This window comes from Cupressus sempervirens, chromosome 1 (genome assembly GCF_028749045.1).
Source record: "Cupressus sempervirens isolate cs-2001-9-10 chromosome 1, ASM2874904v1, whole genome shotgun sequence".
NCBI classification, from domain to species: domain Eukaryota; kingdom Viridiplantae; phylum Streptophyta; class Pinopsida; order Cupressales; family Cupressaceae; genus Cupressus; species Cupressus sempervirens.
Window position 1 is genome coordinate 485,077,933 of NC_143118.1, and position 1,153,433 is coordinate 486,231,365.

At 34.0% G+C, this 1,153,433-nt stretch overlaps 2 protein-coding genes across 2 annotated transcripts; one reads left to right on the plus strand and one right to left on the minus strand.

Annotated features, from left to right (window-relative positions):
- The first annotated feature begins 203,439 nt into the window (after positions 1-203,439).
- LOC149578381 (cysteine protease ATG4B-like) lies at positions 203,440-215,653 on the plus strand. The gene is made up of 9 exons (XM_089828661.1): positions 203,440-203,573; positions 204,949-205,465; positions 205,631-205,716; positions 205,961-206,011; positions 206,197-206,591; positions 214,114-214,252; positions 214,618-214,673; positions 214,803-214,873; positions 215,043-215,653. The coding sequence occupies exons 2-9, from the start codon at positions 205,006-205,008 to the stop codon at positions 215,261-215,263; spliced, it is 1,479 nt and encodes a 492-aa protein (XP_089684787.1). The 5' UTR covers positions 203,440-203,573; positions 204,949-205,005; the 3' UTR covers positions 215,264-215,653.
- An 890,695-nt stretch (positions 215,654-1,106,348) lies between these two features.
- LOC149578382 (uncharacterized) lies at positions 1,106,349-1,107,574 on the minus strand. Its single transcript, XM_089828672.1, has 2 exons — positions 1,107,394-1,107,574; positions 1,106,349-1,107,294 (listed from the first exon to the last, which is right to left on the minus strand). The coding sequence occupies exons 1-2, from the start codon at positions 1,107,568-1,107,570 to the stop codon at positions 1,106,800-1,106,802; spliced, it is 672 nt and encodes a 223-aa protein (XP_089684798.1). The 5' UTR covers positions 1,107,571-1,107,574; the 3' UTR covers positions 1,106,349-1,106,799.
- Positions 1,107,575-1,153,433: the final 45,859 nt, after the last annotated feature.

Here is a 1,153,433-nt window from a genome sequence, read left to right on the forward strand (position 1 = left end):
TTCAAACATCAGGACATGAAATACTCAAACTTATTCACACACATGCAACATGACCACAGAAGTCTCAGTAAGTGTGTGTGTTGATTCCATCATAATGAGTTACCTCCTTGGCTAGAGCCTAGAGCCTTTTCCCTGGCGATACTTCCTCCTCCAATCTGAGTGAATGTCAACAATTCTTATCACACTCGCATAATTAGTTTTCAACATAATCATTACCTAATATTTTGTTTTTAAACAATCAATATAATAATCTAGTGATTAAGCTAGGCTGATTAAATGGGCTGTCTGACATTTGTGACAAATTAAGCAGACATGATGATAATGATACATTCTGCTAATGTAGTATGTAGGACTTTTTTCTAAGTTGATGTGAAGAGATAGAAATGAAAACAATAAAAATAGACCTAATTAGCTGAGATAGGATTGCAATATAAGAACACAATTTCTTTTTCATTAGTGATGATGGGAACTCCCTTTACAGACTCAAAACACACAACATAGAGAGAGAGAGAGAGAGAGAGAGAGAGAGAGAGAGAGAGAGAGAGAGAGAGAGAGAGAGAGAGAGAGAGATGGTTGCGAGTTGGCAGGAGTGTAGCACTTGGAAAATTAGTTATGAAAAATGTGTAAGGAATAAGTATAATTATTGCAAATGAAACTTTGGCATTCTAAGTAAAGTTTAAACTAATAAACATTAAAAACATCAAAATAATTGCATTGAACAATAACTAATAACTTTGGTGGCTATATAGTTTCAGCACAAAATAAAAAATAAATATAGAATTGCAAATGAAACTTTGACATATCTATTGAGGTGTAAACTAATAACTACTAAAATAATAACAATGATTGTATTGAACATCAATAATGGTTGGTGAAGGTTTGAGATCAAGGCATGGTGCTCCTTGCAAGGGTCTAGGGCAGAGCCGTACCTAGGCCAATGATAACACTCCTTGTGGGGGTTTCAGGGTAGAACCCTTAGTAGGGTTAGGGTGCATCACTCGTCACAGGGTTCAAGTGAAAGGTGGGGTCAAGGGGTAGTGCCCTTTCCACCAAGCAAAAATGAAGTCCTATGAAACTTCATAAACCTTCATGGTGAAACTTCATAAACCTTCATGGTGAATGCAAGTTTTTCAAATTTATCTTTTATTTTTTGTAACACTTGGAACCATGTGGGACAGTTGGGAGACTCCTTGAAGTATCTTGAACATCTTGGAGATGTCTCATAGTCCCCAAACCAAGTGACATCTTGGAAACATCACTAAGACTTGAGAAACGATGGTGGGATGGTGGGGGGTGTTTCACCCAAGTCTTGAAGAAGTCCTTGTCCCTATGGAATATTGTAATACACTTCTTATAAGATTTTTAAAATTATCTTTCAAATTCCATAAAGGTGGATTTTTACTCTTTTTTTTCTTCGAGGGGGCGGGGGCATCCCAGTATAACATTGAATACAATTCTTATAAGAAAGGGTTTTTAAGGATGAATTCTTAGATTTTTCTAATTAATCTTATACATCATGCTTCACAATTTCCTCATCTTGATGATGGATCATGGATTGTGATCTAGAACATTAATACAAAAACTCTCTTACAATTTTTACAAAAACATTCTAATTTATTTCCATGGACTATAGAAATATCATGTCTATTGAGGAGAAAAATATAAAGTTAAACTACTACTAAATCCTAAAGAATTATTATTAAAAATAATTGATAGTTGGAATAAAGATGGCTTGTTTACCCTAACATCTTGCTTTGTATAATGAATGGAAAATTATTATGGTCACCCTTAGCAACAGAACATAAAATTGGGCCTCAATTCATGGATATGTAGTGTATACAACTTGTTTACCCTACCATCCTGCTTTATACAATGAATGGAGAATCATTATTTTTGTCCTTAAGCAACATAACATGAAAATGGACTATAAAATGCATTTATGCATTGTAATTTTTCACCTCCACTTAGCAGAGGTATGACATTATGTCAAGTATGAACTATAAACTTCAAACCTTGATGCTTCAAGGACAACCCCAAATGAAAAGTGAGTGACACAGCAACATGCATCAAAAGCTGGATTGAAGCATAAAGAAGTTAGATAACATAAAATAAATCTATTAATGTCCAACAAAAATCCACCAAGGGTCTAAGGGACTGAGAGCATACAAACAAAGAAGTAGCACACAACAAGACACCAAACGATGTCTGGGAAAGAGCAAACGAGAAACAAAAGAAACAAAGCAACAAAGGAGCCAACAAGGAGGCAAGAACTAGGGATTTTTCCTTTGCTGAAAGAAATCCAACACCAAATGAGACGGATTTGGGCAGAATCTTTGGTCCGTCTTTGCGAGTTGCGAGAGTGGTGCCGCTGAAGAGTAAGAGTAGTAGTAGTATTGAACCTGGTGCGGGGTCTCACTAATATGGAGTGGCCAACCATGAGGGTACTGGAGACACTGTAGGTCTGCTTCACCCCCTATGTCAGAGACAAGGGGGAGAAGAAGGTGGTTATGAGGGGAAGATTTGAGGCCTTCTAGTGGTGATTAGAGGAAAATTTAAATTGGTCTTTCTAATGTTATCTTACATTATAAGCTTAATCTGACATGGTAAGATGAAATATTACTCGACTATAAAAAGTACCTATAAAGAATTGCATGAGTCTAGTTGATAATTCTGAGATGGTACATTGTATTAAAGTTATTAGCATGAGTGTTTCTCTTCTGTGAGCTAATAGAGACAAATATAATGGTAGTCAATGAAGAAAAATGGTTTCTTATGCTAAGGAGTTTTGAAATGTTAACCTATTCAGAAAATAATATTTCCCTTCATATTTTAAGTATCAATCTCTTGAACTAGAAGGCATGTGATTATCATCAAGTAAGGTTATTTTCAAACACAACTAATTTGGTACTACGAGAACTCTACAACACTAATTAGAGATTATGTTGCAACATTGTAATGCTAGAGTGAAAAAGCCCATGGAAGAGGAAATGCATATTTTTAGTAAGTTTTTCCATGCCTATCAACTCTATCCACATAAATATACATATGAACGTAGATGTGCATGAACATTATCTATATATACATCTTCACATCACACTTGTACATGCACAAAGATGCATATGTAGGTGCAAATACACATACATATACATGAAACCTATTGATGGTAGCTTTTCTATATATGTATTTCTCGTATGACTCTGCAATACACAGTCTGATTACCAAGTTAATCTAGTGTGATGTGTATGTGTGGCAATCTATAGTGCTAATTACACCTTAGTATGCAATGTGTTTGCAATGGGGCATTCAAGGCCTTCTTATGGATATCATAATATTACAATGTATTAATTGGTTGGGAAAAATGGTTACCAATATATATGCCTTCATCTAGTATATTTATGCATGGGATCTGGTATATTTACCCATGGGATCTGTTCTATATTACCTACGTTGGGACTACATTCACAAAATGATGCATGGGCATTAGGAATTTAAAGGAATCTGCATCACCTAGGGTGCATTGGAGAAATAAGGGGTTTGTACAAGATTTATATAGAAATGAATAGGGTGAAGGATGGGTTGATAGAGTGTTTGTCTCACAACAAACAATAGATCATGTACATTTGTAGGAAGGTTAGTAGCCCTTTATGATTGATGGATGATTGTAAAACAATCCACCTGATATGGTAAGTGAGTGTAATGCCACCCTTAGTTGACTTTTCTGATTGTATTGCCAGATTCTTTTAGGCCAATTTTTTTATTGTGTTTTATGATTATCAGTACTTGGCTACCGAATTTGATTAGATATGTTTTATACTTAGTTGATTATATGTGATGAGTTACTAGTTATTTAATGTGTTTATGGTTATTTCGATGATGATATATGTATGTTCAATTAGTGATTTCAGTTATTTCATGATGTTAGTTGAAGGAATGATTTATATGCAATTCTATGGTTACTTACCCCATACTTACACATGTATGGTGTACGGGTATGTTTTCTTTATGTTTGAAGTTTCTGATGAGGTTAAGGAAGGCAGTCATAGTCACCTACTAGTTGGGATCTACATGATGTACCACTTCCTACCATTACTTGTTTAGTTTAGAATATATGTGTTTGTACATGCATGGATTTTATGCAGATTGCAGATACTGGGTATCGACTTTCTTGAATTGCCAGGATGAGCGCACCCTATCACAGTATTTCAATGGTATAAGTGGGGAGATAACTCTCGAGTCCAAATCCTAACCTAAGCCAATTGTCCTAGAAAATAGGACAAGTATCTGAGTTAGTTTCACCTTTCCGAATTTGTCAAGTGACGTGAATTTGTGATTTTGACCCTAGAGTTTGTTTTGGTAGTTTGTACTTTATAATGGGTTTTCATATTTAGTCTTGTGGGTCTGTGATGATTTTTTGTTATAATTAAATCAATTTAAAAGAATAATTAATGATTTAATTTAATGAAAATATTATGAAGGAAATTTGATATTTAATTATATTTAATTAATTGATAAATTAATTAAATAAAAAAATTAAATTTAAAGATTTTATTAAAGTTCTAATTTTGGCATATTTATATTTATTTAATTTAATAGTAATTTATTTAAGAGTTTTATTTTTATTAATAAACTCTAAATAATATTATTAGTTAAATTAATAAGTATTATATTATTAAAACGTCTTGTAATTAACTAGAGAGAGAACATAAATTTAATAAAATATATTTTAATTAAATTGCATATAGCTTATGCATGAAACTAAAATATAATAAAATAATTAAAGAGAGAAAATTAATTTGATAAAGATATTTTAATTAAATGACAAAAAGGTTGTGCATGAATATTTAAAATGTAATTAAATAATAAATAGATAAAGATCAATGAGTCTTCTCGTGTGATTGCACAATTGAAGCCCTAAATTTAGGGGAGAACTCTTTATCAAAGATCTAGAGCTCATTTTGCAAGAACCAGGGGGTTTTGGAGGAGCAATTTTAGAGAGAAAGGTTTTTAGAAAAAGGGAATTGTTGTGTGTTCCATGTGTCTATTGTTTTAGCATAAGATCTATGTAGGATCTCGTGGTTTATTTTGTACAGTGGTTTTCGTTCTTTGAACTTTTGTCTTCTCCGTGTCTTTGTGTGATTGTGGTTTTAGAATGTTATTAGGTTGAAACCCTTGTATGCGAGTTGATTATTCTTTGATTGAGAAATATTTGTTTACGCTTTAAGAATTTGAAAACCCTCGTATTGAAATTATCGCTCTTCACTTTTTAAAAATATCTATGAATGAATTTTAGTTTTGAAACCCTTGTTTGAGTGATTGAAATCGGGATGTGGATTTGTTAATGAAAACCAAGTTTATTTTATCGATTTTGAATGTTTGATCAGGGTTTGTATACCAAGTTTATATTAGCAAATATATATATATATATATATATATATATATATATATATATATATATATATATATATATATATATATATATATATATATATATATATATATATATATATATATATATATTATAATAATAATGTAATTACATAGTAATTTGTAATTACATAGTAATTTGTAATTACATAGTAATTTGTAATTACTATTTAATCACATTATTAAATACCAAAAAAAATAAAATGAGATTTTGCGAACTTAATAGGGAGGGCAAGGTTTTGATGTTTTATTCATATAAATTTTTATTATGTTTTAGGTGCGCAGGGGCCGCCACACCCCCACCCACCTTTTCCCCATCCCTTCCATTGCCGACGTAGCAAGTATTGTTGTTACATAATTGTTGCGGCAATACCTTACCAACCTTTGAGCTTTAAAATTATGTAAAGGTAAGTTTTAATTTTAATTTTTAATTTTTAGTTTATTTAAATTTTATTAATAATTTTTATTATATGTTAATCAAAATTATTAAATGTTAGTAGTTATTAAATGATTTAAATATATTAAATTTGATTAAGTATTAAATGTTAAATGTTATTTAATAATTAATATTAATATTAATTATTATTAGATTAATAATTATTTTATAAATAAACTAATATAAGTGATTTTATTGATAAATAAATAATTATCATCTATTAATAATATTGTGATTGTTGATTTAATTTTTAATAATATTTAATTAAAGGTTTTAATTTATTTATTATTAAAATGTATGTGTGCAAGTTTATTACGAATTGTAAATTGGGAAAATGGTTATCTTTAGTAAACTTGGATTTTATTTGATGGTTTAATTTAGATATAGAAATGATTTATGAGTATTAAAACAAATTTGAAAAGTAAAATTGATAATTGAAATTTTGGGAAATAATTATTTTAAAGTAAACTTGAATTTTACTTGATGATGTCTTTACGGAAATGTTTTCTATTATTTTGGGAGATTGATTATATCTTTTGATTATTCAAAAACCTTAACAAGTATAATACTTTGAAAAAACGAAAACTGTAATGTGTATGGTTATTTATCTCTTATGTTTTGATAATGAATTGAACTATGAAAACTGAAACCCTACTTGTATTTTGAATCTTGTATTTTTGATAACAAATTGAACTATGATAACTATGTTTAAACAACTTGTTTGTTGAGTGTTGCGACTCGTGTCGATTTGAGAACTTTAGCGAATCTAAAATACTTGAAAATGAAAATGGAAACTTGGAAACCTATAGTGAAAATTAAACTTGTGTGTTTTCCAAAACCTAATGTATTGAGAAAATTAAATTGTTTGTACTATATGCGATGTGTGGTTTACTGATGTTGGGTTTCGGGGTTGACTTAGCTTTGGTCAGTTAGGATGTTTACCAGAGGCTTGGGGGTTTATTTTGGGATGTCATGATGGTGTTTTGGTTACGATCTTTAATACCCAACCATGCTAATGTATCATGTGTATTCTATGAGAAAATTTTTCAGATGGATGTTATTGCTTTCCATTATCTGTTGTGTAGAACTGAAGTGAATGGTGTGACTTTTTTGGTATAACCTTTGGAGTCTTCGATCAGTTATCTATGATTGCTTCCCAGTTGCTTGTATAGGACTGAGGTGATTAAATGATTTGTTTTTGGTAATGTCATGTTATGACATGGATTTGGTTTATGTGTACTTGATTTTGGATTTGTCCTGTTAGGATGATCGTATTGGTGGAATTTGTGATTATGTTCAGTAATATTTTAGTACTTTCCAGTTGCTTGTTTAATAATTGATGTTTGGTTTATAGTCATATGAGATCTTTTGCTTTTGCTGAGCTTAGGGTAGGTTTTCTGTATGTCATGTTGGGAAGTGGCTTGCAATGGAGGCCAAGGCCCTAAAGAGGCTGACAGGTAACCCATTGTAGGTTATTTAATAAGTGATAACATTTCATTAAATGGGTTTAAAATGAATTAAAAAGATATTGGTAACACAGAAAGTCACTAGGGGGGCAAAGCATTAAAATACTACCAGGGTAACCTTAGAGTTGATTTGTTAGTATGCCCTATCTCTATGAGAGGATACTAATGCCACATAGAGACACTAGGGGGCTGGAGTATTAAAAGACTGGCGGGTAACCTTAGAGTTGGCTCATGCGATGACACTTGCCCACTTGCATAGTAGATTTCCTACGTGTTTGTGTTGCCTCTAGGACTAGTTGATACTTGTGTCTTGGTACCCTTTGAGATAGTTTTCTTATAGGCAATTCCTTGAACCTAGATGTTATTTTTTGACTTTTGAGTTTGTTATCCATTTGGGACCTGAGTTTATCTCCTCGGCATGGTGGGAGTGGGCCGTTTAGGTTCCACGAGGTCGAGTGGTAGTGCATTTTCTGATACCATTGAGATTCGACAGTTTGATGCCGTGGCTGGAGTTCCTTGTTCTATACTCTCTTTCATTTTGTTTCTTATGTACTATGATAGATGATTGTATTGTATTGTATCGTATTTTATTTCATAGATCTTACAAGATGATGTATATTATTTCAACCTCTCATACCATGTGACTTGTACAGTGGATGATTGTGCATTCTGTTTATTACCAAGTGGTATCTTACAATTGTATATTATTTAAATGGATTTGTACTTGTATTTATTCTTTAATATGGATGTGTTATATATTGGTTTTAGTATTAATTAAATTAAATGTAATTCAGTGTCATGGGACCCTTAGGAGATGTAATATGTGTATGATGGTTGTTATGTATGTGAGAATGCTTTTGCTATTATTTTAGTTCTTGTTCTTATTGCTTCCGCTATATTATATATGTTGTTGTTAAGTTATTATCTTTCAGAAAAAAATGTTTGACAAACTTAGTGAAACTTTAGGTTAATTTCTTTTGGGTTCCCTGGTGGGGCATTACAGTGAGTTCACAAGAAGTGGATGACACTAAATGTAGTGGGTGTAGTTTCTGTACCTCATTGAATTGTATATATTGTAGGACTAAGGGTAGCATTTCATTTTTTGTTAGATTAAATAGATTTTTTGTATAGAAGAGCGGGGTAGGGTAGGGGATTAAAGAGTATAGTAGTGGTCTTAGAACCAAGTTTGGGTAAATATGTGTATATTGTACCTCTTTGAAGGCTTTTATAAATCTGCAAACCCATTTGTTCATGACAATCAAACATTGAAATATAGCCATATTCTGTTATGTTTCCTGATTTCATGTCTTAGGTTTTTGTTGTGTGCTTTAGGGCTTCATCATGTTAGACCATAAGATTCAAGTTGTAGAGTGGTGAGAAGTATCATTTAGAGATTTGTATTTATATTTGATGAACTATAAGCATAACTAGAGTGTAGTGCGAATTCCTTTCAATATGGAGGATGTTAGGTAGAAGGCATATGCGGTTATTCATTGTGTAAAGTGTTGAGGAAAAAAATGGCATGCAAAGGGCTTCCTTATAAAAGATGATGATAGAGAAGTTAAGTCCTTGGGTTGAAAGAGACCACGAGGAGGAGATGCTGACAAAAATGTCAACATGAGGCAATTTGGCACATGGGGAAGAGGTTTTAGAGAAGACATTGGCATAATTGTTAAATCTAGGTAGTTTGGTAGAACACCTCAATTGGGGTAGATTGGCAAAATTGCTGATTTGAAATAGTAAGGTAAAACAATTGATTTGAGATAGTCAAGTGACAAGTCTAAAGGAATTGAAGTTGCACCTTCTAGCACAATGGTTGTTGAATAAAAGGTGTAATGAAGTGGCTTGTTCTCCATTATGAGTAGATGGGTAGAGAACATGACCAAAATAATAGGCCTAGTGGAGAGCAAGGGCAACAGACAATTATGAGATGCAATTGATGGCCAAGATCACAAAGATGATGGTTAGGTTGAAAGTGTTGTGGAATATGGAAATACAAAAGGTGAGGAAATGAACAAAAAGAATAGATAAGGATGGTGTTAAGGTGCTAACATTCTTAGGCAAAGAACTTGAGGATTGATGAAGTGGGTATTGCTAATGGAGCATAGCTTTGTTTCGAGAGGGATAATAGACATAAAGAAGATTATTTTTTCATGAAGAGGAGGTTTTTTGATTGTGCAATATAAGGATATATAAATATCTAGGATGAGAGATATGGTTGGATTTAAGGATTGAGTGCAAAAGGGGGAGTGGACGGTCTCACAACTATTGGATGAGGTGGTGCACTCAAGAGAATGACCAAAATGACTATGAAAGCTTGAAGCCAACAAGTCAAGTTTGCATAGGAGATTTCCTTTTGAGGCAATGCATGTGGGTAGCTATGGAGCAAGTAGCATATTCTTGTTCTTCATAGCAACAAAGAACAATAGGACCTCATGGAGGCAAAAGTGGAGGCATAGGAGCTTGAAGGAAAGGTTCTAGAGGAATTTTGTCTTCCAAGTGCATCCATAGGGAAGGTTTTGTTTGGATAAGTAGATCTTGTGGTATAAGAAATGTAACTTGTAGTGAAAAAAAGGGAGAATATTGAGGATGACTGTCTAAGCAAGGAGTGTGAATTGTTTGTGTACCCAGACTTGCACTTCTAGAATGCACAAAGGATATACATTTGTGTTGTAGGGAAGGAAGAGCTAACAAAAGAACGAACTTGAGAATAAAATGTTTTAATAACATTGAGAAAAAATATTTAGAGAAATGTTATGTGGGAGAAGGGTAGAAGCAACAAAGTGCCTAACAAGGGAAAATGAAGATGAAAGAAATGTGTAATTTTTTTTTCCATTGTGTTAGTGCCCAAAGCTTAGGAGAAGTGTAATGCCCTACCCGAAGATCCTTGGAACAAGGATAAATAAAAGATAATACATTATCTTTTGAAGTAATATACATGGATTCAAACAACATTAACATGCAATCAATCAAAAGATCGCAATGGAAGACTTAACCAAGCAATTTAGGGAGTTAACCAATATCCAAGCATCACTACTTACTGATGTGACCAAAAACAACTATGAAAGTTTAATAGTTATGAAACCTAGAATCTTTGATCTATCAAAGCTTAGGAATGTGTGCAACCCTGAAGGGTACTCAAAACGCCTAAAAACATTTTCAGAAAACAAGCCGAAGTACCCCTATTGTTCACACGAGGAAAGACAACCCTGTAGGTTCATGAGGAAATACCTCTTTGCATGAGGAAGTACCACGCTGTGTGCGAGAAACTGCTTTCTCACATGAGAGAACACACTTCCCTTGCGAGGGAACGCCAAAACTGGTTGATAAACTCTCAACAACTAAGACCAAGGCTCGCGTGAGAGAATGCCTGACCTTGTGCGAGAGAGTACAATCTCATGTGAGCATTCACCGTGCTCTGTGCGAGAGAAGGGTTTTCTTGCATGAGGAATCCCCTCTCTGACACAAGTTTTGCCATCAGCAAAAAGGAAAAGAAAAGCCAAAAATTTAAAGTAGAATAATTCCTCCACACGGGGGAGTACCAGATCCACAAATATTGAGGATTGAACACTCACATGAATGTAAAATAGCTAAGCATGCTAGAAAGGATGAATCAACTAGCTAATCATCTAATCCATAACATCTAGTAATCATGTAGAAAAATAACATCACAGTAACATACAAGAGCATAAATCAACTATCTCTATGAACCAAAATGCTATTCATATCAATCTAGAGTCTGATCTTGTTGATGAGATTTCTACTTATGTGGATGACTTCTCCTCTACCACTGCCATTTTTCATTTTAGGGGTTTCTAGCCCTCTCTATCAGATCTACATACTTGGATTTCCAAATTTTGGGAGCCTATTGTATCAGATATTGTCTAGATTTTCCCTGTGGCATGGGGATTTTTCATTGTGAAATTTTCTTCAAAGGAGGATTGAAATGCCATCCTTAGGCGTAATTTCTCTTGGGAGGAGAGATTCGCCTTGATGGCCAAACCATGGTATATGGATTTTGATCTATTTGTTGAATCCTTTAACAAGATACCTTTTTGGGTAAGACTGCCTAATATTCCCCTTCACTTATGGTTGGATTCAGTCCTAGAGGCTGTGGGGGAGGCACTAGGGGATTTTTTGCTGGTTGACTCCATGTCCTCCAATGTGTATCAGAGGATGTATGCTTGCATTCTTGTGGAGACATCTCTAAGGGGCTTCTAGAAAAGATTAAATTGGCCTCTCCCAATGGCTCTTGGATTCAACTTCTTGATTACAAAGGCATTCCATTCAGATGTTAGAAATGTCATAAGACTAGCCACCTTGTAGCACAATGCTCCTTTGGAAAGGTTAGATAAAAAAAGTCACCTTCTTGGTGGAAGGGGGTTTTGGATGATCACTACATTGTTCAAAAAGCTTCCTCTATTGGGGGTGGGTTGATTGGTTCATTTGAGGATTCTTTGGAGGTGGATTCTATTGTTGCTCCACATGATGTTTCCCCTATGGTGGTGTCCAATATTGTTGACCCTCCTTCGAATGTTGCTATCTCTGATCTGACTGATGCTCCTAATGTGGCTCTGGCTCTGGGGGGAGCTGTTGCCCCTCTTTCACGGGGTGGTGGTACTTCTTCCCTGGCTGTGAGGGATTTGGGGGATGATTGTGGCTTGGATGACTTTGGGATGGTGGAGGATGGATGGACAAAAGTAAAAGGAAAAAAGGTCAAGTCCTCTCTTCCATCATTTGATATGTCTCTACGTTCTCAAAAGACGAGATCTAAAAGTAAATCTTGAGGCTCAAATTTCTTTTCCAACTGCTCACTTGGTCTTTTTTGAGGCTGTCCCTTTTTGTTTTGGTTATCCTAGTCTCTTTGGCTTGTTGTATTGTAGTTTGACATGGTTCAAGATTAAATGTCTTCTTTTGTAACCATAGGGTTTTAGGTTCCCGTTTAAAACCTATTTAGGTGGTAGTAGTGCACTGTGTAATTTGTGAGGCCATCCTGGTCACCTTGTTTTGTTAGGAGACTTATCTCATCTAAGGTTTTTTGTTTGTAAGTTTGGGCTTCATTGAAAATTATAAGATCTATAATGGGTTTCAGGCACCCTTCAAAACCCATTTTCCTTAATAAAAAACATAAATCACATGGAAACATACTTCTCAAGGAACAAAGAACTATGTGAGCATCCAACTCTGGAATTTAACACAGAGAAAGACCAACTTTGTACACTGGTCCTCAACAGTGGTAAAGGTAGTTATACTTCCCAACCACTTGGAACCCGTAGACCCACTCTCGCCATGCTGATGGAGATAGTGATTTGATCTCAAACACACATAAAGACAATCATCCATGGCTAACACTCATGCCAAACAATACAAAGGACTAGAACCAAGATCATGAGACAATGCAATATAACAGGTCCTAGTCAGACATTCTATGAGTCTACTATGTAGGGACTCTGGTAGAGAGTAGATGGCTTCACATTGCAGAGCCCAAGCTAACATCTAATGGAAACACTCCCTCGGGAGGCCATAGTGCTATGTTGTCAGATGAGCTGCACATACGTTAGGCCCTCAGATAAATCGACGAGCACATACCTTCAGACGAGTCCTATAGGTACATAGTATTTTCTTATCTTAGTTAATTACCCATGAGTTTATTTAGTTATCACTTATTAGAAACTTCTACATGTATACCTTGTCGGGAACATGACTCATGGTTACGAAAGAAGACCATCCACTAATCTACTCTACATACCCATGCTCATCACACAATGAGTGCCCATAGGCAATGCAGTTTCCCAACCCAACCCTAGTGAACATAACTCAACTGAAAAGCAACTGGGAGCTTGGTTCTTGCAAGATTGACAATGCACGCTTACGTGCTTGTGTGTGGGCACACCAACTACACGATGATCATAGTAACAAGGGTTGGATGAAAAACATATAAAGCACAAATAAAATAGATAATGCAACCGACCTATATCCAGGAGTATGGATTTAAAACGAATTCCAATGCAACAAAAATACATCAAGGGTCAGATAGATATCCCTATAGATAATCTGGATCCACGACCAATTTCCATGCCAAGAAATCCCAAGAAAGTTGGATGGCACATTGTTCGAGGTGAAAACTAAAAATGACAAAAACCTCAAAATTAAAACTTATTATGTGACTGGGTATAAAAGTCACAATTATCAAATAAAATTTAGGTTTGGAGTCTATATGCAAAAACAAACAACATAATGACATGAAACCCCAAACCCTCATGTCCAAAAAGGGACAAACGCTTGTACCTGCCCAACTTGGTAGAGTTAATTGATCTGAATTATGATTCCAAATTACAACACTTGGTGTGATGCCTGCCGTATTTTTAATTCTAATGCAAATAAACCAATTTCTGTACAATAGATTATGCAAGCCAAAAAGTAGCTCATTTCATTCAACATTTGAGTTTATATAAGGTATGATGAATTCGAAGGGCCACCAACATCCCTTCGAAAAGAAATGAATAGTCTACATAATGTTTTACAAAATAAAATATCAAAACTATGAAAACTATTTATATATTATTTTAAATTTTAAGTCTACTTGTAGAAGTCATAACTTTCAACATGTAGCTCAAAAACGTATGCCTCTTACACCATTGGAAAGGTAATCAAATTATCTATCTCCACATTTCAACAACCAAGCTTATTGGAATCTTTCAAGGCCCAGAAATGACCTAAGGGCCTCTACAAGTGCAAATTACTAAAACATAGAAAACACTGACAATTCATATTTCGATATTATCCCTTTTTTGCTTTTTCTAGCCTCCTCTGGATCATCATGGACCATGTTCTGATCATTCCCACCCCCCTTGAGAGGCAATGGGCTCCATTGCATCCACACTTTGTAGTAGGTGGGGAAAAAGAATATGAATTTGTTCACGTGTAAGCCACTTCCCCTAATTAGCAAACTGACCTACTTGGACCACACAATATAGGTAAATAGTCTAGTTCTTCAACTTCTTCATATAATTCTCCATAACTTGATCAATTTGGAGTCAATTATCCACTACTGGATTAAATTTTGTATGAGGGATCTCCTCAACAACATTTGCAATGTCTAGTAACGGAGGAAAGTAAGGCTTCAAAAGTTCAACATTGAAGACTGGGTGAATACCCAAGAATGGTGGAAAATTAAGTTCAAATGCATTTCGCCAATATGTTTGATAATCTTGTATGGACCATAATGAAGGGGACAAAGCTTTCTACAAGGTCCTTGCAATCTCTCCTTTTGAAAATGCAACCATACCTTATCCCCAACCTGAAAATTATGAGGAGTTTGATGCTCATAATGCCTTTGTTTATATTTCTTAGTGGTTTGTTCCAAAATTTCATGAACCTGTTGTTGCAGATGGTGAATTCTGTCAATGAACTTCATTGCTTTTTCCTTCTCCTCATCCAAGCATGGTGTCAAATCAGGCTACATAGATGGAATATAAATATTTATTGGTGTTAGTGGCTGATATCTAAGACAAACTTCAAAGGGGCTATGGCCAATTGAATTGTGAATTTCCATGTTGTAGCTATGTTGTACATAGGGAAGACTTTCATCCCATGTACGAGGATCTTTTGAATGATACATACACAATATTTGAATGATCATGCGGCTAGCTACCTCAATTTGAGCATTTGTCTGAGGATGGAATGCATTGGACTTTGTTAGTTTTGTGTCCATCATTGCCCATAATGAAGACCAAAATTTACTTAGAAACCTACTATCCCTGTCTGAAATAATGTTGCTTGGTAGACCAAAATGAACCCAAACATGCTCAAAGAAGAGCTTTGCAGTGTCTTTTGTAGAAATTGCCTTTCTACAGGCTACCAAGATTGCCATTTTTGAAAATCTATCTACTACAACATATACACAGTCATGCCTCTGTTTAGTGGTAGGAAGGCCAAACATGAAATCCAAAGAAATTGAATGCCAAGGCTTTTCTAGAATAGGAAGTGGTAGAAATAATCAATACTTATGATTTGTAAGCTTTGCAATGACACGTGTTGTACATGCTTGAATGTATGCAATCACATAATTTTTCATTTTTGGCCAATAAAAACATCTTTCAAGTATAGCAGTAGTTTTACCTATTCCAAAATGTCCTACAAACTTGCTGTAGTGAGCTTCCCATATTAATTTCTTGCATTTTGCTTCAGGTACAAAGATTTGGCCAATGTGGCAAAGCATTCCATCTTGCAAATAAAAATCATTCACATATTTACCTTCTACAAGCTCAGTTTATACATCAAAAAAATTCATTATCATATTCATATAGTTGATTCCAATTTTTTATTGGAAGCTTTCAGGGCCTAGAAATGCCCTGAAGGCCTCTAAAAATGCAAATTACTAAAACATAGAAAATACCGACAGTTCAGATTTTGATATTTTCCTTTTCTGCTTCTGCCACCCTCCTCTAGATCATCATGGACCATGTTCTGATCATTCCCCACCCCTTGAGAGAGGCAATGGGCCCCATTGCACCCACACTCTACAGTAGGTGTAGAAAATGAATACGAATTTGTTCACATGTAAGCCACTTCCACCAATGAGAAAATTGACCTTTTTGCACCACACGATATAGGTAAATGGTTTGGTTATTCAAGTTCTTCATAGACTTCTCCATAACTTGATCAGTTTGGAGTGGATTAGACATTGATAGATTTAATTCTATATGACTGATCTCCTCATCAACATTTGGAATGTCTAGTAACAGAGGAAAGTAAGGCTTCAAAAGATCAATATATATTGAAGATTGGGTGAATACCCAATAATGGTGGCCAATTATGTTCAAATGCATTTTCACCAATTTGTTTGATAATCTTGTATGGACCATAACAAAGGGAACGAAGCTTTTTGTGAGGTCCCTGCAATCTCTCATTCTGAAAATGCAACCATACCTTATCCCCAACCTGAAAAATTATGAGGAGTTCGATGCTCATCATGCCTCTGTTTATAGTTCTTAGTGGTCTGCTCCAAAATTTTATGTTGTTACAAATGGTGAATTTTGTTAATGAACTTTATTGCTTTTTCCTTCTCCTTATTCAAGCATGGTGTCAAATTAGGCTGCATAGCTAGAATAGAAATATTTATTGGTACCAATTGTTGATATCCAAAACAAACTTCAAAGGGATTATGGCTAGTTGAATTGTAAATTGCCCTATTGTAGCTATGCTATACATAGGAAAGACTTTCATCCCATGTACAAGAATGTTTTCATCGATACATACACAATATTTGAATGATCATGCAGTTGACAACCTCGGTTTGACTGTCTGTCCGAGGATGGAATGCAGTGGACTTTGTTAGTTTTGTGTCCATCATTGCCCATAATGAAGACCGAAATTTACTTAGTAACGTACTATCCCTATCTAAAATAATGCTTCTTGGTACACCAAAATGAACCCAAACATGTTCAAAGAAGAGCTTTGCAGTGTCTTCTGTAGAAATTGCCTTTCTATAGGCTACCAAGATTTCCATTTTTGAAAATCTATCTACTACAACATATACACAGTCTTGCCCCTATCTAGTGGTAGGAAGGCCAGACATGAGATCCATAGAAATTGAAAGCCAAGGCTTTTCTGGAATGGGAAGTGGTAGATATAACCCATACTTATGATTTGCAGGCTTTGCAATGGCACATGTTGTACATGTTTGAATGTATGCAACCAAATCATTTTTCATTTTTGACCAATAAAAACATCTTTGAAGTATAACAGTTGTTTTACCTATTCCAAAATGCCTTGCAACCTTGTTGTAGTGAGCTTCCCATATTAATTTGTTGCGTTCTGCCTTAGGTACACAGATTTGGTCAATGTGGCAAAGCATTCCATCTTGCAAATAAAAATCATTCACATGTTTACCTTATACAAGATGAGTATATACATCAGAATATTCATTATCATGTTCATATAGTTGAGTCCAATATTTTGTTTGAAGCTTTCAAGGCCCAGAAATGCCCCGAAGGCCTCTAAAAATGCAAATTACTAAAACATAGAAAATACCAACAATTCAAATTTCAATATTTTCCCTTTTCTACTTTTGCTAGCCTCCTCTAGATCATCATGGACCATATTCTGATCATTCCTCCCCCCTTGAGAGGTAATGGCCCCCATTGCATCCACACTTTGTACTAGGTGTGGAAAATGAGTATGAATTTGTTCACGTGTAAGCCACTTCCACTGATGAGAAAATTGACCTTCTTGCACCACATGATATATAAATAGTTTGGTTCAAGTTCTTCATAGACTTCTCCATAACTTGATGAATTTGGAGTGGATTAGCCACTGGTGGATTTAATTCTATGTGACTAGTCTCCTTAGAAACATCTGGAATGTCTAGTAATGGAGGAAAGTAAGGCTTCAAAAGATCAACATATATACTGAAGACTAGATGAATACCCAAGAATGGTGGAAAATTAAGTTCAAATGAATTTTCATCAATTTTTTTGATAATCTTGTATGGACCATAATGAAGGGGATGAAGCTTTCTATGAGGTCCTTGCAATCTCTCCTTCTGAAAATGCAACGACACCTTATCCCCAACCTAAAAATTATGAGGAGATTGATGCTCATCATGCCTTTGTTTATACTTCTTAGTGGTCTGCTCCAAAATTTCACAAACTTGTTTTTGCAAATGGTGAATTCTGTCAATGAACTTTATTTCTTTTTCCTTCTCCATATCTAATCATGGTGTTAAATCCTACTACATAGCTGGAATAGAAATATTTATTGATGCTAATGGCTAATATCCAAGACAAACTTCAAAGGGGCTATGGCATATTGAACCATGAATTTCCTTATTGTAGTTATGTTTTACATAGGGAAGACTTTCCTCCCATGTACTAGGATGTTGAGTGATACATACACAATATTTTAATGATCATGCGGTTGACAACCTCAGTTTGACCATCTATCTAAGGATGAAATGCAGTGGACTTTGTTAGTTTAGTGTCCATCATTTCCCATAATGAAGACCAAAATGTATTTAGAAACCTACTATCCCTATCTGAAATAATGTTGCTTGGTACACCAAAATGAACCCAAACATGCTCAAAGAAGAGCTTTACGGTGTCTTCTTCAGAAACTGCCTTTCTGCAGGCTACCAAGATTTCCATTTTTGAAAATCTATCTACTACAACATATACACAGTCATGCCCTCATCTAGTGGTAGGAAGGCTAGACATGAAATCCATAGAAATTGAATGCCAAGGCTTTTTTGGAATTGGAAGTGGTAGATATAACCCATACTTATGATTTGCAGGCTTTGCAATGACATATGCTATACATGCTTGAATGTATGCAATCACATAATTTTTCATTTTTGGCCAATAAAAATATCTTAGAAATATAGCAATATTTTTACCTATTCCACAATGTCCTACAACCTTGCTGTAGTGAGCTTCCCATATTAATTTCTTGCATTCAGCCTCAGGTACACAGATTTGGTCAATGTGGAAAAGCATTCCATCTTGCAAATAAAAAACATTCACATGTCTACCTTCTACAAGATGAGTGTATACATCAGAAAATTTATTATCATGTTCATATAGTTGAGTCCAATTTTTTGTTGGAAGCTTTTAGGGCCCAAAAATGCCTTGTAGGCCTCTAAAAATGCAAATTACTAAAACATCGAAAATATTGACAATTCAAATTTTGATATTTTTGCTTTTCTACTTCTACCAGCCTCTTCTGGATCATCATGGACCGTTTTCTCATCACTAGTACGCAAAAACATAGGGGAGCACTAGTTCTCTGCCTCCAAAAAATTTACTACCAGAAACATGCACTCACACAGAGTAAAAACAATAAAATGAGAGAGCCCTACCTCATAGCCAAAAGGGATAGATAGAAATGCGTGTGATAAAATAATTGCCTAGCAATCTCCACCAGAAATCCTAGAAAATGAAGGTCTCCTCAAGCTGGATCTGACGAGATTGACCTCGCAACGATCCCACACTCATAGCTCCTACAAAAAACATAACGGTAAATCCTTCAGAGATGATTTTGGAATTTGATTTCCAAATTCCTAATTCACAAGTGAGAAGTGAGGAAATAATTCCCTTTTGGGATATATATTCACTTTTAAAAGTGAAATATAATATTATGAAATTAATTGGCTCACTTAAACAACCCCTTTTCAACCCAAACAAAATTGGGCAATTCCATTAAAATGGAATTCAACTATGGAAAAGCTATTGGGAATTAAAATAATTAAATCAAATATAAATTTCCCTTAAATTATTAAATCACAAAATTCTTTAATTACTTCCATGACAATTGCGAACTTCTAAATGTATAGACACGTTCACGGGTCTAATCAATTAATGCAAATGAGTTTGATTTATTAAATCATTAGAGGGTTTAATTAATCAATTAAATAAGATATGTCAACTGTACATGGAGGACATTGACTAGGTAACAATAATTAAATCACTAACTCTATGTGCCACTGCCGGGGATATAAATCCTGCACACTAAACAACATGATCAAGTGCGATTGCATTTAATAATATGCCTAAAGCAATAAATGCATTAAATCACATTAAAATAATCTATTTAAATCACTCACTGTATCATAAAACATCTCAAAACAAGAATGAAGTAAATAGCCATAACATCAAATCAAACTATCTAGAATCCAATAAGTCCATAATATAATCATAAAAAAAATATATGTCCTAATGCAAAATAAGCAGATATCATCATAAAGCATCATGTCACATCTATTGATCAAACTGAACAACATAGCATCTAACATCCGTGATACTGGTAAATCAAAATATAGTATCTGACCATCAGGTCATCTCAAATTTCCTCAAACATGAGCATGCAAGTATCTCTTGAAATAAAACATAACAAGGTATAGAATGAAAACATGGGAGGAACTACATCCTCCCCCACTAGGCATAGGCTTACTCCTAGAAGACCATAAAAAGATAAGGGTACAAATCTTTCAACCATGTAGCATCTTCCCAAGTAGTAGAAGTCTCATCAATTGGGTCTCAATGGACCCTTGCTCTATGTCCCGACCTTTGAGGGTCAGTCTCTGATGCTAAAGGATACATATGGGCTTCAAAGAAAGCTTATCATCTCCACCTATAAAGCATCTCAATCAAGTACATGGGTCATATTGAGAATATGCTACCTCAAAATAGAAACATGGAAAACATCATGGATGTGTGATAGGCTAGGGTGCAATGCTAGTCGATAAGAAATAGGACCAATCCTCTCAAGGATCTCAAACGATCCAAAAAAATATGACATTAACTTAGAGCCTTTCCCATAACGGATGGGGCTATTCCTTGGATGCACTCTAAAAAATACCCTTTCACCAATAGAAAAGTGACGATCCAACTTATGGGCATCTACATACTTCTTTTTCCTGTCCTAAGCAGTAACCAAACACTCTCTAATGTGAACAACCTATTGCTCAATATCTTGAAGCATCTCTAGACCTAAAATCACCCAGTCCTCTAAATGATCCCAAGTCAAAGGGGTACAACATGGTCTACCGCAAGGCCTAAAAATGTGACATGCCAAGAGAACTATGGTACCCATTGTTATAGGAAAACTCAACAAGGTACATATAGTCATCCCACTTCACCTGCATGTCTATCACATAAATGCAAAACATGTCTTCCAGAACTTGGTTCACTCTCTCTGTCTGACCATTGATCTCTAGGTGGCAAGGCAAACTAAAATTGAGCCATGCACACAAAGCATACTGGAGAGATGTCCACAGTGATGAGTTAAATGTTAAAATTACAAATGGGAAACATACACTTGTGAGGGGGGGGGGGGGGGGGGGGCGGAGGGGGGGGGGGGGGTGAATCAGAAGTTCAAACTTCAGCTATTAAAAATTTCACCATTCATTAGATGCATGTAATTTATGAACAGAAAATAACATGAAAAGTAAATGTATCTAAAACATGTAAGCAATTGAATACACACACTTGACACTAGATATGATTACCTAGAAACCCTCCAAATGAAAAGGTAAAACTGGGGTGGGGATGACACCTAAAAATCTTCACTATTGCAATAATAAAGTGTACCCAATTAAGGTTACAATGGTTTGACCATGAAACATGATCTGCCCTTTGAAAGGCTTACAAAGATTGTTAAGTTCCACCTTGTTAGAGGATTTCAACACCCTATTAGAAGTGTGCTTGGCCAAAGGACTTTAGAACATCCACTTGGAATGTCACCCTGTTAAAGGAATTATTATAGCCTATTAGGACTACTTTGCCTAGGAGATTTAACTAAAATCACCTGTTAGGATGTTTCAGCATAGATCTTATGATTGGCTCTGGTTGCTTGATTAAAGATAAAATCCGTACAGTGTCTTTCTTGATCCTCTTTGATTTGATATAACAGTTGCTATATCCTTCTGTTCTCTGTTCTCGAACTGATTTTGCAATTCACTCTCACTACTAAGTCACTTTAAATGCTCTGTGAAAAAATTCGATCATTCAACCCTTGTTACCTCCTGTAACATTATCTCTCACACTTTAAACCTTTGGGGCTTTGTCTTCCTTATAAAGGCTTTGGTGGCTTAGGGTTAGGTATGAATCTACAGCTGAGATTCATCCTTTTTGTAGCTTAATCCTTCCTATTTTTTGATTGGTTGCATGCAAATACATAGGAATTCTCCAAATAGATTTGTCCTTATCTTTAAAGAATCGAAATCTAACCTTATGCGAGCTTGAAAATGGTTTACATAGTTGTTTGTGCAATCACAAAAAAAATGTCCAATCTATGTTACTCAGCACTTGAAGTTAATGATGATCGACACATACTATAATTTTATTTCTGACTCGACATTTGAACTGCTCAGCATCTACTATTCACTCGGCACTTGAATCACTCGGCATGGTCTATTTGCTCAGCACTTGAGTGACTCGACACTCATTGCAACTTGGCACAATCTTGTATTTACATATTATACTTGGCAAGCATTACTAGTTCGGCATAAACTAAAAAAATGTCTCAAGTATGTTGACACTCAATTGTCAAAACCAATCTGAGATCAACAATCTCCTCCTTTGACATGAATGTCAAAAACACTTAAATGTACATAATCAATCTAATCTTGTCGATTAAAACATATTCACAACTTGGCTTATATATAAAACTTCAAAAAATTTAACTTTTTTCAGTAACCTATATACCTCAAAATTTATAACTCCCCTTGAGTTAATGTGCCTATTTTGTATAAAAAATCTGCTTTCCATTCTGAGTAGGTTTGTCTCTGCTGACTAATACTCTATGCCTTCATTGAATTTGCAACTGATGCCCTATCCTTAGCTGATATATGCTCTGCTCTATTCCTGTTCTATTTTTGTTCTGAGCTTTCTTTCTCCTTTGTTTATTCTGTTTGCTCCCCCTCTCATTATTCTCTCCTTGCTTTATCTGCTCCTTTCCTTATTTCCTTTTCTTGCTATTTTACTCTCCCCCTTTGGTTTATCTCTCCCTTACTCTTTTCTTTCTCTCCCCCTTACTCTTTTCTTTCTTTTATCTCCCCTTTTTGACACTTACGTCAAAGGGTCTATACACTTAGAGTATATTTTTTCGAAAAGGATTTGTGGACTTCCATGATTATCTTTAGAGCTGCATCCCAGATGTCACATGCAACATCTAGTGATTTGAGTTGGATTGCCAGCTCAGCTGCTAGGTGAACTAGTCCATCTGATGTAGAAAGATGAGGATCTTTCTTTAACAATTTTTTTGCATATCCTAGCTCTTTATGGAGTATTTCCATATGTGGGGTGAGGAAGGCTTGAATGTTTGTCAACTTGACTCTTATATTAGCCTCTTCTGATGTTAACATAGCTAGTTGACTTTATGATTGAAGCAATGCATGAAAATGCTTCTCACTCTGAGATGGGTTTTGAGGTAGTTGCATACTTGATATATTGAGATTTCTCTCCAGACTCAGAATTCTATCTTGTTTCTTGAGTGAAGAGTGCTAGGTCACAAAATTTAGTGTACAATGAGAAAATATTCTTCAGTACCTTCTTCATATCTTCAACCTTTGTAGTTAGTTCAACTTGAGTAAGTGTTATCTCACCACATATTTTCTTATTCACTTTACTTTGTAATTTCTTCTCTGAACACTCAAGAAGTTTTGCACTAGTGTCAATATCTTCATTATTGACCTTTTCAACAATTTTTGACAATTGTTCCAACAAAGGCTTTGTTTTTTTAGGTGTAGGTAGGCTGAATGCACCTAAGAAGATTTCCTTGATGTCTTGTAATGCTTGCCTTTGCCTAAATTCCTTTCTAAGCACTTCTTGGTGCTTCTTCTTTTCCAAAGCTTGTTGTAATATACATATTTCCTCTATAGTCATTGTTGCATAATCAAACTAAGGTATCACTATTTCTTCATCTAAAGTTACATCACCATAGTGAGTTACCTTGTCAACTTTTGTAGAGCATGAGTCTAGAGCTGAAATTTGTAGTGGTACAACCTCTATGCTCGGCTTTTGAAGGATTTTTTTAGGAGTGCTTGATGTTGGTAATGTTACCAATGCTTGAATAGCTTCTTGCTCCTTTTCCTTTGGTGTATCCTTTCTCTCTTTAGCTTTTCTTTGGTCAATCACAATGATTGGACTTACACCTTGTGGTTGTGTTGTAGGTACAAATGTGTCTATTTGCCCCGTTTTCTCAGTTGTCTCCTTTTCCTCTTCTTTGGCAATCTGCCCCTGCTCAACTGTGTCTTCTTTGACACATGTCAACCTTGATAGATGTATCTTTAGTTGTTTGATTCAAGGGTTGATTACTAGTGTACACTCGAAAGTGTCCCACTCTAAACCCTTCTATCCAAACGATTCCATGAGTTCGAAATGCTTGGATGCCGACTTAGAGCTCCCTATCCACAGAGTGCAAGAGAGTATATTTCAAGAATAAGAAGGCTCTCAGATGAGCCTCAGAGATACTCTTCTTGCTAGTAAACCATGCAATGGGAGGTTCCAAAGACAAGATGCAAAAATGCAAATGTCCCAAGGAGTTCCTCAAGAATGCAATGCAAATGCAGATTAAGCTAGAATGAGATGCAAAGTGGAGCTATGCTAAAACATGTATGCGAGTGTTACAATACCATTATTAAGCTATGTGAGATTAATCTACATGTAAAAATGAAAGCTAAGCTAAGCTAGAATGCCATGATGCCATGGATGAGAGAATGTAGACAAGAAATAGAAGTTCTCCACAAAGCTCCAAAGAAACTTGTTAGAAAACCTGCAGCATAACAATATTCAAAATGAGGATGGATCCTTTGAGGGGGAAAGCTCTCTCCCTTTTAAAGTCATACGGATGGTAGAGATCAAGATGAAGATGGTGGATGATCAACGGTGGAATTCAAAAAGAGGAGTGATCCATGCGCACACACAAGTCAACCAATAGAATATAAGTTGACTTATCACATAAGACAAAAGTCTCACAAGCCTTTTCTTTTAATTGTAAAATAGAAAAAGGACTTTATATGTGCACTTTAAGTGGGTTAGAGGAATGGGGTGTTTTATTTAATTAAAAGGGGACATGTTCTTTTAATCAAATAATGAACTTAGGATAGCATAGTCAAACTATAGGTTATAATCAAATAAATTGATTATTAGCAATTTGGTCTAGGTAAATGATTACATTAATTTAGCCAAAATGTTGAGAAGGGGGCTAATAGTCTACATGACCATTTTTAGGTGATTACATTTGCCCCTCTTTGACTAATGCGTGATCAATCTGAGAACACATTATGTCAAAGAAAATAGAAATTCAAGTAGGCAGTGATAGATATAGATATCTGATTTCAAAGAATGAAATGCAGAAATAGATAGCAAGTCTTGAATGCACAGCCTGATAGCAGTAGTACTGAACACTAAGAAGATGATGTTAGGATCTGAAAAGAATTCTAACACCTAGCAAAACGAATAGATTGAGAGCAAGTGATAAGGTCAAACAAATGCTCCTAAGAAATAGATAGCTGTAACAATTAGCAATAGATTATTTCTGCCCCCTCGGGATCAAAACTGAAATGAGGTAAGGGGATGCAAAAACTGGCTAGACATGAGAAAAATAGAATATAGCAATGTCCAAGATGACAGATAGATGATTAGAACCCAAGAATGACTATAAACAAATTGATAAAATGCCCCAGTTTGACTAGAGTTGACCTTGAAGGATATAGCATAAAAATTAGGTTGAAATGAGTAGAAAGGTGATTTTAGACATGAAACAATGAATTGAAGTAGATATGAAGTATGGAAATGATGAAGACATGAAGAAATGAAGATGCCCCAGTGATGATTCAGATATTAGACCTCAAAAGGTCAGCTAACTGCTCAGAAGAAAGTAGAAATTTAAAAGACAATTTTGTCCATCAAGATGAACTCGAATTTGGATTTCGATTCGGAAAATGAATCGAGGACATTGAAATTATTTAAGAGGTCAAAACTTTATATAATGTGATGATAAGATAGAAAGAGATGAAGTGAAAGATTAAGAAGGTAAAGGACATGAGCAAGAAGAAAGTAAACAAATATATGAAAGGAGTTAGCCGATATGTCCACAAAAAGATGAAGAGAGAGCTCTCCCCATATGCAAGAATGCAAGACTAAGCTAGAAAATGAACCTAAAATGCAAGCTAATATGAAAAGTGGTTTACTAGCAAGAAGTGCATAACATTTAGACTCTTAATTTCATCATTGAGCATTTATTAGGGACATCATGAGATCATACAACCATCACTAGTATAACTATGAGGATATCAATATGATCGATATTAGATAGGTATGTGAAAATCTAATCTAAGCATCAGAGACATGTAAGTCAAGATAACTACTCGATTAGATTCCCTAAGTTTAATTTAGCAAGATTACACCTGTATCAAGGCATAAGCGCCAGGATAAACCCCAAGTGCGGTCTTGTGAAACAGTCAAGGATGATACATTTGTAAGTCAAAATGTTGAATAGGTAAAGCATAAATGCTTACAACACTATAGACAAACAAAGTATACCCACAAGCAGAAATCAAGAAAACATGCCCCATGCCCCCAGTCTTCTAGTCAATGACATCCTTGAAAGACTATTAGGGATGGAACATATAGTAAAGAAATCATCATAGACATCACACAAAGTAGATAAAGATCAAAATAGCTCAGTCGTTTAAGTGTTAAAGTGTGTGTGTGTAAGTCACTTGGCCATTTCTTCAAGACTTTATTCTGATAGTGAGAAATATCGTGACATCGGAGACCGTAGGTAAACTATCTGTAAAGTGTTGAAAAACACTTGATGTCAAAGTGGGTGGGGGTAGTGTTGAGAAACACTATTTTGTGAGTTGTCAAAAAAACCCTAATGCACAAGAATTCCTCAATAGGCTAAGTAGCTATGCCCTCGAGATGAGGACAAGAAATAATTCCAAGCCAGGAAATGTGTAGCGAAGTGGATGATTGAGACTGATGGACATAGGTGCAAGGGTTTCAAGTAGCGCCTGTTTCCAGGTTTTCACCACTTGACAGATTTATTTATTTATTTTTAGGGATTTTTTCAATTTTTTGAATTTTTAGAAAGAGCTCAAGCTTTTTGAATTTAGATAGTGCTCCTATAGGAAAGATAAGCCATGATAAGCCAAGACCATAGAAAGGTATGCTCAAAGATGTTGATAGGGTGACGAAAGGGAAATGGTAGTAGGAAAAATATATGGAGGATAAGAGTTCATGTATAGAAAGGAGGTGTAAGCTTTAGAGGATTTCATGAGGGTAGTTGAAATATTGGACAAGATCAAGATTGACACACACCTTGAAGGGTATTGGAATGATGGAGGAATCATGAATGAAATAGCTTGAGATTTAGATGTATGAAGTGGTAGAAGAGATTTGGACAAAAGTGGAGTGGAAGGCTTTGGAATATTTTTAGAAATATTTTTGGAAGAAGATAGAATGGAAGCCTTTGGAAGCTTGAATGTCAACTTTGAAATATTTTCAATATTCAAGTCTTTTAAAAGAGACATGGGAATCCACATAGCTTTAGATTTTCCTTGCTCTTTGGGTGCTTGAGAGTGCATTTGTATAATGATGGATTTAGGAACCCATTTTTCTTTGGTTTAGCTCTTTGAGTAGTGGACCTTTGCTGTCTCTTTTGTGCATTCTCCTTCTTAGCATTCACATGTCGATTAGATGGGAAATAGTGATCTTTCTTTTTCAATGGATTCTTATGTTTATTCTCACTTCCAAAGGACTTTGGATTTGTGGATGAATAAGGATGATATGACTGGTTTAGATGTATAGATGGGTGAAAATTCATCAAGGATGAGTGTCTTTGTTGATGTTGAGGTAATATAGGAGAGCTAGGGAATGAGCTAGGAGTGAATGTAGGAGATGGAGGAACATAAGACCCCAAAATGGATGGAAGGTTTGAATGCTTTAGCTTAGATCGATAAGGACCAAGGATAGATTTAGAAGATGCAAAGGGATAGTGGGAAGGGATATCAACATCTTTAGAATGAGCAACATGGTCAAAGCCATCAATAGACTCATAAGTACCTTTGATAGGAACACCATTTTTAATAGAAGCACTTGAAGCTTGAGCACAATTTTGAAGTGGATGTGGAGAAGTAGAACATGAGGTGATGCTTTGATCTTGACAAGTAGCTTTGGATAGCATATGAAGAGAACTTTTCTCATAATTTTCAGTAAGCTCAAGGGAGATAATGGAAGTGGTATCTTCATCATACTTAGGAGGTGGACAAGTTATAGGATATGGAGGGGAAAAATCTTGAAAGAGATGAAAGGGTGGTTGATCTTGATCTTTCTTGAAATTTATAGCTTTTTCTTTTTGAGAGTCCTCTTGACATGGAGCCACTTCCAAGGACAAGGGAGAATGAAGAGTGAATGAAGTAGTGCTTGGATTAGGCATACTAGTGCATGAAGGTTGAGGATGTTTAGGATTAGTAGCATGGGAAAGGTTTGCAGCCAAGTGAAGGTTAGCTTGAGTTTCTTTTAGAGGTAACCCTTGAGGATACACGTAGTCAATGTGGAAAGCATTAGGTTCTTTAGTTGATGGAGGCATGTTGGAAAGATTTGAAGTGTTGGGAGATGCATGAGTGTTGGAAGAAGTGGAAGATGTAATGGAGCCACTACTAGACATAGGTTCATCAATGTAATCTCGCTCAAGAGAAGTATCCTCAACACATGAGTCGCTAGAGGTATCAATAATTCCATTATCAATAAGATCTTGGATTTTATGTTTTAGCTCAATACAATCCGAAGTACTATGCTCATTATGTTGATGATAAACACAACTGATATCCAAGAAAGGGTTTCCATATGAGCTAAACTTAGGTAACATGATGATCTTATTGCCAAGAAGTTTTTGCAAAGTGTCATCATAACAATCTTCCAAGGGAGCAAAAGTTCTATTAAAATTGTGTCTAGAGTCCTTTTTTTGTTTCTCAAGTGAATGGTATGCATCCATGTCTTCATCATTGTCTTGGTCAAAGATAGGTCCATCATGATATCTTGGAATAGGCTCAAAGTAGGTATCACTTTCTTTCTCTCTAAGGAGGTCTTTAGATCTAGAAGATGAAGACATTTGATGTCTTGAAGTAGAGCATGTAGACCTCGAAGAAGATAAACCATGTGTATGTAAAGGTCTTAAGGGAGAATTATTTAAGAATGCAATCTTCTCCTCTAACCTTTTCTCAAGTTTAAACTTCATTTCTGTCATGCGCTTAGAGAGATGAAGGTAAGAAAGATCATTTGTCTCTTCTAGTTCTTCGTATTGTGCATATAGATTTTGAAACTCTTTAGTGACATGGAGGATATCATGATCATCTAGATTCGGTTGAAGTTTGGTAGCACAAGGTTTAGATCCCATAGTTTTAGATGCAAAGCCAACCATAAAAGAGCCTAGAAGATAACTTGATGTCGAAACTATAGGAGGTAGAGTGTTCACTTGCCAAGATATTAGAGAGAGATTAAAGCGACTTGTCAAACAATATGTCCAAGAAACTTATGACATGAATGACTCAAGTCAATAGCTAGGCAAGATGCCCAAATAGCCAAATAGATAGAGCAAGCAGGGTGACAAGTGAACAACTCTCCAACCCAAGAGTGCAGTCAAGAAATCAAGGTAACCATTTCAGCAAAAGGATGACTAGCTAGCGGACATAGACCATGAAGACAAAAAGACCAAGAGCACCAAGACCAAAGAGTCACTTTAAGCATGTTCAAGAACTAGAGACATAGAAAAGAAAAATCAAATGATGAGACTTCCCTTAGCAAGCAACACAAGAAAATGTTTGCATTTGATGTTTTGACTTGGTTGACAAAGTTTGAAAATAATTGATAGCATAGCAAGTTTGACAATAATAGCAAATTTGATGTTCAAAAACAATTTCTTTCCAAGCAAGATAGTGACACATGAAGTATTCTTCAAACAATCAAGCAAGGGACAAAGCAACCTTGCATGATACAAGCATATGTGACGTCTTAAAAGAGAGCCGTATAACTATCATCATGTGTATGTTCCAAAGATTTCCACAGGTCTAGCACATTCGAGAACACATCAAGCAATATCTACCCAAAAGTCATGGTTTATTACTCAACAACTTGGCCCACGCTTGATGCTCCTTTGCCTCACACCAAGTGGTTTCCCACAAGAGATATTGACTTTGTCATGAAAATGCCATAAGCATAACCAAGGGAACACATATGGTGAATGTAAATCTTGGGGTGATCCGAGTAGTCCACTAGGATCAATCCTTGCACCAAGAAGTTGAGCGGATAAAAAGGGTAGTTACTAACTTAGGGTGTTTAGATAGGGATTTCATTCATAGTGTTCCTCTTGCTCCCAATTACGGGACACCTCACCTTGCGATGAGTAACTGATCTCGCGATCACAAGAGTACCTTAAGCATTCTTGCCTAGTGATCTCCCTATGGTCGAAATCCCATAAGCGATCACACTAGAAAAAGATAAACACTACGTCTACCAAAGTTTTGTGTCCTTGATAGCCTTGAGTTTATGGTGGGTTGGAAGAGCCGGGTAATTTTCTTGTCCCCACTTGGGTCGTTCCTCTCAAGTTGTCCGAGAGTAGGCCCTCTAAAGGATTCTAAACTACACAAAGAGTGGATCAACTTTTGGAAGTCAAGATTTTTGATTCACTACAAGGGTGAAGAGCATACTCTCCTATTCCAATTATTTTCTCCCAAACATGCCAAAAAGATTCAGTTGCCTCTTACTCTTGAAATCAAATGGTAAGTCAAGATTTTTGATTCACCACAAGGGTGAAGAGCATACTCTTCTATCAGCAAAAGATCCCAATTGTAAGTTTCAATGTGCTTAAAAATAAACAACTAGTATATGCCACACATGTAAAAGTAAAGAACAAGAAAAATTAGATTTTTATGCGTTGGGCAGCCCTGCAAACAATCGTTAGTAGCCCTTGTGCATTTGAAGCTTTGACATGCGTTCTTTTTATGCAATGTTTCAATTTTTTTCATAAGAATGGCAACCTGTAATCACAACTTGTTAGCACCAAAAGTTAGTGTGAAATAACATAAAATAATGCAATAAAAAGTGGTTAGTTGCCTCAAATATCCAAGTTATCTTCCAATCAAGTGTATGCAAAGAAAGTGCAAACTAATCACAAATGCTCTCATTTTTACTCTTTGCTTTTGACTTAGTCAACAAGATTGGACTTGTTTGCTATGATTTCGGATCCAAAAATAGAAATGAAAAGAAGAGACACCTACTAAAAATTAGAGAGCTTTCTAAAAATGCAAGAAATTCAAAAAAATCTCTTCATTTGTGCCCTAGAGACCGATTTTGTCAGAACATGCCAGATTTATCAAATCGGATTTTTGATCCCTACTACAACCTCAAAAGTCAAAATAAAAAGAGATTACCCCTCTTATAATTCAAAAACCTTTCTGAAAATATAATTTTTTCTAAAAAATTTGCTGATTTGCGATCAGAAATGGCTTTTTATGAAAAAAATAAATAAATCATAACTCTCGAAAATTACGTCAAAATGCTCTGAAAATCGGACTGAGACATTTTGAGCACATACCCAACCTACAAAAACACTTTCAGAACGAAAATCCAAGCGGTTTAAAAGATATGATCAAATCTTTAAACCAAGTTAGTTTTTGGCCTTCAAACCAATCTACTTATGGGTTGGCCTTAAAACCAAAGTGATAATTCTACAAAAGCATTTGATTAGATCCAATATGCTGCTGTAAAAAACCAGAGATAAAAAATGAAAGAAAATGGAGCTAGAAACTTGATTCAAGCCCCACGGTGGGTGCCAAAAATATACACTCGAAAGTGTCCCACGCTAAACCCTTCTATCCAAACGATTCCATGAGTTCGGAATGCTTGGATGCCGGCTTAGAGCTACCTATCCACGGAGTGCAAGAGAGTATATTTCAAGAATAAGAAGGCTTCAGATGAGCCTTAGAGATGCTCTTCTTGCTAGTAAACCATGCAATGGGAGGTTCCAAAGACAAGATGCAAAAATGCAAATGTCCCAAGGAGTTCTTCAAGAATGCAATGCAAATGAAGATTAAGCTAGAATGAGATGCAAAGTGGAGCTATGCTAAAACATGTATGAGAGTGTTACAATACCATTATTAAGCTATGTGAGATTAAGCTACATGTAAAAATGAAAGCTAAGCTAAGCTAGAATGCCATGATGCCATGGATGAGAGAATGTAGACAAGAAATAGAAGTTCTCCACAAAGCTTCAAAGAAACATGTTAGAAAACCTGCAACATAACAATATTCAAAATGAGGATGGATCCTTTGAGGGGGAAAGCTCTCTCCCTTTTAAAGTCGTATGGACGGTAGAGATCAAGATGAAGATGGTGGATGATCAATGTTGGAATTCAAAAAGAGGAGTGATCCATGTGCACACACAAGTCAACCAATAGAATATAAGTTGACTTGTCACATAAGACAAAAGTCTCACAAGCCTTTTCTTTTAATTGTAAAATAGAAAAAGGACTTTATGTGTGCACTTTAAGTGGGTTAGAGGAATGGGGTGTTTTATTTAATTAAAAGGGGACATGTTCTTTTAATCAAATAATGAACTTAGGATAGCATAGTCAAACTATAAGTTATAATCAAATAAATTGATTATTAGCAATTTGGTCTAGGTAAATGATTAAATTAATTTAGCCAAAATGTTGAGAAGGGGGCTAATAGTCTAGATGACCATTTTTAGGTGATTACAACTAGTAGCTGAAAGGATGGTAGAAGGTGGTTCTTGTGTATTCACCTTATCCCTTGTGATGTTAGTTACTGCCTTCTGAAGTTCATCTACATTGAACAATATTGGATTTTCACATAGTATTGCTTGTAGTGTAGATTGGTCAAGAATCTTCTTCAGATCTTCTAAAGTTAAAGGATTGATGTTTTGAGCTGAACTATCAAGAACATCCTTAACAGTTATGGTTTCTATAGGTATACTAGTGTCATGAAGAGGGCTCATACTTGGCATTTGTGTGTCTTGCACACTCTGTTCTTCCTACTGCTCTTCAGCTGTAGCCATGTCTTCATGTTTCTTTTGTATCTCCTCCTCATTATTATCCTTTTCTTTATCATCCTCCTTCTCATCATTATCATCTCCATTATTTCTGCCCTCAAAGGGATCTTCTTCTCCTTGTTTGACTGTTGTCAATCCATAAATCAAATTCCACATTTGAGTGGATTTCTTTACAACATCTTTAATATTATTCTGAAGAGTGTTGAATGCCCTGTATTTTGGTGCAAACCTTCCACCATATTTATTGTTGGCCTTGGTAATATGCCCTTTTGTCAAGTCTAGCGTTACCTGAGCTAATGTGGATTATCTGATTTATTTCTCTAGGTTTAAACAATACTGCCATTTATTTTCAACAATAGTAAATATTTCCTTTGGCATAATATTATCTAATTCAAGTGGGGTGTTCTTGAACTTAGACATCATTTCATATATTGATTCTTCAATCAAATTCTGCTCTTCTCTACCAAGTTTTTCAAAATTAATACTTTTCAAACTAAACAAATCTGCATTATTCCTAACATTTTTACAGATATTCTCAAGATTAGATTTTGGTGGATGGATTACCACTCTAAATTGGCTTATATCCTCTAATTTTGTTCTCTCATCATTATTTTTTGGTTGTACAATGTATTTCTTTCTTTGTTTCTTCTGCTCTTGACTTCCTTGTTCTATAGCCTTGGGATTTTCTTTGGCTTTCTCCTTGGCTTTTTGTGTGGTGGCCCATGTGCTTGCCTTGGTTGTTGTGTTGTTTGGCTTTGCTGGGTTTGGCTTAGCAATCTTTTTTGCCTTTGTTTTTGCCACAGGCTATGCCTTGGCCTTTCTCTTCTTAGGTTATGCTTGTAGTGGTGCTTCCTTGATGTCTTCTTCCTCTTCTTCATCCTTATCTTCTCCCAATCCTTGGGTTAATGTAAGAGATTCTTGAGCTTGTTCTTGTTCTTCCTCTTCATCCTCTTCTCCTTCTTCACCTATTCCTTCACCAAATTAGGCCTTTATTTTCTTCACCAATTTGTCTTTCTTTTTCAATGTGGAGGTTGTCTTTAATTCCATCTAAACTTTAGACTTCATCACATCATAATTGCAAAATATTTTGGCTATTTTGTGAACTTCTTTTGCAAGAAGTGCAGTGATGTCAACTGAGGCTTCATCAACATTAATCTAATAGCCTAAGGGTCTTAGCCATCTTACCCAGGTACAACAACCTGTACATATGTATAATCAATATCAACAAGAAAGCATATGCCATTGTAATATTGTTCAACCAAAGAAACTAGTATTCTCATCCTTTGTTTCATAGACTTCTTGAAGTCTTCAAAATAGTTGGTCATGATAGCCTCAAAGTTTTCTCCCATTTTCTCAATGTATTCATTGACTTGCACTACAACTGATATGTTTGTCTTCCAACTCACCTTTCCAAAAGATGGGAATGTGTTCTGAACATAGAAAAATATGAAAATTAGGGTTAATCCAAACTTGCACTGTGCACTGTTGGTTTTTCTAATGTCACCTAGGTTCTCCATTATTTGTTGCAATTGTAGTTCAACTAGATCATAGGTATGATCCCTCTTCATAACTTTGTAAACCACATCTACTGTAATGCAGGGCATGCTGTTTAGTTTGCTTGATTGATAAAATTTATGAGAAATTACCCTTATGGAAAAGTCAAGGAGTGGGTCTATGATGGTATCAATGGTCATTCCATGTTTGTTCCATTTGGCTCCTGTATTTTTCTCTATAACCTCCCAGCCAATCTAGGGTTGGAAAACTAGTCACCCTATGAACTATTCTCTTTGAAATTTTGAGAGGACCATCTTCTAGCCATAATCATCCATCATCTTCTAGCCATAATCATCCATCATGTATTCTGCTCAACACTATCTTGATCCATTCTATTTTGAACATCATGGGGAAATCTAGGGCACAAGTGAAACCCTTCCTTTCAACAATCTTAAATTCTTCTTTCAAAATGCCATTTTCACACAATTTGTCATAGGCTTGCCTTATTTCCATGTCTCTTATTCCTCTTATCTTGTAGTTGTAGCATTTTCTAACGTCTTCGATAATTATGACTTTCGAGGCAATCATGGAAAGTGCGCCTAATGGGTCTTGTTTATAGGCAACATTTGAAATTGCTCTAAAATCTGGTTGGTTTACTTCATTGCTAACTAATTGAACATTTAAAACTTCTTGACCCTCTACATCCCTTGAATTGGATGCCATTTGACAAACTAAGGTTTATAGAAATTTCAAACTGTGTGACTCGACTTATGAAGAATATCTTGGAAATTCGATGAACTGGTGTTGGATCATCACTGGAATCTATGCAAACACTTCGAACTAGTGTTTGAGTTGCCTTCTATTTTTCTTGTATTCGCTCAAATTTGAAATAATGAAAAATGAGTGAAAATTGACCTTACACCCTTCAAAATTTTGCATTTAATGCTTAATGCTTATACAACTGTAAACTCAACATCAACATGATTTTTGTTTCACTTGGCATCTACTAACATGACCATCACTCGACAGTTACTACAGGCTCGACCTCCACTGACTTATTTTTGTAGCTCAACACTAACTAGTATTTCACTCGGCATACATAGAGAACTTTTCATGCTCGACACCAACATGAAAACTTGAAGATTTAATGTTGAACTTTCTACAACTTCTTACATCTTTATTCATGCTTATCCATACTTTTCAGTGCTATTTTCTTTTGGAACTGATGTATAATATAATACATTAAGTATTAGTCCCACAAACCTCTTGTTTTCTTAGTTTGATGAGGTGTGACCACTTGACCCATTGGGTGAAGTGATCCCTTCTCCATTTGATGTACTACAACTATATTTCTTCTTCCATGTCTTATTCATCTCATTTTTGATGTGTTCAACATGTGCCTTGCCTTTGCCTTTATCAAATTCACAACTTGGTGCCTTGGACCTGGTTGGACAATGTTTATTGATGTGACCAGTCTTCAAACAGCTAAAACATGTAGTTTGACTCAACCACCTCTTGTAACTACCACTAAAGTGAGTCATAATATAGTTTTTAGGTACTTTTCCATATTCCTGACAATAGTGATAGCTATATCTTGTATTGTAATCCTAGTTATAAGAATTTATATAGCTTCTTACCTTTGTTGGATTGCTTGATGACCATGTGGACTTGGATCTATATTCAAAGGCTCTATGTCCGTACTTCTGACACTTGTAGCAATATCTTTCAAATTTTGGTGCATGCATGGTTCTAGTTATGTATTCATGTGCTTGATGACCTTGTTTATTGCACTTCTGACAGTGGACCATGTTCTTAGGCTTAGCATTCTGATTTGTATTCTTGCTTCTACACACATTAGCAGTATGCCCTTTCTTTCGACAATTATGACAAGTAGGTTTGGAATTCTTACCTTTGCTATTCCTTTCCTCACCAACTTTGGATTATTCTCCTTCTTCAGTGCTTGTGTAGCCCAATCTTGATGTATCTCTATTGGATCTAGGAGATTTCAGTAATTGCTCAAAGTACTTGATGGCTTCATTTGACTTGTTGAAACTTTTAGCAAATTCCTTTTCTCTTTTTAGGTCATTCTTCAGTTGTTCATTCTACAACTTCAATGTAGTTATCTCAATGTCCTTGACATTCAAATCATGATGATCATTCATCATTTGGCTCAAGGTATCCAATTGCATATTTGAAATCCTAGATAGTTCTGTTGACTTTTCTTCCTATCTGTTTGCCAAAATTATTTTGTCTTCTTCAATCATGGCCTTGTCTTCTATAGCTTTCTTTTGTTCAGTCACCTTAGATAGCAGTATAGCTTGTGATTCTTGCTCCAACTTGAGATTTCTGATTTCTTTAGCTTGTGCTTTGTTTTTCTCCATTAGTCTGCAATTGTTGCATCAAATTCACTAGAGTTACCATCTGTGAATAGCTTTGTGGTGTTAATCTCTTTGTATTGTGTGTCATTTTCTTCTATGGCAGTCTCTTTCCTTCTTTTTAGGGAACTCTTCAACACAAAACTAGCTTCATTCAGTTGATGTAGTATAAATGTATCTCAATCTCCTGGTTCTCAATGGTCTTTCCCAATTTATAGACTTCTATTTCAAGATATTTCCTCTAAGCTACAAAGCTTCTTTTAAGAACTTAGCTCTGATACCAATTGTTGGAATTACAAATAGGAAATATATACTTCTAAGGGGGGGGCGGGGGTGGGGGGAGTGAATCAGAAGTTGAAACTTTAGCTATTAAAATTTTCACCATTCATTAGATGCATGTAATATATGAACTGAAAATAACATGAAAAGTAAATGCATCTAAAAAATGTAAGCAATTGAACACACACACTTGACACCAGATATGATTACCTGGAAACCCTCCAAATGAGAAGGTAAAACTGGGGTGGGGACGAGACCCACAAATCTTCACTACTGTAGCAACAAAGTGTATCTAATTAAGGTTACAATGGTTTGACCATGTAACATGATCTGCCCTTTGAAAGGCCTGCCTTGTTAAAGGCTTACAAAGATTGTTAAGTCCCACCTTGTTAGGGTATTTCAACACCCTATTAGAAGTGTGCCTGGCTAAAGGAATTCAAAATATCCATTTGGAATGTCACCCTATTAAAGGATTTATTATAGCCTATTAGGACTACTCCACCTAGGAGATTTAACTAAAATCACCTGTTAGGATGTTTCAGCATAGATCTTATGATTGGCTTTGGTCGTATGATTAAAGATCAAATCCATACTGTGTCCTTCTTGATCCTCTTTGATTTGATATAACAATTGTTGTATCCTTTTGTTCTTTGTTCTCCTCCAACTGATTTTGCAATCCACTCTCACTGATAAGTCACTTCAATGCTCTATGAACAAATTTGATCATTCACCCCTTGTTACCTCTTGTAACATTATCTCTCACACTTTAAAGCTTTGGGGCTTCATCTTCCTTATAAAGACTTTGGTGGCTTAGGGTTAGGTATGAATCTACGGTTGAGATTCATCCTTTTTGCTGCTTATTCCTTCCTATTTTTTGATTGGCTGCATGCAAATACATAGGAGTTCTGCAAATAGATGTGTCCTTATCTTTAAAGAATCAAAATCTAAACTTATATCAGCTTGAAAATGGTTTACATAGTTTCTTGTTAATCACAAACAAATATGTTGAATTTGTGTAACTAGGCACCTGAAGTTATTGATGCTCGACACATACTATAATTCTATTTTTGACTCGACATCTATTATTCACTCAACACTTGAATCACTCAGTATGGTCTATCTACTCGGCACTCATTGCAGCTCAACACAATCTTATATTTACATATTATACTCCGCATGCATTACTAGTTTGACATAAACTAAGTAAATGTCTTAAGTGTGTTGACACTCAATTGTCAAAATCAATCTAAGATCAATAGTAAACACTAGATCTCTATCCAATATAATACTTTGAGGGATTCCATGCAATCAAACAATGTACTCCAAGAAAACATGTGCTACAAAAGAAGTTATGAAGGATGTTCTCATGGGCAAAAAATGTGCTACTTTGGACAACTTGTCCACTATCACCATGATATAATCATGTCATTATGATGACATGTGAAACCCCATAATAAAATCAATGGATATATATAGGAGTTCTACAAATAGATGTGTCCTTATGTTTAAAGAATCAAAATCTAAACTTATATCAACTTGAAAATGGTTTACATAGTTTCTTGCTAATCACAAACAAATATGTCGAATCTGTGTTACTGGGCACCTGAAGTTATTGATGCTCGACACATACTATAATTCTATTTCTGACTCGACATCTATTATTCACTCAACACATAGATGTATTCTGCAAATACATAGGAGTTCTGCAAATAGATGTGTCCTTATCTTTAAAGAATCAAAATCTAAACTTATATCAGCTTGAAAATGGTTTACATAGTTTCTTGTTAATCACAAACAAATATGTCGAATCTGTGTTACTGGGCACCTGAAGTTATTGATGCTCGACACCTACTATAATTCTATTTCTGACTCAACATCTATTATTCACTCAACACTTGAATCACTCAGTATGGTCTATCTACTCAGCACTCATTGCAGCTGAACACAATCTTATATTTACATATTATACTCCGCATGCATTACTAGTTTGACATAAACTAAGTAAATGTCTTAAGTGTGTTGACACTCAATTGTCAAAATCAATCTAAGATCAACAGTAAACACTGGATCTCTATCCAATATAATCCTTTGAGGGATTCCATGCAATCAAACAATGTACTCCAAGAAAACATGTGCTACAAAAGAAGCTATGAAGGATGTTCTCATGGGCGAAAAATGTGCTACTTTGGACAACTTGTCCACTATCACCATGATATAATCATGTCATTATGATGACATGTGAAACCCCATAATAAAATCAATGGATATAGTATCCCACTTCCACTCTGGAATGGTATGTGGCTACAAAAGGCCCGATGGATGTTGATGCTCTGCCTTTAGTCTTTGGCACTCTAGACATCGAGCAACAAAATCAAAAACATCGTGCCTCATCCATGGCCAAAAGTACAAATATCTAAGGTCAGCATGCATCTTCTTGACACTGGGATGTGTAGAATATGGTGCACGATGTGCTTCTAAAAAAATCAAGGTATGAAGATCCCCAGACACTGATACATAGATGTACCCCAAGTATCACAACAGTCCATCAGACTCTAGAAAATAACCTAAAAACATCCCCTCAAAGGTACGTCCAAGCTCAATATCTTCCCTCACCTCTTGATACCATTTGTCATTTGGAAAGGCCTCTAGGATACATCCTCACAAATCCACTTCCAATGAAAAAACTAATATCTCATGTTGCCTCCTACTCGAGGCATCTACGACGACATTTTTTTTCCCTTTGATACAGTCAACATAAAAATTATATTCACAATGAATGTTAGCCTCATGAATCTGAATTTGATGGTATCCCAACTTCATATCAATCTTTGAGAACATTCTTGCTCCCTTCATCTGATCAAAAAAGTCATTAGTCCTCGGCAAGGGGGACCAGTTCTTCACTGTTACCTTATTCAATTACCAATAATCGATGCATAAACACAATGACCCATCTTTCTTATTCACAAAGATGACTGGTGCACCCCATGGGGATACACTAGGATGAATATGGCCCTTCGCCAACAATTCCTCCAACTACAATCTGAGCTCACTCAACTTCTGAGTAGTCATATGATAAGGAGCTCATGAAATGGGCTCCATTCCTAGAATGAGATCAATGCAAAATTAATATCGTGCTTTGGTGGCATTCTTGGTATCTCATAAGGGAATATGTTAGCATACTCATGAAGGAGTGGGTGATCATTTAGTGTCAATTCTTGGCTCTTATCCTCCTCAAGATCATTGACAGAGACCACAAACATCTGACATCCATGTTGCATAATCTTCTTCAGCTGCTTAGCTGAGATCTTACACACTGTACCAAATTATGTCGATAGTCTATATTCACTTGATGGGCATCCAACCAATCCATACCCAACAAAATGTCATAAGATCCTAAGGATAGGATGTGAAGATCAACTATGGTGGTGAAGGTGCCCAATTCCAACACACAACCACTAACTATGGAATCTATAGTCACCTTGGAAGTTGTAGCTAACTCAACCTACCACCTATCAACCTATCATGTAGCCACTAGCCTACATCATTGAACAAGGGATGGAAAAATAAAAGAATCTAGTGCAATAGAATCCATTAATATAACAAAAGAATTACCATGCAACATACCTGTAGCCTCGACTATGGTACCTTGGTGCTCATTTTGACAATTTTCAACCACCGCAAATACAATGTGGGATCTGGCTACATCACCCATGGTAGGTTCCGACATAGCTGCACCTCTGCTAGGTCCTAAAGATGTCTTTATAGGACACCACTAATTTATGGCCAAGATGACCACATGAAAAACATGCTCCTCCAAAGCTGGAACTAGATCCACACCCACCTTGGGAAGCACTAGAATATGCTGCACTCCTTCTGCTTGAGTATTTTTGATTACCTTGGGATGGACAAATCTATTGGGACTGCTGACCTCAACTCTGGTCACACCCCTTTCCTCCTATGGTACCTAACCTCTATCCACCTTTTTGTGGATGATGTTGGCGTCATTGATCTTGACCCTTCCGAACATCTTGTGATGGTGCTGACTAAGCTTGACCCTACTCGTCGACCTATGTCTAAGGGGGTGGTACACTCTATCCTATGGATCATGTACTATTTCTTTGAGAGCATAATCTAACATTGAGCCCCCTTATGACATTTCTCTCAACAATCCTTACCTTCTTAGTGGTGAGTGAAAGTGTCCTAGGCTGATGAAGATGAACATCCCTAATGATAGAGTCTTTAAGACCCCAGACAAAATGTTGAATGAGGAGTACCTCATTGTAACGGTAACTGGAGTACTATCTTAGCCCAAATAACTGCCTCTCATACTAATCCATTGTCAAGTTCTCTCATTTGAGCTCATGGAAGTCATCAACACAAGCCTCATAGTATTGTGGAGATATGATTTTTTCCTTGAACCTCTCTTCAAAGATCTCCCAGGTGAGATCTGCTATACTGATCTAGAGATTCTTGCTTTCCATTTCCAACCTCATGGATCTATGTTCTCTTAGCTGTGTAACAAAATAGCGAGCCTTCATGTTGCTTTCATATGGATGCAAGGAAAGCAACACCCCATATCTAGTAACCATGTCTCGAGCTTGAGACCTCCTCCTAGGCCATCAAATAATGGTGATTTAGACCTCTGGATGTCTCTTATCATGTCCATTCAGATGAAATATCCATCATCCTGACCATGACCTCTTTTATGGTCACCTCTACCACCAGGTGGTGTGCAAGAACACTCATGTTCTTCTTCACCTACATGCTCTGACATGTGGGAGTCTCCATGGTGGGATCCCTCTTCCTAGCCATGGTCCTATCAGTTTTCCTCAACTTGAGGTCCCAACCAAGCTATAATCTCTTGTAACAAGGGCAATAATGCCCTAACATCACCTTGATTATTTTCACCTTGTCCTTCCCCAACTCCTTGACATTCTTCCTCATGGTGTTCTTCTTCATTGTTATTCCATCGATTGTTACCTCGACCACCAGGTTTGCATGCATGAGGTATCACTAAAGGAGCAAAAAGATAAGGGTTAGAGTTAGAGATAACAATCATAAGTATCACAAGCATAAGCTAAAATAAGATACCGTAGTGCACAATCAAAACAATATCATAGTGGGAGCATAAAACATAAATCCCAATGTTGCAACATGGGCTCTGATGCCAGATATAATGCCTTATCCGGAGATCCTTGGAACAAGGATAGATAAATGGCAATACATTTTTTTTGAAGTAATATGCATGGATTCAAACAAAATCAACATGCAATTGACTAAAATATTGCAATGGAAGACTCAACCGAGCAATCCAAACATCCAATGAATCTCTAAGCGTCACTACTTACCAATGTGACCAAAACCAACTATGAAAGTTTAACAGTTACGAAACCTAGAATCTTTGATCTATCAAAACTAGGAAGGTGTGTAACCCTAAAGAATACTCAAAACACCTGAATATGTTTCTAGAAAACAAGCGGAAGTACTCCATATTTTTCATGCAAGGAAACACAACCTTGCAAGTTTGTGCGAGAAAATACCTCTTTGCATGAGGAAGTACCTCGCAGCGCGCAAGAAACTACTTTCTTGCGTGAGAGAATTGAAATGTCCCTTTACTGATTTTTATTGATATTTCCAGCCTCAAATCAGAACTTTAAAATCAAACAACCAATATTACAAAGATCTGCCAATTTCCCAATAAAACCCAAATCGGGTATGTCCAAATTAGTGCCAAAAACTTCACAACTTCACAAATTATTAATAAATCTGAAAATGGACATTTTTACAGAAATTTCAGCAGCATAACAGCCTACAAAATGAAATTTCCAGATTTGTATAGCCTTTACACAACAGCTCACAAATGTAGGGCAAAACTATGCTCAATCGGGCTCCCGAAATTAACACAAAAATGCCCGGAAACACCACAAAACACTCATAAACTATCTCAGAAGTTTAATCACGACCCAATACATATATTCAGCTCTATTTTAACATCATAAAGTCTGAAATACAGCAGCAAACCAAACTGATATGAAACACTCAACTGAAAACCCAAACTCAAACCAAAAACAACCCCGAAAACACCCAAATCAGCACTATTCAGCACAAAGGCAAACTTTGTATGAGCATGCACATGGAATGGCTTCAAACTCCCGTCCTTAGCCTTCTTGGAAACCTACAAACTCCCGTTCTTGGGTCTCCTTCTCCACAGGTTTGGCAGCCTCTGAAGAACAACAAGAAAATTAGCAAGAATCAAGATGTAGAATGAGCCCAAAATGCCTCCAAACCCCTTTTAAAGAGGGCATAACCCTAACTCACGTCCAAGAGGGGTTAATAAAATATAATTTAATAATAATTTTTACTTATTAGTCCATTGGTTTCCAAAGATTAACCCCTTTTTTCGAAATTTCACCTTTTTGGAGCCTGCCTGCCTTAACAAAGTTTATTTTTTTTAATTATTTGAATAGGGGACATGACAAGAATGCACTTCCCACATGACAGAATGCCAAAACTGGTTGGAAGACTCTCAACAATTAAGACTAAGGCTTACATGAGAGAATGCCTGGCCTCACACAAGAGAGTACAATCTTGCGTGAGCATTCACTGTGCTTTGTGCGAGAGAATGGTTTTCTAGCATGAGAGAATAAATTCCTGTGTGATAAATTCCCTCTCTGATGCGAGGTTCGACATTAGCAAAAAGGAAAAGTAAAGCCAGAAATGTAAAGTAGAATAATTCCTTCACACCGGGGAGTACCTGATCCATAAATATTGAGACTCGAACACTCAAATGAATGTAAAATAGCTAAGCATGCTAGAAAGGATGAATCAACTAGCTAATCATCTAATCCATATCATCTAGTAATAATGCCAAAAAATAACATTGTAGTTTAATACAAGAGCATAAATAAACTATCTGTATGAACCAAATAACATATCACATGGAAACATACTCTAGAAGAAATAGAGAACCATGTGAGCATCTAGCTCCACAACTAAACATGGAGAAAGGCCAACTCTATATGTTGGTCCCTAGTAGTGGTAAAGGTAGCCACAACTCCTAACCATGTGGAACATACCCACTCCCACCATGTTGATGGAGATAGTGATTTGACCTCAAACACACATTAAGACAATCAGTCATGGCTAACACTCATGCAAAACAATACAAAGGATTGAACTCTGGTGGAGAGTAGATGGCTTGGCATCATAGAGCCCAAGCTAACACCTAATGGAAACACTCCCTTGGGAGGCCATAGTGCTATGTTGCTAGATAAATTGCATAGACGTTGGGCCCTCAGATAAACTGACAAGCACATATCTTTAGATGAGGCATACACGTACATTGTATTTTCTTATCTCAATTAATTAACCACAAGTTTATTTAGTTATCACTTATTAGAAACTTCTACACGTATACCTTGTTAGGAACATGACCTAGGGTTACGAGAGAAGCACCTCCACTAACCTACCCAACATACCCATGCTCATCACACGATGAGTGCACCTAGGCAATACAGTTTCCCAACCCAACCCCAATGAACATAACTCAATCGACAAGTAACCAGGAGCTTAGGTCTTGCAAGACTAGAAATGCACACTCACGTGCTCATGTGTGGGCACACCAACTACACAATGATCATAGTAACAAGGGTTGGATGAGAAACATATAAAGAAAAAATTTTAAAAAATCACTTAATCGACCTATATTTAGTATAAATTCAACAAAAATCCCAATGCAACAAAAATACATCAAGGGTCAAATAGAGATCCCTACGAATAATCTGGATCCATGACCAATTTCCATGCCAAGATAACTTGAGAAAATTAGGTGGCATGCAAATCAAGGCGAAAACCAAAAATGAAAAAAACTTCAAAATTAAAACCCATTATGTCGCTAGGTATAAAAGTGATAATTATCAAATAAAATCTAGGTTTTGAGTCTGTATGCAAAAATGGCTAGCATAACAACATAAAACCCGAAACCCTCAAGTCTAAAAAAGGACAAACACTCGTACCTGCCCAACCAGGTAGAGCTAGTATGTAGAAATGGAGGGGAACATTAGTTATTTGCCTCAAAACAATTTACTACCAGAAATAGACACTCAAATAGAGAAAATAAAATAAAATAGGAGAGCCCTACATGCAGCCAAAAGAGCTAAACAGAAACATGCATGATAAAATAATTGTCTTGTTGTCACCACCAAAAATCTTGACAAATGAAGGTCTCCTTGAGTTGGATCCAATGAGCTCGACCTCACAAAAATACCATGCCCATAGCTCCTATATCAACAATAACAATAAATCCTTTAGAGAGGATTTTGGAATTTTCTTTCCAAATCCCTAATTTGCAAGTGAGAAGTGAGGAAAAAATTCCCTTTAGGGATATATATTCACTTTTAAAAGTGGCATACAATATTAGGAAATTAATTGGCTCACATAAACAACCCCTTTTCAACCCTGACAAAATTAGGCTATTCCAATTAAATGGAATTCAACTGTGACAAAGCTGCCAGGAATTAAAATAATTAAATCAAATATAAATTTTCCTTAAACTATTAAATCACAAAATTGCTTAATAACTTTTGCAACAATTGCAAACCTCTAAATGAAAAGATGCTCACGAGTCTAATCACATAATGCAAATGAGTTCAGATTTATTAAAAGGTTACATTAATCAATTAAATAGGATACGTCAACAATAGAGGGACGATATTGACTAGGTAATAACAATTGAATCACTAACTCCATGTGCCATTGCTAGGGATATAAATCCTGCACACTGAACAACACAATCAAGTGCAATTGCAAATAATAATATAGCCGAAGTGATAAATGCATTATATCTCATTAAAATAATCTATTTAAATCACTCACTACATCATAAAACATCTCAAAGAAAGAATGAAGTATATAGTTGTAGCATCAAATTAAAGTATCTAGAATCCATTAAGTCCATGATATAATCATAAACAAAGTATATGTCAGAAAATAAAATAACTAGATATCATCATAAAGAATCATGTCACATCAATAAGCATCATCATATAGATATGATCAAACTGAACAACATAGCATCTAACATCTATAATACTGATAAATCAAAATATAGTATCTAACCATCAAGTCATCTTGAATGTCCTCAAACATGAGTATCAAAGTATCTCTTGAAACAAAACATAACAAGGTACATAATGCAAACACAGGAGGCACTACTAAAAGGATCACTATACACTAATTAGTAGGTGAAGGATTGTCTTGGAGGTAGTTGACAGTGCTCCTAGGAAGATGCTACAACACTTGATGATGAAGTCAAGTGAAGTTGGGAGGGATTAGTTTATTTTTGTAAAGAAAAAGTGATATAGGAGTATCTTGGGTTGCCTTGTAAGCATGTTCTTTTGTTCATTCTAACAATTATCGCCAAGTTCACAGTGTTAACCAATTACCCAAAGTATCAACCTAGTATTGAGAGTGTTAATGTTAACCAAGTTCTAGTGTTAACTGAGATGTCCAATGTTGACTTGTGTATTTAATTTGGATTGTGAATTTAATGATAGGATATGTGTGTTTTATTTTTTTGTGTTTACTCAACAAGGTGTTTGGATAGTTAGGCATGCCTTTGGCCCTAGCTGTTCATTCCTCCTTGCATCAGGTGGTATCACCTAGCTTGGAGAAGAGGATGTGGTAGAGGAGCAAGCTTTGAAGAGGTAGTAGTCGAGGCTTGGGAAATGAGGAGATTGCTTGGAGGTTTCTACCATAGTGTGGATCTACACTAGCTAGGGTTTGGATTGGATCTTGAGGGATGTTGCAGGACTATTACTTGCTGCTATTTTCCCATTACTAGGAAGGCCTTATAGCCTAACCCATTGCATGTAATCAATTATTTGATGAATAAAGTATTGTGAATTGGTATCAGATCTTTTATCTTGTGTTGTGTTTCTACTGTGTGGTTATTTTATGGGGGCTAGGACATCTCCTTTTAGGATACTCCTTCCTTGCACTGCATTAACAAGTTTGCATGGGAGGTGTATGTGGACATGTTTCCACAATAGATGTCAAGGGGTGTATAAGGAGACAATAGAATAGGATTTACCTAAGTTGGTGTAAAAAATGAGGCTTTAATGAGTTTTAAAAAATGATACAAAAGGTAACACAACCTATCATAAGAAGGTGGACAAGTGAGACCCACAAGTTCAAATTTGAATATGCAACAACAAGAGAGTGAATGCGGAGGGATATGCTATGATCAATGGAGTTCAATATATCGCCGAAGATTTTTTGCAGAGAAGAAAAAAGAGAATATGGTAGGAGTGTTGTATGGTGGTTTCTTGTGAAAGACACAGAAGAATAATTGTTAATGTTTAGCCCATAAATAAAGATAAACAATAATAAATAAAAGAACAAAAAATGCACATAAAGAGACAACAATTTATCCTGGGAAAACCCTCCAACTCAAAGGGAGAAATCCAATTACACTAGAGAAATATCTCTTTTATTAAAATAATAAATTTCCATGTACAATTCTTTCAACTGAATACAATAGTTTCCACACAAACCAATATTTTATATATATATATATATATATATATATATATTAGAGAGACTCTTCATACCATGACCGAAGGTCTCTTCATTTATGGAATGCGAGTCTCTTCATATTTACAAACACATGTCTTTGCATGTCACATGTCACATCTCTTCATATAATAAAATGTTTGATGTTTATGGTGAGACACCTAACACACCTTGGATGCCATGTCATGCTCAGTTGGAAATATCATCATAAATCTCTTCTTTAACTATTGATGCAATAGAAAGGAATTTTTTCAATTTAAATATATAACAATATCAAAGGTAAAGGTCTCTATCGCAACTATAATCTTCAACAAGAATGAGTGTCATAGAGTGACATGGTAGAAAGAAATGAATGTGGTGTGAATGCGGGAATGTGCCTTGGGGAAGGCATAATAGAGGATGGAGCATCAATGGAGAGTTAATTTCTATGCTTGTGAGCAATGGGGTGAAATAGGGAAAGAAAACTATAAGGATATGGACAAGAGATGGTGTGGTAAGTCCCATTAGAAGGAGAAGAGAATGAAGGTAGGTGATACATAACCTTGATAATGCATGGGTTAAGATATAGTAAGGGTATGAGAGCTAGGTGGAGGTTAGTGTATGGGTCAAGAAGAAGACGAGAGTAGGTGTCCTTAAACATGCACACTAGGTAAAGAGAAAAGTTGTGGCTATTATGTCTCATAACTGGAAATGTGTTTCTATCACTCAAGTTTCCCAATTTAAGAGTAGGAGCTCACTTTTTTGTTACTTGGGAAAGTTCTATGTAGTGACATCCAAGCTCCGAAGGAATTTTCATCACCTAGTGGTGAATTGGAGAATTAAGGGTTTGTGCAAGACTCATGTATAAAGAAGCATGGTAAAGGATGAAGCATATAAATGTTTGATGATAAATAATGGAGTATCATGTTCACTTGCAGAGATAGTTAGTAGCCTATCATAGTCAATGGGAAATTTTGAATGAATGCATTATTACACCCAATGCAATAAGTGAATTTGAAATTAGGAGTGAGTAGTATTAAATTCGGCATGTAGTTTTGGTGCTCAAGTGAATAATATATATTGGAAAGATGACTTTTCTTTTTTTGGGCCTAGAAGGGTTTTTGGGCAAAAGAGTAAGGTTGGTTACCAAAGCTGAGAGTCTAGTAGTGGCCATAAAACCAAGATTTTGTAATTTTATATGTAAATTGCATCCCCTTGAGGGTCATTATAAATATGAATCCATTTTTTTGTGATAAAAAAATTTAGGTTGTACTATTTCATGTTGTGTTTCGACATTGTGTGTTTATGATCAAGTTTCCACTTTGTGCTACATCCAATGTTCTATAGGGAAGCATCACCCCACTCCAAATGCTAATATCCCCAAGACTTGGGGACATTATTTTTGAGTCCCCAGTGTGTTGTCAGTCAGCCACCAACTGTGGCATGAGGCACGACCTCCTGAGGAATGATTATAGACCTCCCTTCACTACATTTTGTACTTGTTTTGATATCATGCTACTCTATTTAGTAATTTACTTCTTAATAGTCTTATATGTCTTTTTATAACTATCATTTTAAGTACCATATGTATACTATATATTATATACACCCCCATATTGAGGCCCTTTTGTATCCTTGTGTGGAAAACTTGTCTCTTCATTCTAACATCCTCTTGTCCCCAAAAGTGGTGTAACTATGGCTACATCACAAAATAAATTTTGATAAATGTAGGATTATTAATTGCATTGCTATATAGCATATTGTAATTCAATAAAATTTTAGAAGTAAAATACCACTCATTTGTCCACACTACCACCTTATCCTTTTTAATAAACTTGTAACATACCATTAAAGCAAGTAGTAAACCTAATTTTTTTGAAGTAACGATACTAACATCATTTCCCAAAATTTTATTTGATGATTCATTTAGATTGTGCTTGTAGATGTTTGACTTTTGCAAGTAATTTTCATAGTTTATCCACAAATAAAGAATCTATATTACATAATAAATTGTTTGAAAAATCCATTATAGAATTGAGAATCTTGTATCCTCTTGAGTACTTTGAAAGCGACGAAAGCAAGAAATTGATACAACCCAACACTAATTTATGAAATTGGCTCTACGCTTTATTAGCAAAATCATACATTTCTTCTATAAGTTCCCTAAGTTGTATTTAAGTAGTAGACAATGTTGCTTCGATGAAGAAGTCATGACAACACTTATGAATAAAGTTCATTTGGTTTGGTTTGTTTATCTTGACCATTTGACAATTAAAAAAAAAATCAAGCCATATTTTTTTCTTTGATTTTTTTGTCTAAAAATATCTACAATTTTTTTTGATATTATACTAAACTTATTGATGTGGGCTCATGATGACAAAGTTTCCAATTCAATTCAACCATCATAAGGAATATCATTTTCTTGTTCTTGCATGCTTTACAATATTGCACATTTTACAAACATTGTTCTAGGTTTTCTAATACAATTTTATCAAGGAGTTTCTTCTCAATATATTACCACACTACTTAAATTGTCTTAGAAAATTGGTTGGTTAGTCTCTAAATACCCTTGTGAATGGAGTTAAGAACCCATACTTTAGTAGAGTGATTTTTTTATGTTAAATATTAGTATTTTACATATTAAGGATTTAAGAATCTTCAATCATTATTCTCAAGTTAATTTTGTATTATATTAGGATATTTTGTGTATTGCATTCACATTGTTTAAGAGGGAATAAGAAGTTAAGAGTGGACGATTTTTACCCTTTTCTTATCAATTCAAAAAATTGGAGCACACAAAAATATTAGCTAGATTTTATGGTTGAATTTTTTTTTTGCTATTTAGTTTCATTCACTAGTGCAAAATAATAATACATGACTAAGTAAACTACTAAAAAAAAAGATATGTGACTAATTTTGATCATGTGACCATTAGTAGTTTATTGTCGGATGTTTAGCTTGCAATCAAATTTATGACTAAACTACTTTAATCATTGATTTGGTCATTAATTTGGTTGTTTATTATTGTTAACTAATAGTTTATTTTGTCATTGATTATTGTTTTAGATTATAGTAAAAGAAGGTTTTGAGGGGACTCAAAACCTCTTACAACAACAAAAAGGATAAAAAATTAAAAGTCCCTTAGGTTTTACAAGGGCTTGGAACATGAAGAGAAAAACAACTACAAAAAACAAGGTTTTACAAGGATGTGGTGCCTACAAAATAATTAGACAAAGTTCAAAACTAGGTTTTACAAGGACTTGGAACCTAATAGTATATCAGAATAAATAAAAGTTGAAAAAAGGAAATAGACACATAGATAACCAGGACCATCAACCAAACTAGCAACCAAAACCATCAATTAAGCTAGCTTTTTGATCTCCTTTGCCATCTCATTACCAGTATTCACAATCCTTTAAAGGATGTCCTCCATCGTCAATCTAGGAGTAGCTTTAACAACTTTCTTTGTACTTTGTCTGGTTCTCTTACTAGGACCACCAATTAGCTAAGCTACAATAGGGGATATAATTTCCTTGTTGCTTCTTCTACTGATGCTAAAAGTAGAAGCACATAGACTTGAGGTAAACATATCCATCCTTTGACCATTGTCCTTTACCAATTGGCGCAACTCCATTTCATAGGCCTTTAGCTTCTCAGGGATATTACCCACCTAATTCTCTAACTAAATTCTTTTTTCTCTTTCATCATCTAGGTTGTTCTAAATCTCCCCCATCTTTTTCTTAAGGATAATAATCTCATTGTAGAGCTAGGAATCAACCTAGAGAAAAGTATCAACTTTCAGTTTAGCTTTGTGGAGGAAAGTTAGCTTCCCATTATTTTTCCATTCTTCATTGGCCTCTTCTTCAACCAAATTCTTTAGATTGAAAGTAGCATCTTGGATGCCATCGAACTTTAACTTATTTTCCTTTTTTAAACCCCCCTCGGTAGTCTCTTCCTCTTGGTTATCCTTATTCACATTTTGATTATTAATCACAAGGGCATTTTTATCATCTAACATTACCTTTACAGAGTCACCCAAGAGATTCAACTCTTAATTCTCCATCTGGGTAGGCCCTTGACCTTGAGTAGTGATACTTTTTTCTGCAATAGGGCCTAGAGGATTAGAATGAGTCTTCATCACCATTTTTAGGGACCCATCATTTCTACTTTCCCCATCTTCTTTAGCCAAAGAAGCTCCCTGACTACCAGAATACCCATCAAAGTTAGAGCTCAAATCACCAGTCTCTGTCTCACCCTCCTCTTCTTCTTCCCTCTTAGCTTTTGTGGCATCCTTGTTAACCTTCAAAGTATCTTCAACCTCAGTTTCCTTTTTACCCTTCTCATTAGTTTTCTTTTTTTCTTTCTTCTCAAGCACCTCCAAGTTTGACATTGACCCAGTGTCGATATTTGTACACTTGAATTTGTGTCACACTCTAAACCATTCTATCCAAACGATTCCATGAGTTGGAATGCTTGGATGCCGGTAAGGAGTTAGTATTTCAGCATGAAGGCTCTCAGCCAAGCCTTAGAAATGTACTTCTTGCTAGTAAACCATGCAACGAGAGGTTCTTTGAGACAAGAGCAAGAGTGAAAATATCTTCAAGGAATCCCTCAAGAATGCAATGCAAGTACGGAAACTAAGCTAAGATGATAATGCAAAATGCAACTATACTAAGCATGTATGAGATTGTTACAAAATCAGATATTTAAACTATGTGAGATTATTGCAAGAAATCAAAGTTAAACTAAAATGCAACTATGCTAAGAATTCCATATGATCTTATGCTAATATTATGGAATGAGAGAATGAGACAAGAAATGAGAAGTTCTCCACAAAGCTCCCAAGAAAACTATTAAAAAACCTGCAGCATGACAATATTCAAATGAGGATGGATGCTTTGAGGGGAAAGCTCTCTCCCTTTTAAAGATGTACGGACGGTGGAGATCAAGATGAAGATGGTGGATGATCAACGGTTGAATTCGATAATAGGAGTGATCCATGTGCACACACAAGTCAACCAATAGAATATAAGTTGACTTGTCACATAAGACAAAAAGTCTCACAAGCCTTTTCTTTTAATTGTAAAATAAAAAAAGGACTTTATGTGTGCACTTTAAGTGGGTTAGAAGAATGGGGTCTTTTATTTAATTAAAAGGGGACATGTTCTTTTAATCAAATAATGAACTTAGGATAGCATAGTCAAACTATAGGTTATAATCAAATAAATTGATTATTAGCAATTTGGTCTAGGTAAATGATTAAATTAATTTAGCCAAAATGCTGAGAACGGGGCTAATAGTCTAGATGACCATTTTTAGGTGATTACATTTGCCCCTCTTTGACTAATGCGTGATCAATCTAGGAACACATTACGTCAAAGAAAATCGAAGCCAAGTAGGCGATGATAGATATAGATATCTGATTCCAAAGAATGAAATGCAGAAATAGATAGCAAGTCCTAAATGCACAGCCTGATAGCGGTAGTACTAAACATTAGGAAAATGATGTTAGGATCCAAAAAGAATTCTAACATCTAGCAAAGCGAATAGATCGAGAGCAAGTGATAAGGTCAAACAAATGCTCTTAAGAAATAGATAGTTGTAACAATCAGCACTAGAGTATTTCTGCCCCCTCGGGATCGAAATTGAAATGAGGTAAGGGGATGCAAAAAATGGCTAGACATGAGAAAATTAGAATAGAGCAATGTCCAAGATGACAGATAGATGATTAGAACCCAAGAATGACTATAAGAAACTGATAAAATGCCCCAGTTTGACTAGAGTTGACCTTGAAGGATATAGCATAAAAATTAGGTCAAAATGAGCAGAAAGGTGATTTTAGACATGAAATAGTGAATTTAAGTAGATATGAAGTATGGAAATGATGAAGACATGAAGAAATGAAGATGCCCCAGTGATGATTCAGAGATTAGACCTCAAAAGGTCAGCTAACTGCTCAGAAGAAAGTAGAATTTTAAAAGACAATTTTGACCATCAAGATGAACTCGAATTTAGATTTCGATCCCGAAAATGAATCTAGGATGTCAAAATTATTTAAGAGGTCAAAATTTTATATAATGTGATGAAAAGATAGAAAAGAGATGAAGCGAAAGATTAAGAAGGTGAAAAGACATGAACAAGAAGAAAGTAAAGAAATATATGAAAGGAGTTAGCCGATATGTCCACAAAAAGATGAAGAGAGAGCTCTCCCCATATGCAAGAATGCAAAACTAAGCTAGAAAATGAACCTAAAATGCAAGCTAATATGCAAAGTGGTTTACCAGCAAGAAGCACATAACATTTAGACTCTTAATTTCATCATTGAGCATTTATTAGGGACATCATGAGATCATACAACCATCACTAGTATAACTATGAGGATATGAATATGATCGATATTAGATAGGTATGTGGAAATCCAATCTAAGCATCAGAGACATGTAAGTCAAGATAACTACACGATTAGATTTCCTAAGTTTAATTTAGCAAGATTACACTTGTACCAAGGCATAAGCACCAAGATAACCCTGAGTGAGGTCTTGCACAACAGTCAAGGATGATACATTTATAAGTCAAAGTGTTGAATAGGACAAGCACGAATGCTTACAACACTATAGAAAAACAAAGTATACCCACAAGCAAAAAGCAAGAAGACATGCCCCATGCCCCCAGTCTTCTAGTCAATGACATCCTCGAAAGACTATTAGGGAGGGAACACATGGCAAAGAAATCATCATAGACAACACACAAAGTAGATAAATATCAGCATAGCTTAGTCGTTTAAGTGTTAAAGTGCGTGTGTGCAAGTTACTTGGCCATTTCTTCAAGACTTGATTCTAATAGTGAGAAATATTACGACATCGAAGACCGTAGGTAAACTATCTGTAAAGTGTTGAAAAACACTTGATGTCAAAGTGGGGGAAGTGTTGAGAAACACTATTTTTTGAGTTGTCAAAGAAACCCTAATGCACAAGAATACCTCAATAGGCTAAGTAGCTATGCCCCCAAGATGAGGACAAGAAACAATTCCAAGCTAGGAAATGTGTAGCGAAGTGGATGATTGAGATTGATAGACATAGGTGCAAGGGTTTCAAGTAGCGCCTGTTTCCAGGTTTTCACCACTTTGATAGATTTTTTTTTTTTTTATTGGACAATTTTTTTTTTTTTTTTGGGTGATACATCAAAGTGAGGTTTTCACTAAGATGATCATTTTTTCAGGACATTTTCTTATTTTTAGGATTTTTTCAGGCTCATAGATATATACAAGATAGCTGAGAAGCAAGCCTCTAAGTATAGAACTTCTTCAAGTGTAGGACGTTGATAGGTTCTGCAAGTTCTTCACCCTCTGAAGTAGACAACTGGTAAGCACCAGACCCAAATGCTGCTGTGATAATGTAAGGACCTAACCAGTTAGGTTCAAATTTCCCTTTCTGTTCTCGATTTTGCTGATTTTTGAGATTCTCTCTAAGCACGAGTTCGCCAACTTGGAACTCACGGGGGTGAACCTTTTTGTTATATTGTGTAGACATGCGCTTTTGATAAGCTCTCATGTGATCAAAAGCAGCCTTGCGCTGTTCATCCAGAGTCTCTAATTCCTGTACTCGCATAGCTCTATGATCTTCATCGGTTATTAACCCATGTAAGGAGACATGCAAAGAAGGTATCTCGACTTCTATTGGGAGAACAACCTCAGAGCCATAGACTAGAGAAAAGGGTGTAGCCCCTGTAGGAGTACGAATAGAGGTTCTATAGGCCCAAAGTGCTGAATTTATTTGCAAGTGCCAATCTTTCCCAGACTTGTGAACTGTGCGGTGTAGGATTTTTAGCAGTGTTTTATTAGAGGCCTCAGCTTGGCCATTCCCTTGGGGATAGTAAATGGAGGACCAATGTTGTTTAATTCGAAACTTTTTGCATAGCTGTTTTAAGTCCTTATTCTTGAATTGCCCTCAATTATCCATAACAATAGAGGATGGGATACCATATCGATAAATGATGTGATTCAGTATAAATAGGGCAACATGTTTTCCTGTAGCAGTAGATAATGGTACAGCTTCAACCCATTTAGTGAAATACTCCATTGCTGTGATGATGAATTTATGACCGCTGGATGAGCTTAGATGAATCTTTCCTACCAAGTCAAAGGCCCATTGCTGAAATGGCCAGTATGTCACAGAAGGGATTAATTCTCGCCCATGAGCATGTATCAAGTTACCATGGAGCTGACATTTCTGACAGGACTTTGCATAGCGCACAGCATTAGCTTGCATGGTGGGCCAGTAATAACCCGTCCTAAGTAGTTTTCGGGCAAGTGCAAGGCCATTAGAATGTGCCCCACAAATGCCATCGTGGACTTCGACAAGTGCCTTCTCAGACTCTTCTAGCTCTAAACACCTAAGCAACGTTCTGTCTAGACCCCTCCTATACAAGTCACCAGAGACCAAAGTGTAGTGTGAGGCATTACAAAGGAGTTGGCATTTTTGGTTGCGCATGAGGGTTTCGAGAATAACCTGATCACATAGGTAGGAGAAAATAGCCGCATAGTAGGAGGAATCCTGACCCACAACAGTGTAGATCACATGGTTATCTGAAGAATCATAGGATGGATGACGCAATTCTTCCACCAGGAACTCAAATCGTGATTCATGTTCTTGTAATTGGAGGATAGATGCTAAGGTGGCCATAGCATCAACAACCTTGTTTTCTACTCTAGGAATTTGTTGGAATGTTACAAAGGTAAAATAATTCCTTAGAGCATCTATCAAATTTTTATAAGGGATCAATTTATCATCCTTTGTTTGATATTCATTATTGACTTGGTTCACAACCAGTTGAGAATCCCCATAGATGTGTAGCTCAGTTATTCGCCATTCAAGGGCCATTTTGATCCCATTTGTTAATGCTTCATACTCTGCAATATTGTTTGTACATAGGAACAATAATTTGTAGGACTTTGGGATCGTATAACCATGAGGGGAAACAAACAACACCCCTGCTCCTGCTCCATTCTGTGTATGGGATCCATCAAAAAACATTTTCCATGTTCTGTCAGTAATGTTCATGATTGAGGCATCTGGAAACTCAATTTGCATAGGTGCTACATCTTCAAGTGGGAAGTTAGCCAACTGGTCAGCTATGGCCTGTCCTTTGATTGCCTTACGTTCAACATACTGAATGTCAAATTTAGAAAGAATCATCATCCATTTAGCAAGGCGACCAGTAAGTGCAGCTCTACTTAATAAATATTTCAAAGGGTCTATCTTGGCAATCAAGTGAACTATATGGGCCAACATATAATGCCGAAGTTTTTGGGAGGCAAAAACTACAGCAAGGCATGCCTTCTCTATACTTGTATAATTTAGTTCATAAGCCACCAAAGTTTGACTGATATAGTATATGGCTCTTTCTTTACCCATCTCATCACTTTGGGCTAAGAGTGCTCCTAGAGAAGAATCCGTAGCTGGAATGTACAGAATCAAAGGTTTTCCCAAAATGGGTGGCATCAAAACTGGCAGTTTTTCCAAGTAGCCTTTGATTTGGTCTAAGCTTTGTTGACAGTCACCGTTCCAAATATGGGTAGATCCTTTATGCAGATTTTTATTGAAAGATTGAGCCTTATAAACTAATTGAGAGATAAATCTTCTTATGGATTGTAGCTGTCCTTGCAGACTTCTAAGCTGACTGATAGTCTTTGGTGGAGGCATATCCATGATAGCTTGGACCTTTTCAGGGTCAACCTCAATGACTTTTGCTGAAATGATATAACCTAGCAATTTTCCCGAAGTGATACCAAAGGCACATTTTTTTGGATTCAACCTAAGTTGGAATTGTTCCATACGATCCAATATCAAACTAAGGTCTTTGAGATGTGTGTCTAGTTTCTTTGATTTCGCCAATGTTTCATCAACATAGTCTTCCATGTTTTTATGCATCATATCATGAAAGATGGTTGTCATTTCTCTTTGATATGTAGCGCCAGCATTTTTGAGCCCAAAAGGCATGACATTCCAGCAAAAGGTACCCCATGCACATGTAAAGGCTGTCTTTTCTTGGTCTGCTGGAGCTATCTTTATTTGGTTGTACCCAGAAAATCCATCCATGAGCGAGTACATCTCATAACCCGTAGTCATGTCCACTATCATATTGATGTTTGGTAGTGGAAAGTCATCCTTAGGGCATGCTTTATTGAGATCTCTAAAATCAGTACAGACTCGTATGGATTTGTCATGCTTGGAGACAAGTACAATGTTGGAAATCCACTCAGCATAATCAATGGCCCTAATGAAGTTTGCATTCAATAGTTTTTTTAACTCTGTCTTGACCAGTAGAGCCACATGTGGATGCATTTTTCTTAACTTTTGTTTGACAGGCTTGACATCTGGTGAGATTGATAAGTGATGCATGATGAGATCTGTATCAAGCCCTGGCATGTCAGAGTATGTCCATGCGAAGTTGACCTTCTTGTCTTGAAAGAACTGAGCAAACTGTGTCTTTTCTTTGTCTGACAAAGATTGAGCTACATGGATAATCTAAGGACATTCTTCTATTCCCAAGTTGATAGGCTGTGTAGGTTCGACTAGAACCAAAGATCTATCCTGGAAATAGCTTGGCAGACTACCAAGTACCTCATCCGCAGGTGCCTCAGAGAGGTTTTCACCATTAGATACGTCTTTATTTTTACTTTTTTGAGGGTCAGACACTGCCACAATGTGGTTTTCGCCGTCTGATGGCTTATTTTTTCTTTTAATTTTTTGACTGAGGTACTTGATATCTGATTCTGTCATGTTAACCGCGGGTTCGCTGGTGGAAGAAATGACAGGTTCAATTGCGTTTAGATAACAAGCGATCTCATAGTCATTTTGGAAAGACTGTATTTCAAGTTTTTGATTTTGGATAGACCAATCTATGAGTTCTGGGTAAATTAGTGAGAGTGAGGGAGAAGTTTCAATGTGATTGATATGGAAGGAGTCATCTTTGGTGACCCGTGAAGTTGAGCCTATAGAAAATGTCGCAAAAGAGTCCATCTCAGGAATAGTCCTAGAGGAACTAGCGTGATCCATTGAGACATGTTGTGAGTCAAACTCATCCGACCCTATACTAGACTGTTCGACTACATCGGGTTGGGTTGCATAGGCATGAATGACATCCACCCGTAGCTCGCAAGATGCATCAGAGAGGCTTTCCCACTCATACTCATGAGAATCTATACTTTGACCCCTATCTATGAGATGAGCAATATTCTGCCTAATTCGTCCTCTATTTATGTCCTCAGAAGTAGACCCTTCTTGTTCATGTTGTTGGGAGGTAGAAGCTTTGTCATTATTAGCAGTAACTATTTCTTCTCCCCAAAGGAGGGAAGTGAGAGGAACAAAGTCTTCGTCTTGTGCAGTAGTAGAAATTATGGGAGAGTCATTATCTTCCGATTCACTAGACATGAGTAATCTTTGATCACAGTTTGGTGTATTATTGTCTAGCCCAAAGCCTAGACTAGCGGTGTCTCGAGCATCATGACCTTGAGTGTGACTTAAAGGTTCAACTAGAGAGTTCTTACAACCAGTTAAGGACCCGTGGACCTGGTAGCCCATTTTTGTCAGAAATTTATAGCCTTTTCCATATTTTTTGGGAGAAATAGGGGTAGTCATTGTAACCTCCTCATCTTCCTCTTATCTGTAGATCCAGTCCCTAATGGATTGTTCTTCCTTCTCTGGTTCTAGTGCTATGGAAGATTGCACAAAAGTGCCAAAAAGTGTCATAGCAGAGGCAAAAGACTTCTTTGCAATAGTTGGTTTCCCATAAGACCGAGGGGAAATTGGTAAGGCACCAATAGAGTCCAAAGTGTACTCGCCCATACCAAGGCTCATCATTTTTAGTTTTTGTTCACATTCTGTGAAAGATGGTGCTAGCTCATGAGAAGAGCGATTGTGCGGGACTAGCGTTTCGGCAGAAGATAATGTGTTGATAGACATGGAGCTGTCGCTGGGGACAACCACTTCAGTACCATTAAAAGGGAACTTAATGCACTGATGGTATGTAGAGGGTACTGCTTGCATATCGTGAATCCATGGTCATCCCAAAAACAAGTTGTATGCAAGTGGTATGTCTAAGACTTGGAAAATGACATTCTTCTCAAATGGACCAACTCTGATTGGTAGTACAATTAGACCTTTAGAAGGCCTTTCAACCTCATCATAGGCCTTTATAGTGATCTTGCGCTTAGGATCGATGGCAAATTTAGACATGCCCAATTGTTGGATTACATTGAACGAAATGATATTTAACCCTACACCATTGTCTATCAGGACTCGACGGACGCGGGTACGAAAGATTTGAACTTCAATATGAAGAGCAAGGTTATGGAGATGACTGAGAGCTCGGTCATCTTCTTCAGAAAAGGTGAGATAGTGAGGTGAGGAGATGTGGTTAACCATAGCTTGGAATTTTTCCGCATCAATATCTGTGGGAACATTGGCAGTACGTAAAGCTTTCTCAAGGATATCCCTGTGCAAAGGAGATAATTCTAGCAATTCAAAAATGGAGATTTGTGCTTGCGTGCGTTGCAGTTGGCTAACAAGATCATAGTTGGAGATTTTTGAAGTAATTGGTTGTTTAGAAGATGAAGCATTTTTAGGATCATTAGCAACTTTTAGGACAACCTTAGATTGCCCCCTAGTGACAACGTTGAGTGGTTCACCTTGAGAAGATGAAGACTCAGCCACCTAGAGTACCGCCTTGGGTCTAGTATCAGTATGATTTTTAGGAGTGGATCGTGTCCTTAAGACCACTTTTGGTCGTTCATCTTCAGCATCATAATTTGGCCAGTTGTCATTGTTGGAGCTTGTCATACATACGTATTCAATGGGCTCAAGCATGCTTATAACATTATCAGTGTCAGCGTAAGCATAACTGATTTTGGCGTCATGATTCTTTTTGGCAGCTACCCTTGAGGTCTCACCCTTTTCATATTCAGGTAATGGTTTTTGGAAAGCCTTATGATCAGTATTCTTAACAAGGCCATCTGTAACAACTTTGCTAGCTTCGATGAGGTCTTGAATTACATCTTTGAGTTTGAAGCAATTCTCTGTGTTATGTCCCTTACTTCGGTGATAGCTGCAAGTATGATCTTCTCTCCACCATGGAGGTCTAACGGGTAGATCGTAAGGACGTGAGTTGTCTGGCAAGGTGACCAATTTGTTTGCAATTAAGGTTTTTAAAACCACTTTATAAGGTTCGACCATAGGTGTGTAAACACGTCGCTTCTTTGCAAATTTAGAGCCTTTGTCAAAGGTTTGTGGTTTCGAACCTTCTTGTTGCTTTGCTGCATAGATGGCATTGGAAAGGTTAAATGCAGGTTCCTTAGTCTTAGGAGTGTCCACTACTCTGTCATTGACAACATACTTGTTTTTGTTCCAAGGTTTGCCTTTGTCTTTACTGTTCCCATTGTTAATTCTATCCTTGTTTATGGTAATATCACCTTTTTTGATAGCAACATCCTCAATGCGATATCCACTTTCTACCATGGCGTTGAAGGATGTGAATAACTATTTTCTTAGATCAAAGTATAATTTGGGTACAAGTGTGTTGACAAAGATGTCAATTTTTTCAGCCTCGGGCACTTGCCAAGGATACTGAGAGTATAAAGATCTCCATCGTTGAAGGTATATTGCAAAAGACTCTCCTGGTCTTTGTTTGATGTTGCATAAGTCTAGCACTATCACAGGATGTTGAATGTTGTATGAATATTGCTGGATGAAACGTTGTGCAAGTTCGTCAAATGTTTTAAGAGGAGAACTCAATTTTGTGAAACAGTCCATAGCTTGTCCTCTTAGACTTCTAGGGAACAAACGCATAAGAAAGGTGTCTTCATGCATAAAGTCCATGCTAATAGCATAGAAATGTCTCACATGGTCATGAGGGTCACCATTTCCATCGTATTTGTCATACTTAGGAACCTCTATATCCTTAGGAAATGGTAGCATGTATAGACCCCTATCAAATGGAAGAGTGCAAATTGATTCAACAAATGATGTCTTAGGTGGCTCTTTTGAAGTTTGTAGTTGTGTAAATTGTTTTCTTAGTTCTTGTATTTATTCCCTTAAGATTTCAGCCTCAGTGGGCTCTCGTTTTGGGATAATATGTTCAACATTAAAACCTTGAGGGAGTTTCCATCCCCTAGCTGCCATGTATCAGAAGTATTGGTCTCCATTTTCCTCTAAAGCTCTGAGCATTAGTTTTTGGGTGAAGCCATCTTGTTGAAATTTGATCACATCTTCGCTAGTTACTTCTTCATCACTATCATAATGAGATGGTTTAGGTGAAGGACATGTGCCAGCGACAACTCTAGGAGTCCTTGGAGGCATGTGATTACCATCATTATTTTCAAAGGGATTTCGAGGAAAAGTTCCTTTATATCCTTCGTAGCGTGCCTGATTGTCAGTTTCAGCTTGTTGATTTTCTCTCTCCGTAGCGTATATAGCCTCCAAAGTCTTTTGGGTTTCACGTGCTTGTTCTTCTAAGTGACATTTAATTTCATCGGGATGCACCATAGTGACTATACCACTCGTACCCTCAGGTGTCTCAAAGGGTGTACCAAATGGATTTTCAAAACTATAAAGTGGGTTGTGCCGAATGTTAGCTGTTTGTGTTTGATCAAATTCAAGGTTCTTATCACAAGGTTGTTTGCGAGGACATTTGGGTGGTGTTTCCAATTGTTTGAAAATGAAAGGCGTGTGGCTACCGTTACCACCTTGATATCTAGTTGTGACCGGCATGTAAAGAGTTGTCTTTGTTTAGTAGGACAAGAAGAGTGAGCCGAATTTGAAGCTTTTACAATCAGGACTAGTCACTTGTCAAAACGTGATTAGATGGCTTGTCAAACAGTGCTCAAGATCTTACAACACGAGTGACTCGAGCCGAGCGGACGAGCAAGAAGCTCAATAGTGGATAGCTAGAAAAATAATAGCTGAATTTTGACAAGTGATTTATCAAGATGTTTCAAGACTTACATTTGACGGACTAAACCCATCTTTTCAACTTAGGATGAATTCTTCACACACTGATACGTGACCAGGATAAAGGGTGACTAGCGTGATGCTCCTTAGACCAAACAAATCCGACGGCAAACTCTGTTTTTGACCCAAAATGACTCTGGGCGATACTTTCTCAAAAGGAGGGTGACATAAGTTCAGCAAATAATGTTGTGCGACAGAATTTCAGGAACAGTGCGATACTTTTTGTTCAGGCGACAGATATTTATACCAAGTGCGACAGAATATCAAACACAGTGCGACATAATTTACTACTGATGTGCGACATAATTTTTGAAAAAAATGTCGCGTGATATTTCTCGTCAAAGCGTGTGACAGAGTGCCAGTTTTGTGTAAAAAAAGTCAATTTTTTGGTTTGGAGTTCGTTTCAATTTGTCAATCAGACAGTCATTTCAATCAGACAGCGTTTCGTCTTAGCTTGTATCAGTAAACAGCAAGGTTTTTCAAACAGTAAGTGTTGTAACATGTCTTCAAAATAATTGATCAAGGGTAAAAACTACCTTGCCAATACGCACTTGGGATATCGGAATAGCCTTCCTAACAACTCTTTATCAGAATATTTATGTTGCAAGAATGTTAACACTGGTCAAAACATAAAAAATAATAGCCAAACAATCTACCTTAGAGTCACGGTTCATTACTCAACAACTTAGCCCATGCTTGATGCTCCTTCGCTTCACACTAAGTGGTTGCCCACAAGAGATATTGGCTTTGTCATGGAAGTGCCATAAGCACAACCAAGGGAACACATATGGTGAGTGTAAATCTTGGGGTGATCCGGGTAGTCCACTAGGATCGATCCTTGCACCAAGAAGTTGAGCGGCTAAAAAAAAAGGTAGTTACTAACTTAGAGTTTTTAGATCAGGCTTTCGTTCATAGTGTTCCTCTTGCTCCCAATTATGGGACACCTCACCTTGCGATGAGTAACCGATCTCGCGATCACAAGAGTACCTTAAGCATTCTTGCTTAGTGATCTCCCTATGGTCAAAATCCTATAAGCAATCACACTAGGCGAAGACAAACACTACGTCTACCAAAGTTTTGTGTCCTTGGTAGCCTTGAGTTTATAGTGGGTTGGAAGAGCCAGATAATCGGCTTGTCCCCACTTGGGTCGTTCCTCTCAGGTTGTCCAAGAGCAGGCCCTCTAAAGGATTCTAACTACACAAAATGGATCAAATTTTGGAAGTCAAGATTTTTGGTTCACCACAAGGGTGAAGAGCATACTCTCCTATTCCAATCATTTTCTCCCAAACACGCCAAGAAGATTCAGTTACCCCTTGCTTTTGAAACCAAATGGCAAGTCAAGATTTCTGATTCACCACAAGGGTGAAAAGCATACTCTCCTATTACCAAAAGACTCCAATCACAAGTTTTATGTGCCTATGAAAAATGAAAAATTAGTCAATGCCACACATGAAAACAAAAAAGAATTTTTTTTTGGATTTTTATGCTTTGGGCAGCCCTGCAAACAATGTTAGTAGCCCTTGCGCATTTGAAGCTTTGACATGCGTTCTTTTTATGCAATGTTTCAATTTTTTTTTCTTCATAAGGATGGCAACCTGTAATCACAACTTGTTATCACCAAAAGTTAGTATGAAATAACATAAAAATCTGTAATAAAAAGTGGTGAGTTTCCTCAAAAATCCAATTTATCTTCCAACCAAGTGCATGCAAAGAAAGTGCAAGTTAATCACAAATGCTCTCATTTTTACTCTTTGATTTTGACCTAGTCAACAAGATTGGACTTGTTTATTATGATTTTGTATCCAAAAATGAAAATGAAAAGAAGAGACCCCTATTAAAAATTAGAGAGCTTTCAAAAAATGCAAGAAATTTTAAAAAATCTCTTCATTTGCGCTCTAGAGATCAATTTTGTCAAAACAGGCCAAATTTATCAAATCAAATTTTTGATCTTTAATACGACCTCAAAATTCAAAACACAAAGAAAGAACCCCTATTATAATTGAAAAACCTTTCTGAAAATGTAAGTTTTTAAAAAAAATTCGTCGATTTGCGATCAGAAACGATTTTTTATGAAAAATAAAGAAAAAATCATAACTCCCGAAAATTAAGTCAAAATGCTCTGAAAATCGGACTGAGACATTTTGAGCACATACTTAACTTGAAAAAAAAATTTCAGAACCAAACACCAAGCGGTTTAAAAGATATGATCAAATTTTTAACCCAACTAAGTTTTTGGCCTTCAAACCAATTTACTTATGGATTGGCCTTAAAACCAAAGTGATAATTCTACAAAAGCACTTGATTAAATCCAATATGCTTCTGTAAAAAATTAGAGATAAAAAATGAAAGAAAATGGAGCTAGAAACTTGATTCAAGCCCCACGGTGGGCGCCAAAAATGTACACTTGAATTTGTGTCACACTCTAAACCATTCTATCCAAACAATTTCATGAGTTGGAATGCTTGGATGCCGGCTTAGAGCTCCCTATCCACGGAGTGCAAGGAGTTAGTATTTCAGCATGAAGGCTCTCAGCCAAGCCTTAGAAATGTACTTCTTGCTAGTAAACCATGCAACGGGAGGTTCTTTGAGACAAGAGCAAGAGTGCAAATATCTTCAAGGAATCCCTCAAGAATGCAATGCAAGTATGGAAACTAAGCCAAGATGATAATGCAAAATGCAACTATACTAAGCATGTATGAGATTGTTACAAAACCAAATATTTAAAATATGTGAGATTATTGCAAGAAATCAAAGTTAAACTAAAATACAACTATGCTAAGAATGCCATATGATATTATGCTAATATGATGGAATGAGAGAATGAGACAAGAAATGAGAAGTTCTCCACAAAGCTCCCAAGAAACCTGTTATAAAACCTGCAGCATGACAATATTCAAATGAGGATGGATGCTTTGAGGGGAAAGCTCTCTCCCTTTTAAAGATGTATGGACGGTGGAGATCAAGATGAAGATGGTGGATGATCAACGGTTGAATTCGATAATAGGAGTGATCCATGTGCACACACAAGTTAACCAATAGAATATAAGTTGACTTGTCACATAAGACAAAAAGTCTCACAAGCCTTTTCTTTTAATTGTAAAATAGAAAAAGGACTTTATGTGTGCACTTTAAGTGGGTTAGAAGAATGGGGTCTTTTATTTAATTAAAAGGGGACATGTTCTTTTAATCAAATAATGAACTTAGGATAGCATAGTCAAACTATAGGTTATAATCAAATAAATTGATTATTAGCAATTTGGTCTAGGTAAATAATTAAATTAACTTAGCCAAAATGCTGAGAAGGGGGCTAATAGTCTAGATGACCATTTTTAGGTGATTACAATTAGAATCAAGTCTTGAAGAAATGGCCAAGTAACTTGCACACACGCACTTTAACACTTAAATGACTGAGCTATGCTGATATTTATCTACTTTGTGTGCTGTCTATGATGATTTCTTTGCCATGTGTTCCCTCCCTAATAGTCTTTCGAGGATGTCATTGACTAGAAGACTGGGGGCATGGGGCATGTCTTCTTGCTTTTTGCTTGTGGGTATACTTTGTTTGTCTATAGTGTTGTAAGCATTTGTGCTTGTCCTATTCAACACTTTGACTTATAAATGTATCATCCTTGACTGTTGTGCAAGACCTCACTCAGGGTTATCTTGGTGCTTATGCCTTGGTACAAGTGTAATCTTGCTAAATTAAACTTAGGGAATCTAATCGTGTAGTTATCTTGACTTACATGTCTATGATGCTTAGATTGGATTTCCACATACCTATCTAATATCGATCATATTCATATCCTCATAGTTATACTAGTGATGGTTGTATGATCTCATGATGTCCCTAATAAATGCTCAATGATGAAATTAAGAGTCTAAATGTTATGCGCTTCTTGCTGGTAAACCACTTTGCATATTAGCTTGCATTTTAGGCTCATTTTCTAGCTTAGTCTTGCATTCTTGCATATGGGGAGAGCACTCTCTTCATCTTTTTGTGGACATATCGGCTAAATCCTTTCATATATTTCTTTACTTTCTTCTTGTTCCGTCTTTTCACCTTCTTAATCTTTCGCTTCATCTCTTTTCTATCTTGTCATCACATTATATAAATTTTTAACCTCTTAAATAATTTTGACGTCCTAGATTCATTTTCGGGATCGAAATCCAAATTCGAGTTCATCTTGATGGTCAAAATTATCTTTTAAAATTCTACTTTCTTCTGAGCAGTTAGCTGACCTTTTGAGGTCTAATCTCTGAATCATCACTGGGGCATCTTCATTTCTTCATGTCTTCATCATTTCCATACTTCATATCTACTTAAATTCACTATTTCATGTCTAAAATCACCTTTCTGCTCATTTTGACCTAATTTTTATGCTATATCCTTCAAGGTCAACTCTAGTCAAACTGGGGCATTTTATCAATTTCTTATAGTCATTCTTGGGTTCTAATCATCTATCTGTCATCTTGGACATTGCTCTATTCTAATTTTCTCATGTCTAGTTAGTTTTTGCATCCCCTTACCTCATTTCAATTTCGATCCCGAGGGGGCAGAAATACTCTATTGCTGATTGTTATAGCTATCTATTTCTTAGGAGCATTTGGTTGACCTTATCACTTGCTCTCGATCTATTCACTTTGCTAGATGTTAGAATTCTTTTCGGATCCTAACATCATCTTCCTAATGTTCAGTACTACCGCTATCAGGCTGTGCATTTAGGACTTGCTATCTATTTCTGCATTTCATTCTTTGGAATCAGATATCTATATCTATCATCCTCTTCTTCTTTCCTCTTAGCTTTTGTGGCATCCTTGTTAACCTTCAGAGTATCTTCAACCTCAGTGTCCTTTTTACCCTTCTCATTAGTTTTCTTTTTTTCTTTCTTCTCAAGCACCTCCAAGTTTGACATTGACCCAGTGTCGATATTCTCACTGCAAACCTCCTCAATTTTCACATTATGCTTTTTCCTTTTTTTGGAACTCATTTTATCGAGAGGGTCTTTCCCAAAAGATTTCCTCTTCTTACCCAACATAGGAAATTTTTTCACTATATTCTTTCTTCAATAATCCTCAATTAACAATATAAGACCTTCATGAAGTATACGCCTACTATCTTTCTTTATATGGACATTGAGGTTATTAAGTAACAAATACTTCAAATAAAAGGGAAAGGATAACCTATCCTTATACTTGAAATGGTTCAAAAAAACAAAGTGAAATTTATGACTTCTTTTTGACCTTCCATCCAAAATAAAGTATTCACAAACATAGGATGAAACATCTTGCCAGATTTCCTTGATCTTATCCAGCTTATAGAAATCCCCTTTCTTTACCAATTTCTTTTTCTCCTCTTCATTTTTGGGAAACTTCTTGATAGCCACATTAGATATACTAGTTTCCTTTTTGAACTTCATACCCTCTGTGGGAAGACTAGTGATTTCAGAAATGAAATCCTCTATCAAGTCCACAGTAACCCCATGAAAAGAAAATGTCTCCCTAGACCAATTCTTAAAATAATATTTAATAATATGCAGTTTAAAACCATGCAATTTCTCAATCTACGCAGTTACCTTACCCTTTTGAATAATTTCCTAGACTATGCATTTTGCCTTCCATTCTTTACAGTTGGATGGCTCTTACTTCCTCAACTCACCACCCATGATACACCCAACTTTGATAACTCTGCAACAAATGGTAACCAGCACTAAAGAATAGTTTTCTTTAAACCCAAATAAACTTTTCACCCATAATAGGTGCCATATCTTATTGGCAATAATGAAGAGGCACCCCCTCAAAAAATGACTATATCCTTTATTAATGCCACCACTTGCCATATTAATCATCAAAATCTTAAATAATCTTTCATTTGACTACATTAGTCATGACATAATTAATGATCGCCTTTAACTCCCCTTCCTTGCTAAGGTTGTCAACCCACATCATCTTACTATTCACATTCGCTACTTTGTGGGCAATCCAATCAACCACTTTGTTGCCCTCTCGATAGTTGTGAGATATGATAACATTATCAAACTTATTGAAAATATTTTTAATTTCCAAGATACTCCCTTCAATATTCCATGCCACCATATTTCTATTATTCAACATATTAATAATATTTAAGGAGTCTCCTTCCAGCCATAATTTCTGATAAGTAGTTTCTACTGCCATTCTAATACTATAAAGAGTAGTAATGGCTTCTGATTTATGGATCATTGGACAAAAAATTGGGATCACCACAAAATCCACAACTCTACTATTATGATCCCTCAATACTCCACCACATCCAACTCTTCTAGGATTTCCTTTAGTAGACCCATCAAAGTTTTCTTTCAGCCATCCCATAAGAGGGTAATTCCATAGGACACCCTCTCTGCTATCATTATGTTTCATTTTTTCATTTTCTTTAATTTTCATGTAGTTAGATATTGTCAAATCATCAATATTTTTCTTCTAAGAGATGGAGTTCTCTTTAATAGCCCTAAGAATATTTTGGCCCACTACCCAATTAGGTGTTTATTTGTTTCTAAAAATCCTATTGTTTCTTTCTTTCTAGATACCCCAACAAAGGTGAGGAAGATAAATTCTCAAAAGGAAACAAATATCAGGACTTTTGATAGGGCATTTCCAATTTTGGAAACACTCCACAAGATTACTAGGCTAAACCCACAATATATTCCAGTACTAAAGGAGAATTCCCCAAACATTCAGGCTAAATCTAAAGTGGATGAAAAGATGTTTAATATCTTCACCTTCCATCTTACATAAACTACATCTACTCATAATATAAATACCCCTTTTTGAAGAATGTCTAGAGTTAAATTTATTTTTTGAAGAGTAGTCCAAAAGAAAATATTAATTTTAGGGATAAGACCCTTTTTCCAAGATTTATCCCAAGGGGGAGGATTTCCATTTAAATCAAATATAAACACAAAAGCCACCTTAAAATTACCAATTGGTTCTATACCCCACATCATGGAATCCTCCATATTAGGATTAAGATTAAAGGAATTGAGAGATATTTGAATGTGTTTAAAGTTGTGGCAAACCTCTACAAGATCAATCCATCCATTATTTCTCCAATAGTTGGAGACAAAAACCCCAAAAACCTATTTGCATCTATCAATGAGATTGATATTCTTGAAGTCATTTAGTAGTGGATGATCCAATAACCACACATCTTCCCAAAACCTAACCTTTCTTCCATCCCCAACTTTCCACATACATCCTTTATTTTGAATGTCTTTGGTACCCTGCACCGTACCCCAAATAGATGAAGAATTAGAAATATTTGTGTAAGACAAAAAATATGACTAAGATGGAACATTATAAAGATACTTATACTTCGAAATAGAAATCCATTCCTTATCATCTTGCTACACTCTCCATCCTTATTTAGCAAGGAGAGATTTATTCATACTTATAGATTTGATATCAAGACCACCTTCAATCTTAGGTTTAAAAACCTTATCCCAAGCAATTAGTGCTATCCTCTTTCTTTCTTCAGAGCCATCCTATAAAAATTTCCTTTTAATTCTATCAATAACTTCTACAATTTTTTTTGGAATTTTGAAGAGACTTAGAGCATAAGTAGGGAGGCTTTAAACACATGCCTTTAGAAGAGTCACTTTATTAGCTTGACTCAACATATTTCTTTTTCATCTAGCTAATTTCTTATTGACATTCTCCATGAGGTCCTCCCAAAAGGAGTTTGAAGGACGATTCCCCAAAGGGGGACCAAGGTAAGTACTTGGAAGGCTACCTATAGAACATTCCAAGATATTAGTAGTTTTCCTTTGCCTAAGAATAGGGGTGTTAATAAAGAATAGAGAACTCTTATCCTAGTTGAAAAATTGCCCTGTGACTGCATAATATAAGTTAAGAGCCCCTTTAAGACTCCTAGCCACCCTAACATCTTCCTTTTCCATTAGAATAGTATCATCCACAAATTATTCAGGAGAACATAAGAGAGGTCGGGAAGTGGATCTTACACCTTGAATTTCCCCTTTCAAGATAAGCCTGCCAATATACCCTCCAAGACAATCAACCATAATTGTAAAGAGAATAAGAGAGATTAGGTCAACTTGCCTCAAACACTTAGAAGGTTTTAAAAACTTGATGAAATCTCATTGACCAAGACAACTAGGGAGAAAGTAGTAACCAACTGCATAATAATATTTATACATTGCTCACTAAAATCAAAAGCCTACATTATCTTTTGAAAACAAATTCCAGTCAACTCTATCATAAAATTTTGCTGTATCCATCTTCATAAAAAACCCTTAGAATTAGATAGAGATAATGAATTCATGTTTTCATGAACCACAATAATAGAATTCAGGATTTGCCTTCAGTGAATGAGTCCATTATGTTGATCAAAAATCAAGTTTGGGAGGATAGTCAAAATATGTTGAGTATGAACTTTTGATATAATTTTGTAGATTGAATTACATAGGCTTATAGGCCTAAAATATTTTAGAGGCTTAGCATCCCTTCTTTGGAATCAGACCAAGAAAAGTGGAATTAATTTCCTTTAGCATTCTTCTAGGCCCAAAGAATTCTTTCACCGCATCACATACATCTTTATGAAAAACTTCCTAGAGCTTCTAAAAGAAAAATGTGGGAAAAGCATCTAGACCAGGGGATTTATCTCCTTCAAAGGAACATAAAACCTTATATATTTCCTCCCTAGAAGGAATTGCTGCCATCATTTTGTTCTGGTCATTAGTAATAATTTGAGGAATAGTTTCAAGAAGCTCCTCTTGTCATTGATTATTGTTAGATGGCTGCATATTTGGTCATTTCTTTGGTAGTTTATTTGATCATTTATTTGGTAGTGTATTTTATAATTTATTTGATCATTTATTTGGTAGTTGACTTGGTAATTTATTTGGTAGTTTTTTTGTAGTTGATTTGGTCATTAATTTGGTAGTTGATTTAATCATTACTTTAGTCATATTAGGGATTAGGGCATGATGGAATCATACCACCATCCTCCTACTTGTAAAGAAAGTGCTAATCTATTGAGCTAGTACCCTTTACATAATTATAAAAAACAATGTCAAACTTGCATCAATGTGGTTGTTTATGACCTCTTTCTTCATTTTTTCCCATTAAAATTGAGTATCTTCATTGCAAGTAGATTTGTATTTATGAGCATGGTCATTCTCAAAAATTCATCCCTACATACTGAAATGGACACCAACCTTGTAATTGGATAAAATCTCTACTTATGATTCTTGAAAATCACGCTTATGTACAAAACATATACTAAAAAAGCTAGAACAACTTCGTTAAAATTTTGGAAGAATGACTTATATCATGTTTAAGTTCTTGAAATATCATCTATTGTAACAAGGAAATAAAAAAAGGTCTTGATTATTATTTATAGTAGCAATCCAATCAAGTAAGTTTTTGAAATATCACTACTATAGCAATTGTAATACAAGAAAAAAGTTGCCTACAAGATGATTCATATTTATGTTCTTTTTGGCTTTCAATGTTAAGTCTTTATCATTATCCTTTTTTCAAAAAATCATGCAAAATAAAATGTCTTTATATAAAATCAAATCAATTGGTTAATCCGTCTAAGTCATGCTTAACAAAGATTTGATTGACAAATGGTATAATAGATTTTAAAACAATTACAAAATAGTACTAAAAAGCATTTTTTTGCAAGACATCACAAAATATAAAACGATTGGACATATCGCACAAAATATAGTTAATAAACATCATTAGTACAAAACAACACAAAGATTTGAACGATTTCTTTGCATCCATCATAAGCTTTTTAAGACCAATTGAAACTCTAGTATGGAAAAATGGAAAATACTTTGACAAGCGAACCAAAAGTGTACAAACTCTCAATATAATGTATAGTTTGAGTCATGACCAGAAACTAGTAACTTAGAAGGCAAAAGTAATTTGAGAAGTGAAGAGTTATGGGTGAGCCAATGTCTCCTACAAATATATAATCTAAAGACCTTAACAATAACAATTATGAATATATGAATGCTTCAAAAATTAACAATCCACCTAACTCATATGATGTTTTTTTAGAAGGAACATTTGATAGGTTGCATGATGGGCGCCATCATTATCTCAAGGATACACTAGAATTGGCAAGGCCTAGAGTTGTTGTGTGTCTATGCACTGGACCAATGTTGGTAAACAACGTGCTTTCTCACTTGATTGAACCTATAGAAAGAGATGCAAGAAATTAAAATATACATAAAATCTCTCAAACCAAAATTGCTAGTGCATGTGGAACCTATCACTAATCAATATGGTCCATCCATCATCAATAGTCATCTAGATGATATTATTGTTAGTAAGGAAACTATTTCTAGTGGGTTATTTATCAATATGAGAAGGGATGAAAGGGGTTTATCTCAATTGTGCAAGTGAACTATTTTAATATTAATAAAATGCTAATGTGGGGTAAGAAGGGACATTACACATTGTTGTGATTCCTCAACAAGAAAGCAATGTGTTTCTTTGCAATCATAACCATCCATACAAAGCCTTGAATATATTTTGAGATATCTAAATGATTGTATACTCATTATGATCATTGACATCTACCAAATCAAGATATTGATTAGTGTCTATAGATCACAATATGGATACCAATTTTTAAAGGATTGATCACATGGAAATTGTGATTATAATCTCAGATTGATATTTAACTAATTTTTTACTTGCGGATAAGAAGTTTTGTATAATTTTTTGTGTTTTTTCCATTTTCAACATTTGGGAGACAACTTGAGATGAAGGTCAAATATTATGTTTTTGTTAAGTTTATTGTTGTTTCCACCTTCCTATTTATTGTTCAAATGCATAAAATCTATACAAGCTAGTGATATATTTCCAAATGGTTATGTTAAATAAATATTTCTAAGTTTTTATGCATGAGTTTTTGTGGAAAGAATAAACTAATTAACATTGGAACCGATAATAAAATTGAGGGTAATTGGGAAATATATATTTTCTTGAGCCAAATTGTGTTGGTAACTTTACAAAATGCAACCATTCATTACATTGTTGACATTGTATGATCAAATTTCCTTTTCAATTTTATCACATTTTTATTTGTCTTTTAATACCTTTTTAATTCAATAACTTCTCATAGATACATTCTATGACTTCGATGGAGTGTACTTTTGTCCTTGCATAAAGATTACTCAGGTACTCCCAATCTTTCCTATTGTTGAAATCATTTGTGAAGTGCTTTATTGAATGATTGATAATGTGACAAATCTCACAAAAAATCTAAGATAATTACCTTTTGTGTGTCCTTCACATTATGCACTCAACACATCATACTATGAGGAACACAACTATAAGCCAACCTATGCTAATAACTATATGAAATTGCTAAATAATTAATATATAGTGAGAGCTAATTTTGTGGAAACATAGTTATAGATATATTACACTGATTACAATGTATTATCTTTAGAGATTGTACACTATGTATATTTTTCAAGATCCCTCTATGTAAAATCTCCATCAGAAAGAAAGATTGCCAAAATGAGAAATCTAGTAGTCTGCATGTGTGCCTTTTAATAAATAAATTGGCGATTCTTATTGCATTTTAAAGAAGTGATACTTCATAATCTCATTGAAATTAGTATGAAGAATAATCATGTTATGCTATTTAATTATTTTTGACATATAAGTTAGTAGACACTCTAAATAATATGATTTTCATTAGATTAGTTGTCTAATTTTTTTTTCCTAAGTTTAATATTCTGGCAATAGAAAACATTCATTAAAATTGACAATTGAAAATTTGTTGCATGCTCACTATAAGAGCTCTTTTTGTTACAATTTCATACAGGGAAAGGATCTTACTCCCCATGTCGCAATTGATGACAATGATGATTGTCTACAAGGTTTTCAAAATATTCTAGTTAGTTTTATTGATATAGATGACAAGCATTTTCCTATAGTCATCATGTTCCCAAAATTCTTGACAATGTTAGATGGGACTGTAGATATATAGTTCCTCCAAAATAGATGTCCTGAAGAATGAGGGTACTCATTGAAAAAGAAATATGATTGTTCAAGTGACGACATTGGTAATGAAGCAAGTTTAACAAAGCCATGAAGCAACTGTAAGGACTTTAATGATGGTGGTGAAGCCACTAAATACATGATGACTAGGAATTAATTTTTGATGTAAAAACATCCTCATATAAAATATCTCTTGCATTCATGTCAATGTGAAAAAAAAAAATTGAAGCTAACTACAAATGCTTTGACCCAATTTACTAGCCACATTTTAATGTAGAGTTAAGGAGAGGTTTTGACTCTTTAGTTGTAGTCATTGAAATTGTATCACACATCAATGGTATTTTAAAGTCTCTTATCTCTCTTAATAATAAGATGAGTTGAGGTGCACATATTAGAATAACAAAAAGTCATTTATCTACATTATGTGTCAAACAAAGAGAAGAAATCTATAAGATTCTCTTGGAATATAAAGAGAAAAAATAAATAAATGGTAACTTTAGCATTGCTAATGTCATGAATCACTTGTATCACCAGATCAGATCTAATGCATATTTAGGGGAGAAGATGAACTTTTTTATATTGATGAAGTTCAAGATCTTCCCATGGCTCAAATTTCTTTGTTCAAATATGTGTGTTCTAATGTTTGGGAGGGCTTCATCTTTGCTAGTGACACTGATCAAACAATTACAAGAGGTGTTTACTTTAACTTTGAAGACACTAGAAACCTGTTGTTTAAAGAATTTCTTGAAGTAAATAATGATTGGCCCAAAAACAAAATTCATTTTCAACCTGTTTCACCTAAGCCAAAACTTTCAAGCTCATATTGGCATAACTAAACTAGCATAGAGTGTTGCAGAGTTGTATCACTTATTCCCTTTTTTGTAGATAAATTAAGCCCCAAAACGGGTCTAATATATTGATCTTACTCTTTGTGTGGAAATTCATGACAGAAGTGATAGCCTACATGATTTTCAAAATATTCCAAATAGTTTTATTGATATATATTACTAGCATTTTCCTATGGTATTACATTTCAAAAATTCTTGATAATGATAGATGGGAGTATAAATAGCCAATTCTTCCAATATAGATGTCCTAAATAATAGGGGTACTTGATGAAAAAGAAAGATGACTGTTAAAGTGACAACATTGGCAACAAAGTGAGTTCAACAAAGCCAGAAGGCAACTACAAGAACTATGATGATGATCAAGAATTAATTTTTTTATGAAAAAAGATCCACATATAAAAGATCTCTTACATTCATGAAATTCATGAGAAATTATGAAGTCAACTACAAATTATTTGACATAGTTTATTGGCCACACTTTAATGTAGAGTTAAGAAAAGGTCTTGACTCTTCAATTGTATTCACTGAAATTGCATCACACATAAAAGGTTGGTTAAAAGACTCTTAGCTCTTTTGATTTTAAAATGAATCAAGATAAGTATATTGGAATAGCATAAAGTTTTGTTTCTACATTGTGTGAAAGAAGGAGAAGAAATCTATGAGATTTTCTTGGAATATGAAAAGCAAAAACAAAGAAATGGTAACTTTGACATTGTTGATGTTGTGAATCACTTGCACCATTAGATCAAATATAATGGATATTTAGGGGAGAAGATGAAATTTATTTATGTAAATGAAGTTCAATATCTTCTCATGGCTCAAATTTCTTTGTTCAAATATGTGGTCTCTAATGTTAGGGAGGGCTTTATCTTTGTCAATGACAATGCTCAAACAGTTACAAGAGGTGTTTACTTTCTTTTTGAAGCCATTAGAAATTTGTTCTTTAAAGAATTTCTTGAAGTATATAATGATCAATCTAAGACAAAATTAATGCGTGACCTATTTAATTTGACCCAAAAATTTTGAACTTAATTTTGGCATAATCAAACTAGTACAGAGTATCGAGGAATTGTTGTATCACTTATTTAATTTTGTTGTAGATAAATTAAGCCTAGAAACCTATCTAATATATGGAGAATATCAAACATTTTAAATACTAAGGGGAAAGTGTTATTGCCACTAATGTTTGTCATGAAGGAAACATAGGAAGTGGAAAATATGAATTTGGTGCTGAAAAAGCAATATTAGTTTGAGATGATAATAAAAAAATGTAGGTCCTTGAGAAAGTGGGGAAAATGTCTCTTGTTTTAACAATACTTTAATGCAAAGGAGTAGAATTTTAGGTTCTATATTATCGCTTGTACATTTCTAAGGAAAAAAATTATATTTTCATTTTTACAATATAGATAAAATAATAGTCATTTGATTGATTTGTAGGATGTCCTATTGTATGATTTCTTCAATATCTCCTCATTGGGCATGAAGTGATGAACAATATATGATTTTATATAATAGAAATGTTTCAACAACTGTGACCATTGTAAATTGTAGATACTTAAAATTGTCCCAAACACTATATTAATTTATTTAATATCCCTTTTACATTATAATTAATTAATTATATTTGGCATATTCTTCTACTTATTTAATTAAATTTATTTAATTAAATAGGTTCATTTTCTAATGTATTTAAATTTAATTTAAATACTTTCCCTCTAATGTATTAAATTCATTTAATGCATAGTGCTCCATAAATTCCCTTTTAAATAAATTCTAATTTATTTAATTCCCTCCACTTTATTAATTTCTTTAATCTTTTGATTAAGTTAAATCTTATTTAATTTAATCTTAATCCCATCCTAAAATCTAGTCTACATCCATCACTCTCATCCTTCTAAGCCTACCCATTACTTAATCACACTTATTTATCCTAAACACCTCTAAAACACCTTTTAGCCCTTAAGTAGTTGCTCACACGTGTGAGAAACTCAATCCCTAGGAGCCCCTTTCTCATTAACTTCTCCAAAAGGTACTCTTACACCTTTGTCCCCCACTCCTTTCCCCAAGGTTGCTCACACGTGTGAGCACACCTTGAGCCTCTCAACCATAAAGGCTCTTTTTGACTTTTGCATGGCTTGTCCTTTAGCCCATGTGTCTCCCTTGTGGCACCTATGTGCATGCCACATAGATACCACCTCCACAAGGCCTCTTTCAAACCTATAAATAGAGCCCTTATCTCAAGTATTTTTCATCTCCCTCATTTGCATTGTTATCATGGTAGTTTAGAATTAGAGCTTTGTAGTGATTTTGGTGATTTTATGCATTGTTACTAACCCCTTGGTAGTTGTCAGATTTCATTTCATTTGCATTGTTAATCTAGTTTGATTTCTTGCATCCACATTCATATCCTTTAAGTGCTTTGAAGCATGGTTGCTTCCATAGCCATTGCTTGAAGTATTCTCCATTCATCTTAGTATAGTCTAACTATTATTGCATATCATTTATCAATCATTGGGATTCATATTTGTGTTTGGGAGAGCACATCCACATCCCCCACACTTAAGCACACAAACAATGCCTCTTATGGGTGCCCTTGTTGAGTCGCTTTGAGGTTGTGTGGGAACTCTTTCTTTTCGGTTGTTTTAAGTTATAAAAACTCAAGTCTAACATTAGTTATTTTAAATTCATTTTAAAGTTTTAACATGCACATGCTACTAATGTTTTCCTATTTACGCATGCTCCCGACAGGTTTGATTTTCACACATACATAAATATCCCAAGCTTGACAATATCAAGCATGATCTTATCTACAATGAAGCGAAACATTTATATGTTTCTATTACTCGTTCAAAACAAAGATTGTGGATTTATGATGAGAAGTCTACTTCAACTTCAAGATGTTGATGCTACTATAGAAACTTTATTTTCCCTCAATTATGAAACCCTTTAAATTGTGAATGTGGTCCTTGTGGGAAATAAAGCACTCGAGAATCACGTGTGTTGTAAAATAATAGTAGCCATGAGTGATAGATTTTGTAGAACATGACAGGATTCCCATAGAATCTATGTATTTTTAGGTTTAATTTCTATATATATCTAGCTCAATGCATCTCAAAATACCTAAAATCCCTATTATTAATATAAAAAAACTCTAGCAACAAATGAAATATCCAAGATTCATGGAAAATAACAACATGATATCAAAATCATGCTTTAGGCAATTTCTTAATGGTGGATTTAGATTCCTTTGATATTTTGCATTTTACTTATGCACAAATTCTTTTTGATATAAATGCTTCTAAAGGCCTTCCAATAGAGATTAAACTTTGTAGTCATATTGGCTCTTGGATCGAGTCTTTATATTATGAATGTCTTCAATTTAGAAGAGAAAATACTTTAAAATAGGGCATGTTGTGACAAACTGTGAGACTGAAAAAAAAAAAATTCAAGACTTCCTCCACATGGTGGAAGGGTCTTTGTAGTAACATTATATGATGGTAAAAAATCTTGCACTTGCTATGGAAGTTCCCTCAAATGCTACTGAAGTAGACTAGTAATAGGAAAGTGATATTGTCCCTTCTCTTGATCATTTTTTAGATACTGGCTTTAGTCAAAAGGATGTTGTTTCTGTAGACTCTCCTTTAGCCATCTTTGTTCATTATACATCTGGTGTTACTTTAGTTTCCACTCCTAACCAGATAAATATTGGTGTTTTTTGTTCAGTCCAACATGGTGTTGTTAAGTCTATTTTGGCTTGAAGCGATCAATGTAAAAGAAATGAGGCTTTAGTGAGAAGGATCAATATGTTGGGCCTATCCAAAATGGTTTTGGGAAGGGAGGATTTATTGTTTTTTCCTCTCCTAATACTATTATTGGCCTTGAAGGTGTTGGTTGTACTAGTTTGGATAGTTTTGCTGATTTGCTGGCCTGACACTCTATGGCAACCAAGATTGAAAAGGGATGGATTATAGTTAAAGGAAAAAATTCAAAGAAATTTCCCTCTCATCCATTGGATATTTCTCCTAACTCCCACATAAAGGGAGTTGAGGGGAAATATTAATCCTGTGTCTGGTTCTTTTTGTTGTCTCCTTGGGTGGCCTAGTGTTTGAGTGCTTTATTTTCATGACTGCTAGTTTTTGTTTATTGGGGTTGCAAGTTGTTCTTATTTCCCCTTCTTTGTCCAAGTCATGTTTTGTCTTTGTTATGTTCCTTTGTGTAGAGCTCATTATATATCATTCAATGTGGGTTTCAGGTCCCTTTGTTTATAACCTTCTTTGTGTAGGGGTTCAAGACCCCTTCAAAACTTGGTTTTCTTAATAAAAAACAACATGATATTAAAATCTAGCTAAACTAGAATCCACAACATTCTATAGAATGACTTAATATGGATATATAAAATTGATTCACACACAAACTAAGAATGGATTGATCCAAGAAAAACCAATAGCCAAAATAATATAACAAGCCAATAATATTTGACATATTCTAAATTTGAGTCTTGACTAATGATTGATCCAAGAAAACCCAATAGCCAAAATAATATAACAAGACAATAATATTTGACATATTCTAAATTTGAGTCTTGACTAACTTATAAAAAAGCATGACATAGAAGCATAACTAATAGATCTTGTTTTGATATGGGGATGATGCTTGATATTTTAAACATAATAAAAATATACTATACTTGTGGAAGATTTCCAAGACTCAAACATGCTTGGAATGGGAGGAGTTAGAAGAACCTAACATAGCTAGAATAGACTTACATTTTTTATATCTTTTACACAATAAGTAGGTGTCAATACCATTCATGTTTTTATTCAACTTCCTAAACTAAGAAAAAAGAAAATTATATAAGGAACAAAAAGAAAACTATCTAACTACATCATCACCCTCACAAGTAGATTATCTCTTTATATTATAGTCCCTTAACACTAAGAATGAAATTTTACTAGAAATATAGTACATGTGGGCTTTGGGGTTTCCCTACTTAGATTTCCTTTTGGTGATCAGTAGTATGTGTTGCCCCAATACTTAGCATACATGCTTTGATAGAGTGCCTAGTTTTTTAGGAATTAGAGGTATTGACTACCATGATCCCTTTTGTAACAATACTAACTATACTATCCTAAAATAAATGAGAAAATAAACTAGTTGAGTAGTGTCTAAGTTTATATTGGATATCTTTGTTAAAGGAAACAAGAGTTAAAATGTGTTGAAAAATATATGTCTTATAATCTCAAAGCTAGGCAAAGTGATCACAAAAAGTTCTAAATCATGAAAATTGAAATGTTGGATATGTTCAAATCTCTCTTGTAAATTAGTGATTTACAAAGAAGTTGGTTCTATTACAAGTCAACACATATTATTTTTTATGTTGCAAGCTCTAAATTTTAAAGTCACTTGTTCTAAAATGAATGGGGTAACATAGGATTAGACAACAAGCATAAAAAGATAACATACACTAATGAACTAAAGCATAAATAATATTTTTTAATATGCGGGGAGAAAATATATTTTGAAATGAGGCATTTATAAATCTTCAACTGTTCTTATGAACCATGCAAAAAAATACAAAACCAAAAACTATCCACAAACAATATGAATTAAAGAGGGTGTTAGTATATGAATTACACTTCAATCAAAGATCAATTGGTCATAAAGAGGTCTCATTGCTCAATAGAAAATCATTTAAACAACAATCAATTTTTATTTATTTTTCACTTTGATTGAAGAGATGTTGGAAAATAAACCACACTTAAGCCAAAGGTCAAGTGATCATCAAATGAGAAAATAACTCAATGACATAATTCGATTATAAATTGAATTCTAAATGATTCACAAAAAGTTTAACGAAAATTAGTGGCCTAACTACTTTGGAAAATTGAGCTCATTTTTCATTTTATGAGATTAAATATTTCAACAAAGATAATAGAGATCTTGTATTGAATTGATGTGTTATTGTTAGAAATACATCAAGAATACCAAATTAGTACCACTAAATTGGTAAGAGAACTAAGAGAATTACAGTCACAACTATACTTTTATCTTCATTGTAAAGGGGCTGCTAACCAAATTTAGGCTCTATAATAGTCAACCTCTAGTTTTATGCCAAAAATTTGAAACACTAATATAAACCATTATACTTGAGAGAAAACATGGAGAGGGAGTCTCAAGGGTCATCTTATAGCTTCCTATCTTTGACATGCACGAATCTAAAGGAGTATGAATGTGGTTCTCAAATGAACCTCAAAAAGAGACCCTTGCAAGGTGCACCATAGAATGTAATATTTGAAGATAAGAGAAAGAGTGCTAGTAGCCAAGGTGTTCAAATGAGTATGCAAGTGCAAATAAAAGTAAATTAGATGAGAATGCAAGATTAGCCTAAATCAGATGCAAGTACAAGAAAATAAATCTAATCTAAGTACAAGGAAAGTGAAGCTAATCTATTTGCAAGGAAAGTAAAAGCTAAGCTAAGAACAAGAAAGTAAAGCTAAGCCATCAATGCAAGAGTAAGATATAATGAATCTTAAGGTAGTATGGATGTAAGTTTGTTCAAATAGAATGCAAGATTACAAAGAGTGATCAAATGCTAAAGAAACAATTTGACAACATAACAATAGCATGAACATGAGATATGAGAGAGTGAGGAGAGAGTCTCCTCTTAAAAAGCAATGAATAGTGACTGATTAGGAGGAAAAATCCATGGCGGATAAATATTCTCATTTTGACTTTAGTGCATAAGATTCTCAAGAGGCAAAATCAATGGATATGTTTAAGAGGATAAATATGTGCAGAGGAGATTAAGAGGTAAAAGAGATTCCACTCACCAAAGAAAGTGTACATTCAATGTGTAGATGAAAAGTATTTTATTTTATTTTTAAATTAGAAAATTCCTTTTTATGTGCACACATAGGATAAAGGGGATTGTTTAAAAACTAGACATGTTATTCTAATTATGTAAAAGACCTAGGATAAGGTGTTCAAACCATAGGTTATAATTGAATAAATAATAAAATGAGGATTTGATCAAAGATTATTGATTAATAAATACACAAAATTGATTAAGTAGAAGACATAATCTAGAATAGAGATTTAAAATGTTAAAAATGAGGCTTATAGTTTACTAGACCATTTTTGAGTGATTACACTAGTGAGAAATAAAGGAATTTATACTCTAGTACAAACCACTCCAATCGAGGCCTTAATACCTGAGCCTATACAAGAAACAAATGATGCATAACAACTTAGTTCTAACAATAATCCTTTATTCCTCATCTAAAATAAAAAATGGGTGTATTCTGTGGGGTTTTGTGTATAAGAAAAAGGCCCTACAATATATGGGGACTAGATGTTGTAAACTACCTCCAAAAGTGGTCCCACCCTGCCCATGTTATTTTCCTTATTTAAATACCAAAATTTTCAATAAGTTAGAATGATAAGAAAATATGGTGACATGATACCATAGGATTTTTAAATAGAGATCTTGAATTGAATGGCTAGCTAAGAATAAAAGTGAAAAATTATGGTAAAATATCTCAAAATTCATATTATGATTAGTTAGAAAGATTTATATTTTCAAAATGTTAGTTGTTTATTGTTGAAAATAAGTTATTTTTGGATTCAAAAATTGTAAGAACATGACTTTGATACCATGTAAGAATTTTCCTAAGGTAAAGAATCAAAATGCCAAGATTTAGAAGCTTAATTGATAGCACAAGAAGAGAGATAAATGATATGATCCCCAAATGACTTGATTCATTAATGATCAAAATATTAATGGGTAATGGAACACCCAAATAAGATAATGAGATATTCAAATGAAATACAATATAGATGTGCCCAAATATATAGGAAATACAAGGTATCAACGAGTGATAAGAACATAAATGTGTATCACATAAAGAGAGGTGTGAGACAACATGTGCTCAAATAAAGTGCAAAATCCTAGGTGTGTACATAAAAACTAACATGAAAATGCATTATCCTAAGTAAAATTAAGTAAAGTGTAATTAGTAGTATTTAATTACACCAACACCCCCCTTAAGTAAAACTTAGGGAAATGCACTTAATTTTACAAATGCTAGATGAGAATGCAAGAGGGGTCCCCAACTACTAGGCCATGTTACATACCCATATACAAAGTGAAAATACAAAATATATGCAATGTAATGCAATATTTCATAAAGTGGAGAAAGAGGGAAAACCTCATGGGAAAATCCCTCCCCCAAAAACAGAGATGGAAATGAAAACAAGATGCATGGATAGATGGAGTAATCAAGACCCAAACCCCCTTTATGCCCCACCCACCCCCATTATGTCATACGTTATAAATATACAATAAATAATCTCTCCAAAGGAAGGAAACAAGGAGAAATAATATCCCCCTCATAGTAAATAATCTCCTCCAAGGATGGTGAGTGCCTAAAGATAAAAGATAGTCCAATGCCTACAAACAACATTTCTCCCCTTAGGAAGAAGATACACCAAGTATAACTCCAAGAAGGCTTCCCATTGTGGATAGGAAGAAGGAAGGAGAATCTAAATAAAATATGATGCTTCTGATGTTTGATGATGTGTCACCATTTCCTTGGTTGATGAAGATGTCATGAACCAATCGAGATCAAACCCAATAGAAGAATGTGACAAATAGGGAACTAATGGTAAGTGATCCATGTATGAATGTGGATCAAACTCCAAAGAAAAAGATGAATTATCTAAAGATAAAGATACCTCCTCCAAGTGTTGTATCAAAGTAACCAAAATCATGTCAACCTCAAAAGAATGATCATGGAGAGAATGAAGATGAGGGTTAGCATTTACCTCACAATAATTGAATAAGGATCATCCTCATCAAGGAGAATATGAATATCCTCAAGGATGTCTCCTAAATATGCAATGTAGGACTCTAAAAAAAAGACTATAATGTTAAATGGAAGGTGGGAAATGGTAGGAAAGTCCTTTTTTGGGAAGACATTTGGATCTTGGATTACCCTCTCTATGTTGATCAAAGGAGGAACAAGTATGTGGAGCAATGCAAGATTCAGTTTGGAACTTGTGTGAATGATTATTGGAAGGATGATATGTGGGTGAATCTTCATAGGGTGGACCATAACTTGGCTGAGCTTGGTAAGTGTTTGAATGCCTTCTTTTTAAACCATGAAGAGGATGTTTTGATTTGGAAAACTGATTCCAGTGGTATGTACTCTATTGCTTCAACCTTTGCTAACTCTTTTGATGATCATGATGAACCTTGTTAGGCTACGACTTGGGTGAAAGGCTTAACACCCAAAATTAATATCTTCTTTTGGATTCTACTACAAAATAAAATTCTAACTCTTGATAATCTTAAGAAAAGAAGTGTCATCATTGTTAATCTATGTGTTCTTTGTAATAATGACGGGGAATCGGTGGATCATATTATGCTACACTATCTCTTTACCAAGATGGTTTGGGATAAAATTTGGAGCTTAATGAATGTGGATTGGGTTTTCCATGCTACCATCTAGCTATTCTTTTCTAGTTGGAAGTTTCCTTCCAAGAATGTTCTGATTGTTAAATTGTGGGATTTCATCCTTCCTTATCTATGTTGAGGCATTTGGAAGGAGTATAATGATAGGATCTCTAGAGGGGTGGGTTCTAGTCTTGCTCAGGTATTCTATAAAATTAAGGTCCATATGATTGAAAATATCAAAATTTGTGGTTCTGGACAACAACATTGTAATGAGTGGGAAGAAGGGGTGCTTTATAATTGGAATATAAGGAGTTTGGGAATGAATATACAGGATCCTAACCCAAGGGATAATGCTAGATAGGACTATCCCTGGTGAATTGGTTTAAGATAAACTTTGACGGGGCCTCAAAAGGGAACTTGGGAAAAGCAAGATGTGGAGACATTATTAGAAATTCTAATGGAGACTATGTGGGGGCATGGCTATACCATTAGGGAGTCAAACTAATCACGTTGTTGAAGCTTCTGTTGCTCTTCATGGTCTTATCTACGCCAAAAGTATGAATTTGAGGAACATATGGGTAGAAGGTGACTCCCTCAATATCATTAATTTTTTAAATAAAATTACTCAACCTTTGTGGACTATCAATAATATTATTTCCAAGGCTATTAACATTATTAATTCTTTCCAAACTTGCATTATAACTCATAACTTTAGACAAGCCAACTGTTCTACTGATTAGGCTTCGAATGTGGCTTGTGTTAGTGATCATAAAATCATTTGGGAGTTTTATGAGTCCTTACCTCCAGATGGTTGCCACCATATCAAGTACGATAAATGAAGATCTAAGCAAAAACACTTTATTTATGATGGTGTTAGTGAATTGCAATTATGAGTTGAACTCCTTTGGAGTGAGGTGGGTTATGATTTTAGAAAGTTGGGCTTTTCGTGCAGATTCTAGGTATTTTTTACCATTCCTCTATTCAATTGTGGTGTGGTTTTTAGTTACATAGTGTTTTGGGGTTTTCAGAGAATGAAAACCAACATTTTTGGTGCAGAGATTATTGAGGGAAAGAGGAAAAGGGTGGAATCACCTAGCTACTCGGAGTCAAGGAACAAGTCAGAGGTGTGGGACATTCTACGGTGAGGTAATTTCACAGGGTACATGGAAAGGCTTAGAGGTAATAATCCAAAAATTACACACCAGTTCATAAAATCCTAGAAGGATGGCTCTGTGATGGTTGGAAACTAGCATATGGATATCACTGAAGAAGTTATTGCAAAGGCTATGGGGCTAGACATGGATGGGATTAATTTTTATTGGGAGAGGAAGCTTTTGGACAAGGCTATTGATGATTTTGTGGAGACAGAATAGGAGAGAAATTATCTGGTCAAAATAGGTAGCTCGTATTATAAAATTGACCTCTGTTTCTCAACCATGGCATTTTGTGCATTTTGTGATAAAGGAATATTTGACTTTAGATGGGAGATTCACTAAGCTGTATGGGTATCACTTCATGTTGGCAAATCATTTTCAACATGATGTTAGGATCAGTTTTCCTTTTTATCTATTGCAGTCTCTTAGTATTTCTACCCAGGCCATTCAAAAAGACCTGAATGGAGAGCATGTTTTCCATGAGGGTCTTATGGTTCTGATTATGAATTTGTTAAAGTCCAAAAGGATTTTGAAACCCAAGGGTAGTTTGAAAGGGGCTGATCAAGATACAGAAGGGCTATGATTTTGATACTCAAGACGAAGCTAAAGGGGGTCTGGGAAGTTTGAAAAAGGGCTCAGGTAGTAGTTAAAAAAAGAAGAAAAAGATTTTCGAGGATGATGACTCTAACTGGGAAAATGACTTTGTGGAGGAAATTGTGAGAGACCATTACAATAAGAGGAGTGGAGGCAAAGGAAAGAGTAAAGGTCATCAAGATGATCAGGCCTCTCCTCCTTCTGATGATGAGCCTCTGGGTCATAGGTTGGAGAGGAAAAGAAAATCTTTTAGGTGGCAGGAGGACAGGTCACAAACAAGGAAGAATGGGGAATCAGACAATGAAGATGATGGCAAATGGGGGCATATGTCAGATTTGGGTGATAGAGATGAAGGTGGGTTTGGGTCATCCAAGGGCCTTTTTGGTAACCCAGGTTCAATTCTGAAGGAGATTGGCTTCCTCAAGCAACAAATGCAGCTGTTGGGCAATAAAATGGAGCAACTCAGTAAAACTGCTAGAGGGGAGCGTACATTGGGCCAACATATTGATAAACTTTTGGAGGTTATTGGGAATGTAGAAGAAGTGAAAAGTATTATGCATAAGATTCCACTGCTTGAAGCTAAACAAAGGGTGATGGATAAAGAGATAAGTAGTATTCAAGGGAAGGTGTCAAAATTGGAAACTAAGCTGGGCAATTTGGATAAATTGTTCAAATAGTTAGCAGACAATGTGAGTAACCTCTTAAAGAGGAATGATATTGACAAGGGGCAGGACTCACCTCTAGGGGCAAAGATTCAAGGATGAAGCAAACATACCCAGGCTCATTCTGAGAATAATGAGGATGTCGATAAGAAGGACGAGGTGAAGGCTGGTGCTAAAAATATGCAAACTCTAGTGGACCAGGCTATTGACCTGATTAAGACTTCTTAGTTGGTCAGTTGTTGTTCTTTTGCTATACTTTTGTTGTATTTTCTAGTTTTGTCTTGTGTGATCTCATGGATGTTCTTGTTGGAGGTATGTTTCTTATTGTTCCATGCTACTTTTCTCTGATGTTTTTATCTCTTGTATATCTCTAGACTTCTATTTTTTTGTAAGGTTTTGAGTCCTTTAAAACCTATTTTTACGTAATCAAAACAAGCCTATAATGTTTTTCAAGTAGTCATCCCATGGAATTGAGTTTTGAAGATAATAAATATTTAACTGTAGTAAACCACATGTATCCATGGTTGTATGAAAGAAAGAATATCTAGGAACAACAATAGACATGATCACAACTGGAGAATTAGGAGTTACAACTAGAGGCTTTAGATTATCAAAACTCTTGAGAATATGTTCACAAAATGCAATTGTCGATAATGTATGCTCATTATAGGGAATATTATATTCATCATCAAGTGGAATGAGACAATCTACACCTAGATCTTTTGGGAAAGGAGGAAAATGTAGATCTCTAAAGTGTTCCCAAATAATGGTCCAAAATGTGCATGAGAAATTAATATCATCAAGAATATGTCTGACTTCAGAATATTAATGACTCATGGTGTAAGCAATCAACCCCATGATATCTAAATTCTTTTTCTTTAAAGAAAAATGATATTCTTCAACTATGGCTTAGGAATAAGTTCATAAAGATTTAGTAATATTTTTAGCCACCTACAATATGTGATGATGCTTTTTTCCCATGATACATATTAAATAATATAACTGTAAGATGTTTGGTATATTCATTGATTTTACCCATGATGTACTTGTCTCCCAAATAAAATAAGATCAACAAATTATTGTACCTCCAAAATGTGACAAATCAAAGAAAGCCTCCCCCACCCTCCCCCAAAAAAAAAAATTAATTTTTTTTTTAAAGATGATTTTGACTCTTAATACTTAGTACGTGTACAATTGCCATTGGTCAAAATACACCAAAGTGGACATATGATTTGGATAATTACATCAAAAAATATGAAGCTATAGAAGACTCAACAAAATAAGACATAAGATATCTCAAAGATCTAATCAATTACAAGAGGTGAAAAATCCCAAATGTTGAAAGTGCTATGTCCACTTACAATTTTTCTAAATTGATACCAAATCTGGAAAGTAGAAAAAATATTATGCACTTTCAAAAAAATTACACCTAAAAATATGTCTATATGAGCTTGAACGAAGCCTATGAAGTTGCAAAAATTTGGATTTCTAATTTTTAGAAAAAAATAAGAACATAGATCACAAACAACATGCACCAATGTGTAGATCATGAAATTGTACCAAAAAATAAAAAATATTGCTCAAAAAAAGGTGTCTAGATGAATGAGATATTGTTGTTTAAAAATCACCTATGATTTTTTTTTTTTTGAATCACCAATGTCACACCTCCAAAATTCAAATGACTCTAGATTTGGCCTTAGATGTCCAATTTGGATGAAACAAAAGTAGATTTAGGGGGTTTTGGACTTTCTAAATGTGATATCAATATATGATTTGCGCCAACAAGCTCTAATCTTGATATGGAAAAAAATTCTCTCCAAATAGGCTTATGAAATGAAACTCCTATGGTTGTGATACCATGTAAGGATTTTCCTAAGGAAAAGAATCAAAATTCCAAGATCTAGAAGCTTGATTGATAAGACAAGAAGATAGATAAATGATATAACCCTCAAATACTTGATTCATCAATAGTCAAAATAATAATGGGTAATGGGATGCCCAAATTAGATAATGAGATATTCAGATGAAATATAATGTAGATGTTCCCAAATATATAGACAATGAAAGATATATAGGACTGATGTAAGTGATAAGAAAAATAACTAAGAACATGTCCACCAAAGGTGGATTATCCTCAATTATGCATGAAAGTATGTGCACAATGAGATGATAATAACACAAAGGTGTATTACAAAAAGAGACATGTGAGATAAAATGTACTCAAATAAAGTGCAAAATCCTATGTGTCCACATGAAAACTAATATAAAAATGCATTATCCTAAGTAAACTTAAGTAAAGTGTAATTAGTAATACTTAAATACACCAATTAAAATTCATAGTTTTTCTTACATATTAAAAATAAATTTATTTCAAATAGGATTAGTAGCTCAATTGTATGGTATTCTAGAATTAAATAGAAGGAGGAGATTTGGATTTTAGCCAATTCATCGAAAGTGCAAGATGGTATTAAAATTAGGTGAAACTTGAGTATCAAATATTATATATAGGGGCTTAAGGGTGGTGTTTGAAATAAGTCACATCCATATCAAAGACGAATTTGTCTTAAGAAAAGATTGTTGATTAAATAAATATGCGGATGGTGCCCATATTTTGCATATGTTATGCAAGTAGAGAAAGTCTTGCATGGATCCCCGTATTCAAATTGGTAGGTCATAAAGGAAGTGTTCCTAGAAAATGTAAAATGTGATTACTAGTGCAAAATGACTAACCTGTAAAGATAAGATAGGTCATCCTTAAATCTTGACCATTGGACACAAAGTTAGAAAACCATTTATTTCTCAAGGGGAGAGGTAGGGAAGAGATGAGGTTACTATTAGAACCTCAATATTACTTTTTAGCTAGATCTATAAAAGGACACATCACTGCGCAAATATCACTTTTTCAATCTTGAGATCCTATGAGATTTTATTCATGAGACCTTAGCTATCAAAATACAAACCTTTGAGAAAATCTAAGCAAAGAAGTGGTAAAAACCCTAGAGTCAAACCACTAAAACAAAGTGTGCAAAATATATCTATTCAACATATCAAATAAATAATGACAAAAGAAGAATACTCTAAGCTATATGACATTTAGTTGGTTGATAGAGAAGAAAGAGAGCTCCTAGTCTATGAGTCTATCTTGAAAACTATTGATGAAAGAGACATGATGGGAGCCCTATCCTCATTCTTAGGTACTATGTTACTAGTTGAAGATGTTAATGATTATTTGAAGGAAAATTTTGTGGCATTAGGAGACACTAAGATCATGTCTAAATATGAGGATTTATGTGTCAAAATTAAATGAAAGACACGATTCAAAGACTTAAAGGACACAAACCTAGCTCATGTAGTAGACATCCAAAATTTCTTCAAGTGTGAATGGGTAAAATTTGTGCTAAGTAGAGTACACAAGGAGTATATGTGGCTTGAAAAACCATACAAAATCATAAAGGAGGTGATTGAGAGGGTTATAGGATTTGATGAAATTTGAGATGACATGACAATCAAGAAATACACGCCATCAAAAGTGGTAGATTACCTAGATTCCATCACAATGCCAGAATGTGTTTGTTGAAGGAAATCATGAATGAGAAGGTACACATTTTTTGCAAGGGTAATTTCTTATAGGCTATACCATTTATGTAGACTAAATAATGTGTATAGTGGAATAGTGTATGGTGCACATCTGATTATAACTGAGCACACCAAACTAAATATGAGTGGGTGCCTACATACAAAGATGATAAAGAATATGAGAAAATCAAGAGGGGTAGTAGTGCACACATATTTAAGTATGGTGAAATGTTAGTATTTTTATTCTTCTACTTCAAGGTAGAATTCCCTAGATTTATGAAGTTCTAGTGGAAATTTAGAGGCAACATCAGTGCTCAGATCACGAGAATGTATAATAGGTTAGGTAGCAATGCACCTGATTCACTTGACAATTAATTCAAAAAGTTTTAGTTAGATATGCACATGAGGAGAAGAATAATCTTGGATTTGATTATAGATTATAGAAGAGAATTATTTTTCTTAGCCATCACAGACAAGTGCATAGTCCAAGTGGTGGGACCATGAACTCATTAGTTGACTGAGTTCCCCCATGAGATTGAAGAGAAATCAACCATAGAAAAAATGAACTGACTGTTGGAAATGCCTATTGACTAGGAAAAACAAAAATTTGGAACAATTGAGGGGAAAATAAAATAATTGGAAGAAAAATAAGAAGCACTTGTAGAGGATAAAATAGAAAAAGAAGAAGGGAAAAAGCTAAATTGTGAGAAAGGATGAGAAGAGAAAAGAAGAAAAAGGAGGAGACAAAAGTCCATAGATGAAGTCTCAAGGTGAATCTTCACCTAAAATTGAGGAAGAAGCATAGACTTCTAGGAAGAAGATGTCAGTTACCACCAATCCCCCAATAATGGATACCTATAGAAGGAAAGCCTTAGAGAAGGAGATGAAGCCTCCAATCCCTCTAGAGGAAGAAGAATCTGAAGAAGAGACTAAGAATAAGAGTCTCAAACCACCAAAGGAAGTTAAGAAACTTACCTTGAAAAATATTATTAATGATATTGAGAATAACGACACTTCTATTAGGGTCACTCTCTATTGTTACAATTTTCCTAGTATATTTTTTTCAATCAAAAAAGAAAAAAAGAAGAAGTTTTTTTCTTTTATTATTAATATATGATATATGATGTGAATATTTCTATATATATAAATTCTCTAGTTATTGAAAGACATAATAAAAATACTCGAGTGATAGATTCTTAAAGTTTGCAAAAACTAACAAAAATAAGATTATAAATGTTGTATTGATAAGTTTAAGAATGTTCAATAGAACACCTAGAAAGACTCAAACATTAGTTCATAGTGAACCATATGTAATCTTAATGAAATATGGTCTCAAAGAATATTAGAATGTAAAAATATGCTAGATGACACTCTAGCTAAGATCATACTAGATTTGAATGATAAAGAGATAATTAAACTAGTGGAATCATGCATGAAAGACTTTGATATACCTACAAATGTAGCACTGATAACAGTAAGTTTGAAGAAATAGGAATTTTAATATGCAAAGAAATTTTGGTACAAACTATGTGATCAACAAGAGTCTAGCCTAAAGAAGAGGCATGATAAAAAAATAGAAGCCAAATGAAAAGATTCCAGGCAAGACAATAGAAACACAAAGTTCAAAGAAGAAGATAATATAACAATTTGCAACACCGTCTAAGAAGAAGGCTCAAATTAGTCAGTATTTGAATATGGAACCTAATGAGAGTGGTGAAGTTCAATATGAAAAATCCACCAAGATTCCATTAGAGGTTGAAGAGAAGAAGAAAAATAATACCCATGCTAGAGAAGAAAGCCCATATATTACTGATGTCACCATAGTAGATATGGGTCCAAAAGAAGATGAACAAGAAAAAGGTCAAAATATGACTAATGCCAATGAGGAATCAAGAAATGATGAACAAGGAGAGAAGGAAACATAAATAAAAGAAATTTGAGATGAAACTATAGAATTTGATGATGAAAAAATTCATAGATCCCTAGATATCCTGCATGCAAATAACCTATTACAAGGAAGTAAGAAAGGAAGAGAGAGAAAGGTTTTCTCAATAAATAAGAAGATTAAATTTACTTGTACAAATAAATAAGACGATTAAATTTACTTGTACAAAATAGAATGAATAGATCTACAACCAATCACTCCTTATGAAGGAGATTGAAAACCTAAAAGAGAAACCCTAAGAGGTAAATGATATTTAATAATTACTAAGTAATTATTAAATGGAAATACAAGTGCATAAAGGGAAATTTTAAGAAGGGAGTAAAGGTAATTTAATAAATTAAATTAAATTAGCCTTTTACTCTAACACCCCCCTTAAGATGAGAAAAAATGTAGCTACAAACAATGTAGAAAAAGAAAGGAAACTATAAAGCAATGCTGAAAGCAAAATTGGGTCTCGACAACAAGGCTTGATGAGGTACCCAATCACAACCAAATCTCTATGAAACAAAGAAATAGGGAAAAACACATGGGAGAAAAATCCTACTCCAAAAAGAGATAGAAAAGAAAAAAGTATAGATGATATGTCTCAAGAGACTCTCTCAAGACTGTAAGTACAATGAAATCCCCCATGATAGAGGCTTGAGACTCCATAGTGCCCCTAAGATGGAAAAAATCATGTGTTGATGAAAATACCAATTGGCTCCAATTCGAAAGAAACAAAGGAAGTGGACAACAAGGATGAAACCCTTAAATGTAAGGTGAAGCTAGACGTCCTAACTAATGCTCAAAGGAGAATACATGAGAATCCTAACATGGAAACTCCAATGGAGGTGGGATAACAGGTGTATTACATCTATCATCTAAGAGAAGATGTGTGTACTCTGATATATCCTCAACAACTATAATAGGTGGCTCAATGATTGGAGCTACAATGGTAGGCAATGCTAAAGAGAAATCTTGTGCAATAAATGAAATCTGAACAAGAGTTGAAGGTGTAGAAGTCACAACACTAGTCTCCAGAACAACACATAAGTTCAAGTGACTTGAATTCACCTTAATAGTCTCTCATGAAGAAGGAGAGTGAGTCTCTGATAGTGGAGATGTGGACCAAAATGAGAGAAAGTGTATAGGTAGGAAGAGTGATTAGTAGTCCCTGTAGAAACAATATTGCATGTTTCACTATCTCTGATGTGCACTAAATCTTGTGCAAACTTAATTGTCTTTCCTGTCCCACTATGTGTAATCTGATAGATAGAGAGAAGGTTAGAGGACAAATATGGAACAAAAAGTACATCATGAAATGTACCATCATCAATGCCAATAGAACCTTTCTCATATACAGTTATAGAAATGTTGTTCCCCATCAAAATGTGTAGAGTAGGAGAAGCCTCAAAAGAAGAGAACAAATCCTAAGAAGATGCCATATGGTGTGAAGCACCTAAATCCCATAATCATCTAGAAGAATGTGGAGTAGTAGTTGCACATAATGGATGACCCTTTCTTATATCTTTACCATCTGACTGAAATGGTGATAATGAAGACAATCTATGAGAAGTAGAAGGAATATCAATGCTGCTCTTCTAAAGGAGAGCTATCAAATCTAAAATCTATTTGGCATAGCCCTCTAACTTCTTCTCATAGAAATGTGACTCATCATGATTAGGCTTATTACAATAAGCATACTTTGGTCTTTTTGGCTTTGGTTGACCCCCCTTAGGAGGAGATGGCCTTGATGAACTGTGAGGGCTAGAATCAATCTGAGACTCTATAGAATGTGATTTCTATATCTTCTCCTTCATCCCAGAAGATGGCCAAGCTACCAATGCATAAGTCTATGAGCCTATGAGAGAATCCAACTAAGACAGCTTAGCTTTCTCTCAAGTCAAATGATAAAAAAAACCTCAAAGGATGGCATGGTAAATCTATTACTCAAAGCATCTTTGGTGGAATAGAAGGTAGAAAAAAAAATCTAAAAGTTTCCATGAAGCTTAGAAAGAATTAGGTAAACGCACTAAGTGTCAGTCTTGGTTTTCCCATAACCCTGCAATAAATTTCTTTTTTGTTTTAACTTCATCAAGAAGTCCTCAATGGAAGGGAAAAAATCTAGTACGTGAGAGGTAATCTCTACCTCAATCTAAAGTGATCTAAACTCGTTGATGGTACTAAAAAAGTCATTGAACTTGTCCCACATTTCTTGAGGAGTAGAACACTCATCAAGATGAAACTATAAGCTATCTAAAAAAATCAAAGAAATTAAACCCATGGATTCATCCATCTTATTCCTATGTTGAAAAATCTAATATTGACTCTAAAATACTAGCTGGACTGTATCTAAACAAGACAACAAACCCTTTGAATGGAGAAGTTGCAACATATGAGATTTCCATGTGTGTTAGTTTTGTGGGTTTAGAAGTACTAGACAAGAAGAGGTCTCAGCCATTTTTTTTAAGGTGTTTTAAATTTTTCTAATATATTGATATTCTAAAAGAAAATAATAAAACAATACCCCCAACAATGCAAAAAACTAAACCCTGACTTGTAGAAGGAATACTTAAATAAGAAGAGAGACACAAATATTTAGTTTGAGAATTACATGTATGTTTGAGAAATATGAATGAAAATAATAGAGAATCTAGATAGGGCTCAAGAAGAATTTTTTGACACTTCTTTCAAATTGGAAAACAAAACTAAAACAAGCAAGTTACACCCCTTGAAAGATTGAAGATATCATTAGACTTTGAGAAAAACAAAAGGTACCAAACTAGAAAAAATACAAAAAATACCTACACCATTGTCTCTATCTCTGAATTAGTGTTCTGACACTTCTTTTGGATCAAAAAATACCCCTATATGCTCAAGTTAGAGAAAAAAAATCGCTACGGCCTCTGTATAACCAAAAAAAGTGCAAACCCATTTAAAAAAAGAAAAGAGGCTAGGAATTAAGTCCCCTGGCCCTCCATATCACCATAGGTTGGGTGGTGGAGGCTAGGCAGAGTAGTGGTGGTGCACGGCTGGCAGCAATAGTGGGATGGTGGCATGGCGACGACCCGATGTCGATTGAAGGATGAGGTCATTACGGTTAGGCATGATTGAAGGTAGCCAACATGACAACTTAACAGATGGTAGGCGGTGACTGTGGTGGCTCACCAAACTGCTAGCAGTTTTGGTAACCATTATGGCCAAAAATTACATTATTTTAATATATTTTTTATTTTTGAGCCTCAAATTATGTGCTAGAGATTGTACAACCCTAGTTTGCAGTTGTTTTTTGCTTTCCTAGTCAACATTGTGTAAAATAGACAAATTTTATATGAAAATGGGGCTTTTGATGCCTTCTAACTCCAACTATGAGGTCTATTTGGTTTTAAAGTGCTCCAAAAATCAAATAACCCTTATTTTCATAGAAATACCTTAAAAACACCAAATCTATTCTATGAAACCCTCATTCTTCTTTTTCTTCAAACAAGAATAGGCAGTCGCGAGGAAGGCTCTAGTACCATGTAGAATTTGATGATGAAAAAAATCATAGATCCCTGGATATCCTATGTGAAAATAACTCATTTTAAGGAAGTAAGAAAGGCAAAGAGAGAGAAAGGTTTTCTCAATAAAAAAGAAGATTAAATTTAATTGTGTAAAATATAATGAATAAATTTACAACCAATCAATCCTTCTGAAGGAGATCAAAACCTAAAAGGGAAGCCCTAAGAGGTAAATGACATTTAATAATTTCTAATTAATTATTAAATGGAAATGCAAGTGCATAAGGGGAAATCTTAAGAAGGGAATAAAGGTAATTTGATATATGGAATGAAATTAACCTTTTACTCTAGCAAAAACAAAAGATCAATAGTTACCTTGATGGAGATTCATGAAGACATAATGTTAAAGAAAATACAAGTAAAAGAACTGATAAAGGAGACCAAGCATGAATAAAGGAGAGATGGTATGCCATCATATAAGAAAGGAAATGATCCTAGTAAAACCATACCATCAGAGACACGATCAAAAGGAAAAATGAGTGTCAAGAAACTAGAAAAAGGTAAAGATATAAATTGAAGAAAGATTCAAAGGAATATGGCAATAAGTATAGGAGTAGAAGGAGACATGAATCTATATAATTGGTAGAGTCATCCACATCCAAGGATGATGAAGAAATATATGATGGTGATGTAGAGGAAACAACAAAAATCCAATAAAATTTTGAGAGAGTATTAGAGATGGGTAAGCGGGCTAGTCAACTAAACATAAAGGAACTGAATAAATACGTTGGGCTTATGGAAAAGTACAAGATAATGAAATTATGTACCAAAAGGCATGAAAGGGAAACTATACAAGTGAAGGCCTAATAAATTCTCAAAAAAATGACACCAGAAGTCCAATATAATAAAGAAGGTGATCTAATAAGGAAGATCAAAGTTTTTGTAGATAATGTTTATGAAAAAGAAGATAAGATTACATGGGTCTTGGAACAATAATTTCAAATGAAAAATTTTGGTAGAAAAATAAGTCTTGTTAAAGACAAACAAGGGAAGTTGACATCATTTAGAGATGAGATGTCATAAGCACTAAAGGATATAAATCCTATATTTCAAAAGTTGAGCACATCACAGACCTTAATAGATGATCTAGAGCAGAGGAAACATAAAGCTCAAAGGAGCTTGATGAAGAAACACATGCTTTTTATCCACTTACTAGATCTTCCTTATAACGCATTGCAAATATTGAGGATACCATGTATCTAGTACATCAATCAAGGGTAGAAGAGAAGAAGAGAGCTATCTAACTAATGGAATTTAAATGTTTCCTATCCCCACTAATTGAGATCATCATTTAAATTTTGAAGGATGTAGATACTCTAGTATACAAACCTCATGCAAAGACAAAATATGCACTTAATAGGAAACTAGTAGAACTGAGGAATCCCACACCAAGGAAATGCTACAAGGATATCTTTGAGAAGATGCAAGCCCAAGAACCCTACACACAAAGTTGGAGAATCAATCAAGAGGAAGTCTACTTAGTCAAAAGGGAACCCTTTATAGCTACTATAATTGATGACAAAACTGAGGAGAGATATTATGAGAGGACATGAAAAGAGGGGTCATTAATGAAGAAATTATTGCAAAGAGAGAAGATAAAAAAAGGGGGAGAGAACTTATGAGAGGACATGAAGAATTAGGAGGAGATAATTGATGATAAAAAAGGAGGATGACTTGATAAAGCTAAAAAAGTAAGGAGAAGAAAAAATGGGAGAGAGTAAGAATAAAAGAGGAAGAATATTGTGATAGAGGAGAGCATATAGGAAAGCAGAGTTTATAAATAATAAGGAAAATTCATGCAGAAGGAATGTTGTACAAAAAAAAGTCTAAAGGCAGAAATAGGCAAATAAGAGACAAGCAAGCATAAACATGTGATGAGATGTAATTATTGTTAACTTGTATATTTATAATAAGTATGAAGGTTTTTTCATCAATTTCAAAGGGGGATATTATTATAATAAACTAGTCACCAACATCATTAATTGGGAAAATGATGAGGAGTGAATGCAAGCATTGCGTAAGTACCAAAGTGTAGTCATTGATTAGAAACCAGTTAATAAGAAGACTAAAGTGTTGCAAATGGGTGCAACCACCGATAGATTGAGATACCAATATTTACAAAGGATATGAGGATGACAACCCCACAAAATGTAGATATACATGATTTTTTTATGATCACAGATGAGTCATCCTTGATGTGAAAAAACTAGGAGAAGGTTTGAAATTGAGATGACATGTACACAAAAAATAAGTAGCAGAAGAGACATAAGAAAGAAAAGACATAGTCTATATGTAGGCTTATATGTGGATAGTTAGGCTTACATTTTTGGGCACCTATGTATAGGTAGTCATGGGTATTTTATGACTATGCTCATTATGGATTTTAGATTTCAAATTGATGATTTGAGTGGGATTATTTTAGGGTTTTAACCCATCAATTGAATGAGTGGATTTAAGTTCACTCAAACTTCATTTTGAAGTTATTATTATTTTTGTTAGAGAGAGATATATGAAGATAGAGAAGAACAAAGTGTAGTAGCTAACTAGTGCTCTAAGTACATGGTAGAAGTAATGAACAAAGTTCATTCGTTTAACCATGCCAAAAAAAAGAAAGGATATCAAAGTATCTACATGAAGAATCACAATGGATCTACAAGGAAAGTTATGCCACATCTTTAGATCTAATCCCTAGTTTTTTTTCTTATCATTTCAACTATTACAAGTTTTTGATAGGGAAGACTTGTAATAAGCCTTTGAAATCTTCTAACAAGGTATCTCTTAGAAAGGGATCAAATCCTCTAACAAGGTAGTCTTAACATGTTTTTCTAATCCTAATATATTATATTCATTCCTAATAGGATGAGTTCTCAAAAGGAATAATTATAAGCCTTTAACAAGGCACCCTTTTACTTGCAAGAAAAGGCTAGAGGATATATTACTCTCATTGTGATTTTCACCCTTAAACTTGTGATTTCCATGTGAAAATATTTATTTCATTAATGTATGCATTCTTTTGTAATCTCTAATGGTTCTACTACATTTCTTTTATAATAGTTTTTCTCAATAAAAAACTAGTAACAAGGACAACTAGTGAGGTTGTTATTTTAATTAGTAGAGTTGTGCATACTAATTCACCCCCTCTCTTAGTACCAATTGTGGATCCCATACCTAGTTTTAAAGCTTCTATTTTTACATAGGTGGGTGCAATTGATAACTAACTAGCATCACAATTTATTTATTAGATTCAAGATCATATAGTTAGGAGAAAAAGGCTGGATGCAGTTTGAAAATATTTAACTTTGGACAAGTTTAAAGTTGAACAAAAATGATGAATTGAGAATGGATTGTTCCATTTGGGGAATAATTATAAGAATATTGTAAATTTCCATTTCTATTTTCTTTCAATTTATTTTCCATTTTACTATGTCATAATCTATGAGATTCAAAACTATAAAATGTTGAAATCGTTGAGAACCTGTGAACAGAGAAATGAAATATTTCTTGCTCTAAACTCTGGTAGTTTTGTATAGTCAATTTATCATAAACCTAAAATACAATTTAAATGGTATCTATAAGTTGTGTGAAAATTTTAAAGAAATTTTTGGGTGACTCAAAGAAAATATAATGGCCAGCCAACCATGAATGGTCATTTAGCCTCCTATAAATCAAGCTTTATATTTAATAATGTTTTTATACTATCTAATAAATGTAAAACATGATAAATTTGTTAGCATGAATGTTGATGATATTCCTATGGGGGAGTATGATAGCATTGCTAGAGGCATGATTCAATGCTTATGTATTGCATTCATGATAGTGTTTGTCATTGATGTCAATATATACCTTACTCTATGAAGATTGTTAGAGTTGCAAAGGCCGATATATTTGGCATGGTCAACAGTTAATGAGTTGGGTTATATTCACTTGGGAATATACTTAGTGATGTATAGAAATGCTTCAATTATCAGTGTAGAAAGAAATATGAAGATAGGATAGAGTTATGCAATGTTTTTAGGAGATAGCTTTCAGAGAGAGTTTCTAGAAAGTGGGTACTGGTAAATTAGTTCTATCTTTTTCCTAAGAAGGAATTTGGTTAAGAGATCTTAGATGATGGTCAAATACATGTTCAAAATGCTATGTTTTAGATGGTTAAAATAGATGTTTCATTTTATGAGGATTGGTGAAGACTATTCAACGTATGAATCCCTAGAGGCTAACTATTGATAAAATAATTGTGGAAAGAGTCTTGATTATAATGTAATGTGTATTTTAATATCTTAATGATTTCCTATATTATCATTTTAAATTGATAAATCCTCAAGGTTGACTCAATATTTTCTAGGCTTGGTATAAAGGAAAGATCATTTCCTTATGGATTAGTATCTAATGTGGATGGTTATTGTATATACAAGATTGAATGAAAATATCTATTTGATTAGAGTAGATATTGATGTCAAGAATGTACTATAAGATTCAAAGGAACTGTATTGGAAAATGAGTTTCTTTTTAGTCACTTCAGATCTTGGATATACTAACTAGGGAGATTGTCTAGTTAAGACTTTTTTGAGGCTATTTGGATAGTGAGTTCAGTTGTCCTCCTTTCAACTCCAAATAGGGTTGACATAGCTCCTAATAGAGTTGAAATATTCTAACAAGGATTCAAAGTCTCCTAATAGGAACTCTATGTACTATTTGTATTTCATTAACTCCTAACAGGGTCTATCCTTTCACAAGGAGCTTTTATATTAGTACATCATCTTATGGGTACCATCCTCACTAGGGTTTTACCTCAAATTAAGGGTTTCTTGAGTTAACATATTTGGTGTTATTGTGCATTGTTATCTTTCTATGGATTTTGCATCTATTGTTTACACATATTAATAAAGATAACAAGAGTTGTTTTAAGTGCATAATGTACACTCAATTTGTGCACTTCTCTAAACTCTTCTATCCAAGGTATCCCATAGTTTGGAACACTTGAATGGCAGCTTAGAGCTGCCTATCCATGGAGTGCAAGAGATATAAAAAATAAGCATGAAGAGAGCTCTCAAATGAGCCTTATAGATGTAGCCCTTGCTAGTAAACCATGAAATGGGAGATTCTTGAGACAACAACAAGAGCACTAGTGTTAAAAGAACTCTTAATATGTAATGCAAGAAATGAACTATGTTAAGATGAGATGCAAAATGCAAATAAACTAAGCAAAAGAGAGTATTATCAAATTATTCTAATTAAATTAGTGCAATATGTTATAAAAAAGGAAACCAAGCTATTCTAAATGAATCTAGGATAGAATGAAAATGCAAGAATGAGACAAGAAACAAGAAGTTCTTCTCCAAGAAATCTATCGATAAACCTGCAACATAATGTTAGCTTAAAACAAGATCATTTGAGGGCGAGAGAGATCTTTCTTTTAAAGATATACAAACAGTTGAGATCAAGATCTAGAAATGGATGATCAAGGGTTGGGGCTGACTTTTAGCAAGATCTATGTGCAAGATCAAGTCAACCAATGAAAAGGAGTTGACTTTTCATGTGAGACAAAAGCATTTTCTTTCAATTTGTAAATAGGAAAAAGACTTTATGTGTGCACATTGAGTGGGTTAGAAGAATGGGGTATTTTATTTAATTAAAAGGGGACATGTTCTTTTAATCAAATATGTACTTAGGATATTATAGTAAAACTATAAGTTAAGATCAAACAAATTATTTTTTAGTAATTTGCCCTTAGGAAATGATTAATTGATTTAGCCAAAATGCTGAGAAGGAGGCTAATAGTCTAGGTGACCATTTTTGGGTGATTATATTTGCCTCTCTTTGAATAATGTGTGCTCGATCTGGGAACACATGATGTCAAAGAATATATAAGCCAAGTAGGCAACAATATATAGAGATATATTATTCTGAAGAATAAAATGTAGAATGAGATAGCACGTCCTAAATGTGCATCATGGTAGAGATAGTATAGAACACTAGGAGAGGGATAATATAAGAACTCAAAAAAAGTACTAATATCAAGCAAAGCAGATAGATTGAGAGAAAATGAAAGGATCAAGCATATGTTCCCAAGAAATTGATGAAGGGTTCTCCCCTTAATACCATAAACACATAACATAAAAAAAGAAACAACAACAATTGCGAGAACACAATATGGGTTTCTTATTGTCACCAAAAATGCAAAATTACAAAATTCATAATTACAATATGGTAACCCACATGGGCATCTTCATTATAGTAATCTGCAAGACAAAGCTGTGAATTATCACCTAGAGCTATCCTAGACAATGTTGGGCATTTCTTAAATAGGCAATTTTATGCCATCGAGGAAGGTTCTAGACACTCAAACTTAATACCTAGGTCTGACATATCATAACAATATATACATATAGAGTTGGCCAAATACACTTTTGACATTTATTTTAGAAATTTTGGGTAGCCCAAATTTGGATGATCATAACTCTCAAACCATTGCTCTGATTGGCTATTACAACCATTTTTCAAAAACCTTAGCTCTTGATCTACAACCTTAGGTTTGCACAAGCACCCATCTATTAAGTTTTTGGGCCTCATCCGGGGCTTCTAAGGCCTTCAAAACTGAGCTTGAAGTTTTTAAACCAAAATTACAAATCAAAAATCTATAATTACTTTACAAATACATATAATTTGGCCATGAAACTCAACTAACAAATTGATATAATTAAAATGAACCTTCACCACTAAAATTAGAACATTCTAAACTTGTATGACTAACTTACTAAGTAGAAAGTCTCCATAGACAACAACTCTAGATTAAGAAAACCCTTATTGAAACAACTGAAAGGAAATATTTTTGGGTGATGCAAGATTGCTCTTGCACCTAGGATGCTTCTACATCATACACTCAAGGTAATTTGAGAAGTAACCCTATCATGTCTCAAGTATGAAGAGGAAAACTAAGATGGTTAACCTCCTCCTTTTCTAGCCATGATGAAATTTGTATGGGCCTCCCTTTCCATTTGATTAGGTATTCTTCATAAGTGTTGTTCTTTGTACTTTTGTCAACATGAATGTCCAATATCTCATCGATCTCTTTTGTAGCTGAACTAGCTATTGGAATACTCCACTGCACTTCTTTGACTTCATCCCCATCACCTCCTTCATGGTACTCTATCAAATTAGAAATATTAAATACTGGTGAAATATATAATTCAATGGGAAACTCCATTTCATAAGAATTTCTATAATCATGCCTTTTCAATATCTTACATAGTCCAAACTTCTTTATCTTTAGCTTATTATATGTGCCCACTGGAAAATTGTCTATTATAAAATAAACCATGATGTCATCTCCAATCTAAAATTCCTTATACCTCCTTTTCATTTTTTCTTTAGCCTTGTATTGTGTATTCATCTTGATAATGTGTTTCCTTACCTCCTCATGGATATTCTTCAAACGTTCAACAAATTCTTCTACTTTAGCACTACTTATCTCTCCTTTATCCAACTACCTCAGCTCAGAAGCATTTCTAGGACTACTCCCATATATAATATGGAATGGTGATTTACCAGTACTCCTATTGAGAGAATTATTATATGCAAATTATGCCCATGGTAAAATTAGATCCCAACCTTTTAGCTTGTCTCCAACCAAACATCTCAGTGAATTTTCCAAACTGTGATTCACAAATTTTGTTTGCCCATCAGTCTATGGATGATGTGATGAACTAAATTTCACATGTATCTTCAATTTCTTCCAAAATGTATGCCAGAAATACCCAACAAACTTGGTATCATGATCTAAAACTATACTCTTTGGTACCCCACGTAGCCTCATCACTTCTTTGAAAAAGAACTCTGCCACATGAACAACATCACTAGTCTTCTTGCAAGGAATGAAATGTGTCATCTTTGAAAACCTATCAACCACCACAAAAATAGATTCATTTTCTCATTGAGTCCTTGGTAATCTAAGAACAAAATCCATGTTGACCTCCCACAACTTCTCTGGTATATGTAATGGCTAATACAACCTCGTATTTTGCTTCACTCCTTTTTCCATTTGATATACTTTGTAACTCTATACAAACTTCTTCACATCTTACTACAACTGTGGCCAATAATAGTTCTCACCAATGAAAGCAATGGTTAGTGTCCAGCCAATCCTCCACTATGCTTCTACTTGATGAGATTCTCTCTCATTGAACTTCATGGAATGCAAAGTTGTCTTCCTTTGAAGAAAATACCATCTTGGATTATGAATCCAACCACTTCATCCTGCTAAGTGTAATAGGTTTTGTACAAGCCTTCCATGCTTGACCAAAATTAGGATCTTCTAGATATAAATTACTGACTTCCTTGAACCCAACCACCTCAATCTACATTTCTATTAGCAAAATTTGTCTTCTACTAAGAGAATCTACAACTCTATTAGACTTCCCACTCCTATGTTTCAAAACAAATGTATAACTAGGCAAAAACTCAACCCACTTCAAATGTGTTTGATTCAATTTTCCTTGACTATTCAAATATTTTAGACCTTGATGATCAGTATACAAAACAAACTCCTTAGGAAATTGATAGTGTCTTCGCTTCTTTGATACCTAAACTATAGCATAAAATTCTTGATCATAGACATAATATTTTCTTTTGGCATCATTTAATTTCTCACTGAAATAAGAAATAGGTCTACCCTCTTTGCTCAAAATAGCTCCTATTGCAATACCACTAGCATCACAGTCTACTTGAAACACCTTGTTAAAATCTAGAAGTGCTAAAATATGCTACTCTGTAACTTTCTATTTCAATAGATTAAAACTCTTATCTACTCCTACAATCTACTTAAATTCTTTCCCATCCCCTCTCATTGTTTTAGTCAAGGGTCCACAAATATTGCTAAAACCTCTTATGAACTTTCTATAAAAACTAGTCAGTCCATGAGAAGATATTATCTCCATAGCACTCTTTGGAGTAGGCCATTCAAGGATAGCCTTCACTTTCTTTGGGTCCATTTTCAGACCTTCTACTAAGACTACAAATCCCAGGTACACCAACTCCTTCACAAAGGCATACTTCTTCAGGTTTATCAACAACTTCTCTTGCCTCAACTTATCAAACACCTTTCAAATATGCATCAAATGATCCTCAAGTCTTACTAAAGATCAATATATCATCTAGGTAAACAATGACAAAATTACCAAAAAAATCCTTCAATACCTCATTCATGAGCCGCATGAAAGTTCTTGGTGCATTGGTTAGCCCAAAAGGCACGACTAACCACTCATATAGTCCTTTCCTTGTCTTGAAAGTAGTCTTCCACTCATCACCTTCTCTGATGCAAATCTGATCCTATCCACTCTTCAAATCCATCTTTGTGAAATACACTGCTCTACTCAAACAATCCATAACATCATCCACCCCTGGCAATGGAAATATATACTTGATTGTGATCTTGTTAATAGCATGAGAATTTGTGCACATCCTCCATTCTCCATTCTTATTTGGTGCTAATACTTTTGGTACAATAGATGAACTTAGACTCTCTCAAATCAACCCCTTTTGCAACAACTCATGAACTTGTCTATTCAACTCTACACTTTCTACTAGTGTCATTCTGTGCACTGCCTTGTTTAGCGAACCAGCTCTAGGAATCAAATCCATCTGGTGATTGATCTTCCTTACTAGGGGTAATCCATTAGGTATATTATTTGACATAATAAAACTCTCCCAACATATCTACAACTTTTGTAGGTACCTCCTCTACTTCTTTTTTACCATATTTTGGAACTAGAGGAAAACACATATGCTCATACTTCATACCTTGGAGAATTTTTTTTCCATAAACGAAACATGTAGCACTTCATACCTTTTCTTCTTTCTCCTTTAATGGCTTTAACTTATGTTTTACTCCATCCTTAGTTAGGGTGTAGGTATTTTCTCACCCATCGTGTACCACATGCTTGTCAAATTGTCATGGCCTACCCAACAACACATGACATATGTCTACATGTATGATATCACAAAGCTCCTCATCCTAGTAGCTTTAGATATTAAACTTCACTGAGCATTTTTCACTGACCATGATCTTGTGGTCCTCTTGCACCTAAGCAATATGATATGAGCATGGGTGTTTCTATCTCTTTGGCTTTAATTTTGTGACCATCATTTCTAATGCCAGATTGTCAGTACTTCCTCCATCAATGATCATATCAAAAAACTTATCTTCACATCTACACCTTTTGTAAAACAAGCTCCTTCTTTGATTAGGTTCATTCTCACCACTCAACAATACTCTTCTATTAACGAGGACTTCTCCTTTTTCAACATCTTCAAAATGTGATGATCTAGCATCTTTAGTAACATGCAAAACTTTGGCTTGGCCTTTTGTTATTCAATCAGTCCATCCTTGGCACTAAGAACATTCAAATTCTCTATGCCCTTCTTCTCTATAGTGAAAACATTTTCCATAGAAGCCTCCTCTTCCTGATCCTTGTCCTTTGCTTCTTCCTCTCTAATCTCTATTATTTTGATCATGTAAATGAGTGGTATAATTTACCATCTAGCTCTGACTACTACTTCTAGCCTCATCCTTACTCTTATGATCATCATTTCTACCTCCATAAGACCATCTACCAAATCTTCCATCATGACCTCTAATACTATTTTTCTTAGCTTCTCCTCAACTCTTAGGGAAAACTAGTATGCCTCCTCAATACTAGTCACTTGAATAAGAATCAGCTCCTCTTGAATGCTTGGCCTCAACCCATCAAGATAACATGCCATTTTCTCCTTATTAGCTTTTGCATGGCTGGTTCTAATGAGAACTTGGTAGAACTCTTTGGTATACTGTTGAACAATTTTTTTCAGTTACTTTAACCTTTGCATTTTCTTCAATAGATCAAGCTCATAATTCACAAGAATTAACTATCACTTTATTTTAGCTACCATCCAATCCCATCTGGTTATTTTGTCCTTTCCTCTCTTATTTTGATCCAATTGGATCTCCTGCCACCAGATCTTTACATGACCCTTCAATTTGGCCTTCACAAACTGGACCCTATTTGGATCTTCAATATCTTCATATTCAAAGTACTCTCCTAATTTATTTATCTAGTCAATTAATTCCTCTAGGTTGAGATTTCCCAAAAATGTGGGAACATCAAACTTTGGTCTTTTTCCAATACTAGAAATGGCCTTTAAAAGCTTTTTCGTCTTTGGGTTAAGAACTTCCTCTATTATGGTTTGGACAACATTTCCTTCTTCTCCTTCATCCTTACTTTCATCATCTCCTACAACAAGATTCATTCCTCTGCACATCTATTCTTGAAATGCTTATATTTCCCTCTCGAGGGTTCTAAAATCCTCAGGTGTAACACCTCTAACTTTTCCACTATGCCCTCTTTATGGAGGCATTTTTGCACTTCTGCTGAAACCCTAATGTAAACTACTTCACAATTAGTGATCTATCTAAAAGCTTAGCCAAAATTATAGTCTTGGTGCAAACTACCTCATAATCGATGATCTACCCACACACTCAAAAATTCTAACTTTGGTACCACTTGATGAAGGGTGGTCCTATTAATACCATAAACACATAACATAAACAAAGAAACAACAACATTTGCGAGATTAAAATATGGGCTTCTTATTATTGTTGCAAATGTAGAATTATAGAATTTAGAATTACAATATGCTAACCCACATGGGCACCTTCATTACAATAATATGTAGGACAAAGCTACAAACTATCGCCCAAACTTGTCCCAAAAAATGTTCGAGCATTTCTTAAATAGGCAATTTTATGCCACCCAAACTTAATACCTAAGGCCGATAGACCCTAACAATACATATAGAGTTGACCAAATACACTTTTGACATTTTTAAAGAAATTTTAGGAAGCCCAACTTTGGAAGACCATAACTATTGAAGTGTTGCCTCAATTGGCTATTATAACCACTTTTCAGAACCCTTAGCTTATGATCTACAAGCTCAGTTTTGTGTAAGTGCCCATCTATCAAGTTTTTAGGCCTCATTCAAGACCTATAAGCCCTTCAAAATTGAGCCTGAAGTTTTTATGCCAAGATTACATACCAAAAATCTTTAATAACTTTACAAATGCATATAATCTAGCCATGAAACTCCACTGACAAATTGATATAACTAAAATGAACCTTCACCATTGAAATTAGAACATTCCAAGCTCGTATGACTAAATTACTAAGTAACAAGCCTCCACTAAAAATAACTCTGGATTAAGACAAACCTTATTGAAACAACTAAAAGGAAATATTTTTGGGTGATGCAAGATTGCTCTTACACCTAGGATGCTCTTGCATCAAAAATAGATAGCTATAGCAAGCAAGCAATGATAGAATTTTTATGCCCTCTTAGAATCAAAATTAAAATGAGGTAAAGGGAATGCAAAAATGAGCTAAATATGAGAAAATAAAGATATAAAAAAGTCCATGATGATAGATAAGTGATTAAAACCAAAGAGTGGCCATAAAGAAGTGATACAATGCCCCAATTTGACTAGAGTTGACCAAGAAGGATAAAGTATGCAAACTAGTTCAAATCAATTAAAAATATGATTTAGAAGTGAAGGATGTAAACTAAAGTTGGTAAGGACTATATAGATGATGAAGACATGGAGAAATGAAGATGCCCAGTGAAGATTCAAAGATTAGACCTCAAATGATCAACTAACTGCATAGAAGAAGGTAGAATTTTGAAATGTGATTTTGACTATCAAGATGAACTCAAATTTTGATTTCAATCCCCAAGATGGATCCATGAAATTAAAATTAGCTAGGGGTCTAATTTTCATGTAATTACAAGGAGTTTGAAAAATGAGTCCAAATTAGTTCAGAGGTATTTCGTAGAAGCAAGAAAGTGAACATGATCAACAAGGAAAAAAGATATGATTGAAAAAAAAAAATTGTGAAGAGATTAATGTAGATAGTTGGTGTGTCCATTGAAAGATTAAGAGAGAGCTCTCTCCATATGCAAAATTCAAGACTAAGCTAGAATGAACCTATAATGCAAACTAGTAAGCAAAATGGTTTACTTGCAAGGGATGCAAAACATTTAGACTTTAATTTCATCACTAAGCATTATTAGGGATATCAGAAGATCATACAATTCTGACTAGTATAATTATAAGGATATGAATATGATCTATATCAAATAGGTGTGTGGGAATGCAACCTAACCATCAAAGATATGTAAGTCAAGATGACTAATGCAGTCAGATTCCCCAAATTTAGTATTGTCAAATAACCGGGGGGGGGGGGTGCGCGAGGTGAATTAGTTATATAAGAATTTAAAACATTTATCCTTTTTAAACAATCTTGACCATTCAGCCAAAATAAACAACCATAAAGAGATGCACATAAACAATTATATTAGATATGTTGACTATGGAAACCCTTGATCAGAGGGAAAACCCTAGTGGGAATGATGCCTTTTTCCTATTTTTGCCTCCTGCCAAAAATTTGAATTCGAATACCTAAGCCCACCCAACAGTCTCTCCCCACTTTTATATTATTTAAATGCCATGGAGATACAAATAATAAATAAACAAGTAAAAAACCTTATTGTATCCCATATATTCCCTAAGTCTATTTTCATTGGCCTGCAACTTTCCCCATCGTCAGATCTTTCGTGATCTACGTTGGGCACTTTCTTGCATTCTCAAAATGCACTATCTTTAAATAATGCGGGCGAGCACTTTTTTGCCACATGGTTTCATGGGTCCAACCTTTTTAGTACGTCATTGTAGACAGGGTGGAGAAGGTGGTAGAGGTGAGTTGGCAATTTGATTGGTGCTTGCTTTCCCTCATTTTGTATTTTGTCAGACTTCCTGGCAATGTGGGCAAGTGCTAGATCACCACGTGTCCTCGGGGCCCAAAGGAATAAAAGTTACAATGCTGCCACATGTTCTCAGTTTGTACCTTCCACCATCCAATGCAAACAAATCTATGGTGAGCACTTCCCCGCATTATGAAGATGCAAGGATGTTAAGGAATGTGGGCAAGCACCTTGCTGTCGTGTGTCTTTGTGAGGTCAGGTTGATTTCATAAGCTGCAGGGTGATGCTAAGTGGGGCCAGGTCATGCTAAGGTGTATTCTGATGGTTTATGGGCCCAGAAGTATTAAGGGTAGGCACAATATAATGAGGATCTTTCATGATCATTGATCTTACGGAGATCAATGATCAACACTTTCTCACAATATGAACATGCGAGGAAATTAAACAATGCGGGGAAGTGCCTGAAGGACATGTGTCCTTATTGACCCAGCAAAGGTATTGATAGTTACGGTTGACAATTATGTGACATCGTGGTTAAGTTGGAAAGGTGGTGTAGTTAGTTGGTTTGGTGGTCAAAGTTAGGAAGGCCTTGTGAGGTGGCAGAAAAATAAAAGACTATTGGCTCACATGACCCATTTTGGTTGTAAGACTCAATTGATCTACTGACTTTGCTGATTCATAAGCTAGAAATGAAGGAAATCAAGTTTTCTTGCATGATTTGATCCTTATGATCAATTCCAACTACTCTCAAATGAATGTTGAACCCAGTAGATAGCAGGAGAACACTCCACCACCCCAGTTTATCCATCTACTTGGTCAGAATGGTTTAATGGCGTTGTTTCTGTCAGGGCCCTATTTCAACAAAAATCACATTTCATTGTATCTGAATCTATGCCCAGATCATATTTTCTCCATATCTTTAAAGAGACTTAATGGCAGTGGTTGTGGAGTAACTTCAATTAGAAAATATCTCAGTTATGCCTAAGCTATAAAGGCATTTTTTTGTAGATTTTTCTCTGGTCGACTCTTCTCTGTTTTCTCTAATATTGCTCTACAATTTTATTATAAATCCCCTTTGCCTCTAAATTGGATGACATTCTTATGTCCTTCAGCCATTGATGTGAAGTGCAAGAACTATTTTCCTCTCATTGGTGTATTGTAGATATCTACAATCTTGCATGACTATATCTCTTTTGGCCTATGAATGGTATATAAGTGAATCCTCTCTTTCCTTGTGTCATTCATTTGAGTTTTTTTTGATCTGCATGTGATTGTTAGATTAAAGCAAGTCTAGATGTGTATATCTTTTGGTGTCATGATGGTTCAATAGTGCATGTATGGGAAGAGATTGGTTTGAACACTCTATTTTTGGTGCATCACCCCCCTTAGGTTAGAATAGGTAGATTTTCTTCTATGCATTCCTTCTCCCTTTTCCTCTCCAAGAGTAGTTAGGTGCACCCTAATAGTAAAGGAAGTTGGCCTTCTCTGGAGACTCAACCTCACAGTTCAAGTCTCACAGCTTGGAGGTTGTTTCCATGTTTCACAAAGTTGTCCTTAGGTAAAAACTTTGGAGAAGGGTGCAAATTTTTGTGACAACAGTGCCCACAAGATGATGTACTAATATGAATATTCCTTGTTAGAGGTGGACCCTGTTAGGAATCTTATTAAAAAATTTAGTACAAAGAGTCCCTGTTAGGAGACTTTGAATCCCTGTTAGGAGATTCCAACCCTGTTAAGAGTTGTGGAAGGCAGCTAAATCCATTGTTCAAATAGCTTCAGGATCAAATCGATGAACCCACTGTCTAATTGACCTCAGTAATATTCCTTTCAAAATAATAGATGTGAAACAAGGTTTACTTCTTCCTTTATCTAGTATGTTAGACTTCTTCTCCTTCAGACCATGCAAATAGATCTAAAACTCTATACTTAGTAATAATAACCCTTAAGGTTACTTACATGCATTAGTAAGTCACTCTACTCTACTGCTTGATAATTCACAAGTCTCATTTGCACACTATGTATTGAACACAGAAAACATCTTTCCTTTATACCATGCTCAATAATAAATCCTTGAGTCAGCTTCCCACATGTTAACTAAATGAATACACATTTAATTAATGTTGTCAACTCATAGTTATAAACAAACTTTCACACTTATGACTTCCATACATGTGCACTCTCTGACATCATCAACAGCTAGTATACTGTCTCTAGTTAACTGCATAAGTATTCACTATATTTGTAATGAATTTTAGCAATCATACAATAGGAACTACTTTTCTAATACTCTATTTCCATACAGTTCTTTATAAATCAACTATATCTTTCGTACACTATCAAATTAGGTTCTGCACACTTGCCCTTGTAACAAATACACACTATAGTATGTGCTAGAAACTGTGCATCATTAGATAAGTAATATAATGTTCTTAATACAAAAATCACAATCTGCTACTCTATTAGTCTTTTACAAACTTATTACTATGTTGTCATCAATGACAAACAAAGTCATGAATACATCACACCAATGTTCTGTGATGCTCCCCCATAGCATCAACATTCATGCTAACAATCTCCCCCTTTGGCATTGATGGCAACATAGATGAAAAATATCCAAGTTCCAAGAATATCATGTTCTACTTTCTTCCCAATTGAACTACATAGAATGTTTTTCATGTCACTTTCTCCCCAATTGACATTAACATCAAAGATAATACACAAATGGTTCAATTGCTTGAACATATAATAATTTATTAGCATGACCACAAGTCAGTCTATTATTGTAGAAATTTTATATATAAATTCATAAACAATTCAAGTGTTTAGAAACACTATTGCATACCAATTACCAATTACCAAGAGTCCTTTTCTAACTCTATTCATCAAAGATACTCCCCCATTGAGGAAGCATCAACATTCAATCTAGTCTAACAATGGTGTTATGTACCCTGGACTAATGCACTTTTGCATCTTCTATTTAGAAGTAGGCAGGGGCATAACCCCAAGCATACCTCTTAAGTACTCAAATGTGTCCTTTGGTAGAGCCTTTGTGAAAATGTCTACAATCTTTTCTTTAGTGTTAATATATTCTAGTCTGATTTCTTTCTCTGCAACTTTTTCTCTTAACACATGATACTTAATAGAGATGTGCTTAGTCTTAGAATGTAAAACAAGATTCTTAGATGTTGAGATAATGGGTGTTGCACACATTACATAATATTTTTATATTTTATTATTTTATTTTATTATGTAATGTTGCACCTAGATTGACATGCAACATGTAAAGATTCCCATGAGATATACTTGATGAGTTGTAATGTAACATTGTGATAATATTCCATATAATTATTTAATATTGGAGAAAATAATTAAATGCCCAATATTAAATGTAGGGTCAGTGGGTTAGGTAGCACATAGTTTTAGTACATGGTTTATGTAATACCACTTGGTGGTTTTGTGAGACTGGCTACTATATAAGCAACCACAAGAGTAGTTTTTGGTGAGTGAGAAGGGCAAAGGGAAAAAATCAAGAGTCGAGTGGAACAAGGCTTGACAGGTTAGCCAAGGGAGCATTTGTGAAGGTTGGAAGTATGGCATGGGATGTGTGGATTCATGCTTGTTCACATAGTTTGCTCGATGGTGGCTATGGCTTTGAAGGCTTCCATGGTTGTATTAAAATGGTGATTTTGTTGAATAATACAAGGTGATGGATGCTTTTGGAGGCTGGGGTTTTTCCCTCGATGAGGGTTTCCTAGGGTATATTTTGTGTCACATTTTTGTGTGTATGTTGTCTATTCTCTTGCATGTGGATTTTAATTGCATATTTATTTCAGATCTATTATGAGTTATGTGAAAATGGTTATATTCTTTGTTGCAAGCTTCCTTACAAGTGCTACTAGAGCTATGGTTTCATTATTGTAACCCTAGATTGAATCCATGAGAATGTATGAGAGGATAAAAGAAAGGGCAAGATATATGGGTTATTTATTGCAAATCTGAGGGTTTTGGATCTGTTATTATGATGGGATGTTAAAAGATTTGGGCATGTGAAATTTTTTGGACAAAAGAATTTTTTGGATGTTTCATTTAAATGAGGGTTTTAGGGGGTAGCTTGCAGAAATGACCTCCTTGGTAAAAACAAACCTCACCATTAGATCCGGGTCAACATTTTCATAAATTTTGATATATAATATGCCCTAGTTTGGCCATGTTCAGAGGAAATGAAAGAGATTTTTAGTTTTAGCCCGTGATGGTCATCAAATTTAATCTCGTAGAAATTTTCATCACTAAAAAAAAATTTGTAATGAAAATAGTAAAAAGACTGTCTTAGTAAAAGAGTCATAACTTTCTCTCAAGATATCAAATTTTAGACTTCTTATAGGCATTGGAAAGCATTCAAAGCACTACAACTTGGTGTAGGTTTGGTTTTATGATTTTGATATTTTATCAGGTTTTAAGAGCCCAAAAGTTAGATGTTGTTTATCTAGAGCACAAATTAGGGCATAACTTGGGCATGCGGAGTTGGATTTTGGACTTCAAATAGTCAACAGAAAGCTTTTGGAGAGCTCTACACATTGGTTTAGATTTGGTGTAGGTTTGGCATGGTTTATTTGTTGATATATTAATCTGAACAATTTATGATATATATTGACTATGGTAACATTATGAGTTTATGACATTATATATTTTGAAGATTTAAGATTTGATGTCATTATATACTCTTATTAGTATTTGGTTTGGATATGTATGATGACTTGTTGGGTCTACAAGTTATGTAGTTTTGTAAGTAGTCTATACTTATAGTTTGCATTTATAGCTTGGTTATGAGTTGTCTTTGCCCATAGATCTTTCATTATTGATGCATATCAGATTGGTGGCTTAGATTTGGATTGTCTATGCCCTAAGTTACAAGATTTTCTCATTTTTATTCATGTCGAAGAGATGAGATGGTGTTACCAAGTATAGTCATGGTGGAGGATTGTGGTTGACTATTTTATGCTAACAGGTTGGATAGATTGAGAGCCAAATGCTCAGTTCATGGATGTGATCATGGTGTCATGTATTTTGCCATGACATAATTGGATATACAAAGGATGGTTGTTTTCATCATGATATCATGGATAGCTTGGATACACAGTTTAGTGAGAGCTTGTGATAGTGATGGGGTGACAGTGCAGGATTAGTTCTTGGTTTGGTTTGTATCTTCTTGGATTTGGACATCTTGGTTTCACTTGGTACTCACACTTTGGTTGTGTGAGTGTAGGCCTAGATGATCTTCATGTAGGAGATGGATTTTATGATGCCATAGGTGACTTGGTACCACAGTTGAGTGGAAGTTTTTTTTTGGCATTGATATATTTATTGATGTTGTAGGTTTGTCTTATATCCTATTTTCGTAGAAGCATCTTTAACATTTGCATGATGCACTTCTTATCTTCATGGTATGTGGAGATAGTTTTCTTCATGGTGTGTGGAGATGGTTGCATCTTGAGGACTTACAAGGTTCTTGATAAAGGTGTGGTTTATTGACATGTTATCCTTGGTGTGAGGATGGTCTCATTTTTTATGTCATGATATACCCTTGATATGTGTTTAGAGTTTTGACATGTTATGGTATGTTCTTATGGAGCATGTTATCTCTTTGGTTGAGATGGTTAGATAATGTTGTCATGTTTATGTTTCAGAGGCCATGGTTGGAACTTTGACAATAATCTTGGTTTAGTTTCTAGTATTGAGTACATTGATCATAAGCTGGATATTTCATGATATTGTTATGTTTCATTTAGAGTTGGCATGGATTGATTGGTTACATGTGCTCATGGATACTTAGAGATGGTGGTGATGCTGATTTCTCTTGGATTAGAGATGTGTTTGTTGAGAAAGTTGATGGTTTCAGCAAGAAGTCCGAGGGGCAGTCACCTAATATGGACTTGAGAGGAGATTGTTCTTAGATGAGTCTTGGTTGGAGACTTGGATATCTTGATGAGCATTCCCATTCCCCACTCTTAGTCTACTCGACAGTTTGCTACTTGAGAGGTATAGTCCATTGTTTCTCTCAAGTGCATATTATTTATGCTTTTCTTTCATGGATATGAATCTTGAGCTATGGTACATGAGTTAGTTCTAGAGGGTTCATTTGAGAGATGATTTAGCATTGGTTATCTCCATTTTCATATGTTGTTATGTTGGTCTAGTTTGGGAGATGGTTTTATATTGGGCATATTCCTTGGATTAGGAATAATTATTCCTTGGTTTAGAAATGGTTTATGAGTTTGATCTTCTTGTGACATCCATGATTAGTTATAAGGTATGGCTTGAGTGTTGTTGAGGCTTCTTGGTTGGGGTTTTATGGAGGAGATCATACTTGCATAGTTTACATCTAGAGGTGTGTGTAGAAAGACATGACACAAGTTATGATTTTCATAGTTTCTCTTTGGTCTCAGTTATCTTCCTGGACGTTTAATTTCACTTACATTAGATTTGAGATTGGTTAGATATTGTGATCATTGGTTTGTGCTCATGTATGTCATGTGAGAGATGGCATGATTATTCCTTTATCTCTTTCCTCTATTGGTTGTAGAGAACTTGGGAGAGTGTTGGATACTTGTTATGAGAGTTGTTCTTGCAAGTTATTGGTTTGTGTTGTGGATGTCTTTGAGACTACATGGATTCACTTCTTTGAGATGTTGTGAGTGAATTAGTTATAGATTTGACATTATCTTTTGCAATGAGAGCTTCTTGGTAAATATGTGGTAGGTATTGCTCTTGAGGCTTGTGATTGTAGGTAACAAATTGGATATGTTGATGATGTGAGATTCACTTGGTATACCTTTTGAGGTATGGATAGTTGGATGGGTTTGGCACTTGATGTGGGTGCTATTTTAGCTATAGATATTTTTTGACAACTACAAATACATGTGATTACCTTTGGATTAGTTTTTGTGCTTGACATTTCAGTTGGTAAAGGATTTTATGATCTTCTAATGCAATAGGTTGGGTGGCTTTATCTTTGAATGGCTTCTATGTATGTCTAGTGGTAGTGGCATAATATGAGGTGAGATCATTCATGTTTGAGATGCTAGATACTTTGATTTTGTTGTGGGTACCAAGATGAAGCACTTTGTGTACTTTGATCCATGATGGTGGATGTGCTAGGAGGGACTATTCCCTTATTCATTTGTGTAGCTACAGATTGACCCTATACAATGTATACAACAAGTGGGAGATTGTTGAGATAATGGGTGTTGCACACATTGCATAATATTGTTATATTTTATTATTTTATTTTATTATGTAATGTTGCACCTAGATTGCCATGTAACATGTAAAGATTCCCATGAGATATACTTGATGAGTTGTATTGTAACATTGTGATAATATTTCATATAATTATTTACTATTGGAGAAAATAATTAAATGCCCAATATTAAATGTGGGGTCAGTGGGTTAGGTAGCACATGGTTTATGTAATACCACTTGGTAATTTTGTGAGACTTGCTACTATATAAGCAGCCACAAGGGTAGTTGTTGGTGAGTGAGAAGGGCAAAGGGAAAAAAGCAAGAGTCAAGTGGAACAAGGCTTGACAGGTTAGCCAAGGGAGCATTTGTGAAGTTTGGAAGTATGGCATGGGATGTGTGGATTCATGCTTCTTCACATAATTTGCTCGATAGTGGCTATGGCTTTGAAGGCTTCCATGGTTGTATTGCAATGGTGATTTTGTTGAATAATACATGGTGATGGATGTTTTTGGAGGCTGGGGTTTTTCCCTCAATAAGGGTTTCCTAGGGTATATCTTGTGTCATTTTTTTGTGGGTATGTTGTCTATTCTCTTGCATGTGGATTTTAATTGCATATTTATTTCAGATCTACTATGGGTTATGTGGAAATGGTTATATTCTTTGTTGCAAGTTTCCTTACATTAGACATGCTTACTGTACTTGTGTTATCACAGTAAATGATAACAGTTTCTTTGAATGTAATTCCAATATCTTTCATCATCTACTTCATCCATATAACTTGATTATAGTTCGTTTTCTACTACAACATATTCTACATCTATAGTACTTTGTGAAGTGCAATCTTGTTTCTTGTGGAACCAAGAATCTAGCCTTCCACCAAGAAAGAATGTTCTTCTACTAGTGCTTTTTCTATCATCCATATCTCTAGCCTAATCAACATTAGTATAAGTGCAAAGAGTAAAACCATTACTTCTATCATACCAAATGCCATAATCAAATGTCCCTTTTAGATATCTAAATATCCTTTTTACTACTGCGTAGTGATATTCTTTAGGATCAACTTGAAATCTTGCCACAATTCCAATCACATTAGCTATATCTGGTCTACTATGAGTTAGATACTACAATCCTCTAATCATAGATCTGTACTTCTTCTTTTCAACAGTAGGTGTCTCATCCTTTCTCGATAACTTGTGACCAATTAGCATAGGAGTTACAACAGGTTTACAATTTTCTAGTCCAAATCTTTTTAGCAAATCTTTCAAATACTTGGTCTGAGAAATAAAGATACCTTCTTTGTTTTGAACAATTTGCAATTCTAAGAAAAATTTCATTTGTCCTATCATACTCATCTCAAATTCATTCTTCATATCTTTTGAGAATTTGTTACTAGCTTCATCGTTTCCTCCAAAAATGACATCATCAACAAATACAATGATTATCAACAAAACATTTTCTATTTCTTTCAAGTACAACTTGTTATATGTTGTTCCTTTAGCAAATCCAAGTTTTGCTAGGTATTTATCTAACATTTCATGCCAAGTTCTAGGTGCTTGCTTTAATCCATACAAGGATTTGTTTAATCTACAAACCATATCCTTCTCTTTTGTCAAAGGAAAACCTTTTGGTTTCTCAATATAAACTTCTTCTCCAAGTTCTCCATTCAAGAATGCTAACTTAACATCCATCTGATATACCTTGAAATTTTTGTTTGCTACATATACCAAGAACATTCTGATTGCTTCCATTCTTGCTATAGGTGCATATGTTTCCTTATAGTTTATTCCTTCTTGCTGAGAGTAGCCTTTGTATACTATTCTTGCTTTGTTTCTTATTACTTCTCCTTGTTCATTCATTTTATTTCCGAATAGCCACTTTGTGCCAATCACATTTTTGTCATTGGGTCCATGAACTAATTCCCATGTGTCATTTTTTATTATCTATTGAAGTTCTTCCTTCATTATTTTTATCTAGTGATCATCCTTGATTGCTTTATATGCGCTCTTTGGTTCTACTTGAGATATTATGCATAGTTCTTCATTGATTCTACTTCTTGTCATTACTCCTTTTTCTTTACTTCCTATTATTTGATCAACAAGATGATTTCTTATCACATTCTTATTTGAGGTAGGAATTGTTGCTTCAACTCTTATTTCTGGTACTACGCTCTATTCTTCTCTTCTTTAGTTTGCATATGATTCCACAAGTCATTGTTAGTCTTGAGAAATAATTCATTGCATCTATTGGTCATCCCAAAATAATTATCTTCATCAGAGTTATAATCCATCATCTTCTCTTTAGTGCCAAACTTTTCATCTATTCTCACATTTGCACACTCTACTATAGTTTTTTGTTCTATGGTTGAAACATCTGTAAGTTTTACTTTTTAATAAATAGCCAAGAAACATACCTTCATCAATCCTTAGATCAAACTTACTAATATCATCATCTCTTTTGATGTAGCATTTGCTTCCAAATATTCTAAAAAATTTGACTGATGGTGAGTATCTAAACTATAACTCATAAGGTGTTTTCTTGATACCTTTTCTAATTTGTACTCTGTTTAGTGTGTATATTGTTCTATTGATTGCTTCTCTCCAAAAATTCTTTGATACATCATTCTCAAATAACATAGCTCTTGCTACTTCAACAACTGATATGTTTCTTCTTTCAGCAATCCCATTCTACTCAGTTAAATGAGGTGAAGATAGTTGTCTCATGATTCTATGCTCTTCGTAGTAGATATTGAATTTTCTAGAAGTGAATTCTCCTTCTCTATCAAATCTTAAGCTCTTGATTTTAACTCTAGATTCATTCTCTACTTTGTTCTTGAATATCCTAAATTTCTCAAATGCCTTTGGTTTTTCTTTAAGAAAAGCTACGCACATCATTCTGGTAAAGTCATCAACAAAAATCATAAAATACCTCTCTCCATAGTATCCTCTTGTTCTTGCAAGACCACTCAAATCTGTATGAACCAATTCCATCTTGTGTGTAGTACCAAACTACTTGCTAGGAAATGAAACTTTCTTCTACTTAGCCAAGATACATTCCTTACAAACAATGTTAGTGGGCTTAGTGATCCTAGGTAAATCTCTCATAGCAAATGTATTACTAACTTTCACAAAGTTATCAAAGTTTATTTGACAAAATCTTTTGTGCCATAACCAACTATTGTTAACTTTAGCTACTAAACATGTTATTTTGGTGGTGTTTAGTTGAAGTACATTACCTCTAGTTCTTATGCAAGTACCAAGAAATTTTCCTTCCTTGTCCTTGATGATGCATGTGTCATTACCACACTGTAATTGGTAACCTTTGTCCATAAGTTGTCCAACACTTAACAAGTTATGTTTCAATCCATCAAAAAAATAAACATCATTAGTATTTTTTTTACCATCAAGTGTGATAGATCCAATTCCTATAATGTGACAGGCTGCATTGTTCCCTATTCTGACAATTCCTCCATCATGACTTCTGAATTTGACAAATTTATTCATATCACCAGTCATGTGATGTGAACAACCACTATCAATGATCCAATCTTTTCTTTCAACTTGTGAAATCAACACACTTTCTTCTTTGATCTCTCTATCAAAATCATCCTCCTTTATAGCTACAAGTCCTAATTCATCTTCACTTTTGTTTTGATTAGATTCTTCTTCTTTTTCTTCTTCATTAGCATATAAAAAATTTCTAGGTCTTCTAGATTTGAATATTCCCTTATACTTCCTTTCTCTTTTAGGACACTTAGATGCATAATGACCATATTCATTACATGTCTAACATTTAAAGATATTCTTACCATCTTTTTCTCTTTCCAAAAGAAGAGCCACTCCTTCCTAAATAATTTGCTCAATAGACTTGCTACTACTAGCAATGTCTCCTTGCGCTTTTGTGTTCCTTGCTAGACCAAGTTTAATATTTAATGCACTAAATGTTGTCTCAACTTTTTCTAATTCTCCAAATTGTTTCAGATTGAATTTTGCAGCTTCCAATCTACCAAGCAATGTTTCTTTAGTGAAATTTTTAGTATAGGGTATCATCAGTTGAATCATATGTGTTGTTGTCTTGAAAGGTGGTGTCAGACTTTTCAAGATCTTCCATATTACTTCATCATCAAATTTCTTTCCACCATGAGATGTGATTCTTGCAACAATCTTAGATATTCTACCAATATAGATTCTTACAAATTCATCTTCCATCATTCTAGCATCTTGGAATGCACAATGCAAATTTTTTAATCTAACTCTTTTTGCATGTGTATCGCTTTTATAATTAGCTTCTAAAGTTTTCCAATTTTTATGAGATGTTTTGAGTTGTTTTACCTGACTATACTTACTTTTAGGTAGAGTTGACAATATTGCTTCTCTTGCCCTTATGTTGAACATAAATACTTCTCTTTGCTCCTTGGTATAGCTTTCAAGATTGTCTTCTTCCATAATATTCTTAGATGCCTTGGTTACAAGCCAATATCATGGACCCATGCACAAAAGATGAGTCTTCATCTTATCCTTCCAGCTCTCATAATTGGTGCCATCAAATCTTAGACTTTCCTTTCTAAACATAATTGCTATGGATCTCCCAAAGTTGTTAAACTTTTTCTTCAAGGATCTGATGCTCTGATAACAATTGTTAGAAACAATAGTCCACCAATAATATAAGAATTTAAAACATTTATCCTCTTTAAACAATCGTGACCATTCAACCAAAGTAAACAACCATAAAGAGATGCACATAAACAATTACACTAGACATGTTGACTAGGGAAACCCTTGATCAAAGGGAAAACCCCAGTGGGAATGATGCTCACAAGATGATGTACTATTATGAATATTCTTTGTTAGAGGATGGACCCTGTTAGGAGTCTTATTACAACATTTAGTACAAAGAGTCCCTGTTAGGAGACTTTGAATCCCTATTAGGAGATTCCAACCCTGTTAAGAGTTGTGGAAGGTAGTTGAACCCACTATCCAATTGACCTCAATACTATTCCTTTTAGAATAATAGATGTGAAACAAGGTTCACTTCTTCCTCTATCCAGTACATCAAACTTCTTCTGCTTCAGACCATGCAATCAGATCTAAAACTCTCTATTTAGTAATAATAACCTTAAGGTTACTTAAACACATTAGTAAGTCACTCTACTCCACTTCTTAAAAATTCACAAGTCTCATTTGCAAACTATGTATTGAACATGGTAAACATCTTTCCTTTATACCATGATCAATAATGAATCCTTGAGTCAGCTTCCCACACATTAACTAAATGGATACACATTTAATTAATGTTGTCAACTCATAGTTATAAACAAACTTTCACACGTGTGACTTCCGTACATGCGCACTCTCTGACTTCATCAACAACTAGTCTGTTGTCTCTAGTTAACTGCACAAGCCTTCACTATATTTTTGATGAATTGTGGCAATCACACAGTAGGAACTACTTTCCTAATACTCTATTTCCATATAGTTCTTTGTAGATTGACCATATCTTCCTTACATTGTCAAATTAGGTTTTGTGCACTTGCCCTTATAACAAATTCACACTATAGTATGCATTGGAAATTGTGCATCATTAGATAAGTAATATAATGTTCTTAATACAAAAATCACAATCTGTTGCTCTTAGTCTTTTACAAAGTTATTACTATGTTGTCATAAATGACAAAAACAGTCATGAATACATCACATCAATGTTCTATGATGCTCCCCACAACATCAACATTCATGCTAACAAGTATAGCAATATTACACCTGTATCAAGGCATAAGCACTAGGATAACCCCTAAGTGTAGTCTTGAAAAAAAAGACAAGGATGATACATTGTAGGTGTAAAAAATCAACTAGTACAAGCATGAATACTCTCAACCCCTTAGATTAACAAAGTACACCCACAAGCAAAAAACAAGTAAAACATACTCCATGCCCCCAGTCTTCTAGTCTAGGACATCCTTGAAAGAATATCAAGGAGGGAGCACTTAGTAAAGAAATCTTCATAGAAAAAAATAAAGAAAATATAAAGTTCATCATATCTCAAAAATTTTAATGTTTAAGTGCATGTGCGTATGTCAAATGGCCATTTTTTCAGTACTCATATCTGATAGTGAGAAATAGTGTACCATCCTAGACTATAGGTAAGGTATCCAAGAAGTGTTGAGAAACACTCAACATCAAGGGGGGAAGTGTTGAGAAACATTGTTTTAAATGAGTTTCCAAAGAAACCCTAATGCACAAGAAGACCCTGATGAGCTAAGCAGCTGTGCCTCCTAGACCTAGATGTAAGAATGGGTTCCAAGCTAGGTGAGACAAAGTGAATCAAGTAAGCACAAAGAGAAACCAATAGACATAGGTGCAAGGGTCTCAAGTAGCATCTATTTCCATGTTTTCAACATTTCATAATTTTTCAGGACTTTTTGCAAAAAAAAATTGTATTTTTTGAGTTTTTGATATTTTCAGCATCATATATAAAATTTTTCAATTTTTAGAATGATTACATATTACTTTCTCTCAAGAAAGATCACATCAGTTTGTCCCAATGTCTACCAAAGTATATAATATGAAGCAGAACCAAGTGGATAAGATGGACAAGTAAGAAATAATGAAGCAAGTGAAAGTGATCCTCAAGGATTGACTCCTCAAGAGTACCCAAGCTAGGGAAAGATAGTCATATGAAGCATGTGTTGGACAAGCCAATAAATAAATGAGAAAGATAACATATAATAAAATTAGTGAAGCCAATAAGAAATATAACATATGGGATAACAATGGAAGAAAATAAGAGAGACAACATGAAAGCGTGTAATCTAAAAGAGTAGACATGTCAAGAGGCCTATAAGAAACATATTTTTCTTTGTGTGATCATGACCAAGAGTTTGAATGGATATGATAGAAATGGGATAGAGCAATAAGAATGAAGCTAGATATGAAGGCTATGATTAAATGAGAAAGATCAATAGGTAAGCTCGTGGATACAATAGCTAATGTATAAGGATAACTCAACATTGTAAAGACAAACAGGAAGAGGGAATAGATGAATGAGAGAAGAATTACACATGACAACTATTTACTAGGTTTTCATCATGGTACTTATCCAAGGTGCCACAAGAAGTGGTTTTCACCATAGGAAGAATTTATTTACTTTACTTTTGCTACCAACGCAACAAGGGAAGTGGTTTTCACCAAGGCACATTTTGTCTTCTTCTTTTTTCTTTTCCTTTTTTTTTTGTTTCTTTTTGGATTTTTAGAAATAGGTCAAGCATTTTCAATTTGGATAGTTCTTATATATGAAAGATAAGTCATGATAAGCCAAGACCATAGATAAGTATGATCAAAGATGCTGATATGATGAAGGGAGAGAGATGGTAGTAGGGTAAATATATTAAGGATAAGATTTCATGCCTTGAAAGGATTGGAGTATGGATAGTAGGTAAGTGTAGCTTTGAAATGATTGCATAAGGATAGGTTAGAAAGTAGGAAAGATTAACATTGACACACCTTGAAGGTTTTTTGATGCAAGTATGGAGGTAATAAATGTGTTTCACTTACTAATTCCAATTACTTTAGAATTCTCCAATATTGGAGACCAGGTGATTGACCTATTCCTTATGCTATCTCATCTATTCTAAATGTCTCTACCTAACCCTTCACAAACTCAACCAACTACCTCTCACAATACCCAACACCTTCACCACCTTACACCCTCTAGGACCTTTCACAACACCATACCCCAATAAGCTTCCAAAAGACAACTCATTTCCAACTAAGTGATTTCCAAACATTCAATAGGTTTTACATACCTTGGTGGGCTTCAAAACACTAATTATCACAAGTAGACCTAAAGAGGCTCTCCCTTATAGCCCTTGGGATTTCAAGAAAAAAACTAAAATCCTTCAAACATCTACCAAAACTAAAGGTATATTCAAACACCCTTTATTGAGCTTGACTAAATTCCAGGATTATAGATTCCCAATTGTTTAATAAGGCATGTAACCCATGGGCCCTAATCTAGCTAATAGGCTTAAAACACATACTAATGTTACAAACTCTAAAAAATCTCAAATAACACCACCAAATGAACTTGAAGTTATCACTACCCTATTAAAAGATTTCCAATTTCCAACTTGTGGACTCCTAGTTGTTGAGGAGATCATTGAGCTTTCAAGCCCTTGCTTGGTGAGGGTTTCATGGATATTCAAAGAAACCAACCACCAACTTCCATTATCTTGTCTTTCAACTATTCTCATGGATCCTATAGCATCCCAAAAGAAAATTCAAACCTTTTATTGCATGTGTAGACTCCAACAAACCACTGTCATGTTCCTTGACTACTACTTTGCTGCATAACATATGCAACCTCTGATGCCTTATCTATCCTCGACCAAATCCATCATAGGAAATAGGGTTACATTGTAAATTAATAAAATGGAAATATTAAAAAAATGTTAGAACACATTTTCATCCTTCCTATCTTCTCACAAAGAAATATGAAACCAAAAGAAATGGTACTATACTCTGATAGTATACAACATTTACTATCAAAAATAGGAAACAAAAAGTATTTGTCAACAACCCAATAAGTGCATCAATATTCATTCTATATGTCATTCCATCCTAATAGAAACTTAAGAATCACCAAATTTTCAAGATAAAGAAGAAGATAACCAGTCTCCAATTCAATACTAGTATATCACTAATACTTCACAAAATTGAATGATTTGTCATACAAACTCATACAAAACCTTTCATTTCTATTTTTTGCATATCCTCTTTATCTCTCCACATGAGATTACTTTTTTTTATATCCTACCATGAGCTTTCACCTCCTCTAAGAGGTCATTCAAGGTGGATGACTGTTCACCTTCCAAAATTTGTCATTTTTTTTGCAAAAATTGTTAATTGCAACTTTTTTGACAATTTTACACTTTTTTGCATATTTTGTGTTTTATGCTCTAATATAGTTTCCTAGGCACCCTAAATAGGTCCAACATCACATCATGACATCTGAACACTATATTATATTCCATTTATGCCCTTGCATGGAATTTTCCTACATTTGAGTCAATTTTTCCCATATTGCTTATAACAAGAACTTGGTCAACATGACCTTAATTGAACATCTAAAAACATGAATTGAAACACTTGATTCCCTAATCTATCAAGACTCAAAAAATAGTAACTCTAACCCAAAATTCCATGGGTATGGTTAGGGTGCTCCTACATCATACTCCCCTTGTTGAGAAAACTCAAGTTCCTTGAGTTTGTTGTTGGGACTTTGTCTGGTCTTGATGTTGCCTCCTTGTCCAATTACTTGCCACTTGGTCCATCCATTTCCCTTTGTCTTATGCATCTTCACATTCTTCCAAATAATACCAAACTTTGCTATCTTTCCTGGAGGCCTAATTATGATCTTCAATTCTTCAACTTTGTCTTTGACTAAAAGAATGATCAACATTGTGCCAATCTTTAGTGGCTCTATTTTTTGACACACCTTGGCTCCATATGAACCAATCAATTTTCATCTTCACCCAAGGTTTTCCTCACCTTGGTGACACAAATACAACACTTTGACTATACACCATACCACTTGCAAAAAGTAATGACTTCATCAATAACCTTACTATTCTCACAACTTCCTTCCTCTGATTACCTCCTGTTTGATTCAAAACATGCTTGCCAATAACCAAAATAAATTTAGTCTCTCCAAGGGCCATGTCCCTATCTTCTTCATAACTTGATGCTTTCTCTACCTCTTTTAGTGATCCAACCTTCAAATGCTCTTCCTCTTTACTGTTGTCATCAACATTTTCAATCACAATGTTGATTATCTACCCCATTTTTTCTTCATACTATAGGGGGTTTACTACCACATCATTTTCTACCCCTTCTTGTATGTCTTCTTCACTCTTTTTGTCCTCTATTTTTTACAATTGTTCTCCCTTTGGCTCTATTAATTGGTCTAACTTAGTGATCATTTCTTCTACATCTACCTGATCCTCTACTTTAATAGGTTCCTCCACAATATGTTTAACCTCTTCATTGTCAAATTTTTTCTTCTCTTCTTCCTACTACATTATTAATACTTCTAGTCTCCTTCTACTTTCTTCATACTTTGCTAGTTCCTCCTTCAAACTTCTAATATTTTCTAACATTCTTTTCTCCTTTCTCTCTATTTTCTCTTTCTCTTTTCATCTTCCCTTTGTCTTTTCAAGGAATCTTTGTAACATACCCACGCCTTCCATACTTCTTCCTTCTATCATTTCATCCTTAGTGCCTTTCAAAACACAAAAAAAATACCACTTAAAAAACAAACTAAAATAAACTCTTACCCACTTCTATCAAACTTCTTTAACCAACACAACCATGCTCTCCAATATGGTGTAATCCTTCTCTAATACCAAATATGATGCAAGGATGGAGGTAATAACTATGTTTCACTTACTAATTCTAATTACTAGGCTTCTTCCAAGCCTACCAAGAATATCATATGCTATCCCTTAGGATTATCCAAGGTTAGAGACCAAATTCTTGGCCTATTCCTTATGCTACCTCACCTATTTTAAATGCCTCTACCTAACCCTTCACAAACTCAACCAAATATCTCTCACAATACCCAACACCTCCATCACTTTACACCCTCTAGGACCTTTCACAATACCATACCCCAATAAGCTTCCAAAAGACTTAACTCATTGTCAACTAAGTGATTTCCAAACATTCAATAGGTTCTACATACCTTGGTGGGCTTCAAAACACTAGTTTTCACAAATAGACCTAAAGAGACTCTCCCTTATAGCCCTTCCTTGGGATTTAAAGTAAAAAACTAAAATACTTCAAACATCTACCAAAACTAAATGATGATTCAAATATACTTTATTGAGCTTGAGTAAATTCCATAATTATAAATTCCCAACTATTCAATAAGGCATGTAATCTGTAGGCCCTAATCTAGCTAATAGGCCTAAAACACATACTCATGTTACAAACTCTAAAAATCTCAAATAAAACCACCAAATAAGCTTGAAGTTATCATTACCTTATTAAAAGCTTTCCAATTTCCAACTTGTGGACTCCTAGTTGTTGAGGAGATCATTAAACTTTGAAACCCTTGCTTGGTGAGGGTTTCATAGATATTTTAAGAAACTAACTACCAACTTCCATTATCTTGTCTACCAACTATTCTCATGGATCTTCTAGCATCCCAAAAGAAAATTTAAAACTTCCCTCTCATGCGTAGACTCCAACAAACCACTGTTGCATTCCTTAATTGTTACTTTGTTGTATAACATATGCAACAATTGATGTCTTATCTATCCTCGACCAACTCCATCATAGGAAATAGGGTTATCTTGTGAATTAATAAAATGGAAATCTAAAACATATTAGAACACCTTTTTATCCTTCCTAACTTCTCACAAAGAAATATGCAACCAAAAGAAATGGCACTATACTCTGATAGTATACAACATTTACTATCTAGAATAGGGAACAAAAAGTATTTGTCAACAACCCAGTGGTATTAAGTGCATTAGCATTTGTTCTATCTGTCATTCCATCCTAACAACAACTTAAGAATAACCAAATTCTTGAGATAAAGAAGAAGATAATTAGACTACAATTCAATACCAATATATCAACAATATTTCACAAAATTGAATGATTTGTCATACAAACTCATACAAAACCTTTCATTTCTCTTCTCCACATATCCTCTCTATCTCTCCACATGATATTACATTGTTTTATATCCTACCATGACCTTTCACCTCCTCTAAGAGGTCGTTCAATATGGATGACTGTTCACCTTCCAAAACTCATCATTTTTTTGCAAAAATTACAACTTTTTTGACAATTTTACACTTTTTGCATATTTTACATTTGATGCTCTAATATACTTTCCTAGGAACCCTAAATAGGTCCAACATCACATCATGACATCTTAACACTACATTATATTCCATTTATGGCTTTGCATGGCATTTTCCCACTTTTGACTCAATTTTTTCCATATTGCTTAAAACAAGAACTTGGTCAACATGACCTTAATTGAACATCTAAAAACATGAATTGAAAAACTTAATTCCCTAATCTATCAAGAATTAAAAAAATAGTAACTCTAACTCAAAATTCCATGGGTATGGTCAGGGTGCTTCTGCACCAATAGTGGAATGATGGAGGGATCATGGAGAAAATGGCTTGAGGTTTACATGTATGAGGTGGTAGGAGAATTTTAGAAGAAGATGAAGTGGAAGCCTTCAAAAGATTTTGAGGAAGATGTTTGGAAGAAAATGGAGTGGAAGCCTTTGGAAGCTTGAATATTAACTTGTATTTATGTTCAATATTCAATTCTTTCATTAGAGACATGGGAACCCATATAGCTTTTGATTTTTCTTTTTTCTTTGGAAGTTTTAGAGTGCATTTCTTCAATAATGGATTTAGGAACTCATATTTTCTTTGATTTCACTTTTTGGTTCATGGACCTTTGTGGTCTCTTGAATATTTTTTCTTTCTTTTTATTCACATGTTGATTAGATAAGACATAGTGATCTTCTATTTTGAATGGATTCTTATGTTTATTCTCACTTCCAAAAGACTTGGGATTTGTGGATGAATAAGGCTGATATGACTAGCTTAGATGTATAGATGAATGAATATTTTTCTAGGATGAGCTTCTTTGTTGATCTTGAGGTATGATAGGAGAATTAGGAATGCAAAATGTAGGAGATGAAGGAACATACAACCCCAATATGGAAGTAAGGTTTGAAGGTTCTAGCTTAGATGGATAAGTACCAAGGATACATTTTGGAGATGCAAATGGATAGTGAGTGGGGATATCAACATTTTTAGAGTGAGCAATGTGACCATGGGAATCAATAGACTCAAGATTAGGTTTTATAGAAGCAATTCCTTTAATAGGAGCATATGAAGCTTGAACATAGGTTTGAAGTAGATATGGAGAAGTATAACACGAGGGGACACTTTTATCTTGACATGTTTCTTTAGGTAGCATAGTCATAGAACTTATCTCATGATTTTTAATAAGCTCAATGGAAATAGTAGAAGTGGTGTCTTTATCATACTTGGGAGATGGAAAATATATAGGATATAGAGGGATGAAATTATGAAGAAGATGAAATGGTGCTTGATCTTTATCTTTATTTATAGCATTAGCTTTTGGAGAGTTCTTTTGACATGGAGCCACTTCTAAGGACAAGGGAGAATATGAGGTTTGAATGATAGGCTCTTGAAAAGGTAATGGGAGATCAACTAAAAAACCAAGCATAGTAGGAATATCATTGCATGGAAGTAGAGTATCTTTAGCTTTAGTAGCATTGAAAAGGCTTGCAGCCAAGTGAAGGTTATCTTGAGTTTCTTTTAGAGGTATCCCATGAGGGTACACATAGTCCATATGGAAAGCACTAGGTTCTTTGTTTGATGGAGGTATATTGAAAATATTTGAATATTTAGGATGTTCACACATGTTGGAAGAAAGAAAATTATCAAGGAAACCATCACTATACATAGGTTCATTAATATGATCTTTCTTAAGAGAAGTATCCTCACCACATGAGTCATTAGAGGTATTAAAAATCTCATGATCAATAAGATCTTGGACTTTATGTTTCAACTTGATACAATCAAAAGTACTATGCTCATTATGTCAATGATAAGCATAATAGATAACTAAGAATGAGTTTTCATATGAGCTAGTCTTAGGCAATGTGATGAGCTCATTAGCAAGGAACATTCTCAAGATGATGTCATAAGAATCTTCCAAAGGAGTAAAAGTCATCTCAAAATTATGTGTAGGCTCTTTTTTTTTCTTCTTAAGTGTATAGCATACATGATAGGCTTCTCATGAAAGGTTAGCATAGACTTCAAGGAGGTTTTAGTTGCTATCTCTCTAAAGAGGTCTTTAGATATAGTAGGTGAAGACAATTGATATCTTGAAGTAGAGAATATAGACCTAGAAGAAAAGGATGACCTTAAGGAGGGTGACTGGTGTGCATATCGAGAACTAGAGAGAGAATTGTATGATGATTTAGTTTGTTCCTCTTCCATTTTTTAAATCTAGAGTATGTTTTTATCATGCTTTTAGTGAGACTAGTGTAAGTAGGGTCAAGGGTCTCTTCAAGTTTATTGTATTGAGTGTGTATGCTTTACAATTCCCTAAAGAGATCAAGAAATTTAGGATCATCTAGACTTAGTTTAGATTTGGTAGAAAAAGATTTTAATCCCATAGTTTTAGATGAAAATCCAAGCATGAAAGAGACTAGAAGAAGATAATAATGCGACACAAGATAACTTTATGTTCAAACTAGAGGGTTAGAGTGTTCACTTGTCAAAGAGAGGTAGTAATGAATGAGTTACTTGTCAAACAAAGTGTCGAAGAAACTTATGACACTAGCAACTCAAGTCAAGAGCTAGGAAAGAAGCCAAATATCCACATAGCCAAGTGGATAGATGGGTAAAGACAAGAAAACAACTCTCCCAAACAAGAAATGTAATCAAGAAATCAAGGTATCCATTTTAGAAAAACATACTCTAAGATGTATTTTCCAAATCCAAGGAACCATGATAAACCAAGTATTGACACCCTAGACAACCCAAGAACAAGTTTGGAGCCAAAAAAAAAATTTTAGCAACCAGGTGAGACAATATAGTAAGCCAGGTGATAGTTTAACAACATAAAATGTCATACTACACTTCATAACAAGTTGTGCAATACTTTACTCCCATACTACATTTTCCAAGAGGTCGTGCTACACTTTACAAGAAGTAGTACTACACCCATGCAATACTTCATAAAAGCCAAAAGTATCGTACGATATTTTTCTTGCACCAATATGATACTTTACCAATTTGATAGAAAAGTCCAATTTTGAAGTGTTTTTTTCTCAAAATAGTTGATTTGGTTGATTTTTCTGATCGAACAAACCATTTTAGCAGTGTTTAGTTACAATTTTAATAGAAAAATAGTAATTTTTGATAGCAATCAAGATACGAACACATGTCTTCAAGAAATTGGACAAGCGATAGAGCAAGCATTCCAACACACAATTGGGATATCAATAGAAAATTTCTATTAATGCTAACAAGATTGTTTGATGTCAAGAACATTTACATGGGTCTGTTCACAATTCAAAGACACATGCCAAGCAATACTACCTAAGGTCATAGTTACTCAACAACTTGGCCCATGCTTGATGCCCCTTTGCCTCACACCAAGTGGTTACCCACTAGAGATATTGGATTAAGTCATTGAAATGTCATTGATGTAACTAAGGGGACACAAATGGAAAGTGTAAAATCTTGGGATGATTCGACCAATCCACTAGGATTGGTCCTTGCACCAATATGTTGAGTGGAAAAATAAGGTATTTTCTAATCTATGCTATTTAGAAAGGGCTTCTATCATAGTGCTCCTCTTGCACCCAATTATGGGACACCTTGCCTTTCAGTCACAAGATTACCTTAAGCATTCTTGCTTAGCATTTTCCTCATGGTCCCAATCACACAAGTACTCACACTAAGTGAAGACAAGAACTAGGTCTACTAAGGATTTGTGTCCTTTATAGCCTTGAGTTTATAGTGGGTTGGAATAGTTGGGTTTGCTTGTCCCCACTTGGGTCATTCCTCTTAATTTCTCAAGAGCAGGCCCTTTAAAGGATTTTAAACTACACAAAATGGATCCACTTTTAGGGGTCAACATTTATGATTCATTGTAAGGTGAAGAGCATATTCTCTTATTCTAATTGTTTCCCCAAAATACACCAAGAAGCTCAATTATCCCACTTACTTTAAAATCTAAAGGTGGGTCAATATTTATGATTCACCCCAAGGGTGAAGAGCATACTTTCCTACCACCAAAAGATCCTATTTGAAGTTTTGTGTGCCCATGAAAGATGAACAACTAGTAACATTGTCACACACAAAAATAAGGGAAATACAAGCACACTTGTTTATTTATTTTTATGCTTTTAGGTAGCCCTACAAATAACCATTAGTATCCTTTTTGCATTTGAAGCTTTGACATGTGTTATTTAAAGAGCAATTTTGCAAGCATTTAGAGTAACCCTACAAGAAAAAAACATTAGTCCAATAAGAGGGTTAGTACAAAATAAGGTAAAAACCTATAGGAAAACCTCTATCAAATACTAATAAATATGAGAAACCCAAAAAATAGAATGTCAAAGACCAAAAATTGACTAAAGAACTCAAACAACAACAAGTTCTAGGCTAGGTGAAAGTTTTATGCTAACAGAATATCGTTCGATACTTTTTAGTATAAGGGTATGATACTTTTGTGTTGTGTGATATTTCTCTCTATACTCAGGTGATAGAACTTTGTATGTTGGTGCAATAGACTTCTCTATAGGTGTATGATACTTTTACTAGAAAAGTATCGCAGGATAGTACTAAGAACTATCATACAATATTGATAAAGTATGACACAACAATTTTGACTACAGAAGAAGAAGAAAAAAAAACAAGTAGAAAATGCAAGATAAAAGTGTAGATTGAGAGGCAAAACCAAGGCATTCTTCCCCACAATGGGCAACAAAAATATAGACTATGTTTGTGCTCTTCTCTAAACCCTTCTATCTAAGGTATCCCATAGATTGGAACACTTGAATGGCATCTTAGAGCTCCCTATCCATGGAGTGCAAGAGGCATACAAAATAAGCATGAAGAGAGTTCTCAAATGAGCCTTAGAGATGCATTCCTTACTAGTAAATCATGAAATGGGAGATTCTTGAGACAAGAGAAAGAGTGCTAGTGTCAAAAGAACTCTCAATATGCAATGCAAGAAATGAACTATGCTAAGATGAGATGCACAATGCAACTAAATTAATAAAATGAGAGTATTATCAAGCCATTATAATTAAACTAGGTTCACTATGTTATAACAAAGGAAATTGAGCTATTCTAAATGAATCTAGGCTAGAATGAAAATGCAAGAATAAGACAAGAAACAAAAAGTTGTCCATAAAACCTCCAAGAAATCTGTCAATAAATCTCCAACATAACATTAGCTTAAAACATGATCCTTAGAGAGGGAGATAGATCTCTCTTTTAAAGGTATATAGATGGTTGAGATCAAGATCAAGAAATGGATGATCAAGGGTGGGGGTTGAGTTTTAGCATGATCCATGTGCAAGATCAAGTCAACCAATGAAAAGGAGTAGACTTTTTATGTGAGACAAAAGCCTTTTCTTTTAATTTGTAAATAGGAAAAAGACTTTATGTGTGCACATTGAATGGGTTAGAAGAATGGGGTAATTTATTTAATTAAAAGGGGATATGTTCTTTTAATCAAATATGGAATTAGGATATTATAATCAAATAAATTTATTTTTAGTAATTTGGTCTATGGAAATGATTAATTAATTTAGCCAAAATGCTGAGAAGGGGACTAATAGTCTAGATGGCCATTTTTGGGTGATTACACATAACTGATTAACCCCCTCCCACTCAGTTATTTTGGTAGACTTTACTTTCTAATTTTTTTATATATTTCATTACCATGTTATGATTATTATGTACCAAGTGGTGTGTTATAAACTAATTGGTAAATATTAATTTTTTAAATAAAAAATAGAAAGGGTATTTTTATGCCTTGAAGGGGAATTGGCATGTGATTTTATTTTTTGAGACACTTTGAAGGAGATTTATGGGGAAGGGGAGTCAAATTTTTTAAAATATGTACTTAATACGAGAAGGTTTTTGTTCTTTTAATGCAATAATTGAGGGTACTCACAAATCATTTTTGAGATAGTTTGTCATCAATTAGTGTCTTATTGAGTTCATTATAAATTGGTGCCTTTTTTAGTTTATCATTAGTTGGTGTCTTTTTGAATTTATTATTAGTTTATATCATTTTAAAATTATTATTGAGTGCAATAGGTACTTTTTGTACACCAAGAAACCTAGGTGGCCAAGTGGCCTCCTTAGTTAGGTTTCTCATGAGGGGGCTTAAGCTCTATGTGTAATCACCTAAAAATGGCCATCTAGACTATTAGCCCCCTTCTCATCATTTTGGCTAAATTAATTAATTATTATTCTAGACTAAATTGCTAAAAATTAATTAATTTAATGTTAACCTATAGTTTGACTATATTATCCAAAGTCCATATTTGATTAAAAGAACATGTCCCCTTTTGAAAATAAATTTAAGCTAATTTTGACCTAATTTCAATATCCTATTGACTTTATTTTGACCTAATTTTGACATCCTAGATTCATTTTTTGGATCAAAATCAAAATTTGGGTTCATCTTGATGGTCAAAATTGCATTTTAAAGTTCTACCTTCTTCTATGCAATTACCTTTTGAGGTCTAATCTTTGAATATTTGTTGGGGCATCTTCATTTCTCCATGTCTTAATCATTTCTACACTCTGTACCAACTTGAATTCACAACCTTCTCTCCTAAATCATCTTTTTACTTGATTTGTCCTAGTTTGTATAATCTATCATTCTTTGTCAACTCTAGTCAAACTAGGACATTCTATCACTTTTTTATGGTCACTCTTTGGTTCTAATCACATTATATCTATCATCATGAAATTTTCTATATTTCAATTTTCTCATATCTTGCTCATTTATGCATTCCCTTTACCTCATTTCAATTTTGATCTCGAGGGGGCAGAAATACTCTATCATTTGCTTGCTATAATTATCTACTTCTCTAGAGCTTATGTTTGATCTTTTCATTTTCTCTTGATCTATCTATGTTTTTGGGTATTAGTACACTTCTTGAGTTCTGATATCATCTCTTTCCTGGTGTTCAGTACTATCACTATCAGGTCGAACATTTAGGACTTGCTTATGTTTTTCTTTGTTTCATTCTTCGGAATCAGATCTCTCTATCTATTACTACCTACTTAGCTTCTATATTCTTTGACATCACATGTTCTTAGTTTTATCACACATTAGTGAAAGAGGGAAAGATTTAATCACCTAAAAATGTTGAGAAGGGGGCTAATAGTCTAGATGACCATTTTTAGATGATTAATTTTTTTAGAAAAAAGTTAGACAAAGATAACTGACCTCTAAACCTAATTTAATTTTAACCTATAGTTTGACTATATTATCCTAAGCCCATATTTGACTTAAAGGGCGTGTCCCCTTTTCATTAAATAAAAGACCCCATTCTTCTAACCCACACAATGTGCACACATAAAGTCCTTTTTCAAATTAAATAATTAAAAGAAAAAGTTTTTGGCTCTCATGAAAAGTTTACTCCTTTTCATTTATTGAATTTCTCTTACACATGGATCATGTAAAAATTCAACCCCGCCCTTAATCATCCACATCTTGATCTTGATCTCAACTATTCATCTATCTTTAAAAATGACAACTCTCTCTTTCTCAAAGGATCCATCTTCTTGAGTATTGTTATGTTGTAGGTTTTTGAATAGATCTTCTTAGAGCTTGTGGAGAGCTTCTTACTTCTTGTCTAAATTCTCTCATTATCACTTTCATATTTTCTTATATTCATTTGCAAGTAGTTTAGTTCATTTTTTAATAGCTTAAATCACCTAGTTTAATTAGAATGGCTTATGTAAAACTCTCATTTTCTTAATCTAGTTGCATTGTACATCTCATTTTAGAATAGATCATACGTGCATTTCACATTTGAGGACTCCTTTTGGAAACTTACATTCTTGTTCTTGTCTAAGGAACCTTCCATTACATGGTTCACTAGCAAGGAATGTGTCTCTAAGGCTCAGCTGAGAGCTTCTCATATGCACAAACACAAATCTTTACACTCCATTTATAGGGAGCTCTAAGATGACATTCAAGCATTCCAATTCATGGGATATCTTGAATAGAATGTTTTAGAGGAGTGTACTTTCTTAGTGTACACTATGAATTATCATCAAATTTGAAAGAGAAAATAATATACGAGTAATAATAATTCATACTTGTAAATTATAAAACATTCAGTAGAATATATTAATATGATAAGAAATCCATTGATCATTCATTTTGTCATTTTTTTGAGTGACCAATTATTTAGTAATTTATTTGATCATTTATTTAGTCACTTATCTTTGTCTAACTTTGTGATTGTATCAGATGACCAAATTAATCATTTATTTAGTCACTTATTAATTATAAAATATTGCTAAAATTTGATCAATTTTTGTCAAGTGACTAAAATTTTTAGTCACTTAGTCATTTATTTGCAAAACATCTACTAGTGATTGTATCTTTTAGTTCATGTTTATGAGTAAAACCAACATAGAAATTTTTTTGTTAGTATATATTTTTTAGCCTACAAGGGGCAATTGTAGATCTATTCCCATTATCACAACTCTATTTTTGCCCCTTATTATTGGGTTTTTACTCCTCAAATGTCTATTAGATAGTAGATGTACCCAATCTTTTCCCTTTGGACCAGCGAGCGTGCCTGGTTGTTTTCACCCTCAACCAAAATATTTTGTTTTATTAATTATATAGAGTTCTTAATTATTGAATTTCAAATATCATTCCCTCCATTTATTTATTTTCTATCTTATTTTGTTCTCCTTGTCATGCCTCTACCTTGTAGGTGATTTTTACCATACTTGAGTAAAATAGAAATTGTTGTAATCTAATTTAGTTCTTTTATATTGGGAAAATATAAATGTAAAAAATTCAATCAATTCTTTCTTAGTGATTGATTACTCTTCTTTCTGATTAACTCCATAAATTCGTAGTCATGTTCTTTTATGGTTTCTCCATCTCATATAATCTATCTCATTTTTCTCAAACTTAAGGACAGAGCTTTCAAAGATTCAATATTAGAGAGGAACTCTAGTTTGAAGTTTTCCCATTCTATTATTTTTCAAGTATATTTTTACCATAAAAACTAAAAAAATTTGTATCCTATGCTAGAAAAGATGACCTATACATGCACATCTATTAGTTTGCATACCAATTAAAAAATTTACAAACTTCTTGCTAGATCAAGGATATGCTATACACTATTTGTCTCTATATTCTATTATCAAGAAACCTAATTTTAAATTTATTGTGAACAAGAATATTCAAATGATTCATATTGAGAATACCAATTTTTATTATAAATAATATGAAAAGATTCTTTTGAGTCAATTAACCACACATCAATACCTACATAAGTGGCCAAAGTTATAATAAATGCATCACCATCTTCCTTCTAAGACTCAAAATCATAATTATTTCTTTCCCCTTTGCATTCTTTATATAAGTGTCCAAACTTATTATTGAAGTTGATGAAGGATCAACCTAATAGCTCTCAAGAATCACCTGCATGCGAACACCTATCATAGAAAGAGAGAAGAAAAAGCTATGGAGGTTGGAATTTTCAGATCCGTAGATGAGACATTCTTGATGAGAAAAAAAAAAATTTCTATAATAAAAAGTGAATGAATGTTACAAAGATAGATCATCCTTATAAAGGAGATCAAAACTCTAAAAGGAATCTAACCTAGGTTGCATGATAATAGTTAATAAAAGAATTAATTATTATACACCCAAAGTTTAGCTAAGTAAACTAGAGATAATAAGTGACTTAATAATTAAATCAATATGATTTAATTAATAAGAATTTTTTTTATTACTCTAACACCTTCACTTAAGATAAACTTAGGGAGTAGCTAAAATTCTAGAAACTACTACTGAAAGTAAATTTGGGTCTTGGAAACAAAGGCATGATGAGGTACCCAGGCACAACCAAATCTCTTACAAGAGGAGAAATAGAGAGAACCACATGGGAAAAACCCTACTCCAAAAAGAGATGAAAATAATGGTGAAAAGAACTAGTGAAGGATTGAAGAAGCCTCCAAACTAGGGAATATCCTAGAAGATAGGAACAAAATATGATGATGAAGAACACCATTGAAACATGTAGAAGTTGCAATTCTCTTCCAAAAGTAATTGTTGATATGCAGAACCTCCATTGAAATAGAACCTTACCAAGTAGAGAAGACTATAATCTACATTGAATCAAGAGGCACCCAAATGCAAAAAACTAAACTCAAAGATACAAATGGCATGAAACACCAAAGCCTGAAGAGTTGATCAATCAAACATGGAATGTTGCAACCAAAGTAGGAACAAAAGAAGAGTGTTTATATGGTAAATTATCCATCTCACCGAAATTCATAGGTGCCCAACTACTGCATCTACCTAATACACAGGGAGAAATACTGAATACATAGCTCACTCCATCGAACCAAGGAAGCATGAGAAACAATAGAAGAACTCCCCTAATATAGACAAGGGTGAGGTGATAGGCAACTAGAAAAGTGAACCAAAAGAATTGCATTTCAAGTAACCACGATCAAGATACAAAAAAGAATACATATGTGTGTACTGAAGTGATCAATCTTAGACACATCATGAGGCTAATGTCACATAAGGGAAACTCACTGGGTATAGGAAGATGGAAAACAAAGGGAAAAAAAAAACCCCCCATGACACTTTAATTAGAGTAGTGCATGTACAATAAGCCACAAGATTTGGTGAATCCCATGAATACAATAATCTATATGAGTTTCCTTAGATGAAACTACTTGAATTCGAAAGAAAAATAAGGCAAAACAACTAAAATGAAAATATAGATGGAATATGACACTTTATCTTAGTGTGTTTGCAAGAATGCATACAAATGATGTCTAAAAAAGACCAAAAGAGACAAAAGGCCGATATAATAGATAGTATAACCCATGATCAATCATCTAAAGAAATAAAATTGATCCCTAGACCTGAAACAACCAAGTTATCCACCAGAATGCAAAAATGCAAAATATTGAATAGAATGTGCCTACAGTGGAATCTAGACAAATAACCATCATCACTAGAAATAGCTCTGAAAGACCTTTCCAATGATATAAAGAATTACCAAATCAAAGATTAGATGCTCAAGATATGTTTCTTGGAGTGAAAAACTACACCCCTGACTTTGATAGTAGTAAAAGCCATAAAAAACATCAAAACTAAAAAATGCACGTACCACTGTGGCAGGCTTAGAACTAGCTTTTTGACAATATGTTGTTAATAGAAAATAGAGTTTGTATGCCTAAGATATGAGTAAAAAATTGAAGGTAGGTCCAAACAAAGTCTAAAGGGAAAATATGTTGCTGATGTAAGGCTGACATGGCATTGATGTCGGCAAGTGACAAGCCCAAATTTGAAAAGAAAATGGTTTTCAAGCAAAAAAATGACCCCTACCAAAAAAAATTCAATTGCCGAAAACAAGACAAGGATCTTACTTTTGCTTGTAAAAGGGCTAGGGCAAAAGAAAAAAATCCAATGGCTAATATAATAAAAGGCATGCCAAAATAACACACCAAGGTGGGGTTGATGCGAAGAAAAAAATTCGGTGGCCTAAAAGTATCTATACTTCCATAAACCACCAAATAAAAATAATGCATCTTAATCGAGGCAAAAAATACCTTGAAACAAACCTAAAGTATAGGGTAGGTGAATGAGGCGCTACATGCCCTTGTTAAAGTAAACACATGTGAATCTAGAAAAAGGGTTGCATTGATAGAAGAGGGCTCTAAAAATCTTCACCAAGGAAGATTCGACACCAATCATGGGAAAGACAAAGATCTTAGGCTAGCATGTACCCCATAACCACGTGTGTATCATCAAGAAAAATTCAAATATCTTAAGAGATTCCAAATCAATGCCAACTCTAATGCAAGGGAACCAAGGGAAATGAAATAACCCAACCATATTGACGATGTGGCCTCAAGAATAATGGGTCTAGAGGCATGCATGTGAAGGTGCGGTTTGGAAAAAGTAAAGGTTGTAAAAGTCATGGCTGACACACAATTGCCAAATTTTATGCCAAGGATGAGGGTGATTGGGCATGGATCACCAATGAATATCACTGGCATAACTAGTGGAAACACTTGACACACATATAAATTGAGGTCCAAAGCACACACTTCAAAATAGGTACTAAGCAGAGTTGCAAGTGCAGACATGGCACTTGAAAGTAAATTCCACCCACATCATCCTTCTAGTAAAAAAAAGTTCTCAAGCTGTGACTGAAAAATTTGAGGCTAGAGAGAACTAACATAAATGATGTTAGTATCGAGAAAAAGTGCCCAAAAAAACAAGTGGGAAGCACAGGCTCTTTTCCTTGAGGAGCTTCCAAAGTTGTCGACATCACCTATTGATAGAGGGTCTGATGGTGACAAGACTCCCCAAAATTCCACTCACTCTTTTTTTATTAGCATGCAATCCTTTCTCAAACAAAATGGAACACCTTGCAACCAAAAAAAAATTCTTTCTATTTTTTTTATTCAATAATAATCGCCTCCTTGTATTTTATGTCAAGTCAAAATGACCTGTGTGCCAAAATTATTTCCCTCAAATTTCAACATCTAAACTAGACATATTTTATATGAAAATGGGGGTTTTCAAGCACTCTGAGCTTAATGGAAATGTCCATTTGGGCTCAAAGTGCCTCAAAAAATTGATCCTCCCTAGATCCAATACAAAATTCTCTAAAAACCATAGATCTAAAAATTGATGCCAAATGACTCACAAACAAAACATGGGCATGAAGATCTCAAGCTCTGATACCATGTTGAAGTTGATGAAAGATCAACCCTAGCTCTCAAGAATCACCTACATGCAAATACCTATCACATAAAGAGAGAAGAAAAGGCTATGGAGGCTAGAATTCCTAGATCCATAGATGAGACATTCTTGATGAACAAAAAGATAAATTACTATAATTAAAGTGAATGAATGTTACAAAGAAAGATCAAAACCCTAAAAGGAATCTAACCTAGGTTGCATGCTAATAATTAATAAAAGAATTAATTATTATATTCCAAAAGTTTAGCTTAAGTAAATTAGAGATAATAAGTGACTTAATAATTAAATCAATATGAATAAATTAATAAGATTTTTTTTATTACTTTAATACTTATCATAGGTATAACAATTAGCTTTGAACTTTTTAGGAATTTTGGATCGCTCTTTGGACTTAGATTTATCACACTTCTCATATTTCTTAACCTTTTACTAGATCTCCCATAAATATTTAGGGCCTTCTTGAAACTAATAAATGCCTTATTTTTTTAGAAAGAAAAAACCACACCATATCTTCAGTCTTTAAAGATAATAGGAGTATTCCCTATAGTCATAACAAGAGCATCTTATGAATTTGACAAATAGCACAATATGACATTTCTCCTCGCTTATTTTGACACCAACTGGTGCTAACTAAGCTACCAACATATTGATTCCTTTCAAGTGGTCTATAATAAATCTGCCTCCCATTCTCAAGGAATACATTTTCTTTTTTCAAAAGAATCTTATTCACTTAAAAATTGCCTTGATACATCTCACCAAGTTTCTTCCATAGTTCTTGTATAGAGGTTTCCTTATATAAATTAATTAAAAGAATGTATGCTAAGCATAATATGATTATACCCTTGAATTTATGATTGATGACATCCTATCGAATAGCTAAAGAAACATCTTTAAGACTTAAAATAATATCATCATCAACATCCCATGGATCTCAATCTATTAAGATATCAACCATCTTTATCTTCCACATCTCAAAATTATTTCTAAAATACTAGGTCACCTTTATTCTTGCAACAAGATTGTAAAGTATCTTTTCCACAATGCTTCCACTCATATGCATTAATATACAAATTCTAACAACTCCTAACTAGAAAAAGGAGATCAAATTCCAATGCCACTTTTAATGAGATTAAGGTAGTAGAATATTTTTTTTTTTAAGGTATTGCAATTTGCAAAATCTCTACAATAGTAAAAATCAAAAAACAAAAATAAGAGAGCATTGTGTCAAGTTTTTTTCCAATAGTATGGCTTGTTTAGTGTAGAAAATAGAAAAGCATTTGCAATTATGTATTTTTATAGAAAATCCATTTTGCTTACATTAATGTTTTCAAGTATATTTAGTTAAAAAATGATTTGAAATGTATTTATATTTAATATAAAATTGTTTTTATCAAGTAGAAAAAGTATGTCTAACTTTAGTCAAAAAATCACTTTGACAAAGGTAAAAAATATTCTATTTACTACTCATAAAATAATCTTTATGTGTGTGCGTGTGTCAATACACACACACACACACATATATATATCTATGTATGTATATGTATGTATATATATCTATATGTTGCTAGAAATAATAGTCCACCAAGATAATTGAGAGGAGGGGGGTGAATTAGTTATCTAATTAAAACATTTATCAAACTCAGTTAATCTTAACCATCCAATCAAAGTAAACAACAACCATAATAATATGCACATGCACAATTACACTAGATTTGCTAACTAGGGAAACTCTTGATCAAAGGGAAAACCCTGATGGGAATGATGCCCATAAAGATATACTAATATATATATTCCTTGTTAGAGGATGGACCCTATTAGGAGTCTATAAACACATTCAAAACATAAGAGTCCCTATTAGGAGACTTTGAACCCTTGTTTGGAGATTCCAACCTTGTTAAGAGTTGTGTCAACCTTGTGAAGAGTTGTGTCAACCCTATTAGAAGTTTAAAAAGGCAGAAGGACCCGTTGTCCAAACAGCTTCTGGGGCAACACCATAGAACTTCACCATCCAACTAATCTCTCAACTATTCCTTGTAGAATACTTGTTTGTACTATGCTTTAACTTCTTTCATATATCCTGTCAACCAGACCAATCACTATCAGACCTTATAGACTAGGTCACAAACCTTGGATCCAAATATCAAACCTCATATCTCACATTAAAACCTTGGTAACAAAGTTCTCTCCAACTTCGCTTTGTTCTACTTATCCTTGCATATCAACTTGTTTATCTTGTGTTTCACTCTTTTTGATTCTTGCAATGATTAGTTTATTCATACATAACAAAGGAAAATGTCCTTCCTTTATACTGAATCCATAAAATAATTCCTTGAGTCAACTATTAAACCTTCTCAATTAATTATGATAGGACCTCATTAAGAACACATTATACTTAGCAATAACATTAATCTGTCACCTTGTAACTTGAATAACTTTCCATACGTATAATATTATGATGAGCAAGCTTAACCACACCATCCCCAACATGCCTTTTGTATGCCTTTAACCTTGCTTCTTAGAATAGAAACTCTGCTAAGAGATATAACAAGTTTACCAAAACATTCTTCTGTAAGCTCTATCTCAGAATAGTCTTCACCAAAACTTTCATAACTTCTTCCAGACTTAATATCTTACACTTCTAAAGTTAGCTACATATACTAGATCTCCCTTTAAAATTTCTTAATGAAAATGCTCAATGATCTATCTATACCAACTTGATCTTTATTATTGTTCTTTTGTTAGATACCACAAAAAACTACTATGTTGACATCAATGACAAACACAATCACAAATGTAACATATCATCATGATAATAATCTAATCATGTTTCTACAATATTCCCCCATAGAAGTATCATCAACATTCATGCTTCTAACAATCTCCCCCTTTGGCATTGATGGAAACATAGATGAAAAACATCTTGTTCCAAGAATATCAATAGTTAAAGACAATTATCCTTTCTTTTCAAATCCTCTTCATTAATCATTCTCCCTCATTGGTATACCTGAATTTACTCTATATCAAATTATTTTTCCTGCTATAATCTCTCCCCAATTGACATCAATGTTAAAGGTTTCAACAACCATCTATCTCTACAACAACTCTCTCTAACTTGCTCAAGTGTCCAAAGACACTGTTCAAAACAACATCTATCAAGAGTCCTAGATGACTCTGTCCATCACACATACTCCCCCATATAGGATGCATCAACATTCAATCCAAAAAAATAGTAGTACTTTGTAACACTGGACTAATGCACTCTTGCATCATCTACTCTGATGTGGGTGGGGGCATAACCCCTAGTATACCTCATAAATACTCAAAAGTCTCTTTGGGAAGAAGCTTGGTGAAAATAGCTACAATCTGCTCTTTGGTGCTTACATACTCTAGTCTGATTTCCTTTTCTGCAACTTTCTCTCTCAACATGTGATATTTGATAGAAATGTTCAGTCTTAGAATGCAACACGAGATTCTTAGACATATTCATTCTAATAGTGTTATCACAATGTATGATAATAGGTTCACTGAATTCTATCCTTATATCCTTCATCGTCTACTTCATCCAAACAAATTGATTTGAATTATTTGTTGTTGAAACATATTCTGCCTCTGTTATACTTAGTGAGGTATAGTCCTTCTTCTTTCTTAACCAAGAAACCAATCTTCCTCCAAGAAATAAAGCTCCACCATTGGTGCTCTTTCTATCATCCATATTTCCTACCATATTAGCATCAATATAGGTATATAAAGTGAAATCATTAGATCTGTCATACCACAATCAAAACTTTGGTCTTCCCTTTAGATATCTAAATATTATTTTAACTACTAAATAATGTGCTTCTTTGGGATCATCTTGAAATCTTGCAACAATTCCAACTACATTTTCTATATCCAGCCTTGTGTGAGTCAGATATTGCAATCCTCCAATCATAGATTTGTACTTCTTCTACTCAATATTAGGTGTATCATCCTTTGTAGATAACTTGTGTCTAGTTATCATAGGTGTTCCAACTGGTTTACATGTTTCCAAACCAAACATTTTCAATAGATCTTTCAAATACTTAGTCTGAGAAAAAAAGACTCCTTCTTTATCCTGCACAATTTGTAATCCTAGGAAGTATTGCATCTCTCGTGTCATACTAATTTCAAATTCCTTCTTCATTTCTTCTACATACTTGTCATTTTCATCATCATCTCCTCCAAATATGATATTATAACAAATATTACCAAAATCATCAATCCATCATCTATTTCTTTCTAGTATAGATTATTGTCTGCCATACCTTTGCTAAATCCAAGTTTTGTCAAATGCTTGTCCAACCTTTCATACCATGTTTTGAGTGCTTGTTTTATGCCATACAATGCTTTCTTCAATCTGCATACTATGTCCTTGTCATCTATTAAAGGAAAAGCTCCAACCTATTCTATGTATACCTCTTCTTCAAGTTCTCCATTTAGAAATGCTGACTTGACATCCATCTGATATACTTTCAATTTCTTATGTACTGCATAGGCTAAGAATAACCTTACTACTTCTTTTCTTTCCATAGGAGCATAGGTTTCCTCATAGTTTATTCCTTCTTGTTGTGAGTAACCTTTACATACCAATCTTTCTTTATTCCTTACAATTTCACCTTGTTCATGAATACCCATTTTGTTCCTATCACATTCTTGTCTATTGGTTTGGGGACCAATTCCCATGTCTCATTCTTCACTATCTGATCCAATTCTTCTTTCATATCTTGCTTCCAATAGTCATGTTTACATACCTCATCTACATTCTTTGGTTCTACTTGAGATATCATACATAGTTTTTCATTGACTCTGCTTCTTGTCATCACACCTTTATCTCTACTGTCGATGATATTCTTTGGTGGATGATTCTTTTTCATATTCTTACCAGAAGTAGGAGTTGTTATCTCAACTCTTAGCTCTATTCTAGGTCCTAAACTTTGTTCCTGCCTTAGCTCTCCTTCATTCTTCAAATCATTTTTACTCTCAAATAATACTTCATCATTCCTTAGTTTAGTAACAAAAAAATTCTCATCGTCATAATTGTAGTCAACTATTCTTTCTTGTATCCTGAATTTCTCATCAACTCTTACATTTGCACTTTCAACAATAATCTTAATTCTCATATTATAACATATATAAGCTTTGATTTTCAATGAATAACCAAGAAACATACCTTCACCACTTCTAGCATCAAATTTACCAACATCATCATCTCTTTTGATATAACATTTTCTGCCAAAAATTATGAAATACTTAACTATAGGTGAGTGACCAAACCATAGTTTAGAAAGGGTCTTGTTTGTGTATTTCCTGACTTGTGCTCTATTCATAGTGTAGACTGTTGTATTCACAACTTCTCTCTAAAACATCTTGGATGTACATCATTTTCAGCTAACATAGCTCTTGCTACTTTTGTTATTGACCTATTTCTTCTTTTTGCAATTACATTTTGTCTAGGGGTTATAGGAGCTAAAAAAAATCTTTTGATTCCATTAGCTTCACAAAAGATATTAAATTCATTTGAAATAAACTTTCCTTCTCTATCTGATCTTAATCATTTAATCTTCATACTTGATTCATTCTCATCTCTATTCTTGAAAATCTTGAACTTATCAAATGCCTCAGACTTTTCTTTAAGAAATGCAACCCACATCATTCTAGAAAAGTCTTCAACAATAATCGTGAAGTACCTTTCACCATAGAATCCTTTAGTCTTTGTAGGAAAACTAAGATCTGTGTGTACAATATTTGACTCTACTATAGTGGTAATTTGCTAGGAAAAGAAGTTCTAGTATGCTTTGCCAATACACACTCCTTGCAAATAGTGTTAGTAGGTTTTGCAATCTTAGGAAAATCTGTAACTGCAAACATACTACTAGTTTTCACAATGTTGTCAAAGTTTATATGACAAAATCTCTTATGCCATAACCAACTGTCATCTACCTTTGCAACCAATATGTCATTTTAATGGGATTTAGTTGAAATACATTACCTCTAGATCTAGTTCCTATTAAAATTACCTCCCCATCTATGTCTCTGATCATGCATGTCTTCTCTGTGAATTGTAATAGATAACCTTTATCCACTAGTTGTCCAACACTGAAAAGATTGTGTTTCAAATCATCAATGAAATATACATCCTCAGTGTTAGTCTTACTATCAAGAGTTATAGATCCAATACCTTTCATATGACAATCTGCATTATTTCTAACTCTAACAATGCCTTCATAATAACTTTTGAAGTCAACAAACTTGTTCATATCACCAGTCATATGATCTAAACAACTACTGTCAATTATCCAATCATATTTCTTTTCAACCTATGATACCAAAGCTATTTTCTAAGGAATTTCTTCTTTAATAGCTACAAATCCTATTTCATCATCACTAGCACTTACTACTTGTTCATTAGAATCATCTTCTTTATTGGCATGTATACAAACAATCTCTATCTCTTTTGGGTTTGAACTTTCCTTTATACCTTTTCTCTCTTTTAGGACACTTAGATGCATAATGACCAAACTCATTACAAGTCTAAAATTTAAAAATTTTCTTACCATATTTTTCTCTTCTTACTAGGAGGGCTACTCCTTCTATCTTTTTGTCCTCATTGTAACGCCCTGCCAAGGGATCCATAAGAATTAACCTAAATTCTTACTAAGTTTTCCAACCAATTTTTATTTTAAAGAATGAAAGATAACTCATTCACATCTAACACATAGTAGCAAAAGCAATAACAACATTCAACTGAATCGTAGATTGCTGCTGCTTCTTCGACTACTAACTCCATCCAGGACACGGCTAAGATTGGTAAGGAGGCTATGAAGATGATTACAAAATTGCAATAGTTTCCTGTGTCTTCTTCTCTGGTTGGGCTCCTATGTAGGTTATGTTTTCTAGCTGGTACTTCTGGTTCATGTGTTTGGTCCTATTTTCTGGTTTTTAGTTTTTAACTTGTACTGTAGGTTCCAGGTCCTTGTAAAACTTGGGTATTTTATCTGGACTTTTTTAGTGGTTTCAGGTCCCTGTAAAACCTGATTTTGATGCTACTTTTCAGTAGGTTTTTGGGCTATTTCCAGTTGGATGGCTCATTTTTTCATTTTTTGAGGATGTGAAAGGGTTTCAGGGTCCCTTCAAAACCTATTTTTACCGTAATCTAGAACAACATTCAACTGAAAGTATACATATCAGGTTACACTCCTTAAGGATCCCAAGACGTTGAGTCACATTTAATCTAATTAATACTAAGTCTAACAACTACCACATCTACATGAAAGAATAATGAAAAGTCTAATGTCTATAATATACATTTGTTCCTAATGCCTTTTGGCAAATTAAATTTGGAATGCTCAATTATCCACTATACATGTCACAGGGCATGAAAGGCTAAAAAGATTAAACATATTTTAAAAATAAAGATACATCATCCTCATCAAATCCATGATACAAGTGCAATAAGGTAAATGAAACCAATAACATACATGATACATCCATCCAGCAATAAAGATATAACAACCATCATAAATGATAACCATCCATCATAAAACACATCTAACTAAGTGCACGGTTCCTCCCATCCATCAATAGCATCATTAGACCATCGTGGGCCCTAGCCATCCCTCCGCGCATAACATTCCAAGTCACTGAAGAGATCATCGGTATTATCATAGTAGGAATGTCACTCCTAAAACATGCTACTACATATGCATAAAGAAATCTAACATGCAAGAATAAAGCATAAGATGATCCTACAAGTAGATAAAATCATCTATCACATGTTAATCGTCAAAATAAAGAAATGTACTAGTAAATAACATCCATCATAATATATAACATCCAGGAATAGAATGAAGGTAAATTCCAACAAAGAATGCTCCAGCCATGGTGTCTCAAATAGATCTCAAATGGTAAGAGTGAAAAAGCACTACCACTCGACTGTGTGGAACCTAAATGGCCCACTCCCACCATGTTGAAGAGATAGGATCAAGTCCCAAATAGGATATCAAATCACATAACACAAGATAAAAAATCACATAACACAAGTACTCTCTAAGTCTGGGAATCCTAAAAGTATGCTAACTCAAAGGTTCCAACACACAGATCGACATCTACACCTAGAGGCATAACAAAGACATGTAGGAGACCTACTATGTAAGCAGGAAAGTATCATCACACGAATCATGCTAGAGTTACCCTAGTAGTCTCTCAATAGAACCCAGCCCCCTAGTGATCCCTATGCGAACACTAGTATCCTCTCGTACTAACGAGGAATACTACGAAATGCAAGGTCACAACCAAGCGTTCTCTCTACTCCCATCCTAATCTATACTAGCACTCGAGGCATGGGTGAGAACATACAATTATCTTGTTAGGTTCATTTTAATCCCCATTTAGTGTAAATTTTTTCACTTATTAAATAACTTACAATGAGTTACCCTGGCAGCCACTTAGGGCCCCGGCCCCCATTGCAAGCCACTTCCTGACACTACAAGTAGATAACCTACCCTAAGCTCATGAAATCAAAAATCACAAAATCACCTCAGTCCTATACAAGTGACTAGATAGCATCATAAAGATAATCAAAATAATCACATCAGTTCTCCATGAGCAACTAAAAATCATCCAATGATAATCATAATATCCATCAGTTCTCAACGAGCAACCAGAAAGTATCTCAAAGTAATACTAATCGAAGACTACAAAATAGTTGAGTCAAACATGTCACAACATGACATCATCAAGATCAAAACAAACACTTCAGTCCCATCAAGGTGACTAGAAAGTAATCCAAGTATAACCGATCGATGACTCAAAAATAGTTAAGTCAAGTATCTCAAATACATAGACCTCAGCTTCACACAAGAAGATTGGAAAGCAATAATAATCAATAAACCACACACATCATAGAGCATGATATCACATTCTCATGGTTGGGTTTAAAAAGAATCGAGACCAAATAACATCAACATGCCATCACATTCGCATAACTCCCAAGCCTCTGGTAGATGTCCTAACTAGTCAACACTCTAGGACCACCCAAACCCCAAACATGGATAGCATAAAGAACAAGATACAAACACATATTTTGGTTTGCTTTTGCAATCACATGGTTAAGCTTAATATGAGGTTTCAATTTTTATTTCAAGAATACTTCAAGTGTATAAGATTCTTCGTTTAATCTCCAAGTCAACCCATTTATATTTTCGAATAAAACATAGTATTATGCCTTCATTATTTTAAAACAATTTTCTAAAATAATCAGAAGATAATTATTTACTTATTTAAATCATTGAACTAGTTCCCATTGACTTTTAGATAAAATCATCCACATTATTCAAAACATTAGAATAATACTTATCAACTGTCAAATAATTAGTTTACAATTTCTTTAAAACACTTCAAGGACAATCATTTATTTAAAATAATCTTCATTGATTTTAAGTAAAATAATTCAATTATTTAATTCCACTAAACACTTATTAATATCTCTTTTCTTTTAATTCATCCTCGTTTAAAAATCTATTTACTTAAATTGACTAATAATTAATTACACTTCTTCTACTATTAACTAATCTTAATTAAATTTAATTTAATTAGATTAGTTAATAAATCGTATAAAACTAATGCATAATAATAAGATTCTATTTTAATTTGAACCCAAACTCAAATCAATTTTCAAATCTTAATTCTACTAAGGGAAGATTGCAATAATATTTTAATTCCCATAACTGGATGAAACAATATGCATCCCCAAATTCCAAATTACAAAATTGAAAATTCATTCATAGAGAATTATTCAAACACACATAACAAACACGATGAAGATAGGAAGATAGAAAGCATAATAGAATATGTGAAATAATCACGAGTGCCTACCTGGATACTGATGCTAATTCGCTATGCCTTAGAAAATTGTAGAGAAGCTCCTCCTTTCAGAACCTTCTCCTTTCTAAAAATTCCTTCCTTCTCCAACATTCACAATTCCTCCAAGAACTGAACCCCCACCCAAGTGACTAGGAGTGCTTGTAGAAGCATATGAGTTTGTGGAAGCATATGAGGATGTAGAAGCATATGAGCTTGTAGAAGTATCTGAGCTTGTCCATACACACTACAAGAGCCTCTATATAAAGGCCTCTAAGATGCATCTAGAATGTGTCTAGAAAGAACTAGGAGATAAGCATGACAACTAAGCACATAACTTTCACGATAAGAAGATAAACATGATGAGGTGTCTAGAATGTTGTAGACACCATGTGCTCAAATAATATGCTAACTCCTAAGTGTAGACAACATGTGCATAATTAGAGTGCAAACTCCTGTGTTGTCAACATGACAACTCCCAAGAGCTCACATACTCCTATGTGAATAAATATTAAAATAATGCACATTAATTTATTTAATTAAATTTCTCTATTTAATATTCACTTGACTCCTTTTTAAATTAATTTATTAATTTTAAATCTCATGCACTCACTTTATTAAATCCACTTGTTTTATCTTAATATATTTTAATCACATGCACGCATCATGCGATCTAGAATCTTTTAATAATTTTAATATCTTTTCCACTTTTATATTTATTTTTGAAACTTAATTGATAAAATATTTATTAACTTAAATAATAATATTATTTAGCATATATTTAAAAATGAACTCTAAATATATTATTATTAAATTAAATAAATATTATCACATTCCAACTTTAAACTTATAACTTTTATCTTCAAATTTAATTATTTTATTTAATTAATTTCCCAATTAATTAAATAAAAGAAGTATTAAAATATCATATTAATTTTCCATTAAATTAAATCATTAATTAAATCTTTTAATTAGACTTAATTAATAAAAAATACACCAAAGACTCATAAAGTAAAATACGAAAAACCCATCATAGCAAAACACATACAAAATCAAACCAAAAGGGTTAATATCATGAATTACATCATCTAACATATTTGAAAGGTACTCAACTTAGATACTTGTCCTAATTTTCAATTAGGACAAATGGCTTAAAGGGTTGGGATTTGGACTTGAGAATTTATCTCCCCTCTCTTACCATTGAGATAATGCGATAGGGTATGCTCATCCTGGTAATTTGGGGAAGTCGATACTTGGTACTTGCAATCTACATAAAATCTATGCATGTACAAGCACAACATATACTAAGCTAGACAGGCAATGGAAGGAAGTGGTGCATCATGTAGATCCCAACTAGTAGGTGACTACGACTCCCTTCCTTAACCACATCAAAAATGCCATACAAAAAGAAAAAAAACACACACACACCATACACATGCAAGAATGGGGTAAGTATCCATAAGAAAACACATATGATAATAAATCATCTAACTAATCATCATCAATAACTGCAAATGCTATACATGTACAAGCACAACATATACTAAGCTAGAAAGGCAATGGAAGGAAGTGGTGCATCATGTAGATCCCAACTAGCAGGTGACTACGACTCCCTTCCTTAACCACATCAAAAATGCCATACAAAAAGAAAAAAAACACACACACACCATACACATGCAAGTATGGGGTAAGTATCCATAAGAAAACACATATGAAATAAATCATCTAACTAATCATCATCAATAACTACAAACACTATAATAATCATCATACATACATGAACTATAAAGTACCAAGTAATCTCATCATATAATAAGCTGAATCTAAAAAATATCTGATAATCTCAAAATTATGTTACTAATAATCATCAACATAAAACTAGCCCTAAAAGAGTTTGGCAATAATAGCAAAATGCAAACTAGGGTAGGCACTACACTCATCATATTTGCTACTGCTCACAAAATCTTCTCTAGCACCTGCACTCCTTGATAGATTAGGTCGAATGTTTAGGGCACTAAAAGTTGTCTCTATCCTAGACAATTATCTAGACTATCTAAGCTCATTCTCAACTGCTTCAAGTCTCCCAAGTAATGTTTCCTTGGTGAAATCTTTGGTACAAGAGATCAACAATTGTATCATTTGAACTACTTTCTTAAATGGTGGTGTTAAGCTCTTCAATATCTTCCAGATCACCTCATCATTTTCCTTGGTTCCTCCTTGAGATCTAATACCTGCAATAATTTCTAATATTCTACCTACATATGTTCTTATTGATTCATCTTCCATCATTTTAGCATCTTGAAATGCATAAATCCAACTTTTCAGCCTCAATTTCTTAGAATGTTCATCACCTTCAAAACTATTTTCCAAATCTTATGAGAAGTATGAAGTGTTTTTACCTGCTTGTACTCAATTTTAGGAAGTGCAAACAATAGTTCTTTTCTAGCTCTCATGTCACACGTGAAAAGTTCTCTCTCATCCTCGGTACAAGTTTCCAAAGCACTCTTAGCAATAATTGTCTTTTTTTATTTTGTCATTTAATTCAATATCCTAGACCCATACATAGTAGACGCATCTTCATCTTTTCCTTCTAGCTTTCATAATTTGTTCCATCAAACTTTGGACTATCCTTTCTAAATATGTTCGCCATGGATCTCCCAAAGTTGTTAAACTTTATCTTTAAAGACTTGATGCTCTAATGCCAATTGTTAGAAATAACAGTCTACCAAGATAGCTAAGAGGGGGGGTGAATCAATTATCCAATTAAAACATTTATCAACCTTAATTAACCTTAACCATCCAATCAAAGTAAACAACAACTATAACAAGATGCACATACATAGTTACACTAGATTTGTTAACTAGGTAAACCCTTGATCAGAGGGAAAACCCTAGTGGGAATGATGCCCACAAAAACATATTGATATATATTCCTTATTAGAAGATGGACCCTAATAGGATTCTATAAACACATTTAGTACATAAGAGTCCATGTTAGGAGACTTTGAATCCCTATTAGGAGTTGTAGAAGGCAAAGGGACCCACTATCCAAATGACTTCTGGGGCAAGACCATAGAACTTCACTATCCAACTAATCTCTCAACTATTCCTTATAGAATATTTGTTCATACTATGCTTTAGCTTCTTTCCTCAGTCTTGTCAACCTAAGCAATCATTTTCAGACCTTGTAGACTAGGTCACAAACCTCGGATCCAAATATCAAATCTCAAATCTCACAATAAAACCTCAGCAACGAAGTTCTCTCCAACTTTTCTCTGTCATGTTTATCCTTGCATATCAACTTGTTTCTCTTATGTTCCACTCTTCGTGTTTCTTGAAATTGTTCATTTTTTCTTACATAACAAAGGAAAATTTCCATCCTTTATACTGAATCCATAAAAAAAATCCCTACGTTGGCTATTACACCTTCTTAATTAATTATTATAGGACCTTATTAAGAACATTTTATACTTAGAGATAACATTAATTTGTCACCTTGTAACTTGAATAAATTTATGTATGTCTAATATTAGGATGAGTGTGATTAACCATGCCATCTCCAACATGTCTTCTACATGCCTTTAACCTTGCTTCTCAAAATAGAAACTCTACTAAGAGATATAACAATTTTACCATAACATGTTTATGTAAACTCTATCTCAAAACAATCTTCATCAAAACTTGCATAACTTGTTCCAAACTTAATATCTTATGCTTTTGAGATTACTTGCATATACTAGACACTTAGTAGTATCTCCCTTTAACCTTTCTTAATGAAAATACTCAATGATCTGTTAGTATAGACTTGATCTTTACCATTGTTTTTTTGTCAGATACCACAAAAACATGCTATGTTGACATCGATGACAGACATAGTCATGAATGTAACATATCATCATGATAATGATCTAATAATGTTTCTACAATACTCCCCCATAGAATTATCATCAACATTCATGCTTCTAACATATTTATATATAAATATGTATATATACATATACATATTTATACATATATATATATATATATATATATATATATATATATATATATATATATATATATATATATATATATATATATATATATATATATATATATATATATATATATATATATATATATATATATATATATATATATATATATATATAAACACATAAACACATAGAGATTATTTTATTTACAACTCATAAAATAATCTTTATGTGTGTCTGAATATATACATATATACATACATAGATATGTGTGTGTGTGTGTGTGTGTTTATGTACATCAAAAGAAATATCTTAATTTTCAAGTTATCTAGACTAATAATCCTTGCTTTGTAGTGATTTGTTTCTAGATTCGACTGTGTTAAGATTATTACCATCAACATTTTGAATCACACTTTGTTTTCCATCTCTTGCTCTTCATCTTGATGATGGGTCATGTAGTGTGATTCGAAACCTTGATGGTAAAAATCTTAACACAATCAAATCTAGAAACAAATCACTACAATACAATGGATTGTGGAAATTTGATCTCTTTAATCCTTGGTTTGGTTTATCCTTTAATAAATTTATGGAGTCCTACAAATTTTCTTAACCAAGATCATAGTTAATCAAATAAAAAAAATTAGAAATTACTTATAGTTTATTTGATCATTATAAGGTCTTCATGAATTATTAATTTCTAATGCTTTTATTAGGAATATCTAGTGTCCTCTATTTTTAATTAGCCATGGTCATGACTATGAAAGAAATGAGAAAATGACTACATTTTCTCTATGTTACTTAGATGAGTTTTGAAAAAAACTAAAGTTAATAATTTTAAGGGTTTAACTTTATTAATGGTGGTCAAACACACTTATTGGTGATATACGAACATCCCAATCATTGTTAATATAATTTAATATCCTTCTTAATATTTTCTAGTAGAGTTTAATATTATTTGGATATGATTGACAAGTTAAATTCAACATAAATACCTACTAAAAATATAGGATACTAATATTCAAAATAATTATTTAGAGATCTGGTGTACTAATTTAGTTAATGTATCCTAAACGTGAGTAGGTATATCTATTATGTTTAGACTGTCAGCACCCTTTTTAGTTAATTCGTCCACTATTTTATCATCTTCCCGATGAATATGTTTAAATTCTAGATCTGCGAAAGATGATAGAAGGTTGATGCTTTATTCTAGAATAGAGTGGAGTTTTAAGTTGGGAGTTTTCCTAGTTCTTGATGCATTTAATGCTATCAAAGAATCTCCTATTTCTAATGACCATATTCTAAGGTCTTTGCAAATTTTCAATCCTTCTATTAAAGTTATGATTTCTATTTTATTGTTAGTTAATTTTTTAAGGGTCTTGTAAGTTTAGCTACAATATTATCTTCCCAATCATGAACTTCACACCCAATTCAAAGATACCTAGATTTCACATAGATGCCCTATCAAAATTTAGTTTGAACAAACTAGCCTTAGCAAGTGACCATTTATAATTTGATATTTCTTCTTTTCTCTTATTACCTCTCTTTCCATACTGAGGGGGGATTATCAAACCAAACCAATTTTTCCTAATGATATTGTCCCATTATGTAAATATGCCCTAGATGTGGTTGGAGTTACAAATTCTATTATTGAGAATTTCTATAATACTTGCTTTAATTTTATTCCCTAAACCTTGTGGTGTCATTTCCTTGTTTTAAAAAATCATTCTATTGCACTCTTTCCATAGTTCCCATACTACTACAGATGGTGTTAGCATCCAAATTTTGTGTTATACTCCTTTATACATTTTTTTTTGGCAATTTCTTTAGGAAGTCTATTAGGTTGCAATGATAGACTGAAGACCAATTTAATTTGTGGAATATTTCATACCAACAATATTATATATGGGAAATAAAGACAAATGTTCTCAACTATTTCTTCTACTTCATTACACAAGAGACGCCTAGAAGGTCCTTCATAACCTAATTTCTTGAACCATTTTTCTACGAGGATCTTCTTTTATATGGATGCACACATAAATGTTCTAGCATTAGGTGAGCAATATTTATTCCAACATAATTTTAGAGGGAAGTTTGACAACTGCTACTTTTGAGCTTTGGTAAGTTGATTATAACCTTCTTTGACGTTATAGTTCTCATCATTTGACCCTCCCTAAACAATCCTATCTCCCTTGTCTATTATTTTATTGTTGCATTTTCCAATTTTTAGCATTTAGTGAGAGGAAGGTCTCTCACATATCTTTTTATTTACCATGTTTCTTGTTATCTCATTCATTGCTAAATGGTTGGTGGTTGAGAACTAGTGTTTTCCTTTATTTTTATGCTTTAATTTGACCTAGTTGGTCAAGTGTGAGTATTTCTATTAGAATATATAGTCCACCAATATAATTGAGAGGGGGGTGGGGTGAATCAATTATCCAACTAATATCACAACTATAAACTTTAAATAAACTTAGCCATATGAGTAATCTAATCAAAAACCACAACAAGACACTGATACATAATAACACTAGATATGTTAACTAGGGAAACCCTTGATCAGAGGGAAAACGTTGGTGGGGATGGTACCCATAAGATGATGTACTAATGTAAATATTTCTTGTTAGACGATGGACCCTATTAGGAGTCTATAACAACATTCAGTACACATCAGTCCTTATAAGGAGACTTTGAATCCCAATTAGGAGTTGTGGATGACAAATGGACCCATTACCCAAAAAAATTCAAGGGCAAGATCAATGAACCCACTGTCCAAATAATCTTTGTATTATGCCTTGTAGAATAATAGATTTGAATAGTTATCCCTTCCTTTGTTATGTCAACCAGGCATCTATTCCTTTTGATCTTGTAACCAGATCAAAAAACTTGTATCCAATAATCCCTTGGATTGCTTACTCACATTCAATAAATACTCTTCTCCTTTTCACTCTTTGCACTTCATACAATGCTTAATCACACATTACAAATAGGAAAAAATCTTTCCTTTATACCATAGCTTCAAAATAATTCATTGAGTAGTCCTTGAGGCTTTCCCAATTAATTATAAGAAGATAATTAATTAATTACAATTATAATAGCACTATTGGCTCATAGTCTATACTATTGGTAAATAGATTGTTCTTTCTGATTCTAACTCTTAAATGCCCAAACTACTAACAATATTTGATTACAAATAGTTGAAAAGTTTCTTTCTAGAAAAGCTAACTTTTCTTTGAATTAATAGGTACAACTCCCTATTGTGGATTTGCAATGAATTATGTTTTGTTCCTAAAAATTATATGGGGGTGTGTTCTTGACCTAAGAACAGGAGAGGTAAAACCAAGCCAGGCTTAAAAAAGGTCTAACTCAGGCAAGAAGTGATTTCTGAAGAATTGATTAAGTTCATGAACCCACACATCTTATGAACTCACAAAGTTTAATAACTCAAAACGGCATAACAACTAATACTAAACTAATTTAGGTAGAATCTAAGCTACAAAGAAAGAAAGATTAATTGTAGGGAAAAACATCTAATGAGATTTCTCTTTGAACATACAATGACACTACTTATCACATTTGTTCACTACTTCGAAACAGGGGAATGAAACTCCATTTGTTCCTTGCTCCAATTTAGATTAAAGAGAAAATATTTAATAAATAGTTAACCAAAATGGAATAGAAAATAATTGATACAAAATACCATTATATTGACTCTACAACATCAAGTACTTCACCCCAAAAATTACCCGACCTTTTATTAATCTTTCAATTTCATACATATAGGATTCTGAGATGACCATTACATAGAAGTTCAATCGGTTCATCTCCTCAAAAGAATGAAAAATGGAAAGAAACTAGTTTTTTGTATTACAATGATTACATCAGAAAATGAAAGAAGCAAAATATGAATCACTTCACCTTCTTTCCCTTTTCAACTTTTTCCCTATATGCCTTAGAAGCAACAATGATTGGGATTAACTCTTCATGCCTAGGCACCTGTATGTTGGTGTATCTCAAGAGCCACTTAGAATGCTCCCTGGTCAAATCCTTCACAACATTTAATCGATCTTGCAATTCCTCCATGGCCATGTGTATATATTGGCTGAGTTTCTGGACTTTCGCAACTCTATTTTGATTACTGGAGAATATATCCATCAAACTATGTATGAATTTGGAGAAATTCTCCTGCATGATAGTTATTCCAATGATTCTTTCCCTTGGCCGCTAGTCTATGAATTTGTATGAAGTCCCCTCATGAACTCAAAACCTTTGACTTGGTCTTTTTTACTTTCTCCTCTATTTCCTTAAGTCCTTTCTCTGCTAAAAGGATCATTTTAAATTTGAACTACATGCTCTAAAGCCATTGGAACAAAGGTTCATCTCCCTTAGGCAAGATATTTGCTTCAATAGCTTCCTTTGGCTTCATTTGAATAATCATCTTTAGAAGAAAGATACAATCATCACTCTTCACTCTTTCTTCGGCCAAAGTATTTCTATTTGCCAAGATGTTATCCTTCTCTGCTTCTAATCTTAGGATAACATTTCCAATTTTCTCTATATTAGAGACTCCTTCGAATTTGAGCTTCTCAGTCTAGTCCTTACCAATTTGGCCAAAGTGCCTATCTTCCTGAAGCTGAGAGATAAGGGCTTGAACTTTGGCAGTAGTAGGATTACTTGTTACTGACATTTTGGAGATACTTGCCAATGAAGTGACCAATTATCTAATAAATCTGTTCAACTCTCCTATGTCAACCTTCATCCTAACCTTTGACAACTTGAGGCTCTCTAGTTGTCCTAAAATTACTTCATTGGTTAACTTCCACAAGCAAACCTTGGTGTAGTGTGTGGCCTCTCCAAGATCCACTGAGTGTAGAGTGAAATTAGTTGCAGTCGTATCTTCCATCTGTCCATCCTTGGTGGGCTTTGCAATCTCCATTGTTAGGTGCCCAATTTCAAGATCTTGTCCAAGGATAGACAAGGTCTTTTGATTCTTAACCTTACTCAAAGTAGATCCAGAATGAACTACAAGAGATAAGGTATCCTTACTAGGAGCGCTTTCATCTTTCCTCTTTCTCTTCTTCTTCAAAGTGTCCTCCAACTAGGAATCTGTGTCTATCACCTTGGAGGTTGTCCCAAGTGAGTCTATGCTAAACATCTTCTTCTTGACTGGAGTGATTGCCATCACAGTCAAATAGAAGGGGTTCTTTGGAGCCTGAGAAATGAGCTTGGACGAGCTCTAGCCTTTCTCCATCTCTGAGGTTTTCTTAGCTACCTCATCAGATTTAGTAGATTCACTACTACTACTCCTTTCATCTCTAAAATCCACTATCTACACTGGGGAGCTACTTCATTGTAGAAGTGTAGCACTTACTTGTGGAACTGGGCTCTAATGAGGTGAGGGAATTGGAGTGACATGAGGAGAGGGAATTGGGGTAATGGCACTATCTTTTGACTCCTCTTTCATCTCCTTCTCAGCATCAGTTTGGGTTCCAATAACTAGGAGGGAGCCATCCTAACAAGTCTTACCCATAATGATGTTCTTGTCTAGAGGTTGGTCATCTCCTCCCGACTGTTGAGTTGGCCCTTAAGTGATGGCCAAGGTTCCACCTGTTGTGCCACCTTGAGAGTAAGAAGGAGCTATAGCTACTGGAGAAGTTTGAGCTGATGTACTTTTACTTCTACTACTCCTCGTAGTAGTCCATTCGACCCACTTTCTAGTTCTTTTGATAATTTGGGCCATCATGATGTCTAAATTCTTAGCATCTTCATAAGGCTCCAAACTAATAGGAGTGACTCTTAACATAGTCAGATATGTATTACTATACATATGTTGCTCATCATCCTCCAATCCTTCAACATCAAGATTGATCTTATATGTTTTTATTTGCTCCACTGTGAGCCTGGCAAAAGCACGATCTCAACTTTCAAATTCATCTTTACAATCTTCCCAATAATCTTCAATAGTATTAATGTGTTTGATCACACTCCCAATCTACAACACCTCTCTAGCATATCTGTTTGAACCAAACATAGGCTCAGGACCTCATACATCTCCAATTTGTACCTAATCTCAAACTTTAAGCATATTCTTTACGTCAGATTGGAACTCACAATTGAAAGCTCCTACTTTCATCAGGAAATCATATCCCTTCTTCTTCAAGCTCCCGCTCAGCATGTTCACTTGCATTGCCTACCTTACAATCTCAATCAGCACGATCATGTCGCTCAGATATCTAGGTAGCTTCAAAGGAAATCCATTGAAAGTTGCAAGGCGCAAATACAAGAAAGATGAGAATTGGATAAAATAGCTTCTGAATGAGCTAATAGTCGTCATTGCCTCTAGGTTGAATCTCCTCTCTGGGCATCCCTAAAGCTCCCTACAAATTCTCATAGTGAATGCATCATTAAATTTGACATACTCAACATAACTATTTTGCAATTGCAAACATGGATAGAACTCATAACACTTCACATCATCAGGATAATTTTCTATGCTTGGGAAGTCTGGCCATAACTATAGAGAAGCTAGCATGTAAATCAGAAAGGAAGACATATAGAAGGTGTTATAGAACTTTGTGGTGCTAAGAGCATTGGAAAGATTTTCACTTACCTCATGAGCCCAGTTAATATATTGAGTATCTAAACAGATAACTTGTACCAAAAAGAAATATTGTTCAACGAAATTTAGAGCTTCTACCTCACCTTTTAGTCTGTGTAGGAGAACTAGAATGTCTACAATCTTGAGTTTGAGATTGGTACCAAAAAGGGTCTTAGGGACCTTACTCTTGGCGCTTTGTGGATTTTGAAACTAGGATTGCATAATCTCCTTCCTCTAGACCATCTTCTTAGTGAAGAACTCAGAAACTACTCCTCCTACTATCAAATCTGAAAACTCATCTAGTTCTAGAACTCGAAGGCAATTCACCATAGTTTGCCTATCAATAGAGATCAACATTGTATCATCTAGTAAAACAATTTGTCTAGTATCTGGATTGTAATGATTTATGCATTCATAAATCAATTTCGAAGCTTGGACTACCATCGGGAAACTAGCTGCTTCCACTAGCCCACATCCTCAGAGCTTCTTAGTTATGGAATGAATCAGCTCTGATTTCAGCCTCTTTTGAAAATCTTGCATATCATAAAAATGGAGTGAAGTGTCCGTGAAATTTTGCAATGTGGACTTGATTCCATTCAACCCATCAAGACTCGCAAACCTAGTTGCCATTCTGTCTGAGAATGAAATGAGTTGAAAATTTGAATCTAGAAAAAGAATAGGATATTGAACTTGCAAAGATAGGCTATTTGAAAAAGCCATGCAATTTTAATAGAATAATAGTTCAAGAAAAAGTGGTAGTTTGAATAACTATTATATTTCCATCTATATAGGATCTCAACGCATCCGTTGATCTTTAGGATTCGAGCCACATGAATGAATTAAAGGATAAATCCATTGAAACAGTAAATGTGAGAGATCTAATGGATATTTCAATGTCTTTTCACTATTTCTGTTAGCCCAATGATAACTTTCTATTCTTTCATACTTACTTTCTCGTTTCTCATTAAGTTTTAGGAAATTATAAATGGAGTACCCCCTAAGAAAATATCTACCTAATCAAATTTTGCTTAGTATATCTTTCCTGTAATGGTTAGATTGTTTCCATTATCATCCTAAGATTTTTTGTGTACAATTTGTGGGTCCATTCTACTTACAAAGTTTATTTTCTTTTGAATGCAGAAAATCATCCTCATGGGATGAAAACCCACCGAGAAGAAGACAATTTTCATTTCTCTGTCAAGGCTTTCTTTTAACTTTATCTTTTGAGTTAATATTTCCTTTGGGTTTGAAGAAGTTTAAAAGGACTAAAAAAGTCAAAAGGGACCCACTTCCTTGTTTCTTTTCCTTTACAATTGCCTTTGGCAGAAAATGGACTTCATGGGTTGAAAACTCGTCGAGGAGAAGTCAGTTTTAAGTTTTTCGCTTGAGATGATTCTGAGCATTGTGATGAACCCTGAATGTTTCCCAAGGTAGTATATCATAGTAAAAATATTAATTTACCGTAAGATATCTCATTATCTTCTTACATGGATCCATATGCATTGTTTGTTGCTCTTCGCGGGAAACCACCTTCATGGGTTGAAAACCCACCAAGGAGAAGGCGAAGCTCAATTTTCTGCAAGATTCTTCTTTTCATGGAAAAAATGGTAAGCCATGAGCAAGGTCATCTTTATGAATAATTTTTACATGTTGCAAGAATCTCCATCAAATTAGGTACTAAGCTACCCGTAAGACTCACAACATAAAGGAATACCCACTTGGCTATGAAATGTGGGGGAAGGGAAAGATGAAAAATCCAATGAAGACTCTTTCCACCTAAGGGAACTTAAAACTAGACTTGGACATACCTAGGCTTAAGTAAGACACAAAATTCTCCACTTTTACAAAATGGTTATAGGGTGAAAAGTGGGGCAACAACTAGCTCTAACTAGGGACTTGGGTAGACTATACCCAAGCAAGGAATCCAAAATCTCTATTTTGCAAAAATAAAAGGTGGCTACACAACAAAACTAAAGTGGGGAAAAAACAAGAAAACAAAGGCAAGAAAGGAAAACTAACTAGGAAAACATAGAAAGGAACTAAATGTAACTATAATACAATACAGGGGTTACCTTTTTTCAATTTGAGATTTGATAGAGTTTCAAATCTTGACCATTGTAGGTCAAAGGTAGCACTTCACCATCTGAGTATGCCAATTTAAATGAGTTGTTCTTGAATGCCTGATGAATAGTAAATGGACCCTTCCACAAGGTATCAAACTTCTTATGCATACCTTTGGGTGCTCTTCGCTTATCCCACAGTAAGACACTATCTCTGACCATGAATTTCCATAGTCTCGCCCTCTTATCGAATAGACTCTTCACTCGCATCTGGTGTTGTGTGATGTGATCCATGATTTCTTCTCTTTCCTCTTCAAGCTTGCTCAAGTAAAAAAATCTCTTTTCTAAGCCATCTTTATAGATATCATCTTCAACTACTATCCTAAGTTTGTTCATAGCCAATTCCAAGTAATAGGAGATTAGCCTAAGTTCCATAGACTAATTCAAAAGGAGATATACCAATCGCTCTCTTAGGTGTCACCCTATCTGCTAACAATGCCTTGTGAATCTTCTTGTGCCAAGTTTTTTAATTATCCAACACCAATTTCTTGACAATATTTATCAAATTTTTTGATATTGGATTCTGCTTGACCATTTCCTTGCAGAAAATAGTCAAATGAATGACTAACTGTGATGCCATGCTCAAAACAAAACTTGGTGATCTCTACAGAAGAGAAATATGTCACATTATCCATCGCCAATTTGATGGGAACACCAAACCTAACCAATATGTTTTCCTTAATGAATTTGCATACTACTTTGGAAGTAGTTTTCTTAGTTGCTTTGGCCTCCACCCACTTGGTAAAATAATCAGTCACCGTTATAACATACTGGTGAATAGCACTGGATGTTGGGTTAATCAGACCAATAAAATCAAGACCCTATTGTTGAAAAGGCCCTTCAATGATAATAGGCCTTAGTGGCAGCGTAGCTAATTGAGGTCTCCCTGTAAACATCTTGCATTTTCCAAATGTTGATACCTAAGAGTAGGTATCTTTAAACATTTTGAGCTAGTAATAACACTGTCTTAATATTTTGAATGTTGTGACTGAAGAGGAGAAATGTCCACCACATGCTTCATTGTGAAAGGTTCTCAACAACTTTTCCTATTGTTGTTTGCCTACACATCTGAGAAAGGTACCGTCTATAGCTTTCTTGAACAAGTTGTCATCCCAGATTACATATTTGGCTACTTTCAACCTGAGATCTCTTCTTTTTTTGGTCATCATACCTTCTAGACATTCTCTATAGGTCAATAAATAAATGATATTCTCAAACTAGGAATCTTGCATACCCACAGCCAAAACTAATTGCTTTTCTCCCAATTCTTATGATTCTTCAGCGATCTTGTTTTCTGTAATCGCTTTGCACAAGGCATTACCCCTTACTAGCTTGGTATGCTTAATTTCTATATCATACTCTTACATATTTGTTATCCATGTTCCTCTGGCATTACACCCTACATCCTACTATGTTAACACACTTTTTACTGCAACATCCAAGATATAGACCACAGAATGTGAATGCAAGATGTAAAATCAAAAAACTTTAAGTGCTTTGACTACGGAAAAAGCATGTTTCTCAATATATGAGTACTTCAACTCATGATTTTGCAAGGGTATGCTCATGAAAGCTATTGGGGCTTGTATCCCTTCATCATTATCTTGCATAAATATTGTCGATAAAGTGTGTTCAGAGGCATAACAGTAAATGATGAAATCTTGCCTATAACTTAGGTGGCATAATACTGGAGCATTAGCAATAGCAGTCTTTATATTCTGGAAGGCCTATTTTCCTACCTCATTCCATTTAAAATTTGAATTTCCTTTCATCATGTCCACAATACACTTAGTGGTTTCTACAAAATCTAGCACAAATCTTTTGAGGAAATTCACCTGCCTGAAGACTGGTTTAACTCATGTTTTATTTGATGGTAAGCTCAATCTTTGAATGGCTTCAACTCATTCAAGATCAATTCTAATACCTTCTTGAGAAACTATATGACCAAGGATCTTTCCCTCTGTCACACGAAAAATGGATTTTTTTGGATTAAGTGAGATTCCATGTTCTCGATACCTTTGTAATACCTTCTTCGAATCTTCTATGTGGTTTTTTCTCTTCTTTGAAAACACAGTGAGGTCATCCAAATATATAACTATAATCTAGTCCTTTAGATCAGTGAATGTTTTACTCAAACACCTTTGAAATGTAGTGCCAGTATTAATGAGCCAAAAGGGCATTCTATGATATGCAAATGTACCCCAAGGAGTGGTGAACATATTTTTATGTTGATCCTTTTCTTCCACTTCAACTTGATTGTAACTTGAGAACCCATCGAGCATGGACATCATTTCAGCTCCAGCCATTGTTTGTAGTAAGTAATCCATATTGGGGAGAGTGAAATTATCCTTCAAAGATACCTGGTTCAAATTTTGGAAATCAATGTAGATCCTTATTTCTTCATTCTTCTTTTTTATTGGTACTATATTTGCTATCTAGGTGGAGTGATGGATGGGAGAGATTATTTTTTCCTTCAGCATCTTAAAACTTCTTGAAATATAACATCTGCTACCATAGGATTGTAATCCCTCTATTTCTACCAAAAAGGGACTGCATCAAGTTTCAGGGGAATCTGATGTTTTATCTTTTGGCCCCTATAACTTTTCAAGTCTTCGTAACTCGAGGTAAAAACATCTTGGTATTATATGAAGATTTGTTTTATAGCTTCTTTCTCTTTAGGCAATATTTTTTTCCAATATTAATCATTTTAGGATCATGAGTATCTCCAATATTCACTCCTTCATACTCACTAGTAGTAGGACCCTTTTTTGTCCTCTTTTGTTTTATGTAAGCATCATGTCTATTGAACAATTTTTCTAAAGATGCAAAGTATGGGGGAATGATATTACCTTGCAATTGGACTTCATCATTTTAATTCTCTTTCTGCTTGACATCAGAGTTTTCATGATTATCATAATTGGATTCATGTCTAGAACTAGTTTTGTCATTTTCTAGGAATAGCTACAAGCTCTTGTCATCTTCAAAAACTTGCCAGGATTCTATATTATCTAGGAGAGAGGCCCGATACACAATTTCAATCTGGTACTTCTTATCTTTGAATTCCATATGAGGTAGCAATAGACAAGAAGAAACCACTAATGAATCTTCTTTGGTATTCATCTCTCTCAATATTGATTCAATAGAAAAGGCATCAAGACCTTCTATTTCATCCCAAAATCTATTTCTATAATTCTTCAATTTGTGATTCTTCACAGAGTATTGCCCCTTAATTTGTCTTACAATGAGCTCTACATCACCTTGAGCTTTCAGGATCTTTATTCCTTATTCTTTCACAACCACTATCCCTAGAAGTAGGGCTTCGTACTCTACAGTGTTATTTGTATTTTCAAACTCTAATTTGAAAGCTATAGGTTTAGGTTCTCCTTCAGGGGGTATTAACACTACACCTACGTCAGATCCTGGGAAGGAACAACTTCCATCGAACTCCAATGTCCATATAGATGATGACTCTTCATTTTTACTAAGGATGTCTTTTCCTAGGTTGTCACCTCTTTATTCAAATAGAATCTCCTTGGTAAACAACATATAATTACCAAATTCAAGCTCTTGATAGAGAATCTAAGCTTTAGGATCATTTGACTTTAGCATAGTGAATTTTGCTTTTTCTTCTGATTCTAGTTTAACTTTCTTATTCCCTATGTGTATAACTACTTGGGACTAGTCTAGCTTTATTTCTCCTCCTAAGTCTCAGCATAAACTCCTGCTTAAGAGAAGTCCATAGCTTGCTGGAATATCCACCACTAGAATAGTCAATAAGAGTTTCTTTTCTAGATGAGAAGCTAAGGCTACCTGAGCATCTTTAATTTTTCCAAGCAGGGGAACCTGTTTGACATCCATAGAATAACATCTCCCATGAACTTTATTAAGGTTGAGACCTAAGGCTTTAGCTACAGAATAAGGCATAACATTGTCTAATGCACCTAAATCTATTATGCAATTACTCAATTTGCATCCATTGATGTATAGTAAAATATAGAACGGGTCAGGTTTTTGCTTAGGAGAGGTTGTGAGGATAGTAGAATCCTCTTGATTAAATAGGATAGATGTCAAAGTTTAATCTCTTTCTTCCACAGTCACATTGTGATTTAAATCTAAAGTATTCCCTTTACAATGATCTACCAATCTTTTCAACTCAGAGGGATGAGACTTCAAATAATCTATTAGGGAAATTTGGCTTTTTTATTCTTCACAGAATTGAATGAAATCAAAGGGAATTTTGTCCTTACCTATTTGGGATGTGGATATTCCTTGATCAACATGAATATAATTTGCGAAAGGACTGGGGTCATTCTTGTGAGCATGACTAGAAGATTGATTCTTTTGCCTTTGACCTTGAGTCAATACTGTGTATGAAGTTCCATTGGTGGTTGCACAACATTCACCCTTAGGTTCAGAATCCAATTCATACTCCAAAAATAAATTTCCAGGGTCACCATTCGAGTATGAATCTATCTCCAAACAAGGAGTTGTAGGATTCAATTCATTGGTGGATAACAACTGCATCATACGAGCAATTTCTGGATAACTCTCACTATCATGATCTATTGTCAAATGAAACACACACATATTTCCTTTCTTTGGTGTCACTTCAATTGCCAACCTAGATTATGAACCTATGAGTTGTGGGAATTTTCCATCATTATTCCTTCCTGGCAAATTTTGATAATTTTTCTGGTAAGAATTATTGAATACGGGTAATTGCCTTTTTACTACTACCAACTCATCTGATAGTTTCTGAATCATTTCATCAGATGATGTGGTGTTACTAGAACTTCCTTTAGTTTGGAGTTCTCACTTTCAGTTTCCCATGGAAATCAAATCATCTTCAAATTCAATTTCCTTCTTTTGTGCGTCTACTAAATCTGTGGGATGTGCCCTTCTTAAGTCATAATTAATATCTGCAGGCATCACACTTATGAAGAATATTTTCAGATTATTGGTAGCAGGCCTATCAGCAATTGGAATTCTACTAGTAATCTTATTGAAAGTAGCAACAAAATTTGTCAAAGTCATGGTGGCTTGCTTTTTAATATATGCCAACTGTGTGAACAAGACATGTTCATCTTATGCAATTTTAGATCTTGTTTTGAAGGTCATTCTCATTGTATCCCAATTAGTGATTGAGCCATCATCCAGGTGATAAAACTAGTCTGCTGCACTTTTTGTCAAAGTTTCCAGAAATAATCTTATGGAAACATCCTCATGTGCAACTCCTAAGATGTAAATAGATAAAAAGAAGGCCTTAATGTGTTCATCTATATTAACCTTCCCATCACCTAATAATTTTGGAATATTCTTCCTCAAATTGGCTGGGAGTGGGTGATAGGTTGTGAGTGCTAATGGACCTATTGTTGCAGCTGAAGGAGCAGCCATAATTGTTCTTGCAAGCTATGGTAGAAAATTAACAATTGGGGGAGTAGTGATTCTGTGCAAGGCTATGTGAAGTGCTTTGACCCCTAACAAGGGATGGTGGTCTACTTTGACTTTTCTTTTCACCTTTCCATCTAGGAATGTCTAGGATGGGAAAACCAAGTTCTATAAGCTAATCAAAAATATGGTCTTGCCCACCCTGTTCTTTGGTACTTCTGAGGAACCTTGTTTGTTTTAGGGTGCTAGGTTAGTTTTGTCTTTGAGCTTCACATCTTAACTATCTTTCTACTCTTCGGATGTCTCTCCTTTGAATAGCTCTTTCTAAAGCTTTGGCTCTTGTTTCCTCCTCTTCCAATACTTGGCTAGCATTCCTATAATGTTCAACATTCCTCCTATTTCTCCAAAACAATGTATTAAGTGATGAGATTAAATCTTCTTGGTCATCTTGAAAGCCAAGATTAGGTTGGAGAACTAGGACAATATTCTCATGAGGTAGTACCATTTTCCCTCATGTTATAAGATCTATCAATCAGGTGATTGTTTGTCTCCCCAATAGAGACACCAAAAATATGTTGGTAAATAGATTGTTCTTTTTTATTCTAACTCTTAAATGCCCAAACTATGAACAATATCTGATTACAAATAATTGAAAAATTGCTTTTTGGAAAGGCTAACTTTTTTTTGAATTAATAGGTATAGCTCCCTATTGTGGATTTGCAATGAATTATGTTTCATTCTTAAAACTTATATGGGGGTGTGTTCTTGACCCGAGAATAGGAGAGGTAAAATCGAGCCAAGCCTTAATAGGGTCTAACTTAGGCAAGAAGTGATTTCTAAAGAATTGATTAAGTTCGTGAACCCACAAATCTTATGAACTCACAAAGCTTAATAACTTGAAATGGCATAACAACTAATACTAAACTGATTAAGCTAGAATCTATGCTACAGAGAAAGAAAGATTAACTAAAGGGAAAAACATCTAATGAGATTTCTCTTTGAACATGCAATGATACTACTTATCAAATCCATTCACTACTTCAAAATAGGGGAATGAAACTCCATTCATTCCTTGCTCCAATTTAGATTAAAGAGAAAACATATCATGAATAATTAATAGAAATGGAATAGAAAATAATTGATACAAAATACCATTCAATTGACTCTGCAACATCAAGTACTTCACACCAAAAATTAGCCGACATTTTATTAATCTTTCAATTTCATACATATAAGATTCTAAGATGACTATTACCATAGAAGTTCAATTGGTTCATCTCCTCAAAAGAATGACAAATGGGAAGAAACTAGTTTGTCATATTACAATGATTACATCATAAAATGAAAGAGGCAGAATATGAATCACTTCACCTTCTTTCCCTTTTCAACTTTTTCCCTATATGCCTTAGCAGCAACAATGATTGGGATTAACTCTTCATGCCTAGGCATGTGTATGTTGGTGTATCTCAAGAGCCACTTAGAATGCTCCCTTGCTAAATCCTTCACAGGATTCAATCAATCTTGTAATTCCTCCATGGCCTCTTGTATACATTCGCTAAGTTTCTGGAGTTTTGCAACTCTATTTTGATTACTAGAGGATATATTTGTCAAACTATCTATGAATTTGAATAAATTCTCCACATGACAGTTATTCCAATGAGTCCTTTCCCTTGGCTGCTAGTCTATGAATCTATATGCAGTCCCCTCATGAGCTCAAAACCTCTGTCTTGGTCCTTTTTAACTTTCTCCTATGTTTCCTTAAGTCCATTCTCTACTAATAGGATCATTTCTGATTTGAATTGCATGCTCTGAAGCCATTCAAACAAAGGTTTTTCTCCCCTGGGCGAGATCTTTGCTTTGATAGCTTCCTTTTCCATCATTTGAATAATCATCTTTAAAAGAGCGATACAATCATCACTCTTCACTCTTTCTCTAGCTAAAGTATTTCTATTTGCTGAGATGTTATCCTTCTTTGCTTCTAATCTTAGGATGACATTGCTAATTTTCTCTATAATAGAGACTCCCTCAAATTTGAGTTTCTTAGTCCAATCCTTACCAATTTGGCCAAAGTGCCTATCTTCCTCAAGTTGAGAGATAAGGGCTTGAACTTTGGCAATAGTAGGATTACATGTTACTGACATTTCAAAGATACTTGCCAATAGAGTGACCAATTATCTAATAAATCTATTCAGCTCCTCTATCTTCGCCTTCATCCTAACCTTTGACAACTTGAGGCTCTCTAGTTTTCCTTCAATTACTTCATTGGTTGACTTCCACAAGTCAACCTTGGTGTCATGTCTAGCCTCTCTAAAATCCACTGAGTGCAAAGTGAAATCATCTCTAGTCATATCTTCCATCCATCCATCCTTAGTGGGCTTCGCAACCTCCATTGTTAGGTGCCTAGTTTCATGATCTTGTCCAGGGATAGACAAGGTCTTTTGCTTCTTAACCTTACTCAAAGTAGATCCAGAATGAACTGCAAGAGATAAGGTATCTTTACTGGGAGTGCCTTCATCCTTCCTCTTTCTCTTCTTCTCCAATGTGTCCTCCAACCAAGAATTTGTGCCTATCACCTTGGAGGTCATCCCAAGTGAGTCTATGCTAAACATCTTCTTCGTGACTGGAGTGATTGCCATCACAGTCAAAGAGAAGGGTTCTTTGGGGCCTGAGCAATGAGCTTGGAAGAGCTCTAACCTTTCTCTACCTTTGAGGTTTTCTTAGCCGCCTCATCAAATTTAGTAGACTTACTACTATTGCTCCTTCCATCTCCCAAATCCACTATCTGCACTAGGGAGCTACTTGGTTGTAGAAGTGTAGCACTTACTTGTAGAATTGGGCTCTGATGAGGTAAGGGAATTGGGGAGACATGAGGAGAGGGAACTGGGGTAATGGCACTATCTTTTGACTCCTCCATCTTTTCTTCTCATCATCAGTTTAGGTTCCAATAACTAGGAGGGAGCCATCCTGATAAGTCTTAGCCATAGGGATGTTCTTGTCTGGAGGTTGGTCACCTACCCCTGATGGTTGAGCTAGCCCTTAAGTGATGGCCAAGATTACAGCTATTGTGCCACCTTGAGAGGAGGAATGAGCTACAACTGCTGGAGAAGCTTGAGCTGATGTACTTTTACTTCTACTCCTCGCAATAGTCCATTCAACCCACTTTCTAGTTCTTTTGATGATTTGGGCCATCATGATGTCTAAATCCTCCTCAACATCTTTGTAAGGCTCTAAACTAATAGGAGTGCCTCTTAACTTAGTCATATATGTATTACAATACATATGTTGTCCATCATCCTCCAATCCTTCAACATCAAGATTGATATTGTATGTTTTTATTTGCTCCACCATGAGCCTAGTGAAAGCATGATCTCGACTTTCAAATGCATATTTACAATTTGCCCAATAATCTTCAATAGTAGTAATGTGTTTGATCACACTCCCAATCTACAACACTACTCTAGCATATTCGTTTGGATTAAACATAGGTCTTAGGACCTCATACATCTCCAATTTGTACCTCATCTTGAACACGTTAAGCATATTCTTTTCATCAGATCAGAATTTGCAACTGAAAGCTCCTACTTTCATAGGGAGCTCATATCCCTTCTTCTTCAAGCTCTCGCTTAGCATGTTCACTTGGATCACCTACCTCATGATCCCAATCAGCATGATCATGTCGCTAGGATATTTGGGCAGCTTCAAAGGGAATCCATCGAAAGCTACAAGGCACAAATACGAGCAAGATGAGAATTGGATAATATAGTTTCTGAACTGGCTAATAGCTGCCATTGCCTCTGGGCTGAATCTTCTCTCTAGGCATCCTTGAAGCTCCCTGCAAATTCTCATAGTGAATGCATCATTCACTTTGACATACTCTGCATAACTATTTTGCAATTGCAAACATGGATAGAACTCATAACACTTCACATCATCGGGAAAATTTTCTAGCCTTGGGAGGCATGGCCATAACTGTAGAGAAGCTAGCATGTAAATTAGAAAGGAAGACATATAGAAGGTGTTGTAGAACTTCATGGTGCTAAGAGCATTGGAAAGATTTTCACTTACCTTATGATCCCAACAAATATATTGAGTATCTAAATAGATAAGTTCAATGAAATTTAGAGCTTCTACCCCACCTTTTAGTCTGTGCTAGAGAACTAGAATGTCTACAATCTCGGGTTTGAGATTGGTACCAAAAAGGGTCTTAGGGACCTTACTCTTGGTGCTTTGTGGATTTTGAAACAAGGATTGCATAATTTCCTTCCTCCAGACCATCTTCTTAGTAGAGAACTCAAAAACTACTCCTCCCATTGTCAAATCCAAAAACTCTTCCAATTCTGGAACTTGAAGTCAATTTACCACAGTTTGCCTATCAATAGAGATCAACACTATATCATCTGGTAACACAATCTATTTGGTATCTTGATTGTAATGATTTATGCATTCATAGATCAATTTTAGAGCTTGGACTGCCACCGAGAATCTAGTTGCTTCCACCATCCCACATCCTCAGAGCTTCTCCATTATGGGATGAACCAACTCTAATTTTAGCCTCCTTTGAAAATCTTGCATATCATTAAGACGGAGTGAAGTATCTGTGAAATTCTACAATGTGGACTTGATTCCATTCAGCCCATCAAAACTCACAAACCTAGTTGCCATTTTGTCTGAGAATAAAATGAGTTGAAAATTTGAATTTAGAAAAATAATAGGATATTGAATTTGCAAATACAAGCTATTTGAAAAAGTTGTGCAATTTTAATAGAATAACAGTTCAAGAAAAAGCGGTAGTTTGAATAACTGTTATGTTTCCATCTATATAGAAGTCTCAATTCACTCGTTGATCTTCAAGATTCGCACCACATGAATGAATTAAAGGATAAATCCATTGAAATAGTAAGTGTGGGAGCTCTAATGGATATTTTGGTGTCTTTTCACTATTTCTATTGGCCCAATGGTAACTTTCTATTCTTTCATACGTACTCTATTTTTTCCCATTAAGTTTCAGGAAATTATAAATGGAGTACCTTGTAATAAAATATTTGCCTAATAAAATTTTGTTTAGTATATCTTTCCCACAATGGTTATATTGTTTCCATTATCATCTTAAGTTGTTTTGTGTATAATTTGTGGGTCTAATCTGCTTACCAAGTTGATTTTCTTTTGAATGTGAAAAATCATCCTTATGAATTGAAAACCACCAAGGAGAAAACGATTTTCATTTCTCCACCCAGGCTTTCTTTTAACTTTATCTTTTGAGTTAATATTTCCTTTGTGTTTGGAGAAGTTTAAAAGGACTGCAAAAATTGAAAGGGACCCACTTCCTTGTTTATTTTCCTTTACAATTGCCTTTGGTAGAAAACAAACTTCATGGGTTGAAAACCCGCTAAGGAGAAGTCAATTTTGAGTTTTCCACTTGAGATGATTCTGAGCATTGTGATGAACCTTGAATGTTCCCAAGGTAGTATATCATAGTGAAAACAAGAATTTACCATAAGATATCTCATTATCTTCTTACATGGATTGGTACGCAGTGTTTGTTGCTCTTCGCAGGAAATAGCCTTCATGGGTTGAAAACCCACCGAGGATGAGGCGAAGCTCAATTTTCCAAAAGCTTCTTCTTTTCATGGAAAATATGGTAAGCCATGAGCAAGCTCAGCTTTGTGGATAATTTTTACATGTTGCAAGAATCTCCATCGGATTAGGTACTAAGCTACCTGTAAGACTCACAACATAAAGGAAAACCCACCCAGCTATGAAATGTGGGAGAAAGGAAAGATGAAAAATTCGATGAAGACTCTTTCCACCTAAGGGAACTCAAAACTAGACTTGGACATACCTAGGCTTAACTAAGACACAAAATTATCCACTTATACAAAATGGTTCCAGGGTGAAAAGTGGGGCAACATATACAAACTTCACATGTGTGATACTAGGTCTTACACATCCAACTATCTTCTATCACTATCTGACTATGCATCTCTTTATTACATCTCAGATGAAAGATCTAATACAAACATTAGAAACTACTTTCCAAGAACTCTATCTCTAAACTACTCTCAATAAATTAGGTACAACTTCCATACATCTTTGACATTTAACCACGTCATTAGGACATTGTATTGAATATGTCCATGACCACACATCACTAGAAAAAAAAAAACCTTGTTTGTAGAACTACAATCTCTCTCTATTACTCTACTAGTCTTTATAGACTTATCGCTATGTTGACATCAATGACAAACATAGACATGAATCCAACATTTTAATGCTCTCTGATGCTTAGGATACTCCCCCAAATTAGTATCATCAAAACTCATGCTAACAATATCCCCCTTTGGCATTGATGGTAACATAGATGAAAAACATCTAAGATCTAAGAATACCAAAACAATACTTCGTTGTTGCTACTACACTCATCTTTCCAAATCCTCTTCATTAATCAATCTGAAATACTCTGGATCATTGCACTGCTCTGTTGGAATATTCAAATATGGAAAGAGTACTTATGAGAGGGGGGGGTGAATCATAAGTATCACACTTTAGTCAATAAAACTTTTAACTTAAAGTAAATTGCATGCATGTAAATACATCAAATAAACATGTAACAAAACTCATGCATCAATAACTCATAACACTAGAATTTGGTAACCCAGAAACCCTCCAGGAATAAGAAGGTAAAACTGGGGTGGGGATGATACCCACAAAATTTACTGCAGCAATATTGTTCAACCACTTCTGATGGTTTGCCCTATTAAAGGATTTTAATCACCTAATCAAAAGGATCTTACAAAATAGTTGTAAAGATAACCTATCACCATAGGATTTTCATTCTAATACAATTGCTAGAGAGTATTAGATACAATAAACCTAATAGATTACAATCCTTGATTGCTGAATGCAGGCTCCTTTTCCGTCTTCTCTTGATCTCGATCCTTTGTGATTGGATAACCCTTGCTTCTGAAAACATATTTCCTTATGCACCCTTGTACGTCCTTCCATATATTTACAATAAAATTTTGTCTTCCTTATAAAGACTGCAAAGACTTAGGGTTTGATTTGAATCTACGATCCATATTGAATCTCAATTTCTCGCTCAATACTTGTTTTTACTGATTGGTTGCATGTCATTATCATTTTTCTTATTGGCTGCATGTGAATTGCTTGGGAAAAATAAAATATTCTATTTTATCATTAAATCCCTCGAAGTTTACCTTCTTTCGGCTACAAAAACTATTTGCATCATTGTTTGTGCAATTTCAAACTTTTATGCTGATCTATTGAGTTACTCAGCTCCTGAAGTATTTCTGATACTCGGCACATGCTGTTTCCTGGTTAGCTCGGCACCTAAACAAAACTGTATCACTCGGCACATGTTGTACTCGGCACTTGTTAACACTCGGCACCTGTTACACTCGGAACTTGTTATCACTCGGCACTTGTTATCACTTGGCACTTGTTATCACTCGGCACCTGTTACACTCGACACTTTATCTTACTCGGCACTTACTCTTGATCTTGGTTAAGTGTATTGACACTTAGTTGTCAAATTTATTCTTTAAGCTAACATGCTCTTCTTCTTCTTTAGGATTGGTAGATGTTGTTCACAGTAAACAACTCACAATACATATGTCCCCCATATATATATTCTTCCTTCTTCTTTACATGAATCTTTCTAAATCTCCCTAATAAAGTAGAGATTTCCATGCACTCTCCCCATACATACTTAGGATATGTTTTTAATGCATATTCTCCCCCATTGATATCAATGAAAAAGTCCTCATTATGTCAATCAACTGCCTCAAGTCTTGAACTAGCTCAAGTGCCCAAAGACACAATTCAAGGCCAAATACCAAGGGTCCACAATGACTTAGGTCATCATAGATATTCCCCATACAAGAATCATCAACATTTAATCCAGTCTAACAAAAGTGCTCTATATCACTGGATTGATGCACTTACTACATCATCTACTCAAAAGTAGGTAAGGGCATAACCCCAAGCATACCTCTCAAGTACTCAAATGTATCTTTAAGTAAAGGCTTCATAAAGATACCTTCAATCTAATCTTTAGTACTCACATACTCTAATCTAGTCTTCTTTTTTTTTTTTGCTACTTTCTCTCTCAACACATGATACTTAATAGATATATGCTTATTCTTAGAATACAATACAATATTCTTAGCCATACTCACTATACTTGTTTTTTATCATTGTAAATGATAATAGGTTCTGCAAACTCAATTATGATATCCTTCAACTTATCTTTCATCCACATCACTTGATTGCAATTATTTACTGCTACAACATACTCTGGCTCAATTATACTCTGAGAAATACAATCTTATTTCTTTTCAAACTAAGAAACCAATTTTGCTCCTAGAAAAAATGTGCCACCATTGGTGCTCTTTTGGTCATCCATACTACCTAGCCAATCTCCATCAATATATGCACATAGAGTAAAATCACTCAATCTATCATACCAAATTCCATAGTCAGATATTCCTTTCAAGAATTTGAATATCCTCTTTACTATTGCATAATGATATTCATTAGGATAAGCTTTAAATCTAGCTACAATCCCAAAAGCATTTTCTATATTTGGTCTAGTGCGAGTTAGATATTGCAAATCTTCAAACATGGATCTGTACTTCTTCTTCTCAACCGTAGGTGTCTCATCCTTGCTAGATAACTTCTAACTAGTTATCATAGGTGTACCAACATGCTTACAACTTTGCAATCCAAATCTCTTCAACAAATCTTTCAACTTTAGCTTGTGAGATGAAAATACCATCACTGTTCAACACAATCTACAATCCTAGGAAAAACTGTATTTCTCCTATCATGCTCATTTCAAACTCATTCTTCATTTCTTCAAAAATTGTATTAGTTGCTTCATCATTTCCTCCAAATATGATATCATCAACAAATATGACTATTATCAACAAACCATTCTCTATTTCTTTCAAATACAAGTTACTATCTATTGTACCTTTAGCAAATCCAAGTTTTGCCAAATAGCTATCCAACCTTGTATACTATGTTCTAGGTGCTTCCTTTAGACCATATAGAGATTTATTTAGTCTGTATACCATGTCTTTGTCTTCTATCAAAGGAAAACCTTCAGGCTACTCAATATATATCTCTTCTTCAAGTTTTGCTTTCAAGAAGGTTGATTTAAAATCCATCTAATATACCTTGAACTTCTTATTCACTATATCAACCAAGAACATTCTTACTACTTCCATTCTAGCTATAGTTGCATATGTCTCTACATAGTCTATGCCTTCTTTTTGTGAATATCCTTTGCATACAAGTCTAACCTTATTCCTCACAACTTTGCCTTTCTCATTCATCTTGTTTCTGAATACCCATTTGGGTCCTATCATATTCTTGTCCTTAGGTCTAGGAACTAACTCACATTTTAATCTAATTCTTCCTTCATTGCTTAAATCCAATTATCATCTTTACATGCTTCATCTTCACTCTTAGGTTCAACTTGAGAAATCAAACATATTTCTTCATTAACTTTGTTTCTTGTCATCACATCTTTGTCTTTTCTTCCAATTATCTGCTCTGGAGGGTGACTCTTTGTCAGATTCATGTTAGGGGTAGGATTCAACATCCCAACTCTTATCTCATATCTAGGTTTAGATCTCCACTCTCCTCTTTGCTAAAAAATTAGCACATTATTGTGCAGATCATTGTTAGTCTCAAAGAATACTTCTACATTTTTTTTAACAATTCCATAATTATCTTCTTCTTCATCTAAATTGTAATCAAACATATTTTCCTTAGTTCCAAGCTTTTCATCAATCTTGACATTTGTGCTCTCAACTATTATTTTAGTTCTATGATTAAAACATCTACATGCCTTGTTTTTCAATGAATAGCCAAGAAACATACCTTCATTACTTCTTGGATCAAATTTTCCAACATCATCATCTCTCTTAATATAACATTTTCTATCAAATATTTTGAAATACTTAATTGATGGTGAATGACCAAACCATAGTTCATAAGGTGTCTTGCTCATACCTTTTCTAATCTGTACTCTGTTCATAGTGTACAATGTTGTATTGACTTCTTCTCTCCAAAATGTCTTGGATACATCATTCTCAAACAACATTACTCTTGCTACCTCTACTATTGATCTATTTCTTCTTTCTACAATCCCATTCTATTCAAGTGCCCTAGGTGAAGATAACTACCTTTTGATTCTATTCTCTTCACAAAATAAGTTAAACTCTCTAGAGGTGAATTCTCCTCCTCTACTTGATCTCAAACATTTTATCTTAACACTAGATTCATTCTCAACTCTATTCTTAAATATCTTAAACTTTTAAAAAGCTTCAAACTTCTCTTTAATAAATTCTACCCACATCATTCTAGTGAAATCATCAATGAGAATCATGAAATACCTTTCACAATAGAATCCTCTTGTTCTAGAGGGACTACTCAGATATGTGTGAAGAATCTCCAACTTTTCTGTGTTAGTGAACTTCTTGTTGGTGAAAGATACCTTCTTCTGCTTAGCCAAAATACATTCTTTACAAAGCACATTAGTAGGCTTAATTATCTTGGGCATATCACTTTCACAATATTATTAAAGTTTATATGATAGAATCTCCTATGCCATAACCAACTGTTATCCATTTTAGCAACCAAATAAGTCATTTAAGTTTGGATTCAACTAAAATATATTACCTCTAGACCTAGTTCTAGTTCCAATCATCTTACCATCCTTATCCTTGATAGTGCAAGTCTTTTTCATGAATTGCAATTGATACCCTTTGTCCACAAACTGTCCAACACTCAACAAATTATGCTTCAATCCTCAACAAAATAAACATCATTAGTGTTAGTTATTCCATCTAAAGAAATGGATCTAATCCCTGTAATATGATAGGCTTCATTGTTACCAACTCTATCAATACCTCCATCATAGTTACTAAATTTAACAAACTTATTCATATCACCAGTCATGTGATGTGAACAACCACTGTCTATTATCCAATCAAATTTATTTTCAACTTGGGAAACTAGAGATTTTTCTTCTCTAATTTCTCTATCAAGATCATCTTCTTTAATAGTTACAAATATTAGCTCATCATCACTTTCACTTTGAGCTCTTTCATTAGATTCCTCATCTTCATTAGTATACAAACAATTTCTATCTCTTCTAGGCTTAAATTTTCTCTTATACTTTCCTCTCTTTTAGGACATTTAGATGCATAATGACCAAACTCATTACATGTCCAACATTTAAAGATATTCTTACCATCTTTTTCTCTTGTCACAAGAGGTGCTATACCTTCCTCAATCTTCTTGTCTTCATCAAATCTGGTTCTGTTGCTACTAGCAAAATCTCCATGTATTCTTGCGCTTATGGACAGACTTGGCCGAAAATTCAAGGCACTAAAAGTTGTCTCACCTCTTTTTAGTTCTCTTTATTGCCTTAGATCTACTTTTTCTTCTTCCAATCTTCCAAGCAACATTTCCTTGGTAAAATCCTTGGTGTAGGGTATTAGTAGTTGAATCATCTGAGCAACTTGCTTGAATGGCAGTGTCAAAGTTTTCAAGATCTTCCACAAAACTTCATCTTCTTCCTTGGTTGTGACTTGATTCCTCTGAAAATATTTGATATCCTACTAATATAGTTTATTACATATTCATCTTCCATCATTTTAGCATCTTGAAATGCACATATCCAATTTTGCAATCTTACTCTCTTTGTATGTGTATCACCTTCAAAAGTCGATTCTAATGCTTTCCAAATTTCATGAGATGTTTGAAGTAACTTTACCTAATTGTATTCATTCTCTAGAAGAGCTGATAGTAGAGCCTCTCTAGCTCTCATGTTGCACATGAATATCTCTCTGTCTACTTCACTGCATTCTTCAAGTTTCCCTTCTTCAACAATTATCTTCTCACTCTTTTTCAAGATCCAATAACCTAGACCCATGTACAATAGATGAGTCCTCATCTTCTCCTTCCAACTATCATAGTTGGCCCCATCAAATCTAGGACTATTCTTTCTAAAAAGATTCACCGTCGATCTCCCAAAATTGTTAAGCTTATCCTCAAGGACCTAATGCTTTGATACCAATTATTAGAATATATAGTCCATCAATATAACTGGGGGGGGGGGTGTGAATCAGTTATGCAACTAATATCACAATTATAAACTTTAAACAAACTTAACCATATGAGTAATATAATCATAAACCACAACAAGATACTCATACACAATAACACCAAACATGTTAACTAGGTGAACCCATGATCAGAGGGAAAACCTTGGTGGGGATGGTACCCACAAGATGATGTACTAATATAACTATTCCTTATTAAAGGATGGACCCTATTAGGAGTCTATAAAAATATCTAGTACATATCAGTCCCTGTTAGGAGAATTTGAATCCTTGTTAGGAGATTCCAACCTTGTTAGGAGTTGGGAAAGATAGTTGGACCCATTACCAAAATAGTTTCAAGGGAAAGATCAATGAACCCACTATCCAAATGATCTCTATATTATTCCTTACAAAATAATAGATTTAAATAGTACTTCCTTCCTCTATCCTGTCAACTAGACCTCTGCTCCTAATGTTTTAACCATATCACAAAACTCACATCCAATAATCCCTTGGATTGCTTATTCACATTTAGTAAACACTCTACTCCTTTTTGCACTTTACACTTCATATAGTGCTTCACCACACATTACAAACAAGGAAAACATCTTTCCTTTATACCATATCTTCAAAATAATTCCTTGAGTTGGCCTTGAGGCTTTCCTAATTAATTATAAGAAGATACTTAATTAATTACAATTACAATAGAACTATCAACTAATAGCCTATACAAAACTTCACATGCATGATACTAGGTCGTGCACATCTGTTGATGTCATCATCTAACTATCCTCTATCATTGTCTAACTACACATCTCTTTATTACATCTCAGATGAAAGATAAAATACAAACATCAAAAACTGCTTTCCAAGCACTATGTCTTTGAATTGCTCTTAATAAATTAGGTACAACTTGCGTACATCTTTGACTTACATGATGTGCATTGAACCACATCATTAGGACATTATACTAAATAATTCCATGACCATGCATCACCAAAAAATAAAAACCTTGTTCGTACAACTATAATCTCTCTTTGTTACTATGCTAGTCTTTACAGACTTACTACTATGTTCACATCAATGACAAACACAGTCATGAACGCAACATGTCAATGCTCTCTAATGCTTAGGATACTCCCCCAAAGTAGTATCATCAACATTCATGATAACAATTTGATGGTTTTTGTAATTAGTATCTTCAATTTTATTAGATTTTTAGAAGTTTGACTACATTTTAGAAGTGGGCTTTTAATTTTGTTGAAATGTGAGAATTTTGGTCTTGGGGCATTTTTATCTTTGCCTCATTTTGTGTTCCAGTTAGATTTATTGGGAATTTGTGGTGTATGGTTGGATAATGGATATAGATTATGCTCCATGTTTCTATTCATCCTATGGTTTTACTTTGTGGATTTTGGGATTTTTTATCAAATTTGTACTCTAAAAAAGATGCCAGTTGAGTTAATATTTGTACTTATTTCTTTTGTTTTATTTCTTGAATCCAACCCTTATACTGGTTTTATGTGGAATTTTTCATGCCCACCCATCAATACATGTACATGTGTATGGAGGGATCTTGTGAGACACAAAATATTGGATTGAGGTCGGTTGAGTGTTTGTTAATTTTGGGGTTGGGTAGGAAATTTTCATTGACTATAGGCACTCATCATGTGATGAGTTTGGGTATATAGGGTACAGGTGTGGAGTGGATTCTCATGGTTACCCTGACCTTAAAGTGGTTCATAAGTTAACATAGAGAGGTCTAATAAGTGATAAGAAAATAAACACTTAGGTAATAAAGCAAAATGAAAGATTAGATTATTGAACACCTAGCCTCCCAAGGGAGTTCAAACAAAGGTACAATGTTTGAACTCTCAAGGGTGTTGGAATAAAATGTGGTATCTAGCCTCATAAGGAAGTTGGAATGAAGATACATCCAATCTAGTCTCCTATGGGAATCAAAATGAAGACACAATACTACTTTTTCTAGTCAAGACAAATAATGACACTCTACTAGAGTCCCTAAATAGTTATCATAGATAGTAACCTAATATATTGTATTGCTTCATGATCTTTGATTTGATGTTTCATGCAGTTCCTACCTGTAGTTTTCTTATATTATATTTCTAAGTTTATTTAGGCCATTTTTCATGATTATGTGGTTTGATTTAGTGGTACTTGGTTACCTAAGTGGTTGATACTATTTACATATTTTGATCATATGTTTGATGTGCTACTTCATACACAAATGTTTCTTGTGTTATCTTTAATCATGGTTATTTATTTGATAATGATGTTTTATATACTTCATATAGTGACTTCAATTATTTTCATGATGATGGTTGTGTTTAGGGGGAAATGAAGACACTTTAATAGGGTTGTAGATCTCCTTTTTTCTGGGCCACTAAGCCATTCCAATATGTGGGAGAAGAAAAGAGGGAAATATCCTAATACAATTCCACTTATAATCCAAACTAGATTAGCTAGATCCCAAAGAAGAAGGATTCCAATACTAAATTTGGATATAGAGGAGAACGCAATATAATGAAACACTCTATTTGACCCTTATATGATAATGTGTATGAAAAATTGCACTAATTGATTAAATAATGTAGATCTAGATGCTAAGTGTACACAATTAGCCCAATTAAGGTATAGATCTAGGGTAAAAATATTAAAGGAAATAAAATATAAAAGACTCACCTTGAAATGCATAGAGGAAAATGTATTTTAGCTCCAAAAGTCATGGGCCAACTAGATAGATGTTCTTTCCATTCCCCTGGGAATGGGGTGGTCCAATTAAGTTTTTGCTTAAGCCATTCCCAACACTCCTTGGTGTATTTACAGTGACAAAATAAGTGTTCTGCTATTTTAGAATTTTCTTTGCATAGTGAGCATCTTGAGGGACCTTCAAATCCCATTTTCGTAATTCTATCTATGGTTAGAATAGGATTTTGAACAACTACCCATAGGAAGGCACATGCCTTAGGTAATCTCGCTAGGTCCCAACAAAGATTTAGGGGTATATTTACTTCTTCCCATCTTTGTGAATTGATTATTAATTTGTATCCTTCCTTAACCTTATATATTCCATCCTTGGAGGCCACCCAGATGAGCTTGTCTTCCCTATCATGGTAGTTGATAGGGCGGTCTCTAAGAATTGCCTCTAATTTCTCTTGTTCTTCTAATTGGAGACCCAAGTTGTTTACGGATTTCCATCTCCATGGGATTTCTTCATTTGAGGGATCATTTTGCATATAATCAACTACCTTGGTTCCCCATACTGAGGATAGATGGGTTTTGAAATTGCAGGAGAAATTAGATTTATCTAGGGGGGAAAGCCCATTCCAAGAGTTTTCCCAGAATAGGGCTTTATCCCCTCTTCCTATATCCCAAGTTACATTCTTAGAAATCAAAGGGTGACATTTCTATAAAAAAAAATCTAGGCTATTGAACCTTTGGGGGGGTTTCTAGTTCTAAGGAGAGATGCATTATCTATTGCATTTAGATATTTGCTATACATTATTCTAGCCCATTTTCTATCTCTTTCTTGATACATCTGCCAGACTTGTTTGGCTCCTAGTGCTTCATTTTGCCAGTCTAGGTTTTTTACTCCTAACCCTCCTACTTCTTTAGGCCTACAAATTTTGTCCCATTAGATTAGAGTTTCTTTCTTTTTATCCTTTGAACCTTTCTAGAAGAAGTCTCTTAGTTTTGTTTCTATTTTTTTATTAATATTCTTTGGTAATTGTAGACATGATAATTGATAAGTAGGTAGAGTTGAAAGAACTGCTTTGATTTTAGTTGTTCTCCCAGCTTTGGTTAGCCATTTTGCTTTCCAAGCTTCTGTATGTTTATCTATTCTTTCTAGAATTGTCCCCCATCCTTGGTTTTGTTTTGAACCTTTTTCCAAATATATTCCTATGTACTTACATGGGAAGGTACCTTTCTTATATCCTAGATCATTGTAGATATAATTTTCCTCTTTTAGAGGAGTATTGAGGAAGAAGATTTCAGATTTTTTTGCATTAATTTTTTTCGCTGAGGCTTTGGTGTAATTATTTATAAAACTTTTTAAAGTTATCTGCTTCATGTTTAGAGTTGATGCCTGAAAGGATTGTGTTGTTTGCAAACTGTTGGTGGGTGATGTTAGCAATATTTTCTATGACCATTATTCATTGGATGTTTTCTTCAATTTGGGTTGTTTTAATAGTTCTCCTAAAGGTTTCAACAATGATGATAAAGAGAAAGGGTGATATAGGGTCTCCTTGTTGAATACCCCTTGAGATGCTAAAGAAGCCTTTTGGTGTTCCATTGATTAGAAGAGATATTTTTGGGGTAGAGATGCATTGATAGATGATGTTGATCCATTGGTGTGAGAATCTAAATGCTTCTAGGGTTTTGCATAAGAATCTTCAGTCCACCTTGTTGTATGCTTTTTGAATATCTAGTTTATTAGCATACATGCCTCCTTATTCTTTGATTTTGAGTGGATTATCTCTTGGATGATATATATACCATCTAGTATGGATCTCCCAGGTACAAACCCTATTTTCTCTTTTGATATGAGTTTAGGGAGGAAGCCTTTTAGACGGTTTGCTAGAGTTTTTGAGAGAATTTCATAAATCATGTTACAGAGAGCTATAGGTCTGAAATCTTCAAGTTCCTCAGCTTTACTTTTTTTTGGAATTAATGTAAGGAATGTATGGTTAATTTATGTTAATAAAACACCTCCATTTCTGGTGGCTTTGATTTCTTTCCAAAGATCTTCCCCAATGATTTCCCAATATTTTTGAAAGAAGAATGCTTAGAATCCGTTTGCTCTGGGTAATTTATCAAGATTAATATTAAAGAGAGTTATTTTAATTTCAGTTAAAGAAAAGGATTTGTTGAGAAATTTATTATCTTCTTTTGATATTATTTTACAAATAGCTTTCGACATCTCCTTTTGGGCATTTAGATTTGAGGAGTCAAAATATTCAAAATAGTCTACGAATACCTTCACAATTTTGGTCGGATCATTTTCCATATTGCCCTCTTTGTTTTTAATATTCATAATATTATTTAAGGTTCTATTTTGTATGGTGCTAGTATGAAAGAATTTTGTATTCGGGTATCCTTCTGCCAACCACTTTTCTTGAGATTTTTGTTTCCAAAACACTTCCTCTTTTGCTAAGATGTCTTCTTGTTTGGATAGTAGTTCTTTTTCTACTATGTATTTTACATTGTTCATTCCATATTTAATTACTTCTAGGTTCAACTTCTTCAAATTTTCTTTGATGTAAAGTTTTTGTTTAAATATATTATGAAAGTGTTGTTTATTCTATTGTAGAAATTTTCCTTTGACCATTTTTAACTTGGACACAAAGCATAACATTTTTGATCCTTTGACTAGTCCTTTGTTCCTCCAATTTTTGACATTTTCCATGAAGATTTTTTATTTAAGAACCACATTTTATGCATTTAAAAGGGTTTCTAATGGGTTTTGAATGTTCAATTATGTCTAATTCTACTAGAAAGTGATCCAAACCTACTAATGGAAAAGTATCCGCTTTGATCTCCATGTTGATAATGCTTAGATCTCCTTTAAACAAAAATTTGTCCAGTCTCTTTGCTATGTAACTGAAGTCTTTCCTCCTATTATTCCAAGTGAATATCCCATTTTTGGTTGGAATATCTATCAATAAGTTTTTTTTGCCCATTCTCTGAAGTCCCTTGTTGCTCATGAGGTTGCCTGGAGACCCCTATTTTTTTCCTCTTTTTAATGTTGCATTAAAGTCTCTTCCAATGATAAAATTTTCTTCCTGGTGATTTTATATAAAAGAGTTGATCTATTTCCATATTGTTGCTTTCTCTACTGTTTGGGTGGGATCATAGGCATTAATTAATATAAACTGGAGGTTATTTCTCAAGCTTGAAGCTTTGTATCCCATCCAATTAGTGTTAATGGACAAAATGTTTAGATCTACTCTTTGAGGGTTCTAGATTATTCCCAGACCTCCTGGAGCTCCATTAGACTCTTTTAGTGTTGATTTCCATAATTTTAGCCCCAATTTTTACCTTCTTCTAAATTAAGTTTGGTTTCTTGTATTAATACGATTTCTGATTCAAATAATGTGAGGTTACACTTTAATAAGCATTTTTTGCTAGGGGCATTTAGGTCCCTAGCATTCCAAGTTGTGATTCTCATTGATCCTTGGGAAGGTTCTTCCCCTTGCCTGCTTGAAGAATTTCGCTAATCTTTGTTTGCTCCTTGGCTTGTCTTGCTGCCTCCCTTAGTTTTTAAAGAGATTTCCTTCCTCTTTTAGATTTTTTTTTTCCGCAATTTGGAGTTTTTAGACCTTCCTAATTAATGGATATTCCTAGATTGATCAAATTTATATGCTTTCTGATTTTAACTGGTGTATTTGTTTCATCTATTTTTTCTTCTTCCTCTGTTATTAGCTTTCTGAGCAATTGGTTTTCTACTAAGGTTTCTTCATCTTTTGGATATTTTCCTTCTTCATCTTTGCCTAAGATTTCTTCATTTTTTTGGATTTTCTCCTCCATGATTCCAAATTCTTCCCATATTTGATTGTTCTCTTTCTAATCTTCTTTCTGGTTACATGTTTGGCTGCCTATTTCTTCTGAATCTTTAATAATTGTTTCTATATCCAAGGGAATTAGTAGTTCCTTACTATATTTAGTTTCTATCATGTTATCCTCTTCCTTATCAATATCAAATATATCCTTTCCATTTGTATGTGTCTGCCAAAATTTGTAACTTTTTTTCTTAGGCTTTTTTTGAAATGGTTACATTGCTCCAATGATCAAAGTCTGATGTTCAAAGTGTGATGAGATGAGTTTGATTCTTTCAACTTGATATTTCCAAGTTTGTCTATCTATCCTCACCTGCCTTCTGATTATTTGATGTCCAACTGATTACCTTATTTGCTTCAAATTCCTGATTATTCTCTATTATCCCCTATTCTTCATTGAATTTTTCTTCTGCTACATTTATTACTGATTCCCTTGTCTCTTCTATAGTCTTTTATGTTTCTAGATCCTTATTTGTCTTTTCTCTGTGCTTTGAGTGAATACGATCTACTATGATGATTTGATCTTCTATGTCACTTTGTAGGAGTAGGACCTCAAGAGTCAATATATTTAGTTTTTTCATATTGAGGTCCAATTCTTCTAGACTTTCCTTTTCTTTTCTACATTCTTCACATTTCTTAAATTTTGAGAGGATGAGTTGGTTCTTTAATTTTATTTAGTTCTTTTTTTGAATCCTCTACTTCCTTTATATTTGTCCTTTCAACCTCTAGTTTTTCTTCTTTAATCTATTTTGTTTGCATTTTAGTATTATCTTTGTAGCTACCACTGCCTTTCCTTTTTTCGTTACCTGTGTCTTTCTCCCGATCTCTAATGTTCCTTAGTGAATGCTTTAGATTATTCTTGGTATTATCCATTTGAAGTTTGGTCCCATTATTCCATTAATTTTTCCTTCATAGTAAGTGAAAGCTAAATTGTAGACTGATCTATTAGTTATAATTTTTTTGGACTTGATGACAGTTTGATTAGTCTACATATTGATTAGGAATTTAATCTTTCTTGAGGTTTTAAAGTTTGCATCAATTCCTATTAGTTCTCCTAGGGATTGCCCTATTATTTTTAGAATGTCAAAAGTCATTTAATTTTGGAGGAATATTTTCACGTTCGATCCATTTTGCTATTGTTGTTTTCTTATTGTCGCTATCTTTAAAGTTTGGTACCCATGCTATAAATTCAACTAGGAATCCTTGGTAGAAACAGTTAAAAATACCTACTAATCCATTCCTGATTCTATTATTTTGACATCAAACATACAAGGAATGACTATAATAAGGAGTTACATTACTCACCTGGGTTTCACAGATCCTTGCTATATTCCTTACTTGTTTTTCTTTGAGTTTTTCTGGTCCATTCCAGATCATGCATGCTCCTAGTTTAAAGCATTCCTGCCATTTATTTTCACTCACTTCATTGCTGATAATGATAGTGTCTTTGAAATCATTAGGTTTTTTCTCTTTGAGGTGGATCATTCGAGAGTCTTCTCGCTTGTATGGATTTAATGGTTCTTTCTTATGAGGTGGAATATAGACTAATGGTTTTGCAGAGCTAGGGGGTAATACATTAAACCTATTTTCTAGGTCTTTAGACTAGGGAGGATTAGGTTTAGTGATTCTTAGTGGTATGCAGTTTACCACCGAAACCTTTGTGGGTCAAGAAAAAATACATAGGCTCGAGGGAGACTTGCAGGTATTACCACTAGGAGTAGATTTTTCCAGTTTAACTCCTGTTTTGGTATACTTGGTTTGTTTGAAAAAAGATTCTTAGTTCTTCAGTCCATACATCTTCGATAGTGCTTGATTTTGAGATAAACTAGTCTGAATTTTGCCTCTTGATTTTCTGATTTTTGACCTACTGCCATTCACCTTCATTGTGGTCTTTAGTGTTCTTCTCATTAGTGGTGATGGTTGTGTTGCAAGTTGCATGGAGCTAGACTAGGGTTTCAAAACCACTTGGTTTTGCAATAGATTTGTTGTTTCACCATTCTTCCTTATTTGCAGATAGTACTTCAAAGCAATTTTTGACTTAAAAAGCATTCTTCACTGCTTTTTGTTGGGGATTCGAAACCTGCTTGGGTGATTCTGAGGTCTGTTGTTATTCACAGGGGCAAGATATTTTGATTTTCCTTTGGGATCTATTTTTTCTAGGTGTCCTTCTTTTTTCTCAGTTTTTCATCATATTCACAATTGAATATTATTTTTTAAAATGAAAGTTGTATTTAATGCTAACCTGAAAAATGAGATTAAATGTGCATGCTTAATCACCTAGATGGAAATTTATGCATTTTGTATGTAATAGTACACTTGAGAATCTTTGGTGAGTTGGTTAAGTCTTTTGTTTGCTATCGTTTGATCCATGTATGCATGTATTTATGCTTTAATTAATAAAAAAATATGTTAGAGTATTGTTTTATCATTGCTTCCAAGGATTCTCTGTAGGGAATTACAATAGTTGTACACTTTGCTAAATAAAATAATTTTTGACATTAAGAAGCTTGGTTTGGATTCTAATTTTAGTGCAAGGATTATAAGATTTTATTGGGTGCAAAAATAGGATTTATGTTTGTTTATTATAGACTTCACATATGTAAACTTGTGTAGTATGGCGGGAATTTTTAACATGTCCAATATACCTAGGACTTTGTATGACTTATGTTCTAGAAAGTTCACACTCACTATTTTGATTGTAGATTTTGGTTGTAGTGATACCAAAAATTGAATCCACTTTGCAAATAATTATGGTTAAGAGAAGAGCCACATGAGTTGCAACCATTATTTTCATATAAATTGTTCAGATGAACCACTTGTTCTTCAAAAAATTCTCAGACATTATTTTGCTATTTTACATGAACAATATGTGACTAATGAGTATGATTTAAGTTAATTTTCCTTGTACATTATATTAAAATTAGTTACAATTTTCCTCGCCACACTTTAATAAATTACCTGAATATCTTCCCATCAACATAATCATTGCACCTTGTCAGGGCACAATTGCTAGTTTTAATCAATCTTATTTATACAAGAGGTGGAAACACCAAAGCAAGAGTTTGACTGAGATGAACCTCTATACAATCTCACCACTTTTCCATGTTCTAGTTTGTGTAGGTGTTGAATATGAACTATAATAATATCATTTTATATTAGGTTTGCCTAGGGTTTGAACACACTTGTATTTGTGTCTCATCAGTTTATATTTATTAAGCTTTGTGACTGTGATAATTGACTTCTATCAAATTCCATCCACATGTCATTTATTGGTTCATCATTTATATCTTTTAGCATTGTGTTCTAAGGACAGTCTCATGTGTCAACTTTAGTTATGCACTCAAAGTTTCTTAATACAAATAACATAATGCACACACATCTCCATGTGCAAAATTAACTACGCACACTCCTTATGCATAATTTATTACTTATATCTTTATCTTGCAAGTCACATCATATGTGTGTGACATGTGCAACATTGACATTTACACATTATGTTTCCATATTATGTGTAACACTTGATGACCTCTACAAGAGGCATGCCACTATACTTGGTTCCAGAGAAGTTTAAAGGGTGTGTAATCCAATCCACATGCACCATAAATAACATGCATTAGACAATTATCAAGATCTATGTGAATCCTATTGAAGACTTACTAAATAAGGATTACTAGTCTAAACATGCGAACAAGGAACCACATCCATTCCCATCGAAACCTCATTAAAGAATCATCCAAATTGGATTAACTCAACCCAATTAACCGTAACAAGCACAAATGAGTGATGAGGAATTGAATTATTCTTTGTTATTGCTTGTTGATGTTGATGGATAAGATAGTGCAAGAAACTAGGTCTAACTGGTGGAAAATTAGAAATGATTAGTATAAATAGATAAATACATATATGAAAATCAATTGGCTGATGTACAAAATTAACCGTAACAAGCACAAATGAGTGATGAGGAATTGAATTATTCTTTGTTATTGCTTGTTGATGTTGATGGATAAGATAGTGCAAGAAACTAGGTCTAACTAGTGGAAAATTAGAAATGATTAGTATAAATAGATAAATACATATATGAAAATCAATTGGCTGATGTACAAAATTGGAAATAAGGTGTAGAGAGGAAGCTATGTCTAAAAATTAAGCTCAAAATGGCTAGAAATTGTGGCTAGGTGACATGGTCCTCTAGGATTCCCGAGTACAAAATAAGGGCCAAACTAGTCTTAAGAACCTCCATATTTCCTTGTACTCAAATATTAGCTCAAACCACCTAGACTATGAAAGTAGGTACCATAGTCCCTATCTTATTAGATGATTTTTTTTCTTTGTTGTCTTTGCCTCCATCTGTGTTATGCTCTTGTATGTCCTAGAAATTGAACTTGAACCTTGTTTTTGGATGTATAACTGCACACAAGTAGATAAAAATGGTCTTAGGTTAAACCTTAAGTTGGAATTAACCCCACAACAATAATGATGAAGATGATAACTTACCCCTAGTAGGGTAGAGACAAAATATGAAGGAAATGCTGAAATGGATATACTATATTGACATGATAATTGTACACTCGAAAGTGTCCCACTCTAAACCATTCTATCCAAACGATTCCATGAGTTGGAATGCTTGGATGCCGGCTTAGAGCTCCCTATCCATGGAGTGCAAGAGAGTATATTTCAAGAATAAGAAGGCTCTCAGATGAGCCTTAGAGATACTCTTCTTGCTAGTAAACCATGCAATGGGAGGTTCCAAAGACAAGATGCAAGAATGCAAATGTCCCAAGGAGTTCCTCAAGAATGCAATGCAACTAAAGATTAAACTAGAATGAATATGAAAAGTGCAGCTATTCTAAGCATGGATGAGAGTGTTACAATCCAAATATTAAGCTATGTGAGATAGATTATTGCAAAATAGAAGCTAAACTAACATGCAACATGAATCTAAGGTAAAATGTTATGGTATGAGAGAATGTAGACAAGAAATAGAAGTTCTCCACAAAGCTCCAAAGAAACCTGTTAGAAAACCTACAGCATAACAATGTTCAAAAGATGGATGGATTGAGGGGGAAAGCTGTCTCCCTTTTAAAGATGTATGGATGGTAGAGATCAAGATGAAGATGGTGGATGATCAACGGTGGAATTCAAAAAGAGAAGTGATCCATGTGCACACATAAGTCCACCAATAGAATATAAGTTGACTTGTCATATAAGACAAAAGTCACAAAGCCTTTTCTTTTAATTGCAAAATAGAAAAAGGACTTTATGTGTGCACTTTAAGTGGGTTATAAGAATGGGGTCTTTTATTTAATTAAAAGGAGACATGTTCTTTTAATCAAATAATGAACTTAGGATAGCATAGTCAAACTATAGGTTATAATCAAATAAATTGATTATTAGCAATTTGGCTTAGGTAAGTGATTAAATTAATTTAGCCAAAATGTTGAACAGGGGGCTAATAGTCTAGATGACCATTTTTAGGTGATTACATTTGCCCCTCTTTGACTAATGTGTGATCGATCTGGGAACACATTAAGTCAAAGAAAATAGAAAGCCAAGTAGGCAGTGATAGATATAGATATCTGATTTCAAAAAATGAAATGCAGAAATAGATAGAAAGTCCTGAATGCACAGCTTGATAGCAGTAGTACTGAACACTAAGAAGAGATGATGTCAGAATTCAAGAAGAATACTAACACTTAGAAAAGCGGATAGAGTGAGAGCAAGTGAGAAGATCAAACAAATGCTCCTAAGCAGTGATAGAGTATTTCTGCCCCCTCGGGATCGAAATTGAAATGAGGTAAGGGGATGCAAAAACTGGCTAGAAATGAGAAAATTAGAATATAGCAATGTCCAAGATGACAGATAGATGATTAGAAACCAAGAATGACTATATAAAAAAATTGATAAAATGCCCCAGTTTGACTAGAGTTGACCTTGAAGGATATAGCATAAAAATAAGGTCGAAATGAGTAGAAAGGTGATTTTAGACATGAAATAGTGAATTTAAGTAGATATGAAGTATGGAAATGATGAAGACATGAAGAAATGAAGATGCCCCAGTGATGATTCAGAGATTAGACCTCAAAAGGTCAGCTAACTGCTCAGAAGAAAGTAGAATTTTAAAAGACAATTTTGACCATCAAGATGAACTCGAATTTGGATTTCGATCCCGAAAATGAATCTAGGACGTCAAAATTATTTAAGAGGTCAAAACTTTATATAATGTGATGACAAGATAGAAAAGAGATGAAGCGAAAGATTAAGAAGGTGAAAAGACATGAACAAGAAGAAAGTAAAGAAATATATGAAAGGAGTTAGCCGATATGTCCATGAAAAGATGAAGAGAGAGCTCTCCCCATATGCAAGAATGCAAGACTAAGCTATAAAATGAACCTAAAATGCAAGCTAATATGCAAAGTGGTTTACTAGCAAGAAGTGCATAACATTTAGACTCTTAATTTCATCATTGAGCATTTATTAGGGACATCATGAGATCATACAACCATCACTAGTATAACTATGAGGATATGAATATGATCGATATTAGATAGGTATGTGGAAATCCAATCTAAGCATCAGAGACATGTAAGTCAAGATAACTACACGATTAGATTCCCTAAGTTTAATTTAGCAAGATTATACTTGTATCAAGGCATAAGCGCCAGGATAAACCCTGAGTGCGGTCTTGCAAAACAGACAAGGATGATACATTTGTAAGTCAACGTGTTGAATAGGACCAACATAAATGATTACAACACTATAGACAAACAAAGTATACCCACAAGCAGAAATCAAGAAGACATGCCCCATGCCCCTAGTCTTCTAGTCAATAACATCCTCGAAAGACTATTAGGGAGGGAACACATGGCAAAGAAATCATCATAGACATCACACAAAGTAGATAAATGTCAGCATAGCTTAGTCGTTTAAGTGTTAAAGTGCGTGTGTGTAAGTCACTTGGCCATTTCTTCCAGACTTGATTCTGATTGTGAGAAATATTGCAGCATCGGAGACCGTAGGTAAACTATCTGAAAAGTGTTGAAAAACACTTGATGTCAAAGTGGGAGAAGTGTTGAGAAACACCATTTTGTGGGTTGTCCAAGAAACCCTAATGCACAAGAATACCTCAATAGGCTAAGCAGTTGTGCCCCCAAGACGAGGACAAGAAACAATTCCAAGCTAGGAAATGTGTAGTGAAGTGGATGATTGAGATTGATAGACATAGGTGCAAGGATTTCAAGTAGCGCCTATTTCCAGGTTTTCACCACTTGACAAATTTTTTTCAGTTTTTTTGTATTTTTGATGATACATCAAAGTGCCTATTGCTAGGTTTTCACTAAGATGATCTTTTTTTCAAGACATTTTCTGATTTTTAGGATTTTTTCAGCATCATATATGATTTTTTATGGAATTTTTTAGAATAATTTAGAGATCACTAGTTCTCAAGCAAGATCACATCATTTTCTCCCAATGTCTAGCAAGGTATAGGACACAATGGAGAAACAAGCTGAGTGGATAAGCAAAGATGCATAAGAAAGGAATGTGAAGCAAGTGAAAGTGATCCTCAAGGACTGACTCCTCAAGAGTACCCAAGCTAGGGAAAGAGGTGAAATAGTCATATGAAGCATATTTTGGATAAGCAATGGAAGTAATGAGAAAGATAGCATGTAGGATAAGCAATGAAGCCAACAAGTGAGATAGCATGAAGTGTGTAGTCCAAAAGAGTAGCCATGTCAAGAGACCTATGAGAACCATGTTTTATTTATTATGATCAAGACCAATGGGTCAACTAGATAGTATAGCAATGGGATAGAGCAATACGAATAAAGCTCAAGATAGAGGCTATGAGTGAATGGGAGAGCACAATAGAAAATCTGGTGGATAAGATAGCCAATATGCAAAGATAGCTCAACATTTTCAAGATCAAAGAGAGAAGAGGGGATAGATGGATGATGGAAGAATTACGCATGATGCCTGTTTGCCAGATTCTCATCATGGTACTTATCTAAGGTACCACAAGAAGTAGTTTTCACCATAGGATGGATTTATTTCTCTTTACTTTTGCTACTAAGGTGCCACAAGAAGCGGTTTTCACCAAAACACATTTTCAATTTTTTTTCATTTTTTATTTTTTTTATTTTTTTATTTTTTTTATTTTTTTATTTTTTTGAATTTATAGAAAGAGCTCAAGCTTTTTGAATTTAGATAGTGCTCCTATAGGAAAGATAAGCCATGATAAGCCAAGACCATAGAAAGGTATGCTCAAAGATGTTGATAGGGTGATGAAAGAGAAATGGTAGTAGGAAGAGTATATGGAGGATAATAGTTCATGTATAGAAAGTTAGTGTAAGCTTTGGAGGATTTCATGAGGGTAGCTAAAATATTGGACAAGATCAACATTGACACACACCTTGAAGGGTATTAGAATGATGGAGGAATCATGGATGAAATAGCTTGAGATTTAGATGTATAAGCTGGTAGAAGAGATTTGGAAAAAATTCGAGTGGAAGGCTTTGGAATATTTTTAGGAAGATTTTTGGAAGAAGATGGAATGGAAGCCTTTGGAAGCTTGAATGTCAACTTTGAAGTATTTTCAATATTCAAGTCTTTTAAAAGAGACTTGGGAATCCATATAGCTTTAGATTTTCCTTCAGATTCTTCAAAACACATTTCTTCAATAATGGGTTTAGGAACCCATATTTTCTTTGATTTAGCTTTTTTAATAGTGGACCTTTGCCGTCTCTTTTGTGAATTCTCCTTCTTAGCATTCACATGTCGATTAGATGGGACATAGTGATCTTTATTTTTCAATGGATTCTTATGTTTATTCTCACTTCCAAAGGACTTGGGATTTGTGGATGAATAAGGCTGATATGACTGGTTTAGATGGATAGATGGGTGATAATTCATCAAGGATGAGCGTCTTCGTTGATCTTGAGGTATGACGAGAGAGCTAGGAGTGAATGTAGGAGATGGAGGAACATAAGGCCCCAATATGGATGGAAGGTTTGAATGCTTTAGCTTAGATGGATAAGGACCAAGGATAGATTTAGAAGATGCAAAGGGATAGTGGGAAGGGATATCAACATCTTTAGAATGAGCAACATGGTCAAAGCCATCAATAGACTCATGATTACCTTTGATAGGAACAACATTTTTAATAGTAGCACTTGAAGCTTGAGCACAATTTTGAAGTGGATATGGAGAAGTAGAACATGAGGGGATGCTTTGATCTTGACAAGTAGCTTTGGATAGCATATGAAGAGAACTTTTCTCATAATTTTCAGTAAGCTCAAGGGAGATAATAGAAGTTGTGTCTTCATCATACTTAGGAGGTGGATAAGATATAGAATATGGAGGGGAAAAATCTTGAAAGAGATGAAAGGGTGCTTGATCTTGATCTTTCTTGACATTTATAGCTTTTTCTTTTTGAGAGTCCCCTTGACATGGAGCCACTTCTAAGGACAAGGGAGAATGAAGAGTGAATGGAGTAGTGCTTGGATTAGGTATAGTAGTGCATGAAGGTTGAGGATGTTTAGGATTAGTAGCATGGAAAAGGTTTGCAGCCAAGTAAAGGTTATCTTGAGTTTCTTTTAGAGATAGCCCTTTAGGATACACGTAGTCAATGTGGAAAGCATTAGATTCTTTATTTGATGGAGGCATGTTGGAAAGATTTGAAGTGTTGGGAGATGCACGAGTGTTCGAAGAAGTGGAAGATGTAATGGAGCCACTACTAGACATAGGTTCATCAACATAATCTTGCTCAAGAGAAGTATCCTCAACACATGAGACACTAGATGTTCCAATAATTCCATTATCAATAAGATCTTGGATTTTATGTTTTAGCTCAATGCAATCTGAAGTACTATGCTCATTATGTTGATGATAAGCATAATAGATATCCAAGAATGGGTTTCCATATGAGCTAGACTTAGGTAACATGATGATCTTATTGCCAAGAAGTTTTTGCAAAGTGTCATCATAAGAATCTTCCAAGGGAGCAAAAGTTCTATCAAAATTATGTCTAGAGTCCTTTTGTTGTTTCTCATGTGAATGGTATGCATCCATGTCTTCATCATTATCTTGGTCAAAGATAGGTCCATCATGAAATTTTGGAATAGGCTCAAAGTAGGTATCACTTGCTTGTCCTCTAAAGAGGTCTTTAGATCTAGAAGATGAAGACATTTGATGTCTTGAAGTAGAGCATGTAGACCTAGAAGAAGAGGATGACCTCAAAGAAGGTGACTCACATGCATGTAAAGACCTTAAGGAAGATTCATGTAATGATGCAATCTTCTCCTCTAACCTTTTCTCAAGTTTACACTTCATTTTTGTCATGCGCTTAGAGAAATGAAGGTAAGAAAGATCATTTGTCTCTTCTAGTTCTTTGTATTGTGCATATAGATCTTGAAACTCTTTAGTGACATGGAGGATATCATGATCATCTAGATTTGGTTGAAGTTTGGTAGCACAAGGTTTAGATCCCATAGTTTTAGATGCAAAGCTAAGCATAAAAGAGCCTAGAAGATAACTTGATGTTGAAACTATAGGAGGTAGAGTGTTCACTTGCCAAGATAGTAGAGAGAGATTAAAGTGACTTGTCAAACAATATGTCCAAGAAACTTACGACATGAATGACTCAAGTCAATAGCTAGGAAAGATGCCCAAATAGCCAAATAGATAGAGCAAGCGGGGTGACAAGTGAACAACTCTCCAACCCAAGAGTGTAGTCAAGAAATCAAGGCAACCATTTCAAAAAAAGGATGACTAGCAAGCAGACATAGACTATGAAGACAAAAAGACCAAGAGCACCAAGGCCAAAGAGTCACTTTAAGCATGTTCAAGAACTAGAGACATAGAAAATAAAAATCAAATGATGAGACTCCCCTTAGCAAGCAACACAAGAAAATGTTTGCATTTGATGTTTTGACTTGGTTGACAAAGTTTGACAATAGTTGATAGCATAGCAAGTTTGATGTTTAAAAGCAATTTCTTTCCAAGCAAGATAGTGACACATGGAGTAGTCTTCAAAAAATCAAGCAAGGGACAAAGCAACCTTGCATGATACAAGCATATGTGACGTCTCAAAAGAATTCCCTAGAATTATCATCATGTGTATGTTCCAAAGATTTCCACAAGTCTAGCACATTCGAGAACACATCAAGCAATATCTACCTAAAAGACATGGTTCATTACTCAACAAATTGGCCCACACTTGATGCTCCTTCGCCTCACACCAAGTGGTTTCCCACAAGAGATATTGGCTTTGTCATGGAAGTGCCATAAGCACAACCAAGGGAACACATATGGTGAGTGTAAATCTTGGGGTGATCCGGGTAGTCCACTAGGATCAATCCTTGCACCAAGAAGTTGAGCGGCTAAAAAAAGGTAGTTACTAACTTAGAGTTTTTAGATCGGGCTTTCGTTCATAGTGTTCCTCTTGCTCCCAATTACAGGACACCTCACCTTGCGATGAGTAACCGATCTCGCGATCACAAGAGTACCTTAAGCATTCTTGCCTAGTGATCTCCCTATGGTCGAAATCCCATAAGCAATCACACTAGGCGAAGACAAACACTACGTCTACCAAAGTTTTGTGTCCTTGGTAGCCTTGAGTTTATAGTGGGTTGGAAGAGCTAGGTAATTGGCTTGTCCCCACTTGGTTCGTTCCTCTCAGGTTGTCCGAGAGCAGGCCCTCTAAAGGATTCTAACTACACAAATAGTGGATCAACTTTCGAAAGTCAAGATTTCTGATTCACCACAAAGGTGAAGAGCATACTCTCCTATTCCAATCATTTTCTCTCAAACACACCAAGAAGATTCAATTGCCTCTTACTCTTGAAACCAAATGGTAAGTCAAGATTTCTGATTCACCACAAGGGTGAAGAGCATACTCTCCTATCACCAAAAGATCCCAATTGTAAGTTTTAATGTGCCTAAAAATAAACAACTAGTATATGCCACACATGTAAAAGTAAAGAACAAGAAAATTTGAGTTTTTATGCGTTGGGCAGCCCTGTAAACAATCGTTAGTAGCCCTTGTGCATTTGAAGCTTTGACATGCGTTCTTTTTATGCAATGTTTTGATTTTTTTCACAAGGATGACAACCTGTAATCACAACTTGTTAGCACCAAAAGTTAGTGTGAAATAACATAAAAATATGCAATAAAAAGTGTCGAGTTGCCTCAAAAATTCAATTTATCTTCCAACCAAGTGCATGCAAAGAAAGTGCAAGTTAATCACAAATGCTCTCATTTTTACTCTTTGATTTTGACCTAGTCAACAAGATTGGAATTGTTTGCTATGATTTCATATCCAAAAATAAAAATGAAAAGAACAAACCCCTATTAAAAATCAGAGAGCTTTTCAAAAATGCAAGAAATTTTAAAAAATATCTTCATTTGCGCTCTAGAGATCGATTTTGTCAAAACAGGCTAAATTTATCAAATCAAGTTTTTGATCCTTAATACAACTTCAAAATTTAAAACACAAATAAAGAACCCCCATTAGAATTCAAATTTTTTTTTAAAAATGTAAGTTTTTCCAAAAAATGCGCTGATTTGCGATCAGAAATGGCTTTTTATGAAAAAAAAAGAAAAACTCATAACTCCCGAAAATCAGATCAAAATTCTCTGAAAATCGGACTGAGACATTTTGAGCACATACATAACTTGCAAAAAAAATTTCAGAACCAAAATCCAAGCGGTTTAAAAGATATGATCAAATCTTTAAACCAACTAAGTTTTTGGCCTTCAAACCAATCTACTTATGGGTTGGCCTTAAAACCAAAGTGATAATTCTACAAAAGCATTTGATAAGATCCAATATGCTGCTGTAAAAAATCAGAGATGAAAAATAAAAGCAAATGGAGCTAAAAACTTGATTCAAGCCCCACGGTGGGCGCCAAAAATGTACACTTGAAAGTGTCCCACTCTAAACCATTCTATCCAAACGATTCCATGAGTTTGAAATGTTCGAATGCCGGCTTAGAGCTCCCTATCCACAGAGTGCAAGAGAGTATATTTCAAGAATAAGAAGGCTCTCAGATGAGCCTTAGAGATACTCTTCTTGCTAGTAAACCATGCAATGGGAGGTTCCAAAGACAAGATGCAAGAATGCAAATGTCCCAAGGAGTTCCTCAAGAATGTAATGCAACTAAAGATTAAATTAGAATGAATATGAAAAGTGCAGCTATTCTAAGCATGGATGAGAGTGTTACAATCCAAATATTAAGCTATGTGAGATAGATTATTGCAAAATAGAAGCTAAACTAACATGCAACATGAATCTAAGCTAAAATGTTATGGTATGAGAGAATGTAGACAAGAAATAGAAGTTCTCCACAAAGCTCCAAAGAAACCTGTTAGAAAACCTGCAGCATAACAATGTTCAAAAGATGGATGGATTGAGGGGGAAAGCTCTCTCCCTTTTAAAGATGTATGGACGGTAGAGATCAAGATGAAGATGGTGGATGATCAACGGTGGAATTCAAAAAGAGGAGTGATCCATGTGCACACATAAGTCCACCAATAGAATATAAGTTGACTTGTCATATAAGACAAAAGTCACAAAGCCTTTTCTTTTAATTGCAAAATAGAAAAAGGACTTTATGTGTGCACTTTAAGTGGGTTAGAAGAATGGGGTCTTTTATTTAATTAAAAGGGGACATGTTCTTTTAATCAAATAATGAACTTAGGATAGCATAGTCAAACTATAGGTTATAATCAAATAAATTGATTATTAGCAATTTGGTTTAGGTAAGTGATTAAATTAATTTAGCCAAAATGTTGAAAAGGGGGCTAATAGTCTAGATGACCATTTTTAGGTGATTACAATAATAACTTTGATTGACGATGCAAAGATATTAAGACCAATCATCCAAGTGTTGATGCAATAACATGATAAATCATCACAAAATGCAATCATGAAAATATAGTCAAGGATGCCTTCTAGTAGCTTGATGAGTTTTTACGGTAATTTTACCTAGGACAAGTAGTTAAACAATAATAAAAACTTAGTATTTAAGAGTGGAGATTGATAATTAAAATTAATGTCAAATTATATGCTTAAACTAGTGTAAGAATAACATAAATTTGATGTGTGAATAATAAGATTTGATCTTGATGCACATATATTTGTACAAGTGTAAAAAAATAAAATTGTCAAGATTTTGAAATGTTGTAACAGGGTTGCTAACTTATGATTTTGAGTCTGCATTGTGTTCAATTCCATATATGTTGAAGCGATATTTTTATGTCTAAGCTAAATACACAAATATGAATTTATAAGTTATAGATTTGGTCTAAGCCAATTTAATACACACTTTATGAACTTTAAATTGTAGATTTGATCTAAGCCAACACATTTTTTAGTATATAGATTTCTATAAAGTTAGAGAATGGTTTCAAACATATTATAAATGAATTGTTCCTAACCAAAGAAATCTTGAAAAATTATTAATATGTAATTCTGGCAATTATATTATTGTCAAAATTAAATGAAGAAACCAATTATTGTTTGACCTCCAAACCTAACCATACCACGTGTTTATTTGAATTTTTAAAATTAAATTCTTTACCTTGGGATTGAAACGGAATTACGGGTGTTTGTACTGGCCTTCAATGATATAACCCAACCCTTGCGTCCACGGGACCATCAAGACCTGATTCGTTTCAATAACTACAAGCAATCACATACAAATATCAATTTTGTTATTATTGTGTGGGGATTTTTATTTAAACATGACATAAATGAACGGCAATTGCCATTGTTTGCTGTCTCCACGGGACGATCTGCGCAAGAGGATTGGAGATCTAGTTTTGCCCCTTCTTAATTCTGCTCCTGTTGTCTAATTTTCCTCCACTTCTATGTATCTCTCTCGTTCGCTGTCGTCCTAGGTATGGTTACTTCTCCTGCTTAAGCGCTTTTTTCAAATGTAATTACTATCAATAATCTTTTTTGTAGTTTCAATGTTTGGTTTTTATGTTCTGTTATGTGTAGTCGCGATTGTTACTCTGAACAGCTTCTCATCTGTTGTTGTAATGTTTTTGTTCAATTTTCTTACCCAGAATTACGTGATCGGAAGGACTACTTACCTTTTTTTTATTTAGGTGTTTAAATTTTCCCTGCAATTATGTATCTGTGCGTTACGGGGTAGGATCTTTGATTATGTCCTTACTGTTTCTTCTGGAGGTTCATCAGTCGAGATTTTGAACCCTTTATTCAATTGCATGTTCGCAGAAAATCGGCGAATCTGTTTGTATGGATGATATCAAATTCAATTTATGATTGCCTAGGGTTTGTTCATTCTGTGCTGGTTCTCGATGGTGTAGCAATTTATACTTGAATTTAATACTTTCCGGTAGCACTTAGATGGGTGGGAGCTTTTTTTTCGAACTTCACAGTTCTGATTTTGCGTTTCTTCTTCTGCTTCTTGTGTTTATCTTGGAAGGCCCCTTAATGCGGAAACTCGTTTTGCTAATATTTAGATAACTTTTTTGTGAATACCCACTTGCCCCATTAACTGCTTGGAAAGCCTGTTGGCCTTCGATTGTGAAAATTAACTGGGCTATATTTCTCATAGTTCTAGCGGACTGTTGTCTGGTGGTTTGCATATTCTAGTTTAGTAAAATGTTTTGGCATCAATTAAATTTTGTATTTGATCCCCGCCCTCTATTTATGATTGCAGTCAACTTTACACTCAGACTGACTAGGAGTTTTATGCGGGTCCCTTAGGCTTATGGCCTCGTGGACGTCATTAAAAATCTTTCTTTCACTAATTTTGGTGTTGTTGTTGATGATGTAACTCGAAAAAGTGCAACAGAAAAGTGCAAAAAATTCTAGTCTGGATTTTAACTCCAAAAAAACAAAGAAACATATTCAAGTTTACCAAAAAAATTCTCAGAATTTGCGATCGGTATTGTTACGTTTCATCTACTTTTACCAATGTTTTACAAAAAATGTTGAGAAATCTACGATTCGTAAGTGTATGCAAACAAGGTTTTACTCAAATGTTGTAGGTTTGATGTAGTCAACGAATTGGATATCATTTCAAAGCAGTTGTCCTCAGTTTTTTGGCAAGAAAATATTGCAGAATAGGATTGCTCTATGACAATCCAATCTGTTCTTACTGTTTTAGAGTTTTCTGATAGTATGCATATATTGGCTTTGATTCTAGGGAGTCCATGTTTATCTCTATTCTGTTATGTTTCTATTAGTAAATAATTTCTCCCCGTATACTAAATTTTTAAAATCCTCATGTGCCATGTGCAGTGTTTGTAGCAGAATATATTTTTCATTTATTCTCGATCCTTATTAAGTTATTAGGTAATGAAGGGTTTGTCAGACTCAAGTGAGCATCCATCATTGCCTCTGGTGCATTCTACTTGCACAGAGAAAGATCTGGCAGCAGAGGCTAGAGAAGAAGAGCAACATCATTCTTTACATCCAAAGGCAACCTTATGGTCAAGTTTCATTTCCTCCTTCTCTGTCTTTGAGTCTCACAGTGACACATCTTCCACTGATAGATCTCAAAGCTCTATTGCTGGGACATCTGGGTGGACAGCAGCAGTAAGGAGAGCAGTTGCTAGTGGTCCTATGAGGCGACTGCAGGAGCGCATTATGGGGCCCTGGTTGACAGGTTCCTCTGCATCTGCTAGTGCAATTTGGCTTCTAGGGAAATGCTATAAGATTTTACCTGATGAGTCTTCCAGTGATTCCATTAGTAGCCAAGGCTGTATGGATTTTATGGATGATTTCTCATCAAGGCTTTGGATTACCTACAGAAAAGGTCAGTTTGCTTTCAAAGTGTGGTTTGAAAAGTTATTTAAAGCTGTCAGTTCAAGCAAATTTAATGGAATAATGGGCAGCTAATATAACTATGGGGACACATGCACTGAAGTTTTTGAGGTTCTGCTGCATTTTGTTATGGTCTTAGTTATTTCATTTTGTACAGGTTTTGAACCAATACAGGATACAAATATTGTTAGTGATGTTGGCTGGGGATGTATGCTTCGGAGTGGGCAGATGCTGGTAGCTCAGGTGCGTTTAAGTTATGTTAGACCTTGAATTTTAGCGATGTCTGAAATACAACGTTCTTGAATTTTTAAAGCTCAATTGCACATTAAGTTGAGGCTATGGAATCAATGACTTTTGATGCATGTTTGAGCAAGTTTTAAAGCATTGCAAAGTCTGCAACATGATATAAAGATTTTTTAATGTTTTTTACGGCTTCATAGAAATTTTGGATCTGTTGATTGAGCAGAATTTTGAATTTGATTTGCAGGCAATGCTTTCTCATCATTTAGGAAGGTCTTGGCGAAAGCAAAGGGACAAGGTGAGGAAGTTTGTTTTTTAAACTACTTGATATTAGCTTGCAGAGAGAAGACACAATATGTATTAGGTTGCAACAAAGGCTAGGATCAACTTTTAGGTCTAGTAAACATCATATAGAGTGTGATGAGGCTCTTGCCGTTGCATTGCAGGGTAGCTCATTAGAGTGATCCCATGTTGGTGATGCAGCCATTTGATCGGGAGTATATCGAGATCTTGCAATGTTTTGGAGATTCCCTGTCTGAGGCGTGCCCTTTCTCCATACATAATATACTTGAAGCTGGAAAGCCTTCTGGTTTAGTTGCTGGTTCCTGGCTGGGGCCATATGCTTTATGTCGGTCATTGGAGGCACTTATGCGTGCTGGAAAGGAGCGTTGTATGACTGGGAAGTTCAATCGTATATTTCCTATGGCAGTTTATGTTGTTTCTGGTGATGAATATGGTGAACATGGGGGAGCTCCAATTCTTTGCATTGATGAAGCTTTCAGATTGTGTGCAGAGTGGTCCAATGGACAAGGGGAAGCTCAGGTTCCTCTTTTAATATTGGTACCCCTTCTTCTTGGTGTAGGAAAGATTAATCCAAGGTATGCTATTTTTAATTTGACCTTCGGCCATATGTGTTTTGTTCATTCTTCTTTAATAAAATTGGTTAGTGATTTTAATGAATAGATTCAAGTTTTCTCTAACATTTCTCTATAAAAGTTATGCTATATTGTCCATATGACAAGAAAGAAAGTCAGTTGAATCCTTATTTTGATTTGGTTTATCCAATTGAACCCATGGTTACCATGTCGAGGTTACTTAAAGCTAGAATAAGTGGCTTCTGAGAAATTAGAGCATATGCTGTTACATCTAGTAGCTTGTGCTAGAGGGATTGAAACAGTTCTGGATATATTTCATTGCATGATGACTGATTTGTTTTAATGGAACTTTTGTTCTTTTCATTGATAAATTTCATCAAAGGTTTTTATGCATGATTTTATAAGTAGTCATCGGAAAAATATGGAAATGCACTATTGTGGTGTTATCCCTTGAACATTTACTGCCTTAATATTTATTAGACAGAGCTTGTGTTTGCTCTTTGTGGTTCAATTTTGTAGAAGTGGAAGAACATTTTAGAGAAAATGTTCCATGACCGTTTTGTAAATTGTTTATCCACCCAGACCATTGCAGGTCTTAAAGATACATAATGATTTTTCGTGCTTTGGCTAAACTAACTTATTTGTAGTGAACCTCTCTTGTGTAAAATATGCTGCATGGAGCATAGGACAATTATATTTGGTAGTTACTGTGACTCCCTTCATATCTGTATCTAAATTCATGCCTCCTTGGATTCAGTAGTATTGGACTATCAGTGGTTCTGGCTTTGGCCAAGCTTGCTAGAGTCAGAATCAACATGAAGTTGCTAAAAAAATAAATTAAGTTGGGAACTCAGTTTGTTTATGTTTGGCTTTGCATGCTACATTTCCTTATATCTAGGATGGAATCCCTACATGTATGCTGATAAATGTTAAAATAATAAAATATGAAAATAATTGCAATGAATGTATGTTCACCCCAAGTTTTGTGGGACAGGAATGGCAAGGGAAGGTGGGGACATATTTCTGGGAAGGCAATTTTTTTGTCAAGTTTGGGGATGGCAAATGGGACAGCTATATAAAAATAAGAAAATTTATAATATATAGCGAAATTTGCATATAATACATTCATATGAAAACATGGTTAAAACATGCCATTTAAAGTTCAAACATTATAGAACCTTAATTTACAACATTTCAATTGTCAGACTCAATTCTCAACATGCATTGATAACTTGGAATTCATTGTAAATATGCATGTAATATTAATAGCAAACAAATTTGAAATATGCCCAAGATCATAATATGGAATCCATTGTCAATAGCAACAAGAACAATGACCCACTTTCGAAACTGAAACACAGTACTATTATTTAATTATGAAACTACACCTCCAGCTCATTGTTAGTGCACTGGTATTATGCAGTTTTGATCATGATGTAGGTCTATTGCAGGAAGTTGGCACCTTGAGGCAACCTCCCCATATTCACCAAATCTTCCACAAAGGGCCCAAATCAACCCAAAATGAAGTGCTGATATATTGCTACAAAATGGCATAAAGATGCATGTTCTAGGTCTGTAATGCACTTTTAAGTCTTCCCCAAAACCTTGCAAACAGTCTGCAATATGATGTCAAGCATGTGGCATCACTGTGACAACATTCTTAATTTAACGATTCTAAATGCAATGTTGCCAAATATTAATCATAGGACCCCAAATAGCAGGAATTGACTACCAAACAGTAGTAAGCATGTTAAGGCGAACTTGGAATGAGGGGCCCAGTTTAAAATTGAAAAAGAACAGTATCATAAAAGAAAGATTTGTTTTCTAAGTGCTGAGGCACCTATTGCATCGGGACTTCTGAGGCATCCCCAAGGCGTTCCTGTCTGTCCCCAAAAAACATTCTTGAAGTCCCAGAGTTTCTGGAGTGTCCCCTGCAAAATTTTGGAAAAAGGGGGACGGGGTCGAGATATCCCCTAGCTGCTGCCGGTCTTGGAAACACCAGGGACGGGGATTTTTAGGCACAGGAAATGTCCCCAGGTAGCACTGTATATATTTCATTAAGTGCACAATTACTCTTATTATCAATCATGTGATAAGATTTAGAATGGTATCAAATATTCTGTTATCAGTAAAAATCTTAACTAAATGTTTTGATATTGAAGTGTAGTATTGTACCAAAATACGTTATTGGTGAAAATTGGTATTGGAATGTTTGAAGCAGAGTTGTTGGGTACTTCCCCTCCCTGACCATGAGACACATTTCGGAAACTAAATATGCACATTATACTCCTGGATATGGCATAACTGATAATACTGTATCTGGAATTGCCAGCATACGAGTCTGTGTTTAGAGTTAGACCATACCTGACGATTTCATATGGCACCAGATGTGATTAAAAAAATGAAAAAAAATGTGAAAAAGAAAACATGAAAATAAATTGTACATATACATTTTTATATCTCTAGGGTAAAGATAATATCAATAGAGCAAAATAAATATTACAAACTGAATATATAATAACTAAAAAAGGTATAGCTAAATATTTTAGTGCTATGGTCTACGAGTTTAGATTAATGAATAATTTTAATGTGATTTTGTAATCGTTGTATCCAGCTTTATCTGTATTAGGGGATTTTGGAAGTATGGCATCTCTTTATTGAATACCTTATTACATCTGACACCATCTCTAGTTTTAACAACTATATTTGAGAGACCACGCGTGGGTTTGTGTGTAGGGTATTCCCTTCCTGCAGAGTTTCTAAGAAGATATTTATTTACTGATCAAAGTTTCTGTTAGCATTCATCTGAAAATGTCAGTCCATGAATTTGTAGATTGGGATACAGATGACTTTGATGGTGTAATCAAACTCATCTGGTGCACAAGTACTGATTTCATTGTGTTGTGGGCTATATTTATATAACCTAATAAGTAACTTTTAGTAGCAATTATTATAAATTAAAATCAATATTAATGTGCTCATTTATTTCTGCATCACTGTGTGCATTGTGCAATTGTAAAAGCTCTCTTATAAAACTATTGCTGCTCAATTTAGCATATTATTTGTTTCTCTGTTAAAAGTTAAATTTCTGTTGTGAGGGTGATCCAGGGCAGTTTGCTGCGTAGTTCTTATTTGATGTCTCATAGATTGAAAGTTGTATTGATGTATATCTTAAGGTGGTTACCATAGTAACACGGGGACGCGTCCCCCCCCTTTTTGCCCGACGTCTCGGAGACTTCAACGCACCGGAGACTTGGGGACTCCGTCTCCCCGTCCCCAGCGGTGCCACTAGATTCCACCACCTCCACCGAGGATGGGGGACATCCTGCTATTCACTATTTGCAAATTCGACTATTTATGTTTAATGTTCGATGTTCCAATTCAATGCAATGTTTCAAGTATTCACTCTTTTACATCTTTACATCCTATATTGCAATACATATTTTCATAACTAACATTTTTAAATACCATATGGATAGATATATACACCGCTCTTGTCCGCTGCCGCCGTCCCCCCACCGTCCCCCCGCCGTCCCCAAATTAAGGCCCCTCTGTCCCCCCGTCCCGGAAACTTGTCTCCTCGTTTCGCCGTCCCCCCGTCCCCCAGGGTGGTGTAACTATGGTGGTTACTGTGATGTTTTTCAGTGATGGAATCATTTAATAAAATAATTTCAGTTCTGTGTGAGAACCAAAAGCCAAGAGACAAATTTATGTCATCAAAAGGAAGGAAAAACAGGACAGTTTCTTGGTCTGTGCACTTTTCAGATATAGAAAGCCTATCCTTTTGTCATTTTTTATCTCTCCCAAGAGTTGTGATTTGTGAACCATATCCCAAGCACATAATCTATTAATCATAGTTAAATGGACACCTCATTTTTGGATTCTGATTGTCTGTTTCCACATTTTTTGGTGTGCATAAAATGTAGTTCTGCATGCCTCTGTCTTTGTCAGTTTTGAAGGTCTTTGTGCTGGAGAAGCTTTTCCAAGATCCAACATCCTTTAGGACTTAATCTGTATTTTTAGGACCACAGTAGCTTTAACAGCTTCCTTTCTGTTCTTTCGTGCCTAGTTTTATAGCTGATATTTTCCTCCATATCTTAGAGAGGTTTTCAATGAAAACTTATTGGAAGTTTTAATTGTCAAACCATATTTGCCAGTTTTATTTGCATCCCGTCAATGTTTGACTTAATCTGTGACAATTTACCTCATGAAAAAATTGTTGCAGTGTGATCTGCACATATGGTGTTTCAGAATTATTGGTTGATGAATAAGACTAGTGCGAAAGATTGTTTTTTCTGTTTTTTTATACCAGAAAATGACAGCTAACTGACCTATTCAAAACGTGCTCCAGCCTATTAAACATGGTACCTTAGCTAAACAGCTTATTGAACAATGCTATCATAGCTAAAACTAGGAGCTGGTAATAAAAAATTAGGAAAATAAAAATCTTAGAAATACTGGAATTGAAAACAAATATCAGATATGTAATCAACAGATGACAGAGGGTGTGGAAAATTAACTGGGAAGCCTCCTGTTAGGCTGGGATGCTGTTGTTCAGTCTATGTGCTGTAGTCTTGAAGTTGAAACAACAGTAAATCCAGGTTCCTGTCTAGAATCCATTCTGGTTTGCTGTTACACAGATGAAGATGGACACACGGAACAATGTACTTGGTATAACAATAAATTTACAACCATAAAGAATTCAACTTAAACAAGCAGTGTAGGATAAAGAAAGGAGAAGAATAAGAGTAACCTCCGTGAGTTTTTAAGACACAAATGCTTATTTTGAGACAGAAAGGAAGGTTGGTACTGTTTAGGAGCTTGCCTTCATGGCAAGCCCCTTGTTTGGTCATTCAACCTCCATGGGCTGTCAATGAGTTGATGAAAGATTAGAGATAGTATTTGCACTTAAGCTTAAGTGCACTTAAAACTTCAGAATAAGGTAAATCTATTAAGTGTTATACCTTGATCTACAGGGAGAAACATCCTAGTCTGCATATGTTTGAATGCACCAAAGATTTTGCCAATAGCTACCAGATCAATGCTAAATGGAAGGAGAAAGAGGAATGAAACAAGTGTAATGGAGGTGTTTACCAATGTGAAGAAAATATGAACATTACTTTTCTGTAAGGTAATTAATCAAATAGCAATGAAATACTCAGCAGGCTACTTGAGAGATTTTACCGGTATGAGGTTGTGTTGAAGCTCAAGCATTCGAGGATGTCAACAAGAGTGCAGTAACTTCTACACTCAAGAAGTTCAAGCAATGCCGGAAAATCTAGCAGACTGTAGCCAATTGTAGGGTTGCATATGGATTCCAAAAATTCAAAAGTTTCTTCTGCATGAGGCTTGTGAGGAAGGTGAAGAATCAAGTTCTGAAATAGTAACATTTATTACAATGGATGCAGTGCAGATATCTGTGTATATCCATCATAGAGGAAATGCACAAAATTAAGACTGATATCTCAAGATCAACAATTTGGATAGCTCAAGATCAGCAAGAAGTAGAACAGTCTGATATACAAATTGGCAGACTGATTAAGGAGAAAACCAGGTCTATTTCCATAGTGCATCCTTAAACATTTTAGGGGAGTAGACACCAAAGCGAGCTCAAAAACCTAGTGTGGAACTTGCAAGTTATGCAATTTCAGACATCACAGGTTTTTAGAGCAAGTGATAGATGTGCTTACACCTTTTTTTTCAAATCCTGTGGCTATTTAGTCTTAAATTTCGAAGTTTACATGGTGTAATTGCTGATGAATATATGTCCATTTGGTCTTCCAGATTTTGAAATTGCTAACAGATTTATTCTAACAATGTTAATGGGTATTCCGAGCAATGATTGATCTTGAGACTTTAATAGTTGCCAGAAGATGTTTAACTTACAATTTTTGGTTCTTGCCTTCAATATGCTCAACTTTGGTCAATAAGTGACAGTTCCTGCACTTAGCAGCATCACATTTGATTTATAAAATCACTATCAAGGTCTAAAAAAATAAAATTATTTTAGCTAATGGTGACATTGAATAAAAGAATGCAGAGGACTTCATCTTGCAGTTAAATGGAACAGTGGCTCTTTGGATTGCTACATGATGACAGTTGTTGAGATTGAGTCTAGGTAGTGGTAGTGTTGAGAATAATAGTACAGGAGTAGCAGATAATGTAAGGGTGGACATGAAACAAATGCAAATTGATGAGGAGTGTCAAGGATTTCAAGATCTCAATGTGTTAAATATAATACATGAAACAAATGCAAATTGATGAGGAGTCTCAAGGATTTCAAGATCTCAATGTATTAAATATAATAGAATGAGGTTGCAACTGATATAACAGAAGGGGTTGACATTGCTCCTGAAGAATATCCATCACGATGACATTCTAGGGATTAGGACCACTAGGACCAACATATGACTGAAAATATTTCCTTAATCAAGGATTATAGGAAGGGCATGATAAGAGGGATTTACATTCTGCAGCAGCTTGCATTGAGTAGGAAATTGGGCAACTATTACGGACCAGTGATGTTGACAAAGCTTTTTATTTAGTTCTTGCATTATTCTGCTGTTGCTTATTTACTTGTGTTTTGATTTTTCTGATATTGAAATCGTGCAGGATAATATAATCTTGCAAGCTTTCATATCTTACATTTTTTTGTATTTTTTTAAATCTTGGTATACTGGTCTATCATTCTTGTAATTCCTATTTCTGTCTCATAACAGCAGTTCATGATAGTTAAGCTTTGCCTTTTTGTTAAGGCATCAGGATAAGGCATGGACAATGTAATGCATATGGTATTGCCTCTACACTATATCTTAAAAGGCTATTGACTGATCACACTGTTTCAGATGGAATATCAATACGGGATTTACATGTCTTTCATTAACTGTCATTTGAAGTGCAAGGAAATGTGCTGCCTCCAAATTCAGGGAAAGATAATTATTTTTTAAGAAAAAATATTATGTATGCGAGGATTTGAGAAATCTGTTAAAACATTTGTAATCTGGGAATAGATGTGAGCAGTGATGAGAGTATATTATATATGACGGACCAGGATTAACTATGCAAATTATGTGTAGCTTTCCAAAGATCTTATGTGTATGATAACAAGGGTTTTTGTAGTCTGTGATGTTGTATTCTCTCTGTCGAATCAAGCATTCAATTGATCTTATTTTGAATAGTTATTTTATGTCTAATAATATTAATCTTGTCTTCCTTTTCAATGATAATTATAATCTTTGGCTGATAAAAAATGTATCTTTGATTGAATTAAATGCAAATTTAGGGCCTAGTTTAGACGTTTCCTTCCAGGTCATATGAGATTTCCTTTATTGGTGGAAACATGGAACCTTTTCATGATGTGTACTTTAGCTAAGCAGTTGTGTAGTGCTGTCCAATCTGTGCATAGCGAATTATGGGTGCTTAGTTTTTTCAATTTCCTGGTTTGTTAATCTAATTATATATTTTAGTGCACATGATATGTGCTTTGTCAGAGTACTTCACATGCTCATTGGTTTGTACTTTGCAGGTATATACCATCGCTTTGTGAAACATTCACATTCCCACAAAGTCTTGGAATGGTTGGTGGAAAGCCTGGAGCCTCAACCTATATGATAGGAGTTCAAGATGATCAAGCTCTGTACTTGGATCCACATGAAGTGCAGCAGGTACTTTTGAGTAATTTATGGTTTCTTTTTTGAGCTTTAAATTCAAAATAAACATGTTTGGTACTCATAATTTGTAGGTTGTTATTTTACTTTGTAATTACTCCGATTGTTAGTTGGGACTCGAACCAAAAACCTTTTTTAAGGGAAAAGCTCTGCAGATAAAAAATTAATACAGAGATTTGATCACCAAAAAATATTTGAATGATAATTTTTTCTCCAAGTCTAAAATATGCTATTAATTAATTTTGTTTTTAATGTACCTGATTTCATGTACTTCTTTCTGTGGATATAACACAGTATTTTTAATCAAATACTGATATTGTATGCTACTTAATTGATTAGGATAATTGATGATTGTCTTGTAGGTGACAGAGATATCCCCTGATAATATGGAGGTTGATACCAGCTCCTATCATTGCAGGTAACAGTGACATGTTCTGCACTACATCTTTTCAACTGTTACTTTGATATATGTATGGTTTAATTGTAAAGAAGCAGCAATGTGTGTACAAACCTTGATATACTGACTGTTCTTTGTAAATTGATGTAGTGTTGTAAGAAAGATGGCACTCAGTGGCATTGATCCATCATTAGCAATAGGTTTTTACTGCCGAAATAGAGGTTGGTTGCATTGCTGTTTCTGTTGTATGCTGATTTGTCAAGCATCTTTGCTGAGTTGTAGCTAGTGTTTTATTTATATCAAAACCACATATGAAATTTAAAGGTAAATTTCTTTCATTTAACATTTCTAAAGATCAGAGTGACTCTAATTCATGTTTTGTTACGTCAGATGATTTTGATGACTTGCATGCACGGGCAACTCACCTTGCAACTCAATCAAATGGGGCTCCATTGTTCACCGTCACCAAGAGTCTCAACAAATCAAAGGAAGCAAGTACCTTCACATCAGAGGGGGTGAAATCCGTGTCAGAATCTCAAGATTCTATGACACCAGAGAATGAAAATGTGATGAGTCCATCTACTAGTGAAGATGATTGGCAAATTGTTTGACTGTGAGACCAGATTGCTGCTGGCTGTTGACTAACATGTTGACTGATTAAAGATCAGTCTGAAATTATTTGCTTTAGCAAAAGTTACTTTTACAATTTACACTTAAATTTCATTCATGGTACCAGTTCATGAATTGGTAGTAACTGCATAGCAATTGACAGTAGCTGCATTATGGCTTTTAGAGATGAGTAGGTATTATTTGTGATTCTGTAGCAGTGGATAACTTATTGTTAGTTTGTATTCTTTTTCATCCAATTTATTGCCACTGTAATGAATAACTGATTCATTGGTTTGGGGAATATCGTTGATCTGTTTAATGATATGTGTTGTTGACACAAAAGGTCAGGTAGAGCTCCAATGGAAATGAAAAATAGCGATTTGATTTGTGTATCCTGTTTTTATTTGTACACATTTTAGACATTGCAAGTTATATGTTTACTTTGATATAGACACTTCCTGTTTTGATATTGTGCGTCAATCTGTTAAAAATCAGAATTTCAGGTTAAATAGCAAGCACATTCCTTTTGATGCTTTGCTGGAGAATATACCTTGGTGGTTAAGGAAATATTTTAATATTAGTTAAGAGGAAGAATGATCCTTTAACGACTATTTGGTTTCTATTAAACAATACATGACTAGAAAATATTAAAAGAACAGGTGAGGAAATAGACAGTTCAGAGGATAGGTTTCTGAAAATTGTATTCAACCATTATGCTGCAGTGTCTCTACGCATTCCCAGAGTGTTAGGCCCCTTATTGTTTCTGTTGTGATTAATATATCCAGGGATAGTTAAAACATGTAAAATGAACTTAATTATTAGGCAGTTAAGCATTAATGGAAGGAGTTCTGGATGAAAAAAGAGATGCTTTCCTTATGTCAGTTTGGTTTCATTACTTTACCAAGGGCTGCCTCTTAAAACAAACTTTCAAAATATTTATTGGTGGATTGGCGTAGTAACCTCGCTTCAACATCAATTTACTTAGATAAGTGTTTGGTGTACTCTTGAGAAAAAATCTGATTTGCACCTTCTGTGGGATAACATGACTGTCAAGCATTTTAGTGACATTAGCCTCTCTTCACTATAGCAAGAAGCCTATAAATAATCCTCCTCACAAAGAGATCTGTGCTCGGTTGTAAATCACCACCATGTGCAAATCTGGAGGAGGGCCTACGTTTGAGCTATGGCTGGCCCATGTAGATTACACATTTTCAGAGCTAGGCTAAGTTTTTTGTTCTCCTAAATTTGGAGTATGTGGAGAAAAAATGATCACATTAAAACCATATAAAGGAAATGGCCAGAAAGCACGGTAACAAAGTGAGTGAAAACAAATGGGTAGAGCACCTATATAAGTAAGTCCTAGATGCTTCATTCAAAATAGCACTGCATAAGAACATGGCGAGGGTCTTGAGCACCGAAGTATGGCTGAAGAGGTATTGGAGAAAGCGAGGTACACTCAAAGTTCGTAGGAACTGGCTCAAGGTGTTCGAGAAAGTGGGCTGTCCTTGAACAGTTTAAAGGACCTTACCGAAAAATTGAGTCTGAAAGGCCTGGTAGCAAGAGGGGCAGAGATTATTTCAATATGCACACGGGCAGCCCAAGTTTTCTCCAGAAAATAGCATGGTTTGGAGCTAAGTTAGGAGTTATGAGTCTTGAGTTCGAGTCCAGGGAATTTTAGAAAATTATGCTTGTAGTGTAAAAATAAATTTACAAAAAAATACAATCATGAAGTTGTTGATCGTTAAGTTGTAGAACATCCATGGTCCAACAGATCGGTCTTTAAAGTTCCAGTATGAGCTTGTCCACAAAAAATAATAGGGTATTGAATCGAGGCTAAGTGCTCCAAATACTTGATGCATGGTTGAAAAAGGGTTGTTAAAAGAACAATTTCATATGAACTACAAAATAAAAATCAAAAGCTTAGATATTGCAAATAAGTTAAAAGTAATAGTGATCCCAACATTGCACATGGCGAGGTACTCATTCCGAAGTTCAATCCTTAACTGATTCTTGCAAACTAACAAAGCATTGCCAATTCTATCAATGAAGAATCGCTATGTGCAACTCCTTGGGTGTATGATTGTCATGAAGTTGGGTTATGTAAGTGATATAAGCCAACTTCTTGAGTACCTATAAGCACAGCTAACTAATGGTGTAAGATAATAAATGGAACTCGTATGAAATGATTGATCACTTAACACCACAATTCAAAATTTAAATCGACAAGTCATTTCTTCTATGACAAAATTTCTATAAGAACGATACAATGCCACGCTAATTTCTTTGTCTGAATGCTCCTAGATTTTTCTTAGGATGGTAACATATTGTTCAATTCATGTTTGTTTTTCCTATTTTTGTGGTTTGAATGTACATTTTTTCCCATTTTAGTGTTCGTTATGCACATTTTTTTCCCATTTTGAGTGCTTTAACTGCCAAGTGAATAATTCATGGTCATTATCACCCTATGTTGTAATGTATGTCTTTTTTCTCTTTGTTTCATACTTCTTATTCTCTATTATCGTATGCTTAATGTATGCTTTCATAAAGTTCAATGCAATTATTTTTATTATTATCAATTTTGCAACTTTTATTGCATGATTTTTCTTCTTCAAATTTTGTTGCTCTAATTGCTTAACATCTATGTTTAATGAATGCTTTATGGTGAAACTTGATGTATGTTGAAAACTATGTATCTTTTTTCTGTCATTATCGTCCTGTTTATTTGTTGTTATTGTATGGTACAAGTACACTAACCAAAACTTAAATGTATGTTTGTTTGCCAATTTTACTGTAAGTATTTTTTACTGCTTATTGAATGCTTTATGTTGATACTTAACTTATGTTCAAGTGTATAAGCCTATTAACACCTTACTTTTGTTTTCTAATGTCCTCAACTACTACATTGGAAAACTAATGTTGTTAATGAGTACATTACATCATTGGGGTTTTGTTGGGTTTATTATATTTCTAAGTTGTCAATGAGTACATTACCAAATCAATTGTGCATAATGCATAATTAGATATGTGATGTATTCACTGATGAAATGTATTGGTCATTCTGTAAAGAAGTATTTGTCGTACACTAAGAATTCATAATTAGATATGTGATGTATTCACTGATGGAATGTATTGGTCATTTTGTAAAGTTGTATTTGTCGTACACTAAGAATTCACATTGCTCTATTCATTATGTAATTGTTCTCAATGAATACCCAATAATTCCATATTTTAGTTATGAAATGTACATGTTATTCCACTTAAGTTATTTGATTGCTTCATATTGAAACTTATTCTATATTTGTGCAAGCTTCCTATTCTCATGTCTCACATCACCAAAATAGTTTTGTAACATTTTTAATGAGTACATTATAAAACTACTTGTGCATTTTGCAAATTTGTTTTATTATGTATTATACAATAAAATATATATGTTAATTTCTTGTGTTCTTTTCACTGTACTTTCACATTTCGCGGTGTTGTCTTACTTTTGTAATGTTCTCAATCAATACCCAACTATTCCCTATTCGCTTATATATTGTTGTCGATCAGTACATTACAAAACTAACTGTGCATTATGCCCAATTACTTAGGCGATGTATTCACTAATTAAATGTAGTTAAGTAACTTTGCAAAGTGCACAATTAACTATCTGATGTATTCACATTGTTGCTAACGACTACATTATATAACTTCGTATAATGCACAATTTTTTTTCTTATGTCATTAATGAATTCATGTACTTGTCAATCTAGTTAAGTTGTGATCGTTGTACTCTATGATTTCACATTGCTCTCTTGTCATGTTCTTAATGAATACCCAAGAATCCTTTGTTCATTTGTATAATGTTGTCAATGAATACATTATACATCTATCATACCATCTTGCTTAATTGTTTTTGTAATGGTCTAGGCAAATACATTACAAATGCAATTCAACTAGTTGGTATTATAGTTTTCTAATGTGTTCATTGAAACATAATTTTCAATAAAGAAACATAATATATCCAATTAGTAATCATTTTTGTATCAATAAATGTTCACTTTATAATGTGAACTTGACCATTGGTAGAAAAAGTGGCAAAGGGGTCATTTTAATTATAAAACATTGTCCCTAGTATTAATCAAAACCCCATCTTACTACACCCATCCAAACACCCTACTTAACCACAACCGACCCCAAACCTATTCACTTTGACACATTCCCATGTTCATGAAATGCCACGTTACCACTTGTGGTTAACCCAATTACTAAGACGAAAGAACCATAAATTGGTTCATTTTCTTCATGTAGAAGTCACTCGCAGAGCTCATGCTAGCACTTCCTGCCCCTTCCTTCTCTAGCAATTATCTCAACCTTGTTCTTCTGCATTTGAGGTGAGAAATCATGAAGTAGAAACATCTCACCATTATTTACCATTCATTTAGTGTTTTTAATGATACTCCTGTGCTGTTAATAATGATTTTTCTGTGCTCATAGTCGCATGTTTTAATCTTTTCGCCTTTAAATCATTTCTTGTAATGTAATAGAAATAATTAGAGGAAATGGTAAAGAAATAATGTACATTGTTGATTTATTCATTACTTGGTGTAGCACTATTTGTGTATCTCCATAGTTTCTTCCACTTTTTTTTAATTTTAAAATATGAGGATTTCTTTGTGTTCATCATTATCTTCCACATACTATAATTATGAAAACTTCAGTACTTACTCATGCTTCTTGTCACCCACCTCTGCAATACTTACCTTACCTTTGACCTTTCTTGATTTTCCATTCATTTCTCAGACATCCTAAATATACTCATTTGCATACCTCTATGTGACTGCATTCCCTCCTTCAAGTAACTACTTGCATTATTAGGTTGCCATTAATTTATGCATTGTTCATTTGACATTGACTATGTCCTTGATTAAGTTGACATTGATTGTTTGAATTGTTAAGTTGATATTGATTGTATCCAGTATAAAGTTGATATTTGTTAAGTTGACATTGATTGTATGCAATCCTTGAGGTACCATTACTTGTACACATTTTTTAGTATGTCTAAGAGAGTGCACATGTATAACAATGTATCCATTCTTCAACTCACATGCATTGTATGTATTACTCTAGTTATTAATATGCTACTTTCCGATCTTCCCACAATAAGTTTACATTGACTTCATGTTCATGTGAATCTATGTATAATGTCAAGCATTGTTGTCCACAGTTAAGTGATAAACATGACAAACAAAAAACAATCAAATGATAAAAGTAGACAAAGAAAAAAAGTACACCAAAGCAGACAAGTAGACCAAAAGGAACAAAGACAACAAGAGGATCTCATGGACTTGTAAAAGTGTCACCTGGTGTTACATTCATAGACACAAATCCCATTCATGCTAGTGCCATAGGTCCATGAGTAATGGAGTACAAGATGCAACTGTTGAGAATGAAACACAAGATGATATTGCTCGTCAAGGCACACAAAAATAGTGGAGTTAGGAGGAAATGGATGCTGGAATGGACAATGTTGAACTGAGCTCAACTCAAGATGTAGCAAAGAAGTGGGTGTTGAGATTGTAATCACCTAAAAATGGTCATCTAGACTATTAGCCCCCTTTTCAACATTTTGGCTAAATTAATTTAATCATTTACCTGACCAAATTGCTAATAATCAATTTATTTGATTATAACCTATAGTTTGACCATGCTATCCTAAGTTCATTATTTGATTAAAAGAACATGTCCCCTTTTAATTAAATAAAAGACCCCATTCTTCTAACCCACTTAAATTGCACACATAAAGTCCTTTTTCTATTTTGCAATTAAAAGAAAAAGCTTTGTTACTTTTGTCTTATATGACAAGTCAACTTATATTTTATTGTTTGACTTGTGTGTACACATGGATCACTCCTCTTTTCAAATTCCACCGTTGATCATCCACCATCTTCATCTTGATCTCTACCGTTCGTACGACTTTAAAAGGGAGAGAGCTTTCCCCCTCAAAGCATCCATCCATCTTTTGAATATTGTTATGCTGAAGGTTTTCTAACAGGTTTCTTTGAAGCTTTGTGGAGAACTTCTCATTTCTTGTCTCATTCTCTCATTACCATTGCACACTAAGTTTAGATTCATACTTACATGCTAGTTTAGTTGTTTTCTTGTAATGATCTATCTCACATAGTTTAAATAACGGTATTGTAACACTCTCATTCATATTCTAGCATAGCTGCATCTTGCATTTCCATTCTAGTTTAGTCTTCCATCTTGCATTGCATACTTGAGGGATTCCTTGAAGATATTTGCACTCTTGCTCTTGTCTCAAAGAACCTCCCATTGCATGGTTTACTTGCAAGAAACACATTTCTAAGGCTTGGCTGAGAGCCTTCATGCTTGAATACTAGTCTCTTGCACTCCGTGGATAGGGAGCTCTAAGCCGGCATCCAAGCATTCCAACTCATGGAATCATTTAGATAGAATGGTTTAGAATGTGACACATTTCTAGTGTACAGAGATAATGTGCATAGTATTGTTATATTGCATTATTTTATTTTATTATGTAATGTCACACCTAGATAGACGTGCAACATAGAAATATTCTCATGGGATATACTTGATGAGTTGTATTGTAACATTGTGATAATGTTTGATGTAATTATTTAATATTGGAGAAAAGAATTAAATGTCCAATATTAAATGTGGGGTCAATGGTTTAGGTAATACATAGTTTTAGCACATGGTTTATGTAATACCACTTGGTAGTTTTGTCAGACTTGCTACTATATAAGTAGCCAAAAGGGTAGTTGTATAAGAAGATGAAAAGGTGAAAAGACAAGAGTTGAGAAAGACAAGGCTTGGCAGGTTAGCCAAGGGAGCATTTGTGAAGGTTGGAATCATGGCATGGGATGTGTGGATTCATGCTTATTCATATGGATTGCTTGGTTGTGGCTATGCCTTTGAAGGCTTCCATGGTTGTATTGCAATGGTGTTTTGCTGAATAATACATGGTGATGGATGCTTTTGGAGGCTGGGTTTTTCCCTCAATGAGGGTTCCCTAGTGTATATCTTTCGTCACATTTTTGTGGGTATGTTGTCTATTCTCTTGCATGTGGATTTTAATTGCATATTTATTTTAGATATATATGGGTTATGTGGAAAAAATTATATTTTTCTTACAAGTTTCCTTACAATGGGGAATACTTGCTCCAATCCGAGGATGTGGTTGTTGGGAATTAAAGTGACAAAGGTGAAGGGGCCCAAAATAGTGCTAACTTGTGCAAAGGAATTGGACACTATTAACTGGTGCAAAAGAATGTCTCAAGTGGGTATGGGTGTACAGGTTCTAGAATTGTAGTGAATGGTTTCCCAAATCACAGTAGGGAGGGTTAACCCTTTTATGGATGGAATACTGAGAAGATCATGGTGGCATGGATTTAAATGCCACCATGAGGACTTTAGCCTTAGAACAACATAAGGGGTAGACATTGACAGAGCTATTATGCACTATCCCACTGTTGTTGCCTACTTTAATGAGAATCCATAAAGAATGTACAACCTCTACAACTACAAATCAAGAAGAATACAAAACTACGATTAAACAGGAGTGCAAACATACTGTAACTATGAAATGAGAGTCATTACAAAATTAGGAGCTAGAAGCATCTCCCATATCATTTCAAAAAATTGACATTGACAGAGCTATTATGCTGTGTCCCACTATTGTTGCCTACTTTTATGATAATTTGGAGAGAATGTACAACCTCTAAAACTACAAATCAAGCAGAATATGGAATTGCGATTAAATAAGAGTGCAAACATGCTGTAACTATGAAATGAGAGATTACAAAACTAGGAGCTAGAAGTGTCATCCATATCATTTCAAAAAATAGGGAATTGGATCACTATTCTAGCATGTGTCAACGTTGCTGGTCATAGCATACCCAATTTGCATTTGTTCAAGGCTAAGAGATAAAAAACTACATTATCAATTGTGAGTTTGGGGCCTGCATGGTCATGACAACCAAATGGCATGATGAACAATAGATAAATCAAGGTAGTTGGCCATAGATTTTGTCACACATACCACACATACCAGCCATAGGTGTAAACCATTAGATTTTAGTGTCTCCTGACCATTCATATGTTATTCCAAACAAAATCAAAAGGTGTGGTTGGTCAGGAACCCACAAATTGATATTTGTTGTGAAGAGTTGGCAACATTGGCCAAGGAAGCCTTCAAATTGGCACTGACCCTGAATAATATAATGAGTGGGTTCTACAAGACAAGGATATGGAATTTGAACACAACCATCTTAGTGAATGACATGATGCTGAAAAAGGCCTTCATTGTTGATGAGGATGATAGACATGAAGCGGTTGACACAACCACAACCCATTAGTAGTGAATCAACAACATTTGCTATTTCCGTTGATGCAAATATTGAGGATTTGCAAGCTGAGGGGGAGTCAATTTCTACTAAAACCTTCATGGAAATGATAAGATATACTAAAGACACAATCAATAATTTCACAAGAAATTATGCACAAAATTGTGAAGGGCTAGCTACTATTGCACCTAACACTGAGCAACTAGTGAACCTGAACCAACCAACAAACCATGACAACCCAGTTAACCATGATCATACAACATATAATAATTTTGGATTCAGCTTGCCAATACAACCTTCTCAACTAGGTTTGCTATAGGATGCTACCACAAACATTGGTCAACCAATTACTTGTGGGAGTGAGGACATTACCTTATCAATGCCATCCTTGCTTCATGTTGATCTTGCTAAGGCCATCCACTTGTTTGGATTTAAAGAGATAGAAATAATAATTACATGCAAATGTATCCAATATCAGAAAAATAATAATTCACATAGAAGAGAACATAAGACACAAAGATTTAACACAGTTCACCCAATCCTTGGGCTATGTCCACCAAATAATGAGTCCGATATTTTTATTATCCAATGATTACAACTTGATTACAATCTATAATCTCTTATAACTCAATATTGCCGCAAGAAGCTATTACTGCATCACGCACTCTAAAACCCTAACCCTAAGCCATTTTATACAAGACTTTTTTTGCTTGCAAAATTAGGATTAGAAAAATTACAACATGTCGGCCTGTTGAAAAATAGCCAATAAAATAGGCCCAATTTTTTTTTCTTGGGGGCTACGCCCCCAAACCTTTGACAATCGTGGGCTATCACCCATGGCTTTATTGGGGGCTTCCACTCCCAAACCCTTTTGAAGAATTTTGGAGAGTGTACAATACTTCCTTGATTGGTCACCACAAACTAACAATCTCCCACTTGAAGGCTAATCAAGCTCCACACTAGATAATAACCTTCCACTTGGAGACTGATCCTATAGCAATAGTGCTACTCCATGAGACTCCCACTAAATTGAACCACCCTAGACTTAGTTGTTCCTTTATTCTATTCAATCTAGAAGACCAACCAAATTCAAAAGAGTTCATCTTCTCCCTTGTCACTACCTTTGTAAACACATCTACTAGATTATCATCTATATGTATCTTGTCCAACTTTAACTGTCCATCATCCAGAACTGATTGAATGAAATGGTACCACAACTATATGTGCTTTATCTTTGAATAAAGAGCATAATTCTTGACAAGATGATGACACTTTGACTATTTGTATACACGTAATTATCCCTTTGTGGATGCCCCAATTCTTCCATGAAGCTTTGAAGCCATATCATCTCCTTGGCTTCCTTTGTAGCAACAACATACTTTGCCTCTATAGTGTATATAACATTTACCTTCTCTAACTGAGAAACCCAACTCACTACTATCCCACTAATAGTAAATACATAACATGCAGTATTCCTTCTAGTATCAAGATCCCCTGCCAAATCTGAATCAACATAGCCTTGTAAATCAATTGTAGAGCCCCCAAATGTAAACATTTACTAGATCTTCCTCTCAAATATCTGAGAATCCATTTGACTGCATTCCAATGCTCAATCTATGATGACTTATATACTTGCTAACAACTTCCATTGTATGTGTAATATCTGGCCTAGTGGATACCATCACATACATTAAGCTCCCTACAGCTGAAGCATAAGGTAAGCCAAGTGTATGGAAATTTTAAGGCTGACTGATCAAGAGTTTTCTTAAATTGCAAGGTATAAGTATATATCATGTCTTGCGCATCTAATGATAAAGTGAGATGTGATGCAAACTATTGTGAAGGAATTTTATATGATATGCAAACTTTGTATGATTCGAGATTTGGTGTATGATAAGAAGATTCACAAAGTGCAATAGTGAGACAATATCATATGTATATATATACTTGTGAAGAAACTTATTTTTATATTGCATGTTAGGGTAGTGAGCTCTTCTTGCATACTTTGTAATTGCTCTACCAACTCCTAATAGGGTTGAAGCAACTCCTAATAGGGTTGAGGCTTTTAACAAGGCCTAGTCCTCTAACAAGGGCTCAAGACAATATATGTACTCAATAGACTCCTAATAGGGTCAATATCCTTAACATGATTCTTTTATTTAGTGGATCATCTTGTGGGTATCATCTCCAATGGGGATTTCCCTTGGCCAAGGTTTCCCTAGTTAATAAATAATGGTGTTATGAGTTTTCTATGTGTATGGTTTTATTTATTGTTCAACATTGTTGGTTTACTTTCTTATGCAAGTTATAAAATAATTAACAATATCTAGTTGTGGGCAAAAGTTTGTAGAATATTGATTCACCTCACCTCTCAATATTATCCATTTATAACAATTTGTATCAAAGCACAAACACTTATAAGAGGCTTAACAACTTGAGTAAGATCCCTATGGATATGGAACAATTGAAGAGAAATACTGAAGAAGCTCTTGAGAAAATTGATCTTCTTACTAAAGAAAGAGATAACCTGAAAGACAGGTATGAAGATGCAAAAGTTCATATTGGCAAACTAAAAGATAAGATTGATGATTTGAGACCTAGGAAGGAATCTAAAGAGCAAACTAGTAACAATGATGAGGTAGGAACTCTCAAGAAAGAAAATGAGATCTTGAAGCATGAGTTGAACACTTTTGAACTTGAGTCTAAAGAAAGATGACTGTTAGATTGAACCAGATCTAAAATATGAGAATGCAGACCTAAGATCCCAGTTGTCTCAAGTAACATATGAACTAGATTCTATTAAGATAGATCATGCATAACCAGAAATGTACAATACTATTGTGAAAGGAGAATTGACATAACCTAAAAAACAATTAGAGAAGCTTTAGTCTAGTACTGAGAAAATTGATGAACAATTATTTTACCAAAGATCTTCTTATGATAAGATAGGCCTTGGATATCTTATTGGAGAAAAGTCAACCAAGAAAACTGAGGTTAGGATAGAACTAGATCCAGTTGCCGAGATCCCTAAGCCTAAAGAAATAGATTAGAGTAGGATAGAATCAAGCATATCCATACAAGTACCTATGGAAATAGAGAAAATCAATCTATCTGAGAAACAAGATGAACCTAAGCAAACAAAATAGTCACTTAAGGAAGTTAAACATGAATTCAGAGGTAGATGTTTTATATGCAAGGAAGTTAAATATGAAGAGAGATTGTACATGTAAGTCATTTAAACCTATAACTAATTTCTATTTTTATAATTGTCATGGTTATGGTCATAAAAAAATAGATTGTAAGAATCCTAAGTTTGATAGTAGTAATGGAAATAATAGAATGTTTAGGAACACTAACCCTGTAGGTAATGAAAGAGGGAGATCAAAAAGTAGATCTAATGATAGTGAAAGACCTAATGGAGGAAGGAACCAAGTTGTATGTTACAAATGTAACAACACTAGACAAATTAGAAGGAATCACTGTTAGTGTAGTTTTTTATTTTTCCTATTTTGATAGGTTTTTCCTACACTTTTAATAATCTCACTTAGGTTAATAAAGCATGTCTTATTAGGTGAATGGTTGTGAGGTGTCACCTTCCTACATGTGAGCATCCATTAGCTATCTTGGGAAGATACTTTGCTATCTTTAGTCCAATAGATGGTTGCTCCTCATTGGTTGGTGTTGCCACCTCCTCCCTCTTCCTAGCCTATATAAGCATGCTACCTAGCTTGTATTTGCATCTCTTGTTTTTGCATCCTCTTAATGCTATTTTGCTTCCAGCATTTGCATTACTCTTTTGGAGACTAACTCTATGATGCTATTTTGATTTTGTATCATTTACATTCATAGTTAAGATATTTACTCTTTGCACTAGTTTTCTGAGTTATTAATATTTTTAGATTCTAACATGGTATCAGAGCTTTTCTATGTGCAAGAGTAGATTTTAGTTTCCTTATTTGAGAGATTCGGGGGGGGGGAAATAAACTTTATTGTAGTTTTTTGAAAAATGAAGTATGCTCTTCTCTTGCATCTTTGGATGATCCTGAGAATCAGAAAAGTTTTGACAAAAACCATTTTTCTCTGGGGTTTCAATCTCAAATCTGACAACCAACTTGCATATTTGGAGTTTTCAATCAGTTTTGCAGGTTCCAGCATGCCATTGATGGACTTAAGAAGCTGATTCAGCATTTGCATGTCATATTTTGGTTGCTGGGGTCATTTTTTGATTTTTGGAGCCGTTTTTTACTGTTAAAGGTGTCTGATTTACACTACAACAACATCTTTTGTACATCAGCATGAAAAATGCTTTCTGAGTTTTGTTCGCAGCCTCGAAAAACCATCTGGGTATCTTTTAGATTTTGCATGCAAGCTATATATTTTTCAGAACTGAGCATGCAAAGCTACATCCATACCCCTCTCTGTTGGCAGTCGTAGATTTGAATGCAGTTTTCAAATGTCTCGTTCTTGCTCATACAGACTCCGATTTTGATGATTCTTGTTAATAACTTGGCTATTTTTTTGTGCTCTATCCACTAGTGGAGTTGTTTTTTGATTTTCATGCATGAATTCTTCAGAAATTGCAGATTCTCAGCCGTGACTGTGCACAGTTCTCATTTTGGAAACTTCGGAGGATCATAACTTTCTCATATGACCTCGTATCGAGGTGATTCTTTTTTTGAAAGTGCATAATTTTTCGAGTAGATCACATTGGTGCTATTTGTTTCCTTGATTATTGTGCACAAGTTTCACTTCTAGCATATGCTCTTCATGAGGGTTTGTAATGCATTGAAATCAAGACCACTAAGTAATTATTTCTAGTGGTAGTTGTAAATGCATTAAAATAAAGTGCCAAATCATATTTCTTTGAGGGGGGGTTCTTTGATTGAGTAAAGAGGGGGGGGCATTGTCGTGGCTGGGTTCTCTTCTTTCTAGCATTTCTTCTCTACATTTCTTCATCATGGATCAAACAAATATGCCCATCCTAACTCCATACAATTACTTTGAGTGGAAATCATGCATGATAATTCACTTAAGGAAAGCTGGATTAAATAGGATAACTATGGGACTTGAAACTGAACCTGCTAAAGATGAAGATAAGCCTAAGTGGTTTAACAAATGTGATGAGGCATTTGAAACATTGTGTTTTTCTGTTTCTCCTGACTTGCTATTTCACATTGAGTCTTTGGATACACCAAATGAAGTATGGACAAAGCTAGAAACACTATTTGGCACACAAGATTCAATGAGGGGTCATATGTTGGAAAATGAATTAATTAGTTTGAGTCCAGGCAATTTCAACACAATCCAAGATTTCTTCACCAAATTGAAATCACTAAGGCTACAGTTAAAACAATGTGGAATTGAAAAGAAAGATGAACAACTGATTCTTAGTATTCTCTCTAAGCTAATTTTAGAATATTCTGTGTTTGTCTCTATCTTCTATGCTACTAAGGGTGCACTTGGTACTCAATTCACCATGCCATCTTTAGATGATTTTGCTATCAATCTCACTCGAGAATAGGACAAGCTAATCCAGATGGGCATTCTTAAGTCCTCTAAGTCACATGCCTTGGTTTCCAACCAAGGCACAAAAGAAAACAAGGACAAAGTAGTAACAACAATAGTAAGGATCAGATGCTGGTTTCTTCAAAAGCAACTATTGATACACCATCTTCCAAGGGCAATAAGCCTAAGAAAGAAAAGGTCAAATGTGCTTATTGTAAAAGACTTGGTCATGATGAACATAAATGTTTGCAGAAACAACTTGATCTCTTGACATACATTCTTGAGAAGAATAATATCAGTGTTCCTGAGTCTATCAAACAAAGTTCTAATGAAGGGTCTAACAAGGAAAAAGAAAATAGCAAGGGGAAAGGAAAGGGCAAGGCCCTTTTTGCAGTTGCTTCCTCACCATCCACTTGGGTTCTTGATTCGGGTGCTTCACACCAAATGGCTTCATCTAAGGAAGAACTTGCATCCTTGGAGCCGTGTACTATGCCTTCTATTTTGATGGGTGATAACACTCTTGTTGAGGTGTGTGGGAGAGGGTCTGTTGATGTGGGGGATGGTATATTCCATGATGTTCCTTATGTACCCTCATTATCAACTAATCTCCAATCGGTACACCAGATCACTCACACAGGTTTAGGCAAGCGGGTTGAGTTCACTCCTAGTTCAGTGGAGATAAGTGAGTTGCACAATGATTCTACAGTTGCAGTTGGGAGAGCAGATCATCAGTCACGACTCTATATGTTTTCTCACTTTGTTCCTGATCCTCCTTTGACTGTTTCACTCACTCACTCTAATGATGTGAGTAGATTATGGCATGAGCAGTTTGGCCATCTTAACTTCCACTACTTGCATCAGCTTAACCAGCAGAGCATGGTCATAGTGTTGCCTTCTACTTTGACATTGGAGTCACTTGGAATACATGATAGATCTTCTAATGGGTCAGATTCACTTGAGCAGTCTTCTACCTCCACTTCTGATGTAGAGAGTGATTCAGAGGACTCACCTCCTTCCTCTCCTAGTCATCATTTAGAGGTTGATGATTCTCCTCTAGATTCTCCATCTTCCGGTCCACTTTGGGCTAGACAGACCTTGTAGTTTATAGGTGATTGGGTTGGGGATCCATCAGACACCAAGCAGACTCGTTCACAATTCCAGGATGCTCTACATATCTTCATTGCTACTGCCTCAAATCCACAGTCCTTTCATGAGGCTTCTAGTATTTTTGAGTGGGATACAACTATGTAGGAAGAGTATAGTTCCTTGATGAGGAACCACACTTGGGATCTTGTCCTTTTTCCTAAGGGAAGAAAACTTGTTCGATGCAAGTGAATCTACCAGACAAATTTTACAAGCTTTGCTGGAGGTGCGGGATGCTACATCTTTTGGGGGGGCCTCTTCCTCTCACTTGGAGTCCTAATTTTCTTTGGGGAGTCTCTTTTCTCTCTCTTATGGGGGAATTTTATGTACATGGGTACCTCATCAGGTTTGACTTGCTGGGACCCATTTCTACATCCACCTAAGCTTCGCTTATGGGGGGGTGTTAGTGTAGTTTTTTATTTTTCCTATTTTGATAGGTTTTTCCTACACTTTTAATAATCTCGCTTAGGTTAATAAAGCATGTCTTATTAGGTGAATGGTTGTGAGGTGTCACCTTCCTACATGTGAGCATCCATTAGCTATCTTGGGAAGATACTTTGCTATCTTTAGTCCAATAGATGGTTGCTCCTCATTGGTTGGTGTTGCCACCTCCTCCCTCTTCCTAGCCTATATAAGCATGCTACCTAGCTTGTATTTGCATCTCTTGTTTTTGCATCCTCTTAATGCTATTTTTCTTCCAGCATTTGCATTACTCTCTTGGAGACTAACTCTATGATGCTATTTTGATTTTGTATCATTTGCATTCATAGTTTAGATATTTACTCTTTGCACTAGTTTTCTGGGTTATTAATCTTTTTAGATTCTAACAATCACAGGGCACCTGATAGTTAGAATGGAACCAATCAGAGAATGAACACCCTTGTATGTCAGTTGTGTAATTACTTTGGACACACATGAAGATTTTGTAGAATGGATAGAAGACATTTCAATAGGATTCCTAATTACAAAAGGAACAATAACATAAATGATGGAAAAAATGATAATGGTAGTGATAACAATCAGAAGGAAGAACTTAAAGAACATGTTGATGAATTCAAGGAAGCATTTGTGAAAGCTAATAATTTAAAAAGTTATACAATTTTAGAAGAGAATTATTTCAATGCATCTGATGGAATGTTAAAGTTAGTAGTTGTTTGTGACTCATCCTATTTGAATTAAACATTTCTAGTAGAAGTAGAGCATTAATTGATCAGAACTGATGGTAGAAAGAGAATTCAAAGTTGCACAGTCAGCAGAAGGTAGAAGACATAATGAGGAAGCTATGGAAAAGTGCACAAGTAGTTTTGTGATCATAATAAGTCATATGAAAGAATTCAAGCTTATTAGTAATTAGAAATAGATTGTGAAGATAAAGTAGATACACATTTAATGCAAAGTTAAATTTGAAATGATTTAAGGATTGCGAACAAGATTGTCAGTACCATTTGTTCATATAAAGAGCTTGGAGCATTTGTGAGCGATTTGACAATGAACTGTGAGTGAATTGAAGCATCCGAAAGTGTGAAGCTGTAGAAATCCAAATATGTGATAACTAAGGTATTTTACAAAGCTTTTAGTTGGAATGTTTAGTATAAATAGTTAGCATTATGACAAGCCAGTCAATATGTGATGTTAGTTAGAGACCAAGGTACAAGTTTAAGAAGCACTTGTTTCTTTCCCTTATTGATGATCCTTTGGGAGAATTTTCTCAAATCCCACCTAATGTACTTCATGTAGAAGATGTAAGAGGCTACATTCATTGCAAATTTGAGAGTATTGGTGATGAAGACATTCAAAAGGATTTAGGAGTTATGTGCAAAGGAAACCTAACCCTTAAACCTAAGTACACATACTTGAATTAGTTGAACCTAATCAAGTATATGTTTTATACAAAATTCGATAATCATGAGTGGAGTAGGATTGTCTTGAGTAGAGTACATTGAAAAATGTTTTGGGTAGGTGATATACCTTTTGTAATTGATAATGACCTAATTCATAAGGTCACTAGACTAAGCAATGAAGGTTGTAATCCAATAAATGATAGAAATGTTAGAAAGACTATTGAAACAAACTTGAAGAAAAAGTTTGATGGAAGAAATATGAAGGTTGACCTAATTGAGAACACTAGAGTTAGAGTGTTGAGAAAGATTATTGGATATAAAATCAATCACAGTTCAAGGGTAAATTCTGTGCTAGCATTATTTCTACATGCAACATATGTGATGGCTTTTGAAAGGACAAAGTAAATATGTGTGAGATTGTTGGAGTGCAATTATTGGATAGCATTGCTAAAATGAAGAAGTCTAAGAATGCATTTTTTAGATTTGAATCTTTGTTGACACATTCATTTTTCTATGCAACCAAGCAATTTCTTGGAATGACAAATTGGGACAGTAATGAATGTAGTATGAAGATGGTCACCTAGTGTTATAGGACTAGACTTGAAGATGCCAAAGATCAGGACATTGACAAAATGATGCCAAATTTTCAAGTGGAAATGAAGAAGAGATACAAAATCCCTTTCGCCATGGTAGAAAAGTATAAGGATGAAATATATTTTATGGTAGAAAGTGATACAACCTATATGAAGTCAATAGAACCAGAGTGAAATTTATAGAACCATTGAAGGTTATGCAAATATAATATTGCAATTAGAGAGAGATACCGAATGTCCTAGATGGGGGACATATGATGGAAAGAAAGAAGGAAGATAAGAGAAAAAAAGAAGAAAGAAGGAAAGAGCAAGAAATGAAGCAAGTTGAAGATGAGAAAAGAAAAGAGGAAGAGAAAAGAATAAAAGGGGAGAGAAAGAAAGCCGAGGAAGAAAGAATGAAAGAAGAAGAGAAGGAGAAGAAGAGTCAAGAGGAAGAGAAGGAAAATACTAAACTAAAAGTAGTCACACCCATTCTAGCAGCTACTCCAAAAACAACAATAGTTACTACATTACCTATAGTATCTGATGAGGAAAATGATCAGAAAGATTTGATCACCTCTTTAAGCAAGTTATTGAAGAAGAACAAGTCTGTAAAGACGTTAGAGAGAACATTAGCAAAAGTTTTGGAAAAATTCAGAAGACAATGCATATCATTGTTACAGAACCAAATATTCAGAGGAAAGAAAAATATATCATGAGATCTTTTGATGCATAATTCACCACTTTTTCTGATATTGCCTCAATGCAAGCTCAGACTAAGAATGATGCATCACTATTTAACATAGTATGCACTAATGTTAGGAATCACTCGTAGATCTTGAATGTTTGCATAAAGGAGCTAAGGAAGAGCTTAGATGAAGGGATGAAATTGTATGGACAATGCATATTTTCATAATATTTCTTGTCATATTTTGATGTCCAAATCAAAGGCAGATTAAGTGAGCTTCAAATACTCACAATCTTGATTACAACCTGACACAAGTATTGAAGGCATTGAAGTTGAAATGGAGAGAGTTCACAATGCTATCAGAGGCATTGAATTTGAAAAGGAGAAGGTAATAAAGAGATTCTCTGTCCTTAGAGAATATTTGTCTCCTAAAGTTATCATTTTGTAGAGGCAAATTGAGGAGTGTCTTGCAACTAAGGCATCCTATGCAATTTTTTCTTATATTGACTTGAGTGCAGTTGAAGTTCCATCTTATGCACTTTGTGCTCTTATCACTAGTATATCTGATATAATTAAAGAGAACTAGAAGAAGGATCTTGAAAAGTTGAAACTTGGTTTTGTAGAATGTATATCAATAATTTCAAGTTGATAAGAGGAAGGTAACACAATTTTGTCTTATTGTTTTGACACCTTTTTCATTGATGTCAAAGGGGGAGAAGAATGTAAAGGAAAATTGTATAGAATATGAATATAAATGTAAGGGAGAGATTAGCTATGTAAATAGGAAATCATTGTAAATGAGTGGTAAGGAATGTAATGCTCAATCAAAACATGAATACAATTTTAAAGTTTTGAAGGCAATTTTGAGTAGTTATTTTTTTGTATTTATTATTGTTTTGTATGACATCATTTTGGGACTTAGCCAATTTTCCCAAATGTTGCCATCAATTTCAAAGGGGGAGATTTTTGGAAATATGGCTAAGTGGATGTGTTAGTATTGTCATATATGGCAACATACATATCTTGGTATTTCATTACGAAATTAGTGTTAGAAAATTGTCTAAGTATTGGATAGTTTGTAGAAGCACAAGATAGATTCGGTAAGTATGGATAATAGAGTCTGATTCGCCTCATGCACAATTAAGGACTAATAGATGATAGTGTCATGATGACTTATGTCAGTGTGTAGATCTGTACAAAAAGTACAACAATAGTTACAGATGAATTATCAGTACAAGTAATTAACATAACAAAAAAAAACATGACAATAAAACTGATTGTATGACTTAAGGAATTATTTTATTAACAAAAGAATTACCTAGCCATGATGGGCCAACATCCTAGATGTTAACCTTGAAGTTATTTTATAATTAGCCATGTTAGTGGAAGTTTTAAGGCTGACTGATCAAGAGTTTTGTTAAATTGCAAAGTATAAGTAAAGATCATATCTTGCACATCTAATAATGAAGTGAGATGTGATGCGAACTATTGTGAAGGAAGCTTATATGATATGCAAGCTTTATATGATGTTAAATACATTGTATGACCAACTGATTCACAAATGTAGTAGTGAGACAATATCGTATGTATATCTATACTCATGAAGAAACTTATTTGTATATTGCATGTTAGGTCAGTGAGCTCTTCTTGCATACTTTGTAATTGCTCTACCAACTCCTAACAGGGTCAATATCCTTAACATGATTCTTTTGTTTAGTGGATCATCTTGTGGGTATCATCCCCATTGAAGTTTTCACTTGGCCAAGTTTTCCCTAGTTAAAAAATAATGGTGTTATGAGTTTTCTATGTGTATGGTTTTATTTATTGTTCAACATTGTTGGTTTACTTTTTTATGGAAGTTATAAAGTAATTTACAATATACATTTGTGGGTAAAAGTTTGTAGAATACCAATTCACTCACTCTCTTAGTATTATCTATTTCTAATAACCTTTGTAGTTGAAAATTACAAAGGTTGTTTCTCCTTATCCAAGTCTAAGTTAATAATTGGTTGTATGTGTTTAAATGTGGGGTTGTCTTGATGTTTATTCTTAGGTCCTTCCAAGTTGGGATTAAACTTGACTATCTCTTGGGCTGCTAAGAGTTTAAAGTTCTTTCAAAAAGTTTTGTCTTGACATGCCCTAGCCATTTTTTTTCTTGCGGATGCCATAATTCATGTCAGAATCATCACTTAGGTGAAACATACCTTATTTTATGTTTGAAGGATTAAAGATACTTGTGTTAGGTTTTTTGAAATCAATTGAGTGGGTTTGTTCATCCTTGGGTGTTGTAGGTATACTTCCACATCTGGGTGGTATAGGTACAAATATGGGTTCAAAATTGAGACTCCATTGAACCATTCCATGTGAAGGGGATGTGTTAAGAGGGAATTTCATGGTAGACATGTTGTTGAGGGTCGGTTTCCTCATTTCTTGAGGGTTAGTATTTCGTAGATACATGCTTAGTGGGTCCACGAGTAATGGTTGTGAAACTTTGGCTAGATTTGTGTCAAAAGTGTGTTGAGGTTTCTTGGTTTTCTTTTGTTTAGGATGAGTCTTTGGTTGGGTTTTCACTTCAAAAAATAAGGGTTGATATAGGTCCTCTAGTCTTTGAGCTGATTATGTCCTTATGAGAGCTGGTATGATACCTAAGTATGTAGATGAAATAGGGAAAATCTCAAAATGAACTCTCTGCCTCCCAAGTGCGTACCTAAACTACCAACTGCACTCATACAATACCAAGTGTGCCCCTCGAGTGTGCACTTGGTATACATAAGGGTGAAATTGGTAAATGAGGTGTTTGGGTGACAAAAATGAAGAGTATGCATGCTCTAAGTGTTTTTAGGGTTTAGGGTTGCAATGCAAGAAGTTAGAATGTAGTTTTGGACTTTGGAACCTAAGGTGGACTTCTTAGTTACCAAGTGCACTCTAAAACTACCAAGTGTGCTCTAAAACTACAAAGTACACACTTTAGGTGTGTAGTTGGTAAAAATAGGGCATAGTTGGTAAAATTTGTTATAACTTGATAGATGTAATACCCTGCCATGTGACCCAAAAGAAATTAACCTAAAGTTTCATTAAGTTTGTCAAACATTTTTTTTAAAGTTAAAAATAATAACTTAACACCATCAGATACAATAGTAGAAGCAATTAATATACACTCGTACATCAACAACATATAAACATGTTACAACTCTTAAGGGTCCCATGATGTTGAATCACATTTAAAGTTTAATTAATACTAAAACCAATATATAACACATTCATATTAAAGAATAACAACAAGTACAAATTCCATGTAAATAAAATACAATTATATATGATGCCACTTGGCAATAAATAGAATGCATAGTCATCCATTGTATAGGTCATAGGGTATGAAAGGCTAAAATAATATACATCATGAAATAGATAACATCATCTCATAAGATCTATGAAATCAAATACAGTACACTAGGTATAACCATCCATCATAGAAATATAGGAACAGATAGAAAGGAACATTTGCACAAACACATCCAATAATGGCATCCAACAGTTAGATCTCAATGGTATAAGAAAATGCACTACCACCCAACCTCGTGAAACCCAAAAAGGTCCACTCCCACTGTGCTAAGGAGATAAACTCAAGTCCCAAATGGATAACAAACTCAAAAGTTAAAAACCAACATCTAGGTTCAAGGAATCACCTAAAATCAAACTATCTCAAAGAGTACCAACACACAAGTATCAACTAATCCTAAAGGCAACACAGACACATAGGAAATCTATTATGCATGTGGGCAAGTGTCATCGCACGAACCAACTCTAGGGTTACTCGGCTAGTCTTTTAATCCTCCGACCCCCTAGTGACTCTATGCAACACTAGTATCCTTTCATATTGACAAGGCATACTAACAAAGCATGGTCACAACCAAGCATCCTCTCTACTCCCATCCTAGCCTGTACTAGCACTTGAGGCATGGGAAAGAAAAAAAAAGACTTATTAATTGATTTTAAACCCATTTAATGAAATGCTATCACTTATTAAACAACCTACAATGGGTTACCCATCAACCTCTTTAGGGCCTTGGCCTCCATTGCAAGACACTTCCCAACATGACATACATATAACCTACCCCTAGCTTAGTAAAATCAAAATATCAAAAAGACTACATATCATACATCAATTCTTAAACAAGCAACTGACAAGTACTGAAAATCACTGATCATAATCATAGATTCAACCAAAATGAGTATCCTAATAGGACGGATCCCAAAATCAAGTATACATAAACCAAACCATGTCATAACATGACATCACCAAGAACAAATCATACAAACACCACATTCCTGTACAAGCGACTAGAAAGCAATCCAAAAATAATTGATTGAAGGCTCAAAGGTTATATCTGATAGGTCACACCATTCACCTCAGTTTCACACAAGAACACTGTAAAGCAATAACAATCAATAGATCAAAACACCTCGTAGAGCATTTGAGACACACTACCATGGTTGAGTATAAAAGATCGTATACAATGCATCATCATGACATCATATACAAAACTCCCAAGCCTCTAGTAAACATCCTAATTGGTCAAAGCTAAGTCAACCTAACACCCAATAGTAAAATTACACGTCATAAAAAAAATGCATACAAAAGTGAATTTCATAATTCATTAGGTTTTGAAAACCCTAAAGTTAAATATTTACTAAAGGTTTTTAGATTAAATCATAGACAATTCTATAATGGAAATCAATTTTCTCAAACAAGGGTTTCAACCTAGAGAAATTCTAAAAATAGAAACACAACAGACATGGAGAAGATAAGAATTCGAAGAATGAGCAATTACTGCACAAACCCACAAGATCCTACTTGGATCTGATGCTAAAACAATGAATGCACAAACACGCAACAATCTTCCTTTTCCTTCAAAAACCCTCTTTTCAAAAATTGGCTCCTCCAAACCTGTGTCTAAAAATGAGCTCTAATTTCCTTAATAAAAATTCCCCCCCCCCCAAATCAGGGCTTTGATCATGCAATCATGCGGAAACTCCTTGTCTTTAATTATTATATTTTATTTTTCATGCACACACTTTATGAAATTTAATTAAAATAAACTTTATTAAATTAAAGCTTTCTCTCCCTTATTAATTTTTAAAGTTTTTTTAATAATATATTTATTAATTTAATTAATAATATTATTTAGAGTTTATTATTAAAATAAAACTCCTAAATAATTATCATTAAATAAAATAAATATAACTACACCACAATTAGAACCATAATTTTATCTTTAAATTTTCATTCTTTTATTTAAATAAATTCATGAGACGTTTTTACTAATATATTTATTAACTTAATTAATAACATTATTTAGATTTTATTATTAAAATAAAACTCTTAAATAATTATCATTAAATTAAATAAATATAAATACATAAAAAATGTAACTTTAATATAGCCTTTCAAATTTAATTCTTTCATGCACATTTAAAGAACTTTTTAATTAAAATATTCTTTTATATTTCTTTTCCTCCACTTTATCAATTAGTGCAAGTACTATTTAAAGCATAGTTTATTATTTAAATTAATAAGAATGTTAAAGCTTATTATTTAAATGTAACTCTAATCTAATAATTATAATTAAATAATCATAATAAAATAATATTAAATCTTTAATCTTTTAATATTTTAATTCTATTTTTTTTCAACTTCTTAAATTAGACATTTAAAATAAATGTTTTAAATTTAAATACATATTTAATAATGTAATTAAATAACATCATATTCTAATTTCTCTTTAACCAATTTTCTAAATTTAGACCTCTAAATTTAGACTTTCTATTTAAAGCATAAATTTAATTAGTCTTTAATTAATCAAATATTCACATATTTTCATATTTTCTTTTTAATAAAATAATATTTATTACTCAACTAATAATATTATTTAGGATTTATCATTAAAATAAAACTCCTAAATAATAATGATTAAATTAAATAAATATAAATACATCAAAATTAGAACTTTAATTAAATCTTTTAAATTTAATTCTTTTATTTAATTAATTTATCAATTAATTAAATATTAAATTTTTTAAATAATTTTTTCATTAAATTATCTTTTAATTCAATTTGATCATAACAAAAAATCACCACATGCCCACAAGACTGAATACGAAAATCCATCATACAAAACATAAAACTAAATCAAACACTAGTGTCAAAATCACGAATTCACATCACTTGATGGACTCAAAAAGGTGAAATTAACTCAGATACTTGTCCTATTTTCTAGGACAATTGGCTTAGGTTAGGATTTGGACTCAAGAGTTATCTTCCCACTTATACCATTGAAATATTGCTATAGGGTATGCTCATCTTGGCAATTCAGGGAAGTCAATACCTGGTACTTGTAATTTGCATAAAATCCATACATGTACAAAAACAATATTCTAAACTAAACAGGCAATGGTAGGAAGTGATTCATCATGTAGATCTCGACTAGCAAGGGACTACAATTTCCTTCCTCAACCACATCAGAAATGTCAAACATAAAGAAAACATACACACACACCATACACATGCAAGTATGGGGTAAGTATCCATAGAAATTGCATAAAAATCATTCGTCTAACTAACATCATTAAATAACTAAAATTCAGTACTAAATGAACATATATATCATCATCAAAACAATCATGAAATAACTACTACTAAAGTAACTCAACACATATATTAACTGAATATGAAATACAATTAATCAATTCTGGTAACCCAACACTACTAAACATAAAACAAAATCAGAAAACTAGCCTAAAAGAATTCAATAATACAATAAAAAAAGTCAAGTAAGTGTAGGCATTATAATAATATGGAAGGGGGTATGCAAGATATGATTGTTTTTTGGATTTTTAGGGGTTTACATGTGTTATGCATTCTATGGAAGTGAAAAATGACCTAGGGTTATGATATTCAAGGTGCAAATGACCTAGGGGATGATGCACAAATGCAAATGTGAGTGATATTTTGGACTTTGAATAGGGGATATGAAGATGATTCTAAGGTATGGAAATTGAAGATCGTATTGGAATTTAGACTTGGAAATGATGTTGAAGGTTGGTGTATGAAACTTAAGAATGGATTATACAAAGGGGGTTACACTAGGGTTGATAATGATGTTTAGGCTATGCAAGATACAAATATGGGATTATGTAGACTATTGGGCTTCACAACTAATTTTGACAAGTTGATTGTTGGAGATGTTTGTTGGATTTTGATACTTGAAGGAAATTCTAGGGTTTTGGACCATACAAAGTGGAACAATTATGCAACTAGGGTTAAGAAAAATGACATTTAGGGAGACTAAGGACATGATAATTTTATGAAAAGTGTATGAAAGATTTGAACTTAGGATAAATCTTTGGAAATTATTAATCTAAGAGTTTAACCTTATGAAGATGGACTTTGGATCTTGACCAAAAGAGACAAAAATTGAAAAGATCAAGTTGATAAAAAGGAAAAGGTCAAATCCATCAAGACATAGATAGCATTTGACCCAAGGAAATGACAAAAAGATGAAGAAAGACTAAGGTCAAGATCCTTTATCCATTGACATAAGAAGATACTGTATGACTCATAATTTTTTCTAATTTTTTATTAAGTTTAAAGGGGTCTTAGGTTCAAAATGAGGTATAGAAGGTGATCAAAATGAGGACTATGTGGATTGGATATGCAAGATGCAAGGATCCTAGGGTGAAAAATGATGTTTAGGGTGCAAAAAGATGTTTAGGACATGATTAGAATGAGGAGCTATGCAGGCATCTAGAGGCAATTATAGGGTTTCAAAATGCAATCTAGAGGTCAAAATTGGCTTTTCTAGAAACAAAGTGTACCTAGAAAGAACCAACTAAGCTCTAAAAAATACATTTGCACCTATGGTGCAATTGGGCCCCAAAAGAGCACAGTTGTCAGTTTTAGAGCATAGTTGGTAAAGTGGGCTGAAGCTTTGTTGCTTTTGGACTTGATGACTTTTAGACTATCATGCTAGAGAGTGAGTTGATAGGGGATGATGCTATGATTAGAATGAGAATGAAAAATGAGGTTTAGGACATAGGAAATAAGTACTACAATGTGAAAAATGAGGGTTAGGACATGCAAGAATGCAAGTTGGGGGATACAAGATGAACACTAAGGGTTGAAAGGTGAAGACTAGAAGATGCAAATTGAAGCCTAATGGATCCACTATGAAGGCTAAGAGATGCTCTATGAGAACTAAAAGATAAAAAATGAGGACTAAAGGCTGAAAGTATGAGGATCAAAAGATGGAAATGCATGGGCATGATATGCAAAGATGAGGTCTAAATCATGCCAAGGACTCCTAGGGCTACAACTTTCCATGTTAAAAAAATTCCCAAATGTTTGACAAAAGTTTTGGAATGTTTTGAAAAGAGGTTTGTAAATGTTTTAACAATGTGGATGTTTGAAAGTGTCCAAGGTTCAAATGTGTTTGCTGTGAGTTTGTAAATTTGGCATTATCTTGATTAGTGTTATTCACACACACAAGACACAATAGACAAGAATAGCTATTGTTAAACTTAAAAGACACATCACAATCTAGGCTTTAAGACTGTATCCATCAAATTCTCATTTGAACCAAAGTTCACCTACATTTATCCAAAATGGACAACCTAGGATCTTAGCACCATAGGTTCCCCCTTATAGTGCACTCACTTCTTAAGGCTACCAAAATCAACTTTCCAAGGGTCATCACTTCCCAAGGAACTGTTGGCTCTATTAAGGACCTCAAGAATGTGGGATATATTCATGGGAATGGGTGACCCCTTGAGCTAGTGGATAGAAAGGATTTTGACCACTAAGAAATAGTTTTTAGTTCAGGCTTTCCATTTAGAAAGTGAATGATAAAATTCCTCAAAAGGTCTTCCAGCCTTGAGAATTGAGGTTTGATGCACCATAAGTGTATTGGAGGAGAGTTATCACTCAACAATACCACCAATAAGGAATTAATCATATCAAGTCTATTATAGTGGTTGGAGTGTAGACTCAGCATTGGCTCATTACTACTTCAAGGTCAACCCTTGGGACTCCCCAAGTGGTGAGTCTTGGTTCCACGAGAGGCCTCTCTAAAAGAAATTGCACAGATTTCTCTTACACACAAGATCCACAAATGACAGGGGAGAGGATATGCTCATGCAACTCTTTGGGTTCTAAACAATGCAAATATTCCAATCAGAAATGAAAGTTCATTTTATAGCACCAAACTAAGTGTTAGCTAATCTAAAGAAAACCACACACATAGTTTGGACAAGCACACAAGTCTTTGACAATGTCCTGCACCAAACATATTAGTAGTTTTCAAGTGATTATTCTTCTCCCAATGAGTGCCACATGATGCAAACAAATAATTAGTAACATAAAAACTAGTACTCTAGGACCTAGAATCAAAATGAAACCCTAGATGTAGATTATGACTGAAACTCGACCTTTCTATAAACCAAGTGTGCTCTAACAATACCAACTACGCCAGAGAAGGCCCAATTATAAGACTAGAAAATGGGTTAAAACCTAGTATGCTATTCTAATATACCATGAAAAACAATTAAAGTAAATAAATTAACATAGGTAAAACCCCCTCTTCAATTGTAGTTCCCATGTCCTTCTTTCTTCTCTATTGTTGATGTAGTTCCAATTGCCTATAGTGCACATAATTGAAAGAAAATTACAAAGTGATGATGGGATGAATGATATTGAGAATACTATAAGTGTGGCTTGGGTGTTATTTAAGAGAATAGAGATGTTAAGAATGTCAAAGATCGAAAATGAGTGCAAGATGACTCAATTTATAGCCAAAATGGAAGAGGTGAGACTTGAATGAGGAGATGGAAATTTGTTAGTTCAAGTGTGCAAATTAGCATGATATTCCTTAGGATATCTATCATAAATATGATGCAATATTCCACATATAGGATTCTATGACACATAAAAGTCATCATGGTTAAATGTGGAAGAGAATCTATGACATGTGGTCCACCTCACAATAGGTGTGTGATAATCATGCCCAAAGCCTTACTTAGGAATAGTTTATTCAATCTAAGGATTACTTCTCCCACCACGAGGTGCATTCAATTTTTCAACCCAGGGACATATACTTGAAATGGTCAGCATGATATGTGGACTAGGTTCCTTGAAGAGTCATTATGCTTATGCTACAGGAAAGTAACATGCATATAAAGAACCTACACTAGTGCTATAGGAAAGTAACACACCTAAATTCTTACTAAAATGAATGCTAGAAATGAAACTCTATGCTAACCTATATTTCAACCTAGACCATCTACTATAAGTGCTCTTGTAGATGCTATAGGAATATTCACAAAGTATGATGCTGCAGGAAGAAACTATAACTTCTATCTGAAATACTAGAAATGCTGGAAGTAAATCTACACTACTCTAATCTAATCCACCTCCCAAGTGGCCCCCCTTGGTTGTATTCTTTTAATCTACTAACACATAATGTAAACCAAGAATTACTTCATTATATTTCAAAAAATCCTTACATAAGAACAATACATAAAACTACAGATAACTCACTACAAGATACACCAATGTTTTTCCATAAACTTTTTCCAACCTCTTTAAACTATTGATCCAATCCCTATAAGTAGAGGATCAAAACTTATTCTAAAATAAAAAAGAAAACAAAATGACTGAAGATCCACCAGAGAAGAAGAGGGAAATATAATAGCATGTAGAATAAGCAATAAAGTTTAGGCGACCAATTTAGCACAATAGTAAATGCAAAGGGAATATAGTAACACTTCATCCCCGCATTCCTGGAATAATGGCTCCTCCTTTATAGTAATCATGTCTTCAGGTGCCATAATGATTCCTTCACCACAACTGGGCCTTGACAGTCCACTCTTCAACTTCTTCCTTTCCTAGCAAGTTAGTTGTGATGTAGAAATATTTACTCAAATAAGCATAATCAAACTAAATCTAGATATTAGAACATACGTTCTAATGGTTATATGATATACTACATTATATGTATAATAGTGGCAAAATATGACATAACTATCTACTCATGGTTTAACAATTCTATCTAGACTTTATCATAAGTTTAACTGGTTATGAGTTCAAAAATATCTTGGTAGTATTAAAAATAGAGTATTAAAATTAGTATAAAATGGAAGCAATTATTGGCCTCATCATCTGCCCCCTAGTAAGTTTAATGCTTGTTTTCAAGCATTGCATCTTTTGGAAATTGATCAAAAGTCTCCAACCTCAATCCTCCCTTGCCTGTGACTCCTAAAAGTGTAGTAGAATCCTCTTGTTCTTTCCCAGACTTCCATCCTATGATTCTTAATGTCATACAGGGGCCAAAGGAGCATGGGTGGCTGCATTGTTAATGGACACCAGAGTTCTTATCTAATTTTCCTTCCTAGTTGCATGTATTTTGGTGTGTAGTGAAGGGATTCCTCAAGGTTGATAGGGGTATGTGGTTTTGACCTTTTTAATCCCTTAGGTAGTCTACTCCATCTGCTTTTGACACCGACTATGGCTCTTTGAAAGAAAAAGTAAGGCATATAGTCATACTCTGCATACACTTTGTTCTGGCCTCGAAGATTTGTTTTCTTATTTCCTTGTGAATGTCTCCATAGGTCAGCCTGAACCAATACCTAAGGATTTATTCTGGTGTATTTCTTTCTACTCTTATGGAAGGGGTTCTGTTCTCTCCTATTCTTTGTAGTTGTTTAGTTGTCTATCATAGTTGGCCTCATTATGCATCCAAGACATTAGGGCCCTAAGGTGTATAACCCCTATATAAAGTAGAATGTTCCATTTAGTTTTTGTAGGGATAATGAAATTATGCATATAAAAATCATAGAGTTAATTTTTTTGCCATGATGGAAGGGTCTGGTATGAGCCATAAAATTCCAAAGCTGACCTAAATTCTATATCTATATCTTTGAGGGTCATCATCAACTATAATAAGAGGAATTGTTCTTTTAAATAGATGGCATAGATCCTAGGTGGTGGCCTATAAGTAATTATTTGGTCAACCAGCTTAAGGGCATGATCCTTCTTTTTCTTTCATTTCACTAATTGCTCTTTTAATTCTGTAATTTCTTCACCTTGGTCTATTATTACCTTCTTTATTTTATTTTTCTTTCCTTCCCATAGGGTCATTGTTAACACATGTATATTATATAGCTGAAAAATAAGCATTTGTAAGGCAATCGTGCCATTTTCTTCATCTCAGTTATTTTTCTTCCTTTGTTCCCTCCATGGGCATTCCAAGAAGCTTATAAACCATGTTCGCTTATAGTAAACTAGGGTAGTTTCTGAACAAGCTAGCTGGTGCATTATTGGGTCTTCTTCTTCTTCACAGCTTGGGGTATCCTGTTGGCTTACTTGGGAATTATTTTGGCATTTATTCATCTCAACTTTACATTTCTCATCAGGATTCTAAGGGATGTCTAGAATTTCAAGTTGACTAGAGGAATCATCTGGGATAACTTGTACTGGAGGTCCTTCATTAGATTATTTAGGTAAAGTGGATTGGGTTTCTAAGGGCACTTTAGGAAAATTTCCTCTCTTTTTAGGGCTTCTTCACATAGGGGTTTCTTCAAGCACCACAACCTTTTTCTTGCTAACCCTCTTCAGTGTCTCTGCTATAGGAGTAGCTTCTGTAGGAACCAACTTTATTTTCTTCCATTTTGAGACTATAGGGTTTCATTTTTCTACTACAAGAACCAAAGTTTCTTCTTGTTACTTCAATTTTCTTTTTGCTCAAGTAGAACTAGGTACATTGCTCATTTGAGTGGATAAAGGCACATTTTCTTGCACATTTTTAATTTCCATGCATTGGGTGCCTTGCTTAATAGCCGTGTCAATGGAGATTGCATTATCTTGTCTAGGCTACACATTAGGGTCAATCTAAGGCTGTAGGGTTTTATGCTGGACAAATTCTGCCCATGCCATAGTAGAGATGTCCCTAAGAGATATTTTTATGAGAAATTTAATTAGGGCATGTTGAGTAACAAAATTGTCCTTTCTTTTATGGGTTTCCTCAGCACTAATGTATAACATATTGAACAAGAAATTGTGGATATTTACTGGTAGATTATACCAAGTATAGGGCAATAATCTATGATGTATAATGTCCATGTGTCAAGACTAGGTGGAATATTTGAATTAAAAATTTATAATTCCACACAAATGGAAATTAGTAAATTAGAAAATAGAAGTGGAAAATAGGACTTAGGAAATTAAGAATTCCCATAGTTCTCAAAGATGAACCAATTAATTAATAAATATTAATTAATTGAGAATGTGGGTTAATAAGAATAATTAGTAAGGTGGGATGAAAATGATTAAAATGACATAGGAATAGATTATGGGTTATCTAACCCTATAGGATAAATTAGTAAATGATTGGCCAATTTGATTAGATAAATGCATGATTAACCTTTTGATGAAATGCAATGATTATGCAGATTCACTAAGATGATGGTGGGTAGATCAAAGCCATGATTAAATTGATTGATTGATTAGGATTGATGACATTCCAAGAACATATGACATGGATTGAGGACATGTGACATTTAACATACATTGTAAAGGCCACATGATTAAATTTTAATGATAAGAATAATCATAATAACATCGACAAACATTGTCATTGTTATTAAATTTATTGGATAAGGATATGATCTAACATTGAGGGACTCAATAATGTCAATGACTGGATGATAAAAATGATAGATTTGACCTAGAACTAAGGGAATGGTAGTGCTAATGTCAAATTGGATAGGTTTGATAGGTTTCCAAGGTATTGAGAGACATGAAAATGCCTAGGACTGGATAAGTGTTGATTGATTTAAGATATGTGACATGTTTTGGGTTGATTATGGTTGATTTGGGATAGGTTTGGGTCAACTTGGGATGATTAGAAAGGATTTTGATGATACTAAAATGGTTTAGGGTTGATTGGATGAGATTCTAATGATGTTGAAATGATTTAGAGTCGATTCTAAAAAGTTTAGATAAAACAGGAATCAATTCCAAAATGATTTGTAGTTTATTTGAAATGGGGGTGTGAATGATGCAGGATATTATCAAAATATGCTTGAATGATAATCAAATTAAAGAAAAGATCAGAATTAGGGAAATGAGAAAATTTGACGTTTTAGTATGAAAATGTGATTAAATAGTAGATGTGAATAATGTTTTAGCAGCTACATTTTGCCTCTTTGATACAATATGATTTAGAACATTTTGTCAAAGAATAACTGATGAAAAAGCCATAAAATCATACCCCAGCAATGGTGGTATATATGGGTGCCCCCTCGAGAACTTGACTAAAAAATGCATATGATAGATCAATTTGTAGCAACCCATTTTCACATTGAGTTCACCAATTGTAGGACTAGAAAATGGGTTAAAACCTAGCATACTATGAGCAACCCCAAAGTTAATCAACACATACTAAACCCTTATAATCTACCATGAAAACTATTTAAAGTAAAGGAAGTAAAACAAGTAAAACCCCCTCTTAAATTGTAGTTCCTATGTCCTTTTCTTCTTCTTCGTTGTTGATGTAGCTCCAATTGCTTATAGTGCACACAATTGAAAGAAAATGAAAAAGTGATATGATGGGATGAATTTGTAAGAATTTTCCTTAGGAAAAAATTCACCCAAGAACTAACAACTAAAACACAAGCACAACTATAGACCAGAAAGGAGTATGATCAGAATAACAATATATTCAATTCAATATGCATGAAAGTACACTAGGAGTGCCTATATATAAAGGCCTCTGAGATACATCTAGAATGCCTAAGAATCAGCTACATGATAAGTCATACAACTAGACACATGTCCACCAGATATAGGTTATCCTCCATTAAGAATGGAAGTAAGTGTGATGATGAGAGGATAAGCCTACAAGGGTGTAACACACAAATTTATGTTGTATACAACATGTTCTAAAAAGGGAGTGCAAATAACTATGTTGTCAACATGACAACTCAGTGAATGATGCAAACTCTAGTGTTGTAGACACCATGTGTTGAATTAGAGTTGCATACTTCTGTGTTGTCAACATGAAAACTCATAAAGATACACAAAATCCTAAGTGTCTCACAAAATAAATAATAAAATAATGCATTAACCTAAGTAAACTTAAGTAAATGTAAATAGTAAATAAGTATTTACACCAACACCACTCCTTAAGTGCAACTTAGGGGAATGCCCTTAAGCTTATGAAAAGTAGGATGAAATGCATTATGGGTCTCGGCTACTAGGCCATGTTAGGTACCCATGTACATAATGAAATGAAATCTCTCATAAAGTAGAGAAAGAGGGAAAACCTCATGGGAAAAATCCTTTTCCAAAAAGAGAGATGAAAAGACTAGATGCATGGATGGATGGAGTAATCAAGACCCACCCATTATGACATACATCGAGTATATACATAAGTGAAGAATGAGAAGAACAAGACCTCATAAGAGGAAAAAGTCCCCCCATAAGAAAGAAGAGGAAGAGAGACAAGGTAGTCCCACCCCCCTCGCTCCCCAAATGAAGAATGCTGACCAGTGATTGATGCTCCAAGGAAGAAGCTAGTCCAAGAGTACAGAATGAGGTTTCTTCCCTTTGGAAGAAACAAAGGTAAAGGTACAATCTTGAAGATGTATGGTGGCCATGAAACATGATCAATTATCCCTATGCTGATGTTGATGGTCACCCCTTCCAACTATGCTAAAAAGAATGAATACAAATCTGGCAAGGATGTCTGTTGAACCTATCTCAATAAGCCATCTATCTCCTCAATTGATAAAGAGATCTCTAACAACTACTATTCATAAGGATCCACAATCACATCAACCTATAAAGATCAATTACGTAGAGAATGGACATGAGGGTTAGAGTGAGCCCTCACAATAACTGTAGAAGGATCATCTTCATCAAATAGAAGATGTCTATGAACAAACTTACAATGTCTGCCATGTAGTCATCTTCTATTTTTGGAGTTGGAAGACAAGATGTACCCTACTATGTTGGACCTATCACTGTGGAAATGTATTCATGTGGACTATACTGATGTCGTGACCTCTTGCTACAACTGTCAATAGAACCCCATGTGTCTGAATCTGTTGAAGCATTATCATTGGTGTCATTATTAGTTTCCACTATGTATGGAGTGCGGAGAGGATTAGAGGATAAGCTAGGTGAACTTTTCTCAAAGTGTACATCCTTCTCCACAAAAATCTCATGAGTCTCTCAATCCATAAGTCTGTAAGCCTTAACACCATCTTCATAACTAATGAAAGTACAAGTCCTAGGTGTTGGTATCTTGCATTCACTAGAAGATAGGTTTGTCCATGCTGGACAACTGAAGACTTTAAAGTGACTCACAATTAGTTTTCTGCTGCACCATGTCTCTAAAGGAGTTTTCCTATCTAGGGCATTATGAGGAAACTTGTTAAGTATGTGAATGGCACTACTAATGGCTTCAACTTCAAGTGTTGGATCAAGAGACTTGGCTTGTATCATGCAACTTGCCATAGACTTTAGAGTCCTAATCCTCAATTCTACAACATCTATCTTATGCAAACTGAATGCTGGTGGATTTTGAAGATCAATTCCCTCATCTTTGCAAAAGTTTCTAAGTCTTCTATTCATATATCTGCTTTCATTGTCCATCCATAGAACCTTGATGGCTTTTTTTGATTTCTGTTCAACATGAATCTTAAAGGCTTGAAGCTTATCAACCATTTCATTCTTATGATGAAGGAAGTAGACCCATGTGAACTGTGAAAAGTCATCAACTAAAGTAAGGATGTAGTGACCCTGGCTGACTAAAGTCACTATAAAAGGACTTGCTAAAACCATGTGAACCAATTGGAGAACAACTGGTGCTCTAGAAGACTTCCCTTTATCATACTTCTCCTTGAGAGGCATATCCACTGAACATGAGGAAAACTCACCCTTAGAAAAGTTGATGTTAGGTAGACCTTTGACCATGTGTTTTGAGCAAAGATGCCAAAGAGAATAGAAGGAAATATGACCAAACACTCATGCCATAGTTTAATTTATGAATTGGAGCGAGTCAACAAAGCTTGAGAAGGAGAATTAGGCACAAAGTGGGAGAAGGAATAAAGCCTCTTGTCATGAGTGACCTTTTCTATTGCAACCAATGAATCATCTTTTAGACTACGCACCATCACTGAATTTGGAAGGAACTCAACTTTGTGACCATCTCCCAAGTGAGTGATTTGGTAAACTGAGAGGAGATTGGAGCTAAGGTTTGGAATGTAGAGAACATCTTTGAATTCCCCATTTTCCATTTTCACATGTACTTTTCCTTCAACTTCCATTTTGGTATCATCTCCCATGAAGATGTGTGGTACTTGTGACTACTTCAATGAAGAAAAGTCTCCCTTTGAAGATCCCATATGATAGGAGACACTTAAGTCAAGTATCCATTCTGAAGAAGAACTTGTGTTTTCCATAAGTGCTTACCCTTTTCCCTTTGAAGAGGTTGGAGTTGAATCCTTGGAAGTACCTAGCACATGAATTTTATTATTCTTGAGTAGGTTTTCCAACTCATCAATTCTTTTAGTTTTGCAATGATGCTCATCATGATTTGGCTTTTTGTAATATGCACAAATTTTTTTATCCTTCTTTTCTTTACTTCCCTTCTTGTTGGAAGAAGAATTGCCTTGCTGTGAGGAGGATTGTTGTGTCTTAGAATGTGATTTCTGCTTCCACTACTTATTTTTGTTGTTGCTAAAACTTCTTCCTCCTTGACTTGATTGGTGCTCATCATTAGCCACCAATGCTTTGGTCTTTGATGTCATGAGAAGTCCCAAATCTATCAAGTGAGATTGTTCAACAATCAATAGCTCTGTGAATTGCAAATGTAGGTTTCTAGTAAGCACTTCCCATGGTCAACCTATGAGTATTATAACTCAAAAAAAATGAAGCATACTTTGAAGGTAGCCTCTTCAGGATGTGATGAATCAACTTGTCATCCTTCATGGGATTTCCATAATCTTTAATTAGTGCTCTATACTCATTGGCTTTGTTGATATAATCTTGAATTGTGTCTAAGTTCTTTGGATCCAATAGAAGTAGATCTTCCTCAATCTAAAATCCCTTTTCATCATCCACCTTACCATACAATGATTCAAGTTTATCCCATGCAGGTTTGGATTTCGTGAAACTAACAATGTAGAAAAAGAGATCTCTATGTACACAACTCCTGATAATTCCTAAAGCCTGATTATCTATAATTTTCCAATCAATGTGTTCTTTAGCATTAGTGGGTTTTGGTATTGTACCATCAACATAAAGATTTAGATCTTTTGCCAGTAATCTACTCCATAAAATATCTTTCCATGTAGAATAATTGCGTGAAGTTAGAAGAGGACATTTAGGTGAACCCATGATGCAAAAAATGAAAAGAGCATGGTCACTTGTCAAAAAGTACAAAGTGGACTTCTGATTTTTCTTTTTACAACTACCTTTTCAAGTCCAAATTTAAGATTAAGCACTGTAGTTGAGATGTACAACCATTCTGAAAAGAAATGAAAGCAGTATAATGTAGAAAAAACCCTAATTATGAAAGTGAGATTTTTGTCCATACAACCCTAAAATTTGGCTATAGATCTGGAAAGTAGACAAAAAATAACACACTTTCAAAAAAATAGAACCTGTATTTGTGTCTAGATGAGCTTATATGGAGCATTTGAAGTTGTAAAATGCAGGATTGAATAGGTACAGTCGCCAAAAAAAACAATTTCTAAAAAACCTTGCACCAAAACTAGAAAAGAATACCGCTACTAGAAAGTTTAGGAAATTTTGCCCAATTTTAAAAATATTGCACTTAATTTGGAGTCTGGATGACCAAGTTATGGCCTCACAAAGTTAGGCTGCCAAATCAAAAATCAATCTGCAGAGGGGTCTAGGCAAAAAATTGCATGCTTAAATTTGATGGTCAAATAACTGTCACAACAATTATAAAATCCTTGGTTTTGATGGTCAGATGACCATCAAATTTAACCTTGTAAAATGCTAATGTCTCCAAAAAAATGATTGCTTGGTGACATGGTAGTTGATTGGGCATATGATCATATGGTATAGTGACACATGGCCATACAAAAATGGTACAAGTGGTAGCCTATGTGGCAGTATGGTAGTGGCTGCATGGTAGCTAACTTAGCATACCTGGGGCTGATGTGTCCTCTACTAATTTGGACTGGTATGACTTGGAATGTAGACGTGGCACTATTCCACATGGTGTGCACTATCACTGAGGTGGAGGGTGCTTGATGTGGGTGGGTCTATATTCATTCACATGGTTGTATAACAAGCTGAGATATCACTTCAAAGTTGAGTCCATGTGGTGAGCTAGGTTGGTAGGTGTGGTGCAACAGAAGATGCCGTGTGTTAGAGAGGAGGGACATGGGCCGAAATTCCTTTCACAGGGGCTAGAGTACCAAACAATGTCACCGTAGACTTGAAGACACGATGCTGGGAGAATGAAATAGGTGGTCAAAGAAATCCCAATCACGGTGCTGAGAAAACCACAGGCAGGTGGCAAAAAAAATTGCATCACCAGTTATTGTATCTTTAGTCCCACATTCATGGGTTGAATTTATAGTAGTTTAAAATGAACTAGCACCAAGAGAGAAATAAAAATGAGTTGTAGGTTGGGCTTGTGTTTGCTGGTATATGTTGTGTGCACGTTGGGATTATAATGAGTGCCCAAAAATTTGGAATATGCAACTGCTAAATGGAATATTCCTCCCAATTGCAGGGCCGGGGTGTGACTGTCTAGTTTTGCAAATTTTTTTCTTCGAAAAAAGTAGAATTCTAAAATACAGAGAAATAATTAGATCTGAATTAAATGAAATTGTAGATCTAAAATATCACACCTGTGTTGCAAATCAGGGCCTCTGAGTCCCAATTTGCAAATTTTTTTTGCCTTACAATCGACTTTGGCCTAGGGTAGCTAAATTTATAGCCAATTTGCACTGAATCGACATTTTGGATGTAATGGCAAGGTCCATTTTGGCTCAAGATGCTCTTAATTTCTATGGTACTCTAGATTTGAGCCGGGGTGTTGAAGCAACAATGGTCTCAAACAACTATATGAAGAGAAATTCTCCAAGCTCTGATACCATGTAAGAATTTTCCTTAGGGAAAAATTCACCCAGGAGCTAAGAACTCAAACACAAGTACAACTATAGACTAGAAAGGAGTATGATCAAAATAACAATGTATTTGATTCAATATGCATGAAAGTACACTAGGAGTACCTCTATATAAAGGCCTCTGAGATGCATCTAGAATGCTTAAGAATAAACTACATGATACATCATACAACTAGGCACATGTCCACCAGATATGGGTTATCCTCCATTAAGCACAGAATTAAGTGCAATGATGAGAGGATAAGCCTACAAGGGTGTAACATGCAAATTTATGTTGTAGAAAACATGTGCTAAAAAGAGAGTGCAAATAACTATGTTGTCAACATGAAAACTTAGTGAATGATGTAAATTCCAGTGTTGTAAACACCATGTGTTGAATTAGAGTTGCATACTTCTATGTTGTCAACATGAAAACTCATAAAGATACAAAAACTCCTAAGTGTCTCACAAAATAAATAATAAAATAATACATTAACTAAGTAAAATTAAGTAAGTGTCAATAGTAAATATGTATTTATACTAACAAAATTCTATTGAGAATACTAGAAGTGTGGCTTGGGCATAAGTTGAGAGAATATGGATATTAAGGATGTTAAAAAAGGATAAAAAAAGAGTGCAACGTGGCTCAATTTATAGCCAAAATGTAAGAGGTGGGAAATGAATGAGGGTATGGACATTTGTCAATTCTAGTGTGCAACTTGGCATGATATTCATTAGAATATCTATGAAAAATATGATACAATATTATACATATAGGATTCTATGATGCATAAAAGTTAACATGGCTAAATGTGGAAGAGAATATATGACATGCATATGACAGATCAAGGCCACTTATAGACAAGAATTTATGATGAATGTGGCTTATTATAGTCATGCGTAAAGAATAATATATGTCAAATATGACACATATTAGCCAATTGTAGGGAGAGAATATATGACATATGATGTCCATGTGTTAAGACTAGGTGGAATATTTGAATTAAAAATTCACAATTCTATACAAACAAAAATTAGAAAATTAGTAATTAGAAATGGGAAAATGTGACTTAGGAAATTGAGAATTCCCATAGTTTGCAAAGATGAATTAATTAATTAATAAATATTAATTCATTGAGAATGTTGGTTAAATAGGAATGATTATTAAAGTGAGATTAAAGTGATTGAAATGACATAGGAATAGATCACGGGTTATCTAATTTCTATAGAAAAAATTAGTAAATGATGGGCCAATTTGATGAAATAAATGGAGGATTAACATTGTGATAGAATACAATGATTATGTAGATCAAGTAGGATGATGGTGGGTAGATCAAAGCCATGATAAAATTTATTGAGAGATTAGGGTTGATAACATGCCAAGGAAAATGACATGGATTAAGAACATGTGACATTTAATAGACATTATAAATGCCATAGGATCAAAGTTGATTAATAATATTGATTATAATAATATCAATAGACATCATCAATGTTATTAAATTTATTGGATAATGCCATGATTTGACATTGAGAGATTGAAAAATGTCAATGATTAGATGATGAAAATGACAGTTTGACCTAGCATTGGGGGACATGGCTATCCTAAGTTCAAATTGGATAGATTTGATAGTTTTGATGGATTTCCAAGCCACTAAGGGATACAATAAATTCTTAGGGTTGGACAAATGATGATTTATTAGGGGTGTTTGACATGTTTTGATTTGATAATGATTGATTTAGAGTGGTTTTGGGTTGATTTGGGACAATTTTGGGTTGATTAGAAAGGATTTCAATGATGTTGAAATGGTTTAGGGTTGATTGGATGAAATTCTAATGATGTTGAAATGATTTAGAGCCAATTCTGAAAAGTTTGGATAAAACAAGAACTAATTATAAAATGATTTGTAGTTTATTTGAAAGGGGGTAAATGATGAAGGATATTATTGAAATATGCTTCAATGATAATCAAGTTGGCCAAGAGATCCGAATTAGTAATGTGGACATTTGTCAATTCTAGTGTGCAACTTGGCATGATATTCATTAGAATATCTATGACAAATATGATACAATATTCTACATATAGGATTCTATGATGAATAAAAGTTAACATGGCTAAATGTGGAAGAGAATATATGACATGCATATGACACATCAAGGCCACTTATAGACAAGAATTTATGATGAATGTGGCTTATTATAGTCATGCATAAAGAATAATATATGTCAAATATGACACATATTAGCCAATTGTAGGGAGAGAATATATGACATATGATGTCCATGTGTTAAGACTAGGTGGAATATTTGAATTAAAAATTCACAATTCTATACAAACAAATATTAGAAAATTAGTAATTAGACATGGGAAAATGTGGCTTAGGAAATTGAGAATTCCCATAGTTTGCAAAGATGAATTAATTAATTAATAAATATTAATTAATTGAGAATGCTGGTTAAATAGGAATGATTAGTAAAGTGAGATTAAAGTGATTGAAATGACATAGGAATAGATCATGGGTTATCTAATTTCTATAGAAAAAATTAGTAAATGATGGGCCAATTTGATGAAATAAATCAAGGATTAACCTTGCGATAAAATACAATGATTATGTAGATCAAGTAGGATGATGGTGGGTAGATCAAAGCCATGATAAAATTTATTGAGAGATTAGGGTTGATAACATGCCAAGGAAATATGACATGGATTAAGAACATGTGACATTTAACAGACATTATAAATGCCACATGATCAAAGTTGATTAATAATATTGATTATAATAATATCAATAGACATCATCAATGTTATTAAATTTATTGGATAATGCCATGATCTGACATTGAGAGACTGAAAAATGTCAATGATTAGATGATGAAAATGACAATTTGACCTAGCATTGGGGGACATGGCTGTCTTAAGGTCAGATTGGATAGATTTGATAGATTTCCAAGCCACTAAGGGATATAACAATTCTTAGGGTTGGACAAATGATGATTTATTAGGGGTGTTTGACATGTTTTGATTTGATTATGGTTGATTTAGAGTGGTTTTGGGTTGATTTGGGACAATTTTGGGTTGATTAGAAAGGATTTCAATGATGTTGAAATGGTCTAGGGTTGATTGGATGAAATTCTAATGATGTTGAAATGATTTAGAGCCAATTCTGAAAAGTTTGGATAAAACAAGAACCAATTATAAAATGATCTATAGTTTATTTGAAAGGGGGTAAATGATGAAGTATATTATTGAAATATGCTTCAATGATAATCAAGTTGGCCAAGAGATCCAAATTAGTAAAATGATAAAATGGGACATGTTAGTATGACAATGTAATTAAATAGTAGACATAAACCATTTTTTATCATCTAGAGTAATTGAGATTACTTGAAGAGTTTTCAAGAAGATTATAGATGAAGAATGAAAAAAGTTGAGTTAATAAACCAAGAATGAGCTAAATAAAGATCTAAACTTGTAAAGTGAGTTGTATTTTATTTGATCAACCTAGCTATTACTTTCTAACCATTGTGGTAGTAAAATCCTTTAACCAAGGTTGACTTAATAGTCATTTTGTAAATCCTTTAATCAAGGTGAAATTATGATTGGATATTTTGAAGACCTCTAACAAGGCTATTCTTAATAGGGTGATTACATCCTTTAAGAAGGTCACACCTAGCAGTGTGTTTTGTAACCTTTAATAGGGTTGGCTCTTTACCAAGATCACTTTAGAAGAGTGAAAAATTAGTAGCATATTACTTGGTGGTTGTTCCCAAATTGGGTTTCCATGTTAAATCCTAGTGTCATAATTGCATGAATGTTATTTTCATGTTTCATTCTATTTACTGTTAAAATTTTTTATTATTCAATATATATTAAACAAAGAGCTAAGTGATGAGATGAATAAATTAAATTATTGATGATTAGCTATATTGGCTGAGTGGATTTATGAGTTTGATTATGTTGTTTGAAGTTTTTAAAAATTGAATTGGTACATTGAGACCCAAGGATAACTGATTCACTCCCCCTCTTATTTATTCTAATCATTCTAACTAAATAAAATTAGACATCACCAATACAACAATAAGAAATCACACAACATAGAAAATTTTGTAGAACTACAATCTCACGACTACAAGAATGCTTGTATGAGCCTGTAGGAACATGATCATGTACATGAGGGAACGGATAATAAAAATTAAGTATAAAGATGAACATGTGATTCTTTCTTACCTTTTTGACATCTAACAAACCTTTGCATTCCCACCATTGTGGGAACATGATTTGACTCTACAAGAATGTAGGTTGACCCTGCGAGAACATTGTATTTAGCTTGTAATAATGACCCTCTGTGGGAACACTCTATGGTAATATCATCAATTGGTGTCTACTTTTTATTTTTTTGGTGTTTCTTCACTAGTTTATGGCATGATTCCCAAAGTTGTGGGAACACAAACTCATAATTGTGAGAACACTTACTTCACTAGAGGAATGCATCTTTGATCTGCAGGAATGTAATATTATAATTTGTGACATATTTTTTTAGTGCAGGGTGTTTACTAACGTATTTCAAATTATCTTAGATAAAATTTGGTATCTTTACAATTAACAATGGATGCTCCCACCTGAGGCAATCTTGAATGATTAAGGGAAAATGAACAAGGCAATGAGTAATTCAATTTGGGCTTCATATGAATGCACAATTCTTGAGTGATTAAAGAAAAATGTTCTTATTCCCTTCTCTTTCAAGATTTTAATTTTTGATTTATTAAGTTGACCATCAATTTCTTAAGCACACGTGCACTTCACTTTGGAAAATGAACTTGCATCCTAATCACATGTGTCTTATATTTTAGGTAGACAACTTAAATATTCAATTTGGAAAGAATAAGTGATTAGTGTGTTTCTAGGAGTGTTTCTTAGAATACTAATGTGGAACCATTTTATTTCTTTCTCTTTAGAATCCAATTCATTAAGTGACATATGTACCTAAAGTTGTTAGAAAAATAATCTGCAACAACTCTAGGAGTGCTTCTAGAGAGTTATATCCTTTACGAAATGCATGTCCCCATTAGAGAGCGATCTCAAACATATAAAATCCATTTAATAGGTATATAAAAAGTGGCAAGTTAATCTTTTTCTCATCCGCCCAAGCTTAGATGATGTGTGTTGATGGTAGTCCAAGGTAGGAAATTTTTTCTACACTTTCAACATGGTTAACTAGGCTTTTTGGTGAGTCATAGGCGTATAAAACAATTAAGAGTACTCCACAGATCTTATTACAAACCACTCTAGTAGCTACCCTATTATCCATGGTATTTTATTTCATAGTGCAAGGGAATATAAGGTTTCCCTAAAGTTACTTGACATATGTGTTTTCCCTAATAGAGGCATAAGACTACTTGGGCTTCTTCTCCAAGAGTTGTCAACCCTGCATAAAGGGGGCTTCTATTTGTTATGTCTTAGAAAAAATCACGAGGGATCTGCCTAGTAGACCTATGAATGACAACCCTGCATAAAGGGGGCTTCTATTTGTTATGTCTTAGAAAACATCACGAGGGATCTGCCTAGTAGCTAATTTTATCTTAGGGTTAGTGTGTGACTAAAGTGTCTATATTGTATTTTGACCTCATGGATTTTTTTTGTAAAATATAAACAATTGTTGGCTCTATTTAAAAAGAAAATTGCTAGAAGAGACCACTATCTTTTCTCTCTCAAATTTGTTGTGTTCTTTAAGAGATTGTTTATTCACACATCCTATCTATTATTGATAAAGTTATCATTGAATACTAAAAGGTTGTTAGCAAGTTTAGTCACAACAACCCAAGGATTATTTTTGAGTAAATCTATTATTCAAACTAAATCATTGCTTTATCCTTTTGAGATATTATTTGTCTATATATCCTATTTGTTATCGAGATATTTATCATTGTGTGCTGAATTATTTTTATCCATCTCATTTGCAACAACCCTATTTTAGATAAAATTTTCATCCAACTTAAGCTAGGGTATACTTATCATAGTCACTGCTTGATCTAAAAGTTTTCTTACCAAGAAATATAGTGATATTACGAAATATAGTAAAGTTGAGTCCTCATGCTAGACCAATCAAAACCCAAGTTTTAAAAAGTTAAGCTTAATCAATCATCAATATACAAAGATATAGAAGTAGAATGGAAGAGAATAACACCCAATCAGAGAATTACCAAACTCAATTGGCTTGAGAAAGAGGGCATTGAAAATTTATTACAAGTGGGAGTGTAAGATCAATAACATAAGACACAAATGTGGCATACAAAGATATAGAAGTAGAATGGAAGAGAATAACACCCAATCAGAGAATTACCAAACTCAATTGGCTTGAGAAAGAGGGCATTGAAAATTTATTACAAGTGGGAGTGTAAGATCAATAACATAAGACACAAATGTGGATTTAATTACAACCTCATTTGACTATCAAGTTACAAATACTACGATTAGATCCATCTTTTTCCTTACACATTTTGCACTATTTATTTACCCTAGATTTCTTATTTAGGGTCATCACATAGGTCATCCTTTTAAGCATTATTAGTTCCATCAACCTTAGAAGTGTATCCAAAATCCTCATCTAGTTACATCTTGATTCACATCCTATCTTTGGTATCATTATCTTGACAACCACATATCATATATCTTGCATCCATTATATCACTATGACTATCCTTTGGCTAACACACTTGTCCAAGGTAGTTTATCTCATTATTATTTCCCCTTAACACCTTTTTCTATAGGTTAGGATCCATAATTGATTATCTACCATCATCGTAAAACTTCCATACAGATTGCATCGTATCTATCTTTGATACCAAGATAATACTCATGGTCCTATGTGCATCACACCCTTAGAACTAATCCTCCACCATCAGCCTATCTTTTTGCTTTGGTCACCATCCTTAGATTCTTTGAAAATTTATTCATCTTAGGTTGTTACATTCTTCACTAGAAGATCTTATACTTTTCCTCACTACTTGCATCTACCATCATATCATCTTTTGTATCTCACATATAGGTTATAGTACAATTTCATGCCACCAAACACACATCGCAATAAAATAGAAAAGAAGAAAAAGCAAATAGATCCATATCCCTATAGTAGAAGAGATAACACATGCATTAATCCTAAGAACACTATAAAAATGAAAGTTCCAATATCTCAAGACTTATAACCTATACTGAAAACATTATGAGGTTATAGCTTATGAAATTTGCCATAGAGGCATTCATGGATCACTCTAAGAGTGCACCTTTTATAAATACTATCATTGAGAAGAATAAAGATACCCTCATGGAAACTTTTTAAAGAGAAAATGTTGGAGGCTTTTACTTTGGGTGAATACCATTACCCAACACTATCAAAGATTATGCTCATTTTATTTTTGGAATGCTAACACCATGTGAACCCATAGATCCAAAATAACCTAGAAGAAAAGGCCAATCATTGATATAACTAGTTATAAAACCTATTTCCACCTCTACCCAAATTACCACTCTCATCCCTCAAAGAAAACCATCTTCCATCAGACAATCCATACTCTATAGCACACTAAAAAAACCACCACATCACAAGTTGCATCTACTAGTATCCTTGTAACTAGTGTTGCTGTCACATAACCCATATCCACACTATTAAACATTGCAGGGCCTATTATCACCAAAACAAGTGGCCAAACTGCTTGCATTCAATGAATCACTCTTGTACCCACCATTCTACCTATTAGAAATAACACCATCACATCTAAGGCTCACAATATACACCTAATATATTACAGAGATGCCATCTATAGAGTCACTTACTCAAACAACCTCACCATCTATTATTATTACAACCACCACTCTATTCACATCAAATCAAAGAATAACACATCCTTTTCATTTTCACCATGGGAACCTAGAAAATCACAAATGAATGTTGTAGGAATCCCTACTTTTATCCATGCTATGCCCATTCCACCAAAAATAAATTTTTGTGTGCAATATCAACGACCACCACCACCACCTGCAAGTACAATTCTACCTATCACCAATTATTTTGTGATGCCACCACTTGGAAGTAGCCATAAAAATAATCAACCATGATAGAAATAGATAGGAATGAACCCCAATATCAACTAATTTGCACCACCCAAGACCATTGTATCTCCTCATACCAACACACAACTATCATACAATGGGAAAACTTTAGCTTCTCAAACCAATGTGCAACCTCCTCCACCTTAAAAACAACCTCCTCCACTTAAAAAAAAATTATAGTATTAGTACATGCCATATTTGCAAACACAAACCTGTCCATCTACACAACACTCATCCAATTCCTTAATGCCACAATATGTGTAGAATCCACTCCCACAATAATTATATGTCCTCAAAAATCTATAAAAAATACATAATACTTTCCAAGTAGTAGGGAAATTATCATCTCAGCCACTACACTTTTGTAACAAAACCCACCATATTCACCCACTCCATTTGATCCATGCCATACACTAGGGTAAATTAGAATGGGAGCACTTTCTAGAATGCTTGTAAATCCATAGTGGGAATTAATGAGGGATACCATCAAGGGACTCAAAGTAGGAAATGAACCTGAGAATCTCAAATTCAAGACTCTATGCCCCTATCCTATCAATAGGTCTATCACATTAACACCCTTCCTGGAACATTTCAAGATACATAAATTTGACAAATTTAGAGGGAATGGAGACCCTATAACACACATGAAATAATTCTACATGCATTGTTAGGAAGTAGAATATAGTGACATGTTTCTCATTTGTCTATTCCCTAAAAGTATTGGAGGTCCTTCTCTAGAATGACTACCATATACCTTATGGGACTGTGAATACCTTTGCTGAGATTTATGAGACATTTATTGCATAGTACACTCACCTAGTTGAGATACAACTAATAGTGGTGGAACTAGTACACACCAAACAAAAGGGAGATGAAGGCCTTGCTGACTTCTAATAGAGATGATAAAACCTCACAACCTGAGTCTCATGCAACATGTTTGAAAAATAGGATGTTAAAATTTTCATCAACAACATACATCCTAAACTTGCACATCACATGCACATGAACTATCATAAAAAATAGGATCATAACATTATAAAAAGAGAACACCTAGGATCATAGTCATCCCTATGAAAAATCTAGATACTAGAATGAAAAAAAGAATGTGGTAACTAATATTGATACCAATACAAAGAACATTCAAATGGTAGGTTTCACTTAGAGTCAACCAAATACTTCTTATCAAGGAAAACAAACCTAAAAAGAACATTCCTATCAATAATAACAACCACATCACCGACATCAATCCTATCAGCAACAACAATCCTATCAGCAATAACCATATCAACAATAAGGGTACCAAAAAGATACATGAACAAACATGTAATAGGTACATCCAAATAAAAAAAATGCCATATCCATCATAGCATGACAAAGAGAACACATTCAAAATGAATTTTTACTCCTAATAGTAAACCTTTGGATGTTATATTTGATAGAATGGTGAAAAATGATCTAGTGATCTTTCCACATACACAAAAATTGGATGAAAATGTGCCTAAGCTACCTTGGTACAAAGAAAATGATATTTTTTCTTGCAATCAAGTAAAAGGGCATACCGCTCTCAACTACATGAATTTCAAAGACTACATAGAAAAGATCATTGAATGAAAAGAAATAACATCGGGAGGGAATACAAAAACCTCTCCAAATGCAAAATTATAGACCAACCAAAATGTTTTCCCACCCATAACAAAAACATGGGAAAGGAAATTGCCAAAAATAAGAGCACAATTAATAATAACAATAATGGTAAATACAAACAAGGTGAATTTCAAGATAACAAGGATTAAATTGCTTGTGACATAAATTATGAATATAATTGGCTATATATACAAAGAAAATCTTTCAATCAATCTCATACATGTCAAAGTCATTGAGCACCAATGTTCTATTACAACTCAACATGGCCGAATAAATATTGTAGGACTAACTATGAATGTTACTTCATGAGCTCAAGGTTCATCTATGACTACAGCCTCATGAGCCTAATACAATATATTATAATACCTTACAAAAATAACAACCCAAATATCTATCCTAGATCTTCTTCACACAAGCTCACTTCATCAAGAAATCCTAAATTAAAACCTACATGAATCTCATGTCCCCAAAGACATACATGCCATTGAATTCAGCAACATTTTGGGACACCTATTGGTACTATCTTTCAAACCATGTGATATTCCTAAACTTGAGTGAGATCATATCCTCCCACTTCATATAGTTTTCATCATGGTTGCAAACTTTTTCGTCAAAAGAGTCATGATAGAGAATGGTTTAGCCCTAAACTTATGCACCTTGAATTTCATCAAATAGGAAGATTACACCAAGGCTAACATCATAGAAATGTAATTAAACTCAAGGAATGTGATAACCTTGAAAAAATATCAGAGGGAACTATCCAATTTCCTATCAAAGTTGGTCCAGTTATTCGAGAAATAATGTGCCACCCGGTTGATCTAAACCTACCATTGAATATCCTCCTTGATTGATGTTGGATTTATATAGTGAAGGATATTCCATCTATGTATCATTAGTGCATAAATGTTTTTCAACAAGGCATTGAGATAACTGTCCATTTTGATCCACAACCCTTCACATACCACAATGTAGTAGAAGCATCCTATAACAATCATTGTCTCGGAATTGAAATTGATAGTTCTATCGCTATCTCTTCCAATACTTACAAAAATCCACATACCATCCTTGCTTCAGCCTTATCTACCATTAATATTAACCGACAAGAATGCGGTGAATATAGAATCATAGATGGATTTGTAGTTGGCACCTTGCCCCTTAATCCACATATATAAGGGCACCCATCACATCAAAGAAAAAAGACACCACCCCTCAGCTAAAACATGTTTTCGCATGCACATTTGTCTCCAATGGAATATTAAATGGGCAAGAAATGACACTAGAAATGAAAACTTGGTTATACAAGGAAATCCCTCTAATAGAAAAAGGCCTTCTCAATTATCTATACACAAATATCTCCATTCACATAAAATTATGATAGAACAATGGGACTATCAAGGCTGAGGGTTACACAACTTGTAGAAGCATATGAAAATGTAAAGAAGAACAACCTTGGTTTTTGAATACCCACAAATGGGAGCATTAATAAGAATGAACACACTTTCCTTAATACCTAGAACAAACTCATGGAAGTTGAAGACATCTTGGAAGAGGTAGAAAAAAGAACCTATGGTGATACCCTTGAAGAAAATTTACTAAGAGAATATGTACTCCATTAACTACCCATTAACCTTATTACCTCCCACTTACACTTCCCAAATGCATTGATTACGACCAACCAAGTGTGCTCCATATTGATGAATTTCCAAGTGAGACTACACTCCCAAGATACATGGGAGATAAAATACCACATCAAAAGGTCAAAATAACATCAATATATGTCTACAAATTAGATCCAAATGGATAATTTGGGGAGGAGGGAATCTCTAGTCAAAAGAATGATAATAAATTAAAAAAACAAGAAAATAAAAGAGTCTCCTGGTGAAAAATCCTTTGGAGTGCTACTAGAATCAATGAAGAAAGAAATATAAATTAATGATGTATTTGATGGTGAAAACATCCTTGAGGAACTTGAAGATGGAGATTTCATCCTTCCCTTACAGGATTCTAGACCAAAAGTATTATCTATCATAACTGAAGAAACAAAGATGATCAACATTGGTACAATTGATATCCTAAGGCTTATTCCTATCTCAACATGTTTACCAGCACCACATAAGCACTTGTTGAGGTACTTAAGGAGAACATTGATCAATTTTTATGGTTGTATCAATACATACTAGGATTAGATGGAGCTAGTTGCACATCATTTGATAATGGATGATGGGTGTGCATTTGTGTCTCTTTTTATATATTTCTTATACATATTTATTTATCATACTATAAGCCTTCATACTCTCTTTCATGCCATTAGTCATTGTAATACCCCTAAATTGGCACATCAGTGTGCTGAACCAATTTTGGTCTATTGATCTTACCTAAAGTTCTATTGTACTAGGCAATTCTAATTCTGATAATCACTACTTGACCTAAGTGTCAAATGCAAAAAAATCCCTAATCTGCATTAATCATGCACTTTATTTAATTCCTAAATGTTGACTTGAATTAGCATAAATTAAACCTATAAATTGACTTAATTTAATTACAAGTCCTATTACTTTAATTAAATTTAATTCACCCCTTTAGCTAATATACATGAGGAATTAAATATGTTTGATTTAATTAATATATCCTCATTCTAATTATTGAATTTAATTATTTGATTAATTAGGTTATGCATTTATGAGGTCATATTTAACTTTTAAATCAAATATCTTCTATTATTTTCTTTCTTCAGTTCAAAAATGGAAACATTGAGTGAATTGAAATTAAAAAAGGAATTAGATCAGTTAACTCCTTATCACACTCATAAATGATCAATTAGCTCCCTTTTCATAAATGAATCTTCCATCCTGACTGAATCTCTTCTTTAATCTCGACCATTCATTCTATTTGATCTTGACCATTGATCAAATTCTATGATTCTATTTAAGAAACCCTCAACTCCTCATTTTGGATGAGGCACATGAATAGTGTCAAACTAATGCCAAATTGTTGACTCAATCATTTGCATTCATAGCTTATTGCTTTCACATTTACAATTTCATATAGTTTAAAATGCATACATCTAGATCAATCAGCTTATTTTATTCTTAGATTAATATTCGCATCTAGTTTAATCTTGCATCTCATATAGGTTAAAATCCTTTGTACTAGTGGTCTGGTTGCTAATCTCTTAACTTTGAGAGTGGACAACAAAATCCAATTAGTTAGAAGGCAACATATCAGTTTCTTGGATCATTCTGGATGAACAATCCCATGTTTATTTTAGGATGTTTCTAGTATATAAGGATCATGTTGAAGTGTGTGGTTAATTCTGAGGCCCACAATTAGCACATACATTTTTGGCACCCACCGTGGGGCCAAAAAATCAAATTTTTGGCCTCAAATTTTTGATTAATTTTTGATTTTCTAATTTTTCTAACATTTTGTCTATATGATTCAATGGTTTCTTGTGCAATAAGATCAATTCTCGCACAAAGAAATAGAAATTTCACCTATAGTCCTACGTTTTCTCACGTGAAAAAGTGTATTCCTACACAACTTCTCATATGGTGCATAGCATATTCATGTGCAAAACTTGACACCAATAAACATAAATTTCAATTTTCAGATTTTGTTTTTCATAATGCTATTTTATCTAACACTTGTTTCTAAAGTATTTGGTTTCTAATTTCTAATTTTTGATAGCCTAATAGTGGTGTGTAGATCATTTTTTGAAGACACCTTATCATGAACTCACAAATAGTACTGATGATTTGATTGTAGGATGCCCTGTCAAAGATTGACTTGTCAAAGAATGAATTCAAACCCACTCAAACATTGTCTTTTTAATGATTTCTTATACACATAGTTTACTAGGTCTTGTGAACCTCATAGGACTCTAGAAAAAGGAATAGAGGAGTATGATGTTTGCTACTTGGAGTGATGCCCAAGAGTAAATAAAAAACCTAGATGCCTTTGGAAGACGGTACCCAAGAGAGGCAAGAAAGTTAGCAGTTCTACCATACAAATCTTATTTATGAAAAGATGATGACTTCCTGTTAGGAAAATTAAAATCTGGAGAAAGATTCTTTGGGATCAATAAAATAACTTGGTGATGAACATGTTTTGTGTGTTTGGGTAAGGTGATGAGGTAGAGTATGCTCTTGTCCCTTTGGGAAAATCAAAAACTTTGACCCTTGAATTTGAGCCACTAGTCCGAGTCAACCTTTAGAGGGCTTGTTGTAGCAATCCAACCTCTGAGAATGACCCAAGTGAGTACACACCTTTCACTGGTGATTCCAACTCAATATAATAAAGAATCTTTGTAGAGAAAAAGACTCAAAAGCCATGTTAATTTCTTCTTCTTGATTATGATATGGCATATCAAGAAGAGGCTCTGTCTATTGCACTAGGAGGTGTCACCCCCAATCTTGCTAGTCAAGTGTGTGCACTTACAAATGATGGTGTGGGCTACTAGCCTACACTTCATTTGTGAAGTCATCAGGGATTAATGTGAATGGAAGTCAAGTAAAAACTTTTAGATAGTTGCTACCTGGTTCACCTTCGAAAGTGGGCATAATATTTGTGCAAGGAGGGGGAAGAATCTCTCCTTTATATACTCACCATAGGCATGAACCTAGATGTTGGAAGGTGGTATACACGCTTGGCCCCTACCAAAGAATTCTCATTGAGTGTATATATTATTGAGTCCTTGAAATACACCAAAAACATAGGCACCCTCTAGTGGGGTGACATGGTTGTGTGAGGTGAATGCATGCACATAAGTTGTGAGATAAAGGTTTTACTTCCTCTACCATTTTTTGTTATAGGGATAAAGAGTATTGTCCAAGTTGTCCAAAAAAAAGGTCAAGACTCCCCCATCCTTTCAAGTTGCTTTGTCCTCAGTTGGATTTTTTATGACTACTAGTTGCATCCCTTGTCTAAAAAACAATAGTCTACTTAAAAATCAAAATGATGTCCAAAATCTAAAAATGATGTCCATATCTACCTAAAAATTTTAAATATTGTTATTCCTTTGTTCAAAAACTACCAAAATCATTGAAAATCTCTTCAAAGTACAGTCCAAACCTATCAGTTTTATCTTTTTCTCACTTGCAGTTCTACAAACCTTTGCATGAGAAAATTGCCAATTTGTGTTTCCTCATGGGATTCTTTACATTTTCTCACATCCTTTACTATGAATATTTGCATGAAACTTTATGAAAACTTTGAATTTTTGAGGCAAAAACTTTTCTTTTTGATCAAATTGTCCTTTCCTTTCATGACTTTGTTCAAATATTCACATGAGAAAACATGTACAAAATTTCTGTTTTGAATTCTTGCTTAGTTCATTTTACTTTCTTGTATGACTCTATGTGAATCTTCATGGGATATTTTATCCTAAAAATGTCAAAATTTGTCTACAAGAGGTGCTCTCTCACCTATTTGTCTATATTTCCTCACTTAGTAGTCATTTCCTCACATAAGTCTATCCAAATTTGTCCAAAATAGTGAGCTATTCTAAGCTCCCTTGTCAAAACTTGATCCAAGTCTGATCTATTTCTGAAACATTTAGTCATTTCTCTATCTCTAATAATGTCAAACTCTAATTTCTGCTTAGTTGACAACTTACGATTTACACATGAACTAGTCTCCTTACTTGGTTATTCTATTTTGTTCTCTTGTGTTCATTATACCTTGCATCAAGATGGTCATAACTCTTGGTTGTTCTAGCCATTTCTCAAACTATTTTTACTTAGATATACAATGCACTTACTCACTTTGAGACAACATTCTAGTATGATCCCTATTCAAACTTTCTTTTACGTCATTGTCTATGACTGTTGCCACAAGGAGTGGAAACTTGTTTGCTTCCTATAGACCATGATGTGGTAGAGCTAGAGGTAGAAATCATGATAGAGGTCACTTTCTAGTTTATACATAGCCTGAATCTAATGAAGGATCCTCATGATCTCTTTCACTTGTTAGTTTTCTTAGTCCTCAAAGAACATTTTCCATAAAATTTCAACAAACTAGGAATCCATTGTATCAAGAACATCCTAAAACTGATAGAACACCTACATCTTTAAATGAAAGAAATAAATTCTCATTTAAAACACCTTTTCAATTGACATATACTGAAACCTTCTACACTCCTAAAATGGTTGATCAAGATCAAGAAATAGGGGACCATAGTACAAGACAAGACTACCAAAGAAACAAAAGACTGAAAGAACCTTACAGCTACACAAATGAGTATGAGGAAATCGAAGAGATACCTTCTGAAGACATAGAAAAATGTCATAAGGATAAAAACTTTCACAAAGTGATGGAGACCATACTCAATGAGGAAAAAAGAGAAACAATTTCTCAAACTCGCTCAAGAAGGAGCAAAACTACCTCAACATTTTAATGTTGAAACAATTATCACACAAGAAGAAGAAACTGAAACATCCAAGTTACAAAAAGAACTGAAGGCCATGCAAGAACAATTGGCCCAAATGATGTGTGACAATGATAAACCAATAAAAATATACACTTTAGACACTCTTTGTCCATTCCCTTTTGACAAAAGTTTGGACATGCCTCCTTTTCCAAGAGGAATTGAGTTACCCAAGTATGACAAATACTTTAGAACATATGATCCCCAAGATCATTTGAGGAAATTTAGTACTTTATCTATGGAATTTGTTGGTTTTTTTCAAATATTAAGAAACAAAATACTTAATATCAAGATAATAAAGAATACAATAACCTAAAGATCAGCTACCTCCTATAAACAGTTACTTGCTCTTCAAATTTGAATCCAACTTCAATAAAATCATAAAGATTTTCTACTCTTTAGGCTCTACAAAACCAAGGCGGGTGCACCTGAGGGATGAAAGATTTTCAAACTAATATTACATACACATTTTATTCATTCCATGACATTTCAAAATAATACATATTGCTATAATAGATTTGGTCATAGTTCTTCTTAGATTTACAAATATTTTTGGGCAATAGCAGCTAACTAAAACATAGAGATTACATGTAAACAAGTGCTAACCAGCACTAATATTCTTCAAATAGTAAAGGAAAATTGATTTTGAATTTAAACTTGACACTTGTTCACAATCTTTCATCAGCAGACTAAATCAATAGATTAGTGCCTCATCCATTGGGATTCAGTGTCCATTCAATTTCTAGATCTAATTGATTGCATTACAATAAATATTATCAACAATTCTCATTGAAAATCATTCTTACAAATATCCTTCCTATTACCCTAGAAACCCCATCAATCTCACTGAAGCATTTACTTAATTCCTTGAACTAAAAGCAATAGTGAATTGACATACAATTTGATTTAGTTGCATTGAATTGGGCAAGCTTTGCTCATAAAACTTTAAAATAACTAGGTAATAAAAATGGAGACAAGACTGAGAAAGAATAGATATGGGGACAATTCATCTTTGTACTAATTTCCTTTGAAAATTGTATACCATTGAAATGCAAACTTAAAATGACTCAAGATAAAACATTAAGATCCTACCAAATTAATGTATTCTCAGATACTCGTAGAGAAAATATCTTAAAGTTTACACCAAGAAAATTGGACCGAACAAACATAGTAAAGACTAAAATTATACAACAATTCAGACCCTTTCTCTAGCCCTAGAATGTCACTTATATAGGGTGAGACGCAACAAACTTCAGGCATAGAGAACTAACAACTATCCTTTAGACAAAATAATTTTTACAATTGTCACTGTCATAAGAGACAAACTTTTGTGAAATAGAAAAAACTTTAGATCATAATATTCTTTTGGTGGGCCCTTTTTCTATTACATTTTTTAAATACCAAAAATTTCATGATTGGCCTTTTATTATTCTAAATCCTTAGAATATGTGGCCGTCAAGTGTGTCAATGATGTGTCTGGCTCTAATTTCTACAAGGTCACTTCAACTCAAGGCTCTATACTTTCATCATCATGAACTATTAGAACAACAGTTATTTTTGAGTCCTCAGCTACCACATCATCAATTTGGTCCCCTAGGCTAGCAGTTATGGTTAGTTGTTCTATTTCTATTACTGAGGGTGATTGTTCCATTTTTCCTTCTTCTAATGAGGTTTCATTTACTTGATCTTTTTCCTGGTCCACACCCCCTTCTTCTATTTCCATCTATTGTGAAGACACAAGGTCTTCCCTCCATTTATTGAAAACAATATCATTAGGCCAATCAAAATTTAGGATTTCACACTATTTTTTGATTACAAAACCTCCTAATTTATCTATTTCAACAAATTCTTTTATGATATAATTGTAAAACAACTATACTTTGACATATTCTTCTTTGGTCATGGCCCACAACACATGTCCTTTTTCATTGATAACTTCATTCATTCTAGGACAAAGAAAATCATCTAATTCCTTCCCCCACTCTTCCTTTTCTTTTACCTTATCAATCCTTTTGAGTGCATTGGGGAAAGATCAAAATTTTCTCCTACATATTTTGACAAAAAAATTATTATGCTTTTTTGGATAGAAACCCTTTTATCATCAAATTCTTTCAAATTATCAGTTAGATCAAAGGTCTTCTCTATTTGTTCACAAGATAATTGGATAACTGAGAGATAATTGAGAGTAATATCTTTCTCTCTCTCACTCCATTTTTTAACAATGGGCTTTAGAATTTATTCAACACCTTTTATTTCATCCCACATATTAAGGATCCCCACCAACTAGTCATAGAATGTTGGAGACTCAATCCTATCTACTAAGTATAAGATGGTGTTTTTGAGTTTTTCCTTGTATTTATTATTCAACTCCACCTACAATTCCCATAACTTAGTATTTTCCTCTTCAAATTCCTCTATAGTATAAAATTTAGGTCTATGTGGGGTATCAGGCAACTGAACAATTGGAGTAGACTTGAATGGCTCAACAGGAGGGTGAGGGTATGTATCTCCAGGCCTACTGGATTCTCCCACCTTCCTCTCTCCTAGCTGCTTATCCAACTGGGATATTTGATTCTCCAGTAGCTATATCTTGTTTCCCCTTTCCTCATGCCTATAATACTTCTTCAAATTTTGCATTGAGTTCTAGGAATTTATGCTTTTCTTTCCCAACAACCACTAACCTAAAAACCACCACTTCTTTAGTCATCTTGGTGGCTTCCTCACTGTCCACTTCATCAACTCTATATACTGTAAGAGTGCCTGCATGCTTAGCACTTGAGATCTCTTATATTCTAGTCTTATCTCTTTTTCAATAGACCAAATCACCAAATCTTGGTGATAATTGCTGAATTTCATTCCTCTATGTGCTTGCAATATTTATTTTTCAGTCTTATATTGTACATATTTTTCTTTTCTAATAGAATAAAAAATAATAGCATTAGCTATGTACCATTTAGGTAAGATCAAAACTCTTGACTCTTTTACTAACTATCTACTTGCTTTAGGGGCCGATTGTGCAAAATCTTCCATGAATCTAGCTTTAACCTCCTCCTCAATTTAATAGTCCAATTTATTTGGTTGCTTTTCTTTTATTGTTTTACATTTTTTCCTCAAAATTGCCAATGTTTTTCCTCCATAAATATTCTGCAAAAGCCCTAGATTTTACAAAATTTTCATCATCTATAAACTTTTGGGATGCTTGTGCAATTATTGGATCTATTTCCTTACCTCTATAATCAGCAATAGTGAGGTCAAAGGATGGCATGGAAGGCTCCTCAAGCACTCCCCTTTCAATATCAGTAGTTGTAACAACAATGTCTCCCTCTCCTCTAATTTTTCTTAGCTATTCTCTCAAAGATGCCTCATCATCAATTCTGAGTGGAGTCTAAGATGGTGAGTACTCTCCTACTCGAGAGGATGAACCTTGCTCTAACTTTTGTTTCTTAGGAACACTAATGTTAGATGGGCTCTCTAATCTTGGCCTTTTGTAAGGGGGAATGTTTTATATATTTTGAGCTACCACATATCCAACCCTTCTCTATAGTGTATACTGGCCTAGAGTCCCAACCACTTTGCTATTTATTCTCCTTTCCAACTCAACATCTCTATCTAGATGTTCCTTTTCCAAGATGTCCTCCTTCTCATTTAAAATTTGCATTATTCTAGGAAAATTGTTCATCAACATACTCATCTTGGCCCTCGAATATTTCTTGTCTACCAAAGGATTCTACTTAGGCTCAAAAAAATTTATGAAATCCAAAACCTTGCTATACACTATCTATTTTTCTTTTCTGATTTCTTGCTCTTGTAATAAAAATATATTTCTAATGACATCCTCCAGGAAGTACACAATCTGTATATTAGCTTTGGCTTTACTCCTTTCCCTAAGGAGGTCATAGAATCCTTCTAGATCAATGTAGTAGGCATGTGACTAGGCCATTTGATACTTATCCAAAAATATGCCCAAATTTCTTGATCCTTATCAAAAAAAAAATAATGCACCATGGTAACAATAGGGAAAAATGTGCCTTTACCTTTTCCAAGTAGATCCCTTTCCTCAACTAATCCGATTTGCCATAATATCTTTGCAATTCCTATCTTTAAAGGAAAATGATAAGGTAGTACATGGGGTTTTCCCATAAAGCCATAAGCTCTGATCATAGTGGAAACAAGGTATGGGATGATATCCCCCCAATTATGACTAACCAATTGCCCCTTGGCATGGTCCTTGGGTCTTATCAATTCCAACAAAGGCTATGGTATTTTGGGACTATCACCTTTTAAAAGTAATCTAAGCCTTGAGGCAAAATACTTGTCAAATTTGATATAATTGGCATCTGTGGCTTCCCATGTCATATTAGTGCTCCATAACTAAACTAAGAGTTTCTCTCCATCCCTCTCTAATTCCAACTTCATCTCCTTGGAGAAGAAATTTACTCCCTTATATAGACATATATACATCAAAAGAGAATACCAATAGAAAGGCCTATTTACCTTACCTTGAGCTATCCCAATCAAACCATTATGAATTTCCTTAGCAAGGTAGGTGGCAAAATCAAGAATTGAGCTCATTCCAAATTGTAGGTTCTAACTATGGCACAATATAGTCTTGTTCATCCATTCCAAATATTTTTCATAAAGAAAAATATAAGGCATGTGCCCTAGGATTAAAATATTTCTTCATCAAAGGCTCTGGGGTATTTGGTGTAACCAGAGGTAGTGACCCAATTTTGACAACATATTGTTGCAATAGTTCTCCCCTCAAGTATACCTTCTGTGCATCATACCTAGCTTGGAATTCTTCCATGTCAATTTTTTCATGGATGACATGGTTGGGGTTGAGTTTGAACACTTCTCTGATCAATTTGGGAGAAACCTTAAAGAGATTATCCCCATCATAGTTTTTCACAATTTTAGTAATGGGGTCATATTTTTTAGCCATGTCAATTAATAGGTCACTATCAAAAAATACCCAGGAATGACCAATTTCCCAATGTCAAACTCCCACACATTGCTCAATGGGGTGTCTAAGTTACATTTTGCAAACCATTTTTTGAACAATTCCAAACCCCCCACTAAAACTTGTGCATCTCTTAAATAATTGGCCTTGTCATAAAACCCTCACTAACTACTTACCTAGGGTTTTTAGGGATGAACTCTCTAGCCTTGGTCAATTGATTTATAGATGGAGGCAATTTCTCAAGAAAATTGTCATTACTTGATCTTTTTAAATAATCCTTTTCACTAGAAAATTCCTTACGAGGTGACATTTTCTCAATTCAACCTAGCACTATTGCAATTTATCAATTCTCAAAATTTTTCAGACCACTTACCCACTCTTTCTTGCTGATTTTCCATGTGAATCACTCTTCAAATCGCTGGAGACCTTGAAAAATCCAATGCCTTAGCTTTGGAAGCCCTTGCACTTTGAGAATTTTGCAATTGTGTGGCTCAATAATGGTGAATTTTCCAGTTATACTATAGCATTAAGGCCACAGAAAGTGGCACTGAGTAGCATTAATGTTTCTAATAGTTAATTTTCACATCATGCCTCAAATTTGAATTTCCTCTGTTGATCACACAACATCGGATGACCTTATTTGAAAATAGAAAAGCTACTTTAAAATTCTGGAAACCTTGCTACATGTCAAGTAGGCCCTTCCCTGCTTTATTTAAAATTTGAGCATTTTATGATCTGATGAAGCCCTGATTGTTGATCTTCTAAAGATCAATGATCACAAAAAATCATTATACTCTGCAAGTAAATCCTTTAAGAATGTAACCCCACTAGCACACTCATCTCTAGCCTGGCAGGTACATGTCACAATTTACCAATTATTATGCTCCATTTCATGAACTTTTTCCACCCTGGCATGACTCAATAACTCTTCTTTACAACAGGTCCCACCTTGCCATGTGGCACTTCCCCGCTTTGCTTAAAGTTCAGTCAAGTTGATAATCCAGCTAAGTGCTTCTCATTGATCTTACAAAGATCAATGATGTCACAAAATCATGCCTTTGTAAAATGCAATCAGCCAGACTAACCAATAGAATGTTTCCCTTTTCGGTAACATTTTTGACAACTACCATAGTATAGACTGCATTATTGCTTTTCAAAGAAGTGGGTCCATGACATCATCATATGCCACATGTCTTGTTGGCACTTGCCTGCATTACTTAAATTTTGAGCACTTTCATATAACTGTAATGCACTACCCATTTATCTTACTAAAATCAATAGTGTACAACTTGTGTCTTTTGAATTGTATGAAGTACCCTTTGTGATGTCATCAGGGACAACTATCACCAAGGTGCTTGCCCGCTTTGGTTAAAATCCTTGCATCTCCTCAAAGTGGCAATACACCTGCCATTGATATTCCCAAGATCAATAGCTCAATGATATGACAATAAAAGGAAAGCTCAACATTTGGCTTAACTAATAATATTACAAGAAAATAGAATGTGCACTGACAGGTACTGACAACTTTAAATAGGTCTTATGAAGTACTGACAAGCTCTGACGAGCTTTAGTCTTTGCAGTGAAGTCAAGACCCATCATCAGCAAGTGCTATGTGGCACAAAGGTACTTGACCACTTCACTTAAAACCCATGCATCTTCATATTGTAGGCATGCATTCACCATCAGTCAACCAAAACAAACCATCAGAGTTAAGATGCTTCACAAAATACTTAAGAAAGGTAACAACAGTTAGGGCAAGCTAAATAATAAAAAATGTTTATTTCAAAAAAATTAATAAAGTAATCTTTGCAAAAGAAAAAGGATAAGTGTGTCTCATGCAATTTAAATTTGGAAAATATATTTTAATTACTTTTGAGGGCTAGGGCACAACATCCATGGTCTATGACACTTTAGGAAATTAACTAGGGTTTCAACAAAAACTCACCAATTTTGGACTATAACCTTAGGGTTTTTCTTACTATGAGGTACAACATATAACAAAGGGTGAAAAAATAGGTCAATAGAATTTATGCACAATCAGACATATCTCATGCATTTATTTCCATGGAGTCTAGGTGGTCAAGCCATGGAATGGTTTTTAAGGTTCGCTACTGGTATTAAAATATTTGATGAGATTTTGCTAATATATTTGTTTAGAAATACTCACAAAATGCACAACATCTAGTCAACATACATGATTTGTGTATTCTCAAACAAAAGGTTGGAAAAACTTTCCTCACATGTCTTCAAAGGTGATGACATTTGTCTACCAAATATTCATGAAAAATTCTTGAAACAGAAAAAATTGATATCTTTATGGATAATCTTTTTCCTGACTTTGGGTACAATGTTCAACTTCAAGGTCCACACACCTTTGAATATATGATTACACAAGCTATCTGAATAGAGGAGTTCATGATCAAAAGGGTGAAATAATCCTTCAAAAGGACATCAAGCAAGGATCTACCTCTAATAAGGACAAATCCAAGTATGTGAACAAGAATCGAGAGGTAGTACACAATGGAGTAGTTGATAACATTACTCCTAAACCTACTAAAATGGCTTTCAATCTCACAGAAAACATCAAAGCATCTAAGACTACTAACAAATCTCCTCCTAATAACAAGACATTCAGGAAAAAAATAAAGAACTCATCTTGGGTTACATGAAAAAACCAAGAGTACACATCCCTCAGTGAACCTCTAGATGTGGTCTATAAGACCTTGCTACAAAATAAGATCATTTCTCCATTGGATAATTCTCATCCTTATGATCCAAAAAAATGACCCACATAGTGGAGTGAGAGCACATTTTGCGAATACCATCAGAACAAGGGTGACAAAACAAGCAATTGCATCAACCTACATCATAAAGTTCAAGACTTAATTGATAATGGTGAAACCATTGTGGATGGACATAATAAGAATTTGGACCACAAGGCTTTTAAGGAGCCATTTCCACCTTATAAGAAAGGAGAAAACTTTAAATAGAAAAACAATAACAAGGTCAACTAGACATAAACCTATGGCAATGATGTGATCAACATGGTTGAACCTATGGACTTTGAATATTGCAGTGATTTTATCATGATTAAAGGAAGACATGACAATACAAAATTGAAAATACCGTTTGCTTTAAGAGGTGCTACATCTCCTACAATTGATCAAGTATCATCACAATCTTGTGCCAATGTTGTTACGCGTTCTTGTGTCAAGATAGTGCTTAAAGGCCCTGCACCTTCTGCTCTTGACATAGATCAACACACAAACAAAGCTATTGCTGGTCCATTTGGAAAAGGTACAAAAATTGCAACATCTTCCATGGTTACCAACTATTGTATCACTAACCAATTGCAATCGATGAGCACTCAAATAACAATCCTGGAATTATTCAAAATCTCACCTTCTCATAGGTAGATTCTTGACAAAGCCATCAATGAGGCAAACATACCTCAAGATCTTGCTCTTGATGGGTTCTAATCTATGGTGGGTCACCCAACCTCACCTCACTATTTTTTCTTTTCTAAAGAGGATGATAATTCATTGAGTCATCCATATAATCAACCGTTGTACATTGAAGTTATGATACATAAAAAAAGTATCTATCGTGTGCTCATTAATAATGGAGCTGGCCTAAACATCTTTTCTGCTATCTTTCTCCAGCAATTGAGCTATTATGAAGAGTCTATTGATCTTCATCACAAAATAACTATCAAGGCATATGATGAAGTCGAGTGTAAATCCCTAGGTCTTGTGGTGTTGCCTCTTCTAGTTGGTCTAGTAGAAAGAGATGTTACTTGTCAAGTCCTTGACATTCTATTAGCATACACCATCCTATTAGGGAGACCATGGATACATGAAATGTGTTGGGACTCATAATTAAAGCCTTGATTTTGAGTACCATTGAAAAATCAAGCCCTATAAGTGCTCTTGATGCATGTGCACGCAGTTGTCCATTTGAGGCCTAAGAGGTGTTTAATGTTTCTAACACCTTGCATTTAGTGCATCTATGTGTTCCATGAAGATAAATTTTCATTCTGAGCCATTCTGTGAAGTCCCATTTTGAGCAATGTCCAATTTTGCATTTTTTCCTGCACATCAAATAGTGACAGGAGGCCATGTTTGTAATTGAATATCTCGCACCCAGTAATGTTTCATGACTCACCACTTTGGGAGTGTTTAATGTCCATACCAGAGAGCTTATGTTTCAAATTTTGAGTCATTTTTAATCTATTTGACTAGGTTTTGATTCCCTCAAAGTTCGTCATTTATTGTTGTCATGCTGATGTTAATTGTTCAAAATTTTGGGGGGCCTTATTTGACTTGTTATAACTTTGAACCACTTGACCAAAATGAGAAAATTTCTTTTGCGTTGCATTCTATAGGTCAGAGGCTTTCTATGTTTGCAATTGAATATCTTAATGTTTCATGACTCACCGCTTTGGTAGTGTTTAGTGTCCATACAAGAGAGCCTATGTTTCAGATTTTGAGTCATTTTGAATCCATTTTACTAGGTTCTGAATCCCTCAAAGTTGGTCATTTATTGTTGTCATGCTGATGTTAATTGTTTAGAATTTTGGGGGGCCTTGTTTGACTTGTTATAACTTTGAACCACTTGACCAAAATGAAAAAATTCTTTTTGCATTACATTTTATAGGTCAAAGGCTTACTATGTTTTTTTTTTGAGATTATGATGAATCCATTTGATTAGTTTTTGAATGTGATTCCAAATGCAATTTGTAACTTTTTACTGGTGTCAAGAAATGCAGATTTTTTGGTGCCCATGTTCATGATGTCATAACTCTAAATCTATGATAGGTGAGATCAAATGGATTGTACCACTATGTTCTACTCAAAAAATACTTCAAGTATGCCAATTTTCAAATTTTTATGAATCCGTTTGCACACTTTCCTAGGTCCATTTCATTTGCAAAAACCACATTTTTGCCATTATTTCCATTGCAAATTTGAGTAGCTTACTTTGACCATTTTCCAAATGTGTCCTATTATTTTTCATGAGCCCTAATCATAGATTCTTATTGTCCTCATGACAGTGAACCAATGCCCCAATTTTTGTGCCCCCAAGTGTCCGTTTACCCAGTTTTTAAAACCAAAGCAGAACGTGATTTGTTGTTTTCTGACATGTTTTCTTGTAGGCTATTTTGAGAGGGCAAACTTAACAGTCGATATATTTTGACTGAGAATTCTTCATGAGATGAGATTTCATAGGGTAAGAATATGTAGAACAAAGAATCAGTTTTGTTAATCAGTTTCTGGATTAGATTGTGTGGAGATTATGATGACAAAAATCTCCACACAATCTAATCCAAAAACTGATTAACATAACTAAGATGGATTGTGGAAATCTGATCGTATTAAAAGAATCAGTTTGTTTGATTTCAGAGCCCAATTATTTGTTTGAATCAATTTTTAAAGCCAACTGACAGGTCCTATTAGTAGAATATCACAGTTTACAGAAAGATGTAAAGTGAGTTTTGAAATTGTTTCCAATGGTCAAATTTGTTTTAAATCAGTGACAAATGTGTAGTAGGCCACTCTAAGATGTCAGCTATTTAAAATTTTTTTTTTTTAGCCGGACCCACCTTGGGAGCCCAAGTAATCTGCATCAGAATGATTAGAATTGCAAATTTTGAAGGTTTTCAAAGTATTATAACTAGTTATAATCATATAATTACTTTTAAGTGCATATGAATTTTAAAGTTCAGCCTTTAACCGGCATGAAGGAGAAAAACTTATGAAAGAAGAGGAAATTTTAGTAACACTTGCAAATTCTTAAATTGAAGAATTGAGTGAAATGGTGGGTGTGGAACTTGGCATGCTCCTTAGGATGGATTCGAAGGCCCTGTATGGGCAAGGAAGAATGGGATAATCTTTGCACATCCCATTCAAACACAAACTGGAAGAATAAAGATATCAACCGTTTGACTGAATGCTACATTAAAATGTGATTGTAGTGATTGCAGAGGAATACACGCTCTTTGCAAGATGTAGCCTCAACCCATGTCTTAGTTACTTTGCAACATATGGAGACTTTTTTAATACAATAAAGACATGCATGAAGGCTCAATTTTGAGGAAACTCTTGCCCAATTTCCCCACACCCAAGAAGACTAGGTTGGGGATTAAGTGCTAGCAAGAGTTACGAAGAATGAAGTGTCAACAAAAGTAAGATTTTAGCACCAGGTATAGCCTTGTCTAAACATTTATGCCCTCCCCTATTTTCTTTAATGGTATTGTGGCTGACATTTTGAGAGGAACGTAGATTCCTGATATTACATAAAAGGTAGCAAATGGACAACAGGGAGCTCCACACTAAAAGACCAAGGAACAGGTTATAAGACGGCAAGGAAAGCACGCAGCTTGGATGACAAAAGAGGTGGTTGCTAGCGATTTTCCACACCAAATAAAGACTAGAAGATGTTAAAAAAAAGGCATGAGGAATTCCCACTTGTTGTTATGCATACATATGTGGATTCAATGAGCTTTGGTAGCATGAAATTTGATAGGGCAATACTTGAGTTTCTGAAAGGGTTTCACTTGCCTAGGGAAGTTCAAAAAATTGAACGTATGATGGAGAAATGTGCTGAACGGTATTGTCCTGATAATCCAAAACTCTTTAGGGATGTTGTCCCTATCTACATGACTAAAATCCTCTTCCAAGTATTATTGCCTTTCATCATATCTTCATGAGTTTTCGCAAATGGGATATGAGAAACTCGTGTGACAAAGGATAGGGTGTGAAGCACAAAAAGGCGAACCCACTCTTTTGTGCTCGAATATGAACAATTTGAGGTCACAAAGATCATCTTGCAATGCTAGACTCTACTTTCTTTTGCACACTAAAAAATGTGAGCTCCTGACATGGGATAAGCGAAAGGAGATAGCTCATAAAGTGAGCTTAAGCCATGCTTCTCTTCACAATTCAGGTATGGTTTACGACAACATTAACTCCTCCAATGTTCTGCTGAACAACCAAGGAAACCTATATAGAGCCTCAAGCAGAGGGAAAGGAGAATGATCAAGTGACAAAGTTAATATCTCATAGGTGTAGGAGATATGGAAAAGTAGACACATGAATTGGTCAATAGGTGCAAGAGTAGAGAGGAAACCATGATTTTTTTTTAATCCCACATGATTGCTGTTGGGGATATTGGAATGCTTAAATACTCCAACACATGCAATGTTAGTTGTCTTTAAGACAACCCCTTTTTGGGAAGCCATAGGCTAGATGGAGGGGCCCATTGTGGACGACCAACTAGCTCGAAGAAATTTTTTTGACCAAGTACACTCATTGGAAAAGACATTCTGGATTCTGGTGGTTTCCATGTCACCATCCAAAAGTGGGAGGTTTTGTCGGTAGTGACATGGTGACCTCCAAAATGTTAAGAAATTTGGTGGAGAGTTGACAAATAATGGAATGACAAGTGGCATCATGTGAATGGTCAAGGGATGGAGCTCGCCAAAAATTCATTGGATTCTGGTGGTCATCATGTCGCCACTGAAAAATGGGAGGTTTTGCTAGTAGCGACATGGTGAACTCCCAAAAAAAGTTTAAAATCTAGCAAGAGGTTGTGGGGCCAGTCTAAGTGGCATAAGAAAATTAGAGTCTGACACGTGGCATTGTGTAAGTGTCCAAGGGAGATATAAAGAGATATTTTAAAATATTGCTTATTTTATTCTCCAGTTTTAAGTGTTCAATTTGAGAGTTGGAAAATTTTGTTTCAAAAAATGATTTTCTATAGTTTATACTATAGAAATATTTTAAATTTTCAAATTTTATTCATTTTAATTTGCTTAGTTTATGGTTCGGGGCCTTGAATTTCAAATGGCCGCCACAAGGGTTATTTTCATCCAAAATATCAAGTGTCATATACCTTTGGAAAGGTCACAAGACAAGGAATCCAAATATGGAATCCGATTTTGAGAAGGTCTTCATTGGTTCAATTTATAGGTAGAAATGTGAAATTTGAGCCTTTTCAATGAAATTGGTGAAAATTGAAAATATAGTTATAGGCTTAGTAAAAACACATGATAAAAGGTCTCTTGGGTTATTATTGAGAATATTATGCCATTTTGGTATAATTTGTCTCCAATTTTCTGTTACAAGAAATATTTATTTTCTAGCTGTGATGAATTTCAGGATTGAAGTTCGAGTCATACTTGAAGAATCAGATCTTTTTTGGAATGAAAGAGGAAATGAAAAATATCTCTTGGTTAGGATTGAATTCTTTCATCATATATATGTATTTTCTCTCTTTCATTTTAGGAGTTGTTGGGGAAAAGTAGGGAGTTGGAAATTAGAAAGGAAATTATTGAATGAAAACATTTAGCAGAAATGGTTTATGGAATTGATGAAGTTTGAATGGATAGTATTGGGGATGTGCTGGTTCTATACCATGAAGCTATGCTTTGGATGTGTTACCCCCTTCCCATCCCATTAGTTTCTCATTCCCACTATTTTCTCTCTTGTATGATGACATATGTATATTGTACAGTCTGGTTTATTTGGTATTTTGTGAGTCAATTTTATGAAATTTCATGTTTTATTTCAAGGAAATCCATACAAAGAACAACAAGTGTTGAGTTTCATTTTAAATCTTGTCTCCTTTCTCAGTGATTTGTAATGTTTTATGATTTTTGAACAAAGAGTCTAGATCATAGTTGCAGTCCCTTAAGGCTATATGTTGTTTCATTATTGCTTATAATTCAAGGAGTTATGTAAATGCTTCAGGGAAATCAATAGGGTTGCATTTTTATTGAGGAGGTTATTAGGTAAGAATGAGATTCCAATTTACAAGGTAAATGGAGAGATTTAGAGTCTTGGCATAGGATATGTGGCTTAGATATCCAAAATGCATGAGAGATATTTGTGAATTGCCCAATGGATGAGGCACTAATTAGCTACAAGATCATTAGTTTGTTGTCTATACTTGGTTTTCGTCCACATTCCCCACCCACGTAAAATAAAATCAAATTCAAATCATCTTTATATTTTATGTTTGATGAGCTAGAACAGGATGCCCTCACTCAGCTTATGAATTGCATTGTCTTGCATTTAGTTATTACAGATCTATGTTATTGCATGAGTCAATAGGAGAAATAAGGGTTTAATCTACTTTGTTTAGATTCTAGATTGTGGTTGCTTGCACTGGTTACATAGTAGGATCTCTAGGTACTCTCACCTTGGTTTTGCAGAGCCAAAAGTGAAGGAAGCATTGTGCTTTATTATGTTGGTTTAGATCCATTTGGGTATTTTTGAAGATGGGGAAGTAGCTAACCCTTAAACATTCTCATTTATGTTGCCCTCTAGAAGGTTTTATCACTATGCATTTTAAAACACCAAAAAAATGGCGACTCTACTGGGGAGATAAGATGGAAATACACCTTGTTAAAATGACAAGAATCTCTTGTGTGAATTTAATATCTTAGTTCTATTTTTATGTATGGTTTTGCTAATCCAAGTCAGCCAACAAATGGTGACTCTGCTAGGGAATTGTATTGAATCTAAATGATAGAAAAAGCTTGATAATTTGAAAAAGATTCAATGCAGTAGGAAGAATTTTCTACAAAAATAGGTTTATGAGGTGTTTTCCATTTCTTTGCTGAAGTTTTGTGTTCCCCAGTTAAGCTTTATTCATGGACAACATTATGCTGTGAGAACTGGATGTAAATTATGTTATGTGACTGTTATAAGTCTATCTTCAATTATTTCAAATTTTTCAAGTATTGTTGAGAAAGTTTAGAGTCAAGAATTGATTTATGAAGTGTATTCTCTTTTCAAGGTGTTAATGATCTGCAAGTTTTTTCATATTGAATGTCTGGTTCAAAATTAACAAGTGGTAAATTGTTTCAAATCTTTTCTCACTAAGTGTGAGTGGTGACTCTAGTTTAAATCTCTATGCTAGTGCATGGTTTATTTCAATATTAGAGGCTTTCAATATTTATGGGAAGATCTAGTTTGTTGGGAAAGAGGAGGTATACATTTCTTGATTGATAGTTTATGTGGTTGTTTGTATTTGCTGAAATAATTGATTTCGAAAGGTAAATCACCATTGTGATTTCATTTTCCTCTTCAAGGAGGTGGTGGCTCTACAAATATTTTATCTATGGTGTGAAAGATTTCATGTTTACATAGTGGCAATCAACAAATCAGAGGTTTCATGCAGAAATACATAAAGGTATTTCTAGCTTTCATGTATTTGTCTTTCATGAAAGTTGAAAGGTAAAAATGGTTGCCTCCATTTAGTGTTGTTAGCACTAAGAAAATAGAGGTAGAAGTTTAAAATTTAAAAGATGGATTTAGAGTATAGGTTTGAAAATGATGTGCCAACTCCTGAAAGTGTTCGTACAAATATTGCTAGGCTAAAAAGAAAAATTCATAATAATAATACCATCATTCACATAAGATATGAAATTGGTAGTATTAAGGGTCTTTTCAAATTTACATGAAGTTTAAATCAGCAATTATGAATCTTGAGGAGTATTATAGACCTAAGGAGCATTCATGGCTAATGGTACTTTTAGAAGTTTTTATACCATATTTAGTTGAATGGTTAGAAAAGATTATTGAATACAAAGATTTTATCATGGAAGTTGAAAGTGATTTGGATGCTAATGAATCTAATGATAATGAATGCAATGAATCCATTGAAAATGATGTTGAAAATGAAGAGTTCCAGCTTTATGAATCAGAGGATAGTAATCAACAATGACAGGTATAATGTGGACTCATCTCGTTATGATTATAATTGTAAAGAAGAGGAAAAGTGTAATATTAGTAAGAATCTTTCTTCTAGTGAAGAATATGAATGTGCTAAGATACCAGTTGTTGAGGTGTTGTCTAAAGAAGAAGATATATGTGATGATCAGAGTTCTAGTTTTTTAGAATGTACTACTAATGAGTATGCTGTTGTAAATGTGTCAAGCTATTCGGATAATAATCATAGCCAAGGAGAAGAAACTAGTGATGAAGTCTTGTTAAATGTTGATGAGATTTACGATTTGTTGGCTAATGATTTTGAAAGGTCTACAAATCTATCTAAGGATGTTTGTACTTTTCCATGTTTTGGCTTTTCATATGATGAGGTCATTTCCCCTAAATTTGATGTTGAAGAAGATATAGTTTTAGAATATGCTATGTCAAATTTTGAAGATGTATGTGATGGTAGTTCATACATCAATACACATGATGACTTCTATATTGAGAATGAAGATGTAGAGATAAGGTTTCTTGCTAGTTCATTTTCTTCTTGTTTTCATGAGGTTGAGATACATTTTGATTGCTCATATGATGATGAAAGTAATATTAATGAAATGATTTATTCTAATAATTTGAGGAAAACATTGATATGGATCAGCATATTGTGAAAATGCAACTTCATGATGATTCTTGTGATTTGGTTTGATTTATGGAGTACTGATATTGCAGCATATGTTCAGTCTGATTTATGGAGTAATGATATTGCAAATGAGGAGAAATTAGATTTTACATTCTCTTCATATTCGGATGCACAATGTGAGTCACAAAATTGATTCATGTAACTCGTTGAATGAAGTAGAATACCAAACTTTTGTGTTTTCGGTTGAAGGTGTTCATGAGTTAGTGATGATCAAATTCAATTTGATATTAGTAACTATGATCACAATGATTCATATTTTCATAGTGAGCATGATGTAGAAGTTAATGCTGATTTGTACGTGCATTATGAAAATGATGATAATAGTTTTGTTTTTCCTAATGAAGTGATTGAAAGTGCTAACATTTTGGGTGAAAAATAGGAGAATGAGAATTTTAGTTTACCTTAAGAAAATTTAAATGAGAATCAAGTATATGATAGAGGTAAGGAGTTTTGAAACTTTCTGGTGGACCAAGGCCATCGTTTGTACATAGTAGTAGATTTCTTGCTTTCAATAAAGTTGTGCAAGAGAAGTTTTTGTGTGTGGTTTGCTTCTTCCACAGATTTGAATCCTTGCCATGCCTATAAGGGACATGCATCCTCAAAAATAGCCATTGTTGGGACTCAAAATTGAAGCCCTAATTTTGAGTACCATTGAAAAATCAAGGCCTATAAGCGCTCTTGATGCATGTGTACCCCGATTGTCCATTTGAGTCCTAAGAGGTGTTTAATGTTTCTAACACCTTGCATTCAGTGCATTTGTGTGTTCCATAAAGATAAATTGTCAGTTTGAGCCATTGTGTGAAGTCTCGTTTTGAGCAATGTCCAATTCTACATTTTTGACTGAGTGTCAAATATCGATAGGAGGCCATGTTTGTAATTGAATATCTCACACCTAGTAATGTTTCATGACTCACCGCTTTAGGAGTATTTAGCGTCCATAATAGAGAACCTATGTTTTAGATTTTGAGTCATTTTGAATCTATTTGACTAGGTTTTGATTCCCTCAAAGTTGGTCATTTATTGTTGTCATGCTGAGGTTAATTGTTCAGAATTCTAGGAGGCCTTGTTTGACTTGTTATACCAAAATGAGAAAATTCCTTTTGCATTGCAGTCTAGAGGTTAGAGACTTGCTATGTTCCATTTTTGAGCTTATGAAGAATCTGTTTGATTAATTTTTGAACATGATTCTAAATGCAATTTGCAACTTTTTACTAGTGTTAAGAAATGCAGATTTGTCGGTGCCCCTATTCATGATGTCATAACTCTAAATTTGTGATAGGTGAGATCAAATGGATTATACCACTATGTTCTACTCAAAAAATACTTCAAGTGTTCCAATTTTTATGTTTTGACAAATCTGTCTGCACACTTTCCCAGGTCCATTCTGTTTGCAAAACCACTTTTCTACCATTGTTTGCACTCTACAAATTTGAGTAGCTTACTTTGACCATTCGCAAAATGCGCCCTATTATACATCATGAGCCCTAATTGTAGATTCATATTTTTCTCATGATAATGAACTAATGCCCCAATTTTCATGCCTCCAAGTGTCCATTTACCCAGTTTTTAGAACCAAAACAAAATGTGATTTGTTGTTTTCTAACATCTTTTCTTGCAGGCAATTCTGAGAGGGAAACTATGATAGTCATTATCTTTTGAATGAGAATTCATCATGAGATGAGATTTGACAGGGTAAGAATATGTGAAACAAAGAATTATTTTGTTTATTTCAGAGCCTAGTTATCTATTTGAATCAATTTTTAAAGCTAGCTGACAAGCCTTATTAGTAGAAAATCATAGTTTGCATAAAGATGTAAAGTGAGTTTTGAAATTGTTTCCAATGGTCAATTTTTTTTTAAAATCAGTAAAAAATGTGTAGTAGGCCACTTTTAGATGTCAACTATTCAAAAATGAATTTGTTTAGCCGGACCCACTTTGGGGGCCTGACTAATTTGCATCAAAATGATTAGAATTGCAAATTTTGAAGGTTTTCAAACCATGATAATTGGTTATAATCATATAATTAATTTTAAGTGCATATGAATTTTAAAGTTCAACCTTTTATTGGCATGAAGGAGTAAAACTTATGAAAGAAGAGGAAATTTTAGTATCACTTGCAAATTCTTAAATTGAAGAATTTAGAGTGAAATGGTGGGTGCGAAACTTGGCATGCTCCCTGGGATGGATTCGAAGGCCCTGTATGGAAAAGGTAGAATTGGATCATCCTTGCACATCTCATTCAGATGCAAACTAGAAGAAAAAAGTTGTGGACCATTTGACTGAATGCCAAATTGAAATGTGATTGTAGTGATTGCAGAGGAATATGTACTCTTTGTAAGATGTAGCCCTCAGCCCATGCCTTAGTTACTTTGCAACATATGGAGACTTTTTGTATACAATAAAGACATGCATGAAGGCTCAATTTTGAGCAAACTCTTGCTCAACTGCCCTACACCCAAGAAGACTATTTTGCGGATTAAGTGCTAGCAAGAGTTACAAAGAATGAAGTGACAACACAAGTAAGATTTTAGCACTAGGGATAACCTTGTTCGAACATTTATGCCCTCCAATGTTTTATTTAATGGTATTGTGGATGACATTTCAAGAGGAATGTAGATGCCTAATATTGCATAAAAGGTAACAAATGGATGATAGGGAGCTCCATGCTAAAAGACCAAGCCACAGGTTATAAGAGGGCAAGGAAAGCATGCGGCTTGGATGGCAAAAGAGGTGGATGCTAGTGGCTTTCCACACCAAATAAAGACCAAAAGCTGTTAAACACAGAGCATGAGGAATTCCCACTTGCTATTATGCATACATATATGGATTCAATGAGATTTGGTAGCATGAAATTTGATAGGGCAATATGTGAGTTTCTCAAAGGGTTTCGCTTGCCTAGGGAAGCTCAAAAAATTGAACATATCATGGAGAAATCTACAAAATGATATTGTCATTATAATCCAAAACTCTTTGGGGATGTTGTCCCTATCTACATGACTACAATACTCTTTCAAGGACTATCACCTTTCATCATATCTCTATGAGTTTTTGCAAATGGGATATGAGAATCTCGTGTGACAAAGGGCAGGGTGTGAAGCACAAAAAGGAAAACCCACTCTTTTGTGCCCAAATATGAACAATTGGAGGTCATGGAGATCATCCTGCAATGGCATCCTCTACTCTCTTTTGCACACTAAAAAATGTGAGCTCTTGATGTGGGATAAGTGAAAGGAGATAGCTCAGAAAGTGAGCTTAAGCTATGCTTCTCTTCATAATTCAGGTATGGTATACAGTAGCGTTAACTCCTCTAACATTCTACTAGACAACCAAGGAAAGCTATAGAAGAACCTCAAGTAGACAAAAAGGAGAGTGATCAAGGGAAAAGTTAATGTCTCATAGGTGCAGGAGATATGGAAAAGCAGACACATGAATTGGTCAATAGGCACAAGAGTAGAGAAGAAACCATGAAAAAATGTTTGTCCCACATGATTGCCACTGGGGATATTGGAATGTTTAAATACTCCAACACGTGCATTGTTAGTTTTCTTTAAGACAACGCCGTTTTGGGAAGTTGCAGGCTAGATGGAGGGGCCCACCATAGATGACTAGCTGGCCTAGAGATAAAATTTTGACCAAGTACACTCACCAAAAAAGACTTGCCAGATTTCAGTGGTCACCATGTCACCACTAAAAAGTAAGAGGTTTCACTGATAGTGACATGGTGAGCCCCCAAAAAGTTAAGAAATCTGGTGGAGAGTTGATGAATAATGGAATGACAAGTGATATCGTGTGAATGGTCAAGGGATGGAGCTTGCTAGAAAGGAACCGAATTCTGGTGGTCATCATGTTTCCATCAAAAACTGGGAGGTTTTTATGGTAGCAACATGGTGACCTCCCAAAAAAGTTTAAAATCCAGCAAGAGGTTGTGGGGCTAGTCTGAGTGGCATAAGAAAATCAGAGTTTGACACATGGCATTATGTAAGTGGCCAAGGGAGATATAAGGAGATATTTAAAATATTGCTTATTTTATTCTCCAGTTTTGAGCATTTAGTTTGAGAGTTTGAAAAATTTGTTTCAAAAAATGATTTTCTATAGTTTATACTACAGAAATATTTTACATTTTTAAATGTTATTCATTTTAAGTTGCTTAGTTCATGGTTCGGGGGTTGGAATTTCAAATGGTTGCCATAGGGGTTATTTTCACCCAAAATATCAAATATCATATACCGTTGGAAAGGTCTCAAGAAGAGAAATCTAGATATGGAATTAGATTTTGAGCAAGTCTTCATTGGTTCAAGTTATAGGCAGAAATGTGAAATTTGGGCCTTCTCAGTGAAATTGGTGAAAATTGAAAATACAGTTACAAGCCTATTAAAAATACATAGTAAAAGGTCTGTTAGGTTAGTCTTGAAAATATTATGCCATTTTGGTGTAATTTGGCTCCAATTTTTAGTTATGAGGATTATTTGTTTTCCAGCTGTGATGAATTTCGAGATTGAAGTTGGAGTCATGATTGAAGACTCAGATCTTTTTGGAATGAAACAAGAAATGTAAAATATCTCTTGGTTAGGATTGAATTCTTTCATCCTATATATGTATTTTCTCTCTTTCATTTTAGGGGTTGTTGGGGAAAAGTAGGGAGTTGGAAATTGGAAAGCAAATTCTTGAATGAGAACATTTAGCATAAATGGTTTATGGAATTGATGAAGTCTGAATGGATAGTATTTGGGATCTGTTGGTTCTAGACCATGAAGCTATGCTTTGGCTATGATAGCCCCTTCCCATCCCATTAGTTTCTCATTCCCACCATTTTCTCTCTTGTATGCCAACATATGTATATTGTATAGTTTGGTTTACTTGGTATTTTGTGAGTCAATCTCATGCATTTTCACGTATTATTTTAAGGAAATCAATACAAAGAATAGCAGGTGTTGAGTTTCATTTTAAATCTTGTCTCCTTTCTCAGTGATTTGTAATGTTTTATGATGTTTGAACAAAGAGCGTAGATCATAGTTGCAGTCCCTTAAGGCAGTATGTTGTTTCATTGTTGCTTATAATTCAAGGAGTTATGAAAATGCTTTAGGTAAATCAATAGGGTTGTAGGTTTATTGAGGAGGATATCAGGTAAGAATGGGATTTAGGTTGAACATTTATATCCAATTTACAAGGTAAATGGATAAATCTAGAGTCTTGGCATAGGATATGTGTCTTAGATATCCAAAATGCATGAGAGAGATTTGTGAATTGCCCAATGGATGAGGCACTGATCAGTTATAGGATCATTAGTTTGTTTTCCATACTTGGTTTTCATCCACTTTCCCCAACTATATAAAATCAAATCAAATTCAAATCATCTTTATATTTTATGTTTGAAGAGCTAGAGCAGGATGCCCTCACTCAGCTTATGAATTGCATTGTCTTGCATTTAGCTATTGTAGATCTATGTTATTACATGAGTCAATAGGAGAAATAAGGGTTTAATATATTTTGGTTAGATTCTAGACCATGGTTGCTTGCATTGGTTACTTAGTAGGAGCTCTAGGTACTCCCACCTTGGTTTTGTAGAGCCAAAAGTGAAGGAAGCATTGTACTTTGTTATGTTGGTTCAAATCCATTTGGGTATTGTTGAAGATGGGGAAGTAGCTAACCCTTAGAAATTCCCATTTATGTTACCCTCTGGAAGGTTTTATCACTGTGCGTTTTAAAGCACCAAAAAAATGCAAGCTATGCCTTCGACGTGCCATCAATGCATCAAGTTTTCATTCCAATGCTCTGAAGATACTATACCTACTAATACTAGTTACACCTATAACATGCTATAATCTACTGAAAGATTTGTACCTACTAATAGGAAATCTACAAATCATCATGCTAATAAGATGAAACAAATAGAAAAGTTGGTCAAGATAACAGAAACTAGGATGGGAAAATATCACATTGAACCTATTGTATCTTGGAAATCTCTTCCTGAGTCTCCTCGTCATTATGGGAGACCATTTTAAGCGAAGAGACCTTTTATTTTATCACCTCAAAATAAGTTCAATGATACTTTTGTCAAAGTTACTATACCTATGGAAGAGGAAGACAAAGACAAAGCCATCTTTGCATGAATCTATAGAGAGGAAAGTCCAATAGATCTCATAGAATAGTCTCATGAGATTACTCCTTAAAAGTATGGTCCAGGTCTTAAAACCATGAAGTACTTTGGATACAAAAGAAATGGTCCAATTGGATGTAAAAAAAATGACCTGATTTATCCTATCAAAGAAATAGCTAGCAGGTCTTGGGATACAACAAGTCTAGGCTTCAAGAAGATCCCCTTTCATCTAGTGATTAATAAATTCATACCAAAATCTGAAAGTTTGTCTGAATGTGAGTCACAAACTGAGTTAGATAATCATGAGGACAAATTTGATGATGAGGATACTTATCCTTATCCAATTCCTTTTGATCTTGCTAAATGCTTTATAGAACCAAATGACTTCATACAATGTGTTAGCACTATGGATGTTGATAGTGATTCTTTTGAAAACACTATTGATACTCCTCATATTCAATAGGAAAAAGGAGAGTCCAATCATACTATAGTTGTTGAATGAATTTCTAAAAATGAAGATGATAATGAAAGTGGAGAATCGATTCCCATCACTGTTGGGAATTCTATAGTCTGACTCTATGTAGCACAAATTCTTGAGAGTACAATTTTGATTCTTTCTCTAAGGAAACTATAGACAAGGATGTGGATCAAGTTCACGTATATGAAAATTAGCTTGAAATAGGTGAACAATCTAGGATTAGGTTAAATGAGTCTCATCCAACTAGTGTCAAAGAGTCTTCAATTAATATCATTAGAACTCAAATGCATTTGAGCATACCTTTGGATGAAATTTATTTAGGTATCAAATTACTTGTCCAAGCATTTGATGACTATACCATGAATACCATCAAACCCAACACACATCTCTCACTCACCTATCCTAAGCTCATAGACTAGAATTCCAATACATCCAGTGAAGTCCCTACATTCTAGAATGACTATTCTCTTTCCTTCTACTTAAACACTATTGAACTTGTAATGTCCTCCACCAATGAATAGAGTATTAATATGATTAAAGATGATATCAAATATCTTAGACACACAATTAAAAGAAAAAGAAATAGAAGGTACAATGGTGAAAACCACATAGTGGTAGTATTAGAACCAAAAATAGTAAAAATAAAATATATATCCAAGGGTGAAAACCTCTCTAAGGCACGTAAGGATGAGATATTTGATGTACTTCCTAGTTATTTTTAGGAGAGATCATTAGTGTTGATAGAGCCAACACAACCAATCAACTTGGGAATAGAGGAACAACCTCATATGATAAACATTTCACAATCTTTATTTGCAGAAGAAAAAGAGGAATTTATTTCCTTCTTTCAAGAAAAAATGATTAATTTTGCATGGACCTACTCAGACATGCTAGGCTTAGATTCTGATCTCATAATGCATCATTTATCTATTGCTCAAGAAGTAAAACTAGTCAAACAAAAGCTCAGTAAAATGCATCCTCATGTGGCATTGCTTGTTAAAGCTGAACTGGAAAAGCTTCTAAAAGTTGTTTTCATCTGGGCTATCAAATATGCTGAATGGGTTTCAAACATTGTTCTAGCTCTAGGAATGATAAATCTATCTGAGTTTGTACAAATTTTCAAGATATGAACTTAGTATGTACAAAGGATGATTTTCCACTTCCCAAAATTGATATAATAGTGGATATGACAACATGATATGAAATTTACTTACTCATGGATAGTTTTTATGGTTATAATCAGATTAAAATTGACCTTGAAGACTACTTTCACTTGCACATGGGGCACCTTTCATTGGAATGTGATGCCATTCAATCTGAAAAATTCTAGTGCCACATATCAAAGGGTAGTTAGAACAACCTTCCATGATATGATGCATAAGATGATGGAGGACTACGTCGATGACACTTTGGTGAAAAGTACACAATGCAACACTCATATTCAAGATTTGGGACCAATCCTAGATCAAAAGGAGAATTTCAATCTTAGACTATATCATGCCCAAAATTCAAGGGCAAAACACAACTATATTTAAAAAAATATTATATATATTATTATTATTATTTTGAAGGAAACATAGAAAAAACATATTGTCACATGCATGTTGCAACTAGGACAAGGATTCATAATACATCTACTTAGGGTCTACGAACAATGATTGTGTTCCTAGGGGAGTAGAAACTTTAACCACTACAATGGAAGTGAGCCTATAGGATGGTCACCTTGAATGGTATGGTTTGAATGCTTAACTCACATTGGTTTTATGAACACATTTGTCAATCATTCGATACCCTAGATTCCAATCATGATTAAATTGATGGGGAAACTATACTTGGGTTTTGGAATTTGTTAGGGTTCCTTAGAGTTACAAGATGCAAATGCATCTATTATGAGAGTGTAGTATAGTTCAATCTATATATAAAATAACTTTTAATGTAAGAGCTTGGATATGCCAACCTAGGGTTTTAATCTCAAGTATATGTTGCATTAGTGAGGTATAACTAATATATGATTAATTTATTTCTATACTAGTCCCTACCTCATTAGATATCAATTAAATTTCATACTACATCCACCATTAGTTCTTTCTCATAGTACCAAAACCTCTCTAACCACATCCCACATTTCACTTTCGCACTGATTAAGTTTTATGTGAATTAGACTAGCTAATTAATATTAACTACTAACAACTATCCTACATATTACCAATTATCTCCTATCTACATAAATAATGTAAATACCCTACTTACCTATTAAACAATTTAATTTGCTAGCATTTTGATGACCCACCAATGTGATCTCACAACTACCAATTAATGTTATTCGATGCCCCTTTTCTTGTAGTCTCACATCCCACATTCGTACACAACTTACAATATCTAAGTTCCTCATTTCCTATAATTTAATAGAGGTTAGTCTAATTAATTCTATGGCAGGTTTACTACATATAATATTAATAAACATATATATACTAAATACCCTATAATAATTACATTACCCAAAATATACTGACACACATATTCCCTCTTAAAACTTAACTTTCCCTTACTAGATTTTCAAAATATTCTACCAATATGAAATGTCCAATTAATTCCAACCCCTTTAATTGTTATTAAGATCATATTCCTTTTAAACACTAAATACTATCGACTTCCCACTTAACACTAACTACTAATTCCTTATACCAATTCCCTATTAAATTATGTACTAGAATCTAATAATACCACTAAGTCAACACTAATATAATTTACCCTAACCCACCACTATCCTAATTACTAACTATTCTTCCATAAGTATTAGCCTTTCCTATACAATACACATTTTAATGAACACTTTATTAATTGTCAAGAGCTCCATTTCCCAAATTTCATATAAGCTAATTTTAAATTTACCAATTTCCTAATTGCAAAACTAAACTACTAAACCATAATACATTTTAGACTACTAAATAATTCCCTAAATCACTACTTACCCCCACTCCTATGTCCCATGCGACTCATCCTCAAATCTTCCCAAGGTCCATTCCTCAACATATGAGATGGCTAACTTAGTCTTTAGTTTTTCAACAACTTGACTAGCCTCTTCTATGTTGACCAGTCCATGTGGCTGGCCATGGTCGATTTCCAACAACCCTCTCTTATATTCCCAACATTTTAACTCCTTGTTGGAAATGAGAATGGAGTAACTGAGAGGGGAGGGGTGAATTAGTTACTACAAAAACTTTTCCCACAAGTCCCTTAAGATGTCAAAGGAAATACTCATTGCTGATACTCATATAATCAAACTGAAAACACAAGAAACAAGAGACAAGAGACACCAGATTTAACGTGGAAACTCAATATGGGAAAAACCACCAATGTAACTAGTTACTATTTTTCACTCTTCTGAAGTGAGCCCTATTAGGAGCCAACCTTGTTAAAGGTTACAAAACACACTGTTAGGTGCGACCTTGTTAGAGGATTTAATCACCCTGCTAGGAGTGGCCTTGCTAGAGGTATTTAGATCAATTCAACTGAATTGCCACCTTGTTAGAGGATTTTACAAAAGGCTGTTAAACCCACTCTGTTAAGAGATTTGAAAACACTGTTACAATTGTTAGAAAGTAACAATGAGTGATCTGAAATAAATACAACTTATCTTTGCTGATACAGATCTCTGTTCTGTTCCTCTAGATCCTCTCTGATCAAATGCAACTCTGCATCTCTGATCCTTCAAAAATTTGCTCTGACCTTCCTTATAATTCGCATATTAGATATTCAATCATATCTGCTAGCTTTTTCACATTCATACTTCCATACTTGAATTCGCAACTTGATCCTTCATATATACCTTTCAGATTATCAAGTCGGCTCAAATACAAGTTACAATTATAAATAATTGTGCTATAAGTTAGCTTCATACATTACATAAAGTAATTAACTTTAATTACTTAACCTTCGAGAAATCCTTCGCTGACTGACTTAACTCAGTAAATACTGCACAGAAAATAATTCCTGTGTTAACCGACTGAGCTCGGTTAATACAGAGAATTTCGTGAAATCCTTCAGTCGCCGAGTGAACTCGGTAAACACCGATTTCTCCGACTTTCCTTTGATGACCGAGTGAGCTCGGTTAACACTGTCTGCTACTTTTCTTCGATGATCGAGTCAACTCGGTAAATACTGACAACCTATCTCATATCCTTTGTTTACCGAGTGAGTTCGGTAAACACTGTCTTTCAGCAACAAATCCTTTGATTACCGAGTGAGCTCGGTAAACACTGAACTTCCTTTGTTTACCTTGCAAGCTCGGTAAACTCTATCAACAGCTGTACTTACCTTCTGAGCTCGGTAGACTCTGTCTGATGACTGATATGACATTTGTGTAACATCAAAGACAATCATGCAATTATCAATTGTATCCAACAATCTCCCTCTTTGGCATTGATGGCAACACAACATGTCATAGCAGAATGAAATTTGAAAACAAGTCCTTATCAGCACAATGTGTCATCAAAACAATTCTCCCTCTAAGATGATAGACTCTCCCTCTTTCAGTAATCTCCCTCTGTGAAGGAATTACATAAGAACTTTCTTTTTCACACAAATTTCAGAAAGATATGACAGTAAAGTAAATCTCTCCCTCTTTGACAACAAATGCCAAAGACAATAGAACTTAAATGAATTGTAATGTACCTTTAGTACTGATTCATATGCAAAGCTTCCAGATTTGACTGCATCAACAGATAGATTTTCATTTTGGTATGCGTTGATGCATCACTAAAACTTGTTTTTAGTGAATTTCGGATAGGGGTGTAACCCCTAACTTACCTCTGAGATACAAGAATGCATCCTTAGGTAGTGGCTTTGTGAATATGTCAGCAATTTGTTTCTTTGAATTGACATATTCCAATCTGATCTCCTTGTCTTGTACCAATTCTCTGACAAAATGATATTTGATTGCAATATGCTTGGTCTTAGAATGCATCACTGGATTCTTTGATATATTGATTGCACTAGTATTGTCACAGAACATAACAACTGGTTCTTTGATTTCCATCCTCATTCCTTGCAATAACTGCTTAAACCAAACAATATTTGAACAATTTACTGCTGTAGCAACATACTCTGCCTCTGCTGTAGATTGGGATGTACAATTCTGCTTTTTGCTTGTCCAAGAAACCAATCTCTTTCCAAGAAAGAATGCTCCTCCACTTGTGCTTTTCCTGTCATCAAGGTTTCCTGCCCAATCAGCATCAGTAAATACTTTCAAATCCAAATTACCTCCAAATTTATACCATAGCCCATAATCTTCAGTTCCTTTCAAATATCTCATTATTCTTTTGATTGCCATTATATGAGTTTCTCTTGGTTTTGCTGAAAATCTTGCTACAATACCGACTGCAAGGGCAATATTTGGCCTAGTATGTACTACATACTGCAACTTTCCAATCATAGATCTATACAGTGTTTGATCCACTTCTTTGGATTCATCTTCCTTGGTAAGTTTCAATCCAGTACACATAGGGGTTCCAACTGGTTTACAATCTTCCATACCAAATTTTTTTAATATCTCCTTGATGTATTTTGACTGTGTGATGAAGATGCCATTCTTACTTTGTTGGATTTGAAGACCTACAAAGAATTTAATCTTACCAAACATAGACATCTCAAACTCCTTGTTCATTTGTTCTGAAAATTCTTTGCATAGATCATCATTGCCTGTGAAAATAGTGTCATCTACAAATATTTCTTCCAAAACAATCTTATTATCTGGACCTTCTTTTATATACAAGCTACTGTTATCATTAGTCCTTTGAAAACCAATCTGAATAAGATAGTTATGCAATCTTTCATACCATGCTCTAGGAGCTTGTTTTAGACCATACAACGCCTTGTGTAATTTGCAGACCATGTTCTTCTTATCTAGATCAACAAAACCTTCAGGTTGTTCAATGTAAACTTCTTCATCCAGTATTCCATTGAGAAATGCTGACTTGACATCCATCTGATAAACTTTGAATCCTTTGTGAGCAGCATATGCAAGTAAGGTTCTTACACCTTCCAATCTTGCAATAGGAGCAAAGGTTTCTCCATAGTCTATACCTTCTTCTTGAGCATATCCTTTGCATACTAGTCTAGCTTTGTTTCTTGATACCTTGCCATCTTCATTTAGTTTATTTCTGAATACCCATTTTGTTCCAATCACATTCTTATCTTTGGGTCTAGATACAAGAGTCCATGTTTTGTTTTTCTCTATCTATTCTATTTCTTCATTCATAGCCTCAATCCAACTATCATTTGCCAATGCATCTTTGATATTTCTGGGTTCAAAATCAGCAAGTAAACAAGTGCCTTTTAACTTACTTCTTGTCAGAGTTCCTTCAGATTTGTCTCCAATGATCTGATCTGGAGCATGATGCCTTCTGACATATTTAGCTAACACAGGTTCTTTACTTCTTGAATGAGTTTCATTGTTGTCCCTTTGTACTTCAGATTCTTGCTGTTCTAGCTCGGTAGATTCAGACTCGGTAGATACTTTCTTGGTAGAGTCTAAAAGTGACTCGGATTCTTTTAGCTCGGTAAAAACTTCCTGTGTCTCGGTTTGAACTTCCTGCAACTCAGTCATTGATGACTCGGGAGTTGAGGATTCCTGATTAACTGGAGTACTTGGTATAGTATCAGGTTCAATGTAAATAAATCTTCTGTAGTCTTCAGGAACCTTCTTGCTTTCTTCTTCTGATTTCTCTGCAAACTCATCAACTTTCACATGTGCACTTTCTATGACCTTGTGAGTAGATAGATTTAAACATCTATATGCTTTGCTTTTACAAGAGTAACCTAGAAATATTCCTTCATCTCCTTTTACATCAAATTTACCTTTTCTAGATTCTTTCAGAATATAACATTTGCTTCCAAATACTTTCAGATAACTTACATTGGGTTTGTAGCCATACCATAATTCATAGGGAGTTTTGAATGAGTCCTTTTTCAGTTGTACTCGGTTCAAGGTATGAACTGCAGTGCTGATAGCTTCCTTCCAGTATTTGATAGCAATGTTCTTTTCAATCATTAGGGTCCTTGCACAATCCATAATGGATCTATTTCTTCTTTCAGCTATCCCATTTTGTTCTGGAGTTCCTGGTGCTGAAACTTGTCTTTTAATTCCTCTTTCAATGCAGAAGTTATTGAACTCATGTGAAATGAATTCACCACCTCTATCTGACCTTAAGCATTTCAATCTTTTCCCTGTTTCTTTTTCTACTCTTGCCAAGTACCATTTGAATTTCTCAAAAGCTTCTGATTTATTCCTTAGATACATAACAGTCATCATTCTTGAGTAATAATCAACAAAAAGAATGAAGAACTTTTCTCCAGTATAACTTTCAATTCCAATGGGTCCACATAAATCAGTATGCACAATTTCTAATATATCTTTAGACTGATAGCTTTTACTTTTAAAACTAGTCTTTCCCATTTTTCCAATCTGACAATTCTTGCATAAACTGACCTCAGGTTTCTTTATATTAGGAATGCCTCTTACCTTTTTGAATTTGCTTATCTTCACCAGATTATCAAAATTGACATGACACAACCTCTTATGCCATAACCAACTTTCTTCAATTTGAGCAATAAAACATGAGCATTCACCAAGTTCTAGGTAGAACAAGTTACCTTTAGTTTGTGTGCCAGATCCTATCAGCTTTCCTTGCTCATTCAACAGTCTTGCCTTTCCATGCATGAATTCCACCTTAAATCCAGTATTGAGTAACTGTGCCACACTTAGCAAGTTATGTTTAAGACCTTCAACCCAATAGGCATTGTTGCATATAAGTTCTTTGGTTAGAGAGATTCTTCCTTTTCCTTTTATGAAACGAGGTTCATTATTACCAAACCTTACACTGCCACCATCATAATCTTCAAACTGATCAAACTTAGTTTTATCACCAGTCATATGATGAGAGCAACCACTGTCTATAATCCATGTATCATTCATACTTATATGAGAGATAAGAGCCATTTTATCTTCCTCATCACTATCAGAATCATCTTTCACAGCAATATAAACAATTTCATCTTCACTATTATCAGAATCCTTAGAATTTTCAGCCATGAAACATGATTTCTTACCTTTGTTCTTGAATGATTTGTAATCTTTCTTTCTATTCCATTTATGACCCTTCTTTTCATCATTGTTCTGCCTGTTTGGGCACCTAGCTGCAATATGACCAATTTCTTCACATGAAAAACAGATTAGAGGAACTTTACCTTTATATTTTCCTCTGCCTCTAGAGTATTTCTTTGCCAGTAGAGCTTCAATTACTTCAAGATCACTGTCTGAACTTTGGTCTGATTCATCATCACTTTCTGACTCTGATTTCTTTTTGCCTTTATCTTTGAGTGAAAGTTTGGCCTCAAATGCTGATTCAGTGTTTTTGGAAGCTGGAACATAGTTGTCAAAATTGTCTAGTTCAAATGCGGTTAGTCTTCCAACTATAGCCTCCAAATTGATATTATGATTTGCTTCACACCTTCTTTCTTGAATTGCAGAAACTCTGATTGCATAGATGGGAAGCAAGGTTCTGAGAACTTTGCTTATAACCGTCTCTTCTTTGATATCACCTCCAGATGCCCTGATTGCACTGACACATGCTTTGATTCTATCAACATATTTTGCAATGTTTTCATCCTCTCTCATTCTCATTTGGTCAAATTGTCCTCTTAGACTTTCTGCTTTTGCTCTTTTCACATTGTCATCTCCTCCATAGATTTCTTTCAGCTTGTTCCACATGTCAAAAGCGGTTTGGCAATCCTTGATATCATCAAATTCTTCATAGCTTAGTGCAGATGCAATGTCTATCATCATATTGTTATGAGTCTTCTTTTCAGCAATATCATTGACAGATAATGTGCCGGAAGGTTCTTTGTATTTTTCATCAAGATATTTCAGTCCTGTATCACCAATATTAGCCAAATGAAGTTTCATCAATCCTTGCCATGCAGAGAAGTTATTTTTGTTGAGTCTTGGAATTTCTCTCTTGTAAGACATCTTGATCTTTGGCTTAGATCCTTGAAATCTTTTCCTGCAAGCACCAATAAGCTCTGATACCAATTGTTGGAAATGAGAAAGAGTAACTGAGAGGGGAGGGGTGAATCAGTTACTACAAAATTTTTTCCCACAAGTCCCTTAAGATGTCAAAGGAAATACTCATTGCTGATACTCATATAATCAAACTGAAAACACAAGAAACAAGAGACAAGAGACACCAGATTTAACGTGGAAACCCAATATGGGAAAAACCACCAATATAACTAGTTACTGTTTTTCACTCTTCTGAAGTGAGCCCTGTTAGGAGCCAACCTTGTTAAAGGTTACAAAACACACTGTTAGGTGCGACCTTGTTAGAGGATTTAATCACCCTACTAGGAGTGGCCTTGCTAGAGGTCTTTAGATCAATTCAACTGAATTGCCACCTTGTTAGAGGATTTTACAAAAGGCTGTTAAACCCACTCTGTTAAGAGATTTGAAAACACTGTTACAATTGTTAGAAAGTAACAATGAGTGATCTGAAATAAATACAACTTATCTTTGCTGATACAGATCTCTGTTCTGTTCCTCTAGATCCTCTCTGATCAAATGCAACTTTGCATCTCTGATCCTTCAAAAATTTGCTCTGACCTTCCTTATAATTCGCATATTAGATATTCAATCATATCTGCTAGCTTTTTCACATTCATACTTCCATACTTGAATTCGCAACTTGATCCTTCATATATACCTTTCAGATTATCAAGTCAGCTCAAATACAAGTTACAATTATAAATAATTGTGCTATAAGTCGGCTTCATACATTACATAAAGTAATTAACTTTAATTACTTAACCTTCGAGAAATCCTTCGCTGACCGACTTAACTCGGTAAATACTGCACAGAAAATAATTCCTATGTTAACCGACTGAGCTCGGTTAATACAGAGAATTTCGTGAAATCCTTCAGTCGCCGAGTGAACTCGGTAAACACCGATTTCTCCGACTTTCCTTTGATGACCGAGTGAGCTCGGTTAACACTGTCTGCTACTTTTCTTTGATGACCGAGTCAACTCGGTAAATACTGACAACCTATCTCATATCCTTTGTTTACCGAGTGAGTTCGGTAAACACTGTCTTTCGGCAACAAATCCTTTGATTACCGAGTGAGCTCGGTAAACACTGAACTTCCTTTGTTTACCTTGCAAGCTCGGTAAACTCTGTCAATAGCTGTACTTACCTTCTGAGCTCGGTAGACTCTGTCTGATGACTGATATGACATTTGTGTAACATCAAAGACAATCATGCAATTATCAATTGTATCCAACACTCCTTACCAACTCCTTATAACTCCTTATACACCACATCACCAGTCCTCCCCTTCTTAAATTTCATAACACTACTTGGCCCACATGATCTGTCCATCCACGTGTGCTAGCTGACCATAGGAGTTTGTGACCCAAGCGGAAACCTAGGATAGAGTATTTAGCAGGTCCCTCTAAAGCTAGAGATGGGAGATATTAAATGGAAACAAGGGTTGAACCACAAGGTGGTCCCCCCCTTCATGCCTTTTTTTGGATGTTAGGTTGATGGAATGTACTTGGGGTTTGTTTGAATAACCAAGTCCCTTTTATTATTATTATCACACGCTCTTTTCAAGGAATTGACCCTTTACATGGGTATTTTTGAATATTTTATTATTATTATATGTATTTAGGAACCCTTTTTTTTGGGGGGTTGATGATTATTTTATAGTTACTTTTATGGAGCAAGTTGTTTGATTATTTTATTGACTGTAATTGGGAGGGTAATTATTTCCTTCTTCCATACAAAGTCTAGAGAGAAAAATGTGCATGTAAAAGCATGCTTCTCTATAGGGTTTATGCATTCTCTCTTATACTTAAATTAAGAGGCCATAAATATGGGTTTAGAGGTGACTAAATTTGGCTACCATATTATGTTCACTAGTTGGTTTGATGTTATTCCTTTACATCTATCTAATCTATTTTACAACTAAAACTCATTGGCATAATAAATGTAGCACATATAATGCATTTTCACTGGGTTAATTATATTCTCCCATATGATGAATAATCTCATGAATGACTTCCTACTTGAACATAGTGAAATATTTATCATGCATACATGTGACTATTGTAACATAGAAAGTTTTATTTCCATTGCTTCAAAATAAAGAAATCATTTATGTTTAAATTTCATATCTATTACAATATTTTTCTTCCATAAGTAATCTATAGAGTTTAACTATTCATTGATACCTAAATCTAAATAAGGAGAAGTAACTCAACTACATGACTTCAATATAGACTTCATAACCATGGATATTCCTTTACACATGAACTATTTCTTTCCTTCTTAAACAACTATGAATATGATATCATATTTTCCTATAATGCCATTTATATGCATAACGTCCAATCTTAGCTTACTCTTTTACATTTAAATACAATAGGATGTAAGTCCATCTCACAATACATAAAACCACAATGGATATTCTTCCATCACAATACATTGCAAAATGAAATGGGAAGGATTGATTTCCTTCAACTACATCATACATCAACACAAAACTTGATTCTCCAACAATTTCAAGGCGAGAAACCTAACTTCTTCATAGATCCCATCCTCATGAACTTGCAGAAAGAATAGAAAACCAAGAACCATGGAGGCTCACCTCCCATCCTAGGCTTCTAAGAAGCCACCCACTGAGCTAGGGAAACAAGGCTCAAATGGGTTACATTCTAGTAGCTAACCATGCATACAACATAACATCACAATAAATTTACAATCCCTCCAAGGTTTAATACAATGATTCACCATTGGAATCAATGAACACTGGCTGAAGGTGGGCTCTCCAAAGAGGAGAATACCATATCCATATACACATATACATTTGCAATTGCATAATGCCTCTCAAGGCTATCAAAATACATCCTCCTCATCACATCAATATACTTATACCTCCCATAATAAAAATGCCTCTTCAAGGCTATCAAAATATATCCTTCTCATCACATTAATACACTTATACCTCCCAAAATAACAAACAAGGCATATGGCTTGAATGGAGCCCAACTAACCCCTTCACCCAAGGCTCTCTACTCTCCCAAGGGTGAGTGAAGCCTTCACACTTATTAACATTCATACACACAAAAACAAGGAAAAATATGCAAGAGAAATCCATCACAACAATGGCACATACCAACAATCTCAAAAAAAACACTAGGCATGAATTTTAACATAATATGAATAAGGACATCATGGATCAAGTGTAATGAGAGTTATGGCATGGACAACAACATTGGTACAAGCTATACACAAATTGAAAGTTATTGTAGAGCTCCCTTCTCCTTAGTCCTTCCTTCGACCAAAACCTAATTGTCTCTAAAATTAGAGAGTGGGTGAACACGCCACTAGTTTGTCCAAGTCTTGTAAAAAGACTCTCCCACTATCTCTTTTAGCAAAAACATCAAGCCACTATCTATTAAAAGTTTGTCCCTACCAATTTTTTTAATTTTGACTAAGTGGAAAGATGGGGATGAACTCATGAGGCAACACAATTTTCGAATTGGTGGAAGAATGCATTGGTTAAGGGCATCCCTAGGATAGCTAAGCACTGAAATGGTCAAATTTAGGCCCCTAACATGTTATGCTAACATATGGGTAGCTTATTTCCACAAAAAGACACTTTGGGACCACCTATTGACCCTCTAAAATCCTTGTCAAGATTGAATTCTAAATTCTCCTTGATGGTGACCCATCCTATCCTTTCTCCAAGTGGATTTGCTTAAATTTTTTGAAAGGTAATTAGTTTAAGATTAAGTGCTACCATGACCAAAACCTTGGGTGACATGTCATTAACACACAAACAATCACAAGTGTCAAATGACACATTTAAAACACATTACACATCACCATGACATGTCCCTAATGTATTTATGAGATTAAATTTTCCATAGACATGCAAACTTACGTTGATGAAATAAATACATCACAACAAGGCTTTTGAATCTTCCAAAGAATCACCTTGGCTAAATTGTGTCCACATAAGTTTGGACCTTGTTTCCCTAGTTAAATTCCATGGTTCAATTTCCTACACACTAAGCTCAAACATCAGTAGCCCAATAAAAAAATCATATAAAATGCATATATATAGGCACATGACAAATTTCATATTAAATAAATCACATTAACATACTCAATTTTCATAATAAACTTTTATTTTCCAATTATTTTCATAAAAATCATTTGAAACATTAAAATACCAGAATCTACATATCAACATTAATTATCTAATCAAACAATCCAACTAATATTCTGAACCACATCATAATCCATTTCCTATCATAATGATGAAATGTTGAATCTGTATTGCTAAATCAGCCAACATGAAAATTAGTTTTCAATACATATCTTAGATCAAAATAACCAACATGTAAACATCACAACTAGCATCCTTTGATTTGATTAAATATAGTTTGATTACTATAGTATCCAATTATCCTTATGAGACAACACATCATAATTTTTATCAATTATGTTAGATAATAAGGATGTTTGCATAGTCATGTCATATAGTTTTAAAATCAATCATTGAATAAATTGAATACATTTTATTGGGCCATAAAGTATGTCATCGTGAACATTAACATATCCACCTAATGCCATTTGCACAAAAAATGACTTATTGCATAACATTATCCAATTTATAACAATTATCATCTATGACTATTAGTAATATTTATAAGAGTGAGTGTTGATTCATCCTTCCCCCATAACCATCTAATTCAATTATCCCAATATGCTATAAAATATCCAGAACCCATCAACACAATTTCTCAGTTATGACATCTGAAGACTTTATTTCATAGGGTCTTAGCTAATCAACTTGATGTGATTCCAAATAGGGTACATAGCACAACAATAACTAAAAAAAGAAAAATACTCAATAAGATCTCAAGTTCATTATTGATAAGGAAAATTCCAATCATGACATACTTATATCCTTTAACTTCTTACCCTCATTCTATCATAAGGTGTATGGTAACAATATATAATTTACATTCTATACACAAGAGATAGAAACATGACATCTCATCACCTTACTCTTCCTATCTCTAATTATATTTGTATTATTAAGTTTTATAAATGGGGTACTAGGGAAGAGGCCTTACAGACTAAACCCCAAGAAATGTGCATTTGGTGTAACTTTTGGGAAATTACTTGGCTACATTGTCTTTGTAAAAGGAATCAAGGTGGATCTAGAGAAAGTTCAAGTAATCATGAAAATGCCTCCACCCTGTAATATCAATCAAATGAAGGGATTATAAGGAAGACTTCAATCCATTTGTAGATTCATCTCACAACTAGTAGATAGGTCACAACCTTTCACTAAGACTTTGCATAAAGGTGTCAAGTATGACTAGAACAAAGATTGTGATCATAGCTTAGCATAGATAAAGTAATATCTTGCTAATCCACCAATTTTGATGCCTCCTATCTATGGCAAACCTCTCATTTTCTATATCTTAGCAAAAAACTCATCTGTTGGTATCTTGCTAGCTTAGGAGGACAATGATAACAAGAAATGAGCTATCTATTATCTTAATCACACATTAATTTCTTATGAAATTAACTATAGCATCATTGAAATTTTTTTCTTGGTAGTCATCTTTGCTTCTCAAAAGTTGAGACATTACATGCTTTCTCACACTACATGACTAGTTGCTAAAATTGATCCACTGACGTACTTACTTAGCAAGGCAACTGTAATAGGGAGGTTAGCTAAATGGGTCATGATACTAAGAGAGTTTGATATTACTTATGTTAAAAGGAAGGCTATAAAAGGATAGAAAATCATTGATCAATTAGTAGAAGCACCAATGCAAACTCTTCTTCCACTGAATATTTACTTTCTTGATGAATTTATTTTAACGCTAACACATCAAACTTGGGTGATGTTCTTTGATGGATTCCTTCAAACAACAAGGATTCAGTGCTAGGCTCTTATTCATAAAAACAAATAAGTATTTATTTCCTAAGGTATACTATACACTCAAAAGTGTCCCTCTCCAAACCGTTCTATCCAAGGGATTCCATTGAATTTAGAATGCTTGGATGCCGGCTTGGAGCTCCTTATCCACAGAGTGTAAGAGAGTGTGTTTCAAGTAAATAGCTCTTAGCTAAGCCTTAGGAATACACTTCTTGGTAGTAAACCATGCAATGAGAGGTTCCAAAGACAAGATGTGGGGGTGTAAATGTCCACAAGGAGTTCCTCAATGATGCAATGCAAGATGAAGCTAAGCTAAATGATAATACAAAATGTAACTATTATAAACAATATGCAAGTGTTACAAGTCCAATTAATTACTATGTTAGCTAAGCTATTGTAAGGAAACTACATTAACATGCAATTGTGCTAGTATTCTATATGCTAAAAATTCCATGGATGAGAGAATGTAGACAAGAAATAGAAGTTCTCCACAAAGAGCTCTCAAAAATTTGAATAGTAAAATTGCAACATAAGAATACTCAAGAGTGTGGATCCTTTGAGGGGGAAATCACTCTCCCTTTTAAAGTCATATGGATGGTAGAGATTGAGATGAAGATGGTTGATGATCAATGGTGGAATTCAAAAAGAGGAGTGATCCATGTGCACACACAAGTCAACCAATAGAATATAAGTTGACTTGTCATATAAGAAAAAAGTCACAAAGCCATTTTCTTTTAATTTGAAAATTAGAAAAGGGACTTTATGTGTGCACTTTAAGTGGGTTAGAAGAATGGAGTCTTTTATTTAATTAAAAGGGGACATGTTCTTTTAATTAAATAATGAACTTAGGATAACATAGTCAAACTATAGGTTATAATCAAATTGATTGATTATTAGCAATTTAGTCTAGGTAAATGAGTAATTAAATTTAGCCAAAATGCTGAGAAGGGGGCTAATAGTCTAAATGACCATTTTTAGGTGATTACATTTGCCCCTCTTTGACTAATGTGTGATCGATCTAAGAACACATTATGCCAAATAAAATAGAAGCCAAGTAGGTAGTGATAGATATAGATATCTAATTTCAAAGAACAAAATGTAGAAAGAGACAACACATCCTAAATGTACAGCCTGATAGTGATAATACCAAACACTAGGAGAAAAGATGATGTTAGAGTTCAAGAACACTGCTAACACCTAATAAAGTAGATATATGAAGAGCAAGTGCAAAAAATCAAACAAATGCTCCTAAGAAATATATAGCTATAGCGAGTAATGATAGAGTATTTCTACCCCCTCAGGATCAAAATTGAAAGAGGTAACTAGATGTAGAAACAAGTGCAATATGAGAAAATTGAGATATAGTAGCATCCAAGATGATAGATAGATGATTAGAACCAAAGAGTGACTATTAAGGAATAACAGAATGCCCTAGTTTGACTAGATTTGACCACAAAGGATACAACATAAAAATGAGGTCAAATCAAGTAGAAAAATTATTTTAGAGATGAGAGGGTGAATTTGAGTAGATATGAAGCATGGAAATGATGAAGACATGAAGAAATGAAGCTAACCCAGTGATGATTTGGAGATTTAGACCTCAGAAGGTCAGCTAATTGCTCTGAAGAAGGTAGAATTTTAAAATGCAATTTTGACTATCAAGATGAACTTGGATTTTAATTTCAATCCCAAAAATGGATCTAGGATGTCGAAATTAGCCAAGGGTGCAATTTTCACAGAATTCCAAGGAGTTTGAAAATTAGGTTAAAATGAGGTCAGAGGCTATAAAAGGGACCCAGGTGTCATTTTCAAAATCAATTTTTTTTGTGATTTTTGAGAGCTTTGTGAGTGGTCGAGAGAGCATTATGGGTTTGGTGAACATTCCAACTCATCGACACCATTTTGAGCATAGCCGGTCACACAACTGGCCAGATTACTAGGGGGCACTGGTAAGTGACTATTTTTTTTTGGTCATTTTTGGAGCTATTTTGGTCTTTTTCATACTTTTTAAGGGTTTAAACACAAAATATTGTGCAATATTTTAAAATTATCACATAGATACTTTACAAAATTTTGCATGATACATCATGTTACATAAATGTATCACATGACTATTTCAAAGTGTTTCGTATGGGACATACCCATTTGTTGCCCAGACTAGTGTGAAATGTCACAAAATGGAATTATGTCGCACCACTTCACAAAAAGTATCATGTGATACTATGCCAACATTTTGTATCACCTACATATAGGAAAAAGTATCACACAACCTTTTTTGTGTTGATTTTTTTTGTGTTGTGATCATGTTTTTGATTGTATACTAATGTTTACATGTTTTATGTTTGCAAGAGGTATTTCCAGTGCTACTTATCAAAGCCCCCAAAGTGGTGGGGTTGTGTGTTGTAGAGAATTTGACTGATGTTGAGATTGCAGTGATATTGGCCATGGGATTGAGATGGGTTGTTTGGATGCCCCATATGGGTGAACCATGGGCTATTGACTGCACTGGCTCAGTGGTGGCATAGTGAGCATAATACCTTCCATCTACCAATCAGAGAGGTCTTGATTACATTGGAGGATGTATATCAGATTCTTTGAGTGCCATGCTATAGTTATCCTATAAGTTGTATTCTTGATTGCTCTTGTTTTATCTTGAAAGTTTTGATATTGCTGCGAGTTATACAGATACCAAGGTTGGTTGTATGTCATAGGTATACAATGATCAAACCCTAATAGAGGGGCAAGTAGTCATGCACTAGATGTTCCAAGATGTTACCATCCTAGACCACTATCTGAGTTAGGAGTGACTCATTAACGAGTATGGAGTAGATTATCCTCTTCCTAGCTTGCTATGTTCTTTGGTGGCCCAGGCCTTGGTGAGAGATAGGGGCTAGAAAGGCTTCCCACTAGGATGGGGTTGATTGGTGGTAGATTTGATTGCACGACCACATAGGATGGCATGGGGGCCAATGACATTGGAAGATATGTACCATGAGCTCCATGAGATAGTATACCATAGTGGTCATTCCTAGGCATGCAAGGCAATATTGGTATCGATCTAGGCCTAGCAACATATTGTGGTGATCCGACCATGGGTGCAACCACAGGACCGAAGCCAACCATATATTTTCAATTATAGCGGATTTTTCCCATAGACTCATAGTGGGAATGTGACATATTACCAACACATTTTTGATGAGCTAAAAATGTTCACATGGCTACCTTATTGAGATTGCTAGAGGTGACTAGATGCATGGGAGTTAGATTATATGAGGTATAACAGGCCACTAGTAGGCAAGCATTCATAGATCATTGAGAGGTTTGTGATTAGTCAAGTATGGAAATAGTTCATAGAATGATAGGTGATATTTATGGAGACTACCACTTATGTTCATTTTCATTTTGATGAGGCATAGGGATGGTTGCCTATGCTGGATTATCAGACAATGGTGCAAGAGACAACAACTCTAGTGTAGATTCCCTGGGAGTATTGTCTAGATGTGGTAGATGTAGTAGTAGACTTGAAATATTTATATGAGATGTAGAGACATCCATTTCCATGTTTTATAGAGCTAGATGCATTACCCATAGTAGGGGGACATAGAGGAGGAGATAGAAGTGGTGTAAGGAGATGGATGGAGGTTGGAGAGGGTTCTAATTTTGGGAGGAGGAGGACACAAGCACAGGCTACTAGGAAGAAGGAGGAGAAGGAGGAGGTGCCACTAAGGTGGTGATGAGTGGGGCAATTAGAGGTGTAGGTAGAGTAGCCAGCCCAATGGGATGATGACCGAGTGTGAGGATCTATACTTTAGAGGCAGAGCTACAGGCGACTCAAGTTACTATTTTAGTATGAGATTAGTAGCTTATGGATGTATGGGCTTAGGGAGATGAGCTCCATAAGAGGTCATATGAGTCAAGGTGAGGGTCATCTCATCATGGTGCACATGCTACATTCTATTATGCTACCTATAGGGGTGTGGTGCCACCAGGGCAGGGGCTTCCTGATTACTTAGAGTGGGTAGGTAGGTTAGAGGGTGAGGTATAGCCACCACATAGGAGATAGGCTCCACCACCAGCACCACCACTAGCTGGAGAGGGTGTGAGCTAGTCATAGGTTGATTATGATAGTTTTGACATTTTTGATTGTACATCATGTATTCTTGAGATAGATATCTAGATTTTGGATCTCACACTTGTATATGTATTGTGACACATTGATATATATATATATATATCAATGTGTCACAATACATATACAAGTGTGAGATCCAAAATCTAGATATCTATCTGATCAAAAAATTTGTGTACTTGTCTCATTTTGATGGATTTTTAGCATTTTAAGTTTTCATGTGATTTTTCAATTGCCACTTCTTGCTCATGTATGCATTGCTTTGATGTTTATATGTATATGCTCATGTATCTCTCTCATGTATGATGTTTTAGCTCTCATGTGTATAATATAGACTTATGTTTCTGAAAATATGTGACACTTGGATAGATTGAATGTGATGTTTAGATTAACCTCTTGTGATGACAGGATAGCAAAAAAATAGAGATGATGTGGAAGATCAAGAAGATGAAAATACATGATAAAGAAGAAAGAAAAGAAATATGTGAAAATAGTTAGCTGATATGTCCATAGAAAGGATGAAAAGAGAGCTCTCCCCATATGTATGAATGTAAAACTAAACTAGAGAATGAACCTATAATGCAAGATAATATGCAAAGAGGTTTACCAACAAGAAACATATAACATTTAGACTCTTATTTCATCATTGAGCATTTATTAGGGACATCATGATCATACAACCATCAAAAGTGTAACTACGAGGATATGAATATGATCAATATCAGATAGGTATGTGGAAATCTAATCTAAGCATCAAAGAAATGTAAGTCAAGATGACTATGTGATTAGATTCCCTAATTTTAGTATAGCAAGATTACACTTATATCAAGGCATAAGTGCCAGGATAACCCCTGAGTGCGGTCTTGCGAAAATAGACAAGGATGATACATTGTAGGTCCAAAGTGTCAAGTAGAACAAGCATGAATGCTCTAAACACCTTAGGCTAACAAAGTATACCCACCCACAGAAAGCAAGTAAAACATGCCCCATGCCCCTAGTCTTCTAGTCAATGACATACTCGAAAGACTATTAGGGAGGAAACATATATCAAATAAATTAGCATAAACATCACACAAAGAAAATAAAGATCAACATAGTTCAATCATTTAAGTGTTTAAGTGTGTGTGTGTGTGTGTGTGTGTGTGTGTGTGTGAGTCACTTGGCCATTTGTTCAAGACTTGAATCTGATAGTGAGAAATATCGCAACATCAGAGACTGTAGGTAAACTATCTAAAAAGTGTTGAGAAACTCTTGATGTCAAGTTGGGGGAGGTAGTGTTGAGAAACACTATTTTGTGAGTTACCAAAGAAACCCTAATGCACAAGGAAAACTACAATAGGCTAAGTAGTTATGCCCTTGAGATGAGGACAATAAATAATTCCAAGCTAGGAAATGTGTTCTAGAGTGGGTGGTTGAGACTGATAGACATAGGTGCAAGGGTCTCAAGTAGCGCTTGTTTCTAGGTTTTCACCACTTGGAAAATTTTCTTTAGGAATTTTTCAATTTTATTGTATTTATTGTATTTTTTTTCTTTTTTTTGGTGGTACATCAAAGTGCCTATTCCTAGATTTTCACTAAGATGATCATTTTTCAGGACATTTTTTGATTTTTAAAGGATTTTTTCACTATCATAGATATGTACAAGATAGCTGAGTAATGAGCCTCTAGGCATATAAATTTTTCAAATATAGGACATTGATAGGTTCTGCAAGTTCTTCATCTTCAGGAGTAGATAGCTGATAAGTGCCAAACCCAAATACTGTTGTGATAATGTATGGGCCTAACCAGTTAGGTTCGAACTTTCCCTTTTACTTTCTATATTGCTGATTTTTTAGATTCTCTCTATATTGCAATTCAATTATTCTCCATTCAAGAGCCATTTTGATCCCATTTGTTAATGCCTCATATTTTCTAATGTTCTTTGTACAGGGGAATAAGAGTTTGTAAGATTTGGGGATCGTATATCTATGAGGGGAAACAAACAAGATACCTACTCCAACTCCATTTTGTGTATGAGAACCATCAAAGAACATTTTCCAAGTTCTCTTAGTAATGTACATAATTGAGGCATCTAGAAATTCAACTTGTATGGGTGCCATATCCTCTAGTGAAAAATCAACCAATTGGTCAACTATAGCCTATCCTTTGATGGCTTTACATTCAACATACTAAATGTCAAATTCTAAAAGAATCATCATCCATTTAGTTAGACAACTAGTAAGCACAACTTTTCTCAACAAATATTTCAAATGATCAATTTTAGCTAATAGGTGAACTATATGTGTCAACATGTAATGTCAGAATTCTTGAGAAGCAAAGACCACTGCAAGAAAAGCTTTCTCGATACTAGTGTAGTTCATTTCATAAGAAACCAAAGTTTGACTGATATAATATATAGCCCATTCTTTACCAGTCTCATCACTTTGGGCTAATAATGCTCCTAGAGAAGAAGTTATAACTGAGATATATAAGATCAAAATGTTTTCTTGGAATAGGTGGTATCAAAACTAGAGGTTTTGCCAAGTGCCGTTTGATTTGGTCTAGACTTTGTTGAGACTCATCATTCCAAATATGAGTAGAGCCTTCATGCAAATTCTTGTTAAAAGGTTGAGCTTTATCAGCCAATTGAGAAATAAATCTTCTTATGGATTGTAGACATCCTTGTAGACTTCTAAGTTGGCTAATATTTCTTGGAGGAGGCATCTCCATAATAGCCTAGACCTTTTGAGGATCAACCTCAATACCTTTTGGTGAGATAATGTAGCCTAGCAATTTTCCAGGAAGTGACACCAAAGGCACACTTTTTTGGGTTTAGCCTAAGTTGAAATTGTTCCATACGGTCCAATATCAGACTAATGTCTTCAAGATGTGTATCTCATTTTCTAGATTTTGCCAGTGTGTCATCAACATAGTATTCCATATTTTTATGCATCATATCATGGAATATGGTGGTCATTTCTCTTTGATAGGTAGCACCAACATTCTTAAGCCCAAAAGACATGATATTCTAGCAAAAAGTACCCCATGCACATGTCTTGATTAGCTAGAGCTATCTTAATTTGATTATACCCAGAAAACCCATCAATAAGGGAGTACATTTCATAACCCACAGTCATGTCCACTATCATATTGATGTTTGGTAGCAAAAAGTCATCCTTGGGGCATGCTTTGTTAAGGTCTCTAAAATTAGTAAAAACTTAGATAGTTTTATCATGTTTGGATATAGGTACAATGTTGGAAATCCATTCTGCATAGTCAATAGCTTTGATAAAATTTGCACTCAAGAGCTTTTCCAATTCTACTTTCACCAATAAGGCTACATGTGGATGCATCTTTTTCAACTTTTGTTTAACAGGCTTGATATTAGGAGAAATAGAAAAATTATGCATAATGAGATCTGTGTCAAGCCTAGGCATATCTGAGTATGTCCATGCAAAATTGATCTTTTTTTCTTGAAAGAATTGGGTAAATTGTTCCTTTTCTTTAGTTGAAAATGATTGAGCTACATGAATGATTTTAGGAGATTCCTCTATCCCTAAGTTGATAGGATATGTGGGTTCAATGAGAACCGATGATCTATCTTGAAAATAGCTTGGTAGACTACCAAGTACCTCATTTGTAGGTGCCTTAAAGAGGCTTTCACCCTTAGATACATCTTTGTTTTAACTATTTTTAGGCTTAGATACTACGACAATGTGGGTTTTGCCATATGACCATTTATTTTTTCTTTTGATTTTATGACTAAGGTACTTGATGTTTGATTTTGTCATATGAATCATAGGTTCAGTAGTGGAGAAGTGATAGGTTCAATAGAATTTAGGTAATAAGTGATCTCATAATCATTTCAAAAACATTGTATTTTTGGTCTTTGATGTTGAATGGACCAATCTATGATATTGGGATGAATCAATGAGAGTGAGGTAGAAGCTTTAAGGTTATTGATGTGAAAAGAGTCATCTCTGGTGACATGCAAGGTTGAACCTATAGTAAATGTCATAAAGGAGTCCAGATTAGGAATAGACCTAGAGGGACCAGTGTGGTCCACTAAAGAATTTTGCAAGCTAAACTCATTGGACCATATACTAGACTCGTCTACCACATTTGGTTGGATTGTATAAGTATGAATGACATCTACCCCAAGTTCACAAGAGGTGTTTGATAAATTTTCCCATTCATACTCTTGAGAGTTTGTACTATGATCTCTAGCAATTAGATGAGCAATATTTTGCCTAATCCATCCTCTATTCAAGTCTTCATGGTGGATTTATCTTGTTCTGGCTATCTAGAGGTGGAAGCTCCAACATCATCATTGATGGTAAATGTGTCTTCTCCCCAAGGGAGAGAAGTTATGGGCATAAAGTCCTCATCTTGTGCAAAAAAAAAGGGATGATCATCATCCTTTGATTCACTAAATATGGACAAACTTTGAGCAAATGTTGATATGTCATCTTCTAACCCAAGTCCTAAGCCAGCAGTATCTTGAGCATCACAACCTTGAGTATGACTTAAAGGTTCAACTAGAGATTTTTTATTACTAGTTAAGGACCTGTGGCCCTAATAGCCCATGTTTGCAAGCATCTTATATCCTTTTCCATATCATTTAGTAGAAATGGGAGTGGTCATATGACATCCTCCTCATCTTCCTCTCCCCTATATATCTAATCTTTAATTACTTGTTCATCTTTCTCTATGTCTAGGGGAACTAAGGACTGCACAAAAGTGCCAAAAAGGGTCATGGCAGAAGTAGAGGGCTTCTTTTTAGTAGATGGTTTCCCATAAGACCAAGGGGAAATAGGTAGAATAACAATGGATTCTAAAGTGTATTCACCCATATCAAGGCTCATCATTTTCAACTTCTATTCACACTCTGTAAAGGACAGTGTAGGCTCATGAGAGGATCAATTATGTGGAACCAATGTTTTAGTAGTAGATAATGTGTTGATAGATATAGAGTTTTCATTGGGGACAACTATCTTAGTGCCACTAAAAGGGAACTTGATGCACTAATGATAGGCAGAAGGTACTTCTTTCATGTCATGAATCCACAGTTGTCCCAACAACAAATTGTATGCAAGTGGCATGTCCAAGACTTGGAAAATGACATCCTTCTGAACTAGACCAACTCTAATTGGAAGTAAAATTAGACCTTTGAAAGGTCATTTGACATCATCATAGGCTTTTATAGTGATTTTTTACCTAGGGCCAATGGAAAATTTAGACATGCCCAACTATTGAATCACATTGAATGAAATTATGTTTAACACTATGCCATTGTCTATCAAGATTTGATGAACCCGAGTGTGGAAGATTTGGACTTTGACATGGAGATAAAGGTTGTGGGATGACTAAGGGCTTGATCATCTTCTTCATAAAAGGAGAGATAATGGGGTGAAGAGATATGGTTCACCATAGCTTGTTATCATTCCACATCAATATCTATGGGAACATTGGTAGAACACAAAACTTTTTCAAGGATATCCTTGTGAAAAGGGGACAATTCTAACAACTCAAAAATAGAAATTTGAGCAATGGTACATTGTAGTTGACTGATAAGGTCATAGTTGGAGATCATGGAAGTAGTTAGTTGTTTAAAAGATGAAGCATTCTTAGGATCATGGGAAACTTTTAGGACAATCTTAGATTGCCCCCTAATGATGGCATTAAGTGGTTCATTTTGTGATGAGAAAGAGTCAGTCACTTAGAGCACCACCTTAGGTCTAGAGTCATTATGGTGTTGAGGAACATTGCATGGTTTTAAGACAACTTTGGGTCATTCATCTACATGTTGGTTGTCATCATTAGAACTTTCCATGCATAAATACTCAACAGGCTTAAGCATGCCTATAATATTGTCTGTGTTAGCATAAGCATCGCTAATCTTGGCATCATGATTCTTTTTAGTAGCTTTGGATGTTTCACCTTTCTCATATTCTACCAAGGGTTGTTTAAAAGTTTTGTGATCAACATTTTTGATGAGGCCATCTATGAAAACTTTTCCTTCCTCAATAAGATCTTGAATTACATCTTTGAGCTTGAAACCATTTTTAGTGTTGTGACCATTACTTCGGCGATAACTACAGATATGATCCTCTCTCCACTATAGGAGTTTGATGGGCAGGTCATAGGGTTAAGAATTATCTGGTAAAGTAACTAGCTTGTTTGCAATTAAAGTTTTTAAGAATAGTTTGTAAGGCTCAACCATTGGTTTATATACACATCGTTTCTTAGTAAACTTGGAGCTCTTGTCAAATGTTTTTGGCTTTTCACTTTCTTGTTGCTTTGTAGCATAGATAGTAGTAGAAAGTCTAAACATAGCTTCCTTGGTCTTAGGATTGTCTACTACTTCATCATTGACAACATACTTGTTTTTATTCCAAGGTTTACCTTTGTCTTTACCATTTCCATTGTTGTTTTTGTCTTTGTTTATAACAATGTCTCCCTTTTTAATAGAAACATCTTCAATGAAATAAACACTCTCAACCATGGAATTGAAGGATGTGAATAATTATTTTCTTAGATCAAAGTATAGCTCCAGTACAAGGGTATTGACAAAAATGTCAATTTTTTCAGCCTTAGGAACTTACCGAGGATAGCGAGAGTATAAGGAATTCCATTGTTGAAGATATGTTGCAAAGGGTTCTCTCAATTTTAGTTTGATGTTGCACAAGTCCAGCACCATTATAGGATGTTGAATGTTGTAGGAGTATTACTAGATAAAGTGTTGTGCAAGTTCATCAAATTTTTTAAGAGGAGGACTCAATTTTGTGAACCATTCCATAGCTTTTCCTCTTAGACTCCTAGGAAAAAGATGCAGAAGAAAGGTGTCTTCATGTATAAAATCCATGCTAAGAACATAAAAATGCCTCACATGATCATAATGATCACCATTTCCATCGTATTTTTCATACTTAGGAACCTCTATATCCTTAGGAAATGGTAGCATGTATGGACTCCTATCAAATGGGAGAGCACATATTGATTTGAAAAATGAAGTTTTTAGTGGTTCTTTTGAAGTTTGTAGTTGTGAAAATTGTTTCCTTAGTTCTTGTATTTCTTCCCTTAAGATTTCAGCCTTAGTGGGTTTTCATTTTTGAATTATGCATTCTACATAAAAATCTTGAGAGAGTTTTCATCCTCTTGCTGCCATGTATTAGAAGTATTGGTCTCTGTTTTCTTCTAAAGCTATAAACATCCATTTTTGAGAAAAGTCATCTTGTTGAAATTTTATAACATCCTCACTAGTTACTTCTTCATCACTTTCATAATGGAAAGGGAATGCACCTGCAGTGACTGTAGGAGTTCTTGGAGGTGTGTTGTTACCATCATTGCCATCAAATGGATTTCAAGAGCAAGTCCCCTTGTTCCTTTCATGGTAGGTATGGTTATCATTTTTAGCTTTTTGATGTTCTTTTTCCCTAGCATACACGGCTTCTAGGATCCTTTGATTTTCACACACTTGTTCTTCTAAGCGGTGTTGGACTTCATCGGGGTGTAGCTTAGGTGTTTCACAAAGTGTACCAAATGAGTTTTTAAAAATGTAAAGAAAATTATGTCTAACATTGGCTATTTGTGTTTGAATAGGTTCAAGGTCCTCAACACAATGTTGTCCATGAGGACGTCTAGGCTAGGTTCTAATTGCTTGAAGCTAAAAGGGGTATGCCTACTGCTCCCAATTTGAAATCTGGTTGTAACCATCATGTAAGGACTCATCTTTGTTTAATAGGACAAGAAAAATAAGTCAAATTTGAAGCTCTTACAATCAAGATTAGCCATTTGTTAAAGTATAATAGATGGCTTGTCAAAGAGTGCTCAAGAATTTACAACACCAGTGACTCTGAGCCAAGCAAGCAAGCAAGAAGCTCAATAGCAAGTAGCTAATATAGAATAGTAACTGGATTTTGACAAGTGATTCATCAATGATGTTTCAAGACTTACATCTAATGGACTAAACCCATCTTTTCAACTTCAAACAACATCTAATAGATAGGTGTGCAACTAGAACCAGGAAGGACTATGATGACAATACCCTAAACTAGAAAAATCAAAACATAGACCCTATTTTGATAGTAAATAATCCCAAGCAATATTTTCTCAGAGACTAGGCAATAGTGAGATAGAATAAGATTTTGTAAAACATAGTTTAGGACACATGTGTTATCCTTCTCTTTTGGCAACAATTTACACAAGGTGGGATGATAGAATTCAATATAATAGGGCGATAGACCTTATAGCAAGAGGGTGACACAATTTTGCAAAAGGACTATTGCATGATATTTCTCTAGAGAATAGGTGATAAAGTGCCAATATTTTGTGCAAAAAGAACCAGTTTTGACTCCAAAAGTTTGTGTTTCAATTTGACAATTAGGTAATTTTTAGATCAGATAGTGTGAGATTTTAGTTCATGTTAATTAATAGAAAGGTTTGCAAATAGTAGGGGTGTTAACATGTCTCAAACAGTTGAACTAGGGTAAAAAAAACCTTGCCAATATGCACTTGTGATATCAGAAAAACCTTTCTACCAATATTACTGAGAATGTTTGATTTGTAAGAATGTTAACACCAGTTAGCACATTAAAAAACAATAGCCAAGAAATCTACCTTAGAGTCATAGTTCATTACTCAACAACTTGGTCCACATTTGATGTTCCTTCACCTCACACAAAGTGATTGCCCACAAGAGATATTGAATTTTTCATGGAAGTGCCATAAGCACAACCAAGGGAACACATATGGTGAGCGTAAATCTTGGGGTGATCTGGGTTGTCCACTAGGATCGATCCTTGCACCAAGAAGTTGAGTGGAAAAATAGGGTAGTTACTAACCTAGGTGTTTAGAAAGGGCTTTCATTTGTAATGTTCCTCTTGCACCTAATTAAGGGACACCCCACCTTGTGGTGGGTAATAGACCTCATGGCCACAAGGGCACCTTAAGAATTCTTTCCTAGTGATCTCCCTATGGTCAAAATCTTATAAGTGATCACACTAAGCAAAGAAAAATACTATGCCTACCAAAGTTTTGTGTTCTTGATAGCCTTGATTTTATAGTGGGTTGGAAGAGCTAGCTAATTTTTTTTTCCCCACTTGGGTCATTTCTCTTAGGTTGCCTGAGAGAAAGCCCTCTGAAGGATCCTAACTACCATAAAATGGATCCATTCTCAAGGGTCAAGATCTTTGATTCACCTCAAGGGTGAGGATCATACTCTCCTACCTTGATTGCTTCTCCAAACATGCGAAGAAGATTCAATTATCTACTTATTTTCAAAATCCAAAGGTGGGTAAATATTTTTGATTCAACAAAAGGGTGAAGATCATACTCTCCTATCACCAAAGAACCTCAATCACAAAATTAATGCACCTAAAAAAAAATGAACAACTAGTAGATGCTGCAAACAAAATAAAAAAGCAAGCAAGTTGGGTTTTTATGCATTGAGCAGCCCTACAAAAAATTGTTAGTAGCCCTTGTGCCTTTGAAGCTTTGACATGCATTCTTTTAGACAATTTAGGCAATGTTAATGCTTCCAAACAACACCTTGCAACCGCAACCATTAGCCCCACAAGTCAACAGCAAAAACAATACATAATCTACAAATAGAAACTTCTGTAAAATAGTTGAGAACCTATAAGAACCAGTAAGCAACAAGAAACCATTGAAAAATGACAAAATCACCTTAAATGGAAAATAAATTTGAGTTTGGTGATAGTTTCTGGTAGAAGACTATAGTACAATACTTCTCAGTATGAGTGTACAAGAGAATATTCTTGTGTGATATATCTTCGTAAGCTAGATGATAGAATTTTCTATACCAGGGTGATAGAGTGTAGTATAGTCATGTGACACTATTTCCACAAAAGTATCACCCAATAGTTATGAAAACTATTGTACAAAACTGAAAAAAATGTCACCCAAAAACTACAACTAAAAATAGAAAAAAGTGCAGATAGTAAGCAAAAAATGCAAATGAAAATAGTAGAGTATGGGAAAAAACCTGATGTTATGCCCCACAGTGGGCACAAAAAATGTACACTCAATAGTGTTCATCTCCAAACCCTTCTATCCAAGGGATTCCATTGAATTTAGAATGCTTATATGTCAACTTGGAGCTCCCTATCTACAAAGTGCAAGAGAGTGTGTTTCAAGTAAATAGCTCTCAATTGAGCCTTAGGAATATACTTCTTGCTAGTAAACCATGCAATGGGAGGTTCAGAAGAGAAGATGCAAGTGTGCCAATGTCACAAGGAGTTCCTCAATGATGTAATGCAAGATGAAGCTAAGCTAAATGAGAGTGCAAGATGTAACTATTCTAAACAATATGCAAGTGTTGCAAGTCCAATTAATTACTATGTTAGCTAAGCTATTATAAGGAAACTTCATTAACATGCAATTATGCTAGAATTTTATATGCTAAAAATTCCATGGAGGAGAGAATTTAGACAAGAAATAGAAGTTCTACACAAAGAGCTCTCAAGAATTTGAATAGTAAACTTGCAACATAACAATACTCAAGAGTGTGGATCCTTTGAGGGGGAAAGCTCTCTCCCTTTAAAAGTCATATGGATGGTAGAGATTGAGATGAAGATGGTCGATGATCAACGGTGGAATTCAAAAAGAGGAGTGATCCATGTGTACACACAAGTCAACCAATAGAATATAAGTTGACTTGTCATATAAGACAAAATTCACAAAGCCTTTTTCTTTTAATTTGAAAATTAGAAAATGGACTTTATGTGTGCACTTTAAGTGGGTTAGAAGAATGAGGTCTTTTATTTAATTAAAAGGGGACATGTTCTTTTAATTAAATAATAAACTTAGGATATCATAGTCAAACTATAAGTTATACTCAAATTAATGGATTATTAGCAATTTGGTCTAGGTAAATGATTAATTAAATTTAGCCAAAATGCTGAGAAGGTGGATAATAGTCGAAATGATCATTTTTAGGTGATTAAATATGTAAGATTATATTTCCTTGTACAAAAAATATTGTAGAATATGAATCCCTAATTAATGGCATCAAGATTGTAGTTGAATGGAGAGTGGATGAATTGAATATCTTTAGCAATTCATAGCTTATAATCAATCAGGTCAATGATGTTTATCAGAAAAAGATGAGAAGTTGATACCTTATAAATGAATGGTGGATGATCTGAAGAAATAATTTTCTCATGTCACTTTTTATAAAATTCCTCAGGTAGACAACAAGTTGGTTGACACAATGGCTACTCTTGTTTTCATGATACAAATGCTTGAGAAAGATTTTTGACACGAATTCTTGGTGAAGACATTACTCTACCTTGGCTATAATTCACCTAAATCCCAGATGATTTTTTCTATTATAGGACATGACTCATCCCAATACCATCATATCTACTCTTACCTCCATGATAAAGCAATTCTAGACAATCTAACTTGGAGCAAAAATATGTCACCTTATCTACAATGCTTCACATTATGTTATTATTGCTGACAAATTGTTTAGAAGAAGTCTTGATAGAACACTCCTAGGTGTCTAGAACTTGATGAGTCCAAACACAAATTAATTGATGTACATAAGGGAATTTGTGGATCTCACTCTCATGGCTTGACACTAGCTCATAAACTTATCAGAGCTGGTTACTATTGGCCAAATATGGAGCAAGAAGCAATTAAATACACCAAGTTCTACAAATAGTTCTAGCTCTATGGAAATATGATTCATGCTCTAGCTAGGGAGCTAATTCCATCTATCACATTGTGGCCATTTCAATAATGGGCCTTTGATCTAGTGGGTCAGATTCATCTGTCTTCTTCAAATGGACACAAGTTCATTATCACAACTACATACTACTTCACTAAATGGGTGGAAGAAGTTCCTCTCTCTACAAAAAATGGAGAAACTATAGATTTTTTCATTCTAAATTATACCATATGTTAGTATGATGTACCATCCTCCATCATTACTAACAATCAGGGATAGTTTAGAAAATAAGGATCTTAAAGAATTATGCTCAAATTTTAGAATCAACTAGCATTGGTCTTCTATTTATCACCCCCAAGATAATGGCCAAGAAGAAGAGTCTAAAAAGGCTATTCTTAAGATCTTACATCACATAGTTAACAAATTGGGAAGGGACTGGCACCTTTAGATTAATCTGGCTTTATGGGCTTACAAAACTAGTATCAAAACTCTAACAGGAACAGTGCCCTTTGCTTTGGTATATGAAGCAGATCTTGTGCTTCCAATTGAGGTTGAGATTCCTACTTTGAGAATCTCTATGAAAGGCCTCACTAATGATGATGACTACAAAATATCTTAGATTTAAGAGCTAAAATTGTTAAATGAACATCGACAAGTGGTGTGTGATCATCTTTGAGCTTACCAAAAGTGCATGTCTAAGAACTACAACAAGAAAGTTAAGCCACATGACTTCCAAGTGGGTGACCTCTTCCTTAGGGAGAACCCTAAAAATCAACAACAATGGGTACAAAAAGGGAAGTGTGAATCCAATTGGCTTGGTCCATACATAGTTACTGCAGTGTTTGGATTTGGTGCTTACCAACTTTTAAAAACTAAGGGAGAGTCGTTGAAGGAGCTGATCAACACTCTTCATCTAAAGAGGTTCTACAACTAACATGCTTTCAAAAGATCTTTATAAATACTTAAAATTCCTTAAAAATATCATTATCTTGGTGAAAACCTATCAATAGGAACCTTGGTAATACCAAAACAAAGTGAAAAATTCAAAAACATACAAAAAATACAAAAAAAAAGAACAAAAAAATTGAAAAACAAAAAAAGTACCATTAATGAAAACTTGGCAAACATGTATCATGGTAGCAAAAAAATGAATTTCTGTCGAGAAGGTGAAAACCTAGTGAACAAGTGCCTCTTGTTTCAAATGCTACATCTTGCAGCGCATCTTTTGGCTCTTGTACAATCACTTTCCTGCTTTAGTTTGTTTCTTTCACTCATGTATCTATGGATTGAATCTTTTCATTGTCTCGAGGGAAATACCCTATAGTGTCATAGAGAAACTCTTTCACATTAGTCACTAGTTGTTCTAACTACATCTACCTATTGTTTCTTTCTTTACTATAGATATTCCTCTCACATAAGATCTCTTTCACATTAGTCACTAGTTTTTCTAACTATGTTTATCTAGTGTCACTTGCTTTACTACATAGATTCCTCTCATAGAAGATCTCTTTCATGTCAGTGACTAGTTGTTCTAACTGTGTTTGCCTATTGTTGCTTGTGTCACTACATAGGTTCCGCTCATAGAAGATCTCTTGTGCATCATTCACTAGTTGTTCTAGCTATGTTTGCCTATTGTCACTTGTGCCACTATAAAGATTCCTCTCATAGAAAATCTCTTAAGCTTTAGTCACCAGTTGTTTGAATTGCATCTATCTACTATCACTTAGTTTCCTTCCAAGGTTCTTCTCAACAATGTTTCATCTTTGACGCTAGTCATCAAATGTCCTAACTGAGTCTTTCTACTATCATCCTTCTACTTAAGAGATTTCTTTCACATATGATCTACACATTGACACTTGACATCAATACATTGAAATATAAATAGAAATAAAAATGTTGAACTTGTTTGAGATATTTTGAGCTTTTATTTGCTTGTTTTTCTTTCATTTTATCATTTCCCTTTGTGTAACTTGAGGATGCCACTTTTGACAAGAGAAGCCAAGATAGGGGACACAATCTTTTCTTTTCTTTTTGTTTGTTGGTTTAGTTCCAATGATCTAAAATATCCATATAAAATAGGTGTCCACTATAAGAGCCTCTATCCCATATTTGATGGCTGTGTGTACCTCAACTTATTTTATATGAATTTTTTAGTGAGGTTAGTTCTTTTCCTTTCTTGTTTGAGTAAATTCTCTATACTATAGTAAATATTGAGACTCGTGCTATTAAGTGAACATATCAATCACTATGAGTATATTTAACATAGTTTTGTCTCAAGTTATGAATGCAAGGGTCATTGTGGAAATGATCTTTACTAAATACTTAGCATAAGAAGGATCTCTTGTGTGTTTTCTATGTTTTCATTTAGGAAACATTCTGGTCATCCTAGAATTTATGCTTTGATGCTTATGTTAGCTTGCTACATTAAAAGGATAAATGTTCTAGTCATTATGGCTTCTTGTGCCTTAATGCTTACATTTAATCCTAGCAAAAGTATGACACATGTAATATTCATATTCTCATGATTGCAATGTCAGTTTGAATCGTATGACATTTGTGGGTGTCACTACACACTCAGTGATGATAATTATTTGAGTTCAATAACTAGATGTAGGGTTGCATCTAATATAGGGTTGAATTGCATACTCCACTTGCATATGAGAACAATTTGATCATTTCTTTACTTGCATCTTTTGACATGAGAGGTTGTTGGTTTCTTCAAAGTATGTTTCTTCATGACTACACAAGCATTCCACTCCTTGGTTCATCCTCTTGATTTTCACAAGATACTTGACACTACAACAAACTTGAAATCTACATGATATGTCAGTTTATTCACATTTTTCATTTCATACATATTTTGATATTCATTTCATCTACACTACATTTATACATCATATCATATTTAATTCAATCAACTATATCATAAACATCTCATGTATGACAAACTATAAGAGAAAATGTGACACATGCAAGGTACTTAAATCGAATTTCTTATATATATCAATATCTCCAATGGAGTTAACTATACAATGATACAAAAATGAGTGTTACTCGAGCACTATCAATATCAAAATGGTGCTAGCACACCAATTGATACATAATTAGAAAAAAATTAGAAGAGAAAATAGGTAACTTTGTGCCTCTTCTCTAGGATCAGAAGGAGGAGGAGGAAGAACATCTACTCTAGTTGGAGGCCATACACCTCTTGAATCTCTCGCATACTCTAAGAATTGGGGCACTTGATCTAATGTATCCAAAATGACCCCAACATACACCAAATAATAGTAAGCTAATCTCACTAGTTGTAGCCAAGCCTCATCTTGGTGTTGCTCCATTTGCTCCCATAGCTCATGGTTCTCCCACTCTTAGTTTGCTAACTGAGTATCCCTCACTACAAGCTATATATGTAGATCTCCTAGCTATCTCACCTTGAGGATGTCTCTATCCTATCCCACTCCCACCAACATCTAAATCCAACCTCATCTAACAATAAGGGATTTGCACTTGTCTTGTCTGTGGTCTCAGACCCTTCTATTATGGTTACTATGTTGGCTACTATACTACTATTGTAGTGCTTGTACAAGCTATATAGGCACTGCCATCCCTGCTAGGTCTATGAAACAAGTCAAGGGGTGACTCAAAAAATACTCCTTGTATGTAGGATTCATCCCCCCATTTGCAACTATAGGTAGGTAATCCCAACATGTCAAGGCAAGGGAATACACATCAATCATCGATCTCCCTAGATCTAACTAGAAAGACCACCCCTTCTCCACCTCTGAGGAAAAGTAGGTGTAAGTGCACTACTCTTGTGATATATCTTGTGGTTGGTCATATTGCCACCACACACATGTTAGTGGAAATATCTCAATCACCTAGATCAAGTGACCAATTAGTGGTCGAGAGGAAAACATATGACTAAACTCTACTCTAATGTCATCCCACACCTTTGTCTATCTCCATGACCTTCATACTACTGTTATTAGGTCATCTACTTGACTTCACTAATACTTAGTCTTATCTAGAGCTATTTAGGTCATCCATCCTTGGTATCTGCATATGTAGGGATCATTTGCCTACCTCATGTCAGCATAGATAGGCCTTGTGATGGGAAACTTCTCCTATGCCCATACCTAAAGAATGTAAACTCTGACTACCATGCTCTTCTTCTCCTGGTATACCATTTTGTGCATCTTATGCTACATGTGAGCCAACATACACTAACCCCATCCAAAATATGATGGCTCCACCAAAATATGACCCCAACCATACTCTAACCCATACTAGCCTCTATTAGGCATTAGAAAGTAGCTCAGGAATATACCAAGTACCGTTGCTAATCTATGAGTGGGACCATACATCTACACCAACTCCTCTCATGTGATGGCTTAGCCCATGATGAGATCCTCCTAGAAGATGGCCTTTAGTGCCAATGTACCTAGTCTAGCTTGAGTATCATACTCAACTCATGGCCCATGGAAGGGTATCTGTAGAATCTTGTATATGCCCTTAGGGGTGACTATCATCTCTCCAAGGGGAAAGTGGAAAGTGTTTGTCTCCAAATGGAAACTCTTTGCTAGTGCTATGAGTAGCCTATGATTCACCTACAAATCGAGGATATCACATAGATGAGATAATCTAGGAGAATCAATATATGCCAACTCTGTGGCATCCAACTGGCAAATCAATGCTCCAATGGGAGGATAGTGTGATTTGAGTGAGACATCTGGAAAGCTAACCCACAAACATGAAAATGACATGAACATAATCAATAACTGTTATCTACAACACCATACTATCTATAAATGCACTACAAAATACTACAGACATGAAAAACTAACTAACAAAAGTGTGAAAGAACAATGAAAAAAAATCAAGTTTTTGACAAAAAAATTACAAATAACACCATATTTTGGCTTGAGATTTCACTTTTACACTAAGATTTCCCTTTCTCATGTTTGATTTTACTTCTTTATGTGAGAAATTCCACTAACACAAGTGAGAAAGCTATGACATTTAGGGTCTCTCACTTGATACCAATCATAACATACATAAATCTACATCTCATCCATATAAAAATAAAATATGTGCATTATACATAAATTTTATCCATATGCATCACATCCTACATAAACATGTACTTATCCTAAATACATCATACAAAGAATATTAGACTAGGCCTATCATCCTATATCATACATGCCAATAACATTGATTAGGAATCATGTCTACATCACATAAAATCATAGGCATCTCATAGAAAGAAAGTGATACATGTTGATAACACATGTACATCCAACCTAATCAAATCTCTCTCTCTACACACACACACACACACACAAATCAAATGATCAAAAAATAGTTATTGGCTCCCCAACAAATAAGATCCAAAGGATCCTAAATATGTCCTCTAGTGTGATGGTGGTCTTGACAGTTAGATGATGGAAAATTTTATGCTTGCTATGCCACCACTTTGCTAGGGATGTCAAGAGGTCATGGTTTTCTTAGATATGGGGCAACCATAGTAGCTCATCAAATCCCATGTGTCTAATCATATCTATCTATGTGGGATCTAGTTGGGGTACAAGTCTGAACTCTACAACCTTATGTGCCCTAATAGATAGGTCTAGAAATGTCTCCTACATCACAAACACACAAAAATATCAATATCTATAAGATGAGAATCATAATAAAACTAAAATATCACTACTTAGATACAAAAGAAATCAACTAAGTCCTAATATAGATATATGATGTAATTCCTAAGTGTGCTTCAATGATTGGCTGAACTAGTATCATATGATACTTTCTCCTATACTAGTATAATACTTTCTACTAGTATGATACTTTGTCCAAGATCATATGATTAATGTATAGTTTTGATAAACTACTATATGTAACTATAAGATGGTACTTTATAAAAGCCATAAATATTTATGATATTTTATACCATAGTAATATGATACTTTATAAGTAACATACAATATTTTGACCTAGTCTACCAAAAACATGCTAAAAATGCTAAAAATGACTAAAAAAATGGCTCAGATGTTCATTACTTACCATGGTAGTGTACTATTAGGGCCAAATATGTAGCTAACTAAGCTCAAACTGATGTCTCTTAACTTGAACTCTCATTTGCACCATTATCCTCTCTCTCTACGCTCTAGAATCAAAAAATCAAATGATTTGAAAATGACCCTTTGGTCCCCTTAAATACTCTTTTGACATAACTTTTGAACTCATTGGATTTCTACAAAAATGCACCCTTACCTAATTTCAACCTCCTAGATCCATTTTTAAAATCAAAATCAAAATCTAGGTTCATCTTGCTATCAAAACCACATTTTAAATTTTTCCTTCTTCTACATAGTTGGCTGACCCTTTGAAGCTTAATATTCAAATCTTTCTAAGGCATTCATCATTTTTTCATTTCTACTCTCTTCTTCTCTTCTTAATCATTTCATTTCATTTCATCATTCTTCTTGAGGAATATCTTTACTACTTGGTGGTCATTCTTTGGTCTTAAATTCTTATCTATCATTATGGACAATATCTTATCTTGATTTAGTCTAGAACTATCTTATTTTTGCATCTCCTCCATCTCATTTTAATTTAAATCTTAAGGAGGCATGAAAAATCTATCATTTCTTTTTCATCACTACAAATTAATTTGGTTATATTTATTTCACAAGAGTATATTCTTGACCATTCCATTTTCTCTTGATAAATCTATCTCTCCATAGGAGATTCTTAACCTTTCCATTTCCTCTAGATCTATCCCTCCTAATATTTAGTCTTGTTGCTTATCAATTGTTCATTTACAATCAACTATCTCTACTTGCTTCATTCTTTAGAGTGAAATCTCTCTATTAGATTCTATCTTGACATCTTCACTCTTTGATGCAATGTGTTTCCAGATCAATCACACATTAGTCAAAAAGATGAAGATTTAATCACCCAAATGAGGTCATCTAGACTATGAGACCCCTTCCTAGAATTTTTTCATAATTTATCCTTTACTCGTATTTGATCAAATCATCATTTTATTATTTATTTGATTATCATGTATGGTTTGACTATCTTATCCTAAATCTTTTATTTAATTGAAAGGACTTGTTCCCATTTAATTAAATAAAACCCCAAAATTCCCATTTATCCTAAATGTGCACATAAAAAGTGTTATTCCTATTTAAAAATAAAAAAGGCATTTTTATCTCACATGAGGTGCACACTTTCCAAGGTGGGTGGAATCTTTATTCTCCTCCATACATATTTTTTCTCTTAAACATATCCATTGATATTGCTTAGGTAAGATTCTTGTGCACACGGATCTCTCAAGACTCATTCTCCACCCTTGATTTTTCCTCTTAATCCCTACCATCTATTTCTCTTTAAAAGGAGGCTCTCTACTCATGCTCTCATCTCTTACACTCTCATGCTATTATTATGCTATAGGTTTTGTTAATCTTTTGAAATAATTGGAGCACTCAGTTTGCATTCATCTTGCATATCATTCTCTTACTTGCATTTATCTTAGTTTCCTTTTATGTATAACTTAGCTTACATAGTCTAACTAGGATTTTTTTTAATCCTTTCACTCTTTTTAGCTTGCATATCTCATTTATCTTGCATTTTCATTTCATTCTTTTAGTTCTTAGATATTGGCATTATTTCCTTTACTCTTTGAATCTTTCACTATATGATGCACCTTACAAAAGTTGTTTTAGCTAGGTTTATTCAAGATCCATCATCTCATAGCTCTTGCACATCATAGATGAGAATTTATAAGTCACTGTTAAGGGTTCCTAATCCATTGGATCTATTGGATATAACATCTTAGATAAGTGTGGTACTTTTTATGCACATAATATGTTTAGTAGGCCAATAATAACTGGTGTTAGGAATTTTTTGAGAGAGCACAAGAACCTTAGAGTGAGACCAACAAATGTCATCATGGACTTCAACTAATTCTAATTTGGACTCATCTTTCTCTAATAACCTAAGTAGTTTTTTGTCTAGACCCTTCCTATAGAAGTCATCAGAGATGAGGTTGTAGTAGGAGATTGTGAATGAGTTGATGCTTCTCATTACAGGTTAGTCTATCAAGTATGATTTTTTCATATAAGTAAGAATAGATAGTGCCATAGAAAGAGGATTCATGACCAAAAATAGTAAAAATGACTTTGTTATCAAGAAAATCATAAGTGGAATGATGTAGCTCTTCCACTAGGAATTCAATCCATGACTCATGTTCTTGAAGTTATAAAATGGATGCCAAGGTAGTCATAGTATAAAAAACCTTACTCTTAGCCCAAGGAATTTGTTGAAAAGAAACAAAAGTGAAAGAGATCCTCAAAGAATCAACCAACTTGTCATCCTTCATTTGAAAATCATTGTTTATTTATTTTTTATAAAAAGTTGTGTGTCTTCAATGATATGTAGCTCTATAATTCTCCATTCAATGGATAGCTTGATATAATTTGTAAGAGCCTCATATTATGCTATGTTGTTTGTACATAGAAACAATAATTTGTATGAATCAAGAATAGTATAACCATAAGGTGTAACAAATAGGATACCAACACCAACACCATTCTATATATGATATCTATCAAAGAACATCTTCCAAGTTCTTTTAATGGCATACATGATAGATGAATTTGGAAAGTCAATTTTCATAGGAGCATTATCTTAAAGAAAAAAATCAACAAGTTGATCACTAATAGCTTATACTTTTATGGCTTTTTATGTTCAACATAATAAATGTCAAATTTGGAAAGAATTATCATTCATTTATCAAGTCAACTAGTGAGCACAACTTTACTTAAGAGATATTTGAGAGGATCAATCTTGGCAACCAAGTATGTAGTATGAGCCAACATATAGTGTCAAAGTTTTTGAGATGCAAAGACCACATCAATGAAATATTTCTCATTAATGTTATACTTAACCTCATAAGAAATTAGAGTTCTTCTAATATAGTAAATAAATCACTCATTTCCATTTTTATAATGTTGTACTAATAATGCCCCCATGGAAGTAGTTGTATCAGAGATGTACAAAATTAAAGGTTCCTAGGATAAGAGACATGAGAATAGGAGGTTTATCCAAGTATTCCTCGATCTGATTAAGGCTCTTGTCAGATTCTTCATTTCAAACACATGTAGATGCCTTATTGAAGTTCTTGTTGAAAGGTTGTGATATATTAATTGACTAAAAAATAAACCTCCTTATTGATTGATGATGTCCTTGTAGACTTCTTAGTTGACTAATGTTATGAGGAGGTGGCATTTCCATGATTATTTATACTTTTTAAGGATCAACCTCAATAACCTTAGCAGATATGATATAGCCTAACAATTTTTTAGAAGTGACACCAAAGGCACATTTATTAAGATTTAGCCTAATTTGAAATTGTTCCATATGGTTTAAGATTAAGCTCAAGTCATTCAAATGAGTATTCCTTTTCTTAGACTTAGCCAAAATTTCATCTATATAGTCCTCTATATTTTTATGCATCATGTAATGGAAAATAGTTGTCATAGCCCTCCAATATATAGAACCATAATTCTTTAGCCCAAATGGCATGAAATTCCAACAAAAGGTACCCCATGCACATGTGAACAAGGTCTTCTCTTGATCTTCTAGAGCTATCTTGATTTGGTTATAACTTAAAAATTCATCCATTCAAGAATACATCTCATGGTCTACGCTCATGTTGAATAACATATTAATATTAGGGAGTGAAAAATCATCCTTAGGGAAAACTTTATTTAGGTCTCAAGATTCCATGCACACTCAAATGGATTTACCATGTTTTGAGATATGTGAAATATTGGCGATCCATTCTGCATAGTCTATAGCTCTTATGAATTTAGCACTTAATATTTTTTTTAATTTAGCCTTCACCAAGAGGGAAATATGTGGATTCACCTTTATTAGTTTTTGTTTAATATGATTGACACTAGGAGATATAGATAAGTGATGCATGATAAGTTTAGTGTCAAGTCTAGATATATTAACATAAGTACAAGAAAAGTTGATCATTTTCTCATAGAAGAACTAAGTGAGCTATTCCTTTTCTTTAGCTGATAAGGACTAAGCCAGGTGTGTAATTTCTGCATCCTCTTCTATGCCAAGATTAATAGGTTACATAGGATTAATCAATATTGATGATCTATCTTGAAAGTAACTGGGCATATTACCAAGTACCTCATCCTTGGACAGGTCAAAGAGGTTTTTACCCTCGAATACATCTTTATTTTTAATATTTTAGGCTTTAGCATTGACACAAAGTGATTTTCACCATCACAGTGCCTATTTTTCATTTTTCATTCTATTTTGTGACTAAGGTACTTGATATCTATTTCTATCATGTTGATAGCCAATTCATTGGTGGAAGAGACCATAGATTCAATAGTGTTGAGGTAGAAAATAGTCTCATAGTCATTTTGAAAAGAAGGTAGCTTAGGTTGTTTATTTTATATAGATCAATTAATGAGATCAAGGTACATGAGTGACAATGAGGTGGAGGATTCCAAGTTGTTGATGTGAAGGGAGTCATCTCTAGTGACAAGAGAGTCACAATTCATAATAAAATCTTCAAAGACACTTAAATCAAGTTGATCCCTAGTGAGGTTAGTGTGGTCCACTAAGGAAAGTTGAGAGTTTAATTTGTCAAACCTTATAAATGACTCATCAACTACATTGGTTTGGTTAGCATAGGAATATATGACATCTACCCCCCAACTCATGAGATGCAACTAAAAGAGATTCCCACTCATATTTATTAGAGTTATTTCTTTGATCGCACTCTATAAGAAATGTGATATTTCTTTTGATTGTGTCTCTATTAGGATGCTCTACGCATGACTCATCAAACTCTAGCTATCTAGAAGTGGAAGCCTCAAAACTATGACCATTATGTGGTCTAGTTTTACCCCAAAGGATGGAGGTAGAAAGCAAAAATTCCTCATATTTTAGAGTAGTAATAGTAATAGGTTGAACTTCATCTCCTAAGTCACTAGTCGTAGGGGTTTCATGATCATAAATAGGTAGATTTTCATCAATAGCATAATCCAATCCTATGATATCCTTGTTTTTGCATCCATTGGTGTAACTCATTGTTGGAATTACAAGTGGGAAGAGAGTAAACTTCAGGGGGGGGGGGGGGGGGGGGGGGTTTGAATCAGTAGTTTAAACTTGGACCCATAAAACTTTCACCATTCATTCATCATATGCATTCAATATGTAAACTAAAATAACATGTAGAGCATATGAAACTAAATCATGTAAACATGTAATCAATCACAGACATAACACCAAATATGATCACCTAGAAACCCTTCAAGTGATAAGGTAAAAATGGGGTGTGAGTGACACCAAAAAATCTTCACTACTACAACCATAAAGTGTATCTAATGAAGGTTACAATGGTTTGACCATGAATCATGGTCTACCTTGTGAAAGGCCTACCTTGTTAAAGGCTTACAAAGATTGTTAAGTCCCACCCTACTAGAGGATTTCAACACCCTGTTAGAAGTGTGCCTAGTTAAAGGACTTCCACTTACAATTAAGTAAGCAACTTGTTAAAGGATTTTATACAACCTTATAAGACTACTCTATTAAGATATTTAACTCAAATCACCTGTTAAAATGTCTCAGCATAGATCTTGTGATTGACACTTGCTTTCCCGATAATAGATCACCTCTACACAATGTTCCTTTTTGATCCTTCATGATTTGATGTATCAATGCTGTATCCTTCTCTATCCTCTATTTTTCTCTAACTAATTCTATAATTCACTCTTACTTCTAAGTCACCTTGTATGCTCTACAAACTATCTTGTTCGCTCTTCCAATTTGATCATTCACCCATTATACACAGTAAAGAGTTTAGGGCTTCATCCTCCTTAAGAAGACTCTGGTGGCTTAGGGTTAGGTATGAATCTACAGCTAAGATTCATCTATTTTTTTTCCTTAAACCTTCCCATTTTTTGATTGGCTACATGTAATTGCATAGGGAATCTACATATAGATTCATCCATATCTCTAAAAGATTGTAATCTATCCTTAAGTCGGCTCAAAAATGGTTTACATAGTTGTTTGTACCATTACAAATAAATATGTCAAAACTATGTCACTTAGAATATGAAGTCACTAATGCTCAACATGCATTGTATTTCTATTCTAACTCAGCACCAACACTTCTCAACATCCAATATTTACACAACACTTGAATCACTCGGCATGGTCTATCTGCTTGGCACTTGAGTGACTCGGCACATGAGTGACTCAATACTCATTGCAACTCGGCATGTATTACTAGTTTTGCATGAACTAAGTAAATGTCTTAAGTGTGTTGAAACTCACTTGTCAAAACCAATCTAAGATCAAAAATCTCCCCCTTTGACATGAGTGTCAAAAACAATTAAATATACAATATTCTACTTAATCTTCTTGAGCATAACATATCCATGACTCGACTTATATACAAAACTTAAAAATTTCAAAATTTTGCAATAACCTATATACCTCATATTTGGTAACTCCCCTTGAGTTAATGTGTTTATTTTATATCCAAAATCTATGCTTCTCTTTGACTTCAATACACTACATATGATACTCTTTCATCTGATATGATTTGTCATAGCTGATATCTATATTTGTTTATTGCTTTCCTAAAAAATGAATCTCCAAAAAAAAATGCATATCAACCCAATGATATAATCGTACTATATGCTCCCCCTTTTTTATTTCTCTTCCTTTCTTTTATTCTCCCTCAATGTTATATTTCTCCCTTACATATATTTTCTCCCCTCTTTCTATATATCTCCCCTTTTTTGACACTTATGTCAAATGGGCTATACATGTATAGTATGTTTGTTCAAAAATGATTTATGGACTTCCATTATGATTTTGAGAGCTGCATCACAGTCATCACATGCAACATCCAATGACTTGATTTGGATTGCAAGCTTGGTAGCAAGGTGTACTAGGCCATCTGGAGTAGAAATATTGGGGTCCTTCTTCATTAGAGTCTCAACATAACCTAGCTCCTTGTGCAGTATCTCCATATGTGGGGTGAGGGACTCCTATATACATGTCAATTTGGCTCTTGTCCTAGCCTCTTCTAATATTAACACAACTAATTGAATTTGTGTCTAAAGCAATGTATAAAAAAATTCTCACTCTGAGTAGGGTTTTGAGGTAACCTTGTACCTAATATGTTGAGATTTCTCTCTAGACTTAGAATATGATGTCTAGTCTCTTGGGCGAAGAGTGTAGGGTCACAAGATTTGGTGTAAAATGAGAATATATTCTCAAGTACCTTCTTTACATCATCAAACTTTGTTGCCAATGCAACTTGAACAAGTGCTATATCACCAAATATCTTTTCACTTACCTTGCTCTGGAATTTCTTTTCAAACCATTCTAAGAGTTTAGCATTAGTATCAATGTCTTCATTATTTACCTTTCCACTATATCTGATAGTTGTTTTAATAGTGTCTTGGTCTCTTCAATAGTTGGTAAACTAAATGCATTAAAAAAGATGTCTTTAATGTCTTGAAGTGCTTTCTTTTGTTCATGTTCTCTTCTAAGCATTTCTTGATGCTTTTTCTTCTCTAAGGCTAGTTGCATAATGCCTTTTTTTTCTAATGTCATTATATCATAGCTAAACTCAAGAATAACAACCTCTTCATCAAGAGCTATATCTCCATAGTAAATTACCTTTTCAACTTTTGAAGAGATAGAGCTTGGCATTGAGATTTGCAATGGTATAGCTTCTATGCTTGGCTTCTAAAGAACTTGTGTAGGTGGAGTGCCAGATGTTGGTAGAGTTACTAGTGCTTGGATGGCTTCCTACTCCTTTACTTTAGGTGTTTTCTCTTGTTCTTTAGGCTTTCCTTGATCTAAAACTATGACATGACTAGTACATTGTTCTTGTGCTTTAGGTATAGAGGAATCTATCTATCCTACTTTATGTTTCTCTTGCACCTACTTTTGCTCAATAGTATCATCTTTAACACTTGTGTCAACCTTAAGTAGATGTATCTACTATTGTTTGAACTGAAGGTTGTACTTGAGTAACTGAAGGGATGAAAAAATTTGGTTCTTGTGGATTCACCTTGTCCCTTATGACATCAATTACTACCTTTTGCAAATTTTCTACACTAACCAAAACTAGATTTTCACAGAGTTTTTCTTGGAGTGTAGATTGGTCTAGAATCTTCTTTAGGCCTTTTGGAATCAATGGATTGATGTTTTGAACTGAAGCATCAAAAAAATCCTTAATAGTTATTTGTGTCATGTTGGGGACTGACACTCGACACTTGTGTGTCCTACATACTCTATTCATGTTGCTTCTATTTAGTTGTTGCCTTGTCCTTAGTTTGATTTTCAGTTTTCTCCTCAACTGTATCATCTTTCTTATCATCATTTTCCTTGTCATCATTATTTTCATCATCTTTCTTATCATAAATTTTACCTTCATCCTTATCATCTTTTTTACCTTTAGAAGGATCATCTTTTCCTTGTTTCAAAATGGTCAACACATAGATTAGTTTCCATATTTGGGTTGATTTCTTGATCACATCTTCAATATTATTTTGAAGAATGTTGAAGGCTCTATTTAGGTGTAAACCTACTAGCATATCTCTCAATAGCCTTAGCAATCTATCCCTTTGTTAGCTCTAGCATCACTTGAGCTAATGTTGTTTTTTCTAATATATTTTTCTATATTCAAATAGTAATGCGACTCTTTCTCAACAATATCATATAAACCTTTTGGTATTGTGTTGGCAAATTCTAGTGGAGTATTCTTAAACTTAGACATCATGGCATATAATTCCTCTTTCACTTGATTCTTCTCTTCTTTTCCAAGTTTATTAATATCAATGTCTTTTAAACTAGATAAATCTACATTATTCTTGACATTTTCACACAAATTTTCAATATCAGAGAGTGGTTTGTGACTTGCCACTTTGAATTGGCTTATATCATTTGATTATGTCCTTTCTTCATTTGAATTAGGCTATGCAACATATTTTCTTCTTTGTTTCTTTTGCACTTGATCACCTTGCTCTATTTTCTTGGACTTCTCATTGGCCTTCTGAGTTGTTAGCTATGGTGAGGTGCACCTAGCTTGGCTTGGCTAGGTTTGAAAATCTTCTTTGCCTTAGCCATTGGTTGTGCCTTAGCCTTCCTTTTCTTTGGCTTGGTAGGAGTAGGTACTTCCTCGGCTTCTTCTCCTTCAACACCTTTAGTTTCCTCCTCTTCCTTATCCTCTCCCATGCCTTGTGTAAATGCAAGAGGTTCTTTTGTGTGTGCTTGTTCTTCATCTTCATCCTCTTCTTCTTCTTCATTTTCCTCCTTTGCAACTTCTCCAAATTTGGCCTTTAGCTTCTTCACTAGCTTATCTTTCTTCTTGAGTGTGGAGGTAGTTTTCAACTCCATGGTAATCTTTGATTTTACCATTTCATAGTTGCCAAATATCTTTGTACTTTTATTAGTTTCCTCTACTAGTAGTGCTGTGATGGCTGCTAAAGCTTCATCAATATTAATTTCATACCCAAGTGGCCTTAACTGTCTAACCCTTGGTGTGGTAGCTTGCACAAAAGTGTAATCAACATCAACAAGAAAAAATATGTCATTATAATGTTGTTCAACCAAAGAAACTAGTATACTCATTCTTTCTTTCATTGATTTCTTAAAATATTCAAAATAACTTGTCATCAATATTTCAAAATTTTCTCCCATCTGTTCAATGAACTCATTGATTTGTATTGCAATTGACCTATTGGTCTTGCATCCTACAGTACCAAAAGAGGGAAACATATTCTCCACATAAAAGAATATACAAATTAGAATTGAACTATATTTGCATTGAGCACTCTTGGTCTTTTTGATAGCTCCAAGGTTCTTCATTAGTTGTTATAGTTGTAATTATGCTAGATCATAAGTATGATCTTTCTTCACAATCTTGGAGCCAACATCTATAGCAATACAGGGTACACTATTCAATCTACTAAATTGATAGAATTTGTGAGAGATTACCCTAACAAAAAAGTTTAGTAGTGGACCAGTGATGGTATCTATTGCCACACCTCTCTTATTCCATTTTGCTCTACTGTTTTTCTCTATTACTTCCTTGGAATCACTCCTCAGAGTCTTGGGCTGATCTAGGGTTGGATAGCTAGTAACCCTTTGAATTATTTTTTTGGTAATCTTAATTAGTCCACTCTCTAGCCATAAAGATCCATCATGTATTTGGCTCAACACAATTCTAATCCATTTAGTTTTAAATACACTAGGAGAATATAGGGCACATGTTAAACCCTTTCTCTCAACAATTTTATACTCTTCCTTTAGAACACCATTTTTCACATAACCTATCATACGATTCTTTGATTTCTAAGTCCCCAATTCTACCAATTTTACAATTATAACATCTCCTTACATCTTGCACCATTATTACATTTGGCAAGATCATGGATAATGTGCCAGAAGGATCTTGTTTGTAAGCTATGTTAGGAATGACCTTAAATATTGGTTATTTCTCTTTGTTATTAACAATTTAGACATTCAAAACCTCTTTTCCTTCTACATTTTTCAAGCTAGACACTATTCTACCAATATAGGGTTTATACAAAAGTAAATTGTGTAGCTTGACTTATGATAAATACCTTGTAAAATCTGTATGCTAGTGTGAGATCATTGCTAAATTCTCTACAAATGCCTTGAACAAGTTTCTAAATTTCCTTCTACTTTTCTTGCACTTGCTTGAATTCAAAATGATGATTAATGACCAAAAATTGATCATATACCCTTCAAAAACCTTGCATTTAACGCTTAGGGCTTACACAACTGTAAGCTCGACATCAACCATTTCTAGAATCTCTCAGCATCTATTGATATTTCCATCACTTGACAACCACTATGAGTTTGACATCAACTAGATATTTTGGAAGCTCGGCATCAACTAGCATTCCACTCAACACACACACAAAAAATATTTCATGCTTGGTAACAACATGAAAAACTTAAAGATTTAACTTGAATTTTCAACAACATTTTGTGTCTTTATTCATGCTAATCTAGTCTTTTTAGTACTATCTCCTTTGGAACTGATGTATGATATAACACTTGAATATTAGCCCCACATACCTCTTGGTTGTCTAGTTTGATGAGGTGTGATCACCTAACCCATTGGGTGAAGTGATCCCTTCTCCATTTGATGTTTTGCAAGAATCTTTCTTTTTCCATGTCTTATTCATCTCATCTTTGATGTGTTCAACATCTGCCTTACCTTTTCCTTTATCAAATTCACAACTTGGTGCCTTTGACCTAGTTGGACAATGTTTGCTGATATGACTAGTCTTCAAAAAGCTAAAACATGTAGTTTGACTCAACCAACTTTTGTAGTTACCATTGAAGTGTGTCCTAATATAGTTTTTAGGAATATGTCCATATTCTTGACAATAGTGATAGCTATATCTTTTATTATAATATTAATTATAAATGTTTCCATAGCTTCTTACTGTATTTGGCTTGTTTAATGACCACATGGATTTGGATCTACATTCAAAAGCTCTATGTCCAAACTTCTTACAGTTGTAGCAATATCCTTCAAATCTTTGTTTATGCATGGTTCTAGTTCTGCATTCTTGTGCCTAATGACCTTTCTTGTTGCACTTATGAAAATGAGTCATATTTTTAGGTTTTACATTCTAATTTGTATTCTTGATCCTTCATACATTAGTAGTATGTCCTTTCTTACCACAATTATGACAACTAGGTTTAGAGTTTTTACCTTTGATATTCCTTTCTTCAGTGACTTTGAATGATTCTCCTTCTTTAGTGCTTGTGTAACCAATTCTTGATGTATCTTTGTTGGATCTAGGGGATCTCAATAATTTCTCAAAGTATTTTATGGCCTTATTTGACTTGTTGAGACTTTCAACAAATTCCTTTTCTCTTTTTAGGTCACTCTACAATTGTTCATTCTACAACTTCAATGTAGTTATCTCAATGTGCTTGACATTCAATTCAAAGTGGACATTCATCATTTGACTTAGAGTATCCAATTGTATGTTGGAGATCTTGGTTAACTCAGTTGACTTCTCTTCCAATCTATTTGCCAAAAATCTTTTGTCTTCTTCAATCATGGCTTTTTCTTCTATGGCTTTCTTCTCCTATTTAGTCACCTCACATAGTAGTATAGCTTGTAATTCTTGTTCTAACTTGAGATTTTTGATTTCCTCAACTTGGATTCTATCTTTTTCCATTAGATCTGCAATTGTTTCATCAAATTCATTGGTGTTTCCATCTACAAATAGTTTGGTGGTGTCTATCTCTTTTTATAGTGTTTCATCCTCTACAATAGAAATCTCTTTCCTTCTCTTCAAGGATTTATTTACTTCCTCTCTTGCCTCATTCAGTTTATGTAGCATGAGATGTATTTCAATCTCCCAGTTCTCAATAGTTTTTCCTAGCTTGTCGACTTCCATCTCAAGATCTTTCCTCTAAGTGACAAAGCTTCTGTTTTGGAGAACTAGGCTCTGATACCCAATTTTTGGAATTAAAAATGGGAAGAGAGTAAACTTCTAGGATGAGGGGGGGGGGGGGGGGGGGGGGGGAATTAGGAGTTTAAACTTGGACCCATAAAACTTTTACCATTCATTCATCATATGTATTGAATATGTAAACTAAAATAACATGTAAAGCATATGAAACTAAATCATGTAAACATGTAATCAATCACACACATAACACCAAATATGATCACCCATAAAACCTCCAAGTGAGAAGGTAAAACTAGGGTGGAAATAACACCCACAAATCTTCACTACTGCAGCAATAAAGTGTATCCAATGAAGGTTACAATGGTTTGAACATGAATCATGGTTTGTCCTGTGAAAAGCTTGCCCTATTAAAGGCTTACAAAGACTGTTAACTCCCACCTTGTTAGAGGATTTCATCATCCTATTAAAAGTGTGCCTGGTTAGAGGACTTCAACTTACAATTAAGTAAGCACTCTATTAAAGGATTTCATACAACCTATCAGGACTACTCTGTTAAGAGATTTAATTGAAATCACCTATTAAAATGTCTTGGCATAGATCTTGCGACTGACACTTGCTTTCCTAATAATAGATCACCTCTACATAATGTTCTTTTTTGATCCTTCACAATCTGATGTATCAATGTTGTATCCTTCTCTATGCTGTGTTCTTCTCTAACTGATTCTACAATTCACTCTTACTTCTAAGTCACCTTGAATACTCTACAAACTATCTTGTTCACTCTTCCAATTCAATCATTCACTCATTATACAATGTAAAGAGTTTAGGGCTTATCCTCTTTAAGAATACTATAGTGGCTTAGGGTTAGGTATGAATCTATGGCTAAGATTCATCCATTTTGCCACTTAAACCTTTCTATTTTCTGATTGGCTACATGTAATTACATAGGGAATCTACATATATATTTTTCCTTATCTCCAAAAGATCGTAATCTATCCTTAAGTAGGCTAAAAAATGGTTTACATAGTTATTTGTGCCATTAGGAACAAATATGTCAAAACCATGTCACTTAACATATGAAGTCATTGATGCTTGACATGCATTGTATTTCTATTATGACTCAACACCTACACTACTTGACATCCACTATTTACTCAGTACTTGAATCACTTGGCATGGTCTATTTTCTTGACACTTGAATGACTTGACACTCATTGCAACTCGACATAGTCTTATATTTATATGTTATGCTCGACATGTATTACTAGTCTGACATAAACTAAGTAAATGGCTTAAGTGTGTTGACACTCATTTGTCAAAACCAATCTAAGATTAACACTCATGGATCTAGTAAGAGAATATTTATTATTAGTGAAAGGATCATGTCTTGGATAACACATCTTTCTAAGGAACTCATAGCCTTTCCATATCACTTGGGAGAAATAAGAGTTGTAAGTGTAACCTTATTGGGTTTCTCTTATTCTCTATAGATCCAATCTCTAATAAGTTTGTTCTTCCTTTTTATCTTCTAGTGGAATTGAGGGTTGGACAAAAGATTCATAAACTATCATAGCTAAAGATAAAGGCCTCAAGTTTTCAAATGGATTCCTATAGGATCAAGGGGAAATTGGAAATGTAGCAATGGAGTCAAGAGTATATTACCCCATAATAATTTTCATCATCTTAATCTTCTTCTCACAATAAATAAGTGTGGTTCTAGCCTTATTAACAACTCTATTATTAGGCACCAAGGATTTTGTAGTAATAAGTGTGTTAATTGACATAGTATTATCCCCAAGAATAGAGACTTTTGTACCATTGAAAGGGAACTTGATACATTTGTATTTAGTAGATAATACAACCTATATAACATGTATCCAAGGTCTCCCTAGTAGAATGTTATATGTAAGAGTTGATTAAGGACTTGAGAAATCACATCTTTCTCAATATGACCAACTTAAATAGGTAGCACAATTATACCTTTGGAGGAGCATTCAATTTCATCATAAGTCTTGATAATAAATTTTCTTCTAGGGTCAATGGAAAACTTAGAAAACCCCAATTGTTTGAGAACATTGAAAGAGAAAATATTCAACCCATTACTAGTGTCTATCACCACATAGCTGACTTGGGTATGATAGATTTGAAACCCAATATGGAGTACAAGGTTATGTAGATGGCTAAGTGATTTATTACCCTCTTCTAAAAATGTTAGGTAGCAGGACTGGAGATATGATTCAACATAGCCTAGAACTTATCCATGTTAATGTCAATAAGGACACTAGCTATATGTAACATTATCTCTAGGATCTCCTTATGCAAAGGGGATAAATCTAGCAGCTCAAAGATGGAAATTTGTGTAGGGGTATATTGCCATTGATCCACAAGGTCATAGGTGGACTTAGTAGTAGTAGGAATTTTATTGGAAGATAAAGATCCTATTTTCTTAGCATAAGCTTATTTGGAAGTATTCCTAGCTATTACTCCTACAAGTATCATATTGCAAATTAGTGTCAAACATGTCCATAACACTTGAGCTACCATATTTCTAGATCAATGAAGGAGGAGATGAATACATCTTACTATTACACCAAAGATTAAGTATTCATCAAGTGATTCTACATGTAAAGAAGTAGAGTTAGTAAGAGAAAACAATGAGTAGTTAGAGCATACTGAGTATAGAGAGTATCGAGCTACACAGAGGACATTGAGCAAAAAGGTACACCAAGTGACAATATAAGAACATTGTATTTATTAAGTGTTACAAAGGCTACATCAAAGTTTTATTGATGCATAATTTGATGCAACATGATCATATTGAGCAGGAGAAATGGTTTACACTAATCAAGGTAAAGATTTAAAAATATTTTCTTGGATAATGTGAATTGGTTATTGCAAATTTTAAGGTTGAGAGGACCAATGATAATAAAGGATGAAAGAAAAATTGAAACAATATATAATTGTAAGTATTGCTTGTGGTCAAAGAATAATTCTTAAAAGTTGCAAAACCCTAATTAGGTCAATCAACATAAAGGAAAAAGGAAAATTATAAAAGGACATTTCAAGAATAGTTTTAAATAAGTTGAGGCTCTTGAATTTTACTATTATTACTATTAAGGAAATAGAAAAGTGTTTTGTTGCTGCTAAGTATTGGCTCTTGATTTGACAAGATTTTTAACTATATTTTGAAGTTGCATAGAGTACCTAGTGTTGGAAATACAAGAGGATTAACTGAGAGGGGAGGGGTGAATCATTTACCACAAAAATAAATCTTAGATTCCTTAGATGTAAATACAAATCAAAATAAAACTATGCTAAAACTAAGAATACTGCTATTACTCGGTTAGCACTAAATCAGTTGGCAAACACTAAGAATCTCTGTTACTTGGAAATTACTGAAATATTTATAAATTAAGATGTTTAGTGTTATTAACCACAATTACCTTACTTATATAAATAGAAAGAAAATAACATGAACGCATATAGCACTGAGATTTAATGTGGAAACCCAATTTGGCAAAAACCACCAATTGCAACTAGTTACTATTTTTCACTCTTTTGAAGTGAGCCCCATTAGAAGCCAACCCTATTAAAGGTTATAAAAAACACTATTAGTTGTAGCCCTATTAAAGGATTTAATCACCTTGTTAGGAGTGGCCTTGTTAGAGATCTTTAGACACTTTAATCTAGAAATTCTACCTTATTCAAGGATTTGGAAAATAGCTATTAAGTTAACTTTGTTAAGAGATTTGATACACTACTGTAATTATTAGAGATTAACAATGATATGACCTGATTACTGATGTAATTGTATTGTTGATTTTAGATCTCTATTCTAGCTTGAATACTTGATGCATCTTGATTAGATAAAACTTTGTAGCTTGGTCAACTTAGGATACTTTTCTATCCTTCCAATTTTCTTCCTTGGTTTATCTTTTTAATCCCATGCTTCTCTTATTAAATCCCACAACTTGAATTTATACTTATATCTTTTACCTTTTCAAGTTAGCTTGAATATACTTACAAATATTCAATATTCATCCCTTAAGTCAGCTAGAATTGACAAAGAAATTCATCAAACTAAATATGACGATTCAAGAAAATCCTTCATTAGCTGACCCAACTTAGTCAATACTAACTCATAAAAGACTTTCTTCATACTTTAACCAAGTGAGCTAAGTTAATACTAGTTTTGTGCCAACTTCTCTTTGGTGCTTGAGTGAACTCGATAGAATTTTTCTTCTTGCAAACTTCCTTTAGTACCCGAGTGAACTTGGTAGATACTATCTTCAAACTTGACTATCTCTGAAACACTTGGCAGACACTAGAAACTATCTTCATTTCTTGAGTGACCTTGGCAGACACTGACTGGTAAAGACTCAACATTTTATGTAACATTAAAGACAATATATAATTGAACAATTATTTTCAACAATGTCCCTCTTTGACATTGATGACAACACAACATGTAATAATACAATGAAATTTTAGAGAAAAATAGATGTAGTGAAAATATCCTTAGTTTCATTTTGATTCTCATCCATAAGAACTCCCTCTAACATTAATCTCTATCTCTAGAATTATTCTTTGATTACTCTGATTATAGTTTCTCCCTCTATCATCAAACTTTCCTTCTTTACTCTTGATTTGACTTGACATCAAACTCCCCCTCTATGCCAAAAACACAAACAATCACACAATTTCTTGATATTGACATCAAACTCTCCCTCTTTGACATCTCATTCAAAATATATCATTCAATGATGGACTTCCCATGTATCTAATTTACTAATTCATATGCACTCTACCCTTTACAACACTCCATCAACTTCAACATGCTTGATTGATGAATCACTGCAATCTGATTAGTGAGCTTCAGATAGGGGAATGACCCATAGCTTACCTCTTAGATACAAAAATGCATCCTTAGGTAATGAATTGGTTTATATGTCTGCAATCTATTATTTTTTATTCACATATTCCAATCTTACCTCCTTATCTTGCACCAATTATCTTAAGAAATGATACTTAATTGCAATGTGCTTTCTTTTAGTATGCACCGCATGAATTTTGGAAATTTTAATTTCATTGTTATTAGTGCAAAAAATAACAACTTGATCCTTGATTTCTTCTTTCATACTTGTCAATAGTTTTTTGAACCAAACAATATTTCAACAATTAAGTATTGCAACAACATATTCTACTTCTTGTGTTGATTGAGAGATACAATTCTACTTCTTTCTTGTCAAAGATACTAGCCTGTTTCCAAGAAAGAATGATCCACCACTAGTTCTCTTTCTATTACCAATAGTTCCGACCCAATTGACATCAATGTATACTTTCAATAAAAAAGTTTCCTTCTTTCTTATACAACAAACCATAATCTTCAATACCCTTTAGATACCTCATGATTATTTTTATTTCCATCATGTGATTTTCTTTTGGATTAGCAAATAATCTTGCCACTATTCAAACTACTAATGCTATATAAGGTCTTGTATGCACCACATACTAAAGTTTTACAATCATTTTTCTATATGTAGTCTAGTCTACCTCTTTTAAATCATCATCTTTGGAAAGCTTATGTCCAGTAGACATAGGTGTTCCAATTGGTCTATAATCCTCCATTTCAAACTTCTTTAATATCTCCTTGATGTATTTTTATTGAGTAACATAGATGCCATCCTTCTTTTTTTGAATCTAAAAGCCAACAAAGAATTTGATTTCTCCAAACATTGACATCTCAAATTCCTTACTCATTTCTTGTAAACAATGTATCATCCACAAAGATTTCTGCCAACACAATCTTCTTATTTGGTCCTTCTTTGATGTATAGGCTTATGTTGTCATTAGTTCTTTGAAAACCAATTTTTGTGAGATACTTGTGCAATCTCTCATACTAGGCTTTAGGGGCTTGTCTAAGACCATACAAAGCTTTGTGTAGTTTGCAAACCATGTCCCTTTTTCTAAGATCAATGAAACCTTCTGGTTGCTCAATGCAGACTTCCTCTTCTAAGATTCCATTTAGGAATGCTGATTTCACATCCATATGATACACTTTGAATCCTTTGTGTGCTACATATACAAGGAGTGTTCTAACACCATCTAGTATACCAATAGGAGAAAGGGTTCTCCATAGTCAATATCTTCCTCTTGAGAATAGCCCTTGCAAACTAGACTTACCTTATTTATTGAAACTTCTCCATTTTCATTCAACTTATTTCTGAATACCTATTTTGTGCCAATTAAATTTTTATCCTTGGGTCTAGGAACAAGAGTCCAAGTCTTATTCCTTTCAATCTTATCAATTTCTTCATTCATTGCTTTAATTCAAATTTCATTTTCTAATGAATCTTTTATAGATCTAGGTTCAAATTAAGTAAGAAAACATGTACTTTTTAATTTTTTCCTTCTCATTGTACCAACTCACTAATCTCTAATGATTTTCTTGGGTGCATGATGCCTTTTGACATATCCAACAAGTCTAGGCTCCTTCTTTTTGAAATCACTAGGTTCACCATGATCTTATGAATTATGCTCAAGTCCCATTATCTATGACTCTAGTCCATTAGACAATGACTTGATTTCCTCTTACTAAAACTTGGGTCCTTCTAACTATGACTCAGGTCTTTTTGATGATTCAAGTTTCACTTGGCACAAATCAAGTTGAATTGGAGATTTTGGGGACTCGAGTGGTGAAGACTATTGATTGCCACTTGCTTGAACTTTAGGTATAGTATCAGGCTCATAGTAACAAAGTTTATGTAGTCTTTAGGTTCCTTACTACTTTTTTCTTCATTCTTTTCTACAAAATCATCAATCTTCACATGTACACTCTCTATAACTTTATGAGTAGATAGATTTAGATATTTGTATCCTTTGTTGTTATTGGAATATCCTAGAAATATGCCTTCATCAATTTTTACATCAAGTTTTTCTTTTCTTAACTCCTTCAGAATATAACATTTACTGCCAAATACTTTGAAGTAACAAACATTAGGTTTATATCCATACCATAATTCAAAAGGTGTTTGATTTGAATCCTTCATCAAGTGAACTTGGTTTAAGGTATGAACTAGAATGATGATTGCTTCATTCTAGAATTTGACAGTAATGCTCTTCTCTATCATTAGGGTCCTTTCATAATCCATGATTGATCTATTCCTTCTTTCAAAAATGCCATTCTACTAAGGTGTGCCAGGTGTAGACACTTGTCTTTTGATTCCTCTTTCATTATAGAATTTATTGAATTCATTAGAAATGAATTCTCCTCCTTTGTCTAGTAAAAAAATGTTAGTTTCTTTCCTATTTCTTTCTCCACTCTAGCTAGATACCATTTAAATTTTTGAAAAGCTTCTAATTTATCCTTCAAATACATAACTATCATCATTCTAGAATAATAATCAACAAATAAAATAATTTACTTATCTCCATAGTAGCTTTCTATGCCAATAGGTCCACAAAGGTTTGAATGAACTAGCTCCAAAACTTCTTTAGAATGATAGTTTTTTCTTTTAAAACTTGTCTTTCCCATCTTACCAATTTGACAATTCTTGCACATTCCCATGCCAGGTTTCTTGAGACTTGAAATGCCTCTCACTCTTCTATTTTTTCTTCTATTAACCAGATTATCAAAGTTCACATGGCATAACCTTTTATGCCATAACCAACTTTCTTCTACTTGAGCTAGGAAAGATGAACTTTCATTTAGATCTAGGTCAAATAGGTTCCCTTTTGTCTGCTTGCTAGTCCCAACCAGATTTCCTTTCCCATCTAGAAAAGTCTTTCCAGTCATGAATTCTACCTTGAATCCAATGTTTTTTAATTGAGCCACACTAAGTAGATTATTCTTTAGTCCTTCGACCCAATAAGCATTATCACATCTGAGATCATTGGTTAGTGCAATACAAGCTTTACCTTTCACATAACATGGTTCATCATTGCCAAATCTAATACTTCCACCATCATAGTGTACCAAGTTCTCAAATTTATATTTTTCACCAATCATATGGTGAGAACAACCACTATCAATAATCTATGTATCATTCTTACTAATATGTGAGACAAATTCCATCTTACCATTCTCATCATCTAATTCATCCTTAACAACAATGTAGACCATTTCATCTTCTTCACTAATATTAGAATCTTTAGAAATGTAACAAGATTTCTTAGCTTTGTCCTTGTAGTCCTTGTAGCTTTTGAAATCCTTCTTGCCTTTGTATTTTTCATGCTTCTTTTCTTCTTTACCTTCTTTTTTTGGACACCTTGTAACAATGTGACCAACTTTTTCACAAGAAAAATAGATTAAAGGAATTTTACCTTTGTACTTTCCTTTTCCCTTAGGAAATCTTCTTGCAAGTAATGCTTCAATGACTTCAAGATCTTCATCAAAACCATCTTCATCCTCATTGTCAGATTGGATTTTTTATTTTAGCTTTCTTCTTGAGTGATAACTTGTCCTAAAATGTAGACTTAAGGTTGTTAGAGTTAGGAACATAGTTATCATAGTTATCTAACTCAAATACTATCAATCTTCCCACTACTGCATCCAATGTTATATCATTCTTGGGATTACATCTCATCTCTTGAATTTATAAAAATCTAATTGCATATATAGGAAGAAGGGTTTTGAGAACCTTGCTTACCATTGCCTTATCTTCTATTTTTCCTCCCAAGGCTCTAATTGCACACACACTAGCTTTGATTATATCACTATATTTTGCAATGTTCTCATCCTTTCTCATACTCATTTATTCAAATTGACCTTTGAGACTATATGCCTTAGCTCTCCTCACATTATCATCTCCTCCATAGATGGCTTTCAGCTTGATCCATATCTCATAAGCAGTACCATAGTCTTTGACTTGATCAAATTCAACATGGTTGAGAGTTGAAGCAATATCAATCATCATAATGTTATGATTCTTTTTTTTTTGTAATTTCTTCAATAGTCCTAGTTCTAGTAGGTGTCACATACTTGGTGTCTAGGTACTCTAGGCCCAAGTCTTGAATAATTGCCAAATGCAATCTCCTGAGTTCTTGCCATTCCTTGAAGTTATCTCTATTTAGCTTAGGTCCTTGAAACCTTCTCTAGAAGCACCGAAAGCTTTGATACCAATTGTTGGAAATATAAGAGGAGTAATTTAGAGGGGAGGAGTGAATTAATTACCACAAAAATAAATCCTAGATCCCTCAGATGTTAATACAAATAAAAATAAAAATCTATTGAAATTGAAAATACTGTTATTACTTAGATATCACTTAATCACTTAGCAAACACTAGGAATCTTTGATACTTGATAATTACTAAAATATTTACTTCTTAATATGTTTATTGTTATTAACCACAATTAACTTAGTTGTAGAAATAGAAAGAAAATAAGATGAACACATATGATACCATGATTTAATGTGGAAACCCAATTTGGGAAAAACTACCAATTGCAACTAGTTATTGTTTTTCACTCTTCTGAAGAGAGCCCTATTAGGAGCCAACCCTATTAAAGGTTGGAAAAAAACTATTAGGTGTGACCTTGTTAAAGGATTTAATCACCTTGTTAGGAGTGGCCTTCTTAGAGGTCTTTAGAAACTTCAATCTAGAAATTCAACCTTGTTAGATAATTTGGAAAATAGTTGTTAAACTAACTTTGTTAAGAGATTTGATACACTTCTACAATTATTAGAGAGTAACAATGATATGACCTGATTGTTGATGCAACTATATTTCTGATTTTAGATCCCTTTTTTAGCTTGAATACTTGATCCTTCTTGATCAAATAAAACTTTTTAGCTTGGTCAAATTATGATACTCTACTATCCTTCCAATTCACTTCCTTGGTTTATCTTTTTAATCCCATACTTCTCTTATTCAATGCCATAACTTGACCTTATACTTATATCTTTACCTTGTCAAGTTGGCTCGAATATAATTATAAATATTAAATATTCATCCCTTAAGTTAGCTAGACTTAAAAAATAAATTCATCAAACTAAATATGCTAATTCAAGAAAATCCTTTGTTAGCTGACCTAGCTCAGTCAATACTAACTCAGGAAAGATTTTATTCAAACTTCCTTTGGTAAATGAGTGAGCTCGATTAACACTATTTTTGTGCCAACTTCTCTTTGGTGCTCAAGTGAACTCAATGGACATTTTCTTCTTGAAAATTTCCTTTGGTACTAGAGTGAACTTTATAGATATTATATTCAAACTTGATTATCTCTAGAATGCTTGATAGAAACTGGAAATTATCTTCATTGCTTGAGTGAGCTTAGAAGACACTAATTGGTAAAGAATTGACATTTTGTGTAACATCAAAGACAATATAAAATTGAAATTTTTTTTCAACACCTAGGAGATAGCCAAAAACCATAACAAGTTATATGAAGGCAACTCAAAAGGGCCAAATACTAAGACTATTTTAGTCTTCTTCCCTTGAAATTCTATAGGATTTAGGTGGGTGTACCTTGGAATTCATAAGCCTTTGATACAAGAGCATTGAGCTTGGATTTTGGTGGAGTTATGATTTTCATTGTTAGATATGTGTTGGAGACACATTGGGGAACCTTTCCTCATGAGTGCATAAAGATTGGAGTTATCATATTGAAGTTAAAGCCATTTTACCTTATAGTTGGAGCTGCATTTTCTAGTTTTTGGGTGCCTATTGTGGGTTGTCTAAGTAATTATGTAAAATTTTTGCAGAGATTATAAATTTTATCTATGGTACAAGTTGAAAGTCCTAATTCCTTATGAGTTGGGAGATATGGTCATTTTTCTAACACATCAACATTTGCTAGTTTTTGTGATGGGTTTCTGTGCATGACTTTTAGGATAGATGCACAATTATCCTTAATGAATCAGCCTTTTCTCACTTAAGAGGTTGTATAAAACCTAAATTAATACTTTTTTTTAAGATAACAAGTCTTGATTCAATTAGAGTAAGGAGATATCACCATTTTCCTCAAGTATTGATTTTCAGGCAATTTTCATGGAAACATGTGGAGTTTTCATCTTGCATAATTTCATATTAGATAATGGGATCTTGTTAAGAGAGGGACATGTTATTGGGTCATGTGTGGAACTAAATATAACTTTTCATTTAGTTTTGTTCATGTTTGTTAGATTTTTGGTTTACTCTTCCAAGGCGGACCTATATTGTAATTAAATGCTTGACCAACCAACTTGTGGCTTAACTGGCTATTTAAGGAGGGCTTGGGTAGTGTCTCAAAGAATAATAATAAGAAGAAGGAAATTTAGTTTAGTCTCAGAGCTAGAGAGAAAAAATTTGATTTGGAATCTAGAATGGGAGTTTGTAAGAAAAGCTAGTGGCTACAGTTTAGAAACAAGGAGGTTGCTTGGTGGCTTGCCAGCACAAGTTGAGATCTTGGAGGTTTCTACCAGATTATTATTGTGTTATAGATCTGGGATAGCTAGGAATTGAGTTGGATCTTGAGGGATCTTGGAGAAATATTGTAATTTCTTTATATTTGGCCATAACTAGGAAGGCCTTACAACCCAACACACTAACTATAATCAATTGTTTTTATGAATAAAGAGTTGCAAATTGGTATTAGATCTTGAGTTATTGTTTATATTCCACTGTGTGGTTATTTTCTAGGGGTTGGGACATCTCCATTGGGGATTCTCCTACCTTGTACTCCATCAAGTGGTATCAGAGTAAGGATTGATCTGGTTGGTTCATCTTATCAGAGTGAAGGTTGTAGTGTGTAGAACAATTGTCAAAGTTGAGACAATTTGCACCAAGATCTTGGGTTGGAGGAGTTAATCTAAGAAGATCTTGATTTGGTGGTGATTGTGTTGAGGATTGATTGCTTTAGATTCCTAGTTTATAATTATTGGTGTGGGGTGGTAGATTGTGATTTGATCTACACCTGTAGAGGACTTGTTGATGGATCGATGGATGCAAAGATGGCAAACTAATCTTGTTGAGGAATGATTACAGAGAGTTTTTGTTTTTTAGATTTGTGTTCCTAGATTTGTGATTTGTTCCTGGTTGTTCATGTGAGGTGGTAGGTTGTGATCTGACTAGTAGAAAATTCAAGGTTATCACAAGGAGCATGAGAAGGATTTGTTGTAGAGGGTTTGCAAAAGTATTGGAAGATGGCTCCTAGAAGATTAGACCTTGGGATGATTGTGAATCTCCATGATATAGTGGAGAGAAGGATTAATGAGATAATAGCTTGGGTGGAGGCTACTTTTTCTAAAAGAGTTGAGAAACAAAAGAAGAAAATTGTATTCTACTAGAGCAAGAGTCTATCGAATTGAAAGAGATTTGTTTAGCTAGTTAGAAGACTTGTTTGAGAGAGAATATGGCATAAAAAGGTCAGGGAGGAAGAAGTTGGTTCTATTGATCAATTTGTAGAGTTTGATACATAAGCTATAGAGAAATGTAAAGCTGTTGCTAAGGGATATTCCTAACCTTGTTGATGCTAGGATAGATTTTTTTTCATGATCAGGTTGTTGAGTCTGACATGGAAATTATAGAACACTTGGTCATGGATAATCAAGTTACTATTGGTGATGAGTTACTTGTTATAGAGAATCTTATTAAGAGTAATGAGATTGTTGAGATTACTGATTATGAGGATTTTCATATGGATGAGGATTTTCATATGGTTGTTGATGTGGATCTTAATTTGTATGTTGTTTTTGAGATGATTGAGGGCATAGATGTTCCTACTAATGTGGAATTTGATATTTCTAGTGTGGATTTACTAGTTTCTTATTTGGTTTTGGATCTACATGACACTGTAGATTTGTATGTTCCTAATTTAACTGTGGTTGACATGGTTGAGGATTGACATGTTGTTCCTATTAGGGATTTGAACTTACATGTTTCTAACTTGGTTTTGGAGTTACATGATGTTTCTAACATGGAGTACATGTTTAAGGATATTGTTTTTGTTGGTTGTGATCAGTTGCAAAGATTCTTAGTAAAGCATTATGTTCAATTTTTTCTTGGGAGTGAGCATGTTGATTGGGTTGTTGAGATTTATTTGATTTTGATGTTTCAATGGATGAAGCATAGATGGTTTATTTATATATTTTTTCTATTGACTTTGATGAAGTGGAAGCCTTTGGTGAAGATGAAGTTGGTTGTAGATCTTTCTTTGGGCATCAAAGTATGGGACATATTTTTCTATTTACTTGAGGAGTTTGATGCAAGAGCATCGAGCTTGGATTTTGGTGGAATCATGATTTTCATGTTTAGTGATTTTTTGGAGACACATTGGAGAACCTTTCCTCATGAGTGCATAGATATTGGAGTTATCATGTTGAAGTTAGAGCCATTTTACCTTGTAGCTGGTGCTGCATTTTTAGGTTTTTGGGTTCCTATTGCAGGCAGTGTATCTAATTATATGCAATTATAAAGAGGATAAAAATTTAATTTATTGGAGAGGGCCTATAGTAATATGTATGGTCCAAGCCATAGCCCTAACTCCTTATGATTTGGGAGAAATGGTCATTTTTCTAATGCATTGATTTTTACCAATTTTCATGATGGGTGTCTATGCATGACTTTCAGGATGGATGCACAATTATCCTTAATGTATCAACCTTTTCAAACTTAAGGGGTTGTAGATGGCATAAATTAATATCTTTAGTTAAGAGAAATTTTTTTTATTCAATTGGAGTAAGGAGATATCACCATTTCTCTTAGGTATCAAATTTTGGGTAGTTTTTGCGAAAACATGTGGAGTTTTCATCTTGCACAATTTTGTATGAGGAAATGGGATATTGCTAAGAGAGGGACATGTTATGGGTCACATGGGGACCTAAATATAAATTTTCATTTAGTTTTGTTGATATTTGTTAGATATTTGGTTTAGTTTTCCAAGGTGGACCTATATTGTAATTAAATGCTTGACTAGATGACTTGTGGCTTAGCTGACTATTTAATGAGGGCTTGGGTAGTGTTTTAAGAAATAATAATAATAATAAGAAGAAAATTTAGTTTAGTTTAGGAGCTAGAGAGAAAATATTTGAGTTAGAATCTAGAATGGGTGTTTGTGAGAAAAGCTAGTGGTTGTGGTTTAGAAACAAGGAGGTTTCTTGGTGGCTTGTTAGCACAAGTTGAGATCTTGGAGGTTTCTACCAGATTATTATTGTATTATAGATCTAGGCTTGCTAGGAATTGAGTTGGATCTTGAGGGATCTTGGAGAACTATTGTAATTTCTTTATATTTGGCTATAATCAAGAATACCTTACAACCTGACACATTGACTATAATAAGTTGTTTTTATGAGTAAAGAGTTGTGAATTGGTATCAGATCTTGTGTTACTGATTATATTCTATTGTGTGATTATTTTCTGGGGGTTAGGACATCTCCATTGGGGATTCTCCTACCTTTTACTACATGAGTCTTCCACATATTTATCATTTCTTGAGATAAATTCCATTATATCATATGAATGCTTGTGATTCTTCTAATTTAAGGATTTGAAAAGGGATGCAAGATGGCTAATTCTTCAAATCCCTAAGACTCCTTAAAATAAGTACAAGCTATACTTTTCAATTCAAGAATGAAATTTAAAGATTTGATTAATTTTGCACTATATATTTCATCCATATTTTACCAGTTTTGAATATGACTAGTTCCGTATCTATTGGGCTATAACTCACATAAATTTTAACACTTAAAACAAGATCTATCCTATCACTTTGTGAGAAGGAAAACAATACTCAGTATAAAAATGTCATTATTATCATAATCTTCTTTTGACAACTTTCATTTCTCCCAAATCCATATCAAGCATTTGCATAATCTATTAGATTATTAGCAAAATATGAACCAAGATATAATCTAAAGTGAATTGTAACTAAAATTCAATAGCCATTGTCATCAAACTCCAAAAAATCAAAAGAAACATAAGAAGAAACAAGATTTAGATTGGGTAACTAGCTAGTAAATGTTTTTGTATTATCTTCTTTGAAAATATATAATTCAATACCAACTTCAGTGAGAAAACTCAGATAGATTAAACAATTTAACTTTGAATTTCCATTACTGGCATTTATGGAATAATACAACTATACAACAATGGACTAACTCAAAACATGAACGTGTGTATTCATTTAAAATAAAAACTTGGATGCCTTGGGAATTCATTTATATAGGGTGAATGGTAACAAGCTTTAGGCTTAGAGGAAAAAGGACACCCGTCCTTCAACAAAACATAGTTACACTTGAGACAAAAAGTCACTTTCAAAAATAGGATAATTGATCTAAGTACATAAAGTATAATCTACATTTTTTGAAAGTATTTTCATAATCTTTTGCATAGGTATACCCACAATAGATGAACCATAAAGATAAGGCATCCTATCAGAATAACTACGTTCTTTCTTTTTGATAATCATTTGCAACCATGCATCCTAGCTGTCAATGTTCTTTGGTGGGTTAGGGGCGTCATCATTTTTTTTCTTTTTCAAGCTTGGAAAAAACCTCTTGTGAACTTTCATTCTTTTTTTCTTTTGTGGGTTGTGGGGCCACCTTTTCTTCCTCTATAATTTTTTTCTATTCTTGTTCTTTTGTTTCTTTAGTTGTTAATTACACTTATTTCTCTCTTTGTTGAATAGTTTTCTCAACTCATTATTGCTCCCCATCTATTGTATCCATGCTGTATAATTTGTCCTCTACTAACACCTATATAGATTCTATTACTAAGGCATATTTTGTTACCCATTCACCATAAAATGAATCATCAAGCCAATCAAAATTGAGAATCGATTTCTCCTTAATCATGACATTCTTCCCCATTTTCTTTATCTCTTGAAACTTAGGCTCAAAAGAATCAAAAAATATCTAGACTTTTACAATCTCTTCAACTATCCTTACAAACCAAATATTAATTTCTTTATTCGTAATGTCATTCATTCTAAGGCTCAGATTTTCTTTTAATTCATTTCTCCATGTTTCCTTTGATTTAATATAAGTTGGATTACTTACCAAATGAGGAAAAAGATCAAAACTTTTATTAACATATCTAGAGTAGCATGTTTTCATCTTCCCCTATAGTATATCTCTCTTTGTATCAAAATACCTTAAATTAGTAGTTTGATAATACGTTATTCCAATCCATGTGATAGTATCATTTTGATCAATTATATTCACACATAGGCTAGTTACCTCTTATTCTCTACTGATCCACTTGTCCAAAATTTGACTCAAAGAAACCTCATTCTTTTTTATATCAATCCACATACTTACTAGCTTGGACATTTCAAAATAAAACAAAGGCCAATTAAAACAATCAACCAAAAATAGAATTGTAGATATGAATTTATCTTCACATCTTTGTGATGCTTCTACTTTGGCAACCTTGAGTTTTTTTGGTTTCTTCTTCCGACTCCTCCTTAGTATAGTATTCTTGATGTTGAGGGGTGTCTAGAATTTCAGCAATGGGCCTAGTAGGAGGAGGTGGAGCAAGGGATGTTGCCATCATTGCTTGAGTTGGTCCTTCTACCATTTTTCTCTTCCATTGCCACTTCTCAAATTTTGCAATAATTTTGTCCATTTTAATGATTTTTCCTCCCCTCTCATCATAGGCTTTCAAAACCTTTTCAAACCTAGTATTTAAATCAATGATTTTTAAAAAAATATTTACTATCCACATCTATATTAAAATTGGCCACTTCTTTACTCATTAGGGCATATTGCTCACTGTCAGTATTTGACACCCTATAAACCATTGGGCTTCTTATATGTTTTTCATGTAAAACCTCATGAAGCCTAGCCTCTATCCTTTTCTACAATGACCACATTACTAATTCTTGGTGCTCTCCACTATATTTCACACCCTTATGAGCCTCTGTGGCTTCTTCTTCTATTCTGAACTTCGTTTCCTTCTCCTTCCTTATGAGATCAAACACCATGGCATTTATAATGTCCCATTTAGGAAGTATCAAAACACCCTAATCTTTTAGTAACTACCTTCCTTCTATTGGCCCTCATTTTCACTTTTCCCAATCTCTAAAAATTTAAGTGTGAAAATGTATTGAATTGTGATGTGTAGTTAGGGTTTTGTTGTAATATGCTTAACCCTCTAATGAAAACCCTAAAACCTAATAAGGTTGCCTATTCATAGTGCATAAAGTTTCCCTAAAGCTCATAAAATTGTTTTCCTTAGCAAAAAACCATTGCTTTAAGTTTGCACCCTTTTTCATTATTTAAAATTTCAAAATTAACCTTGGGTGTAGTCTTGTTTTAACATTTTTGGCATGTTATTGAAAACTCATGAAGTTTTAACTGTGTAACCTAGTGAGAAAAGGTGATCATGTAGTTGAAGCTCTTCATCAAAATGTGACATCAACAAGTGTGACTTAGTGAAGCAATTAAAATTCTTTTGATCTTTGAGTTGTGGAGGATAAATGCTAGAGTAATCTTTACATTGCAATTGAGTGAAACAGTTAATGAAGCCTCAATCATGCGGTCACTATTAAGAAAGATAATAGATAGTCATAGCAGTTGGGAAAATTGTTATATTTTCATGGTCATAGGGGTGATTAAATAGTTAGAAGGTTTCATTGTGAAGGATGTAAGGAAACTCAGGTGCGGAAACAACTTCCTACACTAATCTCTTAAGAGAAGTATGGTGCAAATCCTATTAAAATATTTTACACTTACATATTCAATATCATGTAAACAACAATATTAAAACAAACCAAGAATAAAGAAGATAGAAAGAGAAAGAAACACATAACACAAAGATTTTTCGGTGGGAAAAAACCTTTCGGTAAAACAACCCCACCCCTCCAGAACCTGCACAATGTATTATCTTCAACACAAGGTTACAATACACTTGCAATGCAAGTTAAACATTGACAACAAAAGACTCCAGTAGCAACTCATAGTACCAACAATACACTTTTTCACATACACCTCCTCGCAACCCAAAAAATTCTTATAACATGCGCTTCACTTTAGGATTACTTCCAAAGGTAACTGTATTAGGGTTTTACAATTCTTTGAGAAAATAGGAACCCTAAATTTTTTTTTGGGGTGATGCCATGAACCCCACTATTGGGGTAGAGTGTACAATACTCAAATTTATTGGTTGCCACATGTCTTCACCTGTCATTGAATCATAGCTCTTACGTGTCATAGGAATCCATCATAACTATTTTAGCTATGATCTCCTTATACACAATTGAAGATGCCGACACATGAACATTATTTGAAAGAAATACATTTTACAAAACAAATAATAAGAATAGGAATTATCCAAGTTTGAGACACCTTATTCATAAAATTCTCCCACTTGTCAAACACCTTGTAAGAGCAACAACAACATAATAGGAACTGACCACTATAGGCCAAAAGGCCCATAGACTCCGAACACCATTTGAACTTCTTAGTGACCACTGGTTTCGTTAATGCATCTGCAACATTCTTCATAGTATCTACCTTCTCCAAAATTACCTTTCCATCTTCCACCATATCTCTCACAAAGTGAAACTGCACATCAATGTGCTTTGTTCTAGCATGGAAAGTTGGATTCTTTGCAAGGCAAATAGCACTCTGACTATCACACCAAATAGTAATTTGTATACCAAAATCAGAACACAATCTCTTAAGACAAATGGCTTCCTTACAAGCATGAGTAGCAGCCATGTACTCAGCTTCTATAGTGGACAAAGCAACCATAGGTTGTCACTTGCTCATCTAACTGATGGCACCACCAAACATAGTGAACACATAAGCACTGGTGGATCTCCTACGGTCAATATCACCTGCCCAATTTGAATCCACAAACCCATGAATACAAACTAAATGCGGAGATCTAGAAGAGTTACCATGATAACATATGGAGTAATCTTATGTACCCCTCAAATATATGAATACTCACTTAACTACATCCCAATGTAATCGTCTAGGATTAGCCATAAACCGACTCAGGACTCCCACTACTTGGGCAATGTCTGGTCTAGTATAGACCATAGCATACATAAGACTACCAACTACACTAGCATAAGGTACTCTACTCATGTCTACCATCTCACTAGGAGATTTTGGACAATCATCTATAGATAACTTTGTTCCCAAAGGAATAGCAACGCATAGTGGTCTACAATTTGCCATGCTAAACCTGTCCAACACAAACTTCACATACTTACTCTGACTCAACCAAAGTTTTTTGTTAGACCTGTCTCTACTGATTTCCATACCTAGGATGTACCTAGCTACCCCAAGATCTTTCATCTCAAACTGTGTTGAAAACTGAGATTTAAAATCAAAAATCATACCCTTACCCTTCCCAAATAGCAACATATCATCAACATATAATGCAACAATAAGAAGGCGATCATTTTCAACTCTAAAATAACACAATGATCTGATTTTGATCTTACAAATCTAATTGAAAACACAAAGGCATCAAAATTAAGGTACCACATCCTAGGAGATTGCTTCAAACCATATAGGGATTTCTTTAATTTGCAAATAAAGGATTCTTTACCTTTAGCAATGTAGTGCTCAGGCTATGACATATAAATCTCTTCCTCCAAATCACCATGAAGGAAAGCTGTCTTCACATCCATCTATTCTATCTCTAAATCATATGATGTAGCAAGAGATAACATAAATCTAATGGATGTCAACTTTGTAACAAGAGAGAATATTTCACCATAATCTATTCCCTCTACCTGTGAATACCCCTTTGCAACCAATCTAGCTTTGTACCTTTCAACATTGCCATCTGCACAAAATTTTTTCTTGAACACCCATTTACAGCCAATAGATTTTCTCCCTTTAGGCAAAGGTACAAGGTCCCAAGTTTTTTTTTTCTCTAATGAATCCATCTCATCATCCATAGCCTCAATCTAGGAACCTACATCTTCCATGCCCAAAGCCTCTTTCATAGATCTAGGCTCATCAGTGTTAGTAATCAAAGCAAAAGCACAACTAGAATCTAACATAGAATAACCAAACCTTTCTAGTTGCTTTCTTTCTCTCATGGATCTCCTCACGGGCTATAGTTGAGGTTTTTCTTCCTCTTCTTCTGAACTATCAGAGCTGCTAGAGCTCTCCTCATCATTAGACCCAACATGGTCTCTCTGTTCAGTCTTCTTAGGGGTAGGAGGCAACTGAACAACATCTTTTTCTTTTTCTTTTTCATCTAGTTGTAGCACAATAGGAGAAGATTTTAGCTCTCTAAAAATAACATTTCTACTATACAACACCTTACTAGTCACAGGATCTCAAAGCTTGTATCCTTTCACACCAGCACTATACCCAATGAAAATGCATTTAATAGCTTTGTTTTCCAACTTAGATCTTTTCTCCTTTGGAACATGTGCATAAGCTTCACAACCAAAAACACCAAGATGTCTAATTGAAGGCTTCTTACCAAACCACACCTTCATGGGTGTCTTACCAACAAGGGCTGATGTAGGAGATCTGTTAACTAGATAGCAAGCAGTGGCCATAGCTTCGGTACAAAACCTTTGTTCTAAACCAGCTCCACTAAGCATACTCCTAGCCTTCTCCATTAGTGTCCTATTCATTCTCTTTGAAACTCCATTTTTCTCTGGGGCATAAGGAGTTGTCTTATTCCTCTCAATACCTTATTCTTTATAGAATTGTTCAAACTCTGCTAAGAAAAACTCACCACCATTGTTAGTTCTCACACATTTATTCTTCTTACTAGTTTGATTCTCTACAGGGGCTTTAAATTCCTTGAATCAACTAAAGACTTGTGTCTTAATTTTAAGGAAATAAATCCATGTCCTTCTACTAAAATCATATATGAAAGATACAAAAAATATAGACTTGGAGATTGAAGGAACTTTTACAGGACCAAATACATCAGAATGAATAAGATCCAAAATAGCAGAAGATTTGTGAGAACTAGAGTAAAATTGAACATGATTTTGTTTACCATAGACATAGTGTTCACAGAAGTCGAACTCAAGATTACAATCATTTAACCCCTTGAAGAGATTTTTATTTTTCAAGGTTCTGAGACCCTTTTCACCAATGTGACCAAATCTCAAATGCCACAACATTGTCTTTTTTGCAGGAAGCTTACCTTCCAAAGTGTTTGCATTGCCATTGGAACCAATAACCATAGTATTCTTCACTTCTTGTTCAGATGGTGAGGATGAAGAACTATTACATAGAGGAATACATGCATCTAGCTGAAATAAGGTACCTCTCCTAGTACCCCTTGCAAGCACTATTGATCCTCTCATCATCTTGCATCTTTCTTTCGAAAAAAGAACTTGAACACTTGCATCATTCAGCATACTTATAGATAATAGGTTTCATGCCAAACCTAGAATGTGAATAATTCCATTGATTCCCTTTACTTGTCCATCAAAAAATTTGATAGTGACCCTTCTGTGTCCAACTATCTTTAGGTGAGAATCATCACCCAAGTACACCTTTCCACCATCGAAATCTTCATATTTTGAGAACCAGTTTTGATGAGAGGTCATGTGAAAAGATGCACCCAAGTCAACTAACCACACATCATCAGATTCATGGGCTACCAAAGCTATGATGAATGCATCGCCATCTTCTTGAGATCTTTCTGAAGATGAATCTGAATCTTTCTTCTTCTTCTTTGGCTCTTTGCAATCTTTACAGAAGTGCCCAGGTTTATCACAGTTCCAACATTTTTCCTTGGAATTATTGGAAGTCTTTGACTTCCCATGGGATTTGGATCTACCCTTATTGTCATTTTTCTTCCCTCTTTCCGTGGATCTCCCACGAACAACAAGGGCTTCTTTTTTTGAAATGGAACCCTTTCTCTGCATCTCCTCTGATAGCAACAAAGACACCACATCATCCATTTTGAAAGTGACTAATGTGCTTCTGAGAGCCATCACAAGATGGTCCCATGAATTCGGTAAAGAACAAAAAAGTTTGTAGCAACGATCCTCCTCCTCTAACTTGGCACCAACTGATGTCAACTATGCAGCTAGCAGATTAAATGCATTTAAATGATCCATTAAGGATATGCCTTCCTCCATTCATAGAGAGTACAACTTCTTCCTCAGGAACAACTTGTTCACCAAAGATTTGGCCTAATACATGGCCCCAAGTCTTTCCCACAAACTATATGCGGTTTTCTCATCTAGAACATTCAAAAGGACTACATTGATTAAATAGAGTCTTATGAGACCCTTAGCTTTATGGTCTTTGATATCCCAATCTACTTGAGCTATAGTTGTTGGTCTCGTAGCATTTGAAGTCACTTCCCATAGGTCACAATATTCCAACATGTCCTCCATCTTGAGTTTCCACAACTCGAAATTAGTGCCATTAAATTTCTCCACCTCCATTCTTCCATATGATGAACTTGCCATCTCAATCTACAAATGAGATTTAGGATGCTCTACACAAGACTCCCACTCAACTTGAGATTAGCTCAAAAAACCCTACCCAACAACTAGGATCAAAAGTTGAGCAGGCTCTGATACCACTTGTAAGGAAACTCAGGTGCAAAAATAGCTTCCTACTCTAATCTCTTAAGAGAAGTATGGTGCAAATCTTATTAAAATCTTTTACACTTACATAATCAATATCATGTACACAAAAATATTACAGCAAACCAAGCATAAAGAAAATAGACAGAGAAAGAAACACATAACAAAAAGATTTGACGGTGGGGAAAGACCTTTTGGTAAAACAACCCCACCCCTCTAGAACCTACATAATGTACTATCTTCAACACAAGGTTACAATACACTTGCAATGCAAGTTCAATAGCAACAATAGAAGACTCCAGTAGCAACTCATAGTACCAACAATACACTTTTTCGCATACACATCCTCGCAACCCAAAAAATGCTTATAACATGCACTTCACTTTAGGGTTACTCCCAAAGGTAACCGTATTAGGGTTTTACCATTCTCTGAAAAAATAGGAACCCCACTATTGGGGTAGACTGTACAATACTCAAATTTATTAGTTTCTAGATGTCTTCACCTATCATTGAATCTTCCTAACATAGCTCTTACGTGTCATAGGAATCCATCATAACCATTTTAGCTATGATCTCCTTATACACAATTCAAGATGTTGACACATCAACATTATTTGCAAGAAATACATTTTACAAAACAAATAATAAGAATAGGAATTATCCAAGGTTGATACACCTTATTCCTAACAAAGGAGTGACCAAGTTAAAATACTTGATATTATCTTTAGTCACATAGTCATGGCAAGTAAATCATGTTATACAAGATGAACTACGACTTGGAAAAGATAGTTATGAAGCCAAAAATTTTTTTGCTGGGTCATGTAGTTAAATAGATATCTAGCCTTTAGATTGTGACTTGGTGACATGGTTAAAAATATGTTAAATCACATAGTCATGTTGTTAGCTAAGCAGTAAAAGGATAATTTGTGACTTGATGATCATTACAGTGATGAGTATAAAATGTTTTGTTCACTTGGTTGCACTAGTAAGAAGATAAGAGCAATTAATTCAGTGACTTAATGATGTAGTCAATTTATACTAAAGATGTATGTGATTACATGGTCACAAGGATATGAAGAAAGTGATGAAGACTTGCTATGACATGTAAAAATTGGTTAAAGTGTTCATTCACTTCATCTCATGGTTAAGGATCAAAAGAAAGGTTTAAACTATGACAAGATGAATAAGTCAAGATCAAAGTAGAATATGGTAGATCATTTAGTCATGATGTTAAAAATTATCAATAAAGATAAATTGAAAAGTAGTGACTAGGTTAAAAGAGCATAAAATATCCTTTTATTGCACATTCGCAAAGCAAAATTGTTATTAGATAAGCTGAGCTATGACTCAACAAAGTCTTAAGGTCAAACTACATATAGTATCTTGATCACATAGTTGTAGGAATAAAAACCTAAAAACATGAAAGGTGTGCAAAGCTACTATTTCATGGCCATTAGGGGTATTCACATGGTTGCAAGTAGTAAGTATAAATTCTATTAAAATGAAGTGACCATGCAATTAAAGTTAAAGAAATACTAAGTCGTTAAGGCACTCAGTTGTGTGGTTAACTACTAGAAGCATTGATTAGACTATGAAATGACAAAAGGGGTGTAAAACTATGATCACCTAGTCATCAATGATTATAGCTTTAAAGATATAAATTATCTAGCACTTTTACAAAAATTGAGGTTTTTCATGCACGTTGACATAAATAGATATAAATGCTTCTCTGCTATCTTTCTTTATTAATAAGATTGACATAACAATTTTTTGAGCCATAGTATTTCACACAAACTAGAGATAGAAGCTAAAGTGTTAAGATATTATTAGCATTTGTAGATATTTTTAGAGCTTATATAGGTTGAAATTAATAGAGTTTTTTTGTGAGGAATTTGATTGTAGAGATCATGGCACATGAAGAAGGCAAGTTGATAGCTCAGATTTACGTGGAAGAGTCTTCACAAAATTATATAGGAGAATTGAGCTTGAATTTTGGTGGAGTTATGTTTTTCATGGTTAGGGATGTATTGGAGATACATTGGAGAACCTTTACTCATGATTGCATAGAGATTGGATGGATTGAGTTGAAGCTTGAGCCATTTTACCTTGCTGCTGGAGATGTGTTTTCTAATTTTTGGATGCCTATTGTAGGCTATGTAACTAATTTTTAACAATTAGCTAGAGGCTAAAAAATTTATGAATTGAAGAGGACCTAGAACAACCCCTTCTATAAAAGGAATAAGTTCTAATTCATTATATGTTGGGAGATATGGAAGTTCTCCTAGAGTATCAATTTCTAGTAGTTTTATGAGACAAGTTTTTGTACTTAAATTTTAGGATGGATGTGCACTTATCCTTGTTGAATCAGCCCTTAAAAATTGAAGGGGTTGTAAAGTACCTAAAATAATACCTTTAGTTCAAAGTAAAAGTTCTAATTCAATCGAGGCTAGGAGATATCGTGATTTTTCTCAGGCATCAATTTTTGGACATTTAATTTTTGTTGGAAGTCGACTTGTGGCTCTTCAAGTATTTAATGTTTGGTTTTAGTATTCTAGGCTGAATTGTGGCTTATATTGGTATAAGTAGGGGATCTTGGGTAGAGTCTTAATCATTAATTTTGGGGTGGAGGAATCTTAGGTGGAGTAGCTTGGAGGTAGAAGTTCATATTTGAGTCTAGAGATCTATTCTTCTTTGGAAGATGTATTTTTCTTTGTAATGGCCATAACTTAGAAGGCTATAAAGCTAGGCATGTTGGATGTAAAATTATTGCTTCAAATATATGAAATATTATCTTTCTAGACCTGAATCTTTTTCCTCTTATTCATTGTCTACTATGTGTTTGTTTGCTGGTTTTCTAGATCACCTTATTTTGGGGTACATCCAGATTAGCATTACATTAGGTGGTATTGGAGCTCAATTATTCCTAAGTGTGCAAGTAGATCACTGAAGTTTGAGGTATTTTTTACTAGGATCTTGGTTGGGTGAAGTTTATTAGAGAAAAAATTTGATTTTGGGAGTCCTAGCTAGGTGGCAATTTGGTGTAGGGTTGTAGATATGCAGATTTGGCTTGCACTTGCAGTGGACTCACCATTCAATGTTGTTTGTATGTGTATAGATGGTTTGTGGAAGGAGATAGATAGATGAAAAATTATTTGATATGTTAAAAAAACTTGTAGCTAGAGTAGAAGCTATTGAGTTAGTGCAAGACCATAAAAGACATCTTAATGATGTTGAGAGCAATGAGTATGATATATTAAGACAAATTATTAGATGTTGTGGAGATAGCCCAGAGAAGAGGAGCACATCTTGATGATGTAAGTGATGATGAAGTAGTAGTACCTAACCTTAATCAAGAACTTGAAGAAGATCAAGATGAAGTAAGGTTTTTTAGAGTGTTGTCTAGGGAAAATTAAAAGCCTACTATAGAAGTAGTTCCTTGTGATGGAAAATTGGATACCAATGATGTGTTAGATTGGATATTAGATATGGAGAAGTTATTTGAGTATGAAAATAATTCAAATAATAAGAAAGTGAAGATTGTAGTTACTAGGTTGAAAGGTCATGCTTCACTATGGTGGGACCATTTGCAAACTAATAGACAAAGGAGAGGAAAGGAGAAGATCAAGAATTGGCCAAAGATGGTGAACAAGGTAAAGAACAAATTCCTTCCTACTAATTACGAAGTTAGCTTGTTGAGAAAGATGCAAAATTTGAGACAAAAGGATATGAATGTGAAAGAGTATATTGAGGAATTCTATAGATTGGACATCAGATCTGGACATGTGGATGATGATGTTAAGAAAATTGCAAGGTACATAAATGGATTGAGATCTAGAATTCAAGATAAAATAAGTTTTGTGAAATTGGAAAGTGTAGAAGAAGCATATCAATATGCCTTGAAAGCTATGGAGATCTTGAAAAAGAAGCATGAACAAAGACAAAGAGGTGGTAGATTCCAGAGAGGCAGAGGAAGATATTATGGTGAAGGTGGTAGATCTGATAGTTATGTGCATGATAGTGAAAAATATAAATGGAAGAATGATGAAAAAGATAAGACCAAATGGAAAGGTGGTAGTTCTTATTGAGGAGGTACTGGTTCTTACCAAGGAAGAGGTAATTCATATTCTAGAGGTAGTTTTTGTGGCAATTGTTTCAGATGTGGTAAAGGACATAGATCTTTTGAATGTATATCTTATAAAAGTGGGAAAAATAATAGAAATGTTGTGATTCAAGGAGACATTTAGAGTTCACCAAGTGGACCTAAGGCTAGAGAAAATCTAATGGTGAGAAGAACCTTATGTAATAAGGGAAGTGATGAGGAAACTATTTTGAGAAGAAGTCTTTTCAAGACCAGATGTAAGATGGCTGGAAAATGTTGCAAGGTGACCATTGACAGTGGAAGTTCAACAAATTTGGCATTATAAGAGTTGGTTAGAAATTTGCAATTGTAGAGGCTAAAACATCCCAAACCTTATCATGTTTCATGGATCACAGATGAGCATAAGATATTGATAAGTGAGAAATGTATTGTGAAGTTCAAGATTGGATATTACTTTGATGAAGTGCTATGTGATATTATGCCTATAGATTGTTTTCATATTTTATTAGGTAGATCTTGGAAAAATGACAAATATGTTGTACATGATGGAAGATTGAATCAATATACTCTTTGGGTAAATGAGAAGAAGTAAATATTGCTCCCTTTGATTGAAAGTCTAGATGTAGTTAGTTGTACTACAATAAAAGTTTGCATGGTTAATGGAAAGGAATTTGAAAAGGAAGTAAAGAAGAATCAAGTTTGTTTTGATATAGTTCCTAGAGGATCAAGTGTTGGTAGTAATGACCAAGTAGTAGAAGATGGATTTGATCAAGTGACAAAAGATAGTGGTAGCCGAGTACTAGAAGAAATTACAAAATTGTTGAATGAGTATAAATAGATTTTTATAGAGGATATACTTGATGGTTTACCTCCAATGAGAAGTATAAGCAATTGTATAGATTTGATTCCTAGAGGTAGTTTTCCAAACAAAGAACCATATAGATTAGCACCTATAGAGAATGAGGAACTTAATAGATAAGTGCATGAGTTGTTGTAATAAGGTTTGATCAGAGAAAGTTTGAGTCCATGTGCTATACCTATTATATTAGAACCTAAAAATAATGGAGAATGTGTATTGATTCCAAAGCTATTAACAAGATTATAGTGAAATATAGTTTTCTATGTCAAGGATGGATGACATTATGAATTGTTTGAGTGGAGAAAAGTGTTTTACCAAGATTGACTTAAAGAGTGGCTATCTTCAGATGAGAATCAGAGAAGGTGATGAATGGAAGATTGCTTTCAAGACAAAAAATGGTTTGTATGAATGGCTAGTTATGCCTTTTAGTTTGACTAATGCACCTAGTACCATCATGAGGTTGATGAATGGAGTTCTAAAAATATTTTTGGGTAAGTTTGTGATTTTTTATTTGGATGACATTCTAATATTTAGTAAGACTAAGGAAGAACATCTTGAGCATATTAGACAAGTATTGCAGAGATTGAAGGAGTAGTTGATGATTAATCTAAAAAAGTGTTCTTTTATGCAAGAGGAGATTGTGTATTTGGGATTTGTGATTTTAGTTGATGGTTTGAACATGTATCTTGAGAAGGTTAAAGAAATTTTGGAGTGGCCTACACTTGAGAATGTGGGTGAGGTAAGATCATTTCATGGTTTGGCTAGTTTCTACAAAAAGTTCATAAGAAATTTTAGTTTTGTTTATAATGCTATGACTAAGAAAATAAGAGGAGATAAAGAGGAATTCAAGTGGAAACATGGAGCTGATAAGAGTTTTGAGACATTGAAACAAAAGGTTTTTGGGTTACCTATATTGGCTTTACCTAATTTGAACAAAGTATTTCAAGTTGAATGTGATGCAAGTGGTAGTGCAATAGGAGCTACATTAAGTCAAAAAGGTAAACCTATTGATTTCTTTAGTGAAATGTTGAATGATGCTAAAAGGAAATATTTTGTGTATGATCAATAATTTTATGCTATTGTCTAAGCATTGAAAAAGTGGAGACATTATTTGACTCCTAAGGAGTTTGTGCAGTATACTGACAATAAAGCTTTATAATACTTGGGAAGTCAACACAAATTGAATCAGAGAGATATGAAGTGGGTTGAGTACTTGAAATTTTTTACATTTGTGATCAAGCATAAGAGTGGAGTTACTAATAGAGTTGTTGATGAATTGAGCAGAAGATGTTCTTTATTGACTGAGATGAAGGTTGAAGTTCTTGGTTTTGATGAAATAAAAGAGTTGTATGATACTAACCCTGATTTTTTTGAGGCATGTAGAGAGTGTAGAGCACAAAATTTAATAGATCACATTATTAAGTATGGTGAGTATTTCATTCAAGAAGGTATGTTTTTCAAAGGTATTCAGTTGTGTATTCCTAGAGGGTTTATGAGGTTGAATTTGATCAAGGAAAAACATAGTGGTGGATTGGTTAGAAATTTTAGAATTGATAAGACATTGAGTTTGTTGAAGGATAAGTATTATTGGCCACAAATGTATAAGGATGTTCAAAAATTTGTAAAGAGTTCTTGATTTTGTCAAGTTACAAAAGGAGTAAGTCAAAATACTAGTTTGTATACACCTATTACTATTCCTAAGAAACCTTGGAGTGACATCAGTATGGATTTTGTTCTTGGATTACTTAAAAAAGTGAAGGGGTATGATTCTATATTTTTTATAGTGGATAGATTTTCTAAGATGGCTCATTTCATATTATGTAAGAAGACATCAGATGTTGAGCATGTTACTGAACTTTTCTTTAAAGAGATTGTGAGATTGCATGGACTACTAAGAAGCATTATTTCTGACAAAGTAAGTTTTTTGGTTATTTTTGGAAGACTTTGTGGAAGAAGATGGGTACCAAGTTGAAGTTTAGTTCTACACTCCATCCATAGATAGATGGACAGATAGAGGTTGTGAATAGAAGCTTGGGTAATTTGTTGAGATGTTTAGTTGGAATAAGCCAAGTAATTGGGAGATGGTATTGGCACAAGCTGAATTTGAATATAATAATTATATGAATAGGAGTACAAGGAAGATACCATTTGAGATTGTTACTAGAATGTAGCCTAGAGGTATATTAGATTTGAGAGATATTATTGGTGAAGAAAAGAGAAGTGCTATAGGAGAAGAATTTGTTGATTTTATGGAATCTTTACATAAAGAAGTGAAGTTGAGGATAGAACAAAGTAATTAGAAGTATAAGGAGAATGCTGACTAGTCTAGGGGACATCATGATTTTTAAGCTAGTGATGAGGTGATGGTTCATTTGAAGAAAGGAAGATTTCTTGCTGGAACATACAATAAGCTGAAGATGAAGAAGTTTGAGAGTGGAAACACTTATGAAATTGAGTTACCTGATGACATGGATATATCTCCTATATTCAATGTTGCTGATTTATATAAGTATCATGAGTTAGATGATGAAGTTGTTGTATCATAGGATTATGCTAAGAAGAAAATTGAAGAAGTTGAACAGATATTGGATTAGAGAGTTGGTAAGAGCATAAGGAGAAATATTATTATGAATATTTGGTGAAGTATAAAAATAGACCTATGGAAGATGCCTCATGGATTTATCAATCTAAGTTAGATTTAGCTCAGGTTTTGACATTTCAATGATTTAGGAGAATCAATTCTTCCAACCTTGGAGGTATGATGTGAGAGCATCCTAGGTTACACTACTATCCCACATGTTCTTAATTTTTCCTAGTTTTTTTGAGTTGCAATGTCTTACATTGCAAAGCTTTCAGTAGTTTTTGAGCATTGGAAACACAATGGGGAATGTTTTCCTATGTACACAAAGAGATTGGAGTTACCATGTTAAGGTTTGGGTCATTTTTACCTTGTTGTTGGAGTTATGTTTTTTTGGTTTGTGGATGCTTATTGCAGGCTATGTAACTAATTATGTGAAAAGAGTTAGAGATTAAAGATTTTAGATATTGAAGAAGACCTAGATTATTCCCTTTTATCAAAGGATCAAGTCCTAATTCATTATATGTTGGGAGATATGGCAATTCTCTTTGAGTATCAATTTTTGACATTTTGCAGGATGACTTTTTGTGCTGAACTTTCAAGATGGATGCACACTTATTCTTAGCAAATAAAAATTTGAAAACTTAATGGGTTGTAGAGGACATAAATTAATACCTTTATCTTGAAGAAAAAGTTCTAATTTAATCAGAGCTAGGAGATATCACAATTTTTCTCGGGTAACAATTTTCAGATAGATTCGCATGAAACATGTGGAGTTTTCATTTTGTGCAGTTTTGTAGGATGAAATGGGATCTTGTTAAGTTAGGGACATGTTATTGGGTCACGTGTGGGCTTAAATATAAATTTTAATTTAATTTTTCTCATGTTTGTTATAGTTTTGGTTTACTCTTCCAAGGTAGAGCTATATTGTAATTAAATGCTTGACTAGCTGACTTGTGGCTTAGCTGGCTATATAAAGAGCATGTGTTGATGTGGAAACAAATAGAGAAGATAGATTATAGAAGGAGGATAGGAAATGGAAATAATATATGTCTAGAAATCTGATCTTGAAGCTAGATCTTAGGTTTGAATGTATTTTGTATTTGGCCATAACCTAGAGGGCCTTACAGTTGGGGATGTATGATGATATTTTCATTATTTAATAAATAATATTGTTCTCTCTCTCTCTCTCTCTCTCTCTCTCTCTCTCTCTCTCTCTCTCTCTCTCTCTCTCTGTGCTGTTGTTCACTTTTTGCATTTTATTCCATTGTGTTAACTCTTGCATGGTGGTTTGGGTAGCTAAGTGTTCCAATTGGCCTTAGTTACTCACACCTCCCTACATCACAAGCTATTGAATAAGAAAAAACCAAAGTTGGTAATTGTATATGTAGAGGAGTGGGTATACTTCCTCCTAGGGTCTTCTCATGTTCAAACCCTAAATGCACATGTTTTTAGAGATACATACCCTTTTTGGAGAGATTCTATTATACCTAAGATGAATGAAAATGACCTTTTCTAGTATTTATATCAGAATAGATTTTTAAAGTCATCAATTTGCAACCTGTAGGTTAGGAATATGGAAAAATGGATAATGTTAGAAGTAATAGTGGATTCTGATCTAATAAAGGCATTAATAAAATCCTACAATCCAACAACTAAAGCTTTCCATAGGAAGCATATGAGTATCCTATGTAGATTGGATAGGGAGACTTTCATTGAGGTCTTTGATCTATAAGGACCTATGACAAAGGAAATTTGAAAAGGAGAAGATGAATGAAAATTTCAAAAATTCTAAGACTTTCTTTAATAGAAGAGTCATGAAGAGGCACATTCCCAACTCAAAGCTAGAAAAGGGTGAGATTCCAAAGAATGTGGGAGATCTAATGCCACTTGAATTCTTTTGCAAGTATTTTAGATACACTATTTTTGGGATAAACAAGGTGATAGGAATTGATGGCACAAATAATGCCGTTGGCTACATATATATCATTACTGTGGATATCTAGGATCCAAATCATAATGTTGGGTATGATTTTTTGGAATGCATCATCGACAGAATGCATGATGAAATTGTGGCAACTCAAAATGGAGACCTTGGGAATTTTAGAATCTTTCACTACTCATTGCTGATGTAAATCATTCTATACAAGAACATAGGGAATATCAATCTAGAATTTATTAAATCCACTAAAGATAATGGAGAGAACTTTCTCGTACATATGTGGACTCACTTTCGGCAAAGGTTTTATCCCTATGCTAGTGCTATTTCTTTTTACAATGACTTTGTTTTTCCTATTATAAACATGGTAGTAGATATTACTGAAAGAGTACCTAGAGTTGTAAGAATGCTAATAAGACTATCTGCTTGCCCAAATGGGGATAGGGTACTTACTCATGACTAAGCTAGTTTGTTTCTCTTTGAAATTTTTTCAATTATAATGGTTTTTGGGTGTCCACAACCCCCCCATGTATTTCCAAAGTATATCCTTGAGAGGATAGGTAAATTATAATTATTATGAAAAATGCTTATGTTGAATAAGGAATATTTAGTTCCTACTATTAAGAGGGGCTCTTTTGTAGCAAGGAACACAAATATAGGTGATTTTCTAGAAGTAAAAGATTCCATAGAGGAGATTGAATTGTATATGGGAGAGTTCAAGCTTCCCTCAACCCCTGCTAGGACTTATGATCCAAATGATTTGGTGATGCATGCTCTAAAATAGATGAGAAGGTATACCCTCCCTAATAATAAACCAAATTGGGAAGAAGACTGCATAATGAACTATTTGGAGATAGAGTTGTGTGGGGATAGAACCTAAAGATGGAGTAAGCTAATAAAATTTGAAGAAGCCATGAAGGTAGTTGATCAATAATTTCAAGGTTTCTACCATGAGGCAACATACTTGGACATATATAATAGGTGCCTACAAAATTTTGATGTGTAGGACTAGAAAATGGGCTAATATCTAACATACTATAAGAAAATCACAAACTGAATAAAAATAAATTGATACCCTCTAGTCTACCAAGAAAGAAAAATAAACAAAAGGAAGAACACAAAGTTAAAACTCTCTCTTTCACTTATAGCTCTCATGTCCTTCTTTCTTCTCATGTGATGTAGCTCCAATTTCCTACAGTGCACACAATTAGGAATCAAAATCCTATGACAATGATAATGCTATGAGAATACTATAAGATGTGATTTTAAGTTTGAGAGAGCCAAAGACCAAAGACTTAGAACCTAGGGACTTGAAGGACTAGAATGAGAAGAAGAATGCTCAATTTATAATCATCACACAAGATGAGAGCATTGGACTTGTTAGCTTGGATATGTGACTTGGCAAGAGATTCCTTTGAGAATCTAGGATGCATATGACACAAGATTTCAAATGTAGGATTGTATGAATCTTGGGAGTCAAACATGGCTAAAATGGAAGAGGATCTATGACACATCATATGACACCTCAAAACCACTTAAAGACAAAAATCTATGACAATAGAAGCAAAATATAGATATGCGTAAGGGAATAAGAATATATTGATTATGACATATCTTAGCCAAGTGTAATGGAGAATCCATGATGTGTCATGCTCATGTGTCATGATGATGTCAATATTATGTGAAATATTTTTTTAAAAAATTCATTATTCCACACAAATAGAAATTAGTAAAAATATAATTAATGGTGAAAAATATGACTTAGGAAATTAAGAATTTCCATGGTTTGTGAGTGATAAATCAATTAATTAATAAAATTAATTAATAGAGAAGGTTAGTTAAGAAGAATAATTAATGAAATGATATAGGACTAAATTATGGGTTATCTAATCCTATAGAGAAAATTAGTAGACAATTGGCCAATTTGATTAAGTAAGTGTAGCAATATCCTTTGATGAAAATACAAGGATTATGTAGATTAACTAGGATGATGATAGGTAGACCAAAGCCATGGTCAAATTGATCGATTGATTAGAGTTGATAACATGCCAAGGACACATGACATGAACTAAGGACACACAACATTTAACTGACATTGTAAAATACTATGAGATCAAGATTGGTTGATAAGGTTGATCATAATAACATCAATGGACACTATCAATATTATTAAATGGTAGAAAATGTCATGATCTAACACTAAGAGACTCGACAATGTCAAAGATCGGATGATGTGAATGATAGTTTGACCTAGCACTGAGAGCCATGATAGTACTAAGGTTAGATTGATAAGATTTGATAGATTGATAGGTTTCCAAGGCACTAAAAGCCATAAAAATGCCTAGGATTGGAGAGATGATGATTGATTTGGAATGTTTGACACATTTTGTGATGATTATGGTTGATTTTGGGGTGATTCCAGGTTGATTTTATATGATTCTTGAGTTGATTTGATATGATTTTGAAATGATCTACAATTAATGTGAAAGAGGATACAAATGATGATAGACACTGTTGAGATATGATAAACTTAACTAAAATATCAGAGTTAGTGGAATTAGAAAATGGGATGAGTTAGTATGAAATAGTGATGAATTCATAAATTCAAACCATTTTTGAGTGTCTACATTTTGCCCCTCTTTGATACAATGTGATTTAGAGTGTTGTGTCAAAGAACACTGATGAGAAAACCACAACAACATGCCCCAATAGGGATGATATGTATGGGTGCCCCCTTGAGAAATTGATTGAGATAAACATATGATAGGTCAATTTCTCAACAATTAGAAGACAAAACCATAACAATTGATGGATCACAAATCAGAGCTAAAATGTGAAAGTTATGAGATCCAAAGTGTAGAATTGGGGTCAATTAGGGGGCTTGAGAGTAGTTTCAGAGGTTACCACTCAAGAAAGTGACAACATGATTAAATGATATGTTATTGATTGAAAATTAGAGTTGAAATGGAAAAGTTATGGGCTCCAGAGTGCAACATAGGGGCTATGGGAGCAGTTTTGGGCATCTTACTACCTCAAGTGCACCCAAAATGAACCCAAGTGCACCTAGTGCACACTTGGTAAGCCCAAGTGCACTATGATAGTACCAAGTGTGCCCTAGGTAGAGTTGGGAAGCTCAAGTATGCTTTGAAAGTGCAGACTATGCCCTAGAAGGCTCCAAGGGCCAAAAATTAGCTTGACTAGACTCGAAATGACCTAAAACTTTGCGTGCATGCCCAAAATGATAGAAAGAGGTCATAACATGGATGAAATTAGTCAAACATGGTCAAATTTGGTCAATCTTGGTCAAAAAAAGGTCAAATGAGGCTGGACTAGGTGGACAACCATAGAAGGTTGATGAATAGTGTATGATGAAGTAGGAATGCAAGATGAAGGAGGAAGATGATTTAGTGTATCAAAATACATGATCATTGTCTTGGATGAAGAAATGAATGATAGAAGACTGAGGAGATGAGATGGGGACCAACTAGAATGAGATGAATATTTTTTCTTTTAGAAAGTGCACTATATATCAAATGGAGCTTTATTTTGATATGACAAATAGAATGCAACACATCATGGCATAAAGGGCCAGAGCACCATTGCAAACCTTTTGCATAAAGAAGAATGATGTAGATAGAAAATTTCCTTGTCCTTTTTGAGGCATATATACATGCTCCAAAATCTCAAAGGTACATTGTTTAATAGATAAAAAAAGAAAAAGATGACCATGAACCATCCTGGCCACTCTCATAGATCAATTTATATCATCAAGTGGTATATGAACATGATCAATGAAAAAAAAGAAAAAATTAATCATTCACTAAACAATGTGAGCCAACAACTATTATTGTCCATTATTACTTTCTTTTTAGTGTTTTAGGTCTTTAGATAGTGTTAGACAGATTGATCATGTGATGGTTTTGTTTATAAATTTACTTGATAGGTTCATAGTGACATGTTGGATTGATTGTTGGTTCACATTGTTCATATAGAATGATTTTCATTGAAGTGTAGTGCTTTGAGTTTTAGTCTGTGAAAGTGCAAGTGTTTATGCAAAAGGGATGATTATATACAAGATTTACTACAAAGATTTGATGAGTTTTATGATTTTTAGGATTTTTGAGGATATTTTATTTTTTTGTGTTACTAGTTTTTTTATGATATTTTATGATTTTTGGTATTTTTTCAGGGCATTTAATGATTTTTATGAATTTTTTCAGGATATTATATGATTTTTAATGATTTTATCAAGACATTTTATGATTTTTAGAGAATTTTTTTAGGATTATGTTTGAATTTTTTTAGGACTTTTTGAGGATCATATTTGAATTTTTAGTATTTTTTCAAGATCGTATTTGAATTTATAAGATTTTTTTAGGATCATAAAAGCATATACAAGTGTTAGCTCCAATCCATTATGTGATAAGTCCAATGGATAAAAAGTGTTTAGGGCCATGCCCCCCCTTTAAGTTAAAACTCGTGCACCATGTAGGTAATATGTCCCCAAACAAGATGCAAACTATGTATAAAGGCCAAAGGTAGAGTATGCATAGATGGGTGATGCTTAGGTAAGATAAAAATGGACATTAACTAGTTTGTAAGCCATGATCGAGGACCAAGGATGTCTTGCAATATGAAGGGTATGATTAGGGAATCACAAAAAGGGGGAAAAACCAAATGGAATCCCAATAGATGGAGGAGAAATAACTAAATATAGATGGCACCTATTTGCTAGGTTTTCACCATGGTACTCACCCAATGTGCCTATTTGCTAGGTTTTCACCTATGAACGAAATTTTATCTGACTCAAATTTTCATGCCAAGATGCCTGTTTGCCAAATTTTCATCAAGGCATCCATTTTTTAATGACTTTTTTTTCTAATTTTTGATATTTTTTTAGGACTTTTTTCTATTTTTTTGATTTTTTTCAGGACTTTTAGATGGAATCACGAATGTTGCTGATGAATGTTGAGAAGATATCTATTGTAGGTGCTACTAGCTGATAATCTATAGATCCATGATGAACCATAACTACATAGGATTTGTTTTGAGTCTGTAGCTAAAATCAAACCACTAGAAAGGCCTTGAGATATACCATCATGTATTGTATGTAAGACAATTTCTACCTCTTGTGAATCAAGGCATCTGAGGATAAATGGGTCAACAAATTCTTTGTATGGGATGTCATTGGTGATGACATATGAAAAGGGTTTTTGGATAAGATTTGATCTTGGGTGTTGGGAAAATTAGGTAGCTAGATTTGGGAATAAACAACTAGACATAAGGGAGGATTGGGAGGATTGAGACCAATGACCTTCCACATGAAGGCTGATCGAGAGAGCTCAAAAGACTTTGTGGTATGTTGAACATTGGAACACTTATATTCATGGCATCATCTTATTTACCTTGTATCCTTGGGAGCTACTTAGCTTTTGATTTTTCATGGTCTAATGGTGCCTTTTTGTTTTCACCAAGAGACATACTTTTGTCATTTTTTTTCTCTTTTTTCTTTGCAACTAGAAGGTGGAGTTGGCTTCCCAAAATATATGAATGTGTTCTCTTTAGGAGAAATTTCTTCTATATTATTATCAATTATAATGCCTTCATAGATTTCAAAGTCTATTGTGAGAGTGTCATCATTTTCAAATCGATCAAAAATCAGTGGTCCACATTGGTCCCAATCCAATAGTTTAGGATAACTTGAGGGGATGTCATCATTAGTGTTGAATGGGCTTTGGTTGAAGGTATATACATGGATATTTGATTTAGTGGTAGTTGTTGGTGTTTAAAAACTACTTAACAACAAAATGTTCAATACTAGAATGATAACACTCAAATAACCTAAGGATCAGCTAATTTCTATTATCAGCTACATGAGTAAACCATTTGGACCCAAATTCAACAAAACTAAAGGATGGTTTCCTACTCTTTTGGCTCTGCTAAACCAAGGTGGGTGTAACTAGGGATAATTTTAATGCAAATTTCTTTGTAGAGATTCTTTTAGTTTCATTCTGATTCTCATCTGTTACCCACTAACACATGCGTAGTTTACTTCAATTCTTTTAATATTCTCAAACTTCTATGCATCCCTTATCAATAGATCTGGTCATCATTCTCCTTGAATTTACAAATATTCTTGACAATAACAGCTACCTAAGACTAAGAGAATAGATATAAATGAGTATTGACCAACATTTATAATTCTAAACAAATGGAATGGAATGATTTTGATTTTTTAATAAAATGATTTGATATGTAGCAGTAGAATTCACCCTTGCTTGCTTCTGATTTATGAGACCAGTGCTTTATCCATTGGTCAAAGAATTAGGTATTGGCAAGAGATCTAATTTAGATAACTTGTAAATGAATTAATCAATTGTAATCACCCATCACCATTCTTATGAAATATCCCTTTATGAATTCACAAACCCTACTGATTCACTGAAGCATTTATATAATTTCTTGAATTAAGAGCCACAATGAAAATAGTATACAACCCATCCAGATTGCATTTAGCCAATTAAACATTATTTAAATGACTTCAAAGTAAAAAAATTCATAAAGTGGAGACAGAAACTGATGACACAAATATAGTGTGAATACCCTTTTGTATTACCCTTTTCATATGAATAATACAATAACCAATAGAAAACCAATTGAAAGCCCATAATATATTTCTATTTCTATCATTCAATATGTTATCAAAAAGTACAATGGAAACAAACTCAAATTAGCTACACTCTATTAGATCGACTGAATGTACTTTTCTTGAGAGAGAAAAAAAATTATACAAGTCTTAGACCATCACATTGCCTTGAAATCTCACTTATATAGGTGTGAGTTGCAACAAGCAAAGGGCAGATGCGACTAATAGGTGTCCTTCAAAATATTTTTTCATACATCTATAATAAAAGGACAAAAGTGTGAATAACAGAAAGGCTATCACATTGAACATTCCCTTGTGGGTCCCTTTCTATTATATTCTCATTGATTGAGACAAGAGCTTTAATTCTTTTATTTATTCTTCATCCTCAGAGTAAGTGGTCATTAAATTTGAAAGTGGTGAATCATCTGTGATTACCTAAAAACTTACTTTAATCTGAGGATTTTCCTCGTCTTCATCATTAACTGTGAGGGTAACTTTTACTTTTGCATCCTCATCCTCCTCATCTTCTGCTTCATCATCCTGTAACAACTGTTCTTATGACATAAATTTATTTCTCCACTCATTATAAGCTGTGTCCTCTGGCCAATCAAAATTTAGAGCCTCTCTTTGTACAGTTATTAAAGAATTTGCAACTACCTCTAAATCAACAAGATCCTCTCTGATGGCATTATAAAATAGCTTCACTTTCACTAATTCCTCATTTGTTTTTGCCCATAGCTGGTAGCCAATTTAATTAATAATATTATTCATTCTTTCACATGATATCTCATCCAACTCCTTTTTCCATTCTTCTTTTTCCTTCATTTTGTCAATAGTCTTTAAAGCACAAGGAAATAAACTAAAATTTTCAGCCATATATTTGGAAAAACAATTTATTAATCTTCTTTGAAAAGAATCTCTTTTGTCATCAAAATCTTCTAATTTATTCAGTAAATAAAAAATCTTCTCTATTTGATGACACGACAGTTGGATGAAAGATATGCACATAATTGTAATATCATTATTTCTTTCCCTCCATTTCTGTACAAGTGGTCTTAACCTAATCTCATCTCTCTTTAATTCATCCCTAATGGATGTAATCCTTTCCAATTGATCAAAAAAGGTTAACCATTCTACCCTATCCATTAAATACATCACACCCTGTCTCAATTTCTCTTCATATTTATTTTTTAATTCTACATGCAATTCATAAAGCTTGGTTTTCTCTTCTTCAAAATCCTCTATAGTGTAGAATTGAGGCCTTTTAGTGGTATCAGGTACCTCAATAATTGGAGTGGATTTGAAAGGCTCAATAGGTGGTCTGGGAGGGTATACAATCCTAGGTCTACTGGACTCTCCTATTTTTCTTTTTCCCAGTATCCAGTTGAGACACCTAATTCTCCAGTCGCTATATTTGTGTGCCCCTTTCTTCATATGCCTTCAACACTTCTTCAAATTTAGCATTTAGCTGGGTAAATCTATCCTCTTCCTGGCCAGACAACACACTGCCAAATTTTAGCATTTCTGAAGCCATCCCAATTATCTTTTTACTACCAACTTCACCAGCCTTGAAGATTGTCAATGCACCAATATGCTCTGCGGTAGATATTTCTTGTATTCTTGTTTTATCCCTTTTCTCAATAGACCAAATTACAAGGGCTTGGTGGTCATCACTAAATTTTACTCCTTTATGAGCTTGTAGTATCTCTTCTTTAGTTCTTAATTGGACATCCTTTTATTTTCTTATTGAATCAAAAACCATAGCATTCACTATATCCCATTTAGGTAAGATAAGGACTCCTGATTGCTTAACTAATTGCCTGCTAGCCTCAGGTGTAAATTGGGAAAAATCACTCAAAAACTTGGATTTTACCTCTTCTTTAATAATAGAGTCTAGGAAAATCACGTTCTCGAAAATGTCTTAGTACTACTATGGGATTTTGGCTGCGATGGGTGTCTGTGCGAGGTCGACGAGCTAGGGCAGCCAGGCCCTAGCTTTGTTCTGTGTTTTCTGTGTGTACGCCAGAGGGGGGAGGTGTTTCAAGCGGTGTGGGGGAAGGCATTTGGTCTATAATGCCATTTTTGTAGGTAGTTCTCTGGTTTGCGGGCAGTGGGGAAGGTGGTTCATACGATGCCTAGTTTGTGGTCCCCTGCGATGATCACTCCAGGCCGGTGGAAGAATGACGAGGGGTGAGCCATCATGGGTTTCACCTGACATCATTTTGCATGATGCAAAGGACATGCATCTGCCAAATCAAGGGGTGAGAGTGTTTGATAATGCCCTTTTTTCTTAGAGCTCAGGTGTTACAGCATCAAATCTATCTAGCAGTTCCCAGATCACAAAGATAAATAGGTGCCTGGAACGTTGCAAAGAAAGACCTAAATTGGTAATCCCTTATGAGATGATTACTGAGGATTTGGAATACTATTCAAAGCATTCACTATACTATAAATTTCTTTGTTTAAGAGTGTCCCTTCAATTTCTAGAAAATTGGGCTCAGAGAATCTGGGAGCCAGAAGGTGAAATGGAAGTCATGTTGCTTGCAAACAACTTCTTCATGGTTACATTCACCTGCATGGCAGATCGAAATAGGGTATTTGAGGGAGGCCCTATTTTTACAACCAGGTTGGGCTATTTGTTAAGCCATGGCATGTAGGATTTAACCTCTCTGAGGAGCTTCCAAATCGGGTCCCAGTGTGGGTTCGGCTACCTAGATTTCCAATAGAGTGTTTTTGGGAGGATGTTTTCCATATGCTCACTTTGACGTTGGGGAAACCGATAGGGTTGTCAACCCAAACCCTTGGTAAGAGGGTTATGACTTTTGCTCAAATTTGTGTGGAGCTTGATTTGAGTAGACCACTGCCAGATGAAGTTGAAATGTGCGTAGGGCCACATTCTTGGGTGCAGCAACTCGATTATGAGACCCTTCCCTTCCAGTGCTGACTTTGTCATGAATATGGTCACCTACTGCATAGGTTCTCGAAGGCCAAGTTGGTTGATCAGCAACCTCCACCCCCTCCTCATCACAATCTGGGGGCTGATAAAGGGAAGAAGCCAAATTCAGGAGAGGAAAAGGATGCTGAGGGCTTTGTACAGGTCAAGGCTTGCAATCATAATAGAGGTCAAAAGAGGACTTTGATGGAGAGACAGGAGGAGGATACCTTTAATAGATTTGAAGTCCTAGATGAACTGGGGTAGCAAGAAGTTATTCCAAGATTTAGTAGCATGGATAAAATGGTTGTGGAGCCTGATCAGGAGATTGTCTCTTTCGATCCTCCTCCTACTCCACAGGTTGAACCTGCTATGCCTATGGTCATTGATGGGCAGGTAGGGGCTCAGGTGACTCTGGGGTTAAATGTTGATAGGGGTTAGGAAGCAGGGGATGCTACCCTTCCTGCATGGAGTGTTGTTTCGGATATGGATAAGCGTGGCAAGTCTTCTCCTCACTTGGGTATTCTTCAAAAGGATGGCAAGAAGGGGGTTTTTGAGAAAAGTGGTAAAAGTGGGCGTAAGAAGGACATGGAGAAGATTAAGATGATTGGGGAGAATCTAGTGGAGTCAGGAGCTGTCAAGACCTTGGATTCTCATTTCTCAGCTCCCCAAAAATGATCATTATTTCATGGAATGCAAGGGGCTTGAATTGCGGCCCTAGACAAAAAGCTGTTCGAGAATTGGTTAGAATTCATTCTCCTGATGTTCTTTTTCTTTAGGAAACCAAAGTTTCTGTTGAGAGTATGATGAGTATAGCTCCTAAATTGTGGAAGAATGGTCAATGTCATTGCACTGGAGCTCAGGGATCTTCAGGGGGGGTAGCTTGCCTCTGGAACCCACATAAGATCTAGCCTATGTGGTGGATATCCTTTAGATCATCTGTTTCCTTGGTCTCTCTATGCTATGAGTCGGGAGAGTTTGTTCTTCTCTCCAACATCTATGCCCATGTTGAGCTCCAAGGTAAGATCCTTACATGGAATCATATTCATTTTTTTCGTGGATTATTTCCTTATTTGCCATGGATTATTGCTAGAGACTTTAATGCTATTTTAGATCTCTCTAAAAAATGGGGGCTATTTCAAGACTTGAGCCCTCCTCTATGCTTCTTTGGGATAACCTTTTGGCACTCAATCTCATAGATATCAAGCTGAGTAATGGCCAATTCACCTAGAATAATAGAAGAATAGGTGACAATTGCATTACTGAATGACTAGATCGTTTCATGGTATCCTATTTTTGGGTGGGTGGATTGTGGTCATCCAGGTCTGAGATATTAGAATGGAGAGGATCGGATCACTAGCCCATTAAGTTAGTTATCTCCTCCAATTGGTTGCCTCAGAAGCCACCTTTTAAATTCTAGTTTATGTGGTTAAGGGACCCAGATCTATATGGCTATGTAGCTGAGTGGTGGAAGGATGGTAGACCTGCCTTTGGTACAACAATGTATATTTTTGCTAAACTCCTACAATATGTTAAATATCAGCTTAAAAGATGGAATAAGTATTGCTTTGGTAATATTTTCCTAGGAAAATATGCGGCCCAGGCTGAGTTGAATGATATTACCAGGTTGTTAAGGCAAGATGGGGTGTCAAAATATTTGTTGCAGGAGGAAGCTAGGGCTCTAAAAACTTTGGAGGAGTGGGAACCGAGAGAGGAAATCTATTGGAAATAAAAAGCTTGAATTGAATGGCTTCAAGAGGGTGATAAGAATACTGCTTTCTTCTTCAATTCAGTTAAGGCCAAACAACATGGTAACTCCATATCAACCTTGGTGAATGTTAGGGGGGAGACACTCTCCTCTTCTTAGGATATTTTCAGTGAAGCTGTATAGTATTTTGAGTCTTTATTTAGGGAGGTTTCACAGGGGGACTCGGTTGAAGAGGCCCACGTCCTTTCTTGTATTCCTTCTTTAGTCTCTTTGGAAATGAAAGAGCATCTTATGAGTGCCCTCTCTTTGGAGGAATTAGAGGGGACTATTTTCTAGATGGAAAAAGGAAAAGCTCCAGGTCCAGATGGCTTTTCGATTGAGTTCTTCCAGGAATTTTGGGATATTATCAAGATAGATTTACTAGCAATTGTTCAAGAATCCTAGAGGAACAAGAAAATGCTTCAGGCTTTGAATTCTACTTTCCTTATTCTCATCCCCAAGGGGGAAGGGGCTGATCAGATTAGTCAATTTCACCCTATCTCTCTTTGCAATGTTATTTATAAAATCATATCTAAGTTGATAGCTAATAGGTTAAAAAAGTGGCTTCCAATGTTAATTTCTTAAGAATAGAGTGGCTTTGAGATGGGGCACCAGATCTTGGATGAGGTGCTTGTGGCAATTGAGACTATTCATTCTATGGCCAATTCTAAAGACAAGGCTATGTTCATTAAGTTGGATATGGCTAAGGCATATGACAGAGTTTGCTGGTCTTTTCTCCAAAGGGTTCTGGGTGCCTTTGGTTTTGAGAAGGAATGGATTCGATGGGTTATGAGTTGTGTGAATTCAACTTCTTTCTCAATCTTGATTAATGGGGAACACTCTAATCTCTTTGGTACTTCTCAGGGATTAAGGCAGGGCGATCCCCTATCTCCTTATTTGTTTCTTCTTTTGGCAAAAGGTCTGGGCTGGTTGATAAAAAATAATGTTGAAGGGGGCTTTATTCAGGGCTAGCAATGGGGAGGAGGTCTTCTTGTGCAATCTCACCTACAGTTTGTGGATGATATGGCTTTGATGGGCATGGCTACCATTTAGGAGGCTTCTAATATACCCAAAGTGTTGGATGTTTATCTTGTTGCTTCAAGTCAGATGATTAACAAGGACAAATCTTCTATTTTTTTTCTTTAATACTCCACTTTCAATTCAGAGGAGAATCACTCATATTCTCAGATTCCAAATTGGAAGTCTTCCAGTGTTCTACCTTGGCATTCCTATCTCTGGTGGTAGGCAGTCTAAGGAATCATGGAAGGTCATTCTTGACAAGTTTTGGGCCAAAGTTACTCATTGGACCCACCTCTGGCTATCCTTTACCGGTCGGGTCCAACTGATTCAATCTGTGGTTCAAGCTCTTCCTCTCTATAGGAGTATGGTTCAAGTGGCGCCATTGAGCTTTGTTAGGGAACTGGACTCCTTAGCAAGACAATTTTTATGGGGTGGTAATCTATCTTCAACCAAGTGGAGTCTTGTCAAATGGGAGGTTGTCTATAGCCCAAAATGGTTTGGTGGTCTTGGTTTACGACAATCAATGCTAACTGGTACCACTTTGGCTGCTAAATTGTATTGGCATTGGTGTGTGGAAAAGGAACAGGTTTGGGCTAGAATTTTGTCTCTAAAGTACCTTCCAGGGATCCCCCATAATGATATCCCTCAGTATGGCTTGTGCGAGAAAGGCTCTATGATTTGGAGTACTCTCAAGAAAGGAGCGGCACTCATTAAGGGTGGCTTACATTGGATCTGCAAAAGTGGCTCAGAGGCTCAGTTCTGGCATGATGCTTGGGATGGGTACCCTCCCCTAGTTGTCTAGTATATTTGCGCATGTTGGCCTAAAGGTTCTATGCATTTGGATGGTCAAGAGTGTGGGACTTTAAATCTTTTCCCCCTTAGGGTCAGCTAGTGGAGGCAAGGTGGAAGAATTCGGAGGAATGGCCTATTTTTGGTTCGAAAGCAGAAAGGGTTGAGCTCTAGTTCATTCTTTTGAGGCAAAACTATAATGCCCTTAGGGGTGATGATGCATTGGCCTGGTCCCCTAATCCAAAGGGAATTTATACTATTTCCTTTGGTTATCAGGAGTTACTCTCCCATCAGTTGGTGGGAGGGGAGGTTCAATGGTGGAAGAAAGTTTGGAGTCAGTTTTCTTGGCTAAAATGTAACTGCTTTATTTGGACCTTGGTTTGGAACAGGTGCTTGACTTGGGACAATATTCGAAAGAGGGGTTTTTTTGGCCCATTGAGATGTATCCTGTGTAGTAGTGAGGAAGAAGAATCTATGCATTTATTCTTCCATTGCTCTCTCACTCTACAGTTATGGCATTTATGGTGGGATGTTTGGAAATGCCCGTGCATTCATGCCTCTTCTCTGATGGATTTTTGGTTGAGACTGGGGAGGCCCCCGTCCTTGGCTCCCTTCTTGCAGGATGTTTGGTATACTGGACCTACCTTTTTGCTATGGCAAGTTTGGCAGGAACAAAATCAAAGAATATTCCAGGGAGAAGCTTTGGGTATTCAGCAGGTTTAGATTAGAATTTGGGGATTGATTCAGGACACAGTCTTAGCTAAAAGTGAGGTGGTGATGCCTCTTGAGAGGGATGATGCTATAATGGTTGATAGGTTTGGAATTCAAGGAATTTCTCCAGACTCTACTTGTGTTAGGTGAGGTAGAAGGGAAAAACATAAAGTCCAAAGGATAGGGAAATGGATGACCCCTCCGGTTGATATTTTAAAAGTTAATACTGATGGTTCGTCTAGGGGAAATCCAGGGCCTGCTAGTATAGGTGGGATTGGTAGGGACTCTTCTGGAAGGGTGGTTTTTATATTCTCATTCAATAGATGGATGCATACTGTTAATAGAATGGAAGGGTTGGCTATTATTTATGCTTTGTAGAGGGCATATGCTTTTGGGTGGTGCAAGGTGATTTGTGAATCTAACTCTCAGGTTCTTGTGAATCTTCTACTTGAGAGGAAGTGTTCGGATGTTAGTTGGGAGTTGTCTTTGATAGTGCAATAGATTTTACAAGTTAGTTCTATGATGGATTCAGTGTCTTATACCCATATTCCAAGGGAGTGGAATAGGGAAACTAATAGTTTGGCAAAGTGGGCATTTGGTAATATAAATGGTTGGTAGATTGATGAGTGGGAGCAGCTACCAGGTGAGTTATGTCAAGATTTGGAGAGAACGTTGACAGAGGATGTAAGTGGAATCAGGGAGAGTTGATTTTACCTATACAATTTTTTCGTGGTTTCTAATGTTTTCTAGGGTTTAGGCCCTGTTAAGTTTTGTACTGCTTTGCTCTCTTCTTCAATAAAGTTTTTACCCCTCTTTTTCTCAAAAAAACAAAAATAGAGTTTGGTTTATTTGGTTACTCTGCCTTTATCTTTTCACAAGTCTTTTCAAAATTGCCTGTATTTAACCTCCACAAAAATTGTGCAAATGCCCTAGATTTCACAAAATTTTCATCATTTATAAACCTCTTAGAGGCTTGGGCAACTATAGGATCAATTTCCTTACCTTGATAATCAGCAACAGTGAGCTCCAAGGAAGGTGTAGGGGGTTCTTGTAGTTCTCCAATCTCTAGATTTGTGGAAGTAACAATTACATCCCCTTCTCCACCAATTTGTCTAAGTTGTTCCCTTAGATATGTTTCATCATCTATCTAGATTGGGGACTGGCTCGAGGAGTATTGTTCTATCTGAGAAGAAGAAGACCCTTGTTCTAACTTTTGCCTTTTTGGAGCACGAGTTGTAGGTGGACTTCCTGGCCTTTGTCTTTGATGAAGAGGACCCTGTTGCACATTTTGAATCATCACATAACCTGACCTTCTTTGTAAGGTATATTGGCCAAGAGCTACTATGTTTTTACTATTGATTCTCCTCTGCACTTCTGTAGCCCTATCTAGATATGTCCCAACATATGTAGCCTTCTTTTCATTCATAGCTTGTATTATCTTAGCAAGATTATTCATCAAGGCCTGCATCTTGGCTCCCCAGTATTTCTTTTCTTTTAATGGATCATAGTGGGGTTCAAAAGAATTAATGAATTCAAGGGTTTTGCTAAATACTATCCATTTTTATTTCCTCAATTCTTGTTCTTGTAAAGTAAAAACATTTCTAATCACATTTTCAGGATAGTAAACTTGTTGCACCATGTGAGAAGCTTTTATTCTCTCTCTTAGGACATCATAAAATCCTTCAAGATGAATAAATTTGGCATGTGATTTTGCCATGTTATATCTGTCTAAAAGAAAATTTAAATGCTTCCACTCTTTTCTTACAAAGACAAAATCATGGGTCACAGTAACAATTGGAAAAAATGTGCCCTTCCTAGACAATTCCCTCTCATCTATGGTTCCTATTTTCCATAACAACTCAGCTATTCCTATATTCAAAGGCACATGAAATGGTAGCACATGAGGCTTTCCCAAAAAGCCATATACTCTTATCACTATTGAAACATTGTAGGGAATTATATCCCCCCAATTATGATTGACAAGTAGCCCTTTAGCATGGTCCTTAGGTCTGACCAATTCTAACAATGCTTGTGGAATTCTAGGGTTGTCTCCTCTCAAAAGCAATCTAAGATTTTATGCGAAATACCTATCAAACCTCACATAACTGGCATCTATGGCTTCCAAGGTCATATCCACACTCCACAATTGTACTAGAATCTTTTCTCCATCCCTAGTTGTCTCAAGCTCCATACCCTTAGAAAAGAAGGAAAGTCCCTTATGCAAACATATATACATAAGCATTGAATACCCACTGAAAGGTTTATCTACTTTTCCCTTTGCTATCCCTACCAAACCATTGTGAATTTCTCTTGCAAGAAATGTTGTGAAATCTAGAATAGTGCTCATTCCAAATTGAAAAGTTTGAGCCATTATGAGGACAATTGAGCCTGGGATTTTTTCTACTTCATCTGCTCCAAAAATATTACAAAGAGAAACATACAATGCCTGAGCCCTAATGTTAAAATGTCTTTTCAATAGTGGCTCTAGGGTGCTAGTAGTAATCACAAACAAAGTACCAACTTTAGCAGCATGCTCCTGTAGCAACCCTTTTTTCAAGTAAGTTTTTTGTGCATCATACCTTACCTAAAAGTCACCCATATCAATAGTTACATGCATAGCATGGTTAGAGTTAAGATTGAAGACTTCTCTAATTAATTCTGGGCAAACCCTAAAAAGGTTTACTCCAGCGTGATTCTTTACCCACCCTGTAATTAGATCATACTTCTTGGCCAAATCCACTAATAAATCACTATCGAAGAAAACTGTGGGGACTATTAATTTTCCAATATCAAACTCCTAGACATTGCTTAGAGGGGTATTCAGTCTTTGCTCTAAAAACTATTTTCTAAATAATTCCAAACCTCCCATGGAGACCTGAGCATCTCATACCCAATTAGCCTTGTCATAGAAACCCTCTGCTATGGCTACTCTAGGGTTTTTAGGAATCAACTCCCTCCCCTTAGTTATCTCATGTACTAAAAAAGGAAATTGTTCCAGAAAATCATCATGCACACCCCTTTTTGAATATTCAGTTTTCCCAAAAAATTCCTTTCGTGGAGGCATTTCTAAATCTTACTCAACAAATTCTTGATTTTCATTGGTTATAGATCACTTACCTGCTAAAATCTGCTCTTCTTTCTACAAATTTCTCTACAAATTTGCTAAAGTCCTTGAGAAATTTTGTGCCCTAGCTCTGGAAATCCTTTCACTTTGATAAAATCTGCAATCTATGCTTCAACAATGGCAAATTTACATGTTATATTAGAGCATTGAGGTCACATGAAGGAAACTTTTTATCATATTAATTCTTGTAACTGTTATTTTTATGCTGTATTTTGAAATTTGAATTTTACCCGTCGATTTCCCATAGATTGGATGACTCTGTTTCAAAAGTAAAAAGCGTTTTAAAACTTTGGGACCCTTGGCCATGCGTCAAAAGCCTGCTTGCCTGCATTATTTAAAAACCTTGCATTTTGATAATGCGAGAATGCGGGCATCATTGATCTTACCCTGATCGATGGTGAACCAAGATCTCTTTATTTGGTAGCCCACGAAACTTACTTGACCAATGAAAATTTATCTTTTAGTCCATGTGCTTTGACAAGTTTAATAACAATAATTAAAGTTTCGGCACCCATGACATTGCTGCTTCCAACTTGGCACACTTGTCACCCTACCACTAATGAGCGTGCTTCATTATATTTAATCTTTTCTAGCATGACATGACTCAGCATACTTCCTAAAGCCTAGTCCATGTCCCACCATGCTCGCTTGCCCACATTATTTAAAAATCAAGCAGTTCCATATTGCAAAAATGCAGGCTTCGTCAATCCTTCCTCAATCGACGATGATCAATTCTTGTAATGATTGCACATCTAGTCAACTGAATAGACCAATAAGAAACTTCCTCTACATTCCATGTCATCTGACAACTTGCCAAGAAAGACAAACTGCTATTACTTTTTTGAGAAAGGTGGGCCCATGATGTCACTCTATGCTATAAGTCAACTACTCGCTTCCCCACATTATTTAAAAATTACACAACTTCATAATGCAAGAATGCGGTAACCATAGACCTAGACAGGATCCACGGTTGGTGAAATTTGATCATAAGATAAAACTTTTTGTTACTTGAATAACCAATGACAGTGCAAGAAAATAAAATGTGCATAGGGTACTAACCAATTTGCAAAAAGGTTCTGACCAACTCTGACAAACAAGAACTTTTGCGGTGCACTGAGTGTTGAGTGTCAGCAGGGGCTACGTGTCACAAATGCATTTCCCTACATTATTTAAAAACCTCACATCTTCATAATGCACGAATGTAGGAACCCTTGATCTTGAGAAGATTTATGGTGCTGAGAATATACTGTGATTTGGCCCCTCTTTCAATAAAATAAAGCAATTAAAACAACTCTATAAAGTTTATCAAAAGATCAAAAGGTTATTCTGATGTAAATAAACCTTTAGGATAAACATACCCCACCAAAATATATTTGAAATCATACCTTTTTGAATTTTTTGGAGACTAGGGCAACACAAAACATAAGCATAAGGGTTTGTCACATACTTAGGGTTTTTTCATGGATGATTTGAGAGACAAACCCTAAGAATTTAAAAGGAAAATACAGCACATGGAACAAGGCACAATTGGGGCAATCTAAAAAATTTCAAAATCACTAGGGATAAAACCCTAATCTACATAATTCAAAGACTTAAACTATTTTTCATCCAAATATCAAAAAAATTTTATGCTATGAAAAATCAGACCAACAATAGTCATGCTTAGAAGCTAGAGGATTGTTGGTTTTAGGTGGGGTATCCTCAGATGCCTTTTCATTGTTCAAAACATCCATAATCTTACAAGTAGGTATCATAGTACTCAAAGGACCTATTCATAATGGTTTAAATCCAAGCCCCGAACTAGGAAGTCATCCTTTAGTAGTGATAGGCTTAATTATTCCTTGTTTCTGATATCTAAGACTATTGTAGCCATCATAGCCTTATTTCTACATGATAGTAAACCCAAGTCCATACTTTCTAGGAGATATCAAAGTGGGTTTTTGTTCTACTTTTTCTTTCTCAATACATATAAATGTATTCTCATTGATAGAAGTAGAATTCTATGTACTAATTTCAAAGTATTGTTCTTGTAATAGATGTGATTTACCATTAGATTAGGGAGAAAGTGGTGACTCCCTAATGTGGGATACTTGAGACATAAAGTACTCTCCACACCCATTGACTTCAATCTTCATCTTTTCCTTGGCCTTACAAAGGATTATATCATCATCCACATATTTAGAGGAATCTATGGGTTGTGCTTTATTGTTTGTTGGGACTTGGTATGTAGTAGCATCTCTTAGATAAGCACAAAGCTAGAGAGAGTTTAGATCACTAGGGATGGTAACCTCCACATTGTTATAGGAGAACTTTAGACATTGATGATATGTAGAGGGCACAACTTTCATAGCATGAAGCCAAGGGCATCCTTGTATCATGTTGTTATTCATTTTTCTATCTAGGACCTGGAACAATGTATTCTAAATAGTTGGACCAACTCTAATGGGCAATATATATGATGACAGCCTTGGAGAAGCATTCACCATCATCATAGGATTTTATCATGATTCTTCAAGAGGGATCCACATATTCTTTAGACTAACCCAAGCCCTTGACAACTTTAAGGGTATAGATATTCAGCCCTACTCCTCCATCTATTAAGACACATCTGACCTTGGCATTATTGATAAAGACTTCAAGATGAAGGGGATCATTATGGTTGGGTCTATCCTTAGGAATATTTCAAGGGGAAAATGTGATATGTTGTAATGTGGATATGTTCCCAACCATGGTGTGAAAATGGGAAACATCAATGTTATCTAGGACTACTAAATCTTTGAGGGCTTGATCCAAGATCTTTTGATGTTGGGAAGATGTACATGGTAGGTCCAAGATGGATACTTTCATAAGGTTTTTCCAATCTATTCAATGACATTGTAGTCAGATGAAGTAGGAGCATTAGGTTTACTAGGGGGTGCATGTCTAATAAAGATAGTGGGTCTACAAGGAGATCCAAGTAGGGTGATATTTGTACAATGTGTAGTGATAGCACAACAAGGGCCTTTAGCCTTCAAGGTGAACATGAATATGCAAGAATTAGACATTGAAATAGTTGATAGTGTAGTCATATCTAGTGCATGTGTAATTCACATTAGCTTGTGAGTTTGAGTTTGAACTGGAGGACTTCTCTTTGTCATGATTACCCAAAGGATCTTTAAAATTAGTGTGATTAGAGTTGGATACTCATAGTGATGGATTGACTATGATCACATTATCATCAATAAGGTCTTGTATTGCATGTTTTAGCTAGAAACATGATGAGGTCTTATGTCTTTTGGTGTGGTGGTAATCAAATTTTTTTTGTCATCCCACCAAGAAGCTTTAGTTAGTGGCTCGTCCGTGATCATGGGTAACTACAGGAATTTATTACTGAGTAATTATTGAAGTGTAGTCTCAAGAGGCATCCCCAAGGGTGTGAATTATCTATCTTTTTTTTGAGGATGTCTTTGAGGTCCATCCTACATAGAAGTCTCAATTTTCTATTGTGGAGGTGGTGTTTGATTAGGATTTTGCAAATTCGTAGGATTTACACCTTTCAAAGTCAGTTGAGGTCGTGATGTGCTAATTGTATGTGCATCCACAATGCCATCATTGGTCACATTCTTGTTTTTGGAGAATTTTTTTTCCTTGTCATTAGACGAGTTGGTGTTTGTGTTTCCTTTTTCATTTTGAGGATTCCCTTATGGATAAGAGCATCTTCAATACTAGCCCCTTTTTTCATCAGTTTAGAAATGGTGCTTGGACTTTTTATCTTGAGTTTGTACACTAAGTCTGGGACTAGGGTTTCAATGCACAACTTAACTTGTTGTTCTTTAGGAATTTTTAATGAGCATTGACTAACTAACATTCTCCAACGTAGTAAGAATGTGATAAATGGTTCCCCTATCTTCTATTTAGTTGAGCACAAATTAGAGAGTGTCACCTCATTTGTAATGTTTAAACAAAGTGGGAGATGAACTTGTTAGTGAGTTATGACTACTATTTTATGGTACTGGGAAGTTTGGAGTACCATTCAAGTGTGGGCCCACCTAGAGAATAAGGGAACAATCCCATGAGGTAGGTGGGCTCATCACCAAGTTTGGTACAAGAGACATAGAATTTCCTAATTTGATCAACAAGGTTTCCTTTTTCTCAATTTTTTTTGAATCTTGGAGCCTCAAAGTGTTTTGGGAATGGAGGTATATACAAAATTTTATCAAATTAATTAGGAATATGTCTCTTTCTAATATATAGCCTATTACTTCTAGACTCCTAATGCCTTGAATTGTTTGGAAAGTTGTTTGAATTTTTTTAAGAACTCTTCATTAGGGTTTTTCATGACAATCTTCTCTTCAAGTATTTTGTGTATACGAGTAGATAGTTTGCTATGGTGAGAACTATGTCTACTCGGTTCTAAGATTTTTGTGTCTGAAGAGTTAGGTGATGTGTCACTAGGTGGTAGAGGTATGTTAGTACCCTAAAGATAGAAGGGTCCTTGTTGTGATACATGTAAGGGTATTCTCTATGGTACTTGTTGTGGTATCAACTATAGTTGTTGTACCATATGTTGTTGCATCACTTGTTGTGGTAGTTGTTGTGCCATTTGTTGTGGTTGTTGTTGAGATACCTTTGTTGGTTGTATGTGAGACCATGTATGTGATTGTTGTTTTAGAGGTATCTATTGTGGTTGTTGTTTTTGTAACAAGTGTTGTTGATAGGAAATTTTTTGCTCAAGGAATCTTTGGTGTTCCAATTATTGTTTGAGTTACTCTTGTTTTTTAGAAAACAAGGCTTGTTGTTGTTGGAATTATTGCTGGTACATTGCATGAAAGTCATGTGGATTTACATTGGGTTGCATACTAGGGATGTTGGATGTTTGTACCCCTTGGGGTTGTTGTTGTTGTGGTTGATGTTGATATTGATATGTTGAATATGGGTTGAGTGGATTTATACTTGGTTATGGATTGGAAGTGTTAAGTCCTTGTACCACTGTAGGCTAATGTTGTTGTGGGAGTTGGTTATGTCCTTGAGAATTTAACATCACATTTGGGTTGTTCTTTTGATGCCTTTGTGTGTTAGATTTTTCTCCTTGGGACATCATATTCATTTGACAATGACATGTGTTCTTTTGGGGAATGGGTGAAATGTCAGTAAGACTATTCCTTTGTATGTTAATAGGGGTTGTTCCAATTGATGTTCCACATGGTGTACTCATGGGAGGTTCCATAAAATTTGATGTCATAACATTTGGTAAAGCTAGGAGAAAGGGTGTGCTTTGTTGATTTTCCTCCAAAGGAGGTATGTTTGGCATCCCTAGAGTACAAGTTCTTTAGGCACATTTTGTTATTGCATCATGTGATTGAGATCAAGCCTTAATGTCCTTTTGGGATATTTAGGAAGAGTCTTGTTCCCATTAATAGATGGAGGTTCATCAAACAAGGGATTGATGTTGATGTGTCCAAACATACTTTGGAGGATTTTGATAGTTGATTCTTGATGAGATCTTAAAGGTGTCATCATTGTGTTTGAGAATTCCAAAGGTTGTTTACCCTTTTCTAAGTCTAAATTGATCATAGATTGGATGTTTTCAAATGTGGGAACATCTTGATGTTTAGACTTAGGTCCCTCCAAATTTGGGTTGAATTTGACAATTTCTTGGGCTACCAAAAGTTTGAAGTTTTTGCAGAAAGAATTGTCTTGGCAAGCCCTAGCCATTTCTTCATTAGTGATGCCTTAATCAGTGTCAAAGTCACCACTTAGGTGTACAATACATTGTCGTGTGTTTGATGTGTTAGGGTTGAAGGTACTCATGTTGGTTTTTTTGAATTCTAAGGAGTGTGTTTGCTCATCCTTAGGTCTAGTTGGTACACTTCCACCTCCAGGTGGTATTGGTACAAATATAGGTTCAAAGTGTAGGAGAAGTGTTTGATGGAAATCTCATGGTAGGTGTGTTGTTTAGGGTTTTTTGTGTCATCTCTTGATGGTTGTGACCTTGTGGATATATGCTTAAGGGGTCCACAAGTAAGGGATGTGATGGTTCAATTTGGTCTTCATCAAGTGTTTGCTGGGTTTTCTTTATCTTCTTTGGTCTTGGAAAAGGTTTTGGTTGTGTTTTTACCTTAGAAAACAAGGGTTGATAAAGTTCTTCAGGTCTCTGAGCTGATTGTGTCCTTGTAAGTGCTAGCATGGTAGCTAAAGATGCAGATGCAATGGAGGAAAACCTAAATGGACTCCCTACCTCCCAAGTGTGCACCTAAACTACCAACTACACTTATACAGTACCAAGTGCACCCATGGTGCTCTTGGGGCCTTGAAGGTAAGCAGTTGGTAAGTATAAGGTATGCAGTTGGTAAATAAGAATGTTAGGCTGACTAAAATATAGAATGTGAATGATTTGAGTGATTTTGAGTGTTTTCTAGGGTTTTGAGATGAAATGAAAGCTATGGAAGTGTAGATTAGGGTTTTGGAACCTAGAATGAAATCCTTAATTAACAAGTGTGCTCTAAAACTACCAACTGCACACTTGAAGTGTGTAGTTGGTAAAATAGAGCAAAATTCGATAATTAGGATGTGGGTATGCAAGATATAAGTGTTTTTTTGGATTATTATGTGTTTTGGGATGTTATACATCCTAAGGAAGTGCCAAATGAACTAGGGTTTTGATATGCAAGGTGGAAATATCATAGTGAAATTATACAGATGCAAATGTGAATGATGTTTTGAATTTTGACTAAAGTGTATGTAAAATGAAGATTAGAGTATGCAAAATGAAGGTTAGGGTTGGACCTTGGACTTGGTAATGATGCTAGAGGTTGATACATTCAAGGTGGACTATGCAAGGGATGGTGTGCTAAGGTTGATAATGACATTTAGGATATGATTGAAGAGTTTGACACAAGATTTGGACAAGATGATTGTTGGATTTGTTGATGGGATTTGATGTTTGGAGATGAATTCTAGGGTTTTGGAAAATGCAAGATGAAGGGGATATACTACTAGAGTAAGTAAAAAGGAAATTTAGAGAGACTAGGAATATGATAATTCTATGACAAGGGTGCATGACAAGGTTTTGAACTTACGATCAAATCTTTGGAAAGTATTTTGTCTAAGAGTTTGACCTTGTGAAGATAGACTTGGGATCTTGACCAAAAAGAGATAAAAGACAAAAGATCAAGTTGATAAAGATGACAAGGTCAAATCTATAAAGACATAGATAGAATTTGACCAAAGAAAAATGATAAAAATGACAAAAGGCCTAGTCAAGATCCATCATCCATCAACACTAGGAGATACTCTAGGACTCATACTTTGTTCGGATTTTTGACTAAGTTCAAAGGTTTTTGGTTCAAAATGACATTTAGGAGGCTCAAAATGATGGTTATGGTGATTGGATATGCAATATGAAAATTTCCTATGATGCAAAATGAAGCTTTGGGTGCAAGATTCTGTTTTGGGTGAGATGTAGAATGAGGACCTATAATGGCATCTAAATACAGTTTTCATGTCCCAAAATGTAGTTTGGAGTCCCAAAATGGTCATGCAGGTACCCAAGTGCACTCCAAAAACACCAAATATGAATATTGTGTACTTGGGGCTAGTTTGGGTGTAGTTGGTAGTTTCATGGTGTAGTATGGAGACTGGTTTAAATGTTTGCTGATTGTGAGATGGGTGATTGACAAGTTGTTATACCAAAGAAGTAGGACACTGGGGATGATGTTATGATTGGATAGGAAATGAAAAATGAAGGTTATGGGATAAGGAATGAATCCATAAGTGAATAAAATGATGGCTAAGACATGTAGAATGTAGATCAGGGCATGCTGAGATAGGGGGCCTATCCTAGGTACCAAAGAACACTAAAGCCTCAAAATGCTATTCGGAAGTCCAAACTAGGTTCTTAGACTACCAAGTTCACTTAGATAGTACCAACTATGTCCACAGTGTAGATGGGGCCAGTTTGGGTGTAGTTGGTAGTTTTAGAGTGTAGTTGGTAAACTAGGCTAAAACTAAGGTAATTTTAGGTGCTGGGGTATCTAGATTGATGTGACAGTGAGCTAAATAGTAGAGGATAGTTATAAGACCAATATTAAGGTTTGGAATGATGTTTAGGACACCTAGAATGGTGGGTAAAGTGTGCAATATGGAGGTTGGGTAATGCAAAAGTTCAAATGGGAGATGCAAGATGTAGATTTTGAGGTTGAAATGCAAAGACTAAGGAATGCAAACTAAACCCTACTGGATGCAATATGAAAGATGAGGGATGAGGACTAAAAGATGTAAGATAAATCCTAGATGATGCAAGTATGAGGCTCAAGCTATGGTGAATCCAAGTGGATGCTATGCAAAGATGAAATCTAAGTTATGCCAAGCACATCTAGGATCAAAAGTTGCCATGTTTTCCAAGTCTTGAATGTTTTGGACCAAAGTTTGCAAATTTTTAACAAAGGTTGTAATGTTTTAACAATGTTTGAAGTTTTGAAAAGTTTTGAATAGTATCCAAGGTATGTATTTGAAAGTTGGCTTTTATCTTGATTAATGTTTTATAAACACACAAGATACAATAAGACAAGAATAACTATTGTTAAAGTGAAACGACATAGCACAACTTAGGCTTTAGGATTGTATCCATTGAATTCCAACTTGAACCAAAGTTTATCCACGCTTATCCAGAGAAAATAACTTAGAATCTTGGCACTTTAGGCTCCCCCTTATAGTGCACTCACTTCTTAGGGCTATGAAGATCTGCTTCGCAAGGGGCATGACTTCCCAAGGGTTTATTATCTCTACTAAGGATTGTGAGAATGTGGGATGTCTTCATGGGCATGGGAGACCCCCTATGCCATTGGATAGAAAGGTTTTTGGCCACAAAAATAAGGATTTTATTAAGGGTATTTTGTTCAACAAGTGAATGATAAAATTCCTCACAAGGTCTCCTAGCCTTGAGAAAGGGTATTGGAGGAGAGCTATCCTGCAGCAATACTACTAACATGACATTAACTAATTTGAGTTTTATGTAGTGGGTAGAAAATTGACCTAGTTTTGGCCCATTGTTTCTCTAAAGTCATCCCCTGGCATACCCAATATCAGGTATCTTGGTCCAAGGCAAGCTTCTCTATAAAAGTCAGATGGATTTCTCTTACACCCAAGATCCATGAATGGTGAGGGGAGAGGATACATCCATGTAACTCCTATGGTTTTAAATGCCACAAAAACACCAAGTAGAATAGAAAAAGTTCATTTTAAAGCACCAAATGAAGTGTTATTTAATCTAGGAAATCCACACACATAGTGTAGACAAGCACATAGGGTCTTCAACAACATCCTGTAAACAAGCATTAGTAGTTTGTAATGATTATGTCTTCATCCAATGATTAGAACATGCTAAAAATAGATAATTAGTAACACAAAAACATCTAATATAGATACTAGAAGTAAAGAGTAACCCTAGATACAAATTCTAAGTGGAGTATGTGCTTTCTGTGAACCAACTATGCTCTGACAGAGCAGACTACACTACAGAAGGCTAGAATGGCTCAAGCTGCCCCAAGTGCACTCAAATAGTGCTAACTACACCCATGGTGCACTTGGGGTCTATAAGGGCACAATTGTAGTTTCTTAGCATAGTTGGGAGACTAGGTGTAGACTATGGGGAAATGGGCCTTGAACAATACCCATAAACTATAATTTTGAACTCTACCTTATCATGTGTACCAAAATAGTAAAAACTCCACCCATGGTGTAGTTGGGCCCTAGAAGGGTGCAATTAGTTGTTTCTAAGCATAGTTGGTGAATTGGGAACAACAAATGGGGGTTATAGTGGCTCTTAGGCCCTTAAAACTACTTCCTAGAGGTCGCAAGTGCACCCTGATAGAGAAGAGTGCACCCTAGGACAAAAAGCTAACAAAATGCATAAATTGATAACATATAACCATGTTACTAGACCCCCTAATTAATCTATATCTGATAAGGAAGTGAAAATAGTCATTATACCTTTCCAAGTGAGCTCCTTCCTTGCACCTACAAGCACAAAAAATAAGAAACCCAAGTTAGCTAAACATGTTTCATGTCAGGTTCACAAATTATAGGACCAAAAAATGGGCTAATATCTAACATACTATAAGAAAATAAAAAAATTGAATATACATACATTAATACCCTCTAGTTTGCCATGAAAGACAAATAAACAAAAGGAAGAACACAAAGTTAAAAATCCATCTTTCACTTGTAGCTCTCATGTCCTTTCTTCTCCATGTGACATAGCTCCAATTGCTTATAGTGCACACAATTAGGAAGAAAAATCCTATGAAAATGAGAATGCTTTGAGAATATTAGAAGATGTGATTTTAAGTTTGAGAGAGCCAAAGAACAAAGACTTAGAACCTAGGGACTTGAAGGACTTAAGACTTAGGACTTGAAGGACCAGAAATGAGAGGAAGAATGCTCAATTTATAATCATCACACAATATGAGAGCATTGGAATTTTCACCTTGGATATGTAAATTGGAAAGAGATTCCTTTGAGAATCCATGATGCATATGACACAAGATGCCAAATGTGGGATTTTATGATGCTTGGGAGTCAAACATGGCTAAAATGGAAGAGGATCTATGATGCATCATGTGACACCTCAAACCCACTTAAAGCTAGGAATCTATGACAATGGAAGCCAAATATAGATATGTGCAAGGGAATAGGAATATATGGATTGTGAAATATCTTAGCCAAGTGTAAATGGAGAATCCATGATATGTCATGCCCATGTATCATGATGATGTCAATATTATGTGAAGTATTTAAATTAGAAATCCATTATTCCACAAAAATAGAAATTAGTAAAAAATGGAATTAATGGTGGGAAATATGACTTAGGAAATTAAAAATTTCCATGGTTTGTGAGTGATGAATCAATCAATTAATAAAATTAATTAATTGAGAATGTTATTTAAGAACAATAATTAATGAAATGATATAGGATTAAATTATTGGTTATTTAATCCTTTAGAGAAAATTAGTAGATGATTGGCCAATTTGATTAAATAAGTGTGATAGTATCCTTTGATGAAAATGTGAGAATTATTTAGATTAACTAGGATGATGATAGGTAGACCAAATCCATGGTCAAATTTATAGATTGATTAGAATTGATAACATTCCAAGGACACATGATATGAGCTAAGGACATGTAACATTTAACTAACATTGTAAAATGCTACAAGATTGAGATTGGTTGGTAAGGTTGATCATAATAACATTGAAGGACATTGTCAATGATATTAAATGGTAGATAATGTCATGATCCGATATTGAGAGACTCAACAATGTCAAGGATCAGATATGTGAATGACAATTTGATCTAGCATTGAGAGCCATGATGGTACTAAGGTTAAATTAAAAATATTTGAGAGATTGATAAGTTTCCAAGGCATTGAAAGCCACAAAAATGCCTAGGATTGAATAGATGATGATTGATTTGGGATGTTTGACATGTTTCATGAGGATTATGGTTGATTTTGGTTGATTTTAGGAAGATTTGGGGTGATTCTAGGTTGATTTGATATGATTTTGAGTTGATTTGATTGTTAGAATTCTTTTAGAATAACTGAGAGGGGGGCTGAATCATTTATTCAAGGTCCAATGAGAGGGGGGGTGAATCATTTATTCAAGGTCCAATAATGTCCAATACAATTTTTTTTTTAATAAAACAGGGTTGAATCAGAAGTACTAGCCTTTTTACTTTCTTGTCAAATCCTTAATGGTATATAATTGAAATTATCATGCATGCAATTAAACATTAAACAATCATGAAAAGTAAACATGCATCACCTCATAACACAAAGGATTTTGGTGACTCAAAAACCCTCCAGGAATAAGAAGGTAAAATTGGGTCGGGGATGATACCCACAAAATTACTGCGCAATTGATTTCAACCACTTTTGATGCTTTTCCCTATTAAAAGCTGGCCCTATTAAAGGCTTTACACATTGTCAGATGTGACCCTGTTAAAGGATTTCTACACCCTGTTAGGAGTGTGCCCTTTTAGAGGACTTAAGAACATCCAACTTAGAATGCTACCATGTTAAAGGATTTACATAGAGCTATTAGGCCCACCCAAGTCCATGGGATTTATAGTCACCTTCTCAAAAGAATCTTTTATCCCTCTCTAAGGATCTCCTATCCTTCTCCTAAGGATCTCTTATCCTTCTCCTGGGGATCTTCTATCCTTTTCTTGAGGCTTATCCACCTAGCTATTAAGCTAACCTAGAAATGTAGGATTTCAATGTCTAATACAATGGTAAGAAAGTATTAGAAAGGTTTTGACCTGATAAAGAGAGCACCTCTAACCTTGCAGATTTTAGATCACTCTTTAGTTCTTTTCTTTGCTTGGCTTTTCTTTCTTGTAGTGCTGAAAAATTGTCCACCCTTCAAGATCTATCTCCTTGAGTTCTTCCACTCATTATGCCAATAAAATCTATGGTCACATGATCAACTCAGAGTCTTGATGCTTTGTGCTTACTCCTCACTGTGTCCTCTTCTTGACACTTCACACTAGCCTTCTCTTGGCTTCTACACATGACCACACTTATGACCAACTCACTCTCTCATTTTTGATCTCTAACCTATAACTCCTTATAAAGGCATTTTTTTCTTCATTTTCTGCTCAAGTCTTCCCACTTATCAATTTGAATTGATTTTCAAAATTGTTTTCCCTCCAAACTATTTCTTCTAGAAAATCCATCAGTATTCACCTTGAATTGGTTTGCATGGTTTAAATAAAATTTTGTGACATCTACTCATCATCCTTATCATCCAACTAATTCAAAAAATTCAATGTAACAAACTTACCGTTATTGATCTCACAATTCTTTTGACTTTAACAAATAATGTAGCAACTTGGCATCATTGGTTTACTGATGCTTGGCATTAACTGGGTCTTGATTACTTAGCATCCTTTGTAGTTTTTGCTTTACTTAGCACCTGAAGCTTTCCTATATTGCTTTACTTCTACTATTTTCTTGAATCACTCAGCTTCTATTTACTCCATAGTGCTCGACTCCTGTTAGATCCTGAGTTACTTAACACATGTTGAATTTTGTATAGCTCGGCATATAAACATCTCTGTTACTCGACATATACAATTTTTTGGATCACTCGGTACCTAAATGATTCTCAATTTGCTCGATATCCACTACCTTTTTCTGATGCTCAACACTTGAAGGATTGCTCGACACTCACAAATGAACTTATTCAGTATTTGCAAATGGTTTAGTCAATCCTTGCATTTTGTAGTGTCCATTCCCTGTGTCTTAAAGTATGTTATTAATACATGATTTCATCATTGTCTTAGCTAATCCTTATAATTCATTACAACATCATAACTTCAACCTTTCTCTAGGTGTTCTAGTTACATCTTGTCAATTGACTAAGTGATAGTATTTGGATCACTTAAGCAATTGTCATTCCTATAGTTAGAAAGTTTGACATCAATGACAAAACAATGATTGAAAGCATTCTTTACCAATTCCATAATTCTTCATTCAAAGATCTTTTAAATCATTTTTGACATTGATATGCTTTCAAAATGATCCACACTTGATGTGAAAGAGGATACGAATGATGACATACACTGTTGAGATATGATCAAGTTAACCAAAATATTAGAGTTATTGGAAAGAGAAAATGGGACGAGTTAGTACGAAATAGTGATGAAATCTTAAATGCAAACCATTTTTGAGTTTCAACAAATTGAAGGACCAAAAAATGGGCTAATATCTAACATACTATGAGAAAATCAAAAACTCAATAAACATACATTCATACTCTCTAGTCTACCATGAAAGCCAAATAAACAAAAGGAAGAACACAAAGTTAAAACTCCCTCTTTCACTTGTAGCTCTCATGTCCTTCTTTCTTCTCCATGTGATGTAGCTCCAATTTCTTATAGTGCACACAATTAGGAAGCAAAAGCCTATGAAAATGATAATGGTATGAGAATACTAGAAGATGTGATTTTAAGTTTGACAAAGCCAAAGAGCAAAGACCTATAACCTAGGGACTTGAAGGATTTAAGACATAGGGCTTGAAGGACCAAAAATGAGACTAATAATGCTCAATTTATAATCATCATGCAAGCTAAGAGCATTGGACTTGTCACCTTAGATATGAAACTTGGAAAGAGATTCCTTTTAGAATCCATGTCACATATGAGACAAGATACCAAATGTAGGATTGTATGATGCTTGGGAGCCAAACATGGCTAAAATGGAAGAGGATCTATGACGTGTCATGTGATACCTCAAATCCACTTAAAGCCAAGAATCTATGACAATGGAAGCCAAATATAGCTATGTCTAAGGGAATAAAAATATATGGATTATGACACATATTAGCCAAGTGTAAATGGAGAATCCATGATGTGTCATACCCATGTGTCATGATGATACCAATATTATGTGAAATATTTGAATTAAAAATTCATTATTCCACACAAATAGAAATTAGTAAAAAATGGTGGAAAATATTACTTGGAAAATTAAGAATTTCAATGGTTTGTGAGTGATGAATCAATTAATTAATAAAATTAATTAATTGATAATGTTAGTTAAGAATAATAACTAATGAAATGATGTAGGATTAAATTATTGGTTATTTAATCCTATAGAGAAAATTAGTAGATGATTGGCTAGTTTGATTAAATAAGTGCAATGAAATCCTTTGATGAAAATGCGAGGGTTATGTAGATTAACTAGGATGATGATAGGTAGACCAAACCATGGTCAAATTGATTGATTTATTAGAATTGATAACATGCCAATGACACGTGACATGAACTAAGGACATGTAACATTTAACTGACATTGTAAAATCCTAGAAGATTGAGATTGGTTGAAAAGGTTGATAATAATAACATCAAAAAACACTATCAATGTGACATCCTCCCTAGTAGTAAATCAATCCAATTCTCTCATCTTGCATGATGATTATAAATTGAGCATTCTTCCTCTCATTTCTAGTTCCTAAGTCTTAAGTCCTTGGGTTCCTAGGTTCTAAGTCTTTGGTCTTTAGCTCTCTCAAACTTAAAATCACATATTCTAGTATTCTCATAGCATTATCATTTTCATAGGCTTTTGCTTTCTAATTGTGTGTAATATAGGGAATTGGAGCTACATCACATGGAGAAGAAAGGACATGAGAATTACAAGTGAAGGAGCGAGTTTTAACTTTGTGTTCTTCTTTTACTTTATATGGCTTTTATGGTAGACTAGAGGGTATAAATATATGTTGATTGAATTTTTGTTTTGTTCATAGTATGTTAGATATTAGACTATTTTCTGGTCCTACAATTGGTGAACTTGACATGAAATATCAAGTGTTTATGCATATCTATATTTGGCTTCCATTTTCATAGATTCTTGGCTTTAAGTGGGTTTGAGGTGTCACATGATGCGTCATAGATCCTCTTCCATTTTTAGCCATGTTTGACTTCTAAGCATCATACAATCCTACATTTCGCATCTTGTATCATATGTGTTATTGATTCTCAAAGGAATCTCTTGCCAAGTTGCATATCTAAGGTGACAAGTCCAATGCTCTCATCTGGCATGTTGATTATAAAATGAGCATTCTTTCTCTCATTTCTGGTCCCTAAGTCTTAAGTCCTTGGGTCCCTAGTTTGTAAGTCTTTCATTTCTTTTCTCTATCAAGCTTAAATCACTTCTTTTAGTATTCTCATATAATTATCATTATCATAGACTTTTGCTTCCTAATTGTGTGCATTAGGCAATTGGAGCTACATCACAAAATAGATGATCATAAAATAGATGAGAAAGTATACCCTCCCTAGCAGTAAAAAAAATTGGGAAGAAGATTGCATAATGAATTGCTTGGAGATGAAGGTGTGTAGAGATAGAACCCTAAGATGGAGTAAGATAACAAAAATTGAAGAAGCCATGAAGGTAGCTGATCCATCATTTCAAGGTTTCTACCATGAGGCAACACATTTAGACATATATAATAGGTGCATAGACAATTTTGATAAGATAATGGCATTGGTGCCTGATGAAATAATAAATAGGGTAGTGCCTCAAATCCCTCAATAGGAGGATGTCATAAAAATTGAGGTTGATTATAACCAACTAGAGAGTGCCTCATGGGAAAAAGGGAGGAAGAAAAATAAAATGATTGAGATCCCTGACAAGGGCAGAGGAAAGACATTGACAATTTTGCCAAAGACATCCAAGTTTTTTGACATAATAAGACACAATTTCTTGCTAAAGCAAGTTGGGGATAATGAAAAGACCCCAAACAATATGAAATTTTATATTTAGATATTAGATGAGTGGATTATTCAAGCTCAAGAATTTATGATCAAATTATAAGAATTCAAGTCATTCTTATACAAAGTTAAGTAGAATAAGCTTACCCTACAATTAAAACCAGGTGATTCCCTTGAGAGAATTTCAAAGTTGGTTCAAAGGTTGGAGGAATATGATCCTAGTAGTGAGAGCCTCACAACAAAAGAAGCCAGAGAGTTTGTAGCTAGAAGTGGGATGCTTCTCTTTCTTGGATGGGAGCTGATCTCAACCCATATAATTCATTCCTACTAGGGCATGTTGTTATGGCCTTCTCATCAATTTTCTTTGACACAATTCTCTAAATCACATTGTATCAAAGAGAGAAAAAATTTAGATGCTCAAAAATGGTTTGCATCTACGATTTCATCAAAACAAAGCTCCATTTGACATATAACACACTTTTTGAAAGAAGAAGTCTTCACCTCATTCTAACTAGTCCTCATCTCATCTATTCAGTTCTATTTCATTCATATCTTCATTCATCACCATGATCATGTGTTTTGGTATGCCAAATCATCTTCATCTTGCATTCATGTATTTCTGCATCATCCTACTCTGTCTGACAACTTTTTGTGGCTTTCCACCTAGTCCAACCTTAGTCTGACATTTTTCTAACCATATTTGACCAAATATGACCATGTTTGACTAATTTAACTCATTTTATGACCTCTTTCCACCATTTTTGGCACTCACACAAAGTTTCAAGTCATTATGAGTCCAGTCGGGCTATTTTTGGACCCCAGAGCCTTCTAGGGCACATTCTACAATTTTTGAGCACACATGGGCTTCCCAAGTATGCCATGGGTGCACTTGGTACTATCATGGCACACTTGGGCTTACCAAGTGTGCATTGGGCATACTTGGGTGTGTTTTAGGTGCACTTGGGGTAGTATGATGCCCAAAACTACTCCCAAAGCCCCTATGTTGCACTTCAAAGGCCATAACTTTTGCATTTCAACTCTGATTTATGAACTGTTAGTTGCATTGGATTTGTATCTTTGTTGTGAACAAATTGAGCTATCATTTTCATTATTTGGTCACTATCTTGAGTGGTAACCCTTGAAAATACTCTTGGGCCCCTAAATTGACATCACTTCTTCATACTAATTCATCCCATTTTCTCATTCCACTAACTCTAATCTTTTGGCCAACCTGATTGTATCTAAATAGTGTCTATCATAATTCACATCATCTTTCACATCAATTTCACATCATTTTGGAAACATTTCAACATCATCAAAAATCATATCAAATCAACTCAAAACCATTTCAAATCAACTCAGAATCAAATCGTATCGACTAAAAATTACCCCAAATCCACTCAGAATCAGTCTTAATCATCATGAAACATATCAAACATCCCAAATCAATCATCATTTGTTCAACCCTAGGAATTTTTCTGGCTTTCAATGCCTTGGAAACCTATCAATCTATCAATCTTATCAATCTGACCTTAGTACTGTCATGGCTCTCAGTGCTAGGTCAAACTCATTCATGTCATGCAATCTTTGACATTGTTGAGGCTCCTAGTGTTAGATCATGAAATCATCAAACCACTTTAATAATATTGATTGTGTCCATCAATATTATTATAATCAACCTTATCAATCAATCTCAATCTTGTAGCATTTACTATATCGGTTAATATGTATCTTTAATTCATGTCATGTGTCCTTGGCATGTTATCAATTTTTATCAATAAATAAATTTGACCATGGATTTGGTCTATATGTCATCATCCTATTCAATTTGTATCATCATCACATTTTCATCAAAGGATACTATCACATTTATTTAATCAATCCAGCCAATCATTTACTAATTTTCTCTATAGGATTAATTAATTCATAATTTAATCCTATGTCATTTCACTAATTACTTTTCCTAACTAACCTTCTCAATTAATTAATATTTTATTAATTAATTGGTTTATCATCCACAAACCATGGAAATTCTTAATATCCTAAGTCACATTTTCCACCATTAATTCCATTTTCACTAATTTCTATTTATGTGGAATAATGGATTTTTAATTCAAATATTCAACAAAATATTGACATCATCATGACACATGGATGTGACACCTCATGGATTATCCTTTGACACTTGGCTAAGATATGTCATAATCCAATATTCTTATTCCCTTACACATGTCTATCTTTGGCTTCATTTTTCATAGATTCTTAGCTTTAAGAGGGCCTGAGGTGTCATATGATGCGTCATAGATCCTCTTCTCTCTTTACCCAAGTTTGACTTCCAAGCTTCATAGAATCTTACACTTGGCATCTTGTGTCATATGTGTCATGGATTCTCCAAGGAATATCATGCCAGGTAGCATATCTAAGGGTGAAAAATACAATGCTCTCACCTTATGTGTTGAATATAAAATGAGCATTCTTTCTCTCATTTCCAGTCCTTGGCTTTTTGGTTTTTTCACTCCATATCTCACACTAAAATCAAAACTTCAAGTATTCTCATAGCACCATCATTATCATAGAATTTTTCTTCAATATTTTGTGCATTATAGGAAATTTGGAGCTACATCACATGGAGAAGAAAGAAGGACATGAGAGCTACAAATGAAAGAGGAAGTTTTAGATTTGCTTTCTTATTTTGATTCATTTGGATTTCATGGTAGACTAGATGGTATTAACATATGATTATTGAGTTTGTTATTTTCTCATAGCATTCTAGACATTAGCCCATTTTCTACTTCCTACATTTTGATGAACCCAACATGAACATGCTTATCTAAGTTGGGTTTTCTTGTTTTGTGCTTGTAGGTGCAAGGAAGGAGCTCATTTGGAAGGGTGTAATGACTATCTAAATTTCCTTATCACATGTAGATTAATTAGGGGGTCTAGTAACATGATTGTATGCTCTTTTTTCATGCATTTTGTTAGCTTGTTGTCCTAGGGTGCACTCTGCTATGTCAGGGTGCACTTGGGACCCCTAGGAGCAATTTTAAGGGCCTAGGAGACACCATAACCCCTGTTTGCTATTCTTAACTAACCAAATACACCCAAAAACTACCAAATATGCCCTTATAAACCCCAAATAAACCATGGGTGTAGTTTGTACTATCTAGGCACACTTGGTAGTATAGGTGTCAAAATTTTTTGTTTCTGGGTCTTGATTGGGCACCATTTCCACACAACTTGCCACTAACCTCCCAAATACACCCTAATAAGCCCCAAGTGAACCATGGGAACACTTAGTGCTATGTAAGTTCACTTGGGGGAATTCTAAGCTATTTTTGGCCTCTTGGGGTGTAGTCTACTCTATCAGAGCACACCTAGTTCACAGAGAGCACACATATCACTTAGAATCTACATTTAGGACTTCTATTTACTTCTAGAACATAAGTTAGAGGTTTTTGTGTTACTAATGGATCATTTGGATCATGTGGTGATCATTGGATGAAGAATAATCATTGAAAACTACTAATGTTTGTTTGTAGGATGTTGTTGAAGACCATTGTGTGTTTGTCAAAACTATGTGTGTGGGTTTCCTAGATTAGATAACACTTCATTTGGTGCTTAAAATGAACTTTTTTTTTTAATGCTTGGCATGTCTATATTTTTTAAAACCCTAGGGGGGTTACATTGGACATATCCTCTCTGCTCATGATTCATGGATCTTGGGTTTAAGAGAAATATGTGTAACTTCTATAAGAAGCCTGCCTTGGACCAAGATATCCGATATTGGGTATGTTAGGGGATGACTTCAGAGTAGTAATGGATGAAAGAAAAGTTAATGTTTTTGCCACTATATAAAACTTGATTACAATGAAAGCCATGTCAGTAGTATTGTTGAGTGATAGCTCTCCTCCAGTACCCTTGTGGTGTGTTAAACCTTAGTTCTTGGGGCTAGGAGACCTTCTAAGAAAGTTTATCATTCACTTGCTGAACAAAATTCCCTTACTAAAAAATATGTTTTAGTGGCCAAAATCCTTTCTATCCACTAGCTCAAGGGGCCACCCATGCCCATGAAGACCTCCTACATTCTTGTGGTCCTTAGTAGAGGCAATAGTCCCTTGGGAAGTCATGCCCTTTGGGAAACAGATCTTGGTAGCCCCAAGAAGTGAGTGCACTATAAGGAGGAGCCTATAGTGCCAAGATCCTAGGTTTTTTTTAGTAGATAAGTGTGACTAAAATTTGGTTCAAGTAGGAATTTAGTGGATACAGTCTTAAAGCCTAGGTTGTGGTGTGTTTGTTCACTTTTAAACAATAGTTATTCTTGTCTTAATGTGTCTTGCGTGTGTGTAAAAAATTTATCAAGATAATAGAAAACATTAAAATTTACACCTAGAACCTTCTCAAAACATTACACATTGTCAAAACATTACAAACTTTGTCAAATCTTTGCAAACTTTGGTCCAATACATTCAAGACTAGAAAAAACATGGCCATTTGTGATCCTAAACATGCTTGGCATAACATAGGCTTCATCCTTGCATAGAACCACTTGCATTCACCATAATTTTGACCTAATACTTGCATTACCTAGGCTTCATCTTGAATCTTTTAGTCCTCACTTAGTATTCCTCACCTTTCATATTGTATCTATTAGGATTTAGTTTGCCTCCCTTAGTTTTTACATTTCAACCTCAAAATCTGAACTTTGCATATCTCATCTTGCATCTTTTCATACCAAACCTTCTTCTTTCACACTTTGACAATCATTATAGGTGTCCTACACATAATTTTGAACCTTTATTCTGGTCTTGACATTATCCTTCACTATTTACCTCACTGTGGCATCAATCTGGAAACTGCAGCACCTAAAGTTGCCTTAGTTTTAGCCCATCTTCCCAACTATGCTCTGAAACTACCAACTACAACCAAAATAGCCCCAATTTCACCATATACATAGTTGATACTATCTAAGCACATTTGGTAGTCTGAGAACCCAGTTTGGGCTTCTAGATAACATTTTGACGCTTTAATAGTATCTTTGGGTACCTGGATAGGCCCCCTTGTCTCAGTATGTCCTTATTTGCATCTTGTATCTCCTAACCTTAATTTTCTTCACTTAGGACATCATCCCTTACATTTTAAACTCTACTATACATCTCTTAACCCATCCTAACATCAACCCCTACATCCTAGCTTCCTGGCATAACAACTTGACAACCACCTTGCTCAGATTCAACATGCATCCAACCCAGCTTCCCAACTGTGCCATGAAACTACCAACTATTCCAAAACTAGCCCCAAGTATACCATAGGAATATTTGGTACTATTGGAGTACACTTGGTGCTGTCAGGGCATAGTTGGGGATGTGTATGAGCATTTTAGGCCTTGAAACTGCATTTTACGACTCCAAAACTACATTTAGGAGCTTCTGTACCTCCTCATTCTACATTTGACCAAAATTGCATCTAGCACCTAGAACCTCATTTTTCACCTTAGGAAATGTTCATATTGCATATCCAATCAGCTTAACCACCATTTTGGGTCACCTAAATGTCATTTTGAACCCCAAAACCTTTGAATTTAGTCAAAAATCTTAACAAAAGTATGAGTCCTAGGGTATCTCCTAGTGTTGATGGATGATGGATCTTGACTAGTCTTTTTATCTTTTCTTATCATTTTCTTTGGTCAAAATCTATCTATTTTTATTTGATAGATTTGACCTTGTCATCTTTATCATTTTGATGTTTTTTCCTTTTATCACTTTTTGGTCAAGATCCAAAGTCCATTATCATAAGGTTAAACTCCTAGACAAAATACTTTCTAAAGATTTCACCTAAGTTCAAAACCTTGCATATACCTTTATCATTAGCCTAATCATATCCCTAGTATCCCTAAACATCATCTTGACTTACCCTAGTGGTATATTACCCTCATATTTCATTGTTCAAAACCCTAGCATCATTTCCACTATCAAAACCTATCAACTTGTCTATCAACCCAATTGTCTTCTTGATCACTTATCCTCATTTTTCATATCCAAAACATCATTATCAATCCTAGAATTCCATATTTGGAATAGTATACCTTGCATAAATCAACCCCTAGCATCATTACCAAGTCCAAAATCTAACCCTAACCTTCATTTTTCATACTATAGGGTCATTTTCATCTCCTTTAGTCAATCTCCAAAACATCACTTTGCATTTGTATTTGCATAGTTTCCCTAGGACATTTGTATCTTTTATTTCAAAACCATACATCATTTGGCACTCTACTAGGTTGCATAACATCCTTAAACACTTAAAAATGCAAAAAACACTCATATCTTGCATACCCACATCCTCATTATCAAGTCTTGACTTGTTTTACTAACTGCACACTTCAGGTGCACAGCTGGTAGTTTTAGAGTGCACTTGGTAGTTTCAAAGCACACTTTGTATTTAAGGATTTCATTTTAGGTTCCAAAACCCTAATCTACACTTCCATAGGCTTCATTGTATCCCAAAACCTTGAAAAACACTCTAAATCACTCAAAACATTCACATTTTGCAGTTTAGGCACTCTAACACCTCTGTTTACCCATTACATACCTCTTACTTACCAACTACTTTCCATCAGGGTGCCAAGGGTGCACTTGGTACTATCTGAGCATAGTTGGTAGTTTAGGTTTGCACTTGGGAGGCAAAAAGTCCATTTAGGCTTTCTTCCACTTCATCTGCATCCTTAGGTATCATGCCAACACTTACTAGGACACAATCAGCTTAGAGGTGTAAAGAACTTTATCAACCCTTGTTTTTTGAGGCACCAACACAACCAAAACCTCATCCAAGATACAAGAAGAGCAAGAAAACCCAACAAACCTTTGATGAAGACCAAACTGAGGCATCACAACATTTACTTGCAGGCCCCTTAAACATGTATCCACAAGATCACCAAAACCAAGAGATGATACAACACACCCTAAGAAATGCACCTACCATGAGGTTTCCTTCAAACACTTCCCACACACATGGGATGGTTCAACAGAGTCTTGAATTTGAACCTATATTTTTGCCAATACCACCTAGAGGTGGAAGTGTGCCAACCACACTTGAGGATGAACAAACACACTCCTTTGAATTCAAAAAACCCAATGCAAGTACCTTCAACTATAATAAATGAAACACAAAACAAGGTATTGTAAACTTAAGTGCTAACTCTGCCACTAACTATGGCATCACTGATGAAGAAATGGCTAGGGCATGTCAAGACAAAATTTTTTGCAAGAACTTCAAAAATTTGGCAGCCCAAGAAACTGTCAAATTCAACCCAAACGTGGAGGGACCTAAGTCCAAACATCAAACTGACACAACAATTGAAAACATGCAACCCATGATCAATTTGGACTTATATAAGGGAAAACAACCTTTGGAGTTTTCAAACACAATAATGGCACCTATAAGGTCCCATCAAGAACCAACAATTGAAATCCTCCAAAGTATGTTTGAACACATCAACATTAATCCCTTATTTGATGAACCAAAACCAATGAAGGGAAACAATACTCTCCCTAAATATCCAAAGAGGACATTAAGATTGGATTTTAGTCACATGATGCAACGAAAAGACACACCTAAAGGGACTTGTGCTCTAGGGATTCCAGACATACCTTCTTTGGAGGAAAATCAACAAAGTGCACCTTTGCTCCTAACTCTACCAAGTGTCATGATGTCAAATGTTATGGAGCCTCCCACAAGTGCACCATGTGAAACATCAAGTGCAAAAATCCCTATTGATACACAAAGGAAAAGTCTTATTGAAATTACACCTATTCCAAAAAGGAATACACCTCATTGTCAAATCAACATGATGTCCCAAGGAGAAACCTCTAACACACAAAGGTGCCAAAGTACCAAAACCAACATAGTGATCACTTCTAAAGGAAATAACCAACTACCTTGACAATATCAACCTACAATATTCCAAGGACTTAATTTTTCCAATACACACGTGACATATCAACAACAAAATCAACCACAACAACAACAACCTCAAGTGGTGCAAGGAACCAACATCCCTAACATAAAATCCAACATGAACCCACTTGACTTACATGCAATGTATCAACAATAATTCCAACAAAAAAAAGTCATGTTTTCTAAACAACAAGAGAAACTCAAACAATAGTTGAAATACCAAAGATACCTTGAGCAACAAATTGCATACTAGCAACATTTGTTACAATAGCAGCACATGCCACAACAACCTTAACAGATACCTCTACAAAAAAAATCACATGCATGTTCACACATACAACCAATAGAGGTATCCCAACAATAACCACAAAAAATGGCACAATAACAACACATGGTACATCAATCATAGTTGATACTACGACAAGTGCGACATCAAATACCATAAAAATTACCTCAACATGTGTCACAATAGGGACCTTTTTGTCTTTGAGGTACTAACATACCTCCACCACCTAGTGACACATCATCAGACTCATCAGACATAGAAATGTTAGAACTGAGTAGACATAGCTCCTGCCACAACAAATAGTCAACTCATAGGCACAAAAGACTTGAAGGGAAAGTTTTCATGAAAAACACTAATGAAGAGCTATTGTAAAAATTCAAACAACTTTCCAAACAACCTGAGGCATTGGGAGCCCAAAAGAAACAAGCTCTATATATAGAAAGGGACTTGCATCCTAATCCATTTGAAAAAAGTTTGTATATGCCTCCATTCCCAAAACACTTTGAGGCTCCTAGGTTTCAAAAATACAGAGGAAAAGGCAACCCTGTTGATCACATCTAAGAATTTTGTGCCTCTTATATTTAACTCAGTGATGAGCCCACTTACCTCATGAGGTTATTTCCCTATTCTCTAGGTAGGCCTACACTCAAATGGTACTCCAAACTTCTTGGTACTATCAAATCTTGGTCAAAACTCATAGACAAGTTCATCTCCCACTTTTCCTTTAACATTATGAATGAGGTGATGCATCCTAATTTGTGCTCAACTAAACAAAAGATGGGAGAACCATTCATCACATTCTTATTACGCTAGAGAAGCTTAGTCAGTCAATGCTCACTAGACATTTCTGAAGAACAAGTTAACTTGTGCAATGAAAACTTAGTCGCAAACTTAATTTATGAACTCAAAATCAAGAGTCCAAGCACCATTTCTAAACTGATGAAAAAAGGGGCTAGTATTGAAGATGCTCTTATCTATAAAGGAATCCTCAAGATAAGAAAGGACAACACAAACAAAAACTCATCTAATAACAAGGAAAAAAAACAAGAATGTGACCAATGATGGCATTGTGGATACCCACATAATTAGCATAGCACAACCTCAATTGACTTTGAAAGGTGCAAACCTTACCAATTCACAAACCCCTAATCAAATATCAACCCCACAATAGAAGACTGAGACTTCCATGTAGGACAAACCTCGAAGACATCCTAGAACCAAGCATAGGAAATTCAACCCATTGGGGATACCTCTTGAGATTGCACTCCAATAGTTACTTAATAATAACTTCCTACAGTTACCCCCAATCAAAGACAAACTATTAACTAAAGTAGATTGGTGGGATGACAAAAAATTCTGTGATTACCACCACACCAAAGGACATAAGACCTCACATGTTTCCTACTAAAGCACACAATAAAGTACCTCATTAATGATGGTATAATCATAGTTGATCCATCACTACTAGCATCCAACTATGATCACACTATCTTCAAAGATCCTTTGGATAATCATGACAAAGAGAAGGCCTCCAGTTCAAACTCCAACACACAAGCTAATGTGAATTACACACATACTAGATATGACTACACTATCAACTATTTCAATAAGTCTGATTTTTGCATATCCACATTCACTTTAAAAGCTAAAGACCCTCATTGCACCATCACTACATGTTGTACCAAGATTATAGCCTTTTTGAATAGCTCAGCAAGACCCCTATACAAATATCCATCTTAGACCTACTATGTGCATCTCCACAACATTAGAAGATCTTGGATCAAGCCCTTAAAGAGTCAATAGTCCCAGATAACATCGATGTTGCCCAATTTTGAGCCATGGTTTGGAACCTATCTACATCACAACATATCATCTTTTCCCCTTGAGATATTCCTAAAGACAAATCCAACCACAATGATCCCCTTCACCTTGAAGTCTTTGTCCACAATGTTAAAGTTAGACATGTCTTGATAGATGGAGGAGCAAGGCTGAATATCTACACACTAAAGGTAGTCAAAGGTTTGCATTATTCTGAAGATGATGTGGATCTTGCTTGAAGAATCATAATAAGCTTATGATGATGGTGAACATATCTCTAAGGGCATTATCATATTACCTATCAGAGTTGGTCCAACTACTAAGAATACATTATTCCATGTCCTAGATATAGAAATGAATTGCAACATGATACTAGGATGCCCTTGGCTTTATGCTATGAGAGAAGTACCCTCTACATATCATCAATGTCTAAAGTTTTCCTACAAAAATGTGGAGGTTACCATCCCTAGCAATCCAAACCCTTTTAAATTTTGTGCTAATCTGAGAGATGCTAGTACATACTAAGTCCCAACAAACAATGAAGCACAATCCACAAATTCCTCTAAATATGTGGATGTTGATATACTCCATAGTAAGGCCAAGGAAAAGATGAAGACTAAAGATAATGGTTGTGGAGAGTACTTTATGTTTCAAGTATCCCACATTAGGGAGTCACCACTTTCTCCCCAATACTATGGTAAATCACAACTATTGCAAGCACAACATTCTATGATTAGTACATAGAATGCCACTTTTGTCAATGAGAATACATCTGTATGTATTGAGGAAGAAAAAGTAGGACAAAAGCCCATATTGGTATTTCCTAACAAGTATGGACCTAGTTTTATTATCATTGAGAAATAAGGCTACGATGGTTATAGTGGTCTTGGATGTTAGAAACAAGGAATAATTGAACCTATCACTACAAAAGGATGACCTCCTAGTTTGGGGCTTGGATTCAAACCATTACAAATAGGTCCTCTGAGTACTATGATACCTACGTGTAAGACTATGGATGTTTCGAATGATGAAAAGGAATATGAGGATGTTGAACCTAACACCAATAGTCCTCCAACTTTTGAGCATGACCCCAATGATAAAACTAAACCTAATACCCATATATCTACCTTCAACCAAAGCCCATTCAACACCAATGATGACATCCCCTCAAGTTATCCTAAACTATTGAATTGGGACCAACATGGGCCACCAATTTTTGACCGATTTGAAAATGATGACACTCTCACAATAGACTTTGAAATCTATGAAGGCATTAAAATTGATGATCATCAAGAAGTAATCACTCTAAAAGGGAACACATTGGTATATTTTGGGAAGTCAATTCCATCTTCTAGATGCATAGAAAAAAATGACAAGAATAGGTCTCTTGGTGAAAAGTGAAAGACACCATTAGACAATGAAAAATCAAAAGCTAAGCAACTCCCAATGATACAAGATGAAAAAAATGATGCCATGAATATTAGTGTTCTAGTGTTCAACATGCCATGAAGTATTTTTGAGTGCTCTCAATCAGCTCTCATGTAATAAGACGTTGGTCTCAATCCTCCCAATCCTTCCTTATATCCAATTTTTTATCCCCAAATCCAGCTACCTAATTTATCCAACACCCAAAATCAAATATTTATCAAAAAAACCTTTGCATATGTCATCATTAGTGACCTCCCATACAAAGAATCCTTTGACCTATTTATCCTCAAATGCCTTGATTTTCAAGAGGCAGAAACTATCTTACATACAACACATGTGGTATATCTTGAGGTCTTTCCAGCGGTTTGATCTTAGCTATAGAATTGGACTGACTCCTACGTAGTTATGGTTAGTTGTGGGTCCAGAGATTATCAGTTAGCAACACCAAAAATAGATATCTTCTTAGCATTTGTCAGTAACATTCTTGATTCCATCTAAAAGTCCTATTAAAATAGCAAAAAAAAGGGCCAAAAGTCATGCAAATTTTTTTTTTTGAAAAAATAGATGCCTTGATGAAAACCTGGCAAATAGGCATCTGGGCATGAAAATTTGAGTCAAGAGAAAAATTCTATCCAAAATTGAAAACCTAGAAAATAGGCACTTTGGGCAAGTACTATGGTGAAAACCTAGCAAACAGGCACCATGTGTAGTCAGTTGTTGCTCCTCTATGTATCGAGATTCCATCTGGTTTTTCCCCAATTATCATTCCCTGATCATATCCTTCATATTGCAAGACATCCTTGGCTCCTTGACCATAGCTTATGAACTATTTAATGTCCATTATTATCTTACCTAACACATCACCAATTTGTACATACTCTATCATTGTCCTTTGTACATAGTTTGTGTCTTGTCTAGGGGCTTATTATCTACATGGTGCATGAGTTTGAACTTGAACTGGGGGCATATCCCTAAGCACATTTTATCCATTGGACTTATTGCATATTGGATTGGAGTTACCACTTGTATATGCTTTTATGATACTGAAAAAATCCTAAAAATTCAAATACGATCTTGAAAAAATTCTAAAAAATCATAAAATGTCTAGAAAAAATACTAAAAATCATAAGAATGTCTTGAAAAAAGTACTAAAAATCATATAATGTCCTAAATAATCACTAAAAATCAGAAAATGTTCTAAAATAAACCCTAAAAATCATAAAATGTCTTGAAGAAACCAATCACACAAAAAAAAATCAAATATCCCCAAAAATGCTAAAAATCACAAAACCCACCAAAAATCTATAATAAACTTTGTAAATAGTCACTGTGGATAATCACCCCTTTTGCATGAACACTTGCACTTTGTATACTAAAACATCAAAGCACTACACTTCCATGACAATCACACATATTTGAGAAATGTGAACCAACAATCAATCCAACATGTCACTATGAACCTATCAACTAAATCCACCATCACAACAATTACATGATCAACCTATCAAATGCTATCTGATGACCTAAAACACTAAAAAGTAATTAATAATGGACAACAATAGCTATTGGCTCACGCTATTTAGTGAGTGATTTATTTTTTGCTTTATTTTTCTTTGATCATGTTCCTATGCCAGTCGATGATATAAACTGATCTATGAGAGTGACCAGGATGGTTCATGGTCATATTTTATTATTTGTCTATTAAAATGTACCTTTGATATTTTGGTGCATGTATATATACCTTAGGGAGGACAAGGTCATTTTTTGTCTACATCGTGCTTGTTTATGTAAAAGGTTTGCATTTGGCGCTATGGCCCTTTATGTCATGATGCGTTGCATTCCATTTGGCATATAAAAATAAAGCTCCATTTGACATATAGTGCACTTTACAAAAGAAAAAGTATTCCCATCATACTAACAATTCCTCATCACATCTCCTCCATCTTTTGTATTTTCTTCACCCGCTACCTTGCATCTCATTATCGACAAATTGACCTACCATATGCATATCTTAGTCAATTTCTTGAGGGGGCACCCATATTATTCATTCCTACTGGGCATGTTGTTATGGCCTTCTCATTAATATTCTTTGACACAATTCTCTAAATCACATTGTATCAAAGAGGGGCAAAATGTAGATGCTCAAAAATGGTTCACATCTACGATTTCATCAAAACAAAGCTCCATTTGACATAAAGCACACCTTTTGAAAGAAGAAGTCTTCACATCATTCTAACTAGTTCTCATCTCATCTCTTCGGTCCTTTTTCATTAATATATTCATTCATCACCATGATCATGTGTTGCAATACACCAAATCATCTTCATCTTGCATTCATGCATCCCTACATCATCCTACTCTATCTGTCAGCTTTTTGTGGCTTTGCACCTAGTACAACCTTAGTCTGACATTTGTCTAACCATATTTGACCAAATCTAGCCATGTTTGACTAATTTCACTCATGTTTTTACCTCTTTCCACCATTTTGGGCACTCACACAAAGTTTTAGGTCATTCTGAGTCTAGTCAGGTTGTAGGACCTAGAAAATAGGCTAATATCTAACATACTATGAGCAAAACACAAACTCAATAATCATACATTAACACCCTCTAGTCAACCATGAAAGCCAAATGAATAAAAATAAGAAAGAAAATCTAAAACTTCCTCTTTCATTTTTAGCTCTCATGTCCTTCTTTCTTCTCTATGTGATGTAGCTCCAAATTGCCTATAATGTACACAATATTGAAGAAAAATTCTATGATAATGATGGTGCTATGAGAATACTTTAAATTTTGATTTTAGTGTGAGAGATGGAGTTAAAAAACCAAAAAGCCAAGGACTAGAAATGAGAGAAAGAATGCTCATGTTATATTCAACACATAAGGTGAGAGCATTGGATTTGTCACCCTTAGCTATGCTACTTGGCATGAGATTCCTTGGAGAATCCATGACATATATGACATAAGATGCCAAATGTAACATTCTATGATGCTTGGAAGTCAAACTTGGCTAAAGAGAGAAGAGAATCTATGATGCATCATATGACACCTCATGCCCACTTAAAGCCAAAGATAGACATGTGTAAGGGAATAAGAATATTGGATTATGACATATCTTATCCAAGTGTCAAAGGATAATCCATGAGGTGTCACACCCATGTGTCATGATGATGTCAATATTTTGTGGAATATTTGAATTAAAAATCCATTATTTCACACAAATAGAAATGAGTGAAAATGGAATTAATGGTGGAAAAGGTGACTTAGGAAATTAAGAATTTCCATGGTTTGCAGATGATGAACCAATTAATTAATAAAATATTAATTAATTGAGAAGGTTAGTTAGGAAAAATAATTAGTGAAATGACATAGGATTAAATTATGGGTTATTTAATCCTATAGAGAAAATTAGTATATGATTGGCTAGATTGATTAAATAAATGTGACAATATCCTTTGATGAAAATGTGATGATGATACAAATTGAATAGGATGATGACATATAGACCAAAGCCATGGTCAAATTGATTGACTAATTGAAATTGATAACATGCCAAGGACACATGGCATGAATTAAAGATACATAACATTTAACCGATATCTTAAATGCTACAATATTGAGATTGATTGATAAGGTTGATTATAATAATATTGATGAACATAGTCAATATTATTAAAGTTTTTTGATGATGTCATTATTTGACACTAAGAGCCTCGACAATGTCAAAGATTAGATGACATGAATGATAGTTTGACCTAGCACTAAGATCCATGATAGTATTAAGGTCATATTGATAAGATTGATAGATTGATAGGTTTTCAAGGCACTGAAAGCCACAACAATGCCTAGGATTGAAAAAATGATGATTGATTTGGGATGTTTGATATGTTTCATGATGATTAAGACTGATTCTAAGTGATTATGAGTTGATTTGGGGTGATTTTTAGTTGATACGATATGATTATGAGTTGATTTGAGATGGTTTTGTGTTGATTTGATATGATTTCTGATGATGTTGAAATGGTTCCAAAATGATGTGAAATTGATGTAAAAGAGAATATGAATAATGATAAACACTATTGAGATATGATGAGGTTGGCCAAAAGATCAGAGTTAGTGGAATGAGAAAATGGGATGAATTAGTATGAAGAAGTACTGTCATTTAGGGGCCCAAGAGTATTTTCTAGGGTTACCACTCAAGATATTGACCAAATAAAAAAAATTATATCTCAATTTGTTCACAAAAAAGATACAAATCCAATGTAACTAATGATTCCTAAATCAAAGTTGAAACGCAAAAGTTATGGCCTTAGGAGTGCAAGATAGGGGCTTTGGGAGCAGTTCTTGGCATCCTACTACCCCAAGTGCACCCAAAACACACCCAAGTGTGCCCAATGTACACTTGGTAAGGCCAAGTGCACCATGATAGTACCAAGTGTGCCCATGGTGCACTTGGGAAGCCCAAGTGTGCTTAGAAAGTGCAGAATGTGCCCTAGAAGGCTTCGAGGGCCAAAAATAGCCTGATTGGACTCAAAGTGACTTGAAACATTGTGTGAGTGCCCAAAATGGTGGAAAAAACTTAGAACATGAGTGAAATTAGTCAAACATGGTCAGATTTGGTCAAATATGGTTAGATAAATGTTCGATTGAGGTTGGACTAGGTGGAAAGCCACAAAAAGTTGACAGATAGAGTAGGATGATGCAAGAATGCATGAATGCAAGATGAAGATGATTTGGTGTACCAAAACACATGATCATGGTGATGAATGAAGATATGAATGAAAGAGGACTGAAGAGATGAGATGAGGACTAGTTAGAATGAGGTGAAGACTTCTTCTTTCAAAAGGTGTGATATATGTCAAATGTAGCTTTGTTTTGATGAAATTGTAGATGCAAACCATTTTTGAGTGTCAACAACTAGCCTATAAGAAGAGACAAGAAGCCTTTTAAATGTTGCAAGGCCCATTACAAGGATAAGAGACCAAGAATCCCAAAAATAAATTGATGCAACAAATGTTGGAGAGAGAAAATAGATGGACATTGATGAATGGGATGGTGCCAAAGAGGTAGAAATCAAGTCAATTCAGAGCTTGATGATGCACAAGATAGGTTCCTTGAAAATTGTATAACAAAAAGTGCATAGCAATTACATCTCATTGCAAGGAGGTAAATTCTAGTGCTTAGAAGCATTAGCCCTTCTATCCCCTCTATTCACAATATGGGAACCATATACATAATTATTTGATAACTTGGTTCCTTGTTACCCCAAAAAGAGTTACCTAAGGTAGTAATTATTAATGCCAGAAAGATGATCAACAAAGTGAAGGAATTGCATGGTTTTTTCTCAAGAAAAATGTAATTAATACAAGGTAAGATTAAAATAATCACTTCTAGGATTCCAAATTTTATCTCTACTATCATAGATGCTAATAGAGTAATAAAATAATGGTCCTCCTCTTTTGAGGATATTTTGAGACATCCACGGTTTGTGGCCTATTGTAATAATGAGACATACGTAATAGCTATCTATGACATGATTGATTTTCTTTTTAGGATTAAATTAGAGATGAATAAGGTCACAAGAGAATTAAAGGCTATAATTGATACTTAGCAGAACAAGAGTATTGATGAATTAGATATCATCCAAGATACCACATGGCTAGATGTGGATACTAACATTGCCATCTAGGAAGTCATTATTGATATGAAGGCTATACCATTAGTTGACAATGAATATGAAAATTAAGGATGTAGTTAGAGGTAGAGGAAATAAGAGAAAGGAAAGGAAAGCAACATGAGCATGAAGACTAATAAAATTTGCTCAAAGATACCTGCATAAAGTGCCACCTACTAATTTTGTAACTATATCCTATTTTCATCTAATTACAAAGAATATTTGCAATGTACCAATATAAAACATCTTTCTATCTTTCTTACAATAGAATTTTGACACATGTCCTCCCATTTGAAGCTTGCAAAATCCTTCCTATAAAAGGGTTTCCAAGATGTGGAGTTGAGGTCTAAAATCTGTGTATTTTTTAGTGTTATGCTATTTTACATTTGGTCCAATCAATCTTTGTGTAATTGGTGTGTGATGCATTCATTTTGTAAAATCTAAGAATAAAAGTGAACATAGAATGATAGTTAGTCACATCTTGAGTTATGTTTGAGTATTACACCAGTATTGTATGATTTTCAAGGAGAATTAATACAAAAGGAATGTTCTACAATATCAATGTCTTTGAATTTTGTCTCCATTTCCATGTGTCTATAATTTTGGGATTGAATGAACTAGGTTATTTCATTTTAATGTAGCTTGGATAGGTTGTATATATTTTCATTGATTTCTTTTAATTCAAGGAGTTAAGTAATTGCTTTCATTGAATTGATAGGGTTTCTAGATATATTGGAGGGATATTCATAAGAATGAAATTCAAAGGTCATTGTTGATAATATTAATTGTAACACAATTAATTAGGTCAAAGGTTTGCTAGGTAGACTCTATACAACAATGGATAAGGCACTAATCAATGATTGCACAAAGCACAAATATAAAATCAAATCAATTTTATCTAACTATTTGAAGAAACAAACTGTTGGTCAGTATTTATTTGTAATAGTTCTTTGTATGTTATTGTTAGCTACTATAGTCAAGAATTACTTGCAACTCTAAGGAAAATTGTGACCATTTTTGCTATAGGGGATAGATATGAAGAAATAATATTAGCGAGTGAAGTGTGAAGAAAGTATCAAATATCTAGTCATTTCATCCCTAAGGTACACTTGCCTAGGCCCTACAAAGCCTGACGTGTAGAAAATCCTATAGAGCCTAACGTGTAGCTAACCCTTAGACTAAAATTTTTCCTCTACATATTGGTAATAGGTCTTTTGAAACTTGTTAGTTTTGAAACATTAACACCTTCTTTAGGGTTATTTTATCAAAATTTTGCATTAATTCTTCATTTACTTCCTCTTTTATCTCAAAGTCTAGCTTTCCAAGTTTCTATGTCTTCAACTCGTTACATTTTTAAAAAAAATTGAAATATTTGTTCTCCAAAAAAATTGAATGAATGCCTAGGAGTTGACAAAATCATCATTTGAAAAAATTTCTTCAAAGTATTTTAAATAACAAGATCCATTTCTCTCCTCTTGAAATCCTCAACTATGAGGTCTAGAACTAGCATTAGGGTCTATTGTGGCATTCCTTCCTCTAATTATGATGTTGTTATCAAAACATCATCGTGGCCTCCCGCCTACTTTAATTATTCCCTCATCGTATATTCATCATCAAAATGCATGGGAGTTTGCAAAGGAGAATATTCCTTAGCCCTTGATGTAGTCTCCACTTCTAAATTTTGTCTCTTTGTAGATGGCTCTAAGGGATGACTTTTGGAATATTTCCTCTAGTACACTAGAACATGATGTGCATCTATGTTTCTAGCCACAATATATCCAACTTTTCTTTGGAGAGTCTATTATCCTTGATTAATGACAAAATATCTTGAAAGTCTCTTCATTACCTCATTTTACTTATCTAGATATGTATTAGTTAGAATTAATTTCTTTTTATTCAAAACTTGTATGATCTTAGAAAATAGGACATTAATTTTCTAATTTTTCCACCCCAAAACATTGAATCCTCTAATGGATCATAACCTTTATCTAGAACACTTATAAAATCCATAACCTTATTCAAGACTAACCATTTATCCTTATTCACCTCTTGATCCTACAAAGAGAATTAATTTCTTATGACATCCTCTAGATAATAGAAAATATGACTATAATTCCTAGCTTTACTTCTTTCTCTAAACATTTTATAGAAACCTTTGAGGTCTACAAATCTAGGGTGTGACTATGCCATTTGATATTTATCTTGAAAATTTCCTAAGTTCTTCCATCCACCCTTTGTTATAATGAATTGGTGGGCCATAGTAAAAATAGAAAGTATCTTTCCTCTTGACCTTCTTACCAATTATGTCTCCTCTAGTCCTCCAACTTGCCATAAAAACTCAGGAACACCTACCTTGAGATGGACTTGGTAGGTGTTGGTTAACAATTGGTTCTCCTATTAGTTTTCATAATCTTGACTCTTTGATAACTTATGTTTGGAGAAACAAAAGGATGTTTACCAACAAATGGGTCAGCGTATGTATTCTATCACTACCCTCTAAATTGATTAGGTACAACTCCCTATGATTTGCAATGATATGCAATGAATATATTTTTATAAGATCAAAAGTTGTGACATTATAAGCTCTTAACCTGAGAGTAGTAAAGGATAACCAAACTATTTGTAGGAACAAAAAATTCATGCAAGATGATTTTAAATAACCTATCACACTCAATGGAATGACTATAATAGATTATCTTGGGACTTTATAGCTCTTACTTTTATTTTAAATGTAGTATTAATCATCTATGTGAAAAGAGGAATGAAAAAAGGAAATGCACATGGAGGCAAATGAAATTTCTTTGAATATCAGACTTGAGTGAAATTGAATTTAGAAAGTTACTAATAGATTCATACACATGTATCCTTCAAATCCTCAATGAAACTATCTAACATGATATGAAACTATGAAGAGAAGAAACATAATCATATATGAAACAACAAATGGAATTGCTAAACTATAGATATCAAAATGAAGTGGAATCCATCTTATTATTTACAGGATCATACATAATAGTCTTTCAACTCTAAGTGCAAATCCATAATGCATGGACCACAAAACATGAAAATAAAAATACTATAAGTGGAATTACAAAACCCTTTACATTTATAGTCTAGTATTATCTTCATTCTACCTGTGTTATGTCTTTAATGAAGCACCTAATCATAGAGTTAGGATTTCATATGAATAGAACTAATTCTCTCTCTCATATAGGGTATGCAAAAGCTTACCATCCCAAATCCTAGTCATCTACACTGATTAAATCTATTACATTATTCTTGTATTCCTACCTAGGAAACTTAGGGATAAAGATGAGAAAGGAAAACCCTAATGGAAACCTAGACCAGACACATATGTGAAGCATTAACACAACCCTAATCATATGATCTTGAAAAAAATAGGTGACTAACATCATGGTGACAATAGGCTCTGACTAGGAAACTAGGCATATTAGTGCCTAGTCAAGAACCTAGCAATCTCTAGTTTCACAAAAGCTTGACAAAAATACACACAACAACAAGTTACCTACTTCCTTTATTATAGAAAACACCAAATAGCAAAGATTAATTCCTAGTCCATTGGGTTGGAGAGTCTTAAATAGTAGAAGGAGATTCCATGCATTTGGGTGGTGGGGAAATAGGGCAACCAACACAAAAGAAAAGAAAACACATAGAAAGCAAGAAAGAAAGAAAAGAAAACTACACTAAACACACACCTAACCTATCATATTTACAAAGGTGAGATGAATCTCACATTGAGAACCAACCACAAAATATATTCAAGTGAATCCACTTACTAATTGACTAAAGTAGGATCCCCTCCCCCACAATCGATTTTGATCTCTAAGTAGGATCCCTACTTGTAGCAGCAACAAAAGTATGACAATTCCAAGTCTCCAAGTAGTATGCAAGACTTGACTAGATGCCCACTTAGATCCAAACAACCATGCTTCATTTTATATTACCTCATCCTCCTTGGGCTCTTTGATAGTATTTTTCTGATAATCTTATAGAAGAGGAAAATGATCATGCATCTCCTTATTACGAGAAAAGTGGTTGGCATTAGGAACTTCAATTACCCCCTCACATAACTAGGCTTCATCAACCAAGGTAGATAAAAACCTCTCTTGCACAAGATTTTTTATCAGACGGATACCTACTTTATTTTATTCCAAAACCAAATTGTCCTTGGCTATATAGTGATATGCATTATTCCTATCCTCTATTTCATCTTCATTATCTTCAAAAATGAAATCAGTAGGAATAAACACAAAAGAAGGAAGAGAAAACTCAACCATTAATGATCCTTCTTCAATTTGATTGGCTTTGTATTTGGGCTATCAAATTATTCTTCTTTCTTTACATCCTCTAATATGTCAATGATTTTTTAGATAACAACCTTATACTTTAAATTGACAATGTTTGGTTCATAAATATGAGAAGGGGAAGTAGAAAACAACTCATCTTGAATAGTTAGACTTATCATACTTGAGTTGTTGTGAAAGATTTTTCTCTCCACTTCACTGCTTCTTTAGAGGAGTTATGAACATTCAACAATATTTCAAATAGTACATCCCCCATTAATCCTTTTTCAATAAGTACTTCTTCATCATGTGAGAATATCTCAATAGGAGAAGACCAAGGGGAAATAACTTCTCTTTTTATGTCTTGTACTTTCATTTTGTCATCTAGGAGTTGTTCTTCATCATTAGAGGTAAGGTCTCAATGATCAAAAATAAAATTACCAAGTAAAGCAGTCACATAAAAAGGATCTTCCTTACCATTCTTCTTGATCTTCAATGGAGTCACATCTTCTTCTTTTGTAGGAAGTGCATGAGTTGTTTCTTCTTCATACTAATAGTTGGTCTCAAAGCTCTTTTCTTCAATTACCTCTTTATCAAGGATAAGATTCTTACCAATGTGTTTATGAATTTCTTCCTCATGGTGATACAACCATTCTTTAGGCTAAACTTTATTGCTTCTTTCTTCACCTGGAGTCAAACTCATAGCTATTGGCAGATCACAAGTGGAATTTTCTAGTGTAGGCATATGATCATCAGAAGATTCTTTAAAAAAATAAATTGATGGAATATTGTTACCTTGATCTATAACATTGGGAATAGCTTCTTGTCTACCAAAGATTGCAATAATATGAGAACTACAGTCAGGAGACATTACCATGGGAGTTTCATAATAAGGTGTAGATACTATCTTCAACTTTATCTCCTTTCTATTGTCTTTTTTCTTATCCTTCAATTTAGAATAGGTTGTAAAGGTGATCCCATATCTTCTTTGCTTTGAGGTCATCTCCTTTATTGAGACTATATACAAAATTTAACAAGATCTTCTTAAAGATCGTATCCTTAATTGTATAAAGTTCCTCAAGAGTAGGCTCAAGGCTTAGCCTATCCAAGGGTTTTTCATGTTCAACTATATGTACTTGTTTCAACTTCTTTCTTTCACTTTCTTGTAGGTCTTTCAACTTGTAGAATCTAGAGCACAAACATTTCCATAGGGAGGAAAAAACATGATCATCTTTAATGATGATTTTTTTTGGATAACATGGGAGATTCTTTCTTTATATAGAAGTACAAGCTCCCACAATAGCTTGTTAGTAGTTTCATTAAGCTATTGGAGAGTGGGTTTAGGCTTTGGCCTTTTCCCATTTTTTGAATTTTCCATGACCATTTAAGTACACTGTAGCTTCTTAGACCAAAGAAAGTAGGTCCTTCATATAGAGTCACCAGTCTTCATCCTAGGAAAGACACCTTTAGAGTTCAGAGAATGAGAAACCATAAACTAGGCTTAGATTCTAATCCTGAGCAGAGTTGCCAAAAAATGTTGGTTAATAGTTTTTTCTCCTATTAGATTTTTATAATCTTTCCTATTTGATACCCAATGTTTGGAGCGACAAAAATGATGTTTACCAAAAAATGGGTCAGTGTATGTATTCTAACACTACCCTCTAAATTGATTAGGTACAACTCCCTACGATTTGCAATGATATGTAATGAATATGTTTTTATGAGATCAAAAGTTGTGACATTTTAAGCTCTTAACCTAATAGTAGTAAAGGATAACCAAATTGTTTGTAGGCATAAAGAATTTAGGCAAGATGATTTTGAATAACCTATCACACTTAATGGAATGACTATATAGATTATCTTGGGACTATTTGGCTCTTAATTTTTATTCTAAATGTAGTATTAACCATCTATATACAAAGAGAAATGAAAAAGAGATGCACATAAAGGAAAATGGAATTACTTTGACTATCAAACTTGAGTGAAATGGAATTCAACAAGTTACTAGTAGATTCATACACATCTATCCTTAAAATTCCCAATGAAACTATTTGACATGATATGAAACTATCAAGATAAGAAATAGAATCAATAATGAAACAACAAATGGAATTACTCAGCTATAAATATCAAAATGAAGTGGAATCCATTTGATTATTTATAGGATCATACATAATTATCTTTCATCTCTATGTGCAAAGCCATCTAATGCATGGATCAAAAAACATGAAAATCAAAATACTGTAAGTGGAATTACAAAACCCTTTACTCTCAAGTTTTTCAAAACCTATTATGTCAAATGAAGTTAAATTTATAGTCTATTGTTATCTTCATTCTACCTATGTTATGTCTTTAATGGAGCACTTGATCATAGAGTTAGGATTTCATATGAATAGAATTAGGATTTCATATGAATAGAATTCTTTCTTTCTTTCTCTATCTCTCATTTAGGGTATGTAGAAACTTACCAGCCCAAATCCTAGTCACCAAGATTGATTGAATCTATTGCATTATTCTTATATTCCCAACTAGGCAACTCAGGGATAAAGATGAGAGAGGAAAACCCTAATGGAAACCTAGACTAGACACATACATTTGACACAACCATAATCCTATGATATTGGAAAAATAGGGGACTAACATCATGGCAAGAATAGGGTAACACATGAGGTTTTCCTTGAAAAGCATGGACTCTAAAATTAGTAGATACAGGGTAAGGAATGTTGTCTCCCCAATTATGCTTCAACTTCAACCCTATAGCATACTCCTTAGGTCTCATTAATTCCAATAGAGGTTTAGTAATTTGAGGGTTAGCTTCTATTAATAATGCCCTCATCTTAGATGCAAAGTATCTATGAAACCTAACAAAACTAGCATCTATCACTTCCCATGACATATTGGTACTACATAGCTACATAGGAATCTTCTCACCTTTACATTCTTTTTCCAATTTCATTTCCTTTTCAAAAATAGAAACTCACTTGAAAAGACACATGTACATAAGCATTGAATACAATCCAAAAGGTTCACCAACTTTACCTTTTCTTATTCTAATCAGTCCATTATGGATCTCCTCAGCCAGGTAGGAAGAAAAATAAAAAATTGAATTTATTCCATATTGTAGAATCTAAGCTATCATATACATTAGAGGCACGAGGACATATTATTTCTTTTCTAAACCAAAAATCTTACATAGGAAAATGTATAATGCATGGGCCCTAGGATTAAAATACATTTTCAATAAAGGTTTAGGGGTGGATGATGTAACCAATGCCAAATTTACCACTGTGGCAAAGTGTTCCTAAAGTGGCCCATTGCTAAGGTAGACTCTTAGAGCATCATAATTTTCTTGCAATTTTCCAAAATCAATCTCCTCATGTAGGGAAGTATTAGGGTTTAATATGAAAACTTCTCTAATTGTATTTGAAACAACTTTGAAAAGTCCATCTCTAGAATGGTTTCTCACTAGTCATAACATAGGGTCATATCTCTTGGCCAACATGGTTAGCTTATCCACATCCATAAAGATGACTAGTATGATGAGTTTTCCAACATCAAATTCCCATACATTATTATGCAGAGTGTCTAATTTTCTTTGAGAAAGCCATTTCTTGAATAATTCTAAACCACCCATGGATGTCTATGCACCCCTTAGCAAGTTTCCTTTATCATATAAACCCCCATTAATCTTTAATCAAGGGGCTTTGGGGACTAATTCCTTACGTTTGGCTAAATCATTTCTCAAGGCATTCAATTGTCCAAAAAAGTCATCATGAACATTCCTACATTGATAGTCTACTTTTTTAGAAAAATCTGATTTGGGAGGCATCTTCACAAAATATGGACAATTTTGCAAGAAAATTTCTTTATCAAGAGATGAATATGAACTTACTAAAATATTTTTGTTATTTCCTTGTTATAGCAATCCACAATATTCTATCACTAAATTCCTAACTCTTCTCATTCTACTCTTCTATTCAATTACTCTTTTATAGAATAAAATGTGATGTATGCATTATATTTTCAAATTATACTCACACAAGGATACTTAATTCAGCATTAATGTGTTGCACAGAATGGGTATTCTTATTTTGTGGGTGATTTAAATATAGACCGTTGATTAATAACATGTTTGATAGCCACAGTTGAATTCAATTGCTAGATCATCCTTATGCATGCTGATGTGGTAATCAAACCAATTATATCTCACCAAATAAAAAACACTCTATCTTTTTCAAATCCTCATTGTACTTTTTGGAAACCTAGGTACATGTAGAATGATGTCACTTTATCACTATGGTTAAAAACCTCTCATGTTTTGATAGTGACAAAGTAATGTCCATAGATCTATTTTGCATCTGATGGTGTAGATTAAGCATGTTCCTTTTAGCATCTTACTTTATAGCTAGCCCACCTAGGAGATGTGGCATCACATCACATAGGTTAAAAATCTTGTATCTCTCCTTAGAAATATTGTGATATATGTTGATCCCTTTGATGTAATGGTTGGAAAATATATTACTGTTTCATACATATGGGTCCACAGGGGACACACGTCATAATATCACATTGCCACATTTTTTAAACCTCATGCACTTTCCTTCAATGATAATGCGATGACCCTAAATTTACTTTTGATCTAATGGTTGGAAGAATTCACATCTTCTTTTCTTTTTATGGACCACCTAGGTACGTGGCATGTTGTCACATTATTTCTTTGCATAAACATCATGCTTCTTGTCATGGTGACTATGTGATGACCATCGATGATGGTCAAGATCAACAACATCAAGAATATAACTTCCACTACCTGATATGGGCCACAAAGGACTATTAGAAATATTGTGATTGGTTAAGTTACTAAGAGAGGAGGGGTGAATTAGTAATCAATAAAACTTAATCCTTAAATAGCAATTAATCTTTTATGTATGTTCTGATCTAATTTTATTCATGAGAAACTAAAAACATAAAATTAGTTATAAAACTTTGACACACAATTTAGTGACCCAAAAACATTCCGAATAGAAGGTAAAACTAGGGTGGGTATGATACCCACAAGCTTTAGTACTTTAGTATAAAGTTGGCCTATTAAGGCTTACAATGATCACTTCTAATCATTTTCCCTATTAGGAGCAATAAGGACTACTAGCTCCACCTTGCAAAAGGATTTACAAACATACAATGAAGTATGCACCTGATAAAGAGGTTTACATAAGACTGTTAGGTCTACCTTGTGAAAGGATTTAACTGATCCACCTATAAGGATGAAATAGTAGCTGATCTCTAATCTACAACTTGGTTTGCTAAATGAGATTCCTTTGAGTATGGTAATCACTTTGCTGTGATAGATAAATATTTTTTGCTCCTTATACTATTGTAGGCTTTGTAATTCAATCTTCTACTCTTCTCTGCTTATTACATTACTTACATTTTTTCATATTGGATGTGATACAATATGTTATATATATACCAATCCAATTTACAAACTACAAAGTTGGCTCAATTGTAAGAACTTTGATTTTGAAGACTGGCTCAGTGAGCTTTTGATACTCAACATCCACTATCAATGCTTGGCATCATGATGCACTCAATAGATGTAGAAGTTCAATTCATATTGATCACTTTCAAGTAGTCTTGAACTCAGTCTACACTGGTGACTTGATGAATACTATAAAAATAGGCATATAAACTAAACCACTTGATTCACATTGTATAGCTCAGTCAATGCTATTACTATGAGCTCAATATAAATTGAGTTACTTGGTTAACAGTGAGTAGCTCGGTTAACATTATACTCACATCACAATAATTACAAACTCGGTAAGCACTGCACAACTTGGTTTCCAATGAGAAACTCAAAATACACTGAGATTCTTAGTTTACACTACTGATCAATATCTTGTTAGTAACTACTTGGTGGAAACATAATACTATCCCTTGGACTTAGTAGCAACTATAGAACTTGGTAGATACTTATAATCCAAATAATTGTATGTCACTAACAAAAAATATGACTGTGATGTCAATAATCTCCCCCTTTGGAATTAGCGACAAAAAAACTTATCAATCAAAACTAAAATCAAAATTATCCATCACCTTCTATCTCTAACTCGGTAGAGTATACTTTTCTTTTGAGAAATTTCAAAATTGGTTTTGTAAGAGATGTACCTCTAAGTATCTATACATGAATAATATTATAATGCTCCCTGATACATAATATACAATATACTATACATATTTTTACATCTAATATATACATTTTCTCTAAAATATACATCTTCTCCCCCTTTTGACATTAATGTCAAAGATGTATGCTATATATATTATAGAGTAATGCCAAAATGTGGAAAGAAATTTGAATATACCTTCAAAATTATCACCAATGTCTTGTCCCAATTCTCTTGCAACACTTGCATATGTGCAATGCAATTTGCACTTTTGCTAATAGTTCTATCATGTGGTCTACAATAGAGAAGTTGTTGTCATGGATGAGCATTTTAGCATGTGCAATATGTTTCTGCATTTCATCCATGTTTGGGATAATCATACCCTGTATATTTATCAATGTAGCTCTTATTCTTACCTCTTCTCTTAGCAATTCTGCTTGCATATCAGTTAGGAATCTGATCTTGTTGTAATGGGTAGAGATATAGCTTGGGTCAAGTTGCAACTGCTGTACACTTTCCTTCAGATCCTCATCAATCTTTGATAGTTTATCTTTTATTTCCTTAGTGAAATTTTGAACATCATAGAGTTTACCAAATAGAGAAGACACATTGTTGCAAGAGGTCTCCAATAAGCCTACAATAGTAGATAATTCTACTTGATGGATAGAAATTTGTTAAGCAATAAGTTCCAAAACCTTATTCTCAAACTTCTTCTCATATCTCTACAACAATTTCTCTTGTCCATTCAAATCATTTTTGAATTTTTGGACTACCTCTGCTAATTGGTTCAAGATTGGTTGAGAAGTATCAACCTCTATATTTAATGCCTCTATAAGGATGTTTTTTGCATCTTCTATTATTTGGAACTCCTTGTTCCTTTTTTTCTCTAAGCCTCTACTTCTTGGCTTTCTTATGAAGAATTTCTCCAAAAACATGCATTTGATTAGGATTGAGATTTGAGATGTCCAAATTTGGAATTACAATCTCCTCACCAAGACCTATGTCTTCTTCCTTCTCTTTTCCTTTACTCAAAAATATTGTACTTGGTTGAGACTTAGTCTCAACTATCTTTGCACTTATTAATTGCATGCTAGGAATAGAAACAATTGTAGAAATAGTAAGACTAGCTATAGATACTTTACTTATTGCCAAAATACCTATAGTAGAAATACATAGATTTACCAAAATTGAAGTAGAGGGAAGTGCTAGCTACTCAGTAGATTAAGTGCTTGTCACTTTAGTCAATGAATTACTAAGCTAGATGGGTGCCAAAATTGATTGAGTGCTTGTGCTTTTAGTGTTAGTCACAATCAATCCTACTAAAGCTTTCTTTTGAATTGATGTTTTCAATGTCATGCTTGGAGAATGAGGAAGTGAGGCTATGACTACTACAACAATTTTTAGTGGGTCAGTCTCCTCAGTATCTTGTACATCTTGTAGATCTTCCTTGGTAGCTTCTTGCTCTTGATCCTCTTCATCATCATCTACATTGTCATAATGAGTAACTTCTTTATTATCAATTTCCTCATCTTTTTCTTGTTTATCATCACCTTCATCCTTGTCATTAACATTGAGAACAAATTTACTTGGCTTGTGAACAAGATAAATTTTCATCCATGTGTTGGTAACATTCCTTACCACAGGTTCAATGTCATTCAACAATATGAGACAAGTGTTGAATCTCAAAGTAAGCTTTTCTTCATTTTTCTTCAGAGATTCCTTTACCTCATCATCTAAACTTGGGATGAGTTGCCTTAGGGTATGCTCATATATTTCTAATGTAGTTTTCATGGAATTATCCCATCTTGGCTTGATCTTCTCCATTAGATCACTCAGAAGCTGTTGAGCAAGTTGGTCTAGGGAATACTTGCATTTACCCATTTTAGACATTAGTACATCTTCTATTTTCCTTTTCTCTTCTCTAACCTTGGTCTCATACATAAGTTCCTTGAAATTTGGTATGCCTAATCCTAATTCAATATCTTTTAGCCTTTCCTAAAAAGTAGGTGTAGGCCTCTTGAAGATTATATCTCCTCCTTCTTTATCCACTTTCTACCTAGATGATCTTCTAGTAAACAAAATAGTAGATGTCTTGGTAGGCTTGGTAATAATTACCTTGCCTTTCTTATTCAATGGCTTTTCATCCTCTGATTTCTCTTCATCTTCTACTTCTTCATCCTTGATATCATATCCTTTACCTTTAGTCAATAGGCTCATTAATCAATGCCTCAATAATGTTCTTGGTTTCATCTATGTTTACCTCATAACCAAGAGGTTTTACCCATATTGTCCTTGGTCTAATTGCTTGAATGTATACTTTGTCACTATCAACAATGAAACAAACATCATCTTTGTAATCATCAACTAGTTTCTTAGGAATCTTGAATCTATTATTCATCTTCTCTTTGTATGCATCAAAGTACTTGTCCATAATACTTACATAGTTCTCTCCCATTTCAACTATATACTCATTAATCTAATAAAGAAAAGGTACATCCTTCCTCCAAACTATTGTACCTTTAGATGGGAAAAATTTTTCACATAGAAAAATAGACAAGTCAAAAGTGAACCAAAATTACAAGGATTGTTCTTGGAAGTTTGTATACTCTCTATGTTCTTGTTGAACTGATTTAACATCAACTCAACAAGGTCAAGTGATAGATTATTCTTGACCACTTTGTATGCTAAATCCACTATATCACATGATACACTATTCAATCTAATCAAGCTATAAATCTTGTGAGTGACAACATGTATCTAAAACTTAAGTTCCATTTTATTAACATAGCTGATCTTCATACCCCTTCCATCCCACTCGACAAGGGTTTTCTTCTCCAGTTTAACCCGACTTAGGGTTTTGGTGATTTTTTCTTTTGTCAACATGGGAAGACTAGTGATGTTGTCGATCATCTTCTTGGTTATCAAAACAAGTTGTTCTAACCACAACTAATCATTGTGCACACAAAAAAGAATATATCTTATCCAATTTATTTGAAAATCCCATGAAATATGCAGAATGTGAGTTAAACCTTTAGTTTCAAGATTTTGATGTTTTGGTTTCAACATACCATTATTGCATAATTCTTTCCATGATTCATCCATCTCCAATGTTCCAATATTTTGAATAGCACATTTAAAATGCAAGTGGATATCATTGATCAATAGTACCTTTGGTGGAATTTTCAATTGAGCTCCACTCGGATCTAGGGTTTAAGAAATAGTAGGAATTAGCTTAAAATTTTGTGCCTTCCACTCCATGCCTCAAACTAACATTTCTAAACCTTTATTTTATTTGCTACTAGTGGATGCCATCTTTGCTTGGTAGGGTTTGACAAAATATGAAAGTCTTCAATAATAATTCATTCAAATTGCTTGAATGCTCTAAAGATCACCTTGCATAGATAGCTCTAAAAAAATTTGTGGTGAGAAATGATCTCAATTTTTCCCTTTTTCATCAAAATTTTCCATAAATTCCTAGTATGATTATTTTCTCAAATGATAGATTGTCATCCACTTCACTTGCATTGAATGCTTGATAGAGTCTTCCATGACTCAGTATCCACACAATAAATATAGAAGCTCTCAACTTTTCTTGGTAGGGTCTTACAATCTAACCTTGCTCAATAAGGTTTTCAACCTAACCATGCTCAATAAAGACTAACATCTTTTGAATACTTGGTGATCCCTTTGCATCTTGAATGCTGAATTGGATCTTTCATTCTACTATCTAGACTAATGTGAGATATCTTCTTTAGAATCCTAATTCTAGTTTCCTTATGAGAGATCAAGTGGAAATGGTGGAGTCACCCGATTCTTGAGTGAAATTGTCATCATTTCTCAAACTTGTATTCTTAGAAGATTTCAAAGCCCATTACTGTCTCATCTACTTTCTGATGTTATCAACTTTTTCCTTCTTTTCATCTTCAATTCTTCTAGTATTCATATAGTTCTTGGCAAGATGACTAAGTTCTATACAAATGAAACATCTTCTAGTAGTGTCTCTTGTCCTCATGTGATGTTTTACACAATTCATTCCAATGTGTCCAAATTCTCCATAGTAATGACATCTGCACCAAGTGTTATAGTCCCAACCAAATATAGCTTTCACAATCTGTTTCACTAGGTTCAATATCTTAGTTTTGCAATCTAAGGATTTGTGCCCATGCTTCTTACATTTATGACATTTTCCTTCAAACTTAGGTTTCTCTTTAAATTCATTTTCCTTATGACCATGTTGATTGCAATTGTAGCACTTTCCATTGAATTTACCTTTCCCATTGCTCCAAAATTTGTTTGATGTATGACCTATCTTACCATAATGATTGCAAGTAGGCCTTTGATTCTTTTGAGCTCCTTTCTTGGATGATTCACCTTCTTCTATATATCCAATTCCTGCTTTTCCCTTTTGTCTATAATAAATTTTCTCACTCAATTGATTCATGTCTACTCAAGATTTCATCATCCTCTCATTAGTTTTCATTTTAGTGTTTAGATCTTTCTGCAATCTTTCATTCTCTAATCTTAGATTCATGATTTCTTCATTCCTTCTATCTCTGATCTACAACGTGGTTTGCTTAATGAGATTCCTTTGAGTATAGCAATCACCTTGCTATGATAGATAAATATTTGATGCTCCTTATACTATTGTAGCCTTTGTAATTTTTTCTTCTCTTCTTATTACATTAATTCCATTTTTCACATTGGATGTGATACAATACATTATATATATACCAATCCAATTTACAAATTATAGAGTCAACCATAATACAAGTTTACACAAGAACCACAAAGTCAGCCCAACTACAAGAACTTAGGATTTGAAGACTAGCTCGGTGAGGTTCTAATACTTGACATCCATTGCTAATGCTCAGCATCATCATGCACTTGGCAGACATAGAAGCTCAGTCCATATTGATCACTTCCAAGTAGTCTTAAACTCAGTCTACATTGGTGACTCAACAAATACTATGAAACTTAGCATATAAGTTAAGTCACTTGATTCACACTACATAGCTCTATTAATTTTATCACTACGAGCTTGGTATAAATTGAGTAACTTGGTTAACACTGAGTAGCTCAGTTAACATTAGACTCACATCATAGTAACTATGAACTTGGTAAACACTGCATAACTCAATTTTCACTGATAAACTTGGCATACACTGAGATGCTCAGTTTATACTACTTATTAATACCTTCGTAGTAACTGCTCAGTGCAAATAGAATACTATCCCTTGGACTTAGTAGCAACTATAGAACTTGGTAGATACTTATAATCTAAACAAGTGTATGTCACTAATAACAAACATGATTGTAATGTCAACAAGGACATGTATTGAAAGGTCACATTTTTGATATAGTTAAACCTTGAGAACTTTTTGTTGACATATCAGTCAAGTTTGTTATTAGTGACAATATTTATTTAGATTTTGTATGGCTATTGAGCTCATTGAATAGTCTACATTGTTTACCATATAATTTAGTAGCCATCAAGCTCTATAGTTGCTATCGAGTCTTCTGGTCATTGAGAATTCTAGTGGTTACTAAGGGAATTCAGTTAGTGTGAAGTCTAGCAGTTCAACCTGAGCACTTCAGTGGTTACTCAACTTTGTGGTTTCTACTAAGTTCATAGTTCATGCAATGCGAAGCTAGTGTTAACTGAGTTGTATGATGATTAGTGTTTACTGAGTGATTTAGTTTATGTCAAGTTACATAGTATCTACCGAGTCACCAATGCAGATCAAGTTCAAGAATACCTTGAAGTGATCAGTATGGATCCAACTTCTACCTCTACCAAGTGCATGATGATGTTGAGTAATGATAGCAGATGCTAAGTATCAAAACTTCACCAAGTTAGTCTTAAGAACCTGAGTGTCCTCATATGGGATGACTTTGTAATATTGGTGTTAACTTGTAAGATGGCCAAATTTGTAATTTTGTAAATTGGATTGGTATATATATGTAATGTATTGTATCATATCCAATGTAGTAGAATCAAATGTAATGCAAGTACATAAATGTGAATGTAAGCAATAGATAAATATTTTGAAGGCCATATTAGCATAAGGAGTAGTAGTGAAAAATCTATCAAAAAAAGGTGATCAATACAATCAAGGAATCTCTATCAACAATCTAGTTGTAAGTTAGAGATCTACTATTTCATTATAACAGGTGAATCAGTCTAAATCTTTTAACAAGGTAGACTTAATAGTCTTTCTCAAAATCTCTTTACTGAGTGCATACTTTATTGTGTGTTTGTAAATCCTTCAACAAGGTGGACCTAGAAGTCCTAATTGCTCCTAATAGGGTAGATCATTAGAAGTGATCAATATAAGCCTTAACAGGCCAACTTAATGCCTTAGTATTGATGTTTTTTGGGTATCATTCCCACCCTAGTTTTACTTTCTATTTGGAAGGTTTCTTGGTCACCAAATTGTTGTGTTCAAGTGTTATGAATGTTTTATGTTTTTAGTTTCTCATGCATACAATTAGATCAATAAAATAATTATTGGAATATTGCTATAAAGTGTTGAAATTGATAAAGTTTTAGAGGTTATTGATTCACTCCTCCCCTCTCAATAACCTAGCATAGTCTTGAATATTTCCAACAATTGGTATAAGAGCTTTGTGGTTCTCAGGAGAAATTTTAATAGCTTGAGCAAAGATCAAGAATATAGAGATATTCAGACTTGATAAGGCAATCGACAATGAAAAGTTGCATCTAGAAATGGCCATTGTACAACTCAAAAAGGCTAAGGATAAACTTTCCCAATCCCTGAAAAGAAGAAAGGAACTTGCAAATCAAATGAATGACCATGTCTACATTGAAGAAAGAATTGAAGAGTTTTTCCCTTGCAACAGTGTAAATGAAGCAAATGATGTAATCAAAGAACTCCTAGAGAAGAATGGTTCCCTACAAGAAGAAGTAAGAAAGCTCAAAAGAGAATGAAAAATCTAGTCAATGAGGCTATGTGAAATCTTGGAACAGAGGAACAAGATAAAAGAAGAAATGAATGGAAGAAAAAATGAAATCTAGAACCAATCCCTTCAACATGCAGATCTTATGAATCAAATCTCCAATGTAAATGAGGAAATCATGAGCCAAAGATAGATTAATGAAAGATTAAGAAATGATCTAAATTTAGAAAGACAAATCAATAAAAGAATAAGAAATGAGCTAAGATCTAAAAAGAAAATTAGTGAAAGATTGAAAAATGACCTAAATAGTAAAAATAAAATCAATGGAAGAATGATGAAATCTCAAGAAGACATGAATCAATTAAATCAATTGAATGAGAAAAATCTCTATAGAAAAGAGGGTAAAATAATAATTAGATACAAAGAAGAAGATGAATCCTCTAAATAAGGTGCTCAAAGGAATCAAAGACCTAGTTGCAATCACTGTGGTAAGTTAGGTCATACATCAAACAAATGTTGGAGTAATGGTAAAGCAAAATTTAATGAAAAATGCTAAAATTATAGTCAACATGGTCACACGGCTAAAGAATGCAAAGAGAAACCAAAATTTGAGGTCAAGTGTCACAAATGCAAGAAACAAGGTCACAAGGCATCAGATTGGAAAACCAAGTCATTCAATCCAATAGAGAAAATTACGAAAGCAATATTTAGTTGGAACTACAACACTTGGTGTAGATGTCATTACTATGGTGAATTTGAACACATTAGCATGAATTGTGTTAAACATAACATGAGAAGAAAAGATACCACCATAAGATGTTTCACTTGTACCAAACTTGGTCATCTAGTAAAGAATTGCATGAATACAAGTAGAGTTGAAGATGAAAAGATAGAAAAAGTAGATAACATTCAAAAGTAGATGAGACAACAATGGATTCCTAAATCTATCGAGGATGCTAATTCAAGTAATGATGGTCATATGACTCAAGAAGTGGGTGAATCCACCATTTTCAACTAGATTTCCAAAGGAGAACTAGAACTACACTATCAAGATCACATTCAAACAATTCCAATTGAAAGGTGACAAAGATCTTTTAGGATTAAACCATGGAAAAAAATAACAATTACATGCAAATATAACCAATATTAGAAAATAACAAATCACATAAAATAAAACACAAGACACCAAGATTTAACATGGTTCACTAAATCCCTGGGCTATGTCCACCAAATAGCAAGTATGATATTATTACGATCCAATAATTACAACCTAATTACAATCCGTAATCCCTTATAAGTCAATACCACCACAAGAACCAATTTTTGCATCAAAACTATGAAACAAATCCCTAACCCTAAGCCCTTTTATTCAAGTATTATTACCGCTTTAGGGTTACAATTAATAATTACATGTTAGCCCACAATCTTGATAAAATAAGGCCCAAAATTATTTTTTAGGGGCTCCACCCTAGAACCCCTAGATAGCTATGGCTTATCAACCCTAGTTGTATTGGGGGCTACTGCCCCCAAACCACCACTTAGGGCCCAACCTAACCCCAAACCTCAGCGAGGAATTATGGAGTATGTACAATACTACCCTAATTAGTCACCACAATCTAACATGATCCAAATCAGTATTCAAGATACAAAAGGATCACTAAGGAAGATTGATATTAGTTATCACCGAGTTACCTTCTCTACCAAGTAAGGTGGAGTCATAGACTCTACCAAGCAAGGTCAGGAGTAAGAAGACACACATGGTTACCAAGTCACAAAGTCTTCATCGAGTAATCAATTAAATAGTGGATGACAGGTTGTCAAGCATGATGTCAACCTAACTACCTTCACACCGAGCATTAATGGTGAACTTTTAATAAAAGGAAAGAAATTGAATTTGTTTTTCACCATGAAATCTAAGTGCTATTGCAAAGAAGTGAATTCCAGTGCGATCAAGTGACTTTAAGTGAATTTGCAACAAATTATCAAGGTTTTCATAGTTTACTAAGAACAATGGCATCAAGTAGTAGCAAAGCAAAGAAAGGGTCTAAGATGTTGGTTCGAGGAGTCAAGTGGAAAGTGCTAGACTTCAAAATTATGCCCATGATTACAAAAACTCTTGACTCAGCTAGAGCTCAATCGCAAATTCCTCCAAAGGTATTCCTTATTAACGATATTTGTACTCATTTCAAGTGTTCTATTCAAGAAATTAGAACCCTAGAAATGGATGATGCCCTAGGTGAATTATGTGTTAATCGATTTCTCAAACCTAAGCACAAATATTTGGAAGATAAAGGTTTGACCCACATTCCTCACATGGCTCGAGGTTTTCAAATAAAATGGATTAGATTTCTAAGCCAGGTGGATAATGGTTAGCTATGGCTTGAGCAACCTATTGTGATCACAAATAAAATGATTCATCACATCACCAACCTCCCCATGCTCACCAAAGCCAGAACCACCAAAACCCTAGGTTGGGTTGAGCTAGAAAAGAAAACCCTAGCCGAGTGGGATGGCAGAGGCATGAAAATCAATAGTGTGACTGATGCATAACTATAATTTGGGATACATGTGATAGCTCACAAGATATATAGTTTGAGCCACCTCAATAGTGTATTATGTGAAGCTATGGACTTAGCTTACAAAGTTGTGAAGAACAATTTGTCTTATGACTTGGAAGATCTATTGCTAAAGCAATTCAACAAGAACATGGAAAGTATTCAGACTTCCAAGAACAACCCCTGCAAATTTGGCTCTCTATTGACTTGTTTATTTTTATATTTTCAAAAATTCTTCCCTTCCAAAGGAATAGTAGTATGGAGAAAAGATGTGCCTATACTATATTAGATAAATGAATATATTGCAGAAATGCGAGAAAATTATGTTAGCATTATGGATAGCTACTTTGAAGTTTTCAAAGAGAAAATGAATAATAGATTTAGAATACCTAAGAAGCTAGTAGAAGATTACAAAGATGATGTTTGTTTCATGATTGATTGTGACAGAGTCTACATTCAGGTAGTAAAGCCCATATTTATATGGGTAAAACCTCTTCCTTATGAGGTAAACATTGATGAAACAAAGGAAATTATTGAAGCTCTAGTTAATGAACCTATTGATCCAAAGGCATCATATTTTGGAACATATGATGAGGAAAAGGCAAGGATAGAGTTAGAGATAAAGCTCTCACAAGTGGTTAGCAAAGGTAAGATGAGGATAGCAAAACTAAAATCAAGCACACCTCTTATGTTAACCAAGGGCAAAGGAGAAGATATAGATTAAGTAGAGGATGAGGATGAGTTTGAAGAGGAAGAAGAACCTGTGAAGAAGAAAGGCAAGGTGATCATCACCAAGCCACCTAAACCATCCACTATAGTCTTTATAAGGAGGTCCAGGAAGAAAGGCATTGATATTTTCTTTAGAAAACCTCCTCCCACCTTCTAAGAAAAATTGAAACAAATGGAAGAAGGTGCAGGCATAAAAAACTTCAAATCCTTGAAGTACAAAACCAAGTTAGAGGTAGAGAAGAAATAGGTTGAAGAATTGGTGTTGACCAAAATGGGAAAATGGAAGTATTCACTAGATTAGGTTGCCTCTCAAATCTTGAATGAATTATTAGAGAAAATAAAGCCAAGATGGGACTTTGAAATGCAAAAAAAAAAAGACATTAATGTACAAACCCTGAGGCAATTGCTACCAGGCATGATAGATGTTGAGGTAAAAGAGTCCTTGAATAAAAATGAAGATAAAATGACTCTTAGATTTAATACATGTTTAATTTTGATCAAGGATATAGAGCATGTGGTTAAGAATGCCATAGGAATGTGGAAGAATGTTTATCATTTGCACAAACTAAGTGACTTCCTAGTAGATGTTAAGGATAATGATGATGACAGTGATGATGAAGAAGAAGAAACTTACACTGAGCCTACTCATTTTGACAATGAGTAAGTTGAAGAAGATAAAGAGGAGGAAGCTACTGAGGAAGATAAAGAAGATGATGAGGAGACTGACCCAATGAAGATAGAAACCATAGTCATTACCTCACTTCCTCACTCTCCAAGAAAACTAGTAGCTATATCAAGCTTGGAGATAGCTTCAACAAGTTTAATTATGACAACCATAGATAGTTCAAATGTCCAATCACTCTTCACCCCCATTCAGCTCAATGTATCTATAGCAGAAGTGACTTCCACTTCATCTACCAAGTTGCAACCTCTCACTTCTTTAGCTACTGAGTCATCAACTATGAATACAATGTCTTCTACAATTTTGAGTTCTTCAGTAGTAAGTACTTCAGTTTTGGATTCAACAAGCATTCCTATTAGTATTCCATCAATTAGTACTATGTCAATTTTCATTGCAAGTCCTAGTTTATATACAATTTTTTCCATTCTGGATACAAAGGCATTAAGTACAGGGATAGTTGAACCTAAGGCTCAACGAAGTAAAATATTTTTGAGTAGAGGCAAGGAGATAGAAGAGGATATAGACCTAGATGAAGAAATAGAAATTCCAAAATGGGACTTTTATAATCTTACTATAGATAAAATGCATATAGCTGGTGAACTCCTCCAAAAGAAGGAAAAGCATCAAAAATTGAGAGAAGAAAGAGACATGAAATATAAGATTATTGATGATGCCAAGAATATTTTTTTTGAGGCAATAGGTATTGTGGTAGATTCTTCTCGACCTATTTTATTGAAATTAGTAGAAAAGTCCAAAATTTCAATGAGGATAGTAGTGGTTAAGATAAGTTAATTGAGAAAGCATAAAAGAAATTTGACAATAAAGTGCTTGAGCACATTGCTCAGCAAATTGATATCCATCAAGTTGAGCTTTCCTCAATTTTGACCAATCTTGAAGCCTCTTGCACTAATGTGACATCACTTTTTGTGAAGTTGTGTGATGTTATTGTGTTCACAAAGGGGATAAAGAGAAAACTGACAAAGATTGATGAGGATCTGAAAGCTAGTGCACAACAATTGCAACTTGACTCTAGTTCAAGCTCTACACATCATATGAAGATTAGATTTCTATCAAACATATAGGTAGAGTTGTTGAGAGAAGAAGCAAGGATCTGGTCTACATTGATAGATATTTAGAATATGATGCTTCCTATCATGGATACAATGTAGAAAAATTGTTTACTCAAAAACCTTGATCCATGACAACAACTTCTCTATTGTAGATCACATGATAGAGCTCTCTGCAAGAGTTCAAAGTGCTCTACATACATGCAAGATTTTGCAAGAAAATTGGGATAAAACTCTGGCACTTATTCTTAAGGTACATTCTAAGTTTCTATCTCATTTTTGTGTCTCCATGTAAATAAGTTTTGAATAAATCTTTGGCATTATTGTCAAAAAGGGGGAGAGACTATGTATATTGTATGGGGGAGAATCATGCAAAGGGAGAAAATGTATATAACAGAGGATAATTTTGTACATATGTTGTATAGTATACTATATATACTTACAAAGACAAATTTTGAAAAATTTCAAAATAGTATACCCTACCAAGCTAGTATCACATGGTGATGTATATAAGTTTTGTCTAATAAGTGTTTTTTTCACTAATGCCAAAGGGGGAGATTGTTGAGATATCAATCAAGTTTGTTATTAGTGACAACACTTATTCAAATTTTGTATGGCTACAAAGTTCATTGAATAGTCTATAGTGTTTTCCATATAATTCAGTAGCCACTAAGCTCTATCATTTCTATTGAGTCTTCTGGACTAATTCCAATGGCCACTAAGCATTCCAGTGGTTACCAAGGGAATTAAATTAGTGTGAAGTGTAGCAATTCAAACCAAATAGAATTAGGCAATGTAAAGTCTAGCAGTTTAACTTGAGCACTTTAGTGGTTACTGAGCTTTGTAGTTTCTATTGATTTTGTAGTTCATGGAATGTGAAGCTAGTGTTAACCGAGCTGTATGATGATTAGTGTTTACTGAGTGATTCAATTTATGTCAAGTTACATGATATCTACAAAGTCACTAGTGTAGACTAAGTTCAAGATTACCTTGAAGTGATCAGTATGGATTGAGCTTCTACTTCTACCGAGTGCATGACGATGCCAAGTAATGATAGTGGATGTCGAGTATCATAATTTCACCAAGTTAGTCTTTAGAACTCGAGTGTCTTCATATGGGCCACCAACTTTGTAATATTGGTGTTATCTTATATGATGGCTAAATTTGTAACTTTGTAACTTGGATTGGTATATATATGTAATTTATTGTATCATATCCAATATAGTAGAATGAGATGTAATGCAAGTACAAGATTTTGAAGTCCATATCAGCATAAGGAGTAGCAGTGAAAAATCTATCACAAAAGGTGATCAGTGCAATCAAGGAATCTCTATCAGCAATCTAGTTATAAGTTAGAGATCTACTATTTTATTCTAATAGGTGAATAAGTCTAAATCCTTTAACAAGGTAGGCTTAACAGTCTTTCTCAAAATCTCATTATCGAGTGCATACTTTATTGTTTGTTTGTAAATCCTTTAACAAGGTGGACCTAGCAGTCCTAATTGTTTCTAACAGGGCAGATCATTAGAAGTGATCAATGTAAGCCTTAATAGGCCAACTTTATGCTGCAGTATTGAACTTTTATGGGTATCATCCCCACCCTAGTTTTACTTTCTATTTTGAAGGTTTCTTGGTCACCAAATTGTTGTGTTCAAGTGTTATGAATATTTTATGTTTTTAGTTTCTCATGCATGCAATTAGATCAATAATATAATTATTGGAATATTTCTATAAAATGTTGAAATTGATAAAGTTTTAGAGGTTACTAATTCACCCCTCTTCTCTTAGTAACCTAGCATAGTCTTGAATATTTAAAACACTTTTTGATAGTGACAACATGATAGTCATTGATCTTCAACAAGATCAATGACTTTAAATAGATCCTTAGAACAATCTGACTATAGCTATGATCAAATCAAATTCTAAAAAGTGTCCATTATTAGTGGCATCTTCTTTCTAATGTTCACCATTTCTAGGGCCCCACCACATATATGTGTCATCTAGTCACATTGGTTAAAAACCTTGTATCTGATCATAGTGACATTATGAAAGTCATTGATTTGATTCAGATCCAAGTGTCCATAATAATTTCTAACTATTGCACTTGAATGAGTCCATAGGACATGCATCAAAAGGTCATATTGTCATGGTGATTGAAATCCTTACATGTCCCCATAGTGAAAAAGTGACAATCATCAATCTACCCACAATCTGACAGTTATGAAGCAATTAGTAACATGGGTTCACCAAAGGTAATATATTATCAATAAATTAGAAATTCAAAGGATTTTCCATAAATAAAAAACTTACAGCAAAAGAGTATATAAAATAAAATCTTAGGACATAACATTTTTAATAAAAACTTACTTTTATAAAAACTAAAACCCTTGGAAGGATGTTTAAAAGTTAAAATAAAAGGAAAAAATCTACTTTCATGATAAGGATTTTAAATAAAAAATTTCCACCCTGAGATTTTTTTGAAAATGAGACATTGCAATTTTTTTTTTCTAAGTTAGACCTAAAGAAGAACCAACTTATAGAAGGATCTAACATTGGCTCTATTTGGGGATGATGGATATTCTATATTCATGGAAGGGCTCAGAATTTGTGGTTAGAGTAGACCACACACTTGAAAATACTAGAGCACTAAAACAAAACAACAATAGACTAGCCAACCAACAAAAAAAAATGCACTATGTACAACATATACAATATTCACAAGCCTAACTACTATTCATGGAGAATAGAATACCTCTAACCTAAAGTATCTCTTGAAAAACTATCCATGAAGTGGTAGTTCAAGAAGGTCACTAGAAAGCTCTTTCAAATTATATGAATCTTCACCCAACTTTTAATGAACCAAATAGGGTCGTAACCAGATTGGATCAAACTTCCAATGTTTTCCCTTATTCTCAAGTCTTGCATTCCACAATGGTACCATATCATCTACTTCAAATTTTCTCTCCATTGTCTTTCTATCAAACAATTATTTCATTTGCAACTATAATTTAGCATTTCTTGTAGATTCTTCCCTTCTATATTCATTTAATCCTGTGAGGCCATCAATTCTTTCTTGCATATCATCTACAATATCTTCATCACATGTTTGTACAAAATTATATAAACCCATTATATTTTTATGAGGTAATCTAGCTTGAATTCCATATACAAGATCAAAAGATGCTATCCCAATGGCCTTCTTAACTGTCACCCTATCTTCCTAAAGTGTCAGAGGAAGCTTAAAATCCCCAGCCTTTTTATTATCATCTAAAATACTTTTGATAATTTTTAGAAAACTCTTATTTATTGATTCAACCTCCCCATTTCCTTGAGGGTGGCATGGGGAAGAAATATACCATGTAATAATTTATTTGTCACAAAATTGTATAAACTCATTAGATTTGAAACACATTGCATTATCTATCATAATTATTTTAGAGAAACCAAATCTAATAATGATATTGTTTAAAATGAAATCATTGAAAACCTTGTTAGTAGACCTTTTGGTTGGGATGACTTCTACCCATTTGGTAAAATAGTTAGTGGAAATTAGAATCCATGAATGACCTCCACTAGACTTGTTGGCAATCTCTCCAATGAAATCAATACCTTACTATTGAAAATGGGCTTGCACCTTGACTAGTTTTAATGGTAAATTTCCTAAAAAATTTAGTTTACTCACAAACCTCTTACATGAGTCATATTTCCTTACCAGTTCATGCATATTTTTGAATAGAATAGGCCATCGAAAACTAGATCTCATTACCTTGTGGGTAGTTGTCTTAGGCATATAATGTCCTCCAAAGACTCCACTATCCATTTCAATTAAAATCTTAGTTGGCTCTTCATTATCAACACATTTTAGCAATACTCCTTCAATTTATCTCCACTAGAGTTTACCATCCACAATAATGTACCTTATTGCTTGTAGCTTCAAAGATATCTTCTCATTATTAGTCATACTAAGTGAAAAATTCACGTGTTGTAAATAATGAATAACATCCCCATACCACTTACAATGGTCCATATCACAATTATAAGAGTAGTGATAATCATCCATAACATTTATTTGGTTAGCATCTAGGTTTGATTGAGCCATTACCTTTTCCAACCCTTGACCTCTTACCAATTTTATGATTTGAATATCTATGCTAAATTCTTGAATCTTGTTTATCCACCTACATCTTCTTCCAAACACTTCTTCTTGAGAAAATATATCTTTTACAACAAAATTTGGGACAAAAGCTATAATAGTGACACCAATCAAGTAACATCTAAAATCCTTAACTACTTTTACTAAGGCATAAGCCTATTTTTTGCTTATGTCATATTTAAGCTCTAAAACATAAAATGATTTACTAAAGAATGCAATGGGTTGTTCAAAACCCTTATCATTTTTCTAGAGAAAAATGACTGCAATAGTATGAAAAGAAGAAAATGAAAAAATATGCATAGGCTTGGCATAATCTGGAGTACTATGTATGGGTGCATTTTTTATTGCATTTTTATCCCATTTGACTACTGATCCCCTTTTGAGCATCTTGGAGATTTCTCTACTAGTCTCTCACTAATTTGTTATGAATATTGTGAAGAAGTTAATTTAGCCAAAAAATATCTAGATCCCTTTGACATTCTTAGGCTTAGGGACTTTATCAATAGTTGCAACTCTCTTTGGATCAATCTTTACCCTATCCTTGGATACTATGTGATTGAGAAGTTTTTCCTTTATGACTCCAAATGTACATTTCCTTAGATTTAGGGAAACTCCATACTCTAGGGCTTTAATGAAAATTTTCTCCAAATTTTTACAATGATCTTCTGCTCTCTTGGAATAAGTAGTTAGGTCATCTTGGTACACCACAATGAAATTTTCTATATAAACAAAAAAATAAACATCCATGTCTCTCTAAATTTTTTCCCTTGCATTAATCAAGCCAAAAGGAATTTTGAAATATACATAGGTTCCCCATAGTGTTGTAAATGAAGTTTTGTATTGTTTAGCTTCATCAACTAGCACTTGATTATAACTAGAAAACCCATCCATCATAGACATAAATTCAAGGGTAGTGACCTATTGTAACATTGATGCAGAAGCATCTTGTGTTTCCTTACAATCCTGCATTTTTGTTCATTTTGGAAATCTAACTAAGTTCCTACTATGTCAACCAAGTTATTACTATGTTAATTGAGCTTGTTGTGTCAATTGAGTTTCCTCTTTGCTAACCAAGCTTTTTAGTGTTGAATGGGTCCTGCAGTATTAGCCAAGTTATTCTATAATGACTGAGTGATCCTTTATGTGCCAAGTGGACCTATTGTTGTTGATGCTCAGATCCTTCTTTGATCAAGTTTTCCTATATTTGGTTCTCAATTGAAGTTAACTCTTGTATTTAATTTAGATTGTGAATCTAATGATAGGATCATGTCTAGGGATGAGTGTTAACCATTTTGAAGTCGACCTTTATTTGATGTAATGTTTTTGAATCTTATGTAAACCATTTTGGCAAGTATTAGTAGAGGTATTTGGTTTAGTTTAAATTTTTTTTTGAGAAGACTAAAAATTAGAGTAGATGTTGTGAGTTTGAAGCCAAATATAGAACTTAGTGATATATTTTGTATATGGCCGTAACCTAAAAGGCCTTATAGCTAGGCACATATGTTGAAAATTTGATGAATCAATAAAAGTATTTTTTCTCTCTCCTTGGTTTTTTTTTTTTGTTTTTGGTATTTTTCTTCCATTATGTTTACTCATTGAAGTGGCTAGATAGTTGGGTGTGCCTTTGGCCCTAGCTGTTCATCCCTCCTTGCATCAAGTGACATCAAAGATTGAGGTTCATCCTTGTGGAGATTGGATCATGTAGAACCCTGAGTTGATTTGGTTGTAGGGTAACAAATCTGAGGATATTTCCTATAACTTGTAGAGGGTTATGATCTTATAGGAACCTAATTATAAAGATCATTCAAGGTAGAGGAAATACTAACAATGCCATATTGGATATATTGAGACAAATTGCAGCCATATTAGATGTTGTGGAGACAACCCAGAGGAGAGGAGCACATCTTGATAATGTGATTGATGATGAAGTTATAGCACCAAAACCTAATCTAGAGCCTAAAGAAGATCAAGATGAGGAAAGTTTGTTGAGAGTATTAGATTGGATCTCTGATATGGAGAAGTTCTTTGAGTTTCAAAGCACTCTTGATAATAGGAAGGTGAAATTTTTAGTTACTAGGATGAAAGGTCATACCTCACTATGAAGGGAGCATTTACAAACTTATAGACAAAGGAGAGGAAAGAAGAAGACTAGGACTTGGTTGAAAATAGTGAACAAGGTAAAGACAAAGTTCCTTCTTACTGATTACCAAGTTAGCTTGTTGAGGAAAATACAAAATTTGAAATAAAGAGACATGAGTGTGAAGGATTATATTGAGGAATTCCATAGATTGGACATTAGATCTAGACATGTGGATCATGATGTTGAGAAAGTTCCAAGATATCTAAAGGATTGAGATCTAGAATTCAAGATGAAATGAATTTTGTGAAATTGGAAAGTATGGAGGAAACATATCAATATGCCTTGAAAGTTGAGGAGATCTTGAAAAAGAAGCATGAACAAAGTGTTGGAATACTTTTAATAACTAGGGGACGGGGGGGTGAATTAGTTTTTCAAGGTTCAGATGTATAAATAAAACTTTTTATGGAACCCATAAAACATTTACACCCATGCATGCATTCATTATGTAATCATTAAAACTTGTATGTTACTATCAAATCAACTTGTAGAAATGTAAAGCATGAAACACAATAGATTCATCAACACACTTGACACAATAATTTACATGGAAGCCCAATTCTGGAAAAACCACTAGTAACATGCTACTCCTTTTCACTCTTTTGCAATGATGCCCTATGAAAGGCCAACCCTATTAAAGGTTACAATACACACTGTTAAATGTGACTCGATTAAGGGATTTCAATCACTGTGTTAGAAGTGAGCCTTGTTAGATAACTTTAGGCCATTCATTTGGAATTCCACCCAATTAAAGGATTTAGAAATGATTGTTAGGTCAAACTTAATCCAAAGTATTTACCCTAAAATGATACAATTGTTAGAGAGTAATAGTAGAGCTTTGATATGATACAAATTACAACTTCTCTAGTAGATTATAGATCTCTATTAAGTCCTCCATTCTACTTGGCTTTCATACTTTGTAGCTCTGATAGCTTGTTCACCCTTCAAGAATATATCTCCTTAACCCTTCTTTCTTAACATTCCATTGAAGATTCTTCTCTTGGGTCACTTGATGAAGAAAAACCCTTAATTCCTTCTCCTCCTTAGGTTCTTGCACATGACTCTTTTGCTTCATGAAAAGAAATTCCTATAAGTAGGAAATTAGGATACTTTCCTGCTTATTTTCCATCATTCAATTTAGGGTTTTGGATGGATTAGGTAGGATACAATGTATCTACCCCATATCTTGTCTCCTCTAGAAACTTCTCCTAGAATCCATTTGAATTCAACTCAAAATATGGTTTACATAAAATTTTGTGTCACCAGCTCATCAACCTTATATTCCTCCTAGTTCAAAAGTTTCATGAAAACAAACTTGTCAGCTTAGATTCGATGAATCTTCAATCTTTAACATAATGTAGTACCTTGGCATTATCAGCCTTATGATGCTTGACACATACTACATTGGTTGGCATCAACTGTAAAGTCACTTGACATCATCTAAAGTTTACTGATGCTCAACATCAACTAAAATTTACTCGGCATCAACTATCTTGCTTGACATCCACTAGAATTTTTCTTTTTCTTAGCTCCAACTAAGTTTCTTCTCGACTTGCACTGACTTTACTAGGCACCTACTATCCACTTGGTCAAGCTTGGTAGACAAACTTCTATTAGAATTCTTTAGAATAATTGAGAGGGGGGGTGAATCAATTATTCAAGGTCCAAATGCCCTAATAATATTTTTTCTCAAATTATAGTGAATCCATAAACTTTTCATCCATCCAAGATTAGCAAATTACAGTAAATCAATATGCAAAGATTAAACATGCAAGATCAACACATTACACAGTGATTTACGTGGAAACCCAACTTGGGAAAAACTACCAGTAACATGCTACTTTATTTTCACTCTTCTAAAGTGATACCCTGTTAAAAGCTTGCCCTATTAAAGGCTTACAACACACTATTAAATGTGACCTTGTTAGAGGATTTCACCATACTGTTAGGAATGGGCCTGGTCAAAGGACTTTAGAACATTCAATTGGAATGTCACACTGTTAAAGGATTTACAACATGGCTATTAAACCAACCTAAGTCCATAGGATTTAAACTAACTATTACAATTGCTAGAGAGTAACAATAATGACTTTTTGATCTAATACAACTTACAAAATATCTTGTAGATTTCAGATCACACTTCAGCTCAGTCTTTTTTCTTGGCTTTAATCACTTCAGCTCTAATAGCTTGTCATCTCAAGATTCATCTCTTTAAGTCTTCTTACTCATCATACCAATGCAACCATATCTGTGGTCATCTGTTGAAGCAGAGTAACTATGCTTTCTTACTCCTTGGCACATCCTTCAACACTTTATGCTTTCATGCTTAAACTCCTCTCTCTTTTCTTCGTAACCTTATGACTCCTTAAATAGAAATCTAGATTGCCTTTGCCACTCGATTCTCCTTCTCCAACTTTAGGTTTTCAAATGGATTAGGTAAGATACAATGTATCTACCCCATATCTTGCTCTTTTCTAGAAACTTCATCTAGAGTCCAGTTGTATTGTTCAAAAATGTTCTACATGGTGTTCTATGCCACCAGCTCATCACTCTTATCTTCTATTTGATTCACAAAATTCAAGATAACAACCTTGTGGGCTTGAATATTTGATCTTTGAAATAATGCAGTAACTCAGAACTATTGGTTTACTGATGCTTAGCATCTCTATGTTACTTGGCACTTGTATTTGCTCAGCACCTAATCTTTGCTTAGCATCTAATCTTTACTCAGCTTCTAATCTTTACTCGACATCTGACATTTACTCGGCACTTGTTGTCTTGACTCAGTACTTGAAGATCACTCAGCATCTGAAGTTGAACTTGCCCGACTCTCTCTCTCTCTAATGAACTTAGTTAGGCCTTACAAATGACTTAGCTAAAACCTTACATCTTTGATATGTTTTAGTGTGCCCATTCTCTATGTCTTAGAGTATGTCATCAATACACTTTTTCATGAATGGCTTAGCTGATCCTTGTACTTCATTACAATATCATAACTTCAACCTTTCTCTAGGTGTTCTAGTTACATCTTTGATTTCCTCCTCCTTGTCAATCAACCAATTGATAGTATTTGGATCACTAAAGCAATTGTCATTCCTGCAAGTAGCAAGTTTGACATCAATGACAAAACAATGATTGAGAACATTATTTACCAGTTCCATTACTTTTTATATATGATCTCTTCAGTCATTTCCAACAATCTCCCTCATGATCTTTTCAACCAGTTCCAACAATCTCCCTCTTTGGCATTGATGGCAAACCAAACTGATCAATTTATCAACTTAGTTACCACCAAGATTGTATATGTTATCTTGACTGCTGCATCCATACTACTAATCTCATATATCTCCCTCTTTCATATATATCTCCCTCTTGCTTTGTATTGATCAATTTTTTGTATATTTCTCTCTCTTTGACATAAATTCCAAAGATGTAGCATCTTTATCATGCTAAATATAAGCTTTGGCTCTTATGTTTTTCTCCCTCTATCACCATGCTTGTGATTGACTTGAAGTTTCTACTCCTGCTCTCATCCTCTGCATCATTCTTCTGATATTTCAATGATTTGTTCTTGTTGATGCAGGGCAGCTACCTCATTGCTTTAAACTACTTGAATTAGGGGTATTACCCCCAACTTTCCTCTAAGATATTCATAAGCATCCTTGGGCAATGGTTTGGTGAAGATATCTATAGTTTGTTCCTTTGTATGAATGTAATCCAACTTCACTTGTTTGTTTTCTACCAATTCTCTGACATAGTGACACTTGATTGAAATATGCTTGGTTTTTGCATGCATTAACAAATTTTTGGATATGTTTATAGCACTTGTGTTATCACAATACAATATCACAGGTTTGGTTACCTCTTCTTTCATACCTTTCAATAGATGTGTGAGCCACACAATGTTTGTGCAATTGACTGCTGCTGCCACATATTCTGATTCTGTAGTGGACTGGGATGTGCATGTTTTTTTCTTGTTGGTCCAAGTTACTAGCCTTTTACCTAAAAATAATGCACCTCCACTTGTGCTTTTTCTGTCATCAATGTTGCCTCCCCAATCTGCATTTGTATATGCATTGAGCTCAAACTTCTCATTCTTTTTTTAATAGAGAGCAAAGTTATCAGTTCCTTTGAGATACCTCATTATTCTTTTTACTGCTATGAGATTATTTTCTTTGGGATTAGCAGAGAATCTAGCCACTATTCCAACTACTAATGCTATGTCTGGTTTGCTATGTACAACATATTATAGTTTTCCAATCATGGATCTGTACATTGTTTGATTGAGTTTAGTTGATTCATCATTTTTGGATAGCTTATTTCCTATTGCCATTGGTGTGCTGACTGGTTTGGACTCCTCCAATCCAAAAATTTTAAGTATCTCTTTGATGTACTTTTATTGTGTCACAAATATACCATGTTTTAGTTGAAGTACTTGCAATCCAAAAAAAAATTTGATCTCTCCAAACATAGACATCTCAAACTCATGTTTCATTTTGTCAGCAAAGCCTTTGCAAAGCACTTCCTTTCCTCCAAAAACTATGACATCCACAAAGATCTTAGATACAATAATATCCTTACCTTCTTCTGATTTGATGTACATGTTGTTGTTATCATCAGCTCTTTCAAATTCTATTTGTACTAGATACTTGTGAAGTCTTTCATACCATGCTCTGGGTGCTTGTTTCAGACCATAGAGTGTCTTATGTAATTTACAAACCATATCCCTATTGTTCTCATCAACAAATCCCTCTGGTTGTTCAATATATACTTCTTCTTCTAGTATACCATTTAAAAAAGTAGACTTTACATCCATTTGATAGACTTTAAAACCTTTATATGTAGCATATGCAAGTAAATTTCTTACTCCTTCCATTCTAGCAATAGGAGTGAATGTTTCCCCATAGTCTAATCCTTCTTCTTGAGCATAACTCTTGCATACTAGTCTAGCTTTATTTCTAGTAATCTCACCATTCTCATCTTACTTGTTTTTGAATACCCACTTGATGCCAATCACATTTTTGTCAACTAGTCTGGGAACCAAACTCCAGGTTTTTTTCTTCTTTATTTGATCAATCTCTTCTTCCATAGCTTTATACCAGTCATCATCTTGTAATGCACTATATACTGTCTTAGGTTCAAATTTGCTGATCAGACATGATTCTTGACTTAGTCTGTTCCTTGTCATTGGTCTTGCATCTTTGTCACCAATTATCTATTCAGCAGGGTGATGTCTTTTTACATATTTGTATAATCTTGGGTCTATCCTTGCTTGCATGTTTGATCTTTCAGATTCAGGGTCACTATGCACTTTGTTGTCAACTTTTTCTTCATATGTTTCATGTGTACTAACTTTAGGATCAGATTGTGCATTTTCTTCATTCTGTAACTCGGCATTCATTGGTTGTGACTCGGTTGAAATTAAAATTTGTTGTTGAATTTCAATTTGATTAACAACATCCTTGTCAACAAGAATTCCTTCATAAGAATACACAAAGGTTTTGTATTTGTTCATTCTCTTTGGTTCTTTAGCTTGGACTTCTGTATGCTCATCAAAGGTTACATTTGTACTTTCCACAATTTTTTTAATGTTAGTATTCAACCACTTGTATGCTTTACTTCTAGTGGAGTAACCAAGGAATATACCTTCATCACTTTTTGCATCAAATTTCCCATTTCTAGCATCTTTAAAGATAAAGCATTTGCAACCAAATACTTTGAAATGTTTTACATTGGGTGAGTGACCATACCATAATTCAAAAGGTTTTTTATTTGTGCCTTTCTTGACTTGTACTTGGTTCAGTGTATGAACAGCTACACTTACAACTTCTCTCCAGTATTCTAGAGCAACAGTCTTGTCCATCATTAATGTTTTGGCATAGTCAATCACAGATCTATTTCTTCTCTCAGAAATTCCATTTTGTGGGGGAGTTCTAGGAGTTGACATTTGTCTTTTGATTCCTTTTTCATTACAAAATATCTCAAATTCATTTGATGTGAATTCACCACCTTTGTTTGATCTCAGGCATTTCAAACTCTTTCCCATTTCTTTTTCAACTCTAGCCACATACCACTTAAACATTTGAAAAGCATCAAATTTTTGTTTTAAGAACATAACAGTCATCATCCTAGAATAGTCATCAACAAACAAGATTATGTATTTATCTCCTTTGTAGCTTTGTACTTCCATTGGACCACATAAGTCAGTATGAACTAACTCAAGTACTTCTTTAGATGTATATTTCTTACTTTTGAAACTTGACTTTGTCATCTTTCCTAGCTGACATTGTTTGCACATGATATTGTCAGGTTTTTTTAATTTAGGTAAACCTCTGACTTTCTTCATTTTATTGATAGTGACTAGATTGTCAAAGTTGACATGACATAGCCTTCTATGCCATAACCACTCATCATCAAATTTTGCAACAAAAAAAAAACATCATCCATATCAAGGTAAAATATATTACTTCTTGTTTGATCTCCTTTTCCTATCAATTTTCCATTAGTACCATAGATTTTTGCAGTTTTGTTTCCAAATTCTACTTTGCATCCTACATTTCCTAACTATGAGACACTCAGCAAATTGTAGTTTAATCCTTCAACATATTATGCATTATCACATGAAATTTGTTTTGTAAGTTTAATGGAACCTTTTCCTTTTATTTGACATGGAGCATCATTACCAAATCTAACACTATTACCATCATACTGAGTAAAGTTAACAAACTTACTTTTGTCTCCTGTCATGTGATGTGAGCATCCACTGTCTATGATCCATCTATCATTTTTATTCATACATGTTACCAATGCTCTAGGTTCATCTTCATTAGACTGATCCTTCATGGCTATGTAAACAACTTCATCATCATTATCATCAGAATTCTCTTCAACAATATAACACTTCTTGCCTTTATCTCTGTAATATTTCTTATCATCTTCTCTTCTATATTTGTATTTGTTGCCTTCCTTGTAATCCTTTTTCTGTGTACACCTTGCAGCAATATGTCCTACTTCATTGCAATTAAAAAAAATGATAGGCATCTCCCCTTTGAATTTTCCTTTGCCTCTGTGAAATCTTCTAGCTAGCAATGCTTCCAATTGTTCCACATCTTTCTCATTAGTGCTACTGTCATTGGATACATATTTCATTTTTCTTCCTTTCTTTGATTTTACCTATTTAGCATCTTTTAGTGATAGCTTGGCTTTAAAAGTAGATTTAACATTCTTAGGTCTATAGTTATCAAAGTTAGATAACTCAAATGCAGTGAGTCTACCCACTATTCCTTCAAAACTTAGATTGTTTCCTAGTACACATCTTAGTTCTTGTATTGCTGATACTCTAATAGCATAGATAGGGAGCAAGGTTCTTAAGAACTTACTATTAATAGTATCTTCATCCAATTGACCACTCAAAAATCTTATTACACTTACCACTTCCTTTATTCTTGTGCCATATTGAGCAGCATTCTCATTTTTCTCCATTTTCATATCATCAAACTTTCCTCTAAGGCTTTCTCTTTTAGCTTTTTGAACATTCTGATCTCCTCCATAGATGTCTGATAGGGCTTTTCACATCTTGAATGTAGTGTCACATCCTTTGATATCATCAAATTCAGCATAGTTGAGTGCAGAAGCAATTTCCAGCATTATCTGATTGTGTTCCTATTTGTTTTTCAAATCTTCTGTAGCAAGAGTACTAGTTGGATCAACATGTTTAGTAACAATTAAATTTTGGACATAATCTCCTATGGATCCAAGATGTAGCTTCATCAAAATTTTCCATGCAACAAAGTTGTCTTTCTTGAGCTTGGGGACTTCTCTCTTAGGCATTTTGATCTTTCCTGCTTATAGTCCCTTTAAACTGAATCAACAGTTAAGCTTTGATACCAATTGTTAGAATTCTTTAGAATAACTAAAAGGGGGAGGGGGGGGGGGGGAGGGGGGGGTGAATCATTTATTTAAGGTCCAAATGCCCTAATAATATTTTTTCTCAAATTATAGTGAATCCATAAACTTTTCATCCATCCAAGATTAGCAAATTACAGTAAATCAATATGCAAAGATAAAACATGCAAGATCAACACATGACACAGTGATTTACATGGAAACCCAATTTGGGAAAAACCACCAGTAACATGCTACTTTATTTTCACTCTTCTAAAGTGATGCCCTATTAAAAGCCTGCCTTATGAAAGGCTTACAACACACTATTAAATGTGACTTTGTTAGAGGATTTCACCATACTGTTAGGAATGGGCTTGGTTAAAGGACTTTAGAACATTCACTTGGAATGTCACCTTGTTAAAGGATTTACAACATGGCTATTAAACCAACCTAAGTCCATAGGATTTAAACTAACTGTTACAATTTCTAGAGAGTAACAATAATGACTTTTTGATCTGATACAACTTACAACATATCTTGCAGATTTTAGATCACACTTCAGCTCAGTCCTTTTGCTTGGCTTTAATCACTTTAGCTCTGATAGCTTGTCATCTTAAGCTTCGTCTCTTTAAGTCTTCTTACTCATCATACCAATGCAACCATATCTGTGGTCATCTGTTAAAGCAGAGTAACTATTCTTTCTTACTCCTTAGCACCTCCTTCAGCACTTTATGCTTTCATTCTTGACTTCCTCTCTCTTTTCTCCATAACCTTATTACTCCTTAAATAGAAATTTGGATTGCCTTTCCCGCTCGATTCTCCCTCTCCAACTTTAGGGTTTCAAATGGATTAGGTAAGATACAATTTATCTACCCCATATCTTGCTCTTTTCTAGAAACTTCGTCTAGAGTCCAGTTGTATTCTTCAAAAATGTTCTACATGGTGTTCTGTGCCACTAGCTCATCACTCTTATCTTCTATTTGGTTCACAAAATTCAAGATAACAACCTTTTCGGCTTGAATCTTCGATCTTTGAAATAATGTAGCAACTTGGCACTATTGGTTTACTAATGGTCGACATCTCTATGTTACTCGACACTTGTATTTGCTCAGCACCTGATCTTTTCTCGGCATCTGATCTTTACTCGGCATCTGAAGATCACTCGGTATCTGATATTTACTTGGTATCTAACATTCACTTGGCACTTGTTGTCTTGATTCGACACTTGAAGATCACTCAGAATCTGAAGTTGAACTTGCTCGACTTCGACTAGGAATCTGTTCAACACTAACTTGCTTGCTCAACTCTCTCTCTCTAATGAACTTAGTTAGGCTTTACAAATGACTTAGCTAAAACCTTACATCTTTGATATGTTTCAGTGTGCCCATTCTCTGTGTCTTAGAGTATGTCATCAATACACTTTTCATCAATGGCTTAGTTGATCCTTATACTTCATTATAACATCATAACTTCAACCTTTCTCTAAGTGTTCTAGTTACATCTTATTGATTTCCTCCTCTTTGTCAATCAACTAATTGATAGTATTTGGATCACTAAAGCAATTGTCATTCCTAAAAGTAGCAAGTTTGACATCAATGAAAAAACAATGATTGAGAACATTCTTTACCAATTCCATTACTTTTTATATATGATCTCTTCAGTCATTTCCAACAATCTCCCTCATGATCTTTTTAATCAGTTCCAACAACTTCATGCAAATTTTTCTTCTAAAATTTCCAAGTGTAGCCAAAATTTTGTAACATTAAGTAGATTATCATGTCATTACTATCTTAACTGATCCCTTTACTTCATTGCATAATCATAACTCAACCTTTCCTTTAGGTGCTATTGTTACCTCTTATTGATCAAAGTGTCTTCATCAATCAACTAAGTGATAGTACTTGAATCTTATAAGTAGTTGTCTTACTAGAAAATAATAGGTTTGACATTAGTGACAAAATAGTGATTGAAACACATAGTCTTCTTCAACAATCTCCCTCTTTCAACAATCTCTCTTAATAATGATCTTTTCAATCAAATTTCAATAATCTCCTTCTTTGGCATTGATGGAAAACTAAGCTGATCAACCAAGTCAATCAAATGTTAAACATCTTGTTCAACTAATTTGAGTGGGTTAAAATAGTAAGACAATACCAAAAAGAAAACTTGTATTAAAATTTCTCCCTCTATCAGCAACTTCCATCTTCTGATTAGGTTACAAAACTTTTTCTTATAACTCCTTTTGAGTTCCTTCTCATATCTCCCTCTTACTAGGCAGATTAGAATTTCTCCCTCTAAATTTACAAGGAATATCTTCCTTATCAAGCATGTGTTCATAGTAACATCAGCAATTGTCTAATCCCTCTAAGATCAGTAACATTCTTAGGTTTACACTTTCACCTTTTTATGATGATCTTTCTCCCTCTCTGATCAATAGATCAATTTAGGACTTTCTCCCTTTTATCTCTTATGCTTGATCAGTAAAAAACTCCCTCTTTGACAATAATTCCAAAGACATATACCAAAATTTTGTCATCTTAAAATATGTAGATATAAGCTTTTATAGTTTCTTCAATTTCTCCCTCTATCACCTTGCTTGTGATTGATTCAAAGTTTCAGCTCTATGATTACTTTAGGTAGTTCCTAAAGTAAGATCCACTGCATCAATTTGTATTATATGAATATTATCTTGTTTGATGTAGGGCACTCCTTCTATTACTTAAATAGCCTTTGATAGGGTATCACCCCTAATTTACCTTTTAGATGTTCATAAGCATCCTTAGGTAATAGTTTTGTGAAGATATCAAAAATTTTCTCATTTATGTTAACATATTCCATCTTCACCTCTTTATCATAAAATAATTCTCTTAAGTACTAATACTTAATTGCAATGTGCTTTGTCTTTGTGTGCATCACTAGATTCTTTGATATATTGATAGCACTTATATTATCACAATAAAGTATCACTAGTTTTGTGATCTCTTCCTTCATTCCTTTGAGTAGCTGTTTGATCCATACAATGTTTGTGCAATTTACAATAGCAACAACATATTCAGCTTTAGTAGTAGATTGTGAAGTAAAAATTTGTTTCTTTCTAGTCCATGTTACTAGTCTCTTGCCTAAGAAAAATGCTCCTCTACTGGTGCTCTTTCTATCATCATTGTTTCCAGCCTAATCAACATTAGTGTAGGTTCTCAATTCAAAATTTTCATTCTTATTGTAGTATAGACCAAACTCTTTTGTTCCTTTTAAATATCTTATTATTCTTTTCATAGCCATTAAATGATTTTTCTTGAGATTAACAGAGAATCTTGCAACTATCCCTATGATAATACAATATCAGGTCTACTATGTACTACATATTTCAATTTGCCAATCATAGACCTGTATAATGTTTGATTCACCTTAGTTGAATTATCATTTTTTTGACAATTTGTGTCTTATCACCATAGGTGTACTTACTAGTTTGGAATCTTTTAATCCAAAAGTCTTCAATATTTCTTTGACATACTTTGACTAAGTGATATATATACCATACTTTATTTGATAGACTTGCAAACCCACAAAAAATTTGATTTCTCCAACCATTGACATTTCAAATTCTTGCTTCATTTGATTTGTAAAATCTTTACATAAAGCATCTTGACCTCCAAATATGATATCATCAAAAAATATTTTAGATAGCAAAATACCTTTGACTTTTTCTATCTTTATTTATAAATGTTGTTATCATTAGGCCTTTCAAATCCAATCTTCACAAGATAAGTATAAAGTCTCTCATACTAGGCTCTTGGTGGTTGTTTCAAACCATATAGTGCTTTGTGCAATTTACATATCATGTTCTTATTGTTATCATCAAGAAAACCTTTTGGCTATTCTATGTAAAATTCCTCTTCTAGTACACCATTAAAAAATGTAGATTTAAGATCCATCTGATAAACTTTGAAACCTTTGTATGTAGCATAAGCAAGTAGAGTTCTTACTCCTTCCATTCTAGCAACAGGGGCAAATGTCTCCCCATAGTCAATTCCTTCTTCTTGTGCATATCCTTTGCAAACTAATCTTTCTTTTTTTCTTATGACATCACCATTTTCATCTAGCTTGTTTCTAAATACCTACTTAGTGCCAATCACATTCATGTCTTCTGGTCTAGGAACTAGACCCTAAGTTTTGTTCTTCTCTATCTCTTCAATCTCTTCTTCCATGGCTTTGTACAAGTCCACATCTTCTAATGCATATTCTACTATTTTGGGTTCCTTCATGCTCAACAAACATGATTCACTTCTTAATCTATTTCTTATCATTGGGCTAGCATCTTTTTTTCAATGATTTGATCAGCAGGATGATGTCTTTTGACATATTTTGACAATCTTGGCTCAACTCTTGTTTCTTCATTTTGTCTTCTAGATTCAAAATCACTATGTACATCTCTATCAGGTATCACAACATATCTTTCATGTGTACTAATCTCAGAATCAAAATGTGCATCTTCTTCATTCTATAACTCAAAATCTGAATGCAACTTAGTTCTTGAATGTAACTCGACATTCACAAGATGTGACTTAATAGTTATTGATACTTGCTATTGATTTGTAACTTAATTTGCAACATTTTCTTTATCATATGTTCAGCCTTATGTACTCCTTTAAATTCATCAAAAAACACATTTACACTTTCCACAATTTTGCTAGTGTTAATATTTAAATACTTATAAGCTTTACTTCTTATGGAGTATCCAAAGAATATACCTTCTTCACTTCTTGCATCAATATTTCTATTATAGCATCTTTAAGAATGCAACATCTACTTACAAATAGCTTAAAGTATTTTATATTGGATAGATATCCATACCATAGTTCAAAAGGTGTTGAATTAGTATGTTTCTTTATTTATACATGGTTAAGGGTGTATACAATAGTACTTACAACTTCTCTCAAGTATTTCAGAGCAACATTCTTCTCCATCATAAGTGTTCTGGCATAGTCCATTATAGACCTGTTTCTCCAATCCCGTTTTGTGGAGGGTTCCTAGGGGTAGATGTCTATCTTTTGATTCCTCTACCATTATAGAACATTTCAAACTCATTTGATGTGAATTATCCTCCTCTATTTGATCTCAAGCATTTTAGACTTTTACCTATTTCTTTCTCAACTCTTGCCAAGTACCATTTAAACATTTGAAAAGCATTAGATTTCTATTTCAAAAATATGACTATCATCAACCTAAAATAATCATCAACAAATAGCATTATGTACTTGTCTCCTCTATAACTCTGGACTTCAATTGGTCCACACAAGTCAATATGAAAAATCTCTAGTATTTCTTTAGAGGTATAAGCTTTACTCTTAAATCTTGACTTTGTCATTTTGCCTAGCTGACATTGTTTGCACACTACATTATTAGGTTTCTTCAACATAGGAAAACCTCTAACTTTCTTCATGTTACTAGCCAAGTTAGCAAAGTTAACATGACATAATCTCTTGTGTCAAAGCCATACATCATAAAATTTTGCAACAAAACATGTAACATCCTCTACATCAAGATAGAATAGATTACTTCTAGTTTGATCACCTTTTCCAATCATTTTCTCATTTTTGTCAAATATCTTAGTAGTCTTGTCTCCAAATTCAACCTTGTATCTCGAATTATTCAATTGTGATACACTCAACAAGTTATAGTTTAGTGCTTCAAAATAGTAAGCATTATCACATGAAATCATGTTTGTGAGTTTGATAGAACCTTTTCCCTTTATCAAACATGGTGCATCATTTCTAAATATTATACTATTTCCATCATAACAATTTAAGGTAATGAAGTTACTTTTGTCTCTAGTCATGTGATGTGAGAATCCATTGTCAATGATCCATATATCATTTTTGTTCACACAAGTCATAAGTGTAGTTGCCTCATCTTAATCAGATTTGTCCTTCATTGCAAAATATACCACTTCATCATCATGTTCATCAAAATTATCCCTGATCTCCTCTTCATAAATATAGCATGACTTCTTGCCTTTGTTGTTGTAATCTTTGATGTCATCTTGTCTTCTATTTTTGTATTTGTTTCCATCTCTGTAGTTCTTCCTCTATCTACATCTTACAATAATATGACCAACTTCATTGTAATTAAAACAAATGATGGGTAACTTACCTTTGAACTTGCATTTACCTCTATGAAATCTTGTTTCCAAAAGTTCTTCCAATTGTTCAACATCTTCTTCATCTATGTCGCTATCACTAGATACATATTTTATCTTTCTCTTTTTCTTCTTCTTTTGCTTCACCTCCTCAAAGTCCTTCAATAAAAACTTAGCTTTGAAAGAATATTTAAGACTCTTAGGTTTTTAATTATCAAAATTAGATAGCTCAAAAGTAGTGAGTCTACTTACTAGACCTTCAAGGGTTAGATCATTTCATGGAATATATCTCTGTTCTTGAATTGAAAAAATTCTAATAGGATAAATAGGCAATAATATTCTCAAGACTTTACTTAATACAGTATCATCATCTATATGACTAGTAGCTTCTCTTATTGCACTAACAACTTCTTTTATTCTAGCAACATATTGAGAAATATTCTCACCTTCTTCCATTCTCATATCATCAAACTTACCTCTAAGTCTTTCAGATTTGGCTCTTTAAATTTTTTTATCTTCTCCATAGATGGTGTACAAGGCATCCCACATTTTATTTGCAATGTCACAACCTTTGATATCATCAAATTTGGCATAGCTTAGGGTAGAGGCAATCTCCAACATTGTCTGATTGTGTTCTTTCTTCTTCTTCATATCTTTAGCAGTTAGGGCTCCAATTGGATCAAAATGTTCCACTTTAATGGTATATTGTGCATGATCTTCAAGTCCTCCAAGGTGTACTTCATCAAAAAATTTCATGTAGGAAAGTTATCTCTATTGAGCTTGGGTTCTTCTCTTTTTGACATCTTGATATTTGTGCTTCTAGCACCTTGAAATTAGTCCTCTTAAGAAGATGGCCCTAATACCAATTGTTGGAATACTTTAGAATAACTTGGGGGGGTGAATTAGTTATTCAAGGTCCAAATGTATAAATAAAACTTTTTAGAACTTAGTGAACCCATTAAACTTTCATACCCATGCATGCATTCATTATGCAATCACTAAAACTTGTATGTTATAGTCAAAGCAACTTGAAGAAATGTAAAGCATGAAACACAATAGATTCATCAACACACTTGACACAATGATTTACGTGGAAACCTAATTTAGGTAAAACCACTAGTAAAATGCTACTCCTTTTCACTCTTTTGAAGTGATGCCCTATGAAACACCAACCCTATTAAAGGTTACAATACATACTATAAAATGTGACCCGATTAAGAGATTTCAATCACCTTGTTAGAAGTGAGCCTTGTTAGAGGAATTTAGGCCATTCACTTGAAATTCCACCTAGTTCAAGGATTTACAAATGACTATTAGGTTAACCTTAATCCAAAGGATTTACCCTAAACTGATACAATTGTTAGAGAGTAAAAATAGAGCTTTGATCTGATACAACTTACAACTTCTCTTGCAGATTATAGATCTCTATTCATTCCCCCTTTCTTCTTTTCTTTCATACTTTGTAGCTTTGACACCTTTTTCACCCTTCAAGCATATATCTCCTTAACCCTTCTTGCTTAACATGCCATTGCAAATTCTCCTCTTGGGCCACTTGATGAAGCAAAACTCTTAACTCCTTGTCCTCCTTAGGTTCTCACACATGACTCTTTTTCTTCATGACCAAAAATTCCTATGAATAGGAAATTAGGATATTTTCCTACTCATTTTTCATTGTCTAATTTAGGGTTTTGGATGGATTAGGTAGGATACAATGTATCTACCCTATATCTTGTGTCCTCTAGAAGCTTATCCTAGAATCCATTTGAATTCACCTCAAAAAATAGTTTACATCAAATTTTGTGTCACCAGCTCATCAACCTAATCTTCCTCCTGGTTCACAAGTTTCAAAAAAACAAACTTGTCAACTTAGATTCAACAAATCTTTGATCTTTAACATAATGCAATAGCTTGACATTATAGAACTTTTGATGCTTGACACTTACTACATTTCTTGACATCGACTATAAAGTCACTTGACATCATCTAAAGTTTATTGATGCTTGACATCAACTAAACTTTACTCGGCATCAACTATCTTGCTCAACATCCACAATAATTTTGCTTTTACTCAGCTCCAACTAACTTTTTTCTTGGCTTGTGTATTGACTTTTCTCGACACCTACTATCCATTCAGCCAAGCTTGGCAGACAAACTTCATGTAACTAAACTTTCTAAGTATAGCCAACATTTTGAAACCTTAAGTAGATTATCATGTCATTACTATCTTAACTGATCCTTGTATTTCATTACATAATCATGATTTGACCTTTCCTCTAGGTGCTATTGTTATCTCTTATTAATCAAATACTCTTCATCAATAAACTAAGTGATAATACTTGAATATTATAAGCAATTGTCTTACCAACAAATAGTAGGTTTGGCATCAATGCTAAGACAATGATTGAAACACATAGTCTTCTTTAATAATCTTCCACTTTCAAAAATCTCTCTTAACAATGATCTTTTCAATCAGATTTCAACACAAAGACAAAGAGGTAGAGGTGGAAGATTATAGAGAGGTAGAGTTAGATCTTATGGAGAAGGTGGTAGATCTAACAATATTATACAAGATAAGGTAAAATATGAATGGAACAATGATGAAAAAGGCAAGAACAAGTGCAAAGGTGGTAGCCCTTACCAAGGAGGTACTAGTTGTTACCAAGGAAGAGGTAATTCTTATTCTAGAGGTAGTTTTCATGGTAATTTTTTTGGATGTGGAAAAGAAGGGCCTATATCCTTTGAGTGTAGATCATTAGAGAATGATCAAGGTAACAAAAATGCTATGGTTCAAGGATACATTAAGAGTTTACTGAGTGGACCTAAGGCTAGAGAAAATATGATGGTGAGAAGAACTTTATTTAATAAGGGATGTGATGAAGAACCTATTCTAAGGAGAAATATTTTCAAGACTATATGTAAGGTGGCCAAAAAATGTGCAAGGTGATCATTGATAGTGGAAGTTCAACAAATTTGGCATCAGAATAATTTGTTACAAAGTTTTAGTTATAGAGGTTGAAGCATCCTAAATCCTATCATGTTTCATGGATCAAATATGAGCATAAGATATTAGTAAGTGAGTAATGTACTGTGAAGGTCAACATTGGACATTATTTTGATGAAGTTCTTTGTGATATCATGCCTATGGACTATTATCATATTCTATTGGGTAGACCTTGGAAATATGATAGATATGCTATACATGATGGAAGATTAATCAATATGCTCTTTGGGTAAATGAGAGAAATAAAATATTGCTTCCTGTGATTGAAAGCCCAGATGAGGTTAATTGTACTACTTTGAGAATTTACATGCTTAATGGGATGAAATTTGAAATAGAAGTGAAGAAGAATCAAGTGTTTTTTTCCATAATTATGACTAGACCAAGTTATGCTAGTCATAATTGAGTGACATGAAATAATGGTAACTAAGTACTGGGCAGTGGTGACTGAGTAACAAATAGTGGAAACTAAGTGATAGCAGAAGTTTGTAGTATTGACCTAGTACTAGAAGAAATTGCCAATTTGCTGAATGAGTATATAGATATTATTATAGAAGATATACCTAATGGTTTACCAACAATAAGGAGCATAAGTAATCATTATATAGATCTGATTCTTGCAGCTAGTTTTCCAAATAAAGTACCATATAGATGGACACCTACAAAAAATGAAAAAATTAATTGACAAGTGCATGAGTTATTAATGAATGGTTTGATTAGAGAATGTTTGAGTCCATGTATTGTACCTACTATATTAGCACCTAAGAAGAATGTAGAATGGAGAATGTATACTGATTCCAAATCTATTAGCAAGATCATAGTGAAATATAGGTTTCGTATGTCGAGGATAGATGACATAATGGATTGTTTGAGTGGAACAAAATATTTTACCAAAATTGATTGAAGAGTGGTTATAATTAGATCAAAATTAGAGAAGGTGATGAATGGATGACTACTTTCAAGACAAAAGATGATTTGTATGAATGGTTGGTAATGCCTTTTGGTTTGAGTAATGCACCTAGTACTTTCATGAGGTTGATGAATGGAGTTTTCAAGATATTTTTGGATAAGTTTGTGATTTTTTATTTGGATGATATTTTGTTATTCATTAAGACTAAGGAAGAACATCTTGAGAATTTTAGACAAGTATTGTAGAGATTGAAAGAGGAGAAGTTGATGATTAACTTGGAAAATTGTTCTTTTATGCAAGAAGAGATCCTATATTTGGAATTTGTGATTTTAGTTGATGGTTTGAGAATAGATCTTGAGAAGGTTAAAGAAATTTAGGAATGGCCTACACTTGAGAATGTAGGTGAAGTAAGACCATTTCATGGTTTGGCTAGTTTCTATAGGAAATTTATAAAGAATTTCAGTTCTATTTGTAATGTTATGACTAAGACAATGAGAGGAGATAAAAATGATTTAAGGGGACACATAGAGTTGATAAGAGTTTTGAGACTTTAAAACAAAAGGTTTTTGAGTTACATGTATTGGATTTGCTTGATTTCAATAAGGTATTTCAAGTTGAATGTGATGCAAGTGATAGTGCACTAGGAGCTATGTTGACTTAAGAAGATAAATTTTTTCTTTCTTTAGTGAAAAATTGGATGATGCTAAAAGGAAGTATTCTGTGTATGATTAAGAGTTTTATGAAATTATTCAACCCTTGAAGAAATGGAGACATTATTTGATTCCTAAAGAATTTTTTTTGTATATTGATCATAAAGCTTTATAATACTTGTAAAGTCAACATAATTGAATAAGAGACATATGAAGCAGGTTGAGTACTTGTAGAGTTTCACATTTGTGATCAAGCCTAAGAGTGGAGTTACTAACCAAGTTGTTGATGCATTTAGAAGAAGACATTCTTTGTTGACTAAGATGAAGGTTGAAATTCTTGGTTTTGATGAAATAAAAGAGTTTTTTGATACCGACCCTAATTTTTATGAGGCGTGGAGAGAGTGGAAAGCACCAGATCATATGAGTAAGTATTATGAATATTTCATTCAAGAAGGTATGTTGTTCAAAGGAATTCAATTGTGTATACTAAGAAGTGCTACGAGAGTTAATTTGATTAAGGAAAAACATTGTGGTAGATTGGATAGAGATTTTGAAATTGATAAGACATTGAGTTTAATGAGGGATATGTTGGATACAATTGTTAATTGTGTATTGTCTTTGATGTTACAAAAATGTCATATCAGTCATCAGATAGAGTCTACCAATCTCAGATGATCAACAAAGTAATTTACAATGTCTACTGAATGTTCTTGAACATTACACAGTAAAGTCAGTTCTTACCGAGCTCACTCGGGCATCAAAGGATTTTGTAGTAGAAAGTTAGTGTTAACTAAGCTCCCAAGGTTAATGAAGAAAAGTTAATGTCTACTAAGATCACTTGGTCATCAAAGAAAATGAGGAAGAAAGTTAATGTCTACCGAGCACACTCGGTCATCAAAGGAAATGTGGTAGAAAGTTATCTTCTACTGAGCTCACAAGGTCAGCAAAGGAAGGTCAGTGCTAACCGAGGTCACTCGATCTCCAAAGGATTTTTGCAACATTTGTAGTGTTTACCAAGCTTCACTTGGTTAACACTAGAAAACCATTCTAAGTAGTGGTTACTGAGCTGGGTTGGCCAGCGAAAGATTTTATTGTTTTGATAATAAATTCAATTGTTTTGTGCAATAAGTGTAGCCGACTGATGTAATGATCTTTTTAGTTGTTGTAACTTATATTTGAGCTGACTTGATAATCTAAAATGTATATATATAAGATTTTCAAGTTGTGAATTAAAGGGTGTGGAGATATATGAATGAAGAATGGAATAAACAAATATAGAGCAAATTTTGATGATGGATTAGATGTCCTGGATGAGCTGCAACATTGTATTCAATCAGTAAGGATCCAGTAAAGTAGAACAAAGATCTGTAATCAGAAAAAGATAAGTTTAATATCATTCATGTCACTTCATTGTTCCTTTCTAATCATTGTAACAGTGAATCTAGAATCTCTTTACAAGAGTTTGTTTAACATCCATTTTGTAAATCCTCTAACAAGGTGACAATTTAGTTGAATTGTTCTAAAGATATCTAACTAGGCCACTCCTAATAGGGTGATTAAATCCTCTAACAAGTTCACACCTAACAGTGTGTATTGTAACCTTTAACAGGGTTGGCTCCTAATAGGGCTCACTTCAGAAGAGTGAAAATTGGTGACTAGTTACTTGGTGATTTTTCCCATATTGGGTTTCCACATTAAATTTGGTGTCTCTTGTGTTCATTTACTTAAACTTTGCATGCATATTAATAACTATGAATGCTAGATGATTAATAACTAGTTAACCTACTGAGTTATAGTATTTCTGCCCTATTTACCGAGTATCAGCAGTAAGTAAGCTTTATAGACATCTAAGGGATTTTGGAATTATTTTTGTGGTAACTAATTCACCCCTCCCCTCTTAGTTACTTCATCTATATTTCCAAAAATTGGTGTTAGAGCTTTTGGTGCTTACATGATAAGATTTCAAGGATCTAAGCCAAAGATTAGGATGTCTTATAAAAGAGAAATTCCAAGACTTAACATGGACAACTTCTCAGCATGGCAAGGGTTGATGAGACTTCATCTAGCTTCTATTGGAGATATAGGACTAAAATACCTTGATGAAAAATATACAAAACCAACTGGTACACTATCTATCAATGATATTGCTAAAAAGAAGACCCACAACATTATGATGATAGATATAGCATCTTCTCTGAGTTATGAAGAATTTGATAACATCAAAGACTGCAAATCTGCCTTTGAAATGTGGGAAAGGCTAAAATAAATCTATGGAGGAAATGATAATGTAAGAAGAGCCAAAGTAGAAAGTCTGAGAGGACAATTTGATCATATGAGGATGAGAGAGGATGAAAACATTGCAAAATATGTTGAAAGAGTCAAAGCATGTATCAGTGCAATCAAAGCATTTGGAGGAGATATCAAGGAGGAGATAGTTATAAGTAACGTTCTTAGAACTCTACTTCCCATTTATGCAATTAGAGTTTCTGCAGTTCAAGAAAGAAGATGTGAAGCAAATCATAAGATAAATGTAGAGGCCATAGTTGAAAGATTAATTACATTTGAACTAGACAACTTTAACAACTATGTTCTAGCTTCCAAGAACATTGAATCAGAATTTGAAGCCAAGCTTTCACTCAAGGAGAAAAGCAAAAAGAAAAAGGAATCTTAGTCAAGAAGTGAAGATGAATCAAACCAAAGTTCAGACAATGATCTTGAGGTGATTGAAGCTCTACTAGCAAGAAAATATTCTAGAGGTAGAGAAAAATATAAAGGTAAAATTCCTCTAATTTGTTTTTCATGTGAAGAAGTTGGTCATAGTGCTGCTAGGTGCCCAAACAAGTAGAACAAAGATGAGAAGAAAGGTTACAAGTGCAATGGCAAGAAAAACTTCAAATCATTCAAGGATAAAGGTAAGAAAACATGTTTTATGGCTAAATATTCTAATGATTCTAATGATGAAGAAGAAGATAAAATTGTCTACATTGCTACAAAAGATGAGTCTGATAATGATGATGAAATGGCACTCATTTCTCATATGAGAAAAAATGATACATGGATCATAGATAGTGGTTGTTCTCATCACATGACTGGTGATAAAACTAAGTTTGAATACTTTGAAGACTATGATGGTGGTAGTGTAAGATTTTGTAATAATGAACCTTGTTGTATAAAAGGAAGAGGAAGAATCTCTCTAACCAAAGAACTTATATGTGATAATGCCTATTGGGTAGAAGGACTAAAGCATAATTTGTTGAGTGTGGCACAACTACTCAATAAAGGATTCAAAGTAGAATTCATGCATGGAAAAGTAAGATTGCTAGATGGCAAAGGAAAGCTGATTGGATCAGGCACTCAAACTAAAGGTAACTTGTTCTATCTTGAACTAGGTGAATGTTCATGTTTTATTGCTAAAATTGAAGAAAATTGGTTATGGCATAAAAGGTTGTGTCATGTCAATTTTGATAATTTGATGAAGATAAGAAAATTCAAGAAAGTAAGAGGCATTCCTAACATAAAGAAACTTGAGGTCGGTCTATGCAAGAATTGTTAGATTGGTAAAATGGGAAAGACTAGTTTTAAAAGTAAAAACTATTAGTCTGAAGATATATTAGAAATTGTGCATACTAATTTGTGTGGACCCATTGGAATTGAAAGTTATACTGGAGAAAAGTTCTTCATTCTTTTTGTTGATGATTACTCAAGAATGATGACTGTCATGTATCTAAGGAACAAATCAGAAGCATTTGAGAAATTCAAATGGTATTTGGATAGAATAGAAAAGGAAACAGGGAAAATATTGAAATGCTTGAGGTCAGACAGAGGTGAAGAATTCATTTCACATGAGTTCAATAAATTTTGCATTGAAAGAAGAATCAAAAGATAGGTATCAGCCCCTGGAACTCCTGAGAAAAATGGAATAGCTGAAAGGAGGAATAGATCTATCATGGATTGTGCAAGAACCTTAATGATTGAAAAGAGCATTGCTATCAAATACTGGAAGGAAGCTATTACCACTATAGTTCATACCTTGAACCGAGTACAGCTAAAAAGGGACTCATTCAAAACTCCCTATGAGCTATGTTATGACTATAAACCTAATGTAAGTTATCTAAAAGTATTTGGAAGTAAATGTTACATTTTTAAAGAATCTAGAAAAGGAAAATTTGATGTGAAAAGTGATGAAGGAATCTTTTTGGGATACTCTTGCAAATGTAAAGCATATAGATATTTGAACTTGTCTACTTACAAAGTCATAGAAAGTGCACATGTGAAAGTTGATGAGTTTGCAAAAAGGACTGAAGAAGAAAGAAAAAGGGAACCAGAGGATTATAGAAGATTTATTTTCATTGAACTTGATATAGTACCAATCAATCAGGAATCTTCTACTCCTGAGTCATCAGTAACTGGGTTACAGGAAGTTCAAACCAAGCTACAACAAGATGAGTTACATTTAGATGGTACTGAGCAAGTGTCTACCAAGTTTGAAGGACCCAAGCCAATATCTACAGAGCCAGAATAGCCAAAACCTGAAGTTGAAGTGCAAGAGGATAACAATGAAATTCTTTTAAAAGGCAAAGAACCTATATTAGCAAAATATGTCAGGAGACATCATTCAGCTGATCAGATCATTGGAGACAAATCTGAAGAAACCATGAAAAGAAGTAAGTTGAAAGGTACTTATTTACTTGTTGATTTTGAACCTAGAAATATCAAAGATGCATTGGGAAATGATAGTTGGATTGAGGTCATGAATGAAGAGATAGAGTAGATAGAGAAAAAAAAGACATGGACTCTTGTACCTAGGCCTAAAGATAAAAATGTGATTGGAACTAAGTGGATATTTAGAAACAAGTTGACTAAAGATGGTAAGGTACAAGAAACAAAGCTAGACTAGTATGTAAAGGATATGCTAAAGAAGAAGGAATAGACTATGGAAAAACTTTTTCTCCTATTGCAAGATTGGAAGGAGTCAGAACCTTACTTGCATATGCTGCTCACAAAGGATTCAAAGTTTATCAGATGGATGTCAAGTCAACATTTCTCAATGGTATCCTGGATGAAGAAGTTTACATTGAACAACCTGAAGGTTTTGTTGATCCAGATAAGAAGAACATGGTCTGCAAATTACACAAGGCATTGTATGGTCTGAAACAAGCCCCTAGAGCATGGTATGAAAGATTGCATAACTATATTATTTAGATTGGTTTTCAAAGAACTAATGATAATAGTAGCTTGTATATAAAGGAAGGACTAGATAACAAGATTGTCTTGGCAGAAATATTTGTAGATGATACTATTTTCAGAGGGAATGATGATCTTTGCAAAGAATTTTTAGAACAAATGAACAAAGAATTTGAAATGTCTATGTTTGGTGAGATCAAATTCTTTGTTGGTCTTCAAATTTAACAGAATAAAAATGGTATCTACATCACTCAATCAAAATACATCAAGAAGATATTGAAAAAGTTTGGTATGGAAGATTGTAAACCAGTTGGAACTCCTATGTGTACTGGGTTAAAACTTACCAAGGAAGATGAATCAAAAGAAGTAGATCAAATATTGTATAGATCTATGATTGAAAAATTGCAGTATGTAGTTCATACCAGGCTAGATATTGCCCTTGTAGTTGGTATTGTAGCAAGATTTTCAGAAAAACCAAGAGAAAATCACATGATAGCAATCAAAAGAATAATAAGATATTTGAAAGGAACTAAAGATTATGGTTTATGGTACAAATTTGGAAGTAATATAGATTTGAAAGTGTTTATTGATGCTGATTGGGTAGGAAACCTTGATGATAGAAAAAGTACAAGTGGAGGAGCATTCTTTCTTGGAAAAAGGTTGGTTTCTTGGACAAGCAAAAAGCAAAATTGTACATCCCAATCTACAGCAAAGGCAGAATATGTTGCTATAGTAGTAAATTGTTCTAATATCGTTTGGTTTAAACAATTGTTGGAAGGCATGAAGGTGGATATCAAAGAACCAGTTGTTATGTTTTGTGATAATACAAGTGCAATCAAAATATCTAAGAATCCAATGATGCATTCCAAAACCAAGCACATTGCTATAAAATATCATTTTGTTAGAGAATTGGTGCAAGATAAGGAGATCAGATTGGAATATGTCCATACAAAGGAAAAAATTGATGACATATTCACAAAGCCATTACCTAAGGATGCATTCTTGTATCTAAGAGGTAAGTTAGGGGTCACTCCCCTATCTGAAGTTCACTAAAATGAAGTTTTAGTAATGCATCAACGCATACCAAGTTGAAGATCTATCAGTTGATGCAGCATAATCAGGCAATATTGCATATGAATCAGTACTAAAGGTAAATTAACATTCATTTGAGTTGTGTTGTCTTTGGCATGTGTTGTCAAAGAGGGAGAATTTTATTGTCATATCTTTCTAAAATTTGTTTGAAAGGAAGAGTTTGCTATGTAATTCCTTCACAGAGGGAGATTACTGAAAGAGGGAGAGTTTGCTATCTAATAGAGAAATTTGTTCTGATAGAAAAATACTTGTTAGACTTGTTTTCAAATTTCATTCTGCAATGACATGTTGTGTTGCCATTAATGCCAAAGAGGGAGATTGTTGGATATAATTGTTAATTGTGTATTGGCTTTGATGTTACACAAATGTCATATCAGTCATCAGACAGAGTCTACCAAGCTTAGATGATTAGAAAAGCAATTTACAGTGTCTACCAAATGTTCTTGAACATTACACAGTAAAGTCAGTTCTTACCGAGCTCACTCAAGCATCAAAGGATTTTGTAGCAGAAAGTTAGTGTTAACCGAGCTCCCAAGGTTAACGAAGAAAAGTTAATGTCTACCAAGATCACTTGGTCATCAAAGGAAATGAGGCAGAAAGTTAATGACTACTAAGCTCACTTGGTCATCAAAGGAAATGTGGCAAAAAGTTAATGTCTACCGAGCTCACTTAGTCATCAAAGAAAATGTGGCAAAAAGTTAATGTCTACTGAGCACACTCGATCATCAAAAGAAATGTGGCAAAAAGTTAGCTTCTATTGAGCTCACAAGATCAGCAAAGGAAGGTCAGTGCTAACCAAGTTCACTCGATCTCCAAAGGATTTTTGTAGGGTTTGCAGTGTTTACCAAGCTTCACTTGGTTAACACTAGAAAACCATTATGAGCAGTGATTACCGAGCTGGGTTGGCTAGCGAAGGATTTTATTGTTTTGATAATAAATTAAATTGTTTCATGTAATAAGTGTAGCTGACTGATGTAATGATCTTTTTAGTTGTTGTAACTTATATTTGAGCTAACTTGATAATCTAAAAGGTATATATAAGATGTTCAAGTTGTGAATTAAAGGATGTGGAGATATATGAATGAAGAATGGAATAAATGAATATAGAGTGAATTTTGATGATGGATTAGATGTCTTGGAGGAGCTGCAAAGTTGTATTCGATTAGTAAGGATCCAGTAAAATAGAAAAAAGATTTGTAATTAGCAAAAGATAAGTTGCATATCATTTAGGTCACTTCATTGTTGCTTTCTAATCATTGTAATAGTGAATCCAGAATCTCTTTACAAGAGTTGGTTTAACAGCCATTTTGTAAATCCTCTAACAAGGTGATAGGTCAATTGAATTATTCTAAAGACCTCTAACTAGGCCACTCCTAATAGGATGATTAAATCCTCTAACAAGGTCACACCTAACAGTGTGTATTGTAACTTTTAACAGGGTTGTCTCCTAACATGGCTCACTTCAGAAGAGTGAAAATTGGTGACTAGTTACTTGGTGGTTTTTTCCATATTGGGTTTCCACATTAAATCTAGTGTCTCTTGTGTTCATTTACTTAATCTTTCATGCATATTAATAACTATGAATGCTAGATGATTAATAACTAGTTAACCTACCGAGTTATAGTATTTTTGCACTATTTATCGAGTATCAGTAGTAAGTAAGCTTTATAGACATCTAAGGGATTTTGGAATTATTTTTGTGGTAACTGATTCACCCCTCCTCTCTCAATTACTTCATCTATATTTCCAACAAGATAAGTATTATTGGCCACAAATGTATAAGGATGTTCAGAAGTTTATAAGGAGTTGTGGAGTTTGTCAAGTTACAAAAGGAGTATGTCAAAATAATGGTTTGTATACACCTATTTCTATTCTTGAGAAACCTTAGAGTGACATTAGTATGGATGTTGTTCTTTGATTATCTAAGATATTAAAAGGGTATGATTCCATATTCATCATTGTGGATAGATTTTCTAAGATGGATCATTTCATACTATGAAGAAGACATCAAATTCTGAGCATGTTTCTAAAATTTTCTCCAAAGAGATTGTTAGATTGCATGGATTACTAAGAAGTATTATTTTTGATAGAGACAATAAATTTGTTTTTTATTTTTGGAGGACTTTGTGGAAGAAGATGGGTATTGAGTTAAAATTTAGCTCTACATTCCATTCATAAAAAGATGGATAGATAGAGGTTGTGAATAGAAGCTTGGGTAATTTGTTGAGATGTTTAGTTGGAGATAAACAAGGTAATCGGGAGATGTTATTAGCACAAGCTGAATTTGCATATAATAATTCTATGAATAGGAGCATAGAGAAAACACCTTTTGAGATTGTTACTAGAATGTAGCCTAGAGGAATATCAAATTTAAGGGATGTTGCTAGTGAAGAAAAGAGAAGTGCTGGAGGGGAAGAATTTTCTAATTTTATGCAGTCTTTGCCTAAGGAAGTAAAGTTGAGGTTGGAACAAACAAATCAAAAGTATAAGGGAAATGGTTATAAGTCTAGAAGACATCATGTTTTTGAGGTTGATGATGAGGTGATTGTTCATTTGAAGAAAGTTAGATTTTCTATTAGAACATGATGTAAGCTAAAGATGAGGAAGTCTGGACCTTGTAAGATCTTGATGAAATTTGATACTGAAAATGCTTATGAAGTTGAGTTACCCAATGACATGGATATATCTCCTATTTTCAATATTTTAGATTTACATAAGTATCATGAGTTAGATGATGAAGTTTTTGTGTTAGATAATTATCCTTGGAAACTGATGGAAGGGCTTGAACAAATATTGGATTAGAGAGTTGCTAAAAGCGCAAGAGGAAAATATTACTATGAGTATTTGGTGAAATGGAAGAATAAATCAATTGAAGATGTTACATGGATTTCTCAATTTGAGTTAGATTTAGCTCAGGTTGTGACACTTGCATGATTTAGGAGAATCAATTCTTTCAATCCTAGTTGCTTGATGCAGGAGAATCCTAGGTTCCCTTACAATCCTACAATTTTATTCATTCTAGAAATTTGACAGAGTTCCTACTATGTCAACCAAACTGTTTCTATGTTAACCAAGCTTTCTATGTCAACCAAGCTTCTTCTTTGCTAACTGAGCTTTTCAGTGTTGACCGAGTCTTGTAGTGTTAGCCAAGTTTGTTCTGTGATGACCAAGTGATCCTTCATGCACTAAGTGAACCTGTTGTTGCTAATGCTCAAGTCCTTCTTTGTCCAAGTTTGTCTATATTCATTTCTTAGTTTGACCTGACTCTTTTATTTAATTTAGATTATGAATTTAATGATAGGATCATGTCTCAGGATGAGTGTTGACCTTTTTGAGGTTAGCCTTTCTTTGATGCAATGTCCTATAATATTTTGTAAGTCATTTTGGAAAGTACTAGTAGAGGTATTTGGTTTAGTTTAAAAAAATTTGAGAGGACTAGAAGTCAGAGTAGATGTTGCTAGTTTGAAGCCAAATATAGAACTTAGTGATGTATTTTGTATTTGGTCATAACCGAGAAGGCCTTATAGTAGGGCATGTATGCTGAACATTTGACGAATCAAGAAAAGTATTTGTTCTCTCTCCTTGGTGTTTTTTTTTGTGTTTTTTTCCCCATTGTGCTTACTCAATAAGGTGGTTGGACAATTAGGTGTGCCTTTGGCCCTGGCTATTCATCCCTCCTTGCATCAAACATACCCTCTATATTAGGAAAACCATTATTTTCCTTTATAGATGTAATATTGAGATTCCTAAAGTCCACATACAATCTAATGTCTCCATTTTTCTTTCTGACTACTACCAAGTTTGAAACCCAAGTAGAATTTTTGATGGGCTTGATGTTACCTCCATCTCTAAATTTTATTAATTCTCCAAACATTTCTGGAGCCAATGTAGGATTAATAGGCCTTTGTATTTTCCTAAATGGTTTGAAATTTTCCTTCAAAGGAATGAAATTCTTAAATAAATCCTTTCTATAAGCCTTTAAATCATCATAAGATCAATCAAACACATGTCTAAATTTTCTTAATAAATCAATCAATAATTTTCTTATAGTAGGGGACAAAGTCTTGCCTATGTCCACCTTCTTTGGGGACACAGTAGTTCCAAGGTTAATTTCTTCCAACTCTTCTAGCTTCTTGTCTTTGATTTCCAATTGAACTCTACTATGATTGTCAAAGACACTCTACAACACTACCAATCCCTTGTGAACCTTTTTGTCTTTAATTGAAACATTGTGTCCTTCCCATTTAAAGTTATGACAAAGGCACTATAATCTAATTCCTAGCCATGATACTTATCTTCATTCAAAAGGAATTTCAAAATGTCATTGTCATCTTCAAATACTTGCCAATTTTCTATCTTATCAGGAATAGAAGGCATTTTTTGTACTTTAATCTTTGAGACTCCAACAAAAGAAACATCATCAAGTTTAATAGCCACATTGGCAAGTAGATCATCCATTTTGTTATTTTTTTTATCCATCCAAGTTATCTTAAATGCATCAAATGCTTCAATATCATCCCAAACAACATTTCTATATTATTTCAATCTTTTGTTCTTGGATGCATAAGTTTTTCAAATTTATGACACTACCAATTCAAAATCACCAATGACCTCTAACTTCTTAATTCCATGTTTAGTAGCAACTTTTAATCCTAGCAAGAGTGCTTCATATTCTACTATGTTGTTGGTACATGTGAAATTCAATATGATGGAATATCTAAATGTGCTCTTTTCTAATCACACAAAAACTACTCTAGCCTTTGATCCTTATTTAGAATTGGTACTATCAAAATCCATGATCCATAATCCTTATGAATAGAAACACCTAGTTACTTCTTATGCACTTAATGGGACATGCTTCTCATTTTCTAAAATAATGATTTCATCTCTAAAATAATTTACATTAGTATAAAGGAAGCATGTGTCATTGCTATCTATATTATCCTCAATCATATGGGAAACTCCAGGATCCCTATTGAATTTGATTGCTTTGTCACCTATGTGGAAAGTATCAAAAGAAAGGTTACATTGTAGGCTTCCTCCCATTGCAACACTCCATTTCCTTGATAGTAACATACCATATTGGGGAGGAATATCAACTACCAAAAAACTCATGGTTAAATCATTTTTAGGGCATGCAACTAGTTTATATGGTAATGCATTGACAGTACCTATGACATGGACTTCCCTTGCATCCATGGTACAAAATCTATCATTTTTGGTGTCTACTTTCAAAATGAGGGACTCCATGATTTTGAAAGACATGATTGTGGTCAAGGCTCATGAGTCAATCATATAGTTCTTCATAGTCTATTCGTTGATAGTTAGATGGAGAAAGAAAGGGCCAATATTTTCTATATATGCTAGTGCTAAATTATCCAAGTACATTGGGGGTATCTGAGATATCACTTCTTTATCTTTGTTATCTTTTGGTGTGATTTGTCCCCTTTTTTATAATGATAACTCACTCTCAATGATATTACCATTCCCAATTCCTCCCAACCAAGAGTGGGATTTTATATTATGCTCTTCTATTCTAAACATCTTAGATAGAGGAACCTTTCTACTAATTTGTAAAAATATAGTTATCATATCAATAGGATCATAATGAAAGGTTTACTTTAATTACCTTTATTTTCTTGTACTTGGGTAACATAATCCATAACTTATTTAACAACATCAAGATTTAGCTTATTTTCTTCTACATATGTCATGGTTGGGCTAGCATTTTGGGTTTGTATATCCTTCTTAGGTTCCCATTTCTTAGTATTAACAACTTTGACCTTGAAAACCATTTGATCTTTTTTCTTTATTGTCATTATTCATTTTGTTAGTCACATCCTTAATCAAAATTCTTGAGGCATTGCCAACAACATTATTTATTGTTCTATCCCTCAAGTTCTAAGTACTATGAACGTGAGCAACCATTTTTGAAGTTATCTTGTCAATTTCTTTCTTAAAGGGTTTTATTAAATTCATGTGTCCTACCTCTAAGATCATGTTGCAATCTTTATCATCAATTTTTCTTTCATTACCTAATAAAATTTGCTAATGATAGACCTGATATACATCTTGCTGATTGCTTACATCCATTTTAGATTCTTCTATATCAAATTATTCACACTCAACATAGGAATTGGTCATATTTCAAGCTACATCATCATGATTCTTCTCTTCCTCCCCTTCTTTAGAATGTGTTGTTGGGATGTATAAAATGACTGAGCTATGACACAATAATCAAGAGAATGGGGGGATTGGAAAACCACACACGATAACATTTCCTCATCCATATTTACATAATTCTTCTATAATGGATCTAGTGTACAATTCTCATTTGTATTTTGTACAGGGTTATTAATAGGTTTACCATCCTTCCAGTGTGTGTTGTAGGGGTAATTTTGCAATTTGGTTTGCCTATTGAAATCATTGTTAAACTATACCTTTTCACCACTATTAGGATTATTTACATTATTGACTGGAGGCTTCAAGTTATTCAATAAATTCAATACTTGATCCATCTTATCTTCCTCAAGCTTCTTAGTTTTACCAGGCTTGTCTCCTTCTTTCTTCTTATCCTTGGGATTAAATGACTTAGGATAATCCCTTCTTCTTAACTTCCTAGATGCTTTCCTATTGTTATCAATATTTACAACTATCTTAAAAGCATCCCTCATTGTCATAGGATCCTTTTCTTTTAGCATGTATGCCATTTTATTGTTAAATGCATTAAATTAGGTAGTCAAGAACATATTCTCACCTAATATCATGACTCCAAATATCTTGTACATCACTTTTTGGAAATTAACATTGAAATCAAATATGGATTCATTTTGATTCTTCTTGATATTGTTAAATTTGTTCAAGAAAAAGTTGGCATTAGTATTATCTCCATACTATTCCTTGAAACACTTCTCCAAATCATCCCATGAACTAGTACTATCATCTTGGAGTCTCCTAAACCAATCTTTGGCATCTTCTATGAGTGAGTGCACAACTAATTTCATAACAACATATTTATGTTCCACCTCATAGTCATTCAACATGTTAGTGAACTTTCTAAGCCGTTCCTCACCACTAGTGGCATTATTTCCAAAAAATATTGTGACTTCACCCCTTAACTAATTTAGGATGGGATTAGGATAATCAAAGATAACTCTAAAGGACATTTTCTTATACCTCTCCATATATATGGGCTTTTTCTAAGATCCTAAGCTATTGGAAGAACTAGGTCTAGTAGCTTGGGTTTGTACATAGGTTTTTCCTTGTTGTACTATAATTAGTTGACTCCGCAACAAGGGCTATTCAAACATCGATGCCTTCATAGTCTATGCTTGGTAAATCCTTGTTTTTTCTATATTTCATTTTGTGTTAATTATGATTTGAAAATTTGTACTTTAATCATGGGTGCATGTAGTAGTAGATTCATTGCTAATGTCTAGGATGTCAGATATAGTTCATAGTACATGTATTGGTGATAATTCACCATCATTTCCTAGATCTACCCATTTTTCTAGCACATGAGCTATGTAGACATCATTGTGGATTGGCGATAATGAATTGATGCCTTTGAAATGTCCTAATCTTCCTAGTGCTTTTAAATTATTATTATTTTTATTATAATATGCATTTACCTATTCATAACAAGTTTTTGATTGATGATCCCATGACATTTTTGCAAGAAATAATTATTTTTATAAGACACTTTATGACCATGCACTGAAGATATCTAGGCCCACCATAGATATAAGCTACATAACTTTTCTTTTAGTATATTCAAGGTACACAACTTTAGTTAATTTTTCTATCTAACAATTTTGTATTTTTTCTTAAAAGGTGAAACTTGCAAGAAAAAAAATTAAAAGATCAATTCATTGTAGATTTAGAGCATGAGTTTGGTAATATTTTTAAGGAGAAGAAAATTTTGGAATGACTTCGTTTTGGATGCAAAGGAAAAAATGGATATTAAGAGAGGAGTTACACTTGTAAATGAGAGAAGAAGGTATGCAATAGTATTAACTACTAGTACAATGTAATAATGCACTAATTAGGCATCTTTATATCTATATCATCTAAAATATTTCAAAATTTTCATAGGTTATAGGATATGTCAAAGGCAACAAAGGCTAGGCTAGAAAATATTGGGCAACTTGGCTCTGGTGGATATTCAAAAATTAAAGCACAAATTGCAAGTAGGAGTAAATAAATTCCTAAAAAAATATTTATAAAATGGAAATAATTTTGTCTAATCAAAAAATACAAGGTTCTAAATTTAATTTAGAGGCCATGAGAGAACACCAAAAAATTTCCTTTAAGGAAGGCTATCAAGTTGTGGCTAAACACCTATGCCAAGCTTCCACAAGCCCAACCTAAGAGCCCCCTACATCATGTGAATAGGTAAATATGAAAAAAATAAAAAATAAAAAATAAAAGAAAATTAAAAAAAAAATTTAAAAAAAAAATTAAAAAAAATATAAATAAATAAATAAATATATATATATATATATATATATATATATATATATATATATATATATATATATATATATATATATATATATATATATATATATATATATATATATATATATATATATATATATATATAATTGAGTACTTGAGAAACAATCTATTTGATAATAATGTGTGCATGACATTGCAATGCAGCCTCCTAATTGTAACACAAATCCTTATTATACGCCGCATGATGAAGACCCTGATGTACATCGTAGCATCGATGGAGGTGTTCATTTTATATTTAAGAATAATTATGTAATTATTAATACAATTTAAAATCTTAAATTGAACTTGGTGTAAACCTTTTTGTGTATATTTTAGAGGATACAGAATGTCATGCTGAACAAGTGCCAGAGGATGTTCAGATTGATCACCATGTAGATCATGTGGCACATTTAGGTAAAGAAAATCTATGTTTTGTTCATTTAAATAATTTTTTTGATTTATAATTCTTTTTCTTAATTAAACACATGTAATTCACTACTATAAATGGTTTGAATTTAACTCATGATGTAGTTGTTTTTGTAGCAGACTCCCCTTTGCTACAACGACCACTTGTTCCTGAATAGATGAGGAGGAGACATGCATTGGCATTAGAATCAGTAGAGTAGGTAAATGATGAGGACATTGATATCACTCTTACAAGATACTTAAAAAAATAAAATTAAGAAGCCAAAAAGGAAATGATGTTAATGAATTTTATGTGTTAATGAATGTTATTGTGTGATTATAATGATTGAATATTATATTTTTTAAATGGTTGAATAAATGAATGAATTAATGTTATTAGACATTAATGAATTTTATGTGTTAATGAATGCTATCATGTGATTATAATGATTGAACACTATATTTCAAAAATGGTTGAATGAATGAATGTTATTAGATGTTAATGAATTTTATGTGTTAATGAATGTTATCGCGTGATTATAATGATTGAATGTCATAATTTAAAAATGGTTGAATGAGTGAATGAATGAATGTTATTAGATGTTAATTAGGAATTTAGAGTGATTTTGGGGGCAAAGGGGCCAAATGAGCTTCCACCTTCATGTGGTTGGCCTTGTTAAGTAGAGAATATTAAAATATTCTCAAAAACAAGTGAAGCTTAAACTGAACTAAATAGAAATAAAATTTCTAAGGCCATCTATCCATGCAAAATATCTAGTGCCAAAATCCATAACACATGAGAAATGGCTTACTTTTCTAAAATGGGCTAGGTGATAGTTACTCTAGCAAAAAGAATAGCTAGTCACAACATTGCTTAGAATATTGTTGATGTCTAGTTTGGGATATCTCAAGACTTTCTCTATCCTCCCCCAAGTGTTGAACATAGTGTTCCAATAATTGAGGGCCATGAGTTTGAAGAATATTCCATTGATGATATTGAGGACACATTTCCATCTACTATCAGATTGGTCGTTGGAGGTCTAGCCATTGCCTTTCATGCCAATTAAAAAGTCATAACATTTTCCAAGGACTAGAATATCTATCTCTCCCCTAGTTTTTAGTAGATTAGGGATGAGGAAGATGTAAAGTGTTGTAGTTACTTTTAGTTTTACTATTTTGATTTTGTCAGATATCCTTTATATCATCCTATCAGCCATCAGGATTCCACATTGTGATGAGGTTTTGTACTCATTTACATTCAAATCAATACAACTTAGTACAAAATGAAAACACTTGTATAATAATTTAAGGACTTTTCAGATACCTTTTTTCATCAAATTTTTTAGAGAAAAAAAAAGGTATTTTTAAAGACATTCAAGTAATTTTTTAAGTTACCCAATTATTTGCCAAGTCAATTTTTTTAGGTCTGTCAAGGTTTTGCCAAGACTGAGTTTCCAAACTATGACTGGAAGATAAGTGTCATACATGAAGACCGATCGGTAAACCATCTAAAACAACCTCCATTGTCATGATTAGGTAGACTTTAAATGCACATTTGTAACATAACAGATATAGATATTTAGTATGAGAGCATGACAATAAGAGAATGCCTTGTATGAAACATATAGATTACTTTAAATGGTCCTAGTCCTAGTATTCTTCTTTTCCTAACAGTTAATATCCATATTGTTTTTTCATTCTTACAACACATCTTCTATCTAGGCCTTGCTTGCTCATGTTTTCTATTGGACTACCTAGGATCCATATTTCCTATCATCTATGCCTTATGTCCAAAGAATCCATGACTCGGTCTTTTACAATTGAGAATTCTCTTCTTTTCAATGTTGCATGGTACTTGTTTCCATACCTAAAACTGTTTTGATATTTTTTTTATCAGGGCATGATCACCTCCTTAGAAGTGTGGAAGATCTAGTTCATATTCCTCTACATCTCCTAGTCCACAAAAGGTGCATAAAATAATCATTAGTCACTTCTAAAAAGTTTTTTGGTCAAGAATCATGGTTGTTTTGATTTTCTTTTTATTTGTACATCTAAAAATATTCATTGAGGTCGATGGAACACATAATTGCATTTAGATATCTCATGTATTTGTACATTTGGAAATGTTTATTGAGGCAGATGAGACACTTAATCATATGTAGCAATACACACAATTGCATTTTGATAAATCATATTCAAGACATCCACGATGTTGAGTTTTAATTGGAATCTTTAATTCTTTATCATCCCTCTCATGGAGATAGGAAACTTTCAAAAGTTGAAATATAAGAAGGTGCATGCTCTATTTATAGCTTGGGATTGTATGCTCATTTCATTTTTTACATTTTATTGATAGTTTTGCTTAATGGTTTATACAGGCCCATGAGAGGAGGAAAAATTAGTCCTAGAAATAGTTCAAATTCACCTTCAAAAAGAAACACATAAGGGTAGGGAGTTTGCAATATTTCATGGTAATTTCACTATGATTTTTTTTTTCTACTTGAAGAAATGCAATAGTTTAATTATGTTTGCCAACTATAGGTTTTTTCAAAATAATTGGTAGCCTTGGATTTGAGTTAGTAGGCCTTAGAGTTGGAAGAATCCATTTTTTCTATGTGAGTAGTATCTAGGTTTAAATATTTGTATTTGCAAATTGTTTTGCATATGAATGTCCCCTAAAGCTTCAATGCTAACTGTGGTTGTTTATGTGTGGTAGGAAAACAATCCTTGATTTTGTAGTATTGCGATGGTAGAATTTGTTTTTTTGTCAACCAATTTAATATTGGCAGTGTTGATTGGTTCATCACATGAAAATAGTCTTACTTCTCATTCCTAGATACCTTGTAAAGAAATTCACATGTATCTTTGCAAAAAATAGAGGTTTCATTATTATGCCTTTATCACTCTTTTTCTACAGGCAATGATTAATGCAAAAGGGATTCCCTTTGCAATATTTGATCACACAAATAATATTTTTGAGACAATTCCCTTAAAAAATATTTTGTCACATGTTTGGACCATTCCTCCCTCTTATTTTGGTCACCCTAATGATATTTTGTTGTCTTAATTTATCAATGCATTTCATGGCAGCTAGATGGGATTCATCATCATGGACCGCTATTTTATTGGGCATGTGGAATATTTTGTAGAGTATTTAGTGAATTTTTGACAAATAATCACAAGAGCTTTCAAATCTATGATAATCACATTAATCAAAAGACTAGAAACCTATTTTTAGTACCATCTAAATGAAAATTTCCCCTTGTTTACACATTTAATATTGCTACTGAATATTTATTCCTTATGTTTTGTGCCTGGCTTTCTTGTATAATTAATACAATTCAAATCAAAGTTAAAGAATGAGAGACAAAATCATATCTACTAGAGTAGAGATGCATATGATTGAGAATATTTGAATAATGAATTTTATTTTTTGATTATCTTGAATTGCATTCTTTTTTTTATTTTTTCATCTTTTGGTGCTCCCTTGAATGCAATTTTGGATTCAAGTAACCAAAATTTCTACACTAATTTGTCCTTGAATGAAGGGATTTACTTCCTTTCATTTGTCAAGATTATTTGAAATATATGCACAAATATTTGAGGGTCAGGGAATATATTTTCATCATTATTTTGTAGTCCAATTGTAATCTCTATTTTTTTCTTAAATGTACATACACATATAAAAAAGGGGTGTGTCTTAAAATTTGGAAATAATGAGAACTATAAATCCTTGATGAGGAATATTACCAAGCTAAAGTTGATAGACCTTTATGGCTTAAGTCTTATTACGAAATTGATACAAGACTAAGGTAGCATCTTTAGTGTTGGTAAGAGGATGTGGTCATGCCATTTATAATGAAGAGGTTGGGAAGAAAGAGATGTCATATCTACCTTGTTTGGTATACCTCTACAAAATTAGTGACGTGAACATGATCTTCAACATGAACTTCACAAGAAACTACTTGAAATAAATAAACAAGGCACTCTTGACAATATATTAGTAACAATATTTATCACACCATGCTTATACTTGACCACAAGAAGGAACTATCACAGAATTCCCATCCATTTGTAATTTCTCAAGTACTATAATACTAATTTTGATTATGCCTACCATTATATGCATATTGCAGTCTCCTTTTACATGAGGTATGTTTCCATTTCTTTTTTAAACCAATGCATAAGTTCCATATTGAAGGTTCTATAATTCAAAATGGACCCCTTCTGAACATTTCCAAGTGATCACAGATTAGCCATCCTCCTTGCAAAAGCACTACATTTGTAGCATAATCAATTAGCATTTTTATCTACCTCAATTGTTACTTGCAAGTAGGGTAAAGCTAGGACATGATTTGTACTTATTTTCCTCTTCAATTCCTCTAAAGCTTGTTAATGTTTATTTCCCTAGTGAAACTTTCATAATTACTAGTAGATGAGGGAACTTAGGGACACCAAAGACTAGTATGGATACCAATATGGCTAATTTTCATAGATAGGAAACACAATAGGAGAAAAACATACTTGGTAATGCCATTTTTTAATATATTTAATAATTTCTAGAAAATATTGTAACATAAAACACTAAATAGTAAAGGAAAATTCTCTTTAGAACACCACAATGATAGGAAACCAGTCATACAACTATTTTTGTCCATCTTAAAATGTATACACTTCAATAGATCTAAGCATTATAACTTAGCATGGATTACTATACCATCCAAAATATCAGGATGAAATCTTATGTAGGCTTATATTTTTTATTTGTCTTACTTCTTCACCTTATAATGTGTTTTACTATAAGTTTTTTGGTGGGAGATGTCAATTTTTTGTCAGGAGATTTTGGAGATGATAGGAGAGGGTGACCAAAAGAGCCATGTGCTTCTAGAAATTTTTCAAAGATGTCTCCAATGAAAGAGGCATGTCTCAGGTGTTGGAGGTGGGTATTCAAGTAACAATAGAAAATTTCTTCCTTTACCTATGACTTCATTCAATGATGAAAGAATAAGAGTTCTTCACAAACTTTTGAGGTATTGTGTTGCACCTAGAAAGCTTCAAGTCCCACTCATGATTGTGAATTTTGGTCATTAACAATGGCCTCAACTTGGAAGGATCTACCCTTTTTCTCCTCATCACCCAACATACGATCAATTTACAATAATCTTTTGTTGGCATAATAGCACTTATTATCAGTCAACAATAATTTTTGCTCCCTTAAAATTTCAAGTACCTTCTCAAAATGAGACAAACACACTTCATAGAGTGTACTCATCATAGATATAACATGTAAATAAATGATATACAGGTTAGTTAATTATCTTGATACTTCTTTCATAAGATGCTTAAAGTTCTTGGTGCATTACACAATTCAATCAATGCACCAATCACTCATCAATGTCTAATGTGTCTTTAAAGAACTCTTCCACATATCCTCTTCCTTTGACCCACACTTTGTGAAATCTAAAACTAAGGTCCAACTTTGTAGAATATTTGACATACAAGAATTGTTCCAACATATTATCAATTTGGATAGTGGATATTAGTTATGTGCAATCTTATTCAATCCTTAACACACATCCACTGGATCCCATCTTTCTTTGACACAATGCATAATGTAAGAGCTATTAATGGAGTGTTTCTCAAATTTGTAACAATAATATATGTATAGTATATGTTTTCTTTACAGGATTTTTAAAAATTCATGTTTAAATTTTTTGTTATTTATTGTAGCAACACAAAAATTAAGAGGAGAAATAGTTGCTAGATATATTTGAGCATGTAATAGAGATTGTTGTGCTACTATCATGTTCAACCTGGGTGTCATGTAACAAGGGAGCATACCACTTTGAACTCTCTATCATTGCCTAGCATCATTCTTGGTATGTCAAAATAGTAGATGTCCCCTTGCTAAAGAAAATTTGTTAAATACACATGGGATACCATTCAAAAAGGGGAAACACCATTGGGGGAAAGCAGTGTCATCAATGAGCTCTAGAGTGGGGCCAATGTTCATCAGGATTCTCTAGACTCATATAATACCTTGCTTGATATAATTGTTCAACACAACAATCCAGGAATGGCAAAACTCAAGAAATATACATGATAGAGAGTCTATGGGTAATATCATTAAGAAATTAACTTGCAATCACCCATACAAGTCTAGATTCTAGACTCAAGGTATCTAAGCTAAGAACTAATGAGAACAATTATACACATTTTAATCAATAATATATATATATATATATATATATATATATATATATATATATATATAGAACCCAACATCACAATTTTGATGACAAGGAGCATAGCATTTTGACAAGGATGTTATACATGCAACATAAGTTTCAACTAGTATTCACCACAATTTTGATGACAAGGACCATAGAATTTTAACAAGGATGCTATACATGAGATGTGAGTTTTAACTAGTATTCATCACAATTTCAACATAAAGGAGCATAACATTTTGACGAGGATGCTATATGTGTGATGTGAGATTCCACCAACATTTCTCGTAATTTTGACACAAAAGTAGATCATTTGATGGGATTTTTGCCACAATTTCAAACACTATTGGCTGCATAGGTGGAGAGTGTAGTACATGTAATACCCCAAAATTGGCTCATTGCTATGATTATCAATTCTAGTCTATTCTGATCAATTCTAAAGTCCTATTCTAATAGGCAATTCTTATCTTGATTTTTGCTACTTGACCTAAGTGTCAAATGTAGAAAACCCTAAATCTCCATTAATCAGACTACCTATCTAATTCTTAAGTATTGACTCGTATTAGTCACATTAAACCTATTTGATTGAGATTTAATTTAATTTGAAGTGTTTATACTTTAATTAAATTAAATTACATCCTAAGGCTAATGTACTAGGGAAATAAAAATATTTAATTTAATACTTATGGCCACTTTAATTAATTGAATGAAATTATTCAATTAAATGAAAAGTCATTTATGAGGTCATATCTCACTTTATTAAATTAAATAATCTCTTCAAAATCTTCTCTTTAGTTCTAAAATGGAAACTCTGAGTGAACTATCTCTTGAATTGGAAGCAATCTAGTTAACTTGTTATCACACTCATAAAAAGTTCAATTAACTACTCATCACACTTAGATTTGGAATAGTCAACTTCACTTGCACAAGGAAGTTTCCATCTAAACTGAATCTTCTTTCTGATCTTGACCATTCATCCAAATTGATCCTGACCGTTGATTAATTCCTAGATTCTATTTAAGGGGCTCTTAATCCCTCATTACAAAGGTTGGATTTTGATGACATTGAATTGTTTTTGAATTGAATACCCATTTTTATAGCTCTCACATGTGATTTTTCTTAGTATTCTAATGTCATCTAGCTTAATAATGCATACATCTAGCCTAGTTTCTTTTATTATTGAATAGAATAAATTGCATATCATATAGATTACTTGCATAATCATAGTTTGCATAAATCCTTCATTCTAGAAAGGTCTAGTTTCCTACATCTTGATGTAAGAGAAAATAGGAAAAATCCTTCTAGTTAGAAGGCAACAGGTCGCATTGTCAGACCTCTTGGGTGAACTATTCCATGTTCATTCCAAGATCAATCCGCATACAATGACCATGTTGAAGTGTAGGTGAAAGATCCAAGGCCTCATTTTCACGTATGCATTTTCGGCACCCACCATGGGGCTATGAAAAACAATTTTTCTTGCCTCATTTATCTTAATTTCTATCATTTTTCATTACTTTTTCATACTGGTCCATATAATCTTCCAAATTTTTGTGCAAAAAATTTCATTTTCACATGAAGATTTGAGGGTTTCACATGTCACTGTACACTTTCTCATGTATCATTTTCTTGTGTGTGATGGTGGAAGACTTTGCGTGGACCTGCACAAGATTTCGCATGAAATCTTGAAACAACACATTTAAGATTCAATTTTTCAAAATGTTGTTTATCCTCTTTTACTAATGTCTTTTCTTTGAAGCATTATTATTTTAGTTTTTCTGGTTTTCTGTAGCCTAATAGTTGTTTGCAGGACATTTGACGAAGACTCCTTCATACAAACTTTCCTAAACATGAACTGACTCTGTGTTGCAAGATTCTATCAAAGATATGATTGTTGAAAACCAATCTTAAAACCCACTAAAAAAATGTGTCTTTTTCTTACTTTCTAAACATAGTCTAATTAGGGCTTGTGAATTTCATAGGGTACAAGATAGAAGAATAGGGGATTATGCTCTTCACCACTTGGAGGTCATGACCAAGGGTGAATCAAAAAACTAGAAGCTTCTAAAAGATGACATCCAAGGGAGGAAAGCAACTTAGTGGTTCTCTAGTGCTAATCCTTTTCTATGATGAGATGATGGTTTCCTTTTAGGGGATCAAAATCTTTAGAAAGGATGAGTCTAGATTGATTAAGCTAACTTGGTGATTAATGTGTTTTGTGTGTTTGGGTGAGAAACTAAGGTAGAGGAGTATGCTCTTTCCCCTTGAGGGAAATCAGAACTTTGACCCTTATGTTCAAACCACTAGTCTAAGTCAATCCTTTAGAGGGCCTTCCAGAGTGATCCAACCTCTGAGAATGACCCAAGTGAGCACACTCCTTTAGCTAGAGATTCCAACTCACTATAATAAAGAAGTTTTGTAGAGAGAAAGACTCCAAAGTTATATTAATTTCTTTCCATTGATTCTTGATATCACATATCAAGGGGAAGCTTTTCCTATTGCGGTAGTCGGCATTGGCCCCAGTCTTGCTAAGCAAGCGTGTGCACTCTTAGATGCAAGTGTGGGATGCTGGTCTCAACTCTACTTGTGGAGCCACTAGGGATTAATACAAATGGAATCCAAGTAAAAAACCTTTTAGTTAGAAGCTACTCAGTTCACCTCCAAAAAAGGCATAATTTTTGTGCAAGTAGGGAGAAGAATCTCTCCTATAGAACTCACCATAGGCATACTACTAGGCATTGGAAGGTGGTATACATGCTTGACCCATACCACAAGGGTGTTCACTTAGTATATATGTTATTGAGCCCTTTGAATACACCAAAAACATGGGTGCCCTATAGGGGGTGACATGACTGTGTGAGGTGCACACATGCACATAAGTTGTGGGACAAAGATTTTTCCTTCTCTACCATTTTCTATTTCTAAGGATAAAGCATGTTTGTTATCAAGTCTTAAACATGTACAAACCTATCTAAACAAACTAAAGGTCAAGACTCCCCCGTCCCTCTAACTTTCTTTTCCCTTAGTTGGATTGTATTCTGATGCAAGAGCATCCTGAGTTTCCTTGTAATCCTACACCCTTTTGTTCATTTTTCTAATTGCTACTGAGTTTCTAGTTACTATTGAGTGATAGTTTCTAGTTATTGCTGAGTACCAGTTTCCAGTGTGTGCCAAGTTTCAGTATGTGTCGAGTTGCCCAGTGTGTGTTGAATTATCTAGTATATGACAAGCTACCCAGTGAATGTCAAGTGACTCTTCATGTGCTAAGTTACCTAGTGTATGTTGAGTGACTCTTCATATGCCGAGTTACCTAGTGTATGCTGAGTGACCCTTCATGTTCCAACTTCCCTAATGTATGCCGAGTGTCAACATTTGGACATGATTTTTGTGAGCTGACTTGTGAGATTTATTTTCAATCATGACATTCATGTTAAGATCTTTTCTTGGGAAGTTTTGAGACCATTTTTAGGTTGGCCCTCCTCTTATTTAATGTTCTAGAATAATCTATAAGCCATTTTGGCAAGTATATATAGAGTGTTTAGGCTTAGAGTTACGCAAGTTTTAGGGAAGGGGATTAGAGAGCAGAACAGAAAGTATGAATTTGCTATTGGATCTTTGAATGTGAATGTATTTGTATTTGGCCATAACCTAGAAGGCCTTATAGCTAGGCATGTATGAAGATATTTTGATGAATCAATGACAGTATTTCTCTCTTCTTCCTCCTTTGGTTGCTATTCTTTGTGTTTGCTTCTGTTGTGTTAACTCTTTAGGGTGGTTTGGATAGTAGAGTGAGCCTTTGGCCCTAGTTATTCATCCTTTGGTGCTTTGGATAGCTAGGTGAGCCTTTGGCCCTAGCTATTCAATCCTTTTCTTACATCATATTCAACTATTGCTTGCTTCCCATGTCTTGATGAAAACACTTTGTCTTAGTTGAAACCCAACTCTATCTCATGATCTAAAAATCAACCATGCAATCTATCTATTATCTATCAAACAAACCAACAATCTATTTAGAATAGTCTAAAATTGTCAAAATCTTTTTGAAATCCAATCCCATTGTTTTTCTAGTCTCAAATTTTGTGCATAGTTTTGCAAGATTTTGTGTGAGCCCCATTTTTTAGTCACTTCTTCATGTGAGTCTATCCAGATCTTCACACAAGAACTTGCATATCTCTGCATAAGATCTTGTGTTTTTTCTACCAAAACTTATCACTTCTTCATGTAGCTTGGAGCACATCCTCACGTGAGTTTAAATTGCTATTCTAAGTTTCAAACCTTCTTGTGTACTTTCTTGTGCACCTCCTAGAGGATCTTCGTGGAAGACCATGAGTCAAAATTGCCAAATCACTTTGTTCAAACAATCTACATCTTGCATCTAGTCTATTTTAGGCATTAAGTTACCTCTTCTCTATCTGTAAATAGTCCCAAATAGTGGCATTTCACTCGGCTGATGACTTGTCGTCTATAATTTAAGTAGTCTCATTTCTCAACATCTTGTTCTTATATTCTAGTGTTTATTATACTCCATATCATGATAGTCATAATCCTTGGCTATTCTAGCCTTCACTCAGACTACTCATACCTTAGTATACAACACTCTTCCTTTTTCTTTTTGAGACTACATTTTAGTGTGATCCTTGTCTTGGTTTTTTCTTCTTTTTCTTGTCTATGACTATCATAACAAGAAGTGGGAACGTGTTTTATCCTCTCAGACTTAGGTGAGGTTGAGCTAGGGCTCATAATTGTGGCAGAGGTCACCTTCCATTTTATACACGATCTGTATCTAGTTTGTCTAGTGAGGCATCTTCACAATCTCCCTCACCCGTCAAATCACCTCAAGTCCAATGAATGTTCTCCATAAACTTATAACAAACCAAGAACCCCTTGTATCAAGAGGATCCTAAGACTATCAAAGGTCCCACATCTTCGAACAAAATTTCTAAATTCTTTTTCAAAGGACCTTTCTAATCACAACATACTGAAATAAAACACATTCCTACAATGGTTGATCATGAACCTAAACATGGTAGTCATAGTAGACACCACAATCAACCTAGGAATGAAAAAGAAAAAGACCATGACACTGATGAGGAATAGGAAGAGGTGGAAATACTTCCTAAGCACATAGTAGAGTGTCATAAAGAAAAAAACTTTCAAAAGGTCATGGAAATCCTACTCAATGAAGAGAAAGAAAAGTACTTTCTCAAACTTGCCCAAGAGGGAGCTAAGCTACCTCATCACTTCAATGTGGAAAACATCATCACACCTGAAGATTAAACTGAGATCTCCAAACTCCAAAAACAACTGAAAATCATGCAAAACCAATTGGCTCAAATGATGCATGCGAAAGAAAAACCCACTAAAACATACACCTTAGATTCTCTTTTTCCATTTTGATTTGACAAGAACATAGACATGCCTCCTTTTCCAAGAGGAGTAGAGCTACCTAAGTATGATAAATACTTTGGGACCACCAATCCTTAAGATCACTTGTGATAATTTGGTACCTTGTCTATGTAATTTATGCATAACCAGACATATCTCATGCTTTTATTCCCCAAAAGTCTAGGTGGTTAGGCTATGGAGTGGTTCTCACACTTACTTCCTGGTATCAAGATGATTGATGAAATTGCCAACATGTTTGTCCAAAAATATTCTAATAACATTCAACACCCTCTCAATATTCAAGATTTGTGTAACCTTAAGCAAAAGGTTGGGGAACCCTTCCTCACATTCCTTCAAAGGTGGAGACAACTCTACACTAAATATTCACACTTGATTCCTAAAGTAGAAAAGCTTGATATCTTCACGGATAATCTCCTACCTAATTTTGGGTATAGAGTCCAAATTCAAGGTCTATGTAACTTCAAATACATGGTCACACAAGCTATTTGCATAGAGGCAAGAAGGGTGAACTCACCCTTCAAAAGGACACAAAACAAGGATCCACCTCTAACAAGGACAAACCTAAGTACATCAACAAGAATTGAGAAATTGTACATGATGGGGTCATTGACAATGTCACTCCTAAACCTGCTAAGGTAGCCTTTAACCTCATAGATGGTCTCAATGTGGCCAAGAATGGTAAGAAACCTCCTCCTAACAACAAGACATCTGGGAACAAATAGATAAACTCATGGGCCACATGCCCTAAACGAGAGTATACACCTCTAGGTGAACCTTCGGATGTGGTTTACAAAATCTTGTTACAAAACAAGCTCATTTCACCGTTGGAAAACTCTCACCCTTATGATCTATAACCACACCCACTATGCTGGAATGAAACCACATTCTGTAAGTACCACCAAAATAAGGGACACAAAACTAGAAACTACATAAACTTGTGTCACAAAGTCTAGGACATGATTAATGATGGTGACATTGTGGTAGATGGACATAACAAGAACTTGGATCAGAAGGACTTCAAAGAACCCTTCCTAGCTTATGAAAAAGGAGAGAGTTCAAAACCAAAACCTATCAATAAGGTCAACTATGCATACTTTAATGACAACAATATGATCAACATGGTTGAAGATATGGATTTTGAATACTATGACATCATTACCATTAAGGGCAAGCAAGATAACAACAAACCCAAGACACCATTTATCTTTAGAGGCCCTACTTCTCATACAATGGACAACATGTCTTCACAACACTGTTATGCATTCTCATGCCAAGTTGATGCTCAAAGGCCTTGTTCCTTTTACTCCTGATCTTGAACAACATAAAGATAAAACCCTCGCGGGTCCATCTAGAAAAGGTGCAAAAGTCGCAACAAATTTAGTAGCAACTAGCTACAACATTCTCAACCAATTAAAATGAACTAATGCTCAAATCACAATCTTTGAGCTACTTAAAATCTCATCTACTCATAGAAAGATTCTAAACAAAGCCCTCACTGAGGCAAATGTTCCTCAAGATCTTGATCTTGAGTGATTTCAATCTATGGTAGGTCACCTAACCTCACCTTACTTTATGTCCTTCTCAAAGGAGGATGGAAACTCATTGAGTCACCCACACAATCAACCCCTACACATCAAGGTCATGATACATCAAACACGTGTTCATTGGGTACTCATCATTAATGGCATTGGGTTGAACATTGTCTCTACCTCTTTGCTTAGACAATCGAACTATTTTGAGGACTCTATTGATCCTCGTTGCAAGATCACTATCAAAGCATATGAAGAAGCCAAATGAAAGTCTCTAGGTCGTGTGGTCTTACCCCTTCACATTGGTCCCATGGAAAGGGATGTCACTTTCTAGGTCCTCGACATTCCCTTCACTTATAAAATTTTGCTAGGATAGCCATGGATACATGAGATGGGCTTTGTGCCCTCCACATATCATCAATGCATCAAATTCCTATTTCATGGCTCCGAAGTCACTATTCTTGCCACTACTAGCTATACCTACAATATGCTTAAAGCTACTAAGAATTTTGTCCTTACCAATAGGGGATCTATTTATTATCATGACAACAAGTTGAAACAAATTGAGCAGTCACTCAAGCTAAAAGAAACTAGCATGGGTGAGTACCATATCAAACTAGTATTGTCATTAACATCTCTTCCTAAGTCTCCTCATTATTATGGGAGACCATTTGAGTCAAAGAAGCGATTTGTAATGACACATCAAACCAAGTATAATGGCACTTTTGTTAAGGCTATGGTTCCCTTAGAGGATGAAAGAGAAAATATAGCCATTGTTGCATGGCTTTACAAAGAAGAGACTCTAGTTGAGCTAATGGAGCAAGCTTGAGAAATCACTCCTAAGAAATATGGGCCTAGTCTTAAGACTCATGAAGCATTTTGGCTATAAGGGAACTGATCCTATTGGGTGCAATAACAATGGTCTAGTTGATCCTATCAAAGCAATAGCTCAAAGAAACAAAGATACATCTGGTCTAGGCTTTAAGAAGGTTCCCTTCCATTTGGGGGCTAAAAAATTTATACCAGAGCCTAAGGGTTCATCTAGAAATGAGTCACAAGCTGAGTCAAATACTCAAGATAATAATTTGGATGATGAGGATCATTATCCTTATCCTATTCCTCACTATCTTGCTAAATTCTTTGCTGAGCTTGATGACTTTGTGCCACATGTCAACACTATGGATGATACTAGTTATTCTTCTGAGGACAATAATGATCCATATGGTGCTCATTTAGAAAAGGGAGAGTCTAGTCAAGCATTATGTGTTGAGTACTTATGTAAAAACCTAGATGATGAAGGCAAGTATGTACCTATTACTATCAGGGAATTTTACAACCTATCACCATGTAGCACTAATTCTAAGGAATATGAGTTTGACTCCCTTTCAGAAGCAACTATAGATAAAGACATTGACCAAGTTCATGTCTATGAAAACCAACTCAAAGTGGGTGAAATGTCTAAGGTTAGGTCAGATAGGTCTGATCCAACTAGTGTCCTCACATTGTTGGTACTCAAAGGCATTTGAACACATTTGTGGACAAAGCCACTGTAGGTCTCAAATTGCTGATCCAAGCATTTAATTACTATACCATGAGTGCAATTGAACCAGCCACTACTCTTTCAGTCACATATCCTGAGCTTATAGATTGGAATCCCAATGCAACTATTGAAGTCCCTACATTCCAGAATGACTATGCTCTTGCTTGCTACCTAAACACTATCAAACTTGTAACGTCTTCCACCAATGAGAAGAGTGACAACATGACTAAAGCTAACATCAAATATCTTAGTCATACAATTAAAAAGAAAATATATAGAAGGTCCGATGGTGAAAACCACATTGTGGTAGTATCAAAACCCAAAAAAGAAAAAACAAAATACATATCCAAAGTTGAAAACCTCTCTGAGGCACCTATAGATGAGATATTTGATGCACTTCTAAGTCACTTTCAAGAGAGATCATCGATGTTGATAGAATCAACATAGTTGATCGACATGGGCATGCAAGAACATCCTCATATGATACATCTAGCACAGTCATTGTCTCCTAAAGAAAAGGAAGAGTTCATTGCCTTTTTTTGAGAGAAGAAGATAATTTTTTCTTGGACATATTTTGACATGCCAAGACTAGATCCTGATCTCGTTATGCATCATTTGTCCATCACACTAGGCATTAAACTAGTTAAATAGAAACTTCAAAAAATGCATCCTCATGTTACATTGCTCGTCAAAATTAAACTGGAGAAACTTCTAAAACCTGGATTCATTCATGCAATTGATTATGTTAAATGGATATCTAAAATTTTTCTAGTCTCCAAGCATGATAAATCTATCAGAGTTTGTACTGACTTCTATGATCTCAGCTTAGCATGTCTTAAGGATGATTTTCCACTTCCCAACATTGATATGATAGTAGATATGACAGCAGGATATGAGATGTACTCACTCATAGATGGGTTTTTTGGTTATAATTAGATAAAAATTGCACTAGAAGCTCAGGAAAAGACTTCTTTTACATGTGCATGGGGAACCTTCTGCTAGAATGCAATGTCATTTGGCTTGAAAATTGATGGTGCAACATATTAGAGGGTAGTAACTAAATTTTCCATGACATGATACATAAGACCATGGATGATACCTTGGTCAAAAGCACAAAATGAAATACTCATCTACAAGATTTGGGACCTATCCTAGATTGCATGGAAAAGTTCAATCTCAAGTTCAATCTTAAGAAATGCACATTTGGCATCACATCAGGGAAATTACTAGGATACATTATGTCGGCAAAAGGAATCAAGGTGGATCAAGAGAAATTTCAAGCAATTATGGATATACCTCCACCTTGTAACATCAGCTAGATGAGAGGCCTACAGGGGAGACTCCAATCTATTTATAGGTTCATCTCATAGTTGGCAGATAGATCACAACCTTTTACAAAGAATTTACATAAGGGTGTGAAATTCAATTGGAGTCAAGATTGCAAGCAAAGATTAACACAAATAAAATAATATCTTGCTAATCCATCAATCTTGATGCCTTCTAAATATGGGAAGCCATTGATTTTGTACATTTCAGCAACTGAGACATCTTTGGGAATCTTACTAGCTCAAGAGGACAATGATAACAAGGAGAGAGCTATTTATCATTTGAGCTGCACACTGATCTCTTATGAGGGGAATTACAACATCATTGAGAAAGCTTTCTTGGTAGTTGTCTTTGCTTCACAAAATTTGAGACACTACAGACTTGCTCACACTACATGGCTAGTGGCTAAGATAGATCCACTAAAGTACTTGCTTAGTAAGGCAACTCTCACAAGATTAATGGCTAAGTGGGTCATGATACTTAGTGAGTTTGACATTCAGTATATTGAAAAAAAAGCTATCAAGGGACAAACAATTGTGGATCAACTAGTAGATGCACCTATGTCGAGTCTTCTCTCGATGAACATTGATTTCCCTAATGAGTCAATTTTGACACTCACACACCAAATGTGGGTGATGTTCTTTGATGGGTCCTTTACACAATAGGGATCTGGTGCCGGATTACTCTTCATAATGCTATAGAGATATTCATTACCCAAAGCATACAAGATTTTGTTTCCTTGTACAAACAACATTTCTGAATACAAGGCTTTGATTAATGGCATGAAGATTGCAACTAAATGGAGAGTGGATCAAGTAGATATCTTTGGGGACTCTCAGATCATAATCAACTAGCTTAATGATGTGTATCAAACAAAGGATGAGAAATTGGTCCCTTAAAAATGCATGGTTTATGACCTGAAGAATTATTTTGCACACATCACCTTCTAGCAAATTCCTCAAGTAGATAATAAAGCAGCTAATTCCATGGCTACTCTAGCCTCCCTATTATAGATGCTCAAAAATGATCTCCAACATGAGTTCTTACTAGAAGCATTACACTACCTAGCCTATGATACCCTTGATTCCAAGATGATCTATTTTATTGTAGGACAAGACTCATCTTGCTACCATCACATCTACTCCTATCTCTGTAACCAAATCATTCTAGATGGTCTAATCTAGAATGAAAAACATTACCTTATCCATAATGTTTCATGGTATGTCATTATTGCTATCAACTTTTTTAGGAGAGGTCTCGACAGAACACTCCTTAGGTGTTTAGAACCTAAAGAGTCCAGATGTACATTAATTGATGTTCATGAGGGCATTTGTGGATCCCACTCAAATGGCTTGACACTAGCTTGCAAACTCATGAGAGCTGGTTACTATTGGCCTAAAATGGAGCAAGAGGCAATTAAGTACACCAAGTCCTACAAGTAGTGCCAACTATATGGGAATCTAATTCACACTCTAGCTAAGGAGCTAATTCAATCTACCATAATGTGGCCATTTCAACAATGGGCCTTTGACTTGGTGGGTCAGATTCACCCAACTTCTTCTAATGAACATAAGTTCATTATTATAGCTACAAACTACTTCACAAAGTGGGTAGAGGTAGTACCTCTCACAATAGCAAATGGAAAAATTGTAGCTCTTTTTATCACAAACTACATCATTTGTAGGTATGGTGTACCATCCACCATCATTATTGACAATGGAGAATAGTTCAAAAACAAAGACCTCAAGGAACTATGCAAAAGTTTCAAAATCACACAACATTGGTCTTCTATCTACTACCCCCAGGGTAATGGCTAATTAGGTAGAGACATCCAACAATGTGATCCTCAAGATCCTCTATCACACAGTTAGAAAATCTAGGAGGGACTAGCATCTCTAGATTAATCTAGCTTTGTGGGCATATAGGACAAGCATCAGGACTCCAATGGGTACAATGTCGTTTGCTTTGGTTTATGGAGTGGATGTTGTGCTTCCAATAGAGGTCAAAATTCCTACCTTGAGAATCTCTATGAAAGGCCTTATTACTGATGAAGAGTATAGAATAGCTTAGCTTCAAGAGCTAGTACTATTAGATGAATTTTGACAAGTGGCATGTGATCATTTGTGAGCTTATCAGCAGTGAATATCAAGAAGCTACAATAGGAAAGTTAAGCCATGTGGCTTCCAATTGGGTGATCTCGTCCTAAGAGATAATCCTAAGAATCAACAACAATGAGTCCAAAAAGGGAAATTTGAACCAAAATAGATTGTTCCTTACATAATTACTATAGTGTATGGATTTGGTGCTTACCAACTTTCTACAGCCAAGGGAGAAGTGCTCAAGGATCCTGTCAACACTCTCCACCTAAAGTAGTTTTACAATTGATCTGATCTTAGAAGCCTTGTATACATATCTAAAAATCCTAAAAAAAATCATTATCCTAGTGAAAAACTATCAATAGGTGCCTTGGTAATTCCAAAAAAAAAAAAAATACAAAATACAAAAAAATCAAAAAAGAGAAAAATACAAAAAAATTGAAAAACAAAATAAAATAAAAATGAAAGCCCTGTCAAGGGTGAAAACCTAGCAAATAGTCACCTCTTGTTCCCAATGCTCCATCTTTTAGTGCCTCTACTAGCTCCTTTTATAATTTCTTTCCTACTTTTTCTACTTTTTAACTCATGTATCTGTGGATTGAGTCTTGTCATAACTTAGGGGCACTGTCCTTTAGTGTCATAGAATCTCTTTCGTGATAGTCACCAGTTGTTCTAATTGTGTCTACCTACTATTAAGGGTGTCACTCTTTGTCAAGATTCTTCTCATAGAATCTCTTTTATGATAGTCACTAGTTGTTCTAACTATGTCTACCTACTATTGCTAGTGTCGCTCCTTGTTGAGATTCTCCTCATAGAATCTCTTTCATGATAGTCACCAGTTGTTCTAACTGTGTTTGCCTACTGTTGCTAGTGTCACTCCTTGTTGAGATTCTTCTCATAGAATCTCTTTCATGATATTCACTATTTGTTCTAACTATGTCTACCTACTATTGCTAGTGTCACTATTTTTTGAGATTCTCCTCATATAATCTCTTGCATGACAATCACCAGTCGTTCTGGCTATGTCTACCTACTATCGCTAGTATCACTCCTTGTTGAGATTCTCCTCATAGAATCTCTTATGCAATAGTCACCAGTCATTTTGGCTATCTCTACTTGCTATCACTACTATCACTCCTTGTTTATATTCTCCTCATAGAATCTCTTTCATGATAGTCACCATTCATTTTGGTTGTGTCTGCCTACTGTCATTAGTGTCACTTTTTGAGATTCCTTATTGGAAGATTTCTCTTGCATCAGTCACCAGCTATTCTAGCTATGCCTATCTATTATTTCTTAGTCCTCTTTAGGTTCTTCACCTCAAAGATTCCTCTTTGACTTTAGTCACAAGTCATTTTGACTGCATCTGTCTACTGTTGTCACCCTACTAAAGATATTTCTTCCATTTATGTTTTGGACATTGACACTTGACATCAATCCCAAAAACATTGAACTCAAAATGACATACTTGTTTGGATATGTTGAGCATTTTTATTTTTATTTTTTTCTTTCACTTCATCATGTCTCCTCAAGCAACTTGATGATGTCACTCTGACTAGAGAAGTCATGACTAGGGGCATGATCTTTTCTTTACTTTTTGTTTGTGGTTTAGTTCCAATAATTTGGAACATTCATATAAAAGGGGTGTCCACTATATGAGCCTCCATTTGATATTGGATGGCTAGGTGTACTTTGACTCCTTTTATATGGATACATCAATAAAATTGCTTCTTCTTCTTTCTTGTTGGAGTGAACTCTTCATGCTATAATAAATATTGGTACTTGTCCTGCTAAGTGAACATATGGGTCACTATGAGTATATCTAGCACACTTCTATCTCAGGTTACAAATGCAAGGGTTATTGTGGATGGAATACTCACTGAGTACTTATCATAAGACATATCTCTTGTTTGTTTGGTGTGTCTACCATACAAGCAACATTCTGTTCATCCTAAAATTTATGCTCTAATGCTTATGTTAACTTGGTACATTAAAAGGGACAAATGTTCTGGTCATTTCGACTTCTTGTGCCTTGAATGCTTACATTTCATCCCAACAAAATTGGAATAGATGTCTTATTCATATTCTCATGATTGAAATATTAGTGATAGTTGTATGATATCTAGGTTTTTGGCTATATGCTCAATGATGATAATTGTCAAGGCTTGGTAACCAAACCTAGGGTTACATCTAGTTTAGGGTTGCATATAGCATAGGATTGCATTACTTGGTTCATCATATAATTTGATTACAAATATATTTTCGTCTTTTGTGATGAGGGATTCTTAGTCTCTTCAACATATCATGATTCTTCATGGTTGCGCAAGTGTTTGATTCTTTGGTTCATCCTCTCGTGCTCCTCGATGAGATACCTGTTACTACCAAGCAAAAACATGAAACACTACATGAGATGTCAATTCATTTACCTATGCATTTCCTGCATAAATCCATGAAGTCATTTCATCTACATGAACAACTCAAATCAAATGTGCATCCATACATTAACATCATGTTTTCCATCTCATAATCATAGCATAAAACATCTCATGTAAATCAAATTAGAAGAAAGACACTAACAATGACATGAAAACAATGATACTTGGCTCCAAAATCTCATATATATATATATGCTTAAAATCATCCCTAAACACTATATTAATTTATTAATATTGCTCCTGATATTGTAATTAATTATTAATTAATTAATTATATTGTTCACATTCCTCTACTTATTTAATTAAGCTAATTAATTAAATGAATTCATTCTCCTAGGTATTTAAATTTTATTTAAATACTTCTAGCCTTAATGTGTTAAATTAATTTAACACATGATCCTCCATCTTTCCCCCCTTTTAAATAAATTTTATTTATTTAATCCTCACATCCCATTAATTCCTCTAAACCCATGATTAAATTAAATTTCATTTAATTTAATCTTAAGCCTAACCTAGAGCCTAGTCTACACCCATTATTTTCATCCTCTTAAGCCTAATCCCACTTAATCATTCCTAATTATCTCCCTAATCCCCCTCATTAGCCTAAGAGTGTGCTCACACATGTGTGAGATGGCATGCCTACACACTCTTGTCTCCCACTCTTCTTCTCAAGTTTTCTCACACATGTGTGAACAAACTTTGAATTCTTGACCATTTGCATGGCTTGCATGTCACCTTATGTGGCACTTACTTGGATGCCAGCTCACCAAGCCCTCCCTCAAGCCTATAATAGAGGTCTTGTATCAAACATTTGCATCTCCCATTATTGCATTGTTATCATGTTGGTTTGAGGTTTGAGCTTGCATCCATAGTTTGAGCTTTCATGGTAGTTTTAGCTTGCATTTTATCATAGTTTGTATATTTAGTTAGTTCTTTCATTGCATATCATCTTCATCCTTCAGTGCCTTCAAGAGTGGCTCTCTCCATAGCCATTTCTTGAGGTATCCTTCATCTCATTTAGTCTAGATTCATATCTTACTTGCATACACATTTGCACTCACTCACTCAAGAGATTTCATCATTGTTGTGTTTGGGAGAGCACACCAAACATACCTCTCCATCCTAACACACCAACAAGGCCTCTCATGGGTGCCTTTGTTGAGATGTAGAGGTGGCTGGAAGGTTGGATTTGTTGGTTTCTTAGGGTTGCAAAACCCAAGCAAGCATTAGTTGATATTTGTTCTTTTCATTTTGATGCACTTGAAAGCTTTTAAACTAGTGTTTGTTTGATCACTATTGATAAAAAATGGTACAAAATAGTGCTAGAACACCAATCAATACATAGCCAGAATCAAAAACTTGGAGGTAAGACCATCAAAGATCTAACTTTGTCCACCACACCTCACCTCCTGGAGGAGGAGGAGGAGGTGGCATGTCTAGCCTAGCTGGTGGGTGTGCACCTCCAAAATCTTATGCATACTAAGAAAAATGTGGCACCTGCTGAGCCTCATTGAGCACCACTATGGAGTATGCTACAAAATAATAGGCTGCTTGGGCCACCTAAAGTCTAACCTCATCTTACAACATCTCCACCCTCTACTCAGCTACTTGTATCTACTCTCGTAGCCTCTGGATCTCATGATCTTGCTTGACAATCTGTGTGTCCCTCACTACCACCTATATCTACAACTCTCCCAACTATCATGAGGCCTATCTAAAATAATCTCACCCTCCTCAAGGCATCCTAGTTCCTAGTAGTAAGCTGCTCCTGTATCTCCTCATCTAATGTCTCTAGCTGCTGCTCCTTTGTGGGTTGTCTCTACCACCAACCCTACTCTACACCACTACCACTAGCACCTACATCAGACCCCATCTAGCATGGGGGAATCTACACCTATTGCACTCTATGTCACACCTACTATGGTGGACCCTATCATGGCTACTATTGTGTTGGCTACTGAACTAGAGCCTATATAGGCGCCTATTGTGGTCCCTGTGGCTGTTGAACTAGAGTTGTCATCCCCAATGGATCCATGAATCATGGGAAGGGATGACTAAGAAAATATGTCTGGTACATAGGTGTCATCCCTACATCTATAATATATAGGAGGTAGTCCCACTATGTCACAACTAAGTTGCGTACATCAATCATAGATCTCCTAGGATCTAACCTCACTAACCATCCTCATCCCAATTCCTAGGCTAACCTAGCATAGGAGCAATACTCTTGCTAGATGTACTATAGCTGCCCATACTATTTCCACACCTATGTTCTAGGAAACCTCTCTATAATATGTGTGGCTTAGCCTAACAGTGGCCACAAGGAGAACATCTAGCTCTTCTCTCAAGAAGCATCATCCCAATTCTCTATCTCTCTCCAAGGCCACCATATGACAAAGATTAGATCATCAAGATGGGTCCTCCAATGCTCTATCTTACCTAGGCCTACCTGGGTAAGTTTCCCCCTATATTTGCATATGTAGGGCTCCATCAGCTCTCAAGAATCCTCAAAAAAATTTTGTCTCATGGGTAGGTGCTCCCATGCCCAGATCTGTAGTACATAGACCCCAACAGCCATACTCTTTCGATCATGGTATATTATCTTGTGCATCTCATACAACATGTGGGCAAGCATGCACTAGCCCCATCTAAATCATTTAGGAGAATCAAGCATCCTCTATAACATAATACCCCACTTGCACTCTAATTTTTGTTATCCTTTGTCAAGTACCAGGAAGCATTTGATGAAAATGGCCAACACTAATGCCAACCTGTGAGTGGTACCATATGTATGGATGAGCTCATCCCATGTGATGGCTCACACTATTGCTAACTCTCATTGAAATATGGCCCTCAGTGCCTTTGTGCCTCCTCAGGGCATTGTGTTATACATAAATCATGGTCTATGGAAAGGTATCTATAGTATCCTATAAATGTCCTTAGGGATGATAGTCGTCTCTCCCTATGGTAGGTGGAAGGTGTTCGTCTTCGAATGGAAACACTTCACCAATACAGTCAAAAGGCCATGATTCACCAGCACTGTTGTGATCTAGCATAAATATGCTAAACCCAATTTTTCAAAGTGGGCCATGTCTACATTGTCAAGGCTCTACAACAGAGCTTTGTATGGTGGATAGTGCGACCTAAATGTAATGTCATCAAAGAAAACTTGCAGACATGAGCAACAACAACATACAAACAATCAATACTCACTTGACAAGTTAGAAATATGGCAAAAAAAATAATGAAAAATAAAAAATGTACTTTTTAAATTTTGTTCCAACAATAGAATTTTGCATGGATATTCATGTTCTCATGTGAAATCTTGCTTCTTTGCACGAGAAAACAAGTCCTCGCATGAGAGGCGACAAGACTACAAGTGACATGCACCCAACAATCTCGTGCACCTCACACAAAAGGTGGGTATCTCTTGCATGATATCGCCCATTGATGCACATGAAGAGACATGGATCTTTGCTCAAAGAAAGACCTATTTTGCGCAAGGACCAAAACCCCAATGCGAGAACCAATTGACCTACTCTAAAAAATATGCAAACACATCCTTAAAACACCTCAAAATACATGCAAAATTAAATGCAAAGCAAGTTTTTCAACTACTCACTAGAGGTCCATAGTTTTCTGATCGACTATGTCATTAGGAGCACTCAAAATAGTGTGTGTGCACAAGAACTGCCATGTCTCTCTTAGAGCTCTCTTCTCTAGCAAAGACAAAATGCACAAATAATTTGAAAATGACCCTTTGGGCCCTTATATAGGTTTTGACCTAATTTTTCAAAGTGCTTTGATTTGTGCAAAAATCACCTCCTAGCTAATTTGACTATTCTAAATCCATTTTTGGGATCAAATTTGAAATCTTACACACCTAAGCAGCTCAAAAATGCATTTTAAAATGTTGGGACTAATGCGATTAAATGCTTGTGCAATCCAATTTATTTTGATACTTTGTGAATCTTGGAATCTTTTCAACTCAAATTTTCTTCAAATTTCATCACAAATTTGGAAAAAGTCAACTCTAGTCAAAACTAGTCAACTTTTGGTCAAACTTGGTCTTCTGGACCTCAAAATCATGCTCAATTGACTGTGAATTTTCTTTTGATTGTTCTAATGTCTTCTATATTCTACTAACTCTTCACATTCTTCTATATCTCTCTCTATACTACTTTATATCATATTTTTGGTTTGTCATCTTTTGATTTTGCTCCTGAGGGGGCACAATGATTACATCATTGAATCTAAGTTTTGACCCAATATGAATCTTCATTGCTTAAGGCATCTTGTTTCCATCTTATGTCCTCATTGCTAGGGGCATCTCATCACCAAGGGAATCTTGTTGCCCTCTATCTAGCATCTTTTTCATTAATCTCATCTTTTCATCAACTGATTACATCTCTTAATAGTGTTTATCAAAGTTCGACGAACAAGTATCGAGATAGTCTAAACCCCAACTCTTGAGGATCAAGCTTCATTCTAAGGATGATTCTATGACTCATGATTGGATCTTGCTATCAATCTAGGTATGTAGGTGTTCTATCTAGATCCCTTAGGGTTAAGCTCTATTATGGAGATAATCCTTAAAAGCTTATCAATCTAGGTATTTACATGTTCTATCTAGATCCCTTAGGATTAAGCTCTAATCTAGAGATAATTCTTAAAAGCTTATCAATCTAGGTATCTAGGTGTTCTATCTGGATCCCTTAGGATTAAGCTCTATTCTAGAGATAATCCTTAAAAAGCTTATCAATCTAGGTATCTGGGTATTCTATCTAGATCGTTAAACATTAGGCTTCATTCTGAAGAAAACCTTTTAAATGCTTATCAATTTAGGTATCTAGGTGTTCTACTTGGATTCCTTAAGGTTAAGCTCCATTCTAGAGATAACCTTTAAAAGCTTATCAATCAGTCTTTGTATCATCAATTTGCAAAATCAATCTTGTTTCTTGATCTATGCATCATGCTTTCTGATTTTCTTTAAATTGAATGTGTTGCTCACATATTCATTCAAAGAGGGGCAAACCTTAATATCCCAAAATTGGCTCATTGCCATGATCACCATTTTTGGTCTATTCTGATCAATTCTAAAGTCCTATTCTAGTAGACAATTCTTATCCCAATTTTTGCTACTTGACCTAAGTGTCAAATGCAGAAAACCCTAAACCTGCATTAATCAAACTACCTATTTAATTCTTAAGTATTGACTCATATTAGTCACATTAAACCTATTTGATTGAGATTTAATTTAATTCAAAGTGTTTATACTTTAATTAAATTAAATTATATCCTAAGGCTAATGTATCGGGGAATTAAAAATATTTAATTTAATAATTATGCCCACTTTAATTAATAGAATGAAATTATTCAATTAAATGAAAAAGGCATTTATGAGGTCATATCTCACTTTATTAAATTAAATAATATCTTCAAAAGCTTCTCTTCAGTTCTAAAATTGAAACTCTGAGTGAAATACCTCTTGAATTGGAAGCAATCTAGTTGTTAGAAAGGTTAATCTTTCCTTGGATATATTAATTGGGATATTCCAAGGGTCCCTAAATATAGTTTGTCCTCTTGTACACATGTGGAGGACATGTCATTGTTTGTCCTTTATTCCACATGTAAGGACAACTCTTGTTTATTTCTTTATTTAGTTTATCCTCCTTAAGAGGATTGTGACACTTTGCACACACCTATTATGAATGTGGCATTCATAGAAATGGGAGTTACAAATGCAACTCCTTTCTCATCTCTATATAAGAGATTCTCCTCCTTCTTTCTTCTGCAACTCACAAGGGGTTTTCTTTGCTTTCCCCTTATAAATCCTTGTCTCCATTGTTGAACCATCTTGGTGTATGCTCTTGGAGTTTGCTTATCTTACGGTAACATTGTTTCACACTTAACTTACTTGGATTGTTTCTCGTTCCTTGCTCAATATTATTTCTTACATGGTATCAGAGCTTGTCTATCTAATCCTTGTTTTAAGTTTTGTGTTGAAGGTTTTCATTCATTGGAGCACACCTTATTTGGAGACGTTATTGAGAGAAGAAGTTTGTGTTGTGATTTTAGCTCATTTTAACATATCTTGTGTATGCAGGTTTCATATTAATTTTTTTTACTAACCCTCTTTGGAAGGCTTGCCGCCAAAGGGTTTTCTTATAAAATTTCAATTTTTTTTTCTTCTTTTGGAAGGCATGCAGCCAAAACAAGAAGTATTACATGAGTTAAGTTTTCAATAAGTCTATAGTTTTCTTACTCCTTTAAAAAAAATTTTCCTATATTGTTTTTCTTCATACTATAATCTATATTGGTGTGTTAAAAATTTTTTTTCATACTATACTATTATCATTTCTTACTATTATAATTTCCTTGGTTAATCTTTCTTACATTTACATGTCTTAATCGCGCGTAGTGCGAATCTTCTTATTTCAATTTTTTGTGGGCGGTCACGCCACCCGTGCACCATCGTGCGCTGCCGCGTGCCATCAGCACCGCTGCGTGCTGCCGCGTGCCCTCAGCGCTGCCGTGCACCATCAGTGCCACCACGTGCCATTAGCGCCACCGCACGCCACCTTCGCCCAGCCCCTGCGTCCATTGCCATGCACAAAAAACTCCATTTTTTTTTTGAAAAACTTGCAATTCCACCGCAGGCCCACCACTCCCGCTGCCCCCTTCACACCTGTCATTTCGGACCACGGGCCGTTGGCAGTCTGCACGGCCTGATGTAAACCCTTCGGTGCGGCCTGCGTTCAGGCCACACGTCACCCGCCGCCTGGCAAACCTTCAACACAAAACTTAAAACAAGGATTAGATAGCCAAGCTCTGATACCATGTAAGAAATAATATTGAGCAAGGAACGAGAAACAATCCAAGTAAGTTAAGTGTGAAACAATGTTACCATAAGATAAGAAAACTCCAAGAGCATACACCAATATGGTTCAACAATGGAGACAAGGATTTATAAGGGGAAAGCAAAGAAAACCCCTCGTGAGTATTATGAATGAAGGGAAATGCCTAGAGAAGAGAGAGAGAGAGTGTTGGAGCAAAAGTAGCTCAATACAATAACATCAAGTGCTAAGAGTGAAGAAGAAAGAAGGAGGAGCATCTCTTATATAGAGATGAGAAAGGAGTTGCATTTGTAACTCCCATTTCTATGAATGCCACATTCATAATAGGTGTGTGCAAAGTGTCACAATCCTCTTAAGGAGGATAAACTAAATAAAGAAATAAACAAGAGTTGTCCTTACATGTGGAATAAAGGACAAACAATGACATGTCCTCCACATGTGTACAAGAGGAAAAACTATATTTAGGGACCCTTGGAATATCCCAATTAATATATTCAAGGAAAGATTAACCTTTCTAACACCCCCCCTTAATCTTTACTTTGGGAGTTTACATCAACGGGTTGTAAACCCAAATTTTTACAATGGAACTGAAATCTCTCTTTAGAAAGTGGTTTGGTTAAAATATCAGCCACTTGATCTTCTCCTTTACAATAAAGAAGAATAATTTTCTTGTCTTCAACTTGTTCTCGAATGAAGTGATGTTGAAGTGAAATATGTTTGGTTCGTGCATGATAAACTAGATTCTTTGCCAAGGCAATAGCACTTTGATTGTCACAATGTATAGGTGTAGGTGATTGTTGAGGTAGACCCAAATCATCAAGAAGTCTTCTAATCCATAAAACTTCCTTAGCTGCATTGGTACAACCTTTGTATTCAGCTTCAGTTGAGCAAAGGGAAATAGAGTGTTCTTTTTTGCTTTTCCAAGAAATTGCACCTGAACCAACAAAGAAACAATAACCACAAGTGGACTTCCCATCATTGGGATCTCCACCTAGATCAGAGTCAGTATAGCCATGTAAAATAAATTTAGAATTTTCATCATAAAATAATCCCACATTAATAGTTCCTTTAATGTACCTTAAGATGCGTTTAGCAACTTTAAAATGAGTTTGTTGAGGTTTAGACATAAATTGAGAAACTAAACCAACACTATAAGCAATATCAGGTCTAGTAAGAGTTAAATAATTTAAACTTCCTACCAACTATCTATACAAAGTTTCATCAAAAAAAGGAGTATTCATATCATTCATTAATTTAGTTCCTAATTCACATGGAATTGAAACATGGTTAGAGTCATTCATCTTAAATTTTTCTAAAAGATCATAAGCATACTTGCTTTGAGAAAGAAAGATACCTTTAGGAGTTTGGAAAATTTGTATACCTAAGAAGTAATGTAAGATACCTAAATTAGTCATCTAAAATTTCTGTTTAAGTTGGAATTTGATATCAGAAATCAAAGCATTTGAACTAGAAGTGAGTATTAGATCATCGACATAAACAGTAACGATAATAATGTCATCGTTAGTATGTTTAATATACAAATTTTGATCATTCTGACTTCTAGCAAAACCTTGAGAAATAAAGAAAGAATTAATTTTGGAATACCATTCTCTAGGTGATTGTTTAAGACCATAAATAGATTTGTTCAATTTGCAAACCAGATTTTCACTACCTTTCTTAACAAATACAAGAGGTTGAGCCATATAGATTTCTTCATGTAAATCACTATTTAAGAAGGCACTTTTAACATCCATTTGATGAATGGGCCAATTCATTTTAGATGCTAAAGCAAGAACTAATTTGATAGTGGGTATTTTAGCAATAGGAGCAAAAGTTTCATTATAGTCTAATCCTTCAATTTGTGAAAAACCTCTACCAACTAGTCTAGCCTTAAATTTACTAATTTCATTATTAGTATTCAATTTTTTTTTGTATAACCATTTACATGAAACTATATTCTTTCCATGAGGTAATTTGACTAAGTCCCAAGTTTGATTAGCAATTAAAGAATCATATTCCTCTTGCATGGCTTTCTGCCAATGAGGTGAGAGTTAGCTTGATCAAAAGACTTAGGATCGCTAGAATTCATAATAGTAGTCATCAAAGCATTATTACAATAATTAATTCTTCTATGTTTAATTCCACCAGATCTAGAAATGTAATCATCACCTTCATTGATTAAGTTTTGAGCCCATTTAGGTTTATGTTTAGTTGTAATGGAATTATCACTAGAGGAAGAATCATTAGCAATAAAAGCATCATTAGTATCTACTTGAATATCATGAGTTGTAGGTGCAGAAATAATAGGTGGTACTTGATTTGAAGGGTTAAGAGGAGGAGTAGGGTTAAGAGAAGGAGGTTGGTCCTCCACCAGCACAATTTTAGTGCCACTGAATTCTGCATCATGTGTAGTAGAGCAATCATGGACTCCATTTTTTGCAATACAAACATCTCTAGCAACTTGAACTTTGTTAGTAGTAGAATCATAAACACGATAACCTTCAGTGTTTTCATCATAACCAACAAACATATAAGGAGATGACTTAGCATCTAATTTATGCCTTTTTTGTTTAGGAGTATGAACATAAGCAATAGAACCAAAAATTCGTAAATGATGTAAATTAGGTTTCCTACCAGACCAAGCCTCTTCTGGAGTGATAACCTTGAGAGCTTTGGTAGGAGTCCGATTAAGAATATAAGTTGCACAAAACATGGCTTCAGCCCAAAAGTTATAATGCAGATTCTTAGCATGCAACATGCTTCTAGCCATTTCAACAATGGTCCGATGCTTTCTTTCCGCCACACCATTTTGTTGTGGTGTATAAGGAATAGTAAGCTCGTGTTTAATGCCACATGATTTCAAATAAGAATGAAAAGAATTATTCACATATTCCTTTCCATTATTAGTTCTAAGAATTTTAAGTTTAAAACCAGATTGCCATTCAACATATAACTGAAATTCAATAAATATATCAAGAACTTGATCCTTGCTATGAAAAAAATAGATCTAAGTTCATCTAGAAAAATCATCAACAAAGGTAAGTGCATACCGAGAACCTTGGATGGAGTTATTCTCCATGGGGCCCAAAAGATCACTATGGACAAGATGCAACTTATGAGTTGCCCGCCATGATTTTCCACTTGGAAAGGGATCCCTATGCATCTTACCACTCATAAAACCTGTACAAGCAATCTTGGAAGGAATAATGTGAGGCAAGCCATCAACCATATTATGCTTTTGCATGAAAGTAATATAATCAGAATTCAAATGGCCAAGTCTTTCATGCCATATATTGAAATCAATAGAAGTATGTAGTGAATATCGTGAAGTAGCAAATTCATGGAATTTAAACAAATTGTCATTATCCATTTTAGCATGAGCAATCACTTTTAGAGTTTGAGGATCTATGATATAACATGTATCTTTGTAGAATTCAACTTTATAGTCCTGACATAACTATGAAACAGAAAGTAGATTAGGTTTCAAGTTAGGTACATATAGAACATCATGCAATTTACCATTAGGAATAGTAACATCACCTAATCCTTCAAATTTACAAGTCTGATTATTAGCTAACTGAATAGGAATGTTAGCAATATCAGGTTGTAAAGAATCAAAAATTTCTTTATGAGAAGTTACATGTTGTGATGCACCACTATCAACAATCCATTCTAAAGGTCTACAAAGATTAAAGCTACAAGTAAAAGCATGATGAGGATTAAAACTAGTAGAGTTACCTTTTTTATGATTTGAGTTTTGATTATTGTTACTAGTATTCATAGGTTTTTTATCATTTTGCTTTTAAAACAGTTATTGACAATATGACCATCTTTGCCACAATAAGAACAATGAGGTTTGGAATTGGAATGATTCCTTTGAGTATTAATATTACGAGTGTTATTATGATGATTAACTTATTGTTATATTTCGCATGAAATTTATTGTTGGAATGATTTGAATTAGTATTATATTGTTTGTTGTTATTATTATTATTATTAGAACGAAAATTATTATTTGAATTTCTAGACACAAATGCATGTTCAGTTGATTTAAGGATACCAAACTGAATTAGCTTAGCTTCTTCCTGTCTTAATAAAGTTTGAAAAATAACATAAGTTAACTAAGAAGTTAAAGTAGGAATAGAAAGCTGTGCATGAATATTAGTTATAAACTGTTGAAACTGTCTAGGAAGACAATTTTTAACAATAAGATGAATTAAATGAATGTCCTCTAATTGAACACCTAAGGCAATAATTTGGCTTTTAAGAGAATCAAATTTTAAGAGAAATTCATCCATACTTTTAAAATCTGCATACCTGAGATCTTCAAGTTGATCCTGCAACTGTATTTTGCGGTATTCATCTCCACTGTCATACTTGGTTTGCAAGATGGACCATGCATCATGAGCTTTAGAATAGTGAGCAATTAACTCATATAAATTTGGAATAATGGAAATACCAATTAACCCTAAAGCTTCTTCATTTTTAGATTTCCAAGTATCTTTCTTGTCTTGGGTAGCCGCTGAACTAGGTTCAAGAGAAGGATCAGTGGCTATTTCGAAGAGGTGTTTAAAATAAAAAATTAATGAGATATGAGTTTTCCAAGAATGATAATTAGAATAATTAAGTTTTATTTCTGGAATTAAAGTTGACATGATTATAAAAAAAAATTCCTTAATTTGAAATCAAATTTAAAAGAAATGATGTCTTTTTATATATAAAATTAATAATAATATATATATATTTTTAAAAAATTAGAGTAAAAAATTATAAAATGAAAAAATGTGTATTGATTTGGTTTTTTTTTTTTTTTTTTCTTTTTTAAATGAACAATTCTTTTTTTCTATTTTTGTAAATAAACTTTTTTAAAATAAATCTTTTTTTTTAAGGTCCCTTGGAAAAAAAATTAAACAAGATTTTAAGAAAGGTCGGGGAAAGGGCTAACAAACTGAGCGGAGGTTTAAAAAAAAAATGCGCGGTTTAAATGATAATGGATAAGAATGGAGCGGAGCGGATGGCGTGGCTGCATAGGCGGCGGGTGACGTGTGGCCTAAACGTAGGCCACGTCGAAGGGTTTATGTCGGGCCATGTAGACTACTAACGGCCCATGGTCTGAAATGGCGGGTGTGAAGGGAGCGGCGGGAGCGGTGAGCCTGCGGTGGAATTGCATGTTTTTCAAAAAAAAATTGGAGTTTTTTGTGCGCAGCAGTGGACGCAGGGGCTGGGCGTAGGTGGAGCGCGGCGGCGCTGATGGCGCGCGATGACGCGTGGCAGTGCTGATGGCACGTGATGCGTGGGTGGCGCGTAGGTGGCGTGACCGCCCACAAAAAATTGAAATAAGAAGATTCGCGCTACACGCGATTAAGACATGTAAATGTAAGAAAGATTAACTAAGGAAATTATAATAGTAAGAAATGATAATAGTATAGTATGAAAAAAATATTTAAACACACCAATATAGATTATAGTATGAAGAAAAACAATATAGGAAATTTTTTTTAAAGGAGTAAGAAAATTATAGACTTATTGAAAACTTAACTCATGTAATACTTCTTGTTTTGGCTGCATGCCTTCCAAAACAAGAAAAAAATATTGAAATTTTATAAGAAAACCCTTTGGTGGCAAGCCTTCCAAAGAGAGTTAGTAAAAAAAATTAATATGAAACCTGCATACACAAGATATGTTAAAATGAGCTAAAATCACAACACAAACTTCTTCTCTCAATAACGTCTCCAAATAAGGTGTGCTCCAATGAATGGCAACCTTCAACACAAAACTTAAAACAAGGATTAGATAGCCAAGCTCTAATACCATGTAAGAAATAATATTGAGCAAGGAACGAGAAACAATCCAAGTAAGTTAAGTGTGAAACAATCTTACCATAAGATAAGCAAACTCCAAGAGCATACACCAAGATGGTTCAACAATGGAGACAAGGATTTATAAGGGGAAAGCAAAGAAAACCCCTTGTGAGTATTATGAATGAAGGCAAATGCCTAGAGAAGAGAGAGAGAGAGTGTTGGAGTAAAAGTAGCTCAATACAATAACATCAAGTGCTAAGAGTGAAGAAGAAAGAAGGAGGAGCATCTCTTATATAGAGATGAGAAAGGAGTTGCATTTGTAACTCCCATTTCTATGAATGCCACATTCATAATAGGTGTGTGCAAAGTGTCACAATCCTCTTAAGGAGGATAAACTAAATAAAGAAATAAACAAGAGTTGTCCTTACATGTGGAATAAAGGACAAACAATGACATGTCCTCGACATGTGTACAAGAGGAAAAACTATATTTAGGGACCCTTCGAATATCCCAATTAATATATCCAAGGAAGGATTAACCTTTCTAACATTAGTTAACTACTCATCGCACTTAGATTTGAAACAATCAACTTCACTTGCACAAGGAATTTTCCATCTTAACTGAATCTTCTTTCTAATCTTGACCATTCATCCAAATTGATCCTGACCATTGATTAATTCCTAGATTCTATTTAAGGGGCTCTCAATCCCTCAATACAGAGGTTGGATTTTGATGATATTGAATTACTGTTGAATTGAATACTTATTTTTATAGCTCTCACATGTGTTTTTGTTAGTATTCTAATGTCATCTAGCTTAATAATGCATACATCTAGCTTAGTTTCTTTTATTATTTAATAGAAAAAATTGCTTGTCATATAGATTACTTGCATAATCATAGTTTGCATAAATCCTTCATTCTAGAAAGGTCTAGTTACCTACATCTCGGTCTAAGAGAAAATAGGAAAAATCCTTCTAGTTAGAAGGCAATAGGTCACATTGTCAGACCTCTTGGGTGAACTATCCCATGTTCATTATAGGATCAATCTACATGCGATGACCATGTTGAAGTGTAGGTGAAAGATCTGAGGCCTCAATTTCACATATACAATACACAATGCTTGTCGGTTGAGGTAGATATCTCAACAATAGTTATGTTGATATATTTACCATAGTAACATCAGAATTTTTACAAGTTTTTAGGGAGTTGTAAAATTGACAAAAAAAAATTTACAATAGTGTTCATCATTGTGTCGACATAGTGGTGTCAAAATTGTGACGAATCCTCATCAAAAACTAGGTCTAAATTTACTAGGGCATTCTCATCATAGGCTAAGGCTTTTCAATGGATGACTAATCAATCAATCCTATTTTTTGAATACATTTGTTCAATGATTCTTTGTATTGTAATCATGAATTATATCTAGCCAGTTCTAAAGGGCCTATAAATGTAACTTTTTGAAAAGTGAATAAGATTGAAAAACTTTCTATGTAGGAAAACCCTTGTAGCTGGGACTACTGTGTGAGACTCTAGGTCTACATTTTGATTTTTTTGTTCATGTTACTTTATTTTAATCTCTTGCATTTCTTTGGAATGAAATTTGTTGTCAATTAAAGTTGTGGGATTGAAAATAAACAGGTTTTTTTTCTTTCTTTCCTTTCAGCGATTATATGACATATTATCATCATTCACAACATTTATTCATTTCCTCTATTCTATGCAAGCTAGTTTCATGTTCATTTTCATGTTTTTGTTTGAAGTTGGGTACTTGGTTAATATAAGGTGGTAAGTAGGAAGAAAATGGTTGTTGTGAAATTTTAGTAACTTCGGCAATCTGGGTATTGTTTAGTTAATTGCATTCTCTTTTCTTATGCAATATGTATCAATAGATAGTCTTGCATTTTTGCATCTCGCATTCATTAGATAGAATATACTACATCTTAGATGTTAGAAGAACATAAAAGTGACTCATATGCATTCATAGTTGTGAAGATTATAACTCATCATCTAAAATCCACCTAGATTTCTTGAAGTGTTGGGAAATATGGTTATACCTCTTAAGCTCTCTAGTTAAGAGCATACCCATAAACTTGTTGATATAATAAATAAAAAAATTATTGCAAATATTTGCACACAAGGGAGCTATATGTTTCAATTCAAGAGTTCTTGATAGAAAACCTACATTGACTTATTATGTTTCTAACAACTTTGTCCTTCGCCACATTGGACACATTAAGAGTCAAGGTATAAACCAAAATCTATGAAAGACAAATTATTAACCGGTAGTTTTTGGTGACTCCATTATGGATATGAATGTAAAAAGATCTCTAATTTATAACACAAAATAATTTGTATTGTTACCTTCCTTGGTATTTTAAGTTACATGAGAGATAAAAATCTCTAGTGTATGTTATTCATTGCATAAGCCTTTTTAGTATATCTGTGGCTTCACTAAAATAACTCTAAACTTAGCACTCATACATTTGTTTGAGTCATGTCTATTAACCCATGAGGAAAAATAGTGCTTCCTCATAAAGGACAAATCCCAATAATACAACCCAACCTTGGTTTCCAAGATCAACAAGAAGATATAATCAACTAGTTTAATACACTCACCTAGAAATGCAAAAAATTGATAAATGAGTACAAAAGAGTTAGTTTTGTACTAGAATTTAAATAAGAAAACATTGAGTATTGGGAAGGTTTTCTTCAGTAGAGAAGGTTGAGGCAAGCCTAAAAGAACCTATATGAGGATAAGTTAGTTCATCCTAGATCCCAAGTATACCAAGAGTCTTTTTGAGCATGGTCAAGTCGATCTAGTGTTTGAAGACCTTAGAAAAACTGATTTTCCCATATTAGAAGAACCCCTAAGGAGAGGAAGAGCTTTCTCAAGAGACCCAGTTCTAGAAGGCATCTATGGGGCTTTGTTTCCACCACCCTATCCTACCTCCTAGAGATGTAGTAAGCCCTCTTCCCCACCTATTTTTTGAATATAGACTTTATTATTATGTAATGCTCTCACCTTAGATGGAGTTGTAGCTCCAAAAACTATCACTTTCCATCCAATCCTAGTTATTCTACCTACATAAATGGTAGTACCCTAGGTTAATTCTATTGGTCCTTTATGCCTTGCTATTAAAAAAAAGCTACCAAGAGCCTCCTAGAAGAATTTCCCCAAGTTTTATGGTGATGGGAAGATTTCTATAAATGAATATTTTATTTCTTTCTTTATAGCCTATATTTTTGTTTTCTCTCAATACAAAGATGTAGCCATAAGAATACTTGTTAAAACACTAGTTGAAAATGTAGCTGATTGATTCCAACATCTTTCTATTGGAAGCATCACAATTTGGGATGATTTTTAAAATTTATTTGAAGCCCACTAAAAGAGCACATAATATGAGCATACATTCTTTCTTAACTCACTTAGATCAAGAAGGAAACAAGTATTCCCATGAGGTATTTCATTGCAAAGTTCAAAAAATTACTTAACAAAATTCCTACTACAAGTAGACCAATTTCAAATAATCAAAAGATGTTCTTCATTAGTTCTATCCCTCTAGATATTATTTTCCAAATTAAAAGAGCATGTGGAAAATCTCCAAGCTGCCTAGACTCTACCTATAGAGTTAGAAGATGATTTGATAGTAGTTAGGAAATGGAAGAGAGAGATTTAGAGTGGAACTTCCATAGGCACTACTACTAGCACTACCAACAACACAAGGTATTCTTCAAAAATTGTTAAATGAGATGATCACCATGAAAAGGAAAATGGATAAGCTAGTTCCTTCATTTCAAAAACCTTGTCAAGATGTATCCAAAAGAAAACATGAAGGAAAGGCCTTACAATTACCACTTACTCAACAAAGGCTTGCCATTGATGCAACTCCTAAGAAGTAGAGCATGTGTATATTCCTCTTGAGAGAAAATCATGATCATGACTATTTGCCTAAAATGAATAGATATAATGAGATGAATGCAAGTAATGAGATAACAATGGAATATCTTGAAAGTGAAGATGATTCTAGTTCCCTTGGTGACTCTAGAACACTTTATGTGGAGTATGAATCATAAGGATGCTAGGTCAAAGGTAGTTCTTAGGGTGGAAGAACATTCCTCTTCACATGGTGAGATACTAAATTTTGTCACTAAGGGGCAAGCCAAATTTGTCCTCAAAGTTTAAATTGATCCCAAGAATGCTTCCTCATCCAAACAAGCAGTTACCCCAACTATATCTAACTATGATCTTGTTAGTAATTTGAAAAGAACTCCTACACAAATTACAATCTCTAAGTTGCTAGAACTATCTCCTTTGCATAAGGAAATTATTGAGAAATATTTATGCACAAGCAACATCCCCATAGATATTTACACTAGTTGATTCAAAGATATGATGAACCATATCTCCTCACTACACTACCTCACATTCTCTAAAGTAGATGGTAATTCACTTAGTCATCCCCATAACCTATCTCTACACATAGAAGTCCAAATCTTTCATACTCCCATTTGTTAAGTCTTTATAGATAATGGTGTTGGGTAAAAATCATCTCCTTCAATGTTTTTGATTAGATAAATAGGTTTTACAGGGACCTTGAAACCCAAGAGTTAAAAAAAAAACAAGGCTAAGAATAAGTGTGAAAAGCCCAACCAAAAGAGTTCAAGTTCAAAGGCTGATAATAAGCCCAAGGCCTAGCCTAAAAACAAAGATCATAGAAAAGACCAAGCATAGAAACTATTAAGAAATGACAAAGGCAAAAGCCCTAACAAAAATCCAAAAAATAGATTGAGACAAAAGAGTAGGCAGTGGATTAGTCCTCGCTCTTTCTCTCTAGGTCTTGGATGGCTTGAGCAGCCTCATAGGCCATCTGTATCTCTTCAGCCTCTTGCTAGTGTGCCCTTTGATCCTCCTAGTCCTGACCATTGTTGATGTTGTCCTTTGCAGTGTCAACCTCAAGTATGGCTTTTTCCCTATCTTTTCCTTCCTCTTCTTCCTTCATAACTCTATCTTTCATCCAGCCAATTAAAGAAATAATGTTGTTGTTAATGGAGCTTAGCAACGAAATCATCTGGTTTGAGAGATTATAATTGTAGATTTTGAGGTTGTTAATCCTTCTCTCTGCTAGGCTAAGCCTCTCACCATTATCATCTCTATTATCAAAATTTACTCCATTCTTGTTATTCTCCATATGAACCACCTACCCTTTGACCTCCTCTAGCCCATGGAAAAGCCACTTGATTGATTTGAAGTTATCAATCACACTGTTGCAGGCATTGTTCAAGAGGTTCAGCCCAGATTCCCTTGCATTATCCAAAATAGCCACAATCATTGAGTTTATAAGTTATTCAAGCTGATCCTCTTCTTGGTTTTCCATAAGGACCTATGTGTTCATGGCCTCTCTAAAAATTCCCATTTTCAAGGTGTTAACATTAAAAAAATTCCAAGCTTTCCTCCTATCTTTAACCTGCACCTCCCCACCCTCAGTTTCAGAATCCATTTTTTTCTCCTCGGGTTGGGCTTGAGTATGGATAGGAGAAAGAGGCAGTGAAGACATATCTCATTCTTTCCACAATCTCTCATCCTCCAGACCCTCCCTCTTGTGTTTCTTCCCTCCCTAGTCTTCCTTATTTTCCTCCTGCATCTCCTTTTCCTCCTCTTTCATCTCCACATCCTCCTCATCATCACTGTCAACCTTCACATCCTTTACAAGTTGCTTTTGCCCATGAGCCCTAGGGCTTTTGCTACTTGGGGTAATGGAAGAAGGAAAATTCTTGACCTGAAGGGTGATAATTTTATCAGCGAAAGAAATCCAACCATCCTCAAATCTAAAGCTCTAAATATCATCTGATTCTAAAGAGAAGCTAGAGCTTCCATAGGTCACATTCTTAGTTTGAGGGGGGACATTTCTTATAGTCTGAGCTTTAAAGTGCTCATAAATGAGCAGCAAGAGCCCCTCATGCAAAATAGGGTTATCAGTGGGCTTCTTTTTGAAGCTAACCATCGCCTTGCTCATGGAAGTTAGCAAGTAAAAAGGAAAAGAAATTTTACAGCTGTGTTGAAAATGATTCAAAAGAACAAAGTGGTGGGTATGAGCCTGATCAAACCTAGGGTCCAAAGTAATGTACTCGATTACAGCTCTTAAAACATACCTCCATAGTTTCTTCATGGTATTAGGAACATAGTACATTTCAATCTTCTTCAGGGCTTTTAGTTCCTCCATATCCTTCACAAAATCCCGCACAGCATTAGCTGAGAGCTTCTTGTCCCTAAAAAATTTAAAACCCTCAATCAAGATTTCAAAAATAGTCAATATCACCTCCTCAGTGATCATTAAAGAAACCCCGTTCACCTTAACTCTGCCATCCTTCCATGAACCAACCATACTATTGGTCACCTCCTGATCAAAACCATGCAGTTTCACAATGTGTCTGCTAATCTTGCTCTGATCTAGCTACTTCCAAACTTTTTCCCTACTCCTCCATTTCTCCATTTCACCAACCGGCTCCTTTATGCACCTTTCACCTACCATATTTGCACTCTATGCACCCTCAATTCGCATATGCACCTCACATTGTGACTGATAGGAACCTCTCTATTTAAACAGAATATAGGAAGAAATAGCCTTTCTGTTGCTCCTATTGCATATGCAAAAAAAGACCTAGAAAGCATGTCAAAAAATCTGTAATAAATTACAGCAATTATAATTTCCCATGCTACCTTTTTGGGAAGTACCCTTTCCCCTTGATCCATTCATACTCATAATTGCACATTGATCTTCTTCATACTTCCTTAGATCTTGTCCAGTTCAATCATGCTTTTGACATTCACCAAAAAAATATTTCTAGGATGCCATGTCATAATTTGGTTTGTGCTGACCCCTATATTAGCAAACCTATCAACAACCAGTTTAGCTTCTTAGAAAATATGAGTAACGTGGACTCTACCAAATTTGGCAAGAGTCTCACAAGTCTCATCAATAAGATTTGCAATCTACCATGATGGATGAGAGTTGCCATTAATACAATTTATAATGTTGTTTGAATTCCCTTCAAGCTAAAGGTTAGTAACTCCAATTTCAAATGCTAGTTTGACAGCATTACACACAACATTGATTTAACAAAGTGGTTGGTTTGAAATCCTAGTGGTAGGGAAAAAGCCACAATACCATCACCATTTTCATTCCTTATTATGCCTCCACTTCTTGAGGAGCCAAGATTTCCCTTGGACACTCCATCAAAGTTGGCTTTATGCCATCCTTCTGGGGGGAGAAGCCATTTGGCTTCCTGTCTTTTCATCTTTCTATCTTTTTCCTTCTCCTTTTTTCTACCACCTAATTCTATATCTCCCCCTTTCCTTACTGAATAGTTTTCCTTAATGTTTGCAAATATTTTCTTTCCTATCACTATAGCCGGCTCCTCTTTATCTCTAAAGATTCTATTATTTCTCTCCTTCCAAATGCTCCAATATAAATGAGGTAGGATCTAGGAACTTAATATCTGCAAATCAGACCTATTGAACATGCATTTCCATTAATAGAAGAAATCTAGAAGGTTAAAAGGCACACACCAGCTAAAGCCCAAGTCCCGGGTTAGGAAAACCCAAACCTCCCTAGAGAAAGAGCAATGAATGAACAAATGATTGCCAGTCTCCATCTAATCTTTACATAACACACATCTGCTGGGCATAATATGACCTCTTTTAATGAGGTTATCATGGGTTAGGATTTTGTCTTATAGAGCTAGCCAATAGAACATATTAATTTTTGGAATGAGGCCAGGAAGCCAAGCCCTCGACCAAGGAGGAATCTCATTTAATCTCCAAAGGGTCGAATACCTAGAGGCAGTAGTCTATAGTCCATTGGCATTATCTCCCCAAACCAATTCATCCCTATTGTTATTTAGGGCCATAGAGTTTAGCATTATCATGATAGGATTAAGATCTTCAAAGATGTCAAATAGGTCTATCCATCCCTAGTCGCTCCTATAGTTACTAACTTTCTACCTAAAATGGTTGATGCAGTCATTCACCTAGACCTCATAGCTAGGGTTGTTCATAAGAGGGTCCTAAATAAGCTAGCTATCAGACTAGAACTACATATCCTCCCCATTTCCCAATTTCCAAGAGACTGTATAATTTTCTAGGTCCCTGGCTTTTAAAAAACCATTCCAAACAGTGAAACCTCTTGGGATATGTTCGCTGAAGAGGGTAAACTTTTTTGATGGCCTCTTTATATACTTGTTTTCCATAATGTCTCCCCATTCCCCTGTGCTACTGAAGATATGCCATATTTTCTTAGCCAAAAGAGCCTTGTTGAGGTGAGTAAGCTTCCTGATGCCTAGACCTCCATATTTCTTGGGGAGGCAAACTTTTTCCCAAGCAACGAGAGGATACCTTTTATTCTTTTTAGCCCCCATCCATAAGAAGTCTCTCTAAATTTTTTCCATCCTCTCAGCAAATTTCTTAGGGATCACAAAAAGGCTCAAAGCATAAATAGGCAAGTTCTGAAGGGTGGATTTAACCAATTGGCATTTTCTAGCTTGGCTAAGAGAGGCCCCTTTCCAACCAACCACCTTCTTATTGAATCTATCCATAATGCCATTCTAGAAAGAATCAAGAGGATTTTTTCCCAAAGGAAGCCCAAGATAGGTAGAGGGAAGTTTCCCCACACTACATCCCATAATTTTGGAGATTTTCTTCTATCCTTAGGAGTGTTGATAAAGAAAACAGAACTCTTTTTCCAGTTGATGGACTATCCCAACCCTCTGGAGTAGATATCAAAGATGTCCTTCATTTCCTTTGCCTCCTTAATAGAATCCTCCCCTCCCATTACAGTATCATCAATAAATTTTTGATGCATAAAAGGGGCACTTTTAGAAGAAGGTTTAAAACATTTGATTGTCCCTTCCTTCTTATTCTTCTCTATAAGTTTTCCTATGCATTCTGCCAAGATTATGAATAGAATAGGTGAGAGAGGATCCCATGATGAAGACCATGAGAAGGTTTAAAAAAATTGGAGGGGGATCCATTAACTAAGAAAACAAGTGAGGAAGTAGTAACTAACTGAGAGATTAGCTTACAAGTTTTGTCATCAAACCCAAAAGCCTTAAGCACAAAATCTAGGAAAGACCAGTCAACCCTATCATAGGCTTTTGTGAGGTCCAATTTAAGTAACAACCCTTCCCTCTTTCCAAATTCCATAGAGTGAATCACTTCATGCACCATCATTATGGAGTCTAAAATTTGTTTGCTCGGGACAAAACTAGTTTGTTGTTGAGAAATAATCAAAGGGAGGAGTTTGAGCAACCTAGAAGTAAGAACCTTCAAAATGATCTTGTAAAAAGAATTGCAAAAACTAATTTGTCTAAACTTTTCTAAGGAATTGGCTCTAGGAACTTTAGGAATGAGAACTAAAAAAGTAGAGTTAATCTCCTTGAGAATGCTTCTAGCCCCAAAGAATTATTGAATAGCCTTCATCAAAATAGACCAAAATAATTGGAAAAAGAAAGAAGGGAAACCATCAGGGCTAGGAGATTTATCTGCTAGCAGAGAGAAGAAAGCTTCATCAACTTTTGAAGTAGAGGGAATGGCTTAGAGTAGTTTATTATGGTGAGGGAGAATGATATGAGGGATGCAGGAAACAATGTCATCTTGATCCACTTTAGATAGCATAGGATCCCAAGGCAATAGGAAGGAGAAGAAAGGAACAACCTCACTTGAGATTTCCTCATCCTTGGTTAGCATTCCCTGACCTTTCTTTAAACCTGTGATTCTGTTATTAGCATGCTATTTTAGAGTAGTAAGATGAAAAAACTTCTTATTTTGGTCTCCCTCTTTGAGCCAGTTAACCCTTGATCTTTGTCTCTAGAACTTCCCCTCTTTACTAATAATATTGTGTAAATCTAAAAGGATAGATAGCTCAGCCTCCCCATATAACTTGTCATACCCATCCTCCTTAATTGAGGCTTGGATAGAAGAAATATTTTCAGATAGGACTTCCTTCTCAAAAAATATGTGGCCAAAATCAGACTTGTTCCAAGCTTTAACCATCCTTTTAACGTTGCTAAGTTTTCTGGCTACCCTATACATAATTGTGCCTTCCACATCAATACTCCACCAGAGCTTAATCTTGTCTAAAATATTAGGGTGGGAGGTCCACATTTTTTCAAAATGAAAAGGGGGAGGCCTTTTGGGGCCTAAAGGAACAACTGAAAGGGAAATAGGGGAGTGGTCAGAACCCACTCTGGGAAAAAGAGCTAATTTGTAAGAGGAAGACTATAGCCAGTCAGGAATGATAAGAGCTCTGTCCAATTTGACTTGAATACATTCCTAACCAATGCATTTATTTAACCAAATAAAGGCACCTCCCATGAGATCCTATCTAGAAAAGCTAGATCATTAATGAAGTTTGAAAGGTCATTTTTACTTTCCCAGTCTGGAGGTAGACCTCCCTTCTTCTCCTCATCCAACAGAGGAGTGTTAAAGTCACCCATAATAATTCCTTTCTTTAAATTTCTACTTTTCACCAGCCTCTAAGCTCTAGTCCAGTAATTCTTTCTTTCTCTCTTATTGTTGGGAGCATATAAATTCAGCAAGAACCAGCTATCATTGGAAGGGATATGAAAAAATTTACACAAAAGAATATTATCTTCATTATAAGTAGATTCCATTCTAAAAATTTTGGTGTTAAAAAGGGTCAGCAGTCTCCTAGAGGCACCATCAGAGTTCGAAGCCTCCCCACTCATCAAGTTGCTAAAATTAATCTTCCCCAAAAATCCTTTTTCATCTTGGTTTCCTGGATCATCAAACTGTCTGGTCTCTGGTCTTTGATTAGATTCTTGATAATTTCTTGCTTATGGGCTCCATTAAAGCCCCTAATATTCCATGATGTGATCTTCATGATTAATTTTTGGAACACTCCTGAAGAGTTCTTTGGTGCCCATTCACCAAGCTTCTTCTAGTCTCCTCCTCTCTGGCTTCCTTCTCTAATTTTTTGCCTCTTTTGGTCACTGAGCCCACATCTGGTTTGTAGCTAGTTCTAGTCTCCATCAGAGAGGCCAAAGAAGTTTCTCTCACAATTTTCTTCCTGGGCTTAGGAGATAGAAGAAATTCACTCTCCATGCCAAAATTCAACAACCTAGAAGCATTAAGAGCAATCTTTGGGTTGGTTGGAAGATCCTCCCACTGGTCCAGTTCCTTCCATGCTAGTCCCTCTAGCAATAGAGGAAACAAGATTTTCCTTTGGGCCTTGATAGATGATAATATCCCTATTAACTCTATCCTTCTCCACCTCAATGGAAGCTAGGTCAAGCCTACCCATAGAAAGTGGTGAGCTTAACATCACAGTCTCCTGAACAGCCTATTGTAGGGCTTCCTTTCCTTCCTCATCTCCTGAAATCACTTGAGGATCCAACGTTCCCTTAGCCAAAACATCCTCAGTTAGTTGGGCATGGACATTAATCATTTTCCACTCCCTAATGATTAGAGAGGAGTTCGGGGCTATCTCCAATAGCACAACTTGAGGAACAGTCTTTCCATCTATGTCTAGAGGTAGAGTGGAATCAGAGGGTTGCAATTGATTTACCTTCTTTGAAGCTTTTGATACCTTATGATTTGTCAAAAGAGGACCCTTTTGGCCCTGGTTGGTGGTCTTTATTTTCCATTCTTTCTTGACCTTGAAGAGAGAAGTAGCAAAGGGATTCTTCTTCTTCTTAACTGACTTTGCTTTCGGGCATTGAAAAGCCTTATGGCCTGTCTTGAAACAATGAAAACATCCAAAAGGGACACTCTCATAATCCAACTACTGAATATGTGTGCCAAGTTTTGACTAAAAGCACACCACTTTAGGCATATCATCCCCATCCCTTACCCCTATATAGATCCTTGCATAGGTCAGCTTGCTCTTAGAAGTAGTAGTTGGGTCTATGGAGAGAAGCTCTCCAAAAGAACTGGCCACACCCATAAAAACATCCTCACTCTAGAATTTGAAGGGTAGCTCAAGGAGTCTTACCCATACTAGAGCTTTTTGATAGAAAGATTCATTTAAATCCAATTTAGAAGACCATTTTTGCAGCATCGAGGTAGCCTTTCCAATGATCTAGGGTCCTTTACACAAGATGTTAGCCATATCCTCTTTACAAGTGAATTCAAAAGAAAGAAATCCCTTTGCCATAGTAGTAACATTGAACTGCCCTTTCAAACTACATTTCTTCAATGTGAAGGACTAGACAACATCGATGTTTTGTCTCTGACCCATAAACTTCCCCACAAGTGTGGAAGCCATCATAGCAATACTATGGTCAACAATTTCATCTAGAATGGCAATCATGCACAATCCCTTTTCTAGACCTGAAACAATCTTAACCGGAGGGAAAGAGGACTTACCCAAAGGCTTAACACCAAAGAGTGAGGCCCATTTCACTGGGAGATTCCCTAGTCTATCCACCTTGGATTATTTTTTTGGCTTTTGCTGAGTTCCACCATCTGCACATGGGTCCCCATCCCCAGACTCTACCTCTCCACAGTCAGCCTAGATCCCATCCTGTGTACCTAGTTTTCGAGATCCACCCCCCTAAGATTTCCCACCTAGAGCTAGGTTTGAAATTTGAACATGCACTTCTCAGTCTCTCTCCTACATATCCCCTTCATGTTTCCAAAGTGAGTTGTTATTGTTATTCCTAACTAGGATATCTCCAATCCCAATCTTGATCAAATTCATCTCCTTCAATGTTATTCAACATACAAACATCTCCAAATTTGGTATCGACCCTAGGTAGGAAATCACCCTCAAAGCTTACAATGAGGTTAAACAACCATCTAAAGATCTTACTATATTGCCAATCTATATGGGTCTTGTTAAAAAAGATGTGGTCTTTCAAGTTCTAGAAATTCCATTAGCATATAATCTATTTCTAGGAAGACCCTAAATCCATGACATGCAAGAACTTTTGTCAACATACCATCAATGTATCAAGTTCCCTTTCGATGGTACCAAGATAGTTATTCTAGGGGACAAATCAATGTCCATCAACACACTATTTTATGCTGAAACGTTAGTCCCCCAAAATCTCTCTTCTCATGAGCTCAAATATTCTCTCAAAGAGTGTGAACAAAAATGAAAATTATGAGCCTTGGTATGGGAAAATACATTATAGAATCTATTATTTCTTTCCAATTTCTCCTTGATTTTACAAGAAACTTTCTAAGAAATTGAAGCCCTCGGCTTCTACTATGACCATTTTTGGAACCTTTGTTTAGTCCTCTATTCCCTTAGAAGCATAAAAGAAGATCAAGCTATCAGATATTGGATTTATAGGGAAGAGGAAGATGTAGAGGAAGTTATGGTCACTACTCCCATTTCCCCCAAGTGTTATGGAAAGGACTACACATTTCTAAAAAACATGGGCTGTCATGGCCAAGGGTCCTTAACTAGTGGTAAGAAAGCTCTTGTAGAACCCTTAAGTCATACTAAGGGTCATAAAAAAAGAGATACTATTGGCTTAGGCTTTGGAATAGAACATAAATTTTCAAGGTTCAATAGAATGACTCCCATGTTTAGTGGATCAGAGGATGATGATCCACCCTTTGCTACTACCATTCTACAAGAAGAGGATTTTATTCCTCCTAATTCTCTCCTTTGGGGAGAAGAACCAATAGTAACCTTATTAGAGTGGTGTTTTCATTACACCAAAAGACTGATATTTCAATGCTCGATTCAACCACTCAACTTATACTACACAAGAGGTAGTTAAGCCCTTGTCATGAATCCTAAGGGGAGTGCTAAAAAAAATCCTATCAATCTCACACTTGGTGTTACTTGAGGGGAGTGAAAATTTGTTTCTAGTAAATCTATAATGATGTTTAGGCTTCCACCTCTAGACAATTTGAATCTAATGAATCTAACCATGATGATCCTAATAGAGGAAGAATAAGAGAAACCATTAGTCACTTGATCGCCCAAAACCATAGTATAGACTCTGATGAATATGAATGGGAATCTCTTTCTGATGCATCTTGTGAGTTGGGAGTGGATGTCATCCATTCTTATGCTACCCAACCAAACATAGTCGAAGAGTCTAGTCTAGGGTCTAACAAGTTTGGTTCACGAATGACTTTAGTGGATCACACGCACTGGTCCTTTTAGGTTTATTCTTGATTTAGATTCTTTTTGGGCTTTCCCTATAGCTCCAACCTCTTATGTCCATAGATATGAATCCTTCCACATAAATAACCTCAAAGCCTCCACTTCTCTCACATCACTCCACCTTGATTTGATAGATTAGTCCGCTCGACACCAAAGACTAGAACCACATCTTTTCAAAATGACTATGAGATCGCTTGCTACGTCAATGATATTGAACCCATGATATATTTCACTAGTGAACATGTGGTTAACATGATAGAAATAGATATCATGTTACTTAGTCACATAATCAAAATAAAATAATAAAATAAGTGTTTAGATGGTGAAAACCACTTTGTGGTGCTATTTGAACCACAAAATAATAAAAACAAAGACATATCTAAGGGTGAAAATCTCTTTAAGTAACATGAGGATGAGGTACTTTATAGTATACAAAGCTATTTTCAACATAGGTTTTGGTTCTCATTGAACCTACACAACCTATTAATCTAGTTACAGAAGAGTTTGCCAAAATCATTCATGTTGCTCAATCTCTATTAGTGGAAGAAAAGGAGAAATTCACTAAGTTCTTCCAAGAAAAGAAAATCAACTTTGGATGGACCTAGTTAGATATTCCTAGCCTTGATGAAAATCTAATTATGCATCATCTATCTATCTCTCCTAGTGTCAAACCTATCAAGAAGAAATTGAGAAAAGTGCATCCACATGTACCTCTGTTGGTAAGGTAGAACTACAAAAGCTCTTCAATGAAAAATTCATCAGAGTTATTGATTGTGTAGAGTGGATATCCAACATTTTACTCATGTCCAAACATGATAAGTCCATTTGAGTGTGCACCAAATTTAGAGACTTAAACAAAGTATTCCCTAAGAATGATTTTCCACTACCTAATATAGATATTAATAGTAGACATGACCATGGGTTATGAAATGTATTTTTTAATGGATGACTTCTCTAGATAAAATCAAATCAAAATTTCCCTTGGAGATCAAGAGTGTGCATGGGGTATTTTTTGTTGGAACATCATGCCCTTTGGGTTAAATAATGTAGGTGTCATGTACCAAAGACCTATGACTACTATAATACCCCAAAATTGGCTCATTTCCATGATAACCAATTCTAGTCGATTCAATCAACCCTAAAGTCCTATGTCACTAGGTAATTCTCTTTCTAGTTCTCACTACTTGACTTAATTGTTAAATGCAAAAAACCGTAATCTATATTAATCATGCTATTTATTTAATTCCTAAAGTATAGACTCGAATTAGCTACATTAAACTTATTGATTAAATTTAATTAAATTTAAAGTGTTTATACTTTCGTTAAATTAAATTATCTCCTAAAGCTAATGTACTAGTGAATTAAATTTATTTAATTTAATAATTCTCTAATTTTAATTATTGAATGTTATTATTCCAATTAATTGAAATATATATTTATGAGGTCATAGCTCATTTTTATTAAATTAAATAACCTTCTAATTTCTTCTCTTCAGTTCAGGAATGGGAATTCCAAGTGATCTATCTCTCAAATTGGAATTGGGTCAATCCACTTATTCTCACACTTATGTAAATTTTAGTTAACTCTCCATGACACTCAGGATTTTAGTTAGTTAACCTCAGCTACACTAGAAATTTTAAATCCTGAATGGATCTCATCTACAATCATGATTGTTGATTTGAGTTCATCTCAACCATTGATTGATTTTGGGAATTCTATATAAGAGGCTTCTAATTCCATATTATGAAGGTTGGAATATTGAATTGCATCAAATTGTTGTTGAACTACGTAGTCACTTGTTTTATGTTATCATAGCTTTTCTTTCTTAGCATCAATATCAGTTAGCTTAATATAATGCATACATATAGATTAAATGTCTTTTCTTATTCCTAGATTAAACTTCATCTCTCATCTAGATTAATTACATTATCATTTAGCTATATAAATCCTTCATAATAAAAGATCTGGTTGTCTGCTTCTCAGTCTGAGAGCAAGAAAAAATATTTCTAGTTAGAATGTAATAGGTCATGCTAATTAGACTTCTTAGATGGATAATTCAATGTTTATTCTAGGATGATCTCTTAGGTAAAGACTATGTTGAAGTGTGTGTGAGAATCAGAGGCCCATAATCCATGCATACATTTTTGGACCCCGCTGTGGGGCCAAAAAAATTATTTTTTCTGGCCTCATCTATTTTATTTTTTGTTATTTTAATGTTTCTTTTGTACACATGCATATAGATTTCTATATTTTCACACGAGAAATCCAATTTTCGTGCAAAGATCTAAAGATTTTGCCTCTTTCTTTGCACTTTCTCATGCAAAAAAGTGCATAATCATGCAGTTATTTGCATGGTGCACAAAGTTTTCTCACATAGGCGTATGTATAATTTCATGCAAAGTTTTGCAACAACACATCCAAAATTTAGTTTTTCTAGAATTTAGTTTATCATTTCATTCAACTAAAATGTTTTCTCTGAAGCATTTTCTTTATGATTTCTAGTCTTCTGCAGCATAACTATGGTTTGCAAGATGTTTTGATGAAGGCACTATGAAAGAAACACACATTGAAGACCAATTTTAAACCCACTCTAAATGTCATGTCTTTTTCTTCCTTTCCACACATTGTATAATTAGGGCTTGTGAACTTCGTAGGGTGCAAGACAAGGGAATAGGGGAGTATGCTCTTTACCACTTGGAGGTCATGACCAAGGGTAAATCAAAAACTTAGAAGCCTCTAAAAGATGGCATCCAAGGAAGGTAAGTAAGTTAGTGGATCTCTTGTGTGAGTCCTCTTCTCCGAAGGGATGATGATATCCTATTAGGGGATCAAAATCTTGAGAAAGGGATAAGTCTAGATTGATTAAGCTAACTTAGTGATTAAAATTTTTTGCATGTTTAGGTGAGGTGACAAGGTAGAGGAGTATGCTCTTTACCCTTGAGTGAAATTAGAAACTTGGACCCTTAGATCTGAACCACTAGTTTGAGTCAACCCTTAGAGGGCCTGCCAGAGCAATCCAACCTCTAGGAACAACCCAAGTGAGCACACTCCTTTTGCTAGAAATTTCAACTCACTATAATAAAGAAGCTTTATATGTGTGGGTTGTCGGTCTCAACCTCACTTGTGGAGCCATTGGGGATTAATATGAATAGAAGCCAAGTAAAAATCTTGTAGTTAGCTACTACCCAATTCACCTTCAAAAGGGGGCATAATCTTTGTGCAAGGAGGTGAAAGAATCTCTCCTGAAGAACTCACCATAAGCATGCAACTATGCATTGGAAGATTGTATATTCACTTGACCCCTACCACAAGGGTGTTCATTTAGTATATATGTTATTGAGCCCTTTGAATACACCAAAAACATAGGCATCCTCTAATGGGTGACATGACTTTGTGAGGTGCGTGCATGCACATAACTTGTGAGACAAAGGTTTTTCTTCTTCTACCATTTTTGGTTTTAGGGATAAAGTGTGTTTCTTATTGAGTCTTAAACTTTTCAAGGCCTATCTAAACAAATTGAAAGTCAAGACTCCCCTGTCCCTCTGAGTTTCTTTTTCCTCAGCTAGATTGTATTTGACTACTGCTTGATTCTGGTGTCTTTTTGAAAACAACTTGTCTTATTTAAAACCAAAAGTTGTCTAACAATTTGAAAACCATCCTTGCTGTCTATCTAAAATCTATCCAAGCAACCAAAAATCTATCTAGAACAATTTAAAACCTTTAAAATCTCTTCAAAATTTAGTTTCTATTGTCAATCAGTTCCCAATTTTTGCGCTCAATTTTTCAACATTTTGCAAAGTCCTTTTTGTTTGGCACTTCTTCATGCAAGCTTGTCTTAGATTTTGTGTGGCCCTATACAAATCTCTATGCAAGATCTTGCAACCTCAAGTTCCTTTTGTTAGAATCTTGTCTTCTTATCAGTTCAACACATCCTCATATGGCTTTAAACAAGCCCTCACATGAGAAACTAGGTCCAAATTTTCTATTTCAATTCTTCACCTAGTTCTTTGTGCTTTCTCACATGGCTCCCTAGGAATATTTGCATGGGATCTTGCCTTGGATTTATCAAAACTATCTATTAGAGTTGTCTATGCTCTAAGTCTGGTCTGTACTTGCAACTTGTTACCTCTTTTTTTCCTACAAACAATCTCAAATAGAAACATCTTTCTTAGCTAATGACTTGTGACCTACACTTTAGCTAGTCTTGTCTCTCAATCATCTTGTTCTTGTCCTTTAGTGCTTGTTATACTTGATGTCATGATAGTCATAATCTTTGGTTGTTCTAGCCTTTCCTCAAACTACTCATACCCTAGTATACAGTGCTCTTATCTTATTTCTTTGAGACTACATTCTAGTATGGCTTTTGTCTATGATTGTGGCAACAAGAAGTAGAAATATGTTTTATCCCCTTAGAATTAGACAAGGTAGAGCTAGGGGTCATAATCATGGTAGAGGTCACTTTCTAGTTCATACACAATCTATGTCTGATTCATCTAGTGAGGAGTCTTCATAATCTCCTTCATTTATCAGATCACCTCATGTCTAGAGAATGTTCTCTATCAACTTACAACAAACCAAGAACCCCTTGTATCAAGAGGATCCCAAAACCAAAAAAGTTCCTATATCTCCAAAGAATATAGTGGAATTCTTATTTAGAGGGCCTTTCCAACCAAAACATATTGAAACTGTTCACATTCCTACAAAGGCTAATCATGAACCTGAACATGGTGAACATAGTAGAGACCAAGAACAATCTAGGAATGAGAAACAAAAAGACATCTTAACTTACAAAAATCAGCAAGAAGAGGAAATACTTCCCGAACACATTGAAAAGTGTCATAAAGATAAACACTTCAACAAGGTCATGGAAATCCTACTCAACGAAGAGAAAGAGAAATACTTTCTCAAAATTTTCCAAGAGGGAGCTAAGATATCTCATCACTTTAATGTGGAAACTATCATTGCACCTTAGGAGGAAACTAAAACTTCTAAACTACAAAAATAGTTGAAGATCATGCAAGATCAACTAGCCCAAATGATGTGTGATAAAGACAAACCAAAAAAAAAAAACACCTTAGAAGCCCTTTGTCCATTCCCATTTGACAAGAGTATAGACATGCCTCCTTTTACAAGAGGAGTTGAGTTACCTAAGTACAAAAACTAGTTTGGAACTACTAATCCCTTAGATCACTTATAAGAATTTGGGGCCTTATCTATGGAATTTATGCATGATCAAACATATCTCATGCATCTATTCCCAAGAAGCCTAGGTGGTTAGGCTATGGAATGGTTTTCACACTTGCCTCAAAGTATCAAAAAATTTGATGAGATTGCTAACCTATTTTTTCAACAATACTCTCACAACATACAACACTCAATTAACATCTAAGACTTGTGTAATCTTAAATAGAGAGTTGGGGAACCCTTCTTCACCTTCCTTTAGAGATGGAGACAACTTTGCATCAAATATTCATGAAATATTCTTGAAAAAAAATCTTGATATCTTCACTGATAACCTCTAACCTAATTTTGGGTACAGAGTTCAACTTCAAGGTCCATGCACCTTTGAAGACATGGTCACACAAGCTATCTGTATAGAGGAATTCATGGTCAAAAAGAGTGAACTTACCATTCAAAAGGACACAAAACAAGGATCCACCTCTAACAAGGACAAACACAAATACCTGGACAAAAACTGAGAGGTTGTACATGATGGGGTTGATGAAAACATCACATCTAAACCTACTAAGCTAGCCTTTAATCTCACATATAATCTCAAAACATCCAAGAATATTGAGAAACCTCCTTTTGACAATAAGATGCTTGGAAACAAACTGAGGAACCCTTGTGTCTCACACCCAAAACAAGATTATACACCTCTTTGTGAACCTTTGGATGTGGTCTACAAGACCTTGCTACAAAAAAAAAATCATTTCTCCATTGGATAACTCTCAACCTTACGATCTGCAACCATGATCACCATGGTCGAATGAAACTAATTTTGTAAATATCACCAAAAAAAAGGTCACAAATCTAGCAATTGCATAAGCTTGCATCACAAATTCCAAGACTTGATTGATGATGGTGACATTGTTGTGGATGGACATAACAAGAACTTGGATCACAAGGCTTTCAATGAGTGATTTCCATCTTATGAAAAAGGAGAGAGCTCAAAACCAAAACCTAACAATAGGGTCAACTATACATACTCTAATGATAACAATGTGTTCAATATGGTTGAACCTATAGATTTTGAGTATTGTGACATTATTACCATCAAGGGCAAGCAAGATAACAATAAACCTGAGACACCATTCATCTTAAGGGGCTCTAATTCTAACACATTTTACAATGAATCATCACAATTCCATGCCAACATTGTTACATGTTCTTGTGCCAAGCTGATACTCAAAGACAAAACAAACAAAGACAAACCAAAGACAAACCCCTTGTTAGCCCATTTGGCAAAGGTGCAAAACTTGTAACAACTTTTGTAGATACTAGCTATAGTATGCTCAATTAGTTATAGTGAACTAATGCTCAAATCCTAATCTTTGAGCTACTCAAAGTTTCACCTACTCATAGGAAGATTCCTGATAATGCCCTCACTAAGGCAAATGTACCTCAAGTTCTTGATCTTGAGAGATTTCAATCTATGGTAGGTCATCTGACCTCACCTTACTATATGTCCTTCTCTAAGGAGAATAACAATTTATTGAGTCACCTGCATAGTCAATCTCTACACATTGAGGTTATGATACACCAGAAATAGATCTGTCATGTGCTCATCGATAATGGAACTAGTTTAAACATTGTCTCTTTTTCCTTTCTCAGACAACTGGACTATTCTAGAGAGTCCATTGATCCCCACCACAAGATCACTATCAAAGTGTATGATGAAGTTGAATGAAGGTCTTTAGATCTTGTAGTGTTGCCTCTTTTTGTTGGTCCTATAGAAAGGGATGTCACTTTTTAGGTCCTTGACATTCCCTTGGCTTACAATATTATGCTCAAAAGACCATGGATACATGAGATGCATGCTATTCCATCCACATATCATCAATGTGTAAAATTCCCATTTCATGGCTCTGAAGTCACCATACCTGCAAGCACTAGGTATACTAGTAACATGCTAAAATTTGTTGAAAACTTTTTGCCTATTAATAATGAATCTACGAATTATCATGATAACAAGCTGAAGAAAATTGAATAGTCACTCTAGCTGAAAGAAATTGGAATGGGTGAATATCACATAGAACTAGTGTTCTCATTGACATCTCTTCTAGAGTCTCCCCATCATTAGGGGAGACCATCTAAAGAAAAGAAACCTTTTGTGTTGACACCTAAAACTAATTTTGATGGTACTTTTGTCAAAGCTATTGTTCCTCTTGAGGAGGAAGCTAAAAATAGAGCCATTTCCATATGGATCTACAAAGAGAAAACTCCAATTGATCTCATCAAACAAGCTCGTGAGATCACTCCTGAGAAGTATAGTCCAGGGCTTAGACTCATGAAACACTTTTGCTAAAAGGAAACTAGTCCTATTGGATGCAATAAAAATGGTTTAATTGATCTAGTCAAAGTGATAGCTAGGAGGAACCAAGATACACCTAGTCTAGGCTTCAAGAAGATTCCCTTCCATCTAGGGATGAAATTTTTTGTACTAGAACCTGAAAATTCATCTGAAAATGAGTCACAAGCTGAGTCTAATTATCATGAAGACAATGATGACAATGAGGATCCTTATCCTTATCAAATTCCTAATGATTGTGCTAAATTATTTGTTGAACCTAATGATTTTGTACCATGTGTTAGCACCATGGATGGTGATAGTGATTCTTCTAATGATACTACTAGTTCATAAGATACCCAACCAAAACAAGGAGAGTCTAGTCATGCTTTGTGCATTGACTACCTTTGCAAAAATCTAGATGATGAAGGAGAGTTTGTTCTCATCATTTTTGGGGAACTCTATAGTCTATCTCCATGTAGTACAAATTCTCGAGAGTATGAATTTAACTCTCTCATATGCAACTATAGATAAAGACATAGATCAAGTTCATGTCTATGAAAACCTCCTCGAAGTAGGTGAATTTTCTAGGGTTAGGTCAAATGAGTCCTATCTAATCAGTGTCCTTGAGTCATCGATTGATGATGTTAGTGCTCAAAGGCATTCGAACACACTTGTGGATAAAGCCACTCTACACCTCAAATATCTTGTCCAAGCATTTAATGATTATATCGTGAACACACTTGAACCCACCACATCTCTTTCATTCACCTATCTTGAGCTCATAGACTAGAATTCCAATGTATCTAGTGAAGTCCTCACATTCTAGAATGACTATGCTCTTGACTGCTACTTAAACAATGTCGAACCAATAATGTCTTCCACCAAAAACAAAGTGTCAACATGACTGAAGCTGACATCAAATATCTCAGTCATACAATCAAAAAGAAAAGATAAAAAAGGTTTGATGGTGAAAACTGCATTGTGGTAGTGTCGAAACCTTAAAAAATAAAAATAAAAGATGTATCCAAGGGTGAAAACCTCTCTAAGGTTCTTGTGGATGAGATACTTGATGCACTTGCTAGTCATTTTTAGAAAAGATCATCAATGTTGACAGAGCCAACATAGCTGTTCAACTTGGGAATAGAGGAACAACCTCACATGATACATCTTACATAGTCACTATCTCTAGAGGAAAAAGAGGAATTCATTGCTTTCTTCCAAGAGAAAAAGATAAAATTTGCATGGATATACTCAAAACTACCATGATTAGATCTTGATCTCATTATGCATCACTTGCCTATTGCTCCAGGCATTAAACTAGTCAAACAGAAGTTTAGGAAAATGCATCCTCATGTTGCATTACTTGTCAAAGCTGAATTGGAAAAGCTTCTAAAAGTTGGTTTCATCCATGCTATTGATTACACTGAATGGATATCAAACATTGTTCTAGTCTCCAAGCATGAAAAATCTATTAGATTCTATACAAATTTTTAAGATTTGAGCTTAGCATGTCTAAAGGATTATTTACCACTCCCTACCATTGATATGATAGTGGTCATGATGGTAGGATATGAGATGTACTCACTCATGGATAGATTTTTTGGTTATAGTTAGATCAAAATTGCACTAGAAGACCAGGAAAAGACTGCTTTCACTTGTGCATGGGTAACTTTCTATTGGAACATGATGCCATTTGGCTTGAAAAATGTTGGTCCTACATATTAGAGGGTAGTCACTACAATTTTTCATGACATGATGCATAAGACCATGGAGGACTATGTGGATGATACCCTAGTCAAGAGCACAAAACACAACACTCACCTTCAAGATTTGGGACCTATCCTAGATTGCATGGAAAATTTTTGTCTGAGACTCAACCCCAAGAAATGTGAATTTGGAATAACATTAAGGAAACTATTGGGCTATATTGTGTCTATAAAATTAATCAAGGTTGATCCAGAAAAAGTTCAAGCAATCATGCATATGCCTCCACCTCGTAATATTAGTTAGATGAGGGGCTTACAAGGAAGACTTCAATCTATTCACAGATTCATCTCACAACTAGTGGATAGATCAGAACCTTTTACTAAGACTCTGCATAAAACTATCAAATATAACTAAAGCCAAGATTATGATCAGTGTCTAACATAGATAAAGCAATACCTTGCAAATCCATCGATCCTAATGCCTCCTATTCATGGGAAGCCTCTTATTATGTACATCTTAGCATCAGAGACATCTGTAGGTATCTTTCTAGCTCAAGAAGACAACAATAACAAGGAAAGAGCTATTTACTATCGAAGTCACATGTTGATCTCCTATAAAAAGAATTATAGTATTATTGAGAAGGCTTGCTTTATATTTATATTTTCTTCCCAAAATTTGAGACACTACATGCTTGACCATACTACATGACTAGTTGCTAAAATTGATCCACTAAAGTACTTACTTAGCAAGGCAGCTCTAATAGGGAGGTTGGCTAAGTGGGTCATGATACTAAGCAAGTTTGACATCTAGTATGTTGAACAAAAGTCTATCAAGGGAAAAGTGATTGTTGTTTAGCTAGCAGATACACTGATGTAGATTCTTCTCCCACTAAACATTGATTTTCCTAATCAATCAATTCTGACACTCACAACCAAACTTGTGTGATGTTCTTTGATGGTTCCTTCACACAATAGGGATCCAGTGCTGGGTTACTCTTCATAACACCACAAAGGTATTCACTACCTAAGGCACACAAGATTCTATTCCCTTGTACCAACAACATACAGAATATGAAGCTCTAATTAATGGTATGAAGATTTTAGTTGAATGGAGAGTTGATTAGTTGAACATCTTTGGTGATTCACAACTCATAATCAACCAGGTCAATGATGTATATCAAAAAAAAGGATGATAAATTGATCCCTTAGAAACACATGGTGGATGATCTAAAGAAATACTTTTCTCATATCACTTTTCATTAGGTTCCTTGAGCAAAATAAAAAGTGGTTGATGCCATGGATACTCTTGCTTCCTTGCTACAAATGCTAGAAAATGATCTTTGACATGAGTTCCTAGTGGAAACATTACTCTACCCTACCTATGATACCCCTGAATCTTAGATGATCTATTCTATTATAGGACATGATTCATCCCACTACCACCACATCTACTCCTATCTACGTGACTAAACTATTCCAGATGGTCTAACCTAGAATAAAAAATGTCACCTTATCCACACTATTTCATGGTACATCATTATTGCTAATGACTTTTTTAGGAGAGGTCTTGACAGAGCACTCCTTGGGTGTCTAGAACCTAATGAGTCCAAATGTTCTTTACTCAATGTCCATAAGAGAATTTGTAGATCTCACTCAAATGGCTTGACACTAGCTCATAAACTTATTAGAGTTGGTTACTATTGGCCAAATATCAAGCAAGAGGTAATCAAATATGCCAAGTCCATGGGAATCTGATTTACACTCCAACCAGGGAGCTAATTCTATCTATTACACTATGGTCATTCCAACAATGGGCCTTTGATCTTGTGGGTCAAATTCACCCATCTTCTTCTAATGGACACAAGTTCATTATTACAGCTATAGACTACTTCACTAAGTGGGTAGATGTAGTCCTCTCTCAATAGAAAATGGAAAAACTATAGCTCTATTTATCATGAATTACATCATATACAAGTATGGTGTACCTTCCTCCATTATTACTAACAATGGGGGACAATTTAAAAACAAGGATATTAAGGAGTTATGCAAAAAGTTTAGAATCACACAACATGGGTCTTCTATCTATTACCCCTAGGGTAATGGTCAAGTAGAGACATCCAACAAGGTGATCCTTAAGATCTTACATCGTATAGTTAGAAAATCTAGAAAGGACTAGCACCTTCAAATTAATTTGGCTTTATGGTCATATAGAACAAGTATCAGAACTCCAATGGGTACAACACCCTTTGCTTTTGTCTATGGAGTGGATGTTGTGTTTCCAATTGAGGTTGAGATTCCTACTTTGAGAATCTCCATGAAGGGCCTCATTAGTGACGATGATTATAGAATATCTCAATTTCAAGAGCTAGTATTGTTAAATGAATATTGACAAGTGGCATGTGATCATCTTGAGCTTATTAGTAGCATATGTCCAAAAGTTATAATAAGAGAGTTAAGCCACGTGGCTTCCAATTGGGCGATCTTGTTTTGAGATAAAACCCTAAGAATCAGCAACAATGGTTACAAAAAGGGAAGTTTGAACCTAACTGGCTTAGTCCTTACATAGCCACTGCAGTTTTTAGATTTGGTTCTTACTAGCTTTCTATAGCCAAGGGAGATGCACTCAAGGAGCCCATTGACACTCTCCACTTGAAGCAATTCTATAGTTGATCAAATTTTAGAAGCTTTTTGCATATATCTAAATATCCTAAAAAAATCTAAAAATTACAAATTGTCCTGAAAAAATCTATTATCTTGGTAAAACCCTAGAAATAGGTGCCTTGGTAATACCAAAAAAATGAAAAAATAAAAAATACAACAAAAAAATCAAAAGGAGGAAAATACAAAAAAAATTGAAAAACAAGAAAGTGTCATTGATGAAAACTTGGAAAATAGGCATGATGGTAGCAAAAAAAGAAGAATATTTTCCAAGAAGGTGAAAACTTGGTAAACAAGCACCTCTTGTTCCTAATGCTACATCTTGTGGTGATCTTTTGGCTTCATGTATAGTTGCTTTCCTGCTTTTATTTCTTTCTTTTGCTTCGTGCTTTCACTCATGGATCCATGGATTGAATCTTGTCATAACTCAAGGGAAACACCCTATAGGGTCATAGGATCTCTCTTGTGACATTCACTAGTTGTTCTAACTGTGTCTGCCTATTGTTGTTTGTGTCACTTTTCAAGATTCCCCTCATGAACTCTCTCTTGCATTGGTCACCAGTTGTTCTAACAGCATTTTCCTACTATCATTTATGTCACTTTTCAAGATTTCTCTCATGGAATCTCTCATGATAGTCCCTAGTTGTTCTAGTTGCATCTACCTACTATCATTTGTGTCACTTTTCAAGATTCTCATCATGGAATCTCTCTCATGATTGTCACTAGTTGTTCTAACTATGTCTACCTACTATCATTTGTGTCACTTTTTGAGATTCCCCTCATAGAATCTGTCTCGCGACAATCACTAGTTGTTCTAACTATGTATGCCTATTGTAGTTTGTGTTACTTTTCAAGATTCCCCTCATGGAATCTCTCTCATGATAGTCACCAGTTGTTCTAACTACATCTACCTATTGTTTCTAGTGTCACTTTTTGGGATTCCTCTCATGGATGATCTCTCTTGTGTTAGTCACGAGTTGTTCTAACTATGTTTGTCTATTGTCATTCAGTTTCCTACTAAGGTTCTTCTTATTGAAGATTCCTCTTTGACTTTAGTCACTAGTTGTTCTAATTGCATCTATTTACTATTGTTACCCTACTAAAGAGATTTTTTTTGTCCATGTTTTGGACATTGACAATTGACATCAATCCTATAATACAAAAAATAAACTCAAAATGATAAACTTGTTTTGATATGTTGAGATTTTATTTTCTCATTTTTCTTTCACTTCATCATGTCTCTTCAAGAAACTCAATGATGTCATTTTTGACTAGAGAAGCATGGACTAGGGGCATGATATTTTCTTTTTTTTTAGTTTGTGGTTTAGTTCCAAATAATCTGAAGCATCCATATAAGAGGTGTGTCCACTATAAGTGCCTCCATCTCATATTGAAGGTTGTGTGTACCTTTACTCCTCTTATATGGATAAATAAGTGAGGTTGGTTCTTCTCCTTGCTTGTTGGAGTGAACTCTTTATGCTACAATAAATATCGATACTCATCCTACTAAGTAAATGTATGGGTCATTGCAAGTATACTTAGAACACTTTTGTCTTAGGTTATGAACATAAGGGTCATTGCAGACATAATACTTACTAATTACTTAGCATAAGAAGGATCTCTCATGTTTTTGGTGTGTTTACACACAAGAAATATCCTAGTCATCCTACAATTTATGCCCTGATGCTTATGTTAACTTGCTACAGTAAAAGGGACAAATGTTCTAGTCATTCTAGCTTCTTGTGCCTTGAATGCTTATATTTAATCTCAAAAAAGCTAGATCAGATGTCCTATTCATATTCCTATGATTGTAATGCTAGTGGGGATTGTATGACATATGGGGTTTTGCTATATGCTCAGTGAAAGCTTGGTAACCAGACCTAGGGTTGCATCTAGCCTGGGGCTTGCATCTAGTATAGGCTTGCATTGCATAAGTGCATGGTTTGATGATTAATTCACTTACATCCTTTGTGATGAGGGATTGTTGGCTTCTTTCGAGTATCATATTTCTTCACAGCTATACAAGTGTTTGATTCTTTAATTTTTCCTCTTGCTCTTCTAGGGATATTTGTCACTATCAAAAAAAATATGGAACACTACATGAGATGTCACTCCATTCCCAATTTGTATTTCATACATACTCTCACCATTTCATCTCATTTACACAACATTCATACACCAAATCAAATTTGCATTCATACATCACTTCATATTTGCATTTCATAAACACAACATAAACATCTCATGTACATCAAATTAAAAAGATAGAAAATGACACATGCAAATTGTACTCAACTCAAATCTTTTATACACACACACACACACACACACACACACATATATATTATATATATATATATATATATATATATATATTATATATATATATATATATATATATATATGTATGTATGTATATGTATATATATGTATATATATATATATGTATATGTATATATATGTATATATATATATATATGTATATGTATGTATATATATCAGTATCAAAAAGAGTACATTAGTGCAAAAGAATGGATGCTACTCAAGTGTCATTGATTAAGAATGGTGAAAAATGGTGCTAGCACACCAATCACTATAGAGCTAGATCAAAATGTGAAAACTAACTCTCTCCTTCCCTCTCATCTCCCAATGGTGGTGGAGGAGGAGGAGGCATCTTAGGTCTCATGACCGATCGTGCACCTCCTAATTCTCATGCATATTGCAAAAATTGAGGGACCTGCTCTGTCTCATCTGGAATGACTACCACATAAGCTACAAAATAATATTTAGCTCTAGTTGACTACAATTGGATCTCATCTTGCTGCTACTCAAATCTCTACTCTTCTCTCTGATCCACTAGCTCTAGTTGTCCCCACAAATCATAGATCTCTCATTCCAATTTTACTATCTGGGCATCTCTGATAGCAACCTGTATGTGAAGATGTTCTAGCTATCATTGTGCAATCTATATCCTCTCTCTTTCTCTCCTCAAAGGATTCTATGTATGTGTCAAGACATTGGCTCCCACAATAGGCTAGTATGACATCTCCTCATCTCCTTGCTCAATTGGCTACTCCATTGGCTAAGGTCTCTATCACCTCTACCATGTCCCACTTCCACTAGCATCAGGGTTTGCTCCAAAATATTGAGGAGGAATCTACACCTAGTAGGTCCTCTATGCCACTCTCTCCTACTATGGCTACTATGGTGGAGCCTGGGGTACTTGCACTGGCTGTCTGGGAGCTTCCATCCCCACTAGATCTATAAATCACAAGAAGGGATGACTCATGAAATACACCTAGTAAACTAGTGTCATCCCTCTATCCAGTATTTTTGGTAAGTAGTCCTACTATGCTACAACCAAGTTGTGCACATCAATCATAGACCTCCTAGGATCTAACCTCTATGACCACCCACACTCCACATCTCTCACCATTCATGCATAGGAGTAGTACTCCTATGAGATATCCTATGGTCATCCATACTAGCACCACACATGAGTCAATAGGAATCGCTCAACTATAAATATCGATCGACCTAGCAATAGTTGTGATGCAAACATATAACTCAGCTCCTAAGGTGCATCATCCCAGTCCTTAATCTCTCTCTAGGGCCACCATACAATAGACACCAAGTCATCAAGATTTTCCCTCCACTACTTAGTCTTCCCCAGAGTTGCCTAGGTAAGCTAGCCTTTGTATCTACAAATATAGGGCTCCATCAACTTCCTCTCATCCTCAAAAATGGGCCTCATAATGGGCTGATGCTCCCATGCCCAGATCTAGAAAACATAGACTCTAGTACCCATGCTCTTCCTCTCATAATAAACTATCTCGTATATCTCATGATACATGTGTGCAAGCATGCACTATCCCCACCCATATCTCTCTAGGGTCTCTAATGTCCTCTCAATCATCTTGCCCCATCCACACTCTAGTTTGTGTTGCCCTTTATCTGACATCAAGAAATAGTTGATAAAGATCCCCAAAATTGATGTTAATCTATTAGTAGGACCATATGAATGCATGACCTCATCCCATGTGATCACTTTGCCCATGATCAAAGTCTTACTAAAAATTGGCCTATAGTGCCTCTGTGCCTACTCTTGGAACTATGTTGTACACCACTCTCAGCCCATGGAAAGGTATGTGAAGGATCTTGTATATGTCCTTAGGAGTGACTGTCATCTCTTCCTATAGCAAATACAATGTGTTCATCCCTAAATGGAAATGCTCTACTAGTGTAGTAAGTAGGTCATGATTCACCAACACTGGTGCAATCTAGCATAGATACAACAACCACAATCTATCTATATGCACCATATCAGCATCATTGAGGCTCCACAATAGAGCTCCATATGTCAGGTAATGGGATCAAAATCCAATATCATCAAAGGTAACCTGCACACATGAAAAAATACAACATGTAAATGATCAGTCTCTACTCAACAAACAACTATGACAAATGAAAAATGCAAAATTGCAATGAAAATATCAAAATTATAACTTTTAATTTTTCAATTAGCACCAAATTCTCATGTGAAATTTTCCTGCCTTGTATGAGATTGCAAATCTTTACATAGGGATGCAACTCTTCACATGAGGAGTGACTGAGCTACAAGTGAAAAGATCCTAAAATCTAGGGTTTCTCACATGACACGTGGCTATCTCCCATGTGAGAAAACCCATTGCATTGGGTGAAGAAACACAAAGATAGTGAATATTCACGTGAGAAGAGACTAGCTTCTCATGAGGAGAGACATACCTACTTGAAAAATACAAGAAAATTCAAAAAATAATTAAAAACATGCTAAAATTACATCATAGAGTGTGAAAAATTAAATACAGGGTAAGGTTATCAACTACTTACTAGATGCCAATAGTCCATAGGTCAACTGTGTCGTCAAGAGTTCTCAAAACATTTTGTAGACAACGAGATCACCATCTTGATCTCATATCTCTCTTCTTCATTAAAGAAAAAAGTGCAAATGATTTGAAAATGACCTCATGGGCCGTTATATAGGTTTTGACCTAATTTTTTAAAGTGCTCCATTTTTTGTGAAACTCGCCCCCTTGGCTAATTTGACTGCTCTGAATCCATTTTTGGGATTGAGTTCAAAATCTAACACACTTAAATAGCTAAAAAATGCATTTTAAAATTTTGGGACTGATGTAATTGAGTGCTTATGTAGTCCATTTAATAATAATTTGTGAATCATTGAATCTTTTCAAATCACATTTCCTCCAAAATTTTCAAACATTCTAGAAAAGGTCAACTCTAGTCAACTCTAGTCAACTTATTGTCAAACTTGGTCTTCTGGACCTCAAAATCACCTCAGTTTGACTCCAAATTTTTTTCTTATCATTATAATCTCTTCTATAATATTTTCAAACTTTGATTTATTTTGTATCTCTCAATATACTACACTACATCAATTTTTGGTGTGTCATCTTTGAATTTTGCTCCTAAGGGGGTAGGATGATTACATCATTGAATCATAATTTCAACTTAATCTAAATCTTATGTCATCATCACTTGGGACATCTCATTACAAGGGGCATCATGTTCCCCTCTATCTAGCATCTTTGTTATCTATCTTATCTTTTCATTAGTTGATTACATCTTATAAAAGTCTTTATCAGAGTTCGATGGCTAGGTATCAGGATAGTCTAAACCCTAACTCTTGAGGATCAAGCCTTGTTCTAGGAATGATTCTATGACTCATGGTTGGATCTTGTTATCTTTTATCAATTTAGGTATCTAGGTGTTCTATCTAGATCCCTTAAGATTAAGCTTCATTCTGGAGATAATCTTTAAAGGCTTATCACTCTAAGTATCTAGATGTTCTATTTGGATCTCTTAAGGTTAATTCTTATCTAGAGATAATGTTTAAAATATTATCACTCTAGGTCTCTAGGTGTTCTATCTAGATCCCTTAAGGTTAAGCTCCATTTTGGAGATAATCTTTAAAATCTTATCAATCTAGGTATCTAAGTGTTCTATTTGGATCCCTTAAGATCAAGCTCCATTCTGTAGATAATCTTTAAAAGACTATCAATCTAGGTATCTAGGCATTCTATCTGAATCCCTTAAGGTTAAGCTCCATTCTAGAGATAATCTTTAAAAGCTTGTCAATCTAGGTATCTAGGTATTTTACTTGAATCCCTTAAGATTAAGCTTTGTTCTAGAGATAATCTTTAAAAGCTTGTCAATCTAGGTATCTAGGTGTTCTATCTAAATCCCTTAAGATTAATCTCCATTCTGGAGATAATCTTTAAAAGCTTGTCAATCTAGGTATCTAGGTGTTCTATCTAGATCCCTTAAGATTAAGCTTCATTATGGAGATAATCTTTAAAAGTTTATTCATCTCAGTATCTAGGTGTTCTATATAGATCCCTTAAGGTTAAGCTTTGTTCTAAAGATAACCTCTAATAGCTTATCAATTGGTCTCCATGTCATCAATTTTGGAACCAATCTCATTTCTTGATCTATGCATCATACTTCTAATTTTCTTTGAATTAAATGTGCTACTTGCACATTTATTCAGAGAGGGGCAAATGTAATACCCCAAAATTGGCTTATTGCCATGATAACCAATTCTAGTCTATTTGATCAATCCTAAAGTCCTATGTCACTAGGAAATTCTCATTTTGGTTCTTACTACTTGACTTAATTGTTAGATGCAAAAAATGCTAATATGCATTAATCACACTATTTATTTAATCCCTAAAGTATAGATACAAATTAGCTACATTAGACCTATTGATTAGATTTAATTTAATTTAAAGTGTTTATACTTTGGTTAAATTAAATTATCTCCTAAAGCTAATGTACTAGGGAATTGAATTTATTTAATTTAATAATGCTCTCATTTTAATTATTGAATGTGATTATTCAATTAATTGAAATATACCTTTATGAGGCCATATCTTATTTTTATTAAATTAAATAACCTTATAATTTCTTCTCTTCAATACAAGAATGGGAATTCCAAGTAATCTATCTCTCAAATTGGAATTGGTTTAATCTACTTACTCTCACACTCAGGTGAATTTCAATTAACTCTCCATGACACTCAGGATCTGAGTTAGTTAACCTCACCTACATTAGGAATTTTCCATCCTAATTGGATCTCATCTTCAATCCTGACCATTGATCTGAGTTGATCTCAACCATTGTTTGAGTTTGGGAATTCTATATAAGAGGCTTCTAATTCCTTATTATAGAGGATAGAATATTTGAATTGCATCAAATTACTATCAAATTGCATACTCACTTGTTTTATATTATCATAGCTTTTCTTTCTTAGCATCATAATCATTTAGCTTAATATAATGCATATAGATAGATTAAATTTCTTTTCTTATTCCTAGATTAAACTGCATCTCTCATCTAGATTAATTGCATTATCATTTAGCTATATAAATCCTTCATACTAAATGGTCTAGTTGCTCACTTCTTGGTCTGAGAGCAAGTTAAAATCCTTCTAGTTAGAAGGCAACAAGTTGCACTGATTGGACTTCTCAGATGGACAATTCAATGTTTATTCTAGGATGATCTCTCTAGTAAAGACTATGTTAAAGTGTGTGTGATAATAAGAGGCCGACAATCCATGCATACAACTACCATCTTCCATGATATGATGCATAAAAATATGGAAGACTATGCTAATGACACATTGGCCAAATCTAAAAAAAGAGATACACATCTTAATGAATCAAGTTTGATATTGGACTACATCGAATAGTTTCAGCTTAGGTTAAATCCCAAATCATGTTCCTTTGGTGTCACGTTAGGCAAATTGTTAGGCTATATCATATCTACGAAAGCATTGAAGGTGATCCAAAAAAGGTGCAAGCCATTATCGAAATGCCTCCTCATATGAATATCAATCAATTAATAAGTATTCAAGGATGTCTTCAATCCTTTAGGAGGTTTATATCTTAGCTAGTTGATTGAGCACAATCCTTGAATAAGAACTTGCACAAAGGCTCCGCATGTATCTAGAATGAGGAATGTCAGGAAAGCTTAGGTAAAATCAAAGAATATTTGGCTAAACTCCCAATATTTATGCCACCTATACTAGGAAAAGCTTTGATTCTATACATCTTAGTTACATGTTCTTCTCTAGGACCATTGCTAGCACAAAGCAATGAGAATGGAAAAGAACATGGTATTTACTACATTAGTCACACTTTGGTGACTTATGAAGTGAATTACAAAAACATTGAAAAATCTTAGGCACTACATGCTTGCCAATACAGTGCACTTTATCACAAAAATTGATCCCCTCAAATATTTACTAAGTAAAGTTGTTCTTATCAGATGTCTTGCTAAATGGGTGATGACTATCTCCAAATTTGACATTTAGTATGTATTGAACACAAATCCATCAAGTGGAAAGCCATAGCTTATCAACTTCCTAATTTTCCATTGCAAGATACCACTCCTATGTAGATTGAATATCTTGATGCTTCCATCATGTATGTCACTAAAAGAACATGGAAGATATTCTTTGATGACTCTCACACCCAAAATGGAGTTGGTACAAGAATCCTTTTTTCCACCCCTCATAGGTATAGAATACCTAAGTCTTATAAACTCTTTTTCCCATGAACCAACATTATAGTAGAGTATGAAGCTCTAACCAATGGGATTAAAGTGGCTTTAGAATGGAGGAACATAGAGCTACACATCTATAGAGAATCTAAACTTGGTATCAACCTAGTTAATAATGATTATCAAACAAAGATGATAAGCTTGTACCTTGCAAGAGATTAATTAATGCTCTACAAAACTATTTCAGATTTGCAACATTGCAATAGAAAATAAGGCTACAGATGCTATGGCCACCCTAGAATATATTCTTTAATTGCAAGAGTATGAATCACACTTTGAGTTTCTAGTGGAAGAATTACATCATCCCACCTATGAATCTCATGATAATCACATGATTTACACCATTACTAGTCACAATTCCTTTAGTATTTCACCATTTTATGCTACTTGTGTGGTCAGATAATCCTTGAAAATTTCACATGAAATCAAAAATGCCAACTCCTTCATAATGCCTCACATTGTACCCCTTGTCTCTAGTGATTTATATAGGAAGGGCCTAGAAGGAATGCTTCTTAGGTGTCTAGAATTTGAAGAGTCCAAAAAGGGATTGGCCAAATTCCATGATACTATTTGTGGGGCACACTCTAATAGCCTTTGTACTTGCTCAAAAACTACTTAGGGTGGGCTACTATTGGCCAACTATGTAGGCTGACACTATTAGATATGCTCAATCATGCAAGAAATGTCATCTAAATGGTAACCTATTTCATTCTCATAGACATGAGCTTATACCTTTTATTACATGTTGGCCTTTTCAATAGAGGGCCTTTGATTTGGTGGGTAAGATTCATCTGAGTTCATCTAGTGGCTATAAGTTTATCTTTGCAACAACTAAATACTTCACAAAATGGGTTGAAGTTGTACCTTTATCTACTACTATAGGAAAGCATGTTTCCTTGTTTATCCTCAACCACATTATTTGTCTCTATGGCATCTCATCCTCCATTATTAATGATAATGGAGGACAATTCAAAAATAAAGACCTTAAACAAATCTATAAGAAATTCATGATCAAACAACATTGGTCCTTGATATACTATCCTAAAGGGAATGACCTAGTTGAGGCCTTTAACAAGACACTACTCAAGATCTTACACAAAATGATCCAAAAATCAAGTAGAGATTGGCACCTATAGATAAATCGAGCACTATGGGTTTATAGGACTACTATACATACCCCTACATGAGTCTAATGTCCCCAATTTTAGAATGGGTTTTAATAGGAAGTAAGGATTAATTACCAATATTAGATTATTAAAATAATAAAATTATTATAATTATCTATTTAAAAATATAAATATTATTTATAATAAATAATATTAAATATATGTGATATATATATATATATATATATATTGGATATATCTAAAATATGTATAATAATATATCATTATTTAATATAATAATCTTATGGTATGTTCAATAATGATATAGTTATAACTCATCGTAATATAAGATTACTTAATATTATTTATAATTATAATAGTCTTTATTAATATTAAAAACAATTAATATAATTAATATTATATGAATAGACATGATTCTATGGATACACTATATATATATATATATATATGATATAAATGCATTGGGGAAGATATATGATATAAACACATTGGGGAGATGTCAAGGAGAAATAGTATAAAATGATATGGTAAAAAAAGGGGGTAAATAAATGAATGTCTAGAAGGGGACATTACAAAAGGTATAAGAGCAATGTTCTTGCTAGCTTGAGGGATATGTGGAACACCAAGAAATGGAAGTCATGGAAGGTTTTTCGATGATCATATTTTTTATAGAAATAATTGTTTCATCAAAGAAACATTAGCAAATCCAAGGGAAGCAAGGCCTATGTAGTGATGGGAGCAACTAAAAATTGAAAGAATTTTTTCAAGCTAAAAGATGACCATAAAGAGATAAACAAGGTGATTAGTTGGGTTTTCTATCAAGGTGCACATCAAGGCCACTCTATAGTCCAACAGTCCATATCAGTTGTCACATCACTTCCAAGTTGCACAATCATCAATTGACTTCCCAACCTCATGAAGCAGTGGCATTTAGGAGTCAGTAACCATTAGTATGAGATCTTAAACAAGCATTGTCATGTTTGCATGTTTGAAGCCTAACAATTTCCTTTGGTCTAGGATAATTTCTTGTATGAATTGATTATTGTGCTTGGGACAAAATCCTAGAAATTGTAGTTTAAATGAGCTTTATGCTGATGATATTCTAAAATTGTGAAATGATATTTGACTGATCTTAGATAATCTATTGCTACTTTCACTAAAAGATTTCAATTTTTAAGTTTACATTTTTACAAATAGTTTGGATAGTGACACTATCTAATAGAAATAAGAATTACAATCTTTAGAAATCAAGATCTTTACAAGTGGGGATTTAGGGTTGCAAGGAGATTAGGGTTTGAAGAAGATTCATATTATGAAGGAGGACGTAATCCAAATTGGCATCTTAATCAAACATATCAACACCATACTAGCTCATCAAAGGATGATGTCAACCCAAGAGGATAAGATGAATATTAGCAATGTGATTGTTTATAGCAACAACACTAGAGGCAATGTGTATAGCACATGGTTATGGGTTAGGGAAAACTCAGCATTGGAAGAGACTCATCAATCACAAGGCTGCTTGTCAATAGAAGAGGCAAGTATGACTTGATTTGGTCAACCATAGTTGGAAGGAGGGGAGGAGAAGAGAGTTAGTAGTGAATATGAACTGGAGGCTTTGCGAAAATGAATGCTAGAGAGAGTTGGAAGCATCTCATTAGGAAAGGATAAACAAAATCAATCAATCATACATAATACATATGAGGAAGTAGAACTATGGTGTGTCATGTGATCCTTATGAGATCTTACTTAGGACATCAAGAAAAGAAGAGCATAAATGGAGACAATGAGTCAACATATACTACACAACAAAATTAGTGCTATGCATGAGCATTCAAACATGAGAGTTAGAGGAAGATATCAGGAAGGAAAAGACTTAAGAAATAAATATATATTACAGAACAAGTTTATAGATAATATTCATATGTTACCATTAAAGCCTATGGGTCAAGCAATGGAATGGAAAGTATTATAAAGTGAAGAATCATATGTCACCATTCAAAACCAATAGGTGAAAATGGAATTGATTCCATTAAGATAATTAAAAGAGGATGTAAGGATACCATATCAGGTGGATTGTATCACCATGAGAGTACAAAAGGATCCATTGCTTACTAAGCGAGTTTTTACGGTGTAGATTTAGTATAAAGTGATTTCATCATGAGAATATGGATAGATAGGTCCAAGTATGATTATATTTTAATTTATATAATGTATTATGTTATCTCACTTTTACTTAAAATATAAAATGGAGTTATCTTATTGTTGCTTATGATATATACAATTAGAAGATATGTATATATCTTTGTGATTAGATTGATAATATTTATAATTTTTTATTCACAATTAAAATCATAATAAAATTTAGTATGATTGGAAAAATACTTATTTCTTATGCATAAAAATTAAATCCTAATAAATTTATAAGAAACAAATGTGGAATCATAAAGAAAGGTCTCAAAAGGAGACATTACTCAAAATATTTGTGCTTAAATTCATGATGGATAGGGAGTGTGCACAGGGTGAGGAGTAAATTGGTCACATTGGGGCATAGGAATCCTAATATAGATTTTAAGATCTGAGGGAGCCTCAAGCTAAGCATGTCCAAACTCAAGTAGTAGTAAAACTTCCATCCATAATGAAACTAAAACATGTACTTAGTGGGTAGAGAGTGTGCATAGGGGGAGGAGTAAATTGATCGCATTGGGGCAAGAGAATCCCAATATGGATTAAAGATCTAAGGGAGCCCCAAGCTAAGCATACCCAACCTTGAAAAGAAGTAAATCTACCATCCACATTAAAATTAAGCACGTTCCTAGTGGGTAGGGAGTGTGCACAAGGGGAGGATTAAATTGGTCATGTTGGGGCAAGAGAATCCCAATATGGATTAAAAATCTGAGAGAGCCCCAAGTTGAGCATGTCCAACCTCAAGAAGTAGTAAATCTAACATCCACTATGGAATGATACACCCTATTATAGTACTAACTATAGAAAAGTTGTTTAAAATATGCATCTTCAAGAACTTTTGATTTCAAGACAAAGGAAAGGAGCACAACATTCATGATCAAAGTGGTAAAATTTTTCCCTTACCTTTTTCTTATTTCAAATTGTAAGTAGGATTATAACATGTATACTATTTGTCTACATCATGTTTTCATGCATTAATATTTTTGCTTCATGTCTTCATGCATTCGTGTGTCTACCTCATGTTTGCATCGCTTCTTCATGCATTAATGTGTCTACTTTGTGTCTTCATTCATATGTTCTTGTACATATTATTATATACTAACATGTCTACTTTGCAAGTACCTAACACTTATGTAGGAAAGAGAATGAATCTAGACTATGAATTAATGAGGATCAAATCAATTGCTTGAGGACAAGCAAATTCGAGAGGGGAGAACTCTAATGTCCCCAATTTCAGAATCAGTTTTAATAGGAAATAAGGATTAATTACCAATATTAGATTATTAAAATAATATAATTATCTTTATTATCTATTTTAAAATAAAAATATTATTTATAATAAATAAGATAAATAATATTAAGTATATGTTGATATATATATATATATATATATATTGGATATATCTAAAATATGTATAATAATATATCATTACTTAATAGAATAATTTTATGGTATGTTTAATAGTGATATAGTTATAATTCATCACAATATAAGATTAGTATAATGTTATTTAAAATCATAATAGTCTTATTAATATTAAAACTAGGTCCTTACATCATTACAACAACATTTGGATTTGGTGCATATCATCTCTCTACACCTAAAGGGAAACAACTTGTTGAGCCTATCAACATTCTACATCTGAAAAAGTTCTATGCCTAAGGCTATTTGGTCTTAGATTTCTATATGTATTTGATGATCTTGAAAAAATCCTAAAAAGCATAAATGGCCTGAAAAAAATGATCATCTTACCAAAAACCTAGCAATAGGTGATTTGATGTATCACAAAAAAATAATTCTAAATTTTTTTTCCAAGTGGTGAAAACTTGGAAGCATGCACTACTTGAGATCCTCACAACTATGTCTATCAGTCTCACTTATCCACCCCACAATACATTTCCTAGCTTGGAGTTGTCTCTTGTCCTCATCTTGGGGGCATGGCTACTTATCTTGTTAGAGTCTTCTTATGCATTAGGGTTTCTTTGGAAACTCATGTAAAACAATGATTATCAACACTACCCTACCACCCTCTCCCCCCCCTAACATTGAGTATTTCTTAGTACTTTTTGGATAATTTACCTAAAGTCTTGGATGCTATGATGTTCTCACCATTAGATTCAAATATTGAAGAAATGGCCTTGTGACTTAAAGACATGCACTTAAATGCTAAACCTATTGAGATATGATGAACTTTATCTTTTATTTATGTGTTGTCTATGACAATTTCTTTGCTGAGTGTTCCCCCCTCTAATAGTCTTTCAAGGATGTCATGGACTAGAAGACTAGGGGAATGGGGCATGTTTTACTTTTTTTCTACTTGGGGTTTTATTTTTTTTGTCTAGGGTGTTGAAAGTATTCACACTTGTTCTACTTGACACCTTGGGCCTACAATGTATCATCCTTGTCTATTTTCACAAGACTATACTTGGGGGTTATCATGGAACTCATGCCTTGATAGAGGTGTAATTTTAATATATTAAAAATAGGGAATTTAACTAAATTAATCATCTTGACCTACATTGCTTCAATGTTTAGGTTGGATTCCCACATTTCTATCTGACATAGACCATATCCATATCCTCATAGTTGTACTAGTGATGATTGTATGATCTTTTGATGTCCCTGATAATGCTCAATGATGATATTAGAGTCTAAATGTTTTTCATCCCTTGCAAGTAAACCATTTTTCATACTAGCTTTCATTATAGGCTCATTCTATCTTAGTTTTGCATTTCACATATGGAGAGAGCTCTCCCTTAATCTTTTTACGAGCACATCAATTAACTACATCCATCTCTTTTCAACCATGTCTTTCATTCTTTGATCAACCATGTCCACTTTCTTCCTTCTTCTATACATATCATCACAAGGGGTTAATCTAACCATCATATCTAATCTATCCAAGTATCACATTTTTAAAACATGAGTCTACATCATATACATGAGAGCTAAATCTATCCATGAGAGAGATCCATGAGCATATAAATATGAACATAAAACTCATCATACATAAAAATGAGTAGAAACTAAAACATCAAATGGGAACATTAATACAAGTGCTAAAATATCCATGTACAATGTCCATCGCATGAGAATGAGACAAGTACAAAATACAGATTGATCGAATCTAGTATTGCATATATACCAAAATGTATCAATATACATATATAATATGGGATCCAAAACCTATATAATTGTCTCAAAATACATATGATACAAAAAAATGTCACAAGGACATCATCCTAGTACTACTCCTAAATCTAGGACTAACTCCTACCCTCTTAGACTGGTGGTGGTCATGGAGGTGGAGCCTCTCTCTTATCTAGCAATTGTACTACACTAATTGATCTCCCTACCTATTCAGAGTAGTCTAGTAGTCCTTGACTTGGAGGCACCATGGCTCTATATGCAACATAATAATAGGCTAACCATAAACCATGATGCTATGCATTAGATCTCAAAGAATCCAGTTATCTTTGGAACTCCTCACTCTGTGCCCACTTGTCAATCAACTATTGATCCTACACAACTAGGCTGATATGTGTTGCATGTAACTTCACCTCTTGTGCTCATATATGAACATCTCTAGGTTCCTCTCCTCTACCCCTAGAAGGATTATCCTACCATGGATCCTCTTTCTCCACCCTCCTATTCTTTAGGGGATACTCCTCCTCCTCCTCTTCCTCCTCATCCTCACTCTCCTCTCTTACAAATTGAGCCCATGTCCATCTCATCTTGATAGCTCGAGAACTACTCCTGACCTCCATTTTTATCCTACTTCTACCTCTGCCTCCACCTCCATCTCCATCTTCTCCTTCCTACTCTACTACCACAAGTGGTGCATCTAGCCATGTATTTATAGGGAAGGGATTCCTTTTCATCTCATACATATATGCTTGGTCTGCACCTACATATGCTAAATGTGGGTTGCAATCCCAAGGCTCCTACATCAACATTGTTGTGTCCCCCAAAGATTTCTAATAATCCAACATAGGTAACCATCCCTTTTCCTCCTCTCCATGTAAGTGGGCATATGTGGAAGTCTCCATCAAGATCACATGCCTCTATCCAAATTGTCTCCATACCTATTTGATAACAAAATGCTCTACTATATTTGCATACCTCCCCACAAGTGGCTAGTTATAATGCATGTACTTGTGCAGCCATGTGTTTGACCATCTAGCACACTAGCAATATGGTCACCCAACAAAGGACATAAGCTCATGAAATAGATTCCTATAGTATGTCACATCTCCATTATGCCTCAAAGGTATGAATCATGTGTATTTACAAATGAACAAGTAGCTATGCTCCTATGGCCGCACCCATGGCTATATAGCTACTATGTTCTCCCATGCCCATATCTAGGCCAAAATTACATTGCAAGTCTATGTTCTCCCATTGTGGTACATGATCTCATGTAGCTCATGGTACATATCTGCAATGATTTTTGGTCCCTATGCCATCCTCCAAGGCCACCCATTCAAGTCTACTACCAATTGATCCCAACCTAGAGGGAAGTCCTTTTAACAATTATCAATGGCCAGATCCTAGGTAGCCAATGAACACACCAGATAGGGTAATGGATACTAGTCTCAAAACTCATCTATGAGTCTCTCCTATCTTAATTAGAAGTCTAGGATGGTGACATTCTTGAACAATTATTGTACTACCCATCTCCCCTCTATTAGGGTTTGATCATAGTAAAATTGTGACATTATCAAGCTCATCTTAGCACACCTAATAAAGATATCAAAAACTTAAAAAAAAAAAAAATCAAAACATAATGATCATATTCAAAAGATCTTTGTGGTATGGCACACAAAGGATGTGATATGCATCCTCCAAAGTCATGGTGACCTCACCTATGGTCAAATGAAAGGTATTATGCTCACTATGCCACTGATTGGGTAATGTAGTCAATAATCCATGGTTTGCCCAAATATGGGGCATGTTCAAAAACCACCTAAATCCCATGCTATCTATAAAAGCCTTCTCATTAGCCTCTTGATAACAAAGGACTCAAAACCCCACCACCTTGGGGGCTCAAATCAATAGTGCAGGGAAGACAATATGTATAATCAAGTCAAGCATACATTGAAATGTTGAGATCAGTGGTAAATAGATCAAGAACATCATAAGTAGATCAAAATGACATAAAACAATACTCACACATGAGAAATTTGAACTTAAACATTCAAAAATGCTCAAAAAATAACTAGGTGATACTTTTTGCTAACTAAGTATTGTGCGACACTTCTTACAACTATTGGGAAATAGTTTGCACTATTTTGGATGATAGTTGGGTATGCCTGATATGATGGAATTTCTCAAAGAGGGTGATACAATTTGCATAGGAGAAGTATTGCATGATACTTCTTAGTATATCAATGTGATACTTTTAAAGTATCACATCATAATTTGCAAAAAACTAATAAAAATACATTAAAACATGCTAAAATGCCTCAAAATGACTTAAAAAGTGCAAAAGATTCAAAGACCCACTAGGACCTTATACTCAGGTGGTTGGTTGTGCAACTAGTTGTGCTTGAAATGATGAATCTACGTTGAAATTTTTGCTAGGGCCATGATCTCTCTCAAAATCACTCAAGAGATCTCCAAAATTACAATAGGAAAATGAATTGAAAATGACACTTGGACCCCTTATATAGTCTCCTAACCTCATTTTGATTCATTTTTCAAACTCCTTGGAATTCCATGAAAATTGCAGCCCTAGCTAATTTTGATGTGTTGGATATATTTACAGGATCAAAATCAAAATTTTATTTCACCTTGATGGTCAAAATCACATTTTAAAATTATACCTTCTTCTATGCAATTAGCTAACCTTTCGAGGTCAAATCTTTGTATCTTTGTTGGGGCATCTTCATTTCTTCATAACCTCATCATTTCTACATTGTGTACCTATATCAATTCTCCTCATCCACTTCTAAATCATCTTTCTACTTGATTTGACCTAATTTTCATACTACATCCTTCTTGGTCGACTCTAGTCAGCTGGGGCATTCTATCACTTCTTAATGGTCACTCATTGGTTCTAATCACATATCTATCTATAGGAATAGAAAATGTGTTAGAACCTAACATACTATGATAAACAACAAAAACTCATTCAAAATATACTAACCCATCTAATCTACCATGAAAATCAATAAAAAAAAAAGGAAGTAAACATAAGAAAACCCCCCCTCTTCAATTGTTGTTCTCATGTCCTTCTTTCTTCTCCATTTTGATGTATCTCCAATTGCCTATAGTGCACACAATTGTAAGAAAAAGACTATGATGCAATGAATTCTATTGAGAGTACTAGAAGTGTGGCTTGGGCACAATGTAAGAATAGATAATCTAAGCCAACACACAAGAGGTGAGAGATGAATGAGGAGATGGACACTTGTGAATTTGAATGTGCAACTTGGTGTTAGAAATAATAGTCCACCAAGATAGATGGTGGGGGGGGGGGGGGGGTAAATTATTTATCCAACAATTAAAACATTTATTTTCTTTAAACAAACTTATCCATTCAACCCATGTAAACAACAACCATAATAAGATGCACATAGACAATTACACTAGATATGTTAACTAGGGAATCCTTGATCAGAGGTAAAACCCTAGTGGAAATGATGCCCACAAAATGATGTACTAATATAAATATTCCTTGTTAGAGGACTCACCTTGTTAGGAGTCTATTACAATATTTAGTACATAAAGTCCTTGCTAGGAGACTTTGAATCCTTGTTACGAGTTGTAGTACAATGTATGCAAGAAGAACCCATTGCCCAAACATGTAATTTCAACCACAAGAATAGCTCACTTTTCAAGCAAGTAATTTACTATTATGTTGTTTTTTCCTTTATTCTTTCAACTAAACCAAACACTTTTAGAACTTATAGACTAGGTGACAAACCTCGGATCTAAATATCAAACCTCAAATCACTCAACAAAACCTCAACAATGAAGTTTCTTTCACTTCCACTCTACTCTACTCAACTTTTTATTTTGTACTTGTACTTCTTAAAAAATTACTTTTTCATGTCATCCATACATATATCATGATAAAGTAAAATAGCTTTCCTTTATACCAAGTCTTCAAAACAATTCCCTTAGTTGGTTGTTAGACCTCAATTAACCATTGTAGGACCACATTAAGAACACATTATACTTAGTGATAACATTAATCTTCTGCCTTTCAACTTGAATAAATTTTCATAAACATAATATTATGATGAGATATCTTAGCCATGTCATCATCAATATGTATTCTTTACATCCTCAACCTCAATTCTCAAGATAACACCTCTACTAAGAGATATACCAAGTTTACCATAACAAGCATTTGTAAAATCTATCTTAGAATAGACATCACCAAAACTTACATAAATTCTTCCAAACTTATCATTTATTCTTCCAACATTAACTACATATACCAAATACTTAGATGTATCTCCCATAACCTTGGATAGTTAGAATACTCAACTAGTCATCCACACCAACTTGATCTTTCTGATGTTCTTATGTTAGACACCATAGAAAATTCCTATGTTGACATCAATGACAAACTCAGTCATGAATGTAACATATCTACAATGTTCTCCCATTAGAATATCATTAGCATTCATGCTTCCAACAATCTCTAAACAATCTCCCCCTTTGGCATTGATGGCAACATAGATGAAAAACATCTAGTTCCAAGAATACCAACAAAAGATTATTAAATTTTTCATTTCAAATAATCTTCATCAATCATTCTCCCCCATTGATATAGCTCAATGTCAAACTATCATTCCATGATGAACTTCTTCTAAACATACTATACTTATGCCAAACTTGTCCCAACTATCATGCTGTACATTTTTTAAACATGTTGTTTTTCATGCCGATCTTCTCCCCCATTAACATCAATGTCAAAGGTTTTAAAAACCATCTTCACTACATCAAATTCTGCAATAATTGATTCTTTCTTACCTCAAGTTTCAAAAGGCACTTTTCAAAACAACATCCAACAAGAGCCCTAGATGACTCTATCCATCTCAGATACTCCCCCATACAAGAAGCATCAGCATTTAGTCCAAACAATAATGGTGCTCTATTACAGTAGATTGATGTACTCTTGCATCTTCTACTTTGATGTAGGAAAGGGCATAACCCCTAGCATACCTCAAACATACACAAAAGTATCTTTGGGAAGAGGTTTAGTGAATATATCTGCAATCTTCTCTTTAATACTCATGTACTCAAATCTGATTTCCTTTTCTACAACTTTCTCTCTCAACATGTGATACTTAATATAAATGTGCTTAGTCTTTGAATGCAACACTAAATTATTAGACATATTTACTATACTTGTGCTGTCACAATGTATGAAAATAGGTTCAGTAATTTATATCCTTATATCCTTCAACATTTGTTTCATCCAAACAACTTGATTGCAATTGTTTGCTGGTGCAACATATTCTAATTTCACTATACTTTGTGATGCACAACCCTTCTTCTTACTTAACCAAGAAACCACTCTTCCTTCAAGAAAGAAGGCTCCACCACTGGTGCTCTTTCTATCATCCATACTTCCTACCCAATCTACATTAGTATAAGCACTTAGAGATAAATCATGAGATTTTTCATACCACAATCCAAACTTAGATTTTCCTTTCAAATACCTGAATATCCTTTTGACAGTTGCATAATGTGCTTCTCTAGGATTAGCTTGGAATCTTGCAACAATTCCAACTGCATTTTCTATATCTAGCCTTGTGTGAATCAGATATTCTAAACCTTCAATCATAGATCTATACTTTTTCTCAACAATAGGTGTCTCATCCTTTGTAGATAACTTGTGTCTAATTACCATAGGTGTTCCAATGGGTTTACATGTTTCCAAACCAAACATTTTCAGTAAACCCTTCAAGTACTTATTCTAAGAAATAAATATTCCTTCTTTATTCTATGCAATCTACAATCCTAGAAAATATTTTATTTCTCCTATCATACTCATCTCAAATTCTTTCTTCACGTCTTCTACTAACTTCTCACTTGCTTCATCATTTCCTCTAAATATGATATCATCAACAAATATTACCAAAATCATCAAACCATCATCAATTTTTTTTCCAATATAGATTACTATCTATCCAAGCTTTGTCAAATTCTTGTCCAACCTTGCATACTAGGTTCTTGGTGCTTTCTTTAAGACATACAATGTTTTCCTTAATTTGCATACTATGTCCTTGTCATATGTCCAAGGACAACCTTCAAGCTACTCAATGTATGCCTCTTCTTCAAGTTCTCCATTCATAAATGCTGACTTGACATCCATCTAATATACTTTGATTTTATTTTTTACTGCATAGGCTAAGAATAATCTTACTACTTCTATTCTAGCCACTAGAGCATAGGTCTCATCATAGTCTATTCCTTCTTGATGTTAGTAACCTTTAGATACCAATCTTGCCTTGTTCATTACAACTTCACCTTGGTCATACATCTTATTTCTAAATACCCATTTAGTTCCTATCGCATTCTTATCTACTAATCTGGGAACTAGTTCCCATGTCTCATTCTTTACTATATGATCCAATTCCTCTTTTATAACTTGTTTCCAATAATCATCTTTACATGCTTCATCTATATTCTTGGGTTCAACTTGAGATATCAAACATAGTTCTTCATTGACTTTTCTTCTTTTCATCATACCTTTATCTTAGCTTCCAATGTTTTGCTCAAATGAGTGATTCTTTATCATATTCTTTCCTAAAATACGAGTTGCTATCTCAAATCTTGGCTCTACTAAAGGTTCTAATCTTTGTTCCTACCTTGGTTCTCCTTCATTCTAAAAATAATTGTTAGTCTCAAGAAATACTTCATGATTCCTTGGCTTAGTAAAAACATCATCATCTAAATTATAATCAACTATTCTCTCTTATATCTTGAATTTCTCATCAATTCTCATTTTTGCACTTTCCATAATAGTCTTAGTTCTTAGATTATAGTATCTATAAGCCTTGATTTTTAATGAAAAACCAAGAAACATACCTTTATCATGTCTAGCATCAAACTTACCAATATCATCATCTCTTTTGATATAGCACTTACTCCCAAACATTCTAAAATACTTAACTATAGGTGAATGAGAAAACCATAATTCGTAAGGGGTCTTGTTTGTATCTTTCTTGAATTGTACTCTATTCATAGTGTAGACTGTTGTATTCATAGCTTCTCTCCAAAATATCTTGGATACATCATTCTTAGCTAACATAGCTCTTGCTACTTTTGTAATTGATATGTTCCTTCTTTCTACAATGTCATTCTATTCAAGGGTTCTTAGAGCTAATAATTGTCTTTTGATTATATTTTCTTCACAAAACATGTTAAACTCATTTGAAGTAAATTCTCCTTCTCTATCTGATATTAAACATTTAATCTTCATACTAGATTCATTCTCAACTCTATTCTTGAATATCATAAACTTATCAAATGCCTTAGATTTCTCTTTAAGAAATGTAACCCATATCATTCTAGAAAAGTCATAAACTATAATCATAAAATACCTTTCACCATAGAATCCTTTAGTCTATGTACAACCACTAAGATCTATGTGTACAATCTCCAAATTTGTTGTAGTAGTAAAATTCTTGCAGGAAAAATAAATTTTGTTATGCTTTGCCAACACATATTCCTTGCAAATTGTGTTAGTAGGCTTTACAATCTTGGGAAAATCTTTGACTACAAACATACTACTAGTCTTCACAATACTATCAAAGTTTATATGAAAAAATTGCTTATGCCATAACCAACTGTCATCTACTTTTACAACCAAATATTTCATTTTAGTAGAATTCAACTAAAATACATTACCTCTAGATCTGGTTCCTATTCCAATTACCTTTCCATCTTTGTCTCTAATCATGCATGTGTTCTCTATGAACTACAATTGATAACCTTTGTCCACTAGTTTTCCAACACTCAAAAGATTGTGCTTTAAACCATCAGCAAAATGTACACCCTAAGTGTTAATTTTACCATCAAGAGTTATAGATCCAATACCTTTAACTTGGCATGCTGCATTGTTTCCAACTCTAGCAGTGCCTCCATCATGACTTTTAAATTCAACAAAATTGTTCATATCACCAACCATATGATGTGAATAACCACTATCAATTATCCAATTAGAATTCTTCTCAACCTATGACACCAATGTTATTTTCTCTACTTTCTTCTTTAATTACCACAAATCCAATTTCATCATCACTAGCACTCACTGCTTGTTCATTAGAATCATTTTCTTCATTTGCATACAAACACTCTTTGTCTTTTCTAGGTTTGTAATTTCCTTTATACTTTTTTCTGTCTTTTAGGAAACTTAGATGCATAAGGACCATATTCATCACAAGTCCAACATTTATTGATTTTCTTACCTCCTTTTTCTCTTCTTACCAGAAGGGCTACTCCTTCTTCAATCTTTTTGTCTTCCTCAAATCTTCTATTGCTAGCAAAATCTCCTCTAGCACTAGTGCTTCTTGATAAGTTAGGTTGAATATTTAGGGCACTGAAAGATGTTTTAGTTATGGTAAATTTTCCAAACTTTCTAAGCTCATTCTCAACTACTTCAAGTCTTCCAAGCAATGTTTCCTTTTTGAAATCTTTGGTACAAGATATCAACAACTGTATCATTTGAATTGTTGGCTTAAATGGTGGTGTTAAGCTTTTCAATATCTTCCATATAATCTTGTCATCTTCTTTGGTTCCTCCTTGAGACCTAATTCCTATGGTAATTTCTGATATCCTTCCTACATATGTTCTTAAAGATTCATCTTCAATCATTTTAACATCTTGAAATGCACAAATCCAACTTTGTAGCCTCAATTTCTTAGAATGTTCATCACCTTCAAAACTATTTTCCAAAGCTTTCCAGATCAAATGTGAATTAGCAAGTGACTTTGCTTGATTGTATTCAAATTTAGGAAGTGCAATCAATACGGCTTCTCTAGCTCTCATGTCACACATAAAATGATCTCTTTCTACTTTGGGACAAGTTTTTAAATCCTTTTCAGCAATGATTTTCTTTGCTAATTTTGTCAAGATCCAATATCTCGGACCCATACACAAAAAATTTGTCTTCATCTTTTCCTTCCATCTATCATAATTTTTTCCATCAAACTTTAGACTATTTTTCCTAATCATGCTCGCCATGGATCTCCCAAAGTTTTTAAAATTTATCTTCAAGGACCTAATGCTCTAATACCAATTGTTAGAAATAATCGTCCACCAAGATAACTGAGAGGGGGAGGGGGTGAATCTGTTATCCAATAATTAAAATAGTTATTTTCTTTAAAAAATTTATCCATTCAACCAAAGAAAATAGCATCCATAATAAGATGCACATAGACAATTATAACAAATGCATTAACTAGGGAAACCCTTGATCAAAGGGAAAACCCTAGTAGGAATTATGCCCACAAAGTGATGTACTGATATAAATATTCCTTATTAGAGGATGGACCCTATTAGGAGTCTACTACAACATTTTTTTCATAGAATCCTTGTTAGGAGTTGTAGTACAATGTATGCAAGAAGAGCCCATTTCCCAAACATGCAATTTCAACCACAAGAAGAGCTCACTACTCAAGCAAGTAATTTACTATTTATTTTTTCTTTCCTTTGCTCTAAAAATTAAACCAAACACTATTAGACCTTGTAGACTAGGTCACAAATCTTGGATCCAAATATCAAACCTCAGATCACTCAGCAAAAGCTCGATAATTAAGTTTCCTTCACTTTTGCTCGGCTCTGTTCAACTTCTCATTCTGCACTTGTACTTCTTACAAAGTTACGTTTTCATGCATCCACACATATATCATGATAAAGGAAAATGTCCTTTTATACCAAGTCCTCAAAAAATTCCCTGAGTTGACTGTTAGACCTTCTCAATTAATCATTATAGAACCACATTAAGAACATATTACACTTAGTGATAACATTAATCTTCTACCTTGCAACTTGAATAACTTTTTGTACACATAGTATTATGATGAGTGATCTTAACCATGTCATCATCAATATGTATTCTTTACATCCTCCACCTTGATTCTCAAGATAACACCTCTACTAAGAGATATACCAAGTTTACCAGAACATGCCTCTATAAACTCTATCTCAAAACAGACATCACCAAAACTTATATAACTTCTTCCAGACTTATCATTTATTCTTCTAATGTTAATTACATATACCAAATACTCACATATATCTCTCATAACCTCACATAATTAGAATACTCAACTAGCCATCCATACCAACTTGATCTTTTTGTTGTTCTTCTGTCGGATACCACAAAAACTATTATGTTGACATCAATGACAAACTTAGTCATGAATGTAACATATCATCATAGTAACATATCTACAATAATCCCCATAGGAATATCATTAGCATTCATTCTTCCAACAATCTCTCCACACTTGGCATGATATTCCTTAGAATATCTATGATATGCCAAATGTAGGATTTTATGATGCATCATAGTCAACATGGCTAAAAGTAGAGAAGAATCTATGATGTGCATATGACACCTCAAAGCTACTTGTAGACAAAAATATATGATGAAGGGGGTTTATTATAGTCATGCATAAGGAATAGAATATGTCAAATATGACACATATTAGCCAAGTGTAAAGGGAGAATCTATGACTTATGATGTCCATATGTCAAGACTAGGTGGAATATTTGAATTAAGAATTCATTATTCTATACAAATGGAAATTAGAAGTGGAAATTAGAAATTAGGAAATTTGAGAATTCCCATATTTTGTGAAGGATGAACCAATTAATTAATAAATATTAATTAATTGGGAATGTTTTGTTTGTAAGAATAATTAGTAATGTGTGATGAAAATGATTGAAATGACATAGGAATAGATCATGGGTTATCTAATCCTATAAGGAAAATTAGTAAATGATTGGCCAATTTGATGAAATAAATATAGGATTAAAACTTTGATGAAATGCAATGATTATGCATATTGACTAGGACATGTGACATTTAATGGATATTGTAAAGGGAACAAGATTCAAATTGATTGATAAGATTGATTATAATAACATTGAAAAACATTGTCAATGTTATTAAATTGATTATGTAAGGCCTAGCCAAGGGATCCAAAAGAATTAACCTAAATTTTTACTAAGTTTTCCAAACATTTTTTTTTTAACAAGAAAGAATAGCATACACATCAAACATAAAGTAGCAGAAGCAATAACATACAATCATCTATAAGCATACATAAAAAGTTACATTTCTTAAGGATCCCAAGACATCACATCACATTTAAATATAATTAATACTAGTCTAATAAATATCACATCCATATGAAGTATAGAGTACCAAGTAATCTCATCATAAATCAACTGAGTCTAAAATAATATCTGATAATCTGAAAACAATACTACTAATAATCAAGCATAAAATTGGCCTAAAAGAATTTGGCAATAATAGAAAAATGCAAACTAGGGGTAGGCACTACACATTCTCTCTACTCCCATCCTAGTCTATACTAGTACTTGAGGCATGGGTGAGAACATACAAAGACTTTTATTATTTTCATTTTACTCTCATTTAGTGTAGTGTTTTCACTTATTAAACAACTTACAATGGGTTACACTAGCAACCACTTAGGGCCTCAACCTCCATTACAAGCCACTTTTTGACATTACATATAGATAACCTACCCTAGGCTCATGAAAGTATAAATCAAAGAATCATATAAAATCACCTCAGTCCTATACAAGTTACTCGAAAGCATCAAAAGATAAATCACAATAACACATCAGTTCTCTATGAGCAACTGGAAAGCATCCCAAAAATATTGATCGAAGACTCAAAATAGTTAAGTCAAATATGTCATAGCATGACATCACCAAAAAAAATCATACAAACAATTCAATCCTATAAAAGTGACTACAAATCAATCCAAATACAATTGATTGAAGATTCCAAAATGGTTAAGTCAAGTAGGTCATGATATTTACCTCAGCTTCACACAAGAACACTAGAAAGCAATAACAATCAATAGATCAACACATATCATAGAGCATACCAGACACATTACCATGGTTGGGTTTGAAAGATCAAAATCAAACATCATAACATCACAATCACATAACCCCCAAGCCTCTAGTAACATCCTAACACTGGTCAAAGCTAGGTCAAAACCTGAAACCCAAAACATAGAAAATAGAATAGTCTCACAGTTTGGTTTAATTTTGAAAAACACATAGTTCTAGTTTACAGTAAGGTTTCAATCCTTGTTTTAGTATAAGTTTTCAAGTAGATAAGAATTACGGTTCTACCCCTGCAATTAAACCCATTCTCATTTTTGAAAATAATATAGAACTACCCCCATTATATTTTAAGTCAATTTTTAAAAATAATCAAAGGATAATTATTTATTTATTCAAATTATAAAAATAATTCCATTGATTTAGAATTTAAAAATTCACAATTTTATTAAAAATTAGAATTATTAATAATTAAATAAATCTCCATTTCTATTTAAATAACTTCCATTATTAAATAAATAAATAAAATTAAAATTGATTAGATTAATTAATTATTATAAATATATATATATATAATAATTATATATTTTTAATAATTATTAAATATTAAAATAGTTCATAAAATTTATTTAAATAATAATTAAAATTAATAACAATTAATAATTAAAACTTTATTAATAATCATTATTAAATAATAATACAATTATTATTAAAACACATAATAATAAATATTATTAATTAATAATAAAAAATAATATTAAAATTCATTAATAAATAAAATTTATAATGAAATTTATAAATTTTAAAAAAATAACATTTTGCATTTATTTTAAAAGCCGACTTTAAAGGAAGGTCGTGCGGCCCCTCCCTACTATCGCATTATCTATGACAACAGGTATGGCTGTTGTCGGCCATGGGTGATGGGAGGTGGGGGTGTGGTGGCCCTACCCCCTCTTAATAAATTATATTATTTTTTAAAATTAAAATTTATTAAAATTTATAAAATCAAATTCAAACAATACTTTTTAAATAAATAAATAAATTTAAATATATATATATATATATATATATATATATATATATATATATATATATATATATATATATATATATATATATATATATATATATATATATATAATGAACATCTACAATCTTAGTCTAATGGAAAAGATACGATTAACCATTCAATTTTCTGATTTAAAATTTTCTTTTCTTTTAAAACCCCTCCCAAATTTAGTTTCCAAATTTTAATTCTATGGAAGGAGGATTGCTCTGATGTTTTAATCTTCTCAAATATAGACGAAAATAACATGCATATCAGAAATTCCAGATTACAAGATTGAAGATTTGTCATAGTAAAACCCAGACAATCAATCCATAGTCATGAAGAAGATGGGAAAGGAAAGAAAAATGTAATAAATTGTGTGAATAATCACAAGCATCTACCTAGACTCTAATGCTAATTGCTATGCCTAAGAAGATTGTGAGAGAAATTTCTCCTCTCAAAACCTTCTCTCTTCCAAACTCCTTTGCTCGACAGTCCCTTTATGGGAAGGTTGGTGGTACTTTGAATTTGTTATGTTGTTTTTTGAAAAACAAAATTCTTTATTAAATAATATTAATTATTAATTAGATTAAAATATTTTAATTTATTATTATTTATTATTAATGTTATTAAAATGTTTATAAATTTACTAATTATTAATTATTATGAATAAAATTTTAATGTATCTTAAATATAAGTAAATCATTAATAATTTTGTTAATTATATTTTCAATTAACAAAAATATTAATATGGTTATTGTTTTACATAATTAATAATTAATTTAATTAAATGTAATTAATTAAATTTAATTCAATTAAATGTAATTAAATTTAATTTAATTAAATGATGGAAATATTTGATAGAATTTAGATTTAATTTAATAATAATGATATTAACTTTAATAAAATTGAAATTATTTTATTGGAAGATCAATCGTTATTATTTTTACCCTTTGATTATTTTCAGGGAATTGGCTTTAAATATATGGGGGTAATTCTATATTTTATTCAAATAAATGAATGGGTTAACTTGTACGGTAAACTAAGAATCTTTTTACTTGAAACTTACATTGTTCAAAATGAAAACTAAAACCTTACATTTAACTCAACTATATGTTTCAAAATCAAACCAAACTATGAAACTCACATTGTGTTATCTATATGTTGATTATGTTTTGGATTTGGGTTGACTAGAGTGTTGACCAGTTTAGGATATCTACCAGAGGCTTGGGAGTTTTGTGACTATGGTATTATGCTAAATTGATCTTGATCTTTCTAACCCAACCATGGTAATGTGTTTGGTATGATCTATGATGAGTTTTTATTTAATGTTTGTTATTGCTTTCTAGTGTTCTTGTGTGAAGTTGAGGTGAACGTATGACATACTTGACTTAACCTTTTTTGACTCTTTGATTAGTTGTATATGGATTTCTTTCTAGTTGCTTTTATAGGGCTAAGGTGTTTGTATGGTTTGTTCTTGGTGATGTCATGTTATGACATATTTGAATTAACCATTTTGAGTCTTCAATTAGTTACTTTTGGGATGCTTTCTAGTTGCTCGTAAAGAACTGATGTGTTATTGTGAATTATCTTTTGATGCTTTCTAGTCACTTGTATAGGACTGAGGTGATTTTATATGATTCTTTGATTTATACTTTTATGAGCCTAGGTAGGTTATCTATATGTAATGTCAGAAAGTGGCTTGCAATGGAGGCTGGGGCCCTAAGTGGCTGCTAGGGTAACCCATTGTAAGTTGTTTAATAAGTGAAAACACTACACTAAATGAGAGTAAAATTAACCTAATAAGAGTATTTTTATGTTCTTGCCCATATGTCAAGTGCTAATATAGACTACGATGGGAGTAGAGAGAATGCTTGGTTGTGACCATGCATCGTTAGTATGCCTTGTCAGTACAAGAGGATACTAGTGCCACATAGGGATCACTAGGGGGTCGAGGTCCTAAGAGACTACTAGGGTAACTATAGCATGATTCGTGCAATGAAACTTGCCCACTTACATAGTAGGTTTCCTATGTTTCTTTGTGTGCCTTTGGGTTTAGATGTCGATTTATCTTGGAACATTTGAGTTAGATTACTTTTAGGGTTTCTTGGACTTAGAGAGTACTTATCATATTTTGATTGATATCATGTTTGGGACTTGAGACTATCTCCTCAGTGTAGTGGGAGTGGACCATTTAGGTTATCATACAGTTGGGTGGTAGTATTTTTTACTTTTACCATTGAGATTTGTCCATTGCTACTATGGCTAGAGTTTTCTTGTCTGCATTTCCTTTCATTCAATTTTTGTATCATTATGATGAATGGTTATATCTTTTATGATGGATGGTTCCATTTATGGTAATGTGATTTTTATTATGGATCTAAGGAGGATAATGTAATTCTATTTTTATATATGTATATTCTTTTAGCCTTTTATACCCTATGACATGTACAGTGGATAATTGAACAATCTAAATTTTATTGCCAAGTGGCATTTAGAAAAAATGTATATTATTTAAATGGACTTTGGACTTTTAATTAATCTTTCATGTGGATGTTGTAATTGTTAGACTTAGTATTAATTATATTTAAATGTTATTCAACGTCTTGGGATCCTTAAGGAATGTAACCTGTTATATATGCTTATAGATGATTATATGTTATTGCTTCCATTACTTTTTGTCTAATGTGTATGTTATTCTTTCTATGTTGTTCTTAGTTACAAAAAAATGTTTGTCAAACTTAGTAAAATTTTAGGTTAATTCTTTTGGATCCCTTGGAGGGGTGTTACAGATTAGATAAGGCTATGATATGACACTAAGGGACTCAACAATGTAAATGATCATATAATGAGAATTATTATTTGACCTAGTGTTGAGGGAAATGATAGTGCTAAGGTCAAATTTGATAGGTTGGATAGATTACCAAGGCACTAAGGGATACAAAAATGCCTCGAGTTTGATAGATGATGATAAATTTGAGACATTTGACACATTTTGGGTTGATTAGGGTTGGTTTGGGATGATTTGGGATAATTTATGTTTGATTAGGAGGATTTCAAATATGTTGAAATGATTTCAAGTTGATCGAATGAGATTTTGACGATGTTGAAATGATTTGGAGTCAATTTCATAAAGTTTGGATAACACATGAATCAATTTTGAAATGGTGTACAATTGATGTAAAAGGGGATACAAATGATGAAGGATATTGTCAAAATATGCTTGAATGCTAATAATTTTGGTCAAGGGATTGGAATTAGTTGGTTTAGGTTTTTATTGGATGAGACTCTGATGATGTTTCAATGATTTAGAGTCAATTCTGAAAAGTGTAGATAAAATGGGAGCCAATTCCAAAATTATCTATAGTTTATTTGAAAGGGGGGTGTGAATGATGTAGGATATTGTCAAATTATGCTTGAATGATAATCAAATTCACCAAAAGATTATAATTAGTGAGATGAGAAAATTGGATGTGCTAGTATAAAAATTTGATTAAACAATAGACACGAACTATTTTTGAGATTTTACATTTGGCCCCTCTTTGATACAATGTGATTTAGAGTGTTGTGTCAAAGAATACTGATGAAAAAGTCATAAAATCATGCCCCAGTATGGGTGGTATTTATGGGTGCCCCTATAGAAGTTGATCAAAAAATGCATATAATAGGTCAATTCATTGACAATGAGAAGATGAAGCTATAGCAACTGAAAGAGCACAAAAAAGAGCTCCAATGCAAATGATATGGGGTCTAGAGTGTTAGAGTAATTATTCTTTTACACTTATTAATTAGATCATCTTGATTTAATTAATTAAGTTATTTATTACTCTAGTTTACTAAAGCTATCTCTTAGGTGCATATAATTAATATTTTATATTAATTATATTGCGCAACCTAGGTTTATTTCCCTTTAGGGTTTTGTTCACCTTTAAGATTGAACTCTTGTAATTTCTTTTTCATTATCTTGGAATACATTTTGCTCTCACACCATTGAGATTTCCAAACCACACTTTTTTCCTTCTCTGGTTTCTCTTTAGCAACAAGTTATTTGAATGCAAGTGTTCTTGGTGAACTATGAAGTTAGTTTTCACAACTTCTATTTGGTATTAGAGCTTCCCTACTGCCACTTGGTTTGGAGATCTTGAAGCCATGATTCAAAGACAGAAACCCCAATTTTTTAAAGGTTTTTTTCTTCAATTTGGAGGAGGTGGCTTTTTTGGTGCACTTTGGACAAAAATAGATGCCACTATCATGCTTAGAAAGCCCAGTATAGTCAAAATTCATGTAAAATTTGTGAATTTCAGCCACCATGGCCTCTAAAAAAGAATTGGCCTCTTGGGGGCCATATGGATTGAATTTTTTTTTTTAAATTAAAAAATTGGTTATTTTGGGCACTCCGCCTGATAGCCACTAGTGCACCACCCCGCCACCACTAGAGCGCCATCCATGCTCGGCTTGCATCCCATTATAGCCGATGTGCCACCGCTAGCCTAGCCCATACCTAGCCATCGCCAGTGGCCACTATCCCACCACCATCGCTAGCATAACACTACATGACGACCACTGTCATTGGTGCAACCCCGCCTAGCGACCACTATTGTTGCCCTCCTACTACCTGGTAGACAAACTGTGTGCTAACATCATTTTTTTGCTAGTGACATCATTTCTCATTAGGTTGACATCAACATTCTGAATAGTGGAATTTTGAGGTTGCTGACGACAATTTTTAGTTGCTTGATGTCATTTTCTAGTGTATTGATGTCATTTTTTGGCCACTGGATTTTTTTTTTAGTAGATAGCCATTCGATAGCCATATGGTTATCAAATGTTTTCTAGTGCCTATAATTTTCTAGAGAGCTTTTTTTTGGAGGAACAGTTCAATTTTTTGCCATAACTTGAGCATATAGAGGTCTTTTTTTTATCTAAAAGAAGCGCCAAAAAGCTAGTTCCAAACTAGAGATGATGATGTAGGTTTCATTTTATGATGTAGCTATTTAAGCTCCTATTTTTGCATTGAAGTAGAGTCTTTAGTCTCATCCCTCTCTGCATTTTACATCCATGTTTTCTTCTCAATTTTTGTGCTTTTTGTGGTTGTTTCTTTGGTTTAGGAGGGATATATTTAAAAATTTTGAGGGGGTGCATTTTCTTTTCTATAATTTAATTTAGAATTGACCCTTCTACTTCTGTCTTCTTCTCTCAATGTTGGACCCCTCTGTGGCCTAGCTGATGCCACACAACTACCACAATTGGAAAGCACACATGACTTGACTTCTTATCTCACGTGGCTTATGGTCATGTTTGGATGAGAATCAACCTATTTTATAGTGCCCTTTTGAGGTTCTTTAGCATAGAAAAAAAAATGGATGAAGCCATGAGATTGATTGTACTCAACATCTCCAATAGTCTATTGTTTCACCTGGATGGTTTGACCACTCCTCGAGCTATTTGGACCAAGTTTCACAACTTGTTTGGCATAGTGAATGAGTTCTGGGAACTATAGCTTGATGCAAAGTTTACTTTTTTGACACCTACTAGCTTTCCCACCATTGAGGACTTCTTGATGAAGTTCAAATTGCTACATACAATTTTGTAGGGATGTAGGAAAAATAAAATAGATGATGAGTGTATTTTTTTGATACTCTCAAAGTTGCAAGGATGGTATCAGATATTTTCTTCCACTTTCTACTCTACTATGGATGCCTTGGGTAACAAACATCAAATGCCTTCTTTTGAGACATTCTTTGATCAGTTGACAAGGGAACAAAAAAAGATCCAACAGTGGATGATTCTTGATCTTCTAGCCAAGCATTGGTTGCTTAGTCATCTTAGGGGAAACCAAAATAGAAAGCCAAACCAAAGAAAGATACACCAAAAAATGATTCCAAACCTCTAGCTAAACCTTTCAAGGGTAAATCTTCTTTGAAGCCTACTGAGTCTACCTCCAAGACTAAGAATAAATTAGTTTAGAGCTATAGTTTTTGTGGAAAGGATGGACATCCCATTTATAGGTTTTGGAAATGTTTTGAGGCTTTAGAGGAAGCTATGCAGGAGAATCACATTTAAGCTCCTAAGTCTTCATCCCCCTATAGGGAAAGGTCATGCTCTTACTACATGAGCTATGACTTTTTGGCTTACTTGGATTCTTGATTCTGGTGCCTCTCACCATATGAAAAAAACTTAGCAGTTGGTCACCTCATGTGGTCCTTGTGCTACTTCATAGATTGTTGTTGGGAACTCATCCTATCTTTAAGTCTTAGGTTTTGGTTCTATTACATTAGTTGGAGGTTCTATTTAGGATGTTCTTTTTATCACTGACATCTCAATGAACCTATTGTCTATTTATTAGATTTTTCACTCTTGCTCTAGTAAGATAGTTGAGTTCTCAACACATGATTTGGTTATTTAGGACTTACATGATTTTGTGTTGATTATGGCTTCTAGGAGTGTTGACTCTACATCTTGCCTCTATAGATTTGATGGATTTGAATCTTCTAATGGCATAGGCTCTTATCTTGTAGCACATGAAAATTTAGTAAGCAAACTTTGGCATGACCATTGCCATGTCAATTATAGATATCTTCATCAGATGAGCACATAGGCACTTGTTCTTAGGCTTCCCCAAATTTCTTGCACAAATGTTGTTTGTTAGGGTTGTGCTCTTGGAAAATAGCATAGGGGTCCTTTTCCACATAGATGAGCTACTTGTGCTTTTGCACCATTAGAGTTGATTCATAGTGACCTCATGTCATTTTCCACTCCTTTTTTCTAGTGCCAGATATGTGCTTACTTTCATTGATGACTTCTTTAGACACACATGGGTGTAGTTTTTGAAGTGCAAGTCTGATGTCTTTGATTCATTTTGAGTCTTCAAGACATTTTTTGAGAAGTAATTTGGTCTTTCTATTTGGTGGATACACAGATAATGGGGGGTTGGGGGGGTATGTGAACCAAGCTTTTAGGGATTTTTTCTTTGAACGTAGTCTTTAGAATTAGTTTTTAGTGCCCTACACCCCTCAGTAGAAGGGTGTGGCAGAGAGAAAGGATAGAACACTTTGGCGATAGCTAATTGTATGATCTAGATCCATGGATTCATCTTTTTGGGCAGAGGTAGTCAATTGTGCCAACTATATTTAGAATTAGATACCTCACAAGGTAGTTCGACATATGACTCCTAGGGAGGATTGATCTCATGTCAAGCCTGATGTATCTTCATTCAAATTTTTTGGTAGTGAAGCATGGGCATTTGTACTAGATGCTTAGAGGAGAGAAATGGAGTAGAAGAGTCAACACCTCATTTTTGTTGGCTATTGTGAGGATGTTAATACTTTCAAGTTGTTTGATCCTAATTCTAGAAAGGTCCTATTTTGATAGCATGTCCAGTTTGATGAGTACCTTCCTATAGTAGATATCCTATCTCCAGAGTCTACTTACCACTACTCCCTCATCCTTTCTAGTCTCTTTTCTAGATGATGAGGATGATGATCTTGATGATCCCCATTTACCTCTACCACAGGATCCTCTATAGATGCCTAAATGGGATTGAGCTATAGTTGAGGCTATAGGATCTCTAGCTGGTGACCCTTCCACTTCCTATTGTACCCAATCTCATATCGCAGGTTCTAGTCTTCTCATTCATGCTATTTGTGATGCTCCTTAGATATTTGTAGTAGCAACAAGACATTCTAAGTGGGACAATACAATGGAGGAGGAGTATTCTTCTTTGAGGAAGAATCATACTTGGGATCTTTATTCTCTTCCTAAGGGAAGAAAGTTAGTATGATGCAAATAGTTATATCATACTAAGTTTGTTGCTGATGGTTCTATTGATAAGCATAATGCATGTCTTGTTGTGAAGGGTTTTTCATAGGTTGAGGGTATTGATTACACTAAGACATTTTCCCCTATCACCAAGATGAACTCTATTCTCCTTATCTTATCCCTTGTAACTTCTTATGGATGACCCATTTTTAAAATGGATGTGAAGAGTGCATTCTTGTAGGGTGATCTTACTGAGGAGATTTACATGGAGTAGCTTCATGGATTTGTGCAAGATTCCTCCTTGGTTTGAAAACTTTGACACTCATTGTATGGTTTAAGAAGATGGATTCCTTTCTACTTTCTATATGCTTCACACACTGCCATTCTGATCCTATAGTGTACATTTAGCATCTTGAGGTTGAAGTTTTGATCCTTATGCTATATGTTGATGATCTTATTCTCACCTATAGCTCATCCTCTCTTATTCAAAATGTCCAAGAAGCATTGATGGAACAATTTGAGATGACTGATCTTGGTCTATTACACTATTTTCTTGGTCTACAAATTGTTCAGTCCTCTACTAAAATCTTTGTTTACCAATAGAAGTATGCTCTTGACATGCTTCAACACTTTGACAAGCTTGATTGCAAGCCTGATCCCACACCTTTTTAGTCAGGTGTTACTTTGTCTACCTTTTGCAATTTTTCTTCAGTGGATCCCACATTGTATCAACAATTAGTTGGTAGCTTGTTGTACCTGACACATACTCATCCTAATCTCTCCTTTGTAGTTGGTCTTGTCTTTTGATTTTCAGATGAGCCTCACGAGAGTCATTGGCAAGCTACCAAGTGTATTTTGAGATATAGTCAAGGCACACTTATGTACAATATTCATTACACATCAGAGACTTCTACATGGTATCAAAGATTTCCTACTATTGCCTAGTTTGGAGATCTTGAACTCGTGATTTGAAGATAGAAACTCTAACTTTTTTGAGGCTTTTTCTTCAATCTAGAGAAGGTTCCCTTTTTGGTGCACATTGGGTAAAAATGGACACTGCCATCACACTTAGAAGGCTTGGTATAGTGAAAATTCATATAAAATTTGTGAATTTTGACCATGATAGCCTTTGAAAAAAACCTTTGGCCTCTAAGGGACTGTACAAATTGAAAAATTCAAAAAATCAAAAATAAAAAATTAGTTGTTTTGGGTGCTCCACCCGGTGGTCACCAGCACACCACCTCACCGCCACCATAATGTCACCCATGTCTAGCCTATGCCCTATTGTAGTTGGTGTGCCACTAGCGGCCTAACCTATGCCCAACCACCAATGGTGGGCTACTATCCCACCACTGCTACTAGCATTGCACTGCTCAATGATTGCCACCACTAATGCAACTCCACCTAATGACTACCACCACCAACCTCCTACTATCTAACAAACAAACTATGTTCTGACATCATTTTTCTATCATGTGATGTCATTTCTCATTAGGCTGACATCAACATTTTGGTTGGTAGAATTTTTAGGTTGCTGATGCTATTTTTCAATTGGTTGATGTCATTTTTAGGTGTATTGACATCATTTTATGGCGTCCAAATTTTTTTCTGGTATTCGGCCATTTGATGGCCATATGGCCATCAAATTTTTTAGTGCCTATAATTTTCTAGAGAGCTTATTCTTTGGAGGAGCAGTTCATTTTTTGGCCATAACTTGAGCATACAGAGGTCTTTTTTTGATCCAAAATAAGCACTAGAAAGCTAGTTCCAAGATGGAGATGATGATGTAGGTTTTATTTCATGACGTGGCCATTTGAACTCCTATTTTTAATGTTGAAGTAGAGGCTTTAGTTTCCTTTGTCTCTGCATTTGACATCCAAGTTTTCTTCTTAGTTTTTGTCCTATCTATAGTTGTTTCTTTGGTTTAGGAGGGATATTTTTACATGTTGCGGGGGGGGGGGGGGGGAGTGCATTTTATTTTCTATAATTTAATTCAAAATTGACCCTTTTACTTTCATCTCCTTCTCTCAATGTTAGACCTCGCTATGGCTCGGTTAACACCACACAACTAACACAATTGGAAAGCATAGATGACTCAACTTATTATATCATGTGGATTATGGTCATTTCTAGATGAGAATCAACCTATCTTGTAGTGCCATTTTGAGGTTCTTTAGCATAGAAACAAAATAGATGAAGCAATGGGATTGATTGCACTAAACATCTCTGATAGTCTCCTATTTCACCTAGATGGTTTGACAACTCCTTGTGCTATTTGGACCAAGTTTTACAACTTGTTTGACATATTGAATGAGTTTTGGGCATTACAACTTGATGTAGAGTTGGCTTATTGACACAAGGAAGGATAGGGAAAACTAGGGTCAAAGGCACACCTAGCTCTCAAAACCTCCCTACAAGAGTTAACACAACGAAAGAAAACAAAAATAATAGCTACCAAAGGAGGAAGAAGATTAAAATATTTTCATTGATTCTTCAAATATTCAACATACATGCCCACAAGGTTATGACTAGATACAAAAATACATTCATACACAAAGATCAATAGCAAATTCACACTTTTTAGTTTTACTCTACAATCCTCTTCAAATCTGCCTAAAAGATCTTCACTCTTAACTACCCTAGCTCCTAGCCTAAACACTTTATTTATACTAGCCAAAATGGCTTATAGATCATCCTAGAACATGGAGAAGCCACAAGTTAGCTCTTAGAAAATATTAGATGAAAATAAACCTAAATTAAATACATAAGTCAGCCTACATCAGCAATTAACTATCCTGAAATTGATGTCTGAGAAAAAATGTGATTTCTCCTAGTTCTAATTGAGTTAAAACTTGTGCTTCAAACTATGGGTAGATATATAGGTTCTCTACAACACCTTAAGTGTGAAAGATATAATTTATTAAGGAAAAGTGTGTATCCATTCTAAAATTTGAGCACAGAAAACTATTGTGCAAAACTACCAGAAATTGATGTTCTGGGAGAATTGCCATATCCCCCAAACTACAAGGAGTCAAAAATTTTACTCTATAAAATAGATAGTACTCTAGGCCCTATTCAATCATGAAGTGTGTATCCCTTCATTCATTATGGAAAATTAGTTACATGGTCACAATAGGCAGCTAGAAACTCGAAAACACAGTTTTAGTAGCAAGATAAGAACTAAAAACATGGAGGATAGCAGTACAACCCAGGATGCTCCTACATAAAAAAAATAGGGTTGGAAGAAAAGATTCTTCTAAATCATTGGGATGTCACAACATAAGCCAAATCCAACTCATATTGAGAAATCCATGAAGCATCTTCCATAGGTTCGTTCTTCTACTTCAATAGATATTCATATTAATCTTTTCCTCTTGTGCTCTTACCAATTCTATGATCTAATATCTATTCAATTTCTTCAATATTCTTCTTAGGATAGTCCTTTGATACAAAAAATTCATCATCTAACTCATGATACTTATACAAATCAGCAACATTGAATATAAGAGATATATCTATGTCATCAGGTAACTCAACTTCATAAGCATTTCCAAGGTCAAATTTCTTCAAGATGTTACAAGGTCCAAACTTTTTCATCTTCAACTTACTATATGTTCCAACTAGAAAGGTTTCTTTCTTCAAATGAACCATCATGTCATCACCAACTTGAAAATCATGATGTCTCCTAGACTGATCAGCATTCTCCTTATACTTCTAATTACTTTGTTCTATCCTCAATTTCACTTTCTTATGCAAAGACTCCATATAATTAGAAAATTCTTCTCCTAGATCACTCTGCTTTTCTTCACCAGCAATATCCTTTAAATTTGATACTCCTCTAGGCTTCATTCTAGTAAAAATTTCAAAAGGTGTTCTCCCTGTACTTCTATTCATAGATTTATAATATGCAAACTCAACTTGTGCCAATACCATCTCCTAATTATGTGTTTCATATTTAACTAAGCATCTCAACAAATTACCCAAGCTTCTATTCACAACCTTTGTCTATCCATGAATTTGTGGATGGAATGTAGAACTAAAATTCAGCTTATTACTCATCTTCTTCTACAAAGTCCTCCAAAAATAACCAACAAACTTATTGTCTCTATTAGAAATAATACTTCTTGATAATCTATGCAATCTAACAATCTCTTTAAAGAAAAGTTTAGCAACATGCTCAACATATAATGTCTTCTTACATGGTATAAAATGAGCCAATTTAGAAAATTTATCCACAACAACAAATATAGAATCATACCCCTTGCTATTTTAGGCAATCCAAGAACATAATCCATTCTAATGTCACTCCAAAGTTTCTTAAGAATAGAAATGGTCATATACAATCTAGTATTCTGACTTAATCTTTTTGCAACTTGACAAACTCCAAAACTCTTCAAAAATTTCTAAACATCCTTATACGTCTGTGGCCATTAATACTTCTCTTTTAGCAAATTTGATGTCTTATCAATTCCAAATTGTCTAGCCAATCCACCACTATGATTTTCTTTAATCAAATTTAGCCTCATAGAACTTCTTAGAATACACAACTAAATACCTCTGAACAATATACCTTCTTGAATGAAATATTCATCATACTTACTGATGTGATCTATCAGATTTGGTGCTTTGCACTCTCTCCATGCCTTAGAAAAATTAGGATCAGCATCATACAACTCTTTCATTTCATCAAAATCAAGAAATTCAACCTTCATTTTAGTCAACAAAGAACATCTTCTACTCAATGCATTAGCAATTTGGTTAGTAACTCTACTCTTATTCTTGATCCAAATGTAAAACTTTGCAAATACTCAACCCACTTCATATGTCTTTGATTCAATTTATGTTGACTTCCCAAGTACTATAAAGCCTTATGATTAGTATACAACACAAACTCCTTAGGAATCAAATAATGTCTCCACTTCTTCAAAGCTTGAAAAATAACATAAAACTCTTGACCATACAAAAAATACTTCCTTTTAGCATCATTCAACTTCTCACTAAAGAAAGAAATAGGTTGACCTTCTTGATTTAATACGGCTCCTATTGCGCTACCACTTGCATCACATTCAACTTGAAATACTTTATTAAAATTAGGTAAAGCTAATATAGGTAATTTTACAACCTTTTGTTTCAAAGTTTCAAAACTCTTATCAACTTCATGTGTCCACTTGAATTCCTTTTATCTCCCCTCATTGTTTCAGTCATAGCATTATAAATAGCACTAAAATTATTTATAAAATTTCTATAAAAACTAGCCAAATCATGAAATGATCTTACCTCACCCGCATTCTCAAGTGTAGGCCATTCCAAAATTGCTTTAACCTTCTCAAGATCCATCTTCAATCCATCAGCTAAAATCACAAATCCCAAATACACAATCTCTTCTTGCATAAAAGAACACCTTTTTAGATTAATCAACAACTTTTCTTCTTTCAACCTTTGCAATACTTGTCTAATGTGCTCAAGATGTTCTTCCTTAGTCTTACTAAATATCACAATATTATCCAAGTAAAAAATCACAAACTTATGCAAGAATCTTTTCAAAACTTCATTCATCGGCCTCATGAAAGTACTAGGTGCATTAGTTGAACCAAAAGGCATAAGCAACCATTCATACAAACCATCTTTTGTCTTGAAAGTAGTCTTCCATTCATTAGCTTCTCTAATTCTGATCTAATGATAAACACTCTTAAAATCAATCTTGGTAAAATACTTTTCTCCACTCAAACAATCCATTATGTCATCCATCCTTGGTATAGGAAACCTATATTTCACTATGATCCTATTAATAGCTCTGGAATCAGTACACATTCTCCATTCTCCATTCTTCTTAGTTGCTAATACAATAGGTATAGCACATGGACTCAAACTTTCTTTGATTAAACCCTTTTTTAGTAAATCATGCACTTGCCTATTAAGTTCTTCATTCTCTATAAGTGTTAATCTATATGGTGCTTTTTTTGGCAAACTAGCTCCAGGAATCAGATCCATACAATGACTTATACTTCTTACTAGTGGTAAACCATCAGGAATATCCTTAGCAACAATCTCTTTATATTCATTTAGCAATTCTACAATTTATTCTGGTACTCAGCTACCACTATCTATTGCTTGACCATTACTACTAACACTTGGTCTTCTAGGAACTACAACAAAACAAACTTGATTCTTCTTCACTTCTTTTTAAAATTGTTTCCCATTAACCATGCAAACTTTTATTGCAATATAACTAACCTCATCTGGACTTTCAATCAAAGGTACCAATATTTTCTTCTTCCCATTTACCTGAAGAGTATATTGATTTAATCTTACATCATGCAAAACATATCTATCATATTTCCAAGGTCTACCCAACAAAATATGACAAAAATACATGGGCATAATATTACACAAAACTTCATCAAAGTAATGTCCAATTTTGGACTTCACAAGGCATTGTTCACTTACCAATATCTTATGCTCATCTTTGATCCATGAAACATGACAGGGTTTAGGATGCTTCAGCCTTTGCAATTGCAATTTTGTAACCAACTCTTTTGATGCCAAATTTGTAGAGCTTCCATTATTAATGATCACTTTGCAACATTTTCCAGCCATCTTACATCTGGTCTTGAAAAGAGTTCTTCTAAGGATAGGTTCCTTATCGCTTCCCTTATTACATAAGGTTCTTCTCATGATTAGATTTTCTCCAGCCTTAGTTCCACTTGGTGAACTCTAAATTTCTCCTTGAATCACAACATTTATATTATTTTTCCTACTTTTAGAAGATCTACATTCAAAAGATCTATGTCCTTCTTTATGACATCTAAAACAATTACCATAGAAACTACCTCTAGGCTAAGAATTACCTCTTCCTTGGTAAGATCTAGTACATCTTTGTTATGAGCTAGCACTTTTCCATTTGGTCTTATCTTTGTCATCATTCTTCCATTTAGATTATTACTTATCCTACACAAAACTTTTAGATCTACCACCTTTACCATAAGATCTACCTCTGTCTCTCTAGAATCTACCACTTCTACCTCTTTGACTTTGTTCATGCTTCTTTGCTAAGATCTCCTTAGCTTTCAAGGCATATTGGTATGCTTCTTCCACACTTTCCAACTTCACAAAACTTATTTCATCTTGAATTCTAGATCTCAATCCATTTATGTACCTTTCAATTGTCTCAACATCATCATCCACATGTATATTGAAAACTAAGGCAAAAGGCACACCCAGCCCTTTGAACCACCCTGCAAGAGTTAACACAATGGAAGCAAACATAAATAATAGAAACCAAAGGAGGAAGAAGATTAAAATAATTTTATTTATTCTTAAAATATTCAACATACATGCCCAGCTATAAAGCATTTTGGGTTATGGCTAGATACAAAATACATCCATACATAAAGATCAGCAACAAATTCACACTTTCTAGTTCTACTTTGCAATCCTCTTCAAAATTGCCTAAAAACTCTTCACTCTTAACTGCCTTAGCTCCTAACCTAAACACTTTATTTATAATAGACAAAATGGATTACAAATTATTCTAGAACATGGAGAAGCCACAAGTTGGCTCTCAACAAATATTAAATGAACATAAACCTAAATTAAATACGCAAGTCAACCTACATCAGTAATTAACTATCCTAAAATCAATGTTTAAGAAAGATCAGAATATCTCCTAGCCCCAAAAGAGTTAGAACTTGTTCTTTGAATATTGGTATATATCTAGGTCCTCTACATCCTTTTAAGTGGACAAGGTTTGATTGATTAAGAAAAAATGCACATCCATTCCAAAAGTTAAGCACAAAAATTGTAGTGCAGAACTGCCAAAAATCGATGTTCTAGGAGAATTTTCATATCTCCCAAATTATAAGGAGTTAAAACTTTCACTCTAGAAAATGAATGTTAATGAGTGTATTTTTTTGATACTCTTAAAGTTGTGAGGATAGTATCAAATCTTTTCTTCCACTTTCTACTCCATTATGGATGCCTTGTGTAACAAACATAAAATGCCTTCTTTTGAGACATTCTATGATTAATTGACATAGGAATAGGCAAAGATTCAATAGGTGGATGCTTTTGTCTCTTCTAGCCAAGTGTTGGTTGCTCAGTCTTCTGAGAGGAAACCAAAACAAAAAGGCACACTGAAGAAATAATCACCAAAAATTGATTCCAAACCTCCAACTAACCCTTCCAAGGGTAAAAATTATTTGAAGTCTACTGAGTCTACCTCCAAGACTAAGAAGAAATTAGTTAAGACTTGCAATTTTTGTGGAAAGGATGGACATTCCATTTCTAGGTGTTGTAAATGTTTGGAAGTTTTAGAGGAAGCCATGCAAGAGCATCACATTTCAGCTTCTAATTCTTGAACCCCCCTTGTAGGGAGAGGTCACACTCTTACTACACAAGCTATGACTTCTTGGCCTACCTAGATTCTTGATTCCAGCACAAAAAGCATGTGATCAACATAGATAATGTCTCTTTCACATTCATCTAGGAAGCAACAAGACTATAAAAGTTCTTAGAGATGGTTCTAGAGGTCATTTTCACCCTCTCATTTGGAAGAAAAGAGCTTTGGATTAACAAATATGGAAAAGCTATCTAGAGAGAAATATCATGGAGAAGGAGTGCATATGTACCAACAATGGGCAGATGCAGGACCACTAGTAAGTACATTAAGGCCCCTGATGCAAGGCTCTCCCTTATATGGGCAACTAGGTTGTTGTGTGGCCTTAGACTACTTCAAATACCCCAAAATTGAGTTAAGAGAGGGCTCTACACCTTTATATAAAAGTTACTCAAAAAAATGGCCTAGGCATCTAGAGGAGCGCAACTAGGTCTTTAAGCACAAAATTACTAAGTACTAGGGATATGCTTGAAATTGGAACCTATGTGTTCAAGGGGGAATGTAAAGGTTTCTAAACATTCCAAAAACTCAACTTGATGGGTTGGAAGAACCTAACTTATGCCCAATAGCCTCAAAATTGAAAAATTGGCTTTTAGGCCTAAGACTCCCAATTAGCCCTACGAAAGAGGAAATGAGAACTTGGTTTGAAATTAATCCAAAAGACCAAGAAAAAAATTGATACCCAAAAATCCTTTTGGAATATTCTTCTAATTCCAAGGTTTCAGACTCCCAACTAATCAAATGACCACCAAACCAAAAATGTAGCAATTAGCACTATTAGGCCTATTTGATTGGGTTTCTAAAGGAAGTACAAATTGGGCTACTTATCAAACTTAACCACCAACTAAGAAACTAAGAGGGATCTATCAAAGATGACACTCCACCATTAGAAAGGTTTTATCCATCTCCTAAGTGTTTCTAAAACTTCAATACATGTTGTCATGAACCAAACACATAGAGATGTTTGGCCTAGGGTTGGGTTGTAAAACTAGATAACTTGTTCCCCATCTCACATCCTTCTAGGGTCTTATGGTACACCCTCCTATCTTTCATTTTCCTGAGTGGAATGAGATTCCCATAGGGAAAATAAAAGTTAGGGAATTTTTGCCAAAACTTGTCAATGAAATAAGGATTTTCATGCACCTAAGGAAGAATGTTAAATATATTTTCATGTTGATCAATTCAATCCTTCAAACCACTCGCATTCTTCTCCTAATACATTCAAGATTCAGGTTCAAACAATCATTTTCTTCTGCCAATCTGTATTGGTCCATACACTAATGTGTTACAAAAAATTATAAGGAAAAATGGGAGACTTTATTAATTTCAAATTGCAAAAGTACATCTTTTGTCTTCTACCTGCCTAAAAGAGAAATTTGAAGACCTTTCACAACAAATCCAACTGATTTTCAAAGGTTGTGACCATTTTGGGATGATTATTGAGTGAAATTTGTTAAATATAATCATAAACTATCAAGTCTTTATTGAGTAGTCAGTGATAACTAAGCTCACTTAAGCATTGAAGACAATTTCCTATATGTGCCAAGAATTGAGTGATAATCAAGTTTGGAGATATTTTTGATTGATTTGGGTTGGTTAATGAAGGAATTCCAACCTAAAATCTATACTAACCAAGTTGGGTTGGTTAACAAAGGGATCCTCTATGTTAACAAAGTACACATGTTTAGAAGTGTAAGAACACACCTACCCTATCCTAGAATTATGATGTGCCTAATTACCATAGTCAAAGGCCCATGCTTTACAAAACACCAATGGTGACTAGGACTTACAAGTAGGATTTTTTTAATGAAAAACTACTAAAATTTATCAAAGACTCTCAGGCATAAATGCCTTTGAGTGAAACTCATGAAGAGCTTGTTGTAGTGGATGCCTTGGAGAGTGGAGGTATTGGTGCTCCTACACCATACTCCCTTGTTTTAAAAAATCAAGTCCCACTTGAGAGTAGTTGCTAAATAAAAGTGTTATTCTTGGCAATGCATTCTTCACTTATCCATATAGTATCTATATCATGAAGACCCTTCCATTTAACCAAGTAGTCTATGTAGGTCTTTTTCCTTGTTTGTTTGACCACCTTAGAATCCAAAATCTTCTCAAACTATAAAAGTTGGCTAGGTGGTAAGTATCTGACCCATTCTACCTTTAAATCATGAAGATCCAGCTCAAAATCATGTCCCTATATCATCTTTGAAAGGGGTGAGATCAAAAATATTAAAGATAGGAGAAATAGAGATGGTTGTGGGCAATGAGATTCATACTTGTTTTCTCCAAATTTATGCAATATTTGACAGTGTCCAATCTTTCTCATCTACAACTCTATGTATCCCCTAGGTAGCCTTACTTTGTTTAGATATACCCACACTTGATATCCTTCCTTGAAAGAAACATGTATTTTATTCTTTTCTTCTTGTTCTTTGTACCTTGTAGTGTTCTAACCTAATTTAAAAGGGCCAAAATAGTTTGCTCAGTCACATCTCTACCTACAATGCACTATTCATCAATATAACCTCAAAATACATTGATTCAACCTTTGTCTTAACCTAATAGTTTCATACAGATCAAAAGCCAAATGAAATGCCACAAGGAAGGGAATCTCACTCTATAACATTCAAAGGCAAGAGTAGATATTGTTATGTACATTAAAGAATGCAAGCAAAACACCAACAAAGGAAAGAAGATTTTGCACTAATATTGATGGGATAATGAGGTAAAGTAGAGGATTAGATTCATTATAGACAAAAGGAAATTACAGCAATAGAGTGTGGAAGATGACTACTATAGAATTAGAGAAAGAATGACCGACCCTAAGAAGGGTTACAAAATCTACTTTTATTGTTCAACCATAACTTACATAGCTTCTACCCTAAGGAAAAACTCAACAACTAAATTTAAGGTTGGAGAGAATAATCACTATAAATTTGGGAAAGGTTTGATCAAGGTATGCATCTAAATGGAGCAAAATCATATTATTCACCAAACATAACCTTGAGAAGACAGAAATGATAGCCATTAATGTCTTAACCAAGTAGATGGATAACCAAGCTATGATCAAGAATATCCTTTACATTTACCATACATGTATAATGATCATAAGTGGTTGTAGATGACCAAGAAGATTAGAGTCACCATTAAAGAGTTGTCTTTCTTTGTTCTTAGCATGCCATTTTAGCCATGTCATCAATCAACTAGAGACAATCTTCAGGCTTCACTATGTGGTCCAACCATATTAAAACATTTTGCCACCTTATCCTAGTATTCAAACTTGTGTTGACCCATGCCTTTACCCTAGTCATAGTTTTGACACCTTTTATCTTAATTAACTTTTTAACCTTACAAAATTGTGAACCAATCAAACTAAAATTTATCATTGCTTCACATCTTGTTCTAACATTTTTTACTAACTATTGTGGCCTAGTGACTATATGATTCTAACCCTTCACATCATTGTCATGGTTTTCTTAGCTAACATCAACTATTAGCAACCCTAATAAATTGTGAACCTAACCACCATTGCCCATCCACCACCTAGGTCCACTAGGACACATGTCAACCTATCTCCATGTCTCTATGACTGAATATCTATCATTTTGTTTACAGTGACATAATGATGACCCTTGATCTATCTTCAGTCTAATGGTGGAGGAAATACAACACTCTATGAACTATGATGGTCCCACTAAAAGACATGTCACATCATCACTACCTCACTATGTTTATTCATCATGCAAATTTTCATAGTGACAAAGTGACAACCCTCAATCTTGGAAGATCAGATGAGCATGACAAAATAATTTCTCTCTGTGTTTATACCTACAATGAATAAGAAACTGACAATTGGAGCTTTATTTATGGTAGAAAACTTTGGTAATTCCCTACATAGGCTAGCCTTACCATCTCCACATGTCAAACTATAGTTATGTCTCTATGAATAAAGACCTATCAATTTTTTATAGTGACATAATGATGACCCTTGATCTCAGATCCAATCGATGGTGTTGGTTAAAAATTTTGAGAACTAGGTTTAGTGGTAGAATGACCAATCAAATAGGAACACATGTTATCTCCTCTGACATCCTTACAAGCCACAAATGGAAGTAGCCCACTAGGATGTGTGGCACACTATCATTAAGTTAGTATGAGTAAAGGTCTTGCAACTTTTCATAGTGATAAAATGATAGCCATAGATCTATCTTCAATCTACAATTCCCAATATTCATTAACCGTTGTGCATGACTCGAAACAAGAGGCCCCACCTAGATGTGTGTCATATTGTTTCTATGTAGCTATGATAATTTTTCATGAAACTTTCCATAGCAACAAGATGGCTTTTTTTGATCTCTTTAGATCAGATGGTTGAGAAGATGTGGGCCCACTGAGGTATTTATCACATGAAGCAACTTGAAGACTTATGATATAAAGATAACCCAAGTTTTTATATGTATCTTTATAACATTAGAATGTTTGAATATTTGAAAATATGACCATTAGACATGCTTGATAGGAAAAAATCAAATTTAGGAGGGAGGGAAAAAATGCTAACAATCATGGTGACTCAGAGCAGATGCTTTCCTGCTAAGTATATGAGCAATGACCTTAAGAATCCATTGGGCTATGGAGTCATAAATATGGACCATGTTCATTGTGAAACCATAACTCTACCTTTGTCTTCTCTGCAACTACAAAATTTCAAAATCTAGCTATCTTAGAGAGAGATAACCTGTGCTCAACACTTCTTGGAAAACTTGGAACTAACCTATCATATACAAAAAACCATAAACCTCTCTAGAAGCAAGGTTTTAAGTAAATTCCATTGACTAGAATTCATAGGACATCACCATTGGGCCTAGATAGCTAGAAAGCATTGGCCTACTTGCAACTGGTGATAACATTAGGTCTACTCCTAATAGCATCAAATTTAGAGTGCCTACATGGTTTGCCTCTATTTTCATTCCAAATAGAATAAGATCTCACTCTCTAAAAACACTAGATTTGGCCTTGTTTTCAAAGCTCCTTTTGACTTGTTGTTGATGAATTTCAAGTTTTTGCATAGCTCATTGCCTCTTTCCTTCTAGCTCCATAATTTTTCCATTTTGACTGTCATGGCATCATCTTCCATTAGCTCCAATTGATAAGCTAATTCAAGAGAGGGGAACTCAAGGAAAATAGGAAGTCTGGCCTCCCTTCCATATAAAAATATGAAGGGTGAATTCCCTACCACTCTCTTAGTCATAATTTTGTCAACCCAAATGGAAGTCCTTAATTTTGAAATCCAACACCTATAGTTGTGTTGAATGGTCCTCTTCATGATTTTGATCAAGTTCTTATTGGAAGGCTCAGCCAAGACATTTCCTTTGGGATAGGAATTTTAGGTTGTACTCAAATATATTCCATGATCAACTATCCAAGAGCATATATGAGCTCCAACAAAAGATTTGGCATTATTATATATTATTGTTGAAGGATACTAAATCTGGTTACAATTTCATTAAGAAATTCAACCACTAAAGTCTTTGTGGCATTCTTCAAAGCTATTGCTTATGTCCACCTTGTAAAATAATCTATTACAACCAATATCCACTTGTGACTAGAGCTGGAAGGTGGATTGATTGGACCAATAAAATTTAGCCCGCATTGGGAAAATGGTTGATCAACCTAAATAGGATGCAGGGGAAGAGTTGCTAATCTCTATTTTCCTAAAAAGAAATCACACCACTCGCATTTCTTTATATACTTATAATAGTCATTGAATAGAGTTTTCTAATAATAAAAAACCCTCATAATCTACATGGCTATTGTTCTAGCTAAGAAATGGCCACCATTAGAACCATCATGAAATTCTTTAATCATCCTATCTATGCGGTCAGGTTTGATACATCTTAGTAAGGCTCCATTGAGATCCTTCGTAAAAATAATCTCATCCACTAGGGAAAAAGGGATAGACTATAATATGAATTGTCTTCTTTTGGCTTTGCTCAACCCTTGTGGATATCATTCTTCCAACAAGAAGGCTATCATGTCATGCATGCAATTACTTAGATTTCCATTCCTTATTGGTTTTGCATCTCCTATAACAAGAGTGACTTCCTTAGTTGGCTCATGGGATGAAATCATTTATTTAAATAGTCCCTTACCTCTAACAAGCTTGGTGATCTTGATATCAACATCATACTCCATGACCGTGGTGATCCATCTAGCTCTTCTTTTATTGATGTCCTTGTTTAGGAGGAAGCCCTTTACACTTGCATGAGTGACTAAGTGTTGGATCTTTCTTTGAGACAAAAGATGTTTGAATTTCTTTAAGGCCCTTACGACAGAGAGGATTTTTTTTTCCATATAACTATACTTATATTCATAATCCTTTTACCTTTCACTAAAAAAGGCTATAGGTTGTTCTTCATTTGTATCATTTAGTTGTGTTAAGACAACTGACATGCTTGACTCACCTCCAAGAGTATAGAAAATTAATTCCTTATCAAAATTGGGGTTGATAAGGGTGGGGGTTAACACTATTGTTTCCTTAATCTCTTCAAAACTAGCTCTCCCCTCCTTTTTCTAAGTGAACATCATATTATTTTTTAGCACAATTCTAAGGGGCTTAACCATAGTAGCAAGATTAGGGATAAATCTCCTTACAAAATTGATCCTACCAAGGAAGCTTTGCAGCCCTTTCTTATGAGTAGGGAGTGGGAGAGAAAATATTACCTTTTTTCTCTCTAGACCAATTTTCAAACCCTCTTTAGACACAATATGTCCAAGAAATTTTCCTTCACTAGTGGCAAACACACCCTTTCTTGGGTTTAGGGATAAACCATATTCTCTACATTTGATAAATACTTTCCTTAGATTACCAAAATGATTTGCCACATTCTTGGAATAGATGGTGATATCATCAAGGTAGAACAACACAAATCTTTCAAGCATATTCTTGAAATCCATTTCCATTTCCTTTCAAAAAGTAGCACCTATATTGGTTAGTCCAAAAGGCATCATTCTATAGGCATAAGTAACCCATTTATTAGTCAAAGCATTCTTGTATCTACTAGATTCTTGGACTAACACTTGATTATACCCTAAAAACCCATCTAGGAAGGAAAATATCTCTGAACCACTAACTTTGGACAAGATTTGTTCCATGGAAGGGAGAGGATGGTGATCCTTAAGAGAAGCCCTATTAAGTTCCCTCAAATCTATAGACAATCTAATTTCTCCATTCTTTTTCCTAATAGGAACAAGGTTGACTACCCAAGAAGAATGTCTAATAGGAAAAAATATATTAGCCTCTATTAACTTAACTCATTTTTCATTAATGGCTCAATTCTAGGATTAACTGGCCTTTTCTTTTTTCTAATAGGTTTGGCATTATCACCCAAATCTATGTTATGTTGAAATAGGCTTGGATCAAAACCCTTTAAATCAACATATGTCCATGCAAATAAATCATTGAATTCTTGACATAAATGAACAAAAATTTCTTGTTCAACTTCAGAGCATACCTTTCCCAAATTGAGAGTTCTCCCATTAGCAACAACAAATAGTATGTGATCATCTTTATTTGGAGCTAAAGTCATACTTCTACTCCTTGCTTGATCACCAAGATTGAAGATACTCTCCAAAGTGATTAGGCCTTTGGGTAACCTATTTGAATTTAGGTTCATTAGTTGATCACCATATTGACCTTGTAGCCTAGATTGATTCCTCTCAGAGAATTCTACTTCATTTTGCAAAAAATTGACAATCTACACATCGGAATAAAAAACTTGCCAATTTGTGCAGTTGTTAGGGATTGCAGGTGTTACAACTACTTTGATTTGTTGCTCCTTTTCATCTTCAACATGATCAAGTATGTCATATGAAACACCAATTTATACAAGTCTATCAACATGATTCTTTTCTCTTCTAAGAATACCTTGAGTACTAAATGCCTAAAATCTTTCAAGAAAATCCCATACCCTATGTTTCTACGATTTGAGTAGATTGTTCTTGGTAAGATTTTGGCTTCTTGTGATAGACACTAAAAAATGGTTTGTATCTATGGTTTAATCATATTTTCATACTAACTTGTCCCATTTTCTCATACCACTAATTCTGATCTTTTGGCCAACTTGATTATATCACAAGAATGCCCATCATCATTCATATCCTCTTTCACATCAATTGTAGATCACTTTAGAACCATTTTAACATCATCAAAATCATATCAAATCAACTCTAAATCACCCCAAATCAACTTGGAATCACCCAAAATCAATCATAATCAACCCAAAACATTTCAAATACCTTAAATAAACCATCATCTATCTAATCCTAGGTCTTTCACATCTCTCAATGCCTTGGAAACCTATCAATCTATCAAACCTATCAATTTGACCATAGTACTATCATGGCTCTCAGTGCCAGGTCAAATTTTCATTCACATCATCTAATCTTTGACATTTTTGAGTCTCTTAGTGTTAGATCATTGTATTATCATATCAATTTAATAACATTGACATTATTTTTTGATGTTATTATGATCAACCCTATCAATCAATCTCAATCCTATAACATTTACAATGTCAGTTAAATGTTAGATGTCCTTAATTCATGTCATGTGTCCTTGGAATGTTATCAATCTGAATTAGTCATTCAATTTGACCATGGCCTTAGTCTACCCATCATCATCCCAGTTGATCTACATAATCACTACATTTTATCAAAGGATATTGTTGTACTTATCTAATCAAATTGGCCAATCATGTACTAATTTTCTCTATAGGATTAAATAACCCATGATTTAATCCTATGTCATTCCAATCATTCTTCCTAACTAACATCCTCAATTAATTAATTGATTCATCATTCACAAACTATGGAAATTCTCAATTTCCTAAGTCTCATTTTCCACCTCTAATTTCCAAATTACTAATTTCCATTTGTGTGGAATAATGAATTTTTAATTCAAACATTTTACACAATATTGACATAATCTTGACATCATCGTGACATATGGGCATCTTATATCATGGATTTTATCCTTACACTTGTCTAAGAATTGTCACAATCCATATATTCTTATTCCTTATGCATATCTATATCTAGCCTTCATTGTCATAGATTCTTGGATTTAAGTAGCTTTGAGGTGTTACATGACATGTCATAGATCCTCCACCATTTTTAGCCATGTTGAATTCTATGCATCATACAATCTTATATTTGGCACCTTGTGTCATATGTGTCATGGATTTTCAAAAGGAATCTCTTGCCAAGTTGCATAGCCAAGGTGACAAGTCCAATGCTCTCCTTTTGCGTGATGGCTATAAATTGAGCATTCTACCTCTCATTTCTAGTCATTTAAGTCCCTTGATTCTTAGGCCTCCAAGTCCCTTGGTATTTGGTCTCTCAAGCTTGAAATCACTCTTCTTATATTCTCATAGCATTATCATTCAATTGTGTGAATTATAGGCAATTGGAGCTATATCATATGGAGAAGAAAGAAGGACATTGGAGCTACAAATGAAAGAGGGGGTTTTTACTTTGTTGATTTGGATTTAATGGTAGACTAAAGGGTATTAATGCATGTTTATTGATTTTGTGATTTTCTCATAGTATGTTATATATTAACCCAATTTTTGGTCCTACAATTGGTGAACTTGATGTGAAGATCATGCAAACTAACTTGGGTTTCTTGTTTTTGTGGTTGTAGGTGCAAGGAAGGAGCTTGTTTAGAGGGGTACAATGCTCATTTTCTCTCCCTTATCATAGCTAGTATAATTAGGGGGCCCAATAATATTATTTTAAGCTCTCATTTATGCATTATGTTAGCTTTTTGTCCTAGGGTGGACTTTTCTCTATTAGGGCACACTTGGGACCTCTAGGAAGTAGTTTTAGGGGCCTAGAAGTCACCATAACCCCAATCTATTATTCATAGCTTATTAAATGTGCTTAGAAATAACCAACTATGCCCTTTTGGGCCTCAAGTGAACCATGGGAATAGTCTACACTATTTGGGTGCACTTGGTTAGGTAGGTTTCAAAATTTTAGTTTTTGGGTCTTGTTTAGGCACCATTTTCCCACAATCTGCACTTGGTCTCCCAAATGCACCTAGAAAATACCAACTACACCCTTCTTGGGCCCAAGTGTACTATGGTTGTAGTTAGCACTATTTAAGTGCACTTGGGGGCATCCTAAGTCATTTTTTCCTTCTGGGGTATAGTCTGCTCTGTCAAATCATAGTTGGTTCATAAAAAGCACCAATTTTGATTAGAATCTACATCTACAGTTTTAATTTCATTCTAGGACCTATATTAGATGTTTTTGTGTTATTTTTGATTTATTTACAACATGTGGCAATCATTGGGAGATAATATTCAACAAAAAACTACTAATGCTTGTTTGTAGGACATTGTTGAAGACCCGTATGCTTGTCCAAACCCTATATGTGGTTTTTCTAGATTAGATAACACTTTTTTTGGTGCACTAAAAAGAACTTTCTATAATACTTGGTGTCCATGCATTATTTATAACCCTAGGAGTTACATGGACATATATTCTTCCATCTCTATTCATGGATCTTAGGTGTAAGAGAAATTTGTGTGACTTCTATAGAGAGGTCTATGTTAGACACATGACTCACAGCTTGGTGAGCCCCAAAGGATGACCTCGAAGTGGTAATGGGCCAAAGCTAGGCCAATATTCCAGCCACTATAACAAGCTCAATATGGTTAATTTCATGCTGGTGGTATTTCTATGTGATATCTCTCCTCCAATACCCTTGTGATGTGTCAAACCCAGGTTCTCAGGGTTGGGAGACCTTCTAAGGAAGTATCTCATTCACTTTCCAAATAGAATGCTCATACTAAATACTTTATTTTAGAGGACAAAAACCTTTCTATCCATTGGGTTAGGGGGTCACCTATGCCCAAGAAGACATCCCACATTCTCATGGTCCTTGGTAGAGACAATAGTCCCTTGTGAAATTATGCCCATTGGGAAGCAGATCTTAGTAACCCTGAGAAGTTAGTGCATCATAAGGGGGAGTCTATGGTGCCAATATTCTAAGTTTTCCTCTCTAGATAAGTGTGTCTAAACTTTGGTTCAAGTGGGAATTCAGTGGATATAGTCTTAAAGCCTAGGTTGTGATGTGTCTTTTCACTTTAACAATAGCTATTCTTGCTTATTATGTCTTGTGTATGTATAAAACATTAATCAAGATAAAACCAACTTGAAAATTTACACCTTGAATACTATTCAAACCTTTTCAAAACATTACACATTGTCAAAATGTTACACCTCTTGTCAAAACATTGCAAATTTGTCAAAAATACTTGAAACTTGGAAAACATGGTAGCTTGTAACCCTAGAAGTGTTTGGCATTACTTAGATTCCACCTTTGCATAACATCCACTTGCACTTACCATTCTTTGAACCTCATACTTTCATTCTCTAGGCCTCATATTACATCTTTTTAGTCCTCATTATGCATCCCTCATCTTTCATATTTCATTCATTAGGGTTTACTTTGCATCCCTTAGTCTTTGCATTTCAACCCCAAAACCTACATTTTTCATCTTCGCATGCACAACCTTCATCTTGCATACTTTAACCCTCATTCTATGTGTCCTAACCATCATTTTGAACCTTCATACTGGTCTTAGAATTTTCCTCTACCATTTGGCTCTTTGGAACATCAATTTGGAAACCACAAAACCAAAAACACCTTAGTTTCAACCTAGCTTAACAACTATGCTTTGAAACTACCAACCATGCTCTAACTAGCCCCAAGTGCACCATGGGTGAAATTGGCACTATCTAATTACACTTGGTAGTTTGAGAACCCATTTTCAACTTCTAGATAGCATTTTGGGACCTTAGGATTGTTATTAGGTACCTACATAGGCCCCCCTTCTCAACATGTCCTAATCATCACTGCCTTCACTTAAAGCTTCATTCCTTAGGTCATAACCCTCATTCTTCACCTTCAAAATTGTCCTAACATCATCACCAACAATCTAACTCTCTAGCATATCAACCTAACTATCACCTAGTCTAGAATCAACATACATTCAACTCAGTCTCCCAATTGTGCCATGAAACTACCAACTGCACTCAAATTGGCCCCAAGTGCACCATTGGTGTAGTTGGTACTATTAGAGTGCACTTAGTTCTTTTCAAGTGCACTTGGTTACCAACAAGACCATTTTACACCTCTAGACAACATTCTAGGACCCTAAAACTGCATCTAGAAGTCTCTATATGTCCCCATCCTACACCCAAGAAAACATTTTTTTATCCTAGGATCTTTTCATATTGCATATCCAATCAGCATAATCATCATTTTGATCACTTAAATGTCATTTTTTACCCAAAACCTTTGAACTTAGTCAAAAATCTGAATAAAGTATGAGTCCTAGAGTATCTCCTAGTGTTGATGGATGATGGATCTTGACTAGTCCTTCTATCATTGTTATCATTTTTATTTGCTCAAACTCTATCTATGTCTTGATGGATTTGACCTTTTTTCTTGAACAACTTGATCTTTTTCTCTTTTATCTCTTTTTGGTCAAGATCCAAAGTCCATCTTCACAAGGTTAAACTCTTAGACAAAATACTTTCCAAAGATTTGATCCTAAGTTCAAAACCTTGCATACAGCCTTGTCATAGAATTATCACATTCCTAGTCTCCATAAGATTCATTTTGACTTACCTTAGTTTCATTTCCCCTTCATCTTTCATTGTACAAAACCCTAGCAATGCTTCCAATATCAAACCCCATCAACTTGCCTATCAATCAACTTTTCTCCTTAATCTCATATCCCCACTTTGCATGTCCTAAAGATCATTATCAACCTTAGCATACCATCATTTGTAATCCAAATTGCATACATCCACCAATAACATTATTCCCAAGTCTAAAGTCCAACCTAATCTTCATTTTGTTGTAAGATTTTTGGAAGCATGTATGCAAATGATATTCCTATGGGAGAGTATTGTAGATATGCTACATTCATGACTAGGTTTATCATTGATGTCAACATAGTAGTTTTTTATGGTATTTGATAGAAGAACAACTGAAAGATCAAGTTGTTATAGACAACTAGTTGAGTATTCTAACTATCTAAGGTTATGGGAGATACTTTAGAGTATATAGTATATGCAATTAACATTAGAAGATGAAATGATAAGTCTAGAAGAAGTTATGTAAGTTTTGGTGATGTATATTCTAAGATAGAGTTTATAGAGGCATGTTTTGGTAAACTTGCTATATCTCTTAGCAGAATTGTTATTCTAAGAATTGAGGTTGAGGATTTTTAGAAGATATGTTGGTGATGATGTGGCTAAGTTTTCACATCATAATATTATATGTATGCAAAGTTATTTAAGTTACAAGGTGGAAGATTAATGTTATCGCTAAGTGTAACCTATTCTTGATCTAGTCCTATAATGATTAATTGAGAAGGTTTAACAGCCAACTCAAGGAAATGTTTTATGGACTTAGTATAAAGGAAGGACATTTTCCTTTGTCTAGCATGGATGTGTATGCATGAGATGGTATGAAATTGTATTGATGAGAAGTTGAGTAGAGTAGAGCAGAAGTGAAGGAAACTTCATTGACGAGGTTTTTGACGCAGGCAAAAGGATGAATAACTAGGGCCAAAGGCTCACCCAGCTATCCAAACCACCCTACAAGATTTAACACAATGGAAGCAAACATAAGGAATAGCAACCAAAGGAGAGAGAAGAGAAAATACTTCTATTGATTCATCAAAATATCTTCATACATGCTCAGCTGTGATGCCTTCTGGGTTACAACCAATTACAAATGCATTCACATTCAAAGATCCAACTGCAAATTTGTACTTTTAGTTTTGCTCTCTCTAATCTTATTTTCTTGCAAAAAATTTCTTAAATCTAAGCCTAAAATCTCTATTTATACTTGCCAAAATGGCTTACAGATCATTCTAGAATCGTTACATAAGAGGAGGCCGACACAAGATCTTATCATTAAATTTATGATCAAAATTAAATATGCAAGTCGACTCCCATTAAAAAATAGACAACTCAGCACCCACTAGATAACTCGACACCCACTAGGAAATTGGCACTCGACATCACTTGGTATCCACTAGAAACTGGTACTTAGCATCAACTAATTTTTTTTACTTGGCATCAATTGGAAATTGGCACTCAGCATAAACTGGAAACTGGCAACTCAGCATCACCCGACATCAACTAGAAACTAGCACTCAGCATCAACTGGAAACTGGTAACTTGACATCACTTGGCATCAACTAGGTAACTTGGCACATGAAGGAATACTATAATAATTTGACATAGGAAGAGTGCTACAGTAACTCGGCACCAATTGTAGAATGAAAAAACAAAGAGTAGGATAACAAGGCAACCCAAGATGCTCCTGCATCATACAACAAAGGTTGAAAGAAATTATTTGTATGAATCATTGAGATGTCCCAACCTGAGCTGAATCCAACTCAAATTGAGAAATCCATGAAGCATCTTCAATAGGTTTGTTCTTCCACTTCACCAAATATTCATAGTAATCTTTTCCTCTTGTACTCTTGCCAACTTTTTGATCCAATATATGTTCAACTTCCTCAATCTATTTCTAAGGATCATCATTTGGTATAAAAACTTCATCCTCTAACTCATGATACTTATAAAAATCAGCAATATTAAATATAGGAGATATATCCATGTCATTAGGTAACTCAACTTCATAAGCATTACCACTATTGTCAAACTTCTTCAAGATCTTACAAGGTCCAAATTTCTTCATCTTCAACTTGCTATATGTTCCAACCAAGAATCTTCCTTTCTTTAGATGAACCATCACCTCATCACCAACTTGAAAATCATGGTGTCTTCTAGACTGATTAGCATTCCCCTTATACTTCTGATTGCTTTGTTCCAACCTCAACTTCACTTCTTTATGCAAAGACTCCATAAAATTTGAAAATTCTTCTCCTACAGTGCTTTTCTTTTCTTCACCAACAACATCTCTCAAATCTGATATACTTCTAGGATGCATTATGGTAACAATCTCAAAAGGTGTCTTCCCTATACTCCTATTCATAGAATTGTTATATGAAAATTCATCTTGTGCCAATACCATCTCCCAATTACTTGGCTTATTCCCAACTAAACATCTCAACAAATTTCTAAAGCTTATATTCACAACTTCTGTCTGTCCATCTATTTATGGATGGAATGTAGAACTGAACTTCAGCTCAGTACCCATCTTTTTTTGCAAAGTCTTCCAAAAATAACCAACAAACTTACTATCTCTATCTAAAATAATGCTTCTTAGCAATCCATGCAATCTCACAATCTCTTTAAAGAAAAGTTCACCAACATGCTCAGCATATGATGTCTTCTTACATGGTATAAAATGATCCATCTTAGAAAATCTATCCAATGCAACAAATGTAGAATCATACCCCTTCACTGTTTTAGGAAATCCAAGAACAAAATCCATACTAATGTCAGTCCAAGGTTTCTCAAGAACAATAATAGGTGTATACAAAATAGTATTTTGACTCACTCCCTTTGCAACTTGACAAACTCCACAACTCTTTACAAATTTTTGAACATCCTTATACATTTGTGGCCAATAATACTTCTCTTTCAGCAAACTTAATGTCTTATCAATTCCAAAGTGTCCAGCTAATCCACTACTATGCTTTTCCTTAATCAAATTCAACCTCATAGGACTTCTAGGAATACACAACTGAAAACGAATGAAATATTCATCGCACTTACTTATGTGATCTATCAAATTTGGTGCTCTGCACTCTCTCCATGCCTCAGAAAAATTAGGATCAGCATCATATAACTCTTTCATCTCATCAAAACCAAGAACTTCAACCTTCATTTTAGTCAACAAAGAATGTCTTCTACTCAATTCATCAACAACTTTGTTAGTAACTCCACTCTTATGCTTGATCAAAAATGTAAAAGTTTGCAAATAATCAACCCACTTCATATGTCTTTGATTCAATTTATCTTGACTTCCCAAGAATTTTAAAGCTTTATGATTATTATACAACACAAACTCCTTAGGCATCAAATAATGTCTCCATTTCTTCAATGCTTGAACAATGGCATAAAATTCTTGATCATACATAGAATATTTCCTTTTAGCATCATTCAACTTTTCACTAAAGAAAGCAATAGGCTTACCTTCTTGACTTAATACAACTCCTATTGCATTACCACTTGCATCACATTCAACTTGAAATACTTTGTTGAAATCAAGTAAAGCCAATACAAGTAATTTAGCAACCTTTTGTTTCAAAGTTTCAAAATTCTTATTAGCTCCATGTGTCCACTTGAATTCCTTTTTATCTCCCCTCACCATTTCAATCATAGCATTACAAACAACACTGAAATTCTTTATAAACTTTCTATAAAAACTAGTCAAACCATGAAATGATCTTACCTCACTCACATTCTTAGGTGTAGGCCATTCCAAAATTTCTTTAACCTTCTTACGATCTATCCTCAATCCATCAGCTAAAATAACAAATCCCAAATACACAATCTCCTCTTGCATAAAAGAACACTTTTTCAGATTAATTAGCAACTTTTCCTCTTTCAACCTCTGCAATACTTGTCTAATATGCTCAAGATGTTCTTCCTTAGTCTTGCTGAATATCAAAATATCATCCAAATAAACAATCACAAATTTACCCAAGAATCTTTTCAGAACTTCATTCATCGACCTCATGAAAGTACTAGGTGCATTAGTCAAACCAAAAGGCATAACTAACCATTCATACAAACCATCTTTTGTCTTGAAAGTAGTCTTCCATTCATCACCTTCTCTAATTCTGATATGATGATAGCCACTCTTCAAATCAATCTTGGTAAAATACTTTGCTCTACTCAAAAAATCCATTATGTCATCCATCCTTGGTATAGGAAACCTATATTTCACTGTTATCTTGTTAATGGCTCTAGAATCAATACACATTCTTCATTCTCCATTATTTTTAGGTGCTAATACAGTAGGTACATCACATGGACTCAATCTTTCTCTGATCAAACCTTTTTGCAACAACTCATGCACTTTTCTGTTAAGTTCTTCATTCTCTACAGGTGTCAATCTATATGGTACTTTGTTTGGCAAACTAGCTCTAGGGATCAAATCCATACAATGACTTATGCTTCTTACTAGAGGTAAACCATCAAGAATATCACCAGAAATGATTTCTTTATATTCATTCAACAACTCTACAATTTCTTCTGGCACCCAGTTAATACTACCATCTGTCATTCAATCACCACTGACTAGCACTTGGTTAGCACTATTTTCTTGCACTCAGTCTCCATTGACAAAACTCGGTTTTCTTGGAATTAAAGCAAAATAGACTTGATTCTTTTTCATTTCCTTTTCAAATTGTTTCCCATTAACCATGCAAATTTTTATAATAGTATAATTAACCTCATCTAGACTTTCGATCAAAAGTAACAATGTTTGTTTCTTCCCATTTACCCAAAGAGTATATTGATTCAATATTCCATAATGTACAACATATCTATCATATTTTCAAGGTCTACCCAACAAAATATGACAACAATCCATGGGCATAATATCACACAAAAATTCATCAAAATAATGTCCAATTTTGAACTTCACAAGGCATTGCTCACTTACCAATATCTTATGCTCATCTTTGATCCATCAAACATGATAAGGTTTGGGATGTTCCAGCCTTTGCAACCACAACTTTGTAACCAACTCTTCTGATGCCAGATTTGTAGAACTTCCACTATCAATGATTACTTTACAAAATTTTCCAGCCATCTTACATCTTGTCTTGAAAAGACTTCTCCTTAAAATAGGTTCCTCGTCACCTCCCTTATTACATTTATTACATAAGGTTCTTCTCACCATCAAATTTTCTCCAGCCTCAGGTCCACTTGGTGAACTCTCAATGTCTTCTTGAATCATAGCATTTCTATTATTTTGCCCACCTTCAAAATATCTACATTCAAAGGATCTATGCCCTTCTTTGCGACATCTAAAACAATTACCATGAAATCCTCCTCTAGAATACGAATTACTTCTTCCTCGATAAGAATTAGTGCCTCCTTGGTAAGAATTACCACTTTTCCATTTAGTCTTGCCTTTGTCATCATTCTTCCATTCAAATTTTTCTTTATTCTGCATAGAACTATTAGATCTGCCACTTTCTCCATAAGATCTACCTTTGCCTCTCTAGAATCTACCACCTCTACCTCTCTGTCTTTGTTTATGCTTCTTTTTCAAGATCTCCTTAGCTTTCAAGGCATATTGATATGATTCTTCTACACTTTCCAGCTTCAAAAAACTTATTTCATCTTGTATTCCAGATCTCAATCCATTAATGTACCTTGCAATTTTCTCAACATTATCATCCACATGTCTCGATCTGATGTCCAGTCTATAGAATTCCTTGGTATATTCTTTTATAGTCATGTCCTTTTGTTTCAAATTTTGCATCTTTCTCAACAAGCTAACTTGGTAATCAACAGGAAGGAATTTGTTCTTTACCTTGTTCACCAACATTGGCCAAGTTTTGATCTTCTCCTTTCCTCTCCTTAGTCTATCAGTTTGTAAGTGCTCCCACCATAGTGATGCATGACCTTTCAACCTAGTGACTGCAATCTTCACCTTTCTATTATCAAGAGTGTTTTCATACTCAAAGAACTTCTCCATATCAGAGATCCAATCCAACACAATATTGATGTCCAATTTTCCATCATAAGGAACAACTTCTATAGTAGGCTTTGAATTCACTCTAGACAATACTCTCAACAATCTTGCTTCATCTTGGTCTTCTTTAGGTTCTTGATTAGGGTTTGGTGCTGCTACTTCATCATCACTTTCATCATCAAGATGTGCTCCTCTCCTCTAGGTTGTCTCCATAGCATCCAATCTGTCTACAATTTGTCTCAATTGATCCAATATAGCATTATCAACATTATTTCCTCTACCATGAACCATCTTTACAAATTAGGTTCCTACAAGATTGTAACCCTCTGCAAGTTATAGGTCAATCTGTAGATCTTCCACCTTACAACCAAATCCAATTTAGGGTTCTACATGATCCAATCTCCATAAGGACAAACCTCAAGCTTTGATACCAACTAATGCAAAAAAAAGGATGAATAACTAGGGCCAAAGGCTCACCCAACTATCCAAACCACCCTACAAGAGTTAACACAATGGAAGCAAACATAAGGAACAACAACCAAAGGAGAGAGAAGAGAAAATACTACTATTGATTCATCAAAATATCTTCATACATGCCTAGCTGTGAGGCCTTCTGGGTAACGACCAACTACAAATGCATTCACATTCAAAGATCCAACTACAAATTTGCACTTTTAGTTCTACTCTCTCTAATCTTATTTTCTTGCAAAAACTTTCTTAACACTAAGCCTAAACTCTATTTGCACTTGCCAAAATGGCTTACAGATCATTCTAGAATCATTACATAAGAGGAAGCCCGACACAAGATCCTATCATTAAATTTATGATCAAAATTAAATAAGCAAGTCAACTCCAACTAAAAAATAGATAACTTGGCACCCACTAGATAACTCGACACCCACTGGATAACTCGACACCCACTAGGAAACTGGCACTCAGCATCACTCGACATCCACTAGAAACTAGCACTCAGCATCAATTGAAAACTAGCAACTCGGTATCACTCGACATCAACTAGAAATTGGCACTTGACATCAATTGGAAACTTGTAACTTGGCATCACTCGGCATCAACTCGATAACTCAACACACGAAGGAATGCTACAATAACTTGGCACATGAAGAGTGCTACAGTAACTCGACACCAATTGTAGAATGAGTAAAAAAATGAGCAGGATAACAAGGCAACCTAGGATGCTCCTGCATCAGTTTTGTTGAGTGGTTTGAGGATTGATATTTGGATCCAAGGTTTGTGACCTAGTCTACAAGGTCTGATAGTGGTTAGTTTAGTTGAAAAAATAAAGGAAAGAAGAACATAATAGTAAATTGCATGTCTAAGAAGTTAGCTCTTCTTGTAGTTGAAATTGCATGTTTAGGTGGTGGGCTCTTCTTGCATACATTATACTATGACTCCTAATAGGGTCCATCCTCTAACAAGGAGTATTTATATTAGTACATCATTTTGTGGGCATCATTCCCACTGGAGTTTTCCCTCTGATCAAGGGCTGCCCTAATTAACATATTTGGTGCAGTTATCTATGTGCATCTTATTATGGTTATTGTTTACTTTGGTTGAATGGTAAAGTTTTTTAAAGAAGATAAATGTTTTAATTTTTGGATAACTAATTCCCTCCCCCTACTTAGTTATCTTGAAGGACTACTATTTCTAACACATTTTGCATATCATAAAGTCATTTGCATCTACTTCTGTCAAAAACCAAAACATCATTTACATTTGCATTTGAATAATTTCCCTAGAAAATTTACACCTTTCATTTCAAAGCCCTAGATCATTTTGAACTTCCTTAGGTTGCATAACACTCCTAAACACCTAAAAATCCAAAAAATACTCATATCTTGCATACCCTAAACAACACATCTAATATGAGATTCCCTTAAAGAAAATCCCCTACACATGGAATGGTTCAATGGAGTCCTAATTTTTAACTCATATTCATAACTATACCACTAGGATGTGGAAGTGTACCTACAGCTCCTAAGGATGAAGAAACTCACCCATTCAAATTCAATAAACCTAACACAATTACCTTCAATCCTCTAAACATACAAGTTACTTTATACTTGAGCAATGATTCTAACATAGATTATGACATCAAGGATAAAGAAATTTATAGGGCTTTCCATGCCAAGACTTTTCGCAAAAACTTCAAACTTTTGGCAGCCCAAGAAATTGTTAAATTTAATCCACACTTGGAGGTACCTAAGTCCAAACATCAAAACAACCTAACACTTGAAAATATACAACCCATGATTAATTTGGACTTGTATAAGGGAAAACAACCTTTCAAGTTTTCAAACACAATGATGACACCTATAAGATCCCATCAAGAATCAACCATTAAAATCCTCCAAACTACATTTGAACACATCAACATCAATCCCTTATTTGACAAACCTCCATCAATAAATAGCAACAAGACTTTTCCTAAATATCCCAAATAGACATTAAGACTTTATCTCAATCACATAATGCAACAACAAGACGTGCCTAAAGGGATGTTTACTCTAGGAATGCCAAACATGACTCCTCTAGAGGAAAATCAACAAAGCACACCCTTGCTCCTAACTTTACCAAATGTTATGATATCAAATGTTATGGAGCCTCCCACAAGTATACCATATGAAACATCAATCACAACAACCCCTATTGACATACAAAGGAAGAGCCTTATTGACATTTCACCCATTCTCAAAAGGAACACATCTCATTGCCAAATCAATATGATGTCCCAAGGAGAAACATTGAACACAGAAAGGTATAAAAAAAACAACCCAAATATAATGTTCAATTCTCAAGGGCATAACCAACTTCCAAGAAAACAACAACCTAAAGTCGTACAAGGACTTAACATTTATAATATGCAACCAACTCAAAATCCACTTAACACACATTTAACATATCAATAGAAACATCAACCAAAACAACAACCTCAAGTAGTACAAGGATCCAATGTCCCTAAAACATAATCCAATGTAAATCCACTTGACTTTCATGCAATCTATCAACATTGATTCCAACAACAACAAGCCATGTTTCCTAAACAACAAGAGCAACTAAAACAATAGTTGGAATACCAAAGATGCCTTGAGAAACAAATTGCCTATTAACAACATTTTTTACAACAACAACATACACCACAACAACCTCAAAAGATACCTCTACAACAACAATCACACACATGATCTCAAATGCAACCAATAGAGGTATCTCAATAACAACAAGTAGCAGAACAACAACCAAAAAAAGTGATGCAAAAACAAAACATGGTACAACAATCACAATCAAGTACCACACAAATACCATAATAAGTACCATAATATTTACTACAACAAGTACCCTTTGTCTTTGAGGTACTAACATACCTCCACTACCTAGTGACACATCACCTAACTCTTCAAATATAGAAATGTCAAAACCAAGTAGACATAGTTATTGCCATAGCAAATGATTTACTCATAGACACAAAAGACTTGAAAAGAAGAGTATCATGCAAAACCCTAATGAAGAGTCACTACAAAAATCCAAAAAACTTTCCAAAAAAGTTCAAGCATTAGGAGTCTAGAAGAAATAGGCTCTATGTACAGAAGGGACTTACATCCTAATCGATTTGATAAAACTCTGTATATACCTCCATTCCCAAAACACTTTGAGGCTCCAAGATTTGAAAAATACTAAGGAAAAGAAAACCTCATTGATCACACCAAGGAATTCTGTGCCTATTGTATTCAACTTAGTGATGAGCCCACCTATCTCATGAGGTTTTTCCCTCATTCTCTAGGTAGGCTCACACTTGAATGGTACTCCAAACTTCCTAATAACATAAAGTTTTGGTCAAAATGAGTAGATAAATTCATCTCCCACTTTGCCTTCAACAATACAAATGAGGTGACACTTTCTAATTTGTGCTCAACTAAGTAGAAGATAGGAGAATCATTTATCACATTCTTATTACACTTGATAAACTTAGTCAGTCAATTCTCACTAAACATTCCTGAAGAAAAACAAGTTAATATGTGCATTGAAAACCTAGTTCCTGACTTAATGTATGAACTCAAGATCAAAAGTCCAAATGCCATTTCCAAGTTAATGAAAAAGGGAGCTAGTATGGAAGACACTCTCATCTATAAGGGCATCCTCAAAAAAAACAAGGAAAACACCAACACCAACTCATCTAATGACAAAGAAAAATATTTCTCCAAAAATAAGAATGTAACCAATGATGGCATTGTTGATGCATGAACAACCAGTGCAACATAACCTAATCTAACTCTAAAAGGTGCAAACCCTACAAATTCACAAACTCCCAATTGAACAACACCTAAACAATAGAAAACTAAGACTTCCACACAAGATATACCTCAAAGACATCCCCAAACCAAAGAAAGAAAAATCACACCCTTGAGGATATATCTTGAGACTACACTTGAACAATTACTTAGTAATAACTTCCTAGAGTTACCCCCCATCAAAGATGAACCATTAAATAAGGCCTCTTGGTGGGATGACAAAAAATTGTTTGATTACCACTACTTCAAAGGACATAAGACCTCCTCATATTTCTAGCTAAAACATGCAATACAAGACCTTGTCAATGAAGGTGTGATCATAGATAATCCATAACTACTACCATCCAATTTAGATCGTACTATCTTCAAAGATCCTTTGGGTAATCATGAAAAAGGGAAGGCCTCTAGTTAAAACTCAAACTCATAAGTTGATGTGAATTGCAGATGCATTAGATATGACTACACCATCAACTATTTTAATGAGTCTGACTCCTACATATCCACATTCACCTTAAAAGTTGAGGATCATCATTGCATTGTCACTATGTATCATACCAAGATCACCCTACCTATAGCTCCTTCTAGACCTACTACCTCCACTAGACTTGCACTCACTAGTAGTCCTAATGCTCCTACTTCATCTTATTATATCATTTTTGACCAACTTGGAAAGAACACTACACAAATATCCATCTTAGACATACTGCGTACATCGCCCCAACATAAAAATATCTTAGATCAAGCCCTTAAAGAGTTAGTAGTCCAAGATAACATTGATGTTACCTAGTTCTAGGCCATGGTTGGAAACCTATCCACATCACAACATATCACCTTTTCCCCATATGATATTCCTAAGGATAGACCCAACCATAATGACCCCCTTCACCTTGAAGTCTTTATCTATAATGCCAAGGTCAGATGTGTCTTGATAGATGGAGGAGCGAGACTGAACATATGTACTCTTAAAGTTGTCAAGGGTCTGGGTTACTCTAAAGATGATGTGGATGCCTCTCGCAAAATCATAATAAAGGCTTGTGATGATGAAAAACACTTCTCCAAGGGTGTCATCATATCACCCATTAGAGTCGGTCTAGATACTTAGAATACATTATTCTAGGTCCTAGATATCAAAATAAATTGCAATATGATACTAGGACACCCTTGGATTCATGATATGAAAGCAATGCCATCTACATATCATCAATGTCTAAAGTTTGCCTACAAAAATGTGGAGGTTACAATCCGTGGTGATCCAAATCCTTTCTAGTTTTTTTATAATCTAAGAGATGCTACTATATACCAAGTTCCAACAAATAATAAAGTACAACCTGTTGGCGCTCAAAATTGTAGCCCAAATTTTGAGCACCATTGAGAAATCTGAGCCCTATAAATGCTTTTAAATGAGATTGTGCCCAGCTATACCTTTGAGACCCGTGAGGTGTTTAATGTTTCCAAAACCTTTCATTCAGTTCCTCTACATGTTCCATGATGATAGATTGACATTTTGAGCTGTTTTGTGAAGCCTTGTTTTGAGTAGTTGTCAGATTTGCAATTTTACCCAAGTGTCAAACAGTGATAGGAGGCTATGTTTTCCATTGAATATCTCGCACCCATAAATGTTTCATGACTTGCCACTTTGGAAATATCTAGTGTCCATACTTGAGAACCTATGTCTCAGATTTTGAATCATTTCAAATCCGTTTGACTAGGTTTTGAATCCCTCAAAGTTGGTAGTTTACTATTTTCATGCTTATGCACTTTGCACATAATTCTGGGAGGCCCTGCTTGACATGTTATAAATTTTGACCAGTTGACCCAAATGCTGAAATTCCTTTTGCATTTCATTTTAGACATTAGAGACTTGTTATGTTTCAAGTTTCAGCTCATGAAAAATCTGTTTGATCAGTTTTCAAATGTGATTCCAAATGGAATTTCTAAAGTTTTACTGTTGTTAGTATTTGCAGATTGATTAGCAACCCTGTTCATGATGTCATAATTCAAAATATGTGATTGGCTAGACCAAATGGATTGTACTGTTGTGTAGTACTCCAAAAATACTTTAAGTTTGTTAGTTTACAAATCTTGATGAATCCATTTGTGCACTTTTCTAGGTCAATTCCATTTGCAAAAAATGATTTTATGCCAGTATTTCCAGTCTGCAAAATCTGAGTTGCCCACTTTGACTGATCGCCATTTGTTCCTTGTTATTCATCATGAGCCCAAATCCTAGATTTATATTCACCTTGTGACAAAGAACCAATGCCCCAGTTTTCATTTCCCCATGTGCTCATTTGCCCAATTTTTGAAGCCAATTATGAACCTAGTTTATTGCTTTCTAACATGTTTATCTGCAGGTGATTTTGAGAGGTCAACTTTGACAATGAATATCTTTTGACCCAAAATTCATCATGAGATGAGATTTGGCATGGTAGGAGTGTGCTGAACAAAGAATTAGTGTGTCAATTTTTAGAGCTCGATCAGAGGTTTGGATCAGTTTTTAAGGCTAATCAATAGACCTCCTCGCACCAAATTCACAGTTTATGAAAGAAAGTTAACATGAGTTTTAAGTGATGGTTAAGTGATGCAAACTGATTTATTCTTCATCAAATTAGTATCAAATGTTCTATGGCTCAATTGGACAGTTCAGGTGTTTGAATTCAAAAAAAATTTGCCTGGACCCACTTTCAGGCTTGGCTAAATTCATCCGATGACCAAGTCACCAGGGGTCAAAAATTTTCAACATAGGAACAAGAAAAGAATTTGTGAAAGGCTCTATCTAGTCATGGCTTAGGCCCTTGTGTCCATCTAACAAATTTATACACAGTTTCTCAAAATTGGAACAAGTATTAATTGGCCTAAAGCAATGGAGAGTAATAGAGTAATAGATGAGATTTATGACATCGCAACATTGGCATGGATGATGAATGCCACACTTTTTATCTCAAAGTTAGATAAGTTCTTTGAATGGCATGATTCAAGAATTTCCTCTGACATTATGATCAAAAGTATATCATGATTCTTAAAGAATTAAAACAGTTGACAGTATTGACGCTGGCAAAGACTGCGAAGGTTTTACCATATGATCTCTTGATGCAACAAATATATGTTTCAAATGTTCATGAACTTGAAAAATTCCTTATTAATGAGTGCACATACTCAAGTATTGTAAAAGGAAAATTGGACCAATGAAGAAGGTGTTTTGAGGTGCAATTTGCGACAAGAAGAGATTTGAGACCTGGTCAACTTGATAATATGATTCTTGATAATGAAAGTGTGATAAGGCTTTCATGTAAAATAAAAGACATCCATATTGATTGATAGAGACGCACATCATCAAAGTGAAGACCAAAAAATGATAGGAAGCAGCATGTAAATGAAAGAAGCTGCCCATAGCAAAAAATGATCCCACGCCCAACTTAGAGACACAGAAATTTCATGCTAAAGGGGTCTTGATCCACAACAATAATAGGGGGGAAGCCACCAGCAAAAAGTAGCAGGGGATCCCATAGACTAGTGCCCACCGTAAAGAGAAAACCTTCAAGACAAGGGGTCACGTTTTAGAAGAAATCTCATGACTGGAACATATAAAAGAAGCACTCCACGTATACAAATGGAAGTCGCTAATTGTAGCAGTAGCTTTTAAAGTATCAAAAAGAACTCCATGCCAATTTAAAAGAATAGGGAGGGCAGCTTGTAAAAAAGGAATCCACTGCAGCAATGCATCATAAAAGAACCTCATGTCACATGCAAGTCAAAGCTAGAGCCACCGCATGCTTAGTAAAGTTGCCCATGAAGACAAGGGATCAACTCATGCAAGTTCAAAGAGGCCCACGCTAAGTAAATGAGGGCAGAGCTACAAAAAGACAAAGGGAGCCCGCAACATCAAAAGAAAACCCACATCCAAATAACTCATAGCTACGAGGCAAAAAAAAGAAGAAAGAAAAGTTATAATGATTAATCCCACATCCACTATGTGCAAGTATTTTAAATGTTTAAATATAACTACGCACAGATTGCTTAATGTCCAAAGATAGCACCTTTTGAAAAGGCCAAGGTCATGTGCGTGGGGCTCGTGAGGACAGCTGGCAGGTCACATGCATAAAATTTTAAACAAAAATGTGAGATCAATGACATGGTGCCCAAATTGGAGATTGTAGGTGATGTAAACACGTGTCTAGATCCAAGAGTGGGTGCACACCCGTATTTCCAAAATGCTCGCTAGATAAAGAATGCGGGAATGCATAATTTTGACATGTGGCGGTGGGTCCTAGCTATCAAGGAAGTGGTGTTTCAGAGAAATTTTAGGTAGGAATTGCTAGATCTTGACACGTGTCATGATCTGACAGGTGACATTTTCTCGCATTACCAAGATGCAAGCCAGTTAAAAATTGTGCACATGCAAAAATTTGACAAGTGGCAAGCGGGCCTGCCTAGTGTGATGTAGTGATGACATGGCACTATGCGTTCGAGCTGATGATGTGGACAGGGTTTGACCATTCAACAAGCAACATGTGGCATTGGTCAAACCTGGGGTTGACCCAAAATTTAGAGGAGAGGAGAAATTTGAAAGATAATAAAAAATACTATTTTCTTTGTTATTTGTTATTTTCAAAAAGAATGACGTGCAAGCAAAAACTTTTAAATGAAAAGGTCTTTTATTCTAAAGTTCAAACTTTAGAATATTTAATTTTTTTGAAAATATTCAGTTGCAGACTTGTGTTTTCTAACAAAGGGGGCAATTTTCAAACAGAGATTTCAAGCATTTTCGGAAGGCAAAGTATGCAATATTATATATCGCCAAAATTGTGAGAATCTGAATTTTCTGATTCTGCAGTTAGTTTTTACACAGGTAGTAGTGTGTTTGAGTTATAGGAGGATTTGTCTTAGGTCCCTATCTTACAATTGTATTTAGGTAATCAAAGTTCAGAATTGGTTTGTTGACATAGTAATCATCTGAATATGGTTAAAAGGCAGTGAGAATTCAGTTTGGGTCAAAATTTGTTCAGATTCATTCAATAAAAACTGAAATTTCACCAGCATTTCAGTGGGAAAATTAGATATTTTGGTGACTCAACAAGTTTTTGTCATTTCACAAAGATATTTGCAAATCAGTTATAGTAATGATGAAACCAAATCAAAATAGATGGGAAGAAAGAAGAAAGAGGTTTTTTCAGTTGCCAGAAGATTAAATTTCAAGTGGACACTTGTCAAGTAAAGATCAGATCCGAGAATTCTTTCATCCTATATCATTCTTTCTTTCTTTCATTGTAAGGGTTGGAATTTTGTAAAGTTTTCTCTAGAATGAAGATAGTTAGTAGAACTAGCCTTGGAATTGATGAAGTCTGAATGGAAGATCTAGGATGTGCTGGTTCTAGACCATGAAGCTTTTTCTTTGGATGTGATACCCCCTTCCCATCCCATCAGCTTCTCATTCCTGCCATTTTCTCTCTTGTATGACATTATTTTCTCATTGTATAGTCTGGTTTATTAGGTGATTTTTGAGTCATTTCATGTATTTTCATGTGTTATTTCAAGGAAATTAATACAGTGAGCAACAAATGTTTAGTTTCAATTTAAATCTTGTCTCCTTTCATAGTTGTGCTATGATCTTTTATGGTCTTTGAACCAAGAGCCTAGATCATAAGTGTAGTCCCTTAAGGCTATATGTTGCTTCATTGTTGCTTGTAATTCAAGGAATTATGTAAATGCTTTAGAGATTTAACAGGGTTGCATTTTTATTGAGGGGGGTATTAGGTAAGAATGAGATTTAAATCGAACATTGATGTCTATTTACAAGGTGAATGGATAGATCATATATCTGAATATATAAATAAGTATCAAATATCCAAAATACATGAGGGAGATTCATGAATTTTCCCAATGGATTAGGCATTGATCAGCTACAGGGTCATTAAATTGTTGTCTATACATGGTTTTCATCCACTTTCCCCACCCACATAAAATCAAATCAAATTCAAATCATCTTTACAATTTTATGTTAAAGAGTTAGAACAGTTTAACCCTCACTCAGCTTATGAGATTCATAAATTTTCATTCAGCTACTATAGACCTGTGTCATTTCATGAGTTATTAAGAGATATAAGGGTTCTCATTTGCTTAATAGATTTAGGGATATGTTTTTGCACTGGTATGGTATCATTTGAATCTGAGGTCCACCCGCCTAGGTTTAGTAGAGCTTGAAGTAGAAGAAGGGTCAAGTCTTATAGTTGGCCCTGTGTCTAAAATGATATGTTGAGAATGGGAGTTAGCTGCCCCTAGATATGTCATATTCTCATTGGGATAATTGAAAACCCTTCAGCATTTTCAAACACCAACACAACCTAAAAATTCCTATAAATATGTGGATGCTAAAATACTCCTCAATAAGGCCAAGGAAAAGATGAAGATTGAAGACAATGAGTGTGGAGAATACTTTATGTCTCAAGTATCCCACATTAGGGAGTCATATGATAAATCACAACTATTACAAGCAAGATAGTCCAAGATTAGTACACAAGAAGCCACTTCCATCAATTTCATTAGTAGAAGTGGCCTACCTAAAGAACATGTATATGAGAATACATTTTTATGTATTAAGAAAGAAAAAGCACAAGAACCCACTATTATATCTCCTAACAAGTATAGACAAGGGTTTATTACCATGTAGAAACAAGGCTATTATGGATGTCGTGGTCTTGGATCTTAGAAACAAAGAATCATTGCACATACCACTACCAAAGGATGATCTCCTAGTTTGGGGCTTGGATTCAAACCATTATTAATAGGTCCTCCTAGTACTAAGGTACCCACATGTGAGACTGTGAATGTTTTGAATGATGAAAAGGCATCTAAGGAAACCCATCCTAAAATCAATAATTCTTCTACACTTGAACATATCTTTGTTGACCCTAATAATTCCACTAAATCAAATAACCACATATCTAACTTCAACTAGAGACCATTCAACACTGATGATGACATCCCCTCAAGTTATCCTAAACCATTAGATTAGGACCAGCATGGACCACTAATTTTTTATTAATTTGACAATGATGACACTCTTATAATAGACTTTGAAATATATGGAGGCATTATGGATGGAAATCATAAAGAAGAAATTTATCCTATAGTGAATAGATTGGCATATTGTGGGGAGTTAACTCCATTTTCTAGTTATAAAACTAAAAGCAAAGAAAAAAATAACAAGCATAGGTCTCTTGGTGAAAATTAGAAGACACCATTAGACTATGAAAAAGTAAAAGCTAAGCATCTCCCAAGGATACAAAATGAAAAATATAATTCTATGAATATTAGTGTTCTAGTGTTTAACATTCCATAAAGTCTTTTTGAGCACTCTCAATCAGCCTTTAGGTGGGAAGTCATTGGTCTCAATCCTCCCAATCCTTCCTTATATCTACTTTTTTATCCCCAAATACTACTACCTAACCCATCCAACACCCAAAATCAAACCTCTATCCATCAAGCCTTTGAATATATCATCATTAGTGACAGCCCATACAAAATTTCCTTTAACCCATTTATCCTTAGATGCCTTGATTCATGAGAGACAGAGATTATCTGACCTACAGTACATGATGGTATATCTTGAGTCCTTTCCAGTTGTTTGGTTTAGCTATAGACTCAGAATGACTCCTGTGTAGTTATGGGTAGTTATAGATCTAGAGATTATCAGCTAGGAGCATCAACAATAGATTTCTTCTCAGCATTCATCAACAAAATTCATGATTATGTCTAAAAAGTCCTAAAATATACATCAAAAAATAGAAAAAAGTCATGAAAAAAGAAACAAAAAAAGTGAAAAAAGTCATGAAAAAATGGATGCCTTGACAAAAACCTAGCAAATAGATATCTTGGCACAAAAATTTGAGTTAAGAGAAAAATTCCATCGAAAAGTGAAAACTTGTAAAATAGGTGCTTTGGACAAGTACCATGGTGAAAACCTAGCAAACAGGCACCATGTGTAATTAGTTATTGCTCCTCCATCTATCAAGATTCCATCTATTTTTTACCCCTTTTGTCATTCCTTTATAATATCCTTCATATTGCAAGATGTCCATGTTGGAATTATATTGTATTTTTCATTAGTGACAAACACTTACTCGATTTTGCATGATTATCGAGTTCATCACTTAGTCTACAGTGTATATTGAGCATTCATTGGTTACCTTGTAGGTTCATCACTTAAGTGGTTCATATCAAGCATTCTTGAAGCTACCGAGCATACAGTGTTCATTGAGCTTCATAGTGTTTACCGAGTAATGAAAGTGTAGCAGTTACCAAGTAATGGAAGTATAGTGTTTACTGAGTGAAATCAAGGTAAACAAAGGATTCAATTTTTACTAAGTGATACTATATTTACTGAGTTTCCAATGGTTACCGAGTTCCAAGCTATGTTCTATGATTAGTATGGACCGAGCCTTCACTTCTACTGAGTGCATGATGATGCTGAGTAATGCAGTGGATGATGAGTATCAGAAGATTACTTAGTCAATTAAAAGAACCCAAGTTTTCTACTATTTGGTTGACTCATTAATATTTTGTTCACTTGTGTTTTGGCTAACCTTGCAATTGTAATTATTGGAATGGTATATATGTAATGTATTATATCATTTACAATGTATGTATGATGTATCAAGATAGACATGTAATGCTTTGAGAATAAGGAAAGTGAATCAGTAGAAGAGTAGAGTATTCAACAAGATCTACAAGGAGCAGTAAAGATTCATCCGTCACAAGAAGTGATTTGTACTTCAAGGATCTAATTAGCAATCAAGTTGTAAGTAGATCCACTAGTTCATCCTAATAGGTGAATCAGTTTTGTAAATCCTGTAATAGGGTAGACTTGACAATATTTGTATAAATCTCCTAATGGAGTGCATACTTCAGTGTATGTTTGTAAATCCTCTAACAAGGTGGATCTAGTAGTCCTTTGTGCTCCTAATAGGGAATATCACTAAAGGTGGTCAATGTAAGCCTTAACAGGCCAACTTCATACTGTAGTAATGAAGTTTTGTGGGTATCATCCCCACCCTATTTTTACTTTCTATTTGGAAGGTTTATGGGTTACCAAATCACTATGTACATGTGCTATGAATGTTTGATCTCTCATATATGTAGTAGATGAATAAATGATGAATAGTATACATGGTTAAATTGCTGAATTGTTTAAATTTTTTAAGTTATTAATTCACCCCTCCCCTCTCAGTAACCTATCATATCTTGAATATTTCCAACAATTGGTATCAGAGTTGTTGTGGTTCTTAAGATAAAGTTTGACAGCTTGAGCAAAGATCAAGGACAATGGAGATATTCAGACTTGATAAAGCTATTGAAAATGAAAAGCTAGATCTAGAAATGGCCATGGCTCAACTCAAAGGAGCAAAGGAGAATCTTTCTCAATCCCTAAAGAGAAGGAAGGAACTTGCAAGACAAATGAATGACCATCAGTATGTTGAAGAAAATATTGAAGACCTTTTACCATCAAGCAGTTCAGATGAAGCTAATGAGGCAATCAAGGAACTCCTAGCAAAAAATGGCTCTCTGTAGGAAGAAGTAAGAAAGCTTAAAAGAGAATAAGAAATCCAATCAATTAGGCTATGTAAAGTTTTGGAATAGAGAAACAAGGAAACTAAAAACTTCAAGACAAGAAATAATCAATCCAATTAGCATGAAGATCTTGTGGATCAACTATCTAATGCAAATGAAGAAATTATGAATCTAAGATCTGAAAATGGAAGCCTGAGGAATGATTTAATCATTGAAAGAAAAATAAATGAAAGCTTACAAAGTGACTTAAGATCTAAAAAACAAATCAATGAGAGAATGATGAAATCTCAAGCAGACATGACTCAATTAAATCAACAAAGTGAGCAAAATCTTCATAGACAAAAAGGTAAAGCTGGACTTGGTTATAAGGAAGAAGGTAAAACCTCTAAACAAGGTGCCCAAAGGAATCAAAGACCTACTTGCAATCACTGTGGTAAGTTAGGTCACACATCAAACAAGTGTTGGAGCAATAAAAAATGTAAATTCAATGGCAAATGCTACAATTGCAGTCAGCATGGTCATAAAGCTAATGAGTACAAGGAGAAACCAAAATTTGAAGAAAATTGTCACAAATGCAAGAAGCATTATCACAAAGCATTCCAATGAAAATCCAAATCATTCAATCTAGCTGAACAACTTGTTAAAGCAATATTTGGATGGGACTACAATACCTGGTACAGATGTCATTATTGTGGAGAATATAGACATATTGGTATAAATTGTACATCACCTAAGGAAGAAGGACACTACTGTAAGGTGCCATAAATGTATAGAACTCAATCATGTAGCTAAAAAATACATGAAGATAGGAAGAGTTGAAGATGAAAAGAAAGCTAAAGCTGAAAAAATTTGAAAGCAGATGAGGCAACAGTGAATTCCTAAATCTATCGAGCAGAATAGTTCAAATGATGGCAAGGTCACTCAAGAAGTGGGTGACTCCACCATTTCCAATTAGATTCATAAAGGAGGATATGGAACTGCATCTTACGTCAATTAGTTCCAAAATGAAAGAAAGAAAAAGATCCAATCAGTATTTTAGATACAAAGGGTCACAAGAAATCAGGTCATACCGAGCAAGGTTAGTCACAGACTCAACCAAGCTAGGTTGGGAGAAATAAAAGTTTTATTCGATCACTGAGTTGTAAGCTTCTACTGAGAAAGTCAATGATAGTGTGTCAAGCACTATGTCATCTCAGCTACCTTCGTACCAAGAATTTATGGAAAAATTTTTGTCAAAAGGGCAGAATTTGATTTCATTCTTCACCATGATTACATAGCTAAGAAATTTCCAGCAATTCCAAGGCAAATTCCAAGCGATTACAAGCAATTTTCAAGTAGAGAATTTGTTCAAAATTTTCTTACACCTACTGAGCAATGATGGCATCCAAGAGTAGTAGTAGCACAAAGGAAAAAAGAGGTTCAGAAATGCTAGGTAAAGGTGTGGAGTGGAAGGTGCCAAATTTCAAGCTAGTTCCAGCAATTGCAGAATCACTCGACCCTAATGGAGCTCAATCAAAAACTCCACCAAAGGTACTTTGCATAAATGACATTCATACACATTTTAAATGTTCTATTCAAGAGATTGGAAACCTAGAGATGGACAATGCCCTAGGAGAAATGAGTGTTGATGGCTCTTTGAAACTCAAGCATAAGCATCTAGAAACCAAAGAGTTAACCCATATCTCGCATATGCCAAGAAGTTTCCAAATTAAGTGGATCAGGTACATACATAGTCATGTTCACAATAGGTAACTATGGTTAGAGCAGCTAGTTTTAATCACCAAGAAGATGATTCATAAGATTACCAGTCTCTGCATGCTAAGTAAAGAAAAAATTACCAAAACCCTAGGTCGAGAAGAGTTACAGAAGAAAACCCTAGCTGAATGGGATGGTAGAGGTTTGAAGGTCAACACCATATATGATGTTGAATTAAGGTTTGGAATTCACGTAATTACCCAAAAAATTTATAGCTTCAATCATTTGAATAGTGTGCCCTGTGAGGCTGTTGATTTTGCATTCAAAATTGTGAAGAAAAATCTTGAATTTGACCTGTCAGAATTGTTGTTGAAATAATTGAACAAGAACATGGATAGCGTAAGGACTTCAAAGAATAATCCCTACAAATTTGGTTCCCTATTAATTTTTCTATTTTTCTATATTAAAAAATTCTTTCCATCAAAGGGCTCAGTTGTATGGAGAAAAGATATTCCAATTTTATATCAGATTAATGAGTTTTTTGCTGACATGGGTGAAATTTTTGAAAAAGTTATGGATAATTATTTTGAAGATTTCAAGGAAGGAATGAATAATAGGTTTCAAATTCCACCCAAACTAGTTGAAGATTACAAAGATGATGTATGCTTCATGGTTGACTGTGATAGAGTATACATTCAGGCAGTCAAGCCCCGGGTTGCATGGGTGATACCTCTTCCTTATGAGGTTAATATTGATGAAGCCAGGGACATTATTGAAGCACTGGTAAATGAACCTATAGATCCTAAGCTTCCTACCTTTGGCACTTATGATGAAGCCAAGACTAGAATTGAGCTCGAAATCAAGCTACCCCAAGCTATAAGCAAAGGCAAGAGAAAGATAGAAAAGTTGAAAACTATAATTGGCCCTCTTATGCTTATTGAAGGAAAAGGTGAGGATGATGATGAAGAAGAAGAAGAAGGTGAAAAATTTGAATCTAAAAAAGAAGAGGAACCACCAAAGAAGAAAGGGAAGGTGATTATCACCAAACCTAAGAAGAAGCCTACTATAGTATTCTCTAGAAGAACAAGACAAGGCAAGTAGGAAACTATACTTGTCAGGCCTCCACTCACATTTGAGGAATGGCTAAAAAAATTGGAAGAGGGAGCTAGCATCACAAATTTCAAAGTATTGAAATTTGAAACAAGGACTAATGCAGAGAAAATGTAGATTGAGGAACTGGTACTCAATAAGATGGGAAAATGGAGATACTCCCTAGACCAGCTTGCCCCTCAAATCTCCAAAGAGTTGTTAGAGAGATTGCAACCAAGATGGGAGTCAGCCACCCAAATGGTCAAGGACATATACGAGCAATTCTTGAAGAATCTTCTACCGAGTCTTACTGAAGTAGAAATAAAGGCAGCAATCAAGAAAAATGAAGGTAAAATGATGATTAGAATTCACACATGTTTGATTTTAATTAAGGACATTGAACATGTTGTAAGAGATGCAACAAACATGTGGAAGAAAATTTATCATCTGCAAAAGCCCAGTGATGATCCTATTGAAATCAAGGATGATGATAGTAGCAACAATTATGATTTTGATAGCACTCCATCCATCTTAGTTACTCCAGGAGAGCTGCATGCACTAATGGAAGAAAAAGAGGAAGAAGCACTTGAGGAAGAAAAAGATGAAGAAGATCTAGTAAAAATTGCAGTAGAAGTTATTGCATCCCTTCCTCACTCTCCACCAAAGACTATTACATCTACTTTGGAGATAGTTTCTGCAAGTGAGATTGTGAGCACAACAGTCACATCAATTGCTCAATCCTCACCAGCTACCTCCCAGCTCCAGGTATCTGAAACAAATGTGCCAAGCACTTCATCTACCAAGCTATCTATCACCTCTTCAGCCACCAAGTTAGCCTCCTTAGCTCCTTCATCAACAATCAGTGTACCAATAAGTTCTACAATTTTGTTTTCATCAATTCCAGTAAGTTCTATAGTTTTGTTTTCGCCAGCAATATATGTATCCTCAATAACTCCAATCAGCTTAGATATTTCTATGGGTACTCTACTGAGTGTGGTACCATTTTTGGGAAGTGTTTTAGTTTTTTTATCCAGTTAGCACTTCTATTGGCATTCAATCCTTGAATCCTATCCCATTTTTTACTACTAACCCTTCTATCTCCACTATTGTGTCTGTTCCTAAGGTCAAACCAGTAATCACAGAAGTCAAAAAAAAGCATCCATTAAAACTTCTGATCACTAGAAAGGAAATTAGAGAAGACATTGACTTAGACACAGAAATAGTGATTCCAAAGATTGAATATGACAATGCTACCATTAAAAAGATGAGGTTAGCCAGTCAACTCATAGAGATGAAAGCTATGCAGAAATAGTTAAGATCAGAAAGGGATAAGGAATACAGAATAATTGAGAATGCCAATGATATAATTACAGATGTTATAGGTGTTGAAGTAGATTCTACTAAGCACATTTTGATTCAATTAAAAGAGGTAGTATAGAAATTTAATGAAGATTCTTTCAGACAAGAGAAACTAATTGAAAAAGCTGAAAGGAAATTTGATAATAAGATGCTATAGCATATTGTTCAAAAGATAGCAATCAAGCAAGTTGAATTGTCAACATTTTTGGGTAATTTTGAAAATTCTTTTAATAATGCAGCATCACTTTTTGCCAAACTTTGTGATGTTTCTAGTTTTACTAAAGAAATAAAGGATAAGATAAATAAGATTGACATTGATATGCAATCAAGTGCATCCAAGTTAAAGGTGGACTCCTCCTCCACAACCTCCCATCACACAAAAATCAGATATTTGGCAGACGTATAGGCAAAACTATTGAGAGAGAAGCAAGGATCTGGTCTACACTCATAGACATCTAGAACATGATCCTTCCTATCATGGACACAATGCATAAACATATTACTCATTGCAAAACATTAGTCCAAGATCGAAACTTCTCAGTGGCTGATCACATGATCCAATTATTAGTAGAAGTTCAAATTGCTCTCTCCACCTATCAAATTTTGTAGCAGACTTGGGATAATACTTTTGCCACCATCTTTAAGGTACACTAAGAATTTATATCTCACTTTGGTGTAGTCATATAAACTATGTATATTTAGTCCTTTGGCATTGTTGTCAAAAAGGGGGAGAGATTCAGAATAATAAATGAGGAGAGTTATCACTATAAGTGAAAAAGGGAGATATCACTCATTAGAGTTAGCATGTGTATATAAGTATCTTTGTATATACATTATAAGTCATCAAGAAGGTATAGAGAAATTTATATGCAGCAGTTCTACAAAGATCAATTTTGAAAAACCAAAATTCATTGAGTTAGGTTATGTACATATGTTTTGGCTTATAAGTGTTTTGTCACTAATGCCAAAGGGGGAGATTGTTGGCATTATATTGTATTTTTCATTAGTGAAAAACACTTAATTCTAAATGATTATCAAGTTCATCACTTAGTCTACATTGTATACCAAGCATTTAGTGGTTACTTTGTAGGTTCATCACTTAAGTAGTTCATACTGAGAATTCCTGAAGCTACCGAGTGAGTCTGTAGTCAAGCAGTATCTACTGAGCATATAGTGTTCACTGAGCTTCATAGTGTTTACCGAGTAATGAAAGTGTAGAGTTTACCAAGTAATGAAAGTGTAGAGTTTATCGAGTAATGGAAGTATAGTGTTTATCAAGTGAAATCAAGGTAAATAAAGGATTCACTTTTTACCGAGTGATACTATATCTATCGAGTCTCCAATGGTTACCGAGTTCCAAGCTACATTGTGTGATTAGTATGGATCGAGCCTTCACTTCTATTGAGTGCATGATGATGCCAAGTAATGCAGTGGATGTCGAGTATCAGAAGGTTACCTAGTTAGCTTGAAGAACCTGAGTTTTCTACTATTTGGCCAAATCGGTAATATTTTGTTCACTCTTGTTTTGGCCGACCTTGCAATTGTAATTATTAGAATGGTATATATGTAATGTGTTATATCATTTACAATGTATGTATGATGTATCAAGATAGACATGTAATGCTTTGAGAACAAGGAAAGAGAATTAGTAGAAGAGAAAAGTATTTAGCAAGGTCTACAAGGAGTAGTAAAGATTCATCAGTCATAAGAGGTGATCTGTACTTCAAGGATCTAATTAGCAATAAAGTTGTAAGTAGATCCACTGGTTCATCCAAACAAGTGAATCAATTTTGTAAATCCTTTAACAGGCTAGACTTAATAGTCTTTGTATAAATCTCCTAATAGAGTGCATACTTCAGTGTGTGTTTGTATATCCTCTAACAAGGTGGACCTAGCAGTCCTTTGTGCTCCTAATAGGGCAGATCATCAGAAGTGGTCAATGTAAGCCTTAACAGGCCAGCTTCATATTGCAGTAACAAAGTTTTGTGGGTATCATCCCCACCCTAGTTTTACTTTCTATTGGAAGGTTTTTTGGTTACCAAATCACTGTGTACATGTGCTATGAATGTTTGATCTCTCATATATGCAGTAGATTAGATGAATGAATGATGAATAGTATAAATGGTTAAAGTGTTGAATTGTTTAAAGTTTTTAAGTTACTGTTCACCCCTCCCCTCTTAGTAACCTATCATATCTTGAATATTTCAAATAGTCCCTAGTCCCTTATCATGGCCCATGAACTAGTTAATATCCATTGTTAGATTACCCAAGCATCGCCACTTTGTACATACTCTGTCTTTAGCCTTTGTACATAGTCTGTGCTTTGTTTAGGGACATATCATCTACGTAGTGCACGAGTTTGAACTTGAACTATGGGTATATTCCTAAGCACATTTTATCCATTGGACTTATGGCATATCAGATTGGAAATAACACTTGTGAATCCTTTATGATCCTAAAAAAATCATAAAATGTCCTAAACAAAAATTCTAAAAATCATAAAATGTCTTAAAAAAACCATTACAAATCATAAAATGTCCTAAAGTAAATCCTAAATTTTTTAAAATGTCCTAAAGAAACTAGTCACATAAAAACATCAAATATCCTCCAAAAACCCTAAAAATCATAAAACCTACCAAAAACTTGTAATAAACCTTGTAAATAATCATTGTGGATAATCACACCTTTTGCTTAAACATTCACACTTTTGCAGACTGGAACTCAAAGAACTATACTACAATGACAATCAAACTATCTAAGCAATATGAATTGACAATTAATCCAACATGTCACTATGAACCTATTGACTGAATCTACAAACAAAGATATCACATGATCAACCTATTACATGTTATCTAAAGACCTGAAATACTTTAAAAAGAAAGTAATAATGGACAAGAATAGCTATTGGATCACACTATTTAGTGAGTGATTTTTTTTTTCTTCGATCATGTTCCTATACCACTCGATGATATAAACTGATATATAAGAGTGGTCAAGATGGTCATCTTTTGGTTTTCTATCTATTAAACATGTACCTTTGAGAGTCTAAGGCATGTCTATATGCCTTAGGAAGCACAAGTTTATTTTCTATCTACATCGTCCTTGTTTACATAAAAGGTTTGTATTTGTGCTTTGGCCCTTTGTGACCATGATGTGTTGCATTCCATCTACCATATCAAAATAAAGCTCCATTGACATATAGTGCACTTTACAAAAGAAAATGTCTTCACCTCATTCTAACCAGTCCTCATCTCATCTCCCTAGTCCTCTATCATTCATCTCTTCATCCAACACCATGATCATGTATTTTGATACACCAAATCATCTTCATCTTGCATTCCTACATTCTTGCATCATCATAAACTATCTAACCTTCCATGACTTTCCACCAAGTCTAGTCTCAATTTGATTCAATTTTACCACATTTTACAAATTTTGACTAATTTTGCCCATATTTTGACCTCTTTCTATCATTTTGGGCATGCACACAAAGTTTCAGGCCATTCCAAGTCTAGTTGGGTTAATTTTGTCCCTCATAGCCTTCTGGGGTGCAATCTACACTTTCAAAATGTAGTTGGGCTTCACATGTGTGCTTAGGGTGCACTTGGTACTATCATAGCACACTTGGCATTACCAAGTGTTACCTAGGGACACTTGGGTGCATTTTGGGTGCACTTGGAGTAGTTAGATGCCCAGAACTACTTCTAGAGCCCCTATTTTGCACTCCAAAGCCCATAACTTTTGCATTTCAATCCCGATTTACAATTTGTTGATTGCATTGGATTCATATATTCATTGTGAAAAAAATGAAATATCATTTTCATTATTTTTTCACTTTCATGAACTACTCTTGGGCCCCTAATTGACCCTCATTCTACACTCTAGAGCCCATAACTTTCACATTTTACCTCTGATTTATGATTCATAAATTTCTATGGTTGTGTCCTCTCATTATCAAAAAAATAACCTGTCATATGTATATCTATATAAATTTCTTGAGGGGGCACCCACATATATCATCCCTACTAGGGCATGCTTTTATTGCTTTTCGATTAGTGTTCTTTGACACAACATTTTAAATCAAATTGTATGAAAGAGGGATAAAATGTAGTTGCTCAAAAATGGTTCATGGCTATGGTTTAATCACATTTTCATACTAACTCATCCCACTAATTTTGATCTTTTGGCCAACTTGATTATATCTCAACAATATCTGTCAGCATTCATATCCTCTTTCACATCAATTGCAAATTATTTCAAAACCATTTCAACATCATCAAAATCATATCAAATCAACTCAAAATCATATCAAATAAACTTGAAGTCACCTCAAATCAACCCAAAATCACCCAGAATCAATCATAATCAAATCAAAACATGTCAGATACCTTAAATCAATGATAATCTATCTAGTCCTAGGTATTGTCATGTCTCTTAGTGCCTTGTAAACCTATCAATCTATCAAACCTATCAATCTGACCTTAGTACTATCATGACTCTTAGTGCTAGCTCAAATTGTCATTCACATCATATGATCTTTGACATTGTCGAGTCTCTCAATGTTAGATCATTGCATTATCATATAAATTTAATAATATTGATAGTGACCATTATGTTATTATGATCAACCCTATCAATCAATCTCTATCTTGTAGCATTAATAATGTCAATTAAATGTTACATGTCCTTAATTCATGTCATGTGTCCTTGGCATGTTATCAATCTAAATTAGTCATTCAATTTGAGCATGGTTTTGTTCTACCCATCATCAGCCTATTCAATTTGCATAATCATCATATTTCATCAAAGGATAATATCATAATTATCTAATCAAATTGGCCAATCATCTACTAATTTTCTTTATAGGATTAAATAACCCATGATTTAATCCTATGTCATTCCAATCATTTTTTCATCTCGCATTACTAATCATTCTTCCTAACTAACATCTTCAACTAATTGATTCATCATTAAAAAACTATGAAAATTCTCAATTTCCTAAGTCTCATTTTCCACCTCTAATTTCCAAATTACTAATTTTCATTTGTGTGGAATAATAAATTTTTAATTCAAATATTACACATAATATTGACATCATCTTGACATCATAAGGACACATGGGCATCTTACATCATGGATTTTATCTTTACACTTGGCTAAGAATTTTCATAATCCATATATTCTTATTCCTTATGCATATCTTGTTGGCATTATGTTGTATTTGTCATTAGTGATAACACTTATTTGATTCTATATGTTTACTGAGCTCATCACTTAGTCTATAGTTTATATCAAGCATTTAGTGGTTGCCAAGTAAGTTCATTAGTTAAGTAGTTCACACCAAGCATTCCTGAAGCTACCAAGTGAGTGTGCAGTTTAGTAGTGTTTACCAAGTAGATAGTGGTCATTGAGCTTCACAGTGTCTACCAAGTCATTAGTTTGTATGACGTGAAGCTAGTGTTTACTGAGTGATGGATATGTAGTGTTTATCGAGTGACAATAAGGTCAACAAAGAATTCAGTATCTACCTAGTAACGCCATATCTACTTAGTCTCCAATGCTTACTGAGTTCGAAGCTATATTGTATGATTAGTATGGACCAAGCCTCTACTTCTACTGAGTGCATGATGATGCCAAGTAATGAAGTGGATATCGAGTATTAGAAGTTCACCGAATCAACTTTCAAAACCTGAGTTTCTACTATTTGGTTGACTCAGTAATATATTGTTTACTTATGTTTTAGCCAACCTTGTAATTGTAAATGTTGGAATGGTATATATGTAATGTATTGTACCATTTTCAATACATGGATGTATGAATATATAAGAGATAATCAAGTAATGGATATATAATGTTTTGAGAAGAGTGAATACAAATCAGCAACAAAGTAGAGTATTTAGCAAGGTCTACAAGGAGCAGTAAAGATATATCGATCACAAGAGGTGATTTGTACTTCAAAGATCTAATCAACAATCAAGTTGTAAGATAGATCTACTATTTCATCCTGACAGGTGAATCAGTTTTCCAAAATGTTTAATAGGGTAGACTTAACAATCTTCGTTTAAATCTCTTAATAGAGTGCATACTTCATTAAATATTTGTAAAACCTCTAACAAGGTGGATCTAACCATCTAAATTTCTCTTAACAGGGTAGATCATTAGAAGTGGTCAATGTAAGCCCTAATAGGCCAACTTTATACTATAGTAGTGAATTTTTGTGGGTATCATCCCCACCCTAGTTTTACTTTCTATTTGGAAGGTTTTTGGGTCACCAAAATACTATGTTCATGTGTTATGAATGTTTATCTTTTCTTATGCATGCAGTAGATTAAATGGATTGATGATGAATGGATTAAGTGTTGAATTAATTTAAAGTTTTTGAGGTTACTGATTCACCCCTCCCCTCTCAATAACCTAGCTAGTCTTGATTATTTCCAACAATTGGTATCAGAGCTTTGTGGTTCTCAGGATAAAGTTTAATAGCTTGAGCAAAGATCAAGGATAACGGAAATATTTAGACTTGACAAAGCTATTGACAATGAGAAGCTTGATCTAGAGATTTCCATAGCTCAACTTAAGGAAGAAAAAGAGCATCTTTCCCAATCCCTAAAAAGAAGGAAGGAACTTGTAAGACAAATGAATGACCATTATTATGTTGAAGAAAATATTGAAGACTTTTTCCCATCAAGGAGTTTAGATAAAGCAAATGAGGCAATCAAAGAACTCTTAGAAAAGAACGGCTCTCTGCAAGAAGAGGTAAGAAAATTGTAAAGAGAATAGGAAATTTAGTCAATAAGAATGTATGAAATTTTGAAACAAAGTAATAAGACAAGTGAAGACTTAGAGACAAGAAATAATGAAACTCAAAGTCAATCCCTTCAACAAGAAAGTCTGAAAGTCTTATCAATCATCTCTCCAATTCAAATGAGGAAATCATGAATATGAAATCTAAAAATGAAAGTCTAAGGAATGATTTAATCACTAAAAGACAAATCAATGAAAGATTGAAAGCTGATCTAATTTCTAAAAAGAAACTCAATGAAAGGATGATGAAATCTCAAGTAGACATGGATCAATTGAATTAGCAAAGTGAGTAGAATCTCTATAGGCAAAAAGGTAAAGCAAGACTTGGATACAAAGAAGAAGGTGAATCTTCCAAACAAGGTGTCCAAATAAATCAAAGACCTACTTGAAATCACTATGGTAAGTTAGGTCATACATCAAATAAATGTTGGAGCAATGGAAAGGGAAAATTTAATGGAAAATGCTACAACTATAGCCAATGTGGTCATAAAGCTAATGAATGCAAGGAGAAACCAAAATTTGAAGGTAAATGTCACAAATGCAAGAAACAAGGTCATAAGGCATCTAAATGAAAATCCAAATCATTCAATTTAGTTGAACAAATTGTAAAGGAAATATTTGGTTGGGACTACAATACCTAGCATAGATGTCACTATTGTGGAGAATATGGACACATTGGCATAGACTGTACAAGGTATCACTTGAAAAAGAGGGATATGATAGTAAGATGTTATACATGCACTGAACTTGGTCATATAGCTAAAAAATGCATGAATATAGGAAGAGTTGAAGATGAAAAGATAGCTAAAGCTAATAATATTAGAAAGCAGATGAGATAGAAATGGATTCCCAAATCTATCAAGAAAAATAGTTCAAATGATGGCCATGTCACTCAAGAAGTGGGTGACTCCACCATTTCCAATTAGATTCATGAAGAAGGAACTAGAACTGTATCATCAAGTTACATCTCAAACAGTTCCAAATGAAAGAAAGTAGAAGATTCAAATTAGTATTTTAGATACAAAGGGATCACATGAAAACTGGTCATACCGAGCAAGGTTAGTCATGGACTCAATCGAGTGAGGTCAAGAGTAATGAAAGGTTGTTTAGTTACCAAGTCAGAAGCTTCTACTGAGTCTGTCACACACTACATCATTGTGGTACCTAGAATTAATGAAGAATTTCATCAAAAAGGGAAAAAATTGACTTCATTTTTCACCATGACTTTAGAATTCACAAAGCAGAGTGATTTCCAAGAGTATCCAAGTGATTTTGAGGGAATTTGCAAAAAATAATTTGTTTGAAAAATTTCTCTCATTTATCGAGTAGCAATGGCATCTAGGAGTAGTAGCAGTAGCAAGGCAAAAAGAGGATATGAGATGTTAGTAAAAGGTGTGGAATGGAAAGTGCCAAACTTCAAGATAGTACTAGTAGTTGCAGAGTCATTGGACCCAAATGGAGCTCAATCAAAAATTCCTCCCAAGGTACTCCTCATTAACAACATTCACACTTATTTTAAGTGTTCTATTTAAGAGATTAGAACCCTAGAGATAGATAGTGCCCTACAAGAAATGTGTGTTGATGGTTCACTAAAACCTGAACATAAGCACTTAGAAACAAAAGGGTTAACGCATATCTCACATATGCCAAGGAGCTTCCAGATTAAGTGGATTAGGTACATTCTTAGTCATGTGCATAATGGACAATTGTGGTTAGAATAGCCTATATCGATCACCAAGAGGATGATACATAAGATTATGGGTCTTCTTGTGCTGAGAAAAGCTAAATCTACCAAAACCCTAGATCAGGATGAACTTCAAAAGAAAACCCTAGAGTGGGATGGTAGAAGTTTAAAGATTAGCACTATTTTTTATGTTGAATTGAGGTTTGGTATTCACATCATTGCTCATAAGATTTACAACTCTAGTCATTTGAACAGTGTGTCATGTGAGGTAGTGGATTTAGCATATAAGGTTGTGAAGAAGAACATGGAATTTGATTTGTTAGAATTACTATTGAAGTAGTTGAACAAAAACATGGACAATATCAGGACATCAAAGAATAACTCCTACAAATTTGGTTCATTGTTAACATGTCTTTTCTTTTATGTTAAAAAGTTTTTCCCATCAAAAGGTTCAGTAGTATAGAGAAATGATGTTCCAATTTTGTATTAGATTAATGAATTCATTGTAGAAATGGGTATAAATTTTGATAGCATTATGGATAACTACTTTGAAGATTTCAAGGAGAAGATGAACAATAGGTTCAGGATTCCTCTTAATCTTGTTGAGGATTACAAAGATTATGTATATTTTATGGTTGATTGTGATAGAGTGTATATTCAAGTAGTCCGGCCTAGAATTGCATGGGTGAAACCTCTTCCATATGAGGTCAATATTGATGAAACTAGAGATATAATTGAAGCACTAGTGAATGAGCCTGTAGATCCTAAGCTACCAATTTTGGAACCTATGATGAGGCCAAAGCTAGAATAAAGCTTGAAATCAAGCTACCCTGGGCAATTAGCAAAGGAAAGAGGAAGATAGCCAAGATGAAAACTCCCAATGGCCCTCTAATGCTTATCGAGGATAAAGGTGAAGATATTGAGGAATCAGAACAAGAACAAGAAGAATAAGAGTCTGAAAGGGAGGTAGAGCCAACAAAGAAGAAAGGAAGGGTAATCATTACAAAACCACCAAAGGCCTCCATAGCTATTTTCACAAGATCAAAAGGAAAAGGAAAAGGATATAGTGAAGTTGTGCTTGTAAAGCCTCCTCCCACATTTCAAGAAAGACTCAATCAATTAAGAGTAGGTGCTAGAATTAATAACTTCAAAGCACTCATGTATGAATCTAGAACTCCAACAAAGAAAAAAAAAAGTTGAAGATTTGATCATGGAAAAACTAGGAAAATGGAAATTCTCACCTGATCAATTTGCTTCACAAATCCCTATAGTGTTGTTAGACAAAGTCATGGTTAGGTGGCAATTAGTTGAATAGGTAGCCAAAGACATATTTGAGAAAACCTTGAGAAAACTACTATTAAATCTTTCTAATGTAGAAATTAAGGTAGCTATGAAAAATAATGAAGAGAAAATGATGATGAGATTTCATACTTGCCTAATTTTGATAGAGGAGATTGAGCATGTGGTCAAGGATGCCACATCTATGTGGGAAAATATCTATCATTTTCGCAAACCCAGTGATGACCTAGTGGAAATTAGGGATGATGATGATGATAGTGATGATGAAGAAGAGGATAACATTCCTTGTGTCCCTTTTGATGTTGAAGATTATCAGGCATTGAAGGACAATGATGAAGATAAAGTAGAAGAATCTGAAGAGGAAGAAAAGGAAGGAGATGAAGAAAGTGATCCAATGAGAATTGTAGCACAAGTTATAGCCTCCCTTCCTCACTCTCCACCTAAAACTACTACATCATCAGGGTTGGAGATAGCTTTAGCAAGCATGTTTGCAACCACCTCAAATATATCATCTACACAATCATTATTTTCTACCTCACAGCTCCAGGTATTTGTAATGGAAGCATCTACCACTTCATCTACCAAGATACAACCCTCTTCATTAGCTCCTAAGTCTACAACTTCAGTAGTGTGTTCAACATCTAGTTCTACAATTTTGCCAACTTCATCAGCAAAATGTATAGTAAGTTGTATAGTTTTATCAACTATAGCTTTAATAGCATCAACTTTTGTTCCAATCAGTTCTTTAGTTGTTAGTACTCCAGTTTGTATTCCACCTATTGTTACTTAATTTTTGATTAGCACATCAATTTTGGATATAGTTAGCACTTCTTTGAGTTTTCCTTCAGTTGGACCCATTCAAGTTTTTACTGCAAGTCCAGCTATTTCTACTATTGTTTCCATTTCTAAGTCCAAGGAAGTAAGCTCAGAAGTAAAACCAAGGACTCCTTTAAAACTTCTACTTACTAGTAAATAAATTATGAAGACATTGATTTGGACAAAAAAATTGTAATTCCCAAGATAGATTTGGATACTGCCATAGTTGATGAAATGAGACTGGTGAGCCAACTTTTGGAGCAAAAGGCAAGGTAGAAACAACCAAGAGATGAAAGAGATAGAGAGTTTACAATAATTGAAAATGCTAAGAACATAATAACTGAGGCTATAGGTGTTGATGTGGATTCATCTCCACACATTTTGTTACAATTGGAAGAAGTTGTAAATAAGTTCAATGAGGACACTTCTAGCCAAGAAAAGCTTATTGAGAAGGCAAAGAAAAGGTTTGATAATAAGGTGCTTGAGCACATTACATGACACATTTCCATAAACTAGGTGGAGCTATCTACAATTTTGAGCAATCTTGAACGCTCTTTTTCAAATGTGACATCACTTTTTGCTAAGCTATGTGATGTTATCAAGTTTACCAAGGAGATAAAGGAGAAATTGAATAAGATTGATGTGGATATGAAGGCAAGTGCTCAAAGGCTATAGCTTGACCCTAGTTCAAGCTCAACACATCACATCAAAGTGAGATTTTGTCAGATATGCAAGTAGAATTGCTAAGAGAGGAAGCCAAGATCAAATCCACACTAATTGATATACAAAACATGATCCTTCCAGTTATGGACACAATGTAGAAACACATTGCATATTCAAAAACATTGGTCCAGGATAACAATTTTTCCATAGTAGATCATATGATTGAACTTTCTGTAGAAGTTCAAGTGGCACGCTCCACCTACAAAATTTTGCAAGAGAACTGGGATAAGACATTGGCTCTTATTTTCAAGGTACACTATGAATTTCTCTCACATTTTGGTGTCTCTATTTGAATCTATTGTATAACTCTTTGGCATTGTTGTCAAAAGGGGGGAGCAAGTGGTAAGAGACCTATGGAGACAATAAGGGAGAAAATATATTGACATATTGTAGTGCCTCTCCCATTTGACTTCTATAAGTCATCCTAATGGATGCAACCTTGCTAATCTTTTGTTGTGATGGGATCATGATTTTAACCCTAAGTGGTCTACATCATCGAGGTGTTTGGATTTATGTTTCTATATCAGTTGCTTTGATTATGCTTTTGATTGATCCATGAGATTATGGTGATTTTTGGTTCACTGAGGTTTGTGCCAGTGGTTACCAGGATTGATGTGGTATCATGAGGTTGTTCTATAATTACCCTGAGATGTGTGCATAGATTGCACTATGTTCTATTACCATGTTACACTGGACTAGGTTCCTGTAGCAGTGGTTAGTCATGTTTATGACTATGTTTGCTTATGTGTTTTAAGTGCCTTTTTAATTTTGTTTAAGCCATCATTATTAAATGCTTAAGTAATTAAATGGGTTGTTCTTGTTGGATTCTTTGGTTATGTGTTGCAGACATTTACCTTGTTATATTTTTTATTAGAGAGATATTTGTTACTCATGTGATGCTTTCCATCTGAGACGATCCGAGGGTCAGATGTTATACCTTGATTCAGTATCATAGATATTAGACTACTATGTTGTTCAGTTGATCATATTGCATGATGATGCCATTTTGAGATGACAGTGCATTTTATGATGATATTTGGTTATCTAGTATTTGGACATACCTATAATTATGTTAAGTGATGGATTTAATGTTATGGTTATTTACTTCATTCTTGTGTTGTTATGCTTTATGTGAATGTGAGTGATGTAAATAGATTATTTTAATATAATTAAATAAATGGTTAAATTAGGTGATTTAATACATTTATTGCTTTGGCTATGTTATTATATGCAATTGCACTTGATTGTGTTGTTTAGTGTGCAGGATTTATATCCCTGGTAGTGGCACATGGAGTTAGTGATTCAACCATTCATATTTTACCAATGTCATCCTTATATGGTCAACGTATCCTTAATTAAATGTTTAATTTAAACCTTTTGGTGATTATTAAATCTGAACTCATTTGCATTAGGTGATTAGACTAGTAAGCATGTCTATACATTTAGAGGTTCGCATTGTCGCAAAAGTTGTTAAGGAGATTTCTGTGTTTTTGGGTTTTTGAGCTTTTAAATTGTTTTATTTTAATTTCTAGCAGCTTTACCTTAGATGAATTCCTATTTATAGGCATAGCTTGTTTTTGTTTGGGCTAATTTAGGGTTTAACTAGGTTGGTTGGTTATTTTCCCTAATTGATATTCACTCAAAAAGTGAATAAATATCCAAAAAGGAATTTAATTCCTCACTTCTCACTTTTGAATTAGAAAGTTGGAGAGTAAAACCCAAAATCCTCTTCATGAAGATTTATTGTTTTGTTTGTTGTGGGAGCTATAGGTGTGGGATCGTCATGAAGTTGAGCTTGTTGGATCCAGCTCAGGGAAACTTTGGATTGCCATGATTTTCAGCTACTTCTGCAGGCATTTTATTTTCTGGTTTAGATTCTCATTTTGTCCTTTTGGCTATGAGGTAGGGCTTTCCCGTTTTATTTTTTCTACTCTATTTCAGCTTCTATTTTTGGTAGCCGTTTGTTTAGAGGCTGAGAACTAGTGTTCCCCTTTGTTTCTGTATGTTAGTTCTACCCAGTTGGGTGGGTACGAACATTTCCCTATTTTTTCAAGATGAGGGTTTTGGGTTTTAGGCTGTTATGTTGGCTATTTTTGCATATGATGTTCGATTCCATTTATTTTTGGATTTTTGGAGTTTTTGTGCCCAAAGGTCAAATGGGTTTTAATTTTGAATTTTTCCTAAATTTTTGGGTTTTTACCTCATTTTGTGTGCCAAACTATTTTCTTGAGTTTTTTAGGCACAATGTTGGTCGTGGACTTGGATGATCTATTTGGATATTTTTTAGACCACTTCTGCACTTTTTGTTGCATTGGGATGCATGTTGCATCCGTACTCCCGACGTTGTGTTCGGTTGAGTGATTTTGTACTTGTTGTTATTGTTTCTTTTAGACCTTTGCTTTTGTTTCATGAACACTAGGATTCATGTAGAATTCATACTCTCGAATTGAGGCTGGTGGATTGAGTTCATGACTTTTGGTTGTGTTACATCATTGGGATTCATGTAGAATCCATACTCTCAAATTGAGGCCGGTTGAGTGATTTCATGAAGTATATTTTTTTTGGCTTTGGGATTTGTGTAGAATCTATCCTTCCCATGTTGCTTTCAGTTGGGTGTTTTCTTTGCATTGTGTTCTCATCCTGTCCTTGTGTTATGATCTTCGTGATGGTGGTGCACCACATAGGAGTATGTGTGCATACATTTTTTGGGTGACTTGCGAGGCCTATTCTTCCATGGTACTTTTAGAAGTTATGATCATTGGGGTTGGGATGGGAGTATGCATGCCCACGAGCACTTGTCATAGGATAAGCATGGATAGGGTAGGGTAGCATATGGAGTGGCTTCTATCTTGCAACTTGGTGACTATTCCCCGATTGGCAGAGGAAGTTTTATATAAGTGATAATTAAATTAAAACATTGGGTGGTAATAAATACAAGATAATAAAATGTGTGGGTTGTGCACCTTCCTTCGTGAAGAGTTGCTACCCTGGGTTGTGCACCTTGTCATGAAGAGTTCCTGCCCTAGGTTGTGTGTCTTCTATTGAGAAGAGTAGCTACCTATGCTAGCTTGGGCTTTTGGATGCCAAGTGACTCTTCGTGATGTCAGCCCCTACTTAGTAGCCTATAGAGTGTCTGACCAAGACCTGCACTCCTTGCATTGTCTTAGGTTCTTGGTTACATCCATCATACACTCTGGCATGAGTGTTAGCCTTGGATGTTGTGCTTTATGTGTGTTTGTGGTTAGATCTTTATCTCCATCAGGATGCTAGGTGTGGACCTATGGGTGCCATGTGGTTGGGAGGCATAGCTACCTACACCACTGCTAGGGACCGATGTACAGAGATAGTCTTTTCATAGTGCGACCATTGCTAGATGTTTTCACTTGGTACTTCATGTTTCAGAGTATGCTTTCTTGTGATTTATGCTTTCATTGAAATTCTTGGATATCATGTTTAGATGATTTTAGTTTACTTGACACATTCCCATATTGATGTTTAGCATATGATTAGATGTTGTGAATTGTTGTATTAACATATCTATTCCTTATTGTTGTTTAACATGTTCCCTTTCCACTTTGAGAAAATGTGGCTCTCACACCCTCCGCTAGAAGGTAATATTTCCCATTGGTGGAGCATTGAGGTTGAAGGCACTGCAATGTACAGAGTTTCCCAGAAGCTGAAAATTGGAAAAGAAACATCAAATCATGGAATAGAACTGACTTTGGCCACATCTTCCAGGAGAAAGATGAGATATCTGATCAGCTCTCTTCTATTCAGGATGAAATCCAGCATTTAGGATACAATGCTCATAATAGCCAACAAGAAAAGGCCATCCTTTTGGATCTACACAACATCATATCTAAGGAAGAGCTTTTCTGGAAACTGAGATCAAGAGTCAGTTGGTTGAAGGAAGGAGATCGCAACACCAGATTTTTTCACCTGACCACCCTTAAGCATCGGGCTAATAATAAAATAACCAACATTGTTAAGGGCCAGGTTTAGGTTACCAAAGAGGATGAAATTGAGAAGGAAGTTGTCTGCTACTTCTCATCTCTCCTCTTAGTTTATCCTTCCCTCTCTGGGTCTAAACAAGAGGAAATCCTAGTGACCATTCCCCCCATTCTTCAAGTTCACCACAACTCCTTGCTGAAGGCAATCCCCTCCTTGGAGGAAATCCATCAGGCCCTCTTCTCTCTCTCGAGGGATAAAGGTTTTAGCCTGGATGGTTTCCCAACTTTTTTCTTTTAGATCTTTTGGAATGTAGTGAAAAAGGATGTGGTTAAAGCGGTTCAGGAGTTCTTTGGAGCCAAGAATTCGCTTAAAGAACTTAATACTACCTTTTTGGTCCTCATCCCTAAAATCTTGGGTGCTGATTCTCTAGATAAATTCAAGCCCATTAGCCTCTGCAATTCCTTCTTTAAGATCATTGCCAAGGTTCTCACTTCCAAGCTCCTTAGATTTCTCCCTCTGATTATCTCTCCTCAGCAAACCGGCTTTGTCCCAGGTAGGCAGATCCTTGATTCAATTGTTTCGGTTCATGAGGTTATCCACTCTCTTGAGGCAGGAAAAAAGGAAGGCTTCCTTCTTAAGCTAGATCTATCAAAAGCTTACGGCAGGGTTGTCTAGAAGTTCCTCTTTGTTGTTCTTCGTGCCTTTGGCCTTGATTGTCAAGTTTGCAAGCTCATCTCCCAGCTTGTGTCTTCACCCTCTTTGTTAGTTCTGGTCAACGGCCACCCCTCTCCTTTCTTCTCCCCCTCTAGGGGTCTAAGGCAAGGAGAACCCATCTCTCTAGTCCTGTTTGTTATCATGGAAGAATGACTTGGTAGACTCATCTAGAAGAATATTAGGAACATGTTTTTAGTGGGTTTGAGGCCTTCTTTGGGTCCATCCACTTTCACTCATCAACAATTTGTGGATGAGATGATTTTGGGGGGTGAAGCTTCAGTTCGGGAGGCCAGGACCTTCAAAAGAATTCTTATTTCCTACACCAGGGGTACTAGACAAGCTATTAACTTAGACAAGATTTCTATCTTCTTCCTCAACACTCCTTTGGAGAGGCAGAGGAAAATTGCTTGAATTCTGGGTTGTGGCATTGGGTCCCTGCTGGTGACTTATCTTGGGCTTCCTCTAGGCTCCAAACCCCTGGACTCCTTTTGGACAAGCATTATCGACAACTTCATCAAGAAACTTTCTAGTTGGAAAGGGGCCACCCTCAATCAGGTAGGTAAATGCACCCTAGTTAACTTGATTCTCTAGAACCTCCCCACCTATGCCCTCAGTCTCTTTGGGATTTTGATTAAGTTTGCAGATAGAATGGAGAGGATTCAGAGGGACTTTCTATGGATTGGAACGGATGACCACAAGAGATACCACCTGGTAGCCTAGGACCAGGTTTTCTTGCCCAAAAGCAAGGGAGGTCTTGGAATTAGGAAAATTTCTCACCTCAATCAATCCCTCTTATCTAAACTCCCTTGGCACATCTTTCAAGGCACAGGGGTTTGGAGGGACATCTTGGCTGAGAAGTACTTAGGAGGTCTGTCTCTCTCCTCCATTTTCTAAGGGGATGAGCTGCCATTGGGTTCTAACATTTGGAACGGTATCTTGAAGGCCCTTCCTCTTGCTAAATCCAGGGCCAAATGGAAAGCTGGAATGGGAGACAAAATCCTTTTTTGGCAGGATAGCTGGCTTTTTCAGGAACCTCTCAATAACCATCCTTCATTCGGCAGGTGGGCTGATCAGGCAATAGGTAGATATGGTATGTTGGTTAGGAACTATATAAATGGGAATGAATGGCACAATCTAGCAGAGCTTTTGCAAGATCTCAAGCCTTTGATGGCCTCTTTGAACGCTATCAACATCAACCAGATAGGCGACACCTTAGTCTGGGGAGACTCTTCTAGAGGCCATTATACTGTAGCCTCAGGCTATCTTTCCCTTGTGGGCACAAGGGAGAAACCTATTTGGGCCAAGGCCTGTACCCCTAGATTAATGCCCAAAATAAACATTTTCTTTTGGCTCCTCTTGTAAGACAAAATCCTTACCCCAGATAATTTAGCCAAGAGAGGCCAAATTATTCCTAGTAGATGCTGCCTCTATAAGCATGACCTAGAAATGGTTAATCACATTTTCATTCACTACCCCTTTTCCTCTAGAGTGTGGAGTCTTCTGACTTCCAATATGAACTTCTACTAGTGCCCACTAGCCAGTATCCAAGATTTCTTCATATAGTGGAGTAGCAACCACAAAGGCCTGGAATCCCAAATTTTGAGTTCTTGGATTATCCCACACTTTTGCTGAGGGTATTATAGCAGAGAAAATTGATGGCCTCATGAAAGAGAACTATTCCACAACTAGAGATGGAAACATAAAGGACAGAGGGAAAATTAAGACCAAGAAAGAAGAGAGGATCAAAAGAAGATAGCAGGCTACTTGGTCCTTCCCCCCCAAAAATTGGCATAAAGCCAATTTCGATGGAGCAGCTAAGGGGAACTCTGGTCCCGCCAGAAGTGGTGGAATCATGAGAAACAGCTTGGGAGGGGGCATTTCTGCTATCTCCTCCCCTATTGGTCACCAAACCAACCATTTGGCTGAAGCTAGTGCAACCAAACTCACTGTTAAGCTGGCCCTGGACTCAAGGATCAAACAATTGTGGCTTGAAGGAGACTCCCTAAATATAATAAATTGTATTTTAGGAGTAACCAAACCATCATGGACCATTGAAAGCATAATTGAGGACCTAAAAATGGACTTGAGAAAATTTCAAAATTACCATGTTAGCCATGTCTACCGTGAAGCTAACATGGTTTCTGATTTGTTGGAAAATGCAACAGTCACATTCAATTCAGTGATGACATGGGGAAACAATAATCATTTGCCGGCGGTGGCTATGGAGCTCATCTGAAAGGAGAAAATTCAAGGTACCAACTCAAAATCTTTTTATGATGATGAGACATGCTAAATTATGTTTTAAAAAGGGAATCATTTGGAGCTGTGTGGAACCCCCACCATTTCATAATAACGTGTATGGATTACACGAGCAGAAGAAAGCCAGAGTTAAACCCAATAACATGTGCATTAAAGCTCTTGTCCTTAGCAATTTTTTCATCTTTGAGCTCTGCAATTCTATTAAAGGTTTAGGGTTAGAGAGGCATAATATCACAATGGTGGGAGAAAGGATTAGAAGAGAGCCATGGGGAGAAATGGAGAGCTAGAAAGAAAAAGGGAAGGTTTGGAAAAAGCTCCAGAAGGGTGGCATAACCAACTTCATGGAGAGGCTCCATGGTTTCAACGCAGGGGTTACCAAGATTATGGTTGAAACCTGGCACAATAGAAAGGTCAAAATTGATGGTGTCTCCCACCAAATCACAGAGGGTCTCATTGTGGAGGTGACAGGCTTCTCCCAGGAAGGCATGAGCTTCTTCAGGGATAAGAAGATGTCTGCCAATGCTATCAACGCTTTTGTCAAGAACGACAAGGAGAAAAGAAAATTGGTAAAGATTGACACCTACTATGACATTGAGTCCATCAAGAAGTTCTGGGGGCTTGTTCTGAGGATCATCATAGAGTATGTCACTTTGGAGCCCAGGTTTGATAGAGTCAGGACCCATCATTTTGTTCTGCTTAATCATTTTAGACATAAAGTGAAAATCTCCTTGCCTTTCTATATTTATACTTCTATGACTAAGAATATAGAGAGTTACAAGAAATGTCTTGTCAAGAACCTCACCCTTCACGAAGGTCTTTTGCTCCTCATTTTTGAGTTTCTAAAAACCCAGACAAGAGTCAAGTCCATTGGGGTTTTGAGTGGCTCCTCGGAGGACACTGCCAGCTCAGACTCAGGGGAAGTGCGCATTGTGAAATCTATCAAGTTTGAAACCCCCAAAGCCAATCCCTCTCCCTATTTCCCTAGCAAGAAGAGCCCCAAGTGCCCACCCCCTAACCCCCCTACCCCTCATCCTAAGGAGTCTAGTGATGAGTCAAATACAGAGTTAGAGGAGGCAGATTAGATGGCAGAGAAGGAAAGTGAGTTGGAAGATGACAAGGAGAAAGATAATGACAAGAAGGAGGTGACCCCCTTGGTAACCCAATATAACCCCAAGAAAAGAAAATTAGACCAGATCCCAACCCATGATCATCTCAGTGACCATGCTAATTTTCCCCCTAGCCCTACTGCGCCCACCTCCCCCCTGGAGGTCCCCATTTTGCCCCTAGAAGAGATGATAGAAATCATGGTTGAAAAGGAGGGGGAGGCCATCTGGAAAAATAAGAGAAGAGCCTGGAGCAATTTCAATGTGGATAGTGTCATTATGGGAATTGTTAGAGAACTTGCTAAAATCCAAGTGTTGGGGGATCTGGATAGTAGCACCCACTATGACGAGCTCCTTGACCTGACTCTTCTGGTTCTCTCTGACAATGTTCATGAAATGGGTTTCAACTTTCTCAACAATGCAAAGAACAGCCTGATTGACAATTTTTGCTCCATTAAGTGGCTTTTTCAGAAAATTGAGACTCTGAAGGATAGGTCCAACCAGACCAAAAATAGGGGAGATGTCAAGGATCATGAGGCCAGAGGTAGTAAAGACTAGGTGGGCAGCCAGGAGAAAGACAAAAGCCAGGACCCCAGAGACAATCAGGAGGACAGAATCACCTAGCTCGAGCAGAAGGTCCAAAGGCTGGATTTTGTCCACCAGGTTGTGACTAAATAGATTGTGGATACCCTCCATACCTTGAATGAAAACATTGTTAATCTGGGGGACTATCTGACCAATCCTGGTCTTGTGGGGAATGTGGAGCCGAGTACAAAGCACGAAACCAGCCGGGAAGATCCTCAAAAAGAGATTGGAATCCAGGAAAGTTAGGGGGACTAGATGCATTTCCTCCCCACGATCCAGGAGGAAGAGGCCAACCAGAAGGAAAGTGACACTACAGAAATCCTGCAGGCAATGGAAAAGAAGGGACACTAGTTTGCCCGCCAGGCTCTGTTCCTGGCCTTTGTTTCTTAGGCTTCGGGCCTTTTTGTTTCTGGCCTTTTGAGGCAGCTTTTTTTTTGTCTTTTCTTCTTTAAGTTATTTTTTTCTGTAAAACTTTGGGTTTTAGGATCCATGTAAAACCTATTTTCCTAATCAAAAACATGTGATAGGTGATGTTATCTACTGTAGGATTATCTTATGCTTTACTACTAGCATGTTAGATTTCCTTATGCTTATATTGTAGCATGTTTAGTAGTGACGTCCCTATTATAATAGTATTGACAATCTGGTTAGTGGCTTGGGATGTTACGTGTGGGGGATGGCTAGGACCCACGATGGTCTTATGATGCTATTGATGGTTGGGAGGAACCGCACACTTATTTGGTTGTTTAGTTCTGAGATATATTTCTATACATTGTGATGTTTATTTCAGTATGTGCCTTGCTATTATGGTTTAGATAGATAGTTGTTCCTCTTTCCTTGCTATTAGTGCACTTGAGTGTTCATTCCTTGATGTACATGGATCTGGTACTCCCCAGTGTGGAGGTTTCCTTGTTTTTAAGCTTTTCATTTGCATTTTTTTGTTGTACTGATTTGTTTTCTCTCATGGAAAGGTAGTTCCTCATGCAAGAATGTATTTCCTTGTGCGAGAGAATACACTTCCTCACGTGGGAATGTAAATCCTAGTGTGGTACACAGAGAATCTTCGCACGAGAATGTAAACCCTCATGCGATGCTTAGGAGTCCTCGCATGAAGCTGTGCACTTTCTTGTGTGTAGCGGTGCAAGATCTCACACAAAACTCAAGACCAATGTAGTTTATCACACGAGAAATAGGGGCTATCTAGGCTTGTTGGATGAAAGTTCAAAAGTTGGTTTTGGACACCCTTTTGGTTTTTACACCTTCCTAGTTCAAAACAAATTTCCTAAGGGTTTAAAATATATCGTTGAAGTATAAGTTGATGTATATATAATTCCTTATACTTAAGATGTATTTTAATATATGTGACGAATCTTTTGAGATAGGTTTCAGACCTCTCCAAGATAAGATAAAGATTCTAAGAGATTTCAAGGCTTTAGAAATTCAGACTTAGCCAATTTTCAGGGCTTCAGGATTTTAGGCTTAGCCAAATTTTAGGATTCTACATTTTACCCCAACTTGATGTTTTGTTGATGAGTGGTCATTTCTTGAGCCCTCATCTTGTTTGTGGTGGGTTTTGGCTTTGGTTCATGTGTGTCAGTTTGGTTGTGGCGTTCGAAGACCTATTGGTTGCCAGGATTGTGGGGAAGTCTTTCATTGCAATCTTTGTGATCCCTGTATGATGTTGTCATGTGCATTCATACTTGTAAAAAGAAAAAATTCTTGGCTTGTATTTCATCTTTGTTTCCAAAGATCTCTAGGCAGGGCATTACATCTTGTATTAGAGCTCATGTTCAAACATTGGGATCTCTATGTTTATGTTGCCCATGTAGTTGTTGTTGCATTGGTTGAGGGTGAGTGTCTTCGTGAGAACTCATGATCTTTGTTGCTTTGGTATCTACTCATGATGGACTTGCTTGTCTAGTAGATGCAACTAGATATGTGTGAGGAGAAGGAAGTGAGTCTTCCTTGTTTTGTTGATAGTGTGTGTTAATGTGCCTTTTTGGTTGGTTTCTTGTGTGACCCTTTTAGGATGGAGCCACTAATTGGTTTCCATGTGTTGGCTTGTGTGCCTCTTCTTGTTTCTCCTTGTGGAGTTAGGTGCATTGATTTCCTATTTTTCTCCTAATTATAAGTTAATAGATGAATCTTATTGTGATTCTTTATTTTGTTGTTATAATAATGAAATGGTTCTTTTCATGGAGAAATGAGTTTTTATTGTGAATCATTGCAAAGTAGTAGTTTTGCATTATATCCTTGGGTTAATGACTTTAGTCTCCAATCTAATTGTTTCTTAAGCTTATGTAAAAATATATTACTTTGATGGATATCTAAATGTTGCATTGCATGGAAATTATTGTTTTCTGCATATGCATGAGGTTATTGATGGTATACTGCTTGATGCGTGTGAGTGTGTTCTCTAACATTGCTAGGATGATGTATTCCTTAGCATTGTGTGGTGATTTATCCCTCTTGTGTGACTGTACTCAGTCATCACCTATAGTTTGATTTGTTTGATGTCTTATTTTATTTGGCTAGAGGTACTTTCTTCATGTTGTTGGGCTAGCATTGGTATTTAGTATTTTCCTCTCTTGGAGCAATCATCAAATTTTATCTATCTCTCTCTTTGTGACAGTTGTCACATTTGACTTATTGTTGAAATGAGCTCTTTTTGGTACTTACTATTGGAATTGATAATTCCCCCATTTGGGCTTTTTGCTTTGGTTCTGGATGTGTTTTACTACTGCCCAGTTGTGTGTTGTGACTCTATCATGTTCATCTTGAACTTTTGGTAGTATGTTCAAGGGATAATATCATGGAGAACATGCTAGTGTGTCTTTGTTAGATTTAAAGTTGTTATTGTAATTGAATGGTTTAAATGGTGATTAAACTTAATATTATTTTTATGGAAAGTGCTCTTGAACCCTTGATTGAAAAACCTTTCATTTTCATTGTGCATTAGTGCTTATGTTATGTTTAAATAATGAAATTATGAAAGAGAAGTAATGATGATTTCAATGTGTTATCTACCTTTCATTCCATCTCTTATGTTGTTTGGGCATGTGTGCTCTTGTGTGGATTTGGATGTTTTGTCCATTGCTTGTCTTGGTGGCCAAGACTGTTGTTTTTGCCTTTGTGGTTTTGTCTTGAGTGGTGACTTAGATCATAGGTCCTAGGTCTCTCTTAGCTCCATTTTGTTGTAGTCTTTGTTGATATCTTTTCGACACTTTTCAAATGGAGCCAATCTGAGTTCAAACATGAAAGCTATGGCTTCTGGAGTTTTTGATCAATGTTTTGAGTACCTTTTCGAGTAGAGGACAATTCAATCATGACATATCATATTTATGGCCATTGGAGAAGTTTAACTCTTCATGTTATTCATAATGGAAGATTTATCTTGTCTTCATAATCTACTAGGTACTTGTTGGGGTTCGTGCTTGGGTTTTTGTGTTTCCTATTGCACTGACCCACCCTTGTGAGGTGTAGTGTGGTTTGTGAGCATTCCTTGTTTGAGGATGTTGTTGCCTTGTCATTTGGGAGTGACTCAGTTCTTTGATGAGTCTAGATTCTCCTTTTTTAATGTTGTTTTGGCGCATCTCCATATTCTTTCTCTCTTGAGAGAGTAGGCTAGCATGGTTATGCCACTAGCTCAATTAGTGTTTTTAGATGAGTATGTTGATGTTTGGTGGAATTGTGAGGTTCCCTAATGTGTCTTGGGCTGATTTTGTGTAGAGGTTGAGAGTTACTCCCTCTCAGTCCTAATACTCTGTAGTATCTTTCTCCCTAAGCTTATATCTTCATGTGGATTGTCTTAGTCAAGTTTTCTCTTTAAACATTAACTTGAGGCTAGAGATTGAGTTTAGTGGTAAGTTGGGTGTAGTTTTCCTAGTATGGTGCTAGAGGGACATGGTATCGTTGGACACATGTTACCATCATATGAGTTGGTATGCAGACATTACATGATTGTGTCCACTGACGAAAGTCTTTGAACCTTGTGAGAAGGTGATATCTTGTTTGGTTGGGTTATGTTACCCTAGATCCCAGTGATAGTTGAGCTTTTTTTCCTTGGAGAGGTGTTGTGCTCATACACTTGGTGGTGAGTAGTCTTTTGGAGCGCATAATTTTGTTGGTAAATTGTCATCCTATTTTTTCTAAGGGTGAGTTTATGTGGATTCCAGAATGATCATGTGTAACATGATAGTATTCTTGGGAATTTTGGGATGGCTTTTCCCCATGATTCCAAGTTTTGTTGGAAGTGCATAGTGTTTTGACCTGATTTTGCGGTCACTTGGTAGGTGCATGTTTTGTTGGGAACCTATTGACAAGGTAGAGTGGCATGTTCCTTACCTTGTATTGTTGATTTTATGGCTAGATGGGTTTTTCCTAGTGCATAGAAGGTTCCTTGTTGGAGGACCTTATGTTTGTGTGACACCCATTTCTCTTGTGGTTAACCTATTTGGGGGTTAACATGATGGTTTGAGAATGTGGGAGTGATCTAGTTTGACTTGTGGAGAGTTTGATGAGTCATTCCTATTGCTCGCTTTGGGATTTTTGTTCTAGGTGTGTTTGGTTTCTATTCTTGGATTGTAGGCTTCCAAGAGTAAGCCTAGTCTTTGGGGAGGGATGATGTAGTGCCTCTCCCATTTGACTTTGATAAGTCATCCTAATGGATGCAACCTTGCTGATCTTTTTTTGTGATGGAATCATGATTTTGACCCTGAGTGGTCTACACCGTCGAGGTGTTTGGATTTAAGTTTCTGTATTAGTTTCTTTGATTATGCTTTTGATTGATCCATGAGATTATGGTGATTTTTGGTTCATTGAGGTTTATGCCAGTGGTTACTAGGATCAATGTGGTATCATGAGGTTGTCCCGTGATTACCCTGAGATGTGTACATAGATTGCACTATGTTCTATTACCATGCTACACTAGACTAGGTTCCTGTAGTAGTGGTTAGTCATGTTTATGACTGTGTTTTCTTATGCATTTTAAGTGTCTTTTTAATGTTGTTTAAACAATCATTATTAAATGCCTAAGTAATTAAATGGGTTGTTCTTGTTAGATTCTTTGGTTATGTGTTCTGGACATTTACCTTGTTATATTTTTTATTAGAGAGATATTTGTTACTCATGTGATGCTTTACATTTGAGATGATCTAAGGGTCAGATGTTATAACTTGATTCAGTATCATAGATATTAGACTACTATGCTATTCAGTTGATCATATTGCATGATGATGCCATTTTGAGATGACAATGTGTTTTATGATGATATCTGGTTATCTAGTATTTGGACATACCTCTGATTATGTTAGGTGATGGATTTAATGCTATGGTTATTTACTTCATTCCTACATTGTTATGCTTTATGCAAATGTGAGTGATTTAAAATAGATTATTTTAATATAATTAAATAAATGGTTAAATTAGGTGATTTAATGCATTTATTGCTTTGGCTATGTTATTATATGCAATTGCACTTGATCGTGTTGTTTAATGTGTAGGATTTATATCCCTAGTAGTAGCACATGGAGTTAGTGATTCAACTATTCATATTTTACCAATGTCATCCTTATATGGTTGACGTATCCTTAATTAAATGTTTAATTTAAACCTTTTGATAATTATTAAATCCAAACACATTTGCATTATGTGATTGGACCAGTAAGCGTGTCTGTGCATTTAGAGGTTCGCATTGTCACAAAAGTTGTTAAGGAGATTTTTGTGTTTTTGGGTTTTCAGGCTTTTTAATTATTTTATTTTAATTTCTAACAGCTTTGCCTTAGATGAATTCCTATTTATAGGAATATCCTATTTTCATTTGGGTCAATTTGGGGTTTAACTAGGTTGGCTGGTTATTTTCCCTAATCGATATTCACTCGAAAAGTGAATAAATATCCAAAAAGGAATTTAATTCCTCACTTCTCACTTTTGAATTAGAAAGTTGGAGAGTAAAACCCAAAATCCTCTTCATGAAGATTTATTATTTTGTTCATTGTGGGAGCTACGAGTGTGGGATTGTCACGAGGTTGAGCTTGTTGGATCTAGCTCAGGGAAACTTTGGATTGCCACAATTTTCAGCTACTTCTGCGAGCGTTTTATTTTCTAGTTCAGATTCTTGTTTTACCCTTTTGGCTGTGAGGTAGGGCTTTCTTGTTTCATTGTTTTTGCTCCATTTCAACTTCCATTTTTTGTATCCGTTTGTTTGGAGGCAGAGAACTAGTATTCCCCTCCATTTCTGTATGTTAGTTCTACCCAGTTGGGTGGGTACCAACATTTCCCTATTTTTCAGGATTAGGGTTTGGGGTTTTATGCCATTATGCTAGCCATTTTTGCATATGGTGTTCGATTCCATTTATTTTTGGATTTTTTGAGTTTTTGTGCCTAAAGGTCAAATGGGTTTTAATTTTGATGTTTTTCTAAATTTTGGGGGTTTTACCTTGTTTTGCGTGCTACCCTATTTTCTCGAGTTTTCTCAGCACAACGTTGGTCGTGGACTTGGATGATCCATTTGGATATTAGTCAGACCACTTCTGCACTTTTTTTGCATTGAGATGCATGTTGCATCCGTACTCCCGATGTTGTGTTCAGTTGAGTGATTTTGTACCTATTGTTATTGTTTCTTTTAGACCTTTGCTTTTGTTTCATGAACACTAGGATTTGTGTAGAATCCATACTCTCGGATTGAGGCCGGTGGAGCAAGTTCATAACTTTTGGTCTTGTTACATCATTGGGATCCATGTAGAATGCATACTCTTAAATTGAGGCCGGTTGAGTGATTTCATGAAGTATGATTTTTTTGGCTTTGGGATTCATGTAGAATCTATCCTTCCCATGTTGCTTTCAGTTGGGTGTTTTCTTTGCATTTTGTTTTCATCCTATCCTTGTGTTATGATCTTCATGATGGTGGTGCGCCACACACGAGTATGTGCACGTACATTTGTCAAGTGACTTGTGAGGCCCATTCTTTTGTGGTACTTCTAGAAGTTATGATCATTGGGGTTGGGATGGGAGTATGCATGCCCACAGGCACTTGTCATAGGATGAGCATAGGTAGGGTAGAGTAGCATATGGAGGGGCTTCTATCCTACAACCTGGTGACTATTCCCTAGTTGGCAGAGGAAGTTTTGTATAAGTGATAATTAAATTAAAACATTGGGTAGTAATAAATACAAGATAATAAAATGTGTGGGTTGTGCACCTTCTGTCGTGAAGAGTTTCTATCTTGGGTTGTGTGCCTTCTGTTGTGAAGAGTTGCTGCCCTAGGTTTTGTGCCTTCTATTGAGAAGAGTAGCTACCTATACTAGCTTGGGCTTTTGGATGTGAGGCAACTCTCCATGATGTCAACCCATACTTAGTAGCCTATAGAGTGTCTGACCAGGACCTGTACTCCTTGCATTGTCTTAGGTTCTTGGTTGCAGCCATCATACTGTCTGGCGTGAGTGTTAGCCTTGGATGTTGTGCTTTATGTGTGTTTTTAGTTGGATCTTTATCTCCATCAGCACGGTGGGTGTGGACCTATGGGTGCCATGTGGTTGGGAGGCATAGCTACCTACACCACTGCTAGGGACTGGTGTACAGAGGCAGTCTTGTCCTAGTGCAACCATTGCTCGATGTTTTCACTCGGTACTTTGAGTTTCGATGTATGCTTTCTTGTGATTTATGCATTCATTGGAATGCTTGGATATCCTATTTAGATGATGTTAGTTTACTTGATGCATTCCCATATTGATGTTTAGAATATGATTAGATGTTGTGAATTTTTGTATTAGCATATATGTTGCTTATTGATGTTTAGCATGTGATAGGTGATGTTATCTACTGTAGGATTAACTTATGATTTACTACTAGCATGTTAGATTTCCTTATGCTTATATTGTAGCATGTTTTAGTAGTGATGTCCCTATTACAATAGTACTAACAATCTAGTCAGTGGCTTGGGATGTTACGCACGGGGGATGGCTAGGACCCATAATGGTCTTATGATGCTATTGACAGTTGGTAGGAACTACATACTTATTTGGTTTTTTAGTTCTGAGATGTATTTATTTACATTGCAATCTTTATTTCAGTATGTGTCTTGCTATTATGGTTTAGATGGATAGTTTTTCCTCTTTCCTTGCTATTAGTGCACTTGAGTGTTCATTCCTCGATTTACATGGATTCGGTACTCCCCAGTGTGGAGGTTTCCTTGTTTTTAAGCTTTTCGTTTGCATTCTTTTGTCACGCTAATTTTTTTTCTCGCATTGAAAGGTAGTTCCTCATGCAAGAATGTATTTCCTTGCATGAGAGAATACACTTCCTTGCATGAGAATGTAAATTCTCGCGTTATCTGCAGGGAATCCTCGCACAAGAATGTAAACCGTCGCGGGATGCTTAGGAGTCCTCGAGCGAAGCCATGCACTTTCTTGCATGTAGCAGTGCAAGATCTCGTGCAAAACATGACACCAATGTATTTTCTCATGCAAGAAACAGGGGCTATCTAGGCTTGTCGAATGAAAGTTCAAAAGTTAGTTTTGGACACCCTTTTGGTTTTTACACCTTCCTAGTTCAAAATAGGTTTCCTAGGGGTTTAAAATATATCATTGAAGTATAAGTTGACGTATATTTAATTCCTTATACTTAGGATATATTTTAATAGATGCAAAGAATCTTTTGAGATAGGTTTCAGACCTCTTCGAGATAAGATAAAGATTCTAAAAAATTTTAGGGCTTCAGAAATCCAGACTTAGCCAATTTTTAGGCCTTCAGGATTTTAGGCTTAGCCAAGTTTCAGGATTCTGCATTTTACCCTAGCTTGATGTTTTGTTGATGAGTGGTCATTTCTTGAGCCCTCATCTTGTTTGTAGTGGTTGTTGGCTTTGGTTCACGTGTGTCAATTTGGTTGTGGCGTTTTGAGATCTGTTGGTTACTAGGATTGTGGGGAATTCTTCCGTCGTGATCTTTTTGATCCCTATATGATGTTGTCATGTGCATTCATACTTGTAAAAAGAAAAAATTCTTGGCTTGTATTTCATCCTTGTTTCCAAGGATCTCTAGGCAGTGCATTACACATATGTACACATAAAGGCTATGTATATATTATGCCATATGTATAGGGGAGATATGTAGGATATGTATATACAACAACTTTACAAAGATCAATTTTGAAAAATAAAAAATTAGTATGTCAGTGTACACAAGTCTTGACTCATAAGTGTTTTTATCACTAATGCCAAAGGGGGAGATTGTTGGCATTATGTTGTATTTGTCATTAGTGATAACACTTATTCAATTCTATATGTTTATCAAGATCATCACTTAGTATATAGTTTATACCAAGCATTCAGTGGTTGCCAAGTAAGTTCATCAATTAAGCAATTCATACCGAGCATTCTTGAAGCTACCGAGTGAGTGTGCAATTTAGCAATTTTTACTAAGTAGATAGTGGTCACCAAGCTTCATAGTGTCTACTAAGCCATTGATTTGTGTGATGTGAAGCCAATGTCTACCAAGTGATGGATGTGTAGTGTTTACCAAGTGACAAATAGGTAAACAAAGGATTCAGTATCTATCGAGTAACACCATATCTACTAAGTCTCCAATGGTTATTGAGTTCAAAACTGCATTGTGTGATTAATATGGACTGAGTGTCTACTTCTACTAAGTGCATGATGATGCCAAGTAATGAAGTGGATGCTGAGTATCAAAATTTCATCGAGTCAACTTTCAAAACTTGAGTTTCTACTATTTGGCCAACTCAGTAATATTTTGTTTACTTATGTTTTAGCTGACCTTGTAATTGTAAATATTGGAATGGTACATATGTAATGTATTGTACCATTTGCAATATATGGATGTATGAATATATGCAAGAGAGAATCAAGCAATGGATAGGTAATGTTTTGAGAAGAGTGAATGTGAATTAGTAGCAGAGAAGAGTATTAAGCAAGGTCTACAAGGAGTAGTAAAGATATATTGATCACAAGAGGTGATCTATACTTCAAGGATCTAATCAGCAATCAAGTTGTAAGATAGATCTACTATTTCATCTTGATAGGTGAATCAATTTTCCAAATCCTTTAATAGGGTAGACTTAATAGTCTTTGTTTAAATCTCCTAACAGAGTGCATACTTCATTATATGTTTGTAAAACCTCTAACAAGGCGGATCTAGTAGTCCAAATGGCTCTTAATAGGGTAGATCATTGGAAGTGGTCAATGTAAGCCCTAACAAGCCAACTTTATACTGTAGTAGTAAAGTTTTGTAGGTATCATCCCCACCTCAGTTTTACTTTCTATTTGGGAGGTTTTTGGGTCACCAAAATACTGTGCTCATGTGTTATGAATGTTTATCTTTTCTTATGCATGCAGTAGATTAGATGGATTGATGATGGATGGATTAAGTGCTAAATTAATTTAAAGTTTTTGAGGTTACTAATTCACCCCTCCCCTGTCAGTAACCTAGCTAGTCTTGATTATTTCCAACATATTTGTATTTAGCCATCATCATCATAGATTCTTGGCTTTAAGTGTTTTTGAGGTGTCACATGAGACATCATAGGTCCTCCACCATTTTTAGCCATGTTGACTTCTATGCATCATACAATCTTACATTTGGCATCTTTTTTTATATGTTTCATGGATTTTTAAAAGGGATCTCTTGCCAAGTTGCATATCCAATGTGACAAGTCCAATACTCTCCTCTTATGTGATGGCTATAAATTGAGCATTCTTCATCTCATTTCTGGTCCTTCAAGTCCCTTGATTCTTAGTCCTTCAAGTCTTTTGGTCTTTGTTCTCTCAAGCTTAAAATTACTCTTCTATTATTCTAATAGCATTATCATATGATAGCCTCTCCTGTTCAATTTTGTGCATAATAGGCAATTGGAGCTACATCATATGGAGAAGAAAGAAGGACATGGGAGCTACAAATGAAAGAGGGGTTGTTTACTTTGTGTTTCTTTTTTTGTTTATTTAGATTTCATGGGAGACTAGAGGGTATTAATGTATGTTTATTGAGTTTGTGATTTTCTCATAGTATGTTAGATATTAACCCATTTTCTAGTCCTACACTTTCTTGACTAACAATGAGTTCACTATGCCCAAATACCTTTAAAGCCTTAATTCCTCTCTTTTGTGCAAGTTAGAGACCTTGAATTAGATCTTCATACTCTGCTACATTATTGGTACAACTGGATTGGAGCCTATAAGAAAAATAGTACTTCCCCAGTTTAGGAGAAATGAGGATGACACAAGCTCCTAAGACATTCTTATTTCTTGAGCCATCAAAAAATATGCTCCACAATCCATAAATATCTTCTTTCTTCTTTATGAGGTTAGGCATAGGAACATCCTTTTCTAATATGCAATATGTGCCAAGGTCTATCTCTAGGGCTTCTTGCACTGGATCAAACTGATAAGTAGTGGCCCACTCATCCAAGAGGTAGTCAAACACTTCTATCAAAGAAGTAGCATGCTCCTCTACTATGTCTCCATCTTCTTCTTCAAATATAGTGCAATTCATGTTTATGTGAGTAGTTGTGTAGGTTTCTATATGATTGAGGGCTAGAGGCTCTGCTCTTATGGAATCATTTCCCCATACTTTGTTCTAAAAAACATAAAAGACCAACCAAATGATATATATCCACCTATTTGTATAATACAATCCCTAGAAATATAGATGGAAAAATGTAGTTTGACCTCAACTATTGATATATCTTGTGTAACAATACAACTAGGGAAAGCATGCAATGCCATCTCCACATTTTTTAAGACTCCTATAGTCTGGATAGAGCTGCATCTAATTGGAGCATATCCCTAACTATGGGTTTGTTGGCTCCTAATTTAACAGATTTGAAAATAACCAAGAAACTAGACCAATACATCTAAGTCTAGCAAATTCCTATAATGGATGCACTTGACTACTAATCTTTGACTAACTGTAAGGGTTCTAACTGTAAGGGTAATTCCTTGTTCTTCTTTAGGCTCTAAAAGACCTAGGTGGGTGGACTTCATATTCTTTATATGGTACCAGTGTAAAGGCATATAATTGTATCTAAATAATAGATAAAACCTCTTAATCTTCTATGTTTATCCAAGCATTAATGTTCATGAAATAACTAATAACAACGCACATGAACTAATAAACCAAGTGAGGGAAACTCTTTTAATTCCTTAAACATAAAGAGAAAAAATATTCAATTAAAGATTTGAATCTCAACATAACCCAAATATGCAATAGTAAAGAACATGCAACATCTAAGTTGACTAGTGGCTTATCCATTAGGCATCAACTAAACCTTAACACACACATGGACACCTAAAATATACTCGTATATCCAAAAATTTGATCTATCTATCTAGCTTGCAAATAGATATCTATCTTCATAAAAAATTGCATACATATGGTAATATCCTCCTGGTGTAACCTACAACCCTGTCAATGTAAAAAAGCATTTACTTGGCTTCTTTGTTCCAATAGAAAATTCAGCTAGATATACAACCTTAAAGGATTGAAATTGAGTTTAAGCTCTTAGTTCTTAAATACAAAACATTGCAAATAATAGAGGAAGGAGATGAGAATCAAAATGAAGCTAAGGAAAATGGAGCTCTATATTTATCTCATTGAGAACAATACATCATCTATGTGTGAAAACTTAGAAAATAACACCAAGGAATGATTGTGTAATATGAATGTTTCAAAAGAAAAATAATATTGCTATTCATAACAAAGGAACACTAAGAAAATTTGTATCACAACTCTAAAACTAGAGTCAACCTCGTGGTCTCACTAGTCATAAAAATTGGAACCCTTATAATGAGTAGAGAATAAATATATATAGAAGAGAAGATATTTTAGGAATTTCCATCTAAAACTAACATGTATCCCATTTAATTGTCTTCAATTTGATGTTGTTGAAACTAATCTTCCTTCATTTCCCTACAACCAAAACCATAAATGATTCAGAAATATCTAATAGATCCCCCTTTAAAGTAATCACCAAAATATCCTACAGAGAAATATAAAAAATTCATCATAAACTATGCTGAAGCTTCAAAATTTGATTTTGGTATGTCACTTCTACTTTTGCCGTGAAATTCGACTATTCTACTAGCAAAAGACTTAATTACTTCCAGCTGCCTTAAAAAAATCAAATCATCCTTAAAGTTGTCAATGAAATCAAGTATGATGAAATTATGGCTATATCTGATCTTAATTTCATCTACAACAATAAATCTACATTTTTCACTCAAAAGCCCTTGGAATTACAAATTTTCCTATAGCTACTTCTAGTAAATACTTGTACAAAAATTGATTGTAGAAATAGATAGTTCATTTCTTCTTGGTACCATTAGCATATTATACTATGCATTTTGGACAAAAATTGTGCCTCTAAGACCAATTTGAAATTCTAGCCCCCAAGCCATGAACAAAGCATTTGAAAATAAAAAATTTAAAAGTTCATATAGTTTTAACTATATAAAATCTTAAATAATTCAAACCTTTTAAAATCATCCATTGAAATCTTTGGATTTTGATTTTATATTATTCAAATTTTTCTTCCCCAATTGATCAATGCCAAGTGTCAATTTCTAATTTTTTGAAATGCCCAAGTGGGCCCCACAACTCATAGGTTGTAGCCTTCCACATTTGCTATGGTTGTTGGGCATGGAGTGGGCTTGCTTGTCAAATGTGGGTGCTTTGTATTTAGCATGGATCTATCTCCATGCTACGACCCTTTACATTGATGCTTCCCTTTACATATATCTTTGTCGTGGAGCTGAAGCTCCCCCTCCATGGACAATTTCCCCTTCATGTGGATTGCTTTGTATGTAATAGCTTTTGCAAGCTTTGCAAATTACTTTCAACATGGGTTTTGCCACTACTTTCTACTGGTGCCCTTGCTCCAAACAACTCCACCTCAAACTCCTTTTGTCACATGTGGAACTCCTTTATGCCACTGTTGAATCCTCTCCTTTTGCTATGGGAGGTCCCTATCATGTAGCAAGTTCCACAGTGACTCTACAAGGTGGAAGAGAGTAACTTTATGTAGTCTTTCCTTTTGGTGTAGAGTTGTTGTTATAGGTTGCCCTGCCATGGAACATAGTTATCTTCTACTTCCCTTGTCTTGTGATGCCTTTGTAGTTTTTTTAGATCCCACATATATTTTAATAAATTTCACTTTGACATGAGGAAAATGCCTACTAATGCATTATTGGGTATTTCAATGTGCTAAAGACATTGCCTCTCCTCTATTTTGCATGGACACTTCATTCCTCAAACACTCTAATTGCCATGGAGTTCAAAACATTTTAATGCACACTTCTAACTCATAAAATTAAATAAATAATCCCTTGCACATATTTGGTTCCACTATTGTACACAATACATTTGATCCAACATCGTTATTTGGAAACAAATGGCAATATGCATACACTAAACATTTTAGCAATTAGAAACATTACAATTTCCCTTTCAAAGACTTCAATTTGCACACAACTTCAATTAGTCTGATGGAATCAGTTGGACTCCAAAGTGGGTCCAGCTAAAATAATTTTCACTTTCAAACAACTAACATTACAAAGTAATCCATTGATTAATCTCAAACTGTCTAAAATCAAATTTGACCACTAATTGATCATTAAAAACTTCTTTTACCCTATTTTCATAAACTATGATGTTTTGATAATAGGGCCTATTGCCCGGCTTTAAAAATTGATATAAACACCTGGCCAAGCTTCAAATCTCTAGATATCTTGTCTCTCTAACATATTCAACAGGCCTACCAAATATCATTAGATGAAAACATCAGGGTCAAAAGATATCGACCTCCACAGTTGCTTACTTAAAATCACCTACAAATAAACATGTTAGAAAACCACAAAGTGGATTCAAATTTGACTTTGAAAACTAGGCAAACTGTCACTTGAGGTTCTCCAAACTGGGGCATTAGTAGACATTAACATAGAGAGTATGGACTCCGAATTTGGGCTCATGATGAATTATTGGGAAAATTTGGAAAAGGTCTAAAGTTGGCTACTTGGATTTGCAAGATTGGGGATATGGATAGGATAATGATTTTTACAAATGGTATGGACCTAGGAAAGTGTGCAAACAAATTTGTCAAGACTCAAAAATTGGCACACTTTTAGTATTTTTAGTATCAAACATAGTGGTATAATCCATTTGGTCCCACCAATCATGGACTCAAAGATATGACATCGCAAAGAGGGCTCTCAACCATTCTGCATTTATGATTACTAGTAAAATTTTAATAAATTGCAAATGGAATCACATTTGAAGACTAATCAAATGGAATCATCACAAGCTCAAATCTAGAGCATAGAAATTATTTGACCCCTAGAATATGATGCAAAATTAATTTTCTTATTTGGGTCAATTGGTCAAAAGTTATAACTTTTCAAATAGGGCTACCCAAAATTATGAACAATATGCAAATTTACAATAGATGCAACTAACCAACTTTGAGACATTCAAAACCTAGTCAAAACATGGAAAAAAGACTTGAAATTTGGAACATAGGTTCTTTGATATACATATTAAACATCCCCAAAGTGGTAGGTCATGAAACATAACCATGTGAAAGATATTCAAAAGTAAACTAGGCCTCATGTCACTATTTGACACAGGCAAAAAATGTAGAACTAAAAACTACTCAGAATAGAACTTTGTAGAATGGTTTGGAATGTCACTTTATCATTATAGAACACATGGATAGGCTTAATAAAAGGTGTTAGAAACATAAAAAACCTCATAGACCTTTAAAATGATAGTCGGATACAAAAGCAAGAAAAAGCACTTATAGGGCTCAAAGTTACTCAAAATTTGGAATGGTACTCAAAATGGGGAATTCAAATTTGAGTCCCATAAATGGATCTATCTAGGGATGCATGACCCTTGTGGTTATGGAAATAAATTAGATCTCTATAGGAAGAAGACCACTTCAAAAATTCCTCGAACAACTTACTGAAAGCATGAAATCTATTCTAACTATACAAGGTGGTGACCCTGGGCCACTGAAACTTCTCAAAACTTCTTTCCTCTATCAAATATCTCATTCTTATTTGAATTTTATTGAGGTAAGCTAAAAATTTTACTTTTGCATATACAACTCAAAGATTGTTTCATCATCATGCTCACTATGAGAAAAAACATCAGCATGTTCATGATTATACAAATTGAATTAAGAATCAAAATCCAACAATGATTCATGCATGCTATCAATCAAAAACACAAAAATTTCATATTTTACACCATTCACCAAGTTGCATGTACCAAAAACTTGCAACTCACCTTGTATATCTAGGTGTGAAGGGTAGATACAATCTGATCCCTACCTCTTTGCAGTCATATCACTCATCCCATTAGATTTTCCACTTGTTGAAAACTCTTCAAACTAAAAAAACTAATTAGTTACCAAGTCTAAAAAATTATTCTAAAAATGCTAATCCAAAATCTGTTGAACATAATCTTTGTCTTCATCTAATATACTATTAGAGGGAACATTGAACTTTGTAAACTTACCATTATGCTGATCATTACAAGATTTGTCAATATAAAAAGGAAACTCAGAATCAAGAATATTGTTTTCACTATTTTCCTCTTGATCTCCTGAAGGATCAAAAATTATTGCGATGAAATCACCAACATGAGAAAGAACTATGATAGTAGTAAAGTTACCTTCAAACACATCCCTTGCATCTATCAAGTTTTCATGTGCATATACATCTGAGGTATTGTCATATGCACCTCCAAAGTTTGATAAAGATTGTTCAGATTCTGTATCTTTTTCCACATCAAAAATTGGGGAAGTGAATTGAATAAATGAAGAAACATTATGCAATAAAATATGAACATCCTTAGAAGTACTTAAAAATTTCCAAACTCTTGAGGCAACAAATCTAAAATCTCATTAGGGCTCAAGAAGACTTCCTCACAAATCTTCTCCTAGCTATGATTTTTATCTGGATAATATGAAGAACTTACAGTAGTAGCATCAATAGTACAACAATCTAAAATATCAAAATCATTATAATACTTATTCTCATCATGGCAATCATTACCTCTACTATGGTGACAAACTTCTTCAATCTCATATTCACTATCATAAGACTCGTTTTCAATTTCATATCCATCTTCTTTATACTAGTTGCAATTCTCTGATTCACTAAAAGCTGAATCCATCTCTTCACATTCAGAAGATAGATTATCATTATCTATGGATTCATTACATTCATCATTACCTTGACTTTCAACACATGCATTATCATCATTAGGGGACACAATATGAACACTATCATTATCACTTTCCATCTCCTTAATGAATCCTTTATCTTGCAAAAGCTCATGTAATCTTATAGGTGTTGGCTAATTAATTTAATTAGGTGTTATAATATCTAGGAAAACACTAGGTAGAGAAGATTCATCTAGCCTAGAATGCAAAGGAATCATAGTGATTACTAATTTAAAATTTATATAAACTTGTTCAACATTTAGACCCTAAATAATTCCCATTTTTCGCTTGACTATATTGACAATCATATTGTGAATTTTCTTATTCAACATAAAAATATTATTAGCCATAGTTTTCAAACTTTTAGAAATTGGTAGACTAATGTCAGACCTGATGTTTGACTCCATCTTAAAATAAAAACCTCACCTCTTTCTCTAGTGCTGAAAATCACTGAATAGAGGTAATAATTATTAACATTTAGCTTTCATGAAAATGAAACTCATGGAAAGTAAAATACCTTCAATGTTGCTGTAAAAACTTTCCTCTGCTGATTCTGGAACAAGTGTGAACTAATACTCTTTCACACACTAATGAAAACCTTGTAGAGTTGCCACCTCCTTGAAGAGGAAAATTAAATCACAACAGTGATTTACTTTGAACATTCAAATTTCTTTCAATGGTAGAAGCAACTACAATATGTTGTTCATTCTTGACTCTGACACTACAACACTTTGAAAAAACTCTTCAACTGAACCAACTAATGATGGAATCACTAGTGATAATACAATCTCTCTTCAACCTTCAAAGATATTTTTGTCCTAGATAAAACATTACTGGGTAACACAAACCTTGCATACAAAACTAAATATGCACAATATATCAGAGATTTCTAGCTCCTTATCAAGCATTTACAACCTTTGTCCCCAGCAGAGTCGCCATTTTGTTGGCTACTAATTTAACAGATTTGAAAATAACCAAGAAACTAGACCAATACATCTAAGGTTAGAAAATTCCTATAATGGATGCACTTGACTATTGATCTTGGGATAACTATACTAGATAACTAACTCTTCTTCTTTTTTTGTAGGCTCTACTAGACCTAGGTAGGTGGACCTTAGATTCTCTATATGGTACCAATGTAAAGGCATACAACTAAATCTAGATAATAGATACAACCTCTTAATCTTCTATGTTTATTCAAGCATTCATGTTCATGAAATAGCTAATAATAGAGAACATGGACCTGATAAACCAAGTGAGGGAAACTCTTTTAGTTCCTTAAACATAAAGAGAAAAAATATTCAATTAAAGATTTGGATCTCAACATAACCCAGTATGCAATAATAGAGAACATGCAACCTCTAAGCTGACTAGTCCCTTATCCATTAGGCATCAACTAAACATTAACATACACATGGATACCCAAAGTATATTCATATATTCAGACATCTAATCTATCTATCTAACTTGCAAATAGATATCTACCTTCATAAAAATTATCATACTTATGGTAATATCATCCTAGTGTAACCTACAATTCTGTCAATGTAAACAAGCATTTACATGGATCTATGTTCCACTAGATAATTCATCTAGACATACAGCCTTAAAGGATTGCAAATGAGTTTAAGTTCTTTGTTCTTAAACACAAAAGATTGTAGATAAAAAAGGAAGGAGATGAGAATTAGAATGTAACTAAGAAAAATGAAGCTCTTGTATTAATTTCATTGAAACCAATACATCATCTGTATATCAAAAAATTAGAAAATACACAAAAATATGACTCTGTAGTGTAAAATGCTTCAAAATAAATACAACTAATGTTGTTCATAATAGAGGAATACAAAGGAAAATGGTATTACAACTCTAAAATTGGAGCCAACCTTGTGGTCTCACTTGTCATAAAAATTGGAACCTGTCTGGTCTCACAATAGTGAGAAAATCTCAAAATTGGAACCCCTACAATGAGTAGAGAAGAAAGATATATAGAAGAGAAGATATTTTAGGAATTGCCATTTGAAACTGACATGTGTCCCACTAAAAATGTCTTCAATTTGATGTTGTTGAAACTGATCTTCCTTCATTTTTCTGCAATTAAAACCATAAATGATGTAGAAATATTTGATATATCCCCCTTTAAAGTAATCAACAAAATATCCTATGGAGAAATATTAAAAAATCATCATAAACTATGTTTAAGCTTCAAAATTTGATTTGAGCAAGTTACTTATGCTTTTGCAGTGAAATTCAACTATTTTTCTAGCAAAAGACTTAATTACTTCCAACTACCTTGAAAAATAATCAAATCATCCTTCAAGTTGTCAATGAAATCAAGTATGATGAAATTATGGCTATATCTGATCTTAAATTCATCTGCATTTTTCACTAAGAAGCCCCCGGAATTACAAATTTTCTTGTAGCTACTTGCAAAAAATACCTATACAAAAGTTAATTGTAGAAATGGATAGTTCATTTCTTCCTGGCTTTGTTAGTATATTATACTATACATTTTGGACAAAAATTGTGCCTTTGAGATCAATTTGAAATTCTGCCCCCCAAGCCATGAACAAAGCATTTAAAAATGGAAAATTTAAAAGTTCATATAGTTTTAACTATAAAAAGTCTTAAATAATTCAAACCTTTTAAAATTATGCATTGAAATCTTTGGATTTTGATTTTATATTATTCAATTTTTTCTTCCCCAATCGATTAATGCCAAGTGTCAATTTCTAATTTGTTGAAATGTCCATGTGGGCCCCACAACTCTATATGTCCCCTTTTAAACATTTGTATTTGGAATCTTCATTTTACTTGTCATATCATCTTATGAAACCAATTTTCATATCTCTAATCCTACGACAAGGTTGTAAGATTAGGGCTCCTTAGTTTTTCTTTTTTGACTATACGATAAGAGGCTTGTTGATCATATGACAAACTTACCATTTTTGTAGCATCATAAAATATATTTTTCACATTCTTGACATTATGCCAATCGTAATATCATAGGGCACTTCATTGTTGTCTTCAATCTCACAATGGGGCACTTGGAGGTGTAAGTCAACTTTGTTTGACTAGTGGGCCCCTCCACATGAGCAATGGCTTGTTTTTGAGCCAACATGTCTTGAAGACACATTAACCTTTGAGTACCCATAGTTTTAAACATCAAAAAACTTTAACTCCGAATGGATGTGAGTTATAAAATGGTAGAACAATCATGTCATTGCCACAACATTTTCTCTTCTAACATTGGCACCATCTATTCTACATGGACTATGGAGTCGTTGTGAAGCTCCTCCTCAAATTCTTCCAACATTGGAGTAGTGCCTTATCATGTGGATGCATTTTAATCCATGGTAATTCTTCCTTTTGCGTGGGCTTCTTGCAACTTTGAGTTTCTTTGCCACCTAGGCCTGACCTCCTCATAAGTTGCAGCCTTCCTCATTTGTTGTGGTTGTTGGGCATGGAGTGGGATTGCTATTCAAATGTGGGTGCTCTATATTTAGTGTGGATCCACCTCCATGTTGTGGTTGTTTACATTGATTCTACCCTTTGCATATATCTCTATTGTGGAGCTGGGTAAAGCTCCCCCTGTGTGGACAATTTCCTCTTCATGTGGATTGCTATATATGCAATGGCTTTGGAAAACTCTAAAAATTACTTTCAATGTGGGTGTTTCCTCTACTTCTATTGGTGCCCCTACTCCAAACAACTCCCCCTAAAACTCCTCCTTTTGTCACACGTGAAACTCCTTTATGATGCTATTGACTCCTCTCCTTTTGTTGTGGGAGGTCCCTGTCATGTAGTGGCTTTCACAGTGACTCTACAACATGGTGGAGAGAAAATTTATGTAGTCTTTCCCTTTAGCATGGAGTTCTTACTTTAGGCTACCCTGCCATGGAACATAGTTATCTTCTACTTCCCCTGCCATGTAATGCCTTTGTAGTTTTTTTAGATCCCACATATATTTGAGTAAATTTCACTTTGATGTGAGGAAAAGGCCTATTAATGCCATCATTGGGTATCTCAACGTGCTAAAGACATTGCCTCTCCTCTATTTTGTGTGGACACTTCATCCCTCAAACACTCTAATTGTCATAGAGTTCAAAACATTTCAATGCACACTTCCGACTCATAAAATTAAATAAATAATCCCTTGTACATATTCGGCTCCATTGTTGTCCACAATACATCTGATCCAACACAATTATTTGGAAAAAAATGATGATATTCATATAATGAACATTGTAGCAATTAGAAATGTTACAATTTCTCTTTCAAAGACTTCAATTTGCACACAACCTCAATCAGTCTGATGGAATTAGTCAGACCCCAAAGTGGGTCTAACTAATTTTTTTTTGTTTTCAAAAAACTAACATTGTAAAGTAATCCATTGATCAATCTCAAATTGTCTGAAATCAAATTTGACCACTAATTGATAATTAAAAACCCCTTTTACCCTATTTTCATAAACAATGATTTTTTGGTAATAGAGCCTATTGTCTAGCTTCAAAAATTGATATAAACACCTAGTCAAGCTTTGAAACTCTGGATATCTTATCTCTCTAACATATTTAATAGGTCTTCCAAATCTCATCACATGATGACATCAGGGTCAAAATATATTGACCTCCAAAGTTGCTTAAAATCACTTGCAAATAAATATGTTAGAAAGCCACAAAGTGGATTCGGATTTGACTTTGAAAAGTGAGCAAACAGGCACTTGAGGTTCTCAAAAATAGGGCATTGGTAGTCACTGACATAGAGAGTATGGAACCCCAATTTGGGCTCATGAAAAATGATTGGGAAAATTTTGCAAAGGCCTAAAGTTAGCTACCTGGATTTGTAGGACTGGGGATATGGACAGGATAACAATTTTTACAAATGGTATGGACCTGGGAAAATGTGCAAACATATTCATCTAGACTTGAAAACTGACACACTTGTACTATTTTTAGTACAAAACATAGTGGTATAATCTATTTGGTCCCACCAATCATGGAATAAACTATATGACATCCCAAATAGGGCTCCTAACCATTGTGTGTTTCTGATTACTAGTGAAATTTTAATAAATTGCAAATGGAATCACATTTGGAAACTAATCAAACGGAATCATCACAAGCTCAAATCTAGAGCATAGCAAGTTTCTAACCCCTAGAATATGATTCAAAAGGAATTTTCTTATTTGGGTCAACTAGTCAAAAGGTATAACTTTTCAAACAGGGTTACCCAGAATTATGAACAATATGCAAATTTACAACAAAGGCAATTGACCAAATTTGAGACATTCAAAACCTAGACAAAACAAGTCAAAAAGACTTGAAATTTGGAACATAGGTACTTTGATGTACATATTAAACATCCACAAAGTTATAGGTCATGAAACATAACTAGGTGAAAGATATTCAAAGGTAAACTAGGCCTCCTATTGCTGTTTGACATAGGCAAAAAATGTAGAACTAAAAACTACTCAAAATAGAACTTCACAGAATGGTTTGGAATGTTAGTTTATCATTATAGAACACATGGATAGGCTGAATAAAAGGTGTCAAAAATATAAAACACCTCTTAAACCTTTAAAATGACAGCTAGATACACAAGCAAGAAAAAGCACTTATACAGCTCAAAGTGACTCAAAATTTGGAATGGGATTCAAAATGGGGAATTTAAAGTTGAGTCCCATTAGGGTTCATACTTGATACTAAGGAGATCAGCGACACATTTTGGCATTACAGAGTTACTAGTACCCTAATCAATCATGCAATTATGGACTAGTTTATCTCCTATAATTAAAGAAACATAAAAGGGAAAAGGCCTAATTTTCTTACTTGTTTCTCCCCCTTTATTTGTTGCATCAAGCTTGTTGTATGTTCTTCTCTATGTGGTTTATCTTTCACTTTTATGCTATTTAACTCTTTTTGTAGTAGCTTCATCTATGATGATATAGTAGACACAACATTCCATATGGAGATATTGACATTAGTCTTTTTCATTTGATCTACCACACTGAAAGGGGCATTAGCTGACTTGACTAAAGCCTTGGGAGCTACATGGATAGGTGGCTGAATTTGAAAAGTCTGAGGTTCAATAGACTTTATATTTCTCATATCTTTCCTTTGTTGAGGAATAACATTGGATTGTGAATTCATTACTAGCACATGAAGGGTGGTATCTAAAGTTGAAGCTTGATTAGGTGAGGGAGATGTAGCATCTTCAACAACTCTCCTCTTACTTCTAGTATTATGGGCTATAACATCATGAATGGCATGACAATGCTCTTTTGAATAATTATTCATGAAAGAACAATCATCGCATTGTTGTTAATGAGAAGCATCAATATGTTGGCTAACATTATATTTTTTCCTTGTTGCTTTCTCTTCTATAGTCAATTTTAGGAATGATTATGCCTTCTAACACATGCAATATCCATAGGAGTAGTTACAAGAAGGGTAGAAGTCTTGATCTTGAGAAAGATTATTTTGAGGGTTTGATCAAGCAAATTAATGTCTCAAATTTTATATAGTTTTTATATAGTCTAAACTTACTCTTTGAGCCATGTGAATTTTTTTTTTTCCAAAATATCTATTTTAAATGTCTTGTGAACGTATGTTGAATGCAACTAGAACCTATTAAACCTATGGATAGTGGATATGACATAGCTTTCTTAATATTGTATATAAAGAGTAGTATTTCATATAAATATTTTAAGCTATGTTTTAATATATGAGTGAGAGTAGAAATATTGTTGTATGTGTTCAAATGTTTCTAATTTTTTGGAAATGGAGAAGTGGTGCAAAGAGTGGTGAGCACCATATTAAAGGAGGAGTGAGGAAGACCGATCATAGCATGAGAAGTGTGGGTCAGTCTCGGGTGATAAGTCGTGTTTGTGAGAGGATTTATTTTAGAAATCTGACTTGTTACATTATTTGCAAAACATTATTCTATTGCTAAATCAATGTTCTAAAAGTCATGGTTGACATCCCACCCTTTTTCTATTGATGATGTTTTCTCACGAGTTTTTATGTTATGTTTGTAATAAGTTCCAATCCTCTATATATATGGAGAGTTAGAGTTAGTTAGGGGATTCAAAGATTGTGAAGTTGTTTTCTTTGTTCTCTACAAATTGCTCAGTCATGTAAGAAAAGAAGAATTCTAATGAGAGAGTGATTTTGGATTACCTGTTGTGTTCTTAGTTAGTTAAGCCAACCAAAGGGGCCCACTTGGGAGGTGGAATAGATTTAGGTAGAGTAGATTCATTTATTGCAATTTCCTATTTAAAATAGATTTAATATATTAGCCTTGTAGTGTAGTTACTATGAAATTCCTATAACACTTGTGGAAATTGGTCATAGTGGATGTTTGAACTGTTAACTAGTTTAGAATTCCTTTTTTTGTAGTTTCTATAGTTCTCTATTGATAATCTAAGTGTGTTTAATATTCTATATCAATAGTATAGATTCATTTCATGAATTTTACTTTCTTGAAGCATAGGTGTTAAGACTCTTAAAGGAACTTGGTGCACATACTGTGCTATTCCATTTCAAGTCCCATGTCCCTAGGTTGACAATTCAAATGTATTTTCATAATGGAATAGATAGTTCTAAAAAATGGATATAGTACCCTTGGTAGAAGAATAGTGGTGAGATTATCTTGATCTATTATGAAAACTTACATTTTTGGTGTCATTGCTGAGGATGGTGTCAAACTAGGAACCTTCATGAGTCCTCTGTTTCTAGATTAGTATGTTAGTTAGAAACCACAAGATTGAGTGCTTAATTCAAAAGTCACCAATTCAATTACATACATCAAAGAGGAAGACCACAAGATGAATATGGGAGATTTATTCCATTGGAGCCTATTAATTTGAATGAAGAAATTGAAGAAGATGAGTTACCTTTTTTAGACACAAGTCCTATTTTTCCTACAAAATCATCCTCAAGGGTAGAACCTTTGGATACAACTAGACTTCAACCTTTTGCTAAAAGCTTGGCCAGTTTTCTTGATAGTATTGTTCCAAATCCACCAATTGTTAACAATCTAGTGCCCAATATCCCTTTTTAGTAGCAACCTCATAATCAAATACCTCTAGTAATGACACAACCTACTTTTCCATTTCCTCTCCCAAGCCTTGTACCCAATGCTAATCTCAAAAATATACCTCCAAATGCTCTTCCAAAGTTTTATGGCCTCACAACTGAAGATCTTGATACTTTCTTATTTGAGTCTAACATACTCTATCATAGCTTTGACTACAACACTGATGCCCATAAGGTCAAATTATTTCTAGAAACATTAAAAGAGCTAGCTTTATGATGGTTAATGGGTTTAGGAGCCAATGTAGTAGGTACTTGGGATGAAATACAAACTCTATTTTTGGACAAATACAAAGAGTATTGCAAGGCAAATGATTCAAGAGGAGATGAAATCTTTAGAATATCACAAAAGGAGGAAGAAACATTGGAAGACTATGTTTCACATTTTTTGTATACACAATAGAAGAATCCTCAACATGTGTTGTATGAGGATTTAGAAAAGCTAGTATTTTTTAGAGGAGTGAATGATAGTTGTCTAGAAGCATTAGACTTGATGGCTGGAGGAGATGTGTATCAATCTTCATGGGATGATCTCAAGAAAATTTGTCTTAATTACTCAAGATCAACCATGAAGAAAGAAAAAGGACACTAGACTATAGCTACTAAAGGAATTAGTTAGTTATTTCAAAGCTTGAGATATCTAATTTGATTTCAAATTTCAAGTAGGACAATATAAATGATGTTGTTACACATCTTGACACAATGACTACAAAGAAGAAACATGTAGAAGTTGAGGTACAATGAGTTGAGCACTGCCCATATTGCCAGAAGTAGAAGAAAGATTACCAATGCAAATTGGTCATTAGCATGGAAAACCAATATCTTCCAACTGAGTACATCAAGATAGATGGAGATGATGAGAACATATTCTTTGTTTCTCAATGCCAACCATGGGCCCAACATCAAGGTATGCTTTAGGATCCTTTGCAAAATTCAAATCTATATGGTAATCAATGGAAAAACCATAATACCCAAGGTCCTCCACAATATAGCCAACCTAATTGGAATAATGCTTGGAAAAATAATCCACAATATTCTCAATGGACTAAGAATTCCCAACCTTCTTGGCCAAACCAACATAATGAACAATAGAAAAACCAGTAGAACCAATGGAAACCACCTCGGGGGAATTGGTAGTCTACAAATCAATAGAGAGGACCTCAACACTAGCCTAACCGAAATACTGGTAATCCACAATACCACCTCCAATCCAACAACCTACACTAATGCCACCACCTACAAGTCCTAGACCTCAAAAGTAGACCTAGTTACCTGCACAAGCTTAGCCAAATCCAAAGAGCCATTAGTCACAACAACCCATGTACTCTGCTACTGCTCAACAATATCCTACTTATGCTCTAAATGTTGCAAATATACATTTGAGATCTAGTACAACCAAACTAGCACCTAAACTATCTCTTATAATTGAAATACCAGATACTCCTACAACATCAAAACCTCTAGTTTCTAAAGAGGTTGATCCAACTAATGTCACTATTTTAGTTCAAGCCCAGCCAACAATTGAACCTCCTTTAGAAGCTTGTACAAAGTAAACCTATACAAATAGAGGAATAGTCTTTTGATATTATTGATCAGTTAAAGAACATGCATGTCTTAATACCCCTATTCCAAGCTATTAAAGATGTTCCTATATATGGAAAAGCCATTAAAGAAGAAAACCTAAAGAAGCCTAGGAGGAAGAAAAAGGAACCAACTTTAGTCCATGTTGTAGGACAATTGGCTAACATTATGTTAGGAAAATTGGTCATTCTTGAATATTCTAATCTAGGTAGTCTACTTGTGAATGTGATTATAAATGGCCAGTCTATTAAAAATGCTTTAATTGATCTTGAAAATAGAAGGATTAAGGGCTACTCCAACAATTTTACAACTTGTAGATAGATCTACTATCACTCCTGATGGGATGATAGAAAATATAGTTGTAACCCTAAACTCTCTAGAGTACCCTACAGATTTCATGATTATGTATCCCAAAGTCAACTTATCTAGTTACCCTATCATTCTAGGATGACCATGGTTAGCTATAGCTGGAGAAAATATAAGTTATAGGTCAAGGTATATGACCATATCTAATGGTCAAGCAACGAAGAAATTTGATTTATATCCTCTAGCACAACCACAACTAGATTTAAGCACATCTGTCTAGCCAAATTTAGGGGATGAAGAAGAAGAGTTAAACTCTATAGCATAGCTTATGATGTTACATAGAAAAACTTTCTTAAAGCTATAGGAAGAGGATTCAATAATTCAAATTATTCTTACTAACACTTTTGTGGTAGAAAAAGATGTATCTGATAGTTCTACGTTGGAATTAACCACATATGTGGAATGTAATGAGAATTGTATTCTACTTAAAGAGCTAGACATTATTCATCAACTCTTACCATGTGAATTAGATACAAGTCCTATCTTTGAAGCTACTATAATTGACTCTACCACTACTATTGAGCTGTCAAAAGGTCATAATCTTCACATCAATCAAAAATTATCTTCCACACAGATGAAACAATTAATAGAGCTACTTCAAAAACATGAAAAATATTTTGCATGGGACTATGGGGATATGAAATGGTTTTCCTACATTATATACTCATAGAATATACATCAATGAAGGGTGTCTACTACTCTATCAACCCCATAGAAGGATTAATCAAACCCTTAGAGAAATAGTTAAAATTGAATTGCAAAAATATCTTGATGTTGGTTTTAGTTATCCTATATCTAATAGTAGATGGGTGTCACCCCTGGTCATAGTGCCTAAAAAGGGAGAGAAATGGTAGATTTGTGTAGATTACAGAGAATTGAATAAGGCAACCAAAAAGGATCATTCCTTTACCATTCATAGATCAAGTTTTAGACACTTTGGCTGGAAAGAAGTATTTCTCTTTTTTAGATGGGTATAGTGGTTATAATTAAATAAGTATTGCTCCTAAAGACCAAGACAAAACCACATTTACATGCCCAAGGGGTACTTTTTCATATTATATTTTGCCATTTAGCTTGTGTAATTCTCTTCCAACATTCCAACAAGTTGTCATCAGCATTTTTGTTGATATATCACATGATTGTATGGAAATATATATGGATTATTTCACAAAATTCGAAGTCACCTTTTAAGAAGCCATGATGAATCTTGAAAAGGTTCTTAGCCGATGTAAAGAACATAGTCTAGCACTTAATAGTGAGAAATGTTTCATGCTCATGCAGTAAGGAGTGGTACTTGGTCATTTCCTATCTACAATAAGAATACAAGTGGATCCAGTTATGATAGAGGTAATCCTAACATTGCCCATACCTACAAAACTAAAAGATGTAAGATCTTTTTTAGGTCATGTTAGATATTATAGGAATTTCATAAAAGATTTCAATAAAATAGCTAGTCCTTTGTACACATTGTTGACTAAGGAAGATGAATTTATTTGGACATCCAAATGTAATGAAGACTTCCTATAGCTTAAGAAAATTCTCACCATGGCACTAGTTTTACAAGGACCTTATTGGTCAATTCCATTTCATATTCATATTGATGCATCAAACTATGTCATAGGAGCTTTATTAGGACAAAAGTCTGCTACTCTTGAGAATGCCATCTACTATATTAGTAAAAGTCTTCATGGACCTGAACTGAATTACACAATAACAAAAAAAGAACTTTTAGTTGTAGTCCATGCATTAAACAAATTCAGACATTATGTGACTGGATATCCTATTTTTGTTCATATTGATCATTCAACTATAAGGTATTTAATGAACAAACCAGCTATCACTGGTAGATTGGCAAGATGGCTCTTTTTGTTACAAGAATTTGATATTACTATTATTGATAAGCTAGATAAATCCAACATAGCTGTAGATTATTTGTCTAGATTGACCATTGCTAATGAAGATCCAACTCTAATTGCAGACAACTTTCTAGATGAGCACTTGTTCCATATAGCAACCCATACACCATGGTATGCAAAAATTGCAAATTATCTTGCTGTAAATAGGCTGCCCCCACACTTCTCTTATAAAGAAAAGAGAAAGCTAGCACATAAAATTTTTCAATATTCTTGGATAGATAATAATCTCTTCTATGTAGGACTAGATCAAGTCATGAGGAGGTGTGTCAGGAAAAATGAGATATATGATTTATTGCATGCTTGTCATGATGAACCATGTGGAGACCATTTTGTAGGAAAAAGAATAGCATTGAAGATACTTACAATAGGATATGATCAGCAAACCCTACATAAGGATGCAATGACATATACAACTAATTGTGAAAAATGCCAAAGGATGGGCTGACCAACCAAAACTAATGAGACGCCACTCACTCCACAGGTTGTGGTCACACCTTTTGATAAGTGGGGCATGGATTTCCTAGGTCCAACTGACCCACCATCAAGTGGAAAATCCTACATCTTAGTATGTACATATTATGTAACTAAATGGGTGGAAGTTAGAGTAATGAAACATGCCAAAGATGAGAAAGTAGCTAAGTTTCTGTATGAAGAAATATTCACCCATTATGGAGTGCCTAGAGAACTTGTCACAAATCAAGGAGATTAATTTACATCAAATTTGATCATTGAGGTTATGGAGTATAGCACACTGTAAATCTAGTCCTTATCACTCTCAAGCAAATGGGCAAGCAAAGGTTACCAATAGAGAACTTGAAGCCATTCTGACAAAAACAATACACATACACAAGAAGGATTGGATAAGAAGATTAACTGAAGTTGTTTGGGCATACTAGACCACATGTAAGACAACAACTAGATTCATTCCATTTGAGCTTGTCTATGGTAAAGAAGCAATGTTACCCATTGAATTTGAACATAAGACACTATGCACTACTTTAGAAATGAACATCAATCTTCCTATAGCAAAACAAGAGAGAATCCTCCACTTGAATTCGTTGGATGAAATATGAAAGAGAGATTTAGAAAGAACATAAATCATTCAACAACAATGAAAGCAGTGGCATGATGAACATATTAGGAATAAAAAATTGCAAGAAGGAGATTGGGCCCTCCTCTATGATTCTTACTTCAAAGAGAATCTAGGGAAATTGCAGACTTGATGGTTAGGGTCTTATGAAATTCAACATGTATTTGACAATGGCATAGTGCAACTAACAACCATTGATCTTGTTTAGTTTAAGTTACTTATAAATGGCCATAGGATGCATCTCAATCATAAGTGATAAACTGAAGCACATTTCCTACAAAAATTCCAATCAACCAGTGCACCTACTCTTCTGAACATAGTTCCTGTAGTAGAAGATGAAAATATTCCTTCTATAGCCATACAATGATAGAATTTTAGGACCTTTATAATAAAACCTCATTTGAATATGAGGCCCCATTCTTCCATTCACTTTTCTCTTTCTTCATATCAACCCATCACATTTCTTTATCTACCATACACCCACATTCCATGTCACTGACATTCTATTTTTCTTGCTTTCAATAAACAAAACTGTCAACACTTTCTATGATCTTCAGCCTTCACCATCTTATCAACTTGCATGCAGATGTATAACCTCAAATTTATAGGTATAACAATTTCTTTTACTCTTTATTCATTTTTAGAATATAGGTTTTGATATTTATATCTAATATTTCTTTATATATCATATAACTCTTAAGCTAGATTCTCCTTCCTATGCCAAAATCTTTAAAGTGGGGACACTTGTCAAATTTTAGTGGGGGCTAGAAAAGTGTAGTAATTTTCAAATGTCATGTCCACATTATCCTAGTCATGTCTACATTAAAAGATGTACTTTGGCAGTATTTTGGTAGTTTTCATTTCATTAATTTTTAAAAATCTTTTTGTATTTTCCATACCTTTTATTGTGATTTTTTGGAAAAGATCTCCTATACTTGGCATGATCAAAAGGACTAAGAGTTATTATGGGAACATTTGTAGTTAAAGCTTCAATTTCCTCCATCATTAATGCATCATTATTCTACATACTAGAAAAAAAGAGGTCTTGATTGTAAGAAGTGGTAATAGTTTACGACATTTTTAATATTAGTTTTGAAGTTTAGAGAAAAAGAAAATTTGCAGAGGCAAAAGGGGCAAAAATTTGTTGTAGTAGCAAGAGTGGAAGCTAGACATTTTGAAGATGGGAGGAAAGCTAAAGAGGTATGAGCCAATTGTCCATAATATTTCACTCATAAACATTGAAGCAGTTCAATGATTTCATGCTTGTGGTTGGCTTGGTTATTTCTTACAATTAATAGAATTCAATGAAGAAGTGGCAATGGAGTTCATGATGACATTTGATGAAGGAGAAGCCTCAGTTTGGAGATTGAGAGTGGTTGCTACTAAGGAAAGGATAACAAAGGTCATAGGATTATCAACAATTGGGGAACATTATCCAAATGAGCATGATGCCAGATCTTCAAGGGCACAATTACTTAGCAAGGTGACCCTCAACTAGACATTGCAAAATAAGGATGCAAGAGACTTTCTCTTCCACCTCCATATCTTGAGCTAGCAACCCACATTATTAGATATTTAACTTGTGAAGGTAGGTTTTTGAACTTACATGCTCGTCATTTTAAATTTCTTAGTTGCATAAGGCATAACTTGCAAGTTAATTTTCCCAACTTTCTTTACAATATGTTGTGTATAAGTGCTAAGGAAACTCAAAAAGGAAAGCCAAATTTTGTTTCCCATCATGCCCTCATTAAACTTCTAGTTTTCTTCCCCTATTTCATGGGCCGAATTTTTTGAATATAAGACCTTATAGCCAAAAGCCAACCCTATTCCTCAAAACTTAGAAATTGAGGAAAAAACCACAGGGCCAATTCAAAATCTAGCTGAGAAGGAAAATAAACTCTCTCTTAATAAGTTTGCTAAGCCTAATTTAGAGGATGATATACCAAGCTTTTCTAGGGGTAAAGGCAAGTGTAAGGTTAGCCCTAACCTTGAAAAGGAAGTGCAAAATCCCTCTGTTAAGGTAAAAAATAGAAAGAGGATTGTTCCTGCAGTCACTAATCCTATAGAATCCACTCTAGTCACGCCTAAACCAAAATAGATTTGCAAAGTGGTAGAAGTTGAAGAAGTTACTATATGTAGAAGTCCTCATATGTGAGGTCAAGTATCTCCACCCTCTATTGAAAAACAAAATGCCCCAATTTTAGAGTCTCAGATAGAGTTGGTAGTTAAAAATGTCCTAGATGATTCTCCTGTGCAATTAGAGCCCCAAACTATAGAAACACATGAAATTGAGTTTGTCAAGGAGACACCACAAAAGAATCAGGAAATGTGCAAATCAAATCCTATTACTATTCTAGAAAAAAGCACCTAGCAATGAGCAACCTATCATGCCATCAGTCCCTATATATTCCAATGTCTCCCTTATAACTTAGAAATATTCTTGGTACACCCAACATTTCCAACAAGTTGCTAGAGAACAAAAGATGAAATCTAAAACTCAAGAATTTTCATTATCAACAATTTAGTCAATATTTTTTGGTCTATACAATCATTTTATTTTTTAGAAAGCCTTGTGGAAGCAAGAGAGAGATCAGATGCAAAAAGCAATATTTGATAGAGATGAAGAAATTGAATTATTAAAGTACCAACTATAAAAGTAGATACAACAAATGAATAAGGCTTTGTAACTAGTTGATGAGGCTATCGCTTGTAGACCACCCCCAAGGGTGTATGCTATGTGTTTGAAAGAACAAATTTTGTTATTCCAGTTGATGATAACAATGAGAAATATTGATTGTGAATTTATGAATGCTTGAGATTTTTATAATGTGTATCAAACTTTTCCCTCATGGAAAAAGAACTTTTTGTGTGAACTCTATTTGTATAATTTCATAATTCATAAGAAACAGAGTGGAATCCCTTGCTTTACATAGGGGATGTTCACTTAAGAGCTCTAATGTCATGGATGCACAATGAAACAAATTATGATAGATAGTTGGATACTTATAGAGACCTTGAAAAAATGAGCCATTGCCACTCTAGGTTGAATCCCATAAGCCTTATGACCTCTTGAGAGATTGGTTTAAATTAACTTGTGAAAGGCCAAAACTGGAAATCAGAGAGAAAGTGTTTAAAGAAAGGGAAAAAGTTTACAGAGAGTATCAGACACTTCATAATTTTACACAATAGAAAGAAATTGTAGGTCTTAGAAATAGGTGGAGTTGACTGCCAAAATCTTTTAAGAAGGCTAAACCACACAACCCTATTAATTTTGAGCTAGTAGTAAATAGGGTGGCTAAATACATGCAATTAGGAAGGAAAATCAAGAAGGATTTATGGATGCCACTAACCTTCAAACCTCCTAGCCTTCTCTGGCCCCTATATGAAAGCAATGCTACTAGGTTAGATCCATTAGTTGAAGAACACTTAGGTGAGCATTGGAGATGATCTAAAGGATATTTCTACACCTTCAAAAGTGGGAAATAGGGGAAGACAATAGAGGGAGATTTTAAAGCAAAGGCGAAGAAGTACAATGCTTAAGGACAAGAATTTGCATAGTGCAGGGTCGATGATGAGGAAAATTAATGTCTCAAATTTGATATAGCTTTTATATAGTCTAAACTTACTCTTTGAGCCATGTGAAAAACATTTCCAAAATATTTTTTAAAAATGTCTTGTGAACTTATGTTGAATGCAGCTAGAACCTATTGAACCTATGGATAGTGGATATGACATACCTTATTTAATATTTTATATAAAGTGTAATATTTCATATAAATATTTTAAGCTATGTTTTAATATTTGGATGAGAGTAGAAATGTTCTTGTATGTGTTTGAATGTTTGTAATTTTAAGGAAATGGAGAAGTGGCACAAAGAGTGGTGAGCACCGTATTAAAGAAGGAGTAATGAAGACCAATCATAGCATGAGAAGTTTGAGTCAATTCTAGGTGATAAGCCATGTTTACAAGAGGATTTATTTCAAAAATCCAACTTGTTACATTATCTATGGACCATTATTTTGTTGCTTAATCAATGTTCTAAAAGTCATGGTTGACATCCCACCCTTTTTCTACTGATGATGTTTGCTCATGAGTTTTTATGATATGTTTGTAATAAGTTCCAATCCTCTCTATATATCGAGAGTTAGAGTTAGTTAGGGGATTGAGAGATTCTAAAATTGTTTTCTCTATTCTCTATGAATTGTTTATTCATGTAACAAAAGAAGAATTCTAATGAGAGAGTGATTTTGGATTACCTATTGTGTTCTTAGTTAGTTGAAGCCAACCAAGGGGGCCCAATTGGGAGGTGGAATAGATTTAGGTAGAGTAGATTCATTTATTTCAATTTCCTATTTAAAATAGATTTATTGTATTAGTCCTATAGTGTAGTTATTGTGAAAGTTCCTATAGAACTTGCAGAAAATGATCTAGTGGATGTTTCAACTATGAACTAGTTTAGAATTCCTTTTTCTGTAGTTTCTATAGCTCTTTGTTGATAATCTAATTATGTTTACTATTCTATATTAGTAGTATAGACTCCTTTCATGCATTTTAATTTCCTATAGCATAGGTGTTAAGACTCTTAAAGGAACTTGGTGCACATACTATGTTGACCCATTTCAAGTCCAATGTCCTTGGGTTGACAATTCAAATGAATTTTCATAATAGAATAGATAGTTCTCAAAAATGGATATAGTAACCTTGGTAGAAGAATAGTGGTGTGATTATCTTGATCTATTATGGAAACCTACAAGGACTAAGGCCCTATTTGGGTTTGTCCAATAGGTATGTTCTAATTATATGGAACATGACCTTGATTTTGGTTTGGAGACCTACAATGTATGGGACCTTGATATTGAAGTTGGGGAGGCTTATTTTTTTGAGTTTGTTTTCTTTCTAGGGTTACCACCTTGTTTCTCATCTTTTTTATCATCGAGAAGATATCCTCTAGCTTCTTCTCCTAACCTTACAACTTCTTGTCTATATTTTACACCATGGACCACATCATATATTTAATTTCATCTATTCTATTTGAAGATGTGGAGGATGAAGGGATAATAGCAAGGGGCTAACTTGTAGATGTGGTGGGGATAGGGACTACATTAGGTTGATGATTAGGCATGTCAGGAAAGAAAGGCAATAGAGGCCTTAGAGCTAGCTTCCCTCCTTATATCAAGATAGTTTTTGCTCTTATAGAAATTGCATAGGCATCAAGTAAGGTTTCCTACCCCATAGTTTGCACTATAGTAGCTATGTCACTATTAAAGGCTCTAAGGGATATCATGTCTTTGGGCCAAAAAGGAGAGGACTCCCACAATTAAAGGTGGAAAATGAATGTGCTCTAGGCTATGCCATATCAAATAATGACCTACTTAAATTGGAAAATGGTGCCCTAGGAAATGATCTATCAATAGGAGGAGTGGAAAGGGATCTTGAAGGTGTATTTTTTACTACTACACTACTAACTGGTGACAGAGATTATCTACTTCTCTTTCTTCTAGGGCCTGAAAAATGAGACATCAGTGTATTGAAATTTTCCTCTAGAAGATGCTCTTGTATGACCCTTGGGCATGAATCACAACAACTTTGGTCTAGAAACTAGAATGTAGAGTTGGAGTCACCATGTACTTGAAAATGAGCCTCTTCAAAAGCTTGAAAATTATAAGAGCAGCATTAACTTCTTGGCATGTATTTGAAGTTTTTTCACTTCTTGACACTAGTGAACTTAGAATACTTCAAATGTTAGTCCCACCGAGCATGCCAAAAACAATGGCATGAGTGGTGGAGGTTTTGGAATCTAACTTGAATCTTTAATATTCGTCCCACTAGGCATGCCAAAAAAAAATTTCATAAAAGCTTGCACCCTTGCCTAATTTTTTTACCTAAAGGAAACCTTGTGAAACATAGAAATAATATCATACTATGGGACTTAAATTGTGAGATTGAGCCTTTGGAGAATGTTGGCTTCCTTACTATTAAAGTGTACCTAACTACTCTTTGAGAGGAAAAGGAAGAAGGAATGCATGAAAGAAAACTACCTAATCTAATCAAAAGGGGTTGATACACCAAAATAGTTTGTTCATTCACATCTCTACCTCACAATACACTATTCATCAATCTAACCTCAAAATATATTGATTCAACCTTTCTCTTAACCCAATAGTTACATATAGATCAAAAGCCAAATGAAATTCCATAAGGGAAACTCACTCTATAACATTCAAAGTCAAGAGTAGATACTATTATACATATTGAATAATGAAGAGAAAACACCAATAGAGGAAAGAAGATTTTGCACTAATATTGATGGGAGAATAAGGTAAAGAAAAGGATTAGATTCATTATAGACAAAAGCAAAATACAATAATAGAGTGTGGAATACTACTACGATAGAATCAAAGAAAGAATTACCAACCCTAAGAAGGGTTGCAAATTATACTTTTATAGTTCAAGCATAACTCATATAGCTTCTACCTTAAGGCAAAACTCAAAAATTTCATTTAAGGTTGCAGAGAACAATCAATGCAAATCTAGGAAATATTTGACCATGGTATGCATCTAGATGTAGAAAAATAATATTATTCACCAAATAGAACCTTGAGAAGAAAAAAATGGTGGCCATTGATGTCTTAACTAGGTAGATGGATAACCAAGTAGTGGTGGAGAATTTCCTTTACATTTACCATACATGGAGAATATTTGTAAGTGGTTATAGATGATCAAGAAGATCAAATTTTCAATTAAAGAGTTGTCTTTCTTTGTTCTTAGCACAACAAGTTAGCCATGTCATCAGTCAACTATAGACAATCCTTGACCTTCACTATGTGGTCCAACCATATTGAAACATTTTTTCACCTTATCCCAATATTCAAACTTGTGTTGACCCACGCCTTTACGCTAGTCACAGCTTCACCACTTTTTATCTTAATTAATTTTTTAACCTTGCAAAACTATGAACCAATCAAACTAATAGTTATCATTGCTTTGTAGCTTATTTTAATATTTTTTACCCACTATTGTGACTTGATGACCACATGATTCTAAACCTTCACATCATTATCATAGTTTTCTTGGCTAACATCAAATGTCAACAACTTTGTGAAACTATGAACTTAACTGCCACTACCATTCATGACCTGGGCCCACTAGGACACATGTCAACCTTTCATTATGTCACTATGAATAAAGATCTATTAGTTTTTTATAGTGACATAATGACAACCCTTGATTAGTCTTCAATCTAATGGTGGAGAAAATACAACACCCTATGAACTACGATGCCCTCATTGAGACACATGTCGCATCATTTCTACCTCACTATGGTTATTCATCATGTAGCTTTCCACAGTGGAAAAGAGACCACCCTTGATCTTGTTGTTGAAATTACGATCAAGTTTGTTAATTAGTGACTCACACTTAGTCAAATTAGTTAAGCTACTAGCAAGCTCAATAGCTACTGCCAAGCCAAGGAGTCTATACATAGTTTCTATCAAGTTATATAGTTTCTATTCAGTTCTATCATTAATACTGAGCATTAGAATGTAATGACCCCTTTTTGGAAGTCATTCGATTACTTATGACTTCACTTTTATTTGTATCCTTTTGCCATATCTTTCCTGATATGTAGATTATATGTATGCAATTGTCTCCAACATTGCTTGTATCCATTTCAATCATATTCAACGGTAGCTATCGATTCTCAAGGCATCTTATTGATTTATATCTATGCTACTGTCTAGAGAATTCCAGTCATGTTCTACAACCCGTATGTGCCATATATATCCTCAAATGATGGTTGGATCTATTTTCTCTTAATCCTCTTATGCGACATATATTTTGTCACTCTTCTTATGTCCTTATTCTCTGCTATGCCTGTCTACATATCTCAAATTATTTGAAACGTTGTGTTGATCTTTCTCCAATTATGTGCAACATTCGCTTTGCAAATATGTCTCACCATATTCATATATTATTGTGTAAGTGGAAGCCTCACTTTAATATAGTTATTTTGTATTTGAATATAGATATTTCTCTAATATTTTTGGACTTCTTCCTCCGTAGATCCTTTAGTGCAATGTTTTCACCCTTTATTTGTATGGGTGTTTTTACTTGCAAGAGACATGTCTCCTCTTCAATGGTTCATGCCCATTTGTAAGAGAATGGGTGAATGTATATATATTTTTAATCATATCTCTCCGACACTTGAATTTAATTTTATTTAAATGGTAGATAATAACAATCTTGTAAGTGGACATGAGTTTCTCATATATACAATTTTTAATTAATTAATTTATCATATTATTTTATTTGTCATATTGATTATGTAATTATAACATTATAACATATCATATATTTAATAATAATGTTAGTAATATCTTTATTCTAATACTATTACATAGTATATTTTCTTTATATATATTATTTATAATAATATTTAATTCTCAATTATATTATAATATTATCCTCGAATATGTCCATTTCATAATCTAACCCATGTAGGTACATTATAAACTTATTATTGGTATTTGATATCATTTATAATCAAAGTATTTATTTGTCATTTAATTTATTTATCTCATTAATATTATAATTATAATATAATATTTTATATTACAATTAGGCTATAATCTTATATATATTAATTTAATAATATATCAACTATATTATTAGATTATAATACTTATTAATATAGTGCATTGATATATTATATTAAAGATTATTATTATTATAACATGATATGATATTATTATACAATTAGAATGTAATATCACTTTATAAAAATATTATTATTTTAATATCATTATTAATATTACTTTATATCAAACATTTATTTATTATTTAAATTATATACTAATATGGGGACATCACAATCCTCCCCTCTCGAATTTTCTTGTCCTCAAGAAAAGACAACTTATAAGACTATCTACTTGTAATGTTAATATCCCTATGATGTAGGAAAATATAAGCATATATTGAATATAAATATCGATGCATAAATACACGAAGCAAACACAAAGTAGACACATGAATACATGAAAACACAAAGCATACACGATGTAGACATATGGTGCATGAAGGCACAAAGTACACATTATGAAGATAGAAGCATACATGAGGCAGACACATCATACATTCTTTATAACTTTTCACAATGAAGTAGAGTAAAGGGAAGGATTTAAAATATACTTCCCTAATATGCCTTTTGATCATTGACCTGCAACGCAAATAATTATTAGCATATAATAGATCTAAAGAAAGATGAGTTTTGTGATGATTCCTTCCCTTCTTATTATGATCATCTTGAGATGGTAGATTTACGATGCAAAGGGCGCATGAAAAAAGCTACAAGCGATTCCCTGGAGGATATCCATCATGTGCTCGAATTTACTCTACCTCTCCCTCCACCCACTCCCTACCTTAGGATATCATAATATGGTTGAGAAGGTTAATCTAATGAACATAATTATTTGACACAAGAATCTTTCTCTCTCCTTATTACAATCATCTCAAGATGGTAGATTGACGGTGCAAAGGGTGCGTGAAACAAGCTACAAGTGGTTCCCTGGAGGATATCCGTCAGGTGCTCGAATTTAATCCACCTCTCCCTCCACCCACTCCCTATCTTAAGAGATCATAATGTGGATGAGAAAATGAATGTTAATCTAATGAATAGGAATCTTTCTCTCTCCTTATTACAATCATCTTGAGATGGTAGATTGATGGTGCAAAGGGCGCATGAAACAAGCTACAAGCGGTTCCCTAGAGGATATCTATTAGGTGCTCGAATTTACTCCGCCTCTCCCTCCACCCACTCCCTATCTTAAGAGATCATAATGTGGATGAGAAATAGACTCCTATGTACTAACAAATCACATGGCTTTCCATTATATCATAATTGGTTAAATTCTTTCTTTTTCCATTGTCTATTGTTATTAGAATACTAGGATGGTCTTGTTTATGCAAAATCAACTGCACTATCTATCCCTTAATTCAATATTATATTTCATTCTTCATTTTTCATATATATTTTTCACTTCATTTTTCATATGAAGTATTTATTTATATTTCATTTTTCATATATATTTTGGTTTCATTTCATTGTAAATAGAATCATTGATAGACTATTCAATATTCTTCATAATAATGATTGTGTCAGTAATAAGAAAGACACTATCAATTATTTCATAACAAAATATGCACAAAATATATACCTTACCTTATTACCTTTATGAGTTGAAGTCGTGATGAAGTAATCTTCATATCCACTTAAGGTCTTCCTTTAGTTTAATCCTTTCCCTCAACCCCTAGGGATAACAGTTTTTCAAGCTTGCTAAATCTTCAAGGATTCTTCCCTAAGAGTCTTTAGTGAAATTTGATTCTTATTGCATTATGAAAAATAAAAAATATTTTTTTATTTTTTTAAATTTTTTTTATTTTTTATTTCATCATTTTCATATAAATAAAATAATCTTAAAATGGAAATATGCTTACCTCAAAGATGCATATGTCTTAATAGAATCTTTCCTTTTGTGTATTTCCTTGTGTTATATAAACTTTATTGCAACATTTCATATTAATAACTTTTTTTTTCAAAATAACAATATGAAGTAAATATATAACTTTCTATTAGCTTAAAGAATAAATTTGACAACTGAGTGTCAATACACTTAACCAAGATCAAGAGTAAGTGCCGAGTAAGATAAAGTGCTGAGTGTAACAGGTGCTGAGTGATAACAAGTGTCGAGTGATAACAAGTGCCGAGTGATAACAAGTGTTGAGTGATAACAAGTGCCAAGTGATAACAAGTGCCGAGTGATAACAAGTGCTGAGTGTAACAGGTGCCGAGTGTTAACAATTTCTGAGTACAACATGTGCCGAGTGATACAGTTTTGTTTAGGTGCCGAGCTATCCAAGAAACAACATGTGTCAAGTATCAAAAATACTTCAAGAGCCGAGTAACTTAGTAGATCAGCATAAAAGTTTGAAATTGCACAAACTATGATGCAAATAGTTTTTGTAGCAGACAGAAGGTAAACTTTGAGAGATTTAATGATAAAATAGAATCTTTTATTTTTCCTGAGCAATTCACATGCAACCAATAAGAAAAATGATAATGGCATGCAAAAAATTAGTAAAAAAAAGTATTGAGCAGGAAATTGAGATTCAATATGGATCGTAGATTCAAATCAAACCCTAAGTCTTTGCAGTCTTTATAAGGAAGATGAAATTTCATTGTAAATATATGGAAGGACATACAAGGGTGCATAAGGAAATCTATTTTTAGAAACAAGGGTTATCAGATCACAAAGGATCGAGATCAAGAGAAGACAGAAAAGGAGCCTGCATTCAGCAATCAAGGATTGTAATCTATCAGGTTTATTGTATCTAATACTCTCTAGCAATTGTATTAGAATGAAAATCCTATGGTGATAGGTTAGCTTTATAGCTATTTTGTAAGATCCTTTTGATTAGGTGATTAAAATCCTTTAACAGGGTGACACTTCATGTTAAGTGTTTATAAATCCTCTAACCAGGTCACTATTAATACAGTGTAAAGCCTTTAGCAAAGGGAGGCCTTTAACAGGGAAAACCATCAGAAGTGGTTGAACAAGATTTCTACAGTAAATTTTGTGGGTATCATCCCCACCCCAGTTTTACCTTCTTATTCCTAGAGGGTTTCTGGGTTACCAAATTTCAGTGTTATGAGTTATTGATGCATGAGTTTTGTTACATGTTTATTTGATGTATTTACATGCATGCAATTTACTTTAAGTTAAAAGTTTTATTGACTAAAGTGTGATACTTATGATTCACCCCCCCCCCCCTCTTATAAGTACTCTTTCCATATTTGAATATTCCAACAATTGGTATCAGAGCCATCCAGGTTCTCACAAGGAAAAGCCTAATAGCTTGGAGGAAAAGATCTAAAGATGGAAGCTTTCAAACTTGGAAAGATCATTGAAAATCAGGTGATAGATGTGCAACTTGCTCTGCATAGCTTGGAGGAATTCAAAAAAAAATTGAGAAATTCATTAAAAAAAAGGAAGAATCTAGCCATAGCTGAAAATGATATAAACTACAAGGAGATTGATACCACCAACATATTTTCCAGTGGAGACACTAAAGAGTTTGATACAACAATAGCAAAACTAATGGAGGAAAATAAAATTTAAGCAGATGAGATAAGATCTCTCAAGATGGAACATGAATCATAGGCTATAATGATATGTGAAATTATTGAACAAAAGAAAAGAGCAGTTGATGATAAGGTCATGATGGAAAATGACAAAAGGAATCTTGCAAACAGACTTGAAGAAAAATATACTGAATTGACAAGGATCTCAAACATGCAGATGGATATACTTGCTCAAATGATGAATCTTCATCATGAACTCAATATGAAAGATATTGAGATCTCTATCTTGAAGATGCAAAAGGAACAAATGCAGAATGAATTGAACAGAGAAAGAGAGGTGGCAGAAAATATCAACAAATCAAGTGAAGCCATCAAATATTTTGAGCAAATACTAAAATCTCCAAGATCAACCCATGATACAACAGGGCTTGGATATAACAGAACTGAAGTAGGAGAATCATCAAAGAGTGCAGAACAAAGAAGTGTAAAAGGTAAAGATGTTAAACCTACATGTCATTTCTGTGGAAAGAAAGGACATACATCTAATGTTTGTAGAAGCAAGAATGCCCATCAGCATGACAAACCCAAAAGCATAAATCATTGTCATAAATGCAAGAAGCAAGGTCATCAAGCATATGAATGTAGAACCCAAACTATCAAGACATCAAGATTTGATGGATATTGTTATAATTGCAAAAAGTATGGACATAGAGCTTTTGAATGTAGATAAAAGTCTATGTGGATAGTAAATCAACCAGCAAAGACATCAAACCATGAATTTTGGGATTACAACACTAGGTACAGCTGTCACTATTGTCAAGAATATGGACATATCCCACAGAACTGCATAAGAACACATTTTAGAGGGAACTACAAAAGATGGTTGAGTCAAACTACATGTTTCAGTTGCTTAAAAACTGGTCATGTCAGTAGGAATTGCCCAACAAGGTCAAAGGCATCAAGTTCTGAGTTCAGCAATGGAAAGGCAAAGATAGATGTTGGACATATCAAAAGTGAAATGAATAAGACATGGAGGAAGAAAGATGAGTATAGCACATCAAGTACAAAGATAACTTCACCTAATAGGTCAAGTGATCACACTTCATCAAATTAAGCAAAGAACAAGTGTGTGGGATTGATAAACCAAGTTACATCATAAATCAGTCCCAAGACATATAAGAACTGCAAAAATGAAATCAGCATAAGCAAAGATGCTAAGTCAAAATTGAGAACTTTTTTGAAGATGTGTCAAAGTTGCCTTCAAGAGTCGAGTTGCTAACAATGACTGAGTTGATAATTGATGCCGAGCTATGAAATATCAATAGGAGCTGAGTAAAGTAAAACACAATAGGAGCCGAGTCATGACAAAACTTTTCAAGTGCCGAGTAGACAGTTGGTAGCGTACTAAGCATTTATTACTCTATTTTGAAGGGTACATAAATCCAATTTTCAATCATTTTCCCACCATTCAAACGAGAAGCAAAGCCGAAAAGAGCGAAGAAGATCAAGATCAGCTCAGAAGCCATTTGTGAAGATTTCAACAGCAATTCAAGACAAGTTTCATCGATTTAAGGTATTTTACTTAAGTGCCGAGCTACGTAGGACTTATAAACTTGTTTAAATCATAAACCCTAGTTTGGAAAACAATGGCATCTGGGTCAGGAACCACTAAGGGTATAGAGATTCATGAAGTTCAGTTGGTCAGCAATGAAGTTAAACAACCTAACTTTAAGCCCATTCCAGAAGTAGCATACAAGAATGATCCTACAGGTGTATTATTAGTTATTTTGGATAAAGTTGTTATGGTCCAAGATGTTCGTAGATGTAATAATTGCAAAATTGGTGCCATAGGAGACTTAGAAATCTATAATGCATATGATAAACTATGTGAAAACAAAGTACTAAAAATTGAGTTTTCAATAATAGAAAGAAAAGGATTAACCAAAACCCTAGCATTTCTGGCTATTTTCAAAATTGAATGGGTACAGATAGTTCTGAGCCGAATACATGATGGAGCTTTTTGGTTAGAGTCAGGACCAATAAAATTCACCAAGAAAACTGTTCATAGGGTTACTAGTATTCCAACCCTAGATCAGCCAAAGACCCTGCGAAGTGACAAAAGGGAAGTAATAGAGAAAAATACAAGTGCCAAATGGAACAATAGAGGAATGACTATCGATACAGTCACAGATCCCCTACTAGATTTTGCTGTGAGAATCATTTCACATAAATTCTATCAATCAAGCAGGTTAAACAGTGTACCTTGTATAGTAGTTGATGTTGCATACAAGATAATCAAAAGGGATCACACTTATGATTTGGTAGAGCTCATGTTTCAACAAATTAATGAAAATTTGGGAGCTATAAGGAAGAGCAAGGGAGCTCAATGCAAATTTGGATCAGTTTTGATGTGCATGTTTTTCTATCTGATGAAAGAATTTCCTTCTATGGGTAAGGGAAGATGGAATCCAGATAAAAAAATTGTTGAACAAATTAATGGATACATTGAACAGATGGGTGAAAATTTTGATACCCAAATGACTGATTATTTTGAGGACTTCAAAAAGTCCATGAAACAAAGAATGAGAATTCTAGTCTCATTGACTGAGAAATATGAAAAAGACATTTGTTTTCTTGTAGATATAGATTATACCTACATACAAGCAATTATACCTAGAGTAACATGGCTTAGGCCACTAGGTTATGAACTTGATGTTGATCAAGCCTCTGCAACAATAATAGCCCTACTTGCAGAAGAAGCAGATAAAAATGCAAAAAAAATTGGAACCTATGATGTTGTCAAATCAAAGGTGATAACAGATTTGAAGACTGCTTCAGTAGTAAAGAAGAAAGAGAAAATGGTGAGACAAATCAAGAGAAAATTTGGCGTGGAAGAAGAAGGAACAACAGAAGAAGAGGGAGAAGACATTGAAGAAGAAGGAGATAAACTTCAAGGTTTGACTCAAGGGTTAGGAGAAGATAAAGAGGAAAGTGCTGAGGTAGAAGATGCCAAGGAAGCACCAGTTAAGAGAAAGACCACAACTCCTTCTACTCCTCAATCCAAGGGAAAGAAAATAGCTGCTCCTGCACCAAAGAGACCTACCACAAGGGCTGTAGCACAAAAAGCCCAAGAGGAGCCAAAAGGAAAGAAGAAAGAGTCAAAGAAGACTACTGCTAAGTCAAAGAAAAGGAAATTTATTCCCCAGCCTAAAATAGATGAGGAGAAAATAGAGTTAGAGGACAATAGTCAATTTCAAGTGGTAAGACACAAACCTAGATTGCTGTTGATAAATTATGTTAAAAAATTAGGAATAATGGTTTAAAAGGTTTAAAGAACTTGAATTTTTCTAAGCTCACCAAAGAAGAGAAAAATAAATTAGAGGAATATATGTATGCTATGATGGCTGAGTATAAGCACACACCTCTAGAATTAGATGAATCTATGCCAAGAGAATTGTATAAAATTGTAGAGGATAAATGGCATTTTTGTTTACAAATGGAAAAAGAGATAAGGGAGTCAACATTAGCCAGATTGTTTCCTGATTTGACTAAAGATCAAATAATAAATGCAGTAAAAAGGCATAATAATAGATTCACTCCCAAGTATAGAGCATTCAACATATTATAGAATAAAATTGAAGAGGTAGTTACTAGATCCACAAGATTGTGGATAATAGTTTACAAGAAAATAGAAGATGTATATAATGAAGAATATAAGGCAGAGGCAAGTGCCAAGACAAAGGAAAAGAAGGTGTCAAAAACCAAAGAAAAAGAGAACAAACTAGTGGAGAAGAGTAAAGAAGAAAAGGAAGAAGAGGCACATAATGAGGAGAAAGAGGAAGAGAAAGATACAGCTGAGCCACATGATCAAAGTATGCAAGACATACCGGTATCTCCTCCTAGTCCTCCTCATGCCACCATCACACCTATAGATATCATAAAAATAAAAGATGTTACAGACACTTCAAATCTAAACATCAATCCATTAACTGCAGAGGATTTGGAAATCCTTGACCAATCATCACTAGTAGCAAAATTAAGTTCAAATCCTGTATTGGTCAGTGTTGATGAATTACAAAATCTAGAAGTTAAGGTAAAAGCACTAGTGCCATCCTCAACCATACAAACTACTGGTATTCTATTTCTTCCACCACCACCTCCACCAAGTATAGTCACTTATACACTCCAAATGCCGAGTATAGCAATAGGGGAAATAAAAGAAACATCTGAACAACCAACAAGTTCAACCCCACCTAGCAATCATAAAAGGGATATTCAAGCTGAAGAAAAAGATGAGACAAAGAAAAAGGAGGAGACTACAATACAAACACTAGTTGCATTACCAAAATCTGGTACTCCAACCCAGACTCTTTAGCAGCCGAGCACAGAAGAATTACAACTGCAAATCAGGACACTAGGCTTGATTTCATCAAAGACACTCAGGAAACTTCACTATGGAGTTCCTAAGCTTGATGAAGAAATAAAGATCCCATATTATGAATCTAGCACTCTTACTGAAGAAAAGATTAATGAAATTTAGAGTGCATTAGACAAAAGAAGGAGACAAGAAGCACTAAGAAAAGAATACAGGCATAAGCTTACCTTGAATGAAATTAAAGATATATTCACAGAAGCTTTTTGCTTACAATATCTAGATGAGTCAAGACCAATTATAGAGCAACTATCTGATATAGTTGACCAGGTGACTAATGAAGACCAGGAAACAAATGCCAGATTGCTTGAATGGTCAGAAAGGAAGTTCCAAGGTAAGGTAAATAGTAAAATATCCGGTGATATAGCACTGTCTAAAGAAGAATTGACAAAGAAAATTAAAACAGTTAAAATTGTACTAGGAAACATCTTTTCCCTGTACAACAAGTTGTGTGATTTTTCCACATTCACACAGGACACTAGCCAGAAAATACTGAGCTTGGAAAATAATCTAAAAATTTCTAGCATGCAACTCCCCACAAATCTAGCTCAGAGTGAGAAGCATTTTGTCCAATCACTTCACACACAAAGAGAGTTAGCTGTCTTAGCAGCAGAGGAGGCAACCACAAAAGCTAAATTGATACAAATTCAATCATCAATAACTCCTCATTTGGAACTACTTCACAAGGAGCAGATAAATGTAGAGACAGTCTCAGGAAAGACCCCAATCTTTCTTCATATGATGGACTTGTACACCTAGCAGTAGAGATTGCCATCCAACATAAGACATTGGATGTCGCATTAGCAAATTGGGATGCAGCTCTAAAGGTACTCCTTGAAGTAAATAGCACATTTTTGGCTAAGTATGGAATTTCATTATAAGACCCTTGACATAAGTGTCAAAAAGGGGGAGAATAAGTAATAAGAGAGTTAAGTATAGGAATAAGAGTTAAGTATAGGAATAAGAGTTAAGTACAGGAATAAGAGTTAAGTACAGGAATGAAATGATAAGTATGATAAAAGGGGGAGATAGCAAATTTTGGGAGCAAATTTTGAGATAGCAAATTTTGAATGTAGGATAAATTAATGAGTCACATGGATCTTAATTAAGTGTTTTTGCCACTCATGTCAAAGGGGGAGATTGTTAGGTTAAAGAATAAATTTGACAACTGAGTGTCAATACACTTAACCAAGATCAAGAGTAAGTGCCGAGTGTAACAGGTGCTAAGTGATAACAAGTGCTGAGTGATAACAAGTGCCGAGTGATAACAAGTGCTGAGTGATAACAGGTGCCGAGTGATAACAAGTGCCAAGTGTAACAGGTGTTGAGTGTTAACAAGTGCCGAGTACAACATGTGCCAAGTGATACAATTTTATTTAGGTGCCAAGCTATCTAGGAAACAGCATGTGCCAAGTATCAGAAATACTTTAGGAGTTGAGTAACTCAGTAGATCAGCATAAAAGTTTGAAATTGCACAAACTATGATGTAAATAGTTTTTGCAGCCGATAGAAGGTAAACTTGGAGAGATTTAATGATAAAATAGAATCTTTTATTTTTCCCAAGCAATTCACATGTAGCCAATAAGAAAAATGATAATGGCATGCAACCAATCAGTAAAAACAAGTATTGAGCAGGAAATTGAGATTCAATATGGATCGTAGATTCAAATCAAACCCTAAGTCTTTGCAGTCTTTATAAGGAAGATGAAATTTCATTGTAAATATATGGAAGGACATACAAGGGTGCATAAGGAAATCTATTTTCAAAAGCAAGGGTTATCAGATCACAAAGGATCGAGATCAAGAGAAGATGAAAAAGGAGCCTGCATTCAGCAATCAAGGATTGTAATCTATCAGGTTTATTGTATCTAATACTCTCTAGCAATTGTATTAGAATGAAAATCCTATGGTGATAGGTTAGCTTTACAACTATTTTGTAAGATCCTTTTGATTAGGTGATTAAAATTCTTTAATAGGGTGACACTTCATGTTAAGTGTTTGTAAATCCTCTAACCAGGTCACTATTAATATAGTGTAAAGCCTTTAACAGGGAAGGCCTTTAACAGGGCAGGCCTTTAATAGGGCAAACCATCAGAAGTGGTTGAACAATATTGCTGCAATAAATTTTGTGGGTATCATCCCCACCCCAGTTTTACCTTCTTATTCCTGGAGGGTTCTGGGTTACCAAATTCTAGTGTTATGAGTTATTGATGCATGATTTTTGTTACATGTTTATTTGATGTATTTACATGCATGCAATTTACTTTAAGTTAAAAGTTTTATAGACTAAAGTGTGATACTTATGATTCACCTCCCCCTCTCATATGTACTCTTTCCATATTTGAATATTCCAACACTTACCTCATGGAAGTCATTTTTGTACTTACCAAGCATTTTCCCTTGTTTCTTTAAATTGCATTTATCCTCTCTTCACAATCAACTTAGTAACATCTTTGTTGCTACTTCAAATTCCAATAATGTCTTTATATGGATACTTTTATGTATGCTTCCGTTGGGTTTCTCATTGTAATTGACCATTCTTTTCTGCCACCTTAGAATGTTAGGGTTTCAACAAGACATTCCTTGTTTGGAAATAACACTTTATCTTTATCTGCCTATCACCTGTTGGCATGTTGAGGAGTTATATCTATTTTTGGCATAAGATGGGAACATTTCTTTTCTCTTCCCTATTGCACATCTTGTCCAGTCTCTTGATTGTATTTCTCATTCTTCTATCATTTCATATTAAACCACTAATCTTCATACTTGTCAATTCTTATCAGTGGTTGACTTTATCAAGATGTATACGAGTTGTTGGGACCTTCATCAATTTTCTTTCTCTCATTGCAAGTGATTCCTTAATATTTTCCTTTATATTTCTTCATGCTTCTGATATTTAATAACCATTATTCTTGGCACATCTAAATGTTATAAATCGATTCATATTTCCTTTGTAAAATATATAATGTATTGCATGTATGAATCTTGCAATAGATTATTTCACTCAATAATAAAATTGCAAAACTTTATCAAATGCTCCCTAATATTTTCTTCCAAACTTTAGTATAAAATGTCACTGATGGGATACTTAGTCATTGAGATATCATAGTTCATAGTGAATAAATAACCAACATCACTTGATGCATAGTTTGGGGGTTTTAATCACATCGCAATATATCTTGGTGTCCAAGCGGTTACACCATCTGATATTGTGTGATGGTTTTATTAAGTTTCTTTTCAGCCAAAGAGAATATTGTCAATTTCCTTGTAGGCAATATCATAAACTTTGTTTCCATCCTTAGCTATGTATTTTCTCTTTGTTTGATTTCCTTTCAACCTAATGTCAGGCTCAATATCAAACATGAAAATGTAGGTTTAAGCTACTACATGTGTATTATTATTTAAATTATTTTTAATAATAATACTTTGTGCATGGACGATCTTTGTTGTTAATGGTGATGATTTTTAGTCTTGTGATCAACCCATTCTTATTTACCAAAGAATTCTCTTGTTACGTCAATAGTAGTGGACTTTCCCAATACTCGATTAATTTTTCACTATAGCAATGAATGGCTTATTGATGGAAGTTACAATCTTATTGAACCTTATTTGAAAACTGTTCAACTTATTAGGTTCGCAGGTTGGTAATCATATTCTTCACAATGATATATCATTTTCTTATCTTTGGTTTGGCAATATCAAATATCTTCTATCGCAAACATTATTTTCTCTATTTTTCATTTCAAAACTTGTAGCAATCATATATTGACCAACTTTAGTGGCAAAATGAGTTAGGTGATTTGATAATTATTTTACCAATTTTAGTGGAAAATAGGATTATCTCCTTTTGGATTCACATTATATATTTATCTCTCTACAATGTTAGCTAGTGATTGAGCATACTTTGCTGCCTGAAATCCTCATCTCCAATTCAATTTGTAAATATAAGATTTGATTATATCTTCTCAGAGCATTCAAATTTATCTTCTTTATATTTTTGAATGTTGCATCAATAACTAACATATGGGGGTCATCATCTTCCACTAATGTGTTTGTATTATCCAATGTTTTAATGTCCAATCTCTTCCCAAGCTAGAGTGCTAGTGCTTCTATAGATCTCGCTGCATTTACAATCTTATAATGCAAATTACATCAAATGGTGAGTGCTATATTTACTTTTCCAATACTCATGATTCTCTCCTTCATATTTGAGATGCAATTCCTTCACCATGGTTATAGGTTTCCATTCTACCAAGTGGCTCTGTGGCTGGTTATCTCTTCTTTCTTTGCAACCAATATTAATTTCCAAATGCAATAGACACTATTCCAACTAGGACAATCAATTTATATTTTTGTGTTCCCATGGTATAACTGACTATGGTAGGATACAAAATTTACAAAAAGTGTGAATAATTACTAAATACAAACCCTCACAGGCTGGAATTTGTCTATCTGATAGGACTTTAGCAAACTTGGTTTTAATCTAGAAATAAATATTTCTTCTTATACGTTAATGGTCTATCTATATGGAAGCCCAAAAATTATGCAATAATGCTGTGAATGGTGTCCACAATGCTACTTTCTATGTCCTCTGATGATTGGGTCAAGTTTAGTTTATTAGATGCTACATATTGTTGACCTCAACAATCTAAAACTGTAATGGCATTTTCTTAACAACAATGGCACTACTATTTCTTCCTCTAGGGTTCCATGGTTCACAATAAGTTCCAAGTTCACAAATGCCATATCTTGTAAATTCCATTAAAGCTATCATTAAGGAGTTTGAAATTTTCATAAATTTTGATACTTAATGTATTTTGTTCCACAAGATGGCAAGATCATGCTTTGATACCACTTGTAATGACCCCCTTTTGGAAGTCATTCGATTACTTACGACTTCACTTTTATTTGTATCCTTTTGCCATATTTTTCTTGATATGTAGGTTATATGTATGCAATTGTCTCCAACATTGCTTGTATCCATTTCAATCATATTCAACGGTAGCTATCGATTCTCAAGGCATCTTATTGATTTATATCTATGCTACTGTCTAGAGAATTCCAGTCATGTTCTGCAACCCATATGTGCCATATATATCCTCAAATGATGGTTGTATCTATTTTCTCTTAATCCTCTTATGTGACATATATTTTGTCACTCTTCTTATGTCCTTATTCTCTGCTATGCATGTTTACATATCTCAAATTATTTGAAATGTTGTGTTGGCCTTTCTCCAATTATGTGCAACATTCGCTTTGCAAATATGTCTCACCATATTCATATATTATTTTGTAAATGGAAGCCTCACTTTAATATAGTTATTTTGTATCTGAATATATATATTTCTCTAATCTTTTTGGACTTCTTCCTCCGCGGATCCTTTAGTGCAATGTTTTCACCCTTTATTTGTATGGATGTTTTTACTTGCAAGAGACACGTCTCCTCTTCAATGGTTCATGCCCATTTGTAAGAGAATGGGTGAATGTACATATATTTTTAATCATATCTCTCCGACACTTGAATTTAATTTTATTTAAATGGTAGATAATAACAATCTCATAAGTGGACATGAGTTTCTCATATATACAATTTTTAATTAATTAATTTATCGTATTATTTTATTTGTCATATTGATTATGTAATTATAACATTATAACATATCATATATTTAATAATAATGTTAGTAATATCTTTATTCTAATACTATTACATAGTATATTTTCTTTATATATATTATTTATAATAATATTTAATTCTCAATTATATTATAATATTATCCTCGAATATGTCCATTTCATAATCTAACCCATGTAGGTACATTATAAACTTATTATTGGTATTTGATATCATTTATAATCAAAGTATTTATTTGTCATTTAATTTATTTATCTCATTAATATTATAATTATAATATAATATTTTATATTACAATTAGGCTATAATCTTATATATATTAATTTAATAATATATCAACTATATTATTAGATTATAATACTTATTAATATAGTGCATTGATATATTATATTAAAGATTATTATTATTATAACATGATATGATATTATTATACAATTAGAATGTAATATCACTTTATAAAAATATTATTATTTTAATATCATTATTAATATTACTTTATATCAAATATTTATTTATTATTTAAATTATATACTAATATGGGGACATCACATAGAATCTACATTCAATTCATGTCAAGTAGTATCTACCAAGTTGATCAGTGATAATGCTAACTAGGCTTCACACTATTAACCAAGTTGCATAGTGTCAACCATGTTCTCCAGTGTCTACTGAGCTTGCAATGTTAGTGATGTGAATGTAGTGTTGACCAAGTTAAGGAGTGTCAACCATGTGTTTAGTTTATACCAAGCTCATAGTGTTAGTGTTGACTGAGCTACACAATGTCAACCAAGTGATTTAGTTTATTTGTCAAGTTTCATAGTGTTCACCAAGTCACAAGTGCTGACAGAGTTCAATCTACTTGGAAGTGATTAATATGAATTGAGCTTCTATGTCTACCGCGTGCATGATTATGTTGAATGTTGATAATGGTTGTTGAGTATTAGAACACCATCAATTTTGTCTTTAGAACCTAAGTGCTAGAAGTTGAGCCAACTTTGTGATCTTTATTGAAATCTATGTTGTAGTTGACTTTGATGAATCGTGTTTTGGATTGGTATTGCATCACATCCAAATAAGAAGGAACTATGAAGTGAACATAAAGAGTAGAAGTACAAATTGAGAAGGCCAAAGGTAGTATAAGGGACAATAATGATTTATCTATCACAACAAGGTGATCTTTACATTTTAAAGGAATATCAACTAGAAAATTAGAGTTGTAGATCAAAGATCAGCCACTATTTCATCCTAACAAGTGCATCAGTAAAATCCTTTAATAGGGTAGACTTAACAGTCTTTGAAAAATGTCTTTACCAAGTGCATACTTCATTGTATATTTTTTAAATCCTTTAACAAGGTAGATCTAGCAGTCCTTATTGCTCCTAATAGGGTAGATCATCAAAAGTGATCAATTGTAAGCCTTAACTAGCCAACTTTATACTACAATACTAAAGCTTGTGGGTATCATCACCACCCCAGATTTACTTTCTATTTGGAAGTCTTATGGTTCACCATATATTGTGTCAAAGTGTTATGAATGTTTTTTTTCTTTCATTCCTTCATGCATGCAATTAGATCAAAATCATTTATGAAGGATTAGTGAGATAAGTTGAATTTTTATTGGTTCCTGAATAACCCCCCATCCCCCCTCTCAGTAACCTTTCCTACCTCATATTTCTAATAATTGGTATCAGAGAATTTTGGTTCTCAAAGCATAATTTTAGTAGCTTGAGAAAAGATTAGAGGAAATGGAGGTATACAAGCTAGATAAGACTATTGACAATAAAAAGTTGGATTTGGAATCAGCCATTGGTTAGCTAAAGAAAGAAAAGGAGAAACTCTCTCAATCATTGAAAAGAAGAAAAGGTCTTACAATACAATTAAATGACAATCCCTAAACTAAGGAAAGAATTAGAGATATATATCTAGAAAAAAATTTATATGGAGTTGATGAAGCAATCAAAGACCTATTAGAAAAAAATTCCAATCTTCAACAAGAAGTTAGAAAGCTGAAAAGAGAACAATAAATCCAGTCAGTAGGACTATGTGAAGTCATGGAAGAAAAAGACAAAGCCAAAGAAGAGATAAAAGAAAAGAACAATGAAATCAACATCTATCCCTTTAGTAGGTAGATTTCATTGATTAGCTTACTAATGCAAATGAAGAAAACATGAATCTAAAATTAGAGAATGAAATATTGTAGAATGATCTAAACACTAAAAAGAAAACCAATGAAAGAATGTTGAAATCTCAAGCAGATATGAATCAGTTGAATGAGAAAATTTAGTATAGACACAAAGGAAAAGCTGGAATAGGATGCATAGAAGAAGGTGAATCATCCAATCAAGGAGCTCAAAAGAATCAAAGGACTACTTGAAATAATTTTCGTAAGTTAGTTCATACATCAAATAGATGTTGGAGTAATGATAAAGCAAAATTCAATTGAAGATGCTACAATTGCAATAAACATGGTCATAGAGCAAGTGAATGCAAGGAGAAACCTAAGTTTGAAGGTAAATATTAGAATTGCAAGAAACAAGGACACAAATCTTTTGAATGCAAAACTAAGATATTGAATCTAGTAGAAAAAATTGTAAAATAAATATTTAAATTGTGTGAAACTTCGCATGAGGAAAAGAGACACCACTAGAAGATGTTTTATTTACATAGAACTTGGGCATCTTACCAAGAATTGTATGAACACTAGAAGAATTGAAGATGAAAAGAAAGCTAGAGATGACAATATCAAGAAGCATATGAAGTAGCAATGGATACGGCCAACATCTCTTGAGAATGCAAGTCTAAATCATGAAGTACATGTAACTCAAGAGATGGGTGACTCAAGCATCTCAACTTGAATTTGATATGGGAATAACTAGAAATAAGACTCTAAAGTATCCATCTCACATTAGTTCTATTTAGCAAGAAGAAGAGATCCATATTAGCATTCAAGATGTAAAGAGATCATTGAGTGATTACAAAAATTCAAGACCTTCCCAAGCTAGGTTGGGTCACAAGACCTTATTGAGAAAGGTCAAGATACACTAAAATATTGTGTGGAAACTAAGTAATTGATGCAAGAGAATCAAGGCTAGGTATGGAGACCTAATAAGACACTAAGGGTAACAAGATAGCAACATGACCATGTTGTGTCATTTGATGAAATAAGACCATATAATGGTCCATGTTTTGATCATTTTGTATTAAAATCAAATATGTAAGCCTTAATGGTATTGTGAGAGTTAGAATGTTTCTAGGGGTCATTTATGATATGTCAAGGGAAAAGGGAGTCCTAGAAGGTACTAGGATGATTAAATGAGATCCAAGAGTCTTAATTTGCATATAAAATGCAATAAATGTGATGTAATTGCAAACATGTGTAACATTGTTAAAATGGTGACAATAGGCCACATATGGCACTATAATAGAGTCAAGGGTTTAAGTGAGGATTTATAGGTCTTTTAAGCATAGGAAAATATTTGCATTAGTTTCAAAAGTTTCATAAAGTTTTAAGTCTTCAAAGTTCTAAGAATCAGTAAAGACTCATTTTAAAAAGTTATTAAGGGTTCTTCAAAACTGTCTCCAAGATAGTGAGGGAGAAGTTGGTCAGTTCCTTAGTGGATTAGGTAGTTGAAGGGTGAAAAATAAGTCTATAAAAATGATGCAAATGGATGTCAAGAGAGGGCAGTATTGAGGAATCAAGAAAAGACAAGAAGAAATCAATAAAAATGTATTAGTTCTCTGTCATTTTATGACTGTTACCGAGTTGTGACTGTTACAAATTTGTTCCTTTGATTTGTATGGAAGTTTCTTTTGTTTAAGCACTTATTTTGCAATTTTCCAATGTAGTAGAAATCTCTCCAACATCTATTAAGATTTCTTTCATTTGGAACAAATTAGAGTGTGAATTTTATTGTGACAGTAACAGGTTGTTTATGACTATCATGTGACAACACTGTATTGTATTGATTCAATAATGGTGGAACAACCTCTCCCACTATCTGTCTATTCTTTGTAACTTTTGGGAGAGGAGGTGTAAATAATAATGTACCTATTTAAAGTGATTGTGTGCAGGAATACCACAAATAATGGTGACAAAGATCTCTAAGTTGAGATAAAGTGTTGTCTTGGGAACACAAGGTGATTGGACCAGTCATGATTTGGAGGTTCCACCCACATGAGGGCTGCTTTTTATTGCATGTAAGGTCATGATAGGACCATGTGAAGGTGTTAGATCCATTGGGAGGATCTGGAAGTGATTGAAGAGGTGAGTTTGAGAAAACCCTAGGCTTAGGCACCTAGGAAGGAGGGTTTGTTGGTTGGGTGAGTAAACTTGATGGAATCTCCTATAAATGTGAAAATGCTTTATTTTGGATGGTATTACAACTCTATTTGAGGTTAGAATGTTTTTGGGATGAGATCTATTAGTGGTTGCTTTGTAATAGGAGGGCTACTAAAGGGCTAATAGAGGGCTAATTATGGAGCAATAGTAATAGTTTGGGCATTTGGTCCAAAGAAGTAGTACAAAACTTTGAGCTATGTTGTGTAATTAGTAAAAGGGTATCTAGATATGCTTTTATTTTTCTAAGTGTTTTTGTGAAAAGTGGAAGAAAACCTTGAAAAATTGAATAGGCAAGGCTAATTGGGAAATAGGCCCAGTGAAGGGCTAGAAGTGGGTTTTTGTATCAAATGATGAGTTGAGGGTTTGAGAACCTTGGGAACATGTTAGTTGAATTTTTCTAAAGTGTTTGAAGGTGGAGGAAACACCTAGTTAAGGTGAAGTCAAGATTGGAGCCTATTGAGGCATTGTGGGCATTTGATGGTTGTTGAACAAGATTGGTTAGTGAATCCATTTGAGGGACATGAGGATGATTTCTAAGATGTAGAGCCTATGTTAGCACAAGAAGTTGTATGTGCACTCAGATAAGGTTTGGAGATGGCTTGGATCAAGGAGAGTGATCCTAAGAAGATGCTACATTGGTGTTATGAGAACACTATGGAAGTCCCTCTTGATATGAGTAATTGAAAGTCCACCTAGGTCTCTGCATTAGTAATGATGAGACCACTAATCTATGAATGATTGTCCCAAGCATTAAGGTTGAACCAAGTGGAAGACATTTTGCCACTAAAAGAAAGAATGTACCAAGAATTTATGGTGTTTAAAAAGTTTAAATTTGTTAAAAGGAAGGAAATCAAATTCATTTTTCATAGTGAATTTTTGAGAGGTATTTGTAAATAGATTTTTTTTTTCTTCCAAGAAATCTATGTGATTGTTGTTGAATATTTCCATCTTTTCATAAACCCTACTAATCATGGTGTCTTCTAGCAGAAAAATTGGGAGAGGATATGAGATGTTGGTTTGAGGAATTGATTGGAATGCACTAGGCTTCAAGTTGAGTCTAAAAATTGTAGAAGTGCTTGACCCAACTGGAGCTCAATCACAAGTTTTCCCCATGGTGTTAGTAATTCATGATATCCACTCATATTTTCACTATTCGATGCAAGAACTTAGAACCCTAGAAATGGATGAGACTCTGGAGAAGTTATGTGTGAATGGTGTGTTAAAACCCAAGCATCAACATTTGGAAACTAAGGGTTTAACACACATTCTACATAAGCCCAAAGACTTTCAAATAAAATGGATAAGGTTTATCCTTATCCATGTACACAATGGGTAGTTATGGTTGGAGAAACCTATTCAAATCACAAAGAAAATGATTCATAGAATCACAAAGCTCCCAATGTTGAACAAAGCCAAGACTACCAAAACCCTAAGTTGGGTAAAACTAGAAAATTAGACTCTTATCGAGTGGGATGGAAGAGGAATAAAGATTAGATATTAACTAACATGGAACTAAAATTTTGAATTCATTTGATTTCTCATAAGATCTATAGTTGTAGTCTCTCAATAGTGTGTCATGTGAGGTAGTTGATCTAGCTCTCAAGGTAGTGAAGAACATGTCCTTCAACCTTGTTGAGTCAATATTGAATCAGTTCAACAAGAACATAGAGAGCATCAGGACTTCCAAAAAAAATTTGTGTAATTTTGGTTCACTCTTAACTTTTTTATTCTTCTATGTGCAAAAATTCTTCCCTTCTAAGGGCCCAGTCATATGGAGAAAAGATATACCAATTTTATATCAGATTAATGAATATATAGTAGAGATGGGTGAAAACTTTGTTAGTATCATGGAAAAATATTTTGGTTCATTCAAGGAAAAGATGAGTAACACATATAGAATACTAGATTAAATTGTAGAAGACTACAAGGATGATATTTGTTTCATGGTAGACTACGACAAAGTTTACATTCATGTAGTTAGACCTAGAGTGGTGTGGGTTAAGCCTCTAAACTATGAGGTTAACATTAATGACACCAAAGATATCATAGTGGCACCACTAAATGAACTTGTGGATTCCAAGGATAGATATTTTGGTACTTATGAAGAAGCCAAGGAAAGGATAGCACTTGAAATTAAGCTTCCTAAAGAAGTTAACAAAGGAAAGAAGAGGATAGAAAAACTAAGACAAGCAAGTTCTACTCTCCTATTTATTGAAGGAAAAGGAGATGATGAAGAAGATAAATAAGAAGAAACAAAGTTTGAGGAAGAAGAGCCTATAAGGAAGAAAGGTAAGGTTATCATAGCTAGACCTACTAAGTCATCTACTATTGTATTCACAAGAAGAGCACCAAAATTTAGGAAGAAATTGAAGTTAGGTGAGGAGGATGCTAAGGAAATTATTTTCAAAAAGCCTCCACCTACATTTCAAGAAAAATTAAATGAAATAGAAAGAGGAGTTGGAATGGAAAAATTCCAATCCCTCAGATATGAAACCAAGAATTTGGATGAGAGAAAGAACGTTGAGGACATGATGATGATGAAATTGGGTAAATGGAAGTACTCTCTTGATCAACTTGTACAACAAATTCACAATGAGCTTATGCAAGTAATCAATTCTAGATGAGAACATGCAAAGAAAACTACAAAAGAAATTTTTGAATCAACTCTAAGGAAACTCATGCCGAGTCTTAGTGACAAAGAGATGAAAGGATCTATGAGGAAAAATGAAGAAAATCTCACTATTAAATTCAACACACCTCTTGTGTTGATGAAAGACATAGAATCTATGGTAAAATATGCCACTACCACATGGAAGGACATTTACAACCTGCATCAACTGAGTGACTTTGTTGTTCATCTTAGTGATAAAGATGATTAAGATGAAAAGGAAGATGATGAAAATAATAATGAAGAAGATGTGGAAATGAAATATGATGTAAATCTAGATGATGAGGCAAAAGAACAAGAAGCTACAAAGGAGAATCTCTATAAGATTCAAAGTATTGAGGAAATTAACCTGGAAAAGATTGTAGCAGTAGTAATGGCCTCAATTCCTCACTCTCTAAGAAAAGCTTTAATGTCATCAAGCTCTAAGAAAGCTTCTACCAAGTTGGTTTTGACAACCACTGCAATAAAAAGCACCCAACCAATCTTTGTACCTATTTAGCTGAGTACCATATTAACTAAAGTGATCAACACTTCATCTACTGAGCAAGAAGTACCACCATCATCAAATTTGGTAATACAACAACAAGGTATTTCTACTATTAGTATCATATCTACTTTTTTTTCTACCCCTTCTATTTCTACTATTTTTACAATTCCAAGTGTACATATAACAAGTATATGGAAAGTTGAGAACAAGTCTCAACCGAGTACTAAAGTTTCAAATAAGCATAAGGGTAAAGAATAAGATATTGATCTAGATGAGGATATAGTTATCCCAAATTGGGATATCTCTACTCTAAATCCTAATCAAATGAATGTCATGGGTGAATTATTGCAAAAGAGAGTTAAGCAACATAAGCTTAGAGAAGAGAAGAGTAGGGAAAATCAAGTGCTTGAAGATATAAAGAACATATTCGTAGATGCACTAAGTATTGACATTGATAGTGCACAACCTATTTTGGTTTAGTTAGCAGAAGTTAACCAAAAGTTCAATGAAGATTTGAATGGACTATAAAGAGCATAGAGAAAATTTGAGAACAAGGTATTGGAATAAATGGTGTAGAAAATTTCAATAAACCAAGTAGAAAATTTATCAAAGATAGATGAAGAATTGAAGGAAAGTGCACACCAGCTGTCACTTGACCCAAACTATAGTTCTATTCACTATTCAAAGATTATATATCTAGCAAATTTGCAAGCATAATTATTAAGGGAAGAAGCGAGGATAAAGGCCACACTTTTAGACATCCATGGCATGGTTCTCCCAAACATGGATGCATTATAGAAGCACATTACACGTGCCAAGACACTCGTCCAGGACAATAACTTCTCCATAGCTGACCACATGATAGAGTTATCAATAGAAGTATAGATTGCATTCCATGCAAGCAAGGTGTTACAATAAAATTGGGACAAGAAAATGGCATTGATTTTGAAGGTACATTCTGACTTCTTGTCATATTTTGGCATCAACATGTAGTATACACCTTTGACATTTATGTCAAAAAGGGGGAGAAGTGTATATATATATACACACACACACACATATATATATATATATATATATATATATGTATATATATGTACATATATATATATATATATATGTATATATATATACATATATATATATGTATGTATATATATATATATATGTATGTATGTATATATATATATATATACATACATACATATATATATATATGTATATATATATGCATATATATATATATACATACATATATATGTATATATATATATATATGTATGTATATATATACATATATATATATATACGTATGTATATATATACATATATATATACGTATGTATATATATACATATATATATATATAGGTATATATATACATACATATATATATATATATATATATGCATATATATATATATGTATATATATACATATATATATATATATATGTATGTATATATATATATATATATATATATATATATATATATATATATATATATATAAGGGGAAAAAGTATAATATGAGGTATATATTTAATATATGTATGAGGGAGCAACATAATATTATACAAATACATGTACAAATAATCAGAAAATATATTTTACAAAAGCAATTTTGAAAAATCTCAAAAATAGAGTATGTTACTGAGTTGAGGACATGGGATGGAAATAAAAAGAATGCTTTGAACTAAAAATTTTGAGTATTCAGTTTTGGATTGATAAGTGTTTTTGTCACTAATGCCAAAGTGGGAGATTGTTGACATTAAGGTCAAGTTTGTTTATTAGTGACTCACACTTAGTCAAATTGGTTAAGCTACTATCAAGCTCAACAACTACTACCAAGCCAAGTAGTCTATACATAGTTTCTACTAATTTATATAGTTTCTATTGAGTTCTATAGTTTCTACCAAATTTTAGAATCTACATTTAGTTCACACTAAGAATTATCTATTGAGTTGATCAATGACAGTGCTAACTAAGATTCACAATGTTACCTAAGTTGCACAATGTCAACTGTGCTCTCTAGTGTCTACCAAGTTCACAATGTTAGTTATGTGAATCTAGTGTTGACCAAGTCAAGGAGTGTCAACCAAGTGATTCAATTTATATCAAGCTCACAATATTAGTGTTGACTAAGCCACATAATGTCAACCAAGTGATTCAATTTATATGCCAAGTTTCCTAGTGTTCACTGAGTCACAAGTGTTGACTGAGTTCAAGCTACTTGGAAGTGATTAGTACAAATTGAGCTTGTATGTCTACCAAGTGCATGAAAATGCCGAGTGTGGACAATGGTTGACAAATATTAGAACATCACTAAGTTTTTCTTCAAAACTTGAGTGCTATTAGTTGAGCCAACTTTGTGATCTTGATGGAAATCTATGTTGTAGCCAACTTTGATGAATTATGTTTTGGATTGGTATAAATGTAATGTACTATATCACATCCAAATAAGAAGGAAGTATGAAGAAAATATAAAGAGAAGAAGTGAAAATTGAGAAAGCTAAAAGTAGTATAAGGGACAAAAAATATTTATCTATCATAGCAAGGTGATCTTTACATTTCAAAGGAATCTCAACAAGAAAATCAAAGTTGTAGATCAGAGATCAGCCATTGGTTCATCCTAATAGGTGCATCAGTCAAATCCTTTGGCAGGGTAGACTTAACAATCTTTGACAATTCTCTTTACTGAGTGTATACTTTATTGTATGTTTTGTATATCCTTTAACAAGGTGGACCTAGAAATCATTATTGTTCCTAATAGGGAAGATCATTAGAAGTGATCAATTATAAGCCTTAACTAGCCAACTTTATACTATAGTACTAAAGTTTGTGGGTATCATCCCCACCAAGGTTTTACTTTCTATTTGGAAGGTTTTGGGTCACCATATCTTGTGTCAAAGTGTTATGAATGTTATAATGCTTTCATTTTTTCATGCATGCAATTAGAAAAGAATATTTTAGGAAGGGTTAATTCGTGAAATAAGTTGAAGTTTTATTGGTTCCTGATTCACCTCCTCCCCCCAATAACCTTGCCTACCTCATATTTCCAACACTTGGAAGATCAAATGACCATGATAAAACCATTGTTCTCTATGTTTATACCTACAATGAATAGGAACCTGATAGCTAGAGCTTTATTTATGGCAAAAAACTTTGCGAACTCATTGTATAGGCTGGTCCGACCACCTCAACATGTCAAACTATGGTTATGTCACTATGATTAAAGATATATCAATTTTTTATATCAAAATAATGATGATCCTTGATCTCAAATTTTATAAATAGTGTTGGTTAAAATATTTGAGAACCTGGTTCAATTGTAGAATGACCAATGAAATAGGAACACTTCTCATCACCTCTAATATCCTTACAAACCATAAAAAGAAGTGGCCCATTGGGATGGGGTCACATGTTATCTTTATGTCACTATGACTAAAGGTCTTGAAACCTTTCATAGCAACAAAATGATAGCCATAGATCTATCTTCAATATGTGGTTCTCAATATTCATTGACCATTGTGCATGACTCAAAACAAGAGGAGACACCTAGGCATGTGTCATATTGTTGCTATATTGCTATGAGAATTTTCCATTAAACTTTCAATAGTGACCAAGCGATGTTCATTGATCTCTTTAGATCAGATGGCTAAGAAGATGTGGGTTTGCTGAGGTATTTATCATGTAAAACAACTTGAAGTCTTGGGATATAAAGATAACCCAAGGTTTTATATGTACCCTTATAACATTAGAATGTTTGAATATTTGAAAATATGACTGTTGAACATGTTTGATAGGAAAAAATCAAATTTTGTCAAGAGGGAAAAAATGGTTAATAGTAAGGGTTGGTAAATACCTTAGTTTGTTCTAACTCCCTTGGCTCTTTGATAAATTGTACAAGTTTCAAAAAACATTTTGACATTAGTAGGTAGTTTTGGCTAATGGTAGTTTCTCCTTAGGAGTTCTTAAGTCTTATCAATCCCAAAGTGTCATCCTAATGTATCGCAATGCTTCTCTTTGATTAGATTTTCCCTCATGGATCATCTTGAACTACACATTTTTCCTCCTTTAAACAAGAGACTATTCTACAATAAATATTTAGAATATGTAGTGTTATAGGCATCAAATAAGGTAAAGCAAACCTCACGGATGTCACCAAAATTAGGATCATCTTTGTATAGGTGTTTAAGGGCATAAATCCCCATGCTTTTCACTTGTACTTCTTCCATCAACATGACTCTCCTATTTAGAGCATCTTCTACCTTGTTTGTAGTGCCTTTCTTGTGCTTAGTAGAGAATGTGAAGGCTTGGAATTTCTCAACCCATTTCATGTGTCTGCAACTCAACTTGTCTTGGTTGTTTGGGAGGTTTAGTGAATTATTGTTTGTATAGATAATGAATACCTTAGGAATCAAGTAGTACCTCCATTTATTAAGACCCTAAAACATAGCATATAGTTTTAGGTCATATATATTATATTTCTTCTCAGTATCTATTAGCGCTCAAAATTGTAACCTGAATTTTGAGCAATTCTGAGAAAGTTAAGCCCTATAAATGCTTTTTGATGCTTATGTACCCAACTGTCAGTTTGAGGCCTAAGAGGTGCTCAATGCTTCTAACACCTTCCTTTTAGCCTAGCTAAGCATTCCATGAAGTCAAATCATCATTCTGAGTCATTTGGTGAAGTCTCACTTTGGGCATTTGTTAAATATGCAATTTTACCCGAAGTGTCAAACAATGACAGTAGGCTGTGTTTGCCATTGAATATATTGCACCCAAAAAATTTGCATGACTTGCCACTTTGAGAATGCCTAGTGTCAATACCTGAGAACCTATGTTCTAGATTTTGAGTCATTTTGAGTCTGTTTGACTAGGTTTTGAACCCCTCAAAGTTGGTTAGTTACTGTTTTCATGCTTTTGCAATTATTTTTTATTTTTGGGAAGCCCTATTTGATTATTAATATTTTTGACCCAGTTGACCAAAATGTTGAAATTCCTTTTGTTTTACATTTTAGATGTTAGGGACTTGTCATGTTTTAAGTTTTAGCTTATGACAAATTTGTTTGAGTAGTTTTCAAACGTGATTCCAAATGCAATTTCTAAAGTTTTACTAGTGTCAACAAGTGCAGATTGTTTGGTACCCCTATTCATGACAACATAACTTGAGATCCATGATTTCCTAGATTGAATGGATTGTACCACTACGTTTTCTTCTAAAAATTCTCTAACTGTACCAGTTTGTAAGCTTTGATAAATCCACTTTCACATTTTTTCAGGTCACTTCTTTTTGCCGAAATTGATTTTCTGTCATTGTTTCTAGTCAACAAATCTAGGTAGCCTACTTTGAATGTCCTCCATTTGTACCCAGTTATTCCTCATGAGCCCAAATCATAGATCCATGTTTTCCTCATGACAAAGAACCAATGCCCTAGTTTTCATCTCCCCAGGTGTCAGTTAGCCTTGTTTTCAAAGCCAAATCCAAACCCAGTTTGTTGTTTTCTGACATGTTTGTTTGCAGGTAAATCTGAGAAGGAAACTTTGACAATGAATATCTTTTGACTGGGAATTTACCATAAGATGAGATTTGACAAGGTGCAAGAGTGTAGAGCAAAGATTCAGCATGTCAAGTTTTAGAGTCTAGTAAGAGGTTTGGATCAATTTTCAAGGGCAGTCGACAGACCTCCTGACATCAAATTGATAGCTTGGAAAACAAATTTAAGATGAGTTTTAAATAATTAGTTAGGGATCAAGTTTGATTTAAATCAGTTTGAGATGATTGGTAGATCAATCTGAGATGTTCAGTTGTTCCAAAGGTGGAAATTTTTTAGCCAGACCCACTTTGGGGTCCAAATAATTCCATCGGATTCAATCAATGTAAATGTTTGAAGTTTCAAATAGAATCATAAAGAATGTTTTGATGCCAATAAAGCTTCTATAACTAAGTAGAATCCCATGGAATTCAAAGATACAACTATTTCTGAGGAAGTGACAAAATATGATAATATATACAAGAATAGGAAAAATATCTCGAGATTTCCATCACTAACAAGTGGATAGGTTTCTAGCATGGAAGCTACAAATAGAGTTGGCTAAGAACATCAAGAGCTCACTCTAGCAAATAGAAACCACAAAAGGGATGCCCTCCAATCAACAAAGGGCCATGCATAAAAGGACACAACTTCTTAAAATGAGGAAATCTGTGATGTTTCCAAAGCCTATTCAATTGTATGGAAGCTTGTCTTAAGAGCCTTTTAACTACTTAGAGAAGGAGCATGTGAATTCAAAGTTTGAAGATTTTATGACTCTTATACAGAGGAGTAAAGGGTAGACATGTTTAAGAAGATAGTGTTCCTATTGAAGACAAGCCATGTCCAAGTGTGAAAGAAAAAATCCGTTCAAAGCAATCAAAGCAATGGCCAAAGCACAACAAGTGAATGAAAGACCAAGCTTACATAAAAAGAGGACCCAACATTTAAAGACATGATATCAGAGCTTCACGTTGGCAAATAAGAAAAGCCACTAAGAATATAGTGTTTAAAAGAGAGCAAAGCATGTCAAAACGTGGAGCATCTGAGTATTAAAAAGAAATCCTCCTACGTATGAGATAATAAAGGCCCTTTCAATGCCTAGAAAAACTAGACCATGCCAGATATAGAGATCAACGTATTTATCAGGAAGAAAGCAACAGTCAACATAGCATAAGGCTCACGCATCAATCAAAAACAAGGGAGAAGCCGAATAAAGGATGAAGCAACCCAATCAGTGCCAATAAAGGGATCTTCTTTGAAAAGAAAGTCATTGATGTTAGAATGCCTAGCAGCAATATAAAAGAGCTCTCAGTCCTAGTCAAGGTAGGGGATGCTGTTAAAATGAAGCTCATGCCATTCAAACAAGAAGAAAATTGCAGCTTAAATCAAATGAGCACCCCATGCATCAAAACAAAAACAAATTGCAAGTAAAGAAGTGTGCAGGATAGGCATGGGCATGAAGAAATTTATAGTCAGTGTAATCTAATGAGGAACCCATGAAATGATAGAGGTATGGAATGATCCTTGCATGAAGCCAACAAAAATCCTTGGTCACAGCTTGTAGGGAAGACATTGTTTATAGCAGAATAAGGCATGAAAAGGACCAGTCAACATTTTAAAAAAGGGACCAAGAGTGATCCATGCCAAAATGGGGAGAAAGCTGCACAATTTAGAAAATGAACCATGTCAAGCTAGGAATAGGGGCAGAGCAAGAACATTGTCAAACATAGAGAACATTTCAAAAAAATGTGGAAGATCAACATTTTAGTAAAAGAAAAGCTGCAGGATCAAAAATGAATAATGAGTTGCATAAGTCAGCATAAATAATGAGGATGCATCTTCTAACAAAGACCCCATGTTGAAAGAACACTCAAAGCAATAAATTGGAGACACCAAAGTTGAGAGCAGACTCACAGTCAGAGGAACACACACATTGTTTAGAGAAAAGTAGTGACAAGTAAGAATAAGCATCTAGCGCAGAGAGGGAAAACATTGAGGATTTTATCGCACATTGAGTGGGTGATGAAGATATAATTACTTTAAATATTCTAACACACACTTTGGGTGTTGTCTTCAAAGACACGCCTTTTCAAAGGCAAAGCACACTTGCGTGTGGGACCACTGTGACTAACATACAAGTGGATAGTTGGAGGGTAATGTCAATCATAATTGTAAACAAAAATATGAGATTGATGAAATGGTGCCCAAAATCTAGATGTAACAAGATGATGCCATGTGGATTCATCCAGCGGTGGGCGCAAGCCTACATTACAAAGTTGTAGGGTGGTTAAAAGGTGCAAGAAAGTGGAAATTTGACACGTGGCGATGGGTCCCAGTGGGCAATGAGTTGGGGAAGATCAAGAGTAGTTTGAAAGGATGTGCCAAATTGTGACATGTGTCACAATTTGACAGTGGGCACATGCCCACAAAATAAAGATACTCACTGGTTAAGTATTGCGGGCATGTGGAAATTTGACATGTGGCAAGCGAGCCTGTCTAGTTTGACATAGTGATGACATGACATGGTGTGTTTGAGCTTATGATGTGGATAGGGTTTGACCAATTAGGAAGTGACACGTGGTTTCAGTCAAACTAGGTTTGACCTGAATTCAGATGGATAGGGAAATTTGAAGAGTAAAATATATATATATATATTTAATTGTCCCTTCAAAGTGGGTATGCATGTTCAAAATTCTAAAAATGAAAAATAGTGCATTAAATCTAAAGTTCAGACTTTAAATTTTTTTAAATTTTTCAAATTTTAAATATTGAAGTGCAGACTTGATTTTCCAGTAGACGGACTATTTTTCAGATGGACTTTTAATGGGTTTCTGAGAGGCTAGATATGCGATATTATATATCGTTAGAATTGTGAGAATCTAAATTTTTTGATTCTGAAGTTAGTTTTTGCATAGGTATCAGTCTATTTGAGCTATGTGAGGTTTTCTCTTAGGTTCCCTAAATTACAACTATATTTAGGCCAGGAAGTTTAGAATTGGTTTTTTGACATGGTGATGATTTGAATATGGTTAAAAGGTAGTGGAAATATAGTTTGGGTCAAAAATTGATCACATTCAATCAGTAAACTTGAATTTTACAAAGCATTTCAGTGAAGTTTTCAAGATATTTTGAATGACTCAACAAGTTTTCATCATTGAACAAGGATATTTGCAAATTAGTTACAAGTAATGATAAAAACAAAATAGATCAAATGGGTAGAGAGATGAAAGAGGTTTTGTAACTGCTAGGGATGGAATTCCAATTGGACACATGTCATCTTCAGAATAGATCTAGGAATTCTTTCTTGTCTATATCTTTCTTTCTCTGATCCATTGTATGGGTTCCAGTTCTTTGGAGAAAATTGGCACATTACTATGATACCAAGGTTTTGGATCCAGTTCTTGATGCATTCCCATGATTGTGACACCATATTCTTCTACATAATTCTCTCATGTGAATAGCAGTACTGCAGATAATACAACAAGTTCTAATATGTTAGGTGTTTTCATGTTTTAATTTTATGCATCTGTATGTATAGTTTGAAGGAAATGAATACATATGAGTAATAATTCCACTAGTTTCATTTTGGTTCTTGTCTCATGTCTCAGCAATCTATAAGTCTTATGTGGTCTTAGAACAAAGATCTAAGATCCATTTGCATCCCCTTCAGGTTGTATGTTTGATGTATTTTGTTGTTGGACCAAAGGGCCAAGTAAATGCTTGATATGTTTAACAAGGTTACTAGTTACTTGATAAGGATATTTTGTGAGAATGAGATCTAAATGAACACTGATGTCTGAATCACAAGGTGATTAGATAGATCTGATGTCTGGGTATACAAAATATGTCCTGATGTCACAGATGTATGTTTTGAATTCATGGAATTGCCCAAATGGATTAGGCAGACATCAATTATAGGATCACTTTTTATACTACTACATTTTTGAGGTTTTTTTGAATCAACATCATTAATCAAATATTTCCCCTTTCATGTTGAAAGCTATTCAATGTTAACCCACACTTAGCTTGCCAGTTTCATGAGTTATGTTCTTAGCTATTTCATGCTTGTGATTCCTAGTTAAGTATAGAAGATTTAGGGGTTTTTATCTTCTTTACATTAGATTCAATGTATGCTTTGATAACTAGTACCATATAAAGAATCTATAGATCCACTTGCCTAGGTTTTGCAGAGCTTGAAGAAGAAGAAGGGTCATGCCTAATAGTTGGCCTAGTGTCTAAAATGGCATGTTGAAAATGGGAGTTAGCTACCCCTAGATATGTCATATTCTCATTGGGATAATTGAAAACCCTCCAGCATTTTCAAACACAAACAAAATGGCAACTCTGTTGGGGAGTCTATGAAGAAATCTATTGTTAGAATTACTAGAATCTCTGGTATAAATAGAAAGGTCATGAAGTGTTTTCCATTTCTTTGCTGAAGATTCATGTCTCCATGTAAGGTTTTATCCATTTGTAGCAGTATGTTGTGAAAACTGGATGAAAATTGTGTTCTATGACTTTCATAGGTGTATCTCCAATCAATTCAATTTGCAAGTGTTGTTGATAAAGTTCAGAGTCAAGAATCGATTTATAAAGTGTATTTTCTTTTCAAGGTGTTAATGATCTACAAGTTTCTCCTACATTGAAGGTTTGGTTTAGATTTTTCAAGTGAAAAATTATGTTTTATTTCCCACATAAGTGAGTGGTGAATCTCAAATCTCTGTACCAGTATGTTCCTAGTTTGATTCTTATCGCAAAATTTTGAAGGACTCTCAGTTGTATGGGTAGATCTGAAACTGTTGATAGATCTTAGAAAGGAAGTTTTAAATTCTTGATAAGTTTTTAAGTGTTGTTTGCAATCTCTTGTTATAAGAAATTGAAGTGTAAAAAGTGAATCACAGCAGTGGTCTCTTTATCCTCTTGAAAGGAGGTGGTGACTAAAAAGGTTTGATCAGTGGTGTAAAGGAATTTTAGTCTTGCACCTATGCCAATCAGTAGATCTGAGGTTTTAGACAACAACACATAAAGGTATTTTCAGTTTTCATGTCTTCGTCTTTCATGAAAATTGAATGAATGAAATTGTTGCCTCCATCTAGTGGTTTCAACACTAATAAAAGAGGTAGGAGTTTTAAAAGTTTATAAGATGGATTCTAAGTCTAGGTTTAAAAGTGATGTGCTAACTCTTGAAAGTGTTCATGCAAATATTACTAGATTGAAAAGAAAGATTCATGGTAAGACGATCTTAATGTTAAGAAGTACAATTGGTGATATTAAGGGTCTTAGTGGATTTCAAATTATATGAAGTTGAAATCAGTAGTTATGAATCTTGATGAGTTTTTAAGACCTAAGGAGTCTTCATGGCTAGTGATACTCTTAAAATTTTTTATGCCAAATTCAATTGATTGGCCAGCTAAGATAAGATTAGATAAGATTTATGAGATCCAAGATTTTATCATGGAGGTCAAAAATGATTTGAAGGCTAATGAGTCTAATGATAATGAATGCAATGAGTCTGCTGAAAATGATGCCACGGATGAAGAGTCTCAGCTTTATGAATCAAAGGATAGTAATTAGTAGTTTGATAGTATGCATGATGTTGATTCATATTTTAATGATAATGATTATCAAGAGAAAGAAATATGTGACAGCAGTAGTAGTCCTTCTTCTAGTGATGAATGTGAATGTGTTACAATGTCGGTTGTTGAGGTATTGTCTAAAAAGGAAGATGTATGGGATGATCGTAATTCTATTTTTCATGCTCTATTACTAACAAATCTGTTGTTACAAATGTGCCAAGCCATCTAGATAATAATCTCAGCCAAGGAGAAGAAAATAGCAGTGAAGTCTTGTTAAGTGTTGATGAGATTTTTGACTTGTTGGCTCATGATTTTGAAAGGTATGCTAACCAATCTAAGGATGCTTGTGTTTTGCCATGCTATGCAAATTCATGTAGTGAAGTCATTTCCCTTAAATTTGATGCTGAAGAAGATACAGTTTCAGAATATGCTCTATCAAGTTTGGGAGGTGTATGTGATGGTAGTTCATACATTAATACACATGATGATTTCTATGTTGAGAATGAAGATCTGGAGACTAGGTCTATTGAAGATTCATTATTTTCTTGTTTTCATGAAGACAATATAAATTCAGATAGCTCATGTGATGAGGAAAGAAATAGTAATGAAATGGTTTATCCTAGTGAGTTATTTGAGGAAAAAATTGATATGGATCAGCATGTTGTTGGAAAGCGATTTCATGATAATTCTTGTGATTTAGGATCTAATAATTTGCTGGAATATAAAGAAAATGTAGCATATATTCAATCTGATGTATGGTGTACTAATGTTGCAAATGAGGAGAAATCAAAGTTTATATACTCTTCATATATGGATGCATAAGGTGAGTTACAATTTGATCCTAGTATCTTGTTGAATGAAGTTGAATATGGGCACTTTGTGTTTTTGGTTGAAAGAATCCATGATTTAGTTAGTAGTGATCAGTTTTAGTTTGATATCAGTTGTTATGATCACGCTGATTCATTTTTTCATAGTGAGCAAGATGAAGAAAGTATGTTTGATTTTTATATGCACTATGGAAGTAATGATAGCAGTTTTGTTTCACTTGACCGGTCAATGAGAAAATCTGATGTATGTGGTGAAACTGATGTAAGTGAGAATTTTATTTTTCCTTAAGAGGATTTCAATGAAAATCAAGTCTATGATAGAGGTAAGGAGTTCTGAAACTTTTTGATGGTCCGGGGCCATCGCTTGTACATAGTAGTGCTAGTTGTTGTTTACTTTCAATAAAGCTGTTCAAGAGAAGTTTTTGCTATCAAGTGTGTGGTTTGCTTCTCCCAGAGATCTGAATCCTTTCCATGCCTACAAGGGACATGCATCCCTAGACAGAGCCACTGTTAGCGCTCAAAATTGTAGCCTGAATTTTGAGCAATTCTAAGAAAGTTAAGCCCTATAAATTCTTTTTGATGCTTATGTACTAAATTGTTAGTTTGATGCCTAAGAGGTGTTCAATGCTTCTAACACCTTCCTTTCAGCCTAGCTAAGCATTCCATGAAGTCAAATCATCATTTTGAGTCATTTGGTGAAGTCTCGTTTTGGGGAATTGTTAAATATGCAATTTTACCCTAAGTGTCAAACAATGACAATAGGTTGTGTTTGCCATTAAATATCTTGCACCCAAAAATTTTTCATGACTTACTACTTTGAGAATGTCTAGTGTCCATACCTGAGAACCTATGTTTCATATTTTGAGTCATTTTGAGTCCGTTTGACTAGGTTTCAAACCCCTCAAAGTTGGTCAGTTACTATTTTCATGCTTTTGCAATTATTTCTGATTTTTGGGAAGCCCTATTTGACAATTAATATAACACAATTCCAAACACAATTTCTAAAGTTCTACTAGTGTTAGCAAGTGTAGATTGTTTGGTACCCCTGTTCGTGATGTCATAACTTGAGATCCATGATTTCCTAGATTGAATGGATTGCACCACTATGTTTTGTTCTAAAAATTCTTCAAGTGTGCCACTTTGCAAGCTTTGATGAATCCATTTGCACATTTTTCTAGGTCAATTTCATTTGCCAAAATTGCTTTTTTGTTATTGTTTCTAGTCAACAAATCTAGGTAGCCTAGTTTGAATGTCCTCCATTTGAGCCTAATTATTCATCATGAGCCCAAATCATAGATCCATGATGTCCCCATGATAGAGAACTAACGCCCCAGTTTTCATCTCCCCAAGTGTCAGTTAGCCTCATTTTCAAAGCCAAATCCAAACCCAATTTGTTGTTTTCTGACATGTTTGTTTGTAGGTAAATCTGAGAAAGAAATTTTGAAAATGAATATCTTTTGACTAGGAATTCCTCATAAGACGAGATCTAACAAGGTGTAAGAGTGTATAGCAAAGATTTAGCATGTCAAGTTTCAAAGTCTGGTCAGAGGTTTGGATTAGTTTTCAAGGGCAGTTGACGAACCTCCTAACATCAAATTGATAGCTTGCAAAACAAAGTTAAGATGAGTTTTAAATGATTAGTCAGGGATCAAGTTTGATTTAAATCAGTTTGAGATGATTGGTAGATCAATCTGAGATGTTCAGGTGTTCCAAAAGTGAAAATTTTTTAGCAAGACCCACTTTGGGGTTCGACTAATTCCATCAGATTCAATCAATGTAAATCTTTGAAGTTGTAAATAGAATCATAAAGAATGTTTTGATGCTGATACAACTTCTATAACTAAGTAGAATCCCATGGAATTCAAAGATACAACTATTTTTGAGGAAGTGACAAAATATGATAATATATACAAGAATGGGCAAAATATCTTGAGATTTCCATCACTAACAAGTGGATAGGTTTCTAGCATGGAAGCTACAAATAGAGCTTGCTAAGAACATCAAGAGTTCACTCTAGAAAATAGAAACCAAAAAAGGGATGCCCTCCAATCAATAGAGGCCCATGCATAAAAGGACACAACTTCTTAAAAGGAGGAAATCTATGATGTTTCCAAAGCCTATTCAATTGTATGTAAGCTTGTCTTAAGAGCCTTTAACTGCTTAGAGAAGGAGCATGTGAATTCAAATTTTGAAGATTTTATGACTCTTATACAAAGGAGTAAAGGGTAGACATGTTTAAGAAGATAGTGTTCCTATTGAAGACAAGCCACGTCCAAGTGTGAAAGAAAAAGTCCAGTCAGACAACAAGTGAATGAAAGACCAAGCTTACATTAAAAGAGGACCCAACATTTAAAGACATGATATTAGAGCTTCACACTAGCAAATAAGAAAATTCACTGAGAGTATAGCATTTAAAAGAGGGCAAAGCATGTCAAAACATGGAGCATCTGAGTATTAAAAAGAAATATTCCCACGTATGAGACAATAAAGGCCCTTCCAATGCCTAGAAAAACCAGAACATGCCGGATACAAAGATCAACGCATTTATTAGGAAGAAAGCAACAGTCAACATAACATAAGGCTCATGCATCAATTAAAAACAAGGGAGGACACTGAATAAAGGATGAAGCAACCTAGTCAGCGCCAATAAAGGGAGCTTCTTTGAAAAGAAGGTCGCAGATGTTAGAAAACCTAGCAGCAATATAAAAGAGCTCTTAGTCCTAGTCAAGGCAAGGGATGTTGTTAAAATGTATCTCACACCATTCAGATGAGAAGAAAACTGTAGCTTAAATTAAATGAGCACCCTACACATCAAAACAAAAACAAATTAAAAGTAAAGCAGGGTGTAGGATAGCCATGGGCATGAAGAAAGTTATAGTCAGTGCAATCTAATGAGGAACCCAGGAAATGATAGATGTATGGAACGATCATTTCAGGAAGCCAACAAAAATCATTGGCCATAGCTTTTAGGGAAGACATTGTTTATAGAAGAATAAGGCATGAAAAGGAACAGTCAATGTTTAAAAAAAGGGACCAAGAGTGATCCATGCCAAAAAGGGGAGAAAGCTGCATAGTTTAGAAAATGAACCACGCCAAGCTAGGAATAGGGGCAGAGCAAGAATATTGTCAAACATAGAGAACATTTCAAAAAAATGTGGAAGATCAGCATTTTAGTAAAAGAAAAGTTGCAGGATCGAAAATGAATAATGAGTTGTAGAAGCCGACATAAGTAATGAGGATGAATCTTCTAACAAAGACCCCATGTTGAAAGAACACTCAAAGCAATAAATTGGAGACACCAAAGTTGAGAGCAGACTCATAGTCAAAGGAACACATGCATTGTTTAGAGAAAAGTAGTGACAAGTAAGAACAAGCATCTAATGCAGAGAGGGAAAATGTTAAGGAGTTTATCCCACATTGAGTGGGTGATGAAGATATCATTACTTTAAATATTCTAACACACACTTTGGGTGTTGTCTTCAAAGACACACCTTTTCAAAGGCAAAGCGCACTTGCACATGGGACCACTATGACTAACGTGCAAGTGGACAGCTGGAGGGTAATGTCAATCATAATTTTAAACAAAAATATGAGATTGATGACATTGTGCCCAAAATATGGATGTAACAAGATGATGCCACATGGATTGATCCGACAGTTGGTGCAAACCCACATTACAAAGTTGCAGGGTGGTTGAAAAGTGTGAGAAGGAAAAATTTGACACATGGCGATGGGTCCCAGCAGGCGATGAGTTGGCAAAGATCAAGAGCAATTTGAGAGGATGGGCCAGATTGTGACACGTGTCATGATCTGATTGTGGGGACATGCCCACAAAATAAAGATGCTCACTAGTTAAGTATTGTGGGCATGTGAAAATTTGACACGTGGCAAGCGGACCTACCTAGTGTGATGCATTGATGACCTAGCACTATGTGTTTGAGCTGATGATATGGATAGGGTTTGACCAATTAGCAAGTGACACATGGCATCAGTCAAACTAGGTTTGACCTAAATTCAGATGGATAGGGAAATTTGAAGAGTAAAAAAGCTATATATTTAATTATCCCTTCAAAGTGGGTATGCATGTTCAAAATTCTCTAAAAATGCAAAATAGGGCATTAAATCTGAAGTTCAAACTTTAGATTTTTTTTAAATTTTTCAAATTTTAAATATTGAAGTGCAGACTTGATTTTCCAATAGAGGGACTATTTTTGAGATGGAATTTCAATGGGTTTCTGAGAGGCTAGATATGCGATATTCTATATCACCAAAATTGTGAGAATCTGAATTTTTTGATTCTAAAGTTAGTTTTTGCATAGGTAGCAGTCTGTTCGAGCTATGCTAGGTTTTCTCTCAGGTTTCCTAAATTGCAACTATATTTAGCCCAGGTAGTTTAGAATTGGTTTTTTGACATGGCGATGATTTGAATATGGTTAAAAGGTGGTGGAAATACAGTTTGGGTCAAAAATTGATCACATTCACTCAATAAAACTCAAATTTTACTAAGCATTTCAGTGAATTTTTCAAGATATTTTGAATGACTCAACAAGTTTTCATCATTGAACAAGGATATTTGCAAATAAGTTACAAGTAATGATCAAAAGAAAATCAGATCAAATGAGTAGAGAGATGAAAAAGGTTTTGCAACTACTAGGGATGGAATTCCAAGTGGACACATGTCATCTTCAAAATAGATCTAGGAATTCTTTCTTGTCTATATCTTTCTTTCTCTGATCCATTGTAAGGGTTCTAGTTCTTTGGAGAAAATTGGCACATTACTATGATACCAAGGTTTTGGATCCAGTTCTTGATGCATTCCCATGACTATGACACCATATTCTTCAGCATAATTCTCTCATGTGAATAGCAATAGTGTAGATAATACAACAAGTTTTGATATGTTAGGTGTTTTCATGTTTCAATTTTATCCATCTGCATGTATAGTTTCAAGGAAATGAATACATATGAGCAATAATTTCACTAGTTTCATTCTGGTTCTTGTCTACTATCTTAGCAATCTATAAGTCTTATGTGATCTTCGAACAAAGATCTAAGATCCATTTGCATCCCCTTCAAGTTGTATGTTTGATGTATTTTTCTATTGGACCAAAGGGCCAAGTAAATGCTTGATATGTTTAACAAGGTTACTGGTTACTTAAGAAAGATATTTTGTAAGAATGAAATTTGAATGAGCACTAATGTCTAAATCACAAGGTGAATAGATAGATCTGATGTCTAGGTATACAAAATATGTCCTAATGTCACAGATGCATGTTTTGAATTCATGGAATTGCCCAAATGGATTAGGCACTGATTAGTTATAGGATCACTTGTTATACTACTACATTTTTGAGGTTGTGTTGAATCAACATCATTAATCAAACATTTTCCCTTTCATGTTGAAAGCTATTCAATGTTAACCTACACTTAGCTTTCCAGTTTCATGAGTTATGTTCTTAGGTATTTCATGCTTGTGATTCTTAGTTAAGTATAGAATATTTAGGGGTTTTTATCTGCTTTACATTAGATTCAATGTATGCTTTAATAACTGGTACCATATAAAGAATCTATAGGTCCACCTACCTAGGTTTTGTAGAGCCTGAAGAAGAAGAAGGGTCATGCCTTATAGTTGGCCTGGTGTCTGAAATGGCATGTTGAAAATGGGAGTTAGCTACCCCTAGATATTTCATATTCTCATTGGGATAATTGAAAACCCTCCAGCATTTTCAAACACCAATAGTATCATTGGGTTTTCCAATAGTATCCCTCTTGACTGAGGACTGCACCCATGGAAAGGTTGCTAGCATTAGTATCCACTATGAACAATTTGTTGAAGGTAGGTAGTTCCAAGATTGAATATTGTGCTACTCTAACCTTCAAATACTCAAATGCTTCATATTCTTGTGTTTTCCATTGAAACTTTGTCCTCTTACTATAAATGCTAAAAAATGGTTCGTGTCTATGATATCATCACATTTTCATACTAACTCATCTCGTTTTCTCATTCCACAAACTATGATCTTTTGGCCAACTTGATCATATCTCAGTAGTGTCTATTATCATTCATATCCTCTTTACATTAATTGCAAATCATTTTGTAACCATTTCAAATCAGTTAAAAAATCATATCAAATGAACTCGAAATCATACCAAAACAACTCGAAATCACATCAAAAGAACTTAAAATCACCCAAAATCACCCATAATCAATCTTAATCAACCCAAAACATGTTGACCATCCCAAATCTACCATCATTTTTCCAATCCTAGGCATTTTTGTGGCTTTTAGTGCCTTGGAAACCTATCAAATCTTATCAATCTGACCTCAATACTTGTCATAGCTCTCAGTGCTAGGTCTAACTATCATTAGCATTATCTAATCTTTGACATTGTTGAGTCTCTTAGTGTTGGATCATACCATTTTTAGCCATTTAATAATATTGACAAAGTTCATCAATGTTATTTATCAACCAATCTTGATCTTATAGCATTTTACAATGTCAATTAAATTTTACATGTCCCTAGTTCATGTCATGTGTCCTTGGTATGTTATCATTTTTCATTGATCAATCAATTTGACCATGGATTTGGTCTACCCATCACCATCCTAGTCAATCTATGTTATCATAATATTTCATTAAAGGATAATGTCACACTTATTTAATCAAATTGCCAATCATCTACTAATTTTCTCTATAGGATTAAACAACCCATAATTTAATCCTATGTCATTTCAATAATTAATCTTCTTAACTAACCTTCTAAATTAATTAATTTTTTTAATTAATTGATTCATCATTCACAAACCATGGAAATTCTCAATTTATTAAGTCATATTTTTCACGATTAATTCTATTTTTTTACTAATTTCTATTTGTGTGGAATAAGAGATTTTTAACTCAAATATTCTACATGATATTGACATTGCCATGACATATGCGCATGACACATCATAGATTCTCCATTTACACTTGGCTAAGATATTTCATAATCCATATATTCTTATTCCCTTATGCATGTCTATTTTTGGCTTCCATTGTCATAGATTCTTGGCTTTAAGTGGGTTTGAGGTGTTACATGATACGTCATAGATCCTCTTCCATTTTTAGCCATGTTTGACTTCCAAGCATCATACAATCCTATAATTGGCATCTTGTGTCATATGTGTCATGGATTATCAAAGGAATTTCTTACCAACTCACATATCCAAGGTGAAAAATCCAAGGCTCTCATCTTGCCTATTTATTATAAAATGAGCATTCTTCCTCCCCTTTTTGGTCCCTAAGTCTCATGTTCTTCAAGTCCCTAGGTTCCTAGTCTTTGGCTCTCTCAAAATTAAATCACATCTTCTAGTATTCTCATAGCATTATCATTATCATAGGCTTTTTCTTCCTAATTGTGTACACTATAGGCAACTAGAGCTACATCACATGGAGAAGAAAGAAAGACATAGGAGCTACAAGTGAAAGAGGGAGTTTTAACTTTGTGTTCTTCCTTCTATTTATTTGGATTTCATGGTAGATTAGAGGGTATCAATTTATGATTATTGAGTTTGTGATTTTCTCCTAGTATGTTAGATATTAGCTTATTTTCTTGTCCTTCAATTGGTGAACCCAACATGAACATGCTTAACTAAATTGGGTTTCTTGTGTCTGTGCTTGTAGGTGTAAGGAAGGAGCTCACTTGGAAGGGTATAATAAATATCTAGACTTCCTTATCACATCTAGATTAATTAGGGGGTCTAGTAACATGGTTATATGCTCTTGTTTTATGCATTGTGTTATCTTTTGTCCTAGGATGCACTTTTCTCTATCAAGGCACACTTGGGATCCTTAGGAGACAATTTTAGGGGCCTAGGAGCCACCATAACCCCCATTTGTTGTTCCCAACTCACCAAATACACTTAGAAATGACCAAATATGCTCTACTAGGCCCCAACTACACCATGGGTGTAGTCTACACTATTTGAGTGCACTTAGGAGGGTAGATTTTAAAATTTCCATTTCTAGGTATTGTTTAGGACCCATTTTCCCACAATTTGCAACTGGTCTCCCAACTATGCCCAAAATCTACCAACTACACCCTTTTGGGCCCCAAGTACACCATGGGTGTAGTTAGCACTATTTGAGTGCACTTGGGGGCATCCTAGGTCATTCTGGCTTTTTGGGGCGTAGTTTTCTCTATCATAGCCCAATTGATTCATAGAAAGCACATACTTCACTCAAAATCTACATCTAGGGTTTGTGTTTCTTTCTAGGACCTAGATTAGATGTTTTCTTGTTACTGATGGTCTATTTGCAACATGTGGTGATTGTTGGATAAATACATAATCATTATAAACTACTAATGTTTGTTTGTAGGATGTTGTTGAAGAACCTATGTGCTTGTCTAAACTATGTGTGTGGATTTCCTAGATTAAATAACACTTCATTTGATGCATAAAATGAACTTTTTCTATTCTACTTAGCATGTACACAATGTTTAAAACCCTAGAAGTTACATGGATGTATCCTCTCCCCTCACCATTCATGGATCTTGGGTGTAGTGTGACTTCTATAAAGAATCCTGCCTTGGACCAAGATAGCTAATACTGGATATGCTAGGGGATGACTTCAAAGTGGTAACAAGCCAAATCTAGGTCAATGTTCAAGCTACTATATAAAACCTTACATGGTTAATGCCTTTTCAGTGGTATTTTTGTGTGATAGCTCTCCTCCAGTACCCTTATGTTTTGTCAAAACCCGATTGTCAGGGTTGGGAGACCTTCTAACGGAGTTTATCATTCACTTGCCAAATGAAATGCCCTTACTAAAAACCTTGTTTTAGTGGCCAAAAACCTTTTTTTCCATTGGTTCAGGGGGTCATCCATGCCCATGAAGACATCTTGCATTCTCATGGTCCTTAGTAGAGACAACAATCCCTTAGGAAGTCATGCCCCTTGGGAAGTGGATCTTGGTAGTCTTGAGAAGTGAGTGCACTATAAGGGGTTGCTTGTGGTGCAAAGATTCTAAGTTTTCCACTTTGGATAAGCACAATTGAACTTTAGTTTGAGTAGGAACTCACTAGATATAGTCAAAAAGTCTAGTTTGTGGTGTGTCTTTTCACTTTTAACAACAATTATTCTTGTCTTATTATTTCTTGTGTATATGTAAAACATTAATCAAGATAAAAACCAACTTGCAAATTTACAACTTAGATACTATTTGAACCTTTTCAAAACTTTAAACATTATCAAAATGTTACAACCTTTGTCAAACTTTGCAAACTTTGGTCCAAAACTTTGAAAACATGGAAGACTACATTCCTAGAAGTGCTTGGCATAACATAGGTTTCATCTTTGCATAACATCCACTTGCATTTACCATATTTTGAGCCTCATACCTATATTCTCTAGGTCTCATATTGCATCCTTTTAGTCCTCATTTTGTATCCCTTGTCATTCATATTTCATTCCTTAGGCTTCACTTTGTATCCCTTAGTCTTTGCATTTCAATCCCAAAATTTGCATCTTGGATCTTCCATCTTGTATCTTTGCATGTTCAAACTTCATCTTGCACACTTTAGCCCTCATTCCAAGTGTCCTAACCATCATTCTACACCTTCATCCTAGTATTAGCACTATCCTCTACCCCTTGGCTCTCTAGAACATCAATCTAAATATCGCAAACCCCCAAAATCACCTTAGTTTCAATCTAGCTTCCCAACTACACCTACTATCTAAGAGCACTTCCAAATAATATTTTAAGGCTTTAGCAATGTCCTTAGGTACCTAGATATGCCCCCTAGTCTCAACATTCCCTAATGTACATTCTACATGTCCTATCCATCATTGTATTCACTTAGGAATTTATTCTTTAGGTCATAACCTCCATTCTACATCTCCTATCTAATCATATCATCATCCCCAGCATCATATCTCTCTGGTATAACAACTTGGCAATCACCTAGATTAGAATTAGCAAACATTTAACCCAGTCTCCCAACTATGCCATAAAACTACTAATTTACCTAAACTAGCTACAAGTACACCATAGACATAGTTGGTGCTATTGGAGCATAATTGGTACTATCAAAGTGCACTTGGGAACCTGTACAACCATTTTGGGTCTCCAAATTGCATTTTGGGACCTTAAAACTGCATTTAGATGCCATTGTAGGTCCTCATTCTACATCTCACCCAAAACTTCTTGCACCCAAAACTTCATTTTACATCATAGGACCTTTGCATATTACATATATGATTAGCATAACCATCATTTTGAGCCTCCTAAACATCATTTTGAATCCAAAACCTTTGAATTTAGTCAAAATTTTAAACAAAAGTATGGGCCCTAGAGTATTTCATTGTGTCAATGGATAATGGATCTTGACTGTGGTCATTTTGTCATTTTCTTTTATCATTTTCTTTGGTCAAATTCTATCTATGTCAAGATGGATTTGACTTTTTCATTTTGATATTTTCACTTTTGTCTCTTTATGGTCAAGATCCAAAGTCTATTGTCATAATGTTAAACTCTTAGGTTAATACCTTTCAAAGATTTCACCTAAATTTAAAACCTTGCAAACACCATTATAATTAGCATTATCATATTCCTACTCACCCTAAACATTATTTTGACTTATCCTAGTGGTATGTTCCTTTTATCTTTCATTTTTCAAAACCCTTGTATCATTTCCACTATCAAACCTTATCACCTTGTCTATCAACCAACTTGTCTCCTTGACCACTTATCCTCATTTTGCATATCCCAAACATCATTATCAACCTTAGAACACCATCCCTTGCATGGTCCACCTTACATATATCAACTTAAAACATCATTACCAAGTCCAAAATACAACTCTAACCTTCATTTTTCATACCCTAATCTTTATTTTGCATATCCTTTAGTCAAAATTCCAAAATGTCAGCTTACATTTCCATTTGCATAGTTTCCCTAGGACATTCGCACCTTGCATATCAAAACCCTAGTTCATTTGGCACCTTCTTAGGTATCATAACATTTCTAAACACCTAAAAATCCAAAAAACACTCATATCTTGCATACCCACTTCTACATTTCCTAGTTTTGCACTATTTTACCACTAGTACAAAAACAACAATATATGATTAAATAAACTACTAAAAAATGTAAATATATGACCAATTTTGATCACATGACCATTGGTAGTTTGTTTCTGGTCATTAATATTACAACCAAGTTTATGACTAAACTATTTTAATCATTAATTTGATCATTGATTTGGTTGTTGATTGTTGTTAAATAGTAGTTTACTTGGTGGTTTATTTGGTAGTTTATTGTTATTTAATAGTAGTTGATCTGGTAGATTAATTTGATACTATATTTGGTAGTTGATTCGGTGGTATATTTGGTAGCTGATTTGGTAGTTGAATTGGTTGTTGATTTCGTAGTATATTTGGTAATTGATTTTATAGTATATTTGGTAGTTTATTTGGTAATTTATTTGGTAGTTTAATGAATCATATTAGGGCACGATGGAATCGAACCACCATCCTCCTACTCATAAAGTAGGTGCTCTTTGATTGATCTAGTACCCTTTAAAGAACAATGAAAAAAAAAACCTTTTAAAGAACAATGGAAAAAAAATATTAAAATTATTCAAGGATGTGTGTTAAGTAGCATAATCAAGCATAGCAATATGAAGTTATCTAGACTATAATAATAAAAAATTCATGTATCCTAAATATTATTTTCCCAAGGGGGGTTTTATACATCAATGGGAAAGATGAATGTCAAGATGAAAATATCAATTATTTTTTATACTTAAAGCATTGATTAGAATATGGGGTTAGTTGTAGTGGCTATGATAAAAATGCAAGAAGAGAAAGGTTTAATAGTGAAGAAATAGGTTTTCTTCAATGTTGGGTTCAACAGTGAGACATAAAACATCACTTAAATTTTGTCTTGCATATTTCTACAAAAGGTTTGAATTTGGAACATAAAATATTGGATATTTTTCAAACTAATTATAAAGAAGTAATTAGGTTCAAATTTGATAAAATAGTGAAAAAATGTAATCATGTGGTCATTTGATATCCTAATAGTGAAAATATGTAAATCCCAAAAAGATTTACAAATAATTTCTTTCATATTAGCTTAGTACTCAAGTTGTGCTGCAAACTATGCAACTTTAAGTTGGCATTGATTAGTTGTTCTTGTAACTTCTTAACCTCGAAAGAGCTCTACAGCTTGCTCAAAATATTCTAGAGACAATTCCAAATTTTCTTTAGACTCATTTATTTCACCAATATGTTGTAGAAAATAATGTTATCAACTTCAATAAAATATCCTTGACTAGAAAAAAGAAGTATATTTTTCCATTATCTTATCATCATAGAGATAGGTATTCACAAAATGAACATTTAGGTCCTGCAATAAATAACTATACACATCAACCAAGAAAATCATAACTTTGACAACATATTCACACCCAAAAAGGTCATATGCAATAGACTCATTACAGAACTGACCAAAAAGGTAATGTATGTTATATGCTTTAAATGTTCTACATGCCACCATTCAAAATGGGGCCCATGGTTTACACTTATACCTCTATACATTGAATTGTGCTTTTAGTAACTCAAAAGCATTAAATAATTACCATATTATGATTAGACAAAGAGGCTAAATAAAACAAATTCAAAATAAATTTTATTCTCCTTAATTCAATGTTGTATTATTATTTATACTTTAGTTATTAAAAATTCATATTTGTACTTTAGTGATTAACACTAACAATTTAAATTTTCCCTATTCAATTATTAGGTTTCACAATTTATTTGAAATATGTTGACACTTCAAGCAACAATATTAAGTCCAAAACAAGAATTCATTAAGAAAAATATTATACACTCTCGAACTCAATGAGTGCTTACCCAAGGGAATATTGGTGACTAACATAGCGTGTGATCACAAAATGTCTAGATGGATATCAGCCTTTAGGTGGTGAAAGATACAATGATAAATCAAAACAAGAACTATTTTCTTGGGAAAAGTTATGCAAATCATGTATATCTCAAGCACGCAATATACTTCTACTTCAACACCATTCGATAATAAGCTCATATAGCACAAAGACAAAATATACTTCTACATCACAACACCACTCAATAGGGAAATCATGTAGAAAATACGAAAAATATACTTTTACATCAGCATCATTGAATAAAAAACAAAATGTAGAAAAATACACTTCTAGATCAGCACCATTTGCTAATAAGTGAGACAAGTCAAATAAATTTTAAGAGAGGAGTGGAAAGTTCCCAATACTTTGTCACTTCTTGAACTTCATCAAGTGTAAAATTATGCACATTTTGAGTTGCACATCTATGTTTTCATCATAAAATATATAATTGTTTGTAAAGAATAAGTTTTCTGAATAGTCCAATGAGGAAAGTACTTATGCTCTTCATGACAATTTTAAGAAGGATGATCACAACTAGTGGTGCATCAATGAGAAAGAATTTCAACACATCTATCCTCTTGCAATCAAATTTGTATACAAAAAAAATTATTTTACATAAAAGCTATTAAGTTTTAACTTTAATTTATAAGTTTAAGTAATTACAAGGATTTGCAGCTTTATTATTATAAATGCATTTGGGCAATAATGAAATCTTCGTATAAATCAACTCAAAGAAGGAAAAAAATAGTGAGAAGATCATATTTTTTAATTTTCCACAATGTAATGCAAAGAATGAGCTTACCTACATATTCACACTAGTACCATTAATGTCCTATCACTCCAAAACAAAGTTTAATTTTACTACATATTTTCTGAAAATCTTTGTACTCTAAATTTGGAGCATCTTGGAGGAAAAATCTAAACTTGTTTATTTCCTTTGAAGTCTCCACATCTCCCCATCTGTGTTTAACATACCATCACCTAGAAATTCATACCAAATCTCATGAGCAACACTCCCCTACAAATTAGAAACAACTTTCAAAACCATAAAAAAAACTTAAATCTTGGGCCCAATTTTTTCTGTTAGCTATTAATAGATTTTAGAAGCTTCAAAACACTAACCTTTCTAAAGTTATAAAAATTATTCTTTGATGATATAGTTAATGTTTTTAGGATCTACAATAAAGAATAATTTGAAATCCATGTGGGTTGCTTGAAAATGGGTATTTTCATTGCATAATCTATGATCTAATCATATAGGTGGTGGAAATTTGATATGAGTTTGAGAGTAGAACTGAGAAAGTGATATTACTTAAGTTTTCCTAGGATTTAAATTATGGATCTTTTGATCCAAATCCAAATGCCCAATAAAGTTATGGAAAAGATTAGAAAATAAGACATTGACTACCAAACATGAAGAAACTCATTGTCTGGCATTTTGTTAAACAACTATCTTGCAACTTCCAAACATCCACATCTAGCATACATATCAATAAGAGAACTCCTAACATGAACATAAAGCCATTTTTAATTTTATATAAATGGACATCCATACTCTTGTCTAAAGATCTAAAGTATACACAAGCTGATAGAATGCTAGTCAGAGTGTTGGATACAAACTACACATTTTCCTTCTACATTTTACAAAAGAACTCAATGCTTCATTCCAATATCCATCTTTTGAATATCATAAAATCATTGAGGTCCATGTTGTGCAATTTGGATTAATCCATAATTTTGATCTAATTGAAAATATGCAAAGCCTCCTCATAGTCTCCTCTTTGAATATATCCTGCAATCATGGCATTCCATTTAACCACACTTTTTTTCAAACATTTCTCATGCTTTATACAAACATCCACATTTTGCATTGTTGGAAGATAATTTTCTATATAGCCATCTTACTCTAATCTGACTCTTATTCCATAATCATGGATATATTTTTCGTCTTGTAGAGCTTCCAAACAAGTGCAAGCAATGAGAACCAAAGGAAATATAAATTTGCACAACTTCAGTCCCTAACTCTGCATATGGTGAAAGACTTCAATTCCCTCTTGCTAGTTCTTGCCCTTGATATGCTCATTGTTCATGTCATCCCATGCCTCCACACTCCATTTTGGTCAAACACTTGATGCACACCATTGTATCTACTATAGCTAAAGTACATTTTCAAAACCCTAGTTTTAGTAGAGATACTAGAATCACATTTCTTAGGTTCTATGAATAATTTGGATCTATAGAGTTGAAGATGACACCAATATTGCAAGAAATGGTAAAATAATTATTATAAGCATGGACATTGTGCATAGTTTGGACCATTTCCTATTTATGAGTACCAATAATAGTTATTGATATAATAGGATTTCCATGAGTAGATCTACTAAATGATGTAATAATTTTGTTATGAAAGAACAAAAAGGTATTGGTTCCAACTACCTAGTACAATAATAATTCATGAGATTTGAATGCATCTACTACTACACAACAAGCAGCCATAGTTTCTGCCCTAAAATTAGTTGTTTTCATTTAGTCAAATATAAGTGCTCGATAATTTGATGCTAGTGGATGAATTATAAATCAAGTGACAATGGAGTACAAGGAAAAGAGGATTAGAAAGTTTTATTTTTTTATTTTTTGCATGTGTGTAAGTGTAAATATTTAATAAATATTTTTTATAGATCATATTTACTAAATAAATAAATTCATTTAATTATACCATTAATTTATTTTTCTATTATTCTTGAACTGCTTAAACAATATTTCTAATAGGCTTTAGCCTTGCTTTGATATCATATTTCAGCACTATTTTGAAACTTTTAAATCTCAATTTTTAGAAACATTTATGTTCTTTTCTAAAACAATGTCCATATACAATTTTCTATGTTTTTATAATTTATGTTAGAATAAATTTAAAAAGTTGATGCTCCCATAAGACAGAAGCCTACCTGTAATAAATTTATTTTAAATGTTAAACTTCTTGAGGATGTGGATGTTCTTTGTGCTATTCAAATTATTAGGAATAGTAATCATTTTAATCTTAAGGACTCCTCCATGACTGATAGATGGAAGGCTAGCCTTCTATCTTGGAAATATTTTCTTCAAACTATAGGGCAAAAGTTTGCCAAAGATTATAGATTCATTGAAAAGTGGCTCTGCTCTGATCTTCAGAACACTGAGATAGAGGTTCAGTCTAATTCCTCTAACTTGAATCTTATGAATAAGGTCCTTATTGCCAAAGATTCTCTTAGTAGACACCAATAGGCCAGAATCCAAGGAGCCATAATTTGGTCTAGAGCCAATTGGCTTCAACATGGGGATAGAGGATCTAAATTCTTTTTTAACCTTCTTAAGCACAAGCATATTAAAGAGTCTATCAAAAAGCTTGTTATTAATAATCAAGAAATTTCAGACCCTATTAGTATCACTTTGGCTTTTGCTGACTATTATAGTAATCTATTTTCTTTTGAAGATACTAGGGAAGCTGAAGATGTTAGAAGAAAATGCAGGGTTCTTATTCCTAAAAAAATGGACTTAGTTGATATTTCATCCCTTTCTAAACCTATCTCCATTGATGAGATTATTGGTGCTATAAAGTCCCTTAAGGATGATAAGGCCCCTAGGTCTGATGCTTTTTCTATTGAATTCTACAAAGCCAATTATAGTTGGATCAGTAAAGACTTGTTGGATATTTATAATGAGGCCATAAATATTGGTTCCCTTGGTTTTGAGATTAATAGGGGAATTATTAAGCTCCTCCCCAAGGATGGGGATAAAACTCTTATTAGAAACTCGAGACCTATTACTCTCTTTAATGTGTCTTATAAAATTATGGCAAAAGTTTTAGCCCTTAGGTTGGTCCACATTCTCCCTAAGTTTGTTAGCTCTACTCAAACTGGCTTCATTAAAGGCAGATATATTTTAGAGAACCTTATCATAGCTTTTGAAGCCATGGACTAGGCTAAATGTTCTCATCAAAACTTTGCTCTATTTCTCCTTGACTTTGAGAAAGCCTATGATAGGGTTGAGTGGAATTTTATAATTATGATGCTTCAATCATTTGGATTCCCTTCTTACTTTTGCAATGCTGTTTAAATCCTCCTTAGAGATGCTTTTTCTCAATTGGAGATTAATGGTTCTCTCTTTGATCCTTTCCCCCTCGAGCGATCTATCAAGCAAGGTTTCCTGTTAGCTCCTTCTCTTTTTTTCATTTGTGCTGAAGCTTTGTACTATATCCTCAGGGATAACACTTTGTCCCTGAAAGTTAGAGGTCTTTACCTCCCTAACAATGAAGAGATTATAAATAGCCAATTTTTTGATGATACCATGCTCTTCTTTGAGCTCACTGATAATAATTTTTTAAATCTACAATCTAAGTTGAATATGTTTTGCACCATCTTTGGTTTTCACATCTCTTAGGTGAAATCTATTTTTCTAGGGTGGGATGAGAAGCCTCCTCATTAGTTTTCTAAACATAATTATCAATGAGGAGGTCCTAATAGAATTTTTAAATATCTTGGTATACCCTACTTGATTTATCCTTCTCTTAAGGATATGTGAGATTGGGTTAAGGCTAAGATAATGAATAAGCTCAATAAATGGCACAATAGGTCTTTGTCTCTAGCTAAGAGAGTTCAAGTTTGTCAAAAACTTTTGTCCTCTTATAATATCTATTATTATTCTACTTGGATGTTTAGTAATTATCAAATTCTTGAAATTCAAAAGGTTATTAGACTTTTTCTCTGGTTGGATGACAAAGGTAATAGATAATTTCATAGTGTTAAATGGGAATGGTGTCATATAGATAAGACACTAATAGATAATTTCATAGTGTTAACTGCAAGGAATTGCTCTTGCTGCCAAATGGATCTTTCACTCTCTAGAGGGTGATATTCCTTGGAAAGTTCTTGTTAAACATAACATTGAGAGAGGTTTTCCCAAGAAAGCTCATTCTTGGAAGAATCTCCCTTTTTGTGACTTGATTGTTGGTAATTACCCAATTTTTGTTCAAGGTTCTGCCATATTTAAATCTATTTGGTATGTCTGGGAGCATGATCAGTTGTTTATTACCAATAAGGAATTCTTTAATGATAATTACCTTCATGGTGAAAGGTCCATTTGGTGGAACTTGAGCATAAATGATAAACCCCTCACCCTCTACCAGGGTTGCTCTGCTAAGTTCTAGGCTAAGACTGGTATCACTCAATTTGCTGATATTTTTTAGCATGACACTCTTATTCCTAGGTGGATCTCAAGTGCATATTTAATTTACTTGATTCTCATAAAAGGACTTATAATTTGATTTTACAAGCTACTAAGGATATCCCTGCCATTTGCCATGTGGATTCGCATAGATACCTTAAATGCAAATGGTCGAATGGTATCATCTTAGACAAGCTAAAAGCCAAGAATATCTATAGAGTTATTGATCACAATGTTGGTATTCTTGATCATCTTAAAAATTTTTGGTACTATTATTTTGATGTTAAAACTTGGAATAAGCTTCTAAATAACATTTGGAAAATCCCTGTGGAGCCTAAAATACAATGTTTTAAGTGTTTGGTTTTGCTTGACAGACTGTCGATTAAAAGAGACATTCAGTCTTCTGATATTTGTAATATTTGCAAGATGCCTGATTCTAGTAGACACATTTTATTTGATTGTATTTTTGCTAAAGAGTTATGGAGACTTTTTGGTATTATTTATCCTATTAATGTGAATATTATGTAGATTGTTACTAGCTATATTAAAGGTATTAGTAAGGATGCTAATTTTTTCTAGAATATTCTATTTTCTAATATTCTTTGGCAAATCTGGAAGTGTGAGAATGAAGAAAAATATCAAGGTAAGCCAAGGGTTCTTACTAAGTGTTATCGTAAACTCACATATTTTAAAATCTTCTTACAGATTCAAACTACCATGATGATTGAGAAGGAGAAGCTCAGGAGGTTTCTTAAAGATGGTCAAGCCAAGTTCTTTTTCTATGAGCTCAAGTATGGTTATCAATGGCATAGGACTTTGGATAATCTACAGATGTTTGAGAACGCTTGTTGGAGACTGAACCAAGTGATAAGAAGGAACCAAAATTCCAAGAAGTAGAAGATCTGTATGCTGGCCCAAATCAAGGAAAGAAAGGACATTATTTGGATGGAAGGCCCACTTAGTTGGTTCACGTGGGTGGATACCTACCCTCATATTCTGCATTAGTACCTCTGCTATTTAGTTCTTTTTTGTTCATGTTTTTGTATATTTGTACAGTTACTATTGTTGTTTTAATGTAAGGCAATGCCTCTATTCTGATACTCGGTGAACATTGTTGTTCTTCTTTTGGTACTCTCTATAGCTTATAGAATTTCTTTTTATATATTTAACGTAATCCTTCTATTATTTTTTTAGTAGAAATAAAATATTTCTATTTTAATTTTTAGTTTTATTACAAATTTTTAAATTAAAGTACTCTATTATTTTTCAATTTTATAAAAAGACAACTTTCTATTCTATCCTTCTTTTGGCATGCAAATCCTTACAAATCTGATTAAACTAAATTTATTTTAATTTCTCATTTTATAATTAATGAAAATTGTCTATTTTAAAAAGATTTCATAAACAAACCATAACTAAAAATTATATTTTAATGAAAAAAATTCTTTTTATTTTCCTTCTCTTTGATGAACATTTTGTTAAAATTGTGAATTCCAATCTTTCTAAAATATATTTCTCTAATTAGAATATGAAAGAACATTTTCAATTATTCATTGCACAAGTACATACCAACCAAAACACTCATAACAACATGAATGTACAATTTTGGGGGGCAAATTTTGATGGTTTGATTTAGAATTTAGCCTCTTTGTTATTGTTATTGGTTTATATTGACCTCAATCTACAATTTTGGATTGATGGACATCATAAATCCAAAATTATTTCTATATGTTCCCATGTTCATGCATGTGATGGTATTATAAAACAAATTTTGTATACTTGTATAGATCATTATATCCAAGAGATTTATTTAGTTAAACCCTTGAAAATTGATCAACAACTTCTTAATCACAACATGGAAAAACCTATTTTGATCTGAAATGATCTGATAGATAGAGAAACAAGATGTTTTCAAGGTACATTACAAGATGGAATATTTAGAAAGGTTGCATGTAATGGATTTGCAAGAACCTTATGAACTCCATAAATGCATACATAAGAAAAATGATAAAAAGCTAAGTAAAAATGCAAGACTAAACTAATAAAGATGAACTATTATAATCCATCCTAGTTAATGTATATTGTTTAAACTAACATATAGATAAATGAAGAACAAGCTAAATCCTTAAAAATCTAAGATTCTCAAAGAGAAACCATTGTGCAAACTAGCACCATAGCAATAGCACAAATTAAGTTAGAATCATTTGAAATGAGGTAGAGGTCTCCCTTTTATAGATTATAGAAATGATTGGATGGTTGGGATGCAATAGTGAGCAAAGGTGGAGATTGGATGTTTGGTGATCCATGTGTTCATTGTTTTGCAAGTTTCCTAAAAGTGTGCACATATGTAGTGTCAGTTTCCCTTATTTTATTTTAGAAATTGATTTTAATGTGCATTTTAGAATAGGGTATTTTATTTATTTAATTAAAAAGGGAGAGGTTTATTTAATTAAATAAACTTTAGGATTAGGTGAAAAAATTATAGAATTAAATAGAATTAATAATTTTATGATGTAAGAATTAAAGATTTAAATGATGAATTCAACTATGCAATATTGATTTAATGCATAATATGTCTAATATTCAATTTAACTTATTATTAGATTAGGGAACTAATTCTACTAAACCAAAAATGAGTTTACAAGTATTAACACCTAACTATAATTTAATAATATTATTAAAAATAGAAGAATAGAATCATCCTTTGTTAAAATGGCAATAAATAAACAAAAATAAATAAATACATGAAATATGAATAAAAGAGAAATATTTTATTATTTAGTCATAGATGTAGTCATTTATTTAGTTTTTTAATTTATGTGACTAATTATTTAGTTATTATTTTACCCAATGATCAAATAAGTCATTTATTTAGTCATTTACAATGGTGAATTATAAGAAATTAATAGAATTTGATCAATTTTAGTCATGTAACTAAAAGCCTTGGTCATGTGACTAAAATTTTCAGTCACATAATCATTTATTTGCCAAAAATCTACTAGTATACCAACAACCCCCTATTTTACCAACTACATAATTCAGGTGTGTAATTGATAGTTTCAGAGCACACTTGATAATTAAGGATTTCATTCTAGGTTCAAGAACCCTAATCTACCCTTTTGTAGCCTTTAATGTATCCCAAAACCCTAGAAAACACACAAAATCACTCAAATCATTCACATTCTACATTTAGTCACCCTAACACCTTTTTTTACCAACTGCATACCTTCCACTTACCAATTACTTACCTTTAGAGCCCCAAGTGTACCAAGGGTGCACTTGGTACTATATGAGCATTGTAGGTAGTTTAGGTGCACACTTGGGAGGCAAAGAGCCTATTTAGGATTTCCTTCATTACATCTACATCTTTAGGTACCATGCCAATACTTACAAGGACACAATTTAATGTAGGAGCATCCTAGGTTTCCTTGCAATCTTGCAGTTTTATTCATTATGCTAGTTACTATCAAGTTCTTAAGTTGATGCCATGTATTTGGTTGCTGAGTAATCCTTTGGGTGCTGAGCAATCCCTTTGGTTGCCAAGTTCCTTTGGTTGCTGAGTGATCTCTTTGGATGTCAAGTTAGTTCCTTTGGTTGCCGAGTGATTTCTTTGGTTACTGAGCATTGGTGGGTGTTGAGTTCTTAGTTGCTATTGAGTGATTCCTTTGGATGCTAAGCTCATGTGAATGTTGAGTGTTGGTATTTTGTGAAGTCTTTGTTTGTTGAGTTCTTTATGTTTGGTTCCTATTTGGCTTGACTTTACTTGCATTTAGTTTTAGTACAAGTAGTTATATCTGATGTGATCCAACTTGTGGCTAAACCTACATTTAATGTAGAATTTAATCTTGTGATAGGCTAACATGTGGCTACACATGTATTTAAGGAATTCTAGGATTGATATTTGGGGAGAAAGGGGGTAGATTGGAAAATAAGAGAGGATTGGAGAAGAATTGGAAAGTGTGGATTTGAAACTGCATCTTAGATCATGAATGTATTTATATCTAGTTGTAACTCAAAAGGCCTTACAACTAGGCATGTATGTTGAATATTTGAAGAATTGATGAAAGTGTTTTCTCTAGCTCCTTTGGTTTTTGATTCTACGTGTTATATTTTTGTTGTGTTAACTTTCATAGGGTGGTTTGGAGAGCTGGGTCTGACATTGGACCTAGTTTTCCCTATCCTTCCTTGCATCAAGTGGTATTAGGGACTGAGGTTTGTTTGTGTGGTAATTGGATCATGTACAACCCTATTTTAGATATTTGTTGTAGGGTTGTAGATTTGCAAATTTGACCTATAACTTGTAGAGGGTTATGATCTTGTGGGAATCTGATTTGTAAAGATGGTTTGTGGCAAAAGAAATGTTGATAATGCTATATTGGATTAGTTGAGACAAATTGCAGCAAGATTAGATGTTGTGGAGACAACCCAAAGGAGAGGAGCACATCTTGATGATGAAGCTATAGCACCAAACCATAATCTAGAACTTGAAGAAGATCAAGATGAGGAAATATTATTAACAGTGTTGTCTAGACAAATTCAAAGCCTATCATAAAATTTGTTCCTTATGATAAAAAAATTGGATACCAATGTTGCATTAGATTGGATCTTAGGTATGGAGAAGTTATTTGAGTATGAAAACACTCCTGATAATAAGAAGGTGAAGATTACAATTACTAGGTTGAAAGGTCATGCTTCACTATGGTGGGAGCATTTGTAAAGTGATAGACAAAGAAGAGGAAAGGAGAAGATTAGAACTTGGCCAAAGATGGTGAACAAGGTAAAGAACAAATTCCTTCCTGCTAATCACCAAGTTATCTTGTTGAGAAAGATGTAAAATTTGAGACAAAGAGACATGAGTGTGAAGGAGTACACTAAGGAATTCTATAGGTTGGACATTAGATATGGACATCTAGATGATGATGTTGAGAAAATTGCAAGATACATAAATGGATTGAGATCTAGAATTCAAGATGAAATAAGTTTTGTGAAATTGGAAAGTGTTGAAGAAGCATATCAATATGCCTTGAAAGTTGAGGAAATCTTGACAAAGAAGCATGAACAAATACAAAGAGGTAGAGATGGTAGATTCCAGAGAGGTAGAGGTAGATTTTATGGTGAAGGTGGCAGATATGACAATTTTGTACAAGATAAAGACAAATCTGAATAGAAAAATGATGACCAAGACAAGACCAAATGGAAAACTGGTAGTTCTTACTAAGTAAGAGGTAATTCTTATTCTAGAGGTGGTTGTCATGGTAATTTTTTTAGATGTGCTAAAGTAGGGCATAGATCTTTTGAATGTAGATCCTCTAAAAGTAGGCAAGGTAATAGAAATATTGTGATTCAAGGAGATGATGAGGGTTCACTAAGTGGAATTGAGGCTAGAGAAAATCTAATGGTGAGAAGAACCTTATGTAATAAGGGAAGTGATGAGGAACTTGTTTTAAGGAGAAGTCTTTTCAAGACAAGATGTAAGATGGCTAGAAAATGCTACAAAGCAATCATTAATAGTGGAAGTTATACAAATTTTTCATTAGAAGAGCTGGTTACAAAGTTACAATTGTAGAGGCTGAAGCATCCTAAACCCTATCATGTTTCATGGATCAAAGATGAGCATAAGATATTAATAAGTGAGCAATGCCTTGCGAAGTTCAAAATTGGACGTTACTTTGATGAAGTTTTGTATGATATTATGCCTATGAATTGTTGTCATATTTGGTTGGGTAGACCTTTACAATATGATAGATATGCTATACATGATGGAAGATTGAATCAATATACTCTTTGGGTGAATGGGAAGAAACAAATATTGTTGCCTTTAATTGAAGGTCCAGATGAGGTTAATTGTACTATTGTAAAAATTTGCATGGTCAATAGGAAACAATTTGAAAAGGAAATGAAAAAGAATCAAGTTTTTTTTGCTATAATACCAAGGAAATGGAGTTGTGTCAATAGTAACCAAGTGCTAGAAAATAGTGTTAACTGAGTTCTAGTTAGTGGTGACTAAGTGACAACTGGTAGTATTGATCAAGTACCAAAACAAAATGTAGAATTTTTGATTGAGCATAAAGATATTGTGATAGAGGATATCCCTAATGGTTTACCTCTAGTAAGAAGTATAAGTCATTGTATGGATCTGATTCTTGGAGCTAGTTTTCCAAACAAAGCACCATATAGATTAACAGCTACAAAGAATGAAGAACTTAATAGGTAAGTGCACAAGTTTCTATAGAAAGGTTTGATCAAATAAAGTCTAAGTCTATGTGTTTTACCTTCTATATTATCACCTTAAAAATGGATAATGGAGAATATGTACTAATTCTAGAGCTATTGAAAAGATTATAGTGAAATATAGGTTTCCTATGCTAAGGATGGATGACATAATGGATTGTTTGAGTACAGAAAAGTATTTTACCAAGATTGATTTGAAGAGTGGCTATCATTAGATTAGAATTAGAGAAGGTGATGAATGGAACACTTCTTTCAAGACAAAATATGGTTTGTATGAATGGTTGGTTATGCCTTTTGGTTTGACTAATGCACCTAGTACTTTAATGAGGTTGATGAATGAAATTTTGAAAAGGATTTTGGGTAAGTTTGTTATTGTTTATTTGGATGACATTATGATATTCAATATGACTAAGGAGGAACATCTTCAGCATATTAGACAAGTATTTCATAGGTTGAAAGAGGAAAAGTTGTTGATTAATCTGAAAAAGTGTTCTTTTATGCAAGAGAAGATTGTGTATTTGGGATTTTTTATTTCAACTGATGGATTGAAGATGGATCCTAAGAAGGTTAAACAAATTTTGGAATGTTCTATACCTAAGAATGTGGGTGAGGTAAGATCATTTCATGGTTTGGCTAGTTTCTACAAAAAGTTCATAAGAAATTTCAATTTTGTTTGTAATGCTTTGATTGAGACAATGAGAGGAGATAAAAAGGAATTTAAGTGGACACGGGGAGCTGATAAGAGTTTTGAGACTTTGAAACAAAAGGTTGTTGAGTCACCTATATTGGCTTTTCCTAGTTTCAATAAGTTATTTCAAGTTGAAAGTGATGCAAGTGGCAATGCAATAGAAGCTATATCAACTCGAGAAGGTAAACCTATTTCTTTCTTTAGTGAGAAGTTGAATGATGCTAAAAGGAAATGTTATGTGTATGATCAAGAATTTTATGCTATTTTTCAAACATTATAGAACTAGAGACATTATTTTATTCCTAAGGATTTTGTTTTGTATACTAATCATAAAGCTTTACAATACTTGGGAAGTCAACATAAATTGAATCAGAGACATATGAAGTGGGTCAAGTACTTATAGAGTTTTACATTTGTAACTAAGCATAAGAGTGGAGTTACTAATAGAGTTGCCAGTGCATTGTTCTTCGTTGACTAAAATAAAGGTTGAATTTCTTGGCTTTGATGAAATGAAAGAGTTGTATGATGTTGATCCTCATTTTTTTGAGGTGGAAAGAGTGCAAAGCACCAAATCTGATAGATCACATATGTAAGTATGATGAGTGTTTCATTCAAGAATATACATTGTTCAAAGGCATTTAATTGTGTATTCCTAGAAGTTCTATGAGGTTGAATCTAATTAAGGAAAAGCATAGTAGTGGATTGGATGGATATTTTGGAATTAATAAGACATTGAGTTTGCTAAAAGAGTAGTATTGGCCACAAATGTATAAGGATGTTCAAAAATTTATAAAGAGTTGTGGAGTCTATCAAGTTGCAAAATGAGTGAGTTAGAATACTGGTTTGTATACACCTATTACTATTCCTAAGAAACCTTGGAGTGACATCAGTATGGATTTTGTTCTTGGATTACCTAAGACAGTGAAGGGGTATGATTCCATATTTTTTTTTGTAGATAGATTTTCTAAAATGGCTCATTTCATACCATGTAAGAAGACATTAGATGCTAAGCATGCTATTGAACTTTTCTTTAAAGAGACTGTGAGATTGCATTGATTACCAAGAAGTGTTATTTCTAGTAGAGATAGTAAAATTTTTGGTTACTTTTGGAAGACTTTGTAGAAGAAGATGGGTACTAAGTTGAAGTTTAGATCTATATTCCACCTAGAGATAGAATTTGTAAATAGAAGCTTGGGTAATTTGTTGATTTGTTTAGTGGGAGATAAGCTATGTAATTGGGAGATGGTATTGGCACAAACTAAGTTTGCATATAATAATTTTGTGAATAGGAGTACAGGGAAAACATCTTTTGAGATTGTTACTGCAATGCAGCCTAGAGGAGTATTATATTTGAGGGATGTTGCAAGTGAAGAAAAGGGAAGTGTTGTAGGAGAAGAATTTTTTGATTATATAGAGTATTTGCATAAGGAAGTGAAGTTGAGGTCAGAAAAAACCAATCAAAAGTATAAGGAGAATGTTGATAACTCTAGAAGACATCATGATTTTGAAGTTGGTGATGAGGTGATGGTTCATTTAAAGAAAGGAATATTTCCTATTGAAACATATTGTAAGTTGAAAATGAAGAACTTTGGGCCTTGTAAGATCTTGAGAAAATTTGATAGTGGTAATGCATATGAAGTTGAGTTAAGTGGTGACATGCATATATCTCCTATATTCAATGTTGCTAATTTATATAAGTATCATGAGTTAGATGATGAATTTTTTGTATCAGGTGATTATCCTAAGAAGCAGATTGAAGAAGTTGAATAGATATTGAATCAAAGAGTTTGTAAGAGTACAAGAGGAAAAGATTACTATGAATATTTAGTGAAGTGGAAGAAAAGAACAATTGAAGATGCTACATAGATCTCTCAATCTGAGTTGGATTCAGCTTAGGTTGTGACACTTGGGTTATTCAAGAGAATCATTTTCTCTAACCCTAGTTGTCTAATGTAGGAGCAGCCTGGGTTTCCTTGCAATCCTACACTTTTTTTCATTCTACCAGTTGTTGCCGAGTTCTTAAGTTGATGTCTAGTCTCTAGTTCTTGAGTGATCCTTTGGGTGTCAAGAAATCCCTTTGGTTGCTGAGTTCCTTTGGTTGTTGAGTGATCTCTTTGGATGTTGAGTCAGTTCCTTTGGTTGTCAAGTGATTTCTTTGGTTACTAAGCATTGGTGGGTCTCAAGTTCTTAGTTGCTATGAGTCATTCCTTTGGATGTTGAGCTTGTGTGAATGACAGGTGCCAGTATTTTGCAAAGTCTTTGTTTGCTAAGGTTTCCATGTCTGGTTCCCATTTGGGCTAACTTTACTTTCATTTAATTTTAGTATAGGTAGTTATATCTGATGTGATCTAACTTGTGGCTACACATGCATTTAATGTAGAATTTAATCATGTGATAGACTGAACAATGGCCACACATGTATTTAAGGAAGTCTAGGATTAAGTTTTGGTGAGAAAGTAGGTGGATTGGAAAATAAGAGAGGATTGGAGCAGAACTGAAAAGTGCAAATTTGAAGTTGGATCTTAGATCATGAATGTATTTGTATCTGGCTATAACACAAAAGGCCTTAGAGCTGGGCATGTATGTTTAATATTTGAAGAATCAATTAAAAGTGTTTGCTCTTCCTCCTTTGGTTGTTGATTCTATGTGCTAGATTTCCACTATGTTAACTCTTGCAGTGTGGTCTAGAGAGCTAGGTATGCCATTGGCCCTATTTTTCCCTATCCTTCCTTATGTTACAATTAGCTCAGAGACCTAAAGAACTTTGTCAACCTTTATTTTTTGAGATAAAAATGCAACCAAAACCTCATCCAAGACCAAAGAAGAGCAAGAAAAGTCAACAAATGTTTGACAAAGACCAAATTGAAGCATCACAACCCTTACTTCTAAACCCCTTAAGCATGTATCTATAAGGTCACAACCATCAAGGGATGTCACAAAAAACTCTTAAAAACACACCTACCATGAGATTTTTTTCGAACACTTCTCCTACACATGGAATGGTTCAATGGAGCCCTAACTTTGAACCCATATCTATACTGGTACCGCATAGAGGGGGAAGTGTACCAACCACACTTGAGGATGAAGAAACACACTCCTTTGAATTCAAAAAACCCAACACAAGTCCCTTCAACCCTAACACATCAAACAAAAAACAAGGTATTGTACACCTAAGTGATGACTCTAACACTAATTATGACATCACTAATGAAGAAATGGCTAGGGCTTGCCAAGGCAAGACTTTCTACAAAAACTGCAAACTCTTGGTAGCCAAAGAAATTGTCAAATTCAACCCAAACTTGGAGGAACCTAAGTCTAAACATCAAGATATTCCCACAATTGAACACATCCAACCTATGATCAATTTAGACTTAGAAAAGGGTAAAAAACCTTTGGAATTCTCAAACACAATGATGACACCTTTAAGATCCCATCAAGAATCAAATATTGAAATCCTCCAAAGTACATTTGAACACATCAACATTAATCCCTTGTTTGAAAAACCTCCATCTATCAATAGAAACAAGGCTCTTCCCAAATATTCCAAAAGGGAGTTAAGGCTTGATCTCAATCCCATAATGCAACAACAAAATGTGCCTAAAGGGACTTGTACTCTAGGGATTCCAAACATACCTCCTTTGGAAGAAAATCAGAAAAGTGTACCCTTACTCCTAACTTTATCAAATGATATGATGTCAAATGTTATGGAGCCTCCCATGAGTACACCATGTGGAACATCAATTTGATAAACCTCTACTAAAACACAAAGGAAAAGTCTTATTGACATTTCATCCATTCCCAAAAAGAACACATCTCATTGTCAAATCAATATGATGTCCCAAGGAGAAACAACTAATGCACAAAGGTATCAAAAAAAAAACACAAACATGATGTTCAATTCTCAAGGACATAATCAACTCCCATAACAACATCAACCTATAGTGGTACAAGGACTTAACACTTCCATTCCAAAACCAAGTTTAAATCCACTCAAAGCATGTTCAACATATCAAAAAAAAATCAACCACAAAAATAATAACCTCAAGTGGTGCAAGCATCCAAGATACCTAATATGCAACCCAATGTAGATCCACTTGACTTACACACAATATACAAACAATAGTTCCAACAAAAACAACCCATGTTTGCTAAACAACAATAGAAACTCAAATAATAATTGGAATACCAAGGACACCTTGAGAAACAAATTTCTTTTTAAAAACACTTGTTGCAACAACATGTGCCACAACAACCTCAATAGATACATCTACAACAATAATCACATATATGGTCTCACATGCAACCAATAGAGGTATCCGAACAACAATGATAGCAAATGGTACAACAACTAGCACAACAAGTGATGCAACAAAAACACATGGTAAAATAATTGTAGTTGATACCACAACAATTACCACAAAAAATACCCCAAAATGTATCACAACAAGGACCCTTTTGTCTTCAAGGCACTAACATACCTCCTCCACCTAGTGACACATCACCTGACTCTTCAGACATAGAAATATTAGAACCAAGTAGACATAGTTCTTACAATAGAAAATGATCTACTTGTAGACACAAAAGACTTGAAGAGAACACTATCATACAAAACCCCAATGAAGAGTTACTACAACAATTCAAATAACTCTCCAAACAAGTCGAGGCTTTGGAAGTCTAGAAGAAACAGGCTCTATATGTAGAAAGGGACTTACATCCTAATCCATTTGATAAAAGTATGTATATGTATCCATTCCCAAAACACATTGAGGCTCCAAGATTCAAAAAATATAGAGGAAAAGGAAACCTCATTGATCACATCAAGGAATTCTATGCCTCTTGTACCAAACTTAGTGATGAGCCCACCTACCTCATGAGACTATTCCCTAATTCTCTAGGTGGACCTACACATAAATGGTACTCCAAACTTCCTAGTACCATAAAATCTTGGTCAAAACTTGTAGATAAGTTCATCTACCACTTTTCCTTCAATATTATGAATAAGGTGACAATTGCTTATTTGTGCTCAACTAAACAAAATATGGGAGAACCATTTATCATATTCTTACTATGATAGATAAGCTTAGTTAGTCAATGCTCACTAAACATTCCTAAAGAACTAGTTAACTTATGCATTGAAAACCTAGTCCTCAACTTAATGTATGAAATCAAGATCAAGACCTAGTGCCTCTACTAGACCTACACCCACTAGTACACCTAATGTTCCTACTTCGTTTGATTATAGCCTTGTTGAACATCTTAGCAAGAACCCTACACAAATATCCATCTTGGACCTATTGCTATGTCTCCCCAACATCAGAAGATCTTGGATCAAACCCTTAAAGAGTAAATAGTCCCAAATAACATAAATGTTGCCTACTTCTAGGCCATGGTTAGGAACCTATCCACCTCACAACATATAACCTTTTTCCCCTTAGGATATTCCTAAGGATAGACCTAGACACAATGATCCCCTTCATCTCAAAGTCTTTATCCATAATGCTAAGGTTAGACATATTTTAATAGATGGAGGAGCAAGACTAAACATCTATGCTCTTAAGGTTGTCAAGGGTTTGGGTTATTTAGAGGATGATGTGGATCCCTCTTGATGAATTTCAATAAAATCCTATGATGATGGTGAACACTTCTCCAAGGGAATCATCATATTACCCATTAGTGTTGGTCCAACTACTAAGAATACATTATTCTAAGTCCTAGACATAGAAATGAATTACAACATGATACTAGGACACCCTTGGCTTCATGCTATGAAAGAAGTGCCCTATACATATCATCAATGCCTGAAGTTTTCCTATAACAATGTGGAGGTTACCATCCCTGGTGATTTAGATCCTTTCTATTTTTGTGGTAATATGAGATATCCTATTACATACCAAGTCCCAACAAATAATGAAGAAAAACCCATATATTCTCTTAAATATGTGGATGTAGATATACTCCTCAATAAGGCTAAGGAAAAGATGATGATTGAAGATAACAGGTGTGGAGAGTACTTTATGTCTCAAGTATTCCATATTAGGGAGTCACTAGTTTCTCCCCAAACTCATGGTAAATCACAACTATTGCAAGTGCAACATTCTGATATCAATACACAAAATACCGCTTCTTTCAATGAGAATACATCTATATGTATTGAGAAAACAAAAATAGAACAAAAACCCACTTTGATATCTCCTAGCAAGTATGGACTTGGGTTTACTATCATGCAAAAACAAGAATATGATGGCTATATCAGTCTTGGATATCAGAAACAAGGAATAATTGAACCTATCACTACAAAAAGATGACCTCCTAGTTTGCAGCTTGGATTTAAACCATTACAAATAGGTCCTCCTAGAACTACAGTATCTACGTGTAAGACTATGGATGTTTTGAATGATGAAAAGCCATTTGATGATATCCACCCTGAAACCAATAGTCCTCCAACTTCTAAGCATGACCCCAATTATACCACTGAATTGGATATCCATATATATACCTTCAATCAAAGCCCATTCAACACTAATGATGACATCCCCTCAAGTTATCCTAAACTATTGGATTGGGACCAATGTGGACCACCAATTTTTGATCAATTTGAAAATGATGAAACTCTTGTAACAAACTTTGAAATCTATTAAGGAATTAAAATTGGTGATCATAAAAAATAAATTTCTCCTAAAGTGAACACATTGGCATATTTTGGGGAGACAAATCCACCTTCTAGTTGCAAAGAAAAAAAAGAAGAAAATGAAAAAAGTAGATCTCTTGGTGAAAACTAAAAGGCACTATTAGATCATGAAAAATCAAAAGCTAAGCAGCTCCCAAGGATACAAGGTAAACAAGATGATGCCATGAATATTAGTGTTCCAATGTTCAACATGCCATGAAGTCTTTTTGAGCACTCTCAATCAGCCCTCATGTGGGAAGATGTTGGTCTCAATTCTCCCAATCCTTCCTTATATCCAACAATTTATCCCCCAATATGACTACCTAATTTGTACAATAATCAAAATACAACCTCTATCCAGCAACCCTTTGAATATCTCATCATTAGTGACATCCCACACAACATATTCATTAACCCAATTATCCTTAGATGCCTTGATTTTCAAGAGGAAAATATTGTCTTACATATGGTACATGATGGTATATCTTGAGGCCTTTCCAGTGGTTTGATTTTAGCTATAGACTAGGAATGAATCCTACGTAGTTATGGTCAATCATGGATCCAAAGATTATCAGGCAGAAATACCAACAAATATTTCTTCTCAACATTCGTTAGCAATCTTCACAATTCCATCTAAAAGTCCAAAAAAAATCCAAAAAATTTGGAAAAATTCATGACAAAAAGAAAAGAAAAAAAGTGAAAAAATTCATGAAAAAATGGATGCCTTGATGAAAGCCTGGTAAATAAGCATCTTGGCATGAAAATATGAGTCAAGAGAAAAATTCCATCCAAAAGTGAAAACTTGGCAAATAGGCACTTTGGACAAGTACCATGGTGAAAACTTGGCAAATAGGTGCCATGTGTAATTAGTTTTGCTCCTCCATCTATCAAGATTCCATTTGGTTTTTAACCTTTTTGTCATTCCCTGATCATATCCTTTGTATTGCAAGCCATCCCTAGTTCTTGATCATGGACCATGAACTAGTTAATGTCCATTGTTATCTTACCTAAGTATCACCAATCTATACATACTTTGTCTTTGGCTTTGTACATAGTTTGTGTCTTGTTTGGGGGCATATTACCTACATGGTGCATGAGTTTGAACTTGAACTAGGGGCATAGCCCTAAGCACTTCTTATCCATTACACTTACCACATAATAGATTGGAGCTAAAACTTGTATATTCTTTTACAATCCTAAAAAAGTCCTAAAAATTCAAATATGATCTTGAAAAAAATCATAAAAATCATAAAATGTCCTAAAAAAAATCACTAAAAATCATAAAATGTAATGAAAAAAATCATATAATGTCCTAAAATAATCACTAAATATTATATAATATCCTAAAAAAATTCAATAAAGTCATAAAATGTCCTGAAAAAATCACTAAAAATCATAAAATGTCCTAAAGAAACTAGTAACACAAAAACATCAAATATCCTTAAAAACCCTAAAAATTACAAAACCCATCAAAAATTTGTAACAAACCTTGTATATAATTATCCCTTTTGCATAAACACTCACACTTTCATAGTCTAAAACTCAAAGCACTAGACTTTCAAGACAATCACACTATCTAAGCAATGTGAACTGACAATCAATCTAATGTGTCACTATGAACCTATCAAATGATCCCACAAATAGAGCTATCACATGATCAACCTATCAACCACTATCTAAAGACTTAAAACACTAAAACACAAGTAATAATAGACAAGAATATCTATTGCCTCTCATTTTTTAGTGAGTGATTTATTTTTTGTTTGTTTTTCTTTGATCATGTTCCTATGCCACTCAATGATATAAACTAATCTATGAGAGTGGTTGGGATGGTTCATGGTCATCTTTTATTTTCTATCTATTATAATGTACCTTTGAGAGTCTAGGGCATGTATATATGCCTTAGGAAGGTAAATGTCATTTTCTATCTACATCATGTTTGTTTACAGAAGAAGTTTGCATTTGCACTCTAGCCCTTTATGCCATGATGTGTTGCATTCCATTTTCCATATCAAAATAAAGCTCCATTTGACATATAGTGCACTTTACAAAAAGAAAAAGTCCTCACCTCATAATAACTATTTCTCATCTCATCTCCTCTATCTTTTTTGTCTCCTTTATCTATCGCCTTGGTCTTGTACTCTAATACATCAAAAGCATTGTTATCTTGCATTATTGCATATGTGAAAAGTCCAAAATGATCCAAAGCAATAAATATTTACATAAACATGGCATTTATATTATTTTACATTTCATTTGCATTCATTCTATATCATTCACATTTCATTGGGCATTCATTCATGAGAAAAACATGTGGCAAAAATAAAGATGCCATTTCCTATGCATAACATGTGATTAACCAATGCATGATATCATCATATAAATGTCCACATAAAAAAGCATAAATGCATCCATACAAAACATATAAAATATATGCATAATCTATCTAAAATAGTCATCATAACATAAGTACATCTCATAAATATCTCACAAAACTATCAAAGTACATGACCATGGTTTTACATCAATACTAACTACCCATAGGCATGAACCATGAAAGAGCATAATAGAAAACAAAAAAAGAAAAATAGATAAACCCCTCTATACAAGTGCATGTTATTGTAACCCTATGTTGTCCCTAGCCTTGCAATCTCTATCTAGCCTTGATGATGATCCCTCTACTACCTATGGTGACCTCATCAATCCCATCACCCTTGCACTACTCTGTGTCCTCTATTTTTTAATGTGATTGAGATATTGATGCACAAAAACTCTCTACTCTCTACCTAGGTGGCACTACCCTCTCATATTGATCCCTCTAGTAATGTGTCTCCATATGTACCCTATTCATCATCATAGCCATCTATCAGAATTTTAAATCTTTGATGATGCTAATGAACTCCTAAGACTCCTACACTACCCTCTCTACCTTGTGCACTATGACATCCCTCCCTACCATAGCCTAATCCCTCTCCACTATAGCCTCATCTCTCTCTATTGTCACTACATATCTCTCTCCTATCACTGCATCCCTATCCACTACAAACTAGTCTAACTGACTTCAAAGACCTTTGACCACCTCCATAAGCTCTAATCAGCTAGGCCTAGATCTATAACAATGTACCCCTTGTACTAAATGTTAGCCCACCCCTATATGCCACCTGAAGTAGATAGTAGTATAGCATCCCCAACATGCATGGGCCCTAGGAAAACATAGTCCCCTCCATGATCATCCTCTCTAACACCTATCCCCATCTAACAAGGAATCCATGTCCACACTTATCAGGTATCAATAGTCCATCAATCACCTAGTAGATCATAGCTACCAACCACTCATGGTGTAGCACCAATAGGTCTCATCCAATCTCATAATATCAAATGCCTAGCTCTACATCTCCACATCTGAATAACTAGTGTATTGCCACTCATCTAGTATCTAGGTCATACATAGCTAACTCCCCATGAATTAGAATCCTAAGGATGCATCATACATCCTCCAAGGTCATAGTAGCCTCCCCTATCGGTAAATGGAATGAACTAGTCTCTGAATGCCACCTCTCGATCAATATTGTCAATAGGGCTCTATTCCCTCTCACCTCTGACATTAATATAATATGATATAAACCAAGACTAGCCAAATCACTCACTCACCATTAGTCATCTAATGATGTAACATAAGGCTCTATATCCTATGTCCCCTCATCCGTAACAAGGGTAGCTCCTCTTGCATTACCATATAACCTATGTCAACCTTCTATACCTTTGTATCTAGCTTAACCTACTTTTCAACCCAAGTTTGACCTAGTTTGACTCTAGTTTTACTAAGTTTGACTTTTTATAAGCATATTTGACTAAGTTAACTTATTTTTTGAACTCTTCCTAGGGTTTTGAACATGTCTGCCAAGTTTCAAGTCATTTTGACCCTCTACCTATCCATCTATCATCTTTTCCCTCCATCTAAGCTAGGTTTGACTAGGTTTGACTATTTTGACCATGTTGGCCTAATTTTGCCTATGTTTTCAACTCTCCATAGGGTTTCGAATACATGGTCCAAGTTTTAGGTCATTTTGAGTCTATTTGCACCATTTTGGGCCCTTTGCATCACTCTCTGTCAGCATCTGCTTGAGTTTGACCTATATCTACCCTAAGTTTGACCACTTTGACCATATTTTACTGAGTCTTGACCATTTTTTGACATCCCCCTAGGGTTTTTCTAGTGTACTCCAGCTTTTAGGTCAATCTGGGCTAATCCAAACCCCATTCGGAGCCTTGGAGTATCCTAGGGCACAATTGGGGCCCCCAACTGTGCCCATCGCACACTAGGTCATACCAAGTGTGCTTGATGCATACTTGGGCATGCAAAGTGCACCCACTATGTAGTTGGCTGCATTTTAGGTGCAATTGCAGCATTTTGATGCCCTGACCTAGCCCCAAGACCCCTATTTGACCCCCAATTGATTCCTAAGTGCCTAAAATGCATGGAAAAGCATAAAAAAGCATAGAAAAGCATAAAAAGCACAAAGACAGCCTTAATGTACTCATTAAATTTCCTATGTCTTCCTATCATTGATAGGTATGCACTCATTTGTCATGGTGTTGCTCCCTGGGTAACCAGTCCATTCTACTTGCTCTAGAGCTCTTTTCTCCCAAAAGTGAAGGTGAAAATGACTTTCAAAACCCTCTCCAAGCCCTTTTATAGTTTTTTCTCTACCTAGATGGCTATGGAAGAGACCCTTTCTATGTTGGTCACGATGCCTTTTTGCACTCTGAAGCCCATAACTTCCACATTTTAGCTCTAATTTGTGATCTGTTAATTGCTATGGTTTTGTGTTCTCATTGTCAATAAAATCAACCTATCATATGCCTATGTTAGTCAATTTCTTAAGGAGGCACCAATATATACCACCATTACTGGGGCATTCCTTTATGACATTTTGTCAACATTCTTTAACACAATGCTCTAAATCACATTGCATCAAAGAGGGGAAGATGTAGGTGCTCAAAAATGGTTCATGTCTACAGTTTCATCATATTTTCATACTAAGTCATCCCATTTTCTCATTCTACTAACTCTGATCTTTTGGCCAACTTGATCATATCTAAATAGTGTCTATTATCATTTGTATCTTCTTTCACATCAATTACAGATCATTTTGGAACCATTTCAAATCAATTCAAAAATCATATCAAATCAACTCAGAATCATATCAAATCAACTCAAAATCATATCAAATCAACTCAGAATCACCCCAAATCAACCTAAAATCACCTAGAATTAGTCTCAATCAACCCAAAATATGTCAAACATCCCAAATCTATCATCATTTGTTTAATCCTAGGAATTTTTGTGGCTTTTAGTGCCTTGTAAACCTATCAATCTATCAAAAATGATCAATCTTAACTCAATATTGTCATGGCTCTTAGTGCCAGGTCCAACTATCATTAACATCATCTAATCTTTGAAATTGTCAAGTCTCTTAGTGTCAGATCATATCATTTTCAACCATTTAATAATATTGACAATGTCTATCGATGTTATTTATCAACCAATCTTGATCTTGTAGCATTTTACAATGTCAGTTAAATGTTATGTATCCTTAGTTCATGTCATGTGTCCTTGGCATATTTTCATTTTTCATCGATCAATCCATTTGACCATGGCTTTGGTCTACCCATCATCATCCCAGTCAATCTAAGTTATCATCAAATTTCATCAAAGGATACTATCACACTTATTTAATCAAACTGACCAATCATTAATTTAATTAATTGATTGATTCACCATTCACAAACCATGTAAATTCTAAATGTCATATTTTCCACCATTAATTCCATTTTTTACTAATTTATATTTGTGTGGAATAAGGGATTTTTAATTCAAATATTCTACATGATATTGACATCACCGTAACATATGTGTAGGAAACATCATGGATTCTCCATTTAAACTTGCCTAAGATATGTCATAATCCATATATTCATATTCCCTTACACATGTCCATATTTGGCTTCCATTTTCATTGATTCTTGGCTTTAAGTGGGCTTGAGGTATCACATTATGTGTCATAGATCCTCTTCCATTTTTAGCCATGTTTGACTTCCAAGCATCATACAATCCCAAATTTGGCATCTTGTGTTATATGTGTCATGGATTCTCAAAGGAATCTCTTGCCAAGTCACATATCCAAGGTGACAAATCCAAGGCTTTCATCTTGTATGTTGGTTATAAAATTAGCATTCTTCCTCTCATTTTTGGTCCCTAAGTCTTAAGTTCTTCAAGTCCCTAGGTTCAAATTCTTAGTCTTTGGCTCTCTCAAAATTAAATCACATCTTCTAGAATTCTCATAGAATTATCATTATCATAGGATTTTGTTTCCTAATTATGTTCACTATAGGCAATTGGAGCTACATCACATGGAGAAGAAAGAAGGACATGGGAGCTACAAGTGAAAGAGGGAGCTTTAACTTTGTGTTCTTCATTTTTTTTATTTGGCTTTCATGGTAGATTAGAGGGTATCAGTGTATGATTATTGAGGTTGTGATTTTCTCATAGTATGTTAGATATTAGCCCATTTTCTGGTCCTACACTTACCTCCTTTGATGGTATCCAATAAAGGTGCATAAATCTGGTTGAAGTTATTGACAAATTTTCTATAAAATGTTGCCAATACATGGAAGATCCTAACTTCCCCTAGTGTTTTAGGTGTTGACCTATTAATGATAGCCTTTACCTTTCTAGGATCCATTTTCAAATTGCTTTTTGAGATGATAAAGCCCAAGAATTTCAATTTTGTCTCCTTAAATGCACAATTTTCAAGGTTGAATGCTAACTTCTTCTCATGTAGCCTTTGAAGGATTTTTTCCAAATGCTTCATATTTTATTTCTTTTTTTTATAGAAGATCAATATGTCATCTAGATAGACCACTAAAAACTTACTTATTAAGCCATGAAGCACTTCATTCATCAGCCTTATGAAGGTTCTAGGGGCATTGCTTAGACCAGATGGCATGACAATTCATTCATATAATCCTTTAGTGTTTTTAAATGTTGTTTTCCACTAATCACTAGGCATGATCCTTATCTAATGATAGCCTAATTTAAGGTCTATTTTTAGAAAAGTAGCATGATCCTTCAAGTTAGTCTAGTAGATCTTCAATCCTAGGTATCAAGAACCTATACCTTATAGTTATTTAGTTTATTTCCCTAGAGTCAGTGTAAAGTCTCCATTTTCCATCCTTTTTAGGGGCCAATAAACTAGGGACTACACAAGGGATGAGAATATTTTTTATGATTCCTTTTGTCAAAAAATCACTGATCTATCTGGACGCCTCTACATTTTTATTTGGTGTGAGTTTGTATGCAGCCTTGTTGGGGAGAGAAGCACTTGGTAGCAAGTCTATCTGATGTGAGATGTCCCTCAATGGTGGGAGTTCATTTGGTGTGTCCCCTACAATTATTCCTTTGTAATTATATAGTAGACCATCAACTTCCTTACATACTTCTTTAGTGGTTTCTTTCATCTTAGGTTTATAAAACACCAATGATAACTAGGCCTTACAAGTAGGCTTATTTGTAATGAAAAAATACTTCTAAAACTTTTCAAAGACTCTTAGGAATGAATTCCCTTAAGTGAAACTCACAAAGAGTTTTTTATAGTGGATTAAGATTTTGTTATAGTGGATTCCTTAGAGAGTGGAGGTATAGGTGCTCCTACACCAACCCCTCTATGTCTTTTATGTTTTTCATGCATTTTGGGGTTAGGTAGGGGTTAAACGAGGCCCAATCAAAGTCCCAAGGGCAATTTAGGGAATCCAAATACCCCAAGTGGACTCAAAATACACCAAATTTCATACTAAGGACACTTAGCATGACCATGCACACATTGAGATTACTTTGCATGACCAAGTGTGCACTAAGCATGTTGGGGACCCCAACTATAGTCTAGGATGCTTTAAGGGCCCAAAAAAAGTGAGAATGGGCCTAAAATAGTCCAAAACTCTAGGAAAAGGTCATAAAACAAGTTAATCCAATAAAATATTATCACAAGTGGTTAAAATTGGTCAAGCCTAGGTCATGTTTAGGTTAAACCTAGTAGAAAGTTGGTAGGGAGTGATACAGAGGGTTAGAAAGAATGCAGATGAACTTGTAATGACCCAAAATTTGGTATCTATATTCTAAACCCTCAAAAGAGTTTAGAACATAGGTTAACCTAGTCAAACATGGTGAGAAATAGTAAAACCAAAGTTGGATTTAGGAGAAACTTGACAGATAGGTATGTAGAGGGTCAAAAATAATTTAAATAAACTTGAAATCACCTAAAAATTGGTGTACATGCTTAGAACCCTAGATAGAGTTCAAAACATAGCTCAACCTAGTCAAAAATGGTAAAATATAGTCAAACTAAGGTCAAACTTGGTCAAACCTAGTCAAATTTAGGTCAAAGTTAGGTTAAACTTGGTAGGAAGCCATAGAAGGTTGATAGACAACATGTGATTATGTAGGAGGACCTGCCCCTATTATGGATGAGGGGCCGCAAACCCTATAGCCTTGTTCTACATCACTAGATGATTTCTAACAAATGAGATATTTTGGCAAGGCTTGTGCTTAACCACATTACATTCATGATCAAGGTGAGAGGTAACAGGGGGTTGCTAATAGCTTTGATTGAGAGGTGGCATTCATAGACTAGTTCCTCTCATCTACCCATGGGAGAGGCTACTATAGCCTTGGAGAACATATGGCACATCCTTTAGATTTCAATCCATGGGAATTTTGTAGTATATGATCTCACAATAGGGCAGATCACACTTCATTGGATGTTTGGTTGTGGAGATGTGGAGCTAGGGATTAAAGATTATGAGAAATGATGAGAGGTACTAGTGGCACAACATGAACATCTAATTTTTGTGATATGTTAGGTTGAGAGTGGGTTACTAATATCAAATAGGAGAGGGCATAGATTCCCTATTGGATAGGGAAAAGTTTTGGAGAGGATGGTGATGGATGGGACTATGTTTGTATGAGGACCTTGCATGCTCAAGATGTTGTACTATTGTCTGCACCAGGTTTCATATAGAGGTGGATTTTCTTTTAGCACTAGAGGTATATTGCATTAGATTTGGGCTTGCAAGAACATTTCCATATTCAATCCTCTTGTGGAGAGGAATTTGGTTGAGGACATTCCCTACACATATAGCTATAGAGGGGCATTGGTATGAGGACCACTAGGCTACACCTAATTCTTCTAGCATCATTTGGACACAATGACACAATTTATCTAGAGACCATATAGAGATTTTCTAGAATAGGATAGAAATAAGATTCACCTTCCATATTGTAGATAGGAGCTCTATCTGATTGGTCATATAGTTATTGGACACCTAATGATAGGGATGTACTTGTAAGAGCAAGTACATTGGTATTTTGGCAAGAGGCAGGATGTGCCTATAGGTCTTGCTCTATTTTCTTGATCTAGAGAAAAGGTTAGAGAGTAGGGGTACCTATCAAGATTGAAGTGGCCTATGCATAGTTAGAGGAGATACAACCTAGGTTGTCGGGAGTAATGATGGATGTGATAGATGTGGGAATGATAGTAGCATATGACATATGGTTTACTTAGCATTGATTGAGGCCATTAATAGATCTAGTAGTTCTACTACCATGGGCAAGACCATAGGAAAATTAGGGTAGAGAGGAGGATGGTGAGGAGGATGAAGAGGGTGATGGTGAAGAGGAGATAGATGAGGAGGTAGGCGATGATGAGGATAGGGAGGAGAATGAGGATGATGGGGATGATGATGAGGAGAGAGGAGGGGATGAGGAGAGGGTAGGTGATGAGGAGGGAGAGGATGATGAGGGGGATGGGGAGGATGAGGAGGAGGATGGGGAGAATGATGATGAGGGTGGAGATAGTAGGGGTGGTGATGGTGATAGGGGAGAGGATGATGAGGGAAGTATATAGGAGTCAAATGGAGGGGAGGATAGAAGTGTAGATGTTGTGGTTATGGATATAGAGGAGGATCCAATAGATGACCTATAGGGCATGCTAGTACTAGTATAGACATGGCCTAGCTTGTCAGAGTTGGATATGATGGAGGTGATTAGAGGGCTCCAAAGTTGGTTAGAGGAGTTCTAGGTAAAGATTTAGCATTTAAGGGAAAACCATGGTCAGGTACAAAGGGTAGAGAGAGCAGCTTGAGAGTCTCAAGACTTTGTTAGTAGCATCAAGGATGAATCTTTTTGAGATTTGGATGGGGTGATTATTGTGATGCATGCAGAGACATAGTATTGGAGGGGATAATATGAGATGAAAGTGCTACTAGAGCATAGGGTAGAGAGATATCAGGCATCAAGATCCCATTCCTCGTGGACATAGAGGACATAGTGTAATGGAGGGGTGATGGGACCAATGAGGCCACCATATACAGGTGAGGGGTCATCATTGAGGCTAGACAGGGGCTACAAGGCTATGGATAACATAGATTAACATAGACACACTTTTGTGCAAAGGGAATTCTTCTTTTGTTTTTGTTATGCTCTTTCATGGTTCACACGTACGAGCAATTAGTATTGATGTAAACCATGATCATGTACTCTAAGACTTTTTGAAAAATTTATGAGATGTACCTATGTTATGATGACTATATGAGATGTATTATGCACATTTTTTTATTCTTTATATGGATGCATTTATGCTTTTGTATGTGGACTTTATATGATGACATCATGTGTTGGTTTATCACATGTTATGCTTTGTTTTTGCCACATGCTTTTTTCCTTAAATGAATGCAAACAAAATGCAAAATGATATGAAATGAATACAAATGAAATGTGAAATGATGTGAATTTCATGTTTACATATGTATTTCTTTTCGTTTTTTGGACTTTTGACATATGTAGGAATGTAGGATGATGATTTTTTTGGTGTATTAGAGTACATGACCATGGTGGTGGTGAACGAGATGGATGTTAGAAGACATGGGAGATGAGATTGGAACTAGTTAGTATTAGGTGAGGACTTTTTCTTTCATAAAGTGCACTATATGTCAAGGAAGTTTTATTTTGATATGGCAATGGAGTAAAACACATCATGACATAAAAGTCCAAGGTGCAAATGCAAACCTATTGTGTAAATAAGCATGATGCAGACATCAAATGACCTTGTGCAGACATAAAATGACCTTGTCATTCCCAAGGCATATATGTTAGCATGAATGTTGAAGATGCTACATTGGCAGAGTATTCAAAGCATTGGAGAGTATTGACATGTTGTATTCATGATTGTGTTTTTCATTCATGTCAACATAGCATGGTTCCTATAAAGATTGGCTAAGTTATTATCGAAAAAGATTTTAATGGTATAGACAATGGTTTGATTGTTTGGTGATGTGAAATTAGAGATATGTTTGGCACAATGTCTTGATGACATGGTCAAGTGTGTAGAGTCTGATTCAAAGATGTATGAAAGTTATACCTAATTTATAGAGAGAAGTTGAGAGATAGAGTATTGGGAAAGTAGTTCCTAATGTTTGTTGTCTATCTTACATCTAAGATGTAATGAAGACATGCATAGTTAGGTAGTAGTAGAGGATAGCCAACTAACAACATCAGCAAGTGTGCAAGTTCTAGTATTGTACATGTGAATTTTTGTATAGAATATGAGCTAATAGTGCTATTGTAATTGTAATTAATTAATTATCTTATTATAATTAATTGGGAATGCCTCAAGATTGACTCAAGGAATTGTTATGAAGATATGGTATAAAGGAAATATGTTTTCCTTGTTTTTAAAAAGAGTACATGTGTTGTGATCATTGTATGAAGTGGAAGTGTGAAAAGAAGTGAAGTGCTTATTAAATGCATGTAAGTGATCCAAGGGATTATTTGATGTGACATTTGTGATCTATTACAAGAGAAAAAGGACTAGAAGTCTAGTTGATAGGACAAAGAAAAAGGATGGAAAAATATAGTACCATTCTATTATTTTGTAAGGAGTAATACAAAGATCATTTGGAAAGTAGGTTCATTGATCTTTCCCTTGAAGATGTTTGGGTAGTGGTTCTAGTTGTCTTCTACAGCTCCTAACAGGGTTGAAATCTCCTAACAAGGATTCAAAGTCTCCTAATAGGGACTCATATGTACTAAACGTATCCATAGACTCATAATAGGTTCCATCATCTAACAAGGAATGTTTATATTAGTACATCATCTTGTGGGTACCATCCCCACTAAGGTTTTCCCTCTAATCAAGGGTTTTCCTAATTAACATATCTAGTGTTATTGTGTATGAGTATCTTGTTGTGGTTTTAATTTATACTAGTCATATGGTTAAGATTGCTTAAGGTTGATAATTGTGATAATAGTTGAATAACTGATTTGGCCCTCACCCCCCCCCCCCCCTCCCTCAACCCTCCTCAGTTATATCAATGGACTATATATTCTATCAATGCATACATGTCGTAGACTCTCAAAGGTACATTCAACAAACAAAAAACAAAAGATCACAATGAACCATCCTAGCTATATGCTTTTAGATCAGTTTATATCATTAAGTGGCATAGGAACATGATCAAAGAAAAATAAAGAAAAAATAAATCATTCACTAAATAGTGTGAGCCAATAGCTATGCTCATCCATTATTACTTATTTTTTAGTGTCTTTTTGATTGTGTCAGATTTCTCATGTGATAGATTTGATTATTGGTTCAATTGATAGTGACAAGTCAAATTGATTTTTGGTTCACGTTACTCCGATAGTATTGTTAAGGTGTGATTGTCATTGAGGTGTAGTGCTTTGAGTTTTAGTCTATAAAAGTGCAAGTGTCTAAGAAAAGGGGTGGTTATCCACAGTGAGTATTTACAAGGTTTATTGAAAATTTTTGGTGGGTTTTATGATTTTTAGGGTTTTTGAGGATATTTGATGTTTTTGTGTCGCTTTCTTTTTCAAGACATTTTATGCTTTTGGGTCTAGTTTAGGATATTTTGCAATTTTTAGTGATTAGTTTAGGACATTTTATAATTTTTTTAGTGATTTTTTGAGGACATTTTATGATTTTCTTAGGACATTTTATCATATGTATTTTTTTAGGATGTTTTATGATTTTTAGGCATTTTTCAGGAAGATGAATTTTTAGGATTTTTATAGGATCATATCTGAATTTTTAGGATTTTTTTTCAAGATCATATCTCAATTTTAAGGATTTTTTCAAGATCATAAAGGATATACAAGTGTTCTCTTGAATCAAATATATGATAAGTTGAATTTATAACATGTTCTTATGGACATGCCCATAGTTCAATTTGAAGCTCACACACTATATAGGTAATATGCCCCTAGACAAGATGCAAACTATGCACAAAGGCCAAAGATAGGGCATGCACAGATTGGTGACATTGGGGTAAGATAACAATGGATATTAACCAATTCATGGGCCATGATCAAGGACTAGGGATGTCTTGCAATATGAAGGATATGAATAGGGAATGACAGGGGGGAGGGGGAAACTAGATAGAATCCTGATAGATGGATGAGCAACAACTGATTACACATGGTGCCTACATGCTAGGTTTTCACCATGGTACTTTCCCAAAGCACATGTTTGCTAGGTTCTCAATTTTGGATAAAAAATTTCTCTTGACTCAAATTTTCATGGAAAGATGTATTTTTTCCAAGTTTTCATAAAGGCATCCATTTTTCATGACTATTTTGATTTTTTGTTTCTTTTTTTCATGACATTTTGTTATTTTTTAAGGAATTTTTTCCATTTTTTTGATTTTTGTCAAGTCTTTTAGATAGAATATTTTTTTATTACTTATGAAGATACATTTTGTTGATAGATATTCCAACTGGTTCACCCTCTGAAGTCACAAGTTGATATACTCCATACCCAAATACTATAGTGACTACATAGGGTTCTTCCCAATTTGATTCAAATTTTATTGGTTTCTCTCTATGTTGTTGACTCTCATAGTTTATTTTTAGGACCAAATCAATGACCTCAAAATGATGACCTTAGAATTTCTTGTTATAACTCCTTTTGAGTCTATTTTGGTAAGCTTGTAGATGTGTCAGGGTGGCTTGCCTTCATTCATCTAGCATTTCAAGTTCATGCAATTTGGACACTCTATAGTTTTCATCATCAACAACATCTTGTAGTGATACTCTCAATGATGGAATTTTGATTTCAATAGGAAGTATGGCCTTAGTTCCATAGACTAGAGAGTATGGCGTTTCATCAATGGGAGCACACCCACTTGTTCTGAAGGTCCAAAGAACTGGATTTAATTGCAAGTGCCAGTCTTAACTAGAATAATTAATAGTCTTTTGGAGGATCTTGACAATGGTCTTATTAGATGTTTCTACTTGGCCATTTCCTTGTGGATGGTAAATACTATACTATTCATGGTAGATGTTATAGATTTCACAGACCTTATCAACATCCATTTTTTGAAATGAACTATAGTTAGTAGAAGTAATAGCCAAGGGGACTCCATAATGACATATGATATAGTTCAGGATGAACTATCAAATCTACTTTCTAGTGGTGAAAGTTAGAGGGATGACATCAACCTATTTAGTAAAGTATTTAGTTGTTGTGATGATGAACTTATGGCCACTAGAGGAATGGGGAGAAATAGCTCCATTGAGATCAAATTCCCATTGTGAAAAGGGCCATGGAGATATAACTAGCTAAAGTTATTGCACTGGTGAATAGATCAGATTACTATGTATCTAGCACTTACGACATGTTTTGGAAAAATTATATGCATCTTTTTTCATGGTGGGCCAAGAATATCCATCCCTTACTAGTTTCTTTGCTAGACTCAAACCACTAAAATGGCCTTCGCATATACCTTCACGTACCTTGTGTAAGGTACTATAAGCTTCTCTTCATTCAAGGTATCTGAATAGGGTTTGGTCAAAGGATCTCTTGTAAAGTGTGTCACCGATGAAGATGTATGTAGTGGCTTGATAAATAAAGGCTCAATGTTCATTCTTGGATAAGTCATGGGATAGGATTTGGACATGTAGATAGTCATAAATATCTTGATACCATAAGGGAATTGGGACCAACAAGTTCACACATGAAATTAGATTAAGAAAGTTCAAATACTAGAACCAAGAGTTGCTCAACAAGGAATTCACAACATTCCACATTTTGAGGCATATCAATCATAGAAATGATAGTGGCCATTATGTTATCTTTCTTGTTGCATATTCTTTGGATCTGACAAAAAGAGATAGTAACAAATTTAGATTTGAGGAAATATGCCATCTTTTTGTAAGGCATTAACTTATCATCTTTTGTTTTATAGTCATCATTGAATTTTTAGATGACTAACTAGGAATCACCATATATGTGCAAATGTTGTATGTTCTATTGGATGGCTAGCTTCATTTCTATTATCATTTCCTTGGATCCTACTATGTTGTTTGTACAAATAAATGCTATCTGCTATGACTTGGGGATTATGTCTCCTTGAGGTGTGATAAACATAATGCTAGCTCATGAACCATTTCTTATATATGATCCATCAAATTAAAATTTTCATTCATTAGCTATATCCATGTTGAATACTGCTTCATCTAGAAAATCTATCAGCATGAGATGATCATCTTCTATGGGTACTTTTTCTAATTGATCAGCGATCACTTGTCTCTTGATTTCCTTTCTATCCACATATTCTATGTCAAATTAACTAAGGATCATAATCCATTTGGTTAAGCACCTTGTGAGAGAGGCTTTACTTAGGAGATACTTTAATGGATCAATCTTAGAGACAAGCAAAGACAACAAGAAGGCATGCTCAATCAATGAGTGAATAGTTCAATTCATAACCCACAAGTGTTATGTTGATGTAATAAATGGATCACTCTTTCCTGTGTTCATCAATTTTTTCTAAGAGATCTCCTAATGATGTTTATGTAGTAGATATGTACAAAATGAAGGGTTTTTCTAGAGTAGGAGCCATTAAAATTGGTGGATTTAGAAGATAGTCTTTGAGTGACATTTATTTGCTAGTTGTGCAATGAATCAATAGATAGACTTTAGTCTCCCTTGTAGACTTCTTAATGTTCATAGATTTATTGGAGGGGGTATTTTAAGTATTGCTTTCACTTTTTTATAATCAACCATGATGCCTCATTGAGAAACAATATACCCTAGGAGGTTTCTAGAAACAACTCCAAATACAAACTTTTTTTTGGATTCAATTGGAGCTTACAATTTTCCATTTTGTTGAATATTTTGTCTAAGATACTCAAGTGATCACTTCTTCTAGAGGATCTAAAAAGTAGGTCATCTACATAGTATTACATTAAGATGTGCATGAAATCATGGAAGATAGTAGCCATTGCTCTCTGATATGTTGTCCCAACATTTTTATGACCTAAAGGTATGACATTCCAACAATATGTTTTGCAAGTGCATGTGAAAGTTGTTTGGTGTTGATCCTGAGGAGCTATTCTGATATTATTGTATATGGAGAAGCCATCCTTCAATTATAAAATCTCATATCAAGCTATCATGTCTGCAATGATGTTGATATTGGGCAATGAGAAGTCATATTTGGGGCATGATTTATTGAAATCATGGAAGTCTATGCATATTCAAATGCCCCTTGAGTGTTTGCTAATAAGTACTACATTGGATATCCACTTTGTGTAGTCAATTGGTCTTATGAAGCCTGTATCAGTAGTTTCTTTAATTCCATTTTGACTCCTCTACTTTTTCTTTACTAGTTTCACTCCTAATTTCAATGGAAAGTGATGGAGTAGTTCAAGATCTAATCATGGCATGTCTTCATAAGACAAGGTAAATTTGATCTACCTCTTTAGAAAGAATCTAACAAACTCATATCTTTCCTCTTTTGATAATGAGGCTACAAAAAATATGATCTTAGGATTGTTAGGTGTTCCTAGATTTATCTATTCTATCATTTCCATAAGCAATGATGATATCTGCTTTAATGGGGGTATGTCCAATCTTCCATCCTTAGGGGCCTTAGAGAGGTTTTCACCCATGGATACATCCTTTGTTTTTACTTTTTCATAGTCTAATGGTGCATTTCCTTTTCCACCAAGAGACCTACTTTTATCAGTTTTTGTTATTTTTTCAATTTTGTGATTGGAAGATGGAGTTGATTCCCTAAAGTATGCCATAATGTTTAATAAAATGGAAAATTTTTTTTTTTGGTTGTATGCACCCTAAAATGGTCACCTATACTATGGACCCCCATTATTCAATTTATCAATTTATCAAATTTCTTGAATCAATGGTTTACAATATTTTATTAAATCAATTTTCTCGATCAAATTTGATTATTTCATTTCTAACGTTGATCACTTTATCCTAAGTCTTAATTGAAAGAAAATCTTCCTTTTAACTAAATAAAATAAGTCCCCATTTAATTAAAAGAAAACCTCACTTTTAATTAAATTCAACCACATTTAATTAATTAAGAGAAAAATCTCTCTTTTAATTTAATTAAATATTTCATATTTAATTAAAATAACTTGCTCCCTTTTAATTAAATAAATCCCATGTGAAAAAGGAAATGAAATAAATAAAAATTAAATAAATTCCTTTTTCCTTCCCTAATTTAATTCTTCTCCTCTTTTCTCATTGGTGGAATTTAGTCTCACATGGATCAAACTCTATTGTCTCATACTGGTTGTGAGAAGCTTCCCACTTCCACATGTTTCTTTATAAGGGAGAGCCCTCTCCTCATTTTTGACATCCATTATTATGCTATTGTTATGCTATAGGTCTGGAGAGCAATTTTTGAAGGAGTTCGAATACTAAAGCATTTTGTGAAGAACTTCTATCTTCTTGTCTTCTCTCATGCATCCATGGCTTCCATCATGAGGTTTCATCCTTGAATTTGCATATTAGCTTAGATCCATATTTGTTTTCATAGATTAGTATTGCATTATTGTTACATTTCCTTTCTTGATTTGTTTTGCATTGTTATCATATAGATTAGTTTTCATCTCCATTTGCATGTGTTTTGGATCCTTGAATCTCTTGTTTCATGATGTACTTGCATGGGCACAAACTAGGTCAAACTGAGGGCCTCCATTAAAAAACTTTATATTCCATGAATAGAGAGCTATGAGCCACCATTTGAAACCTCATTTTTGATCAATCTTGAATATAATGACTCATAGAAGTGTGCTTACATTTTAGACATACATTTTTGGCACCCACCATGGGGCAACCCATATTTACTTGTTGGTTTTTGGATATTTTTGGAGTTAACCCCCTTGTCCAGATTTGTTTGGAGATAAAAATCCTAGATCTAAAAGATTTGATCATGTCTCCCAAATAGCTAAGTATATTGATCTAAATTTTGTTTCGCAATGTGGTGACATATCATAAAAGCTTCAATCCAAATTTCAAAATTTTCTAAGGCATTTTTTATTTTTTATAATTTTTTTCTTTATTTTTAATGAAAATTTGTTTTAAGGAGAAAATTAGTGAATTTTTTGGAAAATTCTACATTTTTGGAAATCTCTTTGAGTTCTAAATAGATTTGGTTCTTTTTGTTTTGATTTTAGAGATCATATTAAGGCACAATAATTCAATTTGTAAAAATTGGTCTATTTTGACAAAATGGCTCCCTAGGGTACAAATAAAAGATATTTTCAAATTTTTAACATTTTTTGAAAGATCTCTGATTTTTTATAGGGTTCACTTTTTTATATTTAGAGTTTTTGATCTAAATTCATATCATATAGGTCCAATCTTGATGACTAGCTCAAAAATCAATAAAAAAAGGGCATTTAATGAACAACTTGCATTTAATTTTTACAATGGATCAATGCATGATGTAATCTTTCATTTGGGCTATTTCCTAATTATTATCACTCTTAAAAATTATATTTTCATATCTAACCCTATTTTTACATAAGTTGGATATATATTGCATATCTTGTGTTTTCTTGTTTTGCTTGTTGCTTTGTTCATTGTGAGTGAGCATTCAAGCATAAATGAAAGGTACAACAGAGAAAAGATGCATTGTAAGGATTACCAATTATTTTTTTAGATCTCTATAACATTTAGATTTGGAATTAAAATGAACCCTCTCATGTGTTTGGCTTGAGTGCTTTTACATGCTTTCATAGATTCACACTTCATTTGGTGCTCTAAAATTGGATGTAGACTTATTTTCACACATCTATGTTTCATGTAGTAATTAGGCCCTATGAACACTATTTGGGAGATATTGAGATACTAAGCTTCATTCACTTGCTTTACATGCAAAGCTCCTCTTGACGATGGATCCCCTTTTAGGTAGGGAAGGATATTTGTTATTATCTCACTATTTGAGTTAGATTTGTCCTCAACATCCATTAGTGCTTTCTCATTTGAGATTGGTGGTATTTTTTGTTGTACTTTCCAAATAGTTGGTGAGGTGATTTCAAATTATCATGTCAAAGAATCTTGTTTACTATGTTTGGATAAGGTGAAGAGGCTAGAGGAGTATGCTCTATTTCTTTTTAGGCATATCAAAACTTGGAACCCTTGAATCCAAACCAAGTCCCCATGTGGTACAACTTTGTGAGTCTTCCTTAATTAGAGAGGGTTAAACCATAGTGGACATTCCCTTTATTGGGTCAACCATGTGGACAAAACCTCAAGTAGTAATAGCCATTTTTGACATGGTAGTAGCAACTAATATATAAATGTCCTTGTGGGGGAAATTCTCATGGGTGTAGTCTTTTATTAGGCTATCAGATCTCCTCATTATCTCCAATTGATTAAATTCTAGGAATATATCAAAACCCTAGTGCACCAAGATTGGATTTCTCCCACTCTAGATTGCAAAAGCTATAGAGTTAAACATTACTAAGAACCATAGTACTACCAAATTTTCTTTTTTAGGACTATGTGCATAATTGGAAAACATTTTGAGAACATACACAATGGTGGTTATAGGGATTAGATTGATACTATGACACTATTCTTGTTCATGTGCAAGGTTTCTTTGTCCCTTGCTCATTGTTTGAAGAAATTTTCTTGAAATCCTTGATTGTTGTCTTGCGTACCTAGGTCATGATTAAAAATCTATTGATACACCTAGTTGGACATTTAAAATGAAAAAAATCTAAGCTCTTGAGTTGAGACTTTACAATCAAATTTCTTTGTTGTCCTATTATTTCCAATCTCCCTAAGTTGATCTACTTTAGATTAGGCTACTTACCCCATTGTTAGAAGCTTGTTTGCACCTTGGGTTATTGTGCTTTGACCCCTTGAATTAGTGATTATTGATTTCACAAGAAACCTTGTTTAGAGTTGGTGAGTTAGAGACCGTCCTTGTTGAGAAAGATATACCTTGGATCCTTTGATATTACGCTTGGAGAGTCTTAGTAATTTCTTGTCCATCCACTTTCATAAAAATTCAATTTTAATTATTTAAAATCTAGGTAAATGGTCCTCCTAGTCCATATGTGTTAGGGTATTCACCCAAAGTTGTGGGCACCTTTGTGGTAGTATTGGTTTATTCCTATTGCAATATTTTATCTCATCATTTCTCTTTTGGACAAGTGAGTGCTTTTTCTATCCTAGTTTGGTACCAATGTTTCTTAGGGTTATCCTATCAACTAGTACATTTTCTTTCATGTTGGTTACAAGTGCTATTACATGTTTCTTAACATTAAAATGAGCTCAAATGGTATGAAATTTCTCAAAATGACTCTTGGTCTTCTTTCTTCTTCATCTTCCATGTCTTTCTAGTCTCCCATTTCCATTCTTCCTCTTCTTCATGTCTTCTTGATTCTTTTCCTCATATTATCATATAGTCTACCTTCTATTCATCCTTTCTCTTCTTCAATGCTTTATTCTTCTTCTTCTAGAACCATGGATCTTGAATATCATGTTAGGGACTCTCATTTGAGCATAGATGAACTCAATCTTCTTATTGAATTTGAAAATTGTTGTTACTCCAATAGATATATGGATGCCAACCTTGTGACAAAAATGATGGAAAAAGAGAAGAAATTAGATGTTCTTGCTAGGATCATATGCAATATCATATCACAATATCCCTCTTCCAAATATTCCTTATCTTCCAAGTCTTATCATGATTATTCTAAATATCATTCAGATTCTTCATCTTCTAAGTCTTATCATGATTCCTATAAATATCATTTAGATTATTCATCTTCTAAGTCTTATCATGATTCTTCTAAATATTGTTCATATTCTTCATCTTCTAAGTCTTATCATGATTCTTCTAAATATCATTCACATTCTTCATCTTCTAAGTCTTATGATGATTCTTCTAAATATCATTTACATTCTTCATCTTCTATATCTTATCATGATTCTTCTAAATATCATTCACATTCTTCATATTCCAAGTCTTAGCATGATTCTTCTAAACATCATTCGTGTAGGTCTTCACCTACCTCTTCTTCATGATATCATTCTTCTTCTACTTCTACCAAGAGTCTTATTCCTCTTATTGAGACATACCATAATGAAAAACATGAAAAGTCTTGTGATATGCCTATCTATAATGCCTATAGTGACAATTATTATGATGACAATGACTATTATATTCCTAAAAGTTCTAAAAGTCCTCCTAGTCCTATGCTTCTAGTTAAAGGGGATGAGTCATAGATAGATATTGATGATAATCCATATGACTCGAATCTTGAAAACAACATTGATAAATTTTGTGAACAATACCTAAATGCAAAATCTACATTTTTTGAGGAAAAGAAAGAATTTTTTTTTGCTGAAATAAAACATCAATTCCATAAGAGTTCCTCTTCTAACAACACTCATGCTGAAAATAAATATTACACTCTTAAGAAAGATCATGTTAATGTTGAACCTTTGTCTTTTGATGCTCTCTTTCCATCTTCTACTTCCTCCACTATCCATACATCCCCTAAAGATTTTGAGTCTCTCAAATCTTCTACCAATCCTTCATCCAACAAAGATCCTAATGCTTTTCATGTGGTTCCTTATAGTTATCCTCAAATGCTTTCTCTTAAAGAAACTCAAGCTAAACTTCACTTGGCTGCAAATAATTTTGATAATGCTAAACCTAAAGTGCCTATGCCTTTATGCACTATAATACCTACTTCAACTAGTCCTCCATCATCTATTTCAAAGTCTTCCATACAATTCCAACATGCTTCCTTCTCCTTAGGAGTGGTTTCATGTCAAGAGGAGTCTAAAAATGATAAAGAAAAGAATATAAAGAAAGATCAAGATCAAGAACCCTCCATATCATCCAATTATTTTCACAATGTCTCTAATTCATCTCATGGTTCTTTTGATCCTCTATTCCCTTCCTCATTCATTCCACCATGTCTTAAGTCTTCTCCTAAGAAAGATCAAGCTACTACTTACATTGTTGAGCTTATTAACAAACAAAATGACCTTAATATAGTTGTGCCTTCCAAAGATGATACTTCCTTTAAGGTTATTAAAAATAGTTTCGTTACTTCCAATGATGAGTCTATTAAAAATCAAGAGAAAAACTCTACACTTATGCTATCCAAAGATCCTTGTTAAGATCAAAGTCTTCCATCTTCTTGTTCTACCACTCCATGTTCCCTTCCACTTTCTACTCTTCCTAAGTCTTCTCAAGCTTCAAGTATTCCTATCAAAGAAGTTGCTCCTATTCAAGATGATCATGATCCTACTAAAAATTCTCATGCTCACTCTAAAGATGCTAATGTCCTTGATTATCATATATATTTTGATGAACTTATTGTTTACCCTTTTTCACCTTCAACATCCATCCTTGGACCTTCCCTACCAATACTAAATGCTTCACATCTTCCTTCCATCTTGGGTCCCAATGTCCCTTCACTTTCCCCTCCCAACTCTCCTAATTTATCATCCATCTTGGGTCCTTATGTCCCTCCCAACTCTCCTAGTTCATCATCCATCTTGGGTCCTTACATCCCTCCCTCTCCTATCTTTCCTCAAGATCAACATAGATGCATATCCTTGAATCCTTTTCATCCACCCACTCACCTAAACCAGTCATATCATCCTTCTTCTTCCACATGTCCCAAGTCTTTTGGAAGTAACTTGAATGTTCAATACAATAAAATGAAGCAATTCAAGAATCCATATAAAAAAGAAGACCACCATGTCTCCTCTAATCAACATGGGGGCATAAAGTCAAAAGAGATATCTAAGAAAAAAATTATAAGACAAGTATGGGTTCCAAAATCCATCATTGAAGATATTATCTCTAAATCACCAAAAATAAATGAAAAGAGGCCTATGGCTATATGAATTCCAAAGTATCTCTTAAGAGATTCTAATCTTGAACAATAATTGAAATTGACATTCAACCTTCCAAAGGATTCCATTTCATCTTCTTCCAAAAGAATTCTTCCATTCCATGTGCCTAAACTGCAACATCTTCTATCCACTCAACACATTCCTTTACATGGTCCTTCATTCACATTTTCTCCATCCTCTTGACGCCCTTCAAGGTGTGTGTTGATGTTGATCTTACCTTCATTTCCATTTTCCAATCTTATTCACTTTGCATAAAGCCATATCCTCCATTTTTGTCTTCAATCTTCCTTTCCCTATCAGCATCTTTGAGCATATCATTTCAAATCCTTTTCATTTCATGGTTTAAATTTTCAAAGATAATTATCTAAAAATCTTGACTTCTTCCATAATAAATTCAAAAATATTGAAAAAATTAGAAAAAAAAGAAAGAAAAAAATGAAAATTTGAAAATGTGCCTTGGTGAAAAACTGGTAATCAAGCACCCTAGTAGCAAAATTAAAGAGAAATAAATTCATCCTATGGTGAAAACCACTCCCTTGTGGCACCTTAGATAAGTACCATGATGAAAACCTAACAATCAGGCATCATGCATAGTTCTTCTACATCTTTCATCCATTCCATCTTCTCTCTTTGATCTTGACAATGTTGACCTATACACAAACATTTGGCTATCTTGTGAGCTATCTTATCATGATCTTGTTTTCATTCCTTTCATGTTTAGCCTTCATATCTATTTTCCTCCATTCATTCTAGTCTTTCACTTTCCTTTTCCCATTTACCCCTTTTGTCTTGATCAAATTAAAAAGAGTAAAATATGATGCTATGAAGCCTCTTGACATGTCTACTCCTTTGGATTGCATCTTTCCCACTTTTACAATTTGCTTTCATAAATTATCCTATGTTGGCATTTGATTTCTTGTCCAAATGTGTTTCACATGACAATTTTTCCCTAGCTTGGGTACTATTGAGGAGTTTCCCCTTGAGGATTTCTTCTCTTTATTCTCCTTCATTCTCTTGTCTTTCATTTCTTCCACCAGCTTGCTAATCACTCTTGTCCTCCACCTTGCTAGACATTGGGACTGCACAATGTGATTTTTCTTGAGAGTATGGTCCTTGTTTTTGTCTAGTGGCATTGTATATTATTTGTATATATTTATTGATCTTGAAAAAATACAAAAAAAATCATATATTTCAAAAATTCTAAAAAAAATGATATATTGTGAAACTTCTAAAAATTGAAAAATGTCCTAAAAAAATTATCATCTTAGTGAAAACCTAGAAATAGGTGCTTTGATGTATCTCCAAGAAAAATTATAAAAATTTCCTAAATTTTAAAAAAAATAAAAAAATCCAAGTGATGAAAACCTAAAAATGAGTGCTACTTGAGGCCTTTGCACCCCTGTTTCTTAGCATGTGTCCTTGACACTTAGCATGCCTCGTCCTTGTTACCTTGGTTTGGAATTGGTCTCTATCTAGGGGGCATAACTATGTTAGCTTTGGTCTCTTAGTTGTGTTAGTGTTTAGGACACCTCACAACTGGTGTTTTTCAACACCACCCCAATTGTATTCTTCAATACAACCCCTACCATCAAGTGTTTTTCAACACTTATTAGTTTTTTCTTACCCAATTTCATCATGTGATCCCCTCTACTTGCAAGCATTTGATCCTTATCCTCAAAAATCAGTATTAGTTAAAACACTTAAATATTAAAACATAAACACTTAATGCTTGACTTATGTCATGAAATTTTCTTTGTGTGCTGACTATTATTGATTTTTGTTGAGTGTCCTTGCCTGATAAGTCTCTCTAAGATGCATAACTAGAAGACTTGGGGCATGGGGCATGTTTTTTTTTTTTTTTTTGCTTGTGGGTGTGGTCTTGAAACTCTAGAGTGTCTCTTGTTGTCCCCTTAAAACACTTCGGATATTTGAGGCATCATCCTTGACTATTTTTGCATAACTGTTCTTATGGTCATCCTAGAATCTATGCCTTAATGTGAGCATGGTTTTGCTACATTAAATTGGGTAAGCTAACATTGCAGTCATCTTAACCTTTATGTCTTCAATGCTTATGTTAGAATCTTTCCACATTCCAATCCGATATAAATCACATTCATATCTTCATAGTTGCACTTGTGACTAGTGATGATTGTGTGATTTTTTGATGTCCATTAATAATGGCCCAATGATGAAAATAAGTTCTTTAACATTCTATAATGAATGATGAACATAAAATCATATTTTATAGTTTCTCTTTTGCAAGTACACCATTGCATTTTCATGTAGCTTGCATTATTAGTTTTCATGTTAGTATGCTTTTTTAGGCTTCATTATGAGTTTGAGAGGGTTTTCCCTTCATCTTTCTTGTGGACTTTTAATCAACTACGGTCATGTTTTGATCTTCATTTCTTTATCTTCTTTCATGATCTCAATCAAAATTTCTATCTTAAATAGTTGATTGATTTTGGGGCATTATATTTTCTTCTTTCTATTTCTTTTCATATTTGCTTCTTTCTATTTCTTTCCATATCTTCCAAACTTCTATCTTCCATTTGCTTTTACCCCAACTTATTTTCTTCTAATTCAACTTTGGGGCATCATATTTCATGCTTGATGATCTACCTTGGTTCTATGATTCTTATCTCTTTCATCTTACATCAAGAACCTTATCGTTAGTTTGATTTGATCAATTTTATCAATTTGCTATTTCTCCTCTATCTCATTTTGATTTCGATCTTGAGGGGACAATACTTATCAAACTTCAATCCTTGATTTAGTTTTATCAATTTTATCCTTGACTTTTTAAAGTCAAAATTTATTTATATTCTTTATCCTAATGTGTTCCTAAATTGACCACACATTTGGTTTGTTTTGTGATCCCAAATTGATCTCACCCTTCAATTTCTTTCTTTGACTACATGTGTTCTTGAATCGATCACACATTAGTCAAAGAGGGGCAAATGTATGCACCCTAAAATCATCACCTAGACTATGAGCCCCCATTATTCAATTTATCATTTTATCAAATTTACTTAATCAATGGTTTGCAATATTTTATTAAATCAATTTCCTTGATCAAATTCAATTATTTAATTTCTAAGGTTGATCATTTTATCCTAAGTCTTATTTAATTAAAAGAAAATTTTCTTTTTAATTAAATAAAATTGGTCCCCATTTAATTAAAAGAAAACCTCTCTTATAATTAAATTCATCCAAATTTAATTAATTAAGAGAAAACCCTCTCTTTTAATTTAATTAAATGTTTCCTATTTAATTAAAAGAACTTGATCCCTTTTAATTAAATAAATCCCATGTGAAAAAGGAAATTAAATAAATTCCATTTTCCTTCCCTCATTTAATTCTTTTCCTCTTTTCTCATTGGTGGAATTTAGTCTCACATGGATCAAACTCTATTATCCCATATTGGTTGTGAGAAGCTTTCCACTTCCACACTTTTCTTTATAAGGGAGAGCCCTCTCCTCATTTTTGACATCCATTATTATGCTATAGGTTTAGAGAGCAATTTTTGAAGGAGTTTGAATACTAAAGCTTTTTGTGGAGAACTTATATCTTCTTGTCTTCTTCTCTCATGCATCCATGGCTTCCATCACGAGGTTTCATCCTTGTAGTTGCATATTAGCTTAGATCCATATTTGCTTTCATAGATTAGTATTGAATTGTTATTACATTTCTTTTCTTGCATTATTTTGCATTGTTATCATATAGATTAGTTTTCATCTCCATTTGCATGCATTTTGGATCCTTGAATCTCTTGTTTCATGGTGTACTTGCATGGGCACAAACTAGGTCAAACTGAGGGCCTCCATTACAAACCCTTGCATTTCATGAATAGAGAGCTATGAACCAACATTCAAGACCTCATTTTTGAGAAATTTTGAATATAATGACTCATTGAAGTGTGCTTACATTTTAGGCATACAATGGTCACCTCTTAGTATGTCTGCATGGAGTTCAAAGAATTCTACAATGGCATCATAATTTTTTAATTGATCAAAGATTGGTGATCCTTTTTGGTCCTAATAAATGTGTTTGGGGTAAACTAAGGAAATTCCATCATCAGTGTTAAATAAGATTTGGTTGAAGGAAAAGATATGGGTGTCACTACCATATGGATCATGAGCTCCATGTTTAGAGGCAAGAGGACTTGGGTCCCACCGTATTCTATCACTAGATTTTGGATGGGTTGTAGGACTAGGTAGAGTTCTAGTGATGTGTTTATCCTATATTGGTATTTTATCAAGATCAACAATGTGGTCAAGTCCATAAGAACTATCAAGATCATCAATGTTGGGTTCAATTTCTTAGGTCTCAAGTTGGGTGTTCTCGGATGCCTTTTTATCAATCAAAGCATTCACATTCTTAGATGAGGACAACTAGGTATTAAGAAGGCCTAGTAAAAATGGCTTGAATCCAAGTCCTAGGCTATGATGTCATCCTATTATAGTAATAGGTTTAGTAATACCCTATTTTTGGGGTCTTGGACCACTACATCCATCATAACCCTTTTTCTACATGATGGTGAATCTATGTCCATTCTTTTCTTGTAATATAGGAGTAGGTTCTTATTCTACCTTAGCCTTTTAAATCCATGTAGATGTGTTCTTGTAAACATGCTCTTCATGTAGACCACCTCCACTAGTAAAAGATATAGATTTAGGTCTGATTTACATAAGCTTTGGTTTGTCATGTGATTTGGGATAAAGGGGTAATTTCCAAATGTGAAAAGCACATGGAACACTCACCACAACCTTGATCTTCAATTTTGAGCTTTCCTTTGAATGCATTTGTGTGTTATGTAGGATCGACATATTTTGAGGAATCAAGTGGCTTTGCTTCATTATTTGTCAAGACTTGGAATGTAGTGGTTCCTCTAAGACTAGCATAGAATTGGAAGGGGTCTAGAAAATTAGGAATGGTAACCTCTACATTGTTATAGGAAAATTTTAAGCACTAGTGATATGTAGAAGGAAAAAATTTCATAGCAAGAATCCAAGGACATCCTAGTATCATGTTGCAATTCATTTCAATATCTAGGACTTGGAATAATATATTCTTAGTAGCTAGACCAAATCTTATAGGTAATATGATAATTCCCTTGGAGGAGTGTTTATCATCATCATAGGGTTTTATTGTGATTCTACAAGAGGGATCCACATCTTCTTTAGAGTAACCTAGACCCTTGACAACTTTAAAGTTAGAGATGTTCACTCCTTATCCACCATCTATTAAGACATGTCTAACCTTGGAATTATGGATAAAGACCTCAAGATTAAAGGGTTCATTATGGTTAGGTTTGTCTTTAGGAACATCATAAGGTGAAAAGGTGATATGTATTAATGTGGATAGGTTCCCAACCATGGCCCAGAACTGGGTGACATCAATTTTATCTGGTACTACTAACTCTTTTAGGGCTTGGTCAAGGATATTTTGATGCTAGGGTGATGAGTGTAAAAAATCTAGGATAGATATTTATGCAATGGTTTTTTCAAGCTGGTCAACAATGTTCTAATTAAAAGAAGTAGGATCAGTAGGGCTAATAAGGGCCACGGGTCTAACAGAGGTTGTAGGTCTAATTGGGGCCATAGATCTAGTTGGGGCTCTAGGCGGGGCTCCAGGTAAGGTAATTTGAGTGTGACATGTGGTGAAAACATAATGAAGGTTTTCATCCTTTAAGGTGAATGTGGATATGTGAGACTTAGACTCATTGAAATAATTGATGGCATAGTCATATCCAGTGCATCTATAATTTACATTAGCCTATGAGCTTGGGTTTGAACTAGAGGCTTTCCCTTTGTCATGATTACCCAAAAGATCTTTAAAAATAGTATGATTAGAATTGGATGCTAGTAGTGAAGGGTTGATAGTAATCACCCCATCATTGATAAGTTATTGGATTTCATGTTTAAGTTGGAAAAATGAAGTGATCTTGTGTCCTTTGGTGTGGACAAAATATTTTTGCATCCCACTGGGAGGGTTTATTTGATAGTTCGTCCTTGAATGGGGGATAATTGCAAGAAGTTATTTCTAAATAATTGTTGAAGTATAGTCTTGAGTGGTATCCCAAAGGGTGTAATTTTTTTGTCTTTGTTTTTGGGGTGTCTTTGTGGTCTTTCTTGCATGGAGGTCTTAGTTTTCTATTGTTGAGGTGGAATTTTGTTAGGAGTTTGTGATTTTTTAGGGTTTACACCTATAATAGTCATTTGAGGTTGTGTTGTGTTGATCATTCATGTGTCCACAATACCATCATTAGTTACATTCTTATTCTTGGAGAAAAACTTTTCCTTTTCATTAGATGAGTTTGTATTGGTATTTTCCTTGTTGGTTTTGAGGATTCCCTTACAAATGAGGGCATCTTCAATACTAGCACCCTTTTCCATTAACTTAGCAATGGTGCTCACACTTTTGATCTTTAGTTCATACATTAAATCAGGGAGTAGGTTTTCAATGCATAGATTATCTTGTTGTTCTTTGGGAATATCCAATGACTATTAACTTACAAAGTTTCTCCAATGTACTAAGAATGTTATGAATGGTTCTCTCATCTTTTGTTTTTTTGTGCATAAATCAGATAGTGTCACCTCATTCATTATGTTTAAGGCAAAGTGGGATATGAATTTTTCTGTTAATTATGACCAAGATTTGATGTTTCCACGTAGTTCGAAGTGCCATTCAAGTGTCATCTCATCAAGAGAACAAGGAAATAGTCTCATAAGATATGTGGGCTCATCAATGAGCTCAATACAAGAGGCACAAAATTCTCTGATGTGGTCAAATTAGTTTCCTTTTCCTTGATATTTTTCAAATCTTGGTGCCTCAAAATGTTTTGGGAATGGAGGCATGTACAAACTTTTTTCAAAGGGATTATGACATAAATCCCTTTCTATGTACAAAACTTTTTCTTATGGAATCTTGATGAGAACCATTTATAACCTATTTATTTCCATATTTTAATCCATTTCATGCACTTTCATACTTACTTCCATTATATTTTGTCTCATTATTACCATTTTTTATGTTGCATATGATTTAATCTATATAAGTACTATTTATTAAAGTTTTGGGATTAAAATATGGAAAATTCATTGTTGATTGCTTTTACTAATTTTTTAATTGCAACATGTCAATTTGTGGGTATAGATCATCTTATCGCTTCCTTGACAAGAACTTCTAGTCCCATTTGAGACATATATTGTTAGCTTATTTGTATGGATATTATTCATGAATTTTTCCAATCTTTAGCAATTTATTATGGCAACATAGACTAGATTATTAATGTTATCACTCTCCTTCATGTCACTACATTGTGAATGTCTCTAGTGATTCAACCAAATCAAGATTGAAGTATGTTGATAAAAGAACAAGCTAGAAATAGAAGGTCCTGTGAATGAATGATAGATATAATCTCTAAGTTGTGGCTTGACATGAATCCATGTTTCTACTAATATGAAACTAATATCAATGAGCACATGCCAGTGGATCATTTTTGATTAATATGGAAGGAAAACCATATGATTTTCTCCTTGGTGCTACCATATCTCATGTTTTTGATGATAGATATTTATATTGGGTAGAGGAGGACACCAACACCTTCCCTGTTTCTCAAAGATGTAACAAATTTCTTTATACTTTATGAATAATGATGAAGATCTTATATGGACCATTCCATTATTTAGCTTGCTAGTTGTACATAGAATTTCTGTATGTGGCTAGTGTAAGAAATTGGAAGGAAATATCTCAGTTGTGATATCTTTCCCAATATCATGTGGAAAATAAAAACATTGATCAATTCTTCCTATATTTATATTTTATTCCAATATAACCACTTCAGATCTGTGGCTCCACAAATACGGATGAAGACAACATTATTTCATATGGCATGATAACAATGAATTGGCTATTATTTACAAGTTGCATATTTTTGTTAAGACTAGCTATGTAATCTACATTCTTTATTAAGCCTGCATATATCAAAAATAGTTATAATTCTATTAGAGTTGTGTATATATAAGCATCCCAATGCATATTGAAATGTGATGTTTTTGGGGAATGAAATAATAGTTATGTTGATTAATCTAACCTAGAAAGACGTAGTTTGTTCACTCACCTTGTAGACCAAAGAAAGGGCACGCTCTTGGAATGTTTGGTGAGGTTATTAATATTGTGAGTTATTTTATATGTTGGTGATTTTTGTAGCTTAAGTTTTTTATGTTTGATTTTCCATAGAATAAGGTTTTATATTAAATCAATAGTTCTTTCAAATTAATACATTTATAATATGATTAATACTATAGCTAGGTAAGATACATTATCACATTCTCATTATTATATAGATTATTAATAATCACTAGCATATTCTAAATTTTCTATTATATTTTCATTAAGGGATAAATCAATATATCTATATCAGATTTATATTAGTAAATTATTATATTAGATTATTTATATACATGGTGTTAGTATTGCTTATTCTAATTTGTGAATTTTTGTATTTGTTATTATCATTTTTTTAAATGTTTATCTTTATTTCTAATATTCTTGTCACCAAGAAGTGACAATTCCTATCACTAGGATTTCTTGAGTTTTTATAGATTCAATTTCGTGTGCTATAACTACATTCATAATCCCTCATTTCATAACTATCACCCCTTGATGGAATACTACTTGGATGCCTTTCACAAGCCTACACCCTCAAATTGACATGTATAGACCAACCGAACTTCATCATCAATTGTTAATTCCTTTCTATTACTCACCCCAGTATTGGCCTATCAACTCCCAATGCCTCTACTTGTTTGGATAATTGTTTTGATTGGTCTAGTAAATCCTCATTAGGGTGTTGAGTGGTAGTCCTTTCTTCAAGTCATTTATGTCTCCAAATAGATCTTTTTCTATGGTGAGAACTATGTCTACTTGGTTATGACATTTCTATATCTAAAGACTCAAGCAATGTATCACTAGGAGGTGGAGGTATGTTGGCACCTTGAAGATGGAAAGGTCCTTGTGGTACTTTTTGTGGCATTGATTGTGATTATTGTACCATAGGTTGTGGTTATTTTTGTATCTTTTTTTTTGGTTGTTGTTCAGATACCTCTATTGGTTGAATGTAAGGCCATGTATGTGACTACTATTGTGGAGATATCTATGGAGTTTGTTGTTGCACATGTTTTTGTTGCAACAATTGTTGTTGATAGGAAATTTTTTGTTCCAATCATTTTTTATATTCCAACTCTTGTTTTAGTTTCTCTCATTGTTTAGAAAATATTGATAGTTGTTGTTGGAACTATTATTTGTGTATTGTGTGTAAGTCTAGTGGATTTAGACTAGGTTGTGTGTTAGAGATGTTGGTTCCTTCTACCACTTGAGGTTGTTGTTGTTGTTTTGGATGTTGACATGTTGCACGTATGTTAAGTGGATTGACTAGGTTGTTTGTTATTGATGTTTTGTCCTTGCACCACTTAATGTTGTTGTTGTCTTAGAAGTTGAAGGTGATAATTATGTTAGGAACCTTATTTTGATACATTTATAAATTAGATGATTCACCTTGGGACATCATATTGATTTGGCAATGGGCCATATTCCTTTGGGGAATGGGTGAAATGTTGATAAGACACTTCCTCTATTTGTTGATAGGGTTTTTTGAAATAAGTGTTGATAATTCACATGGTGTACTCATAGGGGTCTCCATAGAATTTGATGTCATAGTAGTTGTTAAAGCTAGGATCAAGGGTATACTTTGTTTATTTTCCTCTAAGGGAGGTATGTTTGGCATCCCTATGGTGCAAGTCCTCTTAGGCACCTCTTATTGTTGTATCATTTGATTGAAGTCATTTCTTAATGCCCTTTTGGGATAATTTGGAAGAGTCTTATTTTCATTTATTGATGGGGGTTCATAAAATAGTGGATTGATATTCATGTGTTTAAATGTACCTTAGAGAATTTTAATGGTTGATTCTTTATTAGGTCTCATAGGTGTGACCTTTGGTTGAATGTTCCAAAGGTTGTTTCCCCTTGTCCAAGTCTAAATTAATGATAGGTTGTATATTTTCAAACATGAGGTTGTCTTGATATTTAGACTTAGGTCTTTCCAAGTTGGGATTAAACTTGATGATTTCTTGGGCTGCTAAGAGTTTAAAGTTCATCCCAAAAAACTTGTCTTGACATGCCCTAGCAATTTCTTTGTCAGTAATGCCATAATCTGTGTTGGAATCATCACTTAGGTGCAAAGTACCTTTTATGTTTGAAGGATTAAAGGTACTTGTGTTAGGTTTTCTAAATTCAAATGAGTGGGTTTGTTCATCCTTGGGTGTTCTAGGTACACTTTTGCATCCAAGTGGTATAGGTACGAATATGGGTTTGAAATTGGGACTCCATTGAACCATTCCATGTGTAGGGGAATTTTTAAGATGGAACTTTATGGTATACATGTTGTTGAGGGATGGTTAACTTGTGTCTTGAGAGTTTTTGTTTAATGAATACATGTTTAGTGGGTCTATGAGTAAGGATTGTGAAGCTCTAGCTTGATCTATGCCAAATGTTTTTTGAAATTTCTTAGTCTTCTTTTTTCCTTGGACAAGAATTTGGTTGAGTTTGTACTTTACAAAACAAGGGTTGATACAAGTCTTCTAGTCTTGGAGTTGAGCATGTCCTTGTGAGTGTTGGCATGGTACCTAAGTATGTAGAAGCAATGGAAAAATATCAAAATGGACTCTCTGCCTCCCAAGTGCACATCTAAACTACCAACTATGCTCTAATAGTACCAAGTGTGCCCTAGGACTATGCACTTAGTATCTAGAAGGGTACAATTGGCAAAAGAGGTGTTTGGGTGAAAAATTTGTAGAGTATGAATGGTCTAAGTATTCTTGGGGGTTTTTAGGGTTTAAGAATGCAATGCAAAGTGTGAGAATGCATTTTAAGGTTCTAAAACCTAAAATGAACTTCCTAGTAACCAAGTGCACTCTGAAACTACCAAGTGTGCACCTAATGTGTGTAGTTGGTAAAATAGGGCTGAAAATGGTAAAATAGGCTAAAACTTGATAATTTGAAAGTGTGTATTCAAGATATGTTTTTTTTTTGGATTTTTAGGGGTTTAGGTGTGTTATGCAACCTAAGGAATTGTAAAATGACCTAGGGTTATGATATGCAAGATGTAAATGACCTAAGGGGATGATACACAAATGAAAATACAAATGAAATTTTGGCCTGTCACTAAGGGACATGAAAATGATTCTAAGGTATGAAAAATGTTGATTGTATTGGACCTTAGACTTGGAAATGATGTTAACGGTTGATGTATGCAACTTGAGGTTGGATTATGCAAGGGGAGGTAGGTTAAGGTTGTTGAAAAGAGATTATTTTAAAGTGAAAAACCTATAATGGAACAATCATTATTTTTTCAATAATATCAAACCTACTACCTATTGGTGAGACAATTGCTTTTTGTTTGAATTCTATTATGCGGTTGATTGATAAAGAGGATTTGAAAAGAGGAGATAAAAAGAGAACCTAGATAAAGGTTGAGTTATTTGGTGTATAAAAGGTGCACTAAGACCAAGTAAGACATTGATATTCTAGTGTATATTTTAGCTACTTAAAGTCTAAATTGAAAGATTACTTAAGCAAAGAATACAAATGGTACAAGCTGATAGAATCTTGGTATATGTCGAGTAAAGTTTAGTTAGTGTCAAGCATCAGTAAAATTTAGTGTTTTCCAAGTGAACTAGTGTTGGCCAAGTGACATAACAATATAGATGTTGAGTAATAGAAAAAATATTAAATCAAAGATTTGATGAATATGAGCAAACTAATTTGATTTCTTGAATTATGTAAAGTGTGTGGAAGATAACTATAATGAGATGGTGGCACAAAATTCAAGGTAAACTATTTTGAGGTGAATTCAAGGAGATTGTAGAGGAATTTTTTAGAGGAAGAAAAATGGAAAAGTGGGTAGATTAATTGAATCCTACCTAACCCTAAAATGGAAAATTATAGTTAAGTGGAAAAAGATCTAAATTCTCTATTTATAGAGATAGTTGTTTAGAAGAAAAGGTTGACATGTGCAAGAATCTAAGGAAGATAAAGTCTAGGTTATTTCTTCATCTAGTAGTTGAATAGAAGAGACTACAGTTGGAATACAAAGCAAGAAGGTTTAAGGGGATGAATTCTTGAAGGGTGAAAAAGTTATCAAAGTTGAAGTGTATGAATGCCAAGAAGATGAAAGACTAAAACAAAGATCTATAATCTGTAAGTGAGTTGTAAGTTTTTTATTAGATCAAGTCCTACTATTACTTTATAATAATTTTACTAGTGTAGATTAAATTCATTGGATTAAGGTTGACCTAGAAGTCATTTGTAAAACATTTAACTGAGTGCCATTCTAATGGAATGGTCTAAAGTCATCTAACAAGGCCCACTCCTAATAGGGTGATTGAAATCCTTTAACCATGTCACATTTAATAGTGTGTATTGTAACCTTTAATAGGGTTGGCCTTTCATAGGGAATCACTTTAGAAAAGTGAGAATTATTAGCATTATACTAGTGGTTTTTCCCAAATTGGGTTTCCACATAAAATCCTTGTATCAAATAATGTGAATATTCTTATGGTATTTCATTTTACATTTATGTAAAGTTATTTTGACCTAGAACAGTAACCTAGTAAGTTTAAGTATTATATGATCTAATGGATGCATGCATGTTAAGGTTTTATGGATATGGATTTTATTAGTAAAAAAAAAAATTATTTGTACATCTAGACCTTGGCTAACTAATTCACTCCCCACTGCATTGACATAAGGAGATACTCTAGGACTCATACTTTGTTCTGATTTTTTACTAAGTTCAAAGGGGTTTTAGGTTCAAATTGAGATTTAGAGAGGATGAAAATGAGGGGTATGTGAATTGGATGTGATCCTAAGATGAAAAATTATGTTTATGAGGAAAAATGATGTTCTAGGTTATGATTAGAATGAGAACCTATATAGGCATCTGGAGGTAATTCTAAGGTCTCAAAATATAGTTTGGAGGTCCAAATTGGATATTATGGTAAAAAAATGTGCTTAGAAAGAATTGGTTGTTCTTTGAAAAATCTAACCATTCTTAGGGTGCACTTGGGGCTAGTTTAAGTGCATTTGGTAGTTTCATAGTGCAATTGAGAAGTTGGGTTGGAAGTTTGTTGATTCTAGACTTGTTGACTATCAAACTATTATGTCAGAGAGATAGTTGAATAGGGATGATGTTATGATCAGACTAGAGATGTAGAATGAGGGTTAGGACATGAGAAATTGATCCTAAGATGTCCACAATAAGGGTTGGGACATGCAAGAATGATGTTTAGGACATGATTAGAATGAGGGCCTATACAGGCATCTGGTAGCAATTCTAGGATCCCATAATGCTATCTAGAAGTCAAAATTGGTTTTCCTAGCACCCAAGTGTGCTCTAAACAAGATAACTACACTTAGGGTGAATTTTGGGCCACTTAGACTACATTTGGTAGTTTCATAGCATAGTTGATAAAGTGGGTTGAAACTTGGGTGATTATGGACTCGGTAACTTCGAGACTGTTGTTCCAGAGAGCTAGTTAACATGGGATAATGTTATGATTAGAATGGGGCTTATAAAATGAGAAATGAGGACTAAGATGTGAAAAATGAGGGTTAGGTTGTGTAAGCATGAAAGTTGGGGGATGCAAGATGAAGATTAAGGGATGAAAAGGAAAGAGTAGGAGATGCAAAATGAAGTCTAAGGAATACACTATGAAAGTTAAGGGATGCAAAATGGGGACTTAAAGATTCAAAATGAGGCCTAGAGGATGCAAGTATGAGGCTAAAAATATGACTAATGCAAGGGTATTCTATGCAAGGATGAAGCCTAAATCATGCCAAGGACTCCTAAGGTTATAAATCTCCATGTTTTCAAAGATCCAAAGTGTTTAACAAAAGTTTTGCAATGTTTTGACAATGTGGATGTTTGAAAGTATCCAAGACTCCAATGTGTTTGGTGTGAATTTGAAAATTTGGTTTTATCTTTATTAGTTTTATTCACACACACAAGACACAATTGAAAAGAATAGATGTTGTTAAACTTAAAAGACACGTCACAACCTAGGCTTTAAGACTATATCCATTGAATTCCCACTTGAACTAAAGTTTAGCCATGCTTACCTTGAGTGGAAAACCTAGGATCTTGGAGCCATAGGCTCCTCCTTACAACACACTCACTTCTTAAGACTACCAAAATTTACTTCTCAAGGGTCATCACTTCCCAAGGGATTGTTGCTTCTACTAAGGATTCTGAGAATGTAGGATGTCTTCATAGATATGGGTGACCACTAAGCTAGTGGATAGATCAGATTTTGGCTACTAATAAAAGGTATTTTGTTTAGGCACTCTACTTACCAAGTGAATGATAAACTTCCTCAGAAGGTATCCTAGCCATGAAAACTTGGGTTTGATGCACTAGAAGGGTACTGGAGGAGAGATATCATGCAACAATATCATTGATAGGGAATTAATCATATCAAGTATATTATAATGATTGGAGACTTGGTGTTGGCATGTTACCACTTCAAGTTCAACCCCTTGGACTCACCATGTGGTGAGTCTTGCTTCCAAGGTAGGCCTCTCTAAGGAAATTGCATAGACTTCTCTTACACCCAAGATCCACAAATGGCGAGGGGATAGAATACATCCATGTAACTCCTAGGGTTCTAAACAATATAGAGACACCAAATAGAAAATAAAGTTCATTTTATAGAACCAAAATAATTATTAGCTGATCTAAGAAAAACCACACACATAGTTTGAACAAGAACATAGGTCTTCGTCAATGCCCTACATCAAACAATTAGTAGTTTTTAATGGATAAGTCTTCTCCCAATGAATGCCACATGCTACAAATAAATAATTAGTAACACCAAAACCTCTACTTTAGGTCTTAGAATTAGAATGAAACCCTATATGTAAATTATGATTGAAAGATGACATTTTTGTGAACCAATTGCACCTTGACAATGCAAATTGCACCCTAGAAGGCCAAAAACCCTCAAGAGGTTCTCAAGTGCACTCAGATAGTCCTAGTTATGCTCATGGTGTAATTGGGGCTTGTTAGAGTGCAATTGGTAGTTTAGTAGAATAGTTGGGAAGCTAGGAGCAAACTAGGGTAAAATGGGGTCCAAATGGCACCCACAACATGCAAAAATGAAAGCCAAACTACCAAGTGCACCCTAAAAGTTCCAAGTGCACCCCTTGTGCACTTAGGGCCTAGAAGGGTGTAGTTGGTAGTTTTGGAGTGCATTTGGTCAAGTGAGAATAGAAAATAGGGGTTATACTAATTTATAAGCCCCTAAAAGAGCTTCTTAAGACCCCCCAGTGCATCCTAACAGTACCAAGTGCACACTTGGGACAAAGAGCTACATAAATGCATAAAAAAGAGATAAAAACTTGCTACTGGGCCTCCTAATTAGATTGGGTGTGACAAAAAAGATTAGAAAAGCATTAGAATTCTTCAAGTGAGCTCTTTTCTTGCACCTACAAGCACAAAACAAAGAAAACCCAAGTTATTAAGCATGATCTTCAAGTCAGGTTCACCAATTGTAGGACTAGAAAGTGGGTTAGAACCTAGCATACTATGAACACCCAAAAAAACTCAATCAAAATACACCAAAACCTTCTAATCTATCATGAAAAATAATCAAAGAAAAAGTAAGTAAACATAATAAAAACCCCCTCCTCAATTGTAGTTCTCATGTCTTTCTTTCTTCTCTATTTTAATGTAGCTCCAACTTCCTATAATGCACACAATTGAAAGAAAAATACTATGATGGGATGAATGCTATTGAGAGTTATAGAAGTGTGGCTTGGGCATGATGTGAGAATAGAGACTCTAAGGATAAAAAATGAGAGCACGATGGCTCAATTTATAGCCAACATGCAAGAGGTGAGACATGAATGAGCAAACTGACACTTGTTAATTCAAATGTGCAACTTGGCATGATATTCCTTAGAATATCTATGAAAAATATGACACAATATGCCAAATGTAGGATTCTATGATGCATCAAAGTCAACATGGCTAAAAGTGGAAGAGAATCTATGACATGCATATGACACCTTAAAGCCACTTGTAGATAAGAATCCATGATGAAGGTAGCTTATTATGGTCATGTCTAAGGAATAAAATATGTCAAATATGACACATATTAGCCAAGTGTAAGGGAGAATCTATGACATATGATGTCTATGTGCCAAGACTAGGTGGAATGTTTGAATTAAAAATTCTTTATTCCACAGAATTGAAAATTACTAAAATGGAAATTAGAAGTGGAAAATAAGACTTAGGAAATTTGAGAATTTCCATAGTTTGTGAATGATGAATTAGTTAATTAATAAATATTAATTAATTGGGAATGTTTCATTAGTAGGAGTAATTAGTAGTGCATTATGAAAATGATTTAAATGACATAGGAATAGATTATGGGTTATCAAATCCTATAGGACAAATTAGTAAATGATTGGCCAATTTAATTAAATAAATGTAGGATTAAACCTTTGATGAAATGTGATGATTATGAAGATCAACTAGGATGATGGTGGGTAGATCAAAGACATGATCAAATGGAACAAGTCATTAAGATTGATAAGATGCCAAGGACACATGACATGGATTAAGGACATGTGATAATAAATGGACATTGTAAAGGCTGCAAGATTCAAATTAATTGATAAGATTGATCATAATTTTTAGAAATAGATAATACTAAGAGGGGGGGTGAATCAATATTATCAATCCTTTTATCCACAACTGAATATTATTAGTTATTTAAACATGTGCATAAGAATATAAACCAATAATGCTAAGCAATGTAAACAACCATACAAAAAGAGAGATCATAACACCATATTTTGTTAACTAGGGAAACCCTAGCTAAGGAAAATCCATGATGGGAATAGAACCCACTAGATGATTCACTATATAAAGAAGCTGGTTAAGGATATTGACCTTGTCAGGAGTCTATAAAGCATGTATAGTGTCTCGAGTCCCTATTAGGAGACCAGGCCTTGTTAGAACCCTCAACCCTATTAGGATTTTCTTCAACCCTATTAGGAGTTGGTGAACCAAATACAAATTCATGCAAGAAGAGCCCACTACCCTAACATGCAACTTTACAATAAGCTCTTCAAGAAACAAGTATACATACAATACTAACTTGTTTGTTGTACTTCACAAATCTTCTAATTGATGATTCTTCACACAAGAGAAACTATGCACATATCAAAAATGCATCATATCTTCACATAACAATGCTTTGCATCATATCAAAATGTCACATTTACTTGTTACTCTCATTTCACAAGATCATATCAACTTCACAATCACTGATTACTCATCATTATCATCATCTCTCTTGTCCTCTTAAATTTGCAAATGAAATTCTTACATATATAAAAAAATTTAGTAAATTTTCCTCAGTCAGCTCATATGACATCATTAGAGTCTACTCAACAAGAAATTATAACTCAAAATAATAAATCAAATTGTAAAACACATTCTACTAATGTGATCTATTCTATGTTGTGTCATTATTGCATTACTAATTCCTTCATAACTTGAACTTGGTTGAATGTACAGACATGCACATTGGTATACATCATCATTATGACATCATGCATCTCTAGTCAATTGTGCAAGAGAATATTCCAAGGGAATATTATATTATCATCAAAACTATCCTGCTGCTATAGCATTGTCTGATACTTAGAAAATTTTCTTCTACATCTGAATGAGGCTAATCTGCAAAACAAATATGTTGCCATAAATGAAAACCATAACTCACCTTATCTAATTGATTGGACATATTTCCAACAATCTCCCCCTTTGGCATTGATGGAAACATTTTGGGAAAAATTTCTAAGTCCCAAACATGTTGTCATGCCAATCAAAACAAATAGTCATAACATAGAACATTAAAAACATTTGTATTCATGTTATGAAAGATTACATCCCTTATAACTTATTTTATTATCATCAAAACTATCCTACTACTATAACATTGTCTAATATTTAGAAAATTTTCTTCTGCATCTAAATGAGGCTAATCTACAAAACAAATATCTTGCCATAAATGACAACCATAACTTACCTTATCTAATTGATTGGACATATTGCCAACAATCTCCCCCTTTGGCATTGATGGCAACATTTTGGGAAAATTGGCTAAGTCCCAAACATGTTTTCATGCCAATCAAAACAAATAGTCATAACATAAAACATTAAAAAAATTTGTATTCATGTTATGAAATATTACATCCCTTATAACTTCCTATTATATTATCATCAAAACTATCCTACTACTATAACACTGTCTGATACTTAGACAATTTTCTTTTGCATCTTAATGAGGCTAATCTGCAAAACAAATATGTTGCCATAAATGACAACCATAACTTACCTTATCTAATTGATTGGAAATATTTCCAAAAATCTCCCCCTTTGGCATTAATGGCAACATTTTGGGAAAATTGGCTAAGTCCCAAACATGTTTTCATGCCAATCAAAAAAAATAGTCATAACATAAAACATTAAAAACATTTGTATTCATGTTATGAAAGATTATATCCCTTATAAATTCCTATTAAAACTTATTTCCCCCCCTTACATATTATACAATTTACAATTTACAATTTTCCATAATATCTCCCCCTTTGACATCAATGATAAAGGTGTCAAAAAGACTATCAAAATTTGGTAGCTACATATCAAAACTTGGAAAAACAATCGTTGAAACTAGTCTTTGACTACTCAAATTTTTTCTTCAAGTTTTATTTAAGTTTGTAGCCATAAACTTGTCATATGAAGATTTTTCAAACAAGAATATTATCATGAAGTAGCTATATTGTAGGCTCAATGGTTTCTACTTTCTGATTTTGCTTCAAAAAGTTGTCAGTGACTATTTAAAGTTTAGTCACTTTGTCCCTGATTTAATCATCATATTCTTTTAGATGAATGTATGCTAAGTGACACTTAGCATATACCTATTTTCCTTCCTCTATGCACTACCTTAATGCTTTAATACACATGTTTGGAGTTTCTATATCATTCCTTATGTTAGAGCACATGGTGTTTAGAAATTTACCATCATGCTCAATCTATGCTTGAATGGTAGCCACATTCATGAGTGTAGAAAACTCATCATCAAAAGCCTTGCACAAAATTTTTGTCTGTATTAAATATCAGCTAGGGTGTCAACAAGGCTTACTATCTTTTCCATCTTGTCCAAAATTGTGAACAAAGTCTTCTCAAGTGACTTCACTAATTTCTTCTTTTCAAGAAGTTTACTTAGAGAAGATATAAGGTTCTTGGCCTCATCTTCTTCATCAAACTAAGATAGAACTACTATTGCTATTGTTATTTGGGTAGGAGGAGTGGAAGTTCTATTATTATTATTCCTATCAAAAGCACACTTGAGATACCTATTTCAATGCTTGTTTCCATCTTCTGTGTGACTTCTCTAGTAGTCTCTTGATCCTCTTTTTTATTGGAGCTACTATAATCCACAATATTTCCAACAATGTTGGCACCAAAATCCTTGAATGTATCCTCTAACTTTTCAACAATTACTTTGGTTTTGTCTACTTGTATAGAGTCACTATCAATAGTGATTTGTGGAGGAGAGCTTGGTGTAGCTATTGGTTCAATATTGTGAGGAGGGTTATGAGTTATAGGACTATCCTCCTTTGTCTACACACTCTCCTTGGGTGTCTAGATGGCTTACTTTAAGCTTCTTACTTGCCTCTTCTACCTGCACACTTGTTCTAGGCATCTATTAACTATCTCTAGATATCTGGGCACTTTCTCCAGGCATCTAGCTTGCCTTCTAATTCTATGCACTGTCCTTACACATAGTGGACATGAAAGAAACTACAGCCTCCTGAGTTTCTTTATTGACTTCCTCATAATTTCCTCCCATAATAAGAATTGATCTTTTCTTATTCCTTAGTAATGGTGCTATACCTTTCAAAATTTATTTTATGTCTTCTTCACTATTTACAGTGCATAACTTTCTCACCATGTTTATTCTTATCTATTTATCCTCTTCTATAACTTTTCTTTTCCTATTTAGCAATCTATTGTACAAATCATTGGGTATTTTCCCTTTTATAGTATCAAACCTCTTATCTTTCAAAATCATGTTTCTAACTACAATATTTTCTAGCTATCTCCTATCCATGTTATTATACAAGTCATAGTATTTATTTAACTATACAAAATTGTTATCATTAATAATTTGCATGTTAAGGTTTTCTACCTTTGGCTTCTATGTTTTGCATCATGCTAATGTTTTGGCTTCTTGATTAGCTACTTCAACTAGTATGTCACTAGTCTTTTCCTCATAATTAGATGAGCTAATCTATAGAGTTTTCCTTCTTTTTCTTGGGGCACTGATGGTCTGCTTTACTCTCCTTTTAGGAGGGGTTGTTATCCTTATGGATTTTCTTGATGTTGATGTTTCCTCCATCTTCACTAGTTTTCTTGGAGTTTGCTACTATGCAACTACTGCATAAGGCATAGAAGGAGTTTGTGCACTTGTTTGGGCAATTGTGATCTCTTTAGTAGGTCCTACCACTACAATGGGTGTAGGGGTTAATAGCTTAGTTTGGCATCTAGCCTTCATTTCCATAGCTATTCCCTTTACCTCATCAAACTCTTTCCTTGTCATTCCAAATTCTTTCAATATAGAATCAATAAATTTCTCTACCTTTTTCTTGGAGTCCTTCATGACTTGATAAGTTTTCACTTCTCTCATTTTCTCTAAATATGTTCCCCATCTAGGACAGTTAGAATCAACTTCAGAATGAAGGATTATCTATGCATACCCTTCAATTAGATCCTCACTCATATCATATCCCATAGGTTCAATAAATTTCATCCGAGGAACTACTACCTCCATGCATGTAAAATCTATCTCAACCATGAAACATAACTCATCCTTATATTTTTCTACTAGTGCTAGAGATATTCTATACCTTTTCTTCATTTCTATTTGGAAAGATTTCATCATCCTATTCAAGTCACAATATTTGACTACCTTAGGTCTTGACCTATAAGCTTGAATTATCTACTACATAGTGCACTCATTTTCATTCCAAATTGTGATACCAAGAAACTTCTTGATAGCATAGAAGAATATGTGTGTTAGAAGGGATTCAAATCTGAATACTACACTTCTTGATTTCTTGATTCTCAAGATATTATCCAATTGTTGTGTTCTGACAATATCACACATGTTCACTTCTTCACATCTTACTGCTAGGTAGGTTATATGAAGAAATCCTACAGGGATTGAATCTATTCTTGATCCATGATTATACTTGTAACTCAAAATCTTGCAAATAAGTCTCACTTCATCATCTTGGATTGAGTTGACTTTCATTTTCCTTCAATCAAAATATGTGTTGAGATTTTCTTGAACAAGTTTGTGCACATTCTTGATGTTTACTGGATTGCTTCCCTGATTGCTTAATCTCGTGACCTTGTGAATTAGGTCATTGTCAATGCTAATGATAGAATCTCCCAGCCATATAAGATCATCATGTACTCTACTTAGGATTATTCTTGTCCAATCATTATTATCAAAATCTGTGTAAGACATATGCTTAACTAGGTTAATACATTCTAGATATTTATGTTTAGATTTTAATGATAAATCATTGTTGCACATCTTCTCCAAATCCTTGTGAATCTCTGAATCACCTATACTTTCAATCTTGCAATGACTATAACCTCTGATATCTTCCACATGAAGAATATTTTCTAGAACTTGTGAAAATGCTCCAATGGGGTCATTGAGTAAAGAAACAACTGGGTGATTATTGAAATTATACATAGGCCTATTGCTTACATTATAAACTTCTTTCCTTTCCATTCTTGACGGATTATGCTCAACAATTTTTAAAAAACCTCAATTTTTCATTCTAGGGTTCCTGGTTACTTCACATGCTTTTAGGGTTCTATAATTCTCTAAATCTTACTTTAATCTCGCAGAAAAACTTTACACAAGAAAATGGTGTATGCAAGTCAATTCATGTCCTTTAAATCTTTCACAATCTATACTGTGCAATAAATCCATATCTACCACTAGTTTAGTGTACTATCTCTTTGCAATAAAGAGTTTGATCCTTTCATATATCCTCATCTTGATCATATTAGGCAATGTGCACTTTACTATAGACTTTTCTCAATGTCTATTACCTACTATTAACTATGCAACCCTTAATATTTCCTCTAGAATTAGTTATCAACAATTGATACTATGTTCCACTAATAATGCTCAATTCTAGTGAGAGGAGTCACAGATAATAAGTAATTTCATTATCCTATTAGGTGCATTTTCTATAGCTGTATGAGAGCATTCTGGTTCCTTTGCCTTCATAAATGATTCCTTCAATTCATTTGGCTATTCTTCTACTTCATTTCTTCTATTGTTCCTTCTATAATTATGATTCTTGATTAGATCTCTTCTATCCATTCTGCAAAACCTCACTGTGTATCCAAAGTTGTTATAAAATTGGCATACAGGTACATCTCTTTTCTATTCATTTAGTTTTTCATTAGGTGTTCTACAATTCCTTGCAATGTGTCCTTGATTATAGCATCTATAGAAAATAATCTATCTTCTTTCTCTACTTTCATTATTGTGAGATCTTCTTCTAGTTCTTGCATGGTTAGTGTTCCTATGCATCCTACTATTTTCATTGTCATTATCAAATTTAGATTTCTTACAATCTACTACATAATGACCATATCCATGATAATTATGATAATAAAGTTTAGAAATATATTTGAAAGACTTACCTTCACTATTGACTTCAGTTTCCTCAGGTTCATCACACTAGGAAAAAGATTCCTTTCTTTTGTTATTCATGTCTTGATTAGATTCTTTGACTATCTTAGAGTGAACAACATTCACTTTGTCTTTAGATGTATCATCTGTCTTACTTAGGTCCTTATTAACAGGTTCTTTTGTTTCAACAAATTTCTTGGTGGATTGACCAAGAAAGAATCCAAATCTAGTTTTGTCATAACTGGATCTTTGCACACATAATTGTTCTTTAATTTTATCACTGCTAGGGTGAACCCACAATAATGGGTTCCACTTTTGTGGGATGAAGAAAATCCAAAAAAAATTGCAAAATCTGAAAATCACATTTATCAATTGTTCGCCTGAACATAATAACCATGTTCGTAGTGAACATAAATTATAATAATGTTCATAGTGAACATATTTCACATACATTAGGTATGTTCACTATAAACATACCTCATTAATATGTTCACAAAAATTAAGGGAGTGTGTTTACATGAACACATGTTCACAGCAAACCCATTATGTATGTTCACTGCGAACACCATACGAACATGTCAAATTACAAAATTTTGACCCTCTTTTCTAAAAAAATAAAATAAAATTGGCTCTTTTGACACCCAAAGTTGAAAATGATTGATCTCCTACTATAAAATAAAAAATGCCAATTTGTGTTTCTCGGAGCAAGCTTTCTAATGACTATAATTGTAATACATATTATATTCATTAAGACTTTCAAATATGAGTTTAACTCATTATAGGTTCATTACCAATTGAACATCAACTAACTTTGACACTTTGAGAAAATTAGTAAATTAGGTTCAAATTTTTTTGAAAAATATCTAGGAAATAGGTTATTGAGATAGCTTTCTATTAAAAAAAAAAAAGATTTATGATAAATTTAGTTCAAGTTATCTGTGTCAAAACAAACGTATGTCTGAATTATGATTAGTATCACTTCAAAACTTCCTAAACTATACAATATTCAACCAAATTGAATCAAACCAAATGCATCCTCTAGATATTGATGTTACAAATCCAACACCAAAAGAATTACCTCATTATCTTTTTTAGAAAAAAAGTTATGTGTGTCAAACAAACTATCACTCTTTAAAATATTGAATTTTAATATGTACCACTTTTCAGAGAAGAAGAAAAAATTGATATAAATATTTTTTTTTTAAAATTTAAAAATATGGTTACAAAGTAAGAACAGAGTACTAGAAATTACTATTTTATGTCATCTTGAAATTATTCATAGTTTTAGAGATGTAGTCACTGTTTGTTTCAAAATATTGATTTCAGTTTCAACCCTATTAGGAGTTGGTGAACCATATAAAAATGTGTGCAAGAAGAGCCCACCACCCTAACATGCAACTTTACAATAAGTTCTTCAAGAAATAAGTATACATACAATACTGACTTGTTTTTTGTACTTCACAAATCTTTCGATTGATGATTCTTTGCACAAGAGAAACTACACACATATCAAACTACATCATATCTTTGCATAACAATGCTTTGCATCATATATCACAATGTCATATTTACTTGTTACTCTCATTTCACAAGATCATATCAACTTCACAATCACTAATTACTCATCATTATAATCATCTCTCTTGTCCTCTTAACTTTGTAAATGAAGTTCTTACCTATAAAAAACATTTTAGTAAATTCTTAGTCAACTCATATGACATCATTAGAGTTGGCTCACCAAGAAATTATAACTCAAAACAATAACTCAAATTGTAAAATACATTCTATTGATATGCTCTATTTAGCGTTGTGTCATTACTACATTACTAATTCCTTCATAACTTGAACTTGATTGAATGTATGGACATGCGCACTAGTATACATCATCATTATGAAATTATGCATCTTTGGTCAACTACACAAGAGAATATTCCAAGGGAATATTTTTTTATCATCAAAACTATCCTACTACTATAACACTATCTGATACTTAGACAATTTTCTTTTGCAACTGAATGAGGCTAATCTGCAAAACAAATATGTTACCATAAATGAGAACCATAACTTACCTTATCTAATTGATTGGACATATTTTCAACAATAATAACATCAAAAAACATTGTAAATATTATTAAAGTAATTGGAAAACATTATAATCCAACATTGAGGGACTCAACAATGTCAATGATCGGATGATGAGAATGATAGTTTTACCTAGCGTCGGGGAACGTGATATTAATAAAGTAAGATTTGATAGGTTTGATATATTTCCAAGAAATTGAGGGACACAACAATGCCTAGGGTTGAATAGATGATGATAAATTTTAGACATTTGACATATTTCAGGTTGATTAGGGTTGATTTTGGATGATTTTTCTTTTATTTGGGATGATTAGAAAGTATTCTGATGATGTTGAAATGATTTCGAGTTGATTAGATGAGATTTTGATGATGTCAAAATTATTTGGAGTTGATTCCATAAAGTTTGGATAACATAGGAACCAATTCTTAAATGGTCTTCAATTGATGTGAAAGATTATACAAATGATGAAGGATATTGTCAAAAATATGCTCAAATGATAATCAATTTGGCCAAAAGATCAAAATTGGTGAAATGAAAAAATGGGATGTTTTAGTATGAAAATGTGATCAAATATTAGGTGTGAACTATTTTTGAGTATTTAACTCTATCATTACTTGCTACAACTCTCTATTTCTTAGGAGCATATGCTTGATCTCTTCACTTGCTCTTTATCTATCATATTTGCTTAACATTAGTGTTGGAAATGTAATGTAAGCTAGGTGATTGGGAGGGGGAGGGAGTGATTCAGGAACCATGTAAACTTCAATTACTTAATCCACTTTGTTATGTTATCTAATCTACTTGCATGCATGAAACATAAGGAAATAAAGTAACAATGCCATAACACAATATTTGGTAACCCAGAAACCCTTTTATTATAAGGTAAAAATGGGGTGGGAATGACACCCATAATACTTCACTAATGTAGTAATAAAGTTGGCCTGTTAAGTCTTACAATTGATCAATTCTGGTCATCTACTCATTTAAGAGTAATAAGGACCGCTAGGTCCACCTTGTGAAAGGATTTATAAAATAAAATTAAGTATGTAATCTATTGGGAGTTTCTACAAATTACTACTAGGTCCACCCTATTAAAGGATTGAGGACTAATGCACCTATTAGGATGAATTAGTGGGTAAATTTTTGATATACAACTTTGATTGAAGATGAAGATCCTTTAAAGTAAATTGATCACCTAAATTTGATAGATGAGTCTCTACATTTCCTTGTATTGCTTGTAGCCTTATAAATATTTTTCTCTTCCATATTTTCTTATAGACAATGTTCTTCAACTCTTAGTTCATCACATTTATTTCTCTCATTTGGATAAATAAAATACCTCATACTTATATCCATCCAAATAATATCATCAGAGGTTACCTACAATATAAATAGTTCCAAAAATAATTGCCAAGTTAGCTCAATATTGTAACAAGGTTTCAATGGCTTACTCAGGCGATATTGAAAACACTCGAGAAAAATTGTCACATTGGCTAACTCTGGCACTCGGTTGATACTGGATACTTGGTTGATATTGATTACTCGGTAGACACTGCTGACTCGGTTTGGTTTTCTCTACCAGCTTGATTATCATCTTGGAACAAGAATACTCTACTTACTCCATTCACACTAGAGCTTAGTGATAACTATCAACTCATTTGACATGGCTTCATTCATCTTGGGTCAACATTGTTGTCTACCAACTCAGTCACTACTGACTTCCCAACATGACTAAGTGTTTTGGCACTAATTGACAATATGCCTTGCCATTAAATTCAAAATCTCCCCCTTTGGCATTAATGACATAAAAACTTATCATTCTTAAAATGTGAAATAAAAATTCCTTCAGTCAAACTCCCCCTTTGAGTATGCTCTATTTTGTAGCTTCGTTTGTACTAAACACTCTATAACTCAGTTTGAATTGAAAACTCTATTTTTTATTTTTCAAAATTATTTTTTTATATCTTCTTTTTATATATATTTTTTTTTCACATATTCTCTTATGCAATACATACTTTCCCTCTTTATATGAATATACTTTTCTCCTTTAAATACTTTCCCCCTTTCTTTTTTTATAAATGCCAAAAATGTACAAGGTAACACCAAAATGAGAAAGGAAGTCATGATGTACCTTCAAAATTAAAGACATAGTCTTATCCTAGTTATCTTGAAGTACCTTTAGTATGTGTAGATCAATCTAAAGCTCTACTAATAACTCCAACATGTGATCTATTATTGAAAGGTTTATGTCCTTAACTAGTGTCTCTGCAGTAGTTTTCAAGTCCATATCAATCTTCACCAGTTTATCTTTTATTTCCTTGGTAAAGTTAGTGGTATCACTCAACTTTAAAAATAGAGATACAAAATTATTCACAAAACTTTCTAAAGTAGAAATCAAAGTAGAAAATTCTACTTGATAAATGGCTATTTTCTATACTACATTCTCTACCACTTTATTCTCAAACTGCTTTTCAACTTTCTCAAGGAGTTTATCCTATCCATCTATATCCTCATTGAATTTATGTATCATATCAATCAATTGATCAAGGATAGGGTCATTTTAATTTACCTCTATATATAGAGCACCCATAAATATTTATTTGATTTACTCTAAGACTTTTTGATGTAATGGACAAGTGTGATGTGGCCTAACCAAGTTCACAAAGTGAAAATGTGCAAGGGAAAGGCTATGCTCCCCAAACCCACAAACAACAACTATCCACTCTACAACTTTGATACTGTCCCAATGGATATGGTGGGTGTATTTAACTTATCTAAGATGTATTTAAGAGTTTGCAAGTGATTTTAGACCCCCAACCCAATCCTAGCAGTTAAATCCTTCAATATTGCCTAGTAGGCCTAATTGCCCCGAACTACATCTACGACAAGAAATATATAAGGTTTTCTTGAAGCTTTTTTGGAGAACTCCTTAAAAAAATAAGTTTATAGCTAACCATTTCATCCTTCTTCAACATATATCAAACTCAATATAGATTGTTTTGGAGCAACAACCAGATCCCCAAACTTGGCACCCTTTTTAGGCACAAAATAGGGTGATTTTACAAAGCAAGTATATTCTACCCATGCATATAAATATTTATGCTTTCAAATATCCTCCAAAATGATCCCAATCAAAGGAAAAGAAAATAAATTTGACTCCCCAGCCTCTACAAATAAGAAACCCCCAATTTAGCCTCTTATAAATCCTCAAATCTAGGGCTTTCTTAATGTGTAACCTCCCAAGCCAATATTAGTAAAATAAAGGTTTATTCACCATATAAAAGGTATATTTAGATGATATCTACCATAAAATACCCCTCTCCAATGGATAGATCTCTGGCTGCTACACTCCAGGCATGCATTTCATGTACCTATGACTACCAAAAACCCATTAGAGGCCTCCATTCATGAAAAATCCTACCCAATCATTTTTAGAATGATTATTTTACATTAGGATACAAGTTCATTCCTTTTGAATCAGATCATTACATCCATGGAATGACCAAATGCTTCCAAAGTGCCCAAAACTTACACAAATTGTTGCAAAAGTTGCTTGAAATCAACACTTTTGGTAAAATGAAAACCTATTTGTCTTAATGTACCATAAATAGTTTAGATATCATCCCAATAGATTCAAAACATCAAAAAAAAAATTAGAAACCAATCCAAACAAAATATCTAATGCAAAATGCTCAAAAATGAAGTTTTTATTGCATTCCAACTACCAAATTTGTACAATGCTGATGGAATTCATACAATAAATTCAATATAATGATCCTATGCCTTTACCAAGATATATAGGATTAAATAAAACTTCCCCAACCATATTCCATTGGTTGGAATCTATAACAAAGGTTAAAACACCTAAATACTAGTTTTCCTTCCTAATTCAAAATATAGTCGTTAAGACTTTATATTTGAATTTAAAACCTCATTAAAATGTTTTAGCTCATACTTTATTGTTTTCTACCACTTAGTACTTATTATAATACCCCATAGGACCTATTTTATCTCTCTAATGAATCTAGATTCTTTTTTGGCACTATTGGCCACCGTTACATTATTTTTATGCCTAAATCCTTTATTAGGATCTTTAGGACTTTTCAAGTTAACATTAAATTGTTCATTACATTTAACCATTATAGGCTTCAATATATTCCAATCCAATTTCAAGGATATCATAGATCCTTTTCTTTTGTTTGCATCCAAGGTGTGCCTAGATGTTTTCCTAGGTGCTTTTGCACCATACACCCCACCTCGAAAAAGATTCTTGCCATAAGAGTAAAGGGGAGTTGTCTTCAAGACACCCATTCTCCTATATGGATGTCTGCAACTCTTCTTCAAAAATCCTTCACTTGTGCCACACATACTTCTTGCATTCAAAATGTTAGAACAAATAAAAACATTAGGTTTATGACATTTATCATTATCCTTTCTTATTATCACTAATGGGCACCAAAGAGAACTAATTAATATCCTCTTTTCTCACACCATCTGTTGCAAATCAAAACTTTTTTGATCAACAACATGACTCTTCATCATTTCCAAGGAAGCCTTCTATTTTAGATCAGCACCACTTTTTTTTTGATCTTCTATGGTGATATACTTCTTCTCACCAACACATACAATCCTTCCACCATCACCATCATTACTTGGTAAAGAATTAAGGAAAAATTTCAGACCATCTTTATGCACAATGTACACATTTTCCAATCCATGATGTATAGTATCCCTAGAGGCTTTCCAAGGCCTTCCAAGAATGATATGACAAAATGTCATAGGAATCACATCTTGCAAATAATTCTATTAGCATATGATCCTATTGAAAAATTCACAAATGCTTGCTCTCTAACAAAATTTTTTTCCTTATCACTCACCCATGAAGGCTTATATGGTCTCTCAATGAGAAACTTTCACAATTTTAGTTTTTTTACCATCTCATAAGAAACCAAATTGTCAAATGATCCAAAATCAATGATCATTTTACAAACCTTACGATGACTTACACAATTTGTCTTAAAGATGGATACTAGAGCCTTCTTTTGCTACTGCATTCTTCTCACCATCAATGATTCGCATTCCTCATATGGTCCTATTTCTATAGCCTTGCCTTTTTTTTCCCATTATTCTTCCCTCCTTGTGCTAACTGAGTTCTCTTCTCTACCTTCTTTTGATCAACCTCTTTCTCAAGACACCTAAAGGACTGATGCCCAATGAATCCACAATTAAAACACTTACCAGTAAATGCACCACCACCTTTTCCATAACTAGATCTACTAATTCCTATTTTTTTTGAATCAGAATTCTTGCTCTTGTCCTAATTAGCTTGTTCCTTCTCATCAGTAGATTTGCCTCCTCTACCTTTGTTTGCATTTCCTCCACCACCAATATTCTTTTCTCTTCTCTTCAACTTCTTCTTAGTGCTTGTGGCCAACTTGTAACATTCCTCAATAGATCTTAGGGTTGTAAGACTTAATTCATCTTGGATGTTGAATCTAAGCCCCCCCAAGTATCTTTTCATTTTATCTTCTACATCCTCATCATGATCCACTCTAATATCCAAATTATGGAATTCTTTAGTGTACCCTTATACAGCCAAGTCTCTTTGCCTATGACTTTGCATTTTCTTGTACATCTATACCTTGTAGTCACTAGGTAAAAATTTATCCTTCATTTTGTCCATCATAGTATACCAAGAAGTAATCTTGGGTCTACTATTCTTCCATCTCTTAGTCTGTATACAATCCCACCAAAGTAAGACATGCCCTTTTAGTCTAGTCTTATCAATCCTTACTTTCTCTTTTTCCTCTATATTCTCAAACTCAAATTAGTTCTCCATAGCACTAAACTAGTCAATGAGTTCTTCATCATCCATTTTATATGCATACAAAGGTAAGTATGATCTTCCTTTTGCATCACTACTCCTTATGGCTTTAACAAACTTAGCCATCCTCTCCTCCTTAGGATCTAACTATGCCTCTTCTCTCAAAGGGAAATCTTCTTCATCCTTCTCTTCAAAGTCATCTTCCTCTTATAATCTGGCTTTTCCTTTCTTTTCCAGTATGGTTAATCTACCAATCAAGGCTTTCATTTCCTTATCCTTCTCAAGTTTTTCCCTTCTTTCTTATTCAAGGGTTGCTCTTATTCTTCTATTCTCTTTAATTTTTTCCTTCACAAGCTTTAAAATTTCAGAATTACTCACCCTCTAAGGGATCCACTCATCCTCTCCTTCTAACATCTTCTCAAGTACCAAGACCCATTAAGAATGCTCAAAAGGTAAGGGATGCTCAAAGGCTTCAACAAGGATCAAATACACAAATGATCCCAATAAATCTTTTGTTATTTCATCCTAGGATGCTACTAGGCTCTAATACTAATTTATGCAATGGACAAGTGTGATGTGGCCCAACCAAGTTCACAAAGTGAAAATGTGCAAGGGAAAGGTTATGTTCCCCAAACCCACAAACAACAACTATCCACTCTACAACTTTGAGACCCTCCCAATCGATATGGTGAATTTATTTCACTTATTTAAGATGTATTCAATAGTTTCCAAGAGGTTTCAAACCTCCAACCCAATCTTAGCACTCAAATCCTTAAATATTGCCTAGTAGGCCTAATTGCCCCCATCTAGGTCTACAGTTAGAAAGATCTAAGGTTTTCTCCAAACTTTTCCAAAGAAATCCTCAAAAAAAAAAGGTTTTAGGATACCCATTTCTTCCTTCTTAAACATATTTCAAACTCAATATAGGTTGTTTTGGACCAACAACTAGATCCCCAAACTTGTCATCATTTTTAGGCATAAAATAGGGTGATTTTTCAAGAAAGTATATGCTTCCCATACATTTAAAGCTTAATACTTTAAAAATTCCTTCAAAATTATCCCAATCAAAGTAAAATCAAATGAATTTGACTCCCTAACCTTTGCAAATAAGAAACCCCCAATTTGGCCTCTTACAAACCTTCAAATATAGTGCTTTCTCAATGTGTGACCTCCTAAGCCAATATCAACCAAATGAAGGTTTATTCACCATGTATAAGGTATGTGTAGATGATATCTACCATAAAATGCTCCTCTCCAATGGATAGATCTCTGGCTACTAGACTCTAGGCATGCATTTCATGCACCTACAACCACCAAAAACTCATTAAAAGCCTCCATTCATACAAACTCCTACTCAATAATTATTAGAATGATTATTTACATTAGGATACAAGTTTCATTCCATGGGAATCATATTCTTACATCCATGGAATGACCAAATGCTTCCAAAGTGCCCAAAACTTGCACAAATTGTTGCAAAAGTTGCTTCAAATCAGCACTCTTGGTAAAATGTAAACCTATTTGTCTTAATGCATTAGAAATGGTTTAGATATCATCCCAATAGGTTCAAAACATCAAAATAGAAATTAGAAACCAATCCAAACAAAAGATCTTGTTGGTATCTAACACTACTGAACAACAAAAATTTTAATACCAAGGTGATCATACTCACATAACCTAAGGATTAGCCACTTCCTATCAACAGTTACATGTGTAGGCCACTTGGATCCAACTTTAAACAAACCACAAGTGGTTTTCTACTATTTAGGCTCTACAAGACCAAGGTGGGTATACCTAAGGGATGATTCAAATTATATTAGTTTCATTCTAATTCTCATCTTTAATCCTTAAACACGTACACAATTTATATATTGCTTGGCATCCTCAAATTCATGTACATCCCTTATAAGTAGATTTGGTATTATTTCTCCTTGGGTTTAAAAATATTTCTGGAAATAGTAGCCACCTAAGACTCAAAAATTAGAAATAAATGAGTGTTGACCAACATTTGTAACCTTGAACAAAATGGAATGAAAATGATTTTGAATTTATAATTGATCTGATATGTAGAGGCAGAATTTACTCTTACTCACTTCTAACTTATGTGACCAGTACCTTATCCATTGGGAAAAAGACTAACTATTGGTGGGAGATCTAATTCAAATAACTTGTAAATGAATCTATCAATTTCCAATCACCCATTTTCATTCTTATGAACTATCCAATTTATAAACTCATAAACCCTATTGATCTACTGAAGCATTTACACAATCCCTTGAATTAAAAGCAACAATAGAACTAGTATACAACCCATCTATATTTCATTCAATCAATTAAACCATATTCAAATGGCATCAAAGTAAACAAAATCATAAAATGGAGATAGAAATTGATGACACAAATCTAATGTAAGTACCCCTTTATATTATCCTTTTAGATGACTAATACAATGACCAATAGACACTCAATGAGAAGCCCTAAATATCTTGTTGATTTTTCTGTTTCCATATAGTATCAAAAAGTACACAATTGAAAATAAACTCAAAACAACTACATACTACTGGACCGACTATACTTTTCTTGAGAGAAACAAAAATTTTACAAGCCATTCGGACCCATCACAATGCCTTGAAAACTCATTTATAAAGCATGAGTTGCAATAAGCAAAGGGAAAATGTGACTGATAGGTGTCCCTTTTTTAACAAGAAATGCAAAAAATTCTTTTAAAATATCTTTAAACCATAACATAAACAAAAAAAGGTTAAATGAGTTGCACAGGACAGTTGGAGCATCAAATCTTCAATTTTGTCTTTTTCTTCAACTACCCCCTATTGGTAAAACCTTTATCTTTTTTATTTCCTCTCATACAATCACTTCCTTCTTTGTTGGCCATTCACATGCTTTGGTTTTTGTCAACTCACCAACAAACTTCTGCCACCTAGCATCTGTGATTTCTTTTCCTTTTGTTGTGAATTTATTCATTTCCGTTTCAATTTTGAAAAGAGTATCAATGAGTTCATTGAAAGAAAACTCATCAAGGTCACCTTCAAAAATGGATGTCGCCTATGGAAAACTTGTAATGTAGTCAAAAGAACCAGACCACTCATTTTAATCGTTCAATTGGCCATTAGAATTAAGGATTGAAAGAATTGAAGAATAAAAGTCATTTGTCAACACATTCATCTTATTTTGAATAATTGTCAACTTTCCTATAAAGAATTTTAACAAATATTTCACTTTGTCTATGGCTTCTTTAATAGAAATGACCTTATTAGGAAGGTCTAGCTTCTTAGCTAGCAATGGTATCAGTCTATCAAAAAATTGCATATAAGGTCCCCATTGCTGAAAAATTGAATCAAGCCAACCTACTGCTTCTTTGCACATTTGTTTTGCAACTTTCAAGTTGGTGAATGCATTATATGTATCTTGAGAGATCCTCTTCAAGTTTCTTACCCTATGATTTAGCATATTTATCATCACACCCTTCTTTGCAACATTATTAGATTGGGGAACATCTACTTCCACACTCACCATAGGCATAGGCACTATCACCCCTATGGGTATATCTTCTATTTGGGCCTTTGTTTCCACTATGTGCCTCACTTCTTCCACATTCCTTTGTGCATTCTCTACCTCTATTGTAGTCTTGAGTTGGTCTTTTAGGAATGCCACTTCTACTTCTAAGCTCTATATTTTCCCCTCCAACTCTTCTATCATTTGTTTCTATACATAGTTGATCTTCAGCTCTTCCTCATACAATCTTCTCACATCTAAACATTCATTATATGAAACAGCAAGCCTATCTTCTATCTAATCCACCTTTGCCTCATTCATGAGTGTAAAGTGTTTGACTAGGCTAGATATCTCTTTTCTTGTGGTGTTGTCCAATGTCTAGACAATCATGTTTCCCTGAGTAGTCTCCTTTATATCCATCATTTTGGGTTTCTTGGTGTCAAGGGCAACACTCCATACTACTAGGGTCTTTGTATCTACATTGAATCCTAACCCTCTCTTTAGGCCTTCACTGCTACTGGCTTCATAGTTGATTGCCTTATCTTGCCTTCTCATTTGGTCAAGAATAAAGGATTTCTCTATATCCCACCCTAGCACTAGAATCATGCCACTTCTATGAACCAACTCCTTGGCTTCTACAGGGGTCATTGTCTCACTATTTGGATCATATGCCAACAACTTATCAACCAATTCCTTATTCTTTTCAAGATCTTCTCCTGACATGAGGCTCAATGTGAGCTCATTTTGCTTAATTTTGTACAAAAAACTTTTAAATTCAAATTATTTGATAAAATCATCATCCTCCATAAATTTCTTAGATTGGATGAGTCTATCATCCAATCTGGAAGCTATAATTTGCAAATCACTTGAGGCTCTTCTTGCCTTTGTAGCCCTTTGCTACAAGTAATTTTTCTTGATATCAACAAAATATTGATCCTTCACTGGCATGACCTACAAGGCTCTGCTCACCACCTTCTCTAGTATATGTATTATTTTCTACCTTTTGTTTCCTTTGGCCACCCATGTGGAAGATGATGGCTATTCTTCCTCTTCAACATCAATCTCTAATTGAACATTAGGCTTAGGGGATTCTCTGTTCACCATTGCATCCTCTGCCTCTGGCTCACTTGGTATTTGAGCCATGATGTGATCAAAATTTTCAACCATTTTTCTCAAATTTCCAGGATAAGGGATATTAGTATAAAAACCCTTGAAATCTAGGTTAGTTCTCTTCAAGGCATCCTCCATTTCCTTGATTTCTCCATATTTTCCTAGCAACTCATCTACCTCCCCTATTGCTACTATATTAGCAATTAAGTCTTCTAAAGAGATTGGTTTGCTAGGAGGAAAAATGTAACCCCTAATGGCCTTCACCTCATTTGTTATATAGCTCTCTAGGTCATACATTCTATAAGGTCTAGTAGAAAACTTATGCTGGCTTAGGTACTCACTCAATTCTTCATATGCATTCTTCCCAATTAAAAAATATCCTACCTTAAAACTTCTACAAAAAAATGTAGGTTTGTGCAGACAAGAATGAATCATTTCTTTTTTCATCAATAAAAATTGCCAAAAGAATTCAACAATAGATAATCTAGGAGGAAGGTGTTTAGGTAGTAAATGGAGTGGTTGTGGGCATGCATAGACTCTCATCAATGTACACTCTTAAAAAAAATATGTCACCTCAATTGTGGTCCAATTTAATTTTCTCATCTAGAAAGGAAGGTATAAGTAATGTTTTTAGAACATTGGGAGCCCTAAAGAAGGTATGATCTACCATTCTCATGATAATAGAACTAAAAAAATTGAAAAATATATTTGCATTTGAATAATGAAAGTTCTTATCCCAAGTGCATGTCCATAATTGCATAGGAAACTCACCAAATTCATCAGAAGTTTGATCAATGAAATCTTGACTGATGTAGCCAATGTTCTTGTATAGGATCAAGTGCATGAGAAATGAATAATTGTGGAATTTGAAGTCCTTCAATTCTCCCTTCTTATCATTCACAATTTGATGGTGCATGCTATCCATGATGAATCTCACATAATCATATTCTTTATTATGGAAGGGGTCTTTCATGTCACATGCTATTAGAAATAATGATCCATATACACAATCCTTTACCCCATCACTTCCCAACACCTTGTGTAATCCATACATTATATTCTTAAAGTAATTTTTGAATCTACTCAATGGAAAGTGATCCTCTACCTTCTTTGGAATCTGCCCTTCCTTTTTGACATTGTAAGGGATGTGGGGTAACATCACATGATTCAGAAAATAAGTTTTATTCCTTCCAAAATAAATCATCAATGTCTATGGGTACATCCATTTGTCCCTCCAAACCAAAAGCTTCTATGAAATAAGTCTTGTCAAGTGTGCACAAAATAGTTCCATTGTGCCTATGGAATGAATGTAAGAATTTATCAAAGCCTTCAACAGGTTGATGTTGACAAATACCTCAGGGAATATCAATTTTTCCATATTTTTGTTCCATTTGTTGCACACTAGCACATTTTTTGTTTTTTTCTAATAGAAATACAAAAATAGATCAAAACCATTGACCTTAGGGCATTTTGCATCCCTACACAAAAATTAAGGGTCCTTAAAACATGGTCATTCACTAAAATTGCGTTGGATGACCTTGCAAGAATTTTTAACCAATCCTTTATGTGATTGTTTGGCTTTCGAACCCTTGACTTCTTTTTTGTTTTCACAACAACCTTCTTTTTCTTTCCTTTGGCTATAACTTCTATGACATCATCACCTTTATCTTCAGCTTCTACTTCTTTAGTAGGAACCTCTTCAACCTCCATGTCAGCCATCTTTCTGCAAATGTATTTCAAACTCTTGCAACAATAACATAGAAACTCATGAAGCTAGGGACACCTAAAATTCTTAGAATAGAAAAATACAAGCTCTTCAGAACTACAAATAATCTGAATGTTCAATCAAATATTTATATTTTAATCATGCAATCTACTAGCTTTTATAAATTCTACATGCGCGAGCTTTAATACCACCGTTGTAGGCTGTCAGCAGAGAATATCAACCATGTAATTTGATCCTAAAGTACTTTTCTATGTTTTATTTTACTTAGCCATGGTGAATTTTTCCTTTCTTCTTAACTGGCATGACACCTTAGCTGATCTATTTTTCAAATTTGGTCTTGCATTTTTATGCTAAGTCAAACCCCTTCAATGTTCATAACCCTAAAGATACAACTAGAAAATGTTTATGTCTATTTAGTGATGCTTTCAAAAGACTCCAAGTGTATAAGTGTTAAGGCTCTTTAAGCATGGCTTTGCAATTCCTTTTATGTTCTTATGTGGCCCCTTTATCATAAAATCTCAAGCCCTCTCAACATACTTCTCTGTGCTTATGCTTCAACACATCTCATACCAGCATAAAACGTTTGTTACACTTTCATTTTACCTTTTACACTCCTACACATGCTTCAATTTTTGAATCATCATAACACTTTGCAAATCCATCCTCTGGTCGTACACTTGAAGCTTTCCCTGTAGCATTGTAATATTCTTTGCCTTTTCTTATTTTTCTTTATGCCCATATGTGTTTCCTCATTCTCATAGTATTGGAAAGCCTTTTCAACCCACCTCTTGCTCTTATATTTCATCCCCCTTCATAGCATCATAAAGCACTTATCTGATTACCCATTTACCTTTTATGCTCATACATTCAAACAAATCTTGTATCCACAAAGAAGGATATGAAACAACTTGTCATCCTCATGGTATACTTAGAAATGTAAGAGCATAATGAAAATTCTTCCTTTTCAACAAATCAATGACCTAGAGTAGATCTCAAAAAAAATAGAAGAAACATCACCATTGATTTAAGCACATGAAAAAGGAGTGACTTAAGTTATCCTCCATGTAGGTTAGGCCCATCTGACATATGCAACATGTCACAACTTGATTTTCTCATCTCAGGGCCCATATGGCAGTCTGTTAGGTCCCACACAACACATTCCTCCTTATGTCATCATTTTATGTTTGGTTGCAAGATAGAATAGCAAAGGCTCATAGAAAAAATCAAAACTTATTTTGCTCTTACAAGTCTCCCTTACACGTAGAACTGTAAAAACTACTTTATGTCTTCTCATGAGATATCCTTTACATTGCAATGGGCCTTTATGCTCTTATGACATTCAATGAAATGTAAGTGTGTGAACCAAAGTGATGCACCCTTCCACTTATGTACTCAACACATTATCCATATCCCCATAAAAAAATAGACATGGTTACTTTTAAAACATATTATGCTCATATGCTCAAAAAGAAAATGTATGACTAGAAATACCTGAATGAATTGCTTTTGCTGATATGGTTTAACTCATCACCATAGAATCGTAAGTCAAAACTTACAAAGTATGAAAAGTGCTTTACGCTTCTCTGCCCATGGATCAATTGTGTACCTAGAAAGCTTCATAGTTCATCACTTTATTGTTACGGGTTACACAATTGTATGCTCATAAATCAAAATGATGTTATGCCTTTACGCCAAAGATGAAATGTGAACATGAAAAATATAAGAAAGAGAGTTTAATGCTTCTATGGGAAACCCTAACACCATAACACCATAAAGGAGTGGATTTAAGAATTTTGCAAACCCTTCCAAAAATTTGAATATAACCTAGAGTTTTATCACACTTTGGGCATTTTAATGACTTTTTTGATGACGAACCTTGAGAATTTAATAAAATTCAAATCACATATAGATCAGGATGTGACTAGCGTAACAATTTTTTTTGAAAAATTATATAAAAGAAACCCTAATATACAGGACACAATGATTACATGATCTTTCACACATATTTTTGAAGCTTCTTTGCATTGTGAAAAATGGAGTTTTTATTGCATTCCAACTACCAAATCTATACAATGCTGATGGAATCCATACAATTCCTTCAATTTGATGATGTTATGCCTTTACTAGGCTATATAGGATGAAATACAACTTCCCCAACCATATTCCATTAGTTGGAATCCATAACAAGTATTAAAACACTCAAATACTAGTTTTCCCTCCTAATTCAAAATATAGTCACTAAGACTTTAAATTTGAATTTAAAACCTTATTAAAATGTTTTAACTCATACTTTATTGGTTTCTACCACTTAGGACTTATTCTAATACGCCACAGGACCTATTTGATCCCTCTAACCAATCTACATCCCTTGTTGGCACTATTGGCCATCCTTACATCATTTTTATGCCTAAATCCTTTATCAAGATCTGTAGGAATTTTCAAGTTAACATTAAATTTTTCATTACATTTAGCCATTATAGGCTTCAACACATTCTAATCCAATTTTAAGGATACCATAGATCCTTTTTTTTTGTTTTCATCCAAGGTGTGCCTAGATGTTTGCCTAGGTGCTCCTACACCACTTTTCTTCTATCTCTTTCTACCCTTAGCATCTATTATTTGACCCTTTTCTTCCACAATTTTCCCAAAATATCCATTTTCTTAGCAGATAGATTGGATTGATCTCAATATGGGATCACAATTTCTTTATCTAGATCTATGTCATCAACTATGTTCCCTTTGTCTTTTCTCTTAATAGTTGATTTAGGTGTGATCTCTTTGCCCTTGTCAACTAAATCATTCTCCTTTTCTAGCTCAATTGAAACTATAAGAGCCTATTTCTTAGTTACCATAGAGATAGAGTTTGGTGAAGATGTAATAGTCTTCACTTCACTTCTCAGTTGAATGGTGTTCAACTCAATGGATTTTTTCTTAGGTGTTTCCTTAGGTGGTGTGCTAGGAAGAGATGCCATAACCTTTGCAGTAATCTTCGTAGGATCAGAATCTACATCATCACCCTTTCCTTTAGTCAGCATGATAGGTGAATCTAATTTGAAAAGTTTCTTCTCGAGGTTATCTATCCTTTTCTTTCCTCTCTTTGGGATTTGAGGAATCTAAATCTCAAGTGATATTCTAGTCTTGGCTTCCTCATATGTTCCAAAATACATAGGCTTGGGGTCCACAGGTTCATTGATGAGAGCCTCAATAATGACTCTTGTTTCATTAATATTTTCCTCATATACTAGAGGTTTTACCCATGCAATCCTAGGCCTAACTACTTGAATATAAACTTTGTCATCATCAACCAGAAAGAATATATCTCATTCATAGTCATCTACTAGTTTCTTAGGGATCCTAAGCCTACTCTACATCTTTTCCTTGAACTTATCAAAGTATGCATCCATGATTCTTTCAAAATTCTCACCCATTTCATCTATGAGCTCATTAATATGATACAATACTAGGGCATCCTTCTTCCAAACAACATTTCCATTTCATGGAAATAATTTTTGCACATACAAGAATAAATAAACCAAGAGTGAACAAAACTTGCATGAATTATTCTTGGAGGCTTGAATACTCTCCATGTTATTGCTCAATTCAATGCATTTGAGCTTAGTGAGGTCAAAGGATAGGTTCTTCTTTAGAACCTTATATTTCAAGTCCACTACTTCACACAGCATGCTATTTGGATGGCTTGAGCTATATTTTTTTGTACTATGACATGGATGCCTAACTTGATCTCCATGTTAATCATGTTATTCAATTTTATGCCTCTGCTATCACTCTGAGATAGGGTTAGCTTTTCTAATTTTTCCCATCTTATAGTTTTGGTAACCTTTGACTTGTCCAATATTGGATACCCATTTATCCTATGAATCATCTTCTTTGTGATGGGATAAATCTGCTCGAACCCAAATGACATGTCATGGAATTAGCTCAATATGAACCTAATCCACTTGATTCAAAAATTCCTTGGCATGTAAATGATGTGATTCAAGTCCCTAACTTCTAGATGTTTGTTTTTTGGATTTAACACATCATTATCACACAATGCACCATATGTCTGATCCAACTCAAAATTACTTAGTTCCTAAATAGAATAGTCATAAAAAATGATTTGATATCATGAATAAGAAGTACCTTGGGGGAATTTATGAGTTTTCCCCTTGTGGATCCTTCTCCTCAGCAATTGGTGGATACAACTTGAATTTTGGAGGAATGTAGTATGAAATCTTTACCAACATTTAAGAACCCCTTTTAACCTTTGTGCTTGAAGATGAAGCCATATTGCTTAGTTGATGAAGGATTTGAGGATGGTGACTTTGACTAAGACTTTCCTTTAACAAATTTTTCCTAAAATCACTTTGGGGTCTTGAAGAACATTTTTCTCTGAGAAAACTCTAAATTCATGTTGAAAAAGTGAACCTTTAATCTCTTCCTTTTATCAAATTTTCAATTTTAGGGCCTCATTAATGCTTTGTACCTAGGTAGGTAAAAGAAACTTGATTTGGTTTTTAAACCTTGAATGTACCTTGAATCTTAGCTAATGCTAATTGACCATGCTCATTTGATTTGATCCTTTCTCAATTAGGTCGAAGGAGTAAATCAGTTAGGACTTACAACTTAGTTAGGCCTAATGAGTGACTCGGTTAGAACTAATAGCTCAGTGAAGTCTAAAAATTTCCTCTATCCAAGTGCATCTAATATGTTGATCTAGACTATGTTGCTTAGATGACTATAACTAATGTAGAATATGAATTGTTTTCATAGTTTCAATCATCTCCTTGCATGCTTATGTAAAGATGACTGAGTTACCTAATTTATTTCTTTGGGTTTCAATAACCTCAATATTTTCATTTGAATTTTCTAGAGATTTCCTCAACCATTGTTGCTCTATTTGAGTCTTGATCTTATCAGCCTTTGATTTCTTTTCATCTTCAACTTTAGCTCTATTCATGTAGTTCTTTGCTACATGATCAATTCCCTTGAATACATAGCATCTTTTGGTAAGATTCCTCTTTCTAAAGTGAGTCTTCATGTAGTTAGCTCCATTGTGTCCATATTCTCCACATAGATAACACCTATACCAAGTGTTGTAATCCAAATGAAAGATCTCCTTAGCAATTTGTTAATTAGGATTGTAATTCTTGATTCTATACTTTGAGGATTTGTGGCCTTGTTTATTACATGTGAAATAGTTTCCTTCCATCTTAGTTTTCTTTGTGCATTCATTAGCTCTATGTCCATTTTTGTTACAATTGTAACATTTACCATTAAAATTTGAATTTCTAGTACTCCAACATTTGTTTGATGTACGTCTTGACTTTCCAAAATGATTTCATGTAGGTCTTTTATTATTTTGAGCTTCTTGTTTTTATGACTCTCCTTGTTTAGTGTAGCCCAATCCTACTTTACCTTTGTGTCTATTTTGAGATAGCTCTGCTAATTAATCCATACTATCTTATGATCTCATCAATATTTTATTGATTTATTTTTTTGCTCTAAGATCACTTATGAGTCTTTCATTTTTTGTCCTTAGATTGATGATTTCTTGATATGCATTATTTAATTGATTTTCCATATCTGCCTAATGTAGTGAGAGCTAGTGGATTTCATTGTCTTTTTCTTCTAACCTAGTGTTGAGTAATATTTTTTCTTCTCCTTCCATATTTTAATCATTTTTTAGGTTGGTTCTTTTGTTCCATGACTTCTTATATCTAGACTAAATGAATCTCTTATTCTCTTTTCAATTTTCTAACTTCTTCTTATAGAATAACGTTCCTTCCAAGTAGATCTTCTATGGATGCATCTACTTCATCTAAACTTCTCTCTCTATAGTAATCTTCAATTATTTTTTCCATGTGTAGATTGGTATTCATCAGTGCTACCAATTCTATTCTTCTTTTCAAGGACTGAGAAAGTTGATTCTTTGGTTTCTTGATTTGTTCCATGGCCACATGTAGATCCAAAATTTCATTTTCATTTTTAATTTCTCTATCTTGTATATCTCCATTGTTTCTAATATTTTTTCTCAAGTTGCTAAACTTCTAATGAGAGAAGCTTACTTTGATACTAATTGTTGGAAATATAATGCAAGCAAGATAACTAAGAGGGGGGGTTGAATTAGGAACCACTTAAACTTCAATCACTTAATCCACTTTGTTATGTTATCTAATCCACTTGTATGCATGAAAAATAAAGAATGTAAGTAACAAAACCATAACACAAAATTTGGTAACCCAGAAACCCTCCAAATAGAAGGTAAAACTAGGGTGGAGATGACACCCACAATGCTTCACTACTATAGTAATAAATTTGGCTTATTAAGGCTTATAATTGATTACTTTTGGTGATCTACTTAGTTAAGCATAATAAGGATTGCTAGGCCCACCTTTTGAAAGGATTTATACAATATAATTAAGTATGTACTATGTTAAGAGTTTTTGCAAAGGAATATTAGGTCCACCATGTTAAAGGATTCAGGACTGATGCACCTATTAGGATAAATTAGTGGATTGATGTTTGATTACTGATGAAGATCCTTTGAAGTAAATTGATTTCTTGACTATGATAGATGAATCTTTGCCTTTCCTTTTATTTATTGTAGACTTCTAAATATTCTTCTCTTTTATATTTTCTTATAGAAAATGTTCTTCAACTCTTAGTTCATCACATTTATTTCTCTCATTTGGATAAATAAAATACTTGATACTTATGTCCATCCAAATAATATCATCATAGGTTAGCTACAATATAAATAGTTCCAAAAAAAATTACCAAGTTTCCTCAATGTTGTAACATGGTTCTGATCACTTACTTTGGTGATTGATATTGAAGACACTCAGGCAATATTGTCACCTTGGCTAACTCTGGCACTCAATTGATATTGGATGCTTGAATCATACTAACTATTCGAACTGCTTACTTGTTTCACACTACTCTACCAGCTTGATTATCATCTTGGAACAACAATACTCTACTAATTTGGTTCACACTAGATCTTGGTAGATACTATCAACTCAATTTACACTATAGCTCATTGGGAATTATCAACTTAGTCGACACTACAACTCAGTTGACATAGCTTCATTCACATTAGGTTAGCATTCCTCTCTAGTAGCTCAGTCACTACTATCTTTCCATAATGACTAAGTGTTTTGGCACTAATTGACAATATGTATTATCATTAGATTAATAATTAGTACTCCTCTTGAATTCTAATGTCATCTCTTTCTCCTAGTGTTTAATACTATTGCTACTAGGTTGTGCATTTAGGACTTTTTATCTCATTCTACATTTTGTTCTTTAGAATATAATTTCTCTATCTATTGATTTTTACTTGGATTATGTATTCTTTGACATAATGCCAAAAAGGGGAAAATGTAATCACCTAAAAATGGTCATCTAGACTATTAGCCCTCTTCTCAATATTTTGGCTAAATTATTTAATCATTTACTTAGGTCAAATTGTTAAAAATAATTTTATTTGATTTTAACCTATGGTTTGAATATAATATCCTAAGTCCATATTTTATTAAAATAATATGTCCCCCTTTTAATTAAATGAAGTACCCCATTCTTCTAACCCACTCAATCTGCCCACATAATTTTTTTTCCTATTTTACAAATTAGAAGAAAAGGCTTTTGTCTCTCATGAAAAGTCAAGTTCCTTTTATTGGTTGACTTCATCTTGCACATGGATCATACCAAAAGTAAATCCCAAGCCTTGATCATTCATTTCTTGATCTTGATCTCAACTGTCCATCTACCTTTAAAAGAGAGAGCCCTCTCCTTCTCCAAGGCTCTCATTTTGAGCTAATGTTATGTTGTAGGTTTCTTGACAAGTTTCTTGGAGCACTTGTGGAGAATTTCTAGTCTTCTTGTGTCATTCTTGCATCCTTAATCTTAGAACTAGATTCATTTAGAATAGCTTAATTTCCTATGGCATAGTACAAGTTCACATAGCCTAATTGGTAATGGTTGTAATATGCTCATCCTACTTAATCTAGTTGCATCCTTGAGCTCCATATTAGCATAGTTCATTCTTGCAATGCATGCTTGAAAATTTCATTGGACATTTACATTCTTGTTCTTGTCTAAGGAATATCACATGTCATGGTTTACCAGAAAGGGTTGAGTCTCTAAGGCTCAACTGAGACTTATTTATATGCTCAAAAACACACCTTTGCACTCCATGAATAGGGAGATTTAAGCCAACATTTTAATGTTCTAATCTATGGGATACCTTGGATAGAAGGGTTTAGAGAAGTGCACAAACTTAGTGAAAAGGAAATGAAATTGGAAAAAGAATGTGAAGATGAGAAGATGCCTATGCATATGTGGAGTGTTGTAGATGTGGAGTGTTGATAAGTCATGGGAAGTGACAGATGTCAATTTTTTTATGTTTGACATATACTTTTCTTCTAAGATGAGGGCATTGTTAGTAGAAGACAATGCTTGAATTCCTAAACCTCTATTAGAATTTATCAAACCTAAGGAGTATGCTACAAGGTTGAAGGTGAGCCATAATTGGGGAAGCATCATTCCTTTCCCTGTATCTTCTATTTTTAGATTCTATGGTTTTTAAGGAAAGTGATAGTATGAATGCAAATGGTATTCCTTTGGTGGAGTATCCTAATAATTGGAGAGTATTGACATGTTGGATTCATGTTTGTATTTGCCATTGAAGTCAACATAGTAGTAAGTCTGTGAATATTGGTATAGTAGAAGATAGAGATCTTAGATGTAAAAATAAGGTTCTAATTATCTAGTGATGCATGACTATAGAAATTTTTTATGTTGTGTCATGATGATGTGGTTCAATGTGCAACACGTAAGTTGAAGATGTACAAAAGTTGTACCTGATTTATAGAGAATAGTGCAAAGACAAAGTACCCAAGAAGCAGTTTATAATGTTTGCATTATATCCTTTTAGAATAATATAATCTATTGATGTGTAGTAAGCTAGTGACTTATGATAGTCTGATGATGATGTCAAAAAATGCACAAGCCCTAGTGTCGCATGTGTGAGAAGTTGTATAGACTGTGACCCAACAGTGCTATTGTAATTGTAAATTAATTAATTATCTTATTATAATTAATTGGAAAATCATCAAGGATAATTAAAGGAATTATTTTAAATATATGGTATAAAGGAAAGATTTTTTCTATGTTTATAATGTGATTTTGACATTGAAGTGTATGTGAAGTACAAAAAGGAGCAGAGTATTTATTAAATGTGAGTAAGCAATCCAAGAGATTATTGGATGTTAGATTTGTGATCTGGTTAAAATATTAGAAGGAATAGAAGTTTGGTTGATAGGATACAATGAGGAAGGAACAATATTATTCATTTCTATTACTGTGCAAGGAATAATATAGATATCATTTGGATAGTGGATTCATTAATCTTTCCCTTGAAGTTGTTTGGGCAATTGGTTGAGTTATCTTCCACAACTCCCAATAGGGACAAATATGTACTAAATGTTTTTATTGACTCCTAACATATTCCATTTTCTAACAAGGAATATTTCTATTAGTACATCATCTTGTGGGTACCATCTCCACTGAGGTTTTCCCCTCTAATCAAGGGTTTCCCTAGTTAACATATTTGGTGTTATTGTGCATGAGTATCTTGTTGTGGTTTTTTATTATATTTCTCATATGGTTAAAGTTTAATAATGTTAATAATTTTGATATTAGTTGGATAACTGATTCACACCCCCCCCCAGTTATATTGGTGGACTATATATTCTAACAATTGGTATCAGAGCATCAGGTCCTTGAAGGATAAGCTTAACATCTTTGGGAGATCAATGGTAAATATTTTTAGAAAGGATATTCTAAAATTTTATGGGGCCAACTATGATAGTTGGAAGGAGTGTTGGAAGTATAAGAGTAACTGAGAGGGGAGGGGTGAATCAATTACTACAAAAATAAATTCCATATCCCCTAGATGTTAGTACAAAATGCAAATAGATAACTAAATACTATTGAAGATCGATAAACACACATAATGTTGTAATTTGGTAATAACTAGATTAGCTTGGTATTTGATTAATAAATAAATCTTTAGATGTTATCTGTGATTACCATTACTTTAACTTAGTTGCAAACACATAAAAGAAAATATCATGAACACATTTAACACCAAGATTTAACGTGGAAACCTCATTTGGAAAAAACCACTAATAGCAACTAGTTACTAATTTTCACTCTTCTAAAGTAAGCCTTGTTAGGAGCTAACCCTATTAAAGGTTAAAAAACACACTATTGGGTGTGATCCTATTAGAGTATTTAATCACCCTATTAGGAGTGGCCTTGTTAGAGGTCTTGAGAATAATTAAATGGAATTTTCACCTTGTTAGAGGATTTGAAAATAGTTGTTAAGCCAAATCTATTAGGAGATTTAGATCATTGCTATAATGGTTAGAGACTAACAACAAGATGACTTGATTTAAATGTAACTGATTTGCTGATTACAAAGCTCTATTTAGGCTTGTACTTTATTATTCCTAATAGAATATAGATTTGCTACTCCACAAGGATATTTTTCTTATCCTTCAAATTTACTTCCTCTACTCATCATTAGATCTTCAATCACATTATCATCACTTGCACTATCACACTTTGAAATCACAACTTGACCCTATAATTATATCTTCCACTTTGTCAAGTCAACTCAAATACAACTTATAATAATCAATATTCATCACCTTAGTTGACTAGAATCAATAGATAAATTAATTAATCTTAATACAAAAAAATAATAAAATCCTTCATTAGCCAACCCAACTTAGAAGAAACTAACTCAAAAACAATTTCTTGTGCTAACCAACTGAAGCTTGATTAACACTACAAACTTAACAAAATTATTTGGCAACTATGTGAGCTCAATTAGCACTAGTTCTATCCAACTTTAGTTCATTAACTGAGTGAGCTCGGTTAACACTCATTTTCTACAACATTTCCTTTGATGCTCGAGTGAACTCGGTGGACACTGCCTTCTGAACTAGGCAAACATAGGAATATTCGGTAGACACTGTGAACTGTCTTCATTGTCGGAGTGAGCTCACATATACTGACTAATAATGATATGAATTTTTTGTAACATCAAAGACAACACACAATTAACCAATTGTATCCAACAAGGAGAAGATGAAGACTCATCTATTATGCATGGGTCTAGGTTATTGTCTCTTAATAAAGAGTGAAAAGGATATTGTAGAAGAAAGAAATCTTGAAGGACTAGTCTCTTGCCAAGAAAGAATTCTCCACCACTGGTGCTTTTTCTATCATCAATACTTCCTTCCCAATCAGCATGAATAAACACATTCAAGTCCAAATTTCTCCAAGTTTGTACCATAAGCCATATTCCTTAGTATCTTTAAGATATCTCATGATTCTCTTGATTGTCATCATGTGATTTTCTCTAGGATTTGATGCGAATCTTGCCACTATGCCAACTGCTAATGCAATATCAGGCCTTATATGCACTACATACTACAATTTTGCAATCATTGATCTGTATGTGGCTTATCTACTTCTTTGGATTCATCATTTTTGGAGAGCTTATGTCCAGTAGACATAGGGGTTCCAACAAGTTTTGAATCGTCCATTCCAAATTTCTTTAGTATCTCCTTGATACATTTGGATTGAGTGATGTAGATACCATCCTTATTCTATTGTATCTACAACCCAACAAAGAATTTTATTTCACCAAACATGGACATCTCAAATTCTTTACTCATTTCTTTTGAAAATTCTTTGCACAAATCATAAATTTTTTATAAAAAGAGTATCGTCAACAAATATTTCTACCAACACAATATTCTTATCTAGTCCTTTCTTGATATACAGACTTCTATTTTCATTAGTCCTTTGAAAACCAATCTGTATCAAGTGATTATGTAGTATTTCATACCAAACTCTTGTTTGAGACCATATAAAGTTTTGTTAATTTGAAAACCATGTCTCTTTTTCTAGGATCTAAAAAACCTTCTAGTTGCTCAATGTAGACTTCCTCATCAAGAATTCCATTCAAGAATGCATGTTTTAGATCCATTTGATATATTTTAAATTTTCTATGTGTTGTATATGCTAGTAAAGTTCTAACACCTTCTAATCTTGCCACAAGAGCAAAAGTCTCACCATAGTCAATACCTTCTTCTTGAGAATAACCTTTGCACACCAATCTTGCTTTATTTCTTAATTCTTTTCCATCTTCATTTAGCTTATTTTTAAATACTCACTTTGTACCAATTACATTTTTATCCTTGGGTCTAGGAACAAGAGTCCAAGTTTTGTTCTTTTCTATTTGTTCTATTTCCTCATTCATTGCTCCAATCCAACTTTCATTTTCCAAACAATCCTTAACACTTCTAGTGTCAAATTCAGCAAGTAAACATGTACCTTTTTGTTTGCTTCTTGTGATTGTTCCATCTGATTTGACTCTAATGATTTGATTAGGTGCATGATGCCTTCTAACATATCTTGCTAACATAGGCTCCTTGGTCTTTGAATGAGTTCCACCATCTTCTTCTTGACTTTTAGTTTTAGGATTGGGTCCTTCTATCTATAACTTAGGTCCATCATGCTCAGTTTGAACTAGCTCAGTATCCTCTAATTATGACTTGGGTCCTTGTTGCTTGGGTTGCACTATCTACAACTCGATAACTATAAGAGTTTCTAGGGATTTGGGAGATGAAGATTCTTTTCTCTTAGATAGATTTGGTAGAGTATCAAGTTCATAATAAATGAATCTTTTGTAGTCTTCAAGTTCCTTGTTGCTTTCTTCTTCACTCTTTTCTACAAATTCATCAATTTTGACATGTGCGCTTTCTATAATTTTGTGAGTAGACAAATTCAAACATTTGTATACTTTACTTCTATAGGAGTATCCTAGAAATATGCCTTCATCACCTTTGATATCAAATTTTCCTTTTCTAGATTCTTTCAATATATAACATTTGTTGTCAAATACTTTCAATTAATTTACATTAGGTTTGTAGCCATACCATAGCTGATAAGGTGTTTTGTTTGAATCTTTCTTCAACTAAACTCTATTGAATTTGTGAACTACAGTGTTGATAGCTTCCTTCTAGTATTTGAGAGCAACATTATTTTCAATCATTAGGGTTTTTGCACAATCCATGATAGATCTATTTCTTCTTTTAGCTATCCCATTCTGCTATGGTGTACTAGGGGCTAATACATGTCTTTTGATTCCTCTTTCAATGCAAAAATTATTGAATTCATGGGAGATGAATTCACCACTACTATCTAATCTTAAGCATTTCAACCTTTTTCTAGTTTCCTTTCTACTCTTGCCAAATGCCACTTGAATTTTTGAAAGGCTTCTGATTTATTTTTTAGATACATTACTGTCATCATTCTAGAATAGTCATCAACAAAAAGAATGATAAAATTTTCTCCACTATAACTTTCTATTCTAATAGGTCCATATAAGTCTGTATGAACAATTTACAAGACTTCTTTTGACTGATAGTCTTTGATCTTGAAGCTTTTCTTTACCATCTTACCAATTTGCCAATTCTTGCATAGACCCATGTAAGGTTTCCTCAAACTAGGAATATCTCTTACTCTTCTATGTTTTCTTATCTTAATAGGTTATCAAAGTTTACATGACATAGCCTTTTTTTCCATAACTATATTTCCTCTACTTGAGCAATAAAACATGAACAATCACTAAGATCAAGATAAAATAGATTACCTTTGTTTTCTTGCCAGATCCAATCAGATTTCCTTTCCCATCCAATAGTTTGGCCTATCCATTCATGAATTCCACCTTGAATCCAATGTTGTTCAATTTTGCTACACCAATAGATTATGCTTTAGTCCTTCAACCCAATAAGCATTTTCACATATAAGTTCATTAGTCAACAAGATGCTTCCTTTTCCTTTTATGTTACAAGGTTCATTATTTCCAAATCTTACACTACCTCCATCATAGTATTCCATATGCTCAAATTTTGTTTTGTCACTAGTCATATGATGTGAGTAGCCACTATCAATAATTCATATATCATTTTTCCTAACATGAGAGATAAGTTCCATCTTATCTCCTTCATCATTAGATTCATCTTTCACAACAATACATACCATTTCATCTTCACTGTTATCAAAATCTTTAGCTATAAAACTAGATTTCTTACCTTTATCTTTGGAGTTATTGTAGTTTTTGAAGTCTTTCTTGCCTTTATGCTTGTTACTTTTCTTCTCATCCTTGATTTCCTTGTTTGGACACCTAGCAACAATGTGAACAACTTCTTCACAAGAAAAGTAGATTAGAGGAACTTTACCTTTGTACTTTCCTTTGCCTTTGGAGTACTTCCTTGTAGGTAGGGCTTCAACAAATTCAATATCATTGTCTGAACTTTCTTTTGATGATCCATCTTCTTCACTTCCTAATTAACTAGATTTTGACTTTTTACCCTTTTCTTTGAGTGAGAGTTTGGCTTTAAATGAAAATTCAATTTGAAGTAGGAACATAGTTATCATAGTTATCTAATTCAAAAGCTATCAATCTTCCAACTAAAGCATATAATCCTATTTTTTAAGTTGGATCACATCTCTTTTCTTGAATAGTAGACACTCTAATTGCATAAATTGTCTTGATTCTCTCCACATATTTTGCAATTTTTTCATCTTCTCTCATTCTCATTTGATCAAATTATCCACTAAGGCTTTCTGATTGATCTCTTCTTACATTGTCATCTCCTCCATAGATATCTTTTAGTTTTTTCCACATTTCAAAATAAGTTTTGCAATCCTTTACCTCATCAAATTTAACATAACTAAGAGGGGATACAATATCAATCATCATGGTATTACGATTCCTCTTTTCAGCAATATCTTCAACTGATAAAGTTTTAGTGGGAGTCTCTTATTCAGCATCAAGATACTTGCAACCTAAATCACTGGTGTTAGCTAGATGTAACCACATAAGTCCTTGCCATCTACAAAATTGTCTCTGTTCAGCTTGGGGATCTCTTTTTTGTAAGACATCCTGATCTTTAGATTAGGTCCTTGAAACATTCTCTACAAGAACCAAAAGCTCTGATACCAATTATTGTAAATATAAGAGAAGTAACTGAGATGGGAGGGGTGAATTAGTTACTACAAAAATAAATCCCAGATCCCTTAGATGTCGATACAAAATGCAAAAAAATAACTAAATACTATTGAAGCTTGGTAAACACACAAAATGTTGTGATTTGGTAATAATTGGATTAGCTTGATATTTGATTAAAAAATAAATATTTAGATGTTATCTGTGATTACCATTACTTTAACTTAGTTACAAACACATAAAAGAAAATAACATGAACACATTTGACACCAGGATGTAATGTAGAAACCTGATTTGGGAAAAAACACCAATAGAAACTAGTTACTAATTTTCACTTTTCTAAAGTGAGCCCTATAAGGAGCCAACCCTATTAAAGGTTATAAAACATATTGTTAGGTGTGAACTTGTTCTAGAAGATTTAATCACCCTATTAGGAATGGTTGGTCTTGTGAATAATTCAATGGAATTGTCACCTTGTTAGAGGATTTGCAAATAGTTGTTGAGCAAACTCTATTAGGAGATTTATATTACTACTACAATGGTTAGAGAGTAACAATGAGATGACTTGATTTGAATGCAATTGAATTGCTGATTATAGATCTCTATTTAGGCTTGTACTTGGTCCTTCCTAATTGAATATAGCTTTGCTACTTCACAAGGATATTCTACTTATCCTTCAAATTTGCTTCCTCTACTCATCATTAGATCTTCAATCACATCATCATCACTTTCACTATCACACTTTGAAATCACAAATTTACCCTATACTTATATCTTCCACTTTATCAAGTCAACTCAAATAAAACTTAGAATAATCAATATTCATCACGTCATTCGGCTAGAATCAATAGATAAATCAATTAAGATTAATACAACAAAATAATAAAATCCTTTGCTAGCTGACCCAGCTCAATAGAAACTAACTCAAAAATGATTTTATATGTTAACCAACTGAAGCTTGGTTAACACTACAAACTTATGAAAGTTCTTTGGCAATGGTTAGCACTAGTTCCATCCAAATTTTCTTCACTAACTGATTGAGCTTAGTTGACACTCACTTTCAACAACATTTCCTTTGATGCTTGAATGAACTTGGTAGACACTGCCTTCTGAACTAGGCAAACACAGGAATGCTTGGTAGACATTGAGAACTATCTTTACTGCTTGAGTGAGCTTGGCATATACTAACTAATAATGATATGACATTTGTGTAACATCAAAGACAACACACAATTAACTAATTATATCGAACAAGGAGAAGATGAAGACTCAACTATTATGCATGGGTCCAGGTTATTGGCTCTTGACAAAGAGTGAAAAGAATATTGTAGAAGAAAGAAATCTTGAATAATGTAGTAAAGCAGAGAGATAAAGAAGTTTTACTATCAGCTCGTCTAGAGAAAAAATATAGTTAGGTAAAGTCATTTCAAACATATCATAAGATTTAGCTAACTTTAGAATATATTTTTGAAGGTGATACACATACAAAAAGAGTAAGATTGCAGAATTGGATATGTGCATTTCAAGATGCTAATATGTTGGAAGATGAATCTGTAAGAATCTATATTGGTAGGATATCAAAAATTATTGTAGGAATAAAGTCATATGGTATAACCAAGGAAGAATATGAAGTGGTGTGGAAGATTCTAAAAAATTTAACACCATCATTCAATAAAGTATTTCAATGATTAAACTACTAATCCCTTGTACTAAGGAGTTTTCTAGGGAGACATTGATTGGAAGGTTGGAAGTAGTAGAAGTAGGTCTAATACAATCTAGAGATCTAAATAGAGTTGAGACAACCTTCAATATCCTAAATGTTTGGCCAATCCTATCTATAAGTGCAAGTACACATGGATATTTTGTTAGTAGTAATAGAACCAAATATAATAAAGACAAGAAGATTGAAGAAGGTATAGCACTTCTTGTGAGAAGATAAAAAGATGGTAAGAATATCTTTAAATGTTGGACATGTAATGAGTTTGAACATTATGCATCTAAATATCCTAAGAGAGAAAAAGTATAAAGGAAAGCTCTATCCTAGGAGACCTAGGAATTTCTTGTATATTAATGAAGAAGAAGAATCTAATGAAAAATTTTAGAGTGAAAGTGATGATTAGCTAGGATTTGTAGCTATTAAGGAAGTTGATCTTGATAGTGAAATTAGAGAAGAAAAGGCTCTAGTTTCCCAAGTTGAAAAGAAATATGGTTGGATAATAGATTGTGGTTATTCACATCAAATGACTAGTGATATGAATAAGTTTGTTAAATTTGGGAACTATGATGGAGGTATTGTTAGAGTTGATAATAATGCAACCTATCATATTAAAAGGATTGGATCCATTACTTTAGATGGAATAACTAACACTAATGATGTTTACTTTGTTGATGGGTTAAAGCATAATTTTTGGAGTGTTGGATAGTTGGTCGACAAAGGGCATTAATTACAATTCATAGAAAAGACTTGCACTATCAAGGATAAAGATGATAAGATTATTGGAACTAGAACTAGGTTGAGAGGTAGTGTATTTTAGTTGAATCCCACTAAAATGACATGTTTGGTTGTAAAAGTGGATAATAGTTGGTTATGGCATATGAAATTTTGTCATATAAACTTTGATAATACTGTAAAAGTTAGTAGCACATTTTTCATCAAATATTTGTTGTCCGAGATAATAAATCCTACTAATGTTATTTGCAAAGAATGTATGTTGGCTAAGCAGAAGAAAGTATCATTTCCCAGCAATAAGCTCATACCATAGAGAAGCTAGAGATTATTAACACATATTGAGTGGTCCCTCTAGAACAAGAGGATTCTATTGTGAAAGGTATTTTGTGATTGATATTGATGATTTCACTATAATGATGTGGGTTTCATTTCTTAAAGAGAAGTTTAAGATATTTAAGAATAAAGTTGAGAATGAATCTGGTGTTAAGATAAAGTGTTTAAGATATGATAGAGGAGGAGAATTTACCTCTAGAGAGTTTAATATGTTTTGTGATTTTATAAAGAAGAACACATGAACAGAATGTGACTATAGAAAGAAGAAACAGATCAGTAGAAGAGGCATCAAGAGCAATGTTGTTTGAAATTTATGTTTCTAAGATATTTTTTGCAAAGAAGCAATTAATACAATAGTATGCACTAAAAATAGAGTATAGATTAGAAAAGGTATGAGCAAGATCCCTTATGAATTATGGTTTGGTCATTCACCATCAGTTAAGTATTTCAAAATATTTGGAAGCAAGTGTTACATTAAGAGAGTTGATGATATTGGTAAGTTTGATCGAAGAAGTGATGAAGGTATATTTCTTAGATATTCATTGAAAAGTAAAGCATATAGATGGTTTAATCATAGAACCAAGATAATAGTTGAGTGTGCAAATGTAAATATTGATGAAAGTTTTGGAACTAAGGAAAGGATGTTAGATTACAATTTTGATGAAGAAGAAGATAATTCTAGAATTTTTAGGAAGAATATTAAATTTTTCTTTGAGACTAACAATGATCTATAGAATATTAAAGTTTACTTAATCAGAACAATGATCTATAGAATGATGTAAAAATTGTTGAGAAAAGAGGAGAAGAGAGGTCTGAACCTAGAGATGAGATAAGAGTTGAGATGCCAACTCCTACCTCTAATAGGAACATGACAAAGAATCACCCTCTAGAGAAGATAATCGGAAGTAAAGACAAAGGTGTGATGACAAGAAACATAATTAATGAGGAATTATGTCTGATTTCTCAAGTTGAACCTAAAAGTGAAGATGAAGCATGTAAATATGGTCATTGGATTCAAGCAATGAAAGAAGAACTGGATTAGATTGTTAAGAATGAAACATGGGAGTTAGTTCCTAGACCTAAAGACAAGAATGTGATAGGAACCAAATGGGTATTCAAAAATAAGATGAATGAATAAGGTGAAGTTCTAAGAAAAAAGAATAGACTTGTATGCAAAGGTTACTCATAGAAAGAAGGTATAGACTATGAGGAGACATATGCCCCTATAGCCAGAATAGAAACAATAAGAATGTTCTTGGCTTATGTAATGAATAAGAAGTTTAAAGTATATCAGATGGATATTAAATCAACTATCCTAAATGGAGAACTTGAAGAAGAGTTATATATTGAGCAACCTAAAGGTTTTCCTTTGATAGAAGAAAAAGATATGGTATTCAGACTAAAGAAAGCTCTATATGGATTGAAGAAAGTACTTAGAACCTAGTATGCAAGGTTGGATAGCTATTTGGAAAAACTTGGATTTGCTAAAGGTATGACAGATAGTAACTTGTATTTGAAAGAAATTTAGAATGGTTTGTTGATAATAGTAATATTTTTTGATGACGTAATATTTGGAGTTAATGGTGAAGCAAGTGATAAGTTTGCTAAAGAGATGAAGAATGAGTTTGAAATAAGTATGATAAGTGAAATGAAGGTTTTCCTAAAATTGTAGATTGTGTAGAACATTGATGGCATTTTCATTTCACAAGCTAAGTACTTGAAATATTTGTGGAAGATATCTAGATTGGAAAGTTGTAATAATGTTGGTACACCTATGATAATTAGTTACAAGTTATCTAGCAAGGATGAGTTACCTATAGTTGAGTAGAAGAAGTACAAATCCATGATTGGAGGTTTATAATATCTGAGTCACATCGAACCAGATATAGAAAATATAATTGGGATTGTAGCTAGATTTCAAGTTGATCTTAAAGAGTATTGTTATGAAATAGTAAAGAGGATATTCAGATATTTGAAAGGAACCTCTAACAATGGAATTTGGTATGATAGATTGAGTGATTTCACTCTATGTGCATAAACTAATGTAGATTGGGAAGGTAGTATGGATGACAGAAAGAGAACCAGTGGTGGAGCATATTTCTAGGAGGGAGATTGGTTTCTTGGTTCAAAAAGAAACAAGAGTGTATCTCACATAGTACAACAAAAGTAGAGTATGCAGAAGTAGTAAATAATTGTAATCAAGTTATGTGGATGAATGGTGTAGGAGCACCCACAATAAATCAATATCAAACCTCAAATATAGATATAAAACCTTAGATCTCAATATAAAACCTTGAAAATATTAATTAATAGGCATCAAGACCAAAATTGTATGACCTAGTTCCAAGATTGGTATTGTTATAATCCCTTGGTCAACTATGGCCAAAAATTTTCAAAGGGCCTAGATTATTATTATTTTGGATTTTTCATGTTTTATCATGTATAGGACCTCTTTGGGTCATTAGATTTAGTTTTTCACAACTTTTTCTTATAAAGCACAAAAAGTGCAAAAAACTGCAAAATTGCTTTAAAAATTATCAAGCAACTTTCTATAAATCAAAGCCAAAACTTCCTTAATGGACATAAAAGGTTTGAATATTATTGTGACCATTGGAAGGCCTATAATAATCCATTTTATGTGGGTGGTAGGTAGAGACATTGTACTTTCAATTTTCAATCAATAAAGATACCCTTTTTTTTACTACAAATAGCCTGTTGTTCTATGTCATATGGATTCTTTCAAAGTTTAAGACCTATATTTTTGGATAGATGAAGTAAATTTCAATTTATTCTAGGTTTAAGTCTCCATATATTACCTAACTCAAGATACTCACATTTTTTTATAAGTAGGTCTAGATTTCTTGCTAACCTAGGCTTTTGAAACATTTTTAAGTGTCAAAGAAGATTTCACCATCAGAATTTAACAACCTTTAGTGAAATCCTAGTATTGAAAATGTTTTTTTAGATTCAAGTGGATATAAGTTTTTACTTGTAGGGTTCATTGAGAAATTTGATGCCCTAGGCATGCATTTCCCATGTGCAGGCTAGGAAAAGGATGCAACATCTCCCACAACTCCAACCAGACTTGGCATCAAGGCTTGAAATAAAGTTTGTAACTTGTATAGGGTTTTCCCCATGTGTTCCCATAATTTTTTTGTAGTATGGAGTCCTAGAACATCTAATTCCTTTGTAAATGGAGGCCTAATTGCCTTAGTTGCCTAAACGAGAAAGTGAAAAAAAGCCCATTTGTTTGTGACATGAAATCAAGGTGCCTTAGTTTTTTTATAAGTCCCAAAAGGATGTCCAAAACTTATTTTTTTTTCCCTAGGTTGTGTGGGGATATATCCTTTAAAATATGATTTTCATCAAAAAGGGCTACTAGTCCTTTTAGATGGTTTAACACAACAACTATGTGGAAAAACTTACATAGTTTGGTTTTAACCATTGTTTCATGTCATTGATGACTTGAATATACTATTCCAATGTGTTGGAGTCTTACTTGGTCTTTTGAAGATGTTTAAGGTTATTTTCCCAAAATTGGTCAATTTGTGCATTGTAAGCAACTTGTGATAAATTGTCTTGTTCATAGGGTTCCCTAGTGATTAGGGTTTTCCTTATTTGGATGTTGAGTTGTGATAGCCTATTATCATCCTTGTAGCACTTGTGATTGATTATTGCACATTTATTCATCTTTACCAAGAGATTTGGTTGAATGAGTTCGATGAAGAGGGTTTTTGGACCAATTGATCACCTTGTGATCAGTCCCACTAGGATCCATTGCATCAATGAAGTAGATGCTAAAAGATATTAGAATTGAATTTATAGAACTTGTTATCATATACTATGATAACACAAGTACTGTAAGTATGTCTAAGAATCCTATATTGCATTCTAAGACTAAGCATATATCTATTAAGTATCATGTCTTGAGGGAGAAGGCAACAAAAAAAGAGATTATATTAGAGTATGTGAGTACCAAAGATCAAATTGAAAATATATTTTAAAAGCCCTTACCTAAAGATACATTTGAGTAGTTGAGAGGTATGCTTGGAATTATGCCCCTCTTTACTTCTGAGTAGATGATGCAAAGAGTGCATCAATCTAGTGACATAGAGCACCATTGTTAGACTGGACTGAATATTGATGCTTCCTATATGGGGGAGTATCTATTATTATCTAAATCATTGAGGACTCTTGGTATTTGGTATGTGGTCTTGAATAGTGTCTTTGGACACTTGAGAAAAATACCCTCTAGTTGAATGGGGGAGAGAATGCATAAGAAAAGTATGAACGAGAGAGAAATATCTACTTTATTAGGGAGATTTAGAAAGATTCATGTAAGAAAGAATGAGGAATATCTCTATGAGGGAGATATGAAGCATGAGGAATTATGATGAGTGGTGAGTTTCTTAACGTGAATAACAATTATTGATCCTAAAGAAGATGTGCAACATAGCAATGTTCTAGAGGATTTCAAATTTGATTGATGAAGAGGATTTTAAAGGATGACTATGGTAGCAAAGTACTATTTGGTATTCTTAGAACTTAGATATTTATAATCCATGTTTCTATCAATGCCAAAGGGGGAGATTGTTAGCATGAATGCTAATGGTATTCCTTTGGGGGAGTATCCTAAGAATTGGAGAGTATTGACATGTTGCATTCATGACTAGTTTGTCATTGATGTCAACATCACAGTAAGTCTATGAAGACTAGAAGAGTAGTAGATAGAGATCTTAGTTGTACGGAGAAGGTTTTAATTGTCTAGTGATGTGTGGCTAAAAATATGTTTTATATTGTATCTTGATGATGTGGTTCAATGCACAACATGTAAGTCAAAGATGTATGAAAGTAGTACCTAATTTACATAGAGAAGTACAAAGACAAAGTACTTGAGAAGCAATTTTTGATGTTTTCATTATATCCTTTAGGAGTGATATAATCTATTGATGCGCGGTCAGCCAATGACTAAAGATATTTTGATGATAACATCAATGAATATGCAAGCCCTAGTGTCACACATATGATAATTTGTATAGACTATGAGTCGATAGTGCTATTATAATTATAAATTAATTAATTATCTTATTATAATTAATTGGGAAAGCCTCAAAGCCAAATCAAGAAATTATTTTGAAGATATCAAATAAAGGAAATATGTTTTCCTTTTTTATACCATGATTGTGACATTTAAGTGTACGCAAAGTGTGAAAAGGAGTAGAGTGTTTACTGAATGTGAGTAAGTGATCCAAGGGAATATTGGATGTGATATTTGTGATCTAGTTACAAGATTAGGAGAAAAAGTTTGATTGACAGAATAGAAAGAGGAAGAAATAATACGATTCATTTCTATTATTCTTCAAGGAATAATAAAAAGATCATTTGGATAGTGGGTCCATTGATCTTGCCCTTGAAGATGTTTGAGTAGTGGGTCTAGTTGTCTTCCACAACTCCTAATAGGGTTGGTATAAAGCCTAATAGGGACTAATATGTGTTGAATGTTTTTATTGAATCCTAACAGGGTCCATCCTCTAACAAGGAATATTTATATCACTATATCATCTTGTGGGTACCATTCCCACTGGGGTTTTTCATCTAATCAAGGGTTTGAAGCCTAGTTAACATATTTAGTTTTATTGTGCATGATTATCTTGTTGTGGTTTCTAATTATATTTTTCATATGGTTAAAGTTTAATAAGATTGATAATTGTGATATTAGTTGGATAATTGATTCACTTACCTACCCCTCCCCCTCCCCACTCCCCCCCTCTCAACTATATTGATAAACTATATATTCTAAAAAAAAGCTCATGTGTTACCCTACCAAGTTCTTCCCAAGGTAGGTGTTGCTAAGTTTTTATGGCAAGTTGGAGGACTAGAGGAAAGAGAATTAGTAGTGAGGTCAAGAAGAATTATCTTTCCTAGTTTCAGTATGGACTACCAATTCATTATAACAAAGGGAGGATGGAAGCACCTAGGAAATTTTTTGGATAAATATCAAATGGCCCAGTCATACCTTGAGGGTTTCTATGAAATATTTAGAGAAAGAAGTAAGGCTAGAAATTATATTCTTGTTTTCTATTACCTAGAGGATGTCATAAGAAATGATTTATCTTTGCAGGACCAGAAGATGAAGAAGGAGAAATGGTGAGTCTTTAGTAAGTGTATGGATTTTATAAGTGCTCTAGATAAATATTATAATCCATTAAAGGATGCAAAGTTTTGGGGTGAAAAAATAAATAAATTAATGTCACATTTTTTTGGCATCATGCAAGTTTTGAATGAAAAGAAATAAATTATAATAAATACATATTGAGATAAGGAAAAGGAGGTAATGAAGAGGCTTGCAAGAAAATCTATCATTAATCCATGACAATACACTCTCCAAAGGAGAGCTGGATATATTGTGGCTAGAAACATAGATGTAAATCTTGTTCTAGTGTACTAGAGGTAATATTCTGAAAGCCCTCCCTCGGAGCCATTTACAAAGATATAAAAATTAGAAGTGGGGAGTTAATCAAGGGCTAAGGAATATTCACCTTCAAAAACTCCCATATCTTTTGATGATGAATATACAATGAGGGAACAATTGAAGTAGATGGGTGGCCATAATGATGTTTTGATAACAACATCAGAATTATAGGAAGTAATGCAATAAGAGCCCCCATTGCTAGTTCTAGACCTCATAGTTGAGGATTTCAGGGGGAGAGAAATGGATCATGTTATTGAATAGGATTCGAGGTAATTAATTTTAGATTATGATTTTATCAAGTCCTGGGAATTCATTTATTTTTTGTAAAGAAAAAAATATCAACTTTTCCCCTAACTGAGTGTCTAATTAGGGAAAAGTTCAAGGAAAAGTTGAAATAAATTTATTTCAACTTTGCCTCTAACTGACTGATTGTCTAAGGTTATACACATCATCATCAACATGTATACTATCTCCATGTAACTTTTCTTATCATAATATGACCTATAACATGTTATAAACAAAGCAAAAACAATATACAACTATAAACCAAATTATATACTTAGACAATTTTCTAATAACCAAACACTGGGTATCTTTATTTTTGAGGTTTCCTATCAACATGTTCATCATGTGTTTCCATTAATGACAAAAATTACATATTGCAATTAGCCAATTTTCAATAATCTCAACAAAATAGGAAGAATTGGCTAAGTGACAAAAACTTAACTATCAAAATAAAAATTACATCTATTACAATTTTACAACTTTACACATATGTTCCCCCTTACAATATACTACATACTAAAAAAGTATTTCTCCCAAAAATATCATGTATACAAATTTCTTTGCTATTACTCCCCCTTTGAAATCAATGACAAAGGTCTCAAAATTTCAAGATTTTGTTCAAAAACTATCAAAACTATGTCCTTGCCTTTATGCTGAAATAATCTTCATAGAATCTTCAAAAATATTTTTCAAGTTGTCCATAAATTTTGTCCATGTCTCTTTTGTAGACTCTATTGATGAGAGAATTGCACATAAAACATTTGATTCAATCTCAACTATATTGATATTTGAATACAAAAAGTTTGTATATGTGTCCTTGGCCTTGACACATCTTCTAGCTGCTTCTCAACAAATGATAACTTTAGAGTAATGGATTCTCTAAAATTAGATGTTCTCTTCAATAATTGTTCTTTCTGAATGTCTAGTTTCCTGATCTCACTATTAATACTGGCAACTTGACTCTCAATATTATCAACTTTACTTGATGGGTGCTAGATTAGGTTGGATAAAGTCTCTAACTAACTATCCAAATCCTTAGTTAGTTTTTATGATAATTTACACTTAACATAAAAGAATTTCCTTTCCTACTGACATCTCTAAAGTTCTTTGATGCATGTATCGAGATTGACTAAGTCATTCTTAATATTCTAGCAGGTGGTGCTAAACAAGTTAGCATCATGGGAAGTTTGAGATTTTGCCTCTGCAACATTCAAAAAAATTGTAAACTCTTCATCAAAAGATTTTAACACTACTTGTGCTCTCAATTTTGGATCTAACTCAATGTGTTCTACTATCAAAGTACTATGCAATTTGTTAGTCACTTGTATCAAAGATCTCTGCAAACTCTTTACTATCTTATTCTTTTGTAGGAGTTTGGATAGGGATGAAATAAAATTAGTCTGATCATCATCATCATCATCAATGGCCAAACTTGCAAGAGAGAGTGGAGTAGATGAACTAGATGGTTTAGTTTCATCCTCCCTCTATTTCTTTGATGCTTCCTTAGCTTTTCTCTCTTCCTTTTCTTTTCTTTCTTTTTCTTCTCTTTCCTTCTTTTCTTTAGATCTTTTCTTTTCTTCTTCCTCTATTTTCCTTTTCCTTTCTTCTTTTGCAATTCTTCTATTATATTCCTCTTCCTTTCTTTTCCTTTCAACCTCAAGCAATTGTTGCTTGGCTTCCTCTATCTTTTTCTTTTCAATTTCTATAAGCCTCTTTTCTTCCTCAATTTTCTTTAGCTTATCTTCCACATCCTCAATATTAGGTATATTTGGTTTAGAGCCACCAAATGGATTTGTATCATCAATGTTTAGAGTAACATTGGTTTGATCACTCTTCATAGTATCACTACTTACTGATACTTCCATCATTCTAGGGGTTGGAGGATTTTTTGTCTATGATTCTAACAACATCTTGCTAATAGTGACTATTGTCTCTTTCCTCAACTTATCCTTCTCACCAACCATAAACAAAAATGGCCTTAATTTGTTCCTTAAATAAGGAACAAGGTTATTCAATAATCTCTTAATCTCATCTTCATCATCAGTCTTGTAGATTTTCCTTAGCATAGACTTCCAAAGTTCAAGGACTTCTTCCCTTGCTGGAATCTTCTTCTCTATAAGTCTCTCATAGACTTCCTAGTTCACTACTCCCTTGATATATTTCATACTTAGATCATTTTCAATGATATGTCTTATAGTAGAGATATCAATTTGGTCTTTCTCGAAGTTATTGTAAAGATCATAAAATTTGTTCATCTAAACAATGTTTACCTCATTTACAATTGATGTGTTTATCTTTTCAATCTTTGGCTTCCATGGTTGTCAAGCTTTTCTTGTTTCTTGTTTAGGTGGAGTCACCTTCTCAACTTTCTTGATTTCCTATTCCTTAATTTCCTCATCACTACTAGATTCAATTGTCAACAATGACTTCTACTTCTTTCTACATCCTAAAGCCATCTACTTGACTCTTTTTTCCTTTTTGCATTGCTTCAACTAATCTTTATGATTTTCTCTTATGTTCACTAGGTTGAACATCGGATACTACTACATAAGGTATACTTTGTCTCAAAGTTGTCTCTACAACTAAAACTAGCAAGGGTTGAATATTAAATAAACCTTGTTTCAATGTCTAGCTCACTACCTCAAACTTACTTTCTATCATTTCAGCCTCAAATAATGATATCTTCACAATTGATTCAACCTTCTTATGAGATGTCTTTTCCAAGGTTTCTTGATGAGCATGTTGTGTGATCTCATCAAATGTATGAAATGTGTGCTTAGCTTTATCTATCTCAAAATTCAATAATAGATCAATTTAGCCAACTACAACATCATCACTCAATTCATAGCTCAATGGATCCAAAAATGTTTCTCGAGGTTCCATTGCTTGAATATATGTATAGTCAATATCAACTAAGATACATATGTCTTCCTTAAACCTATCCACAATAGCATATGAGATCCTAGATCTCTGTTTCATCTCATTTTGGAATGTTCTCATAATGAGATTACCACTATCCAATACCTTGTCTATAGGGTGTCTTCTACATACCTCTAATATCTTCTCCATAGTGCATCTATCAATACTCGTAATATTTGTTTTTGATTAGATAAATAGGTTTTATAGGGAACCTAAAACTTGAAAGTTAGTACAAAAGAAGGCTGATAATAAGCATGACAACCCAGCCATAAAAGTTTAAGTTCAAAGGATGATAATAAGAATTAAGCCCAACCAAAGGAAAAAGTTCTGAGAAAAGACCAAGAAAAAGAAACAGACAAAGTCACAACCAAAAGCTAGTACAATAAGCCAAAATATAGTGAAAAACAAAGGAACAAGCAAGAGTTATTCATTGTTCTTTCACTCTAGATCCTGCATCACCTGAGCAGCGTCAACGGCCTATTGATTCTCCTTTGTTTCCATCTATTGCCCTCTTTGATTCCCTTGGTCCTATTCAGGAGTGGATTTGTCCTTTGCAGGGTCATCCTTTGTTCTAGCCTTGTCTCTGTCATTTCCATCCTCATCCTCGTGTGTTTATCTATCTTTGATCTAGCCCATGAGAGAGATGATGTTGTTGTTGATGGAGCTTAACAAGGAAAACATCAGGTTGGCAAGGTTATGATTGTAGTTTTCTAGATTGTGTATCCTCTTTTCTGCCAGAGTGAGCCTATCAGTCGAGTCTATCCTCCTATTGGCATTCTTTCCTTCCCTTATTGCCTCAATGTGTTTCACCTAGTCTTTAACCTCCTCGAGCTCATGGAAGAGCCATTTGATTGATCTAAAATTATCAATCATGTTGTTGTGAGCATTATTTAAGAGATTCATCCTTGTCTCCCTGGCTCTGTCTGAAATAGCCATAATTGTCGGATCAATTAATTCTTCCAGCTGCTACTCTTCTTCATTATCCACTAGGATTTGGGGATTCATGGCCTCCCTAAAGATTCCCATTTTGGCAGTCTTGATATTGAAATTAATCCATGCTTTCCTCCTGTCATTGGTTTGCACTTCCCCTTCTGCATACCCAACTTTCTCCTCTTTCTGATCCTTAGGGTGGAGATGGATAGGAGAAAGGGGCAGTGTAGACGTCTCCTCATAATGAGAGTGCACATCCTCTAGGCTCTCCCTCTTACGCTTCTTCCTTCCACTATCAACCTTTATTTCCTCCTACATCTCCTTCACCACCTCCTCAGACTCTGGATCCTCATCATCATCACTGCTACCCTCCTCATCCTTCTCCTACCCGAGATCCCTAGGGCTTTTTCTGCTTGGGGTTATGGGGGAGGGGGATTTTTTAACAGTTGCAGCTTTCCCTGAGGAGGAGACTATGCCTTTCTCAGAACTGATGCTCTGAATTTCATCCAAGTTTGAGGAGTAACTGGAACTTCCAGACTCCACAGTCTTAGTCTGAGGGGGGGCATTACTGATGGTCTAGGCTTTGAAGTGTTCATGGATAAGAAGCAATAGCCCTTCATACAAAGCTAGGTTTGCAATGGGCTTCTTTTTGAAGCTGTCCATCGCCTTACTCATAGAGGTTAATAGATAAAAAGGAAAAGAAATTCTAGCTTTCTTCCAAAAATGATTTCAAATAACAAAGTGGTGGGTGAAGGCTCTATCAAATCTTGGGTCCAAAGTAATATATTCAATGATAGCTTTCAGCACATACCTCCACCATTTCTTCATGGAGTCGGGGACATAGTAGGTGTCAAGCTTTTTTAATGCCTTCAATTCCTTCTCACTCTCCACAAAATCCCTTACCACATTGGCTGAGAGCTTCTTGTCCCTATAGAATTTGAAACCCTCAATTGGGGTCTCTGTGATAACTGTGATAACCTCCTTCGTTATCTAGAAGTTGATGCCATTCACCTTAACCCTACCTTCTTTCCATGACCTCACCATACTATTAGTCACCTCCTGATCATAACCGTGCAGCTTCATGAGATACTTGGTTACCCCACCCTCTTCCAGCTTTTCCCAAACTTTCGGCCTGCTTCTCCATTTCTCAAAGTCCCCTGCCGACTCCTTTTTGCATCTCTTTCCCACCATCTCCTCACTCTGTGCACCCATTTTACTCATAATCTCTTCTCTATGAGACTAGAAAGGATCACCAAGATTAAGCAAGGAGTACAGAAAAATAACTCTGTTGTTGCCCTTGAAACGAATGCAATGAAGAACCCACAAAGCATGGCAATTAATAATAGTAGGATATCTGCATTTACGAATACCCATTTTTCTATAATGAAAAGTGCCCATATATCTTAACCCTTTCATATTCATAATTACATCTTGATATCCTCCATACTTCCTTGGATTTTCTCCAAGTCGATCAAACACTTGACGTCCGTCGGCAAAGAAGGAGATCTCATAATATTTGTTACTAACAAGTAAGGAAATCTCTTTAGTAAATGAAAGAATATGTGGTTAATCAATGATTGGAATCTAAATACATCATTCTTAGTTCTTTTAATCTTCTCAATGTTCTCCAAGAGTTGCATTCTTAGAATTTCACTCAAATTCACTTATTCTTTCTCAACACAAATCTTGTAAGCTACGTATGTAAATCTAGCTGAATGTTTATCTATATTAGAACTTGCACATACTAAATAGGCTATTATTCTACTAATAAATCTCACATCATCTTGCTTGATGGAGCTGATTACCATTGCCTTTCCATTGTAAACTACCTTAGTGTAGCTTTCTACTTTCTTCTTAACTAGTTTCTCTCCTATAGGTACACTACATTATTTGTTAAAACCACTTACCTCATGTATAAGGTTGGCAAAAATGTCTACTACTTTATCTTACATCCATAACTTTCCATCATGTATTCTACTTATTATAATTTGAGTCCATTCATTTGCATCTAGTTCATGGTAAAAATGATACCTAAACAAGTCAAATTTACTCAAATTCTTAAATTTGGTCTTCACTATCATGTCATGGTTAAAGGCTATATCCATATCCTTATTCATATATTCATTACCAATAGACTCAAACTTGCAATTCAAATAGTGTTCAATATCTTCCTAATAGACTACATTGTTCAGGGTGATAGACAATGTATAATTAGGGTTTCCATCACTAGGTTTTACGGAAACTACCTTAAACTCAGGTCTATCCTTGTTCTCGACAATGTGAACAACTAACATATCCATAATTCTTATCAATAATATCCTTCACTGATCAAATATTATGAAAAAATGATAAAATACCTCTTTCCAACAATAGGGCTTGCTTCAAAATCACTCTAATAGGTCACTTCAAAGTGCACTTTTCTTTGAATGTGTTTGCAATGAAGTAAAATCAATTATGTACTCCATTTATTCATCAACTTGAAACTGTATTAATTGCATTCTTCGCAAACATGAAAAAGCTTCTATTTGTGTTCTACAATTAGATAACTACACAAACTAATCTCTCCTATCTTTAGATGTCATATGAGGTTTACTACAGCCTCCTTTCATCATGAAAATCATCCTCAAAACTTCACATCATGAAATTCTCTACAAAAATGTACTTTTCAACTATTGTTATAGAATCAACTCTTACTATAATACCAGTAACTTTGAGATTCATCATAACTTGTTTAGATGAGCTCCAAATCACAAGTGAGCTTAGATATCATCTAAACACAATTGTATACACCATTTCCCAACTTCGCTACCTCTGCTTTGGTATCTAACTGAAGTTCTCAAATTTTGATGCAATGAACAAGCTTAATTCAACCTAATTGAATCAAACTCAACAATTGACTTCAATATTTCTATCTAATCATCATCTAACTTTTCTTTTGAGATATTTGTTCCTTTCATGAATGCTTTGTTAAGTTCTTCTCAAAGTTCACACAATTTTTCTTTGTTCTTCATTGCTTGTACTAGTTTTGGAGTTCCTTTCATGGTTCCTTCTGTCATTTTTAGAGTTTCTTCCATCATTCCTTTTTTTTTTGAATTTTCTTCCATTGTTCCTTCTATCTCCAAAGTTTCTATCCATTATGCAATACCTTGTTGTGTGTCTAAAGTTATTGCATAATTGACATATATGTTCTCTACTTCTAGGATTCTACTAATCATTAGGTGCATGAGAATTCTAAGCAATGTGTCCTAAGTTGTGACACTTATAGCACACACTCTATCTTCTGTCATCATAACATCTTCTTTCTCTTGATGTCCTCTCATTAGATCTTCTTCTATCTCAGGGTTAGTATTTTTAGACATTCTACTATTTCTTCTATCATTATCATACTTAGGTTTCCTAAAATTAATTGCATTATGACCCATACCATGATAATTATGACAATAAAAGTCCTTAACATGATTAAACATCTTATTAGTACAATCTCTTTTTATATGACCTATTTCTTTATATAAAAAGCACTTTCCTCTAAATTCATACCTCATTTCCTTGGGAGTCTCCACTTGCTTTGGTTCATCCAAGATTCCAATTTCATTGATTTTCCCAACTTCTTTAGGTTTCTCAAAGGATTGATAGGATTCAATGTTATCATCAAATTTCTCTTTTTCTTTTGGATCTGATCTAATCTCAAGTTTATTTGTAGACATGTTAATTAGATAACCAAGACTAGTCTTATCATAAGGTCTCTGTATAGACATTGAATCATCAAGTTTTTCTCTACTAGAATAAAGCTTATCAAGTTGTTGTTTGCATTGTGTTAATACACATTTCCCAATAGTATTGTACTTATGGAGTTCTTCATGATTTTCTTTCAATGTTTAAAACTCAAATGTTTTCTTTGTCAGACTTGCTCTTACATCTGCATTTTCATCCTTCAAATCAATTTCAACTTTTCTAGGATCACTTCTCAATGTTAACTTCAAATTTTTAATCTTCAATTCACGTTTCAAGATCTTGTACTCTATCTTTAATTTTGAATAGTCATCACCAGTAGTTCTAGACTTAGTAGATTTAGGCTTACATTTTAGATGTTCAATATTTTCCTTTAACTGACCAATGTATACTTTGGAGTCTTCATATTTTTCCTTCAACTTATCTCTTTCTTTAGTAAGGAGGTCAATTTTTTCAAGAGCTTCTTTGAGGTTCTTCATCAATAGTTCCATATCCATAGAGATGTTATTTAAGTTGTTAAGCCTCTTCAAAGAAACTGAGCTCTGATACTAATTGTTAGAAATAGGGATTACTAAGAGGGGGCATGAATTAGTAATCTAAAAACTTTAGTTACCAACTAGATATTATTACTTACTTTAAACCATGCATAACAAAGAAATAAAGTAATTCCAAATAATAATAGTAACAATACATAAAGATAACTCATGACACCATATTTTGTTAACTAGGCAAACCCTAGCCAAGGGAAAACCTCAGTGGGGATGATACCCACTAGATAATAAACTAATATATATTTTACTTGTTAGAAGATGGACCCTATTAGAAGTCAATGAGAAAATTCAATATAACAATCCCTATTAGGAGACTTTGAATCCCAGTTAGGAGATTCCAACCCTATTAGGAGTTTTAGTGTAATGTATGCAAGATGAGCCCACTACCCAAACATGTAATTTCAACTACAAGAAGAGCTCATTGCTCATATAATTAATTTACTATTTTTTTCCTTCCTTGTTTGATCTCCAATCTTTGGCTCAATCTCACATCACCAAATAGTTCATACAAAACTTGGCATATATCATTTTCATAAAAGTTTTCTCACAAGTTCACTCTCATGATCTATCAAGATTACACACTTCTTATCACAAGAAGTCCTTTGCATAAATACCATGCCTTAACATAAAATATTGTTGGGTTAGCTAAGACCACAATTCACTTTTTCAAGTTAGAGTAAACATCTAGAATGTCATCCCTAGTTGGACAAGTAGTTATTTTGCAACCAAAACAGTTATTTCCTTTAATTCTATTCTCCTACTTCATCAAATCATGATTAACTCTATTTTGTATAGTCTATACAAACTTTTGAGATTATACAAGTCATCATCAACACTGGGCATCTTTATTTCAAAGGTTTTCTATCAGCATGTTCATCATGTATTTCCATTGATGACAACAATTTCATATCACAATTATCCAATTGTCAACAAAACATACATGAAGCCTAATGGTTTATAGGGTGTTAGAGACTGACAATGAGCAATCAACCCTAATGAGTAAAGAAGTAGCCAATTTTAATGTAGAAGTGGCTAGAAAAGATAAACAAAAAATCATTGATTTAAATACTAGGTTTGAAAATATTTTGGAAGCATATGATGCGAGGGGAATAAAATTAGTGAAATTGAGAAAATTATTGTTAGATTTGAGAAGTAGCAAGGGAAGAGAAAAAAGGTAGAAGGATAAACTCAAGAAATGATTACAACATCCCCTACTCCACCTACTCCTATTGGGCCCATTTTTGAAATTATAAACACCCCTCAACATTAAGAATACTATAACAAGGAGGAGTTGGAAGAATAAAAGGACAAACTCGTTACTTTCCAAGTAGAATCATCATAAAGATAGGAGGATAAAATCAAAGATACAATACTATTTTTGGTTGATTGTGTTAATTGGCCTTTGTTTTATTTTGAAGTGTCCAATCTAGTAATCATATGGATTGATATAAAAAGGAATGAGGTTTCTTTGTGATAAATTTTGGACAAGTGGATCAATAGAGATCAAGAGATAACTAAGCTATGTGTCAATGTAATTGATCAAACTGATACTAGCACATGGATTTACTGGATTTACTAGAACATATAATCAGGCTACTAATTTACTAAATTTTGATACAAAGAGAGATATACTATAAAGGAAGATGAAAAAATGCTTCTTTAGAGATGTTAATAAAAAAATTGATCTTTTTCCTCATCTTCTAACTAATCCAACTAATATTAAGTCAATAGAAACATGGGGAAATGAATTAAAAGAAATTCTGAGCTTGATAATGAATGATATTATAAATAAAGAAGATAATATTTGGTTTGTAAGGAGAGTTAAAGAGATTTTAATTGTCTAGATATTTGTTTATTCTTTTGAGCAAGAGTTTCAAGAGATAAAGGAAAAGGGGAAGAATATCACGATTAAGGAGAAAGAGATCCTCAATTTTGATTGGCCTAATGATTCAATTTATGGTGACTGGGTAACAAAATATTCCTTAGTAATAAAATCTTCAAAGGTGGCACTAGAGGAAAAATTATATGGCATGGATATAGCTAACAAGGACCAAAATCAGTTGAGAAAATTGTTCAACGAAAAGAGAAAGAAGTTTGATTAATAACTGAAGATATTGAGGAACAAGAATAGAAAAAAGGTATAGAGGAAGAAAAGGTGGCCCCACAACCCACAAAATAAATAAAGGATGAAAAGCCACAAGAAGTTTTTTTTTAGCTTGAAAAATAAAAAATTGAAGAGGCCCCTGCCCAACCAAAGAACACTAATAGCTAGGATACAAAGTAGAAAATGATTATAAAAAAGAAAGAAAGTAGTTATTGTGATAGGTTACCTAATCTTTTTGGTTCACCCACTATGGGTGTACCTACATAAAAAATTGTGAAACTACTTTCAAAACATGTAGATTATGCCATATGTACTTAGATCATCTTTCCTATGGGTTTTTTAAAGAGACTTTTTATCTCAAGTGTAATAGTATTTTGTTGAAGGACAAGTGTCATTTTTCCTCTAAGCCTAAAGCTTGTTGAAATTCACCCTATATAAGTGAGTTCCCAAGGCTGGAGAAGGATCTGAGTTTTTATTGTAAATAAATGCATGCTTTCATTTTTTTAGTTGGTCCATTGTTGTATAGTTGTATTTTTCTAGAAATGTCATTTATGGAAATACAAAGTTACATTGTTGAATCTATCTAAGTTTTCTCACTGAAGTTGGTACTAAATTGTCTATTTTCAAATAAGATAATACAAAAACATTTACTAGCTAGTAACCCAATCTAGATCTTGTCTCTTCTACTTTCTCTTTTGATTTTCTAGAGTTTGATGACAATGCCTATTGAATTTTAGTTATAATTCACTTTGGATTATATCTTAGTTCATGTTTTTCTGAAAATGAATAGATTATGTAAATGCTTGATATGGATTCAAGAGAATTAAAGGTTGTCAAAAGAAGCTTATGACAAGAATGAGATTTTGGATAATACTTTTTTCCTTCTCACAAAGTGATAGGATAGATATGGTTTGAAGTGTTAAATTTTTGTGAGTAATAGCCTAGTGGATAAGGAACTTGTTAGAAATAGATAATACTGAGGAGGGGGTGAATTAGTATTTTCAATCATTTTTCCTACAACTGAATATTATTAATTACTTTGCCACATGCATGAGAAAGAGAACTAATAATGCTAAATAGTATAAGCAACCATACATAAAGAAAACTCATAACACCATATTTTGTTAACTAGGGAAACCCTAGCCAAGGGAAAACACCGATGGGGATGAAACCCACAAGATGATTCACTATATAAAGAATCTAGTTAAGGATATTGACCCTATTAGGATTCTATGAATAATGTATAGTCTCTTGAGTTCCTATTAGGAGACTAGGCCTTGTTAGAAGCCTCAACCCTATTAGGAGTTGGTACATTGTATACAAATGTGTGCAAGAAGAGCCCACTTCCCTAACATGCAACTATATAATTGAGTTCTTCAAGAGAATAGATATACATACAACATTGGATCACTTGTTGTACTTTGCAATTCCTTTGATTATCAGTTCTTTATATAAGGGGAAACTACACATATATCAATTTGCATCATATCTCGCATCACATAACATTACTTCACATCACATAGTATCTCATCATATTTCTTCATTAACTTTGCAATTGAAGTTCTTTACTTATATCAAACATATTAATAAATTCTTCCTTAGTCATCTCACATATCATCCTTAGAGTTGACTCATCAAGATTTGATAATTAAAACAATTCTTCAAGTCATTCAACATAGTTTACTGACATGCTCTATTCTACACTGTGATATAACTGCATCAATATTTCCTCCATAACTTGAACTAGGTTTCTCCTACAAACATGCACATTGGTATGCATCATTAGGATGAAATCATGCATCTAGGACTAACTGTGCAAAAGAATATTCCAAGGGAATATTTTGCTATCAACAAGTCTTCTCATGCTACTATAACATTGTCCAATACTTAGACAATTTTCCTTCACAAATAATCATAACTAAACTACAAAACACATGTTCCCATAAATGATAACCACATATCTCACCTTATTTGATTGATCAATCATATTGCCAAAAATCTCCCCCTTTGGCATTGATGGTGACATTTTGGGAAAATTGGCTAAGTCCCAAACATGTTGTCATACCAATCAAAGTAAATAACTACAACATAGTAAAAACATTGTATTCATGTTTTGAAAATTATTACATCCCTTATAGTTCTACTTTGATTAAAAGGTTTTCTTAAAGCAAATATTACTACTATACTTTAAGATACAACTATATAAATTACATTTACAATTGCAATTACAATTTTCCTTATTTCTCCCCCTTTGAAATCAATGAAAAAGGTGTTAACAAAAAGAAAATTCTATCAAAATCTGAAAGTTGCATCAAAACTTGGAGAAACAATCACTAAAGTTAGTTTTCAACTATGCAAGGTGTTTATTCCAACTACTTTTAGTGCATTAGACACACTGATTAGCGCACATAGAACATATGTGGCTAACTCTATTGCATTCAAATTTGTAGCCAGAAACTTGTCATATGAGGTATTGGCTAGTAAGCAATCCTCCAACTAATTTTGTAACAATGTAATCTATGAGGATAAATGGTCCCTCAAAACAGTAAATCTTTTCCAAAATTTCTCCTTTCCTACTTGTTTATCATGGATGCTATCATGAAGTACTTGCATTGCATGCTCAAAGGTTTCTAATTTCTAATTTTATTTTAGAAAGTTATCAGTGAGCATCTACAGCTCAATTATCTTTTCTTTGATTTTCTCATCGAAACTATGAAGGTGAAGGTATGCCATGTTGCACTTAGCATATATCTACTTTCCTTCCTCCATACTCTGCCTTAATGCCTTAATGCATACATTTAATGTTTCTATATCATTTCTTATATTTGTACACATATTGTTAGGAAGTATACCATCATGCTTAGTCTGTGCTTGAATTGTAGCCACATTGGTAAGCATTGTAAACTCATTATCAAAGGTTTTGCAAAAAATTGCTTCTCTCTATTGAATGTTTGTAGGTGTATCAACAAAACTTACTGTCTTCTCCAATCTATCCAAAATTTGAGGTTAAAGTCTTCTCAATAGATTGACTAATTTCTTCTTTTCAAGGAGTTTACTTAAAGAAGATATAATGTTTTGTGCCTCATCTTCTTCGTCTGACTATACTGCTACTATAGTGACCATTGTTTCTTGTGTAGGTGGTGTAGATGGTTTTACTACTTTCGTGGTGCAGGCACACTTATAGTGGCTGCTTCAATGCTAGATTCAAATTTCTTTGCAGAAGGTGCATCTTCTTCCTTTTGCTCCTATTCTTTTTCCTCATCAGATGAGCTGATGTAATCAACAATATTGCTAACAATGTTGAGGCCAAAGTCTTTAAATGGGTTTTTAGTTCTATCCACTATCACATTGGTGTTATCTACTTCCATAGATTCACTGCCAATGGTAATGTGTGGTGAATCACTTGGAATTGAAGTTTCAATTGGTTGCTCAGAACTATGAGGTGGATTGATTGTTATCATAGTAGGGTTTGTCTCCTCTATCTATGCACTCTTCGTAGTCTTCTTAGGCATAGTAGACATGTATGTAACTATAGCCTTTTGAGTTTCCATATTCACTTCTTTGTAATTTCCTCCCATAAGAAGAATGGATCTCTTCTTATTCCTCAACAATGGTGCTATTCCTTTTAGAATTTTTGTTATCTCTTCCTCATTATTTACTATACATAACCTTTTCACCATATTTAACCTTATTTTCTTATCTTCTTCAATTACTCTACTTTTCGTATTTCTTAGTCTATTGTACAAATCTTCAAGTATTTGACCTCTTATGCTATCAAACCTTTTATCTCTTAGGATCATATTTCTAACTATAGCATTCTCTAGCTATCTTCTATCCATATTATTATACAATTCATAATACTTATTCAATTGCATAAAATTATTGTCATGAATAATTTGCATGTTAAGATTTTCTACCTTATGCTTTTCTTCTTGCTGAAGTCTTCACCTCTTGATCTGCTAGTTCTACTAGTCTATCACTAGTCTCTTCTTTAGATTTAGAGGAACTAATTTTCAAGGTTCTTCTCCTCTTACTTGGTCCACTTGTAGTTTTCTTAACTCTCTTCTTAGTAGGGGGTTTGGATTTCTTAAGCCTTGTGGACTTCCTTACTACTGATGCTTCCTCTAGTTTCTTTGGATTTCTTAGAGGTTTTTGTTGTGCAATTGATGCATATGGCACTATAGGTGGTTGCACACTTGTTTGTGTAACTATTACCTCTTCAATAGGTCCAGCAACTATAATAGGTGTATGGATCAATAGTTCAAATTGACCATTGGCCTTCATTTCCAAGGCTATCCCTTTCACCTCTTTAAATTCCTTTCTTGGCATCATTGATTCCCTTAAGATAGAATCAATTACTTTTTCTACCTTCTTCTTGGAGTCCATTACTATTTGATTTATTTTGACTTCTCTCATCTTCTCAGTATATGTCCCCCATCTAGGGCATTCAAAATCAACTTCAAAGTGTAGAATTATCTGGCATTTCCTTCAATTAGTTTATCACTCATTTCATAACCCATAGGTTCAATGAACTTTACTCAAGGAACTACTACCTCCATGCATGTGAAATCTATTTCTAGCATAAAATATAGTTCATCCTTATATTTTTCTACCAGCACAAGAGGTATCCTATACCTTTGTTTCATTTCAGCTTGGAATGATTTCATCATTCTGTCAATATCATTATCTTTGACTATTTCTAGTTTAGTTTTGTATGCACAAGTGATAGTCTGCATTGTGCACTCATTTCCATCCCAATTTGAAATACCAAGAAACTTCTTTGCTACATAGAAGAATATATGATTCAATGGGGATTCAAAGCTAAAGACTATGCTCCTAGATTTTTTGAGTTTTGATATGTTATCCAACAACTGAGTTCAGATAATATCACATAGATTAACCTTTTCACCCTTTACTGCCATCACATAAACTGTATGAAGAAATCTAGTAGGAACTAAATCTATCCTAGGTCCATGGTTGAACTTATATCCCAAAATTTTGCTGACAAGTCTCACTCCATCATCTTGAATGGTATTGATCCTCATGTTTTTGCGATCAAAACTTGTGTTGAGATTTGTTTCAACTTATCTGTGCACATTCTTTATGTTGACAAGATTGCATCCTTCATTGCTCAAACCTTTAACCTTGTGAATTAGGTCATTAATGATGCATATAATAGAATCTCCCAACCATAGAAGGTCATCATGAGCTCTACTTAAAATGATTCTTGTCCATTCATGGTTATCAAAGTTCATGTAGTACATGTTCTTAACTAGGTTAAGTTGTTTTAGGTATGCATATTCTAGCTTCAATGACAAATCATTGTTGCACATTTTCTCTAATCCCTTATGAATCTTAGTATCTCCTATACTTTTTATTTTATAGTGAATATAACCTCTTATGTCCTCGACATGAAGAACATTTTCCAGTACTTGCAAAAATGCTCCAATGGGGTCATCAAGCAGAGAAACAAATGGGTGTTTCTTGAAGTTATATGTAGGTCTATTATTGATATTAAACACTTCTTGTCTTGCCATTTCTGAAAATATGCTCAATTTTTTTGAAAAATACCTTAATTTGGTGTTTAAGGGTTTTTAGTGATCTTGCATATCTCCAAACTTCAACACTTCAAATCTCTCTTAAATCTTGCACTCAAGATTTTTCACAAGAAAATGATGTTCATAAATAAATTTGCATGCTTTAAATCTTTCACAATCTATACTTCACATTAAATATTTGTCACTAGTTTAATATATTCTCTCTATACAATAGAGAGGTTATTCTTCTTACATATCCATATACTGATCATATTAAGCAATGCACACTTTACTGTAGACTCCTCTCAATGTCTAGTATATACTATTAACTACACAATTTGTGATATTCCCTCTAACATGAGTTATTATTAACTGACACACTATTTTACTAAGAATTCTTAATGCAGGTAAGATGGGTCACAGATAATAAGTGACTTTACTATCTTATTAGGTAATTAGGATGTGCTTCTTCCTAAATTGTATGAGAACTTCCAGTCTCTTTTGCCTTTACAAATGTTTCCTTGAATTATTTTTTTAGTTCCTTCATTTCTTCCTTCAGACTATCATCATTTCTTCTATTGTTCCTTTTATAGTTCTGATTCCTATTAAGGTTTCTTCTATCCATTTAGCAAAACTTTGTTGTGTGTCCAAAGTTATTACATAATTGACATACAAGTACATTCCTTCTTTGTTAATTATTCTAGTTGTTAGGTGCTCTACAATTCCTTGTGATGTGTCCAAGATTGTTGCATCTATAACAAACATTTTGTCTTCTTTCTCCACTTTCATTGATGTGAGATCTTCTTTTGTTACCTACACAGTTAGTGTCCCTAAACATTCTACTATTTTCATTATCATCATCAAATTTAGGTTTCTTACAATCTACTACATGATTTCCATATCCACGACAATTATGACAATAAAAATTTGAAATAGGTTTAAAGGACTTACCTTTGCAATCATCTCCAGTATGTTCAAAGTTCATTACACCTGGCATGAGATTCCTTTCTTCTACTATCCTCATCTTGATCAGATTCTTTAGATTTCTCAGAGTGAGTAGCATTCTCTTTAGATGTATCATTTGTGTTGCTTATGTTTAGATCCTTTTCAACTTCAAGGGTATCAAGTTCTTTTCTCTCAACACATTTCTTGGTGGATTGTCCAAGGAAGAATCCAAGTTTAGTCTTATCATAACTAGGTCTCTATACAGATATTTTTTCTTCAATCTTTTCACTACTGATATATAATTTCTCAAGTTTCTCTTTGGTTTTCAAAAATTCACCTTTCACAATAGTGTTTTATTTCTCTAATTCTGCATACTCCAACTTGATAAATTCTAATTTGGAGGTTACTTTGCTTAATTGGGATCTTAGATCTACATTTTTAGTTTTTATTTCAGAATCATTCTTTCCTCCATTTTTCTTAAGACTTATCTTGAGTTCAACTATTTTTAACTCATGTTTTAGGATCTCATTTTCTTTCTTTAGATCTTCAATATCATCATCACTAGCTTTCTCACTAAGTCCTTTTTTCTTTAGGTTATCTATCTTGTCCTTTAGTTCACCAATGTAAGCTTTTGCATCTTTAAATCTATCTTTTAGGCCATCTCTTTCATCAGTAAGGAGATTAGTTTGTTCAAGAGCTTCTTCAAGATTCTTCTTTAACTATTATATATCCATAGGGATCTTATTCAAGTTGTTAAGCCTCTTCTGAATAATTAGGCTCTAATACCAATTGTTAAAAATAGACAATATTGAGAGGTGGGGGGGGGGGAGGGGGTGAATCAGTATTCTCAATATTTTTACCCACAATTAAATATTATTAATTACTTTGCCACATGCATAAGAAAGAGAACCAATAATGCTAAACAATATAAATAACCATACATAAAGAGAATTCATAACACCATTTTTTTTAACTAGGGAAACCCTAGCCAAGGGAAAAACCTAGTGTGGATGAAACCCACAAGATGATTCACTATATAAAGAATTTGGTTAAGGATATTAACCCTATTAGGATTTGGTAGATCATATACAAATGCGTGCAAGAAGAGCCCACTACCCTAACATGCAACAGTACAATTGAGTTCTTCAAGAGAATAGATATACATACAACACTGGATCACTTGTTGTACTTCATAGTTCCTTTGATTGCTAGTTCTTTATACAAGGGTCAACTATGCATATATCAATTTGCATCATATCTTTCATTACATAACATTACTTCACATCACATAGTATCTCATCACATTTCTTCATTAACTTTGCAATTGAATTTCTTTACTTATATCAAACATATTAATAAATTCTTCCTTAGTTGGCTCACATATCATCCTTAGAGTTGGCTCATCAAGATTTGATAATTAAAACAATTTTTCAAGTCATTCAACATAGTTTACTCTCATGCTCAGTTCTACACTATGAAATAACTGCATCATTATTTCCTCCATAACTTGAACTAGGTTTCTCATACAGACATGCACATTAGTATGCATCATTAGGATAATGTCATGCATCTAGGGTTAACTTTTCAAGAGAATATTCCAAGGGAATATTTTGTTATCAATAAGTCTTATCATGTTGTTGTAACATTGTCCAATACTTAGACAATTTTCCTTCACAAATAATCATAACTAAACTGCAAAACACATGTTACCATAAATGACAACAATATATCTCACCTTATTTGATTGATTGGTCATATTGCCAATAGAAATGATCATATTCAGAACTTTTAAAATTTGGATTGACTATATAGTGCAAAATTAATCAAATAAAATCATTAAATTCTCATTCTTAAAAATTAAAAAGTATAGCCTGCACTTGTTTTAAGGAATCTTGGGGCTTTGAAGAATTAGCCATCTTCCATCCCTTTCCCAATCCTTAAACTAGAAGAATCATAGGCATTCATCTACTATTATGGAATTCATCTCAAGAAATGACAAATATGTGGAAGTCATATGAATTCCAAGGTACACCTGGCTAAATCTTGTAGAATTTGAAGGGAAGAAGACTAAAATAGTCTTAGTAGTTGGCACTTTTGAGTTGCCTTCAAATTATGTATTAGTTTTTTTTACTATCTCCTAGGTACTTTGTGCAACTTAAAAATGTAGTTAAAATATTGTCAAATTAGGAGCCAACAAAATGGTGACTCTTCTAGGGAACACATGTTGTGGATTTTGTTTTAAATAGTTATAAGTCATGTATCAAATTAGTGTCTTGTCCTTGTGACAGAGTATGTTCTTTGGTGTGAAAAAGATTACCAAGTTCCATCACTTTTATATGTCTAGATTTTTCTTTCCCAAAAAAGTATCATGATAGTGAATTTATTTTTTATTGGATCCCTACGTTGGATCTATATTCAAAATTGCATTCTCTTGGCAGTTTTTCATTTTCAGTCATATTAAAATATTTCCCCATAGTGGGTGGAAACTCAGTCAAAGATTTAGTAGTTATTTTTATTTTAAATAATTGATTTATAATTGCTAATAAATGAAAAAACACAAAATCATATGTGAAAGAAAATCCAAAGATCCCTTTATAGATATAGCTACCCCAAGCTAGTAGAAAGAATTTTCCTAGGAAAAAAGGAGATTTTGGCCACACATGCAAATCTTGAGATAATGTATTAGTTCATTATCATTATCATCATGTAATAGAAAGGGAATCCTCATCGCTGAATTCTAAATCTGAGAATACAAGAATTCTAGCTAAAATATTCACTACTCATTTACCTTAGGAGAGCCTATGCCAAGATAAGCTTGTCTCTTCTATAGGAGATACTTCTCTTAGACCAAATATGTATAAATAAGAAGACCAATGTTGGGAATACAAGAATACACTAGATAATAAGAAAAACCTTGGGCATATTCCATTTGTTGAGAGAAACCCTATTAATCTAGGTGATCCTATATATTCATAAACTACTTTTGTAGATCCTAATGTTTTTTGTCCAAAGTTGGAATACTTAGAAAGAAGGTTGCAGAGGAGGATGCCCAATGCATATGTTTGGATAAGGAAAAATAAATAGTCACCATGAACACCCTTATAGAAAGGGAAAGTCTACTCAGAAGAATGGAGGTTATTAAAGAACAAAATAGGAAGTTAGAGGAGAAATATTCAACCCTACATTTAGATACATTTGGAGATATTAGAGAAATGAGGTTTAAGGTTCAAGATCAAGAATGTTCCCTTGAGTGAGAATGAAGGACCTTTTATTTCCCAAGTCCAACCCTATAAACCCCTTGAAGAGAATGTAATAGATCTCATACCAAAAATATTGACAAAGGAAAGTAAAAGGTTGTTGGTGTCCATATTAATGAACCTGGTATTTCATCTAAGACTTTTGGTGTTTCCAAAATTGATTTAGAACTAGAAAGAGCCAAAAAGGAAAGAGAAGATCTAGAAAAGGAATTGGAGAAGGTTGAAAATGAATCTCAAGTAGTAGAAATGAAAAGAAAAATCTAATTCTTGAAATCTACCTCTGGTCTAACAGTAGGGCAAAACCAAACCTCACAAGGTGTAGAAACCTCACAAGGTGTAGCCTCTATCCCAATATGTGCTTTTGTGATAAGTAGTTAGAGAATTTCCTAGTCAATACCAACTTCTTTTTTCACTCGGACATTACAATCAAAAATCTCTGATGGACCTTTGCCGACCTCCTAAGAGTCTCCTACATTAACATAAGGATTTATTTAGCTAAGGAAATCAAAGCTCCACTAGTACTAGCCTCACAATGATGTCCTAGACTAGGCACTTGAGTTTACAAAAAATCCTATAATAAGAACACGTACATATTTTAGTTCACAACATAAAATTAACCTTTATTGAACTTTTTTTATAATTAAAGATTCATTACTACTTGTAGCACCCCAAAATTGGCTCAATGCCATGACAACCAATTCTGATCTATTTTAATCAACCCTAAAGTCCTATCTCACTAGGAAATTCTTATTCTAATTTTCACTACTTGACTTAATTGTCAAATGCAAAAAACCCTAATTTGCATTAATCACACTATTTATTTAATTCCTAAAGTACCAACTCCAATTAGTTGCATTAAACCTATTGATTAGATTTAATTTACTATGAAGTGCTTATACTTTAATTAAATTAAATTATCTCCTAAGGCTAATGTACTAAGGAATTAAATTTATTTAATTTAATAATGCTCTTACTTTAATTAATTGAATTTGATTATTCAATTAATTGGAATATGCATTTATGAGGTCATATCTCATCTTATTAAATTAAATAACTTTCTAAATTCTTCTCTTTAGTTTAAGAATGGGAATTCCAAGTTATCTATCTCTCAAATTGGAATTGACTTAATTCACTCATTCTCACACTCAAGTGAATTTCAGTTAACCATTCATTACACTCAGGATCTGAGTGAGTTAACTCCACCTACACTGGGAATCTTTCATCTTGACTGAATCTTAGCTTAAATCCTGACCATTGATCTAAGTTCATTTTAACCGTTGATTGATTTTGGGAATTCTATATAAGAGGCTTCTAATTCCTCATTACAAAGGTTAGAATTTGAATGACATCAAAATTCTATCAAATTAAACACTCATTTATCTTATAGCTTTCATATTTTCTTAGCATTTTAAATATCATTTAGATTAGAAATGCATTCATCTAGTTTAATTACCTTTACTTTTTATTAGATCAAACTGTATTCTCATTTAGCTTAAATGTATTAGCATATAGTCACATAAAATTCTTCATTCTACAAGGTCTGGTTGCCTACTTCTCAATCTAAGAGAAAATAGGAAAAATCCTTCTAGTTAGAAGGCAACAAGTCACTTTGTCAGATCTCTTAGATAAAAAATTCAATGTTTATTCCAGGATGATCTTGCAGGTAAAGACCATGTTGAAGTGTATGTGGGGATAAGAGGCCCCCACTTAGTCAAATGAGGGGCTTACAAGTAAGACTTCAATCTATTTACAGATTCATCTCATAGATGGAAAATAGATCACAACCTTTTACCAAGACTCTACATAAAGGTGTGAAATATAACTGGAGTCAGGATTGTGAGAAAATCTTGACATAGATAAAAAAATACCTTACTAATCCACCGATCTTGATGCCTCCTATCTATGGGAAACATTTGATTTTGTAAATCTCAGCAATAGAGATATCTCTAGGTATCTTACTAGCTCAAGAGGACAATGATAAAAAGGAAAGAGAAAAATACTATCTGAGTCACATGTTGATGTCCTATGAAATGAATTATAGTATCATCGAGAAAACTTGCTTGGTAGTTTTCTTTGCTTCCCAAAAGTTAAGACACTACATGCTTTCTCACACTACATGACTGGTGGCTAAAATTGATCCACTAAAGTACTTACTTAGCAAGGCAGCTCTAACAGGGAGGTTGGCTAAGTGGGTCATGATACTAAGCAAGTTTGACATCCAGTATGTTGAATGAAAGGCTATCAAGGGACAAGTGGTTGCTGATCAGCTAGCAGATGCACCAATGCAGAGTCTTCTCCCACTGAACATTGATTTTCTTGATGAATCAATTTTCATGCTCACACACCAAACTTGGGTGATGTTCTTTGATGGTTCTTTCATACAATAGGGATCTAGTGCCAAACTACTCTTCATTACACCAAAGAGTTATTCATTGCCTAAGGCATACAAGATTATGTTTCCTTATACCAACAACATTGCACAATATGAGGCTCTAATTAATGGCATGAAGATTGCAGCTGAATGGAGAGTGGATCAATTGAACTATTTTAGGGACTCTCAACTCATAATCAACCAGGTCAACAATGTATATCAGAAAAAGGACTAGAAATTGATCCCTTACAAATGCATGGTTGATGACATGAAGTATTACTTTGCTCATATCACTTCTTGATAAATTCCTCGAGCAGACAACAAAGTGGCTGATGCCATGGCTACTCTAGCTTCATTGCTACAGATGCCAGAGAATGGTCTCTAACATGAGTTCCTAGTGGAAATTTGACTATACCTTGCCTTTGATACCCCTAAATCTTAGATGATCTATTCTATTGTAGCACAAGATTCTTCTCGCTACCACCATATATACTCCTATCTATATGACCAAACCATTCTAGATGGTCTAACCTAGAATGAAAAATGTCACCTTATCTGTAATGCTTCATGGTATGTCATTATTGCTGATGATTTTTTTTGGAGAGGTCTTGATGGAACATTCCTTAGGTGTCTAGAATTTGAAGAGTCCAAATGCACACTAATTGACATTCACAAGGGCATTTGCAAATCTCACTCAAATAGCTTGACACTAGCTCATAAACTTATTAGAGTTGGTTACTATTGGCTAAATATGGAGCAAGAGCCAATAAAATATGCCAAGTCCTACAAAAAATGCCATCTCCATGGGAATCTAATCCATACTCCAACTAAGGAGCTAATTCAATCTATCACACTATGGCCATTTCAACAATGGGCCTTTGATCTTGTGGGTTAGATTCACCCATCTTCTTCTAATAGACATAAGTTCATTATTACAGCTATAGACTGCTTCACAAAGTGGGTGAAGGCATTCCTTCTCTCAATAGAAAATGGAAAAATTGTGGCTTTATTTATCACAAACTACATCATATGTAGGTATGGTGTACCTTCCTCCATTACTACTAACAATGGAGGATAGTTTAAGAACAAAGATCTTAAGGAGTTATGCAAAAAGTTCAAAATCATGCAACATTGGTCTTCTATCTATTACCCCCAAGGTAATGGCCAAGTAGAGACATCCAACAAGGTGATCCTTAAGATCTTGCATCACACAATTAGTAAATCTAGAAGGGATTGGCACCTGGAGATTAATCCTAGTTTATGGGCATACAGAACAAGTATCAAAACTTAAATGGGTACAATGCCCTTTGCTTTGGTCTATGGAGTGAATGTTGTGCTTCCAATTGAGGTTGAGATTCCTACTCTAAGAATCTCCATGAAGGGCCTCATTACTGATGATGACTAAAAAATATCTCAACTTTAAGAGCTAGTATTTTTAGATGAATGTTGTCAAGTGGCGTGCAATCATCTTCGAGCTTATCAGCAGTGTATGTCCAAAAGTTACACTAAGAAAGTTAAGCCATGTGACTTCTAGCTGGTGATCTTTTTTTGAGGGAAAACCCTAACAATTAGCAAAAATAGGTACAAAAAGGGAAGTTTGAACCAAACTAGCTTGGTCCATATATAGTCACTACAGTGTTTGATCTAGTGCTTACAAGCTTTCTACAACCAAGGAAGAGGTGCTCAAGGAGCCCATCAACACTCTCCACTTGAAGTGGTTCTACAACTGATCTAATCTCACAAACTCTCTTTGCATATCTAAATATCCTTACAAATATCTAAAAATTACAAAAAGTCCTAAAAAAATTCATTACCTTGGTAATACCAAAAAATTAAAAAATACAAAAAAAAATCAAAAAAGAGAAAAATACAAAAAAAAATGAAACACAAAAAAAGTACCATTGATGAAAACTTGGCAAACAAGCATCATGGTAGCAAAAGAAAAAAAGAACATCTACCAAGAAGGTGAAAAATAGGTAAATATGCACCTCTTGTTTGTAATACTACATCTTGTAGTGCATCTTTTGGCTTCCTATACAGTTGATTTCCTATTTTCACTTCCTGCTTTTATTTCTTGCTTTTACTTATGTATCCATGGATTCAATATTGTCATAACTTGGGGGCAACACCCTACAGTGTAATAGAATCTCTTTCATGATAGTCACCAGTTGTTCTAACTACATCTACCTATTGTCACTAGTTTCTCTCTTTTTCGATATTCTCCTCATAGAATCTTTTTCACGATAGTCACAAGTTATTCTAACTGTATCTGCCTACTACACTAGTGTCACTTTTTCGAGACTCTCCTCGTAGAATCTATTTTGTGATAGTCACTAGTTGTTCTAATTGCATCTACCTACTATCACTTGTGTCATTTTTTGAGATTCCTCTCATGGAAGATCTCTCTTGCATCAGTCACCAATTGTCCTAACTATGTTTGTCTACTATCGCTCAATTTCTGCCAAGGTTCTTCTTACTAAAGATTCCTCTTTAACTTCAGTCACCAATCATTCTGACTATGTCTATCTACTATTGTTACCTTACTAAAGAGATTTCTTTCAAACAAGTTCTAGATATTTATACTTGACATCAATCCTATAACATAAAAATACTGAATCCAAAAATGATGAATTTGCTTGGGATATGCTAAGATTTTCTTTGTTTGTTTCTCTTTTTCTTTATCATGTCTCTTTAAGCAATTCAATGATGTCCTTTCCAGCTAGAGAAGTAAGGACTAGGGGCATGACCTATTCTTTTCTTTCCATTTGTGTTTTAGTTCCAAATAATATAAAGCATCCATATAAGAGGGGTGTCCACTATAAGAGCCTCCATCTCATATTGGATGGTTGTGTGTACCTCGACTCCTTTTATATAGATAAAATAGTAGGGTTGGTTCTTCTCCTTGCTTGTTGGAGTGAACTCTTCATGCTATAATACATATTGATACTCATCCTACTAAGTGAACGTATGGGTCACTGGGAGTATATATAGCACATTTTTGTCTTAGGTTATGAATGCAAGGGTCATTATGGACAACATACTTACTGATTACTTAGCATAAGAAAGATCTCTCACATGTTTGGTGTGTCTACACGCAAAAAAACATTTTGGTCATCCTAGCATTTATGCTTGGATGCTTATGTTAACTTGCTACATTAAAAGGGACAAATGTTCTAGTCATTTTGGCTTCTTGTGCCTCGAATGCTTACATTTAATCTTGACAAAAATATAACATATGTCCTATTCATATTTCCATGATTGCAATATTAGTGGGAATTCTAAGACATATAGGGTTTCACTATATGCTTAGTGATGATAATTGGTCAAGCTTGGTAACTAGACCTAGGGCATCATCTAGCATAGGGTTGCATTACATAAGCACATGGTTTGATGATTAATTCACTTACATCCTTTTGATGAGGGATTGTTAGCCACTTTAAAGTATCATGATTCTTAACGATTGCACAAGCATTCAGTTCTTTGGTTTTTCCTCTTGCTCCTCAATGGATACCTATCACTATCAACAAAAACATGGAACACTACATGAGATGTTAGTTCATTCATATTTGTATTTCATATATAATCTCATCATTTCATCTTGTAATCACTACATTCATACATCCCATCATATTTGCATTTCATAATTATAGGATACAACACATCTCATGTACATCAAATTTAAAAGATGGACAATGACACATGCACATGGTACTCGACTCAAAAATCTCATGTATATATATATATATATATTGGTATGAAAGGTGTACATCAATACAAAAAATGGATGCTACTTGAGCACCACCAATAAAAAATGATGCAAAATGGTGTTGGTACACCATTAGATATAGAGCTAGGTCAAAAATTAAAGAAATATCAATCTAACTCTCTCTGGCTCCCTCACTTTTTGGTGGTGGAAGAGGAGGAGGAAGAAGTGGCAGAGGAGGCATCTCAGGTCTCACTACTAGCCATACACCTCCTAACTCTCATGCATACTACAAAAATTGAGGCACCTACTCTACCTCATCTAGGACAACTATTGCATAGGCCAAAAAGTAATATGTATCTCTCACTGACTACAGTTGGATATCATCCTACTGCTGCTCAGCTCTTTGCTTAGCTCTCTAGGTCACTAGCTCTAGCTAACCCCACAAGTTATGGATCTCTCAATATCACTCTACTATCTATGTATCCCACATTGCCACCTGTATCTATAAATCCCCCAACTACTACTGTGTGGTCTAAATCCTCTCTCTAGCTCTCCTTAGAGCATGCTATGTCTATCCTAAGAGGTCAGCTCCCACAACAGGCTGATTCAGCATATCCTCATTGCCTTGCTCAATGGGCTATTGCTCCTTTATGCAAGGTCTCTGTTGTCACCTCTCACTAGTCCTACTGCCTCCCATACTTGGATCTTCCCCCATCTACTAAGGTGGGATCTATACATGATGTACCCTATGCCTCACCTATTGTGGTACCTACTATGGTGCCTACTACTATGGAGCCTAAGTTCCTGCATTGGCTGTCTCAATGTTGCCATCCCCATTGGATCTGTGAAGCGTGGGAAGGGATGACTAGCAAAATACAATTGGTAGGCTAGTGACATCCCTGCATCTGCCACCACTAGCAAGTAGTCCCACTATGTTGCGAAATAGTTGATGTCTATCATGGATCTCCTAGGATCTAGTCTCTATGACCATCTACGCTCCACATCTCTTGCCAGATGTGCATAGGAGCAATACTTTTTGTGATATATCATGTGGCCCCCCATATTGGTGCCACACATGAGTCAATGGGAATCACTCCACTATCTATGTAGATTGGCTATCAGTGGTCATGATACAAACATATGGCTCAACTCTTGGGGCACATCATCCCAGTCCTTGGTCTCTCTCCAAGGCTGCCATACAACAAATGACAAGTCATCAAGATGGGGCCTCCACTACTCAATCTTCCCCAAAGCTATTTGGGTAAGTTGGCTTCTCTACCTACAAATATAAGGCTCTATGGGCTACCTCTCATTTACAAAAATGGGTCGTGTAATTGGAAGATGTCCCATGCCCAGATCTGAAGAATCTAAACCCTAGTGGTCATCCTCTTTTTCTCATCACACACTATCTCATGAATCTCATGGTACATGTGTGTGAGCATGCATTATTGCCACCCATGTCTCTATAGGGTATCTAACATCCTCTAGAGCATCTTACCCCAACTATACTATAATTCGTGCTAGCCTCTATTAGGCATCAAGAAGTAGTTGATGAATATTGTCAAAACTGATGCTAATCTATGAGTCTACCCATAGGTATGCACCAGCTCCTCCCATGTGATCACTCAACCTATTATCAAGTTCTACTAAAAGATGGCCCATAATGCCTCTGTACTAACCTAGGGAATTGTATCGTACACTATTCTCAGTCCATGGAAGGGTATACAAAGGATCCTGTATATGTCCTCAAGAGTCACTATCATCTCTCCTTATGTTAAGTGGAATGTGTTCATCTCTAAATGGAAATGCTCCACCAAGGTAGTCAATAGGTTGTGATTCACTAACTCTATTGGAATCCCGCATAGATGTGACAACCCCAATTTATCTATGTGCACCATATCAGTGGCATCGAGGCTTTGCAACAAAGCTCCATATGGTGGGTAATGGGACCAAAATCCAATATCATCAAAGACAATCTACACACATGAGAAAATACAAAATGCAGACAATTAGTCTCTACTTGGCAAGCAAATACAACAAAAAAAAAATGCAAAATTGCAATAAAACATCAAATTTATGACTTTTAATTTTGCATTTTCTACTAGATTCTCACATGATATCCTAGTTCCTTGCTCAAGATTGTACATCTTCATGTGAGGATTCAATTACTTGCATGAAGAGCAATTAGTCTATAAGCAAAAAGTGCCCAAAATTTAGGGCCTCCCATGTGAAAGGTGGGTATCTCCCTCATGAGAAACTTCACCACCCCATGTGAAGAAACACTAGACTGGTAAATCTTCATTTAGGAAAAGACCACCTCATGCAAGCAAAGACTAGCTTTGTGCAAAGAATGAGGTCCCCATGTGAGAACTGACACAACAATTCAAAAAATGCAAAAAAATAGGCTAAAAACACCTCAAAATGTGTGAAAAAGTTAATGCAAGGCAAGGTCATCGACTACTCACTAGTGGTCCATTGTTCGCTGGCTAGCTATGTCATCAAGAATGCTCAAATCTATGAGAAGACATTTTCACCTCAAAGCTCTCCTCTTCACTAAAGACAAAAGTTCAAATGATTTGCAAATGACCCTTTGGGCCCTTATTTAGGTTTTGACTTAATTTTTCAAAGTGCTTTGATTTGCACAAAAATCATCTCCCTAGCTAATTTGACCCCTCTAAATATATTTTTGGGATCGAATCCAAAATTTGAAACACTTAAATAGCTCAAAATTGAATTTTAAAATTTTAGGACCAACACGATTGAATGCTTGTGCAATCCAATTTTTTTGATACTTTGTGAATTTTGGAGTCTTTTCAAATCATATTTTCCTCAAAATATTCAACTTTTTTTGAAAATGTCAACTTGAGTCAATTATGGTCAAAATTGGTCGACCTTTGGTCAAACTTGGTCTTCTAGACTCGAAATCACTTCAAATCAACTCTAAATTTTCTTATGATCGTTCTCATCTCTTCTATAATATTTTTCAATTGCAGATTTCTTCTACATCTCTTGCAATACTGCTCTACATCATATTTTTGGTGTTTCATCTTTCAATTTTGGTCCCGAGGGGGTGGAATGATTACATCATTAAACTTGAACCTCAAATAAATCTAAATATTCATTGCTCAGGGCATATTGTTCCCATATTATGTCCTCATTACTAGGGGCATCTTGTTCCCTTCTATCTAGCATCTTTGTCATCAATCTTATATTTTCCTTAGCTGATCACATCTTATAATAGTCATTATCAAAGTTTGATGGATAGGTATCGAGATAGTCTAAAACCCTGACTCTTGAGGATCAAGCCTCATTTTGGGGAGGATTCTATTACTCATGATTAAATCTTGTTATCTTTTATCAATTTAGGCATCTAGATGTTCTATCTAGATCCCTTAAGGTTAAGCTCCATTCTGGAGATAATCTTTAAAAGCTTATCAATTTAGGTATCTAGGTGTTCTATCTAGATTCCTTAAGGTTAAGCTACATTCTGGAGATAATCTTTAAAAGCTTATAAATTTAGGTATCTAGGTGTTCTATCTGGATCCCTTAAGGTTAAGCTCCATTCTAGCGATAATCTTTAAAAAGCTTATCAATCTTGGTATCTAGGTGTTCTATCTAGATCCCTTAAGATTAAGCTCCATTCTAGAGATAATCTTTAAAAGCTTATCAATCTTAGTATCTAGCTGTTCTATCTAGATCCCCTAAGGTTAAGCTTCATTTTGGAGATAACCTTTAAAATCTTATCAATTGGTCTCTATATCATCAATCTCAAAACCAATCTCATTTCTTCATCTATGCATCATGCTTTCTAATTTTCTTTGAATTGAATGTTTTGCTCGCACATTCATTCAAAGAGGGGCAAAATGTAATACCTCAAAATTGGCTCATTGCCATGACAACCAATTCTGGTCTATTTTAATCAACCCTAAAGTCCTATCTCACTAGGCAATTCTTATTCTTATTTTGGCTACTTGACTTAATTGTCAAATGTAGAAAACCCTAATTTCCATTAATCACACTATTTATTTAATTCCTAAAGTATTGACTCAAATTAGGTGCATTAAACCTATTGAGTAGATTTAATTTAATATAAAGTTCTTATACTTTAATTAAATTAAATTATCTCCTAAGGCTAATGTACTAAGGAATTAAATTTATTTAATTTAATAATGCTCTTTAATTAATTGAATGTGATTATTCAATTAATTGGAATATGCATTTATGAGGTCATATCTCATCTTATTAAATTAAATAACTTTCTAAATTCTTCTCTTTAGTTCAAGAATGGGAATTCCAAGTTATCTATCTCTCGAATTGGAATTCCAAGTTATCTATCTCTCGAATTGGAATTGACTTAATTCACTCATTCTCACACTCAAGTGAATTTTAGTTAACTATTCATTACACTCCAGAACTGAGTGAGTTAACTCCACCTAAATTGGGAATCCTCCATCTTGACTAAATCTTAGCTTCAATCCTAACTATTGATCTAAGTTGATCTCAACTGTTGATTGATTTTGGGAATTCTATATTGAGGCTTCTAATTCCTCATTACAAAGGTTAGAATTTGAATGGCATTGAAATTTTGTCGAATTAAACACTCATTTGGCTTATAGGTTTCATATTTTCTTAGCATTTTAAATATCATTTAGATTAGATATGTATTCATCTAGTGTAATTTCCTTTACTTATTATTAGATCAAGCTATATTTTTATTTAGCTTAAATGTATTAGCATATAGTCGCATAAAATCCTTCATTCTACAAGGTCTAGTTAGAAGGCAACAAATTGCTCTATTGGACCTCTTGGATAAACAATTCAATGTTTATTCTAGGATGATCTTGCAAGTAAAGACTATGTTGAAGTGTATGTGAGGATAAGAAGCCCCCAATTTTGCATATAAACTACTTACTTCAAGAAGATGTGTTGTGGCAATCAATTCCTATTGCCCCTTCAACACCTCTTCTATTAGATTTAAATCTTCCAAAATGCTCATAATTTCTAAATTAATTTTTTTTAGTTGTTTCCTCATCATATATGTTAAATTAGGCACCTCTGTTATAGCATCATTAGAAGGGGTAGGTGCCTCTGTTGTTGCAGGTGCTTTTCCCCTATTCTAAACATCAAATTGTGATAGAAATATCAGTAAAACTTTCAAAAAAACTCCAAAACCCTAAATAAAATAACATAATAATATAACATTTTTCAACTATCTAATTTGTACAATTTCAATAAGGCTTACCATCACTGAGGAATGGGTGGGAGCTGGAGTATCCTTGTAGCCTCTATCCTATGGGGATCCATATTGCCTTGTGACAAATATTAAATATAAAAAATTTAGCAACCATAAAAAATATTCATTATTTCTATATTGATATTTTTTAGTTTTTTTTTTCATTGTGTATGTTAAATTAGGAACATCTAGGATATCCTCATCAAAAGGTGTAGTAGCTACCTTTGTTCTTGCAAGTACTCTTCCCCAATCCTAAACATCAAATTGTGATATAAATATCAATAAGACTTCATAAAAACTCCAAAATCATAGCTAAGGATGTTGATTAAGATTTAAAATTTTCTTTTTTATTTACATATCATCTTGTTGTTTATCAAGCTTAATTCAATACCTAATCAATTTTGAAAATTTGATACAATATTGATTAACAATAAATTTTATCACTATTCAAGTTAGAAGTTTATCATTTGCAATATGTCATTGTCATATGATTTATGATCTTCTTGTTCATGTTTAATGTATGCCTTCTCCATTATGCATCTAAATAGTTATCATATATTATTATTACAAACATACAACAATCTAAAACTAAAAACAATACATTACATTAGCAAACTTTATCACTATTCTTGTTTAAAAAAAAAATTCATGACTCATAATTTTAGATTTTCTATGAATATAAAAGTATAATTAAAAATTAAGTTTGATAACCAAGTACCCCTATCCCTCATTATGAAAAATATCCGTACTAGTTCCCTAAGTACCCAAAGTACCCCCATCCCTATGCAAGCTTGATAGTAATATAACATTCATCAACTATCTAATTTGTACAATTTTAATAAGGTTCATCATGGCTGAAGAATAGGTAGGAGGAGCACCCTCATGGCCTCTATCTCGTGTTTGATCCATATCATCCTATGACAAAGATTAAATATCAAAACTTGAGCCCACTAATCTTAGCAAATAAAACTTATTATTAAAATGGTATATAATACTTACCACCCTCATGATAGTAACTTTTTTTGTACCTATGTGATTTAAATGGTAATCTATTAGTAGTTCTTCCCCTACACTTATTGATTTTATCCTACATACAAAAACTTGATTCCCCTCACACGCCTCAAAAATACAATTGGGTTGCTTATTAGTTGAGGAAGGTCACATGCTCTTAATAAAACCTACAATATTACTTGTTGCTTTTGGTCTCCCATAAATGTACATAGAAAACCTTTTACTTTGATAATTTTCTTTCCATTGTGTATAATTTGCTGATAGTGCATACCTAGGCATACTTTTTTTATATTGAACAATCTCCATCCAATTGTTGTAATTGTAACAAGGATTGACATACATCATCAATTCAACCACTTTGTTGTAACATACCTTTATCCCATGCATGGAAAATAGGCCCAAACCATGTAATGAAGATGGAGCTATGTGACATATCCTCTCATTAACACAAAATTAGTGTTAATTAGAGGTAGCTCATTAGGTACCCATTCTTTCTCAATATGTGTGTACTGAAACGTCACCTTGATGTCACCTTTGCTCTCATCATCATAAGAACATGAAACCCCTTTAGAAAGGAAAAATTGCATGCATTTATTGAATTTTTTTCTAATTTTTTGACCTCTAGTTAATCTCCCCATTTTAGCCATAGTACATGTAGAAATTTCATCTACCATTCCCTCATTTCCCTCATTAAATGTAGGTATATTTGACAAGTACCTATTTGGTGGTCCTTGCAATCCATCAAATGAGATATTTTCATGTCCTCACTTCAACTACTAGAGAATTTTGATAATAATTAAATAATATATATCTAGAATAATCAAGTCATGACCCATGCATACGATTCTTCTTTGTCTATAAGTGAGAGATATAAAAATTATTAAGTTGAAAGTGATTATATAATTACATATCTATATGGTTCTTCTTTTTCTATTTAAAAAAGAAGAATATAAGAAAATTATGTCTATTTATTAACTTATTCCTACTAATCCATGTCACTATGCATGATCCTCACCAACGGGGTTAAATTTCCTAGATATGTTAATCATTTATCTTAAGTTAGCTACAAATAACTTAGAAAACAACATGAAAATTTTACTCAATTTATTTTAGAACACCTCCATGTGAAGTGATCAGAGCTTACTAGGAGTCATATATAGCTTTAAAAATTTGGACATGTTATACTTAATGTTTATATTTGCACATATGGTTTTGAAAGAAAAATTTGGTGCATGTTGTACTTAACAATCAGAGCTTATTAGGAGTCATGTATATCTTAAAAAATTTGGACATGTTGTACTTAGTGATAAAAGCTTAGTAGGAGTCATTGATTGCATACCTTGTACATTTCAATCATGTCATTGATCATCTTCTTCATATATCTCATCATCATCATCATCACCACTATCATCATTGTCATCATCACAATCATCATCATCATCATCGACACCATCATCATCATCACCACCACCACCACCACCACCACCACCATCACTAGAATTGTCATCAACATCACCATCATCTTCTTCTTCTTCATCATCTTCAACATCTTCTTCTTCCATAACATTATACTTTATTGGCCTTCCTCTTGGTTCATGTCTAACAAAAAATGACCAACCCTATTTATGTAGAACTTATAAGTAAAACATTTGATCACATTGGCTTGGAAGAACATAGGGCTCATCTCCAACTAGCTCAAATGACCTTATATTAATAATTGTAAATCCATTATCATATTGAATAATAGTTCTGTTTGGATCATTTTAATTCAGTCATAACTTATACCATTTGATGATGAATAGAACTACTTTGAAGGAGTTAAGTCACACTCAATTATATCATCCAAGATGCCATAGAATTGATTTTGAGATTTTTGAGAATGTATGTCATTTCTAGATGATATATTAGTGACCTCAAAAATAGCAACTATCCTAAAATCATAAGTTTTCTTAGTGTCATCTATCTTTTTTATGCAATATTTGTGCCGATGATAGTACATAGCTTTGTGACACGTGACCTATAATTTTTGAAGCATGTGACAATTATTTTCATCATGAATTGATATAAAACATATGAGTGATGATCATTAATAAATCTGTATTCACTTGTCCACCTCTTAAACCCTTTACTAGATCAACTACTATCAACATAACATGGGAATCTCCATTAAGATGAGCTTTTGTATCCAATGAAGCAACACCTTCCCATGTTAATGAGCAACCATTTTGATGAGATCATTCAATCCATACCATCATCTAATCAAGATTTTTCACAAAATACAAATGTATTGCATCCCACTTTTGACTAACTATATTAAATAATACACCAATTATAAATAACTTATATTGAAGATTTATAAGAATTAATTAACTACAATAACATATTATATGTATCTTTCACTTTCCTCAATCTACCTTTTCCCATCAAGTACTCCCCTTTGAATTTGTTAATGGAGTTCAGATTCCAAATATGATCTACATTGATCTTTGCTACAAACTTAGGAAGATATTAGCTAATATACACCATGGTTTGGTATATCATATATCCCTCCACCATAGAACCCTCAAGATGTACTCTTTGTCAAACCAAGCCTTTAAAAAATTTCAAGTTCCTCTCAACCATCCATATTGAACTAGTTGGTGTATGTCCAGACAATTAAGTCTCCTCAACTTGATGTATGAGGTAGTGTTTTTGTGCATCGGAAAAAGTTGGAGGTAGACTCTTTTGCATTTCACACATAAGATGAGGAATTTTTCTCTTCCAATATTTTATATCTTCTTTATTAATTTCTTTTGATGACAACCACCTCATGTATTTTCCAAGATCATATATAACTTGTTTGACATTGTCCTTGAAGTGGTGTGGGAGAGATAGAGGTAAAACATACTACAATATCTATAAAATGAGATTATCAATATTTTATAAAAGAATGCAATGAAAACTATGTGCAATATACAAATATATAGTGAATATAAAATAACATGAATTACCATAATAAATGTATCCCAAGCATGTTTTTTCATCCCTAACCCAAATTATTTTTTCTTTGTTATGAGATCGTTTATGTTTGCAGCAAATCCTATACAAAATCATATTTTTTTATGACTTCTTTTATAGCATTGCTCTACTACTTCAAAAATAACCAAGGGCACTTGTATCAATCTTGTCTTGATTTTTATTTGATCAAATGAAATTTTTCATTGCATGGTTGGATTCTTCAATTTCACTACAAATTTTGACAATTTTGTCTTTGTCATGCCGTCCATCCAAGATTTTCCATAATGTCTCTGTTACATTCTTTCCAATATGTCTAGGATCAAAAAAATGCATGATTGTGAGTTTCTCATAGTATGGAAACCTACTAAATTGTGTAGGAAAACTTTTTACACCTTTTGGAAGTTGGTCATTAATGCCTTGATAACCTTTAGGAGCATCAATTACATCATTAGTAAACAAAATCAAAATATGAATTTCAAACAAAAAACCATTAGATGGAATGACATTACCTCTCCAAATTATTTTATTGTGTTCCAACTTCCATAGGTGAGGTGTCATTCTCCATGACTTTGATGTATTTTCTTCTTTTCCATTGAAAAGATGTTTTTTGGTAATTCAGTACTCATGATTTCTATGGAAAAAGTGTCTATTCGCATTGAACACCTACTTTCCTAAACTTTTTGAATGACGAGTTTTCATCTTTAGACCACAAACTAGATATGCAAATTTTCCCTTTCTCTAAAGACCTACAAGATAGTGTATAATTGGATTAAGCACGTTAACATTTTGTTAGCACTATAACATACCAAAAAAGAGGTGTCAAGAAGAGAACATACCACAAAAATGTTTTAGCCCAGGGGAATTGTGTATTGTCCATACAAGCATTGGATGGAATTAAAATTGTCTCTGTCCTATTGGTCTAGAGACATCATACATAGTGATCTCATTTCATATCACCATCAACTCATTAACAAGGGGCTCAATATATACATTGATATCTTTAACTTGATACTTACCTAGTTGAATGAACAAAAACATTACATAATTATTATGACCATTTTGATGGATTATTTATACTAAAGTAATTTAGATGACTATTAAATGAAAAAATACCTAGAATAATAAGTGCCAACATTATGTGCTCCCTCTTTGTGGTCATCCAAGGAGGAATTTTATTGTTGATAAAAAAAAAGGCCACACCAAGTAAGTAGATCTCATCTCTCCAAATAGATTGATACCATCTGCTACCAATGAAAGCTTGAGATTATGAGTTTCTTCCATAAAATGGGGCCATTTTCCCTCTATTTCCTTAAATGCTAAACCATATATAGGCATTTGAATAATGTCATCTCAACTTCTATTGCATGCATGGTAATAAATAAAATGTCCCAAGCTATTGCACCTGAATAATTGTTGTTGATGTGGAATAATGAGAATAACATGAAGAACCTTGCTAGGCATCTTTTTTGTTATTTAATATGATCGATATCTACTAATATGACAAACAAGGCATTGTGTTGAAAATTTATGTTGTTTATGATATATAATATGATCATTCAAACATGCATGTATTGATTGATACCCCATTCCAATATCTTTCATAATGGCATTTAATTCTCAATACGAGTGAGGTAGAATGTTTGATGGTGGTAACAAACACTCACCTATCAACCTACGATGAAAAATATAATTTTTAATATAAAGAATATTAATTGCTACACAATTCACCCAATGTTAATTGAAAGGTAATTATGACTGAAAAAAGATGACATACCTTAACATACATGTCGTTGCTATGTTGGATAAACCATTCATAACATTCAAGTTCACCAACAAAAATATAGCAACAAGAAGAGTTGTTTGGGAGCCTTCGTATAAGGGCTCGTGTGCCTTCTCAAGTATAGGTACATCGAGGTCTACATCAATATCACCCTCATCATCATCTTTATCATTGTGATCTTCTTCAATTGGATCATTACCTTCTACTTCTATATTCACACCTCCATGTTCCCTCATTTTGAAATCCACATTCTCTAAATTGTCATGGTCCATCACATGAAACCCAGGGTGGTTGGCCTATATGAAAATGATGACCTTATATTAAACATGACCATGATTTCATCATCAAATCATGTCTTGTGTATTTTATAAATTATTAAAATACATACCAATGGAAAAAATTCATTTCCCCTTCAATGTGACCATGTTGCCTACAATGTTTCTTAGTTGTTTTGATTAGATATCTTTGAGTCTTTAAGACCTTACAAATTTTGCAAGGACAATAACATTTTCCATCACCTTTTCTTTTTAAGTTAGAACATAGTCTAGAAATTGTCTCCCTATTTTGTTGTGCATTGATATCATTAGACATGGTCTTTCTTGAATAGAATGACTCGTTGGTGGATGAAGGATGATTTATTTACAACCTACAGATTATATATCAAGTGTATTAAAAGAACATCCAACATAAATTATCAATATTCCTTTTGGTAGGGTGATATTTGGATTGAAAATAATATACAAATCTATTAATATTCAACACTCATTAATATTTATGCTATAAACTAATCATATATTATCTAACCTTGAATTATTTCTCCTTGGTTATTTTACAAGACCAATCAAGAATATCTTTACATCACTAGTAATAATATAATCACTAATTATGGCAGGGCCTAGAATCAATCATCAATATATAAAACAAATAGACCTATAATGAGAATAGGGAAAATATTAATAAATAGTAATATTGATGATAAAAATCAACGTCTTTGCCAACAAATGCTCCAATGTTGACACAAGAAAAGGATGAATACCTAGGGCCAAAGGCTCATCCAACTATCCAAACCACCCTACAAGAGTTAACACAATAGAAGAAAATACAAAGAACATCAACTAAAGGAGGAAGAAGAGAGAAATACTTTTATTGATTCATCAAAATATCTTCATACATGCCCAACTATAAGGCCTTTTGGGTTATGGCTAGATACAAAATACAACTTTTAGATCCATGATCTAGATTTAAATTCACATTTTCAAACACATATGCATTCCCTTTTCAATTCTCTAAGGTCTACCCTAAAAACTAAGCCTAAGCACTCTATTTATACTTGCCAAAATGACTTACAGATCATTCTAGAACATTAAATAAGTGGAAGGCCAACCCAAAAATGGTCTGGGCACATCCCAAGAAAATAGCTTAACATAAATGTCATGATCAAAATAAATCCCATAAGGAAACTCACAAAAATCACTTCCAAACACTAACACTTGGCATAAATTGGAAAAACTCTCACACAATCTTCCCCAGAAATCATTTCAATAAATTGGAAAGCTCAGCACATGAAGAAAAACTGGAAACTTGACATCAACTAGAAATTGGTAACTCAACATCAACTAGAAACTAGAAAAATTGGCACATGAAGGTTCACTTGGCATACACTAGGTAACTCAACACATGAAGAGTCACTTGACATACACTAGGTAAATCGACACATGAAAGATCACTCGACATACACTAGGTAACTTGGCATATAATGGATAAATTTACACACACTGGACAACTCAGCACATACTAGAACTTGGCACACACTGGAAACTGGTACTCAACAATAACTAAAAATTGGCACTGGGTGGCAACTGGAAATTGGCACTCGACAACAACTGGAAACTTGGCAGCAACTGAGAGAATGAAAAAGATGTAGGATTACAAGGAAACCTAGGATGCTCCTACATCAAACAACCAAGGTTGGGAGAATAATGATTCTCCTAAATCATTCAGATGTCACAACTTGAGCTGAATCCAACTCAAATTGAGAAATCCATGAAGCATCTTCAATAGGTCTATTCCTCCACTTCACCTAATACTCATAGTAATATTTTCCTCTTGTGCTCTTGCCAACTCTCTAATCCAATATATGTTCAACTTTCTCAATCTGCTTCTTCGGATAATTTTTTGATACAACAACTTCATCATCTAACTCATGATACTTATACAAATTAGCAATATTGAATATAGGAGATATATCCATGTCATCAAGTATTTCAATTTCATATGCATTACCACTGTCAAAATTCTTCAAGATCTTACTGTACACTTGATTTGTGTCTCACTCTAAACCCTTCTATCCAAACAATTCCATGAGTTTGGAATGCTTGGATGTCGGCTTAGAGCTACCTATCGATGGAGTGCAAGAGAGTATATTTCAAGAATAAGAAGGCTCTCAGATGAGCCTTAGAGATACTCTTCTTGCTAGTAAACCATGCAATGGGAGGTTCCAAAGACAAGATGCAAGAATGCAAATGTCCCAAGGAGTTCCTCAAGAATGCAATGCAACTAAAGATTAAACTAAAATGAATATAAAAAGTGCAGCTATTCTAAGCATGGATGAGAGTGTTACAATCCAAATAAAATGTACACTTGATTTGTGTCTCACTCTAAACCCTTCTATCCAAACAATTCCATGAGTTTGGAATGCTTGGATGCTAGCTTAGAGATCCCTATCCATAGAGTGCAAGAGAGTATATTTCAAGAATAAGAAGGCTCTCAGATGAGCCTTAGAGATTCTCTTCTTGCTAGTAAACCATGCAATGGGAGGTTCCAAAGACAAGATGCAAGAATGCAAATGTCCCAAGGAGTTTCTCAAGAATGCAATGCAACTAAAGATTAAACTAAAATGAATATGAAAAGTGCAGCTATTCTAAGCATGGATGAGAGTGTTACAATCCAAATACTAAGCTATGTGAGATAGATTATTGCAAAATAGAAGCTAAAATAACATGCAACATGAATCTAAGCTAAAATGCTATGGTATGAGAGAATGTAGACAAGAAATAGAAGTTCTCCACAAAGCTCCAAATAAACCTATTAAAAAACTTGTAGCATAAAAATATTCAAAAGATGGGTGGATCCTTTGAGGGGGAAAGCTCTCTCCCTTTTAAAGTCGTATGGACGGTAGAGATCAAAATGAAGATGGTGGATGATCAACAGTGGAATTCAAAAATATGTGTGATCCATGTGCACACACAAGTCAACCAATAGAATATAAGTTGACTTGTCATATAAGACAAAGTCTCACAAGCCTTTTCTTTTAATTGTAAAATAGAAAAAAGACTTTATGTGTGCACTTTAAGTGGGTTAGAAGAATGGGGTGTTTTATTTAATTAAAAGGGGATATATTATTTTAATCAAATAATGAACTTAGGATAGCATAGTCAAACTATAGATTATAATAAAATAAATTGATTATTAGCAATTTGTTCTAGGAAAATGATTAAATTAATTTAGCCAAAATGTTGAAAAGGGGGCTAATAGTCTAGATGACCATTTTTAGGTGATTACACTTACAAGGTCCAAATTTTTTCATCTTTATCTTACTGTATGTTCCAACTAGGAATCTTCCTTTATTTAGATGAACCATCACCTTATTACCAACTTGAAAATCATGGTGTCTTCTAGACTAATCAACATTCTTCTTATACTTCTGATTACTTTGTTCCAACCTCAACTTCACTTCCTTATGCAAAAACTCCATAAAATCATAAAATTCTTCTCCTGTAGCACGTTTCTTTTATTCGCTAGCAACATCTCTCAAATCTGATATACCTCTAGGATGCATTCCAGTAAAAATCTCAAAAGGTGTCTTCGTCGTACTCCTATTCACAAAATTATTATATGAAAATTCAGCTTATGCCAATACCATCTCCCAATTACTTGGCTTATTCCCAACTAAACATCTCAACAAATTACCTAATCTTCTATTCACAACCTTTGTCCATCCATCTGTCTATGGATGGAATGTAGAACTAAACTTTAGCTTAGTACCCATCTTCTTCTACAAAGTGATCCAAAAATAACCAACAAACTTACTATCTCTGTCAGAAATAATACTTCTTGGTAATCCATGCAATCTCACAATATCTTTAAAGAAAAGTTCTACAACATGCCTAGCACCTGATGTCTTCTTACATGGTATGAAATGAGCCATCTTAGAAAATCTATCCACTACAACAAATATGGAATCATACCCTTTCACTATCTTAAGAAATCCAAGAACAAAATCCATACTAATGTTAGTCCAAAGTTTCTCAAGAATAGTAATAGGTTTATATAAACCTGTATTTTGACTCACTCCCTTTGCAACTTGACAAACTCCACAACTCTTTACAAATTTTTAAACATCCTTATACATTTGTGGCCAATAAAACTTTTCTTTTAGCAAACTCAATGTCTTATCAATTTCAAAATGTCCAACCAATCCACCACTATGCTTTTCCTTAATCAGATTCAACTTCATGGAACTTCTAGGAATGCATAATTGAATGCCTTTGAAAAACATACCTTCTTGAATGAAATATTCATCATACTTACTTATGTGATTTGTCAGATTTGGTTCTTTACACTCTCTCCATACTTCAAAAAAATTAGGATCAACATCATACACCTCTTTCATTTCATCAAAACTAAGAGCTTCAACCTTCATTTCAGTCAATAGAGAACTTCTTCTACTCAATGCATAAACAACTTTGTTAGTAACTCCACTCTTGTGCTTAATAACAAACGTGAAACTTTTCAAGTACTCAACCCACTCCCAAGTATTGTAAAGCTTTATGATTAGTATATAGTACAAACTCTTTAGGAATCAAATAATGTCTCCACTTCTTCAATGCTTGAAAAATGGCATAAAATTCTTGATCATACAAAAAATATTTCCTTTTAACATCATTTAACTTTTCACTAAAGAAAGAAATGAGTTTACCTTCTTGACTTAATATAGCTCCTATTGCATTACCACTTGCATCACATTCATCTTGAAATACTTTGTTGAAATCAAGTAAAGCCAATACATGTAATTCAACAACCTTTTGTTTCAATGTCTCAAAACTCTTATTAGTGCCATGTGTTCACTTGAATTCCTTTTTATCTCCCCTCATTGTCTCAGTCATACCATTATAAATAACACTAAAATTCTTTATAAACTTTCTATAAAAACTAGCCAAACCATGAAATGATCTTACCTCACCCATATTTTTAGGTCTAGGCATCTCCAAAATTGTTTTAACCTTCTTAGGATCCATCTTTAATCAATAAACTAAAATCACAAATCTCAAATACACAATCTCCTCTTGCATAAAAGAACTTTTTTTAGATTAATTAGCTACTTTTCCTCTTTCAACCTCTACAATACTTGTCTAATATGCTCAAGATGTTCTTTCTTAGTCTTACTAAATATCAAAATATCATCCAAATAAACAATCACAAACTTACCCAAAAATATTTTCAAAACTTCATTCATCAACCTCATGAAAGTACTAGGTGCATTAGTCAAACCAAAAGGCCTAACCAACCATTCATACAAACCATTTTTTGTCTTGAAAGTAGTCTTCCATTCATCACCTTATTTGATTCTAATCTAATGATAGCCACTCTTCAAATCAATTTTGGTAAAATACTTTGCTCCACTCAAACAATCCATTATGTCATCCATCCTCGACATAGGAAATCTATATTTCAATGTTATCTTGTTAATAGCTCTGGAATTAGTACACATTTTTCATTCTCCATTATTTTTAGGTGCTAATATAGTAGGTACAACACATGGACTCAATCTTTCTTTGATCAAACCTTTCTACAAAAACTCATGCACTTGTTTGTTAAGTTTTTCATTCTTTGCAGGTGTCAATTTATATGATGCTTTGTTTGGCAAACTAGCTCTAGGAATCAGATCCATACAATTACTTATGCTTCTTACTAGAGGTAAACCATTACGAATATCATTAGCAATAATGTCTTTATACTTATTCAACAATTTTGTAATTTCTACTAGTACTTGGTTGTCACTATCTGCTATCACTTGGTCATTACTAGCTTCTGCTACTTGACCATTACTACCAACGCTCGGTCCTCTACTATGGAAAAATAGACTTGATTCCTTTTCATTTCCTTTTCAAATTGTTTTCCATTAACTATGCAAATTTTTACAGTAGTACAATTAACCTCATCTGGACTTTCAATCAATGGCAACAATGTTTTCTTCTTCCCATTTATCCAAATAGTATATTGATTCAATCTTTCATCATGTACAACATATCTATCATATTGCCAAGGTTTACCCAAGAAAATATGACAACAATCCATGGGCATAATATCACACAAAACTTCATTAAAGTAATGTCCAATTTTGAACTTCACAAGGCATTTCTCACTTACCAATATCTTATGCTCATCTTTGATTCATGAAACATGATAAGGTTTGAGATGTTTTAGCCTCTACAACTACAACTTGGTAACCAGCTCTTCTGATGCTAGATTTGTAGAACTTATACTATCAATGATCACTTTGCAGCATTTTCTAGCCATCTTACATCTTGTCTTGAAAAGACTTCTCCTTAAAACACATTTCTCATCACTTCCCTTATTACATAAGGTTCTTCTCGCCATTAGATTTTCTCCAACCTCAGGTCCACTTGGTGAACCCTCATCATCTTCTTGAATCATAAAATTTCTATTACATTGCCTACTTTCAAAGGATCTACATTCAAAATATCTATGTCCCTCTTTACCACATCTGAAACAATTGCCATGAAATCTGCCTCTAGAATAGGAATGACCTTTTCCTTAGTAAGAATTAGTGCCTCCTCAGTCAAAATTACCACTTTTTTATTCAGTCTTTCCTTTGTCATCATTCTTCTATTCAAATTTGTCCTTATCCTGAATAGAACTTTCATATCTATCACCTTCACCATAAGATCTACCTCTGCCTCTCTGGAATCTACCACCTCTACCTCTTTGTCTTTGTTCATGCTTCTTTGTCAAGATCTCCTCAGCTTCCAAGGCATATTGATATGCTTCTTCTACACTTTCCAACTTCACAAAACTTATTTCATCTTGTATTCTAGATCTCAATCCATTAATGTACCTTGCAATTTTTTCAACATCATCATCCACATGTCCATATCTAATGTCAAGTCTATAGAATTTCTCAGTATATTCTTTCATAGTCATATCCTTTTGTTTCATATTTTGCATCTTTCTCAACATGTTAACTTGATAATCAATACAGAGGAATTTGTTCTTTACCTTGTTCACCATCTTTCGTGAAGTTTTGATCTTCTCCTTTCCTCTCTTTTGTCTATCAGTTTGCAAGTGCTCCCACCATAGTGATGCATGACCTTTCAACCTAGTGACTACAATCTTCACCTTTCTATTATCAGAAGTGTTTTCATACTCAAAGAACTTCTCCATATCAGAGATCCAATCCAACACAACATTGGTATCCAATTTTCCATCATAAAGAACAACTTCTATAGCAAACTTTGAATTTTCCCTAGACAACACTCACAACAATCTTTCCTCATCTTGATCTTCTTCAAGTTCTGGATTATGATTTGGTGTTGCTACTTTATCATCACTTACATCATCAAGATGTGATCCTCTCCTTTGGGCTATCTCTATATCATCTAATTTGGCTACAATTTGTCTCAATTGATCTAATATAGCATCATCAACATTTCTTCTACCATGAACCATCTTTACAAATTAGGTTCCCCAACTATCCAAACCAACTAACACAGGTAAAGGATGAATAACTAGGGCCAAAGGCTCACCTAACTATCCAAACCACCCTCCAAGAGTTAACACAATAGAAGAAAACATAAAGAACAACAACCAAAGGAGGAAGATGAGAGAAATACTTTTATTGATTCATCAAAATATCTTCATACATGCCTAGCTATAAGGCCTTCTAGGTATGGCCAGATACAAAATATGACTTCCAAATCCATAATCCAACTTTAAATTTGCATTTCTAGACACATATACATTCCCTTTTTAATTCTCTAAGTTCTTTCCTAAAAACTAAGCCTAAGAACTCTATTTATACTTACCAAAATGGCTTACAGATCATTCTAGAACGTTACATAAGAGGAAGGCTGACCCAACAATGGTCTGGGTACATCCCAAGAAAAGATCTTAACATAAATGTCACGATCAAAATAAATCCCACAAGTCAGCTCACAAAAATCATGTCCAAATGTTGACACTCAACATAAACTAGAAAACTTGGCACATAAAGGAAAACTAGCAACTCGACATCAACTAGAAACTGGTAACTTAGCATCAACTCAAAACTAGTAACTCAACATCAACTCAAAACTAGAAAACTTAACACATGAAGCTTCACTTAGCATACACTAGGTAACTTGGCATATGAAGAGTCACTCAACATATGTTGGGTAACTCAACACATGAAGGGTCACTCAACATACACTAGGTAACTTGGCATATATTGGATAACTTGGCACACATTGGACAACTTGGCACATACTGGAACTTGGCACACACTAGAAATTGGTACTTGGCAATAACTAGAAATTGGCACTCGGTAGCAATTAGAAACTGGCACTCGGCAATAACTGGCAGAATGAACAAAAAGGTACAAGATTACAAGGAAACCTAGGATTCTTCTGCATCAAATGTATAGGCATCTCAATTCACATAAAAATCATCTCTACCAAAACATTTGGAAGATTATATAGAGGCTACTGAAAGAGAAGGACATGCACACGTCTATAAAGCAAGAAGATTAGTGATTAGTATATAAATTAACTAGAGGCACCCATGGCATATTTCATTGAGCACCACATTCATAAACATCTTTGTTAGATATTAAGCTAATGAGTGTGTATACAATCACTACTAGTATTTCCATGTATGAACATGATTGGGCCTCACTTTTGATTTATGTATTTGATTATACATTGTTACTATGTTTTTATACTAGCCAACATTATTGATTATCCTTAATGACTCATAATGTTTGGGTAATCATCCATGATTTATTCATAATAATCATGAAGAAAAAATAAATTGGTTATGAAAGGTGACAACTTTCCACTATGTCTCTTCATATAAAAAACCACATATTTATACAAGCCAACTGACTCTCCAAAGGTAGATAAGAAGAATTGATTTTATAAATTATATATTCCCTTTGTGGAATCTCTCAACTATAGAGAATTGAAGGTTGTAATAGAAAATATTGGTGCAAGCAATACAACTGTATATTAGGGACAACATCCATTGAGGAGCATATAACATTAGATACACATCAAAGATGATTCCTATAATAGAGAAAATTGCATATATATAACATCAAAATATCAGAGATGGCATATCCCTTCCTGAGATCATTTTTATCCTTTAACTTCCAGCATACATCGAGAGTAACAATTATCATATACAAGTATAATCTAAGAGTGGTTATACAATGGAGTAGTCATCATACATGGCTATCATAGTACGTGACAAGATTTCTACGGTGTAGAAGAAATACCATTAATATGTTCATTGAATAATCTAGGTCAACATGTAATCCAATACTCTTGTTAATAATACATGTCAAATATGAAATTGAATTTGTCACTGGATAGTGTAATTTTGATGTGACATCAGCCCACTCTTTAATTACATATATAGATACAACACACCCTTAAGAGCATATCACTATTTAGATTAATATCTGGAATAATAGTTGTGTCCATTCCTAAAAGTAATTTTTTTAAATAAGTTGTAATAGTTTAATGAATCTCAATTCTCTTGTGTTATGTTTCATAACAATACATAATATACAAAATATAGTGTTCATGAACATTTATAAGTTGTTTGTCCACATTCAAACTATGTTATTAAAATGGTATCAAAGCTCAAATCTTGCTAGCCTATGAATCATGGAGGGAATTTTGACAAAAAGAAGGGCAAACCTTTTCCAAGATAAACTTATGGAAATTCATAGAAGTGAAATTAAAATGATTAAGCTATTAGAATAAAAAAATTGCAGGTTTAAAGAAGCATGCAAAATTTATAGGTATAATAGAACCATAATAGAAACAATTGAGCCTTAGGTATAAGTATGTCAGCTTTGAGATAAAAGTGTTGGTATAAATACATATTTACTATTTACACTTACTTAAGTTTACTTAGGTTAATGCATATTTTATTATTTATTTATTTTCCACCTAGGATTTTGTGCACTCTTGTGAGTTGTCATATTGATAACACAAGGGTTCACACCTCTTTTAAGCACATGTTGTCTACAACATAGGAGTCTTCTACACACATATGACACCTCGTCATTCTTATCTTCATCTAGAATGTTGGATAAGGTGCTTAGTTTTCAATACTTATCTTATCTCCTAGTTGTTTCTAGACACATTCTAGGTGCTTCTTGAGAGGCATTTATATATGGGCACTCCAAGTGTGTTTGCATATCATATACTAAACAAAGCAATGTATTAGGACATACTCTAAGTAATTGATCATATCCATTTTTGGTCTATAGTTGTTCTTGTACTGAGTTTTATGATCTTGGGTGAATCTTGCCCTTAGGAAAATTCTTACATGGTATTAGAGCTATACCAAATTCTTACATGGTATCAGAGCTTGGAGATTTTCTTATCACATAGCCATTCAAGACCATAGTTGTTTCATTACCTCGGCCCAAATTCAGGGTACTATAGAAATTGGGAGCATCTAGAGCTAGATTTGACCTCGCCATTGCATCCAGAACATTAATTCAGTGAAAATTGGCTATAAAGTTGCCTACCCTAGGCCAAAGTCGATTGTGAGGTAATTTTTTTTTGCAAACCAGCACCCAAAGGACTGATTTGCAGAATTGGTATGATCATTTCAGATCTATACATTTAATTTTTAGATCTACAATTATTTTTCATCTGCATCTCTGCTATTTATTTAGGATCTACATTATTTTCTAGAAATTCTTTGGCCATAGGGCCATAGGAGAGATTTTTTGTTGGTGAGATTAGAGCTTGCTGGTGCAAATCAAATATTTGCATCACATTCAAAAGGTCCAAAAACCCCTAGATCAGATTTTGTTTCATCCAAATTAGACATCTGAGGTAAAATCTAGAGCCATTTGATTTTTGGAGGTGTGGCTGCGATTCAGAAAATATAACAGCAACAACTATTTTCAAACAACGATATCTCCCTCATATGGACTCCTTTTTGCAATCAATTTTTTTTTTGTTTTGGGGTAGAATTTAATGATCTACACATTGGTGCAGGTGGTTTGATATCTCTATTCTTGAATTTTTCTGCAGCTCACAAATCCTGATTTTTGCTACTTAGAATGCTTAGTACAGGCTCATTTGGACTCCAAATCAGGTTCTTTTTTTTTTGAAAGTGAATTTTTTTTAATCTACTTTCCAGATTTGTAATCATATTATAGGTTCTATAGATAGAAATACTACTTTCAAAAATAGGCCCTAAATTGGCAAGTGGCTATCAAGTGCCTAAATCATACATTGGGGGGATTCTTTTATTTCTTTTGTTTCTTGGAGGGTACATTGATTGGTCCATCATGAAAGAGGTAGATTTGATTTACTTGACTCCAAACAACTATTTGGAATGGAGTCAACTTGTTGTTAGTTATCTTAGTGAGCACAATGTACTACCCTATGCGCCAGATCTTGAGTATAATCCTAACCAAAGTCAATTCATTTGGCGTACTCTCTTTCTCTTTATGGTTGATGGCATTTTAGATACAATGTCTGACATTAAGTCATCTGATCCATATGTTACTTGGATGTATCTTTGGGAGCACTATAGAGATCAAAACATTCCTCCATTCCTAGAAGATCTTTTACCTCTAGTTGCAACTAACTCCTCTTCAGATGAGATCACACCTCCAACTCCTATTGATCCTACTAATCTTGTTCTAGCCACAAATGCTTTCGATTCAGTGTAGTAGGACCCTTTATGTCTTCCTACTTTACCTTCATGTGAAAAATTCCTTTTTGCCCTTACAGGCCTATTCATGGAGTCTCACATTGAATATGTGGGAGACACTCTTGAGGATATTCATCTTCTCTTTGAGGTGAATTCTTTATTCATTGTTGTAATGATAGATTCATGTACTTTAGTACAATAAGGTACACATGGTCTTCCAAGTGATGACTTCTTGACTGACATTTCAAGTTTGTTCCTAAAGTCACACAAAGTAGATTTGGAGGACTTCTTTAATGATTTATCACTTCTCTTTGCTAAGGATGATTCTTCTACAGTTGTTGTGAGGGCTTACTCTTACCCTCATGTCCATTCTCTACATGATCAATCTTCACAGATTGGCGTGATTGTGGATCCTTATGTACAACATCTGTAGGAGGTCTCTTTTTCATTTGAGAAGACTGTTGGTTTTTTGAAATAGGTTCTACATCACTCCTTATTTTATTTTCACTTCTTCTCAGTAGTTTTGGAGGAAGCCATCATCAATATCAACATAGGGACACTTGAACATGTTTCGAAGATAGTGTTAATCATACAGATTCCTTCTCCATACATGGGATGCATCTCCTTTGTACCCTTTCCTTTTCCTCTTCTAAAGGGGATGAACATCATTCAAAGGTCATGGATCAACTTCTACATTGGAGCATTACTCATTGATTGACACACTACTTTTAAGAGGGGTGGGACTTGTATGCGTGAATATGTGGCCTAGGCTAACACACACACTTCAACACGGTCATTGTATGCGGATTCATCTTGAAATGAACATTGGATTGTTCATCCAAAAATCAGTCAGCAAGGCAACCTGTTGCCTTCTATCTAAAGGGAATTGCTTGTCAGATATCCTTAGATTCGAGGTGTTTAAGCAACCAGACCCTGTAAGAATGAAGGATTTGAAAGAAAATGCGACTAATCTATATGAGAATGCAGATTAATCTAGAATCTAAGAACATGTAAAAGAAATTATACTAAATGTATGCATATTAAATCTATATGAGAATTAAACTAAAAAATGAATATGAAAGTAGGGAGCTCAAATGAATGCACAATCCAGCAGCAATTTGATGCAAATTCTCATTCAACCTCCTTTAAAATGAAGAGATGAGGGTCTCTTAAATAGACTTTCTTGGAATCCATCAATGGTTGAGATTGATTTCAATCAACGATTAGGATTAAAGGTGAAGTTTAGTCATAAAGGAAGATTCCCAAATTAAAGAGAGTTAACTGATTTAATTTGAGTTAAAAAAGGAGTTAACTGATTTAATTTGAGTAGAAAAAAGAGTTAACTAATTTAACTCATTTTTTATCAATAGTGAACTGGAAATTTCCTTTTTTGAACTGAAGAGAGATTTTGGTGAGATATTTAATTTAATAAAATGAGATATGTTCTCATAATTACCTTTTTCATTTAATTAAATAATTCTATTTAATTAATTAGAGGCACTTTTCTTATTTAATTAAATAACTTCATTTAATTAATTAGGAATGACTTCCCATTTAATTAAATAACTTTGTTTAATTAATTAGAAGTAAGTTCTCCATTTAATTAAATAATTTCTTTTAATTAATTAAAATAGGCATATTTATTAAATTAAATAAATTTAATTCCATAGTACATTAGCCTTAGGATATAACTTAATTTAATAAAGTATGAATATTTTAGATTAAATTAAATTGAAATCAAATAGGTTTAATGTGGTTAATATCAGTCAATACTATAGGAATTAAATAATAAGCATGATGAATGCAGATTTAGGTTTTCTACATTTGACAATTAAGTCAAGTAGCAGAATGAGAATTGCCTATTAGAATAGGTCTTAGGATTGATCAGGAATAGCCCAGAATTTGTATCATGGAAATGAGCCAATTTTGGGGTATTATAGGACTACCTCGTCTCCTTCTCCTTTATGGGGGGGACTTTTTCCTCTTGGGGGGTTTTGTTCTTCTCCTTTCTTCTCTTGTATATACTAGATGTATGTCGTAATGGGAGGGTTCTTGATTATGCCATCCATCCATGCATCCCTATTTATCTCTCTTTTTGGGGGAGAGTTTTTCCCATGAGGTTTTCCCTCTTTCCCCGCTTTATGAGAGATTGCATATCATTATGTACATGGGTACCTAACATGGCCTAGTAGCTGAGACCCATTATGCATTTCATCCTAGTTTTTGTAAGATTAAGGGCATTCCCCTAAATTGCACTTAAGGGGGGGGGGGGGGGGGGGGGGGGCGGGGGGGGGGGTGTTGGTGTAAATACATATTTACTATTTACACTTACTTAAGTTTAGTTAGGTTAATACATATTTTATTATTTATTTATTTTCCACCTAGGAGTTTGTGCACTCCTGTGAGTTGTCATTTTGACAACATAGGGGTCTGCACCTCTTTTAAGCACACGTTGTCTACAACACAGGAGTCTTTTACACACATATGACACCTTGTCATTCTTATTCATTCATCTAGAATGTTGGATAAGGTGCTTAGTTGTCAATGTTTATCTTATCTCCTAGTTGTTTCTAGACACATTCTAGGTGCTTCCTAAGAGTCCTTTATATACAAGCACTCCTAGTGTGTTTGCATATCATATATTGAATAGAGCAATGTATTAGGACATACTCTGAGTAATTGATCATATACATTTTTGGTCTATAGTTGTGCTTGTGCTGAGTTCTACGATCTTGGGTGAATCTTGCCCTTAGGAAAATTCTTACAAAAAGAATTGGCTATGAATGATGGAAGAAACAAATGTTCACTCTTTGGGTTAAAGATAAACTTAAGAATATTACTTAAGTGCAAAACTAAATGAGTAGATTTTATCCAATTGATTAATGTACTTTATGATGTAATCAACTAAAATTTTAAAATATGTTCAAAAACATTTCAATATATAAACCATATCAAAGTGACACAATTCTTATCATTGAAAAACATCAAGAGACAACAAGGTATGCATTAGTTTGCTATTGATTCTACATTACCAAATTATAGCGAAAGAAATAATAACGGGAACTAAACATAGTTAATACTAATAAATGTATCTTTTCTTAAAGGTTTGTTATTATAATTTATTTATTTTTTCAATATAAATAAGGCTAAAATCATCATAACTTCACTGATACATAATTGCTTTCCCAAAGATAAAACTTATGGTTATTGGTTATAGTGTACACAATCATCAACAATTGATACAATTATTTATAAAACTAATACCCAAAAAATATAAATTTGTTGATATTATTGCCATCTATTGCTATCCAAGCAAAAAAAACTATCAAGAATAACATTCTTTTAGCTAAAAATATTCCTACACAAAAATAAAATGCCATGGATTCCATAGTTAATAGTTGGAAATTACATTTGGTTTGTTATAAGTTGAAAATATCTTATGAGAATATAAGAACCTTCAAGTGTGTCCTGATTGCCACACTGTGATGATATTTATATCCAAGATTGTTGTAAGATAGATTATTGTGAGAGATGCCAACCATTTCAATCTTTTTAAATAGGGGCACTATTTTTGCAAAGGTTATTGGTGATGCTATAGAAGCAATCTAAAACATAGCTTTGCACTATAATATTGTGCACCATGTCATACCTAGAGCAATAATGATGGGTAAGGTTTTTTTTTAGTATGTATTTTTATTTTTTGTTTCAAGTTTTTGGCAATCTAAACCATAATGTTAGCTTTGTAAAATTAGAACTATAGGATACAATGCATATCACTTCTTAGTCATATGCATAGACTGTAATTTAGATCATTCCTTAAATACACTTTTGGAGTATGTGTCAAAGACATTTTTTGAAATGAAATGTGAGACAAGGTGGAAAATGGAGAAAAGAGGAACAAGTAAAGTAAATGGAAATATGCTTTGTAGCAGGGAATGGGAGAGAAGGGCTTGAGATCATAATCTACCCTTCCCATTTTGTAGAATTATTTTGTTTCAATCAATTATATTATTTTTTGCATACATTAGGAAGATCATTTCAAAATAAATTACACATTCTAGATCAAATGTATAAACTTATATAAAGTGCATGTAGATTTCATTTGTGATTGATATTTATAGCATTGTTTCACACTCTATACTTGGTGAGATAGCAAATAGATATGTGATTCACATATTTTTAATTTGGTTTGATGTCAATTGGTTCAATTACAATTACAAATAAGAGACTCTAAGCATTATAGTTCCTGCCATGTGTATTTTTTTTGGTTTTGATGAGATATTGAGATATGTTGAGAGAAAATGTAAATTCAAATTGGAATTTCTAATTGCAAAAAAATTAAATGTAAATGTAAATGAACAGATGTCACACAAGTTACACAAGCTACATGCAAACAAAAAATTATTCAAATGCAAGTATTAGTTATAGTTAGTGTTCCACAAGGGATGCATGAACCACCTAAATCCCCCCATTTCTAGGACAAGAACATTTCAAGGACATCTCCTTGGTCTCTGGAGATGGCAGGGGGACACTAAGACATCCCAAAAATGTCCAATGGGCTAACAAGAGTCTCATGACTATCCATGAGACTAACAAGTGTCCCTCATGGTGGAGGGATGAAAAATTCAATATCTAAAAAAATAGTTCGCATGCCACAATCCTTACTGTAATGGTCTATAAGCCTCACCCACACCCTAAGCACTTAACAAAAAAAATGTAAAAGCCATCTTAGCTTCATTCCAAATCACTCTGAAATTTTAGAAATATTGTCATGGTGTTACCAAAAAAAGTGAAAATAGTTTAAACAACATGCCCCCAACCTTATTAGTGATAGGGTCCAAACCACTTAACACTACCTCTTGACCCAATTGGTGTCTCTATCCCCAACCATGATTTGATAGGAGATAATGCCGAGATTTGAACTCAGGATGTGGCTTATGAAGATAATTTTGAGATTTGAATTCAAACTATTTACCCTAATTTTACAAACCTCTATGGTTTTGACAATGGCTGAGTAAGTCTGTTGGAGGTAGTATTGAAGGGCATTTGAAACAATAGATCAAATGGGAGCTCAATTTGTTCTTCTTGCATCACTACTCTAGTGCACTTTCCAAATTCACTACACATCAAGGAGTGCCCCATATTTCATACATTGTAATGCATTAACTTAAAAAGAACTTACCATCTTTGTGATGCGAAAAGATCTATATGTGAACCCGCCTCTTCCCACCCAAAAGTTCTTTGACACAATGTAACAATGAGAATTGTGTTTCAACTTTCATTCTTTTTCTAATAAAATCTCATTTTCATCACTATTTCAACATCCCATGTTTGACATTATTTTGACATTTCTAGGAGAATAAAAAAAGAAGTAGTCTACAAGCCAATTTGGCTTGCATTGATATTTCAATGAACACAGGAGCATAAACCAAAAAAATAAAATTACAAGCCAATTTGGCCTCTCTCAAAACTTTCATCGAAAATAGAGGTCAAATGTACTAGTGATGTCAAATATGGCTACAATATTGGAGAGAGAGAGAAGGGATGACAATTGTCACATATTTGTAGGGAGAATGTAATGCTTTTAATAGTGCACCAATTCTTCTTTAGAGTTATAGATTTATCTCTGTAAGATTTCATTGCATTAATTACATTCTTTAGGCTCCATGACACTTGGAATGAGGATATTGTCATCTCTAACCATCCAATAGTCACATATTTGTGTCAGTTCTTCAACTCCAGAGATCTTTGATTGGAGCTTCTCCATTGTATGCTTCAGAACACAATCCACTATTGTGAGTTCCAGAATCTTTTCCACTTGGAAGTTTGCTAGGTCAGTAGATTCTTCAATGAATGCCAAAAACTTAGTCTTCATTCATTCAATATCTATCAGTTGGCCATTTTTGGTGACATATGATTTAGTGTGCAAAACCTTTAAGTATTCAAATATCTTATCCATTACTTTCTTCACTAAATCACAGATTCATTTTAGTTCATGCTCAGTCATCATTGAAGTCTCAATTTTGAATTCTAAAGATTTCTTCCAATGACATAATGGTTCTTGATCTAGCTTAAGTATTCCATGGTTCATAGTAGCATTTTTCTTCATGTTATTCACCTCTTGTAATGGGGCCAATTTATCTATTAGGCTCTTTGACTCTTTCTTCATTAAGGTCTAGTGATTTGAAAATTCTTCTCTCAATATATCTATGTCTAGCAACAAATTTCCAAGGTTCTCAATGAAAGGGAGACCTTAGACCTTTAATTCATCTATCCATGCATGACCAACTTGATCAAATTGCCTCTCTTGTTGTAGGTTGAGAAACAAATTCCTATTCTCCTTAGTACTTGGGTCAAATTTACTTATAGACATATTTCAAAGTGTATCCCTAATGTAGTCCATTAATTCTCTATTTGATGCTTTTAGTACCTCTTTCTCTGACCTTAGCTCTTCCAATTTTTCTTCAATCTTTACATTTGTTGATTTCTAGATGTTGACCATGGAATCATGCACTAGAATAATCATGTCAATAGTTCTAATCTAAAAATCATTAGGATTTAACTCATGAAATTTTCCCTCACTTTGAGGTTCTACAATCTCCACTAGCATGTGCTTAGTAGAAGAATCTATTGCCAATGTTGCTAGAGTCTTCTTCTTCTTTTCCTTCTTTGATATTGGCTAAGATTAAGTTTCATATATAATTAGGTCTTTATATGGAGCACTTTCCTCACATCTCCTCTTCTTTTTAATAGTCGCTTCCAACTAAGACTCAGTTGGAATGATATTGAGTGTTGATTGTAAGGTTGTTGAATCAAAGAGCTTCCTTGAAATTGGGGGTGTCACCTTGCTCTAGCTAGAAAATGGAAAGGTAGTGTCTTTAGTAACTAAGAGGGCTTAGGTATTACCTTTTTGAGATCCTTCCTTCTATTGATCATCCAAAGGGTTATTGTCACCATCAAGATTGATGATTGGCATAGGGAAGGATTCCTTGACTTCTTGTTTTTCCTTCTTTTCTTTATCTTTCTTTACCTCTTTACCTCTTTATCTCCAACTTTTCTAGTATCTCATAGAGATCCCCATCCATAGGTTAGGGGGACTTGTATATTCTTCTTAGGAGGTTGATCTCCTCCACCAATAGATTGTGCTAGTCCAACTAATGTTGAAGTAGCAATGGTAGTGGAAGTAATGGCTAGTGACTGAGATATTATCAATTATACTCCATTAATAGAACTTGTGGCTCTAGTTCTTTTTCTTCTTACTCTAGTCCATTGTACCCATTTTTCTATCCTCTTGATGATACCATTCATAAGGACTTCCATTGTATCAATAGCAGGACCATGAGGCAAAATTGATGTTATATGAGTGTGATTGATTTGCTCATAAGTTAAGGTCCTCATAAAAGAGCCATCATCTGTGAGATCATTAATATCAATAGTGTCATTATATAACTTTATCTTGTTAAGTATCAACCTAGACTAGTACCTCTCTCTAGTTTAGTACTCATTATGACATCTGACCCAATAATCTTCAATATTTGGAACATGCCTATAAGCATAACCAAGCTTTAGATGATCTTTTAAAAAGCTAATAGGATCATACTATGGTATTATAACTTTGTAATTAACCAACTTAATTATGTTCTCAAAGGATTTGACTAAATCCTAGGCATCAGACCTTGAGGCACAAGAATAAGATCCTAACAAACTTGGAAATAGAATCCAAACTATCTCCTTTACATTAGAACATAAGGCATTCACTTTTAATATTTTTTTATATAACTCAATAGGAACTACCTTATCTTTGGGATATTTGGGGAGTCTCTTTAGGAAGCCATTGAATGCACCAATCTCAGGTAGGAGAAAGATCAAAACTAAATGAAATAACATCCAACCTAGTTAAGCATTGATATAGCTTTTGCTAAAAACCTCCACTCAAGGAACCCTTATAATTCTTGGCATAGCCTCATTGTGAAGGAATCATTTACCTTTACATATTCTTCAAAGATCTTTTGCAATTGTAGGCAAGGATAGAATTCATATACCTTGGTGTTCTCATCAAAGTCTTTAATACATAGTAGACTAGACCATAGATAATGTGTGGCTAAGGCATCTATTAAATATGATGACATAAAGAACTGCTTAAATGCTTTTTCCAAATTCATCCAAGAGGCAAGCTCTTCACATATAATTTGAGCCTAGTTAATTTTTAGTCCTTCAACATAGATGGCCTAAACCAAATAGAAGTGGTGCTTAATTAAATCTAGGGCCTCTTCTTTACCTTTTAATCTGAGCAATAGAGCCAAGATATCAACAATTTCCTTCTTCATATTAGTTCCAAAGAGAGTCCTTGGCATTTTTTGTTAATCTTAGATTGGTTTTGACATATGAGTGATAATATACTTAAGTAATTTACTTAGTTCACATCAATCAAGTAATACATGCTAAGCAATAGAAATTTAGTATGTGTCGAATCACTCAAGTGCTAAATAGATAGTATGTGTCATGATATTTAGATGCCAAATGATCAATGGATGTTGACTCATTCATAGGCCAAGTTACAACATTGAAGTTGCAGTTGATATTGAGCATTAGGGACTTCAAGTGTTGAGTTATATAGTTTTGACATAGTTGTTTGTAATGGCACAAACTTGTATGTAAACCATTTTTGGGTCAATTTAAGGATTGTTTTATGACCTTTGATGATAAGAATGAATCTTAATTGTGAATCTCTATGCATTATGTGCATCCAATAAAAAAAAAGGAAGGATTAAGTGACAATATGGATGAATCTCTATCATTGATTTATACCTAACCCTAAGCCACCTAGGTCTTCTTAAGGAGGAAAAACCCTAAAAAAATTATGAATGTATAAGGAGAAAGGAGAGAAGTTTTCGAATGAAAATAGAGAATTCATGGTGACTAAAGAATTATAATTTGAGTTACATTGTAGAATTAGTTAGAGGAGAATAGAGAAAAGGAATCAGAAGACAATAGGGATACATCTGAAGGATCATTGCTGAGACATTTTAATAGGTGAATTAATTAAATCTCTTAATAGGGTAGTCTTGAAAGGTTGTTGTAAATCCTTTAACAAGGTACTTACTTCATTGTAATTTTAAGTCCTTTTACTAGGTAAACATATAACAAGGTGTTGAAATTTTTTAATAAGGTAAGATATAACAATCTTGTAAACCTTTAACAAGGAAAACCTTTGAAAGGGTAGATCATGTTTCATGATCAAAACATTGTAACCTTCATTGGATACACTTTATTACTATAGTAGTGGAGATTTTTGGGTGTCATCCCCACCCTAGTTTTACCTTCTTTTTGGAGGGTTTCTAGGTAACAAAATATCTTGTGTCATACATGTGTTAAATGTTTTACTTTCATGCTATGGATGTATATGCTTAATTTGGTATTTCAGTTTATATGCATAGATTATGAGATGGATGTGTGGTGCATGATTTTGAGGTTGAAATTTTTAAGTGTTGATTCACCACCACCACCCCCCTCATGCTCTTTGATTTTACTTCCCTACTATATTTCCAACAATTGGTATCAAAGCAAGAGTTCTCTGGAAATAAATTTTTACAGCTTTGAGGAAAGATCTTGGAAATGGAAGTCTACAAGTTTGCAAAGACTATTGAGAACCAGAACATTGAAATACAACTTGCCTTGCATCAGTTGAATGAAGTGAGAAATGAGTTAAAGTGAACATTGAAAAGAAGGAAAGAAATAAATATTAAAGAGAATGACACACACTATCAAGAGATTGACACTACTAAATTGTTTATAGATGGAAAAACCAATGAATTTGATTCAATCATTGCATATTTGATGGAAAAGAATGGAACCTTAACTGAAGAGGTTATAAATCTTAACAAAGAACAAGAAGTCCAATCAGTATTGCTATGTGAGGTAATTGAGTAGAAAAAGAAATTTGAAGAGGACAAAGTTGTGATTGAAGATGACAAAAAGATTTTGACCAATAGGGTGGAAGAGAAAACATTAGAGGTAAATAAGATTGCTAACATGCAATAGGAAACTTTGAGTCAAATGATGATTGTGAATCATGAACTAAATGTAAAGGATATTGATATCACAACACTAAAGTTGTAGAATGAACAACTGAGAAATGATATGGAAAGAGAAAAAGACTTTGCTAAAAGTTTCAACAAACCTAGTGAAGCCATCAGGTACTTTGAGAAATTGATGAGATCCCTTAGATCCAACAATGATACTTCTAGATTGGGTTACACTAGTGCTAAAGAAGGAGAATCATCCAAAAGTGGTGAAGAAAGAAGTAAAAAAGGTAAGAACTCCAAACATACCAGTCATAATTATGGTAACATAGGTCATACTACTAATGTTTATATGAGCAAGATTACAAATTAGAATCCTAAGCAGAAGCTCATGGGTCATTTCCATAAATGCAACAAATAAGGACATTAGGCACATGAATGAAGAATTAAGACCATAAGCACACAAAGATTTGAAGGATATTTCTACCACTATCAGAAGTATGGACATAGAGCATATGAGTGTAGATCCAAGCTTGAATGGTCATCAAACAAGTAGAAAAAGGTAAAGCACAAGGTCAGTGCAAGAAGTTGGGTCTCACTTTTGGCCAAAAAGTGGAAGTGTTTTTCCTATTTTTGAAATATTTTGTTAATTGATGCCAAAATTTGAGCCATTTAGAGATTAAATATAAAAAAAAACTTCAGAAATAAAAATTGTAGTGCATGGAATCTTCTTTCTGAATATGCAATTTATTTGTATACCCATTTGATAGATTATTTTTTTGGTATGGATCTTTAAAAACCACTTTTTCAAAATGCCTGTTTCAAGACCATACCATGCTCGTGTACGGACACCATAATTTGACACAAATGAATGAATTTTTGTGAATCCTTTTAAATGGAGTTACCTGACACACCAAAGATTGATGAGAATATTTTTTTTGAATTTTTTACTGAATATTTTTTTATTATTAATTTTTAATTAGCTAAAAAAGAAAATTTTAAAACCTCTCGTGTACGGACACCATAATTTGATCAAAATTTCACTTTTTTCAATTTGTTTTTTTTTAACTTCAAAAGAATTGAATGTAGATTGATGACATATAAATTAATTTAAGAAAAAATATAAAATAAAAAAGTTAATAAAGTTTTAGTGAACGTTGCTATTTTACATTTAGGTACCACCTTTGATTAAAAAATAGTAATAAAATAGTAAATAAAAATATAACTCTATAAAATTTATATTTCTGAAATCAAGACAGTGAGAGCTCTAATGGGTTTTTGTTTGGTAAAAAAATTTGATCGGGAAGACCCTCTAAAAATTATGGCAAGGCATGAATTTGTCAGTTCAATGCCTTAGCTAAATCTTAAGAGGCCAAGCCATAGGCTTGGTCTCACCAAGCCTATCCCAAACCAAAATTTGAGGCAGAAAAAAAAATCCCGCCTCATGTTGTAAGAAACGGGCACCCGTTATTTGAATTTCAAAAAATGGGTACGCATTTTGAAAAGCTAAAAGTGGCATGTAAAATCCACTGAAAACTTAAAAAATTGAATTTTTAAGAAACGGGTACCCATTTTTTACTTTTAAAAAATGAGTACCCATTTTTTATTTTTTAAAAATGGGTGCCTGTTTCTTAAAAATTTAATTGTTTAATTTTTTGAGAAACGGGCACCCATTTTTTGAAAATAAAAAATGGGTACCCGATTTTTAAAAATAACGGGTGCCCATTTTTTAAAATCGAGTACCTGTTTCTAAGAAGTTTTATTTTGCGAATTTGACTTCTGCAAAATTGTGACCCAACTTTGTGCATTCACCCCACATCGGAAACTCTTATAATTGAGATTATAATACTAGGTATAGTTATCACTTTTGACAAGAGTATGGACATGTTTCTTAAAATTGCATAAGAACACATTTCAAGAGTGACTACAAAATATGGTTGAGTCAAACTACATGTTTTAGTTGTTTGAAGATGGATCATATAAGATGGAATAGTCCAACAAGGTCAAAGGCACCAAGCAGTGAGTTCAACAAAGGCAAAGGAAAGTAAGATGCTGAACATGTCAAAGATGAGATGAACAAGACATGAAAGAGAAAGAAAGATTGTAGCACATCAAGTGCAGATGGGATCACTTCATCCAATGGGTCAAGAGATCGCACCACCTCCAATTAAGTAATCAAGAGGTATGTGTGGGACTGATATATAAAAGACATGCTATACATCAGTTCTAAGGATTAAGTTATGTAAATATTATATATGCATGAAGAAAAATGCAAGGTGTTGATTATAGCCTGGAAGAAATGTTTAAGTTTTGTTAGTTTTCATGTTACTACCGAGCATGAAAAGTTTCACTATGGTTGTTGAGTGAAATGTTAGTTGATGCCAAGCTATCAAAGGTGATAATGTTGACTAAGCACATAGTGGTGTTCGATAAAAAAGGAAACTTCATAGAAGCCAAGTGAGTTGAAATCTCTATTGAAGTTGAGCTTACAGCTATGTAAGCAAGCATTAAATGTGAGGTTTTAAGGTCTATTTGGTTAGTTTCTACTCATTTGACATTATTTGAATTTGAAGAGAAGCACAAAGATTAAAAGGTGAATTGAAGAGAAAATTCCAAGCATTTGCAAATAGGATTCAATAGTTACTTGACATCATCTCATCATATTTACAAAGGTATTTATTGTGTGTCGAGCTATGTAGTTTGAATTTTTGCAAATCCTAGTTTTTTAGAGTTGCATCTAGTTCTTCAATTTCTACGATTAAAGAGAGTAAAGAATTTTTGAATGTACAATAGACAAGCAATGAGATCACACAACCAAATTTAAGAGTCATTCCTGATATTTCTTATAAGCAAGATCCATCTGTTGCATTATCGATGATACCACCTTGAGTTTTAATGATTCAAGATGTGAGATTTTGCTAGACATGCAAGGTGGGTAGCATAGGTGATATACAAATGAGAGAAACCTATAGGAAAATGTTTTTAAAATGAAGTGTTGAAAGAAGAATTCAAAATTATAGAGAGAAAAGGATTAACTCATGTCCTAGATTTCCCCAATGTCTTCAAAACTAAATAGATAAAGATAGTTTTAAGCAAAATTCATGATAATTCTATATGGTTAGAAAATGGACCAATAAATATTTCAAAGAATATTTTACATATAATAATAGGTTATCCAATCCTTGACCAACCTAAAACCATGAGTGAATCTATGAAAGTTATTGAGAAGAATACAGGGGTAGTGTGGAACAAACACATAATGACAATTGACACTATCTCAGATCCCCTAATTTTTTTCACAATAAGGATTATAGAAAATAAATTCTATCAATCCAATAGGCTCAATAGTGTATCTTGTATTGCTATTGACATGGGCTATAAGATAATTAAGAAGGGTCATACCTATGACCTTTTCAAGATGCAGATGCAACAATTGTCAAAACATTTAGGAGCAATAAGGAAGACCAAAAGTACACAATGTAAATTTGGTTCAATTCTTGTATGTATATTCTTTTATGTACAAAATACATTCCCTACTTTTGGTAAAGTTGCATGGAAAACTAATAGATCTATTGCAGTGCAAATAGATAAAAATTTTGAGCAACTTGGAAACAATTTTAAGTCTATAATGACCAAATTCTTCGAAGATTTTAAGTAGTTTGTTGGTGTTTCAAAACTACCAAGCAAAAAAATACTTGATACCATGATAGTAAAGAGCAACTTAGTCTAAGGGTTAGCTATTTCATATGTTCAACTAAGAAATCCTCAGATCTAGACCCAACTTGAACAAAATCACAAGGATTTTCTACTCTTTGGGTTCTATAAAACTGAGGTGGGTGCACTTGAGGAATAAAAGTGTTCAATAGTAGATATTATCTTTACAATTTTCTCTCTTATAGATATTCATTCACAATATTTATCCCTTATAGTAGATATTTGGCTACAATTCTTGTTAGATTCATAGGTAAGTCTAGGTTACAGTAGCTAACCACAACACACATAGATCAAATGCAAACAAGTACTAACAATCTATTAAACTCTTCATACATGAAAGTAAAATTGATTTTGATTTTGAAATTCTTCTCCATGCAATTCAATGATCTTTTCACATGAAAATTAAATAAAATGATCAATGCCTCATCCATTGGAAATCAGAGCCTATCCAATAATTTTGATCTAATCAATTGTATTCCAATCAATATTATCAATAATTTACCCTAATCCTCATTCTTATGCATATCCTTCTTGCTGACTAGAAATCCTATCACCTTACTAAAGCATTTACTTAATTTATTGAACTAAAAGCAATATAAAATTGATATACAACCTATTCTAGTTGCATTAAATTGAATAAGATTTACTCATACAATCTCTAGATAACCAACTAATAACAATGGAGACAAGATTCTAAGAAAAAAGATATGGTGGTAACTCTCTTTTGTATTAATTTTCTTTAAAAATCACACAACACTAATGTAAAGCTCAGAACAACTCAGGACAAGACAACTTGATCCTTAAATGTTAATATACTCTTAGATTTGCAAACAAATATACATCACAAAATTAACATCAAGAAGACTAGACCAAATGCAAAACTACCAAAATATTAAAAGTTACAAAAGAGTTTGAGCCCTTTCTCTAGCATTGGGATCTCATTTATATAGCATGAGATGAAACAAGCTTCAAGCTAAGAAAATAATGATAGTTGTCCTTAAGACATAAAGGTATTACATACAAAAGTCACTGTCATAATAAGACAAAAATTTGTGCAATAGAATGTTTACATCATGCATCTTCTTTTTGTGGGCCCAATTCTATTGCATCTTCTTGTTCCTAAGTTATTTCACTTGATGATTGGCCTAGATGTAATTCTTGTTCCTTGGAATGTGTGACCATTCAATTTTCCTATGATGGATTGTGTTGTAATATTTGACAAATTATTCTAACTCATTGTTCTCCCTCCAGGTCATCATGCACTATCAAGCCAACAATTACACTTGATTCTTTTGTTTCCAAATGGCCAGTTTGACTAACTACCTCTGTCATTGCAACAAGATGATCTTCTTTTGTTTCTTTTACTATAACTACTATTTTTAATTCATCTAGATCCATATTACTTTCATCATTTTCCTTAGCTATCAACTGATTGATTGGGAAAGATATGTCATCCTTTTGTTAAACAATGAGTCATCTGGCCAGTTAAAGTTTAAAATTTCTTGTTGTTTCCTCAAGATTTCTTATCCCAACTTATCAATTTCAAAAAAGTCCCTTTTAAAAGAATTAAAAAATATTTGAACCTAAAAAACTTCTTCAATTGTTTTAGCAAACCATATATGGCCCTTTTCATTGATGACTTTATTTAATTTGAAACACATCAATTCATCTAGCTCTTTATTTTACTCATCTTTATCTTTCAACATATCCACAACCTTGAGTGCATGAGGGAAAATTTCACACCTTTCATTGAGATACACTGAAAATTAATTAATGATCCTCCTTTCCAATGCAATCCTCTTGTTTTCAAAATTAGAGAGGTTGTTAGTCATGTCAAGGGTCTTCCCTATTTTCTCACAAGAAATACCAATGACTGAACAATATGAAATTGTAACATCATTGTCCCTACTGTTCCACTTTTTGAGAATTGGCTTCAATATATTTTCATTATCTTTTAACTCATTCCAAACATCCATTAGTTTTCACAATTGTCCAATAAATATAGGCCATTCAACCCTATCTACAAGATACATGATGAAATCTCTTAATTTATTTGCATATTGGACATCGAATTCAACATGCATTGCCCACATTTTATTCTTTTCTTTCTTAAACTCTTTAACTATATATGACTGAGGTCATTGTGGGGTGGTTGGTATTTCTACAAGGGGGGTTGACTTGAAAGGTTCAATTGGAGTATGAGGAGGATAAGTGATCTTGGGTTTGATAGATTGTCCATTATATTCCACCATCTTATTTTCAAGCTCAATCCTCTTCTTTACTTCCTTGTTGTAAGCATTCAAAACTTGTTCATATTTTTCTTGTAATTCCATTTTTTTCCTTTTCTCCTTCTTGGTAGTGGCTAATTTGAGGTTAGCTATTTCAAATTTAAATTTTGTGGCCTCTTCATTTGCAGTATCTTCTACCCTCTATACAATCAAATTTCCAATCAATCTGGTATCATCAGGCTAAGAAAAACTAGCTCTTGATCCTCTTCTTAAAGACTAGATTACTAAAGTGATAGGCCAACACTAGGGCAAATAATTAAGAAATAATTAAAAATTTATGATGAAATTCAGCTTGGTCTATTCGTGTCAATCCAAGAGCGTAAGCTTGCGAAAGGTGTCTGAGCAATATGCCATCAAGGGATGTTGCTTATGATATGAGGGATTATGAATGCATCTAGAACACACAATAATAAATTTGTAACAAACTAAAGTAAATCTGGCGATAGGAACTATCACTTCCTAGCGACAATAACTATAATTTTATGGCAATAACAATTTTAATAGATCTAATAATCTAAAAAAAAAAACTCTCAAATACAAACCAAAATAATCTACAAACCATAAACCTGTATAAGATATGGATGGTTAATATGATAACATAATTTCTTAAAGCACAATTATTTATCTTCTAATTCTATGATTAAAATTCTACAGAAACTGCAATACAGGAATGTGATAGGAACTACAATACATAAATTAAGACAAATTATAATAAAAATCAAATCTAAAAGCCATATCAACTAGATCTGCAACATTGAAATAAAAATAAATTATCAACACTCATTGAATATATAAATATAATATTAACTAACAAAAATTATTAAACTATCAAACATAACAATATTAAACATAATAAAAAAATGCCAAACACACTAGAATAAATTATTTATAGTCTATCAGTTGCTAGAGAGTGGGCGCCCTTCCTCCCAACAAACTGATTGAAAAAAATGCTCAAAGAACTCTTAAATCAGCTTAGCACAATAATATATTTATGATATTATGATTCATTCATTCTTCTCCTCCTCTCTTGAATATGTGATGGCTTATATAGCCTTTTACATATATAACAAACAATTCCACTTTTATCATGGAAGTTTAGTCTTTATGGCTGAAACTTATTGTTTTATTTTTAATAAAGAGTGTTAAATATATGACCACTCTTTCTATAACATAATAAACTAATTTCTTAACAATATACTAATTATTTGCAAACTAATTTTCTAATAATATAAAAAATAAACAATATGAAAATCTGCCCGAAATAAAATTTTGGCCTTTGGAAAACCACTCATAACTCCTTTATTGTTCACTTTCTGAAGATTTTTTTGTGTAAGAACTGAATTGGCTCTATTCTAGAAAAAACCCATATCTCATAATTTTTAGATTCTTCTTCATTTTCTCAGAAACTGCCACGCAATATTGACTATAGAAAATGTTTGAATTGTGATTTCTTGGAAAATTCTAATAAATATCATTATGTTTTCTTCAACATATTCCTTAGTTAATATTGTTCGAATAAAAAATACTCCAAATAAATACCAGTAAGAGTCTTGCATAGAAGGTGAAGAAGGCGATAGGAAGTTGTAGTCCCGACAGATAGGTGACAAGAGGTTGTTAAATAATAGGAAGATCTACAACAACGAATCAACATGTTGCAGTAGTAAAGATTAGTAAAACATAATCAATAATGAATTTTCCATATTTTAATCCCAAACCAATATTAAATACTACTTCATTATATTAAACTATATGCAACATTATAATGCTAAAATGGAATGAAATGGGATACAAATGGAATAGAGAAGTATGTAGGAAAGTGCATAAGATAGATTAAAATAGAGCATTAAATAGGTTATAATTGGCTCTCATCATTCCCCCCAACTTAGCTTATTGCACGTCCTCATGCAATCATTATGATCATGAGGCCTTTAGTTTGAATTAAAAGCACTTGGATTTATGGATATAGACTTTATCTCCACTCTAAACCATGATAACTCATAGATATCTCATAAATTATTTTTCTTTTCTCTTTTCTTTTTTATTTCTTTTTATTTTTTTATAGCATCATGGTTCAAAAGGTTTCATATAGAAGAATTTATCTCAATTTTCACAAGAGGAGTTTAAATGGGTGAAATAGGAGAGATGAGAGATTAAACAAAGGTTCTTATAGGATGGATATAATGAATAATATCATGGGTTTAGTAAGGGTGACAGATGGAAGATAATAGGGTGACATTCCTCCCCCCAACTTAAAGGTTGACCATCCATGGGAAACAAGGAGAGGGTATGTAGGTGTGTTGCATAGTGATCAATGTAATAAGCAATACAAATAAAGTTAAGAGATAAAATAAGGAAAAAAAAAAATTGATTGTTTTACCAACATGCATGGGTAGAGGGACCAAGGTGGGAAGATGGAGTAACTCAACAAATATCACCACTAAAAGTGATGAATCAACCAAAAATGAATGAACAAAGGCACCCAAAACTGTATTGCAACACCACAGAAGACCACCATCTGACTGAAAGTAGCAAGGAGAAGACCACTAGAAGCAATCATAAAATATGGGACAAAGAGGGCAATCTATGGGGCCACCATTATCAAATGAAGCACTAGAGATCATATAGTAGGTACCAAAATTCACTAAAACACCTCAATAGATCATGCAACACGTACTAGGAGTGATCAAAGATTTGAGGATCACATTGAAGAGGAGCAAAGTTGTAGAAGTGAGTGATAGGAGTGTTCCTAAAAAGAATGATTAGTAGAAAAACCAAGAACACCAATTATTGCTCTTTTTCTTTTTTTTCTTTTTTTTTGAATAAATTTTGATAATGACAAGTGACCGCTAGCAAGCTAGTTTTCAATCACTCACTGCTTAATGGTGCTATAAAAATAGTTTTCACCACTAAGAATTTATTTTGCAGTTAACATCTGCCAAAAACTAGTTTTCAAATATTAACTCGCCAACAACACTCGAAGGTTTTCATTGTTGGATGTTTTATTGTTTTTTTTTTTTCAATAACTACATAGAATGACCAAAGAAATGAAATCCTAACATGGATGATGAAAAATGATACCATCCAAAGTTTGAGTTTTGTCCATGACCTCATAGAAGGCACTATTGAAACTTGATTGCATAATGAACTTGAAATGATCACCAAGAATAGCCTCATTAGAATTGGAACCACAAACCACTGTACTAGAAACATTTTTGATCTATGTATCTCTCACCGCTGAATTTGAAAACTGATTGTAGAGCTTTAGAACATACTGGGACACTTGGTTAAGAATATTATTCACAAGGATGATGATGACTGAATAAGAAGACATCTCTTGAAAATATGAAACCCTATTCTTGTGAAGCTTGTGAAATATCCATGGTAGGAAAATTTAATGTTGCAAGTAACACACCTTCACTACCAAATATATGAGTATGGATTGAAAACCAATAGTAGTCACCAATGTATCCATAGAACTCCAGAGAGACACAACTTGAGGAAGGAGTGTAGTAGCTGGCATTGTATTCAAAGTATTGTAAGATGTTTTTTTGAATAATCATGAACCTTATAGACCATGTTTCATACTTTCCTCCATTGAATTAATCACCAAAGAAAGGAAATCTTGTCTCAATGTAGTGAACACCCTATGCCAAAATTTGCATGTGATCTTGAATAGTGAAGCACCAGTGAAATGGATATGCACCAGATAGCTAGCAAGTCCACACAATGTGAACAAAGCTAACATAACTTGTGTTATACAATGATTGTGTAGAGAAGCATCATCAACTAGTATTGATTCTAAGATTATCACACCACAAAAATAGACCTATAACCACATTCTCTAAACCAAGCATATCAAGTATAGTAAATACATATCATCCATTCAATAAATCTATCATTAAGTAGGTTATTTAGTTTTACAAATGATAGATAGAGTTATTACTATGAATAGATACTTGATAGAATGGATAAATACAAATAAACTTTTGTGTTCATATAATAGCAATGGAAATTTAACACTAGAGCACATACCTTGAATTGTGGAGACATCACAAGTTGAGGTTTTCTAAAAGGGCCAACAAAACAATCAATGAAGCTTGATTTGAAATCATCCAAGAACCAAAGATTCAAGGGATTTCCCCCAACTTAACTTCATGCTACAAGGTCATGAAATCACTAGGATAACCAAAGAAATTAGGTAACCTGAAGAGAGTAACAAATCTTTAGAATTTTGTGAGCCTTATTGAATGATAGATAAATCAAATATTTCAATAATTTGATGATGGATTCCTAAATAAACTGTAGGTTATAAAAGAAAAGGGAATTCACCTCATCCAAGGAATCAAGAAATTAGCATGTATAATCAATGAATGATCATTATAAGATACAGGAAACAAGAATAAAGAAAATATGGATATTAATATTTTGATCCTTGTTAAATAAATGAATCATACATAGTTTATTTGGTCTTCTTAGGACAATGGGAAGAATCAACAATAAGGATTAACAATCATCCAGGTTCTAACATTTTGGCCATTAATGCATAGAATCCATTATGATAATGCTTAATCAATTATTGGTCCTAGATCAACAAGTATATGAGGAATGCATAGTTTAATCATAGGCCTCCAAATATCAATATGTGTAAGTACAAAAGTAATAGAATATAGATCTTGGAGGATCTGGCAACACATTTGTGGAATATGGAATAGATATGGCTTAATATTACTTAGTGCGTGATTGATATTAACACACCTACTCATGAGTCCATTAATTAAAATTGATGCAATTTGAAGTATGGGCTTATTTGTACGTATTTGGAATTCACTAAGTAGAAAAGAAGAACAAAGTTGACTATATTTCAATAAATAATAATATTGTTCTTCTAATTTAATTAAACCAAAATCCCATTCCTTAAGTGCATCGATATATTCCAATGTTGATTTATCAATTTCAAGCACATCATTATATGGTAAAGGGATCTGTGAAATTTTATTAACCACCTTATTACAAAGTCTTGTATGAGGCAATATAGTTCCATTATAAGGAATACTTGGTCACTTCCACCCGTATCATGTGGTAAGGATCAGAAATAACTTGTACCTCATTCACCATGCTCTCATGATTATTTGAGCATATACATTGGTCATCTTTCCTGTAGCAATTAGAACAAAAAATGGTTAAATTTTCATCCTCAAAATTACATTGCTCTAAGAATTTATCAATTATTTTCTCATGTTCAAACATAGAGATAGAATTCTTGCATACCTATGACAATGGAAGATCAAGATCATTTAAGTTGCATTCATTAGCTAAAGAGGATGTAAAAATATCACCTTTGGTTGGCGTGATTTCCCCACCAATTTCTTCTTTTGTTTTTAAATTTGAAGGCATGGATCTGGGGATGGAAACCACCAATGAGGTCAAGGGGAAATGCCCCTTGTGGGATCCTGGGATAGTGCCCAAGCACATTTTTCCTCTTGTGTTCCCTTCAAATTTTGCATTTTTGAAACAATTTTCAACCAAAATTGATATACTTGAACAACATTGAAGGCATCATTTTTAACATTTTTCTTCAAAATATGCTTGTCTTTACCAATAACTCATAACAACTTATGATAATGTAAAATTTAATTAACTTCTAAAGCAACTAATGAATCTAATTTCTAAGCCTACTTGCAAACTCTAAAAAAAAACTCTAAAACAATGCATCTATATGATTTATGCAATGCAAATTAAGATTAGTTACTTAAGCAAGGCTAGCAATTGCAAAAGCTTTCATCCTAACACATTGTTCCTAACTCAAATCAAAAAACTAACATGCCTTTGACACCTTTCCCTGGCAACAACACCAAAATGATAGGCCAACACTGGGGCAAATAGTTAAGAAATAATTAACAATTTATGATAAAATTCAGCTTGGTCTATTTGTGTCAATCCGATAGCATAAGCTTGCGAAAGGTGTCTAAGCAATATGCCATCAAGGGATGTTGCTTATGACATGAGGGATTATGAATGCATCTAAAACACATAAGAATAAATCTGTAGCAAACTAAAGTAATTCTAGTGATAAGAACTATCACTTCCTGGCAATAGGAACTATAATTTTTTGGCAATAATAGTTTCAATAGGTCTAATAATCTAAAAAAAAAACTCTCAAATACAAACCAAACTGATCTACAAACCATAAACCTGCATAAGATATGGATGGTTAATCTGATAACATAATTTCTTAATGCACAATTATTTCTCTTCTAATTTTGTGATTAAAACTCTATAGAAACTATAATATAGGAATGTGACAGGAACTACAGTACATAAATTAAGACAAATTATAATAGAAATCAAATCTAAAAGCCATATCAACTAGATCTACAACATTGAAATAAAAATAGATTATTAACACTCATTGAATATAGAAATATACAATTAACTAAGAAAAAATATTAAATTGTCAAACATAACAATATAAAACATAATAAACAAATGCCAAACACACTAGAATAAATTATTTACAGTCTATCAACTGTTGGAGAGTGGGCGCCCTTCCTCCCAACAAATCGATTGAAAAAAATTCTCAAAGAACTCTTAAATCAGCTTAGCACAATAACATATTTCTGATATTATGATTCATACATTGTTCTCCTCCTCTCTTGAATATGTGATGGCTTATATAGCCTTTTACATATATAACAAACAATTCCATTTTTATCATGGAAGTTCAATCTTTATGGCTGAAACTTATTATTCTATTTTTAATAAAGAGTGTTAAATATATGACCACTCTTTCTATAACACAATAAATTAATTTCTTAACAATATACTAATTATTTGCAAACTAATATTCTAATAATATAACAAATAAACAATATGAAAATCTAGATAAAATCGTAAATCTGAAATTTTGGCCTTTAGAAAAGTAATCATAACTCCTTTGTCATTCACTTTCTGAAGATTTTGTCATGTGAGAACTGAATTGGCCCTATTCTAGACAAAACCCATATCTCGGATTTTTCAGATTCTTCTTCATTTTCTCAGAAACTACCACACAATATTGACTATAGAAAATGTTTGAATTGTGATTTCTTGGAAAATTATAATAAATATCATTATGTTTTCTTCAACATATTCCTTATTCAATATTGTTGGAATAAAATATACTCCAAAAAAATACCAGTAAGAGTCTTGCATAGAAGGTGAAGAAGGCGACAGGAATTTGCAGTCCCAATAGACAAGTGACAAGAGGTTGTTAAATAATAGGAAGATCTACAAAAACAAATCAACATGCTACAGTAGTAAAGATTAGTAAAACATAATCAATAATGAATTTTCCATATTTTAATCCCAAAACAATATTAAATACTACTTAATTATATTAAACTATATGCAACATTATAATGTTAAAATGGAATGAAATGGGATACAAATGGAATAGAGAAGTATGTAGGAAAGTGCTTAAGATAGATTAAAATAGAGCATTAAATAGGTTATGATTGGCTCTCATCATAAAGCATCATGATCTTCACTAAACTTAGTGCCTCTAAGTCCCTTTCTCATAATTTCCTTGGTAATTAGCTTCTTTTTTATAGTATTAAAAGCCATGACATCTGCAATATTCCAATTGGGTAATAGTAAAAATCTAGATGATCTTATATTCTTCTTCCCTCTTCGAGAGTTAAACTTTTGAATTCTTGAATCATTTCATCCTTTATTTGATCTTGTATAGTTGCATCCTCCATTTCTAGATGCTCAACCTTTCTCTTATTACATCTTTCTTCAAATTTTTAATATTAGTTTTCCAAGAGAATTAGTAGAAAGCTCTTGATTTGAAAAAATTGTCATCTAAAAGAAATTCATGACTAGCTTGTTCTACCATAGGGTCTAATTCTTTCCCTATATAGTCAGCAATAGTTAATCCAAGGCTAGGCATAGGAGGTTCCTGGGGATTTCCTTCCTCCAATTTTGTAGTAGTAATAAACACTCCCCCTTGGGATCCTAATTGTTCAATTTTCTCTCGAGCAAGCTTTTCCTATCCTATATACAAGGGAGATGGAAAAAGTGTGTAATATTTTATTTGTGATATATAATTCTCCTCTATCTTCTACCTTTTAGGCCTTGTCTCTTTAGACTGTTATCATAAACAAGCACTAGTTGATCCAACTATTTTCTTTCCCTTATCAGCTGCATACTCCATGTTTCTGATTATGTTATAGCCAGACCTCCTTGAATGACCAATTGTCCTGATCCTACTGCAAGAGTAAAAGATAAATTCTTCATTACTTCCCTTTCTTTATCAGGAAATTATTAATGAGAAGAGTCTTCTTTTCATTCTTTGCCTCCATGATCACTGAAAAAGGGATCTGCTAATGTCTTTGCACCTTTTAGTGGACTATAATCTTTCTCAAAACAATTAATGAATTTTAATACCCTAGAATGTACTCTCCACTTTTCTTTCTTAATTTCTTGTTATTGGAGAGAATTCATTTCTTATTACATCTCTAGGCAAATAGAATTGATGCTTACAAGCACTAATCATGCCCCTCTATTTTATTATATCAAAAAATCCTTCACTATCATTAAATCAAGCATAGAAGACAACCATTTTGTATGGGTCTAAAATTTTATAAAAAAACAACCAACCACCATTTGTGATTATAAACTGATGAGATATTGTGCAAGATGGGAAAATAGAGCCTCTTGACCTACTAATCAGTTCTACTTCTTCCAAACCACGTATTTTCCATAACATCTTAGCTATTCCTACCTTAAGAGGTACTTGGTAGGGAAGCTGAAAACTATTGACATAGGGTATGGTATAATGTCTTCCCAATTATGGGAAACTTTGAAATTGGTAGTATTGTTTATAGGCCTAATGAAATCTAACAATTCCTTGGGTATATTGGGATTATATTTAAAGAATAGGCTCCTCAGTCTAGATGCAAAATATCTATCAAACATTACCAAACTAACCTCCTTTGCACCCCAAGTCATATCTCCACTCCACAATTAGACTAGCAGAGATTCTTCCTCATGTTATCTTGTTAACACCATTTCTTTTTCAAAGAATGTAACCCCCTTATACAAAAACATGTGCATTAACAAAGAATAAAAACCAAAGATTTTCTCAAAATTTCCCTTTTCAATTCCAATCAAACCTACATAATTTTCTTTTGCTAAAAAGGATGCAAAATAAAAAATAATATCCACTCTAAAGGAAGAAATTTGCACCGTCATATACATGAACTTTATTTGCACAAATTCTTGCTCGTCTTCACCAAAAACCTTGTAGAAAAGTCATATGTATATCTATCTATATGTATGTATGTATATATAGCCCTATAATTGAAGAACTATTTCTTAAAAGGCTCTATGATTGATGTTGTGAAAAAGGTTAAGTTTCTAATTGTGGCCAAGTGTCCTCTTAGTGCTTCTTGCCTAATTTGATCCTCACAAGACAAGTATTCCTTCTCCAATCCCTAAAAATCAATGACCTAATGATAATCTATTGTAGGATCCATTCCTTAAGACCTCTTGTATTTATTCCATAGTAATTTTCACCAAGCATTCCTCATCTAATATCCTTAACATCCTAGCTACAAAATCATAATTTTGGGATATAGTAGCGAGGAGGTCTGAATCCATGAAGACTTCGGGAACTACTAACTTGCTTAGGTCAAAATTCTAGATATTTCTATGGGGAGAAATAATTTACTCTTTGAAAACTATTTTTAAATAATTATAGCCCTATTATATAAGTCATGATATCCTGAATCCAATTTCCCTTATCAAATAAGCCATCTACAACTTGAAGCCTAGGGTTTACAATTAACTAATTTCTTTATTTGGGTAGACTCATTGGTAGATTCACTTAATTGCTCTAATAAATCATCATGAATATTTCTATTGGCATATTCAACCTTTCTAGAAAAACACTTCTTTGGAGGCATATTGAAATAACAATGAGGAGAATTCAAGAATACTTTAATTATATGTAGACAGAGACACTTACTCGGCCCTTTTGCTGCTTCTCTGAATGCTACAATGGATTGTTGATAAAGAAAATATATGGCTCAACCAAGTTAAATAATAGGTTTTTCAATAGGTCTAGGCTCTAGGAATTCAAAAAATCTATTTGTAGTATAAATTTCTTGATCATCTTCACTACATTCCTTGGATTAGCTTGCACTAGAAGCTTTTAATTCCCATAAATGGGTAGCAAAGAAAAATAGAGTGGCATTCCCCTTTGAGTTTGAAAATGGGCCATTAATTTACAAAAAATTGATAATTAAGAAATAAAAGGTAGTCTGACTTAACTTCAACCTTCCAACTTGGCAGTCAATGTCTTGCTATGTCACTATAGCTAAAAGTCGAGTAGTTTCCCTTAGTGACATAATGACATCCTTTGATCTCTTACACATCATAAAATCAAGGATGATACTATAGAAATCCTTTGAAAGTGAGGCACCATCCTACATGTCAGTTTCTCACTATGTCACCAAGACTAAAGACCTTGCAACTCTCATTGGAAACAAAGTGTCATCCATTGATTAATTTGCATCTGACAATAGGTGACACAATAACCAAATTATAACTAAGATGGGCCTATTGGACATGTGCCTTAATGTTTCTATGTAGCCAAGGGTAAAAACCATGTAACTTTTTATGGTGACAAAGTGACCACTATCAATCTTGAAAAGATCTAATGGTACGGACCAACATCTTGTCTTTATAAAGTATATCCCCACGAAAAATGAAAATCTGACACCTAGAAACCCTTTGATTACTTGGAACTTATGAAACATTTTGCTAGGGCTGGTCCTACCACATGACTATGTGCCAAGCTCTCACTATGTTGCTATAAATAAATAACAAAAACTTTCTTTGGCGACAAAGTGAGGCTTGTTGATCTACCATATGATCTATAGTGAAAATTTTTCTTTTAAAAGCTTACCCTTCTTAATGCATCCCATAGACAGATGTCACCTTGTTGTTATGTTGCCAAGGATAAAAACCTTGCAATTTCCTTTGGTGCCAAAGAGACAACCCTTGATCTTAAGGAAGATCAAGGGCCATTGTGACTTAGCTAATTTTGAAACATAAAACATAGCCTGCATAATATTAAAACAAAATCTTGGGTTAAAATTTCAATGAAGACTTAGGCTAATGTTAGGTAATGGAAACAAATTTAAAAGGTACCTAGGAAAATAAAATGGGGCATTCAAATGATTTTTTCCCTCACATTTCTTTAAAATGTATACCATGTAAACCTGACTCAAGGGTTTTGATCTGGGGCGAGATTTAACATTGGAATAACAACATAAAATTAGGGATTTCTCTATATTAACAATGATTTAAAGACAAAACCCTAATTTTGAAAGGGAACTAGATTTTCACTAGAATGTTATAGAAAATTTGAAATGTGAAAAACTAGACCAACACAGTCAATGAAGAAAAGACCAAGGATACCAGTTTCACTAGTTGAGAAACATTTCAATGATGTTTTCTTTCTATTTGACACTGATTTTACATATATTTGAGTTTTTGTTCCAAGGGTAAGGTGGCTAAGTCCACTAGGCTATAAGATCAATATGGATGAAGCATCTACAACAATCACAACATTACTTGCAAAAGATGTAGATGCTAAGTCTACTGCTTATGGGAATTATGATGTGGCTAAATCTAAGAAAGAAATGGATTTAAAGATTGCCTCAGTCATAAGAAAGAAAAATAATATTGTCAAGAAGCTTAATGAGAAATTTGGTGAAGGAGGAAAGGAAAATGAAGAAGAAGATGACGATGATGAAGAAGAAGATATATCTGCTCATGCACCACTGGCCTTAACTCAAGGTCAAGGTGAAGATCAAGAAAAAGAGGTAGAAATTAAAGAAGGTGCTAAGGAAGAAGAAGCCAATGAAGCACCTAAGACAAAGAAGAGGAAAGCTAAAGCCCCAACAGTTAGAAAACCAAGGTTGTAAAACCTAAGCTTGTAGTTCAAGCAACTTGAACCAGCACACGGGCTACTACTAAAAAGGCTCAAGAGATAGAAAATCCAAAAGAGAAGAGAGCAAGATCAAATAGTAAAGAAGAGGATCCTAAGAAGAGACCAAAGAGAAAGTATATTACTCTAGCTGAATTTGATGAAGAGAGGTGTAGTGCACCATGATATTACAGTCAAAGAAACCAACAAATGTAAATATTTTTAAAAAAAATTTATGGAAGCATTTGTTTTTGTTCATTTATCTACAATATTGATGTACATTACTATAATACATTTGACTAACTTCACTAACCACTTTAATTCCTTCCAACTAGAATATTATTTGAAACTATAATAGAATGTCTTAATAACCAAAAGTAGAAAATTCAATGGAGATACACACATTTTCTTTCAGAATAGGTTTAGAAACAAAATTAAACAACTTTAATCATTTAAAATTAAAATAGAATAGTGCATGACGTTTAAATTTCTTTAATCACTTAATCATTGAATCTAGCAACATATTAACAAGTACAGTCCACTTATACAATTTCTAGATTACAAGATGTCATATAACACAAGACTGGGGGTTACCCAATGGTGACTCTCCCTAATACAATAAGAATTCACATGGAAGTATGCTTTTTCTGCTCATGAAATAAGACAACATCCATCTTCTCTTCAAGTCTTCAAATCCATAGACAACAACCTACAATAAAACACACACCAACAAGCCCATGGTACTCTCCTCCCAACCTTAGGCCTTTTCAAGGCCACCCCTGAGCTGGGAGAACCTTGACTAGGTGGATACACATTACTAACAACTATTTACAGTACAATTCTCACATTATAAATCTATTCACACATTTTATAGTTCACAAATAAAACCACAAAAATTCCCAACCAAGGTAGACCACTTAGGATCACATGTGGATCCATCTCAAGGGGTAAGGGTGGAAAATGAATGTTGGGGAGACTCCACCAGCAACTATGCCTTCACTAGGCTATAACTTTTATACACATGCCTTCACAAGGCAACCCGACATCACATACTTGCCCTTACATGGCATCCTTACAACACTTATAGCTCCAGCAAGGTGGCATATGGGGCCCATAACACCCATATGGCATCCCTCTCCTACACAAGGAGAGACTCTCACCCAACACATTCCCTATGCACCTCTTACCCTCACAAGGCTCTCTTTCCCTCCCAAGGGATGAGACTCACCTTGTCACACCCAAAACAAAAAATTGCAACAAGAACACATGAATTCGCAACACAAAGTAAATCACAGTACACCCATACACCAAAACTAAAACATGATCCCTCAACCTTACACAACACAACATTACAATCCACCATATTACAACTACATTACAGAAAACTCACATGCATAAAACAATAAAAATAACATACTTGATAGCAAGCTTTCATAGCAAGGGTATGTAAGGTTACCAACTTGGGTTCCAAGCTAATTTGAGCTCCCTCTCTTTTTACTAGCAATCCTCCTCCTAAGCTATCCTCTTCTCCTTTTTTTTTTCCCTCTCCCAAAATTACCCCCACTTAGATTTTAGATCTCCCCAAAACTCTCTCCTAGAATGTTTTTTTTTCATGCTTAAGTTTCCAAATTCGGCCAACTTGGGAATCTACAATTTTGGGTGCTCTTTTCAATGCCTAGGGAAGCTTATAATACTTTAAAATTTCCCTACCCCCTAGGTATATCATATGGGCTTTAAAATAAGGCCTCAAACTACCCCTAGAGATGGTGTAAACCTCCTATAAATTTACAAAAGGTGTGCATTATACCTAGCATGGAAAACATCCCTCTTGGACCCATAAAGCCACTTAGGGAAAAAAAATCTTACTAAACCACTCCTTGGTTCACTCAACCACCTACCATCCCACTAAGCATGCTACAAAAGAGAACATGTGTCAAGTGACACCACAACACACACAACACACTTGGCAAGCCATCAAAAAAAAATTTACTTTTATAAAATCACAATAACACACACAAAATTGGTTTTACAAATAAAATACAAGGGTAAAAAAGTTATACCCTCCTTAGGGTTAACCTTGGTTTTTTTCAAACACCTAGCAAGGTTCTCCATAAATCCATGGGATTCTTTCCTGCACACTTGTTGCAAATATTAGTAGTCCAAAAATAAGGTGATAAAATGATAATATAAATATAAATCACATAGCTTCTATCATCCATGAAGAACATAACTAATATGAAATATGTATTTCAATTCATGTCATATTATACACTTTACATTTGTAGCAATTCTCTATTCTAGATAATAAAACATTATGATCATTTATTCTTAAAGAAAAGTATGGAATAAATTTACATTAAACAATGCATCAAAAATAACATAAGTATAAAATTCTAGTTTATTCTTATAAATGATACATGAATTCTTAATGTTACTCTCAATATGCTAAGCCATGATAATCTAGCACCATATGGAAACCACAATTCAAAAATCAAACATTCACTTGAATATAACATAAGCCTTAATCATGACATATGGATCATCAAGAAGGTAAGTAAGCATATCTAAATAACATCATGAGAAATAGTTAGAAAATTAGTGTCCTAATAACATCATAAGGAATCATCATATAGCCTAATGATATAGGTATCAATGTCCCAATAACATAACATGAAAACAAATAGTCTAAGGATCAAAATATCAATGTCCATAGGAGGTAATAATGTGTCATCTAGAGTCTAACTATCATAGTCCGAAAGAAACAAAATGTCAGTAGTGCTATGATGGTCAGGGTGAGAAATGGCAAGAGGACTAAATTTGATGACAATAACTAATTCAAAGTGGTAAGTCACTGTCCTTCCTCAGATTTAGACAATATATGTGAGAATATAATGAATAATATTGATTTATCTAGTCTCACACATATTGAGGTTGATAAACTTGGAAAAGTTGAGATGAACCAAGTAGAGGAGTCAATATATGCCATGATGGAAACATTCAAATAAACTCTAATTTATATTTCCAACTCTCTACCAAAGGAATTATTTGATAGAGTTAAGAAGAAGTGGAAATATAGTCTTAATATAGAAGGACAAATAAGAGAGACTACACTTGCCCAAGTGATGTGAGAATTGGATAAGTAAATTTGCATCTAAATATAGAGCATTCAACATACTGTAGAATAATATTAAGGATGTTATAAATAAGACTACTCAGATTTGGAAATCATTATATGGATTGACAACACCTATGATAATAGTGTAGACACCTATTGAGGTAGGAGAGGACAAAGATGAAATCCAACAAGTAACTAAGGTTACCACAGTTGACTCTAAGACATCTACATATGAGGAAGGCACTAAGACACATGAAGACATGTACCAATTGAGGATGAGCAGTAGACATAATAGAGTGTACAAGATACACTAGTATCGAGTGTTAGTCCTCAACATGAGTTGAATAAAGATAGTGATACTATAAAGGTAAAGGATGTTTTTGATACTATCATTTAGAACATCAATCCCCTTATAGAGGAATATTTGAAGAGAATACTGGTAGAATCCACTACCCAAGCCAAACTATGTGAAAATTTTGTACTAGTAAGTATTGATGAGATTGAGAAGGCAGACAAGACATCTATAGTGGAGAAAGTTTAGACACAAACCCTTGTTATGTACTAAATTACCTATTATAGTATATCAAAGGAAGGAGTCGGCAACTTCTACTATTAGTACATTGGTACAAAATGCTCCAGTCTCAAAAAATGAAAAGGAAAAATAAAATGACAAGGGTGAGACACATGGAGAGAAAAAAGATGAAACAAAAGAGCATAAAGGAACCCAAGCACAAATAGGACAATATGCTACTTCTACATCTACAATACAAGATCAAGGTTCATTTGTGAATGAAAATTTAAAAAACTGATAGGACTGAAGAGAAAGGTATGACTACAAAACCTGAGGAGCAACTTGCAATACAAACACTGGTGATTTTGCAAGAAACTGCTACTCCTCCAGGTCAAGCTCTTGATAGGATGAGTATACAATGTTGGAATTACAAGTGGGAAAGTTAAAATTTTGAGAGTGGCGGTGAATTAGGAGTTTATACTTGGACCTATAAAACTTTCACCATCCATATATCACATGCATTAACATACTAAAATAACACATAAAGTAAGTGCATCTAAAAAATGTAAGCAATCAAGCACACACAATTGACACTAGATATGATACCTAGAAACCCTCCAAAGAGAAGATAAAATTGGGGTGGGGATGACACCCACAAATCTTCACTACTATAGCAATAAAGTGTAGCCAATTAAGGTTACAATGATTTGATCGTGAATCATGATCTGCCCTATGAAAGGCCTACCCTATTAAAGACTTACAAAGACTGTTAAGTCCCACCTTGTTAGAGAATTTCAACATATTGTTAGAAGTGTGCCTAGTTAAAGGAATTTAGGTTATTCACTTGGAATGCCACCCTATTAAAGGATTTGGTAAATCTTGTTAGGACTACTCTGCCTAGCAAATTTAACTAAAATCACCTATCAAAATGTCTTAGCATAGATCTTGTAGTTGGCACTTGCTTGCCTGATAACAGATCACCTCTATCCAATCTTTGATTAATCTGTCATGATCTAATGTATCAATGTTGTATCCTCTATCTAAGTTGTTCTCCACTTAACCAATTTTGTTGTTCATTTTCACTGCTAAGTCACCTTGAATATTCTGCAAACTATCTTGTTCACTCCTTCAATTTGATCATTCACCCCTTCACAATGCTCTCTTCTTTCCTAGGTCTAAAGCCAATTTTTATTTTTAATTGTTCTAGCTATATATGTTATCTATAATATAATCTAATATTGAAGGGAAATAAGTTTATTTCCACATTATTTTGTGATGGGAACTAGACCCCTAATTTTTAGTGTTTTTCAACAAGTAAAAAATTTTCTTTAAAAATTAGGAAAATATATCAATTCTTATCCCAAATAATTATTAAAAATTATAATCCTAAAATTCATCCATTTCTAAACATTTCATTAGTTTACTTCATTATCAAATTCTAAATAATCATACCATTTTTATGTCATTAAAGATGAATAGTGATACTTTTGTTAGCCTTTTTCTTTATAAAAGGCTGACACAAGTTTGCACTTTTACCTAGCAATATCCTTCAAATTTTGGTGGATGCATGGTTCTAGTTCTGCATTCATGTGCCTAATGACCTTGTTTATTGCACTTATGACAATGAGTCATGTTCTTAGTCTTGACATTTTTATTTGTATTGTTGTTCCTACACACATTAGCAATATGTCCTTTCTTTCCACAATTATGACAAGTAGGTTTGGAACTCTTACCTCTGTTTTTCCTTTCTTCAACAACTTTGGATGATTCTCCTTCTTCAGTACTTGTGTAACCTAATCTTGATGTGTCTCTATTGGATCAAGGGGATCTCAGTAATTGCTCAAAGTATTTGATGGCTTTATCTAGCTTGTTGAAACTTTCATAAAATTCATTTTCTCTTTTTAGGTTATTTTGTAGTTGTTCATTCTACAAATTCAATGTAGTTATCTCAATGTCCTTAACATTCAACTCATGGTGAGCATTCATCATTTGGCTCAAGGTATTCAATTGTATTCTTGAGATCTGGTTAGCTTTGTTGACTTCTATTCTAGTCTATTAGCCATAATTCTTTTGTCTTCTTCAAAAATAGCTTTGTCTTCTATGGCTTTCTTCTTTTTTTTAGTCACCTCACATAGCAGTATAGCTTGTGATTCTTGCTCCAACTTGAGATTTCTGATTTCTTCAACTTGGATTCTATTCTTCTCTATTAGATCTACAACTATTGTATCAAATTCACTAGAGTTACCATTTGCAAATAGCTTTTTGGTGTCAATCTCTTTCTATTGTGTGTCATTCTCTACAATGGAAATTTATTTCCTTCTCTTCATGGAACTCTTCAAAGCATCTCTAGCTTCATTCAGTTGATGTAGTATAAGATGTATCTCAATCTCCTAGTTCTCAATAGTCTTTCCCAATTTGTAGACTTCCATTTGAAGATATTTCCTCTAAGCTACAAAGCTTCTCCTTTTGAGAACTTGGCTCTAATACCAATTTTTTGAATTACAAGTGAGAAAGGTAAACTTATGGTGGTGGGTGAATTAGGAGTTTAAAATTGAACCCATAAAACTTTCACCATCCATATATCACATGCATTAACATATTGAAATAACATGTAAAGTAAATGCATCTAAAATGTGTAAATAATCAAACACGCACACTTGACACCAGATATGATTATGCAAAAAAATTTCAAAGAGAAGGTAGAACTAGGGTGGGGATGACACCCACAAATATTCACTACTACACTAATAAAATTTAGCCAATTAAGGTTACAATGATTTGATTATGAATCACGATCTACCCTATGAAAGGCCTACCATGTTAAAGACTTACAAAGACTATTAAGTCCCACTTTTATAGAAGATTTCAACACCCTATTAGAAGTGTTCCTAGTTAAAAGAATTTAGGTCATTCACTTGGAATGCCACCTTGTTAAAAGATTTGGTAAAGCTTGTTAAGACAACTCCACCTAGGAGATTTAACTAAAATCACCTATCAAAATGTCTCAACATAGATCCTATGGTTGGAACTTGCTTTCCTAATAAAAAATCACCTCTATCCAATCTCTAATTAATCCTTCATGATCTAATGTATCAATTTTGTATCCTCTATCCTCTATTCTTCACTTAACTAATTTTGTAGTTCACTTTCACTAGTAAGTCACCTTGAATGTTTTGCAAACCATCTTGTTCACTCCCTTCAATTTGATCATTCACCCCTTCACAATTCTCTCTTCTTTCCTTTCAATGTTTATGGCTTCATCCTCCTTAAGATAAATAAGGTGGCTTAGGGTTAGGTATGAATCAATGGCTGAAATTCATCCTTTTTTCTGCTTAATCCTTCCTATTTTCTAATTCCCTACATGTAATTGTATAAGAAATCTGCCTGTAGATTCATCCTTATCTGTAAAGAATCAAAATCTATCCTTAGGTCAGCTCAAAAATAGTTTATATATTTGTTTTTTCCATAACAAAAAAAATGTCAAATCTATCTTACTCGGCATATGTAGTTATTGATGCTCAACATACACTGTAATTCTACTTCTAACTCAGCACTTGAATTGCTTGACATCAACTGTTCACTCAGCACTTGAATCACTTGGAATCTTCTATTTGCTTGGCACTTGAGTGACTCAACACTCATTGCAACTAGGCATGGTTTTGTATTTACATATTATACTCAGCATGGATTACTAGTTTGACATGAACTAAGTAAATGTTTTAAGTGTGTTGACACTCAATTTTCAACACCAATTTTAGATCAACAATCTCCCCCTTTAAAATGAGTGTCAAAAACACTTGAATATACATAATCAATCTAATATTCTTGAGTATAACATATCCATGACTTGACTTATATACAAAACTTCAAAATTTAAAAAAAAATTGCAATAACCTATGTAGCTAAAAATGTATAACTCCACTTGAGTTAATATGTCTATTCTGTATCCAAAATTTCTTCTCCATTCTAAGTAGATTTGTCTCTGCTGATTGATACATCTTTGGGTTCAATGCACTTATATTCTTTATGCTCTGCTCTACCCTATATTTATCACTAGGGTCAAAATTGATCATTCTTGGTAACTCCCCCTTTGTAAATGCTTCTCCCCCCTTTTTCTATTCTCTTTCTTTGTTCCCCGTTCTCATTTGTATCTCTCCTCCTTTCATGATTCTCAACTCCCCCTTAACTCTTTGCATACTTACTCCCCCTTTTTGACACTTATGTCAAAGGGGCTATACACTTATAGTGCATTTGTCCAAAAAGGATTTATGGAATTCCATGATTATTTTCAGAGCTAAATCCCAATTTTCATATGCAATATCCAATGACTTTACTTGGATAGCGAGCTTGGCTACAAGGTGTACTAGGCCATCTAGTGTAGAAAGATTGAGATCTTTCTTTAACAAAGTTTCTGCAGAACTTAATTCTTTGTGGAGGATTTCCATGTGTGGGTGAGAGAGGCCTCAATTTGTGTTAATTTGGCTCTTATATTAGCCTCTTCTACTATTAACACAACTAATTGACTCTGTGATTGAAGTAGTGTATGGAAATACTTCTCACTCTGAGCTGGATTCTTGGGTAGCTATGTACCTGATATGCTTAGATTCCTCTCCAAGCTCAGAATTCTATGTTTTGTGTCTTGGGTAAAGAGTGTGGGATCACACAATTTGGTGTACAATGAGAAGATATTCTCAAGTACCTTCTTCACATCCTCAACCTTGGTTGCCAATGCAGCTTGTGTTAGTGCTATATCACCAGATATCTTTTCATTTACTTTTCCTTGAAACTTTCTTTCAGACCATTCTAAAAGTTTAGCATTTGTATCCAAGTCTTCATAATTAACCTTCTCCACAATATTTGACAATTATTCCACGAGTGTCTTGGTTTCTTTATGAGTAGGCAAGTTGAATGCATCTAAAAAGATGTCTTTAATTTTATGCACTACTTGTTTTTTCCTATACTACTTCCTAAGCATTTCTTGATGTTTCTTTTTCTCTAAAGCTTGTTGTAGAATGCTTATTTGATCTATTGTCATTGTGTCATAATCAAAATTTGAAATTACTATCTCTTCATCTAAAGTAATATTACCATAAGGAATTACCTTTTCAACCTTAGAAGAGCTTGAGCTTGGCACTGAGATTTGCAGGGGTATAGCTTTTGTGCTCGACTTCTGAAGAAGTTTTGTAAGTGAGGAACCAAATATTGGTAAAGCTATCAATGCTTGGATGGCCTCTTGCTCCTTTAAATTTAGTGTTTGTTGACCTTCTTCAAACTTATCCTGATCTATGACAATGACATGACTTGCACCTTGTGCTTGTGCTTTAGGTATAGATGTATCTATCTATCCCATTTGCTCTGTTGCAGTTTCTTTTTCTTCTGCAGTAGTCTGCCTTTGCTCAATTTTATCCACTTTAACACATGTATCAACCTTGATTGATGTGTCTTTAGTTGTTTGATCACTACTAACTAAAGGGATTGCTGATGCATTAGAGACATCCTTGACAATTATAGTTTCTATAAGTACACTTGTATCATGATGAGGACTGGCACTTGGCATTTGTGTGTCTTGTACACTCTATTCCTAATGCTATTGTTTAGCTTTTTTTTTGTTCGTATCCATCTTCTCAATCTCCTCCTCCATATTTTTCTCTTGCTTGCTATCATCTTTTTCATCCTCTTCTTTATCATCATTTTTACCCTCGAAGGGGTCCTTCTCTCCTTCCTTCACTATAGTTAATCCATAGATTAATTTCCACATTTGAATGGATTTCTTCACAACATCTTCAATGTCATTTTGAAGAATGGTAAAGGATCTATACTTTGATGTGAACCTTTCTCCATATTTCTTGTTTTCTTTAGCAATCTGCCCTTTTGTTAGTTCTAGCATTACTTGAGCCAGAGTAGTTTCCCTAATTTGTTTCTCTAAATTTAAACAATAATGCCATTTTTTCTCAACTAAATCATATAATGGCTTGGGTAGAGAGTTATTAAATCCTAATGGCATATTCTTAAATTTGGACATCATTGTGTATAGGGCTTCTTCTACTAACTTTTCCTCTTCTTTTCCCAAATTATCAAAATTTATATTCTTAATGCCAAATAGATATGCATTGTCCCTAACCTTTTCACATAGATTTTTAAGATTAGAAAGTGGTGTATGAATTAAAACTTTAAATTGGCTTTGGTCATCTAATTCAATTCTCTCTTCATCTAAGTTAGGTTGAGCAATGTATTTCCTTCTCTACTTCTTCTCCACTTGGCCTCCTTATTCTGTATACTTAATTTTCTCCTTGGCCTTTTGTGTGGTAGCTCATGTGCTAGCTCTTGTGGTAGGTGTTGTTGGCCATGCTAGACTTGGCTTAGAAACTTTCTTAGCTTTAGCCACAAGATTTTCCTTGGCCTTTCCCTTCTTAGGTTCAGCATGTATTGGTGCTTCCTTGACTTCTTCTTCCTCAACACCCTCTTCTTCTGTGTCCTCACCCATACCTTGGGTTAATGCAAGAGGTTCCTTAGTTTGTTCTTGTTCTTCCTCTCCATCCTCTTCATCTCCTTCCTCTTCTTCTTGAGCTCCTTTGTTTCTTTACTAATTTGTCCTTATTCTTTAGTGTAGAGGCTATCTTAAATTCCATTTCTACTTTAGATACCATTACATCATAATTTCCAAAGATTTTGGCTATTTTATCAACATCCTTAGCTAAAAGTGCAGTAATAGCTACTAAGGCTTCATCAACATTGATCTCATAACCTAAGGGTCTTAGCCATCTTACCCTAGGTGTAGTAGCTTGTACATATGTGTAGTCAATATCTAAAAGAAAACATATATCATTATTGTTCAACCAAGGAAATAGGTATTCTCATTCTTTGCTTCATTGACTTCTTAGAGTCTTCAAAATAGCTTGTCATGATAGTTTCAAAATTTTCACCCATCTGCTCAATGTACTCATTTATCTGAGTAGCAACTGTCCCATTTGTCTTCCATCCTATTTTACCAAAAGATGGTAATGTATTCTATACATAAAAATATATACAAATTAGAATCAATCCAAATTTACACTGTGCACTTTTAGTCTTCCTTACTACTCCAAGATTTTCCACAATTAAAGCTGAGTTGGATCATAGGTATGATATTTCTTCACAATTTTTTATCCAACATCTACTACAATATAAGGTACACTATTTAATCTATTAGATTGATAAAACTTGTGAGAAATTACTCTAACAACAAAGTTCAATAGTGGATCTATTATATTGTCAATTGTCATTCCTCATTTGTTCCACTTTGCTCCTATATTCTTCTCCATTACCTGTTTAGAATCACTCCATAGATTCTTTGGCCAATCTAAGGTTGGGAAACTAGTAACTCTATGAATTATTCTCTTTGAAATCTTTATTGGTCCTTCCAACCATAGGGATCCATCATGAACTCAGCTCAATACTATTCGTATCCATTCAGGTTTGAATACAGGAGGAAATTCTAGGGCACATGTCAAACCCTTCCTTTTAAGAATTTTGAATTCTTCTTTTAAGATGACATTTTCACACAATCTATCATGGGCTTTTCTAATCTCTATGTCACCTATTCCGCCTATCTTCTAGATATAACATTTTCTAACATCTTGAACCATAATAACTTTTGAAGGAATCATGGACAACACTCCTGAAGGATCTTGTTTATAAGAAACATCTAGAATTGCTTTGAAATTTGGCTATTTTACCTCATTAATAACTAAGTGGACATTCAAGATCTCTTTTCCTTCTATATTTCTTGATCTTGATGCCACTATGACAAACTAGGGTTTTTATAAATGCAAATTGCATAGCTTGACTTGTGAATAAATACCTTAAAATGTTTAGAATTGGTCTGAAATCATTGTTGAGATCTTTGTGAATTCCTTGAACAATTTTTTGAGTCACCCCGTGCCCTTTTAGCTCTTGCTTGAATTCAAAATGATGATAAATGAGTGAAAAATAATCGTACACCCTTCAAAAGACCTTTGCAATTAATGCTTAGTGCTTGTATTGTTGTAAGCTTGGCATCAACATGATTTCAAATTCACTTGACATCCATTGAAAAATTTTCATGCTCGAAAACAACATGAAAAAAAAAAAAAAAATCTTTGACTTTCAATAAAATCTTACATTTTTGTTCATGCTAATGTAGTCCTTTCAATATTGACTTCTTTTGGAACTGATGTATGATATAATACTTTTAATATCAATCCCACATACCTCTTGTTTGCTTAGTTTGATGAGATGTGATCACTTGACCCATTGGGTGAAGTGATCCCTTCTCCATTTGATGTACTACAATCATATTTCTTCTTCCATGTCTTATTCATCTTACTCCTGATGTATTCAACATCTACCTTGCCTTTTCCTTTATAAAATTCACAACTTGGTGCCTTTGACCTAGTTGGACAATGCTTACTAATATGTCCAATCTTCAAACAACTAAAGCATGTGGTTTGACTCAAACACCTTTTGTAGTTACCACTAAAGTGAGTCCTAATACAATTTTTAGGAATATGTCCATATTCTTGACAATAGTGGTAGCTATATCTTGTATTGTGATCCCATTTATAAGAGTTTTCATAGCTTCTTACCTTTGCTAGCTTGTTTGATGACCACATGTGTTGGAAATATTCTTAACTAGGCTAAGTTACTAAGAGGTGAGGAGTGAATCGGTAACTTCTAAAACTTCAACAATTTTAACTTTTAATCCAATAGTCCAATTAGCATTTAATTCTTCACATATAATTTGATCTAATTGTATGCATAAGAAATTGAAAACATGAAAGTATTCATAACACTTTGACACAAAGATTTTGTGACCTAGAAACCTTTCAAATAGAAAGTAAAACGAGGGTGGGAATGATACCCACAAGCTTTAGTACTGTAGTATAAAGTTGGCCTGTTAAAGCTTACATTGATCACTTCTGATGATCTACCTTGTTAGGAGTAATAAGGACTACTAGGTCCACCTTGTCAAAGGATTTACAAACATACAATGAAGTATGCATTCAACAAAGAGATTTAGAAAAGACTGTTAGTTATACCTTGTTAAAGGATTTAACTAATCCACCTATTAGAATGAAATAGTAGCTGATCTCTAATCTGCAATTTGGTTCGTTGAATGAGATTCCTTTAAGTGTATAAATCACCTTGCTGTGATAGATGGATCTTTGTTGCTCCTTATATTAATGTAGCCTTTGTAATTCACACTTTCTTCTCTTCTCTTAAGATTACATATGCATGATTACTACTCAAATTGGATTTGATACAATATATTATATATATACCAATTCAATTATACAAATTACAAAGTCAGAAACTATACAAGTTTACACAAATATTAAAAAGTTAGCCCAAATGAAGATACTTAGGTTCTACAGACTAACTCGGTGAGGTTCTGATACTCAGCATCCACTGTCAATGCTTGACATCATCATGCACTTGGTAGATGTAGAAGCTTGGTCCATACTAATCACTTCCAAGTAATCTTGAACTTGGTCTGCAATAGTGACTCAGTAGATAATATAAAACTCGTCATATAAACTGAGTCTATTGGTTTACATTGTATGACTCAATAAATATTATCTCCTTGAGCTCAGTATAAACTAAGTCACTTGGTTAACACTGATTAGCTTGGTTAACACTTGACTTGCATCACATAAACTATGAACTTGGTAAGCACTGAATAGCTTGGTTTCCACTGGTGAACTCGGCATACACTAAGATGCATGGTTTACACTGCTAATCTTCATAATAACTGTAACTACTTGGTAAACACTAGAATTTGTCCAAAGGAGTCAGTATCAACTATAGAACTTGACAACAACTGAAATGCTTGGCAAACACTATTATCTATACAATAAGCTTGGTAGCTATTTACAATCTGAATAAGTGTATGTCACTAATAAAAAAAATTACTGATATGTCAACAATCTCCCCCTTTGGCATTAGTGACAAAAATACTTATTAGCCAAAAAGATTCCTGAATGCCATCACCTTGTGATACTAGCTCGGTAGAGTATACTATTTTTGAGATTTTTCAAAATTGATTCTATAAGATATATATTTGTACATGGTAAGGTTCTTTTATATCGTATACGATACATCTTCTTTTTATATACAACATATACATACTGTACATATCTTTCTCCCCCATTATTTTTTCAACTCATTACATTTTCTCCCCATAAATTTTTGCATCTTTTTCCATCTATCTTCTTCTATACATTTTTCTCATATCTTATTATTCACAGTATATACTCCCCCTATATATATATATATATATATATATATATATATATATCATTCTCCCCCTTTTTGATATTAATGCCAACTATTTATTCTATTTATTTACATGTTAATACCAAAATGAGATTAAAAAATTGAATGTACCTTGAGTATGATTTCCAAGGTCTTGTCCCAATCTTCTTGCAAGACCTTACTTTTATGTAGTGCAATTTGCACTTCTGCAGACAACACTATCATATGGTCTGCTATGGAGAAGTTGTTATCATGGATGAGAGTTTTAGAATGTACAATGTGTGATTGTAGTGCATCCATGTTGGGACAAATCATATTCATATGTCTACTAATGTAAATCTAATCCTTGCTTCTTCTCTAAGCAATTCTGCTTGCATGTCTATCAAAAACTTTATCTTCTTGAAGTGTACAGAACTTGAACTAGGGTCAAGCTACAACTATTGAGCACTTACCTTAAGGTCTTTATCTATCTTGGACAATTTGTCCCTTATTTCCTTGGTAAAATTAGAAACATCACATAGCTTATGAAAAAGTGATGATACATTTGTACAACATATTTCCAGAGAGCCCAAATTGTAGAAAGTTCTACTTGATAGATAGCTATTTGTTGAGCAATGTGCTCCAAAACTTTATTTTCAAATTTATTTTCTACCTTTTGAAGTAACTTATCTTTTCCATCTGTATCTTAATTAAACTTTTGTACTACCTCTGCCAGTTGATACAAAATTGGCTATGAAGAATTAATGTCTACACCTATAGCATCTACCAAATATTCTTTGCATCCTTAATAATTTTAAATTCTTTATCCCTTTCCTCTCTTAATCTTTTTTGTTTGGCTTTCTTCTAGAGGAGTTCACCAAATGTCTATATTTAGTCTAGATTAATCTTGGAGATGTCCCAATTAGGGATTAAAATTTCTTCATCTAGGTCTATTTCTTCCTCCGTCTATTTTCCTTTGCTCAAAAAATTTGTGCTTGGTTGAGGCTTGGTCTCAACTATCATTACACTTATTGCTTGTGTGCCCAAAATAGAAATCATTGTAGACATACTAGGACTAGCTGTAAAAATTGATACTACACTTATTGAAGGAATTCTAACAAAAATACCTAAAGAATCCAAAATTGATGTGGCAATAATAGATGTATCCAAAATTGTTGTGCTCAAAATTGATGTAGCCAAATTGGTAGAAGAGGGAAGAGTCTAAATAGATGAAGTGGAGGTCACTTTAGTCAATGATGTGCTAAGCTAAATTGGAGCAAGGAGTGATTGGACAATTGTATTCACACTGATAGTCACAATCAATCCTATTGAGGTTGTCTTTGTGCTTGATGTTGTCAATAATTTACTTGGAGAGTAAGGAACTGAGGCAATAACTACTATAGGAATCTTGAGTGGATCAGTTTCCTCATCTTCTTTAATTTTCTTCCTTTGTAGCCTCTTTCTCCTATTCCTCTTCATCATCAGTGTTATCAAAATGAGTTGCTTCTTCAACATTTTCTTCTTCATCTTTCTCTTCTTTATCATCATCATCATTATCTTTGGAGGGATTTGTGATTATGCTCCACTCAAATCTAGGGTTTCCACAATTGTAGGGGTAAGCTTGAAGTCTATGCCTTCCATTCACCATGAATTAGCATGTCTAAACCTTGCTTTACCTTGCTACTATTGGATGCCATCTTCACTTGGTAGGGTTTGAGAGAACTCAAAAAATTTTGATGACAATTCACTCAAAATTCTTAGATGCTCTGAAGATCGCACTTTGCAATAGCTCTCAAAAATTTCATGGTAAAAATGAATTTGATTCCATTCCTTTTATCAAATTTTTCCAAAAATACTCAGTACAAAAGGTAGATTGATTGACATCACGTTGACAAACTATCATCCACTTCTTTACATTGAACACTCGGTGAAGTCTTCATGACTTGGTAACCATATTTATCTTCATTAGTCCCAACCTCACTCAATAGAATCTTGTTTCCTTTGATAACCCCATAGAATTTAGTTACTACCAACCTCACTCAGTAAGGAAAGTAACTTGGTAGTAGTTGGTAGCCCTTTTTACTCGGTGATCCCTTTGTATCTTGAATATAGATATGGATCTTTTTGACTTTTCAATTGGAATTGATTTTGATGTCTTCTTTGATAGCCTAGTTCCAGTTCTTCCTTGAGAACTTAAGTAGAAATGGTAGATTCATCCAATTCTTGAATGACTTGATCACCATTTCTTGGACTTGTATTCTCAATACACTTTGGAACCCATTGTTGTCTAATCTATTTTTGGATGTTTTCAGCCTTTTCCTTCTTTTCATCTTCTATTCTACCAGTATTTATATAGTTCTTGACAACATGACCAAGTTCTATACAAGTGAAACATCTTTTAGTGGTATCTCTTTTCTTTATATGATGTTTTACACAATTTATTCCAATGTGTCCAAATTCTCCACAGTAATGACATCTATAGTAGGTGTTCTAGTCCCAAAAAAATATTGCTTTCACAATTTTCTTTACTGGAATCAATATCTTGGTTTTACATTATGATGACTTGTGCCCATATTTCTTGCATTTGTGACATTTTCCTTCAAATATTGGTTTCTCTTTTCATTCATTTTCCTTATGACCATGCTAATTGTAATTATAGAATTTTCTATTAAATTTTAATTTTCCATTGCTCTAACATTTGTTTGATGTATGACCTATCTTACCATAGTGATTGTAACTAGGTCTTTGATTCTTTTGAGCTTCTTGCTTGGATGATTCTCCTTCTTCTATATATCCAAGTCCTATTTTTCCTTTTTGACTATAGATATTTTTCTCATTCAATTGATTCATGTCTACTTGGGATTTCATCATTCTTTCATTGATTTCCCTTTCAAAGTTTAGATGATTTTGCAATCTTTCATTTATAGATATTAGGCTCATGATTGCTTCATTTGCATTGGAGAGCTGATCAATAAGGTCTGTTTGCTAAAGGGATTGGTGCTAGATTTCATTGTTCTTTCCTTCTATATCTTTTTTTAACCTTTTTCTTCTGCTCCATGACTTCACATAGCCTTGTTGACTAAATTTCTTGTTCTCTTCTTAGTTTTCTTACTTCTTCTTGCAAGGATCCATTCTTTTCTAGGAGTTTTTTGATTGCTTCATTGGCTTCATCTTGATTACTTGAATGAAGATCTTCAACCTTTCCTTCAATGTAGAGATGATAATTCATTTAAATTGCAAGCTCTTTTCTTCTTTTCAAGGATTGAGAGAGTTGTTCCTTTGCTTTCTTGAGCTAGGCAATAGCTATTTCCAAATCTAACTTTTCATTGTCAATAGCTTTGTCAAGTCTAAATATCTCCATGGCTTTGGTCTTTGCTCAAGCTATTAAACTTTCTTTTGAGAACCATAATGCTCTAATACCAATTGTTGGAAATATTCTTAACTAGGCTAAGTTACTGAAAGCAGAGGAGTGAATCAATAACTTCTAAAACTTTAAAAAAATTAACTCTTAGTCCAACAGTCCAATTAGAATTTAATTCTTCACATATAATCCGATCTAAATGTATGCATAAGAAACTAAAAACATGAAAGCATTCATAACACTTTGGCACAAAGATTTGGTGACCCAAAAACCTTCCAAATAGAAAATAAAACTAGGGTGGGGATGATACCCACAAGCTTTAGTACTGCAGTAAAAAGTTGGCATTTACATTGATCACTTATGATGATTTTCCTTGTTAGGAGCAATAAGAAATGCTAGGTCCACCTTGTGAAAGGATTTACAAACATACAATGAAGTATTCACTCAGTAAAGATATTTAGAAAAGATTGTTAGGTCTACCTTGTTAAAGGATTTGATTGATCCACCTATTAGGATGAAATAGTAGCTGATCTCTGATCTACAATTTGGTTTGCTAAATGAGATTCCTTTAAGTGTACAAATCACCATGCTGTGATAGATGGATCTTTTCTGCTCCTTATACTACTATAGCCTTTCTAATTCACACCTTTTTCTCTTCTCTTAAGATTACATATGCATCATTACTACTCACATTGGATGTGATATAATACATTATATATACCAATCCAATTATATAAATTACAAAGTCGACCACTATACAAGTTTACACAAATATTCCAAAGTCAGCCCAAATAAAGACACTTGGGTTCTAAAGACTAACTTGGTGAGGTTTTGATACTTGGCATCCATTGTCAATGCTTGACATCATCATACACTTAATAGACATAGAAATTTGATCCATACTAATCACTTCCAAGTCTACACTAGTGACTCAGTAGATAGTATGGAACTCATCATATAAACTAAATCTCTTAGTTTGCATTGTATGACTTAGTAAACACTATTTCCTTGAGCTCAGTATAAAGTGAGTTACTTGGTTAACACTTAGTAGCTCAGTTAACACTGGACTTGCATCACATAAACTATGAATTTGGCAAGCATTGAACAACTTAGTTTGCACTAGTAAACTCAACATACACTGAGATGCAAAATTTACACTACTAATCTTCATAGTAACTATAAATTCTTGGTAAACATTGGAATTTGTCCAAAGGACTTAGTAGCAACTATAGAACTCAACAATAACTAAAATTCTTGGCAAATACTATTATTTGTACAATAAGCTTTGTAGCTATTTACAATCTAAATAAGTGTATGTCACTAATAACAAATTTGACTAATATATCAACACACATGGACTTGGATCTACATTCAAAGGCTCTATGTCCATACTTCTAACAGCTGTAGCTCAATATCCTTCAAATTTTGGTGCATGCATGGTTCTAGTTTTGCATTCATGTGCCTGATGACCTTTTTTATTGCACTTATGACAATGATTCATGTTCTTAGGCTTGACATTTTGATTTGTATTGTTTCTCCTACACATATTAGTAGTATGTCCTTTCTTTCCACAATTATGACAAGTAGGTTTGGAATTCTTAAATTTGTTGTTCCTTTTTTTAGTAACTTTGGATTATTCTCCTTGTTTAGTACTTGTGTAGCCTAATCTTGATGTGTCTCTATTAGATCTAAGGGATCAGTAACTGCTCAAAGTATTTGATGGCTTCATTTGGCTTGTTAAAACTTTCAGAAAATTCCTTTTCTCTTTTTAGGTTATTTTGTAGTTGTTCATTTTGCAACTTCAATGTAGTTATCTCAATGTCCTTAACATTCAACTCATGGTGAGGATTCATCATTTGGCTCAAGGTATCCAATTACATGTTTGATATCCTAGTTAGCTTTGTTGACTTCTCTTCTAGTCTTTTTGCCAGAATTCTTTTATCTTCTTCAATCATAGCTTTGTCTTCCATGGCTTTCTTCTTTTTGTCAATCACCTTACATAGTAGTATAGCTTGTGATTCTTGCTCCAACTTGAGTTTTTTGATTTCTTTAGCTTGTATTCTATTATTCTCCATTAGTTCTACAACTACTACATCAAATTCACTGGAGTTACCATCTGCAAATAGCTTTATGGTGTCAATCTCTTTGTATTGTGTGTCATTCTCTACAATGCCAATTTCTTCCCTTCTCTTCAAGGAACTCTTCAAAGCATCTATGGCTTCATTTAATTGATGTAGTATAAGATGTATCTCAATCTCTTGGTTCTCAATGGTCTTTCCCAATTCATAGACTTCCATTTCAAGATCTTTTCTCAAACCTAAAAAGCTTCTCCTTCTATGAACTCAAGTCTAATACCAATTGTTGGAATTACAAGTGGGAAAAGTAAACTTCTAAGAGTGGGGGGGATTGAATTAGGAGTTTAAACTTGGACCCATAAAACTTTCACCATCCATATATCACATGCATTAACATACTGAAATAACATGTAAAGTAAATGCATCTAAAACATGTAAGTAATCAAAAACACAAACTTGACACCAGATATGATTACCCAAAAACTCTCCAAAGAGAAGGTAAAACTGGGTTGGGGATGGCACACATAAATCTTCACTACTATAGTAATAAAGTGCAGCTAATTAAGGTTACAATGATTTGATCATGAATCATGATCTACTCTATGAAAGGCCTGCCCTATTAAAGACTTACAAAGACTATTAATTCCCACCTTGTTAGAGGATTTCAACACTTTTTTAGAAGTGTGCCTGGTTAAAGGACTTTAGTTCATTCACTTGAAATTCCACCCTCTTAAAGGATTTGGTAAATCTTGTTAGGACTACTCTATCTAGGAGATTTAATTGAAATCACCTGTCAAAATGTCTTAGCATAGATCTTATGGTCAGAACTTGATTTCCTAATAATAGATCAACTCTAACCAATCTCCGATTGATCCTTCATGATCTAATGTATCAATGCTATAACCTCTATCCTCTATTCTTCATTTAACTAATTTTGTAGTTTACTCTCACTACTAAGTCACCTTGAATGTTTTGCAAACTATCTTGTTCACTCCTTCAATTCGATAATGCACCCATTCATAATGCTCTCTTCCTTTTTTTTAAAGTTTAGGGCTTTGTCCTAATTAAGAATTCTAAGGCAGCTTAGGGTTGGGTATGAATCTATGATTGATATTCTCCCATTTTTCTACTTAGTCCTTCCCATTTTCTGATTGGCTACATGTAATTGCATAGGGAATCTGCATGTAGATTTGTCCTTATCTCTAAAGAATCAATATCTATCCTTAGGTTTTCTAAAAAATGGTTTACATATTTGGTTGTACCATAACAAACAAATATGTCTAATCTATATTACTCAGCATATGTAGTTACTAATGCTTGACATACACTATAATTTTTCTTCTGACTCGACACTTGAACTACTTGGCATCAACTATTCACTCAACACTTGAATCATTTAGCATGGTCTATCTACTTGGCACTTGAGTGACTCGGCACATGAGTGACTTGGCACTCATTGCAACTTGGCATGGTCTTGTATTTACATATTATATTCAACATGCATTACTAGTTTGGCATGAACTAAGTAAATGTCTTAAGTGTGTTGACACTCAATTGTCAAAACCAATTTGAGATCAACAATCTCCCCATTTGACATGAGAGTCAAAAAAACTTTAATATACATATTATATTCAGCATGCATTACTAGTTTGACATGAACTAAGTAAATGTCTTAAGTGTGTTGACACTCAATTGTCAAAACCAATTTGAGATCAACAATCTCTCCATTTGACATGAGAGTCAAAAAAACTTTAATATACATAATCAATCTAATATTCTCGAGTCTAGCATATCCATGACTCGGCTTATATAAAGAACTTAAAAAAATAAAATTTAAAATTGCAATAACCTATGTATCTCAAAATGTATAACTCCTCCTATGTTAATATGTCTATTCTATAGCCAAAATCTATTATCCATTCTAAGTAGGTTTGTCTCTATTGACTAATACTTCTTTGACCTCAATGCTCTTATATTATTTATGCTCTACTTTAGCTAATATCTACTCTACTCTGCTCTACTATGCATTTATCATTGGGGTCAAAATTGATAATTCTTGATCATGCATCTCCCCCCTTTTTTATTCTCTTTCTTTGTTCCCCATTCTCATTTTTATCTATCCTCCTTTCATTATTCTCAACTCCCCCTTAACTCTTTGCATACTTACTCCCCCTTTTTGACACTTATGTCAAAGGGGCTATACACTTATAGTGTATTTGTCTAAAAATGATTTATGGACTTCCATGATTAATTTTAGAGCTACATCCCAATTAGCATATGCAACATCAAATGACTTGACTTGGATAGTGAGCTTGACTGCAAGGTGTACTAGGCCATCTAATGTAAAAAGATTGAGATCTTTCTTTAACATAGTTTCTACATAGCCTAATTCTTTGTGGAGGATTTCCATGTGTGGGGTGAGAGAGGCCTGAATTTGTATCAATTTGGATCTTATATTAGCCTCTTCTACTATTAACACAACTAATTGACTCTGTGATTGAAGTAGTGTATGGAAATGCTTCTCACTCTGAGCTGGGTTCTTAGGTAGCTATGTACCTAATATGCTTAGATTCCTCTCTAGGATTAGAATTCTATGTCTGGTATCTTGGGTGAAGAGTGTGGGATCACACAATTTGGTGTACAATGAGAAGATATTCTCAAGCACCTTCTTCACATCCTCAACCTTGGTTGCCAATGCAACTTTCATTAGTGCTATATCACCAAATATCTTTTCATTTACTTTTCCTTGAAACTTTCTTTCAAACTATTCTAAAAGTTTAGCATTTATATCTAGGTCTTCATTATTAACCTTCTCCACAATATCTAACAATTGTTCCCAGAGTGGCTTGGTTTCTTTAGGAGTAGGCAAGCTGAATTCATCTAAAAAGATGTCTTTAATTTCTTGTAGTGCTTGTTTTTTCCTATACTCCTTCCTAAGCATTTCTTGATGTTTCTTTTTCTCTAAAGATTTTAATAGAGTTCTTATTTGATCTATTGTCATTGTGTCATAATCAAATTTTGGAATTACTATCTCTTCATCTAAACTAATATCACCATAGTGAATTACCTTTTCAACCTTAGAAGAGCTTGAGCTTGGCACTAAGATTTGCAAGCATATAGCTTCCATACTTAGCTTCTAAAGAAGTTTTGTAGGTAAGGAGCCAGATGCCGGTAAAGTTACCAATGCTTGGATGGCCTCTTGCTCCTTTACCTTTGGTGTTTGTTCACCTTCTTTAGACTTATCCTAATCTATGACACTAACATGACTTGCACCTTGTGTTTGTGTTTTAGGTATAGATGTATCTATTTGTCCTATTTGCTTTGTTGTTGTCTCTTTTTCTTCTATGGTAGTCTATCTCTGCTTAATTGTGTCCACATTAACACTTGTATCAGCCTTGATAGATGTGTCTTTAGTTATTTGAATCAATGTTTGATCACTAGTACCTGAAGGGATTGCAGAAGGTGGTTCTTGTGTGTTCACCTTATCCCTTGTAACTTTTGTTACTACCTTTTGAAGTTCTTATACACTAATCAAAATAGGATTTGTACATAGTTGTGCTTGTAGTGTAGATTGATCTAGAATCTTTTTCAAATCTTTTATAATCAATGGACTGATGTTCTTAGCTGATGCATTAGAGAAATCCTTGACAATTATGGTTTTGAAAGTACACTTGTACCATGAGTAGGACTAGCACTTGGAATTTGTGTGTCTCACACACTCTTTTCCTCTTGCTTCTATTCAATTTTTTCCATGTCAGTATCCATCTTCTCAGTCTCCTCCTCTATATTTCTCTCTTCCTTGCTATCATCTTTGTCATCCTCTTATTTATCATCATTTTTACCCTCAAATGGGTCCTTCTCTCCTTCCTTCACTATAGTTAATCCATAGATTAATTTCCACATTTGAGTGGATTTCTTCACAACATCTCAATGTCATTTTGAAGAATGTTAAAGGCTCTATACTTTGGTGTGAACCTTCCTCCATATTTCTTGTTTGCTTTAGCAATCTACCCTTTTGTTATTTTTGGTATTACTTGAGCTAGAGTAGTTTCTCTTATTTGTTTCTCTAAATTTAAACAATAATTGCTCAACTAAATCATACAATGATTTGGGTATTGAGTTAGCAAATTCTAATGGTGTATAGGGCTTCTTCTACTAACTTTTTCTCCTCTTTTCCCAAATTATCAAAATTTATATTCTTAAGGCTAGATAGATCTACATTGTTCTTGATATTTTCACATAGATTTTCAAGATTAGAAAGTGGTGTATGACTTAACACTTTAAATTGGCTTTGATCATCTAATTTAGTTATCTCTTCATCTAAGTCAAGTTGAACAATGTATTTCCTTCTCTACTTCTTCTCCACTTGGCCTCCTTTTTCTGTTCGCTTAGTTTTCTCCTTGGCCTTTTGTGTGGTAGCTTGTGTGCTAGCTCTTCTGGTACTTTTTGTTGGCTTTGTTGGATTAGCAACTTTCTTAGCTTTAGCCACACACTGTGCCTTGGCCTTTCTCTTCTTAGGTTTGGCATGTGTTGGTGCTTCATTGGCTTCTTCTTCCTTAGTACCCTATTCTTATTTTTCCTCACCCATGTCTTTGGTTGCAAGAGGTTCTTTAGTTTTTTCTTGTTCTTCCTCTTCATCCTCTTCATCTCCTTCCTCTTCTTCTTCTTCATCTCCTTCACCAAATTTTTCTTTAATTTTCTTTACAAATTTTTCCTTCTTCAATGTAGAGGATGTCTTCTCTTCCATTTCTACTTTTGATTTCATTATATTTTAATTTCCAAAGATTTTGGTTGTTTTATCAACTTCCTCAGCTAGAAGTGTAGTAATGGCTATTGAGGCTTCATCAACATTTATCTCATAACCTAAGGGTTTTAGCCATCTTACCTTAGGTGTAGTAGCCTATACATATGTGTAATCAATATCTACAAGAAAACATATATCATTTTAATATTCTTCAACCAAGGAAACATGTATCCTCATCCTTTACTTCATTGACTTCTTAAAGTCTTCAAAATAGCTTGTCATGATTGTTTCAAAATTTTCACCCATCTGCTCAATATACTCATTTATCTAAGAAGCAATTGTCCTATTTTTCTTCCTTCCTATTTTACCAAAAGATGGGAATGTATTTTGTACATATAGAAATATGAAAATTAGAATTGATGCAAATCTACATTGCCCACTTTTAGTCTTCCTTACTATTCCAAGGTTTTCCATCAATTGTTGCAATCAAAGCTTAGCTAGATCATAGGTATGATCTTTCTTCACAATTTTGTATCCAACATCTACTACAATTTAGGGTACATTGTTTAATCTATTGGATTAATAAAACTTGTGAGAAATTACTCTAACAGAAAAGTTCAATAGTGGATCTGTTATAGTGTCAATTTTCATTCCTTGTTTGTTCCACTTTGCTCCTATATTCTTCTATATTACCTCTTTAGAATCACTTCATAGAGTCATTGACTGATCTAGGGTTGGGAAACTAGTAACCCTATGAATTATTCTCTATGAAATCTTTATTTCTCCTCCTTCTAGCTATAGGGATCCATCATGAACTCAGCTCAATACTATTCTTATCCATTCAATTTTGAATACAATAGGAAATTCTAGGGCATGCGTCAAACCCTTCCTTTCAACAATTCTGAATTCTTCTTTTAAGATGCCATTTTCACACAATCTGTTATAGGCTTCTCTTATTTCCATGTCACATACTCCACCTATCTTATAGCTATAACATTTTCTAACATCTTGGACAATAATGACTTTTGGAGGAATCATGAATAACACTCCTGAAGGATCTTGTTTATAAGAAACATTTGGAATTGCTTTGAAATCTGGCTATTTTACCTCATTACTAACTGATTGGACATTCAAGACCTCTTTTCCTTATACATTTCTTGAGCTTAATGCCATTATGAAAAACTAGGGCTTTTATAAATGCAAACTGTGTAGCTTTGCTTGTGAATAAATACCTTAAAATATTGTGGAACTGGTCTAAAATCATTGTTGAGATATTTGTGCATGCCTTGAATAAATTTTTGAGTTTCCTCCTTCTCTTTTATCTCATGCTCAATTTTCAAATGATGATAAATGAGTGAAAAATGACCATATACCCTTAAAAAAACCTTTGCAATTAATGCTTAGTGCTTGTATAGCTGTAAGCTCAGCATCCATTGAAAACTTTTCATGCTCGACAAAAACATGAAAACTTAAAAATTTAGTCTTGGACTTTCAATAAAATCTTGCATCTTCATTCATGCTAATGTATTCCTTTGAATACTAACTTATTTTAGAACTAATATATGATATAATACTTTGAATATTTGTCCAACATACCTCTTGTTTGCTTAGTTTGATGAGATATGATCACTTGACCCATTGGGTGAAGTGATCCCTTCTCCTTTTGATGTACTACAACCATCTTTCTTCTTCCATGTCTTATTCATCTCACTCTTGATGTATTCAACATCTACCTTGCCTTTGCCTTTATCAAATTCACAACTTGGTTCCTTTGACCTAGTTGGACAATGCTTACAAATATGACCAATCTTCAAACAACTAAAGCATGTGGTTTGACTCAATCACCTTTTGCAGTTACCACTAAAGTGAGTCTTAATACAATTCTTAGGAATATGTCCATATTTTTGACAATAGTGGAAACTATATCTTGTATTGTAATACCAATTATAAGAGTTTCCATAGATTCTTACCTTTGTTGGCTTGTTTGATGACCACATGTACTGGGATCTACATTCAAAAGCTCTATGTCCATACTTCTAATAGTTATAGTGCATATCCTTCAAATTTTAGTGCATGCATGGTTCTATTTTTACATTCATGTTCTTGATGAACTTGTTTATTGCACTTATGACAATGAGTCATGTTCTTAGGCTTGATATTCTAATTTTTATTGTTGCTTCTACACACATTAGTAGTATGTCCTTTCTTTGCACAATTGTCACAAGTAGGTTTGGAACTCTTACCTCTATTGTTCCTTTCTTCAACAACTTTGGATTATTCTCCTTCTTTAGTACTTGTGTAGCCTAATCTTGATGTGTCTCTGCTAGATCTAGGAGATCTTAGTAATTGGTCAAATTATTTAATAGCTTCATTTGGCTTGTTGAAACTTTTAGCAAATTCCTTTTCTCTTTTTAGATTATTTTGCAGTTGTTCATTCTGCAACTTCAATTAAGTTATCTTAATGTGCTTAACATTCAACTCATGGTGAGCATTCATCATTTGGCTCAAGGTATCCAATAGCATGTTTGAGATCTTGGTTAGCTCTGTTGACTTCTCTTCTAGTATGTTTGCCATAATTCTTTTGTCTTCTTCAATCATAGCTTTGTCTTCCATGGCTTTCTTCTTTTGTTCAGTCACCTCATATAGCAGTATAGCTTGTGATTCTTGCTCCAACTTGTGATTTTTAATTTTTTTAGCTTTGATTCTATTTTTCTCCATTAGATTCGCAACTGGAGCATCAAATTTACTAGATTTATTATCTAAAAATAGCTTTGTGGTGTCCATCTCTTTGTATTGTGTGTCATTTTTTGCAATGGTAATTTCTTTCATTTTCTTCAAGGAACTTTTCAAAGCATCTTTGGCTTCATTCAATTGATGTAGTATAAGATGTATCTCAATCTCTTAGTTCTCAATGGTCTTTCCCAATTTGTAGACTTCCATTTCAACATCTTTCCTCTAAGCTGAAAAGCTTCTCCTTCTAAGAACTTGGCTCTGATACCAATTGTTGGAATTATAAGTCTGAAAGGTAAACTTTTGAGAGGGGGTGTGAATTGAGAGTTTAAACTTGGACCCATAAAACTTTCACCATCCATATATCACATGCATTAACATACTAAAATAACATGTAAAGTAAGTGCATCTAAAATATGTAAGTAATCAAACACACACTTGACACCAAATATGATTACCTAGAAACCCTCCAAAGAGAAGGTAAAACTAGGGTGGAAATGAAACCCACAAATATTTACTACTATAGCAATAATGTGTATCCAATTAAGGTTACAATGATTTGATCATGAATCATGATCTACCCTATAAAAGGCTTACCCTATTAAAGACTTATAAAGACTATTGAGTCCCACCTTATTAGAGGATTTCACCACCCTATTAGAAATGTGCATGGTTAAAGGACTTTAGGTCATTCATTTGGAATGCCACCCTATTAAAGGATTTTGTAAAGCTTGTTAAGACTACTCTACCTAGAAGATTTAATTGAAATCACCTGTCAAAATGTCTCTGCATAGATCTTATAGTTGGCACTTGCTTGCTTGATAATAGATGACCTCTATCCCATCTCTAATTAATCCTTCATGATCTAATGTATCAATGTTGTATCCTCTATCCTCTGTTCTTCACTTAATATATTCTATAGTTCACTTTCATTGGTAAGTCACCTGAATTTTCTACAAACTATCTTGTTCATTCCTTCAATGTGATCATTCACCCATTCACAATGCTATCTTCTTTTTAAAAAAAAATTAGAGCTTCATCCTCCTTAAGAAGATTGAGGTGGCTTGGGGTTAGGTATGAATCTACAATTGAGATTTATCCATTTTACCACTTAATCCTTCCCATTTTCTGATTGGCTACATCTATTTGCATAGGGAATCTTCATGGAGAGTCATCCTTGTCTCTAAAGAATTGAAATCTATGCTTAGGTTGGTTGAAAAATAGTTTACATAGTTATCTATGCCACAACAAAAAAATATGTCCAATCTATGTTACTCAGCATATGTAGTTACTGATGCTTAACATACACTATAATTTTTCTTTTGACTCAGCACCTGAACTACTCACCATCAAATATTAACTTGGCACTTGAATCACTTGACATGGTCTATCTGCTCATCACTTGAGTGACTCAGCACATAAGTGACTCGACACTCATTGCAACTTGGCATGGTCTTGTATTTACATATTATACTTGACATGCATTACTAGTTTGACATGAACTAAATAAATGTCTTAATTGTGTTGACACTTAATTGTCAAAACCAATTTGAGATCAACATAAAATCTATACCCCTAAAACCATCTAAGCTAAGTCCAAGAACATCCAAGATAGCTGAAGTTACATCATTTGGTGATGTGAACTTGGATAAAGTGATTGAGTTACAAAAAAATAATCTTAAAACCATCATTATTGAATAGATGGGCATACTAAAAGATTCTCTTGCAAGGAAAAAGGAACAAGAACTTCTTAGAAGGGAGCATAGGTAGAAGAAATATTTTTTAGATATCAAGGAATTTTTTCTTTATCCATTTGACCTGCCAACACTTGACGAAACCAAGTGTATCATAAAGTAGGTAACTGGCTTAGTTGAGAAGGTCAACAACACAGACCTGGATTCAAATGATAAATTACTTGCATGGTCAAAGAGAAATTTCCAAAGTAAGGTCAATGAAAAGATATCAAGTGTTATTTCACTATCATAGGTTGAGTTAGCAACCAAAATTGACAATGTGAAGAAGCTACTAGAGAAAATTTTCTCTTTATACACCAAATTATGCACTCCAACACTCTTCACATAGGAAATAAGGAGCCACATAGTGAGTTTGGAGAGTCATATACAATCATCTAGTATAACTCTAACAAAGTCTCCATCTCAGAGTGAGAAACACTTCTTGAATGTCGAAAACTCCCAAAGTTAGTATTGCTACATACAGATGAAGAAAACATTAAGGCTAAAATGATCAACATCCAGTCTATCCTAACTCCACATATAGAGATATTGCATAAGGAACTAGCCTTTGTTGAAACACTCATGAAGAAAGGTCTACATCTTTCTAATCATGAAGGCTTAGTTCACCTTGCTATCAATTTGGCTAGCCAAATCAAATCATTAGAGGTAGCTTGTGACAATTGGGATGCTGCTTTGAAAATTATGCTTGAGGTCCACAATTTTTTTTTTGGAAAAATACACTATAAGTGTATAACCTTTTGATATCAATGTCAACAAGAGGGAGAAATAAGTATGGGGGAGATATTTTTGCAGGAGCTACTTTTTTTGAGGAAAATAGGAGTCAATGATAGAAACAGAACAAATCAACAAATGCAAATCTACTCAATAGGAGGCATGATTTTGATTCAGATACAGATCATCACAATAAACTTAGGGGGAGTTATTGAATTTTGAGGTATGACTAATGAGTCATAAGTTCTTGCAAAATTTTAATTTTTTGAAATTTTGTATGTAAATGGATATTATCTAAGTTATGCTTGAAAGGCTATAGTTTTTCATGCATGACCAAGAATTTTTGTTACTCATATCAAAGGGGGAGATTGTTAATCTCAGATTGGTTTTGACATATGAGTGACAATAGACTTAAATCATTTACTTAGTTCATGATAAACAAGTAATACATACCAAGCTTAAGTTGTTAGATAGTATATGTCGAGCGACAAATATTCAGTATGTGCCAAGTAACTAGTAAGTGCCAAGTCACTCAAGTACCAATCATATAGTATATGTCAAGCTATTCAAATGTCAAGTGATCAATGGATGTCCAGTCATTCAAAGGCCAAGTTACAACATTAAAGTTGCAATTGATGCTGAACATTAGGGACTTCAAGTGTTAAGTTATATAGTTTTGACATAGTTGTTTGTAATGGTACAAACTTGTATGTAAACCATTTTTCAGCCAACTTAAGGATTTTTTTATGATCTTTGATGATAAGGATGAATATTAATTGTGAATCCCTATGTATTGCATGCATCCAATTAGAAAAAGGAAAGGATTAAGCAACAATATGGGTGAATGGTTAACATTGATTCATACCTAACCCTAAGTCACCTAGGTCTTCTTAAGGAGGACAAACCCTAAAAATTTTATGAGTGTGTAAGGAGAAAGGAGAGAATTTTCCATGTGAAAAAAGGGAATTCATAGTGAATAAAGAGTTATAATTTGAGTTACATTACAAAATAAGTTAGAGGAGAATAGAGAAAATGAATCAGAAGACAACAGAGATACATTTGATCAGAAAGGATCAAGTACACAATAGAAAAGAGGTGATTTGACATCAAGAAATAGAGTGGTAACCAAAGGATCATTGCTCAGACATTCTAATAGGTAAATCAATTAAATCTCTTAACAAGGTAGTCTTGTTAGGCTATTGTAAATCTTTTAATAGGATACTTACTTCTTTGTAAGTTACAATCCTTTTACTAGGCACACTTCTAACAGGTGTTGAAATCCTTAAATAGGGTAAGATCTAGAAATTTGTTAAGCCTTTAATAGGGAAGACCTTTGATAGGGTAGATCATGTTTCATGATCAAAATATTGTAACCTTCATTGGATACACTTTATTAGTGTAGTAGTGGAGATTTTTAGGTGTCATCCCCACCCTAGTTTTACCTTCTTCTTGGAGTGTTTTCGGGTAACCAAATATCTTGTGTTATACATGTGTTAAATTTTTTACCTTCATGCTATGAATGTATATGCTTAATTTGGTATTTTAGTTTATATGCATAAATTGTGAAATGGATGTGTAGTGAATGATTTTGAGGTTGAAAGTTTTAAGTGCTGATTCGCCTTCCCCACTTTTGAGAGTTTACTTCCCTATTGTATTTTTAACATTTTTCTATTTTTTCCTCAAGGAGTCTAAAACCATGTTTTCTACATATCTTCTATCCTTACAGTATTTTTCTCATTAAACATTGATGTAGATGATAAAAAAACAATGTCATAATACTCCTCCTTCACTACAATCTTGAAGGTAGACTACATCAACTCTCTATTCATAGAAAGTAGAATAGATTGGTTAGGAAACAAAATTTTCTTTGTCTCTAGATTATATCTTTCAATGCATTCCTTCACCAAATCTGGTGCTTGTATAGCCATGGGGAACCTAACAACTTCAATTAATCTACTCTCCTTCATTTACTATGTGATTGGATGGATGGGCTAGGTTTTTAGTCTTTTGTGAGATCACCTAGGTCAAAAAACTTGAAAGAACTATTAGAATATTTATTTAACTCACTCTCTAATCAAACCAGATGATCATACCCAATAGTTATGATTTTCATTAGCTTATACTTTTATATAAAGAGATTAATTACTTTAACAAAATATCCATTAGGAAATGAGGAATTTTGTTTGGTAGAAATCCAATCATATAGACTTACAAATTCAAATGTTGGTACCACACAAATGAAATAACTCATAACTAATAGTTATAATAGTCAAATTTGTAATAAATTAAGTAGATTAATGGCTCTTTAAATCATTTTACTTCTACCCATATGATAGCCCATTAATCTAACCAACATAAAACTTACTTTAATCTCTTTTAGTAGTGAGATCATTTCCTTTCTAAATCCTTTTATCTTAAGATTACTTGAAGTTTCCCTTTCAACTTTAGAATCTAACATGAGGGCTTGCACTATAATTCTTTAAGTGTGAGAAAGAAGGCACTACCTTTCTTTTCCATAAGCTTACCTCTACCTTTAATTTGCTTTGGTTCAGGAGTGCAGTGTGTGGACTACTCCTTCAATGCCTTGAGTGCTTCATCACTTTATTTTCTGAAAAAGGCTTTTCCTCTTTATTGTATCACTAAACTTGGAGAAGCTTCAATGTGAACTTTCTTTCTTAAGCACTTGGATGATAATATACTTTTTATTGGGCTTGTTCTTAATGATTTACTCCATCAAAAACATCTTTCTTGCATCTCCAAATATTATCTTCACATCTGGCTTCATCTTTCTTCATCTTTTATGTTCTCTTGAAGAGAAGCTTCACACATTCTCTTTAGATAGAAAAGCACCATCGAGACCAATATTTTCTAAAGAGATTAAAACTTAGAATATTTCCTAAATTGATTTGGTCACTTTTCCTCTATATTTACCAACTTTTCTTTGGAAAATACTTGAAGACATTTTCTTCAAAAGGGGGAGCATACAAATAGATAAAACCATGTTTCTCTGCACAAAACTGGATTCTGACTTTGGGTCTTCACTTTGAGAGTTCCATAGATTTATATCTTTGTTCTTCTAATCTTCTTCCTATGAATCAACTTCACATATATCTATAGATTTCATCATTACTCTGTTCCTTAGGATCTTACCTTATGAAGCACACCAATGATAGAAACCCAATAGAAAGAGCTAGAATCTAGAAGAAACACTTTCTAGAGATAGCGACAATTTGCAAAATGAAAATAGAATTTCTTCTCATCAGGAAGATTCTCAAATAGAAACCAACCCAAACCTAGATCACTTAAGACCTTGATGTGGAAAAAAAGTGGGAATCCCACATAGAGGTGTAAGGGGAAGAAAAGCAAGGAAAACTTGGAAAGGGACTTTAAGAAAATCCTTAAGGGTTCTTGATGAGAAGATAGCCACTTAGGAGCTGTCTAGGTAAGGACTCAAACATCAATGCATTGAAAACTCACGAAGCTAGAAGCTTAAAAGGGAAGGACTACAAGTCTTCCAACACATTGGAAAGGTTAAAGGCTAACTCCTTGTTATTAGAATCATCCACTACTCCATCATTGACAACATATTTTTTCTTATTCCAAATATTTTTGTCTTTGTCCAATACAATGTCTCCTTTACTAGTAGCAACATCCTCAATGTGGTATGCACTCTCAACCATATAATTAAAGGATGTGAACAGTTGTTTCCTAAGATCACACTACAGTTTAGGTACAAGTGTATTAACAAAAATATCAATCTTCTCAATATCAAGAATCTATCAAGGGTACGTAGAGTGTAAAGATCTCCATCATTGGAGGTAAATAGCAAAGGGTTCGCCTTTTTTTTTGTTTAATGTTGCATAAGTCCAACATAGTGATAAGATGTTGGATGCTATAAGATTATTGTAAATTAACTATTGTGCAAGTTTGTCAAATGTCTTGAGAGGAGGTAACATCTTCATGAACCATTCCATGGCTTGGCCCCTCAAGCTCCTAGGAAACAACTTCATACGATAAGTTTCTTCATGCATAAAGTCCATACTAAGAGCATAGAAGTGCCTTACATGGTCATGAGGATTGCCATTTCCATCATATTTATCATATATAGAAACCTCTATATCCTTAGGAAATGAGACCATGCCAAGACTCCTATAAAAAGGAAGAGCACATATTGATTCAAGGAAAGAGGTTTTGGGTTGTTCCTTGGCCACTTGTAGTTGAACGAGCTGATTTTTGAGTTCTCACATTTCCTCTCTTAGGATCTTAGCTTTAGTAGGTTCTCATTTTTGGATGATTCTTTCCACATCAAAATCTTGGGGGAGTTTCCATCCCTTAGTTTTCATGTATTGAAAGTATTGGTCCTCATTTTGTTCCAAGGCTTTGAGCATTAGCCTTTGGATGAACTCATTTTGTTGAAATCTCACAAGGTCTTCACTAGTGATTTTCATGATGTGATTGTGAGTTTCTAGGTGGTGATGAACACCTTTCTTTGTTTATTCAAGGAGTTCTAGGGGGTATATTTTTTCCATCATTTCCACCAAGAGGGATGTTATTGAAGCAATTACTATAGTAGTCTTTTTATTTTCAGAATTATGAGCATGAGCATGAGCATTAGTCTCAGCTTGGTGATGAGATCTTTCCCTAGTATCCCTACATATGGCCTCTTGTAGTTTTTCTTTTTCTAAATGTGCTTGTTCTTCTAAATAATATTTACTCTCCTCAAGATGCATGGTGAGCAACATGCTATCTCTAGCCCTACATACATCAAAGGGCATATCGAATGGGTTCTCAAAGCTATATAGTAGGTTATTCCAAGTATTAGCTTGTTGTGGTTTATTAGAGATGGGTTCCTCCACACAAATTTTTCCATGAGAAAACCTAGTTGGAATTTCCAATTGTTCAAAGGTGAAAGAAGGATGACTCCCTTTATTAACTTGGAACCTAGTTGCAACCGACATGTATGGGTATGTCTTCATTTAATGAGATGAGAAAAAGTGTTTTAGATTTGAAACTTGTAAGGTCAAAAATGGTCAATTGTCAAAGATAAAATACATGTAAGTGGCTTGTCAAAAGTTCTTAAGAAATTATAGCACCAATGACTTGAGTTGAGAGAGTGAGTAAGAAGCTTGATAAAAAGCAGCTAACACAAAAAGGTAACCATATTTTGACAAGTGACCATTAGTGATGTTTTTAGCTTATATATGATAGAATAAACCCATATTTTCAACTTAGAATAGTACCTAACATGGAGATTTTAGACTAGGCTTTGGTAGGACATGTGATGGAAACCTTAGAGTTGGCTCATGTGATGACACTCCATAGTATGCAGCTTGAGTCTCCTTCATTATTTTTTTAATATTTTCCTCTAGTGGTGTACTTGTTGGATATTAATTTTGATGTTTTATTTATCATGAGTTGTTACTCATTAATTGAATGTCATTTATTGTTGATATTTGACTTTTATTAATGAATGATCAGTTATTCATTGCTGGTGTTTTTATTGTTAGAGTTAGTAATTGGTAGTTTACTTTTATTGATGACACTTGTTATTTGTTGGTCATTTTTCTTGTGACACTTGACATTGATTTTGAGGTGGTTGTATATTTTTGGTCTTGGTATTTGTATGTTGACTTGGTATGATATGTTAGTATTGGATGAGTGTCCATTCAATTTTGATTATCTCTTCTTCTTGAGTAGTTTGTGTTACCTTGAGGTAGTTTTGGCTATCAAGATTCCTTTCCTAAGATTATTTTATGATTTGATTATCTTTGTGTGGATTGTACATTATCTCTCCTACATGGTGGGAGTGGGAGCCTGATTAGGTGACCATGTGATTAGGAGGTAGTGTATTCTTACCATTTGGGTCCCCCACAGATTGACATATCTTGGATGCTCCTTGATACAGTGGTACCATTATCATTCTTCCTCTTATCTTGAAGACTTCTATTCATTTTATGTATCTATGTGTCATGTTTTTTGAGATCCTACAAGATATTGTACTATATATTGATGTACTTGTATCTATTTTCACATACCCTGTGAAATGTATAGTGGATGTTATTCATTAGATGTGCTTTCATATTATTAGTTGTACTTATCAATTTTCTTATATGAATATGTATGTGTTTATTCATTTTATGATGATGGACATTTTAATTGAGGCTTAAACTTATTAATAAAACTTTATTAAATTTAACTCAATGTTAAGGAACCCTTAAGAAATGGAAACTGCATTTGTAATTGATTACGTGTTCTTGGTGTGTATGTATATATTACTTCCACATTATTGTTACTTTGATTTTGTATAAACTTATTTTAAAAATAGTTTAATAAACTTTGTAACATATTAGGTCTTTTTTTTTTGGGTTCCTAAGTGAGGCAGTAGAAAAGAATTCTCAAGATACTAAATATAGAGAGGATCCTAACAATACATTATTTGTGAAGCTCTAAGATAAATTTGTTTTCATGTAGCTCTCATACTTGTATATTTAATGTACATTGGATTTTGGATGTATGTTTTATAAATGTATACATTGGATCTTGGGTCTTGTATATCCTAAATTATGTGTGTGTTATTTATATTTTCATGATTCAATGGTTTGATGTTAAATTTATGCTTCAAGATGCCATTTATGCTTTGATATTTGTTTTTGTGTGTGTTCTTATGTATTCTTATGTATCTCCTTAAGACATCCCCTTAGGGAATCCTCTTAAGGCATTCCCTTAAGAAATCCTCTTAGAACCCTCCTTAAGACATTCCCTTAGGACATCCTCTTAAGAAATCTGCTTAAGATGCCCTCTTAGGACCTCTCCTTAAGACATACCTTTAAGAAATTCCCTTAGGAAATCCTCTTAAGATATCCTAAAGTAAAAAATCCTCTTAGGACCTCCCCTTAAAACATCCCCTTAAGACATACTTAGGAGATATGGATTTATGATTATATGTTTTGTGTGTGTGTTAGATGGTTCAATGTATATATGTGTTTAAAGATGTTATTTATGCTTTAATTTATGTTTTTATGTAATATTTTATGCTTGAATGATTATATATATGTTCTTATGTATTCTTTGATGATTGAATGCTTTTATTTGTTTCAAGATGTTATTTATGTTCTTATGTATGTTTTAGGACCTCCCCTTAAGACATACTTGGTAGATATTATTTTATGATTATATGTTTTTTGTGTGCATTAGATGGTTCAATGTGTGCATTAGATGGTTCAATGTATCTATTCATTTCAAGATGTTATTTATGCTTTAATTTATATTTCTATGTATGTTCTAGTAGTGCCTCTCTCATTTGATTTCTGTAAAGTGTCCTAATGGATGCAACATTGATGATCTAGCTTTGTTTGACATGATTTGATGATTGTTACATTAGTTGGTTGTTTATGCTTATGCCTAACTGATGAGATTATGGTTTGGGATTATCAATGGATATTGTTGAATTTATTGTGATATTCTTATGCTACATATATTTACATCGATCTTGCACTAAACATTTATTATGGTGCAAATGAATGATTTAAATAGATTATTTTAATGAAATTAATTAAATGATTATTTACACAAATTAATACATTATTTCTTCAACTATATTATTATAGGTCATATACTATTGATCAAGTTGTTTATGTGCAAGACTTACATCCTTGATAGTGGTGCATGGAGTTGGTGATTCAGTTGTTCACACCTATCCAATGTCATCCATGTATGGGGGGCGTATATATGTTTGACTAAAATAATAAATCTTATAATTAATTGGTAAATTTTTATTCATTATGTATTTGTGATTAGACCTATAAGCATGTATGTGTAGTTAGGAATCAGTAGTGATTGAGAAAGTTATTAAAATATCATGATTTAATAGTTTAATGGGAATTTTATATTCGATTTAAATTTATTTCTATTATCATCTAATTTTTTGTAGTTGAATTTCAAGCAATTGGAATTGCTAGATTTACTTGGGTTAAGGTAGCTAATTATATTACTAAATTTTAATAATCTAATTTATATGTCACTTTGTAAAAAGTGCATATATCAAGGCTAAAAGTGAGTTTATTCTCACTTGTCACTTTGGAAAATTGGGATTTTGGAGAAAATCCTCGAAAACCCCTATGAGCTTTTATTGTTTTGTTCATTGTAGGAGATTGGCTCAAAATATTGATGTGAGAGTGATCTTGTTGGATCCTTAGCAGGAAGATCTTCATTTGTTGAATGTTTCATTGGATTCAATGACCAATTTATTTAATAATGGCTTTTTCTATTTTCCCCACTTGGTTGCACAATAGGGCTCTCTCATTTTATTGTTTTAGCTCCATTTTAGCTCTCATTTTTATAGTAAATTTATTAGAAGTTGATAAATAGTGTTCCCCTCCATTTCAGTATACTAATTCTACATAGTCAAGCATCTACAATATTTGAGTGTTTTCAAGGGTTTTAGTTTGAAGTTTTGTGTTTTTATGCTAGTCATTTTCCCATATGATCTTGTAACGTGATTTTTATTTGATTTTTGACAGTTGAGGAACCATTTAGATAACAAGTTTTAATTTCATTATTTTTTTACAACATTAGTTTTTTAGTGATTTTTACATCACCTAATTTTGCATGCCACATAGTTTTCTTGATTATTTCTTGGCACTTGTTTTGGTCATAGATTTGGAATGTATCTTAGGTTTCTAGAATGACCATAGGTTTACTTTCCAGCATTGGGATTCATGTAGATTCCACACTCTCAGATTTAGGCTAGTTGAGTGAGTTCATGATATTTAGTATTTTATTTCCTTATTGAGATTCATGTAGAATTTGCACTCCCAGATATAAGTTAGTTGAGCGATTTATTGTACTTGTATCATTGATTAAATTTCTCATATCCAACCCTTGCATTGGTATGACTTGATTATTTTATGAAGTTAGTTGTGTCCACACACGAACAAACACACATGCATATAATGGGATCTTGTGAGACCCAAACTCCCGAATGTAGTTTGGTTGATGGATTTTTCATTTTTGGGTTGGGTTGGTAATTTTCATTTCCTTTGGGTACTCATTATTTGGTGAGCATGGGTATGTAATGTAGGGTAGACATGTGGAGTGGCTTCTCTCATGTACCCCGTCTTGGAAGTGGTCGACAAGGTAACATGAAGAGGTTCTAATAAGTGAAAACCAATTGAACTAATGGGTAAATAAAATTAAAGAAAGATAATATTATAGAAAACCTAGCCTCCCAAAGGATTTAATAAAAGGTGTGTATCTAGCCTCTTAAGGGATTTGATCAAAGGCATTGTATCTAGCCTCCTATAGGAGTTAATCAAAAATTCATTCCAAATCTATCCTCCTAAGGGAGTTGCTCAAAGACTTGGAGTACTTGTGCTACCCGATGGAAAGTAATGACACTCCACAAGATTCCCTACATAGTTATCCTTAGTGGGTCTAACTAGTGACCTTTTGTACTGGATGATCATCTTGAGCATATTGATGTTGGTTTATACTTTATTGGCATGTGTTATCCATATGTGATTTTCCTTTGTAATTGTGGTTGGGTCACTATCTCCAGAAGCATGGTGGGTGTGGGCCTATAGGTACCATGTGGTTGGGAGGCATAGATACCTATACAACTATTGGGGACCAATCTATAGAGATGGTTTACTTACACATTGAGGTTGGTGCTAGATGTTCACTTAGTACTTCGGTGTATTTCGAGTATGTTCCCTTTTGATTTATGCTTTACTTTGGATGAATTTGATATCATGTTTAGATTATGATTAATATGTTAATTTATGCATTCATTTATCATGATAATTTTATCTTATTGCTTTGACAGTTTTTCTTACCACTACTTTGGATTAGCAATGCTATTGGTAGATTACCATGTTAGGTGGTTCTTGTTTCTTATGATGTTAATTGTTGATTATTTGTAAGAAAGATCTCATGTGAAAACTTCAATGGTCATATTGGAAAATTGAGATTCATGCTTGGGGGTGTGGTTAGGATCCTTGTTCTCTCATGATGCCATCATGGTTGGGAGGAAATGATCATGGTTGAATTGAGTTGGTTATATCACACGTGTGTTCCAAGGATCTTTAGGTCAGGCATTAGAGTTTTCACGTAGTTTTTTATGATTAAAATATTTGATCTATGTTCTTATTTATTATTTGATGATTGAATTCTTTTATTTATTTCAAGAATTTTTTATACTTTAATCTACATTCTTATGTATGTTAAAGACCTCCTCTTAAGACATCCCCTTAAGACATACTTGGTAGATATGATTCTATGATTATATGTTTTGTGTGTGAATTAGATGGTTCAATTTATATATTTATTTCAAGATTTTATGCTTTAATTTCATGTTTTGTATGTTCTTATGTATTATTTGATGATTGAATGCTTTGATTTGTTTCAAGGTGTTATTTATGTTTTAATCTATACTTTAATCTTTATTCTAATGTATGTCTATCATACTTGATCTATATTTTTTTATGTATGTTATTCTTTGATGATATCCAATATTCCCTTAAGATATCCCCTCAAAACATGTCATCTAATAGTTAATTAAATTTATATTAAGACATCCCCAAAATGGATCCCCTTAAGACATGTGATTTGATGATTATATGCACATTATCTATTTTATGTGTTTTTTGACTACATGCACATCATCCATTGTATATGTTGTATATATATGAGTTCATATATGTTTTAACAAAAATATTAATGATATTAAATAAAATGTACATGACATGAACATAAACCTAAATATAAATATGAATATTGAAAATATATGTACATGACACAAAGATAACCCGTGAACATATATACATGAACATAACTTACATGTACAAAATAACATGTCTATGAAATAATATGTAAATGAAATGTCTCTAGAGAATAATTTAGCCATAATATCTCTAGAAAACCATATAAAATGTCTCCAAAATAACATATAAAATGTTTTCATATCACATGTATCCAAAATAACATATTCCAACCAATGAATTGCTCATCTAAAATAAGACAAGTACTACATATATGTAGATCAAAACAATCCCCCTCCTAGTCCATGACTCCAGAAAGCTCTATGATGTGCGTATAAACTCTATGTCAAATTAAAAGTACTTATATATAATATAAAATTACACATGTGTATATATAAAATATATAAATTACATACCTCTTAGTTGTGTCATTTGGGATCTATATATGTCTGAAGATCACCAAAATATAACATACTATTACTAAGACCATGCAGCACATGTGTAATCACCTAAAAATGGTAATCTAGACTATTAGCCCCTTATCAACATTTTGGCTAAATTAATTAATCATCTTCCTAAGAAAAATTTCTAAATATCAATTAATTTGATTATAACATATGGTTTGACTATATTATCCTAAGTTCATTATTTGATTAAAAGAATAGGTCCCCTTCTGATTAAATAAAAGATGTCATTCTTCTAACCCACTCAATGTGCACACATAGTCCTTTTTCTATTTTCAAATTAAAAGGAAAGGCTTTTTATTTCACTTGAAAAGTCAGCTTCTCTCCATTGGTTGAATTTCTCTTGCACATGAGTCATGCCAAAGTCAACTTTTTCCCTTGATCATCCATCCCTTGATTTTGATCTCCACTATCTGTACACCTGTAAAAGAAAGAGATATCCTCTTCTCAAATGATCCATCTTCTTGAGTATTTTTATGTTGTAGGTTTTCTAACAAGTCTTCTTGGAGCTTTGTGGAGAAATTATCATTCCTTGTCTCATTCTCTCATTTCCATTGCATATTAGGTTAGAATCATCTTGCATGGTAGTTTAGTTCCTTTTGCTATAGCTTAAATCACATAGTTTAACTAGAATGGTTGTTGTAAAACTCTCATTTGTTTAATCTAGTTGCATTTGTGCATTTCATCCTAGTCTAGATTCATTCCTTTATTTCATTTTGAGAATTTTTTTGGACACTTACATTCTTTCTCTTGTCTCAAGAACTCCTTGTTGCATGGTTTGCTAGAAAGATTTGTGTCTCTAAGGCTCAACTGAGAGCCCCTTATATACATAGAACACACCTTTTTCACTCGATGGATAGGGAGCTCTATGTTGCCATTCAAGAATTCTAATCTATGGAATATCTTGGATAGAAGGGTTTAGAGTGTGACAAATTCATAGTGTACATTTTTGGCACCCACTATGGGGCTGATCACTCTGGTTTTTCTCCAAATCTACATGCATTTTATGCATTTTTTGTTCACTGATTGATCTTTCATTTTTTATAACTATAAATATCAGGGGATACTTTCTAAGTATCATACAACATTTTTTAGTATTGTGAGGCAATAGTTTTTTGGTAAAAGTGTCACATGACTATACTGAACTGCCCTAGACTAGTAAGTTATATTGAATGACTTTGACAATAATATCACATAGGGAAAAAGTGTCGTACTATTATACTAGAAAGTATCATACGATACCCTTCTAGCAAAAAGTATCACATAGCTTGAAACTACTTTTTGTTTGGGTGTTTTGATTAGTTTTTTAGTTGTTGTTGTCTATGTATTAGGTTTTTTAGGTCCCTTACAGTCTAATAGAGATCTACTTATAGGTTTTTTTTTTTTCTGAGACTAGCTTGTGTTGGACTAATAGTTGTTCTTGTAAGTTTTTGCCTAAATTCTTGCATCCTTACCTTAAAAGAACACATGTCAAAACTTCAAATGTGTAAGGGCTACTAACACTTGTTTGCAGGGCTGCCTAAAGAATAAAAACCAAAATTGTGCTTGTATTTCTTATATTTCATGTGTGTGATCTTACTATTTTTTCCCATTTTCTAGGCACATGAATTTTTAATTGGGATCCCTTGGTGATAGGAAAGTATGCTCTTCACCCTTGTGGTGAATCAAAAATCTTGGTACACCTTTAGATTTCAAAAACAACAGGATTAATTGAATCATTTTGGCATGTTTGGGGGAAAAATTGAGATAGGAGAGTATGCTCTTCACCCTCATGGTGAATCATAAATCTTAACTCTCAAGAGTGGATCTAATCTATTATAGTTAGGATCCTTTAGAGGGCCTTCTCTTGAGAAATCAAGAGGAATGATCCAAGTGGGGACAAGAAACCTAGCTAGTCCAACCCACTATCATCTCAAGGCTATCAAGGACACAAAAACTTGGTAGACATAGTGTTTTTCTTCACTTAGTGTGAATATTTGTGGGATTGGGACCATGAGAAAAATGCTAGGAAAGAATGCTTAAGGTGCTCTTGTAGCTACGAGGTCTGTTACCTATCGCAAGGTGGGGTGTCTCGTAATTGCGTGTAAGATAAACATTATGAATAGTAGTCATTTCTAAATATTCTGAGTTAGTAACTACCTTTCTTTTTAACTCAACATCTTAGTGCAAGGATTGATCATATTGGATTGCCTAGATCACCCCAAGATTATACACTCACCATTTTTATTCCCTTGGTAATGACTATGGAATTTCTATGACAAAGTCAATATCTCTTATGGGCAACTACTTGGTCTAAGGAAAAGGAGACTTAGTGTGGGCCAAGTTGTTCAATAATAAACCTTGAATTTTAGGTAGATATGATTAGCAAGTGTTTTCAAAAGTGTTGACTTGTGTAAACATTCTTACAAATCAAACATCTCCTTAACATGGGTAGAAATTTATTCTGATATCACAAATACATATGGGCAAGGTTTCTTTGTCCCTTGTTTAATTGTTTGAGACATGAAAAATACCTCTATTTTTTATAAACTATACTACTCTTTGGCATAAAAAAGAGACCTATACTGTCTACACAATGTTCTTATCTAAAAATAATTCCACCATCAAACTAAAACATAAGTTTTTTGGGTCTAAATTTCCTTTTTTACAATTTATTAGCACACTATCATATGACTTCTAGAGAAATATTGTCTAACATTATTTGTCCAAGATTGTATTGCCTAGATACTTTGTGTTCTATTGCCTATCCGTATTAAACTCTTTCATCCTCCTTAAGAGAAAATATCTCTTGAAACAAAAGTGTCACCTGGTTACTATGAATTATGTCGTACGATACTATTTATTCTCCTACTATTGCTTAGCTCTTTTAAAAGTATTGTATAGGTTCTTTTGCCTTCCAAATAGAGTTTGAAATGTGTCTTAGCTGATCTAGGTGTGTTATTGCTTCATCCTTCTATAATTTGGTCACAAATCTTTATGTTAGGTACTATTCTAAGTCAAAAAGATGGGATTAGTTTGCTAGATGTAAGTCTCAAAACATCATTGATGATTATTTGTAAAAATATAGTTACTATTCTATGCTAGCTATTTTCTATCAAGCTTCTTGCTCACTCTCTTGGCTCAAGTCATGAGTGTTGTAAACTCTTGAGCACTCTTGACAAGCCATCTATTTTACTTTCACAAGTGATTATTCTTGATTGTACGAGCTTAAAATTTGAAACACTTTTCTCTTCCTACTAAATAAAGGCATATCCTTCCATTCTAGTCACAGAAGGGTTCCAAGTTGGTAAAGGTATTTATCCCTCTTTCACCTTTGCACAATTGGAAACTCTACCTAGGCTCCCTCATAGACAACCTTGTGTGGAAGATCCTAACTCTAATCAAACAAAAGATGCCAATATCTAGCATAATCTACTCTATAACTTTAAAAACCCTTTTGATACACCCTTTGATACATGTACGGGTGAAGAAAAAATCTTGATTACCATGCATCCTAAGGAGATAAAATTTATCTTAGAAGAACAAGCATTAGAAAGTGAAAGACTAAAAGAGGCCATACATGCTAGAGAAAAGCCTTATCAACAAGTTGAGCTTGAAACTCATGCACACAATGATGAAAATGGGAGAGGCTAGTACAGAAACCCATTTGATAATATCCCCCTCAATTGAAATGATGGAAAAAAAAACACCTCCTAGGACTCCTAGATTCAACATAGAAGCATGTTCATCACCACCTAGACATTCACAATCACATCATGAAAGTGTTGATGAAATCACTAGTGAAGATGTGATGAGATTCCAACAAGATGAGGTCACCCAAAAGTTAATGCTCAAATCCTTGGAATAGAATAGGGACCAATAATTTCAATATATGATAGAAAAAGGATAGAAAATCCCTCAAGGCTTTGATGTGCAAAGAATTTCAAAAAATGAGAGCTAATCGAGGCTGAAATTTTGAGAGAAGAGATGCAAGAACTTAGAAAACAACTTGCACAACTACAAATCCCCAAAGAACAACCCAAAACCTCCTTTGTCAAATTGATATGTTTTCTTCCTTATAATAGGAGTATTTACATGCTTCTATTAGCATGAATGATGATGATACTACATTGGGGGAGTATCTTAAGCATTAGAGAATATTGATATGTTGCATTCATGACTATGTTTGTCATTGATGTCAACATAACATTGTTTCTGTAAAGATTGTCAAAGTAGCAAATATAGATATTGATGGTATGGAAAATTATTTAATCATGCATAGTTATGGACATGTACAACATAGTGTCCTAATGACATGGTTAAGTGCAAAGAGACTAAGTCAATTATGTAGAAAAGTTGTACTTGAATTATAGAGAGAAGTTTAGAGATAGAGTATTGGAAAAGCAATTTCTAATGATTGTTGGGTATCTTACAGCCTAAATGTAATGAAGAGATGCATAGTTAGGTAGTGATAGAGGACAATTAGCTAATGATGTCAGTGAGCATACAAGCCTTAGTATCATATGTGTAAAGTTTTGTATAATCTATGAGTTGATAGTGCTATTGTAATTGTAATTAATTAATTTTAATTAATTGGGAAAGTCTCAAGGCCAACTGAAGGAATTATTATGAAGATATGGTATTAAGGAAAGATGTTTTCCTTGTTTGTAAAGAGAGCATATATATTGTGATCATTTTTCATGTGCAAAGTATGAAAAGAAGAAATTTTTTTACTAAATGTGTGTAAGTGATCCAAAGGATTATTGGATGCAAGATTCAAGATCTAGTTACAAGATCTGAAGGAGTAGAAGTCTAGTTGACAAGACAAAGAAAAAGGAAGTATATTTTAGTTCTACTATATTGCAAGGAATAATACAAAGATCATTTGGACTGTGGACTCATTTGTCTTGCCCTTGAAGCTATTTGGGCAGTGGGTCCATCTATCTTCCATAACTTCTAATAGGGTTTGAATCTCCTAATAGGGATTCAAAGTCTCTTAACAAGGACTCATATTTACTAAATGTTGTAATGGACTCCTAATAGGGTCTATCCTCTAGCAAGGAATACTTGTATTAGTACATCATCTTGTAGGTACCATCCCCACTAGGATTTTTCCTCTGATCAAGAGTTTCCCTAGTTAACATATATGGTGTTATTGTGTATGAGTAATTTTTTTATGCTTTTAGTTTATATTACTCATATGCTTAAGATTGTTTAAGATTTTCAATTGTGATATTAGTTGTATAATTGATTCACCAATCCCACCCAAACCCTGACCCACCCCCCCGCCCCCCCCGTCCTCCCTCTCAGGTATATCAGTGGGTTCTAACAATTGGTATCAAAGTTTTAGGTCATTGAAGAATAAGCTTAACAGCTTTGGGAGATCAATGAAGAATATATTTAGGAAGGATAATCCATGATTTGATGGGGAAAAATATGATAGTTGGAAGGGGAAGATGAAGACTCATCTACTATTCATGGGTCTAGGATATTAGTTCTTGACAAAATTTAGAAGTCAATCATTGAAGAAGAAAAGCTTGAAGGATGTAGTCAATAAGAGAGAGATCTATTCATATGTAACATGAGAGAAAGAGAAGCTCTACTAACAGCACTTTCATATCTAAGTATAATCTGGTAAAGTCACTTGTAACATATGATGAAATTTGGAAAGCTTTAGAATCTACTTTTGAAGGTGATGATCATGCAAAAAGAATGAGATTAAAAAATTGGATATGTGCATTTAAAGATACTAGAAAGATGGAAGATGAATCTATAAGAAGTTATATTGGTAGAATATCAAAAATGATTGCAAGTATTTAGTCTCATGGTGGAACCAAGGAAGATGATGAAGTCATATGGAAGATCTTAAAAATTTTGACACCACCATTCAAGCCAATAACACAGATGATTTAGCTAGTGATGCCTTGCACAAATGATTTCACTAAGGAATGATTACTTGGAAGATTAGAATTAGCTGAAGTAGATTTGAGATAGTTTGGTGAACTTGCAAGAGTTGAAACATCCTTTAGTACCCTAAACATTTGACCTAATCTGACAGGGAGTGTAGGCACCCATGGAGATTTTGCTAGTAGCAACAAAGCTGATGAAGACAATAAGATTGAGTAAGAAATATCCCTTTTGGTGAGAAGAGAAAAAGATGGTAAGAAAATCTTTGAATGTTGGATTTGTAATGAATTTTTTCATTATGCATCTAAATGTCCTAAAAGAGAGAAAAAGTATAAAGGGAAGTTTAACCCTAGAAGAGATAGAGATAGAAATTGTTTGTATGCAAATGAAGATGAATACTCTGATGAAAAAGGTCAAAATGAAAGTGATGATGAATTATAATTTGTGGGTATTAAGGAAGATGATCTTGATAGAGAAATTAGAGAAGAAAGAGCTCTAGCTACCCGAGTGGAAAAGAAGCTTGATTGCATAATTGATAATGGTTGTTCACATCACATGACTGGTGATATGAATAAGTTTGTTAAGTTCAAGAATCATGATGGAGGTAATTTTAGAGTTGGTAAAAATTCAATCTGTCATATAATAGGAATTGGGTCCATTACTCTTGATGGTAAAACTAATACTAATGATGTCTATTTTGTTGATGGATTGAAGCATAACTTGTTGAGTGTTAGACAATTGGTGGACAAGGGTTATATGTTGTAGTTCATTAAGAAGACCTACACTATCAAAGATAGAGATGGTAAGATGATTGGAATAGACACTAGATCTAGAGGTAATGTATTTCAGTAGAATCCTACTAAGATGACATGTCTAGTAGCTAAATTGGATAAAAGTTGGTTATGGCATAGAAGATTTTGACACATAAACTTTGATATCATTTTGAAGGTTGGTAGCACTTTTGTAGTCAGAGACTTGCCTAAGATTGTTAAGCCTACTAATTTTGTGTGTAACAAATGTATTTTGGCTAAGTAGAAGAAAGTATCATTCCCTAGCAAGAAGTTCCCTACCATAGAGAAGCTAGAGATCATTCACACAGATCTAAGTGGTCCTTCTAGAACAAGAGGATTCTATGGTGAAAGGCATTTTAACATTTTTGTTAATGATTTAACTATAATGATGTGGGTAACATTTCTTAAAGATAAATCTGAAGCTTTTGAGAAGTTTATGATATTTAAGAATAGAGTTGAGAATGCTACACCCTTAATATTGGTGTATATAGGGTTATGAATAGTCAACTTGTGGCTAACTTAATCCTTAATTAAGTCATGTTATCATTATTATTTTATTATTTAGGTAGGTAAGTCAACCTAGGTGTTATGTAGGGTTGTGTCTATTCAACCTAATCATAATTAGGTATATATAGGAGGTTGTGAGTCATATTTCAACATCATATTCTGAAGTGTGTTCTCATTAGAGATATTTGGATGTTTCCCCATTTAAGTGGCCTATTAATCTTAGTTAATATCGAGTATTTATATAATATTTCATATTATCTCTTCTAGTTTGCAAGTTATTTCATTACAAGTGGTATCAGAGCATGATCTTGGCACCATAGAGGTAAATTTTTTCTCAACATTGGCACAATTTTGGGAAGAGGATAACTTTTAGATTTTAGAAAAAATTTCAAATACTTTTAAAGGGTTTTTGAAGAACATATTAAAGAAGCTATAGTCCAAAATTTAGAGGAACTAGAGAAAATTTGAGGAAATTATTATAGAATTACTATTTCTACACAATTTATTAAGATCTTCATATCTCTCACATCCTATCAAATTTGAGTATAACTTGTATTGTATTTTTTAGTACATAGCAGAGGATCCTAAATTTCAAATCTTGAAGAATTTTTTTTTTAAATAAGCAAGATATTGTAAAATTAGGAAAATTCTCTCTCAAGATAGCAAATTTGGTAAGTTTTTTGGGGATTTTTTCTGAGTAAGGGTATCTTAGCCCTAGTAAGTTATAGTAAATAAATAAATAAATCAATAAAATAATTTATATTTCATTTATGTGATTTATTTCAAAAATATTGGTTTCCATCATGATGGGCCCTTCAACAAGAGGCAAAAAGAATGCTACCACATCGGGGAAATCCTCTGGTCAAGATTAGGAAGCAACAAAGGATAGTAATTCCAATGAGAAACTTAGTACATTCAAGGAAGAGGTTAAGAGGGATATGTGTAACCTAAATGAGCCTAGTGTTAATATTAAGTGTTTGAGATTTGATAGAGGAGGAGAATTCACCTCTAGAGAATTTTACATATTTTGTGAAGAAAATGGAATCAAAAGACAACTATCTACACCTAGAACACCTAATCAAAATGGGATTTCTAAGAGAAGAAATAAGTCTTTAGCAAAATTAGCTAGAGAAATATTATTTGAAAATGATATTTCTAAGAAATTCTAGAGAGGAATAGTTAATATAGCAGCATATACCATCGATAGAATACAAATCAGAAAAGGTATCATCAAGACATCTTATGAACTATGGTTTGGGAATTCACCATTAGTCAAATATTTTAGGATATTTGAGAGAAAATGTTATATTAAGAGAGATGATGACATTGGTAAGTTTGATCCAAGAAGTGATGAAGGTATGGTTCTTGGCTACTCATTGAAAATTAAGGCTTACAGATGTTTCAACTATAGAACTAAGATAATAGTTGAATGAGAAAATATAAGGATTGATGAGAATTTTGGAACTAAAGAAAAGATGATAGATTATAATTTAGAGAAAGAAGAGAGAAACCCTAAAATTGTTAGACATAATGCTAAAGTTTTGTTTAAGACTAATAATAACTTGCAGAATGATGTGCTAACTTTTGAGCATAAAGGAGAATAGAGTTCTAAACCTAGAGAAGAGATAAGAGTTGAGATGTCAACTCCTGCCCCTAATAGAAATATGACAAGGAATCACCCTCCTAAGTAGATAATTGGAAGTAAAGAAAATGGAATTATGATAAGGAATGGAGTAAATCAGAAGATATGCTTGATATCTCAAGTTGAACCCAAGTGCATAGATGTAGTCAAAGATAATCATTGGATCCAAGAAATGAAGGAAGAATTGGATTAGATAGTAAAGAATAATACATGGGAGTTATTTCCTAGATCAAAAGACAAGAATGTGATAGGAACAAAATGTGTTTTCAAGAATAAAATGAATGAGCAAGGAGAAGTTGTGAGAAACAAAGCCAAACTTGTTTGTAAAGGTTATTTACAGAAAGAAGGAATTGATTATGAGGAAACATATGCACCTGTAGCAACAAAGGAAGTAGCAAGGATGTTACTAGATTATGCAACGAACAAGAAATTTAAGGTTTATCAAATGGATGTTAGATCTTCCTTTCTGAATAGAGAACTAGAAGAAGAGGTTTATATTGAGTAGCCTAAAGGTTTTCCTTTATTAGAAGACAAACACATGGTATGCAGATTGAAGAAAGTTCTTGATGGTCTAAAGAAAGCACCAAGAACCTAGTATGCAAGGTTGGATAGTTACTTGGCAAAGCTTGGATTTGCTAAAGGTATGACAGAGTGTAACTTGTATCTGAAAGAAATTGAACATGGTTTTTTTATCATTGTAATATTTGTTGATGACATCATTTTTGGAGGTAATGATTAAGCTAGTGATAAATTTTTTGAGGAGATGAAGAATGAATTTGAAATAAGCATGATAGGAGAAATGAAGTTTTTCCTAGGTTTGCAAATTGTGAAAAATAATAATGGTATATTCATTTCACAAGATAAGTATCTAAAATATTTGTTGAAAAGGTTTGGTTTGGAAAGTTGTAAACTTGTTGGCACACCTATGATAACTAGTCATAGGTTATCCAACAAAGATGAGAAACCTATAGTGGAGTAGAAGAAGTATAGATCCATAGTTGGAGGTTAGCAGTATCTGACTCACACCAAATCATATATAGAAAATGAAGGTGGGATTGTAGCTATATTTCAAGATGATCCTAAGGAATATCATTTTGTAGCAATAAACAGAATATTCAGATATCTAAAAGGGACATCTAATTGTGTAATTTGGTATGATAGATCAAGTGATTTCAATTTGTGCGCATATACTAATGCTAATTGGGCAGGCAATATGGATGGCAGAAAGAGCACTAGTGGTGGAGCATTCTTTCTTCAAGGAAGATTGGTTTCTTAGTTAAGCAAGAAGCAAGATTATATTTCACAGAGCACTACTAAGGTAGAGTATGTTGTACTAGCAAATAATTGTAATCAAGTTATGTGGATGAAGAAGATGTTGAAGGATATTAGAATTGAGATTAAAGAACCTATTATCATTTACTATAATAACACAAGTATAGTAAGTATGTCTAAGAATATTGTATTGCATTCTAAGAAAAAGCATATATCTATTAAGTATCATGTGTTGAGAGAGAACGCAATAGAAAAGGAGATCAGATTGGAGCATTTCATTACTAAGGATCAAACTGTAGATATCTTTATGAAGTCTTTTCCTAAAGATACATTTGAGTACTTGAGAGGTATGCTTGGGGTTATGCCCCTACCTACTTCTAACTAGTTTATGCAAAGAGTGCATCACTCTAGTGGTATGAAGCACTATTATTTGACTAGACTAAATAATGATGCTTCCTACATGGGGGAGTATCTAGTATAAACTGAGTCATTAAGGACTCTTGGTATTTGGTATTTGGTATTGAATAGTGTCTTTGGACACTCAAGCTAGGTGATGACTTGGAGTAGCTAATTAAAAATTAGTATTTAACAATTGGTACATTAAGATTGAGGTCATTGACATTGATTTCAATGGGGAAGAGAATATGCATTAAAAGCTCTTCCTAAAGCATGGGGGAGAATATGCATGAGAAGAGCACAGAAGAAATAGCAAAGTTCTACTTGGTATTCTTGGAACTTAGATGTTTTCTATCTACATTGCCATCAATGCCAAAGGGGGATATTTTTAGCATGAATGTTGATGATACTACATTGCAGGAGTATCCTAAGCATTGGAGAGTATTGATATGTTATATTCATGAATATGTTTGTCATTGATGTCAACATAGCATTGTTTCTATAAAGATTGGCAAAGTAGAAGATAGATATATTGAAGATATGAATAATGGTTTGATTGTATGAACATGCATAGTTATGGACATGTAAAAAATAGTGTCTTGATGATGTGGCTAGGTGTATAGAGTCTAAGTTGATGTTGTACAAAAGTTTTACCTAATTTATGGAGAGTAGTTTAGAGAAAGAGTATTAGAAAAGAAGTTCTTGATGATTGTTAGCTATCTTACATCCTACATGTAATCAAGACATATGAATTTAGGTAGTGATAAAGGAAATTCAATTGATGGTTTCAATGAGTGTGCACACCTTAGTATCACATGTGTAAACTTTTTGTATATATTGTGAGTCGACAGTGCTATTGTAATTGCAATTAAATTAATTGGGAAAGCCTCAAGGCTAACTCAAGGAATTATTTTGAAGATATGGTATAAAGGAAAGATGTTTTCCTTTTTTACAAAGAGAGCATGTATGTTGTGATCATTTTTCAAGTACAAAGTGTGAAAACAAGGAGAGTGCTTACTAAATGTGTGTAAGTGATCCAAGGGATTATTCGATGCAAGATTCAAGATCTAGTTACAAGATCTAAAGGAGTAGAGGTCTAGTTGATAGGATAGAGACAGAGGAAGGAAGTACATTTCAATTCTATTCTTTGGTAAGGAATAATACAAAGATCATTTGGATAGTGGGTTCATTGGTCTTTCCCTTGAAATTTTTTTGGTAGTGGATCCAACTATCTTCCACAACTAATAATGTTGGTATTTCTTAATAGGGATACAAAGTCTCCTAACAGGGACTCATATTTACTAAATGTTGTAACAAACTACTAATAAGGAATATTTATATTAGTACATCATCTTATGGGTACCATCCCTAGAAGGATTTCCTCTCTAATCAAGGCTTTCCCTAGTTAACATATATAATGTTATGGTGTATGAGTATCTTGTTGTGGTTTTAGTTTACATTACTCATATGTTTAAGATTGTTAATTATGATATTAGTTGTATAACTGATTCACACCCCCCACCCCGACCCACCCCACCCCCCTGCCTTAGTTATATCAATGGATTATATATTCTAACAACTTCCATTTCCTAGGGATATAGTGTTGAAAACAATTGGTTAATTATATATTGTCTTTGATGTTACACAAAATGTCATATCTTTACTAGTCAGTGTATGTTGAGCTCACTCAAGAAATGAAGATAGTTTCCTATGTCTTCTAAGCATTCCGGTGTTTTCCAAGTTAATAAGGTAATCTCTACCTATACACTCGAAAGTGTCCGACTCTAAACCCTTCTATCCAAACGATTCCATGAGTTCGAAATGCTTGGATGCTGGTTTAGAGCTCCCTATCCACGGAGTGCAAGAGAGTGTATTTCAAGTTCAAGGGCTCTCAGATGAGCCTTAGAGCTACTCTTCTTGCTAGTAAACCATGCAATGGGACGTTCCAAAGATGAGATGCAAGAATGCAAATGTCCCAAGGAGTTCCTCAAGAATGCAATGCAAATGAAGATTAAGCTAGAATGAGATGCAAAGTGGAACTATGCTAAAACATGTATGAGAGTGTTGCAATCCAACTATTAGACTATATGATTTAAGCTACATGTAAAAATGAAAGCTAAGCTAAGCTAGAATTCCATAATGCCATGGATGAGAGAATGTAGACAAGAAATAGAAGTTCTCCACAAAACTCCAAAGAAACCTGTTAGAAAACCTGTATTATAACAATATTCAAAATGAGAATGGATGATTTGAGGGGGAAAGCTCTCTCCCTTTTAAAGATGTATGGACGGTAGAGATCAAGATGAAGATGGTGGATGATCAACTGTGGAATTCAAAAAAAGGAGTGATCCATGTGCACACACAAGTCAACCAATAGAATATTAGTTGACTTGTCATATAAGACAAAAAGTCACAAAGCCTTTTCTTTTAATTGCAAAATAGAAAAAGGACTTTATGTGTGCACTTTAAGTGGGTTAGAAGAATGGGGTCTTTTATTTAATTAAAAGGGGACATGTTCTTTTAATCAAATAATGAACTTAGGATAGCATAGTCAAACTATAGGTTATAATCAAATAAATTGATTATTAGCAATTTGGTCTAGGTAAATGGTTAAATTAATTTAGCCAAAATGTTGAAAAGGGGGCTAATAGTCTAGATGACCATGTTTAGGTGATTACATTTGCCCCTCTTTGACTAATGTGTGATTGATATGGGAACACATTATGTCAAAGAAAATAGAAAGCCAAGTAGGCGGTGATAGATATAGATATCTAATTTTGAAGAACGAAATGCAGAAATAGATAGCAAGTCCTGAATGCATAGCCTAATAGCAGTAGTACTGAACATTAGGAAGATGATGTTAGGATCCGAAAAAAATTATAACATCTAGCAAAGCGAATAGATTGAGAGAAAGTGATAAGGTCAAACAAATGCTCCTAAGAAATAGATAGCTATAACAATCAGCAATAAAGTATTTCTGCCCCCTCAGGATCGAAATTGAAATGAGGTAAGGGGATGCAAAAACTGGCTAGACATGAGAAAAATAAAATATACCAATTTCTAAGATGACAGATAGATGATTAGAACCCAAGAATGACTATAAAAAAATTTGATAAAATGCCCCAGTTTGACTAGAGTTGACCTTCAAGGATATAGCATAAAAATTAGGTCAAATAAGCAGAAAGGTGATTTTAGACATAAAACAGTGAATTGAAGTAGATATGAAGTATGGAAATGATGAAGACATGAAGAAATGAAGATGCCCCAGTGATGATTTAGAGATTAGAAGTCAAAAGGTCAGCTAACTGCTCAGAAGAAAGTAGAATTTCAAAAGACAATTTTGACCATCAAGATGAACTTGAATTTGGATTTCAATCCCGAAAATGAATCTAGGACGTTGAAATTATTTAAGAGGTCAAAACTTTATATAATGTGATGATAAGATAGAAAAGAGATGAAGCGAAAGATTAAGAAGGTGAAAAGACATGAACAAGAAGAAAGTAAAGAAATATATAAAAGAAGTTAGCCGATATGTCTGTGAAAAGATGAAGAGAGAGCTTTCCCCATATGCAAGAATGCAAGACTAAGCTAGAAAATGAACCTAAAATGCAAGCTAATATGCAAAGTGGTTTACCAGCAAGAAGTGCATAACATTTAGACTCTTGATTTCATCATTGAGCATTTATTAGGGACATCATGAGATCATACAACCATCACTAGTATAACTATGAGGATATGAATATGATCGATATCAGATAGGTATGTGGAAATCCAATCTAAGCATCAGAGACATGTAAGTCAAGATAACTATGCGATTAGATTCCCTAAGTTTAATTTAGCAAGATTACACCTATATCAAGGCATAAGCACTAGGATAAACCCCAAGTGTGGTCTTGCAAAATAATCAAGGATGATACATTTATAAGTCAAAGTGTTGAATAGGACAAGCATGAATGCTTACAACACTATAGACAAACAAAGTATACCCACAAGTAGAAAAAAAGAAAACATGCCCCATGCCCCTAGTCTTCTAGTCAATGACATCCTTGAAAGACTATTAGGGATGAAACATAAAGAAATCATCATAGACAACACACAAAGTAGATAAAGATCAACATAGCTTAGTTTTTTAAGTGTTAAAGTGCATGTGTGTAAGTCACTTGGCCATTTCTTCAAGACTTGATTCTGATAGTGAGAAATATCGTGACATCGGAGACTGTAGTTAAACTATCTGAAAAGTGTTGAAAAACACTTGATGTCAAGGTGGGGGAAGTGTTGAGAAACACTATTTTGTGAGTTGTCCAAGAAACCCTAATGCACAAGAATACCTCAATAGGCTAAGAAGTTGTGCCCCCAAGACAAGGACAAGAAAAAATTCCAAGCTAGGAAATGTGTACCAAAATAGGTGATTAAAACTGATAGATAGAGGTGCAAGGGTCTCAAGTAGCACTTGTTTCCAGATTTTCACCACTTGACAATTTCAGCACTTTTTTCAATTTTTTTGTATTTTTGTATTTTTGATTTTTTTGGTGATACGTCAAAGCATCTATTGCTAGGTTTTCACTAAGATGATCATTTTTTCAAGACATTTTTTGATTTTTAGGATTTTTTTTAGGATCATATATGATTTTTTTTGGAATTTTTAGAAGGTTTTAGACATCACTAGTTCTCAAGTAAGATCACATCATTTTCTCCCAATGTCTAGCAAGGTATAATATATGATGGAGCAATGAGCCAGTGGATAAGAAAAGATGGATGAAAAAGAGAATGAAGCAAGTGAAAGTGATCCTCAAGGACTGACTCCTCAAGAGTACCCAAGCTAGGGAAAGAGGTGAAATAGTCATATGAGGCATATTTTGGATAAGAAATGGAAGTAATGAGAAAGATCACATGTAGGATAAGTAATGAAGCCAACAAGTAAGATTGCATGAAATGTGTAGTCCAAAAGAGTAGCCATGTCAAGAGACCTATGAGAACCATGTTTCATTTATTATGATCAAGACCAAGGGGTCAACTAGATAGGATAGTGATGGGATAGAGCAATAAAAATAAAGGTCAAGATGGAGGCTATGAGGGAATGGGAGAGCACAATAGAAAATCTCATGGATAAGATAGCCAATATGCAAAGATAGCTCAACATTGTCAAGATCAAAGAGAGAAGAGGGGATAGATGGATGATGGAAGAATTACGCATGGTGCCTGTTTGCCAGGTTTTCATCATGGTACTTATCCAAGGTGCCACAAGATGTAGTTTTCACCATAGGATAAATTTATTTCTCTTTACTTTTGCTACCAAGGTGCCAGAAGAAGTGGTTTTCACCAAGGCACATTTTCATTTTTTTTCATTTTTTCATTTTTTTTTTTTGAATTTTTTGAATTTTTAGAAAGAGCTCAAGATTTTTGAATGTAGATAGTGCTCCTATAGGAAAGATAAGTCATGATCAGCCAAGACCATAGAAAGGTATGCTCAAAAATGTTGATAGGGTGATGAAAGAGAAATGGTAGTAGGAAGAATATATTGAGGATAAGAGTTCATGTATAGAAAGTAAGTATAAGCTTTAGAGGATTTCATGAGGGTAGCTGAAATATTGGACAAGATCAACATTGACACACACCTTGAAGGATATTGGAACAATGGAGGAATCATGGATGAAATAGCTTGAGATTTAGATGTATGAGGTGGTAGAAGAGATTTGGAAAAAAGTGGAGTGGAAGGCTTTGGAATATTTTTAGAAAGATTTTTGGAAGAAGATGGAATGGAAGCCTTTGGAAGCTTGAATGTCAACTTTGAAGTATTTTCAATATTCAAGTCTTTTAAAAGAGACTTGGGAATCCATATAGTTTTAGATTTTCCTTTGGATACTTCAAAACACATTTCTTCAATAATGGGTTTAGGAACCCATATTTTCTTTGATTTAGCTTTTTTAATAGTAGACCTTTGTAGTCTCTTTTGTGCTTTCTCCTTCTTAGCATTCACATTTCGATTAGATGGGACATAGTGATCTTTCTTTTTCAGTGGATTCTTATGTTTATTCTCACTTCTAAAGGATGTGGGATTTGTAGATGAATAAGGATGATATGACTGGTTTAGATGTATATATGGGTGAAAATTCATCAAGGATGAGTGTCTTTGTTGATCTTGAGGTATGATGGGAGAGCTAGGGAATGAGCTAGGAGTGAATGTAGGAGATGGAGGAACATAAGGCCCCAAAATGGATGGAAGGTTTGAATACTTTAGCTTAGATGGATAAGGACCAAGGATATATTTAGAAGATGCAAAGGGATACTGGGAAGGGATATCAACATCTTTAGATTGAGTAACATAGTCAAAGCCATCAATAGACTCTTGAGTAGCTTTTATAGGAACAACATTTTTAATAGGAGCACTTGACACTTGAGCACAATTTTGAAGTGGATATTGAGAAGTAGAACATGAGGGGACACTTTGATCTTGACAAGTAGCTTTGGATAGCATATGAAGAAAAAATTTCTCATAATTTTCAGTAAGCTCAAGGGAGATAATGGAAGTTGTGTCTTCATCATACTTAGGAGGTGGATAAGATATAGAATATGGAGGGGGAAAATCTTGAAAGAGATGAACGGGTGCTTGATCTTGATCTTTCTTGATATTTATAGCTTTTTCTTTTTGAGTCCTCTTGACATGGAGCCACTTCTAAGGAAAAGGGAGAATGAAGAGTGAATGGAGTAGTGCTTGGATTAGGCATAGTAGTGCATGAAGGTTGAGGATGTTTAGGATTAGTAGCATGGAAAAGGTTTGCAGCCAAGTGAACGTTAGCTTGAGTTTCTTTTATAGGTAGCCCTTGAGGATACATGTAGTCAATTTGGAAAGTATTAAGTTCTTTATTTGATGGAGGCATGTTGGAAAGATTTGAAATGTTGGGAGATGCATGAGTGTTGGAAGAAGTGGAGGTATCAAGGAAACCATCACTAGACATAGGTTCATTAATATGATCTTTTTGAAGAAAAGTATCCTCATCACATGAATCATTAGAGGTAGCAATAATTCCATTATCAATAAGATCTTGGATTTTATGTTTTAGCTCAATGCAATCTGAAGTACTATGCTCATTATGTTGATGATAAGCACAATAGATATCCAAGAATGGGTTTCCATATGAGCTAGACTTTGGTAACATGATGATCTTATTGCGAAGAAGTTTTTGCAAAGTGTCATCATAAGAATCTTCCAAGGGAGCAAAAGTTCTATTAGAAGTATGTCTAGGATCTTCTTGTTGTTTCTCAAGTGAATAGAATGCATTCATGTCTTCATCATTATCTTGGTCAAAGATAGGTCCATCATGAAATTTTGAAATAGGCTCAAAGTAGGTATCACTTGGTTGTCCTCTAAAGAGGTCTTTAGATCTAGAAGATGAAGACATTTGATGTCTTGAAGTAGGGCATCTAGACCTAGAAGAAGAGGATGACCTCAAAGAAGGTGACTCGCATGCATGTAAAGACCTTAAGGAAGATTCATGTAATGATGCAATCTTCTCCTCTAACCTTTTCTCAAGTTTAAACTTCATTTCTATCATGCGCTTAGAGAGATGAAGGTAAGAAAGATCATTTGTCTCTTCTAGTTCTTTGTATTACGCATATAGATCTTTAAACTCTTTAGTGACATGGAGGATATCATGATCATCTAGATTCGGTTGAAGTTTGGTAGCACAAGGTTTAGATCCCATAGTTTTAGATGCAAAGCCAAGCATAAAAGAGCCTAGAAGATAACTTGATGTTGAAACTATAGGAGGTAGAGTGTTCACGTGCCAAGATAGTAGAGAGAGATTAAAGCAACTTGTCAAACAATATGTCCAAGAAACTTATGACATGAATGACTCAAGTCAATAGCTAGGCAAGATGCCCAAATAGCCAAATAAAATAGAGCAAGCAGGGTGACAAGTGAACAACTTTCCCAACTCAAGAGTGTAGTCAAGAAATCAAGGTAACCATTTTAGTAAAAGGATAACTAGCAAGCATGCATAGACCATGAAGAAAAAAAGACCAAGATCACTAAGACCAAAGAGCCACATTAAGCATGTTTAAGCACTAGAGAAATAGAAAATAAAAATCAAATGATGAGACTCCCCTTAGCAAGTAACACAAGAAAAATGTTAAGACTTGATGCTTTAACTTGGTTGACAAATTTTGACAATAGTTGATAGCATAGCAAGTTTGATGTTCAAAAGCAATTTCTTTCCAACCAAGATAGTGACACATGGAATAGTCTTCAAACAATCAAGCAAGGGACAAAGCAACCTTTCATGATACAAGCATATGTGAGGTCTTAAAAGAAAGCCATATAACTATCATCATGTGTATGTTCCAAAGATTTCCACAGGTCTAGCACATTCGAGAACACATCAAGAAATATCTACCTAAAAGTCATGGTTCATTACTCAACAACTTGGCCCATGCTTGATACTCCTTTGCCTCGCACCAAGTGGTTACCCACAAGAGATATTGGCTTTATCATGGAAATGACATAAGCATAACCAATGGAACACATATGGTGAGTGTAAAATCTTGGGGTGATCTGAGTAGTCCACTAGGATCGATCCTTGCACCAAGAAGTTGAGTGGCTAAAAAAGGGTAGTTACTAACTTAAGGTGTTTCGATAGGGCTTCCGTTCATAGTGTTCCTCTTGCTCCCAATTATGGGACACCTCACCTTATGATGAGTAACCGATCTCGTGACCACAAGAGTACCTTAAGCATTCTTGCCTAGAGATCTCCCTATGGTTGAAATCCCATAAGCGATCACACTAGGCAAAGACAAACACTACATCTACCAAAGTTTTGTGTCTTTGGTAGCCTTCAGTTTATAGTGGGTTGGAAGAGTGGGGTAATCTGCTTGTCCCCACTTCGGTCATTCCTCTCAGGTTGTCCGAGAGCAAGCCCTCTAAAGGATTCTAACTACACAAAGAGTGGATCAACTTTTAGAAGTCAAGATTTCTGATTCACCACAAGGGTGAAGAGCATACTCTCCTATTCAAATTGTTTTCTCCCAAACACACTAGGAATATTTAGTTGCCTCTTACTCTTGAAACCAAATGGTAAGTCAAGATTTCTGATTCACCACAAGGGTGAGGAGCATACTCTCCTATCACCAAAAGATCTCAATTGTAAGTTTTAATGTGCCTAAAAATAAAAAACTAGTATATGCCACACATGTAAAAGTAAAGACCAAGAAAAATTTGGTTTTTATGCATTGGGCAGCCCTGCAAACAATCATTAGTAGCCCTTGTGCATTTGAAGCTTTGACATGCGTTCTTTTTATGCAATGTTTCAATTTTTTTCATAAGGATGGCAACCTGTAATCACAACTTATTAGCACCAAAAGTTAGTGTGAAATAACATAAAAATCTGCAATAAAAGTGGTTAGTTTCCTCAAAAATCCAATTTATCTTCCAACCAAGTGCATGCAAAGAAAGTGCAAGTTAATCACAAATGCTCTCATTTTTACTCTTTGATTTTTACCTAGTCAACAAGATTGGACTTGGTTGCTATGATTTCAGATCCAAAAACAAAAATAAAAAGAAGAGAACCCTACTAAAAATTAGAGACCTTTCCAAAAATGCAAAAAAATTTTAAAAATCTCTTCATTTGCACTCTAGAGATCAATTTTGTCAAAATAGGCCAAATTTATAAAATCAAATTTTTGATCCTTAATATGACTTCAAAATTCAAAACACAAAGAAAGAACCCACATTAGAATTGAGAACCATTTCTAGAAATGTAATTTTTTCTAAAAAATATGTTGATTTGCGACCAGAAATGACTTTTTGTGAAAAAATGAAAATATCATAACTTTTGAAAATCATGTCAAAATGCTCTGAAAATTAGACTGAGATGTTTTGGATACATACCCAACCTACAAAAAAAAAAATAGAACCAAAATCTAATTGGTTTAAAATATATGATCAAATCTTTAAACCAACTATATTTTTGGCCTTCAAACCAATCTACTTATGGGTTGGCCTTAAAATCAAAGTGATAATTCTACAAAAGAACTTTATTAGATCCAATATGCTGCCATAAAAAACCAAAGATAAGAAATGAAAGAAAATGGAGCTAGAAACTTGATTCAAGCCCCACAGTGGGTGCCAAAAATGTACACTCGAAATTGTCCCACTCTAAACCCTTCTATCCAAACAATTCCATGAGTTCAAAATGCTTGGATGCCAGCTTAGAGCTCTCTATCCACAAAGTGCAAGAGAGTGTATTTCAAGTTTAAGGGCTCTTAGATGAGCCTTAGAGATACTCTTCTTGCTAGTAAACCATGCAATGGGAGGTTCCAAAGACGAGATGCAAGAATGCAAATGTCCCAAGGAGTTCCTCAAGAATGCAATGCAAATGAAGATTAAGCTAGAATGAGATGCAAAGTGGAGCTATGCTAAAACATGTATGAGAGTGTTACAATCCAACTATTAGACTATATGATTTAAGCTACATGTGAAAATGAAAGCTAAGCTAAGCTAGAATGCCATAATGCCATAGATGAGAGAATGTAGACAAAAAATAGAAGTTCTCCACAAAGCTTCAAAGAAACCTATTAGAAAACCTGCAGCATACCAATATTCAAAATAAGGATGGATGATTTGAGGGGGAAAGCTCTCTCCCTTTTAAATATGTATAGATGGTAGAGATCAAGATGAAGATGGTGGATGATCAACGGTGGAATTCAAAAAGAGGAGTGATCCATGTGCACATACAAGTCAACAAATAGAATATAAGTTGACTTTTCATATAAGACAAAAGTCACGAAGCCTTTTCTTTTAATTGCAAAATAGAAAAAGGACTTTATGTGTGCACTTTAAGTGGGTTAGAAGAATGGGGTCTTTTATTTAATTAAAAGGGGACATGTTCTTTTAATCAAATAATGAACTTAGGATAGCATAGTCAAACTATAAGTTATAATCAAATAAATTGATTATTAGCAATTTGGTCTAGGTAAATGATTAAATTAATTTAGCCAAAATGTTGAAAAGGGGGCTAATAGTCTAGATGACCATTTTTAGGTGATTACACTACCAAGTTCACTCAAGCAGCAAAGAGAAGTTCATAAAAGTTGAGTGTTAAAGGAGCTCACTCAAATACCAAATGAGTTGTATGGAACCAATGTTAAACAAGGTCAATTAGTTATCGAAGGAATTTTGTGAAGCTTTGGTGTTAACCAAGTTCACTTCATTAACATAGGAAAATCATTTCTGAATTAGTTTCTATTGATTAGGTTAGCTAAAGAAGGATTTTCTTGTTTTGGCATATTGAGTTTAATTGATTTGTTTGTTGATTCTAGTTGATTGAGGAGATGAATATTAATTATTCTAGGATGTATTCAATCTGAAATGACAATGTGTATGATATAAGTATAAGTTTAAGTTGAGGATTGAATGTATGAGTATATGGATGAATAAAATATGCTTAGAGGAAGAGAATAAGAAGGATAAGTAGAATATCCTTAAGGAGCTACAAAGATACATTCGATTAGGAAGGATCAAGTATTTGACCCAAAATTGAGATATAAAATTAGCAATATAGTTGCATCATAAATTAGGTCATCTCCTTGTTACTCTATAACCATTTTAGTAGTGATCTAAATCTCTATATAGAGTTGGCCTGATAGATATTTGTAAATCCTCTAACAAGGTGGCATTTCTAGATTGAAGTGTCTAAAGACCTCTAAAAAGGCCACTTCTAATAGGGTGATTAAGTCCTCTAATAGGGTCATAACTAAAAATGTATTTTGTAACCTTTAACAGGGTTGGCTCCTAATAGGGCTCACTTCAGAAGAGTGAAAATCAATAACCAGTTGCAATTGATAGTTTTTTCCAAATTGGGTTTCCACGTTAACTCTTGGTGTCACTTTCATTTATGCTATTTATTTTATGTGTATGCAACTAAGTCAATTAAATTTAATCATAGATAATATCCTAATATTTTAATGTTACGCATTTGTCATGTTATAATTATTATTTCAACAATTTTTGAGTTATAGCATATTATCAGTATTAACCGAGTGCATGTGTGTTTACCAAGCTATGGTAATTCTTTTATAGATTTTATGTTTTTTGATGACATCTAAGTGATCTATGATTTATTTTAGTGGTAAATGATTCACCCCTCACCTCTCAATTATTTCTCTTATATTTCCAACAATTGGTATTAGAGTTTTTGGTGCTTGTAGAAAAGGTTTCAAGGACCTATGCTAAAAGATTAGGATGTCTTACATTAGAGAGATTCACAAATTGAATAGAGATAATTTCAAGGCATGGAAGGAACTTATGGATTTGTATCTAGAACATTGATTGTGGAGGAGATTGCTAAAAAGAAAATTCATAACATTATGATGATTGACATTGCATCAACTCTTAACTATGTTGAATTTGATGAGGTCAAAGGATGTGCTACTGCTCATGACATGTGAACCAAACTGAATGATATCTATGGAGGTGATGATAATGTGAAAAGAGCCAAATAAGAAAGCTTGAGAGGTAATTTTGATTAGATGAATATGAGAGAGGATGGAAACATTGCAAAAAATGTTGAGAGAATCAAAGCTAGTGTCAATGCAATCAAAGCCTCTAGAGGGACAATTGAAGATGTAAGAGTGGAAAGCAAGGTACTAAGAACCCTTCTTCCTATCTATGCAATTAGAGTGTCTACTATTCAAGACATGAGATGTAATTCAAATAGCAAGATAACTTTGGATGCTCTAGTTAGAAGATTGATTGTATTTGAGCTAGATAACTATGATAATTATGTTCCTAGTTCTAGCAATCTTGACTCTACATTTGAGGACAAGTTGTCACTGATGTAAGGAGGGAAAGAAGATCTAGGGCCAAAGACACACCCAATAATCCAAACTAACCTTGTAGAGTAAACACAATGGAATGAAATAAACAGAGAGAACAATGCTATAGAGAGAGAATGAAATACTTTTATTGATTCATCAAATGATCAACATACATGCCCAGCTATAAGGCCTTTTGGGTTATGACTAGATACAAAAAACTTTCCAAATTCAAGATTTACCTTTAGACTCACACTTCCAAAAATATATGCAATAAACTTTTTTGGTCCTCCCAAATATCTAAGTTCTAGCCCCCAAAAATTTGCCCAACTCTAAGCCTAAACGCCCTATTTATACTTGCCAAAACAACTTACAAAAGATTCTAGAACATTAAAAAATAGAAGGGCCAACCCTAAAATGGTCTATACATATCCCAAGACAAGATCTCATCATTAAAATCATGATTAGAATTGATCTTGCAAGTCATCTCCCATTAAGAATCAAAACATAGAAAACTTACCAAAACATTGACACTTAGCATCAACAGGAATGCTTAGCACTTGAAGGATCACTCAGAACACACTGTAGAACTTGGCACACACTACATAGTGAAATGGGATTAGATTCTAACTAAATTTTAACATGATGTGGGATAACTTCAAATTGATAGATATTTCAAAATTACTAGCACTGGGTAATTGCTACAACTTGGCAACAACTAGCAGAATGAACACAAATGAGCAGGATAACACATCAACTCAAGATTATTCTACATCAGTCACTCAAGAAGAAAGCTAAAAAGGAAAAAGTAAAATGATCTAAAAGTGATGAGGAAGATAGTTTTGATAGTTATCTTGAATCCATTGAAGCATTACTTACAAGAAGGTATCCCAAAGGCAATGGAAAGTACAAATGTGAAATTCCTTTAATCTTCTTTTCTTGTGAAGAAGTTGGTTGCACTGCTACAAGGTGTCCAAATAGAAAAGAAAAAGATGAAAATAATCTCAACAAATACAAAGGAAATAAGTATTTCAAAAACTTAAAGGACTACAAAGAAAATGGTAAGAAGTCTTGTTTTGTAGCTAAAGATTTAGATAATAGTGATGATGATGAAATGGTCTATATTGTTGTAAAAGATGAATCTAATGAAGAAGAAGCTAAAATGGCATTTATCTATCATGTTAGAAAAATGATACATGGATTATTGATAGTGATTGTACACATTATATAATTGGTGGTAAAATAAAGTTTGAACATTTGAAACATTATGATTTTGGAAGTGTAAGATTTGGAAACAATAAACTATGTTCCATAAAAGGAAAATGATGTAGGAGCATCCTAAGTGTAAGAGAAATCTTGCATCACCAAAAAATATTTTTATTTTTAGTCTTTTCTATTTTAATAAGCACTAGTAGATAGGGGGTTACTATTTCTAGGAACTTTCTATTTTGTAAGTTTTTCATATGAGCTCATAATGTTCTCATTTTCTATGTGAAGGTTCATTTTAGAATTATAAACCTAGCATAAAAATCTCATTGCTCCAGCTTAAGTTTCAGAGAATTTATTGCAAATTTTTGGAGAAAAATCTTCAAACTTAGTTTTGAAGGCCTTAGAGGCCCTAGATGAGGTCCAAAAAAGTTGAGGGAAGGGCACTTATGTCATTTTGAGCATTTTAGATAAGGAGTTGGCATTTTTGAAAAGTAGTTATAATAGTCAATGGAGCAACAGTTCAAGAGTTATGGCCTTCCAAAGTTGGGATACCCAAAATTTCTAAAATAATTGTCAAAGATGTATTTGGCCAACTCTATATGCATTCTTAGGGTCTGTCAACCCTAGGTATTAAGTTTGAATGTCTAGACCCTTCCTAGGTGACATAAAATTTCCTATTTAAGAAATAAGCAAACATTTTTTAGAACAACTCTAGGTCATAGTTTACAGCTTAGTCTTGTAGATTACTGTGATGAAGGCACCCATGTGGCTTAGCATATTGTACTTTTAAATTCTATAATTCCACATTTGTGGTAATAATAAGAAGTCCGTATTTTTTTCTCACATTTTTTGTTGTTTCTTTATTTCTATTATGGATTTATGGTATTAAGGGGAGCACCCTTCATCAAGTGGTATTAGAGCTAGAGCTCTTAAGTGTGTAGATAGATCATTAACTATGAGGTAGCTCACACTTAGACCATGGATGGGCTAACAATATAGATAGATCATCAATTTTGAGATAGTTTACACTAGGGTTTCAATGAAAGCACAAAAAATGCCTCCATGAAGAGAGTGTGGCAGAAGCGTTGTACGTGTTATACCTGAGGATTTTTGAGCCCTCCAAAAATAAATGAAAGTGTTAGAAGCACAAATGCACACAGAAATGAATCTTTTCATGAGATATGAAAGCAAGGATAAGGATGATGAAGAAGAGAATTTTGAACTAGAGGCAATTCTTAAACTAGAGGAAGAGAGGTTTTTTAAGGCCATCTCCAAGATTGGAAAAAGACCTAAGTTTGAGGTTCCCACATTTTCAAGAAGTCTTAACCTAGAGGAGTTGATTAATTGGATCAATGAATTGGAGGAGTAGTTTGAGTATGAAGATATTAAGGATCCTAATAGGTTCAAGTTTGTGAAGGTGAAATTGAAAAGACTTGCAAAGATCTAGTGGCTAGAGGTTCAATTAGAATCAAATAGAAAGGGAAAGGACAAAATCACTAGATGGGATTGGATGATAGCTAAATTCAACTGACAATTCATGCATATGGATTATGAGCTTGATCTATTGAAAAAAATGCAAGGGTTGAAGCAAGGGGAAAAAACTATTCAAGAGTATATCAAAGAGTTCTACCAATTTCTCGTTAGAACTAGCCATGTAGAAGATAATGAGGAGAAAGTGGTCTATTATCTTAATGGATCAAGGCCAAGTATTCAAGACAAGTTGAGTCTAGTTTAAATGAATAGTATTGAGGAGACATACTAGTTTTCTCTAAGAGTTGAGGAGAAACTAAACAAGAAGTTTGACAACAAGAATAGTGGAAGAGGTTGTGGTGGAAGATATGGAAGACAATCTTATTGTGGCCATAATGATGATTAGAAGAACAAGGATGAGGCTAGAAGTAGTACTCATAACTAGAGGGGAAACAATTTTGATCATTTCCATGATCAGAACAATAGAGATCAGAGAGAAACAGGTAGAGGACAGGGATCTGGAAGAGGAGGCTTCCATGGGAAATGTTTTCACTACAAAGAAGAAGGGCGTAGAGAATTTGAATGTTCCCAACACGAAGGAAGGATAGATCAAAGAATAAAAGGCTAGGCTAGAATTGCACATGTTGATGAAGATGACAGATCCTCACATTCTAAAGATGTTGAAAGAGGAGAAGTCCTAGTTAACAAAAGAGTTATACTGAGTGGTGAGTATGAACTTGATCAAAGAAGGAGCTTATTTTTTTGCACAAGGTGTAGATGTGAAGATAAGTGTTATGATGTGATCATTGATGGTGGAAGTACTAACAATATGGTGTCAAAAATGATGGTCACAAAGTTGAAGCTAAAGAGATAGAAACACCCACATCCATATCATATTTCTTGGGTGCAAGATGACCACAAGGTCATGGTCAATGAGTAGTACTTAGGGAAGTTCAAGTTTGGAAGCTAGGATGAGGTACTATGTGATATCATACCTATGGACATATTTCATATGTTTTTGGGTAGGTCATGGAAATTTGATAGGCATGTTGTACACAATGGGCAAGCAAATACCTACACTCTAACCAAGGATGGAGTGAAGCATAAGTTGAAGTCAATAAAGGAGAAAGAAGAAAATGTATGTAGTGATGCTAGAATATGTTTTTTTGATGGAAAAGAGTTTTTCAAAGGATGAAGCATGAGCATATGTATTTTTTTATAATTCCAAAAGGTAGTAAAGAAGAAGTAGAGGAGGTATCTGCAGAATTTGAAGATATGTTGGGGGATTTTTCTGATATTGTATTAGATAATGTACCTGATGAATTTCCTCCAATGACTAAGATTAGTCACTACATGGATTTGGTTCCAAGAGCTAGTTCTCCAAATAAGGTAGCACATATAATGACACTAGTAGAAAGTGAAGAGTTGAAAAGACAAGTTCATGAGTTGTAGAATTGAAGGGGTTGATTCGAGAGACTCAAAGTCCATGTGGTGTATTAGCTATATTAGCACCAAAAAAGAATGTAGAATGGAGGATGTAAAAAAATTCTTGTGCTACCAACAAGGTCATGATCAAGTATAGATATCCATTGCTAAGGATGGATGATATTATTGACTATTTGGGTGAAGTTGATTATTTCACAAAGATAGATCTAAAGAGTGGGTACAATCAAATTCATATTAGGGAAGGTGATGAGTGGAACACTACTTTCAAGAAAAAAGAAGGATTATACAAGTGGTTAGTGATGCCTTTGGGGCTAACCAATGCACTGAGCACTTTCATGCAGCTCATGAATGAGGTACTGAAGGATTTTTTGGTAAGTTTGTCATTCTTTACCTAGATGATATTTTTATCTTTTTTAAGCCATTGGAGGGGCATTTGATCCATATTCACAAAGTTTTTGATGAATTGAGGGAAGAAAAGTTGTTGATAAACCTAAAGAAGTGAAGTTTTGTAAAGGAGTTGGTGTACCTTGGATTTTTAGTCTTAGAAAAAGGTTTAAAAATGGACCTAGAGAAAGTGAAGGCTATCCTTGAATGGCCTACTCCAAAGAGTGCAATAGAGGTAAGATCTTTTCTTGGACTAGCTAGTTTTTATAGAAATTTAATAAGAGGTTTTAGTAGTATTCCTCGACCCTTGACAAAAATAATGAGAGAGGATAGGAAAGAATTTAAGTGGACTAAAGGAGCCAATAAGACTTTTAATCTATTGAAATAGAAAGTTACTAAGAAACCTGTTTTAGCACTTTCTAATTTAAACAAGTTATTTTAAGTAGATTTTGATGCTAGTAGTACTGGAATAGGAGCTATTTTGAGACAATAAGGTAGACTTGTTGCTTATTTTAGTGAGAATTTGAATGATACAAAAAGAAAATATTTCATTTATGATCAGGAATTATATGCTATAGTTCAAGCATTGAAGAAGTGGAGACACTATCTTCTTCCTAAGGAGTTTGTTTTGTATACTGATCATCAAGCTTTACAATATTTGAATAGTCAAAGAAAATAAACCAAAGGAATTTGAAGTAGGTTGAGTTTTTGTAGAGTTATAAAAAAATTTCAAACACAGGAGTGGGAAGTCTAATAGAGTTACAGATGTAGAGTTATAGATGCTCTTCATAGAAGACAAATTTTATTGATAAAAATGCAATTAAAGTTGGTTGGGTTCAAGACACTCAATACTTTGTATCTAAATGAACTTGATTTTGGTGAGTTTGAAAAGCTTTTATAGAACATGTTACACTTGATAGGACAAAGTGGTTGGATTTCATAATCTAGGATAATATATTGTTCAAAAAAAGCTAGTTGTGCATTTTCAGAAGTTCGATGAGAGAGAATCTCATCAAGAAGAAGCATAGTGGAGGATTGGTTGGACATTTTGAGAAAGATAAAACCATAGCTTTGGTTGCTAAGAATTATTACTAGCCATATTTATAGTAAGATGCAAAGAAGTTTGTACAAAGTTGTAGAGCATGTCATATGGAAAAAGGATTCAAGCAAAATAGAGGGTTAAATCAGCCATTACTTGTACCAAAGAAGCCATGGAAGGATGTCAACATGGATTTTGTTCTTGGATTGCTAAAGAATCAGCGAGGGAATTATTCTATTTTTGTGGTAGTTGACAAGTTTTCAAAGATGGAACATTTTATTCCTTGGAAGAAGACTAGTGATGTTGTTCATGTGGCAGACTTGTTTTTCAAGAAAGTGGTGAGACTACATTGTCTGCCAAAGAGTATAGTTTTAGATCAAGATACCAAATTTGGTGGGTATTTCTAGAGTACATTGTGGAAGAAATTGAAGATAGATTTGAAGTTCAGATCATCACATCATCAATATACTAATGGAAAAATAGTAGTGAATAGGAGTTTGGAAAATTTACTAAGATGTTTAGTTGGAGACAAGCCAAAAGGATGGATTCTAATTTTAGCATAGGTAGAATTTGCATATAATAATTCTTTCAATAGCAGTACTAGTAAATCACCATTCTAGATTGTATATGGGACTAGTCCTAGAAATGCTTATGAATTACAATAGTTGGATAAAGGAGAGATAAGTAGTGCTAAAGCAGAAGAATTTTTTGAACATTTGAAGAAAATCCATGAGGAGGTGAGGAAGCACATCATAAAGATGAATACCTAGTACAAGGCTAAGGTAGATTTGAAAAGGAGGTATAAGGAATTTCATATTGGAGATGAATTCATGGTTCATTTGAGAAAGGAGCATTTTCTACTAGGTATATATTATAAGCTAAAGATGAAGAAGTTTGACCATGCAAGATAGTGCAAAAGCATGATTCTAGAAATGCTTATGAAGTGGAGTTTCCTACTAAAATGAATATTTCACCAGTATTTAATATTTTAGGTTTGATAGAGTATTATGAAGGAGGTGATGGAGATTAAGTTGTAGAAGCATAGTGGAGTATTCCAATAGCTAGTTTGGCTTCAAAGGAGATTGAGGAGATACTAGACAATTCTATTGGCAAAAGTACAAAAAAAAAAACTTATGAAGAACACCTAGTCAAATGGAAAGGGAGTCTAGTAGAGGATTCATCAAAGCTAGCAAGGGAGGAGGTTAACTATCTTAGTTTTCCTTTGAACACCTAAGACATCATAGAGTCACTTCTCAGATTACTTCGGGTGTCTCTTGTAGGAGCATCCTAGATGTAAGAGCAATCTTGCATCACCCAAAAATATTTTTATTTTCAGTCTTTTCTATTTTAATAAGGACTAATAGACAAAGGGGTTACTATTTTTGGGAACTTTCTATTTTTACCAAGTTTGTCATACAAGCTCAAAATGTTCTCATTTTCTACATGAAGGTTCATTTTAGAATTATAAGCCTACCATAAAATTCTCATTGCTCTAGCTTAAGTATCAAAGAGTTTATTATAGAATTTCAGTGGGAAATTTTGGAGAAACATATTTGAACTCAATTTTGAAGGCCTTGGAGGCCCTAGATGAGGTCTAAAAACTTTTAAAAGGGGCACTTGCACCATTTTGGGCCTGTAGATTAGGAGCTGGTATTTTTGAAATTATAATAGCCAATTAGAGCAATGGTTTGAGAGTTATGGCCTTCCAAAGTTTGGCTACCCAAAATTTCAAAAATAATTATCACAGATGTATTTGGCCAACTCTATATGTATTATTAGGGTCTATTGGCCCTACGTATTAAGTTTGAATGTCTAGAACCTTCCTGAGCGGCATAAAATTACCTATTTAAGAAAGGCCCAAACATTGTATAGAACAACTCTTAGTGGTAGTTTGCAGCTTTGTCTTGCATATTACTTTAATGAAGGTGCCCATGTGGGTTAGCATATTAGACTTGTGAATTTTTTAATTTTGCATTTTTGCCAATAATAAGAAGTCCATATTTTGTTCTTGCATTTGTTGTTGTTTCTTTGTTTCTGTTATGGGTTTATGGTATTAAGGGGAGCACTCTTCATGAGAAAAGGTTGTATCTCACTAACCAATGAACTTGGATCTGATAATGCTTATTGGGTTGAAGGACTAAAGCATAATCTACTAAGTATGCCATAATTGAATAACATTGGATTCAAGGTATAATTCATGAATGGGAAGGCCAAGTTGCTAGATGAAAAATGAAATCTAGTTGGGGTCTGGTAATCAAACAAAAGGTAACCTATTCAACCTAGATCTTAGTAAAAGTTCATGTTTCATATCTCAAGTAGAAGAAAGTTGGTTATGTCATAAAAGGTTGTGTCATGTAAAATTTGATAATCTGATCAAGATAAGAAAAAGTAAAAGAGTGAGAGGTATTCCTAGGTTGAGGAAACTTGATATGGTCCTATGCAAAAATTGTCAAATTAGTAAGATGGGTAAGACAAGTTTCAAAAGAAAAAACTATCATTCTAAAGAAGTCTTGGAGCTACTTCATAATGACTTATGTGGACCTATTAGAATTGAGAGCTATAGTGGATATAAGTACTTTATTCTATTTGTTGATGATTGTTCTAGAATGATGAATGTAATGTATCTAAAAGATAAGTCTAAAGCTTTTCAAAAGTTTAAGTGGTATGTAGCTAGAGTAGAAAAGGAAATAGGAAATAAAACAAAGTGTTTGAGATTAGATAGAGGTGGTGAATTCATTTCCAATGAATTCAATTTATTCTACACTAAAAAAGGAATGAAAAGATAAGTATCAGCCCCTCATACACCTCAATAGAATGGTATAGCTAAAAGAAGAAATAGATCCATAGAAAAGAATGTTGCAATCAAATGCTGGAAGGAAGCAATAAGTACTACAATGCATATCTTAAAAAGAGTACAGCTAAAGAAAGACTCAAATCAAACTCCTTACAAACTATGCTATGGCTACAAACCTAATGTAAGTTACTTGAAAGTATTTGGTAGCAAATGATATATTTTGAAAGAGACTAGGAAAGATAAATTTGATGTCAAAGGTGATGAAGGCATATTACTAGGATACTCCAATAGAAGTAAAGCATATAAATGTGATATAGGAGCATCCTAGGTTGCCTTGTTATCCTACTCATCTTTGTTCATTCTACATAGTGGATGTTGAGTTATCATAGCTCTTGTGGATGTTGAGTTACTATAGCTATAATGGATGTCAAGTTATTGTAGCTCTAGTAGATGTCGAGTTACTATAGCTCTAATGGATGCAAACTTACTATAGCTCTAATGGATGTCAAGTTACTATAGCTCTAGTGGATGCCAAGTTACTATAGCTCTAGTGGATGCCGAGTTACTATGGCAATCTAGTGTTGACCAAGTGTTCCCTCATGTGCTAAGTGAATATTTTGGTGTCAAGTGTTATTGTTGGTGTCAAGTGTTCCTATTGGTGCTAGGTGCTAGTATTTGTCTTGGTCCTTCTTTGACCAAGTTGTCTATGTCTGGTTCCAGATTGGGCCGACCTTGCACATATTTAATTTTGATATTGGTAGTTATTATTTGATGTGAGCTAACTTACGGCTATGCAATCATTTAATGTAAGGTTTAATTTTGTGATAGGCTAACCTATGGCCGCACAAGTATTTAAGGAGGTCTAGGATTGAATTTTAGTGAAAAACTTAGAGGATGTAAAAAACTTGGAAGCATATGAGTCTAGAAATCCATATTTGAAGCTGGATCATGGTTTTCAATGTATTTTGTACCTGGTCATAACCTAAAATGCCTTACAGCTAGACATATATGTTGATTATTTGATTAATCAATAAAAGTGTTTTCTCTTCTCCCTCCTTTGGTTGATGTTCTTTGTGTTGAGTTTCCATTGGGTTAACTCTTAAATGGTGGTTTGGATAGCTAGGTGTGCCTTTGGCCCTAGTTCTTCACTCCATCCTACATTAGGTGGTATCAAAGCTTGAGCTTTGTCCTTGTGACAATTAAATCATGTAGAACCCTAAGTGAATTGGGCTATAGGGTTGTAGATCTGTAGATTTGACCTATAACTTAAAAATAGTTACAATCTTGTAGGAACTTTGTTTGTAGAGATGATTCGAGGTAGAGGAAATGTTGATAATGCAATATTGGATACATTAAGATAAATTGTAGCTAGATTAGATGCTATAGAGATAGCCCAAAAAAGAGTAGCAAATCTTGATGATGTAAGTGATGATGAAGCAGTAGCACCGAACCCTAATCCAGAACCTGAAGAAGACCAAGATGAAGCAAGTTATTAAGAGTGTTGTCTTGGTAAAATTCAAAGCCTACTATATATGTTGTTTCTTATGATAGAAAATTGGATACCAATGATGTGTTGGATTGGATCTCTAATATGGAATAGTTCTTTGAGTATGAAAACACTCTTGATAATAAGATGGTGAAAATTGTTGTTACAAGGTTAAAAGGTCATGCCTCACTATGGTGAGAGCATTTGCAAATTAATAGAAAAAGAAGAGGAAAGGAAATGATCAAGACTTGGCCAAAGATGGTAAACAAAGTGAAGAAAAAATTCATCTCTGTAGATTACCAAGTTATCATGTTGAGGAAGATCTAAAATTTGAGGCAATGAGACATGAGTGTGAAGGAGTATACTGAGGAATTCTATAGGTTGGACATCAAATCTGGACATGTGAATGATGATGTTGAGAAAATTGCAAGGTAAATAAATGGATTGAGATCTAGAATTTAAGATGAAATAAGTTTTGTGAAGTTAGAAAGTGTGGAAGAAGCATACCAATATTCCTTGAAGGCTAAGGAGATCTTGACAAAGAAGCATGAAAAAAGACAAAGAGGTAGAGGTGGTAGATTCTAGAGACGCAGAGGTAGATCTTATGTTGAAGGTGGTGGATCTAATATTTCTAGACAAGATAAGGGAAAATTTGAATGCAATAATGATGACAAAGTCAAGACCAATTGGAAAGGTGGTAATTCTTACCGAAGACGTACTAATTCTTATCGAGGAAGAGGTCATTCTTATTCTAGAGGTAGTTTTCATGATAATTACTTCATATGTGGTAAAGAGGGGCATAAATCTTTAAAATGTAGCTCCTCTAAAATTAGGAAAGGTAATATAAATGTTGTGATTCAAGGAGATGATGAAGGTTCACTAAGTGGACCTAAGGCTAGAGAAAATTTGATGGTGAGAAGAAACTTATGTAATAAGGGAAGTGATGAGGAACCTATTTTAAGGAGAATTCTTTTCAAGACTAGATGTAAGATGGATGGAAAATGTTGCAAAGTGATCATTGATAGTGAATGTTCTATAAATTTGGCATCAGAAGAGCTAGTTACAAAGTTGCAATTGCAGAGGCCAAAGAATCCTAAACCCTATCACATTTCATGCATCAAAGATGAGCATAAGATATTGGTAAGTGAGCAATGCCTTATGAAGTTCAAGATTGGACATTACTTTGATGATGTTTTGTGTGATATTATGCCTATGAATTTTGTCACATTCTATTGGGTAAACCTTGGCAATATGATAAATATGCTGTACATGATCAAAGATTGAATCAATACACTCTTTGGGTGAATGGGAAGAAACAAATATTGTTGCCTTTGATTGAAAGTCCAAATGAGGTTAATTGTATAGCTATAAAATTTGCACAATTAATGGGAAACAATTTGAAAAGGAAATGAAAAAGAATCAAGTTTTTTTTTTCTATAATTCCACAGAGACCAAGTTGTGTCAATAATAACTGAGTGTCAGTTAGAGGTGACCACGTGACAGCTGGTATTATTGACTGAGTACTAGAAGAAATTGTAGAATTTTCAAATGAATATAAAGAGATTGTTGTAGAGGATATACCTAATGGTTTATCTCCAATGAGAAGTATAAGTCATTGTATGGATATGATTCCTGGAGTTAGTTTTTCAAAAAAAGCACCATATAGATTGACACCTAAAAAGAATGAAGTACTTAATAGAAAAACAATTGCATGCATTGTTGTAGAAAGGTATAATTAGAGAAAAATTGAGTCCATGTGATGTACCTATTGTATTAGTGCTTAAAAATAATGGAGAATGGAGAATGTGTACTAATTCAATAGCTATTAACAAGATCACAGTTAAATATAGGTTTCCTATGCTGAGGATGGATGAAATAATGAATTGTTTTGGTGGAGCAAAGTATTTTACAAAGATTGATTTGAAGAGTGGTTATCATTAGATTAGAGTTAAAGAAGGTGATGAATGGAGGACTACTTTCAAGGTAAAAGATGGTTTGTATGAATGGTTGGTTATTCTTTTTGGTTTCACTAGTGCACCTAGTACTTTCATGAGGTTAATGAATGAAGTTCTAAAAAGATTTTTGGGTAAGTTTGTGATTTTTTATTTGGATGCCAGTCTAATATTCAATAGGACTAAGGAAGAATAGCTTGAGCATGTTAGACAAGAATTGCAGAGATTGAAAGAGGAGAAGTTGATGATCAATTTGACGAAGTGTTCTTTTATGCAAGAGGAGATTGTGTATTTGGGATTTGTGATTTCAGCTGATGGTTTAAAGATGGATCCTAAGAAGGTAAAAGAAATTTTAGAATGCCCTACATGTAATAATTTGAGTGAGGTAAGATCATTTTATGATTTGGCTAGATTTTATAGAAAGTTCATAAGAAATTTTAGTTCTATTTGTAATGTTATAACTGAGACAATGAGAGGAGATAAAAAAGAATTTAAGTGGACACATGGAGATGATAAGAGTTTTGAGACTTTGAAACAAAAGGTTGTTGAGTTACTTGTATTGTCTTTTCCTAATTTCAATAAGGTATTTCAGGTTGAATGTGATACAAGTGGTAGTGCAATAGGATTTGTATTAAGTCAAGAAGGTAAACATGTTGCTTTATTTAGTAAAAATTTAAATTATGCTAAAAGGAAGTATTCTATGTATGGTCAATAGTTTTATGTTATTGTTCAAGCATTAAAGAAGTGGAGACATTATTTGATTCCTAAGGAGTTTGTGTTGTATACTATCATAAAGCTTTACAATACTTGGGAAGTCAGTATAAATTGAATTAGAGACATATGAAGTGGGTTGAGTACTTGTAGAGTTTAAAATTTGTCATTAAGCATAAGAATGGAGTTACTAATAGAGTTTTTGATGCATTGAGCAGAAGGTGTTCTTTATTGACTGAGATGAAGGTTGAAGTTCTTGGTTTTGAAGAAATGACAAAGTTGTATGATACTCACCCTAATTTTTCTAAGGCATGGAAAGAGTGCAAAGCACCAAATCTATCAAATCACATAAGTATGATGAATATTTCATTCAAGAAGATATGTTGTTCAAAGAAATTCAGGTGTGTACTCCTAGAATTTTTATGAGGTTGAATTTGATTAAGGAAAAGCATAATGGTGGATTGGCTAGACATTTTGGAATTAATAAGACATTGGGTTTGCTAAAGGATAAGTATTATTGGCCACAAATGTATAAGGATGTTTAGAAATTCATAAAGAGTAGTAGAGTTTTTCAAGTTGCAAAAGGAGTAAGTCAAAATATTGGTTTGTATGAACCTATTACTATTCTTGAAAAACCTTAAAGTGACATCAGTATGGATTTTGTTCTTGGATTGCCTAAGATATTGAAGGGGTATGATTCTATATTTTTTGTGGTGGATAGATTTTCTAAGATGGCTCATTTTATACCGTGTAAGAAGATATCATATTTTGAGCATGTTGCTAAAGTTTTTTTTAAAGAGATTGTGAGATTGCATGGTTTACCAAGAAGTATTATTTCTAAAAAATATAGTAAGTGTGTTAGTTATTTTTGGAAGACTTTGTGGAAGAACATGGGTATTGAATCGAAGTTGAGTTCTACAATCCATCCATAGACAGAGGTTGTGAATAGAAGCTTGGATAATTTGTTGATGTCTTTAGTGGGAGATAAGCCAAGTAATTGGAAAGTAGTGTTGGCATAAGTTGAGTTTGCATATAATAATTCTATGAATAGGAGTATAGTGAAAACACCTTTTGAGATGGTTACTAGAATGTAGCCTAGAGGTATATTAGATTTGAGAGATATTGGTGGTGAAGAAAAGAGAAGTGATGTAGTGGAAGAATTTTTTGATTTTATGGAATCTTTGCATTAGGAAGTAAAGTTGAGGATGGAACAAAGTAATTAGAAGTATAAGGAGAATGCTAATAAGTTTAGAACACATCATGATTTTGAAGTTGGTGATGAGGTGATGGTTCATTTGAAGAAAGAAAGATTTTATATTGGAACATATAACAAGCTAAAGATGACAGAAGAATTTTGAGAGTGGTAATGCTTATGAAGTTGAGGTACCTAATGATATGGATATATTTCCTATATTTAATATTACTAATTTATATAAATATCATGAGTCAAATGATGAAGTTTTTGTATATATAGATTATACTAAGAATTTGATTGAAGAAGTGAACAAATATTGGATCATAGAGTTGGAAAGATCACAAGAGGAAAAGATTACTATCAATATTTGGTGAAGTAGAAGAATAGACCTATTGAAGATGCTTCATGGATTTTTCAATCTGAGTTGGATTCACCTCAGATTGTGACATCTCAATAATTCAAGAGAATCATTTCTTTCAACTCTGATTGTCTAATGCAGGAGCATCCTGGGTTGCCTTGTTATCTTGCTCATCTTTGTGTATTCTGCATAGTGGATGTTGAGTTATTGTAGGTCTAGTGAATGTCAAGTTATTGTAGCTCTAGTGAATGTCGAGTTACTATAGCTCTAGTGGATGCTGAGTTATTGTAGCTCTAATGGATGCCATTTTACTATACCTCTAATGGATGTTGAGTTATTGTAGCTCTAGTGGATGCTGAGTTACTGTAGCTCTAGTGGATGCCAAGTTACTATAGCAATCTAGTGTTGACTAAGTGTTCCTTCATGTGCCGAGTGAATTTGTTAGTGCCAAGTGTTACTATTGGTGTTGAGTGTTCATGTTGGTGGCAAGTGCCAGTATTTGTTGTGGTCCTTCTTTGACCAAGTTTCCTATGTTTGGTTCCAATTTGGGTTGACCTTCCACATATTTCATTTTGATATTTGTAGTTAATATTTGATGTGAGCCAACTTGTGGCTATGCGTGCATTTAATGTAAGGTTTAATTTTGTGATAGGCCAACTAGTGGCTACCCAAGTATTTAAGGAGGTCTAGGATTTAGTTTTAGGGCATAACTTAGAGGACATAAAAAAGTTAGAAATATATGAGTCTAGAAATTTGAATTTGAAGTAGAATCATGGTTTTGAATGTATTTTGCATCTGGTCATAATCTAAAAGGCCTTATAGCTGGGCATGTATGCTGATTGTTTGATTAATCAATAAAAGTTTTTTCTATTCTCCCTCCTTTGGTTGATGTTCTTTATGTTGACTTTTTTGACATTATAGTCATGTTTGTTATTAGTGGCATACACTTATTTAGATTGCAAGTAACTACCAAGCACATTGTATAGTTAATAGTGTTAACCAAACATTTCAGTATCTACCAAATTCTATAGTTACTATCGAGTCCAAGCTATAGTATTTAGTTTGCACTAAGTAGTTACTACCAAGGTATTGATTAGTAGTATAAACTAAGAATCTCAGTGTATGCCGAGTTTATCAATGCAAATCAAGTTGTGCAATGCTTACCGAGTTCACAATTGGTGTGATGTGAGTCTAGTGTTAAGCAAGCCACTCAGTCTTAACCAAGTGACTTGACTTATATTGAGCTTGTAGTAATAGCATTGACTAATATAAGTAGTATGAATCGAGTGATTCAATTTATATGCCAAGTTTCATAGTATTCGCCAAGTCACCAGTGTAGACCGAGTTCAAGATTACTTGGAAGTGATTACTATGGACCAAGCTTCTATGTCTATTGAGTACATGATGATGTTAAGCATTGACAGTGGATGTCAAGTATCATAACCTCACTAAGCAAGTCTTTAGAACTTGAGTTCCTACAGTTGGGCTAACTTTTTTGTTTTTGTGTAAACGTGTATTGTGGATGATTTTGTAATTTGTAAATTGGGTTGGTATATATGTAACATATTGCATTACATCCAATGTATGATATGGATGTAATGTAATAAGAAGAAAAGAGCAAAAGAGTGAATTACAAAGGCTACAATAGTATAAGGAGAATCAAAGATCTATCTATTAGAGAAAGATGATTACTATACTCAAAGGAATCTCATTCAATAAATGAAGTTACAAATCAGAGATCGGCTACCATTTCATCCTAATAGGTGGATCAGCCAAATCCTTTCACAAGATAGACTTAATAGCCATATGTAAATCTATTTACCAAGGGCATACTTCATTGTATTTTTTTAAATCCTTTTGCAAGGTGGATCTAGTAGTCCTTATTGCTTCTAATAGGGTAGATCATCATAAGTGATCATTGTAAGCCTTACCAAGCCAACTTTATATTGTAGTACTAAAGCTTGTGGGTATCATCCCCACCCCAGTTTTACTTTCTATTTGGAAGCTTTCTAGATCACCAAATTGTGTGTCAAAGTGTTATGAATGCTTTAATGTTTTTAGTTTCTCATGCATGCAATTAGATCAAAATAATCATAAAGGATTAATTGCTAATTAGGGATTAAGTTTTATTGGTTATTGATTCACCCCTCCCCTCTCAGTAACTTAGCCTATCATAATATTTCTAACAATTGTTATTAGAGCTTTTTGTTTTTCATGAAATGAGTTTAACTACTTGAGCAAAGATCAAAGGCTATGGAGGTATTCAAACTTGACAAGGCTATTTACAATGAGAAGCTAGATTTGGAATTGGCTATTGGACAATTCAGAAAGCAAAAGAGAAATTCTCTCAATCCCTAAAAAGAAGAAAAGATCTTGCAATCTAGATGAATGACCAAATCTACATTGAATAAAGAATTGAAGAAGACATCCATTCAAGCAATTCAGATGAAGCTAATGAAGCAAGGTTGGAGGCTAGCAAGATTAAGGCTTACATACATACATCATCTTCAAACCATCACAAGAAACCAAGTAGGCTCTAATTAATTCTACCCTACATTTGATGCTTACATGAAATAATTTAAAGATTGAATGCATGTTTTATTAACTACATCTAATGGTTTCAATTTTCTAAGTATTATAATGACTTTTCTAAAATGTGTGTACTTTCATGTTTTATGGTGTATCTTTGAGCACTTTGTGTATGGAAGAGAAAGATAGGAGTTGAATTCCCTTGAGAAGGAATAATAGCAAGGTTTTAGCCTAGATATTCAACCCAAGTAATGTTTGTGAAACCCTCATCTATTCAAACCAAATATAGGAACTCAAGTCATAGCATCCTTTATAATTTTTTGAGTCTTCAAGAACTAATGCACATGTATACACTACATATGCACAGTTCTGCACATTCCCAATCTATCTGTCACCTTGAACAAAAGTGCAACCTTAGAAAAACAAAAGTGCAACATTAGGAAATAAAAGTGAAGTTATAAGAAATTAAAGTGAAACAATATGAAAAAAATTATGGATATAATAAAGAAATGTGTTGATCTTCCTAACAGATGTGTGGATCTGGTGAAATCAACAAATGTATAGTTGTGCATTAAAAAAATGAAATTATACTATATGGATGCACAAGAATAATAAAAAAATTCATAGATCTATTAAAAAAATTCATTGGAATAAGAAATGGATGCACAAAAATAGGGAAATTTAGTCACTTTGACTTTGAGAGTCAGTTTTCAACACTAGGGTATAATATAAAATGAATATTAAACAATAATTGGCATATTTTTCATTTCTTATACTTAAAGTTACATTTTGTGCTATACATCTTGCACCTTTTGAGATAGGTTTTAAGCTCATAGGAGTTGAAATAAATATTTTAGAATTTTGAGGTTTTAAGAAATTTTAAATAGCTAGATTTTAGGAATAACTAATTTAGCTTGTCATTTTTATGTTTTATGACCTTGTACTTAGTTCTAAGGAGTTTACTTTCTCGATATGTGATGTTCAGTCTTGTAAAGGGTTTGATAATTAATGGTTGCATTTTATTTCTTATGTGTTGAATTAGGTTTCAGTAGGACTACCATAAACCAATCTCTTGTGAATGGTTAAAAAGGATTTCTACTACATTTGTTTTAGTCACTAGAAGCTTATGGATTTTGTGATGCCCTAAAAAAGGAACTTATTATATCATTGTGGTTCTATGATATTGCTCGTGTGAATATACTTTGATGTATGAGTTAGGCTTTTGGACTAGGGGTGTGGGACCCTAGGTTATTGTGCCCTATAACTCCTTGAAAAGTTGGATTCTTTTAATGAGTAGGGTAAAGACCCTAGGTGAGTGGCTCACCATAGATGCTAGGGCTTGAAAGTATTTGTGAAAGGATCCTATGTGTTAGAGACTAGAGCCCTATGTAGGCTAGCTCTATATGTGAGTTGGTTAATAAGTGATAACATTAATTAAACCTAAGGGTAATAGGGGGTTTGGGAATTCACATTAATTAAGATAATAAGGATGTATTGTTGGAGTACTCAGAGAGAAGATGTTCTATGTAGTAAGATAGTCTTTGACTCAAGGGAATGAACCCAACACTATAGGAATGTACTATGACACTCACCCAAATGTAGTTGAACCCCTCACTCTGCTTATGACTTTGGTAGTCCATTTTCTTTGTAATATCATTTTGAGCTCTGTGATTTTGTGTAGCCTTATGCTAGCTTTGTACTTGATTTTGGTTATAAGCCTTAGACTACCTTAGTGCTTAGGTGGATCATGGTTTTGGTTTTTTCTCTAGCTCAGGAGAGTGGTATCTTATGGTTCTACTTGATTGGGTGGAAAAAATCTTTGAGGCTTGCATGCAGTCCAGTATGGGAGTTTTATGATGATGCTCATAAATATGCTTATGAAGATGTTTATGAAGATGCTTATGATGACATTTTGAAGATGTCTCTAAATTATGGTGTACTTGATTTATTTGAATTGATGTAAATATAGAAGGGAACTTGTTATTGTATTTTAAAGAAAGAAAATTAAAAAAGGTTGGATAGATAGGAAATAATTTTTTCAATGGGAACTATTGATATGGTTGTTATCTCCTTCCTTGAAAGTTAATTAATGATAAATGTTGTAGTTATTCTTTTAGAAAATTTGGAAAGTAATATGTATCAAGTATTTATTAAGAAATGTGTTCCACTTTTGTATTATGATATTTAGTTTTCAAGTGTTATTTGTTATGTAATTTTGTCTTAGAGATACATCATTATTAGATTAATCAAACTTAAATCTTTTAAGAAAAAGAATCTAGGAACATATTTGTTTGGGAACCTATTAATATCAATGTGGACTTAGCACTAAAAGATGTTTTAAAAAAATTATTCACCAAAACTTTACAACATTTAAGGCTTATCCTTTTAGGTTTCCTAGGGGGGTATTACATGAGAAAGTATGTTTGTTATCCCATATGCATCATCAAGTCTTATGCTAGAGGATATAGCTATTAGAATGGTGCCATGAGACCACAACCTATAACTCCCACATTAATTGGATGATATGTCCTATAGCTATGTAGCCACTATGGTGATGCTATAATATATCTGCAAGTTTAAACCTCTTTGATAATCTACCAAGGCCCTACCAAGCATGACCTAGAAAATATGTATAGTGTACATCATACTATAAATGAAATTATTCAAATAATTGTTTGTAGAAATATAGGGGAAACTTGTCCTTCTGTAGCAATCTATGATGTGCAACTATCCAATGAGGATATATAAATGGTGCAACAAGATTGTCTATGAAATTGGTACCTTACTAACCTTTAATCCTATTAATGTATATATAAAATGGAAATATGGTCTTCACCATAGTGGTGGCAACATCTATATCAATCTACCTATACTTCGTAATACTAGTGAAACTACAAAAAATAGAAAATTAAAAACTCACTACCAATATAGTCATAAGGGTTGCATGACTCGAGTATCTAAATCATATGATACAACTCATCTCTCATACTAGTATCTTCTCCCTATTATAGAGGGTGGTGGAAGTCAAAACTGTATATTCAAGGATCTCGATAGCACAAGATAGCCTCGCAATGGTATCTCTAAACAACTTCTCTTTGTCCTAACTAGATGATGATGCTCTGCATATTCTATCAAACTCAACACTACCACTCCCTCCCTAAACACTACCATCTCCTAAAAATGTAGTTTTTACCCTTGTAAAAAATGTCATAATGTATGATGTAAATATGTATATGTCTATAAATATCTAAGATAAAAGTATGATAAAGATATATGCACATGCATATATACACATGAACATACAATATAAATAAAAATAATCAAGTGCTAATTTAAAATATATATGTATGACATTATGTATGCACTATTTAGTCAAATCTAAGTCAAACGACTAAAAAATATAGATCATTTTAAAACATGTATAGATATTAACATTATATAGCTCATCTATTTGAACAAAAAATATATACATGTGATAAAAAACTAGAACTTAACTTGAAATTGAGTACAGATAAATCTTAGGGTGAGTGCACCAAGATGGTGTACAAAAATAGGGATATAAGTAGACACCTTTTTACTAAAATCAGGTAAACCTAAACTTGGACAAGACATTTGGAGGTCATCCACTAAAAATGACAAGATGTGTAAAACATATAAATTGTAGTACTCTAAATCTACTTTCTAAAATATTAGAGTTTTTAAAAAATATATAAGATTAGGTGGGTCAAACCTTGCACACACAAAAAATAGTTCCTGATTTTTTTAGAAAATATAACATAGTTATTTTCATGTGCAGCACAAAAGACATAGTTATATTTAGTATTTTACATATCCCTTTGGTAGGATGATATTTAAGAGTCATATATGGAAGTCATGTATTTTTTTTGTAATTTTATGATAAGTACTTTTTTGTTATGGATTATTCAATAGACTGCATCCTAAAAATTTTGTACCTATTTGTGTGTTGAGCATGACTTGCACCAAAATTATTGAAAATCGAATTTTTTTTTTAAATTTATATATAATCAAGTGTAAAATAGTAATATGTAATTTATTTTGAATTTTGATAAGTATATCAAAAGTTATTAAAAAAATGGTAGACATATGTCTGTGAGGTATGTCGAGGAATTGGTAAAAGTAATTAAAGTTTACAATGTTAATGTTGCCAAAAAAAAAGAAAAAATTATATGGTTAGAAAGCTAAGAAGACATGTAAGATTATGGTGGTAATTTTATAGATATTCACTTCACCATTAGTGTACCTAATGAAGACACATACAATAATTCATCTTAGAAGATGAAAAAACATCTAAAGAAAAAATATGGAGAGAAAACAATCTCCCAAGCCTTTGGATCATTTTCATATGCTATCACCAAGCCATAACCCGATCGGGTTATAAAAAAAAAATGCATTCAAAACCCAATCAGGTTTTGTATTACTACTTCACAAGGTTAGATTGAGAGAGAGAGAGAGAGAGAGATTGGGTTATGTATTATACTAAACAATTGTCTATCATATCCCCTAATTCTTTTCTCCATCTCATTCTCTCTCCCTCCCTCTCTCTCATTTTCACTCTTTATACTATCTCTATCTCTTTCTCCTATCCCCTTCTCTCTCTCTTTATATCATATTCACTAATCTCTCTCTCCACCCACTCTCTCTCTCCTATCCACCCTCCCTCTCTTTCCTATCCCCTTCTCTCTCACACTCTTTATATCCTTTCCTCAAATATCTCGCTCACTCTCTCTCTCATCTCCCCTCTCTCTCTTTCTCCTATCCCCTTATCTCTCACTTATTCTCTCCATCTCTCTCACACTCTTCATATAATATCCCCTAATCTTTCATAATCTTTCTCTCTTATCCCATAATCTCTCTCCTATCCCCCTCTCTCTCACATCTCCCTCTCTCTCACTCTCATATCCCCTCTTTATCTTTATCATAGCCCCTCTCTCTTTCTTCTATCCCTAATCATTTCTCCATCCTATGTCTCTCTCTCTCTCTCTCTCTCTCTCTCTCTCTCTCTCTCTCTCTCTCTCTCTCTCTCTCTCTCTCTCTCTCTCTCTCTCTTTATCCTATACCCTAATCTCTCTCGCATATCCCTTCTCTCTCCCTTATTCCCTCTCCCTCTTCATATCCCCTTCTATCTCTTTATCCTAGCATCACCCTCTCTCTCTATCTCATTCTCCTCATCACTCCCTCTCTCCTTTAATCTACCTTTGTGTAGTAGTAATACAGAATCCAATCAGGTTTTGTATAACCTGATTGGGTTATTTGTTCATATGGATAATGTAGTTAGAACTCAATAACCTAATCAAGTTATTTGAAACTACATATAAAAGAACATTTCAATGGTTATTATGTTGTTTCAATGTAGTTCAGTAGATTTTACAATTGTTTCACATGTATTTCTATACCAAGTATGCAAGTGTAAGGTTTTTGGTGCTTGGAAATGCTAAATTTTATATTTTTCATGTGACAACATTTATTTTATGTTAGTATCTTATGATTGAGCATAAAAAATCAATCATAAGAAGAAAAAAATTTAGTTTTGTATTTTATTGTTTATTTTATTCATTTTATTGTTTGTAGGGTAACTTGCATCTACAATCTTAGGAAAGAAAAATAAAGGAATGATTGAAAAATGAGAGGCAAAAAAGGAAAACAGAAGGGAGCATATGAGGAGATTATGTAAAGGTACATCATAAAATTCCTCCAATATAAGTGATGATGATCTATCTACTAATACTGATGTCACAAATGCACCTAATTTGACAAATGAAAATAATCAACATACCCTAGTTGAAATGATTATGACAAATACACTTACATCACCTAATGCTCTGAATGTGACATCTCAAGTTGAAATCATGAATGCACATGATGTAAGTAATGAAAATATAGAGCATGTGTGTACATCAACATCTCCTAGATAATTCATAGAAAACCAAAGTTTCTAATTGACATTGATGAAAGTATTTTAAAGCCAATGCATGAGAAAATGTTAGAAAGAAATTATAGGAGAATTGTTCAAAAGATTTAGAATAATTATTTTGAAAATTTAAATCAAAGTGGAAGATGCCAACTTGTTGAAATGGTTAAAAATCTGAAATTTAGAGAGACGATGAGAATTTTGGGGCTAAAAACATCTAAAAATAGTAGTGAAAAAAGAATTGTTAGAAATCTCTTTGATGTATACCAATCCATTGGTTCAAAATCATGTATTAAAGATGCTAATACAAGTGAATGGGTCCTCACATCAACCATAATGGGAAAGGAAATGGAAAAAACTCGTATGGTAAGGAAAGCCACTTAATTGTGAGCCATACTCAATGACAACATCTGTCAGTGATGTAGTTGCATGAAGAGTCTATAAATCAATAGACTCCTTTACAATTGATGGGAGAACAATATGAAGCATGGTTTTTTGTGTTGTACATCTCCTTTCATTTTTTGGTACCACCCTATGAGCCCTAGGTCTATCATGTGTAGAGCCTCTCCCTCTACCCTAGAACTAACGGATGTCAAAGTAATTTGGCTTCTCACCAAGGATGAACTCACAATATAGCTTTCTCAAAAAATATAGACGTAACTCATAATTACTACATGGTGGTAGGTCAAATACCATATACCACCTATCCCAAAAAAATGATCTAATCCTAGCATGAGTGCGCTAATGAATAAGAAAATTTTTGGTTGTGTATAATAGGGAGTTGTTAGATATAGGGTTGGTGAAAAGAGAACATATAGTAACTTTATTTATTTCATTATCTTTCAATTGCTGATATGATAACCCATCAGCATAAAATGCATGACACCTATCCCTCCATGTACCTCATTTCATAACCTCCCTAGACACCTCATTTGCATTTTGGGCCATTTTTCAAGTGTATTTGCTAGGGTTGAGTGGTGAGAAAGTGTAGATGATTGCAACCTATTGACCATTTGGTAATGATAGCACTATTTTGTGAGAGGCCTTTTATGAGGTACTCTATGTAGTAGTTAAATGATACAATTATATGCATAGAGATTTTATAGGAGGTGGTGGGCATTGAACAAGAACAATGAGTGGGGGGTTTTCAGGTTGTGTCACAATAGGTGGAGGGTATTTTGGTTGTGTCACAATGTTTGGAGTGTTTTGTGGTTGTGTCATGATAGGTGGAGGGTTTGATTATATAGGAGGTGGTCTTTCTTCTCTCTCTCATTTTCTTGGATTCCTTGATGCATCTATATTAAAAAAATTTAAAAACAAATACAAAACTTATAAATTACAAAACCACATTACAAAATTTGATAAAAAATACATAAACTAAAAATATAATGAAGACTTACCTCATTTGTAGGGTTCCATGGATGGAGATGTAATCAAAAATTGTATTTTTTTAAAAATTGATTGGGTTTTTGGTGTTTTCCTCCCCAATCCACATTGTTGTTGTCATTTGAGGGTATAAAAATGCCATCAAATGCAGACATCGGTCACAATATATACTTTACAAAACTTGATCGATTTTTTTGAATTATATTATTTAATAACTTGATTAGGTGTTACAAAACCTGGTTAGGTTTTGTAAAGTATAATGGCTAGTCTTGGATAACAAGCCTGGCCCGATCAGCTTATTGAATTTTTATTTTTATTTTTATTTTATATTTTATTTTTGGGTTTGGCGGGGGGGGGAGGCAGGTTGTCCACTTTTTTTTACACTAACTTGATGCACACACCCCTTATTTACTAAATTTAAACAATTAAGTTAGCTACAGGTTTGAACAAGTTTTCTAGGTTTGATGTAGATGAAACTTAGCTAGGTTATATATGTTTGAAAAACTAAGTTGACTCTAAATTTTACTTTATATATATTTTGAAATTAGTTTTTTTCTAGTTCTAAGTTTGAACAATTAAGTTATTCTTGTTTAGTTATACCTAATGTTTGACTATGTTAGTTCTATATCTTCAAAGTTAAATATGCTAGATTCTAGGTTTACTAAGTTAACTTCTTCTAAAATACAATTAACTAAAATTAATCTATGTTAACTATGTTTAATCTATAACTATAATTAACTAAAGAAACATTTGACTATAGTTATCTATATTTAGTCTATGTCTATGATTAACTATATTAAATTTCAAGACTCTATAGTTATCTATGTTGAATCTATGTCTATGGTTGATTAGATTAAATTTGTCTCCATAATTTTCTAAATTTAATCTATCTAATATATACTAACTTTAAAATATAACTAACTAATATAACTAATAAATATACCTAACTAAATAATAAAACACTTAAAAAATAATAAATCTAATACAACATATACTAACTAAGAAAACAATGAAACAAAAAAAACAAAAAAAAATGAACCTACCTCTCACAGCCAAAATATCCTAACCCTCTCCATGAAATAAGGAAGTCACTACAATAAAAATGACCTACTAAGGGTCACTATAGGATATATATAGCTTTTTGAGGTTATGGTTGAAACCCTTTCAATTGTAACCCTTCTAGTTGAAAGGGTTTTGGCCGAAACATTTCTACCAACTTCGTGTCATGTTGACACCAAGTGGTGCTATGTCATTTCAATTGAAATTGTTATAGCTAAAATACTTTTGACCATAACTATTTTGGTTGTAACTCTATTAGATATCCTAAAGGGAAACACAGGTTTGTGATTTTAACCATTAATTACTATGTCCTTAGAAGTATCTTCTAACTCCCTACTTTTTTCTATGGTCAGAATAGGCAAAGAGTTTTCCACATCACTATCAACCCACAAGAGCTCTTTTGTTTCCACCAAAGTTTGTGCTAGAGGATATAGGATTAATTATTTTGTATGTTCCCCATTTGAAATAACCATGTTTCTAGACCCCCAATTAATAAAATCATTAGCAAAAACTAACTAAGGTCTTCCAAGAATGAGGGGATATCCCTCCAGCTTAATTTTAGGTTTCAATATTATAAAATCAATTGGATACTTCCAAGAATGAGGGGGTATCCTATGGCTTAGTTTTAGGTTTCAATATTATAAAATCAATTGGATATTGCCAAGATTCAATACAAATGATAATATATTCAATGATACCTTCTAATTTTACTAAAGAATGACCATCCATTTGCAAGACTATGGGAGTAGGTATGAGTCCTTGAAAAACTAATTTCTTCATATTTTGATTAGTCATTACATTTATTTCTTCCCTAATATCATATTAGGAATAATCAAATCACCAATACATACCTTAATTATTGGACTACTTGGATCTACATAATTGGGGATAGAAATCTTTCCTAACAATAGATTTGCAAGTTGTTTTATGACTTGGATAGTCGTAGGACCATTTTTGTTCTTTTTCTTCTTTCTACATATTTCTTAAAGGACTTTGGCATAGACTAGTACATCTTGAATTGCATGTAGCAAAGGAATTCAAATATTAGTATTTTTTTATTCTTCCATGAAATCAAATATAGACATAGGTTTTTAAGGCTTCTATGGTTTTTCCTTAAGTCTCCCAAGAAAAGGAGTTTCTTTAGACTCTTGCTTGTGAGTATCATGCTCAATAGTATCATCCAACGAATCCTCACTTTCTGAAATGGTTGGGCCTTGAAGAGCCTTACTAGACCAAATTTGAATTCCCTTGATTGCAAGGGATTTTATTTGATAAGTGGGATAACATGCCACCTTATTATAAGAATTTGGTGTTGGTTGCATTGACATAGATGTTGTTGTAGGTGGCTAATAAGATCTAGATGGTTGATTGGAAAGTGGTGGAATAAATGGCTATAATTTTTTTGGTGGGTAATATGGGCATATTATAGGGGATGATAGGTTTTTGTGGAATTGGATTTATATGTTGGGGTGCATAAAATGAAGGTTGTAGCAGTTGTGGCCTCCATTCTTATTGCCACAAATAATGTGAAATTGGGGGTTGTGATGTTCAATGCAAATATTGAGGGGATGACTAGCATTATGTTGGTTGTGAAGGTTGTGGTCAAACCCCATATCCCCCATATTGGTTAAAAAAGATCATCCGTTGATGTTGTCCCATGGAATAATTACTTTTCATATTGATATTTTGAGGATGGGAAGAAGGATGTATGGGTACCATGAAGTACACGGGTTCTTCGGAATACTCAGTATTTGGGGTCCCTATGGGAAAAGGTTTCAAGATAGAGATTTTACAAGACTCTTCAAGGGAGGAGATTTTTTTCCTATTATAGGGACATTCTTCACTACCATGCTCATTTCTACATGTAAGAAAAAATACTACCAAATTATGCTCCACCTCCTCTTGTTTCATGTGAGAATAAAGTGTATCAATTTTCTTGTGCATATGATCTAAGAGATCATTTTTAAGGTCATCTAATAATTTATTTATTTATTCCTTTTTTATACCTATTGTGTTTTCCAAAGAAGTGTACTTACTTGTATATCCTTGCACTGATCGTTGGGAGTTAGACTAATTCTTGCAAATATCACAAATGTCTTCAAAAGGTAATTTAGAAATGTCACCTTTTCTGATTAAGTTCAAGGCTTCCATGGTCTCATCTTGAATTCCCCTAAAAAAGAACATTTTGATAGTGTCATTGGTTAAGTCAGGATGTCTCAAGAATTGGAAGATAAATGCAAAGCACTCAAGGAAATATTCTACAAACTCTTCTTCTTGTTGGGTCATGCAAAATATTTGATCCCACACTTTGTTGGCCTTATAATATTCCTGATATTCTACCAAAAAATATTCTTTTATTTGATCCCATGTCCTATTATCCCTAAGCCCATGAACCATTGTAATGCCACATCTTTCAATGTATCTCAAATAATTTCAAATTTTGCATCTCACTTTGATGGTCATATGTATTACGAAGGACATCAAACTCAAATAAGCACATATCAGTGTCTTAAGAAGTTGATCCTCTAAATATAGGAAGCATTGAGTGAGGTATATTTTTCATTTAGGAATCTTTAGTGGGTGGTGGGATCAAAAACTCAAATTTCTAAAGATTATATTTTTGATTAAATAAAAATGGGTTTTGAAAGGACCCAAAACCTTTTACAAAGAGCAAAGAAAAGTATCAATAAAAGTCTAAAAGAAATTGTGCATCAATACCAAATAGATTAACTAGCCATAACAGAATTCCCTACAACAGTAGGAAGATAATAAAGATAGAAAAAAAATCAAAAAGATAGCAACATGATAGCTATAAAGTCTTCAATAGGTCAGCAACCTAATTAGCCAAAATGATCATTTTCATAGCAGAAGCCCTTAGCTCATCACTCTCTTTATCATTCATGACCTCTATCTTCTTTGAGTTTTCCCTTGTGTGCTTACTAGGGCCATAATATTCATTCATCTCCTTTTTTGTCTAATTCCTTCTCCCCTACTCTATCTTATCCAACATAACCTTGATATTTTTAGAAATAGCCTTCAAAATGGAACAACTGTAGTCAACAATTTTTTTTAATACATTCTGAGTGCCCTCAACTCTATTTTCCAAAATATCAATCTTCTTCTACATATCCTTGTTGGAAGATTGGAGAGATTGGTTTGATGATGGTATGTTACATTCATGACTAAGTTTATCATTCATGTCAACATAGCATGTCTAATGTCTTTTGCATATGAGAAAAGAATAGTGGAAAGATTAAGTCGGTATGGATGGAAAGATGAGCATGAAAACCACCTAAGGTTATGGGAAATACTTTGGAGTGTCTGGTATATGTAGTTAACATTAAAAGCTGAAAGGATAAGTTTAGAAGAAGTTATGTAAGTTTTGGTGATGTCTATTCTAAGATAGAGTTTACAAAGGCATGTTCTAGTAAACTTGTTTTTATCTCCTAGTGGAGTTGATATCTTCAGGATTAAGGTTGAGTAAATGAAGAAGACATGTTGAGGATGATGTGGCTAAGCTCACTCATCATAATATTGCATGTACAGAAAGTTATTCAAGTTGCAATGTAGAAGATTAAGGATATTGCTAAGTGTAAGATGTTCTTAGTGAGGTCCTATAATAATTAATTTAGAAGGACTAACAATAGACTCAATAATTTTTTTATGGAGTCGGTATAAAGGAAGGACATTTTTATTTACCATGGGGTGTGTTGATATGATTAAATGATTGATGATCAAAGTTGAGAAAAGTAGCACAAAAGTGAAGGAAACTTCATTTTTGAGGTTTTGTTGAGTGATCCAAGGTTTGATATTTGGATCCAAGCTTTGTGACCTAGTCTATAAGGTCTGACAGTGATTGATCTAATTGATAGGACAAAGGAAAGGATAGATGAAAGAAGATACTAGTAAATTACTTGTTTGATTAGTGAGCTCTTCTAGTAGTTGAAATTACATGTTTGGGTAGTGGGCTCTTCTTGCATACATTATACCAAAACTCCTAATTGTACACTTGAATTGTGTCACACTCTAAACCATTCTATCCAAATGATTCCATGAGTTGGAATGTTCAGATGTCGGCTTAGAGCTCCCTATCCATTGAGTGCAAGAGAGTGTATTACAAGTTCAAGGGCTCTTAGATGAGCCTTATAGATACTCTTCTTGCTAATAAACCATGCAATGGGAGGTTCCAAAGACAAGATGCAAGAATGCAAATCTCCCAAGGAGTTCCTCAAGAATGCAATGCAAGTATGGAAACTAAGCTAAGATGATAATGCAAAATGTAGCTATGCTAAGCATGAATGAGAGTGTTACAATCCAACTATTAGACTATATGATTTAAGCTACATGTAAAAATGAAAGCTAAGCTAAGCTAGAATGCCATTGATGAGAGAATGTAGACAAGAAAGAGAAGTTCTCCACAAAGCTCCCAAGAAACCTGTTAGAAAACTTGCAGCATAACAATATTCAAAATGAGGATGGATGCTTTGAGGGGAAAGCTCTCTCCCTTTTAAAGATGTACGGATGGTGGAGATCAAGATGAAGATGGTGGATGATCAACGGTTGAATTCGAAAATAGGAGTGATCCATGTGCACACACAAGTCAACCAATAGAATATAAGTTGACTTGTCACATAAGACAAAAAGTCTCACAAGCCTTTTCTTTTAATTGTAAAATAGAAAAAAGACTTTATGTGTGCACTTTAAGTGGGTTAGAAGAATGGGGTCTTTTATTTAATTAAAAGGGGACATGTTCTTTTACTCAAATAATGAACTTAGGATAGCATAGTCAAACTATAGGTTATAATCAAATAAATTGATTATTAGCAATTTGGTCTAGGTAAATGATTAAATTAATTTAGCCAAAATGCTGAGAAGGGGGCTAATAGTCTAGATGACCATTTTTAGGTGATTACATTTGCCCCTCTTTGACTAATGCGTGATTGATCTGGGAACACATTACATCAAAGAAAATCAAAGCCAAGTAGGCGATGATAGATATAGATATCTGATTCCAAAGAATGAAATGCAGAAATAGATAGCAAGTCCTAAATGCACAGCCTGATAGCGGTAGTACTAAATATTAGGAAGATGATGTTAGGATCCAAAAGGAATTCTAACATCTAGCAAAGCGAATAGATCGAGAGCAAGTGATAAGGTCAAACAAATGCTCCTAAGAAATAGATAGCTGTAACAATCAGCAATAGAGTATTTCTGCCCCCTTGGGATCGAAATTGAAATGAGGTAAGGGGATGCAAAAACTAGCTAGACATGAGAAAATTAGACTAGAGCAATTTCCAAGATGACAGATAGATGATTAGAACCCAAGAATGACTATAAGAAACTGATAAAATGCCCCAGTTTGACTAGAGTTGACCTTGAAGGATATAGCAAAAAAAATTGGTCAAAATGAGCAGAAAGGTGATTTTAGACATGAAATATTGAATTTAAGTAGATATGAAGTATGGAAATGATGAAGACGTGAAGAAATGAAGATGCCCCAGTGATGATTCAAAGATTAGACCTTAAAAGGTCAGCTAACTGCTCAGAAGAAAGTAGAATTTTAAAAGACAATTTTGACCATCAAGATGAACTCGAATTTGGATTTCGATCCCGAAAATGAATCTAGGATGTCAAAATTATTTAAGAGGTCAAAACTTTATATAATGTGATGATAAGATAGAAAAGAGATGAAGCGAAAGATTAAGAAGGTGGAAAGACATGAACAAGAAGAAAGTAAAGAAATATATGAAAGGAGTTAGCTGATATGTCCACAAAAAGATGAAAAGAGAGCTCTCCCCATATGCAAGAATGCAAGAGTAATCTATAAAATGAACCTAAAATGCAAGCTAATATGCAAAGTGGTTTACTAGCAAGAAGTGCATAACATTTAGACTCTTAATTTCATCATTGAGCATTTATTAGGGACATCATGAGATCATACAACCATCACTAGTATAACTATGAGGATATGAATATGATCGATATTAGATAGGTATGTGGAAATCCAATCTAAGCATCAAAGACATGTAAGTCAAGATAACTACACGATTAGATTCCCTAAGTTTAATTTAGCAAGATTACACCTGTATCAAGGCATAAGCGCCAGGATAACCCTGAGTGCGATCTTGCAAAACAGTCAAGGATGATACATTTGTAAGTCAATGTGTTGAATAGGACCAGCATAAATGCTTACAACACTATAGAAAAAAAAAAGTATACCCACAAGAAGAAATCAAGAAAATATGTCCCATGCCCCCAGTCTTCTAGTCAATGACATCCTTGAAAGACTATTAAGGAGGGAAAACATGGCAAAGAAATCATCATAGACAGCACACAAAGTAGATAAAGATCAAAATAGCTTAGTCATTTAAGTGTTAAAGTGTGTGTGTGCAAGTCACTTGGCCATTTCTTCAAGACTTGATTTTGATAGTGAGAAATATCGCGACATCGGAGACCGTAGGTAAACTATCTGAAAAGTGTTGAGAAACACTATTTTGTGAGTTGTCAAAGAAACCCAAATGCACAAGAATACCTCAAAAAGGCTAAGTAGTTATCCCCCGAGATGAGGACAAGAAACAATTCCAAGCTAGGAAATGTGTAGCGAAGTGGATGATTGAGACAGATAGACATAGGTGCAAGGGTTTCAAGTAGCGCCAGTTTTCAGGTTTTCACCACTTGACAAATTTTTTTAGGACTTTTTTCAATTTTTTTGTATTTTCAAAGTTTTTTGGTTATACATCAAAGCACCTATTGCTAGGTTTTCACTAACATGGTCATTTTTTCAGGACATTTTCTCATTTTTAGGATTTTTTTAGCATCATTTATGATTTTTTGGATTTTTTAGAATAATTTAGAGATCACTAGTTCTCAAGAAAGATCACATCATTTTCTCCCAATGTCTAGCAAGGTATAGGATATGATGGAGCAACGAGCCAGTGGATAAGCAAAGATGGATGAAAAAAGAGTATGAAGCAAGTGAAAGTGATCCTCAAGGATTGACTCCTCAAGAGTACCCAAGCTAGGGAAAGAGGTGAAATAGTCATAAGAAGCATATTTTGGATAAGCAATAGAAGTAATGAGAAAGATAGCATGTAGGATAAGCAATGAAGCCAAAAAGTGAGATAGCATGAAGTGTGTAGTCCAAAAGAGTAGCCATGTCAAGAGACCTATGAGAACCATGTTTCATTTATTATGATCAAGACTAAGGGGTCAACTAGATAGTATAGCAATGGGATAGAGCAATAAGAATAAAGCTCAAGATAGAGGCTATGAGTGAATGGGAGAGCACAATAGAAAATTTGGTGGATAAGATAGCCAATATGCAAAGATAGCTCAACATTGTCAAAGTCAAAGAGAGAAGAGGGGATAGATGGATGATGGAAGAATTACGCATGATGCCTATTTGCCAGGTTTTTCATCATGGTACTTATCTAAGGTGCCACAAGAAGTAGTTTTCACCATAGGATAAATTTATTTATCTTTACTTTTGCTACCAAGGTGCCACAAGAAGTGGTTTTCACCAAGGCACATTTTTCATTTTTTTTCATTTTTTTTTTTTTTTTGTGAATTTTTAGAAAGAGCTGAAGCTTTTTGAATGTACATAATGCTCCTATAGAAAAGATAAGTCATGATAAGACAAGACCATAGAAAGGTATGCTCAAAGATGTTGATAGGGTGATGAAAGAGAAATGGTAGTAGGAAGAATATATTGAGGATAAGAGTTCATATATAGAAAGAAGGTGTAAGCTTTAGAAGATTTCATTTGGGTAGCTAAAATATTGGACAAGATCAACATTGACACACACCTTGAAGGGTATTGTAACAATGGTGGAATCATGGATGAAATAGCTTGAGATTTAGACGTATGAGGTGGTAGAAGAGATTTGGGAAAAAGTGGAGTGGAAGGCTTTGGAATAATTTTAGAAAGATTTTTGGAAGAAGATGGAATGGAAGCCTTCGGAAGCTTGAATGTCAACTTTGAAATATTTTCAATATTCAAGTTTTTTAAAAGAGACTTAGGAATCCACATAACTTTAGATTTTCTTCGTTCTTTGGGTGCTTGAGAGTGCATTTGTATAATGATGGATTTAGGAACCCATATTTTCTTTGGTTTAGCTCTTTGAGTAGTGGACCTTTGCGGTCTCTTTTGTGCATTCTCCTTCTTAGCATTCACATGTCAATTAGATGGGACATAGTGATCTTTCTTTTTCAATGGATTCTTATGTTTATTCTCACTCCCAAAGGACTTGGGATTTGTGGATGAATAAGGATGATATGACTGGTTTAGATGTACAGATGGGTGAAAAGTCATGAAGGATGAGTGTCTTTGTTGATCTTGAGGTATTATAGGAGAGCTAGGGAATGAGCTAGGAGTGAATGTAGGAGATGGAGGAACATAAGGCCCCAATATGGATGGAAGGTTTGAAGGCTTTAGCTTTGATGGATGAGGATGCAAAGAGATAGTGGGAAGGGATATCAACATCTTTAGAATGAGCAACATGGTCAAAGCCATCAATAGACTCATAAGTACCTTTGATAGGAACAAAAATTTTAATAGAAGCACTTGAAGCTTGAGCATAATTTTGAAGTGGATGTGGAGAAGTAGAACATGAGGGGAAACTTTGATCTTGACAAGTAGCTTTGGATAGCATAGGAAGAGAACTTTTCCCATAATTTTCAGTAAGCTCAAGGGAGATAGTGGAAGTGGTGTCTTCATCATATTTAGGAGGTGGATTAGCTATAGGATATGGAGGGGGAAAATCTTGAAAGAGATGAAAGGGTGCTTGATCTTGATCTTTCTTGACATTGATAGCTTTTTCTTTTTGAGAGTCCTCTTGACATGGAGCCACTTCTAAGGACAAGGGAGAATGAAGAGTGAATGGAGTAGTGCTTGGATTAGGTATAGTAGTGCATGAAGATTGAGGATGTTTAGGATTAGTAGCATGGAAAATGTTTACAACCAAGTGAACGTTAGCTTGAGTTTCTTTTAGAGATAGCCCTTGAGGATGCACATAGTCAATGTGGAAAGCATTAGGTTCTTTACTTGATGGAGGCATGTTGGAAAGATTTGAAGTGTTGGGAGATGCATGAGTGTTGGAAGAAGTGGAGGATGTAATGGAGCCACTACTAGACATAGGTTCATCAATGTAATCTTGCTCAAGAGAAGTATCCTCAGCACATGAATCATTAGAGGTATCAATAATTCCATTATCAATAAGATCCTGGATTTTATGTTTTAGCTTAACGCAATCTGAAGTACTATGCTCGTTATGTTGATGAAAAGCACAATATATATCCAAGAATGGGTTTCCATATGAGCTAGACTTAGGTAACATGATGATCTTATTGCCAAGAAGTTTTTACAAAGTGTCATCATCAGAATCTTCTAAGGGAGAAAAAGTTCTATTAGAAGTATGTCTAGGATCTTCTTGTTGTTTCTCAAGTGAATGGTATGCATCCATGTCTTCATCATTAGCTTGGTCAAAGATAGGTCCATCATGAAATTTTAGCATAGGCTCAAAGGAGGTATCACTTGCTTGTTCTCTAAAGAGGTCTTTAGATCTAGAAGATGAAGACATTTGATGTCTTGAAGTAGAGCATGTAGACCTAGAAGAAGAGGATGACCTCAAATAAGGTGACTTACATGCATGTAAAGACTTTAAGGAATATTCATTTAATGATGCAATCTTCTCCTCTAACCTTTTCTCAAGTTTAGACTTCATTTCTATCATGTGCTTAGAGAGATGAAGGTAAGAAAGATCATTTGTCTCTTCTAGTTCTTTTTATTGTGCATATAGATCTTGAAACTCTTTAGTGACATGGAGGATATCATGATCATCTAGATTTGGTTGAAGTTTGGTAGCACAAGGTTTAGATCTCATAGTTTTAGATGCAAAGCCAAGCATAAAATAGTCTAGAAGATAACTTGATGTTGAAATTATAGGAGGTAGAGTATTCACTTGCCAAGATATTAGAAAGAGATTAAAGCAACTTGTCAAACAATATGTCCAAGAAACTTATGACATGAATGACTCAAGTCAATAGCTAGGCAAGATGCCCAAATAGCCAAATAGATAGAGAAATCAAGGTGACAAGTGAATAGCTCTCCAACCCAAGAGTATAGTCAAGAAATCAAGGCAACCATTTTAGCAAAAGGATAACTAGCAAGCATGCAGAGACCATGAAGACAAAAAGACCAATAGCACTAAGACCAAAGAGTCACTTTAAGCATGTTTAAGCACTAGAGACATAACAAATCATAGCCAAATGATGAAACCCCCCTTAGTAAGTAACACAAGAAAATATTTGCACTTGATGTTTTGACTTGGTTGACAAAGTTTGACAATAGTTGATAGCATAGCAAGTTTGATTTTTTTTTAAAAATGCTTTCCAAGTAAGATAGTGACACATGGAGTATTCTTAAAACAATCAAGCAAGGGACAAAGCAACCTTGCATGATACAAGCATATGTGAGGTCCTAAAAGAATTTCCTAGAATTATCATCATGTGTATGTTCAAAAGATTTTCACAGGTTTAGCATATTCGAGAACACATTAAGCAATATCTACTTAGAAGTCATGGTTCATTGCTCAACAACTTGGCCCACGCTTGATGCTCCTTCACCTCACACCAAGTGGTTGCCCACAAGAGATATTGGCTTTTTCATAGAATTGCCATAAGCACAACCAAGGGAACACATATGGTGAGTGTAAAATCTTGGGGTGATCTGGGTAGTCCACTAGGATCAATCCTTGCACCAAGAAGTTGAGCGGCTAAAAAAGGGTAGTTACTAACTTAGGGTGTTTAGATAGGGCTTCCATTCATAGTGTTCCTCTTGCTCCCAATTACGGAACACCTCACCTTGCGATGAGTAACCGATCTCGCAATCACAAGAGTACCTTAAGCATTCTTTCCTAGTGATCTCCCTATGGTCAAAATCCCATAAGCGATCAAACTAGGCGAAGACAAAAACTATGTCTACTAAGGTTTTGTGTCCTATATAGCCTTGATTTTATAGTGGGTTGGAAGAGCCAGGTAATCTGCTTGCCCCCACTTGGGTCATTCCTCTCAGGTTGTCTGAGAGCAGGCCCTCTAAAGGATTTTAAACTACACAAAGAGTGGATCAACTTTTGGAAGTCAAGATTTCTGATTCACCACAAGGGTGAAGAGAATACTCTCTTATTTCAATAATTTTCTCCCAAACAAGCCAAAAAGATTCAGTTGCCTCTTACTCTTGAAACCAAATGGTAAGTCAAGATTTCTAATTCACCACAAGAGTGAAGAGCATACTCTCCTATCACCAAAAGATCCCAATTGTAAGTTTTAATGTGCCTAAAAATAAAAAACTAGTATATGTTGCACATGTAAAAGTAAATAATAAGAAAAATTAATTTTCTATGCATTGGGCAGCCCTGCAAACAATCGTTAGTAGCCCTTGTGCATTTGAAGCTTTGACATGCGTTCTTTTTATGCAATGTTTCAATTTTTTTTCATGAGGATGGCAACCTATAATCACAACTTGTTAGCACCAAAAGTTAGTGTGAAATAACATAAAAATATAAAATAAAAAGTGGTGATTTGCCTCAAAAATTCAATTTATCATCCAACCAAGTGCATGCAAAGAAAGTGCAAGTTAATCACAAATGCTCTCATTTTTACTCTTTGATTTTGACCTAGTCAACAAGATTGGACTTTCTTGCTATGATTTCTTATCCAAAAATAAAAATGAAAGAAGAGACCCCTATTAAAAATTAGAGAGCTTTCCAAAAGTGCAAGAAATTTAAAAAAATCTTTTCATTTGCACTCTAGAGATTGATTTTGTCAAAACAGGCCAAATTTATCAAATCGAGTTTTTGATCCTTAATATGACCTCAAAATTCAAACCACAAAGAAAGACTTCTCTTTATAATTGAAAAATATTTCTGAAAATGTAAGTTTGTTTGAAAAATTCGCTTATTTGCGATCAAAAACGGCTTTTTATGAAAAATAAAGAAAAAATCATAACTCCCAAAAATCAAGTCAAAACTCTGTGAAAATCGAATTGAGACATTTTGAGCACATATCCAACTTGCAAAAAGAAGTTCAGAACCAAAATCAAAGTGGTTTAAAAGATATGATCAAATCTTTAAACCAACTAGATTTTTGGCCTTCAAACCAATCTACTTATTGATTGGCCTTAAAACCCAAGTGATAATTCTACAAAAGCACTTGATTATATCCAATATGCTACTATAAAAAATTAGAGATAAAAAATAAAAGCAAATGGAGCTATAAACTTGATTCAAGCCCCACGGTGTGCGCCAAAAATGTACACTTGAATTGTGTCACACTCTAAACCATTCTATCCAAACGATTCCATGAGTTGGAATGTTCGGATGCTGGCTTAGAGCTCCCTATCCACGGAGTGCAAGAGAGTGTATTTCATTTCAAGGGCTCTCATATGAGCCTTAAAGATACTCTTCTTGCTAGTAAACCATGCAATGGGAGGTTTCAAAGACAAGATGCAAGAATGCAAATGTCCCAAGGAGTTCCTCAAGAATGCAATGCAAGTATGGAAACTAAGCTAAGATGATAATGCAAAATTCAGCTATGTTAAGCATGAATAAGAGTGTTACAATCCAACTATTAGACTATATGATTTAAGCTACATGTAAAAATGAAAGCTAAGCTAAGCTAGAATGCCATGGATGAGAGAATGTAGACAAGAAAGAGAAGTTCTCCACAAAGCTTCCAAGAAACCTGTTAGAAAACTTGCAGCATAACAATATTCAAAATGAGGACGGATGCTTTTAGGGGAAAGTTCTCTCCCTTTTAAAGATGTATGGACGGTGGAGATCAAGATGAAGATGGTGGATGATCAACGGTTGAATTCGAAAATAGGAGTGATCCATGTGCACACACAAGTCAACCAATAGAATATAAGTTGACTTGTCACATAAGACAAAAAGTCTCACAAGCCTTTTCTTTTAATTATAAAATAGAAAAAAGACTTTATTTGTCCACTTTAAGTGGGTTAGAAGAATGGGGTCTTTTATTTAATTAAAAGGAGACATGTTCTTTTAATCAAATAATGAACTTAGGATAACATAGTCAAACTATAGGTTATAATCAAATAAATTGATTATTAGCAATTTGGTCTAGGTAAATGATTAAATTAATTTAGCCAAAATGCTAAGAAGGGGGCTAATAGTCTAGATGACCATTTTTAGGTGATTACACTAATAAAGTTGGCACAACTCCTTATAGGGTTGGAATCTCCTAACAAGGATTTAAAGTCTCCTAATAGGGACTCATAATCCAGGGTTTTCCCTCTAATCAAGTGTTTCCCTAATCAACATATATGGTGTAATTGTCTATGTGCATCTTATTATTTTTGTTGTTTACATTGGTTGAATGGTTAAGTTTGTTTAATTGTTGGATAATTGATTCACCCTCACCCCCCCCCCCCCTTACCCCCTCTTAGTTTTCTTGGTGGACTATTATTTCTAACAATTGGTATCAGAGCATTAAGTCCTTGAAGAAAAATTTTACCAGCTTTGGGAGATCCATGGAGAACATGTTTAGGGAAGATAGTTCAAAGGTTGATGGAGAAAACTATGACAGCTAGAAGGAAAAGATGAAACACATTTTTTGTGTATGGGTCCTGAATATTGGGTCTTAACAAAAACAACAAAGACAATCATTGAAGAAAATGAGTTGAAAAGTTGCTCTATGGTATAAAGAGATCTTTTCATGTGTGGCATGAGAGCTAGGGAAGCACTATTGACTATACTTCCTAAAATTAAGTACAATAAGGTAAAATCACTTCCTACTTCACATTTGATTTGGAAAGCTCTGGAAAATGGTTTTGAAGGTGATGCACACTCTAAGAAGTTGAGGTTAAAAATTTAGATTTGTGCATTTCAAGATGCTAAGATGATGGAAGATGAGTCTGTAAGAACTTGTATAGGCAGGATATCAAAAATCAGTGTAGGTATTAAAGCTCAAGGAGGAAACAAAGAAGATGATGAGGTTACATGGAAGATATTGAAGACTCTAACACCACCATTCAAACTATCAGTTCATATGATATCATTGTTGATATCTTGTATGAAAGATTTCACTAAAGAGAGATTGCTTGGAAGACTTGAAGCAGTTGACAATGAACTTAGATTGTTTGAAGAATTATCTAAAATAGAGACAACATTTAGTACCTTGAATATTTGACCTAACCTATCAAAGAGCACAAGTGCTAGAGGAGATTTTGCTAGTAGCAGAAAATCTGAGGAAGAAAGGAAGATTAAAGAAGTAGTAGCCCTTTTGGTAAGAAGAGAGAAAGGAGGTAAGAAAATATTTAGTTGGACCTATGATGAATATGGGCATTATGCATCCAAGTGTCCTAAAAGGGATAAAAAGTATAAGGGAAATCATAAGCCTAGAAAACATAGAGATTATTTGTATGAAAATTAGTATAATGAGTTTGATGATCAAGGATTAAGTGTTAGTAATGATGAAATTGGATTTATGGAAATCAAAGAGGAAATTCCAAAGAAGGTACCTTTGGTATTATAGGTTGAGAAGAAATCTAACTAGATAATTGACAATGGTTGTTCACATCATATGACTGGTGATATGAACAAGTTTGTTGACTTCAAAAGTCGGGATGGAGGAATTGTCAGAGTTGGATACAATGCAACAATGCAACTCTTGATGGTAAAACTAATATTGAGGATATATACTTTGTTGATGGTTTAAAGCACAATCTTTTGAGTGTTGGAAAATTACTAGACAAAGGTTATCAGTTGCATTTCATAGAAAAGACATGCATGATTTGAGATAAAGATGGAAAGGTAATTGAAACAAGAACTAGATCTAGAGGTAATGTATTTCAATTGAATCCTACTAAAATGACATGTTTGGTTACAAATGTAGATGATAGTTGGCTATGGCATAAGAGATTCTATCATATAAACTTTGATAGTATTGTAAGGACTAGTAAAATGTTTTTTGTTAGAGATTTGCTAAAGATTATAAAGCCTACTAACACAATCTGTAAGGAGTGTGTTTTGGAAAAACATAATAGAACTTCTTTTCCTAGCAAGAAGTTTACCACTACAACAAAGTTGAAGATTGTACACACAGATCTCAATAGTCCTACAAAGACTAGATTATTCTATGGTGAAAGGTATTTTATGATTCTTGTTGAAGATTTTTCTAAAATGATGTGGGTTGCATTTATTAAAGACAAATTAGAGGCATTTGGTAAATTTAAGATATTCAAGAATAGAGTTGAGAATGAATTTGGTGTGAAGATCAAATGTTTGAGATCAGATAGAGGAGGAGAATTTACTTCAAATGACTTTAACATGTTTTGTCAGGAAAATGGAATTAAGAGACAACTATCAGCTCCAAGAACCCTTAAATAGAATGGCATTGTAGAGAGAAGAAACAAGTCTGTAACAGAAGTTGCAAGCTCTATGTTAGCAGAGAATAATGTATCCAAGACATTTTTGAGAGAAGCTATGAATACAATAGTCTACACTATGAATAGAGTTCAAGTAAAGAAAGACATAAACAAGACACCTTATGAATTGTGCTTTGGTCACTTACCTATAGTTAAGCATTTCTGAATATTTAGAACTAATTTTTACATAAAGAGAGATGATGACATTGATAAGTTCAATGCTAGAAGTGATGAAGGTATGTTTCTTGGTTATTCATTGAAAAGAAAGCTTTATAGATGTTATAATTAGAGAACTAAGACTATTATGGAAAGTTCTAATGTGAGAATTGATGAGAAATTTAGAGTACAACAGAGAATAGTTGATTACAATTGACATGATGATGTTGTTACTAAGCCAAGGAATGATGAGGTATTTCTTGAGACTAACAATTATTTATAGAATAAAGGAGATCCAAGGTAGGAACAAAGCTCAAAACCTTTAGTAGAGCCAAGAGTTGAGATAACAACTCCTACTTCAAGAAAGAACATGATAAAGAACCACCCATCTAAAATCAAAAACAAAGACAAAGGTGTGATGACAAGAAGTAGAGTGAATGAATAACTATGCTTGATATCTCAAGTTGAGCCTAAGAATGCAAATGAAGCATGTAAAGATGATTATTGGAAGCAAGCTATGAAAGATAAATTGGATCAGATAGAAAAGAATGAGACATGGGAATTGGTCCCCAGACTAGCAGATAAGAATATGGTAGGAACTAAATGGGTATTCAGGAACAAGATGAATGAGCAAGGAGTTGTTGTAAGAAACAAAGCAATACTAGTATGTAAAGGTTACTCACAACAAGAAGGAATAGATTATGAGGAGACTTATGCTCCAGTGGATAGAATAGAAGTAGTAAGATTATTCTTAGCCTATGTAGCACAAAATAAATTCAAAGTATATCATATGGATGTCAAGTCAAAATTTTTGAATGGAGAACTCGAATAAGGATGACAAGCACATAGTATGTAGACTAAGGAAAGCATTGTATGGATTAAAGCAAGAACCCAGAACCTAGTATGCAAGGCTAGACAAGCATTTGACAAAGCTTAGATATAGCAAAGGTATGGAAAATAGTAATTTTGATTGTAAAGAAACTAATAATGGTTTGATGATTTTGGTAATGTTTTTTGATGATATCATATTTGGAGGTAATGATGAAGAAAGTAAGAAATTTGCAAAAGAAATGAAGAAAGAAATTAAAATGATTATGATAGGAGAGATGAAATATTTCCTAGGATTGTAAATAATACAAGAAGGAATCTTTATTTATTAGACTAAGTGCTTGAAGGAATCATTGAAAAGGTTTGGTTTGGAAACATGTAAACCTATTGGAACACCTATGGTAACTAGACAAAAGTTATCTACTAAGGGTGAGACACCTACTGTTGAGTATAAGAAGTTAAAATCTATGATTGGAGGATTGCAATATCTGACTCACACAAGGCTAGATATAGCAAATGCTATTGGAATTGTTACAAGATTCCAGGTTGATCCCAAAGAAGAACATTATGTAGTAGTGAAAAGGATATTTAGATATCTAAAAGGAACTTCAAAATTTGGATTATGGTATGATAGATCTAATTATTTTACTCTAAGTTCTTATACTAATGCAAATTTAGCAGGTAGTATGGATGACAAAAAGAGCACCAATGGAGGAGCTTTCTTTCTCTGAGGAAGGTTGGTTTATTGGTTAAGCAAGAAGTAGGATTGTACATCCTAAAGTATAGTAGAAGTAGAGTATGTTGCAATAGCAAATAATTACAATCAAGTAATTTGGATGAAGCAGATGTTGAAGGATATAAGGATAGAAATCAGTAAATCTATTGTTATTTATTGTGACAACACAAGCACAGTAAACATGTCTAAGAATCTAGTATTGCATTCGAGGACTAAAAATTTTCTATTAAGTATCATATGTTGAAATAAAAAGTTGCAGAAAAGAAAATCAAATTGGAGTATGTGAGCACAAAAGAGTAGATTATAGATATATTCACTAAGCCTCTTCCCAAAGAGACTTTTGAGTATTTGCAAGGTATGCTTGGGGTTATGCCCCTTCCTACATTAGAGTAGAAGATGCAAGAGTGCATCAATCTAGGGTAACAAAGCACCATTGTTTGTCTAGACTAGATGTTGATGCTTCCTATATGGGGGAGTATCTGCGATGGAAAGAGTCATCTAGGACTCTTGTTGATATTTTTTAGAATAGTGTCTCTTAACACTCAAGCTAAATAAGTATTAGTTGTCAATGGGGAAGAGATTGGCATGAAAAAAATTATGTTGAGAAGATGTTCAAAATAAGTATGGAAGAGTTTGGCATGAATTTGAAATAAAAGTGTGGTACATAGCACATTGGGGTATATCAATAGGGGAGTATGATTGATGAAGAGGATTTGAATACTATTTGTCTTTTGTTGGTATTCTTAGAACTAGATGCTCTTAATCTATGTTTCCATCAATGCCAAAGGGGGAGATTTTTGGAAGATTGGAGAGATTGGTTTGATGATGGTATGTTACATTCATGACTAAGTATGTCATTATGTCAATGTAGCATGTTTGATGTCTTATGTATCTAATAGAAGAATAGTAGAATGATTAAGTTGGTGTGGATGGCTAGATGAGCATGATCACCACCCAAGGTTATGAGAAATATTTTGGAGTGTCTAGTAAATGCAATTAATGTTGGAATTTAAAAGGATAAATCTAGAAGAAGTTATGTAAGTTTGAGTGATGTTTGTTCTGGGATAGAGTTTATAGAGGCATGTTCTAGTAAACTTGTTTTATCTCCTAGCAGAGTTAATATCTTAAGGATCAAGAATGAGGACATGAACAAGACATGTTGAGGATGACATGGCTAAGCTCACTTGTCATAATATTGCATGTATGAAAATTTATTCACATTGCAAGGACAAAGATTAAGATTATCACTAAATGTAACATGTTCTTAGTGAGGTCCTATAATAATTAATTTAGAAGGGCTAATAGCTAACTTAGAAAAAAATTTATGTACTTGGTATAAAGGAAGGAAATTTTCCTTTATCATGGGGTGTGTTGATATGATTGAATGATTGATGAGAGCAGAATGCAAAGTTGAGCAAAGCAGTGTGAAAGTGAAGGAAACTTCATTGCCGAGGTTTTGTTGAGTGATCTGAGGTTTGATATTTGGATCTAAGGTTTGTGACCTGGTCTACAAGGTCTAATAGTGATTTTTTCGATTAACAAGATAGTGGAAAGGACAAAGGAAAGATGATGATGCTAGTAAATTACTTGTTTGAGCAGTGAGCTTTTCTAGTAGTTAAAACTGCATGTTTGGGCAATGGGCTCTTCTTACATACATTATACCACAACTCCTAACAGGGCTAGCACACTTCCTAATAGGGTTGGAATCTCCTAATAGGGATTCAAAGTCTCTTAATAGGGACTCATTGTACTAAATGTTGTAACAGAATCCTACTAGGGTCTATCCTCCAACAAGGAATATTTATATTAGTACATCATCTTGTGGGCATCATTCCCAACATGTTTGTCCCTATAATCAAGGGTTTCCCTAGTCAACATATATGGTGTAATTGTCTATGTGCATCTTTCTATAGTTGTGCTTTACTTTGGTTGAATGGTTAAGTTTGTTTAAAGAAGTTAAGTGTTTTAATTTCTGGATAATTAATTCACCCCCCACTCTTAATTATCTTGGTGGACTATTGTTTCTAACAATCCTTAACCATTTGATCCACAACTCTAGTTTTAATTTCAAGAGATGGGACTCTCTTCATCATGTTAGTAAACTCTTCAACATTCCAAGTAACATCCAAGAGCTTATTCAAATGATGGCTTAGATCTTCTCACCCCTACTAAAATTTCTTAGATGGTCAAACTCCCTTATAAGATCCTACATTTTCTCCTTCATAATGTTAATGTCCTTCTTCATCCCACCCAATTTTCCAAAGACACCCTATATATACCCATTTTTATTAGGGAGAAATCTTTGATTCAAGTTATCCTCATCCAGGTCCAATTTATCTTTCTCTACATCAGCATCATTATTATATTTGTCTTCAACATCCCCTTGAGGTGTAATCATCTTACCTCTCATATCCTTCTCCTTATTTTGAGTTAGGGGATCCTCATCTAAGGGGATGTTCATGCCTCTATTAGTTTTAAGTTAAAAGTTTATTATTGTGTTGGATTGACTAATGCATTTCCCCCACCTATATTTCCTATGTTATCACCTATGATTTCCTATAAGAATTCTACTAGCCAAGGTATGGTACATGAAGCTGGTTGATTTAGAATTAAGTTACCCTTTCCTAGCTTGGTTTTTCTTTTTCATTTTTCTAAATTTTGGAATAACTCTTTCATAACAAACCTTCCTTGACTATCTCTTAGTCTATTCATGCACTTAAATAATTTACTACAACACAAACCTAAGGTGACAACTTAAACAAGGTCAATAATTGTTCATGCTTTCCTGAAGATGCATTGTTCATATCTTAGCTTACTACAACTTTGCATCATTAATATCTCTCCTAGGGAATGGTGCCAAAAATGTAGGGTAAAATTGAGATCCATTTTCTTGGATTGATTTATGATATAATTGAGATACAAATGCCCTAAAAGTTTCAATATTGGACTTGTAAGATGATGAGAGGTATAGTGGCTTGTTGACCTTATGGTCAAATCATTTGTCTATTAGTGACTTAACACTTAGTTATTTGTTTACATTTTTGTCAAGCTCTAAATGTAGAAAGAAGAGATGCTTGAGCTTCACAGTGTCTACTAAGAATCTGAGATAAATTGTAGTGTAATTCATCTTTCATAGTTGCTACCGTGCTACTCATTTAGATTGTAGTGTTTCCTGATCTTTGCAGAATCTATTGAGTTCATTAGGGAAAACCATATAGGATGTAGTGTTAACCAAGCTCCATAGTGTTACCTAAGCTAATTAGTGTTACTCAAGCTAACAGTGTTAACAAAGTGAATCAAGGTAATTTTGACTAAGCCATTCAGTGTCAACCTTGTCTACCAAGTTCTTTAATATTCACCAAGTCACCCAATGGTAACTAAGTTCCTACTACTCTAAGTGATCAATGTGGACCAAGCATCAGTGTCAAATGAATGCCTTAGTTTTCTAAGTTTACAGTGTTTCCAAGTGTCAAAATATCACCCGAGTGGTCTTCCAAACTTGAGTCATAGTAGTAAGCTGACTTAGTGAAGATTGTTTAAATTAGGTGTTGTACCTAGCTCAAGAAGGTAATTTATTAGATTGATATATCTTTTAATATCAATGTAATACAGAAGTGAATCAAGAAATTAGTATTAGTACAAATTAAGAAGGATACAAGAAGTATAAGGAAAAGAAAAGTCTTATCTATCACACTCAAGTGATCATTGTATTTCAAAGGAATCTCATTTAGCAAACCAAGTTATAGATTAGAGATAAGCCACTGATTCATCCTAATAGGTTTATTAACCAAATTCTCTAACAATTTGGACTTGACATTATTTTTCCAAATCTCCTAACAAAGTGCATACTTCATTGTATGTTGTAAATCCTTTCACAAGGTGGACCTAATAGTCCTTATTGCTCCTAACATGGTATATCACCAGAATTGATCAATTGTAAGCTTTAACAAACTATTTTTATACTACAATAATAAATCTTGTGGGTATCATCCCCATCCTAGTTTTACTTTCTATTTGGAAGGTTTCCAAGTTACCAAATATTGTGTCAAGTGTTATGAATGTTTTATTGCTTCCAATGTTTTATGCATGCAATTAGATTAGATTATATTTTAAAGGTTTAATTATTGAATAGAAGTTAAAATTTTATTGGTTCTTTATTCACCCCCTCCCCCTCTTAGTCACCTATTCTATACTACATTTCCAACAATTGGTATTAGAGAATTGGTTTTCACATTATAATTTTAGCATCTTGAGAAAAGGTCAGAGGCAATGGAAGTTTATAGAGTGGAGAAAGATATTGAAAATCAAAAATTGGATCTGCAATTGGTCATGAAACAATTTAAGAAAATGAAGGAGCAGCTCTCACAATCCCTAAAAAGAAGAAAAGACCTTGCAGCATAGATGAATGGCAATCTCTACATTGAAGAAAGAATTGAAGACATTTGTCAAGATAGAAGTTGAGATAAAGCCAATGCAACAATAAAATATCTACTTGAAAAGAATGTTACTCTTCATGAAGATGTCAGAAAGTTGAAAAGATAACAAGAAATTCAATCAGTTAGAATGTATGAAGTCATAGAACAAAAGGACAAAGCTAAAGAAGAAATATAAGAAAAGGAAAATGAAATTCATCAACTATCTCTTTAGAAAATAGATTTGATTGATCAACTCAATGATGAAAATCAAGAGCTTATCAACTTCATGACAAATAGTGAAAGATTGCAAAATGATCTCAGCATAGAGAAGCAAACCAATGAAAGAATGATGAAATATCAAGAAAGAATGAATCAATTGAATGAGAAAACTCAATTTAGACACAAAGGAAAATCTAGATTAGGATACATAGAAGAAGGTGAATCATCTCAACAAGTAGCTCAAAAGAATAAAAGGCCTACTTGTAATCATTTTGGAAAGATAGGGCATACATCAAAAAAGTGTTGGAGAAATGGTAAATCAAAGTTAAATAGAAAGTGTTACATTTGCAACAAACTAGGCCATAAAGCAAGTGAATGCACAGAGAAATCTAAGTTTGAAGGAAAGTGTTTCAATTGCAACAAACAAGGGCATAAATCTTCAGAGTGCAAAACTAGGAATGGAACCTAACATAATAATTTGTCAAAGTTATATTTGGTTGGGATTATAACACATGGTATAGATGTCACTATTGCACCAAGTATGTGCACATTGGAGAAAATTGCATAAAAAATAACACAAGAAAGAGAGACACTACAAATAGATGCTTTGTATGTACAAAACTTGGACATCTTGACAAGAATTGTATGAATTGAGGAAGATTTGAAGATGAAAAGAAAGAAAATGTGGAAAAATATTAGAACTCAAATTAGGTAGCAATGGGTAAGGAAACCTCTTAAGGTTGCAAATTAGAGTAATGAAAGTGTTGACACCCAAGTCAATGAGTTGGGTGACTCAACCATTTCAACCTAGTTATTTATGGAGATTACTAGAACTATGATTCAGAAGGAGGTATCTCACATCACTTCTAGTTAGCAAGCAAAAGATGCAAATTAGCATTTCAGATGTATTGGGATCACTAAGTTAAGATGTCAGTTCAAGTGATGTCTTAGACCTTACCGAGCATGGTCAGGTTGGAAGACCTAACCGAGCTTGGATGCATATGGTGAATTGAAGAATATGTTGCATTGAAGAACCTATCAAGTTTTGAGACCTTATTGAGTCAAAGGTATCTATTGAGCAATGAAGACTTAACCAAGTTGGATAGCCTATCACCAAGCTAGTTTTCGTATGATGCATTAATGGAAATTTTAAGACTAATATTTGTTAAAAGGATAAATTGGAGGTTATTGTTTCACTATAAATTTTTAGAGCTAAGAGTGAAGAGTATTCTAGAGCCCCTGAGAAATTAAGATTTTTTTTCAAAGTTTATCCTACATTTCAAGTATTACCAAGAAGTATGGCATCTTCCACTAGAAAAGTAAAGAAAGGTTCAAAAATGTTGGTCCAAGTAGTCAATTGTAGAGCTCTAGCATTCAAACTAAGTCCAATGATTACAAAAGAACTTGACCCAGTTGGACCTCAATCATAAATTCCTCCTAAGGTACTTCTAATTCACAATATTTGGTTGTATTATCACTATTCTATCCAAGAATTAGGAACCCTAGAGATGAACCAAGCATATAACAAGATGTGTGTGGATGGGAATCTAAAACTTGAGCAGAAGCACTTGGAAACAAACGTTTAATGCATATCTTGCACATGCTAAGAGATTCTCAAGGGAAGTGGATTAGGTTTATTCTAAGCCAATTTCATGACATGTATTTATGGTTGGATCAACCAATTCAGATCACTAAGAAGATGATTCATAGATACATAGGGTTTCTTATGCTTAATAAGGTGAAAACCACCAAAACCCTAGGTTGGGTCAAACTTACAAAGAAAACTCTTGTAGAATGGGAAGGTAGAGGAATGAAGTTAAATAGAGTAATGGACATGGAGATCAAATTTACTATTCATGTTATTTCTCACAAGATCTACATTTCGAGCCATCTAAACGGCATTCTATACAAAGCTATTGACCTAGCTTATAAAGTGGTGAAGAAAAACTTATCTTTTGACCTTACCGAGCTACAACTAAATCAACTCAGAAAAACATGGAGAGCATGTAGTCATCAAAGAGTAATCCATGTATGTTTGGATCTCTTTGACCTACTTATTCTCTTATGTTCAAAATGTATTTCCTTCCAGAGGCAATGTGGCATGGAAGAAGTATACACCTATTGTATATCAAATCAATGAATTCATAGAAGAAATGGGAGAGAATTTTGAAGGAATTATGGATGCATATTTTGAAACTTTTAAGGATGAAATGCAAAGTAGATACTAAATTCTAAAGAAACTAGTGGAAGATTATGAACAAGATATCTATTTTCTTGTAGATACAAAGTACACATCAAGGTAGTAAGGTCAAGAGTGGCATGGGTTAAGCCTCTAAGATATGAAATTAAAATTGATGATACAAGAGATATAATTGAAGCTCTCGTGAATGAGCCAGTAGACCCCAAAGAACCATATTTTGGTACCTATGAGGAAGCCAAGGCTAGGATTTCATTGGAGATCAAGCTTCCTCAAGTTATGAAGAGAGGAAGAAAATAGGTTAACAAAAACTTGAAGGAAACCAAGAAGTCCATCTCTCCTCTCCTACTAATAGAGGGCAAAGGAGATGATGTTGAGGTAGAGGAAGACACTGAGGAACCTATAGAGGAAGAAGAATCTAAAGAGGAGGAGCCTCCCAAGAAGAAAGGGAAAGTTATCATAACCAAACCTAAAAATTCCTCCTCTATTGTGTTCATAAGGTGATCTGCAAAGTCCACGAAGAAACTAAATTGTAGAATGAAGATCAAGAAGAGGAAGTAGTCTTCAAGAGGTCTAACCCTACCTTCCATGAAAGACTAAAAAGAATGAATAATGGAGGAGGCATGGTAGATTTCAAATCCCTCAAGTATGAAACAAGAACCAAAGAAGAGCATAATCAAATTGAAGAAGCCCTAGTAGCTAAAATGGAAAAGTGGAAGTACTCTCTAGACGAACTGACAAAGAAACTTCATAATGTCTTACTAAAGGAAATTGCACGATAATGGAATTATGCATTAAGCATTTCCAAGGAAATTATAGAACAAACCTTGAGACAACTTATGTTTATTCTATCTGATAAGGAAGTGAAGGAATCATTGAAGAAGAATGAAACAAAGTTGACCCCTAAGTTCAATGCATTCATGGTTCTTTGAAAAGACATTGAATTAGTTGTAAAATCTAACATAACTACATGGAAGAATATCTATGGTCTACACTAGCCTAGTGAGGAGGTTCTACAAATAGATGATGAAAAAGATGATGAAGAAAATGTTCAGAAAGCTAATGAGAAACTAAATGATGATGAAATTGATAATGTGGATGAAGAATTCAATAATGAAGAGGATAAAGAGAATTAGACTACCAGTAGAGACCTCCCTAAAATTTAGAGTATTCAAGACTCAGATCCAATGAAGATAGTAGTAGAGGTAATGGCCCCCCTCCCACTCTCTCCAAGAAAAGCTTTAGTGCAATCTAGCTTAGAGAAGACCACTACCAAGTAAATGAGGTAAAAATTGTTTTATCAAGCACCCAATTGATAGTTGGAACCATCCTACTGAGTGTTACATTGACAACTTCATCTCCTGAGCAGCAAGTTCCTAGTGTTACAACAGTGGATCAAACTGAGTCACAACCAACATCAATAAGTTTTCCTATTATAACTACTATTAATAATCTGTTTACTATTGTCTCTATTGTGGAAAGTTCAAAGACAGTTTAGGTTAAGCCTCAACCAAGCACTAAAGTTTGAAGAAAGAAAAGGAAATTATTTCTTCTATTATTTAGAAAGAAAAGGGTAAAGAGGTAGAAGCCTCTTTGAGGAAATTGATCTAGAGGAGGACATTTTTATACTATATTGGGATCTTTCCAATCTAATTCTTGATCAAATGGATACTCTTGGTGAGCCATGGAAGAAGAGAGAAAAACAAAAAAAGCTCAAAGAGGAGAAGAAAGAAAAAAACCAAGTTCTTGAAGATATTAAGAGCATATTTGTTGATGCACTGAACATAAAGGTTGACAAAAAGAAACCAATTTTGGATCAACTTGTTAAGTAGTTCACAATTATAATGAGGAAGTGAATAGACAAGACAAACTTCTATAGAGGGTAGAATGGAAGTTTGAAAACAAAATCTTGGAGAAAGTAGCCCAAAAGATTGCTATTGACCAAGTGGAGTTGTCCACTATTCTTGTCTCTCTTGAAGATTATGTAAATAATGTTGTTACTTTATTTGTAAAGTTAAGTGATACATTAAATTTTAATAAGGAAATAAAGGATAAGCTATCTAAGATAGATTTTGATATTAAGGCAAGTGCACATCAACTGTCACTTGATCCTAGCAGTAAATCTACACATTTTGTGAAGAACAGATATATGACAGATCTATAGGAAGAATTGTTGAGGGAAGAAGCTAGGATAAGAGCCACACTAGAAGAAATATAGGATGTGATACTTCCTAACATGGATGCAATGCAAAAACATATTACACATGAAAAAACATTGATCCATGAAAATAATTTCTCTATAATTGATCACATGATTGAACTCTCAGCAAAGGTCCAAATAGCTTTGCACAGTTCAAAAGTTTTGCAAGAGAATTGGGACAAGAAAATGTCCATAATTTTGAAGGTACATAGTGATTTCCTTTCACATTTTGGCATTACCTTGTAGTTATGCATTTTTAGCATTTGTGTCAAAAAAGGGGAATGTAGAATGTATATCATATGTAAATCAAGGGGAATGTATATATACAAGAAGGAAATATATGTATAGTATGAAATATGTATATAAAAATTAGAAAATATGTTTATAAATAAGAAAATTTTGAAAAATTAAAAAAAATAGAGTTAGAGGTTACTGAGTAGTAGACGACAGTCAAAATTGAATTATAGACCTAGACATGTTGATAAGGGGAGTTTTGACTTTTATTTTGGTATGATAAGTGTTTTTATCACTAATGCCAAAGGGGGAGATTTTTGACCTTATGGTCAGATCATTTTTCTATTAGTGAGTTAACACTTAGTTATTTACATTGCTACCAAGCTCAATATGTAGAAAGAAGAGTCTCTCGAGCTTCGCAGTGTCTACAGAGCATCTGAGATAGATTGCAATATGTCATGTTTCATAGTTGCTATCAAACTAGTCATTTAGATTGTAGAGTTTGATGAGCTTCGCAAAGTCTACTAAGCTTATTAGTGAAAACCATACAATATGTAGTGTTAACCAAGCTCTATAGTGTTACCTAAGCTAATAAGTGTAACTTATGTGTACAAAAAGTATCACACTTCTATAAACCATTATTCTTAAGAATACCCATGAAAGAGAGCATCTCAAGAGGTGGTTTATATATCTCTACCTATGACATGCAAATTAGGTTATGAGATGGTGGCTCTCAAATGAACCAAACTATGCAACCATACAAGAGTTGCATAGTTTGGTTCATTTGATAGCCACCATCTCATAACCTTTGCACATCATAGATAAAGAGCTATAAGCCACCTCTTTTGACTCCCTCTTCCATGGGTTCTCTCAAGAGTAATGGTTTATAGAAGCGTGACACTTTTTGTACACACATTTTTGGCACCCACCGTGGAGCTAGAACCAAGTTTCTAGCTCCATTTTCTTGTTGGTATTTTAGTTTCATTCTCATGTCTAGTTCTTCTAGAGAAACTTATTTCATCTAATCAAGTGGCTTTGTAAGTTTCTTACTTTCATTTTACACCTAACCCTTGTGCATATTTGTTTGAAGGCCAAAACCCTAGTTTTGAAAGATTTGAGCATATCTTCCAAACCACTTTGAGTTTGGATCTAAATATATTTTTTTGCAAGTTGGGGATGCAACTAAAATATCTCAATCCAATTTTCATATTTTTTTGAGTTGAGTTGCATCTGCTATGAATTTTTCTTTTTTTTCATAAAAAATTATTTATGGTCATAAATCAACAATTTTTTTAGAAAAATTTACATTTTCAGAAATGTCTCCAAATTATATAGGGGGTTAGTTCTTTGTGTTTTAAATTTTGAACACATATTAGGGCTCAATAACTCGATTTGAAAAATCTGGTCCATTTTGACAAAATGGGTCCCTAGGGCACAAATGAAGATATATTTCTAAATTTCTTGCATTTTTGAAATCTCTCTAGTTTTTAGTATGGATCTCTTCTTTTCATTTCTATTTTTGGAGCTGAAATCATAGCAAACAAGTCCAATCTTGTTGACTAGGTCAAAATCAAAGAGTAAAACAGAGATCATTTTTTTATTAGATTGCAATTTCTTTGCATACACTTGGTTGGAAGATAACTTGGGTTTTTGAAGAAAATAATCATTTTTTGTCTCAAATATTACCTAGTTATTATGCCCTAACCTTGGTTTTCTTGTAGGGAGTTTCTCATTTCATTTCTAAAAAGAACACATGTCAAAGCTTCAAATGCATAAGGGCTACTAACACTTGTTTGCAGGCCTGCCCAAAGAATAAAAACCAAGCTTGTTTGTATTTCTTTTATTCCATATGTGGCACTCTACTACTTTTTTTCATTTTTTAGGCACATTAAACTTGTGATTGGGGATTTCTGGTGATAGGAGAGTATGCCATTCACCCTTGTGGTGAATCAAAAATCTTGACTCACCTTTGGATTACAAAAGAAAGGGGATGAATTGAGACCTCTTGGCCTTTGACACGTTTCTCACTCTAAAGATGTTTATATCCCTACTCACTACCCATTTGCATCTTCCAAATATATTCTTGGTTCTTATCCATCTTAGTTAAATCCTTCCAACCTTCCATCTATATTGGGAACTTATGCTACTTTATCTTTTACTTTCACTCCTATCTTATCTCCTAGCTCTCCTAGCATACCTCAAGATCAACAAAGATGTTCACCCTTAAAAAATAGTCATTCATCTATCCATCTAAACCAGTCATATCAGCCTTATTCATTAACAAATCTTAAGTCTTTTGGAAGCGAGAATAAACATAAAAATTCATTAAAAATTTAAGATCACTATGTCCCATCTAATCGACATGTGAATGCTAAGAAAGAAAAAACATTCAAGAGACAACAAAATTCCACTACCCAAAGAGCTAAATCAAAGAAAATATGGGTTCCTAAACCCATTATTGAAGAAATGTGCTCTAAAGTATCCAAAGAAAAATCTAAAGTTATATGGATTCACAAGTCTCTCTTGAAAGACTTGAATATTGAACATAAATCTAAGTTGACATTCAAGCTTCCAATGGCTTCCACTCTATATTCTTCTAAACAACTTCCTCAAAAGCTTCCAAAGGCGTTCACTCTATATTCTCCTAAAATTCTCCTACCACCTCATACATCTAAACCTCAAGCTATTTAATCCACAATTCATCAATTATTAAATAACCCTTGAAGGTGTGTGTCAATGTTGATCTTTCCCACATTTTAACCTACCCTCATGAAATCCTCTAAAAGTTACACTTACTTGTTATCCATACCCCTACAATCCTTTCAAGATATGAACTCTTATCCTCCATATACTCTTCCTACTATTATCTCCCTTCCATCATCCTATCAACATTTTTGAGCATACCTTTCTACAGTCTTGGATGATCATGAATTATGTTTCCAATAGGAGCATTATCCAAATTGAAAAAAATCTTGACCTATTTCTTAAAAACCAAAAAAAAAAAAAAAAAAAGGAAAAAAAAAAATATATAAAAATGTGCCTTGGTGAAAACCACTTCTTATGGCACCTTGGTAGCAAAAGTAAAGATAAATAAATTCATCCTATGGTGAAAGCCACTTCTTGTGGCACCTTGGATCAGTACCATGATGAAAACCCGAAAAATAGGCATCATGCATAATTCTTCCATCATCAATCTATCTCATATTTCCTCTTTTATCTTAACAATGTTGAGTTATCCTTATGTACTGGCTATTTTATCCATCAACTTCCCTGTTGTGCTTTCTCATTCATTCATATCCTTCATATCTATGTTCATTCTTATTACTCTATACTATTGCTATCCTATCTAGTTGACCCCTTGATATTGATCATAATAAAGAAAAACATGTTTCTCATAGGTCTCTTGGCATGCCTACTCTTTTGGACTACACACTTCATACTATCTTTCTTATTGTCTTCCACTACTTATGTCATATGCTATCTCACTTGTTAGCTTTCTTGGCTTATCCAAAACATGCTTCATATGACTATTTCACCTCTTTCCCTAGCTTTGGTACTCTTGATGGATCAATCCTTGAGGATAACTTTCACTTGCTTCATACTCCTTTCTTATCCATCTTTGCTTATCCACCAACTTGTTGCTTCATCATGTCCTATACCTTGCTAGACATTTGGAGAAAATGATGTGATCTTTCTTGAGAACTAGTGATTTCTAAATCATTCAAAAAATCCAAAAAAAATCATATATGATGCTGAAAAATAAATCCTAAAAAGAATAAAATGTCCTAAAAAATTATCATCTTAGTGAAAACCTATAAAAATACACTTTTATGTATCACCAAAAAAATTGAAAATTAAAAGAATCTTCCAAGTGATAAAAACCTAGAAACTGGTGCTACTTGAGACCCTCTCACCTATGTCTATCAGTCTCACTCATTCACTCCAGAATACATTTCCTAGCTTGGAATTCTCCCTTTTCCTCATCTCGAGGGAACAACTTCTTAGCTTAGAAGGGTCTCCTTATGCATTAGGGTTTCTTTCAAAAATCATGCAAAATAGTGTTTTTCAACACTACCTCCCTTGACATCAAGTGTTTCTCAACACTTTTCAAATAGTCTACCCATAGTTTAGGGTGTTACAATATTTCTCACTATTAGAATCATGTCTTGAGGAAATGGCCAAGTGACTTACACACACACACACACACTTAACCATTAAACTTACTGAGATATGATGAACTTTATCTTCTTTATGTGTTGTGTATGGTGATTTCTTTGTTGAGTTTTCCCTTCCTAATAGTATTTCAAGGATGTCATGAACTAGAAGACTGGGGGCATGGAGCATTTTTTACTTGTTTTCTTCTTGTGGGTATACTTTGTTAGTCTAAGCTGTTTATAGAATTCATCCTTGTCCTACTTGACACTTTGGACCTACAATGTATCATCCTTGTATATTTTTGCAAGATTACACTTGGGGGTTATCCTAACACTTATGCCTTGATATAGGTGTAATCTTTCTATACTAAACTTAGAAAATCTAATTGTATTAGTTACCTTGACTTACATATCTTTGATGCTTAGGTTGGATTCCCACATTTTTATTCAATATAGATCATATTCATATCCTCATATTTTATGCTAATGATGATTGTATGATCTTCTGATGTCCCTAATAAGGATCAATGATAAAAACTAGGACCTACTTATGTAACCCTTACAATTGCACCTTTTCATACTAGCTTGCATTCTAGGGTTCATTCTAGCTTATCTTTACATTTTCCATGTTGAGAGAGCTCTCTTCTTTATCTTTCATAGATGTGTCAACTAACTATGTTCATCCTTTCTTGCCTCTTCTCAATCTTATATTATCTCTTATTTCCTATTTCTCACTTCTTTTTATCTTACCATATCATCTATACTTTTGACCTATCTTTTCTAATCTTGACATTCTAGATCCATTTTCGGGATTGAAATTCAAATTTGGGTTCATCTTGCTAGTCAAATTCTCTTCCTTCTTCTAAGTAGTTGGCTGACCTATTGAGGCTTAATCTTTAAATCTTATTCAAGAAATCATCATTTCCTCATTTATTCATCATTTCTACTCTCTTCCACTATTTGCTTTCATTTCTATTTCATCTCATTTCATCTTTCTTCTATCCTTTACCTAATTCTTATGCTTTATCTTTCTTGGTCAAACTTAGTGAAATTGGAGGATATATTGATTTCTTGGTGGTCACCCTTTGGTCTTAATCTTATCTATCATTATGAAATTTTCTTTATTCTGATTTGATCAAATCTAGCTTATTTTTGCATCTCCTCTATCTCATTTTGATTTCAATCCCAAGAGGGCAAGAATATTCTATCATTGTTGCAAATTTCTTTCTACTACAACTATCTATTTTCTCTCTTGATCTATCTGCTTTCTTTTCTCAACATATCGGTGCTCATCTTGAGTACTAATACTGTCTCTTCTCTCTCCAAATGTTTAGTATTACTACTAATAGAATGTGCATTTAGGATCTTCTATCTCTCTATGCTTTGTTCTTCAAAGTCAAATCTCTTTATTATTTTGGTTTCTTCATTCTTTAACATAATGTGTTCTCAGATCGATCACACATTAATCAAAGAGGAGACAATGTAATCATCCAAAAATGGTCATCAAGACTATGAGCCCCTTTCTAGTATTTTTTCATAATTTACCTAATTCTTATCCTTGATCATATCTCCAAAAATCCATTAATTTTATTATAACCTATAGTTTTGACTATGTTATCCTAAGTTCATTGTTTGATTACAAGAACATGCTCCATTTTAATTAAATAAAAATACCCACTTCCCACTTATCCTAAGTGTACACACATAAAGTTTTATTCCTATTTTAGAAATAAAATAAAAAACATTTATGTCTACACACAATTTTCTATGTGAGAGGAATCTTCTCTTTTTAAAAATGACTTTAATTCTCCTCCACATATTTAAAACCTTCTCAAAATTCAACCATTAATTGTGATTGGTTGAGATGCTTGTGCATATGGACCACTCAAGATGCATTCTCCTACCTTGATTATGGCTCTTTTTCCTCTTAATCTCTACTATCCATTTCTCTTTAAAAGGGAGGGCTCTCTCCTCATTAAAATCTTAGTCTCTCATCTTATTGTTATGTTGCAGGTTTACTTGGTGATTTTGGAGACTTGGAGCATTCTTGCATTTTAGCCTAGCTCTCATTCTACTTACATTATGGAATAGTTTTTATCTTAGTTCTAATTGTTACTTTGAATTTTATTTAGAATAGCTTGCATTTGCATTGTATTTATTCTAGATTCTTGGATATCAACACTCTTGCATCTACTCTTTGAATCTCTCATTCTATGGTGCACCTTGCAAGGGTTGCATATCTTGGTTCATTTGAGATCCACCATCTCATAACCTTTGCACATCATAGATAGAGAGATATAAGCCACCTCTTGAGACTCCCTCCTTTAGGGGTTCTCTTAATAATAATGATTTATAGAAGTGTGACACTTTTTGTACACACATTACCAAAGCTGATAGTGTTAACAAAGTGAATGAAGGTAGTGTTGACCAAGCCAAACTATGTCAACCATGTCTATTGAGTTCTTCAATATTCACTGAGTCACCCAATGCTAACTGATTTCTTGCTACTTTGAGTGATCTATGTGGATCGAGCATCACTATCTAACGAATGCTAGATTTTGTCAAGTTGATAGTGTTATTGAGCATCAAAATTTTGCCCAAATGGTCTTCAGACCCAAGTTACAACAATATGCCAACTTAGTGAGGATATTTTGAATTAGGTGTTATAGGCAACTCTAGAAGGTAATTTATTGGATTGATATGTCTTTTCATAACCAATGTAATACAAAAGTGAATCAAGCAAACAGTATGAGTGAGAATTAAGATAGCTACAAGAAGTATAAGGAAAAGTAGAGTCTTATCTATGATAGTCAGGTGATTATTATTTTTCAATAGAATCTCATTTAGCAAACCAAGTTATGGATCAGTGATTAGCCACTAATTCATCCTAACAAGTGTATCATCCAAATCCTCTAAAAAGGTGGACTTAAAAATCTTTTTCCAAATCTCCTAACAAAGTGCATACTCTATTATATGTTGTAAATCCTTTCACAAGGTGGACCTAATAGTCCTTATTGCTCCTAATAGGGAAGATTTCCTTAAATGATCAATTATAAGCTTTAACAAGATAACTTTATATTGTAGTAGCAAAGCTTGTGGGTATAATCCCCACCCCAGTTTTACTTTTTATTTGGAAGGTTTTTGGGTTACCAAATATTGTGTCCAAGTGTTATGAATGCTTTATTTCTTTCAGTGTTTCATGCATGTAATTAGATCAAATTATATTGTGAAGGTTTAATTGGTGAATACAAAAAGCCTTTTTAGTTCTTGATTCACCCCCTCCCCTCTTAGTCACCTAGTCTATACTACATTTCCAACAATGGCTATCTGCTCAAGGGATGAAGATAGTATGTCAAGTGGTTATGGATGTATTCTAATTTACACATCAAATTGAAAGATTTAAACTTATGAATTCAAATCTTCACTTGAAGGAATCAAAATCACTTTCACACTAAAAAGAATTTTCACTAAAAATAATTAATTCTACCTTCACACTTTCCAAAACTTCTACATTTAAAAATAATTCACTCTTCTAAAGAATTAAATCTTATTTTAATCAAACCACACAAATTTATTACACCAATGATATTTATGCTTAGATTTTATAGAGTTGTTTCCTTTCAAAATGATCTTTACTTTTCACTTCAAAGAAAAGGTAAACTAGTTTAGCTTACTATCATGGTAGTAACAGGAAGTTACAAAAAAATTATAGATCTTTATCAAATTGGTCAAAAATTCATTACTCTAGATACCAAAAGATTCAACATATAGATACCTAGATTTACTAGCGTATTCATATTATTTCATAGTTCATTAATATAGAAATAAGAATGACCTGAAGATGTTTATCTGATATTATATAGTTGTGTTTAATTTCTTTGATTTTCATTTAAATCAACTAGATTGAATTCATCAAATATAATCAACAAATAGAAAATGGAAATTAGTCACATAAACATTAGAAATCACTCACAAATACACACATCAATCATGCACACAAAACTTTATACAGATATTGTCTAATAATGCAATCAAGGGGGGCCTTCCTTCTCTGTCACTAGGTATTGAAAGTTACAATTATCAGTTACACCAAATCATACATAAATAGAATTGAAGAAGAATACTCCATATATTATCACCGAGTTTAATATTTTGATGGATTCATACATATTTATCTATCTTCATTTACTAATTATGTCCTAACTACTTACAAATTACAAACCATACATTTTGTCAACATACAAATAGAATAATAGTCTTAACTAATCTAAGGCCACAAGCCACTAAAATATAACAATCTAGAAACAACTTCAACTATTTTAAAGATCTCCAAAACTATTAGCCAAACATAGACTATTACCTTTCCATCCTTATGTATGTATGATTTGCATGCCAAGAAAACCCATCTTTCATATACATGTTTGTCTATGAATCCCTTGTTATGACATTTAAGCAACCTAATTAGCAAAAACTGATGATTCTCATTCAAAGTTTAAGTTTCAACTTTTCTTTCATATTTGTTACATTCCCTATTTCCCTTCTTACCAAATAGTGACTAGATTGTAATGGATAACATAAAAGATGTAATATAATGACAAATTAAGGGGAAAATAGGTAGCACATTCTAACCTCATCAACATGTCTAGTCCTATGAGGACTTTGAGTGCATCAGTTGATAGATAATTTATGTTGTTCAAAGATGATATTTCTAGGATGTGAAGGAAAAGTTAGAGGCTTTTACATGTTCAAATTTTTCAAAGCCAAAGTGGAAAGGGAGATAGACAAAGAATTGAAATATATGAGATTATACTGAGGAGGTGAGTTTATTTCGCCAGAGTTTGTAAGCTACTATAAAGATAATGGCATCAAAATGTGAATCTCAACTCCTAGGACACCTCAACAAAATGGTGTCATGGAAAGAAGGAAGAAAACCATAATTGACTATGTCCAAACTCTAATGATTCAAACTAATATTGCATAATTCTACAAGAGATAATTTGTAAGAAAATTTGTATACACCTTAAACATGGTACAAGTTAAGAATGGTACACATAAGATTCCCTACAAACTATGGCTTAGACACTCACCATGAATGAGTTACTTCAAAGTGTTTAGAATAAAGTTATACATAAAAAGGGATGAGTACCAAGGGAATTTTGTGCCTAGGAGTGATGTAGGTATCTTCTTCGGATACTCCACAAAAATAAAGGCTTATCTATATCTAAACACCAAGACAAATAAAATATTAGATTCTACCAATGTAAGGGTAGATAAGTTCTCTTAGCAAAATGATGAAGGAAGTAGTAGAGAACAAAAAGATTACAATAATTTTTTGTATACTCCACTTATTGCACCAATGGAAGATGAATTGGTTGAGATTGCACAAGGACAAGCACATAAAAAGGAAATTGATCCTAATGAGCTAGTAGTAGATACACCAAGAGAGGAACTGATACTAGCTAAATATGAAAGAAGAAATCACTTGACAAATAAAATTATTAGAGACAAGGATGTTGGAGTGTTGATAATGAGTGAGAGATAAAAATTTTCTACTCTTATAACTTGAGCTAAAGGCCACAAAAGAAGTCTTAAAAGATGAAGATTAGACGAGGGCCATGGAAGATGAGATTGGAAAAATAGAAAATAATGAAACAAGGACCTTAGTTACCTGGCCAAAGAACTAGGCTTGTTTGCAAAGGATAATAATTTCATTGGAACAAAATGGGTATTAAAAAAAGAGATGAATGAATATGGAGAAGAAATCATAAATAAGACTAGGCTTATTTGCATTGTAAGAAGGAATCAACTATGTTGAAACCTTTGCACCAATAGCAAGAATGGAACAAGTTGGGATACTCCTAGGTGTATAAAAAATATTTAAAGTGTATCAAAAGGATGTGAAATTCACATTCCTTAATGGATTCCTTGAAGAAGAATTATACATTGATATGGTAAGGGCAAAGTATGAAATTTGAAAAAAGTCATGTATGGACTCAAACATGCACTACAAGCATGGTATGAGAGATTACACTCATATTTTATAAAAATTGGGTTTGTGAGAACCAACAAAAATAAGAACAACATTAATTTGAAGAATAATGTTGGCGTTGGGTTGCTAATTACATAAATATTTGTGGATGGTATCATTTTGGAGGTGATGATAAGATGAGCGAGGAGTTTGTAAAAGAGGTGAAGAAAAATTTCTAAATGTCCACGATTGGAGAGATAAAGTTCTTCATTGGACTAAAATTATATCAACTAAAAGGTGGAATCTTCATAAACCATACAAGGTAGGGAAGGATATTTTGAAAACCTTTAGGCTAGAAGAGTCCAAAATGATTTGCACCCCAATGTTGATCAGTTGTAAACTATCAAGGAGGATGAAAGCCTTGAAGTGAATGTGACACTTTATCGATCCACGGTTGGTAAACTATAGTATGTTGTGCAACAAAAAACTAGATATTGCACATGTAGTTGAGATGGTTGCTCAATCCTCAACCAATCCTAAAGAGTCACACTTGGTAGCTATGAAGAGGACCTTCATATACCTAAAAGGTATTGAAGAATATGGTTTATGGTATCCTCACAAGGTAACCTTTGAGCTTAATATTTTTATAGATGCTAATTGGTAGGAAACATAGATTACAAAAAGAGCACAACTGGAGGTGCATTCTTTATTTGAGGAAGGCCGGTGGCATGGGGCAACAAGAAGCAAAATCATGTTTCTCAATCAACTATAGAGCTTGAGTAATGTAGTAGCAATGGTGAATTGCACTCAAGTTGTTTGGATCAGACAATTGCTAGAAGGAATTCAAGAGAAGTTAGAGGAAATAGTGGTCATTAACTGTGATAACACAAGTGAAATAAACATATCAAAGAACCTAGTTTTGCACTATAAAATAAAGCACACCTCTATTCAATATCACTTTCTTAGAGAGAAACTACACAAGAAAGAGGTAAGGATGGAATACCTCCCAACTAAAGATTAATTATCATATATTTTCATGAAACCTCTTCAAAAGAATACTTTTGAGTATCTTAGAGGAAGATTAGGGGTTATATCCACTAATATATTTGAGGTCAATTTTTGAGCTTTAATTTTGACCAAGGTGTTTTGGCTTGTTAAATTCAAAAAAAAAAAAAAATTTGAGCCCAATTTGGTCAAAAATTTGACCAAATTTGATGGGCTCGATTTGGTCAAAAATTCAACCAATGTGGGATGATAAACAAAAATAAATAAATAAAGGAAAAATTTTGGATCATTGTTTTGTATTTGGGAATTTTGGGTGCACAGGAGGTTTGGAGGTGTACGCACATGGGAGCATCTTGAGGTAATTTTTTATAGGTTTTTTGAGGTCCCTTTCCTTTATTATTTTTCATGAGTATGATCTCATACATGCATTTGATCTTGAGTTTGTGTGACGTAGATTCAGTAGGTTTCCTCCAATCTTCTAAAAACATCAATTATTGACTCCCCTTCAACTTCAAATATGATGCACTCTCTTCAAAATCAAACTTCAAACTCATAAAAACTTCAAACAACTTGAACAAGTGACCTTGTCAATATATTTGCCTTATCAAATTCCTTCAAACTTACCAATCTTGGTCAGCTCTCTACTGTTGTGGAGATCTCTAAAGCATCAAACAATGTAGTGCCATGGGGAGCTGATCCAAATCCCCACCTCCACCTCCACCTTCACCTTTTTCCATGATCATGCACTTCTTCCTCTTTCCATCTATCATGATGAAAAAGATGAGGTAGCTAGGAGACTTTTCATTGTGTGTATGAGGCTTCAAGCCATCTACTATTTAGTCATAGCATTTGCATTGGATGGAGAAGATAACCTACCTACTTTTATAGTTGGTGGTGACTTGAGATCAAATTATTATTTTCTATTTTTTTATGAAACCCTCAAGAACATAATCAATTGAAATTTTTTGTGAATAATTATTGTTGTAACCATTAAAAATTTATGAAACATTGAGGATTTGTAGTAGACACATTGATCTTTAAAATACATTTGGAATTTAGGTTAAAATATATTTGCACATATGAATAGTTTAATGTCCTAGTGGGAAAAACTTAGTAGGCAACCATGTAATTGGAAGGGTATATCTATGAAAATAATGGGAAAAGGTAATTAGGATGTATTTATTGAAAGTAAAATGTTAGTTGACATGTACTTCTCTTTGTATCCATATTTCAACACAATCTCCACAAACTTATTTTCAAAGCATTTTTCACCAAGCCATACTACCTACAATCACAATTCAAATTTCTAATTCAATGCTCCTAAATAGTAGTTCACCTCATATCTTACTATATATAATTTATCACAATTCAAATGTCTAATTTAATTTCTTGAATAGTAGTTCACCTAATATTTTACTATATCTAATTTTAAGGGGAAGAAATCTTGCAATCTAATTTTTAGTATACATGTCTGAGAACTATTAAATAGAATGTCCTTATGTACTAAATAGCTATTCTAGTTCGCATTTTGGTGAACTATTGAGAAGAAGAGGAACTCTAATGTAAAAAGAAGGAATCATGGAGTTTTCAAATTTATTATCTACCATTTCAAAATAGTTTCTAGAGTAAGAATTATTCAAAACCTATCCAATGCCCCTCAATATAATATTTCTTTTGGCTCAAACAAATTGTTTATACTTGAGGTTTTTCTCTTATATCACTTTTGAATATGTTTATGATCACCTTGCAATGTTGCATCATGTAAGAAACTCATTCAAACAAATCAAAATTTTATACTTTGGCATTTACCATAAAAAAATATTCATCATAATCATGTGAAATCCTCTTACTATCCTAAAAAAGAAAAGATTTTTTCAGTCAACATATCTATTAAAATTAACACATCAGTAGCCTGTGGGAAGATTTTGTGATAATTTCAAATCTCAAATGCATTGACTCAGAAGTAAAAATTAATTGCAAGTGGTTTATGCACATGGATAATTGTGAATTATACATCATTGGTGCATTGTCATAATCAAACATGATAAGAAAAGGCCAAACCTTTCCCACTATCTCACTACTTGTATATTAATTTAAATGTGGAATACAATTCCAACAAAACTCATCCATATCAAAGTAGAAATGTCCAATTGAGTTGCATTTGAGTGAATTTGAAAAAACATGGACTTGGCATGTCAATATGGCCAGCCGCAAGATGTAATAAGATCCCCTAGTTAGACACTAAAAATATATGACAGACAATCTTGCAGTTCAAAGAGACAATTTATTTGTGCTAGACTCATTTTACTTTATAGGAAAAATAAAGTTAAGAAAAAGAGGTTGGGATTGAAAATTAGACCATCCTCTGAAAGTACACTTAAGTGTAAGTAAACATTCTAGATAAATAATTGAAGCTTACAAAATAACATATCATTTGAGATAACAATCAGCCAATACAGTAAAAAACTATAATTGTCAGATTGTTTGAAGGGGCAGAAAACTATGAAGAGCATAAATATATACATTAGAATCACCCTCAAGAAATTAATTATTTATTCTTAATATAGTGATATCTACATGGAAAGTTAGAGAGGCTTTCCTCATTCATGGATGAAATTTGTGTGGCTTTGACTGTCATTTGTCTCTTAAATAATTTGAGCAATCAAAATCTCTACATTCTCTAAAGGACTAACGTATTCACTATCTAGACACTTTTTCATGAATTTTAGTAATGATATTATGTTTGTGAATATTTTCTTATTGAATCAAACCCACTCTGTCTTTCCCACCAGATAGATAAGTTGTAGAATACTTATTTCCATGAATAGAGTTTAATTGTGAGTTTCCTTTAAATGGTTACTCCAACTCTCAATAGCTTCATAACTTTGAGAGTACAACTAAGAAATAATGGTTAGCAGCATTTTGGATTTAGAATCTCATAGCCAAGAGAGAAAATAATAAAACTAGACTAGATGGATGAGGAGGAGGATGAGACGGGTTGTGCAGAAGCACATAGAAGTGTTCATAGGTATTTGGAGATTCCAAGAAAGGAAGGAAGCATGAAGACATCTTTTAAGGTTAATTGGGAGATTTTGGAGCCAATTGTGGCCACATGTAATAAACAAAATGATGTAAAAGCCATAACTTCTAAAGGTCTTGGCAAGGACCTTAGGAAAAATTGAATGTAAGGGAGGCCAAAAATTTCTAATGAGATCAAGTTAGGTTCTAATTGGTTTAAGGGGGTCTTAGATAGGTCAGTTAAGTCCTAGGATGAAAACATAAGCAATCTGAATAAGTTTTGAATCAAATTAAGCAAAGAAATGTAAGTCAAAATTTTAAATTTTTGAATTCTAATAGTTTCATACAATTTAGAGTGATCTGTAAACTAGGATTTACAAATTTTATAGCTTAATCCAAAATATAGATTTAGTCCCTAATCCAGGTAGTAATTGTGTGGTATGTACTTTAAACCATTGAAATTACAAGAAGATTAAAGCTTAAACACTTAATTTAATAATGTGTTTGCATAAAAGAGAATAATAATAAAATAAACTTAAATAAATAAGAGAACAAGAAAGATAATAAAGAGACAAAAAATTTGATAAGGAGTTCATCCAGGTAGGACTACGTCTCCGAGTCTGCTTCTCAATTAGGGGACCACTTTTTTAATTCTGCAAAGAAAAACACTTTTTTACAGAATCTAAGCTTCGAGCATTCAAAGTCTCTCCTATGCACTTGAAGATACTTCACAAAGTCTCCGTGCTTGCAAAATCTCTCACAAGGAAAAATTATTCCTTCCTTTACAAAAAATCTCTCTACAAAAATTCTCCAAGACTATTTTTTTCCCCTCGAAGACTAATTCATTCCCAAACTCTCATTGTCTTCTAAAGGAAAGTAACTCCCCTTTTATACATAAAAATTATTCATATTTGGTCTAAAACCAAATAACCACATAATAACCATTTCCCCATTTTATCATAACAAATTAACAAATATAAAACCATATGAAAACCTCCTTTTGGCTCTTGTAAATTATAAGCCATATAAAATAAACAAATTCCTTTTGAACAAATAAGTTTAGGATATTGTTTTAATTATTTGTTTAAATTTTGTCTGTTTTCTAATTTTGAGGAGATTTTCTTTCAAATCCCATAATTTTTTGGGGTCCCACAAAAATGAATTTTGTGAAATAAAGTAAATGTCCACCATTTTATTTCTAACAAAAAATGGTGTATCTACTTGGTTAGTAAACTTAGGGGGATATTTATTTTTTTTATATCAGTATGGTGACTAGATTTATGATGTCATAAAAATTACCTTTTGTCTTGAAAACTTCAAGTTGTCATAACTTTCTCATACGGCCTCTATTTTCAATGACATGAACATTTTTGGAAAGCTCTTGACGAATTCTTTAATTTGAAACCCATTGTTCACCACTTTTGAGATGGTCAAATTTCACCCTTTTACCTAGCCGCCTATTATTCTTATTGACCAAAACTCTAACCAAGCATAACTTTTTCTTACAAGCTCCTTCTTTGCTCTTTCAAGTTGCATCAGGTTCATTTTTTTGAGCTCTTTACAATGGTGCTGCTTTTGGGAGATTTTGAGACTGTGAATTTTTTTTTGGACCTCTGGATCCACCTAGATCATTCCTCCCCACTGAGAAGCTTTTGGACCTCCAAAAGTCTACTTTTTACATACAATAGAAGTGAAGGCATGTCTACCTCACTTGTCCAATTTCATTTGTATAGCCTCCTAGAATTTTGAATATTTGACTCATCATAAACACACACAAAAATGAGATACCATTGTTGACACAATTAATCATACATTCACTAATATTCATTGTTGCATCCACCACCCACATAGTACCAACTAGTAGAAAAAGAAGCAACAACACTGAATAAACTGATGAAATGGAAAAAGTATCAACTTTTTGGATCCCCTACATAGGAACACCATTAGAAAATGAATCATTCAAACTCTCTTTTACCATCACTAGTTGGAAACTTGATTTTTCTTGCACCTGATCCTCACTTGTTGTGGCAAACATGAGAGTCAGTATACTGCTTGCATTTACAATCATTGTCAAATCCCTTGTATTTACAATTGATCCTTCATTCTTCATATGATGAGCCTTTACAATGTATTCAATCCCATCCTTAAAAAAATGATACCGATTATGCTCCCTATAGAAGATAGCTTTTCTATCATATAAGTATGAGATACCCAACACAATTCCACATATGTCAAGTGGAACCACATCAAAATCAACCTCATCTATATACTTGGATGTAATTGAAAATCTTAAACTATATTTCTTAGTTATTTGCAATCAGTTATCATTGCACACCCAACCTAATGGGAAAGGTCTCTTATGTGGCTTAGCTTCTAATCCCAACTATTTAAAAACTTCTTCTAAAATCAAATTAACTTGGGATCCACTATCGATCAATGTGTTAATTTTAGTATTCTTAGAAATTAACCTTCTATGAAAAAGTTCACACCTTTTACTTTCTTCAAAATCATCATGACTTTTGGAAGTAGAACATGAAACATTAGTGGTAGAATCAACAAAATTTTTACCTTTCAAACGCACAACTAATATTTTTGTTTCATCATTAGAATCTAATCCAAGATCCTAAACAACAACTATAGTTTTTTTCTTTCCTTTATGATCCTTCTTAAACCACTTTGGTTTCAACTTTGGATGCAATTTCCAACACTTTGCATCCGCATACCCTTTCTTTTGGCAATGTGAACACCTAGGCTTTTCACCTTCCTCTTTCCTCATAGTGGTTGCTTTCTTGCCCTTCTTGTGTCTTCCAAGAGGAACAAATTCCTTCTTTGAACTGAAACTTGTGTTTCCTCCACCTACTTTAATATAGTTTGCTTGAACACACACTTCATCAAAGTTAGAAGGACTAAACATCAATATTGTATGCTTTAAATAAGAATTCATTCCACCTATATACTTTAACAAAGTATCTTATGTGTAAAGAGGAATTCCAAAAGTAAGTGCCTTCTTCCTAAACACCTATGTATACTCTTGCACAGATTGCCCTTTACCTTGCCTGAGATTGGAAAAATCCATGTTGGCTTGTTGCATATGACTCAAAGGATAAAACTATTTCTTCAAAGTACAAATAATTTCATACCAAGATGAAATGATTTTTCCATGTGTAGCAAGATCATATTGGATCTTACTTTCACACTAGACTAATGAAGTACCTCCCATTCAGAGAGTAGCTAGCTGGATTCTAGAAGAATCATCCAAAATATTTTGAACCCTACAGTACACTTCAATCTGCTTAAGCCAATTATCTAGGTTTTCTGCATCCAATTCACCACTATATACATGTAAATCAAACTTCACATCAAGTTTTAAGAACGGTGTCTTCACATGTTACTTTTTAGAAGTAAAAAACTTAGAAGAAGAGGAGGAGGAGGAAGACGAAGATGAAGAAGATGGGGATGAAGGTTCAAGAGGGTCACTACCACCTCCTATTCCTTTTCCTTTTTCATCTTTTGATGAAGATTTAGCTTCTTGCTTCTACCTAGCCTTGTCTACCTTTTTCAACTATCGTTCCTGCCTCTCTTAAAGAATAATGTCCACCAAAGCCTTTAACTCAAAAAAATCTTGCTCAAAGCCTTGTGCATTGAACTTAGGATGGCTTTGTTCAAATGCCATTATTCATAGAAAATTTCTTCTTATTCCAATCTCTGGATTGAACTCTACAAATTCACCTTCTCCTTGTTTCAACTTCAACTTGGTTAACATTCACCATCTGCAATTTTTTGCAAAACAAGCTTTGACACAAACTTGATTTGTAGGCTAGGATTTACAAATTTTATAGCGTAATCCAAAATACATATTTAATCCCTGATCTAGGCAGTAATTGTGTGGTATGTACTTTAAACTGTTGAAATTAGAAGAAGATTAAAGCTTAAACACTTAATTTAATAATGTATTTAATGTATATAAAAGAGAATAATAATAAAATTAAATTAAATGAATGAGAGAATAAGAAAGAGAATAAAGAGACAAAAACAATTTTATACAAATTTTGTCCAGGAAGGACTATGTCTTCTAGTCCACTTCTCAATCGAGGGACTACTTTAACACTTTGTTACAAAGTCTAAAATTCAAGCATTCAAAGTCTCTCCTATGCAGTTGAAGATACTTCACAGAGTCTTTGTGCTAAAAGAATCTCTCACAAGGAAAAATTATTCCTTCCCTTACAAAAATTCTCTCTGGGAAAATTCTCCAAGACTATTTTTTTCCTCTCAAGGTCTAATTCATTCCCAAACTCTCATTGTCTTCTAAAGGAGAGTAACTCCCATTTTATACATAAAAAATTATTCATATTTGGTCTAAAACTAAATAACCACATAATAACCATTTCCTCATTTTAACATTACAAATTAACAAATATAAAAGCATATGAAAACCTCCTTTTGGCTCCTATAAATTATAAGTCATATAAAATAAGCAAATCCCTTTTGGACGGATAAGTTTAGGATATTGTTTTAATCAACATGTTGAGGTGGTGGCCAATCAAAATGTTATTTTACATGATGTGGCATTATCAGGTAAATAAAAATGCATGTTATGTTCTACAGGTTAATCAAATACTTGTAATAGTAAATAAAAGTATGTGAATTTAACCCATTTACTTGTTATTGCAACATACCCCCCTTTAGTCTAGTAACCTCATGCTCCTCAAAGTAGCAGGAAGCATGTTAATTTGACATTACAGCCACAAGAGGAGGAGAATGAGGAAGATATTGATGCTCCAATCAGCTTTTTCCTTAACAAATGTGAGAAAAACCCAAAAAAAAGTGTTTTTTTTTAAATGCTCTTTGATAAACTTTGTTGGATAATGAAAGAGTGTTGTTTTAAGTAAATATCTATGAATATTGTGTATTAATATTGAATTTTATGTCATTTTAATGAATTTATTGTTATGTTTTGAATTCTTGATTAGTGTTTAGCATTATTGAATTTTATATCATATCAATGAATGTTATGTGATTGTATTGATTGAATGTTATAGTTCATAAGTGGATGAATAAATGAATGAAGGATGTAATTAGATGTTAATGGGGAATTTATATTGATGTTAGGGAGATGGGGGTGAGGCCAAATGAGCTTCCACCTTCACGTGGTTGGCATTTTTAAGTAGAGAATATTAAAGTATTCTTGAAACCAAAAGAAGCTCAAACTAACATACCTTCATTAATTAATCAATTTCATTTGTTGTAGTTCTTTTCTCATAAGTGATTTTTGAATGTGTAATTGTTAGGAAACTATCAAATGATAAACTAGAAGGGCCAATACTCAAATTGTCTCACATGATTTGGCTTCATTTTGTGTAAGTATTATCTTCTCGAATATGTCAAATCTGCATGGTTCCTCTTGTAGAGATCAAGTTTGTAGTTTTACATCGAGATGAAATCCTTTGTAAATGAAAATTATGACATTGATAAATACCATATATGTTTTCTTTAATTCTACTATGGTTATCCTTATTTGTATTATGGTCATTGTTGAAGTTACTATTAGATTAAATCAAGACCACCTTCCATGATTGATTAGACATATTAGGAGCATTGAAAAGAGAATAGGTAAGATATATTGGTATATTTTTACTTAGCTTTGATTAATATGGCTTCATAATGTGCATTTAAAATATAATTTAGCTTCCAACTTACAAAATGCAACTTGAACTTATAAATTTAAACAAGTACTTCTACATAAGGATGCAAAGAGAAAATACACTTGGACTGTACTATATGTAGTCTTGTTATCTACTCCACTTACCTAGTGCAAAATTTTCAAGGTGTGTTCAAATGATTTTCAAATCAATAACATTTCCTTAATCCCATCTATAGATGCAAATAAAATATGAAGTATAGATTGAAGTTAATTGCATTTGACTGCCAAATCAGCTAGTGGTTTGGTCTATGATAGAGTTCCTCAAGGATGCATTCATAATTACTCAAAGAAAATTCGATATGATGTTGATTAACAATAAAGTATATCACTATTCAAGTCAAAAATTTATCATTGGCAATAAATCATTTTTATAACTTATATGATTTATGATCTTCTTGTTCATATTAATTGTTTTCCCTTTTTGTTAAGCATTTGTACATTTATCATAAACACTATAATCGATCAAAGTTAATTGTATTTGACTTCCAAATTAGATAGTGATTTGGTCTATGATAGAGTTACTCAAAGAAATGTTGATACAATATTGATTAACAAAAAATTATATCATTATTCAAGTCAAAAGTTTATCATTGGCAATATGTCATTTTTATAACTTATATGATTTATGATCTTTCTTGTTCATATTAAAAATCTTCCTTTTTTGTTACTTTTTCCATGGATTTTGTTTTATGTCGTACAACACATCTTTAAGATGGAAGAAGATGAATACAAAGAAGAAGAAATTAATTGGAGCAACATTAAATGTCATAACATTAAAGATGTTTTGGATCTAATTCAAAAGGTATTTTCTATTTCTATTTCCTTTTCTAATTTTTTTTATTTATATGCAAATAAAGGATGCATAGTTAAATGCACATTCAATGTCATTGTCAAGGCTCTTGATAAACAGTTCTGTCAACCCATGTTTAATGTTGCATATACTAAATGTATTTCTATAGAATAAATCATCTTATGGTGTAAATATATAAAGTGAATGATCCTTTTCTCAATAAACTTGCACTACATTTATGAGAACAAAAACTTTTGATCAATCAAGAGAAATGTGTGGTTTAGCAAACCAAAACCTCACCTCACTGACTTCACAATTCATTACTATAGTGGAATAGTGAGAAACTTCTTCTTTAAATCATATTTACAATACCTTAGTTGTACAAGTCTTGCATCTGTATAATAGGAATGCTCATCTTCTTTGTCTTATGGGTATGACAGGTTAGATATCAGACTAATTTATTCCTTGAAATGAATAAAGATTATGATGTTTGAAAGCATCAAGATCTATTAAGTTCTTCAAAATGTACCTTTCTTAAAAAACTATTTCCTGCTCAATATAAGGAACCTAAGGAACCTTCCAAGTCATCCAAACTCAACTCAATTGGTACATGTTTAGAGGTAGGGTAAATGCTTGCTTGTACACAAGTGACAATGCAATTTCTAACTTTTAGACTTTCATGATTTTAACTTATTTTGTGTCTTCTTACCTTTTATAATTTTTACTTCTTGGAATTTGTGACGGGTACTCATATGCATCTATAATTTTGTTGACATCAGTAATCTTCAAAGTGTTAAAATGATGATTTATTCTTTGTTTTTGTTTAGGAACAATTGAAATTGCTCCTAGAGACACTAAGCTCAACAAACCCTCACTACATATGATGTGTGAAACCAAAAAAAGATCAAGAGCCATTCAATCTTGAGAAAAACAACATTCTACAATAACTATGTTGTGGAGTAAGCATCTTCTGATAATATATTTCTACACTTGATTCTTTGAGTTTGATAGAAACTAGAAAGTAGGCATATTTTCTTTTTTAATGACTAATGAGATTTCTAGGATCAATCATTAAGATATCATGCTTAAACATAGAATTTTTATTAGACATTATGCTTCAACTATATTGTAGAGTGTCATGGAGGTCATTAGAATCAACTGTGTAGGCTACCCTCTAAGGATAACATTTGATGAGTTTCTTCACCACTTTCACATTCATGTCCCCAAAGCCTTGGATGCAAAGTATGTTCATATTTTTGCAACATTGATTTCTTAAAAAACCTTAGTAATGGTCATTAGTGAAATTTGATATAATGGTTAATTTAGATGATTATTGTTGAAATATCAATTTCTAATAGTTCTATTGATCACACATTGTAGCTAAGATTAGAATTTTGCAATTCAAAATTTACTAAAGAAAATTGACCTCCAAGGCTATTAGATATGTCCACTTGTATCTCTTGATAAGTCAAAGCATTTGTTCATTTTGCATAACTATATTACATGTTAAATTGAAAAACTATATTTGGTTAACGTAAAAGATCATATTATAACATGTCAAAATTTCAAGAGGAAAAATACTGACAAAACCATTTGTGGATCATTCAACCAATTTTTTTCAAAAATAGAGGCCAATTCTACTAGTGATCCCATCATGCCTAAAGTAGAGAAATAAGGACATTCATCTATCCATATAACTCAATGTTGAAGTTGATGAAAGATCAACCCATAGCTCCCAAGAATTAGCTACATGCAAACACCTGTCACAGATGGAGAGAAGAAAAAGCTATGGAGGTCGGAATTCCTAGAGCCACAAATGAGACATTCTTGATGAGAAAAAAGAGAAATTTCTATTATCAAAAGTGAATGAATACAATTACAAAGAGATAAGTCCTTATAAAAGGAGATCAAAACCCTAATAGGGTAAAACTTAAGTTGCATGATAATAATTAATAAAAGAATTAATTATTATATGCCTAAAGTTTAGCTTAAGTAAATTAGAGATAATAAGTGACTTAATAATTAAATAAAAATAATTTAATTAATAAGGCAATATCTTATTACTCTAACACCCCCTTAAGATAAACTTAGGGAGTAGCTTAAAAACTAGAAATTACAAGTGAAAGTAAATTGGGTCCCAGCAATAAGGCCTAATGAGGTACCCAAGCACAATCAAATCTCTATAAAGAGGAGAAATAGAGAAACCCACATAGGAAAAACCATACTCCAAAAAGAGATGGAACCAATGCTGAAAAGAACTAGTGAGGGGCTGAAGAAGCCTCCAAACTAGGAAATATCCTAGAAGATAGGAACTAAAGATGATCATGAAGAGCACCACTAAAACATGAAGTTGCAAACACTACCAAACTATTGATCTGAAGAACCTCCACTATATAGAACATGATTAGGTAGAAAATAATAAGTCTGAAGAGCTAATCAATCAAAGATGGAAGGTATCTTCATGGCCTCCAAAAAAAGGAATGAAAGAATGTCTATATGGTAAATGATCCATCTCATCGAAATGTATAGTATCTAGCCACTGTAATCTCATTGTACATTGAATCAAATATTAAATACATATTTCACTCTATCAAACTAAGAAAGTAATAGAACCAACATAACCGCCTATAATGCTGAGAGGTAAGACATGAACACTTGAACAGAATGCAATATCTCCTATTGAAAGAAGAACCAGGAACATTGAGAGTGCAAAAGAAGTACAAATACATATAATGACACATGTCATTGACACATCATGGGCTAATGTTGTGGAAGGAACACTCACTTGATAGAGGAAGATGGCAAATATGGAAAACATAAAAGCCCCCAAGGAACCTTATAATGTAGTGTGAGTATAACAAAACATAAAGATGTCCAAGATCCTGAAATTCAATAGAGTGGCACTTTATCTCAATGCATTTGCAAAAATACTACAAAAAGATGTCAACAAAGATCAAAAGAGACATAAGGCTGACACAATAGATAGTATAACCCATGAAAAATTATTTGAAACAACAAAATAAATCCCTAAACCTAAAACAACCAAGATATCCATCAGAATGTTGAAAAGAAAAAAAAAACAAATGGGATGTTCCTGGAGCAGAATCTAGAAAATAAAATGTCTCAAAATATGTCTCTCGAAGTGCAAATTTTTTTTTGACTTTGACAGCCAAAAAAGACCACCAACTTGCATCAAAAATCCAAACAAACTACACCATCATGACAGGCTCAGAATCAACTTTCTAGCGCTTCTTTCAGATTGAAAAACAAAGTATGAATGAACAGGTTATGGCCAAAAAACCACATGTACGTCAAAAAAGCAAAAGAAAAGGAAAAATAAAATTTATTGTCTTGAGATCTGTTCCAAAATGCCTCAATTTGTGTGCCCACAAATCTTGATTTTTGTGTAAAAAAAATTTTTTTGTGCCAAAAATCACAAAATCATTGCATTAGGAAATGTGCCAAAATCCCAATTTGCATGCAAAATTTAAAAAATTATTGCCTCAAGAAATGTGCCACAATCTCAATTTTCAAACAAAAATCTCAATTTGTGTTCTAAAATTCTTAAAATCACTACTTTGAGAAACATGCCAAAAATTAAAAAATTGTTGCCTCGAGAAATGTGTCCAATTTGGGAGAAAAAAAATTTGCCCTCAAAATCCAACGGTGTCCAAATTGGACAAATTTTATATGAAAATAGGGTTTTTTGGGTGCTCTGAGCTCAACAGTGATGTTTGTTTGGGCTCAAAGTGCACCAAAAAATTTTGACCCTAGATTCAATACAAAAAAGCTCTAAAAAATGAAACGCTTTGAACAAAAAGCACAAATCTAAAAGCCAAGACAAACTTCTCATAAATAGAATAGGGGCATGAAGATCTAGAGCTTTTACCATGTAGTGTTGATCTTTCATCAACTTCAACACCCAAGTATTATACTTACTCTTAATTAATGACCAAGAGGAACTAATTCACAAGGGGAGTAGTCATAGAGGCATAAAGAAACAAACATGCACCTTTGGCATCAATGTAAAAGGAGGATAAGTGATGAAAGGGGGAGACATGTGATGTAAATGAGAGAAGTGAGAAGAGCATCTAAAGAAGTATACATGATCAGTATGGGGAGAAGCAAGATGGCAATAAATGATGGAAAGAACCAAAAGATTCAACTATCTCAAGGGGAGATGTTACAAATGAAGGAGGAGACCAAGGTGAATGAATAATGTTATTGACTGCTAAGTATGCAATTGACACTAAGAAGATTATGGTAAGGCACAAAATTAAGTTGAAGTTGTATAAGGTTTCCATTAATGCCAAATAGGGAGATTGTTAACATAACTAGTAAAAGGAGTCACGGTATGAGATCAGAGGAGCTCACTAGCGAGACTGCTTAATAGAGTGTTGTCATTGCTCACAATGCAAGGTTAAAGTGCCCACTAGTATATTAAAGGTAACTAGTGAGATAAATGAAAGTACAAAATGTCCATCCCTATATGAGGAGTATAGAATGAGAGTATGATGAAAGGAGGACTAGTGATGATAGGCGATCTTCACATTCACTTAGACTAAGTGGGATAAGTGTAAACCAACATTGAGAAAGAGATAGGAAGTAGAAATAAGTTTCCAAATAAGATAGGATGAATGAAGTATTGAGGGATGAATGGTGAGTTCAAGGCAGTGAAATGTTCAAAAGGAAAAAGAGAGAAAACTTGTGACTAGACATGTCACTATGAAGATTTATTTAATCTAACACCTTAGAAAATGTAGAGGAATTTTTCACACCTAGTTTGAATGGGAAGATAGGTAGAAGAATTGAAATTTGAATTCTTGCCAATGAGTAGACAAGTCACCAGAAACTCATGACTTTCCATAATGTAGGGAAAGTACACCTGACACATGTTACCTATAAAATGGTGTATGGAAAAGAAAGGGGAACACACATGATAGGGATAGTTGAATTCAATCTTTCAATTCACAAACTAGGGTTTGCAATAGAATGAGCAAGGATTATATATAACTTGTCATTTTTGAAGGAAAGAAAAATTGCAAGTTTGAAAAGATGGAATGCTAAAGAGAGAGCTTTATTGCCATCTTAGAAGAAAGTCAAGGAAGAATAGTTGAAGACAGAGTGCAGAAGCAAAGTGTGTTGAGAAGAGGCAACAAGCCAAATATGGGAAGTGATTAGTGTATCGAATCCAAGGAGAGCCAAACACAAATTTGATTGAGTTTGAGTTGTAGAGCTAAGGAAGAGCATAAGAAGTTGTAGACTAGAGCATGAGCAAACAGGTGATCTATATCAAGCTAAGCCAAGTAGCTATTTTCTCATAGGTCAAGCATTATGTTGTTGTCTCATCTTTACAATAGTAAATCCTACTAAGAATGGACTTTAACAAGTTGTTTGCAAAGATGACCAAGGAGAGAAATAGGTTTTCAAAGTTAGTAACTCTTATTTCTGGCGTAAATCTATTTCTAGACCTTGGAGGTTAATTTTTTTTGGTTTGATTGAGTATGTTACTCTAGATGAGGGTCATTTTACCAAGATTTATGGCCACCATTTCATGCTAATTAATCACTTTAGGCATGGGGTTAGGATAAATATCCCCTTCTATCTTCAAAAATATTTGGATAGTACAATTTTAGCCCTTTTGAATAACCCAGATGGGGATTATGCCTATCATGAAGGACTGGTGGTTCTAATTATGAGATTGTTAAAATCAAAGAAAGTGGACAAACCTCAGTAAAAAGACTTTGGAACGTGATACTAAGGGGAGTGATTCAAAAGAGGCCTATGAAAAGGAAGCTGAGGAGATAGAAGCTAAGATGGTGGAGAAAAAGAGAAAGAATCTAACCCCTAGGGACTCAACATCTAAGAGAAGGAAAAGCAATGAGGTGGACTACGAGATAGAGACTGGCACTCAGGAGGAGACTATGGAGGAAAAGGGGAAGAAGAATAAGGGAAAAAATATTATAATAGGAACAATACATAGTAGAATGAAAACCAAAAATAAAATGAAGAGAACTAAGATATGTATAAATATCCCCTCGAATGATGATCCTTTGAATAAGAAGGATATGAGAGGTAAGAATAATATGCCTCAAGGGGAGGCTAAGGGAAAAGATAACTATGATGTTTTTTGGTGCAAATAAGTATTTACTATTTACATTTACTTAAGTTTACTTAGGTTAATGCATATATTTTTTATTTTTTATTAGTCACTTAGGAGTATGCGTACTCTTGTGAGTTGTCATATTGACAACATAGGAATACACACCTCTTTTATGCACATGGTGTCTACAACATAGGAGTTAGCATACTAATTAAGCACATGGTGTCTACAACATTTCCACTTGAGATACACCTCATCATTCATATCCTATCATCTAGAATGATGGATAAGACGTGTGCTTAGTTTTCATGCTTATCTTATCTCTTGGATCTTTCTAGAGACATTCTAGGTGCTTTCTGAGAGGCCTTTATATACAAGCACTCCTAGTGTATTTATATATACAATATAGAGAAATATATGACGACATACTCTGATATATTGATCATACTCATTTTTGGTCTACAGTTGTGCTTGTGTTCAAGTTCTACAATCTTGGGTGAATATTGCCCTAAGAAAAATTCTTACATGGTATTAGAGCTATACCAAATTCTTACATGGTATCAGAGCTCTTGGAGAATTTCTCTTCACATAGTTGTTCGAGACCATCTTCTTGCTTCAGCACCTCAACCTGAATCTAGAGTATCACATAAATTGGGAGCATCTAGAACTAAATCTAACCTCTCCATTGCATCCAAAATGTCAATTTGGTGAAAATCGGCTATAGAGTTGCCTACCCTAGGCCAAACTCAATTGTGAGGCAATTTTTTTTTGCAAACTAGCACCCGAAGGATCAATTTGTAGAATTGGTATGATCATTTCAAATCTATACATTTAATTTTTAGATCTACATTTTTTTCATCTACATCTCTACTATTTTTTTTGGATCTACATTATTTTTTGAAAAAAAAATTGGCCATTGGGCCATATGAGAGATTTTTGCAGGTGAAGATGGGTGGTTGGTTGTGCAAATCAGATATTTGCATCACATTCAAAAGGTCAAAAAAACACCAAATTTGATTTTTTTTCATCCAAATTGCACATCTAAGGCAAAGTCTAGAGCCATTTGATTTTTTGAGGTGCGATGGTAGTGATTCAGGAAAAATAATTATAGTAGCAATTTTCAAATAGTGATATCTCCCTCATACGGACTCCTTTTTGCAAGCATGTTTTTTTGTTTTGGGGTAGAATTTTGTGATCTACACATTGTTGTGGGTGGTTTGAGATCTATATTCCTAAATTTTGTTGCAATTCACAAATCTTGATTTTTGGCACTTAAAATACTTAGTACGATCTCATTTGGACTCCAAATCAAGTTTCATTTTTTTTTGAAAGTGCATTTTTTTGTCTACTTTCTAGCTCTATAATCATATTATAGTTTTTTTGTATAGAAATACTACTTTCAAAAATAGGCCCTAAATTGGCAAGTGGCTACCAGGTGCGTAAATCATTCATTAAGGGGGGTTCTTTGATTCTTTAGGGGTTCATTGATTGATCTTATAGAGTCTTGTTAGATTTGTTAGTCTAGTATTAGACCATAGTTGACAACAAGGAACTATCACAAATGGAGTGCGTTGATACTTGATCATCTAAGAGACCATCAAAAATTTCTTTCTTATCTCTATTCATTGCCACCACATTAAAATTGGACACATCTTGTGCACCTTCGTCACTTTTTGTATAATAGTATGAGTAAGGAATCTTTTGCTCCTCTTAGAATGGCAAGTTTTCCTTATGATATTTGGATGTCTATTTAGGAAGCATATAGAGATCCATGTGTTCCTCCATCTCCAGAGGACATTCTACATCCAGTCACTCTAGCTATGTTTTCTTCAACTCTAAATAAGATCACACCTCCAAATGCTCTTGGTTCTCCTATTGATCATGTTCCAACCACAGATGCTTTGATTCAATGCAGTAGGACCCTTTATGTCTTCCTACTTTACCTTCATGTGGTGACTTCCTTCCCACCATCGTCGACCTATTCATGGAGTCTCACGTTAAAGATGTGGGAGACATCGTCAATGATATTCATCCTCTATTTGAGGTAAATTCTTCATCCATTGCTATAGTGACAGATTCATATACTTCAGCATAGCAGGGTACACTTTGTCTTCTAGTTCCTACCTCGGATGATAACTTCTTGGCAAACATTTCAGGTTTGTTCATGGAGTCATACACAGTAGATTTGGAGGACTTCTTTGATGATATCCTACTTCTCTTTGATGAGGATGATCCTTCTCTAGTTGTTTTGAGGGCTTACTTTGACCCTCATGTCTATTCTCTACATGATCAATCTTACCAGGTTGATGTGATTGTCGATCCTTATGTAAAGCCATTGTAGGAGGTCTCTTTATCATTTGAGGAGACTATTGATTCTTTGAAATAGGTTCTACATCAATCCTTGCTAGATCCGCACTTCTTCTCAATATTTTTGGAAGGAGCTACCATCAGTGTCGACACAGTGACACTTGAACAAGTTTCAAAGACACCTTTCATCATTGAGATTCTTTCCACACATAGGGGAAGTGTCTCACCAGTACCTCTACCACTATTTCTTCCAAAGGGGAGGAACATTATTCAACGGTCATGGATTAGCTTCTACAATGGATCATTTCTCACTAGTCAGCACACTACTTTTAGGGATGGGGAGGACTACCTTGTCTCCTTCTTCTTCTCCTTTATGGGGGGGACTTTTTCCTCTTAAGGAGTTTTTTCCTTCTTCCATTTCTCTCTTGTATATACTTGATGTGTTTCATAATGGGGGGGTCTTGATTACTCCATCCATCCATGCATCCCTTTTCATCTCTCTTTTTGGGGGAAGGATTTTCCCATGAGGTTTTCCCTTTTTCTTTGTTTTATGAGAGATTGCATTGTCATTATGTACATGGGTACCTAACATGGCCCAATAGTTGGGACCCATTATGGATTTCATCCTAACTTCTCATAAGCTTAAGTGAATTCCCCTAAGTTGCACTTAAGGGGGGGTGTTGGTGTAAATAAGTATTTACTATTTACACTTGCTTAATTTTACTTAGGCTAATGCATATTTTTATTTTTATTTTATTAGTCATCTAGGAGTATGTGTACTCTTGTGAGTTGTCATGTTAACAACATAGGAGTACACACCTCTTTTATGCACATGGTGTCTACAACATAGGAGTTAGCACACTAATTAAGCACATGGTGTCTACAATATCTCCACTTGAGATACACCTCATCATTCTTATCCTATCACCCAGAATGATGGATAAGATGTGTGCTTAGTTATCATGCTTATCTTATCTCCTAGCTCTTTCTAGAGATATTCTAGGTGCTTCCTAAGAGACCTTTATATACAGGCACTCCTATTTTTTTTATATATACAATACAAAGCAATGTATGAGGGCATACTCTAATATATTTATCATACTCCTTTTTGGTCTACAGTTGTGCTTGTGTACGAGTTCTACGGTCTTGGGTGAATATTTTCCTAAGGAAAATTCTTACAACGTTGATGTCAAGAAAGACAATCTGGACATTCATGAGGATAATATAAATCAGACCTCTGTCTTAGAAGATTATGGATATATGAAGGGTGTCTTTGGAAACTCGAGTGCAATAAGGAGGGACATTGACAGTATAAAGGAGAAAATGTAGGATCTCAAAAGGAAGTTCAAGAACCTAAGAAAAACTAATTGAGGTGAGAAGACCTTAGGTCAACATTTGGATAGGCTTTTGGGTGTGATTGGAAATGTTGAAGAATTTACTAATATGATGAAGAGAGTCCCACCTTTAAGAGACTAGGGGATGGGAGAGGGTGGGATAGGGGGAAGAGAGAGAGAGAGAGAGAGAGAGAGAGAGAGAGAGAGAGAGAGAGTAGGGGGTGAGAGAGGGGGAGAGGGGGAGGGAGGGAGATTATGGGATGGGATAGGGTGGGATAGGAAGAGAGATTTTTTCACATAGTGCACATGCACTAGAATGTGTGCATGCTTTATAGTGCATATGTGCATATGCACTATATGAAAACACCAAAAAATGGTGACAAGGAAAGTTTGGGTCCCTAATAACCCATATTCTCTTTTTGTTTGTTGTATGTTCTATTGTCTCAATAGAAAACATGGGTCTCATGCTATTGGAAGCTAGAAAACACCAAATTCAATCATCGAATACACTAGTTGAAGGGTCTTTGAACATTTTTTCTATAGAAAATGTTAGTGCAATCCTTTTTAAATATTCTTTGTTACTATAGAGACAAATTTCATTATAATTTGACAAGTTGTTTAATATATAGTGAATTCATTTAAATTTGTATGTTTGAATGAATTGTTATTTGGAAATGGTTAGAAAATTGGGAAGTTGTTTAATATATATTGTTCATTCATTGAAATAATTGTAATTTTTATATGTATTTGAATGATTTTTAATTTACAAATTGTAAGTAATTCAAATGTTTGAATAATTTGACATATAGAAATCATCATCATGCCAAGGAAGAAACCAAAAACTCAAACAACAAAAGAGAGGGAGAGAGATTTGGAAAATAAAAGAGATAAATGAAACTACTACATGAACAAAGAAAATTGCAATGCAATAATATAGAATTGTCTTTCGAAGAGGAACACTAACCACCAATACAAAGAAACAAATAGGAAGAATTTGAAAGAGAAATAGAATGAATGAGACTCTTACACTTAAGAAGATAATTGAATTGTGAAGCTACACCATCTTCCAATGCTGGAATCATATCATCATCTCATGTTAAAGAGATGCTAATTTCTACATTTGACGATGTACACATTCCATCATGTCATGTTGAAGGCACAACATCAACGTATCAAGTAGGTTGTATTCCATCTTTTGCATCTTATTGCCAAGGCACATCATCTTCAATTCAAGGTATACAAACAACTCAACCTTATGTTGATGTTCAAAATGTTGAGAGAATTGAAGAGATTATAACACCTTCTAGAATTTGTTTTATAAGATCAAAATATTTGATTAATATTGATACTATTGGTGTAAATAGATATTTACTATTTATATTTTACTTAATTTTACTTAGGTTAGTGCATTATTTTATTATTTATTTTTATGAGACACTTAGGAGTTTGTGCACCTTTTTTAGTTGTCATGTAGACAACACAGGAGTATGCAAATCTAATTATGCACATGGTGTCTACAACATAGGAGTTTGCATCATTCATTGAGTTTTCATGTAGACAACATAGTTATTTGCACTCCTAATTTAGCACATGTTGTCTACAACATTGATTTGTGCATCACGCCTTTGTAGGCTTATCCTCTCATCATCGCACTTACTTCCGTGCTTAATAGAGGATAACCCATATCTGGTGGACATGTGCCTAGTTGTAAGAATTATCATGATGCTGATTTTGAGGCATTCTAGATGCATCTCAGAGGCCTTTATAAATAGGCACTCCTAGTGTACTTATACATTGTATTGAATACTATACAGTTATTCTAATCATACTCTAGTCTAATTTGTGCTTGTGTTTTGAGTTCCTTGGTCTTGGGTAAATTTTTCCCTAAGGTAGATTCTTACATGGTATCAAAGCTGAGGGAGATACTTGTTACATAGCCATTAGAGACCTCGTTGCTTCATCTCTCTAAGGGACCTGATTCAGATCTAGAGCATAGTAGTAATTGGGAGCATCTAGAGTCAAAGAAGACCTCACCATTGCATCTGAAGCAATGATTTGATGAAGATTGACTATAAATTTGCCTATTTTAGGCCATAGTCAACCGAGAGGCAAAAATGTTTTGCAAATCAGAACCCAAAGGCTTGATTTGCAAATCTAGGTATGGTCTTTTTTTGATCTGATTAATTGATTTTTTCAATGCTTTTTCGAAAAAAAAAAATTTATTTTACACACCCATGAAGAGAAAAAAATTTGCCCATGCACTGGGCAATCACACCCCAGCCCTGAGTAGTGAGGAATATTCCACAGTTCACAAACTTTTTTTATTTGTTTCACAGTTTGCAGAGAATATTTTATTAGTCACAGGTATTATTAAATAGAGGGCTCTTCACATTATTTGTTGAATATTCCTTTGAAAATCCAACGTACAAGTTTCAAATTCATGGAGGACTTCGAAACCAGTGGTGATCTTCATTTCCAACAACCTGCAACCAATTTGTTTTATATTGGCAGACTCAATATTTTAAATAGTGCTTAAACTATTACACTTATGAATGTGGGATATTTCATTATCCTGCCAGCCACTTAAATAAACCAGCAACCTATAGAAAGTATATGTTAGTGCATCTAAACTTTTACGGCACTTGGAAGATTTTCCTAGTGGTCCCAACGCCCACACACATGTGGCCACGTGTCAAACTCACATGGACACCCTACGCACAAAACAATCCATGTGGCACTAGTTTACCCCTACATAGTGAACAGTCAGCGGTCATCTTGTCTAACACCTAAGCCTCCACACCGCAAACCATACATCCATTGTGGATGCACAGTCAGAGCCAAGTCAAGTTTATTCGTACACTAGTGAGTCAAGCCACATCATCTAACGTACGCCATGTGTACAAATAGTTAGTGTTGAGTCAACAGAACATACATCCATGCAACCATACACATCTACAATTTCTAGACCATCCGTACAGTATGGATGTACCTTGTCATACCACTGACGTCATTATCCACACAAGGTGATGTCATCACAAGCTTGCACAAACATTGATGTTAGCAAATCATGAGCCTAAATTTGATGGCCATCTGATTGTCATGCCAAGGCTTTTTTGAACTGATGCAATTCTCATTTGACCATCAAATTTAACATAATGTTTTCCTCTCTAGACCCCTATTCAGATGTAGTTTTGATTTGGCAACCCGACTTCAAATGGCCATAACTCAGTCATCTGGACTCCAAATCAAGTGCCATTTTTTATTTGTTTTTGTAAAATTTCTTAAATTTTTTCGTGGTGTAGCTATTTTCTAGTTTTGGTGCATAGATTTGTTAGTATAAGCATTTTTTGGTGATTGTACCTACCTAATCTTGCTTTTTGCAACTTCAAACACATTGTATGGGCTCATCTAGACTCCTTTTTAGGTTTCATTTTTTTGGAAAGTGTATTTTTTTTGTCTAGTTTTTAGATTTGTAGTTAGATTGTAGTCTTATTTAGGCAAAAATACCATTTTCAAATATAGGTCCTGTTTTGCATTGTATTGCTTCACAATTGTTGTAATTTTGAGCTAAATTGTAATAGTCCAAATTTATACTCTATATAGAGGTTGTAATCAGAAAAATTAGAAAGCTAAATTTGTCCATTTTGGCAAGTGGCCCATTGTAAACACACTATATATAAAGTGCCAAAATCATTTTTTTTGGGGGGGGGGGGGGGGGGGGGGGTGAATTGTGTATTATGTCTCCTTGATCTTGTGTTCTTGCATTATGGGTTCTTTTTTAAAGTTAACTCCACATAATAATGCTACTTGGAAAGAAAACATTAAAGAGCCATTGGTAGAAATTATGTCAATGGTGTTGCAAAGAAACCTCCTACTGATGCTGATGAACCTCGCAAAGAAGATTGTGAATCCAAACAAGAGATGGCCTTAGGAATCTTGTTGAAAAATATCTCTAAACTTGTCAAACTTCACATTAGGAAGCTTATAGATCTAATAGAGGTTTGGACTAAACTTGAAGCTTTGTATGGGATAGTAGATGAAGACATGGCTTACACCATAGAGGATAAACTTCTCAAGTTGGATCCTAGAAATTTTGACATAATCAAGGACTATCTTACCCAAGTAGAAATGTATAGGGCACAACTAAAGGATTATGGTGAACCCATTAAGGATGGAAAGATGATCAAACACATCATGAATCATCTTCCACCTAAATATGCTCCTTTTGTTTCTAGCTTTAGTACACACAAATTGACAATGGGTAGTGCCTATGTTAAGCCTTCATTCAAGAAATTCTCAGAAATGTTGATCTTAGAACATGACAATATAGTGGGTATGGGAATTCTTGTCTTCCAAAACCAAAGCCTTGGTAGAAAATGAAGGTAATTCAAGTGGTGAAAACTCAAACAAGAAGAAAAAGAAATGGACAACTAAGCCACAAGATGACACACAACAGTCCTCCTCAAAACAAAAATATTCCTCAAATCAATCTTCTTCCACTCAAAATTCTCCTTCACAACAAGGAAAGTCTTCTTCCAAAAATAACCAAAAGGGGAACAATTCCAACAAAAAGGAGAAGAAAACTTGTTCCTATTGTAAGAGGAATGGTCATGATGAACATGAGTGCAAAGATAAGCAGATTGATGAATTGGTCAACATTACGAGGAAACACACAATTGATGTAGCAAATACATATAAGGACAAGGGATCTTCATCCACTTCAAAGGGTAAGGGAAAACCTTTAGTTTCAAGTACAAATAATGCAGAGGAATGGGTTCTTGATTCAAGAGCAACACATCATATGGGTGCTTCAGGGGAGAAATTTTTCTCTTTGAAACCATCAAATGTACCTTACATCTATGTGGGCAATGATACTAAAGTTGAAGTAGAAGGTAAAGGCAATGTTGAGTTGGAAAATGGCATCTTCAAGGATGTACTTCATGTTCCTAACCTTAGCGCCAACCTTCTCTCCATCTATCAAATAACTCATTATGGATTTGGCAACAAAGTAGAATTCCACCCCAACACAGTAGTGATAAAAAATTTCAAATATGATTCTATGGTGGTGGTTGGAAAGGAAAACCATGAGACAAGACTTTATTCTTTCTCACATTTTGTGCCTAAGTCCACTTATCTTGCTTTGTTGACTCATTCAAACACACAAAGTAAACTATGGCATGAAATATTTGGACACCTTAATCATTGCTACCTTCAACAACTAAGTAGCAAGGAAATGGTCATTGGTCTACCTCAAGCCAAGTTTTCAAAGGGTGTATGTCTAGGTTGTGAAGTAGGTAAACATCCCAAAGAGAAATATGACAAGGGGAAGTCTTGGAAGGCAACTATTGTTCTAGAATTGGTTCATAGTGATGTAGCTGGCCCATTTCTAGTACCATCCTTTGGTAAGGCCCACTATGTTCTCACATTTATTGATGACTTTTCAAGGTACACTTGGGTCTTTTTTCTTGGTCATAAGAGTGAAGTCTTTGACAACTTTATCACATTCAAAGCTCAAGTTGAGAAAAAATCTAGGAAAGCCATCAAGATCCTAAGGACATAGAATATGTCGACTCCAGACTTGTAGACTTTTGCACACATGAGGGGATAGATCTTCAACATTTAGTTGCATACATGCCACAATAGAATAGTGTAGCTGAAAGAAAGAATAGAACCCTTAAGGAAATGACCACTTGTATGCTTCAAAATAAGTCTCTAGATCAAGTGTTTTGGGTTGAAGCCATGTGTTGTGCCAACTACATCCAAAATAGAAGTCTGCATAAGGTCTTATATGAAATAACACCTTTTGAGGCATGGTGTGGCAGAAAACCAAGTGTCAATCACTTCAAAGTTTTTGGTTGTCCAGCATGGGCAAGGATACCTCCACAAAAGTGAAAGGCATTAGAACCACAAAGTAAACCATGCATTTTTTTGGATATCCTAATCATCTCAAGGCATACAAACTAATGGATCTAGAGACTCATGAAATCTTTTATGAGAGGAGTGTTCACTTTGAAGAGACATGTCCAAGTTTGGCTTCTTCAACTCCTCCTCCTTCCTCCTTTGTAGATAGTGATCATAGTGATGACATTGACTCGGAAGATGAGATTCCTCCAACTTTGACTTGTATGACACCACCTTCATAGGGTCAACAAATAGTTGAGGACATCCCTCCTTCTTCTTCCACTAAACCTTGATGGGCACATCAAACTCTTGATGTATCAGGTTCATTGGTGGGAAATCCCTTAGACACTTGGAGGATTAGGTCACATCACTAGTCATTTCCACATGCATAGATAGCCATTTCTTTATATCCATAGTCTTTTAAGGAAGCATCAGGAATTCCAGAATGGGACAAGTCTATGGAGGAAGAATATAATTCTTTGATGAAAACTAACACATGGGACTTAGTTCCCCTTCCTAAGGGAAGAAAAGTGGTTTGATGTAAGTGGATCTATCGAACAAAATTTGCAATGGATGGAAGTGTGGATAAACATAAGGCTAGACTAGTTACCAAAGGTTTCTCACAGGTTCTAGGTATTGACTATATAGAGACTTTTACACCAATTTCCAAGATGAACTTCATTCGACTGACACTAGCAATTGTTGTAACTCAACATTGGTTTGTACACCAGATGGATGTTAAGAGCACCTTTTTGAATGGTGATCTTCATGAGGAAATTTATATGGAGTAGCCATAGGGGTTTGTACAGGATTCTACTATGGTTTGTAGATTGAAGAAGCCTATTTATGGTATAAAGTAGGCTCCTCAAGCTTGGTATGCTAAAATGGATTCCTTCCTCCTCTCAGCAGGTTTCACTAGATGTCACTCTGATTTGAATGTATACATTCTTCAAAAGGATGACTCTCACTTGATATTAATTCTTTATGTTGATGACTTGATCATTACAGGGAGCACTTCATCCATCATAGCCAATGTCAAGACCTCTCTACAGGACAAATTTTCCATGACATGCTTGGGTTTGCTACATTACTTCCTTGGCATTGAGATCACATAGTCTTCAGCAAGGATAACACTTTCATAACCCAAGTAAGCTCTTGAGTTGCTTTCTCAATTTCACATGAGTGACTACAAACTTGCTCCTACTCCCTTCCTATCAAGTTTCAAGCTAGAGGCTAAGTGTACCACTCCACTTGTTGATGCTACTTTATACAGATAGTTAGTTGGGAGCCTTATCTACTTGACATATACATGCCTTGATATTTCTTTTTTAGTTGGCATGGTTTCATGCTTTATGCAAGAACCTCATGAGCTTCCTTGGAAGGCTACCAAGTGCATTTTGCACTACATCAAGGGTACACATATAGATGGGATACATTATGCAGCAAGTACAAGGCTTCAGCTGATTGGATACACAGAATCAAACTATGCAAGAGACATAAATTCTCGTAAGTCCACTTCAAGGTACATATTTCACCTTGGTTCTAGCCCTATTTGTTGGCAAAGTAAGAAGCAAAACATTATTGCTCTTTCTTCCATCAAGGTTGAGTATCGAGGAGTTGTCAATGCAGCTATAGAGGTTCTTTGGTTATAGCACATCCTAGAGGAGTTTGAATTTGATCTACCTAAGCCTACAATTATTCATTGTGACAATTAGAGTGCCATTGAAATCTCTAAGCATCTAGTTCAGCATCAGCAGACAAAGCACATTGAGGTTCATAAGCACTATATCAGAGAGCTTATACATGAATAGATCATTACACTACAACATTTTCCTACAGCAAAGAAGGTCACTAATATCTTCACCAAACCCTTCATCGAGGTCAAGTATACTCATTTGTGGGATCTCTTGGGGGTGCGGGATGTTGCAAAAAGAGGAGTCCCTTGACTTATCTCTTCTTCTTCTTCTAGGAGGGATTTTTTCCTCTTATGAGGTCTTCTTCTCTCTCTTCTTCTTTATTGTACTCATTTCTCTTTTTGGAGGAGGATTTTTTCCATGAGGTTTTCCATCTTTCTTTGCTTTATGAGAGATTGCATTGCATCATTCTATAGCATTTATTTTGTACATGGGTACCTAACATGGCCTCGTAGTTGGGACCCATCATGCATTAGTGAGCTTAAGTGCATTCCCCTAAGTTACACTTAAGGGGGGGTGTTGGTGTAAATATATATTTAATATTTACACACTACTTAAGTTTACTTAGGTTAGTGCATTATTTTATTATTTTGCATTATTTTATTGTTTATTTTTATGAGACACTTAGGAGTTTGCACACCTTTTTGAGTTGTCATGTAGACAACATAGGAGTACACAACTCTAATTATGCATATGGTGTCTACAACACAAAAATTTGCATCATTCACTAAGTTTTCATGTAGACAACATAGTCATTTGCACTCCTAATTTAGCACATGTTGTCTACAACACTGATTCGCATGTCACACCTTTGTAGGCTTATCCTCTCATCATCACACTTATTTTCATGCTTAATGGAGGATAACCCATATCTATTGGACATGTGCCTAGTTGTAGGACTTATCATGATGCTAATTCTAAGGCATTCTAGATGCATCTCATATGCCTTTATATACAGGCACTCCTAGTGTACTTATACATTGCATTGAATACTATATAGTTATTCTGATCATACTCTAGGCTAATTTGTGCTTGTGTTTTGAGTTCCTTGGTCTTGGGTAAATTTTTCCCTAAGGTAGATTCTTACATATACTAACATTTTGAAATCAATGCCTGACAATATTAGCAAGTGTACTTGTCAAAGAAAAAATAATCATATGTGGAAATTATTTTTTAAAGAATTAAATATGACAAATCAATGCCAATTGTTTTTTGAAATGATAAGGAATTTTAAATTTAGGCCCATTATGAAGATTCTTGGGCTAAGAATGATGGATGATTCAAATTAAAAAAACATTTTAAAGAATTTAATGAGTGCATATCACAAAGTGGGTTCTAAATTACACACCAAAGATAGTAGTATCACAAGATGTGTACTTACATTGACAATAGTAAGTACCCAAATGAAGAAATCTTGACTCATGAGAAAGAAAAGAAAAATATTTAAAATTGGTAGAGGTACTCTAAGGAGAGCCATGGTAAGGCATGAGAGAGTGGAAGATCCAACCAAAAAATAGAAATGGATACTTAGTGGTATACTATCGTGATAGGATAAAGAAATTAGTGAAGCTTTGAAATCATTGATTGAAAATTTTTGGACAAATAACATGAGTGTTTCCCATAATCAAAGAGATGTTGTAAGAAGGAGGATTGATAGCCAAAATCACAATCCATATGTGAAACATATTTTGGACCCAACTCAGAGATTTTTTTTTGCAAAATTTATTGGTATGTATCCTCAAACTCGAATAAGTCAAAGATTATTTGAGATGGGTAAACCTTTTTATGTGAAGATAAATCACATGCACAACTTCTTGTTGTAGGATACATATTGAATTTTCTAACCATTTTGATGCTTTTAGGCATATATTTGTGTTTTTGCATTCTAAGTTTATTTTGTAGAATTGTGACATGAATGAGCCACATAGATCTTCAAGAGAATTCATATCCAACATTTTATGTGAAATAAGGGATGGTCAAAAATTTTAGAAGATGTCATGCTTCGATGGTACATGCTTATTTTGTGATTCTTTGTAGCTTTTACCAACTTGTGAACATATGGATAGTACACATGCAATTGAAAATAAAATAGTAGATTATGAAAAATATAAGACAGTGACATATGCTCTAAAAGATGAGAAATAGGATAAAAGATGTGATTTAGTCATTAAAAAGATTCCAATGTATGAGTTCATGAAAATATTATTTACTAGTATGCAAGGCATACACATAGAGCTTGATGGTTGGATTTGCAATTTAAGTTGTGCAAGGATACATTTCCACTAGATGTCATTGTTTTGGTTGTAGACTTCATCGAGAACTACACACTACAACCACAAAATGAGTTGCAAGCAAAGTATTATACTTCTCAATTGGTTTTCAAATTTGTTCACATAACATTCATGCATTCACCTACAAGTACTGAGGATGAAAGGAAGATATTGAGGGAGTACCATTTTCATATCTGTGATGATCGATCACCTTCTATAGATTTTGTACATGGTGTTTTTCAACTTTTTGATGGAGATTTGGCTAATAGGGGCATACCATATTGCCAACACATTATTTGGTTAGACAATTGCACATCTCAATTCAAGAATGCATAGATGTTCTATTGGTTGAGTAGGATGCATAGGTTGTCTATAATTTAATATATCTTGAATTTCACAAAGGTTGGTCATGGAAAGGAAGAGCATAAATGGTGTAGGCACATACATCAAAAGAGTATTAGCTTGTGAATAAATAATGTACAAAGATGGAGCAACATTGATAGATGCAAAATCCATTGTCTAGTGGTGTAACACTACAATGGTTCTAGGTAAGGAAGGTGATTCTATGGTTCATAAATTTTTTTGGTTGATAGATAATACTAACATTGCACCATATGAAGATTTTTGCAAATTGAAAAGATCAATTGAGTTGCACTCTTTCAAAAGCTCTGATGCAGGTTCATGGGGTATCCACACACAAAAAATGCCATATTTCTGTCCATCATGTGCAGAGAAAAATTGGGATGAGTGTGAGTTGACTGAATGGGTAGACAAATGGGATTTATGGGTTTTAGGCCCAATTGACACATATCATCCCCCACAAGCACTAGAAATGGTAGAGATGGATTCATCCATTGACTTTGACTACTTGTCTAATCTAGTACAACTTGGTAATGTGTGTGTGTGTGTGTGTGTGTATTCAATATGTAACTTTATAACTTTTACCTAAGTATTTTCTAAACTAATGACTGCATTATGTACATTTATCATTCCATGTTATGTTTTTGTTTTTATTGCACCTAAAGACAATGAAGAAGGGACATATTATTATTTGTGTCATTGTGTCTAGTCCAAAAAAAATTTGGATCACTCAGTTACAAATGGTGAAGCTTTCGAGTACTATATAAGTGTGGTGGTTGTAACCAGTACATGTCTTAGACAATATTCTATGAAGAACTCTAACTTATGGTTATTCAAGGATTGGCAAATAGAGAGGAAGATTCTTTATTATTTGAACCCTATTATCATGTCAAATTGATGTAGGAGCATCCAGAGGTATAAGGGCAATCCTATGTCACCCAAAAAAATGTACTTAGACTTAGTTTTTGTTTCATGTGTTTTCATTTTTGGACACCCATTTGGGTCAAATAAAGGTTCCAACTCTCACAGTTCCACTATTAGTGTGCTAGTAAATTCTGAAAAAATAGGAGTATGTAATTGGGCCATCATTTTGGTAAACTAGAAGGTGTGAATTGGCCAGATGAATGTAATTGTGATTTAGAGCATTCCAAAAAAAGAATCAGGTCAAAAGGCCCCACGGTTTGAAAGTTATTGCAGTTTTTCAGGTTTTGGAGACCTCCTAAGAATGCTTCAAAGTCAAGTTAGGGGCATTAAATGACCTCAAAAAGGGCCTAAAAATGGGGTATGAGTGAAGCTTGTCCATAGTGCTATAGAGCACTTCAAGAGCTTTCCAAAAATGTAAATGATTCGTCAATCGGAGCTACAGTTCAAAAGTTATGCCTCTCGGAAGTTTGGTTACCATTTCTGGATTCTTCTAGATTTGCGCCGACTTCTAACACAGCTTTTGGAGCCTTCTATTTGGTCGGTGGATGCCTACTAGCACTTTCTAGAATGTATTCCTAGTCCTTAACCCTCCAGGGTCTATTTAAGGAGATTCCTAGCATTATAGAAGGCAGTTCGGAGTGGAGTTTGAGAGGAGGTACTGAAAAGAGAAATTATCTCCACATTTATGCTATTGTAAGCCCTTAGGGCATGTTTTAAAGTTTATTGTCTTTGTACTGAATGTACTAGCTTATTTCTCAGTTAATATAATTTCCCCTTTTCTGTTGTGTCCATTCTGTGCTTGGGTTGTGTCCCCATCACAAATATCCACCTGATAATATATGGTGGAAAACCACATAATAAGACTCTTTGGAATCTTCATGAGTTAGACCACAAGACAATACTTGAGACATTAAAATGTAGAGTAGATCTAGCTAGTTCATTAGATTGAATATAATTACAAAAATATGGACCTCTCTCATTTTTTGTGATGCTAAGTGCACAACTAGGTAGCTTCAAATGGACTTTCCCACTCTTTCATCCAACCAACAAACTAAAAAATAAACAACCTTCTCACAAGGTTTCTGATGTAGCGGACAATTGTGATGGGGCCCAAACATTTTCACAATGTAAAAATGTGCAAGGGAAAGGCAATGTTCCCCAAACCCACAAAACAACAACTATCCTTTCTACAACTCCACCACCCTCCCAAAGTCTATGGTGGAAGTATTTCACCTATATATGATGGATTTAAGAGATTTCAAGTGGTTTTAGACTCTCAATCCCAATCCTAGCACTCAAATTCCTCAAAATTGCCTACTAGGCCTAACTGCCCCCAACTAGGTCTCTAGTGAGAAATATGTTAATTTTTCTCCCAAAATATCCAAAGGACTTCTCAAATAAAATAGGTTTTCAGCTACCCATTTCAGTGTTCTTTAACATATCTCAACCTCATCATAGGTTGTTTTGGACCAACAAATAGATCCTCCAACTACGCACCCTTTTTAAGCATAAAATAGACCCAAAATTATCCTCAAATGGACCCAATCAAAGGAATATCAGGTCAATTTGATTCTTCAACATCTTCAAGTAAGAAACCCCCAAGTTGGTCTCTAACAAACCCTCAAACCTAGGGCTTTCTCAATGTATGTCTTCCCAAGCCAACTTTGATCAAATGAAAGCCGATTCACCATCTCCAAGGCATATGTATACATATTCTACCATAAAATATCTTTCTTCAATGGATAGATCTCCTGTTGTTGCTCCTTAGGCATGCATTTCATGCACCTACAACCACCTAAACTCCATTAGATGCCTTCAATCGTGCAAAATCTTGTCCAAACATTGTTAGAAGGGTTTTTTACATAGTAATATAGGTTCATTCCATGGGAATTAGATTCCTACATCCATGGAATGATAAATTTCTCCCTAAGTGCCCAAAATGTGCAAAAATTGATGAAAAGTTGCTTGCAATCAATAATTTTGGCAAAATAGATTCCTACTTGTCTTAATGCACTAAAAATAGATTAAATAAAATGCCAATAGATTCAAAACAGCATTACAACACTATTTAACCAATGCAATCAAGAGAATATAGACAAAATTGCTCAAAAATGGATTTTTATTGCATTCTTCACCAACAGGTCATACAAGTGTTGATGGAATCCGTACAATGCTCTATTTGTTGATCCTATGCAAAATCCTTTATTGAAATTTCTCCTAATTTGTGAATATGCCCCTTCAAACCTCACAAATGAGTTATTTTTCCATCCTAGGCCTATTCCAATGGTTACAATTATTATTTGAATAGCTATAACTCCTTTCCAAGCAAGTTGAATTTTTTAGCAACTTTTTGAACTTTTTAATTTTGCAATTTTATACAAAAAGTGTAACTTTTGCAAAGTTCACTAGATTTCAATTCTAGGACTTGGAAAAGGTTCCAAATTATTTTAAAATAACTAAAAACACCTAATCCTAGGCTATCTTGACCAAAAATTTGAAAAGACCCAATTTATCCTAATTAACAACTTTTGCTAATATCTTGCACAAAATGGCCTATGCATATATATCTTGCTCATATCTCTCTCGTCATTCATCATGGGATCAAAATGCTTGGTCTATTAGCTTAGAGTGACTAGGAAAACCCTAGTCCCCAAATTTTCCCATCCTATTGACTACTCAAACATTCTCGAGCACGTCAAACAGAATTGACCCTAAGAGTCACAAATGCCATAGGGAAGTGATCTTTGATGAGGAATATCTTGGAGCTCGTGTGAGGTATGGATGAAATTTTGAGTTCTATAAGATCATGTTGTCAACATCTATAATAATCTCTTTCTCTTTATGGATATTGGATTCTACTTTGATTTTGTGACCCTGTCTTGGGTGATGCTAAAACTTGTAGTGTTAGCTAGTACAAAGTCACCAACTAGTGAATCTCTCTAACCATTTTTCATGGGATCGATCTCCAAGGCTAGTAGATGATTTTTTGCTACATTATGTGGATCTTGGGGAGGTCAGACATGACACCAAGGTTGGCTTATGGAAGTCAAAAAATGAGGTGAAAAAAGGATAGCTTTAAAGCCTTAAATTATCAAAATTCAGAATGAAGGTAGAAATCCATGAACTCAATAGCTTCATTAGGTAGTTGGTTACCCCATTGGTGAGTATCTCTAGAATGTCAGTCACTAGTGACCCTACTGCTACCAATATCCAAGCACTCGTCTCTTAGCTCCAAGAAGATAAATACTTTGGGCAAATAGGAAAAGAATGGAGAGGGAAACTCAAGTTAGAAGGGCTCTCCATCATTGAGTAGATCGGCAATATGATATTGAGGCTCAAAATAGAGAAAGATAACATTTCAAAAAATAGAGCCACCCTAGCCATAGAGAAAGCTAAGAGTGAAGATTGTATTTCTTTACTAAAGATGATCATCCATATGAAGGCTAAGGAAGTTGTGGAAGCAAAGATCTTGCCTAAAGGAGATGAGACTTTATTCGAATGGCTTTAGAGCATGCAATTCAAGTCTGAGATGATCATGGCGGTAGAGGAAGGACTTAAGGAAATAGAAGCTAAAGTGCAAAAGGATCAAGACAAATATTATGAACACCTAAGAGATCTACATATAGATTCTCATCCATATGAAGGCTAAGGAAGTTGTGGAAGCAAAGATCTTGCCTAAAGGAGATGAGACTTTATTCAAATGGCTTTAGAGCATGCAATTCAAGTCTGAGATGATCATGGCGGTAGAGGAAGGACTTAAGGAAATAGAAGCTAAAGTGCAAAAGGATCAAGACAAATATTATGAACACCTAAGAGATCTACATATAGATTCGTAGACTAGTGAGTGAGGTAAAGGAATGATTGGAGTAACTATCAGCAAAAGAACTTCTCCAACTTCATAGATAGTTTGATGGGGATATCTTTTGTTCGCCAGAATAGAGTTTCCAAGCTCCAAAAACTTGGTGGGTGTGTACACGTGGCCATGGAGGGAATACAAGATTTATTAAATGTTGTCAAAGATTTATCCAGAGAGCATTCTAAATGGCTCTCTTAAGATAGACTAATTTACATTTTCATAGGCATGAGGAATTGATTCCAATTATTGCTGCCACCAAGGCCTATAGGGAAAATTCAGAAAAGGGAAAGAAGGCATAGTGATTCATATTATGCCTCTATCATATTTTGATGCAAAGATTGTAATGGACAAATTGGCTCCTTGTAATTTTTCATTTCTAAAGAGATGAACCAATTTAAATTCCTTTGTAATAGTCATCTCAAAATCCTATATGTACTAGATAGAAAGATTAATAAAAGGTCGGCTAATTTTTGGTGTGAAATACTTGATATTGCAAAGACAATTTTATGGTATTTTGAGTCAATTATTTTTTTGTTCCATTCTATTTTATGTTAACTTTACATTTTCTCTTTCATCTGAATTAAATCAAGGAATGAATAGAGCTTCACTCCCCTATTTTGAGGCAATGAACTAAAGATGATAGTATTGTTATCATAGGTTCAAGAGAAATCTCTTTTTTGTTTTCTTTCAAGTTAGCTTTTCTGTCTTTGCAATTAGTTTCCTACTAATATTAGTTTATTCTTAGTTAGCATGCATTACTAAATCATTATGTCTTGTGGGTTCATAAGATGTGTGAATTCATAAGGCTTAGTCAATCTTAAGGTACCAATTCTTGCCTAAGTTCTTGTTTAGACCTAGCTTGATTTTCCTTTTCTATTCTTGGGTTAAGAACACACCCCATTTTAGATTTAGAAAAAAACATAATTCATTCCAAATTACTATGAAATAGGGAGTTGTACCTAAGAATTCAGAGGAAAGTTAGTCTTTCCAAAATAAATTTCCAACTGTTGTAACTAGATCTTGTTCACAAACTTGGGTGTTTAAGAGATAAATCAAAACAAAAATCTATCTACCAACAAGGTATTAATTTTCTATTGGGAATAAAATATGTAATTATTAATATAATTTAATGTCTTCAATTGTTGTTGGTTGTGTAACTTTTATTGAATATTTTAGAGCATGTTGAACATCATGGTGAATGAGTGGAGCATGTTCGAAGTGTTCAACATGTTGACATGGCGGTTGATCAAGATGTTACTATACATGATGTGGCATTTTTAGGTAAATAAAAATGCATGTTATATTCTACTAGTTAATGAAATACTTGTAAAAATAAAAAAATAAAAATATGTGAATTTAATGCATTTATTTGTTATTGCAGTAGACCCCCCTTTAGTGCAATAGCCTAATGCTCCTCAAAGTAGGAGGAAGCATCTTAGTTTGACATTACAGCCCCAAGAGGAGGATAATTATGAAGATATTGATGCACCTATCAACCTTTTCTTTGAGAAATCTAAGAAAAAAAAAATGATATTTTTAAAATGGTCTTTGATTAACCTTGTTTGATAAACTTTGTTGGATAATGAAATAATGTTGTTTTAAGTAATTATCTTTGAATTTTATGTATTAATATTGAATTTTATGTCATTTTAATGAATTTATTGTTTTGATTAAGTAAAACTAGGTTTTGAAAGGACCCAAAACCTTTTACAAAGTACCAATCAAATAAGCAGTGAAAGCCCACGAGAAACTGTGCATCAGCACCAAAAAACTAGACAAGCTAGAAAAAATTCTCTAAAACATCAAACAAGAATAACAATAGCAAAAATATAGCATTAGGATAGCTATAAGGGCTGTTGTAAGTTAGCAACCTAATCAGCTAAGATGTTCATGTTCATAGCAGAGGTCCTCAGCTCGTCAATCTCTTTAGCATTGGTAACCTCTATCTTCTTTCAATTTTTTACTGTGCACTTATTGGGGTCTTGTGTTGATCTTGGATTGGTTTTCACAAGTGAGTGTCAACACACTTAAGCCATTTACTTAGTTCACGTCGAACTAGTAATACATGTCAAGCACAATGTATAAATATTAGACCATGCTAAGTTGCAATGAGTGTCGAGTCACTCAAATGCTAAGTAGATAGACCATGTCAAGTGATTTAGGAGTTGAGCAAACAATGGATACTGAGTAATGCAGGTGTCAAGTCATAGTATATAGAACAGTGCATGCTGAGCATCAGAGACTTCATATGTCGAGTAACATAGTTTTGACATATTTGTTTGCAATGGAAAAAACAACTATGTAAACCATTTTTGAGCTGACTTAAGATTATATTTTGATATTTTGGAGATTAGGATGAATCTTTATTTAGATTCTTATGCAATTACATGCAACCAATTAGAAAATGGGAAGGATTAAGCAGCAAAATGGATGAATCTCAGTCATAGATTCATACCTAACCCTAAGCCACCTAAGTCTTCATAAGGAGGATGAAGCCCTAAACTCTTTACAAAGAGAGAAGTGAATGAAATATTGAGAGATTATGACTAGAGATAGATAGAAGAGTGAACAGGATAGTTTGCATGTAGAGCATTCAAGGTGACTTAGAAGTTATGAAGAAAGAGTGAATTGCAGAATCAATTAGAGAAGAATAGATGATTAAGAGAAAGATATAGCATTGTGACATCTAATCATGAAGGATCAATAAGACATTGTTTAGAGGTGACCTGATATCAGGCAAGCAAGTGCCAACTATAGGATCTATGCTGAGACATTTTAACAGGTGATTTCAGATAAATCTCTTAATAGAGTAGTCCTAGTAGGCTGTATAAAATCCTTTAACATGGTTTTTAATTAGTTTTAATTTGAAGTCCTCTAACAAGGCACACTTCTAACAGGGTGTTGAAATCCTCTAACAAGGTGAGACCTAGCAGTCTTTGTAATCCTTTAACAGGGAAGACCTTTCACAAGGTAGATCATGTTTCATGGTCAAAACATTGTAACCTTCATTGGATACACTTTATTACTATAGTAGTGAAGATTTGTGGGTGTCATCCCCACCCCAGTTTTACCTTCTCACTTGGATGGTTTCTGGGTAATCATATCTGGTGTTATGTGTGTGAATTCTTGCATGGTTATATGTTTTAGATGCATATGCTTTATATGTTATTTCATCTTACTTGTTGATGCATTTTAAAAATGAATGGTGAAAGTTTTATGGGTCTAAGGTTAAACTATTGATTCAACCCCCCCCCAGAAGTTTACTATTTCCACTTGTAATTCCAACAATTGGTATTAGAGATTTGTTCTCTAAAAGATAAGCTTTGTAGCTTTGAGGAAAGATCTTGAAATGGAAGTCTACAAGTTGGGAAAGACTATTGAAAACTAGGAGACTAAAATACATCTCATACTACATCAATTGAATGAGGTAAGAGAGGAACTAAATAAATCCTTGAAGAGAAGGAAAGAGATTTCTATTGCAAAAAATGATGCACTATACAAAGAAATAGACACTACCAAGCTCTTTGTAGATGGTGACTCCAATGAATTTGATGCAATAGTTATAGATCTAATGGAAAAGAATAGAGTCCATGCTAAGGAAATCAGAAATCTCAAGCTAGAAGAAGAATCACAAGATATACTACTATGTGATTTGACTAAACAAAAGAAGAAAGCTATGGAAGACAAAGCCATGATTGAAGAAGACAAAATAATTCTAGCCAATACATTGGAAGAGAAGTCAGTAGAAGTAACCAAGATCTCCAACATGCAATTGGATACTCTAAGTCAAATGTTGAATTCCAACTATGAACTGAATGTCAAGGACATTGAGAAAACTGCATGAAGTAAAGAGAAAAATAATTTGCTAAAATTTTCAACAAACCAAATGAAGTCATCAAATACTTTGAGTTGTTACTGAGATCCCCTAGATCCAACAATGATACATCAAGATTGGGCTACACAAGCATCGAAGAAGGAGAATCATCCAAAGTTGTAGAAGAAAGGAACATCAAAGGTAAGAACTCCAAAACTAATTGTCATAATTGTGGTAAGAAAGGACATATTGCTAATATGTGCAGGAGAAAGAATATAAACTAGAATGTCAAGCCTAAGAACATGACTCATTCTCATAAGTGCAACAAGCAAGGTCATCAAGTACATGAATGTAGAACCAGGACCATGCATACACAAAGATTTGAAGGATATTGCTACAATTTTTAGAAGTATGGACATAGAGCTTTTGAATGCAAATCCAAACCAATGTGGTCATCAAACAAGCCAGCAAAGGTAAGAAACAATGGGAACTCTTACAATTGGGATTATAACACAAGATATAGTTGTCATTATTGTCAAGAATATGGACACGTTCCTAAGAATTGTATTAGGACACACTTCATTGGAAATTACAAAAGATGGTTGAGTCAAACTACACATTTCAATTGTTTGAAGACTAGTCACATCAGTGAATACTGTCAAACTAGGTCAAAGGAACCAAGTTGTGAATTTGATAAAAGTAAAGGCAAGGCAGATGTTGAACACATCAAAGATGAGATGAACAAGACATGAAAGAAGAAAGGTGTTTGCAACACATCAAACAGAGAAGGGATCACTTCACCCAATCGGTCAAGTGATCACACCTCATCAAACTAGACAAACAAGAGGTATGTGGAACTGACATTTAAAGGTTATATCATGCATTAATTCCAAAGGAAGATAGTATTGAAAAGAATAAATTAGCATGAATAAAGATGCAAGATGTTGTTATAAATCCAAGACAAGTCTTTAAGTTTTTCATGTTGTTGCCAAGTATGGAAATTTCCTATGTATGCGGACTAGAATGTAAGAAGATGTTGAGCTAGCAGTCTAGCTAGTTGATGCCAAGCTTGTGGTAGCTGTTGAGTGGTGGAAATATCAATGGATACTGAATGAACTCAAAATTGGTTATTGCTAAGCTTAAAGCTATGTAAGCACTTAGCATTAAATACAAGGTTTTTAAAGGTTAAATGATCAATTTGAGCTCATTTTTCATCATTTTGAAATTGAGAAAGAGTGAGAAGAGCTAAAAGTGAACTAAAATTTGTTAGAAGAAATTACAAAAGACTTGTGTAGAGATTCATCACTAGTTTGACAAATTTTCTAAAGGTATTTATCAAAAGTTAGGCTATGCAGTTTAAATTTTCTTAAACCCTAGCTTGTCACAATGGCATCAAGTTTGAAAAATGTTGAAGGGAAAGAAGATTTAAATGTTCAACTTGTTAGTAATAAAATTAAATAGCCCATATTTAAAGTCATTCCTAACATCTCTTATAAACAAGATCCATCTGGTGCATTGTCTATGATCCCACCAAATCTGATAATGGTGCAAGATGTGAGGAAATGCTACAATTGCAAGATAGGAAGCATTGGTGACATGGAGATAAGAGGTGTGTATAACATATTGTGTGAAAATGGTGTTTTGAAAGAGGAATACAAAATTATTGAGAAAAATGATTTGACACGAGCCCTAGATTTTCCTAATGTATTCAAAACTGAGTAGATAAGAATTGTGCTAAGCCAAATTCATGATGGTTCCTTGTGGCTAGAAGGAGGACCAAGAGAATAATTTATATGGTTACTGGCTACCCAACCCTAGATTGGTCAAAGACAATTAGGAGTGATTCTAAGGAAGTGATTGAGAAGAATAATAGAGCAGTCTAGAATAAAAGATGTATGACTATAGATACCATCACTGATCCATTACTAAACTTTGTAGTAAGGGTAATCTCACATAAATTCTATCAATCCAATAGATTGAATAGTGTACCATACATAGCTATGGATGTTGGTTATAAGATTGTTAAGAAAGATCATACATATGATCTAGCAGAACTTCAACTACAACTTATGGAGAACCTTGGAGCTATAAGGAAAACCAAGAGTGCATAGTGAAAACTTAGTTCTATACTAGTTTATATATTCTTTTATGTATATAACACATTTCCCTCATTTGGAATAGTAGGATGGAAGACCAACAAGTCATTTGTAGTACAGATAGGTGAATACATTGAGCAACTAGGAGAAAACTTTGAATCCATAATGACAAGTTACTTTGAATATTTCAAGAAGTCAATGAAGGATTGGATGAGGATATTAGTTTCCTTAGTTGAGAAACATTATAATGATGTATGTTTTCTTGTTGATGCTAACTACACATTTGTGCAAGCTGCTACACCAAGGGTAAGATGGTTAACACCCTTAGGTTATGACGTAAATGTAGATGAAGCCTCAATAGCCATAACAACCCTACATGTAGAGGAAGTAGATAAGATTGCTAAAGTATTTGAAAATTATGAGATGGTAAAATCAAAGATTACCATAGAACTAAAAACTACCTCCACAATCAAGAAAAAGGACAAGCTAGTAAAGAAATTGAAAGCAAAACTTGGAGAAAGTGCAGAATAGGAAGAGGAAGAAGATGAAGAAGATGAAGAGGAAGAACAAGCACAAGTTCAATAACCTTTGGCTTTGACTCAATCCATGGGAGAAGACAAAGAAGAAGAGGAGGCTACAAGTGCCAAGAGAGAAGAAGTTGAGGAAGTACCTACTACTATCGAGTCAAAGAAGAGAAAGACAAAGGCATAACTAGTGGCAAAGGCAAAGAAAATTGTAAAACCTAGTCAATTGAAGCCTACTATACCTAGTACAAGGGCCATCACACGTGAAACTACACAAAAGGAAAAAGAAAAGACTAAGAAAACAAAGCAAGGAGGACATGAACAGAAAAAATAGAGAAGGAAGTATGTGGCTTAACTAGATTCTGATGAAGAAAAGATAGAATGATGATAACAGTCAATTCAAGGTGGTAAGTCACAATCCTCTCTTAGATATTGAGAACTTATGTGAAAATATCAAGAGTAATTTTGATTTATATGGTTTTAGACATATTGATTTTGATAAATTGGGGAAAGAAGAGAAAAACCAAGTGGAAGAGGCACTATATGTCATGATGTCAAATTTTAAGAATACTCAACTAGAATTTTCCAACTCAATACCTAAAATCCTATATGATATTGTTAAGAAAAAATGGCATCATTGTTTGAATGTGGAAAGACAAATTAGAGAAACCACATTAGCTCCAGTAATGCCAGAGTTGAAAAAAGGAAAAATTTCTAAGGTTGTCAAGAAATATGTAGTTAGGTTCACATCTAAATATAGAGCCTTCAACATTATCCAAAATAATATTGAAGATGTTGTCAAGAAATCAACACAAATATGGAAACTCATTTATGAGTTGACCATTGTTAAGAAAGGAGAAGTTGACCCTTCAAAGGGTAAATATGATGATAAAGATGATGATAAGGAAGATGGTGATAAGGAAGATGATGAAAAAGACAATACAATTAGAGGAGAGATAGAAAAGCAAGATGATGACAAGGCAACAGCTGAGCAATAACAAGATGAACAGAGTGTGCAGGACACACAAGTGCCAAGTGTTAGTCCTCCCCATGACACAACCAAAACCATTTAAACTATAACTTTTAAGGATGTCTCTAACCCATTAGTTTTAACATCAATCCTCTTACTACAAAAGATCTAAAGAAGATATTGGATCAATGTTCATTACAAGCCAAATTATGTGGCAATCCTATTTTGGTTAGTGTAGAAGAACTACAAAAAGTAGTAACTAATGTTACAAGGGAAAATTTTAATCCACAAGAACCGCCTTCCACCATCCTTGTAGTTACTCTTGTACAACCTTTAATCCAAATGATAATAGATACATCTACTAAGGTTGATACAACTGAGAAGAAAGAAAAAGAGCAGGATACAACTATAAGACAACAAAAGAAAAATAGGATAGATAGATTCATTTGTACCTAAAACACAAGAACAAGGTGCCAGCCAAATCATAGTAATAGACTAGGGCAAGCCTGAAGAGATCGAACCAAAGGTGAAGGAACAAGTAGCCATCCAAGCACTAGTAGCCTTAACAACATCTGTCTCTCCTTCAAACTCTTCAAAGGCTAAGCATAGATGCTATCTCATTACAAATCTTAGTGCCAAGTGCAAGCTCATCAAAGGTAGAAAAGGTAATACATTATAAATACATAAGCCTTGATGAAGAGATTTCCAAAGTATGATTATGATGCAGGAAAAATGGCTGAACAACTAGGGCCAAAGGCTCACCCAGCTATCCAAACCACCCTGCAAGAGTTAACATAATGGAAGCAAACACAAAGAACAGCAACCAAACAAGGAAGAAGAGTGAAATACTTTTACTAATTCATCAAAATATCTTCATACATACCCAGCTATAAGGCCTTCTAGATTATGGCCAATTACAAATATATTCAAATTCAAAGATCCAATTGCAAATTTGCACTTTCAGTTCTGCTCTCTCATCTTCTTCTCAAAACATACCTAACTCTAAGCCTAAACACTCTATATATACTTTTCAAAATGACTTACATATTATTCTAGAACATTACTTAAGAGGAAGGCTAACCCACCAATGGTCTAGACTCATCCCAAGAAAAGATCTTAACATAAATGTTGCGAACGAAATAAATCTTGCAAGTCGGCCCATAGAAATCACGTCCAATTACTAGCACTCAGCACACACTAGGTAACTCAACACATAAAGAAACACTCATCATACACTAGATAACTTGGCACATGAAGAGTCACTTCGCATACACTGGGTAACTCGGCACATGAAGAAACACTCAGCATACACTAGGTAACTTGGCACATGAAGAAACACTTGGCATACACTGGGTAACTTGGCACATGAAGAAACACTCAGCATACACTGGGTAACTTGGCACATGAAGAGTCACTCGACATACACTAGGTAACTCGGCACATGAAGGAATTGGTATAGTAACTCGGCACATGAAGAAAACTACACTGCTAGGCACATGAAGGGAACTAAACTGCTAGGTACATGAAGGAAACTGCACTAATAGGCATATGAAGGAAATTGCACTGCTAGGCACATGAAGGAACTACTAGGCACATGAAGGAATTGTAGAATGAACAAAAAAAATGAGTAGGATAACAAGGCAACCTAGGATACACCTACATCAAACAACCGGGGTTAAAAGAAATGATTCTCCTGAATCATTGAGATTTCCCAACCTGAGTTGAATCCAACTCAAATTGAGAAATCCATGAAGCATCGACAATAGCTCTATTCTTTCACTTCACCAAATATTCATAGTAATCTTTTCCTTTTGTACTCTTGCCAACTCTCTAATCCAATATCTATTCAACTTCCTCACTCTGCTTATTAGGATAATCATCTGATACAACAACTTCATCCTCTGACTCATGATACTTATACAAATCAGCAATATTGAATATAGGAGATATATCCATGTCATCAGGTAACTCAACTTCATAAGCATTACCACTATCAAACTTCTTCAAGATCTTACAAGGTCCAAATTTCCTCATCTTTAGCTTACTATATGTTCCAACTAGGAATCTTCCTTTCTTTAGATAAACCATCACCTCATCACCAACTTAAAAATCATGGTGTCTTCTAGACTGATCAGCATTCTCCTTACACTTTTGATTACTTTTTTCCAATCTCAACTTCACTTCCTTATGCAAAGACTCCATAAAATTAGCAAATTCTTCTCCTGTAGCACTTCTCTTTTCTTCACCAGCAACATCTCTCAAATCTGATATACCTCTAGGATGCATTCCAGTAACAATCTCAAAAGGTGTCTTCCCTTTACTCCTATTCACAGAATTATTATATGCAAATTCAACTTGTGCCAATACCATCTCCCAATTACTTGGCTTATTTCCAACTAAAAATGTCAACAAATTACCTAAGCTTCTATTCACAACCTCTGTCTAATCATTTGTTTGTGGATGGAATGTAGAACTAAACTTCAATTCAGTACCCATCTTCTTCCACAAAGTCTTCCAAAAGTAACCAACAAACTGATTGTCTCTGTCTGAAATAATACTTCTTGGTAATCCATGCAATCTCACAATCTCTTTTAAGAAAAGTTCAGCAACATGCTCAGCATTTGATGTCTTCTTACATGGTATGAAATGAGCCATCTTAGAAAATCTATCCACTACAACAAATACAGAATCATACCCCTTCACTTTCTTAGGCAACCCAAGAACAAAATCCATACTGATATTAGTCCAAGGTTTCTTAGGAATAGTAATAGGTGTATAAAAACTAGTATTTTGACTCACTCCCTTTGAAACTTGACAAACTCCACAACTTTTTACAAATTTTTGAACATCCTTATACATTTGTGGCCAATAATACTTCTCTTTTAGCAAACTCAATGTCTTACCAATTCCAAAATGTCCAACTAATCTAGCACTATGTATTTCCTTAATTAGGTTCAACCTCATAGAACTTCTAGGACTACACTACTAAATAACTTTAAACAACATACCTTCTTGAATGAATTATTCATCATACTTATGTGATCTGTTAGATTTGGTGCTCTACACTCTCTCCACGCCTCAAAAAAATTAGGATCAGCATCATATAACTCTTTCATCTCATCAAAACCAAGAACTTCAACCTTCATTTCAATCAACAAATAACATCTTCTACTTAATGCATCAGCAACTTTGTTAGTGACTCCACTCTTATACTTGATCACAAATGTAAAACTCTACAAGTACTCAACCCATTTCATATGTCTTTGATTCAATTTATGTTGACTTCCTAAGTGTTTTAAAGCTTTATGATCAATATACAACACAAATTCCTTAGGCATCAAATAATGTCTCCACTTCTTCAATGCTTGAACAATAACATAAAATTCTTGATCATACACAAAATATTTCCTTTTAGCATCATTCAACATTTCACTAAAGAAAGCAACAAGCTTACCTTCTTGACTTAATATAGCTCCTATTGCCTTACACTTGCATCACATTCAACTTGAAATACTTTGTTAAAATCAAGCAAAGCCACTACAGGTAATTCAACAACCTTTTGTTTCAAAGTCTCAAAACTCTTATCAGCTCCATATGTCCACTTGAATTCCTTTTTATCTCCCCTCATTGTCTTAGTCATAGCATTACAAATAGCACTGAAATTCTTTATAAATTTTCTGTAAAAACTAGCCAAACCATGAAATGATCTTATCTCACTCACATTCTCACGTGTAGGCCATTCCAAAATTGCTTTAACTTTCTCAGGGTCCATCTTCAATCCATCAACTGAAATCACAAATCCCAAATACACAATCTCCTCTTGCATAAAAGAACACTTTTTTAGATTAATTAGCAACTTTTCCTCTTTCAACCTCTACAATACTTGTCTAATATGTTCAAGGTGTTCTTCCTTAGTCTTACTAAATATCAGAATATCATCCAAATAAGCAATCACAAACTTACCCAAAAATCTTTTCAGAACTTCATTCATCAACATCATGAAAGTACTAGGTGCATTAGTCAAACCAAAAGGCATAACCAACCATTCATACAAACCATCTTTTGTCTTGAAATCAGTCTTCCATTCATCACCTTCTCTAATTCTGATCTGATGATAGCCACTCTTCAAATCAATCTTGGTAAAATACTATGCTCAACTCAAACAATCCATTATGTCATCCATCATTGGCATAGGAAACCTATATTTCATAGTTATCTTGTTATGGATCTAGAATTAGTACACATTCTCCATTCTCCATTATTTTTAGTTGCTAATATAGTAGGTACAACACATGGATTCAAGCTTTCTCTGATCAAACCTTTCTATAACAACACCTGCACTTGCCTGTTAAGTTCTTCATTCTTTGTAGGTGTCAATCTATATGGTGCTTTGTTTGACAAACTAGCTCCAAGAATTAGATCCATACAATGACTTATACTTCTTACTGGAGGTAAACCATTAGGAATATCATTAGCAGTAATTTCTTTGTACTCATTCAGCAACTCTACAACTTCTTCTGAGACTCGGTCATTACTACCATCTATCACTCAGTCACCACTGACTAGCACTCGGTTAACACTATTTTCTTGCACTCGATCTCCATTAAAAAACTCAATTTTCTTGGAATTATAGAAAAATCGACTTAGTTCTTTTTCATTTCCTTTTCAAATTGTTTCCCATTAACCATGCAAATTTTTACAGCAGTACAATTAACCTCATCTAGACTTTCAATCAAACGCAGCAATGTTTGTTTCTTCCCATTTACCCAAAGAGTATATTGATTCAATCTTCCATCATGTACATCATATCTATCATATTGCCAAGGTCTACCCAAAAAAATATGACAACAATCAATGGGCATAATATCACACAAAACTTCATCAACGTAATGTCCAATTTTGAATTTCACAAGGCATTGCTCACTTACCAATATCTTATGCTCATCTTTGATCCATGAAACATGATAAGGTTTGGGATGTTTTAGCCTCTGTAACTGCAACTTGGTAACCAGCTCTTCTAATGCTAGATTTTTAGAACTTCCACTATTAATTATCACTTTGCAGCATTTTCTAGCCATCTTACATCTTGTCTTGAAAATACTTCTCCTTAAAACAGGTTCCTCATCACTTCCTTTATTACATAAGGTTCTTCTCACCATCAGATTTTCTCCAGCCTCAGGTTCACTTGGTGAACTCTCAATGTCTTCTTGAATCATAGCATTTCTATTATTCTATCCACTTTCAGAGGATCTACATTCAAAAGATCTATGCCCTTCTTTGCCACATCTAAAAAAATTACCATGAAATCCACCTCTAGAATAAGAATTACCTCTTCCTCGATAAGAATTACCACTTTTCCATTTGGTCTTGCCTTTGTCATCATTCTTCCATTTAGATTTACCATTATCCTACATAGAACTATCAGATCTACCACTTTCTCCATAAGATCTACCTTTGCCTCTCTGGAATCTACCACCTCTACCTCTTTGTTTTTGTTCATGCTTTTTTGTCAAGATCTCCTCAGCTTTCAAGGCATGTTGATATGCTTCTACACTTTCTAGCTTCACAAAACTTATTTCATCTTGTATTCCAAATCTCAATCCATTAATGTACCTTGCAATTTTCTCAACATCATCATTCACATGTCCAAATCTGATGTCCAATCTATAGAATTCCTCAATATATTATTTCATAGTCATGTCCTTTTGTTTCAAATTTTGCATCTTTCTCAACAAGCTAACTTGGTAATCAGCAGGAAGGAATTTTTACTTTACCTTGTTCACCATCTTTGGCCAAATTCTGATTTTCTCCTTTCCTCTCCTTTGTCTATTAGTTTACAAGTGTTCCCACTATAGTGATGCATGAACTTTCAACCTAGTGACTGCAATCTTCACCTTTCTATTATTAGGAGTGTTTTCATACTCAAAGAACTTCTCCATATTAGAGATCCAATCCAGCACATCATTGGTATCCAATTTTCCATCATTAGGAACAACTTCTACATCAGGCTTTGAATTTTCCCTAGACAACACTTGCAACAATCTTTCCTCATCTTGATCTTCTTCAGGTTCTGGATTATGGTTTGGTGCTACTGCTTCATCATCACTTACATCATCAAGATGTGCTCCTCTCCTTTGGGCTATCTCCATAGCATCTAATCTGGCTGTAATTTGTCTTAACTGATACAATATAGCATCATCAACATTTCTTCTACCATGAACCATCTTTACAGATTAGGTTCCTACAAGATCATAACCCTCTGTAGGTTATAGGTCAAATCCGTAGATCTACCACCCTAAAAATAAATCCAAATTAAGGTTCTACATGATCCAATCTCCACAAGGATAAACCTCAAGCTCTGATACCAACTGACACAAGCAAAATGGTTAAACAACTAGGGCCAAAGGCTCACCGAGCTATCCAAACCACCCTGCAAGAGTTAACACAATGGAAGAAAACACAAAGAATAGCAACCAAAGGAGGAAGAAGAGTGTGTGTGCTAGAAAATGTAACCTATTAGGAGCATGAGTTAATAAACAAACATTAGTTAAAAATTTTGAAAGTGTATCAAAGATTCATCAAAATGAAAGGAAAAAATACTAACTAATGCTTGCTTGGGTTTTGCAACCCTAAGCAGCTAACAAACCCAATCTTCTAGCCACCTCTACAGCTCAACAAAGGCACCCATAAGAGGCCTTGTTGGTGTGTTAAGATGGGGGGGTATGTTTGGTGTGCTCTCCCAAACACAACAATGGAGTGAATCTCTTGAGTGGATGTGCAAGTGTGATTAAAAATGAAATATGAACCTAGGCTAGATGAAATGAAGAACACCTCAAGAAATGGCTATGGGGAAAGCCATACTTGAAGGTATTCAAGGATGAAACTATGGAATGCAACTAAGAAACTAATGAGATGTGCAAGCTAAACTAAAATGTAAATGAAATGGAGATTCTAATGCATGAAGAAACTAGACTAAGAATGCATGAAGCAAACTAAATCAGCTACCAAATGGTTAGTATGACCCTAGAAATATCTATGAAAATCAAACTACAATGCAAATTCTTAGCATGAGAACTCAAAATGGCATGGTAACAATGCAATCATGGGAAATGTTGAATGCTTGAGACAAGGCCTCTATTTATAGGCTCAAGAGAGGGCTTGGTGAGGTGGCATCCATGTAGATGCCACATAAGGTGACATGCAAGCCACACAAGTGGTCAAAAATTCAAATTTTTCTCACACATGTGTGAGCAAACTTGAGAAGAAGAGTGGGAGACAAGAGTGCAAAGGGGAGTGTGTAGGCATGCCATCTCACACATGTGTGAGCACACTCTTAGGCTAATGAGGGGGATTAGGGAGATGATTAGGAATGATTAAGTGGGATTAGAGAAGAAGTAGGCTTAAGAGGATGAAAATGATGGTTATAGGCTAGGCTCTAGGTTAGGCTTAAGATTAAATTAAATGAGATTTAATTTAATCATGGGTTTAGATAAATTAATGGGATGTGAGGGCTAAATAAACAAAACTTATTTAAAAAGGGGATGATGGAGGATCATGTGTTAAATTAATTTAACACATTAAGGCTAGGAGTATTTAAATTAAATTTAAATACTTAGGAGAATGAACTTATTTAATTAATTAGTTTAATTAAATAAGTAAAAGAATGTGAGCAATATAATTATTTAATTAATAATTAATTACGATGTCACAAAAAATATTAAAATTAATTAATATAGTGTTTAGGGACGATTTTAAGCATCTATAGAGTGAAATACTTTTACTAATTCATCAAAATATCTTCATACATGCCTAGTTGTAACGCCTTCTAGGTTATGGCCAATTACAAATACATTCAAATTCAAAGATCCAATTGCAAATTCACACTTTTAGTTATGCTCTCTCATCTTCTTCTCAAAACTTACCTAACTCTAAGCCTAAACACTCTATATATACTTGCCAAAATGGCATACAGATTATTCTAGAACATTACATAAGAGGAAGGCCGACCCAAAAATAGTCTGGACTCATCCCAAGAAAAGATCTTAACATAAATGCCATGAATGAAATAAATCCCGCAAGTTGGCCCATAGAAATCATGTACAATTACTAGCACTCAGCATACACTGGGTAACTTGGCACATGAAGAAACACTCGACATACACTAGGTAACTCAGCACATGAAGAAATACTTGGCATACACTGGGTAACTCAGCACATGAAGAGTCACTTGGCATACACTAGGTAACTCGGCACATGAAGGAATTGCTACAATAACTTAGCACATGAAGAAAATTGCACTGCTAGGCACATGAAGGAAACTGCACTGCTAGGCACATGAAGGAAATTGTATTGCTAGGCACATGAAGGAAACTATAGGCACATGAAGGAATTGCTAGGCACATGAAGGACTACTAGGCACATGAAAGAACTGCTGGCCACATGAAGGAATTGCAGAATGAACAAAAAAAATGAGCAGGATAACAAGGCAACCCAGGATGCTCCTACATCAGATTATGATACTATGAAATTGGAACAAATAGGCATTTTATAGCAAGCCTTAGAAAGGAAAAAGCATGAGGAAATGCTTAGGAGAGAACATAAGAAGAAGCAATCACTTCAAGATATAAAGGACATCTTTTTAGATGCATTTAGTCTACCAACTCCTGAAGAGACCAAGCCACTAATAGAATAACAGATAGATATAGTGGAAAAGGTCAGCAATGAAGGACTTTATACAAATGTAAAAACTCTTAGAATGGTTTGAAAAGAAGTTTCAAGGCAAGGTAAATGAGAAAATATGTAGTGAGACAGCACTACAAAAAGTTGCACTAGCAACCAAGGTTGAGGATGTGAAGAAGGTACTTGATAATATATTCTTACTATACATAAAACTATGCAATCCTACACTCTTCACCCAAGAGACCAAAAGTCACATTATGAGTTTGGAAAGTTAAATATCTGCATCAAGTGCAAGACTACCATCAAATCTAGCTTAGAGTGAGAAGCATTTTAGAATATTTCTTTAGACACAGAGTTAGTTAGTTGTCTCAATAGTAGATGAGGCTAATATTAGAACCAAACTGACAAGTATTCAAGCTACCCTCACCCCACATATGGAGATAATGCACAAGGAGCTAGGCTAGGCTAAAACTCTATTGAAGAAAGACCCCAATCTTTCTACTTTAGATGGTCTAGTACACCTTGATGCCAATCTTTTAATCCAAATTAAGTCATTGGATGTTGCATGTGATAACTAGGATGCAGCTCTAAGGATAATAATGGATGTCCATAAATCCTTTTTGGACAAACACACCATAGGCGTATAACCCATTTGACATAAGTGTCAAAAAAAGGGAGATATAATATGGGAGACATCCTATATGGGGTAGTATGAACAAAAGGGGAAAACATAAGAATGGGGGATCATAGCAGCAAAAAATATCATAGTGTAGAGTTATATCATTGGGGTGATATACATTTTTGAGAAAAAGAAACAAAAAGGGATAGATATCAATTAAGAGAGAGAATATCAGATGAAAGAGTATTAGTATCACAACATATTGAAGTCAAAGTGTATTAGTAGAGACATATTTACTCAGAGAGGAGCATAGAATTTTGGATACAATACAAACATATTAAGTCATGGGGAGTTATCAAATTTTGAGGTATATAAGTTAGTGCAAAATTTTGTATAGATGCTGAGTCATGGATGTGTTATGCTCCAGGGATTAAGGTTGATCATGAATATTCAAGTGTTTTTGACACTCATGTCAAAGGGGGAGATTGTTGATCTCAGATTAGTTTTGACAAGTGAGTGTCAACACACTTAAGCCATTTACTTAGTTCATGTCGAACTAGTAATACATGTCAAGCACAACATATAAATATTAGACCATGTTGAGTTGCAATGAGTGTTGAGTCACTCAAGTTTTGAGTCACATAAGTGCCAAGTGATTCAGGAGTTGAGTAAATAGTGGATGTCAAGTAATGTAGGTACTGAGTCACAGTATACAAAACAGTGCATGTTGAGCATCAAAGACTTCATATGCTAGTAACACAGTTTTGGCATATTTGTTTGTAATGGCACAAAAAAGTATGTAAACCATTTTTTAGCCAACTTAGGATTATATTTTGATATTTTTGAGATAAGAATGAATCTTTATTTAGATTTCCTATGCAATTACATACAACCAATCAGAAAATGGGAAGGATTAAGTGGCAAAATGGATTAATCTTAGCCATAGATTCACACCTAACCCTAAGCCACCTAAGTGTTCTTAAGGAGGGCAAAGCCCTAGACTCTTTATAGAGAGAGAAGTGAATGAAAGATGGAGAGATTATTGTTGGAGATAGATAAAAGAGTGAAAAAGATAGTTTGCATGCAGAGCATTCAAGGTGACTTAGAAATTATGAAGAAAGAGTGAATTGTAAAATTAGTTAGAAAAGAATAGAGGATAATGAAAAGGATACAACATTGAGACATCTAATGAAGGATCAATAAGACATTGTTTAGAGGTGATCTGATATTAGGCAAGCAAGTGCCAATTGCAGGATCTATGCTGAGACATTTTAACAGGTGATTTTAGTTAAATCTCTTAACATAGTAGTCCTAGCAGATTGTATGAAATCCTTTAACAGGGTCTTCACTTAGTTGTAAGTTGAAGTCCTCTAACAAGGCACACTTCTAATAGGGTGTTGAAATCCTCTAACAAGGTGAGACCTAATAGTCTTTGTAAGCCTTTAATAGGGCAGGACTTTCACAGGGTAGATCATGTTTCATGGTCAAAACATTGTAACCTTCATTGGATACACTTTATTACTTTAGTAGTGAAGATTTGTGGGTGTCATCCCTACCCCATTTTTACCTTCTCACTTGGAGGGTTTCTAGGTAATCATATCAGGTGTTATGTGTGTGAATGATTACATGGTTATATCTTTTAGATGCATATGCTTTACATGTTATGAATGATGAAAGTTTATGGGTCCAAGGTTAAACTATTGATTCACCCCCCCACCCTCAAAAGTTTACTCTTTTTGTTTTTAATTCCAACAGTCTTGATCTTCTTCCATATCCTTTGTACCCTAGTTTCTCCCCTACTCTAGCTTATCTAGCAAATTCTTGATATTCTCTATGATAGCTTTCAATATGGAACAACTTTGATCTATAAATTTCTTTAGCCCATTCTCAAAACTATCAACTATATTCTCCATTATATCCATCTTCTTCTACATGAATTTATTGTTATGTGTTAATGAATTCTTGATTATTTTTTAGTATAAATGAATTTTATATCATATTAATGAATGTTATGTAATTGTATTGATTAAATGTTATAGTTCATAAATGGATGAATTAATGAATGAAGAATGTAATTAGATGTTAATGGGAAATTTAGATTGATGTTAGCGGAGCGGAGTGAGGTCAGATGAGCTTCCACCTTCACATGGTTGGCCTTGTTAACTAGAGAATATTAAAGTATTCTCAAAACCAAGTGAAGCTCAAACTAACATACCTTCATTAATTAATCAATTTCATTCATTCTAGGTCTTTTCTTATAAGTGCATTTTAATGTGTCATTGTCAAGAAATTATCAAATAACAAACTAGAAGGGCCAATACTCAACTTTTCTGGCATGACTCAGCTTCATTTTTATCTAAGTATTCTCTTCTTGAATATCTCAAATCTATATGATTCCTCTTGCAAAGATCAAGTTTGCAGTTTGACATTGGCATTAAATCCTTTGTAAATGAAAATTATGACATTGAGAAATACCATATATATTTTCTTTAATTATACTATGGTTATCTTTATTGGTATTATGGCCATTTTTGCAGTTACTATTAGATTAAATCAAGACCACCTTCCATGATTGATGGGACATATTAGGAGCATTGAAAAGGAAACAAGTAAGATTTATTGGTTTTTTTTTTTACTTAACTTTGATTAATATGGCTTCACAATGTGCATTGCAAATATATTTTAGCTTCCAACTTACAAAATGCAACTTGAACTTGTGAATTTAAACTAGTACTTCTACATAAGGATGCAAGGAGGAAATACACTTGGATTGTACTATATGTAGGCTTATTATCTACTTCACTTACCTAGTACAAACTTTCAAGGTGTGTTCAAATGATCTTCAAAGCAATAACATTTCCTTAATCCCATCTATGGATCCAAATCAAATATCAAGCATAGATTGAAGTTAATTGCATTCGATTGCCAAATCAACTAGTGATTTGGTCTACGATAGAGTTACTCAAGGATGCATTCATAATTACTCAAAGAAACTTTGATATGATAGTGATTAACAATAAATTATATCACTGTTCAAGTCAGAAGTTTATTATTGGCAATAAGTCATTTTTATAACTTATATGATTTATGATCTTCTTATTCATATTAAAAGTCTTCCTTTTTTGTTAAGAATCTATACATTTATCATTAACACTATAATAGATTGAAGTTAATTGCATTTGACTTCCAAATCAACTAGTGATTTGGTCTATGATAGAAATACTCAACAATGCATTCATAATTACTCAAAGAAACTTCGATACGATACTAATTAACAATAAAGTATATCATTGTTCAAGCTAGAAGTTTATCATTGGCAATATGTCAATTTTATAACTTATATAATTTATGATCTTCTTGTTCATATTAAAAGTTTTCCTTTTTTGTTAAGCATATGTACAATTATCATAAACCTTAAAATAGATTTAATTTAATTGCATTTGACTGCCAAATTAGCTAGTGATTTGGTTTATGATAGAGTTATTCAAGGATGCATTCATAATTACTCAAAGAAACTTTGATACGATACTAATTAACAATAAAGTATATCACTCTGTAGGCGTACTTCTAGTTCCCCAATTTTAATCTTCCAAATCAGCCTATCAAGTAAATATTTTGTTGGTACATTTTGCTAATTATAATGTTTAAGGCTTCATCTTGTAGAAAGATAGCATTTGGTGCAAGCACTGAACGTAAATCTCAAGGCATGACACCAAAGGAGGCTGCAGAAGATGTTGTTTTACCCTGTGTCTTGAGAATTTTACCAAATTGTGTTTTCAACAAGAAAGATCCTATAATTGATTGCTGCAGATATTTCTCTCTTTCGATGGGGAAACTATTGCTCTGGATTGGCTTATAGATGATGACATTAAAAGATCTACAAGTCCGAACATGCGCTTTTCAGGGAATAACTCAACACTTATAGTGATTGTGGTCCTGGTTTGACAAGTGATTCTAATGATCCTTATGTGAAGCACATGGCTTATGCTCTTTCTAAGAAAGGATGGAAGATTGTTGTTGTCAATCATCAAGGACTAGGGGGCACTTCTGTTATTACAGGACATTTTTATAAGGAGTCAATTAATCTGCATGAAAGCCCGAGTGTCTGATCATAATTATTGTCGCATGATGTTCATGCTTGATGGCTAGAAACACAGGTCATGGATTGCATAGAAAAGTCCGCTCAACCAGGACATGATGTTGTACTTGTTATAAAAAAGATTCAAAAAGTTCATAACTCAAAAATACAAATTAACTTCCTAAGAGCTCAACAGGATCTCTTTCAACTCATATGGTCATTGCATCTACTATTTCATGGGATAGACAACACAGGTGTCAAAGGTATAACACAGAATGGATTTCAGTTGCTAGAAGAAAATAGAAGGAATATGTTTGGAAGGAGTATTAGAAGTTGATGCGGGTAAAGACTTGTGTCAGCAACTATGCAAGGTGCTTGGTTCTTCACAAACTTTATCTGATAATTTAAGTCCAACATCAGATGAATCTGACCATTCCTTTGAAGCTGATGACTAGTTTGGCACATAATGCTAAGGTTCTTAGGTTACCAATAAGTCCAGCCCACTAGTGAGCTCACGATTTGGGTGACTCATGCAATTGATAGACTGACCCCATATTACCAACTGTCCCCAAGCATTAGTTTATGAGCTTGAAAGAAGGCACGGGTTTGTAATCTCACTATTTAGAAGACTTGTGGAACATAATAAATTGCCTTTTCAAGCACTATCCTCGCAGAGTCAAATGAGATAGGAGTTTGTTCCCATGATCTTACCCATTTATCATAAATCTACGTACCAAAACTCAATTTATTTCAGGAGAGAGAAATAAAGCACCTACATAAATGTCAAGTCCAATGTATTTTTGGTCTCATTCTTATGGAGAAACTAAGCAACGCAATGTTGAAAATGAAGGAGAGATTCATGGAAATGGCATATGCCCCAAGTGGTTTGATTGAAGCTTTTATGACCCAAATGGATAAAATCCAGAGGAAGGAAATTTCATCGTGGGTCTGCAATTCCACCCTGAAAGAATGTGCCGTGATTATGAAAATTGCAATATTTTTTATTATCTAGGATGCCCAAGGGCTTATGAGGAATTTGTAAAAGGTGTGGTTGCATATCATAAAAGATTGGCAATCTACAATGGCCTTGCTACTTCTATCACGAGCGAGTAATATGTAAATGTCAAAGATATGGTAGATGTAACTAGTGAATACAATGTTTTAATATGCCATCATTGTCACCATTATCATTCTCCACCATTGTTTGGTCAATGTTATATCGCAGTTCAGGATTGATATCATGGGAATAGTTACAACAATGATCATTGAACTCAGGCAGCAGATATGAGCAGAGGAAATGATGCGACTCTAGAAGCCCAATGGACTCAGCTCAAATGTTGGTTAGAAATGAATAGCTTCAGAATTGAGAAGTCATTATTCTTGTATTCCTTCATCCGTGGTGACTGTTCGAGTTCTCAGATTTGAAAAGTCTTTTTCTTTGTATTTTGTCTCTTTGTATTCAAAGAAGAGGAAAGGTCATTGGCTCTTACAAGCCTGTTATTGTAAAGATCTATAAACTTTGTAAAGTTTTCAGTAAAAAGCATTCGATCTTTTCTGCATACAGTCGGAGAGCTAGAGTAGAAGAGGGGGGCATTTTCATTTAGATATTTCATTTGATTGCATGTAGAGGCCTTCTTCTTGACTGCAGACAGTCAGAGAGCTGGAATAGAAGAGAGGGCATTTTAATTTAGATATTTTATTGCATTGCATATAGGTTCTTCTTTTCTACAAGAGTCAGAGAGCTGGAGTAGGGGGAAGGAACTTAGTTAATTTGTTTTGCATTTTCATTGTGCGGGTTAAGAGTTCGAGTTTTTGTAATAGATTGAGCATAAGTTGTGAGCAAATAAAATCTGAGTATTCTTATTTGTGATGTTTAAAGAAACAGGGGTTTTATTCTAAATCAGATCATTTAGTATTTCTCCTTTGATTATTATCAATCAGAGTATTGTTATTTTCAGTTTTGGGCATCATCTTCCATCTTGTGTTGAATTATGAATGGGTTGTAGATCAGAGTATTTGTAGACGTTCCTGTTACAAGAATTGGGATTATTTAACACTCTCTTTCATTTCATTTTCCAATGCATTTGCATACATAGCATTCACATTGCATTACTAATGTCGGGGAGTCATAGGAAATGTGAATTCCTGGGGTTGGCTAGGTGTAGAACTGAATTCTCTGCCTGAGTTAGTTATGTCTAGGGCTGGCTTGGTTTTCCTCTTCTGTTCTTGGGTTAAGAACGTACTCAATTAGTTTAGGAACAAACAAATTCATTGAATATCATTGATAAGGGAGTTGTACCTTTCAATTTAGAGGAAATCTATCAACCTCATGATAGATTATCCAACTGTTGGTATCAAATGGTTTCTCACAGGTTCGGGCATTTAAGAGTTACATTGGAAAGAACAATCTGTTTACCAATAGATTTTTGGCGACTCTACTGGGGAAGTGGAAAAGAAGATTAGTGCTGAAGTTTTACTTCCTCAATTTATATTATTATCTCTACTTGAGATTGGCGACTCTATTTTGATTTTCATCATTTCTGGTTGAAGAGTCCAGTGCTTTCATTTTCAGAATTATTATTATCTCTACTTGCAGGAGATTGGCGACTCTGTTATTAAAAGACCATGCCCATTAAAGTTGTGAAAGGAAGAAGGCTAGATCCTTCTTTGATTGAATTTCATCAAACTCAAGATCCAGTCTTGCGTGATCTTTTTTATGCTTTTAGAGAAAGCATTACCCATGGAAGAAAAATGAATTTGAGCGTTGAAGAAGATCATGCACCAGTCCTTTTATGGAAAAGTGTTTGTGCCAGGTATCAAAAATTAAAGGAGTTGGAAATAAAATCAAAGTTATTGCAGCATTGTAGAGAAAGGGTGTTGCAGCTAAGAAAAGAATTGAAGGTAGATAATGATGAGATTGCAGAAGTTCCGCACCATCACATCTCATATAATTTTTTGGTCCTAAGCGAACAAGAGGTTCAACCAAGAAAGAAAATTAGAAGAAAACCTACATTCAAAGAGATAGATGCTGAAAGTGATTTCAATTCATAATTTCTTTGGACTGCATTTAAACAAAGCATTGATGAAGCTAAAAAGAAGAGATTAAGTCTCTCTAAAGATCATCAATCCACTATGTTGTTAAGGTGTGTATACCAGTGGTACTTTAATGTCCAAGACCAAAGAAGGGGGAGTTCTGTTTCAGCAAAAGTGCTTGAAGAAAAACTAGTAAATCAAGAACCAATGTCAGTTAATTGTTCAGTTCTTGGAGAACAAGAAATACCCCAACTTCCAAAGGCACAAATTTCAATGGGCAAAGACACTCTTGATAACAGCTGGGAAATGGTAAGTGAAATAGAAAATGAGGATTTGTCTATGGTTTCTTTTGTTCCTGAGGTTACAAGTTTCAGATTTGATGAAAATGATGATCATCTTTTACATAAAGTTTCTTTTGAAAATCATCCTTTGGTTTGTACACAAGCGGAGTATGAAACTTTTAAGTTTGAAGAAGATGATATTAAAAATGATTTTTGATCTTCACAAGTTTATGATGATCCTATATTAGAATCATTTTCTTTTGATGAAAGTACAAAGTTAAATGTTCCCAACAAACTATGTATCGATGGAAAGGCTGGATCATGTTTCAATGATTATCAAATTAAGTCTGAAATTTTAGTTGAAGAAAAGGGTGTAAGAACAGATTTTGTACAAAGATCTTCAGTACCTTGCAATGTGTTGCAGCATCATGAAGATGATGAAGATCTAGATTATATTTTTCTTTGTCATGAAATAGAAGCTAATCGAGTCTTGGTGCCTGCCAAATGTAAGTCTTCTTCTACAACTGATTCAAGTATTGAAGTTTTGAATTTGGATAGGGATTTTTCAAACTTGATAGCTACTAGAAAGGATAAAGTTACTTTAGTCCAAATTAACCCTATGTGTGATGAAGAATCATTTTACTTCAGCCTGGATTTGAAATCTAAAAGTTCTATTCAAACCGACTGTGATAAAGGTGCATATGATGGAACATCATTTTCAGAACCATTTGAGTATCCTAAATTTTTCAATATTGTTTCAGATGTTGGAATCTCTATTAAAAATGATGTTGTAGAAAGAGATGAAGGTGAGTGTGTTCCTGTACCAGATTCAAAATCTTTATACCTTTCTTCCTCACATAAAATGAATAATGGTGCAAGAAGTAACGTGCAGGTAGGCACAGATGAATTAGAAATATATGATGAAGGATGGTTGTTTGGAAGGGATTTCTAGGCCACATATTTTCAGCGTACCTCTGGATTCAGTTTTGATTATGATGAAGTTGCCAAGGGGAAATTTTTTTGGTTTAACTTGCTGGAGCATAATTTTCTTTTCCAGAAAGGTTCATACTTCTCCCTTCCGGTTAATGGCCATGTGTGAGTTTTTTCCTGCTTGCTCTTTTTTATGGTGAGGTCTCCTCACCTGTATTTGTAAATAAGCTTTTGTTTCCACAAGTTTTGGTGTGCATAGCTTAGTGTTCCCTGCTTTCTTAGTTTTGGTTTTCCCTTACTCCCCTCCACCCTCCCGGCAAGCAATTCTTCGATAGTCTTCTTTGTGCTTAGACTTTGTAACCCAATGGATAGGCACTTGTCTTTTGCTAGAGATTCTGGATTCTTTATGCACTTTGTAGCACATAATCCCCATTCAGAGCCAACTGTAGGCGTACTTCCAGTTCCCCAATTTTAAGCTTCCAAATCAGCCTATCAAGTAAATATTTTGTTGGTACATTTTGCTAATTATAATGTTTAAGGCTTCATCTTGTAGAAAGATAGCATTTGGTGCAAGCACTAAATGTAAATCTCAAGGCATGACACCAAAGGAGGCTGCAGAAGATGTTGTTTTACCTTGTATCTTGAGCATTTTACCAAATTGTGTTTTCAACAAGAAAGATCCTATAATTGATTGGTGCAGATATTTCTCTCTTTCGATGGGGAAACTATTGCTCTGGATTGGCTTATAGATGATGACATTAAAAGATCTACAAGTCTAAACATGCGCTTTTTAGGGAATAACTCAACACCTATAGTGATTGTGGTCCTGGTCTGACAAGTGATTCTAATGATCCTTATGTGAAGCACATGGCTTATGCTCTTGCTAAGAAAGGATGGAAGATTGTTGTTGTCAATCATTGAGGACTAGGGGGCACTTCTTTTACTATAGGACATTTTTATAAGGAGTCAATTAATCTGCATGAAAGCTCGAGTGTCTGATCATAATTATTGTCACATGATGTTCATGCTTGATGGCTAGAAACATAGGTCATGGATTGCATAGAAAAGTCCGCTCAACCAGGACATGATGGTGTACTTGTTATAACAAAGATTCAAAAAGTTCATAACTCAAAAATACAAATTAACTTCCTAAGAGCTCAACAGGATCTCTGTCAACTCATATGGTCATTGCATCTACTATTTCACGGGATAGACAACACAGGTGTCAAAGGTATAACACAGAATGGATTTCAGTTGCTAGAAGCAAATAGAAGGAATATGTTTGGAAGGAGTATTAGAAGTTGATGCGGGTAAAGACTTGTGTCAGCAACTATGCAAGGTGCTTGGTTCTTCACAAACTTTATCTGATAATTTAAGTCCAACATTAGATGAATCTGACCATTCCTTTGAAGCTGATGACTAGTTTGGCACATAATGCTAAGGTTCTTGGGTTACCAATAAGTCCAGCCCACTAGTGAGCTCACGATTTGGGTGACTCATGCAATTGATAGACTGACCCCATATTACCAACTGTCCCCAAGCATTAGTTTATGAGCTTGAAAGAAGGCACAGGTTTGTAATCTCACTATTTAGAAGACTTGTGGAACATAATAAATTGCCTTTTCAAGCACTATCCTCACAGAGTCAAATGAGATAGGAGTTTGTTCCCATGATCTTACCCATTTATCATAAATCTACGTACCAAAAACTCAATTTATTTCAGGAGAGAGAAATAAAGCACCTACATAAATGTCAAGTCCAATGTATTTTTGGTCTCATTCTTATGGAGAAACTAAGCAACGCAATGTTGAAAATGAAGGAGAGATTCATGGAAATGGCATATGCCCCAAGTGGTTTGATTGAAGCTTTTATGACCCAAATGGATAAAATCCAGAGGAAGGAAAGTTCATCGTGGGTCTGCAATTCCACCCTGAAAGAATGCGCTATGATTGTGAAAATTGCAATATTTTTTATTATCCAGGATGCCCAAGGGCTTATGAGGAATTTGTAAAAGGTGTGGCTACATATCATAAAAGATTGGCAGTCTACAGTGGCCTTGCTACTTCTATCACGAGGGAGGAATATATAAATGTCAAAGATATGGTAGATGTAACTAGTGAATACAATGCTGTAATATGCCATCATTGTCACCATTATCATTCTCCACCATTGTTTGGTCAATGTTATATCGCAGTTCAGGATTGATATCATGGGAATAGTTACAACAATGATCATTGAACTCAGGCAACAGATATGAGCAGAGGAAATGATGCGACTCCAGAAGCCCAATGGATTCAGCTCAAATGTTGGTTAGAAATGAATAGTTTTAGAATTGAGAAGTCATTATTCTTGTATTCCTTCATCCGTGGTGATTGTTTGAGTTCTCAGATTTGAAAAGTCTTTTTCTTTGTATTTTGTCTCTTTGTATTCAAAGAAGAGGAAAGGTCATTGGCTCTTACAAGCCTATTATTGTAAAGATCTATAAACTTTGTAAAGTTTTTAGTAAAAAGCATTCGGTCTTTTCTGTATACAGTCAGAGAGCTGGAGTAGAGGAGGGGGGCATTTTCATTTAGATATTTCATTTGATTGCATGTAGAGGCCTTCTTCTTGACTGTAGACAGTCAGAGAGCTGGAACAGAAGAGAGGGCATTTTAATTTAGATATTTTATTGCATTGCATATAGGTTCTTCTTTTCTGCAAGAGTCAGAGAGTTGGAGTAGGGGGAAGGAACTTAGTTAATTTGTTTTGTATTTTCATTATGCGGGTTAAGAGTTCAAGTTTTTGTAATAGATTGAGCATAAGTTGTGAGCAAATAAAATCTGAGTATTCTTATTTGTGATGTTTAAAGCAACAGGGGTTTTATTCTAAATCAGATCATTTAGTATTTCTCCTTTGATTATTATCAATCAAAGTATTGTTATTTTCAGTTTTGGGCATCATCTTCCATCTTGTGTTGAATTATGAATGGGTTGTAGATCAGAGTATTTGCAGACGTTCCTATTACAAGAATTGGGATTATTTAACACTCTCTTTCATTTCATTTTCCAATGCATTTGCATACATAGCATTCACATTGCATTACCAATGTCGGGGAGTCATAGGAAATGTGAATTCCTGGGGTTGGCTAGGTGTAGAACTGAATTCTCTGCCTGAGTTAGTTCTGTCTAGGGCTGGCTTGGTTTTCCTCTTCCGTTCTCGGGTTAAGAACATACTTAATTAGTTTAGGAACAAAAAAATTCATTGAATATCATTGATAAGGGAGCTGTACCTTTCAATTCAGAGGAAATCTATCAACCTCATGATAGAATATCCAACTGTTGGTATCAAATTGTTTCTCACAGGTTCAGGCATTTAAGAGTTACATTGGAAAGAACAATCTGTTTACCAACACACTCTTCAAGTAAGAAGTTTATCATTGGCAATATGTCATTTTTATAACTTATATGATTTATGATCTTTCTTTTTCATATTAAAAGTCTTCCTTTTTTGTTACTTTTTCATGGATTTTGTTACTTGTCATGCAACACATCTTTAAGATGGAAGAAGATGAATACAAAGAAGAATAAATTAATTGGAGCCATGTTAAATGTCATAACAATCAAGATGTTTTGGAACTAATTGAAAAGATCTTTTCTATTTCTATTTTGTTTTCTGATTTTTTCATTTATATGCAAATAAAGGATGTGTGATTAGATGCACATTCAATGGCATTGTCAAGTCTCTTGGTAAATGGTTCTGTCAACCCATGTTTAAAGCTTCATATACTAAATGTATTTCTATAGAATACAACATCTTATAGTGTAAATATATTAAGTGAATGATCCTTTTCTCAACTAAACTTGCAGTGCATTAATTAGAACATAAACTTTTGATCAATCAAGAGAAATGTGTAGTTTAGCAAACCACAACCTCACCTCACTGACTTCACAATTCATCACTATGGTGAAATAGTGAAAAACTTAATCTTTAAATCATATTTATAATACCTTATTTGTACAAGTCTTGCATTTGTATAATAGGTCTTATGGGTATGACAGGTTACATAGTAGACTGATTTATTCCTTGAAAAGAACAAAGATTATGATGTTGGAAAGCATCAAGATCTATTAAGTTCTTCAAAATGTACCTTTCTTTAAAAACTCTTTCTTGTTTGATATAAGGAACCTTCCAAGTCATCTAAATTCAACTCAATTGTTGCATATTTAGAGGTAGGGTAGATGCTTGCTTTTACACAGGTGACAATGCAGTTTCTAACTTTTAAACTTTCATGATTTTAACTTATTTTGTATGTCTTCTTACCTTTTATATTTTCTTCTTGGAATTCTTGATAGTACTCATATGCATATATTATTTTGTTGACATCAATAATCTTAAAAGTATTGAAAAGTTGATTTATTCTTTGTTTCTATTTAGGAACAATTGAAATTGCTCCTAAAGACATTGAGCTCAACAAACCCTCACTACATACGATGTGTGAAACCAAAAAATGATCAAGTGCCATGCAATTTTGAGAACAGTAACATTCTGCAACAACTACCTTGTGGAGTAAGCATCTTTTGATAATATATTTCTATACTTGATTCTTTGAGTTTGATAGTAACTAGAAAGTAGACATATTTTCTTTTTTAATGACTAATGAGATTTCTAGGATCAATCTTTAAGATAGCATGCTTAAACATAGGATTTTCATTAGACGTTATGCTTCAAGTGTATTCTAGGATATTATGAAGGTCATCAAAATCAACTATGTGGGCTACCCTCTAAGGATAACATTTGATGAGTTTCTTTACCGCTTTCGTACTCATGTCCTCGAAGCCTTAGATATGAAGTATGTTCATATTTTGATACATTGCTTTCTTAAAAAAACTTTAGTAATGGGCATTAGTGAAGTTTGATACAGTGGTCAAACTATATATTGTTGCTTAAATATCAATTTCTAATAGTTCTATTGATCACACATTGTAGCTAAGATAGGAAGATTACAATTCAAAATTTACTAGAGAAAGTGGATCTCCAAGGCTATGCCCAATTGTATGTCTTGATAAGTCAAAGCATTTATTCATTTTGCATAACTATATTTCATGTTAAATTGAAAAACTAAATTTGGTTAATGTAAAAGATCATATCATAATGGTGGCTTGTCTAATTCCAACACTTCTCCAATAGCATACCTTGTAAATTCATGATTCCTCTTGCACTTCTATGTTTACAACTGTCAATGTTTCAGATTATTCAAATTTCAAATACAATACCCACTTAATCATTCAAGAGAAATAAAAATATCATCAATTATAATTTATATTCATCTTATTATGTAGATGCCTCAAGTATCCACATCTAACAATTGGTGCAGTTGCATCATCTGTGCCTGTCCTTTACTTTGACAACATCATCCCTACCTATGCTTATGGCAGCAAGGTCACCAAAGATTTAAAAGTATGTTTATTCATATCTCACTTAATATCAACCTTATTATCATAAAATACTTTGACAAAATGGTGCAGAAAGTAAGTGAGATCTTCTATAGAAGAATAAATGAATCATGGGATATGATGGACAAAATACATTCATTCCAACAATGAATTGGGGATTTAGAATGCAAAGTAACACCTCAAGATAAATATCCAAGCTAATCATTGATCAGGATGCCGTTAGTGATTAGTTTGGATATTTATCTTGAAGTGATTTTTTTAAAAACATTCTATATTCATCAAAATTTCAACCAACCTTGCTCAAAACCTTAACCAAGGTTGGTTGAAAGTTCAACAAAGGTTGGTTAAAATTTCAACCAAATCACTGACTAGGATGTCATCATGGGTTTGGCATCCTGGTCAGATGGGCCAAGTTTTTTGACCAACATTAGTCAAATTTTCGATGACCACAATGGCTAAATGTAGATGTCAATTTCGACCAAGACTTGCATAGAAATTTCAACCTCAATAAGGATTTGTCAAATTTTTGATAGGAAAAATACCAACAAGACAATTTGTGGATCATTCGACCAATTTTCATTGAAAATAGAGGCCAATCCTACTAGTGATCCCATTATGCCTAAAGTAGAGCAACAAGGACAATCATCAATCCATATTACCCAAGTATTATATTCACTATAAATTAATGACCAAGAGGAACTACTTCACAGGGGGAGTAGTCACAGAGACATAAAGAAACAAACATGCACCTTCTGCATTGGTGTCAATTGAGGATTGGGGATAAGTGATGAAAGTGGGAGACACATGATGTAAATGAGAGAAGTGAGCAAAGCATCTATAGAAGTATGCATGAGCAGTATGGGGAGAAGTAAGCACTAAAGGATTCAACTATCTCAGGGGGAAATTTTACAAAAGGAGGAGACCAAGGTGAATGAACAATGTTATTGATTGCTAAGTATGCAGTAGTCAATAATTTTCCTTTAAATACTAAGAAGATTGTGGTAAGGTACAAAATTGTGTTGAAGTTGTCTAAGGTTGCCACCAATACCAAATGGGGAGATTGTTGACATAACTAGTAAAAGAAGTCATGTTATGAGATTGGCGGAGCTCACTAGTGAGATTGATAAAGAGAGTGTTGTCATTGCTCGCAATGTAGGGAAAAAGTGCCCACCACTATATGAAAGGTAACGTTGAGATAAAGGAAAGCACATGATGTTCATCCCTATATGAGGAGTATAGGACAAGAGTATGATAAAAGGAGGACTAGTGAAGATAGGTGATCTTCACATTCACTTAGACTAAGTGGGCTAAGTGTGCTAAGTGTAAACCAACATTGAGCAAGAGACGTGACAAAGAGACGAGAAATAGAAACAAGTTTCCAGACAAGACATGATGAATGAAGTGATCAGGGACGACTGGTGAGTTCGAGGCAGTGAAATTTTCAAAAGGAAAAAAAGAGAAAACTCGTGACTAGACACGTAACTGTGAAGATTTATTTAATCTAACACCTTAGAGAATGTAAAGGAAGTTGTTACACCTAGTTTGAACAAGAAGATAGGTAGAAGAATTGAAATTTGAATTCTTGCCATTAAGTAGACAAGTCACCGGAAACCCATGACTTTCCATAATGGTAAAGTACACCTGACACACATTACTAGTGAAAATGGTGCATGGAAAAGAAAGGAGAACACACATGATAGGGACAGTTGAATTCAATTTTTGAATTCATGAATTAGGGTTTGCAATAGAATGAGCAAGGATTATATAAACCTTTCATTTTCAAAAGAAAGAACAAATTGCAAGTTTGAAAAGATGGAATGCTAAAAAGGGAGCTTTATTGCAATCTTAGAAGAAAGGCCAAGAAGAATAGGTGAAGATAGAGTGTGGAAGCAAAGTGTGTTGAGAAGTGTGTTGAGAAGAGGCAACAAGCCAAACACATAAGTGATTAGTGTATCAAAGCTAAGGAGAGTCGAACACAAATGTGATTGAGTTTGAGTTGTAGAGCCGAGGAAGAGCATATCAAGTTGTAGACCAGACCATGAGCACAAAGGTGATCTATATCAAGCAAAGTCAAGTAGCTATTTTCTCATAGGTCAAACATTATGTTGTTATCTCATCTTTACAACATTAAATCCTGCTAAGAGTGGACTTTAACAAGTTTGTATTAAATCTCTTGACAATGTGACGCCTTTTTGTGTCTAAAGTCCTTTAACCAAGCCACTTCTTACCGAGTGAAGACTCTGATAGATCTATGTCAAATCCCTTGACTGGGTGACACTTAACTTTAATTTTTAACAAGGGCAAACTCTTGATCGAGCGCATCGTAGAAGAGTGTGAGCTTTGTGATCATCGTCTCACACACTGTGGTTTTCACCCTGATTGGGTTTCCACAAGATAAATATTGTGTTATGTGATGATACATTTTTGTCTTGATTGACATGTTGTTTACTCATTAAACGGTTAGACAACAATCATGTGTATCGACAAACATGTAAGAAGAAAAGTTTTCCTCCCTTTCCTCCACTCCCCTCTCCACCCCTCCTCCACCCCCAATATATTCACCATTAAATAGATCAACAACATAATATTATAGTTCATACGAAACATGAACTTTGATCTTATCACTTTGATGATGAGAAGTTGCACTCAAGAATCACACTAATTCAAACCCATTTAATTTCAAGAGCATGAACAAACGCAAAAAAATTGTTGGAACTCTAACTTTAATAAAAACTCTACACACGTTCAATTAGCATAAATTATAAAACTTTTGAGTACAATTCCAAATCTCTCTTCAAAAGATGTTAGAACTCCGCTTAGAAAGGGCAAGCAAATGGAATATGATAGTTGAAGAGAAGAGTTGAGATTGGCCTCAAAAAAATACAAAATTCAAGCTTTTGGGCCGTGTAAGGTTGGTCCGCAATCAAATAATCAATGAAATAATTTTCGGTATATACAGAAGTCAAAGTAGTGGCGTATGGTGAAGGGAGAAATTTCTTGTTAGCCAGGTCATCATTGGAGCCCTGTGTTTAAAATAATGTAGGAAAAAAGAGAGAGTAAAATACAGGATTGGCGCAGTCACCGATGGGGAAATTTTGATCCTCTTTCCGAATTCCAATTTCAGCAATTCCAACCCTTCACTGACGGTTGTTTTGCGCGAAAATGGCGTCCATCTAGACTGCCCTGCTCTGTTCGTCGGCGGATAGCAGCGATTCAGATTTCGAAGAAAAATCCCTTGTGATGTAAACGACCTGACAAATTTCGTACTTGATATTAGTGGCGCCGAGATCTTTCCAGTATGCCTCCCCTGGGCTGCCTTTGCGTGAATCCAAGAGCGAGGAGGCGAAATCGGCGCTGTCCCAAATGGCCAGCCCTATTACTAATTTCCCGTCTTTGGATCTGTAGAACGCACAGTTATTAGCCCCCTCCATCTGCGCGAAGTAGGATTTGAGGAGCGCCAGGCAGCTGTAGGCAATCAGCTCCTGGTTATTTAAATCCGTGTAAATTCTCCTCACGCTAACAATGTCCCCCACCGACAGCTTCTCCTTGCAATAATTCGCTTTCTGCTCCTCCGTGATCTTCTGGAACGAACCCCAGTCCACAACCCTAATCACCTCATCGTCCTCGGTTCGAATCTGGCTAACGCTCGAAGTACAGAAAACGGCAACCTGTAAGATTCACACAAAGAAGGGGCAAAACTTGTGTCAGAAACTCAAAAATCCTAACGATTCGGCCAGCAAATCGGAAAATTGTGAGATTCAGCCTACCCAGGAGCCATTGACGCTCTTCAAAATGATCGCTTTGAGATCCGCCCCCAGCTCGGCGAGGGAAATGAGGGCCCTGAGATGAGCGACGGCGTCGTCAATGTCGTGGCCGTCGGTGGGCTTGTATACGCCGAACGAGATCTTTACGCTCTCTTCCGGAGGATTCGACGTGAGCGCCATTGGAGCTTCTCGATTCGGAAGGAAATATAAATATAAATACTTTGATTTGTTGCTGTGAAACCCTAACCATGTAAATGCAACTTCCAGCAGCCCGTTCCTAAAGATGGAGATTTAAAGATCGGAAATTGCAGCGGGGGTTTCTGATGTCCTTCGGACTGGGAAGCTTCACTCTCAAATTCCGCGTAGCTTACACGATCAACAACAACACCTGCTTCGTTGTCTTCCACGAATTTCTGATCAAATTCTCTGCGATCGTAAGATATTATAATAAAAAGGATAGAATAGTATTGATATTGCAGTTTCGCCCCAACGTCCGGGCCAAGGAGATCCATTTATATTCCTCACAACAAAGTCCAAGTGTCAACTCTTCAAATATTTTAACTTGGTCACCGAGGGAAGACCAGCGGGAAGCATCGTATGATTCTCATTACGAGTTGGCAGGCGCGCTGTTTTCTTCTCTCGCGAATCGGTCAAACAAATTGCAGTGCATTGGGAGGTGACATTCGTCGGCGGACTCTGCAGCCGCACCTTCAAAAGTCCAACGGGAAACATTATTATTATTATTTTCGCCGCTCCGACTTGAACAATTCCTAATCTCCACTTTGAAATTTCTGCATTACCTTTTCTTTGCATTTACGGGAGCTAGCAATTTGGACCCATACGTTGAATCAGCACCTCATAAGGTTTTTGGGGTGGGCTGGTAGGTTTGAATTTACCCTATTCAAAAAGAAAAAATATCTTATAATATATTTATAATTTCTTTAAATAATTTTGTATATTATTAATTTAAGTTATTTTTAGAAATTGTTGGTTCACTCAATATTAATCAATGAAAGAAATGGACTACCAATCGTAGACTTATATTTTGAGTATCTGTGTAGGCTAAGGCAAGACGAGTCCCCTTGTCGGTGAGATAAGCCACTCAAAAGATGTCCCTCCATGGATTTCATTACTTCTTGTTTTCATATTAAAAGCGGCCAAAATAGAGTTGTTGACCAAAAGAGAACAACAAGAGGCAAAGCCTTTGTCACTAGCGCAACAATAGGAAGAGAAACCAACACATTAGCACCTCATCCAAGACCCATTTTTAACATAAAAAATAACCATCTAAGAAACATAGCCAACCAATAAACTAAACTAATAACCAAGGCACAACAACATAACCAGAGAGTATCAACAAACTCTCGCAACTATCGTTAGTTTTTTTTTTTTAGTATAATAATTCACCATTTCATTAGTTGTAAATACATATATCGAAGTAAAACATCATCAAAATAACATAAGATCATCATCATAAGATCAAATACAATCATGACATAAAATCAATGTAAAGTCGCAATCAATCACATAACAAGTAACCATGTCTTAACATAATCATAATGACTTGGGTCAGAAAGTACTCGACCAAGTCAATAAAAGTCATAAAATGTTGCTAACAAACCCTACATAATATGAGTCGGCTTATGACATCTAGAATACATGAAATTAAAAATTGCTACATTGGAGTATGATATTAAAATATAACTTATTATAATGGAATACCTTGTACATTGTATTTTTTTATAGCCTATTATGTTTGTATTCGTGATTCCCATAATTATATGAAATTGTTGAATTAAATAAATTTTCCTCAAAAATAATATTTCAATGACAAGATCATAAGTTTTTAAAAAATAGAAATTGATCTCATTCAATATTTTTATAAATATTGAAAGTAAGAACAAAATCAATATTAGTTAGAATCGTGGAGATATTTCCACAACCGAGTAATTTTTGGGCTAGGTATAAATATAATTTTTTAAACTAAAGTATCTTTGCTCTTTCAATATTTGACACTAAAAGAGGATGATATGTTTGTTTCATTGTTTATTGTAATTCTCTCGCACAACGAAATAAAACATAGCAATATAGATTGATTTGAGCATGATAATCAGATCCATCATGAAAGCTTAAGCAATGGCTAGCTTTGTTCCCATGTTATTGTACTTATGTTCATCTACACAAAACCATTTGCTAAAAAAATTAAGAAAAACTATTCTCGCAAACACAGAAAAGAAGGATGCACTCTTTTGTTAGGAGAATCAAAGACTTTATCATCCGATGAATAACTTTTTACTATAATTATATCCAAGATATATTTTCATTTGCAACGAAGATTAGACACTTGCAAAAGAGGTATGTAATAATAAAAATATTTAAAATTATATTTAGAAATGATGTATATACTTGTAGTGCAATGCGAGAAGTAGTTTTCCTATGCATATATTATAAAATAATATGGTTGGTTGAAAAGGGCATATGGGTCCACTTTGAAGAGGGTATCTCTATTGGAATTAAGTATGGTGAAACCCGCCCTAAAACTTATTGAGTTCAATAAAGATAATAGATATTTTTATAATCAAATCAAATAAGAGATCTAAATATTATGTAATCAAACCTAAAATGACATAATTTATTTCCACAAAAATAAAATCAAACAAGGTTTAGTGAAAAAATCATATAAAACTATATTAATGCCTTCTACCATTTTTTCTTAGAGAAATAAAAATATGTTTAATAACCATTTCAAAAGTACACATCTTCAATAATAGAATAAATGGCACAAGAAGAATGTCATTTATTATCTCCTTATCTTTTCTCTATTGTGTGGCATTGAATAATAAGGAGAACATTTTGAATTTTATTTATAACTTTCTTGTTATGAGATGATTGAATGTATAGGAAATGTGGTTAATATAATATAATAAATCAATTACTCATATACTATTACGAATCATATCCCTATGCAATTGCTTTCTCTTCTAGGACTTATTTTAGCATGTATGGCCTCTCATACTTGGTCCTACTACTCCAACTTAATTCTAATAAACATTATGGCTTCCTCCTAGTATTTTGGACCTTTTGCCCTAATTTAGGTCTGCATTGGAGGACCTAGATGCCCAATGCATATGGGACCCATGAATGAGATGCCCTAAATGCCCAATGCATATGAGACCCATGAATGAGATGACTAAGGCATATGGAACCTAGGAATAAGATGCCCAAGGCATCTTGGCTCCACCAACCAAGCCCTAAATTCAAACCTTGCAACATTTTCCTTTTGGGAGTGGAAATTCAAAATATTATATTGGATTTCTTTGAAAACCACATAGGAACCTCAAAATGATAGGGAAATGTATAAAATAAAGTCATCCTTCATTTTGACATCACTCTCCACCCATCAATTTAATCAAACATTCAATGCATTCTTCTTCAAATCGAACATTATGGAAATCCTCAACATTCATCATGCCTCAAAAATAATTGCACCAGTAAGGTATAAGGAATTAAAAATTTTAAATCTAACAGGTCTACTACCTAACAACGCACTTTCAATATCATTTTTGTTTATTTTAATTTGAAGGTAGATTCCTAAACCGGGGTTTGACTTAGGAAAACCCCTTTCAACCCAATATTTTCTCTCTTTTCTATGTGTAGGTAATAGGTGGTTCACACATGGATTTAAGTATAGAATGATCATCAAAGGGCTACATAATGGCTATTCACAATTTTTAAAACAAGTAGGACCTAAACAACCTACTCACTTGAGTCACCCCAATTTAGCTTTAAATTTAAGTTATAGGTTAATTTTTCCTTGTACTTTCCAACTCTTATGGAAAAATCTACACATCTATTTTCTATTCTTCTATACACACTAAAAGTTACCATCTTTTTCTTGATTCATTGATCCTTGATGATTGCGTAGTCATCTTTAACTCATTGAGAAGAATTATTGAATCCATTTTGCACCCAACATAGTCAGCTAATCATATCACTCCCCTTCAAAGGTAATTGGAGAGGAAATAGGCCTAAGCTTTCTAGTTTATAGTGAACCCTAGTTCCCCAACATTACATTTTGGTGCAATTGACATCCATTAGACCAATTTTATTTTCTTTTCATCATCAAATCTAATTTATGTTCACTTCATCAGGCCATATCTGCAATCATTTCTAAAATATATCATTTATGCACTTTGATTACATATATTATTGTTAGAATTTCAATAAGAAAGGTAAAGTTCTGAGAGGATGGTTGGGTGTGAATCAGTAGTTTAAACTTTGACCCATAAAACTTTCACCACATATCCATCTCATATATTTACTAAGTAAAATGAAATACCATGTAAAGCATGTATATCTAAATCATGTAAACAAGTAAACATTCACACATATATGACACTAGATATGATTACCCAGAAACCCTCCAATGAGAAGGTAAAACTGGGGTGGGGATGACACCCACAAATCTTCACAACTATAGTAATAAAGTGTATCCAATTAAAGTTACAATATTTTCTCATGAGACATGATCTACCCTGTGAAAGATATGCCCTATTAAAGGCTTACAAAGACTGTTAGGTCTCACCCTATTAAAGGATTTCGACACCCTATTAAAAGTGTGCCTTGTTAAAGGACTTCAACTCACAATTAAGTAAGTACCTTGTTAGAGGATTTCAATATAGCCTGTTAGGACTACTTTGTTAAGAGATTTAACTAATTCACCTGTTATAATGACTCAACATTGATCCTACAATTAGCACTTTGTTGCTTGATGACGAATCACCTCTAAACTAATGTATTCTTGATCCTTCTAGATCACATGTCTCTCTGCTATGTACTATTTCCTTCCTTTGTTCTCCTTTAACTAATTTTGCAATGCAATTTCAATTCACAATTCTTTGGTCACCATGAATGCTCTATTTGCGCATGCAAACTTCCATCGTTGCTCCTTCCACACGCACATGAAGTTTAGGGTTTCTCCTTCTTAAGAAGACCTTGGTGACTTAGGGTTAGGTATGAATCAATGGCTGTGATTCATCTATTTTACCGCTTAAACCTTCCCTTTTCCTAATTGGATGCATGTAATTCATAGGGATTCCAACTTAAGATTTTTCCTTATCACCAAAATATCATAATTCAATCTATAAGTTGGCTCAAAAATGGTTTACATAGTAGTTTGTGCCATTACAAACAACTATGACAAAATTGTGTTACTCGACATTTGAAGTCTCTGATGCTCGGCATATAATGATTTCTATACTATGGCTCAACATTCGAATGACTCATCATGGTATCACTCAACATACATTGTCTTCTTGGCTTCTATATCACTTGGCATACATTGTCTACTTGGCTTTTGTATCACTCGGCATACACTTTTAGCTCGAAACTTGAGTGACTTGACACATGAGTAACTCAACACTCACTATGAACTCAGCATGCTCTATCTTATACATTTTGTGCTCGGCATATACTACTTTTTTGGCATGAACTAAGTAAATGACTTAAGTGTATAGACATTCACTTATCAAAATCAATATGAGAGCAACAATCTCCCCCTTTGACATGAGTGTCAAAAACACTTGGTCATGCATTGATATCCTTATTCTTATGAGCATAACATATCTCTTATTTGGCTAATGTACAAAATTTCAAAATTTTGCAACAACTTATACCTCAAAATCTTATAACTCCCCTTAAGTTATTTGATCTAGTTCTATAGTCAAAATGTTTCTCCTGTTGAGTAGATATTTTGTACTGTTCTACTGTTCTTTGCTTGCTCCCCCATGCTCTTACTCTATCTTAGCTTAGCACTCTTTCTCTTCTTCTTGTTAAGCTAACTTTCTCCTCCTTTGGCTCCCCCTTTGGCTTTGGCTACTCTTTCTCTCCCTTTTTACTTTCTCCCCCTTTGCTTAGCTTTCTTTCATCTCCCCCTTTTTGATATTGATGTCAATGGGCTATACACTAATAGTGTTTTTGTCCAAAAAATATTTATGGACCTCAAGAACAATTTTGAGAGCAGCATCCCAATTTTCACAAGCTACATCCAAAGACTTAATTTGGATGGCTAGCTCAGCAACAAGGTGGACTAGGGCATCTAATGTAGAAAGATTGGGGTCTTTCTTCATAAGAGTTTTTGCATAGCCTAACTCCTTGTGAAAAATCTCCATGTGAGGAATCAATGTTGTTTGGATGTTGATCAGTTTGGCCCTTATATTGGCTTCTTCTATAGATAATGCTACTAACTAACTCTGGGTTTGCAATAAAGCTCTAAAATGCTTCTCACATTGAGTTGGAGTCATGGGAAATTTAGCTCCTAATGACTGTATGTTACTCTCTAAGATTAGGATGTGATTACTTATCTCTTGTGTGAAGAGTGTGGGGTTGCATAGTTTGGTGTAAAGTGAGAAAATGTTCTCAAGTACCTTCTTTACTCTCTCTACCTTAGTTTCCAATGCAACTTGTGTAAGTGATATATCACTATATATTTTCTCGTTCACTTTTTTTTGAAATTTCTTTTCAGGCCATTCTAATAACTTTGCATTAGTATCAAGGTCTACATCACTTACCTTTTCCACTATATTTGTTAATTGTTCAATGAGTGGATTGGTTTCATCTAGAGTAGGCAGACTAAATACATCTAGGAAGATGTCTTTAATATCAAGAAAAGCTTGCTTCTATCTATGCTCCCTTCTACATAGTTCTTGATGCTTCTTTCTAGCCAAGGCTTCTTGTAGTATACCCATCTACTCTATTATCATTGTTTCATAATCATATTTTGGTAAAATAATCTCTTCTTCCAAGCTTACATTTCCATATGTTATGACCTCTTCTACCTTTGATGAACTTGGACTCGTAACTGAAAATTGCAAAGGTGTTGCATCTATGCTTAGCCTCTGAAGAGTGTGACTAGGAGTGCTAGATTCTAGTAAAGTTACCAGGGCTTGAATTGTTGCTTGCTCCTTCAGCTTTGGTGTCAACTTAGTCTCTTCAAGCTTTTCCTTTTCTACAAAATTTCTTTAGATTGCACCTTGAACTTGTGCTAGAGGTGTAGACAAATCTATCTAACCTATTTGACTCTATGTTTCAGTAGTGACATGAGTTTTCACTTTATCTTCTCCAACTGTATCAACCTTTGTAGGTGTAACTTCTGGTACTTTATCTAAAGGTTGTACATTAGTGACTTGAGGAGTGATGGTAAGTGGTTCTTTTATTTTCACCTCTTTCCTTTTAGTGTCAATCACTAACTTCTGAATTTCATCTACACTCACTAATACAAGGTTGTCACATAATTTAGCCTGCAGTGCAGTTCGATCAAGTATCTTTTTCAAGTCTTCCTATTTTAGGGGGTTGATGTTATGTGCAGTGAGATTAGAAACATCCTTTACTATAACTAGTTTAATACTTGCACTTGTTATTTGTTGAGGGCTAACATTTGGCAATTATGTATCTTGTACACTCTATTCTCATTGTTGCTCTACCTCAGTTGTTGCTTGGTCATCTATATTCATTTCTATACCTCCCTCAGCTATGCCTTCATTGTTGTCATCTTCTTCATCATCCTTAACCTCAATAGGCTCTTGTTCACTTGCTTTTACTGTAGCTAACCCATATGTGACTTTCCACATCTATGTGATCTTATTTACAACATCTTCAATTTTGTTTTACAATATGTTGAAGGCTCTATATTTAGGTACAAATCTAACAACATATTTCTTCATGGCTTTAGCAATTTTTTGTCTTGCTAAGTTCAGGGATAACTTGAGCAAGTGATGTCTCCCTAATTTTCCTTTGTACGTTCAAACAATAATATCATTTCTACTCCACTCTTTCATATAAACTTTCAGGCATTGAGTTAGCAATCTCTAGACGGGCTTTCTTAAAATTTTCCATCATGGCATATATTGCCTCCTCCACTTGATTCTTTTCAACTTTACCAAGATTATCAAAATCAGTGTGAGAAAATCCTAATAAATCTGCATTATTTTTAACATTTTCATATAGGTTGTCTAAATATGAAGATGGATTGTGACTCACCACTTTAAATTAGTTCTTGTCATTAGATTCTATTCTTTCCTCATTAGATTCAACTTGAGCTATGTATTTTCTCCTTGGTATTTCCTTTGCTCCTCCTTCCTTCTCTGTAGGTTTGGCTTTCTCTTTAGCCTTTTGTGTTGTGACACTTGCACTAGCCCTTGTGGTAGGTGTTGTAGGTTTTGGCTCGCTTTGTTTGATAATATTCTTGGATCTTGTCACTGCTTGTCCCTTAGCCTTTCTCTTCTTCTTATAAGTAGGAGTAGGTGCTTCCTCGACATCTTCTACAATTTTTGCTTCTTCCTCTTTCTGATCTTCACCCAATCCTTGTGTTAATGCAAGTGGTGCTTGGATCTAAGTGTCTTCTTCATCTTCATCCTCTTCTTGCTTGGTACCTTCACCCAATCTAGCTTTCAATTTCTTTACCAACTTCTCCTTCTTCTTGATGACAAGGTGGTCTTTAATTCCATGGTAATCTTGGATTTATCCATTTCATAATTACCAAATGCTTTGGCATTTTTATCTATTTCTTCTATAAGTAATGTTGTTATTTCTACAGAGGCCTCATCTACATTAATTTCATAGCCTAATGGCCTTAGCCATCTTACTCTTGGAGTTACTGCGTGAACAAATGTATAATTAGCATCAACTAGGATACATACATCATCATAATGCTTTTCCACTAATGATACTGGAATCCTCAATCTTTTCTTTATAGATTACTTGAAGTCCTCAAAGTAACTAGTCATTACTGATTCAAAATTATCACCTAGCTATTCAATGAACTCACCTATTTGAACTACTACAAACCTATTTATCTTCCATGCCACAGTGCCAAATGTAGGAAATGTGTTTTGAACATAAAAGAAGATACATATCAAAATAGATCCAAATTTGCATTGAGCACTCTTTGTTTTCCTTATTACTCCTAAGTTTTCAATTAATTGTTGTAGTTGTAGCTTGGCAAGATCATATGTATGACCCTTCTTCAGAATCTTATAATCCACATCTACTACAATATAGGGCACACTATTCAATCTGCTTGATTGGTAAAATTTGTGTGCAATTACCCTTACTACAAAATCTATCAGAGGATTTGTGATGTTGTCAATTGTCATTCCCCTCTTATTCCACATAGCCCCTTTGTTCTTCTCAATAACCTCTTTGGATTCACTCCTCATAGTCTTAGGTTGATCTAGGGTTGGATACCCTATTACCCTATGGATTATTCTTTTGGCAATTTTAATAGGCCCATTGTCTAACCATAGTGAACTATCATGAATCCTACTCAATACAATCCTAATCCATTTAGTTTTGAAAATATTAGGGAAATACAGGGCATGAGTTAACCCTTTCTTCTCCACAATCTTGTATCCTTCCCTTAGCACACTGTTTTCACATAATTTACCATATGCTTCTCTGATTTCCATATCTCCAATACTACCAATCTTACAGTTGTAACACTTTCTAACATCTTGAATCATTAGAAATTTTGGTGGTATCATGGATAATGCACTGGAGGGATCTTGTTTGTATGAAATGTTTGGTATGGCTTTGAAAACAGGTTGTTTAACTTTGTTACTAACCAACTGAACATTCAAAACCTACACTCTTTGAACTAGATGCCATTTTATGAAACCAGGGTTTATGAAACAAGAAACAATGTAAAATGGCACACGTTAAATACCTTGCAAAATCTAATAAAATGGTGTCAAATTATTGTTCAAATCTTCTATAAATGCTCCAAATGGAATTCCAAATCACCTTTAGCTTTTCTTGCTCTTTCTCAATTTTGAAATGATGTAAAATGAGTTGAAATTGGTCAAATACCCTTTTGAAATACTGTAATTAATGATGAGTGCTTACATAGTTGTAAGCTTGGCATCAACTAATTTTAGGCTCACTCAGCATCCACTAGTATTTTCATTCATTTGGTAATCATTATGAGCTCAACAACAACTAGCTAGTCTGTTAGTTTGACATCCTCTAGCATTTCACTTGGCAATCATAGGAAACTTTTCATGCTTGGCAATAACATGAAAAACTTAAGGATTTTTCTTTGATTCCTGATAACATCTTGCATCTTTGTTCATGCTTATGTAAACTTTTCAGTACTAAATCCTTTGGAATTGATGTATGATATAAATTTTTGAATATTAGTCCCACATACCTCTTGATTGCTTAGTTTGATGAGGTGTAATCACCTAACCCATTGGGTGAAGTGATCCTTTCTCCATTTGATGTGCTACAATCCTCCTTTTTCTTCCATGTCTTGTTCATATCATTTCTAACATTTTCAACATCTGCCTTGCCTTTTCCTTTATTGAACTCACAACTTGGTGCCTTTGACCTTGTTCAACAATATTGACTTATGTGACCAATCTTCAAACAACTAAAACATGTGGTTTGACTCAACCATGTTTTGTAGTCACTTCTAAAGTGTGTTCTAATGCAATTCTCAAGAACATGTCCATACTCTTGTCAATAATGATAGCTATATCTTATATTATAATCCCAATTATAAGAGTTTCCATTGTTCTTTACCTTTGTTTGTTGGTTTGATGACCACATGGGTTTGGATCTACACTCAAAAGCTTTATGTATATACTTCTGACAGTTATAACAATATCCTTCAAATCTTTGTGTGTGCATGGTCTTAGTTTTATATTGACGTGCTTGATGACCTTATTTGTTGCACTTATGGTAGTGAACCATGCTCTTATGCTTGACATTCTAATTTATAGTCTTGCTCCTACACACATTAGCAGTATGTCCTTTCTTACCACAACTATGATAAGTAGGTTTGGAATTCTTACCTTTTTTGTTCCTTTCTTCAACACTTTTGGATGACTCTCCTTCTTTGGTACTTGTGTATCCCAATCCAAGTGTATCATTATTGGATCTAGGGGATCTCAATAATTTCTCAGAGTATTTGATGGCTTTGCTTGGTTTATTGTAACTTTCAGCAAATTCCTTTTCCCTTTTTAGGTCATTATGAAATTTCTCATTCTATAACTTCAATGTTGTTATCTCAATGTCCTTGACATTCAATTCATAGTTGGCATTTATTATTTGACTCAAAGTATCCAATTGCATGTTAGAAATCTTAGTTAGCTCTAATAATTTCTCTTCTAGTTTGTTGGTCAAAACTCTTTTGTCTTCTTTAATCATGGCTTTGTCTTCCATAGCTTTCTTTTTCTATTTGGTCACCTCCCAAAGTAGTATTTCTTTAACTTGATATTTTTTATTTCCTTAGCTTGGGCTCTATGCTTTTCCATTAGATCTACAACTAATGCATCAAATTCATTGGAGTCTCCATTAGCAAATAGCTTAGTAGTGTCCATCTCACTGTATTGTGTATCATTCTACTCAATAGAAATTTCCTTCCTTCTCTTTAAAGATTTCTTTACTTCTTCTCTTACTTCATTCAGTTGATGCAGAATGAGTTTTATTTCAATTCTCTGGTTTTCAATGATCTTTCCCAATTCGTACACTTCCATTTCAAGATCTTTCCTTAAAGATGCAAAGCTTCTCTTTCAGAGAACAAGGCTTTGATACCAATTGTTGGAATTACAATAGGAAAGGTAAACTTCAGAGAAGGGGGGTGGGGTGAATCAGTAGTTTAAACTTTGACCCATAAAACTTTCACCACATATCCATCTCATACATCTACTAAGTAAATTGAAATACCATGTAAAGCATGTATATCTAAATCATGTAAACAAGTAAACATTCACACATATATGACACCAGATATGGTTACCTAGAGACCCTACAATGAGAAGGTAAAATTGGGGTGGGGATGACACTCACAATTCTTCACTACTAAAGTGATAGAGTGTATCCAATGAAGGTTACAATGTTTGATTATGAGACATGATCTACCCTATGAAAGGTCTTCCCTATTAAAGGCTTACAAAGACTGTTAGGTCTCACCCTGTTAAAGAATTTTAACACCCTATTAAAAGTGTACCTTGTTAAAGGAATTTAACTCACAATTAAGTAAACACCTTGTTAGAGGATTTCAATATAGCTTGTTAGGACTACTCTATTAAGAGATTTAACTAATTCTTCTTTTAGAATGACTCAACATTGATCCCATGATTAGCACTTTTTTTTTTTATGACAGATCACCTCTAAATTGATGTATTCTTGATCCTTCTTGATCAAATGTCTCTCTACTACGTACTATTTCCTTCCTTGGTTCTCCTTTAAATGATTCTACAATGCAATTTAAATTCAAAATTCCTTGGTCACCATGAATGCTCTGTTTGTGCATGCAAACTTCTCTCTTTGGTCCTTCCACATGCATATGAAGTTTAGGGTTTCTCCTCCTTAAGAAGAACTCGGTGATTTAGGATTAGGTATGAATCAATGACTGTGATTCATCCATTTTTCCACTTAAACCTTCTCTTTTCTTGATTGGATGCATGTGATTCATAGGGATTCCAACTTAAGGTTCATCCTTATCACCAAAATATCATAATTCAATCTATAAGTCAGATCAAAACTAGTTTACGCAGTAGTTTGTGCCATTAACAACTATGAAAAACTATGTTACTCAACATCTGAAGTCTCTAGTGCTTAGCATATACTAATTTCCATACTGTGACTTGACATCTGAATGACTCAGCATGCACTACTTGCTTGGCTTCTATATCACTTGGCATACACTATCTTCTCAGCTTCTATATCACTCAACATACACTATTTTCTCATCACTTGAGTGGCTCGACACATGAGTGCCTCAACACTTATTGTGAACTTGACATGCTCTATCTTATACATGTTGTGCTCAACATATACTACTTGTTTGGCATAAACTAAATAAATGACTTAAGTGTATAGACACTTACTTGTTAAAACCAATTTGAGATCAACAATTATGAGGTCTCATTTACCAATATTACATTTTGGTGGATTTGATGTGTTATATATTTCCAACTTCTAATTTTCTATTTTAGATATGATTTGGGTGCACTTCATTTTCATAATGGAATACACTAAGTCTAATTGGATTGCTATTTTGTATGTGATTACTAAAAGCATAGAAATTCAAGCAAAGAGAATTGAGATTGGAGAGATCAATCACAAATACTCAATTTCTAAGTGAATGCCTACTCTAATCAAGGAGAGAATGACAAAACAAAGAATTAAATGCATAACAAACAGTTAAATCCATTGAAATAAATTTAAATTATATACACTTAAAATTTTCACATCACCTACACACGATGTTTTACTAATTTTTATCTTAATTAATTAAATTATATTTTTTTGTGTCATTCTTCCAATTTAAATTTCCCTCCAAATTTTTCATAGTTAAATAATTTTAATGATTTAATTAACTAATTCTTCCTCCAAAATTAATCAAATGTTTTTTTAGATTAATTAATATATTTCCCTAATTTTAATTTAGTAATATTAGTATTAAACTAAATTAACATGTATTGTCCTTTTCACCATAATTAAATAATTATATATAATTATTTAATTAACTAACTATTCATTCTATAAGTAAATAATTTTTTAAAATAATTTTAAAAGTTTTTCTATTCCTCTAGAGCTAACTATGTCTTCTAAAACTAAATAAAATATTTATATTATTCATTTCCTCTTCATCCATAATTGATTTTTTTAAAATTATTTAATATCATAGCAAGTGCACGAAGATGGGAGACCAAAAATGTTCCAAAATCATTTTTGGTCCCCAAGAGACATAATTTATATGTCCTATAGGATGTTTGTGCCATAACATGCACATAGTATGGCTTAGATGTCAATTCAAAATATAGTGTGCTATCACTATGTAAGAATAGTACAAGATTGTGTGTGTGTGTGTGTGTGTGTGTGAGAGAGAGAGAGAGAGAGAGAGAGAGAGAGAGAGAGAGAGAGAGAGAGAGACTTTGTGTCCTATGAAACCTTGTGACCTCTTAGGACCCTTAAGATACATTCTTAGAGGTCCTAATGGGTCATGAGGGGTCCTAAGACACCTTATGACCCCTTAGAACACCTAAGTTGTATTCCTAGGGGTCCTAAAGGGTTATAAGGAGTCTGAAGGGGTCTTTGGACACCTTATGACCCCTTATGACACCTAAGATATTTTATTAGGAGGTCCTAATGGGTTCTAAGATGTCTTAAGGGTTCTTAGGACACATTGATGTTTCCTAGGATGCCTTATGATCCCTTACATAGTTATACAAATCCAAACGGGTTGTAAGGGGTCTTAAGGACACCTAGGACATCTTATGACTCATTATGACCCATTAGGATAATTAAGATGTATTCTTAAGGGTTTTAGTGGGGCATAAGGGGTGTTAATGGTTTCTATGACAAATTGGTATTCCCTAGGACACCTTATGATCCCTTACAATCATCCTACAAATTAATATTCACTAACCATCACTTCCCTTTGGAATGCATGACATGGCTTAACTACCTCTTGTGCTCTATAAGTCGAGTGGTTGTATTAGGCATTGACATGTTGATATTTTGGTGCAATGATAACCTTATCTTGTAATAGACCTTTCCTAGCTCTTTTCTTCATCTCCAACCATGTATCCTATAGAAAACACCTCAACACCCCCCCACCCAAAAATGTCTAAAATCAAAAGGATTGAGGACCAAATAGCTGTGATAACAAGAAAAGATTTTAGGAACGCTAAAAAAACCCAAGAACTCACACATAGATGCTCTGTTATCAGCAATAAGAAAAATACCCAAAACATGGAAAAATAAAACAAAGCATACACCAAGAGAACAAAAGTTTATTTCCAATCACTAGAATGCATAGTGGAATTAAAGTAAATGAAAACAATAAAATATAGAGATAGAGATATGCAAGTTATCTTCTTACTTTCTATTTCAAATTTAAAAATGATTTTAACGACTATTAATCTAAAAATGGAAACTACAAACTAAGAAAATAAACTATCATCTCCAACTAATGACTACAAAATAACTTGTAGCTATCTAGGGCTATGTACAATTCTTAGAGCTGCTAAGAGCTCTCCCAAAAATGTCTAGAGAAATCACTACTCAAAAAGACAAACACCTACAACTATACCCATGAATTCTCTAGTTTAAACATAACACAAGAACATTCCTTTTGTTACTTCTATTTCACAATTTGCTCCTAAATATGGAAATATGCTTTCTTTATAGCATTTGTTATCCAAAAATAAAATCTCAATTCCTTCCACACAAATTAGATTCAATCTTATCTAGTGAAATAAATAGATTTCTGACACACCAGGAGCCAATTGGGGATAAGATCTCTAAGAAGCGATAACTTTGAGTTATTCTCATCTATTGGAGATTTATTGTTAGGATAGTGTATGTTAGGAGATGCGTTACGGAGGATCATGGAAATGTGATTTGGTTTGAAATTCTAACAACACCCCAGGTTCAATAGATATTGGTCCTCGCTCCTTTCGTGAAATGAAGAAAATAATTCAAAATCATTTTGGTTATAAAACCCATGAAATTAAAGTATTCATCTTAAAATAAATTTAATTCACTATTTCATCAAATTTTCTTCTTACTCATCATGGAGAAGAATTAGGACATACAATATTCCTTGTTCCCATTTATATTTTTTTGATGAAACCATGGGGCTTATATTTTACTTTAATTATTTTAATTCATATCAAATTTATCTAAAATTTTGAGTTTATCTTGAATAGTATCATTCTTAATTGAAAAATAAATACTATTTAAATAAAATTTATTTAAATAATTTAAAACCCAATATTATCATCCCATTTCACGATGTTACATACTTATATTTTTCTTTCTCTACTTTTGGATTTCAAAACATGTCAAACCAAATGATGAAGTTCTACAATTTGATATGGAAATGCAATTTCACATAGGGAATCATGGGAACAAATCTAGTAGTTGTAATATCTATCCAATAAATACAACTTTAAAAATTTGTCTTGATCAATGCTGACATTGTGCATACAAAAAATCTAGATTGCTTTTGGTTCTTGCCAATGAAAGATATCAAATGAACTCATAGGAGACTAAGGATTTGCATTGGGGTTCTCTATAGTAAAAATAATTATAAGGGTCAATTGGTTTTCTTTTGGGATGATTTGGATTTAAAATATTAATTTATGTGAAGAACCACTTTGATTGACTTGACAATGTCTAGGAAGTATCTTGAATATGGACTTGGAAAAATTGGAAAACTAGGTCATGGGTTTTGCAAATTGATGTAGGATTACACTATGATTTGGAAAATCTAAGGGAAATTTTGATTTGATAAGAGAAACATAGTTATTGAAATATTGAGTTTTAAAAGTGGACCCTTGAGATAATTATATTATGTACTATATAGAACTTGTGTACACCCCAATTTTCTTCCATTTGATAAATGTATTAAATTTAATTATGGGAGGCCAAAAATAAATGGAAAAACTTATCTAAAAGTGGAAATTAGAAAAAATTAGAGCTCCAACACCTTGATATATTTGTGAAGTTGAATGTTTCTAAATGAGCCTACTAAGGATCAAATCTTACATAGTGCCTCTTGTGTTTGCAATCTATTTTTGATTCGAGAGATACTTGATACCCTTATTATATATGTATCTTGAGATGACCTAAGGGTCGAATGTTATACTTTGATTTTAATATCATAGATGCTATACTGCTATGCTATTTAGTTTATCATATTTGCATGTTGATGCCATTTTGAGATGATGGTAGGTCTATGATGATATCCGATTATCTGGTATTTGGACATATTTTTTGATTATGTCATGTGATGGATTTTATGCTATGGTAAATTACTTCATTCTTGTTTCTTTATACTTTATGGGAACATGAGTATGATATTATATGCAATCGCACTTGATCATGTGTTTTAGTGTGCATGAATTATATCCCCAACAGTGGCACATGGAGTTAGTGATTCAACTATTCATATTTTACCAATGTCATCCTTGTATGGTCAAGGTATTCTTATTCTAACTATTTAAATTAAACCTTTTGGTGATTATTAAATCCAAACTCATCTACATTATGTGATTAGACAAGTGAGCGTGTCTATGCATTTAGAGGTTCACATTGTCATTAAATTTGTTAAGTGATTTTTTGTGATTTTGGGTTTTTGGGCTTTAAATCTTATTGAAATTAATTTTTGGAAACTTTGCCTTAGGTGAATTCCAATTATGAGGATTGACTTGTTTTTATTTGGTTTGATTCAGAGTGTAGCTAGTCTAACTGGCTATTTGCCCTAATCGACTATTCACTCGAAAAGTGAATAAGTGTTGAAAAAGGGATTTGTTTTCTCGCTTTTCAATTTTATAATTTAAATTGGAGAGCTTTTCTATAATCCTCTTTCTAAAGGATTGGTTTTTTTCTCATTCTGAGAGCTGTGAGCGTGGGATTTTTGCGAGGTCAGTCTCATTGGATTTGGCTTGGGGAGACCTTGCTTTGTTATCACTTTTGGCAGTATTAATAGGTTATTTATTTTATTAAGCTGATTTTCATTTTTGCCCCTTTTTTTGTCAAGTAGGGCTTTCCTGCTTTCTTGTTTCTACTTCATTTTGACTTCTATTTCTGGTAGTAGTTTGTTAGGAGGCTGAGAACTAGTGTTCCCATTCATTTTTGTTTGCTTGTCTTGCCCAATTGGTTGAGCATGAACATTTTCCCTATTTTTGGGATGGGGATTTGGGGTTTCACACCGTTATACTGTCCATTTCTGCATACAGTGTCCAAACCCAAATATTATTAGATTTTCAAGATTCTTGTGCCCAAAGACCAAATGGGTTTTAATTTTGAAGTTTTCCAATTTTTGGGGTTTTTACCTCATTTTGCATGTTGCCCCAATTTTTTCAGGTTTTCTTGGCATGAGTTTGGTCATGGACCTGGATCATCCATTTGGATGTCAGTTAGACTTTTGTTGTATTTTTATGTTACATTGGGATGCATGCCACATCCGTCCTCCTGAGTTTGTTTTTGGTTGAGTGACTTTCTACTTGTATTCTCATCTAGTCCTTGTGTCATGATCTTCGTGATGGTGGTGCACCACACATGAATATGTGCATGTACATTTGTCAGGTGACTTGTGAGGCACAATCTTCTATGGTACTTCCAAAAGTTATGATCATTGGGGTTGGGTTTGAAACTTACATGCCTATAGGCACTCATCATTGGATGAGCATGGGTAGGGTAGGGTAGCATATGGAGGGGACTTCTATCTCATAGTTTGGTGGTCATGGCACCATAGGTTGGTAGAGGAAGCTTTAAGTAATTGATAACTAAATAAAACACTAGGTGGTAATACAATTTAAGATAATAAAATAGCGCTTCAGTGTGTGAGCCTTCCATTGGGAAGTTGAGTCTGCACAGATCTGAGCTTGGGCTTTTGGGTGCCAAGTGACTCTCCATGATGTTAGCCCCTATTTAGTAGCCCATCAAGTGTCTGACTAGAACCTATAATTTATTTATTGTCTATGTTCTTGGTTTTAGTCATCATATTGTTTGTCATGAGTTTTAGCCATGGATATTTTCTTTATGTGTGTTTATGGTTGGATCATTACCTCCATCAGCATGGCGGGGGCAGGCCTACGGGTTCCATGTGGTTGGGAGGTGTAGCTACCTAGACCATTACTGGGGATTGGTGTACAGAGACATTCTATTATCCTAATGCAACTGTTGTTGGATGTTTTCACTTGGTACTTTGGGTTTTGGAGTATACTTTCTTGTGATTTATGATTTCATTGAAATGCTTGTATATCATGTTTAGATGATGCTAGTTATTGACACATTTCCTTATTATGATGATTATCATATGTAGATGATGAGTTGATTCGTAGGATTATCTTGTGCTTTACTTCTAGCATGTTAGATTCTCTTATGCTTATGTTGTAGCACATTTTAGTAGTGATATCCTCATAAGTTAGCACCAAAGATCTAGTTAGTAGTTTGGGATGTTATGCACGGGTAATGGCTAGGGTCCACGATAGTCTTATGATGCTATTATGGTTGGGAGGAACCACATACTTAGTTTGGTTGTACTATTCATTGTGATGTTACTTTAGTTTATTGCGATGTTATTTTAGTGCACTGCAATGTTTCCTTCTATACTTTTCCTTCACTAATTGTTAGATGGTTAGATACAGTTTCCATCTTTCTTTATTGTGTTTGAGTGTTTACACCTAGAATTGTGGATCTGGTACTCTCCAATGTGGAGGTTCTAAACTTTATTTTACTCTCTAGTTATCATTAGAAGTTTTTCTTGTACTCTTGGGCAACCATGTGTTATCATAGGGCAATACTTTAAAGTGTCACACGCCCAATAGAGATCTATCATGCAATCCCTAATTATATCATACGTCTCTTAGAGAAATATCATGTGATACTTTCCAGTATTGCACCCCCTTGTGAAGAAGTTTCGTATGATACTTGTAAAGTATCACACACCCTTTTGAGGAGTGTCACCCAAACCATGAAAGTGTAACCTCCCCTCTTGAGAAAGGTCATGTGATATTGGAAAGTATTGCATAGGACTATTTTAGAGTATTGCTTGGTATTTGCAAAAAACTATTTGGGCGGACAACAAACACTTTTTAGTTTGACTCAGACTTTTCAAGAAGTGTTTTGGCTACCATCTTAGTTGTTTGCCAATCCTTTGGTGTTGCATTTTGAATTCGAAATGTTTTGATAATTGAACTCAATTATGTGTGTTTTGTTATCAATCATTTTGGTTAGTAGTGCTATTTGGAGATCTGTTGGTGTTGGGATGTTTGGTTAGTCTTTTGTTGTGATCCTCATATGTTGTATGTCAGGTGCATCCATACTTGTTTTTAATTTTTAATCTTGGCTTATATTTATCCTTATTTCCAAGGATCTCCAAGTGGGGCATTGCAACTTATTAAGACAAAGAATCTAACATCACAAGAGGTGAGGTCAGATTGTGCCCCAAGAATATTCTACCCGAATGGATAGCCCTAATTCCTTGGCACTTAGCCAAGGGTTTTGAACCTCAAACCAAAAAAGAGAATGGACTATTTCATTAAATCTCTTCAAGGCTATTCCTCTTTGAAGTGTGGTTTACAAGAAAATATATAATTTGATTATGACAAGACTTGTCTCACGAGGTTAATATCCAAGGAACATAGTTTTTTATTGTTACTAGGAAAATTTTGGACAAGTTTGTTTTTGAGGTAGTTTTGTTGGTTGGTAGGAAAAATTGAAATCCTTATTTTTATTATTCATAGTTTTTTTTTTCAATTCAATCTTATAAATCTCTAAATAGTATGTTGATAATTCTATTGGCCTAGACTATGAGCCCAACAATATGTAAGGATTCAATCTGATTATTAGAAGAATAAGAGGAGCCCCAAACTCTCTATGAGCTTTGTCTATTCTTAGAATCCATCAAGTATCTTGCTAAAATTTAGATGATTTCATAAAGATTTAACATATTAAATTTTGGTTTAATCAAAAGACATCACATGTCAGGAACTAAGTTTCACTACTTAATTTTCTTCATATTTGTAAAGATTTTCCCAACAAATCCAATGCCACATCAAAAATCTCCATAAAATGTGGAATATCTACAAGAGTCCAAGTGATTTGAATATTGGTCAGTCAACAATACTTTATAATTACCATTAAAATTTTAAAAATATATATATAAAGATAGGAAATAAAAATGAAATGTTCTAAATAATCAATAAACCGGTTACTAGAATATAATCATGTATCAAACCTATCAACCGAGCTGTCAAAGTCTCCATAAGTCCAAGGAAATGAGAGGGACATAATATTGTAGGAGTTCTTTACCACCCTACCTTGAAGATTTTAAGCTTCCCTAGAATCTTTTCTAACACGAAAGATACCTAGACCAACATCGAGGAAGTTCAAATAGGATAAATGAGAGGTGTAAAGGAATTGTTCTATGTAATACATCCATATCCAAATTTCAATATAACATCATTATGGACATATCCGTGCCTATTATATCTTACCATTAGTCTACTTCATACATGAAAACACAAATTGATAACCCAAAGGTACATTCACAAGTGAAGATAATGGAAATGAAGTATCATAGATAACAAAAATTCCTTGAAAGCCTTTTTAAACCATTCTAATAACTACTCATACAAGAATTAACCAAGCATATACATAATCATTAGGAGACATTTCACTATAGTTTGAGTATGTAAGGATTTTATCTCCTATCATATTGCCATATCAGCCTAAAACAAACATCTGTCATCCTAACCAATATATTCTATGTGGCAACAACAATAAAACAATCAAACCAATTTTTATATTCTCTAATTTCTAATACAAATAATTAAGTTTTTGAAACATAGAAATTTTAATTAAAGACTTAATGCATTCAAGGAGATTCAACATTTGTAATGAATACACAATTTTTTAAAAACATCATACAAAATTGTATTCACAAGTATAATCATGAACATCCTCTTATATATTCAATTTTTATTTTAGATTCTAGCTTCACAAGATTTGGTACTAAAATTAAGTAATGCTATTGGATTTAAGCGAGCACATTTCCAAATACATGTTGGCTACACTTTTCTATTGTAGATTTTCAATTTACAATCTTAACAACAATTATAACATTTTGAAATACAATGAAATGTTCTCATTTTCCAAGTCAACAAGATTGGATATTCATAATGAAATCTACAATAATCTAGCCAATAATTATATCCATGTCATCACTTAATCAAAAAAATACTCAATATATAGCAATAGGTTTCACGAGAGTAAAAATATGACATCATTTCAACAACATTGTAAAAATGATGAACATTCTCCAAACCATGTTTATATTGTTCCAGTTTATAATAATGAAGTATTTTAAGTAGTGTCTCAGCTCACAGAACATGTGATAATTAATTTCTTTGATTGGTACATATTTTAAGTTGGATCTCTATGCATAAGTTAGGTTATAATAAAATCTGGTTGGTTAATACATATCTTATGCTTGTTCTTAACTCTCAAAGATTTACTGGCAAGCTGAGCCGAAAATGTTTCAATGTGAAAATATTATAAACTTTCATTCCAAAAACTATTATAATCTTCAATAATTTTAATCATTCCAAACTCAACAAAAATTTTCTCACTTAGCATAGAAGCCATAACCAGTTAGGTGTTGTACCCTTTCCCTACTCTAACTAGGTCTTTTTCTTCTTCTGGCTCTATAAAGAAAATGATTTGATTTGGATTTAGAATGAACTTTGCCAACTTCATATATTTGCATCATTGGGCAAGGGGCAAGATTCTCCACAAGAGGCCAAACTGGCTTTTGGATTTTAGCAATTAAATCACTGTCAAAATGAGGAAAGTGGAGTTGAATAGGAGTTTTGGATCTTATTGAATTAATTGTTGCCATGCTTGGGTGGAGATAATGTATATTAGACACACAATACAATCAAATTAAAAATGGTTGAGCTGCACATCAAAATTAACTTTAAGACTCTCCATCGAGAAAATTTATGGCTCCTACATTTTGTATCTAGCAAGTTCACTTTATTATGCATGAATTTAACACATTATAATTGACATTCATTACTAATGGCTAACTTTGAGCTCGACATATATGTGCATGTGATAGGGTTGAAATAGAAAATTCCAAGGCCCCACTCATAAGATTGTCTCCTATAAGGTTTAATAATTAAAAGAAACTAGCTTTCTAATTTGTGACTAAAATCCTCATTCACGTTAATTATTATCACTATCAAAGAGAAAGTAAGTAAAACACAAGCATAATTTTGTATTTTAAGTGGTGAAATAATCGTAGCCAGAGATATCCTTTGGGTTTAGTTTGCTACCACTAAGAAAGACCTGTACATACATGATGCACTATCATCACCAATATGTGAGATAGGTCGTCCAATCCCAATTCCAAGAATCGATTAATAAAGGAAACAACAGTAACAAACAGGTTGAAAAATCAACAACAAAATTAACAACCAAGTGATCATATAGAGGCAACACTAGAAAGCCATCCATTTCAAAACACAAATAATGATCATGCCATGAATTAAAGATAATCTCTATTGATGTCTACCAACATTCTTTTCATCTTGAATAATCATTGGAAACATGCAAATTATGGAACAATACAAAAGAATAGGGAACCTAGTATAATAGATGGTTTCCAAAGCCCTTTCCCCAATATTTGTTGCAATCCTTCCATCTCTCTAGACACATGTGTTCATTGCTTTTCTAAGATTCATAATTGTGAATATATATAAAATTCCCCAAATGCATAACCAAACCAAATCCCCCTTATCCATTCTAAATGAAATCAAAATTTCTATCTACTTAATTATACTATCAAGTAGTTAGTTTGCCTAGTCAAGAATCACTCATTTCCTTTTGCAATTATGTTAAATGAAAAAATCTATGTGTCAATAAAATTTTCATTTTATTCAGGTTGTGGGGAGACGGGTTGTGACATTCTTCCCCCCTTAGAAATTGCATCATCCTAATGCAGATAAGTAAGAAAATGTGGTCATATTTAAAGGAATTTAAGAAAATTAGATTAATAGGACCAAAATCCAACTTTCATTACTTACAATATGCATGTACTACATTCAATTTTATCAACAACATTGATAAGGCCAAATTTTTCATTTCCTTATTTATGAGACCTACATTTTATTAGCACACAAATTTTCAAAGATATTACAAGCATTAGTTTGATGTAACCATAGTTAAAAAAAAATTAAACTCATACTTGAAGTAAGCACATGTAATAATTAATCATTTCAAGTATCTTTTCTACATGAGTGTGTGAACTCCATTACCATTCTATAGTTTTACAAGGTTTGGCTACCTCTCTCCAATAATATTCCCCCATTCTTATGATGTTTCATTCTCTCTATTGCATCACTAGGAACACTGCCAAAATATCAATCCATTGTATATCATAAATAAAATCAAATATCCAATGAAATATCAAATCAAATACTTCCTTATCTCAAAAATTCTCAAAATTAAGTAACATACTACCTTAAAGTCACATGATACAACACACATACATGTGCTTTACTTATCACACCTTGGTGTCACATGGGTTTGACCTCGCTAGTAATAAGTTTCATATATACTTCCTGCCATACTTATACATATACACTCACAATAATTTTAGCTCATTCTCAATGTCAATACCTCAACAAGAGAAATTTCAAATTATAAATATCTAGATTCAATTTTTTTCCTTTGAACCCATCTTTAATCACACCTTGATCATGAGTAACAAAATTAGTCAACCATACATTCCATCTACCATGTGGTGTTCTCTAAATGAGTAGGTATCCACATCAATAGGTTACTGCCAATAATTAGGTAATGCAACTATATTACAACTATTTCATCATCATTTGAATCATCATGAAATATAATGATATCTGCATATAACATCATCAATGTAATCATTAACATTTAATCATCATTATGCACAAAAATGCTTGCAAAAGTTATCATTATAATGGATCAATTAGCTTGAAATGAACATCATATATCTAACCAATATGATAAGAATATGAATGGTAAAAAGCCACATAGTCAAATGTATCAAGAAACAATGATCCAAAGTTCTACATATGACTAGATAATAAAACTAAAATCTAAAGGTCTAAGTTGAATACATAATGACCAAGTCTATGTCAAACAACTCAAAACTTCCAACCCGTCAGTCAATGTTCATTCACTAGGTTTATTGATTCAAAAGTTGGCAACAACGTCCTATAAAATAGGAACTGTACATGGTGGATCATGACATATACAAAAAACCAATGCAAAATATTCTGAAAAAAAGATTAAATATCTATTCATACCCTTTTGTATTCTCATAAGAAGACCACATTTCCATACAGTTGCCACATAGGCAAAAAAGTCAATTCAATTCCAAGTCAAAAGATGACTAAACATAGTCAAATTAGCTGGTAAATAAAATATCTTTCAATTAATTATGCAACTTCATTTTGGTTTTTGACCTACATGTCAAAATGATAGATACAATAATAATTACAGTTCATAAGCCTATTATCAACACAACATGTCATCACATGACTATGTAATAAATGCATATACTCAAGAAGTTGACCTACATGTTGAACTTCATTTCATCATGTGTTTATACCAAACATAAATCTAAAGTGTCATACATCATTGAGCATCATAAGGAAAATGTTGAATTGAACATAAGACATGGAACAAATAAAACATCATAGAATACAATATCAAACATAAATCTAAAGTGTCATACATCATAAGATAAATGTCAATTTGAACATTAGACATGGAACAAATAAAACATCATACAATACAATACCATCTATCATGAGATCTGCACAAATCAAGTAAATCATCTAGGTATGCTTGTCAATCACCTGTAAGGATTTGTAGATCCACTTTTCTCATTTATGTGACCTAGGCCCTCAAGCTCATCTCATCACCACATTATTTCAAGGAATTTGAAGGCAAAAAATGTTACATCTTAACATTAATATGCATTCATAGTTTCATCTATGCAAGTGTGCTTAACCAACATATAAGAACAAGTTGTGATGCACAACCTTCTCACCATTCAATCATCACTAGTAGAAATTTATAAATGAAAAATATGGTTGAGGTGTTTTCTTGCTTAACTATGAAGCCTTGCACTTCCTTGGGATCCTACCTAACATGTATAATTCCCAACCTTGCAATGCCTATATAATAGAAAAAGGCAAGAGATATCTGGTGCATCCGTGAATCATATTACTTTCCACACATGTCTAAGTAGCCCTAATCAAAGATGTGATAGGGAGATGGAACATGTACTAGCACATCAAATAAACATATGCACATAGCTTTGGCCAATGCATTTTAGTACCAAATTTATACTGGTGGGTAGAGTGAAAAGGAAACCATCACTTCTACCCTTCTTTCTCTATCCACATTTGACACGCACACCAAAATGTAAGCTTTCCAAATCTCATACATATAATGATAAAAATTTGATGCAAGAGAAAGAATGACATGTTATTCACAATCTACTCCCTTATACATACTATCATTGTTCCACACTAAATATGATATATGAAATCACTTTCAAATAAGAGGAATGAAATCATAAACACACACACACACCCTAGCCATCTCAAGATCAAATAAATCTCAAGATAAAAGAAATATTGAAATTAATATTCATAATTCTCAAATCAAAGTCTAAAAAGGAGGCTCAAAACCAATAAAATAAAAGTGAACAAGAGTCATAGTAGATAGATCACCGAGAAAATAGGTGACTAGGTGGTCACAAGGAATATATAATTTTTTCAAGCTAGCGCTCCATCACTTTAAATTTCATAAAAAATGAAAGATCACATAATCAAATGAAAACCACTTCACATAAAATATAATGACTCTCACTAGTCACCAAGAGGGAGTAGATTCCACATGAAACCTTGTGTCCAAGGGGCATTAAGAACATGACCAAACTTCAAGAAACAATCATTACATCTTGTTAATTATATCTTTTCTTTTGCAATCTCATGCATTCCTAAATGCAAAGCCCAACATGTAATACTTTTACAAACAAAATTCCTTATTTTTCCTTCCTATCATGCTAGGTTAGAATCTCATGAATCTAGTATCAAATTTCTTGCACCACATATGCAACATGTATCACTTACACAATATAAGACATACTTTCATTTTCCACAATCTAAGTCTAGAAGTTGGTAGGAACTCGCAACCTAGTGCAAAATTCAACCATCAATTTAACTACCTCAATGGATAATAGAACTTTATATCTTTCTTGTTTCAAGTACGGAAAGAAACATCAATACACATATCATGAAATCACATAATCTTAGTCAAATGCAATTATACCAAGCTAAGGTACATACTTTTCATTTTGGCAATTATTTAAAGAAAGCAAGATCAACCAAAAGAATGACATGCACATGAAACATCATATCCTCTTATGTTAGAAGTAATCATAACATCAATCAATCCACAACCAACACATACATAAGTAGACAAAGCTTGGTTGACTTATAGTTGTGTGACCTAGGGTCACAATTAAGCATAGTGAACTCAAGGCCCAAGTGTGGAACCAAGAGCTCTGATACCATATGTAAAGACTTCCCCTGCAAATCCAATGTCACATCAATAATCTCCACAAAATGTAGAAAGTCTAGAAGAGTCAAGGTCATTTGAATATTGACCAGTCAACAATAATTTCTAATTACCATTAGACGTTAAAAGAAATATATATAACTATAGGAAATAAAATGAAATGTTCTAAACAATCAACAAACTAGTTAGTGGAATATCGTTGTGTACCGAACCTATTGACCAAGCTGTCCAAGCTCCGGAACCTGTCCCAGGACATAAGAGGTGAGAATATAGTAGGGGTGCTTTACCACCCTTCCACAAAGCTATTAAGCTTCCCCAGAATATTTTTTGACACGAAAGATACCTAACCCAACATCGAGGAAGACTAAACAGGTAAAAATAAAAGGTATAATGGAATTGAACTACGTAATACATTCATATCCACATTTCAATATAACATCATGATGGACATATCCATGCCTATATCTTACCATTTGATTCCACTTCACACATGAAAACACAAATAGATAACCCAAAGATACATTCACTAAGAAAGATAATGGAAACACACTACCATGGATAACAACAATAGAAAATACATCCAATATGTTGATCAAGGCAGCATCTTTTCCTTGAAACCCATTTTAAACCGTTCTACATATTACTTAAGATCATACATAACCATTAGGAGCAGCTTGGAACTTTATCTCCTATCATATTGCCATATGAGCCTAAAACAAACATCTAGATTCTAACAACTATATTCCGTGGCAACAAAAGTAAAACAATCAAACCAATTTTAATATTCTCTAATTTCTGATAGATAATTAAGTTTTTGATTACAAAATCCCAAACCGCCACCCATAATATATTCTCTAGGTTTGGTTTGCTAGCACAAAGCAAGGCCTGTGCATACACCGAGAATCGATTAATGATGGGTGAAAGCATCCTCTATGATTGTTGATTGTGCCAAGGCTGAAATCGATGCCCGTCACCACATACTATAAGGTTTTGGTTTACATGTGTACCAAACATGGAATCACAGATTAGGTATACTAACTGTTTGACAAAATGCTTCCAAGAAATGTAGTCTCATGGATCCGATATGCTAATAATGATTTTGTTTACAAGGCCTTCAAAACTTGTCAGCAATTACAATTGGTGGGTCAAAGCCAAATTATGTGGTTTTAGCTAGCATCCTTTTCACCTCTGCTAAAATGGGGGCCATTGATCGCTGAATCAATATCCGTTCAAGTATGAATGAAACCAAACCGAAGAATAACTTTTATAGCAGATCTTCCGCCATGATATTAACATTAATTGTAGAAATCATTGGTCTCCTACATTTGAAGGGTAAATTAATTGTAAAAAGTATTACTCTTCTATCTAATGTTCTCCATACTGTGAAGGAAGGAGTTGCATAGTTTTGTTGAATTCTACAAGGAGCAGAGAGATTCCTCTATTTCTCTGCATATGAAAACTACTTGAAGTGTCTCAATTTGTGATTCTATCATTAGATTTGGGTTGTGAAGTTGGTGGTTGCAGCAACCATTGGAAATTGTCTTGGCAAACATGTAAGTGAAATGTGGATTCACAAGCCATGTGTAAATATTTTAGCTGAATGCTTTGAAGACTTTATCTACTATAAGTGTAGAGTTATTGCATGAACTGTTTGACAAAATGCCTCGAAGAAATGTGGTTCCATGGTTGCTTACTTCATTCTGGGAAGAAATGTTACACGAGTGAAAGATAACAGTGCTAGCAGGCGTTCATGGTGTCCATTTTCCAATACAAGCTGTGGCTGTCCATCTTTCATTAAAAGACGACAGGTTGGTGGGAAGTGCTACTGTGGTGGATGAGACATTTGTTTCCCTGTAATCCTCCTCCATTGATACAAGTAGAATAGAAGTGGATCTATTAAAGCTACTCTATTGGTAGATTTTTATCATCATTTTTTTAAGGGAAGAAGACAAGATAACCCTGCATAAAATAATGGAATTTGTTGAGTTGGCCTCTGTATTCTTACTTTTCTATCGCAGGCTTTCTGTATTTGTGTGGCTTTACTAGTTGTTGGAGATCTCTTATAAAGTCAAAGGAGCTATTTTAAAAATCCATTGAAGACAGTGACTGAGGAGGTACTATACCTCTTTACCTGGATCTATCCATATTTGGAAATGACTGCAATGGAATGGAAGAATCATGTGCTGAAACATTTCTGGTTACAATTCCAATTTTCTATCCGATTCGATGAGAAAAGATTATGAAGTTGTACAGACAACTTCCAACGAGTGCAGTAATAAAAGCAGAGATTAACCTTGTCGTCAGGCTCTACTACCGTCCGCTGCTGCAGAACAATGCCCACTTCAAGGTAATTTTTTTCTGCATACAAGATGCCTAATTTGTTAACCTCCTCAATTGTCAACACCCCATTTTTCACTTTCATTTTTCACGACTTTAGGAATCTAGAGAAACAATCAATTATTTCAATTTTTCAATTTTAGTAAAACATTTGCTTTGTCAAAAATGTTATAGTAATTATTATTTATAAGATTTTTTTTTATTAAAATTGCTAATTTTTAAATTTGTTAAAAATTCTTAATAAAGTAGCATGAAATGCTCTTAAATTAAACACCCAAACAGATATTGTAATTTTTATTAAGGTTAAAATTACCTCATTCAAACTAAGAATTTTTTTATACAATATATTCAATACCATCATCTAATTAATATTTGTGGATGTCTTAGATATATTAGATATTGATGAAGTGGACAACTCTGAGTGCTTTTCTATTTCAAATATCTCAATTTTCATATAACATGGTTGTCAAGTACTTTAATATCAATTGTTAAAATTAAAAAAAGGAAAAACTATAAAGAATTTGAAATAAAATTAGAAATTCGCTTAGGGTTATAGCTCAATTAGTTAAGTACAATTTGGTGAAAATGATGGTAAGAAGCAACAATGTCATCCACAAAAGTTCAAACCTCGAGAAGTGAATAAATGTTAATATTTATATATGTTGAGATGTTTCCATTTTAAAAAATGAAAATTTAAAAAACAAAATTTGTAGTACTTCAACATAAATTACATCTCCTCAATTACATTTCATATGCATTCATGTTTAACTCTTTAAATAGAGTAATGTTTAGCTCAAATGAATGCTCACATGAACTTCAAACTCTCAACATTGCATGTGATGGGGAACATATTAGTAAAATCATTTACAACACAGCTTAGCCTAAAATTGAAACAAGGAGACTTAATTGTTTTGAGGAACACTCGCTTAATCAAAACATAGTATTGCTTCCTTATTAATGGAGTATTCATGCAAATGACGAATGCCCACTCTTTTAGTTCATGGCATGTGTCGAGCATTGAGTGGCAAAACAATGATTTGACATCTATTACTCATGCATAGAAGTGACAAACTAGTTTTCGTCATCATTAATGGCTCCGAGTAATCCTCACAACTTGGGGATGTTCTACCAAATTTGAGGGTACTTAAGCTACTAATTTAGCTTTTAGTATCTTTTTAGTTGAATAAAATTCCATGGATGCCTAAAAGTATATGGATGTCTTCTCTCCTTCACATGAAGTAATTTTGAAATAATAAAAGATAATGTCAGGCCTCAACCCTATTTACTTTTAATAATGGGAATGCTAATGGAACATGGATCATTGTGAAAAATTAAAAATATTAACTTCGACTAATATGCTTTAAAAAAAAAAAAGTCATTTATGAGTGGGAAGCATAACTTTTTAATTTTTATTTTTATTAAAGAGTATAAATCTTAATATATTATAATTCATTGAATAAAAGATGAATGTTAGGCTAAGTATCATTAATTGAAATTGTTGATAAAACAAATCATTAAATAAAATTGTTTTGTAATTAACGAGTTGTGAAAATTTATTCAAACAAAATGAAATATAAAGAAAGGGTATCAAATAGCCCTATCAAGATCCACCAAATGATCTAATTGATGGGACAAGCCCAGAGGAAGACGAGTCTTATCAACAATGTTACAATTATCAGAAGTCAACTTTGTTAGACAATCTACACCACTATTCCATTCCTTGGAAATATGAGTGAAAGTAAGAAACACACCAATTATGGATTTGGTCAATAATCAAAGCTAAATTCCAATTGACAACCTCAGTATGTTGTGGATTCAACAAGTGTATCAACACTTGTGAGTGGGACTCACAGATAAGTCTAGTCCAACCAAGGTCATAGACACGCTTCACAACATACAAGATAACTATTGCCTCCATTAGGTTGTTAGTGTGATGGCCTTTATAAATTTAAAAAACAAACTGAACATCCCCCTTACTATCTCTGCTAACTCCAATGTCAACAGGACCTAGATTTCCCTTGGAAGACTCATCCGTGTTGTTTTTAAGAGCACCCTATGGAGGTGCACTCCACCTCCCTACCCTATTTATCTTTCGCAATGGGTATCTATATTTCTTTCAAAAAAGTTTCCTTGAGAGAGAGGGATATTCAGGGGGTTATAGAAAATATCCTCCCTAGGATCCATGGTTTTGTTAGTGTCACTTTTTGTAGAAATAGTTTCCCCCAAAGAATGGAGAATTTTCCACCATAAGTGAGAAACCTCCAAAAACTCATCCTAAATAATACGATGGTTCCTCTCCAACTAGATATGCCAAATAATAAAGGAGGGACAAGACTTTAGGTAAATTGAAGAAAATAAGTCATGACAGGAGCCTTACCCCATCCTACAAAAAACTCAGCCAATGAGGAAACATGCCAACAAGATTGGTTCCACACATTCCACCATAAATGCCAAATATGTCTAGTGAAGGAGCATTGGAAAAAGAGATGAGAGATGTTTTCTTCACTAGTCTAGGACATAACTGTAATGTCCCTATTTTAGCAGTTGACCAAGTGTGTGTGCGTTAGCCTTGTTCTACATGGTCCCGAGGGCTAACGAAGGGTTTAATGGGATCTTGGAGTGTTTTGGCCTAGTCATTTCCAGTTTGGGCCAAAACGAAGTTGATTTACTTAGTTTCAGGCATACTTACTATTTTTAGTAAGTCGGCAGGACACAGTGCAGGTCAATTTTGGTGATTGGATTCGATACTCCTCGGTGAGAGCTTTCTGATGAGCTATCACTCGCATTATTCGGAGTCTGATTGCTAATATATTTTAATGCCTGAAGTTTTATTAAAGTAACGTCTAATTTAATTGTAAAATATTAAAGTGTTACTTTAATATTTATTTTATGGTGATGTGTACCCAAGGGAGACATAAGGGGTATTTTAATATATGTTTTATATTACACATCTTTATCCCACATTGCCCATATGAGTTGAGCGGACCCGTGTGAATTGTAATCACCTAAAAATGGTCATCTAGACTATTAGCCCCCTTTTCAACATTTTGGCTAAATTAATTTAATCACTTACCTAAGCCAAATTGCTAATAATCAATTTATTTGATTATAACCTATAGTTTGACTATGCCATCCTAAGTTCATTATTTGATTAAAAGAACATGTCCCCTTTTAATTAAATAAAAGACCCCATTCTTCTAACCCACTTAAAGTGCACACATAAAGTCTTTTTTCTATTTTGCAAATAAAAGAAAAGGCTTTGTAACTTTTGTCTTATATGACAAGTCAACTTATATTCTATTGGTTGACTTGTGTGTGCACATGGATCACTCCTCTTTTTGAATTCCACCATTGATCATCCACCATCTTCATCTTGATCTCTACCGTCCATACATCTTTAAAAGGGAGAGAGCTTTCCCCCTCAATCCTCATTTGAATATTGTTATGCTGCAGGTTTTCTAACAGATTTCTTTGGAGCTTTGTGGAGAACTTCTCATTTCTTGTCTCATTCTCTCATTCCATCACATTAGCATAAGATCATATGGCATTCTTAGCATAGTTGCATTTTAGTTTAACTTTGATTTTTTGCAATAATCTCACATAGTTTAAATATTTGGTTTTGTAACAATCTCATACATGCTTAGTATAGCTGCATTTTGCATTATCATCTTAGCTTAGTTTCCATACTTGCATTGCATTCTTGAGGGATTCCTTGAAGATATTTGCACTCTTGCTCTTGTCTCAAAGAACCTCTCGTTGCATGGTTTACTACCAAGAAGTACATTTCTAAGGCTTGGCTGAGAGCCTTCATGCTGAAATACTAACTCCTTGCACTCTGTGGATAGGGAGCTCTAAGCCGGCATCCAAGCATTCCAACTCATGGAATCGTTTGGATAGAATGGTTTAGAGTGTGACACATTTCTAGTGTACATTTTTGGCGCCCACCGTAGGGCTTGAATCAAGTTCTAGCTCCATTTGCTTTCATTTTTTATCTCTGGTTTTTTACAACAGCATATTGGATCTAATCAAGTGCTTTTGTAGAATTATCACTTTGGTTTTAAGGCCAACCCATAAGTAGATTGGTTTGAAGGCCAAAAATCTAGTTGGTTTAAAGATTTGATCATATCTTTTAAACCGCTTGGAGTTTGGTTCTAATTTTTTTTTTGCAAGTTGGGTATGTGTTCAAAATGCTTCAGTCCAATTTTCAGAGCATTTTGACATGATTTGCGAAAGTTATGATATTTTCTTATTTTTCATAAAAAGTCATTTCTGGTCGCACATCAACGTTTTTTTCAAAAAAACTTACATTTCTAGAAAGAGTTTTTAATTTTAATGGGGGTTCTTTCTTTGTGTTTTGAATTTTGAGGTCGTATTAAGGATCAAAAACTCGATTTGAAAAATTTGGCCTGTTTTGACAAAATCAATCTCTAGAGCGCAAATGAAGAGATTTTTTTAAATTTCTTGCATTTTTGAAAAGCTCTCTGATTTTTAACAGGGGTCTCTTCTTTTCATTTTTATTTTTGGATACGAAATCATAGCAAAAAAGTCTAATCTTGTTGACTAGATCAAAAGCAAAGAGTAAAAATGAGAGCATTTGTGATTAGTTTGCACTTTATTTGCATGCACTTGGTTGGAAGATAACTTGGATATTTGAGGCAACTAACCATTTTTTATTGTAGTATTTTTATGTTATTTCACACTAACTTGTGGTGCTAACAAGTTGTGATTGCAGGTTGCCATCCTTGTGAAAAAAAAATCGAAACATTGCATAAAAAGAATGCATGTCAAAGCTTGAAATGCACAAGGGCTACTAACGATTGTTTGCAGGGCTGCCCAATGCATAAAAACCCAATTTTGCTTGTTCTTTACTTTTACATGTGTGACACATACTAGTTGTTTATTTTTAGGCACATTAAAACTTATAATTGGAATCTTTTGGTGATAGGAGAGTATGCTCTTTACCCTTGTGGTGAATCAGAAATCTTGACTTACCATTTGGTTTCAAGAGTAAGAGACAACTAAATCTTCTTGGCGTGTTTTGGAAAAAATGATTGGAATAAGAGAGTATGCTCTTCACCCTTGTGGTGAATCAGAAATCTTGACTTTCAAAAGTTGATCCACTCTTTGTGTAGTTAGAATCCTTTAGAGGGCCTGCTCTCGGACAACCTGAGAGGAACGACCCAAGTGGGGACAAGCCGATTACCTGGCTCTTCCAACCCACTATAAACTCAAGGCTACCAAGGACACAAAACTTTGGTAGACGTAGTGTTTGTCTTCGCCTAGTGTGATTGCTTATGAGATTTCGACCATAGGGAGATCACTAGACAAGAATGCTTAAGGTACTCTTGTGATCGCGAGATCAGTTACTCATCACAAGGTGAGGTGTCCCGTAATTGGGAGCAAGAGGAACACTATGAACGGAAGCCCAATCTAAAAACTCTAAGTTAGTAACTACCTTTTTTTAGCCGCTCAACTTCTTGGTGCAAGGATTGATTCTAGTGGACTACCCGGATCACCCCAAGATTTACACTTACCATATGTGTTCCCTTGGTTATGCTTATGGCATTTCCATGACAAAGCCAATATCTCTTGTGGGAAACCACTTGGTGTGAGGCAAAGGAGCATCAAGTGTGGGCCAAGTTGTTGAGTAATGAACCATTACTTCTAGGTAGATATTGCTTGATGTGTTCTCGAATGTGGTATACCTGTGGAAATCTTTGGAAAATACACATGATGATAGTTATACGGCTTTCTTTTAAGACCTCACATATGCTTGTATCATGCAAAGTTGCTTTGTCCCTTGCTTGATTGTTTAAAGAATACTTCATGTGTCACTATCTTTCTTGGAAAGAAATTGCTTTTGAACATCAAACTTACTATGCTATCAACTATTGTCAAACTTTGTCAACTAAGTCAAAGCATCAAGTCTTAACATTTTTCTTGTGTTGCTTCCTAAGGGGAGTGTCATCATTTGACTTTTATTTTCTATGTCTCTAGTTCTTGAACATGCTTAAGGTGAATTTTTGGTCTTAGTGCTCTTGGTCTCTTTGTCTTCATGGTCTATGTTTGCTTGCTAGTTATCCTTTTGCTGAAATGGTTTCCTTGATTTCTTGACAACACTCTTGGGTTGGAGAGTTGTTCACTTGTCACCCTGCTTTCTCTATCTATTTGGCTATTTGGGCATCTTGCCTAGTTATTGACTTGAGTCATTCATGTCGTAAGTTTCTTGGACATATTGTTTGACAAGTCACTTTAATCTCTCTCTACTATCTTGGCAAGTGAACACTCTACCTCCTATAGTTTCAACATCAAGTTATCTTCTAGGCTCTTTTATGCTTGGCTTTGCATCTACCACTATGAAATTCAAATCTTGTGCTACCAAACCTCAACCAAATCTAGATGATCATGATATCCTCCATGTCACTAAAGAGTTTCAAGATCTATATGCGCAATACAAAGAACTAGAAGAGACAAATGATCTTTCTTACCTTCATCTCTCTAAGCGCATGATAGAAATGAAGTCTAAACTTGAGAAAAGGTTAGAGGAGAAGATTGCATCATTACATGAATCTTCCTTAAGGTCTTTATATGCATGTGAGTCACCTTCTTTGAGGTCATCCTCTTCTTCTAGGTCTACATGCTCTACTTTAAGACATCAAATGTCTTCACCTTCTAGATCTAAAGACCTTTGTAGAGAACAAGCACTTGAGCCTATGCCAAAATTTCATGATGGGCCTATCTTTGACGAAGCTAATGATGAAGACATGGATGCATACAATTCACTTGAGAAACAACAAAAGGACTCTAGACATACTTCTAATAGAACTTTTTCTCCCTTGGAAGATTCTTATGATTACACTTTGCAAAAACTTCTCGGCAATAAGATCATCATGTTACCTAAGTCTAGCTCATATGGAAACCCATTCTTGGATAACTATTGTGCTTATCATCAACATAATGAGCATAGTACTTCATATTGCATTGAGCTAAAACACAAAATCCAAGATCTTATTGATAATGGAATTATTGATACCTCTAATGATTCATGTGATGAGGATACTTTTCTTGAGAAAGATCATATTAATGAGCCTATGTCTAGTGATGGTTTCCTTGATATCTCCCACTTCTTCCAACACTCATGCATCTCCCAACACTTCAAATCATTTCAACATGCCTCTATCAAATAAAGAACCTAATTCTTTCCACATTGACTACGTGTATCCTCAAGGGCTACCTCTAAAAGAAACTCAAGCTAACCTTCACTTGGTTGCAAACCTTTTCCATGCTACTAATCCTAAACATCCTCAACCTTCATGCAGTACTATGCCTAATCCAAACACTACTCCATTCACTCTTCATTCTCCCTTGTCCTTGGAAGTGGCTCCATGTCAAGAGGACTCTCAAAAAGAAAAAGCTATAAATGTCAAGAAAGATCAAGATCAAGCACCCTTTCATCTCTTTCAAAATTTCACCCCTCCATATCCTATATCTTGTCCACCTCCTAAGTATGATGAAGATAACACTTCCATTATCTCCCTTGAGCTTACTGAAAATTATGAGAAAAGATCTCTTCCTATGCTATCCAAAGCTACTTGTCAAGATCAAAGTGTCCCCTCGTGTTCTACTTCTCCATATCCACTTCAAAATTTTACTCAAGCTTCAAGTGCTCCTATTAAAAATGTTGCTCCTATCAAAGCTACTCATGAGTCTATTGATGGCTTTGACCATGTTGCTCACTCTAAAGATGTTGATATCCCTTTTCACTATCCATTTTCATCTCCTCAGTATATCCTTGGTCCTTATCCATCAAAGCTAAAGCCTTCAAACCTTCAATCTATATTGGGACCTTATGTTCCTTCATCTCCTACATTTTCCACTCCTAGCTCTCCCATCATACCTCAAGATCAACAAAGACACTCATTCTTGATGACTTTTCACCCATCTATACATCTAAACCAGTCACATCATCCTTATTCATCCACAAATACCAATTCCTTTGGAAGTGAGAATAAACATAAGAATTCGTTGAAAAATGAAGATCACTATGTCCCATCTAATCGACATGTGAATGCTAAGAAAGAGAAAGCACAAAAGAGACTGCAAAGGTCCACTATTAAAAAAGCTAAATCAAAGAAAATATGGGTTCCTAAACCCATTATTGAAAAAATGTGTTTTGAAGTATCCAAAGGAAAATCTAAAGCTATATGGATTCCCAAGTCTCTTTTAAAAGACTTGAATATTGAAAATACTTCAAAGTTGACATTCAAGCTTCCAAAGGCTTCCATTCCATCTTCTTCCAAAAATATTCCTAAAAATATTTCAAAGCCTTCCACTCCACTTTTTTCCAAATCTCTTCTACCACCTCATACATCTAAATCTCAATCTATTTCATCCATAATTCCTCCATTGTTCCAATACCCTTCAAGGTGTGTGTCAATATTGATCTTATCCAATATTTCAGCTACCCTCATGAAATCCTCTAAAGCTTACACTTACTTTCTATACATGAACTCTTATCCTCAATATATTCTTCCTACTACCATTTCTCTTTCATCACCCTATCAACATCTTTGAGCATATCTTTCTATGGTCTTGGCTTCTCATGACTTATCTTTCCTATAGGAGCACTATCTACATTCAAAAAGCTTGAGCTCTTTCTAAAAATTCAAAAAAAAAAATTTAAAAAAAAAAAAAAAGACAAAAAAAGAAAAAAATGAAAAAAATGAAAATGTGCCTTGGTGAAAACCACTTCTTGTGGCACCTTGGTAGCAAAAGTAAAGAGAAATAAATCCATCCTATGGTGAAAACTACATCTTGTGGTACCTTGGATAAGTACCACGATGAAAACCTAGTAAATAGGCATCATGCGTAATTCTTCCGTCATCCATCTATCCCTTCTTCTCTCTTTGATCTTGACAATGTTGAGCTATCTTTTCATATTGGCTATCTTATCCATGAGATTTTCTATTGTGCTCTCCCATTCACTCATAGCCTCTATCTTGAGCTTTATTCTTATTGCTCTATCCCATTGCTATACTATCTAGTTGACCCCTTGGTCTTGATCATGATAAATAAAAATGGTTCTTAGGTCTCTTGACATGTCTACTCTTTTGGACTACATGCTTCATGCTATCTCACTTGTTGGCTTCACTGCTTATCCTACATGCTATCTTGCTCATTTCTTCCATTGCTTATCCAAAATATGCTTCACATGACTATTTCACCTCTTTCCCTAGCTTGGGTACTCTTGAGGAGTGTGTCCTTGAGGATCACTTTCACTTGCTTCATACTCCTTTCTTATCCATCTTTGTCTATCCACCAACCTGGAAACAAGCACTACTTGAAACCCTTGCACCTATGTCTATCAGTCTCAATCACCTACTTCACTACACATTTCTTAGCTTGGAATTGTTTCATGTCCTCATCTTGGGGGCTCAACTGCTTCACCTATTGAGGTATTCTTGTGCATTTGGGTTTCTTTGACAACTCACAAAATAGTGTTTCTCAACACTTCCCCCACCTTAACATCAAGTGTTTTTCAACACTTTTCAGATAGTTTACCTACGGTCTCCAATGTCGCAATATTTCTCACTATCAGAATCAAGTCTTGAGTCACACAGACTTTAACACTTAAACAACTGAGCTATGCTGATCTTTATCTACTTTGTGTGCTGTCTATGATGATTTCTTTGCCATATGTTCCCTCCCTAATAGTCTTTTGAGGATGTCATTGACTAGAAGACTAGGGGCATGAGACATATTTTCTTGCTTTTTGCTTGTGGGTATACTTTTTTTTTTCTATAAGTGTTGTAAGCATTTATGCTGGTCCTATTCAACACGTTGACTTACAAATGTATCATCCTTGACTATTTTGCAAGACCACACTTGGGGTTTATCCTAGCGCTTATGCCTTGATACAGGTGTAATCTTGCTAAATTAAACTTAGGGAATCTAATCATGTAGTTATCTTGACTTACATGTCTTTGATGCTTAGATTGGATTTCCACATACCTATCTGATATCGATCATATTCATATCCTCATAGTTATACTAGTGATGGTTGTATGATCTCATGATGTCCCTAATAAATGCTCAATGATGAAATTAAGAGTCTAAGTGTTATGCACTTCTTGCTGGTAAACCACTTTGCATATTAGCTTGCATTTTAGGTTCATTTTCTAGCTTAGTCTTGCATTCTTGCATATGGGGAGAGCTCTCTTTCTTCATCTTTTTGTGGACATATCAGCTAACTCCTTTCATATATTTCTTTACTTTCTTCTTGTTCATGTCTTTTCACCTTCTTAATCTTTCGCTTCATCTCTTTTCTATCTTGTCATCACATTATATAAAGTTTTGACCTCTTAAATAATTTTGACGTCCTAGATTCATTTTCGGGATCGAAATCCAAATTCGAGTTCATCTTGATGGTCAAAATTGTCTTTTAAAATTCTACTTTCTTCTGAGCAGTTAGCTGACCTTTTGAGGTCTAATCTTTGAATCATCACTGGGGCATCTTCATTTCTTCATGTCTTCATCATTTCTATACTTCATATCTACTTAAATTCACTATTTCATGTCTAAAATCACCTTTCTACTCATTTCGACCTTATTTTTATGCTATATCCTTCAAGGTCAACTCTAGTCAAACTGGGGCATTTTATCAATTTTTTTATATAGTCATTCTTGGATTCTAATCATCTATCTGTCATCTTGGACATTGCTATATTCTAATTTTCTCATTTCTAGCCAGTTTTTGCATCCCCTTACCTCATTTCAATTTCGATCCCGAGGGGGCAGAAATACTCTATCACTACTTAGGAGCATTTGTTTGATCTTCTCACTTGCTCTCACTCTATCTACTTTTCTAAGTGTTAGTATTCTTCTTGAATTCTAACATCATCTCTTCCTAGTGTTCAGTACTACTGCTATCAGGCTGTGCATTCAGGACTTGCTATCTATTTCTGCATTTCACTCTTCGGAATTAGACATCTATATCTATCATCGCCTACTTGGCTTCGATTTTCTTTGACATAATGTGTTCCCAGATCGATCATGCATTAGTCAAAGAGGGGCAAAAGAAATACTCTATCACTGCTTAGGAGCATTTGTTTGATCTTCTCACTTGCTCTCACTCTATCTGCTTTTCTAAGTGTTAGTATTCTTCTTGAATTCTGACATCATCTATTCCTAGTGTTCAGTACTACTGCTATCAGGCTGTGCATTCAGGACTTGCTATCTATTTCTGCATTTCACTCTTCGGAATTAGACATCTATATCTATCATCGCCTACTTGGCTTCAATTTTCTTTGACATAATGTGTTCCCAGATCGATCACGCATTAGTCAAAGAGGGGCAAATGTAATCACCTAAAAATGGTCATCTAGACTATTAGCCCCCTTTTCAACATTTTGGCTAAATTAATTTAATCACTTACCTAAGCCAAATTGCTAATAATCAATTTATTTGATTATAACCTATAGTTTGACCATGCTATCCTAAGTTCATTATTTGATTAAAAGAACATGTCCCCTTTTAATTAAATAAAAGACCCCATTCTTCTAACCCACTTAAAGTGCACACATAAAGTCTTTTTTCTATTTTGCAATTAAAAGAAAAGGCTTTGTGACTTTTGTCTTATATGACAAGTCAACTTATATTCTATTGGTTGACTTGTGTGTGCACATGGATCACTCCTCTTTTTGAATTCCACCGTTGATCATCCACCATCTTCATCTTGATCTCTACCGTCCATACATCTTTAAAAGGGAGAGAGCTTTCCCCCTCAATCCTCATTTGAATATTGTTATGCTGCAGGTTTTCTAATAGGTTTCTTTGGAGCTTTGTGGAGAACTTCTCATTTCTTGTCTCATTCTCTCATTCCATCACATTAGCATAAGATCATATGGCATTCTTAGCATAGTTGTATTTTAGTTTAACTTTGATTTCTTGCAATAATCTCACATAGTTTAAATATTTGGTTTTGTAACAATCCCATACATGCTTAGTATAGCTGCATTTTGCATTATCATCTTAGCTTAGTTTCCATACTTGCATTGCATTCTTGAGGGATTCTTTGAAGATATTTGCACTCTTGCTCTTGTCTCAAAGAACCTCTCGTTGCATGGTTTACTAGCAAGAAGTACATTTCTAAGGCTTGGCTGAGAGCCTTCATGCTGAAATACTAACTCCTTGCACTCCATGGATAGGGAGCTCTAAGTCGGCATCCAAGCATTCCAACTCATGGAATCATTTGGATAGAATGGTTTAGAGTGTGACACATTTCTAGTGTACAGGAATAGAATAAAAGGAAGCATTTGTAGCTTCATTAGACAGGTTGAATATGAGAAGAAATTGGTGTGTGAGTTGCAGCTCTGTTCTTGGCATTTGAGGACGTCTATCCTCTCTTGTAACATTCTAGACGTCATTCCCTTGGGGTTTGGCCTTTGGAATTCTTTGTTATTGGCTTCATTATCAGGCAATTTAGTTGCATTTCCAACTATAGGCAGATTTGATATTTTGCTCATATCTTCTTCACTACTTGTCCGACACTTATGCCACTTGGAGGGAATGGTATTATGAAGGTAGTGGATTGATTGGATGACAAAGTATTGTAGCAGCAAGTTCATAAGCATGGGCTGGAGTATTATGACAATATTGCTGAAGTAATTAGTGAGTTGATAAATCTGCCATGTATTTGGTTTTATGAATTCTGAAAATAACATTTTATCAGTAGCAGTTCATTTCCACTTTGCATATTATTGTAGTTTCTTTCATGTCTATGTTGTATGATACCAATTCCATGCACGAAACACAACAAACAAATAAACGTTTGATTTTCAGAGTTATAAGGGGTTTTAAGAAGTTGAATGCAAACTGTTTGACATAATTCCTTTCAGCAATTTGGTTTAGTTTTTTGGGACATCCAAGGGTGCCCATTACAGTGGTATTAGAGCTATAAGTCCTACCATCCTATGGAGGTCTTATAGGGAATTTGGAACAGCTGGATAGAGGGAAAAAGTAAGTAAAAAACACAAGCTAAACATTTATGTTTGAGCATGCGACAGTGGTCTTATAATTTCCGCGATACCAGAGCAAGACAAAATAGGATTTCAGACTTACAAAGCAAACAGTCTAGTACATCCGTGCAGGGGGACATTGAATTCAACCATACAGACACAGAGGAGATATTCTGTGATCAGGACAATAATATGGGTGATCGAGATGACAGGAATACAGGATTAGGCGGAGGTAGAAATGTTGGTCCAGATCAGGGGGAGGTACTATTCTGACAGTTACTAGATACATTAGAGCAGGGGCAGCGTATGCAACAGGAGCAGAATAGGCGAATGGACATGATGTTGCAGCTCATGGCTAGACAGATGGGTGTCAATATTAATCCAAGTGATGCCAACAACAGAAACAATAACAACGAGAGAAACAATAAAAATGGGGGAAACAATAACCATGAAGGCCAAGGCAACAACAATGGTCCTGAGAATAACATTAATGGTAATAATGGACACGGCAACAATGGGAATGAGGCTGATAACTTTAGACACGTTGCACACCCAGCACGGACTGCGAGCTCGAGACCTCTTCTACCCACTTTTCCACCCAAAGATCCGGTTCAACCAGTAAACGAACCGCAAATTTCTGAGTTACAGGATCAGTTCAGGAGGGACTAGGAGGCTAGTGGACCAGAGTTTCAGGCGGATATTTCTCTTAGAGATTATATGGACTTGAGGATGAGACACATGCCTAAAGCAGGAGGGAGGAATCAAAACTTTGAGCTGAGGAAGAAAGTTGGAAAACTTTCTTTACCTTATTATGATGCTTCAGGGAAGATGACTGCATGAGCTTGGGTGCAGAAGGTAGATACATACTTGCAGCTAAATCCTATGCCTGAGGAGGAGGCTATCAAGTATGCGGCTATGCACTTGGATGGCATTGCACATGAATGGTGGCATCATGGCATGGTGACTTTGGGGCATAATCAGATTACATCCTATGAGGAATTCACTGAAACATTGATTGGGAGATTTGACACTAAGGATCCCGAGTTACATTTCAAGGAGCTAGCATAGTTAAAACAGTCAGGTTCTGTGGATGCTTACATTGCTGAATTTCAGTACTTGTTTGTACTTGTTACTGATATCTCTCCTAGGAGATTAGTGGTGTTATTTTGTGATGGTCTTGCTGATCCATTACGAGGTTGGGTGAAGGGACATGATCCACTCACGTTAGCTGAAGCAACTAAAAAGGCACGAGATTTAGCCCCTTCGGTATACAAAGGAAAAAACCATTCAACAGATTCTTTCTACCGCAAGGACAAAGACAAAAAATCATTTCAAAAAGAGTATAGAAAACCCAAAGAAGGATCAAAAGGACTAGACAATGAAATCTTGAATGAACTTCGAAAGAAGAAGCTGTGCTTCCATTGCAGAGAACCTTGGGACTTATCTCATAAATTTTCTCTCAAGGCTAAGGCAAATCAAATGGAGTATTTTTCAGCAGAAGAGTCAGAGTTAGAAGGGGAGGATCAACACTCCGATTCAGATGAGGGTAACACTATAGAGGAGAGCAACATTCCTAAGGATGATAGATCGTTGGCACGCTTGACAGGGGCCCAAAAGGCAATCACATTTAAGGTCAGGGGTACTATCCAGGGGCAGAAAGTGATATCTCTTATTGACACTGGGGCTACACATCACTTCATAGATGCACAGTTGGTAGCCAGGAGAGGGTTACAGACAGAGGAGCATGATGGGTTTAGAGTCATGGTGGCTAACAGTGATAAGTTATTATGCACTCGGAAGATATCTAATCTTCGCATCAAGTTTAGAGATGGCTACGAGTTGGAGGATGAGTTCTATGTTGTGGACATGGGAGATTATGATGTCATCCTCGACATGACATGGATAGCTTCACTAGTTGAGTTCACACTCAATCTAGCGAAATTGGAGATGAGATTCCAGCATGAGGGCATAACTGTGGTACTTAGAGGGCTTTCAGATGGAGGTTGCAGAGTAGTGTCCTTGAGGAGAATGCAGAGACTTTTTCGTCACGATGACATAGAGTGGGCAGCAGAGTGCCACATTATGCCAACTTCACCAGAGCCACAAGAAAAGAGTCATCCACTAGATGTCCAGAAGATACTTGATAAACACGCTAAAGTATTTAGCAATATTCCTCATGGGGTTCCTCCTGACAGAGGGATGGAAAATGTTATTGAGCTTGAGGAGGGAGCCAAACCAGTTATGATTACTCCCTATCGTCATCCTAAGAAACACAAGGATGAGATAGAGAAGGCGATTAATGATTTGTTGGAGATGGGGCATATCAAGCCCAGTAAGAGCCCTTTTGCTTCAACAGTAGCATTGGTAAAGAAGAAGGATGGGACGATGTGCATGTGCATCGATTATAGGGAACTGAATAAGAAAACAATTAAAAACATGTATCCCATTCCTAGGATTGATGAGCTGATTGATGAGTTGCATGGGGCATGCTTCTTCACCAAAATTGATTTGTGATCTGGATACCATCAGATCAGGATGAGATCAAAGGACATTGAGAAAACAGCCTTCCGATGTCACTATGGCCACTTTGAGTTCATGGTTATGCCATTTGGTCTAACCAATGCACTTGCTACATTTCAAAGTTGTATGAACCAGGTATTCAGGAAGCAGCTAAGGAGATTTCTCTTGATCTTCTTTGATGACATCTTGGTCTTCAGTAAGACCTGGGAGGAGCACTTACATCATCTAGAGGAGGTGTTATCTATTCTGGAGAGAGAGTAATTGTATGCCAAGGAATCTAAATGTGAGTTTGGCATGATTGAGCTCCTTTACCTGGGCCATATCATTAGTGCAGATGGCATTCAGGTTGATCTCGAAAAGATTAGAGCTATTGTAGAATGGCCTACTCCCACAAACCTTACACAGCTTAAGGGATTCTTTGGTTTATGTGGTTTTTATAGGAGGTTTGTTAAGGGATTCTTACAGATTGCTACACCCTTGATAGATCTTACCAGGAAAGGAGCCTTCGTGTGGACAGGGGCAGCACAGAGGTGTTTTGAGCATTTCAAGCAGGTAATGTCTTCATGTCCAGTTCTTGCTCTACCTAATTTCACAAAGCCTTTTAAGCTTCATTGTGATGCATCAAGTGATGGGATTGGAGCAGTATTGATGCAGGAGAAGCATCCCATTGCATTCGAGAGTAGGAAGCTCCGAGGAGTTGAGAAAATTTATTTTGTCTATGACCGGGAGATGTTGGCCATAATGCATGCATTGGCCAAATTTCGATCATATTTGGTAGGTGGACATTTTGTGATCAAGACTGATCACAACAGTATTAAATACTTCATGAGTCAGCGTGATCTTAATGACCGGCAACAAAAATGGGTGACTAAATTGCAGGCTTATGACTTTGACATAGAGTTTGTCAAAGGTAAGAAAAATGTGGTGGCTGATGCCTTATCTCGGAGACCTCACTTATGTGCTCTGGCAGAGATTTCAGGAGATTGGAGAGATCGGATTATAGAAGAGTAT

Coding starts and splice junctions, on each gene's coding strand:
- LOC149578381 (XM_089828661.1), top strand. CDS start 205,006: ATGAAGGGTTTGTCAGACTCAAGTGAGCATCCATCATTGCCTCTGGTG. Junction 205,717..205,960: donor GGCAGATGCTGGTAGCTCAG/GTGCGTTTAAGT, acceptor TTTGATTTGCAG/GCAATGCTTTCTCATCATTT. Junction 206,012..206,196: donor GGCGAAAGCAAAGGGACAAG/GTGAGGAAGTTT, acceptor TTGGTGATGCAG/CCATTTGATCGGGAGTATAT.
- LOC149578382 (XM_089828672.1), bottom strand. CDS start 1,107,570: ATGGCGCTCACGTCGAATCCTCCGGAAGAGAGCGTAAAGATCTCGTTC. Junction 1,107,295..1,107,393: donor AGAGCGTCAATGGCTCCTGG/GTAGGCTGAATC, acceptor TGAATCTTACAG/GTTGCCGTTTTCTGTACTTC.